Source organism: Ornithorhynchus anatinus, chromosome 13 (assembly GCF_004115215.2).
Source record: "Ornithorhynchus anatinus isolate Pmale09 chromosome 13, mOrnAna1.pri.v4, whole genome shotgun sequence".
NCBI lineage: Eukaryota > Metazoa > Chordata > Mammalia > Monotremata > Ornithorhynchidae > Ornithorhynchus > Ornithorhynchus anatinus.
In genome coordinates, this window is record NC_041740.1 from 33483507 (window position 1) to 34636939 (window position 1153433).

The window sequence follows — 1153433 nt, forward strand, 5'->3', positions numbered from 1 at the left end:
ATTCTGAGAGAAAACTGCTTTTGGGGAGTTTTTCAGTGCTGGCTGAATTGCGGTAGCTGGAGGAATTGATCCCCGTTGAAGAGTTTATCTTATCTTTCGAGGGCTCCAGACAATTAGAAAACCTTCTTTGGATTGAAAGCTGAAGGAAAACAAGATGAAACAATCTGAATGTTTAGGATTTTAGGGTATGCTTAGGCTGCATTGTAAAGTTTTCACAAGTGATCAAAGTTTTAGCCCCCCCCCCCCCCCCAATTTGCATCACATCTTTTCACTTGCAGTAATACCATCCTCTCACCTTTCAATGCATCTCTACTTTCTATTGCTCCCTTTATCAGTAAGACAGGAGAACCCAAGTATAGGTCTCTTAAAAAAAAACACTCAAGTCATGTCGGCATGACCTAATGGGAAGAGCAGGAGCCTGGGAGTCAGAAGTCCAGAGTTTTAATCCTAGCTCTGTCCCTTGCCTCCTGTGTGGCCTTGTGCAAGTCACTCAACTTCTCTGTGCCTCAGTTTCCTTATCTGTAAAATGTGGATAAAGATACCTGTTTGCCCTCCCTCTAAGACTATGAGCCCCACGTGGAACAGGGACTTTGTCCTATCTGATTATGATGTATGTACCCCAGCAATTATTATTAATAATAATAATGATGATATGTCTCAGGGATCACTATTACAGGGTATATGGAACCACTCAGGACTGTAATTTACTGTTGGGTGAGCAAATTCCGGGTATTTTCACTGCTTGGAATGGTTATTTGACCACTCCCAGTGCTGAAATAGTTGAAAATCCATTGTTTTAATTGACAATTGCAGGCTGGAATGATGTCAGGGCCCCTATAATTGCATTTATGGAGAATTCCTTCCAGTGTGGCCAAATGTAAAGAGCATAGGGCTGGGAGTCAGGGGTCCTGGGTTTTAGCCCAACTATGCCATTTGTCTGTTTTGTGACCTTGGGCAGTTTTCTCATCAGTGAAATGGGGATAGAATACCTGCTCGACCTCCCACCAACACTGTGAACCCTGCAGGAGACTGTATCCAATCTGATAGTCTTGTTTCTCCCCCAGTAGTTGGCACATATCTATATGTGGGCCTCTCTTTTAAAGATCTATAAATTGCTAATCAATTGTTTGTAAACTTGTGAACAGTTGAATGCATTTTAAAAATGGCATTTGCAAAGCACTTAATATGTGCCAGGCACTGTACTAAGCACTGGGATAGACACAAGGTAATCAGGTTGGACCCAGTCCATGTCCCACATGAGTTCACAGTCATGAACTCCCCATCCCCATTTTACAGGTGAGGTAACTGAGGCACAGAAAAGTTAAGTGAGTTACCCAAGGTCACACAGCAGACAAGGGGCGGAACTAGAATTAGAACCCAGGTCCTTCTGACTCTAGGACCTGTGCTCTATCTACTAGGGCCACGGTGCTTCGTTAATAAGTAGAACCAAAGGAAATAAAATTGGTGTATAGGACTATCTTCTTAGTCTTTCATTTTGCATGTATCAATAGTGTTTGAGTACAGGCATTCAAAACACTGTACCAAGTGCTGGGGAAAAGTCCAAGGATGAGAATCCAACCCATTTTCACAATCTAAGAAAATGGGGAGTCAAAGGACCAGCGGTGGATAAACAAGAAAATACTGAATTGATAGAAATATCAAAACCACATAAGGGATGAAGAAAACAATAAAAACAACGAGGGACAGTGTACTATGGCCAAAGGAGCCATTTTTAGGTACTCGATCACTCTGGCAGGCCGATTCAGAGTCCAGCCATCATGATCTTCTGATCTGTGGAATGTTTGCCAGGTGAGGCGGCTGTCATACATTTGGCCTGCCCCACTCCAGTTGGCCAGGGCGGGACCCCCGCAAGGTGCCATGGGGCAGGAGGTGGTATGGGCAGCCTTTCCCCTGGCCTTGGCACTCAGGAGGAGGAGCCATCAAGGCAGCAGGCTGCTGTGGTGCCATTAGCAGATACTTGTGGGATGAGACCACTGTGGGAGACCGAGATAGCGCTCCAGAGAGACGGAGGCGAAGATACACTCCTCGCCCATCCCCATCCTGCCTCTCGCCCAGTGAACCTTGGCTTCGGACATTAATGGTGGGAGACTGTAAACTTCTTGCAGGCAGGGAGCATATCTTTTAATACTATTGTACTCCCTTGAGTGCTTAGTATAGAGCTCTGTACAAGGTCAGTGCCAATACAGCCTAGTGATGAATTAGGAGGAAGAATAACAGCTGAGATTGTCCCCTCCCCTACCTCTGCAGTTTCTGCTGTAGACCAGGAGGGTTGCTGGGGTCCCTGTTCTTTGGAATTTCTGGAGTTTCTGCCTGCGGAATTACTCTCCCCCCTCCCCACACAGAGTAGGAACGAGGAGCCAGCTCTGGCAGAGATGGGTAGGGGGCTTTTGCTATTTCTAAATCTGCTTTCCTGCTGTGGCTGGCTTACCCTGCAGGCCACAGACAACCCTGGGCTTCAAAAACTTCTATTTTTTTGGACAACATGTGGGCATCCCTAGTGCTAAGGGTAGATTTTTCCCTGTAGTCTCTCCTCTGACCTTGCCCAAGGCCGTTAGCTGCCTGGAGTTTGTTTTCCCCCATCTGTAAAAAGAAGATAACAGCTACATAGAGATGACAACTTCTGTAAATGCTGCATTCCTTGGCCTGGAATAAAAATTAAGTCGTTTGATTATTCTTAGACCCCAACTTTCCACACTTGTGAAAGTCAGATGCTATAACTCAGTTAATTAAAGGGCTGGGAGGTTTACATCATTCATCTCTTTATGGCATCAGCAAGTGGTATGGCCCCTCTGAGTGGAAGTCTCTGGAGGATTCATTTTTAGACTAATGATCCAACAGCAAAACTAAAAATTGTTGGAAGGAAATATCTGAAGAGCTGCAGGCAATAACAGCATAGTGAATGGTGTCTATTTAAAGCCACCCTATTAAAGCTGTGTTGTTGAACTTTAAACTTTGTTGTTTCCCCCTACCTGCAATTTATTTTACTGTCTGTTTCTCTGGCTAGAGACTAATTAAGCCCATTTACTAACTCTATTTAATGCTCACAAGTGCTCAGTACAGTGTTCCACCCAGAAGAACTGCTCAATAATGAAAATGAGATCTAGGTTCTAAACCCAGTTCTGCTCCTAGATTGCTGTGTGAACTTAGGCAAGACACTTGACTTCTCTATGCCTCAGTTTCAATTCATGTTCTCCTTCCTATTTGGAGTGAGACTCCCACGAGGGGCAGGGACTGTGTCTGACCTGATTATCTTGATTGTACCAAGCTTAATATAGTGCTTGGCACATAGTGAGCACTTAAAGGCCACAATTATTACTGTTAATGGAGGAGACCTTGTTTTGATGATGCTTGAAATACTGAGAAAAGTAGAAGCAGCGTGACCCGGGGGGGAAAGACCATGGACCTGGGAGTCAGAGTTCCTGGGTTCTAATTCCAGCTCCACCACTTGTTGCTATGTGACCTTGGGCAAGTCACTTCTCTGTGCCTCAGTTATGGTGAGCTCCTTCTGGGACAGGGACTGTGGCCAACCCCCTTAGTTTGTATCTACCCCAGTGCTTGGCACATAGTAAAGGGTTTAACGAATCCCATTTAAAAAAAAGCATGAGGCAGGTTTTAGGTATTATGGTTGAATCTGCACCAGCATTTAATAAAGTAGTTCACTTTCTTTCATCAACAAATAGTGGGTCGGGAGATTTCCTGGTACTGGGCATCAGGCTTTTCCTTAACCAGGGCCTCCTCCACTCAAACACCAGGATGGGCAGGTTTCCCCTTCCCCTTCCCGAATCATCTAATAGGGGGGCCAGCATGGGCACCATCCTCTCAGGGGTGAAACCAGGTGCCATTGTTACATTCCCTCTAAAATAAGGGTGTGTGTGTGTGGGGTGGGGTGGGGGTGGGATTCATTCATTCAGTCGTATTTATTGAGTGCGTACTGCATGCCGAGCACTGTACTAAGCGCTTGGAAAGCGCTTCTAGATTGTGGGCCCATTGTGGGCAGGGATTGTCTCTATCTGTTGAAGAATTGTACTTTCCAAGCGCTTAGTACAGTCCTCTGTACACAGTTAGTGCTCAATAAATACGATTGAATGAATGAAAGTCCAATTCAGCAACAAATAGAGACAATCCCTGCCCACAATGGGCTCACAGTCTAGAAGGGGGGGAGACAGACATCAAAACAAGTAAATAGGCATCAATAGCACTGATATAAATAAATAGAATTATAGAAATGTAAACATCAAAACAAGTAGTAATAATAATAACAATAATGATGGTATTTGTTAAGTGCATTCTATATACCAAGCACTGGTACAAGGTAATCAGGTTGTCCTGTGTGGGGCTCCCAGTCTTCATCCCCATTTTACAGATGAGGTCACTGAGGCACAGAGAAGTGAAGTGACTTGTCCAAGGTCACACAGCTGCTAGGTGGCGGAGGTGGGATTAGAACCCATGCTCTCTGACCACCAAGCTTGTACTCTTTCCACTAAGCCACAAGTAAATGGGCACTAATTATAAATAAATAGAAGTACAGACCTGTACATATATGCACAAGGGCTTTGGGGCGGAAGGGAGGAGGAGAGCAAAGGGAGCGAGTCGGAGCGATGGGCAGTGGAAGGGGATCTTTCCCCTTGATTCTATTTATCGTGATATTGTTGTCTTGTTTTTGTTTCGTTCTGTTGTGTTCTGCCATCTGTCTCCCCCGATTAGACTGTGTGCTCGTCATGGGGCAGGGATTGTCTCTATCTGTTGCCGAAATGTACAGTCCAAGAGCTTAGTACAGTGCTCTGCACATAGTAAGCGCTCAATAAATACTATTGAATGAATGAATGAAGAGCACTTAGTACAGTGCTCTGCATGCAGTAAGCGCTCAATAAATACGATTGAATGAATGAAAAAGTAGAAGGAGCGTGGCTTCGTGGAAAGAGCCCGGGCTTGGGAGTCAGAGGTCGTGGGTTCTAATCCCGACTCCTCCCCTGGGCAGCTGGGTGACTGTGGGCAAGTCACTTCACTTCTCTGGGACTCAGTGACCTCATCTGTCAAAGGGGGATGAAGACCGGGAGCCCCACGCGGGACAACCTCATTGCCTTGTATCCCCCCAGTGCTTAGAACAGTGCTTGGCACACAGGAACAAATGCCATTATTAGTATTATTATAATTATTCCCTTCTTCAAAGCCCTACTGAGAGCTCACCTCCTCCAGGAGGCCTTCCCAGACTGAGCCCCCCTTTTCCTCTGCTCTTCCCCCTTCCGCTCCCCACAGCACTTGTCTCTATTATTTCTTAATCTATTTTATCAATGATGTGTATCTATCTATGATGCTATTTATTTATTCTGATGCTCCTGGTGCCTGTCTACTTGTTTGGTCGTCCATCTCCCCCCTTTTAGACCGTGAGCCCGTTGTCGGGCAGGGACGGTCCCTCTCTGTTGCCCGATTGTCCCTTCCAAGCGCTCAGCCCAGTGCTCTGCACACAGTAAGCGCTCAAGAAATACGATTGAATGGAAGTCTGACGTTGGGCAAGTCACTTCAGGTCTCTGCGCCTCAGTGTCCCCGTCCGTGGAATGGGGATGAAGTCTGTCAGCCCCACGTGGGACAACCTCATTAGCGCCGAGAAGCAGCGTGGCTCAGTGGAAAGAGCCCGGGCTTTGGAATCAGAGGTCATGGGTTCGGATCCCGGCTCGGCCACATGTCAACTGTGTGACTTTGGGCAAGTCACTTCACTTCTCGGTGCCTCAGTTCCCTCATCTGGAAAATGGGGATGAAGACTGTGAGCCCCATGTGGGACAACCTGATTCCCCTGTCTCTACCCCAGCGCTTAGAACAGTGCTCGGCACATAGGAAGCGCTTACCAAATACCAACATTATTATTATTCTAAGCGCTGGGGTAAAAAAATAAATGTTGGTATTTGTTAAGCGCTTCCTATGTGCCGAGCACTGTTCTAAGCCCTGGGGGAAATACAGGGTCATCAGGTTGTCCCACGTGAGGCGCCCAGTCTTCATCCCCATTTTCCAGATGAGGGAACTGAGGCCCAGAGAAGTGAAGTGACTTGCCCACAGTCACCCAGCTGACAAGTGGCAGACCTGGGAGTCGAACCCATGACCTCTGACTCCCAAGCCCAGTGTTTGGCACGTAGTGATTAAAAAATACCGTTAAAAAAAAGTGTGTGTGTGTGTGTGTGTGTGTGTGTGTGTGTGATGGGGGGACTTAGTGGGGGAGGAGCCAGGTGGACGGAGCCCAACATGGCGGCGGCGGCGGGGCAGGGGCGGGGCTCGACCGCTAGGGGGCGGGCCAGTCGACGAGCGAGGGGGCGGGGCCTCCGGGGGAGGAGCCGTCGGACCAATGGGGAAGGGGGATCCCGGCCTGGGGGCGGGGCCTTCGATGGAGGGGGGCGGGGCCTCCAGGGAGAGGAGCCATCGGACCAATGGGGAAGGGGGGATCCCGGATTGGGGGCGGGGCCATCGGAGGAGCGGGGGGCGGGGCCTCGAAGGGGAGGAGCCATCGGACCAATGGGGGCGGGGGAATCCCGGCCTGGGGGCGGGGCTTAGAAGGGGAGGAGCCACCGGACCAATGGGGGCGGGGGATCCCGGCCTGGGAGCGGGGCCGTCGGAGGCCTGGAGGCGGGGCACGGGGGGCGGAGGAGGGAGCCAGGCGGTTTCCATAGCTGCGGCAGGCGGTGTCGGGCGGCGGTGTCGGGCGGCGGCGGGGAACTTCCTGGTTCCCGGGCGGGCTCCCTCCCCTGCTCTGCCCCCGCCCTGCCCCTGCCAGGCACCCACGGCCACGGGGAGCGATGGAGCGGAGCCGGCGGGCGCAGTAGCCGCGGGAGCGTGCGGGAGGAGAGCCCCGCGCGCCCCCGCCCCGCGCGCCCCCGCCGGCGGGACGGTCCCGGGGTAAGTGGGTCTTCTGTCCCGCGCCGGCCGCTCCTCCCCGCCCCGGAGGCCTCCCCGGAGGCGGCGGCCCCGACCCCCCGCCCGGCCTGAGCCCGGCCGAGCCCGGGCCGCGGGCCGCGGGCCGCCGGCCGCCGCCGGGAAGGCCGTTGGGACGCCCCTCTCGCCCTCCTCCCCCCGCCATCCTAAGCCCCTTGGTGGCCGGCTCGGCCTTCCCCAGCGCTTAGCACAGTGCTCCGCACGCGGGAAGCGCTCGACGAACACGATCCACTGAATGAATGAATGGAGGCGGGCGGGGGTGCAGGGAGTGTGTGTGTGTACTGTCTGTGCAAGGTGTGTACTTTGTGTCTGCAGTGTGTGTATGGAGGGGGAGTGTGTGTACTGTGTGTGCAGGGGGTGTGTATGGAGCGAGTGTGTGTATTGTGTGTATGGAGGGGGAGTGTGTGTGTGTACTGTGTGTGTACACCGTGTGCAGGGTGTGTGTACTGTCTGTGCAGGGTGTGTACTTTGTGTGTGCAGTGTGTGTATGGAGGGGGGAGTGTGTGCATTGTGTGTGCAGTGTGTGTGTGTATGGAGGGGGAGTGTGTGTACTGTGTGTGTGCAGGATGTGTGGGCAGGGGGTGTTTGCGTGGAAGATAGTTCACCGACCAAGGTGCGGAGGAGCCCAGGGCGGACCTTCTCCCCGAAAGTTTTCCTTCCCCTCCTCCTCCTCCTCCTCCTCCTCCTGCTCCAAGGACCCAGGGAAACTTTCTCCCCGTCGCATTTCTTTCTTGCTTCCCCCCCACCCCCCCGTTTCTTTCCGCTTGCCTCGGGAACTTTGTTTCCCAAGTGCGGGAAGAGGGAGCTGCCGGGAAACGAGGACTGGCCACTGACTGAGAGCTGGAAAAAGTTTCCGCGGCGTTGCCGGGGGCCGCGGAGCAACTCGGCGGAATCGAGTCGAGGCAGTCGGTCGGTCGCATTGACGACGATCAGACGTATTTATTGAGCGCTTCTGGGGGGGGGGGGCAGGGCACTGTACTGAGCGCCTGGGAGAGGACGATGTAACGTCGGACACATCCCCTGCCCACCCCGAGCTCACAGACTGGAGGACGAGCTCACAGTCTAGAGGTTTATTGGGTGCAGAGCTCTGTACTGAGCGTTTCCTGGGGGCAGAGCACTGTACTGAGCGCCTGGGAGAGGACGAGGTAACATCAGACACATTCCTTGGCCACCACGAGCTCGCAGGCTGGAGGACGAGCTCACAGTCTAGAGGCTTATTGGGTGCAGAGCACTGTACTGAGCGTTTCCTGGGGGCAGAGCACTGTACTGAGCGCCTGGGAGAGGACGGTGTAACATCAGACACGTTCCCTGCCCACCACGACCTCGCAGGCTGGAGGACGAGCTCACAGTCCAGAGGGCTTATTGGGTGCAGAGCACTGTACTGAGCGTTTCCTGGGGGCGGAGCACTGTACTGAGCGCCTGGGAGAGGACGATGTAACATCAGACACATCCCCTGCCCACCACGAGCTCGCAGGCTGGAGGATGAGCTCACAGTCCAGAGAGCTTATTGGGTGCAGACCACTGTACTGAGCGCCTGGGAGAGGCCGGTATAACATCGGATGCCTTCCCTGCCCCCAACGAGTTTACAGTCTGGACGCATTAATGTAAATAAATACATTGCGGATAGGGACATAAATCCTGCGGGGCCGAGGGAGGGGTGAGTAAAGGGAGCAAACCCAAGTGCCAGAGCCAGTTTATTGACTTGGCAGGGCTTCCTACCTTGGAAGTCTGTTGAGCGTATGGAATTAAGGTCGTCAGAGTAGGTGGTAGAGGCTTTTGCAGCAAACTATTTGTTGAATGCCTTCTTCTTTGGCCCCTCTTCAGACGTAATTATCTTGCGGTGGAGGAGCTCATCCTCTAATGTGGGTGAATTAATTCAGGGAGTGGAAAGTAGATGAATTCAAAGCAGTGTTTTTGTTTCTCAGGTTTAGCTTTTCCTTGGCTAAAAGTGGTCTGAATCGGAAATGTCGATCATTGTCAACAATGATCACTCCAAGTATTGGTCTTTGAATTCCTAACATAGGGAGCCTGGTAAAAGGCCTCTCGCTACAGCTTTCTAATACTTAATCTCCACTGGTGAATTGTGAAAGGGGCAAACAGGTTTTTTTTGAGTTCCGTCATAGTAAGTTAAAAGAAAATGAATCATGCGTAACTCTGTTCAGTGTGTTTTTAATGACTATTTTTGGACTCAGAATAAAAGCACCCTTTATTTAAAGGGCTTTAAAGTAAAGCACACTGTATTGGCTCTCCCTTTTAAAGGAAGCAGATCTTTGATTATGATCAAGTGAACAAAAATAAATAAAAAAGTACAGAAACTTACTTGGAGATTGTAAATGTGACCTCATTTGGAATACGGATTGCAAAACACAGCTAAATCTGAATTGCATCAGGTATGGATGATGTAAAGAGAAGTCCTGTCGAATCCTAGCACCACACAGCCCGCTGTTCCTTTGATAACCGACTTTCAAATAATCTGGGCCTGTGTGTGAAAACGCACAAAACCGATCTCGGTTCAAATATCTGCAGAGTTTTGTGAAAAGTACGAGATGAGTTTATTTTGCCATTGATTTTGGAAGCAGCGTTCCCCTCATCCAGAAATGGTGCTAAATCTTTTTTTAACGAGTGCCCCATTAGAACCAGTGTAAATATCAGATTTTAAAAAAAAATTGTTAGGATGCCTCTTCTCAAATCAATAATGGTGGAATCTTTATTTTCTGAATTCATCTTGCTTCTTTTATAATCAATGCTTTTCTTGTATTTGCTTGGGACTTCCTTGGGACATTGCTTTTTCCTAGAAGTCTTATCTAAATAAATAGTTACATAGCTATTTAGAAAAATGCACCAACATTGGACTGTGAGTTCTATTCATTGCTGTGCTGCTGAGTCACTGGGCAAGTCACTCAACCCATAGGTGACTTCATCTGTGAAATGATACAAATAAAGTATTTACATTTATGCCATTGCCCTGCCTGCAGTTCCCTCCGTCCCTCCTCAGATCCACCAGCCCCCAGCCACCCCCATCATCAGAACCCTTCTAAACTCATTCCTTCTCCAAGAAGCCTTCCCGGATTAGTCCCAACACTCCCAAATTACTTAGATCCAATAACCACCCGTATCTACCAGTACACTTTGGGGTGTATTATTATTATGGTTGTATTTGTTAAGCGCCTAGTATGCATTAGCCACTCACTCTTCTAAGAGCTGGGGTAGATACAAGTTGATCAGGTTGGACACAGTCCCTGTCCCACATGAGGCTCACAGTCTATGTAATCTCCATTTGACAGTTGAGGAAACCGAAGTGGTATGTAGAATCAACTTAGGTTCTTCTTCCAGTTGTAATTGTGTTGATATTTGTTATAACTTTGCTCTTCCTCCTGCTTCCACTGTTTTAAAATGTGTCTGCTTGACTCCCTCGGTTTATCATGTGAACTTCTCGAGAACAGGAAATGGTGCATTTGACTTTTGGTATACTCTCCCAAGTGTTTAATACAGCGTTCTGCACTCTGTAGTTACTAGTCAATCCCACTGATTGACGGATAGAAAGTATTTAAAGAAAGCTGCTATATGATGGAAAGCTGCTATATGATCTCGGGGTCTTTATGGTATTTTCCCCCTGACGAGCTCAAAGCGTTTCATTCTATGTGTTCCATGAATCTAATCAAATTTCAACAAATCTGCAAAACCACGTAGAAAAAAGTGAGTCGGACTTCACCTTAAAATAAAAGTGAGTGATGACACCTCCCGCTCAAGCTGAGGGAAATGGCCAGATGAGTAAGAAGGTCCAGATCCGGCTTCTACCATGTGGATGTTAATGAATAGTGGACAGTCACGCCCGATGGAAAATGAGGAATGTTATCTTGAGTTATAGGTCAGAACACGCCAAGTCTTCAGGCAGGACTGCATTCCCTCCAAAATCTTCTCTCCTCAATCCCTACGATTTCCTTTCCTCGTGGGTATCACAGACACAGGTGTTAGGACTCCATCCATTCTGGCTTCAGTGGGACTCTTGAGAGCATGTGTTGGTGTTTACTGTTTTGTTATTTTTGAGAGAATGTGTATTTATCTGTGGCTGTGTGTGAACATATATGTGCATGCATTAGCTTGCTTGTGGGTTTTTGGGTTTTTTTGAGGTATTATGTACTTCCTGTATGCCAGGTACTGTACTAAGTGCTGGGGTCGCTACAAGAAAATCGGGTTGGGCACAGTCCATGTCTCACATAGTCTCACATGTCACATGTCTCACAGTCACATGTCTCACAGTCTTAATTCACATTTTACAGATGAGGTAACTGAGTCACAGAGAAATTAAGTGACCTGCCCAAGATTACCCAGTAGACAATTGGCAGAGCCGGGTTTAGAACCCTTTGTGATCATGTATCTGAGTGAATTTGAGCACTCGTGTGAGGGAATTGGCATGTGTTTGCCAATTTGCAAAAAGAAAAACAAATTATTGTTAAATAAAGAAAAACCTTGAGAGAACGTAATAATCAGTTCACCGTACATCAGCTGGATGGTTATCCTGCTGGCATTAATTGTCCTAAACCTGTCCCGCCCAGTGAAACCATGATGCAGTGTTCTGTGTTCCAGGATCCAGTTGTTGGTGATCCTGCTTTATCATTTGATATTGTGTGTAACTCGTAGGTGATGATGCTGAAATTGCTCAAGAAGGTAGATTTACCCTCTTTGTAAAGCATAGATATCACAGTCTGTCAAGCTCCCGAAGGACAGTATTGATCTTGATTCCAAGTTCTCTTTTGTTTACTCATGTCTCGTGGGATGGTGCACCTAGCATAGTTTGATGGCAGCATTAATCCTTGTAGTACTGAAGAAAATCTTTGGTTATTTTTAGGGTTCCTTTGTAGGATGCCCCACTTCCTTGTTTGTCTGTGGATTATTGCCAAGCCTTATTCTTATTTTAAGATGAATGCCAATTCCTCCTTTTAAGAGTTATGGACCGTTATTTTAAAAGGTTTAATAAAGTGTTTCGGTTGGGTCTCTGAGCACTTTGATAGTCACCATACCCTCCATGCTCCTGGTACTTATATACATGGTCTCATACTCCGCTGGTTCCTCTATCTGTCACTTACTTCAGTGTCTTTCTCCCTACTAGAATGTAAAATCCTTGAGGGCAGGGTTCCTGTTTATCAACTCTTATTGTCCTGTGCTCTTCCAAGTGCACGTAAGTGCTCTGTTCACAGTACGTGCTCAGTAAATGCCACTGATTGAGAGGGAAGGTACTTCTGCCACTCAGTCCTTGGTATTATTTCATACTTACTCTGTGCAGAGCCCTGGATTATATCCCATCTTTTCCTAAAGACCTCCCAGAAGTATTTTATATTTACATTCAGAAGGTCAGTAGGAGAGACAAATTTCCCACTTTTGATGATACGGCTACAGCGGGTGCCAGAACTTGGGAGAGCTGAGGTAGGTGAGGAGCAAAGCAGAAGTAGCAGGAGGAAGCTAGTTAGAGGATCAGCTGGGTAGTTGTGGCTGGCTCCTCAGAGTTCCTCGGGTCCTGGCCTCACCAAAGTCCTTTCCAAGGGGATACAGGGCTGGGGAAGGAAGAGAGTGAGAGTGTTTTGGAGGAGTGTTTCCAAGGGTTCCTGGGACATCCCCGTGTCTGAAAATCGGACACCTGTTCCTAGAACTAGTTGTCCCACTAAATGTTATGGGTGGAGTTACTTAAGGTTGCAGTTGTGACACAAGACCCCACTCTGCCAAAAGTCATCACTGGGAGACTTGTGGCAGTTTGAGGGGACGGGGGGCTTCACCCCAGGAACATTCCTGCACCATGGCTGGGGCTGTGATGGAACTCTTGGAGAGACTCGATATGGCACCTGTTACACGTCTGGACCTCATGGCTAAGTAGAAGGTTCTTCATGATCAGTTTTGGGAATGTTCAATTTGGTAGGAAGATTGATGCCCTGTTATTGCTCAATAACAGGAATGTGTGTGTATCAGAGAGAGAGTGAGTGTGTGTGACTTTGTAGTTCTCAGTCTCTCCCTTGCTTTCCTTCCTTTTTCTCCCCTTCTCTGTATTCATGGATCATGACTTTGTCCCATGGAAGTCCCCTTCCCTTGGGCAGTCTTGTATCCCACACATTTTTAACTCAAGAAGTTTTCATCATATAAGTAGTGGGACAGAGGCATGTGGGAGCAGAATAAACAGTTATGGTATAGAAGGGGAGTAAGATAATACGGAAAAGAAGGGTGATTAGGAGCCATCTTTATTTTTAAGAAGGGGAGTGAAGAGTCACAAGAGTCCTTGAGGAAGGCGATTAGGCCAGGCCCCTGGCTTCCAGTGTGCACTTCTCTTTCGATCTGACTAAATGCATGCTGCTTCATCTTTTTTTTTAATGGCATTTAAGTGCTTACTAAGTGCCAGGCACTGTACTAAGTACTGGGGTAGATAGCAGGTAATCAGGCTGGACATTTTTCCTGTGGAGCTCACAGTCTTAATCCACATTTTACAGATGAGGTAACTGAGGCACAGAGAAGTTAAGTGACTTGCTCAACATCACGTAGCAGGTACATGGTGGAGCCAGAATCTCTGGTCAGGCTGGATTCATTCTGGCTAGGCTTTTAAAAACTCAGCCTTTATGTTGTCAATCAGTCAGTGGTATTTATTGAGCATTGACTGTGTGCAGAGCACTGTAATAATAATGATAGTAATAATTGTGATATTCCTTATGTGCTTCCTATGTACCAGGCACTGTACTAAACACTGGGGTAGATACAAATCAGGTCCCAAATGGGACTCCCAGTCTGAGTAGGAGGGAGAACAGGTATTGAATCCCCATTTTACAGGTGAGGGAGCTGAGGCACAGAGAAGTTAAGTGACATGCCTGAGGTCACACAGCAGACAAGTGGGGGAACTGGGATTCGAACTCAGGTCCTCTGAGGCCCAGGCCAGTATTCTTTCCCCTAGGCCACCCTGCCTCTCAAGTGTTTGGCCAAGTTCAGTGCAATAGAGTTGGTAGACACCATTTCCTGCCCTTATTGAGCTTGAGTTTGCAGCCTCACTGTAACCCATTTAGCAATTAATAAACTTTCACTTCTAGATCAGTATCTTGCACAACACACAATATACATTATTTCTGTAGATCAAATTTCAGTTTTTCATGCTAATTCATTTTCATGTCATTAAAATTAAGTCAGTGCAAGCTGCCCTTTTGTCACTTTAGAATAGATGAGAATGACCGGTTATTTCCATTATTAAACCTTGTAAAATGGTCTAAAACTTTGCCATATACCTAGAAATTTGTACATGAGCCAGTTTAAAATCATTAGCAATTGATCAAATGCTACTTTTCAAGCTTCAAAGACTTATCTCTTTCTGTTCATAGGAAGAATTTAATCTTTATCTCTTCCTATATTTGCATAATTGGGTCAGAATACTGATAAAATAATGGTTTCTCCTTTTGCCTTTACTGTACCAGAATTTATTTCATTGCATTATCTTACTAGCAGGAAATTCCATGTTGACATAACAAATGGGCTAAACAGTCCTAATTTGGTATGCAAAAGTAGTGAACCTGTTCTTTCCTCTTCTACCCTGACACTGGGAAAATATTTAAAGCTGTAGGGAACAGAGTTCTGCATTCAGTGTGATGACTGAACCTAACGGCTATGCATGGGTAAAATAATAATAACACTAACAAATGATAGTATTTAAGTACTTTTCATGTGCCAAGCACTGTACTAAGCACTGAGGTAAAATCAAGATAGTCATATTGGATACAACCCCTGTCTAAGTGGGAGGGAGAACAGGTATCAGAAAGACTGTGCTTTCTAAAGTGAAAAATCCTTGTTGTAAACCCAGACAAATTATGGAGAACAAGAGTGACCAGGAAAGCCTGAACCTGGAACCATATCAGACTTTTTTTTTTTTTTTCAGAATCTGAGAGTTGCCATAGGCCCAGGTGGCCAGCGATGAAGGGAGTGGATTATACTGAGATATGTAGTTCCCTCAGCGGATTTCTGGCGATGTTCAGAAGACTTGGAAGCAAGTGTTACTGTGGACTAGAAATGTCTTCTCACAGGTTAGTTTGGGAAACAGGGATCTGTGACTGCTCTCCCAGTGTGTCATTTCATAATTTTTCCCCTCAGTTAGCTGAATGTCTTTTCCTCAGAAAAGGCAAGGACTATTCTGTAATAACATAATAAAGCTCTCTCTGTGTAGAGAGGGAAACTAGGGAAGAGGAGAGATTTGTAAACAAAAACTGAACAGTCACTAAACCTCACTAGTAGGAGTGGGGATATGAACAGGTAGAATTTGAATGGAATTTGTGTATAAGCAGGATCAAAAGGGGGTAAATCCATTGCTTTTATGGCTTATATTTAGACTAGACAGTGCTTTTTCTTTTGGAATCATCCTCACTCATTTGAAACTGTTGTCAGTATGTGAGCCTGCTGTTTTACCTTGAAGTTCTGAAGCACTTCAGAATTTTGAGAATGTCTGGAAACAGGGACAGTTTGATTTTTTTTTTAATGGTGTTTGTTAAGCACTTAAAGGTTAAAGGAAGTGTCTGACAACTTGGATATGAAAAACTGGAAAGACTTACTGAATGTTGTTGAGTGATATAACTGGTGTCGGACTAACATAGTTGAGTGTTCGGGGCCTTTCCAGTTAACGCTTATAGTAAAAATAATAATATTTAAGCACTGTGTTCCATGCACTGCACTAAGCACTGAAGTAGATACCAGGTAATTGGGTTACAGTCACTGTCCCGGATGAGGCTTGCAGTCCAACTTGGAGGCAGAACAGGTATTGAATCTCTCTTTTAAAAATGAGGAAACTGAGGCACAGAGAACTTAAGTGACTTGGTCAGAGTTACACAGTAGGCAAGTGACAGAACTAGAATTAGACCCAGGTCCTCTGACTCTCAGGCCCATGTTCTTTTCATTAGGCCAAACCATGAAAATAGCATTTAGCCAAAGTGCATTATGGTGTTCCCAAGATCACAAAAATTGCCTGAAACAATAGACAGAAAAGCTTAAATGGAATAAACACATTGAATATAGGTACATGGTCAAATAGGTACTAAGAATAAAGAAAAATCTCCCTAAGTGTACTTATGTAATTAATTTCCATACTGTTATCTTTCACATTCTATTCAGCAAAATGACACCTTGTACTAACATTCAAAAGATCTATCATTATTCTTATGTCAGACAGAGAATAAACAGCCATCGAAGTGGCCTTTATTTTCTTGATTCAGGACATTAAATACTCTGAAGCTTGAGACACTGAAAGAAGGAAAGGGTTTGGGCCAAGGCGAACTTTGCACATGCTGCACGATCAGAATATTATTGCAAAGTGAGAGAGAGAGAGAGAGCTCTGAGAAATAGCAGTATTAAAAATCAGGAGGGCTGTGAAAGCCTGCCAGGCCTCTATTTTTAGCTTAGTGTTATCAGAAAATAGGTATAGATTGTACAGAAGTAGAGCTGTAGATTTTTACTACTTAGTACCACTAGGTGTAATCATATAAGATATGATATTGAATGTGTAGTGACTATATTTAAATGACTATAGTACAGTTAGCTGAATGAGAAAAAGAATGATATTAAACTTACAAGGAATAAGGTGGAGGCTGGAGGGAGAAGGACTAAATTCAAGCATTAAAATAACAATCACTTTTGGGAACCAAGTAGAAAAAGATGTTAGAATAGTAATCACAATATTTGTGCTACTACCTGTTACAGCTTTGTTGTTCCTCCTGCTTTCACTTTATATAAATCATCTTTTTCCCGTCCGACTGCCCCATCAGATGGCAAGCTTCTTGAGGGTAGGGAATGTGTTGTTATCTGTTAGTCTCCCAAGCCCTTAATTCAGTGTTTTGTATCTATCATGGATACATTGAAGGTCCTGTGTCGCTGAGGGTATGGCTTGTTTTAATTTCGGCCTAGTTTTAGACAGCTTCTTTAGATCTTAGACTTTCTAGTTAGGCTCACTAATTTTATATTTAATAATAAATGCCCTGTCCCTAATCCCAGTGGAATTAGGATCCATTTATCCTTTATGCTTCGTAACGTAGGTAAATTAGACTTCATTGTGTTTGCAGTACATGATGAGACTGTACACATATCACTCTGTTATGGAGAACTGCAATTGTGAACCCTGGTTTTCCCTATAGGGGAGGGTGAATTCACCTAAGTGCCCCTTTGAGCTACTTGGAGTCAGTCATTAGTATTTGAGTATTTAATGTGTGTAGAGCACTGTACTAAGCACTTGGGAGAATACCAGACATTACAGTTCGTAGACATGAACCCTGACCACAAGCAGCTTAAATTCTAGAAGATCTAGCTTGCAGATCCAAAAGTGGAGGTAGGGGCTCGCCCTTCATTTTTAAATTTCCATCATGAGAGTTCATTTTAAGCTCAGTGTTCATTCCCTAATAAGTTCCAGAGTTTTAATCCCCTACTATAGCTCCAGAGAAGGATGACTAGACTGTAAGATCCTTGTGGGCAGGGAATATGTCTGTTTAGTTTTATTGTACTCTCCCAAGCATTTAGAACAGTGCTCTGCATGCAGTAAATACTCAATAAATGCAGATTGAGTGACTGGAGATTTTTGGCCTTGAGAACCGTACCGTAGCTGTAAAGCTTGTCTCTCTGGCAGCTCCGTACCTTTATCCAGCTCCTTGAAAATATTGCCACCTCGGTTGTTTCTTCCTGAACCAGAAATGGAAACAACCATGTGTGCTTGAGCCCGGGCAGGAGAAAATGCATGCTCATCCCTGGTATCATTCTGAATTTCTTCCAGGATACAGTTTGCTGGGTGAGGGGAGCAGGGTTACTCAGGCCCTTTGATCCTTGTTACCAGCTTTAGGGTTGCCTCTTTTGTGCCTGCCTTGTATGATTCTCTCCCATTCTTGGCTTCTATGTGTCCATGAAGAATAAAAAACCCAAAAAATAATGGCGTTGTTAGTTTACAAGCTGTCACTCGTGGTCCATCCATGCAGGGGAAGTCAGGGCAGTGCATATGATGCTCCCGGTTTCATTAAAAATTTTTGAAGACAGAAGTAAGTGGTAGTGCAGAGAAGCCCAAGAGAGGTCAAGCCCAAGACCTTATGAAAGGTCAAACCATCCTTTCATAATTTGTTTAATAATAATTGTGTATTTAAGTGCTTACTATGTAACAGGCACTGTTCTGAGCTCTGGGGTAGATACAAGGTAATCAGGATGGAAACAGTCTCTGTCCCAAATGGGACTCACAGTCTTAATCCCCGTTTTACAGATAAGATAACTGAGGAACAGAGAAGTTAAGTGACTTGTCCAAGGTCACATAGCAGACAAGAGACAGAGCTGAGACCCCAGGACCTTCTGACTCCCAGGCCCGTGTTCTATCCCTTTGGCCTCGCTGCTTCTATATATCAAGTGTGAAATCTATTAAATCATTGACCATTTACTTTCTACTTTGAAAATTCTGAGTCTCCATTTTCCTTGGGAACAATAAAGTGATAGTATGAGTAATAGAAGTCTTAATATTTGCCAAAAAGATTTTTCAGATTGACAACAGCTGGGCCCCCAAGATTATTTCAGTGAAATGTATTCCTTCATTATTGGCATGTGCTTAATGCAACAGGTAGGAAAGTATCTTTTTCAGTATATTTGAAAGTTTTAACTAGGAAAAAAAAATCCTAATCTTGTTCTTTTTATAGCTGAAAGTCTCAGGAACTTGAACTTCTATTGCATTTCTAGTTATCTCTTTTTGTGAGATGTTGCCTTTGGCACTAGAGAAGACTGTGGAAAATTAGTTTTATCCATTGTACAACATGCTATGATGGTGTGAAAGTTAAAATTGACAAGACCCGATGGCATCCTGTGCATATTTTGCATTTTTTACAAGGAATTTATACTGAGACTTAAATGGGTTTTACTGTGATGAGACTTATACAGTAATGAGAGGGCAGATGTGACAGATGTTTCATATCATCACCATGAACGGAGAGAGGCTATTTATCTTGAAGCGATTTCAGAAAGGACCCTCACTTCTAAGTTAGCAGAAGGGTCACCAAAGTAACATTTTATTAGAAAAACCTTCTTCCCTGTAAATGCATTTCAATCTGCCTTGCGTTTGACCCTGAGGTTGTGTAATTGGGAGGCAAACTACATGGCACACTGGAACTTTCTAAAGATTGACCATGCGCCTTGTACAGTGCTTTGCAATCAGTAAGCACTCAATAAATAAGATTAATAATAATTGTCCCAGGAATAAGAGCAATTGGTTGCTACTACTTGGGATTGTATTAGAGTCTGCAGTTCTTGATTCATGATGGTTGAAATTGGGGCCACTTAGCTGAATGATTTATATAGCCCCAAATTACGACCAACATTAGCCACCCTATATTTAGGGCGATGAAAGGAAATATGGGATTAAAAGCTCCTACCGGGACCCTGAGAGTTCTGTGAAGGCCCAAGTGACCAGATAGAACTGGATTGCCAACAAGATAATGTCCAAAGTCAGAAGTTCTTCTGAGTATACCATTGAAATCATCATGAGGGGGTTTCATTTCTTGAATGAGTTAAACTCTAGAATAGCAGCAGTTTTAAATCGTGCAGTTTCTTTTTCTCATTCAGACATCAGTCGAAAGAAAAAGAGGGAAGATTGTAATCCTTTTGATTGGTTTTTAACTGGTAATATTTGATTAGTTTCCCTGTGCCTTAGATGTCTTAATTTGCCAGCCATTCATAAAGAAAATAGACAAGGCAGTTGAAAATTTTATCTAGTGATTACATGATCAAGCATTGACTTTTTTTGCTTGTTGGTAAATGATTGCAAAAATATTCCTGTGATACTGTGATTTCTTGCATATTAATCTTAGCTTTCTCTTATCTCCTGCAATTAGATCTCTATTTCAGTGAGCAATTCTTGTGTGCCAGAGTCACTTTTAATATGAACCTTTTCCCAGATGCTTTATTCCGAGGACTAGTTGGCATTTGAATACATTTCACAGACTCCCTTTTATTCCTACTCATAAATTTCTCCTCCCTTTAAGCTCCACAGTTAGTGACGTTATGTAGTGGGCAAGACTGGCGGGCCCCTTGGATCCTGAAACACTTTAGGAAAGTAGCAGGTCCTCTTCCTCCTAATACTTGACACATCCAGGTGTGAATTGATCAGTTCAAGTAGGTTACTGGGGCCTCTCCTTGTTAGATTTTGGTCCCTCTTGTCAAATTTGTTAATTCTGAGTTCAGTTACCACTTTGAAGTAGTTTAGCACACTGCTGGAATAGTGAGGATTTATTAAACTAAGTAATTCATCTGCAGTTTGAAATAGTCTTCATTATCATCTTCATCGTCATCATAAGCAGCATTTATTAAGTGCCCTATGGGTGCAGTGCTCTCTGTTAAGACCTTGGGGAATATTCAATAGTAGTGGAAGATGCTGACCCTGCTCTTGAGATTACAGCCTAAGTCAATTAGTCAGTTGTATTTATTGAGTGCTTATTGTGTACAGGGCACTGTACTAAGAGCTTGGGAGAGTACAGTATAGCAGAGTTGGTAGACACATTCCCTGTCCACAATGAATTTACAGTCTAGAGGGGGAGACAGACATTAATCTTAATTAAAAAAAATGCATGTGCACGTGAGGGCTGTGGGGCTGAGGGAGGGGTGAGTAAAAGGAGAAGATCCAAGTGTAAGGGCGATGCAGAAGGGAGCTGTTGGTTGGGGGGAGCTAATGCAGGGGGGAAGCAGATCCAAATGGCCAAAAACAGAGTATTTCAGTGATAGACACATATGAGCAATTAAAGAAACACAAAAGTTACAATTGTTTCCATGCACATTAATGGGTGGGTGATGGGGGGTGGGGACATGATTTTCAGAAGGTGAAAGATTAGTAAAGAAATGTCTGTTGGAGGAAGTGACTTTCAGAGAGGTTTGAAGGGGTGAGAGGACGTGGATGGATAGAGCTGAGAGAAGAGGAGATTGCCATGCAGAGAGAACTGGTGAGCAATGTGTCTGAGATACGAGAGCTGTGAACGAGGTCCATCTAGGAAGTTAGCTTGGAAGTAGTGAAGAGTGCAAACTGGGTTGAAGCTGGGGAAGAGACTAGATAGGTAAAAGGGGAGGACAACTGGGAGATGTTGGAAGCCAAAGTTTTTGCTCAGTGCAAGAAGAAATGGGGAGCCACTGTAGGTTTTGGAGGAGGGTCGTTGATAGGTTCCAGATGATGTTTTAAAGTGCTGTGTAGGTATATTTGTAGGTTATATACCAGAAGGGGAGAGAGAGAGACCAGTAAGGAGGCTGAGGAGGTGATGGTAGTGAGATTGAAGAGGAAGGAGTAGGTCCCTGAAATACTGTGGAGAGATCCGTGATGAGGTGTAATTTGCACAAGAGGCATTTAGTTGGCTTACAGATATGTCTGGGGCATCCTATTCTACTAGTCCTGAGATGAAGGGGTTGAACTGCAGTCCAATATGGCGTCACTTTCCTCTGCCAGACACATGATGTATCCTGACACCACCACCCCGCAGTCTTGAGGGGGTAGTCTCGGCGGTGGTGGCAGAAGCTCTGTGCCCCGCTAGGGGAATCCCAGCCCAGCTCCCTTCACCCTGCCCTTGCCCTGGGGGTCAGCTTGCGGAGGAAAATCCCACTTCCCTCTTCACCAGTGCCACCCCCAGTTGGAAATGTCAGGCGACTTCGAAATTCGAAGTATGTAGATGGCAGAGGAGGAGGTGCTATAAACCACTTCTGTATGGTAGACCACTTCCCTCTAGACTGTCAGTTCGTCCTCTAGACTCTCAGCTCATTGTGGGCAGGGAAGGTGCCTACCCACTCTGTTATTGTTATTTCATACTCTCCCAAGCACTTAATCCAGGGCTCTGCATAAATCAGTCTATCCAATTGCTTGATTTATGGGATCATCTTGAAGAATTTCTCATGATTTAACAATTGGTGGTGCAAAGGGCCCCAGTCCAACATAGAACCCCGTGGAGGAAGAACCTGCAGAATTTCCAAACAGACTGTGGGAAATAAATGACAGAGAGGAGTCACAGATGATATTGAGGTTGAGGACTTATGGGACAAAGAGGATAATAATGTTGCATTGATGAGTAAGTGAGAAAATTAAGAAGAAAGGTTTAGAAGGGAAGATGAAGAATTTAGCTTTTGATATTTTGAATTTAAGATGCGAGCTGATCGTTCAAGTGGAGAGGTACTGTAGGCGGGAGGAGATATAACACTGCCCCCTTTTTCCCCCCTGTTTTTTAGGGTTGTAGATTTAGATTTGGGTAGCTTGATAACCATATAGGCTTAGTAAGTCATCAAAGATTAGAGAGGGAGTTGAAGTGTGTGGGGATGGTGCTTAGAGGCTTCAGGAAGGAGTTGAAGGTCTGAATTAATAGTCATTCATTCATTCAATCCTATTTATTGAGCATTTACTGTGCAGAGCACTTTACTAAGCGCTTGGGAGAGTACAGTACAACGAAACAACAATAAACAGACACATTCGCTGCCCACAACGAGCTTACAGTCTAGAGGAGGAGGCTGAGGTGGGAGAATTGATGAGGGAGGACTAGTAGGATTGTGCGGGGAAGCAGCGTGGCTCAGTGGAAGGAGCCTGGGCTTCGGAGTCAGAGGTCATGGGTTCGACTCCTGACTCTGCCACTTGTCAGCTGTCACTTCACTTCTCTGTGCCTCAGTTCCCTCATCTGTAAAATAGGGATGAAGACTGTGAGCCTCACGTGGGGCAACCTGATTACCCTGTATCTACCCCAGCACTTAGAACAGTGTCCTGCACATAGTAAGCGCTTAACAAATACCAACATTATTATTGTTATTCTTATTGATGAAAGGATAGAATTGAGCATTAAAAGATAAATTTATAGAGGCAGAAGTCTGCAGTGGTTTTGGGATTTCTGCCAAGATTGTTCAACTGCATATGTAAGAGTGGAGGAAGCTGACTGAGAGAAGGCCAGTGTAATGAATCTGCTGCCTTTTCAGGGAATCCTCCTTGGAATAAAATATTTAATGTCAAAAATAAAATAATAAATCCAGTAGAGATTGTGCCTTGGGTGAAAATTCATTATAAATTATTCAAAAGGATACCAAATAATGTCTTGAATATTTAAAACACAAGTGAATTCTTTCATTTATCAATAGAACAGGTTTTTTTTTTGTTTATGGCTTGCCATTTGGGTGTATTTTTAGGTTTTATTATTTATCCATTAAACTGAATACCTTTGTTTTAATATGTCAAGAAATAATTGTATTTGAAAATTAAAATTGAGTGCATATTTAAAAATGAGAAACATTGGATCTTGTGGTGCAACATGTATGGCTGGTGGTTTACCCTATTAAAAATGGTTAATAGATGTGATATTCCATATTTGCACCACGTGGAGTGCCGTCTTTCTGTGAATGATAAAGCAATGGGGAGTTAGGGCATACTTAGTTCTCCCATACGGCGTGTTTTCAGTATAAGTTTTGGATTGCTGTTAGGGAATTATGGAAAATTCTTCTGGCAACACATTTCTAACTGGAGAGAATGTGATGTAATGCCCGAATAAACGGCTGTGTGCATATACATAGCATTGGTCAAGCCACAGTTTCTTTAATGTGAGCTCTCCTTAATGTGGGGTTCATCAAGGTTGTAAATCCTGTGTTATAGATAGTTATAGATTGTTGTACATCATTTAGCACATTAGTACAGTGTTTAATAGATATTATTGATTGCTTGTTTAGAAAAACAGACAGCTTTATAAATGTATGAAAACTCATTTCTTATATAGAGAACTAAAGTTGGTATGCAATTTTTCCAACAAGAGGTAATCAATCGAATGTTCTTAGAGTCTAGAAAATGTTTATCTGTCATACAGATTTAATGCTTAGTGTGCATTATTGCCCCTGAGCAACTATTACACATGACACATCAACCCCAGACTTACTACAATGACTATTTAACAAATTAAACTTCAAACTTCTGTGTACATGAGGAAACAATCCACCATTTCAAAATTCCTTCATTTCTGTTTAAGAAGACAAATACTTTATTAGGAAATGAAATAACTTTTTAAATGATTATTTTTTATAATTTTAGGACTAGTTTTTTAGCCCATTTTGAAAATAATATTCTTTCTATTTCTTTGAATAGGTCATGTATTCCTTTGAGAAACCTTCTTGGACAATTTACCTTGGGTTAATACTTGACTTGGACTGGACACATAGACACTTCCAGTCATGAGTAAGTACATTTCTTAAGTTTTCATTTCAGTAAAATTTCCACTCTGATCAGTTCTCCTAGAACTCATATTTTCACTCTGCAGAACTAGGGCCCATTCTTCCGATAACTCAAGTTTATGTAGATAGATGTAATGTGATGTTGGAAGAAAGTTGTAAGCACACATACAAAATCAAACAAGATGTGAATTTTGTTATCACCTCTAGACTGTGAGCTCCACTCTAGACTGTGAGCTCATTGTAGGCAGGAATGTGTCTGGTTGTTACATTTTACTCCCCCAAGAGTGTAGTACACTGTTTTGCACAGTAGAAATGCTCAATAAATATGATTGAACGAATGAATATCAGGAGTCTTCGTTGTGGGGTTCAACAGAATCAGGCTGAAAGCTGTTAGTTTTAGCCCATATGGCCCAGGAATTTTTGCTACCTGATTGTGTTGTCCTGTGTGCTTTTCTGATGCACTTGTCCATCTTCCAGATTGACAGCCGCCTCTACTTGAGGTGCAGTGCAGGCTGTGAGTGCTGCCAACCTGTCTGGGTTCTGACAGGTGGCGTTGGGAAGGATAAGGCCTGGAAAAGCCTGGCATACTATTTGTCATTACACACTATTTGTCATTCAGGAAGAGATGCTGTTATTCTAGTTCCTTAGAGTTCTGGCCTCACAAGTATTGGCTTGGACCCAAGAGTTTCATTTGTGCCATGCAGATTGAGGTCACAAAGAATTTGGCAGTGAAATATTCCTTTCAAAAACTGTGCTTTGCCCCCTGTGGATCTAGTCAAAAGAAAATGTTTTACTTTAATTGATATCTATCGAGAATGTAATCTAGAAATGATGACGGCAGTGGCTTTTTTCCTGTCTGAAAAGCCAGGCTACTGGAAAAGCGGGTTAAGTACCCAAGATGGGATGGGAGAAGCAGCTTCGTGCCACATCTCCTTTGCCTCCTCTGTTTTCCTTCCGTGATTTCCTTCCATCCCTTCTGTTTTCAGCTGGTCTCAGGACCTCCCCATCTGCACAGAGAAGAACCTCAACAATCCCTCAGTTAATCAATGGTATTTACTGAGCACTTACTATGTGCAGAGCACTGTACTAAGCACTTGGGAGGGTACAACACAACGGAATTAGCAGTCAGGATCTCTGCCTACAAGGTTACAGTCTAAAGAATAAGCAGGAAGAGACCATGATTGTTCTGAAAATGGTCAGTCATGCTGAGGGGAGAGGCCACCCTAATTTTGCAGAGCTGCTGGCTTGCCTTACGGGCTAAGTTTCTTCAGAAGTCCAGTACATGAGGAATAATTTTCTGACTGAGTTTTGAAACACCGAAATGGGTAGTCAGAAGAGGTTTGGGAATTCCCCCTCCCCCCCCCCAATTAAATAAATAAATAGACAATAGAACAGATACATATCTATCTCTCTAGGCTTGTTTGGGGTAATAATAGGAAAAAGCAGGAAGTAAGGATTCAAGGTCCATTTCAACCATGTGATTCTGTAATCTTTTCAGGAGGGGAGTGCACAAAGTCCAGTGCAAATGTTAGGGAGCGTTATTTTTACTGCATAGAATTTAATTTCTCCAAGGCTAGTATATTATTGTAAGCATCAGTGTTCTTTTTACTTTTATTGAATTCACATATGCTTTTTCTCCAGTGTTTGAAATACTGTTCCTAATTCTCTTTATTTCTCTCAAACTATTTCTGTTCATCAAGGCAGCCTTTCCTTGCAGTCCCTTTTATTCAGAAACGAAAGCAAGTGTTTTATTTACTTCACATATGCCAGTAATGAAATCCCACTGGGAAATGGCATAGTGAGAGAAGTCTGCATGAACTGAGAGTAATGAAGTTACTAGATCTTTTTATTTGAGGGAAATACTTGAATGATAGAGAATAAATTTTTAAGGAAATCTTTTTTAATTTAATCTACATTTTTCTGTTAGGCATTTTCTTTTCTCTTTTTTCCATTTTTATTTAAATTTCTGTAGCTCAGTTTCTCTGTTATTTCTTGTTTTAAGTTCACTAATCTCATTTTTCCTGTGAGATACTGAGGGCACAGAATGGTTCATAAATTTATTTGGTTTGCAACTGGTTTCTGCATAGGAGAGAAATAACTGTAGCAGCGAAATGCCATAGGCTGCCCTGTGGTCTGAGTTGTTGAGATGGCATTTTGAGGTCAGTCATTCGGGATATGGAAAAGTTTTTGTCTTGGCTGAGGAAAAACTTGGGATGAGCTATAATTGGGAATTTAGAGAGAAGGAAAATCCTTCTGGAAATGTATTCAAGGACCCTAAGGCATACAAGTACTCCTCTTTCCAACATTATATTTTTCAACTGACTCCCAGAAGTCATCAGTTCAAGTTAGTGGTGCCAGTTATATTAAATTTTGGCTAACTAAGATTCCCATGATCTGCATCTCATAAATTTTGTATTAGAAACCGCTTCAGTTATCTGCACATTTGCCATGAAATCCCCAAAAGCATTTAGATAATTGAGATGTGACTGTAGTTGTAATCGTACTAGCCTCTTTATAAACCAGGGACTCGAACTTGCTGATTAATTTTGGCTTGGGACTGAACTGTTTCCTTGGCTGATCTCCTCTGCTTGGGTATTTATTCCTATTCTTTTACTTTTTATTTAGTTTTAAGACACCCAGCAACCGTTTCCAATTTTGTTACAAGGTGCTGGTGACCCATTGGTAGACTGATTATTTCAGAGATAACTACGTGATATGTTTTAGGTTAGAATAGAATGTGGCGCCCCATGAAGGTGAGCAGAACTCTACCCTACTCAGGCTGTGAGAAGCAGAATGGCTTAGTGGATAAACCATTGGCCTGGGAGTCAGAAGGACCTGGGTTCTAATTCTGACTCCTCCATTTGTCTGCTCTGTGACCTTGGGTAAGTCACTTAATTTCTCTATGCCTCGGTTATGTCATCTGTAAAATGGGGATTAAGACGGTGAGCAGCCGTTTGGATCAGTGACTGTGTCCAACCTTATTTGCTTTTATCTGTCCCAGAGCTCAGTACAGTTCCTGGTACATAGAAAACGCGTAACAAATACCACAGTAATAATTGTCATTATTTTTACAGGTGCCAGATCTGAACCGGGCAGTTGCAGTTAGCAGTCAGTCATGCAAAACAGCAGAGCTATTGCCTGGGGTGCCACTTTTGGCCCCCTAAAATAATTCAGAGTGAGTTAGCTGTGGTTTCTTCCCCACCCCAGAAGTTGTGGTTGTAAAGCTATGCTTCACCCACTTTGCACAGAGTTAGTATCCCTGCGTCAATGTCTACTTTCATACTGTAACGTGTGTTTCACTACTCATTTCTGCTAGAACTTTGTCAGAGAACTAGGAAACATTCGTCTGGCTGCTTGAGCCTGTGCGGTTACAGGGCATCATGACAATGGAAGAAACAGATTGTTAATACACACCTGGTGTTGGAATGATGAGTGCTACAGCACTAGTTGTCTTTTAAGGCAGAGATTTGCAAGAATGCAACCATCCTGTTAGAGGGGATATGAGTGCACAGTATTTCCTGGATGACTACCTCAAAGCCTTTTGTTTATGCACACATTGTTTGGAGTTTGAAGGGTTTTCCAGTAGGTTGAAAAGGAATTCTACATGAACCTCCAGTTTCTCTGTCATATCCGTGAAACTAGTGGCATAGAATAGGCTGAACAGTCCTGAACCTTCCAGACTCTCTTGCTGATGTGGTGTTGGTTGGGGGGGAGTCAGAAAGGGTTCCATGAACCCTGATTCAACCACCCGCATCCTCATGAAGTAGCCCAAGAATCTTGGAGAACTTAATCGAGCTGCCAGGTACTTAATGGTAACCTGAGCTGATGATTTTGAAATTCTTTTGATCTGAAGAAACAGAAGTGTTGTCTTGATATTGTGCTATGCACTCGTCTTACATCTGTCCTGCTGCAAAGATCAGATCTACTTTGGCGTTGTGGTCTGATTTTATTGCAGTTGGTTGTTTTTCTTCTTGAAGGTGATGATCGTGGCTGTGTCTTGCATGTCCTGTGACATTTCTTCAGTGCTCCATATGCCTAGCAAGAATTCATGTGCATGTCTAAGCAAGGATATTTTCTTTGTTTGAAGAAAACTTGCAGGAATAATAATCATTGTGGTATTTGTTAAATCCTTATCGTGTGCCCAGCACTGTATTAAGAGCTAGGGTAGATAAAAGACAATCAGGTCCCACATGGGGATCACAGTCTAAGTTGGATGGAGAGCAGGAATAGAATTCCCATTTCACAGTGTAGGAAACTGAGGCACAGAGAAGTGAAGCGACTTGCCCAAGGTCACACTGCAGACAAGGGGCAGAGCTGGGATTAGAACCCAGGTCCTCCGATTCCAAAGTCTGTGCTCTTTCTATTAAGCTTGCTGCTTCTGCCATCAGATCCAGTGCTAGTCCAGTTTTCACGGCTTCGACTCCGATAGTACTTTCCAAAAGGTTGAAGCTGAGGCCAAGTCTTCATATTTTGGGGTTTTTTCCCCCCTCTGGTTTGAAGGGCCTACTCAGTAGTGGATCATTGTAGTGTTTTTGCCATCTGCTCAAGATTCCTTCTTTGTCAGTAATTAGGGTGGTTCCATCTGTGCACTTGGGTCTGTTCCCCTTAAGCATTTTTGATATTCTCCCCTCCCCTAGGCCCACAGCACTTATGTACAGATCCATCTGTATTTCATTTCCGAGTGCATCTCCTCGTCTAGTATGTAGACTCCTTGTGGGCTGGGATTATCTACGCCAACTCCTTGGTTCTGTACAGTGCTCTATATGAAGTAAGCGCTCAGTAAATACCATCAGTTGATTGATTAGGCTATGTTAGTGTGTATAATGCTGTATATCTTAAATTGTGATCACCTCAAGGGATAGGGACCGTGTTCAATTTCCACCTGTGTATTCTTTCTGAGCACTTAGTACAGAGCTATGCACACAGTTAGCGCTAATAAATACTAGTGCTACTTTAACATCTTGGTGATGATGAGGAAAAATCTTTAGATTTGTTTCCATCAGCATATCCCTGCATTTCATTAGCTTTGGCAACCCACAGCTAGCTCCACATGTTTTTCAGCGTGATTTGCATGTCCTTGTGCAAGTTTTTCTAAGCCTCCATTTTGTTAGAATCATGAGGAGCTGCCAAGAGTTGATTATGCATTTTTTACAACGTTGTAGGAGTTTTACAGTTTTGAGCCTTTTTCGTTGATCTAGGGTTAGTGGTGCTTTCTTGCTCTTGATTCAGTCTTAATGACTGCTAAATAATGTCTCAGAACAGTACCCGTTCTCTCTTTGTGTTAGTACCTGTAACTAGGGCTCCTTGTTTATTTCAATATGGCTGCTGTGGTGTTCTTAGGCACCTTGCAGGTTTCTTTGTTCTTTAGAAGTTGACACTGCCCTGCCTTGATGGTCTGGATGCTTCAGCGTGGCTCAGTGGAAAGAGCCTGGGCTTACGAGTCAGAGGTCATGGGATCTAATCCCGTCTCTGTCGCTTGTCAGCTGTGTGACTTTGGGCAAGTCACTTCCCTTTTCGGTGCCTCAGTTACCTCATTGGTAAAATGGGGATGAAGACTGTGAGCCCCACGTGGGACAACCTGATTACCTTGTATCCCTCCAGCACTTAGAACAGTGCTTTGCACATAGTAAGCGCTTAACAAATACCACCATTATTATTATTATTGTATTGTAGCTCGTATGTGGACCATGTGAACCAATGTCCAAACCAGTAATTGGACAGTAAACATAAAATAATATTGTTCTTAGCACCTAAAAGAATGTCATATTCTTCTTCTCAAGATTTTGGGGTGGATCTTCAGTCTTTGTGAAAACAATTCCCATAATATAACCACATTTTCAGGGAACCATACTCAGTTGTATTATTAGGTGTGCCTCAAATCAGATTTGAGAAGCTAATGCCATTGTAATTTATCATTCCTAAAATTAGAAAGGAGATTGATATTTTGAAAAATAATCATACATTCATTAGTATTTTCTCCTCACTTACTATGCAATCCTGGCATACCAAAGTAGTGAAACAATTTTTGTTTTTTGGTCCATAAAAGGATAACAATGAACAGTTTTTTTTCACTTAGCTGTTCAAATATTCGTAATTACCGTAACAGCCGTTTCCATTAATTTATTGTGGATATGGGTATTTTACTCTTAGGTTTATTAATATTGTATTTTTCTTTATCCTAATTAATAATGATAATAATATCATTATTATCTTGACTCTCTGGCCTAGCATTGGATCTTGACACTTGCTGTGTGTCAAGAACTATTCTAAGTTCTAAGGTAGATGTGGCTATTTATGTTGGACATGGCCCCTGTCCCATATATGGATCACAATCTAAGCAGAAGGGAGGACAGGTATCGAATCCCCATTTTACAGATGAGGAAACTGAGGCACAGAGCAGGTTGCGTAGCAGGTAGTTGGCAGAGTCAGAGTTAGAACCCAGGTCCTCTGACTCTCAGGGACTCGCACTTTCCAAGAGGCCACATTTCTGCATATTTCCCCCATTTCCTTTTTAATATGCCCTAAGGTCGAAGGTTGGGTGCCCTCAACATGTGCCATCTCACCCTGTGAAGAAGGAAGTAGAGTGTTAGGAGTAAAGACTGTGAAACTGGCAATAGTTGGGAAGTGAGAGTTGGAAAAGAGCATGATTTTAACCCCTCATGGAACACTCATGACCTTTCAGTTGTCAGCTGGGCAGTCTGCCTAAGCAACTCTTGCAAGCCTGGTTAAAATCTTATTTCTCCAAATATTAAGTGCATGGTTGAGAACTTTCTCTCCCTCTCCCTCTTCCTCTTTCTCTCCTCCCTCTCCATCTTCCGTAATGCTTTGCATTGTGTTTAAATGTGTAGTTCCTACTCAGTGCTTTGCTCTCTGCTCCCTGGTGGTATGGTCACTTGCAGCGTGACTGAAAGCAGAACCTGTGCAGGCTACTGTTCTGGTCTTGCTCATGCAGGAAAGAGACTAGGTAGTGGCAGGCTTGGTTTTCCATTCTGCCTTTTTCTTCTTGGCCTCTTTTGCCAGGTCCAGGCCTGGGAGATGGGTCCCTACAGTCAGTGAGTGCCTAGAGGCTGAGATCCAAGCATTGACAAATTCTCCTCCTTAGAGCTACCGTAATATGGATGAAAACATTTTCTTTTGTTCCTGGTTTGGATACGTTAACGATTATTCCTCTCTGAACCTCTCTTCAATCAATCAGTGGTATTTATTGAGCACTTACTGTGTGCAGAGCACACAGCTAGCTTACTTTAAGTAGGACCAAGCTATATTTGGGTCTTCTTGTTATTCTCCCTGCTTTCTTGTAAGTGGTGCTGATTTGCAGGATTGCCCAAGGTTTTGTCTTTACTATAGCATTACTCAGTCAATCAAGAATTTTTATTGAGTGCTTCCTATGTGCCGAGCACTGCACTAAACACTTCGTAAATCCAGGTATTTTTGGATTTGGTATATCCAGAAAACCTGAGTTATCCTGACTTGTCCAGATTGCCCGGTTGATCTGGACTTCACCTAAATAATCATGAAATACATAAAAACAGGATCGGAACCATGCCTTTTCTGCTAGTTGAATTGCATTGGGCATCATCTGCTAATTCTGTTGTATTGTACTCTTCCAAATACTTAGTCCAGTGTTCTGCACGTAGGAGACTCTCAATAAATACAATGGGTGATGATGATGATCCACATTTTATAAGGGGGTCTTGACTTGTCCTTTGTGGTCAAGTTGTCTCCGACCCATAGCGACTCAATGGACACATCTCTCCCAGAACGTTCCACCTCCATCTGCAATCGTTCTGGTAGTGAATCCATAGAGTTTTCTTGGTAAAAGCAAGGAAGTGGGTTACCGTTGCCTTCCTCTGTGCAGTAAACTTGAATCTCCACTCTTGACTTTTTCCCATGCCACTGCTGCCCAGCACAGGTGACTAGTGTAGCTGAACGAATATCCCAAATTTTGGGTCACAAGGATTTATCCTGCCGAGCAAGTCTTAGATGCTACATGCATCGGTATTGTCCAGAAAATGCTTTTAGCATGCTCCCAGGCCAAGGGGCCAAAGAAGTGTAATAATGATGGTATTTGTTGTGCTGTGTGCCAAGCACTGTTCTAAGCGCTGGGGTTGATACAAAGTAATCAGGTTGTCCCACGTGGGGCTCACAGTCTTAATCTCCATTTTACACATGAGGTATCTAAGTCACAGAGAAGTTAAGTAGTCTGCCCAGAGTCACACAGCAGACAAATGGTGGAGTGGGATTAGAACCCACATCCTCTGACTCCCAAGCCTGTGCTTTTGCCACTAAGGAGGCATGTCCTGATTGGAATAAGAAATTGGCAGTGTATTTCCTAACTATACAGACTCTTCCAACTTTGCCCTCTTCCTCCCACTCACCGATGTTGAGCCACCAGAGGTGAATATGTTCAGTTCTTCTAGAACGTATGTTTTCCTCTCTTTATTGGATAGAATGCCATTGTTGAAAGAAGAAATATTCTTCTGTCACTGCAAACCCTCTAGACTGTAAGCTCACTGTGGGCAGGGGATGTGTTTGGTAATTCTTTTGTGGCATACAGTCCCAAGCAGTTAGTACAGTGCTCTGCAGGTAATAGTACTCAATAAATACAAGTGAGAGTTTGTTTGGACCATACATAGGGTGATGTAATAATAATAACAATGATAATTGTGGTGTTTAAGTGCTTACTCTGTGTCAAGCATTGTACTAAGCCCTGGAGGAGATAGAAGAAAATCATGTTGGACACAATCCTTGTCCCATAGTGTTGGAAGAATGATTTTGTGCATGAACATAAAAAATTAAGAGAAGAGACCTGGTTTATTTGGATGTATGACTAGTTTTGTGTCTATAGTCTTTGATTGCAGAGAGCTAAGGGGATGTCCAGAAAGGATTCCGAAGTGCAGTAATGATGCCTTAGAATGCTAGTTGGTCTTGCAGGAAAGATAGCTTGTTTTGGGCCCTGAGGAAAAGAGTGATTGCTTCTTGATAATTCTTGTTTTGGAGGATGGCTGTAGAAAAGTGTTTATGATAGTATGGAACAATGATCAGGACAGGGTTGTAAATGTTCATCAGATAATCAAAGGCAGAGGGCCGGTGACTATTTATTTTGTTTAGCATACTGGAAGTAAATCTGGATGATAGCTTAGGAGAAGCCTTTATATTATCTTTACCTATTCCGGCTAGTTTTAAAAATTAACATTCTAGCTGAGGTTGTAATAATTGGACTCATACGATAACCTTTATTGTGCCTTCATGCTTGATATTTAAACTTCCCTTAGATAATTTTGATTGGCAGCTTTGCTATATTTGGGTATTCGTTGTGATATTAGAATGCTGAATTGTTTAGAGCTATTTGAAATAACCATTTTTTTTTTTCGTTCTTGCATTTCAAAGTAAGGCCATATGCAAATTCTCCCATAATATCTTCATTATGATTACAAAAGGTCTCTTTCTGCATAAATCTGTATGCTGATCTTCAAACTGCCTTGTAATGACAAAATACAGTTCAATTCTATGGAGAGTAGGCTTTCTTAAAATTAAAAACACAAAATAGGCAGTTTCATTGTCTGTCAGAATGCATGTTTCTTCAGAAATAATAGTCTGAGATGACCTATACAATTCCAGCTGTTCAAGTAAGGGCATTAACGACTGGATTCAATAGCATTAGATGCATTTTATCTGAAGAAAAGGGTTAATTAAAAAAAATTAGGGGTATAAAGGTAGTTTTACAAATTCCAGATGTTGGGAGAAAAAATCAGAAAAATATGTTGGATTTTCCCTAGATTTGTAAAGCCGACTTCGCAGATATTTTTTTACTACTTCTCACCGAGCTAGAAAAAGTAATTTCTTGGCTCCTTTTTTAACGTAAATGAGTAGCCTTCTGGCAGTATATGAAAATAACCTCCAAACTTTGAGGAATTGCTAATTTTAATTACAATAATAATGACCTTTTTATCTTACATAATAATAATTGATTAGTCAATGTAGGTTATTCTTGAAATTAGGTAAAAGTGGCTTAAATTAAACCCTAACTTCACATTCCATAAATGTTAATAATGGCAAACTTGTCCTTTACAATGCCAACTAGTTTCAGGTACCATCTATCTTCAGACATTCCCAGAGTGAAAGAATAAAGATTTTTCTGTTTTTACAGTCTCAATAATGTTACACCAACTCACCAAAACTCCCAAAAATGTCTTTTGCAAATTTTCATTTGCTCTTCATTAGGAAAGCATTTAGAGCTGTTGTTCTTTTTTTTTTTTTGTAAATCATAATAGACGTAGTAATTTTCAGATTTGCAGTTGTAGTTACAACAATTGATCCTTTTTATCAAAAGAAGAATAGGGCCCATTTAAGGAGGAGTAGGAAGCGAAGCAAATTAATTTATTTCCCTAAGAGCCAAGATAGAATAGGCTAAACTAGAATTAAATTCCAGTAGTTCTCTTCAGTTCACTCTGATTTTATGTTTAGAGTACTTGATAAGTGATGGGATCAGATGACAAGAGTTTGGAGGATTATAAATTATTTTTTTCCCTACAGTTGTTTCCTTAATTTGTTTCCATATCTTGAAAAGAGACAGGAGTTTAATACCAAAATGCAATTCCAGTAAAGTGTCTAAAGGAAATGTTTTGAAAAGAGAAAACAGACCTGAACTGTTGCCATTATTATTATTGTTATGGTACTTGTTGAGTGCTTACTATGTGCCAAACACTGTCCTAAGTGCTGGGGTAAATAAGTTAATCAGGTTGGACACAGTCCCTGTTCCACATGGGGCTCACGGTTTAATTTATTATTCACCAGTGCGAGAAGACAGATTAGGAAATTGGCTTATTATTCCTGATGATTCAAAACACATTAGGCTCTTTAGGAAAAGCACTTCTCTAAGAAATAAGATTGATTCTGGTACTTTAGGGAGAAAAATCAAAATCTTTTAAACTAATATGCAATTCTATAAAATTATACTTAAATTATTCATTAAATTGTTTATCATAAATAGTAATGTAAACAGCCTCAGAATTGTCCTGACTTTCTGCACTCTTTTTTCACACTCTTGGCAAACAGGATATGCAAGCAAACTGTTTACTGTTTCTCAAAGCGAAGCATTATTAGAAAGTACACAAATGAGATCATATCTAACTTTTTTGTTTGGGTGATGACAGTTTCCTGAACCAATTTTTTCTTTCTCTGCCAAATGGCTGCAGTTTCATATTATCAGAAATGATGTGCTCCTGTTGTTTATTTTCTAGTAGGATTGAGGGGAATGTTTGATTGATTTGGAGGAAAACCAATAACGGAGAAGCAGTGTGGCCTAGCAGATAGATCACAGGCCTGGGGGTCAAAAGGACCCTGGGTTTTAAATCCAGCTCTGCCACTTGTCTGCAGTGTGACCTTGGGCAAGTCAATTTACTTCTCTGTGCCTCAGTTCTGCTGTTCGTTCTCCTATTTGGATTGTGAGCCCTGTGTCCAACCTGATTATCTTGTATCAAACCCAGCACTTAGAGCATTGCCTGGCACATAGCAAGTGCTTAACAAATACCATGATAATTATTAATAAAACAATGTTATGGCATGAATCATATCACCACTGCGCCTCTCCACTTAGTCCTTAATGGGCGTGGGCCTCACTTGAGGAGCTTAGTCCAGACTGGAATGGATAAGGATGGCTGGTTTTGACTGAGCCAGGGAAGCCCATTTTGCGCCTTAGGACATCTTAGTCCCTGGCAAGTACAGCGCTATCGAGTTAAGGTGGCTAGTCATTTCCAGGGTCTGGGCCCTGTCCTGGTACGCTGACACCACACCAGATGTCTTCATGTCAGATATCTTCATTTTACACACTGAGCTCCTGCTTGCTTCACCACTTGCCCTTGATTTCCACGGTTCGGACGTAGCTCCCCTGTTTTCAGAAATCTGGTAATAGAGCACAATGGGTCTTGGGCAAAGTGGGAAGGGAGGAATTGTGGAGCGGGTGGTGCTCCCAGTGACATGATCTGTCCTGGAGATTTCTGTTAAGGATTCCATATGATGCGTTATGTCGGGTAAACTGTGCATCATACGTAATGTGTCAGTTTACTTTCGGGTCAGCAGGGACATGTCCGATATCTGTGAGTCCCATTATGGGCCCTCTGTATGGAGTGATAGCGTACGTGCTGTAGAACCCTTTATGAGCTTGATCCCTTTTGATTCAGCTTTCAAAAAACCCCCCCAGAACTTGGCCAAACTTGGGCTGAGGCTAGGTAGCTTGCCAAGAACTTTCCATGAAAAGGTCTGGACTCCCTGGCCTGGCTAATGGGGGCTTAAGACCATACTTTGAATCTTCAAGATTCCCTTTTAGCTTGGGTGCAGTATAGGAACTGGAACCCTTTTGGTCGATCAGTCAATCAATCTTGGTAGCCAGGTAGTAGGTGCCATTGGGGAGGGTAGATTGATTGATGGTATTTATTAAGTGCTTACTATGTGCCAGGCACTGTATAAGAACTGGGGTAGGTACAAGGTAATTGGATTGGACCGAGTCCCTGTCCCACATGGAGTTAATCCCCGTTTTACAGATGTGGTAACTGAGGCCCAGAGAAGTGAAGTGACTTGCCCAAGGAAACACAGCAGGCAAGTGGTGGAGCCGAGAGTAGAACCCAGGTCCTTCTGACTCCCAGGACTATTCTCTATTCACTAGTCCAGAGGGAGTCCGGCACCTCCAGCCATGTCCAGGCAGTGCCCAGTCTCTAGATACCTGTTCCAGAATAAGGAGGACAGAAGGAGTTAAAATGCTCCCTACTCCCCCCCACCCCCGGCTTCCTCGCTTGCTGAGTGGAGAGATATTTTGTTTATTTGTGGCTGCTCTTCTGTTCTGTTTTGTGTTGCTGAGGCTGGCAACTGGAAGCCGGGGAGATCAGTTGTGGACTGTTTGTAGAAAGCCTTCAGACCCAGTTGGTATTTCTTGAGCTGAGACCAGAGCACACTACTTTAGCCCATACAGTCAGCCATCCTCGGATGTGCTTGGGTCAACTGGGCAGTGAGTCACAGTGCATTCAGCTTGGCCTGGTGACTGAAGCACAGGCCTGGGAGTCAGGAGGACCCGGCTTCTAATCCTGGCTCTAGCACTTGTCTACTGTGTGACCATGGGCAAGTCACTTAACTTCTCTGTGCCTCAGTTACCTCATCTGACAAATCTGACCCATGTGCCACAGGTTCTGTGTCCAACCTGCCTAGCTTATATCTACCCCAGTGCTTAGAACAGTGCTTGATGCATAGTAAGTGCTTAACAAATACCATCATCATTATTATTATTATTGTTTACAACACCACCACCCAGAAGCAATTTTTGAATATTGAGGTGAATACGGACCCTGAGTAAATGGACCAGTTTGGACCAGTTTTGACCCATGCAGGGCTTCAGTTCTTAACAATGCAGAGTATGTATCACCATCTTTTTCCTGGCCTTAAATAATGTCCCAGTGACTGGCTGATTAAAGTACAGGGAGCACATGTATATGTGAATAGGAGAATTTCATTTCTTGGCAGTACTTTATGCATGTTCCTAATAGGGGACTACAGGCCACTTACCACCACCAAACTATTACCCTTTTGCTATCAAGCTACAGTACTTAATGTTTCAGTGTGTCAGAGGGGTATTTTGCCTTTAAGGACTCTTTCCCCTAATTCCATGCCAGTGCTTAAAATCTGTCAATTTGGCTTTGAGTTGCAGTGAGAGAGAGCTGACTGAGCCCTCCTACACAACTTGAACCACTACAGAGTGTACAAAACTCTCTCCCTACAGAACTTGAGGCACTTCAATATGTTCAGGAACAAAAGGTCTAAAGGCCAGAATATCGGTCGTGCTGGTTCTTATTAGTACCCTGGGATTTGTTTTAATGCCTCAGTTTTTCCTGAGTTCCATAGTTGGCAACTCATTTTTCTATTATACACAGGTTCACTTGGATATAAATCACTGATCAGGGTGCCACATTTAAATTTTTTAAAAAATGTGTATTTTTGCTAGTGAAGTGTTTGCATCTTGGAAGGAGTATGTTTTAAACAATTTCCCTCTGAAAAAAGTTAATGCAGATACCAGGTCACAGCCCCTGTTCCACATTGAGCTCATATTCTAATTTGGAGGGAGAATGGGTATGGAATCCCAATTTTACAGATGAGGAAACTGAGGCACTAAGTTAAGTGACTTGCCTAAAGTCACACAACAGGCAAGTGACAGGGAGGGATTTGAATCCAGGGGCAGTGACTCCCGGGCCAGTGTGGTTTTTTTTCCAGTAGGCCCAGCTGCTTCTCTACTGCTTTCAGGGTTTAACTTTCAGCATGTAGTTTTTAGGCACTGGAAAACTGGACTCAGAATTTTACAGTTCCAAAATAAGGAAAAAGAAGAGTGAGGATGATAGGAAAGAAATGGGATACACGCAAGGGAAAGAGAAGGTAATTGGGGGAAATAAATTATGGCAACTTCAAATAAATAAAACATTTTTCAACGAGTTTGAAAAATCCTTAAGCCAATTTTTCCTAAAAAAAAATTTCCTCTGCTTTTCTTTTAGTTTTGTTTTGTGAATTTCTTTGAAAAAGATTCCTGCGTGATGAATGTATGCTTTGTAAAAGGTAATATATGTTAATTTAATAAATAGTAATTGAACATTTATTGCAAATCAGCTATTAAAATTTCCTGAGAGAAAGTGACTGTTCGTCAACTGAAAATTTCTGACTGCCTCTGGTGGTGAATCGGAAGAATTCAGTTTTCAGGGTTCTCTGTAACACAAGAATTCTAGTCATGTAGTAGAATGTCACATGTATGTGAGAGAAGGGGAAAGAATTGCAGGCTGTTCTTAGGTGCTATCAGATGTGTTCCTGGTTTAGCATTCCTGGGAACTTGAAGCTTAGAACTTGAAGATATTTTTAGGTACCGTCAGTGTTTTTTTATTTCCCCAATAATTGTGAACATTATTTCTTCAGCCTTGATTAATTGATCATTTTTAAGATACAATATAGACTTTGTATTTTGGTCACCCTAATTTCATAGAATGGATGTATTTTTTTTAAGGAAATGAGGCTTGAATAACTAGATTGGTTCTTTTTACTAGAGAAGAATCTGCATGTAAGGATTTAAAAAGAAATTGTTTATAGGAAAAGTGCTCCCTTTTTTTAAAATGTAGGAGTTCACTGAAGATTAAAACCCTGCATGGTAATGTGGTTTGGACAGTTTTTCCGGATGTGCAGAAATCAGTTTGAATCCATCATTCAAGAGGTTCAGGAGCTTATCCTTCCCTTGTTTCTGATGAACTGTTTCAAAGTGTTCAGGGACAGCAGCAAAGCATTCTTGAGAGGGTTTAACTGCTTCTGTGCTTTAGTTATGCCTTAGCTCCTTCAAGGAAGACATGCAATGAGCTATTAGTGATGAAACCTGTTGGATTTCCCAAGGAGCAGCTGGAGCCTTTGGTCTTGCTAACTAGCAATGATTCAAGTGTTACAGATTGTAAAGGAGCTTGTGTCACCCTCAAAAGGAAGAACAGCCACAGTGAAGAAAGGTAGGAGCACCTTCAGAATATGCATTTGGGGCCCATTGAGGTATTTAGTGATTTTTTTTAAGAATCCTGTAGTTATAGGGTAGCTATTTGAATTCTCCATTTTTGTAAGATAATACAGCATTGTTTTGCTTTGATGTGGAGGTACTGTATGGTGTATTCAAACTGGTTAAATTGGGACAATATCACTGACAGTCTTATAAATAGGAGAAGGTTTGTTTAAAAATCCTAGGTGGCTTGCTATTTGTAGAGGGGACAGTTTTTACCATTCGGCACATCTAAAATATATTTTCCTTGCACATTTTAATGACTCTCGTCTTCTGAAAACATTGCTAGGCAGAGAATTACATTAGTATGAGATTCTTCTTTCAGTGACTATTAATTTGAATTTGGGTGGTAAAGGGTTATGAATCTATTGCTATAAAAATAAGGCAGATTCTGCGGATTGCTTGAGCAGTCTAGGCTTCAAGTTTGCAGAAATGCTTGTGCTGCTAATAGGTTCAAAAGTGAATCATATTTAGAATATTGCACTTAGATTAAAATAGTGTCTAGCTGGTAAATTGCAGCTGCCTTTGATAATGGGATTTATTAGCATTTTTGTGGTTAATTTGTTGGAAATTTTTTCCCTCTGGAAATGATTTCCATTGTTTAAACGTTGATATATTGATAGTTGAACACAATTCAAATTTAGGAATGAACTACACTGAATTTAGGGGCAAACAAGTACATTTTGAAATGTCATTCCTTTAATTGAATTTGTTGTAGGATACTCTGAGCATTTAATGTATTATCCAGTAATTTTTTAAAAAAAACACAGGGTAATGAGTTCCAATGCTGATTTATCTCTCTAAATTATTGTGGTTCTTCAGAAAATCAGTGTAATTATTGGTTACTTATCTACAAAATGGAGATTTCATGTAAGCAGCATGTCAGTTTTGAGCACCCCAATCCATTCTGGCTGGTTCTCCAGACTCTGGCCACTGCTGAGGTAGCTGGTCTGTGATAATGGGCAGGGAATATGTCTACTAACTCTGTTATATTGATCATAGAAAAGCAGCATGGCATAAGAGAAGCAGCATGGTGTAGTGGATACCGTGTAGAGCACGGGCCAGGGAGTCAGAAGGTCATGGATTCTAATCCTGAATCTGCCACTTGACTGCTGTGTCACTTTGGACAAGTCACTTCACTTCTCTATGCTTTAGTTATCTCATCTGTAAAATGGGGATTGAGACTGTGAGCCCCATGTGGGACAGGGACTGTGTCCAACCTGATTGCTTGTATCCACTCCAGTGCTTAGAACACTGCCTGGCACATAGTAAGGGCTTAACAGATACCATTATTATTATTATTGTTGTTAGTAAGTGTATAGAATGATCTGTACTCACTAAATGCTCAATCAATGTAATTAATGGATTCTATGGCGATTTTTCCCAAGCATGGGCTTGGGAGTCAGAGGACGTGGGTTCTAATTCCAGCTCTGCCACCTTTCTGCTGTGTGATGTTGGGGAAGTCACTTCACTTCTGTGTGCCTTAGTTACCTCATCTGCAAAATGGGGATTAAGACTGGAAGCCCCCTGTGGGACAGGGACTGTGTCCAACCCGATTACCTTCTACCTACCCTAGCACTTAAAACATTGCTGAGCACATAGTAAGTGCTTTACAAATACCATAATTGTTATTCTGGCTATGCCAGTGCCACTTCTTGGTTTCTTAGTGCCACTCCATAATCCTAAGTAACCTTCGGGTATGTCACTCTGCCTCCCTTTCCTCAGCCCTATTGGGGGAAGAACTCACAAAGACTTGAATCCAGAAATGGCAGCTACAAAGCACAAGGTAGATAGGAGCCATATAGGTGCCAAGGTAGTTGAGGGAAAAAAAAATGCTTGTAAGTATTCCTGATAAACCTCTCCCACTCTTAGTCATCTGAAGATTTAAACTGTCATATCTACATTAAATAAAAAGACCCATAAATATTTTGCTTCACTATGTAAGGGTTTGGTTAATTTAATTTTGTTGTTTAGCAATACTGGGGGCACCCCAGTAATCTGGTATTTTTAGTCACAGTGGTTACTGCAAATGTCACAACTTGAAAGAGAGACTTATTACTTTGTGAAAGATAAAGGCATTTAGGAATACCCTGAAAACGTGCTGTAGAGTAGTTAAGGAATTTTGGGTAATTTTAAGGTTTTTTTAATTCCCTTAAGTCCATGAAGATTTCCTAAAATTGGGGCCAATTGGAAAAAATGTGCAAGTGATTTTTTTCTTCAAAACTATTTTTTTTAACATCTTCCAGAATAAAGTGTTTCAAAGCTTCTCTATTCTATTAATTCTTAAAAGGCTTTAAATTGGGTGTTAGCTCCAACATTTCTTAGAAATTAATACCCAATTTTGAAATTCAAAATTGCTTATTTTGAAAAAGCAACCCCATATTGACAACCATGAGCCAGTGAACGGTAAGTAGTTATTGGTTCTTATTCAATTTTTCTTAATTCTTGGATGGGGTGTGTGTGTCAAGATGGCTGCAGTCCACAGATGTAGTTGTTTCTGTTAATAGAGGGGAGAAACAATGGTAAATTGATTGAGATGGAAAGTTTGTGTGGCTTGTTTTAAAAAGATTTCCTAGCTGTGTCAGGCCACAGAGGTCCTTTACTTGGTTCTAGATACTTTTTAATTTGCTTAAAGAGAACAGTGAAGAGTGCCCAGATTAAGCATGCAAGTGGTTTCCCCTTAAAATTTACCAGGGGTTATCTAATGTGGTCTGATATAATGGAATAGAATGTTATTTGTACAAGTGGGGCTTTTCTTTTTATCTATTATTTACCAAGCTTTTTTCTATTCTATTACATACACAATCAAAAGAAGTGAAAAAATTCCCTATACAAAAACTGATTTGTTCCTCGCCCTTTGTTTTTTTATGTATGGAGGTCTTAATTTTACATGGTCACAAAGCTTTAATTTTCAGGCAGTTAATTTTTTTTTGTGGTAGTGAGATGTACTTTAATAAAGATGACCTATTTTCTGATCCCAGTAGTAATGTAATACTATTTATTGAAGACCTGTTCAATCAAGCAATAGCATTTATTGCTTGAAATTCACTTGTCCCTATGTTTACAGGTCTGTAAGAGGTGAAAGACCCACAAATTCCTCTTCAGGACAAGTAGGATAAGTTTCAGATTGATGCCATAGAAGCATGCATTAAATGGTTAAATATTAAGTAATATATTTTAAAGTCACAATTTGCCACATCTGTGCCTCATAACACAAGGGGCCTGATGAGCTAAAATGCATACACAAATTATACTGAAGTAAGATCATCTGTTGAGGGGAGTGAACTAGCTTTACACTAATTAAGGTTAAGAAGCTAGTCTTAATTTACCCATTTGAAGCTGCAGAAGGAACCTACATCACAGAATGTAATTGGTTTAAAAATTTTATACCTAATTAGGGCTCTGCTATCCTTGGGAATTTTCACTGACTCAAAGAGGCTGCAACTTCAGATTAAAAAATATTTTTCTCTTCAATTTAGTTCTTACAAATGCCTTCCAATAATTCTCTCCCAAATCCAGAAAAATTTCTCCAGAATAATACCAAATCTCCTCAAAAATGATCTCAAACTGTTTACCAACAGAGAACCAGCTAAAGTCTGTTCATCGTAGTTGACTATTGATCCAATTCACGTCCTTTTCCAGCTAACAGAAAATGCCAACAAGAAAGAATCCATTTTGCTTCATGTTTGTCTCCTACAAGCAAGTGTTCTATCCTGTAGATTTCACTGTGCTCAGCAAGCCTGGCATCAAATTTGAAATACATAGAACTCTTGGAGGATGTTAGCTGTGATTATGAACAGACTTTGTTTTATGAATCTATACAGAGGAGTCAAGCTGGGTGACACAAGCTTTACAAAGCTTTTCTCAGCTGTAATAGAATTTCTAGTTAATAAACTCAACCTAAAAAGGGAATTAGTATTGATGGCAAGCAACTGTTGTACCTCATCTTTCCTGATGTTTACAGTACATTTGCCAAGTCGGACAAGAAATGCATTTGAAGATCAAATGGCTGCTCAACAAATATCATCGTGAAGAATCCAGTGATCAAAATGGCAGAAAAATCAACAAAGTGGATAGCTACCTCTATCTTGGCCAGGAAATAAACAAGGCCAAAATGCCCACATTTGATGGTGAATGGAGCAGAAGGAGGAAGACAGCAGGGATCAGTTTCTATAAATCAGAACATCACTCTTGAGCAGGTCATCTTTCAGCATGTTTCATCTCCACTTAATTGCCATTGGTGATAAACAATCAGAGTGTTCAATATTCAAAGAACAGCGTTACATTGCACCAGCAAAGCCTCTTTTCAAAAACACACCCCAAAAAAGCAGCATGGCTTAGTGGAAAGAGTACGGGTTTGGGAGTCAGAGGACGTGGGTTTTAATCCCCGCGCCACCATGTGTCTGCTGTATGACCTTGGGCAAGCCACTAAACTCTCTGTGCCTCAATTACCTCATCTGTAAAATGGGGATTAAGATTGTGCACCCCACATGGGACAACCTGATTACCTTCTATCTACTCCAGCACTTAGAACAGTGCTTGGCACTTAGTAAGTGCTTAATAAATACCATAACTATTATTATAAGGATACCTGGCAGTGTACTGCTGTCAGGCACATGGTAGTTGTAAGTGAAGCAAAACCAAGGTGGGAATTGTCAGATGGGGTAACCAATGGAATATCTGCAGAAAAGGATGGACTTGAGGAATCAGATGTCTGAAAACCTGTGGGTCAGTGATGAGTGCAGTATGTCTGAAGTAAAATAGATTTGTCTGTTGTTGATTTACATACAAGGAGGGCAGGAATGTTCAAGGATACACTCAAAAACTGCAGGAAAAAAATAGATAAAATAAAAGCTGAAAATAGACACTTAAGAATTATACTCTCTCCCAAGTGTTTGGTAAAGTGCTTTGCACACAGTAAGTGCTCAATAAATACGATTGAATGAATGAACTGCACATTGCCTTTGTAAAAGACTTAAATCTGGGCTGAACTTTGGTAGATAATATTTCCAAGGCAAACCCAGCAAGGCATGAATTTCCATCTCATTGTGGTATTTCATTTTAGTCAAAGTGAACTTAATTTCTTGTGTATGTCTCCCATGCCTTGTTTAAGGGTTACAGGTTTTTTTTAAAAGTTGTTAGATTTTACATGACTAGTTTCTCTGGTTTTGTTAGCCTAGTTCTAATAGCAAGATATGAATGATTTAAGTCATCATTTGAAGTGTTGGGCAAGTGTTAATTACATTATTAATCTTTATTCAGAATTTTTTATTTGATATGTTTGTGTGGTTCCTAATTAGCATTTGCACTTAAAGGAAAATAAACTTTGTAGCAATGAGTTCTTGATTTGCCCATGAAATGAATGAAAGCTTGTGCTCAATCAGCCAAAACTCTAAAATGCTATCTGAGCCCCCAAAATGAAGAGTAGTTTTGGGAAAGTTGGATTGGCTTTAATGAGGTTGGGCATGTGTATGCCTTCAGGGTTGACTTGACCATATTAGTGCTTTTGGAGATTAATTTCTGTTCATCTGTGGCATGAGTATTTGGATTTACTTATACTATGATAATACACATATATGTATAAAACTCTTAACTCATTGATATTCATCTAGTTCTCTTCCCTCCCACCCTCCCACCCCAAACTATTGTTCAAGTAGTAGTATTTCCATTTTCCCATTTGAAAAAGTTCTATTTGTAAGTAGAACTTCTTAATTATGAGGAGCTGCACAATGTCATTTGAGGAATTTCTTCTTTGTGGTAAAATAGTTATTTTCATCAAACCAATCCTGGTGGTGTCTTTTAATAATACTTATGGATTTTTGGTGGGAAGAAACAATTGTATTACTTGTTAAGCACTGGGGTAGATACAAGACACAGGTCTGGTCCCATATGGGAAGCTGGAAATGCGTTAGTAACGTTTTTTTTGGTTTGGTTTTTTTAATGGTATTTGTTAAGCACTTACTATGTACCAGGCACTCTACTAAGCGTTGGGGTAGATTCAAGATAATCAGGTTGGACACAGTTCAAGGAGCACATAGTCTTAATCTCCATTTTACATAGGTTACTGAGGCACAGAGAAGTGAAGTGAGTTGCTCAAGGTTACACAGCAGACAGGTGGTGATATAGCAGATATTTTGCCACTCCTCGTGGTTATCACAAAAAGGAATCGTACACAAATCTACCAGGATACCTTAAGATAAAGATAAGCAAATGCATCTGGGGTTGTGGGGGTGCAGAAGCTCAGTATGTTCAAGAATAAGCTCAATTGCCACTAATCTAAGGACTTTTCCTCATTATAACTATGGAATCTATAAGGCCCCAGCCAAAGTATCTCAGCACTGCCAAGTGAACATTTGCCTTTTTCCCTAAAAATGGAAAGATATAGTATAAGAAAAATATTCCACATTTCTGGGAGAAAGCTAATAATGTCAAACTGTTGAGAAAATTTAATTGTTATCTCATATTGTTTTTATTTCTAAAACAGATTGCTCATTAGAGAATATTACGTACATTCAGTACAAGCTTAATTATTCTCTAAAGTCTTATTTCATCCAAAATGCTACTTGGAGTAAAAGATTAATTTGTAAAAATTTAAATGCTGCAGAAGTACCATTTTCCAGGTCTTTTATTATCCTTTTAAGATGGTCGGCTTGGGCCATTATTTTCTCCCACTCATCAGATGCCAGATGCAGTAAAAAATAGTAAAGGTTTTTTGGGTTTTTTTTTTTTCCTTTAGACTTCTCATACTACTCCTGATAATGGTTATTGTGGCATGTGTAAAATGACATTTGCTGAAATAAGCACAAGTTTTCTGCCCTGGGACTCACTTGTCTAGGGTTGGGAGCTTTTGGCAGGACGTTCTCTTTCAAAGCCTCCTCCAAATCTAATACTTTATGATTCCATGTTTTGATGACTGATGCTCTCCATGTTTTCAGTCTTTGGGTGTTCTGGGAAATGGTCTCTGAGCAAAACTTTCCCATGATTGCATCTGGATCCTAACATCTCAGATCATCATTCTAGTATTTTAGCTGGTGCAATACCTAACTCATTAAATGTTTGCAAAATCTTACATATTTTGGTTTTCTGATTATTCTTCCATTCGGGTTAGCACATACAAAAACTGAATCCTGATCATTTGAAATTATTTCAGCAGCATATTTTTACTACTTCCTTGGCTCCTGAAAAGTACTTAAAAATTCTGCTAGAAAGGCCTGTTACAACAAGATTGAGTATCACTTTTGACAATAACCTTCATATATTTTAAGTAAAATTGTACTGATGCACTTGCTTTCCCTGAACAAATGTTGGTTCAGAATTTAAATCTGACAATCTATTAGAACCAATAGTATTCATCACCGAACCATAGTAAGTTATTCAACTTTAAAATATTAAAAGACCAATCACAAGAATATTTTCAGATATTTGCAACTTTGACCAGTTTAAGATGGTTTTCCCCAGTGTCAGCTTGGATTTTTGTGCTTAACTTTGGATCAGTTTGTCCAAAACACTGTTTTTATTTCACCTTTTCCACATAATTTGCAAATGAGGTAAAATAAAATTTACAGCATGCATCAGTTTTCTTTTTGCCATTTTCAGTTTTTTGGCTTGACCTTGTTTTCCAAAGTTTTTTTTAATTTTTACTGCTTGTAGCTCCTGGCCTTCTTAGAATTATATACCTTTTTGTCAGTCAACAGTCACATAAGAATTTGGACTCAGCAGTCTTCAAACTAAAGTAATAGAAAGGGTTGGAAAATGTTGTTGGGTTTTCATTGCATAGTCTTATGAAAAGTGACAGTCCCATTAAGCCTCCCTTACACCTAGTAACACACACGGCGGTAAGAAGAAAATACATCAGTCTAAGTTTCAGTATTATATGCGTAACAGCCTATGGTGCTACCGATAAAATTAGGTAGCAGGGTGTCATAGAACGATCCTTTCAGAGGACACTGTCTCCTAAAAAATGCTATTTCAAGTTTTGCACAAAGGGTATAGGATATTCAGAATGAAACTTTAAATTTTCTTAATTTTGAATGGTGAGAATCTCACCGTGTGTCTAAACTGTTGTTTTTTTTTTTTTTTTTAGCATAGGTGGTAAAACACAGAAAACAACTGAGGAAAAATTAGCTTGGCTCTTATGTAGAATTTGCCAGGACCCAGCTGTGTGGGACATGGTATTCAAAGTGTTAACTGAAAGTTAGTCTTAAATCCAAGTTTTTGTCTCGTCTTAAGCCATCAAATCATTTCTGACCCATAGAGACACCATGGACACATCTCTCCTCGAATGCCCCGCTCTCTGCCTGAATTCATTCTGGTAGTGGATCCATAGAGTTTTTTTGGTAAAAAAAATACGAAAGTGGTTTACCATTGCTGCCTTCCGCCCAGTAAACTCGAGTCTCCACCTGACTCTCTCCTATACCACTGCTGCCTGGCATGGGTGAGTTTTGACTCTTAGCAGATTGCCTTCCACTCACTATCCACTGCCCAAGCTAGGAATGGAATGGATAGGCCTCTTCTTGACTCTCCAATGCTTAAAGATACAGATTCAAGTGACACAGAAGGAAGAGGAAGTGGGGGGGAAAAGAGGGCTTAATCAGGGAAAGTCTCTTGGAACATAGGCAATTTTATTTAGGTTTTGAAGGCGGGGAGAGTGGCGATCTGTCATATATAGAGGAGAGGGAGTTCCAGGACTGGTGAGGTAGACGAGATCGAGATACAGCGAGTAAGCTGTTGCAGAGTTGTGAAGTGTGCGAACTGGTTTGTAGTAGGAAATCAGCAAGGTAAGACAGGAAGGAGCGAGCTGATTCAGTGCTTTAAAGCTGATGCGAAGGAGTTTTAGTTGGATGTAGAGAAGCTGGGTTAGTGCCAGCTGAGTTACCCAGGGACTTGTGGCCATGTGGAACTGCCACTGCCAACTTCTGGATCTGCGATGCCATGGCTGCAGCTTCGGAAAATTCCTCCACTGTCCCAAGATCTGTGTGTCATCCATCTCTTGGACACAGGAATAAATGTGAGAGAATGACAGCAGGAAGAAAGATCAATCAGTTGGTGGTATATATTGAGTGCTTACTACTAATAATATTTATGGTACTTGTTAAGCCCTTACTATATGCCAAGCACTGTTCTAAGCATGGGGTAGATATAAGTTAAGCAATTAGAAAGTCTCTGTCCCACATGGGTCTCACACTCCCCATTTTAAAGACGAGGTAACTGAGGCTCAGAGAAGTAAAGTGACTTGCCGAAGGTCACACAGCAGACATGTGGTGCAGCCGGGATTAGAACCCAGGCACTTCTGACTCCCAGGCCCGTGCTCTATCCACTAAGTCACACTTCATCGTTCTAAGCTTTTGGGAAAGTACAATACAACAGACTTGGTAGTTGCAATACTTTCCCACAAGGAGTTTACAGTCTTCAGGGGAAGATGGACATGAAACTAAGTTATGGGTTGGAGAAATAGAGCGTAAGAAAGAGATCTAAGGGATTCAGCTGTATTTATTCAATTGTATTTATTGAGCGCTTACTGTGTAAGCACTACACTAAGCGCCTATGAAAGTATAATACAATAAATGGTGATATTTCCTGATTCAGCAGATGAATATAAATGCAAGAAGGCCTGGGGACACCACCCAAAAGTGGCCAGAGTGGCATAGCGTGTAACCCTCTGGTGCCCAGGTCGTGGTCTGTGAGCTGTGAATAGGATTGGTGACCCCAAGACGATCCTTCATGGATTTCCAGAAGGCTTGTTAAAAGACTTTCTTTCTAGTATCCTCACGATAGCCAGCGTATTCAAGGAAAATTGCTGTCATCTATAGGCAGCTCTCATACATAGCCAGCATTTCCAGCATATTATGTAAAATAAAGTGAAACTCCTTGATACAAGCACTTAGTACAGTGCTTTGCACACAGTAAGTGCTCAATAAATATCATTGAATGATTTACATACCTCCCAATGACCTGTGAAGTCCTCAAAGCACGATAATGTAGCATACTTTAAAAGGAAGTGTTTTTGTTATAAATCCATAATGACTGCACCTGGTCTTTCTCCAAAGCTTTAAATGGAGCTAAAGTCACGGCCTCATTGTATAGAACTTGATAAATGTGAAGGGATGCATTCTCCTCGAGTCTCGTTTGGATGGTTAGTGGGGAATCCACATTTGGTTCACAACTAAGACTACAGTAAAGCAGGTTCTAATGGTAAAACGAGCATGTTTGCCTAGCTCTTGGACAGTGGGATTATAATGAAAATTTCAATTCTGTTGGTAGTATCTGTTCACATTTTTGAGGTATAGACTTAAAGAATGAATCATAGTCTTGCCTCACTTGTTTAACCTGAATGACTGACTCAAAGGCCTTTTCATCCCACTTTTCTTTTCCTGGTTTTCAGTTCCTGCTAATGAATGGAATTATTGTAGCTTCTCTACCATTGCTGAATGTAATCTTTGTCTTCCCTTAATTGGTTGCCACTCCTCTATACACACGAACAGGTTTTCCTCCTGAAGGCAAGCACATTGATATGTAGCCTTGGCAGAATGCACAGTGTGTGTGTGTGTGTGTGTGTGTGTGTGTCCATAGAACTCTAAGGATCACATGCTTAACCTCCTGGATTACTGAAAAGGAGCCCTGCTATTGTGAGGTATGGTTTGTGAGCAAATGGCCATTTTATCCCTGCACTCCTGTTAAGCTGAGCTAGTATTATGACAGCTCTTCTGTTTAATTAAAGGATACTCCAAACTAGAACAAAATTCCAGATTTTGCATGAGTCGTAATATTATATCATTAGAACACCAAACAGTTTAATAAAGATAGATTTAAATATTAAATGGTCAAAAATTCATTTTTCTGTTTACAGTCAACAAAAATGGTTAACTAGCTGTACATATATATTATACATATTTGTGTATTATATAGCTATATAAGTGCTTAAAGGAAATTCACTCATTACAATGAAATTAACACTTTCTACTATTAATATTTTCGGTGACCCAGTGATTTGTCTTCGGCAACACATAAATTGGTGATTGTCAGTGGGAACTGATTAAGATGATCTATATTACCTATTTTTTAATCTTCTGATTTTGTAATTTTGTCTGCAAAATTTGTAAATTGTAAGTCCCTCATTAAAACTCAGTCTTTGGTTTTAAATGATAAATTACCTAAACTTAAAAAAAATGGGTTCGAATCTGATGCGGTGTTCTCTGGTGTACTTTAATTGCATTGAGGTGTTAAATGAACCTTTCACATTCAGTGACTTTGGTTTGAGGTTTTGACTATGCGGGCAGAAATATTTGCAAGATCTGATGATTCAAATATGCATTTGCAGAGATATTTAAATAGACATTGTGGTATATTAAATTAGAAAACCACCCTTTCCAGAAGATTTATGGTGATTGATATTAGTTTAAAGGAAATCAGCAATTACATTTAGTTCCCATTGGCATTCTTACTCACTTTGAATACCAAGCAATTTTGGCTCTTGACCTAGATTGCCCCAGATTTCAAGAGGAACATGACTTTCATGGCTTTCCTGGAAGAAAAAGTTAAATTTGTAGGAATCCTAAATTCTTGGGCATTCCAGTAGATGAAGTCCAACTACATTCTAAACACATTCACCTCCAGAATAGTTTAGTTTTAAGAAGTATGATGATTTACTTTTCTGAAAAGGAATGAACGTCATAATTTTTCTTTACTAACAGTATCGATTTTGAGTAATAGTTTTTTTTACAACCTGCCATGAGTAAGCCATATGCATACACATGCATGCAGCTCCTCCCCACATAAATAATATGATTCTTCCTGCTTGAAGATAGCACTCCTGAGAGTAAAATTCATCCACAGGTATGTGTGCAGATTAAAATGGCAGTGTAGGGCTTATGTTCCTGACCACTCTGCATGCACATAGATTGTTGTGCAGTCATGTTCGTTGTGTACTGCTCCTTATGCTGTTTTCATTTTTGCTTCTCTGTTTCAGAAACCTTTTGAAGCTTCTGCTCAAAAAGAGCTGCTTCTTTCTTGACTTGCATGTGCTAGCTGGTCTGTCTGTGGAAATCGACTCCAATTTTTTTTAGCTAAGAAGTGACTTGTTTGAGATTTTTACTGCATGCTCAAAAGGTTTCCTCTGCCTTAGCTTTCAGTTTCCAAATTTCAGATTTTTACTGCACACTCATAAAGTTTCCTCTGTCTTAGCTTTCAATTTCCTAATTTCCAAGTTTCCCCACAGCTTTTTAACTTAGTTCTAGGGCTTCTTTGGATCTGGCCTTCAATCAACCAGTGGTATTTATTAGGCACTTACTGTGTAGAGAACACTATTCAAAGTGCTTGGAAGAATATAATAGAATAGGTGGATACAATCTCTGCCTTGAAGGATCCTGCAAACAGGTTTACAAACTACCATCCTGCTATTTAATGTGGAGTAGATTGTAAACTTGTTGTGGGCAGGGAATGTGTCTACCAACTCTCTTATCGTGTAATAGTAATAATTTTGGTATTTGTTAAGCAATTACTATGTGCCAGGTACTGTACTAAACGCTGGGGTGGGTACAGATAAGTTTTATTGAATGCAGTCCCTGTCCCACATAGGGCTCACAGCCTTAATCCCCACTTTACAGATGAGGTAACTGAGGTACAGAGAAGTCAAGTGATTTGCCCAGGGTCACACAACAGACAAGTGGCAGAGCAGGATTCGAACCCCTGTCCTTCCTACTCCCAGGCCTGCACTCTATCCACTAGGTCACACTGCTTCTCTTGCACTCTCCCAAGCACTTGCTACAGTGCCCTGCACACAGTAAGTGCTCAATAAATATAATTGCTTGATTGAGTATAGCCTGCCAGTGAAGCTGATAGAACTGCTCAAGAATTGGGAGTGGCATCTGGTGGAGGAGGAAGGGAAGTCCAGGTTTCCCAGTTGTGGAGATAATTGGAAAGCACCACAATTCTGTTGTCCTTTGATTTGGAACCTGACAACAGTCTGTTTAGAGTCGATTCTCAACTCTCAGCTTTATCAAAAAGTGAGTTTTCACTGTGAGTTTGGTTAGGATGCTAATAGGTAATGAGGGAATGTTCTGCTGACAGTATGAGCCTGTTCTTGATACAGAGTGGTACAGTGTCAGAAGCAACGATTACTCACACGTTCTTAGTATTGGAATGGGTAAATCATACAGTACCGGTTTTCTTAAATGCCTGGTTTTGCAAGAATTCAGCCTCCATGTAAACGAAGTACAAGGTGTGCTTTCTTGACAATTGTAGGGTATGTGCTTATTTCATACTTATAATTTTCAGATGAATCAATCAGTGGTACTTATTGAGTGCTTAAATATCATAATTATTACTTTGTGCAGAGCACAGTAACTAAGTATTGGGGAAAATACAATGTAGCAGAGTTGGTGGACATGTTCCCTGCCCACAGTGAACTTAGAGTCTAGAGAAAGGGGACGAGATCCTAGCACGATAGGAGTATTGATCTTCTAGTATTCTTTAACTGTTTCTTGGGTTCTGATATGAAGTTCTTCTGCAGTCCATTAGAACGATGCCTCCCTGTTGCTGAGCTCCCCTACTGGACCTCCTTTCTGCTAACAGTGATAGTGATGACAGTGATAATAATACAGTGCTTACTAGATGCCAAACACCTCGGTAGATACAAGCTTGGACATAAATCTCTGCCCCTCATGAGCCATGCATCCTAAAGAATAGCCGGGTATCATGCCATTTTACAGATGAGGAAGCATAGGCCCAGAGAGTCTTAAGTAATCTGCTCAGGGTTGTACAGCAGGCCAGGGGCTGAGCAGAAACTAGAACCTGGTTCTCCAGACTCCCAAATTCATGCACTTTCTACCAAGTCCCGTTTCCCCTCCCCAGAAATCCAGGAGAGTAAAGAAATGATGAGCCTCTGGTTCACTGCTGACTACTTCTGTGATCTTGACCCTCCCTCTTCTTCTCTTGGGAATGTTAGGGAAAAGAGAGGATTGTGGTAAAAAGGGGGATGAGTGAGGATGAAGGGGCCTGGAGAAAACTGCAGCTAGTAGTAGTGAGAAACAGCATGGCCTCATGGGCCTGGGAGTCAGAGGACCCGAGTTTTAATACCAACTCTGCCACTTGTCTTCTGGGTGGGCTTGGGCACATCGCCTAACTTCTCTGTGTCTCAGTTACCTCATTTTGAAAATAGGAATTATGACTGTGGACCCAAGGTGGGATAGGGCCTGTGTCCAACCCGATTAGTTTGGATCTACCCCAGCACTTAGTACAGTGCCTGGCAGAGTAAGCACTTAACAAATACCATTAAAAAAAAAAGTGATGCAACTAGAGAAATTTGGGACATTCTCCTACTGTGCCTTTTGGCCTTGCAGATGCTGGAACTTAGAGGGGAGGGAGAGGATAGAAGATTTGTAATGGGGAGGTTAATTTCTGTCTGAGTGGGAATGGGTGGGAGAGAATGTGGGGTGGAGGAGTAGAAAAAAAAGGGAAAGTTGTTAAGTCATATGTTCTAGGGTGATAACTGGTTTGGACATGACTTTATCCATTAAAAAAATCCAGCTGTTGTAAATTTGAGTATTAATGAACAGGTGAACGATATTTCCAACACATCTAATTTTTTTCTTTTTAACAGAAAACATTCAAAATTTTGACCAAAAAGTGGTGTTGCTTTCATTGTTTTAAGACTTAGTTTTAATGTACTTTAATTACTAAAGCGTACCTTTTTATTTGAACACACTGGGAAAACAACATTAAAGTTTCTTCAATTAGGTTTTCTTCTTTAAATCCTCAATTTACTTCCCAATTAAGACCTAAATATCTGCACCTGTTTCATGAGTATTTAAAATGTGATTTTCAGAAAATAGAATGCATCATAAGGAGTTTAGGAACAAATATACTTTTTGGCATATTGCAAATGACTTTATAATTAACAAGACTGTAGAGTCTAAGCTTGTTATGGGCAGGGAACATGGCTCCAACTCTGTCATAGTGTACTTTTCCAAGTGCTTAGTACAGTGCTCCACACATAGTAAGCACTCAGTACATTCACTGGTTGATTGAGTTTCAAACAAAAACTCCTCACCATTGGCTTTAAAGCACTCTATCCCCTTGCCCCCTCCTATCTCACCTCACTTCTCTCCTACAACCCAGCCTGCATACTTCACTCCTCTGGTGCTCACCTTCTCACTGTGCTTTGATCTCTCCTGTCTCGCCACCGACTCCTGGCCCACTTCCTGCCTCTGGCTTTGAAAACCCTCCCTCCTCAAATTCGCTGGACAATTACTCCTCTTCGCCTGGCTCATGCCTTCAATAAGGCTTTGAGGGGCTGGAGGGAGTACAATACAAGAAAATTAGCAGACACTTTACCTGCCCATAATGATCTTATGTGGTTTGCAGCCATCTATCTTAACCACAATTTATATATTCTTTCTTAAAACTAGGGTGGTAATATGGACACTTTATCAGCATTAATGTTAGGAATGTATATAATCAGAATTCATTAACATGGATAAAATATTTAACAGCTTTTAAGTGTAATTGTTACACTTGTACAATTGTTACAAATCCTCCAGCTACATGAAGAATATTGTACATAAACGGACATTATAAGAGGAATTTAGGGAGATGGAATGTAATTCCTGGGGTTGCAATCCGGGCAGAAAATTGCTGTTTCTTAGGCAAGTCTCCCACTGTAGAAATAGCTTCTCCTAAGGGAAGCGCATCTCATGACTTCCCGTTAAAGGGTGCAATGATTATTTTATAGTGAGGAAATCAGACAATTTTGGGAATTCTTTTTTGAAGCAGATTGTTTTCACATTCAAAGAGGATATCTTTTTGAATTAGAAGAGGATGTTTCCAGTTTTAGATATCAGAACTGACCTGAGTTATTTTTAAAGATACTTTCTGCTCCATCAGTCTTAGTCCCCCTTGAATTCCAGAAAGGTCCAAAGAGAGCAACCCTTTGTTCTTTTGCAATAGCAATTTTAACAAATCCAAACAATCTCTGTAGGTAGTGAGATCCATTGCCTGAACTTTTAACTTAATATGCTGCTGATTCTTAGGGTTAGCCAGTTTCGATACAAAGACAGGCAACTGAGTTCCCTCATTATGCTGAATTTGCAGAAAATGTGTCTTGAGATGGACATGTAAATAATTCACATTCCAATTGAGTAGGCACAGACCCTTTGTTTAAAACTGCATTTTTTGATCAGTAATGCAGAAAAGGAGGTTGTATATCCTTTATTATTAAGGTAAACATATAACTGCTTTTCCTCTAGACTGTTAGCTCCCTGTGGGCAGTGAAACTGTCTACCAACTCTATTATGTTGTGCTCTCTCAAGTGCTTAGTACAGTTCTCCACACAAATAAGCACTCAAATATGATTTATAGTAATAGTATTTATTAAGAGCCTACTGTGTGAAAAGGACTCTAAAAACTGGGAAAGGAGTACACAGATGCGATATAGGTGTGGTCTCTGGCCTCCAAAGAGCTCAAAGTCTAAGAATAAAGAAAAGGCACCTAAGGAAAGGTTGAATAAAAATATAAAAGAAGCAACAGGATTTTAGATTCCTCACAGCTCAGTCACGAAAGTCACAGTTTTAGTCATGGCTGTGGTCTTCTCAAGTCCTAAGATTTGAGAAAGCCTCACCCTGCTACTGTTTGATCCTCTGGGCTTCAAATCAATTTGGAGGGGTGGTACAGAGACAGAGACATCTTCCCTCCCGAGAAATGGACCCTGAACATTGGGTGTAAAGGAGAACAGTGGAGGGCTTTTGCCACTGTTGCTTGAAGAAGGAATATCTTGATGCAACTCGTGATAGTTTTGTTTAGAACTGAATCAGTGGCTAAAATGCTTTCAGGCAATCATAAGAATCCAAAAAATGTCAGAGTTGGCTGATTACCAAATATCTTTGAATGGAAAGATGAGGTGGTGATGGAAAGAGAGCTATAGGAGTTGATTTTTGTATTTTTTAAAGATAGCCAGATTGCCATGATTTTCAGGACAGCTGGCAAACTGCCCATCTAAAAAAGCATTTGTTAATTATACTAATAAGTAATTCAGATCCTCTGCAGATTTTTTTTAGCATTTAGTATCCTGGATAAACAACCCACCACATCAACTCACTGTCAAAAAAGATGTTCCTTGAGCTTTTTCAGGGATGTTCACTACAAATCTGGAATGCTGAGAAATCAGAGCTGGACAGTGCAATGGAGGATTACACTCATATGTGACAGAAAACAGGCTTCCACTAAATGGTTTGACTAGAATGTGCTGGCAGAATGAGACAGCGTGAGTCTTCTGGTGTTGGAAGAATCAGTTGGGCACTTGCATGTTACATGAGAGATAGGATGAAATATTACAACATGTAGCTTAGTGGATAGAGCACGGTCTAGGAGTCAGAAGGACGTGAGTTTTAATCCCAGCTCCACCTCATCTGCTGTGTGACCTTGGGCAAGTCACTTCACCTCTCTTTGCCTCAGTTATGTCATCTGGAAAATGGGGATTAAGATCGTGAGACCTGTATGGGGCAGTGAATCTGTCCAACCCGATATGCTTGTGTCTACCCCAGCCCTTATTACAGTGCCTGGCACATAGTAAGCGCTTAACAAATACCATAAGGAAAAAACTCCCTCCCCCCAAAAAATAAACACAAGTTTTCCATAGTGCAGCATTTGGCAAAAATGTAACCACCTCTTTGTTGTTGATTAGGTATATTGGTAAAGATGCTTAGTCTCTGTGTTGAATATGCACTTGACTGTGCACCCGTAAAGCACTTGGATTGTCAACCCAGCCCCACAGTACTTTATACTCAGTATTCTTATATTCCACTATTTCCCTGTTGACTGTAAGCTCCTTGTGGACAGGGACTGTGTCTGCCAACTCTCTTGTAGGGTGCTTTCCCAAATGCTTAGCGCAGTGCTCTTATTATTCACACCGTAGGTGCTCAATAAATACCATTGATTCAAAGCTGTCTGGTTAGAAGTCGAGCGTATTCTCTCTGTTTCTAGTCAAAATATGTTTTTTTGGTCTCTGATTTTGTATAAATTAGTTTTCATTATTGTGCTACTATTAAATCGGTCATAAAGTTGAAGCCACTCATACATTTGAGAAGTTGATTAGTTCGTTAAAGCACTGAGGAGCAACTGTCACTGTAGGAGGGATTAAATATATAATTGAGCGCTTAGTACATTGCTTTGCACACAATAAATACAATTGAATATAATTTAAAGGGTAGTTTGCCCAGTGAATGGAAGACAGTGCTTTCTGAAAATCTTTGTGAAATGAGAAATCTATGGAATTTGACTATGGTGGTGTAATGAGGCTCATTGGAATGTAGCCGTTAGCTATGAGGAAGTGCTGGCAGAAGGACAAGAACCCACTCCAAACAAAATAAGCATGACAGCGTTCTATCAATAGTGCTAATCAATGGCATGGAACCTGTAGTGGTGGGAATGGATAAAAAGTGGCAGGTCACAAAAATATTGTGAGTGAATAATGTAGCAGGACTTGGTGACAAATTGGAGTGAGAAGGGCAAGAGGGGCAAAAGGAAAGAGGGATTGGAGAAATTGGTAGGTTTGAAAGCATGAATACTTTATTTACATCTCTCTATTCCAACAGTTGCCTAGTAAATGACTTGTAAAACAATAATCACAGATCTTCAAAGTTAAAGAACTTTAGTGATTTTTCCATGCCAATGAAAGTTGTTTAATAATTGTTCACCAAAAAGAAGGGAGTGATCTGAGATCCTTTATTGAGGGCTGTAGTTTGATATGCTTGGCATTTTGGTAGGGCTCCTGGAATTGGAGCCAGTGATAGTATATTCATTTCTAGAAAGGTTTAGTGTCTTCCTCTTCCCTATTCTCCCTCCCACCCCTTTTCTTTCTTGACAAATGTTTTCTTTTAGGGCTGGATACACTGATGCTGGGGGAGTAATTTGAAAAGAAGCAGGCAATTTACTGTTGTAGAACCCCAAAGTTTATACCTATTTATTGATTATTGGTTTCGGAAAACTCCTTTTTGAGTTCATGAGGGAGTCATTAATTCCTGGGGCAGATAAAGGAATTTGAAAGGACTATATTAGGAGTAATTTTATAGATTAGAAAACAGTGACATGCTGTGAGTGGCAGCTCAGACCCATTGGATAAACCTACCTGTACTTGCTCACAGTTCAGTGCACCCAATTTAGTGAGTCATTGGTTGCACAGCAGTTTGTTGAGGACCCTTCTCTCCCCCACAGTGGTTAGCATCTTCACCGTAGCGTAGCATTCTAATATGAAAGACAGCTAAATATATGTCCTGTTTTACTCAACTAAGGTAATGATCTGCCTGCCCTTAGAAGGCCTTTGAACAGGGGAATTGGTATTATGCTCCTCTTCCATTCAGTTAGTGTAAAAGAATCAGGATTTAAACATTTGAAGAAGAATTTACTCTTACATCTACAACTCTATTTACATTTTCCATATTCATTCAAAGTTATGGTGCCTAAACCAGGACACAATACTCCAAAATGATGTGACAGATGCTAAGGATATCTAGAAATTTTTTCATGCTGTCCTCTTTTTTTATGCACCTAAGTAAGCTTGTTCTTTAACTTTGGTGCATGACAGAATTGTACTCAGGCACTCTGACTCTGAGAGCTGTCTCCTGTACTAAAAAACAGCCAGTCATTTAAACTTTTTATGTCTACATTAGTTTTCCCCATTCATAAATATTTCTTTTGCCATGTTATGTAACTGATGGTTATTTATCCTGAAATTTTATTGAGGATAGCCAATTCAGGAATACAGTGCAGGTGAATAAAGAGTAGAAAATCCATTGTTTAAGACTCATTATAGATTTGTGAGGGAGAAAAAAAAAGTGCAACTCAAAGCTGGGTGACAGGTGAATGAATTTGTTCCCTCTGATGCGTATTAGCATCTTTATTTCTCAAAACTTCCTATAGCTTCACCCTTGAGTTACTCCCTCTCTCCTTTATGTTGACTTCACATCCATCCATTGGTCTCCAGGTCTTCCCTTTCTTTCCAGAAAGGATCTAAGCCCTTCCATGGAATCTAATATGAGCAGTGTTGGTCATCCCCATTTTAAAAGCTGCAGTCTTACCAAACCCACCAGACCAATTACTCTAGCATTGTGATTTACAAAAGAAACACAATATGAAGTAACTTAGTAATATTTAAGTGTCATTAATAAGAGAGTGACATAGCAATAATGACCTGTTAGAGAAAACAGGTGCAGACTACGCCCAGAAGGGAGAGGAGCTGAAATACAGAACCTGAGATGTCAGATGCTTAAATGCAAAAGACACACATTAGTCATTTTATTGGCTTTTGCTGGTTGGTGAATCCCGACCAACCCCAGGTTACAACTTGACCATTCATTCATTTTTCTAGTATATTGTTTTGGTAAATGACAGGCACTGATTTATGACAGCCATGCATTTGCTTGGGGGCTGGGAACATATCTACCAACTCTGTTATACTGTGCTCCCCCAAGTGCTTTGTCCAGGGCTCTGCACATAGTAAGCAATCATAAATATGATTGATTTCTATAGATGTTCCAGAATCCTAAGACCTTTGATTCTGTTTGCAGAGTTTCCCTTTTCCAGCTTCTGCTGTATGCTTTCCTCCATCCTCTAGTACAGTTCTCCCGGTATCTATGTCCTTGAAGTTGTGCTGTGTTCACTGAAAATGTAAATGAATTATAATTGGTTTCATCATGGTTTTTTGAAGATTTCCAACCCCGAGCTACTCTTATAATTATTTGCTGTTAGGGATGTGTCTGCTTTCTATTGAAATAAAATAGAATTTTATTGGATTTGTCTCTTAGACTGTGAAAACAAGCTCCATTTTTGTAACATGGAAATAGTTCCTTGGGAAACACCTGAACCAGGTGATCACTGTGAATTATTTGAAACCTAGGTATATTTTCAATAGATCCAGTTTACAGTCATGTAGAATATAGTTTCAGTGTTGGAGGCAATTCAACAAGGAAGGTTCCTTTGAAATTATCCGTTTTTTCCTCTAACTCTGCTCCTCCTCCTCTCTTGCCACCCCAATTTTTGATTTCTAATCTGTGACTCTAACCTTTCGGCAGGCCATGATCTTTACTTGCCCAGCCACCTACTTAACTATGCTGATGTCGAGTTTCCATTTTGTTTATATGAGTTCTGAAATTTTGTGTTTCCGTGGAAGAATACACAAATGATTTATGATTATCATTGTATTTATGTTGGCAATGGAAACTGCGTACAAAAGATATCCCTCTTGTCATAAGTGACATCCTCTCTATCCAGCCTTCTCTTAATGAGGCTTAGGAGGAACTGACAGTCAGCTAGCAGCACTCATTGCATACTGACTAGGAACCTTAGTGAGTATAGTAGAAATTCGTTTATATGGTTCTTGCCCTCAAGGAGTTTACGATCTAATAAGGGAGAGGGATACTAGAGTAAATTACAGGTAGGAGGAAGTAATAAAGTATAAAGATACAAGTAGTAAGCTTGGGTTGTGAGTTCTTAAAGTGCTCAGGTTACAGGGAAGGGCAAAAGTGGCAGTTAGGGGATATAAAATGAGATTAGGGAGGACTTCCTGGTGATGGGGAAGGGCTTTGAAGTTAGTCTGTCAGAGATGAAGCAGGAGGAGGTTCCAGGAATGAGGGCAGGACATAAATCATAAAAGGGAGAAATGAGAATGAGGCACAGTGAGTAGATTAGCCTGACTGGTAGTTGAAGTAGTAATAGTGTTTATTCAGTGCTGAGTCCCAAGCACTGGAATACGCAGGTGGGAATTAGACAAGATCTCTATCCGTGGGGAATTCACAATCTAAGAATATAAATGGGGGGGAAAAGGACTGCCAGCAAACTGTCTCCAGACTGTCTCCTGTCTCTAGAATCCTTTAGTTTGTTATGGACAGGGAATGCATCTGTTATATTGTACTCTCCGAAGCATTTAGTACAGTGCTCTATGTACAGTAAGCACTCAATAAACGTGATTGATGGACAGATCCATCGGAAATGAAGACACAATATAGCACAACACAGACAAATACACAAAAGAAAAACACAATCAGTAGGGTACTGTGGCCAGAGGAACAGAATAGTGTGAGTTCAGAGGCGGAGAAGAGAGTGGATTAGTTGGAGGGAAAGAGCTAATTAAACACTTGATGTTCACCTGACCCTCAGTCCCACAGCACTCATGTACATATCCATAATCTGTTTATATTAGTGTTTGTCTCTTCCTCTAGACTGTGGGCTCCTTTTGGGCAGAAAATATGTCTACCAACTCCCAAGCACATTTGTACAATGTGCTACACACAGTAATAATAATGTTGGTATTTGTTAAGCGCTTACTATGTGCAGAGCACTGTTCTAAGCGCTGGGGTAGACACAGGGGAATCAGGTTGTCCCACGTGGGGCTCACAGTCTTCATCCCCATTTTACAGATGAGGTAACTGAGGCCCAGAGAAGTTAAGTGACTTGTTTACTTGCTAACAGGGTGGCTAGTGTGGCCTAGTGGATGGAGGATGGGCCTGGGAATCAGAAGGATCTGAGTTCTAATCCCAGCTCTGCCTACATGTCTGCTGTGTGACCTTGGGTAAGTCACTTTACTTCCTCTGTGCCTCAGTTACCCCATCTTTAAAAGGGGGATTAAGACTGTGAGCCCATGTGGGACAGGGACTGTGTCCAACCCGATTTGCTTGTATCCACCCCAATGTTTCGAACAGTGTAAGCACATAGCGCCTAACAAATACAAATATTATTGTTAATGTAAGCAAGGATGGCAACTGCTTTTTTTTGAAGTTTTTAAAAAATTTTAATATGTAAATCTTGTTCAAAGAGAGTAGTTAGTTGGAAAGGGCCACTTTGCCTCATGTGTGTTCAAGTGTTTCTTGCTCTATGTAGTAATGCTAAAAATTCTGGTCTTAAAGGATGCCATCGCCACATGTTATGAAGCTGCTTTTTCAAAAAATACCCCAAACCCTTGTTTATTATTAGTTGGAATGCTGGGTGTAGGCTGGTGTGGTTCATACTTGCATCCAGCCTGAAAGATATGCTTTTTCTCAACAAATATCATCTTTGTTTCAGGATCCATCATCCATGCAGCCACAGTGAGGTCCATTTTACTTAGTAAAAATGCAGATCGCATGTCAGGCTTTTCCTCCCTAATTTTCTCCCTTCCCTTTTCCAGAAGGTCTAACATGACCCCAACCCCCATTTTCTCATAGTTTGAGCCAGCATTCAGAGTGTGTGTTGCCTTATAGTCATCTAGCAAACTACTGATGCTTGATAAGTATAAATAATGATAACAATTGAAAATCTGGAAGTTACTGAATTTACTCCATGAGGACTAAAGCTGTTGGTAATTTTCTGGACTGGACTGAAAATCGTAAGAAGGGCTAAGTAAAATCTTATATTACAGTTTTGTACTTGTTTTGGTCTTCCACCAAAACGTAATAAAGAAAATGTAGTAATGGTCTGTACTGATGAGTTTGACTGGGTTTTTAATTGGCAATTATCTATGTGGATTAACTGAACATAGTTTAGTAGTTATAGTAAAATTTCAGAGGGGAACTAAATTCTAATGCAGGTTTTTATTCTGAAAGGTACTGTTCAGGGAATTATTCATTTTGAGCTATATAAACTGATTTGGAGTTACTATACAAAATCACATTTACCAACATTGTGTAGTGTAATGCTTTTTAAAATGGTACTCTGCCTAGAAATATTTTTGTGTGTTTGACAGAACTAAATGGCTTCATTTACAAAAGGCACTGAAATATACAAAGCTAAAAATATTTTCCGCTGTCTTTTGAAGTGATCAGTGAAAAAGGAAACTAAGGTAGCCACTGCATAGTTTTATCATTTCAGAGCTGAATTGAGTGTTGCAGCTCAGTTCTTGTTTTCTAGACAAATGCAAACACTTTGGCCCAATATGTGAGCATATAATTGTGAAAATTTCTGCATGGTTTTGTTCCTTATAAGTTTCCAAATTGGTTTAGTTTCAAAGCTGTATTTTGTTCCTTTTTGATTACCAGAACATTCTTGGAACACATAATATTTTAATAATACTAATATGGTAAGAAGAGCTTTCATAAGTACACTCAGCAGTCTTCATTACCTGGAAGTGGTTTTAAGATTGCAGAGCTTTGATTTCATTTGAGGGGTGAGTGATGTAGAGTGACTGAATATATTACCATTTTGATTATGGAGCAGTCTGATTTGGGGCAGTGATAAAGACCATTGGAACTAACAGTCTGTTATTATGTGCCTTGATGGTTATGCACAGATGCAGAACAGCTGTTGGTATTACTTGTGGTCAGAGGGCAACTTTTTGTTTGTGTAATGGAATGTGTAAATAAGCAGTATTCTGAATACCCTGACCAGAAATATATATTTTTTATTTGGGTAGAGTAAGTCTTCCAATTTTTAAATCAAGCAGTGTGAGATATAAGATCAGTATAAATGATCCTCATGGAGGCACACCCCAGCATGCAACCACATTAGGATTCTTGGAAACGTGACTGTCTTGTGGAGTACATTATACCTTAGATTTGCCTGTGGTAAATTAAGATCTAGTTTAGAACCTCTAAAGTTCTGTACTGAAAGCCCCTTTCCCAACATCTTCCCATACCTCTCATGAACTCTCTCATCCTTTTCCATCTCTCTCAAGAGGAATTTGTTTCCCTCAAGTTTTCCAAAAATATCCTTTCTACCTGTGCCTTCAACCTCATCCTTTCTCACCTTCCGAAATCACCTTCATCCAGCCTTCTTCTCCCCCGACTACCATCTTCAACCACTCATTCTGGCCCCTTCCCTTTTCTTTTAAAAACTTGCACATCTCCCCTTATCCTCTAGATTCAACTGTCATCACCTCTCGTTTCATTCCTGCGCAAACTCCTCAGAGCAGTGATATCCACCCACCGCCTCCACTTCCTTTCCTCCAGCTCCCATGATGACTCTCTACTTCACTGAGCCTCTCTGAGGTCACCACTGACCTCCTCCTTGCGAAATCTAATGGATTCTACTCTGTGTAATCCTCAACCCTACTGTCACTGTAGACAGTTTCATTCTCCTAGTTTTACTGACACTTAGTTTTAGTTTTACTTCCTTCTTGCAAAATCTAACATTCTACTCTATCTAATCCTCAGTCTTTCCGCTCCCTCTGTCACGGTAGATAATTTCATTCTCTTGGAAACACTATTTATCTTAATTTTACTGACATAGGTGTCTCCTGGTTGGTTTATCTCCTTTAATTGGTCTCCTTATCAGTTTTGGCCTCTGGCTCTTTTTATTTCCCATCCCATAACTGGGGACATCCCTCAAAATGCTGTTCTGGGTCCCCCTCTCTCCTTGACACTACCGCCAATGGTATCCACTACCATGGCTTCAATGCCCACCTCTGTGTATATGACTCTGTCATCTATTTCCATCTCTGCAATCTTGCATTTCTTCCTGTCTCCAGGCCATCTCTACATGGCTGTTCTGCCAATACTTCCAGCTCAGCGTGCCCCAAACTGAACTCCTCATTTTCTGTCCTAAATCCTTTCCTTCACTTAACTTTCCCTCCACAGCTCACATTACCGACTCCTTATTTCTAAAGCTTGCAACCATGACATTATCCTTGATTATGATCAGGTTGGGTACTCCCTGCCCCACACAGAGTTCACATTCTTAATCCCCATTTTACAGATGAGGTAACAGGCTCAGAGAAGTGAAGTGACTTTCCCAAGGCCACACAGGCAGATGGTGGAGCCAGCATTAGAACCCAGGTCATCTGACTCCCAGTCCTATGCTCTTTCTGCCGGGCCACACTCTTTCTCACATCTCCCTCCTTTTCAGCCCCCACAATTCTTTGGTAAGAATCGTAGAATTTATTGCCATTGTTCTCGTCTGTCCGTCTCCCCCGATTAGACTGTAAGCCCGTCAAACGGCAGGGACCGTCTCTATCTGTTGCTGACTTGTTCATCCCAAGCGCTTAGTACAGTGCTCTGCACATAGTAAGCGCTCAATAAATACTATTGAATGAATGAATGAATAATTTCTTACTGTGTGTTAAGCACTGGGGAGTTACAGTACAATTAGATGAGACAGCTTCTGTCCCATGCAGGACTCACAGTCTGAAGGGAACATATTTAATTCCCATACTTAACAGATGAGTAAACCAGGGCACAGAGAAGTTAAGTGCCTTGGCCCAGGGTCACACAGCGGGCAAGTGGCGGAGCTGGGAATAGAACCCAGGTCCTCTGACTCCCAATCATGTGGTCTTTTCACTAGGCCATACTGCTATATAGGTGCCAAGGGTGTTTGTTGGGATGACACAACTGCGGCAGCGGTTTTTATTGAGGGCCTGTGCATAGCATTGTACTAAAAGCACATGATTGAGTCCATTGGAGTTAGTTGGCCTGATACCTGCCCTTAGAGAATTTATGGTCTAATGGGGGAGATGTCACTAAAGAAAATGACATGTAGGAGGAAGCAGTAGACTGTGAGGATGTGAACATAGGTGCATGGGGTTGGAGAGGTAAATACCCAAATGCTTAGGTGACATAGAAGTGAAGTGGCAGTTGGTAGAGGGGAAATTGGGTGAGGAAATGAGACACTATTAATTATGGTATTTGTTAAGGGCTTACTATGTGCCGGCCAATGTTCCAAGTGCTGGAGTGGATACAGGCAAGTTGGGTTGGACACAGTCCCTGTCCCACATAGGGCTCACGGTCTTAACCCCCATTTTACAGATGAGGGAACTGAGTCCCAGAGAAGTTAAGTGGCTTACCCAAGGTCACACAGCAGACATGTCATAGAGCTGGGATTAGAACCCATGACCTTCCAACTTCCAGGACTGTGCTCTATCCTCTATGCCATGCTGTTTCTCACTAATCAGAGAAGGCCTCTGGAAGGTGATGGGATTTAAATAGGCCTTCGAAGACAGGGTGAGCCATGGTCTGCTAGATCCATCAGTCAATCAGTGGTATTTTTTGAGCTCTTACTATGTGCAGAGCACTGTCCTCAGCACTCGGGAGGTAAAATACAACAGAATTAGCAGGCATGTTCCCTACCTATAATGAACTTATGTGAAAGAGAGAGGAGTTACAAGCAAATGGGTGGGTGTGAGCAAGAGGTAAGCGGCAAGGAAGAGTCCTGATCCACTGGGCCGGGCAACACAGCACGGGCTCGGTGGGGTTAATGATGTTGGTATTTGTTAAGCGCTTACTACGTGCAGAGCACTGTTCTAAGCGCTGGGGTAGACACAGGGGAATCAGGTTGTCCCACGTGGGGCTCACAGTCTTAATCCCAATTTTACAGATGAGGTAACTGAGGCACAGAGAAGTGAAGTGACTCGCCCACAGTCACACAGCTGACAAGTGGCAGAGCTGGGATTCGAACCCATGACCTATGACTCCAAAGCCCGTGCTTTTTCCACTGAGCCACGGGTTAGCAGCGGGCCTGGAACTGGCTCGGCTCTGCCTGGAGCCATCCCTGCTCCTTCTCATCTTCTCCGTCTAGCTCCTTCTCCTTCTCTCCATCATCCCCCATCCCATTACATTCACCAAGAAACGTGCGTATTGGTTAGGTGTAGCCATGGCTCAGTGGAAAGAGCCCGGGCTTGGGAGTCAGAGGTCATGAGTCCTAATCCCGACTCTGCCGCTTGCCAGCTGTGTGACTTTGGGCAAGTCACTTAACTTCTCTGTGCCTCAGTTACCTCATCTGTAAAATGGGGATTAAGACTGGGAGCCCCACGTGGGACAACCTGATTACCTTGTATTCCCCCCCAGCGCTTAGAATAGTGCTTTGCACATAGTAAGCACTTAAATACCACCATTATTATTATTATTATTATTATTATTACCAAGCTTCCCAAAAGCCAAATGAGCCCCAATTTAAAACTCAGGTCCCTTGTCTCTGTTTTAAAATGGACATTTTAAAAAAGAGCAGCTTTTCTATTTCTTTAGTCTTAATTGAAATATCTGGTCAAAGTCATGTGTTTCCGCTTTAGTATTGATAAGCATTTTGGTTTATTTTCATTAATTATAAACTGGCAGATATTTTCCCTTCTCATGGGATCCTTCTGCACAAGTCTATCCGGGAGGAGGAAACACATTTTCTAACTTGTTTCAAATTTCAACTCTACTCATCCATCGGCGTACTGTTCCATTTTCCCATCAAATCTCTACATTAAATTAATGGCTCTTGTAGCACTGGAACAAATCAAATTGGCTCCTCTAAAATGAGTTTTATTTTAGAGGAATCCTATTTACGTTGAGAAGATAGAGTTGGACATGTTGGTCTTCACAGTCTCAAAGAATGTGGGAGATATGAAGATACAGTTGATTAATATGGAGAGTTAGGTAGTAACCCAGTTTCCTTGGCACATAGCATATTTCTATTTCAAGAGCAGTCACCTTCCTTGGCATGGATATAAATGTAGTTAAATAGTGACACTGAAAAATTCTAGTAGGGACGAGCTGGAAGGGAGACATCTTTGACATTTCTGAACATCATTCTCTAGACTGTGAGCTCATTATGGGGAGGGAATGTGTCTGTTAATTCTGTTGTATTATACGGTTTTAAGGACTCAGTATAGTGCTCTGCACATAGTAAGCACTCAATAAATACCGTTGCTCGATTGATTAGTAACAGCATACTTGTTCTGGAAAACTCAAACTCCGAGCTTTCCTGCAGCTTTAAAAAGGAAATCTTGTTTTTTTATGCCTAGGACTCACACAGTTTAGGTGCTTTCTATTTTCAAATTGTAGATCTTTTTGTATTAAAAACTATTCCAAATTGAAGAAGAGTTCCCCTGGACCTCACCAAAGAGTCTTTCAGAGACCCAAGAACCCTGGGACCTCCCCACTCTAGTGAATGCCAGGAGTTCTGAGGTTTCCTTTGACTGACCGAAAAGCCAGGGATTGCGGTAAGCCACAACTGGGAACAGGAACTTCCCGAGGTCTGCAAACTCGATGTTGAAGTTGGTGGTGCTCTGACTCTTGTTTTGTTGGTTCTGGCATGTTATAATATGGTTGCATTCACCTTTTACCCAACAATTGGGCTACATAGTACGACACCCCTTAGCTGTTGGAGAGTGAATTCCACCCCAATAAGCCTACTGCTGCTGGCAAACTGATTTTTAATCCCAGGAGGCTCAAAGAAGCATACAGGCAAGATCCCTAAGGAAGTTTGTGGTCACTATCCCTGTAGATCTTAGGGAAAGATAGCCAACATCTGTCATTCGGGTGGCCAGTGACATTACTTGAAGATCTCAGACCCTCAGATTCTTGCGACATCATAGTACGCCAGGGGGGCAGTATAATGCCATGGCTCCATCAAGAACTTTTGGCAGAAGCCCTTCCAAACGCAGAACATTTTTCTTGAGATTCTGGACCCCCACCCCTGGTTTCAGAACTTTTGCATTCACCTTGCAGGTCCCTCTGAACATGGTTACAGTTTCTGAGACGTGGGGCTAGGTGGCACAAGCCAAGACAGTGAGAGACTGGGTGCTGAATATCCAAATACTGGGCAGCATCCAGTGTCTCACCCACAACGGGTGGGGAATAACCAGACCGGAAACCATGTGAAAGCCCTCCCTGCCTGCTGTGGGTGGTTTGGTCATTCACTTGAAGGGAACAGGCCACTCTAGATGATAGCTCAAGGTATCATTCACTGCATTCAAAACCAAATTTCCTTTCTTCCAAATCTTTTCTTTAAAGAGTTGTCATTTGAGATATTTACTATCAACATCATCAAATTTATTTAGTTAGCACCTGTATCGTGCAGGCTACCCTACCAGGCCTTTGAGGGAGATGTTTTGAGGAAAAATCAGTTAGCCCTGTCCTCGAGGAATTTCTAATCTAAAGGGTAAGAAAAACAAGCAGTTAACAGCTTAACCGTATAGAGTCACATATGGAAACAAGTGCTGCCTATTGAGGTACCCTCAGAGCCGTTCAGAGATTCTCCTTACTAGTCCATCAGTCAATAAATTGATCATATTTATTGAGCACTTAGTGTGTGCAGAACTCTGTACTAAGCACTTTGGAGAATACGGTATCACAGAGTTGGAAGACACATTCCCTGCCTACAAGGAGCATGCAGTTCTTGCTTCCAGAACAGTTTTTATCACAGAGTAAGTGCTTAACAAGTACCATTATTAATATTTATTCCATGGTCCTCTACTGGATTAAACCATCAGATTTAGGAAATTCACAATCCTGTATCACCTGCCTGCCCCATCTCCCAGCAGCCCTGCTGGGATGAGGGTCAAGGAGGAACCCAAGACATCGGAGCCCTTTTTGTATGATGAACAAGAGCAGGAGGACAATATTGTAATCAAGAAGAGGTGAAAAATACTTGAAATTCTCTGAAAGAATTTTCAGAGTGGTGGACTGGCAATCAGGTAAACAGTGGCTCCCATAGAATAGGTGCTACAAGGAAGATCCTGATACCAGAAGCATCATGGCCTAGTGGAGCACGGGCTTGGGAGTCAGAGGACCTGGGTTCTAATCTTAGATCTGCCACTTGTCTGCTGTGTGACCTGGGGCAAGTCACTTTGCTTCTCCATGCCTCAGTTACCTCTGATTAGCTTGTATCTACCCCGCACTCTGAGGCCGTGATGGGCAGAATTATCTCTATGTATTGCTGAATTGTACTTTCCAAGCACTTAGTACAGTGTTCTGCACTCAGTAAGCCCTCAATAAATATGATTGAATGAATGAATGCTTAGTACAGTACCTGGCACATAGTGTTCGACAGTTACCATAAAAAAAAATTAGATTGGGGGGCTTTTCAAAAACAGCTTGGCAGTGTATTATAAATCTTGATTGCTTTCATCTCAGTTTCTTTGTTTCAACCAAACTCTGCTTTAAAATGCCAGTATTTTCAAGGTTTATCCATTGCTCTATGGCTTGTAACGTTGGTAACATTTTTCTAAGTTCCTTTAAAATGGATGAAATAAGGATGTTTTCTGCATAGAAAGCGAGAAAGGAACTACCGTTGACTGAAGAAGTGAGCATGTGTTTGACTGAAGGACATGTGTAAATCTTCTTTATATATGTCAGAGTTATGCAGATACAAAAGTAAGGACCCTTTCCACAGGTTTTTATGTTAACTTTCTATGGAATTATTTTAAAAACTTACTATTTAACATATGCTTTTGAAATTCTGTTTCGAGTGGTTGCCATACAATTTGTCATACAATTTCCATCTTGTTATTTATTTACAGGCTGTCATATTGAAGAGATATTTGACTTAATAGATTTGTCCAGTTATATTTTAGGGGGCTGAATGTTGGGAAGGCTTAAGTGGATGGAGGAAGACAGTTTCAAAAGACCTATTTAGCAATCGCTATCCAAGTCTCAGTGAATAATAATAGGGCCTATCAAGTATTTGGTCACATTGCTATGCAACTACATAGAGAGTAAACACGAATATAGATTGTATAAGCCTTAACTTCCTGTGCTTATCCTTCTTTCTTATCCCTTCAACAATTTTAAGTGAAGTAGAGAAACCAGAATCAAATATGCCACCTTGCCTCAAAAATCTTCAAAGTTGGAAATCGTAGATAATTGCAACTACTGAAAGTATAGTGGCTTTTTAAATGCTTGTAAGATTTAAGTACTCTTGCAAACTAGGCACCAATGACTCTGGAATCTTTTTTTTTTAATTTTTACTTTGGGTGGGGAGAGGTATTAGTATCTTAACCGTGTTAAGCGGTGTTCTTCAAGTGTTCATGGCTAAATAGCATTCCAATTGCACTTCCAACTGGTCAGTAACTTTAAATCTTCCTACCCAAAAAGATCATTTAATATATATTGCAATAATTTTGTCCTTTTATTTGATTGTATTCAGCTACACTGATGTCAGGAGTTAAGTGATCAAAAATCTGGTCTTCCATATTAGGAGGGGTAGAAGGTTGGAGCTGGAAGGGGTCGAATGGGAGGAGTAAGTATAAAAAGGAGCAGAGGGAGGGGAGTGAAAGAGGAAATGGAGCGGAAGGAAGGGGAAAGGAGGAAGGTAGGAGAGAAGTGCCACCACCTGCCACTTCTGCATTGATATCCACAAGAAGCTCCCATAATCTGGACATGGAGGTGGAATTCCTTCAGCATAGTTTGAGTGATGATAACTCCCTGTCTGCATCTATGGATCTCTCCCCAGAAATATCCTGCAGTTTCCAGTATGGCAGGGAAACAAATGACCATTGCAGCTATAATAGCTCTTCGGTCTCCCAGCCAAAAGTGGAAGTCTAATAGCTTCCACTTGAGATTGTTTTGGTGACAGGATGGGAGCCCTAAAATTTCTGACCATCTCACCTAATGCAGACTCTCTGGTTCTATTGGGGGGCATATTCCTTCTCTGCTAGATTTGCTTTCCCTGTGGGCTCTCCACATCCATTATAAAAAGTTTCCCCTCTTCTCCTTTGACCTTACTGCTCTCCGTTCTGTCCGAAAATGGAGACAGCAGGGCCTGGGAGGGAAGGGAGAATATGGAACTGGGTGCGTGCTTGCCCCTGGGAAGGGAATAAATATCAGGCCGGGCAGTGGACTGGAGAGGGAGAGCTGGCTTAGCTGCTTGATGAAAGGCCTACTGGAACCTTAATCGGGCTCCGTCGCTTGCAGTGAAGTTCTTTGCAGTGAAGCAAGTTTTCAATTCTCCATAGGTTCGGACACCGAACAGGATGTGGCACTCAAACTTGCCCAGGAACGAGCTGAAATTGTTGCGAAGTATGACAAAGTAAGTATTCCTTCTTCTTATTCTTTCCACAACTCTGATTTTGCATCCAAATGAAGAATTAGAACTCCTAGAGAGCAAGTTTGCAGCATACATAATATATACATTAAGAACTGTTTTTTTCCCACTGGGCGTGAGGCAGGTCTGTTTAACATGTATAGAACAATTCAAAGAATGTTATTAAATGCAGTTTGGTGCTGGCCTAAGACTTCACACTTTTCTTTAAGTGAAAGTAGTAACTTTGTTCTAATTGTAAAGATTGATTCACATTTTTATTTTGCATTCCTGCTTATTATAATTTAAATTATTATTACTGCCATTATAGTAGAATGATTTTTAAATTATTAACACTTATGGGCTTGCAGTGTATGAGTCAGTGCACTAAATGCTCTGGAAACAGCATGGTTTACTGGGAAGATCATAGAATGGAAGTCAGGAAACCTAGAGTCTCATCCCAACTCTGCTCCTGTAATGCTGTATTGACCATGGACATGTCATTTAACCGATCTTTGCCTCATTCTTTTTTAATGGTATTTGTTAAGTGCTTATTATGTGCCAGACACTCAACTAAGTGCTGGGGTAGATAAAAGCTAATCAGGTTGGACACAGTCCATGTCTCAAATGGGGCTCGCAGTCTTAACCCCCATTTTACAGATGAGGTAATTGAGGCACACAGAAATAAAGTGACTTGCCCGAGGTCACATAGCCGACAAATGGCAGAGCCAGGATTAGAATCCCAGTTTTCTGATTCCCAGGCCTATGCTCTTTCCACTAGGCTGTGCTGCTTCTCATTTCCTCATCTATCTAGTGGGGGTAAAATACCCGCTTTCTTTCTGTTTTAGATATGAGCCCCTGTGGGGTAGGATTCGATCTGATTGTCATATACCCCATTTATCAGTGATCTCATCTGTAAAATGGGGATTAAGACTGTAAGCCCCATGTGGAACATGGCTTGTGTCCAACATAATTAGCTTATATCTACCCCAGCACTTAATACAGTGCCTGGCACATAAGCGCTTATCAAGTACCATTTGGAAAAAGAAAAAAGAATTTCATGTACAGCGACTCTGGCCCTTCCAGTTCTGTGATGCTGTAACTGCAGGTCTTAAAATCATTGATGCATTCAGATGAGGCAGGTCTATGAAGGACTTCCAAGTCTGCAACACTGGTCTCTTGTGAGGCTGTTCCAAACCAGATGTGGCTTTTAGCAGCTCTCACACCATGCTAGCCAGAATGGCACTCTGTTATATGTCATAGAGACTGCCCATTCCTCCTTTAAACTCTAATTATTGCTAAAAATAGTTTGTAAAGTAGTGAGTAGAATTGACTGGTGGGTAGTGCCTTTCTTTCTCTCAGATCCTAGTGACTTTAATAACAGTGCTGTATGTCAGTAAAACAGTACCATATGGAGAAGAGCGCAATGCACGTTTATACCCATCTTAGAATATAGTTATGGCTTGTTTAATTACTGAAGCCCTTTCTCTACTTTATCTTTTTTAAAATATTTTAGGGGCGAGAAGGTGCACAGATTGAACCATGGGAAGATGCTGATTACCGTGTTTACAAAGTCACCGATCGATTTGGATTTTTACAGTGAGTTGCTTAGATTCAAAGTCATAGGCCACTTTGTAATGTTTTTGTGTCTGCTTAATATAAAGTATTGATTTTGCTAGACGTGCTGTTAATAGAATTCCATTTTCTGAATAATATCAAAAAGCCCCTCACAGTGCTTTTTGCTCATTACATTCCCGATGATTTTACTCCCTACGGTTGGAATTGAACTCTAGTTAAGAGGAAATGAAGTATATTAGATGGAATATAGTGATAATGAAATAGAAAGAAATTTATAATCTAAAAATAATAAATCATATTTTGACAAATGGACTTTAAAATCATCAGTTAAGTGGTGTCACTGATATGTAACCTAACAAGGGACATTGAAAATAATGTTGTACTCTGCCAAGTGCTTAGTACAGTATTCAGCCCACAGGAGATGATCAATAAATACTATTGGTTTATTATTGCTAGTTTTCTATAAGGTAGTGCGGAAAGTAGAAAGAGTTATTGTGCTCATAGTCATCTTGCTCATTTTAATGTTTGATCAAAAATTATTTACACCTAATCCTGTCTTAATAAATGTAAACTCAAAGTAACCGTGACAGATGTGGCAGGTAACTAAATAACCTAACTCTTGTCAAGGAATACTGCGTTACAGATTCATATGGCTAGGAAAATCCTGGAGTTTTTATTTTGCATAGGGCTGAGTTGTTAACTTTGAAATAACTGGAACAATATTTTAATTGAAGGTGCCACTAAAATGGTATCGGATGCTGAACAAATTGCAAAATATACTAGACAAGATGGGTTAGTTCATTCTTCACCTTGAGTTTGCCACCTATAGAAAACACTGTATCATAAGTAGAAAAAAATGCAAGAGGCAAAATATTAAAGGTAGAAAGGCAGGCAGAAACATTGCTTAATATTACTTAATTGGAAATTCCAAGTTACAGAAGGGAAGCTAAGAACTGTATATCGAAGAGAAAAGCAGACTCCTTTAGCCAAGAGCAAAGTTCTTGCATTTTAATTATCATGATAATCTAGGTTTTAATCATTGAAAAATTCTCCTGTCAGGGAGAAAAAGCTTAATTACCAACAATTTCTTGAGTAGGAACAGTAAATCCTTACCCAAAATGAGGTCTTTTAGGGACTAATCCAAGGGAAATCCATGTTTTTGTTGCAGTATTAAAGCATAGGTCCCACCTAAATTTTCTCCCCAAGGCAGAATTTCCCCTCTTCCTTAGAGTTTACTATTTTCTCCTAATTATTCTGAGTAGTTGGAACCACCAGGATGTCCAGAAATTACAAGAAGGGGCCTGGAAATTTCCCTGCCAGAGTGGAATTTTGTAACAGCATTTTTAGCTAAATTTGGCTATGACCAAGAGAATTGCGATGGAATTTGTGGAAATACTGATTAAATGGTGTAGAGTATATCAGTGTCTACAACATGTGAGCATAGTTTTGAAATGTGATACATGCAATACGGAAAGACTGGATAGTGAAATGTTTTAAGTACTATTAAGAACAGTAAGAAAGGTAAAGCCATACAGCAAACTGCCCTTCACCCCCAAACCCTTAGAGCAACACTCTCATTTGCCCACCCTGCCTTCACTCTGATGGTGAGAAGCATCGGTCACCAGCCTGGGTAGCGTAAAACCCCAGAGTTGCTATAGATGGATTCAGACACTTGCCTATTTCTCGCTGTCTCCTACCTATGATTGATCTGGGACAAAAAAAAAATGTTGCTGAATCTTGATTTAGACATTTTAAGGAAATCCAAAAATGACAGGAAACCAGTAAGTGTTCTCAGTCAATCAATCAGTCAATGGTATTTATTGAGCATTTACTGTTCGCAGAATACTGTACCAAGCATCTGAGAGAGTACAGTACAGTGGGGTTGGTAGATGTGTTCCCTGCCCACATGTGCTTACATTCTAGGGAGGAGTTAGTCATAATTACTATACTCTCCTGCCCACCTTTTCACTTTGCCCTTTTCTTGGAAAATACTTAATTATTAAAAATTTGTTAAAATTAATAAACTCATAATAGGTGTATTTGTTAATTGCTTATTATGCACCAGACACTGTGCCAAGCACTGGGGTAGGCACAGTCAGACATGGTCCCTCTCCCACGTGGAGGTCTTAGTCTAAGTAAGAGGAAGAATAGGTAATTCAGCGTCATTTTACAGACGAAGAAACTGAGGCGAGATTACAACCCAGATCCGACTCTGTAGCACGTGTTCTTTTTACTAGGCCACAAGACTTCTCTTTCTCTCAGCATCAGTTTACCAACTCTGTTATATTGAACCCCAAGCGCTTAGTACAGTGCTCTGCACATAGTAAGCACTCAATAAATACTATTGAATGAATGAACTCTCCAAGTGCTTCGTACAGTGTTCTGCACACAGTATGCACTCAATAAATATGATTGATTAAACTAGGTTTATAATGCTCACTGTAAATCACAGCTGTGGAATTACGTTGTGTGAAATTTTTGTTCACAGTAGCTCCGATAGGTTTCCGAAATCTGTGCACCAGTTATTAAACACATAGTTTTCATTATAATTCTAACAAATTATTCCCCGTGGTTGACAGAAAAAGAGAGGACACCCAGCAACTTCCTCTCCAAAACTTCCCCTCCCTTCTCTAAACGTCCCTCCTCTTTACTTTGGTCTCTCTTCTACCTTTGTAGTCTTCTCTTTCCCCTTTGCTAACACATGCCAACATACAGATGAGGTTGTGGCAATTGCCCCTTTAAATAAGGACTGTTTTGCTTTATGTTTAATGGCCATGACTGCACAGCCATTAGTCATTAACAGTCTGTCTTAAAGGGACAGAGAAAGCAATGCAGCCTGGGAGGAAGTAAAGCAGAACAGTCTGGAATTGGACACTGGTTTAAAAAAAAAAGTGCCAGCACTTGGATTCACTCTGAATTCAGCCCATCTTCCTGCTGTTCTTCCGCTTTTGAGCTGCAGGAAACAACCGCCAGCTCAGCCTTGATACCTGTGGTGCTGTCTCCTCGTGCACCAGCTGCAGAGTGAACCGGCATCCCTCTGCTGGTGGGATATGAAATACTTTGCTTCTCCATTTCTTGCGTGCCAATGCCTCTTCTCATCAGAACAGCAGGCACCTTTAGCTATCTTGCCCTCCATCCCCACCCTGTTGCAGCTTGAATCAACGCACTTTCCACCATTAGTAGAAAAGGGGGTCTTGGGCCAGGGTTTTAGGGATGCTCAAGTAGTAATAGTGGAATGAAATATTTTTGTTTCCATCACCGAGAAAGTGCCCAGTCATTGTATTGCTTAATTCATTTTAGTTGCAAAGTTCTTATTTTCTATATACACCAATTGAGTGTAAATTGCTGACTCGGTGAAACACTTATTGAGAAACATCTTTCCACATTTAACCATTTCTTTCATCATTTTTTTCCAAGCCCCAGCCTGTGGCCCATAAAATGGTTACATTCCTCAACAAGGGTTTCCCTCAAATGTTGAGTTCTAGGTATTTCAAAAGGTATACAGAAACTAGTTTCAGTCAGCAACAGAAGGTAAACATTAATCCTTTCATCGGTCATTCCCCTAACGGTATAAACCTTTCTCTAGCCCCTAAAGCCTCCTGATTTAAAAAGCAATCCTATTCTTGTACTGTTAAGCTTTACTATGGAGTTTGATCAGAAGGCAAAAATAGTTTTAGTAAGTAAGTATAGATGTGCATAAAATATATATATTAAAAAAATGCTTAGCAGCTTGTGCAATGAACTAGACATTTCATCCTCCCCTCATGTTTTTGCTTTCTAAGTTTGCATACTACAGTTCTCATGGAGCCTCAGAGGCTTAATTCATAGGTGTGACCCAAACTGAAATTATTCCGTGGGATAGACCAACATACGACAGTCCCTAGACAAGTACGGTACACAGCTCGACCTTGATTCTGCCACAAACCGTAAAATGAATATAGAAGCTGCCAAACCTGACCGACCCGGTGGTAGAACAGCAGGACCATTGTCTGATGCCGAGAAATATGGAGACTTGTTTGGGACTGTGTATGATACTAAAGGGGGTCATTTGGTTCTTAGGAAGTGTGGAGAAGAATATTGCTTAAGGTTCTGAGAGGTTTCTGGTTTAGTTCCACATTCAGAGAATGTAGCTAGTGTATATTCAGTGTCTAAATGCTGCCTGAACTTGAGAGAATGAGAGAATGCTTTAAGATGAGCACATCACAGGTTGTTGAAGGATAAAAGGAACTACAAGGAGGAAGATTAAATCTAAGATTTTATTACAAATTCAGAAAACAGTTTTCATAACCGGCAAAATTTTTCAGCCAAGGAGATTTTCATGTATGTAGGAAGTGGAATATGTAATAAACATACACATGTATGTATATATACATATTCCACTTCTCAAATAAATGAAAATCTCCTTGGCTGAAAAATGTGTATATTTATATATATAATAGAGAGAATGAGAGAGAGAGAGAAAGAGTAGCTAAACTTCATAGGCATGTTGAGGAATAAAGTTCAGGCTCCCCCCTGAGTCATGGCCATCCCTCAGGAAGTGCAGCCTGCACATCTCTCCCATGCTCTTTGCTGATATTTCCCAGTGTCTAGAAACCCTTCCTCAATGTTTTGTCAAGTCACTGCAGGTAAGTCAACCCCCTTATTGCCCTCTCTTACCCTTGCTCTGTTCCTTTTCCATCCCCCTGCCCACCTTGTGGCAGTTGTCAAGTGCTTACTGTGTGTCAAGCACTGTTCTAAGCACTGGTGTCAATAGATGTTAATCAGGTCGGACATAGTCCATATCCTACAGGGGGCTTACAGTCTAAATAGAGGGGGTACCTGGTATTGAACTCCTCATTTTATAGTTGAGGAAGAGAGAGCCCGGGCCTGGGAGTCAGAAGGATCTGGGTTATAATCCCCACTCTGCCACTTGCCTGATGTGTGACTTTGGGCAAGTCATTTCACTTTTCTGGGCCTCAGTTACCTCATCTGTAAAATGGGGATTTAGACTGTGAGCCCCCTGTGGGATAGGGACTGTGTCCAACCTGATTAGCTTGCAACTGACCAAGCACTTAGTACAGTGCTTGGCACATAGTAAGTTCTTAACAAACACCAAAGTTATTATTATTAATATTATTAGAGACGTTAAATGACAAGTGATCACACAGCAGGTAGGATGGTGGAGGGAGCTGGGATTAGAACCAAGGTCCTCTGACTCCCAGGCCTTTGCTCCTTCCACTAGGCTATGCTACTCTACCCTGAATCTTGAACACTGACTGGACCTTAATTTTCCCCATCACTATTATGGGTGATACCAAATTAAAATCAAGATTCATAAATCTTTACATAGACCTGCCTCAATGGAGTTTTAAGGCAGGTGAGGGTGAATCAAACAATAAAACTGATGTGGAAATGCTGTTCCACTGAAGAATATTCCCAAGCGCTAGGTTTGAAAAATGGTTCACTAACTAGTGGGTGAATTTCTTGCCTAAGATAGTAGAGAAATGATTTAGGTAAGAATCTGTGAGGCAGCGTCTGAGATAAAGGGGAACAAAGATGCAGTTATATTTTTTAATCATTTGAGGATAAGGAAGAATAGGTAAAGGAATTTCTCGCTGGCCCCTGAAGTCGGCTCCCAGGCCCCCACTCACGCTATCCCACCTGCCTGGGACACACCCCGGATCCTTTTCATGAAACCATCTCCTGCATGAAATGTTCCTGGATTCATTTCCCTGGTCACACCATCCACTATAATTACCTGGGTACATATTTGTGTAGCTAGCTGTAAAGTTATTAATTTGTGGTGTTTATAATCTTGCACTTTGTGTTTTTTGTTTGCTTTGTCTCACTTCATTAGGTTGGCGGTACTCTGATGACAGGGATCTCATCTTATAGTTACCCTGAAATTCCCCCTCAGTGCTCTGCTTCTGCGCATTATAGGCACTCGCTATTACTGACAATAAACTGTTAATCTTATGAGAACTGAAGGGTAATGTATCAATCAGTCAGTGGTATTGAACGAGCATGTACTGTGTGCAAAGCATTATACTAAGCACCTGGGAGAATGCAGTACAACAGAGTTGGTAGACACATTCCCTTCTCGCAAGGTCTTTACATTCTAGAGTGGGAATCGGATAGATTTTAAAAATTACAGAAAGGGGAAACGGTAGGCTCTAAGTATATGTAAAGAACTGCTATGGGCTGAGAGGGCTTGGGGGGGAAGTTAAATATAAGATGCTTAAGAGGTACAGATTCGAATGCATAGGCGTCACAAGGAGGGAAACGAGGACTTAATAAGTGTCGGCTTCTGGGATTTTTCGAGGGGCTTTGAAGGTGGGACAAATTGTGGCCAGTTGAATAAGAAAGGGGTGGGAGTTCCAGGCCAGAGGGAGGAGGTGATCAAGGGGTTGGTGGCAAGATAAGATGAGACTGAGGTGTAGCAAGTAGGTTAACCCTAGAGGAGTGAAGTGTCCAGGCTGGATTGTAGTAGGAGATCAGTGAGGGAAGGTAAGAGGGGGAGAGCTGTTTCAGTGCCTTAACCCAGTGGATTTTTTCCTCAGAGTGAGATTTTTCAAGTGGTTTAATCTGACAAATTATTTCTATAAATCTTGATGATACTTGTTTGGAGTGTGTAAAGGGAGTGCTGGGCTTGAGACATCAAGGCAGTTGAGACATCATTACAGATTAACATGACCTACTGTATTTGGATCTGTAGATTGAAATTTTTTTTGTCCATTTGAGATAATTCAGTGGTTATGTTTACTGGGCTCTCAGAAATACTTAATGATTAAAAAAGTAAATTTGTGCCATGATTTGAACGTCCAACTCTTTATCTCATTCAAAGCATTTTTCCCTCCACAGTGAGAACGAACTCCCTTATCACAATGCAGTCGTAGAACGGGTAAGTTATGCTCTTTATGAATTTACTGATAATAATAATAATGGTATTTGTTAAACGCTTACAGTGTGCCACGCACTCTTCTAAGCAAGCGCTGGGGTAGATTCAGAGTAATCAGGTTGTTCCATGTGGGGCTCATACTCTTAACCCCCATTTTACAGATGAGGTAACTGAGGCACAGAGAAGCTAAGTGGGCTTACCCAAGGTCGCACAGCTGACAAGTGGTGTAGCCAGGATTAGAACCCACAACCGCTGACTCCTAAGCCCGTGCTTTTTCCACTAAGCCAAGTGCTTCTCTCCAGAGATGTTAATGAATATATTTAACAGGTTGTTCATAAATGAAAAATCAATCATGTTTTCTCTACTCAGAATGGGCCAAGAGGCAGGTGGTCCAGGTAAGTGAAGGGGCAAGCCTGCAAAAGGAGGTTGAAAAATCTCTGCACTGCTGCCATGGTTTTCTGTTGACCCCCCGGGGTTTTTGCTGCATTCATTCATTCATTTGATTGTATTTATTGAGTGCTTACTGTGTGCAGAGCTGTTCTGCCCACCGCTAACGGATGCCAGCAGCGGCAAAAGCCCGAGGGAACTGACAAGCAACAAGTGGTGGGAAGCTTGTGTTCACTTTCATTTCTCTCTTAGTCTTACCTGCTGACCCTGCCCCACACTGGTCTCCTTCGTGCTGTAATTTTATTTACTTATAATGTCTGTCTCCCCCCTAAACTGTAAGCTCATTCTGAGCAGGGAAAATGTCTATTAACTCTTATATTGTACTTTCCCAAGTGCTTAGTACAGCGCTCTGTACTGCAGCTACAGCTGGATTGTTAGGGCTGACTGTCTTTAGGGTGACATGAAATTCCAAGTTTGATGTGGTCTCAGCCAACTGCTCACTCTGTGGGCATTGAAATCAGAGCTGTCATCTCATCCCCGATTGGCTCTGTAAGTGCCACTTATCATGTACTTTCCAAGCACTTGGTACAGTGCTCTGCACACAGTAAGTGCTTAATAAATATGATTGAATGAATGTAAGTGACACAGACACAGCTCAAAGCAGTAGAGTTCCGACTTTAAAGAACATGGTTGCATTTGAAAGTCCACGGGATTTTGGGGGGAGCATAGTCATTTTCAAAATCCTCTAGTAGGAACTAACCTTAAAACCCTTTGGGTGAGTTTGTGGAAGGATACTAAAATGAGAATGGGGATATGCTGTAGTTTTAGAGAACCGGGGCCTAATAGGAAATGGTTAGGAGCGATGGAGGAAAAAGAGGGCTGGTTGTTTGCTTTAAGCTATACTTGATGAGTGGGACCAAACTCATTTACAAAATAAACAAATGTAAGATTGTATTATCCTTGAACAGTTAGATTAGATTTAAACAAAAACAAGCAAAAAGGAACAACATAAATTTAGAGGGGGAAATTAAGTCCAGCTTTGTTGTGTGGAACCTTTAAAATGATAAGAAATTTGATCTGCTGTGGAAAGAATGAAGAGATGTCAGTGAGAGAATTTTAAAAAATTGTTGCCAATTCATCCCTCTGTACTTTGAATAGAATTTCAAAGAGAAGAGAGTTGACTAGAGGGCAGGGCAACAGTTAATGCCTGAGAAATAATACAGAGTTGGATCAGGTCTAGTCGAGAAAGGTTATCTCCCTTTAAGACAGACTAGTTTTTGGAGGTATAATATCCTGTACAGCTGTACGGAGGAATGAAACCTGTTTTACAGCGCGAAGGGTAGGGGGTAGGGAAGGCAAATCCCTTGTCCTTTGGATCCTATCCAAAACTATTTCTTGTGTAAGCTCAACAGACTGTTGCAGAAGATTGAAATATCATTTCCTACCCCTAAAATCCCACTATCTCCCCCTCAAGCCTCAAAAATGATAGCATCTGTCTTTCCTAGAACAAGCTCATGTGCCCTAGAGCAAACTCTCTAAATCGGAGCGTGGATCATAGATGGAGCAGCTGGGGGAATGGAAAGTAGTTACTAAGGGAACCTTAGCTCCGTTTCTGTTAAATTATTTACATCCTGGCAGACCCAAGAAGTCCTGAAACGTCATTCCCCCAAGTTCCTCCTTTATTTCCCCTACTTCTTTCCATCAGACTGGTGCATAAGCAATGCTTAGGGGAAATAAGTCTTATAAGGGAAGGCCTCTTGGAAGAGAGGTGATTTTAGGAAGGCTTTGAAGGTGGGTAGAGCGGTACTAGTATGAAATGGCTGGCACAGATGCAGATTTTCAGTGTACTACTCACCAATATTTCCCTGTTTCGCTTTCAGTTGAAGTTAAAATACTTTATATGACAGATTGAAATGTCTGTTTCATTTTGTTTTCCAAAACCTAGTACAAACTGAGGGATTGGTACTGGGGTTTTTTATGAAGTTCGGTGCACCTCTGACCCCTGCTGGTGAGGTTTAGCCTTGCACTACTCCATTAAACTTCAATTTCATTCATTCAATAGCATTTATTGAGCGCTTACTATGTGCAGAGCACTGTACTAAGCGCTTGGAATGAACAAGTGGGCAACAGATAGAGACAGTCCCTGCCGTTTGACGGGCTTACAGTTTAATTGGGGGAGACAGGCAGACAAGAACAATGGCAATAAATAGAGTCAAGGGGAAGAACATCTCATAAAACAATGGCAACTAAATAGAATCAGGGTGATGTACATCTCATTAAACAAAATAAACAAAATAAATAGGGTGATAAAGATATATACAGTCGAGCGGACAGTACAGTGCTGAGGGGGTGGGATGGGAGAGGGGGAGGAGGAGAGGGAAAGGGGGGAGAAGAGGATTTAGCTGCGGAGAGGTGGAGGGGGGGTAGAGGGAGCAGGGGGGAGAGCTCAGTCTGGGAAGGCCTCTTGGAGGAGGTGAGTTTTAAGTAGGGATTTGAAGAGGGGAAGAGAATTAGATTATCTGAGGTGAGAAGGGAGGGCATTCCAGGACCACGGGAGGACGTGGCCCAGGCGTCGATGGCGGGATAGGCGAGAATGAGGGATGGTGAGGAGGTGGGCGGCAGAGGAGCAGAGCGTGCGGGGTGGGCAGTAGAAAGAGAGAATGGAGGAGAGGTAGGAAGGGGCAAGGTGATGGAGAGCCTTGAAGCCTAGAGTGAGGAGTTTTTGTTTGGAGTGGAGGTTGATAGGCAACCACTGGAGGTGTTTAAAAAAGGGAGTGACATGTCCAGATCGTTTCTGCAGGAAGATGAGCCGGGCAGCGGAATGAAGAATAGACTGGAGCAGGGCGAGAGAGGAGGAAGGGAATTTATGTTGTGATTGCTGTGATGCTGAATCGGTCCGAAGCGTGTGCCGGCCATCACCTTTATTCTAGGCTTCAACTCACCTCCCTCCCTGCCCCCCCGGCTGTCCCCCCAACACACACCCCGATTTTTCTTACCAATGTCGAAAACACCACCATCCTCCCTCTTGCACAAGTTCATAGGCAATATCCTCGGCACATTTCTTGTTCCACCACACATTTTCTGTCAACAAATCCTGTGGTTCACATCTTCACAGCATCTCTAGACTCCACCCATTTTTCCCCTCCAAACTTCTACCATTCTGATCCAAGCACTTATTGCATCCCACCTTGACTACTGCATCAGTCTCATTGCTGACCTCCCTGCCTCCAGTCTCTTCGCTTTTCGGTACACACTTCACTGTGCTACGCAGATCATTTTTTCTGGAAAAAAACCCTATCCAGTACACATTCTCCCTCCTTTGAAAACTCCAATGGTTGTCCATCCACATGAACCTGAAACAGAAACTCCTTACCATCAACTTTAAGGCACTCAGTTTGCTCTCCCCTGCTTACATTATCTTGTTGATCTCCTACTACATTCCAACCCACACACTTCACTCTTCTAATGACAATCTGATCTTTGTACCTCAATCCCATCTATTCCACCACTTACCTCTGGCCCACATATTTCCTCTGGCTTGTAACCCCCTCCCCCTTTATATCCAACTGACCACCACTCTCCCTACCTTCAAAGCCCTCCGAAAAATCACATCTCCTCTGAGAGGCCTTCTCTGACTAAGCCCTCATTTCCCCTACTCACTCTCCTTTTTGGGTCACCTATGCATTTATTTCTGTAACCCTTTAGCTCTTGATATTCACCCACTGTCGGCCTCACAGCACTTATGTACATTACTATACATTCTGCCACTTATTTTATTATGTTTCTCCTTCTAGACTCCGTGTGGGTGGGCAGGAATTGTGTCTACCAAATCTATTGTACTTTCCCAAGCTCTTAGTTTAGTGTTCTGCATACAGTAAGCCCTCAGTAAAGGCCATCGATTGATTTGTAAGAGAACTGAATCCTCTGCACATCGATTAGTCTTTATTCATTGAGTGTCTGTTGTGTACTGATTACCTTACAGAATGCTTAGGAGAAGTCATCAGAATAATAATAATTGTGGTATTTAAGTACGTACTGTGTGCCAGGCACTGTATTAAGAGCTGGGGTGAATACAAACAAATCATATTGGACACAGTCCCTATTCCACAAGGGCCTGACAGTCTTAGTCCCCATTTTACAGATGAGGTAACTGAAGCCCAGAGTGAAGTGACTTGCCCAAGGCTACACAGCAGATAAATGCGAGAGCTGGGATTAGAATCCATGACCCTCTGACTTCCAGGCCTATGCTCTATCCACTACCCCAGACTGCTTATCAGGAGATGGGCTTCTGCTTCTCAGAAGAATCAGTCGATATGATCTTTGCCCTCAAGGAGCTTACTGTCTAGGTGGAAAGATGAACCCAAATAAGTGACAGACAGGGAGAAGAGAATGAAAAGATGAATATGTAGATAAACTTGGACTAAAACTCTGGCACATTTGTGACAATAAAAAAGGCCCCATAGGGAGCAGCCAAGGGTGGATGTGGTCAGGAAAGATTTGGATCTGCTGACCCTTAGATGTGTCTTGATTCAGTTCCAACTCTACTGCTGATATGCATAATGCACTTTTAAGGAAACTAGCCAGACAACTGATTTTAGGGAAAATAACCTCTCTTGCATTTCTTTGCCCCAATGTTCGAATCGTAGGTATGAAGTCAGTCCATTCAGATTAGTTGCCTTTTTGATTAATTCTGCCTCAAATTGTAAGGTTTTATCCTTTTCCAATGAAAATCCCATTATAGCTTTTTACTGAAATGACCATTCCTAATATTGAAATATTGTTCACTGGGCAGTAACAACAGGCCAAATTACCAAAAAAAGAAAATTAAAGTAAATTAAAGTAAATTCTTAACACCTCAAACTATTTCCCTTAACAAATGGTGCTTATTTTACAGTTGTTCAAACACATGAAAAAAAGTCCATACAGTATGCTCACTGAAGTGCCTTAATTTTAATAACAGTTATTGAAATTTGAATGCAGTGTTCGAGAGTCTTATCAATCAATAGCTTTTATAGAGCACTTACTCTGTGCAGAGCAGTGTACTAATATATCTGCCTGGAGACCGGCTTGAGGATGGGGATGGAGGGGAAGGGAATCAATTGATCAATCAGTTGATATATTGAACTCTTACTGTGTGCAGAGCACTGTACTAAATAAAGCACTTGGGAAAGTATAGTATAACAATATAACAAGCACATTTCCTGCCCACAGTGAGCTTACAGTCTAGAGGGGGTTAGATGACTCCACATGGTGTCCTTCAGTGCTAGGCTTCTGTCATGCCAAAAATGCATGAATATGTTTTTTTACATTGGATAAAAGATGTATGGAGAGGGATACAGAATACTATAACCCACCTGTAGGTGCAGAAACTGAAGGAAGCCAGTCAAGAGAAATGTTGAGAGTCTGAGGAAGACCAGGTTTAGAGAGGATGAGAAGTTTGCCAAGTTTGATTCTTATTCAGTGTTCCTAAAGTAGGTCAGACCTGCTATTTACCTTATCTCAACAAATTATTCTGAGATTTGAAGGCATGACATTTAGTAATGGTAAAAGCAGGTTCTGTAATTTGAAGCTCTTGTTTCCCACCTTTTAAATGAACAAAAAATGGTAATAATTGAATATAATGGGCTCAATCCTAATATCATCCTTTAATTTGCAGAGCCGTCCTCCCCAAATTCAAGCCACCTGAATTGCATTGTGTTGAAGAAAAAAAAGAGATGGGGAAAAATAAAGAATACAATCTGGATTCAGCCAAGCTAGAAGGAAAATATCCCCTCGGTCTTACTCAGCCTGACACTGTCCATCAATCAGATTTTATAGACTTATAGAAATTACTCCGTGGTTGCCTTGAAATGCTAATGAACATTTCACAAATGCCAATGAATAATTCACATGGTCTTTATAGACAGGAGAATCAGACAAATCTTTAGGACCCCAAAAGTGAATTGCTGGCCCAACATAGACCCATCCAGATTTACAGATTGCAACTGGGAAAGTTAGTTGACTTTTCCACCTTGGTTTCTCCATCATAAAAGTTGGAGATATTTCCTGGAGCATTAACAGGGAGTAAGCATATGTTAAAATGTTAATTAGATGCCATCTTTGAGGGGTTCTAAACTTCCTCAGCCACTGGGGTAAAGGTCCTCATTGTTTCTTTAACAAAAACTGATTTGACACAGTTTGAAAGGAGGAAACCTCAGTGTTCTGTGGTTTCATGAGCTGTTATGTCAGAGAGCAAATGGCAAGTATGTTGGGTTAATAGTATGAAACCAAAAGAATAACAATTTAACAGGGCTCTTGTAAGTGCCTCTCTGACGTAAGTTCAACCCATGCGTCAGTGTCGAATCAGACTGCTCTATCATGCTAGGATAGAAAGATCATGATTATAATTCCCTCCATGAATCAACTTTCTTTCAGCCATCTAAACTGCTATCAAAATTACTGTTATAATTTTGGTTTGGAAATTGCGTGGGCTGCAATGGAATGCTGCTATGAGTTTTTTAAAAAAAATCTATGGGTCTATCCTGCACGTTACTTTACAGCAGTTACAGAAATCGTGAACCACAAAATGTTGGAAGATGGATTCTGGCCATAGGATAGAAATAATGTAGCCATTTTCTTGTAAGAAAAAGAAAGATGGTTAGGCATCTACAAAAATATGGTCTGGATGTTGAACTTGGGGCTAATAACCCCCTTCACTTGCAGCTGTTTTACTTCCTTTCTTGTAAAGGGAATTTAATAAAAAGTAAAGCTAGTACTCTGTTATCCGTATTCTCATTTGGATATGACTCTCATCTCTCTGTGGTAAAGATTTAATAGCATTTTTAATCAGCTATTTAGGTGGCAAGCATTAGTATTGTAGAAATATGTTTTTTCCTTCTTAAAAAAAAAAAGAGTTGCTTCCTAAAACAATTCATGGATAGTTTCATAGTTATAAAAATGAAAGATGGTGAAAGACCTGTTAGAACACAGCAGGATTGTTCTTGGCAAAATATCCTGTATTATACCCTTGGGTTGGTGGGAACTCTTTGGTGTGTTCCTGTGGGTGGAGAAAGGAATTCAAATTTTGCAGAAATTAGAGGGGAGCCAGGAGTAAGAATGGAAATATTAAACGGAATCATAGGTAAATCTTAATACTTCACAGCTTCTGTCTTTTCCAAAGTCACAGTTAAAACAGAAACACTAATTAAATGTCAAGATCCCACTGAGGTTTGAAATGAAAGATATTCGTATACCAGCTGCGGTGTGCTAAATCCCTAACAGTCAGTCTGAGGTATTTATTGAGTGCTTACTGTGTGCAGAGCACTGTATTGAGTGCTTGGGAAAGTACAGTACAACAGAGAGGGAAGATATGTGTGTCCCTTGCCCACAGCGATCTTACAGTCTACAGGGGACAGCATCATGAGTACTATACCTAATCTTTTGACGGGGCTCTGTGTGAAAATTCCTTCGGCACAGGGGAGGAGATCCTTTGCCAAGGGAAATTATCATTTGTTCAAAAGTGCTTTAGTTGTCCTCCTTTAAGAAAGGAAGCTTCAAGTTGTTCATAGGTATTCCATTAAACAGATTTATAAATATTTTGGTACGTCTTCCATTTCTTGGTTAAAAAATAAGTTATTTAAATTTTTTGTGCACTGATGGGGAAACCTGCCCGTCCTGTTAATGTACCAGGGATGGTGAGAATTAGCATTTCTTTTAATAGCGATGCTTACCTGTCCTGTTAGTATCGTGGTGTATGTCAGGCAATAGACAAAGTGGAGTCAAATTGCCTCTCAAGACATGTACTCTAGATATAGTTAATGATGCACCGAGGATTAAAGCCCATACATTTGGGAAGATATAAAAGCCATCTTGCAAAGAGAAAATTGGAAAAAATTACTGTAATTTTAAAATTGATATTTGAGGCTATCATTGAATTACCTCTAGACTGGGGAGTTTTTATAAAAGATTTAGGCTTGTAGTCAGTGATTCGAAACAGCTGAAGTACTTGACAGCCCTCCCCCTGCTACCAGCCCCAATCAAATGCGAGTTTTTAAGTAAGAGTCTCCATTAACTTCCGATCTGGTGGTGGTGTTATTGGCGCCAGCAAGGACAGGTCCAGCCCCAGCAGGGTCCGGGACTAATCGATTTTGCGAGGCTGCCACCATGGTGCCTGGCTACTTTGCATCACGTGGCATGTGATATTGTTGAGCATTGGCAGAAGAGCGGGAATAGAGGTGATTGCTGCTGATAGGCAAAGAAACCCTGCCCAGGCATGGTTCCAGGTAGCATCTCAGGGTTAGATGCCATCCCATCCAACCTTGAGAGATGGAGAAGCAGCTGAGAAGCAGCGTGACTTAGTGGAAAGAGCCCTGGCTTGGGAGTCAGAAGTCGTGGGTTCTGATCCCGGCCCCGCGACTTGTCAGCTGTGTGACTTTGGGCAAGTCACTTAACTTGTCTGTGCCTCAGTTACCTCATCTGTAAAATGGGGATTAAGAGTGTGAGCCCCATGAGGGACAACCTGATTATGTTGTATCTACCCCAGCGCTTAGAACAGTGCTTGGCACAGAGAAAGTGCTTCACAAATACCATCATTATTATCTCAGATAGCACTACTGGGGGGATGGGATCGGCCAACCTGTGGGCTCCATTGCCTCCTTTCCCAAAGATGTCTTCCCTTTCTCTTCCCACCGTCTTAACCTACCTGCCCTCAGTGCCCTCCATGGCCTATCTCTCCCTTTTTTTTTTTACGGTCTTTGTGAAGTGCTTACTATGTGTCAGGCACTCTACTTAACGATGGGGTAGATACAAGAGGAAGTCTCTCTCCCACATAGGGCTCGCAGTCTTAATTCCCATTCTACAGATGAGATAACTGAGGGACAGAGAAGTTAAGTGACTTACCCTAGATCACACAGCAGACAGGTGGTGGAGTCTGGATTAGAACCCAGGTCCTTTGACTCCCAGGCCTGTGTTCTATCCTCTAAGCCACACTGCTGCTCGCCCACTTCCTCCCACTCAAGCACAGGCTTCTCTGCCAGTCACATGCCAGATGGTCCCTGGAAATAGAACAGCCCTTTAGGGATGGGTGGGAGCTCCCTTACTGGAGGAGGAGTGATTTTGGGGGTTACACAAGTTCTTGCTGGCCACATTTGAGGGTGGCTTTTGTAGGGGCTATAGAGACAGTGAGATTCACATTGTGGGATGTTTGGGGGCACCCGTGAGCTGGGAACCCCTGGACTTAAACCCTGTGTACCCCTGTGATAGGTAATCCAGCCCTATAATAGTACTTCGCATAGAGGGAAATCCAGTTGAAATTTTGAGAAAATGTCACTGAAGCCTGTTTGTAAGGCTCCAGGTGGGAAAATCGGTTGCTGTTTCAAAAATATCAGGATTCTCCCCTCTGATTGCCAGCAGTCCTAATGTAAATTTTTTGTTTCAACTCTCCCCACACCTCTTTAAAGCTTGCATCTTCGTCACTATATAGAGGGCATTTCACTCCTGCTGGATGAGTCCTCTATCCTCAAATCCCAAACCTGCCTTGTTTGTCTTTTCACTAAAAATAAAACCATCCCTTACCCTTCCACCCAACCCCAACTTCTCTCCACTTCATACAAAAACTCCTCACCATTGGCTTTAAAGCACTCAATCACCTTGCCCCTTCCTACCTCACCTCGCTACTCTCTTACTACAGCTCAGACTGCACAGTTGGTCCCTCTAACACTAACCTTCTCACTGTACCTCGATCTCGTCCATGCGCCCATCTCTCACCCACATCCTACAACTGGCATGGAATGCTCTCCCTCCTCATTATCAGGCAGATAATTGCTCTAACCCACTTCAAAGCCTTTTTGAAGGCACATCTCCTCCAAGAAGCTTTCCCTGACTAAGCCCTCCTCTCCTCTTCTCCCATTCCCTTCTGCACTGCTGTGACTTGTTCCCTTCATTTATCCTCCATCTCATCCCCACAGCACATCTGTATATATCTGTAGTTTATTTATGTGCTTATGTATATTAATGTCCGCCTCCCCCTCTAGACTATGAGTTCATTGTGGGCAGGGAATGTGTCTGTTGTGGTACTGTTCTTTCCTAACCTTAGTATAATGCTTTGCACACTAAGCGTTCAATAAATATGATTGAATGAATGAATTCCCCCACCACTATCAACATAAAACAAAAACCTAATCTCTCTCCAACTCCATTCCTGCTGGGTCAGCCCTCTCCCAGCCCAGGCCATTCCGATTATCCTAAACTCAAGGGGCTAGGAATGGGGCAAGTGCAGCAGAAATAGGGATCTTGGCCCTGCCCTTACATGACTTTGGGGGACCGGAGTGGCGAGAGGTGGGACAGATTGTATTAGCAGGACAGGGGCATTCATTCAATTCATTCAATTGCATTTACTGAACACTTACTATGAGCAGAGCACTGTACTAAGTGCTTGGAAAGTACAATTCAGTTAGTGAAGAAAAAAGTCTGAGTGTTCGGAGTTTGAAGTGACACAGCAGGGGAGAGGGAATAGGGAATATGGGGAAGGTTGGGTGAGAATTTATAAAAGAAGGTTTACCTAACAACCACTGGCTGCAGTGGAGAGAATTTTGACTCCCTACCCAGTGACTGCTAGCTGGTTAGTCCTGCTGATCCATACCCGGAGAAACTCTTTTTAGTAGCACTGTCTTTGTGAATAGGAGCACGTAATGAAAGCAATTATGGGTTGAAAGGAGGCAAATGATCATTTTTTTCACCCCCCAGCAAAAACAGCTGGAGATCGAAAGAACGACAAAATGGCTAAAAATGCTGAAAGGCTGGGAAAAATACAAGAACACTGAAAAGGTAAATAAAGAGTAACCCTGTATATAGATGATTTTCCAAAATGTCTATCTGAATATAAAATCATTTAAATGGAGAAAAAAGATTGTAAAACTCAGTGCTGCAAGATTTAATAGACATCTTTATGCCATTTTGAATATGCTTTATATCTTCTTCTTAAAAGTTTGCCTCAAGCCTTGAAGAGCAATATTAACTTTTGCCTTAACACTTGTAAAAAGCGGTGTTGGAAGATAAAATAAGAGGCATATGGAGGTTAACTGATTTAATATTTGTTGGATTACATAATAAAACAAGATCATGTAAAATGTGTGACCCTGGTTATCTAGGGTTTTTGCGTTCTAGAGCATATACCTCTCTTTCTGCTTAAATAACAGCGTGTATGTTTTATTTATTAGCTTGGGTAAATTTAATATTGACTGCATAAGCATGAAGTTGTGATAGCTTGAAAGATTCTTTATCAACTTAGGGCGGATAATGTCCTTTAAATCTATTCTTACATCCTCCAACAAATCAGTTAATCACTGGTATTTATTGAGCTCTAACTTTGTGCAGCGCACAATACTGAGCACACGGACAAGTACAAAACAGTTGATGGTTATGATACCTGCCTTCAAGGAGCTTACAGTTAAATAGTAGACAGACATTAAAATAAATCACAGGTAAAGAAAGCACCAAGAATAAGGATTTGTAGGAAAATACTAGCAGTGAAAATGAAAGTTTATTCTGGTTCTGTGGAATAGTTAAGGTAAGGGAGTACATAAAGGTAGAAATGGGAGAAGAGGAAAACATATCTAAATTTTACGTAGCTTCTTAAGGATATCACTGATAAGAAGGGATGGGACCATTCCCAAATGTGCAGGTTTGTGAAAATCTTTTTTTTTTTTTATGGCATTTGTTAAGTGCTTACTATGTGCCAGGCACTGAACTAAGCATTGGGGTAGATGCAACATAATTGGTTTGGACACATACTCTGTCCCACATGAGGCTCACAGTCTTAATCCCCATTTTACAGATGAGGTAACTGAGTCACAGGGAAGTGAATAGACTTGCCCAAGGAAAGGGGAAAGAGGGGATGTACACTCCCTTTTCTGCTGCACCTGTATTCAAGGAAATATCTCTTAGATTCCTCTAAAAATTAACATGCATATTAAAGTTCTATGAATTAATATGCATTAGGCAATGCAACAGTCAAAGAGAAACTGATTAATGCATTTTTAATTCTGATAAATTTTACCAGAACTCTTTTTTAAATTTAAGAATACTTTCCTGCAACAATGACAGTAGCATTAGGGGATATATGGGACACTGGTGTGAATCAGAAAGTATCTTCTAAACTCTTCCAATTCACACTCTGCACTTTAATTTTTAGGACTTATTTAAGAAGTTCCCTAGCTTTTGCTTTTTGTTTAAAGAAATTGAGCTTGTTCTCATTACCAATTCTGTTGGCATAAAGCCCTAGATAAATAACAGTCCCGAAAATGTCTTAAATCTAAACATGAATTTTCTGGAGACTTAATACATAGTTTTTAAAATAACATCTCTAATAATGAAAGTGTTTTAGGATACAGTACTGAGTCCATCTACCAAAAGATTATTGCTGGCATATTTTTGTCAGATAGAGGTGGTACAGTCACAAAGAACTTTAGTCTTGGAGATGGAGAGTGTCATCTAATTGCTATTTAAAAAGATGATTTATATTGTTGCATTTAGGATGGACTAGACAGAGGGAGGCTGGAGGCAGAGAGGCCATCAAGGAAGCTATTTTAGTAATCAAAATGTGCGGCGATGAGAGCTGTATATTAATGGATTGGAACTATGCCCAGTCCTTATATAGTGAAAAGGTTGCATTTTTGCAGAACTCTCATATCATAGAAAATTCACATCATAGTATTCACATCATAGCTATTATCATAATAACTCACCCCACCACAGATGTTCCACATTGCACGTGCCAGCCATTTCTTTGGGCACCATATCACGCTGTACAAAAAGGCACATGTTGTTAGAAGAGTTTTCTCTAGTTCTGCTATCATGACCTAGCCAAAACACCTAATGAAACCATGTATTTGGGTAGAACCAAGAATATCCTGAAATGTGTTGTACATATTTAACATTATTACTATTATTATAATAATTTAATTGTAATATATTATCGATTGGTTATTATGGTATTTGTTAAACAATTTGTGTTGAACATTGTTCTAAGCACAGGAATAGATACAAGTTTATCAGGTTTATTTAATGGTAGTTGTTAAGCAGCTTACTATGTGCCAGGTACAGTACTAATCATTGGGGTACATACAAACTTACCATTTTGAACACAGTCCCTGCCCCATATGGAGCCTGATAGGATTAATCCCCATTTTACAGATGAAGGAACTGAACCCAGAGGCCTTGTGACTTGGCCGAGGTCCCACTGCAAACAAGTGGCAGAGCTGGGATTAGAACCCAGATCCTAACCCGTGCTCTATCCACTAGGCTACACTGTTTCTCAGCATGGAGTGTTGAACTCAGTCCCTCTCCCACATGGGGCTCACAGTCTAAAGAGGAGGGAAAATAAGCTGTTTACTTTTTTTTTTTTTTTTACAGGTGTGTAATTTCTTTTTCAACTCCATATCTGTCAGTATCCTCAAACACTTGTAAGGGACTATTGGCTAGCCAAGCGTCTTCTAGTTTGCCTGACACAAGCAAATTATAACTTGCCTAGTATCAACTGACAAGAGATCTCCCTCCCCAACCTCTAGTTCCTATCCTTAAATGGAAAGAGCAGGTGGATATTTTCTGTTGCTTTGGTGAAACTATTTGGATTAAGGGTAAGATTGATTTAGCCACAGGGACAGGTGCTGCAAATGAGAAGAGCCTAATAGGAAGTTAGGGGTGGTGAAAGAGGATGTCAAGTGACAGCATGAAATAAATAAATAAATGAAATGGCCATAGGAAGCCCCAACATGGATCATACAGTCCAGAGAGGCTCCAGGACTATGCCAAGGGATGCGTTCAAAAACAGTCATATCCCAAGTGAATAAAAATCCTCCAGCTTGCTGATCTAATTGTTCAACAAACTTATGGACATGTGGGGTCCGATCCAGCTACTGGTCAGCGAATCCTAATGAGTTTTGTAGCAGTTTATTATCTAAGGTAGCTTTTAAGGACGTGAAAGAGTGTTTTTTAAATGATTGTTTAGGGTGAAGCAGTGAACCTCAGGCCTCTTGAGGTTCAAGGCTTTTTTTTAAAAATGGTATTTGTTAATTGCTTATTATGTGCTAGGTGCCATACGAAGCACTGGGGTAGGTAAAAGATAATTGGATTGGATTAGTCCCTGGCCACTTAGGATTCACAGTCATAACCCCCAATGTGCAGATAAGGTAACTGAGGCAGAAGAGGGGAAATGACATGCCCAAAGTCACACAGCTGACAAATGGCAGAGCCAGGATTGGAACCCAGGCCCCCCGACTCCCAGATCCATGCTCTTTCCACTAGGCCATGCTGCTTCCCAGACTTTATTCTGATATGGATTCACTAAATACATCTTTAAAGTGGAGATGCTGTAATATTGACCTGCCATATAGGGATTAGATGTGGATTAATGAACAATTGTGTGTGCTTTAAAAGTACAAAAAATTAATCAAACTTTGTAATTTATTTTTGGCCAAGCAGCATTAAGTTAGGTGATACATTGGCCATACCTTTGAAATTCTAAGCTTTTGTCAGTTTCTAACATTCAATTTATTTTTCTTTTCATCAGTTTCAACGAAGGATTTATAAAGGAATTCCACTACAGCTCAGAGGTGAAGTCTGGGCTTTACTTCTCGATGTCCCTAAAATGAAAGACGAAACAAGAGACCTTTATAATGTGAGTACATTTTCAATCAGTTGGACTTGAATTTTCAAATTAAGAAGCAGAAACCTTTACCTTTCTATCTTAAAAGCAATATAAAGTATATTTAATTACATTTAGACTACCTGTACTGTGAAAATTGTTTAACTCCTTATATATTCTTTACTTAAGATTTTAAAGTTCCTACACAGCTACTAGACTTTCAAATGGTCCATTGCAAACGTTTTTCTTCAATTTGTCACTATCAAGAGCCATTCACATAGGATGACTTAGAAAAAATAAAAATGTCTAGGCATATTAGGGAAGCAGCGTGGCACAGTAGGTAGAGCTTGGGCCTGTAAAGTAGGAGGACCTCGGTTCTGATCCCAGCTCCGCCACTTGTCTGCTGTGTGACCACGGGCAAGTCATTTCACTTTTCTGTGCCTCAGTTTCCTCATCTGTAAAATGGGGATAAACATTGTGAGCCCCCTATGGGACATGGACTGCATCCGTGAAGGGTCTTTCACTTGCTGTACTCTGTGCCCCAATGGGAAAAATGACTGGCAGGGACAAAAATGGGCAAATGCCACCATGTAAGCCACTAGCATAACAATCAGTTCCTCTGTACACTTCTTCACGTCTGAAGTCTCCGGATCAAAGCTTACCCATTGTTCTTATAGGGGAACTCCTTCAATAAGGAGATAAGTGAAGTGTAACGTAGAGTTTAGAATCTTGCTCTAAATTTTCCTTAGTTGAGTGTGATAAAAATATGCCAATAGGTAAAATAAAAATATTTTATGATAAAATATATGATTTTTAACAAACTGTTGTACAAATATAATTATTTTTAAATATAGTCATTAAAATCATTCTAAAATATATCTAGAAAAATCTCACTCTCTGTTCATAATAGCCATTAGAAAAGGGTCTAAAGCCTGGTCTTGGGAAATAGTAAACAACTAATGCAGCCCTAGGTACTCTGGAATACATTGTTAAAATAGGAAGTCATCTTGGAGCAATACAAAATAAAGACACTCATAAATTTAAATCGATTTGTCTGTAATTTTGTGGGGTGTTTTTTATTTGAGGATGATATACAGCTTGCATAGGAGGTATTCATAAACAGTGCATGTGGTTAAAATAATTAGGTTTTCATATATGCACGTCATAGAGAGTTATTTATGCATTTTCACCATCTGCTCACATATTTTGTATTTTCATTGAATAAATATGTTTAATATAATTTTGGTTACTGTAGTGCATTAGAAAAGTCCAGAAGCTTCCTCAATGTTTTTGGATTCTAAATAATTTTTGAAGAATTTAATTTGCTCCCTCTTGTCAAATTGTTCTCAAAAGTTGCCAATATTTTTCTATTTGTAACAAATATCTGCCTCAATTTTCCTTAGAAATTGAAACATCGAGCACGAGGATGTTCACCTGACATCAGACAAATTGATCTTGATGTCAACCGGACATATAGGGACCATATTATGTTTAGAGACCGATATGGAGTTAAGTAAGTAAAGTTTAAAGTTGTATGACATTAGGTCACTTGTAAATAGGCTTAATTGATTGTGCAGTCTTGAACATAATCAGGAAAGAGCTAAAAGCAAAGTTCTGGAGATAGATTAGGAATAATGGGACTAACTCCATCACAGACTCAAAGATTTTTGTGATTGGACAAGTAACGTGGAAGGGATTCTGACAGGTATTGGGAGACCAGCAACCCGAATGCAATTTCTCAGAGTCGTGGCAAAATAGAAAAGGGCTACAGTATTTCTCTGGTTTTGTTTAAAATTAAGTTTATTTTTGAGAATATCCCCTATGAAACAGTTGCACCAGGGTGAATTTGTGGAGGAAAACCCTAAGCATTAATAACTACAACAACAACAACAAAAATCCCAGGAAACAAAATAATTCCCCAACCCGACTTCTCTTTCAGGTTCTAAATCCCTGAGAGACTTATTTTCTATGTAGCAGGCAGAAAAGGAGAAGTTGAGGCATTTTCAAATGGTTTCCAGAAACCATTGTGTTGAGCCTAGGGAGTGGGATTGAAAATGGACTTTCAAGCCCCTATAAGTGAACCCTTACAAGCTGGGACTCTAGTGTAGAAGCTCCCCAGGTACAGTTCCATTTCTGAACACAATATTTGATGTGGGTTCTAAGATACCAAAGTTGTAAATAATTTCAAACTCTGAAAAGTGGAACTAAGTGAGTTTGTCTTTTCCATAAGTATGACATGACATCATCATCAGATTTTCCTGCTGAACAAGATTCTATGCTTAATAGGCAATAACAATGATCAAAGTTCTTGGCTGAATGGACGTGTTAAGAATAAGGCAGATAAACACCTAGGAAGGTTTAAGTTAAGGCGGGCGGACTTCTTGAGCTCCTTTCAAGCATTGTAATCTTACAGCATTTAGTATAATCCATTTTCTAAAAGTCTAAAAGAAATTTAGTTAAGGCGTAGAAATGTAGGGTATGTTTAAGGAAGCATTACATTAAAATAGAAAATAGTATTCCTTATAAGACTGTTGCAATTTTACATAAGTGAGAATAACAGATGCAGATTCTGAGGTCTATCCACAAAACAGTATGCTCTCCTCTCTGTGATTTCTTTCTTCCAACGAATGAATGAGGATTTTGGAGGTTGGAGTAATCTAGCTAACTTGGGTAGATGAGGGGTAGGTTGTCTTCTTAAACTCTTTTCAACAGAATGTTCAGTGTTTAATTAGAGAAGCAGCGTGGCTCAATGGAAAAAGCCCAGGCTGGGGAGTCAGAGGTCATAGGTTCTAATCCCCTCTCAGCCATCTGTCAGCTGTGTGACCTTGGGCAAGTCACTTCATTTCTCTGGGCCTTAGTGACCTCATCTCTAAAATGGGGATGAAGACTGTGAGCCCCACATGGGACCACCTCTTTGCCTTGTATCTACCCTAGTGCTTAGAACAGTGCTTGGCACATAGTAAATGCTGTAACAAATACCAACATTATTTAGAGAAGCAGCGTGGCTCAGTGGAAAGAGCCTGGGCTTGGGAGTCAGAGGTCATGGTTCTAATCCTGGCTCCACCACTTGTCAGCTGTGTGACTTTGGGCAAGTCACTTAAAAATAAATATGGGTATTTGTTAAGTGCTTACTTTGTGCAAAGCACTGTTCTAAGCTCTGAGCCTCAGTTACCTCATCTGTAAAATGGGGATCAAGACTGTGAGCCCCACGTGGGACAGTCTGATCACCTTGTATCCCCCCAGCGCTTAGAACAGTGCTTTGCACATAATAAACGCTTAACAAATGCCATCATTATTATTAATTGTGAAACGTCATATCCTTTATAGAGTGAGGTCATTACATTTAAGACAATACAGTGTAGTGTGGCCCAGATCGGCCTCTTCCATAGCCAGTATATGAGACAGAAAGCCCCATTTTCAGATTTCTTAATGAAAACCAATTCAATAATTTGATTTCACCTCTTTTTATTTTCTCTAGGCAGCAGGCTTTATTCCATGTTCTAGCTGCATATTCTATATACAATACGGTAAGTTGGGATAGTTATCTGTGTTTCATATAAAATTGTAAATTAATAAATTAAAATTCATACAAATAAAACTTGCCTACATATTTATGCTTACATTCTTGTCACCACTGCCTGACAGCCATATACGTAACCACTTTTTGTTTCCGGAGAAGCAACAATAATGTGGATAATGATATAAACATCATTGCTTTTATTCCTCCCTGGATTATTGGTCAGTATGTCCATTTGGTATCAGAAAAAGACAAAGTCAAAAAGCATTGCAGAAGTGGGACAAAAGACAGGCTTCCCAGGAAGTTATATTTCAGGAAATAAAGCTTTTGGAAAGGAAATCATTTGTTAAATAATAGCAGAAAATATTTACATTTAATGCAACTTTTAATTTTTACATCTTTAGGGAAGGAATGCTGTCATCTTTCCCGAAGTTACAATTTAATTTAGTCTTGGACTTGTAGTGTTTGGTCATTTGCGGTACCAGGGGAAGAAAAGTTAAAATGTCTTATTTGTTTTTCCTACTTAAGCCTGTTGACACATTCTGTTTCCACCTCTTTCTATGGTAATAAATTCCATATGCTTATCACCTGCTCAGTGAGTAAAGTTTTCTTTTTATTGGTTTTCAACCCTAATCCTGGTGTTGAGAGTTTTGATGAACAACAGTTCCATGCTCCACTTACAGTCATTCTAATGACCTGGTAAACAAAGTCACATTCCCTCTCAAACTTCATTTTAACAGACTGAAGTTTCATAATTCTTTCAGTATACCCCCCATCTCCATGATCATGTTGGTTGCCTTTTTTTGGTAACTTAAGCTCAGGGTCGTACTTCTTAAAGCACAACTACCAAAATCCCCGTTGGCCTTCAGGTCTCTGTTTACGGTTTTACTCCCAGATATTATTTTTTGCACTACAGGATTAGCCAAGCTTGTAAATCAATCAGTTGTACCTACTGAGTGCTTACTGTGTGCAGAGCACTACTGAGTGCTTGGGAGAGTACAGTATAACAATATAACAGACACATTCTCTGCCCACAACGAGCTTACAGTCTAGAGGGGGAGACAGACATTAATATAAGTAAATTATGGATATTTACTTAAGTGCTGTGGGGCTGGGAGGGAGGATGAATAAAGGGAGCAAGTCAGGGCGATGCAGAGGGAGTGGAAGAAAAGGAAAGAGGGCTTAGTCAGGAAAGCCCCCTTGGAGGAGATATATCTTCAGTAAGGCTTTGAAGCCTGGGAGAGTAATTGTCGGTCAGATATGAAGAGGGTGTTGTGTTCAAGGCCAGAGGCAAGACGTGGGTGAGAGGTTGGTGGCGAGATAGACGAGAGGGAGGTACAGTGAGTAGGTTGGCTTTAGAGGAGCAAAGTGTGCAGGCTGGGTCGTAGTAGGAAAGTAGCAAAGTGAGGTAGGAGAGGGCAAGATGATTGAGTGATTTAAAGCTGATGGGAAGGAGTTTCTATTTGGTTTCAGAGGTGGATGGACAACCACTGGGGGTTCTTGAGGAGTGGCGAAACATGGCCTGAACATTTCTGTAGAAAAATGATCTGGGTAGCGGAGTGAAGTATTGGACTGGAGTGGGGAGAGACAGGAGCCTGGGAGGTCAGCAAGGAGGCTGATATAGTAATCAAGGTGGGTTAGGATAAGTGCTTGGATTAATGTGGTAGCAGCATGGATGGAGAATAAACTCAATAAAAATGTGGGTTGGGCAGGAACTATCTCAAAGATAGGTTCAAGGCACCTTTTCTGGTTCGTCCAGCCACCCCACCACCTCTAGAACTGCAAATAGCAGTGCTACAGAACAGCACTGGTGGAGACTCAGCACCTGAGTTGTTCTTGGAACTGTCTGAAGGACTCCCAACCAGGAGCATAGTATTCATTAAGTGCTTCCTTGGTGTCAAGCACCATGCTACTGCTGGAGCAAGCTATAAAATAATCAGATTGGACACACATGGGCTCAGCCTCAGAGGGAGGAAGAACAGGTTTCACCCCATTTTACAGTTGAGGAGATGGAGGCACGAAAGGTTAAGTGACTTGCCCGAGGTCACACAGCAGAGATGGGCCGTCTGTCCCAGTGGCAGAGGCAGGACTAAAACCCAACACTTCCTGAGTTTCAGTCCCTTACTCTTTCCACTAGACCATACTGCCAGCAGATATCATAGGTGAAGTTCAGATTGTTTGTTATCTAGTAAAGGGCTGTGGTTTCAGGAGACAGCAACCTTTGCAAACAATGAGATGCCAAAAACTCCCACTCACGTTTCAGGTAGCAGAGTAAACTTCGTATTTTTCCAGTGTTACAGAACGTTTTGTAACCTTTGCTCTTGTTTAATCTTCAGGAGGTTGGATACTGTCAGGGAATGAGCCAAATCACAGCTTTGCTGCTCATGTATATGAATGAAGAAGATGCTTTCTGGGCCTTGGTGAAATTACTTTCAGGACCCAAATATGCTATGCATGGTAAGGAATGCCAATTTTATCTAATAAAGAGAAGATTGTAATCATATTAAAAAACCCATTAAAGGTATTAATTCAGTGAAGAAAACAACCACCAAGTCTTCTGTGAAAGACTTCTTGAAATAGTGTTTAAATGTATTTTTCTTAAAATGTGAAAATAGAGTTTTCAGGATTGCCATTTTAGCACAATTTTAATAATAGACAAAATGTTATGTTAGTCTTTTTCCAAACCCTATTTATTATGACTTGCACATGTAATGGCTGAATGAAAGTCAAGTTCTGCACATTTGTGTTTATAATTTTGCCCTCTGCTTGCTTTTTACAAGTTCTAATCCCTCACAAAATTTAGAACTACATGACATTAATGTGGACATGGTGTGGATTTCAAAGCTGTGTCAGAGTAATTTGGGTTTACAATAAAAAAAGACATTGGCTTAGAAAAATTAATATTCTCCCTGAAAATTTGTGCCAGAAACTTATCATCATCCATCTCCCAAACCTTTCCTGCTCTACTTTCTCTTAACCTATTTTCTCACCAATTTTCTCTATAATGCCCTCACTTGTCCTTTGCTCCATCTCTTCCATGTGTTCCTTTTTTCCTACCCCTTAAGTCCCATTTCAGTATCCCTGTTATTTATACCTGTTCAGTCAATCAGTCAATGTTATTTACTGTGCACTTACTATGTGCAAACCACTGTACTAAGCTTGTGGGAGAGTACAATCCAACAGAATTAGCAGACACATTCCCTGTCCATAATGAGTTTACAGTCTCCTGCTCACCTCTCAGCTACTGTCTTTCCGTATGGTTCTTATCCCTTACTATAGGCCAGCAAGTGTTTAGGCAGTCATCTGATAGCCGGAAGTTCTTCTCACTGGAATCCACTATACCACCAGTCCTTGGACTTGTTTAATCTTTTGGCAGAGAAGTGAGACTAGCCTGAACTATGAAGGAGCAAAGCTCCATCTTTTGGCTGAAGCATCTCTTTTTTTTTCCTCAGGCCAGAAATGATCAAATTTTACCACGCCTTGAGGGTTGTAAATAATCATTATTTTTATTATCATCAGTGGTATTTAATGAGTGCTTACTGTTTGTAGAACACTTTGTTTAACACTTGGTATAATACAATACAACTGAGTTGGTAGACATGTTTCCTGCCCACCATGAACTTACAGTCTAGAGGGGAAGAATTATGGCATTTATATGATTTTACTAGTGGGGTAGACACAAAATAATCAAGCTGGACCCATTCTCTGTTCCACATCAGGCTATGTAAGAGGGAAAATTTCATGTCCTTAAACCTGGAACTTCTTAAAAAAGATAAATTCCTCTTCAGTCCAGTGTTTGGACCGGGGTATTGAGTTGCCTTTGCTTTCTTTTGGATTCGTTATTAACACAACACTTTGTATTACTTTCCTTTCTCCGTACTGTTTTTCTGCAATACCCCACACAAATATCAGATTTTACTACCTTGTTGATTTAACAGTTGTGCTATTTGTTAAGTTCTTTCTGTGTGCCAAGCATTTTAGTAAGCACCGGGTGGGAGAATAACAAGATAATCAGATCGGACAAAGTTCTTGTCCCACACTGGGCTCACAAAATCTACTGGATAGGGAAGTGGAATGTGATGGCTTTTGTTGATGTTTGCTTATTTGGGGAAAAAAAAGCCCTGTTTCTGAGAACCATCATTTAACATAGTCAGTATTTTGAGGCAACCTCTTCATTTTTAACTGTTCATCAGGTTTGCTTGTAAAGTGCTGCTAAATCTGCTGGAATATTTGTTTAGTAGCCTAGTGGAATAGAGCACAGGCCTGGGAGTCAGAAGGACCTGGATTCTAATCCCAGCTCAGCCCTTGTCTGCTGTGTGACCTTAGGCAAGTCACTTCACTTCTCTGTGCCTCAGTTACCTCATCTGTATAATGGGGATTCAGATTGTGAGCCCCGTTTGGGACATGGACTGTCCAACTCAATTACCTTATATCTACTGCAGCGCTTACTACAGTGCTTGGCACATAGTAAGCACTTAACAAATACCACAGTTATGAAGCAGCAAGGCATAGTGGATAAAGCCAGGGCCTGGGAGTCAGAAGGTTATGACTTCTAATCCCAGCTCCACCACTTGTCTGCTGTGTGACCTTGGGCAAATCACTTCATTTCTCTGTATCTCAGTTACCTCCTCTGTAAAATGAGGATTGAGACTGTGAGCCCCACATGGGACAGGGACTGTGTCCAACGCGATTTGCTTGTATCCACCCCAGTGTTTAGTAGTGCCTTTTAACAAATACCATCATCATCATCATCAATCATCATTATTATTCTTTGATAAAGACACATTTTAAAAGTGGTCATTTCCAGGCCTTTTTATGATTCTTTGATATAGATGGTAGTTTTGATTTTTCTGCTTGCATAAGTGCAAGTTTATAGATGCAGTAGCTAAGGTGATTTTTTTTTTTACTATCAAGCTGGTTTATGACATGACAAGTAAAAACAATTATTGTCTGGGTCATTACATCCACGAACCAGTAAATAATGCGTAACTGGCCTTCCCTTTCTTTCCAAATCATGGCTTTCTTGAAACCTTTCCAACTCTCAATTCACATTATGGTAAATTAGCCATGAAAGTGATACAACCTGATGATATCGATTTTCATAAAGCCATTTCATTGAAACTGTTTACTAAGGCTGGTTAAATCTCCTTGTCTGAAAATTAAGAATTCTGTTAAGAATGATCCTTCTGGGCACAGTCATCCTTTAAAGCAGAAAGATGACCACTTGAGAAATTAGCGTACATTTTTGCTTTAATTTGGAATAGAAAAACTGGATGCTTAAGCCCTTAGCATATAAAAATCCCTTTTCTTCTGACAAAATATTAATCATAAGTTCTACATCTACATTCTGAGACTGACAGTCCTTGAGAAGAATCAAAAGTAAATTAGATTTGGTTTTCATTACGAACCAGAAACCTGATTTCTGAGAGAAATTACCATTAAATTCAAAACGTACTTAGAAGCATTTGCCAGAGAGTTTTCAACAGAGCAGATCAGGGATCAGGTTTGAGAAACCAGGGTAAACTCCACTGCCTTGACAACCGGAGCAGCACCAGTCTCAGGTGACCTCAGTTTTACTTCCTTCTTCCACTCATTTTCTTTTGGTCTTAGAGAAGTAGAATTTTAATTGTATTTCATGCCATAGAGCTATGGTCTGGCGGAGACAAAACATGAAATTTCCGATTTAAAGTGAAATCCAACCCTGGCAGGAATAGCAAGGACATTATTAAACATGCTGGGTGGGCAACAAAGCAGTTGAAGGTTTATTATCCAAGGTTTTCATCTTTCATTTTATGTTCTCGAAATAGGAGATTCTATAAACCATTCACAGGTATTTGTAATTGAATAGAAATATAACAGAAAAGTTTATCTAGTGTTCTTTTATAAAATATTTTTTCCCCGTGCTAAAATGTCCTTGTACATAGTTCCTTTTTTATTTATTTCCTAGGATTTTTTGTCCAAGGTTTCCCGAAGCTCTTGAGATTTCAAGAGCACCATGACAAAATACTGAAGAAATTTCTGTCTAAACTCAAGCAACATTTGGTAAGTAAATAGGGGCTAAATAGTAGAGCTACTTGTGTAAAGAAAAACTTTTTACCCCTTTTTTTTTTTTTTCAAATTCCACCACCGGGGAGAAAGAGAGGGATTATGTGGGAGAACATGCTTCATCTGGCTCTTCAGGGTAGCTTTTGGGTTGGTCAGAGAGGCTGCAGTAGTCGCAGCAGTTTGTAAGGCTGGAATCCAACCCACGTTGTTCACTGCGTGGGAAGGGTCGGGGAGGGGTGTCTCCCCCCCCGCTCCCTCAACTGTGAACCACTGGAGGGAAGGGAATGTGTCTACCAACTCTCCAACACATAATACAGTGCTCTTTGCACAGTAAGTGCTCAATAAATGCCATTCATTCCTCGATTGGCTTAATCAGGATCCCTAGGCTTCAACCTGGCTTGGGAATCAGATGGTCATGGATTCTAATCCCAGATCTGCCACTTGTTTGCTGCGTGACCTTGGGCAAGTCACTTCACTTCTCTGGGCCACCATTACCTTATGTGTAAAATGGGAGCCCCATGTGGGACAGGGATGTGTCTCACCCAATTTGCTTGTAACCACCCCAGTGCTTAGTACAGTATTTGCCATATAGTAAGAGTTTAATACTGCAATAAATACTGCAATTATTATTTATTATTATTCAGCCCCATGAGCCCTCACATTAATCCAGGTGGGGCTGTAGAGTTATAGCCACAGGAGTCGTAGCAATACATTAAGGACTGGTGCCCTATTACCTTACTGAAAATGTTCCTGATACAGTAGATGTAGATCACTGTAACTTCACCAGGGAAAACAATAAAAAAGATTCCTCTTTCACTGAAGTCTTCATTGTGGACTTAATCATATTCTAAAGGAAACATTCAGTAACAGGCAGGTTATATTACTGCAAATTCCCAAGATTAAGAGAGCTACGTTGGAATTAAAAGATCTGCAAAAAATAATTTGAAGTTATTCTTGAGCATTGAACATCCGATGGAAGATTAACTTTTCCCTGGACCGCTCTTCGAGAAATACCCTTGAGAATGAAATGTTCACAATTTTACCCAAGTGAAAGTATAGGCCAGAAACTAATGAGCTGCCCAAGCTTCAACTCCACTAAAAACCCACTCAAGCAGTCATTCCATTTCTTCTAAAATCATATATGAAAATATTGTTAACTGGGGAAGAAGGAAATAAAAAATATCTATGTTATTATTCCAAGTTAGCCTAAATTCCTGTTGAAAAACATGGGAAAGAAATCCATTAGATGTCTCTAAGATTTACTGCAACTCTTTGGCCTAGGTATTGTCACCCCTCTTGAGTTCGTCACTTTGATTTTTAACACTTGTGAAATAACTGTGACTGAGAGCGTTAACTTAATAGAGAATCTTGAGTCACTGAAGATCTTGGGCTTCTGCTTTTCTAGGGCATTTCTTCACATCATTTTAACCTTTCAGATTTTTTTAAAACAATTTAGAATTTTTTACTAATCCAAATACCAGAGATTTTATATTAGTTAAGGTACCCAGTAGTTGGCCTCTCAGCTCTTTGTAACTTTTGAGTACTGTTATCACTCGGTTGAAATTACTATATGATTTTTTTAAGCCAGTCTACTCTGTAAGTACCGTGAAAAATGGGATCATTGGTCATCCTGATCTAGACTTCCAAAGGGTAGTTGTAACTCAGTGTGGATTCCCTAGGGCCACCTCAAACACTATGTAGATTCTGGAACAGTCTTTCATCTCGATAGAGTTCAGGGTTGCCTGGTAGAGAAGCCTGATTAAATTCTGATTCAGAATTTTATACCTTCCCAAGTAACAGCAGAAGCCCTAAATTGTACCAGAAACGGGACAAGGAAGCAGCGTCACGTAAACAGTTGGGTTTCAGCAGAATTCACTGACTAGTATGGTTTACTGCCACTTTTTGACTCCCAAATGGTATAATGCTACATTTGATTCCCAAATACTTTTTTACAGGATTCTCAAGAAGTCTTCACCAACTTTTACACAATGAAATGGTTTTTTCAGTGTTTCCTTGATCGTGTGAGTATTTTCTTTTTTTTTATTTTGGTGACACAGTAACGTAGAATTCCATGACTAAATAAATTGGGGACACATTGTTGACTTTTTTTTTTCCTGGCTGATTTTTTTCCCTTATAGACGCCTTTTACCCTAAACCTCAGGATCTGGGATATCTACATCCTCGAAGGAGAGCGAGTACTCCCGGCTATGTCTTATACAATTTTGAAGCTACATAGAAGTAAGAAAACACTGAACTGAAAATACCCAAATAGGATCTCTCTCATCCACTGCAAATATTTATTTTTTTGTATTTGGAAAGTTCTAAAACCTTTCTGAAATCAAAGAAAAATGTCTTTTACCTATTAACCTTTGACTTTCTTTGGCATTCTTATTAGGTCATTAGAGGAAAGAATTGATGTTTAATGCCAATTCACTAGTCTTTCTTCTGACATCATCTCTGCATCAGACAAAAACTCCTCACCATTGGCTTTAAAACACTTAATCACCTTGCCCCCTCCTACCTCTTTCCTCTAATGCAAACCTTCTCACTGTACCTTGATCTCATCTATCTCGCCACCAACCTTTCACTTACATCCTACCTCTGGCCTGGAATATCCTCCCTCCTCATATCAAACAGATGATTGCTTTCCACTTCCAAACCTTATTGAAGGCACATCTCTTCCAAGAAGCCTTCCCTGACTAAGCCCTCCTCTCCTCTTCTGCCACTCCCTTCTGCACCTCTCTTACTTGCTCCTTCATTCATCCTCCCTCCCATCCCCACAGCATATATATATATATACATATATATATATATATATGTAATTTATTTATTTATATTAATGTCTGTCTCCCCCACTAGAATGTGAGCTTGTTGTGGGCAGGAATGTATCTGTTTGTTGTGCTCTCCCAAGCACTTAGTACAGTGCTTTGTACACAGTAAGCACTCAATAAATATGTTTGAATGAATGAATGATCCAGCCCTCTCTTGTCACCCCTGTTCTGTGAGAAGTCTCGCACAGACCTCCTCTTACTTGAAGTCTATTGATTAAAGCCCGTTGTCATCCTACTGGAGTTAACACCTCCTACTTTCTGACCTTGCCCAGCTCAGGCCATCCCTGTGCTTTTAGGAAGTAAAATCAACCTGGCGGTTGCCACACTCTAATAGGTAACTGAGCTGATGTTAGCCTTCAGTGGCTCAGAGAAGACAGTGCCCGAAACTCCTCTGGACATTCGACATACAGTTTTGTAAAGGGACTGTGCAATAGGATTACATGTGACGAGGACGCAGTGTGTGAGGTTTTCAGTACTTGATATAAAGTTAGGGGTTCTCATCCATAGTTGTTCTTAATCCATCATGAAGTCAGCTGTTAATGCTGTATTCTCTATTTTCCTACTCCCAATTCTAATGCTGTATTCTCTGTTTGCCTACTCCCAATTTGGCTCACTTGCTTTTGGAAGTTGGAATGGAATTTGAATTTTCTAGCTTAGTGTCTCAGAAGGCAGTGTTAATTGGGCATGCATAGACCCAGAAAATTCAGGTGCTTATTTTAGCAATGAGAAAGCACTTCACAATTTTCAGTCCATGGCGAAAGGAGCAGCATGGGCTAGGGGAAAAAGCACAGGCTTGGGAGTCGGAAGGCCTGGATTCTACTCCTGGCTTTGCCACTTGCCTGTTGTGTTGACCTAGGATGAGTCACTTAACTTCTCTGAGCCTCACTTTTCCCATTTGTAAAATCAGCTGTTCTCGCCCAACCTTAGACTGTGAGCCCTGTGTGGGACAGGGACTGTTATCTGACCTGCTTAGAACAGTGCTTGCTACAAGTGCTTAACAAATTACATGATTATGATAATGATGATTATTATTAAAGAAGCTACCTTTTCTGTAATTGCTCTAGTCTTAGAGAGCTAAATACCACATTGTTAGGTTTCGTTTGTCGGTATTTGATTTGTGGTCAGATGTTTCACTGAAGCATTTAAATATGCCCTTGCTTTTATTTACCCTCAAAATACATAATTTAATGCAATGTTTGGATTTGAGACACAGTCTAGGAACACTGTCAGCTATTTTTCCTTGTTATCTTCTCAGAACAGCTGATGAAATTGTCAATGGAAGAGCTGGTAGAATTTCTCCAAGAAACACTAGCCAAGGATTTTTTCTATGAAGACGACTTCGTAATAGAGCAGCTTCAGAATTCGATGGTGGAACTGAAACGAGCGAAGTTAGATCTCCCGGTACCTGGTAAGAAGTGTTAGATCTTCTGAACTCTGTAAATTGTTTAATTTGACAGGATTGTGTCTCGTTGCATAAGATGGAAATAAAACTAACTGGACAGTCAGTTCCTTGGCCTTCCTAGTAATGCACTGTCAAGCCTAAAAGAGGAGTATTGTTTAGGATGTCGGGGCCTGGATTGGTAGCTGGAGCTACAAAGTGTGGTTCCCTGTAAGCTGGGTTGTCTCTGGGGAGGTGATCTCTTTCATTTCCCTTCTTAGTCTCAACCTTGTTTTCTCCCAGAACTCTTAATTTCAGTGCTTGGTGCACTGTAAAAAAAAGTACTTAATAAATACCACCAACCGTCATCGTCATCACGATCACACATCAGAAAAGGAGTGGAGTCAGGCCTATGCTCTATCCATCAGGCAGTGCTGCTTCTCAGTAATTCATTTAAATTTTCAAGCATCTATTCCACACTTTCCTAATCGCCTTAATGTGAGAGAGATAGTCCCCCTCTCTATTTAAGTTTCTGTCTCACCCACTAGATTTTATTGCCCCACCAGCTTTGTTTTGTTCTCCCACTAGTATTTGTTGCTGAGCGCTTAGTACAGTGCCCTGCACGCAGTAAGTACTCAATAAAAACGACTGAATGAATACGATTGAATGAATTTTAAGCTCTAGTAGAGCAAGGGCTTTGTCTTCTAACTATATTGTAGTCTCCCAAGTATGTAGTACAGGGTTCTGCATAGAGTAGATGGTCAATAAATGCTATTGACTGATTGATTGATTCGAGGGATTCTTGCAGAGTTAAAAGTTGCTCAATATTTTTGAAAGAGGATGAATTTCTTTTACTACATATGGACAATTAAATTGAGGGCTTTAGCTTTCATTTTGTTGACTGTTTTGGGGACATTAAAAAAAGTTGTGATCTTATCTTTACAGATTTAAGAGATTTGCCTAGTCATTCCATTGAGTGAAAGTCTGACTCATTGTTTATAGAATGTTTAAGAAAATTTTTTTTGGCTAAAATGCATGAGCTGATTTTTCTAAACACCGAATTTAGACAGTAATCTTCCAGCTTTCATAGAATTCTGTAGAAATTTTTTTCCTCAGATGTTTAATTTTCCAGAATATTCTCTACTTTTTCATCTGACATCTGTATTTTCAATAAACCTATTGCAATAGGCACATCATAATTAATGCAACTAGTACAAAGAATTCCTCTGCCTCACCCCTCCCCCTTCCTGTTCATTCAATTGTATTTATTAAACACTTAACTGTGTGCAGAGCACTGTACTAAGTGTTTTTACTAAGCTGTTCTTTAACAACTGTTCTTAACAGTTTCATTAATCAAGAGTGTGCACCATCCAGGAGATTTTTATGGCTCACCGAGTGGTGGGAAATTAAATGAAGCCTTTATAAGAACAGGTGGTGCACCCTATCCAATCTGGCTCACATTGTAGGACAGACATTCCCTAGCTCTGAACAACAGTCCGACCAAAACATGGAGTGAAGCACGTTTTATAACACAACTCAGTGAACTAGAGTACTTTCTACTCTACTTTTGAACTCTCCAAGTGCTTAGTACAGTGCTGTGCATACAGTAAGTGCTCTGTAAGTACGATTGAATGAACTAGAAAAAGCATGAAGGCTTTGACCAAATATGTGACTTTCCTTTGTACTAAAAAATGACACTACTGATTGCACAAGAGTAAGATTGAGAAGTCTGACAAATCAATCGGTGGTATTTCTCAAGTGCTTCCTATATGCAGAGCACCGTATTAGGCACTTGGGAGAGTATAGTATAACAGAATTCGTAGACACATTCCCTGCCCATATCAAAGTCCCTTATTCCTGTATGCACCCAAGTACTCTTTTGCTTATTGGCGGTTGCTGGCACATGCAACACCAGATGCTATTTTCAGTTGTTTGTCCCTAGCTCACAGTGCGACCAAGCCATTTGCTCAAGGAGAACCACCTTATTCCTGATTGCTATATACCAGGCTGGTCTCTTTCCCACTGTTTCCGCTCAGCACTTCATATTAATACCACATTGTTTAACGTCTTGTACGTAATGATGCCTTTAAATCTTTTCTGCTTGTGGTCACTTCACTTGAGTACTCACAGGAACTGACTGGAATTGTGTTGTTATCCATTCTCTCCGTGTGTCCTGCCCAGTCGAGTTGCATAACATCCAACTTTGCCTCAGTGCTAGGTGACTGGCCAAATTCGAAACCTGTTGCTGTTCTAGCCTACCATTTAATGCTGTGTGATATTTAGGGCATGCTAATTAAACTGTTGAAGACACACGACATAGTATCTGTGATAAGCCCAGGTCTCACAGTCACCACCCTAGACCATCATTTTGTTTAGGGTTTATTGTCACTTTGGTGCCATATTGACTGCCAGCCTTCCATATGGCTTGCTGAACCTCTTTAATAGATTCCTTATTTTTTTTCTGGCAAAGCAAGGCTCACTGGCAGTTTCTCTCAGTTGGCTATAAAATTTTCCGTGCCAATCCGAGGAAGTTGCCTTTTAGCTCGCGTTAAGAGTTCTGAGCTGTGAGTAGACTGATTTTTATCAACCGTGAAGGATTGAACAATGAGCATCTCTTTGCTGTGTAATAAAAGTTGAAAACCACCATTTAATTTTCTTTAGCAGCACCTTGAATCGCTGCTTTATTCCACAAAAATGGGAGGAGCCATTGACTTGAGGGTTTGTGGCCCAGCTATAAGAAAGCGGGAATGAGGTGGGTAGTTCCTCACTATTGTTGGCTCTAGCAGACATATTAGGGGTAGGTACGGTCAGGTTGGGGCAGCATTTTATGTTCCTGGGTGTTTCCTTCCTGCATCGTTTCCTTTATTTTTGACATTTTATGTATTTGTCATATCCTCCTGTTATCACATCCTAGTGGAAGAAGATCTGGGGTCAATGCTTATAATGTCAATAATAATAATGGTATTTGTTAAGCACTTACTATGTGCCAAGTACTGTTCTAAGTGCTGCGGGGGTTATAAGGTAATCAGTTTGTCCCACATGGGGCTCACAGTCTTAATCCCCATTTTACAGATGAGGTAACTGAAGCACAGAGAAGTTAAGTGACTTGCCCAAAGTCACACAGCTGACAAGTGGCAGAGCTGGGATTAGAATCCATGACCTCTGACTCCCAAGTCTATGCTCTTTCCACAGAGCCACGCTGCTTTGCTTATGCCAGCTGTCTCTGAATTCTAGTTGTTCTTCAGCAGTGAGGGGCTCCGAGTCAACCATCCAATTTTCTATTGTTAAGCTTTGATTTGCAGTTTTCATTTGATACCTAAATTTGCCTGTGCCTCAGCTTTTTATAGTATTCTACCTTTGCTGTTACTTATATCCTTTGTTACTGTTGCCTTCGCTGAAGCATCTTTCAAATTTAGAGCCCTAAGTAAACTGAAAGATATAAAACAGTCCAACAGCCTGAGAGTCCTATCTAGCATGAGTAGGGAAGGCATTTTATTTTGACCTCTATAAATTTCTAGTTATTATATAAAAATGACAAACAATTTCTATAGTTAAATGGCACTTATTTTTTTTCTCTGCATCTAACCCTAATTACATAATTTTTGAGTTTTCATTCCATCATATCTGGCAAATAAACTCTTGTAGCTGTTTTCCCCATTTCTAGCTAAATAGAAAATGTAGAGCTGTGCATCTGAAGAAAATTTTTAACTTAGTTACTCTATGACCATTTATAATGATGGTCACAGTCTTAATCCCCATTTTACAGATGAGGTAATTGAAGCACAGAGAAGTTAAGTGACTTGCCCAAAGTCACCCAGCTGACAGCTTTTCTTCAGAGCTTTGCATCTGAAGAAAATTTTTAACTTAGTTACTCTATGACCATTTATAATATATGACCTTTGTTTGTAACCCTTAGTTGTGTGTGTAGGTGTGTGTATCTGCAATCAAAGCCCTGTGTTGCACCTCACATCTTCTTTTCTCCATATTTTGAACAGAAAATACGCAGACAAGACCTGAAATTCATGATAAAATTCCTTTGTTATAACCTATAGAATTCATGCAGTGTTGAGTGTGGTTATTCTTTTATAATAACCATGGTATTTTTAAAATTTCCCTTTTCTTCATCCAATTTTCAAGGTGAACCTTCATGAGGAAAAAAAATCCTCTAAACCTTACCACTTATATAAAAACACACACATACACCCCCCCCACCCTCCCACCCCACCACAGCCCACCCCACCACAGCCCACCCAGCCAGCCAAATCCCAATACTTTCAAATTGCCCTCAACCCCACAGAGCTAATACAAAAAAAAAAAAAGCAAAATGGGTTTCTTCTCTGTTCCTCACCTCGTTTTAAAGCACAACAGAATTCTCCAGTTGTATATTCTAATGAATAGTTGTTAATTGAACAGAAATAACACAATTCAACTGTCAAGTACTAAGTCTTGTTGAGGTCACAGTTCTGACTGGGTTTTCAAATCTCATTTTAATTTATAAACTGAAATATTAGATGCCAAAGTTGTTTATAGGAAATAAGCTTAAAACACCTGAGAAGATTCTATTCTTTCTGGGCAATTTTTCTGACAATGACCCCCTCCCCTTTAGCCATTTAAAACTGTTATAGAACAGTCACAGTACCTATATTCTGGTGCATGAATTAAGAACTCGATTGTTATTCACAAGAGAGAGCACTTAGTGCACTTTACTATAATTATAGACCTATTGTTCATTGCAAGAAGCTGTTCGAGCCTCCTGAAGCAATTAATCTCCCACTTTGTAGTTGAGATTGACTTCCACTGGGGGGTGACAGAGACTTCAGTTAGATCAAGAATCAGAAAAATAAAACTCCTTTTGTCAAAAAAACCCGTCTTTTTAACAGTTTTTAGGAGAGGTAAGATTATATTTGTTGTCAATTGTATCTTTTCCCTTTTAAAATGGAGATGTGAATATATTTCCTGTTTTTTCCTGGGGAAGAAAATGTGCCACTTTTCGTTTTGGTTTTTGCCTGCTCTCAAGTACTTCAGTTTAATTTGTGGATTCTGTGACATAGAAACACGCATCAACATTATTACCGTTTTCACAGGAGAGTCCTAGAAGAGGCTGTTCCTTCCATTTAGGTGTAAGCTGTCTTTAGAAACATCCCCATTTTAGTCCATAGATCAATTCATTTTTTGCTCTGGTTCTTTGATTTCTAAAAGACAAAAAAAGTCTCCAATTCAGATGTGACATCGACTGTAGCAAGCTGGGGAAAGGCGAGGAGACGGGGGAGGAATCCTAGCTTCTAGCCGCCTCAAAAGCAAACCCCAAATTTCACTCTTTGTACAATGAAATGTCAGCACTCGGTGCTGGCTTCCCAGCCAGCGGATTCTGACAGCAATCATGCCTGGGCACTTCAATTGTCCTTAACTGATTCAATAATGCACCAAGCATGGTTGATGGGAGAGCAAGGAGAGGTCACGATGTGAGAAGTGCTGTTCTTGGTGGAAGTTCAAGAAGGACATGCTGCCCCCGAGAGAGTGGTGCAAGAGTTATTTTGGGCTGCTTTGAGGGGAAATTATGGGAAGCATTTATTTGCATACATTTGCACGAAAGACTCGTTTTTCTAGCTAGTCCTTTTTTCCTTTTCAAATTTTCATTTTTGTAAAGTGGTGGTAAACCTTTCATCTTTCATTTTTTTAAAATCACATTTTTCAGTACTGAACACTGATATTCCTCATCTTTCCTCAAGTCCCTAAGCACCTCCTGCTGTCTTATCTGTAACTGGTTCATAATACTTCTGAATGGTCTTTGTTATTTGCATGATTTCATTGTGGGCTTGAGTAATGCTTATTAATGTGCATAGTGCCAGGTTTGCAGATTGCTCTTCTCTTTCATTTTGTGGCCTGGAGAAATATTTTTTTCTTATTTAAGGGCTTGCCAGAACCAAATGGCAAATCAGAATTTTAAGGCCTAGTCAGGGAGATTTGAGCATGTTTCTTTGATTTCTATTTGTGGCTACCTTGCTGGACCTGGCGCTTCCCTACATCATCTTTTGGCCTTTTTGGGGATAGTTCTATTTTGAATTTATTGCAGGAAGTGGTGGGGAACCTTTTGTCATGACTAAATTGACCGATATACAAGGAGTGCTGTTAAAATGGAACAGATTCTGGGTTAAATCCAATTAAGTCTATATTTTAAGAGAAACTTTTTCAGACTGATCTAAAATCAGCTTTGTACTTTTGTTTTAATGTTTTCTTTCTCCATTCCCATTCTGATGAAAACTTATGTCCTAAGGATGCATCTGCCAGGTTTACCAAAGATTTTTGTTTTCTAAAGGAAATAGTAAAAGAAAATAAATTCTGATTACTGTAGTTGGCTTCATTTCATTTCTGGCCAATGTTGAAAATGCAGTTGGTCCATAAAAGCGAATCATCTTCAGTCATAAAATGGAAAGACCCAAGGCTGTGAGCCTTTACAACTGTAAGAAATGGCACCTGAATAATGTGTCTTTAGAAAAGAGGACTAGTTTCGAGAACTAGGCTGCCTAACCGACAGCTAAACGTTGAGGTTGATAGCTTTCCTTTTGTTTCAAGTAAATATAGTCTTCACAAAAGGTAGAGGACTTTTACTCTTTACAAAAGGTAGAGGACAACAGTAATCAAGCAATCACTGTATTTATTGAGCGCTCACTTTCTGCAGAGCACCATACTGATCTCTTGGGAGAGCACAATGCAACAGAGGTGGTGAACAAGCCCACTGTCCACAATAAGCTTACAGTCTAGAGGGGAAAAAAAAGCAGAAAACGAACGAGGTACAGCACAGGGCAGGGATGTGTAGAGTTAAAACTCTCTTAGAGACTGTAGCTCCCTGTGGGCAGGGATCGCATGTCCCAACTCCGTATGTACTTTCCCAGAGAGTACAGTGCTCTGCCTACGGTAGTTACACAATCAATTCCAGTGATTGATTGGAAGTTTCCCATAATCCACTGATATGCCTCCATAGTGAATCTCTGGGCTACCCTCAGCCTTGATACTGGCTAAGATCCGTCAATCAGTAGTATTTATTGAATGCTTACTGTGTGTGGGGTATTGTATTAAATGCTCCAGAGAGAAAAGTACAACAGAGTTAGTAGAAACATTCCCTGCCCACAAGGAACTTAAGGTCTTGAGTGGGAGATAAACATCAAAATAAATAAATTATGGGTATGTACTTGAGTGTTGTGGGGCTGAGGGTGGAGTGAATAGCAAATGCTTAAAGGGTACACAGATTGAAGTGCATGGGCTATGCAGAAAGGAGGGCAAGTAAGAGATCTGTGCCCATTTGGCATTCACCCCACCCTCAGCTCTACAGCCCTTATGTACATATCTATGAACTATTTACTTTAATGCCCATCACCCCCCTCTAGACTCACTGCAGGCAGGGAACATGTCAGTCAACTCAGTTGTGTTGTACCCTCCCAAGTGCCTAGTACAGTAGTCTGCACACAGCCAGCACTCAGTAAATGCCACTGACTGATTCACTGATGATCTCCAAAGGCTGCCAAATGGCCTTTGTGATGTCAAGGAGGCAAAATGGCAAAGAGGACTAATGTGGGACTAGCCCATCTTGCCCCTGACTTGGTCCTTCCCCTAGGCCCCTCTTAATTACTCCCAGTGTGCTTGAGTTCTTCTCTCATCCACCATTTCCCAGCAATCTACCCTTAAGGGTGTTTGGAAAACTGGTTAGTAGAGTGCCCCTTGGAGTGCAGTATAAGATCGGAATCACTCAGGCAAATTAGTTTGTGCCCACGCAACAGCTAAATCAGAGGGCCTAAAAAAAAAACATTTAATAAGCTCTGTTTTCCTTTCTGTTAGAGGGCCTAAAAAAGCATTTAATAAGTTCTGTTTTCCTTTCTATTATTTTTCAAGTCTTCATAGAAGTTTTGTGCTTGATAGGCCCCTGTCAATTCAATCCAGAAGTATTCTTGGATTCTTGTCACTTGATGATTATGGTTTCAAGGAGAAATGTACGTGCTTGGTTGGGACAGCATTGATAGCATTGAGCAGGGTTGATGAGAATTTAAGCACTGAATGACCTTTGTTCTATTTAGGGATTTTTATTTTTCTCATTTGCCATTCTTGCAGTCCCTTGCCTTTCCCTGTGTTTGAGTTTTGGAAGAGTGGATAGCTCACCATAGAGAATAACATGAAAGCAGCAGCTCATTTCACATATTACAAAATCAAAGAATGCTTCAAGCTAAAACTAGGGCCGCCAAGAATCTAGAGTGTATTTATCTTGATGAGAAGCAGGTGAACTCTTTGAAACATTTTGGCTATCACTTGGATAATACCTAATTTTATATCTCCTTTTTTAACAGTTTCACAATTGTATTTCATGAGTATTTGCTGAGAAAGGTCCGTCTCATATATTTTATAAGGTGCGACTAATTCAGGGTAATGCACAGCTCAGTTGGTCGTCGTCACGGAGCCTAACAGCAATACCAGTGGTTCAGAAAAATGTGTACGAAGGCCGTGTGAGAAAATAGTCAAAGTAAAGTTGAATGAAAAGTAACCTAATGTTTTCACCTGAGGCTAATAGAACCCCTTGTATAAGAAACTCTTAGAAATTTAAGGCTTTTTAAATGCTTCATGGTATGCCCAGATTATTGATTTATTACAAATATTTGTTGATTTCAAAATTCTTTGCATTTATATGACTACAGAGAGAATTATAATTTATTATTGTGGGCATTTGAAGAGGCAAACATTCATCTCTAAATGGATATGCAAGTATTGGTGTTGGACATTTTTTCTTATTTATTTTAATGATTGGAAGACTTGCATTTCAAGCCAAGATACTACTTTCAGATGAAGTCTGTTATTTTTCTCAAGATGACATTTATTGGGTACTGCATATTATAACAAATTATCATTGTTAAAATTACATTTACTGAAGGGTCAATTTATTGTGGTGTTCCATAATTTCACGTGGATTACTTGACAGCATAAATTGTTCAAGAATAGTTTATAAAATTACAACTCAATCATTCCATGCAATTTATGAGTTTGGATTTTTAACAGTGTAAGCTCCTGGAAAAAAGGGACAGGGAATTTTTTCTCTCGTTCAGCACAGCACAGTTTCACGTGTGCTTTTCGATGATGCTGCCAATAGTTGATACATATAGGGATTCACAAAGAAACTCAAGAATATTCAGACATCACCCTTTATTTGATTGCTCTTGGCAAGATGACATAAAAGGTGCATTTCTAATTAAGAACTTGGAAAGGCAATAAACTAGATTGATGACTTCACATAAGCCTTGTGTAGTGCAAGTTGGGTATTTTCTTTTTCCCCTTATTCTGCATCACTTTAAAAAAGAGTTAATGTTTATGAAGTGCAGTCAGTTATCTTTTTAACACATTCCTCAAAACTTCATGTCATGGAAAAGCTACTTTTTAAGCACTTACCTGGTATCCAACAGTGTGTGCGCACTCCCTACTAGTTTTTCGGCGCCTCCGTCGCACTTTCTCTAGTCTCCACACTCTCTCTTGCCGGAAGACCATCCCCTAATTCTGCCCAAAACACATAGTCAAAACACCCTTCATGGCAGAACTTAGTGTAATAACAGTAATTGGGGTATTTATTAAGTGCTTACTATGTGCTCAGCACCGCACTAAGCGCTGGGGTAAATACAAAATAATCAGGTCCCACATGGGGCTCACAGTTTAAGTAGGAAGAAGACCAGGTATTGAATCTCCATTTTGAGGGTGAGGGAACTGAAGCCCAGAGAAGTTAAGCGACTGTATTATCGAAAACATTTTTCATCTAATTCCTGATCAAGAATTTTTTGTATCAGTGACCACATTGTATAGTCATTTCTGCTATGATGTGGTAATCTCTTCCTAAAGAATCTCCTATGGAGAAAATTGCATTATAAGAGTTGATTCGGTGGGAATGGGTGATTTTGATTTAAGGGGTAAATCGATGCAGTTACCATCCTGACCAGTATTTTTCTGTACATTCCTTTAATGTTATATCCACTGCTAGCAGAATGCTCTACCTGCTTGTTACTTACTGTCGTTTTACTGAAGTAAATTCTGTACAGTTGCAAAATACAAAGTATAATACATTAAGGCTGAGGCAGAGGCTAGGAAACATAGCCGCATCACCTTTGAAGTGACACCACATAATAAGCTTACTAACAGCGGTAATAATAATTGTGTAATTTGTTAAGCACTTACTATGTGCCAAGCACTTTCCTAAGCTCTGGGGTAGATACAAGATAAGCAGGTGAGTCACAGTTGATGTTTCACATGGGACTCACCGTTTAAGGGAGAGGGACGGCATATACATGACCGTTCCTTCGTATTCCATTTCTGCCTGCCTGTGACAACTTTTGGATTTTGTTCCAACCAGATCAGATTTAGTTTCATATTGGGAAGAACATTCCCTAACATTTCCACGCGCTATAGCCAAATCTTATAGTGAAAACACATGTTTAAAAAGTACACTGCAGAAAGATCGGAAGTATCATACTGACTTTTCCTCTTATAATCTCAGTTACCTTCCCCCGGGATTCTAGCCAGAGAGATTCTAAACTGCATTTTCTGGCTTCTTGGAGCTGAGCAGGGCAAGGCAAAATAATGGCCTTCTGGCCCGACAAGTGATTTCATCTGACCCAACTTTGAATCAGCAGCCTTGCCTTGTGGATGTGCCTACCTCCCTCCAAGACAGCTGCAGATGTACTTTGCATCTCCTCAGGAACAGCATGGTGAGGTTGCTAACTGAATCTGTGGCTGGCTTGGAGCCAGGAAGAAGCTGCCAGAAGGAAAAGGTTGCACTTCCTTGCTTTAATTCACTCCTTCCTCCGGTCCACTCACTCTTCACCGTTGGCCGGCTACAGATAGTTACAACATGTGGTGAGCGGCCTGCAGGCCAAAATAATTGTTCATCCCTGAGCAAAAGGGAGTTGTCTCAAAGGCAGGAGTCATCAGAGTTCCAGGCCAACTCCTGGGGTACGAACCAGGCCACCCAGCAAATTTGCCATCAGCTCTTCAGCAATCTTCTTAAATGTAAATGGTTTGCTTCACCTTTTTTGTTGTTTTTTTGGTTTCCTTGATCCACACTTGAAGCTTTTATAGGGAGAGCCAACCTGACCTTCAAGCAGTATCATCGGTTCTCTTGCATAGGTTCTCAGTCTCTGAGTCTTGATGATAGAACCAAGGTTGGTCTGTCATTTATGACGGGAGCCTCCGTCATCATCGGTCAGTGGTGTTTATTGAGTGCCTACTCAGTGCGGCGAATGAAGACGCACGCAAGGGTTTTGTACATGAAGGATCCATTTTACAGCCAAAGAGATTGTTGCTTTGGTAGCTCCCGTAGTCTTCAGTGCCCAGGGCCGCTAACCATTTTTCAGGATTCATGCATGGCCTGTTTGCTTCTGACATTGCCCAGGATGATTCTTTGGTCAGTATCTCCTCATTCCCAAGGTCTCGGTCTTTTCCCTGGGCCAACATTAGAGGGAATCCTCACTAAAATTCACTTCCTCTAAACTACGGATACTCACTTGGCCATTTTCAAGTCTTCCCCATATCAATTTGGGCCTGTGTGTAAAATGCTGTGAAGAAAATAAATGTGGTTTTTTTGGTTTTTTTTAGGTAAAGAGGATGAATTTCCAAAGAAACCTTTGGGACTGCTTCCACCTGAACCTCAGCTTCCCATCCTTAATCAAATGAGCAATGGCCAGAGCAGTATGAGTGTGTCGAGCTCTCACGTAGTCAAGAGGAGTGACAAGAGTTCGGTTTCTCCTGAAAAAAGGCAAGGGACTTCACCACGGCTCCGAGACAGAATCGATTCCCTGGAGGTGGTTTCGGCAAAGCATCTAAGACAGGGATCTTCAGACGGACAGAGTGGACAGCTTAAGAATGAAGTCGATTTTCGTAGAAAGCCTCCCCCGGGCATGCAAGATACTTCCAAGCAATACAATAATGCTGCTGCTAACCAAAATTCGAATGCCACTTCTAACCCCAGAAGGGAATTTGTGCCCAAGTGGAATAAGCCTTCAGAAGTGTCAGTAATGGAAAGAACTGGGAAGCGAGCCGTCGAAGGCAAAGGAAGAGCAGGAAACCCCACATATCTTAGCTCACCCTCAAGCCCTGGTAACACGAGGACCCTGAATATGAGGCAAAAAATTAAGGTTTTGGATCCTGATGAAAGTAAGCGAGGGTCCAACGCATCCCAGTATGACAATGTTCCAGGGAATGAAAATGAGATTGGCACACCTAGTGCGTCCATTGAAGAGGCACTGGAAAGAGTCCACCTACCAAGCCCAAGGAATGCAATTTACTCTGGCAGCCCTAAACAGCCCCCGGAGCGAAGTGCTAGTCCATCCAAAGTAGCCAATCATTTTACTTTTAATATGCTACCACCAAATTCCCCAAGGTATCCGGCTCAATTTGATGGATTTGATCCATCAACCTCTCTAAAAAAGCCCCCCCCATTATACAGCAGTCCACCTGTTTACCACGGAAACTCTCCTAAACACATCCCCGTGATTAACACCAATTTGACACCGCCACAGAATAGTCATGGGAATCAAATCAGTCCTTCTAGAAGACCTTACAACTCTAACCTTTCGGTAGACTTTTCTCCCGAGAAATCGTACAACCGCTCCATTGCAGTGTTACCATCCAACCGAGTAGAGGTCCTACCTACTATTGACGCCAGCGGAGCGAGATCCTTCACGGGAAATTCGAGATCACCGATGGGCGGCAAATTCATAATTCCTCCAGTGGATTATATGCCAGATAACAGAAAATGGCCAGAAGTCACTTATCCATACAGACCTGAGATACATGGACAGTCGTGGAATCGTGATGCTAACCGAGCCCACTTAGGCAATTTACCGAAATATTCAGCCTTCCATCATATAACCATTCAAGACCATCACCTTCCAACCGTTTCAGTAGATAGCCCAATAAGGTATAGGACTTCACCATCTTTGGAAGATGCTGACTTACCTCAATATCAATATTCAGGCCCACCACCCACAGTACGACATTACAGAAACCGGGATGAACTGTCTATACATGAGTCAGTGTTGCTGTGACACTCCAACTATGATTACTAAACAAAAAAGAAGAGAATCTATGTAAGATCTACATTGCTATGTTTGTAATTGCCAAAGCAGTATTTTATACAATTGTGGACATTTTGTGCAATTCTTTGTTAATACTAAGAATATAAAGCAGTTTCAAACTGTGCGGAAGCTGCTGAAGCTGAGCATTTTAAATTGTAACATCATTGAACCTGTTCAAAGTGATACTTTATGTAAACATAGCAATAGGAAATAGGGTTGTGTGCACAATGCGATTTACTCGTTAGCACTGTTTTGTTTTTAATTGCCTAGATTTGTGATCATTCTCCCAGATTGGAGCATTTTTACTCCATTTGTCAGCTATATTTTGATTGATTTTACAAAGCACTGAAAAACACTGTGTCCAGATAGATTTTATATTTTTTATAATTAACTCTAGTATCTGAAACCATGAGTAGCTAGCTAGATTTCTGCACACACACACACATAGTGGGTAAGAAGAGTGAAGGAAACTGAAAGATTTCTATTTCCATATGTCAACCTATGAAATTTTATGCATACACTAACTTTTTTCAAAGACCTGATCAAGCTTACCATTTTAAAACCCACTGCCTTGTTAACCCAAGCACAAAACCGAATGGAAGGGTTGCCCTGCGCTATTATTAATGCGATTTCTCACAGGATGCTACTCTTTCCTTTGGTTGCTGCCATCTCTTTTTCAAGGTGACGAATAGACAGGCAAAGACTCGGGAAGCTAAAGCACCATTTTTCTCTGTGCTAGCTACGCTATGGTGCTTCATGGTAACTCAGAGGGGTCAATGGCAGATGTGCGGGGAACAGTGCCACCATTTCACCAAAATCAAGGTTCACTGAGCGAGTGCTTCTGGGCCTGGTGCAAAACTTCAGGACCTTACAGAGCTTAGGGCCAAGGGGTCCACAGGACCCACTCTTGTAATGGTAGGCCTGTAAATTCCAATTTAGCAAGGCGCAGGATACACTACTAATCACCTAGCATCTTCCTGACTGACACAGTAAGCTCCTGTACCTTTGACTTGGAGAACAGGTTTGATTAGATGACCAGTGGTTTATCTAGCTCTCTTACCTCTCACATTTGGGCCCTCGATTGCCCCTTTCCTGTTTGTCGGAAAAAATGGAGTTAGCCCTTTGGGGTGACATTGCTCCTCCATCCAGTCATTAGGTTATTGAAATTGAAAATCGAGTACCATCGTCAGTAGGTATCTAAGTAAATTTCCATGTAAGAGTTGTAAAATTTGGGCGTTTTCCATTTTTTAAAAAATGGTGTTCCTCTGCCTCCACTGTGAAAAATTGCTGGCTAAATAGCTCAGTCTTTAATAGTCTTAACACATGGAGATTTCTTCAGACAAGCTAATATTACACTACAAATACCAAAACGGTGAGTTCTTGCAGGACACTTAAAAGAAAATTCACCATTTTATTGTTTATGTTGTGTTTGATTGGGGAGTTCATATCTACTGATTACTTGTGCTATGTGAATCATAGAAAATGGGTAACTTCCCTTTTTCTCATGAGCATAGCTGTCGATTCTTGCTAACAGGTTAGTTCTCTAAAGTTTTAAGGTACAGAAGTAAAATATCTTTTTAAATGGAAGTAACATTTATGTAACTAGTGAATGTGACAAACCTTGTTTTCTGTATATAATGAGTCTGATGTAATTTTAATGAACTTGGTAATGATATTTTAAAATGGCAGAATGCAGTGCATTAACAGCTAAATACTACACTGGAGCTCAAACAAAATTCTTATCATTAATACAACTGAGCTCTTGATTGTGATTGCTTACAGCAGTTTAGAAGTATATGTATATAATAATGTAGTTGAGGGTAATAATCCCCAAATTGAAACCATGGTTCTGTGATTCGTAATAATTTGAGCTGTACAATTTACTTCATGATAGCAGCCCAATGCGGCTTCAGAAATGTGTATCAACAATGGTAAATACTGTAGATTTTTTATATATATAAAATATATTCACACTATTTTCTTATGTCACTATGACAGTTTTTAACTGTGTATTCTTTTAACGTGACCATTTTAACATGCTAAAAGTAATAACAAAGAATATTTTGTAATGTCTTTTATGATTCTTTCTTTGCTTCTTAATAATAATTGTAATAATGGCATTTAAGTGCTTTCTATGTGTCAAACACTGATCTAAGCACTGGGGTACATTACAAGTTAATTAGGTCAGATGCAGTCCCTGTCCCACAGGGAGCTCACTAAGTAGGAAGGAGAATAGGTATTGGATCTCCATTTTACAGTTGAGGAAACTGAGGCACAGAGAAGTTAAGTGACTTGCCCAAGGTCATATAGCAGACACGGGGTAGAGCCAAAATTAGAACCCAACGCCTCTGACTCCCAGGCTTTTGCTCTTTTCACTAGGCCACGCTGCTTCTCTTGTGACTAAACCCCACATCTTTTTTGCTTCTAAGAGAAAATCTCTAACTAAATGACTGTTTGCTAATTTCAATGTACATTGCCTTCCAGTGTACGTGTATCATTTCATTATGTGCTTTTATTTTTCCCAGGTAGAACTAATGTAACCCATAAGACCACAGCCACTTTCCTTGTTTCATTAACAGCAAGGTATTGATTTCATTCTCCCACTGTTAAATCTTTCTTTCTACCTCTTTTCCTGTTGGTGTGGAAACTTAAATAAGAAGGTGAATTGCTGTCATTTTAGTCTTCCCAGTTTCAGATGTATCTTTCCATCTTATTCGATCAAAGTAAAATCGTTCCTGCCAAGGGTCCGGAATGATATCTGCAGCAGAAAATTTGAATGTGATTTCTGCCAGGTTTTTGGTGAACTCTTCATGCTAAATGGAAAGCAGGCATCGCTATAGGATGAAAAGACCAGTCCATGAGTGGAACAAAACTTCTTTTCATGGTAATGTTTAAAACTACATTAAATCATTTGCTAACTATGATTTTTTTTAAAAAAACTTCTGTAGCCCAAAAACCCCACAGTCCAGATTTGACATTGAGGAGTTTAGAAAAGTCATCCTTCAGTTGCGTTGGCAGCCATGTATAGTCAGAAACAAATTTTTGAAATGACCAGTTGCATCTTAATATTGGATTAAAATATATCTGTAATAAGATTGAATGATCAGAGATGGCTGAGCAGTAAATCCCAGTAAAGTCTCTGCCAAAGAAATTTTCCATTTTCCACAGAGGTGCTTTTGGGGAATGGAGAGGTTCATTTGCCCCATCCCCTGAGTTTTATGTCATTGTAGACATGACTTGGAAATTTTGTAGCATAGTTATCGTTATTTCTGATCTCTTTCTTGAGCCCTTTACTGTGCCAGTTCAGAAGAGGCACTGTAGTTAAAATTATCTTCCATCACTTCTGTACAGTAATTCAGCTCCCACTGACTTAGTGGAAGATAAATAGTTCTTTGATAATAATTATAGTTTCTCCTAAGTGCCTTGTAGGTGCCAATCACTGTATTCAGCTCTGGGTTAGAAATAAAATAATAAGATTGGACACAGTGTTTGTTCTTTAAGGGACTCAACTAAGAAGTAGGGAAGCAAGTATTTTATCTGTATTTTCAAATGAGGAAACTGAACACAGAGAGGTTAAGTGACTTGCCCAAGGTCATACAGCAGGTCAGGGGCACTTCTGAAATTAGAACCCAGACTCCTGACTCACAATCCCAGGCCTTATTTAGGCCATGTTGCTTCCAGTGGTGTAAAGTAAAAATGTGGACTTTTTATACTTAGTGAAAGCACAGTTCAATCTTTGGAAATACTTTCATTTTAAGTATGTGTAGAGTCCTAGTGTTCTGTTGGTATACATTTGGTGGTGGATTACTAAGTGAAAGATTTTGTAGGAATTTGTCTGTCCAGTGGATCTGAATGGCTTTGTTACAATTGTTTCAGTAATGTGAACTCTTAATTAGCATGAGTAATTGACAAAGCTAGTGAATCTAGAAGAACAATTCCATGTTATAAAATGAATCATATTTTGAAAGTAAAGATTGACAGTCTTCCATTAATAATTGCTCATAACATACATAGTTTAGGTGAGTATAATTGCCTCCATTTTTGGATGCGCAAAACGAAGATTTAATGAATCAAGATTAGTCAATAAATCACTTTTATTGAGCTCCCTCTAGGCGCAGAGCATAGCATTTTACTAGGTGCTCTGGAGAGAAAAAAAGGAAAAAGTCAGATTCAGGAGTTTATAGTCTAATTGAGGAAATGGGACAAAGAGTAATGAAAAATGAGAAGCAGCGTGGCGCAGTGGAAAGAGCACGGGCTTTGGAGTCAGGGCTCATGAGTTCGAATCCCAGCTCTGCCACTTGTTGGCTGTGTGACTGTGGGCAAGTCACTTAACTTCTCTGTGCCTCAGTTCCCTCATCTGTAAAATGGGGATTAAGACTGTGAGCCCCACGTGGGACAACCTGATTCCCCTCTGTTTACCCCAGCGCTTAGAACAGTGCTCTGCACATAGTAAGCGCTTAACAAATACCAACATTATTATTATTATTATTAAAAAAACAAAAAGCCAGTAGTGCAACAGAATATACAGGCACACAAACACACATTCAACCAATGATTGTTTCTATAAAGAAAAAAAGAATCTTGGACTTCTTTGGTGTAAGCCTGAGTTTGGCATTAGGAATGGAGTAAGATTCTTCAATGAAGTTGGTTGTAGAGACCAGTGCTGTGGAGTTCTGAGAACAGTGCTTGACACATAGTAAGTGCTTAACAAATACCCTCATCTTAATAAGAAGAGAGGAGTTCATATAAAAGAACTTCCTACTATTAATGTAATCCTAACCTTGGTGTTTCTTCTCCTGCTGGGAATTAACTCTTTTAGCAGTCACTGTGGTTTTTCCTACCTCCTTTAGCATCTCTTTAGCATCTCCAGTCTCTTCTCTCCTTTCAAATTTTGAAATTAGGAATATCTCCAGGAAAGCTTCCTGGAATAACACTTCTAGTTACCCCAATAACCTTAACAATCTCCAGAAATTTGATTCAGGACTGGTTATAGGGATTTTTTTTTCTGAAGAACTGTGGGAAGGACATTGTAAGTGGCACTGATGGCGGTAAAGAAGGCTAAGAGGAGGAAGTTGGTAACTCACATGCAAGGGATGAGTAGCATCTTTCTTTGCTTTATGGTCTGTCAGCTCTACTCTCCAATGGGCTCCCCCTTACAGTAAGCACTCACTAAATCCCATTGGTTGGTTGATTGGGAAGGCACAAAATGAGGATAGTTAAAGGAAGGCCGTTTGGAATATGAATTTCCCAATCTCGTAGCAGGTAGTAAACTTCACCCTGGAAAGTGTTCAAGGGGGTCTTAGTATTGGAGCCATCATGGGGAAAAAAAGCACCTGGCTATTTAGGTCTGATGCTTCCCATCTGCTTTTTGTTTTGTTTTGAGATTGAGGGAAAACCCAGCACCTAGGGCAAGTTTGTAGGAGCCCCTGGGCAAAAATCGGGTTGTGGATTCTCTTTCAGGGATGGGGAGAAGGGAAGCACTTGAGAAGTTAAGGCTTCAAACTTTTAAAGCTTCACACTAAAACCCCTGTGAGAAAACTGATTGTGCCATGGGACATTAAACTGACGGGAAGTAATTAGAGAAATCAATTTACCATCCTGGGTTCAGCAAGCTCTCTGTATTGTGCTAGTAGGTTGAATTGGCCAGCTCTCAACAAGTAGTCTACTTAATTTGGCTAAGCTCAGATTGCTTGTGAGGACAGGCTTGTCCGTACCTGCCAAGCTATTGCCAAGTGCAATAGTACTAATAGCTTGTCTTGTGCCATTGAGTTGTCTCCGATCCATAGCAGTGCCATGGACACATCTCTTCCAGAACACTCCACCTCCATCTGCAATAGTTCTGGTAGTGAATCCATAGAGTTTTCATGGTAAAAATTCGGAAGTGGTTTACCATTGTCTCCTTCCACGCAGGAAACTTTAGTCTCCACCCTTGACTCTTTCCCATGCCGCTGCTGCCCAGCATTAGTATGTTTTGACCTGTAGCAAATTGCTTTCCATTTGCTAGCCACTGCCCAAGCTAGGAATGGAAATATCTCTCCTTGACTCTCTCTCCCATAGTCAAGACTGGTAGAGAAATGGAAACTCTCCAGGTGTAACCCTGAGAGGGGAACTAACAGCTGGAATCTCCGTAATTGCTGCAGCAAACATGCTGCAGCAAAATAAAAATAAAATATGGAATAATCTCTACTGTAATTGTTTGGATGATATTTTTGACTTCCTCATGGTATCAGGTTTTCATGAAATCTGATTTCCTGGGTGTATGTGGAACAATTGTTCATAAAACACAGGATTTGATTCAGTTTGACCATCCAGGAATTCATCTTAGCCAACTGTTTTGGATCTCCTGCAAAGTCATAATAATAATAGTATTGGTTAAGAACTTACAAATCCCACAATTATCCTTATTAAGATATAGAAAGGACAGTGAATCCCAACAGGTTCTGGACTACTCTGCTATAGGAAGGAAGCAGAAGACACCCCTCTAGACTGTGAGCTTGCTGTGGGAAGCTTACCTGTTCTTAAATTGTACTCTCCCAAGTGCTTACTACAGTGCTCTGCATGCAGTAAGCGCTCAATAAATATGATTGATAGGGTAAGTGATGGACATGGTGGTGACAGATGGTAGTGTTCTGAAAGTTGTTTATCACGATTGTTAAGGTTCCTGGAGTAACTAGAGGTGTGTTCCCATCCCACCCCTTCCGCCCCCAAGTTTCAATATATACTCTTGTCAAGAATGCAGCTCTCTATCCCATGTTTGACAGTCTTTCCCCACTTCACCTCCCCACTTGGAACACCCCTAAATCCAGCCCCACTTTCTGCAGTGGGCAAAGAAGAGTGGCGTTCATTATAATGGTTGGATGAGAAATTGCCAACTAGCATAAAACGGTGATAACCACCTCCTAACACACTTGCGAACCTCCCATTCACAGGCACGCTGAGGCACAGGCATGCCGAGGCACTACCCACGTGCGCTTGGTATACTGCTGGCAGCTCTTAAAATCTGAAAATATGACATGCTTTCAGAAACTGACTGTGGACAGAAAGAGGGCTTGCATGGGAAGATTTAAGTAGATCAATTTTAACAATCCCTCACTTTGTTACCCTTAATAGGGCTGGCTGGGGAGATTTTTCCCCCCTCCCCTCTATGTGTTCTCACAGACTCTTTAAAAACAGTAATTTGAGGAACAATGGTAATTACTTTAATTTGAGTTCTTTAAAGGTAGAGCCTTTTCACCCACCTCCTCTTAAGAAGCGAATCATGTGCTGTTATATTGAGCCAGTCTAAATCAATGTGGCATTATTTTCATTTATGTCAATTAATGGGTTTTGTAAGAGGGGAGTCACAAACTTCCCAAACTTGCTATTTAACTCCTGTTTTGGTTAATTACATGTACTTTCCCCTTCAATTCCAGGTAACGGGGTGGATAATCAGGATCACGCTGTGAAAAAAATTTACATTGTATATGGTTGGGCTATTTAGGTTTTTTGGCCCTGTATCAGGGATTAGATCTGATTTTGATACATTTTCTTGTACCCTCATGGTAACTCGTGTATTCAGATGTTATGTAGTAATAATTTGCCTTGCCTCAGGCCTTCTATTAAAAACCACCCAAGTTTCTAGAAATATTCATTTATTGAATTGCCTAACATGGAGATGACACTTTATTTTCATTTTCCAGATGAGAATACTGGAAAAGTGTTATTCTCTTCACTTTCCAAATGGGAATTCTCAAATACCAAGAGTCCAAATGGTCAAATACTTCAGAAATAACTGCATTCGTAGCAAGTGGATGGAAAATCAATCTATACATTGTGATTGTCATTAACCAGCGTGGCTTAGTGGAAAGAGCATGGGCTTGGGGGCCAGAGGATGTGGATTCTAATTCCGCTCCACCACTTATCTGCTGTGTGACTTTGGGCAAGTCACTTAACTTCTCTGTGCTTCAGTTACCTCATCTGTAAAAATGGGGATTAAAAAATGCGAGCCCCACGTTGGACAATCCGAATACCCTGTATCTACCTCAGCGCTTAAAACAGTGCTCAGCACATAGTAAGTGCTTAACAAATACCATAATTATTATTTTTAACCACATTTGACTTTATTCCATTGTTCTTAGTAAATAGGGATATTTCGGTGGCCTAAAAAATGGTTTAGCTGTCACCTCCCCCACTCCCTTCCCCATCAAACTGTGTGTCCCTAATTCATTGTTCTCCCCACCTTTGTCTGGCAAGTTACTGCCCTCTTCACACCGGAACACTGAGCCCTCTCTCTCTCAACAGCAGTCAGCAATGGTCACACTGACTGAATTGCCCCCTTAAGGGTAGGATACTGTAATGGATGCTAGGAAGATCGATCCAGGGGGTTAAACAAGCTGAGGAATAGGGGCAGTATCTGTTTGTGCTCTCAGGAATAAGGCAGTACATCAATATTACTTCTACTCCTAAGTTTCTCACTAGGCCTTCACTTGGGCAGACACTCTTAGTTGGGATGTAGCTCTGAAAAATTTTTTAAAATATCTAAACTCTTTTTTTTTTTTTTTTAGTAAGACTGTGGGTGGAGAGATTCAGATTCAAATTACTTTGAGGGAAAAGCAACTGGGGCATTTCTAAGTTACCTCTAAACCCTATTTCATGTAGATTGAACAGCAAGCATTGCAGGAAGCAGTGTTGCCTAGTGGATAGAGCATGGGCCGGGGAGTTAGAAGGACCTGGGTTCTATCTAATCCCATCTCCGCCACTTGTTTGCTGTATGATCTTGGACAAGTCACTTAACTTCTCTGTGCCTCAGTTACCTCATCTATAGATTATGAGCCCCATATGGGACATGTAATGTCCAAACTGATTAGCTTGTATCTACTCCAGTGCTTAGTACAGTGCTTAACAGGTACTATATATATTGCATATCCTGTCCTAAAGGGTAAGTCTCCAGGAAAGAAAGCCCTGCACAAACTAGTATTCGACAAACATCACCACACCCATTCACACTGCAACTGTAGCTCCCTTTCCACTCCAGGGGTTTACTGGGAGGAATTTAGACCCCCCCCCACTTCATATATTTTTTACCTAAGATATTTTTAATAGAGATGTCAAGGGAATTCAGGTGTGACATCCAGCCTGATGATCTTTCCACTAGAATGCACTGCCTCCCTGGTGGATCCAGACGTCTGAAGGTGAGTTCACTTCCAAAAGGTGAGTAATTAATCTATTATCAACCAATATCATCATTAAATAGAATTAAGGTTCAGGATTACTTCCACGTTCTACCAGATCTTGTTTAAGATATTAAGCGGAATTGGTCCTGACTCTTTAGGATTTTATAATCACCAACTGGGAATCCATTTATATAGGTCATTATGGCCACCTGAATACCCTAATTGCCCAACACCCGACCTCCTCTTTCTTAACTATTTTGACTTCTAAACTGGAGTAAATTTGTTACTTTGAGAAATCAGTTGTAAGATTTTGCTCACTTGAGAAGCAATCTTCCACACTGTCATGTTCAGATATCCAACTGACTTTTAATGCCAGTATTATGTCTAAAATCTTTTGTTATAATTCTTCATTGGGCTGGGAAGTTCTGGAGGTTTGTTTCTTTGAGTTAGGTAATTAAGTCAGTCTATAACCATTATTGACTACTAGGTTTGGTTGTTGATATTTACAGTGACTTTAAGAGCTTATGTGCTGCAGGGTAAATTTTGAATTGTTTCTAGTACATTTCCATATGTCACTGCAATACTGAGAACTCCTTTCTCCTTCCCCCTCTAAAATTCAGAGAGAGAATTCATGTAATTGTTCAGAACAAGTCTGAACCAAGGTGCAGCGAAAGGAAGATATGGGGTAAAATTATTTGAGACAACTCAATCTGTTTTGATTCTTGTATTTCACACTAATTTTTTTTAACTCAGATTATTTCTCATCTTCCTACTATTTTCTCTTCCCCATCTTTTTTTCAATAGAAAAACAGGGAACACTTTTGAAATACTGGTAAACACAGGCCTGGGTTGCTCTGAGCACTGGTTATCCAGGTGTTGCTGTCTTCATCCTAGTCTTCTGGCAGATGTGTGCATGTACTTATTCCATTTGGAACATGGGATTGGTACCGGGATGCAAAACAAAACACAAACACGATTAAGACAACTATCTGGAATTACTCTTTTGTGGCAAATGATTCCTCAAAGCTCAACCTCAGACAGCCTTGACAGGTGAAGTGTTTTAAAGGGTGAGAAGTGGACTGTCTGTACTTCAAGTGGCTAAATTAGGGCCCAGCAAAGAAGAAGTAAATCATAGTAATTCTGGCCAACTTCAAAGACCTTGTAGCAGTTTACAGTCCCTGTTCAGAGATCCCTGGGTGAAAAAATATTCCTTAATTGAAAGCCAAGCCATGACCTAAAGGAAATATGAGGGCTTGGTAGCCAAAGCTTTCAACGGAAGAGTTTAGTTCTCAAAACCACTCTCTAGATTTAAAGCTTTCATGTAAGTCTCTGAATGCAGTCTGAACAAGCAGGATTCTGTCCCTATATGCATTTTGTTCAGCTTTTGAATTTGAGTTCTGTTATTCAATGTGTTGTCTGTCTGCATCCCTAGACACTAATAGCCGTCTACTCCCCCTCAGAGTATCTATCGCTACTGTCTATCGGCCTTAAGGTAATTCATCACTGTAGCTATTTCTTCGGTTTTCCAATAAACTACATTGATTTTTGTGTTGTGACATGGCCTAGTGCAGGGTCTGTGTGTTGTTGGTTCTAAGAAAAATTCACTCAGCATTTCTTGAAAAGTAAGACAGGCTAGAGGCAAGCAGACCTATGCCGTTGAAAAATCTCTTATGCTTGATTGTGTGCTTCTTTCCTAGACCGTTGTTAGCCGTCCTTCCAAATGGAGCTTTGTCTTCAGGTAGCTTTAGATTTATTCATCTAAATAGGGTTGCCCAGAAGTTTACAACCTCTTCATCTCTGCTCAAGCCACTTATTAGCCCTGAAATGATTAATATAATGTGAGAAATGAAAAAACTCTTTGAGACTTGTAAATGGAAGATGCTAAATATGCTTTCAGTAATAGTCCCAAGGACTGACAGATTTGCTAGTGTTGTTTAGAGGATAAAATTCTGTGGATGATCTTGGGTAAGTCACTTCTCTGTGCCTCAGTTTCCTCATCTATAAATTGGGGATTTAATATCTGTTTTCCCTCTTAGACTCTGAGTCCCTTGTGGGGCACGGATTGTGGAAGATCTGATTCTGTCTACTCTAGCGCTTAGCACTGTGCTTGCCACATAATAAATGCTTTTAAAATTATTATTATTTCTGGCCCTGGGATTTCCTCATCTGCAAAATGGGTGTTAAATACCTGTTCTTTGAAACTGTAAGCCTTGTGGGGGCCAGGGACTGCAAATCCTCCAATTATCCTATGTCTACCACCATATTTAGCATAGTGTTTGGCACATAGTAAGTGCTTAATAAATAGTGCTATTATTATGCTATTAAGAAACATAGATCAGAGGTGATTTTTACAGGCATAGTCCATTTTTGTATCATTCAGCTGAGTCACTTGTACTACCTTCATCTAGTTGTTTCTCATGCGGTTTCAGCCAAATTTGCTCTGTCAGATTTGTTTCCTTCCTCTCCCGCATCGAGGACCCGTCCAGGATCAAACTGGCCACCTAGTGCTCTCTCTAAGGTCACCCATGACCTCCTTCTTGCCAAATCCAATGGCTCCTACTCCATTCTGATCCTCCTTGACCTCTCTGCTGCCTTTGACACTGTCGACCATCCCCTCCTCCTCCATACCTTATCTCACCTTGGCTTCACGGACTCTGTCCTCTCCTGGTTCTCCTCTTACCTCTCTGGCCGATCATTCTTGGTCTCCTACGCTGGAGCCTCCTCCCCCTCCCATCCTTTAACTGTTGGAGTTCCTCAAGGGTCAGTTCTTGGCCCTCTTCTGTTCTCCATTTACACTCACTCCCTCGGTGAACTCATCCGCTCTCACGGCTTTGACTACCATCTCTACGCAGATGACACGCAGATCTACATCTCCGCCCCGTCCTCTCCCCCTCCCTTCAGGCTCGCATCTCCTCCTGCCTCCGGGACGTCTCCACCTGGATGTCGGGCCGCCACCTAAAACTCAACATGAGCAAGACTGAGCTCCTCATCTTCCCTCCCAAGCCTGGTCCGCTCCCAGACTTCTCCATCACCGTGGATGGCACGACCATCCTTCCCGTCCCGCAGGCCCGCAATCTCGGTGTCATCCTTGACTCGTCCCTCTCGTTCACCCCACACATCCTATCCGTTACCAAGACCTGCCGGTTTCACCTCTACAATATCGCCAAGATCCGCCCTTTCCTCTCCACCCAAACGGCTACCTTACTATTACGGGCTCTCGTTATATCCCGGCTAGACTACTGTGTCAGCCTTCTCTCTGACCTCCCTTCCTCCTCTCTCGCCCCGCTCCGGTCTATTCTTCACTCCGCTGCCCGGCTCATCTTCCTGCAGAAACGATCTGGGCATGTCACTCCCCTTCTTAAACAACTCCAGTGGTTGCCTATCGACCTCCGCTCCAAACAAAAACTCCTCACTTTAGGCTTCAAGGCTCTCCATCACTTTGCCCCTTCCTACCTCTCCTTCCTTCTCTCTACCGCCCACCCCGCACGCTCCGCTCCTCTGCCGCCCACCTCCTCGCCGTCCCTCGGTCTCGCCTATCCCGCCGTCGACCCCTGGGTCACGTCCTCCCGCGGTCCTGGAACGCCCTCCCTCCTCACCTCCGCCAAACTGATTCTCTTTCCCTCTTCAAAACCTTACTTAAAAATCACCTCCTCCAAGAGGCCTTCCCAGACTGAGCTCCTCTTCCCCTTCTACTCCCTCTGCCATCCCCCCTTTACCTCTCCGCAGCTAAAGCCTCATTTTCCCCTTTTCCCTCTGCTCCTCCACCTCTCCCTTCCCATCCCCACAGCACTGTACTCGTCCGCTCAACTGTATATATTTTCGTTACCCTATTTATTTTGTTAATGAATTGTACATCGCCTTGATTCTATTTAGTTGCCATTGTTTTTACGAGATGTTCTTCCCCTTGACGCTGTTTAGTGCCATTGTTCTTGTCTGTCCATCTCCCCCGATTAGACTGTAAGCCCGTCAAACGGCTGGGACTGTCTCTATCTGTTGCCGACTTGTTCATCCCAAGCGCTTAGTACAGTGCTCTGCACATAGTAAGCGCTCAATAAATACTATTGAATGAATGAATGAATGAATGCTTTCCCTTTTCATTTTACTTCCCATGATCAGTCCAGATGTGGCTAGCTCTTCCTCAATGAGTTTGTTAAGTTCATCTAATGAAACGTGTGTCAGCTTTCAACCCACGTCATCTCAGATATTTCAATATTTTCTCCTTGGAGTAAAATGTCGGCTACTCAGCATTTCTGAGCTACTCTCCAATAACGAGCTTTTGCGCTCAGGTGCCCGAAAGCAACCAGACGGTAAATCTGAGTCAGGAAATGGTTTTGAATGTACATTCCCTATGGGGCTGCACTAAACACGAGGAAATTAGAAAAGCAAACAAGTAAGCCTGTGAGACAATCACCTTAACTAATGAAGCTTGCTTTCCTATGGATTACATGAGTGGGAAGGGAAATTAGCGGGCCAGATACAGGCCACGGACATTAGCCTGGTCAATATAACTGATAGATGCTAAGGCAGGGATGACTAAGCCTCAGAAACTGAAGAGCCTCAATCTAAAAACGTGCTATGGCCGAGAGATGCAAATCAAAAAAAAAAGAAATTCCTTTAACTGGAACGGCGAGCCGGTACGATGCACGGAGTGGTGGTGAGCAGGTAGTTTGTATGGGAAAATAAGAGTGAGCTGGGGCTCAGTCTCTTTCCCACTCCTTCAGAAAAAGGGTCATACAGCAGCATACTGCTGCTGCTCTTATAAAACAGTCTATAAGAAAGCCTATGTGTGTGAGCTGCACGGCGAGCAAAGATCAGCTGCACATTAGCCTAGGTTGCACAGTCTGGCCACCCTTGTGCTAGAGCATCAGGAGAGAGTAACTGTGGGATTTGTTAAGTGCTTACTAGATGCCAGGCACTGTATTAAGCACTGGGGTAGATACAAGGTAATTGATTTGGACACAGTCCCTGTCCCACATAAGGCTCACAATCTTCACCCCCATTTTACAGATGACTTAACTGAAGCACAGAGAAGTCAAGTGGCTTACCCAAGGTCACACAGCAGACAAGTGGTGGAGCTGCGATTAGAACCCAGATCCTCCTGACTTCCAGGCCCATGCTCTATCCACGAGACCACACCTAGCAGCCCAGGAACAGGATCGCTAGGATTGACAGTGATTTTTATGAACCGCCATTTCAATCAAAGGTAATGATAATGGTGGTATTTAAGTACTATGTGCCAACCTCTGTACTAAACACTCGGTTAGGTATGATTGGTAGATGGGAAGGTCCGAGAAGGGATAGAGTAGAGCTCTTTGCTTCCATGGTTTTTTTTGGGTTTTTTTTTGTAGATGGCATTTACTAAGCCCTCGGTAAGCTCTAGGCCTTGGGGAAGATAGAAGATAATTTGATCAGATACAGTTTCTGGCTGACACTTGGCTCACAATCTAAGAATGAGAGAGAACAGGCATTCTTTCTCCGTTTTACAGATGAGGGAGCTGAGGCACAGAGATGTGAAGTGCCTTGCCTAAAGTCACACAGCCAGCCAGTGGCACTTTCCACTACATTCTGCTGCATCTCACTTCAGGCAAATAGATGTCCCCAGATAGGTTAGCATGATTCACCTTTGAGAAGAAGTGTAGCCTAGTGGAGAGAGCATGGGCTTGGGAGTCAGAAGGACCTGGGTTTTAATCCTGCTCTGCCACTTGTCTGCTGTGTGACTTTGGGCAAGACACTTCTCTGTGCCTCAATTACCTCATCTGTAAAATGGGGATTAAGGCTGTGAGTCCCATGTGGGACATGGACTGTGTCCAGCTTGATTAGCTCTTATCTATCCCAGTGCTTACTACATTGTCTGGCGCATAGTAAACGCTTAACAGATTGCTTACTGCAATTCAAGACCATCCATTTCCCTGATGAGTCTTCAGTGGAGCTAGACAATGGCAAGACGATGTTCTCTTGATACCTTTCCTACACTTAAAGACAGTTAATAAATCCCCCTGAGCCTTTTTCTCTTCAGACTTTATAAACCCAACTTCTTTCCATTTCTTCAGAAGACCTAATTCCTGGTATTTAAAATATTTTACTTGCTTTTCTCTGGTCTCCAATCCACGTATCCATCCTTGTTAAAATGTGGTCTCCTAAACTAAAGTCAGTAAGAAATCAGGTACCAAGAAGTGATTCTGGAATCATTTTTTAATGCCCTGTTTGTGTCTGTGAGCATTCTACCAATCTCACTGAATACCCTTTGGGAGGCATTCCACACTCAGATATGTGAACTGAAAGTTTTACAATCAGAAAAGAAGCATCTTTTAGGTTTTGAAACACATTTCAGTGACTGGTAAATAAGAATCTCGAACAGTCTATTCTACTGAGGAAAATGGATGCTTCAGAATTGCTTTTGAATAGGGTAATTCATTGTAGAGTGTGTTAAAAGCCAATCACGACATTGCCAAGATCAAAAATTGTAACAGCAGGTCCTGTCATTTGAGGTGGACTGTATTTGCAGTGGGGGTGGTTTTAGTTATGCTTTGAAACTGTTCTTGAGAGTTCTTCTCTTCCTTCTGCCCTTCCTCCTTCATTCCCCTGCATCTTTAACATCTATTCTTACTTCACTTAGCCCTAATCTGCCCTTGATAATTAGAGGGTCTGCGACTACTGGAGAAGAAAAACCATTTTTTATCATTGCATTATCTCTGACTATGGCATTTTTGTTTAAAGTCACAAAGAGTCAAGCATATGGTCCAGCAGGTCTCCCTCAGCAGTCTTAGTGTCACCTCCTTCCAAGGTGACTGCGTCAGGGGCGCCTCCAAGCCCAGGCTTTCTTGAAGAAGCAGGAGTGATGGAAATGTCGGCTGGGGCAGGTACTCTGACCTGCTAATGCGCAGTGCCCCTCTTAGGCAGAATCTGCTTTCCCTTTGTGGGTCAGACGCTTGTTTTCTCCCTCACAGAGCCCTGACCCTCTTCCGGCAGTTATTGCCGTCTGCCCAATGCCGGCAGCTCGGGTCCACCCGATTCTGTCAGCCGAAGATAGAGGAGACCCCATTCAGCTTTGGGGGCCAGGTGCTCTCCAGAGGTAAGAGGGTGGCAGCGTTTTCTAAGGAGTGAACCGCAGGCCTTCCTCCCTCCCCACCTCGCTCCTCAAAATCCTCTCCGGACCCCCCACTTCTCCCATTGTCTTTGCCGTGAACAGCTCGTGCTTGTGGCCGTGATCCATGCTGCAGAAGATGCGACCAGAGAGATAACCTGGGGCGGGTATCAGACAGTCTTGCAGGAGAGATAATCCTCAACTCTAGGCATTTGTTCACGTGGTGGGTGGTAATGGCTTTTCTTTTTATAATGAAAATGCCTTCCGCTCATCTGCGAGGCCAAGAATGGAGTGATGGCAGAAACTGAAGTCTCTCTCATCCTGTCATTGTTTCTTAAGTGGGTTCAGTTCCATAGGTAACCTTACTGAAGAGCGTAGTTCATTTTGGAGGGAGAGTAGGACAAGCCCAGGATGTAGTAACTCTGAAACTGGTCAAGGATTTCAGAGAATGGCTAATTACTTCAGGGCTTACAACAGAATATGATGACATTAAAAATGTGGTTGAGGACTGCTGCTGAGGAGTGAACCATGACCAGGTGCTGCCTTTTTTTCTGGGGTGTCTGCAATCTCTCTTTCATTTGAGGGAGGGGCCAACAGCATTCACAACCCAAAACCTCTGGATCTACCTCAATCTTATTTATTGAGCGCTTACTGTGTGCAGAGCACAGTACTAAGTGCTTGGGATAGTGCAATGTAACACACACATTCCCTGCCCACAACGAGCTTCCAGTCTAGAGATTTCCTTGGGCAACCAAGGAAGAAGGGGTCTGGAGAGAGGGACAACCTCCACCCCTTGGGTGGGATCCTGTCATGCTCATACACCTGCTGTTGCTATCCTATATCTGGGTCTGGGGGAAGCAGCATGGCCTAGTAGACCCCAAAGCTGAATGGGGTCTCCTCTACCTTTGGCTGAAAGTATCGGGTGGACCCGAGCTGTGAGCATTGAGCAGGGCCTGGGAGTCAGAAAGACCTGGGGTCTAATCTCTACTCCACCACTTGTCTGCTGTGTGACCTTGGGCAAATCTCTCAACTTCTCTGTGCCCATTAACTCATCTGTAAAATGAGGATTAAGACTGAGAGACCCATGTGGGACATGGACTGGGTCCAACTGGATTATCTTGTATCTACCCAGTGCTTAGTACAGTGCCTGGCACAAGGTATTTATCGCTTACTATTAAAAAATAGGCAGGGAGATTGGAGATGGGGTTCCAGCCCATTAAACACAGCAAAGGTGATTAATGTGCTTGCTCACCCTCTTCTCGGATCTCCAAGGCAGCGCTCATGCTGAACAAGGGGTTGGAGGAGCCCAGGAATCAGAGAGGACATGGGGGTGCTTGGGGGAAAGGGGGGAATCAGTGTGCAGTCATAAGATGTCACCCCAGGCCCTGAAAGGTACTGCCTATTCCAAGCCCTTTTCCTGGGAGTATCTGGGAGGGATATGTGGTGTGTGGAGAGAGTCACTCCCGTGATCGACTTTGAAAGGAAACATGAAAGCATCCCAATTGTAGCTGAGGAAATGCAGAGCTTTATGTGTACTCTAAGACAACACCTGGAATCAGTATCATAGTTCAGCCCTATAGTGCTTTATCCACCAGACCATCATTCCCCATCTGCCCTGCCTCCTCTCCAACTCCTCCCTCATCCCCTCTGACCTCCCTTGCCTTGCCCCAGTGAGAGAATTCAGAATATCTGAATATCTGCCTTACAGGTGGGCAAACAGGTATTAAGAGATTTAAGTGACTGCACAGCATCCCCTAAGGCCCTGGCTTAGCCCACTGAGTCCCATATGTTAGAATTTCCTACAGCTTTCTGCCCTAGAAACTCAGAGAACTGTGCCAGGATTGACTTCTTCATCCCTATACTGGGCCAGGGAGACAGAGGAGAGGCAAACTTCAGCCCACGGTGCTGTTAAAAGTAGGCTGAAACGAATGCCCATTACCCAAAACCATTGAGGCTGAGGCTAGTTCCGAGAAGTAGATAATTGAGCAAAAGCAATTTTAAGCATGAGACCAATTTTATTCACTTAAATTTCTTTTTTGTTTTTGCATTTATCCAAATTTCCTTGGGTTGAGATAGCTGGTGGGCTGGGTAACCAAAAAAAGGCCTGCTTTTTCCTTTTTTAATAATGCACGCAGCCTGGGGCTTGTGGCATCTCGCTGCAGAATTTTTTAGTGAAGTAGTAGTAAAGGTGGGAAATAGGGTACAGAGGTAAGAGATGAATCAGGGAGGGTCTTCTGGCGGAGATGTGTTTTCAGAAAGATCTTGGAAGATAAGAATGGTGGTTTACCGGATGTGAAAGGGGAAGGGAGGAGTGAGCAAGAGGTCGAGAGAGCAAGAGAGGTGAGAACAAGGCCCAGTGAGTAGATTGGCAGCACACGAGCTGAGATGTGGTGAAAGAGGAGTGCGGATAATTGCCAGGGAAGAGGGGGAAGAGAGCTGGTTGAGTCTCTTAGTGCCGATGGTCAGGGGTTTCAGCTAAATTTGGGAGAGGAATGAGCAGCCATTGGAAATGATAGCCATTGATGGATAGTCCTTTTGGCCTACGTTGCTTTGCCTTCCTTTTTGGACTCCTTTCTTTTGCGGTGATCCTTGGGGCGTGCATTGTACCTTCATTCTTGCTGTTCAGATGAGGCCCATAGCTACTTGGGAATTCCCTGGAGTAAAGAGGCAGCTATTTAGGGTGGGTATTGCTGCCATCAGGTTGGAATAGCTCTGGGGTGTGTGGGCCCTGGGCAATGGATGCCCCCGATCAGAGTTAGAGGGATTTGAACCCTAGAGTGCTCCAACCTTATAGTGTTGCCCCTGAAAACCCCTGGTACCTTGTGATGGATGACAGGGGTAATAATAATAATTATTATTATGGTATTTATTAAATGTTATGTACCAAGCACTGTTCTAAGCACTGGGGTAGATACAAGGTAATCAGGTTGTCCCACTTGGGGCTCACAGTCTTAATCCCCATTTTACAGATGAGGTCATTGAGGCACAGAGAAGTTAAGTGACTTGCCCAAGGTCACACAGCAGACTAGAGCTGGAGCTGGGATTGGAAGCCACGTCCTCTGACTCCCAAACCCGTGCTCTTGCCACTAGGCCATGCTGCTTCCCATGGGTACTGCAAGCATCTAGGAAATATCCACTCGAGTAATTAATAATGTTGGTATTTGTTAAGCGCTTACTATGTGCCAAGCACTGTTCTAAGCGCTGGGGTAGACACAGGGGAATCAGGTGGTCCCACGTGGGGTTCACAGTCTTCATCCCCATTTTACAGATGAGGTAACTGAGGCACCGAGAAGTGAAGTGATTTGCCCAAAGTCACACAGCTGACAAGTGGCCGAGCCGGGATTAGAACCCATGGCTTCTTCCTTTCCACCGTTTATTTCCTCTAGGCTGTCTTTGAATGGACATTTTTGGGGAACACCTGCTAAAAATGTGCCCTGGCTGAGTGATACAGGAAATGCAGAGATGGACTACCTTAGAGCACAAAGAGTAGCAGTGTGGTCTAGTGGATAGGGCATAAGCCTGGGAGTTAGAGGACCCAGTACTCATTCTGGTTCTACCATTTGCTTGCTGTGTAACACTTTGGGCAAGTGACTTCACTTCTCTGGGCCTCAGATCCTCACCTGTAAAATGGAGATTCAACACCTATCCTCCCTCCCCCTTAATTATCTTCTCTGCTACCAACAGCCATAGTGGTGTTTTTGACATTTTTTTATGGTATTCTTAAACTCTTACTGTGTGCGAGGCACTGTACTAAGCACTGCGGTAGACACAAGATGATCGAGTTGGACAAAGTCGCTGTCCCACATAGGGCTCACGTCTTAATCCCCATTTTACAGATGAAATAACTAAGGCACAGAGAAGTTAAGTCAATTGCCCAAGGGAATAGAGCAAACAAGCGGAGGATCCGGGATTAGAACTCAGGTCTTCATCATCAGCGGTCTTTATTGAACACCTTTTGTGTGCAGAGCACTGTACTAAGCGCTTGGAAGAGGACCATGCAACCGAGCTGGTAGACATGTTCCCTGCCCACAACGAGGTCACAGGCTAGAGGGTCCTCTGATTCCCAGGCCCATGCCTTTTCCAAAAGGCTATGCTGCTTCTCTCAACTAGTTGAACTGTCCTTCAACTATCTGGAAATGACTTAAGTTTATCAGTCTCCACTGCTAAACTCTAAGTTCCTTGTGGGCAGGGAAAATGTCTGCCAACTCTGTTGTACTGTATTCTCTCTTAATACAGTGCACTGCACACAGGACACAATCAATAGATACCGTAGATTGGTTGACCGTGGATTCGGCATCCAAACGGCGGCTGTGCTCTTTGTTGAACAGGCCTTGGAGAGCTTCCAAAATGAAAGACGTCGTGTCACTGTGACATGCTAGTTTTGTGGTTGTCAGGAGAAAGAAGTACATCCAAAGGCAGATGATTTTAATAAATAATTGAGAGAAAATTGGCTTGTTTAGGTCACAGAGCCCTTTGAGTGTCTCTGGGTTTTCCTATTTGTCTAGCTTTCCCCTTGGCACTTCTGAAACTGCTTCCTGCATTCTAGCAACAAGACTAAAAACAGTTGGTCCCCTGCTGGGCGAGATCTGGTCTGTTGGCGGCAGAAGCCGGCGGCTTGATCATTTATTCTCCTTGAAATTCACCGTGAGCTCACTGCCCACACAGGGTTGTTTTACAAGTACCTGAAACAAAAGCTCTGAGGAACCCTGAAAAAAGGGACTATTTGGAGCCTAGAAAGGATAGGAAAGATCCAGGTTTGTTTACCTGGGCCAGTGACCATCCATTCTGCCCTTGTTTTGCCCCGGGTAGCTGGGGCTAATGGCCAGGCGACCTAGGTGGCTGGTGTTGGGGATATCTGGGGCCTTTACCTTGGGGTCCAGAGGGTTGGGAGTGCTCATCCACTCTTCCATCAGCTGCCTGTCTACTCTGGAAGGAGCAGCCTCTCTGCTGGGGCTCAACTCGGCCTTGGGATCTGGATAATAATAAGAATAATATTTGCTAAGTGCTTACTGGGTGCCAGGCACTGTTTTAAACACCGGGGTTGTTTTTACGAGATGTTCTTCCCCTTGACGCTGTTTAGTGCCATTGTTCTTGTCTGTCCGTCTCCCCCGATTAGACTGTAAGCCCGTCAAACGGCAGGGACTGTCTCTATCTGTTGCCGACTTGTTCATCCCAAGCGCTTAGTACAGTGCTCTGCACATAGTAAGCGCTCAATAAATACTATTGAATGAATGAATGAATAAAAGGTTCTCAGGTTGGATGCAGTCCCTGTCCCACGTGGGGCTCCCAGTTTTAATCCTTATTTTACAGAGGGGGTAACTGAGACACAGTGAAGTGACTTGCCCAAAGTCACCCAGCAGACAAGTGGAAGAATGGAATTAGAACCCAGGTCCCTCTGGCTCCCGGGCCTGTGCTCTATCCACTAGACCACACTGCTTCTCCATCCTCACACTCTAGCTTCAGTTCCACCAAAGGCTCTCCTCACACAATCCATCCTGTGGGGGTCCAGGGCTGCATGGGGGGTGGGGCCAGGAAGGGCAGAGGAAAGAGGAGAATAGTCCTTTCATTTTTTTTTTAAAATGGTATTTAAATGCTCACTTTGTTCCAGCACCATATTAAGTGCTGGGTAGATACAAACTGGACACAGTCCATGTCCCACATGGGGCTCACAAGTCTTATTCCCATTTTACACCTGAGGAAGCTGAAGTACCGAGTAGTTAAATGACTCACCAAGCTCACACAGCAGGAAAGTGGTGGAATGGGATTAGAACGCAGGTCTCCAACTACTTTCCTGCTGTGTGGCTTTGAGCAAGTCATTTAACTACTCTGTGCTTGTTCCCTCATCTGTAAAAGGGGGACAGAGATTGGTCATCCTCCTTCTTAGGCTGGGAGCTCTTTGTAGGGGAGGGACTGTGCCCAATCTAATCCAGCACTTAACACAGTGCTTGGCACATAATAACCAATTAGTAAATATGGTTATTATTATTGTTATTATTATCATTTGCCTCACAATGGGAAAACATAGGGAGACATTTTAGGGGCCACTGAAGGTTAAAATAAGTACATCATTAAGGTGGATCCTTGCTAGGCCTTCAAGTCTCTTTCTCTTCCTTGGAAGATGAAGGAAAGGGCAGACTTTCCTGTCCTAGAGGGCAATATGAGTTGAACGTTTTTCTCATCTTTGGCTAATGAATCTGAGCTTTAACGTAATCTCTTGATGCGAAAAGCCAGAAAAGTCATTATCTAGTCCATTGGTCAAGCCACACTGTCCCTCAGCCTTAGCTTCCTTTAAAATACCAGATGTAAATAAATCCTTTCAGTCTTGCCTTTCAGAGGGGAAAATCTCCAATGTAGTGGCTGGGCTCGCCAGCCTATTTTCTTCCAGTTTTGCCAAGTCACGTTCTCAAATTCGGATTAAATTCCTTTGAGCTAATAAGTATTTTTTTTCTATAATCCTGCTCCTTCTTTCTGAGCTCCCAACCGACCACAACAGAAGTGGAAAGAGGCAGTTACATTTTAAATAAACCCCCACATATTCCAAAGGGGATATTAAAATTCCCACGGAGGTTCCTGTTGTTCACACTTTGGGTGGGTTAGATGTGTGTATATTTGAATGAAACCACAATGGGGCAATTTTAATGGATGTGGGAGGGGGGAAGAAAAACCCTTTAAAATATTTTGCTTGATCGAAACTTCTCAGGCCCACACTTCCTAGTTGTTAATCCTGAAAGAAAAGAACTACAGTAATGGCTAAAACATGCTGAGTTTCACCTCTCTTTATTGAAAATGTTTTTTTTTTAAAGGGAGTTTAATTTGAACAGCATCAGCGAGGCTCATTTTAATTACAGTTTTCTATTTCTATTTCTAGTGGTGTCGAACTTGAAAGCAAAATGGGGGCTCAGGTTTCTGGAGGTGGCAGGGTTTTCTTCCTTTTCAGGGTGGATTTCACTTCAACTTTTCTTTCTGCAAGTGTTCATTTAAAATACAGCACAAGCAGTTGGGTTGCCCCTGAAATGGTACCGATGAAAGCATGTTATTTACTTCTTAACTTTCCTCTAACCCCGACGACAGTATACTGTTTTGAAATATTTGCTCCGATCATCATTAACCCTTCTCGGCACCCCTGCAAAGCCAGCTGGGAATGGGTTAGGGAAACTGAGTCAGAAAGGATGACTTTCTTAGGGTACTGTAAGTCACCTGACTCACCTGAAGTCACACTGTGGCTAAGGGATTTGACCAGCCCCTCCAGTTCCTCCTTCTTTCTTTGTTCCTTCTCCATTCCGGGTGTGGGCAAGGACCGTGTCTACCAACTCGGTTATATTGTACTCTCCCAAGTGCTCAGTACAGTGCTCTGCACACAGTAAGTGCTCAATAAACACCATTGATTGACTGATTCCCTTTTCTCCTCAGAGTTGTCCTCAGCTGGTCTCTGACTAGAGCATCACAAGATCATGTGGAGTTTGATTCCCCCAAGCCTTTGGCGTCCATTCCCAGCTACCATTTAGTGGCAGTCAGGAATGGCTGTGCTGCTCACAGAGTGATCCACTGAAGGCACCCCAGTTCCCCCATCCCAGTTCTAGAGCCGTGGCTTGTTTGCACCTGCTGGTCCCAGCTCTGGGAGGTCGAGGGGATGATATTGGTCCCAGGACAATCATCGAGGGGATGGGACTGGTCCCAGGACAATCACAGAGTTAATCCAAAAGAGCTGATAGCACTGCCATTCCTCTACCCTGCTCGTCGTGGTGCCCAGTTGGGGAAGGCCAGGTTGGGAGGGGAATAGTCATTATCACATGAAGCCTGTGAGATCACCACTGTCTTCTTTCCCAGGCTCTCCCTTTCCATCTTTTTACCCCGTCAGGATCATCAGCGTGGCAATATGGACTGCTATGGCTGCGACAAGAAGCCACTGATCCATGGGCTTTGGGTCCAGAAGGACGCAGGACAGGCCAAGCCTAAGAAAATCAGGGTAGGTCTAAACGAAACCAGGCAACGGGATGAATACGAATTAGGTAAATTGACCCAGTGGAATTTCCCTTCCCCTACCTCCTTTCCATTTGCTTCTTTGGGTATCAGCACCTGAGGGAGAGCAATACATGCAGAGAGCAGAGATAACTGCCCTGTGGAAGGTGGTTGGTAAAGGGTTGAGGTGGTTGGAGGTGCCGGGGGATGGAGGGTAAGGGGAGAAGGGTCCAAGGAGGGTGTTGAGTAAAGGAGAACGGGTTTTAGAAAAATTTTCCTGGCCAATCAGAAGTGGTGCAGCCTAATGACTTTTGAAAACCATTTACAAGTTTGGTGGGGTAGTTTCCTGTGCTTGGGGATCACCAAGGCGATTTTCCTGCCAGCAAATTGCAGATGACCAACAGTGAACAGAACCAGAGGCGAACATGAATGGCTCGGGAATTTTGTTGCTGCAGAGGGGACTGGTGAAGCCACCCCAAGACCAATCGGCACTTGCTGAGCCATACCACGACTCGGCTACCACTGGAAGAGAAGCCAGCCAAGGAGGAAGATAGGAAGCCAATCTAAGAGTCACATGCCACCGCTGGAAGGGAAAGAGGAAGCGGCAGCTCAAAGCTTGGCATTTGAGGCTGGCGGCTTAGCCAACCTGAGTCTCGGGGGTAGGGCTGACATAGGGAACGCTCCTGAAGCAAACAGATAAAGAGATTGTACGGGAACCCTTTCCGCACAGCAATTAACAGGCAAAGATGGCACCAAGTGAATATTTCAATTGCTCGCTTAGGGCAGATTGCCATTCTGCACTTGTGTTCCAGCAGAATGTGGCAGCATGGTTCTTGCAAAAGGTCTGCGCCGCTGGCATGTCTGTCTTCAAACCCAATTTCTGAAGGGGTTATTACTTGGCCACTTTAATTAATGAGACACTTCAGCATGGCAAAGAAGTCTCTGTGCCAGAATGCAATATCTTTCCCTTTCCCCTCCTTCCCTCCACCACTTTCTTACTTTCTAAAGGCCTCAGAGATGCAGAGTCCCTTTGACAATAGGACCACCCAAAACCCAGGCCTGGGAAGGATGGGCGAGATCAGATTGTTTAGCTTAGTATGCCCCTCTTCAGGCTGACTGCAGCTAAGTCTTTCTGAGGGGATGAAAATGTAACCAGCTTGTAAAAACCTCCAGAGAAGGCAGTTGGACAGTCTCTTTTGGGAGCCAGTTCCTCCGCCACTATCAGGAAACTTTATCAGCCACTTTATCAACTTTATCATCCCCTTTTCTCTTCCTGGTGCTGGTCTTAGGAGAGAAACCCCCATCTCTCCCCCAGTATTCTTTTCAACAGTTATTTAGCCGTATCTCACCAGACTGAACGATCCCTGCCTCTTTGGACTTTCCCTACAGGTCTTACTCCTTTGGAGAAGCAGTGTAGTTGCAAGCTTTTTCAACTGGGAGGTAGGAGACTGGATTTTGAGTTGTCAGTTCTGCTACTGGCCTTCTGGGTGATCTTGGGCAATTACCTAACCTTTCTGGGCCCCTGTTTCCTCATCTATAAAATGTAGGCAAGGGACTGGGCCTGATTCCATAACTTTGTATCTACCCCAGTGCTTAACACATAGTAAGTGCTTAATAAATGCAATAGTTATTAATTGTACTTCCACACACACTGCCTGTCCATAGCTCTTTTGAGTTAAGAAGCAAGCTGGACCTGATATCTTAATCACCTTTTCGGGTAATGTCTGGAAGACATGAAGCTTAGGACAGAAGAACACTGCACATGCCATTTATAAAATCATCGTAGTTTCTCCATCTTTAAAATGGGAACATTTCCTTTTCTCCCTTGCCTCATTATTGGGATAAATAGGATTTGCTTCTGGACAGCCCATTGAAAGAAATCACCTTTTTCTTAAATTCTGCCTCTTCATCTCTCCCGCCACCCACACTGTGCTCATTCAAGAAGCATCAGCAAATGGACTGCCCAATTCACGGTAGGAGAGCTGTTGCTTCAGTTGCTTCCTGCCTCCCACCAGTCTATCCTGGCGGCCTCTCAGGTGATGAAGCTAACATGATTCTCCACCTGATAAAATTGATGGATGTTATTTAATTGGACAGTAAATCCAAAGCTAAGCAGTTTACTCCCATTACCAAATCATCTTTTTCTCTTCTTGTCAAGATATTAAGGGAAGGAGGCTTGTTGAACAGAACTAACATGAAGATGGTAATTAATGACTTTGTCGTTTCTAGAATGTACTCTTTAATTGCCTTTCTCCTATGGTCCGGGGTTGATAGTGGTTTGGGGGGAACTAGGGGAGGCACTGTCACCCTCTCTCAGTCCCACCGTACAGATGTCAGAGCAAGGTTTAGATTAACCCACTGAAGGCAGTAGAATCCAGAGGAAAAGTCATAGTGCGGGAAGTCCCCAGCTCTGAATTTAAGTTTTGGCTACACAATCAGGTGCTGTTCCTACTCCCCACTGCCCCTTATGTGGTGCTGCATAAAGTGTTGAATAGCTGCTTTCTGGGCTCTGAGAGTCCAGGGGAAAGACTTAGAGAGCTTCCCTCCTCTCTGATCTTTCTGTCTACTTGGTGGCTGAGGTACGTAACCTTGTCGTTACCCACGGTCCTCCTTTATAAAGGGAGAACTGGTGTTCTACAGCATTGGTCCTCATAAAATACAATTTGGGTTCAAGTCGGTTAGTGAGTCACCACACCTTCTCCTCCTATATGATTTTCACCCAGTCCGCTAAAGCCCCATTTGGACAGATTGAAATACTTCTCCAGCCAATGGGAATTTTCACCGACCTCTAAAATTGGTGGTGGCTCCTCCTTTGGAGGCTTTTCCAGCTCTTTCTTTCTCTAGCTCTTCAGATCCCCGAACTGAGAACACCAGTCTATGGGAATCCATCTAGAGTTCCAGTAGGAGCCTGGGCGAAGGGAAGGGGAGCGGAGAGATGGGGCTTTCTGAGTTTCTTTTGGACCTGCTGCCTGATGTCCTATTGACCCAGGCTAATTGAGTTGGCTGCACAATGTGGGACTGGCTTCTAAGCTATTTGGCTCCTCCGCCATGTGCTTGGGGTCACAGATGCTTTGAATCTTTCTTGAAACGTTTTAAAGTCTCATTTTTACCCACTCCCACCTCAGTGAAGAGCACCACGATGATGGCTTTTTGTTAAATTAATTTTGTGCTCAGAAGCTGGCAGTGGCAGTTTTGTTGAATTGGTTGGTGACAGACATATTCCCTCATGTATGGCTTTTGCCTCCGTGCTTTATAAAATATTAGATGGTGTGTGTCCCGGGGAGGGACTAGGACAAAGAGATCAGCAGGACACTGGACTGTTATTTCAGGTGCGAAAAGCTTGTCTGCGAAAGGCCAAAACCTAATTATATTTCAAAGAGGAATAGAGGAACCAGGCTGTGTGTACAGGATTTCAAATCTTGATCCTGGGTATTGGGGAAGCGGAGGGGGGCAAAAAAATCTTCCATGTCTTGTGAGGGTGATGTCCACGTGGGTGTCACCAATCCATGCAATTATAGTGCATCGAACACAGTGGGTGCTCAATATATGCAACTGATGATACTACAGTCCCCAGAAATCCCACCCCAGAAATTCAGCTCAGTCATATGGTATAAGGCAAATTGATCCAACTGTGGGTGCAGGTCAGAGTTCATCAACCCTAGGCCCAGGAATGGGTGACTTAGCGTGGCTAAGTGGAAAGAGCATGGGCTTGGGAGTCCGAGGACGTGGATTCTAATCCTGTCTCTGCCACTTGTCTGCTGTGTGACCTTGGGCAAGCCACTTAATTTCTCAGGGCCTTAGTTACTTCATCTGTAAAATGGGGATCAAGATTGTGAGCCCCACGTGCGACAACCTGATGACTTTGTATCTACCTCAGCATTTAGAACAGTGCTTGGCACATAGTAAACGCCTAACAAACACCATTATAACAAGTGGCCTAATTTGGGACCTCTCCTCTTCCCACTCCTCTCCATCTCACATGGTCTCACCCAGAGTCTTTCTCTTTCCTTGAGCTCCTTCTGCTAAGAAAATGGCTCCAAGATCATCCATTGTGACTTGAGAAGTTAGAGGTTCTTTGACCTTTGCAGTTGCCTTTGACATTCCCAAGTGCTTCTGGTCCATAGGCCATAGCCTTGTCCAGCCTTCCAGATCAGCAGACCGGGAAAGAGGTACCATTTTTTAAAAATGGTACTTATTAAGCGCTTACTAAGTGCCAGCCACTCTAGTAAGTGCTGAGGTAGATACAAGATAATCAGGTTGGACACAGTCCTACATAAGGCTCACGGTCTTATTTTACAGATGAGGTAACTGAGGCAGAGAGAAGTAAATTGAGTTGCCCAAATTCACACAGCAGACAAGAGGTGGAGACGGGATGAGAACCCAGGTTCTCAGACTCCCAGGCCCATGCTCTTCCCACTAGGCCTCCAGCTTTTTCTTAATTCCACAGTTTCCTATCTGAGGAAGGATCTAGGAATATTCAAGCACTGGTTAAAAAAAAAAGCAATACAAAACTATGCTATGTTAATTTTACTCTTTCTCGTAATTTATCGAGATTATTGATTCCATTCCCCACAATAGATTCTCTTGTGTTTTTCGGGGGTGGGATGGAGGTCCTAACTCTCTTCTCTTCCCTCCCACCCCAAATCCCTGCAGTGTAGTAATTATGCCTCTAAACCCTCTATTCAGGGTCAAGACCCAGGACTGAGTTATGAGATAATCATAATGATAACTGTGGCATCTGTTAAGCACCTACTATGTGCGAAGCAGTGGAGTAGATAGAAGATAATCAGATCTGCTATAGTCTGCCTCTTTTGGAACTCCAAGTCTAGGAAGGAAGGAGAAGAGGTATTTAATCCCCATTTTACAGATGAAGAAACTGGCCCAGAGAGGTTAAGTGACTTGCTCAAGGTCACACAGCAGGTAAGTGTGGAGTCAGGATTAAAACCCAGGACTCCCAGTCCAGTGCTCTTTCCAGTAAGCCATGCTACTTTTTCATGAAGGGAAATGACAGAGGCTGGAGGAACAGGAGTCTCTGCAGTGTGTCCTGTGACACACTAAAGCACTGCACTAGCGAATCCCTCACTGGCTGCCCGAGAGATAGAAAGGAGGTTGGTTCTGAGCCCAGGAGCCTAAAAACAGGCAGCACCAACCCTATTACCCTTCCTGCCTTGATGGCCCTTAAAACCCCTACAGATGTCATGGGTAGGCCACGGCAAGCGATGTGACTCCATAATGACATGTAATGTGTAATTATAACAACACAAGCATAAAATTACCCAGTGCAAGAAGCTGCAAAGTAATTATGTGAGGCTTTGTTCCTCAGAAGTTTGAAAAAAATGCAGCACACATGGGAAGTGCTAGTTTTGGGGGGTGGGAGGGGAGGCAGGTGGCAGCCTGGGTTTTGGGGGAGGACAGGGCTGTCATCCCTGGGAGTTAGTTGAGAGAGGCATGAGCAAGTCTGCCTCCGGAGATCAGCTTGTAGGGTGGGGAGGTGTGGTGAATTGGCCTCTGACTCAGGACTGGGGGTGGGATGCTGGGGTAGTCTTGCTCGGGATCACTCTCCCAAGCGCTTAGTACCGTGCTCTGCACACAGTAAGTGCTCAATAAATACGATTGAATGAATGATCAGTCCCTTGGCCTAGGTGGGAACAGATATGCAAATGATGCCTGTGAATGTGGCAGGGGATCATTTGGTAGGGCAGGCCCAGGGGTAAAGATAAGGCTATTTGGTCCTGGGTGTCCTGAGGATTGGGAACAGAAATGTGTGGAAAAAGCCAGAGACAAAAGAGGACCCAGACCCCCTTTCCCTCTATCTGAACTAGTCCTTTTGGTAGCATTTTTTTTCAGCCTTCGGAGTATTTCCAAGGGAACAAAGCATGCAGACTAATGGTAATAATAATGATTGTTATATGTGTTAAGCATTTACTATGTGCCAAACATTGTGCTGCATACTGGGATAGATCAAATCTAGGCAGATTGGACATGGTCCCTACCCTACATGGGGCTTAGTCTAAGAGGAAAGGAGACCGGGTAATTTATGCTTATTTTCCAGATGAGGAGACCGAGGTGCAGAGGAGTTAAGTGAGCACTTCAGAAAAGGCAGCAGACAAGAGGCAGATCTGGATTAGAATCCAGGTCCCCTGACTTCCAGACCTATGCTTTTTCTCCTGGGCCATGCTTCTCCTCTTAGAGAGTTTGTAGGGAAGGGTATTATTCTTCCACATGCCCCAAAGGGGCAGATACCTAATTCCTAGGAAAGCAAGAAATGAGCAATGGTAAACTGCCTTCTCCCAATCCCCTGTCTTCTGAACTTTGGAAAACATACTGGGGAAATGAGAAGAGGTGAGAATCAATTCAAAGGCTTTCCTTGTGGACAAGGAGCTTGATTACCAACTCTGTTGTGTTGTATCACTGACTTATATTTATTAATTTTTTATTTGAGTGCTTTCTGTGTGCAGAGGAGTGTACTGTGTGCAGAGCAGAAGCAGTGTGGCCTAGAGGATAGAGCACGGGGCAGGGAGTCAGAAGGTCATGGGTTCTAATCCTGGTTCCACTATTTGTCTCCTTTGGGACTTTGGGCAAGTCACTTTCCTTCTCTGTGCCTCAGTTTCCTCATCTGTAAAATGGTGATTTAAGACTATGACCCTTATGTGGGACGGGGACTGTTTTCAATCTGATTATCTCGTATCCACCCGAGCGCTTAGACCAGTGCCTGGCAACATAATAAGGGCTTAACAAATATTATTATAATTATTATTACTACTTTCCCAGCACCTAGTACAGTGCACAGTACACAATAAGTGCTCAATAGATATAATTAGTTGATCGATTCCTTGGCAGGGATTGTCTCTACTGCTGTATTGTACTTTCCAAGTGCTTAGTACAGTACAGAGCACACACTAAGCACTCAATAAATACGATTGAATGAATGAATGAATTCCTGCCTTGCCCCTTGCCCCAGCTGCAGCAGGGCCCAGAGCCCTGCCACCTGCTGCACACAAATCTTCACTGAAAAACCTCATTCAAGGTCCGGAATATATTACTTCAGGCAGGGCCAAACATCGGCAGTTTCCACTTGGTCCCTTATTAGCACCTGATTTTTCCACATCCCATTTTGGAATCACCCCTCCCCACCCCATTATGGTTTAGTTTAGAAAGTAATTCTCCCTGCGAACAGCTGTGTAATGAGCAGGGCGCGCCCCTCCTGCCTGCTAATGGACTGGTGTGGACACATACTTGGAAACAGGAGGACAGGAGGCAGTCGAGCCTGGAAAACCTCCTTTTTCTTGCAGGAAAATGTCAGGTAAGTGCCCCGGGCTTGGAGAAACTCCTCTCCGGGTCGATAGGCTGTTTGGAAATCAATCAGTCGGTCGATCACATACCTATTGAGCGCTTACTATGTTGCAGAGCTCTCTTCTAGATTGGGAGTCCGTTGCGGGCGGGGATTGTCTCTGTTGCTGAAATGTACTTTTCAAGCGCTTAGTAAAGTGCTCTGCACACGAGTGCTCAATAAGTACGGTTGAATGAATGTATTAAGCGCTGGGGAGAGTTCAGTACAATAGAATTAGCAGACACGTTCTCTGCCCGTAAGGAGAATGCCAGAAACGCCCAGGGCTTGTAACATAATGCCAGCCTTTGACGTTGCCCTTTCCCTTATGACATTTACGGTTTAGACCACCCAGCCCCGATTTAATCGGGTTTTATAAACCCCAACCCCACTCCCACAGACAGAGGAGAAAAATTCTGGAGATTGGTTCTCTGATCTGCCCCATCTCCCCGGGGTGCAGCAGAGGTGTAAAATGGAGATTGAGACTGTCAGCCCCACGTGGGACAGGGACTGTATCCAAACCGATTTGCTTGTATCCACCCCAGCGCTTAGTAAAGTGCCTGGCACTTAGTAAGCATTTAACAAACACTATCACGATTATTATTATCTCAGTGCCTGCTTCGGGCTGCGCAATCAGGGTTATTTATTCAATATTTACTCTGTGCAGAGCACGGTACTAAGCACTGGGGAGAGTGCAGAAGCGGCGTGGTTTAGGGGAAAGAGCCCGGACTTGGGAGTCAGGACGTGGGTTCTAATCCCGACTCTGCCGCTTGTTTGCTGTATGACCTTGGACAAGTCACTTCACTTCCTCTGTGCTTCAGTTACCTCATCTGTAAGGACCGTGAGCCCCACGTGGGACAACCTGATTACCTTGTATCTACCCCAGCATTTAGAACAGTGCTTGGCACATAGTAAATGCTTAACAAATGCTATTATTATTATTACAATTATCTGTCGGATATGGAGGTCAGTGAGGAGGCTGGGGCAGTAGTCAAGGTGGGCTATGATAAATACTTGGATTAGCTTAGTAGCATTTTGGGTGGAGGGGGAAGGGCAGATTTTACCACTGCTGTGAAGTTAGAACCATCAGGATTTGGTGACAGATTGAATATGTGGATTGAATGAGAGCAGTGTGACAGGGCAATGCCAAGTTTTTGATCCTGTGAGACGGGGAGGATAGGAATGTTTTCTACCTTAGGGGTGATGGGAAAGGCAGGGAGAGGACAGGGTTTGGGTGGGCTGGTGAGTTCTGATGTGGGCAAGTTAAATTTGCTTGAGGTCGTGTAACTATGAAAACTGTATAATCATTGTATTTAAGTGCTTATAATGTCTTCTCCAGACTGTAAACTCATTGTGGTCGGAGAACGTGTCTACTAACTCTATTGTCATATCCCAAGCACTTAGTACAGTGCTCTGCACACAGTAAGCATTCAATAAATACGATTGACTGATTGCCAAGCTCGAGTGCGCAAGTGGTACAATCTCTGTACAGTCTCTGTTCCACACGGGGCGCACAGTCTAATAGGGAGAGAGGACAGGCATTTGATCCTCATTTTACAGGTGAGGAAACTCAGGCATAAAGCAGTTAAAGGACTTAAGGCAAGTGGCAAAGCCACAGTTAGAACCTGGTTCTCTCAACTCCCAGGCCTGTACGCTTTCCACTATGCTAGGTTGCTTCTCAACTGTACTAAGAGCTGGATCGAATAGAAAGCCAAATTCAGACACGGTCCCTATCCCTCAAGGAAGCTGGGGAACTGGTGTGGGAACAAGGAAGAGAGAAATAAATGATAGACAAAGCACTTAAAACATGAAAATCAGTAGCAAATGGAATCGAGAGGTGTAAGAATGACTAGTTCTGTTCAGAGCAGCAGGGCTGCTCCAAGCTCAGTCCTTGGAATTAAACTGTGTGGTTGAAGCAGAGATTTGGCCAGTGAGAGGCTTTGCCGAGATCGTGCTAGTGTCTTTTCTGCCCGTCTGTGAGCCTAATGCTGAAGGAGCTTGTTGAGGTCACTAGGCTGCTCAAATATCTCACCCTGATGGGAATCTAAACTAAGCTTGGATAGTTAGAAAGGGAGACTGGGTCATCTGAGCTGAGGAAACTAGCTAATAATAAAACTATTATTAACAATAATAATAACAACCGTGTTGTTTGTTTAGCGCTATGTGCCTGACACTGTACTAAGCGCTGGAGTAGATGAAAGATAATCGAGTTGACACAGTTCTTGTACCACATGGGGCTCACAGTCTTAATCCCCATTTTACAGATGAGTAAACTGAGGCACAGGGAATTTAAGTGCCAGGGTCACATAGCGGACAAGTGGCGGAGCTGGGATTAGAACCCAGGTCCTCTAACTCCCGAGCCATTTCCACCAGGCCACACTGCTTCTCGGGTCCTCCCCCACTTCATTTGGTTCTCCCTGCTTCAGAGGTGGAAAAACCCATAGGTACCACTTGTTACCACAAACAATTGGGACAGTAAAATAGAAGAAAAGACACTATTCCTGCCCTCAAAAATCTTATGGTCTCACGAACCTGCTACTATGTTTGCCCTTTAGGAACGAATTGCTGTTTACCACCCACTCTGCCAAGGAGTGTACCCACCACTTTCAAGCTTCAGTGGATGACCTTTGTCTTGGAATTGTAGGATTGTTTGTGGTTGTCCTGACCACAATTCTTCTCTGCAGTGTCCTGTGCAAGCTCCTCCCATGACGTGTTTCGCCGATGGGGTATGTTGCATTTCCATCACTGTTTATTGTTCGTGATGCTGTCTTGTGGCCAGTGGTTTACTATGTTATTGTAGGTTGCACAGCAAGGTTGAGAGTGTTGTGGCTTTGTGTGTCATTTAGGGGTTTCCATATTGTGGTATTTGTTAAATGCTTACTCTGTGCTTACTAGAACACTGTTCTAAGTGCTGAGGCAGATACGATGCAATTAGATCAGGCACTAAGAAAGAGGGAGAGTAGATATTTAATCCCCAATTTACAGGTGAGGAAACTGAGGCCCAGAGAAGTTAAGTGATATGCCCAAAGTCCTAGAGTAAGCAAATGGTGGAGCTGGTATTAGAACCTACATCTGTGCTCTTTCTACTAGACCTTACTGTTTCTCCACACTGTTGTAGGTGTCTTTTAGCTGACCTGCCTGACTTGGGTCCATATTCTTTTGGTTTTCATGAACTAAGGGATTAGTCTTCTAATGTTGATGGTGTATAGTAAGTACTTACTATGTGCCAAGCACCATGTTTAGCTCTGGGGTGGATACAAGGTAATCAAAGCAGTCACAATGTGCCCCACATGGGACTCAAAATTGAAGAAGGAAAACAGGTTTTTTATTCCTACTTTGTCTCCTGGTTTATTATTATACCACTCCCTGTGTTCTAGCTGAGCACTGGCTGTTTGTTTATTTTGCTGTATGGACTCAAAGGTAGAAAATGGACAATGAAAAGTGAGGAAAATCCCTCTTTTGCCCAGGTGTATTTTCCTGCTCTTGGGAAGGCAGTACACTTTATGTGAACCCTTGTTTTTGTTGAAATCTTCAGTTGAGGCTTGCTTTTTTTTTTTTAAATCGTATTCGTTAAGCACTAAGTGCCAGGCACTGAATTAAGTGCAGGGGTAATCAAGTTGGGTGTAGTTCATGTTCCACATGGAGCTCACAGTCTTAAACACCATTTTACAGATGAGGTAACTGAGGCACAGAGAAGTTAAGTGACTTGCCTCGATCTTGTCTATCTCTGGGACTGGGGTAGGATAGGCAGCAGTACACCTGCTTGTCCCTGTCCCTTTGTCTTCTGACTCCGTGAAGATCTTTACTGACTGGGTTGGCGGAGACAAAATTTATTACCAGAGCCAGACTCTTGGAGCCAGTGAGCCATGTTGCTGTTCACTTTCTCTAAGCGTTTGTTTTCTAAAATGAGCTCTTCCACAAAGTGTATAATGCTTGATAGATTATATGTTTAATTTAAAATTGATAGATTCTATATTTAACTTAAAATTGATTGGAACTGGATGCCCCCCTTAAGAAGTCCAAATTTGTCCATATATCCCTTCCTCTCCCTTTCAGCTTCCCCCGCATAATGTCTGGAGCCCCTTTCTACCTCCCTCTTCCCAAATCAGCAGTGGCCACCCTAGCCTCCCGTCCCACTACCCTCAGAGGGTCTGTTCTCTGGTGAAGTCAGGAACCGACTTCCTGACTGTGAGGCCCGATATCCAGACTGCGGACATGGACACTCAAAACCACCCTTTCCCAGTGAGAGAGTTGCACTGTAGAAGTGAGGCAGGGGGAGGGGTGCTCAGTCAAGTTCATGAAATTTATTTATTTAGCATTTGTAATGTGCTCATTGAAAGGGCAGTTAAAACCTGCACCTTACTCTTTTTATCTTTTTTCCCCTCACTCCCTGCCCCACTTCTACCCCCATTGTGACCTCCCAGTCACCAATTCATCTGCTTTTTTTTTTTCTCTTAACACCTATAAATTTTAAATGATGGGTGGGAACAGAACTCATTTTGGAGGGGAGAACCCAGAGCTGTGAGTTGCCAGGGGCGGGGGATGAATGGAGATAGGCAGAGAGCTGCATTGGGAGGAAGTGACCGTTGGAGTGCAAAATGGCCTCACCCTACTGGAGCCCAAATTTGGCAAATCTGAAATTGGCTAATTTCTAATTATTATTATTATTACTAATAATGATAGTAATCATGACAATGCATTTGTTAAATGCTTCCTATGTGCCAAGCACTGTATTAAACCCTGGGATAGTTACATGATAATCAGTGCAGTCCGTATCCCCTGCCCGTCAGCTCCAGTGTCTGTTGGCAGATGAATAGAACCAGGTGGGGCCGAACCCAAAGCCATGTCCAGGGAGGGGGCAGAAGAATCAGTAGTGCAGGTTGGGAGGATGGGTTGCAATGCTGGAGGATGCTGAGGTTTCATTCTGGGTCAGAAGTCAATCCTAGGTCCATCTCAGATCAGAGAGGTGCTGCCAGCCCAGTTTGCTGCCTTGTTCCATAAAGAAGAGAACCAAAAGTTTAGTCTAATTGTTGGGTAGGATAGAGGTTCATAATGTGGCAATGAGAAGTCTGGGTAATACTACTACTACTAATAATAATAATTACTGTGGTATTTGTACTCTTGTACTATGTGTTGTTTATTTTTTATTCTTTATGGTATTTAAGTGCTTACTATGTGCCAGGCACTGTACTAGGGGCTGGGGTACAAGATAATAGGGTTAGACACAGTCTGTGTCCCACACAGAGTTCACAGTCTTTAACCCCATTTTTCAGTTGAGGTAACTGAGGCACAGAGAAGTTAAATGACTTGCCCAAGGTCACATAGCAGGTGACAGACAAGTGTACTCATTGATGGGTGAGAGGTAATTGGTGACAAATGGAGAATTAAACAGGACAGTGTTTCAGGGTGCAGCCTGGACTAGTGGAGTGGCCAGGATATTTGATAGGCGTAAATCATCCAGAGGATGGTTATCTCTGGTCCCCTTAGACGGTCAGCCAGCTGAAGCAACGATTATTCAAGACTGGTGGACCAGTTAGCTAATCTGCCTGTCCATGGTGATTTATCCCAAATACCCATCTGCCATCTTGTTCCCCTGGCTGGTTCAAATCCCTCCTCCTCTCCTCCCCTCCTTTCCCCTCAGGATGAGCAGGAAGAAGGGGAATAGAGAAAGCAGACTTGGGAATTTGCCATTGCCATGGTCACCCCTCCCCACCACCCCCCGCCCCGGCATCCCCCTTTACACAGAGGGAGACAGGGGACTAATTTATTTTTATTTCTCAAATTAATCTGGTTCTCACATGTTGTAACAATAAAAGGATTAGCTCTATATTACACCGATCTGTTATTGAGAGAAAAATCTGCTTATGTACCAGGTGTCTCTGTGGCACGACCTTCTTAATTGAAGCCAGGGTATGATGGATCTCTAGTTCCTTAAGATTATTATTATCATCATTTTCTCCTGCTACTATGACTTTCTCTCTGGGCAGAGAGTGGGGAGAAGAATCCAGCAGAGATTGCTCCCTCCTGCCCATGGAAATAATTATTCCGCTTCTTCCTTGCCTCTTGAATACATTCCAAAGATGGAGAAGTGGAGGCATAGAGACATTAGGTGATTTACCCAGAGTGATACAGAGAGAGGTTGCAGAGCTAGCACTGAGTTTTATCGCTTCCTCTGCCCAGCTATTCTTTCCTATGGCCCCGGCTTCATGGTTGTGATCCATTATGCAAACTGTCATGGTGTGTGAAAGCATAAAGGACAGGCTCTAATAGTATCTCAGGAGTTAGTGATTGACAGTCATACTGGGTGGGAGACTCAATTCCTATAGTTGGAGAAAACCATTTTTCTCTTTCCTTTTTTTTTTTTTTGCAAGACTCCTAGCTGGGAAGATAGCACATTATACTATTGTTATGGTTTTGACATCCTCTCCCTTTTAGCCAGCATTTTTTATTATGCATGGGACGTAATACAAATGTGGAACAAATGAAGCTGAGATATCAAATTAATACTGTGATCTGTTTTTCTGTTTTGTTGCCATAACAATCTGTGACTCTTGAAGCAACGAGAAAATTAGAATTGTATTAAAGGTGTTTACATCATGTACACTCCATCTTGCATTATTATTTATCACTGTAATAAATGTATTTAACATTGCTTAAGGAACGTTAACTGCTGCTGCCTCTTGCCTCATGGCTTCCCTTCACGGCCGACCAGCTGGGCTGCCTTTGAACTTGGCTTTTCTGGGGATTTTTGAGGAGGGGAAGGAGACTGAGGCAAAGGCAGTAACTCGAGTTTGGAGCCACAGAGCGAGAAGGTGCTTATTTGGCTTATTTGCGAGGCGGGGTTGTGTGAGTGAGTAAATATAAAAACACTGTATTATATGTTGCTGTAGAAGTAGTGTAGTCTAGTGGAAAGAGCATGGGCCTGGGAGTTAGAGGACCTGGCTTCTAAATCGGTTCCACCACTTGTCTGCTGTGTGACTTTGGGCAAGTCACTTAACTTCTCTGAGCCTCAGTTACCTCATCTGTAAAATGGGGATTAAGACTATGAGCCCCATGTGGCATATGTGGAAGTGAATGGGCAACCAGTGCAGGTTCTTGAGGAGTGGAAAAACATGGACTGAATGGTATTTAAGAAAAATGAGCTGGGTAGCAGAGTGAAGTGTGGACTGGAATGGGGAGAGACAGGAGGTGGGGAGGTCAAAAAGGAGGCTGATGCAGTAATCCAGGCAGGATAAGATAAATGTGGGAATTAACATGAAAAGCAGTTTGGATGGAGAGGGAAGAGCAGATTTTAGCAAAGTTGTCGAGGAAAAACTGACAGATTTGGTGACAGATTGAATATGTGGGTGGAATGAGAGATGAGTCGAGGATAATGTCAAGGTTATGGGCTTGTGAGACGAGGGATGGCAGTGCTCTCTAGAGTGATGGGAAAGTTAAGGGGAGGACAGGGTTTGGGTGCTTTGATTGTTGCTTAGGCTCTAATGTCTGCTGGGTGCCTTGCTCTGAATTTGCTTAGTGACCAGATTGTGAATAGCCATCCCCAATCTTAATAAGATGTTAATGGCTTGTAGGGTTAAGCCTTTTTGGAACTGTAGGACTTTTAAAAGTCCAAGCTGAGGCCAGAGGGTGGGGTGGGATGGAGGAAGGGAGACTTTCTTACATCAATCGATGGTATTTACTGAGTGCTTACTATGTGCAGAGCATGGTACTAACCAATCAAACAGTCACATTCCTCGCCTCACAGCACTTGTGTATATTTGTGCATATTTATTATTCTATTAATTTTACTAATGTGTATATATCTATAATTCTATTTATCTATTTTGATGCTATTGATACCTGTCTACTTGTTTTGTTGTCTGTCTTCCCCCTTCTAGACTGTGAACTTGTTGTTGGGTAGGGAATGTCTCTGTCGCCGAATTGTACTTTCCAAGCGCTTAGTACAGGGCTCTGCACACAGTAAACACTCAATAAATGCAATTGAATGAATTTATTGAGCACTTCCTGTGTGCAGTGTACTGTCCTAAGCCCTTGGGAAAGTACCATAACAGGCTTAGTAGGACACCTTTCCTGCCCATAGTGAGCTTATGGTAGAGTGTCCCTCTGGTAAGCACTGGCAAAGGAGGAGCAAAACTAGAGCCAAAGATCCTGGGTTCTAATTCTGACTCTGCCACTTGTCTGCTATGTGACCTTAGGTGAGTCAATTCATTTCGCTGGGCTTCAGTTATCTGTAAAACAGGGATTAAATCCTTCTTCCTCTGACTGTGAGCCACATGTGGGACAGGGACTGTGCCCAACCAGATTATCTAGTCTATATCCCAGCACTTAGTAGAGTGGTCTGCACACAGTAAGCACTCAATAAATATGATTGAATGAACAGTAAGTGCTTAATAAATTATTTTAAAAGAGGGGGAAAAAACCCTGACACTCTGATAACCCTCTTGATGGTTGGAGTGGAGGCAAATGGGAGGCAACCCTCCCTTACCTAGTACTGGGATGTGGGGATGTGGAATGATTACTAATGCTACTATTAATAATAATAATTTTAAAAGAGTCTAGTACTTCCTATATGCTGAGTGCTGGAGAAGTAAGGTACTCATGTTTGAGGTGGTCACAATTTAAGAGAGAGGGAGAGCAATTCTTTTATCCCCACTTTACAGATGAGGTAGCTGAGGCACAGAGAGGTTAAGGGATTAGCCCAAGGGTACAGGCAGGCTCATGGTAAAGCGGGGACTACAATCCAGATCTCCTAACTTCTAAGCCTCGCTCTTTCTACCAGGCTGGGCTTCTTCAGTCTGCAGCCCAGTGTCTAAACTCATTGTCCCTCTGCCTTCCATAGGTTCTAAGCCTGATTCTTTGATTGTGCCTTGTCTGTCCCTCTCTCTGTCTTTTTGACTGGATGGATGCAAGTGTTTATCAATCAGTCAATTGTATTTCTTGAGTGCTGACTGTATCAGAACACTGTACTGCTTGAAAGAGTAAATACAACAGAGTTGGTAGACACATTCCTGCCCACACTGAGCTCACAGTCTAGTGGCGGAGACAGAAATATAAATAAATTTCAGATATATACAGAGGTGCCGGGGGGCTGAGGAAGGGGTGAAAAAAGGGAGCAAATCAGGACAACACAGAAGAGGGTGGGAAAAGAGGAAATGAGGGCTTAGTCAGGAAAGGGCTCTTGGAGGAGATGTGCCAGAGTAATTATCTGTCAGATACGAAGAGGGAGGGTGTTCCAGGCCAGAGGCAGGACGCAGGCGACAGGTTGGTGGCAAGATAGATGAGATCGAGGAACAGTGAGTAAGTTGGCATTTAGAGGAGCAGAGTGTGTAGGCTGGGTTGTAGGAGAGCAGTGAGGTGAGGTAAGGGGACAAAGTGATTGAGCTCCTTAAGGCTGATGTTAAGGAGTTTCTGTTTTATGCGGAAGTAGGTGGGCAACCACTAGAGTTTCTTGAGGAGTGGGGAAATGTGTCCTGAACGTTTCTGTTGAAAAATGATCCAGATAGCAGACTGGAGTGGGGAGAGATAGGAGGCAGGGAGATAGCAAGGAGGCTGATATAGTAATCGAAGTGGTATAGGCTAAGTGCTTGGATTAATGTGGAAACAGTTGAATAGAGAGGAAGAGGTGGATTTTAGCAATGTTGTGAAGGTTGAACCAAGTGGATTTAGTGTTAGATTGAATACTTGGGCTGAATAAGAGAGATGAGTCATGGATAAAGCCAAGGTTATAGCCTTGGGAGACTGGAAGGATGGTGCTGTCTACAGTGATGGGAAAATCAGTGGGGGGACAGGGTTTGGGTGAGATGATAAGTAGTTCTGTTTTGGATGTGTTAAGTTTGAGGAATCGGTGGGCTATCCAACTAGAGATGGCTTAAAGGCTGGAGGAAATGCAAGACTGCAGAGAGGGACAGATATTGGGGCTCAGTGTTTTTGAAAAAGGCCCAGATAGATTTCAAAATGAGGGAGCAAAGGTGTTCTGAGGGAGTCCTTGGTCTTGTAAACCCCCAAGAGCGCAGGACCAGAAGGCAACCCCTTTGTGAATCATTTTGGCATGGTCCAGGTGTCTGGGGGTGTAGCAGTGGAAGGCGATTACAAGAGCAAGGATCAGAGGGAGGAGGACGGGGGTGCTCATAGCTGGATGCCAAGCTGAGCCTGGCAGCTGGTATGGACCAATAGTGCCCTAGCCAACTCCTGCTCTTGGCCAAGCGGCAGGGGGTTGAAGGAACAATCCCCACCCTGTTATATTGAATTCTCCCTAGAACTTAGTATGGTGCTCTGCATACAGTAAGTGCTCAATAAATACCATAGTCTAAATGACTACCATAGTCTAAATGACTGATTGACTAGTGAGGAGGGGCCTGGATGTCTAGTGGAAGGAGAGTGCTCCCTAAAGGAGTAAATGATGTTATGTTTGTGGGAGGGGGAGGAAGAACTCAGGGATAGGGAGCCTTCTCAGGGCTCACCGAGAGGGTGGGAAAAAGGCTAGTTAAATAAATTGGAGCACCTGGGTTCTAATCCCTGCTCCTCCACTTCTCTGCCAAGTGACCTTGGGCAGCCCACCAGTCAGTGGGCTCTGTGCCTCAGTTACCTCACCTGTACAATGGGGATTAAGACTGTGAGCCCCATGTGGAACATGAACTGTGTCCAGCCTGATTATCTTACATCTATCCCTGTGCTTGGCACATAGTAAGCACTTAAAAATACCATGAAAAATAATTCAATAGTATTTGAGGGCTTACTGTGGGCTAAGCATTGTATTAAGAGCTTGGGAGACTATAATACCATAGCTTTGGTAGACACAATTCCTGTCCTTAAGGATCTTACAATCTAGTGCGGGAGATGGGGTGAAATACTTGACAGGAGGAGCAGAGTATAAGCATGTACATGTGCTGTTGGGGAGGGATGTGAGTATCAAAGGGCTTGGGGGGTACGGTCCCTAGTGCATAGCTGATGCAGAAGAGAGTGAGAATAAAGTGGGGAGAGCAGAGGTTAGTCAGGGAGAGCTCTGGGGAGGAAATATGATTTTAACAAAAAGTTATCCCGAGTTACACCTTCAAGAGAAGCAGCATGCAGATCCCTAGCACTTGCAGCAAATTTTTTCTCAGCCCCAGCAGTTTCCTTGGGGAGATGGCCGGGCTCGAGGAGTCCTGGGGTAGCCTGTGGTAGCCCAGGACAAAAGATCTAGAAGTGTCTGTTACTGGGAGACCACACAAAGCAGAGAAGGGACTGGGAAAATGGCGGGGAGAATCAAAGATGCAAGTGTGGAGCTCAAGTGGGAGGACAGCGGGGTGTGTGTAAAAGAGCGAGACTGTGGTTCTGCCAATCCTCCCTGCATTTTTGGGTTCAGTCTGACTCTCCCAGGCACAAGGGGCCCATTGAGAGTCTGTGGCTCAGTCCCTCTGTCTTTCTCAATCCCTCCCGCTTGATCTGGGCCTGCAGAGCAAAATGACCTTTGGGGGCTGGTGTTTCCACTGGGGCAGTCATGCTTTACTGGGCAGAGGCTCGCCTCACAATCGCTTCTCTTCATCAAGGACCGAGGCTTGGGGAAGCTCAGGAATGTTTGACGATCCAGAGACTGACTGGGCTCAGTTCCTGGTTTCAAATTCTTTCCAGGCTTCTACTTCTTGGGGTGTCCCAGGCCGCTCCACTAATAGGGGGCTATTCCCTGCCCTGAGGGGAGGGCCCAGGAAGGAATTCTCTTTGTGCCCCCGAGGAGGGAGTGGCTGTGGGGCTTTCAGTTAATGGTGGCTCCACCCCAGATAAGGCTCTCCAGGCCAGATGTCTGAGTGGATAGGAGGACTGGGTGGGGGAGTGGGTGGGAGGGGGAGGGCCGAGGGGGCTTGTGTGCAGGAAGGCGAAAACTCAGGACCCACTGTCACAGGAGCATGGGAGGGGGCCTGGGCCAGGAAGTCGGAAGGTCAGGTGTAAGAGCGAGACTGTGGTCATCCCAGCTCTGCCACTTGGTTGTTGTGTGACATTGGGCAAGTCACTTCACTTCTCTGTGCCTCAGTTACTTCATCTGTTAAATGGGGATTGAGACTGTGAACCCCACATGGGACAGGGACTGTGTCCAACACAATTTGCTGTATCCAACCCAATGCTTAGTTCAGTGTCTAGCACATAATAAGTGCTTAACAAATACTACAATTATTATTATTACTATTATAAAAAAATCCCACACTTGTCTAGATACTGCTCCATTTTAATAATAGTTATTAATAATGGTTATTAACAGCTATTAATTATTATTGAAGTAGCACTTAAGGGCTTGGTATGCAGTACGCACTGGGACACATGCAAAGTATTTTTTTATAGTGTTAATTCCACACTTTCTGCGTGTCAAGTACTCTTTTAAGCGCTGGCATAGATACAAGTTAATCAGGTTGGACACAATCCACATGGGAATCACAGGCTTATTCCCCATTTTGCAAATTAGGAAACTGAGGCACAGAATAGTTAAGTCTTGTCCAAGGTCACAGAGCAGGCAAGTGGTGGAGGTGGGATTAGACCCCAGATCCTCTAGCTCCCTGGCCCGTGCTCTTTCCACTAAGCCATGCTGCTTCCTATGTTATCAGATTAGACAGTTTATTTTATCTTCCTTTTAAAGATGAGGAAACTGAAGCCCAGAGAGGTTAAATGGCTTGCCCATGGTCACGCAGGTGGTAGTGGTAGGATGGGGACTGAACCCAGGTGTCCTGCCTCTCAAACCCAGACTTCTGCCAGGGGGAGAAGAGAATGGGAGCTAACGAGAGACCACAGATCTCTCCTCCTGAGCAAGATCTTCCTCCCGCCCCTCCTGTTCAAAAAGGATTCCTCAGAGTGGCCCGGAGAAGGTGTGGGAAGTCGGAACACTTCGGGTATCTGGACAACCCAGTACCCTCAGTATTCAGTACAAGTGCATAGCACAGCCAGGCTAGGCTAGGCTCTCCCTGTTTCCTCCTAAAGCCCTTTGAGTTTCAGGTTTACACTTTGCAACTGGACAGAGTAGAGGATTCTGGGATTTGGGACTCGAGGGGGCTGGAGAGCAACAGACAGAAGGTCCCTCCTGAGTTCGGTCGAAACCCCTTGATTTGATGTAGCCTAGCTGTTAGATTCCACGAGGGCAGAGTGGGGTTATGAGGCTGTTGAGATAATCAGTCGGAGGGTCCCTTCATCAGTGGTTTTTTATTGATTGCTTACTCTTCGTTTCCTGCAAGAAAATAACCAGTTGTGCTCCTGTAGGACCAAGGGGCTTCTTTAGAGGAGGGTGCTGCTCCCCCTAAAATTTCCCTAGGGAGAGAAATCTGTTGGGGAAAGCTGAGGGAACAGGAGGATGGGACAGAAAGCTTGGTCAGTGTTAAGATGATGAAATTATTCAGGGCCATTTCTGGCTGTGAGGATAGTGTTCTAGGAAGTTTCTTGTGGGGACTGGTGGCGGTTGTTGGCTGGTGCTTGGATGAGTTTTCGGTTAACGGAACGGACTCCAACCGTAATGCTGCAAGCAGGGATGCTCGGCATCGGTGGGGAGAGGTGGGAATGGCTTCGGGACACAGAGAGCGAGAGCAAAAGGTACTTCTTATCTCTTCCCCCATCAGTTTCCCACTCTGCAAAGTAGGACGTAAGGTCACCTCCATGTCACTGTGTAAATCCGAACTATTTGCCATGAAACCTGAACCTATCATCCCCCTGACAATTTCCAGGGCTTGATTCCCCAGGTCCTTTGTCATTTCTCACTTCCTTTTTCCTCCACAGAATTTTCTGCAAATCCTCAGGCACAGGATTGGATGTCTCCTTCCTGCCTCTCATGTTTCGGCCCTTTCACTTGTCCAGGGAGCTGGGTGTGGGAGATTAAAGGTAATTTTGCTGTTTTAGCCTTGCTGGTAAATGAGGGGTAAGGAACAGCTAGAAATAGTTTAAAATAAGGTAGCTGTGGTTTCAGTGATCAGTGCCACACCCACCCTCTGTTGCCTTGAAGAACAGAAATTTGGCTTAGCAAAGGATTTAGGATGTTTCTAATCAGATCCAAGGCATTTTCCTCGGAATCAAACGTTTTGTTCCGAAGAACATGGTCCTGTCACCTCTAACGTCCTAATTTCTAAGTCCTCTGAAGGGCTCACAGAGCCCGTCTCCTGTTCAAGCGAGTACGGAGCAAGGGACTCCCCGCTGCATACCACTTTGAAAATTTACCCTTCTCATCCCAAAGGATCAAACTGAGCTTTCTCTTTCTGTGCTTTATTTAAAAATCTTGAATAGATCACACAATGCTCCCCAGCAGCGAGTCTCGTATCACTTTTGCTTGGCGCTGACATATAGCAGAATTATTTCAGTGATTTTTGGTTTTGTTTTGGGGTTGTCTCTGAAGAGCTGGTGTTCAGGAACATGATGGGGTTTTTTTTTTAGGTTTGGGGTGGATTTCTATTTTTAGATGGTCCCTAAGCATCCAGGAATTGCTTTGTTCTAGTATCTCGTGGAAAACATTTCCAGCTCTTATAGAACTGTAAACCTCTTCTTGCTGAGGGGACGGCTCTATATTCAGTGGAAGCAGTGAGAATTTTCCTTTTTATTTCCAAGGCCAATTAATGAGAACTAAGAGCTACTGCTACTGGTCCATAGAGCAGGTGGACTTAAAACTTTGCCTGAAGACTTAAGAACACAAAACAACCCCTAGAAACATTGCTTCTTTTTAATGTTCACATTAATTTTACAGACAACAGGATCCTTTCTTAAGCTTTATTTAAGAAATTGAGTACTATATATAGTTCAATATATATAAGACACATCCAGTATTGTGTTCCTGATAGCAAGTGCATAGATTTTGTTAAGATATCATTTTTCACTTGATATAACGTTTCATGGTCACACGAAGATATATTCCCAGTGATTTCGCTAGAGCATGAGAGGAAATAACAGAACACAGCAAAAATAGTGAACTACAACAGAGATGAAGAACAAAAACAGTCAGCGAATCAGCAGTACAGTCGATTCCTGATAAGTGAATAAGCTGATTGTTTGGTCACAATTTTTTTATTCACTTATCAGGAACGATTCACAGTACATTTTTGTTAACTGTTTTCCTAACCTGTGAGCTGAGAGCCGCTGGTCCCTCAGACTAAAACTGCCTTGCCTTCAACCCCTGCGTCTGACATCAGCAAGGTGAGGCTGGTGACAGTTCAGAATTTCCCAAGGTGGTTGAGGCACAGCTAACAAAGAGACGCTTTGCTACCTCGGCAAAGGCGTCTGACATAATGGAAATTAACAGCATGCATTTAAAGCAGGGACCAACACCACCCCCTTCAGTGCTTTAGGGAAGCAAGTCTTCCCCTTTCCCCCTCCCCCCCACCCATGTTCTTCCCGCTCCTCTCCCTCATCCCTCCCCCTCCCCATTCATGGAGACGTATTTTCAAATGAAGTGACTTTTCTGTTGCTACTCTAACCCAAGGTTTCCTGTTTGGTGTGTTGTCAAGCACCCGATAGCTGTGCTTTCAATTTGGAAAAATATATATCCTCAGCTATCTTTTTTTTCCCAGAGGCAGTGGATTTTCAGAGATGGAGCAAGAGAGTCTGCTGCGGGCCAGGCTTATATTTAAAGGGGAGCAGGGTGGTGATGGGGAGAAGGAAGCCTGAACTCCAAAGACGTCAGGCTAGGCAGGGCTCACCTGCAGCCATTGCTATAGCTTGGTGGCCTTGAAGGCTAAAGGAATCCTTTGTCCACACCTGGCCCCTCAGAAAAGGTCAAGATGGCACCTGGTCCTGGAGCCATCAGCTGTTGAAACCCCAGGATAAAATCATGGGCGGCAGAGAATGGGGATTTCATTATTCAGTGGGAGGAGAGTGGCCTTAGACTGGGCCTAGTCTGAGCCAAAGCTTGTGCGTCTGAGAAAGGGGGGACGGAGGGATAGGGGAGAGGGACAAGTGTTGATAGACCTCTTAAGAGCACTTTAAAAACAATCAGATTCCTGAGCATAAGACTTGGGGGACTAGGGTCTGTGGCTTAGGGTCCAGAGAGGACTCAGGAAGTGTCGATATGTGGAGGTGGGGAGAGGCAAAAGGGGAAGTCTTTCAAAGTTTTAGATCTGCGATCAGTCAGGAGGTGAAGATGTGCTTGACTGTTGTTAACACCTCAGGACTAGTGGAAAGGTTTGTGCGTGCACGTGACAACTTGATCAGCTCTGAAGGAGACTACTTCTTTTGAGGACTGGGGTTAGCTTTTCCCTCCATTAGCTTTAATAATTAACCCTGCTCCCTGATTGATGTAGCTTTTAAATAATAAATCATTCAAGAGCTTCCACATGGAGATCTACCAATGGACAGATACACACACGTGAATCCAATGAATTTATATGTCTCTTGTTCATTAGGGGCGTTTATCCTGAGCTGTCTTAGCTCGATTGAAAATGCAATTAGTTTCTGAAGAGTTTGACAGTCAGTCAACTGGTTACTGTGCAGGGTGAGTGGAACGTCCGGGTGCCTTTTTTGTTTTGTTTTTTAAGCCTACTCAGAAAAACCCCTAACTGATTCCAGGTTGATATCAGCACCAGAGTATGATTTTTCAGCACTGGGTGTGGGGTCTGAGAGAGAGAAAGAAAATTTGTGGTCAGAGGCCTTCCAGTACAACTCTGCAGGCGGGTATCTAAGGTGCACCCTCGAACACCTGTGAGAAAAAATGGGATTCAATTTAGGAAGCAAAAGTTGAAATGGATCTGGTGTATGAAAACCATGGGTCGCTAAAGTGCACAGTTCCTCCTTTCTCCCCAATCAGCTATTCACTTAGGTGGAATCGACTGTATCTCAGTACACAACAAATAGAAAATAAACAGGGACGTGAAACAGTGAGGCGTGTAGATGTATTACCAACACATAATGACCACCAACAATACAACACGCAGAGAGAGAGAGACAAGTATTAGGAAAATGGTTTAATATTGGAGACAGAAGCAAAAAACTGCATCACACAATAACATACGTTACAAAAATAAGTTTGACTGTTTCAACTACACGGTTATGTTCACAATGAGGACAGAAGAATCAGAAAAAACTTTGATCTAAACAGCAAAAAAGCAAACCCCTAAAGTTTTAACTAATACATTTATCCACTTAAAGTGACTGAGTACTCCTAATCTAATTACCTTATTGTGTAACTGCACAATACAGAATAAAAAGTGAAACTTACCGCTTTTTTTAGACAAAATTCTAACGCTAGATATAAGCAAAGGGAAAAAAAGAAATCAAGCCAAAGTTTTTAATTCTCAAAAGAAAACCAACTTTCTTTCTACCAACCAGAAATCAAACTCGAAATCAGTCGTGGTTGGGGCTCACTCGAGTGACCCTCAAAAATTTCCATTGTTTTTAATCTCCAGTATAAAAAGTTCCACTGGTACAAAATGCATAAGTACAATCAGGTGTAGAAATAGGAAAGCCTGCGCTTTGTTTGTTTGTTTTTTGGCTCAAATTCCATCAAACAACAAAATCCAAATGCACCAATAAAACAGAAACAATACTCAAATGGTCTTACAGTTTTCCACTAGGTTGCATTAACTTTGGCTTTTCTCAGACAATACTTAAAAACTATTTTGTAATTCCAAACAAAATGATTGTATTATTAGTCTACAAACAACAATTCTCACAGCACAAAAAAAACACAAATACATTTTTTTGTATGACATTATCCAAAAAGGTAATGAAACTACAGATTTTTTTTTCCTTGTTCGTTAGCACTTAAGATAATAAAAACAGAAACAGTAAAATGATTCCAGAGTTGCACAAGCCAAAGAACTAGAACCCCTACGGTGAAAGAAAGATGAACTTATGCCTTTGAGGACTGCCGTTTCATTGCAAATCTCTAATTCAGTTTTAAAATGACTGATTTTTTTTCTTTCAGCAATTGCCCTGTGGCTTTTTTTCCCCATTTTCTTCTGGCCTAGGGCCCTTTACCCTCTTGCAGCTTTGCTTTTTCATAGTGTCAGAGGGATCTGGAGCTAATCTGTCTCTAAAGAGGGAGTATAACTTGCTTAATAATGACAACAAATTAAAAAAAAAGGGGGCCAAACTTTCCCATGCAATGTACTGTCTTGCTTGCCTGCTAAATCAGAAATGCTCAAATAAAAGACCTCACCCTAAACCTCCTACTGAACTGAGTTCAATCCACTCCGGTAGATGAGAGGGTGGGAAGAGGGGAAGGAGGTAAATTATGATGTGGAAGCAATCTGGAAAAAAAAAAAACAACTAAAAAAACTTTGGAAATTTACGTGGTTGACAAATGAGAAGATTCTGAGTGAAACAGTCTAAGAGATTCAAATGATGCTCTCTTTTGCTCATATATATATGTATATATACCTATACAGTATATAATATATATATGAGAGAGACATAGGTGTGATAACTTTTTGTTCATAAGCAGATTGCTGCAGGAAGTACAAAATAGCCCTCGAAGGATGAAGGAAGGCCTCAGCAGTAGTAAACACGTGTGAGGAGAATAAAAATCATTTAGTTATAAGTGCATGTGCTATAAGAAGGAAACTTTTTTGCATCATTACAGACTAGTCCTTTTCAACCCAGGGCTTTCACATCCACACACATTAACCAAAGGAAGCAGGTGGGGAGAGAGTGGAGGGAAGGGAGGATAGGAAAGAGAGAAGGAAACCAAACTGCACCACAAGATTTCAATGACCTGTTTGCAGAGGGCTTTGATTGTTTTTTTTTGTTTTGCTTTTTTTTAATGGCATTCATTTTTTTTCAGACCTTACATGATCTTTTTTCTACATGACTGTGCAGAGAAATATGGCACTTTTAAAAAAACAGTAGCGGGTAATGCTGATAGGTATTTGATTGGCAAACGGTTTTGATTGACAGTAATGAAGAAGCAAGTTTCACTTGTGCAGTCTCTGAAATGCATTCAAATCCAACGAACGAACAGAAAAAGGCAGTGAAAGGACTACTCGCTTCTAATCCGGGCACCTTGCTTGCACAGTTGTTACTGGCAGGTCAGAGACTCCCTCCCCCAGCCCGTCAGCCTATTGTAAACTTTATCCAGAAAAAAAAAATAATAGTTCAAACTGCACTGCACATTCAAAAGTTCCCAGCCAGGAAGCACTACTGTACCTGACTCCAAAAGCATACGCACTACTGTACCTGACTCCAAAAGCATACTGGGTTTTTAAGATTTCATCAGGTGCTGCACTGAGCTCTGTGTTTAGTAAATACTGAGAAGCTTCTTTCAGCAGCACCTTAAGAGCTCTTTGAGCCAAGATGAAACACAGGGCTCTTCAGAAAGGGGGTGCTGGGGGGGGGGGGGTAAGGAATTTAGAGAGTGGAAAAATGTTTTTGTCCTTCAAATCTGCCCTGTGCATTTGGGGCTTCCAACCGTGAATTAAAGAGACCATAAACAAGGCGGGATCTATGGCAAAAAAGAACCCCAGGAAAAATGATAAATGTATAAAAGATATCAACATTCAAGACAGCTCTGGGTAGAAAGGGTTAAAAGTTCAAAACTTTCTCACCTTAGAGGTTTCCATATATTATGAAGAAAATACATTGTGAGGTTTGCCTTCACAGCATCGATGTGCAGAGTGGTTAAAAAAGTGAAACATGGGCACTTATACAATGTCTTACAAAAAACATCAAAGAGAAATAACAAACAATAACAATTTCAGGCAACAAGACCACAGGATAGCAAGTTAACAAACTTTTTAACCTCTTTTTAAATATTAGGGATTTATACAAAACACATAATAAAATACCCATGTTATCAAATTACTTCTCACAAGAAACACACTGAAGCTCTAGGAAGGAAGTACCTTTGGAATTTGGCACTATATATTTTCACTGTTTTTTTTTCCTTTAAAAGAAAAAAACAGATCACATTTTGCTGAACACAAACACATCTAAATTGTCCACAATAAAAAAAAATGACATCAATGCTTCACAAGCCAACACAAAACTTATTCTGGAATAGGTTCTTTTTTTCACATGAAAATTTTTTTAAGCAAACAACTTTTTTTTGAAACTTTTTTTTTTTTGTTTTGTTCAAGTAAACCAATTTTTAAACTTGTCTTATCAACATAGAACACTTAGGACCATAAGACTCATGATGAAACCACAACTTAATTCACAGAAGCACCAACGTAACACGGTTTACAGTAACCTTTCTCCTGTACATTGAAACAGTATAAAATATAGGTAATTTCATGTGCATTAAACCATGGATTGTCTAACTGTGAGTCAGTTCAGCAAAAGGTGACACAAATAGGTAGCATTTGCCCCAAAACAGGGTAAATATTTTTTATACTAATCTACAAAAAGTGGTTCTATATATATATTTTAATGAGAAAGTGAGCCACCTAAAATGGCCTTATCAAAAAACTTTACACTGCCTGAAAAATGTAAAAACTATTACAGACCTCTAGAGACTTAAAATCAGACAGTTTTTTTTCTCAAACTGTTTTTGGAAGTAGTCTGTTAGAAACCAACATTCTGTGTCCCTGGACACATATTGCTATTGTTACCAGTGACCGGGAAGAATGCCAATCCCTGTATAATACTTTCAAGTCTGTTTTATGAAAAGAAAAAAAAATAAGAAATAAAGAAACATTTTTGCCACAGGTTTTTTTCTCTATAATTAATTTGTCTAATAATAAATTTCAGTCTTGCATGAATGCAGCAATATTTTTCACATTGACTTCCCAGAATTCATAGCTAGATGAGGTCATGCAAATTTCAAAGGTCAAACTAGGTCAAAGGTCAGTAGGAGAACCAAATATGATGTGAGGTCAGAAAGACATCAGAAACAATGACGGGACGATGAAACTTTTTTTTGAGACGCCACAGGGACATGCTAGGCAAACGATGAACTAACGGGCATGAAGATGTCTAGGGAAAAAACAGGAAGAGTAAAAAGTTACACAGAATCTATGCAGCAGAAACAAAATCACTTTCATGGGTGCAGAGGAAAACTAATGCAAATCTCACATCTTGAGGAGCCTAGGAGCCGTTCACATAATTTGCATTTCTAACAATCTTTGTCCACAGCACAATGAGACCCCAAGGGAATCCATCCAGAGAGAGCACAGAGGGGATGGATTCGGGTGGTTTTGGGGTGAGGGGAGGGAGGTGGGGAAAGGAACCAGTTTCAACAAATGTGACATAAGGGGAAAGGCAAGACAACCGAACTTTAAACTAGGTAATGGAAACTACGAACAAAATAACCAGACAAATACAAACAACAAGAGGATAAAGCATGAACTTTAGGTCTAGGGTTCAACGGTGAAAAAAGGCCCATTCCTGCTCCGATTACTCTAGAGACTACTTCAAAAGGATCTAGCTAGCACAGAGACTGCTCTTTAGGTATCCAATAAGTTAACAATAGGCAATAAATAACTTCCATTATTTCTGAGGCAGTAAAAATTTTGTATAAAAATAGAAATGCTTTTTTTACAAATAAAATTTACAGGCCTGTGGCTTTCTTTTTATTTATGTATTTATTATTATTATTAAATTTATCTTTCAAGAAACATCAAGTATTCTCACTCATTTTTATTTTATTTTTTTAAACCCTGTAGCTTTAAGAAACAGATCTCTAAATCTTTTTTACATTAATCCTTTCTAAAAACTAAAACTAAAATAAAAACAATAGCAAAATAAAGACAACCAGTGTAATATCTGACCCATAAATGTCATGTCTCTTTGAACCCTAAAATAAAATCCTTCTTAAGTAAACCAATGTAGTGGAAAGACTTTTTGTTGGTTTAGAAATAAGTGCTTCTCTTGGCTTTACTTTCACTCTCGGCCACCACAGTAACTTCTAAACTGCTGGTGTCCTGCTCAGCAGCCATTTACTCCCCTTGAAGTGCTCACATGGCACCAGTGATTTCAGAGTTAAATTGCACATTAGAGTATGTCTTTTAGATTCTCAAGGTGACACCTTTTTTTTTTGTCTGTGTGTGTTTGTGTGTCTTTTTTTTTTTTAAAAAAAAAGAAAACGAGGAGATAAAGCGGCAAAATAAAAGAGAATACAGTAGCACGACTGGAGGAATTTACTCGGTAGGAAAAAGGTAACCCAAATTTTAATAATGGAGTGTTGGGGAGGTGGGCGGGACGGGGAAGGGAGGCTTAATGTAAAAATAACTGTCTCTCTTGGTGAAAGTTGGCAATGTGGTCCTCTCTCGCCTCCCTGCTGAGACTCAACAGGTCGGCTCATGGGACTTACCCTAAAAAAGCTAAAATAAGAGCAGTGAGCATCTGGGGTTAAGATCAGTAAGGTTTGCTGTCATTTTTGGAGCGCTTCAGCTGGACCTTCAAGCGTTTCATGCCAATCTGAAAGCCATTCATAGCTTGGATAGCAGCTTGTGCAGAGACGGGATTGTCGTAGCTAACAAAACCTGGAAGACACAGAACAGGGCCGGGTGGGAGAGAGAACCCGGGGTTGGGGAAGAGGAAGGGAGCGAGAGAGAGAAAGAGAGAGAGAGACACAATTAGAACAGTACAGCTCATTGGCAAATGGGAGGGTGGGCATTTTGCAACCGGACCTGAGGCGGGGTGCTGTACCTGCCCTCTTTCCCTACTCCTATTGACCACGATGCCCTGTGCTCTCCTTGCCCTCCGCTTCCCATCCCTCTTCCCTGGATTGGGGTTTCATTTCTCAACACCTGAAAAGCTAAGCCACAAGCGAGTGGCCTTTTGGTGGAGAAATGTTAAAACTCCTGGTCTGCTGGTAGCCTGGGCAAACGATCTACTCGAGGATCTGGCAAGTTAGCAAGGGCCCTGGAGCGTGAGGTGAGATTGAAGGCTCCTACTATTACTTCTCCTAGTCAGGCAAACAGATGTCTTCAAGAAATCTGGCTATAAGAAAGGAAGGGGCAGCTTCCAGCCCAACTCACCGTCCCTGCGCCGACACCGGTAATAGTGGACAGGATGGAGGGCTTGGGGAGTGCATATTTTTGCATCCTATCTGAAAGACAGACTTGTATGACAGTTTTCCTTAAAACTGCACCAACCTACTCCTCACCAAACCCACCTGTCTCTTGCTGTCTACTTAATCAGGAACCCCAAAGCCTCAGCTTGGAAGTGTGCTAGGATGACTTTGCTTCAGCAATTTCCTGATCGTTTGCCCATCAGACATTTGAAAACTGTAGTTTAAAAAACCACAAATACATACTTGCTCTCACATTCACCCACCACTCTCCATCTCTGATGAACTGACACAAAGTCCCCATAACCAGATGGATTTCAGACCTTCCTGGGGCAACAGGTCTGAAATTAGAAAGGTGTTATTTTAATGGAGTCGGAGAACCCGAAAGAGTCTCTTTAGACTGGTTGCCCATTATGGGTTTTGGCCAAACTGTTCCTTTGCAGATTAAGCCACACTCTGACTCCAGGCTCCACATCTTACAATTCCATCTTCCTCCTTTTCCTCGCTCAGATTATGTACTCTCTGGGGGTGGGGTGGGGGTGGGGGGCAGATCATGGCTTTCTCTGTTCATGCAACCAACCTGCAGGAAGGTCCTGATAAATGCTAGCGGTGGGGGAACTGGGTTTTAAAGTCCTGATGCCCAAGGCCATTGAATACCTGATCTCTCCCCAATTTAAGTACTGCGAGCTCCTGATGGGAAGGAAACTGTGCCCAATCTGCTTATACTGTACCTATCCCAGTGGTTAGCAGAGTACTCGGCAAGTAAGTGAGTGCTTAAGAAACACCACAATTAGTATAATTACTGTTATGGGGCTAGATCCTACCAGGAGACTTCAGGGAGAAAGGCACGGTGAAACTCAGACACTACGCAGCCCAATTTTAAGCTGCTCTCCTCTTCTTTCCAATCATTTCCTTCATACTGATAGTCACTGACCACTGCACTTACTCTTAGCCCTGACCCTCTTACAAGCACCAGCTCTGCAGTGTGAAGAGGACCACATCCACCCTGTACCTTGTTGTTCATTTCCATGACAACTGGGATCCTTGGTGATTTGAGGTTGGAATGGGCTAGTTGGCAGCTGGGAAATGACTCCAGTCACTAACATGTGCTGTCCCATCTCTGCACTCTCCCCACCTGGGTTTCTGCCAGGTTTAAGATCGGGTTAAATGGACAGAAATTTCTAGATGAGGTTTAGTCCTGTAATAGTTGACAATTAGGTCTCTGCAATAGGCAACTTAATAGTATAGCAAATGACATTTCCCAACATAGGGAACAATTTAACTTCCCTTCCTTGCATGCCTAATTGTGGGAGGACAGGAATTTCGCTCCATTTTTTGTTGTTTTGTTTCACCAGCCGGGTCCACATATACTCTGACCCATTCAAATCACAGAGTAGATTTTATTCTGACTCTTAAAATCCTATCCGCCATCTTTTTCCTTCCCACATCTTGCCACTGGAGCGCACCAATGTTTTACTCTAGCTGGTCTCTACTGCATACCAAAGCACTTGCTCAGATTGGTCTGTTTGTCAATGAAGACTTTAGCAGAGATAACATTTCCAAAAGGCATGAACATCTGCAAAATGTCCTGGTCTCCGAACTCCTGGGGAAGGTGGTAAATAAAGAGGTTTGCTCCTTCTGGACCTGAGGAGAAAGAAACATCAGAGTGAAATGTACAAATCCGATCAGGGGTTTTCTGCCTCTTTTCAGTAATACTTTTAAGACTGACAGGCTAAGCCTTGTTGTTCTAGAGTACTAAAACAAAGCAAAGTAGATGGACAAAATGTCAGTGCTGAAATGTGGTTTTCTTTTAGAAAAGCAATCCTTCTCCAGATTGTCCTGATGCCTAGACTCTTCGGAGGTATTACTATTGGTGTCTTAGGGCCACTGTCTTGTTTTCTTAAAACGTGATTATGATCAGTAAAGTGACTGGGGAAGAACAGTCCCTCATGACTCCGCCTGCTCCCTTGGGCCAGATTGGTTTATTTTACAGAATTTCTTGGCTCCTCTTGCCCCTGCGGGGCTGACTGAAGTGTGTGTGGGGGGGTCGGGGGTGTGGGGGGGAAATCAGGTGAGAGTCACGCTTCACGGACCACCTTAGTCTCTGAGGAGGACAGGTGGTGGTGTAGATTGTAGACGCCCCCTCCCAACCCCCAGTACTGGATGAAATAGGAGCAGCCAGGGCAGAATCAGTGCCTCTCTGACTTCCTGCTTTCTACCAACACCCCGGTTTTCCGATGGTCAAATCTCTAACAATTGCTCCGTAGATCGGTCAGATAATACCAATTATAATGGCAGCTGGGGATTCAAAATACAGAAAGGAGAAGGCTTGAACCTCAGCCCTGAGATGGGAGGGGGTTTAGACTGGCAGCTTCTTGTCAGGGATCACGTCTACCAACTCTTCTGTACTCCCCAAGCACCAAATACAGTGCTCTGCCCTCAGTCAGCGCTCAGTAAATGCCCCTGACTGAGAAATTCCATCCTGGCCCGGGACGTGGGCAGATGTGATCAGGAAGTCAAGCGGCCATTTCCCCCTCGAGACAGTCACTTTCCTTGAGACAACTGCACTGAAGGAAACAAAAGGAAGGATCAGAAGACCCTCGGCACCGATGTTTCCTCAACTACACCAGCTGGTTACTGTCGCAGCCCACCCTCAGCCCAACTCTACCACAGCGGTCTGCAAGGGGGGGAAAGGAAGGAAGGGGAAAAACGACTAGAAAGTAATCCTTCAGTTGAACCCTGATGGAAGCCTTTCATTTCAGGGGTAGCAAAAGGGATAGTGCAAGTGTGGCTTCCAGCAGGTTCCTGAGTCGTCTAAGTCGCTATTATTGCCCCAGGTATAATGGTGAGTGAAGGCTGGCTGGGTCTCGATGTGATGTGCTTGCGGTCTGGGGAGGGCGGAGAGAGCGCAGGCCACACGCCGGTGGAGTACCTTCTGCAGCAGATTGATTCATGGAGCCGCAACTGGTGTTCACATTAGAGGAACCAGGACTGTCTGCCCCTCTCGGAGCCTGAGGGGAGGGGGCTGCAATGTTTGCCCTAGACAGGGGGGTGTATGGGTTGGAGAGAAAAAATAAAAATGGGGGGAAAAAGAACTTTGTAAAAATGAAATGGAGAAAATCACCTGGCAGGATACAAGGAAAAGTCAAACCAAGTTTCTTCCCACAAAAAAAGACAAAAAAAAAAAAAAAATCCTTCCAACGAATGGGACTTTCCTAAATTCTGAGGAGAAACCGAGGGTTCAGAGCCCTGAAACAACAAGCCTGAAATGTCTCGGCCCTGTTTAAGCATTCCCAGCTACGATGATAGTTCCCTCTGGGGCTGACTCCCTCTTCAATTTAACCTCCTCACCAAACACCAAACCACCAGTCACCAGTGGGAAATGAGGAAAAACCAAGAAGCAGAGGACATAAAAACCAGAGCACCTTCTCTTCTCCGGTCCCCACTAGAAGCCCAGCAAGATGGGGGCAGTCTGTATTTTAAAGAGACACTGGGCCCTGAAATAGGCTCCCAGATTAAGATTTAAAAAGGTTTAAAATGTTTTCCATGCCTTTTTATTAACAAAACAAAATATTAATGCAGTGGCTCTAAAACCATGCAAGTGACGTAAAAAGAAAGCAGTGGAAAGTTTTGTTGTTGTTGTTAGCTGGAAGAACCCATTGCAAAATCTAGCTCAGAGGTCAGGTCAAACCAGTCAGGTTGACTCCAAGGAGTCAATTGTGCACACAGAAAGGGCTAAGGGGTCTGGCTTGGAAGGCGAAGGACTTGGTGACTCCTGGAAATCAAACAGAAGGTCACTGTGCCAACTAAGCCATAATATAAGAGAAAAGCATAGGGCTGACCAGTCTCCCGTAGCACTTGATGTACATATCTTACAAACCATTATTACTTCAACACAAACTCCCTTACCTAATCCCCCCCATCTCTTTCCTCCTTTCTATTATTTTAGTGTCTGTCTTCCCTGCTAGACTGTAATCTCCTCAAGCGCAGGGGCCATGTCTACTAACTGTTCTCTTCCAGACACTTACTATAGTACTCTGCCCTGAGTTAGTGCTCAATAAATGCCTCTGATTGAGAGATTCATTTGATTGTTACAGGAAGAGGGTCTCGAGACCCTGTTAGAGTCTAGGGCTTCTTTGTAATAAGAATAATAACTGTAGTATTTGGTAAGCACTTTCTATGTACCAGGCGCTGTTCTAAGCACTGGGGTAGATACACGAAAATTGGGTTGGACACAGTCCCTGTCCCATATGGGGCTCAATCTCGAGTCCCATTTTCCAGATGAGGGAATGGAGGCTCAGAGAAGTGAAGTAACTTGCCCAAGGCCACACAGCAGACAAGGGAAGAGCCAGGACTGTACTGTCAGCATGCGGTGAATCGGGTGGGCACAAAGGGAGATTCTTCTTGGGCTCTGGAGAGACAAGGAGGAAGCTGCCCCCTGAACCCTGGGATTAAATTCTCCTGAGTTCTTAGAGCCTGTAGGTCCTATTTCCCAAAGTCTGTGGGATCGCCTCCCTCTCCCCTTCTCACTTCAAAACCCGGACATCCCCTCCTCAACCAATCAACTAGAAGGTGGGACAGGAAAACCCAACTCCACTCATCACTCTGTGGCCTGGGTTCTAAATGAGTGTTCTTTCAGTTTATGCACAGAGTACTCAGCTGTTTAGTTCTTTGTCTCCTGCCTGAGGTTTGGGTCTTGCTGATTAGGGCTATGGTGCTCCAAGAAACCAACCACCACCTGAGCTAGGGCTCCCCAGTTCATAATGGGGAGGCTGAATTGCTGCAGCTGCCTTTATGTCTAAACCTCCTTCTTGCAAACCAGGGAAGCTCAAGGGAGGTTGGGGAGAACAGGGGGAGGTAATCACAGTTTCTGGGCCTGATGGACTTAGGGATATGGATTTCACACTGAACTGACATGGGCTTCTTGGTTTAGAAAAATAGTGTCTCCAAAAGAGAGAGGTTACTAAGTTACTGCTGATGCACACAGACCATATGTGTTGAGCATATGGCACATATACCATCCTGCACATTAGCCTGCGTAGAGGGGTTCATGCTCGTGCTGGCTTCTGACTCTAATCTATAATAATAATAATAATAATAATGGTAATTAAGTGCTTACTATGTGCCAAGCACTGTTCTAAGCACTGGGGTGGATTCAAGTTTATCAGCTTGTCTCACAAGGGGCTCACAGTTTTCAACCCCATTGTACAGATGAGGGAACTGCGGCACAGAGAAGTGAAGTGACTTGCCCAAGGCCACAAAGCAAACAAGTGGCGGAGCTAAGATTAGAACCCAAGACCTTCTGACTCCCCGGCCCGGGGTCTATCCACTACGCCACGCTGCTTCATGCTAAATTATCCAAGGGAGCAAAATGCTCCCTGGGAATAAGAATTTGGGGAGCAAATGAACTCTTGCCGGGAATTTATCCAACATGGTTTCCAGTGAGATTTTATTCACAAGGGATCAAGGATGCAAGTGTCATTCAGTGCCTTAGCCAATGACAGTCACAGGTCAGTGTGGGAACATGGGCAAGGTTGCGGCAAAGCAGGCAGGGCATGAGTTTATTTATTTCTTTGTCCTTTTCTGCTGTCTGGAGAAATGGTTTACCCTTCCCAGCTGTGGCTGGAATTCCCCCAGTGGACTTAGATGGGAAAAACCCAACTCCATTGGCACTGCCATGCTTTCCGTAGGAACTTAAAGTACCGATGAACCTCTTAGCCACATGATGTGAGGACTCAAGAGTCCATCACGTTGTTTTGGGGGCTCCTTTCATTGTGAGGAATAAAACCAGCTTTGTGCCAAGAGGAACAGTGGCTGCGAAGGTTTCCGTTCAAGCGGTAAACGGAGATTGGCTATAATTTCCCCAGTGGGAAGGGGCCATTTTCTAGCTGAGTGAATAAGTGTCTGACAGGATGTCTAGGTGCCTACATGGCACCTGTCTCCCTGATCTTTCGGCCCTTGGGTAGAGACAGCGATCTGTCAGTGAATGTGGGATTTTAGAAGGAAAGGGGCACTTCCCTCTATGCTTTAAAGAACCCCACTGCTCTGTCTTTTTCTGAGCCCTGTGTGGTTTTTAACTCCCGTCATCAAAATTAAAATTCAAAGGTCAAGAGAGAGCAGAAATGATGAAAAATAATGAGGTTACGACTTCTTGCATTTAATGGTCTACGATGTTATTAATAAACAGATCACAAACATTTTTTTGCACATGTAACTTTTAAGCTGTCAGTGTCCCTTAAAAAGCTACAACTTCAGGGGCTGAAACTGTGCTACTGCTTACAAAAGCACCACATTTTAAGTCAGTGTATCTAGACAGAAGCAGAGAGAAACTATAGGGTGGGGGTTGGGGGGTAGAAGGGGAGGAGAAGGAGAGAGGGGAAGGCGCCAAAAGAAAATTTCTGAAAAATCAGTCTTAGAACCGCCATATCCTAACTCTCTTTTCCTGCCTCATTTAGGATTTGGAAAAAGTGACAACAGTGACGATTTTGGAAAGCACACACTAATCTCCCCCATCTGTCTCAAAGCAGCTAGTCGTTTAGGAGAAAGCGACCAAACACAGAAGAAAACGGAGGTACAAGCTACCCTTATTCATCCTGGCCCACTAAACATTTTATAATGAGTATTAATTTATTCTTAGCATTAACTTCCTGAGGTTTTTTTTTGCTCTATTGGCAGAGAAAGAGAGGCAATCAATCATTTATTTGCTTCCCCTGCAGACCCACAATTAAACAAAGAACCCCTCAATCCCAAGAGCGGATCTTGTCATTAACCTGAAAACTAGAGTCTAATAACAAGCAGCTACACAATCACAGGGTGCGTGGAAAGCCACAAAACCAGGGAGGGTGGGGGAAGAGAGAAGGAGTCACCCACACAACATGTTATTGTTTTATCCTTCCCAACATCCAAAAATATCATATTTAGGAAAAAAAAGAGCGATCCAGGCCATTAAAAAAAATATAACTAGTGTCTCTTTACAAACAGCAGCTGAACAATTTGCACATTAACACACAATGGGCAGCACATCCACCTTGAAGGATAGATGACAAAATTAAATCAAAGGATAAAAAAAATATAACACTGAACAGGAAAGGAGAAAAGGTTAAAATAAATGGTTAGGCCGATCCGGTTTCTCCCGAAAAATATCCATGAAAAGTCAAAACGAAAACAAAACGGACTTTTTTTTCTTTTTTCTTTAGCGGTGGCTCAATTTAGATCGCAGCACCGCAGAGTTCGCGAGCGAGGACGGTGGTGGGCGGCCTTACCTTCTTTCTGACTGCCGGCCGCGCTCTGCTGCTGCAACAAGCTCTGGCTGTACAGCGTGGGCAGGGCAGCTGCCGCATACTGCTGGATTCCTGAGTAGGCTTGGGTGAGGGCATCCATCGTACCGGCCGTGCCGTTCGTCAGGCCCGTGGCGCCAAGTCCTCCGTTCAGAGCCGCCATACCTGAGAGCATTTGAGCAACTTTACAAAAAACCCAACAATAGAGAAGAGAAATTGCACTTGTTCATTAGTGCTTTCCATAGGAAGTCGGAGCATCATTTGACACAAGGACATGGAAGGCAAGGGCATGCAAGCTGGCACATCACCAAAATGAACTGAAGACACAGACCCACCTGAAGCATCACAGTTACAAAGAACGAGTTACAGTTACACCGAACAACGACGACGACAACAAGAACAAAAATAAAGCCCCATAATTTTGGTTTTAAGTCAACTGGGCACTCAAGTTGGACATCTGGATCTTGTTCACATGCAGTTTGCTCCTGGCAAGAACCCTTTGTTTCGGAGATGCTGCTCTCTCTCCTCATGACTCTACTCGTGTTTAATGGCAGAAGCCACTCTTTATAGTGGAATCATTCACACACAGCTCTTCGCAGCGGGGGACTGAGATGGAAGTGGAAGAATTGGAGATGGATGAGAGAAAGTCTTAAGCCCTGAGGCTATCTAATGGCTGCTCCATGACAGAACATTTGTACTGTGGCTTATTCACTCAATTTCAGTTGTATTTATTGAGGGCTTACTGTGTGCATAGCATTGAACTAAGTGCTAAAGAGACTACCATTCAACAACAGACATCTTCCCACAACAAACTCACAGTCTAGAGGGGGAGACAGACATTAATATACATAAATCACTAAATAAATACAGATATATACATAAGTGCTGGGAGGGAGGATGAATGAAAGGAGCAAGTCAGGGTGACGCAGAAGGGAGCAGGGGAAGAGGAGAGGAGGTCTCAGTCAGGGAAGGCCTCCTGGAGGAGATGTGCCTTCAATAAGGCTTTGAAGTGGGGGAGAGCAATTATCTGTCTGATATAAGGAGGGAGGCCAGTGAATGGTGGTCTTGGTATGGCCCTTCCTTGAGCAATTGGGCAAACAGAGTTGGTCTACGGAGGGAGAGGAGGAGAAAGGAGGAGAGAGTGGGGGAACGAATCACTATTAGAGAAAGGATACTGAAATCCATCTGTGACGTATATGAGCTAGAAAGCTCAAGCTCTAGCTTCCCACACACACACACACACACCCACACACTCTCTCACTCACACAGCATCATTCATTTGCTAAAGTTACAGGGATCCCTGTTACAACATCCTGCTTTCAGTGCTATTTTGCAATACAGTGCTATGGAATTTTCATACCAGTATTTCTTATGGAGCACTCTCATTTTAAGATAATACTTTACTTTTGTAGTCCAGACTCACATGCCTCCTTCCTTTCATGCTTCTCTTCCCTCTCAACCTTTAAAGTTTTCTAACTGACTTGAACTGAGATATGAAAGCCCTTGTCAACAGCTGTGTGTTCTTTTTTTAGTGAATGCTAATGATCTACAGTATGGAAGAACAGGTGTCTTTTTGCTGAATAAGATAAAAAGGATAAAACTGTGAAAATAAAATATTTACAAATGTTCACAAAGACATTTAATTCACAATCTCTTATTATTAATATATATTTACATTTGATATTTGTTTATGGGACTGAATTGATTGGGTTCTGTACCATTGTTTTTAAATGTATTCGTACTGTTTAGATCAATTTTTTGGATCTTGTGAAATGCAAGAAGGCACTTCGTTCAGCAACTCTTTCTTCCACAGAACCAAATGAGTGGTGACAGAGGAATCTATATTCCAGGTAGATATGGTTTCACATCATTCTAATCGTTGGGCAAAAGTATACCAAGACAACCAAGATGTCCTAGGCTGCAGGAAACTGAATCACATCATAGGTTGACTGGGGTGAAATGGGTGTTGGCTAGCACGTTTCTTTTTTACTTTTGCTTCTGATGTTCTCTAACCCCTTAGTGTTTGCTGAGTCTGGCAAGTCTAGGGATTCTGTCTTGAATCCTGCTTTGACACTTAACTTTTATACCAATTCAGGACATGGAAGTGAGGGTATCACTGCCTTCAGACCCCTGGATCAGTAAACCCAATCACTGGAAGGGATTTGGAAAGAAAATGCTTTAAAGACTTGGGCTACTGTTCAGCGATATTAAAGGTGAAGAACTTTGTTGGGGAGAAAAATCTCTACATGGGAATGACTGTCCTGAGTTCAATTAGAAATCTGGAGTAAGGAGAATTGATAATTAAGTTCTGTACCTGCTTTCACTTGCTTTTTCACTACTGTCCTCTTGATAATACTGCTTATCATCCCCAGGAAGTGAGGGAGGGAACAAATTTCCTACTTAGTTCATTCAATCTCTTTGTTATCTTGCTACATGCATCTCTTTCCACAGAGAGAGGATATTCAGGAATCCAAAACCTAAAGAGCTGACCCTTGGCTGAAACCTGGGAAAAATATCACAGGATTTCAGAATGTTTTCTCTCTCTCTCTCTCTTCCTCTCCACCTCCCCCCGAGGGGATGCAGTGGGACAGACGGCCACTGTCCCTCCCCCACACTCCCAGAGCTTGGTCATGTCCCAATCCAGCCTCAGTGGGAATCTCCAAGGTCTGGAGTAGCTCCATGCTACCTCTTCTCCAGTGGACTCTGGGAGTCCCAGTCGCTTCCGGCCTAGCTCCAGGGCCTCTCTACAATGGATCCTGGATCACCTCAGTCATCTTAGGCTATAGTAAACCAAATTCCTAGGATCCCTTTAAAGTAGGTCCAAACTTCTAATCTGGGTACAGAACCACCTAATCCAATGTGCACTGAACCCTGAGATGGAGGCAGAACCAACAGGCCTCTCTGGGCATGGGGAGGTGAGGGGCTAAGTCTCTTTGCCATGCCTGACTGCTGTGTGCGGAGGACCTTAAGCCCTCAGGATAACACCTAAAGCAAAGATACAGACCAGGGAAGAGTTGATGATCATAATAATTGTGGCATTTACTAAGCGCTCACTATCAGCCAGGCGTGGTTCTAAGAGCTGAGGTAGATACAAGAACATAAGTGTCCAAGGTCACACAGCAGGCACGTGATGGAGCAGGCATTAGAACCCAGATCCTTCTGACTCCCAGGCCTGTGATCTATCCACTAGAACACACTGAGTTGAGTGGGTAAGGGAAGTTAAAATAGGATGAAAAGACACTCCAGCAGAGCTTGGTAAGACAAGGAGAAATCTGGCCCGAAACTTATGAATTATTTCCGCTTACCCAATTCCTTGGAGTATTTGGAGCTGAGCTTGTATCATTTCTTTCATGCCCACACTTGGGGTTTGGCCACTGCTAGCTCAAGATAAATGCTCCCAAAAAGATATATCATTTCATCTTCCACTATACAGATGCTAAGTGATGAAATAATTACCCAACACCAGAGCCAAGTATTATGATAACATGTTATCTTGATTAGTCATCAGTCTGCCAGCTATACATTTTTTGGGGTTAGTTCACTACTGTGGCATGGCCTTTCTTGTAGTTTGCAGTCCCGCAAATCACTCCTGAAGAAGATGAAACAGAAAAGGAAATGAAGCAGTGGCAGTAGCCACTGCCCCAGGCTCTTTCCTCCTACACTGTGGAGATGACTCGCCTTGTTAAATGTATTTATGCTTTCAGGAGAATGATCCTAAATCACATTTTCGAACAAGATGCCTTTCCTCTTCTAAGTCTTTTCCTTAGACTATCAGGAAAAATGACCTTCAACACCCCACCCCCACACAACATCAAAGGCTCGAGGAAGGGCTAGGCCTCAGACCAAGGCAGGTGGGGCTGGACCAAAGGTTTTGGTCATCAAACTTAACTGACCTCTTCCACCTCACCTACCTCCCATCCCCGGGGCTGCATCCCGTTACTCGGTGATTTTGATGGCTCTGACAGGAATACTCGTCCCTCTCCTCCATGCATTTACACCCAGTTCTTCTCAACCTCTGGATCATGTTCCAGCAAAACCTCATGTTAAAAATCAATACCAGCACTATAGTGTACTCACCCCTTCCTATGCCTCACTCCGAGAGCCCAAGCAGGCTCATTCTGTCAGAATCACATTCCCTAGTTCCACTCTAGCCAAAACGCCTGTCAAAAATGTGCATTAAGGCAGAAAAGCATACAAATAGTGAGAGCACATAAATACAAATGCATGGAGAAGAGTGCACATCTCTTTATAGTTCTAACATACATATGAAAATAATTTACAAGAGGAGTGATAACGCAGCACAGTATATGAGCAAAAAACCCTTTCCCTGGATCTCTCGTCTATTATGCACATGTACAAATCATTACGGCATATGACTGCTTAGTGCAGTAATTCTTACATGGACATAATTCCATTCAGCATTCTCTCTCTCTCACTGTCTCTCTCTCTCTCTCTCTCTCTCTCTCACACACACACACACACACACACACGTATTTAAATGATAAGAACAGCATCTTTGGAAAAAGGAATCCTATAATTGAAACAGAAACTCATAAGCTGATCCATTTAAATCCACCCAGAGAGTAACATATATTTTCTTGGACGGACATGTTTGACAAGAAAGATTACGATGTATAAATTAAGAACTCATTTATATGGCTTCTTCAACTTCTTTGCTCCCTCAGCTTCCACAGCACTTATGTATAGATCTGTAAATTATGTATTATAATTTATTTACTTATGTTAACATCTGTCTCCCTCTCTAGACTGTAAGCTTGATGTGGACGGAGAATGTGTCTACCAATTCTGTTTTATTATACTTTCCCAAGTGCTTAGTTCAGTGCTATGCACACAGTAAGTGCTTAATCAATCAATTGTATTTATTGAGCATTTACTGTGTGCAGGGCACTGTACTAAGCATTTGGGAGTGGACAATATAACAGAGTTGGTAGATACGTTCCCTGCGCACAATGAGCTCACAGTCTAGAGGACTGTAAATCAGTACCGTTGATTTATGAATCGATTCTGCTTTTTCTCCCTGCAGCTGCCGCCTTATCATTCATTCATTCAATCATATTTATTGAGCACTGTGTGCAGAGCACTGAACTAAGCACTTGGAAAGTACAATTCTGCAATCGACATCACTGATCTTGCTCCTCTTCTCCCTCAAAAGAACAAATGGGGAGGGAACAATGGTAACCCTCACCCTGGCTGGTTTTTCCTAGAGATGGGAACCAAAGACCGAAAAGTGTGGTTTGGGATTAACTACATATTTCATTTACCCTGGTCCCTCCTCACCCCAGGGAATTTAGTTTGCTGACTCAAGAAGAACTAAAGTCAACCTCCATCCCCTGACAGGAAGTGCTTTTTGGCAGGAATGAGGAGGAGCAAGGGTGTGGCTGAATCTGTGGCTTGGCAGGAGCTGAAGCCAGTCAGGTAATTGTTTATTGGGGATATTATTGTGGAGGACAGTTTTACCTATGAGACAGAGAGTCCTCTCCATACCAGGAACTGTGAAACTTGGAACAAACACCCAATGTCACTAGCTCACTGGGAGCGCCGACAGTGACTCCCTGATACAAACTGTCAAATCAGAAGGGCTGGCTTCTCCTTTCATGCGTACCTGACTCAGTGCCCACAAACAATGCGTCGGCTCATGTGATAGAAAATGGTAGCATTTGAAATCGGAAATGGTCTTTCTTATCTTTCCTCAGGCACCAGGAACCCCCTAGATTGCCACGTTTGTAATGGCAGAGACTTTAAGTCGGCACCCTTTCCAGAACCAACACCTGCTCGACACAAGGCCCCATGCACTAGCTGACCACGGTTTCCTGTCCAACCCCAACCCAGTCCCTCGTGACCACAGGAGGAATTCACAACAAAACAACGTGACCGCGCCAAGAGCCAGACGACACTGACAGAAGGACACCATGCAGAGCAATCCAAGTGAGCACATGCTGCTGAGGAAGACATCCTTTCCGGCTGGCCCGTCAGCTTACGACCACCTCGGGGCCTTGGGGAGGCGGGCGCGAGGATCGGCTGAAGCTCACGGAGGGGCTGAAACTAGAGCTGCCTCTCTAGGGCAGCTGGATAAATGGAATGACTGAAGCTTCGGTGCCAGGGCAGGCAGAGGAGACGTGGTGCCCAGTGAGAGAACCTGACCCTCCGGAAGCAAAGTCTCCAAAGGGTGTAACTGCTGGGAGTGACAGGCAAGGCGAGAGATGCCCACCCCATGACTCCTGGCAAAAAAACAATTCAGCTTTGCAAAGGGGTCTTCCCTGACAACCGTTTTGACAGTCCAATCAGCACCTCTCGGATTGAATTTGCCTATCCTAAACTACTCTAGCGGGGCAGCGGGAGAGGGAAAGAGGAAAGCAAAGGATTGACTTTAATTTCCAGGCAAAGTTATGTCTACCTCCTTTACCCACTGATCTATGCTCCAGTGACTCTTTGGCCTACTTCTGCTAGAAGTTAATATCTGAATACCAGAAGTACCCTGGCCTGCTTATTATGTTTGTGTTTGAATTTAGATAGATCTGTATGAACACAACATCAAAACCCACTTTAAATTCTTAACACCTCACTTTTAAGAGTATAATCTTCCCATGGCATAAGGCCACCCATGTTAGGTTGACTTGTTTGCCTGGGTGCTCTGATAATGATAAAAATAATAATAATTATGGTACTTGTTAAGCACTTACTATAATAATAATAATGGTACTCGTCAAGCATTTACTATAATAATAATTATACTTGTTAAGCGCTATGTGTCAAGCACTGTTCTAAGGTGCTGGGGAACATAGCAGTCGATTGGGCTGGACACAGTCCCTGTCCCATGTTGGGCTCACACTCCTAATCCCCATTTTACAGATGAGGAAACTGAGGCACAGAGAAGTTAAGCGATTTACCCACGGTCACACAGCAGACATGTGGTGGAGTTGGGATTAGAACCCAGGTCCTTCTGAATCCCAGGCCTGTCCATGCCGCTTCCTCTCTAAGTCCCCTTCCTTACCAAGACACAATTCTTTTTCCTCCCAATCCCCTGGGACATCTTGGGAAGCACAGATACCCTTTTGGTGCAGGTGTGTCGCCACGTGTATTTACCAGAGATTAGAAAACACGGGGAGCCAGGGAACCAGCTAGCTCGCTCCTGCTGCTCCTCCGTGTCTATTCCGATCCAGCTCTCCCTGGCGATTTTAGGTGATCTGTCATCAAGCGCTTCGTACAGTGCTCCGCACTCAGTAAGCACTCAATAAATACCATCACTGATTAAGGTCGATCATTTTCCTAAGGGGGCTGCTGGAAAAGGCTGTCCACCCGAGCAATAAGTACTCACTGTTTACGGTACCTGCTAGTGCATTAATATTATTCAGTCCAACAGTAGCTCCCGCCAATCCTTGGAGAGTCCCCAGAGAGGTCAATGAATTCATAGCCGCCCCAGCAGTGGAATTGGGAGTTGAAGCAGCCACTGGAAGGGAAAAGGAGAGAAGGGGAAAATATGAAAATAAACTGAACTGAAAAAGAACGTGACAGACATCAAGATCAAGTGGGATCCTTAATTATTCCCAGTCCGGCAGCTACGCTGTAGGTTTCAGAGGCAGAAGAATGAATTTGTGGTGATTCAGCCACTCGAGTTTGGGGCTAAAAATCAGCCCCGTGCCTCACTGCTTGTACTGAGCCTATTAAAATGCTAATTGATGGTCAGTGCAGAAACCTCTTTCCAGGACCAAAAAATTCATTAACTCAATCCTCTGCTATGAGTGACAGACCAGTCAACCAAAGGTCAAATTGGGCCTCTCTCCCCTGGCCTTACAGCACAGTTAGGCTAGGTGATTCCAGTGTCCGGATGGCCCAAATTAACACACAAACTTGCAGTCAAACGAATTAGAAAAACAGGAGAGCTGAAAGCCTTTCAAATCAGCTTTAAAAAAAAGTTACTTGTCACGGGAGCTGGGAAATGTTCGCTCTGGATCATGGGAAGTTGCATGTCCCTGGTAGTCTTTTTGGGAAGCTCATGAGTTTCCCCCCTCTGCCCTTTATTCTCCCTGCTTCCTAAAGGTTCCCATTTATTTGTTGATTTAATCGTATTTATTGAGCATTTACTGTGTCCAGAGCACTGTACTAAGCGCTTGGGAGAGGATAAGATAACAACAGACACCTTCCCTGCCCACAATGAACTTACAGTCTAAAAAGGGAGACAGATATTAAAATAAATAAATTACAAATATATACATAAGTCCTGTGGGGGGGGGGGGGAGGAGTGGTGAATGAAGGGAGCAAGGCAGGGCAGTTCCCTGAGATCAGGCACTATCAGGTACTTACCTTAATCCCTCCAGACAGAGAACAATAGATATACCCCAGGGAGATGGAGGGGAGGATTTTTTTAGCCCCAGTGCTATTTCTAGAACAATGTAAAAATTGGAAGAATGAGGCAATGAAGATTATTCACACTCCTTTGCCACTATGATCAGCTGTCTGCATTGATAAACCCTGGGGGCTCTTTTTACACTGGGATGGGCTTCCCCATTTAGGATGACAAAGCAGCCTGGACCCTGTGGGATCAGCTGACCCACATCAGTGCCAGATGTTCTCTGCAAGACTACTGGTAAATGAAATCAGGGCTGGAACTTTATCATCTTCCTTTCATTCTGGGCTCAGTTCTCTTCTGTGGAGGGAGCATCCTGTTTGCAGTTGAGTGAGGCGGTGGCTGGGAACCGGTTTTAGACCGATGGGGTGGGGGGTGTGAGCAAAGCCTCAGGCCAAGTGGCCAAACTCCGTGTGGATCTTGGGACGAGGAATTTCTCCCATGGTTAGCTGCAAAGGTCAGTGCCAAATGAATGTGGAAGGGCAGAGAGTATGGCTTAAGAAGGGTCCATGTGTCCCAGTGACCTGGAGGGCACAGACAGTCTGACATCCTGATCCCTGAGGTTGGACAGTGGTACAGAATCTGAAACGTTAACCTGCCTGCAGACCTTCCTGCAAGAACTACTTTGGTGCCAGGGGTTAGATTTATGACCAAGAGGTTGGAATCGGAAAAAGATATTTCCACTGGAACAATTCTCTCCCAAAAGACCCCCTCCTCCCCACCCCCATCTTAAGTCAGTCTGCCCCAGGCCCTCACAATGTGTAACATGATGTTGTGGAAGATGAAAGGTTAAGCTGCTGCAGGTTTGCAGGAAGGGTGTGGATGAAGTTCCCCACAGCTCCTCCCTGGCCACTCAGCTTCTGGGTAGGAAGACTTTAAAATAACTGCCAAAAGGAAAAAATCACCTGGGCTTCCTAAATACGTCCAGGACACTGGATCGTGCAGTTGCTGTCCTGCCTAAGATGAAGCAGGCTCCCCTGCCATCTAACTGCACGTCGAAAGTTACAAGCAGGTAGAGTAATTAAGCAATGACACAGTGATATCATTATTAGTAAATCACAACTCATCATCATTTAACAAAACACAGGGCACCTCTACCCTCACGGGCTTAATTATTCGGTGATAACCACACCTCCATTTTAATTTATTCCAGGGAATTTTTTTTTTGAATGTGCATTGGTGTGTGTGTGTCACGGGGCGGGGAGAGACATGCTGGGCTCCTGGATTGGGAGGTGATACCTTTGAGCTCTTTGTAGGCAGAGAATGGGTCTGTTTACTGTTGTACTGTACTCTCCCAAACACTTAGTTCAGTGCTCTGCACACAGTAAGCACTCAATAAATACTGTTGAATGAATGAAAGACCTTATCTCATTTCTCAATGGCTGGAGTTGGCCCAAAGCCCCATTCCCTCTGAAGATCTTTACATCCAATTAGCAAATGCCACTCTCCACCATTCTCACCCCATCTCCTGACAAATTTTACCCTCGGAGGAAATTCAGATTCCTTGCCATCATTAGGATTCACCAGTTTCCAGAAATGAGAAAGAGTTGTTATGCATTCACTAGATGATGGCCCAGTAGGAAAAATAAAGCTTTTTGGGCTTCAGTTTTCAGAGGCAGTGACAGAAAGTGCTTCAGGGTTTGTCTTTAAGTCACTTTTAAGGTCCCACTATGCAGAAAGAGGAGGACATGCCAGGAAGAAGCAGCGGGGAACCAGATGGGATGAAGAATGAGAAACAGACTTCGCTTTCCCATGTCGCTTGGGCTGGCCGTGCTGTCTCCTTGAGCTGGGCAGAATGGTTCGTTGAGGATATTCTCAATCTTGGCTTCTGTGGCTTAGTCACGAGCAGCAGAACTGCCTAAGGGGCAAAGTCAGGTTCCTAACTGCTCTCACCACTTTCAAAGCCCCTCTGAAATCACAGCTTCTCTGGGAGGCTTTCCCTGGTTTATCTCTAACCTTTCCTGTTCATATCCACCCTGCTGCCTGTTCAGTATTTGTGTCCCAAAGCACTTGATTTCTCACAACCACCTGTAGCACTTTTGTATGCATTTTACACACCTTATTATTTAAACAATAACTCATATATCTACTCCCTTTGCCTTCTTCCTCCTACCTAGAATTTATCTTAATGTCTGTCTCCTCCACCCCTGGATTGGAAACTCCTTGAAGGCAGGGATCATGTCCATCAATTTGGCTGTGGTCTCTGAAGCACTATAAGTACAGTACCTTAGAGTTGGTAAAATGTAATCCCTACTCTCATGATTTGCACACAATAAGCATGCAAATACATTTGAATGAATGAATGATTGATCGATCCATTGACCGGTTCTGAATGCTCTCTCCATGACAACAGCTCTCTCCCTCTTCTCCACTGGCAACCATGATGGGTCAAGCCCAAGGAGGGCCCTGTCTGTTGGTAGAAAGGGTGATTAAAAGTAAAAGTGCCTTCAAGATGAGTCCTAAACTCTTCATAGCTACCAAATGGTAGGCCCTAGTTTCTTTCTGAATACTAAGGAATGGCTTCTTGGAAGGAGTAATTTATTCCTGACCGACAAGCACAAGGGTGTTCCTCAAGACAACAAAGACTCCAGGAGTTCCATCTATCTTTGGCAGGAAGGGTATGCTGATGAGGCAATGTAAAGACGACTTGGCGTCGGCTGCGAAAATTCAACCTCAGCCGGTTCAGCTGGAATGCAGAGCCCCCTTCGCCTTCCCCATGGAGGATGATTAAATTGGGAAGACCCTTATCAACCTTTCAGTATATCGCCACTCCTCAGATTTCAGGTTCCTGGCTGGGGTAGGGGATGTCTGGGCTTTAATCACTTTTTCCCCAGCTGCAGAAGGAATCACATACCCATCACCTTGGGTGTTGAGTGCCTGAGACACTCCAAGTGTAGCAAAATGTACCGAAGGAACAGGGCAGGTTGGGAGCAGCTCCGCTGTACAGATGAGACATTCGAGTCTATGGGAGGTTAAGTGACCTGCCTTTAGGGACTCCATTTTCTGATCCCCCCGTCAAAACCGTAGAAGAAGTTATGGAAGAATGGAGATTTCCCTCAAAGGCCGCCCTTTAAGGATCAAGCAGGAGAAGACCTGCAGACAGGTTTCTCACACGAGAGAGGCAACTTATTCCTCAACCTGCACAGACAAGATGCTCCCTGGTGTGCCTCAGTGTGGACTCACTAAATTGCATAAGACCATAAAGAACAGGAATCGCTTATTTAAATAATGCATCAATGACAATTAAATGCAGCAGACAAATCACCCTCTTTTTGTGTGTGTGTGGGGAAACAGAGCCAGTTATCTTACAACACAAAGACAACAAAACATCCGGGCGAACCTCAGCCTCATAATGCACAGCAGGATGCTCTTGCTCAAGGGACCACGGTAATCCTGGCTCTGGGCACAGATGGAATTCACTTGCATAAAGTGGAGTCTGGGAGCAGCACTGAAGTCATGAACCATAAATATCCCTACCCCCTCAGGTGTGCAGCTTTATTAAGCTTTAAATTAGTTCAGCGCTATTAAAGACTCCAGCCTGTTCTAGGTCAGGGGCATCTCATAAACCATGGGCATCTGCCCATCCAGCGGGCAGAAGCAGAGGACGCCCTGGCCAAACAGAGCACTAAAAGGAACGAGCGCGGCAGTGAGGCTCTGACTAGTTAGCTCAGCACATTCCTTTCTTTCTGGCATAAAATACCTTTCTGTGCCCCTTGAGCTTCCCGTGATTCCCAGAGGTGCCCAACGGGTGAGGGGTTGTTTCTCGAAGGATGCAGTGTCTTAGAAACGGGATACATAGTGTGCTAAGGGAATGAGTCTGATTCCAGGCCCGTGCAAACCAGGCTAGGTTGGGACAAGGGAAGGTTAGGAACGATGGAAGAGGGGAGGCTCTTTCCATCCCTGTTTCCTGCAACAGACACCACCCCCAACCCCCACAAAGGTCCAGGAAGGAGGTGGCCAAGACCTGGTGGAGCTGGGGCTGGAGAGTGTACAGGCTCCATCCTCTCTACACTGTAAACTCATTGTGGACTGGTAATGTGTCTTTTTATTGTTGTATTGTATTCTCCCAAGAGCTTAGTACTGGGCTCTGCACACTGTAAGCTCAATAAATATGACTGACTGACTCTAGGACATGCACAAACTGTGTGCCGAGTACTGTAGTAAGCACTTGGAAGAGTACAACATTACAATATAACAGACACGTTCCCTGACCACAACAGCTTACAGTCTGCTTCTGGGACTGCAGACACATTCCCCTTTTCCTGCCGGCCGGGAGTAGGGGGGAGTGGGGAGCCTGGGGCTGGGGAATGGATGAGGGGAGGGTCACTCCCAGGTCAATATAAGAGAATAGGACTCTCCATCACAGCAGAAAGCTCATCATGTTAAACAGCCAGTTATTCTCTTAAAATGAATCATCCAGGATTTTTTTTTCCAGTTTAAACACTGGGATGCCTAAAAAGTCTTAAGAGGTATTTAAGAATGGATTTCTTATAGGAAGCTGTGCAATAGAAGATGTCAAATACACTCCTACCCGCAGCAAACACTCCTTTTTGCTTTGCCATTCATTAAATTCTCCCCCAAGGGCACAGTCAAGTCAGAGGCTTCTTTCTGCTTGCTCTACTTCCTTTAGAAAGATCGGGAAACTGCATGATGGAGACAGAAGAGGTTTTTTTTTTCATGAAGCCTTCCTCGTAAATGTTAATCATCAGTGTAGAAAAATAGGTTGGGAAACAGTTCACAAGGAAGACTTTTTTTAATGCTGAGAGACAGCCTAGAAGTTGTTTACTGACCGACGCTGTTGATGTTTTCACAGGAAATGAGACACAATAGAACCTTTCTGGAGAGGAAATGGAGCTCACAAGATGGCAACCAAAAAGCCAAACCTCTCACACTCCTTCCTAATTGTTTGAGGTAACAGGGGGAAGGGGTGTGGAGAAAATCCCCAAATCTTCATTTTAACCCCTAGCTTCAGCTTCTACTCTACTCAAAACTTTTTCTGGAGATTCTAGCAAGAACCTCCCCTTTTCTGCCTATCCTGAGAGGAGGTACTAGTGAGCAGCAAAATGGCTGATGGCAGACAGCAGGAGGGAGGAAAGAATAACTCTAAGGGGAGTTGCTGCATAAGGTACATACTTGGCACACCCAGAACTAAATCTGCCTGAAAGAAAACATTCCCCTTTGTTTCCTTCACCTTCCCACATGATTTGGGGAGGAAAGGAAATGAAATTTGGGAGGAAAGAGTGAAAATATAATGGCATCTCTAAAACAATAAGCACAAACAGATCTTACAATTTAAAAAAAACCCAGTAATATTGATTTTAATTTATGTTGTAGTGTGCTGCTGATTCTATATACCATATTGAAATAGTTGGACCCAGGCGATTTTCATAGCAGAACACAAAGGAGACAACTTCCTAAAATACGCTGTTCTAATGGGAACCGCCTGTATCGATTCATTCTTTAGAAAACTGACAGGCTTGAATATCCACCGACAAGGTATGGTTACTTTTGGGTCACCCGGAAGCCAAAGTATAGATAGCACAGTGGGGGTGCACTGGTCTATAACAAAGTGTCACTATGACAAGCTTGAACTGCTGATTGGAGAAATCCGTATTGGATTGGACTGAATTTAAAAAAGAAGTGGCTTTTAAGAATTTCTCTTCGAACACCGGATCACTTTACCAACTGAGCAGTCTCAAGCTCTCTAGAGTTGCTTGCATTTCAATGGTGGATTTCTCACTACAAAAGTTTTAACAAATGCAGTCTTGTGGCTATTGCCCTGAATAGGTTCAAAATCCCAGAATCTTTTGCTAGGAGGAAACCGGGATGGGCTTCACAGATCCACTTCCCACACTCTGTTAGAACAAGACTTAGGTCAGTCCAAGGCCAGTTGTCTTAAAAGACTGTAATAATTCCAATGTTGTCACATAAATTAGATTTGGAACCAACTTGCAACTTGCCCTATTTTTTTGTGTGTTAGATACATCTGCCCTTTCATGGAAACTGCAGAGAGAAAAGGAGGCACAAATCAACATTCTTCACTTCTTGCCTGGCATAAATTTAATCACTTGACTAGGTTGGGTGGCTAGATATAAGGCTTATCTCAAGCCATTTAACTCTCACTTTAAAAAAAATACCTAAGACACCAAGTTAGTGGAATAAGTATGACTTTTGTTACATTAACCATAACATTTCCTATAATGCAAGTTTCTCACTGTTACCTGTGGTGACAGTGTAAAATTCTCAGGGATCAATACAGTCTTTTGAGAGGGTTACAAGACAACTTCTATTGAAACTTTCTGTTTTTTGTTCGTCATTCTATTTCTGAGCTAAAACTGCACATATGTGAAATGTCCTATGTATAATTACTTCATGTCCACATTCTGGTCTTCAGTGACTGCCTCGCAGTGATGAAATCTTACCACTTGTATGTCGATTTTTGAATATAAAGGCAACTTTAGCAGTGCCTCTACATAGCTATGTCTTAACTATCATTTTAGCTAAATTCATTCACACCTCCTCTGTGTGAGGAACATGTGAGAGGTTTGAATCGCACTAAAAGCCATCCAATTTTCATTTTGTAAAGTCAAATAACAGAAAAGAACTGAAATTAAACTCTTGACTTGGCAAGCGTGACAAGAGAATTTTATGAAAATTTCCCTTCAGTTATATGTAGGGAAGAGTTCAGACTATGGAAGCAACCTGCACCTATAAAAGCTTTCTAATAGTAATAATTAATAATAATAAGAAGAATTGTGGTATTTGTTAAGCACTTACTATGTGTCAAGCACTGTACTGAGGATTGAGGCATATACAAGACAATCAGGTCTCACATGGGGCTCAGAGTTTAAGTAGGAAGAACAGGTTCTGAATTCCCAATTTGCAGATGAGGGAACTGAACCACAGAGAAGTGACTTGCCCCAGTTCACACAGCAGACAAGTGGCAAAGCTGGGATTAGATCCAGGTTCTCTGACTCCCAGGCCTGTGCTCTCTGTACTAGGTCAGGCTGCTTCTCATATAGACTAGGGGCACCTGGTCAAATCTAAGCATAAGCTACACTGTAAGAACTTTTGTTTGCTTTTTCCTTTTTTTAAATAAGCAACCATAAAGTTTAATATTTATGAGTGAGTTAAATGGGGAAAAAAATAAAGCAATCCTATAAATAACAAATAAACAGGAAATGTTCTTGCCTCTGGTAACAAGTCTACTTTCAACCATAGCTCTTAAAACACTTCCCCAAAATGAACTCACTAATAATCTGCCACGGCGTGAATTAGGGAGGAGACAAGAGTGGTTATCTTTCCTAAAGCAGGAGCTTCACAGACAACTGTTGCTTTTATAAGAAAGGTATAGGACGGTTCCTCATAAAACAGTTTTAAAAATGGGAGAGAAAAACTGACTGAAGAATTAATTAGCTAAATAGGGGAGATTAGAGTAAATAAAGGAAACAATTATCATATCAAAATATAAGACAAGAAAGATGATTAAATGGGGCTTCAAAGACCCATGAGAAACTCATGAAAAGCATAATATGCATTTACCTGGTTTTTATTCTTTCATGATTTAATTTCCAATTTTATTCACCACCATCTGATAATTGCATGAAACAGTTACTCTAACCATGGGCAATTTAAACAATTTTAATTTTTATTTCAAGACCATGAGATAAAGGAGCCTATTTATTGCCTGAGGGGTTTTTTACAAAAATGAAAGCTTAATCTTTCATGTTTTTTTAAGCAAAGGCTGTTTAAAATCATTTATGACAATGCTGTAGGGAGACTTTTCCCGGGTATGCAAAATTGAAATTATAAATTTACAATTATAAAAAATGAATAGTGTGGGAGATTGCACTGTCTCTCTCTTCTGGATGAATCTGTCCGTAGTATAAACGGCAGGACAGAATGGCATTTAGCTGTGGAGTAATGGCCTTTAGCCACGGGATCCTCAGGGGACAAAAAGCTTGCAATATCTCCTGCAAGGAGAGGCCTCTTACAAGTTCCACTGGGTCATATCCCCATAGTTCGTCCAGTTCATTCTTTTCCCAATAAACTGCTGTGTGAACCTCAATAGCTACCTTAGCCCTGAGGATTTCATCGGAGATCTCCTACACTTTGTACAGAGGGGTGGACAATGGACACCCAATCCATTCCCCCTGTGGTTTTCTGTCAGCCTTCCTCCCCTCCCCATGGCCATCAAGCAGGCAATTTACTCTTCCTTAAATGCCACATTTTTGATACAAACTTAAAACAGTGACTGAAATGCCCATTTAAACTGCTTCTGCAGGGAGCGTTCAAGTCCTAGTGGAAACCAGTCTTTTCAGCTATTAGATGGTTTTGCAGAACTATTCATTCAATCGTATTTAGGAGAAGGAAGATAAAAATCACTACTACCTATCACTCCAATTTTCAAAACAGACTGAAGGATGGAAAATCTGGAACCTGATAAGGTTAAAGCAAAGATACTATAACTGATGATTTGGGTTTGGCTGAAAAGAATGAGGAAACACATATTCAAACTCCTCTTCTTTCTCCTTCCCCACCCTCCTCACTTGCACACTTTTCCTTCTTGCTCTTCCCACTTCTGCCCCTAGGTAAAAATCAAACAAACACTGGCCTTCCTGGCCAGCATTCCTTTCCAACAATCCCTCCATCTGTCCACCTTGACAGGTGTGGTCATGCCATCCATTGGGTTTTGTGGCAGAGTTTCTGCGTCTGCTGTGGCTGGCCCTAGTCCCAGACCAGTGGGGCCTCTGGAGCCCTAGCCCTTGGCTTTCCGAGCAGAGCCATCCAGAGCCACCTTTGGCTTCGGGCGGCGAGGAGCAGCATGGCCTAGTGGAAAGAGCATGAATCTGGGAGTCAGAAGGACTCCCACTTTACCACTTCTCTGCTGGGTAATCTTGGGCAAGTCATTTAATTTGTCTGGGACTCAGTTACCTGACCTGTAAAATGGGGATTAAGACTCTGAGCCCCATGTGGGACAGGGATGGTGACCAATCTGATTACCTTGTATCTACTCCAGCGCTTAGAACAGTGCTTGGCACACATTAAGTGTTTAATAAATACCTCAATCATTAATTATTATTATTAACCCCACTGGGGAGCACCCAGAACCATTTCAAAAGCAAAGCGAGGGACTGTAGAGACTCTTCCGCAGACAAATTCTTGTAAATTTGCCCATCTGTAGTTTTGTTTTCACTTACAAAGAAATCAGAGGGAAAAAGTGAATCTAAAAGTTTCCAGGGGAGGCAGCCACCCTGGGGAACTCTTCCCAGGGCCCTGGATGGGGGCTGCCTCCCTTAAATAAGTTTCAGTTGGAGCGGGACTCCTTACCGGGACTTGTGAGGGCTCCCAGCGCACTACTCGTTGTGGAGAGAGGATTTGCATTGGTGGTAGTAGCTGAGGTTTGAGCGGCGGCTGCGGCAGCAGCTAACGTTGCCAGGTTCTGGAGCTGTAAAGCGTTCATGCCTGCACGGGGAACAAAAAGGCAGCCTCAGTAATGGGGTCACGGTTAAGAAACGCTCCCTTATGCACCCGGTTTCACTTGAAAACCTGGGTTGGATGGTGCATTTTAGACATTCTCTCACTCACAGAGCACCGCCCGCCGAACATTGTTTAAGTAGAATTGAAGTCACCTTGGCAACTTCTGCTCAGGCCATTCAGGCCTGATGCCTCCAGTGGCTCTGGCACTCCTTGAGAGACCAGAGACTTGAAAATGGCTGAAATGCCCTTCGGTCTGTACCCTCTAAGCATTCGATATTCACCCCACCCTCAGCCCCGCGACACTTATGAACACAGCCAGAATTTATTTTAATGTCTGTCTCTTCCTTTAGGCTGTAGGCTTCTTGCGGGGCAAGGAATGCACCTACCAACTGGTGTACTCTGCTCTCCCAAGTGCTTAGCTCAGTGCAGTTTATACCGAAAGTACTCGGTAAGTACCAGTAATTGATTGAAATACAGGGTTTTTTATGCTTTACATTCTGGACTGAGTGAAGTGGGGAAAGAAGTTTGACTCAAGGAATCCAGCACAAAGTATCTCTGGCCCTCAGGCACACCAGTGTTTCCCCGTCGCCCCACCTCAGAACCCCCAAACACCCATATTCTCTGGCCTGTTGTTGCTGGGGCCCAAGCCGTGAACCAACCACAGCTGCTGCTGCTGCTGCTGCTGGAACCAGTGTACCTCTGGGGAGACTGTGGGTGTAGACCACGTTTGATATTCAGAAATTCCCTTGGGCCTGACTTGGACAGAGGGGACGCTAGGGTTGATATGTGTGGTGCTTGCGGTCTTAGAAAGGACTGAGGGAGAAAGAGCTGTGGTGGCAGAGCGACGGGGGAGAGAGCTGGGGGATGTCCCCAAAGGGCGTTGTCAAGCACCCAGGAACAGCTGCAAGAGCAATGTGTTGCTCTGACAGGGCCTTGCTCCTCCGGTTCCTTCATTCAACTTTCATTTCCTCATTCCCCTTTTGTCCCCGGCTTCCTCAGCCTCTACTGGTGCTTCTGGGCCAGCCCGGGGGCCTTCTCCAACACAGAGTAACCTCGAAAGGGGGAGGGAGGAGGGGAGCAAGGCCACCTTCGGGTCAAATATGTCCCAGACGGGGGTCAATTCTAGAGCTGACCCCAGGTCCTGGGGATACTTCAGGGCAGGCTCAGGCTGGCCCCTGACCAGAGGAGACACAGAGTGCATGATTCAAGAGTCAATCTAGTATTAACTGCGAACTATGGAGATTAATTCCAGTTCTCCCTCCCTATTTTTTTCTTTATGGTATTTGTTAAGGACCTCCTATGTGCCAGACATTGTTCTAAGCACTGGGGTAGATACAAGGTAATCAGGCTGGACACTGTCCATGTTTCACATGGGGCTCTCAGTCTATCCCCATTTTACAGTTGAGGTAATGGAGGCACAGAGAAGTTAAGTGACTTGCCCAAGGTCACACAGCAAACAAGTTGGGGATTCAGGATTAGAACCCAGGTCTTTGACTTCCAGGCCCCTGCTCTATCCACTAGGCCACTCTGCTTCTCTATTTTGACTGTGATCCCCATGTGTGTCCAACCTGATTATCTTGGATCTATGCCAGCACCTTAGTACTGTGCTCAGCCCACAGTAAGTACGGGTCTTCTCTGTTGGGGGCGGTGGTGGGGGGGGTGTCCCTTCCTAAAACCAAGTTCTCCCATCCAGTGTCAGCGGAAACACTCCACCATCGAGGAGGCTCCTCTGGTTTCTAAACTTCGCTAACCTTCTTGTTGCCTGTCGGGAAACAGCTGTGCGGTTCCCATTATGCATTTCAGTTTCTGACACCGGCTGCTGTCTGTGAGGTGTTTTTTCCTGTTGTACAGACCTCTCCTAGCTGTGTGAGTCCCGAGGCCTTCTGGGGCTGGCCACATTTCGGCACATCAGAATAATAAACCTAAGGTTTGCTCATAAAACATGCAGGTTTTATCATATGACCCAGTACCTTCCAGTATAATTAACCAGTCCTGCCCTTCATATTAAGGAAAATACAATTTTAACCTCCTGCTGAGTCCTCGCATGAGATTTAAAAGAGCTAGGCTTGTCTCCTTAGCAATCTCTAAATGAATTGGTCCATATTCATTGACTTCAACAAATGGAGTTGCTCATCTCCCTCTCTCTGTCAGGGTGAATCGAGTTGACTGTCTTGGGGTCCCATACTTGGCAGAGGGTGGTGGGGGGACCCCACACTTTGGTCAACTGTGCCCCCCAACCCCTTGCCCTGTCTGAAAGCTGGAGCTGCCATGTGACCTCTCTTCCCTTATTCCCCTCCTCCCACCAGCTATTTGAACTCTCCCCTGCTATTCTTTCCTCAACCCCAGCCCCCAGAGAAAAGTCAGCCCCCACCATCTCCCTCTCCCTCTCTGCATCCTGTCCTGAGTTTATCCCAGGTTTACAGTGATGTGGAGTCCTGCACAGACCAACCTAACTCAGGCTCCACCCTCTCCTGGCTGGGGAGATCCTGGAGGAATTTTGTAATTTCTTTTCTGGATGAGAATGGGGAGCCTGGGTCTCTCTTAGGAGAGAAGCAGTTTCCATAAGCTTGTCTTAGATACTTGGGCACTGGAGTACTTAACCAAATGGATTCCTGAGGAGTCAGCTGCTGGGAGAGGCTTATGGTGGGGTGGGGAGGGGGAGGGGAGGGAGGAAGGGAGGCAGTTGTGTGTGTGTGTGTGTGTTTTTCTCGCTTTGACTTGTAGAGTGAAAAGTTGGGTGAGACAGGGGCCTTGGTGTATCTTTGGTTCTATGGGCTCTTTAGCCTCCATCTCCCTTGCCCACTCCCATGTTTGAGTCTCCAGCCAATGAAACTTAAATTTTCACTCACATGCTTGGAACTGGCCTTTTTTTTTTTTTAAATGGCTTTTGTTAGGCGCTTACCATTTGCCAGGCTCTGTACTAAGTGCTGGGGTAGACATATGCTCATCAGGTTGGAAGCAGTCCAAGGCCTACATGGGGCTCATAGTATTGATCCCCATTTTACAGACAAGGTAACTGAGGCCCAAAAAATTAAGGGACTTCTCCAAAGTCACACAGCAGACAAATGGAAGTGCTGGAATTAGAACCCTGGCTCTTCTGTCTCCCAGGCCCGTGCTCTATCCATTAAGCCATGCTGCATAACTCACAATATACCTCTGCTGGAGTTTGCAAACACCTTCTCTCTCCCCATCCTCTTTTTCCTCGCTTCACCATCTTTACAAAGATGCATCTGCAGTCACTGCCCCTACTGGGGTCCTTATGAATTCTGAGTGATTCCTAGACTTCTAGACCATAAGTTCCTCCTCTAAACTGTAAGCTCCCTGTGAGCAGAGGCGATATCTACCAATGCTGTTGTACTGGACTCTCCCAAGTGCTTAGTACAGTGCTCTGCACACCTTAAGAGCTCAATAAATAAAAGTGACTGATTGACCGATTGGGGGAGAGAGCCCAGCCTGCGGTCTGTGTTTCATCCAGCTCCCTCAGGGAGGCGGGGGGTGGAACACGAGGCCGGCACCCTGAGACTTGTGGAATTCCGTGCATTTCTGCATGGAAAGTTCGAATTTGGCTACAAAGCAAATGAGACCGGGAACAATTCCTCTCCTTGTTCTCCCTCATGCGAGAAGCAGACAGTGCGTAGGCAGGAGGCCATGGGAGCCTGAGAGGGCCGGGGCTTTGTGCTCCAGTCAAATGGAAACAAGAAGAAGCAGAGAGGCGGAAAACTTTCAATCTTTTCAGGCCAGGCCATCGGTGCTCGGGACCCAGGAAGAGGCCCCCTGTCAGCTCTGTCTCCCTCTATATTGTATTTTCCCAAGCACTTAGTACAGTCCTCTGCACACACTAAATGCTCAATAAGTACGATGGACTGCCTGACTGTTTATCAAGTCTTCAAAGTCTAAGGGGGCTAGGGTGTCTCCTATGCCAGGACCGAGCACTGTGGGACAGTGACAAGGGTGTCCCTTCCCCAAATTCAGACCAGGCTAGTGGCCTTGCTGAGTGTCTTCCCAAAATATAATCAACTCAACCAAACTTGTTTTAGATAGCCAAGAGTGTGATTTGGGCAGTGGTGGTTTACACCTCTGAGGGCAACGCACTGGAGAAGGCAGGGATGATATCTACAAGAGACACATCAGAAATCAGTTCCTCAGAGCTGAAACCTGCCCACCGCAATTGAGGGAAGAATAATTAAGCAGACTTTTCCTCCCGCCATCAGGAGAGGAAATGAACCCCAGAAGTAGCCTGTACCTCACCATCCATGAGGATATACCAGTCCACAGCTCTTGGCGGTCCAAGAGAAGCCAGGGGGCCCAGAGGAATGGTCAGAGGTCAACCCACCCCAATATACAGCAATAATATAAAAGAGGACCAATGGGTCCCCTTCACTCTCGACTCTCCAAGGACCACATAAACTCCAGGAACAAGCATACGTTCTTTCTGTTTCTGGCTTTGCTCTGGTTAGTATTCTCCCATGGTGCTAATTGGCACTGACCCTGCGGGCCCAGTTTCTGAATGAAATTAGGCTGGATCTTAGATTCGGGGACAATTCAGGGACTGGAAAATTAAGAGTGAAAACAATGAGATCCCGCGAACTCCTGTGTCTCTTTCCACGGACTGAAATTCCTCCCCAGAGAAACACCACTGCTGCATCCGGGGTAAGAGGGAGAAGGGAAGGCAGACTCAAGCGGGTCAAAAGATATTCTTGAACTTTTTATTAAAAACATTAACAATAGCTTCTCACTAATTAATAACGATGAATTAACTCAGTGTTCACAATGACCTAAGAGCTGACTAATCTGTGGGATCCAAAAAGGGGAGATTCGCTCCCACACCTCACACACAAATACCATCCAACCAGAGAGACACGTAAGGATGACTCTGCCTCTCCCTCCAGACGTTTCAAAGTCAAACAACTGGGGGGTCTCCAGAACATCAAATTAAAAAAATTCCAAAAACACCAGCCCAGAGGTCCTCTCCACCTCTTGTCAAATCATCCCACCTTGCAATCTTCACTGTCTGTGTTTAATTATCTCCCCATCTTTTTTTTTTGTATTTGTAAAGCACTTACTACGCGCCAGGCACTGTATTAAGCACTGGGGTAGATACGAGCTAATCAGGTTGGACACAGTCCGTCTTCCCACATGGTGCTCCGAGTCTTCATCCCCATTTTACAGATGAGCTAACTGAGGCTTAGAGAAGTTAAATGACTTGTCCAAGGTCATGCAGCAGACATGTGGCAGAGATGGGATTAGAATCCAGATCCTTCTGACTCCCAGGCCCGTGCTCTATCCACCACTGGTTCTATCTTTCTATCTATCTATCCACTGGTTCTCTCTTTCTTTAAATGAAGGCATCAGCCCTTGTTCTCTAGCAGCCTCCCGCTCCCTGCTGTTGCCCTGGTTGAGAGTGGGCCATCTCTCTCTCCCTTCATGTGCCCGGTGGACAGCCCCCCTCCCCCGAGGAGGGGCCTAGCTCGCCTGGATCAGTGCCACTACCATTCTGAGGAGGGTAGGGCTCTTCCCCATACATTCACATCCCTCCCTGGCACCTCCTTGGTTTCCACTCTCCGAGTCACACTTTCCAGACTGAAGCTTTTCACACAGACACAGGCACACACTTTTGAAAGGGCACCAGATGGAACAAGATGTCGCCCTGGTGGGCAGCTGGGGCTGGCTGAGCCAACAGTCTTCCTAGAGGACGAAAACAACAGCTCGAAGCACCCCCGCCCCCAGGAACAGCCCACCCAGCTGAGACCCCAGCCAGCCCCAAACCTGCCTCCCGGCAGGGAAACAGACAGCTCCATAAGAAAGAGCTGCAGCTTTTTTCCATGGGGACCGTATTAGGAACCAAATTGAATAGATTTCTAGAAATCAGATTTGGCCTCTTTCTCTTAAATAACGTGAATTTTACCAGTGAGCCGATATCCACTTGGCAAACAGTCAGGGTTGCGGGGATTCACTTTCATTTTGCTACTTGGTAAATTAACCCTCCTCCTCCCCCGAAAAAAACCCCGAAAAAACAACCCAGTGAAATCTTGTAAAAAACAGATGCACAGTACACTGCCGGCTTGAAACTTAAGATTTAAAAAAAATTATTTATAAGGAGAGGGGCATGAAAATTTAATTTAATGTTCACCTTAGGTAATTTCATGTCTTATTGTTCATAGCAATTACCATAAATCTGCATATCAATAAGCAAGAACAGATGTCAGTTGTTACAAGTGCTTGCCAATCAGGCCTGTTAGAAAGTGACAGATGGGTGGTTGTAGAACATTCTCATAAGGCCTATTAGCACATTCGCAGGAAATTTCTGCAGTGCTGTGCTGTGCTGTCACAGATGCAGGCCTGCACCCACACCGAGGGAAACACCGCTGGGTTCGATAGTCAATACTGCCTCTTTTGGGGTGGTCCTCCATGCTCCCTCTCACCTGCTCTGGATGAGCCGTTCATTTTCGGCTTCCTCCAGCCCGACTCGTGACCCTGAAAAACCCAAGTCAACATCTGACACCTTTCTTCAAATCTCTTCCTAATGGAGAGTTTTCCAGTGACTTTAAAAACTTGAACTGGCTACTTGTCTGTCTCCAAGACAAAAAAACTAATATCCTAGTAAAAAGGGAGAATAGTGAAAATGTTAAAATCCCTTTACTGCATTCAGGGATCTTCCACTGTAGGGGAACACTTCCTCCTTCCTCCATGGGAAATATTTTAATCTGTTCCCTGAACAATGGGAGACTGCCGTTTCTCGGGAATGGTGGGAGCTCTCGAGATGGTCAAGCATCCAACTCTGTAGGTGGTCAGTCCTCTTTATGGGTTAGCCATTCCCTGAAATTCAGGTCTTGAGATTTAATGGTCCAGCACACTTTAGCCTGTCCGCAACTCTTCCATCCCAAACAGGGCAGGAGCCCTGGAGGCTAGTATGGGCTCTCCCAATTGTCCTGCTGTGTGACCTTGGACAAATCACTTTACCTCTCTGTGTTGAAGTTTCTTTATCTGTAAAATGGGGAGGAGATACTTGCTCTCTCTAACCCTGAGAGCTCTGGGTGGCATAAGGATCGTGACTGCTCTGATGTTAGATTTACCTCAGAATTCAGTACAGGGCTTTGGCATACAGTAAGCGCTGAAGAGTACTATTATTATTTTTAACTTGGTTATTTGATGGAGAAGCAGCTTGGGGTAGTGAATGGAACCTGGATGTCTATACCCTGGCTCTGCCACCAACTGATATGCAAGTTATTTAAATTCCTGCTTGAAATCTGGCTTAAGTTCCAGGCCTCGGTTTCCTAAAGTGCAAAATGGGTACAGTATTTGTCAGGTTCTTCATCATGATAATAACGATGATATTTGTTAAGCGCTTACTATCAAGCACTGTTCTAAGTGCTGGGGGAGATACAAGGTAATCAGGTTGGCCCACATGGCAGATGAGATAACTGAGGCACAGGGAAGTGAAGTGACTTGACCAAGGTCACACAGCAGACAAGTGGCAGAGCCGTCATCGGTTGCATTTATTGAGTACTTACTATGCGCACAGCACTGTACTAAGCGCTTGGGAGACACATTCCCTGCCCACAATGTTCCTCTCATGGATGTAGTTTGGGTTAGTGAGAAAAATTTTCAAAGGAACTTTTTGAAGAGTTAAGTTAAAGCTTTTACTTCATCTGAGTTCCTGTTATGGCTCTGATTCTCTTGTGAAATAGCTTTGATTATAAAGGAATTAAGGAAAAGAAAGCCAAAGGGTAAGATGAGAACCAATCAGGACCTGAGCCCCTGAACTTGAGCTGAATCCCACTCAAGGCTTCGGAAAATCGAGTGGATATAGGCCCAGCTGGATGGGAAATGAAAAATAGCAAGTTGGGTTAAATTTTGGATGGTGGAAAAAAATCAATCACTGCTAGGGGAACACAAAAAGGCTACATCAGAAGACTTTTGCCTCACAGAGATTTCATTTCAATCCATTTTCTCCTTTTAGATTCACCACTTGATATGAGGTTCCTTTTCAAAAAAAAATAACAAAACAGATTTGAAGTGATTTATGAACTGAAAGACAGGGATGGGAAAATCAGGAAACAGATGGCATCACTTTTGATTTTACTGATTTAACAACTTAGCACCCTCCTCGGCAAAAGTACTTTTTCCAATAGCTTCAGTTTTATTTTCTCTCAAATTATTTCATCTCCTATAAGTGGGCCTTTTAGAAATAAACTTCAACTTTCTAAAAGAGGAGTGAATGGAACGCCAAACTTGCTCCCTTTGTTGACACTTTCTTAATTGGTTCACCCTGGAACTATAGTTGACACTCGATAGCATTTTACTTCCATTCTGATGGATTTCTCCATCAGTCAGTCAAATCTCCTTATGGGGTATAGCTGTGGTCTGGTGCTTTTTTGCAGATAAGGGAATTGAGGCCAAGCTAGGATAAATGTCTTATTCAAGGACTCATGGGGAATACAAAATCAAGGGTGGGTTTGGGAGCCAGATCTTCTCACCTCTGATTCACAGCTCTATCTCTGCCTCCTAAACCACACTGTCCACTTGGAAGCATTAGTTTAGTTTCTTTGCAAGTAAAGACTTAATCCTTTCTTGGTGATTTAATGAAAAATGATAAAAACCAAGAGCAATTTTATGCGCAGCAGTACTGTTGGTTTAGTAGAAAGGGTAAGGGGTCGGAAGCCAGAAGATCCAAATCCTAACCTCAGCTCTGCCACTAGCCTGATAAAGGGCCTTGGCCAAGTAATTTTAGCTTTCTGTGCCTCAATTGCCTTATGGTGAATTTGAGAGCTATGGTGAAGACAAATGACGAAGTAATGTGAAAAGCACTTCGAAAAGAATGACAGGGCTAAACTCGGGGACCACTTTCTCCTACCTGAGGAAGATTATACTAGGCACTGTACTAAGCACCGGGATAGATACAGGTTAATCACGTTGGACCCAACCCATGTCTCACATGGGGCTCACAGTCTTAAACCCCCATTTTACTGATGAGGTAACTGAAGAACAGAGAAGTTAAGTGACTTGCCCAAGGTTACACAGAAGACACCTGGCAGAGCCCACATTAAAAACTAGGTCCTCTGACTCCTAGGCCCGGACTCTACCACTAGGCCATGCTACTTCTCATTAGCATTAATGTACTTTAAACTTCCCAAAGCACTAATGAACATACTATACTCACATAGCTTATTACTTAAACACTTTCTCTTGTATGTATCTCCTTTTCCTTCCTCCTCCTGACTTTACATAATTTTACTGTCTGTCTCTCCCACCATGTTGTAAACTCCTTGAAAAGAGGGATCAGGTCTACTTACTCTCCCAAAACTAGTTCAGTGCTGTACACCCAATAGGTGATACTGGTTGACTGAAATTCAAGGTATCATTAGAGAAAAAAACTGATTATGTTTCTTAAGCATGATTCTCTCCTCTTGGATAAGATTTAAGTTCAGGCCCAAGTGATTGACTGAGGTAAGAAAGTCATGAATGATAACACATTGGTGATTCTGGTTCTTTCAAAACACTTTTTCCCCACAGAATTCCAGAGGTGAATTTACACATCTTCACACTGGGGGTGAATCATGTCCTTTATGAACTGACGGACAAGCATTTGGCATCCGTATGTATGCAGAAAACCAAGAGACTCTCCAGAAACAACTAAGCAGAGATGCAGCACCTACAATTAAGCCCTCTGCATTGAGAAATCTGAGAAAAATGCCAGCTAATCTACAGAACAGTGTTTGTTTTTCCCTAGCCAGAAGAGATTTAGGACACTGAATTCAAGGCTGGTCATTAAAGATTCAAGAAAGGCACATCTTGGAAAGCCAAAAGCTAATGGAAGAATGGCTTTAAATTAACCATATACTCAGAGGTGTGGGCAAAAGTAACTGAAATCACCTTCCGGGGGAGTTCCCATGTCCCAGGGAGTGTTAAAAGGACGGTGGGGTGTATGTGAGCATGAACAATCTGACCTGAAGTTTGAGCGAAAGGGTAGTGCAACATCCTAATGAAAAATGGCAGCCCGTTCTGCCCAATGGCAGCCCACTCTGCCCACAGGAGATGACGTACTTGGCAATAGCCTCAGGACCCAGTGACCTTCTCTGCATAATTCAACTCTGGGAATGGAAGTGCCTGAGGCTTCCTTCGAGGGAAGTCCCTTGTATTGGGCCTATGAGTTGTCTGGATTATTAGGGAAAAACCTAACCCTTGACTAGCAGAGCTTGTTTGGAGCTAGCGGCATGAATCCTAGGCAGAAAAATCTCCCTACATATTTTACTTGGGCCTTTCTGGCTAAAAATAAATGAAATATTTAACACAGTCCTTAGTTCAGAGCATGCTTCCCAAACAACCCCTGTAAAGAATGCCATCCCAATATCTCAGTTGCATTTATCTCATTCAGATCTGTTTTTCTCATGATAAAAATGCTAGAGGGGTGTAATATTGTGGAATTCACAGGCACTGCCAGCATCCGTGGAAAAGAGAATAATTCAGCAGGATTGCTATCGGTAGGCCAATTTATATCATCGAACAAGTTCACGTCAGTGTGTGATATCTCCTTAATAAGGGCATGCTCGAATGACTGATCGTAATAGAACTGTGGGGCATAAGCCCATTTATCCAAGTTAAGAGTCTTTAAAAATTATTATTATTGTGATGGTATTTGTTAAACACTTACTCTGTATTAAGCATGGTTCTAAGCACTGGGGTAGGTACAAGTTTTAATCAGGTTGGACACGGCCCTTGTCCCACATGAAGTTCACAGCACTTATGCATATAGCTGTAAAGTTTTTATTTATATTAATACCTGTCTTCCCTTCTAGACTGTAAACTCCATATGGGCAGAGAACCTATTTACCAACTCTTTCATCTTAGACTCTTCCAAAAGCTTAGTAAAGTGCTCTGCACACAATGAGCACTCAAATAATACAACCGATTGATAGATAAGTAGGAATGGGAACAAGTACTGAATTCCTGTTTTACAGTTGAGGAAACTGAGGCACAGAGAAGACAAGTGACTTGCCCAAGGTCACACAGCAAGGAATTGACCCAGTGAGGATTAGAACCCAGGTCCTCTGACTCCCAGACCTGTGCTCTTTCATCTAGACCATGCTGCTTTTCTTCAACCAAAGAGAAGCCAGAAGATGCCAGAGACCTGTTTTTGTGTGTGTGTGTGTTTTTTTTTGGTGTTTTGAAGAAAGGCCAGATGAAACCATGGGCCTTTATTCAAAGAGAGAAAGGTAGCTCTCTGCGAGCATCTCATCACTTTGGTCAAAGAGTCCACTGCTGGAATAAGATGCATCTGCCTTTAATGCCGCAAATAGTGGGTTTTGTTGTTATCCTTTTTGGAACTGAACCCAGAGAAAGCTTTCTAGCTGTCTATGTGGACAGGCATCTGTGTCCTGATGCTCTTCATATGCTGCCTTCGGTGGCTCCATGTTAAATTTGGAGACCATCGTGGAAGGTGACACAGTAAGGACGACCTTTAACTAATCATTCCACCTCAAGTACTTCTCACACGGCTCATTACACAAAGAAATCCGTCTACCTGCAGGGTTTCAATATGGTCGTATTGTGATCTTCTCAAACCTAAAGACTGCACTTTCACATAACAGGATCCGTTGGGCAGTTCGATCAAAGATAGGCCCTTGCTTAGCTGACGGTGATTATCGAGGGACTGCCAACCTCGATCCGAGGCAGGTCTGGAATCTTGGGTTTCATTAAGGAGGTTGCAATACTTCTACTGGCTGCCTATGATTAAAACGTTAGAGGGCTGGTTTTAATTTGGTTGTCAGGACATAAAATTCATACTGGAAATGCCAGTGTCATCCACTCTCTGCTTTATCCTTCTTTCTACTAGCTCAAGCTTCAGCTCACTATCTACAACTGGCAGCCCGGGACGAGATTCGAGGAGGGGTGACTAAAAAAAGACATGCACCTGCCCCGTCTCGGAGCAGTTCATCCCGCTTCCGGGACCTAAGATAGGAAGATGTTTTATGCCCAGTGACAAACCTCTCCGCCCTCTCCACTCCCTGGCTGTTCATGCTTATTTCCCCCGCACCGTGCCCCTCTCCCCATTTGCCTTTCCAGATCCAAACACCATGGGCCGATGAGGGATCGCGAGCCTGAGAAGCCTCGTGAGGTCAAACGAAACACCTCTCTCTGGACTCACCAGCCATTTGTTGAATGCCGCTGAATGCACCCAGGTTACTGGAGGAAGTTGCCTGCTGCAGGAGCTGCAAGTAAAAGTGATCGTCATCAGAACAGCATTTGGGAGAGAGCCGGGGTGGAGCTTCGAGGGGCCAACCGATTGCCTTCTGAAATTTATTTATATCTGAAATTTATTTATATTAATGCCTGCCACCACCTGTAGACTAAGCTCATGGTAGGCAGGGAATGTGTCTGTATTTTTATACTGTACTACTTTCCCAAGTATTTAGTACAGTGCTCTGCACACAGTAAGGGCTCAATAAATACGACTGATTGATTAAACTGGGTGCACCTGCACATCCCACTATATGTATGGCGCTGCATGCTTGCTTCTACCTATTGACGGACTGAAGGTCCCCAGAGCTGAGGCTGTAAATCCATATTAATGTCTAATCTCTATTAAGAAACACACAGACACTGGGGAAACTCAATAACACTGCTGCTTTAAAACAATTAATCAATTTACTCTTTTTAACAACCAGGTGTTAAATCTATTGAAACCAACATAGCGTAACTAATTATAACTCTCTGAAGTCTAGTAGTTACCATAACTCATCACTGTCAATCAAGGTCTGCTCCCCTCTTCTTTCCCCACCGCCCTGCACAGGTCAGGCGCCTTCCTCACTGCTGAGTGGCTCATATCAAAGCTCAGAGCTTGCCCAACCTTGCCAATACGTTAATTTAGAATTAATTCCTAAGAAGCTGGCATTCCCTAGGCTGGTGGGCAGTGGAAGGAGTGGAGCATATTTTTTGCAAAAGCGCTGGGGAGCCCAGTGGTCTTAAGAGCACGATGGATTGTTTGCAAAATGCTCTAGGGAAGAAAACACTAGGGCTTTCCAGAGTATTTGCAAATTCTACCCTTCTTTCTGCCAGTGTAGAAGCAGCCTTCTGGCTGGAAGTGAAACGTAAGAATGGTTGAGCGTGTGTGTGTTATGTGTGGGCAAAAATGTTCATCAAAGGCCTCTGAGGGTTAATAAATTCACCTATAGAAAAATGACTCACTGCAGGGTAACCTCATCTTAAATAACTATGGTCTGGTATAAGTGGGAGGTCACCAAAACCGAACAGCAGGTATTTAAAATTCTCTTCAATAAATTTTGCTTCCGTCGCTGGAAAAGGTATTCCCCGGGAAGTGAAGTCTTGAAAGCCTTTACCAAGAAATATTTTGAAACTGGATGAGATTCGAATGGGCATATTACTAGAGGGCACCAATGACTGACAGCGAGACAGTGACATCGAGTGTGATGGGTGGGGCTTGGTCCTGAGACTTCTGAACCGAGGCCTGACGTGCTCAAAGGAAATGGATTCAGTGCTAGTAACGAGTTCAGGGCTGTTGATTTAAAGAACTAAGCAGAGGATGGGGGCAAAAAAAACTCCTCAAATCTCCAGTCAGCTGTGCTTACAGATCCATCACTGAGGTGTCTGTCTTGCTATTATTAAATCTAGAAAAGTCTGTGTCTCGCCCAACGTACCTCCTCCTCTAACATCTCTTTGGGAGATCAGGGTACCCCAAAAAGAATGTAGGCCAAATAGAGAAAGCTCTATGAAGTTTATATACTGTGCTTCCTCTCCCAGTCCCATTTTTCATTGCTTGATGTAATCATGATGTGACCCAAGATCAGGACAATCACTAAATTTGGGGAGACCAGATTCAGATCGTGACAGAGCCCTTTAAGGAAATATAATCTGGATCTTCTTGCCAATGCCCAGATGAAAGAAAGTAGGGTGGCACAGGGTGAGAACTAAGACTCGGTGTAAATCTATATCATGCATACATAGTTTTGTTTATCCTTGGCTTTCAGAATCATTTTAGAGACCGGCAGAGGATGGGCATCTGTGAGAAGGGAGTGCCATATTTCAAATTAGTTCCATTTGGGGCTAAATTTAAATTTGGGCCAGTACTTAAAAGACACCATATTGGATCGTTGTTTGAGACACAAGATGCAGTTCTCCTAAGTCACAAGGGGTGCACTCTGGCAAAACCCCACGCTAAAGTAGCTCACCCCTTTAGAACTTGCCCACCAACCATTCCTTCTGGAGGTACCGGATGCCGATGTCTGCAAGCTGTGGGAAGAACGTTCCCTACTTCTAGGGTCACATCCCAGCTAAAGCATGGAGTGATAGTGTCCACTCTGGTACAAGAGGGATGAGCGCCTCCACTCCCCCCCCCCCCCGACGCCACCACAGAGAGCTGTCTTTAAGGAAGCGAATCACCGGGAACTGCCAGCCTAGTAAGTCATCGTGGGCATCTCCGGGGAGGTTCCTCCTCTGCGGAGCCTGGACGAGTTTCTGAAGCACTTACCGCCAGGTACTGTGGGGTGAGTCCCCCCAAGCCTGTCAGGTTCCCCCAGGTGGCAGTGTTAAGCTGTTGCATCTGTTGGGCAAGTTGCTGCTGGAGACGCCGCTGCTCCTTGTCCTTCTGGGTGTCGGCAAACTTCACCACGATCGGTGAAGAGCAGCCCTGTGATCAGACACATTGGAAAACATGGAAATGACGTTACATGACAGGTTATTTTTTTAATGGAACTTGTCAAGTGGTTACTATGTACCATGCACTGTACTAAGTGTTGGACACAGTCCCCGTCCCACATGGGGCTCACAGTCTAAGTAGGAAGGAGTAGGATTTAATCTCCATTTTTCAGATGTGGTAACTCAGGCACAGAGAAGTTGGGACTTGTCCAAGGTCACACAGCAGATGAGTGGCAGAGTTGGAATTACAACCCAGGTCCAGGGACAGAGTCGGACTTACGACTCAGGTCCTCTGACTCCCAGGCCACTCTGTTTCCCTACTAGGATTCTTCTGCTGTCTTATCAGAACGCTTCTGAATTAGTTGAGAAGTTTGCGGGGTGGGGAGCACCCGATCCCACCACAATCACCACAAAAGATTGCCGAGACCATGCTAAGTTTCTCAGGAGGATGCCCCTTAGAGAAGTCATTCACTTCCTCACCTCTTTTACTGAAGCATTTCCCCATCAATCTTACTTTGTCTCCAATTTTCCCAGTGCTCCCCTAGGGCTATAGACCAGACCATGGCCCACATGTCTTAAGACTGGACCTGTATTTAGCTCTCTCTGCTTTCACAAAATGGTCAAGGTCCATTCACAGGTGGGTTTGAGAGAGGGCAGTGGATGGGGAAGTTAGGCAGGGTCTGAATATATGTCTTTCATGTTTACCAAGTTTATCCTTTCCTTATCCAGTGAGTAGATTTAAATCTTTGAACTTTGGAACGTCTTACTGATTTTGCTGAGGCGCTAAGGTGTCAGTTTCATTTTAGGAAAAAAATGTGGGAGTGGAGTAGTTAGGAAATAGAGGCAGGTGAATTCACTGCTCGTGGCACCTTGTTGTTACAGAGATCTCTCCTCTTACTCTGCTGTGCTCACAGTCTGCATCTGCCCAAGATAAGACTACATCCAGTGCTGTGGAACATCCTTAGCCCAATTCTGTGGTGGTAGACACACAAGGCTCAGCATTAAGACCTGTTCCATTTAGCCTCACTTGGGAAGACCAAGGCAATGGCAAAGCGGCTCATTTATCATGGCCTCCCATCCAAATGAACCCTTGAATGCTAGCAACTAGGAAACAGTTCTGAGGGGAGGTGGACTTTCATTCCTCTCTTCTGAAAGCTCACTGTCACATCTCATTGGAATGAAAAGGAAATAAAATGAACAGAGTCCTCTCGTGCTATTATTGAAACTCAGCATCAAAACAGATATAGGTCTCCCCGCCAATTTTCTATTAGGAATAAAATGAGGTTTCTTCTCCCTTTGGGACCTTTTTGAATTCCTACCCCAAAATGAACAGCAAACTTGGGTCCTTTTCCAGATCAACTTTGGTGGTCGGAAGAAATTGATTTAATGCTCTGAATCATGACTGTACGCATACAGGGCTCTCAAGACTGTTCCAAAGGGAATTGGGATGGATTTGAAGGAAAAACGAAAAAAATGAAGCAGCTTGGTTATTTCTTAGTTCCCAACCAATCAGCTTTCAGTTTGGGTAGTCGGCATCCCAGTTATGAATGCTAAATGTCAGTAAATTACATAAAAACAATATCTCCACCATTTATGAAACTATAATTCATTTTTCTTCATCTGCACCTTATTTCACTACTTCATCATTTTCAAGAGAGCCAAACATTCCAAAGATGGAAATTATATAGCAAAGTGGTTTTGTATGAGAAAGGGGTTGTTATTGCTGCATCAAATTTGTTCCATAACAAATTATAGTGCCTCTTTCCAGTGCTGTATTTGTTCTTTCCCCTTTCTTAAATAGCAAAATGTGACAGAAAAGCAGATTATACTAGTGATTAGGGCTTTAAAAATGACTTGCTTAAATCAGAAGAGAGAAAGAAAGAGAGGGGCTCAGGGGAAGGAAAAGGGAGGGGGACAGGGGATGAGGGAGAGAGAGAGAGAGAAAGAGAAAGCAGATTGCAAAACAGAATATGGAAATTCATTATTTTCAAGAGAACCTTATTCTTCTGAACATTAATATTCTCATCATTTGAGTTCCGAGCTCACTTTGAAAATACATCTTAGTCAATGATGTGTGCCAAAGAATGGAAAATAATGAAATCAGGAAAAATAACTTCAGTTGTCCAATAGAAACTTGATTGCCTAATACATAATCTTCCATTTTAAAAGTCAAATTTTGAATTAAACACAAAATCAAGGTGCCCTGGGGCCCCACTGCTTCAGGCCGAGTATCCAGAATTAATATAAACTATCAAAATTCAACTTTTGACAACAATAACATGGATATTAATAACAAAGGACCAGGAATTGCTTTTGAATGTAAATCGAAATAAGTGGGTTTTTTTTCTTCTTTTTGGTTTCCGGCAAACACTTTTCAGGTGGGTTTCCAAGTCTATTTCTTCCTTAGTATTTTGGCTGCTGCTTCTTTCCACCCTCCTCTACAAAACTCGATCCCCCTTTCTTTAGAGTGAGCAGGAAGATAGCGATGCCACTGGTATTTCCCATTGCAACATTCTGCTAACTAGTTGGGAAAAGGGTGCATTAAAACCACGGGGGGTTTCCATTTCCCCATTTCCTCAAGTAAGCACAGCATTAATAAAACCAACAGGGCCGGGTCTCTTGGTCCTGAGCTCACCAATTACTTTGAAGCATCATTTCCTCTTTTCTCACTCCCTTCTGTGTCACCCTGACTTTCTCTCTTTATTCACCCCAACTTTCTCCCTTTTTTCACCCTGCCTCCCATTCAAGCTCAAAGCACTTAGGCACATATCCATAATTTATCTATTTATTTATTTATATTAACATCCGTCTCCCCCTCTAGATTGTAAACTCACTGTGGACAGGGAATGTGTCTTTTATATTATGGTGTACCCTCATAAGCACTTAGCACAGTGCTCTGCACACAGTAAGCACTCAATAAATATGACTCATTGATTGACTGACTGCCATTTCTACCTTAAGGGAGTTGCATCGATTTAAAAAAAAAATCTCCAAAGCAAGGGCCTTTTGAGGAAGGGCCATTATCGTACCTATCCCAAAGGAAAATACACACATACATACACACACACACACACATATAAGGAGGCTATACATGTACAAACGCTCTTAGCAACAAAACCTTTTTTTTAAGTTAGAAATTAAGTTTAGTGGTAAGTCAGAAAAGCCCAAATTAGTCAGATGTCCAAGTCAAGAAAGAGAGAAATGCGAAATGCTGTTCTGCTTTGAGAATGTGTCACACTATTGTGGTGTTAGGTGTTGGGCAATTTCAGAGTCCTAGGTATTTTCAAACCTGCTAATTATTTCCTTGCACGAACTAAACAACCCTGTCGATTTTCAACTAAAATGGGCATCAGGGAGGGAGGAGAGGGTGTCTTTAAAAAAAAAAATGCATTGCACTGGAAGGAAAACACATCGATTATACAACATATGGCAGGAGTTTCAACCAGAGTCAAACAGAGTGTTTGGAAAAGACAACAACAGCTTTTGCAATGCCGATACCATTACTCATAAGAGCAGACAATTAGTGACATTGTCATGCGCGCTCCTTTCCCATTTTTCCACCCGCCCTTTTTGCTCCGTTCACAAAGCTGCAAACAAAACATGACACATAATGATTTCTGGACTCCCCCAGCATGCTTTGGGAGGCTCAGCATTGCAAAAAACTCAGATTAATAAAATAATTCTTGAGCGTTTAAAGACAATTGGAAAAGGCCTTCATTTTGGGAACTGAAAATACACAATTGCACATAACATCACAATGCCACCTCCAAAAAGATAATCAATACACAGAGATACAATATACATAGTACAGTTGAACATGCACTCTCAAATGATTCTTTTTGACAATCCAGAATAAGTAAAGGCATATCACTCTGGGGATGCTTTTTGTGCAAAATTCTGAAAGGCCATGACCCAAATCACAGACGAAAAGTGCCTGGACCTTAAGTCCACATTTAGCTGGATGCACTCCACTCTGGCAAATTTATCTTTCCCTAAAGCCATCATTTTTCATTAGGGGAGCAAATTCAAGTCTCTGCATCCCGTGTGCTGCACGGCCCTTCATAAAGGTGGGGTCGGAAATGGAAGCCTGTGCGTGATGGCCTCGTCCATCTCCTTCCCGGCACTGTAGCAAATCCAAATGCTCACTGGGATCTGATAATTAGTCGGGCTAGTGTTGAAAAACATTAGTTCTGAAAGGCAAAACTGTTTGCCCTCATAACTGCTCGACAGGTCCAACGTCACTTGACCCTTTTCCAAGTGGATGAAGCATATGCACTGCCCAGACCGACTGGGGCACCAAGGCAGAGTTGTACGAACAGGGCAGTGAGGCCACAAGGGTTTGCATTCTCATTCAATGCAAACCCCCCGGGGACAAAGTCGGTCCTTAAATCCCATAGGTTATGGATGTGGTGCTTCCCTATGGATGGTGAGTCGGAGTTCTCTTTTTACATTTCCTACAGTGGACTCAGGGTCTCTGGAGTGATTATGGGGGTGCGGGTGGAGTGGAAGCCTCAAACTAAATTTTGGAGGGAGTTCTAGGAAGTTGAAATCTGTGATTGTCATGCGAACGATCCATACTGGAGATAATTGCTTTACCGTTCCCGATCATTTGCACAAAGAAAACAAAGAAAGGGCAGATGATACAATACCTCCATGGTCTGAGACTGATGCATGGCTTTGATTGCATTCTGTGCCATTGCCCTTGTAGAAAATGTGACAAACGCACAGCCTGTGGGAACAAGGGACAGGGAGCAGGAAAGACAAAAAACAACAAGACAAAAGGGTTGGACGCTTGTTAAACCAACACAGTCTACGAGAACTGCCACAAGACGACACTGTTCTCAGTAGTACATAAAAATAAACATCTTCTCTATTGTACTTTATTTTACACACAGTGCTGACTTGCTAATCTGACCAGAGATGAAAGACATCTTTACTCTGAAATGGGGGAGATGGATTCTGCTTAGCCACTGGATTTGAAAGACAGGCAAGGCTTGGTTTGCATTTTCTAAGGCAAAGAAACATTGAACGTCTACATTTTCTTCCTTTGCAAATAATCTTTTTACTCAAGGCATCTGCACACCAGGGCTTTGCAGTTCATAGTTTATTGTTGCCAATAAGCAACAACAAATAAAATGCTTACGCCACAGGCAAATTAGCCAACATATTTTAATGAGCTCAAAATGCCAAGGGTAAATTTCTCTGTCGGAATTTGAAGAGGAAAAATTATGGATGGATGTAAAATTATGACGTTCAAATGCAAACAGAAAAAGGTATGTAAAATGTTTAGTAACTACCTGCTGCTCGTGGAAAAAAAAACCATAAAGCCTGCAATACTACTCAAGTAGATTCAACCGGGAATATAGTTTGAACTGTTAAAAATCATAATTTTTTTTTCCCAAGAAAATCATCATGACTGGAGAGGTTGGGATTCTTTGAAAGGCATTTAGAGCTTTGACCTAGGGTAGAGGTTATCACTCTGTGTGTTTTTTAGAACCTCTCTAGTGCAAATCAACCACCTATCACTTCTGCTCCTCTGTGGCAAAAACCTGACCGCAGTCTTTGTGGACCAATCTGTTTTTCTTTATGGCCCGACCTGTTTTGCTTTGTATTGCTTCTCATAGCAGCATTGACCACCAGGCAGGTCAACATTCATCCTGAACGCCTCATTGCCCTTTTAACTACTAAAAACACTTCTTTCTGAAATTTACATTTTATTCATCATGCACCCTTGGGCTTCTTGGAGAAAAAGACTGTGAAATTAATGCAGATTCAGGCTGATTTTGTAATAATACCATGGCACACTAAAAGCTTAGCTAAAGCAACACAGACTTATTTCACTTATGATCTCTAATGACTTTAAGAGTGCATTGATTTTCAGCTTCTTTAAGCTGGCACAGTTTGAACTTAGGTATCAGAGAATAATTTAGTGTTCCACTCAATTTCCTCAAAACATTATTATTATTACTACTTAAGAGATTTCCAAATGAAGCAGATCTAAACACTGCGAGGTTGAAGCGTACTGTCATTTCAGCGCTAATCCATGGAAGCTAAATTTTGGCATCAAAAATACGATATTGTTGCTTCTGTGGCCAATGAGGGGAAATAAAGCATTCTACAATCCGGCAACTAACAACAGTGTTTGCATTATGTAACTCAATTTGTGATGCGTAAAACATCTTTCCCATTTTTGCTCTGTCTGTACCTGGTAAGATTATCAAGTCAAGACTGCATTAACATTTTCATCCAACAACAGTAAGAGAACACAGGGCCTACCCATTACCCACAAGCACAACATCAAGTCATGAATATAGTCAATGCATTTTTGAAGCATGCAGTAATTTTTAATTGACAAAAGACTCTGATATGAGGAAAAGTCATCTCATAGCCATTTTGGGGTGAAGTTATCCTTACATGGCTTGAATTAAGGCTGGCTCCCAGATCTTTTACCATCAGCGTGGGACTGCTTCTTTTCACAGACATCAGAGGGGTGAATGGGCTTTATTTGCTATATATGCTGCACGTTGCTGTATTGGCTGCAGCTCTTGTTACCCAGATCCAATTTCATTAATAAAAGTAATTTAATAACTCTCTATAAGGCACTGTAGACAATATGTGTAATAGAGTGGGAAATAAGCAACAGTACCTCTGCTAGATTCCATATGGACGCTGTGCACTAAAATTAAAGAGGCCCAAATTTACCATCAGTCTCAAAGTAATCTCTTTGAAAAACATTATGCTTATTACTAATATTATTAACTGAGGAAATAACACTGAGGGGCTTTTATTCTTCAATTTCTTATCTCATGACTTCAACGGAGGGAGAGAACAATTTTAATGGAGACATATTGGAACTCATACAATGGTTTGAGTAATACTTCTTTTAATTGTCAAGAAAATTGTTTCGTTCCCTTCATTTGCTCTTATTATCCACGAGCATCGCCATACTGACAATTACCAAGTGGAGGTTAGGAATGCATAAAAGGCATGTAAAGTGTCAACAAAAATCAATAAGGCACAGTTTATGCATTTCCCACAATTTCAGCCCAGCTAAACAGCTAGAAATAACTCACTGAGAAAGTGCAATTAGCGAAGAAGAGTGTTAGCCACAGAACAACCCAGTCATGTCTCTATGAACATAACCTCTCCCGTTCCTCCTTCAGAGCCAAGAACCATCAGAAGCTCAGCAGATAGCAGGCACTTTCTAATTTCAAATCCTACACACTTACAAAAAGGATCTGACAAGATGGATGATTTTAGCTCTCTCTCGCTCTCTTTTTCCTTCTGGATGTAGTGAGGTTTGTGAGAAGCTGTTTTTGCCTAGCACTGTACAGTTTGCTCTGGGCTGAATTCCTTAGGAGGGAAAATTATTGTGTCATTTAAGAAGAGGGAGCTCACTTCGAACAATTTCAGACTATGTCACTCTCTGGATGAAGTTAAGTAACTTCAGAACCAAATGTTTCTTGGTTCCTTGGATCGTTAACCTCTGTAATTCCTCACTCACAGGCAGTGACTCTACACAGATGGGCTAGCTGAAAAACAACAACAAACCAGCTGGAGAGTTCCAGGATCAGCAACAAGACTAGAAGATTTTCCTGTGAGATTAGGGGTTTCAAAAGGTCCTGGTTCCTCTGGTAGCAGACTGTTCCCAGAGGAGTGAGGAAGACCTTTTCCCTCTAGTCAAATACAGCACTCTCCAGAGGGCAAACCCAGTCACCTTCGAAGGCTTGATGGATCAATGCTTCAGATTTTATAGGGCAAATCCATGGTTCTTGGATTTCCAAGCTTGCTGCCTAGCAGTCCCTTGGCTGTGGAGAGATACTAAGCACAACTAGGTCGGAGAAATTACAGGGACCGGAATAACCAAAGGGTAACTTTTGGTGGCCAAGAAAACACAGTAATGATGACCTTGCAATCTCCAAACACCTAAAAGCAAACATTCACTGGTAAATGTGGTAACCTATAATTTATCTTGCAATTATTTAACTCGACTTTCAAAATGTCAGGAGGGGAACCCTAACAGAAATGAGTCAGGGTGAATTTCGCTCATTTCGGAGAGGATGCCTTCTCGCTTGCTGGAACAGATAAGTGATTGACTGGGGCAAGTTTTCTCCCAGTAATTTCCTTTTACAAGAAGATCTGAGGAAAGCCAGTAGCCCTGTCACTGAGAAGATTTTGGAACACATCTATTACACTTGTCATTTCAATCAAAGGGAGAGCATGACTCAGGTGTTTTTCCTTTTCTCTTAGTGGCAAGAGAATTTTGAAACTCCCTGATGACTGCTTGCTGCCCTCTCTCCAATTCTACTACTCCTTTTCAGCTACTCTTGTAAAAGAGGAGCAGCATGTCAGATTTCAATGGAAAAACCCACCTTTTAAAATTCATTCAATCATATTTATTGGGCACTTACTGTACGCAAATAACTAGTATAGCTAGTTACCATTACTGTTTAAAAACTCCTGCTCTGCTAAAAGTGAAATTTGGATTTGGCTGATGCCTCAAACGAGACAGCACTGGTGGGTGATTTACAGTCTATGCCACTCTCTGGATGAAGTTAAGTAACTTCAGAACCCAATGTTTCTTGGTTCCTTGGATCGTTAACCTCTGTAATTCCTCACTCACAGGAGGTGACCCTACTCAGATGGGCTGGCTGAAAAGCAACAACAAACCAGCTGGAGAGTTCCAGGATCAGCAACAAGACTAGGAGATTTTCCTGTGAGATTAGGAGTTTCAAAAGGTCCTGGTTCCTCTGACAGCAGACTGTTACTGGAGGAGTGAGGAAGACCTTTTCCCTCTAGTTAAATACACGGTCTAGTGTCTCTAGTGTCTACCCAGAACAACAGCAATTCAGTGGAAAAATAAGTTTATCTCAAATTAGGACTGTGAAGACCCTTTGTTACCTGGATGCTGGCTCCTGGTTCTCCTCCTATCTCTTGGGCCACTTATTAGTGTTTTAGATCCAGTGAGCTCGTTGTTGGCAGGAATGTGTCTGTCTGTTGTTATACTGTACTCTCTTAAGCACTTAATGCAGTATTTTGCACACAGTACATGCTCAATTAATATGACTGACTGAATGAATGAATGAATGGTGAAAAGTGCAGAAGGGGCTGAAATGGAGACGTCGTAGCCAGGAAGGAGGCCCTGCCTCTCCATTCTGCTGAAGGCCACATTCCAGTGTGTGGGTCGGAAGGACACCCTCATCGGTGCAGTGGGGACCTGGAGGATGAGCTCAGCTGGTGTTCTTTGGGGAGCATAGTTAAAAAAAAGAAGGAACCTGACCACATCTAAAGTGAAGAAAAAGAAATTTCTGAAATTGGCAGATGCCCTTGAAAACCCATCTGGAATCTAGATAAATCTGCAAAGGATTGTGGGCTGCTAGGGTTGGTGCCAGGGCACCAAGGCAGACCCCCGAACAAGTGTTTTCTCCTGCCACAGGTCAGACCCATTAAGAAGATGTGAGTCATCCTTCAATTTGAACACATCACAGCTAACAGTCAGACTGCATCCATGAGGGTGAGTGTCTGAGAGATAATCTCCAGGTTCTCCTCCTATCTCTTTGGCCACTCATTCTCAGTTGATTTTGCTGGCTCCTCCTCTGCCTCCCAACCCATAAATGTAGGGGTCCCTCAAGGTTCAGTGCTGGGTCCCCTTCTATTCTCCATCTACACCCACTCCCTTGGAGAACTCATTTACTCCCCTGGCTTCAACTACCACCTTTATGCAGATGATTTCCAAATCTATACCTCTTGCCCTGATCTATCTCCCTTTCCTCAGTCTCACATTTCCTCCTGCCGTCAGCACAACTCTACTTGGCTGTGCTGCTGACAACTCAAACTTACCAATACCAAAACAGAATTCCTTATCTTCCCACCTACATTCTGGTTCCCGCTGATTTTTCCCATCGCTGTAGACAGCACCACCATCCTTCCTGTCTCTTAAGTCCATAACCTTGGTGTTATCCTTGACTCATCCCTCTCATTCAACCAACATATCCAGTCTATCACTAAATCCTGTCAGTTCGTTCAACCTTTACAATACTGCTAAAAGCCACTCTTTCCTCTCCATCCAAACTCTTCCGTATATCCAAGCACTTACCCTAACCCGCCTTGATTATTGTACTATATCAGCCTCATTGCAGATCTCCCTGTCTCCTGTCTCTCCCCACTTCAATCCATACTTCACTCTTCTGCTCAGACCATTTTTCTACAAAACCTTTCAATCTACATTTCCCCAATCCTCCAGAACCACCAGTGGTTGCCCATCCAGCTCTGCATCAAACAGAAACTCCTTACCACTGACTTAGAAGCACTCAATCACCTTGCCACCTCCTACCTCACCTTGCTGCTCTCCAACTACAACCCAGCCTGTACACTGCTCTCCTCTATCGCCATCCTACTCAATGTATGTGATCTTGCCTATCTCACCACTGCCATTTCACCCATGTCCTGCCTCTAGCCTGGAAGGTCCTCCCTCTTCATATCTGTCAGGCAATTACTCTCTCCCCTTCAAAGCCTTATTGATGGCACATCTCCTCCAAGAGGCCTTCTCTGACTAAGCTCTCATTTCCTCTTCTCCCACTCCCTTCTACCTCACCCTCATTTCCTCCTTTTAGTCACTCCTCCCTCAGCCCCAGAGTCCTACTGTACATATCCAAAATGTATCTACTTATATTAATGGCTGTCTCTCTCTCTAGTCTGTGAGCTCGTTGTGTGCAGGAAATGTGCCTAGAAACTCTGAAATACTGAACAATGCCCTGCACACAGTCAAGCTTAGTGGTCTGCTCAACTCATCTTCAGCTTCTCTGAGCTCATTCCCTGTACTCTATTTTGGCTTCTGAGGAAACAGGAAGAGGGCATGACTATCCCTCCCTGGCCTACCGACCTGGAGGAGTAATGACAACTAGTTTTCAGGGTGGCAGGAGCAGATGTGAAAGTGAGGAACACACCAACTTTTCCTTCTGCTTTAGTCCTGTTGTTGAGTGAAAGACAGAGTGAGAGACAGAGAGAAAGAAAGAGGGAGATAGAGAAAGGAAGACAGCAAAAGAATGAAAGAGCAAGAGAGAGAGAGACACGCAACCTCCAGCCAAGATAGATAGTGGTTTGAAAATTTTGTATTGTTTATTCCTTGTCTGTTCAATCAACCAATAGTACTTAGTGAGAGCTTACTGTGTGCAAAGCACTGTATTAAGTGCTTGGGAGAGTATGACACAACAGAGTCAGTAGGAATGCTCCCTACCTTTAAAGAGCTTTCAATCTAGTGAGTCAAACTTGTGAGGTGAGTTTCAGACCTGAGGTTGTTTTATTTTTCTCTCCTTTCTCACATTTTTTAGAGTTGAGCCTGCAGCAGGAGCTTGGAACAGCAGTGCTGAGAGCCCTTTATCTGCAATGCTGCTAATGGGCTATGCTTTATTAAAATTTGATTGAAAAGTGCAATTCCTTAATAGGAGAAAAATAGGGGCACAAAAGAGAATTGTTCCTTTAACAACCATGCTTATTCAGGAGCTGTCCCTTGCAACCACGAGTCCCTGGGTTCCACTAATTGAAAAACGTACCACTGTCTGTCTTTATATTTCAGAACAAATGATTATAAATGAGAATTTTTTTTGCTACTGGGAATTCTCATCAGTTCAGCAGAAATTACTTTTCCCTTAAAAAAGAAAAGAAGGGGAGGAAAAAAGCATTTTAGATTTCATATGGGCCTGGTATTTGCATGAGTATCAGTGACGGTGCTTCCTCCTCTTGGAAATAGAGAGGCAGTATAAACCTGGACTGTATTAAATAGCAAGTGCTGATTAATTAACACGATGGTGGCTCCAATTAGCTGAGTAGTGTTCTCTCTCTGACAGGCCCTTGGGTCCAAACTCCCCTGATGAAAAAACAAGTCCTGCCCTCTTCGGCCTAGGCTCTCAAAGTAAGAGACCAACACAATAGTAATAATAATAACAATTATGGTACTTATTAAGCACTTTCTATGTGCCTAGCAATGTAGTGCTGGGGTACAGTTAAGTTAGGCAGGATGGATAGAGTCCCTGCCCTACATAGGGCTCACACCCCTAATCCCCATTTTACAGACGAGGTAACTGAGGCCCAGAGAAGTGAAGTGATACATGGCAGACGTGGCGAAGCTGGTTATAGAATCCATGACCTTCTAACTCCCAGGCCTGTGCTCTATCCACTAAGACACGCTGCAGCTCACTGCCATTTTATGCCAAACACCAGTTTATTTATTAACTGTCCACTTGACTGACGGAGAAAGGCCCGCTGAAATTGACATATGCTGGCTCTGTCAATCATAGAACAGAGACAGGATTAATATGTACAGACTACAGTTTCCTCATTAAACTAATAATAAAACATATCACAATATCTTTGGTTTATCTTTCTAAAGTGCTTTCATTATCCTCATAAATTCTCTATGAGAGAAGGATGGGCAAGCTACCTGTGGGCAGGGAACATCTGATTTGCTTCTGTTGTGCCTTCTCAAGCTCTGTAAGTGCTCGATAAATAACAATGGGAAAATTGAGGCACAGGGAGGTTAACTAACTTGCCTAAAACCATATAGCTTGTCAGTACAAGAGACAGGCTCACTTTGCTTCCAGCAGACAATTGATCTACCTCTTTATGCAGCCTCGCTGACTCCTACCTCTGTCTTTGAGGTTAGACTACTCATTATTGAGACAGAAGTAAAGGACATAAAACCAATGGAGATAAGTGTATCTGTTTATCCAACCAACATAGTTTGGCCTAGTGGATACACCACGGGCCTGGGAGTCAGAAGACCAGAGCTCTAAATCAAGCTTCGCTATTTGCTGTGTGATCATGGGCAAGTCACTTCATTTCTCTGCACCTCAGTGTCTCTGTGTCGCATCTGTAAAATCGGGATTAAAATGGTGAGTCTGATGTGAGACATGGACTGTGTCCATCCTGATAAACTTGTATCTTCCCCAGTGCTTAGTACAGTGCCTGGCATCAGTAAGCGCTTAAGAAATACCATAATGGAATTGTCCACTCTCTCCCTTAGCTATTTCAGATTGTGAGCATGCTGTGCAAGAAGTATGCCTAACTCTACATACTGCACACCTCTGAGGATAATGTTGGCTCTCAGTGAAAGAAAAAAACCTGAATTTCAAAATTGTAAGAAAATGCATAAACTGTGATTATTTTACACAGAATTTTTATTACCTTTAAAAAGAAATTGGAATCCTAAATTTTGACCATTCCACAGCTTTTCCATTTTCTTCTGAATACTTCTTCCATTTAGGTGGGCAGGAGTCAAGGCAAGGAGTGGGAGAAAGGATGGGAGAAGTACTTTTGTTCTCCATGCTTTCAGTTCTGGATACCACCATCACATTACTTTACCTCCATGGGATAAGACAGACTTGAGGGGTTTTGGAGTATTGGTGTACTGCTGGTTTCATCCAGTTCAACTAGGTCTGTGGGGTGGGGGGTGGAGGGCAGCCCCAACCCCCTACAAAAGGCATCATGGGAGAGTTATGTAATATACTTCCTTATTCAAAGGAACGAGTCAATGAGAATCCAAATGAGCACTTGGAGGATTAAATTGATAGTGGATTAGACAATGAAATCATCTTTGAATGGTAAGGAGGCCCTTACATATATGTGTGTGTATATGTATATATATATATATATATATATATCTTTTAAAATTATATACCATAAATTATTTATTTGTATTAACATCTCTCTCTCCCTCTAGACTGTAAATGGGCAGGGACGGTGTCTGCTAATTCTGTTGTATTGTACTCTCCCCAAGCGTTTAGAACAGGGCTCTGCACATAGTAAGGGCTCAATAAATACCATTGATTGATTACTCTTCCAAGCGCTAACTAGGCGCATAATAAATACAATTGATTGATGGCTTCCCTTCAGTCATACTCTCCCAAGTGCTCAGTAAAGTGCTCTGCACATAATAAGCACTCAATAAATACAAGTGAATGAATGAAAGTCTACTTTTGCAAATTACAGGGATAATTCAGAGTCTGAATTACAGATAGGTTTCAATCGATACTTTAGGTAGAACTGTATTTTTGGTCTGAAATAGCCATGTTACTGAAGTCTTGGGGCATCTGGGGGCCTGAATTAGCCAGATAATTTGCTGGTGTAGATCTTCTCATAAGACATGTAGAAAGTTCATACAGTACAAGAGAGATTTCTGTCTCTAATATACCCCACAATTTAGTCTCCCAAGTGCTAATATGGTCTTGAGTGGGGAAGGTGTCAATGGTCAGTTTTGAATGTGTCTTTCGGGATTTGCCAAGCTCTAGCCCTGGGCTGGATTTTAAAATGGAAACCCAGGGCAGAGGTCCACACCCAACCGCTTCTCAAATTTACAGGTAGACAGAGGGCGCATCACAGAGAGGTGGGTACAGAGGTTTGAGGAGTGTGGGGTGGGTAAACGGTGAAAGAAAAGAACTGAAATCTAACTTGGGCAACTCTTCTCTAAAGAACTGGCAGACCTCGGCTCCAGGAATGTCATGAGCCAGGGCCTTAGTTCTGACATCCCAGAATATAATCTCAGTCAGAATTCCCATCATGCCCTGGTCCTTATAAGGTCCTGCTGTGACCCTGACACCCCCAAGTGCCAGGGAAAACTCCTGGAGGAGCCAAATCCTTGTATTTCCAAGGGCTCTCTGGATAAATAGTTAACACTGGTAAGTTGAATGCCCAAGGTGAGTTTTGGCCCACTTTAACTTGGGCTAAAAAGCAAGGGTACAATGAAGCACTCAACCTACTCTCAATCCCACTTCATATGGGAAAGGTAAAAGGAGCCCCTTGTCCTTGAGAACAACAGACAGCGCTGCTCGCCTGAACCACTGGGTGAAACCCTGAGATCGTCTGGTATTAACCAGTACCGTTGATCAATCCATCAATTCCCACCTCTGACAATGAAAGCTGGTCATTTTGGCCATGGCGGAGAGTACAGGAGGGTAACTTCACCACCCTGGATACATAACCACATAACACCTAGCTGAGCTCTGCGGCTGCATCTCCCTTGACTGTGACACAGAGTTCCAATTAGCACTTAAGCAAGAGACTTTCTAGAGAGCACACTCACCTCGGCTCAGCCCGTCGGGTCCCCGGAGGATTCGGCATTCTTCTATCTGGCCAAATGGAGAAAACATCACCCTGATATCATTCTCATTACATTTCTTCGAAACCATTCCTATGAACAATTTTCTGTCTTCCACAGCTAGAAGATAAAAAATAATGAATGAGCAGAGGCCATTTCATCTTTTTTTTCCCCTCCCCCCCTGTAATCAATGCTTCATTACCACATCAAACTGAGCTCCAATCACATGAGCCAGCCTGCCTCTGAAACGGCAGGTTGATTCTTTGCTTATAACCGCCATCAATTCCTCATCTGCCTCTCCCATGTCGCTTTTCCCCCAAGTTCTTCCTCTTGTGATCATTTAGTCAGGATAGCCTAATTGGGCAGAAATATTAATACTACATTGTTGGGATTTTCCCCAATCCCTGGCACTTGAAGTGCTAATAAAAACTGGATCACACTTTCAAAATATCAAAGGCCTATGTACGTGTTTAATAGATGGAAGAAAATCCACAGGAAGTAACTTGCCCTACTGGAAAAGGCACAGGCCTGGGAGTCAGAGGCCCACTGTTCCAAACCTGGCTCTGTCACTTGCCTGTTGTGTGACCTTGGGCAAGTCACTTAACTTCTCTGCGCCTCAGTTTCCTCAACTGTAAAATGGAGATTCAATACCTGTTCGCCCTCCTACTCAGACTGTGAGCCCCATGGGGGACAGGAACTGAGTCCTATTTGATTAGCCTGTATCTACCCCAGCACTTAGAAAAGTGCTTGACATATAGTAAGTGCTTAACAAATACCATTAAACATTTCTATAGATATATATATATATATATTTTATATATATATAAGTATTGCAGCTGGATTTTGCAGACACCTTCGGTACAGGGTCTAATTCTCCTCTAGACTGTAAACTCGTCATGGTCAGGGAATAGTTTACCAACTGCTCTCCTTACTTTCTTAATACAGTGCTCCGCACACAGTAAGCGCTCAACAAATATGATGGATTGGTAGATTGATTCATTCAGACCTATGGTGTTTTACTCCCTTTCCCAAGTGAAAGAGAAAGGGAGGGAGAGACAATAGGAATATTGCAGCTGGATTTTGCAGACACCTTCGGTACAAGGTCTAATTCTCCTCTAGACTGTAAACTCGTCATGGTCAGGGAATAGTTTACCAACTGCTCTCCTTACTTTCTTAATACAGTGCTCCGCACACAGTAAGCGCTCAACAAATATGATGGATTGGTAGATTGATTCATTCAGACCTATGGTGTTTTACTCCCTTTCCCAAGTGAAAGAGAAAGGGAGGGAGAGACAATAGGAATGGAGCTGTCCTAATGGAAGGCTTTAACAAAGGCCATCACTCCAGAGACAGAGGAGATCTTGGTAATCAATTGGCAATGACCTTATTTGCCTGGGACCTAGGAAGTCAGTCACCTGGGGGAATGCTGAGAGGCAGAGAGGAAAAATAAGATCTTCCATTCTTGTTATCCTCCTCCAGAGTTAAAAATTAGCTTCCCCTGCAAAGTGAAGGCATTGCCCACTTCAGAACAGGCTGCCAATAAAAGAGGGAGCTGGGGAGTGTGGGAGGCGGGGTTTCATTTCCCTAGAGCTGATCCTATACATTGGTAGAGTTGATGAGTCTGTAGGAAAATGAAACAGGCATTTTCCTGAGCTATTAAGGGATTCTTTACTACGGCATTGATGTAGACAGCTCAAATCACTGACCAAAATCTGACTTTGAGGGCCAGTTCTAAAGTAGAAGAAAATTCTGGTTTACAAATTTAAGGCCTCCTGCTTACCAGGAATGGCTTCAGAATAGATCTGCTCAATAAAGCCTTGTTGACTGACTGACACTGTCTTCACAAAGGAAAAAAAAAGGGCAGCAACCCATAATTTTAGTCCTTTGTAACTGTGGTGTTGATTATATAGTATTGTACATATGCTGCTTCTTTCGGAAACAGCATGCAAATCCAATCTGTTGCTAACAAATGGGCCATCAGAATTTAGGAAGGAAAGAAGGGGAAGAAGCTTTGCTCTCAAGGATTTGCCACGCAGCTATTTATTTCTATTATTGTGCAAATTATTTAGATAATGAAGTATTTTTACTCTCCTGCTGGCTTCTACATTGTCTCTCTTCCCTACCATCACTCCACATATTAGCATAAGTTTTCCAAACAGAACAATGAGCCTCTGAATGAAGATACCAGTTTATCTAAATGGGATTCCCCCAATAGCCTGCATGGGTATTTTCAGTGGATTTAACATAAAAGCAAACACAAAGACAAAGGCCCATAATGTACCAATAACAAGACCAAAGTTTGGTATCCTTTTTGCTGTCCTTCTATAATTCTTCCTGATTACAAGGGGAAATTTCCCATTTTTTAAACCTACAGAGGAGTATTTTCCAGACTTCAGAAGGAAAAGTGCAAGAGGAAATCAGATTGTAAACACAACGTTCCTCAAAGTGTGGGCTCAGTTAGATTGCATGTCCATTATTATGATGGGTATCACCTCTAGCTTTCGATTCTTCCTTGTGTCCAGGCACAGGGAAATTTTGAACAGAAAGTGGAAACGGACAGCTTCGATCTCTGAACTCCTTGACTCAGTACTGAATTGTTCCTTGGGTTCTATTAAACTGACCACCCTTTAATCAACCTGTACACTGGAGAGGGAGCCAGTAAAACAAACCCTGAGTACAGAGCACTCAGAAAACTTGGGAAAGTATAAAATAAATAGGAAGTATGGCCCTGCTCCCAAGGATCCAGCCTACAATCCAGTTGGGAAGACAGGATAAACAATAATACACAGACAAGGAAATAAACATAAGACATGTGAAAGAAGGCAACTCCATATAAAAGGTATAAGAGGCCAAAGGAAAGATAAATACAATTTTCAGTCAATCATGGTGTAGTGGATAGAGCACAGGCCTGGGAGTCAGGAGGTCATGGGTTCTAATCCTAGCTCTGCCATTTGTCTGCTGTGTGACCTTGGGCAAGTCACTTCACTTCTCTGGGCCTCGGTTACCTCATCTGTAAATGGGGATTGAGACTGAGCCCCACATGGGGCAGGGACTATGTCCAACCTAATTTGCTTATATCTACCCCAGTGCTTAGTACAGTGCCTGGCACATAGTAAGCACTTAACAAGTACCAGAATTATTATTATTATTATAATTTATTGAGCCCTTACTGGGTGCAGAACACTGTACTAAGTGATTGGGAGCATACAATATAATAGAATTGATATGCAAGTGCCCTGCCCACAGCTATTTTACAGTCTAGAGGGGGATATTTTCAATGATTTATATCAATGCCCTATGGTTTTGTGAAGATGAAGTGACCACAGCCAAACGGGATCTACCTGGTAAGGCATTCTGGAGGAAATCAACCAAGAACATTATTCCTGTTCAAGTTATTTGGCTATTCAAGCCATGAATTTCCTTGGGAAGAGTGCTCCAAAGACTCAAAATAGGTCAGCTGAAGGTCAGCGGGACAGAGCAATGTCCTAATATCTGAAGAATTAATCTGGATTCTCTTAAGATAATAGGCTGAAGATTAAGATTTGAGTTTTACCGGTGGGAACGGGGGAAAGAGGATAGAGACAATTTAAGTGAGGATGACAGAAGCAATGGTGTTTACTGAGCACCCATCAAGGGCAATCGTTATACTAACTGCTGGGGAAAGTCAAACAGAAGCACAGGAGATGACCCCTACCCACAAGGAGCCTACATTCTCCTTATTCTCTCTCAGACTATCATGTCTTCCCCTGTCTCTCCTTCCAAAGGCTTTGCAGCCTTCTGATCCTACTAAATCCTGAAGAATTTGGTTCTTATTTTCTCAACCAGAGCAGACGACAAATTCCCAACAGATCTTTGGCTTCATTGGTAAACGCATCATTATGTCATTCAGCTAAAACGATTTGCAGGTTTTCAGCTTGAGGCTGATTTTATAGTAAATTAAACAACCAGTTCCCGTGTGCCGCTGTAAAACATGAAGCTCTTTTCAAGAGGAATACTCCAAAAACAGCAAGTGTGGTAAGATGGAAGCCAGGCTGGCTGTCAAGGACTATTTGTTATTAGTGATTAGGTGCTACACTTCAAAAAATTCCCTTCTGTTCTATCGTAGGAATACAAACCATCCATGATGGTGTGGACTGAGAGCAGCAGTGGACTGACAGAAAGAGAGGAAGAGGATACATCTTCCTTTCTATTTCTAGAATTGGCTTAGATTAATGATAATTAAATCAATGAAGAAGAATACTTCCCTGGTCCATTTAAAACTCTTTTAAATTGGGCCTCTTACACAGGCCACCCGGTATAATTTCATTTTGCCATCTGGACTGTTAAATGTACTTCTTGCACATCGTTCAGTCTGAAAAAGGAAGCCAGACTGATCTTTCGCTATCCAACTTAGCTCTACACTTTCCAAGCTCACTATAGCTCAAGACAACCCACTCTTGCCATTCTTTCTCCGTTCTTAAAAATAAACTATTTTTCCAGTGAAATCAATTTAGAGAAATTAAAACATATATTAGTGGTTCTCAATAGTATATTTAGTAAAAAAACAACAATAAACAACTCTTTCAAACAACTCAATGTCCCCACCAAAATCTTTTTCTTTGAGTTTTACTTGTGGGGAACAAAAAGTGATTCTGATTTAATTATCTTTTATCTCACCCCAATGCTTAGTGCAGTGCTTGACATGATATATACCATATTATCAGAACTAAGAAATTAAGGATTTAAACAGTTTTTTCAAAATACAAAAAGAGCTACTCAAGTTACAGTATCCATATCACTCACATGAATTATAATTATTTACAATGGTAAATGTTTTGGAAAAAATTGAGAAATGGATAATTATTTTATATATAAATTATTTTTGTTAGATAGGAGGGAAAAGGGGGCTCTTTTGGAGTCCCTAATTGATAGTCGTCTAACACCCTAGTGTGTAATCTGTCAAAGTCACACCTGGATTAAGGGCTGCCTGAATTAATTAGCAATTTTTCTAGGTGTTAATGCTAACATATGGCATTTAATTACTGCCTCCAAATTTGGAAGCCTCTCCAAACAGAATTTCAGAATTATTTCTTCAACCTTTCAATGATTCAGAACATGACTGTGTGAAAACATACAATGATCCCTTCGTTTGGTTGGAGCCTCTCCCAATCGTCAGCAATTCCCCTCAAAATGTCCCAGTCCTACTTCTGGCCCCAAACTGTAATACAGTTTTGAGGCCATGGGGAAGAGGAGACAGCAAGTATAAGGCGGCACTGCTGGAATCAAAGCCTGAGGGACTTCTGACATGCCATGAGGCTGAAGGCTCATAGGGAAGAAGAATGGTCTGCTTCAAATACCTCTCTTCTTCTTGCCCTGAAGCACCAGCTGACATTAGAGGAAAAAGAAGTGTGGCCTAGTGGAAAGAGCACAGGCCTCGAAGTCAGAAGACCTGTGTTCTAATCCCTCGGGCTTTCAATCAATTAAACAACGGTATTTATTGAGCACCTACTGAGGAGCCCTACATGAAGCACTCAGGAAAGTACAACAAAAGCAGGATTCATACTTCTTGTACTCGAGGAGTTTTCAATCTAATGGGAGAGATGGACTAAACTTATTTGCCAACAGTGAAGCAGCATGGCCTGGTGGAAAGATCAAGGAGCTGAGAGTCAGAAGACCTGCATTCTAATCCCAGCTCTGCCACTTGACTGCTGTGTGACCTTCTCTGTGCCTCGGCTACCTCATCTGTAAAATGGAGATTAAGAATGTGAGCTCCATGTGGGACATGGCTATATTCTGTATCTATCTCGGTGCTTAGAACAGTGTCTGGTACATAGAAAGCACTTAACAAATACTATTTATAAAAGAAGAGTGTGAGTAAGAAGAGAAATAATAATATAATTATATCTGGATGAATTAGCTGAAAAATTAAATATTCAAATTAAAGTACCAATAAAAACATAAGTGATGAGGCTACGAAAAAAACAATAGAATTCATGATGGTTAGAGATAGCTCTTAGGTTGATGTGGATTATTTGGGGGAGGCTTCCTGAAGGAGGTGGGCATTTAGGAAGGCTTTGAAGAGGAAAGAGTTGTGGGCTGGTGGATTTAGAGGAGGAGGGAGATGAAGAGATATGTAGGCACGGGAGTAGTGCAAGCAAGGGGACAGAGCGGGGAGAGGCAAGAGCAAGATACATTACAATTTGTGTTTGGGAGAAGTGAAGAGTGAGAACTAGGACAAAGCACGTAAAGAGATCCAAAACATAATATGGGGAGATGGGGTGGAAAACCTTAGAATCTTTGATTGATGTGGAGAGACATCTTGAAGCTGCATGAGGCTTCAGGATTGCTTGCGCATCAATGTTTAGGATAGATGGGAGGTGCGAGAGGCAGAAAGGCCAGTGAGGAAGCTGGTGCAGTAGTCTAAGAAGGATATGACCAGAATTCTAGATTTCAGATCCAGAATATTTAAAATCTTTTAAAAATCTAGATTCTTTTGCTTGTAGTTCACAGATGTAAGTGGAGCTGGGAAATGCTCACTTATTTTCAAAGGGCGAGTTCTGTTTGTTTTCTAATGTACCACATTTTCTTCCAATAAAATCGTTACTAACACTAAAACTAAATGAGATATATTTCTCAAATAACCTTCCTGTAGTTTGGGAACTCATCTGAGGCTTATTTGAATCTTAAAAGTGGGTAGAGAAGTTTGCTAGAACTGTTTTGTCTTACAAGATTTCCCGTATTATTTTGCCACTAGTTGGAGTGGCAATGTGTTGTGGATGGATGCAAGTTAAAAAAAAAAAAAAAGAATAAAGGCTTTAGAAATACTGTACCTGCAACCTGCATTTTACAGGTCTCAGGTTTAAAGTCAAAATAGAGGGCAATGGCTTTGTGCAGTCGTTAAGAATTTAAAAACTCATTTGGGTGGATATGCACCAAGTGCTTAGTACAGTGCTCTGCACATAGTAAGCGCTCAATAAATACTATTGAATGAATAGAGTGGCAAAATTAGAGCTATTCTATATTATGTGGACCACCTATCTAGTTCAGTTCATGTTTGATTCCATACATGGCTAAAAATTCAAAGAGTGATTCCTTTTCTAGAATGGGTTTGTCCATCTCTCATTAGTTTGTTATTAGGCACTCTCTGTTCTTTGTAAATAGTGAGTTTAAGATATCTGAATGAACTGGCAAAGAAAAGAGTACATGTCCAACTAGAGTGAGTCTTTCGTGTTATCTCTAAATGTCAGCAAATTCAATAAAACTGCAATTAAGACTTGTGCAAGTTTCTGAAATCTGAGATGTATTTACTGCTTTTGGCCCAAAGAAATCTTTTCTAAAACTATGATTTACCTGCTTAAAGTGGCTTAAAACAAGAAGCAGTTCTTGGTGTTTTTTTTTTTTAACCATATGATTCTAAAAATGATACATTTTGTCTGCTTTCTCTAGAACTGTGATGGAGGAGGGGAAGTGAAACTCGTTTCTGTCGATGCAATGTGTGAGGTTTCTGTTCCTTCTAACTTCAAAAACTTTTGGTAAAGTTCAGCTGACACCCTCCGAAAGCAGCCTTAGATTCATTTCGCACTGAAGGGTGCCGAAACAGCAGTGTGGTGCTTGAAAATCTAACTCTGGGTCTGGTGTTGGGAGGGCGGGTGGAAAGAAACTTCTGTTATGGCCTCTTTCTCTACACACAGAGAAGTAGCATACTCTAGTGGAACAAGCACAAGACTGGGAGTCAGAGGAACTGGGTTCTAATCTCTTCTCAGACTATTGCTTGTACTGTGACCTTGGGCAAGTCACTTTACTTCTCTCTGTCTCCATTTCTTCAATTGTAAAATGTGGATTAAATATCTGTTCTCTCTCCTACGTAAACTCTAAGTCCCATGTGGGAAAAGGACTATGTCCAATCTGATTAATTTGTATCTACCCCAGCATTAGAACAATGCTTGACACCTAATAACAAATTCAACAACAACAATGATGATGATAATAAACTCCTTCCAAGAGCTGCAGGGAGTTCATTTCCAAGGTCTATCACTATTCTCTTTTTTCTCTCCTTTTAGACTTTAAGATCATTGTGGATAGAGAATGTGACTATCTAAAAGAAGCAGCGTGGCTCAGTGAAAAGAGCATGGGTTTGGGAATCAGAAGTTGTGGGTTCTAATCTTGGCTTTGCCACTTGTCAGTGTGACTTTGGGCAAGTCGCATACTTCTCTGTCCCTCAGTTGCCTCATCTGTAAAACGGAGATTAAGACTGTGAGCCCCACATGGGACAAATTGATTACCTTGTATCTACTCCAGCGCTTAGAACAGTGCTTAACAAATACCATCATTATTAATATTATTCTGTTATACTGTTACACTGGCTCTCCCAAGTGCATAGTGCAGTGTTCTGCACACAGTAAATATGATTAATTTAGCCATGGCTGCGTACCCATCGAAGGAGAAGTTTTGTTGGAAAACTCTCCTGAGAAGCAGACCAAGGAGGTACTAAGAATCAGCGTGGTCTAGTAGAAGGAGCATGGACTGGGGAGTCAGAGGACCTGGGTTCTAATCCCAGCTCTGTCACCTAGGGCAAGTCACAACTTCTAGGTACCTTAGTTTCTTCATCTGTAAAATGGGGATTGAATATCTGTTCTCCTTCTTACTTGGACTGTGAGCCCTGGGTGGAACAGGGACTATATCTGATCTGTCTTGTTTGTACACCACTACTTAATGTGGTGCTTGGCACAGAGTAAGTGCTTATCAAATACCACATTCTGAGGTATTTGTTGTTGTGGCCGTTACACAAGAGCCCACCTGTCGATGTTTGTCACCACCTGAGATGGACGTCCAAGGAATATCAGGGTGGGAGTCAGCAATGGGGAGATTTAAAGAGTAAGGGAAAGGGGTTACAGAACACAAGGAAGAACTAGGGGAGTTAAGAATACCCAGAAGACCCAGCAGGAGACCACATGAGATCTAGAGAAGTCTGTCATATCAAGAGAAAGGAGAACTGTACCAAGTTTTAATATTCTAAACTTTACAGTCCATGGAGAAGCCTGAAAATGGGATGCACTACAATTAGCAAAAAATACCTTGCGGAGAGATTTGAAGCCCAATCATAATTTACATTTGCAGATATGGAGATCTCTAAGTGCATGGCTTCTGCCCTGATTACTAATTAATGAGCTGCAAAAATGCCCGTTGGAAGTAACCAGTGCTGATTATGTCAGCCTATGGGACGGAGGAGGTCTGCAGCCTAAGATGGTAGAAGATTTCTTTAACCTCCATTTTAGTAAATTAAAAGAACAAAGGCAGGACAAAAGGCTTATACAAATGGAAAACAAATGTTAATAAAAATGCAAAAGAAGAATCCAAGCATCAGTTCTATCAGGTCCCACAGAGACAAACTCCAAACATTTTCCCGGACCCTGACAATTTCATCTTTGCATTTGGTATAAGTTAATTTAATTAATTCAACTAAGTGTTGAATGAATCCTCAAGAAAATACAGGGCTCATTTTAATATTATTTAGAGAAGATTGTAGAGTTTCCCCTTGCTTGCTGCTGGGTTAATTCCTCAAAGGCCTTGTGTTTGGATGATGAGACCAAAGGCTTACGGGACAGATGGTATGAGGAGGAGGAGGGGAAGTTTGTGACAGTCACCCTGGGAAGTCTGACTTTTCTGAATGGCTCTCACAGTAGTCTTACATCAAACTTCATCCCCACAGTCACCCTACTTGCTCTACATGATGGGCAATCCAACATCTTTACTTTCTTTTTCAAGGAAATCACCTTTCTTGCTGCTTTTACAAATTGTTCACTGACTTTTTGCTCTACGGCCCTGATTACAGACACTGGAATCAGGAGAAAATGGACCCTGATGCCACAAAACAGAGTAGGATGGGAATTCTGGGTAGTGAGAGTGTGTGAAATGTCTGAAGTGCAGATGTATGTCATACCACTCTGCAGACTGTAAGCTCCTTGTGGGCAAGGAACGTGTCTACCAACTCGGCTATACTGCACTCTCTTAAGCGCTTAGTACAGTGCTCTGCAAACAGCAAGTGCTCAATAAATACAATTGATTGAAACTAAGCAAAATGACACATGGAATATGAATCATGGTATCAAATTCAGAAGTGTAATTGATGAGGAAAACTGTATTACAGTGGGCACAGGGATGAAATTCAAAAGAAAAAAAAATCAACTTAGATCTTTCTGGGGAATCTTCTTCTCGTTCTTGTTCAACTCCGAACTTAAGACTACTAGAATTGCATTTACCAGGTAAAATCAATGGTCCACCCAGCCCAATACTATCCATCTTGGCAACAAAAAACTTAAAGGAACCATGTGATGGGTGCCCTTGAAAATGACCCTAGTGTTTAGGTATGACATCTAATATCCCTATTATTTCTCCCCAACTCTAACTATCCCCTCTACTCACCCACTATGAGCCACTTGTCCGGTAATGTATCAAAACCCCGCTTGAGGCACAGATAGGCATCTGTTTGTTACTTGCGATAAGAAATTCCATTGGCTTATCACCTTCATGGGATAACAGTATTTCTTTTTGCTTGTCTTGACCCCAACATCTTCACCCTCAACCAAGTGTGAAGAATTGGTGACTAATAATTGTGTACTCTTCCACTTCTTGTCTCAGCTTGCATTTTTCAAGACTGAAGAGTCATGACTCTTTCAGTCCATCTCCTTTCCCCTGATCATATTGTTTTCTTCCTTCTTGCACCTCCAGTGTGCACATGTGCTGGGAGAATCCACCCCACAAAAGTCATACACCACGGGGTTATTTTCCCATGCTAGCCCCAGTTAGAGATAGAGAAAGCCATTCCCCCAACATCTCCTCTGCACCTTCCTTCCCAAGATAATCACAAAGTGGAAAAGGATGGCATTTCTTCAGATCGGCCAGTGGAAAGGAAGTTGCCTGAAATAGTTCTATTTGCTTTTTAGAAAGGAAAGGTGAGCTGGATCAGTTTTTTTTCCATTTTAATTTAAAAACAGACATAAGGAAGAAATGAAATCACCACCTACCATTTGACTTTTCACTATCGGCAGGCTTCATCTGAATGGGATGATGCATCTAAAATACAAAGGAGAGAAAATAAAGACAGGTTGGACAATTGGAAAGGAAAACTCTTGCCATCTGAAACTGCTGGCCTTGAGCATCGATGAGACAACCAGGACATATAATCAATATGAAACACTGTTGAAGTAAGCGAGAGCAACAAACTCAGAATAAGGCCCCAGTAACCCACTTAGACATGCAAGGCAAACATTAGTTCAGTATTTTATAACCAGCTGCTAAATCTCTTCAATTCACAGGGCCCAGAGGAATGGCCATGGTTCAAATATGGCACAGTTTGTTTTTAAACTCCAAAGGGTCTCTCCTAGCTGACCACTGGGTGGATTTTTTTTGAATTCCGACTCTTATATGTTTTCACTGGCTTCATTACCCCACACAGGACTCACAAGAGATTAAGAAAGTAATCTGGCAGCTGCCAGATGATCAAAATGAGGGAATAATGAGGAATTTGGACACAAAGAACGACTTTTGGGCTCTTCATGAATACCACAGTGGTAACACTCGAAGTTGAGTTTTTCTCCATGCTCAAATAACATTCAAGACCCTTAAGTCTAAATGCCATAGTAGAATGCAATTCTCAATACTTAATTTTTTCAATGCAGTCTACAGTTTTAATTTTTCTCCCACCTCCTCCAAGACAATTTACAGTTTGACTGAAGAGGGATGGCTAAGCATCAGGCAGTGATGGACAGAGCTAAAGATTTCCTAAAATGTCTTTTCTTTGGGTTTTTCCCATTCTTCAAATGGGTAAAATACTACTACTAAAAATAATTGTGGTATTTGTTAAGTGCTGACTATGTACTAAGCACTGTTTTAAGGATTCACAGTCTAAGTAGGAGGGAGAACAGCTATTGAATCCTGATTTTTCAGATGTGGGAACTGAGTCAGTCAATCTTATTTACTGAGCACTTACCATGTGCACAGCACTGTACTAAACACTTGGGAGAGTACAATATAAGAGACATATTCCCTGCCCACAAAGAGCTTACGGTCTAGTGAGAGAGATATTAATATAAATAAATTATGAGATGAACATAACTTCTGTGGGGGCTGGGAACCAAGGCACAGAAAAGGTAAGTGACTTGCCCAAATCACCTAGCAGGCAAGTGGCAGAACTGGGATTAGAACCCAGGTCCTCTGACTAGGCCACACTCCATCTCAACTGATTGGGTATAATTCACTGATTAACGAGGAGTCCAATAACAGCTTTTCTCCAGAGTCCAATAACACTTCCACAGTCTCTACCTGGAAGGGGTCAATTAATCAGTAGTGCTTATTGAGTGGCTCCAGAGTGGTGAACACTGTATTTGGAGCTTGGGAGAGTACAATAGAGGTCGAGGATAGGATCCCTGCCCACAGGGAGCTTAAAATCCTTTCTGAGCATTTTGAAATCATGACCCTCGTCACAGTAGAGGCCACTGTGATAAATAACAAAGGGACTTGTTCCGCACCAAGCAGAAAAGGAGGTGTTTTGGTTGAAAGTGTTCATTTTCACTCTCTGCTCCTCCTTCCTCTCATGCTCCATGGTTCCCCCCCCCAGACATTTTTCCATTGGTGTGTGGACTCTTCCGCCTAGTCCTCCCCTGATTTTTCTTTTTTCTACCATCTCCGACGAGCCAGGTGGTGCTTCGAAGACGCCACGGATTACTGGCTTTCATATATCTCTGCGCATCGTGAGGGCAAAGAAGCTGACAGAATCATGGTCTGAGGTTTAATCTCCATTAAAGAAAGCGACACCGAGTACTGAATAGGAGCACAAACCACTAAGCATCAAATATGAACCTTACGATCCCATCAAATGTCTATCTAGGGAAAGGAGAGACCAGGAAAAGATTGATGTGGGAATTTTCCCTGGCAAGAAGCATAGGGTTTTCTGTGGTGCCCCAAGTCTCGGTTTAGACAGATGCATTAGCAAGTCGAATCACATCACTGCGCATTTCCACAGAGTTTACTCTGAGGGAGAATGCTACCTCCATGCCCAATTAAAATGCATCCCTCTCACTGCCTGCAAAAGACCTCCTGCCTCATTTTTTACCATATCCCCAGGAAGATGTGAGACGCAGAGTGGGTGGAGTCGTGGGATAGGCACACTGCTTTTATGGTTGTGGGCCCCATTCTCTTTGAACCTCGAATTTCCCCAGTGGACTCCCATCCCTTTTGTGCCACATCTCTGGGTTTTATCTAATTTAAAGGAACAGGGAATGGTATTTGGCCCAGTCATTTGAAAGATATGAAATGATGACCCTCTGTCAGAGAGAATTTTGTTCTGGGTCTAAGATGGGCCTTCAGAGTCCGGGGGAGTTAGTGTTTTCAGGGAGCAACCAGCACAGTGCTTTGGTCAGGTATGACTGCTCTTAGGAGGCAATAGTCAGTCAGTCAGTCAATTGAATTTATTGAGCACTTACTATGTGCAGAGCACTGCACTAAGCACTTGGGGGAGTACAACATAAAAGATACATTCCCTGCCCACAACAAGCTTACAGTCTAGAGGGAGCAGCAGACATTAATATAAACATATTTATTTTTTAAGGTTCTAAACCCGACTCCTCCCCTTAGGTGCTGTGTGACCTAGGACAAGTCACTTAACTTCTCTGTACCTCAGTTCCCTCATCTGCAAAATGGGGATTCAATACCTGCTCTCCCCCTTACTTGGACTGTGAGCCCTATTTGGCCGTGCTAATCTTATAGCTATCCAAACGCTTAGTACAGGGCTTGGAGCATAGTATGCACTTAAAAAAAACACCTGATGGGGAAACAGACATTAAAGAAAATTACAGATGGATATCAATCAGTGGTGGAAACTGACTTTCAGGCCTGTCTGAAATGTGACATCCTACATATTCTTATCAAAGCTGTATGCCCAGTGGAAAGAGCATGGGCCTAGGAGTCAGGGATCTTGGGTTCTCATCCTGGCTCCATCACTGCCTGCCACGTGCCCTTGGGCAAGCCACTTCACTTCTCCCTACTTAGACTGCCGGCTTCATGTGGGACAGTCTATCTTCTATCTGCTCCACTGCTTGGCACATAGCAAGTGCTTTTACAAACACCAAAATTATTATTATCCTGCCATTTCTGCAGATGAATTAAATTATGACTGTGAAGCATTTGGAATTCCTTTGGGAAAGATGGTTTATTAATACAGGAAACCTCTTCATAACTAAATTAAAGGGAACCAATTGTGCACAGAGAGCTTTTAAAAAAGTTTTACATTACATAGTACTGGGACCAACTGAAGAACGTTTTTATTTGAAAGTGTTAAGAACTAATCCATTATACCTGGGTAAGATCTTTTAAAGGGAGTACATACTCTTATATCAACCCCATTTTCACTTTTGCCACATTCATGGCCCCTATGGATTAGGGAGATTTACTATGGGGTCTTGGGATTCTGCTATGAGTTGATAACCTTTATTTACGTGCCTAAATTATTAAAAAATGAAATTATGAAAAAAGTGGGAGTCATTACACTTGCATATAACAAGGTTCATGTATTCAGAGTCACTGGAGTAAAGTACTCCTAAGAACTCTCTACTGAGAAGTGGCATAGCCTAGTGGCTAGAGCATGGACCTGGGAGTCAAAAGGACCTGGGTTCTAATCCCAACTCTGCCCCTTGTCTCCTGTGTGACCTTGGGCAAGTCACTTCATTTCTCTGGGCCTCAGTTACCTCATCTGTAAAATGGGGATTACGGCTTGTGAGCCCCATCTGGGACAGGGACCATATTCAACCCAATTCGCTTGGACCGTGTTCAACCCCAGCGCTTAGTACGGTGCCTGGCACATAGCACTTAAATGCCACAATTATTATTATTTTATTTATTACTACATGAAAACAATTGCAGCCTGAGAACCCATGTGACTTCAGTGGAAGAATAATAATATAATGATAACGATGGCATTTGTTAATCACTATGGGCCAAGCACTTTACTAGGCAGAGGGGTAGATAGAGGATAATCAGATCCGACACAGTCTCTACCCCATATGGAGCTCAGAGTCTGAGAGACAGAACAGGTATTTAATCCCCATTTTACAGATGAGAAAACTGAGGTCCAGAGGAGTTGGGTGACTTGGCCAAGATCGCACATGAGGTCAGTGGTAGAACTGGGATTCCTGATTCCCGGGTCCATGCTCTTTCCTCCGGGCCATGCGGCTGGGAGAAGATGATGTAGGATGTCACAAGGAGATACAGATTTCATAGTCGGCCACAGATAAGATGAGATGAAAAACAAAGGGGCTGTCCCAGGAAAATAGGGTAATATTCATTAAAGTAACCTGGGGCAGTGAAGAACAGCCCCAAATAGGCTTTGGAAGTTAAGAGACTCATTCTGGGTTTATGTTTCTCTAACAGAAGAAGCCTCCCAGTTTGTATTGGTTCTGCAATCTCTGTAGATTGGAGAAAGCCATCAAACCCACAATCCATAGGCCGGCTCTCATATGACCTAAGGGATATTATGAAAACAGCTCAGGGAGGGGAAAGGGGAGCGGAGAATGGAGATGAGAGGACATTAAACAACCTAGAATTCTATTTAATTGAAACACTATTGTGTTCAAAACACTTTCCATATTTCATGCTTAATTAATTTGTGATTTTGGGGATTGGAGGGGTGGCGGATTCCTATTACTCATTCCAGGCTGGTTTCTCTTTTGCATTTGAGACTGATTAAAAGAGGGTCTTGAGGGGGCCGGCTGTGATGATGTTGGAAAAGCTGGTTCAGATCTTTTTGGTTCGATTCCAGACTCCGTTCCTGATTAATTGTGTGACACTGATCAAGTTACCATGCATCTCCACCTGCCTCTATGCTTCTTTCTAAGCGCAGCAGACGGCAGGGAGAGCTGCAGAGCTCAACTGTTGCAGGTGCCAATGAAGAACGTGGTCCCGGGAAAAATAGACAAGCATAACTCCTAAAAGGAGTGAGGATGGCAGCAATGCAACCTGATTCCCTTGCAAATGTGCGAATCGAGTCTGCAGCTTGCCTGCTTGTGGCTTCTTCCAGCTAAGAACTCCGAGAGTAATAGCAGCAACAGCATTTACTGAGTGTCCATTTGCTGTTGATGCAGTTTACCAGGTCCTTGGGAAGTACAGAATAAAAAAGAGATACATTCCCTCACCACATGGAGTTTATACTCCAACGGGGGAGACAAACAGATATGTTTACAACAGCCCTCCCAAAATACCTAGAATCAGCATGGATTAGTGGATAGAACATGGGCCTGGGTGTCAGAAGGACCTGCATTCTATTCTAATCTCTGCTGGGTGACCTTGGGCAAGTCACTTCAGTTCTCTGTGCCTCAGTTACCTCATCTGTAAAATGGGGGTTAAGGCTGTGAGCCCTTTGTGGGACAGGGACTGTGTTCAACCTGATTAGCTTGGATCTACCCCAGTGATTAGTACAGTGCCTGGCACATAGTAAGTGCTTAAATACCGTAAGAGAAAAAAAATACTTGCATACAAATACAAATACTTGAGTGTTGAGGAGGGTTTAAGTAAGTTCACAAATGCTATAGAGGGCTGAAGGGATGATATGGATCAGGGTCCTGGGAAATTTACTGGGGAAGGCTTGCTGGAAGAGGTGGGATTTTAGAAAGGATATGATGTGCAGAGAGCAAAGATCTGTCTGATGTGGGCAGGGAACGAGTCCTCAGCCAAACAATCAATGTGAGTGAGGGGATGGAGGGGAGATTCCCTTTTATCCCAGCGGTGCCCCCAGCTCCCTCTTCCTCTGGGGAAACCATTTTTATTTTTAATAATAATCGTGATAATTAATAATGGTGGTAATAATGTTGGTATTTGTTAAGCGCTTACTATGTGCAGAGCACTGTTCTAAGCGCTGGGGTAGATACAGGGTAATCAGGTTGTCCCACGTGAGGCTCACAGTCTTAATCCCCATTTTAGAGATGAGGGAACTGAGGCATTGAGAAGTTAAGTGACTTGCCCACAGTCACACAGCTGACAAGTGTCAAAGCTGGGATTCGAATCCATAACCTTTGACTCCCAAGCCCGGGCTCTCTCCACTAAGCCATGCTGCTTCTTCAGCTTGTAGGTAAGACACACTTCTTTGGTGACTCTGGAGGACCCTGGCATTTCCCAGACCTCATGTCAGACTGACCTTTCCCCGTGGCATGTACAACCTGCCACAGACATGTTGGCCTGGGAGAGGGTCTAACTCAACTGCCCTTCCAGAGATAAGGACTCAGAAACGACTGGTGTTTCTCACTTCCCAGGTTTCGGACACCTGAGCTATGATTCGTAGAAGCGTAGCCTAGAGCCTAGTGAAACAAGTATGGGGCTGGGATAAGGAGACTTGTGTTCCTGTCTTGGGTCCCCTAATAACCTGCTGTGGAACTTTGGGCAAGTCACTTAACCCCTCTGTTTCATCACTTGTAAACTGAGAATCAAAAAGCTATTCTCCCTTCCTCTTAGACTGAACCCTTTGTGCGACAGGGAATGGGTCTGATCCAAATATCTTGCATTTACCCCCAGTGCTTGGCACATAGTAAGTGCTTAATAAATACTACTGTCATTTTTATTATCATTAGAGCAATGAAGGCTCTGGGAGAGAAATCAAGAGCAGGGAGAGAGTGGAACTCAGAGAGAAGAAAATGAGAAGGAAACTTCAGTTGAGGTCATTGCATCCTGTATCCCGGGCTCAACCAAGACTTGGTACAGTGCTCTGCGCACAGTAAGTACTCAATACGTACCAGTGATTGATTGATACCCCTCTGGCCAAACTGCTGTACTCATTTTCTCTGTGATACACAACCCCAAGCTCCAGTCTTGTAAAATGGTCACTCTGCCTCGGTCTCCTTGCAGAGATGAACAGAGAGGCACAGCAGTTTCAGAGGTAACGAGCTTCCACAGCTAGTGTGAAGACAGACCTTGGGCTGGAATTCTTGAGATCTGGAGGAAGGGAAAGGGGCAAGGGAAGGGGCGTGCAGCTGGTTCCTTACACACAGGAACGCTCTTGTTGAAACTTGTTTAACCTGGGCCATCACCAATTGATACATTAACTACCTTTAACACTCGATTCAATAAAACATGTCATTTTATAATCTGAAATGGGTTTTACAGAGTCACTGGCATGCATCTCATTATTAAACCCATCCTGACCCCCTGAGAGAGCAGTCGTGATGGCACATATTATAAGCTCCCTGCCATAAAATATTTAAAGATAGAAAAGGAGGGGGAGAAAGAAAAAGAAGCATCGCCACAAAAGCGAATCCAAGAAAGTGAATTCACAATGAAGAAGAAAATAAAAGGAAGGCCACACGAGTAAAACCAAATAGGTCCTTTTCTTTCCTACGACAATGAGTCGAAGCAGGGGGAAAAAGGCTGAATGCTTTAAATTGTGCTCGTATAACTCTAGGCTATAAAATAATAAAAACACCTACGTTCTCTAAAGTAGGCTCAAAGATTACAGTTAGCAGAAAACTGCTTTCAAATGAGTTACCACCCACTAGAAGCATGTCATCTCTTGAAATGAAGGATTGTGGGGTTTTCTTTTTTTGGGGAGAGGGGAAGGGCCATTATTATAGGAGTAATAGTATTTATTAAGCATTTGCTGTGTGTAGAGCAATGTCCTAGCACTGGGAGAGAATACATCTGTGGGAAGTGGAAAAGATCCCTGTCCACTGTGGGCTCACAATCTAAGAGTTGTGGCACATCACAAAGTTACATGCTTATAAACCTGGACTTTCCCCAGAAAAGGTCAGGGAAGAAAGCTGAAGAGTTGCCAAGGATTGCTTAACTTATAATTGTAGTATTGGTTAGGTGCCTACTAAGTGCCAAACACTGTATTAAGTGCCGAGGTAGAACTAATATTATCGGGTTGGACATACTGGGGCTCGCTGTCTAAACAGGAGGGAAAACAGGTACTGGATCCCCATTTATCATACACACAACCAAGATACAGAGAAAGTCCAAGAGGCCTAAAAGAATGCATCCCCATTCGGTTTTGGAGGCTCAAAGTCAGCTTCTCAGCTAAAATAACTCTACCCATTTACATTCCTGTCAAAACCATGTGACATCTGTATGAATGGGAAAACAAGCAATGGAACGGCTTACTTCTGGCAAAAATAAAAACATGGCAGGGAAATTAGATTAATCTGGGTGGAATTCTATCAGGGAATTTGGAGTGTGTCATGGTGATTAAGTCATCATTTCTGTCAGATTACTCTAATCGGCTGTCAAATAACATCGCACAGTCCCATCTGTAACTTGGCATCCTAGTTATTCTCTCTATGTTACCTTCTGTATACAAAACACACTCTAAACAAGGAGAAACATAGCCTAGCATTTATTAGTCATTAGCTATGATTAGGTTCTGTGTTTTCATACTGAATCACAACACGAGCTTACATTTTGCTTTATTTTTCCCAAAATGAGAAAAAAACTGGCAGAGGTTTAAACAGGAAGCATAGAGGAGGAATGGGAAATAACTGTTCTGAATCAAGTTCATAAAGAGTAGTGTGGAATACTTCAAAGCCCACAGTTATGGGACTGTTAACCCTTTATAAATTAGCACGATAATTACTGCACAGCTATCATAATCTCAACAGAAACCACATCCATCAGTGACATATCATTTTGCCTTTGTAGTTTGATTGGGGAGTGGTGGGGGGGAGGCACTGTATCTGTAATATTTAGTTTAGATTTAGATGCAACTTTGCCAAAAATGAGAGGAAACTAAGAAGGCAATCTTGAAAATGAACTACTTCACAAGATAAATTTAAAGGATCTTTAAGCTGGAGTTTGGATCTGCCCAGGCATAACCAAGGCTCCTGGGGTAGACTCAGAGGCATTAGAAGCAGTGTGGGCTAGTGGAAAGAGAATGGTACTGGAAGTCAGAGAACCTGGGCCCTGCCACTTGCAGGCTGTGTGATCTTGGGCAAGTCGCTTATTTTCTGTATGCCTCATTTTCCTCATCTGTAAAATAAGGACTCAATGCCTGTTCTTCTGCCTATTTAAACTGTGAGCTCTATGTGGGACAGGGACTGTGTCTGATCTGAAAGCATTGCAGCTACCCTCAGAGCTTACTACAGTGCTAGGCACATCATAATAATACTACTACTACTTCTGGTATTTAAGTGCTGTACACTGTACATGACTTTCTGAGTCCTAGGCCCGTGCTCAATTCACTATGCCATGCTGTTCTCTAATGGTAAATGCTTAACAAATACCCCAGTTATTACTATGCTTTGCACACAGAAGGGACTTAATAACTTATTACTACAATTACTACCACAGCTGGGGCTATGTGGTCCCCAAAAAGTTTGTTTCTTCTGCCCAGCCGCACTGCTAAAATTGGAGAGGCACTTAGAAGGTGGCTTGCCTCATGAATATTCTGGCCAAAATAAATCAATTCCCCCTAAAAATGATCTCCCAAAACATGCTTCCCATAGCCAATGCAGACATGGATTGGGGGTGGGGGGCTAAGGCAGTCTTATGATGGAGGGGAAATATGAAACTATGATGAAATGATGAATGGGCAATAATCAACACAGGAAACATTTTAGCCTTTCTTTCTGTTTCTTTTGTCTCCCTCCTTCTCCTCTGTCCCCTCCTTCCTTCCCTCTCTCCCTCTCTCTATCTCTCCTCCACCTTTCAAAGGCTTAATTGTGTATTTCCTTTCCAAGAAAAAAGTCAGGCACTTCATCACTTAGAAGAGAAATTCTATGATATATTTTGCCACTGAATTTGACTCAATTTGGGTGACAATGTGGACATTTTGTGAAAATGCTGCCAATTCTCATACTTCTTAGTGTCTTGAGGTCCCCACTGTTAGATGACATTCCTGCAATTGTCTTGGAAGAGAATTAAAAATCTGACCACGCCACCCACCCTCTGCCCCTCCCCCCCCAAAACACCCCAAAACAGGTCCAAATGAATTTTAGTGTCAACAGATCTGTGAGAGGTACTGCAAATGGCTCCCGAGAGACATTGAGGGTTTTGAGATTCATTTTACAAAGATCAGGGTCACACAGCCACCCACAGGAGCTTAATTCCGAAAGGACAAAACAACAAACCAGAAAAGGGGAAACCACAGAAAATTCCAACGCTCTTATCACCTTGTCTAAACTTTCCCAATATAGTTATAAGTTGAATATGGTGTTAAAAGGCATTACTCAACAACATGTAGGCCTTTCCCAGGGGACAAACAGCAGGATCCATAAGAAGAGAGAAATGACTTATTTTACCTGCCTTAAAAAAAAAAAATCCCATTTTGAAGATCTCAGGATAGGCCAAAAATGCAGAGAAATGACTTCTGGGAAGTCAAGTCTCTCAGGGAAACTTTGCTAGTTCTGCTTTATGTTTAAGAGCAGGAAATGCCCTTTGCTTTAAGGGAGCTATCGCCTCCTTAGGGAGGATCTCCGGCTGATATATTCTGACTGATATATTCCTCTTTCCCTCAGCCTCTTAGCTACAGTTCCCTAAGAGGTTTGAATGTTCAGGATGGCAAAACAATGTGGTTTAGCATTACTAGACTTTGCTTAGAGAAGCAGAATGGTCTAATAGAAAAAGCAGAGGCCTGGGTTATAATCCTGACTGCTGTAAGACCTTGGGCAAATCATTCCACTTCTCTGTGCCTCAGTTTCTTCAACTGTAAAATGACAATTCAATACCTGTTCTCCCTCCTACTTAGACTGTGAGCTCCATGTGGGACAGGGACTATGTCCAACCTGTTTATCTTTCTCAGTGCTGAATACAGTGCTTGGCACATAGTAGTCACTTAAATACTATAATGATTATAATTATTCACATATGATTGGCTGATTCTGTTGCCTTAATTTTTTTTAATCTATATAAACGCTTATTGCCAGCTCCAAATGCCACCCCTGTTCTCTGTGCCGATTCCTCCATCTTGATATGGTCTTCTGGTCTCGAGACCTCTCACCCCAACCAAGCACTAATAAAGACCAGACTTTTCTTTGGAAATTTAAGTCTCAGATCATTTAAGGTCCATACCAGGGGCAGCCCAGTAGAAATCTTATAAACATTTTTGTATGTCTGAAGATTTTTGGGCCCTATAGGCAGGACTGATTTCCTAAGCACCATTACAATTTCACATTAGTCCACAGACATCTCCAGAGGGTCAAAAAGCACATCAATTCCTCAGATAGATTTTTTTTTTAAGCTTTTCATTATGGCTTGTGTTCTTGTCAATGCAATCAAACAAGCCCAGAGTGATTTTCAGATTAGCTACAAAATGTTTTTCCAAACTGAGTAAACTGCCCTTTAAACCTCTGGGCTTAAATTTATGAATCTGAAAAGAAACTGCCCCTTTAGATTTCAAAACTCACCCAATGCCAGAAATTCTACCTGGCTTTTCCCAAAGTTCTTCAGGTTTCTCCTAGTTATTCCTACGTCCTGCTGTTCCCCTTATCGATAGGCTAAGAGATCACAAACTTTTCTGCCTGCAGTTTGAGAGTCTCCTCAAGAACACAGATCCAATTCAGCCCCAAACAGGAAAAGGTGAGAGGCATCTTGTGAAACTTTTCCTCGGGCCTGTTGCTAGACCTTGGGTGCCAGGCTCATGACTTGTTGCTTAGTTTGGTGTCTGGATACATTCACAGAAGATAGGTCTGCCAAGAGTTATTGAAGTTCATCCCTAACCATGACAATGGAAAACCACCACCACACTCTTCTTCCTGGATTCTCCAGTGCCATTACTGGAGAGAATTCTGGATCGGATGGATCACTAACCTAAACCAGAATGACATCTTTTAATGTCCTTATGTTACCGGGCAATGTTTCAAAACCTCAAGACTTCATGGCCATAGAACTTAGATCCCTGGTGCCAGGCCCATTAGCATCTGGTAACAACACACTGGAGCATTTTCCACAGTCGGTTTTCATAAAAAGAGGTATTCTGTAATATGGCTAGATATCTTTCATTTCCTAAAAGAGCCCTCTGTGGGACTCTGACCAACTTGATAATCTTGTATCTAGCCAGTGCTTAAACATGTAGTATGTGCTTAATAAATACTAAAATTTTTAAGAACCTAATTTCTGCAAAGTGCTCTGAGAGCCTAAAATTGGCATGTAATTGTCTTATTTTAATATCAATATAGCCAATAGAGAGGATTTCCTTTGCTAGTGTAACTGAAGGTTATACATTAAAACATGTATTTCTTGCTTCAATGTATAATGGTGAAACAGAATGCATTTCTTTCTATTTAAGGAAAAAAAAAACTGCCCAAAGAGTTCAATTTAAGTAAGTTCATTTCTTTATAAGAAAACAGAGAAACTGCAGAAATTTAACAGCTTTGGATACTTTCCAAGTTGAGCATCTGCAATACTTTCCCACTCCAGGCAGGGAATGTGTCTACCTACTCTACTGAACTCTACCAAAGGATTAATACATTGCTCTATGACACAGTAACCACTCAATAAATTCCATTCACTAAATGATGGATTCACTCCTATCACTGACATTTCATGTTTCAGCAATCTAGTTTTTTAATCTTTAAAAAAAAATTTAAAACCAAAGCCCCAACAAATACATCTTCAACACCTCAAAATTAATCTGAAAATTTAAGAAACCCATCTTGTAGCTCATGCAACTCCAAGCAAGGCTAAGTCTGAATTTTGCATTCCAATGATCCTTCCACGACTTAACTTCAGAGTCCTGAGAAATTTCCATGTTGTTGTGTCAACCACACTTTCCACATTTATTAATTAGTGTCATTTTCTCATCTTTGCATGTCGCAACTTCTCATAAAAACTTCATGATCCGATTGGCTTTGGAATGACAAATTCACTTACAACCTACAAGCAAATAGTGAACCTCACGCAGCAGTTTCACTCCATCTAACTCTTTAGCTCGTTCCACCTCTGTCACAAGGCCTTTGGGATCTAGACTAAGTGACTGAATTGAAAACGGCTCTACGACAGCCCTGCGGAAATCACTTCCTCTCGAAGTGATGACTGATTAAGCCTCTGCTTCTGCAAATCTGACTGGGAAAAAAAAATCCTTCCCCCTGCTTCTCAGCCCAGGTTTCTGTTCCTTTGATTTTCTTGGGACCACTGGAAACACCCCAAACTCCCTTCTTGTCACTTGATCCCCTTTGGCCACCCCCTATTCTATATCTTGGATTTTTAATTCATTTTTTCTAAAGCTCCAATATGATGTACCTCAATCCTACTGCTATTTCCACTGCCCCAGTTACCCTGGTTCCATTGGTCCCAGCTCCTTCAAGGTTATGGGAGTCGGGGCTGGGTTGAGGCAGAATGGAAGGAGATCATTGCCACTGGGATCTCAGAATATGCAGCCCCAAAAAGAGATGTAGGAAACATGAATAAAAGTTATGAATAAAAAATATGAATAAAAGAATAGATGCAGAATAAGAGAGGTGTGGGGAAAGACCCGGTGGACCCTTGGACTGGGGGGAGAGGGAGCAGGATGGGGTAACATTCTTGGAGAGATAGGGTGCAAGCTTTAAGTAAACTCAACAGTAAAGAATCAAAATAGGTAATTTCTGAAATGCCAGAGTGGTGAAATTCACTCCTTTTGGAGATGACTAGTAACATAGGTAATTATATACACTTTACTTTCCTACTCCCGTGCAAAGAAAATGAGATCCACTATCTCCCAGTGCAAAAAAAAAAATCTATTCTATGCTAAAAATAGTAGCAAGCTTGGCTCTTAATTTTGTCTGGAAAGATGCCTTGGGGCTATTTCACATTATCCATGCTTAAAATGCAAATCCATTAAACATCTGAGCAAGACACCAGATATTGTTTTTAGCAATGGTATTTATTCATCTCATCATCTGCAACAGCCCTGACTTGGGTTGATTTTTCAGCCAGATGAAGATCTCTCTTCTAGTGCTAATAATTCTTGATGAGTAAGAAGTTCATTTCACTGTCCCATTTCAATTTCTACCTTCTACTCAAATGTGCGAGACCATTTACCTAGTTTGGAAATTACTGTTAGGCAGCATTTAGGGAAAAATGATGACTGTTCAATTCTACTATAAATACTCTTATCCTGAGGCTCAGGCTTCTAAAGATCAAATGCAAGGTCTAGCCCCCACAAATGGATGGCACGTTACTGAAATGAAAATGGCAATGGATAAATTAGCAGAGCAAAAACTACCACTGTATGGCAGTCCTTTTAAATTGCTTACTCCACATGTTCCCTTGGGAATCTCACCTCAATGTTTGGCAGACAGCTGCCTCAGGAGTGAAATGGGATGGATGAAATTGGAAGGCCTGGCTCAATTAGTAACTTTTTTCCCACCTCTTAAAGGAAGCCTTCCCAGACTAACCCCAACAGGGAGGCTGCATGGTCTAATGATAATCATAGTAATTGTGGTATTTGTTAATCGCTTTCTCTGTGCCGAGCGCCGGGTAAAATTCAATATAATTAGTCCTACATGGACCTCACTATTTTAGGATATAATCAGTCCTACATGGACCTCACTATCTAAGGATAGAGCAGCAGCATGGCTCAGTGGAAAGAGCACAGACATGGGAGTCAGAGGTTGTGAGATCTAATTCCGGCTCCGCCACTTGTCAGCTGTGTGACTTTGGGTAAGTCACTTTACTTCCCTGTGCCTCAGTTACCTCATCTGTAAAATGGGGATTAAGATTGAGCCCCACGTGGGATGAACTGATTACCTTGTATCTACCCCAGTGCTTAGAACAGTACTTGGCACATAGTAAGTGCTCAACAAATAGCATTGTCATTATTAAGGGGGAGAGAAAATAGGTTTTTAATCCTCATTCTTCTGATGAGGAAACTGAGGCATAGAAAAATCAAGTGAGTTGCCAAAGGTGACACAGCAGGCAAGTATCGGAGCTGAGATTAGACCCCCGATCTCCTGAGTCCCAAGTCTTGTCTGGATCCAGAAGGTCCCACTACTTCACTGTCCAATGGCAAGAGCCCGAGGCTGAGAATCAGGAGATCTCAGTTCTAGCCCTAGCTCTGCCACATGACAAAAGGCAGAATGGAATTAGGCAATGGCTTTTTTTTTTTTAATTCAGTAGTAGGGATTTTCCATCTTTCTAGCAAGACATCTCTTCAAGTTTGTAGATAGGAGGATTTCATTGAAGCATTCCTCAGATTTATGCTTCTTTCCTTCTATTTCTAACTCTAATATTCTGAAGATAGATTAACTGTATTAGGATGGAATTTCCTCCATCCTATTACAATAGACAGCTAATTACTCTCGACTTATGGTCATCTCGAGAAATTTTATGCTAACATTATTAGATTTTTCTCTCTTGCACCCTATTTTGCTCTGTTCTATGTTTGCTCATGTGCCTAGTATTATCCTTGTTTCAGCCTTTGCAAAATACAATATCAGCTTGGGCCCATTGACATATGTATTTTTCTGTTTTGTGAGGGCTTATTTTATTCAAAACTAAATTCTGTCTTCCCCTGTAAATCTTTTTACAGTAGCCATTGGAAATATTTAATATTTGCATTACAATACAACTGCAAGAGCATATCATGTTTGTAGAGTAGAATCAAGCTAAAAATGCCTCAAAATGGGCCCCAAGTATACATATTATAATATTCACCAAATTACTTGCTTTCAAATTGGATTGGAGAGAGTTTTATACAACTAAGCTGTGATGTGGGATCTTGGCAGAGTTTGCTGAGAAGTAAACCTGAAACCTTTGAGTTGTGTGAGCTGTGTAATTTTATTTAGCTTCTCCCTTTTCCCTGTGTTAGTGGCTCTCATTCTCTCCTATGGTAAGTTACCTAAACAGAAACCAACATCCTAAGGGGAACTTGGTTTTGCTTGATTGGTCGCTTAGATAACTGCTAGAGATTGCAAAGAAGAACTCCATCTAACCCAAGACTTTGAGGCTTACCTTACATGCATGCCTTCAGTAAATTGACTTCTAAATGGCTAAACTACCACCCAGGTGGCTTTGGAACCCATGGATATGTGACTGAACTCTAGTTTACTGGCATTTATTTGGACTCAGAGTTCTAATCATGGCTCTGCCACTTGTGTGCTGTGTGACCTTGGGCAAGTCACTTAACTTCTCTGTGCCTCAGTCACCTCATCTATAACATGGGGACTAAGACTGTGAGCCCCACGTGGGACATGGCCTGTGCTCAACCTGATTAGCTTGTATCTATCTCACCGCCTAGTACAGTTCCTGGCACACATTAAGCACTTGACAAATAACATTACAAAAAATATTGGATTAGTGGAGGCTGAATGGAGTTCTCTTGTGGTAACACAGGATCCCAAACTGGGCACCAGAATCATTCTTCTTTTTCATTTTGAGGAGAACGGTGGCTCAGTGGGTAGAGAAGTGGACTGAGAATCTAAAGATACAAGCCTTCTAGTCTCCATATTTGCTGACTTCCGTTGGCTTTTTGGAAAGACCAAGAGAGAAGTGATGATGGATAGATGAACTAATGAGGATCATTCCTGCCACTTACCTGATGCCCAGGGATTTTGTAGAGATGGATGAGGGAAATGAAGATTGTTAATATAAAAAAGATTAAGACACATAAAACAGAATACAGAGGCTTAGATCATACCATTCATCAGATCCCAATTTATCATTTGGTTCCATTAGAGGATGGATGAGAAGTTACAAGTGGGTGGCGAACAGATTTCAGGAAAGGAAAAGGCTTATCATCACCTGCCACCTCCACTCTTTAATGCTCTTGCATCGAATAACCTTGCATTCAAGTGGTTTGATAACTTTTCAATGGCAGGAAATGTTTTCTCCAGTTGAAAATATGCAGGAGAACCAGGGTAAAGAATGCTTTTGCTTTCCTGGTGAGAAATTTCATGCCCCCAAATGATGCAACTGCAGGGGACTCTGCAAGGTGGATATGGACCTGCAAGTAACTGCCTTTTAACCTTGCTAGAACCTTCTGTTTCTCTTAGAATTTAGTTTAGCTGGGCCCAGGAAATCTGGACTTAAAACAGTGCCAATTCTATTGCTTCATGTGCTCTATTTTATTAGTCTTCTACCAAAACAGATACAGCTGAAACAATTTCATACAACAGCCCCAAAACTGAAGCTAGAAAAACATGATTGGCCTGCTCAATGCCTGGGGCTGCTACTTCCTCCCAGGTGCAAGGTGAAGGGAAATGGCAAAGTGTGTTCGGCAACAGGATTCAGTGAGCACCTAATGTGTGAAGAGCACTGTGACAGACTCCTGAGGAATGTGAAGTGGAATCAATCCATCAGTCATTTAGACTGTGAGCCCCATGTGGGACATGCACACTCTGTCCATTACGATTACCTTGTATCTACCTCAATGCTTAGAACGGTTATTGACACATAGTAAGCACTTAAATACCATCAATATTATTATTCCTTTTTGAGCACTTACTGAGATGCAGTGTGCCCCAGTGGATAGAACACGGTCCTGGGAGTCAGAAGGACCCGGGTTCTAATTCCAGCTCCACCATATGACTACTGTGTGACCTTGGGCAAATCACTTAATATCTCTATGTCCTAGTGACCTCATCGGTAAAATGGGAATTAAGACTGTGAACTTCATGTGGGATTTGGACTGTGTCCAACCTGATCAGTTTGTATCTACTCCAGCATTTTGTGTAGTACCTGGCACACAGTAAGCACTTAGCAAATACTATTTAAAAGCCAAAAAAAAACCCCCAAAAAACCCTTACTCTCTGCAGAGCATTGTACTAAGTGCGTGGTGAAGTACAAAATACGAAAGAGTTGGTAGAAACATTCCCTGCCCACAGGGAATCTTTCGGTAATCTTTTGGAGAGAAAAGTAATGATTACATATAGACTATAAGCTCATTGTGGGCAGGGAAAGTGTCTACAGACTGTTATATTTTAACTCTCCCAAGTGCTTAGTACAATGCTCTTCACACAGTAAGCACTCAATAAATATCACTGATTCACTGACTTGGTGAGTCCAAGTAGCAGGTAGAATTGTAATGTCTCTGATGGAATGGGACAATCTCTGGAGTTTGCAGTTTGAGTTGTAGCCCTCATTTCTGTACATTTTAGAAATACATTCACTGATTAGACCTTAAAACCTTACCCTTCTTCATATATGCTCTGCTCTCCTCTGCTCTTCCATTTCAGTGTCTCAACAACCCTGGTAAAATATATACTAGTATATTTATACTTTAATAAGCTTCACAATTATCTAGCTGAACTGTTTAGAACCAAAAAATGGATCATTTTAATCGATATTTATTGAGCTCTTACCATATATAGAGCACTGTATTTAGTTCCTGGGAGAGTACAGTACAAAACAGTTGGTAGATACATTCCCTGTCCATAATGCGCGTACAGTCTTGACGATCGCTTTGTTTCGTTTTTAAAGACTAACCATTATTTTGCAAGAGAAGAAAATGTTTTCAGCCTTAGCTTACAGCAGTTGGTGGTTTTGCTGTGGTGAAGCAGCTGTGTCAGCCATCTGGCAAAATTATCATAGGTAGCTTGTTCTGAAGTTTTTCAAGTAGGTAGTTATTTGAGACATACTTATTATTACAGAAGAAAAGTTCCGGGTTATAGAAAGGATGACAAGAAATCAGCCACCAGCAAGACTTGCAATTTCTATAATAATAACAACAATGATAATTACAGTATTTGTTAAGCACTTACTAAGTGTCAAGATCTCTTCTAAGCACTGGGATAAGATACAAGGGAATCAGGTTGAACACAGTCCCTGTCCCACATAGGGCTCAGTCTTAATCCCCATTTTACAGATAAGGGAAATGAGGCTTGGACAAGTAAAGTGACTTGCCCAAGGTCTCACACCAAACAAGTGTCAGAGCCGAGGAAGCTAGCCTGAATTCACTGCTTTTATAACTTCCTAAGCCATGCCTTAGATCTTTGGCTGCAACTAGTTAAAAACCTAGCAGCAACACTCCGGCTATTCTCAAAAGTCTTTAAATTAGGAGGACTGAAAGATACAGACAAAAATAATAATAATAATGATGATGATGATGATGACACTTAAGCGCTTACTATATGCCTTAGATGTTTGGCTGCAACTAGTTAAAAACCTAGGGAACTTCATATACTTTACTATTACTTTGGACTTGATTACGGTGTGAATTCCTCTGAAAGTAACAACTTCTACAGTGATCCTGATGATCCAAGAGACACAACTCAAAGCGGCATAGCCTAGTGGAAAGAGCTCGGGCTTGGGAGACAGAAGACCTGGGCTCTAATCCTGGCTCTGCCACTTAACTGCTGTGTGTGACTGAGGCCAAGTCATTTAACTTCTCTGAGCCTCAGTTCCCTCATCAAAATGGGGATCCAATACCTGTTCTCCCTCCTACTCTGTGAGCCCCATGTGGGACCTGATTATCTTGTATCTACCCCAGTGTTTAGTATAGTGCTTGGCATATAGTATCACTTAACAAATACCACTAGTAATGTTATTATTATCAAAAATGCATAGTGCTTATAATGTTCCTCCCTACTTACAGGCAGACAGACTCCAGGAGGAGAATTTTAAACTCTGTTGGATTCTGGTGACCCTTTCCAGTTCTGGATAGAAAACCCAAACATTTTTATTAATAAGAGCTTTCAAAATGCATTCTTAGGTAGCAATGCATTTATCCATGTCTTTAAAGTACTCCTATTTTTTGATGTAGGAAGCATTATAAATAATGCAGTGATGGCAATTCATTTTCTCTGATCTAACATCTTTGATTTTTCCATGAAAGTTCTTTTCTACCTTTAGAACATTGTACATTTTCAATTAAAGGCAAAATTATTGCATTTTTAGCACTACTGATTACGCATATAAAACATGTCTGCTGATAAAGCATATAAAACCACGTGTTTGTGTCACATGGATATATACAATTACAAACCCTCGTATATGAATTTGCCTGTACAAACATCCTCTGCTTAAGCTTCCAAGCTTATTTATACACTTCAATCCATGAGAAAACAAAACTCGTTCTACTGACTGCAACACAGTAACTCCCAATTAAGCATAATCCTCCAACAGCTGGTTCAGCCTTGAATTAATTTCCCTCAGATGGATCCCGTCTACCAAATGCCAGAGTCAACACCAAGTCTTTGCTCCTCCACTCACGGTCAGGAGTCAGGCCCATCCAGAGAATAATTCCTAGAGCTACTCCACGGTAAGGATAGGCTATCTCTATGCCCCCCGAGTTCAGACCTGGTAGAGGCAGCCTACAGCAACACTCTGGCTATTCTCAAAAGTCTTTAAATTAGGAGGACTGAAAGATATAGATAATAATAATGATGATGATGATGGCACTTAAGTGCTTACTATGTGCCAAGCACTGTTCTATGTGCTAGGGTGGATACAAGGTAATCAGGTGGTCCCATGTGGGGCTCAATCTTAATCCCCATTTTATAGATGAGGTAACTGAGGCACAGAGACGTTAAGTGGTTTGCCCAAGGTCACACAGCAGACAAGTGGTGTAGCCTGGATTAGAACCCATAACCTCTGACTCCCAAGCCCATGCTCTTTCCACTAAGCCACGCTGTTTCTCTGTCTCACTCTCTACACTGTCAGCTCCTTGTGGGTAGGTATCTTGACTACCAATTGTACTGTACTGTGCTTAGTACAGTGCTCTTCACACAGTAACCACTCAATAAATACCACTGATTGATTGTTCTGCACACAGTGTTCAATAAATATCACTAATTGATTGAGGGGTATACTAAAGGAGCCAGACCAGAATAACTATTAAAATTAATATCTGAAGGGTTCAGAGCTAACCGTGGCTCAGTGGAAAGAGCACGGGCTTTGGAGTCAGAGTTCATGGGTTCGAATCCCTGCTCGGCCACTTGTCAGCTGTGTGACTTTGGGCAAGTCACTTAACTTCTCTTTGCCTCAGTTACCTCATCTGTAAAATGGGGATTAAGACTGTGAGCGCCACGTGGGACAACCTGACTCCCCTGTGTCTACCCCAGCGCTTAGAACAGTGCTCGGCACATAGTAAGCGCTTAACAAATACCAACATTATTATTATTATTAACCCAGTACTCAGTATAGTGCCTGGTGTATAGGAAGCACTTAACAAATACCTTACACCAACAACACGATTCCCCTCCCCCCCCCCCAAAAAAAATAGTTGAAGAGACTCAAAATCAGGTTTGTCCCATGATCTCTTCAAAGCCTGCCTGCCACTCAAATTCCCCACCTGCTCCCCGACTTGTCTTCCATTTAAAGCACTGGAATGGAAGTCATAACCAACTTAACCCTCTGAATCGTGTCCTCTTTTGACCCTACCAATGAAAATAAAAAATTGGCAACTAGTGCTCTAGCTTTGTTTTTGGCTTGCTGGGTGAATCTGGGCAGATTATTTCATTTTAGACCTCAGTTTCCTTGTCTGTAAAATGGGAAGAACGCTATTTTCCCTGTCTTTCTGGGTTTCTCAATCGAGTTCACTGAACGTCTGTGTGCAGAGCACTGTACTAAGGACCCTGGGAGAGTACAAGAGTGGTAAAAGGTATGTTTCCTATACTCCAGGATCTTGAGTAAACCACTCAAAAGGTAATTCCTGGGCAAAAACAGCCAATCTCAATTAAATTTGCTTACTGGGGACAAAGTCACTATAATCCCCACACCTCAATACCTCTCTCCTCCCTACTACTTAGACAATGGGCTCCATGTGAGACAGGGACTGTGTCCTCCTGGCTCATTCTTGTATCTACCCCAGTGCTCAGCACAAAGTAAGCCCTTATCAACTAGCATCATTATTGTTATTTAATTAAGGACCTAACAAATCAGGAGCTTCTTCCAAAGGGGATGCTAACAAGCACATTATATTTCATCACCTCCCCCTTATCCTTCCTATCCCCAGGTGGAAAGTGTTAATGAGTAGGCAGGTATCAGAAGGTTATTCAAAAGCGGGAAGGAGGATGAGAAAGGGCAACTGAATGATTTTCAAAATGGACAGCCAGCCCCTAGGTAATCAAGAACTGCCTGTATAACTGTATACAAGGACTAATTAATAACAATAGCAAGTCAATTTGTAGCACGTCAGGGTAATAACAATGGTATTAATAGGAGTCTCTCATGTTTTCAATGACTCATCTTCCTACCACCTATTGCTAATCCACCCACTAAAAAAGGACATGGTTGGGATGGGTCTGCCATATATTGATTCTGCGTTCTGTGATCAGGAAAATTAAAAGGCATAAAAGGAAGCACTTCTAAGAGAGCTTTCTTTTGGCCATCTACAGCACTGTTTATTTTGTTGTCCTTTCATCTAAGTGATGCGTGGATGTAGTCAAGGCAGTAATGATGGCTTCCTAAAATACTGCTGCATTATCAAAACCATTTTAATAGCTTATGTCATAACACTAATGAAGCTTTTTGAAGTGCTGTATTTTGTGTACTATACGATGGGCTGGAGTTGAAACCAGCAGCAGGATGAATGAGCATGTAAAAAAGTGACCAGTTTGTTATCCTTGACTCAATTTGGTTTTGAAGACTAGCTGCACCTTTGGACATGCTGCAACATCTAAAAATGATTGTACACTTAGTTATTTTTAAACAGGCAACAAACTTTTGACTACATGCTTATTTCCATTAACTGTCTCTTCCTGGAAACCTAAATCCTAAGGTGGACAAGCACCATCTAACTCACGCAGGCTTGCTTTAGAGTACCATCCAGCCTGCTTAGCTTTCATTCTCTGCTTACCCAATTGTAAACGCTTTTTGCTGTGGCTAGGCAAGTAAATAATTGATTAAACAACAGTTTAGCTCCCCTCCCCAACCCCAGAAATGCAGAAGATCCCAGCAGGCCCAGGAATCGATGGGGGGCTGGAGAGGGGTAGAGGGTAGGATAGTGGTGGTGCAGGCCAAAAATGTATCTCCTCTCTCGTAGATCTCTTTATAATAATAACAATAATTTTGGTATTTGTTAAGTACTTACTATGTGCCAAGCACTATTCTAAGCGCTGGGTAGATACAAGGTAAACAGGCTGACCCACATAGGGCTCACAGTTTTAATCCCCATTTTACAGATGAGGGAAATGAGGCACAGAGAAGTTAAGTGACTTACCCAAGGTCACACAGCTGACAAGTGGCGGATCTGGGATTAGAACCCATGACCTCTGACTCCCAAGCCCGTGCTCTTTCCACTAAGCCACATTGCTTCTCTAAGGGGATCTGGATGGCCACAGAAGCCTCAGCTGGCTTGAGGGTCTGTCCAAGCCATTAATGACAGACCATTCGACCCTACTTGGGGCTGGGGGCGGGAGGTGGCGTGGTACTGACATATCAGATCGTGAACTCCCAAAGTGAGCTGATTCCAGTATCAGATTCCAAACAATAACCTAGGCATTTGACCTTTATCTATTTCACTTCAATACACTCTTCTTCCCCCAAACCAACCTATCCAGTGCGTGACTTTTCCAAAATTCTTTGGATGGTATAGGTTATACCTTATATCTTACATCCTTTATACGTATACACCTTATAAATTATACCTCAGTCCTTCTGAAACTGAGTTTAGTATTTCCTGAGTCCAATGGGGAAACATTTTGAAGAAACCCACCTTCCCCTACATATAGAAGGTACAAGTATAAATTGTCTTTGGACAATCATATTTTCCCATTTCTTCCAGAGCTCCAAGAGCATCACATGGATTACCTATCAACTTCTTGCAAGTCCTTGAGAGGCAGAAGACAGATTATCATGATCATTAAATAGTATTTATTAGGCTTCCTTGACTATCACTATAAGGTAGACACTGAAAGAAAAAAAATAGGCTAATTACACATGGACCCTGCCCTTGAAGGAAATGGAGTCAGAGGACCTGGGTTCCAATTCTGGCTCCACCACTTGTCTGCTATGTGACCCTGGGCAAGCCACTTAATGTCTTTGTACTTCAGTTCCCTCATCCACCAAATGGGGATTCAATTCTTCTTCTCTCTCTTATTTTGACTGTGAACTCCATGCGGGCCCTGATTATCCTGTATCTGCCCCAGTAAGCCCTTAAATAAGAAATTATTATTATGATTATTATGATTATTGCTCCTTGTGACCCAATAAAAAGCACCATATCTCCTCCCTCCTCTTTTCTGAATAGGCAGCTAAGAACCACTTTTTTTCTTCCTACCTCGGAGAGGGGAAAGGGCTGTAGCCGATCCTGTGGCCATACAAGACAACAGCCTCTTCCAAAGAAAGCACCTTAGGGTCCAGGCTAAAGCTTAGACAGAGCCATTTACTTCATGCAGGTTAGCACTCTGGCCCCCGAAAGGTTATTCCCTCTACAGCTGCTCCTCATTGGCTTGGGATCACTGGTTTTTATCTCTCCAGTTCATGTACATCCCCTTGTTCATGTTATATTCATTGTTATAAAATACCTTTTGGCACTCCACCGCGAAAATAACATGCTCTAAATAAATGTTCACTTCAGGGCAATGACTTCTCAACATAAATTACATTCTAAAGAAGAAGGGGGATAAGAAGTGCTAAGAGACAGTGTCTAGAAGAAATATGCAATTAATATTTCACAAGACATTTAGATTCTTCAGTCTCTTCCGTGAGGTTCAATTTTAAGAGCTTTCTCAACACAGTATTTCTCTTTGTTATTGCACCCTTAATTAAATTAAATTCTTCCGTGAATGCTCTAATGATAGCACTAGAGCATTTCAATCAAAAGGTCTTAATGCTAAAGATGGTATGTTTTAGGACCTTGAAAAAAGACAAGCATGTAGAAAAATTCTGTTGGACAAAAGATCATTTTAATTTACCATCAAATTCTTGAACATCTCATTATTGAAAATATATGGGCAAGTTCTGAAGTGACAATTCATATTTTCTTATTTCTTTAAAACCGAATTCAGAAAGAAACAAAATTAATCACATGGATTGTCTTTGCAAGGTGCTTTCACCGGGAAAAAGAACTGCCCGTGGCAGCATTTTTATTCTTCAACTATTTTGCTTCTATGTATTCATGCTTACCACAAAGCAGCAGACTTTCCCTCCTGCTTCTGAAGCCAGTGTAATCTGCTGCATTGCAAATGGCAGTGGGAGATAGAACTCCAACTTGATATCAAACTGAGCCAGACAACAAGGCAACTTTGCACAAGGTTCAGATACGTCGTGAGCATTACTGGCTGGCTTTTCCTTGTGAATGTGGCATGGAAAAGGGACAGGGATGTTAGAAGGAATTGTGACTTGGAGGGGGCTGGATCCTAAGAGCAAACAGGCCAGAAAGCCTCCATTTGGGGGGCTTTTTAGCCTTGTTTGCCACCTCTCAAATCTCGTTCCAGGATGACCTGGCATGAGCAAGGCTGAGAGTCAGATCAAAAAGGGAGGGGGCACACACTTCTCCTCCACCATGGAGTTGGCACTTGGATGAGTGGACACAGACTGAACCGTCACTCGCTAGGGGTCTCAAAGAAATAATGCACTAAAACCGATACTCTAGTCTTGCTTAAGAAACTCTGAGACTATTTCACGAAGGCATGACTGCCGATGTGTGCCCTGATTCCCTTCCACATTTCCAAAGGGGAAAAGTTGGAATGTTTAGTGGGCTTGGTCCTTTTCCACTTGTAATATACAACCACGCCTAAAGATGCAACAAGAGAGTTGAATGCAGGTGTTAAATTATGCTTTCACACCTCTGGAAAACCCTTCCAACTCGAGACTCCGTACATTAACTCAGGTTCTGGAAACTGTTCTTCAAGAATTACTGAATGCAGATTACTGCACCCTCGAGGCCCACAACTGAGAAGACATGCCAATGATTGTACATCATAACACGGGAACTCTGGATGGAACATGTGAAGAGAATGAGAAACAGCAGAATACACAAGCAACTGCTGTGTGGAGACCTGAAACTGGGACACTGACAGCAAGAAGGGCAGGAGGGAGGAAATATTTTAAGAACACAGAAAGTCAGAGGTCAGATGATGCTGCAACCCAGCTGAAGATTGTCAATCGCAGAGGTTAGACCGATATGGCACACTACTATTCAAAAAGTGTCACTGAGCAAAAACTTTTGTAAGGAATGAGAGACTAGAAGGCAGGAGAGAAAACAGCACCAGATACTGCAAACATCAACACAAGGGGCAGCTTTTTTTGTGTACCCAATGTGGCTGGGGCTGTGGGTCTCACAATGCCCTTTTCAGACACATACATTCAGAAATGAATTTCACTGTCAGTGGTGTTTTCTCTGAATATGAAGGACAACTATATGCTGGAGAAACTGGGAAACACACAGGTCATAAAGAGTTCTCCATGGGAGCGAAAAATGAGTTAGGCTCTGTACCCAGAATGTCTTGATCATCTTAATTTGCAGTCCTTTGTGCTATGGGACTGGGAAAAGATAAAAACAAAAACAATAGCCATGTCCTCATAAACTGTTCTCTATGTCAAATACAGAAGACCCCTCCCTCGCTAATTCAGGTTTTTTCAAGGTTTATTTCAAGGACCAATGGAGGGTTTCAGATTGAGGGAAAGCCATAATGGTATTTATCGAGCATTTACTTTGTGCAGAGCTCTGTACCAAGTGCTGGAGAAAAAAAAACACAGTTGAAAAATTAGACATGGTCCATGGTTTTCAAAGGGCTCAGAGGAGAGATTTTGGGAAATGCACCTCTGCTGGTTTTGCAGAAGAGAAATCTGATATCAATATCAGCTTGGCTTTCCCCAGTACTTACTCAAAGAAAAAGATCTGTCCAAGAAAGAGAGTGGAATATCTTACTATAAAACTAATAACTGATGAGGTCATCAGCTCAAAAGATAACTTCATCAGCTTGGGTGCATTTTCACCAATCTAGTCCTTTGTTCCCTGAGAAAAGAAGTTGGCATATAAATGGGAGAGGAAATTCCTAAAAATTTATCAAGCTTAGTTACATGAAAAAAGTTGTCTGTGAGAAGAAACATCAACAGCAAAAGAAAATGAAATGCAAACCATGACCAGAATAAAAAGCTATTTGATCTTGCTTTAAATTGAAAGTTACTGACATTTTTTTTTTAAGAAGGAAAAGCAAAAAAGGCAAGTCCTTTGAAATGGGTTTTTATCCACAGGAAAATGATTGCAACCCCAAAAATCCAGTGTCAGCTGGTGATGTCTATTTTTTCTTCTTCTTTTCCCTTTAATTTTTGTTCAGAACAAAACTGGGGGTGGGATGGCAAAGTACATCATTAATTTCTTATCCACTTTATAATATAAAGGCAACCAGTTAAAATAGTAGCACTACAACTTTAAATTACCGAACTAGCTTGGTATTTAATGAGAGATTTAGCTCAGCGGGGTTTCTGTTAAATTAAGTTGTGCCTTCACATCACAGTGGGAAAACAGGTGTATATTGGTTTAGAATTATGGAAATGTTGACTAATTCCAAGGCTTGTAATCAAACAGCAAGGCACCCTGCAATATTTTCTTCGAAGAATCTGCATTAATCATTTATATCTGGTCCGATTTCTTCATGTCCACCAAAAGGTTGCAGCTCCAAGGAGTCTCTTTCATGCTGTTCATGAAGCGGTTAAGGGTGCTGTTTATCAGATAAAGCTATACATAAAAGCAGGAGGCAGAATGCTTCTGTATGCACCTGCCCAGTTTGAATCGGTAAATGTAGCACACTGTGTCTGAGCGTCAAAAGTCCTAAGACTAGAGAGCAGACACGGCTTTTTGGATATTTTACTTAACCTGCCTCTAGTAATTGGGCAGATGAAACTGAAGGGAAAATTGCAGAAGCCAGCTCTCAAATTCCAAGACCAGGCAGATTTACTTGAGTACAGAGGGTTTCTGAATATGGATCATACACACAAAAAATCTCTCTCTGCTACCTAACTAGGTTTAAGGATTCAGAGGCAAAAAGCAAGCATTTTTGCTAGACAAAGGATACGGGGAGATGTGGCAGAAGAGGATTAGTAGGGCATTCAAAATACACAGACAAACAGTTCAATTCAATGTACTGAATCATGCAGTTAGAATCAACCACCTTGACTGCTGGACACTGTTAAACGTTAAGTGAAAATATGCAACCCCAGATGACTATATTCTAAATTATGTTTGCACAGTATTGTACAGCCGTGAGAATTTCCCTCTTCAGAATAAGGGTGAAGTATGATTTCTCATTTGCACCAGATACCTGCTTAACAAGGACACCGAGATTTTCAGACAAGGGATACATTATCGAGTTCTCTTAGTTTCTACATCTGCTAAATGGGACTAACACCTGCTAAGGATGTTGAAAGGCCATCTGCCACATTCTTTAAAAAACACACTGCACTGTTGTTACTGTTTTTATGGCATCCTCAGTTAGAAGTTGCACCTTTATAGAAAACCCACGTGGGAAAAGCACTTAAACTTAACAGAAGCTGCCCTAGGAGACACCTACGATTTGAAGCCACGGAAGAGAAACAGTTGCATTGAATGGAAGCCACAATCCCTAAGTGAAGACATACCAATGGCATGTCACGACTAACCCCCACTTTTCCTTCCTTTACTTTCTTTGCATGATAGGGACAAGGCCACAGTTTCTGACGCAGTTGAGGGACGGATGAGCAGACTCCCTGCGCGCCATTTTGAAAAGCTTGTTTCCACCACACCCCTTCCTCACCCTCCATAAGCATCACAAAATTCCCAAACAAGCTAGAACACAGTTTAATGGGCCCGGATTCTCATTTATCTGGCCTTCCTAAGACTGACTGATGTGGGTCTGAGACAAGGGGCATTTTTAAGTAACGTTGTTATTTTTTTAAAATCACGGGCTGTTTCATTTTAAAAAAAAAAGACTCCTCTTGGCTACACAAGATATTAAATGGACTCAAGACGGCTTTCCAAGTAAAGGCATGCAAACGATGTCCTGAATTTGGATATTAATCTGATCTGGCACGATTCTCCGAGTGCTAACAACCAATAACGACAAAAGAAGGCTTTTGAAAAATCATGGATTCCGTGGAGGAGCCAATTACACCATCAGGGCCTTTTCTCACGAAAGGTTCTTATAGTCAAATATCGACGGGAAGAAAATGGACAAATAGTGTAGGCTTTCTACGTTCAGGTCTATATCGACATGTAGCCCCCAAATGGCTATTAAAACATTGACTTTGTTAACCGCGGTCGATTGTTTAGACATCATTGCGAGGCTTAATAATATGGCCACACAGGGACCACTTTGCCCTTTCACCCCCACACAAAAAATTCAGAGTCTAAATTTTCCAAAGGGCTCCTGGTGAGTAAAAGCTTTTCTTTTCCATTTGCCTCTCTGGTGTGGCTTTTTCGTTTTTAAATCGTCACCTACCTGTTACTTCTTGGCAGCTGCTGCTACCCAGTGGGGTCACTATGATTTTTCTAACTAGGGAACATGCTATTTGAGAGCTCTTTCCTTCAAAGTTAATGCCAGTGCTGCTTTATGGACTGGTCAGCTGGTCCAGCTGCTGTTCACGAACAGAAGGGTCAGCACCCACTCCTGAAAAGACCAAAGTCATTTCTGGCACTAAGAGCTTATAACTAGCATCTTCAGCTGAAAGGAACTATTTCCAAGCAATAAAGTGATTTGGTACAAAAGTAAATGGACTCACCCCAGGTAAAGTTTTAATATTGTGCAGTGCATTCTGTGCCTCAAGTGCAGCTTTTCTTGTATAAAATGTTACGAAACAACAACCTGCAGGGAGAAATAAAAAGATTTTTTAGAAATTACTGTGAGCGGTTTGCTTAGAAATAATGGAGACCGCGACGGACACACCGCAGACTTGAAAGGTTGCAAAGAATTTAACAATAATAAAGAGAATGAGAATGATAACAACATAGTGAGCATTTTTAGAGTTAATGCCTTTTTTATTAAATCATTTTGGAAAACGTACTCAAATTGGGGATAAATGTTTCCGCCACTGACTAAAACGCAGCTCCTCTGGAGAAGAGCTTTAGGTGGTTATTGAACCGAAGATAATAATAGCACACAATTAGAAGAACCATTCTCTATATGAGGCATTGCCAGTGAGAAAGTGTCCAGGCTGATCTCGGTGGGGTTCTGGGGAAGGGGGTGGGTATGTGCTGGGTTCCCAATCAATCAACCAATCATATTTGTTAAGTGCTTACTGTGTGTTGAGCACTGTACTAAGCGCTGTGGAGAGCACCATGTAACAGAGTTGGTAGACATGTTCACTGCCCCTAATGAGCTTACAGTCTAAAGAAACACCCTGTTCCTGTCACAATGCAACCGTCACTTCCATGTCCAGGACAATGGCATAGGGCAGACATGGCATGGTGCCCCGATATCCAAGCCCAAATAGGGAGAGGGTTACTAAGAACAACAATAATTGTTGTATTTGTTAAGCGCTTTGTGCCGAGCATTGTGCTATGCGCTGGGGTAAAGGAGATAGGACACAGTCCCTGTCCCCAAGGGGGTAACAATCTAAGGGGGAGAACAATTATTTAACCCCCATTTTACAGATGAGGAAACTAAGACCCAGAAAAATTGCTTGCTCAAGGTCACACCCAGCAGGCAAGTGGCAGAGCTGGGATCAGAAGTCAGGACTCCTGACTCCAAATTCTGTGACCTTGCCAGAAGGCCACTGTATTTCATCTTCAGTGGGCGGGGACTCTTGGTAATGGATAAATCACCAGAAGTGGTGGTAATATCTGCCTGAAGACACAGAAGTCGGGCAGCCCCTGACAAGGTCACCATTGTCTCAATTATGCCAAGGATCTACTTGTCAAACAGTTGACTTGCATTCCACTCTCTGGTATGAGTACTGGCATCACTGAAGCCTATTCTCTAATATCCCAGATTGACCTTCCTAAAGTGCCACTGATTGATTGTTTCAGGGGACCATGCTTGAAATTTTTATTTCCTGTATTTCTGTATTTTTAACTCCATTGCAGTTGCATTTTTACCAATTATCAATTCAATTTGAGATAGGTTTTGGAAGCTGCCAAAAATACAGATTAGCTACTTGGTAAATGATCCTGAACAGTTGATAATTTCAAAACAACAACAACAACAACAACAAACACCCCAAAACAGGAAAGAAGCCGAACTTTACTGAAAAAGAGATGCCCCAACTGACCTGAACTTTCCTTGGTTAATGGAAATGCAGCTGAGTTGAGAAAATGCATAAAACAAGAGCAAAGGCATAAATATTACATTGGAGAGTCAAAAGAGGATCCTAAGGCCCAATGGTTTATACGTGGACTCAGCGTTAAAATGTACCCACATGAACAATTAACCTAGAATGGGATCTGAGAGACAGGTCTGACTCTCAGGAATGAACAGCTATATTGTACTGTCCCAAGCACTTAATACAGTGCTTTGCACACAGTAAGTGCTCAATAAATATGATTGAATGAATGAATGACAGTGGTTTATTATCTTCCTTTAGCAGGCTGGGTTTGAAGCAAAGGCACTTTTAGATTCTTTCTTGGAAGGCAGCATGGTGCATTCGTTCTTAAGCCAAAAGAATCTCAGGATCGTAAGTGGCATTCTAACATTCATAACCAGACTTGGCCATTTGTAGGATGGGAATAGAAAGCTCGATATCAGTAACATCCTAAATACTTCTTAGATGCTTCAACCCACCCGCAAGACAAGTTTGGAATCTTCCAAATGTTCCGTTATAAAAGCTTCCACAAGTTTTAAGCATGGTCCCCTGAAACAATCAATCAATGACATTTATTGATTGAATGTGATAAGGCACAAGCTTTGCCTTTTGAACAAGCTGCAACAGCAGGATGGTGGAACTACTAGAGATTTCTCTCCAAAAAGTATCTGGAAAAGAAAGCCTCTAAGATACTGCCCAATTTAAGCTCTGACTAAATATGAGAGAGTCTGTCAGTTCACAGCAAGAGTATTATTCTTACCATGAATCATCGAGTGAATGGAGACTATGGCTGGGAATTGAGAGTCCAGAATTCTATTTTGGGTTTCATCACTGATTCATTATGTGCCTGGAATAGTAGCTTCATTTTCCATACATTAGTATTCTTCCCCGAAAAGCCCAGCAGGTCACATCCTTATACCAATAATTGGCAAGAGATAACCATATTGTTTCATGGAGTTTTAGAAAAATGCCCAGCTTGCATTCTAACTAAAACTAAACCTCAACCCCAATCAAAGATTTTCATCAGAACACAAAACTGAATGCTGCCTCCTTGGCAGTGTCTGACCCAGTGATGCAAGTGATGAGGTTGTTTGAAGGATGTGGTGTTATTTGAGATGTGATGCTGCTAAACTGCCTAGGCTCTGCTTCAAATTTCCGGAATTGTACAGTACTTTGTGTTTTCGGCAACTTTACTGTATTTAATAGAGGAAAACAGCAGTGAGTGGCAATATATGGCACACATATGGAATATGGCCATGAGACCCCACAATATAGGAATTTGCATAAAAAAGTCACTCATAGCAGTCCCTTTGTACCACCAATCATTTATATTTACTGAGTGCTTACAGTGTGCTGAGCACTGCCCTAAGCATTTGGGAGAGAATAATATAGTAGAGTTGGTAGACAAGTTTCCTGCCCACAAGAACTCAGCAATTCCCATTGAATCTATAATATGATAATAGTGATGGAAGTTAACAAATGCTTATTACCTTTGAAGCAATGTAACTAGAGGCTCTTTTTTGATTTTTTATGGTATTTGTTCAGTACTTACTATTTGCCAGGCACTATATTAAGGGCTGGGATAGATATAAGTTAATCAGATTGGACAAAGTCCATGGCCCATAGTCAGAGAATGTGGGTTCTAATCCCGGCTTCGCTTTTTGTCTGCTGTGTCACCTGGGGCAAGCTGCTTAACTTCTCTGTGCCTCAGGTACCTCATCTGTAAAATGGGGATTAAGACAGTCAGCCCCACGTCGGACAAGCTGATTACCTTGTATGTATCCCAGTGTTTAGAACAGTGGTTGGCACACAGTAAGAGCTTAATAAATACCATCATTATTATTTATCCTCATTTTAAAGATGAGGTAAACTGAGGCACAGAGAAGTTGAGTGACCTGCTCAAGATCACATACCAGACAAAACCAGAGCCATGATTAGAACCCAGGTCCTTCTGATTCTTGTAATCTACTTACTAGGCCATGTTATTTCTCTTCAAGAACACAACCCTCGGCATTTGTCATATTTAATCAATAGCATTTATTGAGCAATTACCATGTACAGAGCACTGTACTAAGCGCATGGGAGAGAATGTAACATTTGTTAGACATATTCCCTGCCACAACAAGCTCACAGTCTAGAGGGGCAGACAGATATTAATATATACATAATTTATGGCTATATACATAAGTGCTATGGGGCTGAGGTTAGTCAGCCTTTGTTATAGGAGAACTGAGTGTGTTAAGTGGATCTGGCAAAAAGTGAATTGTTGGCAGTAGATGCTTGGGTACTATATTTAAATCATGTTTTGAATCACTACGTTACAATGTGGTTTGATCAAGATGCCTAAATAATAATATTAATAATAATAATTATGGTATTTAAGTGCTTGCTATGTGCCAAGCACTGCTCCAAGCGCTGGGGTAGATACGAGGTAATCAGGTTGTCCCAAGTGAGGCTCAGTCTTACTCCCTATTTTACAGATGAGGTAACTGAGGCACAGAGGAGTTAAGTGGCTTGCCCAAGGTCACACAGCAGATAAATGGAGGAGCCAGAATTAGAACCCATGTCCTTTGACTCACAATCCCATGCTCTTTCCATTAAGTCACGCTGCTTCTCTAAATATGTTAGAATAAAAAAGCACATATTTACTAATCCAGATTTCTTTTTACCAGTAGATGGAAATTCTTCTGTTCCTTCAGTAAGTGTATTTAGGGGTGGGAGACCTATTTCTAAAGAATGACAAGAGCCTGTCAGACTGTCACCCATTCAGTGCTATTCGTTACAGGTTCAGATTTGTCATACTGAAAGAAGATTATTTTACTTGGGAAGGAAAAAGAAGTGTCCTGTTGGGTGTTAAGGTACCATTCTAAGAAACGGTAAACCCCTGAAGCCTCAACAGACATGGAATAGTCTTTCCTTTTTTCCACCACAGAATGTTACCTGAAGTAATCACTTGCCTAATGGAAGCGAGGTTTCCTGACTTGCACCTCAAATTTTCTAGTTTCCTATCTGGCTACCAAATGGTCCATATAGCCAACAGGACATTTTCCTGTACTGTAATGGTAGGAAAAAAATGAGCTGTTTGGGAACCTCAATCCAGAATCTCCCCTGAGTTCCTTATTTCAAATGACAGACACCCTGAAAATGGGAAAAGACCACAGCAGGTGCAGAAGCGTTTTTGATAGTCCCAACATGAATGAATGGATGTAGTTAACAGTCCATGCTCACCACTCTTCCACAGCCATTTTAAACAAAAGACTTGTGAGTGGGCGGGGGGGGGGGGGGGGGGGGGGTGTTGCAGAGGAGTCAGAGGAGTATGAGAGCTCTTGGCTATGGCCAAGGGGTAATCAACATGACAATCAAGGGTTAGAGGCTGGACACTTTTCTCTGCCAGGATCTCAATCAATCAATCCATCACTCAATCGTTTTTTTTCATGGTATTTGTTAAGTGCTTACTATGTACTGGAGTAGATACAAAGTAATCAGGTCAGACACAATTCATGTCCCGCATGGGGCTCACAGTCTTTCAGACACAATCCATGTCCCGCATGGGGCTCACAGTCTTAATCCCCATTAGAATAATGAGGTAACAGATAAAGAGAAGCAAAGTAACCTACTCAAGGTCACACAGCAGACCAGTGGCGGAGCCAAGATTACAACCCAAGTCTTTCTGACTCCCAGGCCGGTGCCCTAGCCACTATACTATGCTGCTTCGGGAGCGGGGGGGTGGGGGGGTGGGAGAAACACTTACCATGTGCAAAGCACTGCACAGAGTACAATGTAGAGTATAATAGAGCTGATAGACACAATCGCTGCTCTCAAGGAGTTTACAGTCTAGTGGTTCTCTATTTCCTGTCTGTGCATCTGGGCTTCCCTGACTTCGCACCCCATCATTCTCCCTTCTCCAATGGCCTCAGCAGGGGGTCATGGAGGCTTCCCCCTCCCAGGTTCTTCTTCCCAGGTGGCGGTGAGTACTTTAGGGAAACCTGCACCTGTTCGGCTCATAAAGCAGTTCGTAACACCGTGATGCCAGAAGTTGGGAGTGGCAAACCCCGAGAGATCAAGTCATACATATTCCAAAAAGGGTACTGTGTAACTGACTATATCTCTTCACAGATGGTTTCTCTTGCCATAAAGACTCCCCCCAGGTGAACCGCTTCTTTAAGTGCAGCATCATTTGAGTCACTGTTATAGAGTCCTTTCCAGCACTGAAGCCCCAAGCCTGGGGACAAGCTGACAGCTTCTTTATAGCTGCTCATCTATATGTAGTTTTAAAAGAATCATAAAGATAAACACATCTCAGAAAGATAACTTTCATTTTAAATGATAAATTCTATTTAATACAAAAAGGAACCATCTGGATGATCACCAATCTTTTTAAACCACAGCTGTTACTCTTGAAAATCTTGACTAAGGAAACTCTGAAATATTGTGCACTGAATAAGAGTTACTGTGGGCTTAGAAATAACCTGTTTATATAACATAGTTTGCCCCGAGGAAACATATCAACTTATTTTCATTCCTGGGTGTGATGGCTGACAGGTTTATCCTATAGCACAACACTAAAGTTCAGAGGTTTGTCTATCTCACCGTTGACCCCTTGCCAACTTGCTCTGCCTGCAATTCCCACCCACTTCACATCCGACGGACCACCATTCTCCTCATCATTAAAGCCCTCCTAAAATCCTATCTCCTCTAAGAGGCCTTCCCTGACTAGACCCTCATTTCTCCACTCCATTTGCCCTCCCCTCAGTATCACCTATGCTTTTGGATGTGTATCCCTAAGCACTTTAATAGTTAACCCAATCCCCGCCTCAAAGCACTTATGAATATATCCTTACACGCTTCCATTTCCCCTATGTGTAAGTTGCTTTAATGTCGGCCTCCCCTTCTAGATCGTAAACTCCTTGTGGGCAGGAATTATGTCTATGTAGTCTATTCAATTAATCAACCAATCAGTGATATTTATTAAACGCTTACTATGCGCAGAACACTGTACTAACTGTGCTTGGGAGAGTACAATGCAACAGTGTTGGCAGAAACATTCCCTGCCCACAAGGTGCTTACAAGGAGCTAATATAATAGGATTATATTGTACTCATCCAAGAGTTTAGTAGAGTGCTCTGCACACAGCGTGTGCAGCGTGGTTCAATGGAAAGAGCCTGGGCTTTGGAGTCAGAGGTCATGGGTTCGAATCCCAGCTCTGCCACTTGTCAGCTGTGTGACTGTGGGCAAGTCACTTAACTTCTCTGTGCCTCAGTTACCTCATCTGTAAAATGGGATTAAGACTGTGAGCCCCACGTGGGACAACCTGATTCCCCTGTGTCTACCCCAGCACTTAGAATAGTGCTCTGCACATAGTAAGCGCTTAACAAATACCAATATTATTACAGCGAGTGTTCAAAATACTACTGAATGAGTGATTGATTAATGCTTCTTTAGCCCTTGGGGCTGTGACCCTGAAGCTGCATGGGCTAGTGGACAGAGAATGGGCATGGAAGTCAAAGGATCTTAGTTTTAACCCTGACTCTGCCTCTTGTCTGCTGGAGACCTTGGGCAAGTCAATTCACTTCTCTGTGCCTCAGTCACCTCATCTGTAAAATGGGGAATAGGACTGTGAGCCCCATGTGGGACAAATACTGTTTTCAACCTGATTAGCTTCTACCTATCCCAGCCTGGTGCATAGTAAGTGCTTAACAAATACCATTTTTTTTTAAAAATAACAACACGCAATTTCGGTTCTTACCATTCCAGTCAAGACTCAACAGAATCGGTATGACTCTGTGGGAATGTCCCTTTCCCGGGCGGTCTCCCAAAAACTGTCTAAAGGAAAGGACTCAGGTGGCAAAGCCCACTCTGAGGAGATGCTTCATTATTTTAGTTTGTTTCCTCATACTTCATCCATAAAAACCTGGCCTTGAGGCAGCTTTTCTTTAAGCCAGGTATAAAGAGTTGGGGTCAGGGACCTGAGCAGCCTTCAATCAGACAAATAACCAGTCATCATGAGCAGCAATACAGAAATTTCAGACTATGGGCTAACATTTTACACCCTAAATGACAGAAAGTCAACTATGTGTCTGGGCTGTTGTGTGAAAAATCTTCTTCATTGTCCCAGTCCAGTCACTGGCCTAAAATTTAGCCTGTGTAAATAGGTCTACTGCTGGAGGGGAAAAGCACTCCACTTTCACTCTACCAACCAAGAGTATTTATTTAAAAATAATCGTAACAATTGTGGCATTTAAGTGCTTATTATGTACCAGACACTGTTCTAAGTGCTAGAGTAGATACAAGCTAATCAGGTTGGACTCAGTCCCTGTCGCACAAGGGGCTGACAGTCTCAACCCCCATTTTACAGACCATGTAACTGAGGCACAGTGAAATGACTTGGCCAAGGTCACACAACAGACAAGCAGCAGAGCTGGAATTTGACCCACGACCTTCTGACTCCCAGGCCTGTGCTCTATCCACTACGCCATACTGCTTCTCATTATGCCATACTGCTCAGGAGAGTACCACAGATGTAATCAATCAGTGGTATTTATTGAGTACTGACTGCATGCAGAATAGTATACTAAGCACTTGGAAAAATACAACAGAGTTGTAGACCTGCTTCCTGCCCATAGGGAGCTTACTTTCTAGGGGTAAGACACAATCCTTGACCTCAAAGAGTTTACAAACTAATGTTACAATCTCTAAAATTCTGGTTACTAATTCTTTTTCTGCTGTTATTGTCCTGGGGCAGTTCCACACTGGAAATCAATAAGAAATCATTTGGGGTCACTATGAAACAATTTGGAGACTTGGAGGGTCAAGACGATGAACTGGCTTGGGGGTAGGGGCGAGAGTGAGGGAGGAAACAAGCTTATTTCTACAATCTTCTTTTTGAGTATTTCGGGTTTGGAACTAACAAAATTTTTCCATTTGGGAGCTTTCCTGTGTAGCGCAAATGATCACCTGCTGTAGGGGACTGAACTCTGACCCTGGCAGCCGGGGCAGAGAACCTGAACAGTGTTCTTTGGGGTTGCCAAGACCTTAAAAGTATGAAATCTGTTTTACCTTCTAGACTAATAAAATAAACACTTCACAACAGCCATATAATGATTATCTGATGACTGAGCTCCGTTATTCTCACAGCAAAATAATGGAATCCTAGCGGACAAATTCAATTCGAGAGACACTCACATTCAGGACATCAACAAAGTCATCATGTTGTGAATTGAAAATTCCTTTAAAGGCTGTCTTTGAATTCCAAAGAGCTGACAGATCAAGAGACTGCAACCTTGGAAGGCTAAATGAGTGAAGTCCTGCTATTTTTTTTTCTTCTTCCCCCTTTCTGTGAATGAAGCTCTCTTTTGTGCGGGCATTTGCAAGCAAAACAGGTGCCTGCTCCACGCAAGTTTTGAATCTCAATTGGAATCCTGGCTCTCTCACAAACTAGCAGAGCTCAAGCCGGTTTGAGTCAAAGGAGCAGTTATTCACTGCTTTGATATCTAATTTTTCCTCCTAGTTTTAAATATTCCAGTATAATTTATGAGTCTGTTCCTCCTGCCCTCTTGCAGTCCAGGATAGCTCCTAATCTGAGGGCTGTATTAGTGCCGAAGTAAATGTCCTATAATGCTAGAGCCTTCTGGACTTCTCACCACCCTCCAGCCAACAGAATCCAGTCATACTTTCAGATGCCAATTAGCTTTTAAGCCTTCCCCGAAACAGCCTGATCCATTCAAAACAGGAAACTGTCTTGGTGCGAAGAAGCAGCGTGGTCTAATGGATAGAGCACTGACCTGGGAGTCAAAAGGTCCTGAGTTCTAGGCCTGGCTCTGCCACTTGTCTATGTGACCTTAAGTCATTTAACTTCTCTGTGCCTCAGTTACCTCATCTGTAAAATGGGGACTAAGAGTGTGAACCCCATGTGGGAAATGGACCATGACAATCTGATTGGCTTGCTTCTACCTCAGCACTTAGAAGTGCCTGGCACCCAGTAAGCACTTAACGAACACCATAAAAAAAAACAAACAAAATCAGAGCTGGGGAGATTTCCCTCCCCTATTGCTTTGGAGAAAGCCACACCATCCATTGTGCTAGCAAGACTCCTGAAAAGCAGCTGTTGGGTCTGAACAGGGACCACAGTCTTGTGGGCAGGAAATGTGTCTACCAACCCTGTTGTACTGCACTCTCCCAAGCCTAGTACAGTACAGTGCTCTGCACACAATAAATACCATTGACTAACTGATTGTCCCTTGAAGACAGTTTAGGTCATTTGGATTCTAGAGAGCCTGTCGGTCACCACTCTTGGAAAGTATAAGGTAAAATTTTCCTGCGGCCAGGCCGTTTCTCCTCCCTCAAGCCCCATAACAAACAACAACAACAAAGTCAATAAAAAGAACAAATCGTGTCGCTGGAAAAAAATTAATCCAATAAATTACATCTCACATCCTTTACAGCCCTCTATCCTGGCTAGCTGACCCTTCCGCCTTGCCCCTAGCTTGCTTCTAGTTCAGGAAAATGTCTATCGATTGGTAAGAGATTTGTTTTACTGTCTCCATAAGGGTGGGGTGATATAAGAGGAGCATATCTAAGAGCTGAATAACAATGATTGAGAGCTGGAAAATGGTGCCTGAAGCAAGAACCAGTTTATCATATTTAGGTATCTGAATGGGAAAAGCAACTTCTTGCCACAGCTTCATTTTCTGGAGCGAAAGAGACAAGAGGAAAGGACTGGGTGATTTCACTGCTTATTTGCTCTCTCTCTCTCAAAGAATCCCGTGTTCTGCACTCCCTGAATCATCTCTTCACCCAACCTCTTTCTTTCTGGCGGCAAAGAGGCTGATAACCTTTGATTTCCTTCTTAGCAATCCCCTGAGAAAGAGCTCCTAGAGTCTCCCTTGGCAACCTAGTTCTGCGAATTCCAACCCTACGTCTGACCCAGATCTCTCCTGCTTCAATTTTGCTTCTCTCTGGTTCTCTCCTACTGAAGCTCATTTGCCTGTAAAAACCTGCACTACCGTTTCTTGAGTCGTCAGCTCCCGGTACAAACACCCTGTCCTAAAGAAAGCAACTTTTAATGACTGCACATCCAATTAGCTTAGTTTTATCGAGTTTGACATAATTGGCACCCCGATGCAAAAAGTATTACCATCTGGCGACCAACTAGGAAGCAGAGAAAGCAACCGGCTGCCCATCTGAATCACGGTCGGTTACCCAGAGGGGACTGGAAACGGGGATTCCCTGCAGGGTGTCATCAGAGAAACCAGGGATCCGGTCCCTGCCGTAGCACGGCCAATTGCTTCCTAAATCTTGCCGGGCCAATGGTAGTGGTCTGATCGGCTCCCCCGTTCCCCAGACAAGAGCGAATCAGACCGCACCCTACCAGTGGTTCTGCCCCAGTTCCGTAAGCAGTGGGTGAAAAATGAACTGGGGGTCCAACGGCCTCCCACCCTTTCCAACCGTGCTCTCCGAGCTGCATGTGTTATGACTGCATTTCTGTTAATTGGACGTGAGTCCTAGCTTCCTGTCAACCCACGTCTGCACCAGGGACTTCTCTTGGAGGAACCTCACTTTGTCATTTCTGTACCCTGGTGAATACAAATGCTCTCTCTAAATGTCCTCTGCCTGGAAAATTGAGGTCTTTTTTTTGACCTAGATTAAATCTACTTCATTTTCAAGCCTTTTGGGAAAGCAACCGAGGACTAATGTGCATAGAGACGTGTACTGCAACACTTCCTCACCCATTATTATGTAAATTCTGACTAAAGCACGACATGGATAGAAAAGATATGAAGGGCAAAATTGCTGGAATCTGCCTTTTTTCCTCCCCTCCTCCCCCCCATTCCTAGCTCTCTGAAATAAGCCACTTATGTTAAACCATTTTAAATGTCTAATGGCTGTAAAAGTATCTGAAGAATTTTAATGCCTTTTTTTTTTCCCCAGATAGGACAATCACGGCTTTTAGTGGCTTCATGAACTCTCGTGCTCCACGCTTCACAAATGGCAAGCTTATGTCTAATGTGCTTGTCTGTCAAGGCTCCACGGGGAATGTGGCAAGAAGAAAGCAGGCGGCTTTGTTAGTCTCCTTTCACTCCTGAAAATACCATCTGACCTTTAGAGTGGGAGACAATGGGCAAAGGATGGATTCGATTCAATTTTTATTTATTTGTTTAAAGAATATTTCTAGAGCAGTATGCAAGGAAGGGAACATTGTCAACTGAGGGGAGGAAGATCAATAATGCTGAGAAAGCCACAGTAAGACAACTCGGAGGGTTACTCTAGTATTCTAAGGTCTCCAGGACCACTGGGATCTGGCCCTGAACCAGTTATGGGACTCTGGGCAAGCCACTTAATTTCTTGGTACCTTAGTTTCTTCTTCTTGAAAAATGGGGATTTGATGCCTATTTTACCTTTCCCCCTCTGACTGTGAGTTCTCTGTGAGCCAGAGACTGTCTGACCAGATTATCTCATATATACCTAAGCATTTAGATCAATGTTTGGCACATAGTAGGTGTTCAACAAACAACATTATTTTTATTATTATGTCATGGTTGCCAAACTTATCTCCACCCTCCCCTTAGATTGTGAGCACCTTGGGGCCAGAGGCCATGGCCACATATCATCTGGGCACTTCTTGTCCAGACCTTAATACAATGCTTCGTACATTGCAAGTGCTTAATACATATTATTTATTATGAGAATCCTGACCTCTGTTATACATTGCCAAAGGCACTGGGGAGGTTGTACTAAAGACAGGGTATCCAACTTCAAAGGTGACAGAAAGATCACAAGAATCAAGAGGAAGAGTTTGGTTACAGTAAAAAATGGTGATCGCTTACCTTTCATTTCCATTTGCTTTGGCCTGGCAAAGTCAACTGAATTGCTTTTAATCCCTACCAAATAAATCCTGGTAGTTTGATTCATATGCTTATTATGGCCCCAAGAAATTAGTTGCGAATCACACAATAAATCATGTCAAGATAGGGCATTTACCAAATTTAGGACTCTCCTAACTCTGTCAGGCTAAGAACCTGGCCACCCATCTTGTTAGAAATATGGCAGCTAAGGTGGAGAGAAGAAATTTGTTTGGTGGGGGGGTGTCCATAATTTTCACTTGAAATAATTATATGATATGACAGAATCACAGTTTGGGTTACCTTTTAAATTAAGAACAATTTTTGGTTTTAAACTATTGAAGGTGTCCAAGATCTTTCAAAATCAACATACCCTTGTCCCCCATCCTCAGCACTACTATCGCAGACAGGATTTTGGGCTGGCTAGACCCCTGGCTTGACCAAGGTGACATAGGCTAAGTTCTTACATCCTAATAAAAGAGGATACAGTTTGGAGATGGTTTCAAACCTGCACACCATCCCTTAGAGGCCACACTGAGAAGACTTTCTTGCAATACTTCCATTTCTCTAATTTTGCAAATGAGTAATAACAACACTGCTTTGTAGCTAAAATTTTGAGCTTTCCCTGCCACACATAACTAAAAATACCTTTAACTATTTTCCTCATTCATCTTCAGGGGCACCCTGTGAGATGTGTAGAGGGAAGAGAATTATTTTTCTGGTTTTCCAGTGGGGAAAACTGAGGCACCAAATGACAGGTGTTTGTAACTCCCGTGGTGAATTTCAGAACAGCTGGGAATAGGAACCCCTGCATCTGATCTCCTCCGCCGTCCTGGCTTCTCCATCTCAAATGAAGCCACTGAAACTCTCATCGCACATTTAAAGCCGTGAATCAATCCATGGAAATTTAAAACAACGGCAAATGTTGTGATTATGACCTTCTCTTAAAAGAAAAGGGAAAGGGTTGGTGTGGCACATGAGACAGCTGTATGAAAGTTGCCTTTTAACCCACTGCTATTTATGTCCGGTATATGTACTCTCTTAGCTAAGTTTGCCGTTGTTTTTAAAGGGATAAATACAACCTTGTCACATTGAGACAGTGCAATATTTTAAGAGTCAGTCCTGTAATTCGAGTCCCAAATACAATGAACTTGTGCTCATCTGAGGCAATAGAGGACGGGCATTATCACAGATAAATGAATCCACAGATAATCTTCAAAGCTCTTGCTAACCATTAATTTCAACTGCCCAGTCCATTTCTTTTCCCCCCAGCAGAGACATGATTTGCAGCCTGACAGAACCAGCGAAGGAACGTCTCCCTCTCTTCCTCCTAGATTCAATTCAGTTCAGTTCAATTCATGCCTGACCTGATTGGCTCCAGATTAGGGTGGGGAGTTGGTTTTGACACCCCCAATAATGAGAAATGAGGCTACACCCTTTCAAGCTCCATGGAAGTGAGGGGCAGGGGTGGGAGGTGCAGGGAAGGAACAGAAAAGGGAGAGAGGCACAAGGAAGCTGTGGGGTTAATGTTCGGCAGCATTCTGGAACAACTACAGTAGGTGTTTTTGACAAACTTCCAACTTTGTATTCTCCTAAGCGCTTAGGACAGTGCTCTTCACAGAGGAAGTGCTCAATTAATACCACTGACTGAATGATGGGGGCCTAAAATTAGCATGGCCTGAGCATGCTCCATCCTGGACATCAGCAGAGTAATAATTCAAAGGGAGTCAAAGCAGCTGGGGGGGTCAGTGCTAGGTAAGCTGACCAGCAATGCCAGGACGGTCCTAAAGTGACCTATGGAAGAGAACAAGGGACTGGGTTTTTGGAGACCCAGACTTTAGTCCCTATTCCACAAACCATCAGAAATGCAAAAGGCCCATAGATCTTTTCTTCCACCTCCTTTCATTGAAGAATTATGCTTCAAAATGGATTCTCCATTGCTAAATCCTCACAGTTCAATTTTGATACCTTAAAAAATGGGCGGTCCAAGCTCCCTGGGAGAGGGAGGCTCCGTCTGAGTGATTTGGGTTAGACACACAGAATGCTTTTCTTCTAACTAAAGCTCAAAGTTTCTTGGGATGGGTTTTATATTTCACTACCCTTTATGACATTGCTCACCTTGTGCTAAACTCGCCCACTTCCTTCTCTGCCTGTTCTATAGCTGCATTGAACAGAATTTGTTAGAGAGAGAGGAAAATAAAATCTAAATTTCCAGTCACCAAATCTAACTTTTTGCCTGTCAGCTCCTTCTAAAATATTGATGGTTCCTTCTCTGTAGCAGTCAACCAATGTGAAATCCGGAGACAGGGCTAGAACCGAGGCTAAAATGGGATACCTTGTAATTAAATATATTTTTCAAGAAAAAGGCATGGTCTGAAGGGGGAAAAATATCATCTATCAAGTCCCCTTGTCTAGGGCCAGATCAATCTAATCCAAACACCTGACAGTACAATGATATATGGGGCTAGCTCAGCTCAAAGGCTTTGTATCTGCATCTGGCACCTTGCGTCAGATTGAGATTTAGCGAAAGGCAAATGCAGTCTACTTCCAAGCTACGATGAGAAAGGGGCTTGGCTGGAGAAGTAAAACACTGTTTGGAAACGATTGGTGACTTCGGGGAGAGAAGAGAAAGGGGCAGAGGGCTGAGTGGCACCTTAAATCAACTAGGGAAAGAAAAATGAAGAATCAATCCATCAATGGTATTACTTGAGCACTTCCTCTGTGAAGAGCACTGCACTGAGCGCTTGGGAGAATACAAAGATGGAAGCTTGTTGTAAACACCTCAACATTTCCCCACCGGCTTCCGGCCACTTGACCACAAACGGCTTTGACTAGGCAGTGGTGAAAGGAGGGAGCATTTGGTTAAAGGTAGCAGTTTCAGCGCCAATGAGAGCACTGATGGATTCTGTGTCACTTCTTTCTTGGGCCAGAAGAGGTAGCTGAAGTCACCTGGATAGCAAGCTTTTCCCAGCCCTCAAACTAGGGCTGCTGCTGTAACTTCCTGTCTTTTGGCTCTGGTGGTGCAGGAGTGGCACTGTCTTTGGGGCAGACCGTGACTGCAAAGTTCCCAGCCTGAGGTAGAAGTCTGGGTGAACAGGACCAGGGAGGGAAACGTGAGAGTTCTGGAGGCAGGGAGGAGCACGGATCACCGTGGAGAAACATTCTAGGTTTGGGGTTTGAACAGATTTCCTCATGAAGCATCATGTATTGATGATAATAATAATAATAGTAATATTAATGCCATTTCTTAAGCGCTTACTATGTGCTAACGACTGTCTGAAGTGCTCGGTGAGACAGAAGACAAGTAATTTGAACACAATCCCTGTCCCGCATGTCTAAGAGGGAGGGAGAACAGATGCTTTATCCCCATTTTAAAGAAATGAGGAGACTGAGGTCTGGAGAAGTTAAGTGGTTTCCACAAAGTGACACAGCAGGCAAGTGGAAGAAGCAGTATAACCCAGGCCTCCTCACTCCCACTGTTCACACAGCTGCCCTAACAATGTCATATTGAAGAGGTTGGGGGTAGGGGTGAATTTTTCCCTGTCTCATGCTGATCAAATGTTGGAAGCTGAGTTAAGGCAGGCAGAAAAGCAGATTGGGCATTGAGTTTCAGTAGTCCAGGGTCCTCTCTAAATTTGGGCTTGAGGTCTGGCACTGTCATCTGCTTGCTGTCTAATTTTGGAGCCTGCTCAATTCCCTCTAGTGCTTTCATCAGTGAAAATAAGGACAAATTTGCTCAATTCTCCTCCCACCCTACCCCGCCCCAGATCATTGGGATATTGCTAGAATGAATCAGAAAAAAAATTACAATGCTCTTTCTCTCTGGAAAAAACATGTCTATATACAAATAACTTAATTAAGCCTTGACCCATACATATGCAGTCCTGTTGTTTTCCAGGGAAAAATCCCCAGGGTGGTAGTTACAAAACATAAGTATATAACATAGTCACAAAGACAACCATTTCTGTAGGGCTACGGATGAAGGGCATTTCTCAAAGTTCTACAGATGACTGAATTTTTTTGAGACCTGACCCATACATATGCAGTCCTGCTGTTTTCCAGAGAAAGATCCCCAGGGTGGTACTGTTTACAAAACACAAGTATACAACATGGTCACAAACATAACCATTTTAACAGGGCTACAGAATGAGGGGCATTCCTCAAAGCCCCAGCCTCCATTTTCCCACTGAACAGATTTCACTAACAGATAGAGCGACTGAAGATCTGAGGGATTCAATGACTTCTCCAACACTCCTTAGCTAAACCCAAATAAGGACCTGCACTAGGTTCTTGCCCAGATGATTGAGCTCCCAGAACCCAAAGAGGAGGGAAGCAGGCCCATGTTCCTATGTAAACTACTCAGTGACACAAGACCAGCAACTCATGAAAAGTCTATTCCTTAATGCGATAGTATCTGTTGTTGCATTCTGTCCCCCCAGATTTCAGAGGGAAGAATTCCTAAAGCAGCCTCAGCCAGCCTTAGCAGTGGTCCAGAGAGATAACTAGGTGATTACACGGCCACCTTTTAAAAATTTCAACAGTCTTAGAACAGCTGATAAAACACCATTTCATGTGTCACAGCTGGCCCCAGATTAGTCTTGCAGTTTAAAAAGAAAAGTAGGCCTGAGAACCAGCTGATTCCAATTGAAAGTAATAAATCACTTGTGGATGTTGACATAGATGGGGCTTGGTTATGGGGAGAGAGCTATTACATGTTAAGAAATGACTTTGGTATTAAAAAAAGTAATATTTTCTAAATTAGTCTTCAAAGTGCCACCACTCCAATCAATTTTAGAAGATTAATAACGAAGGCTAGGTGGAGAGGAAGACCTGTGGTCGACCTGTCAGGGTCAATATGCTAATGAAGGATTGTTCTAGGGCCATCGCAGAGCATGGCTGAACTCTCAGGGAAGACCATGACATTTCCTATTGACTGGTACCCAAGTGGGCCAGTCTGGGCCACACCATTTCCGAGAGGCTCTGATCTTACTTGGATCCCACTAGATTGCAAGCACCTTTAGGGTAGGAAGTAGTAGGTGTCTACTTTCTCTAACGTACTCTGCAGAGTAAACACTCACTAAGTAGCATTGATGAATGTCTTGGCTCCAGTTAGGAAAGCTGGGAGTGGAAGGGGAGGGGTAGGAAAGAGGATGGGCTTGCAAGTCAGGGTTCTGTCTTCGCCACTTGCTTACTGTATGACCTTGGCCAAGTAATTTAACTTCGCTGTGCCTGTTTCCTCATCTGTAAAATGGGGGATTAAATACCTGTTCTCCTTTCCTCTTAGATTGTGAACCCCAGGTGAGACAGAACCTGCATCTGATCTGACTACTGTGCACCTATCCCAGCACTAGTATATTTACCTCATTGCTTGCCAAGTAGTAAACACTTAACAAATCCCAATTATTATAATCAGGGGGTCTTTGATCCTCAAACCTCCTCCTCCTCTCAACCTACTCCCTGCCCGCTCTGAAGTGTTCACCCGGGGTGTCTTTTTATTCAGGGAAGGCTCTGAATGCTTCCAAAAGAAATGAACTATAGACCCCCCAAAAGACACACCTCTTGGCTCACAGGAGGAAAGAATTCAGGCTGTGCCTGTGTGTTAGAATAGAAGTGCTAAATTTGGAGAGAAAGAAAGCACAGGACCATTCATTTCACTTTAGTGAACAAAATTTGTGTGGAAGAACAAAGCCACATTCTGCTTTAGGAAAAGAATAAGGAATACGACAACTATTTCATCTGAGGTTCCTATTATCTGAAATAAAGTGACCCAGCTAGAAGGTACCTTGAGTGCAAACCCCATTCCACTAGATGTGACTGTTTTTAAATGGGCTAACCTTTAATCTAAACCTTTAAAATGGGTTCTAGGAAAAACAAAGAAGATAGATTCTTTTCCTCTCATTCTTATATCTGGTCTTTTTTTAGGAGATACAAACTTCTAAAAATAACCAATGGACATACTTCTTTCCTAGCTCATGTTTGCATTATGAGGGCTGAGACGTGATGCAGCAAAAATTCAATTATCCAGAATGCATGGGAATAAATAAAGCCCGTCTGGCTAGCTGGATATTCTGGATAAGTGAATCTAGCAAAATGTGTTTACTGTTTCACTTACGATTAAGACTACACTCAAAATTCAATGGCTGGAAATTACTACAGGCAGTATGCAGTTCCTAGTTCATTTTTTGTACTTGGAGATTAAGGATAGTATGCCTTATGACGTCTGTTTTGTCACTCCCTCTGCCTCAAAACCTCAGTAAAATGTTCACACGCATAACTTGGGGTTTCTCACCACATATACCTCAGAGTTATTTATTTATAACTCTGGGTTACTTGCCATGTATACTTGAGGTTTAGTCATCACTTATACGAGTGTCTAGTGTTTCCATGCTTTTTTCTTTTTGGGTAACTGACAAATTCTCAAAAACCAAGCTCTTGATAAAACAATCGATGAAAAAAATCCATTTATGCCTATGCCTAGTTCCTAACTAAACTCTACTTCGAGCACCAATCTAAGTCCTGATTCAAATACAAGCACCTAATTTTCCCTAAAGCCCTATGTAGCCCTCACCCTAGTCCTAAACTAAGCCCAAATCTAGTTCTAACCTAACCCTTGCCTGGATGGTTTTCCATTAAGATCAATTTTAATACTTTTGAAAAGTCAGTAACTGGAACTTATTGACAATTGGATCGGAACTACATTTCTAAAAGTCATGAAATCTCCACACCTACTTTATCAGTGTATTGGAGGAGTAGAAAGGATTATGAGAAACAAATGAAAGGCTAATGGGCTAAGTGCTGTCTTCTGTCAACTTCTTAACCTCTCTGGATCTCAGCTTCTCCACCTGTGAAATGGGGAGAACAACGCTACCATGTTGGCATCCCCAGAGATGAATAGCTGGAATGGTCAGTGTAATCTTCAAAAGACATAATGGACATAAATGCCAAATAACAATAAAAATAGGCCAAGGTCAACAGGGTATACCAACTTGAAAAAAATAAAGCCATTTAACGGTAAACTCATTCCTTTCTGTGGGGTCACCCTTGTGCAATACATATGGGGAAAAAAACCCGTTTAAATGAAGGATCTGTTTTGCCATGCTTAAGAAAGGGCATTAATATTTTGTATGACTGCATCTGTGAATGAAGACATTCAAAAAGCCATTATGCTTTCAACTTGGGTTAATAATAAGGCTATTTTTCCACCCACTCTTTGGCACAGCCGTAATGTTCTTGGCCTCAAGTGGGAGGCAATGTGAACAAGGATTAGGAAGATAAATGATATACAACATACCAGTGCCAGTTCACATAAAATATTACCAGATTGGAAATGACTGTTTACTGTCTCTGTGATTACATGACTACTTTTCTTCCTTCCAGAAAATGTACAGTTTGCTCTACTCTATCTCGCCAGTAAAGCTTAGCGTATAGCACCTGGGTAATGACAAATTAATTTTCATCTAATCCCAAGGGGAGGCTAGCCAAAACTTTAAGCAAGGCTTACCCTCTGGGCTGTTCCGCAAAGTAATACTGCTCTCCTCTTTCCTCTGCACCTGTTTAGATAGGTTCTGGGGGGGTGACAAAATGGTATCCAATGATGAGAGGAATGAGAAACACCGGCGATCCACAATTGCGTGCCAATAATGGCTAGGTGAGCTGGTGCTTTGCACACACAGAACTGGGAGAAAGGAGGCCTGGGCTGTGACTCCATCTTAGTGGGGAGAATGTGTGACCTGCAGCAAGCTGCTTTTTGCTCTCCTCATCTCTCACCTCTGTACAGGGCCTTGGGAATGTGAAAGGAAAAGTGCTTTATGGTTCTCAAGCATGGCTATTATCTTGTTGCAGGAGAATGGCCTGTTGCCATTCTGATGCCTGGAAGTGTGAGCTTAAACCAGAAGTCGAAGTGAGCCTAAACCCAGAGCTGAGCTATTAGTGCCTAACTCTTTTCTCCAGAAGAGACTTAGATGGAATCTATACTCTTCCCTGGACATGTCCACTGTGTCAACTTGGGTAAGTCATTTCACTTCTCTGTGCCTCAGTTATCTCATCTGTAAAATGGGGATTAGCCTGTGAGCCCCATATGACACATGGACTGTGTCCAATCTGATGATCTTGTTTCTCCCCCAGTGCATTGTACAGTGCCTGGCACTATAGGTGCTTAACAAATACCTTAAAAAAAAGGGAGAGCTATAATGGATCCTTCTGAGGTAGGTGAGGAAGGACTGTGTATATATGCCTAAGTCACTCCTACTGTCTGTTACAGAACTGTCAACCACAGAAGATGGATGAGGGAAAAGAAACTTAACCCCATTTTACAGGGTTGGGTCCTAAATCTGGAAAAGCTCAAGTGACCCACTCAAGAGCATCAGAGAGCCCAAATGACCTTACATTCAGTCCTCTGCCCCAGAAAACATGATGTTCTGTTCTTATGAGAATAAGTAAAAAAAAGTACTGCAATTACTACAAGAAGGAGCATGACGTAGAGGATAGAGCATTGCCATGGGAGTCAGAAGGTCATGGGTTCTAATGCCTGCTCTGCCATTTGTCTACTGTGTGACTCGGGGCAAATCACTTAACTTCTCTGTGTCTGTTACCTCATCTGTGAATAGGGAATCGAGACTGTGAGCCCCACATGGGACAGGGACTGTGTCCAACCTCATTTGCTTGTATCCACCCCAATGCTTAGTACAATGGCTGACACATAGTAAGTGCTTAACAAATGTCATAATTATTATTATGCACACCCATTTAACCCTTACTTTAAAGGAAATGGAAGTTCAACTCTGGGATTGTATGGGCCCAAGGTAGTAATAATGAAAATTAATAATTGTAGTATTTGTTAGCACTTATTACGTGTCAAGCATTGTTTTAAGCATTGGGGTAGATACAAGTTAATTAAGTTGAACTCAGTCGCTGTCCTAGTGGGGCTCACAGTCTACGTATGAGGGAGAACAGGTACTGATTCCCATTTTACAGATGAGGAAACTGAAGCACAGAGAGGGTAAGTGACTTGCTCAAAATCCCATAGCAAGCAAGTGATGGAGCTCGGATTAGAACCTAAATCCTCTGACTCCCAAGATCATGCTCTTAGCACTAGGCCATGCTGCTTCTCATTGCAAAAACACACAAATCACCATTATATATAACCTCTTTGCCCACCTGAAGCCCATGTGCTTAACTGGACTCTTCAAAGTGTGGAAAATTATGCACAAAATAGTAATTTCACTGCACTGGATTTACATAACAGTATGCTCTTGCCAATGAGCCTTAATACATTACAGTCATCATTATGATCAGAAGTGAACAGAAATAAGTAGCCATAAGCATTAATCTTCCACGTATATAACCTAGCTCTCACAGCACTAAACTGAAAGCTTTTCGTGGACAAGGACCCAATCATCTACTTATCTGTATGTTCCCAAGCTCCTGGTAAACCAAGAAGGCACTCAATAAATACTACTAATATTCACAGAATTTTAAAAACACGTGGCTCTGGAAAACACATGGACGATGATGAAGTGGAATTCAATCCAGGAAATACATGGTTTGGGTGCTCCATATGGGCACTGTTTTGAATTCTGGGATAAAACAAACTTGGTTACGCACTACATTTTTAATCATTTTTATTGTAATGGAGAATAATACATTCACAAGTCATTGGTTCCTGATAAGGAAAGCCAAAAAGAATAAAAAGTAATTTTAAGAAAGGTTCATTAAAAACCTTAATGTGCATTTATTTTCAATTCCCTTCTATCCTCAAATAACACTGTGGCTCCTTTGCATCACAGACCTTCATGTCTAGAGGATTTGGTACAAATGTGTGGTGTATAGTAGGTTGAAGATTTGGGGGCAAAAACCCCGAACAAAAACAAGAATGGATTTCTACTAATGTGGGCTAAAAAGATGATTGTGCCATGTAAGTTAACCAGTAGCCATCTAAATGGACTACAAATGATATAACAGTTTCTCAGGTTTACAATGAATGCTGCTTGGATGCTGGAAAATGAAGTTAAAAACACAAACCCCAAATTGGGGATTTTGTTTTTCAATTTTTTTTTGTGCATCGCATTATTGATTTTATTTCGAATGGCTTACATTGAAAGCTATTTCCATGCAGGTTAACAATAATAACCCTATTATTAAATTATTACTATGGGTAAAGCACTGTGCTAAATGCTGGGGGTAGATGCAAGATAATCAGGTTGGATAGAGTCCCTGCCTCACATGGAGTTCACTGAAGGAAAACAAGCACTTGAATCCCCATTTTATAGATGAGGAAATCGAGGCATAAAGAAGTTGAGTGATTTGCCCAAAGTCACAGCAAACAAGTGGTAGGGGTGGGATTAGAACCCAAGTCCCTCGATTCCCAGGGCAGTGCTCTTTCCACTACATCACACTGCTCTCTCCCCTCACCCCCTGCACACATGAAAATCAAACTGCAGCTTTGGAAATCATTGTCCCAGTGAGCTAACAAATATTGTCCTCTCCTCACCCACGAATAAAAGTTCCCAGCAAACCTTCAGGTTTACAATTAGTACTACTAAAAATTCAGATCCAGTGATGATTGATTTGAGTTTCCTCACCATGAAAGCCCCTGGGGAGTAGAACACCTTTTTGTTGATCTGTGGATCAGAAGCCGATAGAACTGGGAACACATCAGCTGGACTATGGATGGAAGCATTAATTCGATTAAGTCTCATTATAGGGAATCTTCTCCAGCTAATGCAGTTTGTGGTAAAATCTTCTCCTGACCTCATTTAAATATAATTGCTGCACTTATCTTGTCACTGTGACACTTCTGAGTCACTCTCAATGTACCTACATAGAACAGTGATTTTACGCAGATCCACAACTCCATCAAAACTACTTTTCTTAATACCTATTATCACTTTATATTTGGCACCTATCTTTCTCTTGGGCCCCTAAGTACTTTCTGAGCAGGAAACGTTTCTTACCATAGAAGTACAGCTGTCTCTGGGGCGGAACACGGCTATCTTTCACAGCCCACAGCAACGGTAGAGTGAAGGAAAGATATGAAACCCAGCTGACAAAGCAGAGGGAGGAGGGGACTAACCAAAGAGGAATTTGCAGAGTCCCAGACCTGACATCTTAATTCAGAAGTCTATAAACACAGAAATGATGAAAACAAAAGCAATCGTCAAATCAATAAATATATAGCACCTTTCTTCTGAGGCAAAAGATTTCTAGGAATAGACACTGGAAAAGCCAGGAGGAGGAAGCAGTTATGATTCTGCCTACAGGGTATAAAGTCTGGGGGAAACAAAAGCGCTGGCAGGCTGGCATGGATCGTTACAACCCAGGTCTCCCATTTCTCAGGCCAGTGATGATTCCAGTAAAATCCGCTGCCGCTTCAGTGGTTGGTCACCCTGACACTTACAGTTGGACATTTTGGGTGCCGTGTACAAAGTTGGTCAGTACCTTCTCTGGAGACCCACTTGTCTTTATAGGCAATCGTTTAAAGAAGAAGTCTCATTTGCCATTCTTGCTCTCCTTTCTGGGTCACCTATGCACTGAATAAACACGTGACTACTCATCCACCCTCAGTCCTATCTGAAATTTATTTCAGTGTCGGTCTCCCCATTTAGTCTCTAAGCTCCTTATAGGTGGTGACTTGTCTACCAACTCTGTTGCATTACACTCTCCCAAGCGCTTAGTACCGTTTCTGCACACAGTTAAGTGCTGAGTAAATACCACTGATTGAAGGCAGGTTTTATCCTAAACCAGGACTCCAATGTTGCAAAATAAATAAGGAAGCATTCTCCCAGCTAAGCCCTTAAATATAGTGCTCTGCACATAGCAATTGCTCAATAAATACTATGAATTGAACATTATATTATCTTGAATCTTTGTACCCTGTTAAACTGTTAGCAATTTGTGGGGAGGGTTTATTACTACTAACTCTCATCCACCCTCAGCCCTATCTCTATTTTTATGTCTGCCTCCTTTAGACTGTAAGCTCTTTGTGGGCTGTGTAATGCTTATCAAGTCTGTTGTATTACAATACAACTCTCCCAAGAGTTTTATACACTGCTCTGCAATGAATCAATCAGTAGCATTTATCAAGTATCTACTGTGTGAAGAACACTGTACTAAGTGCTTGGGAGAGAACCCTAAAAGTATGCCCTCAAGAAACTCAGCTGACACAGTAGATACTCAAAAAATACTGTCTATTGACAACTTTTTTTTTTAACCACCCCATTATTTGGGGAGATCCTATGAGTGGAGCATGTGTGCAATCAACACGAGAGGCATCACAAAGCCTCATAAAGATGGACCAGATGGAATTCCTGGTTCCCGTTCCAGGGGTGGGATACCCTCTACAGTTGCTGGGTTACAGGAAAATGGTCTCAGTTGGTTGGGTATCTCAACAATCCACTTAACATCTCCCCTTCCAGTCGGAAGAGATATGAGGGACAACTAATTTGGATGCAAGGACACCCCCAAGCCCCACCCAACCCTCCCTGTTTCCTGAAGCTTTTAAGGATTTTCAGGGAGACACCCCATTTCTAGTTCTGGCCAGGCACAAACACCCTATTGATGGGTGAGATTTCAATGAGATCACAACCCTAGGGGCCTCCCAGCTGCAATTCGAGACAGCTGGCTCCACGAAGAAAAGGATGTACGTGCCTTGCACAAATACATTTAATGTCGGAGATGAACAGATAAAAAGCCTTAACCGCAAACTAGCTGAATGTGTCTTTTGGGTGAGCTGTAATAGCCTGTAAAAAGGCATTTAATAGATACCTGGCAAGTACTCTTGCTGAGCAAAAAATGCTTGAGTCTTTGAGCCTGGAACCCTGGCAAGGGAGTTAAGCAGCAATGATTCTTGAAACTTTTCTTGGGGGAACGAACAAACACTCATCTGAAATCGAGGCACCTGGCAATCATTTTGCTCAGAGGAAAGATCTTTAACTGACACCCATGAACCCTTGCCTAAAACAGGTCTCGGGAACACAAACCTGATTGTAAATGAGAAAATTTATGAATAATTTGCTCAGCACAAAAACGTTTTGATTATTTGCCAGGTATTACATCTACCAACTGAACTGAACTCTCCCAGGCATTTAGAACAGTACTTTGCACTGAGTAAATGCTCAATAAATACCATTGATTGATTGATCCCATGCATCTTCCTGACTGCCCAAAATGCCAGGCAACTAAGCCTCAATCCACCCCAAATTTTTGTAGGGCGAACTTACATAGTACACATCCATCACAATATTACTTATCAATTTTTCAGACAACGTTTCTACAGGTACAAACTTTTCTTATTATACTGGATGTTCGCCGACTTCTCAAATGCTCATTTTGCCACAAATGAGGCTTTCCAGAACTTGAACTTGGTTTTGGACAAATGAAAACGCTCATTTCTAAAGGTCTTTTAGGGAAAAGACAGAAAGGTGCCAGCATATTTAAAAAATAACAGGAGTGATGGATTCCCAATAGTGTCATATTATTAGTCTAATTTTAAAATGGTCCCATTGCTAAAGCTTGGTGGTAACTGCCCAAGTTGCCACAGCAAACTGTTCTGAGAACTGCTAGTCTATAAGCTTCTTGAGGGCAGGGATTATGCCTACCAACTGGATTGTACTCTCCCAAGTGCTTAATACAACGCTTTGCACAAAGTGCTCAGACAATTGCACTGATTGATTGACAGTTCTTCTTAGGGAATGTGGAGATAAGAGAAAGAAGTGCTTTACACCTACGCTGCCTTGTCCTGCAATCAATCAACAGAATTTATGGAGTACTTACAGTGTACAGAACACCATATTAAGCGCCTGCGAGAGTACAATTCAGCAGAGTTGGAAGACACATTCCCTGACCACAAGGAGTTTACAGCAGTTACTTTGATTCTGTGTGCTGAGCTCCATAGGGCTGAGGAAGGGGGAGGGACAGAGAAAGGGAGAGAAGGAGAGAGAAAGATGACAGAGTAAAAGGTCCTTGATATTTTATATGAGGAGCAGCACAGCCTAGTGGAAAGAGTATGGGCCTGGGAGTCAGAGGTCCTGGGTTCTAATCCCAGCTCCTCTATGGGCCTGCTCTATAACCTTGGCCAAGTCATTTAACTTCTCTGTATCTCAGTTACCTCATTTGTGAAATGGGGATTTAATACCTGTTCTCCTTCTTATTGAGATTGTGAGCCCTGTGTGGGACAGGGACTGTGTCTGACCTGATTATCTTCTGTCTTCCAGAGCACTGAGAACTGTGCTTGACACAAACAAAGCTATCTTATTTGATGATGACACCATGTTTTTGAAGTTTGCCCATACATGCAAGGTAAGGCCAATGCTGGACTGATATTCCCAACCACTTCACGTACTCACAGAGAGTAGTCCTTCACGTGCTGATGTGTTTGCTGTCCTCCAGACCGTAAGCTCACTGTGGGCAGGGAACTGGTCTACCATCTCTAGTATATTCTCCCAAGAGCTTAGTACAGAGCTCTGCACCCAGGTAGGCACTCAATAAATGAGATTGATTGATTTGGGAGAAAGAATAAGACTGACTTTCTAGCAAGCATGGTGGAAACCTGAGGCATGCTAACCTGAGAATGCTCTGTGAGCAGGGTCTGCTGCTCTTCTCGGGCTCTCCAAGGCCTAGGATTCTGACAGCTGTCAGCAGGGGCTTTGGAGGTTCAATGACGATCCTCAGCCCCTTTCTAATATACCACCATCAGAGTACATTACAGCAAAGCACCAATGAAGGCTCACCTTTACTCCCGTTAATGACTGCTCCTGCCCTCTAGGTGAGGTTCAAGATTCTATAGGATCCGGCCAAACATCATACCAATGCCCCGATCGAGCTGCAAATCTCTATCCATTTTCCCACCACTCCCTGCAGACTTCCACCCCTCAGCTCGCTATGCCCCTCGTCTAGGAACATCTTCCCGTCCAAATCTGCATTCAACTAGGTGGGGTGCACTCTCCTCCCGTCCAAATCTGCATTCAACTAGGTGGGGTGCTTCTCCGTTGCTGTGGGGAGCAATTCCCTCTCTTTCCCTTCCCTCTCCCCTACTCTTTTAAGTCCCTACAGCCTCCTAAAAAGCTTGTTTGGATCCTTGGGGCTAGTACAAACTAAAAAAAAATATATAGACGCATGAGGACTAAGAAAGTAGAGGCAACCGACACCTGAAAAACTGGAAACAGGAAAGTCTTATTAGGTCATTGACCAGTTTGACCCCCTCCCTCCATCCTTATTGCTGTAGCCTTTGCCAAGGCCAGGCTGATCCCTGGAATCATAATGAAGCCTCTACTCTGAAGCCAAAGGAGATGTCTGAGGGGCTGGCTAAGCTTCAGAAGCACAGGCTGCTGCTAGGGAAGGGGGCTTTAGAAAAGAGGAGGCCCCAACTATGCACAAGAAGCCCATTTTCCTTTCTTTTATTTGAAATGTCAGAGCTCTTCACACTACAGCAAAACCCTAAAATGATTCCTGTGCATCCGCTGTTTCAGCTGGAACAATATTTTTTCATGCTCCATAGAGTACTCACTGGCTGACACAAAGCCAAACATTTGGTGGTGCTCTGGGTTTTAAAGTGGCACAGAACAATGGTGGAATGCACCCAAATGATTATTCTGAAGGAAACAAAGGGAAAAAAAAAGCACTTTCCCAACAGCATTTTTCATTGGTCCAGGTGGATGGACCTTAAAAGTGAATGGGAGATATAGCTAACTGAACCTGCCAGAAATATATTTTTATTTATGCAGCCCTAAGCCTCTGAAGGATTGCTCAGGGAAATGGAGTCCCAAGAAGAAAAAGAATTTCTCATCCCAAATCTAATGGGGAAGAGAAACAAGTGAAGCTATTGCTGAAATACTGAAAAGGAAAGCCTATGGTGGCAAGGGGAGGGGAAGAGGGCTAAGCAGTGTTTCTTAAACCTGCAGGAAGAACAGAGACGTACTTGCAAAACATCCACACCACTGTCAATTTCATCTCTGTTGCCTCAGTTCAGAATGCTGCAAAATAGAAGGGCTGATATTACTGGAGGGGATTTTTTTTAATGGTATTTGTTAAGTGCTTACTATATGCCAGGCAAAGTTCTAAGCACTGGGGTAGACACAAAGTAATCAGGTTGGACACAGTCCCTGTCACACATGGGGCTCTCAGTTTAAATCTCCATTTTACAGACGAGGTAACTGAGGGACAGAGAAGTGAAGTGACTTGCCCAAGGTCACACAGCAGACAAGTGGCAGGTCCCAAATTAGAACAATGGTCCTCCTGACTCCCAGGCCTATGCTCTATCCATTAGTCCAGGCTGCCTCTTGTGGGATTTGAGGGAACTAATGTAAGTGTGGCATTTATGACTCTGGTGATCCCTTCCCAAAAAGACATCATGGATCTGTAACACACACACACACACACACACGTGTTTCCTGGGAGGTATATGACCTTATGGGCCCCTGCTGTAAGTCAACAGTCAGTCATCCCATCCCCTCCATCCCCAGACATCTAGGGGGTAGAAGCCAAAACCACTTCAGATCTCGCACCCCTCCCATTTCCTCAGCATCCCCCAGCTGGGCCTACAGCAGAAGTTCCTGCTTCCATAAAAGTTCTTGTTGCCCTTTTTCACTCCCGCTGTCTCAGCAGCAGTTACCACACCTGATAGCCCCCGTCGCCTCCGCATCTTCCCACTGTGAGACTGCAAGTGAAGAGCAAGAGGGTTAAAGTATTCTTCCCTCGACTCCCCTACGCGATCCATCCTCGGACACCTCTTCAGGTGCTCCAGGCTCCCACTCGGGGTTAATGCTGTTTTGATCAAAATAATAAATGAATATTTTAGAATATCTGGGACAACAGTCTAGTGCTTCTTCAGGTGACCAGAAGAGGGCGAAGAAGGCAATGCTGGCTCTGGCCTGCAACTCCCAAACAGAATAATACGAAAGACAAGGGGAGGCACAGGAACGATTCTAAAACTCGTGCAGGTGACAGGAGAGGAGCATCTTTGGAGGACTATGACCCGAGAGGGTTCACAGCTGGACCATGGAACAGGTATCCAACCTGAGTTTGGATAATTGAGTTTTCACTGGAGAATATGTGGTTATAAAATTAAGGTCTCCCCTAATACGTTGCGTTGCTTTTTCCCTGGACTCGTCCCAAGGAGAACAAAAGGCAGTGGGACAGAGTGAACCGTCCCTGAAACTCCCAACCGGGAAACCGGGTTTAGTTTTCCCACAGAGACGGTGGAAGTGTGGGGTGAAAAAGATTTGGGAGGGTCAGGGAGAGTAGACCTAGACAAAAATAAGATTCTGATGAACATGTTCTACTTTGAGGCTTTGCTGGCTGTCAGCATCCCTATGGAACTGCCCCAGAGATGAACCTTCCTTTGTTCAAAAGCAACTTAATCTCTGTATTTCAGCCTCCTTCTCTGAGAAGCACCATGGCCTAGAGGATAGAGCACGGGCCTGGGAGTTAGAAGGACCTGGGTTCTAATCCTGACTCTGCCATTTATCTGCCTGGTGACTTTGGGCAAGCCACTTAATTTCTCTGTGCCTCAGTTACCTCATTTGTAAAATGGGGATTAAGACTGTGAGCCCCATGTGGCACATGGACTGTGTCCAACCTGACTAGCCTCTATCTACCCCAGCACTTAATCCAGTGCCTGGTACAGGGTAAGCACTTACAAATGCCATTAAAAAAAAAAGCAGTGTTATGTAACAGAAAGAGCATGGGTCTGGAAATGGGTTCTAATTTTCACTCTGCTACTTGCCTGCTTTGTTGGGAGAGTCACTGGACTTATCTGAGCCTGTTTCCTCATCTGTAAAAAAGGGGATTCAATACCTGTTCTCCCTCCCATTCAGACTGTGAGCCCCATGTGGGACAGGGACTATGTCTGATTTAATTGTTTTGTATCTACCCCAATGCTTAGTACAGTGCTGACACAGCGAGCACTTAAATACTGCAATTATTGCTGTATAAATTAACAATTTTGATTAACCTTCTTTATGCAATATAACATGGTTTCACTGTTTCCTGAATTATAAGTTGTCTTGCCAGTATAAAACTATGGCAGAGACAGTCAATGGAACCTAGGGAATGCTGAGTCTCCCAAGCAGACCAATTATTTACTGGACCCTCAAAAACATAAGGCATATTCCTGGAGGGGACCATTTTCACCAGGGGGTGTGGCTCTTGACTGTGAGTTGCTCCTTACAGAGGTGCCTTGGTCAAAGTTGTTGTCTGAGTTTCACTGGGCCCCTGCAGAGTGAATATACATGCAGTGATCTGAAAAATCAGCATTCAGTTCAGGACTGCTGAAAATGAGCTGTGAAACCCAAACTAGAGGTCCACTGAAGTAGCTTGATTAAAAGCAATCTAAACGTGGCCCACAACAAAAGCACAAAAATTGCACATATCTATACATACAAACATATATATTTATACATATGCACATATACACACACATATTTATGTATATATACATACCTACATACACACATATACATTTACACACACACACACCACACACATATGATCCAGACCCCATTTATTTGGTCCTCTGATTTTATCCAGAGCATTTCTGTTTCAACGTGCAGTAATACATTGTAGTTGTTTTTGCCTTATTTCACATTTTTCAGTTGGCTCTCAATTTTTTTATGGTATTTGTTAAGTGTCTACTCTGTGTCAGGCACTCTAAGCACTGGAGTAGATACAAGCTAGTCAAGTTGGACACACTCTAAATCCGGGCTCACAGTATTCCTCACCATTTTACAAGCACAGAGAAATTAAGTGACTTGCCCAAGGTCACACAGCAGAGAAGTGGAGGAGCTGGGATTAGAATACAGATCCTTCTATCTTCCAGGCCCATGCTCTACCCACTAGACCATGCTGCTAGGATTGGTAATGTTGTCCATGACTATTGGAAATGATCTACTGTTTATATTTAGGGGCCTCGGTTACTTGTTCTTTTTAAAAAAATATACAGTATTAGAATCTATTTCAGAGTCTCTAAAATCCAAATTATTCCAGGTCCTGCGGCTTTCATCTGAGTGTGTGTGCGCGTACACATGTGCAAGTTTGAGGCTTCCTGAAGATCTGTGACAGCCCTCGGCCTATATAAACTCAACGATCCGAGCATCCCAAATGGTTGAAGAAATTTCCCTCTGCATCATTCTCTAAACTGTCGTGACTTGTTTTTGCCATTGACTTTAAACTGCACAGTGTAAGTCTGCCATGTCCCATTTAAAAATTCTGCATCCCCTGAGTATAGATGACCCAGTAATTAGCTGGGGCCGGGTTGGGGGGGGGGAATGAACCTAAAAGGCCTGATAGAAAAACATTTGCTTTCAGCATACATGGCACCTTTCCTCAAAGCCTCCCCACCCTAAAGACTTTAGAACAGTTCCTCTGCACGAGATGGGGAGGCCTGGGGGGGGGGGCGGGGAGGGGAGAGGTGCAGGGTGGTTGGACTACGGGAGTCTTTCATCCCAAGGCCTGAACACAAGCTCAACTGAATCTGCCCAGTGCCCCTGGACCGCAACCATGTGGCAGCTGGGGGGTGGGCCTGTCTTGAAGGATCTGGTGGTCCAGGTTCCAGTTCCCAATAGACAGATGTCCACTTCACAAAAAGAGCCTCCCAATCATCAGCCTCGCCGGCAGACTGACAACCAGGAACGCACCGTGCATTTCCTCTCACATCTCAGGCAGGGCCCAACCTTAACTAGACCGAAACAAGGTGGGGGAAGCAGCACAACAGCGGTAGCTCCCGTAGTAATATTTTGTACTTAGATATTCACCTCAGTCCCACAATTTGTATGAATGTATTATTTTCTATTTCCCTATCCCTAATCTATTTTAATGTCTCTCTCCCCCGGTAGACTGTAAGCTTCTTTCAGTCATTCAATCATATTTATTAAGCGCTTACTGTATGCAGCACACTGTACTGTTTGTGGACAGAGATCACATCTACAATACACATCTGCTGTATTGTACTGTCCCAAATGCTTAGTCCAGTGTTTTGTATGCAGTAAGCGCTCGATAAATACTATTGATTGACTGATTTACCCACCTGGCACTCTGTTTGAGACACTCAAAGCCTTCAACGGGCATTATCTCGATTCTCCTCAAAATTATTTTTCTTACTTTATTGGTGGGGGAGAACGATCCCTCAGAGTAGTTCACGGGAATTACTGCGCTGTCTGGTCCCAGCTCTGGGAAGCCATAGTGGCCTGGAAATTTCTGACAGCTCTCGCTGTCGCTACTCCCTGTTCTCCTTGCTCAGGATGTCTCCCTCTTCCTGCTGTACACTTGTGGTCCCAGGACAACACCAGGGAGAGGGGGAGAAACACACAGAAGTAAGAACTGACAATGATCAGGGAAGCAGTGATAAAAATCTAATTGAAAAAGAGCCCGAAAGTAGACAAAATGGTAAGTGGAGGCCTATGGAAATCACATTCCGATACTTGTGTTTTCCTGTTTTCACCCACCTGGGATGGAGACAATAACATCAGTTCATTTCTGCCCTTGAGGAGCCTAAGACTGACACAGGAGGAGTTTCGAATGCCACAACTCCAAATTCCCACCTTGATTCTGCTTAAGCCCGTGTGTCTGTTACCGGGCTTCGATAAGACAGGGGAAGTGGAGCGCTCTTTCTGTCTTTTCTCAGCTTGGTTTTCATTTTTCATCTCTTTTAATCAGTTCTATTTCAGAGCTTGAAAAACCTGAGTTAAAATTAATCCAAGGACATCAGCGTTCCCTTGGAAACCCACAGCTGGCCACAGTCCCACCCGCTCTTTTGGGGTCCAGAACGTTAATGATTTCATCATCTTCTCTGGGTTTGTAGTCTTGCAGGACTGATGAGAAACAGTAGCTGGAACCGTTGGTGGATCCTGACATGAAGTAGGAATGGATCTAGGAAAGAGACTTGCTCAGAATTTGTTCTTTATGGCAGTGGTGCCTGACAGTTTCTGCTTCTGCATAATAAAATGCCCCAAACCTAATACTCCTACGCATCACGAGACTCTCTGAAGAGTTAGGCACTTTGGGACCAGTACGCCCCGAGAAGTCTGAAAGAGTTAATGCCGCTCTGGGGGAATAGGATCGTTAACTTTCATGCTAGACAGACCACCAACCCTTCCGGGTTCTGCCTCATCTGTAAAATCAGAATTAAATAGTTTTTCTCCACCTGCTCAGACCACGAACTTGGATCAGGACAGAAGAGAGGCAGAGGTGGGGTGGGAGACGATGGTGAAGGAATCTGGCTTTTCACGATTCCCTGATTAGCTAAAGAACACAACTTAATATTGGGCACCAAATGAATCTGCATAAACAACATTCTTCCCCACTAAAAACAACAACAATAAAAAACAAATGAAAAAATGCTTTTCTAATCAACACCTGATAACATTTAAAACACTTTGAAACCAAATTTGCTTTTCATCAAGGACACACTTCATTCCATGTGGAGAATGCAACTCTCTTCAAAGTCCACGCTATGTCCTGCAATAACTCTCATACCCTCAAGTGTCAGGGCAAACTGATCCCAGCAAGGCATGGCAATGCCTATATTAAGCAGTGCTATTCTCCCTGGCTGCTCACTTTTAAGAATTGTGTTTTCCTATTTCAAGAACTACCTCAAAAACTACATACTTGGAGGTATCCCCTTTTAAGATTAAGTTTTAGCTTCAGGACTTCTAAAGAGGAATTAACTATGCAACAGTCCTGGGAAGGGGAAAGGAAAGAGGAGGGGAAGAGGTAAATTCCCCTTGGGTCTGTGCCAAGTCAGGTTTTCTGAGGATACGGAGTCCTGCTGATTGGAGAATGAGCAGTGCCTCAGCACCCTGGAGGTGGGCAGTGTGGTCAGTCTTGGGGCAAGTGAGTTGGGGAGCCTGGGAAAAAGCAACTGCAGTAGCCATCCACCACCGCTACTGGGCAGGTAAATACGTGACATAATTGCAGCCAATAATAATAATAATGATGATGTTGGTATTTGTTAAGCGCTTACTATGTGCCAATCACTGTTCTAAGCGCTGGGGTAGATACAGGGTAATCAGGTTGTCCCACGTGAGGCTCACAATCTTAATCCCCATTTTACAGATGAGGTAACTGAGGCACAGAGAAGTTAAGTGACTCACCCACAGTCACACAGCTGACAAGTGGCAGAGCTAGGAGTCGAACTCATGACCTCTGACTCCGAAGCCCAGGCTCTTTCCACTGAGCCACGCTGCTTCCCCAATAGCTGTGCCAAGGTCAGAATGGCTAAGTAGGACACTACTGTGTAAGAGGGGAAGGGTCACAGGGAAGTGGGAGGGGGCCTGGCTAGGGGACCAGACCTCAAAATAGCATCCTTCTCAGGTCCCAAACAGCCCTAGAGCCAGTTCTGTTCTGCCTCGTCATAAGTGGTCCTACTCCTTTTTCTGTTTGGTACCAATTCCATCTTACAATACATCTAGAATTGCCTTTAGTAGGCCTGGCACAGGAAGGCTATTCTGGCTTCTCAGATGGTCATACCTCATGAGCAAGGATCACAGGGCCACAGATTACTATCCCCACTCTACTGTAAACTATCAGTGGTATTTATTGATTGCTTACTACATGCAGAGCACTTGAGAGAGTACAACACAACAGAATTAGAAGATACCATCCCTGGCCATAATGACTTAACACTCTAATTGGAATAATAATTATAATGATAATATCATACTATTTGTTTTGTATTTGTAAAGTGCTTACTACATGCTTAGCACTGTACTAAGCACCGGGGTAAAAACAAGTAAATCGAATCAGACACAGTTTCTATTCCTGTCCTGTTTTGGGTTCACTGTCTAAGTAAAAGGGAGAACAGCTATTTAATCCTCATTTTACAGATGAAGAAATCGAGGCATTGAGAAGTTAAGTGACTTGCCCAAGGTCACACAGCAGGCAAGTGGTGGAGCTAGGATTAGAATCCAAATCCTCTGACTCCCAGGCTCGGGCTTTTTCCTCTAGTCAAACTGCTTCTCATATCTGACAACTCTATTATACTCCCCAAGTGCTTAATACAATGCTCTTCACAGTGTAAGAGCTCAATAAATACCACTGATTGATTGAATGCAGGCCCCAAGTAACCTAAGGTTCAAATGTCATCGATCCCCTTCTGCCCTCTGTGTTTCTCCCTGAATCAAGTTTGTGGTGATTACTCTGAGAATCAGCATGGCCTAATGGATAGAGCAAAGGTCTGGGAGTCCGAAGGACCTGGATTCTAAACTCGGGCTCCACCACTTGTTGGCTGTGTGACGGCGGGCAAGTCGTTTAATTTCTCTGTGCTTCGGTTACCTAATCCGTAAAATGGGTATTAAGCCTGTGAGCTTCTTATGAGACGTGGACTGTGTGCAACCTGATTGGCTTGCATCTACCCCAGCACTTAGTATAGAACCTGGACCACAGTAAGTGCTTAAGAAATACCATTAAAATAAGCACAAAAACAAGAACCAAAAACGCAAAATAGGTACACAAGGAGTGGAGGTTCTGAGCATTGAGGCTTGGGAGAGTAGGTGTTAATGTAAGAAACACCTGCCTGCTAATAAAGTACAAGATAACCACCCCAGCATCGTTCTGAAAGACTGCAGCACTCCTGCCCTGTAAACTCTTCAGGTCTGATGGGTGACTCTGAGGCCCAAGGATATCCCCAGGCTGAGCCAAGCCCAGGATGCACAGATGTTTCAAAGTAACTCTGCAGCAGAGGGGATTCAGAGGGGATTGAAAACGGTTCTGTGAGTGTGGGTGGGTGGGTGGGTGGGGGGAGTGCACTTCAGAAGAATTGCTGCATTAGTTACTGCCATCGCATGCCCTTTCTGGTGTGATGCTCTCAAAGTTCATCATTCCACAGTGTGACCAAGTTTGGCTCAAACTCTACAATTTGCCTGCTGTTTCCAATTTCAAGTCTATGGAGCAAAGTCCCTGGGTTTAGCATTAATTGAAAGAGGGTCTATTTCTATCCTCAGACTGCACTTTAGCATCTTGCAAACTTCAATCATATTCCCCTCTAACTTGTTCTCTTTTCTATTGAGCACAAATCCCTCTTTTTCACTTTTTAACCACCCCTTTGGCTTCTTTCGACTCAATGCTCTCAGGCCTTTCATGTTAACCCTCTTAGACCTTTCTGCATGGACTACCCATCCTAGACCTTTCCCGCTGCTCTCCTCTGGAATTTCTCCATCTCCTTGATGTATCTTCAATCTCATGGCCTAATATTGGGCCCGGTGGCCTAAAATGGGATCTAAAAAAGGGCTTTGTGAAAGTGATGGGCTATTTGTTCCTCCAAATTTGGTGTTCTGGACTTGGATTTCTCAAGTTTTGAGTGCTGTCAGTCAACTCCTCTGTCCTCCTTTCTCGATCTGGATCTCTGGGTTTCTTACCTCTAGAGAGTAAACTCGTTGCGGGCAGGGAATGTCATCTGCTAATTCTGTAACACTGCATTCTTCCAAACGCTTAGTACAGTGCTCTGCACATAGTAAGCACTCAATAAATACCACTGATTGTTTGCCTTCTCTCATGCTTAAGGCTATGAGATGCTGTTTTTGGGGGGGATGTCCTCAATTTCTGCAGTAAGCAGTGCTGGGAATGAGGAAACAGATCACTTTGACCTTCAATGTTGAGGCAGTCTGAGGGATAAGGTGGCAAGAATCAGCATGCAATAACGTAAGGCCAATGTGTAGAAATGGGTCTAAGTCCTCAGTGCCTGACCACTACTTGCTGAAGCACGGGCCTGGGAGTCAGAGGACCTGGGTCTAATCCCAGCTCTGCCGCTTATCTGCTGTGTCACCTTGGACAAGTCACTTAACCGCTCTGTGACTCAGTTCCCTCAATCTGCAAAATGGGAATTCAATACTTGTTCTCCCTCCTAGACCATGAGCCCCATGTGGGACCTGATTATTTTGTTACTACCCCTGCACTAAGTTCAGTGCTTGACACATAGTAAGTGCTTAAGAAATGCCACAATTATTACTTTTATGGAGCTTCAAGAGGATTTTTCTACCTCGTAGAGTGGGTGCCCAATACTGTAACTCGCCCTCTTCATTTTAGGGGGCAGATCTTTGGAAATGTAGGGGAATATGATTTGTGCCCTGTCGGTCTGAATCACATTCAAACTCAAATACACATTGTTAAGGGCATCACAGAGATAACCGTAGTCAGTGAAACCATATCTGGTCCTGAAAGCGATTTGCAGCTTTCTCTCAATTCAACTTCAGGCAGAACTTGAATACCAGGCTGGGGACCTCTTCCTTTCAAGCATTTACATAGAAAGTGAAAAAATATCGATTCCTATACCAATTCCTGTGGTGCTTCAAAATTGTCATCCCTTTCTCTCCCTGACCCAATAGCTTTTACCATTATAATCTGCCCCCAATCACCTCACCAGCATTCCCCTTTCCAATTCGAGAGGCCCCGCTCGGCTTGCTAGCTTTGTGCGTTAATCTACGGGCCACGGCGTGAAATGCCTCCGGGAAATCCAGAAAGATTATACCCAAGCTGCCTTGCTTTCCGAGTCCTGAGCTCGAGACTCTTCACCTGATCTCAGGTTCGAGAACCACTTGGAAGGATCATCGGATATTTGTTGAACTCTGTTCTTCAGTCAGTCTATCTGGTCTAGTTCACTCTGAATTCCTCTTGTGTCTTACCTGATGAACCTAATGATTTCCCCATAAAGTTACATGGAATTGATCTGATTCATTATGTTAAACTCCCCTGCTCAAATTCCCCAAATCAATATCCCATCATGGAAGTATTGAGCCGGTACCATCTTTCTCTATGGAGCAGGAGCTGGGGCAGTCTTGGTCATGGTTGAGTGTGCTCTGATTGGCTTGGAGAGGGTTCCCAGGCAGCGACTGGCGAAGGAGGCAGGGATGAAGGAGGAAGCGGGATTCAGAAGTAAGGGGGAAGGGAAAGGAGGAGGAAGAGCAAGGGGAGGAAGCCATGGGGGTAAGCCTGGAGCCCCCAGGACAATGATAGGAGAGGAAAGCAGCATGGTCCACCCCGGGGAAGAGAGTCCAGTTGAGGTGGGAGGGAGGAGGATAGTGCAGGGATACCTGAAACAGACTGGTATTACTCTAATAGAACACAGATATTTTAAGTGACTAGCTTAAGGTTTCCCACTGAGACAGCGTCCGAGCTGGGCTTGAAGCAGAACTCTCCCACTCTCTACTCCAGGTTAGTGCTTTTCCCTAAACCACTTTCAGAAATTTGCCTCTTCCCGGAGCACTCAATTGCACCACTTGGGTAAAGTGAAGCTAAAGGCATTCCTCTGGGGAGAAGAGCAACGAGAATTTTAGCAATTTTTGTAGACGGCCCCACTTGCCATTCTGAATTACTCCTATGTAAAGGTGAATATATCTTGTATGAACAGGACCCCACTCTCTGCTCTATCCTTTAAAGATCTGAAGTGGCTCACTAAGTGAGATTACTTTGCTAGGTAACTCACGGATCCATGTCTCAACAGGAGAGGGAAAAATTGCAGGAACGAAAATCCATCTTCACTATTCCTTCTTGCTTTCCCTTTCTGATTATTAGCTTCAGTGCTAATTAAACCATGAGTGAGGTAGGCTGTGAGATAAATTTAATGACCCCTCTGGTACTTATCATCTACACATTTGTATAGGTCTCTAATTCCCTCTTTCTCTCAAGGAGGGCAGCAGTAGCCAGTAGCATTCATTCATTCATTCAATAGTATTTATTGAGCACTTACTATGTGCAGAGCACTGTACTAAGCACTTGGAATGTACAAATCGGTAACAGAAAGAGACAGTCCCTGCCCTTTGATGGGATGACAGTCTAATCGGGGGAGATGGACAGACAAGAACAATAGCAATAAATAGAATCAAGAATCAAGAATAGCAGCATCACCTAGTGCAAAGAGCACAGTCCTGGGAATAAGGGGACCTGGGTTCTAATCTTGGCTCAGTCATTTGCCTCTGTGTGACCTTGGGCTAGTAACTTCACTTCTCTGTGCCTAATTCATTTTACTTCATCTGTAAAATAGGGGCTTAAGCGTGTTTCCCCTCTCTAAATTAGACTATGAGCCCCATGTACTGTGACTGTGCTTGACCTGATTAATTTGTATCTACCCCAGTGCTTTGCAAATAAGAGTTTCCTGGGGGCAGAGCACTATACTAAGCCTTGGGAAAGAACACAGAGGTGGGAATTAAATACTGTCCATGACCCTTGAACTCACAATCCATGAATAAAGTGGGGAGAGTGAAGGAATAAAACAATAATGCTGTGCAGAAAAAAAATATGGAGTCAGCGATGCTCCTAGACTTCAGATCAAAGGAAGGAAGGAAGTGGTGAGATCATTTAGACTGTGAGCCCATCACTGCGCAGGAATTGTCTCTATCTGTTGCCGAATTGTACATTCCAAGTGCTTAGTTCAGTGCTCTGCAAATAGTAAGCACTCAATACTACTGAATGAATCTGGGAGGAGCTGGGGTTAGGGAATGAGAACCCTGAACCAAAGGACATACAGAACCCCTTGCCCTAGATCTACTGGGCAAGAGGGGTTGTGCATGTGAGTGCCCCACCTTTCCACCGATCAATCAGTGGCATTTATTGAGTGCTTACTGTGGAGAGAGCACTGGATTAAGCATCTGGAAGACTACAATAGATTTAGTTGGAAGACACTATCTCTGTCCTTAAAGAGCTCCATGGCTGCCCTTCAGATCACACTTCTCGTCTCTGCGGGGTTGTCGTGCAAGCAGCGCCCAGGACCCTGGCCTGTTGCTGACTTCGGGCACGGCTGCCAGGGATGCCCCGCTGGGCTGGTAATCCACTGCCACTTGGGGAGCGCCAGTGCTTCACTGCGGCCATGGGCACTGAGGACACTGTCGCTATGGAGTAGCAGCTGCAGCAAGTGAATGCGTGAAGGGTTTGGAGAGGGACCAAGTAGCTGCCCCCACCGATGACCATCCCTGGACCTGGGGGTGGACCGTGGGGTTTGACGTCACTTCCTCCTTCGCCCCGTCTTCAAGGTGAACCCGGACCCGGGAAGGGAATGGGGAAAGCTAAGGATGATGGCATTTGTTAAGTGCTTACTATGTGCGAAGCACTGTTCTAAGTGCTGGGGAGGATACAAGGGATCAGGTTATTCCACTTGGGCTCACAGCCTTAAACCCCTTTTTACAGATGAGGTAACTGAGGCACAGAGAAGTTAAGTGACTTGGCCAAAGTCACACAGCTGACAAGCGGCAGAGCCTGAGATTAGAACCCATGACCTTCTGACTCTCAAGCCCGTGCCCTTTCCACTGAGGCCCCCCTTCTGTATTTTAATGTCTGTCTCCTCTGCTAGATTGCTAGACTCTAATGTACTGTGCGCTCCCAGGTGCTTAGCACAGTGCTCTGCACAGAGCAAACATTCCATAAGTCCCATCATCATCTGCTCTCACGCACACTGAATATTTTCTATCATTTCATCTTAAAGATTGCCACGTCCATCAACGGCAAAGCCCCGATTTTGCCCACCTCTAGAGGTCAATCCCCTTTGGCTACAGCAGTTTCCAACTGTCCCTGTAGCCACAAAGTTGAAAGAGGAAGTGAGGAAACTCCCTAACCTTTTTGGCCTATCGCCCCATTCATCCATTTTCTAGAGTCCACATCACCTTTCCCACCCCCACAAAGGGTGATGGGATTCATGTAGAGGAAGACGGCTCCTCAGGAAATGCAAATAAATAATAATAATAAAAATAATAATGATGGTATTAATTAAGCGCTTATTGTGTGCCGAGCACTGTTCTAAGCACCAGAGTAGATGCAAGTTCAACAGAGTTGGACACAAACCCTCTCCAACATGGGGCTCATGGTCTTCATCCCCATTTTGCAGATAAGGAAACTGAGTCCCAGAAAAGTGAAGTGACTTGTCCAAGGTCGCACAGCAGACAAATGGTGTAGCAGGGATTAGAACCCAGGTTCCTCTGACTCCCAGGCCCAGGCTCTATCCACTAAGCCACGCTGCTTCTCCTAGAAATACTTCAACAACTCTGCTACTTGTCTGCTATGTGACCTTGGGCATGTCACTTAACTTCTCTGTGCCTCATCTGTGAAATGGGGATTAAGACTCTGAACCTCGTGTGGGACAGAGACTGTGTAATGATAATTACGGTACTTGTTAAGCACTTACTATGTGCCAAGTACCGTTCTCAGCACTGTGGTAGATACAAGTTAATCAGGTTGGACACAGTCATACAAGTTTAATCAGGTTGGACACAGTCCCTATCCCACATGGGGCTCACACTCTTAATCTTCATTTTTCGGATGAGGTAACTAAGCCTCAGAGAAGTTAGGTGACTTAGCCAAGGTCACCCAGCAGACAAGTGGTGGAGCCAGTATTAAAACCCAGGTCCTTCCGACTCCCTGACCCGTGCTCTATCCACTAAGTCAGCAGCATTTAGTATAACACTTGGCACATGGTAAATGCTGAACAAAAAACATTTTAAAAACAAAAACAAAACACAGCTCCAGGACCGTTTTCCTCTGACTGCCACCCCACTGATCTTCATGAGCTAATAACAGGACTTTTCATCTCGAGTCGGGTTCCAGAATGGCTTACTGTTACAAAACTGCAAAATGATGTAATTCCCCAACACATTGGAGGAAAGGGCCTGAGCTTGAGACACCCTGATTTCAATCGACCAAAGCAGGCGGTGAACCGGGGGACTGAAGCTGATCGGCTCAACAGGATGTTCTCTGGCCGCAACTCTCCCAATGCACCCACAAAGTAGGCTCTTACACCTCAGCTGAGGGCCTTAGTTCTACCCCTCCTACCTTGGGCTTCCGCAGGGGGGAAAAAAATCAATAAATCCTCCAGTCGGAAACCATCCTCTTGCTTGGAGGACGAGCAGACCTGCTCGTATGAAAAGTCAGAGGGCTGATAGGACCAGGGCTAGAGAGAGAGAGGACTCAGACATCAATTAAATACTGAGAGGGTAAAGAAAAAACATCTAAATGCTACCGGCAGTCTGGAATCATCGGGGGAGTAGGAGTTGTGGTGAGGAGACAGAGCCTTCTAACTAGCTAAGATGAGGACTATCCTCCTTTGATAAATTATCAGAAATACAGCCATGAGATTCAGAAAAGATATCCCTCCTCCATAGACTGTGACTTCACTGAGGCACAGGGACTGTGTCTGACCTAATTATCTTGTATCTACTCCAGTGCTTAGTACAATACTTGACACATGGTAAATGCTTAATAATATTGTTAGTATCATCATCATCATTATTATGCCTCTCAGCAACAAAATACAACTCTCTGGCTTACACATGGTGAGTGGAGATTCCGTTTTGCTGTACTCTATCTTCCATGGTCAACCTCAGGGGTCAAAAACTCAGGACTCTGGATCTCAATGCCACAATTTCTCAATGTCCCCATTTTATTACACTGTCTCTCTGTGCAGGAGCAGAACTAAGGATGCTCGATACTTGAGGTTGGCTATTTCAGGACCCTATCCACTCAATCGTATTGACTGAGCAACTACCGTGTGCAGGGTACTGCACTAAGCGCTTGGGAGAGTACCATAAAATCGAGTTGGTAGACATGTTTCCTGCACACGATGACCTTACGGTCTAATGTCACAAGGAGGTTCAGTCATCATTCTATGCAATTCCAGGAACTCCCATCCCCCAGGAGTTCATCGTCTACCATGGCTAGGCTTGTCTGGCTTTGAAGATTGCAATCTGATGCCATTCTTGTATGCTCTAATCCCTGACTGAGGGATGCTCTCAGAATTCCCACCCACTTCAAATCCGACAGATCACAGCTCTCTCCATCTTCAAAGCTCTTCGGAAACCACATTTCCTCCATGATATCTTCCCTGATTAATCTCTACTCTCCCCAGGTTTTATCTCAACAACTGCCCTTTAAGCACTTCAGTGCCCCCTAAGAACTGGTGTACTTACAGTCATCCTCAGCATTTATAGATATGTATCCTACACATCCTCTTACTAAGTATTACTGCTCGGTACAGTGCTCCGTGCATGGTAAGGGCTAAATAAATACCATTGATTGATGTGTCGGGAGAGCCAGAGGAGCAACAGCTTGGATCTCAAGGCATTTAAAACAGGCATTCCAGTCATAAAGAGAAAGGACAATCGGTCTCTCTTTTTTAGGGGCTGAGCTCTAGCTCTCATGCTTAATGATAATAATGATAGTAATACTTGAGGCATTTGTTAAGCACTTACTATATGTCAAGCACTGTACTAAGTGCTGGGGTGAAAACAGACAAATCAGATTGGACACAGCCCCTGTCATGCATGGGGCTCACAGTCTTCATCCCCATTTTATAGATGAGGTAACTGAGGCACAGAGAAGTGAACTGCTGCTTAGAACAGTGCTTGGCAGATAGGAAGTGCTTAACAAATACCATAATTATTATTATTGTTGCCTAAAGCCACACAGCAGACAAGTGGCAGAGCCAGGATTAGAACCCATGACCTCCTGACTTCCAGGCCTGTGCACTATCCACTATGCCACACTGCTTCCAATCTTGTGTTCTTTCTTGCTCCCTTGCTCTCTGTCTCTCATTGGTTGACCCCATCCTTCACTAAAAGGAAATGAACACAGTTTGCCGCTGCACCGGTTTCTGATGCAGGGCTTTCAAAGCCAGTGAAATAACTTTAGGGTTGACATGCAAATTACGTCTATCAAAGGAAAGCAGGTCTTTCTAAAATAAATGGAAAGATTAGGATGATCACTCCCCCCACCCAGGCAAGGAGACAGAAAAGCTGCTTAGAGGATTCAGACTAGGCATGGGATTGAGAGGGTGGGTGGAGGTGTTGTTTCACTGGCTGAATTTGAAAAAGTTGGTCTCATTTCTGCTAATAGTTTCTGCTATGCTCTTGGTCTCCCCGGGAGACTAAGGACTACCATTTGGGGACTCAGTTCCCACATCTGTAAGACCAATGCTTCAACAATGAGAGAAAAGAAAGAAAGCCCTCTAGACTGTAAGCTCATTGTGGGCAGAAAATGGGTCTACCAACTCTGTTATATTGTACTCTCCCAAAGGATAGGTACAGTGCTCTGCACACCGTGACCAATAAATACCACTGATTGGAAAACACATGTACAGTTCACTTGGGGTTGTAGCACGCTGCTGGGGAAGAGGAAGCCTTGCTTCTTGGGCCTCTAATGTAGCTGCTGTGGTTAGAGATCTACCATCCGGCCTGTTGCACATATCCGGCAACTTTCCTGGCTTATCAAGAGACCAAAAGAGGCACGGTGTTTTTTAAGTTCACAAAGTGCTGATCTAGGTTCTAATCCCACCTCCCTCACACTCATTTTAAGTGACTTTACAGTGCACGGTATTATTGATGTGCTTTCTTTCTCCTGTATTTTGAAGAGTATTTAAGATCACCTCTACGCTCCTGAAGGGTGCAAAGACGCTACATGTTTGTATCTTTCCACAGACATCATGAGAACCCAACTTGGGGCAAGTGAGAGTGGGATGGTGGACGTGCAAGCAAACCAGGGTGCTTCAGAAATAAATAGGTCACATGATAATGCCTAGAATTTCCACACGAATAAAAGTGAGAGGAAAAACTGACCAATTGAAGATGATTTTTCTGATCTCTAAGTCTAAGGACAAGAGATGTCCAGGGGAGGCAAAGTGGTCCTAGTTCTGCCTCTGAACTGCCCTTCTGACCATAAAAATCCAACAAAAAAAACTAACCACTCTGAGTGTGGGTATTCTCAGTGATAAATTGGGAATACTACTATATGTTCTAGGGATTCCACGAGAACACAGGCTAGAACTGATGTGACAGCTGAAGAAAACAAAAATGCTACATCAATTTCTGCTGGTGGTATTATGCCCATTCCTCCCTGCGCCTGAATTTACTTTGTGATAGTGAACTTCTACAGTAGGAAGACTGGACTCAATATTGCTAATAATATCATCATCATTATTATTATGGTAATATTATAGGGACTCCCTGGTCAGTGCTCTTAATTGTTTCTAGGAAAATGAACTGTTAAGTGAAAAAGCACTAACCCAGCACAATTTCCCATAGGAGATGAAGTACACTAGTGTTATTTCAAGATCTCCCAAATTGACTAAAAACAATATATCAGAAGTCGATAAAAATCTGATAGTGACATGATCAAACAGTAATCCAACTATGTACTAAGAAGATCTTCTGAATTGGGACTTTTTCCATTAACTACACATGTAAATATTTCCCAAGTGTTATCTCTCACACCCTATTCAAAAGAGAGGCATTTTGAGTTAACAGACTATAGAGATCTATTACGATCTATGCTAAATTGAAAAGGGATTCAATCACTCCATTCCCACCAGGAAAAATTCTTCAAAGGTCGAGGGGAGTTGAGAAAGGAAGTTGTTTAGGCCAAAGACAAACTCTGCAGTCATCTCTGAGAGAGCACTGTGAGAACTCTTCCACAGCATGATCATAAAGGAGGGTTATAATTGGGGATGACGCTACTAATATTGTATTAATATTACTGCTCATATCGTCGCTACACCCTCAACAGTGGTTCCACGACAAATTGTTGCTACTGGACCAATGCCAGCTCAAGTGTCATTTCCACAACAGTGACAGCAGCAGAAACAAGGATTGTGGTGTTGGCATGAGTTGAAAAGTGGCCCGCAGCAGGAAAGTGCTGGCAGCCCAGGCAAGATGGTACAAGGAAAAACAAATCACCATGGAATCAGGAAAGCGAGCAAGCCTTAGGAAGCCAGGACTCCTACCCAATTGTCAGACCTTCCAAGTTAAAGACAAATAATGCCTCATCAAGCTTTGCTTCCTGCCTCTTGCCCTGCCCCTCTCCCCTGAAAGGCTTGTGTGCGTGGCTCCGTGGAAAGAGCACGGGCTTTGGAGTCAGAGGTCATGGGTTTGAATCCCGGCTCGGCCACTTGTCGGCTGTGTGACTTTGGGCAAGTCACTTGACTTCTCGGTGCCTTAGTTACCTCGTCTGTAAAATGGGGATTAAGACTGTGAGCCCCACGTGGGACAACCTGATTCCCCTGTGTCTACCCCAGCGCTTAGAACAGTGCTCGGCACATAGTAAGCACTTAACAAATACCAACATTATTATTGTGTGGATCTGGACTAGATTAGGCCTCCTGGATTGGGCTTGGCCTGGCCCCAAGTCAGCCCCACTCAGACAGCCCCATGGGAGACCTGTTTGGCTCTGACATGGGCAGTTGTCTAAATCAGTCAGTCAGTCAGTCTTGGGACCCACCCAAAATGCCCTCCAGTGACAGGCCTCCTCCCCCCTCACTGCTCTGAGTGGCCCCAGAACAGCTCTTGGGGCCCTATGGGGCCTGCTCTGGTCACGAATGGACCTCTCTTGGTGGAGTAGCAACCTCAGGGCCATTCTATCGGGGATGAGAGGGTGATGCCTGAATCTCATTTTCTGACCAAGAGGAGGGATGCGGGAATGCCTAGTCTCCCCTGGAGTTGGAAAATGGGACTCAGGTATCTTCCCTTAGGGGCCCGTCCTGCTGTAGCGCATGAAGGGGATTACTGGTTACCTTTGTTTTCCAAGGTTTGGGATCCAAGGGGAATCCCTTAGCTTCACTCCAGGCCACGATCTGAAACCCAAGCTACCCATCCTCCCTTGAATCTTGTTCTCCGGGCTCAAGGTGGGATAGAAACAGCCTTCCCCTTTACCCTTCCAAGAACTTAGAGAATGAAGGTGTGGTGTGGACAAGTTCTTGGGTTTCATTTTTGGTGAGGCATCCTGGGGTTCCCCAGCAAAAGAAAAAATCCAAATGTGCCTTTTACTGAGGGTGGAATAAAAGCAGCTCACTGTACAGTACCAGATTTTTGGAGGCATGTTAAACATTTTAGACCACTGGATCCTATCGAGGTGAGTGGAAAGAGCAATTTAATAAATGGATCCCTCAAAGCCCAAAGCATAAATGCATCTCTTCAAAGAGGGCTGTTTACTCTCTCTTCTCCAGTAGCATCAAACCCTGTATTCGGACAATTCTTTGAGATCCCCACGGACTGTGTACATATGAAGTGTTCCTGCAACGGGGAACATTTTTAGAGGGGGGAGGTAGTGGAAATATTAAGCTCATGAAATAAAAGAGCGAAGAAAATTACCACTCGGAGAGGCAGCCGCCCCCGGACTAGCCTAACACTGGCTGTAATGTGACCTCAAGAGAGAAATCAGGAATCTGGAAATGAGGCAGTACCATTTCCTTGATATCGCCCCTGGAGTGATATCACAGTGAGCGGCCAGGACCGCCTGCCCGCCCTCTCTTTCTCCCTCCCCCCTGGTTTCTCATCCCTCCCTCCTGCTTGAGAGCCCCCGTTCCCGTGTTATTCCCACCTGTGCAGAAAGAGGAAGTGGCGGGTGGGAAGGGGGGAGTTGTGCATGACACCAACTAATCCTGGGAAGCTGCTGGCTCAACCTAGGCAAGCTAGGGACTGTCTTTCTCTCCTCTGCTTCCTTTGGCAGCACTGGAGACCTCGCTCGGAGCCCTGCCCAGAGCACAGGCATCGGCACTTGGGGGTGGAGGGAGGAGGCAGGAGATACCCTAGGGCTACTGGATGTTTCAGCATCTTTAGAGAGCTAGGCATCCCAAACACAGCTCCCCTGCCTCCTCCTCTCTTCCCCCCCCCCCCATCACACCCCATCCTTCTCGAAAGAAATCTGCCGGACAAGCAGAGGCAGACTAGAGACAGAAAGCAAAACCAACAAGGCGGCTGACCGTACCTTTACTTTGGGGAGGATTCTGACTCCGATCTCGGAGGACGTTAATCTGGTAGACAGCTCCGTAGGGCTCAAAAAGTTCTTTTAGCTCTTTTTCCGACCACGACCGGGGGATCTGCCCGACAAACATCTTAATGGCATCTGGATCTGGTTGGTCTGAGTGATCCAAAGCTCCGTTCATCTTGCTGGCTGTGCCGTTACTGTCAAAGAAACGGAACCGAGAGGCGGAGTGAGACTGAGTTAGGGCAGCATGGTGAGGGACAGGAAGGAAAAAATGTCAAGGGGGGGGGTGGCGGTGGTGGGGGAAGGGGGGCCGGGGGTGGGCTGGGGGAGGAAAGTGCCTAATGAGTCTAATATATTTCACGAACTGAACAAAGCAGAAGCACAATTACGTTGCTCGTCGGCGACAGCTCTCACTGCGGGCTGTTGTTTAATACCACTGCCCAAGCAGAGAGCTGAGAAGCACCAGCCGTCAGCCAGGACGTGTACATGTTGCAAGCAGAGGCCAAGGAAGCGACGGTCGCAAGTTAAGTGCAGATCTCTTCGCACGGCTCCCGCCCAGCACAACTCCAGTGATATCAAGCCCCAAACTAGCTAACGGTGGAAATAGGAGAGAAGAGCTGGCTTTCTGGTGTCTTTTTTTTGGGGGGGGGGGGAGGGGAGTAATAATGAAGTCACATGAAAGGAAAATGAACACTTGGCAATCCGTCAGATGACTAATGCAAGATGCCTGCGATGAATTTGCAGATTGTGTGAAGCCTCCATGTGTGTATCAAATGAGTGCATCGCTGCTCAGAATGGCAAGCACTCCAGTTATGCGGCTGCTTTCAGCCCATTGGTTGTCTCTGCTTTAGAAAGGGATGGAGAGTGTGGAGTGGGGCTCTGGTTTAAAAAGCGCATTGTTTATGGCACCGCGGCACAAAGGGCACAATTCAGAAAGGCATGGGCGATCCCAGAACTGTCTTCTTTGTGCTGAATGGGGGTCGGGTGGCTGGGGGGGAGAGAAAGAGAACACATACTGCTTCAGAAAGTTGAATCTCCCATAAAGGACACTGAATATTTCAAATCTTTCACACTCCATAAATTGTTCTCCCTATCTGATTTCCAGATGTTACAGTCTAGTTCTAAACAATCACACTTTTTTATTGTGGGGGGTGGTGGGGAGGAGAAGTCTGTTTTTTATTCTCTGGATGCCGTGTAAATATTTGGGGACCGCCTCAGGGTCCCAAACTGTAGGCTTCTAAATATTAGTTTTCCTAAATGTCCTTTTAAAGGCTCAAATCTCAGTGAGCCCAGAATCGCAAATTCAAGGCATAATCACGGAACATAATGATGATAATTTCCAATTATTTACTTGGATCACCACTCTTTGATATACGATCAGCAAAGGAAAGCACAAATCACACAGATCAAGCACCACCCCCTTCACACTATCCCCCCTACTCCTTTCCTTCCATCCCTTTCAAATCCTCTCTCAAACCCCACCTGTTCTGGGACACAGACATCTGCCAAATTCGCTATTGCTCCTCTTTATTTCTTGTAGTCTGCTCGGTTTGTATTCTCTGGCTATAAGACCTTCATGGCAAGGAACCCGTCTTATCTCTAGCTGAACAAATGTAAAACACTGCACTCTGCACACCCCCAGAGTCAGGCAAAATCTGATACCACCACCATCACCACAAAGTGTGGAGCATTTGGAAGAACAGCAGAGCAAGCAATTATATGTTTATTTAATAATTCTCCTAACAGGTCATGTAATTTCACTGCAGCCTAAGAAAATGTACGCAGCTTTCCCTGCTAGGCTCTCCATGAACGACCGGGCACTTTAAAATTCACTGGGCACATCAACATCTAGATACTTTTTTTCAGTTCCCGGGGCAGTTGATTTTCAAGAAAGAGGAATCTTGAAATTTATTACATAGTCGGTGATGGTAACTATTCCTCCTTCGCTGCTCCTGGCCTGAAAACCTTCCTTCTTCCAGACAAGTGTTCTCCATTTGTTCCCCTTCCCTATTGTCTCCTTGCCCCAGACAGCCATCAGAATTTCAGTGCAATTCAAAGCAAATTCATTGTCTTCTGTAATCAATCTTGGTTGAAATAAAATCATGCCAAAAGAAACACGGCATACAAGTTCTTCTCTTGGTGGTGAGGACAAAATTCTATCACACGGGAATCGGATCACCTTGCCTTTTGCTTCAGAGCTCATTCTCCATTGAACTGTCCCTTGCAGTTTTAATAAATATCTTTACAAGTTTGAAGGTCTGATATTAACTTGAAAGAATGTACCCAGCACAGAATTTCAACCAGGGTCAAAGAGTGGTGTGACTTTACTTCAGGGACCGGAAAGGTCTTGTGGTTGAGTGCAGTTGAGAATTAGGCAGGCCCAGAAAGGGGAAGAGAAGAAAAGGTTGCAGCACAGAGAGCTCAGCTCTGCCAGAAAATGAGGACAAAGGGATTAGGATGGCTGCATCTTCACTACTCAGAGTATAATTAAAACTGGCTGAGTCAGAAAGACAGGCGCTGCCTGCTGCTTGTTTCAATCAAGTTTGAATATTGTCAACGTATTGTCTATATTATCGGGTGGAATCAAAAGCAAGTGGCAGCAGCATCTCAACTTCAGCCTCTCGGCGGCTCAGACTCGAGACAACATTTTCGCTTCTGCAAAGTGTCACAATCTCATTGGCGCCAAGAGACTTGTGGCTCAGTGGGAGTGGGAGGGAAGAAACACACCCGGACATTTCTAGAATCTCCACCGATCCGTGTTTCGAACTCAACTTTCCTGCTTTGTCTGCAAAACGTTCTCCCTTCGATCAATTTATCTCCAAATTGCAGATTTAGGAAACTGAGGTCTAGGGGTAACTGTCAAGATTAGAATGCTTAGCTCCCAGTGATAACAGCTGTGGCATTTGTTAAGCTCTTACTATATGCCAAGCACTGTACTAAGCACTGAGGTAGACATGAGATCATCAGATTGGACACAGTTCCTGTCCCATAGTTTACGCAGGAGGGGCAACAGGTATTTAATCTCCATTTTACAGATAAAGAAACTGGGAGACAGAGAAGTTAAATGACATGCCCAAGAACATTTAGCAGGCCAATAGCACAGCTGGGATTAGCACCCAAGGCCTCCAACTCCAAGCCCCAAACTCCTTCCACTAGGTTACACTGCTCTTCAGCACCTCCTCCATCTGCAATTTAGTCATCAGTCGTATGGCTCTGGGTGCAAGAGGTGCAGAACTACTCATCTCTGAGTCTTTTTCCTACATCCCCCGGCCCAATCACAAAACCTGTGAGATCATTTAAGAGCTAACGTACACGTTGTCAATATCTTTCAGATATGATCTTTCTCTTCATTAACCCCTGCCACAATCTACATCCAGGTGCTTATCAGTTCTCTTCCCAATTGGCTTGTGCATCTCTGCATCTCCCCATGGGAGCTTTTGCTTTGGAACATAATTAATCCCAAACACAGCTGGAAAAATCATTTTCAGGAAACATCTCCCAGATCACATTACCTCTTCCTCAATCCATCAATCAATAGTATTCATCATAATGATAATACTAATAAACTGGTGTATTTGTTTAGCACTTACTATGTGCCAGGCGCTGAACTAAGCACTGGGGTAGATACAAGCCAACTGGGTTGGACACAGTCTTAATCCCCATTTTACAGACAGGGTAACTGAGGCCCAGAGAAGTGAAGTGACTTGCCCAGGTCATACAAAAGACAAGTGGCAGAGCAGGATTAGAACCCAGATCTTTCTTACTCCCAGGCCTGTGCTCTGTCCACTAGGCCATGCTGCTTCTCCTATTGAGAATTTACCGTGGACAGAGCACTGGACTAAGAATTTGGGACAGTATAAGGCAATAGAGTTGGTAGGCACAATGTTTGCTTGCACTGCCAAACTGCTATGATTTCCAATAACTCCTCAAATAAAAACAGAATCTTCATCATGGCCATCTGATACCCACTGGCTCACAATTCCCACCTCCCCTGACACCTGGCCTCGATCCATTTATTTCAGCCAGACTTGCCAACTCCTCCGGGACGGACTCCTACATCTTCTCAACATGTACATTTCCTAAGCTGCTTTGCCCATTAAGAACAGCCTTCCCACCTGCTTCTGCCAAACCACATCTTCTCAGGCCCTCAGATTCCTGCTCAAATCCCACTCCTCCTTAAGGTGCTCCCTGACTGACCTAAATCAAGCCTGTCCCACTACGTACCCCAACCTCCTCTCTTCCTTCTCTATGTCCTCCACCTTCATGACTTTCGTGTGCCACTGAATCTGTGCGTTTAACATCTGGGTTAGAGTGTTGTAATATAGCACATGAGCCTGTGATAATCTGCTAAATTTCCTTCATACATTTCTGCCTATCGTTTGAGGGTGGGAGGAGGAAGAAGAGTGGGGAAGAGATGGGGGAGGATTCTCTCATCACCCTCTCCTTATATGGTAAATTTCTTCATGTCAAAGACTGTTCACTGCTTCTTCCCTGAGCAATACCTTTAGCAGCGACTTTAATAGAGTGGGTGCTACATAAAATTCTTTAAGTAATGTTAACGATAATCTGAAGTTTTGTTTACCATGACTTTAGTTAATTTGCAGTGAGACTTCCTGATATTCAGCAAGACCCAGGGGAGAGTGATGGGGTGAGTGTCGGGGGAAAGGTAGGGGAGGGGCTGAAGATTCACTGCTAACGTTTCCTGTTCTAGGAACAGACTTTGTAAGGTGGAGTCACTAATCTCACCAACACGGCCTTCTTTTAGCTGGACTCTGACTCTGGGACCATGGATTCTCTGGGGCTTGTTTTCCCCAACTATTCAATTGTATTTATTGAGCACTTATTGTGTACAGACCACTCTTCTAAGCACTTGGGAGAGTACAATGCAACAATAAACATACTCTCTGCCCCCAAGGAGTTTACATTCTAGACGGGAGGACAATCTAATTTGGGGGGGTGGGGTGTGTGTGTGTGTGTGCGCGGCGCGCTCCTGTGTGGTTGGGGGTGGTGATAACACATACTGCTAGCTCTCTGCCACCCTGTGATACTGAGATTATTCGTTGCAAAATTCCTAAAGTCTCAAGCCTTATTTCACTCCTGGGCAAATCAGGGTGTCCCTCTTCCCTGTCCCCCACCAAGCCACTGACTTATCTGTTGCTATACTTAAGGAGAGGAGGGATGAATATAATGATACATACTATTCTTGCATAGATTGGCAGGGGGCAGATAAACTTTCTCCCGAAGTGAGATGCATGAAGACAAACAGCTACTCGAACAACAATGCTATTCTAATCATCCTCCCTGGTATCTGGCTTTTTGGAAAGCTTTTTCACTTTTCCTTTATTCTCCCCACTTTTACTACTAGAAAATAAAGAAAAGCCCACAAGGAACTTTATTTCTGGAAGGCTGGGCACTTCTATGCAATGGGGAGAATACCCCCCTGTCTCCATGCAGGCTCCACCCCATGGAGCAGGAACAAAGGGATGTGATACTAATGAGGATGGAATCCTCCCATGAAAGAGGCCGACCAGGGTCTTGATAATGATTTATGAAAAAGAAACATTTGGGTGATGGGGCCAGCTGCCTGGGACCCTGAATAAGACATGCTCTCTCTCACTCTCTCTCTGGCCAATTTAATCTACCAGGCCCAAAGGTGACCCAGCCCAGAGGCCTAATCGATGACAAGGTGTCATCTGTATTGTGAAGGGCAGGGATTAAGCCTGCGAGAAACTAGCTGCTTGTGGATGCTGCAGAGCACCGTCTCTCTCAATTTGTGCCAATGTTCCTCCTAATAACCTAACTACTGTTCCATCATTTCAGTCAGCTGACAGGCTACTCTTTCAGCAGGGCCTGGAACGGGTTTTAATATCGCTTACCTTTAAGTAATAGCACCTGAAGGCGACAGTTTTATTTGGTTATCACAGTGAAATTTGGGAAACTAAGCAGCATGACGGAATAGGAGAGAAATCTAGGAACCCTCTAGGAAAGGGGGCTAGAGGGGCAATTCCAAATATTAATGAACCCTTCATCATCCCAACTACTACCTTGTCTGATTGCTACTGAAAAGCCAACTTCTCCCTAACAATTGTGGTATTTGCTAACCAGTGGGGTAGGTACAATTTAATGAGATCTGACACAGTCCCTGTTCCTCAAGGGGCATCATAATCTAAGTATGAAGGAGACCAGATATTGAATCCCTGTTGCACAGATGAGGACACGGAAAAGCTAAGTGACTTGCCCAAGATCACACAGCAGGAAAGTGGCAGAGCTGGGATTAGAGTCCAGATCTCCTGACTCCCTGGCCCGTACTCTCTCCAGTAGGCCCTGCTGCTTTCCTGCTTCTCTTTTTATTTCTACCTGGATTTGGTCAGATCAAGGGGCCCGGGTGCATTCTGGATAGATACTAAGGGTAAAACCCAAACCATTCAGCCACTCAGCAGGACTAAGAGAATACGGCTATGCTTAGTAAAACAAGGCCTGAATGGGAAGTCAAAGGGTGGTGATGGTGTCCAAGGTCCCCTAGACCTACAGCATTTTCTCTGGAGAGACCCCTGACCACTCACACCTGTTTCAGAGCCTCTGCATTTCCCTCCTAAGTCCCTGTGAATCCAGGTGCTGCCATGGAGCTTGGCAGCAGAGGCTGAGGCAGAAGGAAGCCGGACAATTAAAATAATAATCCTGGACCTAAACATGTGCATGGCCACCCTACCTCTAGTCCTTTCCATTTTCTTGAGAATCCTATGAAAGAATGACCAGTGAATGCCAGACCAGAAGACATATCTTTTTATCCAGATGGGCCGTTAGCTTGCTGTGAGTCACTGACTCTACGCATCAGTTTCCACTCCGATTCATTCAGGAGGAAACAGTGACCTTTCTGCTTGCAATATTACAACAATGTTTTGAGGAGCTTCATTTTTATAATCATGCACTAATAGTGATTGAATGTCTACTCTGTGCAGATCTCTGTACTAAGTATGTGGGATAGTACAATAGAGATAGTAGGCAAGTCCTTAAATCCTTATAATCTAGGGAGTATTTAGCACCAGCAATTCACTAGGCAGTTTTCAGAGTTAACATCCACACTTCAGTGCCCTAGTAGGGTGGTGAAATAGTTAGAAGTGTAGGAGTGCTTGCTGGAGCCACATCATCAGTGATGGAGTTTTCTTGCAGAAGAACAATGTAGTGTGTCTCCCATGGAGGACAGAATTCCTGAATACAGCTGGCTTATGTGGGTGGGGAAGACCACAATGGCTCCTGAGGCAGCTACCCTGGGAACTGCCTGCTGTTCTATGGCACTATAACCCAAGCATTGCCTCAGGGGCACACATGGTTTAAGTTTGTGTGTTTACAAAGCGCTGCAGACTTGCTTGTGGCACTCGTCCTCCGGCAGGGAAGAGAGAGCGCAATTGATGCTATGCAAACCATCAGCAATACAGTCAATTCCTAGACCCAACTTCTCCATCCCGAAGTTTGTGGGATTGGACTAAGTTACTCCAGAGATTTCCTCATCGATTAACAGATCACTGAATTAAACCCAGAACCTTTCTGGCAGGCTGAGAATGTGGTTATCTATATCATTCAAGTGGAAAAAACTCCTCTTAGGGGGAGATTTAATTTACCTAAATGTGACCCAAGGATTGAAAGAGAGAAGGCTTTTCCAAAGTGACTTCTTTAGAGATCTTACTCACTACTGGATCTGGCCACACACCTGAAAAGTGGTTTGAGGGGTCTACCGGCAAAAAAGTTCTACACAAATGCAGTTTTATTATTCCCATTACTAGGCTAAATCTTGAGGTGTTGGAAATCGAATAAAAGAAACAAAATTACAGTCATTCATCTTTCCTCATGCGGATTCCCTCTCTAAGACTCTCCAACACCTCTTGAGGGGTCCCTAGAATGATCACATGCCCAAGTTTTATTTTTGTACACAGAGAAGGCTATTAGGGAGCACATAAAAGTGAACATCATGAGAACAGGCCAGTTTAACCTGAACATGGAGGCAGCACAGCTCGGGATATTTGCTCCCAAAGCTACCAATGCAGTGGGAAATTTTACTGTCATTACAATAGGTAATGAACACAGAATGAGTATCAGGGAAAGTAATGGGACTGATAAGTTTTTAAAAATCATTCAGTGGTATTTATCGAACACTTACTGTGGGCAAAACACTGTAATTATGTGTTTGGGAAGGTATAGTAGTAAGAAGGGTAAGTAGCAGCATGGCATAGTGGATAGAGCACAGGCCTGGGAATCAGAAGGTCATGGGTTCTCATCCCAGCTCTGCCATTTATCAGCTGAGTGACTTTGGGCAAATCACTTGACTTCTCTTTGCCTCAGTTACCTCATCTGTAAAATGGGGATTAAGACCGTGAGCCTCATGTGGGACAACCTGATTACCTTGTATTTACCCCAGTACTTAGAACTATGCTTGGCACATAGTAAGTGCTTAACTAAATACCATCATTATTATTATTGTCTGCTGTGTGACCATGGGCAAGTGACTTCACTTCTCTATGCCTCAGTGACCTCATTTGTAAAATGGGGATTGAGACGGTGAGCCCCACATGGGACAGGAACTGTGTCTAACCCGATTTGCCTGAATCCACCGCAGTGCTTAGAACAGTGTGTGTCACATAGTAAGCACATAGTAAGCACAAAGTAAGTGTCTATTATTACAGTAATAAAAATATAGTACCAAAGAGTAGGTATAGATTTTTCACCCGAATTCTTCCTCCCACTAGGGAAATGTTGGTACTCCCAGAGAACAAGCAATTGTGATCAATAAAACCTCATTAAGTCAATATTAGCTTAATCAAAAGAATGAACAGTTCAAAGCAGCATCTAATCCTAGGCTGATGATGCCCCACTGCCCTTTAATAAAATCCTGAATAATCTAAACTTGCTTAATTCAAAGCCCATTACTTTCTGCCCCCTTGTGCTTCTAATTAATGAAGTTTACTGATACTGGAGAAACGAACTACTCATGAATACAAATCTAAAAAAAACCCAACACATACACAAAACATTCTTTTTGTTGAGATGTTATTTTTTGGAAGAGACCTGGTTTGCTTTAGCTAATGCCTTTTTCTATTGCATATATTCTGTATATGCTGGAACCTTGCACTGTTTCAGTAGTTACATTTCTTCTTTAAACACAACCATGAGAATGGAGGGAGGGATAAGTGGAAGAGGTAAAATGAGATTCTTTCTACAAGGACCGAAAATTGGCATTAGGACCTTCCCAGAGAAGGGTAACAAGCATCACCCCAGTTTGGAAAATACCTGTTAATAAAAGCAGGAAGCATGAAAAACTCATCAAGAGAGATTCCAGAGGCTTCCTTAAGCATGCCAGATCTCTAAGCACATATCACACTTTCCATGGAACTCCTACCTCCCAGTGGTATACGAAAACAATTTTGTCCACTTCAGGGTAGGACAGACATGCAAATGAGGCTTCAGAAATGATAAAAAGAAAAAAAAATTCTTGCACCAAGTTTTATATTTCAAAGGGCTTCTGGTTCCACTCATTCACCCACCCAACCCATTCATCTATTTGTGGTTCTTGAATACCTATGGTAAAAAAAAGGCCCTAGAACTGATTAATTCACTCACCTACAAGAGAAGTGGTAAAAACATTACTATTCCCATTTTGCAGATGAGAAAAATCGACAAACAAGGAGCCCCCCCCCCCAATTCATAGATACTCAGTATACCTAGGATGTCTTTTCAGTCGGTGAGTTTAGCTCCCAGACTATAAAAACAGCTGAATGTGTTTGATCTTTGTTGGATATATTAATTTTAACCAGCTTGCTAGGGTAAGATCACACCATATGGAGAGTCAGGCTTAGATGGGACCCACTTAAAAATTACAAAGAAATAAGTTACACAGAGTACTAGAAAGAGTCAAACCTGCAAACACTTTGCATATCAAATGTCTGTTTGTAAACCACTCTTTTATTTGGGCATATCCCTAAGAGCAGAGTTGGGTATGAGGGATTAGGAGGTACTGCTGCAACAATAGCAGGGACCCTCTGTCTCTCCCAGGAATTAATTTAACTGTGAGGTTCCTATAGTAAATCATTTCTAATCATAACACTAAGAGCAAAAACTCTTGATTCTTAGGACACCTGGTTATTTGGGAGCAGTTAGGACAGTTTTTGCAAACCACACTGCTCATTGCTTCAACCAGAAAGCACTGTCTGGTAGAAGCATTCACAACAACTCATGGGTCGTTAAGTTGGACTTAAGTAAGACCATCCCAATATTTGCAAAAGCACTGCTCTGGAAAAGTGCTTTGGGGATCCTGGTTATTCTAGGTGACCATTTTCAACCACATGCCAGCTTTGGACTTCACCAGCCACCTCTGATTACTTCACCTTTCCAATGTGATTACTGCGAACCAGGACAAATGAGATTTTAGATATTCAGCGCATATTTGGACCTACCTGAATTTACACGAGAAAGAATAATAATTCATTTGCCATCAAGGTAGAGGCAACCAGAACTTCTAAAATTTTAGACTGAGACTGTTGGGCTGGGTCAAAATGCTTGAGAGAACTGCATTAGCTGTGTCAACAAGGGCCTTAAGTCACCATGTATTTTCACAAGTGCCTTTCCCTGTAGAGAACCTAGCAAGTTCCTATTTCTTCCTTCAAATACCATTTAGACATGGCTCAGGGAGATGGGAAAGTTGAGGTTCAGAAAGGCCAACTCACAGAAGTTGCATGGGACTAGGCCTCTCCGCCTCTCCACAGTCCCACTTTTGGTGAGATAATGTTTTTGCACCTGAAAGTCAAATAACAATGAGTAGGAGAAACCTCTGAGCCCCTTTTTCACCCATACATAGTTAACGTATTTAGAAAAAAAACGCTCAAGGAACTCTCCTTTGTTCTCCCCACCCACAGCACTGATGTACACAGCCATAATTTATTTCAATGTCTGTCTCACCCTCTAGACCATAAACGTCTTGTGGGCAGGATACAGGTTTACCAAATTTGTCACACTGTACTCCGTTGCCTGCACAGAGTAAGCGCTCGATATGATTGATCAATTACAAGCCAATCATATGGTTCTTAACTCTCACAAGATGTCTTGGGCAGGGTTTCTGTTTTCTGTATCAATATCTCCCCCCCCAAGAGCAATCTTATGTTGAGAGATGCCATATCCCCAATATGACAGTATGTCTAATTAGTTTATCACATTAATAATTACTGAGCATGTTGCACAGGGGAGACACCCACTCCCTTTCCAAAGACAAAATAATCAGCATGATCCTGGAGTGATCTAGCATGTTCGTGGTGAGAAATGTCAACCTCTCAGAGGGCAGCTAGCTAGTTTCACCTTCATGGCTGAGAGCCCAAGGAGAGTATTTAGTGTGCTCCACGCTAGATCCCTCAGAGGCTCTGTGTGAATTCAAGTGCCTGATAAATGACTGCTGTTACTACTTCATTCAGTCAATAGTATTTATTGAGTGTTTATTCTGTGCAGAGCACTGTACTAAGCGCTTGGAATGTACAATACTTCTACTACAACAACAAAGCACCCACTTTGTAGGGCCAAAGACCACAAATCGGGTGTTAGGTGGCAACGAGGACTTCTTTCCATTCAGTAGATGGTGAACACATTCACATGTACGTGAAAGAATCCAAATCCCTCCACGTCCATATGCACTAACCTCTAAATGGATGTCTTGCACTGGCTTAGTTCATATTCCACTTATGGGCATCCATTCCAAAATTCACACTTTGGGGAGATTTGCTTGCCTGTCAATTGCAATTTTTTAAATTTGGACGCAGAGAGTGCGGTAGTATGCGCTCTAAAGCCACCTTGGTGGTGAATTCAGAACTGGAGTTAACTGCTTATTTTGAAAAAGGTTATCTAGAAGCAGTTGACCACTTAGTATTAATGATAGTAATTATTAATGTGATGAACTAATTAGACATACTTACAAAGATGCGTTCTTCTTTCATTGCAAGGAGAGAAATACAAATAGGTCTAACTGTTTTTATTTGATTACACCTATACATTTTTGCTTTTATAAGGCTGGCACTAAAATTACAACAGGACTATGTGTTTAAATTCAGGACATGCACATCATCTGTTTTCTTGTCAGCAACCTCAAGACTTTTCCACACGCTCTCTCTGCTTTTACTAAGTTCAAACAGTATTCCAGACTTCTACTAAAAAAAAAACAAAACAAAAAAACACAAAGCAAAAGAACATTCTTTAAAAGTCAAAATTCAAGACCTCGACAACACAGATGTTTGCAATAAGGAACAAGTAGCAGCAGGATGGAAAAGGAAAAGTACGGACCTAGATCAGGCTTCCTCTTTGCAAGCCTATCCTATCCCCAGTGCCTTGCCGAGCTCACCAAATAGAGGAGAAGTGAAGATATCACCCTTCTGAAGGCCTCTACAAAATATAGCTCACGAGCTCCTTGCCTCTTTCCAATTCCAAATCGTACATGAACAATCGTATTCTGATTTGATTAGCTTTCATATCAACTACACCAAATTTATTAAATTACTCTTTAATTGTTTTGAAACCCAACACTCACTGCATAAAATAAATTGTTATTTTTCAGAATCTGGTGTATCTGCTTCTCATGCTCTTTCACTCTCTCTCTCACAAACACAATTTTACCAGTCGCTTAATATCTGAGAATACCCTCGGATGATTTCAAATCACTGAATTACTTCCTAAAAGGGAATCCATAAAAAAATAAACATTTTTAATCTGAAGATCACAGAACCAGTCTTCAGAATAATGCCACTGTCAGTTAGTGTTTATTTTTCTGAAATTTGAAATTCTCAATTAAAACTGACTTTCACATTCAATTTGCCCTTTTTTTTTTTTTTAAAGCTACATTGCCTAACCCCTGAAGTAAATGGGAATAAAAATGGGATTATTTCCCAAATCACAATGGGTGTAATTCCAACGGGTTGAGTATCATAATAACAAAATCCCCCTTAACAGATTTAAAAAAAGCCATTTCTTCATTTTTTGACACTACATCTGGCACACTGAATACAGATGATCGTTTGTTTATATATCTGTCTAACTGCCTTTCCCAAACACAGCCAGATGGAGCCTTTCAGAATCAAATTAATTTCAGATTAATTCACTCTGGACCCACTCCAGTTTCATGACTTTACGCTTTGAGGCACCATCCAAAGTGATTTAGAGTCATGAACTTAAAAGAGCACAGGTCTTTAGCTAAAAAGGGAAAAATAGTAGTATGCAATCACACATACATCTTCCATTCGCAAAAATAAAAATCTGTTCAGCCACCACAAACTGGCATTTCAAGGACCCATCCGATTTTTATAGTATCATAATCATCCAGATGGAATTTCCTTTTCCATCCAAATAGCATCAGAGTGAGTTTTACATTTACAGTGCCATAATGTCTTGAGAGGCCGCCAATAAAAATTAGCAACCTAATTACAAACACCAGAACCAAAGATGTTGTGGTCAATTCGCCACACAAACAGCAAGGCAACATATGATGGCAGAGAGCTGACACCAGCAAAATTGCCCTCTCTCTCCCTCTCCACTGCTGGAGCTATCTAAGGGACTATAAACAAATCTAACAGGGCTTTGCATACTGTCAATCTTGGTGGATGCCTTTATTATCTCACTTGTTTCAATTGCAATTTGAGTTTCCATGGAGACACAACAGTCAGCTCTAGAAAATTATAAGATAAATGTCAGGCAGTGATAACGGTGTTAATGAAGCTTCGTTGACAAGCAGCTCTGTGCTTCAAATAATAAGCTTATTTCTATTAGCATATGTATAACCTGTCAAAAAACACTAGAACAGAATGAATATTAAAAATTAAATAAAACTTAAAAAAAAAAAAAAAGAGAAAAACTCCTCCTCTCCCTCAGCCCCCAGATGCAGCAATATGTGGTTGAGTATTGATAGCCAATCTAGCTAGGGAAGTAATCACTTTTGAATTTGACTTCTGGATTTCTCTTTTGGAATTAGATGTTCTACAATTACTGTTGACATCCATCATCAGTCGCCTTACAACTTGAAGCTGGTGTTTTCTGTTTCTGAGTTACATGAAGCCAGGCAAAAACCTGACGTAAAAGGCCATATCGGTATACCAGCTTCTAGTGGTCCACTCTGAGACATGTGTGTGTATGTATTTGGGCAAGTATCCATTCATAATTAGATAACTCTACTTTTCTTTGTTCTTACCCCTTTGTTCTGTCAAGTTCCCTATTAAGGATATAGCTCCCTTCACAATTGGACTCTCTTCTCAGGGATCTGGCACTTTCCCCATTTCTCCCCCTGAGATGACCCGATAGTTTCTAGGCACTGAGGTCCCAGCATAGTTGTTTCCTCGACTCCATCTTCCACTCCCTCTTCTTCCTTTCCCCCTCCCACTTGACTCCTGGCTCCATCATCTCCCAAGGTCCAGCAATTAGCCAACCGCTGTCAGGAATCTGCCTCGGCCAATCCAAGTTCTCAACGGAGACTTGGCCAGAGACGATTTCTACTTTGAACATAATAGGAAACAGCATAGACTAGCGGATACAGCATGGGCCTGGGAGTCAGAAGGACCTGGGCTCTAATTCCAGCTCCGCTACTTGACTGCTGCATGACCTTGGGCAAGTCACTTAACTTCTCTGTGCCTCAGTGACCTCATCTGTAAAATAGAAATTAAGACTGTTAGCCCCATGTGGGGCATGGATTCTGTCCAACCTGATTAGCTTGCATCTACCCAAGGGCTTAATAAAGAGCCTGGCACATACAAAGTAAGTGCTCAACAAATATCACTTAATTTTTAATATAATATTTGTTTAGTGGGAATAGCTAATGCAGAAACTCTGCTCAATCACCCTCTCCTTGAATTACCTCCAGAGAGGTGGTGGATTGCTGACTCAAAACCCTTCTTTGCTCAAGACAGGAAGAGGGCAGTTCATGAAGGAAATTACTCAAGTGGCAGCTAGCACTGCTTTTTTTTTTTTAAAAAAAGACCTCTGTTCCTGCAAAGTGCTGACTTGCTCAAGGGTACCAAACTGCTCGCACCAGCCTCTGAAATTGGCTCTGGTTAGGGTGTGAGCTTTCTTCCTTTCTTGCCTTGGATAATGAAAAGCTGGTTATGACACTGCCTTTACCACCTCAGATTTTTTTCCACACCGGTGGGAGCAGCCCCAGGCCACTGGTCATTTAATCCCAACAAGTGTCCACTGTGTGCAAATTGCGATACTGTTGCCATGTCTTCTTCCAAGTGTGAGTCGCAAATATACAACCCATTTATAATCTCTATGATTTCAGCACAATGCTGATGCAGTGCCAAGAGTGGCAAGGAACAGAAGGTGGCTGCCTAGTGAGTCACCTTGGTAGCCCCTGCGCAGTACAGACTCAATACCTATCTTCCCACTCACTCGCTACACAGTAGGCCTCAGTGAGAACATGAATGGCAGAGGTGGGGAAGCAGCACGGCCTAATGGATAGAGCACGGGCTGGGAGTCAGAAGGATCTGGGTTCCAATCCCGCCTCTGCCACTTGGCTGCTGTATGACCTAGAGCAAGTCTCTGTGCCTCAGTTACCTCATCTGTAAAATGGGGATTAAGACTGAGAGCCCCGTGTGGGACAGGGACTGTGTCCAACCTGATTAACTTGCATCTACCCCAGAGCTTCTTGACACATGGTTAGTGCTTAACAAATACCATCATCATCATTAGGAGAGTAAGGGGGGTGCACAAGGATTCTCAGACCAGGACTGGTCCACTATTTGTGATGGGGGACTCTATCCAGTATTCTTCGCTCCATGAGCGGTCTGCCCCATCTTTTATGTGATCTCAGCAGGGAATCTTTGTCAGGAGTAACAACTTGTAGGCAGTGGACTGATCCCCCTGCCCCTGCAGTAGCCTGGCTGCACTGACCTTGAGACACCTCACCCCATCTGTCTCCACACTCCCCATTCCCTCCCTTTTAAACACACAGTGGTTCCCAACCACTCTGAGCTCCATCCCCAAGGCTCCGACTTCTACCTCAGAAAAGAACAAGGCGGGTCCCTCTGAGGCCATGGGCATAGGTTCACAATCAGCATTACTCTTGGCTGCTGCGTTCAGGCATTTGCAGAGTGGGAAACCAAGTCATTTCAGCTGCAGTCATTAGTGGTTTAGGGGAATATGTCCTATGGGGCAGGAATGATGGGAAACAAAATTCCAAACACCCCTTCCCCATTCTCTCCTCTGCACCCCCAACCAAAAAACATACCTCCCCCATCATATTTTCATTTTAATCCAATTTGTGATGAGGGACTTGGGGTTTCAAAGAATGCAATTAGAAAGGAAGCCAAAAGGAAAATGATATTATCATATTCAATGGGGCTTATTCAAGAAAACAAAGGCAACACAACTACCTATTTGTCTGGATTATGAGGTCTCTCATGCATTATTAAAGCCTGATTTTAAAACCACCGTCCTAAATTTAGGCAACAAAATAATCTGATCCTTTTGCACTGACAAACTGCAAACGAGGGAAATTACAGGGAGGAGGTTCAGGATGGAAATAAGATCATAATTTAGATGGGACAGTGGTGTGAGCAGAAGGCTCTGGGAAAAAGGTGGGGGAAATGCAGGAATAAAACATTTGGTTTTTTTCCTTCATATTTTCTTCAATGAACACTGAGCAGAATCTTTCGAAAACTGGACTCTTCACAAATGGAATAACTTCATCCCCATGTTATATTTCTCTCAGGACAAACATCTAATAAATATGGCTGCTCTTGTACTTTAAGATTATATTGAAAAGGCAGTAAAATAAAAATGATTTGAGGAGCAACTCCCATTAACATGAGGTCATTAAGATCCCAAGTTATAAAACAGCTGATTTTCTAAACAATTTGTAACGGCTTCTTGGTTCCATTAGGATTTTGGATGATAAAGTTCATGTTTATACAACTATGGCAATGTTTGTTATGTAAGAAATGGGGTCACAAAATTAGTAACCACTAAGTCAGTGAAGGATCTCAAACCACAATAAGGTTCATAAAATAATTGTGTTTGGATATGTGTGGTGGGAGAGGGACACGCCACACCCAAAACTCTACATTTATCCTGCTGCAATTCATCCGTTCTTCCCCAAGGCCAAAGTGAGGGCAAAAATAGGAAAATGTGTCACTTGTCAATAAAAACAACAGAGAAATCACCACACACAACTACTACTGTCACCTTTCAAGCCAAGAGTTTAAAAGGAAAACCTCACAAGAGTTTGATGACCCTAAAATAAAAACCATATTTCCCTAATAAAACAATCTAATTCCTTCCTGGAGTCATGTGGCAGTGATTTAGGGAAAACACTCTTTGTCTTGAAAAGTTGGCTATCCCTCCCATGTTTTGGGTTTCCATGGTATTGTAAGCATATTTAACGGTAGGAAAACATTAGGATACATCCATTTTGGAACTTCTCACCAGCTGACATGAAAATATGCCTGGAAATTGAACACAAACGAATACCTAAGGTCATAGTAAATACTTGTGTCAGGGGAGAATTTAACATGATGAGGTAACTTCCTAATTATATAACCATATCAACACACGTATTTTGAGAACAGCTTATCTTGCTGGGTGTTTCCCATAGTGGTTTCATTAGCAGCCAAAAGGAATTGTGATCTCTCTGGACATCTTGGATACATTCCAGGCAAGATACACACAGGGAATTTGAGATGCCAGAAAAAGAGGGAGGAAACAGGAGAAAGGATGAGAATAACAGATGAGTCCCAGAGTCATACCCGTAAAGTGTAAAGTCTTTGTGCTTTCTCTTGCCATTGCTTCTGGAAATCTCAACCCTTGGTGCAGAGAGACTAATGTTTATGATTATTATACATAAAAAAGGATTTGTCGTAAGAGGGCAGGGCAGGAGGGCAGAAAGGCCTCATGGATGATGGCGCGACTTAGAGACCGAGCAGCTTAGCTGTGTGGGTCAGAAAAAAAAACCACAGGCTGAGAAATTACTGTATCATTATTATTTGTCTTAATAATTTAGACGGGGTGGAAACACTGGGGCATAACTCAGTGGAAGGTTATTTGTGCCTCGTGCCCACACAGGCAATCATGATGAATGGGCTCCAGCTGGGAAGCAGTTCATCTGTGAACCTAGGATGTCGAGATTTACTGAAGCAATTTTTAATTCACTAACAGGGTATTATTGACAGGCTATTTTAAGGCATGTCAGTGTCTCTTAAAACAGGTTTGACACAACTATTTGTGTGAGGGATGAGTTTACCAGATAGGCACAGGGCTATTAGCTTGCTTTTCCCTTTTCCTTTCTTAAAAACAACAAAAACCCCCAACAAGTTGGCTGCAAGGGGTCCCTCATCTGTCTTTCAGGAAAGCACTAGAAATGCTGGCATAGACTAGCAGTGAAATCAATTACAGAACCACATAAGTATGAAATCGTTCATTATTAAAACTACTATAAATGGCTCCAGAGTCTAAATACAGATGATTACTTCATGTAGCCATGATCGATCTCTAGAGATAGAGGTGACACTGCTGGGCTGGTCCAGCCTGCCACCTCACTTTATCAGTCAGCTGAATGATCAACAGTCTCTGATTTTTATTACAATTCTTATCTATCCACAGCCTAATTTCTTGAAAACCCAGCAGAAGGTATTAGCAGCTCTGCCTGGGGCTAAAAGGATGGGAGAAAGATGCCCAACAGGAAAAAAAACCAAACACCTTTATCCTAATGCTTGTGGTTCTCCTTCTTTCAAATGCTCCCACCTAATTGCTTCTTGCTTCCTGTTCTCATGCAGTGGTTGGGCTCCTCAGGAGGAGGAGAGACTGGTGGTTGTTTTTTTTAACTATATTTGTTAAGTGCTTACTTATATGCCAGGCACTGTTTTTAAGTGCTGGGAGAGATACAAAATAATCAGATTGGTCACGGTCCATGTACCATATATGGCTCACATTCTTAGTCCCCATTTTACAGATGAGGTAACTGAGTGCCAGAGAAGTGAAGTGATTTACTCAAAGTCACACAGCAGACAAGTGGTGGAGCGGGATTAGAACCCAGATCCTTCTGACTCCCAGGCCCATGCTCTATCCACTGGGCCACACAGCTTCTCTGTGCCGATTGTGTTACGTACCTGAAATATCGGGTGCAGGGGCGATGAAGGGCCCAGTGAATAAATGAGATGCTGCAACACCGGAGATAGACATGAGTATATTATTTCACCAGACTGGAGTTCTATTAGACTGTAAGTTACTTACAGGTAGGAATCAGGTCACCTATCTCTACTCCCACAAGTTCTTAGTGTAGTATATCGCACACGGTTGACACTTAATGAATACTATTGATAAAGATATTGGTGACCATTCAGTCCAGATTTACAAAACTCCAGAAATTAAGTCGGGCAAATGGGAACTGAACACATGCACTTCCCACAAAAAAAACATTTTAATTACAAAAGCTCCCTCGACCTGCTTGATCCCTTAGCCTTATTTCAGGAAATAATTTTTTCAGAAAATGAAAATAGACACTTTCTGGGTTGGTCAATCTAAGCAGTGCCCTAAAATAATAGCAATAATAGTAGTAGTAAAAATAATAACAATAATAGTGAAGTACTTACTATGTGCCAAGCACTGTACTAAATGCTGGGGTAGAAACAAGGTAATTAGGTTGGGCACAGTTCCTGTCCCACATGAGGTTCACAGGCTAAGAAGGAGGGAGAAAAAGTATTTAATTCATATTTTACAGATGAGGAAACTGAGGCTCAGAGAAGGTAAGTAACTTGTCCAAGATCCCACAGTCTGCAAGTGCTGGAGGGGGGGGTTAGAAGCCAAGTCCCCTGACTCTCGGGCCTGAGCTCTGTTAGGCATCTACTTGGGTTATAGCAGAGGTTTAAGAGTACAAGTGTGATAAAAGGGCTACTTTTGATTAAATACAACTATAACTGATGACTCAACCTTTTACTAAAACCAACTTAGAGCTTTTGAGCACCATTGATGGGAGGAGATTTCAACTTGGGCACTAAGATGGAATATCCTTTTCTCGCTCCAGGTATTCCAGCATCAAATAACTCACATATTGACTAAGAAAGAATACCTCAGCTACATCCTCTCCTCTCTCAAGTCCAAGACTATCAAATCTATGGATGACACTAGAGTCTCTAAATAATTATAAGTCACGAATGTGTTTAATGATGTGAACTGTTAGGGTTTAAGCCCAAAGTTCATTTAATGTTTATCTTTATTTTCTAGGCACTTCTCTGTGCAAATTTGGAAAAGTAAAAATTCTAATTTCCCTTTAGAAAGAATAGCTTTCACCTAGAGCATCTGTGTGTAATTTATGATTAGAACTGATCCTTGACTCTTTCCTCCTGAATTTATGAAGCAATGATACTCTACCTTTTCATCTACTTCTTTCCTCCCCTTTTTCAACCACTTTGAAAAACGGAAGCCACCACAATATTGGTCTAGCAGTGCAGTTGCACCCTACTAACATTAACCCAGACACACTTTTTACTGTTTATGAAGGGTCAGGTTACAATCAGGAGAATCACTTAGGAGCGCTGCCCCACAAGGGAATTTTCTAAATCACCGCTGAGATTCTTGGGACTCACCTTCAGCAAATAAACAAAGAAACACACCACAAAGGATTGGATGGAGTTAGGTGGTCTTGGTTTTAAGCAACTGCTAATTCCATTTGTCACCCATTTAATACAAACACAAATTAAAACTGGACCTACAGAGGCAGTGCAGCTCGGTGGATAGAGCATGACCCTGGGAGTCAGTAGGACCTGGGTTCTAATCACAGCTCTGCCACGTCTCTGCTGTGTGACCTTGGGCAAGTCACTTCACTTCTTTGGACCTCAGATACCTCATCTAGAAAATGGGGATTAAGACTGTGAGCCCCTTGTCAAACAGGGACTGTGTCCAACCTGATTTGCTTGTGTCTATCCCAACGCTTAGTACAGTGCCTGGCACATAGTAAGCACTTAAATATCATTTTCACACAAGCTCCTCTGTTCATTCATACATCTTCTGCCAGAATCGCCATTGTTGCAACTGCTCAATGGCAGCCTGTATGTCAACAAAAATGGCTAATCAGCAGCTTTATCCCTCAAATTGAATGAACAATCTCTTCACTGCTTTACATGGGACCCCAACTGCCATTGAAGGTCAATAAGAGGAAGGTATACTATATGGCAGAAGCATGGGAAGCAACAAAGGGCCTTAGGGTGCTATATGGAAACTTAGGTCCCACCACTGAGATGCTGGGTGACCTTGGGTACATTCCTCTTCTCCAGGATTGTTCTCTCCATCTTTAAAATGGTCAAGTAATTAAAGCTCTTAGAAGGAATAAATTACAGAACAGAGTAAGTTACAGAGCCATCTTCTCAAGTAGCATGCTCAAGGCTTTCATCTGACAATCATCCCTGTATATAATATTTCTTAATGACAAAGTCTGCCCAGGTTCTGAATGAGGTAAGTCAAGTTAATGTACCCTGAATGAGGTTTGTTGTAAGGGATTCTCTACTCTGCTCAAAATAGATTCCAACCATGATGCTATTCACTAAGCTCAAGCAGTTACATCTTCATTGGAACTGTAATGCTTGCTGGGAATTTGGAATTTGAAGGCTTTTTGAGTAAGGATTTTGTGTTGCAGGTGAGTGGGTAAATTTCAGTGGTCCACGAGTGTCCCTTTGGCTGGCTTGTGTGATGGAAAACTGACTTCCTCTTAAAAAAAAAAATCAGAACTGCTCTGAGGGAAGAGCACTTTGATGAAGGAAAAACAAGCTGCAAATCTGAAGCAGCAGTTGAAAATGGAAAATTCTGGTTGAACTTTAATCACTTGCACAGGGTAAAATGATTTGTATTAGAACTACATCTCTCACTGTCACCCTCCTAATCCCCATTTCCACCAATGATTTAATATCTTGGCCCCTCTGCTCATTTATAAAGATCCCACTAAATCAAATACCAATTGGGGCAACTGCATCTCTCACCCACTCTATCTTCTTCATTAAAATGGGCACTTCCTCACTTTCTCCACCTGTAGCGGCATGCCCAGAGTGCCTGTCTCATAAGAGGCTTTTATTTTCCAACCCAGAGGAAGCTGCAACAGTGCATACAGGGAACCCTGACAGTAATGCAGGTGTTCATCCTGAAAATCTAAATTAGGTTATCTGATAATGTTGAGAGTCAGGTTTTTTGGTTTTTTTTGCATTGCCATAGTTGTAAGAACACTGTAGGAATGAACTCCAGAGGAATCCTTCGATGTTAGCAAGACTATCATCAAGGAAATCATCCAGCAATATTTCAAGGATCCAGCCATTAAGGCATGACAGAATGCATTTTAGTTGTCCATTAATACTTTCCTCCAGTGCACTCTGTGAGTTCCCTCAACCATCTGACTATGCTTTAGTGGCTAAACAAACCACTTCTGGGACAATAATAGTAATGACATGTTGTATTTATTCATAGTGGAGAGAAGAGGACAAAAAAAAGTCAAGGATGAAATAAGAAGAAACCCCTTTTCTCTAAACAATTGGCTTAAAATGTTTTTCCTCCAAGCAAGTTTTCCTTTTATAATTTGAATCTCTTAGCTCCTAGTTAGGGGCTGACCCTTTCTCTTCTTCCCCCCCAGCCTCCCACTTATCTCATTTTCAGAATGTGTGTGCTGATGCTTATGTAAATAATTCTTATCGGTGTCAGGGTGATGTTGTAGGGTTAAGTCCTTTAGGAGAATTCGCATAGCTATGGGTCCAACAGACTGCTAAGATGGGTTAACCGTTACCTTCAGGTATTCAATAACGTTCAATTAAATAACACTATTTAGCTGCCAGTAGGAGCAAGGGGTTAGGTGGCAAATTGCAGACAACTTAGCTGATGGGAGAGAACTAGGATGCTCTGCTTAGGATGTTAAGATGCCTCATAGGGAGAGGAGGGCTCCATATTACCTGTCTCTTCCTCTAAGTTCCTTGTGGGAAAGGATCACATCTACCACCTTGTATTTTCCCAAGTGCTTAACATAGGGCTCTGAATTGACTGACTGAAGTCTCCCCTCTGCCCTAATAGTAGTAGTGACAGTATTTATTGAAGATTGCGATGCACAGTACCAAACACTTGGGAAGGTATAAAATAATATGAGACACATTCCCTTTCCACAAGGAAATGACCTAATAGGGGAGACAGGCATTTTACAAGCTGTGAAATCAGAACAAATGGAATGTTCTATCAAAAACGATACATATCTACACAAGAGTGGGATGTGGCGGTTGGGTTGGAACATGGCTGTTTCAACAGGCAGTCAGTCATATTTATTGAGCACTTACTGTATGGAGAGCACTGTACTGGGTTCTTGGGAGAGTACAATATAACAAACACATTCCATGCCCACAACAAGTTTACAGCCTAAAGGCAGCCCAGTGAGGAAAGGAAGATTCAGGCTCCACTCATTTCAAGTCATTCTCTATGGCACAACATCCCAGATAGAACACTGAAATTGTGAACTCCACTAAGTCAAATAAGCAGCGGAGAACCCGGAGTCTGTATTGTGGAGTGGTGTGCCACAATCAACGAGGGAACACGAAGTGGTTGAATACAGTAGTTCTTTTGAGGAGGATGCAGTGCACAGCTGTTCTGTTCCATGGAAGAGAGTGCTCCTCACACTGTAAGCTCCTTATGGGCAGGGAACATGGCTGCTAATTCTATTGTATTGTACTCTCCCAAGAGCTTAGTACAGTGCTCTGCACATAGTAAGTGCTCAATAACATCATTGATTAATTGACTGTTTGCTTATGATACCTACTTTTGGCCACAGAAGGACTGAGTGAAAGAGTGTGGACGCCTCAGTCTCCCCCAAATCATGCCCATGTCATGCTGTTCATTCACTCATTCAATCGTATTTATTGAGGGCTTTCTGTATGCACAGCACTGTCCTAACACCAAACCATTTTTTTAAAAATGGCATTTGTTAAGCACTTACTATATGCCAGGTACTGTAATAAGTGCTGGGACAGATACAAGCTAGTCAGATACAAGCTGTCCCACATGGGGCTCACAGTCTTAATCCCCATTTTCCAGAAGAGGTGTCTGAGGCCCAGAGAAGTGAAGTGACTTGCCCAAGGTCACACAGCAGAGAAGTGGCGAAGCCATGATTAGAACCCAGCTCCTTCTGACTCCAGGCCCGTGCCCTATCTACTAGGCCAAATTGCTTCTTCTCCATGAGAAGGATCATGACCTAGTGGAAAGAATGTGGGCCTGGGAGTCAGAGGATCTGGGTTCTAAGCCCAGATCTGTCAGCTACTTGCTGTGTGGCCTTGGGCAAATCACAACCTCTCTGTGCCTCAGTGTCCTCATCTATAAAATAGGGATTCAATACCTCATCTCCCTCTTACTTAGACTGTGAGAGACCCATGTAGGGCAGGGACTGTGTCCAACCTGATAAACCTCTATTTACCCCAGTGCTTAGTACAGTGCTTGACAAATAGTAAGTGCTTAACAAATACCATTAAAAAACTCCCAACACACACTACTTCCCTCCCCACCCCCACAAAAAAAATCCTATGCAAAAAGGCAGTCCTGGGTATTGGTCTCTCAGCTGAAGAGGAGGCTGAGGGGTAGGGGAGGAGGGCTGATCCACCCTATTTTGAAATTCTGTGCTCATCCTGAAGTGGCAAAGGATAAGAAAAAGTGACCTAAAAACAGCCTGCCTCACTCAAACCAATCTCACCAGAAAACTGAGATTGACTGCCTTTAACCTGATGGATCGTACCAATAGCCAACTATTATATTCAGAGAAAATAAACACGGCACTGTACAACCTCCCTCAATCCACCAATAGCATTTATTGAGTACTTTGTGTGTGCAAAGCACTGTACTATGCACAAGGCAAAGTACAGAAGAGGATGTAGAGTAACTCCCAGAGGGCAGGGATCCTATATCCAACTTCTATTCTATTCTCACGAGCAAATGACACACTGTTCTGCTCATTGCAGGTGTTCAGGAAATGCTACTGATTGACTGGTAATAATAATAATAACGTTGGTATTTGTTAAGTGCTTACTATATGCAGAGCACTGTTCTAAGAGCTGGGGTAGATACAGGGGAATCAGGTTGTCCCACGTGAGGCTCACAGTCTTAATCCCCATTTTACAGATGAGGTAACTGAGGCACCGAGAAGTTAAGTGACTTGCCCAAAGTCACACAGCTGACGGGTGGCAGAGCCAGAATTAGAACCCATGACCTCCTAAACCTGTGCTCTTTCCACTGAGCCAAGCTGCTTCTCTACTGATAGCTGATAGCCTATAGCATTAATACTGTAGTCTTAAATGAGATAATTCCCAAAAGACTACCCTTTCCTCTAACTAGGCCTTTCCCTTTAGGCTGTAAGCTTCTTGAAGGCAGGGACTGACTTCCACTTTTATATGATGCGTCCAAGCACCCAGGGCAGTGCTTAATATTCATTCATTATTCACATTCATGTCTTTTATTCACATTAATGTCTGTCTTCCCCTCTAGCTCATCATGGTCAGTGCACGTCTGCTTATTCTCTTGTATTGTGCTCTCTTAGGCACTTAGAACAGTGCTCTGCACATAGTAAGTGCTCAATAAGCACCACTGATTGATTGATCGATAACTAGTTTTGATGATAAACGACAGGTTTCAGGTATCAGCTTTGCAATTAGACAGTCACTCTCTCAAGGTGTCCCTAATCTACCTAAGGGTCTTGATGATGATGGAAGTCTCCCTGTGGAAATGGAGGACAATCTTGGTCCAGGGCTGGAAATCTGGGCAAAGGAATTGATTATGGGGCATGTGGCTGGCCACAGTGCCACCCACACTTCCTCCTCCCTGTCCCTTGTGTTTCCACTTTAAGGACCATCTGATGACCCTAAAGGTGCGGCTTTTTTACGGCAGCATCCGATGACCCTAATGGTGTGGCTATTTTAGAGCACAGACTTTGGGTGGACCAATGCAGCACAGTGGACTTCAAAACAGTGGCAGGCACTGTTAGGCTACATTCATAACAAAGGACGATTTTTACTTGTGCAGAGAAGGGATGAGATTACTGGTCAGGTACAAGTCCTTTCAGTTTTACCCATAAGCAAGGAAAAGATTTCAGGGTCAGCAGTGTCATCTTTGTTACTTAAAGGTAACTGTTTGGCTAGGCTTTCTCTAGCTGCTGACTGCATATGGTATGACAATCCTTCAATAATAATAATAATGGTATTTATTAAGCGCTTATTAAGTGCCAAGCACTGTACTAAGCACTGGGTTAGATACAAGCAAATCGGGTTGTACACAGTCCCTGGTCCCACATGGGGCTCACTCAATCCCCATTTTACAGATGAGATCATTGAGGTACAGAGAAATGAAGTGACTTGCCCAAGATCACACAGCAGACATGTGGGGGAGCTGGGATTAGAACCCATGACCTTATGACTTCCAGGCCCATGCTCTATCCTGGCATGCTGCTTCGAATAATCAGTATCTAGAAATGTGATTCAATAAATGGTATTTACTGAGTGCTTACTATGTGCAGAGTGCTATACTAAGCACTTCAGTTAGCTGGAAAAAGGTGTTAATGTGAGTACAGAGATTATACCTTTTTCCTTCCCATTCAGGACTGGTACCTGCAGATAAATAACTCAAAAAAACTACAACATCTAATACAAGGTCCTGTAACCACGGGATGTTGGGCGATAACGACAATAATAATGATGAGGAAACAGAGTGATGGAGCTGGATCAAACTAAATAAGAGCTTTACAGCTTCAGTTGATTTTGGAAGCCAGTTTTGGTTAGTTTTGTAGTTAGACCTACACCCAGTTCAAGGAGAGTTTATTTTTTCTCTCTCTCTCTGCCTCAGTATAGTGCCAATCAAACATACATACATACACACACTCATTTCCTTTTGTGATACTGAATTTCCTGCCTCAGCTTCCTGACCTCCTTCAGTTACTATCTGATTCCTGTTTCCTTGTCTTCATAGCCACCAGCAGACCTAATCCTTCACATCTCTCCACCAGTGACTTCACAGTGAGGGATTCAAACTCACCTGAAGATACAAAGATATTACAAGCAATCACTCAGGGTGTATTCATGCTTTCTGGAGACAGAACGGCTTGCAGCATCACTGGCTACTTGTTTGCTGACTCATCCCCCTACATGTTCCAGAGATTCCATGAATCTTAAAACCTCTGCCCACTTTTCTGAAGTACAGCCAAGCTAATTCAAATGATCATTGGTATTTATTGAGCTCTCACTATGTGAAGAGCACTGCACTACGTGAATGGGAGAGTACAATATAACTGAGAAGGCAGACACATTCCCTGCCCACAAGGAGCTAAAGTACCTGTCACACAGATGTCTAAAATTCCTTTTTGGTGCAAGAGCAGAAAATAAACAGCAGTAATTTTGGACATGTTTGTTTCTATTTTTTCACCCTTGGTACTTCCTTTTCATGGATTATGGTAAATTCAATATTTGTTTCGAGTAGGTGGACTTGCCAGGGATCATGAAGCAAACTGCTTAACAAGCAGATTACGTTTTGCTACTGCATTATAGGAATTCAGGTTGTTAGGCTAAGTGGAAGGACTTAGTGACATTCAAATTCTATTAAGCTTCTTTGCTTGAAAAATAGAAGCAAACAAGAGTAAAACCCGACAGCATAGCTCTGCAAAACTTCTGTATTTGGGTCTGATTTTTTATTTTAGAAAAATGATTCTGGCTGGGGGATTTCTGAATTTTCTTTCCTTCCAATATAAAGTAATCTGCTGCCTCTAGGACAAGCCAACAATTATGTGCAGGAAGCTGGAAAAACATGATCAAGCACCTTTATCCTAATGGGTATTGGCACCTGTCCACAGAACATCCCAAAACGCTGGAAAAAAATCAATGGTAGTTGAGTGTATATTGTGTGCAGAGCACTGTGTTGTCTTGGAGAGTACATTAGTCCCCATTATACAGGTGAGGTAACTGAGGCACAGAGAAGTGAAGTGACCTTGTCCAAGGTCACAGAGCAGACAAGTGGCAGATCCAGGATTAGAACCCAGGCCCTTCTGAATCCCAGGCCTGCACTCTATCCAGTAGGCTGACTGCTACCAGAACTATGTGGGCTCTCAATGTAAAGCTGTTTTTGAAAGTCAATATCCAACTAGCCTCCACTGTGTCCCTCCTCAAATTATCCAGCTGTTCATAAATCATGGGGGAAAGAACAGATTTTTCTCTTTTGCTATCTTTCCAAAATTGTCACTCACCTTACCACAAACTGCAAAGAGATTTTGTGAGCAGAATGATTCAAGAGTCCAACTTTGTTCCATTGTGTAACATATTTCTCTAAACCACTCTCAAATTAAACCCAAAATCAAAGGTCCAGAGGTGAAAACTAGATTTTTAAAACGTTACACGTGTCAGACCAGTATAAGCAATTCAAGACACAAGCTTTATCTATGTAATATTGTGGCATTCTTTATCTATGAAACACTGTGGCTGTAAAAAAAAAAAGTTCCTACATTTGTTATTTAAAAGACTCTCGTCCACCATGTTGGAAAAAGCATCAGAAGATATGCTGAGAAGAACAGTAATTAAACAGTGGGCAAGGTTAACTAGAGATGCTTACAGATTTGCCATGGAAAATGTTGTCCAATAGATTATTCTACAGTTGATATGAGGTCTGAGTTAGGTTTGACCTCTTTTAAATAGATACTGAGAGGGTGGAGAAATAGCACAGTTTACCTCAGATGTTAGATTGTGAGGCAGGTTAAAATGGCCCAGATGAGGTTAAGGAGATTGAAGTAATATATGGGCAGAAGAAAAATAAACAGAGTTGCCTTGGAAATCTGCCAACTAATTCACTGGGAGATGACCACTCAAAATGCAGATATGTAAAGTGCTGATGAAGCAAGGCTGGAATCTCAGGAGAGACCTGGGATAACAGTGGACAGGTAAGCCAGAAAAAAGCCTTTTATAGATGATGGCAAAAAGCCACAAATATTCTCTCATACAAATGTGTGCGGAGTCCCTTAGTCATGGACCTGAGTGACTGCCTTTTCCACTTCTCACCTTCCAGAAGAGGTTCAAATAAGTGGTGAAATGATGGGCAGCTCAAGAAAGGAAGGCCTGCATAATACACAAATGGGATTATTATCCCCTGAATACCCTGAGAGTTGGCAGTATAGCCTGAAGAGGGTAGAGGATGCTCAGGCCCTTGGGAATAAATCTATTCTGACAGGAAAAATGAAAAGAAGCTTCCAGGATGCTCATCCTGATCTATACCTCTCGCTGCCTATCACCCCTATATACTGCCTATGGGTGGCAGCCACTTTACATTGAGACATCCTGATGAACTGAAGCCTAAAAGAAAGAATGCGGCATAATTGTGCTAAAATGCAAGCTTGGCTTTTCAGGGTAAATTCTCCCCGATAGGTTTCACTATCAACATAAACCTCTTGTGGGTATTCTCTACAAAGGTCTTGCCCCCAAAGATATCAAGTATATTAATTGGGAAAATGTTAATATGGTTCCTTTTAGCACATAATGCCATTAATATTAATAGAAGACTTTGTGGGCATTTAAAAATTTCATTCTTTATAAAAGTAGACTCGTTCCAAAATAATTCTGAATTTTAACAGGGTTTATTTTTACCACTGGCATATTTGCAAAGGAAAATACTTCTAGATGCATAATTTTCACCATTTAAATTTTTAAAATTGCAACCCAAGTGAAAGCTCATAAAATATTTCTCAGGAATCTCAAAATACCAGCAGCCAAATGTGAGTAATATTTATACATTTTAATTGTGCAAACCCACTCTGTCTTACAGCACAAAATCAGTACAGCATTTTATTTTCAGTCGGACTTACAACATTTTGCCTAGCATAATTATGTGCATAGAGACTGTTTTCTACAGAGTATGGTCAAAAAACCCCCACAATATGAGGACGGTTAATTAATTTTCATGATTGAACCAATTGGCTCTGCCTTTGGAGTTATTAATTATAATTTTATTACAACATTCTTTCCCAAGAAAAAATAGAACTATCAAATCCATACTCCAAAAATGTTAATTACAAAACATTAACTCCCATCAACTCGGTCACATATCAAAGCATTTAATGTCTCAAATATGTTCTAAGGTTGGGTTGAACTGTAAACACAGATCTCCCTGATCAAATTTGATGATATAGGGTCCTACCACTTTACAGCTCTTTTAGTATCAATACTAATCATTTTAGAGCAGTGTTTTCTTAAATTTTCTTTTGGGGAGGTAGCGGGGGGGAGGGTGGGTGGGTACATTTAGATGGCTCTAAGCGCCGGTCCTCGAATATTACATTTTCCCCAGCAGGAGAGAAAGGATGGTTGATTGCTACAGACTGAAGAATTAAAACAACACTTACACGGACAGAGCAAATGTTAAGATTAAACAATCCCTTTACATTAGAGAACACCACTGACTATCCAAAGCAGACTGGTAAGTGAAAAGGGCACACTCATCCCTCAATAAGGCAAATTCTAAATTCTAAAGGGCTCCTCTCCCCCTGATCCCTGCCCTCCACTGGTTATTTCTTTTCCTTCCTGCCCCACCTTTTAATGGATTTTTGTTAAGTGATTACTATGTGCCACACATTGTTCTAAGCGCTGGGACAGATAAAAACTAATCCCTATCTTACATGAAGCTCACAGTTTCAGTTTCCATTTTACAGATGCGTTAAATGAGGCACAGAGAAATGAAGTGACTTGCCCAAGGTCACACAGCAGACAAGCAGCAGAGTTGGGACTAGAACCCAGACGCTTCTGGTTCCCAGACCCATGCGCTATCCTCTAGGCAATGCTACTTTCCATTCACCACCTTTTGACATTGCCTCCAATGCACTGACCCAAAATATGGTAACCATAGCTCTACAAGTCATTCTGAAAATGCCTAGAGTCACTACGGATCTTTCTATAGTCCCTCCAACATTACAGATGGCTGACCTGCCCCTAAATGCCACTTACAGTAGAACAGTTATTCTGCAAGTAAATATATGGGATTTTAAAAAACATAAAATTGAATATCAATTGTTACTGTGCTTTATTAATGAGGAAAGGCAAGACACTAGTGAGCACACTGAAAAGGCTTCTCTCTTACCCCAAAGTGTAGGGTATCTTTTCCCAAAATGATTTAGGAGTGAGTGAGCCTTCTTTACAGAATGTAGGAGCGAAGCTAGTCACAGTTACCTTCAATTTGGCAATTTTTTTTTGATAGAAAATTCAAGCTTGAGACATGATAATGACTGATTTCATCTTGTCATCCATCTCCTCCTGGGGCCCCATTTCTCCAAATCCCTCCATGCTCTGGAAAATGCCCAAGCTCACCTTCCTCTAGGCACCTCTGCTAATCTGAAAAGCCAGGAAGCAGGGAATACAGGAACAGAGAATGGAGGATGCTGACTCCCTCTGCTCGGTATCCCATATTTAGCCGCCACTACCATTCAAGCTCTACTGAAAGCTCCAAGTCTTTGCTCTCCAAAATCTTATTGGAATTCCTGGATGTCTTTCCTGGGGGCTCTTGATGCCCATTTGAGGAATAATTCTTTAATGCATTATGGGTAATATCGAGACAACACAAAGCATCTCAAAGAGGCAGCCTGAGAAGGTGGGAATTGGGTGCTGAGAAGGGGTTTTCCATTTGAGTCGGTGCAAACCTTTTTTCAACTAGTGAATGATGGACGGGAGAAGGGAGGATCAGCTCTCAGGCAGGAGGGTCAAGCTCACTGTAGACATTATTCATGGGGCAACCCAGGAGTGTTAGCCTGTTCCGTGGGCTTGGCCTAGAACCTCAGAATGCTGGCTCAGGCTGGATCTAGTACAGGTTTGAGCACCAGAGATAAAAGCTTGCAGTCATTTGGACAACGGATCTCGAGTGACAAATCCTCCATTGCTATGGAGTGCAAGGTGGAACTTCATTTCACCTCAGGTTTAGCTAGTGGAGCACTCCTACCTGGATTGTACAAGTATGGCCAGGCCTAATATTTCTAAAATACCCAAAGAGGACAGTTGAAGGAAAGCAGAAATTTCACCACCACCACCACCTCTAACACTTTCAATGGCCTCTATCTGGGGATTCAATGTTCTGCTGCAGCATAAATTAACACTGTGATGTTCAAGTGTTCATATTTTTCATAATTTTTCACCCTGAATATAGCACACACTTGCAAATGCACCCGATTGTGTGACCATGAAGTGGTAAGACTCAGAGGCATTTGTAAATCCATGTTCTCTTTTGTGTACATGTGCATTAATCGTCTTTTCATATAAAACTGGAAAACAAAGATAAAGGGATTCTTTTACTCTGATAGAGATTAATCCATTTTCAAGGATAATGTGCCAGTGATTCAAAGGATGGGGTAGGAACCAGATGCCTGTTAGTTAAAAATAAAGTCCTCGGATCTCTTGATTTTTATTTTTCCCACACACGCACACACACACACACACACACCCTCCCCTCGCCACCCCAGTCTAGCTTCATACATGTACGGCAAAAGTAGCATGGCCTAGTGGATAGAGCAAGGGCCTGGGAGTCAAAAGGTCATGGGTTCTATTCTGGGCTCCACCACTTGACTGTTGTGCGATCGTCGGCTTCAACTGTCCACTTCCCTTCTCTGTGCCTCAGTTACCTAATCTGTAAAAAGGGGATAGAGACTTTGAGCTCCACATGGGACAGGAACTGTGTTCAACTCAAATTTGCTTGTATCCACAGCAACGCTTAGTACAGTGCCCGGTAAAAAGTAAGGACTGAAATACCATTATTATTAACACGACAAACAAGCAACTCAAGTCAAAAGCAATATTTATAGATTCAATATATTTACTCTCCCCTGCTCCAACCCCTAAACAAATGCAATGGCTAAATTTAGAGGGCGTACTTAATGGCAGATGGAAAATATTTCCCAGATTCCACCATGGTCTTAGTGGCTCAAAGGTACCTGTCTCTAGCTTTCATTGGGAGGACTTTTTTTACTAGTATTTTTGCTGCAATTCAACAGGATAGAGCTAAATTGAAAGCTCTGTGAATACATATATCAGAACAACTTCATGGCAGAGGATGGATGTTCTGGAAAGGATGTGTCTATGGAGTTGCTATGGATCAGAAAAAATTCAACAGCATGTGAAGGACAGCTAAATTATGTTTGGCTGAACTGAAGAGAGCAGATTTCTGTCTTGAGTTTGTATCTCCCAGTGTGGCTCCTGATTGGCCTGAGAAGACCACCCCTGATTGATAGCTGCTGCCTAAAGATAAATTATCTGACTATTAAAGGATCAAAACCTTGTTCACCACCTGAAATGTGTGGCTAATTTAGAGTGCATTTGAGGGTGGGAAAAGGGGAGTGGCTTAATTATTTAGATCATTTGCTTGTGGAACAACAGTCTGAGTCTATGTTCCATTAAAAGGTAAGGTAGGTCCCTCCCTGCAGGCCTGAGGGTAATCACCAGGCTTCAGTCCCAAGTGGGGTCACCTTCCTAGGCAAACTAGATCAGGATACAGTACTCTGTTTCTCATATGCCAGCTGCTAACGCCTGCAGCTCCTACAACCCCATTTGCTGTCCTCCTTCCAGAGATGCTGGATACTCCCAAGCCTGGAAGTTGCCTGCATTAACTGGAAATTCTTAAAGTAAGGGACAAAAAGAGGGGATAGTGGAAAATCAGTGATTTAAGAACCTTACACAAGACAATAAATAACTGTTAGATATTTAGAGCATTTCTAAAAATGGTACAGTTCGTTTTAGAGGCTCACGTCCTTGGCCTTATTAGGGTTGTATATTCATGTTTATATACGTACATACTCACATATATATTATCTCCCATGTTTAATTTGTGTGTATATATACACACACACAAATTGTACTAACGTCCAGGATATGGACCTCTAAAATGATCTCTGCCATTTCACTATATATAAACTTACATACACTGCACACATTCATATATATTATCTTTAGTGTTTGATGTATAATCTGTAATATTCGGTGTGTCCTGTAGTGAATCTAAGTAGAATCAAAAATGAATAAATGGATAATGGAAAGATCAATTCTTCTGACAGGCCAAAAAAGAAACAGAATGTTCAGAGGATGCACTTAGTTCTGGTTTTTGACCGCCCCCAATTTCACTGCATGTGTATAAAAATGAAGAAAAAAAAATAAGAGGCAGGGCTATAAAATGATGTTCAGGTTAATATGGAAGCTGCATACAAATCACTTCAAAACGAGGTCTAGTTCTGAGGCTTGGATGATGCTGTGTGTGTGTGTGTATGTATGTGTGTGTGTGGGGGGGAGTGAAGAAGACAACATGATATATAAAGTTCCTCAAAAAGGATGATAAATGGGTTGGAGTAGGAGCAGGCACCAAATGGCAGAAATGGGAATTGGGACTCCAGGATTCTCTCTCCCCAGCCAGTGATTCACCCTCTGAAGCACAGTAAAGCAAGTTGAACTCCCACTTACAGTGCCGACCTTTCCTGGATTGGGAGGCTAAGGCAATTAACATTTGAAAAAGCACACAGCCCTCCCAAGATGACACAGGACTGCTGCTGTGTATTACAGTGCAGGTGACATCATCCTGCCCCATCCACATCCCATCCTGGGGGCCATGGTTCCTTTTCATTCAATAATTGGGGGAAGGGGGAAAGGCTGGGGAAGGTTCCAGGCCCATGCCCTCTCCTTGTACCATCTGGGGTTTTTTTCTCTGCAAGATAATCTTGAAAGCAAGGTGGGGAGTGGAAAATGGAGGTAGAGAAACCCTGACCAGCTGCACAGTCTGACTCCGGAAATCTTCCACTGGTGCTTCTACTCATTCAGTTCATTTAATCGTATTTATTGAGTGCTTACTGTGTGCAGAGCAATGAACTAAGTGCTCGGACGAGTATAATTCAGCAATAAACATACATTCCCTGCCCAAAATGAGCTGGCTAGCTGGGACCTTACTCTTTAAAAAGAAAACCCTGAGGGACAAGAATCTCTCAGATCTAGGGAGATCGACTGCCACTTTGCTGTCAGGTGCCCTTGGGCAAGTCACTTAACTTCTCACTAACCTCAATTTCTCTATCAGTAAAATGGGGATTAAATTCCCATTCTCCCTCTTACTTAGACTGTGAGCCCAATGTGGCACAGGGATTGAATCTACCCCAGCACAGTGCTTGGCATATAGTAAGTGCTTAACAAATACCATAATTATTATATCTTTTAACAGTATTACTATTACCAGGGCCCCACAAATCTGAGGCAACTACTATTTCACTACGCTAGGCTCACCAAATTAGTTTGCCTGAGATCGAGTTTAAGATCGTGTTCAGTCTATTGTGTTCTTATACACAGAAGCATCAGCAGGGTATCCTAAGATAGGCTCTTGGTAATACCCAGGGGAAAACAGACTAGGTTAATGCTCTCATTTCAGTCAAACTGCCTTTTTTTTTTTTTTAAACAGCTCTGCCTGAGTGCTGTTGCTGTGTTATTATTTCCCTCGTTGCTTAGCTTTCCTGAGCAATGTGCCCTATGGTGTATTAAGTCAGGCATTAGCAAAAACAATAATATTAATCTCTGAACTGGTATAAAAGCATGTTTAGAAAATTGCATGCAAATGTCACTATCTTGATGCCTCTCCATAGTCAGTGGAAAAGGAGTTCAGAAATTTTAATAATTATCAAACATATTAACATGAAGCACTAATCGGCATGTTTTTGCCATTTGGTACAGGTAGGACCAGGCCCCTGAAGCTTAGCTGTGTCTAAGGTACTTTCAGTATCTTCCTTGAATCGCCTATGCACTTGGATTTGAACCCTTTAAGCATTTGATATTCACCCCACCCTCAGCCCCACAGCCTTTATGTATATACCCATAATTTATTTTAATGTGTCTGTCTCCCCCTCTAAACTATCAGCTCCTTGTGGGCAGGGAACAAGACTACCAACTTTGTTGTACTGTACTCTCCCAGTCAGTCCTCTGACTGCAGTTAGCGCTCAATAAATACCAGTGATTGACTCCCTTGATGAGCCTGCCACCTGCTTCAATCCATAATTAACAGCAGTCTGTGATTGTAGCCCATCATTTCCCCTCTTTCATTTGATATTACTAGAGCTTTTTTTTTTTTAAAAAAAAAGGAAAAAAACAAGGCTAATTTAGTTCCTCAAAGGACAAATATTTTGGATGCATGGTCAAAAAGGTAGGGTCCACGGTTCTGTTCTGCAGCCCAATTTCTGATTTCTGTGCTGCCCTTTGGACAAGCTATTAGATGTGACCGTGTCAGTTTCCCCCACCTCCCGGCCCCATCCACATTTAGCACTGCTTTTCTCTTAGGCATTTTGATGGTGGAGTGATTTTGCTGCTGTCAGAGTGCATTATGGATATTAGACCTTGAATGAGCTGTAACTTTCTGCAATTGAAAATTTTATAACACAAAGACAATTTCATTGGATCCTGTCATCATTTAACACATAATCCCAGAGTAGCCAGGATCATGTTGATTTGCAAAGACTAGTCCACAGTGGTCCCTATTTGCTGAATTGTGAATATGACCCGATTTTAGTGCTTGGCTTGGGTCCTGAAGATTTAAACTCAAGGAGAAGAAGGGACTTCTACTCAGCTGGCAGCCTGCCCTGAGGACTTTAACTACTCAGCATCTAACTTTTGAAAAGATTTAGCACACACTCTCAAATACCCAAGCTCACAGAGCACAGGTACAGTGAAGCTAATCAAAACTGACCCCAAAACTCATTTTAATCCTGTTTAAATTTCCTACTCACTACACCTTTCATCAATGTTACTAGCAACTCTGCCTGCTCCAATCCAGATTCTATTGAGATGCTAACAATCAGTGAAATGGTCAAAAACAAGTAACACAGGGAAGAATGCAGCTGTGAGGAGCATCATGGCCTCATGGAGAGAGTACAGGACTGGGAGTCAAGACACCTAGTTCTAGTCCTGGTTCCACTACTTGCCTGCTGTGTGACCTTTAGCCAGTCATTTAGCTTATCTGTGCCTCTGTTTCCTCATCTGTAAATGAGGGATTAAATATCTGTTCTCCTCCATGCCTCTGTTTTCTCATCTGTAAAATGGGGGATTAAATATCTGTTCTTCTCCACCACCCCTGTTAGACCAAGAGCCTCGTGTGGGATGAGACCTATATCTACTCCAGTACTTAGCCCAGTGCTCTGCACATGGTAGGCATTTAACAAATCCCACTTTAGAAAGAAGAGTAGTAGTCCAGGTCTTGGACAAGCTGCAAATTGAATAAGTAATGTCCTTTCATAAATACAAATTTCAGTTTCTCTTGAAATCAGAGCACCATTTTATCTTCTCTTTAGTATCTTCCATGCGGTAAACACTGAATAATAAAACCTCACTCTCACCTGCCACAGTGACTTGCAATCTCTTCAAATTTTTCCCTATGAATTAGTCAAAACCCACTTCTTTGATTAAGAACCATCATTCGAGAGGGCTGGCTTTCATGTCCAACCAGCTGCAGAACTGCATCTCTGGGCCAACCCTTTAATTATCCTCGCCCATCTCACCGTGGAGCCTTCTCTTTCCCTAAAGAAATCACCAAGGCCAATTAACGGCTGAGCTCCAACTATCTGCAAATACTGTCTTTCTGTGGAACACTCGAGTCTTCACAGTCATTACAACCTCACCTCATTGGCTACTACCACTGTAGAAATGAAAGCGCTTCATCTTACTCTGTGTGTCTATAACTCTTGGCACATAGCTGCTGGGGACAATAGGGTGGGGGGGAAGATCCCCTCTGGAAGTGGACATTTTGAACCTAAAATCTGTGTTGGGACTTTCAGACTTCACAAGATGACTCCAGCTACTGAGGTCATAGTCCAGTTTTCAGGCCAGGTTTATAAATTTGAACCTGACGCCAGCTGAGAAGATGAATCCAGGAATTGAAAGCCAGATAGCAGGAGTCCTGTAAATATGTCACAGAACATTCCCTCAAGGGACCAACTGTGACATCTCCATAATAGACCAAAGTTGTCTTCCTCCCTCCTAGTACCCACAAGCCCTTTTTCAGAGTCAAATATCAGAAAGCTGGCTCCTATCACAAGCCCTGAGAAGGCCATTACAACTTTAATAAATTGTCCTTTGCTAGTTATACTTCCTAGGACTCACATCCTAGGAATCTCCAGTCAGTAAATTTCCTATGAACTGTCTCCCGTCCCTCATGACAAACACCTGGGATCGTAGGGAGAGGCAATATCAATGGTAGCGCAATCTGATGCCAATTCTGTGGTTTAATATTTGCAATTTACAAGAAACAATGGGTGGACTTACAAAGGAGCATGGATGTTCAACTTCATGCTTCTGCACACCTCAGCCGAACCTCTCTGTGGAACAAAAGACTATGAGCGGACTGCTACCATCTATTTCATAGATCTCTGGGTGCAGAGAGATCAGCTCTCACTAACAGAAACTTTTACCTGTGGTTCCAGTCCTAAATAGAATGAGAAACTTGTCAAGCAATGGATGGTTTAGAAGAGAGAAGAGGAAACCGACAGTAAGCCCCTTGTGAGAAAAGAACATGTCTACCAACTCTGTTATACTTTAAACCTGCCAGGCATTTAGTAAAGACCTCTGCAGACAGTAAATGTTCAGTAAATACCATTGCCTGACTGGCTCCACATGTGAGATTCTGAAGTACAGTTCTGCTAATACCTCATGATGGCCTCAAGTAAGCTCCATGCACTCCTTGTTCTTTGTCCTGGGGAAATGTCATTTTGAGGTATATTGGGCAAATGACCAAATGAACACCTGCCTATTAATAAATACTACCGATATTTATTTTATCCAGTATATTCAAACCTTTAAGGCTCATTTTGAGTTCTCATGGCTGACCGTCCCATTCTATTCTCATGCCGGTACATCCGGGTTTGTGTATCAACACCATTGATTTAGATGTAGCTACGGAAATGATACTGATTAATTAACTGCTTCCAGAGCTAATAGAGGGAAGAGCAGATCTTGTTACTCACATCTAAAAGAGTTGCCTTTTAAGGGATTTTTAAAAAGCTATAACTCTGCCAACTCAAAGGTGGTTTGATGTTATCTTAGAAATCTTCTTAGCTATTATGTACTTCTCATTAACTTTGTGTTTATTTTAGATTATGATCCACTCCGCACAGACCACATTTTTTCTTATGTAAGCATTCTATTCACTGTGGCTATTCTGAAACATTAAGTGATGGAATGTAGATATACATGATACGGTAGAAATTGGAGGGAGGGAATGTAAAAGTTTGAGATTTGTGAGTCGTAATGAAAAAATCTTTGGAGCTGGAGCATAAAATTGAAAAACTGCCTATCAGGTGCTATATTTTAGATGATATAGTACTTCTTTTCAAGGAATTATTTCTCTGAAATCAACTCATCTGGTGTTATATTAATATTATTAGGACATTTTAAAACACTTTCAATGTGCTAAGGGCTGGGGTAGATACAAAGTTATGAGATTGGACACAGTCCCTGGCCCACAAAGGAACTATTTTATCAGTCCATCTATTCCCTATTGAACAGATAAGGAAATAGCTGTCCAGAGGGGTTAAGTGACTTGCCAAGGGTCACTCAATAGGTCAGTGGCAGAGCTAGCATTAGAACCCAGGTCTCCAGACTCCCAATTCCTTGCTGTTTCCACTATCCCCCACTGCCTCTCCACACTGGTGTGGCTGTTAAGTGTCTGACTGGGAAATTTGGTATTTACAATACCTCATCTTCCCCCCTCGTTCTCCTTATCTTCACCCATCCGACAATGTGTATCATGCAAGGCCCTTCTCTTCATGGCCAATGTTACTTCAACTTTAAGAGCCATAAATTAAATGGCAAGACTTTTGTTCCAGTTTTTTATACTAGCAAATATGGTCATCTATTAGAATCTGAGGGGGTGGTGGGACTTGGCCTTGATTTACTCTGGGAGCCCTGATTCTACTACTGATACACAAACTGTACAGGAGGGCCAGGTCAAGATGCTTTAGTAGCGATAAACAAAAAGAAGGGATGAGGAAGGCAAATGAACCAGGAGGTGAGAGCAGAAGTCAGAAAAGGTTAAAAAAAAAAAAAAAAGAGAGAGAGAGATGCCCTCACTCAGCTGGTTCACCTTGACCTGTTGTACCTCGAATGAGTCATATATCGCTGGTCCTAGGAAGTTCTGCACTCCTAACCGGGGCCACTTTGGTTCGGTCTAGATTGATTCCAGGCAAGCAGGACCCAATACGAACACCTCTGAGGTCAAACTTGGTTAGCAACCTGGACCAAATGGTGCAAGCTGAAATCTCTTTGTCAAATTGAGATCGTCCTACCCAATGGATGAACAGACGAGTTCAGTTCCCAGGGCTTAATTTCTGAGACTAGCTAGGCAACCATTTTACTTTTAATTTAAAGGACATGTATGAATCAGAGTGAATTATTAATATGACCACAAGGAACAAAAAGAGATTATTACAACAGATTACACAAAGATGAAAATCAAAGGAGTTATCCAACCTCTTAAGATTTCATTTGACAGTTCATAAACAGTGCTGTTGCTTTTTACATTGCCCATTAGCCTGGCCTTAATCAGAAATAATTTATGGAGTGTTTCAAACAGGTTTTGCTTTGCCATTTAACATTACATTTAGCTTTATATTTTAAAATGTGAAACTATTCATTTCTGGGAGATAGAAACCTCCAAGCTTTGTCCAGGAATACATGGGTAGAGATTAATATTATCAACAAACTCCTCCCTTCTTCCCCTCTCAAACTCTGGGGAAACAACTATAATAAACTGACCTCTCCTCTAATAGCAGCACAATAGCATGAGCAAAGTTCCTTTTTACAATTCCCATCAAGAATCACGCCTGACAGCAACCAAATGCACAGGAAAACAAGCAAATAGCTCCCCTTTCCTCCAAATTAAAAAAAAAAAAAATTTTTAATCCCAGGTCTTTGTGGTTACATATATGCATTTCCTGACAGGTATTTTACTATTTAGGATTTGTCAGAATTACTTTAACAAAGGTTAGTAACTAGGGTCTCTGTAGGATCATCTGTAAGTGGTAATCTATCAATGTAATCATCACAGGAGAAAGGTTAGTTTCTGAACTGCTTGACAGGAGCAGTGGATAGGTTCTCAACAAGGAGAGCAGACTGGCAAATTCCTGAAATCAGCAAGACATTGTCTGTGTCAGTTTCCCATTCCAAAGATTAGATTTCGATTTCCTCATTACTGTAGCCTGGGGTCCTGAAGCCATTCCCCTTTATCCTATGCAAATGCTTAGTGCTGTGTTCTCCCAGACATTAGTGCTCTGGCAGTGACCCTTGCTATGGCTCGGTGTGTCTCTCCACTCAATTCTTTACACTTGGGTTGATGACCATGGAAGGTGCCTTCTTCCTCTCCCAAACACTTGATCCATCTGGATATGGAAGACCACTGGATGTAGAACCCAAGTATCTTGACAAGGTGGAAGAGCAATGGAGCCAACCTCTATTAAAATAATCACGATTATCCCAACGGGTAGCAACGGCAAATCCTAGAAGAGTCGGTGGTGGGGGAAGGGAAGGACCACCTATGTCTCTTCAGTTCACCAAAGCAAAAACTCTAGGTCTCAACTTTTGGTCTTGGGCTTGGCAGCTGCATCTCCGGACCAGCTGGCAGAGACTCAGTGCAAAATGGGGGCACTTCCAAGCATTTCCATTTATGCACATTCCTGGGTTTAATGGGGCAAAACTATGATAGATGACAGGGCGCTTTTCCCTTATCCCCCTGCCAACAATTGATCGAGATTAGAAGGCTGTTGGAGAGATATCTATGGAGAAATTACTTTCTGAAGCCATTCTGAATTAACAACTAATAGGTGGCTTTCTGCAATCACTGTTTTAGAATAGGGTACAGCTGGGTAGAAATCAGCACAAAGGGCCAATTTATTTACCATTAGTTTTTTGACTTTGTCTAACACACAATTTCTGAACGTTATAAAAGCCTTCTTAATTTGGCTTGGTATTGTGTAAAGCAGATGTCCTTGGTTACTAAACTGATTAGTAAGTGGTTTATATTATTCAAATGGTTGCCATCGTTATTGTAAAAAATGTCAAGTAAGGCTGCAGGCAGGGCTGCTTTGCAAAATGTCGGGGACGAAAGGATGTCAGATTCAACAGATACAGGTGTGCAAGAGGCCTTGATGCAGAAACTGTTTTTTGTAACTGCCGTTTTCCACCCAGGCAGCATTTTATATTTCAAAAAGGAAAGCCTGGATTTTCCTCACTAAACTGTTCCTGGTGAATAGAAAGGCACCAAAAATCAAAACTCCCAAAGGCTCAGGAGGTTTGATGATCACTAGAGGAAAGAAAAGAGGAAACGGTGGGAGGAAGGGATGAAGGAAGGGGAAGAAAGGAGTTTTTGGAGGAGGAAGGACTGTGTAGTGGTCAGCTTGTTATAGGCAAGGAACATGTCTACCAACTCTAATGTACTCTCTGAAGTTCTTGGTACAGTGCTCTGCACACAGTAGGTATTTAATAAATACATTTGATTGACTGATTGAACGAGTCAATGGAACAGAGGGGGAGAAGGAAGATGGGAGGCAGTAACTAACTCAAGACAGAATTCCCCTGAGAAGCATCTCTACCCCACCTTTTTAATGTCTGGCCGTGTAAACTGGATTGTAAACTCTTTGAGGGGAGGGATCACATTACAAGCACTCAAAAATACCAGTGACGGAATGATTTATCTGCCCTCAACGTTCTTTGAAAAAAAAAAATCACTCCTCATTCTTTCCTGAATGTGAAACTAGAATCTTTTACTCTGAACCAGTCACAAGTGACCTGGGTTCTAATCCTGGGTTCTGCCACCTGCCTGTTGTGTGATCTTAGGCAAGTCGCTTCACTTCTCTGTGCCTAAGTTCCTCTTGTAAAATGGGGATTAAGACTGTGATTCCCTACATGGGAAGGGACTGTATTTTGTATTATCTTGTACCTACCCTAATGCTTAGTACAATGCCTAGCACAGAGTAAGTACTTACCAAATATCATTAAAAAAGGGAACTCTGCAGAAGGTCTTGGTCTGCCTTCCTACACATCTGGTGGAGCTTCTGATCAACCAGAAATGAACTTTGGGGCTGGGAAAGGGTGGAAAAACCTCTCAAAGCAGTTGGACAATCCAGAAGACATTCTGATGCCAGAGTTTCTCGCATGGGCTCACACATAGGACTACTTGCCCATGGTACCAAAAAGGTTACTTTTCTCTCCATAACTAACTCCACTAAAACTACACTGGTCCTTAAAGTGAGGTTTGCACTGCTCAAGTTCAGGCCCAAACATATTTTTCTACCCCAAAATGATCTTCACCTGTGAAGTCATAGCCTGTGGCATACTAATGGGGACTGACTTATTCTTGCGCTGTAGATGTTTGGTTGGAAAACCCAAATACAAAAAACAAAAAGAAGACTAGCTTATTCACTACAAGCTCCCGATGCATCTGCGAATGGACACACTTGAAAACTGTTGATTGGCGAAGTACTGGCTGGCTTGCCTGTCTTCACATTTTCCCTACTGCACCTGCAGTAATTTTGCACTTCAAGGGCTGCACGCTTCAGCAAGGAGCACCAGTGAAGTAGTCCTAAGAGTTGCAGTATTATCTCTAGTACCACTGTGGGTACTGATGTGGTCCTTTTCCTTTTTCAGGTAATAATCTTAGAAATCAAGAGCCCAAACCAGTCCCAACCTACGTCGGGGCGGAAAATTGACAGGACCAGCATCTAGGGAAAGGAAAAGTGACTATTTTCACAGCAGAAATGTGACTGCAGAGCAGGACTGCTACTTTTATAAATCCAGTCTTCATAATCATTCATTCTGCATGAGGGAGGGATGACAAGGAGGTAGTGTTGTGAGGAGTTGGGAGGAGGTTGAGAAGGAAGAATGGGACAGCAGGGGAAATGCCCGGGGATGATTTTAGGAAAAATCTTGGTTTTTGGGTGGATGTGAATTTAAACGATGGGATACTGGGCATGACTTTTCAATGCTGCTAAACAAATATCAAAACCACTGAAAATGAGGTCTGAGCTACTGCGGTTCCTACAATTAAGTTTATAGGCTCAAGGGCTGTCTCTCCCTATTCTTTAATTCTCTAATGAGATAAATGGGTGAAATAAAAATTTCCCAGCTAGCTCAGGAGAACTGTGTGCCACAAGAATGCCCAGCTTGAATGGATGCAACAGACGGTGAGGCTGACTCTCTGTTTGACAGCTGATGTGCCTCTCAGGGGTTGAGTGGGAGGGGTGGGAAAATCAGGGGCAGAGCAGAAACTCCAGGAGTTGGCAGTCCAGTGACAGGGAGTCCCATAATGGCCAGGGCCTCCAGCTTCGGTGACCATTTAATTTGCAGCTGGTTGGACGGCCTGAGAGAACTGGAGGAAGTTATTAAAATGCTCACTGTCCCCTCTGGTTAAAGATGAGTGGATGACACCTATCTCGAGCCAATTTGGCAACAACAGCCTGAAATGAACCAGATAATGGTCAACAAGCTCTTAGTGCCCAGGAGTCAAAGGAGTTCTAGACATAGGAGGGATCCCTCACAATTTCTCTGATCAACTAAGTAGCATCCATCCTTTAACCCCCTCTAGACTGTCAGTCGCTGTGGTCAGGGAACATGTCACCCAACTCTGTTATACTGTACTCTCCCAAGATCTTAACAGAGTGCTCTGCACATAGTAAACACTCAGTAAATATGACATATTGGGTGACAGGGAAATGGAGGAAGCAGAAAGGGGCTGATGACCTCTAAGACCCAGATTAAGTCCCGAGAGGAGCTGAATCAGAGCCTGGAGTCCTGCCCCAAAGTTACAAATATTCTTTTCTATTCCTTCATGCGGCTGATGGCAGAATTTAGGGCACCTCCCCAGAGAGGAAACTGGAAACTGGAACATCTAAAATTTAAAACCCTAGTTTCCTCCATCCCCTTCTGGAACATGATTTTATTAAATTCTTCTAAACTCCATTGCTCAATTTTACTCAAGGACTTCAAAGTTCAGAGATAAAGAAAATATTCTCCCTCAATCTTTTCCTTCATTCATTAAGTAAAATAAAATAAAAGTAAAAAGATCAAGGTTAAAAGGAAGACAGGATTCCTTTACCACCTTCGTGTAATGCACAGATGGCTTTAGCCCCATACTCTAATAGGACCAGCCAAGTAGCGGTTTTCTCTAGGGCCTTATACAGCAGTTTTTCTGTAACAGATCTCCAAACCCCTTTCAAAAATGAACCAACTCTGAGGGAGGAGGAAGTGTTCCATCTTTACTTCACAGAGAGAGTGGCAGATTAACAGAAAACTAACGGGCCTTGCCCAATGTCAAACGACGAGACTATGGAGGGCACAAAAACTGAATTGGGGTTTCCTGACCACCCCATCCCCTACTCAAACAGCCAAATGACAAAGGAACAACATTTGAGTTGAAAAATAACACAGAAGCCTCTCGGTTCTTTCCCTACAAAGTAAGCACTGACCAAAGAGACTTGCCTGATCGCCCTACGTACAAAACAAAGGGATGGTGGAGGGAAACAAGACTGGAAATCTAGATGCTTGGGTTCTAATTTTAACTCCTTATGACACTTGATGCAGCTGGATCTCTGTTTCTGGGCAGGTTTGGTGAGGGTGCCCAGTACATCAAGCAGCAGAGCAGCTTGAGAGGCTTGAGAAGCAGCGTGGCTCAGTGGAAAGAGCACGGGCTTTGGAGTCAGGGCTCATGAGTTCGAATCCCAGCTCTGCCACTTGTTGGCTGTGTGACTGTGGGCAAGTCACTTAACTTCTCTGTGCCTCAGTTCCCTCATCTGTAAAATGGGGATTAAGACTGTGAGCCCCACGTGGGACAACCTGATTCCCCTATGTCTACCCCAGCGCTTAGAACAGTGCTCGGCACATAGTAAGCGCTTAACAAATACCAACATTATTATTATTATTATCAAGCGAGCATATTGAAAAGATGGCACCTAAAGATGCCAGGATCTGTTTTAAAGAGTATAGGACCCTTATGGGCAGGGAACGTGTCACTCCATTATTCAGGACTTTTCTAGCACCTTGTAAAGTGCACTGAGCATCTGCAGACTCAATAGATCTACTACAACTACAATAACAAAATGACAGAGAAAAGGAATGGCTCTCTAAAAGGTTGAAGAGAACGAAGAATGCTTTAACCAATGAGGTATACACAACTCTACACTGTGGTGCTGCAAAAATTGATCACCTTAAAAGCAGGTCCTATAAAAATCAGGTTTGATGCACAACCCCATTTCATTCAGACAGCTTCTGGGAAAAAAAATGAAAGCAAAACACCACAGCTCTTAATTATGAACTGTAAGGCACCTAAGACAATTAAATGGTTTTGATTACCCTTTTGTTTTTTAAAAACTCAGGAGCCAAGAGTAAACATTTCTGCACAGCCATTAGAGCAGAATGCTGTTTGAGGCAGAATTGTGCCTTATAAAAAATGTATAAGAAAGAGCAGAAAAAGGCTCTGAGGCGTGACATGGCCTATCATGTTGTGCATGCATGAGTTGGCTTTTACAAGATCACAACCAGAAGCTAAGATGAATGCTATTCAACCCAGGCCTAAAGCTTTGGAAGTTTAGGATCACATTGCTTAAGGTCAGTGCCAGAGCAGCTTAGAAGAACATTTTCTGGAGAGTTATACATTTTTCAAGTGTTCAGACAAACATGTCCACTGGCAATTCTTTATCACCTGGAACCAGGGATCTATAGCTATCTCCTAAAGTAAATCAAAATCATCATCCAGCAAGATATCACCTCCATAGCAGTAGTAGGCAATTAATTGACCCCAATTTATCATGTGCTGTAGAAAATATAAAATAAACCCTGGCCACTTAAAAGTGGGCTGAGAATTTGGAGAGACATACAGAGAGTGGAATGAGGGAGAAGGAGAGGGAAACATCCTTGGGCATTAGCCCGAGGGCTGTGGGAAGATTTAACGGTAAAATGAATTTTGCAGATGGGTGGGATTGACAGGAGGAAGGTTTATGCTAGTTGGGTAGCAGGATATGGCTCTACACATCACCCCAAAGGCCCCACTTGGTCTCCAATTCACTTTTCTCCCTCTTGGGAGGGACCCTCTGAAGGGAATGGCAATTTCCAAGACAAATCATCGACTAACTTCACCACAGCAATACAAGGATTATGAAAGAACAAAACAATCCGATAAATACATGAACTCAACACTGTCAATATCAGTGTTCAGCGCAGATTAGCACCGGTTGATATGGAGCTATTTTGCCAACAGTGTCTCAAACAGTCCATTTTTTTTTTAACCTTTTAAAAGTGGGTCATCAGTGCTCTGGCTTTCAGTTGTTTAAAAACAATAAAATAAAATGAAACCCCCAGTGAATCTTAAAAACACCGGACTTGAGAAGGGCCGGAGAAAGAACTATTTTGGCAGGAGCTTAGCCACTTACTGTCAGTGAAAATTACATCCTATTTAGTCTTTTGACATTCTGATGGGGTTTTGTACATTATTGTGGTTTGTAGGTCTTCCAGAGAAGCAATTCGAATGAACAAATCTATAGCATTAAACTAAATGGATTTTCTTTTACGAATTAATGATCGCAGCCTGGAGGACTTGGATTGTTTGCAAAATAATTTGAACACGTGCTCCTTGTGTTATTTTGAAAAGCAAGGGCCGGTAGCTTTGGACAGCTGGGAGTGGAGAACACAGTCTTTGTCTTCACCTGCCACCTGTCAAAAAGCAAATGTCAGGTCCATTTCGCAGATGATGGGATAAAATGTGAAAAATAGGTCCTGTTCCTTGAGCCTCCCTATGATACAGGTGGATTTGATCATTGCATGTGTGAACTGACAAGGGACAAGTCAACAAAAAACTGGATTAACAGTGGTGATGAGTGATGTGAATCCAGAACTGCATTTCCATCCCACCGATTTTCTTGCTATCTCGGTTTCTAAGCCGATTGTTCTTTCTCTGCAGCAACGTGAAGTGTCAGCTGTGACTTTCTGAGCAGTTTTGAGTAATGGGATCAGCTAATGTTCCGTACATGGAGAAATTCCGTATCATTCGCTTCTCTAAAAATACCGTGGTCTGCCACCAGAGCCAATCAACAGTGATGAATAGCTAAAGGGACAAGTAGGTCTCCAAATTTACTTCGTATCTGACATCCCTTCAGCAGATATGGATAATGGATTCCGCTAACTCACAAATGGTAGCTCTCTACTGTAAGCCCTTTCCTCATTACACAACATCAAAAAGGGCAAGGATTTTTTAATGACCCAGCAGTTTCTCTACTCCCCTATTTGTGGAGACTATTTACATGCTTGAAAAATCCATCTGGATGATTATTTAGACATTCTCTCTGTGTTCACACTTCTCAATGATACGAAGTACATTCAAACTCACTTAGTAGGCTTATTCCCATGGCAGCACCTTCTGGTCTCCCAAACAGATGTGCTCTAGATGGGGCAATGGAGTTTTCCTTTCACATCAATAGAGTTATAGGTGAGTGGAATCCCATTAAAGTTCACAGTAAGCAGGGAAGTATAAACAGAAGCAGTTTGTCCCAGTGGAAAGAGCATGAGGGCCCTGGGTTCTAACTCCAACTTGGCCACTTACCTTTTCTATGACCTTGGGCAAGTCACAACCTCTCTGTTCTTCAGTTTCCTCATCAGTAAAATTGAGATTAAATTTCTGTCCTTCCTACCACTCAAAACTGTGCATCTTATGAGGAACAGGGACTATGTAGGATCCAATTATCTTGTATCTACCTCCCTGGTTAGTACAGTGCTTGATACATAGCAAGTGCTTAAATATCACTAATTTTTCATATAAGGAAGAGATTATTGGGGCAGCAGGTCCATAGGCACATACCTTCAATATCCAGAAAATGTCATTTATCTGGATTTTTTTCCCCACGCCCAGATATCTCCCCAAAAATCTGTGTGTTAATCAAATTTCCCCAATTGGACAGTAAAGAAAATAAAGGTGGACAGTAAGGTTCAATCAAATGTGATTAAATTATCTGGAAAAATATCACAATATTTAAATAATCTGGGTTGTGAAGCCACAGCCCAGGTGAAGAAGTTTTACCTTAATATTAGATAGAGCTCCAGGACTCATTTGCTTAAATCTATGTTGGCCTTGCTCTGTCTTTTTGAGCAAGTCATTTGACCTCTCTCTGCCTTACTGCATTGTAAAGTTTAATTAAATTACTTAATTAAATTTGAATGTTCCCTTCCTAATCCATACACACTACAGAATGCTAGTAGCCAAAGAAAAGAATTTTCCCAGTCTCCAGAGTCCCCGCTAACGTGCCGCCGGGGGTGGGGTGTGGGGGGGTAGGGGGGGCAAAGCTAGGAGCATATAACTTCTCTGAATGTCATCCTTTAATATATCCAGGACCTGTGCTAAATTCACCAGCTTTTACTGGTGAAGTATTGCCGAATGTCTTAAGAGCCCACCACGGCCTAGGGTTTTGAAGAATATTAATGGGATCCAATTTTAGATGTAAGAAAAATGCAAAGATCCCAGTAATGGATCTTCACTGCACCCAGGAATCTCTAAATCAGCAATTATATCACTAGGCTGTTTTTTAAAATTAACTGCCCCGGCGGGGGGGAGGGGGGGTGAGGGGGGAGAACAACATAATAATCAAAGCACAGAAAGAACCATTTCCCAGAATTAGATTTGTTCTGAGCTGTTTTTGCCCAATTGCCAATTTAATTGAATCATCTGTAATTCTTCCCACATATATTTTCAGTCTGGAGGAAACCACATGTAAGATATTATGCATGAGGCCAGGGGCTGGCGAGTTTCCTGACAGTAAAGACTCTCAAAAGTCTACAGGATGTACCAGAAGACAGAGCGAAAGAAACAAGGCTGCAATGGGACTGCCAACAGATGCCTGCACACCCGTGGACCTGGATTTCATTGCTAATGGTCTCAGATCGATGTTTGAGGAGAAGGCATTGGCTGGAAACCAGACCGACAGACCCGCACATACAGACACACTAGTTGATGCAGGTCAAGCCAGGCAGTCGTTTATGGTGAATCACACACGGCTGCAGATTGGGCTGAGCCCAGTCCCAACCAGAGCTTTAACAGGCCTTTAGCAACAATGATCCAAAAGATGTTACTTCCAGATGCATTAATGACCTAACTCACGCTCCCAATGCCCTGTCCTCACAATATCCCTCTCTCCAGCCCGATCACTTGCGTGGCTGGCTTTACCTTGGGAGAAAACTGTCGGTCGTAGGAAAAAAATGTATTAGTACTTGCACACACCCCCTCCGTGTCACTGTATTGCACACAGAACCCACTGTGTTCAGCTAAAACTAGACCCTTTAACCTTCCACCAGAAAGGCTGGTAGAAATATTTTTTTTTTGACATGAATACTGAGAGACAAATAGTGAGTGAGAGACAAATAGACTGTCCAGGGAAAAATGCAGTAGGGGAGGAATCAAGATGTTGGACTGATTCTCCTCTGCATGTTACCTAAATGTTTTGTGGTATTTGTTACGGACTTACTATTTGCCAAGCACAGTTCTAAGCCCAAAGGTAGATACAGGGTTATCAGGTCCGACAGTCACTGTCCCACATGGGGCTCACAGTCTAAATTGGAGGGAATAGGTTTTAATCCCCATTTTACAGATGATGTAACTGAGGCATAGAGAAGCGAAGTGAAGTGACTTATCCAAGTTCACACAGCAGACAACTGGCGGTCGGAATTAGAACTGAGGTCCTCTAACTCCCTAGCCCTTGTTCTTTCCACTAGGCCAGGCTGCTTCCTTGGGAGCAGTGGAGTTGCAAGAAACCCATTCCTACCTACTCTTATTCTCTTTTGATTCAGGCTTCAATTGGAGCATGATTCCCTGGAAAGACTCCTTGGGTTGCTGCCAATCCACTCCTCCCCAACTTGCCCCTTGGAGTGAGGTCAAGGAGATTGGGGAAAGGGGTATTGAGTGGAGCACTGGCCACCACACTGACAGTAAAACTCAGATGTATTTGCTGCCCCTCTTCTGGTCAAAGGCCTCAAATGCAGCCTGGTTGAGTGGATGGAACACAGGATTTAGGAGTCAAAAGGATTGGGTTCTAATCCCGACTCTGCTTCCTGTCTGCTGTGTAATCTTGGGCAAGTCACTTCACTTCTCTGTGCCTCAGTTAACTCATCCATAAAATGGGGATGAAGACTGTGAGCTCTATAAGAAACAGGGACTGTGTCCAAATTAATTAGCTTGTATCTACCCCAGCACTTAGTACAGTGCCTGGTACTAAGTAAATTCTTAATAACCCCCCCACAAAAAAAAGCACTAAGGTCAAGTTCTGTTCGTTGTTCATCTCCTGCAAAGATGCTGCATAATAATCCGATGCTGTATGGGCAGAGAAAGGGGAGGAAATACATTCTCCCCGACTCTAATCTCCCCCCACTTAAGTCCATTACGACATTCTTGACTACACAAGATAGTTCATTCCCCTCCCTCTGCAGGGGGCATAAAGTACTCAATATTAGCAATAATAGCCAACACCAAAAATTCCAGCCAAGTGACTGAGTTCATTGTCTTTTAGATGAAAAGAACCCTGGAAAGCCAAAGATTGAGCTGTTGAAAACTCATTTTTCATGCTCTTTTCACAGTAAGGTGTTAACGAAATTTAAGGGTCTTCTCAAATGTAACCCAACAACACAGAAAATGTTTTACTTTATGTAGTACTGTAAAAGCCATGCCTCTTGTAGTTATCACAAACCTTTCTAGGTCTATTGGAAGTTTGCCTATTGGTTACTAAAACTTTTGATCATTTCATCAATGAAAGTCATGGGAAATGACTAAGATGCAACTTCCAGTGATTTAACACAGAATTCTCCTGTCCAAAAATGTATTTATTTCCTTCTCAAATTTATTTGCTCTTAAACTGTTGGCAGAACCACCCTCAGGGTTGACGTATCCAAAATAAACCCAACGATTTTTATCTGCTCTAAAGGCATAATGTAGCAATATTCATTCTTATTATTTCTATCATTTCCATCTGTCATCTCTCCAACCTAAAGGTCGGCTTCTTTGTGAGACAGAGGGTACTTTCACATCTGACACACACGAGTCTTTAAATTGTCTTCAAACCACAGCAAGTAAGTTTTCTTATTTAAAAGATGAAAAAAACCCTAAATAAAAAAAATCCTCCTTATAATTGAAAATAGCTCAATTTCAAACCTCCGCTATGATACTGCTGGCAAGAAAGAATTTCCACTTGGCGAGATAGGGTGTAACTGACTATATAGCTAGATGAAGTCTTTCAAGATTCCAAGAATCCCCTATTTCTTTCCAAGCATCAACCAACCATAAAAAGAACATCCACAATGTCACTAATTATTGACTCTTTACTAAGGATCTTTTCCAGGTTACCATTTTGTTTTAGCTCTTCTGGATGACCACTCCTGGGCTATTTAATGCCTCTGTGCCTTCAATTTCCTCCTCTGTAAAATGGTAATTTAAAAGTAAATTAAATGCCGCTGTCCTGCATACCAAGAAGACGAGGATTAAAAACCAAAAGTCTAGAAATCTCCTTTTAAGTCCCTGGGAAGAAAATGTGGAGATGGATCTCAAAGCACTTTGCAATTGTCTTTTGTGATCATCTTTATTTCACAGAGTAAACCTAACAATGATTACTATAACATATGTAGACAGGGAAGCCCTGTTTCCCCTTGGCCAAGCCAGTCTCCCCCTAGCAATCCACACTGCCTTTCTGTTAAACTATTAAATTACTTCTTTAAAAAGTGGAAATAAAACCTGAAATAAAAATGATTTCACAAAGTGATGCCCTAGAGCCCTACTTCAAGTGTGCTGGATGAAGTAGATGGAGCCATTAGCCATTTCAGTGATAACATGGCAGAAGACTCATTTTGTATTCTGGGGCCACTAGAGGAAGCCCCAGAACTCTGGAATCTTCATTCATGTATTTTCACTTTGGAACGTCAAGAGATTTGACCTTATGATTGTTTGCCACCAAGAAAGTCAACAATCCCAGAGGGGGGGTTCAATTCCTCATGGCATTTCCATTTCTTTAGAAAGGCTGGTGATTCTAAAGGAGCCAGGCTTTATCCTCATGTATATGCTTATATGAGCCGACATAAGCATGCACAAATAAGCAAATGCAGTGTGTATACAGATGGAAATGCAGAATTTCTTAAAAGTAAAATAACCATGTAGACCATCGGTCTTCTTATAAACAGGGTGGAGGGACATGAATCACTTTCAGGAGAAAACCTTATTATCCCAGAACACTGTTAAACCATGGAGAGTAATAAGCAATACAAAGCTAGAGAAAATGATCATCATAGAAAACAGGCCATTCAGACATGAAAAGGCCCATGTAGGTTGCCTTTGGCCTTGTTCATCTTGATGGTACTCTATGTTACATTTTGTGTGTCAATGCAGCAAATCATTTACTTGTGCTGCTAGGATGTGTCTTTAAAATAATGGAGGCAGCCCGACACTCTGACAAAACATTGTTGCTAACGGATGCTTAGATACTACTGTGACCATGTTGACATTTTATCAGGATTGTCTCTACTGCTGAACTGTACTTTCCAAGTGCTTAGTACAGTGCTCTGCACACAGCAAGCACTCAGTAAATACGAATGAATGAATCCAGGTGGGAAACTGGTCTGTTTCGCTCCTCACCTTCAAAGGAAATGGATATTTTCATTTGGAACTCAGAGTTAACACTGGGTTGCCTTGAGCAAATTGGACCAGTTAACTAATGTTAATCATCCCAGGGTCACACATGTGTGGCTCGAGGGCAGCTTCTTGAGAAGCAGCTTGGCCAAGTGGACAGAGCATGAGCCTGGGAGACAGAAGGATCTCGGTTCTAATCCCGGCTCTGCCACTTGTATGACCTTGGGCAAGTCACTTAACTTCTCTGAGCCTCAGTTACCTCATTTGTGATTATGATTGTGAGCCCCTTGTGGGACATAGATTGTGTCCAACCTGATTATTTTGTTTAGTACAATGTCTGACACATAATAAGCTCTTAAATACCATTAAAAAAAGGGAATCATGCTTACAGTCTCTACTGAATTATACTCTTTCAAGTAACTTTATACTCCCCTCTACAATAAGAGTAAACACTCAATATATACCACAGATTAATGATTTCTCAGAACTCCTCCATGCTGCTGTGCTCCAATTATGTATTTTCTCAGTGATTTCCCTTAGTCTCTTGTCTTCCCCTTCTCTTACTCAAACCAAGCCTCTCTTTCATAGGTTAGCTAGTGAGTTATGCTATTTATCAGGCACTTATTACATGTCAAGCACTAGGACAGAGAGATTGCTTATCTTTACAATTGAAAATTCAGAGGGGGTATTTTTCTGGGAGTTAACATGTCCTAAGGGAAAGGGCATGGGACAGACCTGGGTTCTTGTCCTGGCTCTGCCATTTGCCTGATGTATGACCTAAGGCAAATCACAACTCTGCCAGTCACCTCAGATGTTAGATGGGGACAAAATACTTAGTAGTAATAATGATGATGGTATTTGTTAAGCATTTACTATGTTCCAAGCAATGTTCTAAGTACTGGGGTAGAAAGAAGGTAATCAGGTTGTCCCAGATGGGTTTACAGTTTTAATCCCCATTTCACAGAGGAGGTAACTGAGGCACAGAGAAGTTAAGTGACTTGCCCAAAGTCACACAGCTGACAACTAGCAGAGCTGGAATTAGAACCCATGACCTCTGACTCCCAAGTCTGTGCTCTTTCCATTAAGCCACGCTGCTTCTGGTCTTCCTTGTTCTGCCTTCTCCAACTGTAAACCTTGCACGAGTCAGACCTGGTGTCTGATTGGATTATCTTGTATCTTGACCACTTTAGTGCAGTGCCTGACAAATAGTAAGCTCTTATTAAGAGTCACTATCATCTCTACTATTATTATTATTATTGTTGTTGTCTGCATCTCCCCTGTTTGAGCCCACTATAATGAGAAGGGAAACCTGAGAAAACAAAATGGAAAAAAGCCCCTGACCAACACCAGATTGCAAATCCTAGTCCTGGGGAACTGAACTGTGTAGCTACAAACTGGTTTGCCAGTTTCTTCTAGACACACTTCAAATGGGCTGTCACTAGGGTATCCGGGTCCTAGAAACCTTACAGAGAATGCAAGAAAGTAAAAGGAGTTTCTTTGCTTCTGCGAGATCAGGTTTAGCGGAAATCTAGACCAACGCTGATTCAACACAGGCTAAGCAATAACCCACAGACATAAAATGGATATTGATACATGAACAGGCAATGTGCAAATAGACTCTGCAATCCCTTCATTCCTGACAGATTTAAGATGGAAGAATAAGAACCACGAGAAGGGATATCAGAGGGCTACCACCTCACTATCCCCCCAAACACTCTTCATGGGCACTGGTGGACAAAATACTGAAGTGGATGGTTGTTCTGACCTACAAACCCTTTGCTTATGATTTTCGGTATCTAGATGAAACCAGATGTTAAATGGGAAACTTCACCAGCCTGGTTAACATCCTGAGTTTCTTTGTACTTTTTACTTTACCTATGGGACATTCAGGTCTCCACACTGCAAGCTCGTTGAGGGCAGGTTAATGTGTCTGCTATATTGTACTCTCCCAAGAACCTTAGTACAGTGCTCTGCACACAGCAAGTGCTCAGTAAATGCTACTGACTGACCTGGGAGAAAACACGATTCACATTCCCCACATAACTGAAATGAGATTCCCTTGTCTTGAAGTTCTATACTGATGCCTGTTTGCTTGTTTTGATGCCTGTCTCCCTCCTTCTAGACTGTGAACCTGTTGTGGGCAGGGATTGTCTCTATTTGATGCTGAATTATACCTTCCAAGCACTTAGTACACTGCTCTGCACACAGTAAGTGCTCAATAAATAACGACTGAATGAAGGAACCTGATTTGTTTTAACAGGGGAACATTGCCTTAATCTTGCTCATCGCAGAATCTAGGGCTAGAATGAAGTTTGGGAGGTGGTCTCGTTCCAATACAACCTTAATGCCACACTAGCTGTCATTCCCTTGACTCCAGATCGTCCATGAAGGGCATTCCATGTCTTGGATGTCAATTTCAGGATCTTAGTAGTCCAGCTTGTCAATCAGTCTTTCAGTCCTCGGTGTTCTGCCCAGTGCCTCAAACACGGCACTGTGTCCTGGGACACTCAGTATGTATAGATGATGCTGGCCTAAAGCCTCCTTTGCATCCTCGGATGATCTCCTTACTCATCTTTCATTCTTTCAATGCCTCATTGCCCTATGCATCCAAACTCTTCACTTCATAACTCTAGAGTAAAGTCAGAGAATGAATAGTATATTGCTTTTAATGATTTATTTCATCTCCCATTTAATGGATGCTCTTCCTTCCTCCTAGGATGAGTCTTATCACCTGCAGTTCATGGTCAATAACACCCTGGGAATATGATTTATATGAATCCATAAGCATAGCACTGCATCGCTTTCCAGACGCTAAATCAAGATTTAAAGAATGTCTACGGATTACAGAGGGTTATCTGCTTTCCAATTGTCTGACAGAAGATTATAATGCTTTTCAACAATAGAGAAGATGCAGTCAAATAAGCAGGATAAACTATGAGAACAAACCCTTCCTCGAAAAATGCTACCCTACAACCACCAACTGTAATTCACTGAATATTAAACATGGCATTATCTGAACACAACTAGGGCCTCTGTGTACTTTGGTGGCAGTGACAGTCAAGATCAATATTGGAGACCAAATGCCAGCTGTAAAAGGGTGATGTCAGTCAGTATTTCTCTGACTAACTGCCCTTATCTGAAGCTCTCATGCTTCACTGGGTGAAAATACAGTCATTGATCTTAGTGTCACGACTCAAATTCCTCATATATCAAGAAAAGGTTTTTAGGGCACAATTGAATTCTGCAGACACAATTTTTTTAAATAATCAATAACTCTATCACTCTCAGCTCAACAACTTTTTATTGCATTATAATCTCTAAGTGCCATGTTTTAATATATCAGTTGATGCGCGGCTACAGCTCTTTAGCTTTAAGCCTTCCTTAAAACTGTACTGGGCCTGAAAGTTTGTATGCCTTTGATCAGCAATCACAAAACTTCACTGCATCTACTAGATAAGATAAATCAAAAATTGCCCTATCTAGGAGTGGTTATAGGCAAGGTTCTTCTTCCAGCTGTGCTGCTCCTCAGAAATTTCCACTTTCAAAGCTTTTTAAACACAAATCTGAAGAATTCGTGGTGTGAACAAGGAAGATTTTTAAATGACCAGACATATTTCCATTTTGTCTAATCTCCAGTTGTAAATTTGGAGGGGAAGAGTAATTGAGGCACTACAGTTCTCCCCAACTTCAAAGTCCTTATAATAATTATGGTATTTGTTAAGAGCTTACTATGTGCCAAGCTCTGTTCTAAACTCTGGGGTAGATGCAAGGTAATCTGGTTGTCCCATGTGGGGCTCATAGTCTTAATCCCTATTTTACAAGATGGGGTACCTGAGGCACAAAGAGGTTAAGTGGCTTGCTCAAGGTCACATAGCAGACAAGTGGCGGAGCTGGGAATTATATCCCCTCCAGGAAGCCTGTCCTGATTGATAATAATGATGGTATTTGTTAAGCACTTATTATGTGCCAAGCACTGTTCGAAGCACTGGGGTAGACACAAGATACCTTCCCTACTCCCTCCCACTGCCACTTCAGCACTTCCCCATCACCTAAGCACTTGCTACTCACTCTCTCCCCCGCCCCGCAGCACTTACGTATGTATTTTAATCTCTATTGCTGCCCCCTACTTGAAAATTATGTTTGTGTGTCTCCCCTGCTAGACTGTAAATTTACTTAAGGGCAGGAATCATTTATATGAACTCTGTTGTACACTCCCAAGTGTCTAGTATACTGCTCTGCACCAAGTAGGCATTCAGTGATTACAACTGCTCAATTAAGGGTTATGAAGAGAATCTTCCTAAGAGATGCATTAATTATTTTCATTTCAGATACTAGTACAGATAGTTTGAAAGTTTTTCTTGAGATGAGAAAGGAACACAAAGACAGAAGTGAATGTATACTTGTGCTGATTTTAAATTTGTTTTTTAAGACCAGCTTGTTTGGCAAACATAGTGGAATTCATTCTAAATATATTTTTGCTACAGACTTGAATAATCAGAGATTTATATTTTATACATTTTAATCTGCCCATACAATATGCACAATGAATTTCAATCTGATCTAATATTCAGAGGCAAGTTACTAACTTCTTGAAATTAGGGATGGTAATGAAATGACGATACAAACTCAAGCATGGTAGCTACCTAGCACCATTATAATTAGTGCATCGAGATACCCTATTATGTGTTGCTTGCTTTTGGAAGATAATACCTTTAAAATTAAATTTATTAAATTTGGACCATAATTTTAATACGTGAGCTTGCGTCCTCCCCCAGGAAACTGCGTTAAACCAAGATGTCTTCAGCAATTATGGTGTTTTCCTGTCATTATCCAAATTGTCAACAAAAGGCAAGATCATTATAACCTCATATAGAGTAGTAAGAATGAAGTTGTAAACTGGGTACAGTCCCCACAGGATGATATTAAAACAAAATTATTCCAGGCAAGGGAGAAATGATGCTTTGTATGCAAAGGCTGGAAGTTTGTCTCTTTTGTGCCACAGTTTTAGAAATAAGTCAGTCAGTCAGCCAGAAAATGTGAACCTTTGCTGCTTAGGGAACATGCAGTTAACACTGTACCAGGAAATCCAAGCCATCTGCTATTCGGTTCTCTTTAATGGCACTTGCCCATAGTGGAATCTGACAGTAATGTTGGTATTTGTATTTGTTAAGCGCTTACTATGTGCCGAGCACTGTTCTAAGCGCTGGGGTAGACACAGGGGAATCAGGTTGTCCCACGTGGGGCTCACAGTCTTAATCCCCATTTTACAGATGAGGGAACTGAGGCACAGAGAAGTTAAGTGACTTGCCCACAGTCACACAGCTGACAAGTGGCAGAGCTGGGATTCGAACTCACGAGCCCTGACTCCAAAGCCCGTGCTCTTTCCACTGCGCCACGCTGCTTCTCAACAGTAACTGGGAAGCAGCATGGTCTAATAGATAAAGCACAGATCTGGGAGCCAGAGAACCTGGGTTCTAATCACAGTGCTAGCACTTGCCTGCTGTGTGACCTTGGGCAAGTCACATAACCTCTCTGTCCCATTTTCTCGACTGAAAATGGGGATTCAATGCCTGTTTGACTTCCTACTTAGCCTGTGAGGCCCTTGTGGGACTATGTCTGTGACTGACCTGATTAACTTGTATCTACCTTAGCGCTTTGAACTGTGCTTGACAGAGTAAGCGCTTAACCAATACCATTTAAAAAAATCCAAAAAACAAAGAAGGATCTGAGATAAGAAAAGTAGGAGTTCTGGAAAAGGAATTTTTCTGACTGATTTAAGAGTGGGGTTTCTCTGTGGATCAGAAGAGCAATGAGGGAGAGGGAAAGAAGAAGCTGGAGTACATATCTGGGGCAAAATGAACCTTTAAAGCCATAGTTCTGGTATTTATATTCACCCCCAGCCCTGAGTCTAAGAGTCTTATAAACCGTCAAGACCTCTGAATGGCAGAGATGCTTCAAACAAAATTAAATTTTAAATGGCTTTAAAAATATCAAAGAACAACTGGTTTCATGGAATCTCTCTACCCCAGTAGATTCACATCTTTCTCCTTTTGCTAACATCAGTCAGCATTTGGAGGATTTAAATTTGGAGGATTATGTATACTTCCTTCCTTTGAATGTCAAAGCATTATTTTATGTAACACTGATGGTCTAACACCCTGAGTTCCTGATCTTTTCTCTTTTTCTCTCCCACCATCATTTTACAGTAGCACTGGCTAAGTGATACGACTAGGCCATGAAATCACATCAGGAATAGAGAGGTATTTCTTGACAAAATACAGCCGTAACCCAAATTGTTTACAACATGAACCCCAATAATGAAATAACTAATTTTGGAAGCAATCACTGAAAAGCCTCCAAACCTCCCAACCCTCACAGTGTAAAAGACCCTTATAGCCAAAACATCTCTTTCCTTATCCTTTCAATGATCACTTCCTTCATCCCAATGAAGATTTCACCTCATCACATGAAACCTTCCAATAAACTGTAAACTCCTACACGACATTATAAACTCCCTTGAGGGAAGGAATTTTATCTACTCTATTGTATTCTACCAAATGTTTAGAACAGTGATGTGCATGAAGAAAGTGCTCAATAAGTACAATTGATTAGTTGATTTTGAGAGGCAAGGATCGAAGAAAAAAAAATAAGCAACAGCATTTAGAAAATACAATTATACTGACTCTAGGGGATCACAGAGGAAGTAGATTTAAAACACTTGTTTTGCTTGCAAATTCTGTTTATAGTAATGATAAAAATAACAGTAATGATAATAAAAGTAATAATAATAAGGGTATTTATTAAGCACTTACCACGTGCCAAGAGAAGCAGTAAGGCATCATGGATAGGTCATGGGTCTGAGAGCTAGGAAGAGTTGGGTTCTAATTCTGGCCCTGCCACTTAAGTCACTTAATTTCTCTGTGCTCAATTCCCTCATCTGAAAAATGCAGAGTAAGACATGAGCCCCATGTGGAATGATGACAGTGTTCAAACTGATTAACTTATATCTAGCCCAGCACTTAGTATAATGCCTGGCACATAGTAAATGCTTAACAAATATAAAAATAAAGAACACTTACTTTCCTAAGCTTTGGGGGAGATACAAGAATCAGGCCTCACATGGGGCTCTCAGCCTCAGTAGGAGGGAGAACGGGTATTGAATCCACAGTGTACAGTTGATGGAACTGAGGCATAGGAGTTAAGTGACTTGCCCAAGGTCACACAGCAGGTTCACAGCAGAGCATGGATTAGAACCTAGGTCCCCTGACCCTCAGGCCTGTGCTCTTTCCACTAGGCTATGCTGCTTTCCTACTGCTTCCACAGAGTCAGAGTGCTAACTAAGGCTGTTGGAGGTGACAGATTCCTGGAGTCTCATTTCAACGTTCTCATTCATTCAAATGATAATGATTGTAGTATTTCTTAAGCGCTTACTATGTGTCAGGCACTGTACCAAGTGCTGGGGGAGATACCTCCCATGCATCTCAGTTTCAATCCTCATTGTACAGATGAGGTAACTGAAGCCCAGAGAAGTGAAGTGACTTGCTCAAGGCCAGAAAGCAGACAAAGGGCAGAGCTGGGATTCGAACCCATGACCTTCTGACTCCCAGGCCTGCGCTCTATCCACTAGGCCATGCTGCTTCCCAGGTAGAAGGGCACTGTAAGAATGTGACCTCTTCTACCTGGGAAAATGTTTATTCACACCGGCAGGGGACAGCAAGTGGGGAGAGAGGGATTAGTTTTCCTGTTTACAGGTTTTCCTCCACCAGCTGAGAAGTAAAATGCTCCCAACAGAATCATTACAAATGAAATCTTTAAGTGATCTCTAAGAAGTTTGGGAATTGAAAAAACCCTTTCCTTTTCTTTGAAAATTTTATTTTCTTTACACTGTAGCTTCCAGCAACTCAAGTGCATTCTCTTCTGACAAACCACAAACAAACCAATCCTTTTTTTCCCCCATGACATTTCTTAGGTGGGTGAAACTGTGAACTGAGCATGCTGGTGTTCTTAGAGGTTTGCAATCAGTGTGGGTGAAGGTAGGGGATAATGAAGGCAGTTCTCAGACTGATTAAGGGAAAGGAGTCTGCCACGAAGCAAGTAAATTGTGTGGCTTGTCTAGAAACACTCTGTGGTTTGGATTCAGAAAGCATCAGTAGAAGTGACTCTTGAGGAAGGATTCTGTCTCTCTGCACGTTGGACAATGGTAATACAACTATGGTACTTGTGAGCCACATACAATGACCCAAACACTGTATTAAACACTAGATCAGGTGCAAGGTAATCAGGTTACAGAAAAACCCTGGTCCTCACATGGAATTCACAGTTTAAGCAGGAGGGAACTTAAATATTTAATCCCCATCTTATAGTTGAGGAAACTGAGATGCAAAGTAGTTTAATCTAAATATTTAGCTCCCTTCCCTTTTCTATGTTGTTTTTTTTAAGTGCTTACTATGTGCCAGGCATTGAACTAAGCACTGGGATAGACACAAGGTTAGACACAGTCCACATCCCACATAGGCTCACAGCATTAATCCCCATTCTACAGATGAGGTAGAATGTTAATTCAAAGCATCATTGTTTATGTGCATCCAATCTGATGCAAGGGGGTCTGGAGTACTTTTATCAGGTTCCCTGAAGTCCTAGGTTTTGTTTTTTCATTTGTTTTGCTTTATGGTATTTGTTAACTGCAGTATTTCAAGCAATGTTCTAAGTGCTGGGGCACGTAGTTTTTACAGGACATACACAGTACCTGTCCCACATGGGGCTCTTGGTCCAAGTAGGAGGTTTTATAACCTAATTCTTACATACTGTGGCATAGTGGATAGAGAACCCGGGCCTGGGAGTCAGAAGACCGGTTCCACCACTTGTCTGCTATGTGACCTTGGGTAAGTCACTTCACTGAGCCTCAGTTACCTCATCTGTAAAATGGGGATTGAGACCATGGTCCCACATGAAACAAGGACTGTGTACAACCTGATTTGTTTGAATCCACTCCAGAGTTTAGTACAATGCATGGCACAGAGTAAGCACTTAAATACCATAATTATTATTATTACCAAGTTTTCAGAGTGCCCACAGCCCAGCACTAGGTGATATGAGATGGTACTTTCCAACTTCTCTCACACTTTCCCCAAATGATTAGGTCATTTTTTTCCCCCTTGTGCAGTTTTCTTCTTTTAAAAGGGAAGTCCCTAAAATAATTGTAGAACCTGGGACGATTACATGTCCATCTTCAGCATCCATCAATAACAGATATCACATTTATCGCTTCATTCACCCAGCCTTATGTGCTTGCCGAAGAGAGCAGGCCATCTGTAAGATGGTGTGTGGGAGAAAGACCACAATAGAGAACCTGCATACAGTTGAAACTGAATTGGTTAAGATGAGAAGAATTAAAGCTGAGCACATGAAATAAAATACTGGTAAAACTTAATCAACTATCATCACTAATTCTACCAGTGCTCCACTACTCCTACAGAAGCAACAGAAGAAAAACAGATGGTCTATACAGGGTCCTCTTTTGCATCCTCTTATGCAAGTGGCAGTGCCATTCATCTTACCAAGAGGAAACCTAGATTTGGTTTGAAAGGGTCGATGAATGGAGGGAAAAAACCCCAAAAAACGACCTCAAGATATTTTTAAATGGCAAATAAAATCTGGAGGAAATCTATGCCACAGTTTATTGGAAAACATATTTTTCTCCTTCAAAAATGTTATTAAAAATATATGTGTTTTGTGGCTTATTGCCAAGTATATTTCATAAACGTTCTGTTACTCCAAGGTACCATTCTGTACCAAGTGATTGATGGGGGGTTATTAATCATATTTACTGAAGAGCAGAAAAGATAGCCGCATAAAAGCCCTTGCAATATGCTGGCATTAAAAAAAGGGAAAAGGTACTTTTAAGAATGCATTCATTTGTGGATTAATTCTCATTTTATACATGCTGGGTGAAAAGTCTAGATTTTGAAACAGCTCTTTCTGGATTAATCCTCTGTTCTGGAGCTGTTCTGGAGGCGACGAGCCTAACAATGGGTCAGACCCCCTGAAAGAGCAATGATAATTCCCCTGCAAAATTTCCATGCCAAGCTATGTCCTAGCTATCAAGGCATATGATTTTTCACAGGATTGATCTGTCGGTCTTCCCGTCTATACTGTAAGTCCTTTACGGGCAGGGAACCTACCAACTCTATTATACTGTACTCTCTCAAGTGCTTAGTACAGTGCTCTGCACACAGTAAGCACTCAAATACAACTGATTGATCCTTGGCTCTTCAGTGCACCCACAGTACACCACTCCTTTCAACACCAACCCAAAGAGTAAGCTCTCCATTAGAGTACAAACTCCTCAGGATGGGGAACATATCTTCTGCTTCTGCTGTACTTTCTGAGCATTTAGCAGAGTACATGGTGCTCAGCAAAAACCATTACTGCTACTGTTCTTAGTCCATCTTCCCCAGGAATCAATTAATCAGCTTGTTGTGGGCAGGGAGTGTGTCCATTTATTCTTGTACTATACTCGTCCAAGCGCTTAGTACAATGCCCTGCACACAGTAAGCACTCGATAAATATGACTGGAGAGATTATTGTATGCAGAGCACTGTACTAAGCACTTGGGAAAGTACAATGCAACAGGTGGTAAGCACAATCCCTGCGCATGAGGAGCTTACAGTCTGCTGAGGAAGGCAGATAAACTAAAATCAATCAGAGATAGGGGAATTAGTAGAGTGCAAGGAAATGTATACAAGTGCTGTGGAATCGGGAATAATAATAACAATAGTGTTGGTATTTGTTAAGCACTTACTATGTGCAGAGCACTTTTCTAAGCACTGGGGTAGATAGAAGGTAATAAGGTTGTCCCACGTGAGGCTCACAGTCACACCAAGTGCACAGGCAAGACAAAGGGGGAGGTGGGGAAGGGAAATGAGGGCTTAGTCAGGAAAGGCCTCTTGGAGGATCTGTGATTTTAGTTAGGAAGGTTTGGAGGTTGGGGAGAGAGGTGGACCATCGGATACGAAGCAGGAGGGAGTTCCACGCTAGAGGGACGACTTGAGCAAGGGGTCAGAGGTGGGTTCCTTAATTAACCCCATCATTCTTTAAACCTCAGGAACAATCTGTTACCAACTGCCCCTTTATCTTTTCTTGTAATGATCTTAGCTTTTTGGACTTAAATAGCTTGACTCCGACTGCTCTGTTTTTTTAATTAGAATGCAAGGTCCCTGAAAGCAGAAAGCGTGTCTTTTTCTAATATTCAGCCCCCAGATCCTAGTTCAGTACATTGCCCCCAGTGGACTCGAAAAATAACGGTAGGTAATGACAGAACTGCCAGCCATTGTAGAACCAAAGCCCACTGCAAATAGCTTGGCAGGCTGTTTTCTCTATGACAGGAAATGATCTGCATCAAGAAACGATTTGATGGCCTGCACACTCATAAGGAAAAGAACAGATGAAGAATTACAAATATGGATGGTCATTTGAAGCATATGAATTGAGCCAAACTCCTTTCCACAATACACCAACCTGGAATTGTGCATCAGGGAACAAAAATCCAAGGCAATATTTTAAACACAAATGAAAACAAACCATACCCTATCCCTCTTTTCAGCCTCCTTTCTTTCTCTCAGTTCTGTCCTTCCCGTCTCATCTCCATCACTATCTTTGGCTTTGCTATTTCTCCTCCCCAGTGCCTTCCTCCTCTCCTCTGAATGGCTCCTTACATCTCTGCTCCTCTCTGGACCTCTGTTTTGGCTGGAAAATTTCAGCTGAGGCCCATCTCAATTCAACACTCTGGAGTGAAGATAAACATCAGTGGGGAACTTGACTCCATCTCCTTCTTTACCGTGGCCAGCCGGCTAGACCTAGCATTCCTGTTCCATGCGGAATTACAATCTTGGGCTGCTATGACACAAGTTAAAAGACACAGGCTCTACAGACGAGGAGAGCAGGGAGATAGCCACACAAGGTGTTTCAATGCTGGCATTTCATACCAGTCACAAGTCTCAAAGGGTGAATCTTGTCCCAGCCTGGGTTAATTCAAGCAAAGATAAGAACATTTAAAAAATTATAAAGAAAAAAAGCCAACCTCATTAGCGCTCTACTTTTGTTTTGAATAAGTCTGTATTTTCAATTGTATTTGTTCTTATTGTTAGTACTTGGGAACACTTGTAGTTCATTGACTGAGCCTCATTACCTCTGGAGATTGTTTGTTCATCTGTTTGTCAGAATTTAATTACTGGAGCAAAACCACAGAAACACAAGCATTCAGCCAATCTAATATGCTTCCTTCTGCACTTCTTTCCCTAGCCATCTTCCTTCCCCCAGGTCTCTTCCCACCACCTCACTCCTCAGGCAAGCCCTTTCGATCATTCTGTCCAGTACTAGAGATCAAGCCTAGTCCGGCACCAAGATGACATCACGTTATTTTAAAGGGCCCCTCTTTTCAGGCTAGCAAAATGCAATTTCTTAATTGGAATGTCCAACAGAGGTAAGACACTTACAGATTTCCTGTTGGAAGCCTGAACTCTAAACTATTACTACTAACAACAACAACTGATACTTGTAAGTGCTTACTATGTGCCAAGCACTGTACTAAGCACTGCGTTAGATACAAAATAATTAGGCTCAACACAGTCCCTGTCCCCTGTGGAGCTAAGAGTCTAAGGAAAAGGGAGAATAGGTATTTAATCCCCATCCTCCAGAGGAGGAAACAGACACAAAGTTAACAGCATGGCTCAGTGGAAAGAGCCCGGGCTTGGGAATCAGAGGTCATGGGTTCGAACCCCGGCTCTGCCACTTGTCAGCTGTGTGACTGAGGGCAAGTCACTTAACTTTTCTGTGCCTCAGTTACCTCACCTGTAAAATGGGGATTAACTGTGAGCCTCACCTGGGACAACCTGATTACCCTGTATCTACTACCCCAGTGCTTAGAACAGTGCTCGGCACATAGTAAGCGCTTAATACCAACATTATTATTATTAATTTGCCCAAATTCATACAAAGGTCTAGTAGCGGAAGTGGGATTACAACCCAGGTCTTCTGACTCAGAATTGTTCTTCCCACTAGACAATGCTGCTTCCCTACTGACTAGTGCCCAATTTCCCTTTGTTTTACTTTTAGACAGTTTTCTCTACACCGGAGACCCTTGGAGGGCAGGGGAAGCACCTCATGCACAAGGAATACAGAAAGAGAATTTGGTCAACAGGAGGCTCTCCAAGCTGCTCTTCTGGATCGGGATCAGCCATAAAATTATCTTTCCTGGCTTCTACCTCTGCTGTACTTTCTGAACACTTAGTAGAGTGCATGGTGCTCAGCATATTCATTCATTCATTCGTATTTCTTGAGCAATTTCTGTGTCCTCTGTACTAAGCACTTGGAAAGTATAATTCAGCAATAAAGAGAGACAATCCCTGACCACACCTGGCTTACCGTCTAGAAGAACTTGCAGTCTAGAAGTATATACCATTACCACTACTATAGTCCATCTTCCCTGGGGATCAATCAATAAGCTTGTTGTGGGCAGGGACTGTGTCTGTTTATTTTTGTAATGCTCTGCAAACAGTAAGCACTCAATAAATACGACTGAATGACTGGAGAGATTATTGTGTGCAGAGCACTATACTAAGCACTTGGGAAAGTACAACACAACAGAGGTGGAAGGTGCCCTGCCCACAGGGCAAAACCGCAGGACGTATTACATTATCTCCACCTCAAACTAACCGTCTGGTACTAAAATAGAAAATAACATGTGGAATGTGTTTAACAATTCTTTTGTACTCTATTAATTAGTCCAGTGCCTTGCACACGAACCGCTTAGTACAGTTCTCTGCACACAGTAAGCGCTCAATAAATATGACTGCACGAATGTGTGCTCAGGTCCCAAGTGCTTAGTACAGTGCTCTGCACATAGTAAGCGCTCAATAAATACTATTGAATGAATGAATGAAAAGTACCATTAAACACTCTGGTGTGCGTGCCTATAGAACCCATAAAGCCTGCCAATTCACAACCAAGAAAGCTTTAAGGTTGCTATTTATTTCATGGCTTTTCTTAGATGCTGTACTAAGGGCTGGGGTATATACAAGCTAATTGGGCTGAACAGAGTCCTTGTCCCACATGGGGCTCACAAGTATTAACCCCCATCTAACAGATGAGGTAACGGAGGCACAGAGACTTTAGGTGACTTGTGCATGGTCACACAGTCACAAGCAGCGAAGCCAGGATGAGAACAGTCCTTCTGACTTCCAGGCCTGTGCTCTATCCACTAGGCAACACTGTTTTTCGGCAAATAAGAAGTTCATTATTTTAGCTAATGGTGTACCAAATAGACTTTGCCGAGAACAGCTTCGAAAATTTCCCCGGTAGCCAGCACTAATGCTCTGCTTGAATCTGATGACTGTGTTCAATGGTGTTGTTTCTTCCACGCTTCAAATCGGCTTTAAATAAATGAATACACAGCTACCTTAAAGCTCTCTTGGTTGTGAATTGGCAGGCCTTGTGGGTTCTCATGTGCAGCACACCAATCAGTCAACGTAACAGTACTTACTGAGTACTTGTGTGCAAGACATGGAACTAAGTTCTTAGGAGAGTACCACAGAGTTGTTAAACACATTCCTTGCTCACAATGAGCTTACAAATCCATATGTTATTTTTTTTTGAGACATTTTCTTTGTTTTTCGTGATTTACCCTTCTTTGTAATTAGATGTACTGATTAGTATAATGTATCTTTTCCCAGGCAGTGCAGCTTCCTTTGAGCAGAAACACATTCAAATCAACATTATCTCCGCTGCCCACTTGAAGGGCTTGTGAAGGTGAAAAGCTACCATCTAAATTTCCTCACTCCTGCTTATATAAGATAAATTATATACAAGACAAAGAGATAATCATGGGTACAAGGAAAGCAACAATGCAGGTTATATTAGATGCAGAATCATTCATTTACAACTAATTGCTCAGGGTTATTCTAATAACTTACATTGCTGAAATGCGGTTTCTTCATCGTGCAGCTATTTGCTTCTTCTGTGTTGGATGCATAATGGATAGCAAGTCAAAATTAGGCTCTTTACTCTTTTTTCCAGATACACTGACTGATATTACTAATACAACAGAAATGACGAAGGAGCTGTGGAGCTATCAAAACACACTGACAGTTCATTAAATACACAGGTAGACTATGAAAACTAGAAATTACATCTACGTGAATCCTGAACTCCACTCCCACGACTGAGAAAACAACCAAACACCACACAACATCTACCATCTTGTAAAATGAATTTCAATTAACCTGGTTCTACTGCCTTCAATCAATAAATACTATTTATTGAGTGCTTACTGTGTACAGAGCACTGAACAAGCTACTTGGAAGAGCTGATAGGATCCTTGGGATTTAGATGACTTAGGTTTCGCCACTTACCTACTGTGTGACCTTGGACAAGTCACTCTACTTCTCTGTGCCTCAGTTTCCTCATCTGTAAAATGGCTATTAAACTCCTGCTCCCCTAACCCTTAGACTTCAAGTCCCATTTGGGACAGGAACTGTGTCCAGTCTGATTATCTAATAAGGGCTTAACAAACATCACAATTATCTGACGTGTCTTTCGTCATTACGCTGAACACTAGAGTCCCATTCTTCTATAGAGCAGTACTGGGTTCCTCTCAAGCCCTACTTCTGGTCTCCAAGCAGAAATGCCACTCTTCGCATCCCACACTGAAAGGCATTCTGCTTTCTCTCCAGATGAGACTGTCTCCAAGTTTACATGGGAGCGAAAGAAGTTGAAACCCACATTCCACTTTCAAACCAGCATATACCTGGTCCTAATCTGGGTGTCCTGGATAAAAGCATCTCAGGGTTTTGGTGTAGATGTGGATAAATCTAGAGGCCCGTAGGAAACAGTGCTCCCATAGCCCACCCGAAACTCCCCATTATAAGCTCCCCCGGTGTAGGGGGACATGTTCAGAACTGTTCAATCATAACTATCCATCTCCTAAACTAATTCATTTACACTGCTACATTTGGGGAATCAAAGAGCACTTTATCTACAAGTAATGTTATTTCTATTTTTAAAATGTTGAAAAGGAGACACTGGGAAATGAAGCCAATCTATCAAACACAGAGTTAGGGAACTCTGTGGTGGGACCATTGGCTGGTTTAAAGCAAAAACAGAAAAACAAACAAACTGTCATTAAAAAGAATAAGTGATTGATAGATGCAATGAATAGCTTCCAGGAGCAAAAGTAGATCAAATCCAGTTATTACTCTTCCAGAAATATCAAAATGTAATTATCCTTTTTCACATATCATTATTTGCCATTTGGGGAAATTAGAATGGACACATTAATTAATACTCAAAATGGCATTCAATTAAAATACAAGTGCAGGGTATCCTTCAAGCTTTGACACAAGTAGGCCCCTCCATATTCTGCACTGCGGAAGGTACGGACCCCATGAAGTCTCACATACTTACCTGATTCCCGAAGCTAATCTCACAGAGAGTATTCCTGGGACAAAGACTTAGAATGACAAGTATTCTGGCATGACCCAACCAATGGAAAACCCCGCAGTGAGGGTCCAAAACTATCCCTCTCCTTGAAAAATAAATGAACACAAGTATTTAAACATCCCACCTGGTCCCTTGCTTGCTCTTGGTCTCCTTTCTCTGCCCTAGAATATGCTTCTGTGAACATCTGGTTGCTATGGAAGCCTATGCAATCTCCTTCACAATTAGACGGTTGGGAAACACTCAACTGTTTCACACCATCCGATTGGTTGAATTTCCTCAATTGCTTTTTAAGTGGAAGAAAGGAAAGAGAAAAGAGGCAGCTTCAAAAACAATTCAGATGTCTGCTTAATAGAGGGGGAATCTCACATCTCAGTAACTCTAGAGTTCCCAGAACCATGTCAGCCAACTGTGGCATAAACTTCAAAAGACATAACTGAGCTTGCTTACGACACTTTCGAAAGTAACCCTCTGATTCTCATATTAGCTCACATAATAGTTTGTTCTCGTCATTAAATTTCGTGCTCAGTGTAATGTTAATGTTTTGGATTTCACTATCAATCACAGCTAAATCTACACCAAGCTAATATGCCATTAAGCCATGTTTTATACACATGAATACAAATTGAGCTTTGCACTCTATGAAAAACAATCTCTGTCTTGAAGGTTGTCTTAAGAAATGGAATTAGACCGTTTTTTTCCCCAGTATGAATCAATGATAAGGCTGAAATTTTACTTGCTGATCATATAGCATTATGAATTCCAGAGAGTGAGACAGTGTTTCTCTCTCTCTCACACACACATACATACACACACACACACAAACTTTGGAGTGCAATCATGGCTATATAAACCTTTGGCTTTTGGAAGGTCCAATCTTTTATGCAAAAGAAGCACCTTCTTGCACTGTAATTTTCCTAGAATTCTGCAAGTCATTTCAAATAATATTTTCAGTTGCATACTGCTGCAATGCTGAACAACCTTGACAAGTTGGAAAAACAAAGGAATTAACAAGGCACAAAGACAAAGTACAGCGGAGTCTAAATATAAGATTAGAGTCCACTGGCTAAAATAATGCCAGAGAATGTCAACCATTTTGTTTAGACTTATGTAGTACATGAAAAGGCACACTCTAAAGTCTTGCATGCATTTACTCATTTCAGCTAAATATATGATGGTTTCCCAAAATATGATGATCTTTCCTAACACTTTGACCACCAGCTTTCCCTGTCAATAGAGTCCTTTCAAAAACTGAATACTGCAGTTTTTGAATTTTTCTGGTTAAGGATATAAAGGTTGCCTCGGTGACTTAACCTTCAAGTATGTATTTAGCTCTCTTTGATGCTTGTGTTCGAAAAGGCCTGGAGAAGTCATGACCTAGAAAGACCTTTTTTTTTTTCCAATTCTGTCCCTGCCTTGCACTTCACACATTCACAGACCATTAAGGTTTACATCAGTGCAGATTACAATTCAACAGAGATCACAAAACGCTGAAGTTAGAGAATTTACTGCATCCTGTATGTTAGTGAAGTACTTTACTTCAAATATGAGGAAAAACATTTACAAAAGCATGGCAAAACACAATATAGTCGGCAGGGAGGATGCTAGCCCAGAATGGCCTTTCCGTACCAGACTGTCATGGTGTGGCCAGCTCCCAACTTGCCTCTCAACCTCAGGTTCATGTGTAAAATGGGGCTACTCCCCAGAAGTCAACATCACACGGTGTGATAATAAATGTTAGCATCCCCAAGTCCCTCAGTGCCATCCACGAAGAGCATTCTGTGGAATTTAGAATGGTGGCTCAACTGTGGATTTTGGACGCAGTGTACTACACTCGAAAACTCTATGGCTACACATACCAGAGCAACTTTATGACAGAAGATGGGATGTTCTGAAGAGGGTATGTCTAGGGATTCACTACGGGTTGGAAACAACCTCACAGCATTTGAAGAAGTACTATACTTGGGTGGTGTTTATTTGTAACAATTCCAGTTCAACATCGGAAAATACAGGTGGAATTTGTGTGCTAATTCACAGAAACCTCAAACTTTTTTGTTGGATAGGCAATTTCAGAATAGGGAGCAGACCTGATGCTTGCTGGAGTGATTGACAGTTGGCATTAGGCCCTTCTTCTGTCAAAGATATGAATCCACCACCTAATGCAAAGAAGTAAAAGACGACAATCACAAGTGACTGCACATCACTGTGCATCTGTTGGCATGCTAATTCCCTGACAGCACAGGAAATACCGACTGATGCCAGCCACGAAGTCCAACTCCCGGCCAGGACTACCTCGGCTAATGGAATATGACCAGCAATGGAGAGGTGAGGGGCAAAGTGGTCCCCACAAAGTGAGAAAGGGATGGGCCTCTCTCTAGGACACCTGGGTCTTATATGCAAATGCCAGAACATGATGCCTTTGGATGACATGGCTCTAAGACCATAGAATGGAAGCTCCTTGTGGGGAGGGATTACATCTATCAACTCTCTTGTACTATACCATTTCCAACCACTTAGTACACTGCTCTGCACACAGTAAGTGCTCAATAGATACCACTGATTGAAATGGGAGCTATGCCTGAACATAAGATAGAATCAACACAGGCTAGATATCTACAAGAGGGTCAGACCTTTAGTGAAGACCTGGGGTTCTCCAGAATAGTAGGGGGGCCAGTTTGCTTGTATCCACCCCAGCACTTAGTATAGTGCCTGAAACATAATAAATGCGTAATACCATAATTATTAATAATTATGACACTGGGCTGAGATGTACATTTTGCTATTTGTACATGACATAATGATCTTAGGAATATTTCTTGGAAGTCTGCCTGAACCTATGGTGCTTCTCCATGGGGGGGAATGAGGGGAGGGTTCTCCTGATCAACCCCATTTGTTCCAGAGCTGTTGCCTCCTCCTAACAGTTCTCTCTAAGCACAAGAACTGCTTTGGAGCTGTAGAATCCGAAGGCAGGAGCTGAAACAGAGCAGTAGGACAGTGAAAATAAAGATCCCGGGCATAAAGGTACATGATCAGCAGAAAACTGGACTGTCATGTCAGGTATTTGATCCATCCCATTGAATACTGCTTTGGGGAACTTCTGGCCATCACCCAGGTACAGATCATGGCCACTAGGTCATGCGGTTACTGCTTTTTATACTGGGCTCACCCACACTCTCTAACAGCCCCATGCCCTGTCCCACTGCTTCAAACTACTCCCATGTTCACCAGTGGACACAAATATCTGCCATCAGCAAACACACTCCTTTGAAAACCAAAGGGGATACACAAGACATAATCAATTTGAGCTACTCTGTCTAATGTCCTGTGGATTCCTTCCATCTTTTCAGAGGAAGAGTACTGTGCTATTCTAAGCATTCTATCCTAGACTCATCATTATACGTGAAAATTTAATTCTTTTTACTTTTCTAGACTATTCCTTGGTTAATCCAGGTTAAAAAAGTTTGGGTTAATGACATTCCCTCAAAGTATTTCAACAACTCCAACAACTTAAGAATTAAAATCCATGCTTCAGTAGGTTTCCAGCTGGGGTATAAAGCATTTGGGTTCCTCCCAATCTCCAGGAAGCACAAGGACCCACATTGGTCCAATCAACTTCCACTGAAGCATCTATTACAGTGCAGTGGCAGAAAAGCAGGACTGATAATCTAACCTTGGCAAGCACACTGTGCTAAATTCCTTCTCTCAACGTTTAATGAGCACCCAAAGTGTACTTGGCTTTGCATCAAAGGTTCAGCAGGGCACCGACATGTAGATTTTCCCTTTGCTTTCTGTTTTCCTAGGAAAACTGATTTTCAGAATGCAAGTGGGAGGGGGGAAGAGAGGGGGTAAATTTTAATTTCTGGGATAAGGGATTTAGGTTAGGAATGGAACAAAGCTGCTGCTCATGCTTATGACAGTGTGTTTGCTTAACGGGGTGAAAGTTATGAGAGCTTGTGTGCATGTGTGTGTGTTTTGTGATATGCCAATTATTCCTGCTGAGTGAATAATATGGAGTCAAATCCCATCATAAATTTGATGCATCCCTTCACAGATCCTGTTTTAATGCTCTGGCATTTTGAAAATCAAGTGATGGACGGGTGTAGTTTGTTGTTGTGAGATAACAGCCCTCTTCTGCCTGCCAACCTCACAGCCTTAGGAAATGCAAAATCCTGGAGGGAGGGGGCCCACTGGGAGGCTGAAAAGGGACAGTTGTTCCGCTTGTCTGCCCTCCTTCTAGCTAACTGGAATTACCTCTCTTCTCTGACTTTGGGATGGACTGAAGAGATTTTTTTTCTGAGGCAGGGTCTTTTCAGTTCCCCTTTCTCTGGGGATAAACTTTGCCACTACAACCCAAAAGGCTGGGAAACATTATTCTCATCCAAAGACTTTTTTTTTTTAACTTTCTCTTCAGAGTTCTTTTCTTATGCCCCAGACACAAAACCCTTTTTGGAAAAGAGTGAATTGGTCACGCACAGTGCAATTAAATTTTTATACATATAAAACTGCATCTAATTCATGTCCAGCTTGCAATGATTCTTAGTTTCTTTGGGTTCCCACTTTAAGCATCACTTTCAGAGACTGCACCTGCACAAGGCCTTCGTCCTCGTGTGTACAATGTTTCCGATGTTACTGCCCCACTGCAAAATGGTAGCACTCAAATCAATAAATTCCTTGACTAAAAACAAACATAAATCCTAAAGGCAAAAAACCACACAGAACAGACTTTTGACGAACAACTGACTTTTGCTTTCCACAGTTCAGTTGCTTTCTCTTTCCCATTTCTTTTTCTTTTAAAGGCAGAAAGGACATTTTTTTAAACAAATATTTGACTGGCATTTGTTGAGACATCTTTAAGAAATGTAATTCTATTTGGGTCTTCCCATGCACGAAGCTATTATCTGTCTGTTATCTTTTATGTGCATGATTAGGAATAATAGCCGATTTGTGAAGTTATCTATTATGGGATATAATCAAGATTAATGAGCCCTGTGGCACTTGCTGAAGCCTCAAGAGATTTATTGCTCAGGTTGTATATTTATTTTGTGATGGTGCTGGCACTGAAAATAGTTCTCTAACCAATGAAAACTGAGAAATGGGTAAATTGCCAAAAGGAAATTGAGCTGTTGCAACATAACCAAGTTCCTGGAACTGCTGAATATGGAAACGCCCTCTAATAGTTTTAGTTATATATTAATTGGTGGGTTCAATTCCCTTTTCTGGTACCCCCATGGCCCTTAACTAGTATCCTTTAGGCCACCTGCATGAGCATGCTTATCTTTGAGACTACCCCCTTCTAATTCCCACCTGCACCCCCAGACTAGTATCCCTGCTGACAGCAGGCAACCATCCTTAACCCTTTTGTGTAGACCCTAAGCATTCACTTGCCTAAATATCCCCTTCCCTTCTTCTTATCCACAATTTTTTTCTTTTTAAAAATTTGTCTCCTTTGTTAAATTATAAGCGCCTTGAAGGCAGGAATTTGGTCTACTAACTTGACTATTTTTCCACGCACTTGGGACAGTATTCTGCACACAGTAGGCCTTCAAATATTTCTGACTGACCCTGACAAGGATTTAAAGGAGGTAAGCTGCATACTGACAGACTCTGCAGCCGTTGGAAGGGTGGACACTTTCCCCTGGAACATGGGCTTGGAACAGCTTAATTATAATCAAGAATGCTATAGGTAGAATGGCTCACATCCAGCCATCTGAGTGAGATGGCTGAGGTACATAAGGGCACAGAATGGCATGACTGTAAATTTGTCAAGGATGGGAACATATCTACCAACTCTGTTGTACAGTATTTAATCCTCAGTGTTCATAACAGTGCGCTGCATACAGTAAGCCCTCAAATCCCACTGATGACTATGTGCCTAAATTTTCCCCCGGCCTCCAAGCTTCCTTTATTTTGGCTAACTGGATTCTTCTGGTACGCAGGTGGATTGCTTGGTGAGTCATTCTTGACTCATCCATTCGCATTTACTCAGCCGCTACTATGTGCAGAGCACTGTACCAACTTGTGAGAGTTTACAATAAGAGCTTGGAAACTGCTTCATTAATTGATCAATCAATGGTATTCATTGAGTCGAGATTGCAGTCTTTACGCTCCATGTGGGCAGGGAATGTGTCTACCAACTTTGGGCTTAGTACACTGGTCTGCATGAAGTAAGCACTCAATAAATATAATGATTGATACTGTGTGCTTACTGTTAGCAGATCACTAAGTGTTTGGGAGGGTACAATACAAATATAATCCATTTCACCTGCATTATGAAGACCAGGGGTTCCAACCTGTGGTTCTTCTTAAATCACCTGAAGGTATTTGGAGAAATCACAGTGGACATTCATCCCAAGAGTTTTCCTAAGGAATCCAGTGACTTAACATCATTAAATGGGTGAGAAGCAGCATGGCCTATGGGAAAGGGCACAGATCTAGGAGTCAGAAGGGCCTGGGTTCTAATTACACCATTACTTGTCTGCTGTGTGACCTTGGGCAAGTCACTTAACTTCTGTGTGCCTCAGTTGCTTTATCTGTAAAATGGGGATTAAAACTGAGGGACAGTCTTAACTATACTACTGTTTAACTGTCCCATGTGGGACCCAGCCTGTGCCCAACTTGATTAGCTTGTTTCTACTCCAGTGCTTAGTACGGTGCCTGACACACAGTAAGTGCTTAACACATATGATTAAAAAACACACACACACATACATCTTAAAGGCAAGATCATCCAATGCTTGGATGTATTGGTGTCTTGGTCATACTATCATTTATAACCTGAATTCAGCATGGTCCGGGGTCCATGGGCTGGTAGTTGGAGACTGAATTTGAACCCTTTATTCACCCCACCCTCAGTCCCATAGCACTGAGGTACATGTCCATAATTTATTTTATTTTCCACCTCCCCCTCTAGACTGCAAGTTCCTTGTGGGCAGGGACTGTATCTACCAATTTGGTTATATTATCCTTCCCCAAGAGCTTATTACAGTGCTCTTCACACAGTAAGAGCTCAATAAATACCATTTATCAATTAATGGTACCTGACTCACTGACTGTCTTTGGCCAGACCCCTTAATCGACTGGGACCTCACTTTCTCCACCTGCAAAATGGGAGTACACTAACCCAAAACCTTCACCCTCTCACAGACTTATCATGATGATAAAATGAGATAATGGAAGTGGGGGCGGGGTAGGGAGGACAGCTTTGAACCCTCAGGAAGACAAATCTTTAAAAATCTAAGGGAGCACAGAGGACGGAAAAACCTCTTACAGATTAAATGAAGCACAACCTAAGAGAGCTGTGGACAGCTGGGAATTAGCTGTCTGACAGCCCCACCTGGCGTGTGCAGCCACCAGAAACAGGGGGACTATTTTAGAGTAGAGACTTCCAAAAGAATGCAATTCCAACAGGCAAAAATCAAAAACAATGCCAGCTAATACAGCCTGCAAATGCAGCCACCCAGCAATGGAAAACCTGTTAAATGTGTACAGAGCGGAAAGGTTTTTCAGCCATATGTCAGTCATCTCGGGCACATTCAAATACTTGAATTCATCACACCATCTGTATGTCATGTCATCTCTGAAGCCAAGAGATAACTCTCACAGTCAGGATCACTCTCTCTCCCCCGCCATACCCACCCCCCTAGTTTCTTCTCCTTTCTCCCTTCTGCTTCTAATCACTGAATCTCAAGTCTGCCTCATCAATACAGCAGAATGATAAGCTGTTAGAACAGGAAAATATATACTGGTATAAGACTGTTTAATCCATCCTCCTGACAAGTCAGGTTGATTTTCTTCACTCGGTGATTTATCTCCCAAATTCTTACGGAAAGAAAGAAACCTCACAAAGTTCTCGTAGCCAAGGGCTGAAGCCAATAGGGCATTGTAATCTACTTAACAAATGCCAGTCAGGGTGAAAGAGAAAGGATGAAGGGGGAAAAAAGATATTCCATGGAGGGGCCATCATTCTAAGTTCACTGCCAGGGCTGGAGAGTTCCTCGGCTTGGAATAACAGAATTCCTCAAAGCTCTTTTCAGAACACATTTCTCACACTACTTCAAGGGAGATGTCTGACATTATTCATTTCAGTTAAACAAGTGAAGAAACTCGGGCATCGAGAAATTCCGTGACCTGAACTTGTGGACTGGGGGATCAGAACACAACTTTGACAATCATCCAATCAAATATATTTACTGAGCTACTCCAGGGTGCAAAGCAGTGTACTAAGTACTTCCCTAGCATGTTCTTTCAACTAAACCAGGAATAATTACAAATTGCATTATGGGGTCAGGGTTTCCTGATCCTCAACAGATTATTCCTGCATTAAATATCATTATGCTTCTTGATAAAGATTCTACTTGCTACAGTGAGGCATTAATTATCATCAACCCCAACACACTTATGTACATATCCATAATTTATTCATATTAATGTCTGTCTCCCTCTCTGGACCGTAAGCTCTTTGTGGGCTCACTGTGCCTGTTATATTGTTGCATTGTACTCTCTCCCAAGGGCTTAGTACAGTGCTTTGCACACAGTAATCACTCAGTATGATTGATTGGTTAACACCGATTATAAGTTCTATTTAACTTTGTAGGGGGAGAAATATGAGAGAGAAAATATTAAATCAAGGTAGATAAATTTTTAAATGCTTGTATTAATAGGAGAAAAGTCTAACAAATACATCTGGAGACTCCAGTGGACCCGCATTTTTCCAAAGGTGAAAATAGGACAGAGCAAGATAGAAGGAAGATTCTTCTTTAGGGAACTGAACAGAACGAAATGAGTGGAACTTTCTTCCTCTACCCTAGCTGTACAATTGGATCGCCTCTAACATGAGACCAAGGATACATCAACTATGCATTCAGACTGTAGACTTCTAGATTTCACTGCCCCAGCCTCTGCTAAGCCTTCTCCGATCTTGTTAAAGGTCAGTAAGATTTTTCATGGTCCTTTTTGGACGGCAGTTGTGATTTCCGTTTGGGTGAGTACAATTAAACAGAGTTGGAAGACACATCCCCTACCCACAAGGAGCTTACCACGTACAAGGGGAGATAGACATTAAAAATATTAAAGATAGGGGACATTGGCAGAGGGTAAGGATATGCTGTGCGGTTCCGGGTAGGATGAATAACAAATGCTTAAGGGGGTACAGATTCCGAGAGTGCCGGGAAGATGAGTAGGGGATATGACACCATGTGAGGAGTTTTAAGATACTAAAGGTTCCCTTACGTCACTGCTCGAGCCCTCCAACTGGGGGTTCTCAAATTAGATTTCATTTAAATTTACAGGGAGCCCCGCCTTCGATTTTCAACATATGTGAAGGAGCTGATGTGCAAATTGAATTCCTGTGATTACACACCAGCTTCTTCTGAGCTCTAGCCTGGCTTGATCCTCATAATGGGCATCTGTCAAAGTGATGATGGTCCTTTCATCAGCTCGCATTCTCATTTTCCCAACCGAGTTGTCAGCTGTCAACAGATTCGATGGTATGAACAGAAGGGTCATTATGACCTCTGACCCAATTGCCAGACATTAGAATAAAAGACCCAGACTAAGGAAATGATGTGCGTCGGGATGAGATTTCGAGTTCTGCTCTGTCCCCATAAGCGACTCTGTCTTCAAGGAAACGTCTCATCATTATTTCTTGTATAATAAAATGGAATTCTTTATCTGGCATCTAGTTATTCAGCTTAGAGAAGTTAACATAATAAAAATGGAAAAATCTCATTCTCTTTCAAATAATATTAGAACCCCGGGTGATTTCATGATAGCCCATTATTAGATGCCAGAGGATTGCTCAAAACACACTTTTTTGTTGGCTAGGAAAGCACACAGTGGGTATGCCAAGGTCAGTTAATAATTGTGAAATGAAAGCAGATTTTTTACCCTTAGAAGCATGCCTGAATCTCTGGCAGGTGGGGGCAGTAGAGGTTTTCAGAGGCATACACACGGCATCAATGCCTTTCGAGATTTTTTTTTATAGGTACGAAAATGGCCACTTGGAAGAGAACACGAATATGGGGAAGAACATCGTCTGAGGCAGCACACTGACTGAAGCATCCAATTGATATATCCTTTTATGATAGGAAAGAAATTTCCTGCTCCCTTAATTGGTCTAAGAGCAACCTGGTTATTTGGTTATTCAGGTTATTGGTCTAAGAGCAACTTGATTATTCAGGTTAGTAGCATAGTGAGTGAAGCAGTTCAGAGAAAAAAGAAAAAAATGAAAAATCACTAAGAACACAGCGGCTCCTTTTCCCATTAGAACATTTATCTTTATCCAGACTAGATGTTCATCAGAAGCATTGAAGAGGTCCAACATTTGGATTAACGATTTATCTCAGACATTCCACATTCCGGTTGGTATTACTATCTCAAGGGTCACATTCTCACAAGGCAGGCTGCAGAAGGAATATTTCCTGCTTCTCCAAAGGCAAGTCACAAGAGGGATCTACAAAACCTCTAGACAGCCCCTTCCCAAATTTAAAATGCTAGAACTACAGTAGTGACTTAGATACTAATACTACCTAGTCACACCTGGCAGACTTGAATCAGGGAAATATGGTAACAAATTTCAACATACCCTTCTCTTTGCCCCAGTTGGGACCTTTATCGAACTACCTGGCATGATCTAGGTTCCATACAGCAAATACTGACTCTTGGCTATTATGATTGATGAGAATTGAAATACCCATCAGGACAGAACTGACCCTGCCCATGAGGCCAACCTCTAAACTGAAAATGGAAGCAATTATACACATTAAGTTTCCTTGCCACTGTGAGGTGGCAGCTGACTAATTTCAACTTAGAGGCGACATGTTGATTAACCCCAATTTTCTCTACAGTCAGTGAGGTGTTAAGAGACTGAATGGTGGGCCAGAATTGAGTTCTTACATTAAAACACACTGAATTTCATCAGGGCAAAGAAACTTAATTTTAATTCAATTTATAAAGTACCCTAGTTAGAAGTGGACTAGAATAGGACTATTTTCCCCCTATTTCAGGAAAACTTCTCTCATCAAAAAATAATAGCAACATGGCAGAGATCTAAACTCCCGGGGTAGAGGGATCAGGTCCTTCTATGTCATTAAAAATGTTAGAATAGTGCCAGACAATTAAATCAGATACTCTGTAAGTATTTGTTGATCAAGATGATTATGCTTCAGGAGTACCTGAATTCTAATCCTCAATCTGCTTAATCTTCGTCACCTGGGCAAGTCAAGAAACCCTTTAAATTCTGGGCATAAAAATGAGGGAAAAATTGGGGATTTGTTATTGATGATAAAGGGCGTGGAACACAGAGTGCCATATAATTATTTATAATTATTTTCATACAACCTGAAGTGAAATTCCTGCTAGTCTGTAGCACTACTGCTTTGGCCAACCCAATTTTCTGTGGGTAAGTAACAATGCAAAATGGCTAGCACCTGGAAAAGTTCAAAACCAACTCCCTACTGTCCTACTACCAAAGATCATTAATAATCACATATCAACAGGATTTGGATCACACAAAACACATGTAAGCTCGTTGTGGGCAGAAAATGTATCTACCAACTCTGGTCTCATACTCTCCAAGTGCTTAGTACAGTGCTCTGCACACAGTAAGAGCTCAATAAATACAATTGACTGATGAAAGATTGCTGCTGTGGTCTCCACCGACCCCACTAGCCAGCTATTTTTCACGATTCCTATTGGACCCGCCAATTTATGGAACCACTTTTGTAGTCCATGGGTCAGGAGCCCAAGCCCACACTCTCTGGCTTGCAGATAGCTAGAACTCAGAGCCTCTTTCCAATGGACCAACAGCAGGGATTCAACAAAACTTAGTAAGTGCTGGGTATATGCATTAGATAAGAGCTCTGTATCACTAGTGCTCTTCAAAGAACACCAGATGGCTCTTGGAAGCCCATTAGTAAACCAGTGTAATATTTGCTTTACCAATCTGTTTGCTTGCTTGTTTGCTTTTGATAACTATTGGGCCTCTTTAATGTAAAGGGATTGTTTACCGGTAAAATTTGCTTGGTTCCTGTAAATGTTGACTTAATTCTCCATTCTGGGGCTATCTGCTATTCTCTCCTTCTATCAGGAGTGGTCCTCAAAAAAATAGGTGGAAAGGACTGCTCTCAAGAGGCAAGGTATTCCATACTTTACACAGTAATTATAATTGTGGTATTTGCTAAGCATTTATCATGTGTTTACCACTAAGTGCTGGAGAAGGTACAATTTGATCAGATCAGAGGCAGTCCTCTCACAAGGGGCTCAGAATGTAAAAAGGAAGGAAAACAAGAACCTTATCCCCATTTTACAGATGTGGAAACAATCACATGGAAATTAAGTGACTTGCCCAAGGTCACATAGCAGACACTTGGCAGAGCTGGGGATTCGAACCCAGGTCCTCTGACTTCCAGGCCTAGACTAATTCCACTAGACCATGCTGCTTTCCAACATTCTCCTCATAACAGAGACAGGGTCACACGAAAAAAGAAGGAGCAGAGGGACAACATCAATGAAATAGAACATTTAGGTTGGTAGTCCTGACAAAGTTTTTGTTTTGTTTTTTTTACTGGAAAGATCCAACAAGTCTCCTCAAGGAAGGAATGCAAAATCTGAGTAGACAATACACAGCAGACCACTCAGCAGTTATCTTAGATCACCTTGCAGGTCATTTCACAAGCTCTAATTTCTGTGATTTAAAGTCTTTTGGTCCATTTTCCCTGAAGTGTTGCTTTGGGTTTCCACTACTTGACTTTTGATCTGCTTTTAGAGATATTTCTAAACTCCTGAGAGCCTCAGATGGCAGTTTGAAAATTAGTGAGATTGCCGTCCTCTCTCTGCAGTTTAACACTGCTCACACTGCAATCCTAAAGCAGTAGGATTGAGAACCGTAAAATTGAAATTAATTATATGTTTACACATATTGTATGTTCATAATTAATCTGTCAAGAGCCCACCCTTGTGCTTTGAGGCATCACAAATCCAGGGGACCTGTTCAGACATGCATTCCCCAGACTACAATAAATTAGAATACAAATTCTGTACCCAATTATTTCCAAGATCACCTTAATGCACTCTTGTAAAGAAGGAGATTGGTGCCTATCAACTCTATTACAATGTACTTTCCTCATCATTTAATACAGTGATCTACACGTAGTGAGAGCTCAGTAAACACCATTAATTTTTTTCCTCTGGGCAACTAGGTTTACACTTGGTTTACTTTCTTCCCAGAGCTGGAAGCCTTATGGTCTCTGGAATAGCTCTTTCTTATAGGTCTTCAACTTCAAGGGAAGAGACAGTCAGTGGGTAGTAACGGCCACTTTGGAACCTACTGAATTTATGATTCCTAGTCAGCAGATGTGCCCTCTTCTGGGGCTACGTCACCAGTGCTCTGGTCAGAAGCATCACAGTAGTTTTGTGGAAGGATGGGCACGCAAGAATGTCTTATTGTATATCAGCCTTACTGGGGCTTTCCTCTCTGCTCTTTCTCCTCCACCATGGGGCAGGGAAGTGGGCTCAGTACTGTTTACAAAAGGCTTTTTAGATCTTTAGGTGAGGAGCACAACATCAGTGTGGAATATTACTCTCCTGAGCGCCTGTGTTTGACTAGATCAGTGAAATATTTTGGTATCTTTCGCTGCTTTCCCCTGAATTGGCTACTGGACCATATTGGGGTTCATTGGCTAGAAGATCCAGTTGGGCAGTAACAGGCAGGATGACCTGGTGGAAAGACCATGGAACTGAAAATCAGGAGACTTGTGTGCAGATCCCGCTGGCTTGCTGTGTGACTTTGGACAGGTCACTTAACATCACTTAACATTATGAGTTCCCTCAATCGGACATCAGATACCTGCCTCTCCCTATCTGTTATACATTGAACTCCATGAGGGACAGGGACTAGACCTGATCTGACTTCATTACTCTAGAAGAATACACCTGATCTGACTTCGCTATACTACAGAGGAGCACAGTGAATGACACGTAGAAAGTTCTTAATAAATCCCATCTTTATGTGGGTCCTGTCTTGGAAAACAAACCTTCTGTGAGCATTTTCCAACTTCCACCAGCTTTCAACCATTTGATACTTTATTTTCACCTCTTCTAATCTGCAGTAAGTGTTTACTTTGGTTTGGCTCCTTATATGGGTGACGAAAGTTGCATCAGGTCATAGAGTCAGTGTGCTGGTGAAGAGAGGATCTTGGGATTGAGAGTCTCTTAACAAGCTTCAAAGATCATCAAAGCTATAAGGAAACTGGTGAAGAGAAATCAGGACTGACCTTGGGAATATAAATGCCCCCATCCCTCTTTGCCCCTTTTTTTTTTAAAATTAGAGATGTGTGTGCCACCAGCAGGCCTGAGAGAGTAAATTTTCTGAGAGTTAGAAATGATTTTCAATCAGTTGCAGAGAAATGCGGCCTAGTGGAAAGAACATGGGCCTAGGAGTCAAAGGACCTGGGTTCTAATTCCAGCTTTGCCCATACCTGCTGTGTAACCCTGGGCAAGTCATTTAACTGTTCTGTTCCTCAGCTCTCTCATCCATAAAATGGGGATTAAGACTGTGAGCCCTATGTGGAACAGGGACTGTGTCCAATCCGATTACCTTGTATCTACCCTAGCACAGTGCCTGGTCCATAATAAATGCTTTACAAATACCATAAAAACATTGCACCTAATCTTTGCTTCCTATGGAGAAATATACCTTTATATTCTGAACTTCAAAATTCAGTGGGCCAGGTGGGGGTGCCCAAACTATATTTTGATTCTGTTGCATCCACTAAGGGTCTCTGAGGAAATATTTTGCAGATGGTGAAGATGCCCATGACTGATTATTTCATGGAAAGAAACTTCAACCCAATGCACACTTGGGTTCTATCCTGGCACATCTGGGTCAAAAGGAAATGTTACATACATTTCTTACTCCTCGCTCGACCCAGGGGACTGAAATGGCTCTTCTCTGGGGATTTTCCTATTTTGGGTCAAAGACTACCACAATTTACACCCCCTAGCTCTCATGCTTTCTTTTGCTGCATCACCAACATGGAAAATCTCCAAGTATTTCTGTTTCTGTCGAGGGCTGATCGCTCAGCTGAGAATAGGGTGGTGGTTAAGCCTTAAACCTATTTGCAGTGACTTGGTTAGAGTGTAATCCAACAGTCCAGCCTTGAGCCTGATATTATGATGTCAAAGTTGCTCCAAAGAGGTGCATAAATGCCGGGCAAAGCTCAGTTGAAAGGTGTTTGATAGGTATAAAGTGTTATCATTAGAGGAATGCAGGAAAGGAAGGGAATTCAGAAAGGAACAATGTGTAATTCTCCCAAATAAGTGTTTTATTTAAATTTGCATGAGTCTTAAATAAGCACTTTTATTTTGGAGAGAACCCTCAAAGAAGAACATTTCTCTATGCCAGACTTCTGAACCTGCACAAGGCTACTTCCTTTCCTCCCTGACCCTTCCATTATATAGGAAATTAATTTGAAAATGGACAAACCCAACCCTTTATCAGCTTAATCCTGCAGGGTGATTGTAACACGGCAGTGCTGGGAAGGACAATCTCTGAGAAGCACACAATTGTGTTATCCCAAATTCAATATTTAATAATTAAAATAATGGTACTTGGTGAGTCTCTCCTATGAAGCAATGCCTTACCGTGACAGAAAAGTCTGTGTACACCAGTGATGCTTAGAGCTATGCCATTAAGAGATACTCTCTCACTAGGGTTACCCATAATGGAAAGGTCTAAACTGAAGCATCAGACAAAGTTGATTCACCTGTGTGGTGCAGCAACACCACAGGAAAGAGTCAAAGACAGATGACCAAGTGATCAAAAAGTTGATCAAAGATAACAGGAGAGATTCAAGTTTTCAGTGTGTGGAAGAAGGCAATGGTAAGCCACTTTTGTAATTTTTACCAAGAGAATTCTACGGATACATCTGGAAAAAATATACCCATAGGCTCACCATGAATTGGAAACAACTCAACATTTGATCATAATACTTAAGTGCTTACTATGTGCCAGGCACTGTACTAAGCCCCAGGAATGATATAAGATAATTGAGTTGGACACAGTCCCTGTCCACATGGGGCTCAGTCTGAATACAAGGGAGTAGGATTTCATCCCCAATATACAGATGAGGAAACAGACACAGAAGTTAAGTGACTTCTCCAAGGAAAGACAGCAGACAAGTGGAAGAACCAGGAATAAAACCAGGCCCTCCGACTCCCAGGCTTGTGGTCTTTCCACTGGGCCATACTCCTTCCATTTCTTTTTTATTCTTCTTAAGGGAAGTAGCACGGCGTAGCGGATAGAGCATGGACCTGGGAGTCAGAAGGTCATGAATTTTAATTCTGGCTCCACCACTTGTCTGCTGTGTGACTTCGGCCAAATCTCTTCACTTCTCTGTGCCTCAGTTCCCTCATGTGTAAAGCAGGGATCAAGACTGTGGGCCCCATGTGGGACAGGGACTATGTCCAACCTGATTTGCTTGTATCCACCCCACAGTGCTTGGCACAGAGTAAGTGCTTAACAAATACAGTCATTACTATTATCATCATCAAAGCAGGCTTGACTCAATAATAATAATTTTTTTAAAAAGCCAATACCTTCAGTTCAGCCATATCACAGGTTTTCAAATTAACATTTTAGCTAGAAAGCTGTTAGGGAAGTAGGAATCAGGCTTCTGACAATGTAAGCTGGTTTAGGCTCTCTGTGCTCCACTTTAACAAAGAGAATACATACAGATGTGGCGTCAGGATGGGGAGGAGGGGGCCACTAAGGACATGCAGTTTCCACAACACAAGGTCCTGCAAGAATGTGACTGGGCCTTCTACTCAGGCATTGATTTCTCTGAAAAGATGTCATAGCATTTTGCAAACCTTTCCCCATTCCCCATGATATAAAAAGGATGAGACTTCACAGGATTTCAGGTCTGCTCTCTTGTGAGGAGCTCTCTGGCAGCTTTCACTGAGGTGGCAGGGGAGTAAAATAGGGCATCTCTTTCCGTTCTTTTCTTTTAAAACCATAGAATCCTTGATATCTTCTCCAAATGCTTCCAGAAAGTAAACACCTTGAGGAGCTCTTCATTTTTCAGAAGGGGAGCATGCAGCACAGGAAAAGGCGATCAATCAAGCAATGGTATTTACTGAGGGCTTACTATGTGCAGAGTGCTGTTCTAAGTGCTTGAAGAATACAAGAGAAATTAGCAGACATTCCCAGCCCATAATGAGCTTGAAGTCTAGAGGGGGAGGCAGCATTATTACCAATAAATAATTTATAACAAATAATTTAAAGATATGTAAACTGCTATGGGGTTGGAGATGGGGCGAATATCAAATGTCCAGAGGCAGCTTGGAACAAAAGCACTTATTCTGGCCCTAGAGGAGCCAGGAGACAACTTGGATCCCATATCCACCAAGGCCCCTGCAGATCTCTCTCAAGTTTTATAGGGGGAAGCAAGACAAGGAAGTAAATTGAGGAAAACAACATCCTTGCTTAGTCAGGGAAGGGTGAGGCCAGCCCCATGCCAGTGAAGCAACATCAAATTGGAAAAGGTATACTGCTATTACTGAACAATTGAGCACTCAGTAAGTGATTGACCGATTAACACTTAGCACAGTGTTCCAAGCACTGGTGAAATTACACAGAAAAAACACTTTCAGTCCAGTTTCTAGCTCAAGATGGGCTCCAATTCTTGGAAGAGTGGGAACGGACATGTAAATACAAAAGTTTCACAATATACAATGTTGTGCAGGGGTTTCTGAGCACTTGGCTCTCCCAAAGGGGGTAGGGCTCATTTGGAGCCATGGAGGGTAACATCAAATGAATGCTCCTGGGAAACCCTGGAGTTCTAGGCCATCTGGTCAGGATTTGAGACCCATAGCAGGCTGAGAGGGTTCAATACTTGTCAGCCTACTTTCAAATATCTTCCCTTTGGCCATTAAGAGCAGCACTAGTTGAGACATTATGCAAATAATGAGGTATTATACAGGATAATGATTTTAAAGGTAAACCTGTGCTTTAAAAACACTCCAAAAATGTCTTCCTCTTCTTTTGTGCATTCTGGCAAGAATCCTCCCCTAAGGTGTATTGTCCCTCATCCCTTTCCCTGATTTACTGGTTGCTTTTTTAAAATGCAACAGAAAACTACAAAGAAAATGAAATTAACCACTGCAAGTAGACCAGCTCACTAGAGGCTTGCAAAGGAAGAAACTAGTACCTTTCACAATCTCTTCAGAAGGGGCAACAAAACGTGAGAAACAGTAAAGCTGAGGGGAAACAGCATGGGGCTACGAGTGAAAGGACCTATGTTCTAATCACAGCTCTGCCACTTACCTGCTGAATGACCTTGGGCATGTCACCTCACTTCTCTTGGCCTCATATTCCTCACGTGTAGAATGGGGATTCAATACCTGCTCTTCCTCCTATTTGGATTGTAAGTCCCATCTAGTACAGGGACTATGTCCAGCCTGATTATCTTATATCTACTCCAGTGCTTGGCACACAGAAAGCTAAATACCATCATTAGACTGAGGTGCTCCATGTTGGGACAGGGACTGGGTCTGTCCTGATTGTTTTGTACCTTACCCGCAGCTTCTCATAATGCTGTCACATTCTAAGCGCTTAAATACCATAATTATGACCATTATCAAATGCAGTGCTTACTAAATGGGTGGGTCAAGAAGTCATAGGTGAGTGATCTTTAATGGGATTCTAAAGGGGAAGTGAGGGATATAAAGAGGAAGAATTAAGGGATGCTGGATGTTACTTTCCTATTAGGATGGGTATCACTGAGGGTCTTCACTGGTTGCTCCAAGCACCTTACTGCAACTGACAGAGCTACAGCACCGGACAGGCTGCACTACTGGTCTGACCAGTAGTGCTGACTCAATCACTGCATGGGTTAGGATGAATTCTAGAGGCTAACCTAATCCTCAAAGAAGTCCTTGCAGGGGTACTTTTTTTTTAAGGTATCTGTTAAGAGTTAATTCTCCAGATCAAGCACTGTTCTAAGCTCTGGGGTAGAGGCAAGTTTATTAGGTTGGACCCAGTTCTTGTTCCCTATTGGGTTCACAGTCTAAGCAGGAGGGAGCAGGATTTAATTCCCATTTTACAGCTGAGGAAACTGAGGCACAAAGTTGAGTGACTTGCTGAAGGTCACACAGCAAGCAATTGGCAGAGTGGGATTAGGATCCAGGACCTCTGACTCCCAGGCCCAGGCTCTCCTGGGCCACAATGAAGATCTTCCTTGTGTCCCGACACCTATTTGAAATGCCAATGGTCAGGCTATTGCAAGAGAAGCAGCGTGGCTCAGTGGAAAGAGCACGGGCTTGGGAGTCAGAGGTCATGGGTTCTAATTCTGGCTCTGCCGCTTGTCAGCTATGTGACTATGGGCAAGTCACTTAACTTCTCTGGGCCTCAGCTACCTCATCTGTAAAATGGGGATGAACACTGTGAGCCCCATGTGGGACAACCCGATCACCTTGTATCCCCCCCAGGGCTTAGAACAGTGCTTTGCACATAGTAAGCACTTAAATATCACCATTATCATATTGACACTTGCAGTGTTTCCTTCTGGGTATAATCAAGCCATCAATGGTATTTATTGAGCACTTACTATTTGCAGAGCGCTGCACTGTTTTGTAAGAGTACAATACAACAGAGTATTATATTTATAGGTAGAGGGGAGGAGAGAAAGAGAACTGATCAGGTTTGTGGAAGAGGCATCCACTGGGTAGGAGATAGGAAGGAATCAGATGCAGGGTCTCTGAAATGGGAAGGATAAGGAACATGTCAGGGTAAGTTTAAATGGGCTTTCCAAACTCAGAGGTGAAAATGGGATGGTGCTACAAGGCCTCCTGATTGCCCCATCACCTAACAGTTACACAGGCCTAAAATAAGTCACTTCCATTTTCACCACTCCCTGTTTAAAAGATTTATGAGTTTCTGCTGCTAGTAGCTCTGACTGTCATCTTGTATGATAGAGGAAACCAGTCTTTGAAAACATCAGAAGGAAAAAAAAAACCCCAAATCAGTATCCCATCCAAGTGATCTCATTTTAAAAGAGGCCCTTAATAAATGCCGTTGAAATATCTCAAGGCAACAGCACTGAAAAGCTCAGACAAATAAAAATACTGAGAAGTCTGCCCTCTCAAACTTTCCTTCTCTCTCAGAGGCTCATAAGGCGAAAAGAGCCACCTTCCTTACTCGAAACCAGATTTCTTTTTTTTTTTTTAAAAAAAAGGCAAGAGCAGGCAAGCTTCGGAGACATTTCGTAATGCATGAAGTCTCTAACCGTGATGTTAAATCGTCCACTGAGCATCAAGACTGCTTTTCTTAGCAGTTCAGGAAGACACATATCATCTGTCAGATTTTTGTTAGAAGATCTGAAGGTGAAAAAAGAAAATAACCTCATCCTTTGCCAAAACGAACAGCACCGCACTCTAAAAACATACCTGATACGCACCGTGTACTAACGCGCTGCTCTGATAGGATCACCCAGAGAATGGCAGTAGATGTGGCCTCACTACAGTTAAATGAATTTAAAAAAACCACAAACTTGGTAGCTCTCCTAAAAGGAAGCCCTCTTCACAGGGGGCTTGTTACCTAAGCTGTGAGCTGAGAACCAACCTTGAAGTATAAATCACTTAATTGCTCATTTTGTTTGGTACTGAAGCACTTCACACTAATAAAGTTAGGCATTAAAGGATTACAGGGACAGTCTATGTGACAAATTACACACCCATCTCATAAAAGAAATATTCCTGCAACTGAGGCCTGGGTCGACAGAGCTATCGCACTAATTTGCTGCCGAGTCTAATTTTCCATGATTCCCCACATCCACTGGAGAGTGTGATGTGTGCCCAGCCAACCCCAGCTCAATCAACAGATTTTTATCTCTATGACTGCAGGTCACATTATCTCATGAATGAACTGTTATGTAGGTCAGTTAAGAGTCTCCTCCTAATTGAATGTGCGCTTAAGACCCCGTTCATGCTCTAGATATCAAGATTTTAGATAATTGGTAGAGAGAAAGGAAAAGAAAAGATAGAGAAGATATCACACAAAGAAGTCCAGGAGCTGGCAAGAATGATGCTTTGTTTTAAATAAGATATGCTAAAGGGGCTGTGTGGATGAAGGAGCCTTCTACTCTGCAAACTGGACTTAAACCAAAATACTAAGCCCATAGAAAAACATGGCATCTTGTCCTGCTACTTTTATCCCCAAATAACAATTATAATAACAATAATATTAAAAAAACCCCAAAACAAAGACCCAACGAACAACTCGGTTAAATTTAAGATGTGTAGAAAGGTTTACAGACCTGGCAGGCAGACCTGGCTGAGTGAGGAATGCACTAACAAGGCAGTTAAAGTAACCAAATTTAGTTTGGTTTACAGCAGTTGAAAGTGTTTACAGCAGTTGAATGTGAATGACTTCCCTGGGTAAAGCTGGGGAATGAAGGCAAGTTACAAAATTCTGAACAGCTGTAGGGGGCTTCATATGCTGAGCCTATTGGGAAACACTGGATGACTATGTACCAGGAAGGTTAATTAGAGTGGAATCCAAGACACTCATCAGTCATGTAGTATTTGAGTGCCTACTGTATGCAGATCCCTGAATTAAGGGCGTGGAGAGTATAGAGGTAGAAGATCAAGGAGTTTATGGGCTTAATTTACAGACCATAGGAAGAAGTGACTGGTATCAGTACAGATACAGGATGGAAATGATCCAAATGAATCCAAATGATAAACATATTAGACTGGGATCTGTCATAGAGAATGGAATGACCACTTTCTGTATGTGAATCAGTACTCTGGGATCCCTTTACATTTAAATATAAAATTACCTAAAATGTTACCCCAGGTCCTTCAAAATTTTCTCCCCAAAGACCCATTCTTTCTGAAATCACAGCAACTGCCAAGTTCTCTAACTTTCAGGCTAAAGAACTTAACCCTTTCCCACCGTGATTTACTATATCAATATCTTTTCTGAGTTCCCTGCCTCCTGTCTCTTTCCACTCCACTCCATATTTCACTCTGCTGCCCGAATCATTTTTCTGCAAAAAACATCCAGTCCATGTTTCCCCAGTCATCTAATTTGGCAGTACCTTGGAGAAATGTGCCTCAACTAAGCTCTACTTCATCCTCACTAGTCCTCTAATGATGAACTAGTGCAAAGTAGATTTCTTCACCTGAACCGCTTTCAGCACCATAGACTGTAAAATTTTACCAAAAAAGACAACGGAATTGACTCTCTTCAGTTGCCCTATTTATTACCCAACATTAAAAGGTTTTACTCATTTTTAAGCAGCTCCTGTTTAGACCAGTGTTTTTTGCTTTATGATAGTACTATCAAAAATCTTAACCTTTTTGGACTGTAACAGAGATTCTCCAATCCTTTTAACCAAAACAACCCCTGACTCTCTTTTGACACCAAATTGTTTTAGTTTGAAGAGCCAGGGAGTAAAAGTCTACACATTTAATATTCTTGACTGCTTACTGTTCCCTGTAAATGGTTATTATAGAAGATAAATTACAGGCTTTATATTAATGGTTTTATAAAACAAAATTTGACAGATGACATATGAAGTTACAACATTTCCCTTCTTCTGGGCCATTCGTTTACAGATTTCAAATTATCTGGTGGATGGCAAGACTCTCCCCATATCTGTTAATAACAATTATCCCCTTTTAGACGGTAAGCTCCTAGCTGGGAGGAAACATGTCTACCAACTCTGTTGTGTTGCATTCTCCCAAGTGCTTAGTACAGTGCTCTGCACACTGTAAGCACTCGATAGCATCCACTGATTGTTAGGTTCTTTCTAAAAATAATTCCAAAAAGTAAAGTTCATGTTTACAATATAATAGATCACTGAACTTAAAATATTATAGGTTGGATGCTGACTGTTGAAAAACATTTTGGAGCATTTGGGATCTGTGTGGGGAATCCAAGGTCTTCTGGGCCACTGAGGGACAATCAAGGGCATTGGGAATGTGGGAAACGGGCTGAATTACCTTCCGGAGTGAAGTACCTACCTTGCAAAAACTATTAGCTCCATCAAAATGGTCAAGCACACTCTGATGCCAATCAGCAATCAATGGTATATTGAGCGCTTACTGCCCACAAAGCACTGTATTAAGCACTTGGGAGAGTACAGTACCATGGAGTTGGGAGCCACTTTCCCTGCCCATAAGGAGCTTACAATCTAGAGGGAGACACATCGAGTACTTACTGAGCACCCAATGGGCTAATACTCAATGGCAATGGATTAGGTTTTTTTAAGGTATTTGTTAAATGCTTACTATGTGTCAGGCACTGTTCTAAGAACTAGGGTAGATTCAAGTCACTCAAATGGAACACCTTCCCTGACCTTTATGAGGTTCACAGACTAGTAGGAGGGAGAACAGGTATCAAATCCCCATTTTACAGATGAAGAAAAAGAGGCGCAGACAAGTAAGTTACTCACCCAATGTCACACAGCAGGCAAATGACACAACAGGGGTTAGAACTCAGGTCCTATGGCTCCCAGGCTCGTGCTTTATCTATTAGGCCATACTGCTTCCCACTGGTTGGCTTCTGTTCAATGAATCATATTTACTGAGCGCTTACTGTGTGCAGAGCACTGTACTAAGCATTTGGGAGTGTACAACAGAAGAGATGGCAGACACATTCTCTGCTTACAAGGAGCTTATAGCCTACAGTCTTACAGTCTACAGTACTTGGGACACAGTAAGCACTTAAATACCACAGTTATTATTATATATGTTATTTCCCCTCATAACCCACCCCCCACACAAACCAACCTTCTCAGGTCAGAACAGAAAGTGTTTCAAGGGATTTCGGATAGCCCAAAGAAAAAAAAAAGCAACAAACTAAGCTTATCCAATTCAACCGAAAGTGGTTTGAGTCTTTAAAGACTTAGGATTCCTGATGTGAAAGGATATGGCCTGAGGCCAAGCTATCCTCTAGTCTATATCCTTCAATGCATTTTCATCTCTGGTGTCCTGGCAGCTGTTATCTTGAAGTCTGCTCCTATGTCCCTATTGCTATTGCTGCACCATTTCCTTTCAGATCTGAGCCTACTTTTCATGAACGAACTCAGTCGCATCGGAAATGCTTTCTCTGTTGGATGCTCCTCTTATTTCCAAAAATTTGTGCTCGGTTATGCAAACTAAGCCTTATTGTCCAACTGAGGAAGGTACTACAGGGAACTCTCTGATAGTTCTGGCATGTGTGTTTCATTATGCATCTGACTAGTCTGTTGAGGAATTACAGAAGATATTTCCTACACTGTCCTTGAAATGCTGGAAGAAAGTTTTACGCATGTATGCAGCATCAATCAGGGTTTCAGTACTCCATAAAGCCAGGTTTTTCAGGAATACTATCCCCATATAATAGGATGTGAAAAGTGGCATTTATTCAGTGCATATTATGAGCAAAGCACTGTATTAAGCACTGGGGTAGAAGCAAGATAATCAAATCGGACACAATCCCTAATCCACTTGAAGCTCTCAGTCTAATGGGGAGGGAAAACAGGTATTTAATCCCCATTTTCATATGAAGGAAACTGAGGTACAGAGAAGTGAAGTGCCTAGATATTTTGGTGATAACTTATACCACAGTAAAATCATTAAGACAGCAAACACTGTAGCTACTGCAGAAACAGGTAAATTGTGGCACTAGGATTCAATCCTTTTACAAACAGACAGCTCATTAGAAAAGATAGTCAAGAGTAGAATTTAGGAATAAACCCGATCTCACTGCTAAAGGATAACATGAACCCAACCAAGAGTGGAATGAGGTTTAATGCACACTACAGCTATTAAAAGAGGTCATATTAGCTTTTCAATGAGAAATAAATGTAGCAGTTACTACTGAGTAAACTCTCTCTCTATACAAATGTCCAAATATGGTGCATTAATGCCATTTTAATGACTGAGCAAAGAGTAAGTTTATAGGAGATGCTTTATTTATGCTATTTTAGCATTGTATTTCTGTAGTTAGAGCTAATTTGATCACATCAAATCCTCTTGGTTGTTTTAGAATTAAGATTTAATATTTTTTCTTTAAACCAAAGCTAAGTAGTTGAACTATAACATATAGGTGTATACACCAATATTTGAGTGTATATAAATACATTTTTAAATGTGTACATATGCACTGATAAGCATATCCCACCATTCAAGTGGGTTAATTTCCTTGAAAATGTGGTAAATTTTTTGAGAGCAGTTATATCGCTCTCCCATCCTGCTGCTTCCCATCAATGTCATCAATCCTGCCACTGTGACTCAAGTGGGATTTTACGCCAGAAGGAGAAGACAGACAGTGTGGCAAACTTGGCTTGCAACACTGACTGTTGGCATCATTAGGATTAGTTTTGAAAAAAGGCAAAAAGTACTGGGGTGCAGGGGAGTAGAAGGGAGTGTGTAAATTCAGGGTGTGGGAGAGGAATAGAAAAGCCACTGGGAACAGGGAATCGCAGAGAAGGGAGAGAGATAGGGAAGGAATTGACTTATCCATGGGAATTGGAGAGAACATAGTGGGTGGGTTTAATAATAATGTTGGTATTTGTTAAGCACTTACTATGTGCAGAGCACTGTTCTACACATGCTGTGGGTGCAAATCAGGAAGAAGTGTAGGACGCTATCCCCAGGTTGCATATACTGGGAGGGGGTGTAACTCAAAGTCACCTCTACATGTGTGAATAGATGGAAAACATGCAGGCCCTTTAATTTAAATTAACACTAAACAACAGTGGATAGAGCACTGGCCTGGAAGTCAGGAAGACCTGAGTTCGAATCAATCCTAGCTCTGCCACTTGGCTGCTGCGTGACCTTGGGTGAGTCACTTAACTTCTCTGTTCTCAGTTATCTCATCTGTAAAAAAGGGATAAAGACTGCATGATCCATGTGGGGTATGGACAGTGTCCAACCTGAATAGCATGTATCTTCCACAGCACTTAGTACAGTGCCTGGCACGTAGTACAAGCTTAGCAAATACCATTAAAAAATATCTTGTTTAATCACTTTTTGGACAAGACCACATCTAAAGAAAATGAGAATGTTCATGTTCTAAAATGTCTTGCATCTATTACAAAGGATTTCTTTTTTTCCCAAGTCAGTGTAATTGCTAGACTACATCTTTAGCAAATGTCAGAATCTTACAAATGTGATATCTTAATAAATCTTTCTGGTCAAGGGATGGGCATAAACCCTTTGAGGTTGAATATCAGCAAACAACCTCTTAAAGCAAAGATTTTTTTCTTCCCCACTCTGGTACTCCCCAAGTAACTGACCATCAACACACTTCAAATTCAGTTTTAAATAGCTTGACTAAAAACTAAAAAAAAAAATTATTTCAAAATGCTTGGGCTTATAATCAAGAGCTGGGTGACTTCCCAAAGACCAAACATTCTCCTTGGATTTACACTCACAACAAAAACTTCTCACAAGGCCATGTCTGGGCCTTCTTTCTAAGAGTTCTTTGGTGAGTAGGTTGTTTATCATGCTGTTAACTTGTTTATCCCTTCTCTCTTGCTCTCTCTCTCTATAGATTATCGCTTAGCAAAATGAAAATTTCCTGCAGGTAATTATCTGGCTGTATTTCAAGACATTCATAAAAATTACAGCTCCCTTTGGCAAGGGATTAGACTCCTGGAGTAATATAATAGGGTAGGGGATTTTGGAGTTCAATTCACTTCAATTCTAGATAAATCTGTTTTCGGGCTCTCGGACTCACGCTTTGGCTGGGTCCCCCATGCTGCCTGAAACCGCACTCTTCCTGCTTTGCCAAATCCATTTACATCTTGACCCTCCTAGTCATTCACTCTCTGATGCTCCTGTGGTGGGTTTTCTTGCTCCTTCTAGGAGCTCTTTCTACCTGCCACCTTCAAGGTTGCTTTACCATCAGGGAGGATATGCCTTTTCCCCAAACTTACTTGGCCATGCTGCCTGCTGATGATGGAGTCTCTCGTCAGGAATGACCAAAAGCCTCGGTCCGGAGGCTTCAGCGCCGAGAGCCTGCCCAGAGGAACTGATGCTAGTGTCTTCCCCAGTGCCTCTCACACCCTCATATCCATTGGAACACCGAGTCAACGAATGAATAGGGAGGCAGGGGTGCAGCACAGCATTGAACACTCATGCAATTTTTTTTTATGGACTTTGTTAAGCACTTATGTGCCATGCATCGTACTAAGCACTGGGATAGATACAAGCTAATCAAGTTGGACACAGTCCCTGTCTCACATGTGGCTCACAGTCTCAATCCCTACTTTACAGTTCATAGAACTGAGGCACAGAGCACTGAAGTGATTTGCCCCAGGTCACATAGCAGACAAGTATCAGAGCCAGGATTACAACCCAAATCCTTCTGACTCCCAGACCTGCACTATCCGGAAGGCCATGTTGGTTTGCCAACTGCAGATAGAACCAGGACCAGAACCTGCATCTCCTGATTCCCACAGTGGTGCTCTTTGCCCTGGATCAATAAAATCAGTCTAGCACAGGCTCAGCTGAGGACCACTGCATCTGGATACTTTGGATAACAGGTGAGTGGATAACTCAGCCAGTTGACCTTGCCAAAAAGTGAATGTGTGTGGTACCTACAAGGAGACCACCTGGCTTCAGTTTTCTTCTGCATCTCAGTACTTCTTTTGTGGGAAATTTCCACACCCCTCACACTCTCTTTACTGGTTACATTTTACCTAGTTACTACTGCCCATCACCCCTCTTATACTTTTCCTCTGCCCGGATCACACAGGTTAACATGTTGCCCCCCCAACCTCAAAGCAACGGCTCTTTTCTGTCCTCTCTAGTCCTCGACCACATCCTTTTTTAAATGATAAAGGAAAAAATATTTTAAAACCTTCTCTCTCAAAATCCTCCATCCAAACTTCCTTCTGATGGTTTTGGCTGTGAGTCAGTCTTCCCAAGCACACACACCCATGGATATTAAATTAACATCAGTAGTGTCAAGCCCAAAGAAAAGGCTATATCAGAAAGTCAACACAGGTGCCTTTGGGAAACTCTCTATTTTCACCCGATTCCTCTAAGTCTGGCTCTATGATTTTTTTTTAACTCAAGAATCATACATTAAAATTTTGTTCCCTATTAAAGTTAAAAAATAAGTTAGATCAATTTGTGATTTGATGCATAAGGGAAAAAGAGACACATTTTTTCAATATTTTTTGCTGCTTAAATTTACAGTTTTATGGAATTGTTTAAGTCAAGACTGAAGTTCAAGGTTAAATCAAATTATTTCTTTACAATCTACAAAATATCAAATTATCCCCTAGTTAGTGTAGAATAATTTGAAGCATATTGAACCCACACTATATACATGATCAGTGCCTTTTTGATTGGAAAAAGTCTTTGAGAAAGATGTAGAGGAAATATGTCACATGCAAGGGTATACATACACTCGCACAAACTATATACATTACAGCATACACAAATCCTTCCTGTTTGTCTTACAATTTAAACAATTACCCAGGCTTCCTCAATATCAGTGGGAATGCATGCCATGAGACCATTTCTGCTTAAAACAACATCACAACAAAAAAAACCACCACCCTAAATGCCTTTCTTGGATTTGGGCCACCAATACAAAATTGCTCCTCTTCTACGAGATTCCCCCGGCAGCTCTTATGGCTTTATTTCCTAATACAAAAGCAAATTTGGACAATGCCCGAAGCAAATGTTGATGATGAGGTTTAAATAATAAAGGAGCTGGAATTGAAAAGGAGCCTTGGTTTGGCTAAGGGTGAGGATGGGAGACAGGGGAACACCACTCAGAAGGGCTTTCAGTTGGTGGTTGCCTTTGGGCTGTGAGCACACTGCAAATTCTGAACTTGGCTAGCTCAGTCCCTCATGCTTTCCAAAGGACATATCTGGGAGCCTGAGGCTGTGGTAAAGTCAGGAATGAATCCTGTTTCATCCTTAGCAATAGCTCTGCTGCCGCCATTCAACACAGTACTCCGCCTAGTCAGGAAAATTCAGTTCTCCACTGCTATTTGACACACCTGAATACCCACATGGGCATGTACATACACAAACACACCCCCGTTGTGTCACTCTAGTATATATTTCCAATCAATGGTATTTTTTGAGCACTTATTGTGTGCAGAGCACTGTACTAAGAGTTTGGGAGAGTACAATAAACAGAGTTGGTAAACAAGTACCCTGCCCACAAGGAGCTTACAGTCTAGAATGGCAGCAGGTCTACTTCAGAACATATTGGTCTGGAAACTTATTTCCCAGAGCAGCTCTAGCACCAATTTTCACCATGACCTCAGGAAAGTCACAGAGGCTTTTAGTAACCTCACTTAATGCTATCTGTAAACTAGGTAGAATTGTTCCTGCTTCCTTCTCAATTGCACTGAGATGTCCTGAGGTACCAATTAGAGAGGTGATACCATGGCCTGGTAGAGAGAGCACCAATGAGAGTCAAGAAATCCAGCTTAGCCATTAGTCTGCTGTGTGGCCTTAGGCAAGTCATTCAACTCTCTGGGGCTTCAGTTGCCTCATCTATAAAATATGGATAAGATGCCTGCTATCCCTGCATATTCTACTGTGACCCTTGGATAGATAAGGGACCCCGTCTGTCCCCATTGTATCTACTCCCAGCACCTGCCACACTACTTGGCACAAGGCAAGCACTTCATAAATCCCAAAAATATCATTCCACCTCCAAAGAATTTTGAGTTCCCCCTCTAGACTGTAGGCTTGTTGTGGGCAGGGAATGTTTCTGTTTATTGCTTTTTTGTACTCCCCCAAGCACACAGTACAGTGCTCTGCACACGGTAAGCACTCAATAAATAAGATCGAATGAAGGAGCGGAAAGAGAACCCGGCTTAGATACAAGTCCATTCCAGCTCCAGAATTCATGTGTCTACAGAGAAGTTTTTTAGTTTTTCAAATAAGAATTGTAATGCATTTTTTGCCAGTGCATAGAAATACAACTCCTCCTTCATAAATTGTTCTCCACTTCGGTGAATAGCTATCCTTATTTACTCTGACCTGTTTCTTACGCTTTATTGATTAACACCTTTGTGCTTGGAGAATACTGTGCCCCGGGGATGTGGAAGGAGGGAGAGAAGAGTGTCTTCATCATGACTCCTTCCTTCTAGAATGTAAACTCCTTGTGGGCACATAACAGGTCTTCCAACTCTATTGCAGGGTACTCTTCCAAGTGCTCAGTACAGTGGTCTGCACACTGAAGCCTTCAGTGAACACCATTAATTGATCAATGGCTATGCCAGACTGATTCCTTCTGACAATTTAAATGCTTCATTCTTACTATTTGGCCTTCAACTGTTCTTTTATATCTTTTCCCTAGTTGCCTGCTTCAACACTTCTACCACTGCTCCAGCTCCATGGGATGGCAGACTGCAAGGCAGAAGAACAGGGGAAAGTTCTAAAAGGTAACTCTTTCAAATAGGCAGGGATAGCAGGTATCTTCTCTCCATTTTAGAGATGAGGCAAATGTGGCCCAGAGAGTTGAAGTGACTTGCCCAAAGCCATACAGCAGACTAATGGATAACCTGGGTTTCCTGACTCTCTGTGGTACTCTTTCCACCAAGTCACACTATCATCTCTCTAACTGGTTCCTCGGGACGACATCACTGAAATAATAATCGAGGACAGTGGTGAGTGCACTGCAGGCTGATGTCTGAGACCAGGGAACTGCCCCGTCGTTTGGAGGAAAAACTAATTAATAGTCAATCGAAAGGACAAAATGAACACTGTTCTGGGACATTATGTTGGGAAATTTACTGTAATAAAACACTCCGGAGAATGGACGCTACATAATTGCAACATTTTCTAGTAACAATATCAAGGGTGAAAGGGAATGAACACTGAATTAGGCCATTCCTAAGGGACTTCCCTAGATCAGAATAATGCTCCTTTATAGGCTTAGAGCTTCTTTTCTCTGCACTTCGAAAGACTGGTGTTTTTCATTCTCCACTAGCCACATAGGCCACATTCCATAGCACAGTGGTCAGGTGAATGGATGGCTTAATTTATAAAATGGAAATTGTTAATCTCTAGGGGGAAGGGGAAATTGCCCAGGAGAGACAGATCCAATCCCAACGTTCAAAGTCTGCGGGGAAGTTATTGCATTAGAAACCAAATGGCCAATTGGAAATATGTAAAAAAAAAAAAACCAAAAAAAAAACCAAAAACAAAAAACCCCACACACAGCTACAAGAGCAAAGGTAAAATGCTAGGGAAGGGCAACCTAAACTTTGTGTGTCCATTAAAATAGGAGATAAAGGGATGAACTTAAGGTACATACGCTATTCTTCATATAAAAGTGTGACAATATAAGGGTTAACAATTCAATGAGAGCTAAATTCAGTGGGATTGTTTGCAAAAAATACAGACAGCAGGCAGAGGCCAAAAAGGGGCTTTTATCTACTTGGATTAACAGACTAATGGATGATATCACAATTCATCAGATTAGAAAGCCCTAGGGGGCAGGGAGCTCAAGAGACTAGTAATGGGATATAGAAACTTCTTTCCCCTTGAGTTTTTCTTCTCAAATCCAGGACTGGTCAGGGACAAAGTACTCGGTTTTCCAATAGAGGTTTGGAAATCTCTAAGCGAACAAGGTAGTGTTCTCAGGTTTGGGAGAAGACATTCAAATGAGAATTCACCTCCCCACCCCAAATCTGTTTCATCGATTGTTCTTCAGGTCCACCGAACAAGAAAACAACAGGGAAATGTTCTAAAGAAAACACAACATAAAAATGAAATGCCAAAACTAACCCTAAAAGTGACTGGTATATGTTTCTAGGTTTTACTTTCCACAGAGTAATGAACTCTGCAAAGTTAACTTCCCATGAGTGGGGCTTGTGCCACGAGTTTAATCTAATAAAAACAGGTATCGCCAAACTAAGCGTACTGTACCTCATAACTGGCTCTACTGGGCTATAGTACTGGCAGTCCCTGAAAGGCTATCAAAGAAGCAAAGATTTTAAAAGTGTTGCTGTAAACATTTCCCTGCCCCTGGCAGAGACAGATACTGATGATGATAGCATTTGTAAAGCTCACTATGGGCAGGGAATGGATCTATTATACTGTTGTAATGTACTCTCCCAAGCACTTAATACAGTTCTATGGACATAGTAAGTGCTCAATAAATATGACGTACTAACTGTACCAAGCACTGGGGTAGACACAAGACAATCAGGTAGCACAGCCGGGATGAGAAAGGTCCTCTCTCAGGCCCGTGCTCTTTCCACTAGGCCCTGCTGCTTCTCGGCATTCACCACCATGAACAAAACCTTCAAAACTCCACCATTTTCTTCATGTTAAGGTGTCCTCCAGGTCACGGCATCAAATGGAAGGTGCTGGAATCCTAGCTTTAAAATACACCATTTGATTCCTTGAGAAAGAACATGCCCACATCCAATAGGGCATTATTCTAATCTCAAAAGCCTGTGAGATTTTCAATTCCTAAAAAAATGGCAGCAGTAATAGCATTTGAACACTTACTGTGTGCTGTAAGCTACGGCTAAGAACTGGACTTCAGGACCTGGAGACTGAAGGATGGAAAGGTACAATGACTCAAAACTCAGGCTAGGTACCAAGTCTCCTCCAGGGAAACCCAACATATAACCAAAGGTTTTTCGCTGACATCCCAGAAATGAATACCATCACCAAATTCAGCTGTAGTACGCTGTCCAATGACGCACAGTGAGACGTAAAAAGCAGAATCAAGGAAGCCAGTGGGTCCTTTGGGAGGTCAACAGAGTGTGCTAAACAACAGAGCCTCAAGCTTCCTGCCAAACTAAAGTCTACAAAACTGCCAGCATTTCCAACCTTTAGAGTGGCTGGTCTTAGTACAGAATGTCCATCTGACTCTTCCAGCCGTTTCTCCGGTTTCACCTATGAGGCATGTTCAGTGTCAACCTACACGGACAAGTCAGCAATAGTGGAGGCTCTGGAATGCAGTTAGTTCACCTGCATCAAAGCCTCGCTCGGCCCGACCCGGCTACTACAGGCGGTACGTGTGAAGAGGATGGATGACGGCAGGATAAACAGAGAAAGTGCTGTAAGGTAAAATGTAACAGGGTACATGAAGGCAGGGAGGCCAGAACAAGTGTTTTCAAGATGTAATGAAACATGCAGACAATATGGCCAAATAGCAGATTGATGGATTGCAACAAATTGGCCTGAACTGTTGGCCGTGCTGTGAAACAGCATGGCCTAGTGGAAAAAGCACAGGCCTGGGAGTCAGGAGGACGTGGGTTCTAATTCCAGGTCTGCCACTTGTCTCTTGTGTGACCTTGGGTAAGTCACTTCACTTCTCTGTGTCTCAGTTATCTCATCTGCAAAATGGGGAATACGACTGTGAGCCCCACGTGGGACAACCTGATTACTTATTACCTCGTATCTATCCCAACGCTTAGAACAGTGCCTGCCTGTAGTCAGCGCTTAACAAATACCATAATTATTATCATTGATCAGGTTGGACACAGTCCATGTTCCAACTGGGGCTCATGGTCTTAATCCTCATTTTTACAGGTGTGTTAACTGAAGCCCAGAGACAAGGTCACAGCAGACACGTGGCAGAGCCAGGATTATAACCCAGGTCCTTCTGACTCTCAGGCCTGTGCTCTACCCACTGGGCCATGCTGCTTCTCAAATTGTGTGGTGAAGGACAATTTTTACATTTTCGCTGGGCACAACTCTCCACTCCATAAATCGGGCCACCTGTACAGATAGATAGGCTCTCCCTGTCGCTCATCATCTTTGAATGATAAGGACAACCACGCCCAGTAGTTCCATTTCAGAAGCACGCGATGAAGTCACCGACTCAGGAATGCCACATGAGCTTAGATAACAGTGGGTGGAATGAAAATTTGAGGGAAATGCTGTAGGGCAGGGGAGGCAAATGAGAAAATGTTGTGGCAGAGGCGGCAGCTGGGACATCCCAGCAGAACCCGGTTACAAAACATAATGAACTTAGATCAAAAAATGGCTGGCTGTACCAGCTCTCACAAGGGGAGGTCGGAAATTTCCCCAGGTCTGGGCTTGTGGTAATTATGCATCAGCTCCCGGGTAATATCTGAAATCCAGGGCCAGTTGAACACCAAGGAAATGTGGTTTTGATGAGGTTATTAAATTTTGCATTTGGTTCCACTATTCAAAAGAGAGAACAGATATGTAAGGCTTTACTTTTTTTTTTAATCAGTTAAATCCACTTCCCTCACAAAGCTTCAACCTCTGCATCAGTTCTGAAGTGAATATTATTGGAGATGGACAATATTCTAGATTTCAACCGGTCACACTTTCGGTGGCCCGTTCAATCCTGCCATTGCAATTTCTTTCCCTGAGGGAGGCCAGTTGGCCAGAAAATGAGTGGGAGGAAAAAACAGACAAACCACCCCCTCAACCCCAACCCACAACACTTCAGAAGCCCAGTGAGCTGCACTGACCAACTCTCTTATTTAAATGTCTGCTGCTTCTGCATTGTTTCTGCCACGTGAATGGCCACAGAGTTTGGATAAATGTAACTGGTGGGGCCTTAGTTCTCCTGTTAGTAAGGATTCAAGTAGCATACACTTCAGCAACAACAATGCCACATGCAGAACACATACTAGGGATTGGGATCAGGGGAAACAGCACAGGCCTGGGAGTTAGAGGATGTGGGTTCTAATTCCGGCTCTGCCATATGTCTGCTGTGAGACCCTGGACAAGTCACTTCACTTTCCTCTGCTTCAGCTACCTCATCTCTAAAATGGGGATAAGACTGTGACCCCATGTGGGATAGACACTGTGTCCAATCTGACTACCCTGTATCTGTCCCAATGCTTAGAACAGTGTTTGGCAAATAGTAAGCATTTAGCAAATACCATTCATTCAATCACATTCATTGAGCTCTTGAGGCCCTCACATTCTAAGGGAGCCAAGGTTTAAACCTCCAAACTGGTAACATCATCCTTGCAAGCTTTAGGCAATGACCAACTCACTTGATTCCTTTCTTTTTCCCCCATAACCGCTAAGGACCATGTTCATTTTGCAAGTGAGGCCACCGAGACAAGAAGCGAGCCCCAGCTTATATTTCTCTCCAGACAGAATGACCTAAATGAGCTCAGCCCTTTCCAAAATAAATCCTCAGGCAATCAGGCTGACAGCAAAGGCGCTGAATCAAAGTTAAGTGATTAACTTCTCAAGGAGTACAAGGGTCCAGTGGAGGAACCTACAAATTCTGAGTCCCCGAAGCACTTTGATATTCAGCCCAGGCCCACAGCACTTGGGTACACATCCTTACATTCTGCCATTTTTCCTCATTTATTTTAGTGTTTCTCTCACCTGTAGACCATAAGCTCCTTGTGGACAGGGAGTGTGCCTACCAACTTTATTATATTGTACTTTCTCAAGTGCTTAGTGCACTGATTGACTAAATAAATTAATTTTGAGGATAAAGGCAGGAGATGGTAAATTGTTTTTCCAGAAGAAGGCTGTAGGAGAGAAATCTGAGAATGGGATGAAGAGCGACTAAGAGGAGCAAAGATCAAATGAAAGGAGGGGATTAAGTTACTCGCTGCAGGTCACAGGATGGACATAGTGTCAGAATTAAAATTTAAGGGTTCCTGGCTCACAGTCCCATGGTTAGGCTACTTAACCTTTCCCCTTTTATTTTCTATTCACCAAAGAAATGATTCAACACTAAGAGTGTGCTAAAATTGACATCATTCTATTCACTTTAAAGAACTGTGGTAAAAATTTGATGGAATCCGGCCCATTCAAACACACAGAGGAGCCAACAGGTAATTAATATGATACGGAACCAGTCATCAAAAACAAAACTGTTCCAACTCTCAGGCTGGGTTGCACATATGCAGTCCTATATTTGAATAGTTTTCTGAGAAGAAGCAGCTATTCTCACCAGAAAGGTATTTCCAAATAATAGAAGCCACAAAGGAGCTGTGAGCTACCAAGAGCGCTTGGAAGATTAGATTTAACCGTGACAATTTGTTTTGGCCAGCCTCAATAAGTCAAGACTTTTTAATAGAACAGTTTGTCCAACATTACTTAAGAACATGTAGAACAACAAGAAATTATTTCCTGCTTGCCAACTTTGCATGGTAATAGGTTACACCCAGACTCTCCATCAACTCTCCAAATAGTTTGCAGTGCCTGTGATTTCCAACACACAACTTCATGCACATATGTATGGAGGAATGTTGTCTTATCTAAAGGGCTGGAGAATCTGTCTTGAGTTCCCCTGAAAATGCCTCAAATCCTATTACTCCCTCCCCTAGATGAACACATATCCACCTTTCTTATACTCTGAAATTAGGCTGGTGGCCACTGAACAAGAAGTCAATTAGTCAAAGAAGAGGACAACCATACTCAGTAATCTAGCTAAATTTTTTGGAGAGCCCTCCGAGAAGGAGGAAGACTACATTCTTAAATTCTACCTCAAATGTTTTAATGATGTGCTTTTACAGCTCAGTGGATCTTAACAAGCATTATATCGCTGTCAAACGACAGTGACCTAATTAGTTCCAGATGTCAGGACTTCTTCCTTTTATGGGGGGAGGAAAGGGAAGGAGAGGGACTATAAAATATAAAACAAAGACTCAAGACCAGTATTCCTGTCACATCCACACAAATAAGTCAGACTGACCCAAAAAGCTCTCCAAACTGACTGACGATACTCACACTCCACAATTCCGATCACATATGCCTGGTTTCATTTCTTAACAATTATTTATAATTAAGGGGAAATGATTCTTTTCCATTTCAAATTTGCCAGACCACAACCCTCTCCATCTCCAAAACTCCTCTGAAAAAAAGAAAAAAAAATCCACAGCACAAGTACCCTTTTCCTAATTAAATTTTCTTGTCCCGAGTTCCTATCCTCCTAACTCAGCACTTTCACACCATTCTATCAAGTTGTCATTACAACCTCTCACTGCCCTTTTGTATGTATCAATTGTACATACTCTCCTTATTGAGCACTTCCTACATATATCAATTTACATACTCTTTTCCCACCATAACTGAACACTTCCTCCTCCTGCTGATGATCTGTTTTATACCGGTCTTTCCCTTTAGATTGTAAGTTTCTTGTGGGCAGGTGCCCTGTGCGCTACTGTACTCACCCAAGCACCTAGTATGGTGCTCTGTATATAGCTGACCTTCAATAAATACTGTTGGTTGATTGAATTATTCATTGGGATACCACTGAAATAAAACTAAAGATCTCCCCATCTATCAGATGAGCAATTCACTTTAATACATCTCTTTGCAGTGAAATTAATTTTTAAAACCCTGCATGGCCACTGGCTCCAGAATCAAAGCATATGACACAGCTGCTCCCAACAAAAGGCATCACACACTTTTATTCAGCCAACAGTGCTTAAAATCTGCATCAACAGAGCCCTACTCTTTTATTTGACAGTGGCAGAGAAATTCATTTAATCTCTATGGTTGATACAGAAATGCTCTGACATTATACAGGTGACTGGGAAAAGTATCACTACATAAGAAAAATGAGTAAAACCCAATCAGTGCTAAATGCTCTGATTGGATGCTTGTGCATAATCTCCTGGCCAGACATTGGGAGAATAGAATTTGGGTCAGACACAGTCCTGCTGGTGTGACTGATAAGACCTACTGTTAAAGGAAGTTTCCAGTTATCTGGACATTTGATATTCACCCCATCCTCAATCCCAAAGCATTTATGTACCCATCTCCAAATGATTTATATTGATGCCTTTCTTCCCTTCTAGAATTGCTGTAGATAGGAAATGTCTCTACCAGGGCGGTTGTACTGTAGTCTCCCAAGGCCTTCATATAATGTTCTGCAATCAATAGATGGTATTTATAGAGCACTTACTAGGTGTAGAGCACTGTATTAAGTGCTTGAGAGAGTGCAATACACAGAATTAGCAGATACGTTCCCTGCCCGTAACGAGCTTGCAGTCTAGAGGGGGAGACAGTAAGTCTTCAATAAATACCACTGATTGATTATCCTGTTTTTTCCAAAGTTTACTACCAAATTGACATCCCTTAATTCATACACATATTTATATTCTATTAGTATTAAAAATAGGGTTGCACACTCCTAAGAGGAGGGCACCATGAAAGTCATAGGTCACTAGATGGGCCAGTATTGTGGACAGGGAATGTGTCTATTATTTTGTACTCTCCCAAATGGTTAATACAGTGCTTTGCAAAGAGTAAGCGCTCAATAAATATGACTAACCGAATGAACTGAATTAACACCAACTCTGCTATATTTTAGTCTCTCAAGTGGTTAGTCCAGTGTTCTACATAGAGCACTTAATAAATATAACCGATTGATTGATGACTCCATTTTTCAAAGTCTTGAGAGGGATGAGAAGCCATTGTGGCAATACAGCTGCACACTTATCACAAGACTCTCATACCATGCCTGCCCCATGCAAGGACAGGGACTGTATGGGAATTAACTAGTACCTATTTCAGTGCTTAAAACAGTGTGAAACAAAGTAAGTACTTAAATACCATTAAAAAATGCCTCTCCCACTCTGGGTTCCTTAGCTCGTCCCCTAAAAGAGTCAAATTGTTGAATGTCTTTGTTTTATTTCATTCTGCATATGAACATGAGTATTTTCACTCAAATATTCCATCTCCTCAGGTAGGATCACTGCCCATGATCCCTCTGGTGGGAAAACCGGAATGCTGCAGGGCTCTGGGGAGTCTCCTCCAAAATGAACCAATTTACATTTTGAATCAAAATCCAGGATTCTTCACTGTGGGCTGGTCTTTGTTCTCACCCAATCAGTCTCTGCACTCCCAAGACTCTCAAGGCATTGGGGATTGAGTTGGGGCACCCAGATCGGGAAACTGAACTCAGGACTTGGCAGGGAAAAGGGCATATAGCAACTGAGTGGAAACTTCCTTGACTATGATGAGCTTACAGTCCAGAGGAGATCAAAATAACTACATGAGGAGCCAATACAAGTAAATTCCTAAAGATATGGAAGCTTCAAAAGGTGGGTTTGGAATGGCTCTAATCCAAATAGTTTACTCTAGACAAAACAAAAGAGAATGGTTTGCCAGGGAGCAAGAAATTAATCTGGGGACCACAAAGCACAACAATCCCCGATGATTTAGGATGAAGAAATGGCATGTCTTTGTGGAAAGAGCACAGCCTGGGAGCCAGAGGATGTGGGTTCTAATCCTGGCTCTGCCACTTGTCTGCTGTGTGACTCTGGAAAGTCATTTCTCTTCTCTGTGCTTTGGTTACCTCATCTATAAAATTGAGGTGAAGTTCATGAACCCCACATGTGACATGGACTGTGTCCAACCTGATGATCTTGTACCGACCTCAGTGCTTACTACAGTGCTTGGCACATAACATAGTGAGTGCTTAACAAATACTATATATTTTTTTTAAAAAGGAAGAGAATGAGAGATTAAGATTATGAGAAAAAAAATCCCAGAGAGTAGTGAAGAGGGAGGGTGTGCAATAGATATCATTTCTTCAGGGGATCTTGTTAAGGCTTTATCTGGGAAGTTATTTGCATTTTGGGTTATTTACTCTTTTTAGCTTTTGTTGTTTCTATATTTTTCCTCTTGTTCCGTAGGCTTATATTCAATTTATGTCTACCTGTCTCTTCCCCTTTATACTGAACACTCCTTGAGGGCAAAGACTGTCTTCTACTCATATTGCAGGCTCCCAAGCACTAAATGCTGTATTCTGCACTCACAAGGCACTTAAATACTGAAGATAATGATGAGTTTTATTTATCCACTTTGGGCTTCAGCTATTTCATCTGTAAAATACAGTTAATCAACAATGATGATTCATGCCACCCAGGATGTTGTAAAACTATCAATAAAATTATATATATATATAATATATTATATATAATTTTATACATATATATTCCTAAGAGTAACTGAAATTACTTGAGGGGGGAGGAAAACAACATGTCACCCCTTATTTCCCCACAAAATCCACCAAAACCAAATCCTTTCAGAAGAAGCCTCACTACCCAGAAAGCGTTAAATCAACTGAGGCTTCTGGTAGCTGGGATTTCTTATGCTCTTTAATTAAAATTCCAGACAAATTATACCTTTACCGTTTCCACAAACTGTTGTTACTTTTTATTGCATGACACAATTTGCCTGACATTGAAATGTCAGAGTATTACAGTACTTCATTATAGAGGATTAAGATCTTATCAGGCTCTAAACAGGAAGCATTAGGCTGTTACAATGGAGAACCTGTAATATGCTGTTGTTCCCCAGTCCACTCAGTCTCTTAAATTTTATTACTGCTCAGAGTTATATCTGTAGAATTTGATGGAGGCCACAAAGTCATCGACACTGCATAATGCATATAGAGACGGGCTCTCTAGCAGCAGGTGGTGGACTGGGAGAACGCTGGGGAAGACCTGCACTGAGGAAACTGGGCCACCATGTTCCCATCAGTGAAATGGGGGAAGGGCTCCTTACCTGCTGCCCAGACATGAATGAGCAATGATGTGATGCAACTATTAAAAACTCTAGGATCCTTGGAAATAGATCATCTGAGGTATAGTCCTCCTTTACCTTTTAATGAACTTCTTTGTGCCTCAGTTTCCTCAACTGCAAAATGGGGATTCAACACCTATGCTTCCTCCTGCTTAGACTGTGAGCCCCATGTGGGACAGGGATGGTAGGAGGCCTGATTAACTTGTATCTACTCCAGAGCTTAGAAGAGTGCTTGACATATAATAAACGCTTACTATAATACCATTAAAAAGAGAGGCTAGTTGATTTCAAATGACCAGGCCTAGAGATAACCTATTTTCTACAATGTATGTCATCAGAGCAAAAGGAGGGTTTTTTTAAAAAATGATATTTGTTAAATGATTACTAAGTGTCAAGTACTGCTCTAAGTCCTAGGGTAGATACAAGTTAATCAGGTTGGACACAGGCCCTGTCCCTGTGCCACAGAGGGGTGAATGAGTACTGAATCCCCATTTTACAGTTGAGGAAATGGAGGTAAGGAATTAAGTGATTTTCTCAAGGTCACACAGGCAAGTGGAAGAGCTGGGATTAGAACCCAGATCTTCTGACTGCCAGGCCCATGTTCTTTCCAGTAGATCACACTGCACTGTACTAAGCAGTTGGAAAAATGTAATACAACACAGTTGGTAGACACAATCTCTGCCCACGGGAGTTTACAATCTACAGGAAGAACTTACCCAATCTCATTTCATTTACCGTACTTTTTTCTAAACAGCATATCAAAGTGGGAGTGACCCAGTTTTTGTTTTCCTTCTCTTACTTGAAAGAGCATAAGAGTCACTAGAAATTTGATTCAAAAAGAATATCTAAGATCTCAGGCGAATATTTCACAATCCCAAACTAATCTACAAAGAGAATAAAGTTTAGCTGTAGCAACTTTGAACATGAAGAACATATCTAGCCAGTAAATATGTGATTTGCATCCAGCCTTAAATCTTTTTTGAAGCCAATGTAGCTACATGCACTATTCAGGGGACGATTGAATATGTACAAAATGATGGTTCTTTCATGATGTAATATGAGTTCTAACTTTCACCTGGAACAGCATGGGATTCTATGACAGGAATCCTGGCCAGACAAACTATTCCAGCACCACAGCTTCCTCTCTAATGTATTTAAGATGGGCAAGAATCACTTCGATAGGATTTATCCTTGCATGAGTCAGGAACAATCCTTTATCGATAATTTAATAAAGAACAAGGGAGCTAAGTGCTGCTTCTGGAATGCCACATGCATTCACAGATACGCTCAGTCCCCAGGTTGACTTGGAATCACAAGCATGTTGCCTGATCTTGCTAAGATTGGTTGCTCTCACATTGCTGCTAAATATCTTACTGAAAAATGTGCACAGACTCCAAGCGTGGAGAGGAATACTGCTGGGTAAGGGGTGAAAAATATTTCCATCCCAACTGTTGGTTCCAGAAGAAATCCCTTAAAGCCTTGGGAGCACTAAACTATTTCCCTTCTGACTCACCTGGACAAATTATGCAACTAATAGCATTTACTGAACACTTACTCTGTGCAGAGCACTGTATTAGGAGTGGACAACAGAGTATTCTATTTTTCTGGGGATTAGTGATTTTAAGGGAATACAACGGGACACCTACCTTTGTTCTCATAAAGATTTGGCTGTAGAGATCATCCATTTTTCTGGGGATTAGTGATTTTAAGGGAATACAACGGGACACCTGCCTTTGTTCTCATAAAATTTGGCTATAGAGATCATCACTGTTATAACAAAATAACGGATAGAAAGTTTGGCAGAGATATGTGGAATCAGACCAAATTCTCATGCTGAACTGAAAAAACAAACTAAACAAACAAACAAAAAATGGATCTTTACCCTGATACACACCAAAGGGGCTTAAATTTTCTTTTTTAATAATGAGGGAGCATAAAATAAAATCATCCCCTTTTCCTCTTCTTCCCTTGGACTATAGTGGTCCCTAGTTTGTGTGCTTCCCTAGAAACCCAGTACAACCTAAGAGGTGTTAAAATAATTAATTCCAGAATGTTACAGAAATAATATGGAGGAGATCCCAAGTTGAACCACCCAGAGGAAGGATTTCGTGTTCACTAACAAATGAAATAGACACTGTGGTTTGAGGAATAAACCCTGAACAACTTCCAATAAGGTGTGCGATGGCATCTACTAAGTAATCTATTGCTATGAATAAAAAGAGTGCCACTCAGCCATGCTTTTCCTTTGATAATCTGATAATCAAACCCACTGTGCACTCCAGAATCAAAGACTCACACTGTCCTTAACACATGCTTTTCCATAGAAGCAATGGAGTCTGATATTAACAGAATTGAAGCCAATTACTACTGTTTTTTCACTGGATTCTGGCTCTTGATGCTTCCTCTAATAACCCACTCCCCTAAGTCCACCTGTTCCTTCAACATCATCTTTTCTAGATTGATGGATCAAACATCATGTTAGACTGAAAGCTCCTTGTACGCACAGATCTACTAAGTATTTGGAGAGTATAAAAGGAGAAATGTGTTCTGAACCCAATAGGTGCTCAATATATACTCACTGAGTCTCCCTCTCATCCTTCTTTCCTTCTTCAAGGCACCTTCAATTCCCAAATCTTTGCCCCATTCTCCAAACCTCTCCTTTCCTGGGGCTGCCTAAGACTCTCTTCATTAGCCATCTGCTACCTCTGAGGACTGAGCTACTTTCTGCTCCAAGAACTCTGAAGTACAGTGGAGATGAGTTTCACTCATTAGGCCCCCAGGTCAACGCCCGCAGAGCCGCTTCAGTACTCCTGGAGGCCAAAATTTAACCCAGGTGCTGACTCCCCATCTGCCATTTGAGCGGGCTATAAATAATGTATATTGAGCACGCTTACTCTACAGCTGGATCACACCTAAAAACAGTTGAATAACTCTGATAGCCAAAGATAATCTTTAGTTTTTGGCCCCAGATTCAAAATTTGGGGGTGGGGAGGGGTGTAGTCCAGCAAGAAACCACCAGGTGGCAACATGAAGCCACTTCCCTGCCCCTAATAGCAATATTTTGGGCTCCTCATCATCCCACAAACATTCCAAGATAATGTCAACAAAGATTCCCAAAATAATTGTTGCCCACCAGCTACAGTCACAACAACAGGCCAGTGGATCCAAGAATAGGCTGGCATACTAAACTGCATGGTTTTTTTTTTGTTTTCTTTTTTTAGGAAATGCACAATTTAAAAAATAAAAATTGCTTCCCACAACGAGGCAAATATTTAGTTTTGACGGCTAACTGCATAGCAACCTCACCATCACTTTAGAAACTGCAGGGGGAAAGTGATTAACAATTAATAGCAGCTACCCTCAGTTTAAGGCTGAGAGAGGAAGCAATTAAATTTAGTAAATGCTACAGTTTCTAAACAAAGACCATCATATACATTCAAAAGTAAACAAAACATTAAATAAAAATGCAAATTATGGGGGTTTGTAGACTGAAGCAAAAATGTCCTGAAAATTCTCAATCATCTGATGAGGCTGGGTTTGGGGCTAAATTAATCTAAAAAGGGGAGGGGACAGTGTGGTTTAAAGAGGGGTGGACATTTAATTTTCAGATATGACGAATATACGTGAAAACTGCCAGGAATACTTCCTATTTGTTTGAATTAGTCAATATAAGCACACTGTACAGAAGTATGGATATACTTGATATCTTTAACATCAAAGTTGCTCCTAAGGATAGAGATCGCAAATATTGCTCTACAAGTTGGCCATGAAATAAAATTACCAAACAGAATCAATGCGGCTCTGGAGTCTAAATTAATGCCGGCAATGCTGTTATCGGTAGTCTTTAGCCTGCCACTCGTGGCTTCAAGAGAAACATTTAGGAAGCATTACATCTGGCTACAGCTGCATATTATATGGTCCATTGAGACTAAGATGCTGATGGCTGAACTGAATAACAAACAGCTGGGTGGAAATGTAAAAATCAGGAAATCATAAGAAAACGCATGTATCTCGGGGAGCTTCGGGTGTGTTAGTACTATATTAGAGCAATTATTCACATTGAAGCATAGAGCAGCCCGAAGATTAGAGTTCGGGACCTTACATGGGAACCAGATGTCCTTTACGCCTTGGCCCAGAAAGACTTTGTGTTATTGTTTCACAAAACTCTTTGTGATTAAAAAAAGAAAAAAAACCCACCAGCAATATCAGATTATTTTCTGGCTATTGAAATGCTACTACTCCAAGGTTATCAGGACTATCTGAGGTTCTCTATCTGTGGTTGACAGAGGGAAAAGAAAGCCTTCTATGGACTGCTGCATACAATTCAACCAAAAGCTTCCCGAAAAAAATTGGCTCAAGGAAGCTTTGAATTTTACACATCACAGTCCTCCAGTCCAGACTGCAGATGCAAAGTTTACTGGGCCCTATGAAAAGCAGCAGAGGAAACCACAAAAGGAGGACAAGGTTATGTGGAAAGACTATAATCAGTCAATCTTACTTATTGAACAGTTTATCGTGTGCAGACACTGTACTAAACGCCTGGGAGACTTCATTATAACAGAGCCAGAAGACATGTTCCTTGCCTAAGGCTTGTTAAAAAATAATACCCCACACAACAAGATTTCACCATCTCTTCTCATATTTATAAATTCTGAGTTAATCGCCGGATGATTTTACCGAGGGTTCTATTTTCCAAAGCCCCTATCCTAAACTTTATGGCTGGTTTGTACAAGGAGGTAGGGATATAGACAAGTTGGATCAAGAGCAGTTCCATTTGGCTCTCTCAGTCTATGATTAATGTTCTTAAAAAATGAAAGTATTTGATGTGCTAGGGGAGAAAACCTCAGTCCTGAAGTTGGAAAATATCCAACCTCTTCTAAATGGGCTGTGAATAAATTTTCCCCATTTTGCACAGAAGGTAACCAATACAGAAAGCCGCAGCAGCTACCCGACAAATGCAGTCAGAATGTGGGGAAGAAAGTATCCACTTTCTATCATACCCAGCTGTGATAAGCATGGGGAAATAAAGAATACATTTGGCCAAGGGCTGACTGGAAAAAAAACACCAACATAGCTTGTCCCACTAAGCTCTGGAATGAGGGCCCTCTCAAGGGAGTGAGTAGCAATGACCTACAGAATTTTAAATCTCTAGCTTACTAGGTGAAGAATGAAGGCTTGCAGAAATACAAAAAGATTATATCATTGTGTTCACAGGAGAAATTACTTTGAAACTTTCACCGAAGTCTCTCAAGTGCCCAATGGATTTCTGAGGACAGTAGGTGTTCAGTCAATGGCATTTATTAATCAACGACATTTATTGAGCACTTACTGAGCGCAGAGCACTGTAGGCAATGCTTGGGAGAATACAATTCAACAGAGTTGGTAGACATGTACCCTGCTCAAGGAGCTTACAGTCTAGAAGGAGAGGCAGACATTAAAATAAACTACAGACTTATACATCAATGCTGTGGGGCTACGGATGGGGTGAATGAATACCAAGTGCTTAAAGCATGCAGGCGATGCAGAAGGGAGAGGGCTGAGGGGAAATAAAGGCTTAGTCAGGGAAGGCCTCTTGGAAATGTGATTTTAATAAGGCTTTGAAGGTGGACAAAATGATGGTCTGTCATATGAAGGGGGAGGGAGCTCTAGGCCAGAGACAGGATGTGGGCGAGGGGTCAGCAGCAGCGAGATAGACAAGATTGAGATACAATGAGTAGACCGAGGAACGAAGCTCGTGGGCTGGATTGTAGTAGGAAACCAGTAAGGTAAGATAAGAAGGGACAAGCTGATTGAGCTCTTATTGCATGCAGAGTTTTGCATTAAGTGCTTGGGGGAGTACAGTAATAAATACCTCTGAATCAAGTAATTGCCTGAGAACCAACGACCCCAAAACAGGTTCACCTCCGCTTTAAAGCTGTGTATCCCTGAAGAAGAAACAGACCATAAAAACTTTTACAAACCTCAATGATCTTCTAGGTGCCAGAGTATTCTAAACTAGACTGCAATCTTAACTACACATCGGCTAAACCAATGATGTGCCTGTTTTTATTATTAATAATCAATAACAATTATAGTATTAATTCAGTACTTCCTATGCACCAGGCACTGTACTAAGCACTGGAGTTGATACAAGATAATTAGATCGGGCAATCGCCATCCCAGAGAGTCATATAAGAACTCAACTGCCGATGTTGTTCACTAGCCAATCTTCTAGGCCAAAGGAAACAAAACACAATATTCAATAGCAAAGACTCTTTTTAACACATTTTACAAATTACATTTTACCTAACAACATCACGTAGGTTCCCGCAGTGGAATCAGAATTGCCATTTCAAAGACACACAAGCAACCCTGAGAATTAGGTCACGCTAAAAGAAAATTTACTTTGGCTTGATGCTAATTGTATTTTTAACAGTAAGTTTTGCTGATTGGCTAGGAATCAGAGCTACCAAGGAACTAAAACACTTAGCCAGACTCTTAAATGCATAAGCTCCAGTAATGGCACCATGGGACTTGAGAGGTTATGTGTAACTCATGCACGAAATGTACAAATCGAGTTACCCTCATTTATACCTCAAATTGCACATAATATTATATTCCTGAGGCCTGGCTTCAGCAATGACTTATCACTGTGGAAGTTATATCCCTTCAAAACCCCTGAAAATCCACTTGGACACTCAGTAAATGTTCTACAGTGCATGTTATTTTAGGCACATGAAATGCTTTTTGGCTTTGATCTCAGGAGTTATCTTATATCAACCATAGCACGCCATTAGCGTTTAACCACTGAACATCACGATGAACCTAAACAGTAGCGGAATGCCCTCTGTCCAATTCCTGTTGGCCCACGTGTATCTGACTTTGTTTTATGCATGTTTTATATGAGGCAATTAAGCATTTAAGGAACGGAAAGACTATTTGCTATTAATAACTCTTGGATGATTTTCAACCATTCATAACTTGAAAAAGATTCACACACAAGCTCATCCCGGTCATTCCTTGACATGTTCATCTAATCTGGGGACATAAAAACAAGGCATCAAGGGTATTCCATAAATGTGCCAGAGTTAAGTCATTTGAGCCATATTTCCACTGACTGAATTGGTTAATTGCACTTCTCAAGTGAACAGAATACCACTCCAACCTGCTGTTCTGTTCTGAACCAGTGCAAACTATTCTAAGCATTCCAGAGGAGTTCCAAGTTTTGCAACCCAAGTCGATGAAAGTAGCCTTCTGTGACTGTCCTCACCCAATCTTGGGGATACTGACGTTCATAAAAATGCCGTCAAGGTCTCTAAGATACTGAGGCTGCAAGGTTTTAAGGAACTGGAATATAATGAATTTCGGGTATTCAAATATAATAGTGGAACGACATGAAAAATAGCATGGTCTAATGGAAACCTAAGTAACATAACTGCCAGTGTTACCAAATGCTCTGCCACCTGTCTGCTGGGTCACTTTGGGCAATAATAATGTTGGCATTTGTTAAGTGCCTACTATGTGCAGAGCACTGTCCTAAGCGCTGGGGGACATACAGGGTAATCAAGTTGTCCCACGTGAAGCTCCCAGTCTTTGTCCCCGTTTTACAGATGAGGTAACTGAGGCACAGAGAAGTTAAGTGACTTGACCACAGTCACACAGCTGACAAGTGGCAGAGTCGGGATTCAAACCCATGACCTCTGACTCCCAAGCCCGGGCTCTTTCCACTGAGCCAGGCTGCTTCTCCAGACACTTAACTTCTCTGTGCCTCAGTTACCTCATTAAGTCCTCCCTCCGATTTAGACTGCGAGCCCCATATGGGACAGGGACTGTGTGCAACCTGATTATCTTATACCTACCCAAGAGCTTAGTACAGTGCTTGATACCTAGTAAACGCTTAACAAGTACCATTTAAAAATACTCCATTTGGTATCTTCTTATATCACAGATACCAAATGGAGTCAAATTTAAATTTCAAGAGGCTGTTGGTTGTTCAGTGGGTGGTGGTACAGCATCTCTTGATAATGATATTTAAGAGCATATTATGTATCAGGCACTGTCCTAATGGCTGGGGTAAATATAAGATAATCAGGTTGGACACAGACTGTGAATCCAATGTGTGATTGGGACTAAATCAGAGGAAGGAAGATTTAATCCCCATTTTCGAGATGAGGTAACAAGCAGAGAGAAGTTAAAGGACTTGCCCAAGGTCACAAAGCAGACACATGGTGGAGCCAAGATCAAAACCCAGGTCCTCTGACTCCGAAACCTGTGCTCTTTTCACCAGGCTACGCTGCATCTCCTGGGTCATCTTTTAAGCAACTGTTTTCCTTGTGTCCTTCCAATTTTTGATCGATCCACATCTGAGATGGACAATGAGATAGTAGACCACACGTTACACCCGTGAGATTTTCTAGGGAGCGAGTGAGAGCTTAAGAGCTACATCCTGACCAGTCCAGTCTGGATTTCACACACTATGTTTTGATTCAAATCAGACTGGTGACACTCACTTGCACATACTGAAAACAGTGTATTTATGGTCGGGTGCTGGATTGGTAATGACACAAACACAGAAGGAAAAGAGTAATAACATTTTCCTTCAATTATATAATCATCTTTGGAGCCCCGGCATTTTGACAAAGTGTTCAAACATCAGAGAATGGAGTTGGTATCATGTTGTTGAGAGCCATGGTATCAGGCCTTATAGTCTGATGTTTGAAAGCCTTATAATGAGGGTGGAGTGGATATACATTCCATTCTTCAGCTGTATTTTTGTTCAACAAAGCCTGCAATTTTCAGTCACTTGAAAATGTAATTATAGATAATGTTTGCATCAGTAGCAAGAATACAATAAGCACACAGGGCATGAAAACTCTTCTCAAATCACATCCTCTTAGGTTACAAAACTTGTCTCCTGCCAATACTAAAGGCATTTCAATAAGCTAATACTTAGTATGAAACAGACCACGAGCTACCCTAACCCCTGCAAGAATCTCTCTCATCTCTAACTTTTAGTAAGGTCCTTTCCTTTTTACAAGGTAGCTATACAAAAGCACACCCATGAAAAACAAACCAAAAAAAAAATGGAATTTGAGATTCTTTGAAAACCCACTTCATAAAATAGTCAAGCACCTTAGCTAAAAGCTATAGACATGTCCAAAGAGTCCTAACACTTAAATGCATTTTCCTCCAACTCAGTGGGCCACAAATATAAATTAATAAGATCTTATAGGCCAAATCTTGGTTTAGCCTGTGGGAGGCTTATTTATCGAGCAATAAAATAAGCAGCTGTTTCTCAAAACCAGTACAAACTGCAGTTCTAATGAGGTATGGTCTTAGATGGTTAGAGAAAACGCCCTCCCACCCCCGCCCCATAAAAAAAAAGAAAAGAAAAAATAAAAATCAGACTTCGAATTCAGTAACAGAAACTAGAAGGGGTTTCTCTAGGGTGCTTGATGAGAAATACCATGTCAGCAATATGATCTTCAAAAGAAAAATCAGAAAAATACATCATTATTTTAAGCAAAGAATGACCATTTATGGCACATTCAAAGTTTCTCAGCAGCAAGCCAGAATTATCTGGCAGTTTAAGAGATTATGACATTGCCTGCCTCATTCAACAGACATCGCTCATAACTTTAAATACTTCAAAATGAAGTTAGCAGTAAAATTAAGCAAAGCACATCTAGGTCCTATGCAAGAGAAGTGGAAAGCAAAACAGTGCCATGTAACAGCTGAAAACCAACATTACAACATAAGAAATTCCAATACTGGGTCATACTCAATGGTACCAGTGTTCCATCTCCAAAACTGCCATTAGAATGCTTGGATGAGCCTTGTGATGGCCACCCTCCTTGAAACCAGTTCACACTTTGACCGATGTTTTATCCTCTAACATCCCTAACCTTTTCCATTAACTTCTCGGATTTCCCCATTATGGATCATTCTTTCATTAATTTTATTCAGACCCTTCTTGAACCTACAGCTATCTTCCAACTTCACAACAATAATTATCATTATTATTATCACTACTGCCTGCATTACCAAATGCTGTATGCTTTCTGTCCACTGATTGGCAAGTTTTCCTTTGTTCTGGACAGGCCACCTTGAAACTCAATTGACTGTCTCCCCATTTGGTTTTGTGAGATTTGGTGATTAATCCATATTAGCTCATTGCTGGCAGGGACCATACCTACCACTTGGGTTAAAGAAGCAGTGTGATCTAGTGGGCAAAGCATAGGCCTGGGAGTCAGAAGGACCTGGATTTTAATCCCGGCTCTGCCCCTGTCAGCTGGGTGACCTTGGGCGAGTCACTTAACTTCTCAGTGCAGCTGCCTCATCTATAAAATGGGGATTAAGACTGAGCCCCACGTGGGGCATGGACTATACTCTGGAGTAGTCTGCACCTGGCACATAGTAAACACTTAAATACCATAAAAAAAAAACTATGTTGTACTCTCTCAAGTACAGTGCTGTACACACAGTAAGTGCTAGGTAAACACCCTTAATTGATCAGCTCTATCCACATCCTTGATGATCATGACCCTCTCACTCCATCTTTAATCACTCAGTTGATAGTATTCATTAAGTGCCTGCTGTGTGTGCAAAGTAATAATAATAATGTTGGTATTTGTTAAGCGCTTACTATGTGCAGAGCACCGTTCTAAGTGCTGGGGTAGATACAAGGTAATCAGGTTGTCCCACGTGAGGCTCACTGTTAATCCCCATTTTACAGATGAGGTAACTGAGGCACCAAAAAGTTAAGTGACTTGCCCACAGTCACACAGCTGACAAGAGGCAGATCTGGGATTCGAACCCATGACCTCTAACTCCAAAGCCCGTGCTCTTTCCACTGAGCCACGCTGCTTCTCTGCACACTGGGAACTTGGAAGAGCACAAACTCAGAGATGTGATCCTTGCCCTCAAGAAGCTTACCACCTAACAGGGTAAACAGACACAAAAGAAGTTACAGATAGGAAGAAAGAGGGAAGAGAATGATGACTATGTGGATGAGTAAGTACTGAAATGGTAAAGAAGATGATTAGTTTTAAAAGAAGTGCTACAGGTGGTTGTCAACTGTATTTACTGAATGCAGAACACTGTATTAAGCCCTTGGGAGAGTGCAATATAACAGAGTTGTTAGACACGTTCCTTGTATACTGAGCTCGCCATGGGTGTGTTGGTGCATCTTTCCAGACTGAAAAGACATTCTCCATCCTTCTGATCATCGTGGTGGCCTTTTGCTGTGCCCTCTCCAGTTCTTCTATCGTCTTTTTAAAATGCAGTGATCAGAACTGCACACAGTATTGCAGGGTCTGGCATTCCTGACTCTATAAGGTGGAAAACCATTTTACACATAAGAATACAAAGATTCAGTTTACAACTCCCCACCTAAGGAAGAATTATTAGATCTAGGGTCTTTGGAGAACAAAAATCAATCACTTGGGGATTGCAATTCCCTCTACACAAATTGCCTGGAAGTGGCGGACAAAACAACCAGCCTTCGAATGCTAAGAGGATCTCCCTGAAAAGAAGATGCAAAAAAAATCAACAGAAAACTGATTTGTGATTGTTAGATCATCATGTTTATTATCAGGCAGCATTTCTGAATTGCCGATTTGGAACCAGGTGCTGCTCTGAACAGAGAGCTGCATACAGAATCTGCTCAGAAAGGGTGCAGTTTAAGCACAGTACAAACAGTACAGTGCTCTGCAAACAGTAAGCACTCAATAAATACGATTGATCGAGTCTCTCAGTAAATAGAACTGGCTGATTAACCAACAGACAAGGCACAAACTAGGGAAGAGAACAGAGACTAGCCATCAGGTTATGGCGGCTGACAACAAGCAGGACAACCTGTCCAAGGAACCATGTCAGGACATGATATCCTGTTCCTATGGAAACATGGATGATACACAAAGATTTGCTACACTAGTCCATAAAAATGGATCATTTGCAAATATGGCAATTATTCTGTAAAAAAAACAAAAACCCCCCAGCTATTGTACTTATAAGCAACGCACCTTAATCTCCCCAGTCAAACCATGGTTTTACTGAGCCCTTAAAGTGCATAGATCACTGTCCTAAGGGCTTGGGATAGTACAATATGAGAGAGTTTGTACACTTGTTCCCTGCCCACAAGGAACTTTTAGTCTAGAGGGGGAGCAGATATTAAAGCAAATTACAGACAAGTAAATAAATTCTGTGGGGCTGAGAGTGTGGTGAATATCAAGTGCTTAGAGGATACAATGTTTTGGCCACGAAAAAGGGAAAGGGAGCAAGGGAAATGAGGGCTTAGTCAGCTAAAGGCTCTTGGAGGAGATGTGAGGTGGGTGGTGGTCTGTCACATATGAAGAGGGAATCTCTCCCCAAACTTTGCAAATAATGCCCTGGGACATGCTGGGAGAGGAAAACTTTGAATGTCTCAGGAACATGGTCCATCTCATGAGTTCAAGTACTTTCTCAGCTTTTATTAATATTATTAATAATAATATTACTTAAGCCCTTACTATGTGCCAAGCAATGTTCTAAGCCCTAGGGTCGATACAAGTTAATCAGGCAGGACACAGTCCCTTTTCCCCGTAAGGGTCACAGTCTAAGTGGGAGGGAGAAGGATCTAATCCCCACTTTACAGATGAGGTGACTGAGGCACAGAGAAGTTAAGTGGGCAAGTGCCCATTTACTTCCTTAAATGTGGTACCTTGGTTAACCCCAAGCAGTGAGGTCTGGAATGCTGGGCTGGCACCTTACATCAAGTCACCAACACATGTCTTTCTGCTGTTTGAGATACCAGTCCTTGCTCTGCTAAGATTCCAAAGTTTGAGCTTGGGTGGCCAGGGGGAGGGCACATGTGGAAACAGGACACCTGGATACCCATGATATTACATGAGTTCCGCTGGCCACTGCAGAAGCAGTGGGGCCTAGTGAAAAGACCACAGAGCTGGGAGCCAGAGAACATCACAACTTCTCTGTGCCGCAGTCCTTCACCTGCAACATAATCCCTATTCTTCCTCCCATTTAGATTGGGAGCCCCACGTGGACAGGACTATGCACGACCTCATTTTCTTCCATCTACAACAGTGCCTGGCATAGTAAATGCTTAATATAAGGATTTTTATGACTTGGCATAACACAATGATGTCCCATGCAACATTTTGCACCTGCCCTCCTACTTGCTCCAGAATCACTGGGCTCACCTCCCAGATCCCTCTCAACACAGGGGCTCCTTCTGAGTCACGGGACTCAACAGCAAGAGTGGAGGCAGACTGAGAACTCAACAAAAATCTCCAACTTAAATGTATGCAGTACCCTATCCTTACTGAACAGACCAGAAGAAAACTGGACTACCTAGTGCAAAATTGGGCAAATGGCCACTACCTTACAATCAGGTTTCACACTGATGCCAGTCGGGGAAATGCTCCTCTGCTCTCCCATCATGCCAAGCAAGCTATGCTGAGACAGCCACAGGGTACATACCACGCTAGTGGGACTATCCCATTTCTTCCCCCAGGGAGCAGAGTACCAAATTGTTTGGAGGAAAATGTCTACCTCAGCTGTACACAGCTGAGATCCCCATGACTTTCAACTCTGCTTTGGCATAGGCAGGGGAAACAGAGCTAAAGGAGGCCAATGTGGCCCTTGGAGAGAGTAGTGTTTTACCTTGTTTACTCTGAAGCCCCGTATACTTGGAGGATTGATTTCTTGTCAGAGTAATGAACTGAAGCCAGCAATGATAGACACAAGATTCTGGATCCTATCCAATCACCAAACTCCATTTTTCTGCTCAAATATCTTTCAAAGAACTGGGGTTGTGGGTTGGCGTAGTTAGGCACCTAGTTGTGGTGCTTGGGTCAGAGTCATGGTAGCTGTGTTCACCATCAGGCTTCATTTGAGAACTTTTTCCAGCAACTCTGAGATCTGGGCAACTATTTGGGAAGCATCACATACCATTCCCCCTACAGGGGGTTCTGAGACCCCCACACAATATAAACTATTTTCTTAAAGTGTTGGGAGAAAGCTAATTTTCACGGACACTTCTTCATATGGACCTGTGCTCCAATAACAATTGGGAGACACCCACTACTGAGTTTACTAAGTTCTGCCTGTAATAGAGGGCATCTCCATCCAAGTCCATATATTGGTGTTCTTTCCCATCCATAATTACCTATGATCACCAAATACCTAGATTATTAAGTGCCCCCATTTTGGTGGAGTTAGGATTCTGATTATGAGAGAGGCGGTTTTCATATTGTGCAACTGATTTTCTCCCCATCAGAAAAATCACAATCTATTTCAGCTGGCATAGAGATGAGCTTTGCAGAATGTGCACATGGGGATATTGGATGAGGATATTGCTTTTGCATCACCCCTTCCCAGAATGGAAAGCATGATCACAAGTTCACAGCTGGGACATGGGCTGCATTTTATTTCTCAATCATTGTGTGGTGAAAAAAAAAAGTTTTCATAACTCTTTCCTGAGGACCGAGCATTTTCTGAACGTTTATATGGTAGTAATACAGTTTTATGGGTCTTTGGCTGAGACTTTGAAGCATGAATGTTCCGAGATAGAAAACATTAAATGGGGAGGTTATAAATGAAGCGCCACTATATTTCAAACTCATAGGAAAAGGGGGTGAATCTCTGACTACCTTTAAGTACCAAGAAGCCAGGGTGGCATTTATGATGATGTAATTTCCTTCTCACCATTAGCCACACAGTATTCCTATGGGCAAAGAACGATGAAGGTCTTAATATTCTACACAGGAGAAAACCCAATACATTACTGTTTCTCAAAATTAACCAGGTTATCAGGGGATAAACACTGAAGAGAATAGTGGTATTCCGATTCCTTGTCTGATACTCTTATTCTTGGAGAACCATTGCTTGATTTGTCCATGTGAATCACCCAAAGTGTATTCTTCCAGGTCCCCCTTTAAACCTCTGCAAGAATCAATGAATATTTGAATGATGAAAATCACCTGTGCAACACAGCATATAAATCAGGATCCTTGGAGGGGAAGAACAGAGGGAAAACCAGTCTGTGGCCTGGGAGCCAAGTTCCATCCGCTAGGAGTAGAGAGCAGGCAGAAGACACTGTAAAGCACGTGGGATGCTGGGAAAAGTTGAGGCAGGTTTGGTCCTGCCTGGAGCCATGGAAACCAAGGTCTGTTTCCTCCAGGCAATAAATAATGAGTAGTTAATTTTAGGACTCTCATCTTTAATTTCTTTTCATTTATTCTCTCCCTCTCCTTTCATGGATACCAGTCATCCCATTCCCCATCTTTTCTCCTTTCCCCTTCTGCTTCAGATTATGAGCTCTCCTTTGTTAGGGCCAGTGCCTGGAGGACTATCCATTTTTCTCTATAGTGCTTAGTACCCTTTTGCCAAGTGAAATATTTACTGAACGTTATTATACTGACTGGCAACCCCCTGGCACACATACTACCAAGCCATTCTTTCTGGCATGCAAACTTCAGACTATGTGCTGGCCCACTTCCTCCACCAGTGCAGGGGTCCAGGCTGCCCCAGATACCACCCAGATTGCCACAAGATGTCTGCACGGAGATTGGAGAAGTACTGCTTCAGCAGTTAATCCTGAAACCAGCTACGGTGGCTGAGATTCCTCTTCCCACTGGAATACAGATAAGGAGAAACTGCATTGCCCAACTTAAATGAAATCTTGAGAAATGATTTCTAAATTCTCCTTTGGCAGGGGGGAGGGGATGGTTACCATGGAAGGGATGAATGGGGGAGAGTCATGACACATTATCTTTTGCCACTCAAGGATGGTTCAGAAGTTACCCTTAAATACCAGGAATGACATGTATACCCAGGTATCCAAAGGGCTCTGGAAAGTGAGAAGACATAACCCACCTAAGGATAAAAAATAATATTTCTCAGGCAGCTAGTAATTCTTCTAATACAAAAAGAGTAAAATCTCAAGGGATCAAGAGCTATGAAGAGAAATTCTGATAGAATTATGATAGGCTAGGGGTAGAGAATACTTATTAACTCATCATTTATAGCTCTGACTGGAGGACTGACCCTGGTGATATGAGGCGTCTGGTTACTTAAAAGGGTTGGGTTGAGTAAGGATCCCTAGAACTGGACAGGGATGTTGGGGGGGACAGTGAGAGCCACATATGACTTCATCGACATGGGCTGAACTGAATAAGGGGGCTACAGCCGGCTTATATGACCATAGACTTAGAGAAAGTATAACCCTCCCCAATATAGCTAGCCAAGACAATGCTATCCACTAAGTGATCTACAATAGGTTTTACGGTTAGATCAAATCAACTGAACAGAACCCTGTTCTAGCACCAAACCTGGTCTAGCTGAGGCTAGCTTTAAGTAATAAGGAGCCAGGGTGGCACTTATGATGATGTGATTTCCTTCTCACCATTAGCCTCACAATATTCCTAAGGGCAAGGAAAGATCTAAGTCTTAATATTTTACTTGGGAGAAAACCCAAAGCATCACTTCTCAAAATTAGCCAGTTTATCAGGGGATAAACCTAGAAGAGAATATGGGCATTCTGACTCCTTGTCCAGTATTCTTATTCTTGGAGAATCACTGCTTGATTACTCAAAGAGAATCTCCCAAATCTCCCAAACTGTATTCTCCCAGGTGCCCCTTAAAGGCGCTGCAAGTTAACATCAACTCAAATAGGAGCTGGGTCTCCATACAGGCAAGTGGAGCAATTTGGCTCAGGGAGTGAATGGATCTGTAGACAAAATGGTTACAGCAGTGCAATGGAAAAAGCAGAAAATCTCCAATTAGATATGACTATGGAAAAATAAGGCACATTTCACTAGAGGAAAAGCAGGGAATGAAATAAAATTGTTTCCCTAAAGTTTTAGGGTCCCTCCAACCCCTCTTCTGCCCCCACAACCCCAAAACTTATTTCTACAGGGGTTCAAACACCCAGAGATACCCCAAATTCCAAAGGCCTGAGAAGCAGCATGATCTAGTGGAAAGAGCACAAGCCTAGGAATCAGAGGATCTGGGTTCTAATCCTGGCTCTGTCACTTGCCTGCTGTTATGACCTTGGGCAAGTCACTTAAGTTACCTAATCTATAAAATGTGAATTAAGACTGTGAGTCACATGAAAGACAGGGACTATATCCAACCCTATTATGTCTACCCCAACACTCAGTATAGTGCCTGGCCCATAGTAAGCACTTACAAATACAATTTTTTTAAAAAAAAGGAATTTAGGGAATTTTCTTTCCCAAACAGAGGGTATTCCTTTATGACTCAGTTTCAGGTAATTCCCCAAATTAACCTCTCGAATCACTGCCTGTGGTTAAACGATTAGCACCTATTCAGACCAACCCTGTCTTTGAAGGGGGTTCCTAGAACTGAGCCACCCTTCCAGAAACTTCTAAGTTTATCTCCCTGACTCTAGGTAGATTCTAGGTCTAACAGTGAAAACAGGATGCTTGAAGGCCAGAACAAGGGTTGCCCTCCTGGTGATCAATTTCAGCAGGGGAATAAGGAACTTTCTGTGACCCCTCAATTAAGTCCAAGGGAAACCTGAGGTCAGGAGAAAGATGCGAGGGCCAATGCAGAACTTATAGCTACGTAAACCCAACCACTGCTTTCTTTTCTTATTTCTGCATTCAATCCATTTCATTCTTTCCCTAAGATCTCCCAGCAATAACACACTAGATCTGGGCCTGGCTCACTGCCTTTTCTCTCTGCCATTGAGATTGGCATTCCAAGGAGAAAGACTGCTTGGCATGCTTATCTCTCCTGGTCATGCTAATTCTTCTTTATCTCATTGCAAGTCTAAGCCTCCCCTGCCTATTCCTCTGCTGCTCAGCTTTAAGCACTAGCCTCCTTCTAGACCTACCTCTAGGCTGGGGAATTCGGCCACTGGATGGTTTTACCTAGGTTTTCTGAGCCAATGAAAATCCAGAAGGCAAACACAGAGAGTGATTTGTCAGGTAAGAATGAATCTAAACTGGTCCTTAAACCAGGGTGGTGAATGCCTGAGAAATCCTTCCCACACACTGGGGGACACTTCTGATGGCTCCGGGGCTCTTTCGTGCAAGAGAGCAGTGTCTCCAACAAGAGTTTTGCTAGAACTCTCATCACATCTTCAGTCAGACAATAGCAGGCAAAGTGCTGTACAAAGTTTGCTGAGATTTACAGAAAAGGGCACTGTGCATTACGGCTTTCATTAGAAAGCAGAAATCATTCCTTACGGGCTGGGAATGTGTCTTGTCTCTGACATACTTCCCCAAATGCACAGAATAACGCTTTACACTAGTGGACACTCACAGGTGATCACAAAGCCCTTCGGTGTTAGACTGTAACAGTAAATGTCCCTTGTATGCCAGTTCCACCTAGGGTCTACAAGTGAACTCAAAAATCAGGAGACATGATCCCCTTCTAGACCGCAAGCTCCTTGTGGGTAGGGCACGCATCTACCAACTCTGTTATACTGTACTCTCTCAAGAGCTTACTACAGTGCTCTGCATACAGTAAGTTTTTTGTTCTCTTTTTAATGGTATTTGTTAAGTGCTTACCATGTGCCAGGCAGTGTACTAAGCACTGGGGTAAACAGTCCATGTCCCACAGTTTTAACCCTCATTTTAGAAATGAGGGAATTGAGGCACAGAGAAGTTAGGTGACTTGCCCATGGTCACACAGCAGACAAGTGGCAGAGCCGGCATTAGTACCCAGGTCCTTCTGACTCCCAGGCTCAAATTCTATTCATTAGGACATGCTGCTTCCCAATAAATATGATTGATTGATTGAGGGTTCAATCAGCCTGTGTATCTGTAAAACATTGCCAAATCTATCTGAACTTTCATTGCCTCCCTTTGAAGTGATGTTAATCCTCACAAACATGAGAATGGGATCATTCCTGTCTGCCAGATATTTTCAGAGATTAGTAATTTTTCAATGTCCAATGGCAATGGTAGATTGAATGTATGTCTTATAACTTTGTACCCCAAGAATATTAAGTTGTGCAGATTAATTTTAAAAAAAGAGAATTAGTGAAGTAATTTCAGGCTGCCTTGGGTGCTCATTTAAAAAGAAGACAGAGATCTTTCCATGTTTTCCTTCCGAGTACTACCTTGGATGAAGATTGTTGGAGGTGAGAATGGCTGAAACGATCCAAAGGCCCTTTCTGTATCTGAGGCATAAAGGCAGCAGAGGAACTTAAGGGGGTGGAAAAAAAAGAGGAACTCACTCAATTCCAGAAGCTATCAAGGCTTCTCGGTCAGAATCTTTGCTAGGACTAGGGGAGGGAGATTGTGAACAGCCCATACTTAGCCTCAGTTCATGACAAGGCGTATATACATTCCCCTTGAACCTGATGATCCTTTAAAAAAACAAAAAACCAAACTGTCATATGGGACTGGAATCGTGCTACTCTATCCTTTCTCCGTGTAAGTAGACTGAATAAATAGGTTACCACTGTAGTACTTGGGAAAAAAAATGATTGTGTGCTAGTTATTCATAACAAAATGTCATATTGAATGAAGTGCAATTAGCTTGTTACCTGGGTGTTGTAAGGTGAGTCATCAGCATCACCCACAAGAGTGGGATCTTTTCGGCCAATCTGAGGTAAATGTCAGGAAATGCAGCTGTAAGGATGGAGGTACTTGATTCACAGGGTCGTGGCATATCCAATCATAAAATCTCATCAGAAGAGACAAATCTCTCTTGCTGCTTTAATTAAATAGGATTGAGATCCAAACGATGTATATTTCAAACCATAGTGCATTTATTTTCTGGGTTTGTTTTTAAGTGGGTCCACCCATCAAGGAAATTCTGATTAATCTTCAGACCATATGACCACATTGACTACTTAAAATATATCCCTCAGGGTAAAATTCATTATTCTTGACTCTTATCTTGGGGTGGGGAAAATTCAATCAAGCAATGAAAACCTACCTCTAAACACAACATTAAAAAAAATTATCCTTGGAAATCTGAAGGGAATAGGTCTTAATAATTGGATGATATGTAATGCCTTTGTAAATTGGCTCTGAGGCATTAATTTAAGTAGAGTAATTAAGATTTAACAGAAAACAGAAGCTACTTTCATATGTCATTTTGAAGGCCATATGATCACATTTTATTTATAAATGCTATAATTTTAATTACCTTTATCTTATTTTCCACATCTAACTTCTATGAAGAATATAATGCTAAATCCACTTTCACTTGTATAAATGTGTAAGATCAAGAAAGCCTATGGATGCAAAATTAAGCAAGTGTAAATATCAAGGGTACCTCAAAGGGTCATTCAGATTGTAGAAGTGAATTAAATTAGAGGGACCAGAAATCAGTTTCAGTCATTTACCTATTCTTTTGGAAGGCAGATGGAGCTTTCAAGATGTTTTCCCCCTAATATATAAACACACACAAACATTCTCCTCTCTTGAAACCTTGACATTTGAGTTAGATAAAACTGAACTCCCAGAGGAAGACCTAAGGTTATGTCTCTTCACATCTGGATTTGGGGCCTAAGAACATGGGATCGAACAATTAAACTGTGCAGATGATAACGGGAATAATTATTTTACAATTACCTGAGAGCACTGCACTTACTGCTCTAATGAGTTTGTGTTTCCCACTAAGGTTTTTCTAGGGAAGCACAAGACCATTTCTCTTAGGTTTATCAAGTGGTTTCCATCACAAAACCCCAAAACAAAATTTTCTACATTCTTGACAATAGGTACATCATAGAATCTGATTATTTTTAATTTTAGCATGTCTCCTCAATGAAGGAAGTCACTGAAACTTCTATGTAATGGAGTATAAACACTAATGAATCAAAAAAACTTGGCAGCTCTCCCAATATTCCTCCTCCCTCTCCCCATTGACTTGATGGGTCAGATGAGACACACTGAATTCATGAATGGAAAAACCACACACACACAAAACCATGATCAGCCTCCAAAGAAACCAGAATAGCATTTTACCACACTAGAAATAAACAATTTAGATACTTGGAATATGTGGTAGCATGTCAATGACTTACTAATTTAGCCTCTTGGGAATCATTTCTTGTTGAAATGCATTTCTTACATTCTAGGAATTTTTTAAAACGTGGTGCTCTTTTCCATAATTCTCTATCCATTTAATGTGATTTCTTTTCTAAAATAACATTCCTCCCTTGTGAAATTTGACCTAATGGGCCAAAATAAACTACCCGACAATAGGAGCTATGCTGGAAGTGAATCCAAATATTTTAGATAATATAACAGTGCCTTTATTTTTCTAGGAAATTGATGTGGGCTTAATTTGGATAAACAAAGTAAGAAAAAACCAAGAATCTTGAGCAAACATAAACAAAGTTTTACGATTCAACTAACAAACAGGGGAGGGGACTTCAGAGAGGCTTTTTATCTGTAACCCAATATATTGTTATCATGGTTGCCAGAAAAGCCACTTTGAGGAGGAAAAACATGCTAAATGGACCCGTGAAATCTTAATTACTAGGTTTATATCGGAAGATCTTTTTTCCTTTCTAAAGCTTTTTATCTTGTCTTTCTACAGTCTCCCTCCACCCTTTTTTTTTTTGCAGCTCATCAACGGATGCCAAAGTAATCTCAATCAAGCAAACTATAATTAACTAGCAACTCTCAACAATTAAAGTAATACCACTAGCCAGATCAAAGATAACATTTGTATTCCAAAAGGCCAATAAGGGAGGACGTTGTGGTCTCAAAAAACAGCTTACCCTAAAATAAGCACTGTTGACTAAGAAATCCCACCTGAAAATGTGTTTCTGAAGTCTCCCAAAAATATTTGAGAAATTATTTTCAAGACAAGCACATCTCTAATTTGGGAGTCTTCCCATTTCCATTCCCTTTCACGCTACCCACTCGAAACCAAGCTTCAGCGTACTCTCTGAATTTTATTATTGGTGATTGCATTTTTTCAAATATATTTTAAATGCTTCATGAATAATGGAATCCATTACTTATGACACTGAGTCTTGCTAATGCCTTGTAAACCCAAATATGGTTTTAACTACAACATATTTTCAGTGGTTAATGAGCATAAGGATCGTAAATGAATTTGACTCCACCTAGAAATAAAAGGAAAACAACTTCAGGACTGCAATCTTTTGCAGATAATAATGCGGATTTGACACGGTAACCAATCACTTTTATTTCGTCCCATTTTAGTACTGACGCAACTTCCTTGTCTTGCATTTTGAGGAACAACCTCATTCATAAAACATTCAGCTGACCAAAAGTTTACGGCTGAGCAAAATGAATGATTCCTAATTTCAATAATCTGGCAGAGTGGGATTAAATGGCTAAATCAAAAGTGCTTTCTGATATGGGAAGAATCTTCAGTTCTAGACTCTGGATCAAATACCATATTTCTGAAGTCATTCCCTCAGGATTAAGTTAGAAGCACTGTGGTCTAGTGGAAAGATCACAGGGGCCTGGGAATCGGGGGACCTGGGTTCTAATCCACCACTGTTCTATCACTTGTCTGCTGTGTGACTTTGGGCAAGTCACTTAACTTCTGTGCCTCAGTTTCCTCATCTGTAAAATGAGGATTAAAGTATCTTTTCTCCCTGCTCCTAAACTGTAAGCCCCACCTAGGACAGGGACTGTGACCAACCTCATAACCTTGCATTTACCTCAGCAATGATAGAGTGTTAGCCTATAGTAAGCACTCGCATATCATAATTGTCATTACTATCCTGATTTTCATATTTTCACTTTTTTAGAAGTATTCATTTAAAGTAAAACCTCCAGTTAAACTGCAAACTGAAGGATATTGACCCTCAGAAGGACCTTGGCTTGACTGAACAACTTGATCCACTTTATGTTACTTTGGGAGGGAAGACAGAACCACAGAAGTACTACTGTTACAGGGGAAACGTCTTTGAAAGAAGGTACTTAGGGAAGTGTTTGAAAACTAAACTCTGATTTCAAGTTTTTGGGCAATTCTTCTGAGTAGTTTTCAGAGGCCAGTCTGAGCAACTAATTGCTTCTGAGTCTTCAGTCCAATGTAGAGGGCATTTGCAATTTCCTCAACAGGAAAAAAAAAATACTCCCCATTTTTTTCCCCACATTTGAGATGATAGGAACATTCCTCAGATTGCTCACCTAGTCCTAACCTGCAAAGGAACCAAAGCCAATGGGTGCTTTTTGTTTTTTTTAAATGAGCCAATAGCTTCCATGTTTCAAAATGGAACCGTCAAATATCCAGCACCTACTTATTTTTCACATGTAGACAGGTTTCCTATTTTCAACAATAGAAAAAAAGTTACATGACAGGTTAATTTTTGTATTGAGGCTATAGAACTTGGAAACATTTCAACTCATGGTGTAATAGTTTTGTACAACTGAAGAGATTCAGAAGAATTTACCGTTTACAACTTCGAAGACCAGTGAGCCATCCAGGAGAATCATTCCTTTCACAAACTATTTGTTCACCTACCTTGAGGGCTCAAAAAAGTCACATCCTCCAAAGTGTGGTTGACTGCGTAACAGAAAATGCCAGTCTCCCATTCTGGAAACCTAAATCCAGAGAAGCCACCATGCTTTTAAGTTGTTTTTTGTTTTTTTGTTTTTTTGGTTTTTTTTTTAGGAGAAAAGCACCTCTGGCAGATTGCAATCCGGTCCCAATGGCGATAAATGGACTGCATATGACAAGCAGCCCTCTCCCTAAAATCATAAACCTGCCCAGTTATTTGAAACTGAGAAGGCAATTTTTCTGGCAGGTTCTGACCATTTTCTCCCAAACTTAACAGCTAAATATAAGCTACGCTTTTACTTTTTTTTTTTCAGCAGCCCAGAAGAGACCTGTTTTCACTGCGTCATTCTTTTTGGGTCGACATCCCCAAGTGTTTTTAATGAGTTAAATAAAATAGACACAACCAACGTTTAAGAGCAAATCCCCTAAGAAATCATATTCACCTGCACTGATCTTGGGCCTACCAAGCAATAGATGACCCATTCTGAAAGCAAATTGGCTTTTGGATCCAAAGGAGATCGTCTGGGCTGAAGGAATATTTGTGGGGGCAGGGTGGGAAGGGACTCATTCTTAGTGCCGGGCAAAGCATCTCCAAAGTGAAGGTACAAAGGCTGTATTCACAAGAACAGTCTGACATAGCAACCTGAGTCACGTACTAGGGGAAAAGTACAAGTTGAATTTTCATAATTCTCAAAGTGAAAAGGGGAGCATCTTCAAATTCATTTAATGGTCACTAGGTTCTTGGAGTTCATAAACATTTCATTAATGGGATTTCTATCTGCCAGCGAACAGATCACACCCAGTTGAAATTGTGGTTCTGCCAATAAATCGCTCCTTGGGGTTACTGGCTAAGGGCTCACTATCATAACCTGCAACTTATGAGGGGCAGAGGACCCTATGGGTAGGGAAAAGGGAGAAAAATGCATGCAAAAGAGAAAAAAAGGACAAGGACTTCAAAATATACACTTCAAATGATAATTAATCAAGATTAATTTCTCAAGAAAATGCCAAAAGTAAATTCAATATTTTAATGTATCTGATTATCTGAACCGAGACAGTGAATCTGATCATTTATACAGTTTGACATTCTCAATGTTGACTGAACAAGATTGTGTAAAGGGTGCTTGGTCACCCTTTTGAGCAGATTCTACCCCAGTTTTGTGTTGTGTTTCTGTTTTTTGTTTTTTTTTAATCTCAGCTGTTTGAAAAATTGGCTACCACTGAATCTCTCAACTCATCAAACTTAACAGGGTAGGAAAAGGTTCTAGCACCCTAGAGGAAAAGTTAGTCGCCCGCAAAATGGATCATAAAACGTAGAATTGTCTGAACGTGGGAGAGAGAACTTGAAATGTTTCAGAAACCACTTAGGACTTTTCAACCTTAGAGTAGACAGAGTTTTCTTTGCACACGTACTATCACGGACACATTACAAGCGTGTTCCCCGAATCGGAACGGCCTCTGTCAAATCTTATTTCCTGATCAGGAGTTTTAATAGGGGCAAAACTTGAGGCCAAAAACTAAATGTGAATTTAAAAAATATATATTTGGGCTTAAATGGAATTCTAGAAACAACAGTTTTCAGCCCACTTTTTTTCCCTCCACTCCTTTGCTTTCCACCCCCCCTCTTTTTTCATTGATTCTCCTTTCTCCCTATGCCCGGAGGACCTGCCCCAAGCCCGGGACTTGGACAATGCCTGAGCTGATAGAAACTTTCCCTTGGAGATTAATGAGGCGGACCTAAATGGGCCATACTTGGCTCGCTTTAGGAATTCCAGCGCTGTCGTCTTTCTCCCATGTTTAAAAAAAAATCAAAACATAAAAAAAACCCAAATAATAATACAAAAAGCCCCGCCCAGGTTCACACGCATATTACCCCGTGCCTAGGGGCCGAGCCCCACCAGGTGACGTCCAAATTACCTTTAATTTCGGCACTAAGGGTGCACCTGGCTATTTTATTACTTTAAAACGATCCCTCCTCCGGTCGGGGCTGAAGATTTCCAAATTCCAAGTCGGGCTGGTGGGGGAATTTGGGGGGGGGGGGGATTGAATTGGGGAGGGGTGGCTGGAGGGGGCTGAAAAGGATGCGGCAACAATGCCCGTTCACACCCAAATCGACACAGGCAGGCGCGAGCGCGGATGCAAATCCCCAGGCGCGCACACACGTGCACACACGTGCACACACACACACACACACACATATACAGGCGAGAGCGCACACATGCACCGGGTCAACGCTGGAATTCCCCGGGAGGAGCGAGCGGGACCGGGGAGGTGGAGGCGGGGGGCGGGCGGGGTCCCGGCCGGTCCTTTCCTGCGGGGCCAGGGCGGCGGCCCCGGCCACGAGGGCTGCCCGGGACCTCGACTTACATTCGGTCGGACACGAGCAAGCGGCCGTCGACCATCATCTCGGGGAGAAAATCCAGCTTGAAGGAAGAAGTCATGGTCCGGGCGGCGCCGGCGGGCAGGAGACGGGTCCCCGGGCTGGGCTGATTCCGCAGCTGGGGCTGCAACGGGGCCGGGGCTCGTGCTTGCAGCGGGGCTCCCTCCTGCTTGCAGCGGAGCTCCTGCTTGCAGCGGAGCTCCCTCCTGCTTGCAACGGAGCTCCCTCCTGCTTGCAACGGAGCTCCCTCCTGCTTGCAACGGAGCTCCCTCCTGCTTGCAACGGGGCCGCCGCCGCCGCTGACCGGAGGCGGACGGGCAGGGACAGGTGCACGAGGCCTCCCCAAGGCAGCCACCCAAACCGGCAGTTGTCACATTCTCTCCCCCTCTTGTTTTTCCTCCAATCCCCTCTGAAATCTACTGCTGAGGCAACTGTCTATAGAGCACCAGGTGCTGAAATAGGAGGCGGAGCTCCGGGCCCACTGCAGCTACGGTTTAACCCCTGCCCACCCGGCTAGGGGTTCACCCAGAAGATGCAGCCCCACCCCTCTCCCCCCACCACCCCCCAAAAAAAGAATCAGTGGGAGAGAAATAAACCCCACTGCCCTGGAGAGGCCCCCAGAAGCGGCCGGAGGGAAGCAGAAGATTAGTCACCTTCTCCCATCGTTCTCTTGCACTTCCAGAGAGCAATCTCCTACAACTACAAATTAGTTTATTAAACCTCTCCACTAGAATCTTCTCATTTCAACTCCAGGGCCTGCCGTTTTTAATCACCTGATATAATGGGGTTAGACTTAGTGCAACTTGGCCGTCAGGGTGAAAAAAACAAAAAACCCCACCATCACCACCAACACCGAGCCCTCCCAAATTAAGCACAGAGTAAAAGCCACTATTTGGGTCAGATTGAAATGTTTATCAGTAGGATAGGACTGCCGTAGGTTGAAGGCTGGTCAATAATTTGGAAGATTTCCTGTTTCCATAACGGACATACCTACCTCCCCGAATCCACGTCCTTATATCAGAACTTGTCTTGGAAATGTATGGAAAATATTTCTGCGCAAATAACACTTTTCTCTTTCTATTCTATTGAAGGCACTGAATCACAGATCTCAAAATAAGAGGCATTATGTCGCATTTTCTAAGAGAATGACAAAGCTCAAGGCGTTGTAAGCACTGCAGGCAAAAGTATCTAAAAGCCACAGGGTGATTTATGCAAAATTCTCAGGATCCATAGCACAGTATCCATTAATGCCTAAATACCAATTTAGATTTGTGGAAAGATTAACCCGCAGGACAGTAAAGATGGCAAAAGCCCTCATCAATAGGCAAAAGTGGGTGAAGTTATTTATACCAGACAGTACTGGGGAATTGCATTTTTATGTCACGATATTCTCCTATCGTGTTTCCGGCGCTGCTTTCGGTTAAACCCGATGCAGACGATATGTTTCAAAAAGGAAGGGGAATCGTTTTAGAAAATGCCATTGGCATCAATTTCCGATATCAACTTATCATTTCAAAATGCATGTCACAAAGCCTCCTATAAATTCACATTTGCCATTTGGATACTCATGAATTATCATTCAATTTGCCTTCGAAATCTACCGAAATACAGCGCTTTAAATGTACAGGATGTCGCTGACTTCTTTCCAGAGGAGTTTGATTTTTCTTCCTCTCATTGAACCAAGGGTTAAAACGACAACAATAACAAACTCACAGAAATTCTGATTAGATCTTTGGGCCACAGAGACTAGGATTTCCTTTGACAAAGACAAAGGAGGGGTACAGTCACAGCACCCAAAGAGTTAACAAATTATATCACATGTTTGTACACTGCATTAAAGAGTCCCCCAGTGGATATATAGGAAACCTCAGTATAGGAAAGAGAGGGGTGGTGTTTGCATACAAGTCATCTTCTCATACATGTGCTGAGAGGCCTGACTCCTCTGGTCTTCAGAGAGGACCCCATTTTAAGAAGCAGTTGCATCTGAACCAAGCATGGGTACCCTCCATTTTCTGGGTTTAGACAAAGGAAAAGATGTCACCTATCAAAAGGCATTTGAAAGTCAAGGCACCGGGTGATCTAGGTTTGGGAGAGAGAACAGGCCTGGAATGGTCAGCTGAATCCATACCTAGAAAAACTGACTGATCTGATTTCCTTCAGGGGGAGAAACACATCTGGCATTTGACCTCATGCCTCCATGGTACTTAATCCAGCCTAGAGCTGGTCGACCTTCGATTTTCACAGTGCTGTCTCCGCAGAGTGGCCAGGTTGAGGATCAGGGTAATGAATTCAGAAAAGGACTCCCTGAACTGAGTCCTCGCCCCCTTCACACTCCTCTTTCTCTCCTCTACCTGCCACTCCATTGTCAGGCTTAGTAGCTAGATTCCCCATTGTTCATCATCACAGCCCCAAAATGATACAAACTGGTATGGATCCTTCCAGATTCCAGTGGGCAAGTAGTTGACTGACACATACATAAGACCCCTGACTTTCTTTGGCTTCCTTTGTAAAATTGAGGAAAACCATAATGAAATATTCTTATATTATTAAGAATAATGAAATGTTACACACTGACTAAATAGAGGGGAAAAAAAGCAACAACAACAAAACTTCCTAAGCAAAAATGCTCCCTCTTGAAAACAAAAGAACGCAGCAAACCCTTCCCCCACGAAATTAGCTTTTGAAAAGGCAAGCGGAAAAAATAATCCACTGGTGAATGAGAGGCATAAATTTGCCCCTTCCTATAAGGTGGAAAATGCTTCGTTAACATACGCATTCTTTTGAAATATTTATTTTACTTTTAATTGCATGTGAATTAGCTGGAAAAAGCTGTAGGGAAGCCCTCTTACTGATTTAAGCCTTCTCAGCAGTTTGTTAAATTCTAGTCTCAAATCCCTTGAGGGAATAGTGGATTCAAAGCAGCTTTTAATCATACTATAAGGAGGGTGAAGTAGTATGTAAGTAGGTCATAGAGAAAGCATTACAAGTGCATAGGTTATTGCTTTATTTAACAACTACACTGTAACACACTTTTCAAAGCACATTTGCTTTTGCCATTTAAAGTCAGAAGCAGGACCAGGGTCAAATACAAAAGGAAACCCACTCTATAAAGGATACAGAGACGTGAACCACGGAAAGCTTATGGGGTGTAGCTGAATTTGAATAGTTTGGCTTCCAGATATATAAATGATGTAGCGACCGCATAGGCACTTGATGTAGGAGCCAGAGGGGAAGGAGAAACACATCTTAGGGTTTTCACAGCGGTCTCCCAAGTGCGGTTCTCTCATTTCTAATATCCATTCCGTTTCCATGATCACAGCACATACACAATAGCAGTTTTTAAAAACTGAATTTTCAAAAGCACTTGAGCTTTTAAAGAAAGACCCCTTCCCCCAACACACACATATGCACATACGCACACATACGTGTGTGTGTGTGTGTGTGTGTGTGTGTGTGTGTATCTGACCTAAAGCTTCAAGTCTCATTTTACTCTAAGCTTTGGCGGAAGGGAAGATTAAAAACAAGTAGCCTTGTGAGGATCTTTTTTAAATTTTTCATGTCACAATGAGTGGCCGGCTTCCAGTATTTTGGCAGTTGGAGTTTAGAGGCGGCTTGGTTCTACTGAACTGTTGCTGGATACTCTGGTTTGGGTTTTTTTAGCCACCGGTTCTTTAGGAAACCGTGAGATGCGAATGGGAGCACAGGGGGTGGGGGACATGATCCCTGAAACCTTATCAGGCTCATTAATCGATTTGGAATTAGTCTTTTTTGGATTCTATAGAAATGGAGCCATGCTTTGCTCTTCCATTGCTCTCTCCTCATTCCCTCCAAACTTCCTAACTTGTCCCCTCTTTAATCAACTTGCTATTCATTTCCCAAACAAAAGGCGAAGCGAGGACTGGAAGCACTTCAAGGGAAACTTTCTGCATAACCTCATTCCGTAACATGTCTTCCAGGCAGTCGAGGCAAGTCCATAGTGCTCTATATCTACTGAACCCTCGTAACTCCCCTTCTCATCTTCCATCCTGCAACCCCTAGGCCAACACACACAGTTTCATTTCCAGATTACCACAAACTTTAAAATAAAAGACACTCTACCAAATGTGAATGTCTCCTACCCTGCTTCGTAGGAAAGAACACTCCAGAGCGAACAATTCAAAGAATAAAATCTGTTCTCTGGTAACCTTTGTTTCTGCTAAGTGTTGTGGATATGACACTACTTTAGAATTAGGAAATAATATAACTGTGACTTTTGACGGATGAGGAAAGTGAGGCCCAGAGAAGTTAATGACTTGCCCAAGATCACACAGCAGGCAAGTGGCAGAGCCAGGATTTGAACCAAAGTCCTTTGACTCCAAGATCTGTACTTTTTATACTAGGCCACACTGTCCTTCTGGCTTGTGTCTGACTAGAACGTGATGCCGGCAGAAAGGGAATAGTGGATTCCCTTTGTAGGTGGGGAACTGGTCAGAGCATGAGTACCATAAAATCATTTACCTTAACATGAGGTTCTTCAAGACCCTGCTTTATCTCAAACCTGCCTGTACAATGAAACACCATGTCAAATAATCGTATTTATTGAGTGCATACTATGTGCAGAGCAATGTACTAAATGCTTGGGAAAGAACAATATAACGATAAAACAGACACATTCCCTGCCCACAGTGAGCTTACAGTCTAGAGGAATTTGTGGTATTGTAGCAGACAGCTGGTAGGCAACTGCTACAGACAGTTGGACCCAGGGTACGATTACAAAGGAAAGGCTTGTTCTCCTTGGAGAGAGATGTAGAGAAGCTCCAGAGGCCAAGAAGAAGATTTGCAAGCAGCAACAGATGCTGCAAGAGAACTTAACACTGTGACAAAAGACAATCTTGAGAAGCTCAGACTATGAAAGGAAAGTATCAGTTGTGTGGTCTTCTCTTTTGCCATATCTGCACATCTGGACAAGATCCTATTGTCAGCAACATGTTCTCTAAATACAAAGGCAGGGATGTGTGTTTATATGTTATTTATTTTCCGATACATGAATGGGAAGGGAAAACACACACACACACACGAATAATAAGGCATAGTTTGAAGTGCAGTCTTTCATTTTGTAAGGGGAGCATGATACAGCAAGAAAACGTTTTGGATCTTTAAAGGAAAAGATATGCTCTTGATTTTCGATTTTCTCCTGTACCCAAACACCCCAGTTTGTTATAAGACAAGTTTCCATTCCCCAGAGGGTGGAACAGAAGCAGAGGTCCTTATTATTGCCTTTAAAGCCCTCAATAAGCTCGCCCCATCCTACCTCACCTCACTAATCTCCTACTTACAAGCCCAGGCCATAAACTTTGCTCCTCTAGCGCCAGCTTACTCACTTGCCCCCAATCTCATCTATCTCACTGTCCACCCCTTTCCCTCATCCTCTCCCTAGCCTGGAACTCCCTCCCCCTCCATATGCCAGACCATCACGCTCTCTACCTCAAAGCATCACTAAAGTCACATCCTCCTCCAAGAAGCCTTCCTCGATTAAGCCCTCTTTTCCCCAGCTCATACTCCTTTCTGGATCATCTACGCACTTCAATCTGTGACCTTTGGACACTTGATATTCACCTCACCCCAACCCCAAGGAACTTATGTACATATCTTTAAATTATATATTATAACTCCTTTATTCATATTCATGTCTGTCTCCCTCTCTAGACTGGAAGTTCATTATGGTCAGGGAATGGGTCTCCTAATTATGTTGCACTGTACTCACCCAGGTGCTTAGTACAGTGCTCTGCACATAGTAAGTGCTCAATAAATAAGATTGATTGATTGATTGGATATTGTCTACCAACTCTATTGTAATGTGCTCTCCCAAATGCTTAGTGCACTGCTTTACACACAGTAGACACTCAAAAACAGCATTGATTGATTGACTCTATTATCTCTTAGTGTTATGAGGATGACCTAAAGGCAATAATAGCAGCACATCTACACCCAGCCACAGAAAAGCTACAGGATTAGTTTTCCATGTGTTACAAAACCTAGCTTCATTAAAAGGTTTTGCCCGCACCCCTGGCTCTTCATTTCAAGCCAGAATCCAAACATCTTTCCCCCATCATATTTTCAGATTCAAATTTTATTAGTGGAGCTGATTTTGTTGAAACAATGTGCTCAGAGCCATTTGGAACGAGAAAAATGGGAACTAAAGGGGAATTTCCTATCATTTCCAGCCAATAAATTTGAAATCCACATGAATTTTAAGTACCTAAGAGAATATCTGACTTTGTGGCCATGTGTTTGTTCCTGGCCCATTCCAGCTTCATTAGCAAGTATCAAAAATAAAGGACAGCGCTTCTCAGAAGCATTTTTTTTTAGCCACGCCATGAAGTGATCATGTAACATAGCCTTTTGCAATCAGATCTCTCTCGAAAAAATTACAAAATATGAAAAGATATAAGCTCGGATTTGAGAGTTAGAACTTTCCACCTTCCCCTTTCCTGCATTTCAATTCTAATGGAATGGCAGTTTAAGGTTAGGTTAAGGTAATGCCCTGAACTCCTTTTCATTTATATTGAGTTACAAAAATATATCATTTCCTAAAACAATTAAGCAAGATTTTGTGGCAACATGCCAGAGCCTGCTATTAACATCCCATTTTATGTTTTAAAGCTAACCCCTCTGAAAAGGCACTTCCCCTAGATTTCATTATGCATCCTATTTCCAAATCACCCTGTATTCACACTAATATTCAGTTGTGAATTTATCTTCCTTTAGAAGGGTCTCTTGACTGAAGTTGGTGCTTTGTGGGTACCTTCAAATCATCTACACTGTAAGCTAATTGTGGGCAGGGAATGTGTCTGTTTATTGTTATATTGAACTCTCCCAAGCGCTTAGTTCAGTGCTTTGCACATAACAAGCACTCAGTAAATATGATTGAATTGAATCCAGGAATTCAGGCACAGTGCTAGGGTTTTCAGATCTCTCCCTTCCAAATACTGAAAGCACCAACTCTGTGCTTCCTCCTAAAGAGGTGGGGCTCCTTCACCCTCCACACGGAGCAAGGTGGGGGCGGCTGCAGATTGAACGAAGCAGCCGGGGCTTATCTGGGAGAGAAATCAAGGACGCAGCTTGCCCTGGTCCGTGCTGAGTTCCAACCTAGGAACAGCTGCTCTATTCAGAAGGCAGGCAGCAAGCTTCCTTTCCTGACTCTGCTGGGGATAGGCAGACCAGAGGCCAGTCTCAGTAAAAAGGGATATGTGAGTTCGCAAGAAAAGTGAGATGGTGAATGGAGAGAAAGAAGCAGATTCTCAAGTCTGCCCCTGGGTTTGATTCTAAGAATGCCCAGATCCCCCTCCCAGATACCTGACTTCTTGGCAACACGGTCTTTTAGGGTTTCAGAAGATTTATGAGCAAAACAAGCAGGTTCTTATTGGATTTTTCTACGCAACCACCGTCAGTCGTATCTCTCAGAATGGGGTCATCAGTCCACCAGAGTTGCCTTCTCCTTTTCTGAGAATCCACTTTCCAAACACACATTCAAGTGGATCCATCTAAACTGGGAGAGGGAGGAAATGAGAGATGGGTTCAAAGCCCTAAAGGGGACAATGAACAGCTGCAATTGGGAGGAGCCGGTAGACACGATTTGAGTCTCAGCCAAGGGGTAACAGGTGGGAGGGGATGGTGGGGAATGGGACCAAGAAAGGTAAGGAGACAGGGAGAGAGGGAGAGTTAGGGTTGGGGTAAAGGAAGAGGAGCAATAAACATGGGGCCTTTAGAAGGGGATTTTGCTTTCTGGGATTAGATATTACGGCCTGCCAGAGCCACTACTGTGTCTTAAAACATCTCTAGAGGTAGCAAAGATCAATTTCTCTCTCTCTCTCCTCTCCCACCCCCACCTCTCTTTTACGAACAAAAACACTTTGATGAACTGTATGCTCATTATAGGCAGGGACTATGTCTGTTTGCACTTAGTACAGTGCTTTGTACAAAGTAAGCACTCATATATAATTAAATGAATAAGATGAGCAGCAAGAGCTTTGAAGACACATGCATTAACTTTACCCAGACAACACACTAATCTCATGCAATAGCATACATCTAAAGTGTGGCAGACACATCTGAATTGGCAGCTGGAGAAGGGGAAAACTGCCATTTTGGGTTTGAACAGGTTGAAAGTCCCAAGAGAACTGTGTCTCATGACTGCCAAAGACTCCAGTGGGTGACTTCAGAATCATCCCATAGAACTCTCTAACAGACCAAGTTGACCTTGGGGGAAAAAGCAGAATGTTCACATCACAGGAATAGAATAGAAGGGGAAAGTTGTCAGAAATCAAATGATGGCTGCACCTCAAAAAAAGGGTTCTATAAAAGTGACAGGTATTAAAGTCATTATTATTCAGAGGGTAATATAACTGAACCATTAAAATTGCATGTGGGTTGAAATGGCAGCAAGCTTTCTAGCATGGGATGTGTATTTTTTTCCGCAAGATGGTTCAAATCTCTGGTCATTTTTAGATAATTTGAAATATTCCCAAACTCCTGATTGGCTTTTTATTTAAGACAGATTTCAGAAAAGATTCCCCAGGGGCCAAGGGAAGGAGTAATGATTTTCCCAATTCAGCAGAGCATTCCCTACACTGGGAGAAGGGAGACGGAACCATGGTCAAGGAGTCAGGAGACTTTGCTTTGTTACTGACTAGAGGGACGGGAAGTCACTCAAAAGTCACTCAACCACCTCAGTTTCCCTTACTGAAAATGGGAATGCTAATCCCTGCCCTTTCCTACTTCTTTTTTTTTAATGGCATTTATTAAGCACTTACTATGTGCCGAGCACTGTAATAAGAGCTGGGATAGATACAAACTAATCAGGTTGGACACAATCCATGTCCCACTTGGGGCTCACAGTCTTAATGACCATTTTACAGATAAGGTAACTGAGGTACAAAGAAGTGACTTGACCGAGGTCACACAGCAGACAAATGGCAGAGTCAGGATTAGAACCCAGATCCTTCCGACTCCCAAGCCCATGCTTAATCCACTGGGACACATGCACCTCTCAGGAATGCGGAGGAGATGAAAGATTAGATGATAGATATGAAAGCATTCTGAGTTTTTAGGAAGATAGGTATATTTATAATAAATTCCGGTGAACAGGCAAGGCATTTAAGAACAATGAGAAACCCCTCACTGTTCTTTTCTCCTCTTTCAGTTTCCTATTTTATCTCTCATGTGGTTCATAAAAACAGCAAGGACGTTAGGGAGTCCAGAAGGTGGTCCTGAACACTTGGCCAGCTGCATTCATTTCAGAGTGGACAACGTGTTTTCCTACAGGTACAGCTAAAATGATTTACAATGCAAGCCACTGAGACACAAATTAGAATTTATAATCTAACTTTCAACCAGATCCCTAAGCCTTGCCCAACTAGTTCTCAAGAAGGATGTCCTACCTGGTGGGGATCAGTTGAGTGGAGAACATAAAAGAAGAGCTAATGCACACTGGACTAGGAGGCTTAGGCCTTGAATGTACAGTGCTTGGTGCCTAGTACAGTGCTCTGCAAACACTAAGCGATCAATAAGTACCATCAATTGATTGATTGACAGAAGGGCAAGGTAACTCTGGGACCCAGTGAGGCAGCAAAGATCCATTTATCTATCTATGTCTCTCCTTTCCCATTCCACCACACCTTTTACCAACAGAAACACTCTGATGAACCATAAGCTCATTATAGACAGGCACTATGTCTGTTTGTTGTTGTAATAATAATAATGTTGGTATTTGTTAAGCGCTTACTATGTGCAGAGCACTGTTCTAAGCGCTGGGGTAAACACAGGGGAATCAGGTTGTCCCACTTGGGGCTCACAGTCTTAATCCCCATTTTACAGATGAGGGAACTGAGGCCCAGAGAAGTGAAGTGACTTGCCCACAGTCACACAGCTGACAAGTGGCAGAGCTGGGATTCGAACTCATGAGCCCTGACTCGAAAGCCCGTGCTCTTTCCACTGCGCCACGCTGTTGTATTGTATTTGGTATTTGTTAAGCGCTTACTGTGTGCCGAGCACTGTTCTAAGCACTGGGGGTAGATACAGGGTCATCAGGTTGTTCCATATGAGGCTCACAGTCTTCATCCCCATTTTACAGATGAGGGAATGGAGGCACAGAGAAATTAAGTGACTTGCCCACAGTCACATAGCTGACAAGTGGCAGAGTCAGGATTCAAACCCAGGACCTCTGACTCCAAAGCCCGGGCTCTTTCCACTGAGCCACGCTGCTTCCGTATTGTCCTCTCCCAAGCACTTAGTACAGTGCTTTGTACAAAATAAGCTCTCACTTATCGAATGACTATGATTAGCAGCAAGAGCTCCGGGTTTCAGTAAATGAACACAAACCCATCAACTTTACCCAGACAACTCATTAATCTCATGCAGGAACATACATCTAATGTGCATCAGGCAAATGTGAACTGGGGAAAGACAGAAGTGCTACTGTCTATATTCCCTAGCGATATTATGGGTAATAATAGTACTGATTACGGTACTTAAGCACTTACTATGTGCCATGCACTGTTCCAAGCACTGGGGTAGATACAAGTTAATCGGAAAAGATGGGGAAAGACAGAAGCACTACTCCCTATATTCCCTAGAGATACTGTGGGCTATAATAATAATAATAATTATGGTACTTGTTAAGTGCTTACTATGTGCCAAGCACTGTTCTAAGCAATGGGGTAGATACAAGTTAATTGGATTGGACAGAGTCCTTGTCCCACATGGGGCTCACACTCTTAATCCGCATTTTACAGATGAGGTAATTGAAGTCCAGAGAAGTTAAGTGACTTGCTCAAAGTCACACAGCTGATAAGTGGCAGAGCTGGGATTAGAACCAGGTCTTTCTGACTCCCAGGCCTGGGCTCTTTCCACTAAACCATACTGCTTCTCTATCATTCCTTTGAGAATACCCAGGGGGTGTTCTGGGCCAGGAATGCAGCATCAACTTCTGAAGTGGTTGGATGAGGGGAGAACGTGCTGGTGAACTACAGTGCCCACAGCCAACTGGGTACAGATTGAAGACTGGGCAGAGTTAGTGTTCCACTATCCCACTTACCCCAGAGGGAAGATAACCGATCAGTTTCTGAGAGGCACCACTATACTATCGCTAGTTGGCTTTTAGGACAACTAGAGACCAACAGCTTGTCAGAAAATCTCAACACACTAGTTTCACATGACCTGGGAAAATGTAATCTGAGCAGTTGGAGGTGGGAGGCGTGGCAGAAATGTAGCTATAAACCAGAAGTTTCTTCCTTACCATGACGAGAAGATTATAAGGGAGGCAGCAAGTATGCTTGAGCTGGGTGTCATGAGGCTTGGAATCCACACCCAGATCTTTTTCTGACTCGGATGGGTAATCTTAGAGAAGCAGTATGGCCAAGTAGAGAGAATACAGGAGACCTAGGTTCTGATGCTTGTTCCACCACTTATTTGTTGTTTGACCTTAGGCAAGTCACTTCACTTTTCTGGGTCTCAATTTCCTCATCTGTAAAATGGAGAGTTAATACCTGTTCTCCCTTTCTCTTAGACTGTCAGCGCTGTTGGGACAGAGGCTGTGTAGCATTTAGCAAGCACTTAACCCCATTATTATCATTATTATTATTATTATTACGTAACTTATCTGAACCCATTTCCTCCCAGAAAACAGGGAAAATGTCACCTGACCCCTCCACCTCACAGGTAATGCTAGAAGGATAAAAAGAGATACTAAATGGGGAGGTACTTTCAATTCTTATAAAGGCATCATGTAAGTCCCAGGCATTTTATTTGGGGGAATTTTAATTTTTATTTCCTCTCTGGGCCTATTGACTAATCTTGTTTCTAAAACTCCAGAGATGCATCTCTACCCCTAGCAGCCAATCTTGCAACATGGTCAAGTAGAAATGAGATGCAGAGGCAGCAAATCGTGCTACTCGAGTAATGCATGTCATTTTAGGCCCAGTGACATCCTCTCTCAACAGCTGCCATTTTCAGTTACTTTTGATCGAGCTGACATACAAGTAAATATGTTGGAAGCAGTAAAACAGTCAAAGGGAGAGTGATGGCGAAGATAAATAACACCTCTGCCTGATAATCCCTAATGACATTACAGGATGCAGAATGATTTGGTGAAACAGAATGTACCTCATCTAAAAACAACACTTAACTAGCATTTCTGACCCTGTTCTGGAATCATGATCCTGGGACTAATTTGGGTGGTAATGTGAGGATGACAGTATGACAATAGCCGAGTGGTGGCAGGGTGAAAACACCACCCCTTTCTACTCCCCCGGCCCCCCAGAAATTTTCCAGAATTAAATCTCTGGAGTCTAATGGTATGGGGTTTTCAGGAGTGCTCCAGCTCTGACACTTCATTTCAAATCTTAATTGGTGACAACATTCTAACTTGGTGTATGTTTTCCTTCTCCAGACACTCCTGTCAGCTAACTAAAATTCCACACATTTTTAATCTTGTCCGTTGAATGAAGTGCGGCAGTCTCTCTGGAATAAAAGTCACCGTTAGCAATCTCAAAATGGGCAGGGAACGTGCCTACCAACTGCTGAACTGTATTTCCCCCAAATGCTTAGTATAGTGCTCTAGACACAGTAAGCACTCAATAAATACCATTGATTGATTGTTACTGAGTGGGGGGAGGCAAGGGAGAGGGGCCTGGGAGACAGAGGAGGAAGTAGAGGTTAGACTAGGAAAGCGCCTCCTGAATTTGCAAGCAATGGAAACAGTTTGGAACTGAAAGAAGATGAGGAAAGCCCTAGGAGCCTCTCAAAGTGTGGAACAAAACTCCACGGAAGCTAATAAAGATGATTCACAAATCAGGTCTCTGCTGAATCGCTTTGCTCACATTAACATCTGAGGAGAAACAAATGAATACTGGAGAGGCAGAAGGTGCTGAAAAAGACACTGCATTCTGTTAATGATTTCCACAGAAATCTCTTTACAAGCAACTCAGTTGGATGTTTCTAATTTCCACACCAACAGTACAGCACACACCAAAAAAACTCAAGGCATGTTTTTCATCTAAAAGGTCTGGCACCTCAAGCACTCCATGAATGCTCAGCTTCTTCCCTTCCCTCCTTGGCATTTTCCACTAAGGTTTCATCAACTTAGGTGTTTCCAGGGCTGTAAGCAATGAACTTTCCATCAGCTGCATCTTCAGCTAATTAACCCTCCTGATTACAATAATTAGTATTGATTCACTCCCTGAATGACTTCCTAAGTATTCAAGCACAATCTGCACTTACTATAAAGTTCTAGATATGAATATTAATTGAATGTTCTCCTTTGTCTTTCAGCCCCAAAGGTATAGTTTGCAATCTTATATACTTAAATTTGATAACAGAAACACTTCAGGTTTTATTATAATTTAACAAAGAATATTAATACAATGGGGTTAGAGACAGTCTGTTGAACACCTGGGAAGTTACCCAGAAAGCACATACGTAAGGATGCTTGAGGTACAATTTTTGCATCCTAATGCCGAGAATCATTTCCACTGTTGAAATCTCCTATTCTGTCTTCTCTGCTAGGCTAGACTTCAACCTATAATTCTTTTTGGCATTTTTATGGTTCATTCTTTGGAAGAACCGGAAACAGACCAAGACTCCTGATAAGAAATGGCTGTTATCTCTTGTCACTGCCATGGAGAGAAATGTTGATGAGTTTATCTCCTTCCGAGCAGTGGACCTCAGTCATTCACCTCTGGGAGAAAGCAAGGGCTTAATATGGAGTGCAGGAAGATGGATCCGCTCCTGAAATATCTCAGAAGCGGGCATGAGTTATAAGCACTGCAGATGCCAAGCAGAGTGAGATCTATCTCACATGCCTGGACTGAAGAGGAAACCCAACACATCTTAAAGAACCAAATGGACACTGGGCAACACTGGAGAGCTTGATTTGCAGGTTTCAAAAGTTCTTTCAGTCTTGCTGTATGGGATGTTAGCAAGGGTAATGGGAAACGGAAGTCTTCTGGCCATGAGGAGTGTTGCCTACTGTGCCTCTTTTTTTCATGCCCCACCCTGACCCACGGTAGTACTGGTTGCCAGGAACTCCCGGCTTGGGACATGGCTCTAGATGCCAGAATGGAAGAACCTGGGCACATTGGTGCCATAATGGTCAACAAGAAGGGCTCTTCAGCTACCTTCAAATAATTAAAGTCCCTGTTTAGCGCTCAGTCTGAAAGAAAGGATCAACATCAAGACCCCCAACATCAGATATGTGAATCTCCTATCCTGGCTGGGTAACATGAAAAACAGATCATGGCTCAGCGATAAGAACTAGGCAGGACTGAACTCACTCACTGAGGGCCAGTTGATGTTTCTGCAGTCACTATCAGGAAAGAAGCTTCTTGTCTGGGGAATGCTGACAAGGTACTCTATTAAGCTTTGAATAAAATGTATTCATCTTAATTCAGTAGATGTTAACTTGGATGACCTACAAATTGCAAGGGTTAAAAACATATTTCATAATCTCTCAAATTTTAGCTTAACCATTTATTTCCAAACCTCCAGGAGATAAGGGATCCCTTATAAATGGGCATTTTCTCCTTCATAATGTTTCAAATTTACAATCAAAATACCTTATTTATATCACCCATATTTAAAAAAATGAACAAGGTCTATTCTGTGATGGAGTGTTTTCAAAATATATTTTTTTTGCCCTTTGCAAAGGTTTGCTCCTGCCTTTTCATTGATATTCCTTTAATTGCATTTTTTAAAAAATGAATTGATCTTCACCTATTCATTTTAGCACAGAATGCAGAAATATTCCATCAGCTACAGCCTTTAAGGAAGCAATTTTGAGCAAATTATAAATTATTTACTTGATATGAAAATGAAAAAAGTTGCAGACATTTTCACGGTTAAGATTAATACATTATGCCCACTAAATTAAATATTTTAAGGTATGAATACCAGCTGCACTATATTTAGCAGAATAATATAAACTGTTTAAGATTTTGAAAGTTACAAAGGCATAGATAGACCTTTTCATTCCATACTTTTATCTATCTGTTCCCTCTCACAAGGGGTGCACACTTCTCTTGCAAAGCCGAAGACTTTGAAATCCATAAAACATTGGTTTTCTTTCCATAATGCTGTGTTTTTTGAAGGAATTAAAAACAAATCAAGAATAAATAACAAAACTCAGCAATTTCTGTCCATGGAGATGTCACACGGCCACAGGAAATATTGCACAGTTTGCAATAAAAAAATTATGCGGGTGAGAGTTCTTTCACTTGTTCCCGGATTTCTAAAATATGTTCATTTTCATTTCTTGATTACAAAAATGGAAATAAGGTTACATATCCTGCCTCACAATCATTTTTTGATCTTTTAAACACCTCTACAATAACCCAAAGTCCACCAAGTAGGCAAACTTGAAAAGACCAGGCATTGAATATAATAGAGGCTGGTTTGACAACCAGATATTTGCCAGATTGATAATGGCATTACAAGCACTTGCAATCAATAAGTTTTCTTTCTGTAGTTAACCAAGAGGTTAGCAATAAATCTCAAACTTAATCCAACTGACATAGCTGCAAAATGCAAAAAGCTCTATGTACAGTGGCTATTAAATTAAAAAAGCCAACACAACCACAAGTAAGCAATACTTAAAATCCCTCGTTCTATATTGCCTAGATAAACAAGATTATGAAAGACATAAAGGGTGTTGAGGAAAGAAAAAGAAAAAAAAACCAGACTAGACATGCATTAAGCTAGTTTGACAGCTCCATTGTTTAGCTGTCCCATTGTCAGACCCAAAGATGTATTCAATGCTACAATGTCTGCTAGCAAATAAACAAAGGACTACATTTTTCAAAGAAGGGTGCCAATTCTAGCACAATTCCCGCTCTCCTTTCGAAAAGGTTAGCCTGGCTTGCTCTTGTTATATTATGGAGCAGTAATGAAGACGCATGCAAAGATGTATATGTGCCTGTCAGCATAAAGGCACCCAGAATCCCATGCACATACATCAGTCCACAAACACAGGTAATATTTTGGCGAACGGAACAAAGTGATTCAGACCTGATTGCACAGAGGACTGTCTAGGTAGGCTAAGTCCGGATTAAAGTGGTATTTAGAACACTAGTCTAATATGGAGTCTCCTTAGCCCTTTTTCACGATTATTCCATGCCCAGTACACAATAATGAAGTGAAAATATTGCAAAAGAAAAGAGGGATGAAGACTCAGATTCAGCTTTTTACAATTTAAGCTGCCAGCTTTCCTCAGACATCAGCAAGCCACCGTTCGATGTGCTTTCAAAAGGTAACTAGTACAGATATTTCTTGTACATTGCAGTCTTCTTTCTTTTTTCACTCTCCTTTAAAATAGAGAAAGTACTTGGTATAAAGAGTGGTCACTGTTGTGGCGGGTCCTGGCAACTAGAAAGCATACATTATAAACAAAGAAGACGATAACATACCTTAAAAGCAGCTCCTCATTTCTCATAGTAACAGCGGATTTGGGACAGCGCATGCTTTCTACACCGATAGTCTCAACAAAAGCCAGTTCAGAAGTGCGCTCAAACATCAATGCCACTGTAGCAGCTTACTAATGGCCTCTCCCTTTCTCTCTCTCTCTCTCTCTCTAGCTCTCTCTCTCCCTATTTCTTTTTCTCTCTCTGTCTCTCTCTCTCTCTCTTGTCAAAGGCTGAGTGGTGAAGCAACGGGGCCCCTGCCGATTCACTAAGCAGAAATAATCCTCTCTGACAAGTTATGTTGTCTGGGCATATTTTACATTAATGCACTGGGCTGCCTATAGGGGTCTTGTTTGCATTCACTCTTGCTTGGCTGGTATGTGTTCTCCTAATTACCATCTAAAAAATTAGAAAAAAAAGGGGGAGTGAGAAATAAATCAATTATCCTGTTTCTTGTTCCGTTTGGCAGTGGGAGATTGATATTTTGTTTATTCTGTAAACTATCGCCAAACACACTGAATTACTCAGGCAGGTCTGTGATGGGCTTGCACGCTTAAAAAAATTTTTGTCTGGGTCCCTTTCTGGTACGCTGAATTCCCGTTGTGACGACTCCGCTCTTCTGCTCTCGTTTGACGGAGGGGAAATCATAAGAAGGGATCCCGGGGAAGTGGGGAAGAGGGTGAGAGTAACTTGGGGATGGCATGGGCTCCTGTTCACCTTGCTGATCTGGGGTCAGCTGCTGAGAAGGTGGGTGATGCAATCCCCACTCAGCTCTGTTCTACCCCTGGCAAGAGCTACAAGAGGGCCATTCAGAGTGCAATTAGTGTCCATTTTTCAGTGGGGTGAGGACGAGTTGTTTTCGGTGGAGAGATCACGTTCTTTGTGCCAACAGGGTGTTTTTTTAACCTAGTTCATATTTTACTTCTCTGCAATGGACCCCAAATATTTTAGGAGACCTACCCCACCGAAACCCCTCAACTCAAAGGAAATAAAGACTACTGGTGAACCCTGACATTTTGAATAGTGGGGTTTATGAACGAGCAAACAAAGACTCTGGCATGGGTGGAGACAACAGGGAGATCATTCACTATGCCCTGAAGGGCCCGTGCTTAGCTCAGTGCATCATCCGGGATTGAGGCCCGGGGTGGGAGGTCCAGAACACGACATACCCATTTAAGCTTCTTCCAGTACCTTTCTTCCTAGGAGTTTAAAGCCCATCTCGGACATCATCGTCTTTAGTCTCACTGACTCTGAAAGCCAGCAATACACCTAAGCCTGTGGTTACCCCAAAATGTAAGATTGGAAACCTCCGAGGCTAATCTCCACCACCCTATATTGCACTTGACCTAGACCGGCTGCTGGCCCAGTATTCAATCTGCAAACCAATAACTCCTCCGAGGTTTTCTGATAATTAACTGCCCATGGAGTAAGGTCTCAGAGCAGTGAAATTATTTAGAAGAAGAACAGAAAGTCCAACTTCTTTTGGGTTGAGGATGGGTTTGGGAGCCAGGTGGCAGAGGAACAAGGTGGAGTGTGGTGGGGAAGGTCAGTAAGCCAGGGGATACTCAGAAAAAAGGGTGTTTTGAAATTCAAAATCCTCCTCGAAAATGGAGATGGTGAATGACCAAAGCTAAGGGACTGAAGAATTCTTAGCTTTATTCCTCTAATGTTCGACGATGAGCACCTAGGCATAAGTCATTTAACCTCCCTGTTGCTCTTTTTGCCCCTGCAATAACACTAATGTAGGTTAAGGCACCTTGAGAGTTCTGAATGAAAACTGATGCGTAAGTGCAAATATTAGTACTAAAGTGGAATGAATGGACTGACATCTGCTGTGGGATTCCAGCTATTAAAGAGAAGTCAAAATGAGCTACAAAGATATGAAGCCCTTTTCATTCATAACATTCACAGAGTTGGGGAGGGCAGGGAGGAAACTGAGCTAGAAGAGATTATCTAGTCCTTCCCCCTGCCTCCAGGCTCCTTGTGTTTCCTTATTTTGGAACTGGGGGCCAAATAGTAAGGTCATAGAGCAACATTAGATAATACGAACCAGCCAAAATACCTAGTTGGAACCTGGGTGACTGTCCTCCGACTTCTGATCCTGCTCCTTTTCTCTATCACTGTCCAGGCAGCGACTCCTGCTCCCAGAACTGGCTTCGGGGAGCAAACAGATGAGGCAGTCTCCTTAGGCTGTACCATCAGGGAGGGAGGCCACAGGATGATAATACCCCTGGAAACTTCCCAGAGTGCATCAGTGTGTAGTAGCTCATCTAATGGGAAACGCTGGCATGGAATAAACTGCTTAGATCCAGATTACTTTCTACTCTTGATCTAGATGTCCCTACTGCCCCCTTTACACAACACTGCAATCATTCAGTGGTATTTATTGAGAGCTTACTATGTGCAGAGCACTGTATTAAGCACTTAGGAGAGTAGAATATAACAGAATTAGGGGACATGTTCCCTGCCCAAAATGAGTTTATGGTCTATAGGACGAGCTTATGGTTAGAGGAGGGCAATACTTCAGTGAGCCATCTTTTCTTTCCTCTGTTCCCATGGGGTTATGCCTTGTCTGAGAATGCCCACAGGCTACCTATTTTCAATAGGTTGAGTCCTCCTCATTTCAAACAAAAAGGTTTGGAAGTACAGGTGTCGAACATAGAATCCAGACTTGCAATCTGTTATTTTAGTTGTGGCTATGCCAAGCTTATTGCATTATCGTGGGCAAATGACTTCACGCCTCCATGCTTCAACCCAAATCCCCATCCATGGCTGACTGATTCATTTACTATTTATTGAGAGCCTGGAGTGCGTTGGGTGCTTTACAAAACACACAGATGAAACCACTCTGACCTTTGAGGAGCCTTCGGCCTTCTGAACGCTATGGATTTTAAAGTTGTAAAGGACATTAAAGGTGGTGGCAATACCCTTGAAAGATGCCAGTTGTTCATTTTCAGTGAGTTCTGTGTTAGGATGTCTCAGGTATGTTTTCTGATCATCATATTTTGGCAACTAATTTTCGGGCTCGATGGCATTCACAAAAACCAGACGTCCTTTGTCTACCAAAGAGGTAAAATTGGATGTTCTGTGCACCACTCAGACTGCACAACATGTAATATCATATGGAAAGTTTTGTGGATATCCACTGGGTTGGGGGGAATAGCTCTCCACAGTCCACCACTTCCTCCCAAGCCACTGTGTTCCCCATTACTGCTTCTGAGGTGTAGGATTTGGTGGCAGCAAAAATACTTAAAGAGCTCTGATGATGAATTGGTACCAGATGGGAGAACAGACCACCTTAATCCTGGAAGGTTGAGCATGAAACCCAGCAATCTAATGCAATCCTAAATTTTCCTGAGTTGTGTGTGTATATGTGTGTGTGTAATAATGGTATTTGCTAAGCACTTACTCTGTGTTAAGCAGTGTTCTAAATACTGGGGCAGATACAAGGTAATCAGGTTGTAAACAGTCCCTTTCCCCACATGGGGCTCGCAGTCTAAGTAGGAGGAAGAACAGGTATTTCATCCCCATTTTACAGCTGAGGAAACTGAGGAACTGAGATGGTATTTTTTTAATGGTATTTGTCAAGTACTTATTCTGTGCCAGGCACCATACTAAACACTGGGGTAAATAAAGGCTAATCAAGTTGGACACAGTCCCTGACCCACATGGGGCTCACAATCTCCACCCCCATTTTATAGATGAGGTAACAGAGGCACAGAGAAGTGAAGTGAGTTGCCCAAGGTCACACAGCAGACAAGAGTGGAGTCAGGATTAGAACCTAGATCTTTCTGACTCTCAGGCATGTGCTCTAACCACTAGACCATGATGCTTCTCTACATGACTTGCCTAAGGTCATGCAGCAGACAAGTGGTGGAGCTGACATTAGAACCCAGTTCCTCTGATTCCCAGGCCTGTGCTCTTTCCATTAGCCCTTACTGCTTCCAAATATATACACGAAAGGACAGGGTTTGGGTGGGAAGATAAACAGTTCTGTTTTACACATTTTAAGTCTGAGGTGACTGTGGGACATCCAAGTCTTGCAGGCAGGAGGAAATGTAAGACTGCAGAGAGAGAGAGAGATCCGGACTGGAGATGTAGATTTAGGAATCATCTGCATAGAGGTGGTAGTTGAAGCCATGTGAGTGAATGATTTCTCCAAGGGAGTGGGTGTAGGTAGAGAATAGAAAGGGACCCAGAAATGAACCTTGAGGGACACCCACAGTCAGGGGGTGGGAGGCAGAGGAGAAGCCTGTGAAAGAGACTGAGAATAAACAGGCAGAGAGAAAGGAGGAGAACCAGGAGAGGACAGAGTCAGGAAGCTTAAGAGTTGAGTTTTAAAGTCCACCCAGCACCTAACCCTAAAATGAAATCCAGAGAAAATATATGGGTATGTAAATATCTGCTATTTGGCTCAGCTATTTATACCACTTACATTTAAAACTATTTATAAATACAGTTATTTATATATTTTAAGAATTTCTGGTCCCACCCTGCCAGAAACAGAATCAGAGCTGATGACTTTCTGCTGTATCCTAGTTGTTGGATTTCAACATTTACACAACAAGCTGAAGGGAGGTAACACTACCTCTTAGCACACCAGGGTTACATAAGGTCAGCTGGAGGATACTTGCGGCATCTTTAAAAGTGACTCCTACAAATGAAGAGCAGAAACAGTACAGTGCCTGGCACGTAGTAAGTGCTCCATGAATATTATAATTGTTAATTATTAAACTATGAGAGCTGGCCTAGATGGCCCCTGATTTGGGGATCGCCAGCCTTGTAGCTTAAAAGAACATTTTTGGAATATGGAGAGACCAAGATCATCCCTTACTCCTATTTTTCAGTTTCAGAGAGCCATGGTTACCATCTTTAAGAAACAGAGCCACTGCACTGCAGCTCAACAGAAAGACTGCACAGCAGAATGCCCAGATAAAAATGTGGCCGTTGGCCAAAGTTCTATAAAAGCAGACTTTTTTTTTCCAGAGTTGGTGCCTGTAAAAGGATCCTTCTCTGGGGTCCATCTTGTCACCTCGGGACTTGGGTTCACTGGGTGTATAGAAGTGTCTGAGATAGAACTCTGATAGGTGAGGGTAATGTTGGAGAAGCAGGATGCCTAATGGAAAGAGCCCAGGCCTGGTAATCAGGATTCCTGCTTTCTAATCACGGCGTTGCCACTTGCCTGCTGTAGGACCTTGGGCAAGTTGTTTAACTTCTTTGTGCCTCAGTTTCCTTATTTGTAAAGTGGAGGTGAAATACCTATTCTCCCTTCCACTTCTACTGTGAGCTCCAAGTAGGACAGAGACTGTGTCTGATCTGATAGTTTTACATCTACCTCGAGTCTTAGCAGTACTTGGCATGTAGCAGCACTTAAACGTACTAAAAGTTTTATTGTTATTATTAATAATACTATGAATATATTAATAAATTGGCAACACCAGAGGTGACAATAGGAAACCAAATCCAGTTGGTTAAATTATGTTCCTCTGTGCTTCAGTGCTCTGTCCTGCTGCTCCAGGGCCCAGCTGCTTCAAATCACTCCATTAGTCAAAAAATTGGCAGCTGGTTTACAAAAAGCAAAAACTCATCTCCGATGACCAAGACCTAGCCTAATGGCAATTCAAGCCCGTGTGCATAACAAGTGCTCCCTGGGTTTATCATAATCACTGGCAAACGGCAGCTACGGAATGGGAGGCAGCAAGGCATCATCCAGCAAGGCAATGGACCGGAAATTCACAGGCTGGCTCAGGGATGGGCTTTCAACCAGGAATTGGAGCGTTTGCCCTTCTTCCTGCTGGGCTCCTGGCTTGGACGCCTGCAAGGCGGGGGGGGGGGGGGGTGGGCGGGGGGGGGGGGGGTGAACCCTCAGCTGAGTGTCATCACATCCTATGGGCCACTTCATCCAAGTAAACTGAGTTGGAGCCAACCCAGGGGTGTTTCCAGGGGCGGGTGGAGCCCCTGAAACTTGCTCCTGCACCTGGGTACAGAACATGAAAATACCATATATAAAGGCATTTGCTGCCATATCTAATAATGATAACAACAATAATAATAATGCTAATTATGGTATTTGTTTAGCGTTTACTCTGTGCCAAGCGCTGTTCTAAGCTCTGGGGTAGATACATACATCACAGTCTTAATACCCATTTTACAAATGAGGTAACTGAAGCACAGAGAAGTTAAGTGGCTTGCCCTAGGTCACATAGCAGATACACGGCAGAGGCAGGATTAGAATGCATGTCCTCTGATTTCCAGGCCCATGCTCTTTCCACTAGGCCATGTTGTTTCTCTGTACTGGACAGGAAGTCAGGAACCAGCTGAAAAATGAACTGGACAACTGACCACCCTACTTAGAAACCTCTCTCTAGCTCCTCCTGTCACAAGGGCAGTTCAGCTGGTTCATTAGAGCCAGACCTCAGGTTACCTGAAACCATGGTCCTCTGCCCTGAGTTACATGTCTCTGAGTTTGTGGGCCTCAGGCAATGGTGGGATATGTAGTCCTAGTCAAAGAGGACATCCAAGATATAACTACATGTCCCAGGAACATCTGGAGGCAAAGAAGTCAGAGTGAGCCCTGATGGTATTCCAAGGCAGGGGGCTGATGCTGGTGGGTGCTCAGGTGATGTGAGGGAGAGAGGGAGGGAAGACCAAGGGTGGGAAAGAGAGATGGAGGGAGGGGAGAAGAGACAGAGAGAGGGAAAACAGACAGAAAGGAGACAAAGAACCAGAGAGGAACAAAGAACAAGACACAGAGAGCAGGGAGATATATAGGGCAGCTCTCTACTGCAGCCTCACTATTCTCCTCATCCCCATCCCACACCCTCTGGGGAAGCATTCGATCTCCAGTCCCCAGAGTCCTCTGGTCCCTTCTTTCTCATTACCCCATATCTCCTCACTCCCCATTGACCTCTCTTCCCATTCTTACCAAAGGAAGCTTTCTAAGATTTGGCAGATTCTGGAGTTGCAGGCTAACAGCCCCTACAACTTTTCTCTGCCAAAATTTGGGGGCCCAATTAGTTACCTGTGAACAGTGAGGAGGACAAAAGGGCTGTCTTGTCCTGACTTTGTAATAAGTATAGAAACACCATGCCTTGACCAGCCTCCGGGCTTCCCTGAGCCACCTCCTGGCTCAGAAATACAGGCCCTAATCTCTGTCTCTCACCTTTCCACTTCCTTGCCAATACATCCCTTGATGAAAGCAGCAGCTTCAGCAGTTGCAAGTGAGGGGGAAGGGAGTCTAGGGATAAAATTGGTATGAGAAATGGAAAATAAAGGAGAACTGGGACTTGCTTTCCAAATATCAGTGCTTAAATAGATGTAAGTAGCATGCTACAAAGTCCTTGGAATGCCTTACAGATCAGCATTAATTCAATAAGAGGCATTATTATAAAGAGTAATAATAAAACCTTGTTAAAGACCACAGAGGCTGTGACACCAGTGACAAAGGGTTAGTGCTCAGCAACTACTTCTGTAGGAGCTGATAAAGGTCAAGTCTGGATAGCTAAAAAGAAGAAATTAAAAGAAATTATAAATAGAACAATGAATAGTCTAGTTGAAAGAATCAACTTCCATTTGGGAGCTCTCAGAATTCCCCAAATCAGTCATGTGCAATAACATCATGACCCTAAATAGGCCAACCAAAGCCCCCAGTCAAAAGGAAAAACAGAACTGGGCTTCCGTTTCTGGGTAACTCAGGTTTTGACCGGAGCTTGAAAAATGAGGTCAGTCCCGCTTGATTCCAAGATCTACCCAAACGACGGCAATGCAATGTGGCCCTGAAGGTCAGCCTGATGGATCTACAGCTTCCTGCAGCTGGCTACTGCAATGATCAAGGCACTCTGGACAGCAGGCAGTTTTACCCAAAACCCACATGGGCCATTCTTAGTGTTCTGCTGAGGAGGAGGAGATAGAAAAAGGAGGGGGAAAGTAGGAGAGAAAGAAAATAAAAGACGGTAAGAGGGCACACTTAAGAAGCATCTCTTACTTTTACTGCACTCTCTCAAATGCTGCAAACATGAATGAACTCCCTCCACTGCCGTTCCAAATTCTCTCCCTTCTGTTGCTCCTCCTGGTCCAAGGCCTGCTATATTGCTATGACTCGGCCTTCTGCTCCCCCCGTCTCCTGCCAGTCCCGGCGTCCCTGGCTCTACGACTGCTTAACCATTATGCGACACGAAAAAGGATCTTTTATTTCTTCCTTGGGAAGGGGCAATTATGTAGTGGGAGGTGCTATTTAAGTAAATAGAGTAGTTACAAGATGGTTAAGTTCTGTAGCATTCTAGAATTCTAAAGGGGCTGGAATTTTAAAGGTAAAAGTTTGGATCTCTATCCAGAGCAATAAAAATGAAATGCACTGCAGGGCTCATACCTTTGTAACTTAAATCCATATCTAGGTTCCCATAAACATGGGCTCCCATAGTTTCACCCCTGCCCAAAGCATTCATTCCGTGGGCTGACTGTCCCCAAACTCTGCCAGTTCTGGTTCCAGGTAGCTGATCTGTGATATCAATTGATCGAAAACAAATGAGGGTGAAAATAGCTTCATTCCATTTGAGGTGACTCGGACCCACAAAGCACAGGACATACCAAGAAGGTGGAAATGGCTGCATTCAAAATGAACTCCTTTCACTCTCTAACCTCTCCCTACCCTCAGGTCAGCTCCTCATCCCAAACCTTATTTTGGAAAGACAAACTGGTTTTCTGAGTTGCAGAGACCCCAATCTTACCCTCTACTCTGGATCCAGAACAGTTTCCAGAACTTTTAGTCTCCCCTGACCTGCCTCAACACACACAAAATAGAAGTCAGAGCACCTGGGTTTTAATTCCAACTCCGCCACTTACCTGCAGTGTGATGTTGAGCAAGTTGCTTAAGTTCTCTGGGCCTCAGTTCCCTCATCGGCAAATTGGGGACTCAGTACTTGTTCTTCCTCCTATTCAGACTGTGGGACCTGTTTATCTTATGTTTACCCCAGCACTTAGTACAGTGCTCAGTACGTTGTAAATGCTTAACAAATATCACAATTATGGAACCCAGGAATCCTTCAATCATATCTGCTCCCATCATGGCCCACTGAACAATATTCAAATACAATCCTCATCCTAGCTCCCTTTCATCAGCACCCACAATAGCTGCTCTCCTGTGCCCTCACATCTGGCCTTCTCTCTCTCTCCCCAGGTTCCCACAGGCAGGGCCCTTCTCCCTTCTCTCTGTAGTGGTCCTAGTTTTACTCCTTTCTCCACAGTAACCTCAGGAGAGGGTATATGTCCAAACCAATTACCTAGTTAGTATCTACCTTAGCACTTAGAATAGTGCCTGGCTCACAGTAAGTACTTAACAAATGCCATTGTTATTATTATTATTATCTGTATCCCCTGTTAGACTGTAAGCATCTTGAGGGAAGGGCTCATGTCTGTGGACTCCATCGTATTCCCCAAGCACATACTACAGTGCTCTAGTCACAGAGAGGGCTCAATAAATGCCATTTATTGATTGGAAACAGGTTCAGTGTTTTAAGAGGCTGGATTGGGAAATATTGATCAGATGGTAAAGTGGATAGGACTCCTGAGGCAGTGACATGACATGTGCATGAAGACATTTAAAAGGTTGGGCATGACACCTTTTGGAAACAACCTATTTCGGAAGGGATACGGTGAAGAAGGTGGGAACTGTTGGTCATGGGAAAAACTGGAGACTGGACACATGAGCCTTCTACATTTTCACTGTTCACTGAATCCTGTGGGCTGTTCGTTGTTTGTTTTCTCTCCAGTCATTTTTCCCATGCTCAGCACAACTCTGTATAGTGCTTCACTTCGCACTAATCACAATGACCAGCTATTGACTGAAGGAGTCTCTACCCAATTAATTTCATTCTCTTGCCTGCTAGAAACAAAAGCAGTTCCCTTCCCCTGTTCTTTGAGCTTGGGACCTAATATAGGATATTTTCAGGATTTAAATGCTTAGATTCTTTCTTTCTTTAAAAAAAGGGGGATCTAGGATGGATTTTTTTTTTAAGGGCTTGGATAGAAATCTTCAATTAAACTTACTGAACAATAAATTTTCTTCCAACATTTTGACTCTTGCACCTATAGATTGTTATTGTTTTTGAGGCTGGTGCAGCCTGGGGGACTATTTCCATGACTAAATCAAGGTCTCCCCTGGAAAGTTTAATTTTGAGTTCCTACCCATGCATCAGGAGAAGCAGCGGGGTCAAGTAGAAAGATAATGGCAATAGAAGTCAGGAGACCTGGGTTCGAATCCTGACTCCACCACTTGCCTGCAGTATGACCAGTAGGACCTTGGGCAAGTCACTTTTTTGTGCCTCAGTTTTCTCATCTGTAAAATGGGAATTAAATGCCTGTTCTCCTTCGCCTCTAGAATGTGAACCCTATTTAGGACAGATGTATGTGACTGCATGGTATCTACTCCGATGCTTAGCATATATCAGTCAATCAGTGATATTTATTGAGCATTTACTTTGGGTGGAGCATTGTATATAAGGACTTGGGAGAGGTCAGAGGTCCTCTGACTCCCAGGCCTCTGCTTTTTCCACTAGGTAATGATGCAGCTTCTTTGTTGCCTAAAGTGAGATTTCTGGGGCATGACTGGTGCCCAGGATTCCAGTACACCCCACATAATTCAGGTTTATGATCATGATTGTACTTCACCACCCCAAGAGGAGCCTCAGAATGCTAATGAAATCTTCTGGGAGTTTGGTCAACTTCACAGTAAGAAAAACTAGGAAACCGAGCTGAGAGCAGCCTTGACCAAGATGGCATGTAGCACAAATCCTGACTATCAATCAGTGATATTTACTTAGTTCTTACTGTGTGCAGAGCACTGTTCTAAGCAAATGGGGTAGTAAAATACAAGAGAGTTTGTAGACCTGCCTTCAAGGAGCTTACAGTCAAGTGGGAGGAGATTACAATTTAGTGGGGGAGTTTACAATCTAGTTTCATTATTCCTGGGCAAGGAGACCCTCACAATTTCCATTTGCCAGTGAGGCAAGGCCTGAACATAAGGAAAAGCTTAGCATACACTTAGGGAGTGAGAGGAAAGATGGAATGTAGAGGGTCAGGAATATGCAAGAAAGACACCTGCTTTCCAAATATACCGCTCTCAGTTGTGTTTCCAAATTTGCTTCAGTTCCATTTCCCATTTCCTGGCGGGCTATTTTTGGCAAATAGGTCATCAGGTCCTTTGGCCAAAAGACCAGCTTGGGACAGGGATATGGGAAGAGCTCTGCTCCCTGTATCTATCCTATGGAGCACAGGAAAAAACTATTCGTGTTACTGTCTTGACCGCTCATTTTAACAACAATTATTTACTTCCCTGACCGTGGCTATTGGGATGCTACAGGCATCTAGAGTGGAAATACTGTGGGGGCAAATCTTCATTCCCTGAAATTCCTATTGAATTGCCTGGGATAAAAAGTACAGCTCACTGGAAGACCAGCTTCAAAAATAAAATTTACAATCACTCAAGCCACCTAAGAAAACCATCTGCCTCTTGCTCACTGGATGCCAGCACCGTTAGGAGAAGCAGATGCTTAATTTTAAGTGTCTGGACAGCGAAGGCAAAGAACTTTGTCTTTAAATGGTTTAATCACATCATCTTCCTTAGCAAAAAACTAGCACAGATCTAATTATACATAAATACTTAGAGATAGTATCTCTTCAGATGAACAAAGCACTCAGCAGTTTTTAGTTGCCAATTTGTCATTTTTGATAAGAAATTTGGAGCTGGCTAACGGGAGAAAAGCAATACCAAGGGGTCTATCACACCCACGATTCCACCCTTTACTGCTGCTGTTGCTGCTGTTGTCTCCCTGTTCACACAATCGCCTACTGGAAGACTGGGGATAGATAGATCAAAGGCACTGTTTCACAGAGGCTGTAGGGGATGTACAAACAGAGGAAATAAAAACTCTGGGTCAAATAAAAAGCCCTGACAAGTCTTGGATGGACTGGATGCAACAGGGAGTACTACCTTTATGTTCTTTCCATTTTCCAAAACCTGGGGAAGTAGGATGGCTTATAGCCGTTGGGTTTGCCATCATGGGGAGATTGCCAACACCATTTCTTTCCTCTACTGCTCAAACTCTTCTGGAGTCTCTGAGGCATCTGACATTTAAAGTGCTAATGTGTTTCTGTAATAGTGTTCAATGTCAGGGGAAAATAAAGCCAACGACTCAACCCGCCTCAGGAAGGAGAGGAAAACTCAGCCGTGGCAATGAATTATGATTTTCTTTTTCTTCCTCCAAGTAACATTTCAACAGTGTTTTGGCCACCTGATGTGAACTGGGCATTGTGAACAAGGAGTTCAGAATAACCCACGTATTGTATTATTCCCGTGATCCAATGCTCCTCCTCGGACTAAATACAGCCTGGTGTCTGAGGCATTAGAAGTGAAGTAACCCAGACCCAGACCTCACACAGTTGCTCTGGATGCCCTTACTTGGGTGACTGAAGGTGACTTGGCGAGAGGTATGGGACAAGGTAGGGGACACGGGCCCAAAATAGCGTCCATCTTTTTACTTCCACTCCAACATGTATGATAAATGCTGGAGTTGGTGGCGAGCTGCCCAGGTGGGGCAGACGCTGAGCACGCACTTGGTATTTCGACCCTTGGGTAAGACCATGTCTTTCTAGCTTATTGAGTAGGGAGGAATCAGTAGACTTACTGAAGGCTAAATCTCACTCTCGTCCACTACAGTGCAATCAATTGTAGTATATTCATTAAGCACTTACCTTGTGTGCACTGTGCTCAGTGCTGGGGAAATACAAATAAAGCTGTCCTTAAAGATCTTCATGGACAGTGACTGTGTCTCATATTTCTGTTATACTTTCCTTTGTACTAGCTCAGCAGTCAGTCAATCAATCAATGGTGTTTATTGAGCACTTACTGTGTGCTGAGCACTGAAATAAGGGCTTGGGAAAGTACAGAGTTGGTAGATATGTTCCTTGCCCACAAGAAGCTTACAATCTAGAGGAGACAGACATAATAAATTATGGATATGTACATACAAGCGCTGTGCTGTGGGACCCTGGGTGGAGTGAATATCACGTCTTAATGAGGGAAATGAGGATTTAGCTGAGGAAGGCCTCTTGGAGGAGCAATGAACTGCACTCACTAGACCCTAAATAAATACTAATAAAACTCAACCTTTGCTTCTCTTGCCTCCATGGCCTGTCACTTCCTCATAGAAGAAATAAAATTAACTTGATAAGATACACTCTTCTCAAGCTTTGATTTCTAGTTCTTAGTAATTTATACTCTTCTGGATGGATGAAAATAGTTGAATGATTTGCCCTAAGCCTATTTCCAAGTAGCAAAGGCTGATCTGTCTGTAGTGGCCAAGGTTACTCTATCTTAAATGGTGGACACTACATATACCCTCTTTTAATCTGCTTAGAGAAGCAGCATGGCTTAATGGAAAGAGCCCGGACTTAGAAGTCAAAAGTCGTGGGTTCTAATCCCAGCTCTGCCCCTTGTCATCTGTGGACTTTGGGCAAGTCACTTAACTTTTCTGTACCTCAGTGACCTCATCTGTAAAATGGGGATTAAGACTGTGAGCCCCACATGGGACAACCTGATTACCTTGTATCTACCCCAGTGTTTAGAACAGTGCTTGGAACATAGTAAGCGCTTAACAAATACCACAATTATTATTATTATTATTAATCCTCAGGCACTTTTCCCATTCCCCTTGAGATCTCAAAAATAGTAACTAGTTTCTCTGCTCTCGAGTCCTCCATTTTCTCAAATGCCCCTGTGATTGAATTCACTCATTTCTTGGATATTCCTTTACTATTTCTTTCCCTATTACAGTTCGACTTTCCATTCTTCACTTGCTGGACAGATTTGTTCTGGTCTACTGTTGAAGTTAGGACTTCTATGTAAAAATGGATATGAAAAACACATTAAAAACCTTTGCTTGTTAATCAGCTTTCCCTCCCTGCCTTTTAGGAGGATAATGTTTTCTCTAGTTCCTCACTTTCGTCTGGTATAATTGAAAAATTTATTTGGTTGTCTTTTATGTCTCCTGCCAGCTGTGATTCCTCTCTAGCTCTAATTTTTCTAATCTTGGACTTACACAATCTATTTCTTTAGACGGCTCTTGAGTGATCCGGTCTAAATCCCACTTTGGGAACTTTCCCACTGCCCTTCAGGCCTCTGTAGAGTTCTGTGGTTAGCCAACTTGGCACCTTGCTCCCCGTCTTATCCTTCCTATGAACTGGTGGAGTTTGTTCCTGAGCCTGCAGAACTGTCTTTCTGAAGATTAGCCAGATTTCTTAGATTCCTCTGCCCATTAGACTTTCTTCCTCTAGTGCCCCGAGTCTGTGAAAATGTCCTCTCCTGAAGTCATCTTGCTGGTTTTTCTCTCTTCCCTTCCCTGAGGATCCTGAATTGAAAGTTCTTTAAGTTCTCATTCTCAAAGACAAGCCCTGGCCTTATGAGCATCGCAATGGCCTGCTCACCTTCAGGGCAGAGGCTTCCTTTGGCATTCCTTAAAAACAAAGTTTTGTGTCACATTCACTTAGATGAAGTGTCATGCATCTGTCACTGGAACTGTGCTCTAGGAGAGACAGTTTTGAGACTGCCAAATTCATTAGCTACCTTCGAATGCCTCTTACTAACACTGAACAAATACCACCCATGCACACTCATACACACACACCCCTTTGTGTTGGAAAACAAAGGGATGTTCTTCACTTTTGCTTGGTGCCAATCATCATGTGAGATACAAGCTGCTGTTTTATGCACTCAAAAGTTCCAATTGCCAAAATCATGCTTTCTCTGCCTAGACACTGAACCTCAAAAGGAATGCTGCCCAGAAAAAAATCCAGCTCACAAGCATAAAAGAGCCTCAACCGAGGTACTCTTTGTACCTGAATGCATTTCATTCATGAATCTATCAATGAAGGCCATCCCTCCAGTTGAGAGGAGAATTGTCATCCACAAAAGTGGTTTATTGGGGAGTTACAAATCCCCTGGGAAAGCAATCAGAATACCCTAAATGACACCCAAACAAAATTTTATCTGTTTTTTGGTTTACTTTGTTCTGACTTTTGCAGTTCTAGCCATGTTCTCATTCTATCCCCAAAAGTCCCCAGGAAAAATGCTGGGCTTGAGCCTAGCTTCACTCGGGATGAGGTTTTCGGCCAGTATTTTTGGTATCTCAGAAAAGGTCAATAGACCTGAGAACCTTGTGACTTGGTTTTACGTGCCTATATTAACTCCTGGAAATCTCAGCAGGTGGCTGGTTCCACTCAAGTTGTCCCCATATACTAGCTAAAGCCAGACAACTTCTTGCTCTGTGACATTCACTGTGGGAATATCTTATGAGAACCTCCTTTGTTCCATGTGTACTCAGCACTTGCTGTACTGCTAAACTCTGACATTATGTGAAAATGTTTCTGTTGACTGTACTCTCACTGGCTTTCATGTTATATACATTGATTTCTGCACTTCAGGTTTTCTTGTAGATTTCCAGATTGGTGGCCAAACTCTCTATCCAAATGCATCGTTACTTCCTTGAGGATCAATCGATCAATTGTATTTATTGAACACTTACTATATGCAGAACACTGTACTAAGCACTTGGGATAGTACAATACAACAGAATTATCAGACACATTCCCTCCCCATAACAAGCTTCCAGGCTAGAGGAGAAGACAGACATTAATATGAATAAACAGGTAATTTATAACATAATTTAAAGATATGTACGTAAGTGCTGTAGGGTTGGAAAAGGGTGAATGTATCTCCATTTTTCATTTGGAATTCCCATGACCACCTAATATGGTGTTTCATAGTCAGTAGGCATTCAAAAATCATGGTTGAATGAATAAAATAATGTATAAGATCATAGTAATCAACAAGAATTAATTGAGTCTCCAATGGATGCAATGTTTTAAGGGCTCAAGGGCAATTCACCAGTTGGATCGTGATTGTGAAACTACTCTTAGGCACTGGAAATTTTTGGATCTCTGCCCGGCTTACATTAACATGAACCTGGTTTTCCTCTCTCTTTCCCCCTTCTCCCACTCTGTGTGAAGAACAGGTTCTCTCCAGTTTACTTCTCTCCCTTGAGAGTGTAATCTATTCCCTTGTGCATAACAATAATAATAATTGTAGCATTTATTAAGTGCTTACTCTGTGCCAGGCATTGTACTAAGCACTGGAGTAGATAGAAGGTAATTGGGTTGGACAGAGTCCCTGTCCCACATAGCTGCTTTCACCGAGAGTGAGGGTGGAGGAGGAAGAATGTGAGGTTGCTTTCTCCTCCTTGGTTTCCATGGATGTTGCTACCCAAACAGGAGCCTTGGGTAGGAGGAGACTCAAGTTCAGTATAATTATTTGGAGATGCCACTAAATGCTTCTTGGGGGTAGGGAGCAGAGGAGGGTAAAATGCCATGCTGATGGAGAAAGATCTCATGAATCACAGTGAGTGGGTTAAAAAATGGAAGATGAGTTTCACTGAGAGCAAAGCAAAGGAGTTCTCCTAGGGAAAATAATCCAAATACAACTACATGATGATGATGATGATGGGTCTTGAATTTATTAAATCATAGGTTCATTGTGCCATGGCGGCCACAGAGACAACAGAAATCATGGGTATCATCAGGAAGGGAATGGAAAATAAAACAAAGGGTGGAGTTCTGCCACTATATTAAGGATGGCACACCCACGTGTGCCCACACCTGAAACTCAGTGGGTAGTTCTGCTCTGCTCACCAAATTTTGAAAAGGGCAAATCAGAGTTGGAAAAAGTACAGAAAAGATGATCAGAGGGATGGGGAAGCTTCGGTATGAGTATAGATGGTGGAAAAAATAAGATTTCTCAATCAGGAAAGATGTAGGCTGAGAAGGGACATGACTGATGTCTATAGAATTATGAAGGATGAGGAAAGGAAATACTTGGAAATGTTGTTCACTACATCCCATGACAGACAAGAGGGCATCCATTAGAACCTGAAGGTGGTAGGTTCAAAAGAAATAAAAGGCAACACTCCTTCACACTGCAGGTGGTAAGCATATGGAATGCATTACCTTCATAAGCTGTACGGAGTGAAAACATCAGCAGGTTCACGAAAGGTTTGGCTAAATTCATGGACACGTGATCCATTATAAGTCACTAAAAGGAAAGTTAGGGATGTATGTGGGAAAGTTAGGGATGCTAAATTTTACATCCTTAACCATTAGAATAGATGTCAAGGAGAGCAGCCATTACATGACAATTCCAAGTATTCTATTGCCAGAATTGGAGATGGAATAATAGGCTGGATGGATCATTAGTCTGACCCAGGAATGTCACTGCTTATGTTCTTATTACAGAACACCCTGCTCAAAAGAGTTTTACCCAATTCATATCTTTAGAACACCTAATTCGACTATGCCAAAAAAGTTCTTCCTACTACATTAGTAAATTAAATTTTTGACATGTTTCTTAGGCGGGCAGAAGAGTGACATCTAAATAACAAAAATTACCATCCAGTAAACTTTTCTTTAATGTTGTCAATCCCTACCCTCTTAATTGTTTCATTCTTCCAATAGATTGCATTTTCCTAATAGCAAAATCACTCCAGCTTTGAAAATTTAAGAGAAACCAGTTATTAATCATGGAAGAAAGGCAGACAAAGAAGAAGATACATTTTTACTGGGTTAAGGGCATTTATGTATACTAGTATTATTGAGTAATTACTATCTGCAGAGCACTGTACAAAGCACTAAGGGGAGTCCAGTACAATAGAGCTAATAGACATGATCCCTGCCCTCAAGAAGCTTAGTGTCCAGTGGACACTATGAAACAAGAAATATCTTACAAAGAATCATGGGGATGAGGAGGGGAGGGGGAAGACTTCACTTGGCTCCTGAACTCTTGCTGAGTATAACAGATTTAATGGAAATTAACCTGGTGAATTTCCTTAGGCTCTGCAGTCTGAAATACAGAGAATATATATGAAATAGAACAAAGTTAAAAAAGGGCTTTAAAATAAAAACCTAGTGATGACATCTTTATGCAATTTTTCAACAGAAATAAATGAAGAAAAATAAGGGAGAAAATGATCACTGCAACATTTATATGTCTTCCAAAATAATTTTTTTTCTTCTCTAGAGCATCAATTCTTCCTCCCAAACACATTTAGCGCTTTGGTATTTTGATCTCAACTGTGAATTATACACAGAAGCTATTTTAACTACAATTCTACAGCTCAATATATGGTAATTCAATAAAATGTCCTAGATAAAAGTGTCCAATTTTTACAAAACCAACACTGCCCGCATTGCCTCTTACACGGTTTGACAGGATAAGGTCAATGCCCATTGGCTGTAACAGAATGGGGAATGTCATCAGTGCTGCTATTGTCATGGTAACGTTTAAGCTCAGCTTTGTGAGTCTGCATTCATTGATCATGAGAAAGAAAGAGAGAGAGAGAAAGAAAGGAGGAGAGAGATGAAGGAATGTGAGAACTCTGACATGAAAAGTTTTAACTCGTTATCTTACATTTCATTTCAGTGGCATGAAGGAGGATTTAAAACACTGGGCAAGCTAATACTGCTAAGGGCTCCATGTTTCAGTCATGAATCAGCCTCCTACGCTCACCATCAAATATCTTACAAAAGAGATCTTCTTTAAATGGTTATCAATCATCAACACTGAGACAATATGTGCATTGTGATCAATTAAAACAAGAATAGTTTTCATTCTGGGTCTTACAAAAGGCCTCTTTCTTTTTTGTGCTCTTAAAAAGACAGATCAATCAAAAGAAACTTATGATAATGTATTACCATGCTGATTTAATTGTCAATTACAAGTTACTTAAGCGAACTTTAATGATCTATATAAAGACTTATTTTCACCCCTAATAGCTATTAATGGCTGGGTAAGAAAATGAAACCACTTTACTGAAACGTAAAGTGGAGGACTATTAAAAATAAGTTTTCAAAATGTTAAATATTTCTGCAGCGAATATGAACTCTTGTTCATTTCAGTGTTCCAGATTAGTTAATTCTACTGAAGCAGTACTTACTTCAAATCCTTTACAATTACATTTCAGACTTCTATAAACAGCTATAAGATAGATCTTACATAATTCCCAGGGACACTGCAGATTCTGAATCTGTAAAAAAGCCCAGCATAAAGTTTCTGACAAGTCAGAAATAATAACCAAGGAAGCAAGTAGAGAAGAAGATTGCACTTTCATATATCTTACCCCTACCTTGCCTCTCCATTTCTGTTTACCCTTCTTCATCTTGTGCAGTTTTCACTTGATACCCAGAATTATTGATACCCACTTTACTTGATACCCAGGCAAGGTCACATCTCTACCTCAGGTTTTCCATCCTCTCTCCAAGCCCCATGTGAACTCTGGGCTTCCTCATTTTCCTGTCCTACCTGGACAACAAAGATTTTCTACCTGGAGTTGGAGAAAACTGAATTCCATGCCAATGGTGGCTAGGAGAAGGGACCTGAGTCTTAACAATTAATCAGTGGCATTTACTGAGAGCATTTACTGTGTCCAGAGCACTATACTTTGAGCTTAGGAGAGTTCAGTACAATAGAGTTGGTAGGCAAAATAACTGCTCTCAGGGCCTTGTGTCATAGGTACTGTCTCCCCAAACACAGTACAGTAGGGGACCCCAGTGAAGCATGCAAGTTGGTACTGTTCTCTTCAAAGGGCAGTTTTATTTCTTTTGGGTTAGTGGTGGTCAGGAAATCCACATTCAAACCAGTAAGACTCATGACAGATTCCCAGGTTTGGGAAATTATGGAAACTGGCTGGTGTGTTGTTAAAAACGGGGAGGGAGATTTTTGGATGTTGGGGTTCAGCCATGCCTATTAGCAGGGGCTCAAACTGACCCTCAAACTGGAGGAAATTAGGCCAGACCCCAAATCAGTGAAGCAAAGGCATGAGAGAATGTTAACTAAAAATCAATCAATCAACAGTACTTGATGACGATGATGGCATTTGTTAAGTGCTTACTCTGTATCAAGCACTGTTCTAAGTGCTGGGGTAGATGCCAGCTAATCAGATTGGACACAGTTGCTGTCCCACATGGGGTTCACAGTCTTAATTCCCATTTTATGATGAGGTAACTGAGGCCCAGAGAAATTAAGTGACTTGTCTATTACTTTGTGCAGAGCAGGGTACTAAATACTTGGTTTAAATACTAATTCAAGATTGGCAGACATGATCCCTGTCCCCAGTGACTCTCAGTGCTGAGACCAAAACTCTGGCAGTAGATTTCAGAGCTTTGGCTCTCACTGTCACAAAATACACTGCCGACTTTCAGAGGAGTAGGGTGGGTGGACACAGCCCTTCATTTCACCAGACTGCTAGATTCTTTTTGAGCCAAACTGCAAGACTGCCCTTGGACTCGAAACATTACTCTCCATTAGTAAGACCTAAAAGACTAAAGGCACCTCAATGTCTTTGATGAAAAATGTTCAGAAAATAATTCTGAGTATCAAGTGAAAACTGCACAAGATGAAGAAGGGTAAACAGAAATAGAGAGGCAAGTGATAATGGCTGAGATCACAGAAGACCTTGGAGAAGACTGCCACTAGGAAAGAGACCAGAAAAATCTGCTCTTCTAGGAGGAGCCTTCAAGATGAATCAGTATGTCCACATTCTGCCTCTGGCCTGGAACTCCCTCCCCCTTCATATTTGTTGAGTGCTTACTTTGGCCAGGCACTGTACTAAGCACTGGGTTGGATACAAGCAAATTGATTTGTGCACAGTCCCTGTCCCATGTGAGGCTCACAGTCTAGATCCCCATTTACAGATGAGGTAAATGAGGCATAGAGGAGTGAAGTGACTTGCCCAAGGTCACACAGCAGACAAGTGGCAGACCAGGCTTTAGAACCCATAACCTTCTGACTCCTAGGCCTGTGCCCTATCCACTACACAACGCTGCTTCATATCCAACAGACTATCATTCTCCCCACCTTTAAAGCCTTATTAAGAGAACATCTCCTCCAAGAGGCCTTCCCTGACTAAGTCCTCATTTTCTCCTTTCCCATGCCCTTTTGCATTGCCCTTGCATTTACACCCTTTATTCACCCCACTCTCAGCCCCATAGAATCAGTTCATTATGGGCAGGGAACGTGTCTGGTAATTCAGCTATATTGTACTCTCCCAAGCATTTAGTACAGTGTTCTGCACATAGTAAGTGTTCAATAAATACGATTATGTACATAGCCATATTTATTTAATGTCTGTCTCACCCTTTAAGCTGCAAGCTCTTTGTGGGCAGTGTCAACTCTACTGCACTGCACTCTCCCAAGGGCTTTGCATGCAGTAAGCACTAAATATCATAGACGGATTAATTGGTTGTTAGGAAATTGATTGAGCAAGGTCAGATCCCAAACTCAATCTCATACAGTAAAGAGGGTTGTTTAGGAGAGTCTTTCTTCACTTTCACTTTAAACTCCTTAATCCCATTCCCCTTTTTGATCTGGCTTTTCTCGAGAGTCCAACCATTTTCTAAGATTCTTGTTGTTTATCAACTCTGTTACATTGTTACAGTGTATTCGTCCAAGCACCTAGTACAATGTTCCGCTCACAGTAAGTGCTCAATAAATGGAATTGATTGACTGATTCCTGACTCCTTCCCTCCACTGTAGGATGATCCTAAGTGTATAGGATACTATCTTGTAAGATCGCAAGTTGCTGGTTGGAAACTTGCCCCTTCCTCATTGTTTCCTGGGGCTAGGGTGATGGAATCTATGACTTTTCCCGCCCCAGTTACTGCCACCATAAAGGAAAAGTAGACAAAGAGAGAGGAGAAGGAAGAGGCTAGGGCCTTCTTCTTGGGGTTTGCTATTGGCTAAGAGGTCCCATCCGTAAAGGCTCTTGGGGTGGTAGGATGTAGCACTCCTCAGCATTGAGGTCATGCCCTTGGTTACATTAGTTTAAACATTTAGTATCAAACTCACAGGACTTGTATTTAAAACTTACATAACATCCCAGAGACTCTCTCGACAACTTGAAGAATCAACCTTTGGTCCCTCCACAACCTTTCCTGCTCATCCTGCTAAGTAGAGCTTTTAACAAGCAGTGAAATTAGAATTCAAGTTCCTCTCCTTAATCCAACTCACTCCATGGTAGATGTCATGACCAAAAAATCAGTGGACATTATCAAGCGCCTATTTGAGTATAAAGCACCGTTCCAAGAAATGGGAGTATACAACAGAAATATGACACATATTCCCTGGCCTCAAGGCACCTAATCTAACTGGGGAAACAGACAAAAATTATAGCATGACAGAATCAGAGTGAAATGGCCTAAACATAAGGGACCGAAGAGATAAGGAGAAGAAGCTAGTGGCCTGGATTCTCCCTGAACCTGATAATCAGTTCCTTGATTGCTGGGGATTGGTTGAAGCAAAACAGTTTCCAGGCAAAGACTCTGCTGCCTGAACAGCTTTAGATACTTGAATCATCCATTATTTTCTGTTTATTGTGGTGGCATCATTTTACTAGGGAAGCAACGTGGCTCAGTGGAAAGAGCACGGGCTTGGGAGTCAGAGGTCATGAGTTCGAATCCCGGCTCTGCCACTTGTCAGCTGTGTGACCGTGGGCAAGTCACTTAACTTCTCTGTGCCTCAGTTACCTCATCTGTAAAATGGGGTTTAACTGTGAGCCTCATGTGGGACAACCTGATTACCCTGTATCTATCCCAGCGCTTACAACAGTGCTTTGCACATAGTAAGCCCTTAACAAATACCAACATTATTATTATTATTACTAGGATCAAATATTTTCCTTGAAAAAAATCTTATAAACCTAACATAGTACAAATAATGTCATTATTATTATTAGATCTACTATTGCCTTTCTTTTATGATAGCTACACCTTCTTTAGTCCCTTAACAATTTAAAAATGATGAGGCCTAACAACTTCCGATTTCTATAAAGAAAGTGGAGAGTGTTCTTCTGTACCTTTGGTACAAGGCTCTTGCTGCAAAAGACTGTTTCTCTTGCTGAGTTTCAGAGTACTGAAATTTAGTTCCCTCCTAATCCTAAAATCTGAACATTTCACACCAAGGAAGACACTCTAAGAAGGGAACATTTTATTCCCAGGAGATGTTCCGGGTTTAAATATCCTTTGCAAATGTTTTGTTTTGAAAGATCTCAATAACATAGTCACGTATGAACCTGCCAGATGTCAACACCGTGTCTGCAAGTACAGTATACAGATCTCTCCCCCGACCCAAGACTAAAAAATGTTTCTCACTTACAGAGCTTTTGGAAATAGCATTCACACTGCACTGGAGCTGCTGGATTACTAAGTGTCTGGGTAAACACGTCTGAAAGAACAGATGTTCCATGCTTTAGCTTTCCCCTTCGATAATAAAGTGACTTGTGAAGAGGTGATGCTCCATCATTTTCCCACTACAATTTTAGAAAGGCGCAGGGATGATTTCACATCCTCGACTGCTTTGCTAAGTACGCACAAGACAGAGGGTTCAGGGCGACTCTTCTACAACCTACTGATGCCTTCAGGCAGGGCTTTGCAGGTGTTTGCCTATGGGAAGCTGTCGAGAGCCAGCAAATCAGGGCAGGGCTCCTGACAGAAGAAAATTAACCTGCAGGAACTTTTCAGGTGCAGGAATATTTTAGGGCCACAGCATAGCAGGGGAACTGTGTACAAAGAGAAAGTGCGATGACAGGAGCAAGCGGCTGTGATCTCTGGCTGAATCGAAGAAGGAGGAGCAATGTGGCCAGGAAAGGACAAAGCAGACACTGGAACTGGGCACAGAGGAGGAGAAGGAGGAGGAGGAGGGAGAAGTCAACCGAAGGGCTCCGGGGGGGGGGGGGGGGGGGAGGCGGCAGATGCAAATGAAACACTGTTCCAGACAGCAGAGAGAGGGCTGCTGGAGACATAGCCAGGGTGATTACCCCCGGGATCCCTGGCCCTGAGTGGAACTCGTGCAAATCTTTTGGGGCTCTTGCTTGGCAGGAGTGTTATCTGTGGGAGGATGGATATTTTTTAAATGTTGGATGTCCAGGTTTAAAATTTTAAGTTTCTCTCCTTTACGCTTTTTTTTCACCTGAACTTCTTTTCATGGTCATGATTCCTGATGGCATCAAGTGTCGGAGGAAAGGCCCCGGGCTTAAAGGTGGCTCAGTTTTGTTCAATGGGAGATATTTGGATGAAGATCAGGACCATATGAAGACTACCTCTGCCCTTCAAAGAGGGAAGAGTTAACAAGGGCTAACAAGCACAGGGTTTTGGGGCCCACAATTCAAGGGGTTGGTGTCATTTTCCCGAATGTTGGTAGGACTCAGCTGCTGCCCCTGCTGCTCTCTCTCTGAGAAGGAAACTGGCTATTCCTCAAGTCCCTGGGGAAAATGATTGTGCTATTTAATAATTGTGGTATTTCTTAAACACCTAGTATGGGCCAATCACTGTTCTAAGAGGTGGGATAGATAAAAGATAATCAGGTCCTACATGGGGCTCACAAGTCTCAGAAGGAATAAGGGGTTTTGAATCTCCACGCTGCAGATGAGCAAACTGACACAGACAGAAGTTTAATGACTTGTTAAAGTCACACAGCTGACAAGTGGCAATGCTGGGATTTGAACCTAGGTCCTGACTCCTAGGCCCATGTTCTTTCTACTAGGTCAAGATGCTTTTATGGTGCCTTGGAAATCCTCTGGAATAGTTCAAACTTGGCAAGAACCCCAGAATAGAGCTAGAGTAAAGAAAGGGAAGCAGGGTTGAATGATGTCAGACTCACAGAAGTGGAGCTATAGAAACAGGGAGGAAGAGATCAAATGTGGTCAACGCTGGCTAGGAAGAAGCATTTGAATTTGGATAACAGCCTTCTAAGACTGAGTGAGGAAAAAGAAAGGAAAACTGAGCTAATCCTAAAGTTCCATTCCTGAAGCAAAGAGGGGAAGATAAAGGATTTGGGCATAAAGAGACCCACCAACAATAATACACATGAGAGTAAGTAACATTTCTCAACCCAGGCACCAAGAATTACAATCGCTCCTCTCCTTTGCATTCTGGTTCAGGATCAGCTGCCACTCATTGGCAGTACAGTTTATGTGCCATTCGAGCTGTGCACTTCTCACGTGCCCCGTAGGCGAAGTCTAACAACGAAGAGGAATATATTATCCTTATACTGCAGATGGACAAATTGAGGTGCAGAGCATTTATCTGACTTGTCTACTGTTTCTCTCTCCTGCTTTCCTCAGAATCTGTAACTGCTGTTTAAAAGGCAAAGGATCTCACCCGTAACTGCTTAAATGTCTTATCAATTTGGGAAAGCCATTTGTGAGCCAGGGTGTTCTGTCATCACTGGGTCCTCTGCTTATAATGATGAAAAATAGTATTCATTTTGTTTATTTAGATTTTAAATTATACGGTGATCTGTCTTGGTCTTCGTAGGGCAGAATGTTAATATATGCATTTCTTTAAGGAGGAAACTGGTATTTCAAGCCATGGGGTAAAAGGGAAAGGAGCAATAAAATACCACTTCTTTTCTTATTCACTAATAGTGAATCGCCATGTAAAACCACATAGCCTGAGGGGCTATCTAAGTGGATTAAGTCTCAGGTTTGAAAAACCTAGACTTTCTGGAACCTCAGGTTCAAATCCCAGCAGGGTCCAGCTGGCCCTATATCTTTTCGAGTTAGATAAATTACATCCCAAGCATTTACTGTGTGGGGCCTTCCAAATGAGGCTTTAAAAACCAGGACCCTGTCTACATGATGGAGTCATTAAATACTCTCTGCTGTATTTATCTGAACATTTCAGAAAGGCTTACAGCTGCAGAATCTAAGCACTCTCGACTATAGTCTTCTTGTGAAAAGAGGTTTTAAACTGAGGAGACATGTTTGCACTATGTCACTGGGACCCAGAAGGACACTGAAAGGGTTTAACCTTAATGATCAATCAATCGATAATGGTATTTACTGAGCACTTACTGTTAGCCCAGCACTTTACTAAGTGCTTGGAAAAGTACAATACAGGAGTTGATAGACAAGATCCCTGTCCACAAGGAGCTTACTGACAATAATTGTAATTTATATACCACTTTACATGTGCCAAGTTTGGTCTAATGATCCACCTCTCCCTCCCCATTCTACAGAGGATCAGATGACACCTACGAGTAGAAACTTTCTTCCAGTCATAACTTACTCCCAGTCACATGTAGGGAGGAGCTGAGATTTACTAGGTCCTGGCTCCACTTGTTAAGGCATTCTGGATCCAGAGAGAGAGCTTTATTAATAGCAATAGTAATAGCATAGGGGAAGATGCAAGATGATCAGGTCAGACACAGTCCTTGTTCCACAATGGGCTCACAGCCTAAAGTAGGAGATGGTAGGATTTAATCCCCATTTTTACAGATGGGGAAAATGAGGCACAGAGAAGTTAAGTAACTTTCCTAAGGTCACACAGTAGGCAAATGGCAGTCAAGTTAAAAAGTCGGGTCCACTGACTCCCAGGCTTGTGCTCTTTCCACTAGGCCCTGTTACTTCCAATCCCTAACTTTAGCAGTGTGCTCTGTGATAGATACTGCCTTCATAAACTTATTCAACCGTCATTGTTTCACTCTTGAGTCTAAACTATACAGTCTCATCCTGAGGACAGAAAGACATGTATGAATTTCTTGGTTGCTCACTTCCCCCTTCAATATAATTTCTTTGTGGGAGGCTTTGGGAACAAATTAGACTGAATAATTCTGGGAAAGAGGGTTAATTCACACAAGAGGTCAGATCCAAAGGAAAAGGTATAGGATTTCTGAGAGAAGTGAATTCTGTAGTCTAATTAGAACAGCCTCATATTTACACTTGAGAGTTTCCCTCCCCCCACCCAGCAAAAATAATTCATTGGTAACATTAAAAAATAAAATAATATAAATTGCAATAATCATTCAATTTAGTACTAACCAAACCAAGATTCTGAATATCTCCTTTCTTCACTCATCTCTAAAAATGGGAGAGGGATAGTTCTGGAGACCTCCCTGTAAAACATTTTTCTTCTAATTATGCTGTATAAATAAATGCTCTTCAGCTCTTCCTTGTGTTATGCTATATTTTTCCCTTTAAGGCAAAACCATAAAATAAATAGAAATGATTCAACTCCCAAGAGGCTAGATTATTGAGTTAGAACGTTGTCCTACTCATCGGGATGATGAAGTACCATTTTTTTCCTCTTCTTTAGCAGATGGAGGAATTCTCTTCCCAAGTCCAAATAAATGTTTAAGGAGCCATGACTGGCAGCCAAATTGAGGTTCCGGACACTGGTATCAACCAACTTTCTGTTGCTAGAGTGGAGAACTCATAATGTTATCCCTATATTACTCAATAAACAAAGCTAATCTTTAATAGGTATTTCAGTATCATCAGTTACTTTGGAAAATAAACATGTTCATGGACTTAAACTACACATTATCTACTTGGAATGGCATCTTAAGACTACCCCTTCCTTTAGAATATTACATCTGCAATCCAGGGGTGGAGAAAAAGATACTTCCTTCAGATTCCTGCGGGAATCTTCCTCAGTATAGGAAACCTTGAATAATCCTCACATAGCTTCAGAGATGTCTTCATTGTCATCATCTTTAAGAAGAAGGTGTAGGCTTTGTTCTGTAGAGGCTCCCAGGGTAACTCACCATTTCCCATTGCCCGAACGATCCTAGCTAGCCTCCTTCTAGAACAGTTCCTGAATAATGTTGCTAACTCTACACAACTAGCATTACAGTGATGTTTCTGAAACTGAGCAGAAGACACAATCTATGGTGTGCAGTCAATCAATCAATAGTATTTACTGAGCACTTACTCTGTGCAGACCACTGTACTAAGCTCTTGGGAGAGTACAGTAGATTTAACAGGCATGATCCCTGCCTTCAAGAAGTTTATACAATCTAGCAGGTGATATAGACAACAAAATAGATTACAGGGAAGAGGAAGCAACAGGGAGAGGGACTTATTTTAGAAAGGAACTAAGAGTGGGAGCCAGAGCAAAGTGGGAGAAGAGAATGGATAGGTATGAGAGATAAAAGCTGATTGAGTGCTTTGAAACCCATTTTTGCTTGAAGTAAAGAGGAAAGTGTAACCCCTGAAGGCTTTTGAGCAGTGGGAAAACATATGCAGAATCTTGCTTTGGGGACATAATCTGGTCAGCAGAGTGACAGATTGGAAATGGAAGAGAGACTTGTAGCAGAGAAACCTGTGAGGAAGGAGGTTGATGCAGTAGTTGGATCAGAATATGCCAAATTACTAAATTGGGAAATTTGACACTGGTGAATTTAATACATTCACCAAAACTTTTAAGATTATGCCACAGAAGAATTGTTCATTGAATCAGCACTGTGTCTGATGTTTCCCAAACTTAATAATAATAATGTTGGTATTTGTTAAGCGCTTACTATGTGCAGAGCACTGTTCTAAGCTCTGGGGTAGACACAGGGGAATCAGGTTGTCCCGCGTGGGGCTCAGAGTCTTAATCCCCATTTTACAGATGAGGGAACTGAGGCACGGAGAACTTAAGTGACTTGCCCACAGTCACACAGCTGACAAGTGGCAGAGCAGGGATTCGAACCCATGACCTCTGACTCCAAAGCCCATGCTCTTTCCACTGTGCCACATTGCTTCTCTGATCCACTGATGAGGATACAAAAAGGGATCTGGGAGCCTTAACCATCAGGAAACTCTCTGAACTGAATCAGCGCTGATGTTTTAAGGACAGTGGTGTAACGGTGCTCTGGAGTCACACACACTACCTAGACATGCACACATCATAGACACACACAAAGGTCTACGTAATTATGTACCATAATGTACCACAATTTCTATACGATTACGAACTACTTTGGGTAACGTGTAGAATGTATAGTTCCTCACCAATAGGTCTTTATGGCCCCTCCCACATGTATGGTTAGGTGGTAGCATCACTACTGACCATCAAAGGTAACTCAATCTCTTTCATACATATTGAATGTAATTGCGAAAGAAACATGTCTTTTTCTAAGGCTGGAACTGTGAATCCAATTCATTCATTCATTCAATAGCATTTATTGAGCGCTTACTATGTGCAGAGCACTGTACTAAGCGCTTGGAATGTACAAATCGATAACAGATAGAGACAGTCCCTGCCCTTTGACGGGCACTCAGTCTAATCAGGGGAGATGGACAGACAAGAACAATAGCAATAAATAGAATCAATTGTTCTTTAAAACATACCTGGGAAATAGTTCTCATACAACTCACCTCTGAAAGTTGAGGCAAATCACGGCAAGGTAATTCCAATTAATCCATCAATTAATTCTATTTGAGGGCTTACTATGTGCAGGGCACCATATAAAGTTGTTCCCACTAGACTGTAAGCTTGTGCATAGGGAACACGTCTACCAACTCTGTTAAACTATACTCTCCCAAGTGCTTAGTACAGTGCTCTGCCCATAGTAAGCACTCAATGAATATGACTGCCTGATTGTTGCAGAGTTCCAATGTATTGATTTTGCTGCCCTTTCTAGTTGAAACCCACCCTTAAATGATCCTGCCTCCAAAATCTTGCTCAAAGCCTTCCCTGTCCCTGGAACGCCTTACCATTTCCAATCTGCTCTTTCCAAATTCAAAGCCCTTCTAAAATCACATCTCTACCAGGAGGCCTATCCTGATTAATTTCTAATTTCCAATTTATATACTTCCAGCTGTGCCATTCCCGTATTTCCACATCACCTAAGCATTTAACTACTTTCAACCTCCTGCAGTGTACATCTTACTCATCTCATTACCCAATCACAGCCTCATGTACTTATCCATTTTCCCTTCTTCCTCCTATCTGTAAATCATTTTAGTGCCTGTCCCCAGTAGACTGCAAACTCCTTGAGGTCAGAAATCACATTTACTTATTCTACTTTACTATCCCTAGAGTTCAGAACAGTGCTCCACAAATGGTAGGCACTTGATAAATATTTTCAAATGAATGATTGATCTCTAAGTTCAGTAGGAAACAGGCTAGAGAAACACTCCAAATTTAGTTTTTTCTGTCTTCAAAAAATAAGTCTGCTCCACATTCTTCTCTCTACAAATTTCCCCTGCCATCTTACAGGCGGCATCTCTGAGATGTTCCAAGGTTGGAATCGGTTTTAAGCAGGCCATCAAGGTAAAATGGAGTGTTAGTTTTAACAAATGATGAAGTGACAATGTTGCAATTAAGGATTTTAGCTTCTAGCAAATAAGGTGCAGATCTTCCCACGTAGCTGAAACCTTTAAAAAACTGGTAGTACAAAATTCACGCTATTTTTCTGAAAACGGAGTGGTGCCGAGATAGTCTCCCTCGAGCTGAGATCTCACCATATCTTAAACTCTGAAAGGTTGGCTGGAAGTAGTGCCAACCTGTTTCTGTAGCTAATGGAAGAGTAAAAGGCTGTTGCCAGTAAGACATAAATGCCAGGCTGCTGTAGTGGAAAAAAACCCCAAACCCATATTTTCCATGATGACTGATAAGTACTGTTTTTGTTCATTCATCTCTGTCTTGAGTTATTTTGGCGTAATGTGCCCTATGCCATACCTGTCTCAGTTTGCACTCTGTGGAGTGTTTTAGAGCAGCTGTGTGAAACTAGTCAGGGAAAGAAATCCTCCCATTATTGGGAAGAATGCACCAGCATTCACAGACCGTTTTGGGAGGTGGGGTGGCATTAGGAGCTAGGCCATACTGGTAAGAATTAAAATCTCACTTGCTCCTCTGCTAACAGAAAAGCTACCCTGGTGTTAAGTGGAAAATAGGAAACAGGTGTAGGACTCGGTGACCATGGGGAGAACTTTCATGTTATTGTGGCTTTATACAGCCATCAATCGGTCTGTCCCATTTGCATTGGCCTTACCCATTTTTTCCAACCTCATCTTCTCCCCCGGCTATGTCCAGGCTCCACTTTGCGCTTCTCCTCACTTCAGGAGAGTCAGAGATTACAAGCATTTCCTGGCCTCAAATACGGTATTTAAACACAAATTCCATCCACGGCATCCTCGATATGGCCCAAGGAAGAGAGACAGAGCTGTTTGTAATTTTTTAAGGATCGCTGGTTTTCTTTAGGCAGGCTATCTAATTACAAACGTTCATTTCCTTAGTTGAGCTGGCTACCTAGATGCCTGCACAGAACTGTGTGAGGTAGAGCTAGGCCTGCTGCCCAGGTTATCACCCGTTCTAAACAATCGATAAATCAAATGCTACTCAGAAGCAACATGACCTAGTGGCTAGAGCATGGGCCTGGGAGTCAGAAAGATTTGGATTTAATCCCGGATCTGCCACTTGTGTACTGTGTGACCTTGGGTAAGCTACTTAACTTCTCTGTGCCTCAGTTACCTCATCTGTGTAATGGGGATTAAGATTGTGAGCCTTAGTTGGGAGGGGGAGTGTGTCCAACTTGATCACCTTGTATTTACCCCAGCACTTAGAAAAATGTCTGGCTTTGTTTAACAAATACCATTTAAAACCCCCCAGGAAATTGACCTTCCTAACTGATCAATAAATCAATCAGTGAGGAAGTAGCATGGTTTAGTGGAAAGAGGATAAGCATGTGAGTCAGGGGACGTGGGTTCTAATCCCAGCTCTGTTACTTGTCTGCTATATGACCTTGGGCAAGTCGCTTAACTTTTCTGTGCCTCAGTTACCTCATTTGTAAAATGGGGATTAAGACCAGCAGCCACGTGGGATATATACTGATAGATTGGCTTATATCTATCCCGGTGCTTAGTGAACTGCCTGGCACATAATAAGCACTTAGAAAAATTCCTTTAACAAAATCATCATATTCCATCTAAGTGTCCCCCTCCCTAATGGGGAAATCATAATTACTCCCCGAGATCCTCTGGCTCTGGGTTCTGAAGAGCACTGGTTCTGCCATATTAGGGGCTCTTTATTTCTAGTTCCTTTACCCCATCCCTAGCACTAAGGGAGCCAGTATAAATTTCGTGAGGGGACAGACTACATTGAACAGATACCCTAGCTACTTATTCTCCATTTAACAGTTGAAGTTATTGAGGCACAGAGGAGTAAAGTGACTTGCCCAAGGTCACACACCAGACAAGTGGTAGAGCTGGAAATAGAACCCAGGTCATTCTGACTTCCATACCTGTGCTCTATCCACTAGGCAACGCTGCTTCTCCCATTAATCTGGTAGCTGTGTTTGACACATAGTAAGTGCTTAACAAATACCATTAAAAAAACAAAACAAAAAAACCCCAAAACTCTAGACTCCCAAAGATGCTTCAACTCTGAACAATCTGATGGAGAGTTGGGTCAACAGCACTGATGGTTTATTAAAGCAATAGGTGTTTATTCTTGCATTCCTCACCCAAATACAGACCTTTAGAAAATGCATTGTAATAGTGCAAGGAAATTACCGGGCAGTCATTTAATACTCAGTTTCCTCCAAAAGACCAGATAAGGATTTTAATAGGGCTCTCTCAAGCATTCCTTTAGACAAAACTATATTAAACACACACACAGAAAGACCTCTATAGCAAAGGCCGTTAACTATTCAGCCTCAGAACAGCCAACCAGATTTCAACAGATATCCTGAATAATCTGTAGAAGTAAACTGAGAAGTGATCTGAGAAGCAGCATGGCCTGTTGGAAAGACCTCAGGCCTGGGTGTCAGAGGACCTGGGTTCCAATTCCAGCTCCACTACATGTTTATTGTGTGACCCAGGTGAAGTCACTTCATTTCTCTGTGCCTTGGTTCCTTCATCTGCAAAATGGGGGTTCAATACCTGTTCTCCCTCCTACTTAGACTGTGAGCCCTAGGTGGGCCCTGACTACCTTGCACCTTCCCCAATTACTAGTACAGCACTTGACTCGTAGTAGGCACTTAATAAATACCACAAATATTATGATCTCTGAAGAGTTAATACATAAACTAGGTTATTTAATGGCCATTCCCAATTTCCATGTATTTATATCACAGCTCAAGGGAGTATCCTCCTTTTAGCATATATATTATTTGACATATGGGGTTCTAGATTTACTCTGTATAACAACTCCAGTGTTTTTCTTCATGGTTTACCTAGGCACTATCACCCCAAGATCAAAGTTTTGCATCATATGTTAACTCGTCTCCTTATTACATTCTTGGAAATCGCTAGAGGTTCCCAAAACAGCCCCGACAATGAAACCTATGGGAAATTATAAAACAATTCACTTCTTCGTTATTAGAATCTGACACCTAGCTACTCTTAATCTCTAGGTTGGCCTAGAATAAAACACTTTCCTCCTATTAAGGATGAAAGATTCTCCATGTAATATTATTGTTTGGTACATTAAAGTCCTATTCAATTACACTGATTTCATTTTTAATTTTGTCAAATTAGTTAGGTCAAAATATTCAGACTTTAAGCAGCAAGTCATACCATCCAGTGTTCTGGGTCTTTACACTGAAAAAGGAAATTTAAAACAACAACATGCCCAGGGCAAACAGCAACCCTCAGAGCAGAAAAAAAGTGGGGAGGAACCCCTGGAAGGTGATTTTGGTCTACTGCTATTTTTGAAACTGGCAATTAATATCAGACCCTGTCTTGCCAGGAAAGCCCACTTTGCCTTCTCTCAGAGAAGCAGCATGAACAGAACATGGGCGTGGGAGTCAGAAGGTCATATGTTCTAGTGCCAGCTCTGTCACTTGCCTGCTGTGTGACCTTGTGCAAGTCACTTCACTGCTCTGTGCCTCAGTTACCCCATCTGTAAAATGGGGATTGAAACTGTGAGCCCGATGTGGGAGAAGGATTGTGTCTAATGCGATTTGCTTGTAACTACCCCAGTGCTTAGTACAATGCCTGGCACACAGTAAGCACTTAATACCACAGTTATTATTATTATAAAACTGGATTTCTCCCTTGTTCTCCCACCTCCCACCCATCATAAGCCTCCAGAATCTAATCTCTAAGGCTTTCTCCAACTTGGGAGCAAAGAGGCTTGTGTGAGAGCTTCATTCAGGCAGCACCAGAGCTGGCTGGGATAATTACATCCTGGACAAGCCGAAGGGTTTCTGATTCGGAAAGTCATCAATATCTCATTTTAATCCAAGCTCCAGACCTCGTTAACCATGACTAATAGTAACACCATCACTAGAAATAATGCTTTGACCTTCAGTCATGAGCAATCCCTTCTTTTTCAGAGATGGAATATTCAACATAGCGATCCTCTCCTCCTCTGAAAACTGTTCTTAGGTTGACTCTCTTTTAATGAGGGTCGATAATATGCTGCCATTTATGTTACAGATTATTTTTTGGCCAAAGGGACCCACAGGTAGCTACATTTCTATGATTGTGCATAACAACTTGGAGTCTTTGCGTTATAGTTTAGGTTTTCAGCATGTCCCTAGGCATTATTTCCTCCTCATCCAACTCATGTCGCAAGCAGCATAATACACGCAATACTCCTTAGCTTTTGCAAAGATTAAATCCTCATTAAAATGTTTCCTTTATAGATCAGAGGAAACAGAGCAATTTATTCTGATGCATTTAAATAGAACAGATACATTTAAACAGAGAGTTGGTATTTTAGATTGTTCTGACGCATGCCCCCAAGAGGAACAGAAGGAGAGAATTGACGCAAGAGAAATGCGATGGCCCAGCCGCCCATTCTACATGTCAGATGAGGCCATTTTTGCTGAAGGGACACTCAAAGGTTTCCTCATCAAGCATCAGTCAAGCCAGCCACGTTCCGGAACCCAAATCTCATCACCCGTAGCCCTATCTTTGAACACAGTCAGGGAGGTCCACACTCCACCCTGCAGGAAGTGCTATCCAGTTCACTCCCTTAAGGAAAACTATTCAGTGCTTTACTAAGGAAGAGGACAGTCTGTCTGCTGACTAGCTTGTTTTGTGGAACTATTGGATTTATTAGGTAAGGGGATTGTCTACAAGGAATACTTACTGTTTTTCCAGGAATTTTGTTCTAGTATTCCACTCAGTGGCTCTTCTTCCTTCCATAGGGCCTCTGATGTCTGGAAATGGGAATTTTTTCCACCTTTCCTATCCCATTCCACTGGCACTAGTGTGGCCTAATGGAAAGAGTACGGGCCTGAGAGTCAGAGGACATGAGTTCTAATCCAAGATCTGCCATTTGCCTGTGGTATTACCCTGGGCACACTCCTTAACTTCTATCTGCCTCGGTTTCATCACCTGTAAAATGGAAAATTACATATCTGCTCACCCTCTCCTTAAGATTGTGAGTCCCTTGTGGGGCAGAGATTGTGCCTGACCTGATTATCTTGTATCTATCCCAACACTTAGTACACTGCCTGGCACATAGTAAAGCGCTTAACAAATATCACCATTATAATTACTATTATTATTCCTTTATACCATACATATTCTCTTCCTTCAAGCTGTGGCTGTGCTCTCCCTAAAGCCCTGTCCCTCGCCTCCGAAGACCTTCTTTAAACCTAATTTATTTATTTTTTTTGGACTGTATTCTTCTTTCAGGCCTTTGTTGAAATGTTCTTATCAGGGAAAGCCCCTGATATCCAATTAACTATGTCTCACCAACACTCCAGAAATTTAAATTGTCAACCAGTTGCTGCCTGCAGCTGCCTCTGTCAGACAGCCCCGGAGTTCGCCTCACATCCCTGAGCCTACAGGTCAGAGGTTAAAAAGAAATAGCGAGGCAGGAAAAAAATGCTGAAATTTCACACCCTTCAAGAAGACTCTAAGTGTGAGCCATGTCTGAGCCCTGCCATTTGGCTTATTCCCAGACATTTATGCGCTGGAGGTGTTTTAAAGACAGTAAAATGTTCTAAAATTTTAATCAAAAGATATCTTTGACACGCCCTCAGATGCAATTTCAAATTTAGCCAGACTCCCAGATAATCTGGAGATTTTACTTCTCAATCAATCAATCAATCGATGGTCTTCATTGAGTGCTATGTGAGAACACTGTGTTATGAGCTTAGGAGAGTACAATACAGAAGTTGGTAGACACATTCCCTGCCCACATGGAGCTTACAGTCCAGATGGGGAGTCCAGGTATGTACATAAGTGCTGTGGGGCTGAGGGTGGAGTGAATATCAGGTGCTTAAAGGACACAGAAGGGAGGGGGGAGAAGGGGAAATGGGTGGTTAATCAGGGAAGGCCTCTTGGAGGAGATTTGATTTTAATAAGGCAGGATCTTGTGACCACTTTCTCCTAATGTCTCCTCGCTGTCTCTGATTCTTCTTTCCAGTTTGAGGTCCCACAGTGTCTCTGCTTGGGAGCTATCTGCCTCAGACCCAGGTGCCTTTCTTTCTTTGACGGGAAGGGTGAGCTGAGCCTTTTGTCCACAGCTTTCTCACTCCTGAGGGTTGCCCAATCCATAGCGGAAACAAATGCAACCTCTTTAAGATTTGTTTATTCGTGCACTCTGTGATTTACAAACTACTAAAGGAGAGTTCCTTAGATGTGCTATATAGATGACAGCAAAACTGTGATTATTTGGGATAACAGAAGAGTCCATGATCTTTTAAAGTGGGAGTATGTGGGTGGTAGGGTGGGGAAATCTCCCCCATCAGCACTCCTTACACTGCAGTACAGAGGTGTCATAAACCTGATTAAGGAGGGAGACATGATCATCCCTACCTTTTAGTCTGGGGAGACCCAGCCCCTGGGTAATATCCAAATGGAGGTTCAAAATGATTAAGCACTTACTCTGAATCAAACATTGTGCTAAGCTCTGGGATAATCAGATCATTCACAGTCCCTGCCCCATACAGGACTCACAGGCTAAGAGGTAGGTGGAGCAAGTGGAACTGTATCCCCATTTTACAGATGAGGAAACTGAGGCCCAGAGAGGTGAAGTAGTTTGTCCAGGGTCACAAAGCAGGCCAAAGGCAGTGCTGGGACTAGAATCCAAGTCTCCTGATTCTCGGCTCCATGCTCTCCCTAGGCTACCCTTCCTCCCCGTTGTAAGCAGAGAAGAGCCACCTGATGTTGACAATAATTATGTTATTTGTTAAGCGCTTACTAAGTGTCAAGTACCAATCTAAGCACTGGATATAGATAACTATGGTAGTTATGTGGCAAGTATAACTGTACTAAACGTTAAGGTAGATACAGGAATATCAGGTGGGACAAAGTCCCTGACTCTCTCGGAGCTCATAGCAATACAAACTCGAAGGGCCTCTTGAAGCTGATGAAGTAAAAGCGATAACCTTAAGTGTGAAATGCTAGAGAAAACTTATTTCTCTTTTGACTAAACCCGAGAGTTTTTTTTAAAGAATTCAACCTGCCAACACTATTTCCCATTTGCTCTAAAAACATGAGTACCTTACATGACCCAGACTGTCACACAGCCAACAGATCTTATTCCCATATGAGCCAGAACGTTGGCAGGAAGAAGGCACTTGTTGTTACCTATAAGAAACATTAATCTTCTTATTTTTAGAGATGCAGCATGGTCTAGTGGATAAAGCACAGCCCTGGGAGTCAGATGGACCTGAGTTCTAATTCAGGCTCCACTACTTATCTGCTTTGAGGCCCCTAGACAAGTCACTTAACTTCTCTGAGCCTCAGTTACCTCTTCTGTAAAATGGGGGTTTTGACTGTGAGTCCCATTTGGGACAGGGACTGTCCCCAACCCAATTTGCTTGTATCTACCTCAGCACTTAGTACCTTGTCTGGCACATAGTAAGTGCTTAACAAATACAATCATCATCATCATCATTATTATTTCCAATTCTTTCCTTCCTCAGCCCATTCCTCTCCACCTACCCACCCCCTCGCTAATCCCTTTCCCATTCCCAAATCAGCTGCTGGAGAAATGTTTTCTCTCAAAGGGATGGTATGGACAAAGGGAAAGGAGAAAGGAAGAAAAGGAGTAGGGGATTTCTTCGTTAAAATAATATAAAAGAAGCTGTCCTGAGCAGGCCTATCAATAGCTCTCTATCTAAACCTATTCATTTGTGAAAGGCTGTGGGACAGGTTACAAGGGAGTTGGCAAGATGAGATCTCTCTAACCTATGCTAAGGAGGCTGGCAATATTCTGTCCGGTTTTGCCTTGAAAGTTCATCTACTCCATCTCAGAGAATGCAGGAGAATAGTGTTGGAAAGGAGGGCCCATCAATCTCTGTGGGGCCTGCCCTCTGGATCTGCAAAAACCACAGTGAGCTGGTAATGGAAGTGGTGAATAGATCAGCAAAAGAAGTACAGCCTCCGAGAAAATGAGATGGGGCATAAAAGCAAAAATAAAAATAAACCTAGAAAATTAATTAGTACAAGCAATGGCGAGAACCTGAATTCTCTGGCAGGACCATGGTGCAGACTGCATTGTCAATTCATTAAACAAAGACACATTCTCCTTAATGTGGAAATGTTTCTCAGCAACTTTTACTTCCACGCTACGCTGACCCAGTAAACGAGGTTTGGGCTCTTCTACCAAGAAGATGGGTTGGCCTTCTTTTGAATCTACTTTTCCAGGTTTCAAATCAGCTGAGACTTTGGTCTCCTGCTCCGCACCCATGCCCCTTGGGTTGAGAGAGAGGAGGTGAAAAAAAAGAGATCCTTTGAGCTCATATTAACCCTTTGTCCATGGTCAGGCTCTCAAAAAATTCCTCACACCAGATCCCAGTTAGCATTCATGGACACTGCAGGACACCTCACAGGTGCTATATGATGAGCCGTACCTGGACCTAATCAGACAGGGAGGGCAGAGCAGATATCTAAAAATCTCAGTGAAGTGCAGACTCAGGTGATGGGGTAAAGGAGTAGCCTATCCTGAGGGGCAGCTTCTCCCAGAGAGCAGGGATCGAATAATTTCTACCAACTCTATTACAGTCTCCCAAACACTTAGTACACTCCTCAGCACAGTGCTCGATAAATGCATTTAAGTGATCGAATGACCTGCAGCAAACAGAGAACCTGGAGTCTATGGATCAGGAGGAATATGCCTTTCTTTTAGGCGAAGCTACTGGAAGATCAGGAGACTGAGGGGCAGGATTAGAAAACAGTGGCAGACATGCAGCGTGGAATAGAAGTCTTTTTCACCATACCTCGAGAAATGGATGGCATCTCACCATCTAGAATGTTTTATTATTATTTTTTTTAATTTGAAGGGGGAACTACACTTCTCCCAACCCCTGTTCTGAAATGTACTTAGCCTCCAGGGACAGTGCACAAGAAGCCTAAGGAGATATCAAAGCAAAAAAAGAAAAATCCCCATAGCTTTTCCATGCTCTTTAATCCTATTACTGAAAGAGAATGTCGAATTTTCAGAAATTCGGGAGTACAGAGTAATCTAACTAGGGGCATAACTAGCTGTAATATCTACCAGTAATACTGACCTCTGCTAATTTGAACCTGTAAAGCTGATTCTCACTTTACACAATAAGGTATACAACAGAAGGAACAAGAATCAACGCCTAACATGCTTATTAAGCTCTCTGCAAAAGGGAAGAATAATTCCGTAACTGCTTTGAGCAGAACCACTACAGATATTTACTGTTTCCACAAGGTATTGTAAGCACCAAAATAACTGCAGTTGAATCCCCTGATGTTGAGAATCAAAGGAGTTTTGGGGCACGAAAAGCCTCAGGCTTCAAATAACGTGCAATGATGTGGGCTTGCAGAAATGGAAGATGTGATTGCACATAATAATAACTATAGCTGGAATTTGTAATAGCACTTCAGTGTTTCTGAAGCACTTATACACCGATTATTTCATTTGATCCTCACCACAGCTGTATGAGTTAAGAGGAAGCAGGTATTATCATCTCCATTTGGCCAAGGGAAGAAATCAAGGCTATGTGGGCTTGGGCAAATCACTTCATTTTCCTGTGCCTCTGTTACTTCATTTGTAAAATGGGGATTAAGACTTGTGAGCCCCATGTGGGACAGGGACTTGTCCAACCCGATTTGCTGGTATCCACCTCAGTGTTTAGTACAGTGCCTGGCACATAGTAAGCACTTAGCAAATACCATTATCATTATTATTATTATATGCATGCACTTCTCCTTCCTCCTGTCTGTAATTTATTTTAGTGTGTCTCCCCTGCTTGATTGTAAAATCCTTTAGGGCAGGGATCAATCATATCACTAATTCTAGTTTATGTTCCCAGATATCTTTCTGTCACCCCTGTTAGTGTGTTAGCTTCTTGTTGGCAGAGAATATGTCGCTTCATTATTTTGTACTTCCCAAGTGCCTAGTACAGTACACCACACTAAGTGGGTGCTCAATAAGTACTGTGCTTTCACTCACAGTAGGTGCTCAATGAACACAATGGATTTATTTTTTGAAGAAGAGACTTATTCTGGAATGTTCTGCCCCCCCAAACTCCCAACTAGACTTCCTTATGCCCCTTGCTAAAATGCAGAGCCCCAAATCCCCTACTTGCCTTTGTGAAAACATATACGGGTTTGGCTTTATGGTTGAAATTAGACAAGGAAAAGACTGATTGTAGGTCAGCTAGTCAGGCCAAGACTGAGCCTGAACAGACAAACATGCAGGTGATCTGTGCAGTCATAAATAGCTCAAGCTGATGGGGCTTCTATTTCTCTGGGGAGGCATATTCTGCAGTCTGAAAGTTCTGCAAAGAAGTTTACTGTCAAGACTATAAAAACCAAACTGCAGTTTAAAGCTATTCTGAGCATCTAGAGGCTTGGAGATTGCAGAGGAGATTCTGACAGCCCTCTGCCTGTGTTGATAACTGTCTCGCCAGAATAAAAGGGTGTTGATGGTAATCTTTTTTTCAGTCTGGGTTACACCAGGTTACACAAGGCTGTTTTCTATAGCCACTGGTGTTAATCTAAAAGGAATGAGATCCTTCAGTGCAATAATGGGTTGCATACACCTCACCCCTTTCTTCCAAGGACATCAAAACAATTTCCACACCACTGACTGGTCTTCTATAACCCCTGGAGTACAGGTCTCTTTTTGCCTCTGGCTACGGTGAGGTGACACATCCCTCCCTCCTGAATCTGCACACTCTCCCTTCAGAGTAACCATTGCACACTGAGCCCTGGGAAGTCACCTTGTGGACAGGGCTATTTACTCCACTTAAAGTAGAGTTTTGGGCAATTTTCCATTCAGTGGATTCCACCTCCACAAGCCTGTCAAATTCAGCCCCAAAGTGGATTTTTTTCAGAATGGCCTGGTTGAGAGGTCTTCCTGGCTCAGTTTAAATGGATGATTCTTCATTCATTCAAATTTATTTATTGACTTTGTGCAGAGCACTGTACTGAGTGCTTGGGAATATAACAACATAACAATAAACAGACATTCCCTGCCCACAACGAGCATACCCTTTGTTCTTCAAATGGATGAGTGTGGCTAAACCAATCAGTAAGTGGTATTTATTGAGCACCTACCCAATGCAAGGCACTGTATTGAACAACAATGGCCAGACACCCATTCGTTGTCCTCAAGAAGAGCCCAACAAAAATTGTTTAGAGGTAGTGAAAGCAGGAGAAAGAATGAAGAAAAAGCAGGAAGCAGTGCCAACACATCGGGATGAAATAAATGACAATAATAATCATAATAAATTAAAATTGTGGTATTTGTTAAGTGCCTACCCTGTACCATGCATTGCACTAAACACTGGGACGGGGTACAATATAGTGATACAGTAGATCGGCCTAGGAAAGAACATGTGAAATAGGGATTCAATCAATCAATAGCATTTATTGATCACTGTGTTCAAAGCACTGTACTAACCGCTTGGGAGAGTACAATACAACGGAGTAGGAAGACATTCCCTGCCCACAGTGAGTTTACAGTCTGCAGAAGGAGCTTATTTTTCTCCCTTTTACCTAGACTGTGAGCCCCCTGTGGAACAGACTCAATTCAACTTGATTATCCTGAATCCATCCCATGCTTAAGAGGCACATAATAAGCTCTTAACAAGTATGATAAAATAAAAGCGATTAACAAATACCATAAAAAGATATGTACCAGACACCCTATTTCACATTATGTGCAGGTAAAGAGATCTTTACTGTGTTGATACATCTGCCCCATATAGGACTTGTGTCTATTTTGGAGCCTGTCCCTTGTTATCCACAGTCCAGATAGACAGAATAACATATGGAAAGGAAATCCTGCATAAGGACTCTAGAATGGAGCAGGGAAAAGACACCTATGAAAATAGGGAAAGCGGTTTTGTTGGTTAAATCTGCATAATAGCAAGAACAACTTATTTATACTAAAGAAGTTTGACTACAACAGGTGTCCCACTCCATGATTGTTTTAATACCATGGCCAGAACAATGCTACACAATGAGATTAAACTCTTACAGCTCTTACAGTGGGGCTGGATTGGTAAACTTTCAGAAGCGGCAGACAGGAAGACCACCTGTTAAGGATTTTCTGGGACTGTCCTGGGCCCAGAACACAATAGTTCCATTCAAAGACAACTGGTCTACCAACTGTATGGTACTCTTTCCAAGCTCTGACTACAGTGCTCTGCAGACAGAAAGTGCTCAATAACAACCACTGATTGCGTGATTGATTGGTTCTAGCAGGTGGTAGGCCTCAAATCCCGTGTGCCTCAGTTTTGCCCTGACCTGGCTCTGATCTCGTAAAAGGTGAGGCAGAAGAACCTCTAGAATCTGAGGACTCTGCTGTCGACACCCCAAAAAACATTCATTCCAGGATGAAGAGGCAGAAGTAGAGCTGTGCTTTATGCCCAAAGACCCGGCTTCATGAGGAATGGGAGAGGATTTGAGTTCAAGAATTCCTGACTCTTTCCATTTCCCCACCCAGGGTTTTTCTTAGATCCACCGTCAATGTCACCTCCCATTCAAATCCAAAGGATACTGAAGGAGCCTTGAGTCAATAAATTGCTTTCTAAGGGAAGAGTGGGCTCAAGTAAATTACCTCTTGCAATGAATTACACAGTGTTGTGAGGCCCAGAAGAATCCTCTTCTTCCCACATGTGGATGAGCAGTTACCTCTCCTCAGGACTAGGCCCAAGGAATCACAATTTAACAAATGTTTTCCAGAGGGGGCATGGCCTATTCAGGAGCCCAGGTGGTCTTTAACACAGACCCCAGTATAAGGGGAGCCAAAGAGAGGAACTCACACACACAAAAAGGGAAGAAATACAACCTGATTGGAGGAAAATAACAAGGAAAACAAATAGTACAAGCAATATTCTTTATGACAGGGCACAAAACTACATTAAATGAATACATTAAATAAAATTTGGCACAATTTTGATATTTGGGCTGGAAAATCTGGGATTTTTAATTGCCTTCACTCAACCGTAAATGTCAAATGTTCTTTTTTTTTAATGCTAGTGAGTGTGACCTTATTACCAGCATTTAATGAATTCCAGAGTACGTTTTTTGGAAACAAGAGAATGGTTTAAAGAATCACTAACTTGAATGTGATAAAATTCCAAACAACAGTCCCATAAAAGTTAACTCTTCATAAAGCGTGGCTCAGTGGAAAGAGCCCGGGCTTGGGAGTCAGAGGTCATGGGTTCGAATCCCGACTCCGCCACTTGTCAGCTGTGTGACTGTGGGCAAGTCACTTAACTTCTCTGTGTCTCAGTTACCTCATCTGTAAAATGGGGATTAAAACTGTGAGCCCCACGTGGGACAACCTGATGAACCTGTATCTCGCCCAGTGCTTAGAACAGTGCTCTGCACAAAGTAAGCGCTTAACAAATACCAACATTATAAAGGCTCAACACAGCTATTCTATGGGAAGTTCAAAGAAGTTGTTTAATTTTAACTGAAAAGAGATAAGAACCTAACTACTGAACTATCATTTCTTTACCTCCAAGGATCATTATTTCTGCTCCTTATCTCTCAGGCAGTTATGGAAATTGTGGTAAATCTTGAAGATGGCCTGGTTACTATTCATTCATTCAATTCAATCGTATTTATTGAGCATGTACTGCGTGCAGAGCACTCTACTGAACTCTTGGAAAGTACAGTTCAGCAACAAAGACACAACAATGGGCTCACATTTGTCTTCTAGTCGATGTCTTCACAATGTCTTCTAGTCGAAGGACATTACCACTTAATGTCCCTGCAGGGCCACTGCTCTGTTATTGTTAGTGGTCTGCGATGATCTTGAAAACATAGATGAGATTCCCCCTCAAGGACCCTTACGATCTTCGAGGCAGCCTCCCCATCGGACAGTGCCAACTCTGACCTGAAAGCCAACCCTAAAGTGGTCTGAAAATAGTCAGTGAAGCTTCCAAAAGCATCATGCAATAATGTTAAATTCTAAGCTCCTTTTGAGGGAAAAGAATTATGTCTACTAACTCTATCGTTTTCTCGGAAGCGCTATGTATGGCCCTCTGCACAGTTTTAGAACTCAACGTTATTGTTCGATTGATGCACGCCCACACCCAAATATTAGGAGAATTTGGATTGACGGAGGTGAAACACTCTTGTTTTTTTAAAAAAGACCACACAGTGCATTAATTTCCTAGTCACCAGGTTAACATAGTGGAGCAGGAAATCACCTTTCCTTTTAAGGCAACGTTCCTTTTCTTCCTTTTATAATGCACCCTGTACCTGAAACATAGTTAAAATATCAATCGACAGTACTTACTGAGCATATACTGTGCACAGAGCCTGGGATACCTTGGTTAGTCAGTCAGTTGTATTTATTGAGTGTTTACTTGTGTGCAGAGCACTGTATGGGGTGCTTGGGAGAGTGCAATATAACAAAATAGTGGACACATTCCCTGCAACAGAGCTAGGAGATGCAAACTTTGTCTTCAAGGAGCTAACAATTTACTGATAGACACCTTGTTTTTATATATGCTAGAAGAAGCCAATCAATCAATCTAACAATCAATGGCAGTTATTAGGCACTTACTATGTGTGGAGCACTGTACTAAGCACTTGCCAGTGTACAATATAACACAGCGGGCCAATACCTTTCCTGTCCACATTGAGCTTACAGTCTGGGGGGAGACAGACACTAATATAAATAAAATGATATAATATATAATTTAAAGATATGTACATAAGTGCTCTGGGGTTGAGAAAGGTCACAGTTCCCTCTCCTAACTATAGATCCTCTTCTCTTACAGGTCACACATCTGCTCCATTGTGTATCAGTTGGGGACACATTAATCAATCGGTCAATCGTATTTGTTGAACACTCATTGTGTGCAGAGTAAAGTACTAAGCGCTTGGGAGAAAACAACATAACTGAGTTGGTAGACACGTTCCCTGCCCACAACAAGTTTACATTTTAGAGATGAGCTTACAGGTTTTACAGACATATTGTTCTTCAAATTGGGGGTTACACACTGTTCAATTTCAATGGGCCTAAGATGGTATTTGTTAGGCATTTATTCTGTGTCAAGCACTGTTCCAAGCATTGGGGTAGATGAGTATCGCATTTGTTAAGCACCTCCAATGTACCAGACACTGTACCACTTGTCAGCTGTGTGACTGTGGGCAAGTCGCTTCACTTCTCTGTGCCTCAGTTCCCTCATCTGGAAAATGGGGATGAAGACTGTGAGCCCCACACGGGACAACCCGATTACCCTGTATCTACCCCAGTGCTTAGAACAGTGCTCTGCACATAGTAAGCGCTTAACAAATACCAACATTATTATTATTATTACTAAGCGCTGGAGTGGATACAAGCAAATCAGGGGGACACAGTCCCTGTCCTACATGAGGCTCACAGTCTCAATTCCCATTTTACAGAAGAGGTAACTGAGGCTCAGAGAAGTTAAGTGACTTGCCCAAGATCACACAGCAGACAAGTAGCGGAGCCGGGATTAGAACCATGACTTTCTGACTCCAGGCTCGTGCTCTATCTATTAGACCACACTGTTTCTCTGCAATACAATAACCTCTATTCCTACGGTTACCTGCTCTCAAACTTTCCCTGTTCTGGTCTGCTCCTTTTTACCTTGGGCAAGCTGCCCTCTGTAGCAAAACCTACCAGACCACAACCTATCATACCACACTAGAGTTAACTTTTTCCAGCTAGTTTTACACCTTTATCACACCCTGTTATTAATCATCCTCACATTCCATGAATTGTCTTTACTAGTAAATTTCTCAGAGTACTTCAATAATATTTTGCTTTAGAAACCTGTTGAATAAAATATATTGTATGTCTAAATAATACATGTGAATCAAAATAAATCATAACTCAGTTACCTAAAATCAAATATTTCCCATTCAATGCAGGCACACATTCTTTTTTTAAAAAAATGAACACCCACAAACCTAGGATTGCGAGCCTTCTAACCTCTAGGGATTTCAATCTTCATTGTTCTTTCCCTGGGAATCTTGATCAGGACATTTTTATGTTCACAATAAAATAAGTGAAACATTAGAGTCCTGTTGTTCAGGAAGTTCCCATCAAACAAACCACAAGAGAAAGACAGAAAGATATGCTATAAAAATCCTGTAAACTGATCCGCACTGGAGGCCTTTCCATGGCCAAGGGAAGTAGAATCTTTGTGGGCCTTTTCTTCTCCAGAGTTCTTTCATGAGAATAGTCTTCTACTACTTAAGACTCAATACCATCAAATCATGGCTTGATTTATTGTAAATGGCCAGAATCAGAGTGCTGGAAAAGATCTTTAAAGTTACCTGGCCCACCCTTCTCCCCTCAAAAATGGTAATAAATAATAACTGTGGTATTTGTTAAACACTTATTATGGGCCAGGCACAATGTGCTGGGGTCGATGTTAGATCAGACACAATCTCTGTCCCACAAAGGACTCACAGTCTAAGTGTAAGGGAAGAACAAGAATTGAATCTCCATTTTACAGATGAGGAAACTGAGGCACAGGGAAGTTAAGTGGCTTTTCTAGGTTATACAGCAGGCAAGTGACAAACAGGTGATAGCTAAGGCATTCAGGACCCATAGAAACTTATTCTTAAAACATATATATTTACATGTTTTGCATGACCACAGACATATTATTTTCATAGATAACATACACAATACAGACAAGCATACTACATATGTAAATTGCTGAAGTAAAGACTTTTAACTTTCCTTGGTAGACTTTTCCAGTTTTATTCACCATGACAGCTGAGAGTTCTTTCCCATGCCCATTCGCATTTTCTTACTGTTATTCAAACCCATTTCTTCTCTGTGTTCCTCCAGGGATATAGTGAACTACAATCATGGTCAACAACCCCTCATAAACATCTTTCAGGAGCACTGTTGCGAGGTGAGAAATATGTCATCAATTAGTACGGTAAGGGAATAAGATGGTCTAATCCTTTCACTCAACAAAAACAATGAAAACTTCAAGAGAACCGGGAGTAACGTGAGTTTTCTGATCACTCCTAAATCATTTTTATCTTGGAAAAGCATCTAAAAGCAACACCTTCTACTAAACCACGTACATCTACCCAATCAAAGAACAGGAACCTATATATCATTAAAAATTTTCTCCACTTCCCTTTGGATCCTGAACAACTACAGTCATCTGCACACAGTAAGCAGTTAATAAATATGACTGATTGATGCTGGAGGGCATCGTAAAGGCTAAGTTGTAAAGGGGGGGGGTGGGAGGGAGAGTAGCAATACACACAGAGTCCATTCACTTGGTAGTACGGGAGAATGGCACAGAGAAGTTAAGTGACTTGCACAAGGTCTCATGGCAGGCTTGTGGTGCAGCTGGGAAGAGAACCCAGGTCCTCAGACTCCCAGGCCCGAGATCGTTCCATTAGGCCACGTTGCTTCCTTGCTTTACTTGAGGAGTCCTTCCTGAGTTCCTGTGAACTCTTTAGGAAGGATTATTTCCTATTTAGCCTCCCTGAGAATGATTCACAACCTGAGGGAGCTGAGGAGGGTTTCATCGTTTTCCACCATTTGCCTGTCAGGCAGGAATGGACAATTCAGTCCTGATTGTGGAGAGGGAGGAAAGGAGAGTGAGGAACCTGAGAATGAAAAAGGGTCTTGCAGCTGTTGGCTTTGGCACCCCTCTCCCCCAAATACCCTGCCTCCACCCTCCTCCAGCTGGCTGGCTGCCCAAGCTGGGTGGAAGGAAGGCAGAGAGGGTCCAGTTTAGCTCACCGCTAGGGAAACTGAGACCCCACCAGCCCAGCCCAACCCAGCCCAGCCCAGCCCAGCTCTGAGCTTGACTCCATATGGAATTCTTTCATCCTGGGAAAGTTCAAACAAAGAAAAGTGCAGAATGAAAAAGCTGGGGGCCTTTACCAGAAAGGAAAATTGAACACCCCTTCTCTTCACATTCCTCCCTGTATTGCTGAGTCTTCCTCTGTTCCCCCCTTCATTAGTGGGTACCATCCAGACACAGATCCATTTCAACAGTGAGCAGTGTTAAAGCATCATGGACTCCATCACAGTCAGAATCTTTCTGAAGGTGTTGTAAATGCTGACACTTTGCTTTTTTCCTTTTTAAACAATTCTCTCTCCTGAAAATCCCATCCCCATTATTTCCTTTGCCTTGAAATCCACAGTGCGATAATATGATCATAAAAGCTAATTAGTAAAGATTTTGTGTTGTGTTAATGATGTGCAATTGATTATTGCTTGAGGTGGTAAAGAGAGTGGTAACTCTTCTATGATAGATAGGATTCCTCATCCCATCAGTCCTACCAGCAAGTGAAGAGAATGGCATTTCTATTGCTAGCTTTTTAGGGTGTGGAAGGAGACGTCAGCAAGCACCAACCCACACTCAAATATCCACTCATATTGCTTGCAAATTCAAGCTTCTTAAATTTAAGAGAGGCTCCTAGACATTTGCTAAAAAGAAACTCCCTGCCCCAGTGAGAATGAATCACCAACCTTCCCATATGGTAAATATGAATTAAGGTATGACTTCCTTAGATCTAGGGAAAACCTTAGTATTTCTTCAGCATTACTTGTTTTATATTGCAATCAATCAATAACATGTACTGAATGTCAACTGCATGCAGACCACTGGACTAAACCCTTGGGTAAGTTCTAAATGATGAGAAGACATGATCTCGCTTTCAACGGGCTTGCAATCTAGGAGGGAAGCCAAACACTTATATTAATCACCCTCCTAATTTGGCTAAAAGATTGTAGGGTAAATCCACACAGAAAATATCAGATCTTCTCAGAAATCACAACGAAGCCATGTTCAATGTGTCTCTCTTTGGGATTCGATAAGCATAATGATGATTCCCTTGTCCATCCTCAAGACTGAGGACTCAATCTTGGCTTTGTTCTGTGCTGTGAGACCTTGGGCAAGTTCCTTAACTTCTCTGGGCCTCAGTTACTTCATCTTTAAAATGGGGATTAAGACTGTGAGCCCCATGTGGATAGTGCATGGCACATAATAATTGCTTTAAAAATACCATAAAAAAGAAGGCCTCTTGGAGAAGATGTGATCTTATCAAGGTTTTGAAGGTGAAGAAAAGGGAGGTCTAGTATATATGGAAGGGGAGTGCCAGACCAGAGGGAGGATGTGGGAAAGGGGTCAGTGGTGAGAAAGATGAGGCAGAGACAAAATAAGTAAGCTGATGCCAGAGAAGCAAAGTGTGCAGGCTGCATATTTTCTATGCGTTAGGTTTCAGGCCAGAATTATTGTCCCTTGTGCTCAAAGTTTAAAAGTTTTTTGTTTTTGTTTTTCCTTAAAGTTAATCTCTCATTTAAGCGTATGCTCCTTGTGGGCACAGAACATGTCACTTTTCAGTTTTATATTTCCCAAACACGAGAAGCAGCGTGGCTTAGTGGAAAGAGCATGGGCTTGGGAGTCAGAGGTTGTGGGTTCTAATCCTGGCTCTGCCACTTGTCAGCTGTGTGACTTTGGGCGAGTTGTTTCACTTCTCTGTGCCTCAGTTACCTCATCTGTAAAATGGGGATTAAGATTGTGAGCCCCACGTGGGACAACCTGATTACCGTGAGTCTACCCCAGTGCTTAGAACAGTGCTTAGCACATAGTAAGCGCTTAACAAATACCATCATCATTATTATTAGTGAAGTGCAATAAACAAAGTGGGTACTTAATAAATACTATTACTACCACTTCTATAATTTATCCTAAACGGTACCAGCATTTCCTCTTCTTCTCTCAGACATCACACCAAAAGGTTAGCAAACCTGAAATCCTGTAGCAACTCATCCATCACCAGTCCTGCTTGCATATCTAGACTTTAAACTTATTCTAGGAGGGGAACATGCCTGCTAATTCTGTTGCACTGTACTCTTCCAAATGCTTAGTACAGTGCTCTGCACATAGAAGGCACCCAATAGATGGCATTGATTGACTGATTTCTCTCCTTGGGACTTTATTACCTCTGTCTTCACTACTTGGGTTCTCTCTGCTGAGAAACGTGGCTACCAAAAAATAATTATGGGGCTTCAAAAAACTGGGATTAAGAGTTTGTTATGATAAGGATTTTCATTCTGAATGCATAGTCGGGATGGTAATTCCTGCACAGTAATTTTCTGTTGTTATTTTTCTGACGTTTGAAAATGGCCATGGCCATTCCACTGAGGTGGCTGCAGAAGAGATTTTGGCTCATCATCTCAATAACTGGTGATAACTATAATCCTGAACTGACCCAGGAAAGTTGAATGCTAATTTAAGAGGCATGCTTTCCTTCTCTCCCCGCCTCCTGGCTACAATGACGTTCTCCACTTCCTCCCCTCCTCCGCTTAAGTGCTCTGGAAAAAGAAGCATCGAGGGAAGCCAGACTCCACTCCCAAGAGAATTTAGTATCTAATCATATTTAATGAATAGTATTTACTGAGTGCTTACCATGTGCAGAGCACTGTACTAAGCATGTATACTATACATATATGTATCCATCTATATGACTTCCTGTCTACCCTGAATTAACAGATTCTTAGCCTTTACTGTGTGGTGTATACACCCTGACTCTCTAAATTGGTGTTTTGAGCAAAAGATATTTAAATCTAAGCTAATAACCACTATCTGCCTTGAATAATTGAATTGAATTTTGGCATTAGTACTCCTGCCCCTTGGTAATTTAATCATGAAGGGTGAAGTAGCATGTCCTAATGGAAAGAGCGCGGGTCTGGGAGTCAGAGGACCTGGGTTCTAATCCTAGCTCCACCATTTGTCAGCTGTGTGACCTTGAGCAAGTCATTTAACTTTTCTTTGCCTCAGTTACCTTATCTGGAAAACAGAGATTAAGACTGTGAGCCCCTAGTGGGACATTGACTCTGTCCAACCTTGCATCCAACAGTGAGCTTAGTATAGTGCCTGGCACGTAGTACACTTAACGATCTTTTTTATGGTATTTGTGATGTGCTTACTATGTGCCAGGCACTGTTCTAAGATCTGGGTTAGATACAAGGTAACATAGTCCATGCCCTTCATGGGGCTCAAAGTCTCAATCCCCATTTTACAGAGGAGGTAACTGAGGCACAGAGAAATGAAGTGACTTGCCCAAAGTCACATATCACACAAATGGCAGAGCCAGGACTAGAATCCAGGTTCTACTGACACCCAGACCCAGGCTCTTTCCACCAGGCCAAGCTGCAAAATTTTATGCCACAAAAATGAATAAAATAAATGAATAATAATGTTGGTATTTGTTAAGTGCTTACTATGTGCAGAGCACTGTTCTAAGCGCTGGGGTATACAAGGTAATCAGGTTGTCCCACATGAGGCTCACAATCTTCATCCCCATTTTACAGATGAGGTAACCGAGGCACAGAGAAGTTAAGTGACTTGCCCACAGCCACACAGCTGACAAGTGGCAGAGCTGGGATTCAAACCCATGACCTCTGGCTCCCAAGCCCATGCTCCTTCCACTGAGCCATGCTGCTTCTCTGAATATCAGCCCGTTCCAAGAATGGAGGCATTCTCTGTGTGCAGAACACTGTACTAAGCACTTGGGAGAGTACAACAACAAACCAAGATATTCCCTGTCCACAGCGAGCTATTTAGGTTATGCAAGTTAGGTAAAATAGTAATTACAATTACTTGCAGAACTTGGAGCAGGTCGCAAGTGGGGCAAAGAAGAGGGCAGAAGGGTTCTGACTCCCTTCCTCTTTCCAGATTTATGGAATTCCTCTCCCTGGTCCCTGTCAACATGGGCGCTGCTTCCGAGTCATGGGACATAACAGCAGGAGCCAAAGTGGATTGATACTGTCTTTTTACAAACGAAAATACCGGTTACAAAGGCACCTAGTACAGTGTGATTTCTGAACAGAGAACAGGCCACCTGAAAAACAGACTGTCCAGTATAAAAAGGGATAGGTCTACAGGTCTCTTCTCTGTTCCAATCAGGACTAGGGAGAGTATGCAGCTGTACAGTCATAAGCACAGCTCTCCCCTTCACTCCCAAACACCCCTCACTCAGGATGAGAGAACGAGGGGAGAGAGGCTGTTCATAGGCCAATGCTTCTCCTCTGATTGAACACTTAAAGCCTTTTACAGGAATTCACAGGAAGTCAGGAATCCCCTGAGGGTTTCTTCCCACTTCAACTTGGGGCACCCTGCCTCAGCTTCATGGAAGAATCAATCTTGACTCTGGGGAGCAGTAATCTGAAGGACAGAAGGCAAAAGGCATTGGATGCTTCCTTTCCCGGTGTGGGAGAGGAGGATGGGCAGTTGTCCTGTTCTCTCAGTGAATTACAGAGAGAATGTCATTCTCTTGCCACTGGCTTAGTCCAGACAAACAGCATTCTGGCTGCTCATGAGAAAGAGTGGTTTGCTACCCTACATCTCCAAACCTTCTCCCTGCTAGAGAAATGGCATTTTTGTACATACAGGCTTTGGTCTGAAAGAGAGCACTTCTTCAGAGAGAGGGGGAGTGGAAGAGAAGGAATGAAGGGAGAGAGGAGATAGGAAGATAGGGAGATATGAGAGGAGTAAGGAATATAGGGTGAGAGGAAGAGGGAAGAAGGGAAGAGAAGGAGAGAAGAAGAGGGAGGGAAAGGGAGAGAGGAATACGGGAAAGGATGAGGGGGAGGTGAGAGGAAGAGGAGTGAGAGAGAGAGGAAGATGAAGAGAGGAAGACAGGGAAGGAGGAAGGGACGAAATGGGAGGGAAAAGGAGGGAGAGGGAGAAGAGAGGGAGAGATGAGAGTGAAGGGGAGAGAGAGAATGATGAGGGAGGAAGCAGGCAGGGAGTGGGGGGAGACAGTGCACACTGCTCACAAACGCCTCCTCCTAATAGATTTTGAAAGGTTAAGTTTCCTCCTCTTGTACACACAGCAAGTTAAATAGAGCCTGCAAGATTCTGGCTGACATATTCCACACTTTTTAAAGATGTCCCATGTAATGGAAAACTCCACCACCTGCAAAAGCTGAGTGAAATTTTTCATTTTACTGACCTTTAATGGATCCACTTCCAAATGACTAGTTTTTACCATGCACCCTCCCTAGAATAAAAAATCCAAATGAAGGCAGAGGGAATATTTTTTTTAAAGAGGACATAAAATAAACTGATAATGAACCAAACCTCAAAACGTTCATCATGGATCAGGAAAGAATATGGGAGCCCAAGCAGTGTTGTCTAATGGTTAGAGCAAGGGCCTGGGAGTCAGAAGGACCTGGGCTCTCAATCCTGCTCCACCTCTGGTCTGCTATGTGACCTTGGGCAAATCAGTTAACTTCTCTGTGCCTCAGATACCTATTCCATAAAATGGGAATTAAGAATGTGAACCCCATGTGGGACATGGACTGTGTACAACCTTACTAGGAAACTGGGATTCAGAATCCTCCCACTTTGTGTCTAACAAGCCAGGTAGTGATCAGCAGCCCTGACAAGGGAGGAGGCAGAATTGGGCATAGGACTCATTTTACCATGGGAAATACATTTTAGATATGAGATTAATAAATTCAAGGCAGACTAGAAAGGGAAAAAAACCCAACCTCTTGCAAGCTACATTGAAAATTCTGAGGGAAAATAACTACCACCCCAAATGGAGGAATTCTGATTAAGGCAAGCTCAGCAGGTAATTTAACCCCCTTCATAAATGCATCCAAATTCCACACTATTAATGAGAATTGCAGGTGATCCGGTTGGAAAGAGAAATCCCCCAAATTGACTTGCTTTCTACCTTGCTGCCTCGTTTATGTGCAATTTCATCTTTCTGGAGGCCACATAAATCTCCCTCAGCCTATATCAGCTTCCCATTAGGAAAGATCTACCCTAATGGCAGCCACCTGTTTTAATGACAGAGCCAGGATGTCATAATTTACACCCCCATGTTGTTAATCTAAGTAACCTTTCCACTCAGGAACGCCATCCCCATCCACATGTAGTTACTAGCCATTACTAGAGCACCTGTTCCTCTCTTTCTCTTCTCTCCCTCCCTCCTAAGAGACGGGCTTCCCACCAACTCCCCCTCCCTCGCCCCCATCCCACATCCTGAATCTTTGTGCACAATTCACAGATCAGATCATCGTGGTTTATTCCAACAAGCCAGGGAGAGGAAAAAAGAGAGACAAGAACATATTGTCTGAAATTGCACATTAACATGGGCTAGTTTGAAATTTGTCAGCATAGGCAGCCGCCATCTTCCCTCAGCTTCCGTCCTGGACCAGCTGCCGATCCCGTGGCCCATCCCCAGAGGACACACGGTAAACTGGTAGCCACAGCGTCGTTATCTTGTTCGATGCGAGAGATTAAACCAAAAGATCCTCTAGTTCCCAAACCCAGGGTGGCACAATCGGCCTTCTGGACTGCAGAGAAACATGCCTGTGGTGGCAGTATCTTCCCGAGGATAACCAGGGAAGTCTTGTCCATTGACTCTCTCAAGGGATAGGGAGGGCATGAGAAGGGAGGGGAGGGCAAAAGAAGGGGAAGGAGAACAAGGAGGAACGAGGGAGGGGACAGAGAGGGAAGAAAGGGAGAAGAGGAGACAAAAACAGAGAGGATGAGAGGTGACAAAATCTTAAGGGGTGGAGGGAAGAGAAAGGGTTAAGGGGTGGCAGGCAGGAGAGAAAGCTTGGGGGTGGAGGGAAGAAAGAGGGAGTGGAAGGGAAAGAAGATAGACCAAACCGGGGATTTAAATTTTGCTTTTTGAACACCCTAAATGCTGAATAAACAAGAAACCCCAAGTCATCAACCAGTATCAATCTTACCCGCAATATGATGAGGCAAGGTAATTGCTCGGAAGATCACACATCCTGTTTTAGCAACAAATACATTGAGGGATATTTGGTGAGATGGAGCCCAACATCCCTATGACATTTCATGTTATTCCAATAGATTCTTATTTAGAAGACAGACAGCGGGAATGGAGAATTATTAATCTGCATTATGACTAATAAGGAGACAGTAATTACAGCTTCTAACTGAGGCAAAATGTGTCACTGATATGAATTTGTTAGCATACTGGCTAAGGAGTCTGGACTGGAGTGTTTTGTAATGGTGTCTACTAATTCTGTTGTATTGTACTCTCCCGAGCGCTCAGTACAGAAGTCTGAACATAGTAAGCACTTAATGAATACCACTGATTGATTGATTAACATGGGTTAAGATTTGGCACCTGATCCTGCTGCTGTGAAGGACAAGACTCTCTCGACCTCTAGATTGTAAGCTCTCTGTGGGCAGGGGATATGTCTATCAACTCTGTTACAGGTTCTCTCCCAAGAGTTTAGTACAGTGTTTGGCACACAGTAAGTGCTCAGTAAATAGATTTGATAGATTGATTGGTAGCCCAGAGAGTAGGGTCTACCCAGAGAGGTGGTTATGGAATTGGACTGGGCCAGCATCCTGTTCCAAGCTGGGAAACTGCTGCACAACCCCTGCTGGTGATGTCCTCAACAGAGCAAGGCATCTCTCGGGAGTGGTTGTATCTTGGATGGGAGGTGAGCGTGGCATTGACAGTGACTCCACCACTGACTCTGTCTCCACTGTTCCCCTCCGTCGCCTCAGTGTGAATTGATGAGCTGCGCTGGGGAGATGCAGAGAAGGAAGGAGCGTGGCCTAGTGGCCTGGGAGCCAGAATACCTGGGTTTCAATCACGGCTCTGCCACTTGCCTGTTGTATGACTTTGGGAAAGTCATGGAACTGCTCTGTGCCTCAGTTTCCTCATATGTAAAATTGGGATTAAATACCTGTTCTCCCTTCCAATTAGACTCGGAGATCCATTTGGCACAGGGACTGCATCCAGTCTGATTATCTCGTATCTACCTCAATTCTTAGTACAGTATTTAGCATACAGAAATGTATTTGACAAATACCAAAATTATTATTATTGGACTTTTCTAGATGAAAGAAAATTATTCCTGGTGCCTGCCAAAACAGAAATCCAGAGGCACAGGCCACCTCACCTGGGTTTGTTACGGGCTGCTGACTCTTGACCGAGCCCTTTCTGTCCCGGCTTCTCAGGTCAGCCTCACCCTTGGGGAGACGCTGATTCTGCCCTTACTACCACTGGTCGTTCCATCCCCTACAAAATCAGGAAGCACTGTAAACGTGAATTTTCACAACCAGATCTTTGAGCTGTTAATGTGGTAGAGAGAAACAGAGTTACACCAGAGTTAACTTCCATATTAGCATCCCCAAGGGGACTACATGTCTAAGGAAGCAAGACTTTTCAAAGTCTAGTCTCTGGACACTCCTAAGGAGGCTGCTGGTTCAATTTCAGGCACAGAGCATAAGTTTGCCATCCAAAGAGCCTTCTAGATTGGATGGCTCCTTCTATTCACAGGTAGGAAGGATTGTGGAAATCCACCGAGGTGGAAAGAAGGGGCTACCGCAAGCAGAGGGTCCCAGACAATCCACTCAGACCCTCCTCTAGGGGGCAGCAGGGGCTTGTCAAATCCTCCTCAGGGACTGTGGTTACTAATAGCCACGCACACAATCAAAAGCCACATGGCAACTAGAAATTTGTGAACATAGGCTTATATTTCCATCCTTCAGTGACAGGGATGACATCTCTGCCTGGTTTAGAATCAACACTAATTAAGGTTTCCACTCCCTTTCAGTCTCTTGGGCTCACTCTTATGCATCAGTTTATATGTCACCTATTTTTGCAGCTATCAAATTCTCTTTGGGGAGGAAGAACAGGAAAAGAGAACTGCATAGACAGAATTGACAAAAAGACATCCAAATGCTTAATCAATTGTTGAAAAAAATTCTTTCAAAGGAAACTGGCTGACCACATTACTTGTTGGAAAGGAGAGGAAAAATGTGAATCCCCACAGTACAAGACCGTAATACTTTTTCAAAATGTGTCTGTGGGACTCCTGCATTGATTTTTCATTACAAAGCTTTTCTTGGTTAACTAGCTTCCACTACATTCTGACTATATGAAACAACAAAACATTTCTTACTATGCCACCAGAGGAGTTTTATGTTGAGTGTTCCAGAGGGGAGATGTTGAGAAGGGAAAATGACCGAGGGAAAACACAGTGAAGGAGGAAAAAGATCAGGCAGCTCTGAGAATCAAGATATACTTTGATCTGGGAAAATGTAGGTACCCAAAGCATATCATTACAGATGCTACTGTCTTGGGGGAGATGTTCCCCTCCATGCTTTGAGGCAGATTCCTGGCGTCTTTGCTCACCCCAGGTCTCTGACAAGACTTCAGAGTTTCCACTCAAGGCTGAAAATATCCTAAATGGCTCCTGTCTACCCGTTAGCCATTTTTTATTTAAAATGTTATTTGTTAAGCCCTTACTATGTTCCAGGCACTGTAATAAGCACTGGGGTAGAAACTAGGTAATCAGTTTGGGCACAGTCCATGTCCCACAAGGGGCTCATTGTCTTAATCCCTGTTTTACAGATGAGATAACAGGCTCAGAGAAGTGAATTAACTTGCCCAAGGTCACCCAGCAGAGCTGGTATTAGAACCCAGGTCCTCTGACTCTAAGGCCTGGGCTCTTTTCACTGGGCCACATGCCTGATCTCCTTTCAGCCTCTGTCCCCCTTACAGTTCCTGGACCCTCGAGATGAAAAGTTGGCCCTTTGGGCTCTTCAAGAAAATTAGGCTTTATCTAATATTAAATCCGGCACCCTAGACACAAATAGGTACATTTTGTCCTTAATATAAAAATATATATTTTTGTCATAAGTCTGGACTGAATTTTGAGTTCTGGGTGTTTGTGGCCTCTGGTTGGGTGGCTTTGAAGTCTTCTTTGTTTATGTCTCCCTCTAGTATCTAGTTGTTTATAAAGCTACTTATTACTGAATTGCTCAATTTTAGATTTTTGGTGCTTCCTGATGATGGTTTCTAGGGTTCTAACTTTTTGCCTCAGTACTGATATACTCAGTTCTGCCATAGCTCATGGTTTTACCAGGCAAAGTGGCTAGAATGCTGTTGTGGAATTAGGAGATGTCTGTCTGAGGAGGCAAGCCTGTTTGGATAAAGCAGGCAGCAGTGTCAGATGAAATGGATTTGGCCTAGAGCATGAGTATCAGAATGGGTTAGTGTTTCAGTGAGAGTTTTCCTTCATATGTGGTTTTGCAAGAACATACTCTCAAATTATTCAGAAAACAAGATGCAATACCTACTGTTGTGAAAGTTCGTGACCTTGCACTGTTCAGGGTCACACTGTACTATTTTCAGCAAGTATGAAAATTAAAATACACAGTTGTCCTCAGAGGCAGGTTTTGGGAGCCTCCATTTTACCAATGAAGAATCAGACAAACATGACCTAGTGGAAAGGGCACAAGCCTTGAAGTCAGAGGGCCTGGGCTCTAATCCTGGCTCCATCACTTGGCCGCAGTGTAACTTCAGACATCACAACTTCTCAGTGTCTCTCAGTTTCCTCACCTGCAAAATAGGGATTCAACACCTGTTCTACTTTCTACTTAGACCCGTAGTCTCATGTGGGTCAAGGACTGTGTCTGACCTGATTAAATTGTAGCTACCGAATGCTTAGTAATGATGATGATGGTATTTGTTAAGTGCTTACTATGTGCCAAGCACCCAACAAAACTTAAATCACTAAATTTATGAAGAGAGAGTTGTCGCAGTTGGTATTAATGCTAGAGGGTAGACAGAGCTCACAGACTGAATTTCCAGATCTTCTGCAGAGTCTCCTAGTTAACCTTGAGCAGATCAACCATTCCCCAGAGTAAATGGAGGTGTGATGCCCTTTGAGAGGCACAGTTGTGCAAAGAAAGGGTTTTGTAGCATTTGTACGTAGGGGACTCTGATGCCTGTACGTATGGGGGTTTTAGAATAGCTCAAGTGACTTTACAGTTTGTCACAAACAAAGGCAATCAGTGCTGTCTCCCCCCACCACTTCTGGCCTTCTTTAGGAAAGGGAAGGATAACTCTAGTTGCCCCGCTGTTGACTTCCTCTATTTTCCATTCTTCGTTTAGAATATTCAGCACCCGTTTCATTTGTTTCTCTCCTCTGGAGAAGATGGATTGACTCTAACCATAATATTCCCAAATGGTGGGGCAAACGGCTGAAAAGGCAAGGTGACAGGAGTCATTCAGTTAATAAGAGCTGGCATTATACCACTTCTGTGGCCTGGGAAGAAATATGACTCAGGCATTTTGCCTAGTAATTCTCTGTAGCAAATAATGGAGAAACACATATTTTTCATGAAACAAGTATGAGGACACCACTCTCCACATCTTCAGAGTCCTTCTAAATTCTGATCTCCTCCAAGAAACCTTACCTAACCTCTCACTTTCTCACCACCCTAGTCTCCCTCCCATCTGAGTCACCTATGTACTTGGGTACGGGCCCACTAAAGCACTGTGATACCCCACCCTCACAGTACGTGTCCTCACACTTTGCTGTTTCCCTTTTCTGTAATTAGATTGCCTCCCCTACTGGATTGTAAACTCTTTGAGGGTAGGGATCCTGTTTACCAAGTCTATTGAACTTTCCCAGGCACATACTATAGTGCTCTGCATATAGTAAGCATTAAATAAGTACCTTCATTTGTTTGATTGAAAAGCTGTTCCTGAATCTTTTTACAAAGATGGGGGATAACTTCATTATTTCCTTAGCTCCTTAGGGAGCTCAGCACTGTCCTTCTTTCCATATGTGTTTCTTGCCTACTCTCTTCCTCCTCTCTTTTCTCATTCTCCTCATCCCACATCCACTCACTCAGAGAGAGACATCTGGCATGAGTTAGGACTCCATCTATGGTTATTAAAAAAGATGTTAGATTAAAGGTCAAAATCAGAACATAGATATAGACCATCCAGAAAATAGTTTGTAATCTAACCCCATTATAACGAAATAGCTCTTTCTGCCCTTGAACAGCTGCGTTCAACCCAGCAATATCAGGTCATCCCTTGACACTGACTTAAAAAAAGAATCAGAATAAAAACACACGGAATTTGTCCTCGGAATTATATCTGGGAAGGAGATTAGTGAAGTTACTGTAGCACTCTGGTTGAGCCTGCCAGGACAAGTGGTTTTTAAGAAGTTATTTCCAGCAGAAGTCTCAGTTTTTGACCCAAATCTACACTGGGAAGCAGCACGGCTTAATGGAAAGAGCACAGGCCTCGGAGTCAGAGGACCTGGGGTCTAACTCTGGCTCTGCCAGTTGTCTGCTGTGCGACCTTGGGTAAATCACTTAATATCTCTCTTAACATCTGCCTCAGTTTCCTCTCCCTCCTACTCAGACTTCTGAACCCTATTTGGGTCAGGGACTACCCCAGTGCTTAGGACATTGCTCGTCACATAGTAAGCTCTTAAAAAATACAATAATAATAATAGGATATGATGGGTCAGGAGTGATGTTTATGGAGACAAAAAACAATCAACCTGGACTAAGTACCTTAAGTCTATTTACCTGTACCTCCATCCCCCTCAAACCCTGCCCTACCCTGTGGTTTCCATAAATCTGCATCACTCTCATAATACAAAGCTAAGTGAGTGCCTACATTCCACTGACTCGGTGCTTGAGTAGATGGCAAAAACCCATGGGTTCTTTTAAAATGGGGATCAAGGTGAAATCCACTCACGTTCCCAGATGAGCCCCTTGTAATAAATACCATGCAGAGTATGGTCTCATTAGGTGACGGTAATGGTAGCGGTGTGGTTTAATGGAAAGATGCCCAGGTGTAGGAGTCAAAATACTTGGTTTCTAATCAGATTCCTCTCCTTGCCTGCTGTATGATCTTCAGTAAACCAATTAACCTCTTTTTGCCCCGGTTTTCCCATCTGTAAGACGGGAATACGATACTCGTTCATGCTCCCCCGAAGACAAGTGAGCTCCAAGTGGGACAGGAACTGTGTCTGGGGTGATTACATTGTATTTACTTCAATGCTGAGAAATATGCCGGGCACAGATTACATGCTTAAATACCATAATTATTGTCAGTGTTATTGTTACAGTTATTAATAGATTAGGAGCTGATAAGGGACCCCCAGGAAGATACTTCAATAAGAGTGAATTCTGGGCTCATCAGGAACCATACTGGGGATTGTCATTCCACCACTAAAATAAACTTGCCCAAATGATTACAGACAGTTTTCATCCTGCATATATAAATGGGAACAAACTCTGCCATGAACAAGAAATCCCTGCTCCACTGAATTAAGAATGAGGCTGCAATCATTTCTTCCATGAAGAAATGTGGGGTTTAGAGGTTTCTCTAATGGGCTTTGGGTTTTTTTTTCTTTTCCCCCTTTTCCATATTCAGCATCCCACAGCACAGAGCCACATACCAATCATTCAAATGGAACTTTAAAGAGAAAGGCATTAAAAGTTTTCATTTTCTAAATTTAGAGAAGATCCATCTGCCACTTGGGCCTTCTGGTCTAGCTGTACCATTCAGTATAAGGAGAGAGAATATGTGTGTGTGTATGTGTGTGAATGTATGTGTGCATAATATATACATGCATCTGTTCTTATTCATATTAATCTTAAATTAGAGATCTTCTGAATATATTTTCCTATTCTGAATCAAGCCAATTCACCACAGAGAAATGCTACATAGATGCTATTTTTTCATCAAAATCTCAGACCTATAACTAAACAAAGTCAACAGCTGGCTTTTCACTGAAGTGATTATTTTTTATTATTGAATTCTGAATATTCAGTGTTAACTGGATTTCTCTCTCTAGAGAGTCATTCCAAATTAGATTATTATTTCTAAGACACCTCTGTTTCTTTCTGAGGGAGGAGAGAGAAGCAGGAGAGAAGGAAACTGGGGAGAGGGAAGAGAAGCAGTGTTACTTCTGTAATGTTTTATTTTATTTATTTTGGATGAAAATGAAAAGACGTCTTTAACAGCTGCACAGCCTATGTCAGTATCCCAGTAATCAGCTACAAAACCACAGCCAATTCGCAGGTTCAGAAAAAAAAATCAATTCATACTGTCACAGTCTATCTAGGCTCATATTGTCCACAGTCATTGATACAGAATGAGAACATCTGGGAATTCAATTACTCGTGACATGAATAATATTTCATTTTTGTTAAATAAAAACTTTCTGGCAACAAAACTTCTGTTCTATCTTTCAATCATAGCTGCTCATCAAACTCAGAATTGAAAGCCAAACCTTGATTGATATGGTATCCTAAACTTCAGACTGATTTAATAACATCATCGTGCATTTATATCACCTTCTCCATCCCCAACGTTCCTACAGTCTTTTTTCAGAGTATCAAAACAGAGTCACATGGCAAGCGGGAGAAAAATCATTTCCCTTTGCTTACCAAGGGGAAGGGAGAGCTGACGAAACTGCGGGAAGCTGCCAAACTGACCACTTACAGCTGGGAGGAAAAACAAAAGGGAATTTGGCACATTGGCTCTGGCAAACACAAGAGCATTTTACAAAAATTTCACAGAATCCACCTTGGTCATAAAGGCGATAACACAAGGTGACTAGTTAACCAGCTAATGTCAGGTGGAATTGATTCCAGGAAGACTCTTGAATTGTAGCTGAAAGTTGATTCTATAACTTTTTGCCAATTGTGCCTGGATGATTTAAAGAACATTAGGCTGAGGATACGCAATCAGTCAATCAAATAATTGACCACTTTTTGTGTGCAGAGCATTGTACTAAGTTAAGGAAGGATTCAATATAATAATATAACAGGCATATTCCCTGCCCACAATAAGCTTACAGTCTAGAGGGGGAGATAGACATTAATATAAATAAATTACTGCTATGTACATAAAAAATTTGGAGCTGGGATGGGGGATGGATAAAGGGAGCAAGTCAGGGTGATGCAGACAAAGCATTCTTTCCCAGATTATGTTTTCATGTATAAGGCCTAGTTGACCGGGCTGGCAGGGAAGGCAGCTCTGTGGAATCCTATCCTCCCCAGATTCTGTGGAAATAGGGGCAGAAGAGGGGTAAGGAGATATGGCCAGGGAAAGTAGAAAGGTCTAATATAATAATAATAATAATTTTGGTATTTGTTAAGTGCTTACTATGTGCCAAGCACTGTTCTAAGTGCTGGAGTAGATGCAAGGTAATCGAGGTGTTCCACATGGGGCTAACAGGCTTAATCCCCATTTTACAGATGAGGTAATTGAGGCACAGAGAAGTTAAGTTACTTTGCCTAAGGCCATACAGCAGACAAGTGGTGGAGCCTGGATTAAAACACACGTCCTCTGATTCTCAAGTCCATGCTCTTTCCACTAAGCCACACTGCAACTTGTTGGCCAATCATTTAACATGTGATTCAAGGCCCCCAAAATATATGTTCTGTCTGAGCAGCACAAACTCCACTAAAATCTCATATCTTATATTCATCTTGGTGGTAGAAAAATGATCATTTGAATATTTCTTTTTACATCTTTCTAATGTCAGTGACTAAAAATAAAGGAACAACCATTTGCCCATTTCCAATCTCAGGATCTGCTCTTTTCCTCTATGCATTTTCAGACATAAACGCTGACTTTGAAATGACTCCCGTGGATTATCCAAGGGCCCCAGAACCTATTATTATCATTATTATTACATCTGTTAAGTCTATTACAAGTGTCAAGCACTGCTCTAAGTGCTGAGGTAGATACAAGATTATCAGGTTAGACACAGTCCCTGTCCTACACGGGGTTCGCATTCTAGGTAAGAAGGAAAATAGGCTACATTTTACAGATGAGAAAACTGAGACACACAACCAGCATTCGAACCCAGTCCTCCGATTCCCAGGCCTGTGTTCTTTTCATTAGGCCATACCGATTGATGTTACTAGGTCGCTTTGCCCGAAGACACAAAAGTTTCTCAAAAGCCACATTTAGGTGACTGAAATAGTCAACAGGATGGAAGCAAATTTATATATAATTGAATGGGTCTAACCTAATCAGTCTGCTGTAAGGGTAGTATTTAAATGAAAATATCAGGACGTCCAACATGAAACTTCTCATATCATGCTTTTCCTCTTCTTAGTCCTTCTCATTCTAGTCACAGAGATTCCATAGCCCAGGTGCTTTATTATTGTATACAAAGGATAAGTAGGAAAGAGATGGGGGTGGGAGGGCGTGGAAGAGGGAGGAAAGGAGAGAGAGAAAATGTCTATACCAGAAGTACACATTGGAGAAAGGGAAGCACCCAGTACCCTGACCTATGGGAGAGTTGAACAAGCAGGTGAGGGTTGCCAAACATCTGGGCCAGTACTGGTTTGTGACCCCAGTCTGAAGACCAAAAGACTCATTCAACCTTGTCTGACTTCTAGTTCTGTATTCCTCCTTGGTGCCCCATTATCCCAATCACAAATGTCTGCAGTTCCTCAGCTGGAAATGGCAGCACAAATTAAAAACAAAATTAAATCTTTTCCTACTTCGTCTGTTCCCAAGGTTTGCCATTCAGTGAAAAAGGACATGCTGCTGTCAATAAACCATCAAGGGGCCTCCATTTTTTGCTCATTTTCCCGGAAGTATTTTAATAAAAGCTGTCCAACAAAATCTACTCCTGTCCTTCATGGGAAACTTTCATTTCACTGTGTTTGGATGGCATTAGAGCTGAAGCAGGAAATGGATTGATACGTCACATTAAATTTTGGCTTTAATTCATTCTGCTTTTTGGGTTGCTTTTTTTTTTTCAACAAAAAGCCCAGCCCAATGGCATATTTTTTCCCCAACTGAATCCCGAGTAACATTACTCTTTATGGACAGCTGAGAAGGGCTTCTCAGCCAATCCCTGTTGGGCCCATGTTTCCCTCACCAGAGACTCTCATCCAAAGTCTTGACCTCTAGACAGGGCCTGACTAACAATCTTACAGAAAGCAGTTTGTCTTTTCTGGAGGAACAATGGCTACGGAGCAAATACTTGAAAGCAACTTCAGCCCACCCCCTTAAGGAGCTGGTCCTCCTAGGAACACTACCCTGAAGGGTTATGGCATCCTGGTTTGACAAAAGCTGCCAGACAACAGTAAATTCTGTCCCCTCTGTCTGTCCATCATGCCTTTCAAACTCCCATTATGCCTAGTGTGGCCTGTGATCTCCTCACACAGAAGCTACACGCATTACTAGCAGAGTAAAAAAATAAAATTCTTCAACAATAACAGCAGCAATAACCAAGGTAATAACAACCACAACAGTGAGTTCACCTCTAGGCCTTTCTTTTCTCTCTCTCTGGCAACCATTCCAGAAAGACTAGAACTGGTTAATAAATAAAACCCAGAGGCTTTATTCACAACTATCGGGCACCGTTTTCATCGCTATAACCTATTGCTGTTTCATTAATCTCAGGCTTCGGACACAGCGTGGCTTTTGCAGGGTACATAAGGCCGGCTTGGTACCAAATCATCATCTGAGGTATTAGATAGGTATTAGGTCATTAGGTATCATCCCTGAAGTTGATTCTGGGAATATCCGTTTGTCTCCTGCTGAGTAAGATGGCATTTCTGAGGTAGGTGTTTCATGACTCTAAGTGTGCAGACCCCTTTCAATTTCTTGAACATTTAGCAGTGTTTCCATTCTGAGTTTCCAACTAGAATCTTTTATTCAGTTCAGCACTATTAGTCAGAGCAACTCTAGATACCCCCTAAAGCAAGACAAGTTGAGGGTTAAGGATGAATAGTCAGGCATAATGGTAAATTTATTTTCATTGTTGACTGGTGTCAGTGCTTCAATTTGATTTTAATGTGTTTTTGGGGGCTGTTTAAGCATCCTGTGTTTTTTTTATTTTTCAAATAAGAGACATTAAAGTATCCAGACCCAAAAGGAAATCTGTTTATTTGCCAGGAGGAAACCTAATAGAAACATTTATAAAACCTAATCGGAACAGAAAGGTTTGCATGCTTAGTAAAAAAAAAAAAATTGTAAATGAAAGTAGATTTTATCTATTTCCACACTCTTTTGGGAGGTAGGACATTCAAAATAACTATTATGGCTTCGGGACCCAAAAACAACAAACAAAAGACTCTGGTAAACACTGAACAGGGAGTAAAATGGTCTAGGTGTAGGGTTCATCAGAGATTGCTTCAGTGAGGCAGAAATGCCTTTCCTACATGAATTTCTCCACGTGCGTATCGCAATCTGGACAACTCCTTGTTTGGTGCATGCTGGGATCTAGGGGGACTCACTTGGCAGGGATAGGACAGAGTGAGTGGCTGTTGGGCAATTCACAATCACAGTAATAAGTTCCTTTGCACAGCTTCTCAGGCCTGAAGTCTTCAATAAAAAAAGATGTTCGAGACGATCTTTTAGAGAGAGTTTAGCCCAGGAACACGCTCCCGAGGTGCCATGCCATATGCCCCCACTTTCCCCCACACCCCCCCACAAACACCTTGGGCAGTATGCCACTAAAGCAGCATTGCCTAGTGGATAGAGCACAGGCCTGAGGGCCAGAAGGACCTGGATTCTAATCCTGGCTCTGCCACTTGTCTGCTGTGTGAACTTGGGCAAGTCACTTAACTTCTCGGGGCCTCAGTTACCTTATCTATAAAATGGTGATTAAGACTGTGAATCCCATGTGGGACAGAGACTGTGGCCAACCCGGTTAGCTTCTATCTACCCCAACACTTAGTACTGTGCTTGGCATATACTAAGTGCTTAACAATTACCATAAAGAAAAGAAAATGTGCCAGGACTGAGGCTCATCCATCATTCTGGATGGCAAACTCCATTGTGCCTAGAAATGGAATGGGACCACTGTCTCCCGAGGCATATCTGTATTGAAATGGAATTTCCACGCCCATTATCTTCTACGACTCTTGAGAATAATAATGATGGTATTTGTTAAGTGCTTACTATGTGCCAAACACTGTTCTGAGCACTGGAAGAGCTCCCTCTTTGGGAAAGTCCCTTGGAGGCTCACCCAAGGGAAAATGCATTTGGCCCTCCCTTCAGCTTTCAATCACAGCAGCCTGGATAATGACAACAAGCCAGACGAGACATGGCACAGCAAGGCAAAAGATGGCCTGGCCTAGTGGCAAAGGCGCAGGCTTGGGAGTCAGAGGTCAAGGGTTCTATTCCTGGCTCTGCCACTTGTCTGCTGTGTGACCTTGGGAAAGTCACAACTTCTCTGAGCCTCAGTTACCTCATCTGTAAAATGGGGATTGAGACAACCTGATTACCTTGTATTTACCCCAGTCCTGAGAACAGTGCTTAGCACATAGTAAGCACTTAACAAATACCATAATTATTATCATTATTACTACTACTTCTAATAATACTCCTTGTGGTATTTGTTACGGGCTTACTATATTCTAGGCACCGTAGTAAAGCGCTAGGCTGGAAACAAGCGAAATGGGTTGGACACAGTCCCTGCCTCACGTGGGGCTCACAGTCTTAATCCCTATTTTACAGATGAGGTAACTGATGCACAGAGAAGTTCAGTGACCTGCCCGAGGTCACACAGCAGATATGTGGCAGAGTCTGGAATAGACCCAGTTCCTTCTGATTCCCAGGCCGTGCTGTATCCATTAGGCTATACTGCTACAAACCTCATGGGATCCTCATCTCCTCTGGCTCCTAGCGGCACCATGGCAGGTTGCCCTGTGGAACCTTCAAGGTGTGAATAGATGTGGTGGTGATTGTATATCTTCTATCTTATTCTTCTATCCTCTTTGTATCCGACAATTACTCTCCCCACCTTCAAAGCCATATTGAAGGTGCATCTCTTCCAAGAAGCCTTCCCTAAAACTGCTTCCTTTTCTTCCACTCCCTTCTGCTTCTCCCTGACTTGCCCCCTTTATTAACTGCCCCCCTGCTTCAGCCCATCACTTATCCATAATTTATTTATTTATATTAATGTCTGTCTCCTTTCTCCTCTAAACTGTATGCTCATTGTGGGCAGGAACTGTTTCTGTTACACTGTTAGACTGTACTTTTTGAAGTGCTTAGTAGAGTGCTCTGAACACAGTAAATACTCAATAATTATGATAGATTGATTCTGTTCCTGCTGCTGCTGCTCCACTATACATCGAGGACATCTGCTGTGCTGAGAGGTGCTTGCTTCTTGGTGTGGATGTCTTTTTTTCTGTGTATGTGTGTGTGACTGAACGGTGGGAGCAGGGATAGTGCCTAACTCCACTGTATTCTCCCAAGAACTTTGAACAGTGCTCTAAAGAGAATAAGCACTCCATAAACACCAGCAATCAACTGACTGATTCCTGTCTCTACCTACTTCTACCCTAATTTCACTCTACTGCTTCCTAACCTCAGGCAAAGAAGCACGGTCATTCCACCAGATTTACTACAATGGGCTATTATGAAAATATAAGGAAATTGCTGAGAATATTGAGAATATTAGCCGAACCTAGACAATGCCCCTTTAAATATAAAAGGAAGAAGAAAAATGGAAGGATCTGAAACACATTTATTTGCTTAAGACACTTCTGTGTGACCTTAGGCAGTGTTGTCTAGTGTAAGAAGCATAGGCCTGGGATTCAGAGGACCTGCGTTCTAATCTTCTCTCTGCCACTTTCCTGCTATGTGACTGTGAGAAAGTTGATTAACTTCTCTGTGCCTCAGTTCCCATATCTGCAAAATGGGGATTCAACAGCTGTTTTTCCTCCTACTTAGACTGTGAGCCTAATATGGGACCTGATTATCATGTAGCTATCCCAGAACTCAGTACAGAGCTGGGCATTACAGTGAGCGCTTAACATATACCACAGCTATCATTATTATTAAGTCACTTAACTTCTCTGTGCCTCATTTACCTCATCTGTAAAACCGAGATTAAAAGTGTAAGCCTTATGTGGAACAGGGACTGTATCCAACCTGATCTTCTTGAATCTACTTCAGCACGTAGTACAGTGCCTTAACACATAGTTTAACAATTTCCATTAAAAACAAAGGAAATTGGAGTGGACTCATGGAGGTTCAAGCCTTTATACTGTCACTAGCTGCTTGGTCTTTTTAAAAATCCACTCATGAAGTGCAACTTTGCACTACAAATAAGGAGTTTTAATTGCAAAATTATAACTCACAAACCGCTTTCTTCACTTTCTGCTATATAAACTCCAAGAAGATGAATGCATTCACAAACACTGAAAAACAAGCTCTAATTCTCCCCAGTTACTAATTCAGGCAGTGGCAGGCTTTATATATAAGCCGAGTTCAATGGCTACAGCAAAGCTACCGTGCTTAAATAATGGATTTTTCAAATCTTGCTAAATGTGCTTTTAAGAATTTTATTTTGATCCGTTATTTCAGGTAACGGTTGTAGATAATATAAAATTGCAACACAGCTTTGGTTTACACAGCAGCTATGGAAAATCTAAAAGGAAAAAAATTAGGCCAGACCTTTATTAAATTTTAAAGTATGCCTTTGCTACAGTCTTGTAAAGAGCCAAATAGGGTATTCAAATCTCTAGAGAGACCCAGTATAATTTCTTTATCATGTTCCATTTAAAATTTAATTATGCAGTCTACAACAAGAAGAATTTGAGTACTCTAAATAGGTCAGGCAGTGAGCAACCTAACAATATTCTAAAGTTTTCTTGTGAAAAGCTTTCCTTTGATGTGCTGTTACATGTGTCAGCAAACTATGTTATGAAAACAAGTGTAATTTGATTCGGTCACTGTGGGCTTGTGCCTCTATATTACAGAGGAATATTTCTGGATATCTAATTTGGGGGTGAATGAAAAAACAAAAATGTGTGATAGACAGAAGACATTAATATACAGTATTGTCCCTTCTGAGGAGTCTTAATTTTAAGGTTTCCCAATAAGATGAATGATTTAATTAAAAAAAAATATGTTTGTCACTCAAAAAAAAAATCAGCACAGAGTAATGCAACTTTACTCCCTTGATAATAAAAACCTACCTGCCCTATCACATTTTCCTGGGCACAGATTTCTAACATCTCTTTTTCAAGAGGCATTTAACCAGCTTGGTTTCCTTATTGTGAAATTTAGCATTTTTTATTTGGTGCTGGTTACTGCCCAAGGTTCATATGGGAAAAAAAACAAAAGCGACAGCAACAAGAGAAAGCTATCTTCAAATGCTACAGTATACATTACACACAATTTAACTGGGGGAACAACTGAGTTGTCTGGCTGCTGATAGAAAAATAAAATGGCATCTTTGTTGCATGAGAAAAACTGTAATGCAAAATTTGAAGAAAAATCTACCCTCTGCTTTCTTAAACAGCAATTAAAATCAGCATAAGCTAAATGACCTTCATTATTCCATGAAGATAAAACTCCTAGAGGAGGATGGTTTCATCCAATAATCCTGTGTGTAATGACTACTAAATTTGGTTGATTTTTAAAATTAGACTGGAACGTTAAAGTGTGTCGGTTTTTTTCCAGACATTTTAACACTCCTGAATTTCCACTCCAAAGACGAAGAGGAGTTTAAATGATAAACACTATACTGAAGTTTTACAAAGCTCCCTGTATGCACAGGTAAGAAAATATTTTTTCAATTTAAGGATGATCTTCTGGGAAATCAACACGTCATCCCTTCCATCCTGTGAACTGTCTATAAATTTGATGAGAAATATTTATTTGCCCAGTAAATAAGAAAGACAAATGCAAGATTGAACTGTTAAATCTTCTGAATCTATTGAATTCTACATTAAATGAATACTAAACATCAGTGCAGCCTGCCTAGGTCAGACCAAATGGTGCCATTTTCTAGGAGGCAAACTAATCTCTTGATGAGTAGCCTTTATGGCAATTGGAGGGGCTTAGCACTGTAAGACACAGTCACTGTCTGCCCTAGGTACTTAAAACACCTGTATGGTGTGTCTGCCCTTAGAAGTACTTTTTATTATAAAAGAGTCTATAATAAACCTCAATGGGAACAAAACACTCTTCTTCCAGGTGACTTTACTAGTCGCAGTGCCCAAACATTTCCAACTCAATCCCTTCCATAACAGTGATCCTCAGGGATTCTGGAGCCAAATGATGGAAGAAAGCCCAGGTTCTTCACACATTACTATTTAAAAGCTCAGCCAAGGCCCTTGGCTTCCTTTTCTGGTCTCTAATCACATCATCCCCTCTCTACCTCCTAGCTTCCCAAGTTGCTTTCTTCAACGGCAAAGTCCTCATCGCTCCTCTAAGTGAGGAGTCAATCAGTCTGTCATATCTATTGAGCACTTACTGGGTGAAGAGCATGGTACCAAGAGCTTGGAAGAGCACAGTATAAGAGACACAGTCGCTGCCCACAACGAGTTTATAGTCTGCTTCATGGCCAATGGCCAGGCAACATACATGTATCATTTCAGGGCAGCTATGGCTTTGGCTACCAAGCAAATCAGCCTCCTCACCGAAAGACAGGAGGTGGGAGCATCAGTTTAACTGAAGATGAAGGGCCTGGGTAATAGATGGGGGAGGAATGTTGGGACATGCTAAAGACACTAGGGTCCAGGAAAGTACCATGTTACCTTTCCGGGGCAGTCCTAACACACCTTAGAAACTACCAGGGAAAAGCTGGACAAGGAATATATCTGTTTATTTTTGTACTATACTCTCCCAAGCATTTAGTACAGTGCTCTGCACACAAAAATTGCTTAATAAGTATGACTGACCGACGAATATAGAGAGTGATGCTTTACCTAGAAGTCCTCCCTCATTCCCCCATGCCTTGTCTTCCCTGGTTTTTTTCTGATATTATCGGCTGTTCTGAGAGCCCTTCCTCTTCTCATCTTTTCCTCTCGCTTCCCACTCGGCCCCTGTAGAGTAGTGAAACTAACAATCTGAGCCCGGTATGCCTTGTAGCCATAGGCATCCTTCGCCTGCACGTATGAGGTTTCAGCAATTCCCCCATTATAGCCTTTTCATTGCCTTCAGGGGAGTAATCTAATGTTCCATAAATGGATCAACTAGAAACCTCTCCTCTCTGGGAACGATTCAAAGCCTACACTTCCCTGAAAACCCTTGGAACCCTTGGTAGTCTGGCCCAGCTGTTAAGGAAGTACTACCCACCAAACTGTATGTCTGCCCCACCCTAAAGTATTTATAGTGTTTATTAGCACTTACTCTGCCCAAAGTACTATACTAGGTGCTGGGAAGAAATACATTAAAGTGCAGGAAACCTAGTGGTTGATGGAAGAACTGATTTACATAGAAAATATTTTTGGAAATGACACATTTTTGTCCTAGGTCTACAGAAAAGCAGCGTGGCTCAGTGGAAAGAGCACAGGCTTGGGAGCACAGGGGCCGAGTGGGAAGCGAGAGTTGTGAGTTCTAATCCTGGCCCCACCACTTGTCAGCTGTGTGACTTTGGGCAAGTCTCTTAACTTCTCTGTGCCTCAGTTGCCTCATCTGTAAAACTGGGATTGAGACTGTGCGCCCCATGTGGGACAACCTGATTACCTGGTATCTCCCCCAGCACCTACAGCAGTGCTTGGCACATAGTAAGCACTTAACAAATACCATCATTATCATAAAACAGATTAGTAATATATCTCTATGGTTGATTTTGGTGACTGTGTAATGAAACATATTTGCATTTGCACTTTGGGGTATGGCTACTATCACCACATATTCTGCTCTACACTGTGTCCAGGAAATTGTGCATTTTTAGCTGATCTACGTACTTGAGTTTGCAGCAGTTATTCTTGGAGGCAGACAACTGATCCCCAAGAGGAATAGCACCACCAAAATAATGAAAAGACACATCATCTAGAATTTTCTACTTGGACAACCCTTGGAAGGTTTAGCTGGTTAAGAGTACAACAGAATAGAGATCCAGGTCATTTAAATAATGTTAGGGGGGAAATCAAACTGTTCACATGGAGCAGGGCTAAAGGCGGCCTTTGCATTGTATTATTTTAATACCGAGTGTTTCTGGGACCTTGTGCATTTGCCCTAGTTCTCTTCTTCATCTATGTCCTCCAAAGGTTCTGAGCTCTCTGAGGTGGTAGTCCCTTCTAGTTTATGTTCCCTAGCACCTCATACAGTGCTCTGCATTCAGTGAGCACTCAATCAGTGTTTCTGCTGATAATAGAAAGGCGTGTCAAATCAAGTCTCGCTTAGTTTCAGTGGTTCCAAACAGGCATCTGAGGGGTGGGGGGTTGGGAGGGAGGGAGAGAAGAGGATAGAAAAGGAGATGGGGCAAGGAGAGCAGGCTAAGGAGGAGAATAAAGAGGAGGTGTTAGAAGAGCAGAACTATCTGCCCTCAAAGACTTCCGATCCCTGAACCTCACCCACCCCAACCTTTACCTTACCAACTTCTTTCTAAGAGGCTGGACAGAGTCTTAAGCCAACCAGTTGGCTATAGGAGTTGTATCTCATGAGCAAAGACTGTTACAGGCTGCTAACGGCTGGTATCAGTAAGAGTCCCATTGGGCATGGTCATGGAGTTTTTTTAAATCTTCCCAACTATTTCGGACGGCTTTCCGGAAGGCAATCAGTTTCATTATGTACTGCATTCCCCAGAGGATATTCCTGGGGAATGCTTTTAGCCGTTATTTTCCTAAGGCATCACCTGATATTCTCTAAACATAAAACCTCACGTTTACCTGAACTTCATTTATCCCCCCTCAGTTATCCGAAATGAGGTCATGTCTCGGGATGGGCATCATTTAAACTAAAAACTCCCCTGCTTACCCTAATTAATTCAGTATCTCCATTCCATTGGGATAATTGGGGTTTCACTGTAATTGAATTAAAATGCATTCTCCTGAACAGAAGGAAACATTAACGGCCATTAAAAATAATCTCATGATTCACTTCTTAACATAAACATTGTTTGGCTTCTTAAGTGGCCCATTTCTTCATGCGGCAAGTAATGAAAGGACTTCATACAAAATTGGGAAAATGTATTTTTCACAGGGCTAAAGAAATGGAATAGTAGATCCCCGCGTCCAGGGTATTTCAAATCTGGGAGACTAGTGTCAATGCATGTAGCCAGCTTAAACATTTGTTTTTATCTAGACAAGATCATTGGTTTTAATATTTATAATACAATTACAATGCTTAGTGCATGTGGCTAATATAATCTAATTTTTTCTGGTGACATATTACACTTGGCTTTAATTTCAGCTATGGCAAGAATTCAAAAAACACATTTAGGTTATCATTAGCAATGAAAAACAAACCTGGTGCTTATTCAAACCCCTCGTGCGCATATCTCATTTCAACTTCAAAGCTCTTTCAAGCTACCAGGACAGAATCTACTGCTCCATGATTTGCACATTTTCACAGTATATTATCAACTAGTGGCCAGCTAACTTAAATTAATGCCATGTACGGCAATTAAAGTTGAAATACTCCACCCTGGTGCAATATTTATTAATGGCCTTTCACAAAATTTCAAGAGAGCCAGAGCCAATGAAAACTGCCCTATAAAACTACTATAAAATGCCACCGTCTTCCAAGTCACATATCACTAGCAAGCAGCTTCCTGAATTGTGAGTTTTTCCATTTTTCCAAGATGCCATGGTGTAAGTGTTCTTTTATGACTAAAAGGATGAAAAGCTTTAAGTGTCATGTACCACTAATCATTAACCAGCGAGCAAACAAAATAACTTCAGGTGCCTTGTTTCAAATAGCAATGAAATATTTCGGGCTTTATATGCAGTTACCAAATGACAGGTGGAAGAAATTTAAGCACGGCTGAGGGCTAAAACCACTGATTTGAATTCTACAAGATTGTACAAACAAAACCCTTTCAAAGGAAACATTTCTGGACACCAGGAGAAATATTCATCATCAAATAATCAAATTGTCTTTCTGTGAGACCGCACAAGTGAAATAGCAGCCACAAACCTTCCCCTGAGCAAGTCGGCAAAGGATCTTTGGTAGCGTTAGACATATAATTGAGAAATAACTGACACGTTACTCCGTATCCCCTTTCTGCCACACAATAAAATGATTAGAATCACAATAAGGAAAGCATTGTTGGCATATTATTTGTTTTCAGTGGGGAATGACAAATAGGCACAAAGGAAAATAGTCACTTACTATAACAAGGCCCATTACTTCCCCCACAAAAAACCCAGCAGCAAAAGTAAAAAAAAAACCACACAAAAAAACCCTTCCACACCTCTCCCCGCCAAACTCAACAAAGTAGTCATCCCTTCCTTATGTTGATGAACTGGCTTCGACGAAGGGAGATTCACAAGGAATACGGAGTTCCTGCTTGGTATTCAGAATGTCATGCCATTTAATAGAATTCAAGGTGCCACACCAGATTTCTCAGACATCTGAGTAATTTTCATCTGCATGATTACAGCACTGTGTGAATCTCATCGAGCAAAACGTAGGTGGTCTGCTCCTTTGCTGTTCCCTAAAAGTTTGGAAGTCATTCCTCATTCCATTATTTCAGGCTTGACTTCTTCACCACAAACATGGTACATACAGTTTACAATTCATAATTTCTTTCTTTCTCTCCATTTTTTTCTTTCCCTTTTTGCACCCAACTCCCTTAATATTGGACAGCAGGCACTTTACCGTGGAAGTTATGTGGAGTCTAGGGGACAGGTTAAAAACAAATCCAGTGCGGACATGAGTGCTACAGGATACAAATACAGTTTTTAAACCTGCAGACTAGCACGTGTGTGGGAATGGTTTATTTGGGAAATTAACCAGGAAATTAAGTCCTCTTGTAATTTAAATAGGTTGAATCACTGGAAACAATGATGGCAATTGGAGCCCTGATGCAATAAATAAAATTGTCTTTATTAAAATCGTTCAACCCCGTGTGTTTGGCTCTCCTAATACCTGGGGAAGGTAAGATACAGATTCTCAGTCTCCTCCCCATTTCTCTCAAATCTTGCATTCTACCTTATCCCTCTTTAACCACTCCATGACTTTCCTCTCTATACCATGCCACACCCTATATTTGACCTTTGGGAAACAAACAGACCGTTTCAAAAATCCTCCCTGCCCTCTTTCAATTCCTCCTCATTTTTCTTCATCACTAAATCCTTCTTGAAGATTCTATCTATGACATTTTGCTCCTGTTGATCACATCTCGCTTACTGCATGTTGCACATGTAGTCTGATGGCTTTTTTCTGGTGACATATAACCACTAAGCTTTAATTTCAGCTATGGCAAGAATTCAAAAACACATTTAGGTTATCGTTTGAACTATAATGCTGGTTCCTTGGGAAAAAGCCAGAATTCTCTCCTATGCCCTATAAGTAGCTACAATACTGTAATAATAATAAACAGATAGAAAAAATCAAATGTGTATATATAGCAGTTTTGATTGAATACCAATAAATACACTGCTCATTCTTTGAATTATTTAATGCTCTGAGTTTTACAATTCTATATATCTCCAGATTCATCTGAGATGCATATATTGTTTGCAATCACAAAACATACAACTGCATCCATCTGAGTAGGAGAAGACACGTACGAGAACATCCACGGACATTTATTTCCCCACCACTCTTCCCCAGAGACCAGTGAGTACTAGAAGTTACGTACCGATTTAGTTAAAAACAGCTTGCTTACCTTGGTAGTGCTCCAGATAACTCTGTGGCAGTCTCTCTGTAAAAGAAGGAGGAGAGAAAAATGATTAGCATCTTTTGGTAAAGTAAAAAACCTTGGGAGAAAATTGCACTTTACCACCATCATAATCCACAAGCACGGTATTTAGAGTATGAACTGAACAGTATATATGTGACTGTATGGGAATTTACCAGTAAATCTGCATGCTTCTGGTTTGCCTTCATAAAATATATGAAGCCTTAGTCTCAAAGCAAATTTCACTACAAATGCTGCTGTTGCTTTTTTTTTTTTTTTTAGCTGTGGGATTTAGCTCAGTCTAAAGGGAGCCCGTTGGGAAAGTATGTACAACAAAAAGGGAAAGTAAAAACACCTTTTGGATGATCTCCAATTAAAGAAGCCACATTTGTAGTCTTTGACGCATCCTGCTAACAAAGAAAGATTTTTTCACGTGAACGGTTAATGTCTTCTGCAACTTAGGAAACCGCCTCCAAGAAGGACTTGGATTTTGTGCTGAATCGAGTTGCCAATTTCCTGTTCCAGGACTCCAACTTTGTATCACGTTACTGGGGCGGGTTGCTGTATGGCTCGAAGTGACACTCAAATATCACAGTTTCAGTATCATAAGAACGACCTTGACTCCGGACAGAGTCGAGGATGAAGCTTTAGGTTGTGGTTTCCTTCTCGGCAGGACTGTGTGCAAGGGAGAACTCCCTAGGATGGGGGTGGGGTGAAGTGGGGGAATGTTACTGAAAGGCTGGTTGGGTAAAGCTCATGTTGGACCCTCAGGGAAGAGGCTGTGGGTCTTCAGACCGTGGGCATCTCCCAGCTAGGATGTTCACGCTGTCTGCTGAAGCCCATTGGTAACTTGGGAGTTTGGTTTGGCTGCGAAGGTAGTCCTAAACATAAATAGCAGTGACTCCACCCCTCTTTGGGACACTTTGAGCTGGAGGGAACTTTCTCTTGTCATTTTAGCATCTATTTATTGATTATACCCATTCTTAGTCCTTGGGCAAATATGGATAATCAACTCTACTGCCGATTATTTATTCCGGTCACACTATTTGCACTATATACTAGAGAATGAATGAATGAATGAATGATGGTATTTGTTAAGCGCTTACTATGTATCTAGCACTGTTTTAACCGCTGGGGTAGATACGAGGTAATCAGGCTGTCTCTTGTGGGGCTCATAGTCTTAGAGAAGCAGCGTGGCTCAGTGGAAAGAGCACGGGCTTTGGAGTCAGAGGTCATGGGTTCGAATCCCAGCTCTGCCACTTGCCAGCTGTGTGACTGTGGGCAAGTCACTTCACTTCTCGGTGCCTCAGTTACCTCATCTGTAAAATGGGGATGAAGACTGTGAGCCCCACGTGGGACAACCTGATTCTCCTGTGTCTACCCCAGCGCTTAGAACAGTGCTCGGCACATAGTAAGCGCTTAACAAATACCAACATTATTATCCCCATTTTCAGATGAGGTAACTGAGGCACAGAGAAGTTACGTGACCTGGCCAAAGTCACACAGCTGACAAGTGGCAGAGCCAGGATTAGAACCCACAACTTCTGACTCCCAAGCCCATGGTCTTTCCATTAAGCCATGCTGCTTCTCGAAGAAGCAGAGGAGCAGTGTGATCCAGTGGAAAGAACACAGACCTGAGAGTCAGAGGAGCTGGTTCTAGTCCTGGCTCCTCCATATACCTGTTGTGTGACCTTGGACAAGTCATTTAATTTCTCTGCGTTCTTGCTCCTGTTTAGAGTCTGAGCCCCATGTGGGATGTGGTTATCTCGTACCTATCCCAGTGCTTACAATAGTGCTTGACATGTAAGTGCTCAACAAATACCACAATTATTATTATTAGACTGTAAAGTTCCTCGTGGGCAGAGAATGTGTCCACCAATTCTATTTATAGTGTACTCTCCCAAGTACTTAGTACTCTACCCACAGAAAACACTCATTAAATACAACTGAGTGATTACAATCCACTATTTAAATTATGGTGTTTAATAAGCACTTACTATGTGCTAGGCACTGTACTAAGTGGTGGAGTGGATACAAGCAAATCAGGTTGGACACAGTCTCTGTCCCACATGGGGCTCACAGTCTCAATCCCTGTTTTACAGATAAGGTAACTGAGGCCCAAAGAAGTGAAGTAACTTGCCCAAGGTGACACGGGAGACTGTGAGCCCGTTGTTGGGTACGGATTGTCTCTAACTGTTGCCGAATTGTACTTTCCAAGCACTTAGTACAGTGCTCTGTACACAGTAAGCTCTCAATAAATACGATTGAATGAATGAAGTGGCAGAGCTGGGATTAGAACCCATGACCTCATGACTCCCAGGCCTGTGCTCTATCCACTAAGCCATGCTGCTTCTTGTAATTTGTAGTTATACGACCCCTCAAACAAGACCTACTATAATCATATCTTTTCCAAGAAGTCTTCCCTAAGTAATCTCTCCTCTAGTCCTATTTTTCCCAGTACTGCACATCTTTGCACTTAAGGTCTTACCCTCTCACTCTCTCTCTCTCCACAGCACTTACTTAAACACCTTTAAATGTGATTGATTCCTCCTGTCTGTAATTTATTTCAGTCAAGGTCACCTCCACTGGGCTGTAAATTCCTTGAGGGCAAGGATCATGTCTACTAATTCTGCTCTCTTCTCCCAAGCACTTAGAACAGTACTCTGCACAAAGTAAAGATAATGGATTCTAATACTGGCTCTGTCACTTGTCTGCTTTGAGACCTTGGGCAAGTCACTTCACCTCTCTGGGCCTCAGGTTCCTCATCTGTAAAATGGTGATTGAGATCGTAATCCCCATGTGGGACAGGGACTGTATCCAACCTGATTTGCTTGTATCCACCCCAGAGCTTAGTACAGTGTCTGGTACATAATAAGTGCTTAACAAATACCATTATTATCATTATTATTAATAAATACTATTGATCGATTGATTTGAAAATGTTTACATCTCTCCCTTTTTATAGTAAGCCGCACTCACAAACAGTTAGCCTCAGAATGCAGTCATTCTACCAACCTTGAAACAGGATTCACTGCAATTCAACTTCACTGGGTAAATATGTGGGCTGAAGTGGAGGGGTTTGTAAGCAAAGAGAGAAGAAGAATTGCAAATTTACAGGAAAACACAACCTTAGCTAAATTGGTACACCTGAGCATACTCAGTTCTCCCATAATGTGGGAGATCCAGTCTTTCAGAATTCCACCTCAAGGAAAACTTATGTTGTAGAGCTCAAGCGTCTGATGAATCGGTGAGGACGACCAACCTTTTTTTGACATCTTGTCACACTCCTTCCAAACAGATGTGCATTGCCAGAGGATACCCTAAGATGCAGTGTGCTAGCCAAAACATGGAATGAAAACACCCACTCTGCTAGAACTGAGTATATTGATACCACTGATTGAAAAGGCTTCAAAGCCTCCCCCTCTTCACAGCATTATTGAGGGCATATCTCCACCAAGAGACTTTCCCCAGCTGAGCTCTCCTTTCCTCTTATCCCACTCCCTTTTGCATCACCTTGATTTGCTCCCTTTATTCATCCCCCCTCCCAGCCCCCAAGGCACTTAGGCCAATATCTGCCATTTATTTATTGGTTCATATTAATGACTGTCTCCCCTTCTAGGGTGTAATAATAATAATAATGTTGGTATTTATTAAGCTCTTACTATGTGCAGAGCACTGTTCTAAGCGCTGGGGTAGACACAGGGGAATCAGATTGTCCCACGTGGGGCTCACAGTCTTCATCCCCACTTTACAGATGAGGTAACTGAGGCACAGAGAAGTTGAGTGACTTGCAAGCCCACTGAGGGCAGGAAATGTGTCTGTTATATTGTACTCTTCCAATCCCTTAGTAATAATAATAATGATGGTATTTGTTAAGCACTTATTCTGTGCCAAGCACTGTTCTAAGCGCCAGGGTAGATACGCGGTAATCAGCTTGTCCCATGCGGAGCTCACAGTCTTAATCCCCATTTTACAGATGCGGTAACTGAGGCACAGAGAAGTTGAGTGGCTTGCCCAAAGTCACACAGCTGACTAGTGGAGCAGGGATTAGAACCCACCACCTTTGACTCCCAAGGTCGTGCTCTTTCCACTAAGCCATCCTGCTTCTCTGCAATGCTTTATACACAGTATAGTCTAGTACAGTGATTTATACACAGTAAGTGCGCAACAAATACAATGGAATGAAAGCAGACATGGCTGAAGAGTGGGGAGAGCTAATATGAAAGCACTTACATTACTGGGTCAGACCAGTAGCCAATCCCAACCCAGTCTTCTCTCTCTTTGACAGCTGCCACAGGCTGCTTGTAGAAGCACTATGATTGTTGTTTTCCTTGACAATCATCCTCAAGATTGGAAATGAACCTACTCAAATCCCTAACATTTCCCTCCTAAATAACCATTATGGAACTCTCTCTCATCTACGAGTTTGTACAAGCCACAATGGAACCTTTTGATATTTTCTTCAGGCACAACTTCCTGGAGTAATGAATTCCCTATGCTTTACACCCACTCCTTGAAAAAGATTTTCCTCTGCTTGTTTCAAAACTATCACCGTCAAGTTTCAGTGCCTGCCCCCAACTCCTGGGGCTGAACAATTTGAAGAATGGCAATTCTATGTTTGTCCTCTGTGATTTTGTAGTGACAACTGTGTCCCTTCAAAGTCTTTGTCTTATTCTTTCCTAACCACACTTCATGTGAAGCTTCTCCACCTACCCCTCACCATATCTGTTGCTCTGCTATGAACCATTTCTAAGTTCTATTGTCCTTTCTAAGCTGCAGGAGACTAGAACTGCACCAGCTAGAACAAGCTGTCTGTCAAAGCTTCAGGAAAAGTATGACAGTAGAAATGAAATCGAAAACAGTGACAAACATTGTGAAGAGCAAATTCATCAGCACAACAAAGGACATTCTTTAGAGGCCTGCCCTGCAGAAGAGACTGTTGGTTGCACACTGGTCCTTTCATCCACACTTAAATACAACTATTACTATTAAGTGCTCACTGTGTGCCAAGTACTGTACTGAGCGCTGGAGTGGATAATCAGGTTCCAAATGGGACTCACAGTCTAAGTAGGAAAGAGAACAGATATTGAATCCCCATTTATCAGATAAAGTAACTGAGGCACAGAGGAGTTAAGTGACTTGCCCAAGGCCACACAGCAGACAAGTCATGGGGCCAGTATTATAACTCAGGTTCTCTTATTCCCAGGACCATACTCTTTCCACAAAGCTATGCTGCTTCTCATATTTGCACTCAGTGATGAGATTTCCCTAACAAACCTGAAGAGAAGTTCTGTTGAAAACGTGGACTGATGACATTGTCTCACAAGATGTTACTGTGAGGAATTGGCAGAATGAATAAATGTAAAACCCACTGCAAAAGGGAAAGTATTCTATACTTTCTAAAAATCGGAAAAAATGCTGGGGGTTTCTTAAGCAGGAGGAGTTGTACATCAATTTTTGGATTAGTACTTCGATAATCCTTTAAAAAAGGGCACTTTTAAAGGGTGAAAACTGCAGGTACCCTATGTCAAAGTCATATGAACTTTTATCAATTAAAGTCTGGGAAAAAGGGTCTTCTCACCCCAGGGTGGCCTCTCCTCTGACATCACTTTGCTATGTCAAGTGCTCTTTTTTTGGAAGTGTGGAAGTAAATTCACACAATCTATTTCTACTCAGGCTGCCACTTTCCAAAATTAGCCAACAATAAAACAAGAGGACAGCAGCTGACATGATAATTTCCTGCTGGCAAAATTAATATTTTAGGCCTTAGGTTATTGCCCCCCCACCTAAAACAAATATTGCTTGAATCTCTCCAAACTGGTAAAGAATCAATACAAGAGTTAAATACATTGTATTTTTATTACCTGCCTTTGGAATGACTTAAATGCAAGGGAAAAGAATGAGTCTTTCCACATTGTTAATTTAGGGTTAGAGCACCATAGTCAAGTGGCATTATTCCAAGTAAAAGTGTTTTCTGTTGCCAGATTTGTTGAATTGTGGGTCCCCAAGCCAATAGGTCTACAATAAACATAGACCAGAAGACTCGTAAGTGAACATGTATGGTTACTAATCTATATTTCTTCAGGACCATTAAATTCTTGTTCTATGGAGTAACTTAGCTTGGAGGAATTTAGAACCCTTTTAAAACTCACTGCATCACCACTGCAACGTTATGCACTCTATGATAATCTTGCCCTTCCCCTCTTTCCCACCACACTCACTACATCTAGACTGTGAGCCCCATGTGGGACAGGGACTGGGCCTGATTTGCTGTGTTTGTTTCTATCCCAGCACTTAGCACAGTGCTTGTTACATAGAAAGTGTTTAATGAATATCATGATTAAGTCACTTCATTGTTTCCCTTTTCCCACACTTTTCTTCATTCAGTCTCATTTTGGCCCTTCCCATTTCTCTGTTATTAACTCTTGAAACTCCTCTCTCTCTCTCCCTCTCCTCAGTCCATAAAATTAGGTCATGAAAACCAAAGAGAAAAGGCTGAAAAATAACAAGAATAAGAAGAAGAATGACAATGATAATGATTCAACATTTACTATGTGTTGAGAACTGCATTAGCTCCCCACTTTAAAACGCCCCAAAATTAATTTTTTTCTTCCCAGGACCCTCCCAATTAACCACCTCAGCCACCTGAAACATTTATGTACATATCGCTTTATGCATTCTACAATGTAATTAATAAGTGGCACTTATTGAGTGCTTTCTTTGTGCAGAGCTCTGTCCTAAGTGCTTGGGAGAATAAAGTAAAATAGAGTTGATAGATATAATCCCTCTCCACATGGAGCTTACAGTCAAGGGGGGCATATAGGACACATTTATTCATTCCATTTTTTCAATCTCATTTTGCTCCAACAGAACACACTGCTGCATCAGTTTCCCCTATTAGATTGCATATTTCTTGAGGGCAAGGAGCACATCCTTTACTTCTTTTTAATTTTCTCAAGCACTTAGTACTCAATAAACTCAATTCAATAAACTTTCAGTAGGTAAAGAAAAAATACTGGAATCTCCCTACACAGCAGGGATGCATCATGGGAATTCTGAAGAGTGCAGAGCTATTCAGCATCACAGTTCCCTAAGCTTCTTCAAAGCATTCAATCCCACACAGTATGTGATAGGTTACAACACACTGTAAAGCAGTCAATAATGCCAATGTCTGAAGGTCCCTGATTGATGAAAATGAATGGCTCTGGCAGAGGGTGATTAAGATTCTATTCAAATACCATTAAGAAGTCACTCTGGGAGGCAGCGTTCCTAGTGGAAAGAGCATGGAATCATGACTCATAAGGCCTGGGTTCAAGTTCTACATCTCCCATCTGCCTGCTATATGACCTAGGGAAATCACTTAACCTCTCTGGGCCCAAGTTTCCTCATTTGTAAGATGGGATGAAAGAGTAGCTTCCCTTCCTCTTAGCCGCTGTATCTGATCATCTTGTATCTGATCCAGCACTTAGCCCAGGGCTTAAGACAATAAACACTTAATACCACCCTCACCTCCCTGTCATGAGATTGAACCCCTTTCCATTTCTCTCATGATCCTTCCCAGCAATCCCTGGGGGACAGTCAGGATGGAGGGTGTGTTACCTAGTCCACACACAAGGATGGGCAGGTACTGAGGAGAGAAGAAAAACTGTTCTGCTCCCTAAAATGATACAACCTCTGGCTGGAAGGGAGGGATTGTATTCTAAATCTTGTGTCACCCATTTTCCCCATCAGAACACTATTCTTATGAAAGACTCCGAGTGGCATTTCTTATCAGGGATATTCAAGTGAAATACGACTCCAGCTTCACATAGGAATCAACTCCAAGCACACACTTTTTCCAAAATATTTGGCACTCTTGATATTTCACTTTAAGCAATCCCATTAAAGAAATGCATTTGTCGATATAGAACCCATCCAACTGCCATGTGGCCAGTCGAGTAGCTTGACAGACTATCTGGACCACCCAAGCCCCAACTGAAAACTCCCTGGCTCAGTTAAACGTTCAACATTTTCCATGGCGGACTACGTCAGAGTTTTAAAGCCAATCTTTGCCTCAGTGCTCCCTGGCCCAGAGTAGCACTCTCAAAGCCCAGTTCACAGACATTCCAAGTCACCTTCTCACCCCTCCCACCACTTCTGGCTTCTACCTCTAATTGGCTAAATGTGCCCAGTGGGCTTCCAGGTCGTTCTGGAGTTTCTCGTTTGCTGTATGATTTTTATTCCAACACAGTGTTATTTTAGCCAACTATTGCCTGGCTTTCAGCTACTCCTACAAAAGAGGCACTAATTCGTGCCTCTGTCTGCATCCCAGTGCTCGAGAAGCTTTGGAAATGAGTCTATCAGAGACGTCTGATAATCAAACCCGCAAAACACCAACTCAGCTCTTGCTCACAGAGAGACTTGATACCTATCTTGGGTTGTTGTCCTTTCAGAAATTTAAAAATGTTGTTTGGGGATTTGGGGGTTTTTTCATCATAAATGTCATCTTGACATGCAGCTCAGCTAGAGGTTCCACCTATCAGGAGAGTCCCTCCTTAAAATAGCCGTGGCCATTAACGGAACTAGTACATTTCAATATGTGCTCAGGAATATCTATTAATCATCATACCATTTATGCTCTGTGATTCTACCACACTTAAATAACAAGGATTACTAAGTACCTGAATCAGCCATTAGCAAGCATTCTTGCTCGTTAAAACTCACTTATTTAGACTTTAGCAATGGCAAATGTAACCAGCCCTGGAGGAGTGTCACTGTGCCTGGAAATGGCACATTAAGTTTCATTTACCAAGCTATGTTCCCAGACAGGAGGAAAAAAAAAATCAGCCACAGCATACAGAAAAGCTTAGGAGACTTCCCTTTTTTTTTGGAGATTGCATTAAGAAAATGACAAATCTTAGAGAGAGAGCTATAAAGCTTCTTCAAGTACAACAGTTCTGCAAAGAGCTATTTATCATAGTTTGTTAAAGAGACTCCTCCGCTTAATATTATTGGACTGTGAGAGCTGATTATTAAATGTAATTACAAACGTTGCCCAGAAATAATATTTTATTACATGACAGTCAATTGCTGCATGTGAACATCGAGGAGAGCAAACCCATTCTATGAGCCGAATTGTAGGAGCTTTTCTGAAGACTAAAACACAAACAACTTCCACACAACAACAGCAGCCATTCAAACAGGAGTCACCACCACTCATCCTGCAGGACTTCCCAAAACCCAGGCTTTCTTTGGAGTTCAGCAGGTGAGAGTTCAGTGTAACTATTGTTTATCTAAACCTACGGGTGGAGGAAGGCAGTCTCTTGATTTCGGTACCCTCTTTTCATCTTTTAAAACCTCCAAGTGTCAAGGAGAACTATTAAATTATTTTCTTTCTGGGATTATGAAGGGATAGTCTTTCACTGGGATAAAGCAATCAATCCTAAACACTTGGTAGAGAACAGTATAACGAGGTTGGTTGACATCTTTCCTCCTCGAGGAACTTACAATCTAGACCGGAAGACAAACACTAAAATAAATTAGGGATGTGTACATAAGTGCTGTGGGGCTGAGGGTGGGGTGAACGAAGGATATAAACACAAGTGGAAGGGTGAAGCAGAAGGGAGAGGGGGTTGGGGAAATGCGGGCTTTGTCAGGGAAGACCTCTTGAAAGGGATGTGATTTTAATTAGGCTTTGTAGGTGGCGAGAGTGGGGGGGTCTGTTGCATATGATGGGGGAGGGGATTTTCAGGCCAGAGGCAGGACCGGGGGGAAGGGTCAGCAACAAGATAGATGAGATAGAAGAAGGTGAGCAGGTTGGCATTAGTGGAGCAAAGTGAGCGTATTGGGTTGTAGTAGGAAATCAATGAGCTGAGATATGAGGGGGCAAGCTGACTGACTGCTTTGAAGTCAAGGATAATGAGTTTTCGTTCGATGTGGAGGTGGATGAGAAACCACCGGAAGTTCTTGAGGAGTGGAGAAACATGGACTGAACATTTTTTTAGAAAAATGATGTGGGCAATAGAGCAAAGTATGGCCTGAAGTGGGGAGAGACAGGAGGCAGAGAGGTCAGCAAGGAGACTGATGCAGTAGTCAAGGCAGGATAGGATAAGTTCTTGGGTCAAAGGAGTAGCAGCAAAGCTAAAATACAGCAGTCATAAAAACACAAGCCCGTAAAACACAGTCTTTCTGTGAGGTTGTACCTGTGGCTGCCTAAAAATCAACCCTAATAGGCTCACGCGAGGGAGTCCAAAGGAGAGGAGCACCCACTTAATTGCCATGAGTTAGAGTTGACCGAGGGGATTTCAAAACCCAGCTCTTGGACTTCGATTCCTCTTGATCTTCTTGCTCTGCTCTCGCCTCTAAGCCATCAGCTCCCTTCTCCAGTGTGCCAGAACTCAAGAGCTTCTTGGCTGGAATGATGAAGTACTGAGTCCACAGAACTGCTCCTTTTGTTAAAGTTTTGTGGAGACAGTCACAAAAGATAAATCGATTGTGTTTAAACCACACATGGCTAGGCTAGTTATGGAAAGCTCATGGGTCTGTGAGTCAGAAAACCCAGTTTCTAGGCACGGCTTCAAAATTTACCAATTGGATAACCTTGGGCAAATCATTTAACCCCTGTGCTTCAGTTTCTTCAACTGTAAAATGGGGATGTGTACTCCCTGCCTCTTAGCCTGTGAGCACTGAATGGATCACACATCTGCACCAACATTTAGCACCCTGTTTGGGCACACAATTTGTGGTTCATAAATGAAAACACAGGTTTTTTTCAGTGCTAGTTCATCATTAAGGTTTATATTATTATCAATAGCTTGCCCTTGGGCCAGGGTGAGATAGATTCCAACTGGGGGCTCTAGGCCAGGGGGACTGAAAGGAGGTGAGGCAGTTTGGGAGACTCTTAAGGATGATGTGCAGAAATGTTCACCCAAGTGAAAATGAATTTGCCTCAAAGGTCACCTGAGAGAGATGATGCTGGGACTTTAACATTTAGAAATCCTACGAGTCTTTGATTGGAAGTCACTGGGAACATTCGGCATCGATCATTACTTTCAAGAGCAAAGACTTAAGTATCCAACTATAGTGAGGCATGTTCAGTTTTTTTTAATCTAACAACCTTGAATGTTCCCTCTTTATGAGAAAAGTTTGCACTAACCTTCGACAAAACCTTCTGTGCCATGCTCATCCACACAGGACATTTAAATCTCTACTATAACTGGAAAAGATCTAGATTAAATCAACAGTAATGGAATAATATTAATAATTTTTGTCAAGTGCTTGCTTTGTGCCAACTGCATTAGTAATAATAATAATAATGATGGAATTTAAGTACTTACTATGTGCCAATCACTGATCTAAGCACTGGGGTAATAATAATGTAATAATAATGTAGGTATTTGTTAAGCTTTTACTATGTGCAGAGCACTGTTCTAAGTGCTGGGGTAGACACAGGGGAATCAGGTTGTCCCACATGGGGCTCACAGTCTTAATCCCCATTTCACAGATGAGGTAACTGAGGCACAGAGAAGTTAAGTGACTTGCCCACAGTCACACAGCTGACAAGTGGCAGAGCTGGGATTCGAACTCATGACCTCTGACTCCAAAGCCCGTGCTCTTTCCACTGAGCCACGCTGGGGTAGATACAAAGTAAGCAGGTTGTCCCACATGGGGCTCAGAGATTTAATCCCCATTTTATAGATGAGGTAACTGAGGCATAGAGAAGTTAAGTGACTTGCCCAAGGTCACCCAGCAGACAAGTGACAGAGCAGGGATTAGAACCCAGATCCTCTGTCTCCCAAGCCTGTGCTCTTGCCACTAGGCCACGCTGTTTCTCTGCACTGTGCTCTGGAATAGATACAGGGTAGCAAGAAAGGTCAAAGTTCTTTTCCTTCACAGTGGTTACAATCTAATTAGGAGGGAGAAGTAGTATTGAACCTCCATTTGACAGATGAGGAAACTGAAGCACAAAGAAGTTAGGTGACTTCAGCAGGCAAGTGGCGGAGCTGGAATTAGAACACAGGTCCTCCGAAGTAAAAGAGCTAAATTACAGATAAGGGAATATTCATAAAACCATACTTCATTTCATGAATGCATGTGAACTGTATGTATGCCAGGATTTTTTAGCCATTGGTGATATTCAGCATATTGCAATTGAGTGCAATTACAGTTAGCTATAATTAAGAACAATTACAGCTTTTATTTCTCTACTTGTTCTTTAAAAGCACATTTGTAATAAAACTTTTTTTAAAAAGGTGAAGAATATAATTATACATCCTTATAACATCTCAAATAATTAGTTTGACTAAAGTTTCTTCTGGAACAATTTTCATTTTAACTGTCAGATCTGCCATTTATAGTCAATAGAACATACTATAAAAATTCTATCATTAACCTTTTTCACCTCATATAGCTGTATAGGAATTATTGGAACAAATTGAAGGTTTCATTGCTTAAATGCTCTAGGGCTGCATTCAGCATTTAAAAAACATTTTTTTAAAGGAGAAAAAGAACACATGAAAGTACATTTGGAGGCTATGTTGTTTTGCTGGACTTGTACTTTCCAAATTTTGCTTGAGGTGAAAAGTGTATTTTGTACCATGTTCATTTCAGGACAATGTTGTATCAATTACACTGAATTTGATTGCATTGAACACCTGAATAATACTAATAGAGGAATGAGTTAACACAGCTTCTTACCCCTTTCAATTGCCCACTTCCACCTGCCTGAGCCTCAACTAACCCTTCTCAGTATAAGCCCTGAGAGTACAGCCAAAAATCCATCAGTATCTACTAGAGGTTGAGTCCTTGTGTTCTTCCCCTCTCCTCCATCAGGATTTTACCCAATCAATGGGTGACCAAGAACATCTTCAGGCCATTCATTCCATCTACGATGGCAATCATTAAAAATGCAATTTTTAGTGTGGTTTTATTTTTATAAAGTACTTATTTATTCTTATTAACGTCTGTCTTGCCCTCTACACTGTCAGCTCAATACAAGCAAGGAAAGTGCTAATTCTGTTGCATTGTACTCTCCCAAGTGCTTAGTACAGTGCTCTGTATATAGTAAGCACTCAGTAAATAAGATTGGTACAATGTTCTGCATATAGTAAGCACTATATAAGTAACATTGATTAAGGACTTTATTTTTAATTTTATTATATGTAATTACATTATATATTATGTAATGATAATAATTATGATATTTGTTCAGAGCTATCTGATGCCTGGCTCACCATATTTTCCCAGAAATTCTCAACCCCCAGGGGATTTACAGTCTCCTCAGTTGCTTACGTAGTTTCACTATCTTCTGTCCATCTTAAGGATTCCCTTATTTCTCCCAAAGCTGGCAAGGCTCAGGAAGTCAGCCCACTGGAGATAGATGTTTGACTTAATGGCTCTTTTCCAGCAAGCTCGAGTTTCCATCTATTCCTTCTGTTATTTAATAAGGTGCAGCTACAGAAGCGACATCCTGGCCTTCAAGGGTCTCTGCTACTCCCCCTGGGTGAGGGGCTGGGGGGTCCTTTAGAAGTTTCATTCTCGTATGTTATCTCTAAGATCAGTTTGAAGACCCAGGGCCTAATTCCAGATGGATACCTAGATGAAATTAGACGATTAGCCATGCTGCAAGAGGCTGCTGATGAAACCTTGATATAACAAGGATGTCAGAGTAGTGTGGTCCCATGGATGGGGCACGATGGAGGGTCAAAAGCTCTGTGTTGGGGCCTAGTTCTGTCGCTAACTTACTCCCATCTATTCAGAACCACTGTTTCTTTGTTAAAGGGGTAGGGGAGTGAGCTCTATGATATCTTTGTTTCGTTCTGTGTAAAGGGGTGGGAGAATGTTCTCTATGATATCTTTCTTTCAGCACGCAGTATCCCAGAACACAGCACTTCTGGGAGTTTTGTTCAGAATGGCCTCGGTTACTTGAGGAAGCAGGTAACCTCCTCAGGTCCAGAGTTTTGCTGCTGCCGGCTCTCTCTGGGGCTGCCCGATGTGGGCAGGAAGCTCCATTCCAAGCTAGAGAGGGCTCCTAACCACCCCTGCAGACTCCTTGGGCCCAGGAATGAGTGGTCTCCAGCTGCTTGGCTCCATGTCACCTCTCAGGGAACCCCAAGCTAGAGCTAGAATGGGACAGCGGCCGGTGGTGTTATGGAGCTGGGGCTTCATTCATCCCACTCCGGTATGAGCTGGTTCCAGTAAACTAAGCCCTTCTGCCTCCTGAGTGCTATTCCTGAGGGGAATAGTAAACCATGGGGGTTGCTAAACCTCAACTATCATCCCACAGGGACCCTTGTTCCATCTCACACTTAGTTCAGTGCTCCGCAAACAATAAGCACTTAATAAATACAGAATGAGTCTGAAGCTGAGGGATATATACTTACTGACCCATATACAGCTACCCACTTGTCTGATCACTTTCCTCAAGCCACACGAGCTCAGCTTCTGGTTAATAATAGTACAACCACGGTATTTGTTAAGTGCTTACTTTGTGGCTGGCATGCACTGTCCTAACCCCTCAGGTAGATACATGATAAATCAGTTCAGACACAGTCCCTCTTCCGCAAGGGGATCTCAGTCTAAGGGGGAACGAGAACAAGTATTCCAACCCCATTTTACAGATGAGGAAACTGAGACACAGAGAAGGTGAGTGACTTGCCCAAGGTCACACAGCAGGCAGGTGAAGGAGCCACTATTAGAAGCCAGGTCTCCTAACTTCCCAGGCCAATGCTCTTTCCATTATTGAGTCAAAAGGGTCTCCTAATCCTTTGAAGTGATGTGAGATTCAGCTCCCTTCACTACTGTTGCAAAGTAGCAAGTCAGGGCTCATGAGTTCGAATCCCAGCTCTGCCACTTGTCAGCTGTGTGACTGTGGGCAAGTCACTTAACTTCTCTGGGCCTCAGTTCCCTCATCTGTAAAATGGGGATGAAGACTGTGAGCCCCACGTGGGACAACCTGATTCCCCTGTGTCTACCCCAGCGCTTAGAACAGTGCTCAGCACATAGTAAGCGCTTAACAAATACCAACATTATTATTATTATTATTACATGGAGACTCTGATGATCAGTAGAGGAGCTTATCAGAGATCTGATATTCATTATTATCATTATTATTACATTTGTTAAGTGCTTATTATGTGCCAAACACCTTTCTAAGCACTGGGGCAGATACAAGTTAATCAGGTCAGACACTGACCCTGTCCTACATAGGGCTCACTGTCTAAATAGAAGGAAGAATAAGCCAATTGAATCCCTATTGAGAATTCCAACTCTCCCAGTGATCCGTGGTGGGGCCTAGAACAAAAGCCTTGCCCTTTCTCTTGTAAGTGTAGGAAATGTTCCTTCTCTGGGAACCAAGGATAATCATATGGACAGACCTCCTAGGAGTTTGGAATGGACTAATTTGTTGATGTACATAAAGAGCTTTCATTGTTAAGCCTTATATCAAAGCAAACTGTTGGAGGGAGATTTGTGTGTGTTATAAAAACTGGCCCAAAGGGCTTGATTGGAATGAAAAGAAAGAGGATCAAATAAAAATTAGGAGAATGGGAAAACAGATCTGCCCCATCCGCACTCCAGGAGTCTCCCTTTCTTCCTCCCACCCTTCCCTCCAGTGCTGGCCTCCCATCCCCACCCTTAACCTACATGAAACATCCACATGGTTACAAAACATAATTCCTTTCCTCAAATGTCACATGTTGTTTATCCAGAAAATGCCCCGCGCCATATGCCTGGCCAGCCCAGCTAAGAGGAGCGTGAGTAGTGATCTGGGGAATTTGGGCAGAACTGACGGCCAATCTGGATTGTCCCAAAGTGAGTTTGGTTGGCCTGAATTTTCCGGTTGGGCTGCCCAATTTCTGTGGACAATTGCTTAGGTCTCTGATTCACTCTGGGCAGAGCTGACCTCTGAGTATCTGTATCTTGCAGTTTTTTTCCTTGTTGTTCTAAGTTAACATCTGAGTTAACCATCTTTGAATGCGAGCTCCTTGGGAACAGGAAATATTCCTTTGTGAGGATTAAAATTCTGGCACACTCTTTTTGAAAGCCTTGTTTGATATGTGCACTGGGTGAGCACCTATCATAAATTAAGCAATTACAGTCATTGATGGCACTGAGCTCTTGGGTTCACATCAGCCCTTGGAGCTGGTTCCCTATCTCCATTACCTGTGCTTCTGGGCTCTACTACAGTGGTCGCTGGCTCCATCAGCATCAGTCTGAGCACTGGTGGATATCCCAGAGGCCTTTGGTTCACAGCTGCTTGGGACGTTTGTTTGTTTTATGTTACTTGTTAAGACCTTGTCTCCTCTTATGCTGTTGAGTCATTTCTGGCTCAAAACCACTCCATGGACACATGTCTCCCAGAATGCCCCACTCTCCATCTGCAATCATTCTGGTAGTGTATCCATAGAGTTTTCTTGGTGGATTAACATCACCTTCTTCCATACAGTAAACTTGAGCTTCTGCCCTCGACTCTCTCCCATGCCTCTGTTGCCCAGCACAGGTGAGTTTTGACTTGGAGCAGATTGCCTTCCACTCGCTAGTCACTGCCCAAGTTAGGAATGAAATGGGTAGGCCTCTGCTTGACTCTCCCTCTCATAGCCGAGACTGGTAGAGTAGTGGAAACTCTCCAGGTGCGATCCTGAGAGGGGTGTTTAGAGCTTACTATGTGTCAAACACTGTTCTAAGCACTAGGGTGGGTACAAGTCAATTAAGTCGGACACTGTCCCTCTCCTACATGGGACTCACAATCTTAAATGGGAGGGAGGACAGGTATTGAATCCCCATTTTAGAGTTCAGGAAACTGAGGCACAGAGATGCTAAGTGACTTGCCCAAGATCACACAGCTAGCAATTGGCAGAGCAGTTGGCAGAGCTGGGATTAGAACTCAGGCCCAAGCTTTTTTCACTAAGCCACGCTGTCAGGTGGTGGGGCAGGAAGATTTCTGCAGTTCCTGTGTCAACATTGTAACGAAAAGAAGGATGGAAATCACTCCTCGTGGCTCCCTAGAGAGGGCAATCAATGAATTAATAACATGTATTGAGCACTTGCTCTGTGCAGAGCACTGCCTCGAGCTGAACACTTGCTCTTTTCAGAGCACTGCACTAAGCATATACGATTCCTGCCTTCAAAAAGCTTCCTATCTAGGGAAGGGAGCCTGATCAGGCCCAGTACCCCAGTGATGACAAAATTAAGACACAGAGACTGAGACTGGGGTCTGGCGCTCCCTGCAGGGAGCAGCAGACAGAACTAGGACAGGTGACAGACATGAGATGGCTTTCCGTGGACCAAGCAGAGGATAGAGATTGGAAGCCAAGAGCTTAACGCAGGAATCCCGGCAAGAGTGGCAAGGAAAAAGTCTAGGAAGAGGAGGTAAGAGCTGGAATAAGACAATGGATTGACTGTTCCAGCCATCAGGGAGAGGATCCAAAAGTGTATACCAACCTGACAGATGACGTGGAGGAGCTCGAGTTTTTAAATATAGCAAGATAATGATGATGGATTGATGGAAAGGTAGATTTCACTGAAGCTTTCACTTTATCTTCTAATTCCCAACTTTAACATCTGCTCCAGAGAGAAAAGTAGCATCACACTTTCTCCCACGTCTGCCAAACTTGCTCAATCCTAGCTCATTAAAGTTGCCCTGATTCGACCTCTCTGACGCGGAGTGATTTGGTGGCTTCCAACCAGATGCTATCATTTTGGGAAGATGACCAGAGGTGATTACTATATATCTCTCTCTACACACACACACACACACACACACACGCGCCCCATAAGCCTCGTTCTCGCCTATCACACCGTCGACCCCTGGCCCACACCCTACCTCTAACTTGGAATGTCCTCCCTCCTCAAACCCGCCAAACTATCATACTTCCCCCCTTCAAAGCCCTACTGAAAGATCACTTCCTCCAGGAAGCCTTCCCAGATTAAGCCCTCCTTTTTCCTCTACACCCCGCCCCATCGCCCCAACTCACTGCCTTTGCACCCTTTTTTCTGCTGTTCCCCCTTCCCTGCCCCAAAGCACTTGTGTACAGATGTACATATTTATAATTATAATTCCATTTGTTTTTATTAATGATTTGTATATATCTATAATTTTATTTATTTCTAATGATGTTACTAATGTCTGTTTACTTGTTTTGATGTCTGCCTCCCCCCTTCTAAACTGTGAGCCCGTTGTGGGCAGGGATTGTCTCTGTTGCTGAATTGTACTTCCCAAGCGCTTATTACAGTGCTCTGCACACAGAAAGTTCTCTAAATACGATTTAATAAATGAATGAATGAGTTCAGAATCCAGGTTGAGAAGCAGCGTGGCTCAGTGGAAAGAGCACGGGCTTTGGAGTCAGAGCTCGTGAGTTCGAATCCCAGCTCTGCCACTTGTCGGCTGTGTGACTGTGGGCAAGTCACTTAACTTCTCTGTGCCTCAGTTCCCTCATCTGTAAAATGGGGATTAAGACTGTGAGCCCCATGTGGGACAACCTGATTCCCCTATGTCTATCCCAGCGCTTAGAACAGTGCTCGGCACATAGTAAGCGCTTAACAAATACCAACATCATTATTATTATTATTATTAGGTTTCAGAGCTAAGAAAAGGACTCTCTCTTCTCAACTCTTCTCCTCTAGACTTTCCAACCCTACTCCCTTTGTTTTTGCTATTTTACTCCTCATTAGAGGAAATGCAATGAAATTTTAGGGTATTAAAGACTTCTTTGTAAGTTAATCAATCACTGATATTTATTGAGAGCCTAGAGCACTTTACTAAGCACTTGGGAGAGTATGATAGATTTGGTGGACATGATCCCTGTCCAAAAGAAATGTGCAATCTAGTAGGCAGAAAGAAACTAAAATCAAGTACATGAAGTAATTGATTGTACAGATACGTATAGGAGTACTGACTCCTAGCCTGTGATCTCCTGGTGGGTGGGGAATCTATGCTACTGTATCATTCTCTTCAAAGTGCCTAGCACAGTGCTCAGGACAGACTACATGTTCAATAAACAGGATTGCTTCCTACAGGGTTGGCGGGGAGTCGATATCTACTGACAGGTTAGGAAATCAACCTGTGTTTCACCGTATCAGTTCTATTTTGCAATCGGTGATAGTTACTGTTCTCTGATTGTATGGACTTCGGAGAATACAGTAGAATTGGTAGAGACGGTCCCAACCCGTGAGGAGCTTACAGTTTTTCTTTGCCCCTGGAAAGTTGTATAGGAGTTCCCAAGGCTAATGCCCTCCTCCCCGCTTCTCTCACCTAATGGAAATACCATATGCTGGTAGAAAGTAATGGGAAGTGGGTATTAGGGGGAGTGTACTGGGTGTTTGGGATAATGTAATACAAGTAGAAGGGATACAGTCCCTGGCCTCAGAACATGTGCTTTAACTCAAACAGTCTCAGAGAATCCAGTTTTTTTGCTCTTTGTACAGAAATGGGTAAATAGACCATTAACAGGTGAGGGATAGTAAAGGAAGGAAAACATAGCTTTTCTTTATCAATACTTAAACCATGACCCTGAATCAAAAGCTGTGCCGGGGTTTTTGTCAGAGTAAAGGTCATTCTGGTAAGTAGTTAGGAGCTGTAACAGTGTTAACTGATCACCTCTTAGAAGCAGAGAAGTAAACTAAGTGCTTGGGACTGTGTAATAGAAGTAGAAGGGATACAGTCACAGTCCCTGGCCTAAGAACCAGTGTTTTAACTCAGACTCAGAGAATCTGATTTCTTGTACTATTTTGTGGGTTTGCTCAAAAAGAGTGGGTAAATATACTATTAGCAGGAGTGGGATGGGTAGGAAAGGAAAATGTAGGGTGGGTTTTAAAAAAAAATATTATTCTCACTAAACCATGGACCGGAATCAAATGCTGCACCAGAGTTTTGGTAGGAGTGAAGGTCGTACCGGTAAGTAGGTAGGAGCTGTGGGCATCAATAGAAGAAGCCTTAAAATCTGGATCCTGACCATTTGGGGCAGAGACTTTAACTGCTAAAGGTTTAAGCAAAATCCCTTGCTATAAACACCAATCAACCACACTGTACCCTACTGTGATACCAAAGCAACATACATCCTATGAGGTGATAGTCTATTTACCACCACCCTGAATGAACTAGAGGAACACTAGGGTACCATAAGCAACGTACTCTATATGGTTTCTTGGAAATTTCATTACGTGTAGATTAACCCCTGAAAACTGCCTCTATCACATGGAATTACAGGGAAGAGGGAAAGGAACCAGTAAGCAAATCCATGGATTTCAGCCTGAAAATCCCTGAGGCTTAGTTTTTCTCTGTTGGATCTACCCACATGAACATTTTATATTAGTAGGATTTTAAGTTTCACCGCCTTCTTCTGAGCTCTTCATCAAAACAGATTTTTCCATTAAGATTTTCCATTCTTTGAATAGAAAATAAGTTCCAGGAGGATAATAGGGATTTTTATTTTGTTTTGTTTCACCATGCAAGGCCTCTTCTCTGAGCAACCATATGTGGTCCATCTAAGATGGAATCTGTTTTCCCACTGTTGCTTGGATAAAGATCACTATCAATCATATTTATTGAGCACTTACTGGATACAGACCACTGTTCAAGCACTCAGGAGAGTACAATATAACAGAGTTGGTAGACACTTGCCCTGTCCACAAGAAGTTTACAGTCTAGAGGATAGCCCAAAATCTCCTTGTTTTATAAGTCACTGTAAAGTTGTTGACCATTTTCAGCTAGAGGAAGAGCCCCCAACCTAATCTATCCTTCCTCAAAACTACATCATCAACAATTGTGCAGATGCATATGAAGAATGCTCATACCATTCTTCCTTTGGTACACAGTTAGAGATCAATTTGTACCCTGAAGCAAGAAGCAAATTGCCCTTGAAATTTATCCCAAGTCATGGAACTCCTTTTGCCAAATGCTTTCCTGAAACTTAGCAACTCTGAAAATTTAAACGCAATTTATTTAAACACACACTTCACTTTTCAGCCCATGTTTTCTAAGCCCATTCTAGACATACAACAATGCGAGGAATAGAACTGCTGTATCTCCCAGTAACTTGACTGGTTCAACTTGGAGTTAGAAAGCAAGACTCCCTCGATCACTTTTAACTCTTAAATTCAGAATTTCCCTGTCAAATCTTCATGATAATAGCTCTGAAAAGGACTTTTCCTAATGTGTAAGAACCATCATGGTTAGAAATCCCATCAGCTGCCAAATATCTAATCTCCATCAGGTGCTGGTCTCTTATAGCCACTGTTTGTTATTCTTCCTCACACCATCCTATTGAACATGAGGCTTATTGGACTCAATTGAATGTTACAAGCTTCCACACTGTCATAATCAGATGCATTGAAACTGCTGCCCAAACTACTTCAATAACCCGGCTCTTATCACCTGAAACTTATCAGGAGTCACATTTTTCTTGCTATTCGGTCCCAATGAAGTCAATGGAAAAAGAGCCCTATTAATCACAGCTGAACTTAGTGTGCTGGTTGTGTAGTGAAAAGGAGGATGATAAAAAAGATCCATAGTGACATGGGCTGTCAAAAATGCTTATAGGTGATGCTCTTTATCAGAGACTTTAGCAGCTTAGATTGCTGCTCAACATTCTATCTGTGAGGTTAAAAAAAAAAAGAAAATCAAACATCCCATCAAACCTTTTGGAAATCTGGAAACAGTTCCATAAATCACAGGGAGAAAGGAAGAATAACTCTAAATTATGTTTCAACCATTTAGTTGTTCAGGAAGCAGCATGGCCTAGTGGAAAGAACATGGGGTTGAGAGTCAGAGGATCTGGGTTCTAATCCTGGCTCCACCACCTATCTGTTGTATGACCAGGGGCAAGTCACTTATCTATACCTCAGTTACTTCATCTGTAAAATGGAGATGAAACCTTCTTCTGTCCAATTTAGACAGTGCTCTCCATGTAGCACAGGGACTGTGTCCAATCTGATAAACTTGTATCTACCCTAGTGCTTAGAACAGTACTTGGTAAAAAGTAAGTCCTTAACAGATCCAAGCACTTAGTACAGTGCTCTGCACATAGTAAGCACTCAATAAATTCTATTGAATGAATGAATGAATGAATGAACAGTTACCACAAAATAGGGAGTTGTTAGAGGCAAAAGAGACAGGGCTACCCCAGGCTCATTCCATTGGCTGAGAAGGTTTGGCAGGGTTGAACTATTTCCTTCCACCATGTCTGAGGAGACTAGCTTGAAGGCAGGGTAAACTAGATGATTTTCGACCAAACGGTTACTCTGTTGACTTTGAGGGGGTTTTCCCAAGAAGGGAGCTATGAGGAGGTGTTTTAGATAAGATGCTCTTAAGATGTAGGGTCAAGTGGCCTTAGACTTATGTCTTGATAGAGACCTGTGCCGAGCCCAGGTCTCTTTAGTAGTCTGCCTCCAGCACAGTCCTTCTGGACTTATTGACCAGTCGGTCAGCCCTCCAAGTTAAAATCTGAAAGATGCTTCCCAAGTTCCACAACTTACCAACTAATTCTCTGGGAGAATGACAACCTACTTCTGATAGCACCCCATTTCCTCTTCAGATTTGGGGACCACCCCATGCAGAGATCTTTTTCCCTAGAGGGTTGCAAAAATGGAGGTTTTGGCCTCCATTATGGAAAATCATTGCACTGCTACCTGCCTTTTGTCCCAGGCTCTCTGCCCGGACTGTGGCTCCATTCAGATTCAGGGCAGAGTGTTTACTCTCTCTCAACCACCCCAGAGTAATCACCAAAGACATCAGACACTTGCATGAAGGCAGTGGATTTCAAAAACGCTGGGAAACACAGAGCTCAATTTAGTCTTTTCAGATCCAACATTCGTCTTTCTTAATGGTTTCACTCTACCGTCTCCTTCTCCTGCCTCCCGTTCTTGCCAGTCTGTAACGCAGGCCAGTTTGTCTGGAGTGGTGAGGAGACAGAGGGCTTCTCCCTCCAAGAACTGTTTATGTACTTATCTTAACACTGTTATCTTGTTTGGTTGACTCTGTTACTTATGGTTGTTGGTAATTCATTGTTATCCTTCTTTGTATCTGTCTACCTCCACTCAGATTGTGAGCCCCCTGTTGTGCTGGGGACCAAGCCAGATCTGATTGTACTGGATCGACCCTCCTGCTTGGCACAGTGCTCAGAGTTGACACAGCCCTTCACATATACACACGTTCCTCCTCCCTCAAAATAGTCACCAGAGCAGAATTCTTTCTGGTAAAGCAGAAAAAAGCAGCACCAGAAGCCAGAGCAGGATTCTAGAGAATACTGTCCCTGTGGTCCCTCTAAATTGTCAGAGATGGGAAACAAGTCTACCCATACTGTTGTTTTGCATTTTCCCAAGCACTTCATACAGTGCATTGCACACAGTAAGTGCTCAATAAAAAAAAATCATTGATGATGATCGTGGCTTAGAGTCCTGGGATAGTTAGCAAGACACTGCCTTCTCACTCGCCTCTTCACTGTCTGTCCCTATTTTCTGCCACAGTACTTGGGGTACCATACCCTGTAGAAAGCCCCTACCATAGACCATAGAAGCAAGCAACAGAGTTGCTTTTTTTACTAAAAAATGATATTTAAGTGCTTATTATGTGTCAGGCACTGTACTAAGCGCTGGGGTAGATACAAGATAATCGGGTTGGACACAGTCCATATCTAATATGGGGGCCCACAGTCTTAATCCTCATTATACTCTTCCCAAAGTCCCATAATCCCAGATGACTTTAGAAGCTACACTTTAGGAAAGAGGAAGGACTGAAGAGAACTATGATCTGAATGACAAACTGCCCTGACCTCCTGCAGCTTTCAAAGGGAAAACCAGTTTGCTGCTATCTGGCCAAACCAGCATGTCCCAGGAGTTTGCCCTTGGCTTGAGGCTGCTGCAACACTGCTCAGAGCAATAGGGAGTCAGCCACAAGGCTGGCATTTATCTGGTCAGGTTCTAAGATGAAAGATTGACTGTTTTCAACTCTAACTGCTTTTGTAGGCTAGGGCCCAAATTCCCAAATCAAATCTTCAGGGAGAAGAGTCTGGAGCCTGCCTGGACTCCAAACACAATCTTTTCCCTCCCCTTTCATGCCAGAAGGCATTTCTCAGTGATGGAAAAAATATTTTTGAAGTTATGACATCTGACCAATTATTTAGGTTTATTTATTTTGGCCCCGCTTTATTTTTCAACAATAAATCATGGCAAAAGCAAGTGGACAGATTTTCCTAACCATGAAGGTGGCTTTTGCGTGTATAAACTTCCCTTTTTCTGTTTAGGCAAGAAGTTCAGTGAGAAGAGAGTCTCTTTCCCCTTGTGGGCTTAGTCAAAGTGAAGCAGGATTGCCTGGTTATGAGACAGTAGAGAAACACAGTGAATTAGGAAAAAAAAATCCTCAATGTGCAAGTCTTTATGAGGCTGGAATGATATTTCACCTCTCCCCATTGCTCTATTTTCAAAGACATCATTTCCAGCTTTTGCCGAGAGCCAAATCGTGTCTCCTTCTAGGCTTTCTAATGCCTCCCTTTGCCACGATGATTGTCTCCGGGCCTCTGGACCAAGATAATCTGCCATTTTAATTCTTGTCCTGGCCTGCTGACTCCTTTTGCAAGCCACTGGGTCCAAAACTTTGCTCCTGACAGAAGAGAAGCAGCATGGTGTAATGGACAGAGCATGGGCCTGAAAGTCAGAAGGTCATGTGTTCTTATCCTGGCTCTGCCACATGTCTCTGTGACCTTGGGCAATTTACTTCACTTCTCCCTGCCTCAGTTCCCTCATCTATAAAATGGGAATCAAGACTATGGAGGTCCACGTGGAACAGGGACTGTTTCCAACCCAATTTGCTTCTACCTCAGTACTTAGTACAATGACTGGCAATGCCTCCTCAACAAATACTATAAAAGTATTTGTTATTATTAATAAGAGAAGCATCACTCAACTGAACCTCATACAGTGGAATCCAACAAAGAGCATTCTCCAAACCAATATCTCCTGGCATGGTGGGCTCTGAAATTCAGCTTAAGAGTACTACAGTGCTCTGCCCATAGCTAGCACTCAATTAAATACCATTGATCGATTGATTGATTCAACTTCCAATGGGGTTTTGGGATTTCCCCCCGGGAAGATACATCACTCATTTTTACCCCCAGACAAGAACTTTTTACAAAAATCTATATACCCATACAAGCTCAAATTCCCAGATGTTTGCTGAAATGACACTTAGTATCTTTCATGGTCTAGTGGAAAGGGCTCGAGACTGGGAGTCAGAAGACCAGGGTACTTGACTGGGCTATCCCACTTGCCCACCATGTGACCTTAAGCAAGTCACCTAACCTCTCTGGGTTTTGATTTCCTTATCTGTAATATTGGGATAAAACATCCTCTCAGACTGTGAGCCCCAAGCTGGCAGGGACTATGTCCGATCTCAAACAATCAATGGTATACATTGAGCACTCTCTATGTGTGTCTTCCCCAGGGTTGAGCACAATGCTTGGCACATAGTGCTAATAAATATCAGAATAATTAGTATTATGCATCTGAGTTTTGGCAAATACTCCTCAGGCCATAGGAGGTGGACGGAAGCGGTTCATCATGGATGAATTTTCACTAGGCTGCTGATTGTGAGCTCCTGCCTATTCACCAGCTGTTCGATGCCTGGAGCCAGTACTCCTTAGGGATGAGAATTAAAATTCCTTACATACGGGACGGTGCCAAGCAATCTGGGACAGGTGGACCCTCCAATTCCCCAGTGTGCATTGCATTCTCTCTGACACAGACATTCTTGTGACATCTGATGTGTGTCTGAGAAGGCAGTGGATGTGCCCAATTCCAGCAAGTGTGAGGGCCCAACTGCCCCTACTGTAGCTGCGGAGATTATGTCTGCTCAGAGCCCTTCAGGTTGGCGTAAGTGCAGCTGTCTTGCCATTGACTGACAGCTTGAGCCTCCCTGCTTGCTGGTGTTCAATTCTGGAAGTGGGGCATTTATTAAGTTATGTGCCCAAGACTAGCTCCTCAGTGGAGCGCAGACAAATAATCTGACCCGACATAGTTCCTGCCCCACATAGGACTCATAATCTAAGAAGTAGGGAGAGGAGAAATCCCCATTTCACAGGTTGATCAATAGGCACAGCGAGGTTAAGTGAGTTGTCCAAGGTCACACAGTGGGACAGTTACAAAGTTGGAATTAGGACCTAGGGCTTTTAACTCCCATACCAAACCTCCTTCCATGAGGTCATGGTGTTTTCCTCAAATGTCGTCATGGTGTTTTCCTCAAATGTCTGATGTCCCTAACATTCCTGCTTACTTGGAGCCCTGTCCCCCTCACCTTCCTCACTCTTCCCATCAAGTGTTCTCCCCACTTTCTGGTGCATCCCCTTGCCACCATGATGGAGAGTCTTCTCCCCAATATACATATCTTTTCTCTTCTCACGCCCACCCCCTGTATCCTCCAGGCGACTCATGGGAGTAAGAGGTGGGCTGCTGGGGAAGTTACTGATGGCAGTGAATCCAGACTAGAATCTGGCAAGGGCTGGAATCTAAGACATGGGAAGATAAGACTGAACCAATTCCAGGCATGTGGGGGTTGAGGTCCTTCATATGCAACACAGCAAGCATAAAGCATTCTTTACCCTTAGGTCAATCACTAGTTTTTACTGAGTTCTTACTGTGGGCAGAGCACTGGGCTAAGTGCTTGAGAGAGTACAATATAACAAGAGTTGGTAGACCCGTTCCCTGCCCATGATGAGCTTACGGTTTCCAATGTAGCAACTGTCCCATTGCTGCTTAGTCTAATGCCCAGCACACAGTAGACAATCAGTAAATTCCACTGATTGGCTGACTGATGAATTGATTGGTGCAAGTAAGCTCCTTGTGGGCAGGGAATGTGTTTACCAACTCTGTTAGATTATATGTTCCCGAGCGCTTAGTACAGTGTTCTGCACCCAGTAAACGCTCAATGAAAATGATGGATTGATTGATTAATTGATTGGAATTCTCAATCCTCAGATCCAAGAAAGCCCAAAACAGGCTCAGGCCTCTATTTCACAGGCTGGTTTAAGTCCATTATAGGACTTAACCTCACCTCTCATCATCTCACAGGCTCCCACAGCTTCACAAATGCACCGACTGCAGAATTATTATCATTATTATTATTTAGTAGTAGTATTGTGTTGGATTTGCACCCATGTGTCTAAGGACGACTTGTCAGGACTGCCTAGGCATGTCTGTGAAGTGGAGTTTTCAAAACAGATGATGTAGCTGTTTCTAAACTTCTGACTTTATATTCTCCTCTTCCTACTTCAGCACTTGTGCACCATCTAAGTAGCTGGGTACAAGCAGGTGGCCTAGGGCAAAGAACATGGACTTCGGAGTCAGAAGACTTAGACTCTAATCCCAGCTCTGCTACTTGTCTGCTGTGTGACCTTGGACAAGTCACTTAACTTCTCTGTGCCTCAGTTTCTTTGACTGTAAAATGGGGATTAAGACTGTGTGCCCCATGTGGGACAGGGACTGTGTCCAACCCGATTCTCTACTCCATCACTTAGTACAGTGCTGGGCACTAGTAAGCATTTAAAAATACCACAATAATGATAATAATTATTATTATTGATCAGGACTGATTGCTGCCACCTTCCTCAAGGACCAAAACAAAGGAATTAAAAGCAGTGTCACCTAGTGGATGGACCCGGGGCCTGGGAGTCAGAAAGACCTGGGTTCTAATTCCAGCTCTGCCACTTGTCTGCTGTATGACCTTGGATAAGGCACTTCACTTTTCTGTGCCTCCGCTACCTCATCTGTAAATTGGGAATTTAAACTGCGAGCCCCATGTGGGGCAGAGACTGTGTCTAGCTTGATAAACTTGTATCATTCGCAGCACTTAATACAGTGCCTGGCATATAGTAAGTGCTTAACAAATACCATTTTTAAAAAGGCAAAACTAGGCGATTCTGTGTAGTGGTGATTTAGATTAGACACAGTAAGGACTCCCTGCCTGACTAAACAATAGGGTGAGATAGTGAAGGAAGAGGTGGCCTTGACTTTGATGGAATACATTAAGAAAATCTACCCCTTTTCTCTCCATCCAAACTGCTAACACGAAATCCAAGTACTTTTCCTATCCTGTCTTGATAACTACATCAGCCTCTTTGCAGACCTCCCTGCCTCCACTCCAACCCATACTTCACTCTGCCGCCCAGATCATTGTTCTACAGAAAGGTATAGTCCATGTTTGCCTCTCTTCAAGAACCTCCAGTGGTTGCCTATCCCCCTCTGTATCAAACAGAAAACTCCTTACCATAGGCTTTAAAGCACTTGATCACCTGATTTCCTACTATAACCCAACCCACATACTTCACTCCTCTAATGCCAAACTACTCACTGTATCTCGATCTCATTTATCATGCCACTAACCTCTTCCTCACATCCTGCCTCTGGCCTGGAACATCCTCACTCGTTATATCTGAATGACAATCGCATTACCCTCCTTCACAGCCTTATTAAAAGCACATATCCTCCAAAAAGCCTTGCCTGACCAAGCCCTCATTTCCTCTCTTCCCAGTCCCTTCTTCATCCTCTTGTGCTTAGATTTGCATCCTTCATTCATCCCTTCTCAGCCCCACAATACTTACTATATATCCATAATTCATTTATATATATTAAGGTCTGTCTTCCCCAGTAGACAGAAACTTGTTGTGGGCAGGGACTATATATCTACCAACTCCTTTATATTGTACTCAAGCACTTAGTATAATGAATACTATGGTATAGTGCTGACACCTGACACTTAGAGGAGGGGTTGACCATTTGAAATATGGTCATAGCCCTCTTGCCTTGGGAAGCAGCATGGCCTAGTGAATAGAGCATGGGCCTGGGAGATAGGAAACCTGACTTCTAATCCTAGTTCTCTCACTTGCCTTCAGTGTGCTCTGAGGCAAATCACAACTTCTCCCTGCTTCAGTTTCCTGATCTGAATAAAGGGGATTCAGTACCTGTTCTCCCTCCCCAGTAGACTCTCACCTGGAATAGAGACTGTGTCCCAACTGATTCTTTTGTATCTACCCCAGGGCTCAGCACATTGTTTGACTCATAGTAAGCCCTTAGCAAACTCCCTACTTATTTTCAAGCCCAGTAGCTGGATGTTTCACTCTCTGCTGTTCCTTCTGACCCCTTCTACACAGCTTTTCTTCTTTCTCTCCCGTGCATTCCAACATTTAACCCTCTGCAAATCTGATCACCAAACAGGCTTCTCTGCCTCTTCCACCCCCTCTTCCCACCCCTCAACACCCCGTGCCCCCTCCCCCAACATGTGAATCAGGCTACATTTCTCAATACCAGCCAGAGTGCGGCGCCTTTCCTTCAACTGGATCCACTGCTGCTCAAGTCCCAAGACGAATCTGAAGGCGGCCAGCCAGGCGGTGGTGAGGATGGGGGGCAATCAGGGTAGCCAGGGGCATCCTCCAGCCTGAGCTTAGGGTCTGGAACCGGGTTGCCATGGGCTCACCTTTAAATGTGCCGCTGTCTCATGGAAAGTGACACGGTACTTAACTTTCCACTGTGAGGAACAGCATTGCTGTGCGGGCTTGGAATTAACTGTTTTCAGTTGATTACCTAAAGAATGACCACCTGTGAGCACAATCAGCCCATTATTCCCCTTGATGTACACAGGCAGAGCCACTGGTGACCCCTTGTGCACCCTGCAAAATCGGAGTGAAGAGAGACCCAAGCTGGGAAGGGGGCGGAGGGGACGTGGGTAAGTATGTTACAAATAAAAGTCCAAGCTCCTGGACGATGCCTGAGCTAAATATGGAGCGGACGGGGGAAGCAGCGGAAAGTTCCATAGCTGGCCGCTTCGCTTCCTTCCCACTGACCTGATCTCTGTCCGCAGCATGTCCGAGCCGAAAAGACAATAGGAAAATGCTGGAAACAGCAGGGCAGCTGCTCAGGCCTGAGGACATGAGAAAAGGGAAAACACATGTTTTGAGTGCCTGAAACAGTTCTGCAAATGCAGCTAGATGGAGGCGGAAAGAATAAGTGACTCTCTCCTTCCAAAAGTGGAAAAAAGACACATTCTGCCAACCCCTCTCGAAAGAGAGAGAGAGAAAGAGCGAACCCGATGGCGTGAGCTGTCCTAATCTGAGGGAAGAAGTTATTGTGAAGGGCTTACTCCAGACTTCAGCTCAAACCTACACCCCCAGTTTCAGGGCAAATGCTGGGTGGCATTTGTCTGTAGGCTTTACAGACCAGGGCTTTAGCTACAACTTTATTTAACTAATAAAGGATGCTCAGCAGCAACATTAAAGAATTCCAGACACCTTTTCTACTGACCTGTCACGTAATTTACATTGCTTTATATCAGTAAGGGGCATAAAGACACCCGAGATTCTTTGCAGTCGTTTGCCAAACCTCTATCTCCCCTGCTTTGCTCTAGGGCTTGGTGCACTGCCCTCTACCCTTTAAAACAGAGGTCCCGCTTCTGAACCATGAGACTCGGTGGTGGGAACTGAGGTGGAGGGTGGCCAGATGTTGAAAATGAAAATACCACACATGAAGGCATCTGGTGCCATATTTATAGAGGACAGGGAACAGACCATCTGAAAACAGACATCGGGCCACCTGATGCAGGAGGATGCTTGGAGTAAAATCCCTGCTGTGAGCTGGTGGAATGACAAAGAAATGGGGTGGCAGAAGACAAACTCCCATCATGGTCTCTCACTTCCCTTATGCCAGTTACATTTCAGGGTCAGACAACTGAACTGCCCCCAACTTCTAGTTGGCTTAGAGCCTTCCTCCTCCCTCAGCTGACTTTCCTGACAGCAGGGACCTGGGGTGGCCCCTATACATTGACCTTTAACTTGGCCAGTCCCCTTTCCTGCCCCCCAGAACTGTTTGAACTGCATCCTGGGTCATGGTCTGTCCTCTCTCCCTTGGACAAAGAGACAAATGCCCCGAACAACATGAAGCAGTACGGCTCACGAAAAATCACCAAACACTTCCATGGTCCTCACAAATGTCTTCCTGGAACATTCGGTTTCTGGCCTATTAAACACAGTCAAAGGGGCAGAGGTGTGGAAAATTGGCATGTGAAATACATATTTGCCATTATACATATACCCTCACATATATACACTTGTTATAAAACACCCAGAATCTGCTTCAGTCAAGTTGGCGTTGGCTTTCTCTGGAGAATTTTGGCCCTGAGGTTAAGCCAAAACTTCCCAAGTGTAATTTACGAGAATGAGCTCCCCCCTGGGCTCAGGAGAACATTACAGCGGCTCTCTCCACACTACAGAGTTCCTTCCCTGTGTGCAAGGTATTTCTCATATTGAGTCTCCAATGGAAACTGGCTCTCAGAGACCTTTTAAAAGATTGATGTGTGCATCGCTTTCCTGTATGGCCCCATTGCTCATACACAAAGATTAAAATGAGCTTCCCCATAAACTACGAGAAGGAGGCAATAAAAACGAGTCTAAATCTCACCTACAACTAGCAGATCCATGCAATCATATTTAATGATAGCTCTCTGGACGGTCCAGGTAAATATATGCTCTATGCAAGGATGTTGGATCGCAGCAAACACCATTAGTATTTATGATCACTTTAGGTATTTTTCCTCTTGCTGTGTTCAGGTTTGTGTGGAATATAAATGCACCATTAATGCTGGCCTAGAAGTACAAAGCAACTGATGCATTGTTTAGAGAGAAAGACAGCTTAGCTTGGGATCAGGCAGAAATAGGGAGCAGAGACAGACTATAGTAATCATGGATGAGTGCAGTGGTTCAGGAGTCTGGGTATTAAAATTCACCTTCCCTGTTCTTCGCAAGAGAAATTCAGATTACGAGAACTTTCATATTTTGCCAAGTTGAAATAAAAATTGGTTCATTTCTCTTTTCCTAGTCTTCCTCACATCTCTACTAATACTTGGTTACATAAGCAATTCATATCAAGATTTTAAGCTCCTCAGGGTCAGGGATCAGGTCTACCAACTCGATTTTATTGTACTTCTCCAAACACTACACTGCTCCGCACACTGTAAGTGCTCAGTAAATACTACTGATGGATCGACTGAACAGTATTTATTGAATGTTTACTCTGTTCAGAGCAGTGTTTTAATGGCTTGGGAGAAAACAGCAGAGTTAGTAGACACGATCTCTACCCTCAAAGAGCTAACCATTCTAGCAGAGGGAATGGAGCATGTACCTACCTGCACACAAAATACTGTTCAGGACAAAGTAACAGACCCATCTCTAGCCCTGTAAATGCCCACGACCCAAACCTGAGGCTGCAGGCCACCAAAATAAAGGAGGTTCAGGTGCACACACATCTGCTCTAAATGACTGTGTTAATATGCCAGTGGTAGAGAAGAAAAGGCAAAATAATCCTTCCTGCTCTGTGGTACTTTGAAATGGTCATTCCCCTGATATGGACAGTTTGGGTTGCATTTAGAGAAACAGAAAAGAAGAGCAATAAAAATGATTCAAAGGATTGAAAATAAATTCTGAAAGGAAAGGGTAGAGGAATTTGAGGGGCTGACTCTGGAGACATGAAAAATAAGGGATGATTTAAGAAGATTAAGAGAAGACCTAGTGAAAGTGAAAGGCGTTTGGGAGGAGAGTGTTGTTCTCCTTATCCTCTGGGAAAGGGCTTATAAGAGAGAGGGGGAGTTTCCAGTGGGACAGAAGGAAGAATTTCATGAATGAGGTGATGAGGCACTGAAACGCGTACCCAGGGAGACTACAGCGTTTCCATCCCTGGCACTGTATAAGCAAAGAATGTCCTGGATGTACTACTCATTCATTTGCCCCAAGAGGCTGGGATATGGATTACCTGATTCTTTAAGTTTCTGACCACCTCTATTATTCTATGCTGAACAAATGATTTAAAATATTAAAAAGCATTCATGTGGTCATTTGCCTGTGTGCTTGGGGTGGTGAGGAGGGAAACATGAAATGGATAGCATATTAGGCAGGGATGCCAATACAATTTAACTAATTGTATTTATTGAGTGCTTACTGTGTGCAGGGCACTGTACTAAGAACTTGAGAAAGTACAACAAACAATAAAAGGATCATGAAAACTATTATCCTGGGAATGATCAGAACCTCTTAGCAACTCCCCCAGCAGACTGCTTTTTATTCTCAGAGGGAGGGGCACCATCTTGGAAACACTGCCATTGTGGCTCCAGGTTCTCTCATTTGTTTGGGAAATAAGGCATCAATTCTGAGTTCTTTGGAAAATTTGGGCAGAAAAATAAAACAGGGGAAGAGAAGGGAGAAGGTCTTAGAAGTGACAGAAAACAGAACAAGTTTAGCCTGTCAAGCTGAATGATGAATGGCTCCCCATCACTTTTGCAAGCAGGGAGGAAACTCAAATTGTGTATCAATTTTTATAATTTTAAGGCTGTGAGATAATAACTGTGCAGAAATGGAGCCGACTATATAAAAATTCTTTCTGCAAATGTAATTACACATAAAAATCCATAAAAATGTACAAAGTGATAGATGAACCAAAACTGAACAAATGTACTTTTTTATTCTTTTGGAAGAGACCAGCAATCGTATATGTACAGAGAATGATTTTGGTTTGTTTTTCTTTAAACAAAAAAAGAAATCTTAGAGACTTAATTGAATTATATTTCTGGTGGGAATTTTCAAATTTCAGATGGAATATCATATTTTTGATAAATTGAATTCTATTTTGAAGAAATGAAGAACCATCAGTGGGATATAAGCAGCCAAGTTGACAGATTTCAATAAACTTGGCATAAAATATGCCAGCAACATCACCGTCCCTCCATTCCTCCGAAAGGAGCTGCATTACAACTCACTAAATTTCTTGATAAGCCAGTCTCCTTTGATCCATCTAATTAAACCATTTTATATTTTTTAATATTTACTCTGAGATTCCCTTTAATGAAATAAAGATTAACTATCTTGCTGCTGATTTATCCTCAATCTGCTTTGATATACTCTAATACAGGTACTTCCACAGCAACAATGAGCACTTTCAATCCTGTTCTCTTATTCGCTTCAGACTAATGTTGATCCAGTGGGAAGCTCATGATGCTGGGAATTAGGAGACCTGGGTTCTAGGCCTGGGTCTACAAGTAAGGGAATGTCTGCTGGGGCTACACCAGCAGGGTTGAAAGTTTTTGAATATTTGAATATGAAAAAATACCTTATTTTGAGGTAAATGAGGCCGGTGGAAAGTCTGGAAAAACAGCTGGCTTAACCTAGACAGGGCAGAGCCCAGGGGCTACCAAGGCCAGTACTTGCTGGGTCATGGCTCTCCAACATAGTGTCAGTACTATGCCTAGCTCACTTCAGCCCAAAATGGACAATCAGGTAAAAAAAAACACCAAACAACTTTGGGGCTACACTGGAACATGACTGACAGCTATGAGAGAGTGTGTGTGCTGCCTCGCCAACCTCTAGCACCCATTCCTCCTCACAGGTTCTCAGTCCTGAAGGCTCAAGATCAAGATTACATCCATTTCTCGCAACAGGGGATTCCATCATCGTTATTCTCCCTGTTCACTGGAGTGGCAGTCAGCAGATCAGCATGAAGCACCTGGAATTTTTACCCAGTATGTTTCTCCAATGTGCTCATTCCCTTTTTCCCTTCCTTAAAAAGCTCTCCTAGATTACTCTGACAAGTCAAAACTTTAAGCCCTTCTACAAAACTTGGTATTCATACATCTCTTTGGTGACTTTTTTTTAATGGTTTTTGTTAAGTGCTTACTATGTGCCAGACACTGTATTAAGCGCTGAGTGAGATACAAGCTAATCAGGTTGGGTGCAGTCCATGTACAGATGAGGCAACTGAGGCCCAGAGAAGTTAAGTAACTTACTTGCCCAAGGTCTGACCTTTTGGTTCATTTTGGTCTGAACAAATGATGGCATTTTCTGTGGCCTTCCAAGTTACCAATCTCTCCAGGTTCCTGTCACATGGGTTTAGTATCATAAACTCTGTATGTTTCAATTATTTGCATTTAGGTGTATTTTATTCTGTAACCTTTAATTTTTATGTCTGTATTCATCTGTATTTCCTTTCACCACTGAGGGCTTAGCCTTGAACGGTACTGCATTTTGTGTTTCTGCAATTTCAAAAAATTCAACACAGTACAAGAACTCTGAGTGGCCAGGGTGTAAAGCATTCTGCTTGTGGAGGAGATGATGATTTGGGGATTTTTATGAAAAAAAAAATCTTCCCATTTAGATTAATCTCCTTGAGAACAGGGTTCTTGTCTTCTTTCTCCAATTTTAAATCCTTCAAAGTATCAAGTACTATGCTCTCCCCAGGATATCAATAAATCAAACTACTGAAGTCATTAATCACTTAATCAATGTTATTGATCTACAGAATCACAATCTACTAAATGTACAGAAATGTTCTGGGCATGTCACTCCCCTCCTCAGAAGTCTCCAGTGGTTGCCTCTCAACCTTCGCATGAAGCAAAAACTCCTCACTATTGGATTCAGAGCTCTCCATCACCTTGCCCCCTCCTACCTCATCTCCCTTCTCTCCTTCTACAGCCCAGCCCATACACTCCGCTCCTCTGCCGTCCCTAACCTCTTCACTGTGCCTCATTCTCGCCTGTCCAGCCATAGACCCCTGGCCCAGGTCCTACCTCTGACCTGGAATGCCCGCTCTCCTCACATCTGCCAAACTAACTCTCTTCTCCTTTTCAAAGCCCTACTGAGAACTCACCTCCTCCAGGAGGCCTTCCCAGACTGAGCCCTCTCTTTCCCTCTGCTCCTCTTCCCCTCTCCATTGTCTCTACTCCCTCCCTCTGCTCTTCCCCCTTCCCCTCCCCACAGCAAAGAAGCAGCGTGGCTCTGTGGATAGAGCATGGGCTTTGGAGTCAGAGATCATGGGTTCGAATCCCAGCTCTGCCACCTGTCAGCTGTGTGACTGTGGGCAAGTCATTTAACTTCTCTGTGCCTCAGTTACCTCATCTGTAAAATGGGGATTAAGACTGTGAGCCCCACGTGGAACAGCCTGATTCCCCTGTGTCTACCCCAGCGCTTAGAACAGTGTGATGCACATAGTAAGCGCTTAACAAATACCAACATTATTATTATTATTATATATTACTTATTACTTTATTTATTTTGTTAATGATGTGTATATATCTATGATTCTACTTATCTTGATGATATTTACACCAGACTACTTGTTTTGTTTTGTTCTGTTTTGTTTTGTTGTCTGTCTCCCCCGTTTAGACTGTGAACGCTTGTTGGGCAGCGATTGTCTCTATCTGTTGCCGAAATGTACTCTCCAAGCCCTTAGTACAGAACTCTGCACACAGTAAGTGCTCAATAAATATGATTGATTGAATGAATGAATGGTATTAATTGAACACTTACTGTGTGCAGAGCACTGTACTAAGTACTTGGGATAACAGTTGAAACAGCAGGATCTTCATGAATTCTCTTTCAGTTGGGAGAACTGATGTTCACTAGCTAAACATTTTCTTCATTGCCAATATTTATCAAGTGCTATGAGCAGAGCACTATGCTAGCTTTTTAGGAGCTTACAAAAGATTAGAAGACATAGGTCCTGGCCTCAAGGGGTTTATAATCTGATAAATCAAAATCTTTCAATATTATTTCCTCTCCAGTTATCTAGTTCTTCCTATATGACAAAGGTAAAAATGTTTGGTGACTACTGAAAACAAACTCCTTTTCCAAAAACAAGTTAGGAATCACTGGAAATCAGAAAACTACGTATTGATTTTTTTTGACCAAGAGTGCAGGGAAAGATATTGCCAATAAAATAATTCTCTTTTCCTTAGTATTTATAGGAAGTAGATTTTCTATTAAAATGTTGTCTTCTTATTTCAATAAGTATAGGGAGTGGGGAAAAAAACCTTGCTAAAATAATTGAGGTTCTAAATCCAAATAATTAAAAGGTTGTGCCATAGTTCTCTAAACTGTGTTACTTAATGGCTACTAAGATGGTAAGGGTTGCATGGTATTGTTACGACCCCAGAGCTAATTTTTTTTTCAGCTATCTGGATAAAATTACTGTAAGCACAGCAGACCTGAATGTTAAAATCTGGCCTATGTTTTATCATTTACCTGTTGAGAAAGTGCAGCTTAAGATCCAACTTATTGTATGTTCAATTATTTTTTTTAAATGCCTTAGCCAAAGCAACCTATGACCAACTCTCAACGCATATACCCACATGCATACACACACACCCCTCACTTTCACTTATCCTCTCCCATCATGCCCTCAGGCAGAAGCCAGAAGGAATAAAGAAGTCTTGGACCATGCCCTGAAGGTCAATAAGCGTTATTTTCTGACCCACAGGAAACCTGAATTCTCAAGTAAAGGAAAATTTTCAAGTAAAGCTAGAAAAGCTTTTGAATCCTCCCTAATTTCCTGAATAGCTGCTCACTCTGAATTCCCCATAAAACATACACCTATTGTACCAGTTCTCTCAGCACGTAATGAGCACTGGCAAGAATGGACAAAATGTTGGAAGCACTGATGGGCCTGTTAAAAGCAGTGTGAAAAGCAATTTATCTTACTAAACACCTTGGACAAAACCCAGCTTTCCTGTCATATACCACATTTGAATAAAAGACGTTGCCACTGGAGGAAATTTGTTTGCTTATTGAAGAAAAGGCAACCAATTAATAAAACTACTACTAATGCTATTACTCTAGGGGCTAAAATTGGGTCTGTTTATTTATTTATGATAAGGTCAAAGAGGCTGCTAAATTCCATTTCAAAGCACAACAAGGTGCTGCTACTATTACAAATGAATAACTTAATTAAAAAACATTGATTTTGCTCATTGACTGGTGCAAATTTTATTAAATATTAATGATAACATTTTGTATTTTTTATACTGGTCATGAAAGTTTTATGTGCTTTCTCCCCTACAGCAGCCTTAGATTTTATGTAAGCCTGCAACGTAAGTGACAAAATCTGACGCAGCTCAGAGTGACTACATAAATATTGCATTTGGGTAGCTTGCTGCATTATATGTGTGCACACACACACCCTTCTCGCTCATGGAGATGCAGAAAATAACCTCATAATGTAAAGCAACAACCAAAAAAAATAGCAGTGAACCTCTATCCGGTGTCTTAGCTGGCAAAGTAGAAGGAGTCATCTCCAGACTTAGGTGAGCACACTGTAAAACACAACCTCATTCATTCATTCATTCATCCATTCAATAGTATTTATTGAGTGCTTACTATGTGCAGAGCACTGTACTAAGCGCTTGGAATGAACAAGTCGGCAACAGATAGAGACAGTCCCTGCCGTTTGACGGGCTTACAGTCTAATCGGGGGAGACGGACAGACAAGAATAATGGCAATAAATAGAGTCAAGGGGAAGAACATCTCGAAAACAATGGCAACTAAATAGAATCAAAGTGATGTACATTTCATTAACAAAATGAATAGGGTAATGAAAATATATACAGTTGAGCAGACGAGTACAGGGGATGGAGGAGGGAATGGGAAGGGAGAGGGGGAGGAGAAGAGGGAAATGGGGGGAAAAGAGGGTTAAGCTGCGGAGAGGTGAAGGGGGGCGGTGGAGGGAGTAGAGGGAGAAGGGGAGCTCAGTCTGGGAAGGCCTCTTGGAGGAGGTGAGTTTTAAGTAGGGTTTTGAAGAGGGGAAGAGAATTAGTTTGGCAGAGGTGAGGAGGGAGGGCATTCCAGGACCGCGGGAGGACGTGGCCCAGAATCCACAATCCAAAGAGTTGTCATACGGTAATACACACACCACAGAAATAGCCCTAAATAATACTAAATACTATAAGCTTGGAGTAATTCCTCTCTAGACTGTAAACTCATTGTAAGCGAAAAATTGTCCACTAATTCTGTTTTATTGTCCTCTCCCACTCAGTACAATGCTCTGCATGTAGTAAGCACTTGATAAAGAATAGTAACAATCACAATAATAATTATGGCAGTTGTTAAGTGCTTACTATGTGCCAAACACTGTTCTAAGCACTGGGGTAGATACAAGTTAATCAGGTTGGACACAATCCCTGTCCCACAGGGGGTTCACACTCTTAATTCCCATTTTCCTGATGAGGTAACTGAGGCATAGAGAAGCGAAGTGACTTAACCAAGGTAACACAGCAGACACATGGCAGAGCCGGGATTAGAATCCAGACCCTTCTGATTCCCAGAGCCATGCTTTATCCACTAAGCCATGCTGCTTCTCATTGATTGATTGACTGATATGCTATACTCTGTCCACATAACCCCTCTCCTTTCCCACCCTTTCACACTTAGTGAAAAGAGAGGGTGGCCAACACCCCCAAAACTTGGGTGGAGTAGTCAGTGAGTCGTGATACACTTCCTTTGCTTTTAGACATACTTATATTAGTGTCTAGAGCCACCCCCATGATATCCACGGACACACTGAATTGAACTCCTCTCCTCACCCCTGACCTCACCTTTCAATGGGAAATACATAAATAAACTGGGTTGGCACATAGCCTGTGAGTCCTAGAACATAAGGCACTGTTCTTTTAAACACATTCACTATGTCACTAGTAAAATATTCAGCAGATGCTTGCTATTCTGCACTTTGAGGCTAATTTTTCTTTCAGGAGCTCAAGGCCTAGTGATTCAAGAGAGGAGCATCCTCTGCATTTCTTTCCAGGGAAAAAGAAATGGGCATTTTACTGAGGTCATATAACAGGTCAGGAGCAACAGCCCAAGCCTCCCAAGGGCATGGCCTACCCCCAACTTTTAAGCGTGTCTCCGAAGGAATGAGGCAATAGCCAACCAGCGGTATTGATTGTAGAGAAAATGGACATCAAAATGCCGCCTCTTAAATCAGTAGTTTAAATAGCCAGTGGCATCTGTTTTCATTTTAAACTTCTTTTAGGCTAAATAAGCTTCTGGTTTCTTTCACAGGTATCCTTTCGGCATGATTGTAGTCTACATTTTGGATTAAACCAAAATAGAAATTCCCTATATCCCAAATATTTGGTAATTAATCATTCATTGTGGAAGTAGAAATACTGCAGAGAGAGGGAAAGCAGAAAACGTCTGGATCCTTGGTAGGTTATCCTCCTGAATTCCAAACAGCTGTAGCAAAACTAGTAATAGTATTTCACCCTCAGTGGTATTTATTTAGAGCTTACTGTGATCAGAGGACTAAACTAAGCATTTGTAAGAGTACAATTCAACAGGTTTAGTAGACATGGTCCCTGCCCACAACAAGTTTACAATCTAGAGGTAATTTATCATTTATAATAATAATAATGGTAATAGTAATATCTGTTAAGTTCTTACTATGTGCCAAGCACTATACTAAGCAATCATTCATATTTACTGAGCACTTACTACGTGCAGAGCACTGTAGTAAACACTTGGGAGAATATAAAAGAATTAGCAGGCATATTCCCTGACCATAACAAGCTTACAGTCCAGAGGGGGAGATAGGCATTGTTATAAATAAGTAATTTATAATACATAAATTAAGGACATGTACATAAGTGCTGTACTTACAAATACAAGCTCCATCTGGGACTGTTGGGGACGGGAGAGGACTATTAAATGTCCACCAGTCACAGATCAAAGTGCCCCACACAAGGGAAAGCGAGCCAGAGAAAGAGGGTTTAATTGGGGAAGGCCTCTTGGAGAAGATATGACTTCAATAATGTTTTGAAGGTGGAAAGAGTGGTATTCTGGAGCAGAGGGAGGAGGAGGGAGTTCCAGGCTAGGCGGAGGACATGGGAAAAGGGTCAGCAGTGAGATGGATAAGATCAGGGCACAGTAAGTTGGTGCTAGAGGAGCAGAGTGTGTGGGCTGGACTGCAGAAGGAGATTGGTGAAGTGAAGTAGTTTGGGGTGAGCTGATTAAGTGCTTTAAAGCCAATGGTAAGGAGTTTCTGTTAGATGTGAAGGTGTTTGAGGAGCCACTGGAGGTTCTTGAAGACTGGGGAATAATAATAATAATAGTGATGGTATTGATAAGCATTTACTAAGACATGAACTGAAACACTGGTTAGATACAAGATAACTGGGCTGGACTCAGTCCCAGGTGGAGCTCATAGTTTAAAGGTGAAGGGGGAACAGGTATGTAAACTTCCTTATAGATAAGGAAACTGAGGCACTGAGAGTTAAATGACTTTCTCAGAGTCACACAGCAAGCAAGTGTCAGAAGCAGGATTAGAACCTAAAGCCTCTGACAACCAGACCCCTGTTTGTTCCAGTAGGTCCCACTGTATTTACTACTTGCAAAGCACTGTACGAACCCTGGGAAAGAAATACATAGATTAAAGAATTACAGTCCCTGGCCCACATTTCTTCAGGGCTCAAAATCTAAGAATAAGGAGAAAAACAATAATAACGATGGTATTTGTTAAGTATTTACTATGTTCCAGGCACTGTACTAAGCACCGAGGATTGTACTAAGCAAATTGAGTTGGACCACAGTCCCTGTCGCACGTGTCTTCCCCCCCTCTCCAAAACCACAGCTGCTGGTGAAATAGGAGACACCTGGGTCCACTTCTAACTCCAAATTCACTTCACCATTTACCTAGAAATACTGTAGTTCTTACCAACTTTCCAGTTTCCTAAATAAAACTTATTGCATTCTCTTGAAACATAAGATCAAAACCAAAGACCCTACTGAAGAACTCTAAATATATCATGTGTCCAGGTTTAGGATGAGGAAAGAGAATCTGAGGATACATTTCCCATGAAAAATTGTTCTGCTCTCAAAGATGTGCTGAGATAAAGTAAACAAAATATCTTAACACATAAATAATACTGTAGAGAATATGGAATAGCACCATTGGACTAAAAAAGAAAAATGGTCCTCTTCAAATGTCTGTGTTGTTCCATTCTGTAATTGCCAAAGACCCAAGAATATGGTAGCTGTGGGGAGGAATTAAGGAACTGTGTCTTCTTGGACCAGGTATTGGGAGCTTCCAGTAACTACGGGAGGAATATAAAAAAAACCCTGGGCACAGGACTCAGGGCAGTGAAAAAAACATTTCCTGGTAGCTCTCATTTAAAGCAAGCAAAGCTGTTCCAACTTCCTTAAAGTCCTCCAAAGCACTTACTAACCAGGAGGCTTGTATTTGATTCTGCACTTCAGTTTCCTGCTACGTCAAAGAGGTGAGAATACCTAGAGTATGTGCATGTGTGCACTGCACGTATGTCTATATGTATATTCTGTCCATTCTCTTTTCATCATGAGGCAAGTCAGTCCTTTTCAGGGACAGCACTGGGTTTGGGGAAAAGAAAAAAAAAGCATGCATTTCATATGGTTGCATCGAGCCCCTGACTCGAAGGCATTCTTGGTACAAAGCTTGAAACACTGTGAAAACACTTTTGTCCCAACCCATCTTACACTGTGAACTGAGTCTACACAGCCACCTTTAGAACTTCTGGGGAATAAATTAAATCTGCATCTTGACCGTGTTGCCTGGAAAAAGCTGTTAAATTATTTACGGGGCAATAACAGGATGTTGCGCTGCTTCCCTGCAAGTTGGGGGCAGAGGGTTCTCAGCTGCTCAATTCAAAGGCTGCCAGCCTGCTTCAGGCCATGGTTTTAGTAAGTCTGAGAGTGTCTGGAGAGCATAATGTATTGTTGTGGGCAAGCAGGATATATTAAAAAAAACTGAAAGAATTAGAAGTCAGCAAGTTTCAGACAGTGGATTTTGTTGGTTTCTTCTCAGTGGGCCTGCCTGAATTCCTTTCATGGCTCCAACTTGGGGATAAGACTGATACAGTGGTTGCTGTCCACCAACATGTCCACCAACTCTGTTGTATTGTACTAGACCCTTAGTACAGTGCTCTGCACACAGTAAGCGCGCAGTGTAAATACAGTAGATTGATTAATTGATCAGACTAGAGAGATTATGCCCAGGAGCTTGAAAATTCTGGGCTCAGATGTCAGCCAGGGTTGGAACCTGGATCCCCACAGTGCAAGGACAGGGATTTTTCTGAGCAAACATGCTCCGCTATCTTCATATCCTTTCCCAGACACTCTGTGGATCTTGTCATAGCTGCTTGGATTGATCAATAAGCAAGGAATCTGAGTTTAGTTTCCACGTGCATGCTCAGGGTCGAGAAATATCTTTATACAACCTCACAGTCCCCTGTAGACTGTAAACTCGTTGTGGGGAGTGACTGTGTCTGCCAACTCTTATGTACTCTCCCAAGTGCTTAGTACAGTGCTCAGCACATAGTAAATGCTCAGTAAATCCCACCGATGATGATGTTGATGTTCAAACTGACTTTGAAAGTACTGACACTCTGGAGTGTCCGGAAGCCTGACTTTTGCCCAGACACAGAGTTAAACCCATCAAGTCTCCAGGTGGCTTGGCACAGGCTAAGGTGGCTATGCTTCTCATTTTATACTGGACACCTGGCTCTCAGCTGGTCTGCCTCACATCCGTGTGGACAGGGTGCAAAATGCCCTTATGTCTGGTATTTTTGTTCTAAGCACTCAGTTTCCCTCTACCTCAGCTCCTGGTGTTGAATTCCATGGCTCACGTTAACGGGGACCAATGAAGGGAATGAAAGCAAAGGCTCTGGAGCAAGTGGAAAGTGGAACCAAAAGTCCCCCTCCAAGAAATGCGTTCAGATTAAGATAAACTTGGATCAACCTTCACAAAATATTGTGGCTCACATCATTATATAAATGCATGCAACATTCTGTCCAGATATCTCTAGACTATGAGCTTGTTTGGGGCTGGGAATATGCCCATTTATTATTGTACTGTACTTTTCCAAGCTCTTAGTACAGTGTTTTGCATACAGTAAGGGCTCAATAAATATGACTGAATGAATGAATGAATCTCCCTCAAGGGAATTTGTGTGAAGCCCAAGGGATAAAACAAGGCCTACTCTGTCTGACTGATTCTCTGTGCCTGATTCTGCATCTGTAAAATGGGGATAAAATACCTGTTCATCCCTTTCACTTAGGCTGGAAGCCCCATGTGGGGCATGGACTATGTCTGATTCTGATCCATCCTGAGACTTAGCTCAGTCCTGGTCTTCAAGGGGCTCACAATCTAACTATAAAAGTGGGAAGGGGGAACAGTGACAGGCACCTAAGGACAAATGCTCAACCAATGGTATTTATTGGCTGCTTACTGTGTGAAGAGCAGTTTTCTAAGTGCTTGGGAAAGTACAGTTCAGAGTTGGTAGATTTGTTCCCTGCCCACAAGAAGCTTACAGTCTAGAGGAGGAGTAAAACTTTAAACTACGTACGGCAAGGACAAATGCACAGAAAGGAAAAACAAACCAAGACCAGTAGTATACTGTAGCTGAAGGGGCAGAATCTTGACCTCCCCGAGGTTCAAAGTCCGAAGGCTACAACCATAGCCAAAGTGACCAGCACAGCTACAGTAGCCAGCACAGTCTACCCAAAGCTCAAAATTCTGTGGGGGTGCCCTGACACTGCTTCTGTCCTTCCCTCTGAGGAAGGGAGAAAACAAACACCAAACAACAAAAGGAAAACTCCTTCAAGACATATTTACGCAGGGAACCTACAATTATTTCAGTTAGCAAAGGGTTTCTTTCTAAACAAACTTCCAAGTGCAGTCCCGTCTTCCTCATATTTAAGTGGTGTCTTTCTTCATAGATCTCAATGTATACTTTAGCCCTGATCTAATCAATCTGTCCCATATCCCTATAAAATATTGATGTGTTATCTCATTTTATAGCTAACATTAGTTGCACAGATAAAGTTTAATGACCTGCCTCCCACAAAATCATACAGTTCATGATTTTAAATGCAGAATGCTCCTATAAATATACCATACCTTTCAAGGGGGCCTAAGCACTGGTTTAGACACTGGTGAATTAGGTTGGACACAGTCCCTGTCCTGCAGGGGGCTCACAATCTAAATAGAAGGGAGAAAAGAAATGAGGTACAGAGATGTTAAGTGACTTGCAAATGGTCACACAGCAAGCATTTGGCAGAGCTGGGATGAGAACCCCACTCCTCTGATACCCAGGCATGTACTCTCTCCACTAGGCCATGCTGCTTCTCAGCACCCAAAGAGCTTTTTGTATTTAAGGTTTCCCCATAGTTCTACTTGCTGCCCAAAGGCAGTTATTGTTTTGTTTTGGAGATATAATTTATTGTGTGTGAGGCAGACCTCTCTTCTCCCTCGAAGGTCTGGAGCCAGAACATTCTGAAGGCTTTAGTCAAAAGAAGATCAAGTTGGAGTAAAGATGTGAAGCATATCAAAACTGCTATGCGAGAAAAGGATTAGACTTTGAAGTGATTAAATTGAAGGGGGGGCGGAGGGGAAGATTACAGTTCGGCTGGGCCTCTTCTTTACAAGTTTACAGGGTGATGGGCTGAAACCCAAGTCCTGCGACTAAGCCCCTCCCTCCTCCTCTACTATGTGGATCTGTCTCCACAGTCCTTTAAATGTCAGGAGTGGGGGAAAAACAGGTTTACAGAGGAATAAGGCTTGCCTCATGTGAATCCCAAATTCTCTCTTCCTTTGGCTTGTTGAATCCACCCGGTGGTCTGGACTTGTAGGGTGGGCAAAACCAACCCAATTTCTGAGTCATTTAACTTCTCCCATTTGCATAGCTAAGTTTTGTGTGAAGGAGCAGATGGTGTGCAGTAACACATGGCTAAAATGTTTTTTTTCCTTTTCCACCCCATGCATTTTTTAAAATTGTGAAATATTGTGTAACAGAGCTTACTCTGCTTTCTCCTCTTCTCCATTTTGCTTCAGGAGAGCAGTGAGAATTAATGCCTTATCCCACTGAAAGAAAAGGTTAATAGGAATATGAATGAAAATGTAATCCTCTCAGGATTTCCTTTGAAATAGGAAAGAGAAACTTTACCCATTAGCTACAGAGAACTAGGGAATTAGAGGTATTACTTTGGCCACCAAACTGCATTAATATTTTTCCATTCATGCAATAAAAACATATTGAAAATGTCTTAGTTGTGAAAGTGAGGGCAATAAAGCATTCAGTGACTCATTCTCAGCAATGCAATACAGACCCTTAAGGTTTCATTAAAATTAGAAACATTTTTAGAGTTTTGCTCTTTACTAAAGAGAACACATGAGTGAGTCAGCAATCAGAGTCGAAGGGAACTGATGTTTTAGAGGTGAGAATAGGGCAGCCACTGACAGACTTTGCAGAAAATAGACATGTGATTTCACGTGTATCACGCCAGGCACGTACCCCACGTAATACTGTATGCCCCCTTTTGCCAGAGTGTGTCTGAGCCCCCTGAACCTAGAGCATTTCTTAAGGGTGACCCCTACCTTCTCCCCCTCGGCTCTCCAGAGACATAGTATTCCTCTCCCAGGTTTCCTGTGAACACGAGTGTCACTTCTGAGACACGTAACTCGGTTATAGGAGCCAGGATGGCAGATGGAAGCCATGAAAAAAACAACCACCTACTGGAATAAAGGGGTCTGGTGCAATATCAGTCCTGGGGAAGGGACAGACTAGCTGAAAATCAGAGAGCCTGGTAGGAAACCAGATCCCACCCCGCCACTTGTCTGCTGTGTGGCTTTGGGCAAGCCACTTAACTGCTCTATGTCTCAGTCACCTCATCTATAAAAAGGGGAGTAAGAGTGTGAGCCCCACATGGGACAATCTGATTACCTTGTATCTATTCTAGTGCTTAGAAAAGTGCCAAGCACATAATAAGCACTTATCAAATATCATAATTATTATTATTAGAAATGGTCAGGACAGGCAAGGAAAGGAAAAATACAATCCAGCAGTCCTCCAGCCATTTGAACTGTATGCTTTGACATACTTTATCCACTAGGCTCCACTGTCTTTTGTTAATCCTGATAGGGATTTGTAGGTGTTAAGCTAGTCACTCTAAAGCTTCTAGATGTTTCCCTGGAATACAGAAAGGGAATAGATTTCCCAGTTCATATCCAGAGAGACCCAGATGAAAAACAACCTGGGTTCACTACTTGAATTAGGTCTAATGGGTGCCTGGTCTATGAAAGGTGTCTAAGAGGGAAGTAATATTCTTCTCTCTCTCCCTCCAGCCCACTCCACCCCCACCCCCACCCCCCCATACTATATCTCTTTCTACGGGCATCTATTAAAATGTATTTTTAAAAATAATGCGCACTGATATGGTGAATTAAGCCCGCTGGAGCAGAAAGCAAAATTACCAGTGAGAACATTTGGAGAGCACCTCAGGCGCCTCATGGTTTTTTAAAGCTGAAACTACTGAATTAGCTGGATTTTTTTCCCATCTTAATTATATTTAAAAAAGCCTCACTTCCAGGATAAGATGCTGAGTTTCAGGTTGGGAAGAAAATAGAAGTTAATGGTCAGCTTTGAAACTCTGGAAATTAGGGATTTAAGTGAAAATGCCGTAAAGCCAGACAAAGTGGGCTTCTGTTGGGCCTCGCTGTTGCTTTAGAAACTCAGACATCTCTACAACTGAGGCTGGACTGGGTGGAAATCCAATAAGAGAGCCAAGACAGGGCTGTGGGAAGAGGGAGGGAAGGGAGAGAATGGTGGGGTAGAAATTCTTTGAGGTCCATCTGTCTGTCTGCTGTGCTCCTCTGGAAGGCTCCAAATGGTGAAAGCCTTGCTCAGGGGACTCAAGTAGCCCCACAGATTCAGACACAGCAAGAAGTGGTCCTCATGGACACTGGCTCCCAGGGATTTTCCCAGTGTCCTAGTGGATCGGTCTGGCCTGATCTACTCACTTCCTCCTCTTCCTGGTGTGTCACCTACACACTTGAGTCTGTACCCCAAGCACATATAATAATAATGATAACTGCGGTATTTGTTAAGGGCTTCCCATGAGTTGAGAATTGGTCTAAACTCGGAGGTAGATACAAGGTAATTAAGTTGGACACAGTCCCTGTCTCACATGGGCTCACACTCAATCTGCATTTTACAGGTGAGGGAACTGTGGCACAGAGAATTTAAGTGACGTGCCCCAGACCACACAGTAGACATGTGGCAGAGCCAGGATTAGAAGTCATGTCTTCTGACTCCCTGGCCTGGGCTCTTCCACTAGGCCACACCCCATCCCCATTTCCATAACACTTGTGTACATATTCTTAGACTAGGTTGCTGCCCTTATCTTTAAGCTCCTGAAGGCAGAGATCATGCCTACTTACTCTACTGAACTCTCTCAAGCGCTTGGTACCATGTGCTCTCTTCACACAGTAAGAACTCAATAAATATCACTGTTGGATTGTGACTGTCTGGGGAAGAAGGAGAAAGGAGCTTGGGAAGGGAGAATGGAAGAGAAAACAAGAGAATCCCTGTGAAAGGAGAAAGTGAGAGCACTTCCCTCCCCCACAATACCCTGCTCGTCTGCATTTTGTGGCAATTACAGGGAGAGTAATTTTTTTTGTTGTTAGGTTAGTAAATTGTACTTATCAGTAAGGTTGCTTTATGGAAACTTGTTAGCATAAATGGCTCTATATTTGTTGTTGGTAATTTGGTTTACAATGACACATTTTAAAGCTCATTTAAGGAAAGCCCCTAAGGGTGCATATTACAAATACTATTCGTTTTTGATTTATTTGTCCTCTTCCCAGCTCTTGCTCATTTTTGCATAAAACCAGAGGTGTCACATGACTGGTATTTCGATATGTCTTTCAACAATCATCACAAACAGCCTTTGTGCTACATCTTAACACTGAATTTCCTCAACTCCAAGAAGTTTTTACTCATAGTACTGTTTAGCAGCGGTGACTGAGATTATTCCATCATTTTTGACTAATTAGGTAAAAAAGAAAATCTTAATCAGATCTTCAATATAAGATGAATCACCCTGAATCCTTAACCAAGAATCAGTCTTAATGCCTTATGGGGTCTCCAATTTGTTCAGACGTTTGACAGTCTTTTAAAAGGTTCAGCAATCCAGCTAATAGAGAAGCAAAGAAACACCCTAAATATTGCTTTGGACCCATTTTATTTTTCACGGTCAACCACAAATGGGAATACCCCTGAACCCCAAAGAATTAGTTCTTGAAAGAGTTCCAGTTACTGCACATAATATCTGTTGACACATCCAAATCCTGGGTGTGCGGTGGGCTCCATGGAGGTCCGTTTGGCCGAAACATATTCTATTCATCATCAATCACTGGGTATATCCTGCATGCATGGAACTACTCTATGTATTCTGGGAGTTTACCAAGCATGAAAAAGATGTCAATCCATTACCATCCAAATCACCTATAACTTAGCAGCAGCCGTTGCATTATAAATCAGGAGCCACACAATGCCGCTTTGCTTCCCTCAGGTTTAGAAATTCTTCTGGCTTTTATATACTATGTACAGTGGAAATATTATTCTTTAAATGCACTCTTAAATGGAAAACAAAAAAGTTTGATGTGGTTTCTACTTCGTATGGCATGGATTCATTTCAGCATTAATTAGGTAAATAACAGTAATAATTATTATTGTAGTACTTGTTTAGCACTTACTATGTGCCAAACATTGTTCTAAGCGCTGAGGTAGATACAAATCAATCAGGTTGGACATAGTCCCTGTCCCACATCGGGCTCACATTTAGTTCCCATTTTACAGATGAAGTAAATGAGACCCAGAGAAGTTAAGTGACATGCCCAAGGTTACAGAGCAGACATGTGGCAAGGTAGGGATTAGAACCCAGGTCCTTCTGACTCCCAGGCTCAAGGTCTATCCATTTTTAGCCAAACAGAAGGCCAAAACTACATAGGTGCATGCACTTTCTGATGCTCATACTGTTTGAATTATATCCTGAGTCAGCCCGCTTGCCATAAAGGCAGGCTCTTTGCTTTCCTTTTGGACCCATCTCTAATGCCAGAGGCCAGCTTTTCATTTTGCAGGCATAGGTATCCTCCTCCAGTTGGGCAGTAAATGGGTGTGGTGACGCACCGAGTGTGGAAGCCAGGCACTCCCTATATAATTGAAATATTTAGGATCTCCTGGTTCTACCTCCCTGAATTGGCTCTCATGGACTTAGAGTATCTATATGGGAATACCATTATGGAATAGGGTGGCTTCCCCACAGAAAAAGGTGGAAACAACATGCTCTAGTAAAGAGATCATGGGCCTGGGTGCCTGAAAGACCTGGGTTCTAATCCAGGTTCTGCCAATTGCTAGCTGTTTGACCTTGGGCAAGTCATTTCACTTCTCTGTGCCTCAGTTTCCTCAACTGTAAAATGGGGATACCTGTTCTCCTTCCTTTTTAGACTGTGAGCCCCATGTGGGACAGGAACTGTGTCCAACCTAATGGACTTTTGCCTACCCCAAGACTTAGACCAGTGTTTGACACATTGTAAGCGCTTAACAAATACAAGAAAAAAGAAGTGTGAAACATCACTCTTCATTACACAAGCCTCTATCCCCTAAAGGAGGAGCTTCATACTTGACTCTACTCATCCAGTAGGCCACCAGTCCCTCCTGACCCACTCAAGTGCCCCAGTGAAAGGCTGAAATTTATGGCAGATTGGATTTTCTTTCCTGATTCCAACTGTAAACTTGATCACCTGGGGACCAATGATATAATGGTACAGTGCTTAGTGAAGCAGCATGGCCTAATGGTGAGAGCATGGGCTTGGGAATCAGAAAGACCTGGGAATCAGGACAACCTGGATTCTATCCCGGAACCACAACTTGATTGTTATGTGACCTTAGGCAAATCACTTGACTTCTCTGGGCCTCAGTTACTTCATCAGTAAAATGGGGTCTAAGCCTGAGACTGTATCCAACCTTATTTGCTCGTCTTCACTCAGTGCCTAGCACAGTGCCTAGCACGGAGTAAGTGTTTAACAAATACCACAATCAGTATCACCACGATTCTATCTGCCTGTACTAGAGATACATTCCTCAAGGCAAAAGGCAGTAACAAGGCAAATAAATCAAGCAGCAGCATTTACTTAGTGCCTATTCGGTGCAGAACACTGGACTGAGAACAATCAAGTTAAAAGTCAAGGTCCCTGCCTTCAAGAAGTTTATAATCTCACATAACATATTACGATCTAACATTACATTAATCAGTGGTATTTATTAAGGGCGTGGTATTTATTAAGGGCTTACTCTGTGTAGAACATGGTAGCAAGCCCTTGGAAAAGTACAGTACAATAGAGTTGGTAGATGTAATCCCTACCTACAAGGAGCTAACACTCCAGGAGTATTTACAGTCTATCTCTGAGCCTGTTTTCCATTGCTAACGTGACAATCCGAACTCTGGATCGGGGCTTTAAATATTCAGATTGGCTTAACTCACAACCCTGACAATGCAGCCTTGTTTATGGCCACACTGTCTCACAGCAATAAAGAGGTAGTTGAAAAGATCAAATAAAAAAGCTTTTACCTAAGATGTACATGTTTAAGAGGGCAATTTCATATAGAAAGAGGAAATGAAATTTCCTCAAAAGGATTTAATCTGAACTGATATGCACACTATATAGCAGGAAATTGCAATTCTCAGTTATCTGATGGACCTGTATACCTTTAGGGTAGGAAGAGGAAAAAAATGGTTTCATGAATTTACTATTCCTTTCCAGGAGGGAATCCCCTCCCTGTTAAGAATATTTATTTTAGAAAAATCACTGTGACTGTAAATAGCCTTAACAATATGAACCAAATGCATTCCGAATACCAGATTTTTAGCAATGTAAACTCTTGCGTATCAGTTTGGCAATATCCGCAAATTCATCAGTCAACCAAACTGTCTTTTTGGCTGGCTTGTCCGACTATCTTCTGAAGGAGTGCATGGGAAGCAGAAGAAAATAGCATTCTTTCCTCTTTAATTTGGATAAACTGCTATGCTTAATGGTCTGAAGGTGAGGCAAATTTGCAAGCCTGAATGGCAGTAATTGCCAGAGCTAAGGCCTGTGGATACATTGCCAAACGTTTCTGTACAATCTACAAATGCAGGACCGAGGTCTTGGGGATGTTCCTTGCAGAGATCACCTCTCTTGTGCTACATTCTGGTCTGACGCCACTTTGCGATTCAGGGGCCACATGATTAATGACAGTAAGAGTCAGAGTCGCTGCAGCACGATCCCAGAGTCACACAACCTCAAGAAGACTGTGGCGACTGCTGTTGTAGCAGTCACTGGGGCCGCGATTGTGATTACTGACTCGGAACTGTGAGGAGCCTGAAATTCTGCTCCTTGAAGCCACAGTGCTCTACTGATCCGTTTTGGCTTTTCTGTTGTCTTAGTGTTTTGTCCATCTCTCCCTATGTGTCCACTGCCAATCCTCTTTCTCTTATTTTATTCTTAGACTTTGAGCCTCAGGAGGGACAGAGACCGTGTCAAATTCCCAACTTTGCGTTCTTTCAACAGCACTCAGCACTGCGCTCTGCTTGCGGTAAATGCTCAACAAGTACTATTTCTACTATTAGAAGCAGCGGGGCCTAGTGGAAAGAGCACTGGCTTAGGAGTCAAAGGACCTGGGTTTTAATCCTGGCTCTGCCACTTGGGCAATTATTTAACTTCTCTGTGCCTCAGTGACCTCATCTGTAAAATGGGGATTAAGACCGGGAGCCCTGCATGGGACATGGACTATGCCCAAACTGATTATCTTGTATCTACCCCAGCACTTAGTACAGTTCCTGGCACATTGTATGGGCTTAACAAATACCCCCAAAATAACAATCCAAACAACAAAAAGAGACAGATTATTTACTGGCATTAGTGGACACATGCTTACTGGCATGGCTGTAAGGCACTTAATAGAATAATTTCTTCTAAATTGTCCCCATGTTCTCTTTGCTGGGCAAAAAGAAGCCCAAACCACAATCGTGGATGTCTACCTCAGACGAGATGATCTGGCCTTCTCCAGAAGGATACTGTATACTACTTCATTTGCGATAACAGAGTTCATTTTCCTCACAACTTTATTCTGAGAAAAAGCAGTCAGAGAATCATTGTTTTGACCTGGAGGCATACATCAAGACCTCTTATTTCTTCTTCGACTTCTGCGGAGTGGTCACTCTATTAGGATTTTTTCCTCTTCCATTTATTTGTTTGAAAACAGGTGTGACAATTGAGCTGATCATTTAGAGAAGGTGACAGGCAAAGTAGCCCAGTTTCTCAAGATTTCCCAAACTTGGGGAAAATGAAAAGCTGAATGATGCTTTCAATCACCTCAATTATTTGTTTGGTTTTGATTGTGAAAATAAGCAGTGAGAGACTAGAAAACATAGCGTCCTAGGCCAGAAAGCCATTTGGGTTGGGGAAGAAAAGACTCTCTTGTGAAATTTCCAAGTCCCAAATATCTTGCATAACCCTACCAAAATCCAAATATTTAAGCAATTATTTATTTGTTCCAAGCCCTCTGAATGCTTCAGGGTGAACCATCACTAATAAATTCCTAGACCTGTCTCTAAGAAATTAGAGAATGACCATGATTTACCGGCAAGGCAGAGAGGTAGGAGGCATAGATATCCTACACCAAGTTCTGCCACTAATCTATTTTCATTCTTTGAAGTTACATTCCTGCCTATCTCTGGACTAAATGTTGACATGCTTCAGATAGCACTAGAACTATGTGTTTTAGGCCACAAAACTTCCTACCTCTCTCCCCAGTCTAACTGCAAAGAGTTTGAGTATGGACAAGGTGGGGCTAGGGAGACGGTAGTTATTAAAGGACTGAATTTCCCAGCCCAGGAGTAGTTCTGCTTCTTCGGGATTTTTCAGGATTGAGTCCAGAAACCTGTGGTTCTGTCATGTCGCTGCATTGTATTTCCCAAGTTCTTAGTACAGTGAAGGGGCATGGGCTAGTGGAAAGAGCATGGCCTGGGACTTGGGTTCTACTTCCCATTCGGCCACTTGTCTGCCTTGTGACCTTGGACAAGTCACTTAACCACTCTGCTCCTGAGTTTCTTCATCTGTAAAACCGGGCTTAAATCCTACTCCCTTCTACCTAGACTGTGAGCCCCATGCGGGATAGGGACTGTATCCAAACTGATAACCTTGGATCTACCCAGTACTTAGAACAGTGCTTGGCACATAGTAAGCGCTTAGCAAATACCATAATTGTTATTACAGTGTTCAGCACCCAGTGGGCACTCAATAAAAACTGTTACTACTACTAATGGACCAGTTCTGCCTCATGCTCAGTCAGGGAGAGTGCAGTTAAAAGAACAATACCACTGCAGCGGCAAGAAGGTCTGTCCCTAGAAACGTCTCCTTTCAGGACACAAACTGCCACATTATAGGTGGATGACAAGATGGGGTGGCCATTATTCCAAGACCCTGGGGGCTGGATCAGGTCTCTGGTGGGCTCTGCGAGACTACTGCTGTGTTCTGGGAGGCAATTCCTGGCTGGGAGAAGATAACAATAATAACAACTATTCTCTAGGGTAGGTGCAAGCAAATCAGGTTGGACACAGTCCTTGTCCCACATGGGGCTCGCAGTAACCGAGGCACAGATCAAGATCACCAGATGGACCAGCGGCAGAGTCAGGATTAGAACCTAGGTCTTTCTGACTCCCAGGCCTGCCTTCCCACTAGGCCACACTGCTTCTCTAAAATGCAGAACTTTGTCGTCTTTGGCTCCCAGTCAGCGGGAAGGGGAACATGAGAAGCAGCATGGTATAGTGGATAGAGCACAGGCCTGGAGGTCAGAAGGTAATGGGTTCTAATTCTGGCTCAGCCACTTGTCTGCTGCGTGACCTTGGGCAAGTCACTTCACTTCTCTGGGCCTCAGTACCTCATCTGTAAAATGGGAATTGAGACTGTGAGCCCCAAATGGGGCAGAAACTATGTCCAACCTGTTTGCTTGTATCCACTCCAGATCTTAGTACAGTGCCTGGCAAATAGTAAGTGCTTAACAAATACCACAATTATTATTATTATTTTCCTGTTGCCCCTCACACCTGAGACCTGTGTGACAGGGACTCTGCTTATCTTGTCTCTATCCCAGGAGGATATCCCATAGAAAACACTTAACTATTACCCCAATTATTAACTCCAAATCTCACTACTTATACTACAGCAATGCTCATGGACCGAAACCTGCAATGAGGAATCTGAATATATTTTAGAAGCAAATTATGTGTATCTCTGCAGTCACAAGAGATTCTATTTTGGCATTCACAATTACTTCAGAGAAATCTTTTTTATTTTTTTTTTAAGTTCCTTATAACGGTCCCAGATTTACGTGAGGTTGGACCACATTTAGGCATTAAAATATAGTATATTAATCTGTACTTCAAGTTTAAGATCAAGATGACATCTACTGCCTTGAGAACAACAACTCAAAATCTCAACAGAATAAACCCATTGGCAGATGGGCAGGGTTCTGATACAAACAATTTTGTAATATATTTGTGCTTTGCAGCTAGGCAACAATAGATGACTAACACACAGGAAGCATGCATTTGGACATTCTCTCCAGCCAAAATACAGGGAATACAAATGTCCTATTTTCCTTATGTGAATACCATGAGCAAAATGACCCAAAGTGCTTGCAGGTCTTGTTTTGCACTGAGCTCTCCTTTGTGGTGTCCATTTTTTTTTCTTGTCTTTTCCTTTGTGGTGCATTTCGGATCAAAAATTAGGATTAGTAAGTGGGGAGAATTGTAAACAGAAATGCAGGGCCTGAACTGTAGTATATCAACAGTCTCTAAGGCCTCACAGAAGAGGAAGAGGAAGAGTGTAGGAGTAGTCTGTCCTGGAGCTATATACTCCATAAACTATGTCACATATTTTATTTTGTGTTTGCCAGCAGCAGTCTGGCATTACAGGGAGAACTATCAGTACAAAATAGCTATGATTATGGTGCAACTCAGACTCTGATGATCTACTCTATTACTGTAATTCCTCAATATTCTCCCATTGGGTGTTTTGGTTATTTGTTCAAATCATTGGCATTTAATAGCTACAATTTGTATTGCCCTTTGAAAAACTTTTCCCAGACTAGGCTAAGCACATGCCCTTTCCTATCCAAGTCAGGAGACTTCCATTAGAGTACTCCAGGTGGGGATTTTAAAGAAAGCAGAATGGAAATTTCTGGATAGATTCAATCACAATATACATGGCTCTCAATAAAGGCAAGAATTGAGGAAAGGGATTTGGGGAGAAGAAAAAATATTTGAAAATGTTGAAAGGACAGTTTTTTTGGAGGTACACCTGGAACTTCTTCAATTTGGTCTACAATTTTCTCCTGATCCACCCTTTTTGGCTCATTTTTCGATGAAATCAAATTTTACAAAATTAAAAGATTCTTCAGAGGTTTTCAAAAGCCATCAACTCTTTTCACCTACTCTAAAAAAAATCAGAGATTGATTTAAAAATTTTATAATGATTCTATACTTAATATTAAAATTCACACAAACCAGTCATTGCATCTGCCTTTCAGGAATTGCTGGTTTTGTAAATAATGATATTTATGGCATTTGTTAAGTGCTTACTATGTGCCAGGCACCGTACTAAGCGCTGGGGTGGATACAAACAAATCGGGCTGGACACAGTCCCCATCCCACTTGGGTCTCATAGTCTCAATCCCCATTTTACAGATGGGTAACTGAGGCACAGAGATGTGAAATGATTTGCCCAAGGCCACACAGCAGTTAAGTGGCTGAGCCAGGATTAGAACCCCCAACCTAATTTGCGGACCCAGGCTCTATCCACTATGCTGTGCTTCTTCTCACAAATGTCTCATCTCTGGGAACCATCCCAGATAGATATGAAAAAAGCTATTTTGCTCTGATTCGTGAAGATCTATGTGAAGAAAATCTTCTGTGAAAATCTTACATGAAGAAAGAAAATCTTACAAGTGAAATGACCTACGCCTTCTCCCTTCTGGAACGCTTATGCCCTTGGATCTGTACCTTTTAAGCATTTGATATTCACCCCACAACACAAGCATTTATTCATAATTTATTTTAATATCTGTCTCCCATCTAGACTGTAAGCTCTTTGTAAACAGGGACAGTATCTATCAACTCCATTGTATTGTTCTCTCCAAAATACTTAGAGTACTACTGTGCAAACATTTAGTGCTCAATAAATAGCATTTATGGATTTATTCTCCTGTAGGTAAGTTCGGGATCATAAAGAGATGTTTTCTCTAATAGAGACCCTGGGACAAGCTAAACACTTCTCTGCTGAACAAGACAGGTAGTTCATTGTGCTTATTGTGTGCAAAGCACTGTGCTAACCGCTTGGGAGAGTACAACACAACAACAAACAGACACATTCCCTGCCCTTGTCTGCAGTACAATCTCAGTCAAGTCACTTGATTTCTCTGTGCCTCAGTTACTTCATCTGTAAACTGGGGATTAATACTCTAAGACCCAAGAGGGACATGGATGGTGTCCAACCTAATTTACTTATATCTACATCAGCGCTTCGTACAGTGCCCGGCACATAGTAAGCACTTAACAAATACCATAAAAAAACACCTTAATCTTACAAAACTTGATTGGAAAACCCAATGCTTACTTCCATCACCGTAAGCCTAAAAAGCCCAACAAGTTTCCCCAGCAAAGCACAAGCATTCAAGAGAACTCCAAAGTATTTGAGGCCAGGCCTACTCCTGAAGGCATCGCCCAATAAATCCAAAGTCCCAGTTGTGCAATATTGAAGTTTGACATTTCCAAGGACCTTTGGAAACTAGTAAGAACGTCTGGAAGAATTAAAATTAAGACACTTATTAAAACAAGTCCTGAAGAAAACACTATGTCAAGGGGGACACAGTTAAACCAAAATATGTATCAGCCCTGGATCTTGCAACTAAACAGGCCTCTAGACTTGCAAAATTCCATAGATAAACACCGGCATCAATGCGCCATTTTGGCTGTAAGCGTCGAGTCTTCAGAGCGTAAGTGTCAGAGAGTTAACTGTTTAGCCCCAAACAAACTGTTTGTGACAGTTAAAAACCATAAAACTTTCCATTCATTCAGTTTTAAACATTCTCTCATGTTTATTGGCAGCTCAAGAGTCTAAGCACATATCTGGGCTGACCTCTCTTGGCTGAAGCACTCGCAGCCTGTTCATCAACTGAGCCTAAATATGCCTGACATTGTTGCTGAAGAAAGCAGCAATTTTAAATGGGTTTGTTCTTTAAATTCTTAATAAAATTAGGGTAACACTGACAGGGCTCATGTGCCTGTCTAACCCCTGAGAGCCAGGGACCAGGACTAAGTCCCACTGCTCAGGCCAGTATTCTGAACACAGTATTTAATAAATACTATTATCACTCTTTCTACTGAAATGTGTGATTGCTTTGAACACTGAGTAATAGTTCATGGGGGTGGAACAATGGTGCAACTGAAATGATTGGGGAGGGTTTGGAAGACTCAAAGAAACTCAAAGAAACCTTAAAATCTACTAAGAATTTGACTGGGTAACCGGAAATCTGAATTCATATTTAAACTTTCCTCATCCTATTTGATTCTCCCAGAGTGCTGCACTCTGTACTGAGTAGGTGCTTGATAAATATATTCCACTGACTGATGGATGAAGTTTTAAAGTACTAGGAATGATAATGGTGATAATGATGATGATGATAATAATAATGATTATATTTGTTGAGCACTTAATACGATGCACCAAGCACTGAATTAAGCGCTGGGATAGATTCACGATAACCGGGTCCCACATGAGGCTCACAGTCTAAGTAGGAAGGAGAATGGGTAATGAATCCAAATTTTGCAGATGAAGGAACTGAGGCACAGAGAAGTGAAGTGACTTGTTCAAGGTCACACAGCGGATTTGAAGTGGAGCCGGGATTAGAACCCAGGTCCTCTGACTCCGGGTCCGTGTTTCAGATAGCACTGGACAGGCACTGGACAAGAAGTCCCCTATTTTAAAATACCCTGCAATTGGCCTAGACAGCTTGGACCACATTTGCAGTCACACTGCACCAGGGTTGAACTTTGCCCCATTCAGATTGGGGCAAACTAATTAATTGAAAAAACTAATTTTTCACTTGCTAAATTCCTTGCAATAAGTAAACTATATTTATCCTTGACAGTCGGCTACTGTACGGTTCAAGTCCTGGTTGGGTTTGCTCTCCGCCTGCCCAGTTTCAGTAAGAAACTCTCCTAAAGTGATCCCCAGTGGCAGATTAGTTTGGACACTCTGGATTTAGAAACATTTAATTCTGATGCCACGGTAACCTCTTTTTTTTTAAACCTTGCTAGAGTATAAGGATCTTGTGGGTAGGAATCATACCTCCTCCCTCTCTTGTTGTTTCTCACAAACAAGGAACTCAATTTGTTTGACTGACTGCTTGATTCCCACCTTAGGGGCTGGGATAATTGATGGTCTTGGCCACCAATTCTGGGGGAGTGCCCTGGCTTGTCTTGGATATTGGCAGTTAAAATTGCTTTCTGTGTATTTTCCCTATGGAATTACTATCCTGGAGAAAAATCTCTAGAGAATACCCCTTGGAAATAACTTTAACTTCACCAAAAAAAAAAAAGGACAAGAAGTCACGATCTGGCAGACCACCATCTCCCACAGCCTTGCTAAAAATCATATCTCCTTCAAGAAGCCTTCCCTGACTAATCTCTCATCTCCTCATCCTACTCTCTCTCCCTTGTGCCACCTATGCATTTGAGTCCATACCCCCTAAGCAATTTGATATTCAATCCATCACTACTACATTTATGGGCATAGCCTTATACACTGCTCCTTCCCCTACTTGTAATGTAATCTAATATCTGTCTCCCCAACTAAATCAAAAAATCCTGGAAGGCAGGAATCATGTCTACCAAATCTACCGTGCTCTCCCAAGCCCTTAGTACAGTGCTCTGCACACAGTAAGTGCTCTTGAAATACCGGTGATTGATTGATAGAGCTAGCTGTCCGCCTGGGTATCAGAATACAGGTCACAAATCCCCACGGGAACAAATTGCCTGAGATCCTTCCTCAGTGTCAGGATAAAGAGAGAACAAAACAACCCTCTCTTTAAGGCAATGTACTGGTAGTGAACTTTACACCCTTCAGAATTCATGAGTGACAGCTAAAGGGAGAGAGACTTGGGCCAGGAGAATTTAAAGAGATTTTGCTACAATCCAAGAATATGATGGGGTGATCCAGAAAGCTCAATACCCACTCTTCCTGGTTAATCTAATGAAATACCTAATCCTTAGAGCTCCAGTCAGGATTTATCTGGGTCCAGCACTGCCTCAGAAATCAAACTGCTTGCAATCCACAAGGGATCTTGTTCATCAACAGTGCTGCTGTTTCAGCGTATCCTCATTGAGTGCTAGTTGTTTTGTCTGGCTAGTTGTCATTCAGGTAAGGGGAAAAATAAATGGGTCGATAGTCAGAAAATAGGTGACCTACATCGTCTTATCCAACAGGGCTAGGCTCAAACTTTCTTCAAATATCCAGAGGTGTATGAAGCTAAGTTAGAAAGTCAGAAATAAAAGGGAAAAAAAGTGAGCTTTTTAAACCTCGTCCTCACACCAGAAGTCCAGGGGGTTACTTGCTCAGAAGCCTATCAATTACTTTGGGGCTTGTGAAATGAAGCTTTATACTTTTTCCTCAGTGCACATATATAATTCATATGTGGAATACAAAAACAACATTTTGAGAGGGGAATCTCCTCAGATGCTGAGAAAACAAAACTGAAGTGGTCTGCTTCTGGAGTCTGAATACACAAGCCTTATTGATAACACTTTTCCTAATTACTATTCAGAAAGCCTCCTATCTCTGGGGAGCCCTTTGGTTGTACTATTCCACATAGTCTCACAAAGATCCAGATAGACACAGGCAGGTTCTTACTAACCCCAATCCACTGATAAGAAAATAGAGTCCCAGATGGGGGAAGGGACTTTCTAAGCTCCTTGAGGGCAGGGATTGTTTTGACCAACTCCATAGAACTGTACTGTGCTAAATGCTCAGTACAGTGCTCTGTACATGATAAGTGTTCAATAAATTACACTGATTGACTGACACCCCCCCTCCCCCAGCTAACCCAGTCAGGAATAAAGCCAGGACTTCCAGCTCTCGGGCCAATTCTTCCCCCAACAATCAATCATTTATCGAGCACTTACTATGTGTGGAACACTGCATTAAGTGCTTGGGAGAGTATAATACAACAGAGGTGGTAGACACAATCCCTGCCTACAAGGAGTTTACAATCTAAAGGGCTCCCCATGTTATTTCCCAGACAGCATGTCTCCCAAGATAAAATCCACCTTCACTGTGGAGACAAGACTTGCCGCTACTTAAGGGACAGTGACACCCCCAGAGAGACCCACCCGTGTCCTTTAATGATCACATTAACATCATAGCTGAACCTCACCTGCAGTAGAAGAGGTCTCACTAGGGGATCCCATCTCAATGGGAGGGATAAAATGGACCTTTTGTATTCGTTTCTGCAGCAGCTGGCTTTGATGGCTATTAGACTGAGAAGCTGGAGATTTGTCTAGTTGCAAGGCATCAAATGCTAAACTTGGAAGACTTGGCCTGGGAGTCAAAGGATCTGGGTTCTAATCCCGACTCTGCCACTTATCTGCTGTGTGACTTTAGGAACATCCCTTAACTTCTCTGTTCCTCATTTCCCTCATCTGCAAAATGAGGTTTCAATACCTATTCTCTCTTACTTAGACTGTGAGCCCCATGTGGGACTTCATTATCTTGTATCTACCCCAGTGCTTAGTACAGTGCTTGGCATATAGTCAGTGCTTAGTAAATGCCATCATCATTATCATTAATAGTAATAATATTCTCCTGGAACTCAAAAATACTTAATATCAATTTACTAAATTTTTGGCCCAATAGCCTCTTTCACCAGATCACCTTTTAGTCAAGAAACAACTTTCTTCTCAGTGTTTTAATCAAGAAGAAACTGCAAGAAACTTCCCCCTTCCATAGTTTATATTCAGCCTTGGTGGCTTCTTGAATAGTTTACCCTTCTCATCCTACCCAACATGCATTAAGGACAGACTCCAAAAGGCAACCTGTGTGCTCAGCCATCTGTGGAGAAAGGTAAAGGAAACCAGTACTCTGCTATTCGTTTCCTGTGAGTGTAATACGTTGAAAGCCTACGATCCCATTTTTAGAGAGCTAAATGCTCTCTTTGGGCTGATGCTCCATGGCCCAGGTTTGCTCCGGCTTTCCTGCAAAAGCAATACAGAATGGAAGATCCTTGAGGGTGGGGCATTTGTTCATGATTCTGCTGTATGCTTTCTCAAGTATTTAATACAGTGCATTGTCCCCAGTGGGGCTGCTTAATCCAGGGTAAGGCACCCAATAGGTGCTTGAGCAATGCCATTGCAAATATTAACATCTCTACTATTATAAAAGGGAGCTTTGATCTCTCATACTGCACATGGCAGCTTAGCCCAGAGGATAGCAGCCTGGACTGGAGACAGGAGGCAAAGTTCTAACTCTGACTCTGCCGTCAAACTCGCAGTGGGACTTTAGGCAAGTCACTTGACCTCTCCGTGCCCTCATTTCCCCCAGTGTAAAATGAGGAGAATAATCTCAGTTTACGTCAGCCTCACGGGATATTGTTAACATAAATGAGAAAATACATGCCAAGTGTTCTCTGGGAGAAAGTCTGAATGGTGTTACTTTTAGAGTAGAAATTGGGGAACAGACTTCAATCCTGACCTTGATGTGCACTGCACAGGAGAAGACGCTGGGAAATTCATCCTAGGCAGGAGAAGGATCTGGTATCTCTTCTTTCAGTAATAAAATCCTTCCAGGATATAGAGGGTCAAAGTGAAAGGTCATACTGTGGGTTTACCAACAATCTGCAAGAATTGATTAATTTCTGCTCTATTATTGTATCTGTTAAGCACTTACAATGTAACAGCCACTGTACTAAGCGCTGGGTTAGAAACAGGCCAATCAGGTTGGACATAGTCCCTGTCCTGCCTAGGGCTCACAGTCTTAATCGCCATTTTACAGATGAGCTATCTGAGGCACAGAGAAGTGAAGGAAGTTGCCTAAGGTCACACAACAGATAAGTGGCAGAGCTGGGATTAGAACCCAGGTCCATGCTCTATCTAGTGGGCCATGCTCCCGCCAAAGCATGCAGAGGAGTTTCCAGGCATCAATGATGCTCCTTTCCCTACCCCAGCTGTAGCAAGCCTTCCTTCTCCTATCAGTCAATGGGATTTACGGAGCACTGTACTAAGCACTTGGAAGCTCACAGTAAAATGTTGGTATTTTGGTATTTGTTAAGCGCTTACTAGGTGCCGAGCACTGTTCTAAGCGCTGATAATAATGTTGGTATTTGTTAAGCGCTTACTATGTAAAAGCAAAAGACATCGTCCCTGATCCCCCCCCCGCCCCTCCCCAGAGGTTTACAATCTAGTGGGTGAGACAGGCAGATATAAATTGTGCACAAATAGTGGGACAGAAGCAAGAACAAGGATTGAACAGTAACATCAGCAGCAGGTCAGTATGAAGTGGTTGAGTAGATAACTGAATGCACAAATGGATGTGCATATATAAATAAGTGATGAGGATGGGAATAAAGACATGAGTGCTGAAGGTAACTGTTGGGTTGTCATGACTTGGAGTCTTAGAAATTAGTCAGGGAAGGCTTCTTGGAGGAGGTGGAATTTAAGGGGGGCTTGAAAGATGGCATATTTGAATGGGGAGGAGGTTCCGAGTAGACTTCTGGAGAATAGAGTCTTGTCTTATGTCGCCGAGTCATCTCCGACTCGCAGCTACGCCTTGGACACATCTCTCCCAGAACGCCCCACCTCCATCTGCAATTGTTCTGGTAGTGGATCTATAGAGTTTTCTTGGTAAAATTACAGAAGTGATTTACCATTGCCTCCTTCCATGCAGTCAGCTTGAGCCTTCCACCCTCGACTCTCTCCTGTGCCGCTGCTGCCCAGCACAGGTGAGTTTTGACTTGTAACAGATTGCCTTCCACTCACTAGTCACTGCCCAAGTTAGGAATGGAATGGGTAGGTCTCTCTGTGACTTTCCTTCTCATAGTCGAAACTGGTAGAGTACCGGTAACTCTCCAGGTGTGACCCTGAGAGGGAAGAATATAGTCTACCAACTCTCTTATACTGGACTCTCCCAAGTGCTCAGTGCAATGTTGTGGCCAAACAGTAAGCACTCAATAAATGATTGATTGACTGACTGGGCTCTTTCCATTAGGCTACAGTACTTCTCTAGACTGTCTTGATCCAGGAATGTGAACTCCCAGATCGAGAGACCGTGAAACCTGGGTGTCTAGTTACCTAGAAAGCAGAATGGTCCTTCTAATACCTGAGGATCCATAATACCCTAGTTCACCACTCTCTGCTTTGTAGGGTCTCTGCTTTGTTCCCCCCACACAATAATACCCATTTTGTCTACGGGATCATCAAGCACACATATACATATTCTCTCTCACAAGATAGTTTTCATTCTTGGAAAATTTAATACTTCCTGTGGCTACGTGGCATATTTTTATAGTCTGTGCTTAAACTTAATCCATAACCTCAATCTGTAATACACCAAACCTATGCTGTACAATTCAATTACCTGGGGAGACTTTAATGGAAAAAGCAAGGCAGCAAATTAGTAGAATATAATTAGACCAAGCAGCACAAAGTGTATTTATCCAAAGTATCGTAAGAATCTAGATTGCATTTTTAAGTTGCGTGTTATTTCCCGAATCTGCCCATAGGCACATCTCTAGTTAACCGGCCAGTCCAAGTTCCAGGTGTGCTCATTTTCCCCCCAAAATAGACCCCCTTCTTGGCTATTCAGTATGTGCAATAGGCAGAGAGAAATAATTATAGGCAAAGGGACATGTAAAGTGTCATAATTAAATCCTGTATTTGCAAAATACACTCAATACCCCAGAAACATTTTGATTGCTGTAATCAGGGGAGATTAGGCTTTCAGCAAATTCTTTTTAAAAGGGTTTAGCTAAAGTCAGAAGCAAAAGGGAAGCTCTCAGTATCACCCTAAAATACAAAGGAAGGTGGAAATTTCCTCTGATGAATCCTTTTAATCAGAAATAAAAAGAAAAAGCCCCAAGATCCTCACGTAAAACAGTGCTCTATCCAGCACTAAGGCATCTTCAATGGCTCTCCAGAGTCAGGTTTAACTTACCACTTGTCGAAACTCTCATTAACGAGAGGTTTTATGGATCAAGATGGCAAAACCAGCAACTTCCTGCCTGCAGATGCAACTTTAAACTTTTATTTTATAGTTTGGAGATCATAGTTCCCGGTCAATGAAGGAGGAAGATGTGAGAGAGGGGTGTTTCTACATGAACACACACATTTTTCTTGGGAAGTTGAGAATTTTCCCCATCATAGAATAAAAATGAGGATTACAAAAGATTGGGCTCAAGTTCAGCACAGGGAAACTGGAAGGGGAGAGGAGGAGGAAGACCAAGAACAGGCAGTGTGAGAAGCAGTGTGGCCTACAGGAAATAGCTTTGGTCTGGTGGGAGTCAAAAGACCTGAGTTCTCATCCCAGCTCCACCACGTCTTGGCTGTGTGACCTTGGGCAAGTTACCTCACTTCTCTGTGCCTCAGTTACCTCGTATGAAAAATGAGGATTAAGACTGTGAGCCCCAGGTGGGATGTGGATTGTGTCCAGCCAGACTGGCTTGTTTATAGTACAGTGCCTGACACATAGTAAGCAGTTAACAAATACAATTTTTATTTTTAAAAAAGCCAAGCAAGTTTCAAGTTGGAAGTTTCTAAGCGAGTATTTAAGCTATTCTCCCTATTTAATATTTGGTCTGTCTGTATTATTCTGATTTTACTGAAAGATGACCTGCAGAGAATGAGCAAGAGACAAAAAAAAATGGCCAAGAAAAACATATTTAACGAGGGAATAAAAGTTTAATGTAGCTCTATCCGCTGGAGAACTTTAGAGTCCTGACTGCAGACCTAGCAAAAAAACTAAGCTTCTAAAAGTATGAGTAGTTCAGTAATAGTGCTTTGGCCAAGACATTTATCTTCAGCTATTAGAATACCTGCTATTGAAAAATACATTAAATAGGAGCACAGTTATGTTGCCCTCCATTCCAGCTAAGAATGGCTGCAAAAGAGACCAGGAGAGAGGTTCCTGGAGTGGAAATGAGGAAACCTGAACTCCCATCCCCAACTCCAGTACAGAAACTGTTAAATGAATCTCTCTGAATCTCCATTTCTTCATCCACAAAAACGACATAATTTCTTCCTCCTTTCTTCTACCTCCCAACCTTCCTATCGCTCCAATCCCACCAAACTTTCTCCTGCCTCTAAGGTTTGAATGCAAGCTTCCATTGTTTGTCTATTGAATCTTCATCTCCGTTCTGCTGTTCCCAACTCCAGGTGTGTGAATCCATGCAAGACTGGATTAACTAGTGGAATCGAACGAGAAAAGGGGAGTTATGTCACATTGAGCCAAAACAACTGCAGGCTAGGGTGGATTGCAAATACTCAAGTCCCAATTCATGTGATTGTCGATCCACAGTGGATCAGCAAAAATCCCATTCAGTTGGGTGCAGATTGTTTTCATTCTAGTCCTGGTTCACAGAGAACATCCAAGGAAAGATGTACATCTCACTCCCCCATTTTGTGAGCAAGGTGGGACTGAGAAGACTAAACGGAAAAGGGGGAATCAATATTTTAGAGAACAAGTTTAGTTTGGGAGGTAAAGTGTCTATCAACTCCACTGTATTCAAGTACCAGTAATAATAATAATAATGATGATGGTACTTGTTAAGCACTTACTATGTGCCAAGCACTGTTCTAAGTACTGGGGTAGATACAGGTTATCAGGTTGTCTCACATGGGGCTCACAGTCTTAATCCCCATTTTACAGCTGAGGTACCTGAGGCACAGGGAAGTTAAGTGACTTGCCCAAAGTCATACAGCTGACGAGTGGTGGAGGCAGGATTAGAACCCACGATCTCTGACTCCCAAGCCCGAGCTCTTTCCATTAAGCCACACTGCTTCTCTCTGTACCGTACTGTAGTACAGTACTCGGTGTTCAATAAATACCACTAGCTAAAATGGATTCAAGATACTTTATCAGGGTTGGCAAGTAGCAGGGCTGGGATTAGAATCCAGGCCCCCTAATTCCCAGGTTTATGCTCTTTCCACTAGACCACGGTGCTTCTCTTTTACCCAAAATCTTGCCTTCTCTCTTTGAGACTATACCGCCTCCCAGGCAACTAGAACAGAGCTCTGAGGGTTTATTTTCTTGTGTCCTTGCTGTGACTGCTCTCCTTTCCTTTGCCCAACAAAATGAATCCTGGATTCAGTTCTTCTTTCCAGGGGAGTGGATTGACCTTTGGGATTCATTTATAAGCTTCCTCTGAAAGAAGAAAGTAGATGCACATCTCCTAGATCTGTGTCCCGACTGGCTGGTATTCGGTGCAAGACCTTTCTGAAGCAGGTCTAGAATAATTTGAACACCTACCAGGGTAACAGATGGTCTCAAGAGATATGACATTTTCCAAGTTAACTTACGGTTTGTATTCTCCAGTCACCGGAGTAAAAGAGATTTTTGTGTGACTGGGGCCAGGCTATAGAGGGCTAGGAAGAATACAGGCAGTGGAGCAGAGGAGATGTTGTTGATGGGGAGGGAGAAATCCCTTCAGGAGTCCCTTAGACATTGGATCTACCTCCCCATCTTGCCCTGCTGTCTCCCCATACTCCCATTTCAGACTCAGCTTCCCAGCTTTGCAGTCATAGAAGGCAAGGACCACAAGCAGTGGAAGCATAGGAGCGGGTTTCCTAAGGGACCAGGGAAACAGAAGGGTGAGTTTGGGATGCTGAAAGATGGGGGTAGTTGAAGTCAGCATCTGGGAACCAGGAAAAGTTGGGCTAGGGTGGAGCAGGGAAGGGACCTAGCAAACTTCCAAAAACAGAAGCCCAGAAGGTAGTAACTCCCACCAGGTTGCCTTGAAATCCTTAGCTCACGGGTCTTTGCAGCTTCTCCAAGGAAAGGAAAAGCAGCAGGTAGAAGCTATCGCATCTGGTGGTGGAAGTGGTTCAAGGAAGGAGGTAGCACGGAGGGTTGTTAGCATGAAGTGACCATTTTCCACTCCTATCCTGTGCTTCAACATGGCATACAATCTGAACTCAGGAGTAACTGTACATGCCACTCCTTCAAAAGGCAACAGAATAGCCTCCTTGTACTTAGGAGGCAATCCGGGAGGTATATATGGTACATAACAAGGAATGTGGACAGAAAGAAACAAAGAAAATAATGGAAAGGAACCAGGCCAATCCATAAGTCTAAAACATGGCACATCTTGCTCTAGTCTTGTTGTTGGAGAAGTCCTGTTATTGCTAAAAAAGAGTTACAGAGGTGCTCTGAGAAAAGAGCAGACAGAGTGCATCCTGCTAGAGCTTCAAGACATCTAAACATTTAAGGGACACAGTCAATCAAATATGTCCTCCAGACAATTTCCATGTGTGTGACCAACCTCGCAGCCAGTCACATGATGCCGAACCTCATTGACTTTTGCAGTATTCCAGGGCTCATCGCTTCTAATGGCCAATCCTGTTTATCGTATAAGGGATCAGAAGCGTCTTTCATCTCCATCAGGTCCTCATCTTCCCTCATGATTTTCTTCCCTATTATTAGGCTGACCATCTGGCCTGGTTTAGCCAGGGCAGACCTGAACTTTTATAGGCTGTCTAGGGCAATTTTCAAAGAAATATACAAATGCTGAAGAAGTAAGACTGGCTCAGCCTACCTCGCCCTAGTTTAAAAACTTGGGCTTTCAGGTCCAGGTTGGAGCATACTCATGACAAATTCAGTGTCGAATGTTGCTTTTGGGCTGGGGCTGATAGGCAGCAGCAGAAGCCCTGTCCCAAGCTGGAGAGCATCTCTGGGGGTAGCTGAGGCACAGGTGTATTAGACAATGCTACTATGATAGGCTAGTACGAGAAGCAGCATAATGTAGAGGGCAGAGTAGGGGTCTAGGAGGCAGAAGGTCTTAGGCTCTAATCCTGGCTCCGTGGCTTGTCTGCTTTGTGACCTTGGACAAGTTGCTTAACTTCTCTGTGCCTCAGTTACCTCATCTGTAAAAAATGGGGATTAAGAATGTGAGCTCAATGTGGGACAGGGACTGTATCCAACCTCATTAACTTGTATCTACCTCAGTGCTTAGAAAAGTGCTTGGCACATAGTAAGCGCTTAAAAATACCACAATTATTATGTGACAGAAGTGGGATCAGAAATCAGGTTTCCTGATTCTCAGCTCCATGCTCTTTCTACTACCTGACTCTGCTTCTCCTTGCAGCTGCTGTCTCTGCGGATCACTCCACTCCAACCACCCCAGGTTGCCTTCCCTGGCCTCGCACTGACTGCCACCCCTCCCTGGGCCCCAGGGCACGACTTCCTCCCCAAGGAAACCCCGGACTCCTGCAGAAAGGCTCTGGAGGTTGCAATGGTTTGGAGCTGGCTTCCACGCTTCTCATGCTCCAGCCTACATAAAGCACAGAAGAGGCAGGCCACCACAAGGTAAGGTATGTGAGAGTTTAACTGCTATAACGACCTAAAGGAACCCCGGGAAATTAAACACATGACTTATCCCTGGCCCAGCCAACGCACCATCAGCTACTTCCTAGCCTTGTTTGCAGATCATTCATTCTTAGAATAAACCCCACTTACAGTCGGGGTGAGAAAGCGTGATCGGATCAGCAGCCCAGGGACTCTCGAATGACAACTCCGAAAATACTCTGGAGTGCTAGATTTTCAAGCCCTGGCTGTTAACTGTAGCTGTATAGGACACCAGGAGCCAGATGCAGATTCGACAAGCTCTTGCAATAACACAGAGAACGAAACACACAATCAGCCAATCAGCCAAAGGCCGGCCTTGAAAGCCTTCATTTTTCAGAGGTTTTTTACTTCAAAGGACAAGTTATCAGAAAGTTATTCACTAAAATGTTTAAAAATGTTAAAAAAAAAAAAACAGGTGAAGCACATTTCTAGAGTTGATACCAGATGCTCTGCCATGGCCATTTAGATGTCTATTCAATCCTGATTCTGTAAATAGGAAAGGACTGATGCACCCTCCTTTTGGAAAACAAAAAAATTGAACATAAGACCACGAAACATGAAAGGAGCTGGGGAGGGAAGGTGGTTTTAATCATGCTGGCTGTCTAAGGGAACATAAATTTTACAACATTGACCACAGGCCTGGGAGTCAGAGGACCTGGGTTCTAATCCTGTCTCTGCCACGTGTCCGCTCTGTGATCTTTGCCAAGTCACTTCACTTCTCTGTACTGCAGTTACCTATCTGTAAAAAGGGGATTAAAACTGAGCCGCACATGGGACACAAAGTGTGTCCAACCTGATTAGCTTGTCTCTAAACCAGCACTTAACACAGGTTCTGGCCCATAGGAAGTGCTTAACAAATACTATAGTGAAACAAAACTGCTTGACTGCTTCCTTCACCCGGGATCTTTAGGCATTTGAAAATATGCTTATCAGGAAGGTGAATTAAATCATCATCATAAACAAAATACTGATTACCTGGTGCTGCTTACTTAGGACTTGGCTGGGATCCAAGTCAAACATGCTGTATGGGAAAACAAGGCGTTGTATCGATCAGTTTTTAACCTAGTTCACCTACAGGGTAGACATTCCTTTATTAAAATGATTGCCAATAAAGCTTTCTCCGGGGCAGTAGATGTAGCATTAAGCTAGGCTTATCCATCTGCTGTGAACTTTTCACTTTGAAATGCACCTTTGACATCTCAGTGGCAGGTAATGGAGAGGTCCCGTGAAAACACGCCACTTTTAGCACCCTCTGTTCTGTGTCTCCAGCAGTCTATTCTAGGAAATTCCACATCACATACCTCACTCAGCTGGATTTGTTGTACATTACTCTCCTAAAGTTTCCAATACAAACTGCCACAGGAGAGCAAAGAAAAAGGACTCCTCTGCTTTCTAACCCTTAAAGGGGGAATGGTAAGTAAACAGCTTGTCGTCTTTCATTCACTCCTGCCAACTTTCCCAACTCATCCTGACACACAATAGGAAAAAGAGTTAGTGGAGAGCATCGCTTTTGTCAGAAACTGTATTAATGAAGGACAGCCATATACATATATGTATGCATGTATCTACTCACTTGTACACACACGTCAGAAACCAATTTGCAGAGCGCTCTCTCTTTAAAAATCATCAGCACTTCCTAGCTGTAGCTCGACACTGTGATGGATATTTTAAACACTCCCCAGAGCCTTTCTAAACATCTGCTTCTAGGCTTTTTGGGTTTTTTTTTTTTTTGTCTCTTCAAGAGATCTAACTACAAGAAAGCACTCATATCTTGTCTTCCAATTATCACCCAAGGTTCCAGTTAATTTCAAGATTATCCAAACAACTTTTAGCAGAAGAAGAAACCACAGGCCTACCTTAAAACTTTCCAATCTTTCAGAGGATCCAAATCAGAGATTATGGAAACCATCGTCAAAAGCCAGAAGAGAAGGCGAACCACGGAGAAAGCAAAGGAGAGAGAGGGCGAGTACTCGGCTCAGGCTGGGAATGACAACAAACCCAGCCTTGCTCTTCCTCCTCCTCCAGCTGATAAGCACTTGTCCCAGCTTTTCTCCACCCCCAAAATCAATCTTGTGCTCTATTACTTCACAGACCCAGCTTCATTTCTCCACCACTACCTTTTAAAGCCCTTGTAATCTGCTCCAACTGATCAAATTTGACCTTTTTGTAGCCCACTTTATTCCAAGCGCAGCTCTCAGTTAAATCTCTCTTTATTAACACCGTCCTCCTCGGCTTTCTTTTGGAACAAACACAGATCAAGCCTGAAGCCTCTAGACTTTGCCAGCAATCATTTACAGATTACTGCAAGCTGCAGTCTTCTCCTCTTCTGGGGTATTTCTACTGCCTCTAGGGTTTGCTTTCATCTTCCTTTTAAATGGCTGTTCAGGTTTCTTTATTCAGAGTTTGGGTTCTTGGACACATGGAGAGGACTTGAAATTGCAGCTCTCTCTCTGTCCTCCAAAACTCTTCTACATATAAGAAATTATCTTGGGATGGTTGGGTGGGGGGCGGTGACCACTGGGTTTACAAAAAAGGCATACAGCTGGTTTTCAATCTGGCTAAAAGGTCCAGACCCCTTGGATAAAGCCACTGCTCTTCCTTTCTCACCCTCCTTCATTGAGGAACCAAAAATGAAAAGGAAAAAAATCCTTCCATATACCAGACAATGTTATGCTGTTCCCTCATAATATATTGCCTCACCCCCACCCCCCAGTATTTAAAACCAAATCATTCTCCTGATAAGGTCTTAAACACTTTCATATCAAGGATGTTATTGGGAGGTCAGTGGTGCATTATCCTTCTTTTCCTTTTCATGAATTCCAAGTGTCTCATCTTCATGCTCCAAGCATGAAGATTGGCTATTTTATGGTATTTGTTAAGCACTTAATATGTGCCAGGCACTGTACTAAGCACTAGGGTAGGTAAAAACTACTCAGGTTGCATACAGTCCATATCCCACAAGTACGAGAAAGTGAGAGAGAAAGAGAATGGGAGAAGCTGAGAGAGTTTGGTTTTAAGTTTTCAGTACCATTAAGTTTTTCTTTCTGGAGTCCTTTTGCTTTCATTCAATAGTATTTATTGAGCGCTTACTATGTGCAGAGCACTGTACTAAGCGCTTGGGATGAACAAGTCGGCAACAGATAGAGACAGTCCCTGCCATTTGACGGGCTTACAGTCTAATCGGCTCAATTAAGCCTTCATTTATTGACTGCCCTCTTTATGCACTGCTGAATCATTTCTTACCAAGAGCATCACAGAATGAAATAACACACCATCGCCTGGAATGGAACAAGAGAGGTCATTTAGTCCATCCCACTGCCTCCTTCCAAAGTCTTACTTAAACCATCCCAGAAAGGTAGTTGTCCATTCTTTATTTTAAAAACTCCAAGGAAGGAAAAAGCTTCCTCGATTATATATTCTTATCTCACAACCCTCTCAGTCTGGATGTTCTTCCTAACCTCAAGCTCCTTTCACTTATCACCCCTTGTTCTGCTCCCAGTAGGCACAGAGAACAGTTATCACCAACTGTACAATAGTCTCTCAACCATCAGTTTGGAATTGGATTGGCTTCTTACAACATGGGTCTTCATTTTGTCTTCACACAATCCCTGCAAGGGCACTTACCTGCTGCCAAAGTTCAAGATGATTTCCTATCTCTTTTGTTAAAGGCTCCCTGGGTAATTCAGCTTTGCTTTTGACCCATTAAAAGACATGGACCAGCCAGTATTGATACATAACAATGAATAAACATTCATGTACAACCTTTAATCTCGTGGTACAGAACTGGTGCAATAATGTCTGCAATGCATGTAATTTTTACCTCTGAACAATTCCTAGCACATAAAGATTTTTTTTTTCCCAGAAAGTTATGAAACTGAGAAAAGAACTCCACAGTTGTAATAAAATTGGGTTTTCAAGTCTATGGGCAGCATCCTCTTGGAGCCACCACCCAGGACTGCCTGGAGTCAAACGTTAAGGGAGAGAGGGTGTATCACCAGAGAGGGTGACTCCGGGGAAGCTGAGGAACAGCAGGGGTGGAAAATTGGGTGGCACCCAGCCTCTGGATGCCCAAGGTAGAAGTGGCATCTTTCATGAAGGACCTGGGAAGGGATCGTGATGACTCTCGAGTGAGGGCAGTTTATTTCTTTTATGGTATTTGCTAAATGCTATGTGTCAGGCACTATACTAAGTGCTGTGGTAAATACAAGAGGTTGGACATCATCCATGTCCCTCATGGAGCTCAGAGTCTTAATCCCCCATTTTACAGATGAGGTAAATAAGGCACAGAGAAGTTAAGTGACTTGCTCAAGGTCACACAGCAAACAAGCAGCAGAGCCAGGATTAGAATCCAGGTCCTTCTGACTTCCAGACCCATACTCTAATGTACTAGGTCATGCCTTTTCTCACTGGAGATGAGTGGTCCCCCTGGAGAAACGATCAAGGTGCTGGAGTTTGGCAGACTCCTTCCTATCACGTTATGCTGCGTACCTGGCACTACTGTATGGGTGACTTTTTTTACCTGCCTTCAGCGTGACTAAATGTCTGTAGACACTGGCGAACAGATGTAACAGAATACCACCCCAAATTTGGAACTAGAATAGCAAGGGAGAGGGATGGGACTTAGAGGCAAAAAGTCAAGGAGGAGCGGCCAGTTGTAGGAAGGATGAGGAGACAATCCATTCACAATGAAATGTGATTAAAGTGTTTCTTCAGTGACTTGGGAAGGGACAGTGGGGAGTGGGACTGCAGAACGGTGAACACTTTGCTCCTCTGCATGCTTCTATTTTAAGGGTAAAATGTATCTCTCTATTCATGCCATAGGTGCCTGCCATGCTTTGCATGCAGTAATTTCTTCTCAGCCCCTCTTCCTTTCCCCGAGAGCATTCCATTCACGAGCTCTGGCTGCTTTACATTAAAGACCACACTTCCCATACTGACTCTGGGCTCATGGTCATTGAGGATTTTTCATTGACTTAGCCTGTTTGGAGTTGTTCTTTAAAGAGATAATGATAATCATGCTAATATGACTACTACTACTACTAATCACTTAGCCTTAGCGGAAACAAAGTCAACTGCTTCTTCTTCTGACCTCCCTGGTATTGGGTCAACTCATCTAGGGCTCTGAAAAGCATTTGTAAGCTATCCAAAAATAACAAGTGAAGATTAAATTTAGCACAGAGAAACTTGGCCTGGTGGAAAGAGCTTGGACCTGGAAGTCAGAGGACCTAAATTCTAATCCCAGCCCTGCAAATGCTTGCTGAGTAGAAGAGAGAACAGTGGCTAGCATAGTTCTCTGCATACAGAAGGTGTTCAGTAAATACTATGATTAATTGAGGTCTCACAGCTTCAGTAGTCATAGAGCTACTATTTATTGAGTGCACAGTGCATTCCACTAAGCCCTAAGGAAGTACAAAATAAAGAAGTGATACACTTGCTGCCCACACAGAGCTTATTCTCTAAAAGGGGAGATAGCTATAAAAATGTTTACAAATAAGGAAAGCAAAATAAATAATTGAATAAAAATCTTTAGCTAGGTATTGCAGATGAGTATAAATACATAACAGGTTTAGAGGCTGGTGGATTGATGGGATTTATCAAGGAAGACTTCATTAAAAGATCAAAGCATCAGTGTTAACTGCCATCATTCTCTAAGATATAAATGCAACATAAAGATAGCCAAAATTTGAAATGACAACTTCAAAACTTCTTCCCTTGTCAACTTGCTCATGCTTTAAAGAAGGCATATCAGTGGCTGCCTACAAAGGAAACTCACTTGTGTTCAATTGTTCTTTATTTGATATTTTCAGGGAATCAGAATTTGTAACCAAATCATCCATAGCTTTACTCTGGAAAGAAAACACAAATCAATATGCCAATATTATATGTGTGTTTCTGGTGTTCGTTTTCTAATAGAGAATAATTTCAGTTTCTCATTATGGCTTACCATGGGTGTTTCGTTTACCACATAAACTAAGATGGAGGCAGGCTTAGCCTATATCCTATTCATAGGCCAGGAAAAGTGCCCAAGTTTCCTGGCTTTATCAACTGTCTGCTATCTCTGAAAATCATTTGGCTGAGGGACAGGAAGAGAAAGCCTGCTTTTAAAGCAGCGAAATTCAATTTCAATTAGTCATTTCATTTCTTAAAAGGAGAGGCATTAGGCACTTGGGTAGAAGTTAAGGGCTGGTGAAGTGGGGAAAGATGAAAGTTGGGAGACAGAAAAGTAGCCTTTATCAGGCATTGACAGGGTAGGGAACACCTAAGTTGGAATTCAGGCTCCAAAAGATAAACTTCATTTGCAGGGGGTGGAATCCCAAAGGAGAGACAAAAGAGAGATGTTCCTTGAGTTTCTTCTCAACAAACTGCATTTTCTTAGTCCACAGAGAATAGGGGACTTCCATTCGGGGTTGATGGGGAGAGAAATACACAGAGTTGCCTGCCATTCCACCCAAAGCCCCCAACCTTTCTGATGCTCTGATTATCCTATTTTGAGCCAATTGAAAGCAGAAACTGTTTCCTCCAAGCCACACTCTGCAAGGGGATTTAGATAGAGGAACCAAAATTTGGCTAAACTTCCTCTTCTTGCAGTGCCCAATGTACTGTCTGTCTGTCTGATGTCTGAATCACATAATTGTACCTTATTCAATGCCCAATGACTGTCTGACCTAAGGTTTGATTCCACACTGGCCTCATTAATTCTGCTAGAGTTGTTCAGTTGCTTAAACTCAGATGTGAAGATTGCTTCATATTTGGGTTGTGTCTTGTTTTAATTTTTTAGGACTTTTAACTCTGAGGAAGAGATGGGTATCTGAAAAATTCCAGCAGCTGGTGGCACATATGCCAACACAATAGGCATGGCTTTTCTTTTGCTTGGACTGGTCTCTTAGCAGGTAGGGAGATGTTTCAGCAGAGCTGACTGCTGGAAAGCTGTAGTACATACATTTACTTAATAATATTTTACAGATGTGCTGTCTTTTTTTTGGCAAAGAAGCTTAAGTGCTTTGAAAATTGCTTCCCATATAAAACCTCTATGGAGTAAGGTCAGGAGATGCAGCAACAAAACAATTCGATTTAAGGAGCTGCTCTATCAAAACACATGGAGAGTTATTTTATTTGGTGGTTTGGATCCTTTCTTCTTCTACTTCTTCATCTCTTCTTATATTATTATGCTACTTCTTAAGGCCTTACTATGTGTCAAGCACAATTCTAAGCACTAGGATAGATACAAGTTAATCAGGTTGAACACGGTCCCTGTCCCACATGGGATTTACAGTCTAAGTAGGAGGGAGAATAGGCATTTAATCACCATTTTACAGTTGAGGAAACTGAGGCACAGTGAAGTGACTTGGCCAAGTTCACACAACTGGTAGAGCCAGGCATAGAACCAGTTCCTCTGAATCAATTGATCGTATTTATTGAGCACTGTATTAAATGTGTTGGAGAATACAATATAAAAGAGTTGAGGGAGACATTTGGCCCTGAATCCCAGGCCGGTGCTGTTTCCATAGGTCACACTACTCCTGATTTTTGTTGCTAACATTCTTTCTTTCAATCAATACTATTTGAGCACCTGTGTGCAGAGTAGAATACAAAGTCCTTGGGAGAGGACGACACAACTGAGAGACCTAACCTCTACCTTCAAGCAGTTTTACAGTCTAGTGAGGGAGATGAACACAACACTATTACAAATATATTGTGAATCTTGAATCACATAATTGTACCTTATTCATACCTGCTTCTCACTGAACCAACTCTAGAGAAGACCTTACAAAGATGTCACTATTATATCTTTTTTTTTTAAATTAATGAATCTGAATAATGGAATTTCAAGGGCTTTCAGGTTGGGCTTTAAGGTGCTTACATGCTACAGCTCCATGCACCAAAATATGTGTTATGGTGCCTGAGAGTTGTTACTGTAGGACACTTCATAATCTCAAAAACCTTCCAAGAGCCTCTGAAGAGACAGTTATAGAAACTGCTGAAGTGGCGCTAAAGAGACAAAACACACTTGCACATTCCTCAGGGCCCGGCGGCCAAGCATGGCAGGTGGGTACCAGGTCCCTTCTATCCATGCCCAGAGCCCTCAAGTTTGGGTGGCACAGAGCCAAACTCACTTTTACATTCCCTTAAAACCCAAGTTCTCCTTCTTGAATAGGACAGGAGATAGAATTAAAATAAAATTTGAAAAGAAAAAGTTTCTGGTGTTTGCCAGACATATTTGCAAAGTGAGAATGAGAAAGAAAGGTCACACCCCAGCCTGCTGCTTTTCATGCCATTCAGGAGAGTCATGAGTCAGTTTTGGCACATGGGGTTTCTAGGGGAGAAAAAAATACATAAATCACAGCCAGTTAACTCTTGCAGTACCACGGAAATACTTGACAAGGGTGACCCAAACTACCACAAATTCTTTGGGCTTTCATTTCCCCCCAGACTCAGCCTCTCACCTCCTTCAACAAGCCTTCTCTATTTAATTCCCAACATCTTGAGTCATATCAACTCAACAACCCCCGCGAGCACTTACATATTGATTGATCACCATCCTCAGCACTTGTTTACGTTGGATTAATCAACTGTCTGTCGAGCTCTTTATTCTGATTATTTGTCAATACATTTATTTCTGTCATCCCTGTTAGGGTGTAAACTCCTTGTGGGCAGGGAGCGAGACTCATGCTTCTACTGAAGCTTTCCCAAGCATTTAATAGTGCATCGCACCTAGTAGATTTAATAATAATGATACTAATACTGATGGTATTTGTTAAGCGCTTACTATGTGCTAAACACTACTCTTTGGTGGCAGGGGTCGTGATACGCTGAAGTGCTCTTCCAAATGCTTAGTACAGTGCTCCACACCCAGTAAGCACACAATAAACACCACTGATTGATTAACATTATTAGCAGTAGTTGTAGTTGTAAGGACTTGTAGGCAGGACGTGTCTACCAACTCTGTGATATTGTACTCTCCCAAGTACTTAGTACTGTGTTTTGCACGCATTAAGCACTACCACTGATTGATTAGTAGCATTAGAAAAGGGAAGGTGTACTGTTCAACATCCCCTGAATGGAAATTGGGAAAAAGGACATTTCAATCACTCAGTTAAATGCCAGATTTTGAGACAACATCTCCTTGACCATGCCAGAGCAAGGCTACTACCTATAAGGTATTTTGAAAACAGAGTTTGGAAAACAAGTCAAATACAGAGTCTGCTGTGTGACTCTGGGCCAGTCACTTAAATTCTCTGTGGCTTTGTTACCTCATCTATAAAAGGGGGATTAGGACTGTGAACCTCATTAAGACTGTGTGTACAACTGGATTAGGTTGTATCTACCCCAGTGCTTAGTACAGGGTCTTAAACAGAGTAAGTGCTTAACATATACCATTTGTAAGAAATGTAATTGCCTAGTTGCTAGTCAATGAAGCAATGAATCATAAACATCTTTGGTATAGATGAGCTGAAATAGCCTAACTCGAATGATTGTGTTTTATTTGAACAGAGAGGGATGCCACCTGAAGATAACAGTTAATAATAATAATCACCATCAAAGATATTTACTGAGCATTTACTGTGTGCAGAGTATTGTACTAATTGCTTGGGAGAGTACACTGAAACAGAGGTGGTAGACACATTCCTTGCCCACAGAGTAAAAAAAATAATACCTCAAATAATTGTATTTTTTTAGTTACGTGCCAAGCAATGTATGAAGCACTGGGTAGATACAAGATAATTAGTCTGGACACAGTCTCTGTTCCACTTGGGGCTCACAGTCTAAGTATGGGGTAAAACGGGGATTTAATCCCCACTTTCTTGATGAGGAAACTGAAGCAGGCAAGTGATGAAGCCGGGATTAGAATCCAGGTCCCTGTCTCTCAGATTCATACCCTTTCAACTAGGCCACATAGCTTCTCACATTTAAGTCAGGGAGAAAACCAACACAGATTAAAAAGTTCATTATGTTGAATATAGCCAAAAAGTTTCCAGATTTAACCATTTTGTATGGTTAATACAAGGGTGGTTTCCATAACAAGCCGACCAAAGGGTCTGTGACATATTTACTTTCACCTACCCCAGCCTGCTAGTTCACACGCTTGTCTTGTTATTTAAACCAGTGGCTGTGACCACTTTAAAAAATCCCCAATGCCTCATATCACCACATCCACATCATTACAGATGCACCCTGGCTTGCTCCGCCTTCCTTCTGCAGCTGAACAATGCTAACAATTACCAAAGCTTTTACAGGGTAGTTACCAAAGCCTGTTAGGGACTGAGGGAGAAGTAAACTGCCTGGGTGAGTATTTGGGAGGGGACACAGGTCATTAAATTCATTTCCATCTGAATGGTAGGGGGCAGGTATAAGAACAGATGTTAGAGCATGTGATTCTAAATGAGAAGTCTTTATCATCGCTGGACAAATGAGTCTCTTAGTTCTGGCCATAAAAGCCCAGTTCTGGAGGTGCCCTAGGAGCAGGGTCAGCAGGGTGTCTCATACAGCCCAACTTGTTTCTCTTGGTCCCTCATTACTATAGCACTCTGGGGAAATAAAACTCAAATATTAGCTGGCAATTTCAACCTGGCAATGTCTGCCAGCCCGAGGACCATTTGCAATGGAAGATTTTCTCAGAATGATCCTCGACATCGTCACTGACAGCACTGATTTAGTAGCTACTGTGGGCAGGGCCCTGAACTAGACATTTGGGAGCAAACCATGGGAGTGAAATACAGAATTAGTAATCTATTAAAAGATCTAATTCAGGAATTTAAATTGTTGTTTGAGGAATAATGCCTACTTGTTTAGGACAGAGTTTTATAACCCAAGATTCTTCAACTCTGTCCCTAGGACAGAGGAAATGGTGAGACAGATGTCAACTTATTCTTGCACTGAGTCCCTCTGTTTCCATTTTGCTTGGATTAATATCTCATAGCTCCCCTTTTAAATATTTTATCTCCTCTCCACATGCTCTCCCTCTACTGCCATTCCAGCACTTCTTTGTTATCTAAGGACTTGGGTCCACCCCCCACTCCGCTACCCCCAAAACATTTATGCATGTGTACAGCTTTGGCGGCTTCCCTCTATCTCACTGTGCTCCTTCAGAGCAGGGAGCATGTTTACCAACTGTGTTGTATTCTCCCAAGTGCTTAGTACAGTGCTCTGCCCACTGTAAGCACTCAATAAATACCATGTAGAATTTATTTTTTAATGTTATTTAAGTGCTTACTATGTGCCAGGCACTGTACTAAGTGCTGGGGTAGATACAGGCTAAGGAGTTTGGGCCCAGTCCATGTCCATTTTACAAAGTAACTGAATCACAGAGAAGTGAAGTTATTTCCCTGATGTCACAGAGGAGACAAGTGGCAGAGCCAGGATTAGAACCCATCTCCACCTGACACCCAGGACTGTACTCCTCCCTCCACTGGGTCATGCTGCTTTTAACATGTTTTTGGTCCTGCTTCAGCTGTGATTTTGTTTTTTTAAATTCTGTCTGCCTTCCTAAATTGTAGCTAGGTAATGCTAAACAACTTCTAAGTCTAGCTTTAAAAGCACTGGTAGAACTCATTTGGGAGACAATTTGAGCCACTTACTTAAGGAAATGTTTTAATATTCAAATGTTTAGTTTACATCCCAACCCCTTTAACAGAAATGCCATGTTATAGTGTATGGGGAGGAGGAGATTAAAGTTTAAATAGAAGTGCCATGTCATCCCAGAACAGGCTTCCCACCACCTCGCCGAAGTTCATTAGAAAGAAAAGATGAAATGAAGGTTTAGGAGACTGGGTGAAAAAGTGGCACCATGTGGATTAAAATGACAAAGTGCCCCCTTTCTCTTAGAACAAAGGTAGATTTTCATAAAGCTACTTTCTCTACTTAAAACTCACCTCCTCCAAGAGGCCTTCCCAGACTGAGCTCCCCCCTTTTTTTCCTCTGCTCCCTCTACCCCCCCCCTTCACCTCTCTGCACCACTTCTCCCCCCTTTCCCTCTCCTCCTCCCCCTCTCCCATCCCACCCCCTCAGCACTGTACTGTCTGCTCGACTGTATATATCTTTATCACCCTATTTATTCTGTTTATTTTGTTTAATGAGATGTACATCACCCTGATTCTATTTAGTTACCATTGTTTTTGATGAGATGTTCTTCCCCTTGACTCTATTTATTGCCATTGTTCTTGTCTGCCTGTGTCCCCTGATTAGACTGTAAGGCTGTCAAACGGCAGGGACTGTCTCTATCTGTTGCCAACTTGTACATTCCAAGCGCTTAGTACAGTGCTCTGCACTCAAAAAATACTATTGAATGAATAAAGCTCCATATCAATTCATTACAGAATCTCTGGCATTCACTTACCAAGGGCTTCACATTCTCTCCCTTCAGCCTTTCCCCAGCCAACACCCGCCCTTCCCAACTCTGTCTTGCACTTGAAAAGGTGATGACTTTCAAAAGAAACAAGGTATTTGTGATCCATCCTCTGTTTATAAACTTGTGATTTCCTTTGAAAGGAGAAAATGGGGGGAATTTATCTGTCTTGAGTCCCACCCTCAGCCCTCTCTCCCTCCACTCTGGGCTTGCTCAACAATTATGCCTAAATGAAAAGAAAAAAGTGAAAAGTATTCCAAATTTTTCCAGTGCCAAAACAGCTTCATTCCAGCCATTAACTAGATATTATTGGAAAAGCCAACAGTATAATTCTTTTACAAAGAGGGGCTTGCTATTAACCTTTAAAATGAGAAATGTTTTGTCAGTATGTGATCTCAGACCTTAAGGGCTTTCTTCCCACAGAAGCTCTGGAAAGTGTGACTTTTGATTCCCTTGCTGACAATGTGTAAGTTAAAAAGTGTGTTTTATTGTAATTATGCATGAAGACAAAACCCCCCCCCCAAACCCTGAATATTTAAATCAAATTAAAGCTGGAACACAAAATCCCCAAAGCAAAGAGATTCTAAATTAAGATTAGCTATCTTCCCTCCCCTTTCTCCTCGATCCTCAGCGATTTCAGTATAAATGCCTGGTAATTTCACACATTCACCTGCCTTTGGAATGGACATGAAGCCAGACCTCATTGTTCTGAAATATCTTTTTTCTGCAATCCTATTTATTCAGAAAGAACTCTTCCAGGGTTTGTCCTTGCTGTAGTAGTCAAAGGACTAATGTTATTTAGTACAAGGTACTGTCCTGAGCACTTGGGACAGAACGGCAGAAGGATGAGATAAGATCCCTACTCTCAAGGAGTTTATGTTCTAAATTTCCCCCTTGTCTTCCTCTTAGCTCCTGGTGACATCATCTGCTTCTCTCTAGGGCAGAAGAAGCTAAAGTCTCAGGCTCTTTACAGGCTCCCAGGCCAAGAACACTGGGTCCTGCCATAATGTGTGTTTTCATGACATGTTTTGGCTGAAGTGCTGTTATGGAATTAGGGATCTTTTTTCCAACAACTTGAGCTTGCTTTGGCTCAGTGTGCTGTGATAACGGAAGAGCTTGCTTTTGCACATGCGCTTGGAGCCAGAATAATTGAGTTCTACAGCACGAGTTTTCCTTACATATGAGGTTTTGCAAGAAGGCTATCTTCGTGGTATAGGGGAACTGGATATATGAAACTCTGCAAAGAGTGTGTGTGGGTCTCTGCTGCTCAGCAAAGGGCCTCCAGTGTATGTGTTGGTATTTTTAAGTGGAGTTTCATTTCTCTGGAAAATCTATTTATCTAGAATGAGCTCAGTCCAGACCCAATCTGGATTAATGGGATTTATTGCAAAAGATTATGAGTTAAGGTTTATGAAAGGCATATGTCTTGAGTCTTACCCCCTTTATTTTGGCAGACATTTCTTTTTCTACCTACTTTAAACACACTAGATATTGAACCACTGTGAAAAAAGTAAGTATTTCCTCAGAGTAATAGATCAAATAAATTCACCAGTTTCACCTTTTCCTCTTAAAATAAATGAAAACTTCATATCGATGAAGCACCTTTCAACAAAAGATGCCAAATCACTATAGTGGTTTTAATTCATCGCACGACACCTTCCTTATCTACCCAAGTCATGCCACAAATAAGGCCAGGACTCTCATTTTCTGTCTAAGGTCACATCTATTCTAAAACTATTTGGACAACAAGGGTCAGAAGATATACATTCACCTCAAAACATCTGGATAACAGAGTAAAGTATAATTTTTGGACTGAACTATCTGTACAGTGTAACTGGACTTTGGAGAACTAAAGTGCTTTGTCAGCTGAATGAAAAATGCCAAAGGTATTTTTCAAACCTCAAGTGCTTATCAAGTACAGATTCTGTCCAGGGTACAAATAGGCAGAAAGGGATTTTTTTTCAGCTCTCAGAGTGATATTGAGGATATTGCCCAGTCAAAAGTCAAAGTGATTGGCCGGCTGGTCTCTTTGGGTGGATTGATACTGTTCCGGGAATCTCACTCTCCTTAAAAACCTCCCATAGTTACCCATTTCCCTCCACTTCTAACAGAATCCCCTCTGTCTGAGATTCAAAGCTCTCAACTAACTGGCTCCTCTTCAGGTTACTGCTCCCTTCTCCTTTCTCGTTACTCCACCTCGTACTCTTTGCTCCTCCATTCTCTTGTCTCTGACCCAATATGCTGGTCCTTCCCCTTGAAGGAAACACTCCTCTCCTTCCAATCCACCACACTGCATCCTTCCCATCTTCAAAGTCCTCCTAAAACAGCACCTCCTTTGGGAAGCATTCCCTGATTTATCTCCACCTCACTGAACAAGTCACCATATTAAGCCCCCGTAGAATTTATGAATCTACCAGTATACTGGCTTATTTTTGTTGGGCCCAGTTGAATCTGTTTTCTCCCGTGTTCTCTGTAAGCTCACTGCAGGCAAGGAGAGGGTCTACCAACTCTGTTGCATTATTATAATGTACTCTCCAAAGTTCTTAGTACAGTACACTGCCCACAATAAGCCTCAATAAATACGATTAATTGATCATACCGTCAGTGTTTGACTTCCATTAGATTCTAAACCTCTCTGGAGCAGGAACTAAGTCATTTATTGGGTGCTGCCGAATACTGTGATCTGTCACCTAGTAGATGACAGAGAAGCAGGTGGCTTAGTGGAAAGAGCATGGGCTTGGGAGTCAGAGGATGTGGGTTCTAATCCCAGCTCCGCCGCTTGTCTCTGTGTGACCTTGGGCAAGGCGCTTAACTTCTCTTTACCTCAGTTACCTCATCTATAAAATGGGGATTAAGACTGTGAGCCCCTCGTGGAACAACCTGATTACCTTGTATCTACCCCAGTGCTTAGAACAGTGTGTGGCACATAAGCACTTAACAAATACCATAATTATTATTATAAATTAATCCCGATGATGTGATGATGTTGGTTAGGTTACCAAATCTTCAGAAAAGCCTAAAATCCCTGTTTCTGGATTTCAATTCACCTCTGGCCCCTGGACTGCATAGCTTGTCATGCTGAATGAATCTCTAATAATAATAATGGAATGTGTTAAGCAGTTACTATGCACTAAGCACTGCACTAAGCACTGGGATAGTTGCAAAAGAATCATCTCAAATACTGCCTTTATCCCACAAGGAGCTCAAAGTCTACGGGGAAGGGGGAATAGGAATTTGATCTCCATTTGACAGATGAGGAAACTGAGGTGTGTAGAAGTTAAATGACTTGCCCAAGGTCACCCAGCAGGTAAGTGGCAGACCTGGGGTTAGAACTCAGATCCTCTGACACCCAGACCCTTGTTCTTTCCTCTAGGCCATGCTGCTTCTGCTGTTTTTCTTAGCATGAGGTCTTGGCTTCGTCCACATCTGTTATTCATTTAAACAATCAGTAGACGTCCAGTTCTGCCAATGTAAGTTCTTTTCAGGGAACACTGTTTGTTCTGGAAACACAATAAAATTCCTTGATTTTAATCCTTGGAGAGACTGCCTTTTATGATCCAGCCTACCTAATTATATGCCAATGGTAATGACAAGTATTCATTGCTCTCATATTATCTTTACTTAAGTATTAATAATGTCCAATTCTCTCACTGGCAGAAGGATAAGAAAGTTTATTTTGCTTCATAATAAGTAATAGGAAATTACCCCAAATAGGAAATAGAAAAATTAACAGGAAAGAAACAATTCCTGAAATAATGGTTCAAAGATCTTTGGGACCCTTTGGCCTCTGCCTATTTTTTAGGGTGAACAGAACCTATGAAAACTAGCCAGGGGGCAGTGGGAAGGAATGGAGAAGAGGTAGGACCTGGAAACATATTCTCCTATTGCATTATTGCTTGCTCTATGACTTGATGATAACCTGAATAGAACAATGTATCTTGAAAATATGCCCATTTCTTCTTGACCCTCGCTGATTTTTAAATGGTTTAAGTTTAGTGATTCTGTAGTCTTCCCTGGAAAGTAAATGACAAGTTCAAACTCCTTAATGTGGACAAGATGTTGAGGGTTCTAGATTATGTTCTGAGTGCAGCAATATTGCTCCACTCACTAGACTGCTTCTACACCAGTGAATAAACTGAGTAATTTAGACATTTATGAAACACATCAGGTTGAGGAAGCACAAGATTGTGTCTACACTAGCAAATTAACTGAGTAATTTAGGCGTCGAAGGATCACCTTAGGTTGAGGAAACACATTTGTTTTCCAGAGCCTTTGAATAATCCCCGCTTCAAATGATAAAACTGTTATTACTTGGCATGCTTTTACACTTTTTGTTTTTTCCCCAAATGCTTTCTGCTCCCTTTATCGGTTCTTCTTCAGGCAGCCCAGACAGACGGGGTTGGTTGTCTCTCTCTGCAGTTGAGAAAACTGGTATGGCTATCCTTTCCAGGGTCATAAACCATGTTAAGTAACTGTGCCTGTTGCTTCAAACCAAAGCCCCGAATTTCAAATTCACTGCAAATCCTTGGAGACCCACTTCTACTCTCAACCTGTGGCAGCGACGAATCCAGAATTAGAAAACGATAAAGAAAATTTGATGCTGGTGAAAGAGACCCCGGCATCTCATCCAAGGAGAAGTCATGCCAGAAACCAAGAAGGAACTCCCCATGGTAACTGCTTGGTCTAAATTTTGAAACCAGGTCTTGGAGGGGCAGTGTGTAATCTACGATCTCCAATCGGTCCCATGACCTCTTGTCAGCTGCTGAAGGAAAACCTGTAGGAATTTTCTTCTGCTGTGAGAGCTGAAAAGAAAGTTCCCACCCTATTTAAATAAGGCTCTCTTTGCTTTGGACTGGTTCAGTTCAGGTCACTCCACTGTGGTGAAGTCAAGATTCATGCTAGTAAAGATTTTTTTTAAAAGAAGGTATTTGCTATGTGCTGAGTCAGGTTGGACACAGGCCATGCCCCACATCAGGCTCACAATCTTAATCCCCATTTTACAGATGAAGTAACTGAGGCATAGAGAAATTAAGTCACTTGCCAGAGGTCACATAGCAGACAAGTGGAGGACCTGGGATTAGAACCCAACTCATCTAACTCCCAGATCCGTGCCCTTTCCACTGGGCCACGCTGATGGTGCTAAGATATCAGAGCATGAAGCTTGAGATTTGCCCTCTTTCCCAAACTCTCATCACCTCCTCAGAGAGGGGAGAGCCGCCACGGGGAGAGCAATGAGGAGCTGGACCCTCCAGTTGGAAGAATTGGGGGAAAATTGGCTTAAGGTTCTGAAGAGGCACTTAGCCCTAGAAATTTTGTTAATTGTTTGGACAGATACCTTTTCTCATTTCCTCAGTCACTGTTTGTGTCTCCTCACCATTTTGGTTTATGAATACTCTGAAGGCAGAGATGATACTGGCTTATTGTCACCACACTTTTCCTTAATGCCCAGCTCAGTACTTTTTAATGCACTTTAATCATTCACTTTGATACTAATAATGATGATGATGGTGATGAAGTTTTGACATTTCAGAGCCAACTGGTGCCACACAAAAGACCATAAGAGGGTGGGGCTTTAGTTGTGGGTTTCTGCTATATTTAACCACTAAGAGAAAGAGAACTTCCAAAGAGAAAGTTCCCAGGTATCTCATCAAGTGATCTGAACTTTGGGTGGGTTGTGGGAGGCCGGGATGGAGAAGGAGTCATCCGGATCCCCTCAAGGCTCAGATCACAGACCTTGAGGTACAGTGTCTGGGTTTCAGTCTTGATCTTAGGTGCGGAGATGGGCAGCATGAAGCAGGGAAGGATGTACGTAGGAGATAGGACCTTACCTTTCGAAGACTGACCTTTGTCATTAAAAATGGAGTCACAAATCTCCACCCTTTAGGTAATCCAGTTGATTTCTGGCTTCCATTTGAAGGCCTTGGAAGGTCTTGACTATATTGGTAGCTGAATCATAAAATAAACCAAACGACCAGGCTACACGATGCAGAGAATGGAAGCTGTTCTTTGGAACTCTCATATATCAGCTATCAGGCTAATTTGATTCACATCTAGCTTCAACACTGCAAAATGGGTGCTTTAAGAGTTGGGTATATAGAACAGGCCTAAAAGAATGGAGGAAATCAGCCATAAATTACTTCACCCATTGTTTGATGGGTTTGCTGTTGAAAAGTGCCTGATATTTGTATTTGAAGAGGTGTCCTGTTTTTCTACAAGATGATGGCTCCTATTTACTGAATAAACACTATATCAGCATGTGTCAAACTTATTAAACCTTTCTATACCCAGCAACCCACATCAAGTCTGCTAAACTAAATCATTCATTTTAATTACACATTATTCCAGCACACTATTCACATGGACAGTATAGAAACGAAAAGCAAGATTTCTCTGGCCTAGAGTGAACTTTTTATGACTCTCTAGGTAATTTCTGTTTTATCCCTTTTTTTAACTAGGTTCAAATAAATGTGTTTTCTCTCTCCTTGACATATTTTCACATATGCTGCCTTGATCTTTTGCATTTTATGCCCATATGGGGAGCTTCCTAGAAAATAAAGAAACTGGGTTTTATCATCTCACCCGGAAAACTTAAGGGAAAACTAAGAGCTCCTCCTGTAGTTCTATCTTTTGAGAATAAAATGGGGAGCAGTGCTAGGCTTGCAATCTGAAACTGAAAATGGAAACTTCTCTGAATGGCTTATTTGAAGTAAATCCCCTCAAAGTACTGAGCTTTGCATGTCCTACAAGCTCAATAAGACTTTTTTCCTTACCCTGTAGTTTGGACTTGAAGGATACAAATGGGGAAAAGTCCAGTTATATCACACTAGACAAGAGGTCATCTCAGAGGGGATCTGTTAAAGCAAATCATGAAATAGTTCATAAACCCCTTGCAGCTTCTCATGTTCATGGCAGAAGTGAGCTGATGGTTCCCAGATTAAACTAAAATGTAAATATTTTTTATGGCTGTTTCCCCAGTTAGAGTTTAAGTTCTAAGTGGGGCACGGAAGTAGTGTGGTCTAGTGGATAGAACATGGGCCTGGGAGTCAAAGGGACCTGGGTTCTAATCCCAGCTCTGGCACTTACCTGTTGTGTGACTCTGGGTAAGTCACTTAACTTCTCTGAACCTTAGTTACCTCATCTGTAAAATGGGGATTAGGGCTATGAGTCTCATGTGGGACATGGGCTATGTCCAACCTGACTAGTTTATATCTACCCTAGCAGTTAGTACACTGCCTGGAACATAGGAAGTGCTTAACAAATACCATGTAGAAGGGAACATGGCTCATGCTGTATTCTTTTTATTAGATATTTAGTGCAGTGCCTTGGTGCTCAATAAAATCTGTTACTGCCACCAGAAACAAAAATGTCCAGTAGAGGCTGAAGGGCTCTACCATTTGCCACCAAACCAAGGGCTTCTCCTCATGACTAAAGGCCTCACCGACATCCTAAGTAGCTGCAGTCTGAGGGACAGTGTGCAATGGGGAGCTGTGGGGAAGCAGCATGGCTTATTAGAAAATATGCAGGCTGGGAATCAGGAGACCTAGGTTCTAATTCTGACTATGCCAATTACCCACTGTGGCACTTTAGGTAAGTCAAATAACTTCTCTATGCCTCAGTTTCATCATCTCTAAACAGGAGATTCAATACCTGGTTTTATTCCCGATACAGGTATTATTCTCGCTCCTAGACTGTTAGCCCCTTAAGGCGCAGGAACTGTGCTTGGTCTGGTTATCTTGTATCTGTCCCAGTGATTACTTTAGTACTTGGCTTGTAGTAAGCACCTAACAAATATCATCATTATTATTATCATTATTATTATTACTGTTGTAATGAAGAATGCCTGTGACCATTCTGGGCTTCAGTGGAGGGAGATGGTGCCTGGAGGGGAAGGTTAATTCACAGAATAGGCCGGGAAGGAGGGAGACTGACTAGGGAAGAAGGGATATGAGGCTTTGAGTGGAGTCCATTTTATGTTATCGGTGTCAGAGAAATTCCAATTTTTTATAAGGGGGGTGGGGAAAAGTCTGTGGTTTTTATTTCTGATTTGTTTTTGTTTGCTTAAAAAAAGTTCCTCTTTTGCATTCTTTTTCCTTCACCTCCCCCCTCAGTGCTTCCAGATCTTATTTGACTCAATTCCATCAAATGTCCATGGGGTGACATATCCACCTAGTTTGGCTAAACACTCATTTCCTCTGGTTTTAGCAAGAAACAAAGACCCAGTCAATCATGGCTTATTAAATGAGTGAGGACCCAGCAGCAATTTCTGCTGTGGAGTAGATCTCACAGAGACAATCTGTTCTATGACCCCAAACTGCATTCGCTGCCCCTACCAGCTGTCTCGCAACGAGAGCTGTTGGTTGCCTAGGGGAGAGTGTGTGGTCGTTCTGCACAAACCCATCACCACTCCTGGAAAAAGCAAAATCAAGCATACATCCTGCTGACATTCTCCCTGCCCCACTCTCTTCAATTCCAAAAATTCCACACAAATAGGACAAAAGTGCACGACCAACAGTGAATGAAACTCTCTAATTAGGGTTGGACCAGAAGGATTATTTCCCAGTGCGTGTATCTCATGATTCTGTTAACACACCCTAATGTGATATTTACTTTTTAAATTCTGACACTATTTCTCACTCATTTCCAGCTTGCGGTCACTCATGACGACCCACTCTTTTTCGGATGTATTTGTCCCTAGCCACTTTCTGCACTTTGTGTTTGTGGTTTTGATTAATTGACTCTAAATGTATCAGCTCGTAAATTTACCCTGTTGAATTTCATCACATTTTTATAGTCACTTCAGCAACTTATTGAGATCACAATAAATGGTATTGCTTCCTTACCTAATTTGGCAATTTCATGAATATATTCTTGATACCTCTATCCTGTATATCAATAAATATATTGAATTGATCCTTGGGGTACACCATTTATTTTATTTGTTCCCAGGTTGACACATTAGTAACTACTACTTGGATGCTACAGTTAAGCCAGCACTGACACCACTAATATTATATCTAATGCTTCTGAATACTATTTTGGGTTTAGAAAAGCCAGTATACTTTTAGAGTGATCATATGGCTCAATTTAATTGATCCAGGAAAAAAAAAAAACACTTTTGGTGCTGGGGCATTCTGTCTGCTAACCTGTACACACTAATAATGTTGGTATTTGTTAAGCGCTTACTATGTGCCAAGCACTGTTCTAAGCGCTGGGGTAGATATAGGGTAATCAGGTTGTCCCACGTGAGGCTCACAGTTAATCCCCATTTTACAGATGAGGTAACTGAGGCACAGAGAAGTTAAGTGACTTGCCCAAGTTCACACAGCTGACAAGTGGCAGAGCCAAGATTCGAACCCATGACCTCTGACTCCAAAGCCCGTGCTCTTTCCACTGAGCCACGCAGTATTAGTGGAGTGTTAACCTTGTGCCAAGAACTGCCTTAATTACTTGGGATAGTGCAATAAAGTTGGTAGACATGACCCAGTCAATCATATTTACTGAGTGCTTACTGTGTGCAGGGCACTGTACTAAGCCCTCTTAAGAGTACAACACAACAATATAACAGACACACTCCCTACCCATAGGAGTTTACAGTCTAGAGGAGGAGTTCACTTAGCCTTGATTTTGTGGCAGTTCAACTGCTTCCCAATCTGGAGCGTTCACTGCGGGAAAGACAAAGAGTTGCTTATTCAACACCAAAGCTTCTCGTCTTGTATTTCCTGAATTTTCCACACTCTGTGGACTGTGGCTTTAGCCAGAACAGCGTGGCCTAGTGAAGACAGCACAGATCTGGGAGTCAGAAGGACCTGGGTTCTAATTTCAGCTCTGCCATTTGTCTACTGTGTGACCTTGGACAAGTCACTTCATTTCTCTGGGCCTTGGTTACCTGATCTGTAAAATGGGGATTAAGGCCGTGAACCCCATGTGGGACAGGGACGGTGACCAACCTGCTAAGCTTGGCACTACCCCAGAGCTTAATACAGTGCCTGGCAAATAGTAAGCATTTAACAAATATCATAAAAAAAAGAGACTGAGGTGTCACTGGTATTATGAGGGGACTAATGGAAACCTAAACTGAGAAGCTGCATGGCCTAGGGGAAAGAGCATGGATCTGGAAGTCAAAGGATCTGGGTTCTGATCCCAGCTCTGCCACTTGTCTGCTCTGTAACCTTGAGCCAAACAATCAGTTGAATTAATTGATCACTTATTGTGTACAGTGCACTGTGCTAAGCATTTGGGAGAGTACAATAAAACAGAGTTGTAGACACTTTCCCAGCCCACAACAGCAAATCATTTAATGTCTCTGCACCTCAGTTACTTCACTTGTAAAATGGGATTAAGACTGCGAGCCCTGTGTGCAACAGGGGCTGTGTCCAAACTAATTAGCTTCCATATATACCAGAGTTTAGTACAGTGAGTGACACATTAAGTAAGCACTTAACAAATACCATTTAAAATTTAAAAAAAGGAAAGGGATGACTTCCAATCTCGCATAGAGTGTAGGGGTGACCCCTGAATTGCCTGCACTCTGGACTTGAAACTCTACCCAAAAAGGACAGGGACAAAATGAGGGGAGCAGTAGAAAACTAGATGAGTGGAATTCTGATGCGCCTGATGATTTCTGAAAACTTCTCTGTCTGCAAAGGGGCTATAATGTGCACATTTTAACGCGAGGACCGATTTCCTCTCTGACAAACTGTTCAAGGTCTACTATTCAGCGTTAAATCTCTGCACACAATAAAGAAGATACTTTGAAAATTTTCACAATCACATGCCTTATTATTCTGGCCATAAGTGTTCCTCCGACATCAACTTTCTTTCTCCTTGTTATGAATTTTTATCTAACCCTAGAGTGACTCTGATACTAACACTAATGGCTGAACAAACACTAAAAGCTTGTACAGGAGCTAGTCTGAGGCTTACCGTTCGAAACTCTTTCACACAGCAGTCATACGTGCACTGCTAATTCACTGTGTCTACAATTCCATATCCATTAGCAGTTGCTCATCCTGGAATTCCAATAGTACATCAGCTTAGAAAAATCACTAAACAGACTTTTTAGCACAATGGCACATTTCTCCAAGGTCCAGGTGATGTGCCGTGGACCAACTCGCTGCCACAAAGAAACCTTACAAAAGGGTATTTGACTATCGTCTGCCACATTTAATCCTGTGTTCTTTGCTCTCTGCCCAACAGGAACACGCTTACTCGCTTTAAGGCTTTTCCAGTTTCTCGTCCAGGTTCCACGGGGATGTTGCTCAGGTCTGGGGTGGTTTCTGGAGTGGTTTCTGCCTCTTTGCCCCTGGATCCTCCCACCCTTTGCCTTAACATCCCGTTTCTCTTGGGACGTTCCCACAGGCTGCAGGCACCCACACCACAAGCACAAAGCATGCACAATTAAAGAGGGGTGTGAGGGGTTTCTGTTTAATTTACCCATCCCCGTCCTCAGCCAGGACCACACCAAGAGTGCGAAAGCCTCTTTACCCAAGATGCCATTCAATGCCAAAGCCCTCCCACCCTGGACACCAGGCTGTGTGCTGTGGGAGGCTGAGTGCTTCAATGCCGTAATTACAGGCTCTTGGACCCTTAGGGATCCCAATTTCCAAGTCCATTATCGAATTTATATCACTGGCGGCTTCTTGAGGCTCGCTACAAAAGACATTGTTGCTTTTGTATCCTGCAAGGGGGGATTAAAAATCTTTTGAAAAATGCTGGAACCGCTCAAATCGCTTATCACCACAAAATGGCCACCCCACAGCAGGGACTGGGCTTATTTGAATCATCTTCAAATTCCAAAGAGCTACCTATATGCAGCACCGAGTATACGGACACCGAACCGGAATTCACATTCACAGGGTAATCAATCATACTTCAATCCAAATTACCCAGTTCTCTTTGCTGAACTCAAGGGGAGGTGAGCAGTGGGCAGATATTAACCACAGTCCCCATTTCACAACAGGAAGCATCAGACTCCAGAGAAGTTAAGAGACTTGGTATAAACACACAGCTTGTGAACTGTTAGAGTTTGAGGCAAGGACTCGTGACTTCTGAGGCATTAGTCTGGCATTTTTCTCCTCTAGACCACACCATCATTTGTCTATGATAGCTGTTATTCTAGTTAGCACCTGGTTCAGGCACATTGTGGGTAGGAAATGTGTCCACCAACTCTAATGTATGGTGCTTTCCCAAGTGCTTAGACCAGTGCTCGGGATACAGTAACCACTCAGTAAATACCACTGATGGATTATTGTATAGAAGCCCACACCTACTGTCATTCTTACAAAGTCCACAGGTGTTGCTAGTATCTGCCATTTATAAAGACCCTCAGAGCTTAACAACTGGGGTATTTGAGCAGCCACTATGTACAGAGAGCACTGTACTAAATCCTTGAAGCAGTAGGGAAGCAGTATAGCGTAGTAGATAGAGCACGGGCCTGGGAGTCAGGAGGTCATGGGTTCTAATTCTGGCTTTGCCACTTGTCTGCTGTGTGACCTTAGGCAAGTCATTTCATTTTTCTGTGCCTCAGTTACCTCATCTATGCAATGGGGAATATGATTGTGGAGCCCTAAGTGGGACAGGGACTGGGTCCAACCCGATTTGCTTGTATCCACCCAGCGCTTAGTACAGTGCCTGGCACATAGTAAGCTCTTAACAAATACCATAATTATTATTATTATTGAAAGAATTCAACAGTAGAATAAGCCCCCTCTCCCCTTCTGTTTTGGCTATGCACTTGGATCTGAATGCTTTAAGACTTGATATTCACCTCACCCACACAACTTGTGTATATATCTGCAATTTATTTATACTAATGTCCGTCTCTCCCTCTAGATGGTAACCTTCTTGTGGGCAGGGAACAGATTTCCCAACTCTTTTGTATTATACTCTCCCATGTGCTTACTAAAGTACTCAGTATAGTGCTCTGCACACAGGAAGTGTTCAATAAAAACATGGATTGACTGACTGATTGCAAACTACACTGCAAACTCTGGTTGTGAGATTCAGGTTTAATGATGAACTTATATTCTGTCCTCATGACCAGCGGCCTCAGGCAAGAAAGCAAGTGATAAATCAAATGATTAGGAATAAACTATTGAAAAATCCAAGTAAATCCTCCTCCCCTACAAGATTGCAAGATCCTTGAGGGTAAAGATCATGTCTACCAACTCTACTATATTCTCCCAGGAATTTAGTTCAGTGTTCTGCATGCATTCAGAGCTCAGTAAATAACATTGATTGATTGATTGATGGAGAAAGGCACTAAAAATCTAGGGGAAGTCTAGAAATGGGGAGACTGAGCATACTGTCCGGGTTTTTAGGTACAGAGGAATTGGATTCAGAGAATACATGAGGTCTCAGGTCAGGAGTTACTCTGACTTAGCTCCAGGGGGATGAGAGGGAGACAGGGAAGGAAACAGAATTAAGAAGCAGCATAAAATGAAAATGCATTCCGGCTGGACTGTTCATTATTTCATAAATAACACACAGTAATTTTTTATTTATGGCCTTGCAATGAACAAATTGCATCTTCCCATTAAGACGTCAAGATCGAGGATACAAACAATTAACTAACGGATTCAATAACCTAATTTTCCATGAAGTTGCAGCAGTGTACTGACTTAGGCTCTGAGACTCTACGCAACACACCGTAACAAACCTTAGCTGAGAAACAGGACCCCGATGTAATCTCTTGTTGAGCTTTTGTCAGGTAGAAGCACGTGTCTTCTTAAATGATGATGAATGCTATCTTGGTGTTGGGCACGAAGATGTCATTAAATTGGCTAATATTGCTATCTCCCTGGATTTCTCAGTGAGTGTTGCCAAAGGGAAGTGGGACTGATAAATCCTTTTGGAGCTAAGAAAGGAATAAAGCAGGAAGGCAAACCAGATAAGAAGTAGATAAAGAGCCTAAGGTGAATTGAAGTCTAATATACAGAACAGTATATAGGAGGTTTTTCCCATTGTCTTTCTTCCCACCACGGAAGTAAGTAGTCGTTATTTCTGTTCTGTAAAAGCATTTCTCAAACCTGTACTTCAACTAGCAATAAAAAGAGCTGGAAATCTCACATGCTTGTGAGGCGGCCCATGTGGACGTTAGGGCTCCCTCAACTAATTTAAAGATGTCACAGTGCAAAATGAAAAAAAGAAATCTAGAGATGGGTGACAGTCACAATGATATCCTTGACCTACGGAAAAGTTGTAGTTTTTTTTTTCATTTTATGGTATTTATTAAGTGCTTACTATATGCCAGGCACTGTATTAAGCTTGGGGATACATAAAAGCTAATCAGGCTGGACACAGTCCCTGCCTTGCATGGGGCTCACAATCTTAAACCCCAGTTTACAGACAAGATAACAGACACAGAGAAGTTAAGTGACTTGCCCATGGTCACACAGCAGACAAGTGGTGGAACCAAGGTTAGAACACAGATCCTTCTGACTCTCAGGCCTGTGCTCTATCCACTAGGTGACTCTGCTTCTCAGCGTGTTCAAGGAGTTGATAGAGAAAGTCAGAATTCAAGCCAGTCAATAAACAGAGAAATTTTGGGTTGGAGGATGTTTGAGGAAGGGGAGAGTTTGGTTTTAAAATGTGGTTCCCCAAAGATCCTGGCTTTAAGCACTTGCTTTTTCCAAATTCCAAATGCTTAAGGATGCTGGGTTGTAACTTGATACTGCAATTTTTTTTTTTAAAGTTCATCAATCTTAATGTAGCACCATGTTTCTGAGATGAGTAGGTTATATCCAAGAGGGAATGTTGCCTGTGTTTTGGAGTTGTTGGAGTTCACAAATGTCAGAGGTGGCCTTATGGCTCTAAATCCTGTTTACAACTTGGTTATTGGCACAGAGAAGTTTAGTGACTCGCCCCAGGTCACACAGTAGACAAGTGGCAAAGCCACATTTAGAAAACCCAGCACCACTTACTCCCAGGCTCGTGCTCTTTCCTTTAGGCCACACCGCTCTTCGGGAGCAGTGTGTTTCAGAGGTAAATCAAGCCTTTAAAATATAACTTGGGAGGAATACAGCAGTGACCAGTGGGAAGCCCTGGACATAACTATCTGGGCTGAACACTTCAGGGAGAATGATTAAAAACAAACAGCCCCCAAGCACAAACCCAAACAGAACAATTTTATTACCCAAACAGGGAGATGATGGACATAAACAACTTGAAGATTTTTTTCAAATTCCTACATACAGAGCTGTCCTGGTATTAACCTACTATAAAAAAAAAAATGGCCCATCCAGTACATTGTGCTCCCTATCCCAATTACAATGGCAGGGCCCTGACATGAGACCAATCATTACCAGCAATTAATGAGCCAGAACCTCACAAAGCTTAAGCTGTTCTGTGCTTGTAAATTGGGCGTCTTTGGAAACTGCACACATTCTTACAGGCTACCATGGATGCCACACAATAAGTGATTGTTTCAGGGTAAGAAACGGCCTGGTGGAATTCTGGCAGCTTCCAAAAATGACAGCTTGGGCACTCAAAGTGCCTGGCGGGACCTGGCATGTACATTTTGAGCTGTACTTCAGACCAGCAGATGAGGCTACTGATTAGATGATCCTCACCATCTGTGGGACTGGGAGAGGAGAAAGTTCAAGGGGTATCCTCTAAATCACTGGCACTAACATCCCATTCCTTCACGTGGGTTCTCAATCGTGAAGTCCAAGGCTCGGACAACACTTTTGTTGGGAGACTCCCCAGTCACATCATCACCATTATCTGTGTTTGGGAATGACCTAAAAGACCTGGATGGTCATTTGCATGGGATCCACTACTGTGTTTTGCTTGGCTCGTGCACTTGCCACTTGCCTCTTCCTTCTCCCCTGAGCCCACAATATAATAATAATAATAATACTAAAGAAGATATTTGTTAAGCATTTACTATGTACCAAGCACTGTTCTAAGCACTGGGGTAGATACAAGGTAATCAGATTGTCCTACATGGGGCTCACAGTCCTAACCTCTATTTTACAGATGAGGTAACTGAGGCCCAGAGAAGTTAAGTGACTTGTCCAAAGTCACGTAGCTGAGAAGTGGCAAAATGGGGATTAGAACCCACGATCTCTGACTCCCAAACCTGTGCTCATTTCAGTAAGCCATGCTGCTCCTCTGACATGACAAGGAACAGTGTGGCCTAATGGACAGAGCACGGGCCTGAGAGTAGGAAGGACCTGAGTTCTAATCCTGTTCCTCCACTTGCCTGCTGCATGACCTTGGGCAAGTCACTTAGCTTCTCTGTACCTCAGTTTCTAAATCTGTAAAATGGGGATTAATAATAATAATGTTGGTATTTGTTAAGCGCTTACTATGTGCCGAGCACTGTTCTAAGCGCTGGGGTAGACATAGGGAAATCAGGTTGTCCTACGTGGGGCTCACAGTCTTAATCCCCATTTTACAGATGAGGGAACTGAGGCACAGAGAAGTTAAGTGACTTGCCCACAGTCACACAGCCAACAAGTGGCAGAGCTGGGATTCGAACTCAAGAGCCCTGCTCTTTCCACTGAGCCACGCTGCTTCTCCTACAACTCCTGTTCTCCCTCCTTCTTTGACTTTGACTTTGAACCCCATGTGGGATAGGGACTGTGTCCAACATGATTACCTTGAATCTACCCCAGTGCTTAATTCATAATAAGCATTTATCAGACATAATAATGATGATGATGAAATTTGGGTTTCTAAGGCCAGGGAGAGATTGTGGAAATAGCCCCAGGGAAAGGCCCTTAGCCTGACTTTATTTAGTCTCCTTTACAGCCCTGGAAAATTCCAGATTTTGGAAACCCAAGACAGAGCTTGCCTGCCTATGACTCCTAATGCCCAAAATGTTCCCCTCACAGCCCTGGTCACTGGAAGCAATAGGAAAACAAGCAATTTCTTAGAGGTCTAAAATCTGGAATTTTCCATTCCCTGACAGGTATCCGATCCCAAGGATGCCAGGTTTTTGAGGTCGCACCTGACCAAGTTGCTTTTGACTAATTTTTAAAATATGGGTTTCTCCCTTCCAGCTTGCCAATGGAAGCAACATGGCCTAGTGGATAGAGCATGGGCCTAGTATTCAGAAGGACCTGAGTTCTAATTCCAGCTCTGCTACTTGTCTGCTGTGACCTTGGGCACGTCACTTCATTTCTCTGTGCCTCAGTTTTCTCATTTGTAAAATGAGGATTGAGACTTTGAGCCCCACATGAGAAACTGTTTCCCACCTGATTTGCTTTTATCCACCCCACAGCTCAGTACAGTGCCTGGCACATAGTAAGAACCTAACAAATACCAATTTCTCTGTGCCTCAGGTACCTTATCTATAAAATGGGTGCTAAGACTGTGAGCCCCATATGGAACATGGACTGTGTCCAACTTGATTACTTTGAATCTACCATAGCATTTAGAACAGTGCCTGGCATATTAAAAGTGCTTAACAAATACCATAAAAAATAATTTGGATATTACCAACAGATAATACAGGTTGAATGAAGTAGAATTGTAAGTTTGTGAGTTTGGATGGGCAGTCCAGAGTGGGACAACCTTGGGTAGAATTTGGGTATTAACTGTCTAGTGTCCTGTGGGGTAGGCTGCACCTTTTACATTTTTCCATTAGGAGGTGAAGTGCAGAGATGCTCTATTCTTTATTCCACCATCGAGTCATGGCATGTGCCGATGGCCTTGCTTTGTTCATGGCCCCAGTTGATTTGTAGGTATATTTCAAAACTTAATCAAAGACAGAGAGAAGGTCAGAAGAAGTGCCCGGTACAAAGGACGCATTGACACTTTATTACAGTAGATTGTTTTCATTTCTCTGGCTGTGGTTTGCAATTTTGCAGCTCAATAAAAAAGATAAAATTTAAGGAACAGGACAAAAGCCACCATCTTCACTAAATACCAAGATGCATGACATTTGTGGCACTCCCAGCAGTTTGCTCCTGAAAGAGCTCCATTGTATTTCTGTCCTGCTCTCTGATTGCAACTTGTTTGAATTGGATTTTTCTTCTTTCATTTTGGAGCAACTGATGGCCCGCCCGAGACCTGCCACTATGCCTGAAATCAACGAGCCCTACCTTGGAAGAAAAGCCACCTCATTGTAGGACTGTGAATAATAATAATAATAATTGGGGTATTTGTTAAACATCTACGATGTGCCAAGCACTGGGATAGATACAAGATAACCAGGTCCCACATGGAGCTCACATTCTAAGTAGGACGGAGCATAGGTATTGTATCCCCATTTTGTGGATGAGGGAAGGCACAGGGAAGAAGAGAGATTTGCCCAAAGTCACACGGCAGACAAATGACGGTGCTGGGATTAGAACTCAGATCCTCTTACTCCCAAGGCCTGTGGCTCTTTCCACTAGGTCATGCTGCTTCCACTAAGTAGGAGGTTAAAGATTCCCTGAATTCCCCTAAAGGGTACAAACAAGTTCAAGATCCCTAAAACCTTTACACGATGATCACTCCAGATAGCCTCATAGGAGCATGCTGCTTGGGTATGAAAGGAGATATTCTTAAGGCTGACAGACTCGGTAAAGAGCTAAGAGAATATGCAGAAATTTTTAGAGATCTCTAAAGTGCTTTTGAAATTCTGACAATTATTTTGGGAAGAAATGTTGGTTGCTTTGGTAGGTTTTTGTGTCAGCTTGTAGTCTTTAACAAAGGCATCTGGATCTTATAGACCCTGCAGCCTGAAATGGAATAAGAAGGATTTAGAAACTCTGGGGACCTCACTACCAGCACCCAAAGCAACTACACCGGAAAAGTATTTCTCTACATCAATCAGGCATGGCGACACCTTAACCAATTCCAGCCCTAATTAACGATAAATCAAGAGATAGGCAGGTGACAATATTATGCTCCTACTTTTATCACAAGGGCTAGATATACTGACACTAAAGGAATTTAACAAGTCTTGCCCCAATTACCTGCATTTTAATATTGACCTATTAAATTTAGTTTTATGTGATGAAAGGACACATCTTCCATTTCTGGAGATTGCAGGGAACAGGAAAAAGGATAAAAGACTGGGATTTCAGCCAAATCTCATCTAGTTTGAATTGAACCTACTGGCCTCTCTCAATTCTCTTTTCTCCATTCCACATGCTGTCCCTCATTGCTTCTGCACAGGTCAGGTAATACCACTTTTTTGGCCTTTTTTTTCATTCCTCTAGTCCTGCTTTAGTATCCTTTTTGTGAATGCCTAACAAATGATAAATTATACCACGCATAAAAATGGTTCTGAACTTCCTGATGAACGAAGAGAAAAATCACTCACCCTTTTCAGGTGCGTTAACTCTTCAGGGTTATACTAGAGCACCATTTAGCTCTCAGTTGCTGTCAACACCCAATTCAATCAACCTATGATACAACTGAACAATTTTTGATTTACTGATATTTAGGGGAGCAGCACAGCCTAGTGGAAAGATCACTAACCTGAGAGTCAGAGGCCTTAGGTTCTAATCCCAGCTCTGCCACTTTTCTGCTGTGTGGCCTTGGGAGAGTCACTTAACTTCTCTGTGCTTAGCACAGTACTTGTCATATAGTAAGAGCTTAACAAATAGCTTACTTTGTACAGAGCACTGAGCCCTTGGGAGAATACAACATAAGGGAGTTGGTGGGACATGTTGCCTGGTTACAGTGAGTTTACAGTTTAGAGGAGGAAACATATAGTAAGGTTGCCAAATAGTAAGAGCTTAATAAATACCTTACTTTGTACAGAGCACTGAGCCCTTGTGAGAATACAACATAAGGGAGTTGGTGGCAGATGTTTCCTGGTTACAGTGAGTTTACAGTTTAGAGGAGGAAACAGACATTAATATAAATAAATACATTAAGGCATGAACATAAGTGCTGTGGGCCTGAGGGAAGGGTGAATAAAGAGTGCAAATCCTAGTGAAAGGGTGATGCAGGAGGGAATGAGAGAAGAGGAAATGAGGGCTTAGTCAGGGAAGGCCTCTTGGATGAGATGGGCTCTTAAAAATGGAGGGGAGTGATCATCTGTTGGATGTGAAGAAGCAGAACATTCCAGGCCAGAGGCAGGACATGCATGCAGTGAGCAGGCTGGGCTGTAGTAGGAAATCAGGGAGGTAAGGTAGGATGGGGCAAGTTGATTGAGTGCTTTAAAGCTGATGGCAAGGAGTTTCTGTTTGATGTGGAGGTAGATGGCAGCCACTGGAGGTTCTGAGTGGTTTTGGAGAAAAATGATCTGGGCAGCAGAGTGAAGTATGGACTGGAGTGGGGAGAGACAGGAGGCAGGAAGGTCACCAAGGAGACTGAAGGTGTAATCAGGGTGAAATTAAATAAATGTTAGGATGAACATGGTGGCAGTTTGGATGGAGAGGAAAATGTGGATTTTAGCAATGTTGTAAAGGTTGAACTGACACAATTAGATGGCAGAGTGAATATGTGGGTTGAATGAGAGATGAGTTGAGGATAACGCCAAGGTTACGGGCTTGTGAGGCAGGGAGTTTGGAGGTGTGGAGGACAAGGGTTTGGGTAGGAAGATAAGGAATTTTGTTTTGGACGTTGGAGTCTGAGACACTCAAGTAGAGATGTTTGGGAGGCACAAAACTGCAATTATTATTATTATTACTATTAGTACCTATTACATATTAGACACTGCACTGAGCAGTGCTTTGCACATAGTAAGCACTTCACAGATGCCATCATTATCATTATTAAAACAAAAGTTCTCGGCCATAAAGGAGCTTGTTACTCTACTGGTGAGAGTCAAGGCAACCACCAAAGAGTGGGCAACTCACCATCTCTATGCCTCCTTTATATCCCTCCATATTTCTCCATACCAGTCCACAAGCCCCCTTTCTCTCCTCCATATTTTGATATGAATGCCATCCCCTAATCAATTAGGGAAGAGCAGTGTTACCTAGTGGAAAGAGCACAGGCCTGGGCCTGGGAATCAAAGGACCCAGGTTCTAATCCCAGATCTGCCACTTTTCTGCTGTGTGACGTTGGGCAAGTCACTTAACTCCTCTGTGCCTCAGTTACCTCACCTATAAAATGGGGATTAAGATTGTGAACCCTCTGTGGGACAGGGACTGTCTTCAACCTGATTATCTTGTAGCTATCTCAGCACTCAGTACAGTGCCTGGAACATAGTAAAGCACTAAATGAATTATATTTTAAAATACCATTTAATTTGAATGGAGAGACCTGAGTCTGTGGCAGAATTCTCCATCAAACTGCCATGGTAGAGACTGTCTCCTCCACTGCAAGTTCCTGGAGGTTAGTAACTGTATGTCTTCTGTTCTACTCTCCCAAGTGCTAAGTACAGAACTTCACACACAGAAGGCATTCTAATCCAATTTTTCAAAAAGAGCAGCCCATCTTTTCACAATAATGATAATAATAATAATAATTTGTGCTAAGTATTTACTGTATGTCAAGAATTGTTCAAAGCATTTTTCTGAGAGGACATTTACATTTTATCTTTGTATTTATTGTCTCACTGAAGTTGTGGGACACAGTTATCTTCTTTTATATGGATATGTACAGAACCAGCGTCTGAGGATCTCCACCTCATATTGTCAGCTCCTGGGGGCCAGGGGTCATGGCTTCTATTTCTATTGTGTGTCCTGAGTGCCTAGTACAGGACTCTAAATATAGTATGTGCTCAATAAATCTTGACAGTGATGACCTATCACCATTTCTTAGCCTTGAGGAGTAGTTGTCTTCAGAGTACTGGGAGATGAACCTCAGCAGCAGTAACATCAAAAAAAAAAATCTCCGGACTTCTGGACTTCACGAACGAAACAATGCTGGATTGCTAATCGGGAAAGAAGGCTCAAGAATAAGCTCTGCTGAGTTTGGAGCTCCTGCTTAGTTTAAAGCAGAGACAGGTCAGAGGTCTAACAAAATTTTTCTCTGGTCCTGGGATTTTGTACTTTGACTTCTGAATGAGGTTAAGTGGCATTAAGTGGCAGTGATGAATTGTGAAAATTAAGTTTGAGGTAAAACAGCTCTGAAAGTCAAGAATGGCTTGGGTTAAAATGTTGGCCAAGAGATCTGATAGGATTAGATCCTACTGAGTCGGCTCATCTAACAGTGCACAGCCCAGGGAAGCCTTTATGATACGAAGTTTCCTTTTGCCCTACTAATGCAAGTATGGAATCTGTATTTCCCATCTTGGCAGTGAAATGAAGGCACAATTTATCATTAAACAGTTTCTTTCAAAATGCAATGTCATTAACTTGCAGGCTCCACCACTCCTCTTTTATGCAGATTTGACTTTCTCCTCAAATAATGTTTCCTGTTTAATTTTGATGACAAATCCCACCGCAAGACTTAAAGATGAGGGACACAATGAAAGAAAGAGCTGAAAGTTGAGACAGTTGATGTGCATAAGACAAATGTTTCAGATTTAGAAGCCACATGGATGTGGGCCCTGCCCTTGCCATCCAGTTCAAGTGAAAAATAGCAAAGGGATCAGGATTGATGGTTTAGGGAATTAACAATCAGACAAAAATGCAAAAAAGAGGTGGGAAAATCAGTTCTAGAATATTCCACTTCCATCTGCATTTCATCTGAACCACATGACGTGAAACCAAGCAATGGCAATAATGCCCGGGGCAGTAATGTTGCTTGCGGGAAGAGCTCTTCTGTGTTTTTCAAGCAGCAATCGCCTCATTGCATGTGGCTGGGCTGAGCATAACCAGATTTAAGGATTCCTATCGGAGCGGAGAAGGAAGGAGTAGTGCCATTCTCCAATCATTAGACCTTATTTCCCCCCACTGCAGGAAATGATCCACTGATGAAAGGAGAAAGGAGAAGATGGACTCAAGTAGGACAGAGATACCTATCCCAATTAAAATTAAGAGGACCCCGTTTAAAACGGTGCTAAACATTGGGAAGTGGACCGGTTAAGAGGAGGTTAAACACAGCAGAATGCTCAAGCCCCTAGGAGCAAAATGTCGCTTCCCTAGGAAGGAGCTGCCAAGTTCTCATCTTCAAAGGCAGCTCAGCAGGGGTGCGGAAGAAAAAAGGACTCTGGAAGAACATGTGAAAATGTTTACATGGGGCTAGAAGAAGGAGTTCTTAAATGAATACTGCATAAAAAATTGAAATAAAATACATCTTAAAAGAGACGCAATGAACAAAAAAAAAATTAGTGAGAATTCAAGGGGCGAGTGTAGGTAAAAGGTGAACAGGGAAGGTATCTACCACCTTTATTGTATTGTGCGTGCTCAAGTGCTTAGCACAGTGCTCTCCACAAAGCAAAATCTCAATAAATACGAATGATTGATCTACTGAAAGGAATGCCACACTGGTGATATGATGGATCATATGGGAAAGTTTTGAGTACTTATAAACTTTTATCTGTGTTCCACCACCAATGTGCTGCATCATGTTTAGCTCTCTGTGCCTCCATTTCTCCAACTGAGAGCAATTTAATGGCCTTACCAAAAGTTGGAATTGGTCTAGTGGATGGAGCTCTGGCTTGGGAGTCAGAAGACATGGGTTCTACTCCCAGCTCTGCTACTTATATGCTGTGTGACCCTGGGCAAGTCACTTAACTTCTCTGTGCCTCAGTTACCTCATATTTAAAATGGGGATTAAGATTGTGAGCCCTATGTGGGACAGGGACTGTGTCCAACCTGATTAGCTGAATCTACCCAGGGTTTAGGACAGTGCTTGGCAGACAGAAAGTGCTTAACAAACACCATTAAAAAGAGGTAAAACTTAAAAAAAGGCCTGTTTAAAAACTTTGCAAACAATCTGTTTCAATGCAGAGATTTAAACATACAATGGCATTTATTGCGGGTTTACTGGGTGCAGAGCACTGTACTAAGCACTTGGTAGAGTACAGTACTGTAATCTGATTCCCAGGGAAAGTATCACTTCCATATTTCCTCTTCTAGAACAATTCCCAAGGAAAGCATAGGTCAATCAATAGATCATATTTATTGAGCACTTACTGTGTGCAGAGCACTGTACTAAGTGCTTGAGTGAGAACAACATAACAGAGTCGTTAGACAGGATCCCTTGCCCACAAGGAATTCACGTTTCATCTTCCAGAGCACTGCTGATGAAGTCACATGAACAGCTAATATTATCAGAGATACTTGGGTTAGCAGGAATCATTTTACCTTAATTATTCTTCCCATTCTGTTTTCTGGATTGCAGCATGCCCTTGTTCTTTTCTAACGTAGGCATTTGCGGTAATACTGCATCTTTGCTAAGGGTTCACATGGTTTGGATTCTTCCCCAGCGGAAGTCATAATCCCTCTGTGATATCTTCATCATTTCCATAGCAACCACTTTGGGGTTAAGATGTCACAAAGAGGATTATGACTTCAGGTAGGGAACAAACAACAGGAACATAAAAATGCTAAAACTCAAAGGACTGCCATTCGTGCAGAAGATAAAGGAAATATTGAAGCAGTATTTGTAAAATATTTTTTTATTTAAGAAGTCATTCAACTTCAGTTTGTGTCATTTAAAGAATCCCCAAACCTGATTTTAGGCAAAAGAAAGAAGGTCCGTTTCCATGATGAACAACAATGGGTGAACAATCTTTGTCCATTAAGAGATTACAGTTATTCTTTTTCTCAAAGGGCAACCTTCCCTTTATCTTTGCTGCTGAGCTTGAGGTACTTTAAAGAATGCACCACTGTGGATACTTATACCTGGCCATTTTGGCTTTGATCTAAATATCCCAAATCTTTCTGTAGAAATTGCTTTTTGTCTCACAAACCCACATCTTGGGCCAGCAGAGAAGCTGCTGACTTTTTGTATTCTCAGAATCTCAGTGCCCTTCCAATTCCCAAGAACCCTCTGTTTCTGAAGAATGAAGATATGCTAAACAGGGCATGCCCCTAGACTGTAAGCTTGTCGTGGGCAGGGAATGTGTCTATTATTATATTGTATTCTCCCAAGTGCTTAGTACAGTACTTTGCACATAGAAAGCGCTCAATAAAAATGACTGAACGAATGAACGAATCAATCAATGCTTTTTAATAGTGCTTACTCTTTGCAGAGCACTGAATTGAACACTTGGAAGCTTTGGAAGATAGGATTCCATGCCTCAAGGAATTTACAATCTAGTGGGGAGTTTACGAATTACTGCAAAGAAGCGTTACCTAATGGATAGAGCATAGTCCTGGAAGTCAGAACGACCTGGGACAAGTCATTTAACTTCTCTGTGGCTCAGTTACCTCATCTGTAGAACAGGGATTAAGACTGTGAGCTTCTTGTGGGACATGGACTATGTCTAACCTGAGTAACTTGTATCTATTCCAACCCTTGATATAGTGCCTGGCACAGAGTAAGCACTTAACAAATACCATCTGTTATACTGTACTCTTCCAAGCACTTAGTACAGTCCTCTGCACACAGTGAGTGCTCAACAGTTCCTTAGCACTCAGTAAGTACTCAACAAATACCATTAAAAAAAAATTGATTAAAAAAATGCTTTCTCCATATTAACTGAGCAGAGGACTTAAACGGACACACTTTGAAAGACTGAGCTGTACTCTGCCAAATATTTGTCCACAAAAGTGGATACTAGAGGCCATCACAATGAGTAAATCCAATGGAGCTCATATTGAAATTGATTTTCACCCAACGTTCAGCCCCACAGAACTTAAATAAATATCCTTATAGTCTCTTCCATTTCCCCCACTTGTAATTTAAAGCCTGTCTTCCCCGCTAGAGAGTAAGATCTTTTAGGTTGGGGATCATATATACTGACCCTATTATATTGTATTTTCCACAGGTTTAGTTTGGGACTCTGCACACAGTAAGTGCCTCCGATTGACTGCTTCTCATTCTAGAAAGGATCAGAAAAATCAAGAGAGCAGGATCAAAGAAGCAGGACGTAAAGAACGAGATAGGTTTATGTGTAAAAATATAAATTCTACTATTAAACAGTTTGCTTTTTACAAATCATGGAGTGATTGGTTTACTGTTTAAGAAAAGACAATCGTATTTATTGAACGCTTACCGTGTGCAGAGCACTGTACTAAGTGCTTGGGAGAGTACAACACAACAATTTAAGAAACACATTCCCTGCCCATAACAGGCTTAAGATCTCACAAGAGTCTTCAAGGGCAGGAGCTACTTCTTTTCTTCACTCTGCCACTGCCTGCTATATGACCTTGCAAAAGTCTCTAAATTCTTCAGTGCCTCAGTTTCTTCATCTTTAAAATGAGGATGAAATACCTGCTCTCCCTCCTACTTAGACTGTGATCCCCACGGAGGACATGGACTGTGTCCAACCTGCTTATCTTCTATCTATCCCAGCGCTTAGTACAGTCCTTGGCACATAATAAGCCCTTAAATGCCACAATTATCAATAGTATTCCATACACCCTAAGCATTTGGGTAGTCTTCTCCCACACCAATAACAATTGGGCACTTACCTTTAAACCCCCTTGCTTTCCTTATCTGTAAATTATTTTAAAGTCAGTCTACCCCACTACTCTATAATCTCCTTGAGGGCGGGGAACCACCTGCCAACTCTACTGTATTCTCCCAAGTGCTTAGTACAATGCTCTTCACACAATAAGCGATCAATAAATATCATTGATTCATCGCTTATTCTTTAGAGTAGACTTCTAATTAGAATTTCCATACTCTGCCCCTAAGGAATCTCAATCCCTACTTGTTGACCATGATGCTTTCTCCAATTAGGCTGAAGGACAGGAAACAGGAGATACCGCTTAGGGATACATCAAGAATCAAGTGAGCATTTGGACCTAAGAATCAAAGCCCTCAGTTTGGCTCTCAGATTGGCTCTGCCTGCATGGGGGCTGGTGAATGGCAGGATGAAAAGGGTTCCACAGAGTCCTTGGGTGGTTTAATGGCCCTAATGTTCTCTCATGTTAGCTGGCTAACAGGATGGCTTTTTGATACTGGTGCTTTTGTGTTGCGATACAGCCCACTGAAACTCAAAAGCGTTAGGCTGAGTTAGGGCAAACTGGGTTCACTTTCTAGATTACATAATAGTAAATAGTTATGGTGGTATTGGTCCTATCTCCTGCTTGCTAATAACAATTAATAACAATTGTAGTATTTGTTAGGTGCTTACCATGTGACAGGCAATGGGCTAAGTAGAGGGGTGGTTACGATAAATCAGATCAGAGTAAGTCTTTGTCCCACATCGAACTCTCTGCCTAAGGGAGAGGGTGGACAGGTACTGAATCCCCATTTTACAGAAAAGGAAACCACGGAAAAGTGTGCTCAAGGTCACACTGCAAGTAGCATTGGCCTAGTGGATGGGCCTGAAAGTCAGAAGGTCCTGGGTTTTAATCCCAGCTCTGCCAACTGCCTGCTGGGTAACTTTGGGTAAGTCATTTTATCTTGTGCTTCACTTTCCTCATCTGTAAAAGGGGGATTAAATGCCTGTTCTCTCTCATCCTCTCTCCTACTTAGACTGTACAAGACTTAGACTGTACAAGTGCTTAATACAGTGCTCTGCAAACATTAAGTGCTCAATAAATACAACTGAATGAACTGTGAGCCCCATGTAAGACAGGGACTGTGTCCAGAGTGATTATCTTGTCTCTACCCTGTACATCTGCGTGGCATGTTGTAAATATTTAAATACCACAATGGTTATTATGACTAGGAAGTACCCAGTGGTGAGCCTCAAAGTACACGATTGGGAAGAGAATGAGGTGATTTGAGTGAGTGTCAGCTTGAACATCATTCATTCATTCATTCATTCATTCATTCATTCATTCATTCATTCTATCGTATTTATTGACCACTTACTATCAACATTAGCAGGCCAATGGTAATTAGTGTGTCACTAATTGGGCAATGGCATGTTTGAAGTGAGACGTACTGGAGAGATTGAAGACCAACCTTTGAATTGCAGGCATGACCACTGGTGCATTATACATTAGCTGGAACAGGTGCACCTGAGATAGTGGTAGGAGGAGTTACCTTGCTGTTTGTTTCTGGTTTTATTTTAGGTGTTATTTGACTTCGAAAATCACTTTGTGAAGATGCTGACAGCACAGGCGGTGGCCAAAGGCTTTTATGCAAAACCTACTAAATCATTTCAATTTTGGGAAGAGACAGAGTTTGAATTGCAGGGACAGTGTATGAAACATTAAACCGTGTCCAGATGGAACTTTAGTCACCACCTTTAAGCATTCAAAGAGCAGCAGGATGAGATAAATAAAAACATTTTCAGAAATCTTAAAGAGATGGGGAAAATGACGCCTCTTATTTTCTAGAAAAGGTCTTGCCATTTACTGTGAAAAGTAAGTGCCAGGGTTCTATAAACATCTCAGGAACAACCAGATGGTATGCCAATGATAAGGCCTACTGAGACTTCGTATTAATCTTTAATTAGCTATTTATAATTCATAACTATAAATATAGGGCCAGATCTCGCCATGTGAGTAAGTCACTCTCTGGGAATAAGCAATGTGCTTTGGAAGATACAATGACTTTTACATCCCATGGGGATATCATTAACTATCGTCCCAGTACACCAAATGGTACCTTAGAAACCTGAAAGAATTAAAGTACCTCCCAGGAGGTATAATACACACCCAAGGAAGGAGCAGTTGATTCCATTCCCTAGATTTGACATTACTACTGTTCTAGCACAGGCTGGGTAAGTGTGAGGGAAGATGGGTTGATAAAAATAATTGGTGTCCAATCCAATATTTGCAAGTATCTCTAATACTATTACCAAAATACAGGGGACTGTTGTTCTAAGTGGGATTAGCTGGGAAATAGAAGATCTTCTTCCATGTCCTTTTCAGAGCAAAGACTTAGAAGGAAAATTGTCTTTGAAACAAACCTTATTGAGCGAGAACATTCTTTTCATTCATTCAGTAGTATTTATTGAGCGCTTACTATGTGCAGAGCACTGTACTAAGCGCTTGGGATGAACAAATCGGCAACAGATAGAGACAGTCCCTGCCGTTTGACGGGCTTACAGTCTAATCGGGGGAGACGGACAGACAAGAACAATGGCACTAAACAGCATCAAGGGGAAGAACATCTCGTAAAAACAATGGCAACTAAATAGAATCAAGGCGATGTACAATTCATTAACAAAATAAATAGGGTAACGAAAATATATACAGTTGAGCGGACGAGTACAGTGCTGTGGGGATGGGAAGGGAGAGGTGGAGGAGCAGAGGGAAAAGGGGAAAATGAGGCTTTAGCTGCGGAGAGGTAAAGGGGGGATGGCAGAGGGAGTAGAGGGGGAAGAGGAGCTCAGTCTGGGAACGCCTCTTGGAGGAGGTGATTTTTAAGTAAGGTTTTGAAGAGGGAAAGAGAATCAGTTTGGCGGAGGTGAGGAGGGAGGGCGTTCCAGGACCATGGGAGGACGTGACCCAGGGGTCGACAGCGGGATAGGCGAGACCGAGGGACGGTGAGGAGGTGGGCGGCAGAGGAGCGGAGCATGCAGGGTGGGTGGTAGAAAGAGAGAAGGGAGGAGAGGTAGGAAGGGGCAAGGTGATGGAGAGCCTTGAAGCCTAGTGCTCAGCTAATCTCGTACATCCTCTTTTAGATCATCAGAGTGAATTCTCAATATTCGATTGGCTTTTATTTATTGCCATTGTTCTTGTCTGTCCGTCTCCCCCGATTAGACTGTAAGCCCATCAAACGGCAGGGACTGTCTCTATCTGTTGCCGACTTGTTCATTCCAAGCGCTTGGTACAGTGCTCTGCACATAGTAAGCGCTCAATAAATACTATTGAATGAATGAATGAATTTTATTATTTCCACAGTCACTAGATTCCACTACTTGGATTTGACAAATCTGAGAATTTGTCATGGGACTTGTTTATTAAATAATGGGTTCGACAAGGTCTTCAAACATCTGGTCCGAAGACTTAATCTTCTCATACCATGAAGGCTGGAATTTTTATTGGGAACTCGGATTTAGTCTACATAATTTTTCCCCTCACAAATTGGTATTTAAACCTCAAAACCTTTAGCTAACTACATCTGTCATTGATATTTTATTGTTTAATTTCTTTTTATGGAGCCAAATTACATCTTCCCCACATACAGCCGGCACTTTACATGTCTAATTTGTCGACATGTTCTATAATGATAATTTCATTGATTTAGAAAGTGACATTATGAGCAACATATGTTCAGTTTAGCAGTAGACCTTGTTATAGCAATCCATTTTTTTTTTCCTCTAGAACTCAACTATTTTCCACATTTAGAGACAGCTGACTCATTTAACCAACTCCTGTTCTCATGGAAAAAAGACAAAATAAAAAGGTTGGAATCATCCAGCTTTTAGATCGGGTCTCTCCCTGAATGACTAAAATTCTCACTTCTTGCAATTTCCAATGTGTACACATAATCTCCAGAGCTGCCTGAAGGAAAAAAAAAACAGTAAGAGGCATTTAATAAAAAGGAGATGACACAGAGGAGAAGATGTCTCACAGTTGCAAGAGGTTTCTTTCTTATGGCTGCCTTAAAAGTTATAAGACTCCTCTTATCCTGAGTTTCTGTCTTTCTAAGAGTCTTTCTCTTAAACAACTACAATAATCCTTCAGGCTATGCTATGGACCATTCCTTTTCACATCTTGTAAGTTGACTGGGGGTAAAGTGTTTACCTTTGTACATGAATCAGATGAAACACTGCAGTGCTGCTTAGAGGACCTAGTATGTTTTTTTGATGCTGCTGTGGCTTTGCAGCTGTATCTAAAGAACGTTTTCAACTTTTTCTTTTGAAAGTACAACTCAAGCGCCTCTCGATCTCCAGCCCTGTACCACCAAAGGCCCATCACTGGGAGAAAGGAATAGAATGGAGATGTAAGAAACAGTCCCGAGATGAAGCAAACCTTAACAGTACATCTCCCCCAGGACTCTGGGTAATAGAAATTTCCATTCTGTGCCTCGGTTTCCCATTTGATAATCCAAATTCCGAAGCCACTTGTCACTTACCAGACACATCTATGTACTGCAGCTATGATGGCCAGATGAAGGCTCTAGAATGAAACCTCACTGTGAGCAGGGAATGTGTCTATTCATTGTTATATTGTATTATCCCAAGGGCCTGTACAGTGTTTTGCACACAGTAAGCACTCAATAAATGCAATTGAATAAATTGGTTACTCTGTGGGGGTAATTAGGGGAATACTGATTGATCCAGACCCCTAACATACAACATACAAAGTGGAATCCTTACAGTGTCATCCAGTGAAACAACTGCCCTTCCAAGCAGGGAGTGACTGAGTTTGGGGAAAGGTACTGGCTGCAAAGGGAATGGAGGAGTTTCTTGCAATAAATGTGCTCTTAAGCACATCCCATCATTATAAGCATCAGTTTTAGCATTATTGTTGTCATTGTCATCTGAATCCATCATCACCAGAGGCATTAAAACTGGCATATGGGAAAGCTGTAGAAAGCCAACATTGGGGAGCAATTTGGCATTAACGGGGAGAGTAGAACATGACCTGATAGGTGTTTCTCATCTATAACTTTTATGATACCATAAAATCAGAATCCGAATGCAGGCAATTTAGCGCTCGGCCCAGAGAGGTCAATTAGTAGGAGAATCTGATTGAATCCGTGATTTGGAAAGAGGAAAATAGAAGGGGAAGTAGCAGGGATGCAAATACAAACATTCAGCACCATCCAGGCAGGAAGAGAAAGCACAGGGAAGCCAAAGTGCCTTTTTCATCTTTTTCCCAATTTCCAGGCTGGTCTATAGTGGTCCATCATATCTGAGGATGATGCTACTGTCAATGAAATTAACTGAGCGTGACCGATAAGGTCCCTGCAGGAGAGACAGTTCTGACCAGACGTAGCTCAATCCAAGACCGGCCATTTTTGCACTGATATATTTGTGGTTGGCAGTGTCCGGTACTGTTTCCTTTTTTGCCTCTTAACCTTATCATCAGAGGGCATCCCACCTTCAGCAGGAAAAGTCCTGGAATTGTTATCCCGTGGTGGTGATGGCTTGAGCTGAGCCATCCACATTCTCATTCAGTCCTACTTGAGCCAAGAGCAAGCACTGCAAGGCAATTGGTCGAAGTAGAAGTGCAGTGTGCGGCCAAGAGACAGAATATCTCGGTGCCCTCCTTGGCGATAAACACTACTGTGCTCTCACTAGTTCATACAAAATTGTCGAGTGAAACACTCACGTGGGATGTACAAATGGGGGAGGTTGTAATTGAAAGTTCTGTAGTTGTGAATTGGCAGGTGTATGATAGGGAAATAACAGCAGTAAGTAGTAGAAGAGTGAGAGGAAAAAGACAAAAAAAAATTAATCAATGGAAAGAATCTTACAACTCTCCAGAGACACAGCCGGGCTACTAGAGAAGCAGCTAGGGCACAAGAGAAACAATGTCTTAGTGACTGCCTTCTACAGTCTAATCCCTGTTTGTCCACACTCCCCCAGATCCTTTCCAGGACGTGAATATGAAGAGAATCAAATACTTCCAACCTCATTAGTCAAAATACCAGGGTTAAAACAATGTAGGTTTCCAATGTAAAGTCCTAAATCCATGCTTCCAAAGGACTTGACTACCTTCCTCTTTCTTCCATTCATTCAATCATATTTACTGAGTGCTTACTGTGTGCAGAGCACTGTATTAAGCACCTGGAAAGTACAGTTCACTGCCTCTGATATATTCCCCACATTAGGTTTCTGCCCCTGCAGAGTCTTAATAGTCCATCTAAGATGCTGGTGGCTCCCTAATTCAGGCTCTGACACATAAAACAGTAGCATTTATTGAGGGTCTATGGTATGGGCAATTGGAGACTACAACTAAATTTGAAGACATGATCTCTGCCCTCAAGGAGGTACAGCCTAGCATGAAAGACATTACAATGAATAAATTACAGATGCGAGGGGAAGTGTTAGAGTATATAAAATATGTGCATATGTGCTAAGGGAAGTTGTGGTGAAGAAGTGCTGAAGTGTCACTTTGGGGGACAGAAGCTGGGGAAATGCGAAATGATTCAGAGATGGCTTCCCTGGGAATGTGCAGCCCAAAGAGTGTAGGGAACTTGACCAAGGAGATACTGAAAACCAATGTCATCTATCCACTTCATTTCTTCTAAAATTCCAATAGTCCATACCTCTCCAATAAAGCAGAAACTACTACCCATGGACACCAAGGCACTCAGTCCGCTTTTTCTGCCCTACTCATCCACTCCCATCTCTCACTTCATCTCAGTTTACACTTTTCATTCCTCTCACACTAAGAGCAGAACCTGAATTACCTCCCTAAACATGGAGGCCCTAGGGTACTGGACATGTCTGAACTAAAGCAAACAAACCAAGTAGAGAATTCTCTGTTGCTTATCATATCCAGTTGCAGTTCTGTTGCTGTGGACTATTTAATAGCTGCTGCATTTCACCTAAAGGTGACTGAATCGATGCTTTTATGCAGCTTGTATATCACTCTGTCAGAAAGAAAGAGCATTTTCAGATCCTTGGGGATGAGAACTACACGGAAACGTATGTTATTATTATTATCATTTCTATTAGTTACAGTTAATTGGCATCTTAAAGGCAGCAATATTCCACTTTTAAATTCCTTTAAAGCATAAAAATGGGTCTCTTAGGAATGTGGAAAGAATGCCTGCTCTTAGGAAATGTGATTCAGTGGTACAGTTACCATTTGTGATTCTGTTAGAAAAACACCCAGTGCAAGAAAGATTCACAAATGCTCTAGCAAAACAAAACATTTAGTTTCATCCTGTAATTTAAAGAGGAGTCTTTACATCATAAGGACAGCAAAGTCATGAAGAAGTCTGTTCTGACAGAGAAAAAAGCCACTTTAAGCAGGGATGTATTTTCTTCACTTGCATATCGGTAATAAAAGTTGCACCCTCTTTAACTTTTGGAATATGCAAGCCAGATACATATAAGCTTCCTGCTGCTTGTTAGCAATGCCACTGAAACAATTGCCAAGGCAAATTTTTTTAATACTCAAAAGACACTGTAGGTACCAACTCCTTGATAATTTGAAGTTAGCTGTGGTTAGGTGGCAAACAGTACCTTCTTAATTCACATGACCTTGAATACAACTATCTCTGAAAAATCAATACCCAATTCAGTAAAACCTAACCAATTACAAGAATTAACTTCAGCGTTCAAATAAATCAAAATCTCATTTTAACTGCAAGGAAATTGTAATGATAATAATAATAATGTTAAACACTTACTATGCACTAGGTACTGTCCTGAATGCTGGGGTAGATAGGTTACTCAAGTTGGACATAGTCTGTGCCTCTCGTGGGGCTCACAGAGTGAATACCCATTTTACAGATGAGGTAACTGAGGCACAGAGAAGTGACGTGACTTGCCCAAGGTCACACAGCAGACAAGTGGCAAAGTTGGGATTAGAAGTCAGGCCCTCTGACTCCCAGGGCCATGCTCTTTCCAGTAGGCAATACTGCTTCTCTGAGGCAGGTAATCTATCTGGTTGGTAGTAGGACCTACCAACTCTGTTGTATTATACTCTCCCAAGTGCTTTGTACAGAGGTCTATACACAATAACTGCTCAGGAAATAATACTGACTGACTGAGAAAGGGAGAGAATTGAATAGAAAAGAGTGTTTCCTAGGGTAAAGAGCATGGGTCTGGGAGTCAGGAGGACCTGAGTTTGAGTCCCAGCTTTGCAAAGGGTCCACTGTGTGACCATGGACAAGCCATTAAACTTTCCTAAAAATCAAATGGTTCCAAAAGTTAAAAACCAATGCAGGGAAAAGAAGGGGACATACGTGCTGATAAGGAAAGGGGATGTTAGGTGAGTGTTGAGCACTGATATTTTATTTTACTCTAATAATTCCACCTGGTAAACATTAATCAAAGAAAGTAAATAGTAGCTTTGAGAGTCACCAATTATTTTTCCTAAACAGCTACTAAATATTTGATGAGGGTATAGCCACTGTTGGTAATTTTCGAGTGATTTTTCAGTTCAGATTAACATGGATAAAATATATTAAATGTGGATAGATGCAAGATTAATATTTTAAACAGGCTCAATTTAGCTAGTTCAAAGACTAGCCTTGGCCCACCTCAAAACTTTGGCAAGGAAGCGTGTATAGGCATCTCTAGAAATTTAGCTACATGTAACAACAATTTGTATGAAATCCAAAGCTATCCAAAATTGAGAGTTTAAATGTAATATTAGAAATGGGGTTTTTTTTTTCAGACTCACACATGCAAATGTTGGAAATCTAAACAGAATATCAACCAACTTGCACACTCTTTTCATATAACAAATGGTCTAAAGCACTATGTGACTCTCATGGCTTAATGAATTAATCTGATTTTACCAAGAGAATGTGACTCATATACCTTGCTTTCATATCTGAAATTAAATGGGCATTCATTTTAAAAATTACTTCTAGGCTTTTCTTAAATAAAAGGAAAAAGAAAATCATTCAAGAAGAAATCATCAATAGCGACCTTCAGTAGACCTCTGCTTTGTCCTGCTTTGAACCATGCTTGCTTTAATGAAAGAATTTACTTGAGGCCCTCAAAGCCTTTTGAGAAGCAACATGGTCTAGTGGAAAGAGCAAGGACCTAGGAGTCAGAGGACCTGGGTTTGAATTCAGACTCTGCCACTCGTTTGCTGTATGACCTTGGACAAGTCACTTAACTTCTCTATGTCTCAGTTTCCTCATCGTAAAATGGGGATTCAGTACCTATTTTCCCTCTTACTTAGCCTGTGAACCCCATGTAGGACAGGGACTGTGTTCAACCTGTTTAACTTGTATCAGCCCTAGGCCTTAGAACAGTGTTTAAGTAAGCGCTTTAGAAATATCATATTCATATCATATTTATAGAGCACTTATTGTGTGCAGAGAAGTACTAAGTGCTTGGGAGAAGACAGAACGACAGCATCGGGAGACATGATCCCTGCCCACGAGGACCTTACAATCCATAGCGGAGACAGTCATTAAAATAAATTAGGAATAGGAAAAATAGTAGTAAGTAAGAATTTTTTGCCTAAGTACTGTGGACCTGTCCAATGCTATGGAGACAGTACCTCTGCCTTGAAACATGGGGATTACGTATTTATTTTTTCTGTTCACATCAACAACTGAGAACAGTAGCTGCCCATCCACCTTTGCATCGAAACAGGAACTCCTTTAAAGCACTCAGTCACCTTGCCCCTTCTAACCTCACTTCTACTACAACCCAGCCCAGAGAGTTTACATTTCTAATGCCAACCCACTCACTGTACCTCGATCTCATCCTACCTCACCACCGACCCCTCCTCCACATCCTGCCTCTGGTCTGGAACCCTCTCTCTGCTCATCGCTGACAATTACTCTTCCCCCGTTCAAAACCTTATTGAAAGCAATCTCCTCCACGAGGTCTTCCCTGACTAATCCCTCATTTCCTCTTTTTCCACTCCCTTATGCATTACCCTTACTTGCTCCCTTTATTCACCATCCACCCACCTCAAGCCCGAAAGCACTTCTGTACATATCCATAATTTATTTATATTGTCTGTCTTCCTCTCCAGATTGTAAACTCACTGTGAGCAGGAATTGTGTCTCCTATATTGTTGGTTTTTACTCACCCGAGTGCTTAGTACAGTGTTCTATGCACAGCAATCACTCAATAAATAAGATTGATTGATTGAACAATTATAGAAGAGAAGGATATTCAGGGGAAAAATCATATTCATTTCATTAGAAACCGAGTAACATTTGGGTTAAAAACTCCAGCAACCAGAAAACACTGAAGAGATTTGTATAGATCAGATCATTCTTTTTTTCTTGGTGTAGCAGAATCCCCCTCTAAATTCACTGCCCATGCAACTCCAATGAGGGGACGACAGGGATGATTTCAGGGAATCAGGATCAATAAATAAACATCTGCTTCTCTAATAGCCAATCAATCTATCAATAAATATAGGACCTGTTGCTCTACTAGCCAGTACTGCAAGGAATCACTAGATCACTTCCAGGTAGCATTTTGGTCCCCAGAGAGAATTCAGTCTCCTGAGAAATTCCCAACAAACCCAGGTGGAATGTAATCATTTTTACTGTGGTGTTATAGTCTTCACAGCAAAAGCAGGGAAGCTGGTTCTTGGGAGACTGACATGATTGCTCACTGTGACGGCCTGAATGGAGTCTGGATCTGGATCCTCTCCTACATGGGATTTACAGTCTCACTCTGAGATTATAGTTGTGTGCTCCAATGCAGCATTGACAACCCAGAAGGGAATCTATTTCACCACCCCACTCCCTGACTCTGGTTATCTGTGGTTATGGTGCAAAGAGATGGAGCAAAATGACCCGTGTTTCTCTTTGAGGAACGCAACCCAACTACGATGCCACCCCACCAAGAAGCAGCGTAATCTGAAGGAGAGCGCCCAGGCCTCAGAGTCAGAGGACCTGGGTTCTAGTCTGAACTTTGCCGCTTACCCGCTGTGTGATCCTGGCCAAGGTGCTTAACTGCTATGTGCCTCAGTTTCCCCATCTGTAATCCTTCTCTCGCTCCCCATTAGAACATGAGCTCCATGTGAGATACAAACTGTGTTATCCTGCTCTGCATTCATTCATTCAATAGTATTTATTGAGCGCTTACTATGTGCAGAGCACTGTACTAACCACTTGGAATGTACAAATCAAACGGAAACTACTTACATTTAGCTTTTAGCCACTTGATCAGCTCTCTCCCTCCTACCTTACCTCGCTAACTTTCTACTACAACCCAGCCCAGCACGCTTCACTCCTCTAATGACAACCTACTCACTGAACCCCAATCCTGTCTTTCTTGACTCCAATACCTTGCTCCCCTTCTGCACTGCTTTTTTCTCCAGCTATCAGTTGACTAAGGAGAAGCAGTGTAGTCTAGTAGATAGAGCATGGGTGCGGGATTCAGAAGGACCTGGGTTCTGATCCTGGTTCCACCACTTGTCTGCTATATGGCCTTGGGCAAGTCACAACTTTTCTGGGCCTCAGTTACTCGTTTGTAAAATGAGGATTAAAACTATGAGCCTTATCTGGGACTGGGACTGTCCAACCTGATTACCTTGTGTCTACCCCAGAACTTAGTACAGTGCCTGTCGCAGAGTAAATGCATAGCAAATACCACAGTTATTATTATTTTGACATATTAAAGGAATATACATCTCCATTTGGACTTTAGAAGATTAATAAACTCATTTTCACTGACAGAAATAGAATTAAATATAAACTTATTTTTTCTGATGATGAGTTGAAGTTTTTCCTTCTTGAATAAAAATAATGGCCTACAAAATTGTTTAAAAAGCCATTTGAGTGGCTGCTTTGATTACGTGTCTATAGTTGATGAGAATCCTTCTTTTTTCATTAATAGAGCTCACTTCCTTTTGATGATTCCCCTTTGCCCATCTCTTTCCCCCATGAGAAAGGGGAAAAAGCCAAACAGAGCCAGCAAATTAAAGGTGCACGCTGGTGTGTTAAAAAAGAAAACTAAAATGGCAGGACACAAATTATTTTAATACCAAACCAACTGAGAGACTGATACTTCCCAATTCATGAACAAATTTTCCATTACTACAGAGTCATGCTTTTATTGACTGGTATAAAAACACCATTTGTATCTTTTTTATCCTGCTGTGTTTCTATTTTATTGGAAAAATCCTGTAACAGGTATAACATCAGCTCAGATTACCAAGAAATCTATAAAATAGCTTCCTGCTACTACCTTTGGTGCAGATTGAAAGAATACATTACGATCCCACCGAGTCTCTGATAAAAACTGTTATTCACAGGCCAATATGATTTATCCTTGCCTGTTAGAATTCTGGACTTTATACACTCCATTAAATTATGATGGCATTTCAGTTGTATTGATTAAAATGAATGATTAAAAAGAAAAAGGAAGATCAAGTGAAAACTTTTCGTTTGGGAAAAAAGCACAAAACAACGATTTACCAAAGGTAGAGCTGTTCCCACAAAAACAGGAGTCATCTTTGCCAACAAGCCAACCATTTCATTGAAATGGTGGTCAGGAAGATTCAAACATAGACTCTGGGACAGGGATTCAGGATAAAGGATAAGCAAACAGATCAACAAAAAGCCTAAGGGATACACTTAGTTTCACTGTCCAAAGTGAATAAAGGACAAGAAGTAAATGAGAGTAAAATAGAGAGAGAGAGAAAGCACGAGAGAGATTCAGCAACTTGAATTTTCCCCCTTAGCTGGACAGCACAATAGCTAATGCCTAACTTTAGGGAATTCGACTGGGAGAAATAGCAGTGAACTTTCCTTTGCTCACAAAGTCCCTAAGATGGCCCACAAGGGAAAGAATGACTCTACAATGCAAATCAGTCCACTGATTTGCTGGGGCAGTGTAAGCAAATGGAGTTTGTTCCTAAAGAATATTGTCCTAGGGAAAAACATCCAAAAGTCCAAAGGCTTTGGATAACTTTATGAGAAATACACTATATTAAGTTAGCATGGGCCCCTCTCAGGATCGCGTCTGGAGAGTTTCCAGTACTTTACTAGTCTCAACTACTGGAGGGAGAGTCAAACAGCAGCATACCCAGTCCACCCCTAGCTTTTTTTTTTTTAAGTGTTTCGTGGGGAAATTGAAACAAACATGCAAAGGTAGTGTGATTTAGGCTTCCTCCATTTTTAAATGTGGTAGTGTATTTGGTTTTCAACCATGACTACAAAATATTACTTTAAAGTGACTCATCAAAACTACCGCTTTCCCTTTTCCTGCAGATATTATTTTAATTCCATCAACATTTTAGAAGGGGCAAATACAACCTTCTTCCACTGTGTCTAGCCCCAGGCATTCTTCATCTCAATTGGTGTGAATTTCACTTAATTGCTGTGCTGTTGGAAGACTTAGGGAAGATCCTGTGATCTTTTTTTTTTCTAGTTAGCAGTTTCTTTTCCTCTTGAAGCTGATACAGATCAGGTGAACAAGTCTGGCTGCAAAGCTCCTTATCCACATGGCTAATCTCTAATTAGGTACAACCCACTACCTGTTCCTATGTTGTGGACTGGGCCAAATGTGTATTCCTCTCTGTACTCCTTGACTCTGCACTGCTCACAGGTTTTTCGAAATAAGGATTACAAGCCCGAAGGTAAGAACGCATCAGTCTATTATTAATACCATAGCACTAATACAAGGTAAGTAATCATAACTAATAGAAGCAGCATGGCTTACTGGAATGAGCATGGGCCTGAGTGTCAGAGAACCTACGTTCTAAACCCAGCTCTGCCACTTGGTTGCTGTGTGACCTTGGGAAATTCATTTCTCTGGGCCTCAATGACCTCATCCGTAAAACGAGACTGGAGACTGTGAGCTCAATGTGTGCCAGGGACTGTGTCCAAGCTGATTTGCTTTTATCTGCCCCAGTGCTTAGTACGGTGCCTGCAACTTATTAAGTGCTTAATAAATACCACAACAGAGGTGGGAGATACATTCCCTGCCCATAACGAGCTTACAGTCTAGAGGGAATGAAAGAAATATTTTGACAAACCAAACAACTGGGTTCTGAGTGGCGGTTTCAGGGGAGGAGTAATAGTAGGAGCAACAGGATGTATTAAACATTCACTGTGTGCAAAGCACTGTACTAAGCTCCTCGTGATTGGCTGTTTCAGGTCTGTTGGGAAAAGAATGGAACTGGAAGTCAGCAGAGCCAAATTCTAATTCCGGCTCTGCCACTGTCTTGCTTTGTGACATGGGGAATATCACAACTTCACTGTAGTCCGGTTTCCACTCCAAAGGAGAGGAATCTGGTTTGAGACAGGAACTATGCCCAATCTGATTACTTTTAATATACCCCAATGCTTAACACAGCGTTTGGAATATACAAAGCGTTTCTTAGATACCATAAAAAATAAGAGTCAGGGTCACCTTCTAGCTCCCTAGTAATGTCGACTATAGCTCCATGAAAACCATTAGGTCTATGGTTTTAAATGAACTGCAAAAAACATTTTGGAAATGTTGGCCTTGTGTTAGCCAGTTTAAGATGTCCAGGCCCTGATAATCTCAGAAAAAGAAAAATCCCCAATTAACCTGGAGTCATTATTAGACCTCTGCCATTAAATAACACTGTCCAAAAAAAATCATGAAGCTGAGTGCAAAGGTAGTGGGAAGGCTTGGGAGTGGGGAGTGAGGGGAAAGAGACTTACCATCAGTGGTCACTTACTAGGACAGAATTGGTAGATAAGGTCCTTATAGTCTATTCAAGGAGACCGACTCTACAATAAATTACAGGTAGGGGGGAGCAGTAGAGAACAAATACATACACATATACATACAGGGTCGGCATAAACTACCCAAGGGCTTAAGCAAAACAGAAGTGCTGAATTAGCAGTTGCAAGAGATGTAGGGTGGGGAGGTGACAGATGAATCAGGGAAGGCCCTCTGAAGGAGATGTGGTTTCAGAGGGAGCTTGAAGATGGGGAGAGCAGTCGTCTGCTGGACTTTAAGGAGGAAAGATTTCCAGACCAAAGTGCAGATGGCAAGAGAGTTGAGATTGAGGCACCATGAGCAGGTGGGCTTTCCAGAATTGGGGAGAAAAAAAAAAGGATGCTTCCTTCAACCCAAAAGATTTTAGGCAGTAGAACCCCCAAATTTAAAATTAAATCCTTTAAAGGAAAGTCACTCTCTACTAGGAAGAGAATCTGGGTCAGAAAGAAAAAAAGAGCTGAGACAAGAATGGGCAGTTACTTGTGTAGAGGGAAAGGAAGTGGCACTTGATACTTCTTTCCAACAGTGATATAGCCTTCACACCTAGAATCCTTGACATGTTAATTATAGCCTTTTTCTCCTGCATATTTCTTTCATATCAATGAAGCAATTACTGGCCCAATTCTAATACATAGAAGCTGTCCCCAGTGAATGAATGAACAGATAAGTAAATAAATTCCTCTCATTCTGGCTTTCACTAGCTGTTTTCCTATTGCTGGACTACTCTGCCTTGTGATAGTTTCTGATTACCTTTGTCAAATAATTAGCTTTTGTCCAGCTTGGCCATCATCATCACATTCATTGAGCATCTGTGGAGTATGGAGCATAGGCTTACCATATTATTTTTGTTGAAAATGATAATCTCTATCCCTAACCTGCCTGACTTTCCTTTCCCTTTTGATGATTATAAGAACAGGGAACAGTGTTCCCTTTCAGGTTAAGGCCTCCATGCTGCTGGATCATTCAAACTGCTAGTCCCAGAATTCTATGGGCCTTTCACAAAAGCCTCCCTATTTTTCAATCAATCCTATTTATTGAGCGTTCATTGTGTGCGGAGCCCTGTAGTATGTGCTTGGGGGAATACATCACAACAATATACGGACACATTCCCTGTTCACAACGGGCTTCCACTCTCTGCTGCAGTCTGTCAAAGGTCTTCAAAGATCTATGGCTATCGCTTGAAACTATGCATTCAGAGGGTCAAAGAAGTGTCCTGTTATTTCTAATGTTAAGTGCAAACTATGTGCCAAGCCCTTTGCTAAGCACTGGCGTAGACTTAAAATGATTAGATCATTCACAGTCCCTTCCCGATACAGGGATCACAGTCTAAGGGAGAGGGACAAGAGGAATTTAATTCCTATTTTACATATGAGGAAACAGAGGTCCAGAGAGGTTAGGTAGCTTGCTCAAGGTCACCCAGCAGGCAAGTAGCAGATCCAGAATTAAAACCTGGCACTCCACCCTGTCAGACCTGTGTTTTTTCCACTAGGTCACATAGCTTGGAACTGAGCAAGTTGTACGTAGGAACATTTGTCTTTAAGGGAGCTGGCATTAGCTTCATTAATGGAGCAGCCATTGCTCTCCTATGATGGGAGGGTGGGGAAAGAGACACGGATCAATTCTTTCTCTAGCAGACATCCTCCAAGTTCCTCCGCATCGCTAACCTGTTTTCCCGTGACCAGTGTCGGAAAACACCCATCCTAACTAGAGGAGCCCTGTGGCACTCTCTCCACTGGAGAATTAATAGATAAATTTGTAAACTAATTGTAAGACCTGGTTTCAGTAATTAGTGCTGCAACACACTAGAATTACTAGAATTAATTGAATTATTTTTTGCTACAGCTTTTGTCCTCTAAGAGCCTACATTTCAAATGAAATTGCAAAGCACATTTGGCCCAGATTGGTAAACGGTAAGGGTAGCACGTGTAATCACAAGGACCATTGTCTTCATCAAATAAGTCTGGACTCCTTTGGGGTTAGGGAACAGGAGAGAGCAGTATTCTATGGGAGTCATTCGGGAAGGTGGAAACTCAAGATGCAGGTGGGTACTGTTAAAATAGCAGTTGCTTTACTTAGACACTTAAAAGCTCCAAGGACCAGGGTCAGTCAGTACATGGAACCACCTGCCCTGCTACTGGGCCAGAGAATTTCAAGGGATTAAAACTACCTTGTGATTATTCAAGGGGTTGTATACAGTTTGGGGATTATCCTTTCCAGCTGTTCAATTTTTAACTCTTTCATTTCTTGCCCCATGTGGGACAATAACTGTGTCTGATCTGATTATCTTGTAATAATATTGGTATTTGTTAAACGCTTACCATGTGCAGAGCACTGTTCTAAGTGCTGGGGTTGATACAGGGTAATCAAGTTGTCCCATGTGAGGTTCACAGTCTTAATCCCCATTTTACAGATGAGGTAACTAAGGCACAGAGAAGTTAAGTGACTTGCCCACAGTCACACAGCTGCCAAGTGGCAGAGCCGGGATTCGAACTCACAACCTCTGACTCCCAAGCCCGTGCTCTTTCCACGGAGCCATGCTACCCTTTCGCTTAGTACACAGCTAGGCATGTAGTAAATGGTTAACAAATACTACTATTTATTATTGTTGTTAGCCACCAGGGTAGGGACAGGAGGAATGTCACTTAATTGTGGCCCTAATTAATAGAATGGCCTAGTAGATAGAAAGGAGGATTGGAAGTCAGGAGATCTGGGTTCTAATCTCCCCTCTACCACTTGCCTGCTGTGTGATCTTGGGCAGTTTACTACTCTGTGCCTCAGCTTCCTCATCTGTAAATGGGGGATTCAATACCTGTTCCCTCTGCCCCTTAGACTGTGAGTCCGAAAACGGACAAGGACCCTGTCCCATCTGAATATCTTATAGCCACACCTGTGTTTAGCTCTCTGTTTGGCATATAGTAAGTACTTAACATGGGCAAAGTCCATGTCCCAAATGGGACTCAAAGTCTTAATCCCCATTTTACAGATAAGGTAGTGCAGGGATAGAGAAATTAAGTGACTTTCCAAAAGTCACACAGCAGACAAGTGGCAGAGCAAAGATTAGAACCCAGGTCCATCCAACTCCCAGGGCCATGCTGTATCCACTGATGACGATTTGCATTGATGACAATTCGCTCTGGAGTTTGGGCATGTGGGTGATTTGGGGTGGGATATGGATTTAGTTTTTCTGAGTGGTATGGTGGTGAGGATTGGAAGATAGGGATGTATTGGCTAGAGAACCATCTGAAAGGTAGGGGCAGATTCTAGAGAAGTTGTAAGGTAGAATCCACAGGATTTGGTGACACTGTATATGTGGGTTGAACGAGAGAGATGGGTTGAAGATAATGCCAAAGTTACAGGCTTGTGAGGCAGGGAAGATAGTGTTGTCTATGGCGTTGGGAAAATCTGGGGAGAACAGGGTTTGTGGACGATGAGATATGTTCCAGGTTCTAGTTGAACACATCTGTTAACCAGCAACTTGGCTTTTTCCCTCATGACATCCATTTGTTGGAGTTACCTGTGTAATTCAAGCAATCAATGCACCTCCCTCTCACATCACTAATAATTATTTCCCGAGAGTTAAACATGGGCTGTAAACTTGTCGTGGGCAGGCAATGTGTCTACCGACTCTGTTATATTGTACTCTCCCAAGCAGTCAGTACAATGCGCTGCACACAGTAAGCATACAATAAATATGATTGATGGGTGTTCTGTGAAGCGTCGCAGAGACAACCCCAGCTGCCCTTGAAATGTTTGGTTTTTCACAGCACTCTAAGAGGAGTGCATGGCTCCTTAGCAGGAATCATGGTGGCTAATGTGCCCCAAGATTTGACTACACTTAAATGGCTCCAAAAAAAGACATGGACTCACAGAGAAACTGGAAACACCAACTTTCTCTATGCCTACAAACACCTTGTATTTAATTTTGCATCAAGGCACGAAGGATCCCTTGATGTGTGTGATGATTATTTTATTATTAATCATGATTTCTAAAAAGAAATAACATGTTTAATAAAAAATCTGTGCTACAATAATGGAAAATCATTTAGGCAATTTGGAGCATTTCAACCTCCTGAGGACTTCAATTTAGCTTCCAAAATATAGTAGAAATTTACTAATTCCCACTAATGACAGGGATCCCCACTGTGAATGACCAACTTCTGCAGATGAATGGGTGTATACAACAGATAGAAAAATTGAGGAGAGCAAATTATAGAATGCATTTTTTTCCATGAATTCTGACAAGGATGGTTTAGATTGAAGTCTATAACAGCACTGTACATCAGTAAATGCACTGTCATTTACTTCATAAAGATAATGAAGTCTTGGTAATAGGACACCTCACTATAGGATGCTGATATTAAATCTTTGCTGAGAAATGGCATTGAAACAGCAGGGGGCTTTCAGGTAATTATCTGGTTTACAGAGTAGTGGAGTGAAAAGCTGGAAGGTTCTACTGTAAATGCAACGAGGAGGGAGGTAAAAGGCTGTTAAGGCTCATTATAGTTATCATTATTTAGGAGGTATTTGGTGCACTCAATCCGGGAGGTACGTTGCAATCATGCTTTAGCTGGGTGCGCCCAGGTGTGAAAGAGCTGGCACACATGCAAACAACACACCGATGAATGAAAGTTGAGTATTTAGGTGTGAGTTTACAGTACTAGAGGGGAGCTATAGGTGTGCAGGACAGGCACTGAAAGGAGGTGTGCATAATATAGGAAGGAGAAAGTATAGGAGTGATAATGGTTAAATCAAGAATAGATAAACCCAATCATCTAGGCAATTCTCCTTATACCCTGTCTCCATCGAAAGACAAAAAAAATACGGTCTTTGTTAGTGCTTACTATGTACCAGGCACTGTACTAAGCACTGAGGTAGATACAAAGTAATCAGGTTGGACACAACGCCTGTTCCATTTAAGACGCCCAGTCTTAATCCCGCTGTACAGATTAGGTAATTGAGGCCCAGAGAAGTGAAGCAACTTGCCCAAGGTCACACAGCAGACAAGTGGTGAAGCTAGAATTAGAACCCAGGTCCTTCTGATTCCCAGGCCTGTTCTCTATCCACCAGGCCACGCTGCTTCCCCTCACTCCCTCATCTAGCAGAGTTAGGAGGGAACTGCAACGTGTCTTCTCAACTTCTAGAACATTAGGAAAGCAGTGACTTTGGCTGTGGCTGAGACTTTTGAACTCTGAGCCACCAGAAGCCTGGGATTCTCTTCCTCTATCTGCACTGCCCTTTCTCACATATTATCATCCTTGTTTTTTATACTGTTTTTGTTGTTTCAACCTTCCCTATCCCCCATTCCCTGTCCCCCTTCTTATTTTTAGACAGTGAGCCTCTTGGAAGTCAGGGACTTCCTCTAATTCACACCTGAGTCCTTTTCTCCTTGTAAAGTGCTCAGCACACAGTAGGTTCTTAATACTATAATAACTATTACATCACTTGAAGACAGGCTATATCAAAAGGTAATGACATGGCCAGCAGCCTTAAGACAGACACATCAAGCCAGTTCTAACTGTCCATAAGCCCTTAGTAGGATAAGAGCAGGGATTAGCCTATTGTGGCAAGGGAAAAGAGTCCCTAATTTTGAGGAGTTTAGAATGTTGCTCCAACAGACAGGAGTGAGGCCGGAGAGCAGAACCAAAAGGCCAGACTCCAGCTCTCCACCAGACAGTACGGTCTCTGAGTTTGTCTGGACCTCTGGCAATCAGTTGCCCTAAGGTCGATGTGAGCTGGAAGTGTTTGAAAAACCCTTGGAATCTCAGCCTTCCCTGGGCCAGGCTGCTGTGGAATTCTGGAAGCACTCCTGGAAGCTGAGTGGGATCGGCAGTTTGAATGGTCCAATTAGTCGAGCGTGGAGGACCTGTGGGGACCTAGCTACTGGTCATGGAGGAAGAGACGAGGACCCCTGAGCTTTCCATTTTCAAAGCCCTTCTGAAATCCCATCTCCTCTGGAAGGAAGCCTTCCCTGATTTCTCTAATCTCATCACCATGTATCTCCTGCATCCGTACATCATCACTTTTGTGACACATTACAACATGGGCATTCACACTCCCCTGCAGCACATGTACTTATCTTTATATTCTACTACTTTCTGCCATCTTTTTTTAAATCATATTTTTTAAGTGTTTACTACATGCCAGGCATTGGCGTAGATACAAGCTAATTCATTCATTCAATCATATTTATTGAGTGCTTAGAAAGTACAATTCAGCAATAGAGGCAATCCCTGCCCACACCAGGCTTAGAATCTAGAAAAAAGTAATGGTATTTGTTAAATGCTTAGCAGTTAATTATGTGCCAAGCACTGTTCTAAGCGCTGGGGTAGATACAAGGTAATCAGGTTGTTCCATGTGGGGCTCCCATTCTTAATCTCCATTTTACAGATGAGGTAACTAAGCCACAGAGAAGTTAAGTAACTTGCCCAAAGTCCCATGCATACCTGACAAGTGGCAGAGGCAGGATTAGAACCCAAGGCCCCTGACTCCCAAGCCCATGCTCTTTCCACTAAACCAAACTGCTTCTAAGGTTGGATATAATCCATGTTCCACTAGGGGTCACAGTCTTAATCCCCATTTTACAGATGAAGTGTCTGAGGCACAGAGAAATGAAGTGACTTGTCCAAGGTCACACAGCAGACAAGTGGCAGAGGCAGGATTAGAATCCAGGTCCTTCGGACTTCCAGGCCTGTGTTCTGTCCACTTAGCCATGCTGCTTCTCAATATTATCTGAAAATTAGTTTAGGCTCTGGCTTGTCCAATACACTGTGAGCTGCTTGAGGATAGGGATCATGCATGTGAACTGTAATACTCTCTCTGCACACAATTAGGGTCCCTCAGATTCCACGAATATCAGATTGACCTATTTCAACCTCCCTCAAAATGCTCTGCCAAATCTAGCCCAGTCAGGCAATGCTTTTGCATCACTAAGAGCACATGACAGTTGAAAAAATCACTAGAGCCTTCGCTACCTGGATGACAGCTTTTGCAGTCTCCTTGTATTTTTAGAAAACCGGCAGACCTGTGGTATTTGGATCCGATTGAAAGGGCACATGCTAATTTGGACAGTGTGACTTGACACTATTGTAACAAAGCCTTACAGTTATAGCTGGTTGACAACTCAGCTATCAGGTGAAAAAAGGTTGATGGGAATCTGACTCCAACGGATGACCTGTTCTGACACATGAATGAAAATAACTAAGATATCTATTTTTTACCAGTTTCAGGAGATTTCCAGTAATTGATTTTTGGAACTGAGGTCTACCCATGTTTGCTTCAGACCCCTGCGTCCCTAAACCCTCATTCCTGAAGAATTCTATATTTTGGGGGTATACGGCTTCTTCCCCTATGTTTGGATTTGAGTTGCATAATTCAGCTTTATGGACAAAACCTGGTGATTGGCTACCTCTTCTACTTACTGCCTGGCATATTTCTGGTTCTGAAGGAATGTTAAACCCAACAGGTTGAGAAGCAACATGGCCTTGAGGATAGAGCATGGGCCTGGAAGTCAGAGGACCTGGGTTCTAGTCCTGGCTCTGCCACTTGTCTGCTGTCTGACCTAGAGCAGTGTTGCTTAGTGGAAAGATCACAGGCTTGGGAGTCAGAAGATGCAGTTTCTAATCCCGTCTCTGCTACTTGTCTGCTGTGTGAACATGGGCAAGCCACTTAACTTCTCTGTGCCTCAGTTACTTCATTTGTAAAATGGGGACTAAGACTGTGAGTCCCATGTGGGACAACCTGATTACCTTGTATCTACCCCAGCGCTTAGAACAGTGTTCGGCCGATAGTAAGCACTTAACAAATATAATTATTACTTCACTTCTCAGTGTTTCAGTTTCCTCATCTGAAAAATGAGGATTAAGATTGTAAACCCATTTTGGAATGTGTCCAACCTGATTACCTTGTATCTACTCCAGAGCTTAGATCAGTACCTTGCACATAGTAAGCACTCAAATACCATAAAAAAGAAAATATTTATTTAATTCCAGCTCACAGGTCAGGGGTTTAGAAGGAAATCAGGTTTAAAATAAAAATTCTGGCAAAGTTAAAAAAAAAAGAGAATTAGAAAAGCATCATCCTCTTTGACTGTGAGCACCATGTGGGACAGGGACTGCATCCAACCTTGATTACATTTTCTGTACCGCAGCACTTAATACGGTGGTTGGCAGATACAGCGCTTAAGAAATACCACAAGTATTATTATGCGCAGCTCTAGAAATGGGGACAGTATAGAATACTGTTCTTTGACCTACTGATTCGCATTGACAAAGCAGCGTGGCTCAGTGGAAAGAGCACGGGCTTGGGAGTCAGAGATCATGAGTTCGAATCCCCACTCTGCCACTTGTCAGCTGTGTGACTGTGGGCAAGTCACTTCACTTCTCTATGCCTCATCTGTAAAATCGGGATGAAGACTGTGAACCTCACGTGGGACCACCTGATTACCCTGTATCTCCCCCAGGGCGTAGAACAGTGCTCCGCACGTAATAAGCGCTTAACAAATACCAACATTACTAATTGAAGTATTTAAGTCCTTAATATGTACCAAGCCATGTGCTATGAGAAGGGGAATATACAATATAATCAGACCAGATACAATGCCTATTTCAGTCCTGTTGAGTGATGAGCCAGCGGGTGAAGTTTGAAAGTCTACTGAGTGAGAAGTATTGTACTAAACACCTAGGAAATTTCAGTAGAAGTAAGATGTATGCTCCCTACCCTCAAGTAGCTCCTGATCTAACAGAGGAGACATACAGACAGAAATGATTTACAAATGGTGCAAGGAGCATATTAGAGGAAGTAATTCCTTTAGACCAGAGTGATACAGCAAAAGATGTAACTGAGAAATAAAATAAAAATATGCAAATGCACAAATGATTCCATTGGAAAGGGAGAAAGAGTAAACTAAGATTTATAAGGCTGGGTTAACATTATAATCCACTCAATTCTCCTAGAATGTGGGTGGGTTTGCATTCTTATAGAATCTCACGTTGAAGAAAACAGACTGTAGTTCTCATCCACAGTTACATCCTGTGCAAATGCTCAGCACAGTTTCTTCCAACACTGTGTGGCGCTGTATTCTGACGTGTTCTGTGGGAAGAATAGTCCTAATCCATCATGTCCTGTTCTATGGGAAGAACATTTCTAATCCATCCTGTCCTGTTCTGTCCAAAATGTGCAGTGAAATCTCATATCCTGGCAGAAATGAATGAAGCAATTAATATCTGAAGGAAATGCTGCTTGTGGTGAGGTCCTAGCTCCCCCTTCTCTCCCTCACCCCCCCCCCCCGCCACACACACATGAGCATGAGCATGTTAGAGAGGCCCCTATGCAACCGACATTCCATTCCACTCTTTGGGAAGGTGAAGATTGCCTTCAGACGTGGCAATAGATTGGTCCCTTGCAGGGCCCGTGGTGGGTACTGAATCTGACTCTTGGCATTCCAATGATCCTACTGTTTCCCTTCTCCTGTTTGCTGTGGCCAGGCTGGTCTGTCTGTCACAGTGGAATTTCTAGACCACATTCCATTGCTTGAGACTGGGCCTCACTATGATTCCCTCTCTGATTTTGCATGTCCCATTCACTCAGTCCACTTGGGCAGTTGCCTGGGCCTTCTGCTGTCATCCATTGTCCTCTTATATTCTTTTCCACAAAGCCACATTACAAAGAGTGTTGGTGAAGTGAGGGTGTTCTACAGCCTCGATGATGGAGACCCCATCTCAACAGTTGGTGCTCAAATTTGCCTGTACGCTGATTGTGTGACATGATTTTGTTAGAGATGTTGATGTTATTACTTGCACCTCTTCTGTATCTGTTGTGCTACAAGTATCAAATTATAGGTCAGTCGATCAAATTTACAGAGCGCTTACTGTGTACAGAGCACTCTATTAAGTGCTTGGCGAGAGTACAGTATAACAATAAACACACCCATTCCCTGCTCACAATGAGCTTTCATCTGATACGTGGAAGCCACAATTTAGCATCTCTGCTCTTAAAAGGATTCTGGATTGGATCCGGCCATCAAGGGAAACTGGTGAGAAACCCCAATACTTTCCTCAGTTGGTATTCTCACTTCTATTCTTGAACAGGGAGATTTGGGTGGCATCTCTGAAGTCATATGGCTTTTCTTCAATCAATTAACAACATTTATTGAGCACTACCCCAGGACTTAGTACAGTGTTTGGCACACAAGTGTTTAACAACTACCACAATTATTATTACGCAGTAAGTGTACAAAGCACTCTTTTAAGCATTTTTGAGAGAACAAATATTAGAAGACACAAGCTCAGTAAACCTACAGTCAGTTAAGGGGGGAAGCACAAACATATAAATCAGATCTGGGACAGAGACCGTGTCCTATCTTGATTATCTTGGAACTATCCCAGTGCTTGTTCCAGTGCAGAGCTCCTAGTAAGCACTTAAATACTGCATTTATTACTATTATTATTCAGGATTCCATACTTTAAGGAAAAGTCTGTGAAGATGCCCCAGAATTCAAATCTCCTCCTCACTGGTAGATTTTTGCAGGACTGTGTTTAGATTCGGTGCCTTTACCATTTTTCAAGACTTTAAGTGTGTAAATGATTTCCTCAAATTTGATAAGGCCATACCGTCACATCTAAGCAGACTCTAGGCTTCAACCTTGAACATGGAAGGTGTGTTTCAGAGGGTCAATGCAGTGTTTTGGACCTAATTATAATAATAATAATAAGAAGAAGAAGAAGAAGAAGAAGAATAATGGTATTATATACCAGGCACTGTACTAAGCGCTGAGGGGGGAATACAAGCAAATCGGGTTGGCCACAGTCCCTGTCCCACAGTGGGCTCACAGTCTTAATCCCCATTTTACAGATTAGGTAACTGAGGCACAGAGAAGTGAAATGACTTGCCCAAAGTCATGCATCAGACAAGTGGCAGAGGCAGATTTAGAACCCATGCTCTATCCACTAGGTCAGGCTGCTTCTCCACAGTATTGCCTCACCTGGAATAAGGTTGAGATTGACGCCATCTGCAGTCTTCCACGATAGGGTTTTAGTACTGTGTTCACTAGTTGGTTATTCTATTACTGAGGGAGAAGTACTTCAGCATTGTTTCTTTATGATTTCCTTGAGGGTATATATGAGGATTTAAACTCCAGTGTCACCCTGCTAATATGGTAGGCTGTACCTTAGAAACAGACCAGTCATTTTCTTCTGCCATCTCGAAGGAGGATTGCCAGATAGTGCAGAATCCCAAGCCTAAAGGGACAGTCTCCAGGCCGTAAACTTGTCTCTAGACTCAGCTCACTGTGGACCGGGACATGTTTACCAACTCTGTTATATTGTACTTGCCCAAACGCATAGTACAGTGCTCTTCACACAGTAAGCACTCAATAAATATGACTGATGGATGGACAGTGCATTCATCCCCAGAGGGTAACCTGGAAGTTTGACTTTTAAACCTTCTAGGCTGTCCCAGAATTAGGTTTACATTTTCAAAAACGTTTCCCTGTGAGACCCATTTCCTCTTCAGTCCCTTGAAAAGCTGTTCGTCAGAATGGATGGCTTAGACACAGCAGCTGTAAACTTTGCATGGTGCAATGGGAATTCAGGGTGGGAGGAATAATTGGTCTCTCTAATCCGTTAGGGAGGATTATTGTTCTTTTCAGCAGGTAGTCCCAGAAACTTTGATTGTTTGGATCATTTTTCTTTCCTGCTCCAGGTACCAAATTGGCAACGCACAGTCTGGTTTGAAGGCTGGAAATGTGGGGGCAATAGAAATTATGTAAATGATGCATTCCAGCAAGAGAACTTTCTGCCCCTTGGGGTCTTTTAAACAACATTAATTCTAGAAATTAGATACAAAATTTAACTTTTTCATGCTAATAATGATTTCATAAGGAAAAACTCGTTAGTAAAGGTGACAAATATGAAGTTCTATTGAACATTGAAATTCAGGTGTCTCAGTGAGTGCCCCAGGGAGATATTTACACAGCCAATGACTCTCTGGTGTTATTAAGAAGTAATTTATTTGAGAAAGTCTCCATTCATGAGTTTACATAAGAACAATATCTAGTTTACAAAGGCTTGTATTCTCAGTATAGCAAATACCTAATTTACAGTGACTTTTGGTTAAGATTTTCATTAGGTTGGTTCAATATTATTTGATAATTTTAATGTCAGTTTTATGAGATCTCAGTCTCGGTGTTGGCAGAGAGAAAAGAAAGAGAATGCAAATAAAAAGCAAACTTCTAAAAATAGCACAGCTACAGCCAGTGGAAATTCCAAAGAGGAGAAGAGCTAAGTTGGATCCCTTTGACTGATGTTTTTGCCAGAATGTGCCAGACCTGGGGGCAAAAAGAAAAATACACCTGCAAATTTTCTATGGTTTTCCCAGTGTTCATATCCTGACTTGGAAGGAGCTTAGTTTTTACTATTTTTCAAAAAGGCCATCCTGTGTTCTGGGACCCAAGATCATTAAATGAGCCCTATGAATGACAATTATCCAAATAATTACTGCAAAATAAGTTGACCTCAACTTTTGGATATTTGAGCCCACTTTTGCTTGAATGAGCAGAATAAATGAGGTTAAAGTGCATATTTTTGCCCTCAGTTATTCAGAAAATTAGTGTAGGTGGTCAGTGCTCTGCACACAGTAAAAGCTCAATGAATACAATTGAAAGAATGATTTCAGTGGCCTTGCCTGCCCCTAATGAGACAAACATAAAGCAAACATAACCCTACAGAATCTTAGGGAAGGCTCCTGATTGGGTGGAAAAGTTGCTTGACTGACTCCTGCTGCAGGCAATATCCTAAAATTATCTTCAATAGTAGCCCAGGAAGTGGGGAAACATGGACAGTCTGAACTGCAGGCTGTCAGTCAAGCCAGTGTGGTGATAACTGGGTTCTTGGGGAGGCTTTTACATCAGGACAAGTGATACTTGGCTGCCAAGTCACTTCCTTGGCTTCTCCCATCTAGACTGTTAGCTCCTTGAGGGAAGGGACTGCATCTTCTAGTTCTATTGCGCTCTCCCAAATGCTTAGTTTACTATTATCATTATTATTGTGGCATTTGTTAAGCACTTACTATGTGTCCAGCACTATATTAAGCGCTGGGGTAGAGACAAGATAATCAGGTCAGACACAGTCCCTGTCCCTTGTCGGGCTCACAGTCTAAGTAGGAGGGAGAATAGGTATCGAATCCTCATTTTACAGATGAGGAAACTGAGGTACAGAGAAGTTAAATGACTTGCCCAAAGTCACACAGCAACTAAGCGGGAGATCTGGGATTAAAACGCAGGTTCCCTGACTCCCAGGCCTGTACTCTTTCCACTAGGCCACACGGCTTCCTACGTACAGTAGGCAATCAATACATATTACTGATTAATCAACTGCGTGGAGCAATTCTTGCAATGTTGGATTGGCATGGAGGGTTATAGTTGAACCGTTCAGATTCAGGGCAAAAAGAAGGAATTAAAAAAAAAAGTACAATACATATGCCTGTCTTGTGACAGTCAGAATTTGAACCTTGACATCCTGATATTCACACTTTAGACATGTTAATATACACTGTAACCCTCAATGTCAATTTCGTCACCATGAGGTTAGCAGTAACTTTAAGTCCACCTAAATAATCTTAGTTAGAGCATTTTTGTAGCCGACAGTGTTAATTAGATTATAACTGCAAAAAGTAGAGCCCGGTGTTGTATCATATGTAATGATACGAGTGATGTCAACCTTTGAATTTCAGTGCTTAAATCACATTTTGCATTTAGTACCTGGCAGTATAAAGGCTTCCAAACACCGCACAGGGATTTAACATTTACCTAAAGAACAGAAAGGCATTTGTAAAGCTTTCAGCCTCTAAATTAGCAAACATAAGCACTACTAGTCTTCACTTGAGTGAAGCCATTACATGATAAGTGTAAGGGAGGGCAGAAATGAATGCTTTTCTAAATGAACACTTCTGCATTAGCTGTGACTAAAATTTCATCTAGACTATGCTCAAAATCCTGAGTATAGACGGTGTCCTGTTTAATTCAATTGACTTCATTTGCTCTATTTTCCAGAACTCCATATAGCTCTCTCTGACCCAAGTGGATATTCCTGTCTTGATGACCAATCAGTGGTATTTATTAATAATAATAATTATGGTACTTGTTAAGTGCTTACTATGTTCCAGGCACTGTACTAAGCTCTGGGGTGGATACAAGCAAATCGGTTTGGACAGAGTCCCTTCCCATGTGGGCTCGCAGCCTCAATCCCCATTTTACAGATGAGGGAACTGAGTCCCAGAGAGTGAAGTGACTTGCCCAAAGCCACACAGCAGATAAGTGGCAGAGCCGGGATTAGAACCTATGACCTTCCGACTCCCAGCCTTGTGCTCTATCCACTAGGCCACACTGCTTCTCTAAGGGCTAACTGTGTGCAGAGAACAGGGAATGTGTCTATCATTATATTGTACTCACCCAAGTACTTACTGTACTGTTCACAGTAAGCACTCAATAAATATGATTGACAGACAACGTTTGGCAGCGTAGACATGATCCCTGCCCTCAAGGAACTTACTGCTTCGCTCTCATCTCTTTTGCCTTTGCTGGTCTTTGAGTGTCACTAGCAACTGGGGAAATCCTAACTCCACAAGATCTTGAACTTTGAATAAATAAAATGATCTCATGCCTATTTGCTTACTGCTGCCAATTATCCTTTGGTGTTTCGTTTTCTTAAAAGCCTGTGTCATATGATCCTGCCCTGTCAGAACCAGAGAAATAGTCCTCCCATATATCACGATGGCAGTGGGCGTAAAACATAGAGGTCTCAGGAAGATTATAGTTTTGGAGACGTCTGCTTCCATATTTGCTCTCTGCATCTGGGAGGGACTTCACTTCCCTGCCCAAACTCCAGGAGAAGCTGACGGTTGGGATGGAGTAACCAGCTGCTGACCAGATTTATGCAGGACATTTGTTTCTCCCAACCAGACATTGCTTTATCTCCACCCGCAAGTAGAGAAGGTTCATTCTGTTATCCTCCCAATTAAGAAGACAATAATGCCTGTATTAATGCATACCCCCAAGTAATGCAGCATGTAAATATTTTTCCTTTTTATGGAATAATAGATCCATTTGGAAATGGTCCTATTCAAAGCCATTATCAAGACACTACATATGTATTTTAGTATTAAGTAACAGCACTATTTCCCATCTGCTCTAAATCGCTGCCATATGTTACCCAGCAAGGTATCTTCCATTATTCTTTTATTCAGTTCATTGCATTTTGTTCCTTGTGTCCCTTGAAAATTAGTCTGTCTGTAATCAGAAATCACTTCCACTCACAGTTCACTGCACCTACTGTAGACGCAGCAAATGCTTGTTTATTGGGATGGTAATTGGATTAAAACATTGAAAAGAAACTGAAATATGAAGCATAATGAAAAAGGGAAAAAAATATAAGCATGCAAACCAACAAAAGCCAGGCAAGTGAAAAAAAAACTAATGAATTGAAGTGCTATTCACAGGATTTGTTTATCAGTTATCAATGCTACCCAGTTTAGAGGCCCTGCTAATCAATTTCAAAGAGAGTTAAGCACCAGTGAAGAGTAGGAAAAGGTTCCAGTACAATTTTTACAAAATGGTGGCAGAGGAAATGGCTGATCAGTTCCAGTGTACCTTCGCTGGACAAAGTGCACATCTATGAATGTACATGAGACCTGGATGTAGAAAATGTAAAGACAACTTACCTGTTATGCTCCATTGTTTAAGGGGGAATCTTCGTTACTGTGGTGAATCCAGTTGTGGTTCCAGTGGAAGTGGAGACCACAGCCCTGATTTATTAGTCCCCTCTCACTTTTCCTTCTCCCCCTCCTTTTTACCCCCCGCAACTCCCCAGATCATGAATGCTCTGCAGGAGGAATGATCGAGCATATTATCCAAGAGGAAGAGGATTCTGAGGTTAATCTTGGCTTTGCCCACTAGGCTGGGATTGTAAGAGTTTCCTGAATGAGCATACATGCCACAGTTCCCATCCTCTGGGCCTGTCTCTGTGGACCTGTCTTCCTGAACTGGAAGGGGCCTAAGTAACATGGCTGACAGCCTTGTTTGTCATTTAAAAGTTTAAGAATGGTGACAGAAAATATGAAAACACCCCTAACAAATGAGATAAGGCAATAGCAACGAGATTGAGGAACAGAGCTAAGAAAATGCCAAATAGAAAATATCACACCATCATGGGAAATGAGAAAGAAAGAGAGGCGAATCGGGCCCTGAGGTAAATAAAAAGTTTGTAGAACAAAATCAAAAGGGAAATAAGACAATTTCCAAACCTTATATGGATTAAAAGGAAGGGAATCAAAGCTCAGACAACACAACCGCCACTAAAAGGCGTTACCTTAGCAGTTAAGACTTGGGCAAATTCTCTATAAGCCTCGGCCACTTACCTGCTTCGCGGTTAACCCCTTTTTTCCCTCTAGCTCCGAAGACCTAAACAACAAAAGAAATAAAATAGTACTCAGATCTTGGTTATAAAGGGAAACCTAAAATCACCGTAATATAATGCAATTAACAGTGGTAGAAAATCCTTTGAAAATTCAGGATTTTTTCCACTATAGATTTAGCTAGAAGCACATATGCCAATTAGGGAAGCCAACTTCCACTCCAGGAAATCTTCCGCTGCACATAACAATAAGATTTGAACTGAATGTCAGTTGTAGAGCACAGCAACATTTCCAAGGGAAAAAAGGAACCAAGCATCAGGGTTTTTCTAAATCATCCTTAGTCCTATGTCCCAGAGAAGACAGCAGTCAGGAAGAAAGAACTATGCATGCAATTTAATGTCTTCTTTTGTAGTTCACTTAAAGGAATCTAGACACCACACATTTAAGAGAAGGGCACAAAGTTTTAAGAAGATATTCGGGTATACATAACTGCCCTGGATTTTTGCTCTAAGTAATTATATATATATATCTATATATATATTTATGTCCACAAACACAATTCTTTCATTAACGTTTATAAGGAGTAAAATAGCAACTACCTCTCCTTGCTCCTGGTTGCTTGAGAGGGTAAAATGAGACAAACATCATCAAAGTGCTTTGGAACACCGGCACTAGGGAGTTATTTATTCTTTTAAATGCTTCAGTTGCAAAGTGCAGAGTTCAACACCAATGTACAAAACCCTACCCACAGCCCTCCCTGAGGCCTTTGTTAGTCAGATATATGGTGGACTGTCCTCACTAATCAATCATATTGCCTGGCATATAGTAAGCACTTAACAAATGCCATAATTATTATGATTTATTGAGTGCTTACTGTGTGCAGAGCACTGTCTTAAGCAGTTAAGAGAGTACAACCCAACAGTATAACAGACACATTTCCTGCCCACAGAAAGCTTACAGATTAGAGGATGAATTTATGATATAGTTTTACTATATCTTTTTTGCATCTCTCAATCCTTGCTGGAAGCAGCATGGCCTCATGGAAAGAGCCCAGGCTGGGGAGTAAGAGGACCTGGGTTCTAATCCCTGCTCTGCCACATGTCTGCTGTGTGACCTTGGGAAAGTCACTTAACTTCTCTGGGCCTCAGTTACCTCACCTGTAAAATGGGGATTAAAGTTGTGAGCCCCATGTAGGGCACCAACTGTGTCCATACTGATGATCTTATATACATCCCAGGGCTTAGTACAGTGTGAGGTCATGGTTAATGCATAGCAAATACTATTAAAAAAAGACACCAAAGGTACCCTTCTGAACAGCAGAATGAATAGCTGTCAGTGGTCTTACCCCATGTTCGCTGAGTGTTTGCAGAACACTCACTGGAAGCTAGAAGCAGTGTGGCCCAGTGAAAAGAGCACAGGCCTGGGTGTCAGAGGACCTGGGTTTGAATCCCAGTTCTCCCACTTGTTGTTGTGTGACTTTGGCAAGCCATTTAACTTCTATGTGCCTCAGTTTCTACCTCTGTAAAATGGGGATTCAATACTTAGCCTATGAGCTCCATGTTTCTACCCCAGTCGTAGAACAGTGTTTGACACATAGTAAGCACTTAAATATAATAATAGCACATAATAATGTCACAGGGCTGACAGTCCAAGTGAGTCAGGGGACCTGGGTTCTAATCCCAGCTTTGACACTTGCCTGTTGTGAGACGTTGGACAAGTCCCTTCACTTCTCTTTCTGTAAAATGGGGATAAGACAGCTGATCTCCCTCCCCATTTTGGGGAATGTTTCAGTGCTGCTTTACAGTGTAACAAGCCCCGGGGTGAACTCCGATGGCCCTGATGAATTCCCGAATGCCCCTTTGCCAAACCAGAAGGAATGGATGCGTGTTATGTCAGGCAGGTTACACAACATAAGGTAATGATATCATGTGGAACCTTTGGGGAAGCTTAGAGTGATTCTCCGGCAGGACCCCTGACTCCTCCCCCTGACTCGATAAATACGATTGATTGATCTTCAGGAAGTCTTACCTAATCTCTCATATCCCCACCTACTGCAAAACCCAAACACTCAAGTCCTTACCCACTAGGCACTTATGAACTCACTAGGTCCTCCCACCCAGACAGCACCTAAGTACATAAGTTTCTACTCAGTTTCTTCCCCTACTTGAAATTTATTCTGATGTCTTTCCTTCTCTCTCTGTGATTCTCTGCCTCTCTCTCTCTCTCCACAGCTAGCTTCTAAGCTCCTTGAGGGCAGGGATTGTGTCTACTTACTCTACTGTTCTCCCCCAGGCACTTAAAACAGTCCTTTTTTGCTTAATGGTATGTGCTGAGCGCTTACTATGTGTCTGGCACTGTACTAAGAGCTGGAGTAGATACAACCCAATGAGGTTGGACACGGTCCCTGTCCCATAGAGGGCACATAGTCTTAATCCCCATTTTACAGCCAAGGTAATTGAGACATAGAGAAATGAAGTGACTTGCCCAAGGTTACCCAGAAGACAAGTGGCAGAGCAGGGATTAGAACCCAGGTCCTTCTGACTTCCAGACCCATGCTCTATCCACGAGGCCACACAGTAAGTGCTCAAAAAATACTACTGATAGACTGATGTAGAAAAGGTTAGCCAGACACTCACAAACTTTTCATTCCAGGGAAGAAACTGTCAAATGAAACTTTCCTAGTTGCACACTTCTGGAGATTGAAACACACTATCAGGCCAATGATGATCTCCTCCTACATCCAATCCTCAAATCACATAAAGTCTTTTGTTTTTTGGAGCCATTTTGAGCTGAAATTGGGCCCTCATTCTCAATTATTTGTTAAAGCAGGAAAACTCTCCGTACATTAAATCTGATTTTCATGAGATTTCTCTTGCGCATGCATAGTACTACATCGAGAGACCAAGCTGTGGGCTCCATGGCCTCTTATTCAATTTGACATTCATTTTTCCCTTTAATTCTTAACAGGTTATGATTGTACTGACTGAACAATACTGGGCCCCTGGAGGCCAAAATAACACCTGTAAAATGCCCATGAATTTTAACCAAAGACTGCGGCCCTGCATGATTAAAAGCTTTAAATTCTCAAAGAGCAACATGATTAATCCACTACCACGGTGCTGAGTGGTGTCACACTGGCTTCATTTGCCGGTATTGTTCGTTCTATTGGCAATATTTGATTTGCCGAAAAGACGATTTCAGCTTCCAAAGTAAATCCTGCAATCTATCCGCAATGGCAGAAAGAAAAAAAGAATACAGCCCCACCGCCGCCCAAATTGCTTCCATTTGTCAACTTTTAAAAACCTCAACCTGAGCCTATTCAGTGTTTAGAGCGAGGATCCGGTAGCCAGCGGCTGTGAGGTCGGTGAGTGAGAGACATGAGGTAGATTAGCTCAGCGGGATTTTGTCTCTGCCACCGCCCTCCCTTCCACGCTTCACGGACTCCTGGGAGGAAAATCCTTCCCCTTTGGTTTCCCTTTTAGCTTTTGGTCTCATCTCACAATTACTGCCGCTTTCTCCCATTTGGATCTCTGCAAAGGGAAATGTCATCAGGAAACTCCATTTGCACTCCGCCCACCCAAATTCACTTAGCCCACACCACTGATTGTCGTCGGAAAGGAATGGTGACTGAACTCCTGGGTGCTTCTCGAGTTGCTTTTCCCCATAGCCACCTCTACCACATCCTTATTTACTTACACTCATCAGGAATGGTGTACAGAAGCACTTTCAATTGAATGCTCATCTGTTTATTCTAATTCTGCTATTTGTAAAGATATGGTATACATCTTCCTCCCCTCTTTAGTGAGTAAACCTGTTGTGGGCAGGGAACTTTACCCCAACTTTATCCCAAGCACTTTACTATAGTGTACTGATCTCTGTGAATCCTTTTTTTAAATAAAAAAAAAAATTCTTAATCACTTACTATGAGCCAGGTACTGTGCTAAAGACTGGGGTAAATAGAAGAAAATCAGGTTGGACACAGGCCATGTTCCACATGGGGCTCACGTTCTTAATTGCCATTTTACAGATGAATTACAGAGAAGTTTTTTCTCACTTACAGAGAAGTCAAGTGACTTATCCAAGGTCACACAGCAGAAGAATGGTGCGTGGCCTAGCTCAAAGAGCAGGGACCTGGGAGTCAGAGGGCCTGAGTTCTAATCCCGACTCTACCACTTGTCTGCTGTATGACGCTGGGCAAATCACTTAACTTCTCTATGCCTCAGTAGCCTTGTAGAGAATACCTGGGTCACCTAGGTCTGAAAAGGAATATAAGAAATGTGGTCTCAAGGGAAGAACACAAGACTGGGAATACAGAGATGTGAGTTCTAATTCTGGCTCTGCCACTTGCCTGCTGTGTGACCTTGGATAAGTCACTTAACTTCCTAATGCCTCGATTCTTTCACCTGTGAAAAGGAATTAAATACCACTTCTCCATTCCCCTTAGACAGTGAACCTCATCTGGGACAGGGTTTGCATTGATCTGATTGCATTACATTTACCCCAGCTCTTAGTATATTGCTTGGCACATGGTAAGTTCTTGATAACAATAGTAAAAACATAGTAATATAAGAATAAAAAAACAATGATGATAGCCTAAAAGGAGAGTGGGGGAGATTCAGGATGGAGTCACCCAGAAGGAGTTTTCCCTGCCTCAGGTATCTGGAGGGAAGTCTCACTGTCCCTGATGTTAATTAGGCTTTTGCCAAGGCAGTATTCTGGGTTAAGAAAGTGCAAGCAGCTGCCATCCACCAGACTGGAAACTTCTTAAGGGCAGGGATTGTGCTTACCAACTCTGTTGTACTGTGCTCTTCCAAGCGCTTAGTGCCCTGCTCTGCACACAGTAAGTGCTCAGTAAATACCATTAATTGGCTGAGGACTTTTTTCCCTTCTTCCAGAGTTGCATCTAGCAGGGATGGTGTGATATGCAGTGCTGGAGGGGAGAGAGATACCTTTCTGAATTTGGAGAGAAAGTACTAAGTCTGAACTCAAGAAGGGGAAGGCTAACAACTTTCTGAGCAAGAGTAGCCCAAAACTCTGATTTTTGAAATGTCAAAATTCACGTCACGTTGGAGAGCCAAAGAACAAAAATGGGAGATTTGTATTGGGTATATGATTCAAGGAAAGTCACTTGCGTGGTGCTGATATCCCATCATTTCCTGAGGTAAGGCTGTACACATTGCGATGGACTGAGGAAACGTAAGGCTTAATACTACAAATGCTCTCTTGGACAGCAAACAATTCTCTGAATAAAAACAGGGCTGAGAGGAAATTTCCGTATTAAGCAAATAATGAAACATTATTTGTATATGGAGTGTGAACTATGTAATAGGCTTCTATTGTCTTCCTGAATTTAAACATGAGGATTATGCAGGTCAAGAAGAACTCAAGGTGCCAAAGCTCATGAGGTAGTCTTCTGTTAAGTAAAGCCTTTGGAATAACATTTTGAGAATGGAATCTAAGTAGCTTACGTTCCGCTTCTCTAATAACCAGAAATCAGTTATGATTTCCAGGCATTCTTCTGGAGAATTTACATTATTTTCAAGTACAAACCAAATTGGAAATTATCTTATGGTTCTAATTTAAAAATCCAGGAAAGAAAATTGCCATAAATCATATCATCGTAAGGCATAGAGGGCCTTAAGTCACTAATGTGAACATTCAATAATTATCTGAGAGAGTGTGAGAGACATATCCCATTTTGCAGAGAATATTTGGTGATCTTTAAAAGATCACAAAATTCTGGGTAATAATCAAAACACCCTAGAGAAGAACAAATCCTTTCAGACTGACTGTATATTGCCAAGGGCAATTAGCCAGATAATTTTGCTCTCTATGTTTGGTTGAATTATCCAGATAATTTAGGACAGGTCTGAGTGCTTTTCTGAGGGTGAAAAATAAAATACATCACTTGGAAGATTCACTGAGCCTCTGTGTGCAGAAAATTAAACTAAGTGCTTAGGGGAGTGTAAAAGAAGCCAGGGATGTGATCCCTGCCCTCAAGGAACTTACAGTTTAGCAGAGGAAGCAGACGGTAAAATAAATTACAGGTAGAGAATAGCAACAGAGTTTACTTTACATAAGACTTATGTGCATAAATGATGTAGTAGTGGGGGACATTGGGTAGGGATATGAGAGATAAAATCAATAAAAATTCAACAGATGCCATTATTACTATTAGATGTTAATCTTCCACTTAGGAAATTCTTTGTCCCAATAGTGGGACTATTCCCTTCCCCAACCTCAGAATGGGGCTTAATTCTACCAGTTACTATATTATTTGGAACATCTTTCAGCACCTCATGGGATATGAAGGATGAATAGGTTACATGTATAATATTTGACTATATATGAAAATTATAGAATGAATGGCCTCTGCTTCCAGAGTGAGTGAAAATAACAGAAGGTAAGCGTTTTTTCAGACCTAGTGCCTTCTTTCAGAGAGGAATAGATGGAAAATCAGTCTCAGCACTGCAGCTAAGAATCTGGGATGGAAAACTCCAGCCCTGAGAAGTTACAATATATCATAAGAAAAGGTGAGGTAACATGTAACATTTCAATTATAGGGCCCTCAAGGGTACACAGGAGGAGTAATAAGTAAAGCCACAGTCCTTCTGTCAGCAGAATCCCCTTCATTTCACCAGTTGTGCTGAATGGAGGCAATAATAGTCATGATTTTGAAAAGATCAAAGTTCAAACTGGATCGATGTAATGTTTTGAGGTAAATAGATGAAGAAAGATTTCTTATGGAACACCGGGCTGTGACATTTCAGGGGTGCCTGGTTTAGGTTGTTAGGAAGTTTTGACAATCACATTGGTTACTAAAATGCCATCAAAAGCAGAAGTCTTCACGAAGATTTTTCAGTTAGCAAGAGAGAGAAACCCAACATTGGCTTTATCAGCCGGTTCTCTCTTACCTGCCTTTTCACCTGCTTGACATCAATTCACTCCTCCCAAGCCATCCTCCTATTGCTTCTTTGTTCTCAACTCTCTTGCCTTCATTTCCTCCTTCTGAGAACACCACTCCCCCTTCACCTTTGACAAACCACACCCTTCCCCTCCTTCAAGACCGCCCTAAAAGTTCCCTCCTCTGGGAGGAATTCTCAGATCCCCTTAATTTCCCAGTCCTCCTATTTCATCAGCACGATTTGCCTATTGATTCCTTCACTTGGCGCTATAATTCCTATTGCCTCTCAACTATGTGCCAGTTGTCAGTTTTTGCCTGTCTCCCCCATTCAAATGTAAAATGCCCCAAGGGCTGTATTCATGCCTGGATTCTTTAGTATGATCACATAATGTCTAGCACAGTTCTCAACACCTAGTAGAGACCCAGTGCATATTATTGATCAGGTTGTTTAAAAATGACACGCTTCAGACCAGAGGTAGGACCGGGACAAGAAGTTCAAGGCGAGCTAGATGAGCTCGAGGTACAAGATGGAGCAACGAGGTTTGATGGCATCCTGCAGAAATCTGCAAGCAAGGAGTGGGGCATTACTTCTGGGATATCTGCCTTTGCCTCAACAACTGGACCACCAATTAAATGCCACAAGACTTCAGTGATGCCATTATGATCACTACCTTGGAGAAAGGTGAGAAAACTGACTGTGGAAACTCTATTCCCCTTCCCCACCTCCACGCAGTGGGCGAGGGGGCTGTGAGTCATGGCTGTCCACAACATCCTCCCTGATGGCTGGTGATGGGCCATGTGGGTGATAGCTAGAGGTGAATTGAGCTGATGCAGTGGGGATAAAAACAGAGCCCAAGGTAGTTGGGATATTGACAGCATTCTGGGTCTTCACAAGCTGAGGAGGCCTCGGAGCCCCTCACTGAGCTTCAGGTACCCCTGGGAAGGTCAGATGAATCACACCAGGAACACAGGCCCATCACCACATGCTCGCTAGGACTAGATCCTTTAGGGAACTCTTGCAGCTCAGGGCAGATTTTCAGGACTTCTCCTCAAGACCTTAATGAGAAGGGGATCTGGAGACAAACTCCAAACCACAGGAGACTTGGGGAAACGGCCAGCCTGGAGTCAGGGCACAAGGCTTTGCGGAAGGCTCTATCAATCAATCGGAAGCCTCGGAAAGGGGGGCTGCCTCTCTCGCGCGCCATTTTCTGTGGTGTCCAGCTGGGCCTGTGGAGACCCTCCCAGGAGAATCGACTGAAATGGCATCAGATTTCCCAGTCCCCCAGAGAGACCTGCTTTCCACTGGCCACAGGGAAGCCTGCGTGGGTGATTAAGAATCTAAGAGTGTTAACCTCACCACTCCCATGCCTCAGGGCTCCGGGCAAATCATTTAACCTCAGCATCCTCATTCTTAAACAGAGATAATGATCCTGACCTGTGCATGAAGTGATTTTTGAAGCTCTGTTCATAAAACCGAGAGCAAAGCACTTGGCAAACAAAGTGGTGCATGAGTGCTAAATAATAATGTTCCACCTCCATGGCACCCGTTTACTGTCAGAACATCCAGTATCAATATTTCATGGCAGTTTTTCATGAATATTCCATGAAACAAAACACAGGGAGCGATGCTGGATCTGTCCAATTTTTCTAGTCTTGGAAGTTTTCTTGGTGATTTGCATTTTCAAAAGTATCTAATCGATTTCTTAATTATGCATGAAGAGGTGACTGATAAGGTATTTAGCACTATCAATTACTGTAGTCATGGGACAGTGCGGTTAAATGGTGTGTGTGTGGTGGGATGGCTGGGTAGGAACCTGAAGTTACAGTTTTATCCCACAGTTACTGGATGGCTGGGCTGGAAACAATTTTTCATTCTACTAGGATCTATACAAGTCCTTAGTACAGTGCTCTATACACAGTAAGTGCTCAATGAATACCATTAGTTGACTGATTGATCAATAAAAATGCCCACAGTTAGTGATGGGATTTGTTAAATGTTTACAAAACTGATGGTAATATCTGTCTCCCCCACTAGGTTATAAGCTCCTTGAGGGTAAGGTATCCTGCCTACTTACTCTAGCATCCTCTCCAAGTGCTGAGAACAGTGCTTTGCACACTTGAAGTGCTCAACAGATACCATCAATTGATGTGCGAAGTACTTCTGCTGCTTAAATCTCTCTCGCCCCCCCGAGGCCACAGGTGCTCTGCTGGGAAGGTCAATCAATCTTATTTGCTGAGCACTTACTGTGTTCTGAGCACTGTGCTGAGTGCTTGGGGGAGGTGGCAGGGGGTCCCTCCCACGAGCCTTCTGTAATTGGCTGGAACCTTGGGAGGGCCTAGGCTACCTGGTAATCCAAGCTGCTTTGGGCATGGGGCATTCCAGTTGATGGCAGGCAGGGGGCTGTCATCAGTCTGCCCACCCAACAGGGGCTGAATGGGCAGTAGTGAGTGCAGCATAGTTGCCCGGAGAGGCCTGGGCCACTGTAAACCTTGCCAAGGCCTACAAGCCCAGGCGGCAGCTCATCCCAGACCCAGGGCTGGACCTGCTTAAATACCTTATAGTAATAATAATGATTATTTTTATTATTGTGGTATTTGTTAAGCACTTACTCTGTGCCAGGTACTATACTAAGCCCGGGGGTGGATACAAGCAAATCGGATTGGACACAGTCCCTGTCCCACGTGGGGCTACCAGTCTCAATCCCTATTTTACAGATGAGGTAACTGAGACCCAGAGAAGTGCAGTGACTTGCTCAAGGTTCCCAGCTCGGCCACTTGTCAGCTGTGTGACTTTGGGCAAGTCACTTAACTTCCCGGTGCCTCAGTTACCTCATCTGTAAAATGAGGATTTAGACTGTGAGCCCCACGTGGGACAACCTGATTCCCCTGTGTCTACCCCAGCGCTTAGAACAGTGCTCGGCACATAGTAAGCGCTTAACAAATACCAACATTATTATTATTATTAAGGTTAGACAGCAGACAAGTACTGGAGCTGGGATTAGAACTCGTGACCTTCTGACACCCAAGTCTGTGCTGTATCCAGTATACCATGCTGCTCCAGGTGCTGTAAGGGGTGGGGGGAAGCACAAACATCTCTCTACATAGCAGCTAACTGTTCTATCCATGGTCTGACATCCAGTTGTCCAACTTCATCTGCCTGTCACTTGGATTTTTGAAATGAGATGAAAAAGTGGAATTCAGTCGGACGTATTCTCAATCATTTGCAGACATTCGCCCAGGTGCCTGCATGGCAACTGTGAGAGGCTGTAAAACACACTTGTCAGAGGAGCCTCCCGAGTGAGGAAACCAAGGGAAACCATTCAGCAATCCGCCAGACCTCAAGCCTTTTGTTTTGCTTGAAAGAAATCAAATGGGAATGAATAGTACACACACGACTCAGTGCTCTGACAGCTTTCCCTGCTTGGACCACCATGGCCACAGTCTCTAATTGTATTATAAAATCATAGTTAATAATTATATTAATAATAAAGATGATAATTGATTCATTAAGTGCTTTCAATGTACCACGCACTGGGCCATTAACCGGGATAGAGACTCCTTAGGGTCACAGTCTAAATAGGAGGGAGGATAGGTATTTATCCCAGTTTTACAAATGAGGAAATGGAATCATAGAGACATCAGGTGATTTCCCTAAGGTCACACAGGCAAGCCTTGGAGCCAGAATTAGAACCCAGGTCCTGACTCCCTGGCCTGCCCTCTTTCCATTAGGCCACACTGTTTTGACCTTATGGGTCTGCAGTCAACAACACCCAGCCTCCCCCCTACCTCCACAGGGATGAGAGTCTCCTCTCTGAGAAAGGCTCCGTGATCAAACGAAGGTGCGATAACCAAGGAAACAACCAGCCGGTTTCAGAACTGAAAAATCTCCAGGTCTGTCACCATGAGAAAACCACAGAACAACAACTGCAAAAATGCATGTTTCCTAATTGAATTTAAAGTGTAAGTGCTGGGCTGTTAAAACGGACCTTGGAATCTTGATAAGGGAACTAATGAGTTGCCCTTTCTAGAGCCGGTCACAAAACAGCCATAGTGACAAGGACCCCTATCAAGAAATAAAGCAGAAGATAAATGAGATTTTTCTAATATTCATTTCATCCATTGTTCACAAGTGTCATGCAGTACAGCTTCTATTTATCATGGGGTGGTAGAGATGGGACGTGCATGTGTAAAGAAAGCTGATATTGCCAGAATCGTGTTTTTAACAGTGGATGAACCTTCTGTAATGCTACAGGAAAAGTATTTCGAAGACCTCAACTACACCACTCAGGTTACGGGTGGGTTAATAACAATCTATGGCATCGGAATGTTTCTGGCTATTTAAATTAAAAGTTGTCCAAACACCTTAAGGAAACAGAAGGGAAAATTGATATTTCCTCCTCTGGAATAGGTAAACACACTGTATAAATCATTTACTCTTTAAGGCATCAAATGTGTTAGATATAAAAGGAAACTAAGAACGTGGCACCTCTGACATGTAATTTAGAATTCTTAAGTAGCTACATTAAAGTCAATTATACAGAGTAAAATATTGATACCCAGAGTTAGGTGGAGAAAAAGGTTAGAAGTTTAGAGAATTTTTTTTTTACGATCTCTTCTTGGAAAAACGGAATTGACTTTATTAAGCTTGTTATCAACTTATTGTGAGGATATGTCCCTCTAGTTCAGTATGACTGCAGGGGGCTTGTGACTCCCATAAATAGCCCACACACTCTAGTTTATTACAACATCATCCCTATAAATGCAAATAATCTGTGAGCTTCTTATTTGGTGTTATAGTAATTGTTTATGTGAGCTTTAAAACAAATGGTTTTATAAGGAAATAACAGAGAAATACCCCTCCATTGCCGTCATGAGAAACACCTGGGTAATTGCTGCCTTCCTTCCTGCCATCAAGGGCTACTTGTTTCCAGCATGTTCTGTAGTTGCCAGGTTGGGGAAAATAGCTGTTTCTCTGCTCTTTCAGACGCTCCATCCCTTTGAAGAAAACCTCCTGTGATAAATGTCACCTTCCTTCCCCTCCTTGAGGGCCCCAACTCCTGCCTGACTGTCTAACAAGGTAATATTAGCTCTGGAAAAGACTGAATTTAGGATGGGGTTCATTCATTCGAACATATTGTTTACTGTGTGCAAAGCACTGTACTAAGCAGTTGGGAGAGTACAATATAACAAAAAGCAGACACATTCTCTGCCCACAACAAGCTTACAGTCTATAGGAGGAGATGGTCACTAATATCAATCTATATATATATATATATATATATATATATTCTATTTACTGAGTGCTTGCTGTGTGCAGAGCACTGTAGTATATATATATATATATATATATATACACACACATAGTATAAACACAATACATACATACAATACGTATATAGTACAGTATAAATATATACATATATTTATAAATATAAATTATAAATATATAGTCATACTAGTGTCCACCTCCTCCTCTAGACTGTAAGCTCATTGTGGGCAGAGAATGTGCCTGCTTATTGTTATACTGTACTCTCCCAAGTGTTTAGTACAGTGCTCTGCACACAGTGAACACTCAATATGTTTCAATGAATGAACCTTCTGATATGACTGGCTCTAATCTCTTCTCCCTTTAAACTTTAAAATTTTGAGCTCCTTGAGGGTCAGTCTCCCCCTCCCCATTTTTTCTTCCTCTTTGTGCTACTGTGTTATCTCTGCTCAATCAATCCATGGCATTTATTGAGCTCTTATTTTACACAAAGCACTGTTCTGAGTACTCGGGAAGAGTACAGTACAGTGGGTAGATATGATCCCTGCCCCCCAAGGAGCTTTCAGTCTAGTAGGTGAGACACTTAATTAAAAAAATACTGTTGGGGGAAGCTGGGGAGTATAACGATGTGTACAAAAGTGCTGTGGGGGTGGGGTGAATATCTAAGAATGTAGGGAGTTGGGAAGGCAGTAAGGAGAGAACATTGGGTGGGGAGAGGGGAATGAGAGTTTAGTCTCAGAGGGCTTCCTGGAGGAGATATGATTTCTCCCTCCTTTCTGTCCTGATTTTACCATCACATCGACTGCCCACTTCCTCACCTGTTTGTTTACTCCCTTCCCTCTCTTAATTCAAGGCTTATGACTTTTCTTCCTCCCCTTTATATACGGCCTGTGGTATGTCCTCTGGGTGTATCAGACAATCAATTATATTTGAGTGCTTATTGTGTGCAGAGCACTGTGCGACACATTTGCTTCCCACATTGAGCTTAAAGTCTAGAGGGAGAGACAGACATCAATATCAATAAACTACAGATATGTACTTAAGTGCTATGGGACTGGGAGGGGGGATGAATAAAGGGAGCAAGTCAGGGCAACCCAGAAGGGAGTGAAAGAAAAGGAAAATTCAGGGAAGGCTTCTTAGAGACGTGTCTTTAATAAGGCTTTGAGGGCATACGTTTTCTAACAAAGTGGCAGAAGTCCAAGATCCCATCCAGGCCTAAATTTTATATCGCTTAAAATAAGCCTGGAGGCAGGCCTTAAAGTCCTGAGGTTCAGTTTAAATTTTAGCAAGAAGGGTGAGATTTCTTTTTTGTATCCTTGAACTGGCCTGCTCAGAATGACTGTGAATGTGGCCTTTGTGGTTGTTAAAAGATACTGAGATTTCACACTTCAAGAGGACATTTTCATCTGAAATCTTCAAAGAGCTCTGCCAGTTTCAAGTCTCACAACAACTGTTGTTTATCAACGAGGAGGGTAAGGATTGTCCTTGATTTTTGAGGTGTGGGGGAGGGGGATCAGGCACAAACAATTTCATAATAATAATAATCATAATGATGGTATTTGTTAAATGCTCACTATGTGCCAAACACTGCTATAAGCGCTGGGGTGGATACAAGCTAATCAGATTGTCCCACATGGAGTTTACAGGCTTAATCCCCATTTTACAGATAAGTTACCTGAGGCACAGAGAAGTGAAGCGATTTGCCCAAGGTCACAAAGCAGCCAAGTGGCAGAGACGGGATTAGAACTCACGTCCTCTGACTCCTAAGCCTGTGCTCTTGCCACCAGGCCATGTAAGCCAGTAGGAGAATCTGGATTAGAGAAAAATGTCTTGACTCAGAGCATGGTCCTCTGAATACTCAACTGGGCAGCTTCTCATGTTTGGTCTAGAGCTGAAGTGAGGAAATGTGGAAATCCTTGAAAACAAGGATGGAAAGAGTTTAAACAAACACTTCAGTGTTTGATTCATGCTGATTTGTTTCATATTGTATATTACATTATACCATTATATTAGAAGTTGATTATTCTTTTATTTGCTCTGATTTGAAGTCTTCAACTGCACCTAGACACTTAAAAGATTCACTTGCCAACTGGGAAGAAGGAAATTTGCATATAAACATCCATTTCCTCTTCTAGCAGCATTCTGTATTCCCCCTGCTACACCTGGTGAAGTTCACAATTTTAAAGTGTTTTCTTGCTCAAATTATACCCACATTTTCATATTATTAAGGCCAGAAAATATTGTACGGATAAGCAAAAGGGGAAAAAACATTCTTATCTTCCCACAGATTTTCTATTTTGCCGAGGAGCTGAGAACATTCACAAAGGAGAGATTTGCATTTCAATGTGAGCTTTCTCTCCTTAGACAAGGAACTTCTGTCTTCCTTCTCTTGCTCTTCTTTCTAAGGACATCCTACATCTATGGCATCCCTAACTGTTGCAACTCCTAAACAAAACAATCCTCTCCCAGGTAAGGGCTGGTAAGCAAATTTCAAGACCAGTTAAGTCTCCTCATGATTTTACTCATCCAATTTCTATCTTTACATTTTTCTTTGGATGGGAAAGCAGAAAGCATGCTAACAAAGTAATGGATTTATTTTTTCTAATGACATAAAACACAGCTCATGAATCCCATAATTACATATTTGGATCGTACTGTATCATATTTTGATTTAATAGGCGTGAGGTTAGTGTAATACTTACTGTATCTCAAAAATTATCTGTCAGATCTGAATTTTGTACATTTTTCCAAGTGAAAAAAAGAGAAGTAAAACTGATATTAAGGCCATTTCCATGAATATGTTATGGAAATCACCTGCTTATTTGGGGATGTTTGGCCAGAAAGTTAGAACAGCTTATGACTGATGAACCTCAGTATCCTGAGAGCTCACAACTTCAGTTATGTTCTAGTTTTTTTTTTAATGAGTATCCCACAAAGATTTATGAACAAAGGAATTTCTTTATATTTTTGGCACCAAACTTGTGCCCTCAAAAAAAAAATCAGAATATTTACTTTCCTTCCATTCATTACAACTGCTGAACATACATTGATTGGAAAAAATGGTTTGCTTTGAATGTCGCTACCCATGTTTCTGCTCCCACCTGCTCTGTCCCTTTTCTTGTGGTATCCTTCTTACTCCCACTCCCACAAAAGTCCTTCACCTGCTCCCTCAGACCAGCAGTGTGGTCTAGTGGATAGAGCACAGGAGTGGGAATCAGAAGAGCTGGGGTTCAGGTCCTAGGTCTGTCACTTGCCTGCCGACTGACCTTGGGTAAATCATTTCTCTTCTCTGCACCTCATTTTCTTCACCTGCAAAATGGGGATTAAATATCTGTTCTCACGCTCAGACTGTGAGCCTCATAGGGACATGGACTGTATCTGATCTGAAAATCTTGTATTTTCTCCAGCGCTTGGCTCAGTGCAGGGCACATAGTAAGAGCTATGCCACAGTAATATGCTGCAATAACTATTATTATGAGACGCATCTTAATCAAATTCATTTAAGAGCTTACATTGTGTGGGAGCCTGTACTAAGTGCTGCTGTGACTACACAAAAATCAGTTGTCACAGTCCCTAGCCCATCAGCGGTTCAAATTCTAAAAGTGAAAGACACAGAGCAATTGGAAGATAGATCATATTTATTGAATGCTTACTATGTGCAAAGCATTTTACTAAGCTCTTACGAATATGATCAAAACATCACAGGTTAAAATTAAACAATTCTCAGAATCTTCCCCCCTGCCTTAAAGAAGCCCAGCTTCAGCTCCTTCCTTCTCATTCTCATCCTTTCCATTGTCCTGGCTCACGCTTCAGGCCCTGACTTCCCAGCCAATCCCTTCCTGGGAATCTTTTTCCCAGTCAATCAGAATATTCAGCCTTCCTTATCCCTACAGACAGCAACAAGGCCTGGCTAGAAAGGTTCGGAGAGATGACAGCCTTACTCCATTCTCTTGCTGATGTGCAATCTCACATGCAACTTCTAAGACCTCTTGTGTTCTTTTATAGGCATGAACATTTTCATAAAACTCAGAGTCCTGTTAAATCTCAATCTATATTCTAAGATTTAGAGTGCTTTAGCTACAGTGTTCTTTTTGCGTGCATTTAATTCAGATTGGAATTACTGTATCTTGTCAAAATTAACAGCACTGTGTTCCATAAGCTCCCAATAGTATTAGTTATTAAAAAGCAAATCAAAGCACTTAAGCTATTCCATTACTACTTCTAAGGAATATCACAACTTGTATACCAATCACGAATACACAATAGAGAGGGAAAAAGAACATTTTTTTCCTGACATATAGTTTATCTGGTACTTTGGGGCTATAAAATGGAAAATAAACTATTAGGGGGAGAGACAATTAGCTGTATTTTCAAAGAGACAGGACAAGGAGTGCTTTAAGCAAGCAAATGATAAATGAGGAGAATACGGTGAAATGCGGATTTTCTAATGGTGGGAAGTTCCCAGAAATCACTTCTGCATTCACTTTCTTGAAGATCTGTGTCTCCTTTAGGCTTGGTAATTTAGCTCTGGAATACAAGAATGCTGTCAGAAGCAGTAACCTCATTCACAGGGGCCCGCAAAAGGAACCCAAGGACTTTGGAGCAATTAGACTGGATTGGGAGTCCCCTGATGATGTCATAATAATAATTATGGTATTGTTAAGTGCTTACTAAGTGCCAAATACTGTACTAATTGCTGGGGTAGATACGAGATCATGAAATTGGACACAGTCCTGACCTACATGGAGCTCAAAGTGTAAGTAAGAGGGAGACCAGGAATTTAATTCCTAATTTACAGATGAAGAAACTGAGGCCTAGAGAAGTAAAGTGACCTGCCCAAGGTCACAGCAGGCAATGACAGAGCCAGGTTAGAACACAGATCCGACGACTTCGAGACCCGAGCTCTTTCCACTAGGCCACGATGCTTTCCATGCCCTACATTTGGGTAAACCTGGGGTTACGGCTTCAAAAAGGTGAGTCGTGTTATTACATTACACTGCTTGTTCAGTTTAAAACAAGCGATGTCAGATGCACCTCCTTGCATGATGTCTGTGAGGGCCTTCCACTGTTAAGGGTGAGGTTGTTCAAAAAATAAAATATTCTGAAGGTCTACAGAGTAGTGTCCAACCTTCTACAATCCAGAGCTCTGGGATCTGGGCTTCATCTCCAGATTGAAGACTGAACTCCCAAAGGTAAGTGCTGGATAACTGAAAACATGGAGATCTTAACCCAAAGAGCTCAGTATCAGTCCACTGATGATGGAGGCTTTTACTAAATTTCCCAGAATACCTTGCTCCGGCCATAGGTGGCCTGGAGGAGTTGCTGAGGAATCCCGCTCAATTTGGATATTTCTGTATTTTGGGGATCCCTCATTGGATAAGCCAATTCTCTGGAACCATTTCAGGCTGCAAAGAGTCAGCCTTGCCCACGGAATGTGGTTCAATTCCAACCTGCAAGGTAGCCCACTCTTAGACCCTGCAATTTTCTTGTCTCTCCCTGTAGGTCACCCTACTGAAAATGCCCTTTCCTCTGTCTTTGTGAATTCTAACTTCAAAATGATAGCCCCACTTGAATGATGCTTTGAACCAGCCATATATTCAATAGGAATAAAAGAAGTACATCTAGTTAACAAATCGGCATGTTATAAATTAGAGAAGCAGCATGGCTCAGTGGAAAGAGCATGGGCTTGGGAGTCAGGGGTCATGGGTTCTAATCCCGGTTCTGCCACTTGTCAGCTGTGTGACTTTGGGCAAGTCACTTAACTTCTCTGCGCCTCAGTGACCTCATCTGTAAAATGGGGATGAAGACTGCGAGCCCCACGTGGGACAACCTGATCACCTTGTATCCCCCCAGCGCTTAGAACAGTGCTTTGCACATAGTAAGTGCTAAACAAATACCAAATACCATTAATTAATCAATTCAACATGCTCTTCATTCAGACTGTCCTTGTCCTCTTTATTTTTCTATTTTTGTCAAAGTATTTGTTAAGCACTTACTTTGTACCAGGTACTCTACTGAGGGTAGATTCTGCGATCAGGATCCTGCCCTGGCTGCGATCGAAATGTTCCGGTTTCTAGTGCTGCAAATTGCAGCGTGCAAAATGATGATAAAAAACTTGCAAGGCTAATTCAATTTATTAAGAAGAATCTGCATCATCAGTTCTGCCAGTATCAAAACCTCAGAGCATACATCTCTAGGCTGTACTTTTTCCAGGAGACGGGTGAAAAATATGACCCCATAATACTCCACTCGGAAACTCCATAGCATCTCTGGACAATAATAATAACAATAATAATAATACCAATGGAATTTGTTAGGCACTCACTATGTGTCAAGCACTATACTAAGTCCTGGGGTAGACATAAGATAATCAGTCCCACATGGGGCTCACTGACTAAGGACAGAGAACGGGTGTTTTCAGATGTGGGAACTGATGCACAGAGAAGTAAAGTGACTTGACCAAGGTGACACAGCAGACAACAAGCAGAGCGGGGATTAGAACCCTGGTCTTCTGACTCCCAGGCCTGGGCTCTTTCCACTAGGCCATATTGCTTCTCAGTGGGAGTTCACTATCCAACAACTGCTGAAGAAGTGAGCTTCTACAAGCACCCCACCCAGAATGTTATTTTCCGAACTTGAAATGGAAAAATATCCAAAAGGCTAGATTTGGCCCAGGTAGGTGTTGTTCCAAATGACTTCTATTTGTACCGCTACTTCAAAGAGGAACATCTGGATCTAATTTTAGCCACTGTCCATTGAAGCTGACTTTCACAGACCTCGCTAACATGTCTAAGTCCTTTGGGTAGAGACAAATAGCACTAAATTACGCATTGCTGGTTAGGATTCTTTTTCTAGACCCTGGCGCCCGAAAACCACATGAGAATCTCCTCATGCCTGTCCCTTCGCCTTCAGTAATAAAGGTGGCAATGTGATTCAGTTGGCACAAAAACATGGAAACTTTTCAAAAAAATTCTCAGAACTGTTGACAGCTTCTCTCTAAATGTGCTTACTCATCTGTATATGTATCTTTACCCTTTATGGAACTGCCAGACCTTTGCATAGTAGAACCTCTTAATCATCAGGTCTGCAGAAGAAATCTTCAGAAATAAGAATAAGAAGTGTTTCAATGGACTTTTTTAATCCGATGCAACGTTTTTAGAACTTCAAAGGATACAACTGTCCCCCATTAAGACTACAGACTTTAGCAGAGTGGAGAAAAAAGGACTTAACAACACAGGGAAAGATTGTATGTGAGTTTATGGGTCTGCTCAAGTCAGTTGGTTGACACTTTGAGCATTTCTGATCATTTGGTCCAAATGTGAAGTTTGCCTGGGATCCTGAAGTAACTTAAATTCTACTTAAGAAGAGAGACTCTCAACTGTGGGGAATATTCTTCTATCAAGATGGTAGGATTTAAGATGCGGGAGAATAAAGGTTCAGGAGAACCCGCCTGGCCTTAAGTGGGGCAGCACTGTAATCCAGTGAAGGCTACTTGAATTTTTCTCGAGTTTTTGATACCAAGGTCTGTTCCGGTCTGATTGGCAGCAGGATGTCCTAACTCATACCAATCGACAGATCAAAGGTGAGCGTGAATTTAAGGAAAGACACTTAGGTTCCTTGAGGTCCAGGATCATGTCTATTAATCAATCAGTGACACTAATTGAGTGGTTTGTATACATAGAGCACTGTACTTGAATGCTTGGGAAAATACGAGTTGGGAGACATTGTCCTTGTCTACAAGGAGCTTACAGTCTAGAGGGGGAGACAGACATTAATAAATTACTAATATGTGCATAAGTGCTGTGGGGTCAAGGTGAGGTGAATATCAAGTGATTAAAGGGTACAGAGCCAAGTGTGTAAGTGAAGCAGAAGGGAGATGGAGTAGGGGGAATGAGGGCTTTGTCAGTATAGGCCTCTTGGAGGAGATATGATTTTATTAAGGCTTTGGAGGTGGGTAGAGAGGTGGCTTTTCATATATTCATGGGGAGGGAGTTCCATGACAGAGGGACGATGTGAGCAAGAGTCTGGTGGTAAGAAACAAGATCAAAGTATAGTGAGTAGGCTGGTGTTACTGGGATGAAGTGTGTGGTTTGGGTTGAAGTGGGAAATCAGCAAGATATGGTAGGAGACAAAGTCTACCAACTCTATTGTATTGTACTCTCCCAAGTACTTAGAACAGTGCTCTCCACAAAGTGCTCACGGAATGCCACTGATTGATTTATTATGCAATTTCTACTTTCTCAGGAACAAAAAACAACCACAGCACTGGACAGATTCAGTGAGCTATGGCCAGCTTATTTGGGTATGTCTGAGGAGTATGTGCCTTGATGATTTTTAAGGAGATTGAAACTTCCATAAATTTCCATAGTGTTTTCCCCTCTTAAATCGTCCACTGCGGTAAACATACAATTATTGTGATACAGCTCAGTGAATTCCCCTCAAATGATGCATTCTGCTTCAGCACAGAGCTATTAACTAAACAGAAATGTGAATCTGATTTCATTGCTGAACTCAAGGCTACTGTAAAAAGTAGAGAGGAGAAATGTTAATATATGCAGCGGAAGGTTTTTTAAATAAATATCTGTCATATACAGTTAAACCTATGTCTCCCTAGTGTTAATTACAGCACAATCAAACGAGGATAGAGAGGAGGATATTTACTGCAGGTTGAAAAGCCAAATATTAGCTCTGATTCACAGCAAGGCAAGTGAAGTAGCAATTATATATGTTTTGATCATGCGGGGAATACTTTAAAAAGAATATTTCTTTGTGGATGTATTATTGATCAACAGGGAATAATTCAACTAAAAACCTAGAATAATTGGCCATTAAAATGATGGTTTTGACATGTCAAAAAATTATTCTTCAATATTCTTTGAACTCTTCCTCATGATGAGAAGATTTCTTCCAAAAAATATTTTCTTCAGTACATTTTCCAAGTGTCTTTTTTTTTGGAAAGGTCAGACTACTGGGTGGGTAGGTGGAGAGGATAGGACCAAGAAGGGGGGAGATTGTTCAAAATGCAAACATCATGAGAAAAATATTACTTGATAGAAATTCTCTCATAGAAAATATATCAAAAGAATCAAGAAGAATAATTTGGGCCACACTTAGAAAAAACCCATAGTTTTAATGACCAATTATCTTAATATTCTGATGGGGAGAAGGGGGAATAAAGAGTCTAAGGAAGTCATGAAGGAAGATTTATTCCTTGAAGTATTAACATACTTCCTATTAACCTGAATCTCTTCATCTTCCTGACTGACCATACATGAACACTGTGTTGACCTATTTATTTCTTCATTACGAGGGCTCCGGGGTTAGTTGAAGGAAAGTACAGGGATATTTCTTATGAGACATTCTTTTTCTTCCATGAACATGATATAGGTGATGTTCAAGGAAGGAATTGGGAGTGTTTAGGGTAGCTTCAAGGAAGCATCTAACGGGATGAAACCTTCAGGCAGGAAAATCAGGGGAAACCCATCAAAGCGATCTGTAATCAGACTAGGGGACAAGTCTCCCAAGAGAAGCATTCCAAGCCCTAGGACTTGAGACATTCCAAAGTGACATTCCAAAGTTTTCTAGGAAACCCTCCCAGGACAGATGGAAAAGAATACCATTTATTGTATTTTCAAGTAATTTCTATACAAACAACACAAAAAGGAAAGTTAGGGCAATTATAAATATAATTTAAATTAAAAAAGGCCTGCAACTGCAGAAAAGGGAGATTTTGAGATACAAGGAGAGAGTAAGGTAAAAGCTGATTTTTGCAGCCTTCTCTGGCCAAATTCATTAAACAACTTCCCCTTCCTCTATTTGGTAAGATATCATTGGTCCTTCTTTCCCTTTCAGGTCATGAGCTCCTTGCATCTGAGCTGATTATCTTGTATCTACTCCATTGCTTAGTCCGGTGTTTGGCATATTGTAAGCACTTAACTACCACAATTATGATTTCTATTATTAAGAATCTAATCTGGATGACGTTTGAGCCAACCTGATTACTTTCTTTGCAAACATCAACTAAACTTTGTTAGGAAAATGATCCATCTCCCTTCAATCATTTCCCCAAAATCTAAAAAGATATATTTGGATGGGAGGGTTGGCGGGGAGAAGACTTGTAATTATTTCTTTATGGTATTTTAAAGCACTTGCTAAGTGTCAAGCACTGACCTAAGCATAGATGGTTTCTTTTTACTATCACTCTATGAAACATTCCTGCACAGAATTCACTGTCACTCTGTAGTGATGACAGAGCTGTGGCAGAGGACTCTGCTGGGATTCCATATCGTTCTAGAGTGAGCATTCTTAAAAGCTGATAGTAATTATTTCATAGTCCTAAAAGTAGTTTTCAGGGCAGAGAAATAGCTCAACAAAAGTATAAAACTCCTTTTTTGAGTGGGGGGAAAAAAAGGTGTTTTTTTTTTCTTTTTGTTTTCCTCCTTCCGAACATCAGAATTTTCCAGATGCTGCTTCATGGAAAATTGGTACGCCTTGGACCAACTTACTATGAGCTTGGCATACCCATCAATGACAAAGGACTTCTTTGTTGAGCAAAAGCATTTCATTTAAGAGTTCCAAAGGGTAAGACGGAAATTTGAAAGTGATTTTTTGGAAGAAGGAACAAAATGCAAGGAGTGGGTATTTGAATGAGTGATCGCAGCTGTGTTTTTATTGAAGAAATTCAGCAAGAACAATTTTAATGCCATATTATGGTTGAGAATTTTAAGGTGAACAACTTGGGCCATTCTGAGTCATGGCTCCCTAGGCAACGGCCACTCAGCAACATCACATTTTATATAATGAGGCATAAAAACGTATGCTACTGAGCATTTCACATCTACTTCCTGCCCACAAAGAAAAGGAGTTAGGGTTACTGGGGGAGCTATCTCTTAATTCCACGTGTTTAAATTCTCCATCGTAATGTTGCACTGGTGCAGTTTTATTTTCTGTAATCATTATTATTTAGCATTTATATAGCATTGTATATTTTGGAAAGGCCATAAAGTTGTGAGGTGAGGCCCCTCTCCTATCAATCTCCACCCCCAACCTAGATTTTCACTCCTCTCAGGGAAAATGTCTTAGCTCATAAAGTTTACTGTATTTACATTTTATTCGGTTTTCATTCATTTTATGAGTGGGTCATTTAGGTGAGGCAGAATCTGTTTTGACACTTTGAGATAGTTTATATAGGGCTTAATACTAATAATTATGGTATTTGTTAAGTGCTTACAATGTGCTAAGCCGTGGAATAGATCCGGGGTAATCAGGTTAGGCACAGTCCCAGTCCCACATGGGGTAATTTATAGTATTTAGTCTGTGCAGAGCACAGTACTAAGCGCTTGTGAGAGTACCACAGAATTAGCCGTCACTTTCCCTCCCATAAGGAACTTACAGTCTAGAGTGGGAGACAGACATGAATATAAATAAATCACTTATATATTTTAAATATATGTACGAAAGTACTGTGGGATTTGGGGGAAGGGCAAATATCACATGTCCAAAGGTCACAGATCCCAGTGCACTGAGAATGCAGAAAGGTGAGTGAGCAGGGGAAAAGCGGGCTTAATTGGGGAAGGCCTCTTGGAGTCAATCAGCCGGTCATATCATATTTATTGAGCACTTACTGTGCACAGAGTGCTGTACTGAGCACTTGGAGAGTACAATATAACTCTATAACAGACATATTCCCTGCCTACAATGACCTTCCAGTCTAGAAAGGGGTCAGACCTCAATATAAATAAATGAATTGCAGATATATACATTAGTGCTGTGGGGGGATGAGTAAAGGGGGCAAGTCAGGGTGATGCAGAAAGGGAAGGGCTCTTGGAGGAAATGTGTCTTCAATAAGGCTTTGAAGGGTGGGGAAGAGTAGGGTGGAAGATGTGACCTTATGTAGGAGGACATCACATGGATTCTGCCACTACCACTCAGTTTAGTCCTTTCCCAATATCACCCCCCTTTATCCATCAGGAGAGCCCTCCCTCCTCATATCCGACAGAGCTTTATTGAAGGCACATCTCCTCCAAGAGGCCTTCTCTGAATAAGCCCTCCTTTCCTCTCTCCCAGTCCTTTCTGCATCAGTCACGCTGACTAGCTCCCTTCATTCAACTCCCATCCCAGCCCAAAGCATTTATGTCCATATCTCTAATTTATTTATCAATATTAATGTCCGTCTCCCCATCTAGACTGTAAGCTTGTTGTGGGCGGGGAATGTGCCAGTTATGTGGTTGTATTGAACTCTCCCAAGTGCTTAGTACAGTGGTCTGCACACAGTAAGTGCTCAATAAATATGACGGACTGACCGATCTCACCATTCCTGAGGGCTGAGCCATCCCTCAGCGGCGAGCTAGGAGACAGAGAATGTGCTAGGTTAATTCTCAGAGCAAGTGGCATTTAATAATAATAATAATAATGTTGGTATTTGTTAAGCGCTTACTATGTGCCGAGCACTTTTCTAAGCGCTGGGGTAGATACAGGGTAATCAGGTTGTCCCACATGAGGCTCACAGTTAATCCCCATTTAGCTCCAGGACTCAGGCTGCGGAAGCTCCCCAGAAGGGTTTCTACAGTGAAAGCCTCAGACCTCTCCCTTCTATCTCCCCGCACCCCTAACCCCCCAATTTCAGAGGACAAATGATGATTCCCCTGCCACTTCTTCATTCTCAATAAAATGGACTCTACCAAAAATTAATCCACGAGCCCTTTCCCTCTTACATTGCCACAGATGGGCGGACTCTAATTATAGATCTGTGTTAAAGGGAAAAAAAGTTAAGCTAGATAAAGCATTTGGGGAAAGTGCGAGATGAATGTAAATAACAGATGGAGCATCTCTTGTTTGGCAATGTTATCCTCTTCTGTTAACCAGTTTCTGGACTGTGATAGTGGAGGAAAATAGTACGTCCTGATTTATGTGATGTCAATCACTAGGTAAAATCCCCACAGGGAGGAAAAATTAAGAAATCATTGTTTCATAGAATAAGTGACAAACTCTCAGCTGCTATGCTTTGCAATGCCATATTTGGGTTAAAAAAATCCCATATAATATGACATTGTATACAATCTGTCCACATTCCCAAATCAGAATCTTCCAGATCTCTACTTCAGGCAAGAATATATGGAGGATTTCCATTTTCTTCTGAAAACAGCTTTTGGGAGCACTGCTTCTCTTTCAAGCACACATACACACACACACCTCTCTTCAGGGGGAGAGGTTATAACCTTCAAATTTCTCTTAGAAGTTTTCTGTAGCCAAAAAAAAAAATACTCTCAAAAATTATCTGGAAGACTAGGAACTGGAAGAACAGCATCAAGTCACATTCTTACTGTATATAATACAGAGAAAAGTTAATGTGAAGTTCAATCTACCCATGTAAACATTATAGCATTAAGAGGAGACATTAGGAGATAATTAACAAGCCCAGTAGGAATTAAAAAATTCTGGACAAGAACAGAATTGGAGTTTTAATCATCTTTTTCCTTTACATTTTTTTATGGTATTAGTTAAGCACTTACTATATGCCAGACACCATGCTAAGCAATGAGGTAGATACAAGCTACTCAGTTTGGACCCATGTCATAGTCTTAATCCCCCTTTTACAGATGAGGTAACTGAGGCATGGAGCAGTTAAGTGACTTGCCCAAGGTGACACAGCAGACAAGTGGTGGCGGCGAGATTACAACCCAGGTCCTTCTGACTCCCAGGTCCATGCTTTTTCTACTAGACCACACTGATTCACTTTTTTTAAAAAAGGAGAATGAGAATTTAAAGTCAAACTGTGTGGTCCTCTCTTCCTTACAGGGCTTTGATGATGTTGTGAAGATAGTCTCCCATCAACATCAATGGCTGAGCCTCAGTCCTGAGAAATTGTCTGTGTGAAGGAACTGATTTTTTTTTTAAATGACCTTTGTTTAGCACTTAGTTTGTCCTGAGCACTGGGATGGGTACAAACCAATTGGGTTGGGCACAATCTTAATCCCCAATTTGCAGATGAGGAAGCACTCAATAAATACCATTGATTAAAAGGCTCTCTGGGCCAAACCGAAAGGGTCAAGGGGGTACATTACATGGGTAGCAGCGTGACCTAGCATGGAGCCTGGGAGTCAGAGGAACTGAGTTCTAAAATCGGATCCACCACTTGCCTGTGTGACTTTGGGTTAGTCACGTCACTGCTTTGTGCCTCAGGTTCCTCATCCATAAAATGGGGATTCAATACCTGTTCTCCCTCCTATTTTGACTCTAAGCTCCATGTGGGACAGAGACTGTGTCCGACAGTGCCCGGCACAAAGAAAGCGCTTAGCAAATACCACGATACTTATTATCCTCAGCAGCAGCAAGGGATTCTGTGCCCTGGCAGGGCTGACGGGGAAACACGCTCAGTGTATTAAAATTCAACTCTAAACAGACGATTAAGGTTTATGTTCAACACTTCAGTTCTGAAATGAATGTGCAGGACAATGCGTATTTATAATGGGCTGTCAGTAAAGTGCACTGACATAAAATGCACTCTCGACTGCCGAAAGAGAAATCCACCTAAAGACTCATTCTGAGTGCAATATAAAAGCAACCTTCAGAAGTATTACATATTAAATTTGGAAAAAAAATTCCAGATAAAAAAAGAATGAAAATCTGTAGCTAAGAAAATCACAACCCTAGAGGGAGAATGCAAGTGGATCTGTTTTCACAGGATTGTTTTTTCACCCTATATGAAAGTCCTGTCAGTAGCACCAGGCTGTTAATCACATTTAGGGAATTTACATGCTGTTAACTGCTTTCGGATCTCACTGAAATTCTGAAGATTTACAGTCCTGGATCAGTCTTACCTCATTTACTCTCTCCACTACTAATACAAATTCATCCTAACATGAATGCACAAGGAGATCCACAACTTGAAAATGACCTTGAGGTACAAATAACTTCCTTGATGCAATTCTGGGGCTCTTCTGCAAAGGTGTAATTCAGCTGTTTCCAAACTGCAATCTACTGTAAATCAATAAAGCAACCAACATGTTTTACAATTGGGCGCCAGGACACAAACAGGCCAGCTTAATGAAAGTAAATTCTGAGAGTGAGCCCTCTATATCAGCTTGTTATTTCGGATCACGTCGGGAGTCGATGCCAAACGGCTATTTCCTTTCCTGTTGGAGAGCGCTATCACGGCTGCCGGTGGAGGTGCTCTGCATTTGAGGAACTGGGGGTCTTGTTAGTGATAATGCTAGTTTCTCAAGTCAACTGAAATGGGTTGGCAACTTGGAGGTCAATTAACAGATCAATTAACCCAAGTTAACCATTTGGATCAGCCTAGGAACTTGGTAACTTCTCTCTATTAGCATCAACACTTCAATCAATCAATCAATGGTAAGTATAGAGGGTTTACTATGTGCAAAACCCTGTAGTAAAAGCCTGGGAGAGTAGGTTTCAGGAGAGTACTCTAGATTATAAACTGGTTGTGAGCAGGGAATGTGCCTTCCTTGCAGAGGTGTTGAACTCTTCCAAGTGTCTAGTTCAGTGCTCTGCACACAGTAAGCTCTCAGCAAGTAGCACTGATTGATAGACGTGTTCCCCTAACGCAAAGGCATCCACAATGTAGGTCTCGGACCAAATACGGCCCCCTGAACAGGGGGAGTGAAATTTTGGACCAAATAGTTTTACCCAATTCTCCACATTACAGTAGGCCCTAGTCAAAACAGAGATGTGCCCTGACAGAATACACCACAGTTTTCGAGAATAGCTTACTCTAATATCAGTATTCCCACTGACTTGATCAAAATTGATCAGCGGCTAGCACTTGGCTTCTCACTGTCCACTTCTGTACTAATAAAGTTGATTAAACTCTTTTTAAAACTTTTTACTGCTAAAAAAAATCCATATTTTCAGAGAGCTGAGAGGTTGTCACAAGTGATGTCAAAAAAAAAAAATCTATGCAGCTCCCATCCATATGGATGCAGTGGAAATTGCCTGGGACTGCATATCAGGAGAATAGGGTTTGAATCCAGTTCTGCTACCAGCCTACTGTTTGACCTTGGTCAAGTCACAACTTCAATTTCCTCATCTCTAAAATGGGGATGACAGACTGTGGTCAGTGGTGGAGGGAGGATCCCAGTTCTGAGCTCCGATTGACCCTGCTGCCCCCGGGCTCTTTCTGGTGCCATTCTCCATCCCTGAGGCCTGGGCTCCACAGGTTCCAAAGTTACTCCCAAGGGCCCCTACTCACCCCCATTCAGCCCACAATGTAGCTACCATCATCCCCTTCCTCCTCCTTTCTCTCTCCCTTTCTTCCCAAATCCATGGGAAACAGCATGGCCTAGTGGAAAGATCATGGGCTTGGGAGTCAGAGGGACCTGGATCCCTGCTCCACCACTTGTCTTCTGTGTGACTTGGGGCAAGTCACTTCACTTCTCTGGGCCTCAGACACCTCATCCGTAAAATAGGGATTAGGTCTGTGAACCCCATGGGGGACAGGGGTTGTGTCCAATCTGAAGAGAAGCAGCATGGCTCAGTGGAAAGAGCCCGGGCTTTGGAGTCAGAGGTCGTGAGTTTGAATCCCAGCTCTGCCACTTGTCAGCTGTGTGACTGTGGGCAAGTCACTTCACTTCTCTGTGCCTCAGTTACCTCATCTGTAAAATGGGGATTAACTGTGAGCCTCACGTGGGACCACCTGATTCCCCTGTGTCTACCCCAGCGCTTAGAACAGTGCTCTGCACATAGTAAGTGCTTAACAAATGCCAACATTATTATTATTATGATTATCTTGCATCTACTCCAGCACTTAGAACAGTGCTTGACTCATAGTAAGCACTTAACAAATACTATCATTATTGTCATCATTACTATTATTAACCTCGCCCCATCTTCCTGTCTGCTTGTTGCTGCTACAGACAGGAAGAGATTGGGAGCCAAGATAATTTATCAGTACATCTTCAGTAGGCCTCCAAATCACTGTGGGTGAGTGGGATTAGGGGGAAGCAGGTGAGAGAGGGGCCGGGTTACAAATCTGGCCAGAGAGGACAATTGCTCAGAACAGGGCAGGAACTGAATGTCATGTGGGGAGGAGGGGGAAAAAGGTAATGGATTTTGGGTAATTGGGGTTGTTTGGATCTGGCAGTATGCTTCTATCTATACCCTTATCTTCCTTTCCCACAGAACGGCAGGACATTTGGTGAAGCCTCTTCCCAGAAGAGCCCTTGATGTTACTCAAGCCTCAAAGCAGGTAGGGAAGTGATATTCCTTTTCCAGAAGATGGCACACAGTGGTCCAGGAAAAATGAGCAAATTACCCAAAGCCCCACGGGGTGCCGCTGGGGCAGCCAGAAATAGAACTCAGGATCTTGAACGAACATGCCGCTGCTCCCAGCAGGAACCCTTTCTAGCTCATTAGATAACAATTCCGTTTCTTTCTCATTTGTCTTCATGCTACTCCTGGGCCATTTTTCCACTTTCTGATAGTGGGCATCTTGTCTACCTTTTGACTCCTCTCCCCTTGCTTCTGTTCTGTGCTAGATGGCTAATCTTCAACTGTCAGTCAAAGACCAATCAACCCAACAGGAAAAAACATCTTCCTTACCCTCAGCACTGTGTGTTTCAATGAGCTAAGCTTGACAATGTTCATTTTAAAATGGGTAAATCCCGTGGTAGATCATCTAGGCAGGGGTTACCCATGTCATCTGATGTCTGCCTCTCCCTCCCTCCTATCACCTTCTTCTATCTCTCTGGCTGCTCATTCTCAATCTTTTTCGTGGGGTCCTCCTTTTCCTCCTCAAAATCAGTATCTGCTTTGTCCATTGCTGTCTCTTTTTTTTCCCCTATGGTATCTGTTAAGCTCTTACCTTATGTCAGGCACTGTACTAAGCGCTGGGCTAGATACAAGCTAATCAGGTTGGACACAGTCCTTGTCCCACTTGGTGCTCACAGTCTTAATCCCAGTATTACAGATGAGGTCACTGAGGCACAGAGAAGTTAAGTGAGGTACCCAAGGCGACAGAGCAGACAACTGGCAGAGCTGAAATTACAACCCAATAATTCATCTGAACTGTAAAAATCAGCATTTGTGAACTCTACAATGCAGAGATAAAACTGGGTTCTAATATCTCCCCATCCACAGTCTGGTGATAGGAAATAGTTTCATTTTGGAATAGCAACCCAATCAATTCCCATTCACCAGATTCCACTTAGGGAGTAACAGTGGGTACAGGAAATGTTGAATTTTTAGATTTTGTATTTTTAAGAATCTTTCCAACAGAGACTATTTTTGCCTACAGGTAAAGCTGCTTGCACAGGGGCAGGAAGACAATTTTTTTGTAGTTCCCTCTGGCCCAGACACACTCCTTGAGAGCATCAGATCACTGTTGTCATTTGATTTCCTCTTTCAATAGTGGAGTCCCAAATTACACTGATGTGCGGCATTCGTTAGGGAAGCAGGTTTATGCCTCCCCTGAGTACTTTAATCACACCCTCTTTCCAAACACATTGAAAGCACACTCACCGATGCCATCTCGATCCAAGCTATGTAAGTGATAATAACAGTAATCATCGGTTTTATCATTGTTATATCAATGCAAGTGCAATCTACTCCTTCTCGAATGCTGGTCCAGATTACAACCTAACGATACAGCATCTACATTGCCCCAAAAGAGGACCTTGATATTCAAAGCTTCCTCGACTTGTTTCAAAGACCTCCCCCCACCGGCCCATCCCAAACTTGAACATCTCTCTTACTATCACAACTGTTGCCATTAAAAATTTCAGCCATCCATTGAAATTAAAGAAATAAATTAGTCCTTTCCAAAAATGCAGATCCCCCTACCGAACAGGAACATTAAATCCAAGGGGCAGAAGAATGACAGATAATCATTTTGGGGAGTTATGATACTATGAAGCATCATTTCTATTTTGGACTGTGATTATGTTGTCATAATCATCCTCCCCATGTTGCATTATTACTCATACTAAAAGTCCACACAGAGGAGAAAATAAGGTTTTTTTTTTCACATTTTCAGCTTAGAGGTTAGGAAATAATTTGCAATATGAGACAGCAAGTATGACAGGAATCCTGCTTAGATATTTCTGCATTCAACAGTTGGAGAGCCAGCTAATAGTAATTAAGGGTGAAAAGGCAGGATTCTGCTACATTCTGCGATCTCCATAATTAAACAATAAGACTGGTATATCATTTCCTACACACATTGTAAATGCGAAATTAAGAAGCTCCGATGAAATGTCAGAAACATTTCCTCATGCGTTTTTATCAGCCATGTGATTATCATATTGATTCTGCATGCCAATGAGATAACAGTCTGCTGTGTTTATTTTTCTCCCAATTGCCTTCCGGAATGTAATAAAATTAAATCCAATATGATATTAAATGTAAATATACATGGATATTATATGTAAATATCCATTTTCAACTCTCTTTACTTTTTGATATTCAGATTCTTCAAAACACTGAATTACAGTAACATCTCCACCCCTCTTGCCCTTCATCCTTTATGCCCAGGACTTAAAGAAACATCACCCTTTAGTTCAGCTCTAATTAGCCACGCTCAACCTTTGAGAAGGAACACACAGAGCTTGGGAGAGTACCAAAAAACAGAGAGAGCTGCTGCATTCCCTGCCCACAATAAGCTTACAGTCTAGAGAGGGAAGTGGAGAAGCAGCATGGATTTGTGGTAAGAGCATCAGCCTCAGAGTCAGAGGACCCAGGTACCAATCCCAGCTCTGCCAATTGCATGCTGTGTGAGCTTGGACAAGTCACTTAATTTCCCTGTGCCTCAGTTCCTGCAACTATAAAATGGGGATTAAATACCTGTTCATTCATTCAATCATATTTATTGAGCACTTACTCTGTGCAGAGCACTGTACTAAGCGCTTGGGAAGTACAATTCGGCAACAAACAGAAACAATCCCTGCTCAACAATGGGCTCACAGTCTAGAACCCTGTTCTCCATCCTACTTAAACTGTGAGCTCCATGTGGGACAGGGACTGTACCCAGCTTAATTAACTTGTACTTATCAGTGTTTGACACATAGTAAGCGCTTAACAAATGTCATTAAAGAATGATGTGTATTTCCTAAAGTAATATCTATGCAATGTTGAATTTATGAATACAATCTCTACATGGCAAGCTCCTTGTGGGCAGGGAACGGGTCTACCAATTCTGTTGAACTCTACTCTCCCAAGCGCTTAACACAGTATTCTGTACACAGTAAGCCAATGATTATGACAAAACCATCTCACCAAAACATCACTGACCTTTGCAAGTACCCTACATGCCAAATCCATTCTGAAAAGAGCTCTGAACCTGAACTGAATTGCCAGCCTGGGAAAGTATTTCCAATCTGTGGGCACGCCAACTCACGGTGGATGCCGCTGTGGTATGAAGTCAATAGAAACTCCTAATTTCCCTGCCTGTGTAGCCTCAGCTACCAGTTCAGCAGGAACTACCCAGACAGGGAACATATCAACCAACTCTGTTATATTGAACTCTCCCAAGCACTTAGTATGATAAATTTAATTGACCGAATCACACCTGACAATCTACACATGGGGGATACTGAGTTGACCTAAGCCTGTGGAGATTGGGCCCTGCCTGTTTAAGCAGGGAGAGATTTGCTGTCACTTTGCTCCTCTAATTCAAACCTTCTCACTACTTCAATCTTGTCTATCTTGCCACCGACCTCTCACTCATGTCCTGCCTCAGACCTGGAAAGTCCTCTCTCCTCATGTCTGACAGTGACTCTCCCCACCATCAAAGCCTCCCCCGAGAGGCCTTCCCTGATGAAGCCTTCCTTTCCTCTTCTCCCACTCCCTTCTCCGTCACCATGACTTGCTTCCTTTATTCATCCTTCTCCCAGTCCCACAGCATTTATATATTATTATTATCGTATCTGTTAAGCATTACTATGTGCCAGATACTGTTCTAAGTGCTGATCTATAATTTATTTATTTATATTCATGTCTGTCTCCCCGCTCTAGACTGTAAGCTCCATGTGGGCAGGGAATGTGTCCATTTGTTACCTTGTACTATCTCAACCGCTTTATACTGTGCTCTGCACACATAATGTGCTCAAGGAATACAATTGAGTGACTGATTTGAGCTCCTTGTCTGGTTGCCACTTAGGATTTCTGGGCAGAGCATGCCTATGGGTGCCTCTGATGGCTTTGGTATCACTTGGGGTAGGGTTCGTGGCAATCCTTTCTTCAGGAGAAAATCTGCTTGGATATGCCACTTCTACCCTTAGCAGGGTAGATCCAGAATCCCTGGGCATGCTGTAGTACTTTGGGGATGACCCTAGATACCCTGAGGGTACTGTAGAGGGGGGTCCACTCTGAGCTGTAAGTTTTCCTGGTGCGATCCAGGTGGGAGCAGTTTCTGGGTTTGGAACTCCTTGTCACAAGGGAGAGTTCAATTCAATTAAATCATATTTACTGAGTGCTTATTGGGTGAAGAACACTGCATTCAAGTCTTGGGAGAGTACCTTATAACAATAAGCAGAAATATTCCCTGGCCACAACGGGTTTACTACCGAGAGTTTGGCCGCACAGGCCGAGAGAGTTCCAAGGAACTGACCTCTTCTTTCTTTGTGTGTTTTAAACATTATTTATGAAGTCCTTACTCTATGCCAGGCACTGTTCTAAATGCTAGGTAATCAGGTTGGACACAGTCCATGTCTCCCATGAGATTCATAGTCTTAATCTCCATTTTACAGATGAGGTAACTGAGGCACAGAAAAGTAAAGTGACTTGCCCAAGGTCACACAGTAGACAAGTGGCAGAACCAGGATTAAAACCCAGGTCCTTCTGAGTCCCAGGCCTGTGCTCTACCCACAAGGCCATGCTGCTTCCCAGGGGTCCCTGAACCTGGGAGCCTCCCTACTTTTCTTTCTTCCCCCTCCCCCACCACCTTCCTTCCCTCATCATGGTGGTGGTGCTGGCTGGAATCATAAAGAAAACCCAACCTCCTCTCTCTTCTCCTTTGTCCCCAAGGGGGAGGTCATTGAGAGTGGAGAGGGAACGAAGGCATCTTGGGGCAGGAATGCTATGCCTGGTACCTTGTTTTTTTTTTTTTTTTGATATGGATGCCTAATTATACCCAATTAACAGATGGAGAAAACAGAGTCAGAGCGCAATAGGACAGCATGCTCAGAGCTACAGACTTGAGCAGTAATTAAGCCTGGAATAGAACTCGGCCCACCTACCTCCCATCTGGGGCTCTCCCTCCTCCATGCAAATGAACTGGGAGCCGTCTATCCGCTTCACTGACTGAAATGTCTGTTGATTTCAGCAAGAAGGGCAAGAGAGGATGGAGAGGTAAGTGGCAAGAAAGTGCTTCATTCAGAGCAGTGTGGCCTAAAGGAAAAAGGGTGGGCCTGGGAGTCAGAGGATCTGGGTTCTAACCCAAGTTCTGTCACTTGTTTGCTGTATGACCTTGAGCAAGTCACTTAGCTTCTCTGGGCTTCAGTTTCCTCATCAGTAAAATGGGGATTAAATAATAATAATAGTTGAGGTATTCGTTAAGCAGTTACTATTTGCCAGGCACCGTACCAAGTGCTCGGGTGGATATAAACAAACTGGATTAGACACGTTCCTCTCCCACATGGGGCTCACAGCCTTAATCCCCATTTTACAGATGAGATAACTGAGGCACAGAGAAGTTAAGTGACTCACCCGAGGTCAGTCAGAGACAAGTGATCGAGTCAGGATTAGAACCCCGGCCCTTCTGACTCCCAGGCTTTTACTGTATCCACTGTTTTCACTCTTACTTAGTCGTGAGCCTCATACTGGGCAGGGGCTTTGTCCAATCTGATTAACTTGTATCTATTCCAGTGCTTAGAACAGCTCTCGACGCACGTAAGTACTTAAATACATTACTATTATTATTGTTATTATTCATTCATTCATTCATTCATTCACCGTATTCACCCCTATTCGACTGTAAACTCAAGGAAAGGCACTTTGCTTGAACTTCTGTATATTTCCCAAGTGCCTGGCACAAAGAATGCCCAGAGGAGGAGCTCATTAGACACTGACTGATCTTCCATTTTGTATTGTTTTCATTCTGAGTTTTTGGACAGGATGCTGTTCTCCCAACAACACGCACCTGTGGGATACAGTGTTGGAAGAAACAGCTGTCTGTGTGTAATGTTGGTCAAGGCAAACGTATAATGATCCAAGTTTTCCATAATGTGGGTTTAACTCAAATATTGTAGGAGAACTGAACGCACTGGAGAAAGTGATGATTTACCTGTTGAGCTCTTTATGAAGAAGGAATCTTTCTTTAGTCAAGGGTCCTATTAGGAGGGAATGGAGGGTCTGTGACCTAGTTGATAGAGTACGAGACAGGGAGTCAGAAGGACCTGGGTTCTAATTCTGACTCTGCCACTTGTCTGCTGTGAGATCTCCTAACTTATCTGTGACTCAGTTACCTCAAGTGTAAAATGGGGATTAAGACTATGAGCCCCACGTGGGACAGGAACTGTGTCCAACCCAAATTGCTTGCATTCACCCCAGCACTTAGCACAATGCCTGGCACATAGTAAGCACTTATCAAATACCACAATTATTATTATTAAGGAGACGTTCTATGTCACTAAACTCTACTAGAGGCCATGTGGACATTTGCCAGGCTAGTACGCAGCCCTAAGAGGGCAAGAAGGAACAGTGATAATCCGACGTTGGGCTCCTCTCTCAGCCTCTAACGGCGAGCATTATACCTAGCATCCTTTGGCCACGGGTGCTCCTGATGCATCGAAATGGGCCCAGGTCAGTCCAACCCGGTTGTGTACCTCTAACTTGTATTTCGATCAGCACCCCTTTCCTGCCATCCTGTCAAAGAAGAAACTGTTTCAAACCTTTTCTTCAAGAGCAACCCTGAAGGGGAGGGATAGACTAGTTTCAGGAACTTTCAAGCCTCCCACTTCTCTGATAAAATAAAGAAGGTTTGGCAGCTGTGTCCAGATTTGGTTATATCTCCTGGGAGAGAAGTTGGGTTCAGGATGTTATTTTGCCCAGGAATTGTTTGGCCAACAGAAATGAAAGATTTCCTTCTCTTAGTTTCATTTTGGCCAAATGAAGGCAAATAGATCAAAGGCACTACTTGAGATCAGACACAGATCGTGTCTACCAATTCTGTTCCAGTGTACTCTCCCAAGCGCTTCAAACGTGCTTTGCACGTAGTAAGCGCGCAATAAATACAATTGAATGAATAAATATGATTGATTGATTATACTAAGCACTTAGGTAAATAAAGAAAAAACATCGAAGCTGTAATAGTAGTAGTAATCTCATCTATTTTATCACTGATCTCTCGCCCACATCCTGCCTCTGGCCTTGAACACCATCCCTCCTCATATCCAACAAACAATTACTCTCCCCTGCTTCAAAGTCTTATTGAAGGCATGTCTCCTCCAAGAAGCCTTTCCTGACTAAGCCCTATTTTCCTTTTCTTCAGCTCTCTTCTGCATCACCCGCACTTGCATCCTTTATTCATTCCCCCTCCCAGCCCCACAGCACTCACATACATATTTGTAATTTATTTATATAAATGTCTGTCTCTCCATCTAGACTGTAAACTCATCGTGGCCAAGGAACGTATCTGTTATATTGTTGTATTGTACTCTCCCAAGTACTTAGAACCGTGCTCTACACACAGGAAGTGCTCAATAATTATGATTGACTAGTAGTAGTAAAGCTATTGAATGCCCACTGGATTTAATGGTCAAAACCAGGGTGAAACCTGGGTAATGACCAGACCCTTTTTAAGTATTAAACTCTATGTTCACACTAGTTCAGTCTCATCAAAATCAAGCATAATCTCAGTTTCTCAAACCTCATTTTCAAATATCTGAGAAGATAATCTCATTCACAGATGAACTATGTACCATTTTTTTATTCCCCTCATTTCTCCTGATGCCTTCCCTCTATAGAATCAAAGTCACTTTCGAAAATGACTCATTTTCAGAAGTCTTGCCAGACCCTCCAGTTCCTGAAATTAGCATAGAAATCAATCCCAAGATGCTTTAAAAAAAATCTGCTCTAGCCTTATATTTCCAAGGTGCCAATCTCTGCGGAGAATGCAAGTGATTTCAGTCCATGATTCCAAGTCAACTTGGCTTGGGGATCTATGAATGCAGTATACCTGGAATTGTGGAGTTTGTAGTTTGAATCCACAAGTCAGAAGTGGAAGTACCAATTTCTGTGGGCAGGCGTTCTGTAAGGCCGTCAGACAGCTTGTTCTACTGTCATTTCCTGTTTTTAACATCCTCTTTACATAAAATGTAGCAGTGACAAATGAAACAGCTGAATAAAAGTGCCCAAATAGGAGCTCCAAATCGCACATACATTTATTCAATTCAAATGCATGGCTGACACTAAATCTTCACCAAATGCATTTAATGTTATAATTGCTACTGAGGCTATAAAACATATCCTGTTGAGAAAAGAAACAGGAAAGTGGTCAGCCAAGAAATAATAATGTATTTGTTAAGCGCTTACTATGTGCCGAGCACTGTTCTAAGCGCTGGGGTAGACAAAGGGGAATCAGGTTGTCCCACGTGGGGCTCACAGTCTTAATCCCCATTTTACAGATGAGGGAACTGAGTCACAGAGAAGTTAAGTGACTCGCCCACAGTCACACAGCCGACAAGTGGCAGAGCTGGGATTCGAACTCATGAGCCCTGACTCCAAAGCCCGTGCTCTTTCCACTGAGCCACGCTGCTTCTCCGAATCCCCTTCAAGTATTAGAAATGGGCTTCAGAGGCCCAAATTATTGTTGAGCCGTCTGGGCCTTGTTTCTACCACTGACTGGCTTTGTCTACATGAGGTGAAACCTAGGCTAGATTCACCCCACCCAAATAAAAACAACAACCAAAAACCTGATATTTCTTAATGACATCAGGGTCTACTTTCACTCTAGCTGCCAGGGCTTTGCAAAATGGATCCTGCTGTAATGATCTGAAATCTGTTTGGGATTAGGCAGAAACTTCACTGTTTGCTGTATACTGATAATGTGGTTTCAGATCTGACTTGGAATTGCCCTGCAGGCTTTCTGATTGACCTGGGAGCCTGCCTGATTGACACTTCCTGCCTATCCCCTCGAGTTCTACCTCTCTTCCACCTTTAGATAACATGAATTTTTTTTTAATGGTATTTGTGATGTTTACTATATCACTCACTGGTATTTACTGAGCGCTTACTGTTTGAAGGGCACTAAAAAAGCACTTGGAGAATACAGTACAATGGAGTTGGAAGGCATGTTCCCTGCCTGCAATGGGTTTAGGGTTTTAGATGGGGAAACAACTATATTTCAAACACTGTTCTAAGGGCTGGGGTAGATACAAGGTAATCAGGTCAGACAAAGTCCCTGACCCACTTGGGGTTCACAGTTTAAGCAGGAGAGAGAACAGGATTTTAATCCATAGTGTACAACTTGAGAAAACTGAAGCACAGAGAAGTTTTAGTGACCTGCCCAAGGTTACACAACAGGCAAGTGGAGGAGCTGGGATTAGAACCCAGGTCTTCTGATTTCCTGGTCCGTGCTCTTTCCACTAGGCCTTGCTGATTCTTTGGCACTTTCTGTAGTGAAAATGTACTCTGTGTCCATTCTAAAGCCAGAGAATTTCCTCTCACAAACCGGAAACCTTGACAATCAGTTGCACAAGCAGAATGGAGCAGTGGATAGAGCACGGGCCTGCGAGTCAGAAGGTCATGGGTTCTAATCCCAGCTCTGCCACTGGTCTGCTGTGTGACCTTGGGCAAGTCACTTCACTTCTCAATGCCTCAGTTACCTCATCTATAAAATGGACGTTGAGAGTGTTAGCCCCACCCTGGGACAAGGGCATGAGTCCAACCCGATTTGCCTTTATCCGCACCCGAGCTTAGTACAGTGCCTGGAACATAGTAAATGCTCAACAAATACCATTATTATTGTTATAATTATGTTTTAGCCTAGGAAGTCAAAAAATTCACAGGAGGATGTGAACTATCCCTAATCCTCTCAAATGGAATGTGAATGTTAAAAAGATCATGTGGGCCTCCGGAAGCTTTAACTTTCCTGTGAGTTTTGTTTCTGGAACTCCTGTGAAGCAGCATGTTTTAGTGGATAGAGCACAGGCCTGGGAGTCGGGAAGGACCTGAATTCTATTCTTTGCTCCACCACTTGTCTACTATGTGACCTCGGGCAAGTCACTTCACTTCTCTGTGCCTCAGTCACCTCATCTGTAAAATGAGGATTAAGACTGTGGAGCCCCATGTAGGGCATGGACTTTGTCTTACCTGATTAACTTGTGTCTACTCCAGCATTTAGTAAATAGTAAGCGCTTTAACAAATCCCGTAAAAAAAACACCCAAAAAACAATAAAAAAGCTCTCTACCTCTCCAGTGCACTAGACTAAAGCCTTCTCCATCTTCAAAATCCTCCTAAAATCTCATCTCCTCTAAGAAGATTTCCCCAATTGGCTCATAACACCTCAGTCAGGTTAACGTAAGTCCCACCCTTACCACTTAGGTATTTTACTCCTGTCCTGGGCTCTTAAGATTACACATGGTTTTTTATTTGTACATTAAATTACATATTTGCACACTCAATTACTTCTTGAGCTAGTGCATCATGATATATAGGTAATTTTCCTGCTAATTCCCTATTCTTCCTTCTGCTTCCCCTATTTGCAAACAATTTTTTTTTCTGTTTATCTTGTTCAATCTATCACAGGCTCTTTGAATGTAGGGAAAGAATTCTTGGTTTTCTAGGCTGTAAGCTCCTTGAGGGCAGGGATCGCATCTACCAACTCTGCTGTATTGCACTCTCCCAAGCGCTTAGTACAGCAGCATGGCTTAGTGCAAAAGCATAGGCTTGGGAGTCAGAGGACATGGGTTCTAATCCTGGCTCTGCCACTTGTCTGCTGTGTGGCCTTGGGCAAGCCATTTAACTTCTCTGTGCCTCAGTTATCTCATCTGTAAAATGGGGATTAAAACTGTAAACCCCACATGGGACAACCTGATTACCTTGTATTTACCCCAGTGCTTAGAACGGTGCTTGGCACATAGTAAGCACTTAACAAATACCATAATAATAATTATTATTACAGTGCTCTGCCCAGAGTAAGCACTCAGTATGATTGCTTCCCATTGTACTCTCCCAAGTGCTTACAGTGTATTCCACAGGCATTAAATAAATATCATTAATTGATTCATTAACATCTCCTAATGTTTTGGTGGGTTTCTAGGTTTCCTTCCCTGAATTATCTCCAAATGTTTTATCATCCATAGCAGCCCCTCTTCTGAAGCACCCCTCGGGTTTCCATAGGAAAGGCAGAATCAGGTTGGCTAGCAAGAGAGTAGGCCTGAGAGTCAGAGAACCTGGGTTTTAAGCTCAACTCTTCCACTTGTCTGCTGTATGACCTTGGTCAAGTCATTTAATTTCTCTGTGCCTCAGTTTCCTCATGTGTAAATGGGGATTCATTTTCCCTTCTACTTGGACCCTGAGCCTTGAATGGATCAAAGACTGCCTTCCACCTGATTATCCTGTATCTATCCCAACACTTTGATCAGTGCTTGGCACACAGTAAGCACTTAACAAACACCACAGTTATTATTATGGGGTTAGAAAGAGAGTCTGAAAACAAAGGAAAAATGTGGTGATTTCCAACTCGTTAAATAACGCTCAGGGCTATAATATGAACTAAGAACACATTGGCCAAACATGCAGTATAGATTATTCATTTCAAGTGCATGATGCAAATAGTTCTTGGCTCATGATTGCAGGCTAGTAACTTCTGAGGTTCTATTTTAACTTCAAATAATTCATTACATTAGCTTTACATACTAAGTGTTTTGGCCTGATTACAGCAAGATTTCCAAAACAATGCCTTCAATTTGTTTTATGGCTTACTATCTCCCACATGGCTGATGTTCTTCCAAAGATCTTCACATAATGTGGATATTTTTACTGCTGTGCCATCTGTAAAATCTAAACTCATCTTATAGTTCATTCTCCTATAATGCGTGTTTTCATTATGTGATTTGGAAGTATTAGGGAATGCTCTCTTTTTTATATGTATATATATATATGTATATATATATATGTGTATATATATATGTATATACATTCATTCAATAGTATATATATATATACTTTTTAATGGTATTCATTAAGCACTTAGTATGTGCCAAGCACTGTTCTAAGTGCTGGGTAGATACAGGTTAATTAGCCCAGATACAGTTCTCCCCCAGTGAAGTGCATTCTAGATCTAGCATGCTAAACAAGTTGCGTTTTTACATTGTGAACTTCTGGAGGGCCAAGGACTGTGTCTGCCACCTGTATCTTTTTTTCCACAGCACTTAGTACAGTGCTCTGTGCAAAATATGCACTTAATAAATACTACTACTCCTATCGCCACTAAGGAGGAACTGTTGTTCACATATGTGTGGTGATCAGCGTGGCTCAGTGGAAAGAGCATGGGCTTTGGAGGCAGAGGTCATGAGTTTGAATCCGAGCTCTGCCACCTGTCAGCTGTGTGACCGTGGGCAAATCACTTAACTTCTCTGTGCCTCAGTTACCTCATCTGTAAAATGGGGATTAAGACTGTGAGCCCCACGTGGGACATCCTGATTCCCCTGTGTCTACCCCAGCGCTTAGAACAGTGCTCGGCACATAGTAAGCGCTTAACAAATACCAACATTAAGTGAGTCTCCCCCTCTAGATCGTAAGCTTCTTGTGGGGAGGGATCATGTCTATCAATTCTGTTGTATTGCACTTTCCCAAGTGCTTAGTACAGCACTCTGCACACAGTAAGCTCAATAAATACCTCTGATTGATTAAGATACTACTGCATTTCCCAGCCTCTGTCTCGGTCTTACCATAAAGCACACTAAGTTTCTTGGAAGGGCTGAACTCAATCAATGGTATTTATTAAACACTTACCGAGTGTAGAGCTCTGTACTAAGCGCTTGGAAGAGTACAGTGCAATGGAGTTGGTAGATGGGTTCCCTGCCCACAGGGGCTTAGTGTAGAAGGGCAGACAGACATCAAAATAAGCTATGGATATGTTGTTGCGGGGTTGAATGTGGGGTGAATATCAACTGGCTTAAAGCATACAAATCCAAGTGGAAGAATGACAGAAGAGAGAGAGAGTAGGGGAAAGAGGGCTTAGTCAGTGAAGGCCTCTTGGAGGAGATAATAATAATTGCATTTGTTAAGCGCTTACTATTTGCCAAACATTGTTCTAATTGCTTGGGTGCATTCAAGGTAATCAGGTTGTCCCAAATGGGGCTCATAGTCTTAATCCCCATTTTACAGATGAGGTAACTGAGGCAACAGAGAAGTTAAGTGACTTGCCCAAAGTTGTATGGCTGATAAGTGGCAGAGCCAGGATAAGAACCCACCACCTCTGTCTCCCAAGCCCGTGCTCTTTTCACTAAGCCACATTGCTTAAGCTTTAGAGGTGTGGAGATGGGTGTTTTGCCATATATGAAGGGGGAGGAGAGTGCATTTCTATGGTTTTGTTCAATTCAGTGAGAGTTGTAAGTATATATAGCACTCTTCTAAAATGTCAGATAAGGTGGTTCAATCTACAAATTCCCATTGAATCAATAATGTTCCTATAACACAATTTTCTAACATGAGATTCAACTATAGTAGAACAGAAATAACAGAATCCATCAATGGTATTCAATGAGAACTTACTGTGTGCAGAAAACTACTAAGCTCCTGAGAGACTACAGTAGAGTTGGTAGAAACGATCCCTGCCTTCAAGTAGTTTGCAAGCAGCATGGCTTAGTGGAAAGAGCACGGGCGTGGGAGTCAGAGGTCAAGGGATCCAAGTCCGACCCTGCCACTTGTCAGCTATATGACTTTGGGCAAGTCACTTAACTTCTCTGTGCCTCAGTTACCTCATCTCTAAAGTTGGCTTCAAAGCTCTCCATCACCTGGCCCCCTCCTACCTCACCTCACTTTTCTCCTTCTACAGCCCACCCCTCACACTCCTTTCCTCTGCTGCTAACCTCCTCACTGGGCCTCGTTCTCACCTGTCCTGCCGTCGGCCCCTGACCCACATCCTACTTCTGGCTTGGAATGCCCTCCCTCCTCACATGTGCCAAACAAGCTCACTCCCCCCCTTCAAAGCCCTACTGAAAGTTCACCTCTTCCAGGAGACCTTGCCAGACTGAGGCCCCCTTTCCCTCAGCTCCTCCTCCCCTTCCCAACATCCCTACTCCCTCCCTCTGCTCTACACCCCTCCCCACCCCGCAGTACTTGTGTATATATGTACATATTTATTGTTCTATTTATTTTGTTAATTATGTTTATGTGTATATATCTATAATTCTATTCATTTATTTTGATACTATTGATGCCTGTCTACTTGTTTTGTTGTCTGTCTCCCCCCTTCTAGACTGTGAGCCCATTGTTGGGTAGGGATTGTCTCTGTTGCTGAATTGTACTTTCTAAGCACTTACTATAGTGGTGTGCACACAGTAAGCACTCAATAAATACGATTGAATGAATGAATGAATAAAATGGGGATTAAGACTGTGAGCCCCAAATGGGACAACCTGATTACCTTATATCTACCCCAATGCTTAGAAGGGTCCTTGGCACATAGTGTTGAACAAATACCATTATTATTATTATTATTATTATTACTCCTTTCCCTAGCCTCTCTAGTCCACATTTCACTTTGCTTCCCAGATCAGTTTTCTAAAGACAACAAAAAACTTTTAATGCAGATCTCCCCTCTCCTCAAAATCTTCACTTACAACCCCTACAACTATACATATGCTTGTGGCAGTCAGTCAAAGAACCTGCAAGCTCTCTGGACAGAAATTGTGTCCCCCAACTCTACTGTATTGTACTCTCCCAAGTGCTTAGTACATTGCTCTGCACATAGAGTTCAATAAATACCACCAATTGATTGAAAGGTATCCAGAATGGCCTAATAAGAAGTCTAGCATTCAGTGCCTTGAAGTAGATAGCTTTTAAAAAGGTGATTGAAATTTTAACCATACTTATAAAACACAGCGTATTCAAAGATCAGACAGCCGGGGCCTGAAACTTCTTAGGCATAAATACATCTGCCTCCAGTCATCTGTACATTTCAGTCTGAGAGCCTGCATTATGTTTTAAGCATTTTCCCAAATGCTGAAAGATCATTTTCTTAGCTAAGCGACTTGATTTTTAGAGAACTCTCTTTTCAAAGCAGTGTGCCAAATTTTGCTTCCCCAAATTCATTTACCTATTAAATTAGGTGACTTTCTTCCAGTGCCACTAAGTGGCACTCATTATCATTGTTTTTCTTATTTTTTGCTCAAGAAAAAGTATGGAGTAGAAAGCTTTTTTATTATTATTTTTTAAAAGTAAAGATATGTGTTTATGGTGAAAGTAGTGCTTTCAAATCTGGCATTAAGAGATTATAGAAGGAGCCTAGTGTTGTGATAATTAAAATCCCCCCAAATAAGAGAGGGGTTTAGATGAGGATTGGTCCCAAGAGCCAGAAGACAGCGGCCCCAAGGTAAAAGCAATTTGAATCTTCATCTTTGTGGCGCTTCCTGGACTATTCATTCATTCTGCTGCTTGAATGGAGATTATTTTGCTTATATTTGTAGAATATATGGAAAATACCTCTATCTCCAATTCATTGTTCTCTTGGCCTTTTTTCTCATTTCAAAGCTGCACAAAATTATTTTTGCTTTTCACAATATATTTAACCCTGCTGTTCCAACAGCTTTAAGACTATCCGACAGGGTGGAACTACCAACGTCCCTCCTTGCCCATCAATAACTGTAGTGTTCAAAGGGTGCTTCATTAGAGTCTCCTTGTGATCAGAAAATGTCAGAGGCCAAAGATCAGAGGTCAGCTGTCCTTGTTTGAAGACAACGTCTCTGGGGGGTGAAATTCGTCTCTGGGTTCTTAGCTGGGAAAACGAATGAGAGAGCTAACGGTTTTGAAAGCACTCCGCACCAAAAGACTGTCCTTCGTTGTGCTTTTGTACTATAGTGTATATTTGACTAATATTTGTATGATAGAGATATCATGGTTGACCAGGTGGGTGCATATGTAAACTTCTCTTTGTTCTGTTTTAATGGATAATCATGGAATTTATTAATCCTATACTTTGTGCTAAATGCTTGGTTAGCTTCAGAACACGAGGCTTCCTTTTGTCTCCTTTCCCTAGACCTCTCCTTCCCAGCTTCTTTTCCCAACACCCACCAAAAGGTGCATCAGAGCCAAAGAAAAACAAAAATACTATTCCAGATGCAGACTCCTCTGAGGTTTCCATGTGCTTTCAATCTGGGAATGCAATGACTTTGGACAAGCCCAGTGATGACTTGGAGAATCTGGGGAAGGGTCTGTGTAGCAGAATCTGATTTGCATATCTTTGAGGGAGGAACACACACTCACATGCACAAGGAATCAAAGACTTAGACCAAAAACCCATTAAGGACAGGCAAATAAGGGAGCCAAGTTTGGTTTTGTTGGTGAGAAGAAACAGAACACGGATGTGCCATTTCTTAAATTTATAATGCAGTAAATTAGACATTTAAAATGTTACAGACAGAACATTCTGAAGAAAAACTGACTGCATCATAAATGTGCCTTACATTAGTTGGGGTGAAGCCTGTTCAAAGAAACCCAGTTCTAATGCTGCTCTTGTCTGTTCATTCCCTCTAAACTGACAAGTATTTTGCAGAACGGTTAGACATTCCAAACGATGCAAGTTCATGTTATGGAAAGTTTCTTTATGCTCCGTGATTAAATCCTATCACCCCCACTGGAGACGTAGTCCAATTTTTACAACACCATTAAAATCCTCCGCTAATCTCCGCAGTGCTGCTGCTGTCCATCCCCGCTCTCACTGCCAATGCAGACTTTTTCACGCTTTCAGAGTTCACGGATTTAAGATGATGACTGGCTCTTGGTTGCCCACTTGTGCTCTGAAGACCTTTTGGACTTGCATTTCTGTCCCTGCTGTGGAGAGGCTGTGGGTGCACTCCTTAGGGCAGAAAAGTTGCCTGTTCATTTTAGGAAGGGGAAATGAAGCACAGCTCCATTAGAGGGTAGGAGAGACAGAAGCAGTGCTGATGGCCGGTACTTTGGCATGGCTGGCTACAGCAACTCCTGGCAGCTTTAAATATCTCAAGAGTCCAGAGACAGGTTGGGGGTCTGATGTCAAAGTTCAGCGGATAGATGCAAAGTCGATTCCTTCCCTCCCATTAACTGGGTTTCGAAGCACTGCAAAAGCTAAATGAGGTTCACTCTTCAGCTAGCTTTCCCCTCAGCTCCTACCTTGCTGTGGTCTAATATAACAATCAACTGATCAGTCAGTCAATCGAATTTGGTGAACACTTTCTGTGTGTGGAACACTGTACTAAGTGCTTGGGAGAGCAAAATATAACAGAGTTGGTAGACACGTTCCCTGCCAACAGTTAGCTTATAGTTCAGAGGGGGAGACAGGCACGAATATAAATAAATTTTGGATATGTGTGTAAATGCTGTGGGGCGGAAGGTGGGGTGAACAACTGGGGCAAATCCCAGTACAGGGGTGATGCAGAAGGTGGGGGGGTGGAGGAGGAAATGAGCGCTTAATTAGGGAAGGCCTCTTGAAGAAGATGTGGTTTAATGAGGCTTTGAAGGCCGGGAGAGGGATCCTTGGTCGGGTATGAAGAGGGAGAGAGTTTCAGGTCAGGAGCAGAATGTGGGCCAGGGGTGGGTAGCAAGGTAGAGGTACAGTGAGTAGGCTGGTGTTAGAGGAGTGAAGTGTGATACACTTTGTTTTTACAAATGAAGAAACTGGGGTGGGCCAGGTGGGGGGACAAGATTCCCTTGAGTTAAAGGACTGCTTCAGGGCTTAGAACAATGCTGGGTGCATAGTAAACGCTTATCAAACACCATAAAAAATTGCTTGGAGAATCCAGGCAGTTGATAATTGGGTCTGGTACTGTAACCCAGAGGCGCTCAGGAGCAAGAAAAGGATCTAATAAGCCCAGGGGTGGAGAACTAGAACAACACTTAGAGGGTCATAGCAAACAACCCCTTGATTTTAAGGAGATTCCACAGTTATCTAAAGCAAACAAGTTAAGAGATTATCCTTATTCTCCCTTAGTAAAGCAAATACTCTGGTGATTTCCTTAAGGGGCTTCAGCTTCATGCCAAGTGCCACTTGTCTTTGGTGGAAATACTAGTGGCTCTAGTGCAGCCAGGTCTCCTAGCAGGTGGGGGCTGTGTTCCTGAGAACTCTGCATTAAAGAAAACACGCTGAGGCACGCATGACTTGACCAAAACCACATGCATATGAACAATCACTGTTTCCAATCCTGCATAGCATTGCAGCCAGACGTCCGATGCGGGAAGAACATTCCTTAATTCCTCAAGTGTTCTATCCAAAATGTATAATGAAAACATATGCCAAGGCAGAACCGATGGTACGACGTCAACTTTCATTTATTGAGCACCCAGAGCGTGTGGAGCACTGAAATGGGAAGGTGTGGGAAGCAGCATGGTCTAGAGGATAGACCATGGGCCTGGGGAGGCAGAGGACTTGGGTTCTAATTCCGGTTCGGCCACATGTCCACTGTCTGACTTTGGGCAAGTTACTTCACTTCTCTGGGCCTCAGTTTCCTCCTCTGCAAAATGGGGATTCAATACTGCCTCCTACTTAGACTGTGAACCCTATGTGGGAGCTGATTATCTTGTATCTACCAGAGTCTGAAAGGGAAGAAATGACAAAGACGATGAGCATAGACTGATACGTAGTAATTACAAGAATATTTTGAAGGGGGTGGGAGATTATGTATAGCATGCAAAACAGTTCAAATGAAGTACTTCTCACAGTGGGTGGTAAGCATATGGGAATTCACAGGAAACAGTACAGGCTGAAAACCAACCGATATTTATTGAGCATCTATTGAGTGCAATACGCACTAAGTACATGTGAAAGTACAACAGAAGCAAAAAACACATTCCCTACCCTTAAGTAGCTTACAGTAAATTGAATAAATAAATCAGGAAGTTCGAGACAGTTTGGATAAATTCTTGGACAAGTAGTCTGAGATAGATTTCTTGGGGGGAAATTAGGGATATAGAGAGAAAAGTTAAGGATATTAGGTGGCTCATCGCTTACCATGAAGATGGGAACCATCATTCAGTTCTGCCAAGAATCTGGGTTCTAAACCAGCTTTGCCACTGGTCTGCTGGGTGACCTGGGCAAGTCACTTAACTTCTTTATGCCTGAGCTACCTCATCTATAAAATGGAGATTAAGACTGTGAGCCGCACATGGGATAGGGACAGTGTCCAACCTGATTAACTTGTATCTACCCTAGTGCTCAGTACAGTGTCTGGCACATAGTAAATGCTTAACACATACCATTAAAAAAAGAATCATAATCAATGGTATTTATTGAGCGCTTACTATGTGCTACACTGTACTAAATGCTTGGAAGAGTATAACAGATTGAGCAGACATGCTTTCTACCCAAAACAAGCTTATGGTCTAGAGGATAAATAAATAATAATTGTGGTATTCGTTAAGTGCTTACTATGTGCCAAGCACTGAACGAGATGATGGGGTAGATTGCACACAGGAAGCACACAAATATGATTGATTATAAGATAATCAGGTTGGACCCAATCCTTGTTCCTCTTTAGGCTCTCAGTCTAGTCAAAGGGAGAACAGATATTCAACCCCCATTTTACAGATGAGGAAACTGGGGCATGGAGAAGTTAAGTGACTTGTCCGAGGTCACACAGCCAAGTGGCAGAGCATCCTTTGTTGCCTTTGGTGCACAGAAAACACTGGGCTGGGTGGACGACTGGTCTGACCCAATAATGACATCTTGCAAGACCTTATGTGTTGGCAAACAAGTACCTGAGCCTTTGCTCTTGCGGTTTCTTGACTGTTGCCTTGCTCAAAGTCACAGACAAAGCACTCCCCAAAGTGGAGAATGTGAAAATTAACAGAAACATTTCACGTAGTGAAAGCCAGAAGATTACGATGGCTTTGTCTACTGGGAAAACATATAGAAAATGACTTCTTCAATTCTCTGAAAGTTTCTGGCCCCCAAAATAAGTTCATAAGTTTCTGGGTTTTGATGCTGAGTTTTTCCCTAATGAGCAGCAAAATGACCAAGAGGTTTGTTTGAAATTTTTTCTAGAGGAAACCCTAACCTGGATTATCTGATGGAAGGATAATGATAGAGGGGAGGGAAAGGATTCAAGAGGGAAGCAGTGTGGCCTAGTGGCAAGGGCATAGGCCTGGAAGTCAGAGAACCTGGTAGTAATCCTGACCACCATTTGTCTGATGTGTAGCCTAAGGCAAGTCATTCAACTTCTCTATGCCTAGATTCCCTCATCTGCAAAATAGGGATAGACTCCTTGTTCTCCCTCCTATTTACAATATTAGCCCCATGTGGGAGCTGATTATCTTGTATCTACCCCAGTGCTGGGCACATAGTAAGCACTTAAATACCACAATTAGCATTATTATTGGCAACTTTCCTCATGGAGTAGATTCCCTTAATGGCGATAATCTTTACGACAGCAATTAAAACATTTTTAATCAGTCAATCTTATTTACTGAGCAATTACTGTGTGCAGAGCACTGAATTCAGTACTTGGGAGAGTACAATAATAAAAGTGTAACGGACACATTCCCTGCACACAAGGCCTGAGCATAAAAGCAGTTTGACCTAGAATGCACAGCACTGGACTCCAACCAAGGGTTTAAGAGCAGCTATTTCTGGTTCCCAAACTGGCTTGCTTGGGTGAGCATGTGGACAGGGAATGTGTTGGCTTACTGTTGTACTGTACTCTTCCAAGTGCTTAGTACAGTGCTCCGCACACAATAAGCACTAAATAAATTTGACTGATTGATGGATGAGCCCTCAATGGCTCCTGTCCACAGGCTTCTCGTGATTATGCTAATCTTCTGACAACCAAACCTAGGAGTAGGGATGGATGCTTTGTAGTTAAATCACAACTAACAATGAATTCTCATCTATACTCTGATCTATTGCAGCCCATGATAATGACATCAAAATCCCATTGCCTCATGTATCTTTCAAATTGAAATTTGATTAATTAATGATGGCATTTGTTAAGCACTATGTGCCAGGCATTGTACTAAGCGCTGGGGGGGTACAAGCAAATCGAGTTGGACACAGTCCCTGTCCCTTGTGGGGATCACAAGTCTCAATCCTTATTTTATAGATGAGGTCACAGGCACAGTGAAACAAGTTGCTTAAGGTCATACAGCAGTGGCAGAGCCAGGGCTGGAACCCATGATCTTCTGACTCCCAGGCCCACCTGCTGGCTTTGCTCGAGTGGGGTTAACTTCTGTGGGCAAGTGAGGGGACATCTTGTTGCAAGGTGGGGGATGTGGACCTGCGGTGGCAATAGATTGAAACATTTGCAAATGGCCAGAGTTGTAACAGCACCTGGGTGAACAGGAAAGGGGAAGAAAATGGCTCTGAGGTAAGAGTTATGGGCAGAGAAAAATCAAGAATCCCCCCAGAGAACCACCCCATTTTGGCCATGTTTCTTAACCTCTCTTCTACAGTCTCCATACTGTAAGTCTCTTTTAGGGAAGAATATGTCTACCAACTCTTGTTTTATTGTGTTCTCCCAAGCACTTGAGTACAGAGCACACAGTAAGTGCTCAATAAACATGATTGATAAGTATTTAACTGAATGGTTACTAAGTAGCGAAGATTACAGACTGCATTTCTTTTCCTTTGATTTTCCTGGCAAATGATTTGCAAAACAGCCAAATGGTGGATAAAAGGGAAGCAACAGAGAACCTGAATAATGCACAAACCGGATAATCAGCCTCTGAATAATTAAATGTCCATCACCCTTCTCTTCTAAATCAGTTTCAGCCATTTGTCCTGACACTTTGGTACAAGTCCAATTCAAAGTAATGAGCTCTAAAAGTTGCTAATTTGTAAAGAATATCCTTCTGGACCGCTGGGAAGCTCCTCCAATTCAAAATGCTCTGAGCATAGTACTGAGGCATTCTCCCTTGTGTCACTGCACGCTCTCAAAAACCTCCAAGGAGGAAAATATATGAAGGTGTTTTTCCTAGTCAGGGAAGTCGGACAATAACCTGAAGACCAAGGATTCAAACAAGCATAACCAAATACTTTCATGGCGAAGGGCAGCTGAAGGGAAACATTGAATTCTGCTATTCAGGTAGCACATTATTCAATGATGCAGAGACAGTGGCTTAGTACACTCGCTCAGGGAAGCAGCGTGGCTCAGTGGAAAGAGCCCGGGCTTGGGAGTTAGAGGTCATGGGTTCGAATCCCGGCTCTGCTGCTTGTCAGCTGTGTGACTGTGGGCAAGTCACTTAACTTCTCTGTGCCTCAGTTCCCTCATCTGTAAAATGGGGATGAAGATTGTGAGCCTCACGTGGGACAACCTGATTACCCTGTATCAACCCCAGCACTTAGAACAGTGCTCTGCATATAGTAAGTGCTTAACAAATACCAACATTACTATTATTATTATCGCAGCACTTGGCATACAGTAAGTGCTCAATAAATACGATTGAATTGAATGAATTAGATTAAAAAAAAGCAGAATTGAACATCAGGAAGGGTTTCAGAAAAAACTGTGAGTCTTTAGTGTGGAAGCAGTGTCAAACTTCTACGGCTGCATAAACCAAATGAATCACAGAAGTCAAGTGGTGTGATGTCAGAAAAAATGGTTGTGCACCGAGCTTGGTGGTATTCAAAGTGTACTACAACAGAGCATGTCACGGACAGGGAACCTGTCTACCAACTGTCGTTTTCTCCCAAGCACTTAGTACAGTGCTCTGCACACACGCAGTAATTGCTCAGTAAATTTGATTGAGTGTTGTTTTCCTAAACGTGGGATTTATTGGGAATGTTACTTCTGTGTTACAGTCAAACTGAGTACAGTAATACGCTTTCATATACATAGAGCTGTAATCTAAGAGAGTTACAACCTAAATAACAAGCACACACCCCTTTACTTAGACCATATCCCAAACTCCCTGTTAATAAGCACTTGACTCGGTTTAGTGTTTGGGTATTGATTCCAGCAGTTGTCCAACATAAGTCCGAGTCCTTGTACACAACACACTGCCGAGTCCCTGAAGAACTGTGGTAAACGCGAAAGCACCTTTGAAATAATGATGAGTGACATAAATCTATAAAAGCCCTTTCCAGAGAAGGTACCAAGACAACACGCAATAAACATGCTTATGTTTTATTCATGTCCAGCTACAGTTTCAGAAATCAATCCAAGACTACCTTAGCATTACAAGTATAGAAACTATTCACCCAGCATTTGGGGAACTTAAATGTTTGAAAAGTGTTTGATTTAATTAATATCACCATCCTCTTCTCCAATATACAAGATTCATTTTTTTAAAAAGTATTACTCAAAATGCTTTTCTGGGAAAGGACCGAAAGATTTTTCATTCATGTGAACACAGTACGTTAAGAGACAGTGTTCCTTTCACCCCCAGATGAAGTCTTCTTTAGAGATAATTAGTTAGAAGAACCGATTTTGGGGTTCCATTCTGTCACAGCACCTTGAACCCCCTTCCTGGATACCCTACATTTCCCTTGAGCAAGTCACTTCTTTGTACCTCAGTTACCTCATCTGTAAAATGGGAATTAAGACTGTGAGCCCCACATGGGACATGGGCTGTTTCCAACCTGATTTACTTGTATCTATCCTAGGGCTTACTTAGTACAGTGCCTTGCACATAGTAAGCGCTTAGCAAATACAATCAAAGAAAAGGAGGGAGAAATGATCAGAAGGGGCCAAGCAGGATGGCATAGGTAGTCCCTTACTGCATACTTCCCATCTATCCATGATAATCTGGATAGCAGGGTGGCTTAATTGAAAAAACACAGGCTTAGAAGCCTGAGGACCAGGCATTTAATCCTGGCTCTGCCACTTGCCTGCTGCTCCTCGCTGGGCAACTCAATAAACTTCTCTTTGCCTCTGTTTCTTCTTCCTCTGCAAAATGATGGTTAAATACTTACTCTCCCTCCTCCTTAATCTGTGAACCCAATTTAGGACAGTGACGATGAGCAATCCGTTTATCTTCTATCCACCCCGGTGTTTAGTACAGAGCTCAGCACACAGTAAGCACTTAAATACCACAAGCATTTTTATTATCAGTAATAACTAGGATAATAATTATGGTACTTGTTAAGCACTTACTGTGTGACAAGCACTGTTCTAAGTGCTGGGGTAGATGCAAGGTAGTCAGGTCAGACACAGTCCCTATCCCACATAGGGCTCACACTCTTAATTCCCATTTTACAGATGAGGTAAGTGAGGCCCAGAGAAGTGAAGTGACTTACCCAAGATAACTCCGCAGACACGTGGCGGAGCCAGCATTAGAACTCACGACCTTCTGACTCCCAGCCCCGTGATCTATCCACTAAGCCAAGCTGCTTCTCTCTATTAGGGAAGCTAAAAGTGGCAGCAGCCACATTCTAAGGAATACTTTGCTTCTGAAGAGAGCTTTGGAATGGACAGGAGGGTTAGGTCTGGAAATGGAGAGAAGATAAGGAAATGGTTATCTATTTTAAATAATGTGGGCTATTTCCCTTTCACAGGGGGCAGCTTTTTCAAAATCCAATTTTCCCTCTTCCAGAGGGTTCATGAATAACACCAGTGTTCCAACTTAGTCCAGACGAGCTTCGTTATCATCAAATGACTTGCACATTGGGTGTTGGGTAATGGTATTTCAGGAAACAGTGCCCAGCGTGTGTTTGAGATTTCAAAGTGTCCTCTGGGGAGTGGGTGGGAGGAGGCGGGAACAATCTGTGCTGAAGGTCTGGTGTGAAGGGAAGCATTTGTAGCCAGCATAGATGGAGGCCTGCCAGTTTTGACACTTGTTTTTTCAGGACAACAAGTGTGGGGGGCCCAGTGAATGTATGCAGGGGCTTGAAATCACAATCTGGGGCGTTAGGCGGGGCGAGAGGGTATTTCCAGGGAAGACAGTCTCCTGCTCTGGGAGGCAATCAGTCAATCAATGGAATTTATTGAGCATTTACCCTGTGTAGAAGACTATACACAAAGCATTTTGGGAGAGTATAATAGAGTTGGGAGACATGTTTCCTGCTCACAAGGAGCATACAGTGTAATGAGGCAACTAAGATTGTTGGATATTGCTTCTCAGCTAGGCCCCAATTCACAGTTAAACTCCCTTTGAAGATATCAGGGTGAAAGTCAGCCTGAGATCTGTGGGCAAGCTAGGCTTTTTCACCATTTTTTCCTCAGAGAGGAGAAAATGGAGCAAGAACTCCAGCAACAGCCCTGGCCTGACCTTAACCCAGTGATATCAGACTACACATCAAACAGCCTGGCTAAGTGGATAGAGCACGGGCCTGGCAGTTAGAAGGACCTGGGTCCTAATTCTGCCTCTGCCACTTATATGCTGTGTGCTCTTGGGCAAGTCACTTCATTTCTCTGTGCCTCAGTTCCTTCAGTGGTAAATTGGAGCTTAAGACTGTGAATGCCACGTGAAACCGGACTGTGTCCAACCTGATTATCTTGTATCTACCCCAGAGCTTAGAACAGTGCCTGGCACATAATAAGCACTTAACAAATACCATAAAAACAAAACAAAACAAAGAACATCACCAGATTCCTTCACTTCCGCACACTCCTCCAGCCTGCTGCTATTATGGAGATCAGTCTATCAATTGCATTGATTCAACGTTTACCATTCATTCATTCAATAGTATTTATTGAGCGCTTACTATGTGCAGAGCACTGTACTAAGCGCTTGGGATGAACAAGTCGGCAACAGAGACAGTCCCTGCCGTTTGACGGGCTTACAGTCTAATCGGGGGAGACGGACAGACAAGAACAATGGCACTAAACAGCGTCAAGGGGAAGAACATCTCGTAAAAACAATGGCAACTAAATAGAATCAAGGCGATGTACAATTCATTAACAAAATAAATAGGGTAACGAAAATATATACAGTTGAGCGGACGGGTACAGTGCTGTGGGGATGGGAAGGGAGAGGTGGAGGAGCAGAGGGAAAAGGGGAAAATGAGGCTTTAGCTGCGGAGAGGTAAAGGGGGGATGGCAGAGGGAGTAGAGGGGGAAGAGGAGCTCAGTCTGGGAAGGCCTCTTGGAGGAGGTGATTTTTAAGTAAGGTTTTGAAGAGGGAAAGAGAATCAGTTTGGCGGAGGTGAGGAGGGAGGGCGTTCCAGGACCGCGGGAGGACGTGACCCAGGGTCGACGGCGGGATAGGCGAGACCGAGGGACGGCGAGGAGGTGGGCGGCAGAGGAGCGGAGCGTGCGGGGTGGGCGGTAGAAAGAGAGAAGGGAGGAGAGGTAGGAAGGGGCAAGGTGATGGAGAGCCTTGAAGCCTAGAGTGAGGAGTTTTTGTTTGGAGCGGAGGTCGATAGGCAACCACTGGAGTTGTTTAAGAAGGGGAGTGACATGCCCAGATCGTTTCTGCAGGAAGATGAGCCGGGCAGCGGAGTGAAGAATAGACCGGAGCGGGGCGAGAGAGGAGGAAGGGAGGTCAGAGAGAAGGCTGACACAGTAGTCTAGCCGGGATATAACGAGAGCCCGTAATAGTAAGGTAGCCGTTTGGGTGGAGAGGAAAGGGCGGATCTTGGCGATATTGTAGAGGTGAAACCGGCAGGTCTTGGTAACGGATAGGATGTGTGGGGTGAACGAGAGGGACGAGTCAAGGATGACACCGAGATTGCGGGCCTGCGGGACGGGAAGGATGGTCGTGCCATCCACGGTGATGGAGAAGTCTGGGAGCGGACCGGGCTTGGGAGGGAAGATGAGGAGCTCAGTCTTGCTCATGTTGAGTTTTAGGTGGCGGGCCGACATCCAGGTGGAGACATCCCGGAGGCAGGAGGAGATGCGAGCCCGAAGGGAGGGGGAGAGGACAGGGGCGGAGATGTAGATCTGCGTGTCATCTGCGTAGAGATGGTAGTCAAAGCCGTGAGAGCAGATGAGTTCACCGAGGGAGTGAGTGTAAATGGAGAACAGAAGAGGGCCGAGAACTGACCCTTGAGGAACTCCAACAGTTAAAGGATGGGAGGGGGAGGAGGCTCCAGCGTAGGAGACCGAGAATGATCGGCCAGAGAGGTAAGAGGAGAACCAGGAGAGGACAGAGTCCGTGAAGCCAAGGTGAGATAAGGTATGGAGGAGGAGGGGATGGTCGACAGTGTACCATGTACAGAGCACTGTACTAAGTGCTTGGGAGAGTACAATGTAACAATGAATAGACACATTCCTTGCCCACAAAGAGCTTACGGTATAGAGGGGGTGACAGACATTAATATAAATAAATTGTAAATCTGAACATAAATGCTGGGGGGCTGGGACGAGGGGATGAATAAAAGGAGCAAGTCAGGGTGATGCAGAAGGGAGTGGGAGAAGAGAAAAGGAGGGCTTATGGAGCTCATCCAATCCTGCTCCAGTCCCATTCCAGAGTGGACTATCCTTGGATCAAGCCACTAACAGGCCAGTCACCTCCAAGTCAGGTCTAAGACTCCCTGTTGCCTAGGGACGAGCGAGCTGTCAATGGGACTGGAGCCTGCCTTAACCTGCAGGCCCAGCTATTGGAATCTGTGTACAATTCACTCACCCCACCTGCACTGTATTTTCTTGTTTGGGTTTGGTATTTTCTGGCAGGGGAGAGATTTCTCGATGTGAGAGCCCACCCACAGCCAGTTAACGGCCTTTGTGATTAAGAACACAATGAATGCTTGCAGGCTCCATCCACCAGCTCCGCCTCTTTTGAAAAGGCACAGATCTCAGGAAACAACCTGAGTCCAATCATAGATACTATTAGTATGCTTAGCAGATTTGGGAAGGAACAATGGAACTGACAGAAATCTGACCCAAGAAGTCCCTGACATGGTGAGCGATGGATCTGGGTGCCTCAGTAAGCAGCCGGCCTTCTCACTGTGACAGACAAATGCTTCCTGGCCATATTAGCCCAGGTGATTGGCAGCTGTCGGCTGAGGCATTGTGCTGCTGTTCAATCAATTAATGGTATTTATTGAGCTCTTACCACGTGCAAAGCACTATGCTAAGCACTTGGGAGAACACAGTAGATTTGGTAGGCGTAAAGCATCTTGGTCTGGGAACCAGAGAACCTAGGTTCTAATACAGGTTCTGTCACTTGCTTGCTGTGTGACTTTGGGCAAGTCGCTTAACTTCTCTGGGCTTCAATTCCCTCATCTGTAAAATGGAGATTAAATACCTGCCTCATGCCTACTTAGATTGGGAGCCCCATGTGGCACGGAGATTGGGTCTCACCTGATCTTGTATTTACCTCAGTACTGAATACAGTGCTTGTCACATAATAAGTGATTAACAAATACCACAATTATTATTATTATTATTACTACATGTTCCCTGCCCTCAAGGAGCCCACACACCAGTAGGTAGCAGCCCCTATGTTTTTAATGCCTGATTGTTCAGATGTCAAGGGTTAATAGAAGGAAAGGGAAGTCCGTCTATCGAGGCCTTTTTTTCAGGAAAGTGTCTTTCTGGAAATGAACTCCGCTACTTAGTTCCTGGTCTCTGTCCTCAAACATCCTAGCACGATGCCACAACTCACATTGACTCCAAGTTGCTAAACTGACAAGGGTATCAAATGTCAGTCAGGCTGTGCTTTCAACCTGAAGCTCTTGGGAACCTCATGTGAACAGATTGTTCGTGCCAGAATATCTCATTATTTTAAGCAAATTGAATTTCTCATTGACTACATTGAAAGGTTGTACACTACTTATAATTACTGTTTTTACTTAATTTTCTTCTATAATAAGGTCTGTGTGGTATACTTGAAATTGGTATTTTGATTACCCTTTTTTTTGGCCTCAGGAGGCTATTTAGCACAGAACCTGCTGGACTTAATGAAACAAATACACACACAGAAACAAAAGCATGCGTATGTTAAAGTACTTTCCCCTGTGTGTAAGAAAGGCTTCCCTGACTAAGCTCTCCTCTCCATGCCCTCTTTTTCCTCCCTGCTGTGTGAGCTTTGCATTTGGATCTGAACCCCTTAAAAACCTTAACTTCCAACCCCATAGTACTTAAATACATATTCTAAAGACTGTAAACTCATTATGGACAGGGAACATGTCTGTTATTTTGTACTCTCCCAAATGCTTAGTCAAGTGCTCGTCACACAGTAAGTGCTCAATAAATATGATTGAATGAACACATCCCTATACATGTACTCTGCCACTCTCCCTATCTGTAATACTTTTCACTATTATGGAATTTGTTAAGTGCTTACTATGTGCTAGGCACTGTACTAAGTGCTGGGATAGATCAAGATGGAAAAAACAGTCCCACATGGGAGTCACAGTCTTAATTCCCATTTTACAGATGAGGTAACAGATACAGATAAATTGTGGCTTGCCCAAGTCACACAGCAGATAAGTGGCAGAGAGGGGATTAAAACCCAGGGCCTCTGACTCCCAGACCTGACTCTTACCACTAGGCAACCCGGTTTCTCTATTTTAATGTCTGTCTTCCCCATGAGCCTGTAAACTCCTTGTGGGCAGGGATCATGCCTACCAACTCTACTGTATTACACTCTCTTAAGGATTTAGTGCCGTGCCCAAAAATAGTGCTCTCTTGATGAAGAACACTGTACTAGGTGCTTGGGGTGTACTGAGTGACAAAGTGACACATTTCTTGCTCACAGCAGGGAATGTGTCTATTAACTCTAGTGTATTCTCCCAAGCATTTAGTACAATGTCTGCATCTAGGGTGAACTCAAGTATGCTATCAACTGACTGTTGCACACTAATGGGAGAACCACTCTTGATTACTCGGCATGATCATTTCCCAGGCCCTTTGTGACTCCTTTAGCCACGTACTTCTTGTTTCTGCCATTTCATTAGCACATATTTTGTGCAAGTGAAGAAATGAATGGTTAAAATTAGAGTTTTGGGTAATCTAATGTGCTCAATTATCCAGGCTGGCCTTGGCCCTCATTAACACTAAGGTTGGGTCTAAGGTGGCAAATTATATTGATAGCACAGGGCAAAAGGACACACTCTGGCCTGAATTAGCCTGGTGTTTCAGGTGGAAATTTTTTTTGCCCTGAATTAGCTCAATAATTTGCAGGGGTAAACTGAGCCAGATGACTGCAAGTAGGCTGGACAAGTTTCTAGAATTTTCCAGGTTAAAAGAAAGGCAAATAAAAGGAAATTGGATCAAGTGAGCATGACCCCCACTTCAAAAACAAGAATGGGAGATAGCTTTGGAGTGTCCCTCCAGGGAAGGCAAGTTGTAGGTTATGTTCTGTAGGGACTGGGTTGCTTGGTCCCAGGGGGTCAGTGACTCTGCAGATTCACAGGGCGTGAGGTGGTTCAGGATGACAGATGGGAAGAAGAATAGGGGAGGAATGGAAAAAAAAAAACAGTGAGCAAAGGGGTTTGAGAAGGAAGAGGTCGGGGATAATGACAAAATCACTGGTAGACAATGGGGTCATGGAAAGAAGTGGTGGAAAGGGCTGATCTGGAAGAACACTCCAAGAGGACTTCCCTGAAAAACCCCTCATTTCCTCTTCCATTCCCTTCTGTGTCAGTCAGATTTATTGAGCATTTACTGTGTGAAGAGAACTGTAATAAGCCCTTGGGAGAATACAGTGTTACAATAAATGGACACATTCTCTGCCCACGAATTTACAGGCCTTCCACTTGGATTTTGCTCCCATTATTCACTCCACCCTTGGCCCCACAGCACTTATGTATCTGTAATTAATTCATTTATATTAATGTCTGTCTTTCTCTCTATAGAGTAAGCCTGCTGTCGGCAGGGAACCTGTCTACCAACTCTCCCATGTGCTTAATGCAGTGTTGTGCACACAGTAAGCATTCGATAAATACGATTGAATAAGAATAGAGGGAGGAGAATGGACCACTTTTCTCAGACAGAAGATCGAAGCATCTCCGGTTCACTCTGACACTGATCTCTTGGGGAGAGGACTTGGAGAATGGAAGTCATTTACCTACTCTCAGTTTCAGGCAGGGCAAGTAAAGAAGAATGATGATCCCACTCACTTTACTACCACTCTGGTGGCATATGGCTGGTATGGTGTTTGTTGTGGGGATGGGGGAGGATAGCAATTTGGAGGGATTGATTTTTCGAGGCGGCTAATGGCTAGTGACAACTTTCACCATCATCTCTCACAGGAAGCTATGGGAGCCATATACTGATTTTTCCACAGTAACTGAGTTTTCACTTTTCCAGTATCCTCTTGACCTTGGAGAGAGGAAGATACTCTGAAGTCAAACATTTTCTGATAAAGCAGTTGAGATTGAAAACCTGGCCTGCATGGCACTGTTACAACACTAACACCAGATAGGATGTTTCAAGCTCACAGAAACTAGTTCTGAGAGGAGGAAAGCTATTGAACCAACTCTTTCTTTCAGCTTCAGAGAGGCAGAAGCCGGTCTGAGCCATTCAGGACATGTTCAGACTTAGGAGAGCAGCATTTTAAACTAACCTCCACTATCTGCATTTTCACTGCAGCCATAACTAGCTGTAACTTTGGGTTACAACCCACGAAACCCCTGGCCTGACTCCAAAACAGTGAGGAGACTAAGCTCCTTGAGGCCAGGGACTGGGTCTACTAATTCTAAGCACTGGGGTAGATATAACATAATCAGGTTGGACACAGTTCAACTAACTCTACTGTACTCTCCTAAGCATTTAGTACAGTGCTATGCACATATTAAGTGCTCAATAAATACAGTTTGACTAAATAATTAGCAATAGTCAATAAATACTAGGGAAGCAGCATGGCCTAGTGACAAGAGCATAGATCTGGGAGACAGAGGACCCGGGTTCAAATCCTGGCTCTGCCACTTGCCTGCTGTGTGACCTTAGGCAAGTAACAACTTCCCTGTCTCCTCGGTTTCCTCCTCTGTAAATTGGGGATTCAATATTTGTTCTGTCTCCTACTAACACAGTGAGCCCCATATAGGACAGGAACTGTGTCCAACCTGATTATCTTATATCTACCCCAGTGCTTGGAATAGTGCATCTCATCCACAGTTGAAAACCACATCCTGGCTGTGGCCCAGTAACCTCTGTTCTTGTCCCCGCTGCTGAAGTGACTGTCAAGGCCTCCCAAATACCATTTCCCAACGAGACCAGAATGAAAATAAAATAAACACTCTTTTCCCAGTGAAACCCGATTGGATCCCGCCAGATAAATGGACTGAGAGGAAAGCATAACATATTTCAGGAAAGGATTAAACAGAGGTTGGCATATGCCTTGGAGACATTACAGAGCACTTGCAGAGGAGAAGCTTAAAAATGGCATTATTTCTGTTAGGATGCTGTGCTCCCGCCAAGAAAGGCTAATTGTAAAATTTAAGGAACTAATTATTCCTCCAGATTAATATTTATGAATATAAGGTGGGAAACTCAAACTACCAGACATTATACAAAGCCTACCCTCCTCCCACCACAAACAAATGCAGTCAAATAATGACAGATACCTCAAGGTGATGTTAATATTACCTAATATGTGTAAACAGTCACACTAAAATGTTCTGCTCAATTGCAGCGAATTGGTATTTACCCAGCAACTGAAAACTATTTTTAACAGCGACTAATCCAGTCAAACAGTCAATAACATATAGCGAGCTCCTACTGTGTGAAGAGCACTGTACTAAGCACTTTAGGTGAGTACGATAGAGTAAGAAGACATGACCCCTGCCCTCCAGGAGTTTACAGTCTAGAAGGAGAGAGTATATAATAATAATTGCGGTATCTGTTAAGGGCTTACTCTGTGCCAGGCACTGTAAAAGGTGTTGGGGCGGATAGAAGCAAATTGAGTTGGAAACAGCCCCTGTCCCACATGGGACTCACAATCTCAATCCCCACTGTACAGATGAGGATACTGAGACCCAGAGAAGTGAAGTAACTTGCCCAAAGTAACACAGCAGACAAGTGGCAGAGCCAGGATTAGAACCCATGATCTTAGAATATGTAAATCTACATGTAGAAGAGTCCAACAAAGTTGAGAGTATGGAGGTACTGAGATGGCCCAAAACTGCTGATGTGAGAGTTGGGAGGGCGTGACCTAGGGAGAAGCAATCAGGGAAAGCCTTCTAGAGGATGTGATAATTGCACTTGAGGTAGGAGGGAGGGGCTGAGCCAGGGGTCAGCAGTGAGGTCCAAAATAAAATGGGAGCTTTTAAAAACTGGTACTATCGAGGGCCCAGAAAATTGATTTCCAAAGTCTTCTATGGTGAAACACAGATGAGCAACATGTTGATTTACTGGCTTATTTTATCTTTCCAAGAAGATGCAGGAGAACTTTTTTTTTTGCATTTAAAAGCCTTGACAATCAATCAAAGGTATTTACTGAGTGCAGAGCACAGTATTAACTCTTGGGAGGGACTATAAGAAAATAAAGCTGGTAGGTTCAATTCCTTTTCTTAAGCAGTTTACAGTCTAGTGTATTTATATGTACCATTTTATATTCCAGAGTGCTTTCATATCTATTTTTGCATTTGTCTCCATTTTATGACTAAGAAAGCCAAAGCCCACAGAGGGTAAGTGACTTGCCCAAGGTCACACCGCAGGCCAGAGACAGAGCAGGAATTAGTATCCAGGTTTCTAGGCTAACACGTCCCTTGCTTGTTCCCTTTGACCATATTGCCTCTTGTTTTTATAATATACATGGGACATCTGGATTAGAGCAACTGTCCAAAAACATGAGAGTAAAGAAAAGGTTGCATAACCTTGTGTAGCCACATAATACTGGGAAGGCTTACTTCACCTTATGCAAGCAGCTATTATATATAGCGTGAATTTATTATCTCCAGTGGGATTGGAGAACACAGGTCTGGAGAAGAGGGAAAGATTCAGAGAGAGGAGTTGGAATTTAGGTATAAATGAAAGCACCCTAGGGATAGAAGATAGGACTGAACACCTTCCCATATTCACCCTTCTTTCATCAAATCTTCTTGGGAAATGCACTTTTTGGCCAAAAAACATGCACATGTAAAGAGTGGTGTCTCAGCTCCATAGGAGGGAAGTCTGCTAACACAGCTGTTGTCATGACTGTGTCAATGGAGAACTGCTGAAACCTCCCAGACTTGAAACTCTTGAAGATGAAGGTTGATCAGCATAGGAATGGTCACCTAGAATATCGTTGGGGTGGAGGGGCCCCACTCTACCTGCAAACTTTTCGGTGGTGGGGAGGGAGGAGGTGCGGAGAGAAGGGACTCTTTTTCCAGGTTAAATTTAGAGCTATGCCAATAGGATGGGCCCAATATTGGAAGTACCCTGGAAGAGAGCTCTGCTTCGGGTTTTTTGTTTGTTTTTAAGTTGTAGATTGGGTGTTCCGGGGCATTGCCATTGTTCTTGTCTGTCCATCTCCCCCGATTAGACTGTAAGCCCGTCAAACGGCAGGGACTGTCTCTATCTGTTGCCAACTTGTTCACCCCAAGCGCTTAGTACAGTGCTCTGCACATAGTAAGCGCTCAATAAATACTATTGAATGAATGAATGAGTGGATGTGCAGCGCACCAGCCTCTGCTCTGCTGTTTTTTCAATCTGCAGCAGCCTCCGCTCCACCTCTTCCTGAGGTCCTGTGTTTTGTGCCCGGTGGCTTCTTAATGGGTGCCCAGACACTTACCAACCACAGTGGTCATCACCACCGCTACTGGCCCCTTCCCCTCTCTGAATGCCCATTTAATTCTCTCCCGGAGGCCTTGAAGGGAACGGAGGAGCCATGGCCCATCTGTTTACCACTCTTGGCCTCCATCGTCCCCACTATAGTGGGCTGCCCCAAATGACCATATGGCCTGCCTTAAAGGGGTAGGTCACCCAGGGGGTGTGGAGTAGGGAAGGGGAGGGTAGGTATGAGGAAAATCAGGCAACATGGAGAAGATGCTATGGACCCATTCTGAACCCTCAGGTGACTCAAAAATGACAAGTCTTGGGACAGCAGAATGGGGTGGGGAAAAATCCGGTGTTGAGAGAGCCATGAAAGATAGTGAGTCTAAGGAGTTCTCAGATTAGGGTACTCTGAGGACTTCCAATACTGAAAGAGGACAAGAAACTGCCCATTTTTCCAAAGTAGGTTCCAGGGATTGAGCACTGGATCCAGGTCAAATACAGGTACTCTCTATGCCACTGAATGCTCTTATTTTCCCAGAGTCCAGTAGTTTGCTGGGAAGTGGCAACTGGCTTCCACTTTTGGCCTAGAGAAAGCAGATCTAAACTAGGAGGAGGGTCTTAGTCCTGAAGGTTAAGAATTTTGAGGGAGTGTATTATTATGGCATTTGTTAAGCACTTATTATGAGTCAAGCACTGTTCTAAGTGCTGAAGTAGATACAAGTTAATCACATTGAACACAGTGATTGGACACAGTGAGCCCCAAGTGGGGCTCACAGTCTTAAGACCTGCTTTGTAGATGAGGTAATAGGCCCAGAGAAGTAAGTGACTTGCCCAAGGGCACACAGCAGACAAGTGGTGGAGGTGGAATTGGAACCCAGGTCCTTCTGACTCCCAGGCCTGTGCTCTATCCACTAGGCCATGCTGCTTCATTGGTAATTATTTAACATTTCCTACAGAACACTGAACTAGGCCCGTGGGAGGGTACAACAGAGTTGGTAGAAATGATCCTTGCCCTCATGGACCTTATAATCTAGCGTGGAAGAAAGGTACTAAAATAAATGATAGGTAAAGGGGAGCAACAGACTTTGAAGATTATGTAAGTAGTATGTGATGTTTGGTGGAAGAGGGAGAGGTGAGGGCCCAAATGCATAGGTGATGAGGAAGTGATGGAATGGCAGTGTGGGGGATAAGTTTATAGAGAGTCAGGGTGCCTTGGTGAACAGGTCCCCGTTTCTTTTCTGCCTCATTTCTTGTTGCCCTCTCAATTATCTGCATCCTCTATCAAAGGCATTTATCGAGCCTTACTATGTGCAGACTGCTGTACTGAGCACTTGGGAGAGTATCATACAAGAGAGTAGGTAGACACAGTTCCTTGCCACAAGGAGTTTATACCACCTCTCTGCTTATTGAAGATTCCACAATGCTTTGGGAAAGAGAAATCCCAGTTTGCCTAGGGAAAAACACATTGTACCCCGTTCTATCATTTACATCTCCTAGTCTGAGTGAGGGAGTGCCCTTTCTTTTCCATTTCAGCCAACTCCAGCCTCCTGCCACCTCCCCGAGAAACACTCCATTCTAGATTCAATCCCCATATTCTTGCCTCGTCAACAAGTACAAAGACTCAGACAGTCCACACACATTTCTTTTCCTAGTCTTCACTCCCCACAAATGCAAACTAGGGGTAAATGAATAAGGGGAAACATTTCTCTTGCTCCATCCTCCCTGCACCCCGCTTCTCTCTCCTCTGGAAAAAAATAATGTACTTTAATTATTGTTCTACTCTGAAAGTAGCTCTTTCTGAGACTGGCTTTAGTACACAGCACACTCAGTTCTACCATAATATCTGTTTTCAATATGTGTTTCAGCTAAAAAGCAACTGGAGAATTAAGGAATGTTCTTCCCACAACACGAGCTTGTTTGGGCTTGGCGTGCCGGGTTCTCGAAGAAACTCCTCGCACATCAGGATGAGTGAATGCTACAGTTCAAACTTTCCTCGATGTGAGGTTTCGCAATAACATAACCCTCGTATCAGAGGACAAGCGCATCTACGCACGTATGTAGTACGTGTGAGATCCCACATCTGGCCAGTTGGCATTGGAAACACACCAGCACTGTCATCTCAAATACTACTTCTGGCTTCCCCAAACAGTCCTGAGACCTAGTTTTGCAGGGATGATCCTTCAAAAGTCTCCTGCCCTGTTTGGGCTAGATCCCTGGACTGGAAGATTCCTTGCCAAATAGGTTTGGATGTTGCTCAGGGCCCTGAAAACAAGGTGTTCTGAATCTCGTTCTCCTGTCTGTCACTGATGCGTTTTGAGATACTGGCTAGAAATCTGACCAAAGTTTGATCTATATGTATACATAATACTATCTTATTGCACTAGCCAAACTCATGGCAAATGGTTTGTCCCCAAATACAGGTACATCAGCATGGCAGGAAAGAAAACTGAGGCCCAGAGGGGTGAAATGACATTGCAAGGGGCCATCGGGATGTCGACTGCTGAATCAGAAGCAGGACCTCAAGGCTGGGGAGGTTCCAGGACAGCACTTAGCCTGGAGCACCTGCAAAAGTTGCAGAGCCTTCGGGGAGGTTGAGAATTTAATGGTTGCAAAGTGCAGGGCGATGCTGAGAAAAGCCCTGACTCGGGACTGCATTTCTCTCTCCTCTCCTCCTACCCATTCTCATCTCTGCTAAAATGAGAGCTTTCGACCAGGACTCCAGCCTGCCACAGGATGCTTGTGTAGCGTGACCTCACTGACACTTTCTCTCATTTCAAATCTCATTTGAAAACATGTATTTTTTCCCTGGCCCGGAGGATACCTCTTGATTTTTCTCTCCCTCTGCTATTGTCCATTATTTAACTCTGCAAATGTATTATTTATAGCAACTCTGTAAAGTGTTTGGGGATCCAGGTTTTCAGGAAAGGCTTTATTTAAAATAAAATTGCATTGTATAAGGGGAGTAAACACGATTGCCGTGTGGAGGGAGAACACAATTTATGTTAACCTTTCTGGATGCTTTGCTGAATTCCTGGGTGCTAGTGGATATCTTTCCTCCCTAGTTATCGGCTGTGGTACCACAAATCTCTCAGTCCATCAGTGTTCCATTTTACACCTCATTCCATCAGCTGCTTATTGTACCGTGGGCTCATTCGTCTATTCTGAGGATCCAGCTCTAAGACAGCAATTTATTTTTCCACAGATGTGGTATATTTTACTCTTCCACATATGCCCAGCACTGGAAAGTTCATTTCTCCTAATGGGTAACTGTTAAAAAAAATAAAAATAAAAAATCCCATGACTGTTCTCAGTAGGGAATGAGGTATCAAGTGCTAACCATTAGCGTCGTTAGGCAGTGACATTGCTCTTCTCCAACTAAGAGAGAACATAGGTTATTTGATCTCCCTCTCAATAAGGCTGCTTGCATCTTGAAGGCTGGAGGTTGAGTTATGATTCTTATTGACTATAGACTTATTTTCCTTCTTATTAAGAACCAGACTGTAGAACAGCCAGGTGACAGCCATGAGGCTCACAACTTATGAACCGCAAATTCAGAGAGGCAAATGACGAGCTGGGAACCAAAGCAGGGAATGCCAACAAGGCAGCATCCGTGTTTCAGGCTGAAGCATGAGGTAATGGAAGAGCCAAACCTCTGAGCCAGGCCGCAGATCGCGGCCTGGCTCTGAGGTGCAGGCCTCTAAAGAGAGGGGCCTGAGTCTTGAAAATCACTGCGAAAGGAACGATTTTACAAATAAGGCTTTGTGAATAGAACTTCCCCAGCCAGCTCTAGACTGTAAGCTCACCATGGGCATAGATCACGTGTAACGACTCTTTTGCTTTGTACTTTCCCAATCGCTTAGTACAGTGCTCTGCACACAGTAAACCCTAAATACCACTGATTATGAGGCGGGAGGAGGGCAGTGTGACCTAGTGGAGAGAACCTAGGTCTGGGAATTAGGAAATGTGGGTTCTAAGACCCAGTTTTGCTCCTGGCTTGCTGTGGGACCTTAGGCAAGTTGCTTGACCTCTCTGTGCTTCAGTTTTCTACAAAGTGGTGGAAGACCACCTGTTCTTCCTCCTTTAACTCTGAACATTGGATGGGAGGACAGTCTGAACTTATTATCAAGAAATTACCCTCCTTCCTGAGTGAATTAGAAATCAATTTTCTTCCCTAGGTCCTGGAAGATTTGAAAATTTGGGATATGGCAAGCTGCTTTCTCGGGCACTCTCTATTGCCACTATTAGTGACTTAGTATTGGGGTGGATGGATCACCGTTCTAACCCATCAACGGCACAGATTGTGGCTGTATGTTGTCTCTCGGTTCAGAGGCATCAGGCCTCTTTCAACATTTCTTCAGGGAAGGGAACACCACTGTAAAGCGTCAACAATCCAGTTCCCAGGTATTCTCTTGTACCGGTCCAAAGACAGAATGGGGGAGGGTCCTATTCCCTTCCACCACACGGCTCCATGTGAGCCCCACCCCGAAGGGAACAACAAAACCCTTTTTTCTTCACTTCCCCATGCAGAAGGACCTGTTGGTAGCTTTTAATCCACCCAAAAGGTGTCTTTGTGATTCTTGCCTTTATTCATGGGAAGTCAATGGGACAGAATCAATAAGCAGACTTGAATTTCCCTTAGTCTTTGGACACCTGGATTCTGAAGTTCATCAGGCATTTAGCTGCCGGGGGCCAGAGTAGATTCTTTGAGCAGCAGTGACGGCAAAAACACAGCAAAGTGATTTGGTATTCCAGTGTTGGAGGATCAGCCAGATCAAGAGATGTCCTGTTGCCTGGAATGTGATACCTTCGGGTTTATCGTCTAGGATTCTGAAGACTGAGCTCTTTGCATCGGCCTGGGAGACCCAGGCCCTGTCTGCCTTGATCTGATTTTCTCCTCAAAATCCAGAGATAATACCTGTTTATAATTCCTGACCTCACCGGGGGTCAGAGGGACTACAAATATTCCTTCGATGTTGTCATCCTGAATTTTTCATGAGATGCATCTGCTGACTCAAAACCCTGATACATTCTCAGCACAAATCGGTGCCAAAGATTTTCATCTTAATGGCTTCTCATTTGTAATTCAATTTTAAATTAATTGAACATACCATAGCCTGCAATGCCGCCCTCCTCTGTTCTGTCTTCTCCACGGTCCCTGGTTTAATTGGTTCTGCTGGTGGTTCATAATGGAGACTAAGTGCCCTCTTCATTTGTATATTGTGAATGTAGGTACTGTGTATTTATGTACTTATAGTAGTTTACCCAAAAGGTTGGAAAGCAGATCTTTCGGCTCTGATTGAACTTGCATATTTGATGCTAGTGCATTAAAGTCACTTCTCCTCTCTACCTTTTTAACTGGAGTCTGGGTGGCAGGAAGCAGAAGTGACTGAAGATCCGCAAATAGCTCATCTGATTTAGAAAGAGAACGAGGCCCCAGGTGAGAGCAGAAGGATGAAAGGGTTGAGCCAATGTCATGGAATACAGTGTTCTGTACACAGTAAGCATTCAATACATACCCTTGATGATGGATGGAGTACTCTGGATACCACCGCACTGAGAACTTGAGAACCAGTGTGGTCTAGTGGATAGAGCATGGGCCTGGGAATGAGAAGGACCTGGGTACTAATCCTGGCTCTGCCACTTGTCTGCTGTGTGACAATAGGCAAGTCACTTCACTTCTCTGGGTCTCAGTTACCTCATCTGTAAAATGGGAATTAAGACTCTGAGCCCCATGTGGGACAGAGACTGTAACCAGTCACACTGGCTTGTATCTACCCCAGAGGTAAGTACAGTGCCCAGAACAAAGGGGCCACTTATATTCATTAAACAAAAAAAAGAACTAATAGCAAGAGCAGGGTCATGTCATGGGGCAAGCAGAGAAGTCAGTGGAAGGCATTAGCAGCAGGGGCCTGGGGTTGATGTGACTGCTGGAGTATTAGATTGAGAAATTGTAATAATATTTGTCAAGCATTTGATATAGGCCAGACATCATGCTAAGCACTGGAGAAGATACAAGATTACGAGGTTGGACACAGTATTGAACCCCCATTTTACAGACGAGGAAACTGAGGATAAGAGAAGTTAAGTAACCGGCCCAAAGTCACACAGCAGCAAGAGGCAGAATAGGGGTTAGAAAAATGTTTTCCCCTTGTTTGTTTGGCACCAAGGAGTGGGCTGCTTGTGATTATGGATGGCGTGCGGATTAATCAACCATATTTAATGAGTGTTTACTGTGTGCACAACACTGTACTAAGCACTTGGGATAGTGCAATTTGTCAGAATTGGTAGACATATTCCTGTCCTCAACAAGCATATAGTCTACAGGGGGGGACAGACATTAATATAAAATATGACTATGTACAGAAAGAATAGATTTGACCAAGAGTGCCTTTGTTTACACATTTTATGTACACAGGTTTTTTCACTGAAAATTCTCTCCCCCCATACTATTCACCCAGAGAAATGTTCATTGAATCCTTGGCTAGATTTCCAATATTAGGTCAAGCCCAGGAACTCACATTCAAAACCAGACACTCAAATGTTGCTCCCTTATCAGATTGATGACGCGAATTCACTTAAAAGCCCGAGAGCAAGAACTACATCAGAATTACTCTTCCCTGAGGGCTCAGATCATATTGCAGCCCTACTGATAATTGCTCTGAGGTCCTCATCAATAGCTACATTGCCGCCAGGTTTGCCAAGGGGTAGTCCCATGAGAGCTTTCCAAAATTCCTTCCTGAACACCAGAAAACAGCTTCCCCTTTGCCTTGTATAGTCTTGGATTTGTACCAGCTAGGAGTGTCCCAGATAGCCTTCTCAGGGGGAAGAGCCCTCAAATCTCCAGCCAAACCCTACAGACGCTGACATCCGATATTGAGTTTTTTGATCCAGCATGTCTGCCTGGGGCTTGACAAAATGAGGGTAATTGGACTTGAAGAATGAGGGTAATTGGGTCATCTCACTGCTTATTTTTTTTAAAAAAAAAATTTGGTATGCTCCCCTCTTTCGCTTTCCCTGTTTAAATCTCTCTGTTTTTATATTCACCTTTCTTACCCCTTATCATTACAATAAGTTAATACCAATAGAGAACTTCAAAACGGTTCTACACTTTCTTCTTTCTCAGTCCAAAGAAGCGAGCCAGTTTCATGAAATACAAAACCCTCATTTGTTTGTTTAAGTTAGAGACATCTGTAGGTTTGCTAGCATACAACTTGAAAGCTCCTTAAGGGCAAGGGCCATGCCCTCTACTTAAGGATGGTATTTAGGCACTTACGTTAAAACACAGTAGATACAAGACAATCGGACATAGTTGATGCCCCACAGAGGGCTCACCATCTAAGAGGAAGGGAGAATAAGTATTTCAATCCCCATTTTACAGGTAAGGAAACTTGACAAGTTACTTGTTCAAGGTCATATGCACAACAGTTAAGTGGAGAGCCAGTGCTAGGACCCAGGTCTCTGGACTTCTAGCTTGAAGCTCTTTCCATTAAGCATGCTGCCTCCCACTTTTATTGTATGCTCTCAAGCACCGGGTAGAGTGCTCTAAATTGTAGGCCCTCAATAAATACTGATGAGCGTTATACTTGAAGACAGTTTAATAGCACTTTCCCCATTTTCTTTTCACGGGTGCCAGGAAAATGCTCAACAGAGATGTGCTCGGTACAAACTCTAACATTCCATTGGCTATATGCAAATTAATGTACCTCACATTGTGCGCGCCTGACTAAAATAAATATTGATGTTGGAGAAGGAAAGACAAGAACGGGAATGGAGGAGCAGAGAGATACAAAGCAGGTGAAAATATGAGAAATTATGAAGTGTACTGTTCCTGACTTCAGGAACTTTTATGTTAATGAAAGAAAAGGCAGTTTGAAAAGAATAATAGCCCTGTTAGTGTAGCTGGTTCAAATAAGGATTGCCAAAACTTTTTATAAAAAAAAAAAAATTTAAATCCACCTTCAATCCTACTCCCTCTCCTCCAAATATGTTGAAAAGAGAAATTGCCTATCTTTATCTGGAAAAACCTGTGTTTGAGAGAGACATTTCTCCATGTGCATTTTCAAACAGGGTTGCAGGGGATGTCATGTGTTCCAGTAATTGCCATGGAAACCATTGTTGTTGAATGAATAGGGAGGTTTTAAATCCTTGGTAATGAGCCTGATAAACTAAGTAGAGCTTCAAGTTGAATTTGTTTGGAAATGGTTTGAATTTCACATGTCAAGACTGAAGGCAAAAAGTAGTAAAGGGTTTGGGGGGTGGGTCGGAGGAAACGGGGAGAGGATGTTTATAAAATAGCCTGATATTCCATAGTGCTATTACTTATACTACGTTATGCAAAGGGACAGCATCAAGCCTCAAATCCAGGGGGTGCCCTTTTGTTCAAAGTGCGACCGATGCATCTTTGATGCAATTCCATCTGCAGAGTCTGTCCATCTCTTAAAAGTTAAAAAAGTGAACCTTTGAATTGTTTTCTGCATCTATTAATAGTGTGTGCCTCATTTAGATCCAGCTTTCTTTTCGGTGGGGAGAGGGTAGAAGGAAAGAGAGGAAACCTTCGCATCAACTAGAGTGAGTCCAGAATAATACCAACCTGTGACCGCGGCTGAATCTGACAAGTTTCAGAGAACTGACAGTTATCCTTGGACAGCTGGCACGGTGTTTAGGAAGCATATCCACCATCTTATTGTCTGTAAAATGGACTGTTACCAAACCCTTTCACAGGGTTTCCAAAGCTTTCTGGAGCGGGTGGAAATATTGGCCACCTTCCTCCCGGGCAATTTGAGAAACAATAGAGACACCTGCGCTTACTAGGCCTTAGTTACACACACTTTCCACACTCGGATCGACATGTTTATGTTTGTCCATTTCGCTTACTTTAGTTGTTAACGTTATGTCGGTCTCCCCCATTATAACGCAAAGCTACTTGTGGGCAAGGAATGTGTCCACCAGACTGCTTTACTGCTCACGTGCATCCTGACACTCCTCCACTAAGGTACGTTGTTTAAAGCCATGTTTCATTACATTTTTATCATGTTTGTCCTCACTCCCCACTTGACATCATAAAGTTGGGTTGCCCTAAGCCTATTGCTTCCCAGCTAGTAGCAGTGATCCTGCTTGTGATTTAATATTGGGGGGCTTCACAGGTGACACCACTGGAATTGCTCAAGAAGCCAGGAGGAAGGTCCAGTCTCACTGCCTAATAGAAGGTTGGACACTAATATGGCAGAGTGACCTTCAAGAAACTCATTTCCTGTTGCATAAAAGATTTATGACAAAAAAAAATCAATCACAACTCCCCTGCCTCCCTCTCAACCCAGATCTTTAGGGTAACATCAGTGAAGCAGCATGACCTAGAGAAAAGAGCACCATGCTGGGTGTCGGTGTCAGGAGCCCTGGGTTCTAATTTAGGCTCCATCATTTGTCTGCTGCGTGACCTTGAATAAGTCACTTGACTTTTCCCTGTCTCAGTTCCTCATTTATAGAGGAATACCTATTCTCCCTCCCTTTTATGCTGTGAGCTCCAGACACAGGGACTGTGTCTGACGTGACTGCATTTACCCCAGTGCGTAGCACAAAGTAAGCCCTTAAATACAATTATTACTATTTTTCCAGTATTCCAAATACGTTTCTACTCCACACCCTTAGCTGGTTGCCTTCTGAAATTTCATTGGCTGTCACTTATCTAGCTGGCCACCACATCACCGTTTTCTAGCCCTTAAATTTCGTATGAAGTCAGTTTGTCCCAGTTTTTTCCTAAGTCTGTTAACCTCCCACAGGACACTTTGGCCTTCTCGATGTGGTGTTTGTCAGATCTAGAGCCCAAGCCAAATCATTCTCCCTGGGATGCCCCTATCGGCTACAATGAGCACCCAGAAGCAGCAGTGACCTACAAGCTTTCTGAGGCAGCTGGGTAAAAGCCCAACTGATTCTCACTCTAGGAACTCGGAGGAAAATAAATCACCCATTGACTAATTTTGATCAAAATTAAGATGTTAGAGTCAATCGAGCTTTCAGCAGGTCGGAATAATGGTAAAGACTCGGTAGTTACGAGAGTCATAGAGGACTCTAAGTATGAAATCAAACAATGAAGGCAAGAAAAGTCTTCTCCCATATTGGCATATTTCAAATATGCCATAGGAATGCTCACCTCCCTTTTGGATATTCAGCCCAGTCCCATACTGACTGAGGACATGAGGGAAATGAAGAAAGTATGGTTTTATGGTACTTGGTAAGCACTTACTATATGACAAGCCTTGTACAGATGAGGAAATTGAGTTGGAGAACTCAAGCAACTTGCTCAAGGTCACACAACAGAAAAGCAGCAGAGCCAGGATTAGGACTCAGGTCTGCTGAGTCCCAGGCCCATGGACTTTCGATTAGGTTGCATTTTCTTAATTTTCTAGAGCACGAGTATATAGCTTTATGACTTTAAGGGGATTGTTGTGGGCAGAGGTCACCAGTGAACCGCTCTGTGCTTCATTTCCTTTTCTCCCACTCCCTTCTTCATCCCTCAGAATTGTTTCCTATATTCACACCTCCTTGCCCCCCCAGCAGTTATGTACCTATCCATAATTTATTTATTTACCTTTAATGCCTGCCTCTCCCTCTAGACTATAAGCTCGTTGTGGGCAGAGAATGCGTTGGTTATATTGATGTACTGTACTGTCCCAAGCATTTAGTACAGTGCTCTACACACAGGAAGTCCTCAATAAATATGATTAATTGATTGACTGGCTGGAAGCTAATCATGGCACCATGAAGTCCAACCTACTCGTCCTTCTCCTGAGGGAAAAGCAGCCACCCAGTGACCCTCAGACTTTCCTAAATATGAGGAGCCCTGGGGAGCAATTATGGAATTCACCTCTGAAGGAGGCACTCCTTGCTGAAATCACAAAAGTTTACCCAAGAATACAGTGCAATCTGGGAGGAAAAGAAAAGGGGAGAGGAAGTGAGGCAGCTTAAGGCAGGAGCTAAAACCAAGTATTTTCCTTGGTTTCCCAAAGGAGAAAATGATAATTCATCTTCCATGCGTACTGGTTTCATGCGAGATATATGATGGCATCCAACTTGAAGGAAAAAGATGGCTTCAGATTTTCCCCTCCTTAGCATGTACCTAAATATAAGTTGCATGTAGACCACACTGACACACCTTGTCTCCAAATGAAACTAAATGCAGGAAGGAAAAGGAAAAGGCATTACAGACTTCTGTGGCAGACATTCAAGGAACCCACTATAACTCTAATTCTTTCAAAATGGTGAAAGAAGGAAAACTTCTTAAAGTCTCCAAGGATGCACACTGCCAAAAGTTGATCTGTTTTTTGCACCTCCACCTTTAACTTGTCTACCTCTCTGGAGATCACCCTATGCCCACCCATGGTGCACTCTCTTACCCTTAGGAAATGGAAGAGTCAAGAAGCAGGATCCAGGGGTTTGAGAACTGAATTGTTAGGCTTTTCAAGGGCACAGGTCCACCCCCACCCTTCTCTAAAGGCAGAAACAAGAGTGTTTCCCTCCTTTCAACCCCATTCTAGCACTCTCTAGCTGAAGAGGCTGGATTCTCTCAGAACGCACTCCCATTCTAGCTAAAAGACTCACAGCAGGGCATCAAAATCTGTCACCTCTGGGGATGCAGTACTTTCCCTCTACAGTTTTCCAAACCCTGGGTTCACACTGGGATGTGACAATCCATGAGCAGTATGGTGGATGAGGAAAAGATCACGTCTTGAAAGCACCAATTATGTATGATGATATTGGGCAAAAATGTGACCAATTTTTCCCTGGCAACAGAATAAAGGGGAAAAAAAACAACCCATGCACAGAAAATCCATTTTCTCCTTTCCCTATACACATTAGGTTTTTTTTACTTGAATCTCTCTGTTCCTTCCCCTCTCTATTCACTGATAGATTACATTTTCATTAACAAAAGGACTGCCATTTTGTTCCTCTCCTCCGAGCTGAACTATTTCCAAACCAAGGACTTGCCACTATGAGGTATTATTTTAGAGTTTGAAGAGGCACGTGGCCCTTGCAAATGGACTTTCATTTTCAACTCTCAGCAACAACAACAAAACCCGTGTCAGAGAGACAAGGCAAATGCTTTGTCTGAAGCCACCCACTCAGCTTTTGTTTCCCTGGTACACGCTGTGCTCTCTCTTCCACACGGTCCCCTCCCTGGGTTCTGCAGATGGGAAACTTTAAATGCAGGGTATTTAAAAATAATAAGGAGAAGGGGGGAAAAAAAACACCGAGAAAATTACAGAGCTTTGTCATCAAGCAGCATGAGACCTGGGAAAGCTTTAGGCAATCATGAGCTCAGATCATTTATATTTTGCTAGTTACCAACATCTGTAAGGCAAACGGACTGTGTGGGTGGGGAGAAGGAAAGGAGTTAGGAGGGTAAATGCCTTCACCTGTAGGAATCTGGAAATCAGATGCAAATGTTATCCTCAAAAGGATGTGAGGGAAATCTCACATCCCAGTAGTCCCAGTAACATGTCTGCCATGTCTAGCTTAGCTGGTGCCTGATGGGGGAAGGAGGTGGGATAGGGTGACATTTTGAAAAGTTCACTGCCCTCCTCTCCTGGGATTTAGATTTCAGGGGAACGCAAATGTCTCCCTTGGGCTTGTTATTGAAGGCTGGAGAGCTGCCCCAAACCCCCGTACCATAGTTCCCCCCCAGACTTAAATCAAGCAAGGAGAGAATTCCCCTGGGCCCTCTTCCTCTCACCCTTTCCCATTCTGAGGAAGAGAGAGCTCGGAGGGCAATTTATCTTGAAAAGGCTGCCTTGTGGTTCTGTGTGGATTGTAGTTAGGCACCAAATGGAGCCCAAAGAGTCGGGGTGGCTGGAGGAGTCTGGGGATTTTTTGGTTACAGGAATGACCTACTTCTCCCTCCAGCCTCCCTCACCCACACTATGAGCTTATTAGAGTGCAACGTTGTTCATTCATTCAGTCATATTTATTGAGTGTTTATAGAGAACATGTCTACCAATTCCACTGAATTATACTCTTCAAAGCTCTAAGTACAGGGCTCTGCACACAGTAAGTGCTTCATCAATACCACTGATTGATAGATTATTAGAAAGAGCCAATTGACTTGTCTCTCATTTTTATAAACAACACATTTTTCCCTCTGGGAATTTTCTGAAGGGTAGGGACCACGTGGCACATTTTGTTTGCATAGCACCCAGTCCACTACGGGGACTTGGGAAATATAAAGTGCCCTTATTCTGTAGTCCCAGTTGTAAGACTGTCATCCAGGTACACAAACTAGGCTTCTGGGAAGCTGAAGACTAAAGGGAGTCATCACTGAAGGAAAAAAAAACCCCACAGGAATTTAATATAAATGATACATGGAATTTTGCCGTGTTAGGAGCTCGAAGAATAAAAGGCCACCATGTTCCACCACAGAGGCCTTGACATGAGTGTTTCTTCAGCAGAGAAATGGGACAGTTAATAAGCTGAAAAGTGACCTCTAGCTACAAGAAGAGTAAAGTGCTATGTAAATTTTAAAATACATAAGTTGGGCACCCCTCCTTCCCCTCTCCCCTCCCACAAGCATGGTGAGCCATGATCCTACCAAATACAGCCATAAGTCGCATGAGTTCAATTTGAACTATTTTATAGCATCCGTTCTCTGAGGACTCTGACGTTCAACATTTGTTAAATCCTTTGCCAGGAAAGTCAGCTAAAATCTAATCCCCTGCTGTCAAAGATGCGTTTCTGACAGTAGTAGACCCAATTAAGGCAATTACAATGTAGCACCGTAACGCAGTACATCGCTAGACTCACCGATGATCTTATAATACAGCTTGCAGAGGTTTCTCTTGTATCGTGTGGTCATTGTGATATACACAATTATGCCGTGGTTGTGATTTAAAATGACAGCATAATCCCCAATTTAATATCAGGATGCCACTTAGCGTGGAAGTAGGGGAATTATAGTCAGCGTGGAGACCATTTTGTATCATCTTATTTTCTAATGAATCCTTCTCTGCTCCCCTCTGATCAGGGGTAACGATTTCAGGGAGTTAAATCTGGAGAAAAATGGTTTGTTTGTGAACTTCTTTTCCCATAGTCAGATATCTGTGCAAATTGCTCTTTGATGAGAGAAGTCAGGAAAAGCACTTACCTACAACATATAATTCCAGGCTAATTCCCATTGTTCTTGACCAGGGAGTAATTATGATCCGTAATTGACTAGATGAGTTGGCTCATCAACTCTACAGTACAAGTCCATTATTAGGACGAGACAGCATTTGCTTCATTTAACTATGACTGGCTTTATGGTCAGTTTACTTACAATGAAGTCGGATGGCAATTAGAATTTACAGGAATAATCTCGCCAGCTGCCTGTGCCGAAATATTTGCCCCAACACACCAAATCTGCCCCCACCTCCATACCTCATCCATCCATTCTGACGGGCATCCAATTAGTTATCCCAAACCAGGCACCGGCTCTCAAAAATAAGATGGAACACCACGAACAGAAGCCAGATTAAATGCATTTGTTTGAAAAATGTTAAACTATTTATGAATAATGCATTAAAAATCTTTGGTCTAATTAGCCATACAGAAATTATTTGGTAATAACTAGAACATTATCTTGCACTTTGTGAATTAGCATAACACCCACTACAGGGCAATCTGCAGGAATGTTTTTTAGCATTTAGTGGCAATTTCTCAGCAAACTGCCATTGTTCTGGAATCCCAGTGCTTCTAAAGCTATTTTGAAGGGATTATTGGGTGCCGCCGGGTACCTTAGATATGAATAATTTTCTTAAAAGTGCTTTTCATATTTCCTTCCCTGATGGTTATCAGTGTCATTCTATATCCTGAGGGGTTTTAAGCACAATACATGCTCTCCTTGTCCCACACCCGCTTGTTACCTGTTTCCTGGAACACTGCCAAAATAATGCACCTCATCCCCTGACTTCTTCCCACTTGTCTCGGCTCTTTAACCACTGAGCTGGTCTTATTTTGATTTGCTCTTCATTTAAAGCCTCCTCCTGCCTCTTTCAGAGCAAGTCTTTCGGCTGCTCCCGTTTCTCCACGGATACCGTTAACTATCTCAAGGAGTGTGTTTGCTAGTTCCTTCTGCAAAAGCATCTTACTCTTTTATATGTAAAGGATAATGGTTTTGCATAAAATAGATCATCTTTCCTGGCTTTTTTAAGGCATCCCACTCGATTAACAATAGTGCTACACAGATGGAGAGCTAACATACTGACCACATTTGTGGCTCTGAATTTCCTTTGGCTGCTTCTGAGCGTGGAATGGATTGACATTTGTATTTACAGAGCATCTTTTTCCATCCTCGGACAATGAAGGTTGATGACATTCCTTTCAAAGAAGGTGTGATTTCACAAATGGATTGTTTATGAATAGAGGCAGAGATCTGTTCTAACTCAGTGAAATGCAGACAGCATTATATAATAAGAATGTTTGTATGTAAGACCAGGCGAGTCAGGGACCTTGGATTCCCAAAGAAAGTTCAGAGCGCTCATGTTTCCTAAGGATGCAACTATGTCAACCAACCAAAGGGAGACTGGTGAAAAGGAAATGGAAAAGCAGCCAGATTGGCTGAGAACCATTTTCAGATCTATGATTTTTGGGTCACATGAATGCATCCTCCAGCAAGCCACTTTATTGATCCAGCAGTATGGAGGATTGTAACTTGCTGTCCAGGAGTGATACTCACTCTGTGACTGTCCCCTCATTCCTACCCATTATGGCAGTGGGGTGAGGGATAGGGCACGTACTGAAAAAGCTTAAAATGCTTCCTATCAATTCTCCAGCCAGCATGCCAACAGGATTCCTAGGAAAGGAATAACAGTTCATGACTCTCCAAAAACTGTTACCTAATTCCCAGCACTTAGGCTACCTCTGACTGACATTCATGATCTCACTTTTACATCCATCATCATGAGTATACATATACATGAACATATACATGAATATATATATATAGAGAGAGAGAGAGAGAGAAAGAGAGAGAGAGAGAGAGAGGTGTATACTACTCAGTTGTTCATTCAGTGATTCTTCTTCTCTCTTTGTAAATATTTTCATGTCTGCCTTCCCCCATTCAACTGTTAGCTTCTTAAGTACAAGGTAGTATTTAAGTGCTTACTATATGCTAGGTTCTGTACTAAGCACTGGAGTGGACACAAGCAAATCAGGTTGGACAGAGCCCTTGTCTTAATCCCCATTTTATAGATAAGGTAAATGAGGCATAGAGAAGTGAAGTGACGTGGACAGAGTCACACAGCCGACAAGTGGCAGAGCCTGGATTAGAACCCAGGTCCTTCTGTCTCCTGGGCCTATGCTCTATCCACTAGTCCACACTGCTTCGCTACATAAAAGGGTCACTTTGTTTTGTATTTTTCAAGTAACCAGTGGAGTGCATGGCACCAAGTGAGCAATCAGTAAATACCAGTGCTGCTACTGATCCTGATTTGCCTGGCACTTTCTCCACAGTTTAGATTGTGGGACTGGGCTATCTCCAAGATTCAAAACCATGAGGAACGTGCCAGTAGATAACTTGAAAAATAAGATCTTCTGTATACACCCCTGGTCTTTTGGGATGACTAATAATGTGAAAACAAATGATGTTAACAACACTGACATGAATATGCTGCTATAAAGCCATATCTCTTTGAAAGTAAAAACTATAATCTGTTATTTCAACCCTTGTAAGCTCCTTTTGAACAGGACTGCATCTACCATCCCCGTTGTATTGTACTCCCCGACATGCTTAGTAACCCAGTAAGTGTTCAATAAATACTATTGATTGCCTGAGATTGGTAGCTGTGAAGTTTGTGAAAAGGCTCTTGATGATTAATTAACTTAATTCATGTCACATGCATGGTGACTGTTTTCTCTGTGTGGTTCCTCTTCTCACTGCTTCCTAAAAACCACAGAAGAGTGTTTTTCTGACAATACCTAAGCCACATATGATTCTTGTTCCCAGTCAGAGAAAATTCTGGTAAAGGTGGATTCTTTGTGAAAATAGGATCGGTTTCACAGTTGAAAAAAGGTGGATCATGTGCACATTCATTCTTTCAATCAATCAATCAATCATATTTATTGACATTCTTCTGGAAAGTAACAAAATCATCCATTGGGTCAGAATACTATATGACACTCCTCCTGCTTCATTACATCACAATGACAGCATCTAATTCAGGTTTTCACTTCTTTAGACTGCAAACCCATAGATAAATAATTCATTCAGTCCCCAGAACAGAAGCACTATGCTGTTAACTGCACATTAGAAAGAAACAATGAAATCACAGCTAGAGTCATATATCATTAGGGGTTTATGCACTTCTCCAGGCAGAACTCATTGACTGCATAGTCTTGTATATGTTTAGTCTACATTTGATGAGCTAAAGAGGCTACCTGCTCAGGATTATTCAACTTTTCTTTTTTAATCTTTGGAGGTTCATGTTTGCCTTCCGAGATGTGGTTCGTCATTTCAAAAGAAAACAAAATAATCTGGAAAATAATACATGCCAAGGGAGCAGCGTGGGACAGGAGCTCACCAAAGTAGATGGTGCCTTATCAATGGCTTGGTGTCAATATGGGAAGAAGCGCTGCGTGTTTTCACAGAGGGAATCAGCCATGGGACCAGTTTTATTCACTTTCTATATTGATAATCCAGACCAAAGTCAAGATCTTGCCCATCAAATCTGCAGCTATTACCAGCATTTTGGTACGTGCTATACACACAGGATGTGCCTCAATAAATACTATTACTATTATTTTGCCCTTTAGCCTATATTTTTAATGCCTGTCTCCCGTTCTAGACAATTTCAAGGGCACAGATCATGTCTACCAACTCTTATGCATTGCAACCCCTCCCAAGCACTCAGTACAGTGGTCTGCATACAGTAAGCCCTCTGGATGTTAACATTCCTTGATTGACAATGATATTTACTGATAAAGTGCCTAAAAACTTGGTTTTACAGAATAAGGATTAACAGTTCCTGTTTCATTTAGGGCTCACAGTCAATCTCCATTTTACAAGATGACATAACTAAGTCACAGAGAAGGTAAGGGACTTGCCCCAGGTCATGCAGAAGACAAGTGGCAGAGTCAGAATTGGAAACCCAGGCCCTCCTGACTCCCAGGCCCATGTTCTATCCACTAGGCCATGCTGCTTCTTTGTGGTTAAGACAGGAAAGATAAGGAGGAGTGCTTGGTTGGGCCTGGAATGTCCCTATGGCTTCTCCTTGCCAGAGAGGGGCTCGAAATCCTTGCTGTGGTGGTGGGGGGGGGAGGTCTTGGGGAACCTCAGTATAAGAAGCCTTTCCTTTCTTCTGAATGAGACCATTCTTAAACTTTGAAAAGTTAATTTGGAAATTTAGTTCATTTGAACAAAAGAGATATTGCAGAGAGGATTTCTCTGGAGACTTTTGAAAAAGTGAAAACTTAGTGGTGGTATTTGCTTAAACACAAGTTTACTGTGACCTATTTGAGAAAATTTCCAATTGAAATAAGGAATCAAGGATAGTTCTTTTTCTTACTTTGTGCTCCAAGAAGCCAAGTCATTTACCTTGAAAGCTTCAGAGCTGAACCTGTGAATTCACTTCACTACTTCAAGTGTCTTCCATTATGCTTGCCAATGACAGATTTTGCACATGATTCTAATGTAAAATAGTGCAATTTCAGAATGAAATGTGTTTGCAATCCCCAGCAAAGCAGGCTCCACAAGAGAAGAAGCATGGCTTGGCTGCAAAAATAATCTAGTGGGAGTCTGAATCCCACAGTTCACCTGAAGTGTGTGGCATTAGGCAAATTGCTTAACTTCTTTTGCCCCAGGTGAAGGATTACAACACTCACCCAAACTATTACCTCATAGAAACTGTGAGGATTAAAGAGGTGATAAACCAGATCCTGGGGCCTGAGAAAACCTAAGTGTACTAAACCCTTCAAGACCACTGTGGTGCCAAGTTACTAATTCCTGCTCTGGGGAATTAATTGATACCCTACTTTTAGCCTCCACTGTTTACTAAAAAGAATTCCAAATCTCCTCTTAAGACAGAATTTACCAGTATTTACTGTGGAACTAATCCAACCAGTGAGAGAAGGCACTGCCACCTTTTCCAGAAATCAGTCAATAGCCTTCACTGGACTCCCCAGAAGGCAAGGTGCTTTGGAAGGATACAGCGGGAGAATACACCAAGGACCTCAAAGAATTTACAGCCAAATGAGTATACTCTTTTAATCTTACAAGATCTGCTTAATAAACTCATTCTATATGTAAATATATATTGTATAAACACATACAAAACTCATATCATTCTCTCCCAAATACTCAGTCACAGTGTACTTTATAAGAGTAAGTGCTCAATAAATATGACTGATTCCAGTGTTTTAAAAAGAGCTAATCATTTCTAAAAGGGAAGGTCTATTGCTTTTCCCTCTTCCTCCTGGGGAAAACAAAGCAGGTCTGATAGTCTTGCTTTTAAACATGAAAAGATACCATCTCAGAACAGGGAACCAGCGGGAGTTGGGGAGAGGGTAGCTTGAGATTCTTGATTCCTTAGCTCCTCCTCCATATACGTTCTTCTGAATCGGCCTGAATTGCAGGAATATGGGGTAAGGTATTATTCCTTTTCAATAATATTCCTCGCTAAAAGATTAAGGGCAGATTAACGGTGCCATCTATACACTTGGCCCTGTGGAGGTAAATAGGCGGCAAATATCAGTGAACTCAGGCGTGGATTATGGCCAGCTCCGGTAAACAAGGCTATTTGCATTCAAACGGCCTCAAATTCTCTTCAGGTGTTTAAACCCAAATTAGAGCGTGCTAACATGGCTCAGAGCAAGTGAGGATAATTTGGCCATTTGAACTATTGCTTCTCATCTACCAACTCAGAATTTTGAAATATGATCGATGGAAATTTACAGAGCCAGCATTTAGATCAGAGGTAAAGCAAGGCATTTTAGAAGCATGAAAATTTCCAGAAAGCCAGCAACCTACCATTTTATGTTTGGGTACTCATCCAGTTTCCTTTTTCATCACTTTTTTGTTCTTAGAAGGATTGTTAGCTCCTCTTTGAAATGTTCCTCATATTTTGGTCTTCTAACCTTCCCGACTTCTATTCGTTTTCATATACCCTATCCCTATAGTGCTACATATCATCCTACAGTCCAGTAGACAATATGTAAGGCCTGGGATTGCAACTGACAGCTCTCTTGTATTGTACTTTCCCAAGCACTCAGAATAGTGCTCTGTACACAATACGTGCTCAACAAATACCACTGAGTAATTCCCGTATACCAAGTAATTAACTAAAAAAAGTCCAGATTCACTCCAAGAAAGCCACACATTTTCTTTTGAAAAAACAAGGATATGTAAAAGCAGGAGAGATTAAGTTTACTCTGTGGCAAGGATCAACAACCGAACAAGCATTATGCATGACTCACCTTATAGCTAGCTGCATAATATTTAAGATGTAGAATAATAATTCCATATTATTTGAACACTTGCTGGGTGCAGAGTACTGTACTAAATGCTTTGCGAAAGTAACGCTTATGCTACAGTGGACATTCCCTGCCCACAGTGAGCTTAGTCCAGAGGATTCCTCCTCTAGAAAGTATCAATATTGTTTTCAATACTAGATCTTCCATACAATTACAGGAAGCTTAACTGTCAAAGAGCATGCCTCCCCTCCCTCCTCCCTTTTCCTTGTGACTTCCCCTTATACCATTAGGTTCTCCAACTGTGCAAATAAAAGTGCTGTTTTGGTAACAGCTTGTTGAGAGAACTCCTTGTATTCCTCAGTATGTACTTGAAGAAGATTAATGAGTTTCGCTAACATGCCAAGTCAATCTGTTCCTTCCTGTCAATCAAACCCCGAAAGAACGAGCCTCTCTGTCTCCGATGATATGTTTTCAAGCAGATGTGTAGCTGAAAGTTTAATTAAATTGCAGCAAACAAATGATCATTAAGTTACTTCCCTCATTTATGACAATAGAGGCAAATCGGACTCTCTCGTTGAGGAGGCGACTTTTCCTCCTTCCTCAGTGGGTGGGGTTCAGGAGAGGTTGCCGGCCATCCTGAAGAGTGTGGTACCCTCATTGTGCTCAGAGAGTACTACTTCTGGACATTTTGGACCATTTTGTATCAACTGCACATTTAAAGAGCCTCAAAAACCTTAGGATCTCAAACATGCTCTTTTAATAATGGTTTATTGTTCCTTCGGTGAAGTGGATACAAAGATTTGTACATGCAGGACCCCATTTATCATTGAAGTGACCCTGGCGGGCTATGCCAGAGTTTCATAACCCCAGGAGACCACTGCCTTGGTAGCCACTGTGGTCTTCGTTGTCCTCATTGTTAATTTTTTTTTCAAATTCCTGTTAGACCAGTCAGTTTTATGCAACCCTCTATAAGTGGTTTTTCAATCAGAACCCTTTACCACTGGTGGCAGTCAATCAAATAATGTATTTATTAAGCATTTACTGTGCACAGAACACTCATTAAGAGCTTTGGAGAGTACAAGACACACAGGTGGTAGAAAACATTCCATGACACAAGGAGTTTTCACTTCCAGCATGTAGTCCCCTATTCTAAAAGTCGGAACTAGAACTCAGATCTTCAGATTCTCAGCTCTCTTCTTTCCACTGGACCAAACCGCACTGCTCCAGCTCTTTCCTGATAGATTGACTTTAGCAACATTCCCCATCTAATAATACCTGTGAAGTACTCTGACCCCCACCCCCGACTCAGCCTCAGTACAAAAGATCCCGCTGATGATGGCTTCACATACAACCAACTGATCTTCACTGGGTAAACAGGGAAGGCCAGTCAATCAGTACTATTTACTGAACACTTATCGTGTGCAGAGGGCCTGGGAGAATACAACAGAATCAATAGACATAAATCCTGCCCCTAAACAGTTTACAATCTACTAATATATGGAAAGCAGATATTAAAATAAATTACAGGTAGCAAGGGCAAGCAGGTATAAAAGATAGTTGAGAAGCAGCATGGCCTAGTGGACAGAGCTCGGGCCTGGGAGTCAGAAGAACCTGGGTTCTAATTTCAGCTCTGCCACTTGTCTGCTGTGTGACCTTGGGCAAGTCACTTCACTTAAGCAGCGTGGCTTAGTGGAAAGAACATGTGCTTGGGAGTCAGAGGATGTGAGTTGTCATCCTGCTGTGTGACCTTGGGCAAGCCACTTAACTTTTCTGTGCCTCATTTACCTCATCTGTAAAATGGGGATTAAGACTGTAAGCCCCAAGTGGGACAAGCTGATTACCTTGTATCCATCTCATCGCTTAGAACAGTGCTTGGCACATAGTAGGCGCTTAACAAATACCATCATTATTATTATTCTCCATGCCTGTTACCTCATCTGTAAAAATGGAGATGAATACTGGGAGCCTCGCCTGGGACATGAACTATATCTAACCTGATTAGCTCGTATCTGCCCCAGCACTTAATACAGTGCCTGGCACATAGTAAGCACTAGATAAATGCTATTGTATATACATGTATATACATATATGAAAGGGATAGAGGCAGGGTAAGTATCTAAGTGCTTAGGTGACACAGTAAGGAGAGAAAATAGGATGGAGAGATGAGGGAATTGAAACTAAGGGAATGGGTCTCTAACTTCAGGTCACTGGCTCCAGCCCATATCACCCCGGAGTGTTAACAGAGGAGGGTGATTATTTTAAAAAATGGGACAGTTATCTTGATTTGGGAAACAACAACTCAGAGCAAGGCAGATAGGTACTCTGAGGTGGATGCTAATGAAAATGGACTGCCTGCCAGACTCGGACTAAACCTTGCTATTTCAGAGAAGTTGCAATTAGGGATTGTTTTCAGTTTCCCAATATTGAATCAAGTAGGAGCCCTTGAAAGCAAATCTATGTTTTCCTATGCTTGCATCAAAAGGAAACTACCACCCAATAGTCATTTTAATTGGTCAGTTTGCACTCTAAAGACAATGGGCATTCATCGGCTGCAAGGGGAAGTCTGCTCTCTGCAATTTAAAAACGAGATGAGAAAAGTCCTCTCAGTCTGAGTCCACCAACATAACCATCCTGATGCTGGAAATTCTTGCTAAGAAATGAGAGGATCTGGGTCTGTTTGCTACCTTCTAATTCTTCTATCTTCCCACCAAACCCAGCCCACCCCTAAGGCTTGAAAACATTTATTTTCCCCAGTAGCTGCGTGAATGAGTGCCTGGGTGAGGAGCATTTATGAGCCGGCTTGCAGTACAGTATGATCGCTTCATTTGTTTTTATTATCTGTGGCCTAGCGCAGATTAAGCTGGAAAGAAGACAAGTCGCCGAAAGGGAGATTCAGGCTGGGAGCAGCTTCGAATGACTGTGGGATCAACGGGAACACACGGACTGAACACTTGCACTCTGCTTTCCTGATCTGCTCAAATCTTCCCTTTCAAAACGGGCTGGTCTACTGCCCAAGCACCGCTGAAACAATTCAGAAGAAAAATTAATGGCACGTCTACTTGGGATTGCTCCTGAATAGTATTAGACTCTGTCCAGGAGAGTCATCCAAACTAAATTTGCTCGAATACTAATTTTCACCACCGTTAATGAGGCCGCACATTTGAATCACAGACAGGGAAGTGCTATTGTGCATCCAGCTTATTTCTGTCCCACTCAGGCTGATTAGCCCATCTCCAGACAATTGTAATTATGGGTAATTTGTAAAAAGTAATAAGAGCTGCTTTTTATTAGAGGCAATAAAAATCAATTCTTCATTCAATTATCTTTCCTGCCTATGATATGATAGCTGCTTGGGGCTTGTACCACAGCTAAAAGTCATGCTCAGGTTTGAAGACCAAGACTCCTTTGATGGGAAAAAAATACAGATACACTCACTAATATAACGTGTAAGGGACAAAAGGGTGAACCACATGTTCCCATTTTATCCTTTAAGTAATAATGTCCATTAAATAGTCTGGCAAATGGCTTAACTACTTTTTAAGAACAAGGGGCATAGGCATTCAATAAATCTATCAGTGGCATTTTTTGAGCATTCACTGTGTGCAGAGAGCCACAATAAGCACTTGGGAACTAACAACTGAGAAGGTAGGCACAATCCCTATCGACAAAGATCTTACAGTCTATATGGGGAGACAGGAATTAAAATAGATTATGGATACAGGCAATAGTAGCTCATAAGACTGTTTATATGAGTGCTGTGGGGCTGAGGTAACTTTAAAAATGTTTAAGGGGTACACAGCCAGTGGCATAGCCGACACAGAGGAAGGGAAGCTGGGGAAAAATAGAGTTTAGTCTGGGAAGGCCTCTAGGAGGAGGTGTGATTTTAGCAGGTTTTCAAAGTGGGGGGAGTGGAGGACTGTTGGATATTAAGAGAGAGGGAGTTCCAGGACCTTAAGTTACTGGGGAGTTCAGATTTCATAGTCTAATCTTAAATGCTAATCTTAAATTTATGTTTCAAGACAAAGATGGAAACTCCCTACCTTTGATTGCTTGAAAAAAAAGAAATAGGTCCTATTTCTCCAGGTTTCGATTTCTGGTCTGTCAGTACCCAGACAGTCTACGGTGTATTTTTATGTCTGGGGGGAGGCAGTTCATGGTATTTGTTAAGCACTTACTATGTGTTCAGCACTGTTCTGAGCACTGAGTTAGTTACAAGTTTTATCAGGTTGTACACAGTCCCTGTCCCACTGGGGCTCACACTAAAATAGGAGGGAGTAGGATTAAATCCCCAATTTACAGCTGAAACTGAAGCATGAGAAGTTAAGTGATTTGTCCAAGATTACCCTAGCAAGCAATTGGGAGAGCAGGATTAGACCTAGGTCCTCTGACTCCCAGGCCACTGGTCTTTCCAATTAGGCCACACTGCTTCATCTGGTTCAGGGAGCAGATCTAAATGTAATAATCCATTCTGAGAGGGTTGCATCTTTTGCATCAATTCATCTTCTGAGGAAAAACTGGGGGTGCTGGAGGCTGAATGTGACCTTGTTGCTTTTGCATGGAGAGCAGGAAATTCTTCCTTGTGCTCCCTGACTCCTTGAGACCCCTCCCAGACTCCTTTTGGCCCAGGCCTCAACCCTCTCCCTCAGAGTCACCGGAGTCCACCCCTAGTCCACCCCGGAGTCCACCTTGGCTTTCACGACTCTGTCCTCTCCTGGTTCTCCTCTTACCTCTCTGGGCTGGTCATTCTCGGTCCTCCTTCGCTGGAGCCTCCTCCCCCTCCCCATCCTTAACTGTTGGAGTTCCTCAAGGGTCAGTTCTTGGCCCTCTTCTTGTTCTCCATTTACACTCACTCCCTCGGTGAACTCATCCGCTCTCACGGCTTTGACTACCATCTCTACGCAGATGACACGGCAGAAGTCTAATCTCCGCCCCTGTCCTCTCCCCTCCCTTCAGGCTCGCATCTCCTCCTGCCTCCGGGACGTCTCCACCTGGATGTCGGCCCCGCCACCTAAAACTCAACATGAGCAAGACTGAGCTCCTCATCTTCCCTCCCAAACCCGGTCCTCTCCCAGACTTCTCTATCACCGTCGATGGCACGACCATCCTTCCCGTCTCTCAGGCCCGCAATCTTGGTGTCATCCTTGACTCGTCTCTCTCGTTCACCCCACACATCCTATCCATTACCAAGACCTGCCGGTTTCATCTCTACAATATTGCCAAGATCCGCCCTTTCCTCTCCACCCAAACGGCTACCTTACTGTTACAGGCTCTCGTTATATCCCGGCTAGACTACTGTGTCAGCCTTCTCTCTGACCTCCCTTCCTCCTCTCTCGCCCCGCTCCGGTCTATTCTTCACTCCGCTGCCCGGCTCATCTTCCTGCAGAAACGATCTGGGCATGTCACTCCCCTTCTTAAACAACTCCAGTGGTTGCCTATCGACCTCCGCCCAAAAACTCCTCACTCTAGGCTTCAAGGCTCTCCATCACCTTGCCCCTTCCTACCTCTCCTCCCTTCTCTCTTTCTACCACCCACCCTGCATGCTCCGCTCCTCTGCCGCCCACCTCCTCACCGTCCCTCGGTCTTGCCTATCCCGCCGTCGACCCCTGGGTCACGTCCTCCCGCGGTCCTGGAACGCCCTCCCTCCTCACCTCCGCCAAACTGATTCTCTTTCCCTCTTCAAAACCCTACTTAAAACTCACCTCCTCCAAGAGGCGTTGCCAGACTGAGCTCCTCTTCTCCCTCTACTCCCTCTGCCATCCCCCCTTTACCTCTCCGCAGCTAAACCCTCTTTTTCCCCTTTTCCCTCTGCTCCTCCACCTCTCCCTTCCCATCCCCACAGCACTGTACTCCTCCGCTCAACTGTATATATTTTCGTTACCCTATTTATTTTGTTAATGAATTGTACATCGCCTTGATTCTATTTAGTTGCCATTGTTTTTACGAGATGTTCTTCCCCTTGACTCTATTTATTGCCATTGTTCTTGTCTGTCCGTCTCCCTCGATTAGACTGTAAGCCCGTCAAACGGCAGGGACTGTATCTGTTGCCGACTTGTTCATCCCAAGCGCTTAGTACAGTGCTCTGCACATAGTAAGCGCTCAATAAAACTATTGAATGAATGAATGAATGAATAGCATGGAGGTGGCACTTCTCACTGTCACCCTCCCTGCCCACTCCTATTTCCCTGCCCCTCCCATGATCCCACTGATTAACTTCAATTGCTCCCAGAGTTTAGAATAATGTTTTATACATGGTAAGCACTTGAATATCATTATCATCATTATTACTTTTTACACTATTTAGGGACCCACGCAACTTCTATAGGCCTTGATGCGTTGCACTGTCCTTCTGGACTTGGTTCTTAGGCAGGGTCAAAATGTCCTTTTAAAAGCCCAGCTGCATCCAGCTGCAATTACAACCTTCAGATGAAATGCCACTCTTCTCTTAGGCAGAGTCACATTGGTCATCTACAGAACTAAAATCGATTCCAGCTCCTCCCAATGCCTATTTTTGCAAGACAATTCCTACATGGAGTCACTAACACCCCACAAATAGGATAATGAAGACTTGTCTAGATTCCCAGGCTGCAACAGAGTATTACATCATTGGAGTAAAGCACTGATGAAAAATCTTTCAGCCAAAATATTACCCCACTTGTGTTCAACCATTAATGATTCATCCATTTTCCTTTCACGTGAGGGTGGCTGCAAAAGTAATACATCTGGAATCCCTTTAAGGTGAACGGTAAGTCGTAACATTTCATTTGGACAGTCCAAGAACAAACACCACAGATGATGTACAGAGGGCTGTGAAGAATGATTAGCAAGTGGGCTGCGGTTTAAGATAGAGGGTCACTCCTCTGCCCTAGTAGCAGAACCCAAGGCACACATGGACAAAGCATCACACCTGGTGCAATCTGAGAAAATATATGAAGCAGGCTCCATCCTCCTGCCCTAGTTTATTCTGTCCTCTTCCTACCCTTCCTGACCTCTCTTCTCTTCTTTTTCTCTCCACTTCTCCATCAGCTGCAGCATTACATAGTCCCTGGAAGGGCTGAGGCAAAAATGGTACAGATTCCTACTCTGTGGTCCATTCATGATTTCCAGAAGAGATAGGGGCCCCTTACATTGGATAGAGAGTAGCCACTGAAACAACCCTACAGTTGCCTTTAGGTATGAAAGTAAATCACAAACACAACCTAGATCTACATTTCTTCCTGAGAAACAGAAAATCAGGAAGTGTTTCAGTCCTCCCATTTCAATGATCCATACATAATTTTTATATTATATCACAAACTTAAATATTCTCTTCCTTACTTTTCCTGACCTGCCTCCTTGTATCCAATTACACTCTGAGCAGTGAGAAATATTATCGGGGAAAGTATAAAAAGAAAAATGGAGCTAAATGTCAGCAGCCATAGACTATTCTGGAGCCCTCTGAGGGCAGGGGTTTTGTCTTCCAACTATATTCTACTCTCCCCAGCACTTGGAGCAGTGCTTGTCACACAGTAAATGCTCAATAAATGCCATTAATTCACTGGTGGAAGGGGATTTCTAGAAAATGGGAACTCTGGTAAAGAGGATCAAAAAATCACCTGATCAAGTCATCTATGTCCAGGACATTCACACAGTATTGGAGATTAAACTCAATCAGTGGAATTCATTAAACACTTACTGTATGCAGAGTACTATAATAAGCACTTAGGAGAGTACAACAGAATAGGTAGGCATGTTCCCTGTCCTCAAGGTACTTAAAATATGACTACAATCTAAAGTATTAACCCATTAGGATGGCATTAATTGGCTTTTAAAATTCAAAAATTTAACATTTCAAGTGGAGACTATCTGCTCAAAAATATGGGTAGATACTCCTAACACAGTATTTCCTTTTGAGGTAATAATAGGCATGAAACAAAATGAAAGCATGGCTTTACTCCTATAGAAAACCGTGGCACCCTTCCACATCTGGAATACCGAGTAATAATCATTATGGTACTTGTAAAGCACTATGTGCCAAGCACTGTTCTAAGCTCTGAGTACAGTTCTGGGTAACAAACTGTAAAGAGGACAATAGAGCAGAGGAAAGCAATCAAGATAATCAGAGGATTAGAGCAGCTTTCTTAGGAAGACAAACAGACCCACTCCATTCTGATAAAATGGAGGATGAGGGAGGATGGGATTAAAGTTGACAAATGATGACTGGTATGGACAGAGCAAAACACAGAGTTGTTGTTTACTAAATCTCCCAACAGCAGGACTAGATCATAACGTTTAATACTTCAAGTGAACAAATGTAGATAAGCAGATAAGAGGAAAAAATCATCATAGCAGGTGAGTTGATTTTTTTTTTTAACCTAAGAAAGTTGTGCAGTCAGAATTTGTCATAAATTTCAAGGATTTAGATATACTCATGAAGGAGAAGTCCAAAAGAGATTATAAGAGAAAAAAAATCAATCTCTTTTTTTAATGCTCTTAACTGTGTGCAGAGTGCTGTACGAAGCACTTGGGGGAGTACAATAATAAAAACAGGCACATTCCCTGCCCACAGTGAGCTTACAGTCTAGAGGAAAAAAGTTAAGCATGTTAGATCTTGCAGGAGGAACACAGATGTCAAAAAGATCGACCTTCACATTTTCCCTCAAAGCACTATTTGCTGCTTCTATTGGAGGGATCCAGTGGTCTGACCCACAAATCGCACTGTTTCAAATGAGCCTGATTTGTCTTTTTTCCTGTTCTAATTACAAACCTGGCTGCCAAGATGCACAGAGTTCTAATTGAGTTCAAATAAGAGCTGAATTTGGATTTATACTTTGCCCCTTGCAGGTCAGAAGACTTTTCTCTCACTTCAAAACCTTTGCAGGAATGGAAGGGCAAGCAAACCCAAGTCAAGCAATGAAGAGTCTCTGACAGTTATATTCATTTCTCCTTCACTAATAAGGAGAAGGAGGTGTGACCAGTTCTCTTGACATAATTTATGTAGGTCCCCATAGGCCTGTGTACACTTCCTTCATTGGTGAAAGGAGAGGAACCAGTTTCCAGTGAATTCTGAAATCTAATGGAGCCTGGAAGAACAGAAATGGCAAAGATAGCTTTGGCTGTGGCGTAATATCTGCTGCAGTAAATATCTTTGTTACTTGGCAATCAGTATGGAGCAACAGAATTTTACGAACCCTGAACGTTTTATTTCTTAAAATGACAGTGGTAATTTAGGAGAACATTTATGTAATTAATTTTTTTTTAAGCAAAGTAGATCAGAAACTTCCTTAAACAATGTCAGAATGCTCATACATTCTTATCAAAATATCAAGAATGACAGATTAAATTTTATTCCAAGGTAGATGATAAGCTTAACAAACTCACTCTGAGAAACTTCTGATTCTTTGGTTGCATCAACCAAACCACGCCACTCTGTCCCCATAACTAGATTATTTAGCTGTCAGATCAGAAAGTTGAATACACCTTCTGGTAAGATGTAATAGTTGGAAATGTATTTTAAGTTCTTCTCTCATCAGTGTGGGACAGGTTTTGGCAGCTGAATGAAGTTTATTCCCAAGGAACAAAATATCATCCTGAAGATCCATCCTTATTAAGCAGGGGAACCTTCAGGGTGTATTTAGTAACTCTCATTTTAAAAACAAAACATTCAGAAAGATTTGCCCTTCGATTTACATTTGATTCCAACTTGTGGCCTGACTTTTCAGGTCTTAGGCCTGCCACTGGAAGGGGTTGGAATTTTTTCCATTTCAGAAATGGAACTGATTGTTTTTCATTGGAAATGAAGAAAATAAAGGGGTTTATGGGTTGCAACTTATCAACTATTAGGACATCTCTCTACATTCTCAAATCTATATGGTCTATTGGTTATTCTTGCAACAGTCCAAAGCAAATTGTTAATGTTCCTCTTGTTTTGCCCAAGTTTCTGTTTTCTTACATAATGTTTTGGCAAGTGGCTGGGAGAATGAAAAGACTTGAAATCAAGCTGAAAAATCTTTAGGCAAATCAACCCGAAAGAAGAGAGCAATTAAGCAACTCCAGGTGAAGATTCAAGAACAGATCTCACCTTCTGCAAGTGTCAAGGTTTTTGGTACATAAGGCATCTGGGTGATTTGATGAGTCCACATATAAAGGATTTGCTAGGTAAATTTCAACAACTGTTGAGGTGTGAAATCAGTTCTTACAAACTGGAGAGGCTGTTTTTTTTCCCCAGAGTGATCAAGGACCCCAGGGTAGATTTGCCTTTCCAGATGACTGCAGAAAAGTTTACCCCAGGATAAAAATTTCCATCGTTAGTCCTGATTTGAATTTATTCTATTTTATGACATCCATCCTGACTTCATGAAGTAGGCATGGTTCTATATTCATAGTCTAATTGGGCATTTTCCCAGGCTGTCCTCCTCCCAAGATGTGAGGGTTATCATTCTATCCACCATCCCCGTGAGTGGCCAGAAGTAGATTTGTTCACTATCCCATTTTTCAGGTGAGAAAACCTAGATTAAGATATTGCAATCAATAGTATTTATTAAGCCCTTATCCTGTGCAGAGCACTTTACTAAGCACTTGGGAGAGGAAATATACAAGAATTGGTAGGCCACATTCCCTGTCCAGAGTGAGCGTAATGGTCTACATGACTGGCTCCAAGGCCAGTGGTAAATCAAGGGTGACCCTGGAGATCCAGATCTCCCAGTCTTCAGGCCTATAATTGAGGGGCAATATGGGCTGGGTTCTGCCTGTGTCTCAGCTGGTAGCTAGAGAACGTTTTACAGTTATCTAAAAAGTACTGAATCCTATTTCATGTAGCAACTCTAGGAAACAGTGAAAATGGTGACATTCCGGCAAAACACACATGCTGAATGGACCTGTTCATGAATTGAGGACACAAACACCAACTTGCATTAGATGGGGTGCAGGCCAATTCTTTATACAAACTTTTGCACTACTCCTCAGGTCTGTTACAGCACTTTTCAGACCCTACATCTTTGAGTAGAGAACTTTATATTTGCATAATTCCCCAAGCATCTCGGGGATAATGTGTTCCAAAGCCCTCAGGGGCTGTGTGTGCCTGGCAAAGAATATGAATGAACCTGTCAGATTTTCAGCCATCAGCAACTCTTGGGTGTTCAAGGCGAATGATGGCTGTGGGAGGTTTGCTAGCAAGACGGCTCTGCTTATATACATTTTCTGTTTCTTCGGGGCCGGTATGGAATGTGGTAGTAATGAGGTGAGTGGAATTCTGAGTGCTAATTTTTTTTTTTCAGAAGAAAAGATTTTGAAGGATAGTGGAATATGACATTTTGACAATCGGTGATTTTTGGTCATCACTTTTTGGAGTGGGGTGCTGATTATCCAGGTCCTTTGATTCTTCTGGCTACCTTCTAACCAGCCAGCACTGGGTTATTTCTAGCACATCAGTAGCTCACCTGCATTAGGTGGAAAAAGGTGAGCGGGTGCCGGAAAAAGTTGAAACTCAATTGAGTCCATTTTTGCTCCTAGTTAACTGTTCTGACAGAAAGTTGCTGGGTCAAGATACAGAAACTCTAAGCTATAGTGAAGTTTTTTACAAATCTGTGGAGTTCAATTATCCATGCTTAAACCCTGTTCCTCTGTTTCTTTTGTTCAAAGGATGTCTTCATTAGAGTTCGCCGAAGCAGCCTCTAAAGCTCTTTGGATTCCTGTTGAGCCATCCTCTGCTGGCTTGAGCTATTTCCTTTTAGAAAGAGCAAGCAGTCACCTCATGATCTGATTAACAGCAACATCTCCTCCAAGAAGACTTCCCAACTAAGCCCTCATTTCTTCTTCTTCTCACTCCCTTCTGCATCACCCTTGCATTTGGGTTTGTATCCTTTATTCATCCCCCTCTGCCCCACAGAACAATGTACATTGTCTTAAATTATTTATGTCAATATCTGTCTCCCCCTGCTAGAGTGTAAGCACATTGTAGGCAGGGAACGTATCAACCAACTCTGTTATATCTTACCCTCCATGTGCTCAGGAGTAAGCGTTCCATAAATACGATTGACTGCTACCATAAGTGGATGATTCCTTATAGATTAGGATGATGTTCTAGATTACAAAATCGCCAGGGGTTATGCAAATGGTGGGATTCACAGAATTTTATGGGCAATAGTGAAGTAACTTTTTGAAAATAAGGTGGCAAAAGTTTTGGTGTAAACTCCCTACTGCACCCACTACAGTGTTCTATTCGTTCAATTCGTATTTAGAGAGCACTTACTGTGTGCAAAGCACTGAACTAAGCACTTGGGAGAGTACAATGCAACATTAAACAGACACATTCCCCACCCACAAAGAGCTTACAGTCTAGAGGGTGAGCTGAAAGCAGCCATTCAATAGCATAGATTGATCCGACTAGGCCACGGCAAAAATTCATGTCTGCGTATTTCTACTAGATAGTAGAAAAGTAAGAAAAGGGGCTGCCATCATGTCATTGCTGCCACTGAAGATTTCCACCCTTTACCCTGGTTCTTGTGTCTCTGTTGTCATGAATAGGACTGGCCTGTCCTTCAGGAGGCTGTCATCCTTGACCCTGGAATACAGCCAGCTGGAGGTTAAGGACATAGCACTGCCTTCTATCACCGGAATCATTTCCCTTCCAAGTATCTTCGGAAGATAAATCCTTAAGCCTAGACAGTTGAGAACTTTTAACCACTTGAAGTTAAACAGCTACAGCCTGCATCATTTAGTGAAAAAATATATTTTTTCTTTTTATTATCCACACATCTGCAAGGAAATATCTTCATTTTGTTAGCCTTTCTCCATACAATTGAGATCTGCTTCCACTTCTTGGAGAAAGTCCCGGTAAAAAGAGCTTAAAAAGAAAAAAAAGCCTGGTTTGAAAAGTTGCAACCAATACCTCCCAATAACATGTTGACTTGCCTGAATAAATCCTCAAGAAGCACTGGGTGTGTGAAAATCCAGCTAACTCAAAGACGATTTGGGGTGTGCAGGGCCATGCTGAGATGGTCTGATCTAGATTGTTTGGCTTAAGGAATTGGGGAAGCAAATAGAAGCAGCTGCAGAGGGGATTTTCTACAATTAGATTTCATGCAGATTCTGGGAAGTTGCTTATTAGGCCTGTCACTTTCAATCCATCTGGTATTTTAACGTTCGTGTAGTCCTGCAAGTTTCTCAGTGGGGTTGATGATTTTCCTCTCTCCTGCTCGGTGCTACTATACAACAAGGCAAGGCTTATCTGCTGGAGATGTGTAATTTGACTGCTTTTTTCAAGAGCAAATGAAATTCTTCATTGGCCTGAGTAAGGAGTCACAAATCTCTCTCCAATCTAAGAACACATTTCCATGATGATGATAATGATAATAATATTAGTAAAATGCTCACTCTGCTCTTAGCATTGTAATAAGTAATAGGGTAGATAAAAGATAATCAGGTAGGATGCATTCCCTGACTCTCGTAGTCTATAAAGTGGAGGGAAAACAAGCACTAAATCTTTAACAGATGAGGAAACTGAGGCACAGAAAAGTTAAGGGACCTGCCCAACAGTACATAGCAGATAGGTGGCTGAGCAGGAATTAATACCCAGGTCCTCTGATACCCAGGGCTGTGCTCTCTTCACCAGGCCAGTTCGTGATCCATGTCCACTACATCATGCTACTTCTCCAAGAACCTAATGAATCAACAGCACATGCTTCCATTCATTCCAAAGTTCCAATGGAAAGACTATCAGTACAGTCTCTTCAATAGTGTGAGATGCAGCATGCCCTAGTGGAAAATGTGCGGGGCTGGAAATCAGAGGACCTGGATTCTAATCCTGATTCCATCAACTGTCTACTTGTGCAAGTCACCACTTCTCTGTGCCTCAGTCATCTCATCTGTTTCTTGTTGTATATTGCTCTCCCAAGTTCTCCTATCATTTCTATTAAACATGATATTCATTACACTTGTAACAAGTACAGTGTTTCTGAAAGTCAAAATCCTCTCAATCCAAGAGAATTGTTGGGGAGTAGAATATGCTTTTTCTAATCAGTTTCATGGAATATTTAGGAAGAGAAATGGGTAAAGAAAGCAGGTCATGGAATAAGAAGTCAGGAATTCCTAATAGTTCCTGATTGAAATGGAAAAGAAAATGTAGAAGGTTTGTTCTGTATTTGCAGGTACTAGAGGGACTGACTCCTTAAATACCATTGCTTGTAAAAGAGCCCATTCATTATGGGTTCTGTCCAAACTGTGCAGTGATATTATATTTCGAGTTTCCTGAGAAGAGTTGCTATTACAAAAATCTTTGCCCCAGGAGTTTAGAAATAATCACCCCGCTATGCAACATTTACACTGGTTGTTTTTTGTAGAAAATCTCTTCCTGATTTGCAAACAAATTTCTCCATTCTTCACCCAGGAGAGCGAAGTGACTCCTCTGTTTTGTCACAGTGATTCAGGGAGGAAGCTCAATTGCCTATCACAATATTGCCAAGTCAGTGCAAGCATTTCCAGCTCATGACATTGACTTTGCTCTCCCTGGATTCAAAGAGGTTACTGCCAGTAGTGATAGTGCATTCTGAGTGTGAGAGCCACCCTGAGAATTAGTGGCACACTGTGCTCATTACAGTACAAAAGGGTTCCTTTTCTTGTTTTTTGCCATTTGTGGTGAGCTTTGTTCAGACAATGGTTAAGAAGCTACTGCTAGCAGGACAGAGTGAGAGCACTATACTAGGGGCCCAAAATATGTTGGCTTCAGCTCCTCCACTGCCTTGACTGTCTGTCACTGCCATTTCGATCACTCAATTGTATTTGAGCACTTTCTATATACAAAGCACTGTATAAAGTCCCTGGGACAGTACAACACAAAGTTGGCAGATACCTTCCCTGCCCACAATGAGCTTACAGTCCAGAGGAGACAGAGATATCCGTAGTCCTCTGCAGTTGCTAAAATTGGGGCAGATGTGGCAGACAGACCGACAGAAAGAGGCAGAGAAAGGAGAAAGGACTGAATCCAGAAAAACAAGAAGAGCCCCCTTCACCCATCTATCCATAGGTTTCCGGCATCAGGACTGTAGATAGAGATTTGGGTCCCCATGTCAAAGAGGGAGGTGGAGATAAAGTCTGAAGGTGGACTCTGTCCAGTGCTTTATCAGGAAAAACAAAACCTATGGACCAGTAGGGACCATAGTTAAAATGGAATCCATGCCTCAGGGAGCCATCTGAAAAATCCTCTAAACCACTGACTGACTTTCTCAAGAGAGACCCAGGTAGTAACCTCAACAAAGCCAGCATTCTTGGATATCTCTCCAGACATAAATGCCTAGTTTCCCTAGTAGTTTTTTCCAGATATCTGTATGCAAGACTTTACTGCCTCTGTCTTGACCACATTGGTAAATAAAATAAAACATTTGTATCTTTTGTCCAATTTTCAGATGCTTCTTTCTTTCCTCCTTGATCTAAGGCTCCATCGTGAAGAGATCTCCATCAAAGAAAGACACATACTATAGAAGTCTCAATGGAAAGAAGGCAGAATTTCTGGTTGCTGGTGAGAGAACCTGGATTCTAATCCAATCTCTACCATTTGCCTGCTGTGTGACCTTGGACATGTCTCAACTTCTCTTTGCCTCTGATTCTTCATTTGCAAAATGATGATTTGATAGCTGTTCTTCCTCCCACTTATTCTATGAGCCCATGTGGGGCCGGGATTGCACATATAGGTCAGTGCTGGGAACATTATGCTTAACAAATGCCACAGTCATTATTAACCTTCCAATAAAGAGAACCTGTTTAGGTTTGGAACAAGATTTCCTACTTTAGTCTCAAAGTAATGGACCTCATATAGTAGTAATAATAATAATAATAACAATGATTTTTAAGTGCTTACTATATGCCAGGCACTGAACTAAGCAACAAGTGGATACAAGCAAATTGGGTTGGACACAGTCCCTGTGCCACAGGGGGCTCACAGTTGCAATCCCCACTTTACAGATGACGTTACTGAAACACAGAGAAGTTAAGTGACTTGCCTAAGGTCACATGGTAGAAAAGTGGCAGACCAGGATTAGAACCCATGACCTTCTGACTTCCAGGCCCATGCTGTATCCACTGTGCCTTGCTGTTTCTACATTCAAACATTCATCCATCCTCATCACTTCCAACCCAGAATCAGGACTCTTCCTATACCCATTGCTTGACCTGAGACTCCAATTCAAAGTTTGTTTGTTAAACTAGATCCACTTTCTCCCCTAGGAGGAAAGAATTGATTTTCAACTTCTTCCACCAGACAGGCACTGCCTGACCTCAACACTATTACAATCCTCTCTCCTTGAACCACCCTCTGTAGCCAACCACAAAAGGTATCCAAAAGAGAGTTCAAGATGCTCCTGGGATTATGTCTCTCTCTGTCACACAAGCACCCCCTGCCACACACTTTTATTTATCCTTGACCAATCCTTAGTCTTTCTCCATCCTCAGCTCTGAACATCTATGCACTGCCAAGATGATCTCAGCAAGAGAGCTCAATACTGATCGCTTTGGTCAAGACCTCTGCTTCTGATGATGGAGAGCTATGTGGAGAAGAAACCTTAAAAAAACCCAAAAACTAAAATGCGCATGTTAAATAGAGATGAGTTGTCTGTCCTGACACCAACTAAACCAACATGCCAAATCGAATTGCTCTACACGACACTAAAAAGTCTTAACATTTTGCAAAAAGGTCAATGCTTAGTGACAACGATTCAGAGCAGCTTTGATGTCCTGGCGATTTTCAGCGTGTAGCTATTTTCACTGCCAGAAGGTTTGGTTTTAAAAGGAGTAAGACAAGCACAGGGCACTTAGAGTAGTCTCCAGCACCAGATGAAGTCTGCTTACCTGCTGAGACGCTAGAATGCCCATTAAGGGGAGGATGGAGCGCTGTATAATTTTTCAGAATTCAACTGAAATTTCAAATTCACCTCAGGAATAGTCCTTTAGCACCCTTTGAGTCCTCTAAGAAGTCAGGGTAGAAGGGGTGATTGGGGAAAACGTTGCTAAATGTGATTTTGCCTTTTCAAAAACCCAGAACCCCAAATTCCCAAACGTGTCACAGCTTAGATCCTTGCAACTAATAGTAATACTTTTATTAGCATACCGGCAAATCTTAAAGAAGCTTCACTGCCAGATGTTTTGATAGCAGGACTCTGTTGGTTCTTGGAGTAGAAATGTGTAAATAACCTGATATAATTCACATTTTGGGCAAAGCAGAATGACGACTATAACTGCTGAAATCAGTGGTGTGCACGTGTTTGGGCATAAAAGAGTGGGTTAACAAATTTTTAGAAGTCTGGTTTTTGCCAGTCCACAGAGAAATGAAAAAAGTACACTTTAAGGAGATCTTCAGATTCAAGGATCCATTTCTCTAATAATGATGTTGTCTTCTTTTAAAGAAAAAAAAAGTTAAAATGGACTACACCATCATCAGTGACTTAGTAGGTGCCGGATTGTAGCCACTGCTTTTTTAAGAATTAGGGTGATTGTCCTGAAACAGTGTATACAAAGCCTAGTTCCTGCTCTCAAAGGGAGCTTGCCATCCAAGTAGTCTGAAAGGAGAGCAAGCTGGGGGACCTAAGGATATGACGATAGAGGTGAAGAACAATTCACAAAGAGGATCAATCAATGGTATTAATAAAAATGGCATTTGTTGAGCGCTTACTATGTATCAGGCCCTGTACTAAGCACTGGGATGGATACAAGCCAATCCGGTTGGTCACAGTCCCTAGTCCCACATGGGGCTCACAGTCTCAATCCCCATTTTACAAATGAGGTAACTGAGGCACAGAGAAGTGACTTGACTGGGTTGTAGTCGGAGAGTAGCAAGGATAAGTAGGAGGGGAGGTGATAGAGAGCTTTAAAGCCGACGGTAAGGAGTTTGATGTGGAGGTGGATGGGCAACCACTGGAGGTTCTTGGAGGACTGGGGAAACATGGACAGAACATTTTCATAGAAAAATGATCTGGGCAGCAGATGAAGTTTAGACTTGACTGGGGAGAGGCAGGAGGCAGGGAGGTCAGCAAGGAAGCTGATACGGTAATCAAGGCAGGATAAGTGCTTAGATGGAGAGGAAAGGACTGATTTTAGAGAAGTTGTGGAGGTTGAGCTGATGGGATTTAGTGACAGACTGAATATGTAGGTTGAATGAGAGAGAACAGTCAAGAATAATGCCAAGGTTACTGGCTTGTGGGACGGGAAGGATAGCGGTGCTGCCTACAGCAATGGGAAAGTCAGAGATCAATTTCTGAACATGAAGATCTTCTGCTGAGATCATTCACTTCTCCCACAGAGGGCAATTTCTGGACTTCATTGAATCCCAGTCATTTCACAATTAATGTAAACCTCCAATCACCTGTCTGCTAATCACCAAAACCTGCTACCCACCAAGTTATGTGATTGGGAAGTGACCCCAGAAAAAGACAACACCTATCAGACCCAAACACTAAACTTAACCACTTTTGCCCAGGATTCTTGATGCCCAATTTTAAAGAATATATTTCCCAACCCAGACCTTTCCAGTTTAATTAGTTTTAGATTGACCTACGATAGGATTTTCCATTGATATGTCAAGAATCTGAGAAATTAAATGGAGGAAGGAGGTCAGTTTCAAACCAGAGAAGCTTCATTGTTAAGAGCTTACACCTAATATCACACTGGAAATACTTTTACTGGGTTCCTGTCCCTTTTTTTAAAAAAAATTAATCTTGCAATCACAATCAGTGATGGCAACAAGTGCTGAGAAAAAGGTCAAAGCTGAAGTGAGTAGGTGCAGGCAATGGTCAGCTTCCATGAGGAATACACCCCAATTTACCAATTCCACGACAAAACGATGGGCTAAAAGTTCTGGGTTTTCACTGACCTGATGGGAAGGGTGGTAAGAAACCTGGACATGCAATCAATCAATACTTGCACATTCCATCTGACCTCTCCCTCAGCTAAAAAGACTTATTTCACATGACATTTTTTTTCAGGTGTGCATTAAAATGCCCATTTCTTTCTTGGCGTTCACCTGCCTCTACCTGAATTGTATCTATCAAACCCACCAAAAAGTCTTTAGAACCTAAAGGAGAAATAGAAAAAGCCTTAAAATATCTAACCCAGAGCCTGCATGTTCTGAGGAACAGTGCCCTGAACTGGAAGTCAGATGCCCCAACTCCTATTTTCAGCTTCAAAGTGGTCTCACCATGACCCCTCTTTCTATCAGCTCCTTGCTATACACATGGCACCAAAGATTAGTTAGATGAGAATATAACACCTGGGGATAAAGTATGGCATTTATTAAACATTTACTATATACTAAGCTCCATGGTAAATACAAGGTTTCCAGATTCGACATATTTCCTGTCCTATTTGGGACTCACAGACTATCATCCCCAATTTACAGATGAGGTAGCTGAGTCCCAAAGAGGGTAAATGACTCACCCAAGGTCACCCAGCAGGCTAATAAAGGAGTTGGGATTATACCTCAGGTCTGGTGTTCTTTTCACGTGACCTCACTTCCTCCCTGTAAATCCTTCCCATAGGTTTCCAGGTCCACTAACATCCAGGCTATCTATACTCTTACACAAATTCAACACTTTTGTAAGTTTCTGCTTAAGCCAAAGCCATTCTATGGTAAGTGTTTGGAGTGGATGATGGCAAGCTTTTTTCCTTATCTGTTAAAGGGATGTGTGCATGCATTTTTTTTTGTTTTTTCCCCAGGTGAAACAGGGAAAAAATAGATTTTAGGAAAAGAACCTGGAATCTGAACTGGGCAGGAGAGGAACTAAAAAAAATGATCTAGAGACACTTGCTGTCTCCTACAAAGAGTTTCTTGGGCCCAATATCTTGTGGGCCAAACTCACTCAACTTCTTTCTCTCCACTTCTCACATTTTCCAAGGAATAGCTGAATAAATAAATAAATAAATGAAATTTAAAAAGGCAATGTGCAGGGGAAAAAAAATAAATCTCAGTTTTGGTAAACTTCCTCACTATAAAAGCCTCTCAGACTAAGGAATTTTCCAGGGGATAGTGGTGTTAATTAGACACAGTTGTAAAGTTATGAATTCATAAATGAAAACAAATGTGTAGCCGTTATAATTGACAGATGCCATTTCCTGAAGCTTTAAGCGCTAAACTTTGCCCCAGCAATGACAGTATTGCAATCCTGGACTTTCCCCCAGTTTTCAACATACATATTCTTTTTTGGCAATTCTGAGGCAGGGCTGCTTTCAATTTAGCAGAATTGAATCTACTTTACTAGTTGGAGGATGAACAAATCCAAAACATGAATCTGAAATGGAGGTTGCCAATGCTTTAAAAGTCAAATATTTGTGTCTCTGATAATTGCAATTGATTCTTTCCAACCGAAAAGCAATCTGACTTGGTGAAGTTGAGGTTAGGTCTCTTGCCCCTCAAAATTTCACCTGGAGAACAATCCAATTTACTCAAAAAAGATGGATTTTACAGATGACTGTTGGGTTACAACTGTAGGAGGTGGATGAGTTTGGTGAGCAGCAATCTGAGGAGGGAGTGGTCTATTTGTTTGAAAAGATTTGAAGAGATTGAATCTAATTTTTGTTGCCCCTATAAGTGCAGCAAAGGCAATATATATGACAGGATTGGGCTAAAGAGGGTCAGTAGTATTTAAGCCTTTTTTTTTTGGCCACTACCCATTTTTGGATAGGATCTATACGTAGATGGATTCACACAAGCACTTGCACAACTTTAACAACGGCTTCTCTCAACCAGTAGTGTTTACTGAGCATTTACTTGGGAGAGTACAAAACAAAAGATTTCATAGACAGGATCCCTGTCCTCAAGGAGCTTTACAAACTATTTCTTAGGCAGATATTGAAATGAATCACAAATGTGAAGCAGCAGAGTAAAGGATATGTGCATTAAGTGTGGTGGGAATGGGGGTGAGGTGAGTATCAAAGGGTATAAAGGGGTACATATCTCAGTGCATAGGCAAAGCGGAAAGGAGAGCACAGAGGGTGGGGAAAATGAAAGGTTAGCCAGGAAAGGCTTCTTGGAGCTGATCAATTATATGTTTTTTGAGTACTTCCAGTGTGCAGAGCATTGTGCTAACCACTTGAGAGAAGGTAATATAACAACAGTTGGTAGACACGTTTCCTGCCCATAATGAGCTCACAGCCTCGAGGGGTAGAAAGACATTAACATAAAAAGATTACAGATATGTGTAGGACTTTGAAGATCTAGAGAGTGGTAGTCTCTTGAATATGAATGGGGAGGTCATTCCACTATACCAAGAAGGTGTTGTCTGTGACAGAGATGAGATTGAGGTATGGTGAGGTGAGTAGGTTAGTATTAGAGGAGCAAAGTGTCCAGGCTGGGGTTTAGTAGGAAAGGAGCAAGGTTAGGTGAGGGAGGAGGGAAAGAGCTGATTGAGTGGCTTAAAGCTGATGGCAATGAGTTTCTGTTTGATGCAGAGATGGATGGGAAACCACTGGAGTTTCTAAAGCGGCGTTACAGGACACAAAAAACTGATTGCTTTGATAATTTAAATTTTTGGTCTGGATGCTACCTTAATCTCATACAGACTTGCTTCCAAATGATTAAAATACTGGATTTATGATCCAAGGCAATAGACCATGTCCATTCCTTCTTCTCTTAGCTTCCCCCACTCTGGGGAATGGGGTGACTTCTGTGCATGTAAGGAAAAGGAAAAAAAAAGGTAAAATAGTAGCAGTTGGTGAGTGGGAATTAAGGACTGTACAAACCAAACCACCCTAATCTGGGCTAAAACTCATTCTAGTAGATTATAAATTCCATCCTTTGGGAGTGAGTGCACCATTAGCTCTTGAAATCTTGCCATTGCTTACTAATTTTTTTTGTTTTAAAGAATTCTCAGAGGGCCTATTAGCATAGACCTCATTCAAATATTTGTGCTTCCAAAAATAAAGATTTCTCCAGAAGAGCAATACTCTGAAGGATTTGAAAAAGATGTCACAGCTTGAGAGAAGCACAGGTGTGCTTCACACCATCGCTAAAATCCACCTCTTCCTCTCCATCCAAACTGCTACCACATTAATGCAAGCGCTTATCCTATCCGGCCTAGATTATTTTATCAGCCTCCTCGCTGACCTCCCTGCCTCTTGTCTCTCCCCACTCCAGTCCATTCTGCTGCCGGGATCATTTTCCTTCAAAAACGTTCAGACCATGTTTCCCTACTCCTCAAGAAAGTTCAGTGGTTGCCCACCTCCACATCAAGCAAAAAGTCACCATTGGCTCTAAAGCACTTTATCACCGTGCCTGCTCCTACCTCACTTGACTACTCTCCTTATGACCCAGCCCACACACTTCATTTCTCTAATACTAACCTTCTCACTGTACCTCTATCTCGCCTATCTTTCCACTGCCCTCTCACCCACTTCCTACCTGTGGCCTGGAAAGCTCTCCCTCCTCATATCAGACAGATAATTGCTCTCCCCCACTTCAAACCCTTATTGAAGGCACATCTCTGAGAAGCCTTCTCCGACTAAGCTCTCATTTCTTCTCCCACTCTCTTCTGCATCGCCCTGACTTGCTCCTTTATTCATCCTCTTTCCCAACCCCACAGCACATGAGTATAGATCTGTAATTAATTTTTTATTTATGTATATTAATGTCTGTCTCCCCCTCTAGACTTTGAGTTCGTTGTGGGCAGGGAACATTCCTATTATACTCTCCCAAGTGCTTAGTACAGTGCTTTGCTCACAGTAAGTGCTCAGTAAATACAATTGAATGAATGAAAGGGGTCTTGGGCACACTCTGGTTTGTTTTCTTCTTGAAAGTTTCCCCTCTTGGTTGGACTGGCTCTCTGAGAAATGGTAATCTTATACATTTCATTGCATCCACAGTAAATTGCATACATCTTAGAAGGGCCCTAAGGAAACTGACCAATTTTCAGGGTGTAGTGACTGAACAACCTTAATGAAAAAAGGGCACTTATTGAAAAGGGAAAAAAACACATCAGGAAATATGGGTAAGTTTACATTGAAAAATTAAGATTTCCTAAATTATTGAGTAAATGACAACAGTTCTCAGCATATTAGTAGATGTGCCCAGAACATATGTCACCTTAAGGAAGAAGACATGATGGATTTTGGTGGATGAGTCTTCTGTAAACCAAAGCATTTGGCCATACTAGATGAGACAAAACAAAAATCATTTTTCTATTCTCTCTCTCCAAAAAATGTATGTAGGATTTGGGAGTAAGACTGTGGACTCTAGAGTGTAAGCACTTTGTGGGCAGGGAACGTTTCTACCAACCTTGTTGTATGCTCTCAAGCAGTTAGTACAGTGCTCTGCACACAGGAAGCTCTCAATAAATACCACTGGCTGACTGATTGAGATTGTGGTGGAGATTTGAAATGAGTCCATCAGGGGAGAGGGGACTATGAGAAGCAGCATGACTTAGTGGACAGGGCACAGTCTGGGAGTCAGAAGGTCAGAGGTTCCAATCCCAGCATCGCAGCTCCACCATATGTCTACTGTGTGACCTTGGGCAAGTCACTTCACTTCTCTGGGCCTCAGTTACCTCAACTGTAAAATGGGGATTAAGAGTGTGAGCCCTATGTGGGACAGGAACTGTGTCCAACCCAACTTGTATCTACCCCAGGGCTTAATTATTATTATGGTGTTTGTTAAGCACTTTCTATGCGCAGAGCACTGTTCTAAGCACTGGGGTAGATACAAGATGATCAGATTGTCCCACGTGGGGCTCAAATTTCTTAATCCCCATTTTTGCAGATGAGGTAACTGAGGCACAGAGAAGCTAAGTGACTTGCCCAAGGTCACACAGCAGACAAGTGGCGGAGCCGGGATTAGAACCCATGACCTCTGACTCCCAAGCCTAGGCTCTTTCCACTAAGCCACGCTGCTTAAAACAATGCTTGGCACACAGTAAGTACTTAAAAAGTACTGGGTTGAGGGCTCACTAGGGCTTAGTATCTGGGGATAGGGTTGGCTCTGGAGGGATGTCTGTTTCTCTCCCCTCTAGGCTGTGAGCTCACTGTGGGCATGGAAGGCCACTGTTTATTATTGTATTGTACTTTCTCAAACACTTAGTACAGTGCTCTGCACACAGTAAGTGCTCAGTAAATACCACTGAATAGAAAGGTCCCTCATGCGAGTGGAATGCTGGAAAGAGTAAGGGCCAGTTGGAGTCGTCACATTTCCCACCTGCATCTGCCCTGCTCCAAGTTCAGGATAATCTGCTCTACTGTACACTCCCCCCAAAGCTTGGCACACACTAAGTCCTTAATGCCATAATTAAGCAAGAAATCCCAGAGAGGCAAATCACAGCCTCAGTACCTTCTGATTGTGCCCACAAGCCCCTTGAGATGGCTTTGATTGGGATGTAGATTCAGGATCACACAAGATCTTCATTCTACATTAAGAAAATTACAAGTACCTCCTGCTCCCCAACCCCAAGTCAAATAGTCTAAATTATATCACCACCTGTTTCTAAGCAATTCCCTCCAGTCACACGATTATGTAAATTGTGTGGTCTATTGAGAGAATAGTAAAGAAATGAAAAATGAGTAAAACCTTAAAATATTTTTCATTTTAGAAAAGGCATCAGGGTAACGTCATTTATCAGAAGCCATTAACTAAAGCAGTATATGAGGGATATACTCTTAGCAGACTGAAAAAACCAAACTAAAACTACTGTATTAAATTGGGGTGAACCACCCCACAAGACAATGAGAAATTCCTCTTCTTGTTATGGGATTAAGTTTATTTTCTTGCAACTCTCTATGGGAATGCACTTTTGCTTTTAATGAGTTATTACCCATGATTGTCATGTAGTCTAGAGTAAAAGAAATCTATGCACTGAATGGGTTTAACCAAAGAAGAGGCCTAAACAAAGACTCTCAAGATTTACAACCATTTTATTTGAGATTCATCCTATTTTAGCCTTTCATTCTTATGTGTGACTATTTGGTGCAAACAGACCTCTGTATAATTTAAAGGGTTATGCAGAAAGGCCAATCATTACTAATTCATTTAGTATTCACTATAAGACCTTTAATCATGATGGATTAATTTGGTATAGATGTGGATATAATATGTTATTTCTAAATGTCTCCATTATAATTTACCAGTTAAATGGTCTATTATTATTTCAGCCTCTCTTCAGATATGCAAACTACAATGGTTTGTTCACTAGCAAATCAACGTAAATTAATAAAAAGACTCTAGTGTAACTCTGTCTCTAAAGGGAGGTTTACAGAGGTAGGGTGGCCAGGGGAGGTACTAAAGAAATCTGGCTCCCCCTCTTCTGCTCTACTGACCCTCTAAGTGACTCAACATAATGACATACCAAGTTCATGTGCATGAGGCTCTTGAAAGAAATTCACAGAACTTATGGAATTGCTGAGTACATCACCAAGTGGACTCTTGTCCCCCTGCAGAGCTCCAGAGTCATCGCATTCCCCACCTCGCTCCCCGTAGTTGCTTTGAAGCTGTGTCCCCAGCAGTAGGAGTCAATAATAATAAAAATCCCATTATTGCAAAGCACTTACAATCTGCCAAATGCTGAACTAAGCAGTCTGGTAGAATCAAGACAATCAGGTCAGGCATAGACCCTGACCCATATGTAGCTCACAGTTGGACACAGTCCCTGTCTCACATGGGGCTCAAGGGACTAAGTGGGATGGAAAACAGCTACCGAATTATTTAATTTACAAAAAAGGACACAGACACAGAGAAGTTCAATGAATTGCCCAAGGTCACACAGCAGAGTGGCACAGCTAGAATGAAAACTCAAGTCCTCTGATTTCCAGGCCTGTGTTCTTTCCAACAGGTTATACTGCTTTTCATCAAGGCAACGTGGGAAGAGATTGGGCATTTAGAGTAAAAATGTAGATCATAATGGTGTCTGGAGCCATATCAGTATCCCCTCTAGACTGTAACTTCCTTGTAGATAGAGACCATGTCTACTAACTCTGTTGGACTCTTCCAAGCCCTTAGAACAGTGATCTGCACACAGTAAGGTTTCAATAAACACTACTGATTGACTGGACCAGCTGAAAACCAGAAGGTCCTGTATAAAATTGGACATAATGGCCACCCTGTGAGGAATAGGGAGGAGGAGGGGCCAGTTGGAATTAAAAGAACCATTGGGAAAAAGTACAGATCAGTTTGGCTTCTAATCACAGTCATGTCTGTCTTGCTCTGTGACTTACAAGTCACTTGACCTTTCAAGGACTCAGTTCTGTTAAAAAAAAAATAAAAAAATGAGCGATTACAATGACTATGTATTGGCTGGCTTTGCTCAAAAGAATGAGCATAGACTTGCAACCTTTGCATCAGCTTCTGTTGCAAACAAATAGATGGCAAGATCACTTTCCTGGTGGTTACCAATCCATTTAGGGTCTTCAGAAGGAGCGTGACTTAGTGGAAAGAGCCTGGACTTGGGAGTCAGAGGTCAAGGGTTCTAATTCCAACTCCACCACTTATCAGCTGTGTTACTTTGGGCAAGTCACTTAAATTCTCTGTGCCTCATCTGTAAAAAGGAGGATTAAGAATGTGAGCCCCACCTGGGACAGCCTGATTACCTTGCATTTACCCCAGCTATTAGAACAGTGCTTGGCACATAGTAAGGGCTTAACAAATACCATCATCATAACTATTATTATTCAGTGGAATGGATAATGGGAGGGAGGGAAATCAGAGGAGAGGCAAATGAAGAGCAGTTTCCAACTGAGCCAATGAGCTGCCTTCAGCACACAAAGAGGAGAGGGTAGTTGAATAAATTTCAAGTATTGTGATTTTTTTTTTCAATTGTCTTCATGCTGAGAATCTGCAGGCCACGTCAAGAACAGTCATAAAGAAACAATTTTCTCTGGGAAATTCTGGCTGTGCAGGCAGAGTTCAGACTCCCAAATCCAGTTTCATAATTTTATTCTCATTCTTACTCTCTGCCAATCCAACCTGTAGGTCGACCCGGGACCTTGCTCACCTCAGCTGAATTTTGACTGAGACAACCATGAGAAGCAGAGTTTAGCTCTGAATACAGGCAGTCGATAGTAATTATTGAGCACTCATGTGGAGCACTGTATGAGGTGCTTGGGAGAGTACAGTGCAAACAGAAGTTAGACTCTTTCCCTGAGGCACAGATACAAAATTTGAATAAATCTTTTCAAACTACTGAAAGTCCACTTGTTTTCAATATTTCAAGAACCAAGATGCTTTCAAAATTCCTTTTCACCAAGAAAGTCCTACCTAGCTCAGATATGCTGTCCACCACATTAAAAACAACAGTACAGAATCCCATACATATCTTCTCATTTAATGAGATCATTCCATTGGACCGTCAGCTCTGAATAATGGGGCTAATCTATAAAAATTTAGGGTGCTGAGAGAGGGATTCATTCATTCAATATTTATTGAGCGCTTACTATGTGCAGAGCACTGTACTAAGCGCTTGGAATGTACAATTTGGCAACAGATAGAGACAATCCCTGCCCATTGATGGGCTTACAGTCTAATCGGGGGAGAGGGATGGTGACTCAGTGATATATCTACCAATTCCAAAGTACTGGTCACAGAATCGCCCCAAGATTCCTTCTGTAGAAACAGAGGTTTGCCCAGATAGTGGGTAGGGGCTTTAACCATTTCTCTCCTGAAGGTTTTAACCTGCAAAAGACTCATCTATTCTTCAGTTAAGTTGGGCACATCCCAAGACTCCATGCCCGGAAAAGGAAAACCTCACGCTGAGGCAAGACAGAATGGCTATGTTTCCTAAGTCTGACTCAAGAACTGGGGCAGAAGAACAAATCGGCCTGTTGCTTTGAGCTCATTTAAAAAACTCCCCCCATTGACATTTAACTAACTGATTCTTCTCCATCACTGTTAGTTCCTGATGCTTCTTCCGTGTCTGTCAACAGCCTTCTAAATTAAGATTCAGAAACCAGAATAGTTCTCATACCAAGCCTAAGGAGTCACTGCATTTACTTAGATGAATGGCTATTTTACACGATAGTGGAAAATGAATATCTTTTCTCTGGCATAAGAAAGACCAAAGTGCAATTTATCATGAATGACTCATTTGAGCTCTGACGTCTAGGAGATGTTATCTCCAAATGATAACCTGAAACAAGTACATCCTGAGATCAGAGATTTCCAAAGAGGTCACTGCTTAATTTGGAAAGGAAATTTATTGATAAAATTAGGAAAAAGGAGTTTTGCATTCCAGTCCAGTGTCAGCACTACTTTAAGGTGGCGTATTTCTGAGGTTATGCCCAGCCCAGCTATAATCACAGAAAGGATTAGGATTTCTACCCCTGAGGGTAGAAAGACTATTCCATACCCTAATGGCTTCAATTAAATCATTATTAAAAGGCATCTAGCTTTACATGACCTCCTTGTAGAGAATCAAAGAGATTGGTGATCGAAAACACCCATAATTATCTGGCCCATTTCCTCCCACATTTGCCTCCTACTGTACTCTTCAGATTTTATTTTTAAGGAATGATTCTGTCTATGGATTTCCTTTATGCTCAAGTTCTTATGATTTGCCTTGCAATTAAGTGTTTCTTTTGGAAGGGGATGGGGGCAGGGCCATTTTGGTTCAATGGTAATCACCATAATATTCTTCTGAGTTCTCTAGAAAAGAAGGGCGATAGAAATACAAAGCAATTTGGAAAGATGGTCAAATTAATCCGCACAACATATAGTAAGGTGGGTAGGTTGTGAGCATTATTAATGTAATACACTGATGCCAGAAATAGAACAGATAATTTTCTCCCGTTGCAGAAGAAATGGAAACATTTTTTCCTCATTATTCTTAGAGAGAATTAACTATTTGATTACTCAGTGGTTGGCTTCAAAAATTTTTTTTTGATTGCTCAAAAATGAGCAGAAAGAGCTTATTTCTTGTGTCAGAAAATGGCTATTAGCCCAGTTTAATATCAGATGGTTCATTTTTCAGCTTGTCTGTCCCCTAAAGCTGATGTAATGATAATGTCATTGATGAAGCACTCACTGATTGCTAAGCACTGGGGTAGACATAAGGTAAGATTGGACATTATCCTTACCCCACACAGGGAGGGATGGGAGGAAGAATAAGTATATTATCCTATCATGAATGTGGAAACACAGGCACTGAGAGGTTAAGTGACATACCCCAGGTCACAGAAAGCGAGCTGAAGAACTGGGACTGGAATAATAATTAGCAATTATGGTATTTGTTAAGTACTTACTAGTACTGTTCTAAGTGCTGAGGCAAATATAAGTTACTCAAGTTGGACAGAGTCCCTGTGCCACATGGGTCTCAGTTTCAGTAGAAGGGAGCAGGATTTAATTCCTATTTTACAGATGAGGTAACTGAAGTACAAAGAATGAAGTGGCTTGACCAAAGAGATGTGGTAGAGCCAGGATTAGAAGCCAGGTCTCCTGATACTCCTAGTCCCGTTCTCTATTTGGCACTGGGCACCTTTCCATCTGGTATATTTATTTTTAAACAGTCATTCAGCATTTATTGAATGCCTGTGTGCAGAGCAGTGTATTAAGTGTTTGAGAGAGCACATAAGAATTAAGGGTCATGAACCTTGCTTTCAAGAAGCTTACACTCAGGCTCTCCTCTTCCTTGATTCTTGCCACTGAATGTCATAGCTCAGAGGCAGCTCCTGTGTTTACTAGGTCCTGGAAGAGGAACATCAATTGAGAAGGTCAAGTGTCCGGCTGGAGTTACATTTAGCACTACATAGGTTCTGTGAATGTCTGATAAGTACTTTTTGTGGGTGTCCTTATCAAGTCCCTCCTCATACATGGATTTCTGAGACCATGGTCTAGTATGACGCAGCACTGCCTAGTGGCAACAGCCCAGGCCTGGGAGCCAGAGGTCATAGTTTCTAATCCAGCTCCGCCACTTGTTTGCTGTGTGACCTTGGACAAGTCATTTCACTTTTGTGCCTCAGTTACCTCATGGGTAAAATGGGGATTGAAACTGTGAGCCTCATGTGGGACAGGGGCTGTGTCCAACCTGATTGCCTTGTATCTACCCCAGTGCTTAGAACAGTGTTTGGCACATATTAAGTGCTTAAATACCATCATTATCATTACTTCTGGGCTTGGGAGTCAGAGGTCGTGGGTTCTAATCCCAGGTCCGCCACTTGTCTGCTGTGTGACCTTGGGCAAGTCACTTAACTTCTCAGTGCCTCAGTTACCTCATCTGTAAAAATGGGGATTTAAAAATGTAAGCGCCACGTGGGACAATCTGATTACCCTGTCTCTACCCCAGTGCTTAGAACAGTGCTCTGCACATAGTAAGCGCTTAAGAAATACCATCATTATTATTACTTTCAGTACTATGAAGCGGAGGACAAATGTCTTGCCAGTTCCAAGTCAAAAACTGAAATATCATCGAGGATGGACAAAATGATAAATGTCGGTCAATCTCACAAGGTGAATGCATGCTGCTATTTTTGATATTTTCAATAGTTATCTTTAAATAAAAATGGGTAGGGGGGTGAGAACTCAGCACAGGAATGTCTAGAGGTTTTTTTCTGATACTTATCAGAGGCTGTCCTACTCAGAGGAGGGCTGAAAAGTTCAGTCAGCAATGGTTAGAAGTTAATACACTATGAATGTGGTTGTTGCTTCCTGTAGTACTGTGGATTTATGCATATTATAGTGTCCGCACAGCCCCTATCTTCTATGAGAAGGGACCTGCTGGATGCCCAGATTTCACATTAGCATCTGAAGGGAATTTCAGGTTTGGTCAGTCACTGGTGGCCCCACTAGCCAAGTTGAAGATTTTCCCCTTCTATCTCACCGTGATGATTTCCTGCTATAATCCAGCACACTCACCTGGCTACTATAATGACAATCTACTCACTGTATCTTAAACTGGTCTATCTGGTGACTGACCTCTCACCCGTGTGCTGTTTCTGGCCTGGAACTCCTTCCCCTTCTCATCTGACAGACCACCATTCTCCCCTACTTCAAAACCTTATTAAAATCAAATATCCAAGAGGGCTTTCCCGATTAAGTCCTTATTTCCACTGTTCCGTCACCCTCTGGCATCACCCTGGCACTTGAATTTGTACCTTTCATGACCCTCACCCTCAGCACCATGGCTCTTATGTAGTACATATCTGTAATTTATTTTATATTAGTATCTGTCTCACCTTCTAGACTGTAAGGTCCTTGTGGGCAGGGAATGTGTTTACCAACTCTATTATGTACTTTCCCAAGTGCTTAGTTTAGTGCACTGGACAGAGGAAGCATTCAATAAATACCATTGATTGTGTTTTCTTTGACTGGTTCCAGATCACAGAAGGCTGAAATAGCAGAAGAGCCCTTTCCTCTCTGAGCTCCCCCTAGACTCTAAGCTCTTTGAGGACAGGGAACATATCTACCAATTCTGTTGTATTCTCCCAAGCATTTAGTACAGCACTCTGCACACAGTGAATTCTCAATAAATACCATTGATTGATGATTTAAGTAACCTGCTATATAGCCAACTTGCCTGCATAAATGCCATGTGTTGGTATTAGGAATACTATATTAGCACTCATGATGAGGTTTCATCTGGTACTTTAGAAGCCTTAGGGACTTCACCTGTGGAAAATGGGGGAAGAATGGTCATTAAGATGCACAAATAATGATCAGGAGAGAAGAATGAACTGATAGAATATTGTTTTGAAGTGAGTATACTCTCTAACTGGTTATGAAATTCTGCTCACTGAAGAGATTTCCAACCCAACTCCCCTGAAAAAAAAAAATCAGGAAAATTTGAGAGGGAAAGTATTTAGAATACAAACTTGGATTATTTGGTGAGTCAGATTCACATTTGTAGTAAGAACAATTAAAATGCCTGGAAAGATCTAGCCTTTGGCTTAAAACCCCTTTCTCCCTAGCATTGGAGCAACTCAAGCATTTGAACTGCTGTTAGTCCACCAAATAAATATTCTGGAATTTCAGCCTCTGCTCTGTGCTGATTCACATAAAGAGGAGAATTTGATTATAAACAGAACAGTGAAACAATCAAGCAGCCTCATTTCACTATCCATCCAGGAAATGTGGCTTTTTTTAACCCCCTTTCCTCTCTCAAGAGATTGGGGAGCAGGAAGAAAAAATAAAATTAATTTTTCTAATAAAATGGATTCCTGATGGAGCAAATTTTTTTTCCAAATGCCCTCCAAGAAAAGTCATGTTGGCTAAAGTGCAAAATAAAAAACAACACCACAAAACAATGCATTTAGGATTGACCTTTGAATTATTGACCACTTCCCCCAAAACATCATCTGTTGCTCATTTGAGGGCACAAGAAATATACTCACCATTAATGAGTTCTAAAACCCTCTTGTCCTTTTAAGTAGAGTTTTTAAACAGATTTGTCACCTGTCAGACATCTTCCACACCATATCATGGGTAAGAGCCAAGCCAAAATAGTAACAAAAATATTTGTAAAACACTTAATATGTGCCAAACATTGTACTATGGGTACCTTTTGCCTCATGAGCCTTATCAATCATCAATAGTATTTGAGTGCTTAACATATACAGAGCACTGCGTTAAGCGCTTAGGAAAGTACAATTTAACAGAGTTGGTAGAAACATTCCTGCCCACAGTGAGCTTCCAGTCTGAAAAGGGAGAGTGATTAATATAAATTATGGATACGCACATAGAGCTGTGGGGCTGAAGGGTGAATAAAGGGTTCTAATCCAAGTGTGAGGGCAACACAGAAGGGAATTGGAAAAAAGGAAATGAGGGCCTAGTTGGGGAAGGCCTCTTGGAGGAGATGTGATTTTAATAAGGTTTTGAAGGTGGGAAGAGTGGGGATCTGTTTGAAATAACGAGAGGTAATTCTAAGCAAAAAGCAGAATGTAGGTGAGAGGTGAGCAGCGAGACAGATGAGATGGAGGTACAGAGAGTAGGTTGACATTGGAGGAGCAGTAATCTAGAGGCAGACATTTTGTTAAAAACACCACCTGTGAGGTAAGCCAACATTGTGCACCTGCTAATAAACTCTCTAGCTCACAGCATCCACAGCCATTTTAGAAAGGTAGGAGAAGGATACTTAACATTATTAGCTTGAAACACAAAACCTGGTTCTATTCAAATTACTGCTTGGCCAGGAATAATTTTTCTCCAAATTGGACCTCTTTCCTCTGCAATGAGTCTTAATTTAATATTACTTTGTAAGCCGCAGAAGGAAGGAATTCTACTGGTGAATAATTACTTGAGAGTTATTAAAGGCAAAATAAAGCTTAACAGTTGCATGATTTTTCCCTTACCATAGAATCAGAAGTCAACATTTTACAATTAAAACCAAAAAGAAATAAAGTCTTCCCCATAAAGGTTTTGTTAACTGAGGAAGGATATTGATTTCATGTTGAGTCTAATATGTTTTAAATTTATTGGCATATTAGCAGATAATGGGGATAGGAGCTCTTCCGTTTCAGTAGGGCCCTAGTTTTTGGGGATGGAGAGGGAGCGGTGTATGAGAATGAGAATTGGATGTGATCTCCCTAAACTTTCCCTTGCCCCTCCACAGTCCCTCCATTCTCCTGTCTATTCAAGTCTCCCATCTTTCCCAGCAGCATCTAAAAAGGAGATCTCCTGCCTTCTCTCAAAATCCACCCCCTCCACCTGTTCTTCCAACCCAATCCCTTCACACCTTATCAAAACCCTTTCCCCCTCCCTTCTTCCCACCTTAACCACCATCTTCACTGTTGGCTTTCCAGTGGTTTTTTCTTCACTGCTTTCAAACTTGTCCATGTCTCCCCTATCCTAAAAAAAACCCTCCTTTGATCCCTTGGCTCCCTCCAGTTATTGCCAAATCTCCCTTCTACCTTTCCTGTCCAAACTCCTTGAACAAGTTGTCTACATCAGCTGTCTCAAATTCCTCTCCTCCGATTCTCTCCTTAACTCTTTCCATCCCCGTCACTCCACATAAACTACCCTCTCAAAGTTCACCAATGATCTCCTTCTTGCAAAATCCAATGGCCTTTATTCCATCCTAATCCTCTGACTTCTCAGCTGCCTTCGACACTGTCAACCATCCCCTTTCTCCTGAAAACATTTTCCAATCTCAGCTTCACTGACAATGGTCTCTCCTGATTATCCTATCTCCCTGACCTCTCACTCTCAGTTTCTTTCATGAGCTGCCTCCCACCCCCTAACTGCGTGTGTCCCTCAAGAATCGGTTCTGGGTCCCCTCCAGCTATACCCATTCACTCACATGGCTTCAGCTACCACATCTTATGCAGATGATTCTTCCTTCTACATTTCCAGCCTTGATATCTCTCCACAGTCTCAAAACTTGTCCTGTCTTCAAGAGAAGCAGCATGGCATGGGTGGATAGAGCCCAGGCCTGGAAGTCAGAAGGTCATGAGTTCTAATCAAGATCTGCCACTTGTCTTCTCTGTGACCTTTGGCATGTCACTTCACTATCTGTGCCTCAGTTACCTCATCTGTAAAATAGGCATTGAAACTGTGAGCCCCACACAAGACAGGGACTGTGTCCAACCTGATTTGCTTGTATACACCCCATTACTTAGAACAGTGCCTGTAACTTAAATGTTTAAATACCATAATTGTGATTATTACTTGGATATCCTGCTATCACCTCAAACACATCACAGACTCCTTACCTTCCCACTCAAATGCTGCCCTTGACTTTCTCATCTCTGTGGACAGCACCACTATCTCTCCTGTCTCATAAACCTGTAATCTTGACATTATCCTTTACTCCTCTCAATGCACATGTTCAATGTATTACTAAGCCTTGTCGGTTCAACCTCCACAACACTGCTAAAATCTGCCCTTTCCTCTCCATCTAAACTGTTACCGCATTAATCCCGGCACTTATCCTATCCTACCTTGCTTACTTTATCAGCTTCCTTGCTGACCTCCCTTCCTCCTGTCTCTCCCTATTCCAGTCCATAATTCACTCTGCTGCTTACATCATTTTTCCACAAAAACATTCAGTCCATGTTTCCCCACTCAAGAAACTCCAGTGGTTGCCCATCTACCTCCGCATCAGACTCCTTACCAACAATTTTAAAACACTCAATCTCCTTGCCCCCCTCCTACCTTACCTTGCTGCTCTCCTACTACAACCCAGCCCACACACTTCAGTCCCCTAATGCCAACCTACTTACTGTATCTCAATCACATTCATCTCACTGCCGACATCTGCCTCTGGCCTGGATTGCCCTCCCTCTTCACAATGACAATTTTTCCTCATTTCGAAGCCTTATTGAAGGCACATCTCCTCAAAGAGGCCTTCCTTAAGTTCTCTTTTCCTTTTCTTCCACTCATTTCTGTGTCACCCTAACTTGCTCCCTTTATTTATCCTCCCTCCCAGCCTCACAGCACTTATGTACTTATCCGTAATTTATTTATATCAATGCCTGTCTTCCTCTCAAGACTTTGAGCTTCTTGTGGGTAGGGAATGTGTCTGCTATATCGTTATAATGTACTCTCATTCATTCAATCATATTTATTGAGTGCTTACTGTGTGCAGAGCACTGTACTAAGCACTTGGAAAGTACAGTTCAGCAATAGAGACAACCCCTGCCCACACCAGGCTTCCAGTATAGGAGGAGGAAGACAGACATCAAGACAAGTAAACGGGAATCAATATAAATAGAATTATAGGCCTATACATACATTCATAAGTGCTGTGGGGCTGGGAGAGGGGGGGACGAGCAAAGGGAGTGAGTCGAGGTGATGCGGAAGGGAGGTGGAGTGGAGGAAAAGGGGGCCTTAGTCTGGGAAGGCCTCTTGGAGGTGAGCCTTCACTAGGGCTTTGAAGGTGGGAAGAGTATTGTTTGGAGGATTTGAGGAGGGATGGCGTTCGAGGCCAGAGATAGGACATGGGCTAGGGGTCGATGGCTGGACAGGCGAGATTAAGGAGCAGTGAGCTTAGCACCAGAGGAGCAGAGTATGTGGGCTGGAATGTAGAAGGAGAGAAGGTGGGTGAGGTAAGAAGGGACAAGGTGATGGAGAGCTTTGAAGCCAATAGTGAGGCATTTCTGTTTGATATGGAGGTTGATAGGAAACCACTGGAGATTTTTAAGGGGGAGGGCGCGACAAGCTCCCCAGGTCCTAGTACAGTGCTCAATAAATGCAGTTGATGATTGATTGTGTGCATGCTCCATTAGTACTTAGGTTGAGAGCTCCATGTAGGATAGGGACTGTGTCCAAACTAACTTGTACCTACCCCAGCACTTAGCAGTGTTTGACACAGAGTAAAGTGCTCAAATACCAAAAAAAAAATACCTGCTGCAGCTGAAACCAAGAGTCTTCCAGAGTTGTATAGGGTAAACCACCCCACCTCTGTCTTCTTTTAAACAAATCCCAAATAATAATAATGGTATTTGTTTAACTCAGTACTATCAGTTGCATTTATTATCCAGCACACTATGCGCTTGGGAGAGTACAACACAATATAACAGAGAAGAGAAGGTAGAAAAGCAAGTAAGCATGGAAATAGCCTCCCCAGTCACCTAAATCTGCAGGGAGAGGGGGAGGTGTGTAGTCCTCCAGAGTTACTATCCCTGTAGAATTGGAGTCTGGGAGAGTACCTTCCTTTTGGAACTTTTTTTGGTAATTAATCTATTTAATCCATGTAATTCCATTTAATTAATCCATTTTCAGTATTTAATGCCACAGCACTTAGAATTTAATGACAGCAAACATTCCATGCATAACTAGGGCTAATGGTTGTGGGTGGAAGCATCAACTCCAGACCCAGTTCCCCTTTGGCTTCAAAACGCGTCTACCACAGAGAAGACAATGTCTCCTGATTGGCTGTCGGGGTCAGGTTCCCACCCTGCTTTGCCTTTAACCCACTCTTTTGTTTAGAGGAAAGAGAAAACCATTTGGAAACAAACCAACCCTGTTTTACTGTACTCTCCCAAGTGCTTAGTACAGTGCTCTGCACTCAATAAACATTCAAGAAATGCCACTGTTGATAAATGGGATGGAAAGTCTGAGAGGAATTAGTAGGAGATGGGTAACCGAGCTGTGGAAATTCAAGGAAAACGAACCCAGCTGCTGTTTCATAATGCATTTAGAACTGTCTCATGGCATTTTCATCTCAACTTTATCCGAGGCCAACCTTCACGAACTTTTTTTCTTTTAAGATTCTGGCATTTCCTAACTTTCACACAGCTCTCTTTTCAGATTTGGGCAAAGTCCATGGAGAGTCATTTGCCCATAACCAAGTCTCTCGCTCAATAGGATTCTGAAGCAATGCTCCAAACTACATCAGGCACCTTAAAGGAAAATGTCAATCCCATTAAACGCTCCCTTCTGCTCTCTGTAAAGAAGCAGAAGTTACTTTCTTCTGAAAGAGGAATTTGGGGTACATTTGCTCGAGAAGGCCTGAATCCCAAAGGGTGCAAATCGGATGGTCCAAACACGTAATATGCTTTATGATGGCAAAGTAGAACTGGAGTCGAAACCTTCAATAAATAAAAACAACCTAACATCTTGGGCTTGTGGTGGGTGGGAGAGTTTAAAGCGATTGAGAGCAAAGTAGCACTAAGGTCCCCAGAACAGTACTTTTCATCTGGGCCTTCATTCACCCGCTGACAAAGGCAATTTACAGAATTCAGCACATAATCCCCATTCAGACGGAGGGAAGAAAGGTAACTGTTTGGGGAAGTCAAAGAGTATCTTGCTGGCGAGATGTGTATGGCAGGGATGCCTATAATGGAATTCTGGCATTTCTATTTTTTTTGCATGAGCTTGAAAATGACATAATAAGTTGAAAGGGACAGGAGAGTAAGCTTCATGAGATTTATTTTGGGGAGTGGAGGAATTCAAATGTATTAGAGATTAGGTGAGCTAGTGTTAATGTTTGGAGGTGGAGTGTTAGAGGAGATACACCTATATATTTTGAAAAAAGCCACATTTTCAGGACATATTATCAGGAAGTAAACTGTAAAAAACAAGCTGACTTGAGCCCACCTAGTAATACTACTCTGACTACTCCTAATCACAATAAGTGGTGTTTGCGAAGATCATGGTATTTGCCAAGCAATGTGCTAAGCACTGGGGTGGATATAAGATAAATACCCTCGGTGTGCACTCATCACCTGCCCCCAGTGGAGTCAAGTATTTCACAGAGAAAGCCTAGCACCCAGGGTGCATTTATTGCCTTGATTTTGTGTACTGTGGTTGGGTGAGCACGTACTCTCTCCTTCCTGCTTGTTCCCGATCAACACCCTTCTTGACAAACACAAATCACTGTCAAGATATATATACACATAGATTTATGACAACTCCTCGAAGTCAATTCCCCTGCCTCCTAAATCTGTATGGTCCAGACATGGTTCTCCTAGAGAGACTTTTGTTTTAGAAACCTGTCAGATGGATTCAACTTATCTTTTCTTAAATAGGTAATCCTAAATCACCTTTCTGGACCAATTCAGATAGGGTAAGCTGTTCCTTTCAACTTTGCATATGATTGGACATTTTCTCCCCCTTCTTTCTCAGTAGAACTCAGATCTGAGTCGTTCAGTTGATTTACTTTTGCTGTTGACAGTTGCTTTTTATTTTGGACACCATCGCTTCTGAGTCACTTGGGCACCTGTTTCTGCTCAACTTAACTACCCACTGCTGTTTTCAGACTGCCAAGGAGTGCTGAGGTTTTGTTGTCTCTGGAATGCCCACTTATGGTTGCAAAAAGAGAGCCATTTAGCTCATGTTGGAAAAGAAGGCTCAAAGAACTAACCTGTTAACTATCTCCAGCCCAAGAACTCCCAGGGGACAGTTACCTAATTCCAAATTGTTTTCAGTTTTACAATAATTAAGCTTAAAAGCACTGCCCAATTCTTACCCTGTAGGGCTGATCACTGGTCCAGCAGAAAACAGGGCAGGCTTCCCATTATGTTTCCTTCCAGAGGACCACTCAGGAGAACAGAAGTTGCTATGCTTTGCCTGTGCTCTCCAAAAAAGTACTTCAAAGTTTCAAGTTTGAAGCGGGAGTAGGTTGGAATGGAGTGACAAAGCCTCTTTTTTTTTTTTTGGTATATAAGTGCTTACTATGTGCCAGGCATTGTTCTAAGCACTGAAGTAGATACAAAGTAATCAGGTTGGACACTTTCCATGTTCCACTTGGGGCTCCCAGTTTTAATCCCCATTTTTACAGAGGTAACTGAGGCCCAGAGAAGTGAAGTGACTTAACTAAGGTCATAGAGCAGGTAACTGGCAGAACTAGGATTAGAATGCAGCTCCTCTGATTCTCAGACCTGTGCTCTTTGCCAACAGGCAATGCTTATCTCCCTTACCATCTCTTCTGAAACTGCAGTGGTATATCATCTGCTCTTCTGCATCCTTAAAACCTTTCTCCTCCCCTCTTTTTTCTAGTTCAGCTGTCCTACACACAAATGCTCAACCAATCCAGGTGGCTGCTTATCCATTTTGCAGGAGAGCTACCTAAGCCAAACTCTGACAAGAACACTTGCAGAGCAGATAAGCTAGATAAATGATAGAGTCTCCCTTCAAGATGGACAGATAAGCCTGAGAAAAGAGATTGAGAACTTGTACATTAGAATGGATTAGAGTGCTAATGCTTTTTTAAAGAGCAATTCATACTTTGTCACTACCAGTTTTGTTCTTGCTAAAGCAAGGAGCTGGTCAAGTAGATCTTCCCTGACTAAGCCCTCATTTCCTCTTCTCCCACACCATTGTGCATCGCTCTTGCACTTGGATTTCCACCCTTTATTCACTCCGCCTCCAGCCCCACAGAAAGTCATAATGAACTTCACTAAATTCCCCTATAGGTACAGTGCCTGGAGATCAGAAACATAGTAGTAATAGCATATATTAAGCACTTGCTATGTACCAATCACTGTGCTAAGCATTAATACAATCTACTCTATCCTGTCCCATGAGAAGCTCATAGTCTAAGAGGGAGGGAGAATGGATATTTTATCCCCATTATATAGATGAGGGAACTGAGGCCCAGAGAAGTTAAGTGATTTACCCCAGGTTACACAGCAGACAAATGGCAGAACCACGTTTAGAATTCAGGCCTGACTTTCAACCTCATGTTCTTGCCATTTGGCCAACCAACCCCATAATTTTCCCGTTCAAGAATTTCCAGCTAACTCAAGGCCTCCATGGGTACAATGAATCACATTCCCTCGGTCTAAGGAAGGCCTTGCTGCTGCTAATAAAAAACTCACTTCTTGGGCAGCAGTGCACTACACCGTTACCTAGTTCAAATATGATTCCTTGAGCTAGACTGATAAGTTACTGGAGGATAGTGGAGCAGAAACAGCCATGCAGATAGCAGAATTGCCACCTTTATGGTCCATCGGTTATACTTCCATTATACCTTCAAGTGGATCTAATACAAGAACAAAATGTTATGCTGAGAACAGAGAAATGCATTCTACTCCTCCTGTAAATCCTTGGACATGCCCTCTGCAGCCATACCACCCCTGGATTATCATCTTCATCATCATTTCCTGAGCACTGTGCTAAGGGAATTTAAAAAGACTGCGGTCTAGTGGGAAGAGTACAGACCTAGGAGTCAGAGGACCTGGGTTCTAATTTCAGCTCCGTCACTTGTCTGCTTTGGACCTTGAGCAAGTCACTTCATTTCCCTCTATCTCCCTTTCCTCATCTTTAAAGTTTCCCCTTCCTTTGCGATGGTGAACCCCCTATGCGACAGAGGCTTGAATTTTGTATTTATTCCAATGCTTGGCACACCGTAAGTGCCTAACAAATCTACTGCTAAGTAAAAGATCAGATCTCTTCCCTTTTACTGACCAAGCAGACAACTTGCAGACAGACAATAAGTTGCGGGGGCAAGTTGGAACCAACAACAGGAATAGGGAGAGAAAATTGATAGAAAGCCAAGAAGGACACTTCTGCACAACCCAGACAGGAATTACTCAGGGAAGTTACCCCTTCTGCTTGGCTGGAGAGCATCTTTGAACATAACTGTACCTCTGTGAAATTTGGGCCATGGAGGACTCCCAGACTGAGCCCAGCCTGAGGCAAAACATGAAGAATGCACCCCCTCATTCCCCAGCATTCTCCAGGTTTTACTCCCAAGCCTTCAGTGCCCCTGCTCTGGCCTACAGATTTGCTTCAGGTGTGGAGAGATGTGGGGGCAGGGAGCTGGGTCAACAGCCAGAGAACTGCAAGGTAGAAAATGTAGCTAGAGGCTACAGCCACCTGAAGCTCAAAGGAATCGCAGGCTTCATGTCCTGAGAATCTGCTCAGGGCGAAAGGGGAGGCTCTTTCTTCCTTGGACTAGAGGACACAGGGTAGCATCCACTCATCCCCCAGCCTGAAGGGGAAAATTAATCTGGATCACTTTATTTCTTTTCAGGCAACAAGCTCTTAACAGCTCAACAAAAGTCGAAAAGTCCAACTTCCTCTCACCAAATAGAACAATATTCCTGTTATTCAAACCCAAAGAATGCATGTCCGACACTTGTTTAGTTATCACGAGCTTGAGATACACCCCATTCTTACGTCTGTCAGGAAGATGGACGGGGTGGGGCTCAACTGAAGAATTTTCTGTTGCTTAATATTTTATTAATGTAAAAAAGTATTCTAACTGCTGCCATCTACAGAATTATGGACTGATTACTAGTTCAAATGACAGAATCCTACAGCGAAACCCATAATTTTATATTATGTTTTGCAAGGGATGATAGCAGTTCTTCACTTGTAATAGGATTTCTAGCCTAGAATCTTGTTAACAATTGTAACCTGAAAGGTTGTGCTTTTTGCCTACTAGTCTTGTTGTCTAGGATGGAAAATAGAAGACATTCAAGGATTTAGAGATAATTTTTCCTCTATAAAGGGAGATGTCACTGCAACAAGTTTGCAAAAAATGTGGCTCAAAAAACAAGATTTATGCAACTTCAAAGTCTTGGGGCTTTACCCCCTACATATGGATGGCAAAGGGAAGGACACAGACTTTTCAAGCTTTAATGTTTTGTTTTTTTAAAAATAGGAAACATGACCTAAACCGCGATACCTAAGTGGCTATTTACAGTTGCTGCTTTTGCAGCAAGTAGCTGCAGAGTTGTATGTCACCAGCCAACAATTTATTCCAATTATAACAGAAATACTCCTAATAGACAGTTCTTGGTGGATAAAAACAGATTTCTGAAAAAAGAAACATTAAATTTGCAGCATTTTTTTCCACTTGTAATAGGCAGAAATTGTTCTAACGATTGACACTTTCTGACTTAAGGTCTTTATAGACATTTCTAGAGATCTTGGGTCGAAAGGAAGGCCCAAGGGGGAGTGGGAGAAATGCTCAATGTAGAAGTGACAATAATTAGAGTACAGAGACATAGGTGACAAAACCAAATGTTAATATTTTCTACAGACTTTAAGCTTTGTAAAAAAAGAAAATTAAGACAACTATTCGGAGAAAATGATTTCTAATTTTAATTGCCATACAACTGTTTCGCTCTCTGACCAGAACGGCTCAAATTTTCTCATTACATTGGCAGGCGACCTTCTTTAAGTTGAAAAGCAAACAAGTCTCAGGAGACTCCCCACCACCAAAAAAGTTCCTCTGACTACAAACGCATTCAAGTTTCAAATTAGCAAAAGTTGGCATTTGTACATTCATATGGCTTACATCTTGTTTACTCAGGTTTTAAAGTGCTTCAGCCTCTTCCAGGCTAAAGCAAAGGAAAAGTTTAGCACAAATGTGTGGAACTTAAACCGTGAATTGTTAAGGAAGGGAGGAATGCTGCAGTATTCTTACTTCCTTGAATAAATTATGGGTATGCTACAAATGTATTGATCAAAGAAAGAAAATGATGTGAGGGACCATATTTAATAGCATCAACTAATACATCCTAAAGAGAAACAAAAACGTGGTAAGCTTAGTCCTGGTCGCATCAATCTCCAGCTAAACAGACAGACGTTTCAAGAACAGCTGGGCACAACTCTGGAAGAAGTTTGAAATTTAATATTTTTCAGTGCCACAACTGGAGTCCGTGTAAAAGTTTCCCCCAAATAAACTTCACTCTGTTTCCATTGCAATTTCTTTTTTGATGTATATATATATACATATATACCTATAGATTGAATGGATTACAGTAACCTGAGTCAACACCAGATGAGGTCCGATTCTCTATCTCGACTCTGGAAATAGAACTAGATACGATGTGTTAAAAAAAAAAAAAAAAGTTTCCCCATCTTCACTGCACTTCCTGTCTGAGGATGAGCAGAACAGTCCAGCTCTTTTTACATTACGAACCTATAAAAAGCCACAACACCATGGTCAGAGGCAACTTTTGAAAAACTCAAACAGCCTGACACGACACGGAAACTCAACCAAAAACAATCAACTCCTCATTGTCATAGTGCGACAATCTTAGCCCTGTTTCAACTGGGCGAGTAGTCACTTTCCAGAGAGCAGGCATCATCAGGATAGACATGAATGCTGTTATTACCCATTATAAGTAAGAAGCGAAGGTCACATATCAGGCAATTACACCTTTTCATTACATGCTAACCCCTCCCGGCAGGGAAGCCACACTTATGACTGCATTCGACAGACAAAGCTTTCAGCTTTTTTTTAAACAAAAAAAAAAAGGAAAGAAAAGATGGGGAAAAAAATTAAATTCATCTTACCAGCACGTTACAGCACCAACTTGCTTGCAGGAACGTTGCCTTTACAGGTTTCTCTTTTAATTATCCTGGAAGCAGGGAGACAAAAAAAAAGGAGAAGAAGAAGAAGACGACGAAGAAGAAAAAAGAAGAAAAAGAAGAAGAAAGAAAAGAAGAAGAAGAAGAAGGAAAAGAAAAAGCCGGATTGTTAAATTAGCGTGCTGGAATCTTTTCAGTTTGTCGCAGAGTAGAAAAATTTTTTTTTAAAGGCTCAGTAATTTAAATTTGCTGTCAATTCAAGCTGCATCGTTGTGTCCCGCCCCTCCTTCCTGCTGGGTTCTACTACCTGCAGGGCTAGAACTGACAGCTAGTGTGCAAACAAAAAAAAGGCAGAAAGCATGCTGGGACCATGCTGTCTGCTGTCTGGGTCTCGCTAGCCCTGACAACCGAAAATCATTAGGGGAAAGGATTTATTTTTCTTTGACGAGTCGTTTTCATGAAATTTAATTTGATTTTAATTGATATGACACAGCCCATGACAGGAAGCTGCTTTTCTGGCTGGGGTTGTTTCTTTCATTTCTTTTTCTAGGACTGTGTGAAAATGTTAGTGTTTATTGAGGTGAACAAGATCTTAGGCAGTTTTTCCTCCCTTGGTGATCTCTTTCCTTTATAGAGTAAGTAATGAGACTTACCCTGGAAAGTGGGGAGACCCTCACTTAAGGCTAATTAGGGTTATTCAAGGTGGCTGCAGTCCCTGGCCATTTTTATCTGGTCCAATGGGGAATCGTGGGAGGTGGAAGAGGGGGGTGGGGGGAGAAGAGTGGAGGGAGGGATGACAAGAGCACTTTGGTAAAGTAATGCAGAGCAGAACAGCTAGCAGACAGGGCTTGATAAGAGCAAAGACCCTCTGAGGTGTGAAAGGCTTAATTAAAAGCTCACCCTTCCTCAATTTTTGTAATATTTATGGACGCTTGAAATGGAGCAAGAAATCACCCAGAAGAGAAAAACCCAGGCTAGGTTTATCAATTTCTCTGGTTTCTGCCTGGGTATTATTATATAATGTTATCATGTAAGATTGTAGTGGTAAAATAATCATCAATGGTATATATTGAACACTCTGCAGAGCACTGTATCAAATACTTGGGAGAATACAATAAAACAGAGTTGGTAGATACATTCAGTGTCCACAGGGAGTTTATTTGAACCATGTCTCTGAGTTGGGCAGGAGTCACTCTGCAAAATCTAACAGTTAACTTTCAATTTCTATCATAAACATCTTATGAAATTTGGAAAATAATGGAGATTAGCTGTTTTATATTTCCTCTTGAGGTTCCGAGTGACCACATAGATGCATGCATCCTGAGTAAACATTTGTTTGTTCTTTATGACGTCAAACAATTTCATACAGACTCCCTGGTCCTTGGCATTTTTACCTTAAGCACAATTTCAGAAATGTTACCTCCATGATTGGCAGTTATATCAGGACCAAACGGCATGACTCAGTGAAGACAGCACAGATCAGGGAGTCAGAAGGACCTGGGTTCTAATCCCAACTCTGTAACTTGTCTGCTGTGTGACCTTGGGCAAATCACTTCTCTGTGCCTCAGTTATCTCATCTGTAAAATGGGGATTAAGACTGGGAGCCCAATGTGGGACAGGAACTGTACCCAACTTGATTAGTTTGTATCTACCCCAAAACTTAGTACAGTGCCTGGCACATAGTGAGCACTTAAATACCATTAAAAAAAAGTAGACAATGGCATTTCCTATATCAGTTCTTTAATAAGAAGGCACAATATTTATACTTCCTTAATGCTGGCTGACAAAAACCACGGAGATATTACTCTTTTCCAGTGGCTAAACCAAGATAAATGGTGTAACTATACCTTTGATGACTTGATATGTTTTTGCATTTCTTTTCTTCCCTGTCTTCACCGGACCCTTGAAATTCAGTTAATTCAAGTATTTTTGCGTAACTTAAAAGAAGCACTGGGTCAAATAACAGAGTATGGGCTATTTTAAATGTACTTGGCATAAAAAAATCCCCACAGATTTTCATCAAGAAATAACTGAGTCAATGTGCCTTCATTAGGAATGAAAAATGTGAGAAAAAAAGTCAAATGAAAGCCAGATTAAGCTAATACATTCAAATCAGAATCCAGCGACCCTAATCGCTACGGAGCAAACATCACAAAAACCAAAGCAGCAAAGAGATGATGGCAGTCAAGGTTTATATTTTTTTCCTTTAGTCTTCACCCTTTCAAGGGTTTCTATCACTCTCAAGAGTCTTTCTGATTTTTCTATTTTCAACTCTGTTGACTGTCAGAGAGCAACAGAAATGAGTTAGGTCGAGTACTAAAGAAACCATGTTAACTTCCCAGGTAGTTAGGCAATCAGCTTTAATGAACCAGTGGTAAATTACACCGAGGTGTTAATTACTATACTTTGCCACAGCATTAAATGCAATAAAACCCACCCATGCCATGTTGTACAAAGGACTGGGCAATGACTTAGAAAAAAGCCTTAACTGAAGCAAGGTTTTCTTTCCTGAAATATTTTGTAAATGCAAGTAGAGAGACATTTTAAGCCAGGCACTCCTAATAACTCTGGGGCTGGGGAGAAAAATCTGTGTTATTAGTTGTTGCTATTCTTTGTAAATGAAACATTCACAGTGAACTAGAACCTATGTAAATCAAACTGGAAACCATCCCCTCAAATGGGCCAGCTTCAAAATGTAGGAATCTGAATACATTCCAGTTTGGCTAAATGAAATTGAGTTTTTTCAAAAATACCCATGAACAGGTTGATCAGGAAGATGCAGATGGCACAGTTCTGTTGCCCAAACAATGCCAAGTTGCAGAGACCTAGCATCTGCCTTAAGTGCAAATGAGGCTTATCAATCAAGGGCATCTGAGGGCACAGCACTGTACTAAATATTTGGGAGAGGACATCACAACAGAGTTGGTAGACCCATTCCCTCCCTACAAGCAACATTCAGCCTCTACTCAGCTTAGGATCCCAAGCCCAGTTGAAAGGCCATCAATCCACGGAATTGAGTGCTTACCAGGTGCTCAACTAAGTGTTTGGGATTGTACAATACACTATAGTTCGTAGATACAATCCCTGCCCGCAAGGACCTTACAAACCATGGGAACAGAAAAAACTAGACATTTCATTATATTGCCAACTCTGCCATTAGACTTCTTTAGGCAAGGACAGTGTCTTTTGCTTCTAGAGTATAATAATAATAATAATGTTGGTATTTGTTAAGTGCTTACTATGTTCAGAGCACTGTTCTAAGCACTGGGGTAGATACAGGGTAATCAGGTTGTCCCACGAGGGTCACAATCTTCATCCCCATTTTACAAATGAGGTAACTGAGGCACAGACAAGTTAAGTGACTTGCCCAGTCACACAGCTGACAAGTGGCAGAGCTGGGATTCGAACCCATGACCTCTGACTCCCAAGCCCGGCCTCTTTTCTCTGAGCCAAGCTGCTTCTCAGTAGAGTATGCTCCCACAGGCTTAGTACACACAGTAGATACTCAAATACCACTGATTGATCGATACGACTAATCCGGAGAATGCTTCTGAAGCTCTTATAACCAATCCAGACTCGATCATGCACTGTCGAATCCCAAACAGTTTCCAGACTGCTACATTTGGCCAAGTGCCCTTCTGCAGGCTGACTTGAGCTCTGTGAGGCAGCCTACTAATTGATTGCCATAAACCTGTTCACTCACACGAGGGTGTAAGTAGCAAATGACCTATTACCCCAAGCGGCCCCTTGGTAAATGTCAAAGGCTCTCCCAAGCAGCCCAAAATAGAGGTCAAAAGCTCTCCAAGCTCTATTACAAACCTTCCCCATATCATTTTTGTGATGCCAGATTGGAAAGAGCATGACAGTGGATAGCGTATGGTCCTAGGAGTCAGAAAGTCATGGTTCTAATCCTAGATCTGTCACTTGTCTGCTGTCGAACTTGGACAAGTCACTTCTCTGTGCTTCAGTTACCTCATCTGTAAAATGGGCATTGAGACTGAGCACCCCATGTGAGACAGTGACTGTGTCCACCTCAATTTTCTTGTATCTACCCCAGCACTTAGCACAGTGCCTGGCACAAGGTAAGTGCTTAACAAGTACCATAATTATTATTAATAAAGATGACTTCTTTGATCACCGTCAAACATTAATACTTTCCTCTAGGGTTCGGTGAAAGATGTGGGGTGGTACCAGGGAATCTACTAGAGGAGAAAAACTAGCAATTAAGGGTGACCTTTAAATGGAAATTGAAAGAAGCATGGAGAAATCAGTCTGTGCAGCATTTATTGTCAATTGCATGCTCATTTAACACTTTGTACACTTGCTAATAGGCAGTTGTTACAATAAGTAAATACAACCACCTAATTCAGCTTTGTGTATTTCTGCTCAGCTTAGAGGTTTACCACATTGCCACATGGTAAATCATGCGTGAAACAGAAGGCACACAAAGACAGACAATTTAGACCCTCCTCTCCTTTGGAACTGTAATGGGAGAGTTTTGTTGTATAATCTTTGGGTTTGCCAAGGGCCCTGCAAATATAGCAGAGGTGTTTCCATCAGTATAATATTATTTGGCCCATAGGCTGGGAATCTGATGACATCTGGCCCATCCTGCGATTTTATACATGGAAACGCCTCTCCAAACCACAGAACATTCCAATTTGAGACCACATTTTGACAATGCCCTCGTGTTAAGGAACTCATATCCACCAGATAATTGATTCCTTTCTCTTGCTTGTTGTTTGGGTAGATAGAGCTAGAGTTTCATTCCCCTGAGTCCTGGGGAAAAAAAGTTTAGTTATCCCTAGGGACTTAGCTATTGTAAAAAGTAAAATGGTTAACTACTGCCAAACCCGAACAAACAGCCTTCTCTCCTGTTTTCCTATGTACCAGGGGAAAAAAAAGGGTGATCATAATTTTGATAATTCCCTTTCCTGAGAATTTCTTTTCTCATTTGTGCCGTGCCTCTCTCCTCCTCACCTCCCACTTTTGTAAGAGAAATCCACCCCCTGCTGATTGAGTGATTTGATAACTGACAGTTACACCTCTTTAGTACTGCTTTGGTGTCTTGCCTGTGGTTGAATACATTTTTCATACATATGTGGCCATCCCTCAGGAATATCTTGCTGCCTCTCTACAGTCCAAAGACTCTAGCATAAAAACTTCTGCTGGATTTGTTACTTTGATAAATTAATCTACCTTTCCAAATTAGGGTTTTGCCTGTTAATGCCTTAAGGTATACCACACTTTCACTCAGCAAAATGTTCAATGGACAGATGAGACAGAATGCAAAACCACTCCTTCTCCTTGGAACAGGGAGAGGAAAATCCTTACTGTCCTAGGAGCAGTATTTGTTTAAAAGGTTCTTTCAGACTTCTAAAACAAGGGCCCTGGGCCAAGGAATTAAGTGCATGCAAAACAAAAATGAGCTAGGGTAAAACAGACATTTCCTTTAGACTGTAAATTCACTGTGGGCAGGGAATGTGTCTGCCACCTGTTTTATTGTGCTCTCCCAGCATTTAGTACAGTACACTGCACATATTTATTGAGTGCTATGTGCAGAGCACTGTACAAAACACTTGGGAGAGTACAATACACCAGAATTAGTGGACATGTTGTCTGACCCTAATAAACTTACAGTCTAGCGGGGATAGCAACTGAACACCACTGATCAATTTTCAGAGTGCTTCAGTACTCTGATTTGCTTGTATCTACCCCAGTACTTAATAGAGTACCGGGCACATAGTAAGCACTTAAATACCATTATTATTATTATCACTCATCTTTTCTAGAAGACAGCCACATTTGCTTGTATCTACCCCAGAGCTTAATACAGTGCTTGGCACAAAGTAAGCACTTAACAAGCACCATAATTGTTACTCTTATTATTACTCACCTTTTTTTAGAAAGCTCTTCAAGCAAACCCTCTGGGAGCCAAGAAAGGTTTCTCTTCTATTTCTATGCAAAAGAAGCACCACCTTTTTGGATATTTAAACCCCGGATTCTTGGTAAGAGCTTAAGTTGCCACTCTGACACTAAGAACTGGGAGATATCCTCTCACAAGCCAACTCATCTCTCTCTCCCATAACCCTAGAACAACCCAGGCCCCAGTGATTGAGTTAATTGACTACAACAAGCACATATGTGTCACTCACTGATTATATACTCAGATACAGCTGGCTACTGCTCTAGAGCATGAGGATGGAAAGGATAAATCTCAAGTCCTTTGTTCAGTTTAGAAGAGCACTAAACAGAAAGTTAGAACATGTGAGGCAAGCATAAGATTAAAAGGATTTTAATAGTAACATTCTGGTGTGGTAAAGATCGACTTGAATCCTTGACTGTGAACCAGGGCCCAAGAATGAGTGGGGCTAACCCTCTTAATAACAATAATAATAATAACTGTGGCATTTCTTAAGTGCTTACTGATTTTGGCACTGTAATAAGCACTGAGGTAGATATAAACAAATCGGGTTAGATACAGTCCCTGTCCCACAAGGAGCTCCAGTCTTAATCCCCATTTTACAAAAGAGGTAACTGAGGCTCAGAAAAGTGAAGTGGCTTGTCCAAGGTCACATAGCAGACAGGTGGCCAAACTGGGATTAGAACCCAGGTCCTTCTTACTTCAGCAGGACTAGAAACTACCATATAGTATAATAATAATAATAATAATAATAATAATGGTATTTGTTAAATGCTATGTGCCAAGCACAGTTCTAAGCACTGGAATAAATGCAAGGTAATCAGGTTGGATTCAGTTCCTTTCCCATATGGGGGTCACAGTCTTGTCCCCATTTTGCAGATGAGGTAACTGAGGCACAGAGAAGTGAAATGACTTGCCCTAAGTCACACAGCAGACAAGTGGACTCCACCACTTGTCAGGATTGGAACCCATGTCTTCTGACTCCCAAACTTGTGCTCTTGCCACTAGGCCATGCTGCTTTAGTGTAGTACTCCAAATTGGTGTTCTGTAAATACAGATGAAAAGTAACATACCATAGGTAGAAGACAGAGTCCTAGTTTATTTGGATTAGGGTTCATGTTTTTCCAGTTTGCCCCAGGAATTCTGATGTCAGCACAGATGCCTGAAGGATAGAAAGCATTTCAGACTTTTCCACACTCCCATTTCCTGTTCCCATACTCTCTGCCTTCTGAGTGACCCCAGCTTAGTTCCCAGAGTTTAGTTGGAAGGAAGTACTGCAGAATGAATATAGCCCTGAAAATAATTTTCCACAAGGTGGGTCTCTGAGCCAACAGGAGGCCAGAATGCCCCATGTGTACCAGCTGAGCTTCTCTATGCTGAACTATGGCAAAATAGAAACAGTACAAAAATTTCATGTGTGAATCAGATTTCATTGATGCTCTTTAAGGTATAAGTAGAATCAGAGAACTCCCACCAGTGTGGACCAGGCCAAACTATATTGAGGCAGATTTCTCTGGATCACCTTTCTAGATTGGAGATTCCTTTCATTCATGAACAGATGCATATTTTTATTTGCATATTCAATTATGTACTCAGGTAATGCATCCTGTTATATTTCGACTACTTTCTGTTTTAGCTTTGTTTTTCCTCCTGCTCTATAACTGATAAACAATTTTTGTCTGTGCCTTTTCATTAGATTTGAAACTTAATGGCAAGACAGACAAAAATTGAAGTTAGAGACTGTATACTTGGCTGCCATTGCTCTTCTAGGTGCATAGTAGAGTACTTGGCATTCAGTAAGCATTCAAATATCATTGATTGATAGTATATTCTTCTCTCATGAATGTCTGAATTATACCAAAGTTCAGGCTCATGAAGATTAGGCTACTAGGTTTAAAGAATTATGAACTGAGAATTCTCTGTGGCCAATCAAAAATTCTGTGGACAAATTAGTTCCACTCTTAGGGGTTCTCCCATTTATAAAGTGAGGTTTGTGTGGCACTGTATTCATTTTGCTGTCAGAATTGCCAATCACTGCATAACTTGACTTTCCAGATCAATATTTTTTCTAAATAAAAACACAACAGTGGTAATAAGAGAAAACTAATGGGAGTCAAGGGGCCTGGACCTTAATCCCATATTTACTTCCCATAGAGAAATAGTATGCATAATGGTTAGAGCACAAGCCTGGGAATCTCAAGGACCAGGGTTCTAATCCTGGCTCTGCCACTTGTCTGCTGTGTGACCTCGGGGAAGCCACGTTACTTCTCTGTGCCTCAGTTACCTCATCTGAAAATGGGGATTAAGACTGTGAGCCCCATGTGGGTCAGGGAGTCTGTCCAACCTGATTACCTTGTATGTACTTCAGTGCTTAGTACTGTGCCTGACACATAGTAAGCACTTACCAAATACCACCACTACCATTATTATTATTATATCTGCCATTGTCTGCCATGCCACTTCAGGTAAATCACTTAACCTCTCTGTGCCCCACTCTCTTCATCTGTAAAGTGTAAAGACAGTACCTGTTCTCCCTTCCTCTTAGATTGTGAGCCAGATGTGGGACAGATTTTATGTGTGATCTGATTATCTTTTACCTACCCAGTCTTTGGCCTTGATAAATACCATAAGTACCTAACACTGGAGGTCCTATCTGAACAAACACCAGTTGTTGTTCAAAGCCCTCTTCAAACATACTGTGATCACCTCATGAGGGTCTCAGAAATCGGTAACGAAGACTTCCAGAGTAGAAGATCCCAGCACTGGATTCAGTTTTCCATGGTGCCATGTTCGCCAAGCAGAAAGCATTAAATCCATATTGATTCAGAGTAAGATGAATTATCTTCCCCACAACTGCACTGACCCAAGATGCTCTGCTACAGATGGAAAATACACTCAAATTTCCTTCGTTTTGAATGCTAAAGAAAGGCTCAAGGGAGGTCCCTGGATCATTTTTAAAAGGAAAGATTTTCCTTTGTAGTTTTGAAGCCACTTAGCTCTGGTTAACTCTGGCTACTGCCCGTTGGTGGCAGCAGTGGAAAATGGGGGAAATTTTAAATTGACATTGCAGACTCTCTACCTTAAGTCAATCAATCAATCTTATTTACTGAGCACTGAGTGCAGAGCGCTGAACTAATGCTTGGGAGAGTACAATGTAACAGAGTCGCTAGACACGTTCCCTTCCCACAATAAGCATAAGCATGAGATTGTCCACAGTATTTGGTCCTGTAAAAACTGCAGTGACTTAGCCATGTGGCATTAGCTTATGGAAAGTGCACAAATGTGACAGAATGGGAAAATTTGGGTCCTAATCCCAGCTCTTCCACTTGCTAACTGTGTGGCCTTAAGCAAGTTACAATTTCTCTGTGCCTCCAAATTCTCATCTGTAAAATGGGGATTCAATATCTGTTCTTCCTCTCTCCCTCCTACTTAGTCTATGAGCCCCATGTGGGCCAGGGACTCTCTCCAGCCTGATGTACCCCAGGGCTTGCTACAGTGCTTGGCACATATTAAAGACTTAACCAACATCATCATTATTAACTGTGATTTTGATTGCTTACAAATTGGGAAGGAATTTTGTTTTACTCAATCAGGAACTTCTGATTGAGCCAAAGTGATCTGCAATGAGACTGGTGGTCCAGAGTCAAAGGCAGTAGTGGTCTGCAAGTGGAAGAGGCTTGATGCCAATGCAATCTCCTGGCCATATGGTTTCCTTGGTTCCCAAGGCCACATCGCTCTGGTTCCGGTTCAAGCCATGCTGCATGAATATTTAACTTGGCTGAGCCTGAATAATGAGGCCTGCCATGATAGAGAACTGTTTTCACCACCAGTCACCAGAAAGCCTGCTAAGTGATCCTCTGTGGGTGTGTTTTCAGTGATGTCCTTTTGGCCTTTGGTTATGGAAAGATTCCTTGGTCAGGAAAACCTTTTTCTCTGTGACTGTGTCATTGAAATCATTGCCCTTTGTACTGGAAGATGTTGTCAGGGCCATAAACACATTCAAAAAGAGTGTGTTGTGACTTTCAATACTTTCCATGCATGCTGACGCCGGTTTGGGCTCCTTGCTGGTGGAGAATGGTAACCAATATGATGGCCTCTAGTCATTTTGATGATGACATCACCCCACCCCCCCGAACCAGTCTAGCTTGGTTTGCTCCATGCCAGCATCATTCATTCATTCATTCATTCATTCATTCATTCGTATTTATTTAGTGCTTACTGTGTGCAAAGCACTGTACTGAGTGCTTGGGGGGAGTACAATATAACAATAACCAGATACCCTGCCCATAGTGAGCTTACCCTCTACTCCCACTTCCCCCTAGCTATGGCATGAGCCCTGCTTATTATCGTGCTTCCCTATTTCCTAGAAACATTTAATCTTCCCACCTTTTTTATGGCTGCAGGTTTTAATCTTTAATATTTAAGGGCCAGTTCTTTAAGCTGGGCTTCCTCCCTTACGCTATCTCAGTTATCAGCTCCTTAAGATGTCAAAACTTCTACCCACGTAGGTTTCACTCTGTTCTCCTCAAGTCTAATTTAATGCCCAAGAATCTGATCCTTTTGATGGGACCATCTGTTTATTCTTCTGCCAACAGTAATCCAAACTCTTTGGCAGCTCCTTAAAATGTACTCAATGAATGCTGCCAAGTACAGTTGGAATGTGCTGTGGAGTTACAATCAGAAAGCAGCTACGGCACTGGGTATCTATCTGAAGCTTGGGACACCATTAGCAGCCAGAGAGTTGCACTGCATGATTGGTCTCAGGGAAAACCAGTTCACACACCAGTCAACAGCAAGGCCCACCCCCACCCCCAATCTTCTCATCAAATGTCAGCTAGAGGAGTTAAAGAAATAATTCAATATCTGCTCATTTAGTGTCTGTTCTCATTCTTTCTTTACACTCTTACTTCTCTAAAGCTCTTATAGATCTGCATCATCTCTGGTTTGCATCACAGAAACATATATTGCTTTCTACAGCATGTAGCGGAGGAAAAGTTACAGGGAGTGAGGGGAAGTGAAGTGTCTGAGTGAGTTATACCTCTGAAAAAAACTACCACCAACAAAAAAAGGTAATGAACCAGACTCCTGGGCTTGGAACTCAGGAGCAGGTTGTGTAAAACATCTAGAGGGCAGTCTTTCATAGGCCTCTGCAGAGGGAGAGACCAGCTCTCGTCATGGACATTGACATAATGCAGTATGCCTAGGAGGCCACAAGCCCTGTTCTTTTAAATATCATCATCAATCTCTATGCACTTCAATCTGAGACTCCACTACCAACCCCCCCAGCACTTATTTACAAATCTTTATATATTATAAATTAATTGTTCATTCCTATTAATGTCTGTCTCCCCCTTTAGACTGTAAGCTCATTATGGGTAGCGAATGTGTCTGCCAATCCTGTTGTACTGTCTCAAGTGCTTAGTACAGAGTAAATACTCAATAAATAATGACTGATAGTTCCCAGCGGCACTCACTGAGAACAACATGTAGATAAGGTGCTTTGATACATGGCCTAGGAGTAAAAGGCCCTGTCCCTGCTCTTGCCAACTATCTAATCGGGAATACAAGTGGTAAATTAGTAAGAACTGCTGTGTGCCTCAATTTTCCATCTGTAAAATGGGGTAATAACCTGCAACCTACCTCCTAGGGGTGTTGTGGGGAGCAAATTAAAATAACTAATGTAAGGTGCTTTGGCAGTGAAAGCGCCAAATAGAAACGAGAAGGAGTGTGGCCTAGTGGATGGAGCACGGGCCTGGGAATCGGAAGGACCTGAGTTCTAATCCCTACTCCGCTATTGTCTGCTGTGACCTTGGGCATGTCATTTAACTTCTCTGTGCCTCAGTTACCTCATCTGTAAAATGGGGATTAAGACTGTGAGCCCCATGTGGGACATGGACTCTATGGACTCTATCCAACCTGATTAGCCTGTATCTACTCCAGCACTTAGAACAGTGCCTCGAAGAAAGTAAGTGCTTAGCAAATACCTTAAAAAAGAATTAAAAAGCCCCAAAAGTCATCAGTTGAATGAATACATAAATAAGGAATAAGTAGATTCACTGACAAATGCTAAGATATCTGGCCTGACATGGAAAGCCAGGACCCATCAGGGAAAGTCTTGTGGCTAGATGGTGTTTTAGGAGATCTCTGAAGGAGGGAAAGACATGGAAAGATGGATTATGTGGGAAAGGAGTTCCATGAAGGAGGAAATTTGTGAGTAGGAAAGCTGTTGGGAGAGTCCCAAGCAAGAAATGGTTAAGTACGCTGGAAAGGAGCTAAGGCTGAAACTGGTTAATGTGCAGGAGAAAGTGATTATGTAAAAGAGACAGCTGATAGTTTTAGAGCCAAATAATCATTCAGTGGAATTTATTGAGCATTTACTATGCACTGATAACTATACTCATATACTTATATAATCATTTAAAAGAGTACAATGCAATGGAGTTGGTAGGCACAATTCCTGCCTTCAAGGAGCTTATGATTTATAGTGAGGGGAGGGAAGAAGGGGAGTCATCGTTTGGAGTCAGGGCTGAGGGTTAGGTGGCTGCAGAGATTTTCTGATCATTCTGTCGGGAACACAATTCTCCCTCTCTCTCCTCCCCCCCACACACCTCCCAATATTGTTTCCAGGTGCATTTTAAAGAAATGGAATCAAGAGTTTCAGATGAGGCCACCCTAGGCTTCCCAGCAGAGCGCAAGTCCAGTTGAAGCACGTGTGAATTGAGCATGTTCCCCACTTAAACCATGGGACTAATAGGTGTTACATCCTTTGATCCTGTTGGGGGGAGAATCCAGCTCACTGTTCATGATAGATCCTCAAAATTATGTATTCCGATTAAGTAATAGAGCAAACATGAGTCACATTTACCTGATGTTCTTCTCTGAAACTTTATCAAGTCTGAATTATGTGAAAGCTTAAGCTCAAAGTCTCCTAAAATATATTCTGACCATGTTTTTCCATGATCCCCGTGAGATTGAATGTAAAGGCATATCTGAGAAATGTACTTCAACAACACTCGATGCGTGGATTCAGCAGAACACAGAGTTTGAGGAGACTGTGGGGCATATGCAGGCACCGTAGATACGGTAAGTGCTACAAAAATACAAAGCCCGTGTTATAGGACAGCCAGGCTGACTATCCTCTAGACTCTAAGCTTGTTGTGGGCAGGGAAGGTATCTGTTATATTGCTATCTTGTACTCTCCCAGTTGCTTTTCACACAGTAAGCGCTCAATAGATATGATTGACTGACTGACTGAGATTGCTTTGATGGATAGAAAGTTTTAATCCCAGGAAACACCAAACAATATCCCAACAAGTCTGTGTGTTACTGTAGTCAAACTTCTTTGATATGGATTTCATTTAAAAATCCTCAATGAATAAGAGAGGATATTCTTTGTTGGGCACCTATTGAGTGCAAAGCACTCTTCTAAACCCTCAGGAAAGTACAACAGAAGCACAAGACATCTTGTGCTTGTGTGTTTAAATGTTTATGTCTCAGTTCCCGGTCCAGATCAACCATGTCATAGGCCCCTGGCTAACTGATTTTGCAACCTCCATGGAGTATTTGATGTAATGATATCATTGGCAAAGACTGTAAGCTCCTTGAGAGTGGCGACTGTGTCTACCAACTCTATAGAACCAGGGTGGTTTATTGGAAAGAGCATGGCTTGGGAGTCAGAGGTTGTGGGTTCTAATTCCAGCTCTGCCACTTGTCAGCTGTGTGACTTTGGGCAAGTCATTTCACTTCTCTGTGCCTCAGTTACCTCATCTGTAAAATAGGGATTAAGATTGTGAGCCCCATGTGGGAGAGGAACTGTGTCTATCTGATTAGCTTATATCTACCCCAGCACTTAGTACAGTGCTTGGCACACAGTAAATGCTTAAGAAGTACTATTTGAAAGAAAAAATCCTCAGCTGCAAGGAAGCCAGGGAAACAGTAGCAGCCTAGTGGGAGGCAGGGGAAGAGAGAGAGAGAGACAGAAGGATGCTGGGGAGTTTTTGGAAAGATGCTGAGGCCAGGTAAGAAGATTTGCTCAGCTGAGTCTGGATGGATGTGGAGGAGAAGCCCCAGTTGGCCCTACTCAGTGCTCTGGACAAGAGTAGACAACCTGTGAGGCTCCATTGTCTCCTTCTCCATATTGCCATTCCCTTCTCTTCCCACTGCTCCTCTTGCAAACTCCCTGTCTCCTCACTTTCCATCATCCTGCTCCAATATCCATCAACCAATCACCTGCAGAGTTGTCCCTGGAAACAGGCCAGAGCTGCAGGGAGGGGAGGGAATTCTGTTTCAGGAAAAGGAGGTTCCAAAGGGCCAGGATTGAGGGAGGTTTTTGGCAGGGGTGAGGGCTAAAGAAGAAACTCTCCTCATACTTCTGGAGGCCTCAGCCCAGAGTATTTGGGGGTCCACCTTTCACCCTCATCCCTGGGCTTTAACCCCATGTGTCTCTCCATTAATGTGGCCCGCCTAAGGATACAACGTGAAGAGAAGCTGCTTGGTGTAGTGGATAGAGCATGGGCCTGGTAGTCAGAAGGTCATGGGTTCTAATCCCAGCTCTGCCACTTGTCTGCTGTGTGACCTTTCACTTCACTGTGCCGCAGTCCTCATCTGTAAAATGGGGGTTGAGACCGTGAGCCCCACATGGGACAGGAACTGTGTCCACCTAAATTTGCTTGTATCCACCCCAGTGTTTAATACAGTGACTGGCACAAAGTAAGCGCTTAACAAATACCATCACTGTTACTATTATTATTAATTCCCAATCAGATTTCTGTTTTTAAAACCTCAGTGCTTAACAGCTGCACTTCTGTGAGAAAAGCACTTTCTGTATTTTTTAAAGGAACTTGGGCTCACAGTAGCTTCATGAATAAGGTGCACAGATGCCCTCTGACCCATTTTCTTCATGATCATGTCTAGCATCATTACCCTGAGACGTTCTGGACAGCTGATATATGCTTGTCATTTCTAGCTGAAGATGGAGCCATTGATAGTGAAGAGCTAACCATGTGCAAGTGTGGCTGAAAAGACCAATTAATCCTCAACCAACAGACCCTTCCAAATTGTGCAAAGGTACAGATCATTCTTTGGCATGCAGCAGAGCTGCTTTTTGCCACGTCTAGTGCTGTGATCGATTCTGTCTCTTTGACTTATTGCCTCCCTGAAATCTCTCCTCCAAAAGAACAACCTCATCCCTGACTGTTGCATGTGGTTGGTCTTTCCGTAGCATGTATGGCTTTAAATGAATTACTTTTCCATTTTTCCTCTGTGCGGTCTATTCATCCAAATCCAAAGATTTAAGACTATTTGAAGGCAGTTATTATTATTATTATTAAGACTATTATTATTTCTAGTTACACTCCTAAGGGGATTTTACAAAGAGAACGGTCATAATAATGAATTGACTTTCCTATTTTTCTTGAAGGCGTTAGTGAAATGATTGGGAATTGATGTATAACAATATTTCACCTACCTGTAAAAAAAGTAACTGATGGTCATTCCAATGGGCTCCAAAAAGTCATTTCACAATTTAGGGCCTATATTATTGCTGGGGTTTTAACGTGAATAAGGAAAATAGTCTTTATATAGCACCTTGTATATCCCCACAATGCTTTCGCATTATCTTATTTTATCCTCACAACATCCCTGAGAGATTGGAAGAGGCGCAGGCATCATTAGACCCATTTTACAGATAAAAAAAGTGAGGCCCAGTGAGGTTAAGTGACTTGCCCAAAAGGACACAGCATACCAGTGGCGAAGCTGAGACTAGGTCAAGGTCTGCTGTCCCCGGGACCCACACCCCAGTCAACTAGGCATTTTGGGCACAGTTTAAATTTCAATTCCTTTTACCACCTCTGTCGGTAGCTGTTCAAGCTAAAATAGTAAATGGGTAATTTTCCTTTATTCCCCTTTCCTTTCCCATATGACTGGCCTCACCATTAGTCAATCAATGGCTTTTATTGAGCACTTACTATGTGCAAAGCACTGTTCTAAGTGCTTATTAATAAAACATATTAGTTTCGTTAATAATCAGGACATTGGAACAACATGTCAATCATATCGTAAGCTCTTTCAGGTTAACTATCATGTCTACTAACTCTATTGTACTCTCCCAGAAGTTGAGTACAATGCTTTGCTTGGAATGAGCCCTCCAATACCATTGCTTAATTAAGGACTTCCCTTTTTCTTATTGGTAACAGTGAGTTCTTAGGGTTGGGAGGGGAGGGAAATGTAAACATGTAGAGTTAAAGTTTCTCATCTGGCCCTCAAATCCTCAAATCCCTCAAAATCTAAGGACATAAATTCTATGAGAGCAGGGACATTTCTTTTAATTCTGTTGAAAGGTCCCAACTCCTAATAACTGTGGTATTTGTTAAGCACCTACTATGTGCCAGGCACTGTACTAAGCCCTGAGGTAGATACAAGATAATCAGGGTGGACAGGGTCCCTGTCCCACATGGGGCTCAGAGGCTTAATCCCCATTTTACAGATGAGGAAACTGAGGCACAGAGAAGTTAAGTGACTTGCCTGTGTTCACACAGTAAAGAAGTGGCAGAGTCAAATTAGAACCCAGACCCTCTGTTTCCCAGGCCCATGTTCTTTCCACTAGTCCATGATGCTTCTCATATCTACCATGGTATTCTGCCTGAAAAATGTACTGAATAAATGCTGTTGATGATGATGAAGATGATATACAACATAACATGCTCTAGCCGGTATGCAGCAGTCCAAGTATTTCAAGAGAGTGAGGGTAGGCGAGGTTGTGACCAGTTTGGCTGAAACAGTCCCAATCCTAAATTATTTGTGTATTTTTTCTGAACTTTCCCCTGATAATGTATAAAAATCTGGGATTGTTCTGGCTTAACCAGGGCATATGGTCAGCCTCCACGGCGACCTTCTGGACACTAGCAGTTCTACCCAGGATCCCATTAATAACATATCACTAGTCAGCTTTGTATCTGTTCATGTTCTATTGTCCTATTTTGACCCTCTGATGACACCTGTGCAGTAACAAGGAAGATTGTTTAGCTTATTTTTCATGAAGTCCGGGTTGGAAAAAAAACTGTGGGAAAACATCTTTTCATTTAGCAAATAAAAGAGGAAAGGAGAAAGATGCACTTGCAATTTCTAAAGGTTTTGCAAACAATGGAGAGTTAAGAAAAAAAAAAAGCCCACTCCAAATTGGTGAATGAAAATAGCCTTTGAATGACAGATTAGAAAATGTATTGCATCAGTTCCATAAAAAAAGGTCTCCTGATGGAAAATAAATTTGCTCAATACCAAGGTTTTCAATTATTATTAAATAAACCATTTGAGTCCTGTCTTTCACTATTAAAGGTACCTCGCTCTCATTTGTTGAGATTCATAGTAAATTTAGTGGATTTATGAAAGTCTGGTTTATTCAAATATAGTGGTGTTCAGCAAGACTGAGAACTATTTTCCAATGTCTCATTATGTACATTCACACAAGAAAACACCATATTAAAAAAATATATCATTCTTAATGGCTTCATTGTAAGTGTCCTTTTAGTCACAATTTTTATTTAATATCTGAAAAGTTAACCCTTATTTTTCCTATTAAAGGCCCTGGTTGTAAAGAAAGGGGTTCTCAAATCAATTCTTCAAAAGTATTTTCCATGGTTTTTATATTATGAAATTTGAAAACAAGAATCCATTTCTCTATGGAGATTTTACTTTAGCAATCTTTTCAGTTTGGCAGGCTATTGATTTTCTGTGTCCGTTAAGCCTCCACAAAAAACCAAGTTCCAGAAGAAAGTGGATTAATTCAGAAGAAAACAGTAAATATTCCACAGATGAGGCTCCAAGAGGACTACTTTTCCACTACATGCTTTTCCCATTGGTATAAAACAGCCCTATTGTTCCAGGGCAGTGAGCAGCATCTACGCCAATGGTTCCCTGGTTCTGGGACAATGTTTGATGTGTTCCGGATCTTTGCAACACTTGCATTTGCCTCGTGCCCTCCTTGTCTTCCCTTCTGCTCCATCCCGGCATCTGCCTCAGTTGTATTGCCTCAGCTTTCATCCATTTCCAACTCGACACCACTCCTCCAAGCCAGCAGGACGGACTGCAGTCCCTGCCTCCGATAAATCTCCCGAAAAACACCCGCTGGGTCAAGTGTTGCCTTTAACCATTCCAGTAATCAACGCGCTTGTCGCTAATTACGTTATTCAGCCCCAAATCTCTCCGAACACCAGTCTGTCAGCTAAGCAGGGCAGGAGCAGCCTCTCAAGCAAATCACTGAGTGAGTACTTGAAGTTTGCTGCCTCAAAATACTGCTTAAATGTACCTACTGCAGGGACATGTTGCTTTTGGCAGAAAGGAACGAACCAGGTCATCAATCACGCGGGAGAATAGACAGTGCTGTTTGTCAATCTTTTGCAAATTGGGAAACAGTCCAGAGAGCCAGAAAGTTCAGCCCGGCTCCAGCTAATCTGCAGAAAATCCAGTCCACATGTCTCCCCTGTTGCTGCTGCTCCTTTCATCTATTCTTTATAAGGGCTCCATTGAACTTTAATTAATATGAAAAATTCAGGTTTTCATCTGATTTAATGCGACTGACACCACGCTGATACTAAATGTAGAACAAAGAGCAAGTATGACGAAAACAAAACCTGAAACCGGGCTCCTGCCACATTCCCATCTCACTCAATAGAATCAGCCTCAGCCTTTACGGAAGGTGTCAGAGGTTTCAGAGACTCCGTGAATGACGCTCTCTATGTCTCTTGCTGTTCAGGCTGATAGAGAGGGACACTTGAAGAATGGATGCACCCAGGGGGCCACGTGATTCAAGATCTGCCAAATGAAATTGAAACGTCTTTACCCTATACTGGTTCAAAGAGGACCACTATCGCCCTTTGATGAGATTTTGGTGGGGAAATAGATGTCTCCAAACAAGCAACTCACATAGAGAAAGGAAGTAAAGTGTGTTTGAATTAGAAAAAAACAATGTCCTCCACACTTGAACCAAATCCCAGAGCAAAGGTGTGAGTGGTTGGAAGCAACCCAAATGGTTCCTTGGGGGAAAGCCAAGATCCATTAATTGATGAAAAACCAAAACAAAAGAAAAAAACCTCTGGACTGTAAACTCGTTGTTAACAGGGAACAGGTACAGTGAATATGTCTACCAACTCTGCTATACTGTACTCTCCCAAGTACCAGAAGCAGCATGACCTAGTGGATAGAGCACAGGTATGGGAGTCAGAAGGACCTAGGTTCTAATCTTGGATCTGCCATTTGTCTGCTGTGTAATTTTGGGCAAGTCACTTAACTTCTCTCTGCCTCTGTTACCTCATTGGTAAAATGGGGATTAAGACTGTGAGCTCCATGTGGGACATGGACTGATCCAACCTATCTTGTAATTATCTTAGCACTTAGAACAGTGTCTGGCGCATAGTAAGTGCTCAGCGAATACCATATAAAGCATTTTGTACAGTGCCCTACACACAGTGAGCACTCAGTAAATACCACTTATTGATGGCACCAAAAAAGGTCTACTTATTCAGCACTTATGCTCACATATATAGCTAAGAATAGTTTTCTTGCAGTTGCATGTGTATCACTCTTCTTTCTCCTGTTAGGTTGTAAACTCATAGAGGGAAGACTATATTTTATCTATGTTCTATTTCCCCATAGGGTCCCCCACTCACAAGATAATACAAGTTGGTAGAAGTAATGTAAAGGATACATTGGTCATCTGAATGTCTTTAAGTGTAACCTTTTGGAATTAAAATTTCCTTGGTTGACTGATGTTCTCTAAGCCAGGGAGATCCACCAGAAATACCACTGCATTGGAAGAGAACAATTATAACATCTAATTTAGACAGTGAGTTTCCAGGGGACTTGGGGCTAATTATTTTTCTGGCCCCTAAAATGGGGATGATAAGGCTCATCCTCCCCCTTCAAAATATGGGACACTAGAGAGTCAGGTTCTTGAACTCTTTGAAAGAAAATTGCAGTACAAATCCAGGGAACCTAGAAGCAAAGCCTCATGAAAACTTTGACTTTTGTGCATTCAGAATAGAGCAAACTGAGCTGCTATTGTTCTATCTCCAGATTATTTTACGCGTTTCCCTTTAAAATCACTAGGTAGAAATTGAAAAGGATGGAGGTGGTCCTTGAACGTATTATACATATGTAGGCATAGACAGACACACACACACACACACACACACACACACACACACACACAGAGAAACATATAATAGATGAAATGGTACCCATATTTCAATGCTGGAAAGGTTCAGCACTAAAGTTAGGCACTGACAGCCGGAAAGAGGAACGAATGGCCATGTGACAAACTGCTAGGTGGCTGGGGGAAATTGGATCAAAACCATGGCTTTTGGTAACTGAGGAAGAAAGAGAAGTAACTGCGAAGACAAAGAGTCTCTGATCATGGCTATGAAAAGGAAATTTAGGTCTTGGCAGCTGTTGGGTTTCCAGGAGGGCTGGGAGAAGCTGGGGTTGGGCAGTTTTCGGTCATAGAGACAGCCGAGCTGAGCAGCTAAGGAGGCAGGGTCGACGAGATATCAGCTGAGTTCATGGGTGGTGCAAGAGTACCAGGGAAGCCCTTTGCAACTCTTTGTTTGCATCATCTTTGATGACCTGCATCAAATGTCAGTATTCTCAGCTCATCCCCCAACACACCCCCAAACCAAGCCAGCTTGCTGATAACCGCACTGCATATATTCGCAATTCTGATGTTCTTTCTCCTGGCCATCTATTTCTGTGCCGTTCACACTTGCTTTAGATGCATTTGTACTCACGTTGGAGACTGGCCCATTAGCATATTTAACACTTTAGAATAAGGAGAGCCAAACCTTGATCTAAATCTTTAAGATGTGCTATTAATAATTTTCCAGGCAAATCTCATTATTTCTCTAAGCTCTCAGAATAGTCCAGTGCTAAAGTAATTTACGACATGCACCAGCTGCTGGTCTGGTGCTTTAGGGTTTCAAACAAAGGCTGGAACCTCTTTACAGAAGTCAGCAGCTAAAAGGGAAGCAGCAGGAGTGAGGGGTAGAGATGAGGGGTGCTTTGAGAAAAAGGCTTTCCCCGAGTTTTTGTCTTTTTTGGCACCATTTACTGTGACCATGAAGTCTGTTTAAAAAGATAGCAACTGGGAAATGTAAAGGCAAGGGAAAAGGGGATTGCACAAGATGGGTGAACCCCAGTAGGTCAGAGGGAAAAGAGCGAAGAGAAGGAATACGGTCTCTTGGAAAGAGCAAAGGCCTGGAAGAAAGGAGAATGGGATTCTATGAATGGTGACCCTAGACAGAGACTTAAGACTCATTCATTCATTCAGTCATATTTATTGAGCACTTACTGTGTGCAGAGTACTGTACTAAGCACTTTGAAGGTGCAATTCAGCAACAGAGACAATCCCTGCCTACAATGGGCTCACAGTCTAGAATGGGGGAGACAGCCATAAAAACAAGTAAGTAGGCATTAATATAAATAAATAGAATTATAGATATGTACATATATATGCAAGTGCTGTGGGGCTGGGAGGGGGGTAGAGCAAAGGATCTGAGTTGGGGTGATGAAGAGGGGAGGGGGCTTAGTCTGGGAAGGCCTTTTGGAGGAGGTGAGCCTTCAGTGGGGCTTTGAAGGGAGGAAGTGTGATTGGTGGATTTGATAAGGCCAGAGGAAGGATGTGGGGCAGAGGTCGATGGTGAGACATGCATGAATGAGGCCCAGTTAGCATCAGGGAAGGGGAAGGTGCAGGTAGGGTTGGAGAAGGAGAGAAAGGAGGTGAGGTAGGAAGGGGCAAGGTGATGGAGAACATCAACTCGATCCCTCAGCCTATCTTTGCATAAAGGATATTTGTTCCTCTGGAACAAATCACCCAAGGAACACAATGGGGACGATCCCCCTTGATTTCTCTCAGACTTAATGAGATATGGAGAAAGTAGGAAATAATTTGCAAAATGCTTTGGATTTCTTGCGGAAAGTTCTTCTAGAAATGTGATAATCCATCTAGTTCAAGTTTTGGATTGGTTAACAGGACCCTCTTAACAGCAAGATTGAGCAAATGTGTTTTTCCCTCTGAACATGGGAAACCTCTATGTCCACTCTAATGCTTAAAACCCCAAGTCACTTGCACAACCTTTGCTCTCCTTTGATCATACTCTCAAATTCAGAGTTGGTCACTTAAAAGCTAAGCCTTTGATTCAAAGAAAATTTCCTCTTCATTAGCCAGACAGGCCATAGTCAGCCACTGCACTTTATAGATATAACATACACTCCCTGAAATATCTGCATTTTATAAATCTGCTTCAGAAACCTTCTCTGATCATGTAAAATACTCATTCATCATTAAGCTGGAACTTATGCTTAAAGCCCCCCAAAATTTTAATAGCTACAGATAGCATACCCTGTGTGACCTGCATTCAAGACCTCAGAAATGCTTTTCTTCTTGGAGATTTGTTAATGCACTGTGTTGTAGCTGCTAAATTATAGCAGCCCCTATTGTTAATATCTCTGATAAACTGATAGGAGGTTTAGAATACAAATCCTTTCTCTCCAGTCTTGTATTTTCTGCTCAGCCATCCTTGAAGTTAACTTCAAAGACTGTAAGCTGTTTGAGGGAAGAACTGTATTTCTTACACGACCTCTCCCAAGGCCCTGCAACAGGGCTCTGCACACGGAAGACACTCAATAAATGCTACTATTGAATGAAATTGAGAACCTCTATTGGGCTACAGAAAATATTACAAAACACAGGTTTGTCACGTGCACTATACACGCTGTGAAGGCATTTATTCATGTCAGATCATAACCAGCCTAACCTGATCTCTTCCAGCAGTCACTAATCAATCAGTCAATGGTATTTGAGTGCTGACTATGCGCAGAGCGCTGTACTAAATAGTTGGGTGAGTAGTGTACTAAGTACTAAGAGTACTTGGGAGAGTACTGATGACTTGACATGGTAACTAACACTGACCAGTGGGGTAGTGATCGAAATGAGCAGCAGTAATATATCAAGAACAGTGCTAATGTCTAGTGGTTCTGAGCTATTCATCACCAGTCATCATCACCGGTGCTATATATTGAGCACTTACTGTGTGCAGAGCACTGTCCTAAGCACTTGGAAGAGTATAACAGAGTTGGTGGGCACATTCCTTGTGCCCATATGAGCATGGTACTAAGCACTTGGGAGAAATCCACAGTCTAGTGGGGGAGACAGACATTAACATGAATACTTTATAACATGTAATGTCTAGAAAGGTACATATTCTGGGTGTTTTTGCTGGGTGAATGCGCCCATATATTTGTTTTGGTATGGATCTGTCCTTTTTTATAGTATTTATTAAGCACTTACTATGTGTCAAACACTGTTCTAAACACTGGGAAAGGTACAAGTTACCTAGGTCAGACATAGACCATGTCCCATATGCCATTCACAGTCTAAGTAGGAGGGAGAACAGGTATTTAATCCCCATTTTACAGTTGAGGGATCTGAGGCCTAGAGAAGTTAAGTGACTTGCCTAAGGTCACACAGTAAGCAACTGGCAGAAACGGGATTTGAACACAGGTCTTCTGACTCCAGGCCTGTGCTTTTACTACTAGGCTTTTCCTGTCCTTTGCTTAGACCAGGGAGATTCACCACCAGAGACTTCTGAGCAACACAGTGATCACAAACCTTACTGCACAGCAGGATCCTCTGTTTTACCATGACTGGGAAGTAGCTGGTCTCCTAGAGGAAGGACCTTAATGACGAGGGATGGGAGCCATCTGCAAGCCCCCGGTGCTGGCTGTGAATGATTTCTCTCCTGTCCGAGCTCTGCTGGAAGCCACAGAGCCCTGTGTGTACCAACAGGTCAAAGCCTGTGAATCGCTAGGGGGTTGCAGTGATGGAGGGAGAGTTTTCTCCCCTCATCTGTCAATCAATTAATCAGTCATCTTTGTTGAGCTCCTACTGCACGCTGAGCATGGTACTAAGCACTGGGGAGAAATCAACAGAGCTAATAGATACAATCCCTGTCTTCAAGGAACTTACAAGCCAGTGAGGCTGCTACAATAGAGTGAGTTTACAATCTCAATCTATCAGTCAAGCAGTGGTATTTATTGAGTACTTACTCTGTGCAGAGCATTGTTCTAAGGGCTTGGAAAAGCACAATACAACAGTCAGTAGCTGTGATTCCTGCCCAAAGGAGCTTACAATCTACAGGGAAATACAGGCATCAAAATAAATTGCAGAAAGGAAATAGCAGAGCACAAGGTTATGGGCATAGGTACTGTGGGGCTGAGCTGAGTATCAGTGGGTTGATGGACTGGATTAGGTGCTTACATGCTAATGTTCTGTAATTGGTCTAAACGATGACCTTCTTTACTTAAGTTTTCAAGAGAATCTTCTAATATATGTTGCGCTTGGAATGTACCTGCTAATTCTGTTGCATCATACTCTACCAAGTGCTTAATACAGTGCTCTGCACATAGGAAGTGCTCAATAGAGACCATTGATTGATGGATTCTTGGTCTGAATCTCTTCTTGGGACTCTGCTGGGGTGTTTCACATTATTAATAATGATAACCGTGGTATTTGTTATGTGCTCATACTACGTGCCTAGGACTGTGCTAGGCCCTAGGATAAATGCAATCAGATGGGATATATGGGACTCACAGTCCAAGTAGGAGGGAGAAGAGTTATTTAATCACCATTTTACAGATGAGAAAACTGAGGGACAGAGAAGTCAGTGACTTGCCCAATGGCACTAAATAGGCAAGTGATGGAGCTGGGATTAGAACCCTGGCCTCCCAGGGTCTTTCCTCTAGGCCATCCTACTCCTCATTTAATGAAAGGTAGGATTGTCCCAAAGGAAGCATGGAAGCTCGGATGGTCCTCTGGCTTGGGCAAGTGGCCCACTCAGAACCCAGGTGGATTTCCTTCTGCCTTTCATCACCCTTTCCTGTCTATTCCTCTCCTCCTCAGTACTCTCAAGCCCACTGTTTCATTTCTAAAGGACAAAAACGGCATTTAAAGCCCGTAAATTAGAGCAAGCCATTCTCTTCTCAATTCCCCACCTTGTGGGTTGGCAGAGAGCAAATTTCCCGATCTTCTTTAAGAAGGTCCTGCTGAGCTCCCGCTTTTAGTTAATTTTCTCAAGCAGCTCGAGGGTTTAAACTTTCCAGTTTCCATCATCCTCAATGAAATTGATATTTACAAGTCACATTACCTTCCTTCCATACAAACCTAGAAGCCTTGGGTTAAAGTTATTTACATATATGTTAATTAGATGTCAGGGAATCAGTGAATCTTATGGCAAATTCAAGCCTCAGCTACACCCTGTGGTTGGCTCTTGGTGTGGAGTTGGGGGTGGGGAGTGGTTCATTCTGTGGTCTGAATTTAGTGGAATGACACAATATTTGGCCATTTGTGTTACATCAGGCTTCAGTACCTAGAACAGTGCTTGGCACATAGAAAGCGGTGAACAAATACTATCATTATTATTATGCAACTGACTGAAATTTCTGGAGCTCAAAGTGGGACAAGGGGACCGGGAGGAAGAGAATTCCTGATTGTCAGTGATGGCAAGATTCTTAAAGGCAGGGATTGATGTCTTTTACTCTCTATGTGTTTACAGTCTATCCTCTAGACTGTAACCTTGTGGGTAGGGAATTTGTGTTATATTATTATACTGTACTCTCTCAAAGGTTTAGTACAGTGCTCTGCACACAGTAAGTACTCAATAAATACTATTGACTTGGTAAGGGCTAAACAAATACCATTAAAAAAAGGATTTTCCCTAGGTCTTGCTTTTTTATCTGTAACTAAAACATAGCCAGGACAGACCTGAGAGGATGTAAAGAATCGGAACTTTTGGCTGGGGATGGTAGATTGGGTTGACTAATGGTGAAGGATGTGGATTGGCCTCATACTTTGGCTTTTGGTTTAGGATCAACCTTTCCTGGACCTCTTGTGATAGTGGACACAGAGGATCTGGACCTTCACTGCTGAAAGTGGTATCATCCTCATCTCACAGGTAGGGCAATTCAGCAAGTAGGGTCTCAAACGCTTGATGTAATAGAGGTAATTTCTTTAATAATATCTCCTAGTTGTAACTTATTTTTGTGTCTGACTCTCTTGCTAGATTATAAACTCTTTTTAAGGGCAGGGATCATATCTACCAACTCAAGTGTATTCTCCCAAGTTCTTATAAATCAATCAATCAAGTGTATATATTGAGTGCTTACTATATGTAAATCACTGGACTAAACTCTTGAGAGAGTATGATATAACAGAGTTGATAAACACGTTCCTGCTTAGGTCAGTGCTCTACACCCAGTAGATACTCAATAAATAATGCTGATTGATACTGTGACAGGTAATTTTATGGTGTGGTTTATATTAAATAGTCTGATGTTTTACAAGAAGCCAGTTGTAAAATCAAGAAGTTATTAATTTCTAGCTCTATCTAGCAACGACCTTTCTGTTCCCATTTAAGTTTTTCCCAAACTGAATTCTACTAGAATCTGTGTATATATATAGAATATGGAATATATATATTTGGAATATGCTCACAGAAGTCAAAGATATAGAACCAGCCAGAGCTATTCTCTTGGACCAAAATCCGCCCACAGAACTTTTCATTTGCTCTGTTCAGCCTTTCTTTCTTCCTCTCTTTTCCCATTCCTTCCCTTGCTGTGAACCCCACAGAGCTGTTCCAACCACAGACTGGTCTTTGAAATCAATGGGAGCTCTGCTGGGGAGCAGAGCAAGCGGAGAAATGGGACGTTTGTAATTCTTGCCTCCATGCCTCGCAGCATTTGTAAAAAAAAATTCTGAATAGTGATTGGAGTACTTTATTTTAAATGCTGTAGTCTTGTTAGATCTTTACCACAGATATGCTCCTTGAATATCTGCCAGACAGATAATGATCACGTGGAGATTCCTACCCTGCCCCAAGGCCACCCATCCCCAGTGATACTGGTATGAAATGCCTGCTTCATCATGATTCTGAACTCCTAAGTTCAGGTCAGAGGATATCGATGCTGAAGCTTCTTAGCATACCCATTTCCATGAGCTCGGCCATAACGATCGTTAGCCATGCTATATTGTACTCTCCTCTGGACTTAGTACAGTGCTCGACATACGGTAAGTCCTCAATAAATATGATGGATTGATTGATTGTCTGTTCCAGTTGGCCAGGTAAAGGAAGAGGGGAAGGAGAGACGAAACATTCGATGCTGATCCTGTAGATGGTCCGTAGACATTGCCCAGCAACAACACCCAGTACATTTCTGGGTCACTGTAACCACTGTCAGCTTCCTTCCCATTTCTGGCACCTTCTTGTTGGTGCCTGATATTTGTTGTATTTGTATAAAAGCCTCAACACTCTGGTCCTAGAGGCTATCATAGCACTTAGTAAGCACTTAAAAAATATCACAGTTAATTCCAGTGCTGTTGTGTCCCCTTCCCAGGCCTTGGAAATCCCAGGTGTTACTTCCTAGCTGCAAAACTAGTAGGCAGAAGTCAAAAGAAGGGGAGACTGTTAGCTTTTTATGAGCAAGGAATGTGTTTGCCAACTTTGTTGTTTTGAATTCTTCCAAACACTCATTACAGTGCTGTCCACATAGTAAGCACTCAATAAATGCCACTGATTGATGGATTGGGAGGCTGGACACTTAAAAATGGCTGACAGAAAAGCTCCAGTACCATCTTTGTACTGGGTAAGGGGCAGACCAGCTGAAAACCAGACTATCCAGTATAAAACTGAATGAATGCCCTTGTTCTCAAGCCACCCTATCCTTGGTTTATGGAATCAATGAATCAGTGGTATTTATTGAGCACTTACTGTGTGCACAGTACTGTGCTTGGGAGAGTACAATACAACTGAGTTGGTAGACGCATTCCTTGTCCATAATGAGCTTACAGTATAGAAGAGCATGGGCCTGAAAGTCAGAGGACCTGAGTTCTAAACCCAGCTCTGCCAATTGTTTGCTGGGTGGCCTTGGGCAAGTCACTTACATTTTCTGTGCCTCAGTTTCCTCAATTGTAAAATGAGGATTGAATACATGCTCTCCCTCCTATTTAGACTATGAGCCCCATGCGGGACAGGGCTTATGTCTGACCTAATTAACTTGTACCTACCCCAGCATTTAGAACAATGTTTGACATATAGTAAGCACTTAACAAATACCATAAATTCCCCGCCACACACACACACTCCAAAAAAATACAAACCAAAAAAACCCAAAAGAACTAAGAGACAGCAAATGACAGAAACAAATTAACAGGTTTGCAGAGTGCTCAAACCAGTTGCCTGATTATTAGAATGAAAATAAAGTTAAATATGAAGGAGTAGAAGGGTGATTGTCAAGTTTTTTGAGTAATTTGACATTTAGTTTTGGACATATTCACCTAAATTGAGCAATGTTATTATTCCCGAGGGAGTACTGAAGAGTGCTCATTTCCTTTATTTCATTGATTGGGAAAACTGGGGAATGGGGCAAAGTGTCATGGGATGTGACATCGCTGAGGCATTTTCCAAGCATATACCGAAAGTTATGTTTCATGATGAGCCAAGCGCTCTTGAAATGTCAGTCTTTAAAATCAGTGGTTGTTTAAAAGGTTAGGATTTGGTTACTTATGTTGCATGGAACCATGTTTCTTCTTGGTCATTTACAGATGACTATAGGTGATCAATCTTTTCTCTGAACAAAGCTGATCTGCTACAAAAGGCACATTTATGGAAGCCTGAAAAGGCAATTCTTCCTCTCCATTAAAATCTGCCCGGGCTAGCTGTGTCCAAATAAAGCAAGAGGAGGACACAAAAATGAGTCTGTAGAGAAGCATGGAGCTGCTTTGATTCCATCCTTTACAACTTCAACTACCTGGGAGCCAAAAAAAGTTCTGGTGAGGAAAAACTCCATGCTCACTCCAAGATATTAACAGTGTCATTTGGCAAACGATGTCAGCGATATCATTGAATAGCAGAGAGAGTATTCATGGTGTCCATGAACCTGGAGATACCTACAGCAACATTTGTTGCTGATGTTCCAAAGAGAAATAATCATTTTAAAGAAAGATTGGCACCCAAATTTAATATCTCCTTTAGGTGTGCTAAATGCCCATTTTGTGCTATTGGGCCCCTCGAGCTAAAAACCAGGAAACGAAAGCCAGAACTTAGCTCATCACCACAGCTGGTTCTGTCCTGCCAGGAATACTTTAGTTAAAGGCCTTCACAATGACATAAATTTAAGGGGTGCTCTTGAAATGGTGTACTTGAAATGTCCTAATGATGATCAAAGACTTCTTGCTCCTTCAGGAAATCCTTAGATTTATTTTGATGAAATTCCCCTGCACACACTGGGCAGATTTCAAAGAGAAAGGAGTTCACATCCAGTGATCTTTCCTTTAGATACCATTTTACAGCTGGTATAGTCCAGGTGTATATTATACGGTTATCCTGCCTTACCAACAAATCTTGTCTGGAGAGGATGCAAAGTTTCAAGCAGGTCCTTTCGCCTCAAGAGGTCTTACCTTTCACTTCCTATATCTCATCCTAATCTTTCACATTAATAATAATAATAATGTTGGTATTTGTTAAGCGCTTACTATGTGCCGAGCACTGTTCTAAGCGCTGGGGTAGACACAGGGGAATCAGGTTGTCCCACGAGGGGCTCACAGTCTTAATCCCCATTTTACAGATGAGGTAACTGAGGCACCGAGAAGTTAAGTGACTTGCCCAAAGTCACACAGCTGACAAGTGGCCGAGCTGGGATTCGAAAATATCTTGTTCTTGCACTTTTAAGGCCTTCTTCGTCTCAACATAGACTTAGTTGGACAAAAGTATTGAAGCTGAGCACAGGTGAGGGAAAAAATCTCTCATGTGTCTAAACTGCATATAAATCATATGGTAGGCAGATTACTTTGCAGTGTCTTTCTACCATGCTGTGAGAATTTGAGTGCTATTCCGCACTCTTTTCTTGGCATTCCTACTGTTTAGGGAGGTGATGGATATTGCTTTTTTTCTCTCACTCTCTCCAGATCCAAAGAGATACCTTAGGACCCTAAGTGTACATCAGAATTTCTATCTATTTACCTAGAGCTTTCCTGAAAACTAATAAGTATCAAGCATCGATGGGCTGGGAGGAAGGAGAATCTGGTAGGTTTGCAGGTCTGGTTATCATCCTAATCAACCTCACGGGGCAGATATTGATTAATAATTATGATTAATAAGTATTAATATTTATTGAGCACTTACTGTGTGCAGAACATCATATTAAGCATTTGGGAGAGTACAATATAACAGAGTCTGTAGACATGTTCCCTGCCCACAATGAGTTTACAGTCTAAAGGGGGAGAGAGAGTGTTGATTACCTACTTGTGACGAATTTAAGTGATTTGTAAAGACAAGGATTCTATTTTTCATTCATTTTGCTTAATTCTTTTGTAACTATATTTACGTAGAAGTTATTTGTAACTGATTTAAAGTCACTCAAAGATCATTAACCTGGAAACCATTTTTGACACCTCAAAATTTTAAAAAACCCTGAGGTTTTTAGTTTGCTGTATTTTAATTGAATTGTGGTTTTAAAAATTCCTGGACTCTATTGCCAATCTTTGAAAGGAGGACTATGGTAAATACAAAGTAAAATCACTATCATGTCTTTAAAAATTCAGAGGTAAGCCCTTCTTGTTGTTGAAAAGTTAATCAACTTCTGGGTGAGCCAGCAAAAAGAAGGGAAGTTGTAAAGGCAACATAGTAGCATTTTCTAAAGGAACAACCAGTCAAGCCTCTTGAACACTCTACGTCTTCTATGTGACCTTGGGCAAGTCACTTAACCACTCTGTGCCTCATTTACCTCATCTGTAAAATGGGGTTTAAGACTATGAGTCCCATGTGAGATAGGGACTGCATCCAATCCGATTACCTTATATCTACCCCAGCTCTTAGTACAGTACCTGGCACATAATAAACGTTTAATAAATACCATAAAAATAAGCAAATAAAACCATTCTACAAAACCACTAGGTCCATGTTTCCCCACTCCTCAAGAACCTCAAGTGGTTGCCCATTCATGTCTGCATTAAACTGAAACTCTTTATCATCAGATTTAAAACACTCAGTAACCTTGCCCCCCTCTAACTTACCTTGCTGTTCTTCTGTTACAACCCAGCCAGCAGACTTTGCCCCTCTAATACTAAGTCACTTCATTTCTCTATGCCTCAGGTACCACATCTGTAAAATGAGATTGAGTGTGAGCTCCATGTGAGTCAGGGACCGTGTCCAACCTGATTAGGTTGTATTGACCCCAGCTCTTAGAATAGTGCTTGACAACTAGTAAGCGCTTAACCAATACCATTATTATCATTATTATCATTCTTTATACTTAAGACAGACCTAGAATGTTATAGGTCCCTATATCCCACAGAGAACAGCTCCACCAATGTGACCTTTATGCCGTACTTGGCAACGAGTGACGAGAGAGGGCCTCAAAAAATGAAGTCCTTGTAATGCAGCCCAACCATTGGCAAGGAAACAGAACTGATCACATCATACTTTTGACACATAGGGTATGTGAAGAGAATTTATTTCAAGACACCAAAACGGTTGCTCTCTGGCAGGGGTAAGCAGGTTTTTTTTCAGTAGTGGGCCACATGACCAGAAATCCATATGTGGGCAGGCCACATTATTTTTTTATTAATAAGTCTGGTGAAGTATATACCCTGTTAGCTATTCAAAAATATGGATTTTTTTAGTGGTGATAAAGTTTTTTTAAAAAGAAAAGAAAAATTCCTCCAACTCAGGCTGCATTACATTATTTAAGGTCATGATGTAATTGTAGGGGAATTAGCAGTTCAAAATTATGTAATTAATTACATTCCTCTTCACTTACAATTACTCACTGATTTAAGCCTGATAGCACAACACCTGGCTGCAGTCAGCTGCTGAATGGTTATGTTGGGCAGTTGGCTAGATCCTACTGACCAAGTAATTCATGTATGCCAGCCAAAACCAAAAAAATTACTAAAAATCTCAGGCAGGCCACTTGCCTTAATCAAATGGGTTGTATGTGGGCCACTGATCATATGTTAGATATCCTTGTTCTAATTAACCAATCACTCAATGGTACTGATTGAGCACTGAACACTTACTATATGCAGAGCACTGTATTAAGCACTTGGGTGAGTACAATGCAACAGAATTAGTAGACATGTTCCCAGCCTGAGGTGAGCTGAAGTGAGATAACAGTGAACAGGATGGAGGGAAGAAACTGCACAAACAGCAGTGGGTTCCTGGGGAACAGGGATTGCTAAATTGTACTCTCCCAAGCACTTAGTAAAGTGCTCTACACACCATAAGGCCTCAGTAAATATTTTTGATGTTTTGTTTCTTTACATACCCCTAAACACCAGGTTGGAGGGGCACCCACGGATATTTGAAGGAGGTAAATTCAAATGAAGTTATAGGAGAAGCAATAGGAGAGCAACACAGCCTAGAGAAGCAGTGTAGCTCAATGGAAAGAGCACAGGCTTGAGAGTCAGAGGTCGTGGGTTCAAATCCCAGCTCTGTCACTTGGCAGTTGTGTGACTGTGAGCAAGTCACTTAACTTCTCTGTGCCTCAGTTACCTCATCTGTAAAATGGGGATTAAGACTGTGAGCTTCACGTGGGACAACCTGATTACACTATATTTACCCCAGCACTTAGAACAGTGCTCTGCACATAGTAAGTGCTTAACAAATACCAACATTATTAATATTATTATTATTATCATTTTTATTAGTGGAAAGAGTATGGTCCTGGGAGTCAGAGGACCTGGGTTCTAATCTGTTATTCTAGAAAGTAGTAGGGGCAGAAATTGTTGAAGAATAGGTTGGATAAACAGAATGCAGGTGAACTAGAGAAGGTAGAAGCTTGATCAAGCGATGGTATTTATTGAGCACTTTCTCTGTGAAGAGCACTGTACTAAGCACTTGAGAGAGTACAATATAATGAAGTTGGTAGATACGTTCCCTGCCCACAGTACATACCTAATAGTTTTTTGGATTTCAAGGAGAACCACCTTCAGGAACTTTGGAAATCTTTGAGGTCAGTAATGCAGGAAAATTTACGAGGCTGGATGGTGCAGTTGTCAACCAAACAATCAAGATATCTACCATATAGTGTGCAGGGCACTGTAGTAAACTGAGAGAGTAGAAAGGAATAGACACGAGTGGTCTGTCCTAGTAAGTTTTGTTTTAATTTTACTCTCCCCCTAGACCGTGAGCCCCTTGTGGACAGGGATTAGCTCTCTTTATTGCTGCATTTTACTTTCTAAGTGCTTAGTACAGTGCTCTACCTACTGTAAGTGCTCAATAAATACAATTGAATGAATGAATTAATATTCATAAGATTTCAATCATTCATTCATGCAATGGTATTACTGAGCCTAATGTTTATAAAGCACTGTGCTGAGCTTGGGGAAAAAGTACAAGAAAGGAAAACTTAAATGGAGTCCCTGGATCTCAAGAGGCTTGAGGGGCTGCTGAGAGATTTCTAAGACTCCACCTCAAAATGTTGCTGATGATTTTTATAACTTCCTCTTCACTTCTTCCTCTTTTGTCTCCATTCCTCCTACAGAAATACCATTTAATAATTATGGTATTTGTTAAGCACTTACTTTGTGCCAAGCACTGTTCTAAGCTTGAAGTAGATAAAAGGTAATCAGGTTGTCCCACGTAGGGCTCACAGTCTTAATTCACATTTTACAGAAGAGGTATCTGAGGCACAGAGAAGTTAAGTGGCTTGCCCAAAGTCACACAGTTGACAAATGACAGAAGGGGAATAGAACACATGTCCTCTGACTCCCAAGCTTGGGCTTTTTCCACTAAGTCACGTTGCAGTTAGCGAACCTTAGTCCAACTGCATTGTCTAAAAAAAGAATTCCACTATAAATCTCTAGGACTATAAATAGTCCATTACTTACATGTTAATTAAAATTCTTCTCATGAAATCTTTTTCTAATTATTGCTTTCTAATACATTTCTGAAAATCAGGCTTGTTGGTTTCAAATTTCCTTCTATAATCTTTTTGCCAGATACTTTGCCACAGACCTTAACACATTTATAGGAAGTGGACCATTTTGCTAAACTGTTTTATGTCATGATCCTGTTAATAATATTTACACAGGACAAATAGACTCTATCAATATTTATTTTGGGGGGGTGCAATGTTCTAATATATCAGAGAATTTTTTTTTAGCCACCTGAGATTTTCTGCTATGAATTACGAAAATATTTATAAAAATGGAAATAGAGCTTACTTTAAAGAAAGGAATAAAAAATGCCAATCTGTAGTGGGATAAATATCCCATTAAAAAAAATCTAAACATAAAATATATGCGATGATTCTTGAGTGATCTCAGAATTTAATGTAACCCCAATTTACTGAGACAAGTACCCATACTATGTACAATGCTCCACATAATCCCCAATTTGATTCTTGATTTTACACATCAAGGAATCACACTGAAAAAGTCTTTCCCAAGTTTAACAAGGGGAAAAATCCTGACCTTGTCTGACACTGTTTGCCATTAAAAATGAAAAGAGGGGAAATTGTGTTCTCCTTGGGGCTCACTCCCTCCTATACAGAAATAGCAACTTTTAAACAAAAGGTACATTATCCCTGCACTATAAAGCATTAAGAGGGATTGTAACAACAGGAAAAACTCTGGTAGAATTAGATCCCTAGCAATACCATATTGCACAATATTTCCAAGTTAAGTCATAGTATACCACACTGAACTTTTCGGGTTATTGATTTTCTGTACGTTCTTGTTAGGAAGGTTTAATCGCTGTTCTAGAGAGCTCTGAATGGAAAAACTAAGGCCTGAGAAAGTAACTTTTAAGTCCTACTAATTAAAAGCCCTCTCCCTGAGTGGTGGGCTAAAGCCTCCTTTGCCTTTTCTGAAAGTGCCTGCTGCACCATTAATGAATTCTAAGGCTTTCCAGCTTTTGTTGACATTATTTTGGCAGGAAATTAAAGTTTAAATAATAATGAAATGTTTTCACCCCTGGAACAATGTATAGATTTATCCTCTAGACTGTAAGGTTGCTGTGGGCAGGGAATTGGTCTCTTGTATTGTTGTGCTCTATTCTCCCAAGGACTTAATATAATGCTCTGCACATAGAAGATGCTCAATAAATATGATGGGTTGATTGATATGGGAAAAAATTAGCAGTCCTATCAGTAACAAACAGTGGCCTTGGTGGCTTTAACCAATTAGTCACCTTTCTTCCTGCAAAGAACTAACTCAGTGCACAGGGAGATTCTGGTTCAGTATGGCTTTGTCTGCACAATAAAGAGGAAGTTGAGGGTTGAGCAATTATCCAGTTGATTCACTATAGATCGCTAAAACAGTCAGTGAGTAAGTGCTGGGGAGAATAAAATATAACAATATAACAGATACATTCCCTGTCCACAGTGAGCTTATGGTCAAGAGGGGGAGACAGATATTAATATTAATAAATAAAATTATGGGTATGTACATACGTGTTATGGGGCTGGAATTACAACAGAATTAGTAGACGTGATCCCTGCCCCCAAGGAACTTCCAATCTATAACACGGCACATGCCTATTTGTAGACCTATGCCAATTTTGTGTGATCTACAGCCTCTCCAAGGGGACACCCCCTATAAGCTTCCTCGCTTGCTCCAGAGGAACTGCTTTCCACTCCTATACCCGTGTGACTCTAATTATTTATTATGGTATTTATTAAATGCTTACTTTCTGTCAGGCACTGTGCTAAGCACTGGGGTAGATACAAGATAATCAAACAAGACACAGTCCCTGTCTCACATGGGGCTCACAGTCTAGGTAGAAGAAGAACAGGTATTAAATCCTCATTTTACAGTTGAGGAAACTAAAGCACAGAGAAGTTAAGTGACTTAGCCAAGACAAACGGTGGAGCCAACATTAGAACTCAGGTCCTCTGACTTCCAGCAGTCCTGTGTTCTTTCCACTAATCCTTACAGCTTCTCTAAATCATTCTTTCTCTAATAATGATGATAATAAAAATAATCGTAATAACTGTAGTCATATTTGTAGCAGTAATAGTAGTAATTTTAGTGTTTGTTAAGTATTTACTATGTGTCAAACACTGCTCTAAGCACTGGAGTAAGTACAATTCAGTCGTGTCTGAGAGAGGCCTTGTCCCACATAAAGCTCACTGTCTAAGAGGAAGGAAGAATAGGCACTTCATCCACATTTTACAGTTGAGGAAACTGAGGCCCAGAAAAATTAAGTGACTTGCCTAAGGTCTCACAATCATATACCAGGCATATGGCAGAGTCAGGACTGGAACCCAAGTCTCCTGATTCAAGGTCCAGTACTCCTTTGACTAGGCCATACTGTTTATTAACCCAACAAAGAAAGAATATAGTGGAGTTTTAAAATAGAGAAAAAGGAGAGAAGAAATTGCATTTTTGTGATAGAGCTTTAGTTCCTTCTTGAATCTACTGTCTTCAGTAGATTGTACCTGCGATTTCTGATGAGTAATTACCCTTTTTTTTGTCCTCCGAGGTAAACATTTCTTAAATGCTTTTTTTTTTTTTTTAACACACTGGCTGTAGGATACCCATCCATCTCATTTTCAAGTGGACAGATCATTTCCAGATGGTCTGTCCCCTGCCTGGGACCGATACAAAACTAGGTACTTTTATATCTCTTTGTTTTTCATTTATTTCCAGTACTGCAGTTCATGCTGCTTTGTTGAATGGCTCAGAAGTGGCACTAGGCTGCCACCGAGGGGCAGTGTGGTCTGGTGGAAAGAGCGCAGGACTGGGAGTCAGGAGTCCTGGGTTCTAATTTGCCTCCACTACCTACCTGCCTGTCATATGACTCTGGGCAAGTCACTCAACTTCTCTGACCTTCAGTTTCGACATCCTTATTCTCTAAGCTTCCTGGTGGGAGATTATGACATGTTTCAACAGACCCTAGTGGGAACACAACTGATCACCGAAAGCATTTAATTATCTGGAGATAATTACCCACCTCATAGTCATCATTAACACACCTTTATGGTATTACCCTGGGGAATTCACAAAGCTCCTGTTCATCCCCCAAGATCTGAGCTCTGTGAGTCAGTGGTGGGAATGCAATGATTTTAACAAAAAGCAGCATAGCCTAGTGGAAAGACCACAGGCCTGAGAGTCAGAAGACCTGGGTTCTAATCCTAGCTCTGCCACTTGCCAGCTGTGTGACCTTGGGCAAGTCACTTAACTTCTGTAGACCTCAGTTTCCTTATCTGTAAAATGAGGATTGAATATCTCTTCTGCCTCCGACTTAGAATATGCGCCCCATGTGGGACAGGAACTTTTGATTAACTTTTATCTACCTCAGAGCTAGAACAGTGCTTGACACATAGTAAGTGCTCAACAAATACCATAATGACAATAATAATTTAATAGCACCCATGAAGACAAAAGCTTTATTGTGGGCAAATTTGACTATCAGTAACATATCAGTAACTGTCTGCTTTCATTTTCCTTTGCTGGCTCTTTGTACTCAGAAGTCCAGAAAATTTAACACCAAGCTTCTCTTTGAATCACTTGAGTTGCACGAACCTCTCTATGACATACAAAATGAACTGCCGAATGCTTTTTATGTGATCTTTGGGAAAAGTGCCGGAAGAGAGAAACGTCCATGGTACATTAGCCATGTAAAGTGCGTTTAATCAGATGGAATTGATTTGTTTAAGTCACAGTTACATTTTAAACGAGATACACTCTGAATTAAACAAATATTCAAGTTGCAATCACCCTTTCTGTCTGTACCCTGACTTTTTCTCAATGTAAAGAACTCCGAAGAAATGCCATGGGATGTCAAAGACTACCCCATAATTACCATTTTCAAGGAGAAAGATGAGATTGCCGATTATGGAGCCTTCCAGGGTATCTCACTTATTTCCTCTGCCTGCTTCTGTCAGGCTACTGAAGGATACCCTTAAATGCACACGGCCTGAATTGCTCTGTGGCTTCAGATTCAAATGCAATCCAGAGAATATTCTCTTTGCCACATGCCAGAGACAGAAGGGCAGGGAGTGACCCCCAACACCTGTTAACTGTTTTCATGGCTCAGACAAAAACACCGACACCATCGGTAGACTGAGGCTGTGATGACTGGTAAGTAAATACGGCTGTCCTGAGATGGGCATGGTTGGGAAAATCAGGGCTAACCGTACCCTGCTGACTTCGTCACCACTGTTCAAACGGGGCTGTTCTGTTGGCCATCCTGCTCCCCTACTTGAGCTGGTACTGGTGCCATCTCCGCCGATGCACCTGATGCTGCTTCTGAGGGTTCTAATCCTGGCTTGCCATATGCCAGCTGTGTGACCTTGGGCAAGTCACTTCACTTCTCTGTGCCTCCTTTACCTCATCTGTAAAAACGGGATTAAGAATGTGAGCCCCTAGGGGGACAGGGACTGTGTCCAACCTGATTGATTTATATCTACCCCAGTGCTTAGAGCAGTGTTTGGCCAAAAGTAAGCTCTCAACAAGTACTATTATTTTTAATAGAGGAAGTTCTATCCCATCAGAGGGCAGCTTCCCATCAGAACAGGAAACCTCGCCTGCAATTCTGGGTTGGATCCTTTCTCTTAGTGACAGTGAGAGGCAGAAATGCAAAAGCTAGAGGGCTCCTGGCGCCACCCACAGCAAACCAAATTACAGTTTCAAAGGGAAGGTGGTTGTGACACTCTGAAAGGGGACATGCTGCAACAAAACATTCTAAAAGCTTCTCTGAGATCAATAAGGCCATTAGGCAAAGGAAGTTGAGATGATATTTTGGTGTTCTGACTATTAAATGAAAAACCCTTTAAACAGACTGTACAGCCATTGATTTGGGCTTTTTCTTTTTTTTTTTTTTGTTAGAAGACAAAGCAACTAAGCACCAGCTGTTCCTTGGCCAGGAAAACTGTGGGGAACCTAACTCTGTAGTAAATGACCAACATCCTGGGGTAGGTTAAGGCTCCTACAGCCTGCCATGTCAGCACAGTTGGTCATTTACGAACCAGTGGGGGTTTGTTACAAGTTTGTTTATCTTTCAATAGAACCACCTGCCTGGAGGTTGAATTGTCTGGGTTATAAATAGAGAAGCAGCATGCCAAATAGTGTGAACATTAAACAGGAGAGGATGCTGGAGGAGGAGAAAGTCAAGTCCCAGAATCTCCCATTTTATCAAATCCAGAGAAGCAGCGTAGCCTAGTGGATACAGCATGGTCCTGGAAGTCAGAAGGACCTGGGTTCTAACGCCGGTTCTTTCACTTGTCTGCTGGGTGACCTTGGGAAAATCACTTAACTTCTCTGTGTCTCAGTTACCTTATCTGTAAAATGGGAATTAAGACTGTGAGCCCCACATGGAGAGGGGCTGTGTCTAACCTGATTACCTTGTATCTACTCCAGCTCTTACTATAGTGCCTGGCACATAGTAAGCGCTTAACAAATACCATTTTTAAAAAAAGGTTGGTAACTTGGGAAAGTAATTTTTTTTGTTGTTCCCCATAGCAACTGGGCTGAGATCCATAGGCTCATAGACATGCAAATCTGGGCAGGGGGCAGGGAACACCACCTGTCTCTTTGCTTTTGGGTCCAACCAGAGTAGCAGGGCATCTCTTCTTTTCTGATTAGATCTCCAGAGAGGGAAACTCTACCACCTCCAGAGATGGTCCATTCCCTTGTTCTATGAGTCTTAATGTCTCTCTCCCCATCTAGACTCTAAGCTTATTGTGAGCAGGGAATGAATCCACCAGCTCTTTTGTATTGTACTTGCCCAATCGTTTAGCACAGTGCTCCACACACGTACGTGCTCAGTAAATGTCACTGATTAATTGATTGAGTCTGCTATTCCAGAAGCGCTTCCTAAATCCAGCAGAAATCACTCCCACTTCAGTTAAACCCCTGTTCTCTCCTTCCGGCCTCAGTGGACACGAAACACAGTTGGTCAGCCTCTTCCTCAGAAAACTAAAAGGAGTTTTGCCCAGTGGGTAGAACACAGGCCTGGGAGTCAGAAGGACCTGGTTTCTAATCCTGGCTCTGACACTTGTTTGCTGTGTAACCTTGGGAATGTAGTCCCTCAACTTGTCTGTACCTCAGTTACCTCACCTGTAGGATCATGAGCCCTATGTCCTACATAGTTAGATTGTATCTGTCCCAATGCTTAGTATAGTGCCTGGCACATAGTAAGAGCTTAACAAATACCATAAAGCAGAACAAAACACATCCTTTCTATGCTTGGCAGGCACTTAATCATTCCTTGCCACCTCACCCCCGGATTAAATAAGTAGCCACAGGATTTATTGAGCACATAGTTGCTGTGACTCACTTTACTGAGTGACAGGGAAAGTTCAACAGAAACAGTGGGCACATTCCCTGCTCACCAGGAGTTTACAATCTAAATATCACAAATTTGATTTAATTTCCTGATTTTTCACAATTTAATTATCGTTGGTTATCCTTCTCTGGACCATCTCCAGTTCCTGGCACACACAGTCCTTCAAAATGGACTAACCCATTAGGAGCAGAGTGGAACTATAAGTTTCCAAAACCTGCATTCTATGACTCCAGTCTAAATTAGTCTTTTCAGAAGTAACTCTGCATTCAGATTGAGCTTCCAGTTGACACTGGACCACCCTTCCCCCCACTACCCAACAATTTTTTTTAATATACAGGAACTAATTTCTGTTTCTTCTTCCTGTGCTTGTGTCATCTTTATTCTTGCACTCATCCTTATTGACTTCATCCAGCTTTTATAATTTTTTCCACTTATTTAGGTCACCCACCCAATTTAATACCTATAAATGGTTTTTGAACATGATCTGGAGTCATCAATTAAGATATTGAGTAGAACCAGTCTCAAGAGGGCTGGATTCAGTTTCCCAGAGAAAAGGAAAGTCCATTTCCAACCACCTCTCCAGGGGAAGAAATACTTCAAAACTGACTTTGTAGTTCCCGCCTCTGGGCCCATGATTCCTCCCTGGCTCAGCAAGAACTGTTTTTAACACTGCAGTCGCAGTGATGAGGGGATAGGGATGGGGAATGCTGTCATGATGTCCACAGCAGGTCCCTCTGACATTTAGGGGAGGGGCATAGTATTGTGGAAAGAGCCCAGGCCTGGGAGTCAGAGGACTGGGTTTCTAACCCCAGCTCCTCCATTTGCCTGGTGTGTGACCTTGGGCAAATCACTTAACTTGTCTGTGCCTCTGTCTCCTCTTCTGTAAATGAGGATTCAATATGTGTTCTTCCTCTTTCTTAGATTGTTAGCTCTATGTGGGGCAGGCAGCATCTGAACTGATTATCTTATATTTTCCTCAGCATTTAGAACAGTGCTTGATGCACAGTAAACATTGAACAAATATTACAATTATTATTTAGGGGGCATCAAGGGGAACTGATCCATTTGCACTTAAACCAGGACAGTTTCCTGTGGGAGATCAGTTACTATATCCCTTACCATATCGGCACTGAGTCAGTCATGAGTATCCTTTGGGGGTGACCCACTGGCCAGATACACACATTGAATGATAGCTTATTCAAGAACAAACTTTACCGGTCCACCAATGAGGTGAGTCTTATTTCTTACTCTTGGTAATGATGGTATTTATTAAGCACTTTCTATGTACCAAACAGTTTGCTAAATGCTGGAATAATCTCATCTGTAGTTTAAAGTCTAAGAGGGTGAGCAAACAGGTATTTTATCCCCTGTTTTACAGATGAAGAAGCTGAAGCGTGGAGAAGTTGTCACTTACTTAAAATTTACAGTGGTACATTTGCTCTGTGAACTGAATACACCTTTCCTGGCTATAAGGCTCTTCTTTTAGAGATCCTTAGGCTAACTCTACTGAATATTAATACTGGTATTACTTAGAGCATGCTTTCACTTCAAGATGATGCCATAATTTTTACCTTGGCCTATATACAACCCTTTCTCTCTCTCTCTGTGTGTGAGAAACACTGTATTATGAGTATAGCAGAGTTAGAAGACACTATCTCTATCTTCAAAGAACTTACAAGCTAACAAGAGAGATAAGACACGGATAGGAGGAAGCAGAAAATTGAATGATGAATTTGTGGGTGAATAAGCAGTTAAACTTTCACCCACCTCCATAGCACTTACATATATATCTATATGTAATTTATCTTAATGTCTGTCTCCCCATCTAATCTGAAAGCTCCTTGTGGGTAGGCTTTCTTGTACCAATTCTACCTTATTATCCTCTCCCAAAGGCTTAGGACACTGACTCTGCATACAGTAAACACTCAGTAAACACCACTGGAGGAGGTAGGATTTCAGTGGGACTTTGAAGATGGAGAGAGTATTAGCTAAGACAACAGATCTATTTGTCTAATAGTAAATAGATCTGATGTCATTATCTAATGCTACATAGATCTATTCTCATTATCTAATGTTAATCACAACCCATCTCTTTAGCATAGATAATGGCAGATCTATTAGCATGAGAATACATCTTCTGCTAAATAGAATGTGACAGATAACATTTTGTAAATTAGTACTAATGGGATGTACACAAAAATCAAATTCAAAATTTTTCATTATTGCTATATATCTAGATTGCTATTTGACCAAGTAACTATTTATTATGAACATCGCTGTTTAATATATTGGTATAGTTCTGACCAGTTTTTAGATCTTAGTAATGCACTGATGCACTTTACAGAATTTCCTATGGGTAGGTGCTCTTTTGCTTAATACCCCGCTTTCACGGAACCAGTTAACAGCAAAACACAGAATTCAGTACTCGTGGTACAATGCAGTGGTGATTGGGTCTCATCGTCACTCACTTAAATGGTTGAAGATAGTTGTAAATTCAAGCCACTGTTGTCCACCTCAGGATAATTCATTGTTTTACTGGGAGGTGTCAGATTTTTGCATTGTACAAAACCTCGAGTCTGAGCTGAACACCACAGAATAAAAGCGGGAATCCAGGGGGCTTTTTGTGCAAACAACTCAATCATGGCTAATGATTGGGGAACCGTGGAAAAATTCATAGTTGCTCCAGACATTTTCCAATCTCCCACAGAAGTTATAGGCACAGGAATTTAGATTTAATACTGAGAGGCAGCAGTAAAGAGGAACAGGAAGCTAAATCCAATTTTTCACAGTTCAATAATTAAATAAGCTTTCTTGAGCTTGAGCACATGAGCTTGGACCTAAATACTTCAGTTCAGCCAAGTGGACTAAAGCAAACAGCACTCTAGAGGGAGCAGAGACAGTAGATAAACCAAGCCCTGCCTCTCTTGGATTACTGAAGCTCTGTCTGACTTGCTTAGTTCCTCCCAGACTCCTATTTGCTGAGCATATCTCCGTCTCAGAAGACCCAATCTGGGAAATGCAGCCCTTCAGGACTGTGGGATATATAGCCCCTAAAAAGGAGAGGGGGAAAAAAGGAACGGGCTTTTTACTTCTTCTATCCCCTTTGGTCAGAATTTGACCTCATACTGACCTGAAAGTGCAAACAACCAAACTCAGCCAATGGGAAAGGCAGGGGCAGGTCATTTTCAGTGTGTGTTTGAGAACTGGTCCATTTGTGTCAACGAACTCCTGTTTCGTTTCAACTTCCAGAAATAAACTGCTCACATCCTAGGTGAAAGGAGGGAGGGAATTTGAGGGGGTAGTGGAAAATAGAGTGGTAAAACTGAAAAACTGATAGGTGGTAGCAGTTTCAGGCTTATGCATCAGGGGCTCCTCTTTTCCTACTTACCCAGAGGCTCCCAGTAGCCCGCTCTCCTTTCTGCCACGTCGTTATTAATTATCCCTTCCTTACAGTAAAGGCCTGGCTTAGTGAAAAGAGCACAGGGTTGGGAGGTAGGAGGCAATGTCTGTCTCCCCCTGATGAATGTATGTCGATCTCTGTTCAGTGTCTGTCTTCCCATGGCCTTCTTCTGAGGTCTCCCGGAAAAAATACACTTATTCCTTTCTTATGCACAGTGTGAATTCTTCTGTTTTTCCTTATTTTTGATGCAAGTTTTGAAGTATCTGTATATCTGTAAGTGTATTCACATGATAGTGGCTGCCTCATCAAAACAATGAATGATTGCCATGCAATTCCTTGTCAGCGTGGCTCAGGGGAAAGAGCTTGGGCTTGGGAGCCAGAGGTCATGGGTTCGAATCCCGGCTCTGCCACTTGTCAGCTGTGTGACTGTGGGCAAGTCACTTAACTTCTCTGTGCCTCAGTTCCCTCATTTGTAAAATGGGGATTAACTGTGAGCCTCACGTGGGACAACCTGATCACCCTGTATCTTCCCCAGTGCTTAGAACAGTGCTCTGCACATAGTAAGTGCTTAACAAATACCAACATTATTAATTCTTCATTTGGGAATTTGGTCCTTGTTTTTTGAATGATTTGTATACCCTTAGCCTGTCTTCCTTAAACTATAAACTAAATCCCTCTGGACTGTAAGCTTCTTGTGAGCAGGGATCGTGTCCACAAACTCCACTATATTGTACTCTCCCAAGCATTTAGTACAGTGCTCTGCATACAATAACTGCTCAATAAATAACGTTGGTTGATTGATAAACTCTTAGAGGGCAGCAATCACAACTATTTAACTTGTTTAATAAAACTTTAGCCCAGTCATAAATCTGGCTCCACCAATTATCAGTTGTGTGACTTTGGGCAAGTTACTTAACTTCTCTGGGCCTCAGTTACCTCATCTGTAAAATGGGAATTAAGACTTTGAGCCCCACCTGGAACAACCTGATAACCTTGCATCTCCCCCAGCACTTAGAACAGTGCTTGGCACATAATAAGTGCTAAACAAATGCCATTATTATTATTATCTGAATAAAAAAATTGAGTTTTTAGAGGCCCACCTAGTGTTTAACATTCAATAAGGAAAGCAATTATCTTTATCAGAAGGTAAACTTGGATAATCTTTGCTTTCAATACTAACTAGAGTGACTGCAGTGTTTATGCAGAAAACAAAGTGGGTAGAAACCAAACTTGTTGGTCACAAATGGGTTTATCACCTTCTGCACGGTTGAAATGGAATTGCATGGCAATCATTCATTGTTTTGATGAGGCAGCCACCATCATGTGAATACACTTACAGATATACAGATACTTCAAATCTTGCATCAAAAAGAAGGAAAAACAGAATTTTCATTTCCCTTGGCAATACATAGATGTATTTGTTGCCATAGCAGCAGCTGATGGACTAGTTTATTCATTAGTTTTAGGACAATAAGCAGCTGGCAAAACAAGTGGACATAAACTCTTCAACACCTAGAGAGGGCATCAATCAATGAATCAATTAATGGCATTTATTGAGCACATAATCTGTGTATAATGCTGAACTAAGTGCTTCAGTGAGTACAATACAATTTGCAAACACACACCCTGCTCTCAAGGAGACTACCGTCTTGCAGAGGAGGCAAGACACCAAAAGAAATTGCAAGTACTGGAAGCCACTGAGTATAAGGATATGGCTATAGGGGCTTAGGGGGTGGACTAAGGGCATAGGTAATGTAGATAGGAGAGAAAAATAGAGTGGGGGGGAGATGAGAGTTTAATCACTGCATCCCAAAGATCATAATCTGTTTACCCTGAGCTTCATGTAGAATGCAGTCAATCCTTTCACTTCCAAACAATAGCAAAACCTTACGATTTAGGGGTTAAATTGCTTTTAACTCTAGCTTTTAGGTTGGTGGTGGAATCAGTGAGGAGACTGACACTTACCTAGAGGATTTACTACCACGATATAATGATTATTTCTGGTCTGTTTTTCTGGTATCAAAATCGTCAATGTGATTTTCTCATATTAAGGAAAGTATAATACAAATGGAAGAAAAAGGGTAAAAAAAGAGCAGTAATTTAGAAGAAAAGCACCTCGGCAGGGAATCAACAGATATGATTGAAAATTAGATGGACATTGGAATAGAAATTTCAAAATAGGTGAGTTTAACACTGGATCTGAAACATGGAGAAAATAGGCTTTTGAGGACTAACCTTCATTACATACTTTAGTTTGACATTAAGTTGTCAACAAGATACGATCTCTTTTTGATAGACATGTCAACATTTCACTGACTTGAAACAAAAAAAAAAAAAAGAATAGATTGTTAGACAAAGCGATGAACAATTTTTTAACCTGGATTTCAGTTGCAAGTCTTGTAATTTTTAAAAGAGAAGGAAGAATGACATCTAATTGAATTTATTATCCCTTCTGTTAAGGCATTCTTGAGAAAGGTCACGAGATAACTTTCAGGAGATAATTCTGGAGTCTCGAAGCATTAATAGCTGGGGTTGTGGTGATGAAGTTTTGCTGTGTTCTTGGTGTTGGTGATGGGGAATTGTCACCCTTACACTTGAATTTTCAGCCTTTATTCACCCTCCTTCAGCACTATAGCACTTTTGTACATACCTGTAATTTATTTATATTAATGTCTGTCTCCCCCTCTATTCATTCAATCTTATTTATTGAGCACTTACAGTGTGCACAGCACTGTACTAAGCTCTTGGGAGAGTGCAATACAACAATAAACTGAACATTCCCTGCCTATAATGACCTTATAGGCTCGTACAGAGCTTACAGTTAGCTCCTTGAAGTCAGGGAGCATGTCTACCAACTCTGTTATTTTATACTTTCCCATGTAATTAGTACAATGCTCTGCACGTGATAAGCACTTGATAAATACCACTGATTGATGGATTGTGTTAGAGAGGCACATTTATTAGACGGTGCTGTTGTTGAACATTGAAGGAATGCTACTGGACCCCATTCTTCCTCATATTTGAGATGCTCCTGTCAGTCAGTCAGGGAACAATAGTATGAACTGGATGAGCAGGAGCAGGGAAGGAGGAAACCAGCAATCAGGGGGCAAAGGAGAGGATGACAACTTGATGAGCAAGATGAAAGTGCCCTGACAATTTGATAAATCCACAAAGTGCTGGGTGGATAATTGAGGAGATTCAGGTGCCATGGAATACTGACTGTCCCCCCCAGCCCAGACCCTATTCTACCTTGTTCTTGGGCAGGGATTTTCTCTACCTGTTGCCAAATTGTACATTCCAAGAGCTTAGTACAGTGCTCTGCACACAGTAAGCGCTCAATAAATACAAATGAATGAATGAATGTTCTAGTACTGGCACATTAGCTCTTCTGTTACTTGTGTAGCAAGGCTGTAGTCATCCCTGGTCAAAATGGGAGCTGATTTACACTTGCTCTTTTTCCTCTACAACCCAGCCTTGACACTCCACTCATCTAAGTACCATGCCTCGATCTTGTTTCTCTCACTGTCGACCCCTTTCTCACACCCTCCCTCCCTCCCTCCTGGAACTCCTTTTCTGTCCCCACTTCACATCTGGGAGAACACTACTCTCCCAAGATCAAAGCCCTACTAAAATTGCATTTCCTCCAGGAAGCCTTCCTTGAGTAATCTCTCATCTTTTCACTCTACTTCCCTCCTGACTTACCAATTAAGCACTTAAGTGCTCATCCTATGCCCCCTACACAGCATGGACTTTTTTTATAGACTGTAGTAAACACTGGGGTAAAAATAAGCTAACCAAGTTAGATGGCGTCCATGTCCCACATGAGGCTCACAGTTTTAATCCCCATTTTATAGATGAGGTAACTGAAGCACAGAGAAGTTAAGTGACTTGCCCAAGGTCACACAGCAGATAAGTGGCGGAGCTGGAATTAGAACTCAGATCCATTTACCTCCCAGGTACATTTTGCTTCTCTTAGCTGTAATTTATTTTAATATCTGCCCTCTTGCTAGACTATAAGCAACTTGAGTAGCAGCAGTAATAGTATTTATTAAGTGCTGACTGTCCTAAGCACTGGGAAAGAATATATGAGTGGGAATTCAACATTGATTTAGTCCCTTAAAGTGTTCACAATCTACCATTATCGGTTCGGGAGTGGAAGGAAAACTGGAGTCAAACACAACAGCAGCAGTGATCCTATCTACTAACAGTACAGTACTCTGCTTAAAGTAAGCATTTGATAAACTCCACTGGTGGATGGATAAGAATGCAAATGGAAAAGCCATATAAGCCTGCTTCTCCCTTATTTAGAAAGCGGTAAATTCTGCTTTGGGGAAGGACAAGGGGCGAAGATGGTGCAAACACATTCAGTCATCATTATGGTGGAGTTAACAGCATCATTAGCATTTACGGAGAGCCTTTTATGTGAAGAGCACTGTCTTAGGACCTTGGGGACATACAGGATAAGTAGAAATCCTGATCTTTGACCTTGAGAAACTTACAATCTAATTGGGCATTAACAAATCACACTGTCCAATAAGTTTAAGAGTAAGAACTAAGAGTAATATAAATAAAGGATATCAATAGTTGTACACCTGAGAGTAAATGTGACATGGATGGGGTGGGCTGACCATGACCACATTGTTTACCATCCCCTAGCTTGTAAACTCTTCTAGACCATAATAAGCTCATTGTGAGCAGGGGTTGTGCCTATCACCTCGACTATGTTCTACTCTCCCAAATGCTTAGAACAGTGTTCTGCACACAGTAAGTGCTCAGGAAGTACAATTGATTTACGGAGATAGCTTATTAAGAGGACTTTAAAGGTAGGAAATGATGAGGTGTGTCAGAGTTGAACAGGGAAAGAGTCAATCTACAGGGGAAAAGGTGGGAACAGTGGGTGGGAGCCTAGGCTAAGGTGGCGTTGAGAACTTAATTCAAAAAGACTGTGGGCTTCGATGGAATAATAATGGTATTTGTTAAGTGCTTCCTATGTGCCAAGCACTGTTCTAAGCACTGGGGTAGATTCAAGGTAACAGGTTGTCCTACGTGAGATTCACAGTTTTAATCCCCATTTTACAGATAAGGTAACTAAGGCACAGAGAAGTTAAGTAACTTGCCCAAGATCACACAGCAGACAAGTGCCAGATCCAGATTAGAACCCACGTCTTCTGACTCCCAAGCCTGTTGTCTTTCCACTAAGAATGTGAGCTGGGCTTTTGCAAGAGCAAAAGACAGCAACGTAAGGAGACCACTGGAGACAGCGGATCGCCAAGATCCACCCTTTCCTGTCCTCCTTGCTGGTACAGTCTCTCATAATATCCTGACTGGATTATTGCATCATCCTCCTTTCTGATCTCCAACTTCCTGTCTCTCCCCGCTTCAGTCTATACTTCACTCCACTGCCCGGAGTATTTTTCTACAGAAACGCTCTGGGTATGTCTGTCTGCTCCTCAAAAATCTCCAGTGGTTTGCCCATCAACCTTCGCATGAAGCAAAAACTCCTCACTATTGTCTTCAAAGCTCTCCATCACCTGGCCCCCGCCTACCTCACCTCCCTTCTCTCTGTCTACAGCCCACCCCGTACACTCCGCTCCTCTGCCGGTAACCTCCTCACTGGACCTCGTTCTCGCCTGTCCCACTGTCAACCCCTGGCCCACGTCCCACCTCTGACCTGGAATGACCTCCCTCCTCACATCTGCTAAACTAACTCTCTAACTCTCTTCAAAGCCCTACTGAGGGCTCATCTCCTCCAGGAGGCCTTCCCAGACTGAACCCTTAGTACAGTACTCTGCACACAATTAGAGCTCAATAAATATAGTTGATTGATCGACAAAGGAGATTTGAAATAATATTACTTGACAAAAATACCATATACAAGAATTCTAAGAGGTTCTTGGATGGAGAGCACTGGTAAGAAGTTAAAGTGTGGGCAGATGTTTCAACTGTTTCAGGTCACCAGGGGATTATTTAGTGCCAAAAAACACCCAGGGAATGATTTGACTTGGGCTCTAGAGGCCCATTTGGTTCACTCATGAATATGGAATGAGCTCTATGTTTCTTGTGGTAATTGTGAGGAGTTAAAATACTCAGCATAATTTCAAATAATGGTGCTCCACATGGAATACTTTGTCTTTTTTTTAAACCTCTGAATAACACACAATGCAAAATGGATGAAGCATAAGACCATTTCTGGCTTTTTCTTACAAACAGATATGGTTGCACACAGCAAGCCAGGAATATATATAATTGGTATTTGATGGAGCTCTTATCCCTCCTTTTCAGGTTCCTTTAAAAAATATTTGAAAAAGTTTGGTATTTAGTGTTATTTAAAAAGTACATATGCCTCATCCAAAGTGATATTTTCATTAACAACATACTGGATGTCTTCATGTAATTTTGGGCAAATCAGAATACCAGTCACACAGGAAGAGCAAATATTAATGGGGCTACATCCTGTGTCATGATGCTTGGCTCCTCATTTATTTAACAAATCCTATCAGTATATTTAAAAAGGGGAGGGAAAAGGAAGAATTTTTTTAAAAAAATCGATTCATCTCCTTGATGATGTGAGAAATGAGCCTAATGTATGGAAGCAGTGAGGCCTACTGGAATAAAAAAAGTCTGGGAGTCAGAGAATCTGGGCTCTCTAATGGGCTCCACCACATATCTGTTGTGTGAACTTGGGCAAGTTACTTAACTTCTCTGTGCTCAATTCCCTCATCTGCAAAATGAGGATTCAATACCTATTCTTCCTCCTACTTAGACTCTGAGCCCCAAGTGGGACCTGATTATCTTATATGTACCCCAGTGTTTAGTGTGGTACTTGGCACAAAGTAAGCACTTAAATACCATTATTACATAATAATCGTATAATAATGATAATAATGTGTAAGTAAGAGAAATGCTCTGAGGACAATGACATCTTTGCCCAAAGTTCTCCAAATTGTTTTCATTCATTGTATCGCAAGCTCTTTGAGGGCAGAGACCATAGCTGATTCTTCTTCTTTAATTCCCCAATCCATAAGACCGGACTCTGCATCCAGTAGGTGTTTTAACAAATACTACTGGTGACTGAATGACTTTTTGGAAACACATTAACTCTTTCAGGCCAAAAGTTTAGTTTTGCATTACAATCTCTTGAGAAGCAGTGTGGTCTAGTGGGAAGAGCACAGAACTGGGGGTCAGGAGAAATAAATCCTAATCCAGGCTCAATTACTTACCTGCTGTGTGATCTTGGGCAAGTCACTTAACTTCTCTGTCCCTCAGTTTCCTCATCTGAGAAATGGGAATCAAATACCGGTTGTTCTCTTTCTTTTAGACTGAGTCCCATGTGATGGGGCTGTGGTCGATCTGTTAGAATTATATCTACTCCAGAGCTTAGCACAGTACTTGGCATATAGTAAGTGATTAACAAATCCTTCAATTTAGTAATAATAATGATAATAATCATAATATTACATATGACCTGGACATTTTGGGCAATAATAGTATAGAGGTCAAATCCCAAGGGACTTAATCCAGTTCAGATCTGGTTTATTTCACTTTGCTAAATGACTCCTCCAGGAGGCCTCCCGTTATCAATCCCCACCTTTTCATCTTATGTATTTATCTGTTTGTTTACCTGTTACTGGCTGACCTTTTTGATTACTCTATTTACTATTTTACAGATAGCTTAGTTGACATCTCTTGATTTAGCCATTAGCTAATGGGCTCCTCAAGGACAGGTACTGTCACACTGCTATATCCCCCCTCAAGAACCTAGTAAGGGGTTACGTAAGCCCATTAAAAGGCCACTCCACAGGGATAATGGGATCAAACACTCCCTCAGTTGTCTGAGATAGGATCCCAATCTCCCTCACTCCAGGTCTCTGACAAGACCCCAGACTTCCCAAACAGGGCTGAAAAAACCCCAGATGGCAGCTTGGTGAACTGTTTGTTATCTGAAGTCTGTCTCTCCCAGTCTGAAGCCTGTCTTTCCCAGTCTTTTTTCCCTCCTGTAAAATCCCTGCCATCGTTTTGCCCCCATCCTCAAAATGTAAATACTTGAGGACACTTGCGAGTAGGCCCTTAGGAAATCTGTTCTTCTTGGTTCTGGTGATAATGACAATGATAATGATGACTTAATAATAATAATGTTGGTATTTGTTAAGCGTTTACTATGTGCAGAGCACTGTTCTAAGCGCTGGGGTAAACAGAGGGGAATCAGGTTGTCCCACGTGGGGCTCACAATCTTAATCCCCATTTTACAGATGAGGGAACTGAGGCACAGAGAAGCTAAGTGACTTGCCCACAGTCACATAGCTGACAAGTGGCAGAGCTGGGATTCGAACTCATGAGCCCTGACTCCAAAGCCCGTGCTCTTTCCACTGTGCCACGCTGCTTCTCAATATCAATGACTTGATATCAATATCAATGACTTGATACTATGGGCAAAGTACCTGACATTTTTTAAGATTTGGTGTCAATTTTAGGTGGGCCTAGAAAGAGGAAGCTGAGAATTGGGGGAAGAGAGAAGAGGAGGCAGACAAGAAATTTCTGCTTTCTTCTTGCATTTCCACTCTAAAGAGGGCACCCTATTGAGGACTCAAGCCTTGCTAATAGGAATTGGAAAATTTATGTTCCATCAGTTTTGCATTTAACCAAGGTTTTCATAAATGCGTACTTACCTGCACTCTGTATAGAGGCTCACATAGAGAGACAAATGCTCATACTGCAGCCCAATACAAAATGCTCATCTTTGGCTTTCAGAATGCCTCAGTAGGGCTGCTAATTCTCTGCTGGGGCATTTTCTGTGGAACGGATTTGAGGATCTCCAAGCATTGCCATGGTTTACAGGAGATAGTCTGCCTTTTAGTGTAAATAAAGTTGAGAGGAGTGCAACTATGTTTCAACTTTTTGGTATAGAAAGGAAACAGTGAGTTTCTTTCAACTTCAATTGCTCTTCTCGGGGAAGTTTTTATTTAACTTAATAGAAGAGAGTGAAGCTGGCAGGAACTTTCCAGACCAAAGGGAAAAAAGGAGAATAGGAAAAGAGTAAGTAAAAGCCATTTCAACTTTGATTTTTTTTTTAAAAGAGATTTAACCTGGCTCTTTCTTTTTCAATTTGTATTTTCATTGACCGACCGATTGTGGTATATGTCATAAAGGGGAATACAAGTATCAGTAAAATGGGTAAAGAAATGACATACAAATCTAAAGAGAAAAGACAAGAAATTGAATGAAATGAAATATGCATTTCAAACCACTGTTGTAAATAATATATCTTATAGGGAATGTCCAATGGCATTCTAATGGATAAAAATAACAGCACAGTGTGCACTGAGGTCTGTACATTTCTCTGCTGCCAAGCATCTGTCTGTATTCTCAAGGAGCAAAACCCCTAACAAAAGAATGGGCTAAGTAATGCACCTTAAATGCTCGCTCTTTATGTGGTATGGATTGTGCATTATGTAAAGACCTACAGCATATGTACTTACTCTGCATGCCTACATATTTGATTTTTTAGTGGAATAAAGGAAACCAACCTTTATGGAGCTGCAAGACATCCCCAGGGTGGGTTCATAACTATAGGAAACACAAAGAAAGACCCACACCAGCCTCTGTTCTGAAGGGGAAAATTAAGACACGGTGTTCTCGGAAAGTTTAAATAATGGCATACAAATTGTTTACTTTCCTGGGCTTAATTCATGCAATCAACAAGACAGAGAAAATGAAAGGAGAAAAGGTTGTATACTGTGTTTCTTGCTGTATAGTTGTCTCAACTTAATGAGCCTCCTGGATTCTAGCTAGCATCCTGAATATCACCAGGGGTGATTATAGCTTGTAAAAAGTAGACCAGAAAAAGACGAGCTTGCCTATGTCTTGGGCTGTAATTAAAGCCATAAGCCATCAGATAGCAAAGAGGCCAGCTGCAGCATTTCAAACCTCTCCTTCCCTGGCATTAAAAATAGATTACAGCCCAAAACGTGCACCAAAAATAATCCCGATAAAAAAATTTGCACATTTGATTACTATAATTGATTTTTCTTCCAGATATGAATAAATGACCCAGGCTAAATGCCAGTTCCTTGCAAAGAATTTCATTTAAGCTTCAGCGAATTGAAAAGGCTCAACCAGACTCAACATTTCCAACTTCCTAGCAAGTAGCAGAAAATCTACCTGACAGTTGCTATGGAAACATGAACAGGAAGAGTGAACCACCAGCCTATAAATCCACAGAGAAACCTTTCTTAATTGGAAGGCCTTTAACCCACACATTTTTCTCATAGCTGCAGAGCTTATTTCTAAAGAGATTATTAAATTCCTCAATTGACTTATGAAGGATGCTTCCCACTATATTACTGTGCTTTGGGTTGCTCCTTCTTTATATCTGTTTCCAAAATTACAAAGCAGACCAGGGATGATAAAAGTTAACACAGATGTTTCAATGAAAAATCCATATGATGTTCTGAAAATAACTTCAGTGGAAATGCTGCACTAAAAGAATTCTGATACAAGACCTGCTATAGACATGTTTGTTTCGAAGATACGGACATTTAAGTCAAAAAACTTTCTCCCTCTCCCTGCCCTAATTCAGAAATTCCTCACTGATTGCATTAATCAATGTTAAAATAAATTTACCTGGCCCGAAAATGAGTAAATGAGGTGTTAGGATATATCCGGCTGATACCTATTCTTGACATACTTGAAGCACTATTTAAAATTGAAAGTAAATACTGACTCCTATGCAACTTATTAAACATGAAGCCCATTAATGTATCCTCCGTCACGGCAGTGAATTGGAGGGAATTCATATGTTAATTTGTCCAGAACAAATTTAAATGTATAACAGTACTTAGTATAGTGCTTGGCACATAGTAAGCACTTGAAAAACACCACAAACCGCAAAATAAACTCAGAAATCCCAGAGTTCAATTTCTTGATTCTTTTTCCCCATGTTATGGGATGTTGAACACCTCAATTAACCATCCCATGAATCTGCTTCTTTTTCCAAGAAACTGTGGTCAAACACTGTGAACATAGACGACTTCCTTGGATGACCACTGTTACTATTCACGAGGTTTTCACCCTGAAAGAGGAATGAGTAACTTGGGGCAAAATTTTATGAGAAGCAGCATGGCCTAGTGGAAATCACATGAGTCTAAGAGTCAGAGGACCTAGGTTCTAACCCTGGCTCCTCCACTTGTCGGCTGTGTGGACTTTGGAAAGTCATTTAACTTTATGCCTCAGTTATCTCATCTGTAAAATGAGGATTAAGACTGGGAACCCCTTGTGGACATGGGCTGTGTCCAACCTGATTAGACTGTGTCTAACCCACTGCTTATTATAGTGCCTGGCACACAGGAAGTGCTAAAGAAATACCATTCAAATAATAAACACTGGGGTATGTGCCTTTTCTCACAAGGGTAGGAAAGGGGCAAATTTCATTTGGGAATCCCCTAGTTTCCAAAACCTGTGGCTCAGAACTGCAACTGGTCCTGTGTATAGCTCATAATGATAATAATAATAAAATAATAATAAAAGCATAGTATCTAATAAGTAGACACTGTGGTGCTAAGTACTGAGATTCATACAGGATAATCAGATTGAAAACAGCTCCTGCCCCACATGGGATTCCCAATATAAGGGGGAGGAAGGACTGGTGTCTTATCCTCATTTTCCAGATGGGAACTGAGGCCCAGAGTAATTGACAGGCCCAAGGTCCCACGGCAGGTGGAGTTGTGATTAGAACCGAGGTCCTCTGACTCCATAGATTGTGATCTTTCCACTGGGCAATATTGCTTCTCATGCTTGTGTGGAGTAGTTCAATCTGTAGACTGTCCCTGCTGTAGAGTTACTTGAAATGGGGAGTGGAGTGGAAAGAGAGTTGGACTGCCCACTTTGCCCAAGACTGAGCCCTGCCTATCTTTCTGTGGCCAGGTCTGGGTTCATTCTAAGCTCTACCTGGTCCATACCTAGGATGGAGCCGGTACCAGTCCTTCAGAAATACCCACCAACAACAAAAGTTAGTGCTAAAACATTTTGTGATTCTCTATATTATGCAAGTTTTCTAATATGTTGCCAGCTCTTTAAATGGTGGGCTCTTTCATGCAGGCAAACCTCCAGGAATGTGGGTGTTTTATCTTCCTGTTCTTTATTTTCTTTTTGAATTTCTAGCACTCATGAATGAGGCATCGGTACTAGCCAGGCAAAGCACAGACTATTATAGTTATTACTTCCCCTTTACGGAACTACAACCATGTATTAAGTATTGTAAAGCACAGAGTTATAGGTGCCCCTACCCAGTGGATTTCCAATCTAAATTGTAGTTAAATCTACATGTACGCAATGGATATTGTTCAGTGCACCATTTTCTCCTTGAGAAGCTTGCAGTGTGGATTTTGAAGTAGGGGAAATTTCCTTCTCCCCTCTACCCTTTCTCTGCCACCCCTCCACTATCTCTCCTACTGCACCTCCCTTCCATCTCCCAAACTTTCTCTCTCTCCCTCTCTCTCTGTCAGTTGGCATGAAATGGCTTAATAGCTGAGACTCTAGCACTTGGGGCTTGCTCAGTCTGCTGAATGTTTGGGTGGACCGCACACGTTTTTTGAATGGAGAGGGAAAGCAAGTTATCCATCCACTGGCCCCAATTACCCTAACAATCCTCCTCCTGGAGAGACAGTTCATTGGAGCAACAATTTTCTGGGTCCATCTCTCAATCATGGTATCTGTTTCCATCAGTTTCTGAGTCACTATCAATTTCGATTCTCTGTCCGCCATCTCCAACAAGAGGTGGCTGGTAGAAATGAGATCGGTGCAGGAAACAGTTTCCGTCTCCAAACTCTTTTAAAGAAGAAACAGCGAAATGGACTTTAGCCTTCAGTTTCTCTCCATTCCCTCTCCAATGAAGGAGGTGAGGATAAAGATAAGGCCCTGGAAACACATCAGGTTGTTCAGATGGATATTTAGAAAAGTTAATGAGCCAGATTTTCTCAGTACCTAAGCTTCTTCCTGGTCCCTAAGGTAGATGTGTAGGAAAGTTACATTAATTATTTCAGACATTCAGTATGTTTGAGAAAATTACCACTTCAGTGTCATAGATACAGAGAAATCTCCGTTATCCGTGGTAATGGGATCAGGGAGAGTATAAACAACTGAAATCTACAGGCACTTACAAAATCTTATCTTAACCAATAGCCTCATCTCTTTCCCCACCAAAACTTTCCAATGTGGCGTAGTGGATAGACTACAGGCTCAGGAGTCAGAAGGACCTGGATTCTAATCCTGGCTCTGCCACTTGTCTGCTGGGTGATCCTGGGCAAGTCACTAAACTTTCAGATTAATTACAAAAATTAACCCTGAAAAAGTGACAGTATGTATAATGTTATAGTTGGTACAATAGAGGCACTCAGGTCCTAGACCTTGAAGTTTTAGGATTGAGTCTCATCCTTTGTTTTCGAGGAGAGATTCCATTTTATTCACTTATTGCTGAACGATTCATAGTATTTATTAAATGTTTACTGGGTGTAGAGCACTTTACTAAGCACTTGAGAAGTGCAACAGCAATAAAAGATTCAATTCCAGCCCTGATTACTATAATAATGATACTATCTATGGTATTTCATAAATTTTTACTGTACGTCAAGCATTGTACCAAGTGCTTAGTACAGTGTTTTGCACACAATAAGTGCTCAATTAATACGATTGGATGAATTGAATCGAAGTGCAGAGACCCAAGATACCAGATTGGATGCACTCCCTCTTCCACATGAGGCTCACAGTCGACGTTGGAGGGAGAACAGCTATCAAATTCCCAATTTACAGATGTGGCAACTGAGATCTAAAGACTTGCCCAAGGTCACACAGCAGACAAATAACAGAGCCAAGATTAGAACCTAGGTCTTCTGACTCCCGGGCCCACGCTGTTTTCACTAGGCCATATTGATCCCTTCAGTGAAGGTACACACCAATGGGAGATGGAGATTCCAAGTCATTTCCTGAGAACAGGAAGCAGGCACTGGAAAGATGGATATGAAGAAAAGGAAGTGTTAATTAGTAGAGGATGTAAGTTGGTGTGTACACAGTGCGTTAGGTAGCTGGAGTAGGGGAGAGGAGAGTGAGACATTAATGCTGAGGTGATGCCCAAGTAGTGAGGGGTTTGAGTGGGAGGATGGGATCTGAGGAGATGAAAAATTAATGTGGAATACCCAACATCAAAATGTATTGGAATCTCTTCATTTCTTGCTCCTTTTTCCCACTCTAACATCCAGGGTCAGTACGTTCTTCCTCATTCGGCCCTGAATTCCATCTTATTCTCATTCATTTGTATCTAGTCCTTCCAGGCAATAGAGAACAACCCAAACTTCATTCAACTGCCCTTTATAGGCTGTCTACATTTGAACAGTGATATTACATTGTCTCCTCTCAACCATCTCTTCAATATAATAGCAATGGGTAGGGGGGAACAAACATTAGCTGGGCTAGCAGTGTGGGAAGGACCCAAGACTGAATAATTTTTATTAGCTTCTTTCAACAGGCACCTGGACCCCAAATCCTGTTAATTACCAACCTAGTGCCTCCTGCTCATTGAAGACTAATTATAAGGCAAGTTTGAAGTGTCTAAGTTCAGCCACCTTCTTTTTTAGCTCAAATAAATGAAAAAGTAGCAACTCTGCATTTTAATTTGGAAATCTTAATTCAAATAGAGCTAGAGGAAGTTTTCCAAAATTGGGAAATTTAAGAGATGGGAGACTTCTTGGGGTGCTTGGGGAGGAGGTGGGGAGTGGGGAATCACATGTGACTGGAAACAGCTTATCCTGAAAAGCGATATTAAAGTTTTAATGAAATCAATGCACCAAGTGCCGAATCCATCTGGGAATCAATGCACTAGGGAACCATTATGTTGTGGCTCACAGTCAGTATCTTCCTGCTTGCTCAGATGGGGCACACCTGCTACTGACAGGTAAGCAAACCTGAGATACATCCAAAGTAGAGCAAACTGCATTAATGGGAGAGGAAATCAAAGAGTCACCCTTAATTTGAGCAAGTATGAGTCAAAAATCAAAGTCTTCTTGTTGCACGCATATGTAAATTCCCTTATGTTACCCTTTAGAATTCTCCTCCTCACAGACGTTCATAGTAATCAAAATACAAAAATCAATGTATCAGGCAGTTGTATTTATGGGGCACTTACTATGTTCTGAAAGGCCCTTGGGAGAGTATAGCAAAATTGGTACAATTGATCCTTGCCAATCAAAAGTATTTATTGAAGCACTTACTGAGAAGCAATGTGGTCTAGTGGAAAGAACATGGTCCCAGGAGTCAGAGGTCCTGGGTTCCAATCTAGGATCCACCACAGGACCTTGAGCAAGTCACTTCACTTCTCCGTGCCTGAGTTACTTCATCTACAACAAGGCAGATTAAGACTGTGAGCTCTAATATCTTATATCTAACTAGTGCTTAGTACAGTGCCTGGTATATAGTAAGCGTTTAACAAATACCAATATTATTATTATTATCGATCAGTGGTATTTTATTGAACACACTGTGTGCAAAGCACTGTACCAAATGCTTGTACTGAACTAAGGGTTTGGGAGCAAACAAGAGTTAGTTGATCCGATCCCAGCCCTGGAGGAGTTTACAGTCTAGTAGGAGTGACAGACATTAATATAAATTACAAGTAGGGGGAAGCAACCAAGTTTAAAGTTGGGTCCAGAAGTACTACTGGGCTTGGTGGCTGGATGGTGAGGGGAGGTACCCAGATGTTTAGGTGATGCAAGACTGTTCAAGTGCCAGTTGATGAGGGGCTATAAGGTTAAGAGATTAATCAGATCTTCCCCCTCTAAACTGTAAGCTCATTGTGTGCAGGGAATATGTCTACCAATTCTACTATATTACTATATTGTACTCTCTCAAAGTGGCTTAGTACAGTGCTCTGATTTATTGATTGTTTGGGGAAGGCCTCCTAGATCTTTGACTTACGAAAGGGTTTGAAGAGGGGGAAATGGGGATTTAAAAAATGTGAGCCCCATGTGGGACAATCTGATATCTATCTACCTCAGTTCTTAGAACAGTGCTCTGCACATAGTAAGCGCTTAACAAATACCATTATTATTATGATTATTATGGGGAGATTAGTAGACTACATGGTGTAAAGGGGGAGCAAGTTCCAGGCAGGAATGTTCTCAGGGGTTTCTTCCCCTAAGAATCTTACAATCTATTTGGGGTGATAAACATTAAAATACATTTGAGACAGAAGGAAGAAAGAAATGGGGATACATACTTGTGTCAATGCTTAAGTAATGGGGTATGTCAGATTCAAAAAAAGGGCTATGGGAGAGTATTTAAGTGTTTATGTGCAGCAGAAGAAATTGTGGGAATAGAAACTGGGGACTCTGATCTTCCTCCTACAACCTGCTCCTATGCACAGGCTCTTGTGACGCAGTTGAACCCAGATCACCTCCGTGCTAGACTGTTTAAGGGTCCTGAGGATTTATTGTTTGTTTCTTATGATCTTTGTTTAGCACTTACTATGTGCCAGACACTGTACTAAGCATTGGGGTAGATGCAGCTAATCAGGTTAGAAACAGTCCATGTCCAATATGGGGCTCACAGTCTTAATTTCCATTTTACAGATGAGGTAACTGAGGTGCAGAGAAGTGAAGTGACTTGCCCCAGATCACACAGCAGAAAAATGGCAGAGCCAGGATTAGAAACTAGGTCCTCCTGACTCCTAGACCCATATTCTATCCACTAGGCTATGCTCATTTTCTTCTTCATTTCTCACCTTTCTATAATAAAACAAATACAAATTCAAAAAGAGCCAGAGAAATGACTTTGGCCCAGCATGGAACAGCCAAATAGTTGAAGGGTGAAAATTCAAAATTGCTTATGGATAGAAAATAAAAGGTAACTAACTGCCTACCAAGCTATATTTTCATCAAGCCACATCTCAAACCATAAGTGAGCAGGTGAACCAAATACAAAAATGTGGTTGATGGCTCAATTTTCAGGAGACATTTTCATATTCCACAATTTAGGGGTAGATGCTCTACCTGAACCCAGCATGGAATTCACAGCTTCTGAGATGCTTAGAGAAGGGAAGGGTCTTTAAAACGTGAAAAGAGCTCAAAGACAGAAACTAAAAAATGGGCAAGAAGATGCCAAATACTTTTCTTCCCTTCCTCTCATAGGTATGTATCTGACTTTTGTCCCAGCCCCACCACTCCCATAATTTCCCCAAGTTCTTCTGTTCTTCATTGTTTTCTTGGAATGCACCTATTTCCTAAAATTCCTCCCCTGAGCTATAGAAATGAAAAATTTGACCCCATTTGAATTTCAATAGGTCTAGTATGCTGGGTCTTACACTTAAATGCTGGATACCATTTTCCAACCAGCACCCATTTTCCTTTGTGTCCCTCTCACATCATTGTCTGGAGCCATTTCTGCAGCTTAATTCTAGTTGAAGGGAAATATTTTTAAGAAGAACTAGGATGGTTTTGTTCTCAGGATGCTACTCCATCAAGGTAAAGCTCAAGTCCTTTACATATTCATAACAATGCTGCTCCTGCTCTGAACTTTTAATAAATACAAAATAGAAACATATATTATGTTCCCCTTGGATAATTTCCATCTCCTTAAATTGGTTTGGAATTTCACTGCAGCTTTTGTTGGAGAAAACAAATATAAATACTTCATTGTAGTCTTGAAAAAAAAATAAAATAGAAATGCTTTAGTCCCCAAAATGAAGATCACAGAGAGTTTGTGAGGTTTGCCCTGCTCTCACAATGCATCCATCCATCAATCATTCAATCGCATTTACGGAGTTTCTTTTGGATGCAGAGCACTAATAACATCAGAGAGAATGCCAAAAACAAAAGATATGGTACCTCTCCTCTAAGGGATTACAAGGGACTCAATCAATTAATGGTATTTATCAAGCACTCATTTTGTGCATACTACCGAACTAAACTCTTGGGAGAGATTAATGCAATGAAACAGGCTACCCTCTCGGAGCTCACTGTTAGTGGAGGAGTTTCTAGCAAAGAGTGAAGCAAATGGCACTGCCCGAGAAACACAATTATTTATTGAGCATTTATTCTATGCAAAGCAATTAGACTGTAAGAGCCATGTGGGACAAAAACTGTTTCAAACCTGTTTTTCTTGAATCTAACCCAGCGTTCAGCACAGTATCTGGGACATAAAAGTGTTTAAGTACCATAAAAAATGTACTAAGCACTGGGAGAGTGCAATAGAGATATTAGACACAAACCCTGCTCTCAAGGAGCTTACATTCTCCGCTAGTGCTCTGGGTCCAAAATTTAATTTTTAGCAGAATTATTACTTTCTCAAGAATCATTGATTTTTCTAATTTTATTCAGACTCATCACCTGTAATCAATCCATCAGTGGTATTTATTGAGCACATACTGCATACAGAGCACTGAATGAAGTTGTGGGAGAATACAATAAAAAAAGTCTATAGACATGATCCTCAAAAATCTACAGTCTACTTGCGGGGTGGCGGGGATTAAGTGAATGACACAGTATTAAGGACTGGAAGAGAATACACAGGTGAGAACTAGACAAGGTCTCTGTCCCCGGGGGGTTCCCAATCTAATAGGGAATTATCATTTTACCTGAATTATCTCGAAGTGGAAGGATTTTAAAGAGGGTCTGCCAACCAGTTTAACAGAAGAAAACCTCATGTCTGCTTGTGCTATGTCATCATCCCAGAAATTCCCAGCAATGCTCAGCCACCCCTAATTCCATCACCAGATCATTATAGGCATGGAATATTTCTGCCAACTCTGTTGTACTGTACTCTCCCAAGTGCTCAGTACAGTGCTTTGCATAAATACCACTGAATGACTGAATGGAAGCACTGCTGTTACTGAAAAATAATTCTAGCTCATGTCCTCATGGCACTAAGACATTCTTTTCCACTACCAACTATTGGAGTCTGAGACGAGAGATGGACATTAAAATAAATATCAGGGGAAGCAGCAGGGTTTGAGGGTATCGACAGAAGTGCTCTGGGACTAGGGATGGAGTTAGTATCCAAATGCTAAAGTAGTACGGATCCAAGACCCAAGTGTTTAAGGTTATAGAGCACTGGCCTGAGTGCCAAAAGGACCTGGGTTCTTATCCCAGCTCTGTCACTTGTCCTCTGTGTGGCCTTGGGCAAGTCATTTCAATTTTCTGTGCCTCAGTTACCTCATCTGTAAAATGGGGATTAAGACTGTGAGCCCATGTGGGACAGGGACTGTGTCTAACCTGATTAGCTTGTATCTACTGCAGTGCTTGGAACAGTCCCTGGCACACAGTAAGCGCTTAACAAATACCTTTTTTTTTAAAAAAAAGAAAACAAATCTACTTCTCTGGATTAAGACCTGGCACAAGCATCTGATAGTACTTTTAACTTTCATAGATAGCACATAGTACACTCCTTTTCCATGACCTATAGAGTCACTTGGACAGGCTGTTTGCTGATTTACCTCTTCACAGTGTTACCTGGACAGGGAAAATAGTTTTTTTCCCCTTTCTTATGGAAATTATTCCCACAGTCAGCATCATCAATATTCATGAAGTATCACATCAATTAACAAACTGAATAATCTGGAACAAAAATTTAATGCATGAAAAGCCACAAATATCTAGGAAGCTGTTAATAAGGCTGTGTTTGAGGTAATCACACACAAATTTAATTTTAAATGTGTTTTCCTTTAAGGAAGGTGTATCAATGTTAATTTAAGAATTTAATTTGAATTCATATTTTAAATAAAATTAATTATAAAAGGTCTTTTGGAAAAGTGTGTTCCTGGTGCTTTCTGGCCACAGGACAGTTTGATTTTGCTATATAGCCTGGTCCATTTGCTCCAGGGCCCCTTAAATACCATAGAGTGGTTAAGCAGTTTATTCACTAGTAGCTAAGAGTTTTTCTACTTAACTTTTGGATTATGTAGCAGATTTCATACAACACTATCACAACAATAATATACTTTCAGAACAAATCTTCAGCCCCTTCAAAATTGCTTGCCTACGCTGTTCCTTTATTTTCACTTCACAATGGAATCTTATTCCGAGTAAGAAAACGAGTGTTCAAATAACGTTAAGCAATTTCATACTTTGTTTTTTCCTGTCCTGCAGCCACATTCAGATGAAGTTAAGGCACCTTGCAGGTTCATCATCCCAGTCATTTTTCTACGTAAGTATCCGTAGTCCTAAATTGATGCCAAAATTGACTCTGGTCCTAATTGACTGTCCAAAAACTGCATACTTAATAGGTAGCCATCCCTGCCAGATGACTTCATTAGTCTTCTTTCAACTCTTCCAAATATCTGATTATACAGGGTTTGCCAAATTCACTTCATGGAAAAAGGTGTCATCTACAAATTGTATATATCCCTGGATTTGATTAATATCTTTTAATTAGCAAGGCTCACTGGTCTTAGTTCACCAATGAGCACTATTTATCACACTTCAGAAGCGAATCTCCTCAAACACAATCATGTTGATTTCCATGAAATCTCTATTTAGGTGTAAAGCTATTTTTATTTATTTATTTAAAGTTCCTAAGTCCTCATCAGAAAATGTATGGGCGTGGGATTTCACACACTGACCTACTCCAGGGTGGCAAGACTAGGTTGGGAAGCACCAAGCAGGAAGTGACACATTCTTTGCCCACAAAGCACTTACACTCTTACAATGAAGACAAGCAAAGAAAAAAATCTTCAAATAAAATAATCAAGAAAAATAGCTGATTTGGGACTTAAATAAATATAAAAGAAAGTGCAGATGGTGGGTATTATTAGCTTTGTAAACCTCGCTTTTGCTTTATATTCTCCTCTCCTCCAACTTTTTCATTAGACATCTTAGCTTTCATGTATATAACTGTGTTTCCTATTGATTATTTAACTGCTTACATTGTATGATTTTCATCTATTCTTTTTATTCGTCAATTTGTAACCATTTGTCAATTATAATAATGTCTGTCTTCCCCTCTATACTATAAACTCATTTTGTTTTTTAAATGGTATTTGTTAAATGCTTACTATATGCCAATCTCAGTACTAAGTGCTAGGGTAGAGACAAGCTAATCAAGTTGGACACAGTCCCTATCCCATGTTCATTCATTCATTCAATAGTATTTATTGAGCGCTTACTATGTGCAGAGCACTGTACTAAGCGCTTGGGATGAACAAGTCGGCAACAGATAGAGACAGTCCCTGCCGTTTGACGGGCTTACAGTCTAATCGGGGGGATGGACAGACTAGAACAATGGCAATAAACAGCGTCAAGGGGAAGAACATCTCGTAAAAATAATGGCAACTAAATAGAATCAAGGAGATGTAAAATTCATTAACAAAATAAATAGGGTAACGAAAATATATACAGGTGAGCGGACGAGTACAGTGCTGAGGGGATGGGAAGGGAGAGGTGGAGGAGCAGAGGGAAAAGGGGAAAATGAGGCTTTAGCTGCAGAGAGGTCCATGTGAGGCTCACAGTCTTAATCCCCACTTTGCAGATGAAGTAACTGAGGCCCAGATAAGTCAAGGGACTTCTCTAAAGTCACATAGCAGGCAAATGGTGAAACCAAGATTAGAACCCAGGTCCACTGCCTCACAGGCCCATGTTCTTTCCACTAGAGTATCTTGGTCTAGGTCCAAGAAAAATAGCAAGGTAGAACAAAGTTTAGAACTACAGTCCTCTGATTTGCCCAATTAAATTTTTTCTTCATTTTTCTTTTCTCCATTTCAATGCTCCATTTTGCTTTTAAACACTAGATAATTTCTAAATAAATGCTCCAATTTAAGGATGCATCCTAGCCTACTCTTACCTGCACTCCTAGTTTCAATGTAATACTAATTATTACATTATTATTACATTACAATATAGAGAAGCAGCGTGGCTCAGTGGAAAGAGCCCAGGCTTCAGAGTCAGAGGTCATGGGTTCGAATCCCGGCTCTACCACTTGGCAGCTGTGTGACTGTGGGCTAGTCACTTAACTTCTCTGTGCTTGTTACCTCATCTGTAAAATGGGGATTAACTGTGAGCCTCACGTGGGCCAACCTGATTACCCTGTATCTACCCCAGAGCTTAGAACAGTGCTCTGCACATAATAATAATAAAAAAGTTGGTATTTGTTAAGCGCTTACTATGTGCAGAGCACTGTTCTAAGCGCTGGGGTAGATACAGGGTAATCAGGTTGGCCCACGAGAAGCTCACAGTTAATCCCCATTTTACAGATGAGGTAACTGAGGCACAGAGAAGTTAAGTGACTAGCCCACCGTCACACAGCTGACAAGTGGCAGAGCCGGGGAGTCATAAGCGCTTAACAAATACCAACATTATAATTATTATTATAATGGAGGGATTTATAAAGCACTTAATTTCTGCCAAGTACTGGGGTAGGTATAAAATAATCAGATTGGACATACTCCTTGTCCCACATAGGGTTCACAGTCTAACAGAGATTAGGTATCATCCTCATTTTACAGATGAGGAAACTGAGGAAGAGAAAAGTTAAGTGACTTGCCCAAAGTCACAAAGCAGGCAAGTGGCAGAGCTGTGACTGAACCTCCAGATCTCATGATTTCCAATTCCGTTCTCTTTCCACCTGGGCAGACTGGCTCAGTTTCAAGGCAAAGACTTCACCTTTGTTTAGAACACAGGTTTGAAATCTAGTGAAAGTGGCTTTCTTTAATCCTCAGCAAAAATGGTTTAGAGCAGAAACTCCACTCCAGTGGCTCCCTACCACCTTCCTGTTTCAAATTCTGACGGTGGTGAAGTTCTCTACCAGATGGTTAGTCTAAACCTGCTTGTCTACTCTCCTCTTCCATGATAACCCAGCCCACCCCTCTCTTCCAGCTAAGTTTCCCTTCTTATATCCTTCAAATATCTCCCCTCTCTGAGCCCTTATTTAAACATGCCCTCCAAATGGACCAACTTCCCTGTACCTCATTAAACTTTTTTTTTTCCTTTTGTATTTGCTAAACACTTACCATGTGCCAGGCACTATACTAAGATCTGGGCTAGGTACAAGTGAATCATGTTGAACACAGTCCCTGTCCCACATAGCTCTCATGGTTTTTAATTCCCATTTTACAGATGAGGTAACTGAGGCACAGAGAAGCTAAGTGACTTCTCCAAAATCACACGGCAGACAAGCGATAGAGCTGGCATTAGAACCCAGGTCTTTCTGAATCCCAGGCCTGTGCTCAGACCATGCTACTTCCCAATTATATTCATACTTGTGGTTTATTTTTTTATATTTATGTCTCTCTTCCCCTCTAGACTGTAAGCTCATTGTGGGCAGGGAATGTGTCTACTAACTGTGTTGTATTCTATTTTAAGGGGTCAGTTCAGTGCTCTGCACTTAGTAGCACTCAAATACCATTGATTAAACTCCTTCCCATTTTAAGATCTCAGCTCCTGCTCCTTCTGCTCCAAGTATCTTTCCCCAATAACATTCAAATTTCTACCTTCAATTCATTTTTCTATTTCTAGATGCACATATTAATGTTTCTTTTACAATAATTTGTCTACACAGGTATACTGTAAATGCCTTAGGGGTAAAGATGTTCGTTATTCATAGGTTATTCACTGCTGCCTGATAGTGCTATGTCAATACATAGTGTATCAATCCAGGGCAAATGTGTTTTCAAATGGATATTATGGTGCATAATTACTTTATGATATACATCTGTTTGAGATTAACCCCAGGCACTGAGCCAATCCACCACTTGAGGACTGAACCTACAATGAAAGTCTCTGAAGCCAAGTTCTGCTCCTCCCTCCCTTAGGAACACTATTTCATTTACACCTTCCTGACAGACAGACCGAATTTACCAGTTTCTCTACCTCACTAGATTATACACTCCTCCCACTAGATTGTAAACTCCTTGAGGGCCGGAATCGAGTATGGATTTTTTCATATTGTACACTTCCGAGGGCTTATTTCGGGGCTTGCACATGGCAAGCCCTCAGTAAATACGTACGATTAATTTAGATCTCCTGTTTGACCCTGGTAATGCCTATTTGGTAGGAGTACTTTTGATTCTAGCTCTTTTTCTTCCTCTTTATCCCACTACTGTGGCCAGAAAAGGGAAAAGAGGCTAAGATAGAAACTGGACATTCCAAAACTGCTTAAAAAATAGTAATCACAATAATTTTTTGTGTGTTTACTATGAGTCACTGTACTAAATGAGAACATCAGGTCCCTTATGCGTCCTACCTGATTAACTTATATTTACCCCAGTGCTTAGAACAGTGCTTGGCACATAGTAAGTGGTTAACAAGTACAATTATTATCATTATTACTAATAATAATGATAAAGTCTGTCCCTTGTTGAGCTGTGAGGTTTCTTCCTTGCAGTTCTTGGTGCTGATCTGGCTTTTGCCTCCTTGTTTCAGGAAAGAGCATGGGATTGGAAGTCAGGAGACCCTGGTCTGAGACCCACTTCTGCCACAGGCCTGCTGTGTGACCTTGACCAAGTCACTTAACCTCTTTAGGCCTCTGTTTCCTTTACATTAAAATGGGAATAAAATCGATTGGGAGCCCCCTCTGGGACTCTGATTGTGTCAGACCTCAATACCTTGAGTCCATCCCAGGGCTTATCTCATAGAAATCACCCACTTGGTAATTTTTATCATTGTTTGAGATCTTTCTAAATCTCCTTCCAAAGAACCATTTCTTTCCTGATTACTTTGTGCCAGTTTGATCTCCCCGCAGCTACCGACTTCCAGCTTTCAAGCATACTCGACTGAGGTTTTGTTTCACTATATCCTTTAAAATGTTTCCTCTGTGATATCTCACTGACCCAAAGTGTGAACACAACAATAGTATCAGAAAGGGTGACATTTCCATGGGCATGAGTGATCTTCAATGATAACAGCCTATTAAGAAGAATGGAAAGATTTCACACCTTCCTCTACTCCTTGTTTGGCTTCCTGTGTTAAATCAGCTGGTGCCTGGTTATTCTAGGCATGGCAAAAAAAAAAATAAAAAATGATTGCATCGAAAATATCCAGAGATGATTCTAGTTTAAGAGTATTTTTGAGAGCTGAATTCTCTAGCAAATCTGGTAGTGTTGACCCCACTATCATCTTTAGGAGAGGGAAATATTGTAGATAGAAACCAACCAAACAAAACCCACCAGGAAGAGAGATTTAAAGTACATGACACATAATCCTAAATCAAGTTCAAAACCGGACATTAAATAACCTATTGTCCATAAAGGAGAGGAGAGAAAACAGATGAAATCATAACGCATACTGTGAAAAAAGAATCCAAGCCAAGAAGTAGTTGCAAACAGAGATGCTGAACAATAACTACTATAAATACATACATAATTTTGTCATCCACTGTTTTACTTTTAGTTCTATTCCCTCTCAAATTGTTCTTGTGCATCTGCATAAGACAAAACCACACTGGGTCTCTTAAATCACATGCAGCTTTGAAAAAAAACACACTTTGTGATGCAATTTAGGAAGTATTTAAATTTTATTTAAATTTGCTTAAAGACAGTTTTATTTCCCAGCTTTTGGAAGAAGGGAACATACTTCCAATAACCCAACCACTCTTATATTTTCCAAGACTTCACTGAATGCTAATTAAACTCAGAAATCATGTTAGAAGAATTTAAATTCCATGCACACTCACTACCCCACGACTTCAGATATTTTGAAAGAGTATCATCGGATTCTGGCAGGTGTCAGTGAAAATTAGCTAGAAAGGTTTTTGGATTTGGGGTTTTTTTTTGGATTGTTTTTCATAACATTTTTGCCTCATTTCCAACAGTTTTTCTCCTGAATATATTCAGGAAGTTGGATATCTCTGTCTCAGAAACAAGTTTATATAGCTCTGGTTTGAATCTTCAGATTTTAGCAGTAAAAATCACATGATGCAAAGTGAAGGGGTTTTTTTTTTGGATGGAAAACTTTCCCTCCATTAGCTTCTTGAGATTCTCCTCAGTCTTAAACCAGGACTGTTTTCGTTGAATATTTTCAATTGCATTGAATACCTCCATGGGACACCATTCTATCAGGATGGTTTCCCCCAGTCCATAGATAAGGAAAAAATGGCACAAAGTATGTGTGTGCTGGTCTAGGTTACAGTCAATTGATCGGTGGTATTTACTGAGCACTTACTGTGTGCAGAGCACTGCAGTTCTTGGGAGAGTACAAGAGAGTAAGTTGGTAGAAACAATCCCTGCCCTTAAGGAGCCGAATGGTCACCAGTGGAAATTTTTTAGGTGCAGAACCTCAGTGTTTGCTTTGTCAAAGCTAAATATCAGACATGTCCACCCATAGAAACTCTACCCTGGAGGTCTGCCCTGAGTAATCCCTGCTGTTGACAGTCCTGGTTACTACATACATTTCCTTGATAGATCCTGTTCAAAGCAACTGTTTTTCTTATGAATGACTTGAGCTCATGGTGGGCAGGGAATGTATGTGTTATATTATTATATCACACTCTCCCAAGCACTTAGTACAGTGCTCTGCACACAGTAAGGACTCAGTAAATATGATGATAATGATGATGATGGTGTTTAAGTGCTTACTATATGCCAAGCACTGTTTTAAGCACTGGAGTAGATACAATGATGCTCACCAAGGGGATAATTCATTTCTAGCAGCTCTAGGATGTGAAACACTAGCACGGCCAAGGATTCAGGTACATCAGCTTCTTGGGAAATGCCAGTCAAGGAATGAGGGTGAAGCCACAATCAACAATGGCTCCAGAGAAATAGGCATTTAGAACAGGTTGGTGACAGAGGTTGAAGCCCAGGCAGCCTTGCCAAGATTTTAAACATCTGGAGTTGATATTCAGTTCCATGAAGAAGGCCTGGTGGGGGTAGGTCTGGAGGTTAGGAGTCAGAAATTGACGTGAAGGTTTTTTGGCTGAGTGGAGGGATGAAACGTGAGTGATTTTCTGGTGTCTGCAGGGCGTTTATGGAGTGAACTTGAAGAGCTTTTTATTTCCTCAAGAATAACATTTTCCTTCCCCCCAGTTCTTTCTTTTTAAGATAACAACCTTCTGTTAAGATATCTACAATGACCTAAAAAAAACCCTTCTGTCGGTAGATTCCCTTCACCTACCGGCTTCTACTAGAAATTTCCTTTGAATTACTCAGGTGACATAAATGAGTCTTCAGCATGAACAAAAAAACACGCAATGCAATTTTCAGGGGAGTACATTACTCTCTCTGGATATGCAGAGATAAAATGTAGCTTTTTGAGTCCACAGTGAACTCCTCGTACAATTTTCTCATCGTCTTAATCTTTCCAATACCAAGATTCATACAGGAATCCCTGTTTATGAAAAACAAAGCCTCTCTGAAGAGCAATACAATTATCATCGTGACATTTATTAAGTGCTTATTATATGACGAACACCGAATTGGTCAATCAATCAAGAGTATTCAGTGGGTGCTTACTGTGAACAGAGCACAGTACTAGACACTTGGGAGACTACAGTACAACAGAGTTGATAGACACATTCCCTGCTCACAAGGCACTTACAGTCTAGAGGGATGGAAAAGATAAGAAATGATAGCCAACAGCAATCACGCAGAGAATAAGGACTATGAAACCAAACTATTCCCTAAGTGCAAACATCAATTCGATCATTGGTATTTAGAGATCTTACGGTGCGCTGAATACTGTACTAAGCATCTGTAGGTCCATCCATTTACTAAACAATTCAGAGCTGGTGATACCTAACCGTTTCTTTTTTCAGTTTCACTTACCTTTGCAGTGAGTCCACAGGGTAAAGGGTGTATTAAAAGTGATGTGCTGGTGGATTAAATGTCTATTCTCATAAGCATGATTATCTTTACTGGTGTACATACAGAACACCACATATATTGCACACCACTAATGACAGTTGTAACTATATCTATCAATCTAAATGCATAGTTCAATTGGCCAGCCAAGTAATTGTACCAGGAGGTCTACACTGCTCCTTTCAGAAGTTGCACCATATTCTCAATGAAACCCTTGACCCACTACTGGCTTCGAAAGATAAGATTCATGACTGCAGCCAAGAGTCTGAATATACTGGTAATGTATAGCTAACTGTAAAGGATCATTAGGAAGATCCTTCATTGCCTAATGGCTGGTAGTGATGATAATGATGATGATAATAATTATAACAATTATGGTACTAATTAAGGCTTAGTGGAAAGAGCACAGGCTTGGTAGTCAAAGGTCGTGGCTTCTAATCCCGGCTCTGCCACTTGTCAGCTGTGTGACCTTGGGCAAGTCACTTAACTTCTATGTGCCTCAGTTACCTCATCTGTAAAAATGGGGATTAAAACATGTGAGCCCCAGATGGGACAATCTGATTACCCTGTATCTACCCTAATGCTTAGAACAGTGCTCAGCACACAATAAGTGCTTAACAAATACTATTATTATCATTATTATTAAGGATTTATGTGTCAGTAATGGTTCTAATTGCCTGGGTAGATAGAAGAGACTAAGGTTGGTTCCAGGCCCTGTTCCACATTGTCTCACCGTTCATATAAAGTGGGAGGGAGAACAGTTATGTAATCCCTATTTCACAGGTAAGGAAACTGAAGCACAGAGAATTTAAGTGACAGGCCCAAGGTCACGCAGCAGGCCAGTAGTGGAGTCGGGAATAAAACTCTGGAGTCAGGAATAAAACTCAGGTCCTCTGATTCCCAGACCTGTGCTCTTTCCGCTGACACAGGACTATGCACTCTGGAATATCCTATAAATACTAATTGATTGACTGTACCCATTCACTTCAACCCTTAATGAGGTGACCAACTAAGTATCTCTGGAGTCGCATGTCTTTTACTTTCCGGAATTTTGGGAATGAAATAAATGAGTCATCTCACTGGAGACAAATACGATATGAGGATCTTCTTCTCTCCAACTCCTTGCTACCTTTTTCTGCTCAAGCAAAACACAGAAGTCAGATTATAAGTTTCAGTTCAATCAAAACCTGCACACAAGCCACAAAGGAACAAACAAGATTTATGATGCTTAAGGAGATATAGTCTATAAAAATAAAATTACTTGAAAAATGCATTTGCTTCAAGTTAAATGTAAATTGAATATACTCTAATCTATTCAGAATTTATCTAGTGCTTCACACCATAGCACCTAGAAATTCAACACAATTTTTTAGCATTTATATAGCACTTTATATTTTCACAGTGCTTAAAAATCACTTTGCTTAGCTATTGCTGACAAACTCTAGGAGTTGGGCTATGAAGATCAGCTCCATTTTACAAAAGAGAAAACTGATAATAATAATAATAATGATGGTATTTGTTAAGCACTTACTATGTACCAAACAATGTTCTAAGCGCTGGGGTAGGTACAAGATAATTAGATTGTCCCACATGGGACTCACAGTCTTAATTCCCATTTTACAGATGAAGTAACTGAGGCACAGAAAAGTTAAGTGACTTGCCCAAAGTCACACATCTGACAAGTTGTGGAGCTGGGATTAGAACTCACAACCTCTGACTCCCAAGCCCATGGTCTTTCCACTAAGGCACGCTACTTCAACTGATGCAGAGTGTTTACCTCTAAGACCACCAGGCAGGGTTGCCCCATGCCCAAGGGTAGACTTTGATCTTGTAGCTCCAATTCCCACATTCCCACATCAATCCTGAACAAGAAGTCTCCCATTCACTAAAGTGGAGTGAATTCTCCCTCTTAGACTGTGAGACCTGCATGGGATATGGACTGAGTTGAAACTTTCTTGTCTATCTCCCCCTCTAAACTTGTAGGCTCGTTAAGGGCAGGGAATGAGTCTGCTAATTAAGTTGCATTCTCCTGAATGCTCAATACAGGGCTCTACTAGTAGTAAATGGTCAATAAATATGATTGATTGACTTGTTGTTGTTGTCTAATGCTGTCGAGTCATGTCCGACCCATAGCAATGCCATGGACACATCTCTCCCAGAACTCCCCACCTCCATCTGCAATCATTCAGGTAGTGGGGTTTTCTCGTAAAAATATGGAAGCAGTTACCATTTCCTCCTTCCATGCAGTAAACCTGAGTCTCCACCCTCACTCTCTCCCATGCTGCTGCTGCCCAGCACAGGTGAGTTTTAACTTGCAGCAGATTGCCTTCCTCTTGTTAGCCACTGCCCAAGTTGCAGTGGAATGGATTTGCCTCTGCTTGACTCTCCCTCTCATAGTCGAGACCTTGTAGAGTACTGGAGACTCTCTAGATGCACCATGAGAGGTGATTGATGACTATCTGACACTTACTACAGAGCTTGGCACATTCAGTCCATCAGTGGCATTTATTGAGCACTTATTGTGTACAGAAAATTGTGCTAAGTGCTCGCGAGAGTATAATAAAAAGAGTAGAGACAGATGATCCTGCCCACAAGAAGCTAACTAGACTAAAAGGAGACAGAGGATGAAAATAAATTACAGATGGATAGGATCAGAACCATTGATTTAGGTATCAGACTCGGCCTTTCCTAAAGGCTCTTCCAAGGATGAGCTGTGGAGAATGGGGGATGAATGATGAGTATGATTACCATTATCCTAATCACCAGTTTCCAGGCAGCTTGAGCTTAGTACAGTGTTCTGTACAGTAAGAGCTCAAAAAATACAATTGAAATGAGTGAATGATTTGTTCTTAATTCCATGTGTTAAATTCTCAGAGCACCGATGTCTTTTATTATTGATCAATTCAGGACCTCAATTCCTAGTTTGAGCAAAGTTAAAATGGCAAAGACACCCGAAAGCCATGAGACCTCTTTTTCTTTTGAGACTCCTCCTACGGAGCGTGAAGGGCGGCTAACCTGTGATATCTTGATTCCTTTCACCACTTGCAACAGGGATCATCCAAAAGTAAGGAAAACACAATTGGGAGAGTAGTTAATGATATTTATTGAGTGCTTACTGTGTGGCAGAGCACTGTACTTAAGCGCTTGGGAAAGCACAATATAACAATGAACAGATACATTCCCACCCACAATGAGGTTACAGTCTAGAGAGCATTCTACTCCAAAATTCCTCCCAGAGCATTCTGCCTCCACAAAGGGTCACTGTGGATCCTAGGTCACTGGAGCTCTCCTGTGGGGCCAATATATGCCAGCACGGGACCACCTTTGACCTAAAGGACAACCTCCAGGGTGAATCGAGGCTCTGGAAAGCACAAAGCTAAGTGCCTTAGTGGCTCTTTGGTTCTGATACCCATGTAAGATTTTTCCCTGCAAACTCGATGGAAGACAGCCCAGAAAAATGGAGCATGTATGGCATTTTGGAAGCCAAAGAACACTAGGATAGGAAAGCCAGGTAACAATGAAAAAGCAGACTGATCGGGGAGGCACAGATGGCGACCGTAATCCCAGCCAGCTCAACGGCACATCGGGTGTGACAAAATCCAGGTAAACGCGGGCTGGGTTGACTGCTAAATTGGATGGAGAGGTAAAAGTGGGGAGGAAAGTCAGAATGATTCTAAATTAGAGAAAAGTGCTAACCGTTTTGCTGCCTGGCAGGGCGTCAATGTGGCATCTGCCTTGGAGGGCGGAGCTTGGCTCTCTCTCTACCCTGGGGATGGCCCTGTGCAAAGGGATCAGGTCTATCAGGCAGATGTGAACTTTCTTCCTGCTGGCATGGAGGTTGACACCCATCCTTTGTCAGAGACCCCGTGATAGGTGATGTATGAGTGGTGTATATGACCCCGTTTCTGCCAGTGAAGGGTAGGGCAGCTTCTCTGGGGATATGTCTCAGAGGTGGATCTGCAGACAAAAGAGGCCATTGTCCAAAGGGATTGGGGATAAGTAAAATAAATTCAGTTCTCCTGAAACACAGGTGTTCTGCTTTTGTGAAGGGAAGATTGTGCACAGGGGAGAAGCACAATCAAATGGAAAGAGCATGGAACTGGGTTCTAGGCCCAGCTCTGCTACTGGCCTGCTGAAAGATCTTGGGCTTCCCCCTGGATGATGCTACTTATGCAATTACTGGGTGGCAAACACTGTGCTAAGCACTGGGGTAGATTCAAGATAATCAGACCAAATACAGTCCCTGGCTCACAGTCTCAGAGATTGGGGGAGAAGGTATTTTATCCCCATTTTACAGATGAGAAAATTGAGGTGCAGGAAGATTTAGTAACTTGCCTGAGGTCATGCAGCAACTAAGAAGCAGAATCCAGATCTGGAACCCAGATCTCCTGACCTTCATTCATTTATTCAATCGTATGTTTGAGTGCTTACTGTGTGCAGAGCAGAGTACCAAGCACTTGGGAGAATACAGTATAACAATAAATAGACATGTTTCCTGCCCACAAGAGCTTAAGCCACTAAACGCTTGGGAGAGTACAATAAAGTCAGTAGACATGATCCCTGATCTCAAGGAGCTTTAAAATCTAGCGGAGGAGTTTACAGGCTAGCAGAACTTGGAATTTCTGATGTGGATTTCAAAACCGTGGGGGGAGGCCAAAGAGGGAAAGTGATATGAGAAGCATCTGCAGCAGCGTGCAAATCCAATGCAGAGATTCTGCAAGTCCTTTCTTTGCTGATTTTCCTTTTTTTTTTCAAACAAAAAGATCAAGGATATCTCCTCCTGCCATGCCATTCAGCCTCTTCTCCAGAAACTGGAGCTAGGATTTCATCCAATTTAAACCCTGGAAACTACTAAGAAAACAAAAGGATGCTTTTACTGCCGCTAATGGATTGCTTAAGTGAAAGAGTTCAGTTTAAAAACAGAAGCGAGAATGAGCATAAGCATCTGCTAACCAAAGAACAGATTTAGATTCCTAGCAACAACACTGGTCAGTCAGCTAATCAAGAGCACATGTCGTGTGTCCATTATATCAGGGGTCAGACAGTCTTCAAGGCACCAGAATAGGCTCCTAATCTAGGTGAATCAAAGGAGGAATTCTAAGAGGATAGGCAACCACCTGACTTAGGTGATTTAGTTTTAACCCTGCTGGAGACAGGGGACTGGACCAGATGACCTACTGAGAAGCAGCATGGCATAGTGGATAGAGCACGGACTTAGGAAATCGGAAGGTCATGGGTTGTAACCCCGGCTCCACCACTAGTCTAACCGTGTGACCTTGGGCAAGTCACTTTGACTTCTCTGGGCCTCAGTTACCTCATCTGTAAAATGGGGAATGAGACTGTGAGGCCCACCTGGGACAGGGACTGCATCCAACCCGATTTGCTTGTCTTCCAACCCAGCACTTAGTAAGATCCTGGAACATGGTAGTTGCTTAACAGAATACCATTATTATTATTATTATTATTACTGAGGACTCTGCAGGTCTAGAATTCTATGATCTGGGAAGTGAAGGGCAAACTGGAAACAGGAGAATTAATGGACTGCTCCTCCTTCACTGTTATCAGCACATTAATCCACCACACAAAAAAACCGCTCTCCCCTAGCCCAACTTTGTATGTGTGTATGTTTGTTGTCTTTCTCCCCCAATTTAAGACAGTGAGTCCGTTGTTGGGCAGGAATTGCCTCTATCTGTTGCCGAATTGGACATTCCAAGGGCTTAGTTACAGGCGGTGTGTACATAGACAGCGCTCAATAAATACAACTGAAATGAATGAATGAATGAATGCATGCATACTTCTTAAGCTCAAGTCCGCTTCATCACTCCCAGCTAACAGTCAGGGGTGAAACCCATTGCTGTCTCACCACATGGCTTGCTAATCAGTGCCTATTATACTGTAAAGAGCTGCTCTGATGTGCCTCTTAAAATTTTACCATTGACACCACCTACCATCTGACACCATACAATTAGCCTTGCACTTTTCAGAGCCTTGGTAGCGGCAGTAACCCGGCATCGGAAAAGATCGTTATCCAAGATTCTGCGCGGCCTGCTGACATTCAGAATCCCTATGCCCTGGTCCATCTGAAGGATAAACTGATGTTCCCCCACATTCCAGAAATGCATTTCTCAGGCGTTTTTCCCCCTGCACCAACTCAGCTTTCCTGGTCACCTAATCCACCAACCAGCACCATCACAAGAAAAGAAAAAAAAAGCCAAACTGCTAAACCTTTCCAAATAGCAAAAAAAAAAAATGTATACATATGTGTATACATTTATTCTGCTGTCCTGGGAGAGTATTCATATACACCTGCATCAAGTAAACAGTGAGGCAAATGTCTTTGTCAGGTTGCAATTTTCCAAACTGGCAGAGTGGTGATTCTTTTTTTTTTCAGCTCAATTGAGAGTCCTTCTGCTCCCTTTTTTGAGAGAATTTGGGCTACAATTTGAAATATGGTCCTACACACAGAAGCAGCATGGTCTATTGGAAAGAGCATGAGCTTTGGATTCAGAGGACCTGGATCTCTACTCTGCCATCGTACTTGCTTGTGTGACCTTGGGCAAATCACTCGATTTCCCTGTGCCTCAGTTCCCTCATTTGCAAAATGCCAAATCGATATCTGTTCTCCCTTCTTCTTCCTGTGTGGGAATTGATTATTCGGTATCTACCCTAGCACTTAATTCATTGCTTGGTGCATAGTAAGCACTTAACCGATTCCCCATAATAAATGGGGCAGCTATAAATTAATGCTTTATAGGATTTGGGGTCGGGGGCAGACCCACAGCACTTACGCACATATTAATCAATCCATCACTGGTATTTACTAAGAAGAGCTTACTATGCACAGAGCACTGTACTAAGTACTGGGGTGAGTACAGTACAATAGAATTAGCAGACATATCCCCTCCCAACAATGAGTTTAGAGGCTAGATGGGGAGGCAGGCATTACTAAAAGTAATTAATAATATATAATTTAAAGATACATACCTATGTGCTGTGGGGTTGCGTGGAGGGGGACAAATATCAAATTATCCAAAGGTCACAGATCCAAATGCATAGATGACACAGAAGGGAAAGCAGCAGGGGAAAAGAGGGCCTAACCAGGGGAAGGCCTTTTGAAGATGTGGCATCTTTAATTTACTTAAATGTCCTGTCTACCCCTCTAGACTGTTGAACTTTTGAGGGCAGGGAATGTGTCTACTGACTCATATATTATTATCATTATTATTATTATATTGTACTCTACCAAGAGCTTAGTACAGTTCTCTGCACATAGTGAGTGCTAAAAAGTATCATTGGCTGACTGATGGATTGATTGCTCAGCACTGGGCAGGCCCAAAATGTGATAAAGTGCCAATCCTGAGGTACTGACTGAAGCTTGTTAGAGATCATGTCATTGATGTAGCCAGGTCTGGCAGCAAAGTTTTGCAGGAGAAATTCTTTTTTTAATAATAATAGTGGTATTGGTTAAGCACTTACTGTGTGCCAGGCACTGTACTGAGCACTGGGGTAGAAACAAGCAAAACAGGTTGGACACAGTCCCTATACCACATGGAGCTCACAGTCTCATTGCCCATTTTACAGATGAGGTAACTGAGGCCCAGAGAGTGACTTGCCTAAGGTTCTATAGCAGACAAGTTGTGGAGCCAAGATTAGAACCCATAACCTTCTGAGTCCCAGGCCTTTGCTCTATCCACTACGCTATGGTGCTCCTCTATATGCAACTCAAGTTCTACTGGCTATGGAAATGTATTGGTGAGCGGTGAGGCCGCAGGGTCAGTGTGGATCTTGGGGTCCAAAGTTCTCTCAGAGCCCTGTGACTTTTTCCAGATCAATGTCTGCCTGCCTGAACTCTCAGGAGTAGGCTAAGCTGGATTTGGGTTAAACTCCCCAGCCCTCTCCTCCGGCCATGAGATGGCAAAGAGCTGAACCTGTGAGACGTCACTGGTTTTAATGAGGTTTCTTTCCACTCCCGATTCTGCTTCAGTTGAGAAACCAGGAGGGCTGCCATGCCACGTGAACAGCTTTTGTTGAACTTCCAGCTGGAACTACCGGACCCCAAATCTCCCAATAAGCCAATGCTCATGCTATTTCTAGTCCTGTTTTGCATGAGATTTGGCTAAAGCTCCTGGGATTTGTGATTCCGGTCTGAACCAAACTAACTAGGTGCCTTCTGAGACAATCCCTTAAGCAGTCTCTCTGCCTTTCCACATTTCTGATAATAACGCAGTAAGTTTTGCTTTCATTAAACCTTCAAAGTTTGACCATTCCCCCCCCCCACCAAACATATATGCTTACACATAGCCCCCATTAAAAGATTGCTTCTGATTAGATATTTTAATCTCCATGGTTGTCTCTGGGAATGTACGTCGACATACACTCCCACCTATTTTTGGTATACATGGATGAAACATACACATAATCACACTCGATAACATTAAAATTTGTTTTAAAGGGAACCTTTCAAAGTACATCAAAACAAAATGTAAAATAGAGGGACTTTTTTTTAAAAAAAGTCAACACGTCTAATAACTGGCTCGATAACCATCACAAGCTGCTGTACCTAAGTGACCAACTGCTCCAGGAAGACAGATGGAATCTCTATGGGGGTCATGACTCTCTTGTAAAGGAAGTTGGAATCTCTTATGTGCAGAATCTTGGCACAGTGGAGGATAAGATTGGGGCACTGCACTGGAAAATACTGGTGACTGTAAAAGAAATAACAACATTCTCAGGTTTTCTCCTCTTTTGTTCTCTCTATTTTTCCTTCCCTTCTTCCTGTCTAGAACACATTTGAATGTGAGCAAAAACAGGATCACAGCTTAGCATTCTGGAAGCCGTTTGAATATATATGTTTGCTGTAATATGTGTATGCATACATGTGAATCATTATTATTATAGAATACATAGAGCAGAAACAAAAGACTACCTCTTCACTTAGTGCAGTGCTTGGCACATAATAAGGACTTAACAAATATCACAATTATTACTTTTATTCATATTCATAAGGTTTTGAAGGAATCTAGAAATTGATTTTAAGATTTTGGATGAATAGCAAAAATTCTGAACAGAAAATGGAAGTGACAGAGAGAAGGTTGATATCCTGGGAGAAACAATGGGTATGTGGAGTATAAATTCCATTTTTACACTGTATATTTTTTAAAGTTGAGCATAAATGTACACATATAAAAGAACATATAACAGTTGAACATCTAACATCTAACATACCTTTGGATACGTTAGGAAGGATCATTTCAAATATAAGACATTTTGTAGTTGACAAATTAATTGATTTTTTTCCTTAAAAAGCAAATTATATTGCAATTACAATCTTTTAAAGCCTTTGGAAGTAACATTTTCATTTAATGAAAATGGCCAAATCTGTATCGCCTTATTTTTTAGAACAGTTTTAATGCGATAAACAAAAAATATTGCTTTTCTCCAGAACCCATAATTGCATTTTCCTGTCTGAGGAGTAGCCGAGAATGCATTTCAAAAAGAGAAAAATGCTCTTTGACCAGAATGCTTTTGATGTTTTCCGTGGGGGAAAAAAAATCACTGATCATATTTTTAGCTTTCTGACTCAAATGATTTCTAGTTATTTCAAATTAATTTGAAGTTAAGGTGTTAAATGTAAAAGCATTTATGAAAAGAGCTAATGCTATTTATCTGCTATAAGGGATATGATCCGTAAAAGAGTTAGGCGGCTTGTTTCCCCAGGCTGTACAGTGATTTAAAAGCACTAGGCACGATGCTGATTAACTTACACTTGACCCTTTTGGCAAATAATTTAAGCACAATTCCAATAATTGACAATGACTGCAAATTGTTAGCACAAACTAACTTATTTTAGAAAAACTCATCAGGCAAAGGAACCAGTAGTATTATTGAGCTTAGTTTTCTAAATGGTGTTTTTAGCTCACACATTAATCTTAATCCAAGATACGACATTTCTCCTTGCTCCTGCTCTACATTGCAAAAGGGAGCTTCTTCAGACCCTGAAACAGGATCCTGCTGAGAAGGAAATGTGAAAAGTAGGCTCAAGCAAATAGAGATTTTCTTTTCAGGATAAAAAGGAATGTTGATGCATTAGTGCTCTGGTGACTTATCTACCAGTTACATAATACACTTTTTACCCACCTCCTACAGAACACTGTGGTGAATTCTGGGAAGCAGCAATACGATGTGCATTCTACAAAAATACAAGGACGATTTTAGTTTGAATCCACTAAGTTGAAACTCAGTACGTGACATTAAAATAAAAGCATTACGGAACCACTTAAAGAGAGATTTGGAAAATGGCCCTGCATAAAGCTGGAATGCCAAAGCGACACTCATCTGAAGATTTAAGAAACTCTCATCTACCAATTTGTTTCACCATGTATCATAGAAAATATGACCTCCATGGAAAATGAAAGCACTTTGGCCTTACCTGCTAAATTAAATAGTCAAGCAGGGTTCTATCGAGAATCTCTACAAACTCTTCTCTGTTCAGTTTTCTCTCAGGTCTGCAATGGGGATTGCTTTTCTAGAACAGGAACAGTTTCTTCCACTTTTAATTCAGTGAAAGTAGGAATGGCTGTTTAAGCTACTCACACATGAGGTGAGAAACAGGAAAGGAACCTGTGAGAATGCAGATACGATCTAGCAGAGTTAAAACCTAGGAGAGCACATAGAATTTGAATGCTGATCAGAAAGAAAATGAGATATTTGACTGACTCATTTTGACAGCCTTCTCAGAGAAATACAGGAGGGAGGGTTTCATCTCTATAGGGTTTCAATGAAAAAAAAACCACCCACAAAATTTTAAATGCCTTCAGTTAAAATAAAAGTTTATTGTTTTAAAGGTGAGTGCATTATGTGCTTTAAAAAATAGTTCTTAGATTTTAAGACATTTAAAGCACATATTCAGATACTTCTATAGCTTAACTTTCATAACCACCTACTCTCTCTTTCACACTTCTGCCATCCTGAGCCTTTTCTTTTCCCTGACAAGCTTTGTTCAAACTGTACTTGAACTTTTTCCCAAGCAAACTTTTTCCCAAGAAGATTTTCAGTAATAAATGCTCGAAAAAGCAGAACCTGCAAATGTGATTTCATATGTCATGTACTCCTGCATTGTACACTTGATGACTTTTATTGAGTGCTTATTGTGAGCAGAGCACTTTATTAAGCGCTTGGAAGAGTATAATAAAGTTAGATGATCCCTTACCTCATCCCTGCCCTCAAGGAGCTTACAATGCAGTGAAGGAGACAAGACATTAAAATCAATTAAGCTGGGGGGAGTGACAGAATTTAAGGATATGTACAGAAGCGCTCTGGAGGTGGGAGAAGGGTGAGTATCAAAGGGCACAGGTGATGCAGAAGAGAGGGAAAATGGAGTGGGGAGATTTTAACTTTTCTTCTCTCCAACTCACAGTAGGCAACTGGAAGGTTCTAGACAGAGGAGCAAATTTTGCTCCTCTAATACCCTCCTAAATTATCTATATGACCACTCTTCTGTCCAGCTATATAAAACTACCCCTATCCCAGCAGAGTCTTGTGGAAAGAGCATGAGCTGAGGAGTCAGAGGACCTGGGTTGAATTCCTGGTTCTGCTACCTTCCTGCTCTGTGACCTTAGTTCCCTCATTTGTTAAATGGGGATTCAATACCTGTGCTCTCTCCTACTTAGAATGTGAGCCACATGTGGGATAACGACTGCGTCTGATCTGATTACCTTGTATCTACCACAGCGCTTAGTACAGTTCTTGGCAGATAGACAGTGATTAACAAATACTATTATTTTTTTTATGGTATTTGTTACACACTTAATATATAGAGACACTATACTAGACGCTGAGATAGATACGTGATAATCAGGTTGAGAACAGTCCATGTCCCACATGGGGTTAGTCTTAATCCCCATTTTACAGATAAATTAACTGAAGCCCAAGGTCACACCACAGACAGATGGTGGAGCTGGGATTAGAAGCCAGGTCCTTCTAATTCCCAGACCCATGCTCTACCCATTAGGCCATACTGCTTCCCCATTATTAAGCTTAGAAGTGTATCTTCCCTCCAGGGCTCTGCATTTCAGGATTTAACAATAAACTGTTAAGGACTTATGTGCCAAGCAAACACTGGGGTAGATCAGATATAGTTTTTGTCCCACTTGGGGCAAACTGTCTAAGAGAACCCATTTTAGATTTAAGTATGAAGAGGGACAACGGAGAAAATTACAGTGAAGGAAAAGGGATATGGAATGGGAAAGAGGGAAGATGTTGAGGGAAGAGCCAAGGAACAGAACAGGGTGCTGGGAAAATGTGAAGTGAGGAGGGAAGCCAAGCAAAGAAGAAAAAGTGGTTCACTGTGGGCCTGACATCAATGAGATATGGAGTTAAGAAACCAAGTTGTCTTTCATGCAAAATGTAACTAACTTCCCCATTTGCAATATGAACGTATTTGAAAAATGTTTTTTAACGAGACAAATGTTATTCCCATATGCCTTAGAGGCTAAAGCAAGTGGAAAGGGCTTCAGTGACAGAAAAGGAGAGCAGCTTGTGAGCAGGGATCATGTCTACCAAATGGATTGTACTCTCACCAGTGCTTAGTACAGAGCTCTGTATACAATAAGCACTCAATATATACCCTTGATTGATGGATAAGTAAGAGGTTCATGGTATGAGAATGGCATGGATCCAAAGGAGATTATAAAGTTTCCTTTTCTAAACATCTATGAAAGACAACTGCCACAATCTGTCAAAACTGATTCATGTGCTTGAAATCAGGGGGCTGAGCTACTGATCTTTTGACGTTCTTTTCAGGGTTAAAATTCAGTGGTAACCATTCTTTTATAAAGATCAGAAGAAATTCTCCTACCCCATCTCATCCCTAACTGCTGCTATAACAGGTTTAACTGTGCTAGAACTGTCTTGCTCTTCTTTCTGCCCTATTCACTCCCTACTAGAACAGGTCTTTTGAATCAGATAGAGACTCCTACCTGCACCTTCCCACAAATTCTCCCTTGTTCCCCTGCCCTTAAAGCTGCAGATAACACTGTGATTCTGTATATACCACACAATAATAATAATAATTGTGATATTTGTTAAATACTTACTATGTGCCAGGCACTGTACTAAGCGCTGGGGTAGATACAAGCAAATCGGGTTGGACACCATCCCCTGTTTCACATGGGGCTCACGGTCTCAATCCCCATTTTACAGAGAAGTGAAGTGACTTGCCCAAGGTCACAAAGCAGACAAGTGGAGGAGCCGGGATTAGAACCCAGGTCCTTCTGGCTCCCAGGCCCATGGTCTATCCATTACACCATGCTGCTCCTCAGTGCTTTAGTACAGTGGCTGCTACATAGTAAGTGCTTGACAAATACCACAGTTATTATCGGTAAACCTACTAGCTACAGATACATCTATTCTAATAGGAATTGTCATGGATTGCATGTTAAGAAATCTCCATCCTCCGCTTGACTCCTCTTGAACACTTGAAAAGTCCCCTTTAACACATGACAAGTCACACACTTGGAGTGGCTTTGTCAGAGAATGAACGAGTCCTGTATTGGCAAAGCACTTATAACTCACCCCCAAAGCCCAAGCCGTACAATACTGGCAATGTGTGACCTCAGAACTCCCAGGTCCTGAGATTTTAGCCTGTTATTTCAGTCCACTGAGCCATGTGGCCTTACTGCTCAAGTGGACAAACTAGCAGAAAAGCCATTTTAGAAGGAACTGGCTTGGATCTCAGGAAGCCGGTGAAACTTCTCTAATTTATCTCACTATCCCTAATCACCAATGGCCAGGAGTCGATAGGATGGGTTCTCAAGAATCCCAAACTGGCTGCTGACTTAAAGGAACATGCAGGAAATCTCAGGGTACAGAAACAACCTCCGCTCCAAACAAAAACTCCTCACTTTAGGCTTCAAGGCTCTACATCACCTTTACCTTGAGTACTTTTATTCGTATCTTTTACTGAGCCTTCCTACCTCTCCTCCCTTCTCTCTTTCTACTGCCCACCCCGCACGCTCCGCTCCTCTGCCGCCCATCTCCTCACCGTCCCTCGGTCTCACCTATCCTGCCATCGACCCCTGGGCCACGTCTTCCCGCGGTCCTGGAACGCCCTCCCTCCTCACCTCCGCCAAACTAATTCTCTTCCCCTCTTCAAAACCCTACTTAAAACTCACCTCCTCCAAGAGGCCTTCCCAGACTGAGCTCCCCTTCTCCCTCTACTCCCTCTACCCCCCTCCCTTCAACTCTCCGCAGCTTAACCCTCTTTCCCCCCATTTCCCTCTGCTTCTCCCCCTCTACCTTCCCATCCCCTCAGCACTGTACTCGTCTGCTCAACTGTATATATTTTCATTACCCTATTTATTTTGTTAATGAAATGCACATCGCCTTGATTCTATTTAGTTGCCATTGTTCTTATGAGATGTTCTTCCCCTTGACTCTATTTATTGCCATTGTTCTTGTCTGTCTGTCTCCCCCGATTAGACTGTAAGCCTGTCAAACGGCAGGGACTGTCTCTATCTGTTGCCGACTTGTTCATTCCAAGTACTTAGTACAGTGCTCTGCACATAGTAAGCGCTCAATAAAAACTATTGAATGAATAAATGAATGAATAAAAGAGTTCAGTAAAATAATGAAAATCTCTGAGTCCAGATCTATTCCCTGAATATATGAAGATGACATTTCACAATAGGTACCTAAGTGAGGCTGCTCTTATGATTGAGGGTGAATAAAATTTTAAACGAATGCAAAAAAATAATTGAGCATTTTTTATTTTAAACTGACAACTCTAACATACCCTTGAATGTGGATTTTGAAGAATATGAAAAGAACTAATGAATATGGGAATTTAGAATCCTGCATTTGAAATAACTGAGAAGGCCACCATGCATCTGGCCATTTTGGTGCCTTGGACATCTTTTCACTGATGTGATGCATTAATCCACTAGTACTAGTGTTCTATTGTATTCTCCCAACCAAACATTTTTCTCCAAAAATATTTTGAACATTAAAATGGCATCACCCTGGAATAACTATGATGGGTCAAGTTAATACTTAATGATTTGAGGGTATTTGTATTGAAGTGGAAATGGGCTCACATTCTCATTTGATCTCATGGACGAAATGGTGTGACGCTAGGAAAAGTTTGGTTTTCCAAGCAGGACCCAAGGCTGTACTGCATATAAAAAATGTTGTACAGCTTGAAATCCCTACATTGGCTCATTTCATTGCACAGTCCAGGATGAGGAATACTGGCAGATTAAAAATTCAGGAGAAAATTGATTCAGTTATCATTTAAAATGTGCACATTGGTACAAGTAAACATATGTTTCTCTTTCCCCCCTTTTTTTTGCACAGTAAAGAAGTTTTAGGTAACAAAATGTGTTGCCTCAAGATAAGAGTATTATCTAAAACATATTTCTCTCAGTTGAATTGTCTCTTATTAGTTCTGATGAAGCTCTTACAGAGTTTTTGATTCTATTGATTTTTTAAGCATACTGAAGAACACAAGATACCAAAATTGGAATATGTGCTGCTAATTTATGATGTTTAACCATGATGGGGATAAAGTAAAACCCTGGGAGATTCATCTTGTTACTGTGAACTAGTTTTCAATGTTTATTCTCTCACTCGTGCCATTAGTAATCCATTTCAACTTCCAGTACCATCTTTGCCACTAACTTAGCATTACAAAGCAGCATTTGTAGTGAAACAAAAAAGAATTATACTTAGGTTCATTCAGCACCTTGTTTAATGAACTCAGTCATGTAAAACTAATTCAAAGATCCTTCAAGGCCTTCAGAATAAACAGTAATTTTGTTTTGAAGTAATTGTGAGGAGGAACAAAACATTTTCTCAATCCAGGATACACACTGTATTGAAATAAACATAAATATGTACTATTAACTATTACTCAGGAAAAAAAATAATGATTTCACTCTTTTTCCTCATCCTCCTTCATCAGATCCATTAGGAATGGTAATAATTGGCTGAAGCACACACCATTATCATTGTCCTCTGAATTTTTAGACTATTAATCCCTTGAGGGTCATAGACTATGTTTAATTCCCAGCTATGTATTCTTTCCCAGTGCTTAATAGAATGCTCAACACAAAGTAGGTGCTTAATAAATACTATTCCTAAAGTAATAATTCTGGTGGTATTTGATAAGCGCTTATTATGTGCCAGGCACTCTGCTAAGCGCAGGGTTCAAAACAAGCAAACCGGGTCGACTCTCTCCCACATGGGACTCACAGTCTCAATCTCCATTGACAGATGAGGTCACTGAGGCCCGGAGAAGTGAAGTGACTTGTCCAGGGTCACACAGCAAAGTGATGGAGCCAGGAATAGAACTCAGGTCCATCTGACTTCCAGCTCCATGCTCTATTCAGTAGGCCATACTGCTCCTTTACCACTGCTCTTATTCTGAATGGATGCTCACCCAAAATGGGTAAGTAGGTCTTGAGTGAGGCAGTTAGCAAATTATATTATTTGAGTTCAGTCTCCCCTTTCTTTCCCACAATTCCCCACAACACACACTCTTAATGTCCTCTGGGGCTTTAACCATGCCAGATCTTAATGCCGCTGTGGATGTCCCCAAGTGTCATCCATTCTTCCTCAGAAAGCCTCTTTCTCCCTACTGCACTGTAACGTCCACCAGTATTTCACAAAATAAATGGTACTGATTAAGCACTTACTACAAGGTGAACACTGTTCTAACCAAATCTCCACTAAAATGGAGAACAGTATGAACAGTTACAGGGTTATAGTAAACTTCTTTATGTTACAGTGATTCTGTGCCAAGCCCCATTCTAAGCTCGAAGATAGATACAGGATAATCAAATCAGACACTCTGTCTGTATCACACAAGGCCAACAGCCTAAGGGAGAGGGAGGAAAAAAAACCTTTAATCTCTATTTTACAGATGAGGAAACTGAGGCCCAGAGTCAAGTGACATTCCCAAGATGTCACGGCATGAAAGTGGTGGAGCTAGGATTCTCCTTCCCCCTTAAATGGCGAGTCCTATGTGGGACAGGGACTGTTTTACAATCTGATTATCCTGCATCTACCCAAACACTTATTCCTCAACAAATACCCCAATTATCATAATTATTACTATTGTTAACCTGGAGATGTGATACCTTTAAACTCATGTCCCTACACTTTTCACTCACAGAGCAATTATTTTTTCCAAGAAATTGTATGTCAGACTTTGTTTCCTCTCATCTCCTCACCCTCAAAGAATCACAATGCAAATAACTTAAAAACTTAGGGAAGTATGAAGAGCCCACCGAGAGGTAGTGAGATCTAGAAGACAGACACCAAGTCTTTAGTGCATTGAAGCATTCATGAAAACCAGAAAAATAGCACTTCAAAAAAACTTTTTTCTATCACCTCTTTAAATTAGAACAGAGTAGGCAGCCATTAACCTGAACAAAGTCAAACTATCAAGTTAACGACTTTTCAGACAGAAAGTGAAGCTCAAGTCCAATTAAAAAAAAATGGCTGAAGGCAACATCAAGGAATGAAATGGAAAACAAAAATAAAAGCGGGTTTGCCATCAAAGTATAGTAATGAGCACACTACACAACATTATTTAAATTCCGTAAGTTGAATTTCAGGCCTGTTTCTTTCTTATTCCTTCTTCAATATCCATATGCTATTATCTGATGAGACAAAGTTGGGATTTTGGGGACTTCTCTTCATTGGATGTGAGAAAAATTGTGATGATGCTTGTTCAGTGCATTTGCCAAGTGTTTACGTTGCACTGAGCCCTACCGTTTGTTTGGTGGACGTTATTATCTATTAATGTCTGTCTCCCCATTTAGACTGTAAGCTCCTCACAGACAGGGAACATGTGTAACAACTCTATTTCACTGGACTCTCAATGCATCCAGGCCCTCTCCCCAAGTTCCCTCATTCTCTCTTTTGGTCAACAACCGCTTCTCTAAATCCCATTTCTTCCCTCTAAACCAACCTGGAGTATGGTGTAGCGGGTAGAGCCAGGGCCTGGGAGTCAGAAGGCTATGGGTTTAGCCCCAGCTCCTCCACTTGTCTGCTGTGTGACCTTGGGCAAGCCACTTAACTTATTTGTGCCTCAGTTACCTCATCTCTAAAATGGGGAATAAGACTGTGAGCCCCACCTGGGACAGGGACTGTGTAAAACCTGATTTGCTAGTATCCACCCCAGCGCTTAGTACATTTTCGTTACCCTATTTATTTTGTTAATGAATTGTACATCGCCTTGATTCTATTTAGTTGCCATTGTTTTTACGAGATGTTCTTCCCCTTGACGCTGTTTAGTGCCATTGTTCTTGTCTGTCCGTCTCCCCCGATTAGACTGTAAGCCCGTCAAACGGCAGGGACTGTCTCTATCTGTTGCCGACTTGTTCATCCCAAGCGCTTAGTACAGTGCTCTGCACATAGTAAGCGCTCAATAAATACTATTGAATGAATACAATGCTTGGCACATTGTAAGCACTAAACGAATACCATAATTATCATTCTTCTTATTATTATTATTATTGCTCTTATCATCTCCTTCCTTTAGCAGAGAGGCAAAAGAGGAGAGAGCTCTTCCTGACCTACATTATAAGGAAATTGTTCCCAGTTACTGGTGCCTAAGAGAAAATCTGCACAGAGACTAGCTAACTGCAGGGTTGCCTGCATCTTCCCCGTAAGTACAGAATGAACGGATGGCGTATATGCCACATGACTGGGGAAGGGGACCATGCTGAAGGAGAGAAGCAGGAAGAAGTTTGGGAATCGCTTCCAGAATCACTGAAGCATACGCAAGATGGAACCACAGCTGCTGGGCTCGGAGTTCAGCGAATCTCATTTTAACGGGTCACTAAGCTGGGCCTACCTAGAAATGACAGCAGCAACAACAGATCTTACACAATGCATTGATTTTCTCTGAACAAAGCAGCATGACAAGACTGAGGAGCAGTTAACCTCTCCTCAGTGGGACTGGTGTCTTTAACCAGGAAACAAGGCGTAGTACGAGATCACCAGATTGAAGAATTCAAACTGGCCTGGGATTCTGTGTTGGTGTGAGTCTAGATTTCTCAGGCATTCTTCAGAAATCAACTGTCCCTCAGTGGACCTCTATGACTATTGGTAGAAAATGACTTTATGTGCTTATCACCAACTTATCTACAGAAATGGCGTGGACTAGTGGAAAGGGTTCAAGCTGGGAGTCAGGGGATCTGGGTTCTAACCTGGATCCACCACTTGCTTGCTGGGTGACCTTGAGCAAGTCACTTAACTTTTCAGGGCCTGTATCCTCATTTATAAAATAGGGATTAAATACCATTCACCCTCCCCCTTAGACTGTGAGACTCATGTGAGGCAAGGACTGTGTCTAAGATCATCTTGCATTAATCATTAGTATTATGTTATTTGTTAAGTGCTTACTATATGCCAAGTACTATACTAAGCACTGGGGTAGATACAAGATAATCAGGTCTCAAACAGATCCTGCTTCATTGGGAGCGCACAGTCTAGAACAGGTATTGAATTCCTATTTTACAGGAGAGAAAACTGAGGCACAACAAAGTGAAGCGACATGCACAAGGTCACACAGCAGGCAAGTGGGGGATCCAGGATTAGAACCAAGTCCTCTGACTCCCAGGCCTGTTCCCTTTACACTAGGGCATGCTGCCCCCAGGGGCCCTGCTGTTTGAGCAAGGAGGAGCCAGGGCTGGTAAAGACAGTTCCACAAATGGCTTAGTATGCAAAATCACCTTACTACTTCCTTTCAATAACCCAGAATTGTTGCCTGTGAATCTATAATCTCTCACCTTGACTATTAAAGTTTCATTTTTGCTGGGCTCCTAAGTGTCATCCTTATTTCCTCATGTATTCAAAATGCCTCCCTGTAAAACACATTTCTCTTCCTCTCAGTTCGGGCTCTTTTCCTCTTTGAATCACTCCACTGACACCTGCTTACCTAAGATATAAAAATTCCACATGTCATTTTTAGCCTAACTGCCTTCATCTCTGGGCTCATTTCTTCTAACTCTTCATTTCTACTTTTCTCTCCACCCTAACCTGTCACCTTAATACTCCCTGGATATCCTTATGGACTCATGAACATTCTTCCCTTTATATTTCCTCATGCACTTTTGCAAATAATTTCTCTTTTCCCACATCAAGCATAATGTTAATAGTGTCAGGCTCCAATATTCACACAATCTCTCTGAAATGAAACCATCCATTGCATAGAGGAGTTTGAGTTTCAACTGCAAAGCCTACATAAGCCAGTGGCCTAACTTGGTCCATGTATTTCCACCTGAAACTATATTCAGAATTCACAAACGCACTGGTTTGTACTCACCCACCTTACTTTTTTGACTCTATGCTGAAAGATGGGACATACAGGGAGTTCCCCTATATCACTGGAGTTTTGTCCTGAAAGAAACTTGGGTTCCAGGAAAATCAATATAATAACCATCGATTCAGTGGGAATTCATGGATGAGTGCCATTTTTTATAAAAAGTCCTATGTTATTACTCTATCCATCAGTGGTATTTATTGAGCATTACTGTAGGTTGAGCATTGTAATAATAATAATAATGCTCATCTGCTCATTTGTATATATTTTTATTACCCTATTTATTTTGTTAATGAGCTGTACTATTAATTGCTATTGTTTTTGTCTGTCTGTCTCTCCCAATTATTCATTCATTCATTCAATAGTATTTATTGAGCGCTTACTATGTGCAGAGCACTGTACTAAGCGCTTGGAATGTACAAGTTGGCAACAGATAGAGACAGTCCCTGCCGTTTGACGGCCTTACAGTCTAATCGGGGGATTGGGCTGGGATTGTCTCTATCTGTTGCCGAATTGTACTTTCCAAGCGCTTAGTACAGTGCTCTGCCCATAGTAAGTGCTCAATAAATACTATTGAATGAATGAATGTTGGTATTTGTTAAGCGCTTACTATGTGCTGAGCATTCTTCTAAGCACTGGGGTAGATTCAGGGTAAACAGGTTGTCCCACGTGAGGCTCACAGTCTTAATCCCCATTTTACAGATGAGGTAACTGAGGCACTGAGAAGTAAAGTGACTTGCCCAAAGTCACTCAGCTGACAAGTGGCAGAGCCGGGATTAGAACCCATGATCTCTGACTCCTAAGCCCGTGCTCTTTCCACTGAGCCACACTGCTTCTCTAGAGTACAATACAACAGAACCACACTCCCTACCTACAATGAGTTTATAATCTAGCCATTTAAAGTCTGTTGACTAAACTAGGAAATATGAATACAGAGCACACAGGGAAGAATCAATCCATGGTATTTACTGAGCACTTACTGTGTGCAGAGTGAGCACTCCACTAAGTATTTGGGAGATATTGAATACACTTACTGAACGCAGAGCAGTGCTCTAAGTGTTTAGAAGAGAGTACTACTTCCAGATTTCCCCTACCAAAGACCTGGGTTCTAATTCTAGCTCTGCCACATGTCTACTATGTGATTTTGGGCAAGTCATTTAACCTCTTTATGCCTCAGTTACCTCACATGAAAAATGAAAATTAAGACTGTGAGCTCTATGCGGAACAGGAATTAAGTCCAATCTGGTTAGCTTGTATCTATCCCAGTGTTTAGAACAGTGCTTGGCACATAGTAAGGGGCTAAGAAATATCATCACCATCATCATCATCAACATGTCTGTCTGCTCCTCTAATAACAATAATAATAATGATGGTATTTGTTAAACGCTATGGACCAAGCATTGTTCTAAGCACTGGGGTAGATACAAGCTAATCAGGTTATCCCATGTGGGGCTCACAGTCTTAATCCCCATTTTACAGATGAGGGACCTAAGGCACAGAGAAGTTAAGTGACTTGCCCAAAGTCACACAGCTGACAAGTGGCTGATTCAGGATTAGAACCCATGACCCCTGACTCCCAGGGCCGGGTTCTTTCCACTAAGCCACACTGCTTCTCTAGGTTATAAGCTCCATGCTGGCAGAGAACCTTTTGTACTGAACTCTCCTGAGTGCTCTGCATACAGTAAGGGCTTAATAAATACCATCAATTGAATGATTACAATAGGAAGAAGCAAGGGAAAAATCCAAATTCCACCAGCCTCTAACAGGAAACAAGAAAGCAGTTTCTACTCCTGGGTTAGAAAAGTTGCTGGGTGTTTTAAGTACATATAAGAGCCTCTAGGAGATAAGGAAAAGGAAATGACATTTAAACAAATACACCGTAGCTTGTTGTGGACAGGAAACTTGTCTACCAACTCTGCTTTATTATTCTTCCCCAAGCACTTAGTACAGTGCTCTGCACACAGTATTTGCTCAATAAATACAATTGATAGATTGAAATAAAAGGAGAAAGGGTTAGGTATTATCCTGACTTTTAACATTCCTGTTGGTAGTTCAGTATGCTTTCTTGGTACTAATATACCTTGCTTATCTCCCCTGCCCCTGCCCACTTTGGCCAAAGACCTATCCACTGACGCTGTGCTATTCTCCCCCCGGTTTTATCAATCAGAACGTTTCCCTCTTCCAGAAAGGCGCTCCCAGGGCACAGCTAATCCGTGACTTCGATGCAGTTTTGTGAGCTGACCTTTAGCCTTACTGAGATAACTTTCTCAGAATTTCCACATAGGGCTGGATGGAAAAGTTCTGGGAAAGACTGGACTATTTTTGACCTCACTGCCTCCACCTCAAAGGTGGCTGTCTGGAGAGGAGAAGCTCGAATTTGGATATATAATTCATAGGAACATTAGCCATCTTTAAGGATGAAAGATACTGCTCTAATCCCCAGGTTTTAAGAAACAGACTTCCATGAGCTTCAAATTAAGTTCGGTATTCCAACTTCTAACACAGCCAAATAGTTCTGAAAATCATAAATGGAAAAAGCCTGTCATTTCACCCATAAATCTGTCCTTGAATGGGATGTTGCTGCACTCACGGAATAATCATGAACCAAGGATCACTTTAGTTAACTGAATTCATTCCACCTCCACACTTGGGTGAAGAAGCCTCATTTTGTTCCACTCCACGGTTTTACAAGGAGTCGTACAAGTGACACTTCCAACTCAGCTATACCAATGGAAGCATGCAGAATCGCCTCCCTGGGCTCATTGGCATTTTAGGCTGAACCAATTAAGCTACTTCACATCAACAGGCCTTTCAGTCCCCTTAAGCCTTTTTGATTCCCCCTCCTCTTGAACCTGCCAAATGGAAAGTTGCCTGTGGTGAGTCAACTTTGACGACACCGGACTCCTCGGGTCCCGTTAATCAGCGGATGATCCAGAGGGTCTGGACCTCTCTTTAGGCCGGGACACCCAACTGAATGTGCCTGTTCTTCCAACTCATTTCTTTGATCTAGCCTCCATACTCTTTCTCCTGATTTTCCAAATTGCAATTTTAGACTTTGCGAGTTTAGAATTACAATCGATACAACTGTGGGATTCGTTAAGCACTTACTGCATGTCAAGCACTGGGATGAGTGCTGGGGTAGATACACAGATGATAAGATCAGCCACAGTTCCTCTTCCCCACGGGGCTCACAGTCCAAGGAGGAAGGTGAACAGGGATTTATTTAATCCTCACTTTACATGCTCATTTTAAATGCATCTTCATTTTATAGATGATGAAATCGAAGCCCAGAGAAGTAGGCTGACTTACCCAATGTCGCCCAGCAGACCAGGGGCAGAGTGGGGTTTGGAACCCAAGTTCTCTGACTCCCAAGGCCCCTGCTTCTTTTCACTAGGCTTATGCTAGGCTGTGTCGCCTTTCTCCGTAGCTTACAGCTTCAAGAGTCCCAGACCCCAGGCTGCTATCACCTTCACCTCACTGTTTGGTATATTGGTGTGTTTGGGCCTGGGTAGGAGTAGTGTGGAGAAGGTGGTAGAGGTGGCCAAACCACTCCAAAACCTATCAGCTGATGGGTGAGCGTGCAGGTGTGGCGTCTCAAGATGAGACACATTTTGACAGCAAGACACAGCTGCGTCCCCTTCCTCAAATTTGCCCTCACTATGGCTGACAGTCACAATACTCATCAGATTTGCTCCCTACTTGAGATTGTTTACCACGTGTATCTATGCTAACTTAGTACACAGCCAGTGTCAAAGTAACCGATAGAAGGAGTTCAGGGACTAGAAATCAGGTAATGTAGTAAGAGTCGCATTTCCACTTCTTGCCTCCTTTATGACCTTGGTCAAGTCATTTAACTTGAATGTACTCGATTTCCTCATCTGTATATAATAAAAAATTTTTTACCTCTCCTCTTACTCTGTGAGGCCCATATGAGACAGAGACTGTATTCAATCTAATGATCTTTTTATCAAATTCCCAGGGTTTTAGCACATACGTGCTTCACAACATTAGTTTTTTCCTTATGGTATTTTTTAAGAGCTTACTATGTGTCAGACACTGTACTAAGCATTGGGGTAGATACACACTAATCAGGTTGATGGAGTCTTGTGTCAAGGTGGTCAGGGCAAGGTGGTGATGGCAGAATATGAGAGAGGGGAAGTTTGGCTTGCTGTGACCATTTTTTGTCATTAGCTTCCGCTTCCTGGATCATCTGAGTAAAAGGAGGCAATGAAGTCTTGCAGTACAAATTAATTAATAGCTAATGGCTCCCCTCACTTTTAAATAATGTCAACTGTTTTCTTAAATCAATACGAGGTATACTAGATGCAACTGGCCAAGCTAAGTTGTATTGTGGAAACTTTCACTTTACACATTTGATTAAAGCAATTAGCTGAAAATAAATGGGAATTCATTGCTAAGATTGCCTATAAAGCGGCATTCATCTGTGTATTTACACAATGGATCTGCATCTGAGCGTTTAGTGTCCTTAATATCTCGCTGATGCTCAACAAGTCCTAAAACCCTTTTCGATAATGGTGTTCTTAGCACTCCTTATTTATGCAGCATTGATGGAAATATTCAAGGCATTTGCTCTGCAAATTTTCTCCCAAGGTATATGTGACAGGCATCAGTATCACTGTGTGCATTTCACAGATGAGGAAATTGAGACAGATTGAGGTCAAGCAACTTGCACCGGGAACACAGGGAGTCTTGCTGAGTTAGGGAGAGGGGAACTGCTTTTCAGTAACATAAGAAGTTAACCTCGAGTCTGAGTTCAGAATATGAAGGACCCCACATAATTACAAAACATTATGGTTCTTCTATTGCTATTTGAAAAAATATATATATATATATATACTAGCTCCCTCCTGATGGACTTCAGGGTAATGGAGTCTCTTATTACAGGGAGTCAGGGTAGGGTTAGGCATATGAGAGAGAGGGAAGTTTGGCTTGAAGCAACCATGGAGAGGGTGAAGGAGTCCAGGAGGGGAAATTGTTCAACAGAGGAGATATTCTGGCTGGAATCTATGTTTTGAGAATTGGAGAAAGAGAGTAGTAATCTTGTTGGTTATTTACTTTGACAAATTTCCTAATAAATTATGAATATGTTGCTCTTTTCATGTTTCCAGCAATGAAACTATGACCATATTTGTTTTTGAGATTCTAATAACGGTTATGCTGATGAGGCAAGTTCGGCTTTAGTGTTTCAAATCATTATAAAAAAAGAAAATAAATATATGAAAACAAATGAACATCTCTTCAGCTCAATGACAAATTGCTTCTTCTTCCAAGGTACATAGGACAGATTGTAAAAAAATATATATATTTTAGGTCATTTTTGGTGGAAGCTGTGTTGCAATTCTTCCATTGACACAGTTATTCACTGATGCATACATTGGTATACAAGTCTTGCACATTAACTCATTTCATCACAATGGACATTTCTGGCACAAATTAATAATTCCGATAGTTTTTTTTCCTTTTCTAACGCCAAAATTGCAGCAAATTTGCTGGTTAAGACTTACTTTTTAGGTTGTCATTTAAGGATAATTTTTCTCCTCCCCTAGTATCCTCCTAATATTAATACTTAAGAACAAAATTTCTATTAGAGTAGCTAGCACTTTTCATTTAATACCCTGATGATAGAGAACAATGTTTTGTAGCAGGAGAACTTGAAGCTCAGAGAGGTTAAGTAACTTGTGCATAGTTGCACTGGACATGATGAGTCAAAGTAACCCAAACTTAAATGAGGGTTAACAAACAAACAAACAAAAATCAGTTCTCCATTTCCATAGTCAGCCAAAGATATATTTCCTAGGTTCCTTTCCTTAAGGCAACCTGTGCAATAGTGAACTTGGGACATTATATAAACCATCTCCTCTCCCAATCTCCAATTCAATTATTGGTAACAATCCACCAATTTGGCATATAAAATTTTCTCGAATGAAGTCTTGGTAGAAGCAAATTACCATGAGTTTATGCCCAGGTAGGTCTCTCCTTTGTCTGTGGAGTCCTGGTCAGAAGAAAGGGTGACACCCAGGAAATTACTTTTATTTTTATATCCCTCTTTCCCATTAGAGTGTAAGCTCTTCGTGGCCAGGGCAGATGAAGTAATAATTATAATATTTGTTAAGCACTTACTATGTGTCAAGCACCGTATAAACCCTGGGGTAGATACAAGATAATCAGGTCCCATGTGGGACTGACAATCTAAGTAGGAGGGAAAATGAGTTTTGAAACCTCATTTTGCAAATGACCTGTGACATAGAGACGTTAAGTGACTTGCCCAAAGTCACATAGCAGGCAAAGTGGGTGGGAGCTGATTTAGAATCCAGGTCCTCTGAATTCCAGGCCTATGCTCTTTCCCTTAGGCCACAAGTATCCTACACTTTTATTGGCCAGTGCTTAGTACAGTGTTGGTCCACACAGTAAGCACTTAACAAATACCATTACTATTATTGTGCTTTGGCAAGTACTAAGTACACCTAGTTGGCCCTCAATAAATAGCATTACTAGCCCTTATTCCTAAACACCCATTACCTGATAACCTCTGATTTTTTAAAAAAGAGGTCTGCTATTTCATTCATTCATTTGTTCAGTAGTATTTAGTGAGCATTTACTGTGTACAAAATACTGTGCTAAGCTCTTGGGAGAGTACACAGTAAAGATAAAGACACATTCCTGACAACAACCAAAAACTTTCTAAATTGCTTCCATTATTTTTTATGGTATTTGTTAAGTGGTTACTGTGTGCCCAGCATTGTTTCTAAGCACTGGGGTAGATACTAGTTAATCAGGCCCAATAATTTTACTTTTCCACCCACTTACTTCAAAAGTTTCACCAGAGCCATAAACAGTCAATGATCGTGTGAACTTTGTTTGAACTTTAAAGGTAATTAAATAAAAAAAAGAAACCTAAACGCTAAGTCGGTTTCTGAATAACAAAAGGTCTACCTGAAAAATGAAAAAAAAAGGTTTTTTTCTACAGATGAGTCATTTTTCCTTCACTCTGATACTTCTTTGTCAGGTGGAGGGTAGAGAACTAATTTCACATTCCCATTCTGAAACTCCTTCTTTGGGAAACAGTGTGAATCCCACTCTCAGGGATGGGGAACATTAAGCTCATTTTGGTGGGTGGTGTTTGCTTTTGTTCTCCCAAGGCTAAATGTCAGCCTTCGGTTCTACAGAACCTCTATGTTCTTTTTCCTCTCCCACTCACTCCTCCTTGCCATCACAGAAACCTCACTCTCTCATTGCCTGTCGATGCTAATGTCTCCTGCCATTCTCTCCAAAGGGGTACTTCACTTTTTGACTCACAGAGACTACTCTCCTATTCAAGGGAAAGGTAGAAATATCATCTCAGTTTCCCCATCTGTAATATGGAAACAAGATCCCTGCCTCTCCCTTCCTCTTAGATTGAGAGCCCCATATGGGACAGGGACTGTATGTGACCTGATTATTTTGTATCTTTGCCTGAGTTTAGCACACAGTGAGTAAGTGCTTAATACATACCCACAATAAAAGGAAGCACCTGGAAAGGAGAGCAAGGAGGGGGTGAAGAAGAGGTCCCAATGAAGATACAGATGCTCCCCTTTATCAGTGCGTTTCAGAACACCATTATTCATTCATTCAATTGTATTTATTGAGCGCTTACTGTGTGCAGAGCATTGTATTAAGGTACAATAGCTAACCTCAGTTACTCTGCTGTCTGGGGATGGTGCTCTTCGCTCTGACCGAGGAACTTGTAATCAGGTCCTGCCCTTCAGGGGAGAAAGCAAACTATCCAGGTCTGGCCTGTAAGAGAAGAAATTACTAGGCTGATGTAATACTAATACAATGTATTTATTGAGCACTTACTGTGTGCAGAGCACTGTACTAAGAACTTGGGAAAGTACAATGTAACGATCATGTTTACTGAGTGTTTTACTGTCTGCACAGCACTGTACTAAGAGGTTGGGAGAGCACAGTACAACAGACTTGGCAGACACGTTACCTGCTCACAATGAGCTTACAGTCTAGAGGAGGAAATGAGACATAGTCCAGAAAGGGAGTCCAGTTGGTGGGTTTGGTTCAGAGGGAGTATCCAAACTCTCTATCCTAGAGATGCCGGTCAGACACAAACATGAAATTTGCCTGAAGTGCAAAAATATCAAACTACGTATCTTCCAGTGGAAAACCTCCTTTTAATACTTCGTAACAATAAGTGCAGTGACCCCTAGTAGCAATTCTGAATTGCCCAAGATGACCAAAAATACTCCCAACTCTCCCCCATTGGTTTGAACGACGCTGCCAGGGTCTGTAATCCCATGGACTATAATTATTGCCGATTTTCTCTGACCCATAAAGGGAAACTCTTGTCTCTCATCATCTATATGTGGGAATGCTGCTTATTTCCTGGTTTTATCCCTTTTCCCTGGAGAAGCCTGACAAGAAGAGAGCATAACTAACTGGTCTGTATTTGTAGGCCTGAAGCTCCATGCTTGCCTAGAGAGAAGGGTGAATGGGTCTGTAGTTACAAAACTGCAATTTGCCACTGTACTCTAGATGCCTTAAATGTTGGGGAAATAAACCACCGAGTCAAAGACTGCCCCTCCCCCATTCTGGAGAGGCACAGACTAGCCCAGGACAGCTTGGACAAATAACTTAGGGAAGGCATTGTGTGATCCAGTGTGAAAAACAGTGTGGTCTAATGGATAGAGCATGGGCCTGGGAGTCAGAAGGATCACTGGATTGATCACTGGACTGTTAGCTTGCTGTGGGCAGGGAATGTGCCTGTTTATTATTATACTTTACTCTCCCAAGTGCTTAGTACAACTTAGCACACAGTAAGCACTCAATAAATATGATTGAATTAATAATCCTGGCTCCACCACTTGTCTACTGTGTGAACTTGGGCAAATCATTTCACTTCTTACCTCATCTGCCAAGTAAGGTTTAAGACTGTGAGCCCCATGTGAGACACAAACTGTGTCCATGTATTAGCTTGTATCCTGATTAGTTTGTATTAACTTGTATCCATCTCACAGCTTGTTACAGTGCCTGGCATATAGTAAGCGCTTAGCAAATACCTTTTTTTTAAAAAAAAAAAAGGCATTTCCCAGAAGATCTCAATTCCAATTAAAGGAGTTAGCAAAATAGAAGGAATCCTTTTATGATGAGTATTCTGTTGAATGCACTGCTGAGCTGAGTTCCACACTGTAACCAAATCAACAAACAGAGGTAATTAGAGAATAGACTGGAAACTACTTTAGAAAAACCTCAGTTTTCAGCCATTCCCCTGAACTTTGGGGAGGAGTTGAAGCACATGATGGAAACTGTTTAGGAAAAATAAAAGCACTATAAAAAATTCTAGGAATTATTATTCATGATGACCCCTCTTCCCTTCCCAATGAGCTGGTAACTATATAGTTATAGTAATAAATAATTTATGTAGTTGGATTTTTGATTTGCTTTTCCTTACCTTTGAGTCACCGGGCCCCAAGGGCAGGAACTGTGATGCATAATCCTGGATCCAGGTCAGTGGTCTGATTGCTGCAGACCCTCAATCAATATTTGGTGGGATCATATGAGGTGACCACCCTTCATTATAAGCAAAATAAAATAGAATCCAACAGTCTCACCTCTAAGCAAATCATTCTTAAATGGTCAAACAATCCACCAGTCAAATAGCATCATTTCCCCTTCTGCCACGAGTAATATTAATATATTGTTAATGGTATTTGTTAGGGCTCACTATGTGTCAGAGATTATGCTAAGCACTGGGGTAGATACAAGAAGATCAGATCTCACATGGGGCGTGCAGTCTAAGTAGGAAGGAGAACAAGTATTGAATCCCCACTTTACAAATGAAGGAAATGAGACACAAAGAAGTTAAGTGACTTGCCCAAGGTCATGCAGCTGACAAAAAGCAGAGCTAGGATTAGAAACCAAGTCCTCTGATTTCCAGGTCTGAGCTCTTTCTATTAGGACATGCTGCTTCTCCACCAACTGTAGAGACACGATACCCTGCTGGATTTCCCCCAGAAGGTCCCTGTCTCTGTCCCAGTCTCAGTCAGGACTCATCATTTCCATTTTACAGATGAGGAAACTGAATTTGACCAGAGAGGCTAAATGACTTGCTTGAGGTCACACAGTAGGCTAGTGGAGGAACTGGCACTCAAACCCAGCAGCATGACTTAGACTGTGAGGTTCATGTGGGATGTGATTTTTTGTATCTACTCCAGGTCTCAGTACATAGTAAATGCTTAACATATACCCCAGTTCTTATCAAACACAGCTCTCGACTTCCAATCACGTGGTCATTCCACTAGGCCATGGTGCCTCCCTATGCTAAATCTAAGATCATCTCTAGACGGTAAGCTAATTGTGGGCAGGGAATGTGTCCGTTTATTGTTGCATTGTACTTTCCCAAATGCTTAGTACCGTGCTCTGCACACAGTAAGCTCTCAATGAATTCGACTGAATGAATGAATAAACCTTCATTTTAAAGAACAATTAGCAGTTTGGGGGAAGGGAAGCAGGAAGACTAAAGGGATGTAAATTCATCCTCAGGAGATAAAGCAGTGGGGATGATACTGACATGATTTACTTTAAGGCATTACCCAAAGAAGATCCATTCAAATGATCTCTTCCCGCGAGCACCTACAGCTTGGAAGGAGAGTAAGAGTAGCATATGCCACAAGTGAGATTTGTATTTTAGAAACCTCCTGTCACGTAGATTTCCTTGTCAAATGAATGTCATAAGGGCTTCTAACTGGTAAAGAAAGTGTAGTGTTTCCTTCAGATTCACTCCCTGTGCCGGAGTTCACATGCTCGGAACCACTCACACATTCCTCCCGCCAAGCAGTTTCCGAGGCTTCGCCTGTTCTGCTTGGATGGTGCACAATTCTCTGGTACTTATCAACCTGGCAGCCGGTCTGTGGCTGCCTTCCCCTTAAAGCAAAAAAAAAACAACAACAACAAAAAAAAACCCCGTCCCGTTTGCTTTACAGCCGTCCCTCTACTCAGGAAGCCAGCCAACCACAGCCGATCAAGAGTTGCAGATGATGACACCAGGATTTTCTCTTGTAATCACCGGAGATGAAAAGTAAGTGAGTGAGATGCTTTCTGAGGGACTAACTAAAAGAGAAAGCGCTTCTGAGAAGGATGTTGTTCTGGCTGGTGCCAAGGCAGTGATCAAAAGGGGATTTCATGAGACACTAGCAGCCTGTATATGGGCAAAGAAGATTCCAGAATGGAAATGTGAAATGTTGACTTGAGCAAAGTTAATGGACCATATTCCCCAGAATAGAAAGTCCCCAGAAAAGTTTTCCTTGCAATGCACAGCAGGACTGAGAAAGCAGCACTGACTTATAATACTTGGCAAAGCCTAGCAGCTTTCAGGGGAGAGCTTCGCTGCTCTTTATCAACTCTGTCTTCCAGGTGAGGTTGGTCTCATTAACCCAAGATACACAGGTGAGTAAAGTGCCTCTCCCACAGCCTAGCTGGGAGGAGACAGAGGAAGCTACCCTCAAAATGCTGCTCTGAAAAATGTCAAAGGCACCCCACACTTTGGTACTCAGAGTGCATCATTCACCAAGATGGCTCAATAAATCTGTCTATGACAAGATGGTGATTTACTCAGAATGGCCCCTGGACCACATAAAATGTGTGGTTTGATTGCTGGAAAACCTGTGTCCAAGTAAAATGTCCAAATGCTTTCAGAATGAGCTTTAGTACTGATGGAGTTGTTTGTACTTTCCAACCCACTCACAGCCATCAATTATTTAGATACGAGTCCTAGGGCTGAAATGCTGGGAAATGGCAAAGACTAATAGTTAAGGGATTTGTATATTGAGAATAGGATATCAGGGCAGTCGTCTCCCAAGAAGGAGCCAGTGTTACCATTCCGAATGTGAAACACATTGGTAAATTGACTGCAGCTTTAATATTGGCCAGGAGGCCTAACTAAGTGCTTGGTGTCTCGGTCCCCACTGGTAAAATATGGAGAAGAGAGGACATCTACTGGAAGAGTAGAGGAGGAAACTAGTGATCTCACCAGCTCTTGGAGGACACAGAGGATAAAACTCTCATCATGATGTTAAGCACTCAGTGGATGCTTCAAATATTTATCTCAGTGGTCTCTGGTATCAGTTTTGTAGAGCAAAGGTTCAAGGACAATTTGGGGCAGTTGCTTTCTAGATTTTATGCTTGACAGCTTCAGAGAGTGAGCCTGAGGTTTGAAGGTGGAAAGATACCTCTTTGGCAGTGCTCGGATCCTGATGGGATTGAGATTATATGGCATGGATGAAGTGTGTTAAAAAAAATCAGTAGAGACGTTGTATTTCAGGAAAGTTAACTTCAATGGGATTAGAGAAACAGTAGAAAAAGTCCCTGATGTCAAGCAAGATAGGAATCCACAAAATTGGCTACTTAAAATGACTAGAGAGGAGGAGATGGAAAGCAGGGATTGGAAAGGAGGGAAAGAAACTGAGAATGAGGGAAGAGGGCCAGGCAAAGAGAAAATGGGGAAAAGGAGGAAGATAGAGGAAAAAGAGAAGGAGAAGGGAAGAAAGATGGGAGAGAGGGAGTGATGGGTAGGGATCACTGCTGTACTCTCCCAAGTGCTTAGTACAGTGCTCTGCACACTGTGAGCACTCAATTAATACCAACGATTGACAGAAAGCGTGGGAGAGAATAGAGTCGAGGAGAGGGAGGAGATCAAAGAAGATCAGAGAGATGTCTCCCTTTCTGTTAAAGCATTATTGGGTATTTTTTAAGTGCTTACTAACATGTCAAACACTGTTTTAAGCACTAAGGTAGATACACGAGTTTATCAGGTTGCATAAAGTCCCTGTCCCACATGGGGTTCACAGTCTATTCATTTATTTTGCTTTTCCTGCTTGGCTTTGCCACCACTTGCTCCACAGATCTTTCACTGCAGCTTCTATTGCTCAAAGCAGGACTTCCTCAGATTGTGCCATGTTCCTAATGACTAGCCGGCCAGGGAGCATAATGTGGGAAGATGGTTACTTCCTGGCTCTCTCTCAAAGGACAAAACTCAAAGCCAAAGAAGAAACTTTCTCTAACCCAAAGGAGGGTAGAGATAGAGGGAAATAACCCATCGTAAGAGCTGCCTGGAGAGCTTAAATCAAATGGAAACGGGGTCAGCTTACCAAAGAGGATAACAGGGAGATAGTGAATAATTGTAGAAATCAGAAAAGCAAAATCAAGAAAGGCCTAAAGGAAAATGGAAAAAAAATCCTTTAAATACATTGGAAAAAGGATAAAGGAATATGTTGCCCCTTTATCAGGGAAAGCTTTTAACAGATGACCCTGAAAAGGTGGAGAGAGAATTTTCATAGCATTCTTAACCTCTACCTTTACAGAAAAGGTCAACTAGGTACATTTGGGGTGGGAGAGCAGGAAACTTCCCTCAAATAAGGTAGAATCTTGTGCATGATTACTTCAATTATGTAAACAAAATGGACGTGTTCCAATCTGTGGACCCCAGTGACTGAATACTAGGCTACTGAATTGGCTGACCTTCAGAGGGCCACTAGCAATTTTCTTTGAGAATTCTTGGAGGTTGAGAGAAATGCTAAAAGCATGAAAAAGGGCAAATACTGTCAATCCCTGAAATGGGAGGACTGTGGTATGGGGGATATGAAGCAGGGGAGAAAGTTCCAGACAGGAGATAGGGCAGGAGAGCTGAGAATGAGAAAGGAAACATGGCTTGCTTGTGAGGAATGAAGACTGTAAGCTGGGGTGTTATGGGAAAAGAAAGTCACTGAGAAAGAAGGAGGGATCCAATGACATGTCTTAAAGCCAAGTCAAGCTGCCATTTGAGAAGTAGCATGACCTGGTGGAAAGTCATTCAATTGTATTTAATGAGCTTTTACTGAGCTCTTGGGAGAGTACAATAAAAAAATATAGCAGACACATTCCCTGCCCATATAGAGCCTACAGTCTGGAGAAAGACTGAAAGAACATGGCCCGGGAGTCAGAGGACCTGGGTTCTAATCCCAGCACTGACAATTGCTTGTTCTGTGACCTTGGGCAATTCACTTAACTTCTCTGTGCCTCAGTTTCCTCCACTGTCAAATGGGGATTAAATTATACTCCCTTCTACTTATGAGCTCCATGTGGGACAGGGATTGTATCCAGTCTGATTAATTTGTATCTACCCCAGGATTTAGAAGAGTGCTTGACACATAGTAAGAGCTTAAATTCGACGTTAATAATTTGCTTGATTTCCAGACTGGAGGCTGTATCCTACTCCCCCGCCCCCCACAAAAAAACCCACCCCAAAGAGCACGGAATAGTAGTTATGCTATGGAGTAGAATTAATCCTGTCAGACTAAACTAATTTTCTTAATCGAAGAGTGACAAGTCTGAGGGCAAATGGTGATTTCCAAAGAAGTAGACTCCATTATCAACCCAGAAATAAAGTAGCCTTCAATGTAAAGATGGCACTGTAGTCTGTATCTAAAGTGCTCCCTGGTAACATATTTCAAAAAGATCTTCCTAATACCTGTTACATCCCTGTTACTGCACAATCAGGCCATTTCCTGGAGTTAATTATCACAAACAATAACATTCATCAAGCAATTATATGTATTGAACACTTACTATGTGCAGAACACTGGATTAAGGGCTTGGGAGAGTTGGCAAGCACATTCCCTTCCCAGAACAAATTTACAATCTAGAGGGAGCTCATTTCCTAGATCAGAGCAATGGTCCTTCAGCTCAGGATTCAATCACCAATTTGTAGCACTGGAATGCTTTCATGATCAGTGTGATAACTGACCTCCTGGGCAACCATAACATATATCGCAAAGTTCAGCAGAGAAAGTCCACATGCTGTCCCACAGGATATGTTGTTCTTCTGAAGGCAGAGATGAAGCAATAGGAACCGATCAAATTTTTGAATACCTTTGACAGGAAATGCCCTCCTTCCCACCTGCTCATTTCAAGGCTGGCATTGTATCAGGAAGGGCCTGCTTAGAAACAGAAAAATCCCACTCTGGAAAACATTGGGCACATAGCAGAGAGGTAGAATATACAAAATAGGTAGGAGTGTAGTCATTCAATCAGTGGTATTTATTGAGCATTTACCAGGTGCAGAGCACTTTACTAAGTGCTTAGGATAATATAATGTCATAGGGGTACATTGCACATCCAAAGCACACCTAGTTTACCGTAATAAACACTGATTAACTGATTATAATGGTAATGGTAGGGCAGTGATCCCGGTGACCCAAGTCCAATAGAGTTAATGTGGGAAGGCTTCCTGGAGGAGGACAATGATTAGGACCATTTCTCAGAGGTGGGAAATGGTTCATTGGAGAAAAGGAGGGAGGTTTTCTAGGTAGCTGGAATTAGGGATATTCCATTCTAGAGTTCTCCCTTCAAACCCTAGCCCTGGTTGTTCTTAGTGATGTCTTTCTGAATCAGTTTTCCTGAAACCAGCACAAACTACCTTAATGGCATTTTGCTTGAATTATGCACTTGTTAGTTCATCGGAACATTTTCGTTTTATCTTGAACCTTGCCACATAAATAACCTGACTTTATTTTACCCAAGATTATGTACTATGTAGGCTGCCCTTTTAAATTAGACATAACAAAAATCAATGCAATCATTAAGGGGACACTTGCTGCATTAATACAGTTCTGAACAAACCCTTTTCTGGTTCTTCCTGTGGACAAACTGGATATTTAAGCCTAACAAATGGCAGAAGTTGTTTACTCCCTTCTTTCACTCTTTTGACATTGATGCATCACCTCGGGATGCTCAAATAGTTGGATTGACACCCATGTCACCGTGTTCCATCTTTACATGAAAGCATCTGTTACCTGTGTCACCACCAACCTTGACCTACCCATTCGTGACAGAGCATAATGGGGGTTTTAGCTAAACAAAGATGAGAGAGAGAGAGAAATCTCTTTTATAGCCCACAGACGAATCACCTTAAATCGGAATTAACACGGATCATGACAAACTGTGGACATCTTGTGCTTAGATACCATTATGTTTCACAAATTACTACAAGCAACTTAAAATGGAGTCACCCATCTCTTTCTCTGACACTTGCTGGATGGGTGCCTTAGTAGAGGCAAACCCTGGATGTAATAGATTTCTTTAAAAAACCATTAAAAGCTGCCTTGACCAAAGATTCCCAGAGCACAATGGACAGACGTAATCAATCACTGTGGAAAATTTCTTGTGACCCCAAATCTTCTTCCCAATTGGATGTGACAGAGAAAATGAGAGGGAAAGAATGACGAATGTTAGGGAGGGAGTGGAATTCACTTGTTTGGAAGACGAAAACTATAAAAGCATATGAGGGAGAATAACTTTGAGACCATTAGAGGAAATTGAGGGAGCCCTCCCTCCAAAAACCTGCAGAACCAATTGTTAACACTGTTCAGTGCTGACAACTAAACAAGCACATAGTGGAAAGAACGAGATTTTCCTTGGACCTAAAGGAAGGTCTAATTGTAAGCAACACACGCAAATCACAAATACGTACTTAGTAGTCATCTGGTGAAAAAAAGTGCCTTTTGCTAGAAAGACAGAGCCAGAACTAAGGATTTCTGGCTAATGCTCAACTATAATCAGTTCAAAATATTTATTTTTTTTGAACACTGGGAGAGGTTGTTTTAGACTCCGGAGATGGAGAGGAATCTTAAAAGGTCATCTACTTCATGATCAGCCATCTGGAGTAACCACAATTAACCAGTTCTGGCAGATGAGAATCGATCTCATTTTTAAAGGCCTCCAGAGGAAGAGGTCCTGCAATCTGACATGGTCACTATTCTGATGTTTAATGGTCCTCCCAGCTAGGAAATTCTTTCTTTAATGTGATGTAAATCCCTAATGCTGCCATTTAAGCCTTTTTATTGATGTTCTCTTGTCAGTGGAGATGGAGACAGTATGTCACCCTCTTCTGTATAACACCATCTCATGTATTTGAAGGCTATTATTAAGTCCACCTTTCTTCCACAAATGATTTGATTTGCCCCCGCCCGCTTTGTCTCCAAAGGAGCTGAATCCACCTTCTCCGTCTCTGAGGCTTCTATGAAACAATAACAGATCCGAAAAGCAGTGTGGAACAGATGGAAAGAGCCCAGCCTGAGAGTCAGAGGACCTGGGTTTTAACCCTGGCTCCACCACTAGTCTGCTGTGTTACCTTGGGCAAATCACATAACTTCTCTATGCCTCAGTTACCTTATTTGTAAAATGGGGATTAAGATGGTGATCCCCATGTGGGACAGGGACTCTGTCCAGCCTGATCAGCTTCTATCTACCCCCAACACTTAGTTCAATGCCCAGCACATAGAAAGTTACTAGTAAATACCATTAAAAAAAAAATCCCCACCAATCTTAGGTCAAATACATTTCCAGGGGTCTTTAGCATTTAGCATTAAATTCAGGTAAAACTTTGAAGCTGAGAACATATAAGGATGTTTTCAACAAACAGCATCTAACGGTCATGAAAGGCACTTTTTAACACCCTTTGTGGGATACTGTAGCTGTGGTCAATATTGAAAGAAATGATTAGTTGTTGGCGTTGTTCAATAGCTGCGGGCCATTAAAATTCTTCTGATAAAAATTTCCTTTGGTGTGTAGGGTAATACATTTGTCAGTCTGACAGATATAGATATAATATATAGATTTCTAAGGAAGCCAACAAAGAACACGCATAAATATAGATCCTCTCAGGAAGGATATACATGAGCCAATGAAGGGGCATGCTTCCGATATGCTCCTATAATATTATGCTATCTTCGTTGCCACATTTAATTTGACAAAGGTTCTTAATTTTTACATTTAATGTTTCTCATTGATTTCTAAAATTAACAGCAGCTTGGAGAAAGCACAGAATATGATAAACAGCATCTGTTTTCCCAAGCAGCTTGGTGGATTTTTTTTTTAATTTGTAAAAAAGGACTAGAAATATATCTATCAAAACAGCACGCGGGTGCATGCATGCACAGACACACACACACACATTCACAGTTTAAGGCTGATTAATCACTCAATTCTGTTCCAGTCCCACCATAGTTTCAGAGGGGTGGAGGGAAGAGGAAGAGAAACTCTTCGCATTTATCTTTGGACAAGGATTATTTTAATACCTGATATTTGGCTGGGTATAAATAGATAGACAAAGTGTACGAACACAACCAAGCCAGTTGCAAAATCTACTCTGAATACAGCTTTGAAAGGACTACTGAAGATGGGCAGTGACCTGGAACATAAGTTTTGGGCCATGTCTACACTGGCAGCCAGAGTGATAACAGAAAACAGTATGTGAATTCAAATCATCTTGAATTAGATGCATTCCCCTTTCCCTAGGATATTGTCCCATTCCTTTCCCTGCACTATCCATACCCATTTAGGCTGGCCACAGAGAAAGCCAACATTTCCAATCTACCTGAATAATGGGGGAATAGAATTAATCTTTCACCTCCGCACTCTATCTCTTACCCTAATGCCATTTCAGCATATCACATAAGCACCCCCACCTTCTCTCACACCCCCCAAGGCACTTACATACATGTCTGTATACTCTATTGCTTCCCTGCATCTTCAATTTTAATGTTTATCTCCTCCACTTGATGGTAAACTTCTTTGGGGCTGGGTTCAAGTCTACTATTTCTATTATGAGCTGCCAAGAGCTTATTACAGTGCTTTGCATAGGAGTAAGTGTCAGTAAATACCACTGATTGATTTTTCAATCTCTATTTTCTTCTTGAGCTATAGAGGATGGAGCATCACCTTGCTTTCCCTTGGCTTAACCTTACCTTGACCAAGAGAAGCCAGGATTCGCTACACTCCCTTCGGCTGTGAATAGTCTTCGTTTGTCATGAGATTTATCACCTAAGCTCTTTTCTGTTTGGATGGGAAATTGGGACATCCTACCCAAGAGACTGCCTCCCCAGGACAAAAGTCTGGTGGTCATTTTGATCCAGAGAGAACTCAGAAACGAGTTTGGGTGAATCCTATTTAGGCATGGTCCTTTAAAAAGTGGCAGTGAATTGTTCTCTAAATTATCCATTAGCTACTGAGCAATTTTTCTTTTTTAAAAATGATATTTATTAAACAATCAATCATATTTATTGAGCATTTATTATGTGCAGAGCTCAGTACTAAGCACTTGGGAGAGTACAATAAAACATAGTTTGTAGACATGTTCCCTGCCTATGCTCAAGCTCTTAGTACAGTGCTTTACACATAGTAAGCTCTCAGTAAATATGATTGAATTAAATGAATGAATATTGAGCTTACAGTCTAGAGGGTTAGCTTACTATGCACCCAGGACTGTACTAAGCACTGGGATCAACATTATTCCTGTCCCACATGGGGCTCACAATCTAAATAGGAAGAAGCAGGAATTAATCCCCATTTTACAGATGAGGAACTGAGGATCCTAGAAGTTTAGTGATTTGCCCAAGGTCACAGAGTAAACATGATTAGAATCCAAGATTGGAACCTCTGAACCCCAGGCTTGTGCTCTTTCTGCTAGGCCACACTACATCCCTAAAAAACAAATATTTCCTGAGTAGCTGTCTTAAATAATATTCTATTTACAAAGTTTTCTTCTTAAAAATTTGATTGGTAACTATCTTGACTAGGGAAATTACCTCAGCTCTCCACCAAAGAATAAATAAAGAAAATTCAGCTATTAGAACTTCCTTGACTGAATCTCACACTTAGGAAAACTACTTCCAATTCTGTACCACTCCCTTCAGCCCTTGTGTATTTCAAATATCTTTTTAAAAAAGATAAGTCAAGATAAGTCAACACAAGGTCCAAACATATGGCAATCCTTTAAAGAATACCCTCCACCTATTAAAATTTCATGAAAATTAAGCATGCAAATGAACTCGAGTTTGCAATATTTGTAACACAAAGATTTCTGTCAAAAAAACAGTTGGAAATAACATGCTGTTTGCAATGTAATTGTTACTATTCACTAAAGCAGAAAAGGCAAATGCAGAGAACTAAAGAACTGACAACCTAGTCATTTAAAACTACAGGTTGTCTCAGGAATGACAATGGTTTTGAAATTCAGCTCAACCCATGCCGAGAAGTTTCTTGCTCTAGATATCGGAGTGTATTTTAACACTTTCCTTGAATGGCCTTTTCATTTTTTCAGAGATTTCCAACTACACAGGGAAATATTAATCATCTTGATAAAATATGCAAAATTAATGATTGGCACACACTGCTTAGTGGACTTTTAGGTTCGGACTTATGGGATCTGAATTTTGAATAAGGCCATTAATGTTAATCCTCACCAACTGAAGAACTGTGTCTTCCTAAGATAGAATTTTATTTTATGGTCGAGCAAGAAAAGCTACAGTAATCCAATAAGCGTATGTAGAGATGTGCAGGATCCACATATGAATGATAGATTTCTCTTTAATATGTGTGTGTGCAAAGCATTCAGTTATTAGGTATATTCCAATTGAAACAAAATATTTTTCTCTAGTCATTTTTTTCCTCTAGGTTTTCAGAAACCCTTTTTCACAGAAGACACACAACTGGGACAAAAACCATTTTCTCACCTAATGATATAAAAGTTTGAGATATGCTTTCAAATCTTAAAAATATTCTGTAGCATTTGTCTCAGACTGAGGTAAGCCGGGGATACGTGAGCCACAAAGAGGCAACTTGAAGCTATCCCATTTGTCCATTTTCCCAGAAAGGGTTGCAGTGTGTCTTGGGGCAGGTTAAGGCAGACATTCCAGAAATACTTTTTCCCACTAATTTAAAATAATGCCAAATTCTTATGTCCCATCCCAGGGGGATCTGGGAGGCACCAATCTGGTGTTCCCTTGATTTAATATTTTCTCCACAACTTGAGCAAATGCCTGTGAGGTTTGGGGGTTATCCAATCAAATCGAACAATAGAATTTATTGAATGCCTACTGTGTGTAGGATTCTGTACTAAGCACTAGGGAGAGTAAAATAAAATTGTAGATGAGATTCCTATTCTCAGGGATCTGACAATCTAGTAGGGGAGAGAGGAACTCAAATACATTTTCAGGTAGGAAGAAGCATTAGAGTATAAAGATATGAAAACAGTTGTGGTATTTATTAAGCATTTACTATTTACCACACACTGAGCACAAGATGATCAAATCAGATACAATCTCTGCCCCACATAGGGCTCACAGGCTAGAACAGGTATTTAATCCTCATTTTCCAGAAGCAGAAGTTGAGGCACAGATAAGATAAATATCTAGCCCAAGGTCACAGAGCTGGCAAGTGGAGGAGCCAGGACTAGAATATAGCTTCTGTGATTTCCATCCAGTGACTTTTTCCACTAAGGCCACACTGTCAGAGCACTTCTGTGTGGGGCATTCCAGCATGTAAAGGAATGACCAAATTGGGGGAAGGGAGCAGAAGGGGTTGAGGAAGTTTTGTTCTTATCACCATCAAAGTGTGAAATGTGACTGTGGTGAAATGTGAGGTATAGGGTAGACTCCAACTGTATCATCCCAGGGCTTCCATTCAATCCTGTCTTGTAGCACCTTGGCAGGAAGGATAAAAATGATCAAGCTGAAGCCTCCACAAAATACAGAAGATTGAGAGGGCTGGTGTAGCAGTCGGGGACTGTTGAACTTTGAGCTGCAAGAAGCCCAAACTTCAGCTCCTCCAGCCACAGTAATAATTGATAATTGTGAGTTGGACACAGTCCCTGCCCCACATGGGGCTCACAGACTCAAACCCCATTTTGCAGATGAAGTAGCTGAGGCAGAGAGAAGTGATTTTCCCAAGGTCACATAACAGTCAAGTCCTTCTGGCAAGTCCTTCTGATTCCCAGACCCAGTTCTATTCACTAGGCCATGCTGCTTCTCAGTACCCTACTGATTTTATTTTTACTTTACACACTTGCCCTTGTCTTCTTCTTATGGTTATTATTATACTTAAGTGCTAGCGATGTGCCAAACATTGTACAAAGAGCTGGGGTACAGACATGATTATCAGGCCAGACACAGTCCCTGTCCCACATGGGGCTCATAGTCTTAATAGGAGGGACTAGATTTTAATACCTATTTTACAGATGAGGTAACAGCTAAGTGCTAAAATAAATACCAGTTAATTAGGTGGGACACAGTCCCAGTCCCATATGGGGATCACACTCTTAATCACCATTTTACAGATGAGGTAATGGCAACCCAGAGAAGTGAAGTGGCTTGACCAAGTTCACACAGCAGATATATGGTAGATCTGGGATTAGAACCCAGGTCCTTCTGACTCCCAGTCCTGTGTTTTTTCCACTAAGCCACAGTGGTTCTCCTTGTCTTTCTCTTCTTTCACTTTAGTCATCTGGCTACCCTCTAGACTGCAAGCTCACCCTCTTGGCTGTAAACTCATGGACATGGAATTTCCATGTACCCAATCCATTTATTGTACTTTATTAAGTGCTTAGTACAGTTCATAGCACCTAGTAGGTCCCCTAAACACACCATTGTTACTAATAAATAATAAACATTCTTTCATTTACCTGGTGCCTTACATGAATGGTACATTTCTTGCTCTAAGTGTGTTGAGCTTTAGGATTGAAAGAAGTCTCAAGACAATCAGATTACCACCTGCCCTGAGTGCCTTAGGTGTTCACCTGCCTGGAAATAGGAGGACAAAATTCGTTCAATCAGTGGTATTTATTGAGCACTTACTGTGTGACGAGCACTCTACTAAGTGCTTAGGAGAGTACAATTCAATAGAATTGGAGAGTTGGTAGAAACCCAACCCTGCTCACAAGGAATTTACAGTCTAGAGGGGGAAGATGACTTCTTAATGTCCCTTTTAGGTTTCTATGATTACAGTTGTTATCGTTATCTTTTTATTATTAAAATTTAGCTGCAGCTGATATTGCAGCTCAATGGCCAATCCATTGACTTTCTAAATTCATTAAAAACTAGACCAAAGGACCCCAGAGTCAACACACACAAATATGCTCAACCTTGCGTGTCTACTGGAAAGCAAAATATGTCCAGACACCAAACGATAAAGCTGGTTAAGAGCTAAATTATCGGAGCCAGGATAATGCAACCTGGACTATGTCACTCATCTTTATTTAATGGAATTTTTCTATTCAGAAGTGAATTTATGGAACATGATTAATATGTACTATCTTAACATTTGCAGTGGCAAATGAGAGAATTGCCATTTACCATCTAATTTTCCAGGAAACATTGATTCTTAAGTAACACTTGAAGTGATTGACATTGTTATATTTTTTACAAATGGATAAGTCCTATCCTATGGAATCCATTTTTGAAAATAAAGTTTGAATCTTCCTGTAAACACCATCTTTCATTTTCTGCCTTTTCCTATACATTTTTCTTGCCTTCAGCTAGTAATCCTTCTTTAAAATACCATGGAAACAACCAAATATGCCTCATTAAACTTTCCTTGCAGGGGAAAAAATGAGAGAATTTTAAAATTGTAGAGTAGATAAAAATAAAATGCATTTGCTCTAGGGGTGATTAGAGTGTCCTTTTTAATTCTACTAGGTAAATCAGAGGCATTTCTGTGAACAAAACCTTATGCTTGTCTACTTGAGGATCTTTTTATAGATTTTTCAAAAATCATAGATTATTACTTCTTGAAGCAACAGCTAGGTTTTCTCCAGTAAATTTCTGCATTTTTTGCATAAACCATTAACATTTTAGATATATTACAAACATAATAATTATCAATGGCAATGTATAAACATAATTACAAGCCATGCTAATAATTACCGTAACAGTAGAGTATACTTACATAACATCTTTCTCAAGAGTCCTCCACTTTCCTGGGAGTTCTTGTAAAACTCTCGGCAGCCTTAGGAGTTGCTAGTCTATTTCCCAGTTGGGCAAACTGAGGCCTAGAAAGGTTTTATGCCTAGTCTCATAAGCTAAAACTTACAAGTTTGTCCTTTATTAAAAGATTGTTGCCTTAAAAACAGCTTCACATTTTGAAGGAATAAGTTAACTTTCAGATGTGCCCTTCATTTATTCTTTCTCTTGTCAATGTAAGCTTAATGAATGGAATCCTGAAGATGTGAACACATCAGTTAGTTAGAGTCGCCTTATTATATTCACCCAACCCACAGTATGTACCTTTAACTAAGACCAGGGCTATTAGGAACATGTCTCAAAATTAAACTCCCAATCCTTTGAAAAGCTGCCTAATCTTAAAGGCAAACAGTGCAGTGAAAGGGGATATTGATTCAGTTGAGTTAGTATTTTGTATCCTGAAATCCACTTTAACAAACAGAGATCAATAAATGACTCTCTCAAATCACTGCATGTTTTTACTTGTTGGTGGAAGTAATTCATTTCTCAACATGTTAATTTCCAGCCAGACCGGACCAAAAAGGTTCTCTCGGGTGGTAGAGGGCTTCTTCGGACAAAGAAGAAATTGTGAACCTCGAAAAGAATGCAGCTTGTTGTGGGCAGGGAATGTGTTATATTGTACTTTCCCAAGTGCTTAATACAGTGCTCTGCGCTGTAAGCACTCAATAAATACAACTGATTGAGTGAATGTGAGTCTGTCACTCTCAAAAATGCATTTTTGCTCTAGCCATATCTCCTTTTACTGTTCTCTGTTGCAGAACTTGGCACCTACTGTTTGGGAAGGTGAAATGGAAGTGTAAGAGAAGTTCTCTGCCTAGAAGAAACTAAAACCTGATAAGATTGATTTCCCTCCTTCACTTCTCCAAGTAGCCACATTGATACGTGTAGGTCTGTTTGCCTCCCTCAGAAGGGAAATGTAGCCTGCATGTTCCATTTGGGGAATTTGGGTTTTGCGTGATAATTAGGATTCTGCAGACTCCCAAATCTTTCTATTTTTACATTTGCAGTTGGTAGGTTGTCTTTTAAATCAATCAATTCCATATATTTTGTGCTTACTGTGTGCAGAGCACTGTATTTAGTGCTTGGGAGAGTACAATATAACAGAATAGGTAGATATGTTCCCTGCGGGCAAGGAGCTTAAGTCTGAGTCTCCAGTTTCACTATCTATGGGATAGTCAGGGAACACTCCTCATTTCTGTTTAGGGGAATACTCTCCTTCTCATCCCCTAGAATGCAATTTCATTTTTTGTTTGCTTGTTCCTTTGGTATTTTTTAAGTGTTTCCTATGTGTCGATCAACGTTCTAATCACTGGGATACATACAAATGAATTAGGTTGGGCACAATCCCTGCCCCACATGGGGCTCACAGTCTAAGTAGGAGGGAGAACAGGATCTCTGCACATAGTAGACAGTCAATAAATACCACGGATGGATGGAGAACTGAGGTACAGAGATGTTAAGTAACTTGTCCAAAATCAAACAGCAAGTATCTGGCAGAGCCACCATTAGAAGCCAGACCCTATGACTCCCAGACCCGTGCTCTTTCCAGTAGGCCATGTTGCTTCTCGTTGTGGGCAGAGTCTTCCAACTCTGTTGCACTGTACTCTCCCAAGTGTTTAGTACAGTGTTCTGTGCACGTTAAGCACTTATTCAATACCACTGATTGATTGACTGATGCCATCAATTAGGAAGTGTGTGAGGGATGGGGGAAGAAGGATGGTGCTACCCAATTGAAGGAGAGGAGGATGGGCCAAAGCTCTGAAAATGTTGAGCACTATGGGAAGGTAGTATTGATTTGGACCAAAAATGGCAGTGCCTGCAGCAGGGAGATCCTTGGGGGGCAGATCCTGTCTTGTTCTTCTACTGGGCCTCCCAAAATCTTAACACAGTGCTCTGCTTAATGTAGGTGCTCAATCAATAAAGAGCATTTATTGAGTGTTTACTGTGTACACTGCACTGTGCTTACTGCTTGGGAGAGTGCAATCTCTGTCCTCAGTAAACTTCTTACAGCCTAGTGACTCAAACAACACATATCATCAGATTGAGGACTACTCCCTACCAGTAGCGATATTCTGCCATTCTGTTTGTTTCTGTTAAATATTCACTGATATTCTCTCCCCGTGGAGGCTTCCTACCCACATTGAGTCTCCTGAGGGGACCAGGAATCTTGTCAGAATCACTGTCCTTATACCTCTCCCCAGAGCATAGTTCAGTGCTCTGCATGTTGTGAACCCTTCATATCTGTTACTACTAGTACTTTAGAGACATTTTACAATCCACAGGAGTGCACTGGCCAAAGAACCAAGGCATAAAATTCTCCTCCAACTCCCAATTTATATTAGACTCTGGTGTCATGAGATGGGGATGATTTGCTATCAATCTGCCCAACTTGCGGCAGGGATTTTGCCTTCAAACTATGTAATCAGAGGGGTGATTCAGGAGCAGTATTCTCCATAAAAACCTAAAAGAGTACTTAATCTAGTCAATTTGCAAGGATCGGTTCTTTACTGGTTCTTATAAAGTAGTTTGTCCCCAAAACTGAGTAATACATGAAGACCTTAGATCTCTGAGCCTGTTTTTCTAGAGCAATTTCTGAGAAATGGAATAGAATAAATTGCCAGGTTTAGGCAATCAGTAAATTGCATTGGGATAGATTTGGATTATGATGCCAGCTCTACTGTATTGTCCTCTCCCAGGTGCTTAGTATAGTGCTCTGTACAAAGTAAATGCTTAATAAATACCATTGATGAGGATGATGATTTATATGAACCTCCTGTACCTTTAGGATGCACTCTGCTGATGATTTTAGGATCACAAAAGCAAGGTGGAACTTCATATGGACATACCGGAGAGAATACGTCGAAGCAGCATAGCCTAGTGGATAAAGCGGGGGCCTGGGAGTCAGAAGGAATTGGGTTCTAATAATCCTGTATCTACCCAATTGTTTGAGACAAAGTAAGAGCTTAACAAATACCATTAAAAAAACCCAAAACAAAATAAAACATAGAAAAAAAGTTAAAGACACAGTGCCCTAACTAACCCAGCTTATCCATTAGTCTGATAGTGTCCTTATGGGACAGGGATTGGGTCTGATCTGATTATCCTGTATCTATCCCAGCTCTTAGCACAGTGCTTAGCACCCAACAAGCACTTAACAAATACTACAGTTATTATTATTATTGCATTCAAATAGGACATAAACTTCAAAATACAGCAAGAATAAGAGTTTAGCTACAATACAAACAAAAGTAAATCGATACAAACCTGAGTGCTTACACAGCTGATAGGTTGACATGACCTGGCAGGAAGAGAATTAACCTAGGAAGACCTCTTAGAGGAGGTAGCTATTTAGGGTTTGTGTTAAAGAACTCTAGGCTAGTTAAATGTGAGGAGGAATGAGAGTTGGCAGATTTGGGGATGGATGAGGTTCCATGCAGGGAGAAGCAAGGGTACAAGAGAATTGGGAGTGAGGTACAAAGGTGACTTAAGGAGGAATGAATAATGCAAGCTAAGATGAAGTCAGAGGAGAGAGAAGAGAGAGGTAAGGGAAGCAGCATGGCCTATTGGAAAGAGTAAGGGTTTGGGAGACAGGGGACCTGGGTTCTAATCCCAGCTCTGCTACTTGCCTGCTGAGTAAACTTGGACAAGTGACCACTTCTCTGTGACTCAGTTTCCTCAACTCTCAAATAGGGATTAATTGGCTGTTCTCCCTCCTACTTAAACTATGAACCTCAATGTTTCTGACTTGATTATCTTGCACTTACCCCAGTAGTTAGTTCAGTGCTTGGCGCATAGTAAGAATTGAACAAATGTAACAGCTATCATTATTATGTATTATTATACATTATTATTATTAAGACCACAACTGAAGGGGGATTTAAAAACCAAATTTTTTTATGTGTAAATAAATGGGTAGCCATCGGAGATTTTGGGGGGCATGGGTGATGTGTTCAGAAAGGCGATTTCAGAAGAAAAACTGCCCAGGCAGGCAACACTCCTTCGTGAAGGCTGCTATTTAAAATACTAAGTCTAAAATGTATTAAAATGTTTCTCCTTTCAAAATCGAAGTCGACACCCATTCGCACAGGTAAACAAACCTGAAATGACAGGGAAGTTAAATGTGTTGATATCAGCCAAACTGTCATTTGAATTTTAATCACCCTTTGTGTGATCATATTATCCCAAAGGGTCTGGGTTGTATTCATAATAGAAATTGGAAGCTCAATAAGGTAAGAACTAAAAACAATCCAAACCGAAGGAAAATGAGGGGGAACGTGCTCCAAGATCATGGGCGTGGGAAGGTGAAAATTGTACAGATAGGCTGCAGTTTGCTTAGGACACTTAATCCAACTGGGAATGCCCAACTTCCTCACCTGAGTCAGGACTATGCCCTTGAAAAGACTAAAGTCAAATGAACCAATAAATCGATCTGTGGTAATTCCTGAGGATTTACCATGAGCAGAACACTGTTTCTAAGCACCTGCAAGAGGATGATACAACAGAGTTGGCAGACACAATTCCTTGCCCTTAAGGAACTTACATTCTATAGAGAGCAGAAAGGATTTCACTGACAGTGGCAAAGGGAGAAATTGCATTCCAAGGCTGTTAGGGGGGTTCAGACCTACCCTGACATGGAGAAAAGTGTTGTCTTTTGCCACGAGTCGTTTCTGACCCATAGTGACACCACGGACACGTCTCTCCCAGAATGCCCTGCTCTCCACCTGCAATCAATCTGGTAATGTAGCCACAGAGTTTTCTTGGTAAAAATACAGAAGTGGTTTACCATTGTTGCCTTCCACACAGTAAACTCGAATCTCCACCCTTGACTCTCTCCCATGCTACTGCTGCCCAGCATGGGTGAGTTTTGAGTTGTAGCAGAGTGCCTTCCACTTGCTAGCCACTGCCAAAGCTAGAAATGGAATGGGTAGGCCTCTGCTTGATTCTCCCTCCTATAGCCGAGACTAGTAGAGTACTGGAAACTCTCCAGGTGCGACCCTGAGAGGGTTGGTGAAAATTACATATCCAATATTAAGAGGCATAAGAGACCTTCCCTGATAAAGCCCTCATTTCTTCATTTCCCCCTCCCTTCTGCGTCACCCTGATTTCTCCCTTTATTCACTCCTCCCTTAGCCTCACAGCATTTATGTACACACCCATAATTTATTTATGTATACTGATGTCTGTCTCCCCCTCTAGATTGTGAACTCTTTGTGGGCAAGGAATGTGTCTACCGACTCTGTTGTATTGTACTCTCCCATGCACTTAGTACGGTGTTCTGCACACACTAAGCACTCAATAAATACGATTGATTTGCAAAGAGTGCTTGACTCCAAGAAGATCAAAAAGATGCAGGATGGATATATTTTTTTTTTTTACCTTGTGGGTCCCGGGCTAGACTGAGTAGGTGACTCAGCCGGGCAGCCAGGATTCCACACTTTGACTTTAATCACTTGAGAACTTATTTCTGGCAACCAAGCTGCAAGTTAAGGTCTTTCTGATGGAATTTGACTCAGGAAAATGAATTGCTTGTCCAGGGATGACAGATAAGTGACTTAGCTGTCCAGCTCCCAACTTAATTTTAGGACACAGTATGGATTCTATCAATACCCTCTTTCCAGGGTCAGAAATGCAAGACAACAGACCTTTGTCAATAACAACCACAGTAATATACTGAGACCCTAGAACAACCCTGCCTACAGAATTGGAAAATATTGGAAAATTGGAATATTCAATATTGGAAAATATTTTATCCCCCTAATAAAGGTCATCTTAAAACCTTCAACAGATTCTGGTATGAAAGGCAGAATTGCTGCTTTAGGTTATAGCCATACCTTTGATAGTATTACTTCTGAAGAGAATACATTTTTCATAAACTATCATTCAATAGAGAGTAGTTTTCATCTACTCCTAAATTAACAGTTGGTTATAACATAAGTTATATATGATACAATAACCTCATCATGTATTAATATGAGTTTTGGTGTAGCACAGCTCTCACACTTATAGTTAATCAAAATTTAACCAGCTCTGCTTTAATAAAAGTCAGCAAGGAAGAAGGAAAGAAGATTCAGAGTGGAGGGAGGAAAAAAACCTATTTGAGAGAAGACTTTTGTAGTGCTTATATTGATAACTATTGAATAGAGAATGGTTTTTAGCAAGGGCTGAAATAAAAGCATTTCTAACTGGGCTGCAATGGTGAGATGGAGTTATGTAGAAGTGCAGGACAAGCAGAAATTAAAGCACTTAATATGGTGCTCTGCACACAGTAAGGCCTCAATAAATACCATTATTTGATCAATATTAATAATAGTGGTATTTGTTAAGGGCTATGTACTAACAACTATATTGAGAACAGGGATAGATGCCAGCTAACTAGATCAGACAGGCCCTCTCCCACATGGCACATAGTCCAAGGGGTAGGAAGAACAAGAATTTCAATCTCATTTTACAGATGCAGAAACCAAAGCCCAGAGAAGTCATGTGACTCTGTGAAGGTCACTCAGCAAACACTGGTGGAGCTGAGATTTGAATCTGGGTCCCCTGACTCCAAGCCTGTGTTTTTTCCACCATGCCACCCTGGGAGTTGAGCATGTAGAGAGAGACTTCCCCGAAAAGATCAAACAGCTCTTACCTGGCTAATCTCTCCCTCTCCCCCACCCCCCATCCCCCACCCCACCTCCCCATTGTCTGCTCCTTTGATTAGCCACAGAGTTTTGCTTTTTAAAAAGAAAGACTTCATGAAACAGTTTCTTCGATCCAGTGTGGAAGAGGATTCTGCAATAGATCAGGTTCATCACCCCCTTGGTCATTCATTTACAAAAAGAGAGCACCTTTTGGAGACAGTAGAGAAAACAACTAGAGGAAAATAGCTAGCTGAAAAAGTGGACAGTTATAAGGATACCTCTGTGCTGGGGTTAATTAGAAGCTAACAAAGTTCCTGGCCACATGTCTTTAAGTAAGTGAGAAGAGCTGGTGGGTAGGATGTTGGAGATGAACTGTGGCTGGGGGAAGATAGTTTGGGATCTTCCGACTTTGCAAATCATTGTCTGATGAGTCTGGGCTGAACCCCAAACTATCACAGAATCTTGGTAGAACCGAGGCAAGTGAAGAAGTGAATAGAGCTGGCTATGGACTGGTTTACCTTGGTGCCCTGTGCACTGAACTGATGGGATTCTGGCAGTACAAGAGACCTAAGCAGAGTTGTCATTGGAGGGAGGTGAGATCGACATTCATTCCCAACCTGCCGAGCAAATTAGGTAAATTATTTTGCTTCTCAGGATCTCTGCAGTTAGCCAAGTTGCACAATGAGCTTGTCTCTTTGTAGGGATTTTTCACAGTGCATTGACTGAAGGTTGGGAAGTTTACAGGTTGTGTGTAAAAATAAAATTGACCAGAGAATTTTTCTCCTGTTCTCACCTTTCCCACTCCCTGGAGGTTTACAGTTAGAGTGACAATCAATTAATCAGTGGTATTCACTGAGTGCTTATTGTGTGCAGAACACTATCTTAAATGGTTGGGAGAGTATATATTTGGAAGGATGAACTATTAAATGTTTCTATAACTTCATGACCTCTTGGTACCTTATTACCTTATTCAGAGATTATAAAGATTAAAATTCTGGTTTTCTTTGTTACAACTTATCTAACTCCAGACAAATATCCACCACAGCACTTAGTACAGTGCCTGACATATAGTAAGCGTTCAACAAATTCCACAGTTATTATTATTATTGTCTGCCCCATTAATATCAACGTGTTAGCTGCAGAACTAGTGTGTTTTCAACCACTCAACTGGACCTTGGTGTTGATAAATGTGGAGTGCACGTTTGAGTTTAGAAAAGTGAGTTTTTTTCATGGCTTTGCTGTTGGCCCAAATGACACTGGGCAGTGTCTTCATGATTCCTTTTCCATTTCTGAAAAGAAGAGGTTGCGAACCAATGTCCCCAGTTGCCTCACAGAGAAGCTGTAAGCTTAATAAGATCATTCCTGTAAAATGGCCAAAGTTCCCTGGGAATAGTTGCTGTATAGATTCCTGGAATTGTTATGGAATAGCACACTATATGGCAAACTGTGATCAGAGGAGAAGATGATATTGGATTCCCAATACTAACCTACCATTGAGAGGAATAGACATGATTAAAAGGTTAGAAAGATAAGTCTATAAATGCAAAAAAGGGGAATTGAAGCTAGTTATTAAGAGCTCTGCCATGATACTCACTTGATGCTCTCTAATGAGAGATTGTGCCTTTGTAGTGCAGCAGGAAAGAAGCAGGTTAGACATAAAGAAGCACTTCCAGTTACCAAGTAAAACTGAATATCAAAGAAGTGGTCTTTTCTTGCCTGGGGAAACAATATATTTAAAAATGGGTTAGGTGCTCATCTGTCCAGAATCCATTATGTGCAGTCATGCCTGGAAGCAGGGGGTCAGAGTAAATGATTTCTTAAGTTACTTTCCAGCACAAAGATTTTCTAAATGGGAAAGTGTTAAATCCCCCAATATTATTTTTCCTTGAAGCAAAGCTCCCTCAGGGAGGGATCGATGGGCTCTTGGCTACAGTCTTGTCTGCTTCCAGATTTTCTTTCAGGAGAATGAAGTTTCTTTTCTGATTGATTTTTGAAAACTTAGTTTTTGAGGAGAAAATACTCTTAGTTTAACTTAGTTTTGAAAAAAAAGAAGACGGGGAGGCAAGAAGCCTGTCATTGTTAAGGAGACCTCATTTTTCTTCACTTTCTGTGGTATAAATTTGGGGGGGAAAAAATCTCCACCTGCCTTTGCTCAAAGAAGAAAAACTCACTTTGACTTTTTAGTAAGGTGCTTGTTCTATTTAAACTCCTTTTGTCTGAAAATGTTGGAGAAAGTGTGTCTCCATTTATTAATAACATTTTCAATCTCATTTTACAAGCTTTTAAAAATAACACATTTGGTTTAAAATCTCTCCAAACAGTGTGCCAAACTGAGGTGGAAGGGCAGGGGAAACTGTTTTCCAAATGCTGTTCTGATTGAAAAGTGTGAGAATTTTGGCAGCAGAACCATCCAGCTTGATGGTTTGGAGACCATAAATCCAGGTAATAATAATAATGATGGTATTTGTTAAGTGCTTACTATGTGCCAGGCCCTTTAAAATCACATTGGACACAGTCCCTGTCCCATGTGGGACTCATATTCTCAACCCCCATTTTACAGATAAGGTAACTGAGGCACAGGGAAGTAAAGTGACTTGCCCAAGGTCAACAGCAGACAAGTGGCGAATCCAGGAATAGAACCCATTATCTTCTTACTTCCAGGATTGCACATCTACATTGTCTGAATATAGCATTGTCTATTGGAAAGAGCTCATGCTCAGGAGTCAAGGAAATATGGGCTCTAATCCCATCTCCACCACTGTGTACTGGGTGACCTTGGGCAAGTCACAACTTCTCTGTGCCTCAGTTTCCTCATCTGTAAAATGGGGAATCAATACCTGTCCTCTGTCCTTCTTAAACTGTAAACTCCATGTAGGTCAGGGACTGTGTGTGATTTGATTATCTTGCATCTACCCCAGTGCTTAGCACTTTGCTTGCTTCATAATAAATGCTTAACTAATGCCACTATTAGCACCAGATCCTTGGGCCTTATAGGTGGACCCCAGAGCAAAAAAAGTCTTGAGGTTTAAATATTCTCAAAAACTCACAGTGCGAGCCCAAGCCAGTGACTTTATCTCTGCATTTTCCTTTGTTCCTCTCTGAAAGGAGGATAATAACACTCTTTATCCAGAATGATGTTGTAAGGAAAAACTGATCACACTGACAGCAAATCTAAGATTCCTTAAAAATTCTCAATACCCATTTTGTCCTGTATGCCATCCATCACTTCCTAACATTCCCCAAAAAAGCCTCTGATGCACATGGAAGCCCATTCTCAAGGAAAGGAACATCATTTATCCAACATGAGACAAGAAAATTGTAAAGAATAATCCATCAATGGTACTGAGTGTTTAATATGTGCAGAGCACTGTATTAGAGAAGCAGTGTGGCTCAGTGGAAAGAGCCCGGGCTTGGGAGTCAGAGGTCGTGGGTTCTAAACCCGGCTCCGCCACCTGTCAGCTGTGTGATTTTGGGTAAGTCACTTGACTTCTTGGTGCCTCAGTTACCTCATCTGTAAAATGGGGATTAAGACTGTGACCCCCACGTCGGACAACCTGATTACCCTGTATCTCCCCCAGTGCTTAGAACAGTGCTCGGCACATTGTAAGCGCTTAACAAATACCAACATTAATTATTAAGTGCTTGGGAGAGTACGATAAAGCAGAATTAGCAGGGACACTCCCTACCCATAATAATGACCAGGAAGATAATTTTTAGGAGACTAGCTTAAAAGCTAAAAGGATTCTAGACTACCAATAGTCTGATTAATTTTAAGTCCTATTAACCTTATTTAGCCTGATACAGCATTCGCCACTTAAGAATCGAGCTTGCTCTCAACAGTCTCAAAGCAGCAGTGATTCAACTTTATTTGTCCAGGTACTTGACAGAGTGTAGAATCAGTGTGGTCTTGTGAATAAAGTGTGGGCTTGGGAGTCAGAAGGGCCTGGGTTCTAATTCCAACTCTGCCACTTACCTGCTGTGTGACCTTGGGAAGCCACATAACTTCTCTGTGCCTTAGTTACCTCATCTGTAAAATGGTAATTGAGACTGTGAGCCCTTTATGAGACAGCAACTGTGAACAACCTGATTAGCTTGTAGCTAATCCCCAGCGCTTAGTACAGTGCCTGGCACATATTAAGTGCTTAACAAATACCATAAAAAAGAAAATCCAGAGTTGTCTGAAGAGAAAGGACAATCCTTGACTTCCTCCTGACAGCGATTGTATGGGAGGGCACGAGGGAAAATGTTGGGGCAATTGCCTTTGATGGACCTGGAGCTAGGTGGCAACCTGGGAAAGGGGAAATCTCTGAAAAAAACAGATTTTCCCAGACCATGGAACTGGGACTTGGAATTTCAATGGTTCTAATCCTGGTTCTGCCATTTGCCTACTGTGTGACCTTGGGAAAGGTCACTTAACTTCTCTGTGCCTTAGTTTCCTCAATTGTAAAATAGGAATTCAATACCTGTTTTCCCTCCTCCTTAGACTGTAGCCCATGCAGGTTAATTATAATAATAATAATAATAATGACAATAAGTAGGAAAACACCCAATCCAAACTTTGCAATACAGGTTTTAGTCCCAGTTCTGTCACTTGCCTGCTAAGCTCGTCAGGGCAGGGAATGTGTCTGCTTATTGTTGTACAGTACTCTCCCAAGGGTTTAGTACAGTGCTCCATACACGGTAAGCATTCAATAAATACAACTGAATGAATGAATAAGTGACTGTAGCCAAGTTTTTACCTTCTCTGGGCCTTACTCTCCTCACTGTAAATTGGGGCTTAATATCAGCAACCTACTAAGTGGTGTAGAGAGTCTGAAGAAACGGAGCCCACTTTGACAAGAGCTTCCAAAATAGTATAAGCTTCCAAGTGTCTTAGCTTGGCATCCTTTTCAGAAACCCACAGGCCTCTCTTCCCCCAAATCCAATTTCAATTGACTTTAGGATACCTTTAAAATCACTCAACAGTTAGTATTCTCCAAGAAAGTAAGTCTTGCAAAAGGAAGGGTCACTGCAATATTAAATTGAGGGGAAAAAATTCTGTGCATTTATGGAGATCCAGAAATGAAACCTCTGACAGGAGAAAGGGGAAGAAAAAATAACTTAGCTGGTGGGAAAAGAGGGCAGAAGAATTTAAATTTCAATATAATGAATAACAAAAAAGTAGCTGTCACATACTAAGGTATGCAGAAAACCTCCTACAACTTGCACAGTATGAAGAATGGTTGCTTCTGGATCAGTGCACAGTCATTTAGTGGACCTATCAAGCTGACAGGGAGCGTACCAGACCGGATACACATGACTGCCCAAGAAGACTGTGTCTGGTTGTCAGCCTGGTGAGCGTCAATGAAACAAGAGTACAACGGAATCCAAACAAGTTAACAAACCAGCAGCAAGCTTGTTTCTGCTACAATAACAGAACCAAAGGCTAAAGGAATCTTTCTGTCGAAAATGGGTAAGGCTCAGGCCAATGGCCTCGGGACCACTGACCCACGAATATCGCCGACGGAAAGCATGAGAGGTACGAGACACTCTGGGTAACTCGCATTGTGTTGGAAAGGAAGCCGAACGCCGGTTATTGTTCTCATTTGGATGGCCACAGAGACCGCTTTTCTCGCCTTATTGTGTTCAGTCTGTTCATTCTGTCAGGTCTAATGAGCATCATATGATGACCAGGCAGGTCCCCATAATCGTGCATAATAAGTTGGAGAGTTAGGGGTGTTTTATTGTCTTCATCCTGCAATAGTATTGGAGGGCTAGAATTGCTTCACATAGTTGTTCCTCAAGCAGAGAGGAGAGGGACTTCATCCTTAAGAATTTACATTAAATTATTTATGGTTATTTTGCCGAAAGACCTTGTTTAGTGAGAAGGAAAAAAAATCACCAATGAATAGGGAAAGACTTTAACCCGGTAAATACCGAATGCCTTCCCAGCCTGAACCTGGTCTTTGAACTCTTCTAACCTTTCACAAATGACACTTCAAGGGCTCAGTGGACCAATAGTAACAGTTAGTAATTCCTTTCATTTATACCATTTTGTTCTTACTAAGAATTCAAAGATCTTGCATCTTTATGACAATACTAGTGAGAATAATACTTATGGTATTTGCTAAGCACTTATTATGTACAAGGTGACGGTACTAAGAACTGGGGTGGCTAAAAGCAAATCAGGTTGGACATAGTCCCTGTCCCACGAGGGGCTCACAGACTCAATCATCATTTTACAAATGAGGGGCACAGAGAAGTAAAGTGACTTGCCCAAGACCACACAGCAGATGTGTGGCACAGTATTAGAACCCATGACCATCTGACTCCCAAGCCTGTGCTCAATTCACTCTGCCATTTGCTCTCAAAGCACATCTGTGGGGAGTAGGAATGTTTTTTTTTAACCCCCTCTAAACAGGTGGCAGCCTCCTCCCTATTTTATGCCTCTGAGAAGGGTTGGATTTAGAAGTTTGCCTGTCCTTTCTTTTAGTTAACAGTCTATGTTTTGAGTGCCCCCTGGTGCAGATCACATATTGAGCACCCGGAGAGCACAATAGAATGAGCAGACAAGACCCTTAATCTCAAGGAATTTTCTCAAGGGCTCACTCAGGTGGCTCTGCCTTAAGTCTGGTAAAAGAAATGAAACAAAAGAAAAAAACAAAAAAAAACACTTGAATATCGTCTACTCTTTTTTCTCAGGTAAGGCATTCCATTGATAAGGCATTCCACTGAAAAGGTGGCTTAGTTTGACAAGAATTGCTTGTAAGTTCAACCTTCTTCAAGGAGACACCAATAAATCTCCCCTCTTGCTTTCAGATGCATGAAGGACTGTTTTCCCAATGAGTTTAATTAACTTTAAGAACCGACCGAATTAGTTTAAAATGTAATTAAAAAGCAAGCCTATAAATTGTAATTACAATTGCATGCTGTCTTTATACATTTTTCAAAATATTTGAGGGCCCACATGTTTCACAGTATGATGAAGAATAGTCATGTTTTTTCCAAGGGTGGTTTTAGGAAAAATACTTGATTTTTTGTGTCAGTGGCTGGAAAGAAGCTGTTACCTCTTGTTGGTGGTGAAGACCCTTATCTACCTCTCTCTGACTTTCTGCCTACCAAGCATACTTGATGCTTCTCCCACATAGTAAATTTATAACTAAAGAAGCCCGTCCAGGGGCCAAGGTAGAGTTGGCTGAAATGACACCCTGAAGATTGCTTCCAAGGTTTTCTAGAAATTCAGGGACCCCCAAAAGAGAACAATCCACTGAAGTGAAAATAAAGATTTCTGTAAATCTAACAGGACCTTTTAAGCCAGCCATTATGCTGGATATGATTTTCATTTAGTGTCAGAAATTGGCTTTTGAAGAAAGTGCTCTAAAAATCAAAGCTTAGGAATTGATTAAAGTTAAAAAAAGAAATGAGAATTACAGGCACATTTCAAATGTTCAGTTGAAATCACTGACTTGTTTGGTTATTCCAGAAAAAACAACAATAAAAAATAAGATTGAAAATGGAAATAGTGAAGATGGGAAAAATAGATGGTGGGCGGGAGGGGGAAGGCTTTATCACACTGATTGAGCACATTATTTGAGCTACTGGGTGCAAAGCACTATATTAAGTGCTTGGGAGAATAAACAGATGCATAGTACTGGAGTCTTTCGCTACCAGAATGTCAATGCTCCATTTCAAGACAAACTGAAAATTAAAGCAATTCCCTATTCCCTCTGATGTAGGAAAGTAGTAGCTCTGACTTGGGCATTCCCCGCACCCTTTCTTTTTTTGTGGTATTTGTTAAATGCTTGCTATGTCCCAAGCACGGCACTAAGCGCTGAGGTAGAAACAAGTAAATCAGGTTGGAAACAGTCTCTGTCCCACATAGGGCTCACAGTCTTAATCTCCATTTTACAGGTGAGGTAACTGAGGCACAGAGAAGTTAAGTGACTTGTCCAAGATCACACAGCAGACAGGTGGCAGAGCCAAGATTAGAACCCCGGTAGCCAGGATCAGAGCCCTTCTGAGTATTCCATAATCAGAAAGGAGGACCGCAATCCTCCGCAAAGAATTATACCTGAATCTGATGGAAGGAGATGTCTTCAGCTTGGAAGCCAAGGAATTTCCCACCCATTCTCATAGTGGATTTGTGCATGGACAACAGAGGCACGCAACTGCAGACCACACAAGGATATTCCTGAACTGCATTTCCAATACTCTTTCCGATGCAGCTTGTATTTGTTCACTGTGGGCAGGGAGTGTGTCTGATAGATTGTAGCTCGTGCTATACCAAACACTTAGTTCAGTGTTCTGCCTACAGTAAGTGCTCAATAAATACGATTGATTACGATAAGTAACAACAGCAGTGTGATGCCCCCAAGGATGGCAAAGTTTGATGCCAGGGTGCTAACTGCTTTCCACAGTGTGGCCTAGAGCACTAGAAGAAACAGCACAAGCCTTGGAGTCAGAGGACCTGGGTTCTAATCCCAGCTCTACCACTTGTCAGCTATGAGACCCTGGGCAAATCACTTAATTTCATTGGGTCTCAGTTACCTTATCTGTAAAATGGGGATTGAGACTCTGAACCCTATGTGGGGCATGGACTGCAGGAGAAAGAAAAAGGATGCAACAGTTGGGTCTACCAATATTTCAGGATGAAATAATTACATATACATATATGCTTAACAGCCGAGGAAAGGCATAAATTATATAAATGTTAAGGGTGAAAGTGTTTGAAGTGACTTAGGATGTTGTGAACTAATCAGAGATTTTGTAGAAAGTACGAAGTGATTGGCAATTGAGGAAGAGTTATCATTTATCAGAGCCATAAGAAGATTCATTTTTGGATCTTTTGATAATTGGGTTTTGAGCTTCCACTTGGAGCTTTGTAGTGTAATAGAACTGAGTGTTTTCCCTCAATCCATCGAGTTGTCTCTTAGCAAATTCCTTCAGCAATCCTTCTACTGCTGCTCATCTTTATTGATAGCTGTGCTGTGAGTGCCCTCATAAGCTTGATGAGGGTTTCTCTGGCTACAGCTTTTGGGCACTGAAAAGCAAATTTTAGAAATCTGGATTACAAGCTTGAAATATCTATTCATCATTCTTTCGGTGACCACCTACTTTTGCTTACAGCTTGCAATATTCAAAGGATTTGATCCTGGGAAAGATGCCGGCATGCTCATTCATAAAGTTCTAAGCCTACAAAGTCTCATGCTCTACTATTTCCCCTCTCCATAATCTATTCTAGTGTCCGTCTCCTCCTGTATATTGTAAACTCCATGTGGGCAGGGATCACGTCTATCAATTCAGTTGAATTGTATTTCCCCAAGCTCTCAGTTCAGTGCTCTGCACATGGTCAGAGGTCAGTAAATATCACTGATTCGTTTATTGATTGTGGGGGAGATAAGGCCCATAAGGGAAAAAAATTAGAAGCAAAATTCTAAAGTTCCGAAATGATACTCAGAACAGTAGCAGGGGCAGGGAGCAGGGGTGGTGAGGGAGAGGGGGGTGTCCTACTGAAAAGAACACTTGACTGGGAGTCAGGAGATGAGGATTATAATTCCGGTTTTGCCACTTGCCTGCTGTGTGACTTTTAGGCAAGTCACTTAAATTGTCTCTGTCTCAGTTTCCTCACCTGTAAAATGGGGATTCAATACCTGTTCTCCCTTCCTCTGAGACTGTGAGCCCCAGGTGGTTCAAAGAATATGACTGATCCGATTATAACAATTGTGATATTACAAAAGTGCTAATATGTCAAGTTCTGTTCTAAGCACTGGGGTAGACACAGATTAATCAGGTTGGACAGACTTCCTGTCCCACATGGAGTTCACAGCTAATGAGGAGGGAAAACATGGATTAAACTCCCATTTTGTAGTTGGCAAACTGAGACACTGAGGGGTTAAATGACTTGTCCAAAGGCACAAAGCCGGGAAGCGGCAGTGCCAGGATTAAAACTCTGGTCTTCTGACTTCCAGGCCTGTGCTTTCTCCACTAGACTATGCTGCTTCCCAGCACTCAGCATGCCATAAGTGCTTAAAGATACCACAGTTCTTCTTAGTTTTTGTAATAACACTGAGTGCCCACTAGGTACAAGTGATTGTGCAGTTCAAAACAAATAATAACAATGGTGGAATTTGTTAAGCACTTACTATATGCCAGGCACTGTACTAAGCGCTGGGATCAAAACAAGCAAATCAGGTTGATCACAGTCCCTGTCCCACGTGGGGCTCACATTCTCAATCCCCATTTGACAGATAAGGTAACTGAGGAACAGAGAAGAGAAGTGACTTGCCGAAGGTCACACAACAGACAAGTGGCAGAGCTGGAATTTGAACCCAGGTCCTTCTGATTCCCAATCCCGTGCTCTATCTACTGGGCCATGCTGCTTCTCGAAGAAGTAGGGAATTGCCTGCTCAGGGGAAGTTAACACTGTAATTGAGGAGGTAGGAAATTAGAATTCATCACTATTTGAAGGAATAATCCTCAGGCCCCTCCTCATTGCATGCAGGGCCAACCCGGTGCTGAGGTCCAAACTGCCTCAATCCTCCCAACATTCCAAGGACTGTGGCAGCTTCTACCCACCCGTCCCTCTGAGGGTCAGGGGAAGGGCTAAGAGTGTAGGGAGAATGGAGGTGCTCTAGCCACTGGACTGTTCTCCATGAGCCCAGACCGCCCACATCAAGCGACCGTGGGGGTCACGTGCTGCCTGGGTGTCTGTCGGCCTTCAAAAGATGCAACGTCCTTTTGGCCTTGATGGAGAAACTGAGGCCTGAGGCAATTGGCCTTCATGAGTCAGTAAAGGGAGACAAGAGCCATTTAACTTGACTTCCAGGATGCTTAACTGCAGTCTAGCGTACCCCCGCCTTTGATTTAGCTTTAAATCAAATTAAGAGCTTTATTCATTCTTAGATAGAATTATCTACAGTGGTAATAAATCACAGGAACAGTAAGCTATGTACAAACAAGAAACATGAAAAAGTCATTGTTTAACAAAGAAAATACTTGATGAAATAGGAACATGTACTTTAAAAAATCATTCAAACCAGATGAACAAGACATAAATCATGGGAAACATCAAGACATAATTACACACTGGTTGCGAACTCTACCATGAAAAGAAGAGACTATTTTTTTTCCTACAGAATGAAAATGACAAGCTCAAATTAAGAAGTACACTGTGCACAATCCAGTGTGAGGCTTCATCAGATCACAAATCATTAAAGTCCTCAGTTTCATGGACAAGGCATTATCAGCTCTGTGATTCTGAACAAAACAATTGTCAGCTGCCAACCTCCCTTAACAAGGCAATTAGACATTTCATGCAGTGGGAAGGGGAAAAGCGAGGTCAAAAGCAACATTCTGACCTGACAAGTCACTGGTGGAAACTTTCTGAAGTAAAGTTTGGGGATCAAGTTCACTTTGCCAGCAGCACTTCTGGCGGCCATCACCAATCTTTCAATTCTTATATCACTTTGAAGTGGCCCTTATTGGAGTACGACACTCCTCTTCACACACACAGACACACCCACACAAACATATACACACAACCCTCCCCTCATCACCCAAGTCGGGGTTTAGGAAGCTTTCCGTACCCGCCACCTTGAAACCGGCATTTAGCAATATCCTGATTTTTCTGATGAAGAAACAGGGTCAGTGGGAGGTTGTGAGGATTTGGTGATCTTCCTCTAACATTTCATTTGAGAGTTAGGATGTATGACCCTAGTTAACAAGTCCAACGGTAGGGATGGGGATCAATTAGTGCTCAATTAAATGAGCACTTACTGTGGATGGACCTCTGTAGTCAACTCTTCAGAAGGGTATACAGTAAGTTAAGTAGGCTCACACCTTGCTCTCAAAGAATTCACAGTGTAACAGGGGATATTAAAATTAATTGAAGGTAGGGGAAGTAACAGTATATCACGAGAGGTCATTTCTCTTTTGGATTTCCAGCTATGGGGGTGAAGCATTGTTTTCATCTCAACAGCTTTAGGGGCAGGATTCCAGTTTTGGCTTATCCAAAGTCTCAGTTCCCATATCCCAAACTGTGAACGCACAAGTTTTCAGGTTGCATAAAATTGCTCAAGTGGCAATCAAAGGGGATAATTTGGGGAGATTAGGGAAGCAGCATAACCTAGAGGTATGGGCCTTGGAGTCGGAAGGTCCTGAGTTCTAATCCTGACACTGCCATTTGTTTGCAGTGTGACCTTGGGCAAATCACCTAATTTATCTGTGCCTCAGTTATTTCATCTGTAAAATAGGGATTAATATTATAAGCCCCATGTGGGACATGGACAGCGTCCAACCTGATCAGCTCATATCCAACCCAGTGCTTAGTACAGTTTCTGGCACATAATGAGTGTTTGACAAATACCATTAAAGAATTTAGAAATATGTCACGGATTTGTAGCATTCTCAGATTAGGAGTCAAAGATCCTGGATTCTAGTCCCAGATCTGCCCCATGACTGCTATGTGATTTTGGACAAGTCATTTAACCTCTCTGAGTGTTTCCTCATCTGTAAAATGATACTCAATACCAGTTCTCCCTCCTACTTGGAGACTGTAAACCCGTTGTGGAGAGGGATTGTCTCTCTTTATTGCTGTGTTGTATTTTCCAAGTGCTTCATACAGTGCTCTGCACACAACAAGCGCTCAATAAATATGATAATGATGATATTTGTTAAGTGCTTAATAATAATAATGTTGGTATTTGTTAAGCACTTACTATGTGCAGAGCACTGTTCTAAGCGCTGGGGTAGATACAGGGTAATCAATTGTCCCACATGAGGCTCACAGTCTAAATTCCCATTTTACAGATGAGGTAACTGAAGCACAGAGAAGTTAAGTGACTTGCACACAGTCACACAGCTGACAAGTGGCAGAGCCAGGATTCGAACCCATGACCTCTGTGTCCCAAACCCGGGCTCTTTCCACTGAGCCATGCTGCTTCTCAGCACTAGGGGGTAGATACAGGGTAATCAGGATGTCCCACATAGGGCTCACAGTTTCAATCACTATTTTACAGATGAGGTAACTGAGGCACAGAGAAGTTAAGTGGCTTGCCCAAGGTCACACTGCAGACAAGTGGCAGAGCTAGGATTAGAACCCACATCCTCTGACTCCCAAGCTTGTGCTCTTTCCACTGAGCCACAATTGAATGAATGTGAATCCCCTGTAAGATAGTAACGGTGTCCAACCTGAATATCTTGAATCTAACCCAGTGCTGGGAACAATGTTTGACACATATTAAATACTCAGCAAGTACCATAATTACCATAACTATTAGAAGCTTCTTGCTAGCCAGGGACTATTCAATTCTCAGCACTGTGTTTTTCCCAGTATCTGGTACAGTGCTTTGCAACCAAGTGATTAATCAATACTATTACTGGTACCCATTAAATGGGGGCCAGTTAAAAACTGTCCTGAACCAGAACTTTTTTAGGGTAGGAGCAGGAGAGTGCGTATTATTTTCAGTTGTTTATTGTCCTTAGTTTATTAGAAAATAACAACAACAACAAAAAAACCACTCAAAAGACCATCACGTGCTTAAAAATAACCGAAATCCAACTAGCAAGAAAATAAAAGTGCTTAAAACAGTGCTTGGCACATAGTAAGCATTTAACAAATACCATCATTATTATAAAAATGATTACCTTGCTGCCAAAGGTTAAAAAGATCAACAGCTAATAAAGAAATGCCTACGTTAGACCCCCAGATGTATGTTACTTTAGTTATATTATTACTTTATGTATTATACTACCACAACTATTAAAATAGCTCGAGTCTTTATTTTGGGAGATTCTGACTGCTGCATGTTGAATTTTTAACTGAACATGGGTGAAGCAGCATTATGTAGATTGTATATACATATATATATATTGATGGCACATTTCTCAAAGGATTATGCATGCACAAAACCAAGGAAACTTGTTAATTTATCATCTGAAATTGGCTGCCTGGGAGAGTTGCTTTGAGAAAATTCCTTTGCCAGAGGTCAAATAAAATTGGACTAATATCCACAGCAGGATACTCCACAGCCAATGTTTTCTGGCTGAGGTTTTCGTGAAGGTGATCTAAAGGGGCAATTTTAGAGGGCGTGCAGTCAAGACTCACAAATCCAATGATCCAAATTCAGGGTGAAACTAATTGGCAAGGTTAGACCTATGAATTTTGCTTTCTTGGTTTTGATTAGTTTAAAAATTTGCCCAAATAGCAGCAATGTGGAAAACATTTAGGACTGTAGAATTTCTCATGCTCATGTTGTGGGTGAAAGTGACCTACGCTTCCACGACACTCTTAACTTTTTTAAAACCAGAAACGTCTCTCCCGACATGAACAATATACCTTTATGAAACATTAGGAAGGTCAGATCGCATGTGACAATACCGTGGTGTTTATATTTTTTTATACTGACATGTTCACTCCCATCCAGGGACTCTTTGTGTTGTTGTCCAAAGAAGGGGGGTGGGGCGGGGGAGAAACCCAAGATAGCCCGACAAACTAGAAAATTCTTGTCCATAATGTTTTGGTGGCTGAAAAGGTGATACTGTTTACCTAATTAGTGGGAGAAAGGGGGGACGTGGGGGGGCGAAGGATGCAAGCAAAAAAAAAGAAGTGTTGAAAGCTGGAAAAGTGTATTTGTTTGAAAGAAAATCAAAGCTTGAGCTGTTTTTTGTAGAAGAGCTAGATCGAAAGTGGAAAAACACTAGAACTCCAAAATAGAAAAGAAAGTGGGGAGAAAAGCCCAACCTACTGCAAAGGATCTGACCCCAATTTCCTCTTAAATTGCCAAATTTTTTCATTTCTGTAGATCTGTATGACATACTCACTGGGGTGTTAGCAGAATTAGCTAATGAACATTCTGAAGCTCTAGCAATTATTTCTGAAGACTCATAGAATAGGGGAGGTGTTATACTGGAAGTTTGAAAAATAAGAAGCAAATCTGGGGCTGGTCTTCAACTTTAAAAAAAAAAAAGGCAAGAATCTGAAACTGGCAATCCATGTATTCTAATGTCAGTTTTTTGCAAAAACTGATTCCCACTTAATGGGTACATCCAGCAGTAAAGATGAGTTCATCCAGATAGGCTGAGTGGACTTCATAAGTTTCGTGAGTTTCTTTTTTTTATGGTGTCCAAGATCTTCTATGGTAGATATAGGTAATCAGGTTGGATATAGTCCATGTCCCACAGGGACCTTACAGTTCTTAATCCTCATTTTACCGATGAGGTAACTGAGGCAAAGCAAAGTGAAGTGACTTGTCAAAGGTATCACAGCAGACAAGTGGCAGAACTGGGATTAGAAGCCAGGTTCCACTGATTCCCGGGCCTGTACTCTGTCTAATAGGCAACAATACTTCTCTAGACCACATTCCAGGGGAGAGGGAGAACCAGAAAGAAAGAAGGGAAGATCCTAAGAAAGCAAGAAGCTGCAAAGAGATGGCATGACTTGGAGCTCATAATGGGGGCCCTGAGATTCTCTTAGATCTGGGGGAAGGAATAGCACTCACGGTTCCTAAGTGAATCAATAACAACAAATGATTCCAGAAAAAAATGTTTAGCAAGATGGGGTGGGGGTTTAAGGGATGGACATTTCAGAGCCAAAAATTTCAGGCAAGTAACTAACATGATTGAAACATTTGATAGTACACTTCTTGGAAAATGCATTCAGAACAGTCTGAACTGGAATATTACCACATATCCTGAAAACTGGAGATGGGTTGATGACAAAGGGTAATGGTAAGTGGCATTCTAACAAGTTGGAAAGATGTATCTAGTAGGAGACTGCAGGGATTAGTGTGAGGCCTGGTCAAATCTGACATTTCTGTGGGTGATCCTCATGTGAGAGGAAACAGCACTTGAACTTAATGACATTTTCAGATGAAATGTGAATGAATGAAGCTATAAGCACCAATCAAGCTAGAGGGATAATAACAAGAGTCAGTTTTTAAGAGCCCAAGAAGGTTAGAGACATAGGCAGGAATAAACACAATGTGGTCCAACTTGGAAAACTTAAGGGGAAAAATATTCTGAATTGACATGTAATTGGAGAGAGAAGACTAGAGAACAGTTATGTGGCTAAGACCCTCTGCCAAATTCCCTTTTCTTCATCCAGAGCTATGAAACTCTCATCCACTGCAGTAGGCTGTCAGTAGAATGTGATGGTAATTCAACTGATTTTTGCCTCCCCTTCCTCTCCCATACTCCACTGGCCCAAAGGACTGTGAAGAATGTCATAATAATAATAATCATAATAATGGCATTGGATTAGCACTTACTCTGCACTCAGTGCTGGGGTAGAAACAGGATTAATGTATTATACTTAGTCCTTATCCCACCATCTCCATGTCTCTTATTTTAGTTGAAAAAACAGAGGCTCAGAAAGGTGTGACTCATGCAAGGTTGCCCTATAGGCCAGATGTACATTTAGGACTAGAACTCAGGTCTTCTGACTGCCAGTCTGGTGCTTTCTCCAAGGGGCCATGTCTCTTCCAGGATGCCCCCCATTCTGACTGCAGGTGGAAGTAAAGGTGTTTAGTTCAGTGCTCTGCACACAGTAAGCGCTCAGTAAATATGATGGTCTCCAGATGCTATGTTGCTGAAGGCCTGGGGTTTAGCTTACATGATCGAGAGGCTTTTCTCCTTGTGGAGTCTCTCCTTCATTGGTGGAGAGCTCTTTGAACCAACTCTCTCAGCCCATTCCCCTATGCACAGGGACAGTTCCACAGGGACATGTACTTAGGCGGGGTGGGAAGAGGGAGGCTGCTTAAAGACACCTCCCTGGATAAATTGGAGGCATTCCTGGCACCAAAAAATTGGGTATCTTGAGACTTGGTATTGAGGCAGGGAGTCCAAGCTAAGTTCATTGTTTTATGGAATTTGTCATACGGTATTTGTAAAATGCTTGTGATGTACCAAGCACTCTACTAAATGCTGGGGTAGATACAAGATAATCAGGTCAGACACAGTCAATGTCCCACATGGGCCTCACAGTCTAAATCACCATTTTACAGGTGAGGTAACTGAGGCCCGGTGAAGTGAAGTGATTTGCCCAAGGTCACACAGTAGACAAATGGTGGAGCTAGGATTAGAAACTAGGTCCTTCTGGCTCCATCCACCAGGACATTCTGTGGCTTGGAGCCTGAAGGACCACTCCTTTCAGTGGCAGAATGTGCTTTCCTTTGTCCTGCTGACATTCAGCAATGAGGAATCCGTAAGCTCAACCCAGCCAGAAGTAAAGGAAGGTTTATTTTCTTTGATAGGATGGTGATTTTATCCTGTTGAGCTATTTTGGCTGTGGCCCACTACACTTCCCCATAGATGGGTTGAGGAGAAGGGTTTTTTGCAGAGAGGGAAACAGATCTTGATGTTCAGGGTTCTCTCATCAAGAAGGAGCATTTGCATCCTGTTTCCTCCAGAGCTTTCTCTCCCCTTCCACTTTAGCAGAGTCTGAAAGTCCTTGAATGTGCTTTCCTTCTACAGATAATTGGGCTGGCTACAGTCCCTGCCCAACACGGGATGCACAGGCCAGTTAGGAGGGAGAATAGGTTGCACATCCCCATTTTCACATGAGGAAACAGAGGCAATGAGCAGTTACAGGACTCGCCCACAGTCACACAGCAAGCAAGTGGTATAGCTAGGATTAAGAACCCAGGTTCTAGATGCCTGGCAGAACGCTGAAGCACAGACCAGAGGAAGCAGCATGGACTAGTGGATAGAGCACGGGCCTGGAAATCAGAAGGACCTGGGTTTTAATCCTGGCTCTGCCACTTGTCTGCTTTGTGACCTTAGGCAAGTCACTTCAGTTCCCTGTGCTTCAGTTACCTCAACTGCAAAATGGGGATTAAGATGGTGAACTCCATGTGGGACAAGATCTGTATCCAACCTGATTAGCTTGTATCTTTACCAGTGCTTAGAACAGTGCCTGGCACATAGTAAGCACTTAACAAATACCATAAAAACCCAAAACCAGACTATAAAGTCACCCTTTTAGTACTGCCTGGCCCAACAGCCTCTGGCCTCAGATTGGTCACTACCACCCACACCTGGAATTCATTTCTGCCCCTTTCCTCTATTTTCCACTCAGAGTCCTCGAGAATGGGAGTGTGCTAAGGAGCCCACGACATCACATTGGCTCTCACCCATGTCTTTGATGCCCTCTTCTTGGGAATTGCAAACGAACATGAAAGCATTTCCAATGCCCGGGGGTTCACAGGCTATTCAAAAGCTCATCTCACCTTTTCCATATCTCCTCACAATATTAAATTCCACCGACCAAGTCGTGCTTTGCACATACCAATGTAGAATGTAGACTTTCAAGGGTTCTCCAGCACGTAATTACCTGTTCCCCTTTTAGACTGGAAGCTCATGGTGCACAGGGAACATGTCTACCACTGCTGTTGTACTCTCCAAAGTTCTTAGTGCAGTGCTCTGCACAGAGTAAACACTAAATTAATACAATCGATTGATTGATTTTTCCCTGGTTCAACAGAAGCTCAGATCTTTGACGCCTCCATTGTGCCCACTAAAGTTGTTTAAATAAAATGACCACCTCCCTGAGTGTTAGATGCCTTATTAGTAGAACTAAAGGTAAATATCCTGAGATGATATAGCAATGCTAATGTATTTTTCCTTTTTATAAATAGGAGTAATTTGGAGAGCCCACACTAATGGTGACTGGTGGCAGGATTCCAACTTCCAGCAAGAGAGACTTTGCTTTAATCTTATTTCCTTCACAGACTCTCTTGGCCTGGAAGGCCTCCTTGGCACGCTGAGTATACCACACCCCCTTTCATCAGGCTGGATTGATTTTTCTAGGACTTTCTGTAAATCTGTAAATACTTTCACCTCCGCTCTAGTGCTTTGAGAAAGGACAGGGATGAGGTTTTTTTTTTTCCTATCGGAGTTCATGGTCTAATCTCCAACGGTACATCTGACATATTTAGGGGAGCTGCCATGCAGAGTTGAACATGTTTCTTCTGCAAAAAGGAAGAAATAAACTGTTTAAAGGTGGATTTGGAACCGTAGGAAAGAGAAAGGTCAGTTGGCAAGCACTGTATTGGGGGATTAAAAGAAAATAGAAATATAATGTACCCCGAACTATGGAAATGCGAGATATACCCAGCTGTAAAGTCAAAGAACAGTCCCAATATAAGTCCATTGATTCTCTAAGGCTTTGGGGGCTGTCTTAAATGGTCTTAGAAAAGTCACTTTATCTCTCTTGCCTAATAGTCAAGTGGTCTGTTGGACTGAAGTTAGATGAAAAATGACTCATAAATGTTGTTAATTAAGAAGAGAAGCATCTAGTTCGGGAGAAAATGGTGACATCAAGACTGGCACTTAATCAAGTCTTTTATTTAAAAAAAAAACTGGAGATAGAGAATAAACAGAGCATGGAGTTCATGTCTTTCCCTTCCAACTTGTCCATCCAGGGGACAAGTTCTCCCTACTCAGACTCCTTGAATCTTCTCATATCTCTAATTCACACCAGCCCCAAATCCTCCTGATTCTTTCACAAAGTATTTTTCTCATCTGCCTCAGCCTCACCAATCTGACAACCATGACCTAAATCTGGGCCCTGACAATAACAGTACTAATGATAACTGAAGTATTTGCTAAGTGCTTACTTTGTGACAAGAAATGTGTTAAATGCTAGGGTAAATACAAAACCCAGGTCCTTTAGTTCTACCAGCCCACTGAGTTCATAAGAAGAAAGAAACTACTAAAAATCCAAAGTATTATTTTAAAGACCTCCAGTGAGGTAATCCTCCTTCATGGATGCATTCATTGCCCCTCTATGGTGGGAATTTTCAGAAGTAATACATAGTCTGCTTCAACCTGGATTCGAATCCTGGTTCTGCCACTTGTCTGCTGTGTAACCTTGGGCAAGTCACTTAACTTCTCTCTGCCTCAGTTACCTCATCTGTAAAATGGGGATTAAGACTGTGAGCCCTATATGGGACAAGGACTGTTTCCAACCTGATTAGCTTCTATCTACCCAAGTGTTTAGGACAGTGCTTGGCCCATAGTAAGCACTTAACAAATTCCATTAAAAAAACAACAACAACAACAACAAAAAACCCAAAACCTTGTTACTGCCACACAGGATTCACAATGGCACAATTTCCTGTCATGCTTCATTCCCTTTGTCCTTTGGGATATTGGAAGTTGGAGAGATGTGTAAGAGGACAGCATCTCTGAGCCAAACATTGTCACCAGTTGTCACTCTGAAATTCTTCTCCTGTTATGTAGGATAAAAAATTTAAAAGCACAGTAATAAGCCATCAGCAGGAATAAAATGCATCTTCCTGAGTGCAAATTAAGCTAATGAGTGAAAGCAGCCAAACAGCAGATGTGTGAGCTGGCTTCGGGAAAGCAGGGGCTTAAGCAACCCAGGTAATAATGTGGGGGAATTCAAGCTTTTAATGAAATCCCTTCACTTTTGAAATCTGGAGTTATCCAGGCTAATGGAAGACGTGTCTTTTTCTGGTCTCTTCACTTGACAAGTAAGCAATAGGGATTCCAGATTGAACAGAGAGAAATTAAACAGGTTATTGCTCTCCCTTGCTAAATTTGTAGTTTTCACTCCAGCAAGACATTCACTCAAGTGGGAGTCTGCTTATTTGTTCTGGCTTGATTTTTTTATAAGACACTTCGATGGGGGGTGAAGTCGATGAAGGACCAGATTCCATTGCTGAACAAAGGGCGATTTGCCCTTGTCAATAGTTTGTCACTTCTATTCCTTCTTTCGCTCTACCATCATCAGATCAAATTGCGTGAGGCAGAAAGTTGCATTTCTTCAGACTGAGTGCACAAATCAGAAATGCAGGTGAACGGGATGGGGTGGAAGAACTCCAGATTTAAGTTTTGAGATCTTGGTGCTTATCTCTTGCACTAGATAGACACACTCATGGGATACATCCTCATTCACAACAAGTATATCATCTCTCCCTTTACCAGCCTTGGCATCATCTAACTTGGCCCCTTTTAAAATCTAGTCTTGGTCAAGGTCTCATATACGGACAAGAAAAATTCTTAGCTGTATTCTTTTTAGAACAAAAGTAAACCATTTTCTGTGAACAATAAGCCAATCTCCAAAAATCTTTGGCCAATACTTATTCAGTGTACTCATGTAGTCATAAATAGTAGCAAACAACATCAAAGCAACGTATTCCATTTAAAGGACCAGACAAAAACAACCCTGATTTTTTATTTTTATAAAATTGAATTTTGAGGTTAATATAATTGATACCCACTCAGAACACTGCAACCTCAAACGGGTACAATATATAGTATTAGGCCTTTTGTAGTTGTGTTCTCTCTTCATCTGTTAGAAAATAATAATGTGCTTTGTATCTATAATTAAGTTCTTCTGGCACTGTTTCCTCCCAGAATTCAGTGGAGGGAATGTTGTTGTCTAGCGATTTAGGAGACAGTAAGAGAGGGAGGAAACTTGCCCTATGATGGCCAAAAATATGAATCCATCAGTTAATCAAGTTGAAATTTATGGAGTACTTACTGTAAAAAGCATTGTACTAAGTGTTTAGGAGTTGGCAGACTTGTTTCCTGCCCACACTGAACTTACAGACTAGAGTGGGAGAGAGGTATTAACATAAATTACGGATATATACATGGGGCTATGGGGTGAATATCTTAGAAGGCTTAGAAGGGACAGATCCAAGAGTATAAGTGATGCAGAAGGGAAAGGGAGTAGAGGAAATGAGGGCTTAGTCAGGAAAGGCCTCTTGGAGGGGATTTGATTTTAATAGGCCTCTGAACATGGGTAGAATAGTAATCTGTCATATTGGAATAGAGAAGGAGTTCTAGGCCAGAGGGAGAAAATGGGCAATAGGTCGTCGGTGAGATACACGAGATCAAGGTACAGTGAATAGATTGATGTTAGAGGAGTGATGCGTGTGGGCTGGGCTGTAGTAGGAAATCAGCGAGGGCAGGTAGGAGGGAGCAAGCTGATTGAAGGCTTTAAAATCCATTTCTGTCTGATGGGGAGGTAGATCGGTAGACCCCGGAGGTTCTGGAGGCAAGGGGAGATGTGACTGGATGTCTTTTGGGTTTTTTTATTTGGTTTTTGTTTGAAAAATGATCCAGGCATCAGAGTGAAGTATGGACTAGAGTGGGGAGAGACAGCAGACAGGGAGGTCATTGAGGAGGCTGATGGCAGAAGATACACGGCAGAATAGGATAAGTGCTTGGATCAGTACAGAGCAGTTTGGATGGAGAAGAGCCGGTGAGTTTTAGTAATAATGTCAAGATAGAACCAACAGGATTTGGTGACAGATGGAAAATGTGGGTTGAATGAAAGAGTTTAATTGCAAAGAGTGACAAGGTTATGGGCTTGTGAGAGGGAGGATAGTGGTATTGTCTACAGCGTTGGTAAAGACAGTGGAAAACAAGATCTGTTTGGTAAAATGAGCCATTCATTTTTGGACATGTTAAATTTGAGTTATCAGCAGGTGATCCAAATAGAGATACCTGAAGGCAGGAGGTAAAGCCAGTCTTGCAGAGGAGAGAGGTAGAAGGAAAGGTAGATTTGGGAACCATGCACTAGAGATGAAAGTTAAAGCAATTGGAAAGAATGAGTTATCCAAAGCAGTGGGTGCAGATGGAGAATAAAAGGGAACCCAGAACTGAGTCTCAGGGGATTCCTATAGTTAGAAGGCAGGAGGCAGAGGAAGAATCTGCAAAAAACACTGAGAAGGAGCAGCCAGAGAGATAGGAGGAAAACCAGAAAAGGACAGTGTCAGTGAAGCCAAGGTTGGGTAATGGCTCTTGGAGAAGGGGGACATTTTCAAAGGCAGCTGAGCGGTTGAGGAGGATCAGGTTGTTGGATTTGGCAAGAAGGTCATTGGTGACCTTAGAGAGGTCAGTTTCTGTGGAGTGAAGGGAGTGGAAACCAGATAAGATGTTAGCTCTGTTGCTATTTCAAACAAAGATAGAGATCGGAGCAAGTTACTGTATTGCTGTTGGATGCTAAAATAGACCCTTAGTAGCCTGAAAGTGTGAAAGCCATTTCCAAAGTTTCCCAAACTACAAGTAAAGATAAGTGTAGACATAGACCTCAGAAGATGTTGGCCCATTATTCTTTAAATCCATACCCCACTGCCCACAGTGTCAATGTCAAGCTACTGAAGCAGTGCTCACCAATTATTCCAACGAGAAAACCTGTGTAATACTACCGGGAGACAGATCAAAAACCTACAGTTTGGTTCTTGAAGATGGCTTTCTGATTAACTTCGAAAATAAATGTAAACTCAACTTGTTATAATGATTTGATTGAAACAACTCCTGTTCCCTGAAATATCATTTTTAGGGGAAGATACGAGTCCTACAATGGAAGTATTACAGTGATGTTGTGATTTAATGATAATAATAAAAAAAGACAGAAAAGATAAGATGGTCTTATTTATTACAGGCTAGAAGATGTGTTGCTAGTTCCAAGTATGTTTCTGATGATTTTTCCTGCTGATGAGAGTACAAAAGAGTTTATTTTCATAATTACAACAGATGGAAAACAATAAAATTATACTTTAGGCTAATGCACTCTCACCCTTATTATTCCATTTGGTGTGTGTGTGTCCCCTGAAGCTATTTTATAACAATACAAAAATTGCAGAAATATGGCACCCGCAAAAGCCTGACCAGATTTCCTAATTATCTGTCATTCGACTCAAGGGTGCTGTGAGAAATGAGCCCTCCTGGGGGGACAAAAAAACATGAAAAACTGACATGAACCTTAAAATAGTAGAGAGCAGCAACCCCACCATCTCCTCTGACAAATTGCAAATGGAAAGCAGGAAGATTGGAGCAGGCGATCCACAGATAGTAGCCTTTCCTGTTAAGATAATATAGGAGAAGGCAGAAAAACCAGTTGGAGCCCACCTAGCTAGGTTCAATCTGTCAACCAATGGTATTTATTGAGCGCTTTCTGTGTGCAGAGCACCAAACTGTTTGGGAGAGTTTAATGCAGCAGAGTTGGTAGACAAGTTCCCTGCCCAGATGGAGTTTAAAGTCTAGAGGGGGAGACAGACAGAAAAATCAATGAATTAAATTAGGGATAGGGGAAACAGTTGAGTAGTTGTAGGATATAACGAGGATCTGATTCAATCTCAAGAGAACTGGAGTGAGAATCCTCTGAGGGAGAGATCATCTCCTGGAAGGGGGGGAGGGGGCAATTTTTATTTAATGGTATTTAAGTGATTACTCTGTACCAGGTACTGTACTAAGTGCTGGAGTCGATACAAGATAATAATCAGGTTGGACACCCTCTCTGACCCACCTAGGATTGATACTCTTAATCCCAAGCACTTTGTACTACTGATAGATTTTTCTGAAAGACTGATGCAGCAGAAGACCCTTTGCTAACTGGAGTTGGCTTGAACTTCAAATGGCTATGGGGACTGACTGGAGTTTTTCAGGGGCCCTTAGGAGATGCTGCTGCTGCTGCTAATAATAGCTGGGCTATTTTGTTAAGCACTTACTGTGTACTAAGTACTGTACTAAGGTGTTATGGTATAAGATAATCAGGGAGGAAGTGGGGTGAAGAGGGGTAGGCAGTCTTTCTCTACTCACTCACCACACTGACCCAGTGTCTTCCTAAAACCCATCAACATTAACTGAGTGCAGTCAGGGAAGATTCTAGGAGGACAGCAACTTTTTCAGGGCACCAAGCGATGTGGCTTGATGGAGCTGATGAGGGACCAGGGTTTGGAAATGGTACCGTTAACTTGGAGGTAGTAAATGGAGTGAATTGGAGAGTAGTGATGAGCCGGTGGTACTTTATTGAGCGTTTATCAATGTGCAAAACATTGTACTAAGCGCTCGGAAAAGCGACAACTCAAGAGAGTTCATAGAAGTGATCCTAGACAGGAGCTGACGGCCTACAGGGGAAAGGGAACTCTTTCCTCTAATCCTTTGACCCCCTTGCTTTATCAGGGACCTTTTACCCCTTTGGCAGTTTGGGGGACCCTGACCTCTGAGCCTCTATTCCCCACCGATTGGGGAAACTAGTTCTTTCCACATTCTCGTCCCACCATCCAAGTCCCGCTTGCTGTGGAGCTCTGCAAGCCCATTTGCTGGCTATGATCACTAAGTCCACAGGACACGCATGCCAGCACGTTTAACCAAGTCCATCTTCTGTTCCAAGCAGGGCCAGGAGGTGTCCCTACCCAGTGTGGAAGACGGGGATCGCTACCACTAGTAAGGTATAGATTTTTGCTTAGTAGAAGGCAGAAACTCAATAAACTATTCACTTTAGTGCTATTGGATGTTATTAAGTAGTCTAAAAAGCCATCTCTCGACCCAAGATGATTAATGTTCAGTAAAAAGAAGGCTGCTGCAAAAAATGTGACTTAACGAAAAGAAGTGTTAACCCAGAGTGGCTTTTCTCCCCTCATCAAACACAGCATTTATCTGTGCAGACCATCATAACCCTCATCTTTCTCCCACTCCCACCTCCATCCGGTCCCCTCTTTTACATCATGAAGGCATGGTCCAATTTCCCACTGCTTATCTGACAAGTTTCCCCCGCCTACCTCCATCTCCTCTCAGCTCATTTCCCAGAATCCACTTCTTCTCTGTGGTCTTTTCTGGGCCTCCGTGAAAACCTTCAGGATCGTTTACAGTTCCTTCTCCTCCTCATCGATTCTATTTTCCACCAAGTTGATGTTTTGTCTGCCTACCTAATTTAGATTTTTATAGCCTTTGGAAAGATTTGGGCTTAACCCTATATCCAGATGGTCTTCAGTAAATGCTATGAATTATTATCATTCACACTCATAACAATGTTAGCCCTTGCCTAATCAATTTTAATTCGACTTAATGTAGTTTCATTAGGTTTGATTTAGGAATAGCTGCCCTATTTTTCTCTTTACCTAGGTTGCTAATTTGGCTCTTGCGCGGCTTGCTCTGCGTAGAACGAATGGTTCAGCTCTTTTGCGGACCTGATGTGTGTGCAGATCTTATCCTGTACAGACCTGTCCACCTTTCTTTTCCTGGACTCCTAAAACTTAATTTTAGCTGGGATTGAGACAGTCAGCAATGTTCTAAACTCCTTGAGGGCAGAGATCATGTCTACAATTTTGGCATAACCTCCCAAGCACTTAGTACAGTCTTCTACGCACAGAAGTTGCTCAACTGCTAAGTCGGGAGGGAGGTCTGCATCCGTTCAGGTAGATATGAAGCAAGGTCAAACATTCACTCACCATTATCACAGCTATTCTGACTGCTTACTCTTATTCTATTCTTGTTGCTCTTCCTGCCTCTGAAAGCGCCACTCCCTCTCAACTGCTCCCCCTTGACTCTTCAGGCAAATCTATGGTGACGTTTCAACTTACAAAGTGTTGAAATGAACATCTGGTAATACATAAGAGTGTTGAAAAGGAGGCCAACGCCCCAAGCGTTTTTAGCAGCCACATTTGCTGTGCATATGCAGAATGGTCCACCTACACATGTTATCTGAGCATGTTAACACACACAAATGGGCCCTGGGAGGGTGTGAAACGCCCTATTGTGTTCCATAATTTCAATAGTTAATTAAGGGTTTCCAATTTACACTTAGACGGCCAAAAGAAAGCCATTTTGATTTATTGCAACTCGACTGGAGGAAGAGTTGTGGGCTATTGTACCAATAAGCTACAGATTAAAAGGTTCTTTATGTACAACAACTAGAATGGATGATAATAGTCTTAAAGGCGCTGTTATGTTTTATTGTGTCAATGGATCCCAAATTAAGGACTCCAGCACTCTCTGACACAAAAGAAGCCATAAATTCAGAAGGAGCCATTAGAGTCATTTTGCTTGTACTCTGTGATTTGTGAAGAGTGAATTATTGTGGGTTTTTTGGGTTTTGTTTTATTTTTCAAACTCAGCTCCTTCTTTGCCCCTCTGGTCCAATTGGATTTGTTTAAACTGATCCTCTTGCTCATAAGAGGTCCTGGACCTCCCCTACCATCACCCTGTTTCCCCCCTCTCTCCCCTCTCCCTGGCCTGACATCAACTTATTGAGCGCTTATTGTGTGCAGGGCACTGTACTAAGCACTGGGGACAGTACAACACAGCAATATAACAGATACATTCCGTGTCCACCACAAGTTTACATCATAGCTGTTTCATCTTTCATGGGGTAGCTCACAGTGAAGATGAGAATGGCCAGTGACAACCTGAGCTGAAACCAGACACCCGGACAGATGTCACATGACTTGTTCCATTCCTGACAAGCCACCTAACAGAACGGAGATGAAAGGAACATTTTTATGCAAGCCCTCGAACCCCCAACCCCATTTGCACCAGAATCTTTAGGTCCCAAATCCGGGTTCCTGTGAGTTCAGAAGCAGCATGGCCTAGTGAATAGAGCACAGATCTGGAAGTCAGAAGGACCTGGGTTCTAATCCCAGCTCTGCCGCTGCTCTGCTAGGTGACCCTAGGCAAGGTTCTTCACTTCTCTGTGCCTCAGTTCCCTCATCTGTAAAATGGGGATTAAGAATGATCCCCCTGTGGGACAGGGACTGTGTCCAACCTGATTAGGTTTGTAATTATCGTGGAACTTAGTACAGTATATGGCACATAGTAAATGCTTAACAAATGCCATTAAAAAAAAATAAGAAACTTCAAGACCCACTGATACTCCCAGCCATAAACTCATTCTGTGCCATGTAATTAGAGGGCAGGAGATGGACCAGCAGAAAACAACACTGGGTGGTGGTGTAGAACCAGAAGAATGGCCACTGAGGTACCTTCCCTAAGTATTTCTGGCACTAAAGCAGCAGCATGGGCTAGTATATAGGGCACAGACCTGGAAGGCAGAAAGACCTGGGTTGTAATTCCAACTCTGTCACTTCTCTGCTGTGTGACTTTGGATTAGTCACTTAACTTCTCTGTGCCTCAGTTATCTTATCTGCAAGTGAGGATTAAGACTGCGAGCCCCATGAGGGACAGGCACTGTGTCCAACCAGATTAGGTTGTATCTACTCCAGCCTTAGTACAGTGCCTAGCATAGGGTAAATCCTTAATAAATACCATAAAAAACTAGTGGTAATGTTCTGAGCTCTGACTCTAATTGTGTTCACTCAGCAGTGATCATCTTCTCTGCTTCCCCACCCCAGAGGTCTCTGGGTTATCAAGGCCTTCATTATGGTCAGGGAAGGTGTCTGCTAATTATCTTGTATTGCACTCTCCCAAGCCCTTAGAACAGTGCTCTATAATACCATTCATTGATTGATTCAGTCCACTTCCTGGACAGAGTTCCTAGGACTAAATGTACCTGCATCATGTGAGGCATTACAACCCTCCCATCTTAGCTTCTTAAAGTGAATTTAAGAGGGACAGGTGTCGGGTTTTATAGGGGTGAGATCTCAGGGGAGCATAGAGGAGAACAAAGAGAGGGAGAACACTGTGCTGTTTTATTTCTTTCCTATAGTATCTGTTAATCACTTACTGTATTAAGTACTGGGGTAGATACAGACTAATCAGGTTGGACACAGTTCCTGTCCCACATGGGGCTCAGTCTTAATCCCTGTTTTACTGATAATTCAATAGTATTTATTGAGCGCTTACTATGTGCAGAGCACTGTACTAAGCACTTGGAATGAACAAGTCGGCAACAGATAGAGACAGTCCCTGCCATTTGACGGGCTTACAGCTAAGGTAACTGAGGCCCAGGGGAGTTAAGTGACTTGCCCAAGGTCACATAGCAAACAAGTGGCAGAGTCGGGATTAGAACCCAGGTCCTTCTGATTCCCAGGCCTGTGCTCTAGCCGGTAGGCCAGCTCTGGTCACCCACCATCTGGGGAAAGATATACTATGGCTGGAGAGGATTCAGAGAAAGGCAATGAAATTGACCAAGGGGATGGAGTAGTTGCTGTAGGAGGTAAGTAGGAAAAGTTTAGGAATCTTTTGTCTGGAGAGATTAAGACTGAGAGGAGATACGGTTGAAGTTTTCAAAATCATGCAGGAGGTAAACAGGGGAGAACATGGAATCATTGTTCAGCAAATCTCACAAAGCAAATGGTAAGCATACAGAATTCTTTACCAGAGGAACTTGTTCAGGCTGAAATGTCAGCAGACTTAAGACAATCTCCGATAGAGGGTCCATAATGAAAAGCAGAGTGGCCTGAACATGGTCCTGGGAGTCAGAAGAACTCCATTCTAATTTTGGCTCTGCCTATTACCTGTTGTGTGACCCTGGACAAGTCACTTCACTTGTCTGTGCCTCAGTTGCCTCATCTATTAAATGGGGTTTCAATACCTGTTCTCCCTCCTGTTTAGACTGTGAGTCCCGTATGGGACAGGGACTGTATCCAGTGTAACTTTTTTCTAACCCCAACTCTTAGAACAGTGTTTGACACATAATGACCCCACAGCAGACATTATCATTATTATTATCATTAATCCCGACTAGGCCACTTCTCTGCTGTGTGACCTTGGGCAAGCCACTTACCTTCTCTGTGCCTCAGTTACCTCATCTGTAAAATGGGGATTAAGATTGTGAGCCCCACATGAGACAACATGATTACTTTGTATCTACCCCAGTGCTTAGAACGGTGCTTGGCACATACAAAGCACTTAACAAATACCATTATTATTATTATTATTATGGGTTGATCAAGAGAAAATCCTCTAAGAGCAAAGCTCAAGACCACTTGCACTGGGTGAAGACAAAAGAAACTGAATGTCTGGTTGATGTTTAGAGGTTATGAAGAAAGCAGGGCACATTCCAGAGAATCAAAGGACCCTGTCTGGGGTAGTGATCATGACCAAGGACAGACTGGGACAGAATCCTGGGCTGTGATTGGTTGGGAAGGGGTTCATATGACTCTGTTTTGCAAAACCAATTAGCTAGCATATAAATTTAACCACCCGCTAAATTTCAGTATTGGGAATACTCACTGGTGAGGGAATGCTCCAAGGGTTAAAGCTGGGCCATGGAAGAGTCTGAAATTCAGATTCTTCACCAGACACATTTGTTAAAGACAAAGTTTTGGGATGGACTTGCGTACCCAGCACAACATCTTCTAAACTTGGGTTAATCTCCATGTAGATTGAAAGTCCCTGGTGGGCAGGGTGTGAAGTTTGTATTTTTCAAGTGTTAATTCAGTGCACTGCACTTAATAAATACCATTCATTGAATTGATCGATGGTATTTGAGTGCTGACTGTGTGCAGAGCACTGTACTAAACGTTTAGGAGAATACAGCACAATGGAGTTGGTAGACAAGATCCTTGCACACAGGGAATTTACAGTCTAAAGGGTTATTGCTATTGTGATTGTTATCTCTGTAGATACTGGCCCCAAAGTGCATCTAGAATTTCTTGCAAAATCCTGCTTGCCCCCATGAAGATATGTTCACAGTGTGTGTGGACTTGAGCAGGGGACACATTGGAATGAGGTGAGGTCATCCAAGTACCTGATGGCGTCTCTAATGTTTGCATAGCCAGGTCAATCTTTCTGATCCAAAGAGAGATTGGCGGAAAACGCACCTAGGTTGGTGGACAGAGAAAACCTGCACGATATCCAACAGGGAAGAAAAGAAAGAAAACTCAACAGCAACTGAAAAGTAAAATCAAAGGTAATAGCTTGCCCTGACTCCCCAAAAAGAAAAAAAAACAAAACAGAAAAGCAGAATTGATGTTTTTCACTCCATCCATAACAGAGGCCACTGTGCTGTGCTCCTGAAAATAGCATGTGACCTGTGAAGCATACTATTAACTCTCCTAGGAAAACACATTTTCTTCTGGGGAGAAATAGGTTCAAGGTTTCAAGGAAGCTAGTTTAAGCAAAAAACTAGAGACCCTAGTTCCCATCCAACCCTCACTCAAAATGTCATGTCTAGTTTCCCTCAGGTCTTGTCTGTCATGCTCAACAGGGATCAGGTATGTAAGAGATGGCAGGTCCCAGGCCTGTTAGACTCACCTTGTTAATGCTTAGACCGCATCTTGAACCAATAAGGGATTCATTTTGTTTTACTGGTGGTGGGGATGACGACGATATAGCTCTGTAAATATAAAATTTACTCACAGTCAGCAGCGAGAATTTAGGAGGAGGGTTGGTTTCTGGAGTTCTACATATAGATTCCCTACCCCACCACTGATTTTAACCAAGTAGTGTAGGGCTAATCCCTTATTAGTCCACAGCTTCGGCTCAGACATGCGGATGGTCACTCTAGCAACCTCCAGCAGAAAGATGGCAAATGAGCAGGAATTACCTTATTATTCTTGTAAGATCACATTAAGTATCCTTCCCTTGGAAAGTCTCACTCCTGCCAGCATTCTTGCTAGAATGTGACACTTTACTGTATGATTTGGAGAGACTGCAAAGGAATAGGGAAAAGTAGCGCCCTGAAGCGGCTCTGGATTGGACGCAGTTCAAAACCGCTCCTGGCAGAGAGGCCTTCAAGAGAGATCATGTCTGTGTTTCTGTAATGGGAACCCTGTATCAGTTCATTAGTATTGTTTAAGGACCTAACTGGAAATGTTGAAAGTTCACCTTTAGAGTGTAAGCAGGAAAACATTCACTTCCTTCTTCTGTTCTTCCCAAGTGCCTAGTTCAGGATGCTGATCAGTAATTATACCACCGATTTTGTGTGTAACATTTACAGTTTCCAGTAGTGACAAATTAGTTCCCTGGCATGCTGATGCCGATAATAATAATGCCATTTGTTAAGTGCTTACTATGAGCCAAGCTCTGTTCTAAACCCTGAGATGAACTGATACAGTGTTTCTGAAACGAACACACTACTGACTGCTTGAAATCAACTTTTGTAGGAAAATCCTGATGGTTACTTATGCCCTTCAGGTCTTCTTTCCCTTTTTTTTTTTTCAAACCCTGGAGGGTCAACTACCCCAGTTTTTGGTTAACGTGGTGGTTTTCAAGGATGCAATTTTCACACCGTAGCAGGAATGACTGTAGTCATTTCCTCCTCTAAAAGATCACTTAATCATGATGAAAAAGCATTTGCAATTCCACATTTCAACCCTAAGTGAGAGCCACCCTTTCTGTAGTTGACAGAAACATCTCTGCTTGGAGGGAATGTAGATTGACCAGGGGAAAGATAACCACCTTTCCCTCCCTCCCCCAGCGATTTCAAACGAAGGCTTTTTCTTGTTGCCAACAGTCTGGGCTTCTGTAGAAGGTCATATTAAATTGTATCTGCACTTCAAACATCTTGTGTGTCTCTAGGCAAGTATTCAGGAAGAATTGGGACTTTGATTTTCATTTTCCAGTTTTGAAAATTGAGCCGCGCAGTCTTAGCCAGGGTTTCGGGGTTTTTTGTTGTTGTTCCTGACATTCAAATGGAACTGAACAAGATGAGTTTTCTGGTCAGTGGAAGAAAAAGAGAAGCACAACCCAATATATATCAAGAGAAGGCAGTGATGGTTTCTGACAGCATCCAGTGAGTTGGCTTTCTCATCCCAGCTGTCCTAGTGATGTAATCAGAAATAAAGTGCATTTTATGACGGTCGCCCTGAGGTAAATGCAGCTTATGTGTAATGCTGCAGAGACTCTGGTTTTGTTCTTCCTAACGAAAGGTCTTCATCTCGAAATGTCTTCCTCATTAACTGGTTCTCAAAAAAACAAGAGACAGAAAAAAAAAAATCAAACTTGGCCGCTATTCTGAACAGGTGACTGCATTATGTCTTATTTTCCTAATCCCCAAACGACGAAACATTAACATGTTTTGCCCCGAGTAACCGGATATGACACAGAATATGAAAGAACATATTGTAGGTGCAGACAGCTCTTCCCCAAGTAAATTAAAGTGGCAGAGGTTTGAGAGATGTTCCTATAGGAGGCTGCCTCCCATCTGCAGAACTCAATCTGGGCCACTGACAAAATAATCAGACATCAGAGCCCGTGGCAGACCCGCTAAACGAGACAAGGCCGGGAGCTTAGAGGCATTCGGGTAGATGCACGACCCTGTTTATGGGCCTCTGTGCGGAGCTGATCTGGCCTGGTGGATAGAGCACGGGCCTGGGAGTCAGTAGGTCAGTAGGTCATGGTTTCTAATCCTGCCTCCACCTGCCTGCTGTGTGACCTTGGGCAAATCACTTCACTTCTCTGAACCTCAGTTGTCCCCTCTGTAAAATGGGGATGAAGACCGTGAGCCCCATGTGGGACAGGGATTGTGTCCAACTTGATTATCTTGTATCTAGCCCAGTGCTTTGAACTGTGATTGGCCCTTAGTAAGTGCTTAACAAATATTATTATTATTATTAATGTTACCGTGCCCTGTGGGAGGCTCTATGAGACCCCAGCTGGCTTGACACATCAGGCAATTCTATCTACTGAGAGCGTGCAGAGCATTGTACTAAGGGTTTGGGACAGTACAATATAACAATACACAGACACATACTTTGCCCACAATGAGCTAACAGGCTAGAGGGGGAAGCAGATATCACAGTTTTAATCCCTATTTTACAGTTGAGGTAACTGAAGCACAGACAAGTGATGGGACTTGCCCGAGGTCACACAGTAGACAAATAGCAGAGCTGGGATTAGAACCTAAGATCTTTCATCTCCCATTCCCATGCTTTATTCACTATGCCATGAATTCCTGATTTTGTCAGGCTGGTTCCAGATCTGTGTTGCTTTTGCACTTGATTGTACACTTTATTCACTCCTCCCTCAGCCCCACAGCAATTATGTACTTATCTGAAATTTATTTATACTAAGGCCTGTATCCCCCTCTAGACTGGAAGCTCACTGTGGGCAGGAAACATGTCTACCAGCTCTGTTATACTGTACTCTCCCAAGCAGTTAGTATAGGGCTCTGAAAACAGTAAGTGCTCAAATACCATCAATTGATTTGGGTTCCTTGAAGCATGCAAGGAGGATCTCTGGATGGTAGACTATCGCTTAGTACAGTGTCTGGCACATAGTAAGTGCTTAACAAAAACAATTATTATTATTACAGAGACTTTTTTTCTTTTTTCTTTCAATGGTATTTAAGTGCTTACTATGTGCCTGGCGCTGTACTAAATATAGGGCTAGATACAAACTAATTAGGCTGGATGCAGTCCAGGTCCCACATGGGGCTCACACTCTTAATCCCAATTTTACAGATGAGATAACTGAGGCACAGAGAAGTTAAGTGATTTGCCCAAGGTCACACAGCAGACAAACGGCAGAGCCAGGATTAGAACCCAGGTCCTTCTGACTCCCAGGCTCATGCTGTATTCACTAGTCCACACTGTTTCTCAGTCGCTTCTCAATTTTGTTTAACTAGTCTTGGGAGACAAATAAATACAAACTACATAAAGCAATGATGATTGTGAATCCGGGACTCTGTTCTCTTCCTGTAGGCTAATACTACAGGAGCTGAATACATTTTGAAAAACAGCATGGCCTAATTGCAGTAGCACACACCTCGGAGTCAGAAAGACCTGAGTTCTAATACCAGCTCTGCCACTGGTCTGCTGTGTGACTTTGGACAAGTTGCATCACTTCTCTTTGCCTCAGCGACTCCATCTGTAAAATAGGGATGAAGACTATGAGTCCCAGGTAGGACAGGGACTGTGTCCAACCTGATTGCCTTGTAATTACCCCAGCTCTTAGTACAATGCTTGACGTATCTTAAGTGCTTAACAAATACCAAAAAAAGGGGTAGAGATGTGGATGATGATGGTTCAGGGTGTTTGTGTTAACGCCTTGAGCCACTAGGCGGCGAGCTTGTGCACTGCACGAATAATGCCCTGAACAGTATCCTTCTTACAGAATTTTAATAATAATAATGATGATGATGATGACATTTGTTAAGCCCTTACCATGTGTCAAGCACTGGGCTAAGAGCTGAGCAATTTATCTTGCTCCCGAGGACTGACAGGGGCTAGAGAGACTGTTTATTATGGAACCCGGAAAGAAATGGTTTCCTGACCAAGATTCTTGGGTGAAATTGGAAGAGATTTGGAATGCAAGATGAGAGAGGTTCTTTGGGGGAAGAGAGATAGACAGAAAGTACATAATCCTGTTGGATTTGGTGGAAAGGGTGGGGTGGTTGGGGAAGATTTTCTAACAGGAAGGCAAACAACAGTGTGGAAATAGGTCCACCTTGTAACGACTTCCCCCCGCAAAAAATAAGGGTTGTTTCCTAGTTTGAGGGTGAATAGAGTATCAGTGATCATCAGTTTATTCCCCAGAGTTCTAATGATGAGGCAAGAGGTTTGGGTAATGCCCCAGCTCTGCAACCTAACTGGTGAGACTATGACCAACTCTCATAATCTCTCTGTGACCTTGCAGAAGGAGAATGGGTCTGAAGCTGAGTGGATAGAACAAGGGCCTGGAAGTCAGAAGGACCTGTGTTCTAATCCGGGCTCTGCCACATGCCTACTGTGTGACCTTGCGCTAGTCACTTCACTTCTCTGTGCCTCAGTTACCTCATCTGTAAAAATGGGGATAAGAATGTGAGACCCATGTGGGACAGGATGTGTCTAATTTGATTAATTTGAATCTACCCCAGCTCTTAGAACAGGGCTTGGCACATAGGAAGTGCTAAACAACATAATTATTATTATTATTACTATTACCTCTGCTGCTTGTCTGTTGTGTGACCTTGAGCAAGTCAGTTAACTTCTCTGTGTCTCAGTTTTTTCATCTGTAAAAAGGGATTAAATCGTACTCCTCCCACTAAGACTGTGAGCTCTGTATAAGACAGGGACTGTGCTTGGGCTGATGATCTCTTACTTACCCTACCACTTAATACAGTGTTTAACACATAGTAAATGCTTAGAAAATACAAATTTTAATCGCTATTATTATTTATCATTTCACTTTCACAACCGATAACTCAGCAAAGTTCATCTTTGCTGCCAGATAGAATTTGGTAAAGCCCATTGTTAGCTCAAGATAAAAGCTAAGAAACTGTTGTTGATCTATAAGAAAAACATTCTTAAGAAACATACTTTCCTCTCCCAGATGGTTACCTAGAACATCTGATAGTCAGCTATGAGCTTCATTTTCACTGTCATGAAAGAAGGTCCATGGAGTCCAGCTGCTGTCTATACCTTTGATAAATCTCAATATGGTTTAGGGGCAGCTCAGACGTCTCTCATTTTAATTCTTCAACAAATAACGTATTGCATGTGCTCACGGGACACTTCTCTACATGCACCCTGTGGTACAGGGTACTTGTTCCAAAGGAAAATAAAGTCCTTCTTGATAAATCAAAACCAGACAAGTGCCTCTCTAGGATGAACAGTGAGGAAAAATGGGCTCTCCCTGGAATTCATCAAGACAGCACACCTGTTTTCTGTTCATCAGGCATTGAGCTGGAACCGGAGCATGGTGAGTTTTCGGTTTTATCCAAAGAGATCCTCCCAACCGATTGCCGTAGGGGGTGTCAACTGAGGCAGAGGCTTGCGCATTTGGTAGGGTCGGAGATTTTTGTAAGCTGAGTGAAACTTACGTTGTAATAATTTTTTATTGTATTCTCTCAATTGCTTAGTACAGTGCTCTGCACACAGTAAGCACTCAGTAAATACCATTGATGGAATGAGTGATCCCAACTTTCTCAAAGATGAGTGGTTGCAGCAGAAGTCACAAAGCATCCTTAATGAGGCTTTCACAGCTTAGAGATAAGTGGACGGCTGGTTACTGTTGGAAACTTCTCCAAATCCTGCTTTGGTCTTGATTATCTATAGAGTTAAGCCATAGCCAAGTTTTTTCCGTGAAAATTTCCTCAGTATTAGGGGCCACATGGACCGGGCCCAAAGATACCTTGAATCACTGGTGAATCATACAGTGTGCGGTTTGGTTGGAGTGACAAGGTAACCCATTCTACATAAAAATTCTGCATCTTCTGGCAGATATCTGAGAATGTTGATGTAATCTACACAATGAAGTCAGAGAGCTCACTGTGAAATTATTTTAAAGTTATTTGGATTTGGTGTTGAAAAATCCTGCCAGATCTAGGGCTGGTAGGTTGGATTAACAAATGGATCCCATTTGCATATAATATCAATTACAATAAAAAGTTCCACCTCTGGAGGAGGAGGAAAAAGATTCCATGAAGGATAGTACTGTTGGGCTACTGCTAGATTGCAAGGTCCTAGTAGGCAGACATCATGTATCTTAGTTATATTGCACTCTCCCAAATGCTTAGTACAGTGCTCTGAACAGAGAAAATTCTCAGTGAGCAATAACTGTCGTATTAAACCCTATGTGCCAAACATTGTCCTAGGCACTAGGATGGGTACAGGATAATCAGATCAGAGTCCCTTTAATGCGTGGTGCTCTCAGTCTAAGCTGGAGGGAGACAAGTATTTAATACCCATTTGATAGATGAGGAAACTGAGGCAGTGACTTCCCTAAGGTCTCACAGCAGGCAGATGGGGATTAGAACCTACACCTCCTGACTTGAAGTCCTGTGCACTTTCTACTAGGTAAAATTTCTTCTAAGGAAATGTTACTGATTGATTATCTTGTTCAAAATCTACACGAGAAGCCAGACGCTGAGGTAGCTTGGACAGCTAAGTTGGAGGAATGTGTTTATGGTGTCCACCTCCCTTTGGTGGCTGAGGCACCTACGCAGATAGCTGTTTCAGAAGGGCTAGATTCTTGCCATGGTCTTTTCTTACTCTTACTTCTCTCAGTCCACTGTACATTTAACTCTCATACTCCTTCACCCAGAATTACTCAGGAAGCCAATTAATTATTTTATCCGCCAAGAGCCAATCTCAACAGCCAAATCCTAATGAAGAAGCGAGTCAATTATCTGAAGCATTCTAGCAAAAGTCCTGTTTTCACCTAGATGAGTGACTGCTAATTAACTGAGTAATTCAGGCAAAAATGGCTGATTTTGCTTAAATTATTCGCTTAGTTCCTCACTTCACTTTGGCTGAAGAGACCCCCACCTCTCTGCATTCACTTTACCGGAGGCAGATTAATGTATCCTGAGGGACTTCTAGCCCGGGTTCTCCTTTGCTCATTAACCTTGGCTGCCCCTGTTGTCTTGAAAATATCACTGGGTTTCTGTCTTCATTTCCATAGTCCTGGGAATGGAAAAAAATGGTTAATAATAATCTTTGTGAGACGTGTTTACTACCTTTCAGTCAGTCAATGTTATTTATTGAGCTCTTTGTACAGAACACTGTACTAAGCGCTTGGAAGACTAGACTACAGTACAATTGGTAATAATAATGGCATTTAAGCACTTACTATGTGCCAAGCACTGTTCTAAGCACTGTGGTAGATAGAAGGTAATCAGGGAGTCCCAGGTAGGGCTCACAGACTTCATCCCCATTTTACAGATAAGGGAAGTGAGACCCAGAGATGTTAAGTGACTTGCCCAAAGTCATACAGCTGACAAATGGCAGAAGTAGAATCAGAACTCAAGATCTCTGACTCCCAAGCCCAAGCTCTTTCCACTAAGCCACACTGCTTCTCCTTGAGGACCTTACAGTCTAATGGGGGAGCCAGACATTAAAATAAAGTACAGGTAAGGGAAGCCCCCTCTAGACTGAAAGTTCACTGTGGGCAGGCAACATGTTTACCAACTCTGCTGTACTCTCCCGAGTGTTTAGTACAGTGGTCTGCACCCAGTAGGTGCTCAATAAATCCCACCGATTGATTAAATGACGTACATAAGTGCTCTGGGGGCGAAGATTAGGGATAGTATTAAGTGCCGTACCGAGCTCTGGGATAGGTCAAAAATAGGCAAAAAGAGATGGAGAAGGAGAAAGCTCTTTGCCTGCTTAATTGTGGTAGCGTCAGGGTGGCCAGAAGGGAGTGCAGTGTGCTACTGGCAGGGTGACGAGGAGATTGGTAGGTTGTAGCAGCCAGCATTAGGGGTATAGTGAGACTCCTGAATCCCATCCTTGAGCCAAGAAGAATTGTAGCCCAGTGGTTACAGTAGAGAAGAGTAGAGAAGCAGCGTGGCTCAGTGGAAAGAGCACGGGCTTGGGAGTCATAGGTCATGAGTTCGAATCCCTGCTCTGCCACTTGACAGCTGTGTGACTGTGGGCAAGTCACTTGACTTCTCTGTGCCTCAGTTCCCTCATCTGTAAAATGGGGATTAAGACTGTGAGCCTCACGTGGGACAACCTGATGACCCTGTATCTCTCGCAGCACTTAGAACAGTGCTCAGCACATAGTAAGCGCTTAACAAATACCAACATTTTTTTTTTTTTGGTTAGAGCATGGGCCTCAGAGTCAGAATGACCTGAGTTCTAATCCCAGCTCTGCCACTTGTCTGCTGTATGAATTAGGGTGAGTCACTTCACTTCTCTGGGATCCATGACCTCATCTGTAAAATGGGGATTAAGACTGTGAGCCCTATGTGGGACAGAGACTGTGTCCAACCCGATTACCTTGTACCTACCACAGTGTTTAGTACAGAGCCTGGTACATAGGAAGTGCTTAACAACTACCGCAATTATTATTATTATTTTCTTCTAGATAATTGTGCGCCACTTGATGTGTTAAAGTAAGGTCTTACTATGCACTAAGCAATGGGCTAAGCACTGGACTATGTACAACACAATCAGATCAAACACAGTTCCTGAGCCATAGTTCCTGTAAAGGGGAGGGAGAACAAGTATTGAATTCCCATTTTACAGAGGTGGACACTGGGGCAAAGATAAGTCAAGTTACTTGCCCAGGTGACCCGGTAGGCCCCGGGTCAGAGCTGGAATTAGAACCCCTGGCCCCTGACTCAGAGACCTGGGTTCTTTCCACTGGGCCAGGCTACTTCTCGCTTCCAGTGTCAGTCAAACTTATAGAAGTAGGATTAGAACACCTTATTACCAAGGAACGTTCCTCCCTCATCCTCATCCCTGCTAAATGCACTTAACACTACTAGTTGAAATTCAGTGTATTTTATTTCTACAACCTAAACCTAATCACCCAATTACAGCCTACTTTGCAATTTTGCCCACAGCAAAGTTGTTAGCATTCATGCCCATAGCGTGATTCTAGCCTGAGCGTCTTAGGCTCTAATAATGTCAACTTTAAAATTGCACTGAATACATTCCAGGCAAGTCCATCCCCATATTCTGCAGGTTAAAACAGTTGAAGGAATAACAAAGAGTTTCTGTTATTGTTGATTTATTTTGTTTCCTAGGGATTGATAGTGTGAGAAAATCAGTCTTTTGGGAAGTTCTGTTTTGGGGAACAAGGTGACTGAGAAGCTAAATTTGATGTTTCCAGTCTCCTCAACTTACATATTCCCCTTCTTTCTTCCGTTTCCGTGATGGTTTGGCGAATTTTACTCTATGAAATGTTAATCCGGAGAAATCCTTCGACAAGTCTCTGAGTCAAAACTTGAAAATGGGAGAAGAGCATAATCAAAGTATTTGTAAATTCTCTTCACTGCCTGCCTCTCTGCCCCTTCTGATTCTCACCTCCATCTTGCCTCTGGAGTGAAATTCTTCCTCCAGAGTCCTGGCCTATCTCACGAACAGTATGAGCTTTCCCAGGCTTTGGATGCATCCTGGATGGCATCATATAACTTTGGGGAGCAGACCGGGGATGGGATCAGAGTATATTTGGTGACCAGAGGGTGGGGAAATAGTGCCATATTGGACCATAGTTCAACCCCTTCATCTTGGGGTTGATAGAATTGATAGGATTGCCAGACAACCTCATAAGCCAACCACACGGTCTGTCATGGAAATTGCAGGGGTGTCGCAACACTCTTCTTTCTCCTTTTAAATTATTTTTTCATGGGGGCAGGAATCAAGTCTGTTAACTCTTGTCGTGCTCTCCTGAACACTTAGTACGGTGCTCTGCACATAGTAGATGCGCAACAGATACCACTGATATTTGAATGTCAAGACAAATTAAAATCAGTGAAGAGCTATTAAGGTTGGAAACCCAGTAAAGTAAATTGAGGGTCACCTAGACTGTAAGATCATTGTGGGCAGGGAACATTTCTACCACCTCTGTTGTATTGTACCCTCCCGAGTGCTTAGAACAGTGCTCTGCACAGAGTAAGTGCTCCATAGAACACATTGATTGATTGCTTCTGCAGGCCCAAGGTAAGGTTTGCCGCAGCGCTTCTGGTCTCTCTGTCTTACTTAGAGGCCAATGATTTGAAACAACCTTTTCCACCATATTGGAGGCAGGGAGGGGCACAGAAGAAGAGCAACTCTGAATATACTTGACAACAGATTACCAAGCAGGTGAGGGCACAGTGGTGTCTACTGCTGTGCAGCCTCTTAGATATTCTCTTTTGGGACCTCTGACTGCACCTGTTCTCCCCTCCATGCACCTCCCAGCATGATCTGCTGAGCACCGGGGGAATGGGCGAAAGAGTGTGGGTAGCTCAGTGCATGCCATCACCACTGAATTGTGCCAAGGCAACTCAAGCACCTGTCTTGCACAGTGTTCTGCACACAGTAAGTGCTCAATAAATTTGACTGATTGATAGACCTTTCCATTCCCCTCTTAATTGTTGGTGTGTGAGCCCTACAAACCAGCACGGCAGATGGTTACAAAGTGGTCAAACGTTACTCTCTCCGAGACATTTGCATTCATCGATCCAGTCCCATCATCATCTTGGAGCTAACAGATATTTACAGAAATTGGAGGATATTACAGATATTTACAGAAATATATACAGAAATTGGAGGATATTCCTAGCACAACTTAGATTATTTGAGCCTGAATCGCCAATAATAATGTTGGTATTTGTTTAGCGCTTATTATGTGCAGAGCACTGTTCTAAGCGCTGGGGTAGACACAAGGGAATCAGGTTGTCCCACATGGGGCTCACACTCTTAATCCCGATTTTATAGATGAGGTAACTGAGGCACAGAGAAGTTAAGTGACTTGCCCATAGTCACACAGCTGACAAGTGGAAGAGCTGGGATTCGAACCCATGACCTCTGACTCCAAAGCCCGTGCTCTTTCCATTGAGCCACGCTGCTTCTCAGTGGCCTAAGATAATTAACCAACACTAGATTTCAGGGTCTATAGAGCCAGGGTTACCTCATTACAAGTAGAGACAAGGGAGTGCTGGGAATAGGGCCTGGCGTGAGGGAAGTTGCAGGGGCGACTTTATGCTGTCGATCCAGTAGCTGATCTGGAAAGGTACCTCCCACCTATCTGGATCACCAAGGTTGTAGGCTCTCCATCACCTTGCCCCTTCCTACCTCTCCTCCCTTCTCTCTTTCTACTGCCCAGCCCACACGCTCCGCTCCTCTGCCGCCCACCTCCTCACCGTCCCTCGGTCTCGCCTATCCCACCATCGACCCCTGGGCCACGTCCTCCCACGGTCCTGGAATGCCCTCCCTCCTCACCTCTGCCAAACTAATTCTCTTCCCCTCTTCAAAACCCTACTTAAAGCTTACCTCCTCCAAGTGGTCTTCCCAGACTGAGCTCCCCTTTTCCCTCTTCTCCCTCTACCCCATCTTCACCTCTCCGCAGCTAAACTCTCTTTTCCCCCATCCTTCTGCTCCTCCCCATCTCCCGTCCCATCCCCTCAGTACTGTACTCATCCACTCAACTGTATATATCTTCATTACCCTATTTATTTTGTTGATGAGATGTACATCACCTTGATTCTAATTATTTGCTAATGTTTTGAGAAGTTCTTCCCCTTGATTCTATTTATTGCCATTGTTCTTGTCAGTCTGTCTCCCCTGATTTGACTGTAAGCCCGTCAGAGGACAGGGACTGTCTCTATCTGTTACCAATTTGTACATTCTAAGCGCTTAGTACAGTGGTCTGCACATAGTAAGCGCTCAATAAATACTATTGAATGAATGAATGATTTTTCCTCCACTGATTTCAAATTTTTTTCAGATTGAAGGATGTTGAGCCCCAAGGAGTCCCTGTCGATAAAATCAGAGAGTTGAGAGCAAGGCCTGGGTCTCAGACTGGATTTCAGGAGCTTTTCTCTTGGAAACGTTAAAGTGCATATGAGGGAAAGGGTATTAATGAAATAAGAAGAGCTGGAGCCTAACAGAGGAATAGAACAAAGAAAGCACTCCAAACTGACACGGGGTTCGGATTGGTCCTTGAGAGATTTGAGATCTGCCCTCAGCTCATTTTAGTCCTCAATGTTGGAGATTTCAGAGAAAAAAAACAGTGAAATACACCTGCTACTGCCTGGGTTTAAATCCTTCAGAAGTCTTTCTTCAAAAAAAAACAAACACCAAAACCCCCCCAAAAAAACCCATTCCATATATAATGGAGTCTATTCACTTCTCCACAGTAGGGTAAAGACCACAATATTAGAGCCATATCATTTTTCCCATTGTCTGTGAAATATTTGAAGTGGAAATGGCTTCTTTCAACACCAGAGACCTTGCGGGAAATGACCTGTACACTGGATAAGTTGACAGGCACAGTGGGGAATTTCATTACACCTTAGAATTTGACTGGCTCAACCAGCTCTCACTGGGTCTCGCTAACCTCTGGCAAGTGCTTGGAATTGAATCTGTAAATGTTAATCAATATTTCAGGCCCATTAAATAAAGAAAGGCATTGTGGAAAATCAAAGTGCTAATGGCTGGTATGGTAGAATAGAGGGCCTTCTCAGCTGTCAAAAAACTTGTAACCAGAAAAACAGAAAATATTTTAATGAAACTATTATTTCAACTATTTTGATGGTTTCCCATAAGAATGCGACCTCATTTCATTCCCATGGTAAACTTCTTACTTGATATCCTGGGACCTGTGCTATTAAATAGGAATGCTTTTGATGACTTTTTTTAAGCAATTCTTCAAATTTCTATTTGACTTCAGAGCATAATAGCATCTTATAAAAATAAAAACATTTATTGAAGTAGAGTTAAAACACCCTAAAAGTCATTTGAAATAATTTCAATCAGTTGAATGTCCAACCTGCACTCTTGAATAGAACAAACAGAGAATGGAGATCAAGAGGTTTGGTGGGGGTGAGATTGGGAAAGAATGCTTCTGTTCATTTGGAAAATTCTCTGAGAAAATTAGAGAAGCAGCGTGGTCTAGCAGATAGAGCAAGGGCCTGGGAGTCTGAAGGACCTGGGTTCTAATTCTGGCTCTGCCACTTGTCTGCTCTGTGACATTGGACAAGTCACTTTACTTCTCTGTGCCTGAGTAACCCCTCTGTAAAATGGGGATTATTAGACTGTGAGCCCCATGTGGGACACGGACTGTGTTCAATCTGATTATCTTGTAACTACTCTAGTGTTCAACAGTTCCTGGCAAATAGTAAGCGCTTACAAATATCATTTAAAAAAAGAAAATTGCTATTCTCTGCTGCCCTTCAGAAGCCTTCGATGATGGCATTTTCTGATTCCACTGCCTGCTCCAGAAACCTCATATTTTATGTCCCCTAGGCAAACTTCATGATATTTTTTATTAGACTAGTGGAATTAAACCAATATTTTGGTTTAGTATCATCTTCAAAATGATTATCAAGGACAACAATAAAACAAGTAGTTCCTTGAACTAATAAAGACTGACTTCCTATTGATTATACCATAAAAAAAGAAATAAAGAGCCCATATAGTCAGAACTGGAGTGTGTCTCATAAAAGATACTAGGCACAGTAGTTTCCTTTGACCTTACGTAGATAAGGGGCTGTGCGGCAAAGCAAAAATGCAGAGGCAATTGTGATACCAAATTAAAGCCATCATCAGGATACTCCTGGACCAAGGTAACAGAACTGTCAGTCAATCATTGGTAACTATTGAGTTCAATGTTTGCAGATCACTCTTCTAAGCACTTCAGATTAATAACCATGGTGGTATTTATTAAGCTCTTATTGTACACCAAGCACTCTACTAGGTACTGGGGTAGATACAGGATAATCCGATCCCATATAGGCAAGGGAAAGGAAAAAAATCTGGAAAGACTCATCATATGGACTCCAAAAGCGGAAAAGTACAAAATCATCAGACATTTTAAGTGCAAATAGGGGCAGGGATGTTTGAACATGGGAAAATGTAATTGATACCCAGAGTATAAAAAAGCAAAAACTCCCCCTTCTCTCTTCACCCCCACCCACCCCCACTCCACCTCCAACACACACTCCCTATCCCCCTGCACCTAAATTAGCCTCACCTCCCACTTCACTAAGAGAATCATTCCTCTGCTAGAAATATTTGCCATTTTGCATTCAAAAGAGTGGAAGACTTACAATCTTTCCTCAATAAACAAAAAAAAATCCGAATACTGTGGATGGTTGGAACCCAGGTCTCTTAAATCCATATAATAGAAGGGGCAGGAGTATAACATTTAAATATGTAGGAATTGTTTTACCATTATAAGAGTTCTCTTTTCTATGTAGGAAGCCTTTTTCCTTGCCTTAGAAACCTGCCAGGCGAACTCTAGTAATGACACTTACTGTCAAACGTATCATAGCTCAATTATATGAACTTTCTTCTGAAGGTTTTTCCTTTTAACTTGGAAAAATGCAATTTCTTGAAGAAAAAGGCCTGCATGCACCCCGAGCAGATCCAAAGCCCCCAACGGGCAGCTCCTGGAGAGTTGCAGGAGAAATTTTACATTTAGACCGTGGACAGCTGGGGTTTACTTTGATGGGAGGCCAAGCAGTTTGGATGTGCTGCATCGAGTCCCAGAAAGAAATCTCTCTGCTGAATGGAAGATAGAAGCAACCTTCAAGCAATCTCAGCCTCCTGGGCCTGAGATCACACCACCTCCCTAGGCTCGTGGGAGCCTAGGGCTCTGTCTTGTACAACCTCCAGCCTTGAAATCTCAGGGTCTCCGGCTCTAGAGTCCAATCTGGTCTTGGCATCTTTCTTTTTCTTTCTTCTTCTTTCTGTATGTCCATCAGCTCTCTGGCTTGACTCCTCTGCCAGGGGTTGGAGAGAACTGAATTCATCCAATTTCACTCTTTGTTTACAAGTAGATTCATCTGTGAATTTCTTTCATCAACACCATCTTCCCCTTCACTCAGCCCAATTTCACCAAGGCTCTTGTGCTGTCATGGCTTCTTGACTCGTTGCCCTTGTTTTAGGAATAATGGTGCCAAAATCCAAGACAAATTTACCCATTGCCTCTTCGTTTTCCCTGATACAGTGATCTGCACACAGTAAGTGCTCAGTAAAATACCACTGATGATGATGATGATCTTTATGGATGGCTGTTACTACTACTGGGAACTGCTACTGAATTCACCTTGCTCGCTCCATAACTCCTAATAGATTTGGCTTCCTTTAGCTCTGTTATTCTTGTTGCTCACTTATTTGCCTTTTCTTTATGCAGCCCCGTAGGACTGCGATTTAAGAGACCTGGGTTCCAATCCCAACTCTACCACAAGCATGGGGTGTGAATTTGGGCAATCTCTCTGTGCCTTGGTTTCCTCACTTCTCAAGCCACCTGGTACAGTTCATTATTCCAAATGAGCCACTCTTCACTGTTATGGAGCTGACAGCCTGAAAACACTCTATTCAGCCTAAAAAAATCTGCCTTGGCCCTACTTAGACTTGTCTCCTGCTTCTTTTCCTTACTGTCTGTTGTCTCCCCCTCTTCCCCAGGCTTCTGACTGCCACCAAATCAATCAATCACATTAATTGAGTGTTTACTCTGTGCAGGTCAACACTTTACCAAGTGCTTGGGAAAGTACCATACAATAGAGTTGGTAGGTGTGCTTCCGGCCCACAAAGAGCTTACAGTTTACAGGGTGATAATGATAATTATAATAGTAATAATAATTATGGTATTTGTTAAGCATTAACTATGTGCCAGCTACTGTACTAAGTGTTGGGGTAGACACAAGCAAATCGGGCTGGAAACAGTCCTTGTCCCAAGTGGGACTCACAGTCTTGATCCCCATTTTACAGATGAGGGAACTGAGGCCCAGAAAAGTGAAGTGACTTGTACTAAGTCACACAGCAGACAAGTGGCGGAGCCGGGATTAGAGTCCATGACCTTGTAACTCCCAGGCCTGTGACAAAGATGTTAAAATAAATTACAGATAGGGGAAATCACCAGTGAATAGGATCATGAGCATCTGGATCACTCCCTGGCTCCCATGTCCCCACTTTCAATGAAAATCAAACCAGAAAGGGAGCAGAAAGGAGAGGTGAAGAATAATCCCTTCTGTTAGAGCCGCTTTTTGATTTCCTTAAGTGGTCATTTAGTAGTTCATCCTTAGGCATTTGCCGTGTCTGCATGTTTATTTCTACAACTGTCCAATTCCTTGCTAGAGAAGAGCCCGCTGCCATGGGTCCCCAGGATTGCCTGTATCTGTAATTCCCAGGGAGAATACAGCATAAAATGATTTGTTAGAAAGGGGTTATGCCCCAGACCATCAAAACAGCCAGCCAACACATTTATTTCCATCAGAAAGTGAAATTATAAGTCGGTGTTGACTTAGAGGCAGCCTTAAACTTCCGTTTGTTCCATTCACGGTAATTCCCCAGCAAATTATCATCATTACTCAGGACACTTAACTAGCAAGCTGGTGTGCAGTAAGTAACCCGTCACACAGACGTCTCCCATGAGGTTCAAAATGAATTCACAGTCATTGGACTCTGGGCACAGTTTAGCTTTGCTTAAGAGAAACAAAATTTAAAAACGGAATTTTTGCACCCCTTCCACTCTTCACTTTCTTTTTTTAAATGGTATTTGTTATGTGCTTACTATGTGTTGAGCATTGTTCTAAGCACTGGGTTCATACAAGATAATTAGGCTGAATCTAGTCCCTGTTCCACGTGGGGCTCAGAGTCTAAGAAGGAGAGAGAACAGGTATTGAGTACTTGTAGTGCACTGTAGCAAGGTGCTTGGGAAGTACAGAATAGCAAAGTGACAAATTCCTTGCCTATAAGGAGCTTTCAGCCCCTCATGGGTGATAAATCTAAAAATATTTGCTGTGGGAGTTCCCTAGACTGTAAACTCACTGTGGGCAGGGATTGTGTCTATTGTATTGTGCTTTCCCAAGGTAATTAGTACAGTGCTCAGCACCTAATAAGCACTCAATAAACATGATTGAAAAATAAATGAAATGGGAAGCACTTGAGTGTTTAAGAGGGTATAAATAGGTTCATAAGTGATAGAATTGGCTGAAGGGACACTATTGGCTCAGGATGCTGGAAAATAAATCAGGGAAGGCTCATGGAAGTGGTGGGATTTTAGGGGAGGGTTCTAAATGTGAGGAGAACTCAATTCTGCCTGTGGAGGGAGGGAGTTCCAAGATTCATTCATTCATTCATTCATTCATTCAATAGTATTTATTGAGCGCTTACTATGTGCAGAGCACTGTACTAAGCGCTTGGGATGAACAAGTCAGCAACAGATAGAGACAGTCCCTGCCGTTTGACGGGCTTACAGTCTAATCGGGGGAGACGGACAGACAAGAACAATGGCACTAAACAGCGTCAAGGGGAAGAACATCTCGTAAAAACAATGGCAACTAAATAGAATCAAGGCGATGTACAATTCATTAACAAAATAAATAGGGTAACAAAAATATATACAGTTGAGCGGACAAGTACAGTGCTGTGGGGATGGGAAGGGAGAGGTGGAGGAGCAGAGGGAAAAGGGGAAAATGAGGCTTTAGCTGCGGAGAGGTAAAGGGGGGATGGCAGAGGGAGTAGAGAGGGAAGAGGAGCTCAGTCTGGGAACGCCTCTTGGAGGAGGTGATTTTTAAGTAAGGTTTTGAAGAGGGAAAGAGAATCAGTTTGGCGGAGGTGAGGAGGGAGGGCGTTCCAGGACCGCGGGAGGACGTGACCCAGGGGTCGACGGCGGGATAGACGAGACCGAGGGACGGTGAGGAGGTGGGCGGCAGAGGAGCGGAGCGTGCGGGGTGGGCGGTAGAAAGAGAGAAGGGAGGAGAGGTAGGAAGGGGCAAGGTGATGGAGAGCCTTGAAGAAACAGCATGAGCGAGGAGATGGAGGTGGGAGCATCTAGAGTAAGGTTCAGCTCAGCACTCGGTCCTTGTGGTTCATCACTGCTTGAGACGGACAGAATGCTCACAGACGGTGACCCAAATAATGACGTCTTCAATCTATTTGGAGAGAGTGCTGGAAAGCAGTGTGGCCTAGTGGAAAGAATACAGGTCTTGGAGTCAAGAGACTTGGGTTCTAACTCCTGCTCTGCCACTTGATTGTTGTGTGATCTTGAGCAAATCACTTGACTTCTTTATGCTTCAGTTTCCTCATCTGCAAAATGGGGAACCGGTATCTGTCCTTCCTCTTACATAGATTGCGGGGGTGGGCCCAATGTGGCACAGAGACTGTGCCCAATCACATAATAATAATAATACTGATGGTATTAGTTAAGTGCTTACTATGTGCCAAGCACTATTCTGAGCACTGGAGTAGAAACAAGGTAATCAGGTTGTCCCACGTAGGGCTCACAGTCTTAATCCCCATTTTACAGATGGGGTCACTGAGGCCCAGTGAAGTTAAGTGACTTGCTCAAAGTCACACAGCTGAAAAGTGACAGGGCCGAGATTAGAACCTACAACCTCTGACTCCCAAGCCTGTGCTCTTTCCACTAAGCCACTGGCCCCGCGCTTAGTACAGCACTTGACACACAGTAAGTACTTCACAAATACTATTATTATTATTAGATGTACATGAGTCCTACTGCCTTTATTCCTGTAACTACAATTCTCTTCTCCAGTCTTTTACATTTCCCTGTCAGAACATGGCAACCTCATTTGAGAATGGTGCAAAAGCATGAATTTTATTGAGTTATTCAGAACAGTAGCAGATGGCTTAACTGAGGTACAGAGAAGTTTAAGCAACTTGCCCAAGATCACATAGCAGACAAGTGACAGGGTGAGGTTTAGAACTCAGTTCCTTCCAACTTCCAGGCCCTTGGTCTAGCTACGAGGCCATGCTGTTTTAGGCTTTATGGGTTAAGTAAAAGGCTCCTGGGACCATAATTTCTCATCCCAACTCTGATACTTTCTCGCTCTGTCACTCAACTAGTCACATCCTTTCGGTGGCCCAAGTTCCTCAAGTATGTATAAGTTACTGGATTTCTTAACTAGTCTGAACTCTGCCACACTCTACGGTGTTAATACTCATCTTTAATATCTCATTACCCTAATGAATTTTAATGGCCTCAGTAAAAGAAACAGAAAGAAAAAATTGCATGTAATTTAAGCAAAATCCTTATTGATGTGTTTGTAAGACTCCCTAAATATGTTTTTTTACCTAGTATATACCAGAGCAGAAAACTGTGTTTCTGTGGTTTATTAGGTTCATATTGCACAGCTGTTTAAAATACGGATTGTTAACCTGAGTGTACATAAATATATTTACCAAGGCTTTGCAACTGAGTGTTATTGGTTTCATAAATAGTTAAGTCTTCTTTGGTGCTATAATGGTATATTGTGTAAATTTTGTAAATGCAGATTTTATGGGCAAATCACTTTTATGGATTATTAGAATCTTTCTATGAAATAACATTGAACACATGTTGCATTGCTTGCGGGCAGTGTTTATAGCTTCATCCTTTAACTTTGGGTTGCTTTTTATTCCTAAATGAACAAATTAAAGGCCATTTGTCCCATATACATTTCACTCAGGTGTTGCTTCAGACGAGAATATTGTTAGATCATCCACTTCACTGAGGGAATACCCTAGATCGGTCCTTTGAAGAGTCAAATTCCAGTTCACACTTGAATGCCGGTTGTAATCCTGGCTAAATAAAAAGTGCATTTATTTCACTCCCCAGAGTCCCTTACTAACTATGGCAGTGCTAACTGCTTCCCTGGAGTTCACTTAGCCTTCACCAGGCACGTGAGCCCAAGGGCAGCTCTGATACCTCTGAAGCTGTAGCCTCTGTCGTGATGCCAAATCAGAGTCGAGTCTGAGAAGTCTCAGGGTCTCTGGGTCCAAACACAATCATCATTTATCCAAGTCCCACATCACCATATGCAAGCGACTGAGACGGCCTGCCTCCATCCCGGAGACTGACCCTGATCAGTTACCCCTTCTTCCTTTCTAAATTTAGTTTCCCCCACCTCCATTGTGATGCTGCTTCCTCTTTTGGATATTTGCTTAAGGATCATTTGTGGAGATCTGTACTCTTAAGGGTCAATTTCTCTTATCTTTGCCCACTAGTTGTTCTTCTTGGTTTTCCTTTCCAACTGTACTTCTTTATTATTATTACTTCCTTGTTTTGATTACTCTATCAGAGGGAGTTGATGGTGATGATGTTGGTATTTGTAAAGCGCTTACTATGTGCCGAGCACTGTTCTAAGCACTGGGGTAGATACAGGGTAATCAGGTTGTCCCTCGTGAGGCTCACATTTAATCCCCATTTTATAGATGAGGTAACTGAGGCACAGAGAAGTTAAGTGACTTGCCCACAGTCACACAGCTGACAAGTGGCAGAGCGGGGATTCGAACTCATGACCTCTGACTCCCAAACCCGTGCTCTTTCCACTGAGCCATGCTGCTTCTCTACTGTTTACTCCACTGTTTGCGGTCCACTCCACTGTAACAGAGTTACTTCACTGTTTGTGGTCCTTTCATTGATTCGCTGTTTCTTGCTTCCTTTTTAACTGTTTCAGTGTTCCTGGACCATCCTTGTGTGCCTGCCTGCCACTGCGCCCCCCCCCCCGCCCCCCCCGCCCTGACTCTTCCATTTGTTTCTGGCTCAGAAGAATAGGACTTGAGTTTTCCAGGCTTACGGCCCTTTCTTCCTGTTGATGACGTGGTTGGAATTGATTTCCTGAAGGCCAGACTCTTGGACGGCTAACCGGACCTTAAGGATACAGCATTTCATCAACATGAAAGCAGCATGGGAAGCACGGGCCTGGGAATCAGAAGCTCATGGGTTCTAGTCCTGACACTGACACTTGTCTGCTGTCACTTCACTTCTCTGTGCCTCAGTTACCTCATCTGTAAAATGGGGAATAAGACTGTGAACCCAAAGCGGGACAGGACTGCATTCAATCCAATTTGCTTGTATCCACCCAAATGCTTAGTACAGTGCCTGGAACATAGTAAGCATTTAAATATCAGTTATTTCATCATCCTATTGAGCCTCTCTACATAGGCGTGGATTCCCTGCTCCTCAGCATGGCAGTTGCAATCATCCCTGAACTAGTGGTATGTTGTGCTGCAGCCCTAGTACTCTGGCAAATTCAACTATTTAACCTCCTCAGAGATAAATCAATCAATTGTATTTAAAGTGCATGGGGGAGTACAACATAGCAATTGATTCCCTCCCCACAACAAGCTTTGGAATATTGAGGGATGGGTCCCAGTGACACCTTTGGGTTAGGTTCATGTCATTACAGTCCCTAGACTGTGAGCCCATTGGGGGCAGGGACCGAGTTTGTCAACTCCGTTGGGGTTGTAGTCACCCAAGGGCTGAGTACAGTGTTCTGCACACAGTAAGCACTCAAATACCACTGATTGATTGAATAAGATGCTGGTGCGGAATGAAGCTAGAATTAAAGTTGGGACTTTGGAGTTTAGGGTGAGATTTGGGTTTAGTTTCTCTCAGCTAGTGAATCAATGGTATTTACTGAGTGATTACTGTGTGCAGAGCACTCTACGATTGAGCTCACTGTGGGCAGGGAACATATCTACCAACTCTGTTGTGCTGTATTCTCCCAAGCACTCAGTACAGTGCTCTGCACACAGTAAGCACTCGAATACAATTGATTGATTGAATTGCCATTGACTAAACATTCACTGGTGCATTTGCCAGTGTATGACCTTTAGGTATTTCCCTATTGGTTTTCTGTCATTGCATCTAGGGTAGCTTCATACTACCTCCTGCTGCCACCCACAACCCCAGTTTGCCAAACCACAGCTTTGCCCATTCTTAAGGCCCTCCTAAAACACCCCCACCAGGATGCCAGCTTCCATGAACTCACATGACTCCAGTCGTGTCTTCCCACCACCCACCCTCCCCATTATTATTCCTATCCTCACTATGTTATTTTTATTGACAAATCTGTCTGTACATTCCATGATTGGCTTTGCTGTTTGGTCCTGAAGTATTTGTATTGCTTTCAGCTTTCCCCTTGTTCTTCCCCCAGCTTCCTCTATCCGGAAGTAATCTTTTCTCCCCTCCGTAAAATTGTAAGCCCTTTGAGGGCAGGAAATGTGTTTCCCTATTGTGTTTGGAACAGCACCTACTATTTAACAGGCTCTCAATGAAAAGCTTTCAACTGATGCTTGATTTCACTCCCTTGGATTTTATCTTGGTCAATAAGATGGTTGCTCCTCTATAACATTACCTTTTGGAGAAGTAAATAAAGACTCTCTAATTATAATAATGCACCACAGTTATTCAATCGATAGTACTTATTGAAAAGAGCGCAATACTAAGCGCTCGGGAGCTTACAATAGAATTTGTAGCATTGAAACACCATGATTTTCTCCTCACCTGATGCAGGTGCACCTTTATTAAATGATGGTAGCGTGCTTTTTTACTTAACTAGCAAGATTTAAAGAGCTGTTTTTAGAGGTTTTCAAAATGTTTGCATCAAAACTATAAGCTTCTGAAATCCAGTTTCAACTTAGGAATGGGAAACCTGGGTATGAAATAACAATAGCAGTTGCCAAAAGAATAGGTGGATAATCCAAACATGCAAAGGACATAGAGAAGCAGCACAGACTAGTGGATAGAAATAGAGTGACCTGAGAGTCAGAGAACCCAGGTTCTAATCTCAGCTCCACTACCCCCCTGCTGTGTGACCTTGGGCAAGTTGGTAATCTCTGTGCCCATTTCTTCATCTGTAAAATGAGAATTTAGTACCTGTTCTTTCTCCACGTTGGACTGAGAGCCCTGTGTGGGACAGGAACTGTGTCTACCTTGATTATCTGTATCTATCCCAGTGCTTAGCGCAGTGCTTGGCACAGAGTAAACAGTCAACGGATGTCATAATTATTGTTACTACTAGGATGTGCGGCATCTTTCTCTTCACATTCTCATCCTGAGAGCTGTACATCAGATATAACTAGAAGAGGCACATCGAGAACGTTTGGTGGCATAATTATTTGCTTCTACATTATTTATACTGTTTGTGAAAGATCTCAATGGGGAAAGTTACCCAGCACAAGTAACGCACTAAATGAAGTTAACCAACTGTGATTTTCCTAACGTGTTTGAACATTTTTCTTCCTTCATACTACATGCTTAAAATGCTCATTTTTAATTAAATATTGAGAAATCTACTCCAGATCTCATGAATAACCTAATAACTGATAAATAATTGCACCTTAACTTCAAAGCATCAGGTGATCGTCAGAGAATCCTGGAAGAAGCCAGCTACCATGCTCATTTAGGAGGAAAATTACAAAGATGAGGGTAGACACTGAGCCATTAATTTTTCACAAATTAATTAAATGCTGACTCTCTAATCAGACCTTAATATCAAATTGAGCCTTCAGTGGTTGAGATCCACTGTCCAAAATTTCAACTCAGACCTTTATTTATCATGGTCAGTGGTTAGATGTTTTATGTAGGGCTTAGCTGAAGATTTCTCTCCATTATTTATTAATTCAGTGATGCAAAACCCAAACAGCAGATTTGGTGTTTCAAGTAGCCAAACTTTGCATAGTTTTGTCATTTGAAAGATCATTCGATCAACATATCGTATCTATTGAGCACTCACTGTGTGCAGTACACTGTGTGCAGTACACTGTGTCCAACCCGATTTACTTGTATGTAAGCAGAATGGCGTAGAGGATAAAAGCCAGGCCTGGGAGCCAGGAGGTCGTGTGTTTTAATTCTGGCTCTACCACGTGTCTGCTGTGTGACCTTGGGCAAGTCACTTCACTGGGTCTCAGTTGTCTCATCTGTAAAATGGGGATTAAGACTGGGAGTCCCATGTGGGATGGGGATTGTGTCCAACCCAATGTGCGTGTATCCACCCCAGCCCCAGCACTTAGTAAAGTGCCTGGAACACAGTAAGTGCTTAATAAATACTATAATTATTATTAAGTGCTTGGGAAAGTACAGTATAACAGAGTTGGTAGACACATTCTCTGTCCACAGTGAGTTTACGGTCTAGCTGGGGAGACAGATATTAATATAAATAAAGGATATGCATATAAATGCTGTGGGGCTGATGGAGGGATGACTAAGGGTACAAATCAAAGTGCAAGGTTGATGCAGAAGGGAGTAGAAGAAGAGGAAATGGGGGCTTAATTGCTTAAGGCCTCTTGGATACACACAAATAGGATATTTTGGAATGGGGAAAGGATTCAAAATCAGTTCCTAAAAAAACAGAGCATGAATATCCCTCTTGATCATAACTTAGATTTGTTCAGCAGTTTCATTTTGCTGTAACACCTTCAAATTCTCTAATTTTTATGCTCATGACAAGCCAGCGATGTTGAGAGAGGTGGATATTATTGTCTTCTTTTTACAGATGAGGAAACTGAGGTCTAGAGAAGTTAACTGCCTCATACAACAGGCCCTTGGAAAAGCTGAGATTAGAACCCAGGTTTTTTAGGATCTAGGCTTTCACTGCCTCATATCACCGTTCCACATTTGAATGTTATAATGCATTTGGAATCTATGTTTGTATCGATATTAGCCTCCTAATTAGATGCCACCCATAGTTTGGCTGAAGAATGTGGTAATAAATCCAGTGAAGCAGTCCATGGGAGCTTGCTTTGGCTCATTTAGCTAAGTCTTACAGCAAAAAAGCAAAGCCAGCCGCACATGAAGCAATTTTCACCTATAATTCATCACTATCCCCAGTCAAGCTACTAAATCAAAAGTGTAAATCAATCTGACTTTGTGTCTGAGCCTGTCCCCGGATTAGAATTCTCAGGTCAAAAACCAGCACCTGCCCCAAGATAAATCTGAACCAACCAGGTGGGCAAAAAATGGAAATCTGAAACTCTCTCTTCTCTCATGTCAATCACTGCTACTTTAGTGAGTGTATACTGTGTGCGGAGCACTATACTGAACCTGGTGGTGTTGAACCTGTTCACCATCTAGCTCACTAGTTAATGAGAAGGAAGGAATAAAAGTAATGGTATTCTTACATGTACTGGCCAACACTTCTTACTGGATTGAGTCTGCTTCTGTTTCTGAGAAGGAGCATGGCCTAGTAAAAGATCACAGGCCTGGGTGTCAGAGGGCCTGGGTTCTAATCCCTGCTCCGATACTTGTATGCTATTTGACCTTGGGCAAGACACTTCTCTGGATCTCATTTACCTCATCTGTATAATTGGCATTAAGACTGTGAGCTTTTGGTGGGACAGGGACTGTGTCCCAACCGATTGTCATGTATCTACCCCAGTACAGTGCCTGGCACATAGTAAGGGCTTAACAAATATCACAATCATTATAATTATTACTTTGGGCATCTCACTTAGTGCCTACATGGCTCACAGTGAGCAAGAAGGGCTGCCAGTTATTGAGTGCTTTGGAGAACAACCAAAGGGCAGATACACATCTAGGAGGAAAGCTTCCTTCTAATAAGTAGCAAAAGCTAAGGTGAGACTTACCAAGCTGTTTTCAAGAGCAGGATGAGTTTCTCCAAGTAGGACACTAGCCAGCTTTCCACCTAGTCAGATAGATGAAGCAGAACATGAGGTTGTAAGACTCAAGAACAGAGACTTTTTCTTTTGCTTAATTCTGCACTACTAAGCACCTAATTCAGTGTGCTACACCCAGGCATCTGATAAGTAGCTTGGTGGTAATTTCAGGTCTCCACCCCACAGCTGCCCCAAATACTTAGAAGAGTACTTGGCCTACAGTAAAGCCCCCCCCCCCCCCCCCTTAAATGCTAGTGACTGATTGCTTATTGCTAGGAGCTGGAGTGTGGGGGAGGAATTTCCTACAATCCCACCACTCAGTGTGTTTTTCACGATGTGGCCAGAGAGAGCTGAGTCTCTCCTTCAATAGACTCAATGCTCTATTGCAGCCACAGTAATTGTTTATGCTTGATTTAAAATATGGGCTGGACAATATTTAAGATGAAGGGATACCAACATAAATTCTCAAAGGGGAACTCAACTAAAAGGACATTCCATTCAATTTAATTGATTAAAATTGGTCTCTTTGTGTTTTCTTGGAAAGAAAAGGGGAATTTGAACTGCACCGCTTATCTTTTGTTTTTCCCGAGAAGTGCACATTATTATGGAAACAACTGGTACTTATCTAAAAAGTATCTAACATGCTCCCCCAAAGATGTCACGGATATTAAAGTAAACACGAGAACCTTGAGCTGAATTGTTGAGTTAAATGGTCAATTTAGAAAATACAATGGAGAAAAAAGGGTATCATTAATGTCTCTTTCACATGAGGAATATACCATTTTTATTTCAAAATCCAATATCTATGGCAGTAATGAATCAATTTCCTTATATGTTACAATAAGAAAAAAAAAAGATAGGCAATGACTATTTATCCTAATACTTGTTACTCATCACTATAATAATCACTGTTTGTTGCTAGGGTTATTTCTGGTAGTTACATGTTGTTAATGTCACATTCATGTGTGTACATGTCACCCACTCACATTGCACAAAATGGAATTTCAGCCCTCATTTATTTAGAAGGACCCTCATGATTGTGACACAGGTATCTTCCTCATTTGTCTCCCAAAAACCAACTAGATTTAAGATTCAGTGTTCCCCATGGAAGCTCTTGATGTAATTATAGAAATAAAACTAAAATAAAAAAAGAACCTCCTTTTTGGCTTAATTCCCATAGAAAGACTTCCTTCGTCTACAAAATATGATTATCTGGAACAAGTGAGAAGACTCAGTGGATAAAGTGACAGGCAAAGCCTTTGTATTGCTCTCAAAATAAGAGACATATGCAGGAGAATTTAGAAGCGATAATTTACTACTGAACATAAATCATAGATCATCCATATCTTGTCTCCAACAGAAAAATGGGAGAAAATTTCCAGCCAACAGGAGAGATTATTTTATTTTGGACAATCACTAGAAACTCAGGACTTCCCTGACTGAGAAAGTCTGTGTTTTAAGAAACCAGAGCCCAGATTGTGTCATTCTCATATGCCTCCAGCTCCCCTCTTGAAATCTTTTGTTGGCAAGTGCAATATTGTTCTAAGGATTGACCTCATTTGTCCTTCCCCTGAAAGACTCAGAGTAGTACAGAGGAGATGAGCGCCGGGTCATGGTGCATTAGGACGCTCCAAAACAGTGGGAACAATAATCCCTCTCAAAGAAGGACAATGCTTTCCTGTGTTGGATTCATAAGCAGACAATTGCTTTCTGCATTTTCCCAGCGGCCTAAGTTGGCTGACCTGTGATCCTGTGACTGCTTATAGCCATTACATGCCGTATTTATTTATTTATTTATTTATTAAGCGCTTACTATGTGCCGAGCACTGTTCTAAGCGCTGGGGTAGACACAAGGGAATCAGGTTGTCCCACGTGGGGCTCACAGTTTTAATCCCCATTTTATAGATGGGGTAACTGGGGCACCGAGAAGTTAAGTGACTTGCCCAAAGTCACACAGCTGACAAGTGGCCAAGCCAGGATTTGAACCCATGACCTCTGACTCCAAAGCCCGTGCTCTTTCCACTGAGCCACGCTGCTTCTACAATGCCAATGAGATGCCAAGCGTCTCAAGGATAGGGACTGTTTCACTTTATTTCTATTGGGTGTTTCTCAAAAGCTAAATACAGTGCTCGGCTCACAGGTAAAGCACAGTGAATACAGCAGTGATGGATCAAAAAATAGTGCTGTTATCATCAGCACCTTGTATTGGAAATGAAGTTTCTGGGAGGTCAGGAAGAGGAATCTCGAAGTGGTCCTAAGATGCTCACTGCAGGCCGATTGGGTTGTTTCCAGTAGCAAAACTTGAACAAAAGCATTGCATCCCTAGAATTAGAACACTGAACAGTAATGAGCCCCTTGGTCATCAGATTTCTGTTTCCCTCTCTTTTGGACACAAGAAGACAATTTTCTATTCATAACCTGGCAAAAAGGAAGAACTTTAGGTTAAATCATTAGTGAATTTAGTGAATTGATGATTTCCACTATGTGAATTTAAACCACTTTTTGCAATGGAGTGCAAATGCCATCCTAACAGGGTATTTTTCATCCAGTGTAATGGGTTAGTTGGATTTGCGGCTCAGGCCAAATGAATCGGGGCAACAGAGAGGAGAAATGTTCTTTCTGGAAATTATCACTAACCTTCAATTAACACTACCCGGTAATCTCTAACCTTGACAGTTCAGACTGTGATTGAGAGAAGCTAAGTCAACGACTGTCTGGGTCTCATCTGATCCTGGGCAGGGGTGGAAATAGGTTGTAATACCTTCTCCAAAATGAAATATAAAACATGGGGATGGCAGTTGCTGGGAAAAAAAAGTGCCGAATAGAGAGCTGGGCAGAGTATAAAAACACAGATAACTGAAATAGAATGTGGTAGTATTTCAATTTTTGGCAACTGTCCAGATTAGCTGACAGCCACCAGATAAGACTGCCCTCTGTAAAAAAAAAAAAAAGATGAAACATGAAGTAGAGTTAAGGGACCCTGTGTGAAATTATCATTTTACAGCCCATTGAACCAAAGGTACTTATTAAGCTTTTACTGTGATGAGCACCGTACTAAGCATTTGGGGAAGCCCAGAATAATAGAGTTGGTAGACACAATTCCCCCATCTCGGGGTCACACTGGGAGAAGTTCCCAGTACTCTACCAATCTGGACTACAGGAGGGAGAGTCAGGCAGAGGCATATCCATTCCATTCCTAGCTTGGGTAATGGCTAGTGAGTGGAAGACAATCTGCTACAAGTCATAACTCACCTGAGCAGCAGAGTCGTGGGGGAGAATCAAGGGCGAAGACTCAAGTTTACTGCCCAGAAGGAAGCAGTGGTAAACCACTTCTGTAGTTTTACCAAGAAAACTCTATGGATACACTATCAGAACGTTTGCAGATGGAGGTGGGACGTTCTGGGAGAGATGTGTCCACGGTGTCACTGTAGGTCGAAGACGACTCGATGGCATATGCCAAAGTATGATCCATGTCCTCAAGTAGCAGGGAAGCAACATGGCCTAGTGGAAAGAACAGAGGGTTGGGAGTCAGAGGACATGAGTTCTAATCCCAGCTCTGCCACTTGTCTGCTGTGTGACCTTGGGCAAGTCACTTCACCTCTCTGTGCCTCAGTTACCTCATCTGTAAAATGGGGATTAAGATTGTGAGCCCAAAGTGGGATACGGTCTATGTTCAACCAGATTAGCATGTATCTATCCCAGAATTTAGTAGAGTACCTAGCCCGTAGTGGACGCTAACAGCTCCCATGAAAAAAGGAGTTTACAGTCTAGCAGAGTGTTTACAATCTGTTCCAGTTCCACCTTAAGGTGCTATTTCTCCCACACTGTATTGGGTTAATTAGGTCTGACTCAGCCCAGTGGAGTTTGGAGTCATTAGAAGAGACTTTCTTTCTGGAAATTATTTTTAAACATTTCATTAACTTGCCAGAAGGAGGCAGAAATTTGTGTGTGTGTGTGTGTGTGTGTGTGTGTGTGTGTGTGTGTGTGTAAATTACCCTAGCTGGGCCTCCAAAGCAATGTAAGAAAATTACTAACTAAGTTTCCTGCACAAATCCCTCTTTTCTGTAGGTATGGAGTTTGTGTTGATGGAGGGGAGGGTCTTCTTCAAAGGATTCCCTGGTCAACCAAATTCTTGGTGTTCTGAGAACTTTCCTATTCAGAGTCAGGTTTCTCCAGTCTCTGAGGGGGAGAGAGCCTTCCAAGGGAAGGGATTAGATTTCTACCTCCATCTTAGAGAAAAGGATGGGTTGTGTGCTGGACTCCAAACTGCTGAAGCACATCAACCCGGTGATATTTCCCTGGGCAACAAAAATGGGGTGCTGTGTGCAACCCTGGCAACAGCTCGAGAAGTTTAAACACTGTTAGATGAAAGAATGAGAGAAGTGCTTGGTGGCAGGGGACAAGGCATCTCAGAGGGTCTTAACTTTTTTTTTGTCCTAAATCTCATCCAGACCTTGGAAAGGCGTGAGTTGTGAGTTTGCAGCTGTGACAGGTTCCAGCCAATCTGTGGACAGTTGTCCAAAAGGGATGAGAGAGTATTCTCTTTGGATCCCTGCCCAGGGGCCTGAAGTCTGGGATGAAAAGCCAACTCTAGGGATGTTGAGGCCTGACCTATCTTGACCCAGCCACGTGATGAGGCATGGGTTTTCCTTGGCTCTGGGAGGGATGGGGTGGACTCCAACTCCAATCAATGGGTACCAGGGGGAGCCAGATGAGAAATGAGTTAATTCGGTAACTTTTCCTGATGTCTGGTTTTGAAGATATCTTTCTTTTTAATTTTTTTTAACAGTATTTGTTAAGCACTTATGTGCCAGGCACTCTAATAAACTCTGGGGTGGATATAAGTTAATTGGGTTAGATGCAGAGCCTCTCCCGCGTGGGGCTCAAAGCCTTAATTCCCATTTTACAGACTAGGTAACTGAGGCACAGAGGAAGTAAAGGATTTACCTAAGGTCACATGGCAGACAAATGGATGAGCTGGGATTAGAACCCAGGTCCTTCTGACTCCCAGGCCATGCTGCTCCTCACTCCTTACTTAAAGAAGCAGGGTGGCCTGGAGGAAAGAGAAGCAGCGTGGCTTAGGGGAAAGAGCACGTGTTTGGGTGTCAGAGGTCATGGGTGCTAATCCCTCCTCTGCCACTTGTCAGCTGTGTGACTTTGGGCAAGTCACTTAACTTCTAAGTGCCTCATTTACCTCATCTGTAAAATGGGGATTAAGACAGTAAGCCCCTCGTGGGACAACCTGATAACGTTGTATCTACCCCAGCACTTAGAACAGTGCTTGGCACATAGTAAGCCCTTAACAGATGCTGTCATTATTATTATTATTATTAATAATAAAGAGCACAGGCCTAGGACCTTTTGCAAGTCAGTTAACTTTTCTGTACTTCAGTTGTAAAATCAGGATTCAATATCCACTCTCCCTTGCCCTTAAACCATAAGCGCCATGTGAGAGCGGAACTGTGTGAAACCTGGTTACCTTATATCTCCCCGCTCGCTGTACTTGGCTCATACTAAGCACATAACAAATACCATGTATATTCTTGTTACTGTTGTTATTATGGACTCTTAATGAAGTGGAAGAAACCAATCATATCATTTGACATTTCTTTCTTCCTCTAAATGTGAACTTCAGACACAGGGTGACTTTCCCAGAAATCTAAGATCCACAGCAGAAGCTGTTGATTTAGAATCAACCAAATTGACGAGATGGGGTCAGGGTAGTAGCAGTCATTGGTCGGTTCGATTCACGATGCCTCCTTCAGTGGAGAAAACTTTCACCCGTGTCATGCCACAGCCTTCAAAAATCTATTTTCTATTCTCTGAAAGCCCCATGAAAACAATTCTTTCTATCATCTGCTGACAAGGGAGCCTCTGTAGTTCCAGTTTTAATGTCTGGTGCATGTTTCTGTGACAGGGCCTGGCTGATGGAACAATTCTAACCAGGCTGAAAGGCTCTGACCCTGAGTTTTCATGTCCATTTGCCGGCCACCCGGCGGTTCAGAGTGACAGGCCGTTATTCTTCCGGTTCCTCGTAGGCGTTCGGAACTGCTCCGGTCCCCGGAAGGTGGTGTTCAGTACAGTTTATTTAGTAATCACCCTCACTGGGCTCCAGGGGGTGATTTTTACTTGTGGTTTTCAATGTTCTCCGAGGAAGTGGCAGACAGCGTCATTTCTCAGGCTGGCTGGGTTTATATATCAATGTCTTTTCTGTTCAGAAAAGACAGTACCGGAGGTGCTGATTTCCAGGCACGCAAATCCATTGGAAAAAAGCACTTTCTGTCAAGAAGAAGATCTGTTGGGTTGGTATCACCTACAGTGGATTAATGGAAAATGAGTCAGGCTCAAACTGGTCTCACCACAGTCTAGCTCCCTCCAGTAACTCAATCCATGGTGCATATTGACACTTACTTTGTATAGGGAACTGTGCCAAGCACTTGGGAGAGTACAACAGAGTTGGTAGACACTTTTCCTGCTCACAAGGAGCTTACATCCTAGAGGGGGAAACAGACATTTAAATAAATTGGGGCTACATATATAAGTATTGTGATGGGGTAGATATTAAGTGCTTAAAGGGTACAGATACAAGTGTATGGGCGATACAGAAGGGAGAGTGAGTAGGGTAAATAAGGACGTAGGCATGGAAGGCTTCTCAGTAGAGATGTGATTTTAGGATGGCTTTGAAGATGGGGAAAGTGGTCTACTGTCGTATATGATTCTGCTTCCCCTAGCCATCCATCTAATATCCTGGGAAATGAAGAGGCTATCCTGCTGGTCCAGAGACAAGCTGAGCAGATCATAGAGCAATTGGGGTTTCTTTACCAAGCAGGTCAGAATGAAAACTTGGGCTCCATTGGCTCAACCTCTAAGATGGTTCTATCTGGCCCGACAGTCCTCTGGATCTCAAAATGAGTGGAGAATGCAAATGGAATAGTAAAATGAGCCATTCTTCCCTCCAGTCCTGCCACTGAAAACCTCTTTGTACCTAATCAATCCCGGCTCTAATTCCGGCTCCATCATAGGCCTGCTGTGTGAACTTGGGCAAGTCACTTAACTTCTCTGTGCCTCATTTATCTTATCTGTAAAATGGAGATTGAGAATGTGAGTCCTATGTGGGACAGGGACTGTGTTACACCTGATTATTTTGTAACTACTCCAGTGCTTAAAACAGTGGCTGGCACATAAAAAGCAAGGAGCTGATACCCTTATTATTAGTATTAATAATAATAATAGACTCAGCTTTGGCCACCACAAAATATTCCAAAGACAAAGTTTTCCTCATCTGAATCCCTCCTGCAAATTAGTGTTCACCAACTCTTTTGACATCTGAAATCACAGGATGGGCTGAGATTTTAATAGTGGCAGTGAATGAAAAAATCAGAATAAAGAGGAGGACAAAGCTGGCAAGTCTTCACCAAGCCTGTGGTGTTTCTTTAGAGGATGAAGGCAGCACATTCGCAGCCTCGAGCATTTGGTTGTTTGATAAATGACTTCTATATTTCCCCTTTTCTTATAATGTGCCTTTGAAATTGGTCCCACATTTCACTCAAGTTTTCCATATCTTTTCAGGCCATATATTGCCTTTTTCTCAGAGCTGTGACCTCTGTTGCAATTGAGATCTGATCCTTCCAACACGATTAAGCATTCTTAATAGCAAGTTACCCCAACAGAGAAACCGTCCTCTGTTAGCCAGCATTACATAAACAAGCCATTTCTAATTCTCTGAAGTGAAAATTCCATAAAAAATATATACATATATCCCTATATTTAGATCTATGTGTGTAGATATATCTTTTCAGTCAACATGGTGCCATAAAACCGCATTACCCATATGAATAATACTTTCCTGCTGTAACGTTTAGAGCTATACACGCACAGTTTAGAGACGTTTTGGTTTCTTCTACCTTTGCAGTACAAGGCATTAAAAGAAACCATCACTATATATTATTGGAGATAAAACTGTTGGGTTATAACATTTTTAATATGGGAAACCTAGGCCAAATATTGGAGCTAGAGTTTGCTTTATTGCTTTTGACATCTCTTGTTTAAAAGCTCTTGAAAATGAAAAATTCTTTCGAAAGGAATAGTGAATAGTATAGCAATGAGCTCTCTGAAGTAGGACCTCAATAAAAACTTATGATGCCTTATTTAATGAGAAGACAGGAAATGAAATAATTCTTGGCGACATTTTAAAATGGCCAATCAGGTTCAACTTAACCATCGCCTTGATATTTTTTTTTTACTACGTCTAATAATTATGTCTTTTATTTCAGGAAAACTCTTTTTATATACCTCTTTATTCTGAAGAGGACTTAATCATAGTTATTGCAATATGGCACATTACACTGATTATATTGAAATAAGTCGATAATATGGAGCTCAAATGTTATCCGGGAACTGTAAAGAATGAATTGAGTCTTCTGCTAGCTCTCCATTATGTGTGCAGCTTTCAGTATGCGAAGCTATATATGCACTGTGATTTCTTCCTTGCCCCCCACACGCATAGAGATAGGTGATTTTCACTCATCTGTTTCTGGATACGTGCCAGACTGCTAAACGCTGAGTAGAGCACTAGGCAAGAAGCAGAGAGATTCCTTTCTTCCTTGCTCTCACTGTGTACAGGGGAACGTCATCTGATCTTTTAGTGCCTTGATTTACCCTTCTCTAAAGGAGGGTTAATAATTCCTGTTTTCTAGCCATGATTGCTGTATATGCATTTTAAAAAAGGTCATGGTAAAATGCTTTCGAACTCCAGGGAGAATTGCTGTGTGGACTAATAGAGCAGGGGACGGATGCATTTGTTTTGGTTATTTCTCTTCATGTATTCCTTGAGGCAAAGGACTTTTCTTCCTCTATAACTTCTCCAACATTTCGTAAATGGCTTCCACCTATTTTGGACACACAGGACATAGTGTTGATAGACTGACTGAATGGAGGAGATGACCTTACAGTCATTTCCACTGGACTGTGGGAAAGCAATGCAACACAATGGAAAGAGCACAGGCCTGGGAATCAGAGGATCTGGGTTCTAATTTTGTCTCTGCCAATTGCTTTCTGTGTGATCTTGGGCAAGTCAATTCACTTTTCTGTGCCTCAGTCTCTTCAACTGAAAAATAGAGGTTAAATATCTATCTGTCCTCCCGCCTCTTTAGACTGAGATCCCCATACGGGACAGGGACTGTGTCTGACCTAATTAACTTCTACCTACTCCAGCGCTTAGAACAGTGTATGACACATAGTGAATGCTTAATAAATACCATAAAAGACTAAAAAAAGTTGCAACCTGAGTACTAGCTATGTTTTCTTTGTGTTTACAACACCTTGGACTCGTAATCCAACAAAGCTGAATTTACAGGCTCTTCAGAATATAGTAAAGTTAATGATTGTGTTATTTGTTAAGCACTTACTATATGCCAAGCACTGAGGTAGATTCAATATAATCAGACACAGACCCTGTCCCACTCACGGTTCGTGGAGAAGCAGCATGACCTAGTGGATAGAGCAAAGGCCTAGGAGTCAGAAGAATCTGGGTTCTAATCCCGGCTTCCCCACTTGTCTGCTGTGTGACCTTGAGCAAGTCACTTAGCTTCTCTGTGCCTCAGTTACTCATCTGTAAAATGGGAGTTAAAAGTGTGAGCCACACGTGGGACAACCTGATTACCCTGTATCTACCCCAGTGCTTAGAACAGTGCTTGTCACATAGTAAGTATTTAATAAATACCATTTTTTTAAAAAAAGGGTGGGGGAAGGGAAACCAGGGGGGAAAAAAACTGTTTTTTTATATATGAGAAAACTGAGGCACAGAGAAATTGAGTGACTTGTCTAAGGTCATCCAGTAGATGTGACAGAGGCAGATTAGAACCAAACTCCCCTGACTCCGTGTCTTTGTTCATTCCATTAGGCCACACTGCTTCTCAAAGAGTTAAATGTATTTTCTTTCTTTGATTGTGATTTTTGTTTTTAACCCAATTTACTTACTCTGTTTCTCTCTCTGAGGAGTGATCACTTCTTTCCAATGTTAAATGGCAAAGATTCGTGTTCAAATTTTACCAGGGGAAAGAGAGAGAACAAGAGGAAAAAGCGATCTTGGGACACATGAAAAGAAAGAGTAAATTTCAGCTTTTGATAGTGATTGATCAAAATAACTGCACAGGGATCAAGTGTGCTTCTTTCAGAGGTAACGTAGCCCGGTTGTTGAATGCAGCATTCGTGCCACGTAACTCATGTGCCGGAGACCGGCCCTGAAAAGCAATCAGGCCAAACCTATGGGACCTTCAGGCAGGAGATTTGCAGAAAATCCTTTGGTGGATCTGAAAGAAATTGGGTAGACACCACCTCTTCCTCCTGTTTCTCTCGTGAGGATTATATGGGAATTTGTATATGGGAAGTGGGGATGAGTGGCTCAGGGCAGACGCACACTTACTGTAAGCCCGTCCGATTAGACTGTAAACCCGTCAAACGGCAGGGACTGTCTCTGTTGCCGACTTGTTCATCCCAAGCGCTTAGTACAGTGCTCTGCACATAGTAAGCGTTCAATAAATACTATTGAATGAATGAACTTACGTTTCCAAAGCTAAATACGGGCAGTAGGTGTGGGTTATGGGCCCAACATTGACTTTGCAGAGCGAGATAACTTTTGAAGCTGTAGCTTGAACATAGCATTTTTCATCCTAGTACATCCTCTGGCCCTAAGCACTGCCGACACTCTCTACTAGAGTAATTTCTTATGCCTTTCCATATCTCTGGCAAAACCCATGGTTTGTATGTACATCTCTCTCCTCTACGTCCTTGTACATATTTGTCTGCTCTCAGCTGTGTTTTTCAGATCTCTATTTAAGTTTATGCAATTCATTAAGCTTCTCCTACTGAATGCTCCTTGAGGACAGGGACTGAGTCTCTTTTATCTTTTGGAACAATTTACAGTAGCTCTGTACACACCAGTGAGTCTGCATGGAGAGACCCTGATGGTAGTTTGATTAAAAAAAAAAGAAAGATTTCAGACTTCTACTTTTCCCAATGTCCCCAATGAATCCTGCCTCATTAGGCAGCTAATGATAGGGAGACTTGTTACTAGTCCTTTTTGTTGCAACTTAGCATGTGAGGACTGAACAGGATTTGGGTGGTGGTCCTGTATATAGAATTTTGCCTTTTAGATGATATCCCTGAGCAAGCTTTCCAGTGTTTTTTTATGGTATTTGTTAATAATAATAATAATGTTGGTATTTGTTAAGTGCTTACTATGTACCAGGCATTGTTCTAAGTGCTGGGGTAGATACAGGTACTGAAGGAGAACAAGTATTGAATCCCCATTTTGCAGATAAGGGAACTGAGGTATAGAGAAGTTAAATAACTTGCCCAAGGTCACCCAGCAGACAAGCGGTAGAGCCAGGATTAGAATGCAGGTCCTGTGACTCGCTGGCTGGTGCTCTGAAGCCATGCTGCTACACTAAGCAAGCATTTAATGCCCATTTTACAGATGAGAAAACTGAGACAAAATGAAGTTTTAAGTGACTTGCCCCAGGTCATGCAGTAGGCAAGTGGTGAATCTGGATTAGAACCCAGGCCACCAATATTTTGGCACACTAAGAACTCACTTTAAAATATTGTTGTCATCCTGGAAAACCATGGGAGAAATTAAAAGGCAGTTTACACATTGAAAAATTCCCCAATTAGATGATGGAAGAGCCAAGAATGGAATCTAAGTCTCTGGGCTTCTGATTCCTTGTTTTTTGCCTTGGACAGAGTTGTTTACATGAAGGGATAATGAAAACTAACAAGATAAAACACACCAACTCTTTTAAAAATTGTCCCCTATCATGATAATCCATTTAGTAACTCCTAGCTGGAATGTTTCTTGGCCAGGAAGGTGGAAGCTACAATCCCACTCTGACACCACCCTACTGTGGTTGGGTAATTGCTTAACTTCTCAGGTCTCATCCGCTTTGTAATACTTATGTTCCTGAGAGGGTTTGGGAAGATAGTCTGTGGAGAGCCAAGAAAACATAATGTGTAAGACTCTAAATATTCAAAATATTTTTTTGCAAATAATGTAGCGAACAATTCCATCTGTAATGGAACACATATTTTAGGAGGCCCCAACGTACATACAAAATTCCAGTCCATCTTTATTATTACTATTTTTTTAAGTTCAAAGAAGCCCTCCTTTGCCTCTGGAGATTCAGAGAGAGGGGAAATACAGGAAATCAGTATTCCTTGCCACTGACCCAGGAGAAAATGATTCCGACTCTTGAGCCAGCCAAGGCCCTTGAAAAAAACTAGTCAGTCTACCTCCACTGATAATTAGCTTTAAGTTGGTTCCCAAGAAAATCTGGATGAAGTTAGTCAGCGAATAAAATTGAGCAAATGCATATCTCTTTCCTGCCGGTGAGAGGTATTTTGGAAACAGAGTTGGAATGTCCTGCCTGTCTCCTCTGAGCTGTGATAGGCACCTGAGAAGAATTAAAAATGGGGAGTAGTCTCATGGCAGGTCTTATTGTTATGTTCCAGCCATCCAGGTCATCTATTAAACACCAGGTTTGAGGCCAGAAAGTCTTTAATGAATCAGATTTCTATGAGTGATGTATGGCAGTGCTCCACTACCTAGGAGGAACTGAATATCCAGAGAGTTCTAGGAGCCGTGTTGGATACAGTCTGACAGGTGTCTGTGTAACTGGGCTAAGAATAAACTGAAACATGAGGCAACTGGCAGATCATTTTTTAATGAACACCGAAACATTTCTTTTTTCTCTGTGAAAATAAGGCCATATTAACCTGCCGGCTCCTCTTAGGGATATTTAACATGATATTCAAAACCTGAAGCACGCACTGATGTGCAGAATCCAGAAAAGATGTGGATTGTGATCTCAACGAGTCTGCCTTTGAAAAATCCAAAAGGAAAAGACAAGTACGAAATATAAAACTCACTAATTTGGACTAACGGGGAAGATGTTGCACCTGAATTAAGTTTAAATTGTAGAAGGATTATGTAAAATCCCGCTGCGCTCCCCTACTGTTGTTATGTCTCTCTATTTCTGTGTGTCCACTTGGCTGAGTTTTAGGGGAGCCAGCAATCTGGTCTTTAGCTGGTCTGCCCTCTCCCCATCTGGAAAGGCACCCGAATGTACAATATACAGTAAACAGACACATTCACATTCCCTGCCCACAGTGAGCTTCCAGTCAAGAGTGGGTGAGGTAGACATTAACATAAATAAATTACAGTTGTGTACATAAGAGATGTGGAGCTGAGAGGGGGGGATGAACATTGGGAGCAGGTCAGAGCGATGCAGAAGAGGGTGGGAGAAGAGGAAAGGGGGACTTAGGGAAGGTCTCTTGGAAGAGAAATGTCTTCGATAAAAACTACTGATTGACTGACATATATGATATCATCTGATTACTCTGAGTCATTGGCTTAACCTATAAGACATCATTATATTTCTTTGTTCAGGATTTGTGAGGGAAGTTGGTGGTCTCTGTCATCAGTGGCATTTGCTGAATGCCACCTGTAAGCAGAGTACTATACTGAATACTTGGGAGACTACAATAGAATTCAAAGACATGATCTCTACCCTCGGGATGCTTACAGTGGGATTCTTGGTGTCTATACTGGTCTAACTCTCTCTAAATGTTTCTTGAAATCCTCCAGAGTCATAGGGAGATTAAGGTGTTTCTGCCTGCTATTGCCCTTTTTATGTTGTGCGTATTTCCTCCCAGGGTAGATCAAATATTTCCTTATATGGATCAAATCCTGTCATCTTTTAGCAATAGTAGAGAGCAAAGACAGCAATCAGAGAGCTGAATGAGCATGTATCTGCATTCTCAGGATTCAAATTAATGAGATTTTTATGTATAACCATTTTTTTTCCCCCAAGAGTGTAGATTAAGTGAATCCTCAGAAGGCAGCTCAAAGCAGCTTTACCTAAAGCTGGCAACCTGGTGTTGAAGGAGACAGGAGGGAGGGTGGGATTGTGCAGATGTTTTTCATTGCAGGTGGTCCTCCAGACACGCCACCCAGCCGACCCACCTTGCCACCGTCTATCAGCTAAGTTACCTTCTCTTTTTCCTCCAGACTGACCCTAGGATCTCAACTCCTCCATCTTCTCCAGCAACACCAGCAGTCATATTCAATAAAAATAAAAATAATAATTATGGTATTTGTTAAACCCTTACTAAGTGCCGGGCACTGTACTAACTGCTGGGGTGGATACAAGGAAATGGAGTTGGACACAGTCCCTCTCCCACGTGGGGCTCGCAGTCTCAATCCCCATTTTACAGATGAAGAAACTGAGGCACAGAAAGATGAAGTGACTTGACCAAGACCACATGGCATATAAGTGGTGGAGCCGGGATTAGAACCCATGACCATTCTCTATCCACTGTGCCACACTGCTTCTCTTTATTGAGTGCATACTGAGTGCAGAGTACTGTTCTAAACGTTTGGTAGAGTACAGTATTACAGAGCTGGTTAGACACATTTCCTTCCCACAATGAGCTTGTAGTCTAGAGGGGATCTCTGGAGACCCCTGGAGAACATTTAAAGCCCGCCTACACAAGGCTTGGACTCTAGTATGAAATCTGCATCCAAGTCTAGGGAGATACGGTCCTCAAGGAATCAAAAGCTAATCATCTGAGATAGCTATTTCTTTGCCGGCACAGCTGGGCTTGATGCGCTCATTTTGTAAATATGCTTTGTTATTTTGCTGGCATTAGTCAGTTTACTTGGACAGATTAGGGAATTTGAAAACCTCTTTTCCTAATGTCATGGTAAGTTCATGCAATGTGTAGCCTGATAAATCATTCCACACTCACTCCCTGCTAGTCCAGGGGAGCCAGAAGGCGAGAGAGCTCAAATGTCGATGTCTGAGTTTCCAACAAGAGAACTGTGCTCAAATTTCTTCCACCTGCTGATTTTTGAGCAATGTTTTGGGTGCTCCAACTAGAGACCCAGTCATTCAGTCCACTGAAGCAGCATTACCTAATGGATAGAGAACGGGCCTGGGAGTCGGAAGGACTTAGTTCAAATTCCAGCTCCACTGCTTGTCTGCTGGGTGACCTTGCACAAGTCACTTAACTTCTCTGGGCTTCAAATGCCTCATCTCTAAAAGGGGGATTAAGTCTATGAGCTCCATATGGTAAAGGAACTGTGTCGAGCCTGATAAGCTTGATCAAACCCAGTGTTCAGTTAGACTATAAGCTCCCTCTAGACTGTAAGTTTGATGTGGAAAGGGAATGTGTCTTTTTTGTTATACTGTACTCTCCCAGGTGCTTAGTACAGTACTCTGCACAAAGTAAGCACTTAGTGAATATATGATGGAATGAATGAATCTCCCTAGGCCGTTGGCAGTTGCAAAGCCAAAAAACAAGGCAATATTTCTGCCCTACAAGAAATTACCCTTCAGGATCCCTTTAGGTTGGTCTTGGGTTTTTAAATGATATTTGTTGGTCAATCAATATATCAGCGGTATTTATTGAGCATTTACTGTGTGCAAAGCTCTGAACTAAGTACCTGGGAGAGTACAGCAGAGTTGGAAGACCTGTTCTCTACCCACAACTAGCTTAGAGTCTAGAGTTAAATGCTTACTATGTGCCAGGCACTATGCTAAGCATTGGGGTAGATACCAGCTATACCATCAGGTTAGACCCAGTCCATGACCAGGTCTCAATTGGGACTTCGAGACTTAATCTGTAATTTTATTAATGTATACTGATATCTGTTTATTTGTAGTGATGACTGTCTGCCCCGCCTCTAGACAGTGAGCACGTTATGAGCAGGGATTGTCTCTCTTTATTGCTGTATTGTACTTTTCCAAGCTCTTAGTACAGTGCCCTGCACACAGTAAACACTCAATAAATACGATTAAATTAGTGTATGAATGAATGAATCCCCATTTTACAGATGAGATAACTGAGGCAGAGAGAAGTTAAGTGATTTGTCCAAGGTCACACAACAAACAAGTATCAGAGCCGGGATCAGAACCCAGGTCCCTCTGACTCCCAGGACTCTGCTGCATCCACTAGGCCCCACAGCTTCTCTCCCAGAGCTTCTACTTCATAAGAGTCTCTTGATTCCCAGTTGTTTCCAAGCAGGCTGGGCATCTGCTTCGGTTGGCTTCCAGCCCTCTGCTGCTCCCCTGCTTCGTTTGAGGGCTCGACATATACTATGAACTAACTAGGGAAAGAGGCAGGATCCACCTCAATGTTGGGCTTCCCTAGCATAGACCAGTTCCAAAGGTGTGGTGGAAGGGCGAATTTGTCCCAGGCAACCCCCATGAGGTTTAAGGGAGAAACAGGCATACTTAGCAAAGCAGCATGGCCTAGCAGATAGAGCCTGGGAGTCAGAAGGACCCCGGTTCCAATTCTGACCCTGCCATTTGTCTGCTGTGTAACCTTGGGCCAGTCACCTAAATTCTCTGGTCCTCAGTTCCCTCATATGTAAAATGGGGATTAAGACTGTGAACACCATGTGGGACACGGACTGTGTCCAACGTGATTATCTTGTATCTACCCCAGTGCTAGAACAGTGCCTGACACAAAGTAAGCACTTACCAAATACCACAATTATTATTGTTATTATTAATCTAGCTAGAAGAAAGTTTGGACTGCCATCATTGCTCTCGCCCTGGATGTCTTTAGCTCAATGGGATAGGAGTTGGTTGTATTAGCGAGAGCCCTGAGAGGATGGCAAGCGGGAGGAGGAATGAGAGCAGTAGTAACGTAGCCATCTTTTGATCTAGGTTGCTGCTGGTCCTTACCCGGCAGGGGCAGGAAGTGACCTGTACCATAGACCTCGAGCCACTGTCTTGGTTGTTTGGGTGAAAGAAGTGTCTGATTCAGTGAAATTGTAAAAACCACGATTCCCTCAAAAATAGTCATAGATGCAAAGAAAATCATTCAGAAGTAGTTCTTTTTAACATTTCATTTTTTTTCACATTTCAGGACAGATTGAAAATGACCTCAACAAGTTTTGTATTTTCTGTTCAGGACTAGAGAAGGCACGTATTCTATAAAGCCACTCTTTGAAAACACGAAACAAAAGAATTAAGGAGGTTTCTTTTTTCAAACTCTTCTCCCTGCTAATAATTGCTTAATGTCTCTTTAATGGTTCATAATGAATTCCATGCATTGACTAAGAATAATTTCTCTTCTAGAGTTATGTGATGATTACATTTAATTTATGTATATTTAATTTCAAAATTAGCATCACTTTGGGGATTTCTTATGTCCCCTTAACATTTTCTGCATAAATCGTTTTTTTAATTTTTTTTAAAAAAAAACTGTATACATTTAGATAGGACAGCTTGGAACACTTTTGATGATAAACAACAGGAAAGTGACAGAAATCATGATGATTTCAGTTGGAAAAGACTTGAAAGAAAACAATCAAAGTACAGTTGAGGAAAGAATGTATGTCTGATGCTTTCAGCTATACTTTGTTCCACTAAGTGAACTAATATGGAACATTTTTATAATTTTACATATTTCCTTTTTAACTCCTAAACTGAATTAGAATTTCTGGCTCTATTAGGGCTTCCCATAGTCAAACCAACTAAACTCCTTTGAAGTTCAAGAAGGATAACTTTATCCATTCACTTTAAATGCGCACACCTCTGCACATTTACTTCACTTCTCTGTGCCTCGGTTACCTCATCTGTAAAATGGGGATTAAGACCGGGAGCCCCATGTGGGACAACCTGATTACCTTGTATCAACCCCAGCGTTTAGAACAGTGCTTTGCACATAGTAAGCACTTAACAAATACCGTAATAATATTAAGTGCTCAATAAATCTTATTGATTGATTGACTTTGAGAAGCAGCAGGGCATAGTGGATAGAACATGGGCCTAAGAGTCAGAAGGTCATGAGTTCTAATCTCAGTTTAGCCACCTGTCTGCTGTGTGATCCTGGGCAAATCTCTTCACTTCTCTGGGCCTCAGTTACCTCATCTGTAAAATGGGGATTAAGACCGGGAGCCCCACATGGGACAACCTGATTACCTTGTATCCACCCCAGCTCTTAGTACAGTGCTTGACACATAGTAAGCCCTTAATAAATAGCATTATTATTATTATTGTTACTATTTGAAAGCCACTCAGTGTACCCGGCTGCAGCTGATATAGATAAGACCCAAAGGGTCTCTGACACCTAGAGAATCATCCAAAATAGTTCTTCAGACTATATGCTCGTTGTGGGCAGGGAACGTGTCTAACAGCTCTGTTTTGTTGTACTCTCCAAACTACTTATTACAGTACTCTTTTACTCTCCCAGTCACTTAGTACAATGCTCTGCATACAGTAAAGCACCCCATAAGTTGGACTGACTGACAAAATCAAAGTTGAAGCTCTCTATCCCCCCACCCCCACCCCAGGCTAACACAAATGCCAACCTTAGGGGGTGTCCCCAGTGTCTATGATCCTAACATTCAGAATAGTGATTGATAACTCAGGGGACGATATTCATTCATTCAATCGTATCTATTAAGCACTTACTGTGTGCAAAGTACTGTATTAAGCACTTGGGAGAGTGTAATATAACAATAAATAGACACATTCCCTGCTCAAAATGTGTTTAGCTGCAACGATACCAAAAAATAAGTCTTCTGATGAGCATGCTAGTTGTTCATGCCGAGTGAGGTGTGTTGGGGAAAGGTCAAGCAATGATGAGTTGGAGTCGGAGTTCTAACTTTGAAAATAAAGCTAAACGGCAGATACTGCTCCAGTGGAATGTATCTACCCTGCCAAGTGGCTCAACCAGGCCTCTGAGAGTCCTTTTTACCATTCCCATTAGTTAACTAATGCATTAGCCCTACAGTTGTTTTGAAATCGAGTTGGAAGATAAGAGGGAAAGAAGAAGGACAACAAAAGGCAGACTGTTTTCCTAGCACCTCATTTTAACTGATCCTAAATTGCCTGTGGGAATGGCTTTTCTTTTCAATTTTGTCTCACTGGGTTGTTTAAATAATCCCCCTTTTGGCAATTAATTCTCCTAAGATGATCTTTGTAAATTTTTCCTCCAGGAGAAAGTTGGTGTTGAGGCAGCAGAGCTTAGGAAATAAAAGTTGGATTTCTTTCAAATGATATGAAAAGGAGGAATCTGTGTCTTGCCTGAAACCCTAGAATATTGTCAATTTCCCATCTTAAACACTAAAAGCCATTAGTTTTGAACACTAGCTTTCTGTCTTTAACAAATAGCTTGTTCTTAGCAGCAGTGAGGATGCATAATATGAATTTTTCTAGTGGAGAACATTTAATTGCAGTTCCACTACCAATTATGGGGCTGTTGGGTTTCAATTGCAAACTTACCTTTTAAGGGCTTCATAATTCAGTTAATAATTAAAAAGATTTTTCAAGCGATAGATTGAAACAAGCTGAGTTCTCAAAAAATTTGGGAACAATTTGAAAAAGGCAAAATAAGAAGTGCAGTGTTGAAATTGCACCAAGTTAGGGCTCTACTGCAGTTCAAGAAGTCAAATTTGGACTTCAGTGGAAAATAAAAACTCATGAAAGGACTATTGCCATAAGTTATCAAGGTTATGTACTTTGATCTCAGTGTAGATACTTCAAGCCAAAAAAATTCACGGTTCCCTGAAATGTCCATGACACGGAGGCCAAATGGTATGCGTAGGCCTGAACGAACCGTATCCTTTTCTAGAGTTCATCTGATTATACTCAAAACCAAATTTCTTCATGTGGCTGGACTGTTAAAAACACAAGGGAAGAAATTAAACCAAAGTAGGGTACATAAACCTCACAATTTTGGACTCCAGTAATTTGGAATATGCTGCCCTTTGGTTGAAGGAAGTAGGAAATGGAGTTCCATGTCACCACCCCAGTGTTTAGGTTGATGCTATGCATATAGTTAGCACTAATATAAACTGTATCGAAACACATTTTGGCAATCCATATACTAATTTGGACTGATGTTCCCATGAAGAGGTCTTACACTACCTTTAAAAAAAAAGGTTTTACCCCCCACTTGTCAAGGATTTTGGGTGTTGTTCCCTCCCTGGTAGGTTTTTTGCTTCGACAGTTAGTAGGGGATAGTAAGCAGTAAGTTAGCAGTTAGCAGAGAGTTAGCAGTAAGATTGAAATGTCAAAACCAAGTATTCATAATAGTAATATTTAAGGGCTTCCTATATGCCAAACACTATGTTAATCAGTGGGGTAGATACTAGATAATAATGTTGGTATTTGTATTTGTTAAGCGCTTACTATGTGCCGAGCACTGTTCTAAGCGCTGGGGTAGACACAGGGGAATCAGGTTGTCCCACGTGGGGCTCACAGTCTTAATCCCCATTTTACAGATGAGGTAACTGAGGCCCAGAGAAGTTAAGTGATTTGCCCACAGTCACAAAGCTGACAAGTGGCCGAGCCGGAATTCGAACCCATGACCTCTGACTCCAAAGCCCGTGCGCTTTCCACTGAGCCACGCTGCTTCTCCGATAATCAATAAGACACAGTACCTGTCCCACATAATAATAATAATAATAATGATGATGGTATTTCTTAAGCTCTTACTATGGGCCAAGCACTGTTCTAAGTGCTGGTGTAATAATAATAATAATGATGATGGTATTTGCTAAGTGCTTACTATGTGCCAAGCACTGTTCCAAGCATTGGGGTAGATACAAGATGATCAGGTTGTCCAATGTGAGGCTCACAGTCTTCATCCCCATTTTACAGATGAGATTGCTGAGGCACAGAGAAGTGAAGTGACTTGCCCACCGTCACATTGCAGACATGTGGCAGAAACAGAATTAGAACCCAGATCCTCTGACTGACAGGCACATTCTCTAGCCACGAGAGCGATGCTGGTTCTCAATCAGTTAGGAATACAGGTAGCCCCTCGAGATTGTAAACCGCTTGAGGGCAATATTGTACTCTCCCAAGCGCTTAGTTGGGGAAGCAGCATGGCTTAGTGGAAAGAGCCTGGGCTTCGGAGTCAGGGGTCATGAGTTTGACTCCTGGCTCTGCCACTTGTCAGCTGTGTGACTGTGGGCAAGTCACTTAACTTCTCTGTGCCTCAGTTCCCTTATCTGTGAAATGGGGATTAACTGTGAGCCTCACGTGGGACAACCTGATGACTCTGTATCTACCCCAGTGCTTAGAACCGTGCTCTGCACATAGTAAGCGCTTAACAAATGCCAACATTATTATTATCATTACACTGCTCTGCATATAGAAAGCGCTCAATAAATATGATGGAATGAGTGAATACAGTGCTCTGCACACAGGAGTGCTCAATTAATATCACCGATTGATTGATTTTGATCTTTTACCTCTCTGGGCCAACAGAATCACACAATAGTGCCCTACAAAGCTTGCTCTCTGTCAGGAATGTTCAATTAAAGGGCATTTCTGATAAAGCAGGAAGTTGTTAATCCCAACAGGATTTTCCTACAGCCTACCGCTGTTACAAGCAGGAGAGAGAATGTAATAAACCCAGGCAGAGCCTGAGATGTTTCTTTTCCATTCTTTATAGCCCGAAAGAAGTAATTCCAAAACACATGAAGCCAGGTGGTTTTCCTAATGCCATTGTGTTGGCAGGGACCCTGATTTACAGCAAAGAGATGAGAATGTCACTTATTTAAATCACCAGTATCACTTCCAGGACTTTGTCTGGGGTCATTTCCATTTTAGGTGCTGACTTGAGTGAACCCCGATTAAAGTGGTCTGAAGCCCAGCGAGATGGCTTGCTTTTATTGGAAAGGATTAACTGTGTCGGGGTGACAGATCTGGCTTAGAAGTGGAACGGAAATGAATTCACTAGGACGATTCAGGGGCCCGAGAGTCAGTCACTTCTAAAGTGGGAGTAATTGGTTCTGACACTGAATCAGAGATGATCTGCAGGCGCCATGGCAGGGAAGGCAGCATGGCCTAGTGGAGAGAGCATAGACTTGGGAGTCAGAGGACCTGGGTTCCAATCCCCGCTCTGCCACTTACCTGCTATGTCACCCTGAGCAAGCCACTTAACTTCTGTGTGTCTCATTTACCTCATTTGTAAAATGAGGATTCAATAACTTAGAAGGTGAACCCTATTTGTGGCAGGGACTGTGTCCAACCTAAATATCCTGTATCTACCCCAGAGCTTAGTTCAATGGTTGGCTCAATTATTCATCATTAATCTTATTATTAATAATTATAATACCAAGCACTTATATGCGTCAAGCACTGTACTAAGTGCTGGGTAGATAGAATTAAATCTGGTCAGACAGTCCCTGGTCGAACATGGGAATCACACTTTAAATAGGAGGCAGAACGGGTAGTAATGCCCATTTTACGGATTAGGAAACCAAGGCCCAGAGAAGTTAAGTGACTTTCCGAAGGTCACTCGGCAGGTGAATAGCAGAACCAGGATCATATTCTGGAAGGTTTCGGTCCACCTAAGGAAACAGATGTATCCCTCTAACACAGCTGTGATGTCTAGAAGCAATTTGATGAGCTCACCAAACTGACCCCATCCCATTTGCAGCATCTTTTAAGATCCTTCTAAACCCATCCAGGGGTGGTTAATTGAAAGTGGTAATCATTTGGATACTTATTCCACTCAAACCCAGCTAACTTGTGCAACTCAAAAATAAATTTGTCAGGAATACACATGTTGCAGTTAGGGAATTAATATCAAGCAGAAAGTAATTCTGTACCTTACCACAAGGTGAAATGAAAACTAGCCTTCACCAAAAAAAAAAAAAAAGATGACCCTGAGGGCAAGAGAAAAGGATATAGGTGATGAGAACAGAGACAAAAAAACTGTAATTATAACCTTTGGATGGTGAAGCTAACTTTGAAATTTAAAACTTACCTTACCGTTTTTCACCCGTATAGTCTCAGTCAAATATGAAACAGAACAGCATTAACGACTTTCAACTTTTATTTCGAACCCACAAAAGCGTTAGGCACTTCACATCTTTATACTGAAAAATCCAACAGCCCTGGTTTGTTTTAGGCTGCTATATCTGAACCAATTTCCCATAAATAACCTGGAGCTGTCAAGGGAATTTCAGCCTTGTCCACCAGTAAATCAATAGTATTTATTGAACCTTACTGTGTAGTGAGCACTGTAGCTAATAATAACTAGTCTTCCTCCCATGTATATTAACACTGGATTTCACTTTCCCCAGTGTTTAGTTCAGTGTTCTGCCCACAGCACGCACTCTGTAAATACTGTTGATTACGTACCATCCACCAAGGTAGTTTTCACTTTTCCAATTAATGAATACTTGCAAATACACCTGGAAAAGGAACAAACTCAGAGGATTTTCCGGGCCCACAATCAGTCAGTCAGTCAGTAATGCTTACTGATTGCTTACTCTATTCAGAACACTTTACTAAGTGATTGGGAGCAAACACCACAGTTAATAGACACAATCCTTGCCCTACAAGAATTTACAGTTTAGCTGGGGAGTCAGACATGAAAATACACTCCAGTTAAGCAAAAATGACAGACTTTAAAAGACATTGCAATGAAGCTTCTAAGATTGAAAAAAAAATTAACAAAAAAACCCTAATTTCTTTAATGCTACATTTTGGGGATATAGAGACTGTCCATGTGGAATTCACAGTTAATATTTGGGGATCTGAAAGTCACTCCTTTCACTTCAGGGACAGCCCAATGGATTCTCTAAACTCTTGAGCGTTCCAAGAGGTGAGGGGGCACACTATAGACTCTCCGACGCATAAACCCATAAATCTGGCATGAAAAATCTGCGGACCCCTGAGAGCTCGCTAATGGGCTTGGCTAATGCTATTTCTTTGGCCAAAGCGAGCCTTGGAACATCTCTCTCTCTCCTCAGCCTGGGGTCTTTTCACCCTGGAGGCCGCCGAGCCCTGCGGATTCCACTGTGAAACCTAATACCCCTTAAAACTTGACTTGTTTTAGGATCCAATGCAGAAATCATACCAGATGTGCATCATTTGGGGATGTTTTCTTCCTGAGAATCTTCCTGGCCCCTGTAAAGGGGATGATGATGGTTTTCCTTCAACAGACATCCAACTGAGGCTCAAGGAGAAGCAGAATGGAAAGAAGAAGCAGTGTGGTCTAGTAGGTAGAACACTGACCTGGGAATCAGAAGGACCTGGGTTCTAATTTCAGCTCCACCACTGTCTGCTGTGTGACCCTGGGCAATTCACCTAAATTCTCTGGGCCTCAGTTCCCTCATCTGTAAAATGGGGGTTAAGACTGTGAGCACCATGTGGGATAGGGACTTTGTCTAATCTGATTAGCTTGTATCTGCCCCACTGCTTAGTAAAGTTCCTGGTACTTAATAAGCACTTAACAAATACCTTAAAAAAGGCCCCCAGAGTCACCAACTCACTCTCACTGCCTGCTGAACTGAGTCTTGTCTCTAAGAAACTATCTTCAAAAGTCCTGTGGGAAAAAGTCCCTGCCCACAGCAGACATGGTGTGGGATTAAGCCAGAAATGCTTTGTAGCAGATATAAATTGATTTTAGTCTTTTCCCATGAAATATTTACATTTTCCCAATGTTGAGCTACTCCTCTCAGAGCCCCAACTACTACCTAATATTTCTCCTCAACTATATGCACATAATGCTCTCCCACCTACCCAAAACACTTCTGAATGCATCAATTTACATACCCCATTATTGAAACTCCTCAATCAGTAGTATTGATTGAGTGCCTACTGGGTGCAGAGTACTATTCTGTGCAGTTGGGAAAGAAGCAGTGTGGCTTGGTGGAAAGAGCCTGGGATTGGGAGTCAGAGGCCATGGGTTCGAGTCCTGGCTCTGCCACTTGTCAGCTGTGTGACTGTGGGCAAGTCACTTCACTTCTCTGTGCCTCAGTTACCTCATCTGTAAAATGGGGATTAACTGTGAGCCTCAAGTGGGACAACCTGATGATCCTGTATCTACCCCAGCGCTTAGAACAGTGCTCTGCACATAGTAAGTGCTTAACAAATACCAACATTATTGACAATAGAATTAGTAGATATGATTCTGACCCTTAAGTAGCTTACATCTTTTCAGGGCAGACACAGATGAAAATAAATCAAATAGAAGGAAGAAGTTAAAGGGGATAGGTACAGGAGTTAGTCTGAAGTAGGAGGTTGTTTAAAATATATGAGACATATACAAAAGGATTCTTATCCTGGCTGTGTACTTGCTTGCTGTGTGACCTTGTACAAGTGACTTCATTCTCTTTGCCTCAGTTTCCACATCTGTGAAATGGGGATTAAATACGCATTCTCCCACCTACTTAGCCTCATATAGGATGGGGACTCTGTGTAATTAAGATATCTTGTGTTTACCCCAGCACTTAATAGAATGCTTGGCATAGAGTAAGTGCTTAATAAATTCCATTATTATTATTATTATTGCTATGGTATATGTTAAACACTTACTATGTCCCAAAAGATGTTCTAAACACTGGGGTAGATAAAAGTTAATCAGGTTGGACACACTCCTTATCCCGCATGGGGCTCAGAGTCTAAGTGCAAGAAAGAACAGATATCGAGTGCAATTTACAGATGAGGGAACTGAGACACAGAGAAGTTAAGTGACTTGCCCAAGGTCACAAAGAAAGCATTTGGCAGAGCCAGTATTAGGACCCAGCTCCTCTGACTCCCAGGCCCCTTCTCTTTCCTCTAGGTCACGCTGCTTCACTTTATTACTATTATTATTCTTATTCTTATTTTGTGCTAAGAGAATAATGAATTACCTAGGAGACACAGAGTGCTGAAAAGTGGAAAGGTTAGAAAGTAAATGGGGAAGGCTTCTTGAAGATGTGATTTCTGAAAGGCTTTGAAAATGGGGAAAACTGTTGGTCTATCAAATGTGAAGGGTAGAGGAGTCCCAGGCTGGGGGGAGGGTAGGAGCAAGAACTTGGCAGCAGGAGAATTGAAAACTGACCACTAACCACCTTGGCAATCCAGGGAGGGAATGCTGATCTGTGAAGAGATAGATGACTTTAATTTTATTTAATTTTATAAATTTTATTTATTTTAGATTATTACTACTAATAATGGTATTCATTAGGCGCTTACTATGTGTCAAGCACCGTTCTAAGCTCTGGGGTCGATACAAGCTAATCAGGTTGAACACAGTCCCTGTCTCACCTGGGACTCAAAGTCTAAGACAGATGATTCTGAGATAGATCTACCAGAGGGCTAGACCAAATGACCTCTTGAGGTTAGTCTTTAGCTTCTGGAGTCTCTGGTTTAGATTTTCTATGTATAGAGAAATGGATGAACTGGAAATGGATGAACTCTTCATGAAGATAATGAGTATTACCTAAAGGAACTAACCCCATCTCTCTGTGTTATCTTCCATTTGTAATGTTTTTGGTTTTTTTAAATGTAGGGTCAACACAATCTTTTCTGTTTTATTTACTACTGTGGGCTTTTCTCCAAGAAAACTTCAAAATGATCTCCTTGATGTACTCTTTGTTCATTTTTTATAAACCTGTCCTCTGGAGAATAGAAAATAGGTCCACTAAACAATAAAAGCTGACAGTATACCATCGCTGGCATGGGTGTGCAAGAATATCTTTGTGGTTTTGGAAAAGGGGTCTCATTTCTCAAAAATGTTCAGTTGCTTTGTAAGGCTGGTTCCTCCAGGACCACAGCAGTGTCCTGCCCATCGCATCTGAAACCCAGCAACCACATTGAGCTGCGTTTCATCGCACACACGAGCAATGCGGATGACTTCATCGACAGAGGCCTAGATCAGGGCATAGCCGTTAATAGACAAGATCGCATATCATTTTCTGTTCTGAAAATCTGATATGCATTTCAAAGAGATGTGCCAAATTTCAGGTCCCCAGTGGGATTTCTCTGAAGTTTCTCATGGAATAGACAGCTTTTCAGCTCTGCTTTTATTCGATTACCATATCTGGTTCCCACCCTCTGCCCTGGTGCTTAGCCTAAAGTAGTTTTTTGACTGATGGTATTTATCCGAGGAGCCCCTGGCTGGGTCTCCTTGGGGTCCAGTGCATTTTGGGAAAAACATTTTCTCCTGTAAAATTCCCCAGAGGGGCCCACTCAACCACTGACACCAAACTGACTTGAGCAGGGATTTAATCAATCTATCAGTGGTATGCCTGGAGCAATTACTCTGTGCAGAACACTGTACTAAGCACTTGGGAGAGTATAATAAAGTAGAGATGATTCCTGACCTGAGGATATTTACAGTCAGCTGGGAATGCCCTAATAAGACAAGGAACATCACTCCTCAACAACTGACACAGTCATTCCTAATGCTTAACATTTCCCTTGAGCCCAGTTGTCCTTTCCAGTGGAAGCTGTTCCCTAAAAAGCCGCTTATTTTATGTGCTACTTTCTAATGTTGCTGTATCTGAAAATTCGGGGCAATTATGCTAAGTGTTTGTTGAAATCCTTTGTCGCTTTTGTGACTACATAAGTCCCGCTCATGGTTCACAGTGAAGAGCTAAACGTGGTAAACACTCGGCTTCACAGAAAGTAAGCTACATAAACATATTCGTTCCCCATTACTGAGCTTCACTTGTGAACCTGATGAGCATTTCTGAATCAACAGAATTGCACAATTGTATGTTTTTCAGCAACACAGGCTTAAGTCCTATCATTTTTATATCACTCGCAAATGCATTCATATATTCAGTGCAGTGTTTCTCTGATTGTCCCTTTTTAGAGCCTCTTACAACTAGTGAGGAGTATGTTTCAAGCCTACATTTGTTCTCCTTAAATGACCCAATACAAGCCTCAGCTTCCAGCCCTGTCTCTCCAATAGGAGACACAGATTCAGGGTGAGTCTCTGGCTATTAGTACTACCTGTGGCATTTATGACAGTAACAATAATAATAATAACTATGGTATCTGTTAGGAAGATTTGCTATGAAGAACCTGGAAAAAGTCATGCAATGTGCTGGTGTAACAATTGCCACAAAAATACAAATTGTCAACTCTATGGTGTTTCCAGTGACAATGTATGGATCTAAAAGCGGGATGGTGAAAAAACAGGATAGAAAGAACATCAATTCTTTTTAAATGTGGTGTTGGAGAAGGCTTTTGCGAATACCGTGGATGGCCTGAAAAACAAACAAATGGATTTTGAAGCAAATTAAAACAAAGTGGTCTTTGGAAGGCCAAATGACTCAACTTGGATTAGCCAAATTTGGACACATATTCAGGAGGACTAATTCTCTGGAGAAGATACCAATGCTAGGAAGGGTCCAGGGAAAAGAATGAAGGGCAGACCAGCAGCTAGATGGATGGAGACCTTAACAACAATACCGGAAGAACCATTGGAAAGGTTGCGGATTATGGCAGACGACAGGATGTTCTGGAGAAAGTATATCCAAGGATTCATTTTGAATCAGAAATGACTCGATGACATTTTATAATAATAATTTGTTAAGCGCTTACTATGTGCCAAATACTAGTTCTAAGCGCTGGGGTAGATACAAGGTAATCAGGTTGTCCCGCATGGGGCTCACTGTCTTAATCCCCATTTTACAGATGAGGTAACTGAGGCACCGAGAAGTTAAGTGACTTGCCCAAAGTCACACAGCTGCCATGTGGCAGAGGCGGAATTAGAACCCTCGACCTCTGACTCCCTAGCCTGTGCTCTTTCCACTAAGCCATGCTGCTTCTCCTATTACTACTATTCCTAGGTTGTAGGGGTGAAGTAAGGTGCAGACCCTCTTGGAGAATAATCACTTACCTAATATTCTCTTCGGTAGAAGAATTTGGGAAGCCGAATCCCTAGGAATAGGAGGATGTTATATTTGTGCAAATGCGGTGATGGAACTATGAGGGTTATGTCAGAGCCCAGCACTTTGAGCCAAAGGCATTGATTAGACTGGGACTTGGAATCTTTCATGCTGCTGAATGCAATATAAGGCATCACGTTGTTCCTTGGAAGGAAGCATTATTTATAACAGCAGGATCAGACTGCAAAACAGATGCCAGTGGAAAGTGAAATGATGATGAAATTAATTTGACCTTTCTCAAGCCTATAGACCATAAATCAGATCTATTTAATAAAGAACGAGTTGGCAAGGAAGGAGATTCAACTTTCAAGCAGGTAAAGGCACCAAAGAGAGAACCCTTGGTAACCGACGTGCTCAGAAGTGAATGTATTGTATTCACTGGCAACAATTGCCTCAATTGCATAGTTTCTCTCCCAACATTTCAGGATTTTTGAAGAGGCAATAGGTTATTTTTATGAGCCATGATAGAGGTCCACATCAGGGTAGGAAGAAGAGTGGGGTCAAAAGCTAGGAGAATAAGACTTTTGGAGACATGCAGGCTTCAGGCTAGAAAGTGAGGATCCAAGTCCAGGTTTGTGGAGAGAAGCAAATTCCAAGTGAGAAAGAGAAAAGGATGGCTAGGGCAGGTATCTATTGTATGTAACACTTGAGAGAGCAAAATAGAAAAGATGCAGTTCCACCGTTTCTTCTTACTTTTCTCAGGCAATCATATTTGCTGAGTGCTTACTGTTTGCATAGTACTACACTAATAATTCTTCACACCTCCTATTATTACTTCTTCTTTTTGTCTTCTCTTCCCCTTATCGCTAGAAATGGGTGATAGCCATTCCCTTGTTTTTGAGTTGCAAAGTGATGCAAAAAAAGTGGAACAATTAATGCAAGTAATAATGGGCAGTTCAAATGAAGTGAGAAATCAAAGGGAACTTTGTCAGCAAAGAACCTGTGAACATCAACCTCTAGCAGTCGTGACCTTGGGGAGAAGGTAGAGGCAGAAGGTAACTTTCTGCTCTTTTTTACTACATTTGTAGCAAATTATTGGAATTCTTCCCCCTTCCCACTAGGTCACGCTGCTTCTTATTAGTGTTGATTGGTGAATCCTAACAAAATGTCACCATAGGCTTGAGAAAATGCTTGAGGTCCTATAGATTTCAGGTAACAACCAGAAATTATGGCCATTGCCAAAATCCATAAGTGATCATAGATCGTGGATAAGGACTCTCATCCATGCTGTTGACAACTACCAACCAATTCCATATCTAAATCCCAAATTCTGGGGTATTCAACAGGAGAAAATGGTAATTTTGCTAAATGAAAGTGATGTGGATTTTTTTAAAGCAAAGGGAAATGCTGTTTTCTGTGTAAAGCACATCTTAAGTAAATGAAATTTAATCAGGACTTTGCCGCACTCTGCTTTTCCCATCACCGAGTCTTTGGAATTTTTGTGCTATTATACAGCAGCTTAATAACAAATAAGCTAAACTGTTTGCATCAACAAAAACGAAACCAATTTTCAAGCAATGCATATTAAAAATCCATCGTTCTAGGGATGACTACTTGGAAGCACCAATAACCATAGTCAAAAATCACGCTTTTTACAAGGTATGGAGGTACTTCCTTGCACCACCCCCCTTTTTTTTTTGGCAATATCTTTATCATTTGGAAGGAATCACATTTGTACAAGTAGCAGATGTTAATATGGAAATATAGAACATCTCAATTTTCTCACTGCTAACTCAGCTTACTGAGCCAATTTCACAATTCTCACATTCCTGAGTCCTTGGAGAAAATGCTAATTTAGATTGTTAAAATTGACATGGGTTAGGGTATAAAGGGTAATTAGCATAAAATCCTACACAAAGTGTTCTTAGCACCATTAATCAACACCCACCTAGGCATTCACTTTTTTAGTCAGAAGTGATGTTTAACAGAGCTGAAAAATATCTCAAATATTCTGTTCTAGTTCAGTAATAAAAAATGCAGAGTTTGTCCTCAAATCGAGTTTGAAGCATTTTTCAGGAAAAAAGGCCTAATTTGCAGTTAAAGAACAACTTTTATATGACACTAGGGAATTATTTAAAGCACATAATAGTATTCTCTTGAGGAAAATGCCTTTTAAAAATACTGCTGTGCATATCCCCTCATCCCTTATGTTTGAAGATGATGCTGTTGACTTGTTTTGCAAAAGATGAGTGAGCTGCTGGAAAAACCCCATTGTGACCTAAGATCCTTCTCACGTTGGGTATGTGAACACTGGCCTTTGGTTAATGATCATAATTGTGGCATTTGTTAAGTGCTTCCTATGAGCCAGGCCCTGTACTAAGCGCTTGTGTGGGTAAAATATAATCAAGTTCCACATGGGGCTCACCGTCTAAGTAGGAAAGGGAACGGATATTGATTCCCCATTGTACAGATGAGGGAATCGAGGTACAGAGAAGTTAAGTGACTTGTCCAAGGTCACAAGCAGACAAGTGGCAGATCCGGGATTGCAACCCAGGTCCTCTGTCTCCACGGCCCGTGCTCTTTCCACTAGGTCGTGCTGTTTTCCATCAGGTGGTGTAGGAGTGGTTGAGGGCAAGGCTTGGCCTGGTATAAGATCTTGCCTGTCAATGACTTTGCCTTTGTGCCTTACAAGTTTAATTTTGCTTGGCTCTCAGACTGAACCCCCATTCTGAAATAGGTCTCCCTGTTGGAAGCTGGGACACCTATCTATAAGTCAGAGATGATATTAGTCCTGTCTTAGGCTGTCAAGTCATCTCTGACCCATAATGACTCCATGGACCCATCTCTCACACCTCCAACTGCAATCGTTCTGGTAGTGTATCCAGAGAGTTTTCTTGGTAAAGATATGAAAGTGATTTACCATTGCCTTCGTTCATGCACTAAACTTGAGTCTCCACCCTTGACTCTCTCCCATGCCGCTGCTGCCCAGCACAGGTGAGTTTTGACTGGCAGCAGATCGCCTTCCACTCGCTAGCCACTGCCCAAGCTAGGAATGGAATGGGTAGGCCTCTGCTTGACTCTCCCTCTCATGGCCAAGACTGGTAGACCACGGGAAACTCTCCAGGTGCGATCCTGAAAGGGGAGAGATGATGTTAATGATGATAAATCAAATCTGCTTGAGGGGGATGAGAGAGGTTGTAGTTAAGATTGATGCAAACGTGACAAACCTCACTCTATCGGGGGATGCAAAGCTCAACCCCTGTTGAGCTATTCCATTTCTTACTCATAAGGTCTGTCTCTCTCTTCATTTCTTCCTCTTGCTGCCCCCATCTTTCCAAAGCGTGTGATCGAAGACAGTCTGATTTCTGATACTGCCGCCCCAAGATGACCTCTCTCATGAGGTTGCCTCCCATCTGTCCATGGCTATGCCCCATGGTGTTTTCAGGTTTCGCTTTGCTGTGACTTTAAATAAATAACAATAAGAACAGTTATTACTGTCATGTATAGATATCTTTATCACTACAGATAGCTAAAGAGAGCATATAGATCAGTATAGATCTATATATTTGTCTGTATTTGAAGAAGACCCCTCTGGTGGTGAAGATCACCTTCGAGTGTGTGTGGCTACGAAGGCCATAAATAATAACGGTATTTGTTAATCACTTACTATGTATCAAGCGCCGTTCTAAGCAATGAGGCAGATACAAGCTAATCATGTTGGGCACAGTCCCTGTCCCACATGGGGCTCCCAGTTTCAATCCCCATTTTGCAGATGAGGCAACTGAGGGCCAGAGAAGTTAACTGACTTGCCCAAGGTAATACAGCAGACAAGTGATGGAGCTGGAATTAGAACCCAGGGCCTTCTGACTCCCAGGCATGTGCTCTATCCCAGTGACACCGTGCACACATAAAGTCTGCCGCTTGTTGGATTGTTAGGTGTGATGTTTGTAGCACGTGGTGCCGTTTTCACTTTTGTAGCTGGTCCACTTTACTTATTTTGGTCTACTTTTTTCAGGGCGACCTCACTTCAGCTCACCCTAGAACAGTTGTTTGGCTATCCTGCTGTCATTTATTCTCTTTGTGCAGCTCACCTAGCAATGATACAACATGACCAGCATCGCTTCAATGCCTGTGGTCTCACCACGTTCCAGGACCTCATTGTTTATGTCCTGCCTTGCCATTATAAATTTGTTTTTTCATCATCAGTGGGCCACGTCCTTGAGTTGTTTTTCTTCCATAATGGCAATGGGTTGCCCTGACTCATTCACCCTCACACCTGGTTCCCCCTGTGACTAGGAGTCATCTATGCCGGCTGGCTGGCTGAAGGATATTAGCTGTTTTGTAGAACAGAAGAGCTCTATGTTTTCTCATCTATAAAATGAGGATTAAATACTTGCTCTGTCTCTCTCCTACTTAGCAGCATGCCATAGTGGAAAGAGCACGGGCCTGGGAGTCAGAAGGTGATGAGTTCTAATCACTGCTCTGCCACATGCCTGCTGTGTGACCTTGGGCAAGTCACTTCACTTCTCTGTGCTTCAGTAACCTCATCTGCAAAATGAAGATTGAGACTGTGAGCCCCATGTGGGACAGAGACTGGGTCCAACCCTATTTGCTTATATCTGCTCCAGTGCTCAGTGTGGTGCTTGGCACATAATAAGCGCTTAACAAATACCATTATTATTATTATTTATTATTATTATTAATAATAATAATAGCAATGTGAGGCAGGGACTATATCTGATCTCCTCATATAGTATCTACCCCCAACTTTTTTTTAATGGTATTTGTTAAGCACTTGCTATTTGCCAAGCACTCTACCACTCACTGGGGTAGATACAAGATGATGAAGTTGGACATAGTCCATGTCCTAAATGGGGTTTATAGTCTTAATCTCCATTTTCCAGATCTGGTAACTGAGGGACAGAGAAGTGAGGTGACTTGCCCAAAGTCACACAGCAGACAAAGGGTGGAGCCGGGTTTAGAACCCATGTCCTCTGACTCCCAGGCCTGGGCTCTTTCCACTGGACCATGCTGCTTATCCTTTCACTTAGTTCAGGGCTTGGTACACAGTAAGCACTTAACAAACATTACTATCATTATCATTATTTTTATAATAGCATCATTATTATTAAATTCATTCCCTGCCTTTAGAACCCCTAAATCTGTATCATTTGATAATGTTACAGGATTTAGAAAATCAGTTTTCAGAGTAAAAGTGGTGAAAATAATCTTATTGTCATTGTTTGAAATTATGAAACATAGTTCATCCACAGATTTTCCATTTGTTAGCAAACCACATCCCCGCTTTAGGTGAGGAAATCTGTCTGTATCTGCTAGCAAGATGAATGTACAGATGAAAGACAAGCAATTTATTTGTCTTTGACACTGAGCATGGCAATTTGAACTACAGCAAATTTGGTGTTAGAAAGGGATATAAAATATGGGTCAAGGACCTTTATAGCTTTAGAAAATAAATAAATAAATCTACACCATACCCGGAGACACTCTGACATGAGGATCAACTTGGCAATTCTGCTATTAATCATTACATAGGGATCAGAAAGATGGTACATTTCTAGAATCCAAGATGTGCCTGGAAATTGAATCCCTGATCCAAGACAGCGTGAGTTGGGACTGGACATCCAGGACAAGTGAATCCACTTTCAGTTTGGCCCAACACCCCCACAAACTGTAGCATCCTTCATCAATTAGCCAGGTGTATTTACTGAGCACTTACTGTGTGCAGATCACTGTACTAAGTCCTTGGAAGAGTACGCTATCACAGTACAACAGAGCTGGTAGATATGTTCCCTGCTCACAGCAGGTTTACAGTTTTGGATACTGGCTTTAGCCTCGTCTACCTTTTCACCCATTCAGTTGGTACTTACAGGAAAAGAAGGAAAAGCACTCAACACTAATACACAGAAGTGGGCAAAACATCAGATTGATACATAAATGTAACTCAGGGCTCCAAAGGCCTACACCTTTTTGACTGTGTTACATTGAGGAAGTGTCCGTGGGAATGAAAGTTGTCTTTATTAAGTAGGTTCAGTGGTCCCAGGAATCAGGCTCGGCCACGGGTCTGCTGTGTGACCTTGGGCAAGTTACTTCACTTTTCTTTTCCTCAGTTATCTCATCTGTTAAATGGGTATTAAGACTGTGAGCCCCATATAGGACATGGACTGTGTCTAACCTGATTACCTTGTATCTACTCCAGGGTTTTGAACTCTGCTAGGCACATAGTTAAAACTTAACAAATACCACAATTATAATGATTATTAAACCCAAGACCTACCTGGAGGACAGGAAGGCCAGGCAGGGCTCTACGCTGGGATTTCCCTGCAGCCTTGAAACAAAATGGCACCTTCATGCTTGTTCAGAGAATCAATTGAATTTATTGAGAGCTTATTGTGTGCAGAGCACTGCACTTAGCACTTGGGAGAATACAGTATAACTAAATTGGCAGGCACATTCTCTGCCCATAATGAGCTTGTTCTCAGGATCTTCCAGAATCAAAACTCTTTAAGGATCTTTCCCCAAATGCAGTACATCCTCCATTTGCTTCCGTGGCTGGCAAGAGAAGTCATTCTTTTTCCTTCATCCACCTATGTCCTCCATGGACAATATTGTGTGGCTTCAATAGCATGAAAGGAATGAGCATTGATTCAGGGAGTTCCATGGGAAAAGCCAGTTCTTACCTACCTTTCAACATCAGTGATGGTGGCAGGATTTCCTTTCAGACCATCTCACCTCCCGGGAGTTCAGAGTCATGCCGAGAAATATTTTTGTTCGATTTTCGCCCTATAACAGGCTTCAAGAAAAACAAGTCACTTGAAAACCTTGGCCTCCCGACCTCTAGCAACTTGTGCTTGGGAAACAATGAAAGGGATCAAGCAATTGCTAAGTTGTTTGCCTTTCCAGAGGATTCTGACTGGTTATTGTCTACCGACTAGGCAAACATAAACAACCATCTCCCTGTGAGACTGACCCTCGCACTGTGCTCGGTGCAGGAAAGCAGTGCTCTGAAAAAGATGTGGCCGAGGTGAGAGAGGGACCACTCTTATGACCCTGCTGGGAAACAACCCCCTAGAATGATGATTGAAGCCTCCTCTCTCCCTCCCCGATTGATTTGGCTTGGGTCAGTAGTTTGAGATGAAGGAAAGCTCGAAGCCCTCAAGAGCAGGAATCATGTCTTCTCAGTAATTCTAACAGTAGAGGAATGCTTAGTACAGTGCTCTGCACATGGTAAGCACTCAATAGATATGATTGAATGAATGAACTGTAACTCCTGTCAGCAGGCACCAGACATCAACAGCACCACCACCTGGGACCAGGTAGGGGATTTTATTATACATTTCTCTAGAGGATGCACATCTGTACATGGTTAAATGTTACTCACAATGTTTTGCACATAAATACAAGTAAAACATGGTCAGTGCCTCAACAGTTTTGTTTTTTTCTAATGGCATTTGTTAAGTGCTTACTATGTGCCTGGCATTGTTCTAAGCATTGGGGTGGTTAAAAGATATCATTTTGGACACAGTCCCTGTCCCACACAGTCTTAATCCCATTTTACAGATGAGGTAACTGAGGCACAGAGAAGTGAAGTGACTTGTCCAGAGTCATGCAGCCGACGAGTGGTAGAGCCGGGATTATAACCCAGGTTCTTTGACTCCCAAGCTTGTGGTTTTTCCACTAGGTCATGCTGCTTCTCCAGTTCATCCAAATTGGTGTGTCTGGCCAAGAACAGTAATAATGCTAATAAACATGCAATATGTTAAAGGAAGGGGTAGACACAAAGCAACCCATGGAGAATAGGTATCTTATCCCTCTTTATCAGTCTGTAAAATCCACTTGCCCAAAGTCCCACAGTAGGTAAGTGACAGATTTGGGCTTGGAACCCAGGTCCTCTGATAACCCAGGCCCATGCTCTTTCCACTAGGCAACACTGCTTCTCTATTGGTGTATAATTTTTTGGGATGGCTCTATTAAGTGGGATAGAATTCCTGGTCCACCAGGTGAGATGTTGCACTAGGAGAATTACTACAGAGTGATCTGGTCCCTGCTGGTGAGCTGCTCTTGGTTTCAATCACGATCAAAGAAAAACACTTCAAAAAACAGGAACCTCTGAGAATTGCCAAAGAGGGTTTGCAGAGGCCCGCACTGTCTAGTGACAGTAAGGATTTCTAAGAAATAGAGTCTGTAATGTGGCATTTTATTTATTGGATGCACAGTGACAGAACACTGGAGTTTCTTCTGGGTGGACGTGCATTGTATTTTCTGTCTGATGTGCTTCTCCCTGTTAAGGGGCACACTGTGGTCAGGGAACGTGTCTACCAACTTTGTCATATTGTACTCTCCCAAGAGCTTAGTATAGTGTTCTGCACACAATATAAATGCTCAATAACTACCACTGATAATGATGATGATGATGATGGAGCATTTCTCCCTGGTCCCTCAAACTCAACCATTCAGTACGTTAGCTACGACTGATTTTGCATCTACATCTGTCATTGGCAAACCCTGCTGGGGAACACTGTTCAGGTGGAGACTAAGCTGAGTCTTGTATAATGGAGAGGAAGCAGAATGGACAGTCAATCGATGGCATTTATTGAGTGCTTGCTATGTGCAGGGCTCTGAACGAAGCGCTTAGGAGAGAATAATCTAAATTGGTAGACATGTTCCTTGCCTGCAATAATCTTACAGTCTACAGGGGAAAGACAGATAATTTATATTAGTGCCTGTCTCCTCCCCTAGATTGCAACTTTGTTGTAGGCAGGGAATGTGTCTGTCTATTGCTATATTGTACTCTCTCACTAATAATAATAATAATAACTAGTATATTTGTTAAGCGCTTACTATGTGCTAGGCGCTGTTCTAAGCATCAGGGTAGATATGAGATAATCAGGTGGGCATGTCCCTGTTCCACATAGGGCTCACAGTCTTCATCCATATTTGACAGATGAGGGAACTGAGGCCCAGAGAAGTTAAGTGACTTGCCCAAGGTCACACAACAGACAAGTGGCAGAGCTGGGATTAGAACCCACGACCTGCTGACTTCCAGGCCCCTGCTCTAACCACTATGCCATGATCTCCTCAAGCACTAAGTACAGTGCTCTGCACACAGTAAATGCTCCATAAATACAGTAGACTCACTGACTAAATTACACATACGTACCTAAGTGCTCTGGGAACAAGGCTGGGGTGAATATCGAGTGCTTAAGGGAGAACTCAGACAACACTTATATAAGCACCAGAAAAATAGCAACATTCAAGAAAGCCAGTGGTTATATAACTCCCACAAGTTGGCAAATAGATCTCTCTCCCCCTCCCTTATTATAGCCCTACTGCTCAATTATTCACTGACCCTTTGTATAACAATGATGGCTGAAGTGAGAATAGATTTTTCAGAGCGATTTAAGAAAAGCCACAGTCTTCGTCCAATATTGTAATGCATATCCTCAGCCTGAATTTTCACAGTGTGTTAAAGTTCCCTAGGTAAATAAAGAGGTCCAGGAGTCCTTGAGGCCAGTCTCACTGCCAAAACAGGGAGGACAGAAAGCTTCTTTATGTTTCTTCTGCTAGACTGGAAGCTACTTGATTACTATTGATTAATTGTCTAGGAGTTGCAATTAATAGTACTTTTTGAGCACTCGCTCTGTGCAGAGCACTGTGCTATTCACTTAGGGGCAGAACCTCCTCCTCATCCCCATTGGTGCTGTTCCAACAGCCTCCCTAAGAGGCTGGAATCCAGTAAAGGAGCATTTGAAGCCCTAGTACCTCTGGTTGTTAAGTGATGATCTTGAAAATGAAGGACTTAGATAAGAATGAGGAATGGAAAGGTGTCTGGGGTCAGAACCATTTCTAGGATGGAGATTAGATGGATCATTCCTAGAGTACGTGGATGGATATCCTGCCCAGTGACAGGAAGTGTCCCTAAGGTTCACACTGGCCATGAGATTCCAGCTGCCTTGATTCCAAGCTCCTGGGTTCAGATCTGCCCTCGTGCAAATAGACACTGCCTGGCATCCTGAACTTTTATGGGAAATAATACCAGCTAACTCCCAGCCATTGGAAGGAAACATCTGTCAGATGAGAAAAGAGGCTGGTTAGTGTGAGGAATTGCTTCAAAACCATACCCGGTGAGTAGATCGGCAAGAGCTGCAGCTGACAGAGATGATGAATAGCTCAGGGTTGGAAGGAGGGGAGTGAGCTGGAAATAGCCCCTGTCTGGAGATCTCCAAGGTTTCCTCTCCTTCCCTCAGCCTTCCCTCAACATGAATGGATCAAGTTGTGGGGTTCTTCAGGGACCCCTGGGGTTAACACCCTGAACCCAAGAATGACCCAAAGGGATTGGGAGGTCTGGGAGGTAGATTGGGAGTGGGAAAATGAAGGCTTTCTTTCTCTGGAGCATTTGAAGGGAGATAGATGGCAAATGGGTCCCTTTCTGGAAGAGGCTGAAGGGAAAAGAGGAAGGTTAGTTGAATCCTTCTAACTCAGCCTATGATCTGCCATAGATACCTAGCAACAGCCATTGGAATCCCTGGGGACAGAAAATTTGTTCTGCCATTACAGAGCTAATAGCTCATTTTATGTTCCACTGTCAATCATCCTAAAATTATTTTAAAATACATTAAGGCCAACCTGCAAAGTTTTATTCTTACAAATGAGTTTTTAGTTAAAGGCTGAGGAAAAATCAATTTAGGCTTTTTTTCCCCTGAACTACTCTTGGTGTTGAAATGAAATGGTACTTGGAAAGTTGGGAAAGTAAACTATGACAGCTAATGTCCTAGGCCACATTCCTGGGAGACAAAATGTCTTGGATCTGCTCGCCTGCTTGGCATTTGGCAGTAGCACTGGGCAAAAAGAGGGTCAAATGATGCAGGAAGGTGGTTCAATTGTGAGCAGCCCTCAGGGGTAGATTGATGCTTACATTACAAACTCAACCCCAATGGTGAAGGAAAGACCCTATCCATCGCGACATTCACATTAGCACACTGGGGTTAAACTCCACCTGGTTCCAAAGTCCAAAGCGTCAAGCTGGATGGATGCTGGAAATACTGGACTCCTGGCACATGGTAGAAAGGCACCAAATTTGTCAGGCAAGGAAGTTTATGTATTATTATTATTATGAATAATAATAATAATAATAATGGTATTTGTTAGGCACTCACTTTATGCCAGGCATTTTACTAAGCTCTGGAGTGGAAGCAAATCAGGTTGGACACAGTCTCTCTTCCCACGTGGGGCTCACAGTCTCAATCCCCATTTTTCAGATGAGGTAACTGAGGCACAGAGAAGTGAGATGACTTTCCTAAAGTCACACAGCAGACAAGTGGCGGAGCTGGGCTTAGAATCCATGGCCTTCTGATTTCCAGGTCCGTGCTCTATTCACTAAGTCATGTTGTGGGGTGGGTGTTTTACAGATTAATTTCCTTCCCTTGAATTTTTTTTATGGTCTTTGGTAAGCATTCACTATGTGCCAGGCACTGTGCTAAGCACTGAGGTAGATCCAAACTAATCATCTTGGAAACAGTCCATTTCCCACAAGGGCCTCACAGTCTTAATTACCATTTTGCAGATGTGGTAACTGAGTCACAGAGATGACAATAATAATAATTGTGGAATTTGTTAAGTAGGTACTATGTGCCAGGCACTGTACTAAGCACTGGGGTAATGACACAGTGATTCATTTGGATACAGTTCCTGTCCCACATAGGACTCACAATCTTAATCCTTATTATGCAGATTAGGTAACTAAGACACAGGAATTTGGTTACTTGGCCAAGGTCACACAGCCAAGAGTAGAACTCAGGTCCTTCTGATTCCCAGGCCCATATTCTCTCCACTAGACCATGCTCTAGAAAGTGCCTGGGATGACAGTGATAAAAAGCAGTGTGGCCTAATGGAGAGAGCCCTGGCCTAGGAGTCAGAGGACCAGGATTCTAATACTGGCTATGCCACTTGCCTGCCTCTTGGGACAAGTTTCTTAAACTTCTCCACAGCTCAGCATCCTCATCTGTAAAATAGGGATGTGCTACCCATCTCCCTGCCATGCAAACTCTGATCCCCATGTGGGCCTGGGACTGCATCTGACCTGATTATCTTGAATCTACCCCCAGGGGTTAGTACAATGTTTGGCACATGGAAAGCAGTGAACACATGCTACAATCATCATTATTACTTGACTCTGTCCCAGTTATTTTAGAAACAAACAAATCATGTAGGATTACTGAAAGGTTGATTCCAATCCCAGGAATGCCACTGGGAACACGGATGTGGAATGACATACAGGTAGACGCCCCAACTTAAACCAGAAAAATTCCTACTTGGTGCCCCTTGGTAGTTGAAACCCACAGAAGAAAAACTCGTAAGGAACAAAACCTAATGGAAATTCATCCATTATGCATTTATCGAGCACTCACTGTGTGCAAAGCACTGTACTAAGCGCTTGGGAGAGTACAATATAACAATGGAAATCATCTGTGTCTCCCCTACACCCCTTTTTATGGTATCTGTTCCATGCTTAATATGTGTCAAACGCTATTCTAAGCACTATTCTACCCCACTCTTTCAGATGGGGTAGGTACAAGTTGAATAGGTGGGGCACAGTCCCTCTCCCATTTGGGGCTCACAGTGAAAGGATAGTCTGCTCTGCAGACACCTTAAATGTAACACATCCAAAACAGAACTCCCATCTCCCCAACCAAACCCTCTCCTCACGTCAACTTTCCCATTACTGTTAACTTCGCCATCCTTCAAATCTCACAAGCCTGCAATCTTGGCTTCATCCTTGACTCATCTCTCTTGCACCAAATCCTGTCAGTTCTACCTCCACAACATCTCTAGAATCCACCGCTTACTCTCATCCAAACTGCCACTAAAATGATCTAGGCATTTAGCATACCCCACCTTGACCTCTGCATCGGCCTCCTTGCTGACTCCCTGCCTCCAGCCTTTCCCTCCTCCTGTTCACATTTCATGCTACTGCTTGGATTATCTTTCTGAAAAATCATTCTGTGCACATCTCCCCAGTCCTCCAAAACCTCCACTGGCTTCCCATCCATCTACACATCAAGCAACAGCCCCTCCCTCTCAGCTTTAAAGTACTCAATTAGCTCTCTCCATCTTACCTAAACTTTCTCAACTCCTGCTAATACTAATAATAATTAATAATAATTATGGTACTTGTTAAACACTCACTATGTGCCAGGCACTGTTCTAAGTGCTGGGGTGGATACAAGCAAATGGGGATGGGCACACTCTCTGCCCCACATGAGGCTCATAGTCTTCATTCCCATTTTATAGATGAGGTAGCTGAGGCACAGAGAAGTGAAGTGACATGCCCAAGGTCACACAGCAGACAAGTAGTAAAGTCGGGATTAGAACCCAGGTCCTTCTGACTTCCAGGCCCAGGCTCTAGTGACTCGGCAGTGCTGCTTCTCATTAACACCTCAGATCCCTCTCTTTGTTCCTTTAAACTAACCTACCCATTGCCTCATTTTCATTTCTCCCACCACCGACCCCTTGTTCATACCTTCCCATCTGTGTGATACTCCCTCCCCCATCAATTGGAACAGAACACAGATCTACCCATTTTCAATCCCTTCTGAAATCACTTCTCCTCCAGCAGACTTTGTCCAATTAATTTCTACTCTCCCTTTTTGCCTGTTCATCACAGTGGTGCCCCTGAAGTACTCACTATCATAACACTTTGGGGCATATCTTACATATTAAGTTAAAATTTAAGCAATTTATATACCTATCCCCCTTTTCTTCTTACTCCCAAATGTAATTTGTTTTAGTGCCTATCTGGCCAGCAAGACTGAAAGCCCCTTGAGGGCAGATGTCATGTATTTTAATTCTATTGCACTCTTGAAAGTGTTTTGTGCCACGCTCACAAAATAGGCAATATGTACATACTATTGAGTGATTCAACTTGTTTTCAATTGCTTTGAAAGCCAGGGTCACCTTGAGCCTTTCATTACCCCAGTGAAAAGGGTGTTCCAAAAAAGAGAAACACCATCCTGATTAACATGAGGATGATGACCTTGAAGTCAGGGAATCTATTTCATGTGTCTGAAAGACATTTCTTTCTCTCCATTAAACCCCAGCTAGGACTCTACCGAAAGTCCCCAGGCAGGTCTGAATCTTGGTCTGAAGGCCAGTGAATTCAGACTTCTGTGGACCAGAAGGAATCAGCAAATTCCAGATCTCAGTCTTGCCCAGGGGGAAAGTTTAGCCTTTTTCTTCTCCCCATTCCTTCTTCTGCTCCTCCTCCTCCTCCTCCTCTTCTCCCTCCTTTTCTTCTATTACTCTGCCACTCTGCTTAAAGTTCCAAATAACAAGAAAGGGTCTAGTCCCTTTGATTTGGGTTCTTTGAACTAAAGCAGATTAAGATGCTGAATTGTTTCTATGGAGATGGGCAGAGATGCACAGTCTTCCTCGATTAGGATGACCCGATGATTTTTGTTGAAAGTAATGGCATTTGAAAACCCTTCCCACTCCTCTCAGTGCAAAACAGAAGTAGGAGTTTGAGGAGTCATTTTGAATACAACTACCTGCCCCTCGAAAACCTTCAGTGCTTATTCATTCCTGTCTATATCAATCAGAAACGCCTTTTGGTTGGCTTTAAGATATCCCATCAGCTCTTTCCCTCATATTTATCCACTCTCTTCTCCCACTTAATCACAACTCACGCTCTGTTCATCTCAAGCTAACTTGCTCATGCCCTTCCTCTTTCCTGAAACTCCCTTCCCCTTCATATCTTCCAATCTTCATTCATTCATTCAATAGTATTTGTTGAGCACTTACTATGTGCAGAGCACTGTACTAAGCGCTTGGAATGAACAAGTCAGCAACAGATAGAGACAGTCCCTGCCGTTTGACGGGCTTACAGTCTAATCGGGGGAGATGGACAGACAAGAACAATGGCAATAAATAGAGTCAAGGGGAAGAACATCTCGTAAAAACAATGGCAACTAAATAGAATCAAGGCAATGTACATTTCATTAACAAAATAAATAGGGTAATGGAAATATATACAGTTGAGTGGACGAGTAGAGTGCTGAGGGGATGGGAAGGGAGAGGGGGAAGAGCAGAGGGAAAGGGGGAAAAGAGGGTTTAGCTGTGGAGAGGTGAAGGGGGGGTGGTAGAGGGAGTAGAGGGAGAAGAGGAGCTCAATCTGGGAAGGCCTCTTGGAGGAGGTGAGTTTTAAGGAGGGTTTTGAAGAGGGGAAGAGAATCAGTTCACTCTTCATAACCCTTCTGAAATTATGTCACCCCTAAGATGCCTTCCCCGATTCCGCAATGACTCCCCCAAGCACTTCTGCACCGACAATGTACTTGTTGATTCACAACCACCTGAAGCACTTCTATACTGAACCTATATTCCTTATTCCCTAAAGACTCACTCATTCACTTATCCTTCTTCCTCCCATCTGTAAATTTGTTCAGTGTCTGTCTCCCCACTAGACTGTAAATACTTTGAGGGCAGGGACCATGACTACTGACTCTGTTGTAATCGTTATGACATTGACTATTATGGTATGCATTAAATGCTTACATTGTACCAAGATAGTACTAAGCGCTGGGGTAGATATAATCCAGTCAGGTTGGGCACAGTCCAAGTCCCACATGGGGTTCACAATCTAAGTTGGAGGGAATGGGATTTAATCTCTATCTTCAGATGAGGAAATTGAACCCCAGAGAAGTTAGGTGTCTTGGGTGACGTCACACAGCCGAGCCAGGATTAGAATTCACTGAAGTTGTACTCAAACTAGCCAGGTTGTACTGACCCAAGTGTGTTAAGACAGTGCTCTGCATTGAATAGCTGCTCACCAAATGCTATGGAGTGGTTGGGAGGGGTAATGAACTCCCCCAGTACCTTGGGATATTTAAACCTCAAGTCCCAGAATGCCACGCCACCAAAATTGAACCACCCTAGATGTCCGACTAGGATGTGGGATGTCCAGCATTTCATAAGGGTGAGATCAGTTGGGGAATTAGAGCAACATGTACTGACCAGTTTAGCCAAAACTGATGGAAACCAGTCCTCAGAGCTCCGATCCCAGTTCATCCCGGCCCCTCACCTCCGCTAGCTGTGGGTCTGGAGATGATGGAGTGTCTCAGGAGGTGGCTTGGGTGGCATTTCCCACTGATGTGACGGATCTCCTGGACAATGTCAAAACCACAGGACTCTAAAGAAAAGCCACAGTGCAAGCGCAGAAGCCCCGGTTGTCCTAAATGCTTAATAATGATGATAATAAGATGTCAAAGGAACTAGGAAAATAAAATCCCCTCAAATAATTGACAGATAAGCGGTTGCCCGGGCAGGACGTGCGAACAAGCTTTTCAAGGAAAAATAAACAAGGAAAATTAGGCGGAGAGAAATGGAGGAGCAAAAGAACACGCAGAGAGCAACAAACAGAGAAATCAAAGACATCCAGAAAGAGGTCTGCCTAGTAGCATCGTGAAGAAGGGCTGATTGCTGTCACGGAACAGCGAGAGGTGCAGGTGCCGTTCATGCCCAAGCACTGCTGAAATGATCCAGCCGTGTGCAAGGAAATGACCTCGTTAAGTTTGGAAGGGAGCGGGGAGGACTTTCGGGCTGCCGAAACCTCAGGCGGGTAAGAACTATAGCTCGGTCCCCAGGGAGACCTCAACGTGTTCACACCTACTGCTGTCACTTTTTAAGACGCTTCCCAGCAGGGCCCCATAAAGTTCTCTTTCCGCCAGAGCCTGTAGCACATTACAAGATCCAGGACTTGGAAAAAAATGGTCCGACTCCCTCAGGGCTTCCTGGGGAAGCAGCCAAGGAAGGTTTGCTGCCAAAACGAGGGCTACTGCGCTTCAGGTATGGAGCAGAAAGGAACCGATTGGATCGGGTGGGAGGAAGACTGGGAGAAGAGTGGGCTGAAGGCAGGATCTCTGGGCAAGTGCAAAGCAGTGTCTCTGGCACCCTCTGGTCCCACTCATCATGCTCTGCTCGGGGCCCGGTGGACAGCAAGCATCATCTGTTGCTGGGCCTGCAGATGTGATTTGACCCCCAGGACCCATTTACATCCCCAGTGACCAGAGCTCCGTGCAGCCGATCGCCTGACCTCTGGACGCTTTGTCATCCGCGTTAATCCGCTGTTTTTCACATTCCTGCGAGGCTTAGCCACATTACGGGGAGCCTTTGGCTCCTCATCTATGACATAGTGGATAGAGCACAGGCCTGAGAGTCAGGAGGTCATGGGTACTAATTCCGGCCCTGCCCCGTGTCTGCTGTGTAAACTTGGTCAAGTCACTTCACTTCCTCAGGCCTCAGTTACCTTATCTGTAAAATGGTATTGAGACTGTGGACCCTACGTGGTACAGGGATTGGGTCCAACCCGATTTTCTCATCTCCTCCCCGGCGTTAAATACAGTGCCTGGCACAGAGTAAGCGCTTAACAAATGCCACAGTTATTATTATTAAAATGGATATGAAACATCTGTTCTTCCTCCCTTTAGACAGCAATCCCCATTTTGGACATGGACGGTCTCTGACCTGATTATTTTGTAGCTGTCCAAACGCTTAATACCACAGTTGTTATTATTATTTATAATTATAATTATATTATTATTTATAAAGCAATCAAGATGGTATTTGTTAAACACTTACTATGTGCCAAGCTTAATCTGTCCAAACAGTTAACAAATACCACAATTGTTATTATTATTTTTTAATGGTATTTATTAAGTGCTTACTATGTGCCAGACACTGTACTGAGTGCTACGATAGAGATCAGATTATCAGATTGGACATAGTCTATGTCCCCCATGGGACTCACAGTCCTAATCCCCCTTTAACAGATGAGGAAACAGAGGGGCCCTGAGAAGTTAAGTGACTTGCCCAAAGTCAGACAGCAGACTAGTGGCCCAAAGGATAGAGCTCAGGCCTGGGAATCAGAAGGATCTGGGTTTGAATCCCAGCTCTTCCACTTGTCTGCTGTGTGGCCTTGGGCAAGATACTTAACTTCTCTGTGCTTCAGTTATCTAATCAGTAAAATGGGGGATAAACACTGTGAGCCTCATGTGGGACAAGGACATTGTCCAACCTCATGAACTTCTTTCTACCCCAGGGCTTAGTACAGTTTCTGGCACATAGGGAGTGCTTCACAAATACCAAAAATAAAAAAGAACCCCCCAAATCAGCCTTAGTAGCTGAGACTCAAGGCTCTAGCAAAGAAAAGAGCGACCCTCCCCTCCTAGCTGGGTAGCAAGAGCAAGGCATTGTACCAGACATTTTTGAAGAGAATTCCTTTCCACCCCCTTTCTTCACTAAGGGTGAACATGGACTTTTGAAAGTGAGAAAATATTATCTTTGATGCAAACCCCTGCACAAGTCTGCACACACTCAGAAAATGCCTAAGGCATAAACCCGGCTCTAGATGTATATTCCTTAACTGAAATTATCTGTTGCAATGAACGCTGAAAGAGAAAACCAGAAATTGTACATAAATATGAAAATAATGGCAAGATTAAACACGATAAAGTCAGCATGCTACTGGGAATGATTCAGCCTAACAGCACCACAATAAAAACAGCCACCAGCCAAAGCTGTTCAAAACCCTCAGTTTTACCCTTTCTGGTTCAGGCTACATATCAAGAAACAGAAATGTCTAATGACCCAGGGATGGCCACACTTCATGAACTGTAGAACCACTAACCAAAAACATAGAGCATGGGACTGAGAGTCAGGAGACCCAGATTCTAGTCCTGGCTCTACCGGTCGCCTGCTGTGTGACCTTGGGCAAATCATTTAACTTCTCTATGCCTCCGTTTCCTCATTTGTAAAATGGGGATAAAATACTTCTTTTGCCTCCCTCCTATATTGGGAACTCAATGTAGTAGGGAGATTGTCCCCAATCTGGTGATCTTCTATCTATCCCAGTGCTGAGCACCATAGTAAGCGCTTAATAAATATCCTCATCTACCGATCAATGGTATGTATTGAGCACTTACTGTGTGCCAAGCACTGTACTCCGCGCTTGGGAGAGTCCACTACAAGAGAGTCGGTAGATTTGATCCCTGCCCAAGAGGACCTTACAGTCTACATGGGGAGACAGATTTTAAAATAAATTACAGATCGGGGAAACAGAGTATAAAGATATGAAAGTAAGTGCTGTACGGCTGGGGGGAGTATCAAATTGCTTAAGGGGTACACAGCCACATGCATAGTCGACACAGAGGGGTGGATGGGTAGGGGAAATGAGGTCTTTGTCAGGCAAGACTTGAGTTTATGGTTCTCTAGACTGAAAGCTCATTGTGGGCAGGGAATGTGTCCATTTATTGCTATATTGAACTCTCCCAAGTGCTCAGTACAGTACTTGGCACACCGCAAGTGCCCAATAAATACAGTTGATTGAATGAATGAAAGTCCTCTTGGAGGAGATGTGATTTTAGGGGGATTCTGAAGGTGGAGAGAGTGGTAGTCTGTGGATATGAAGGGGGAGGGAGCTTCAGGACTGAGGGAAGATGTGGGAGAGGAGTCGGCTGCGAGCTGTAGGTCAAAAACTTCTCCTAATAATAATGATGATGGTGGTATTTGTTAAGCGCCTACTATGTGCCAAACACTGTTCTAAGCACTGGGGTACATACAAGTTATCAGGTTGTCCCATGTGCAGCTCACAGTCTTTATCCCCATTTTACAGATGAGGTAACTGAGGCACAGAGAAGTTAAGTTACTTACCCAAAGTCACACAGCTGACAAGTGGTGGAACGTGCATTAGAATCCAGGACCTTCTGACTCCCTTCTGACAGGTAGCTTGTGAGCCAGTTTGGCCACTCCAAAGCAAGTTTTTCCCTTCAGTGCAGGGAAATTCATGACTTAGCTGAAATCTCCCCCCAAAATCTGCTTGTTGAGCAATGCCGAGGAAGCACTATTTCTCACAGCCCAGTTGATCTCTGTCCTTCCAGCCCAAATGAATAAAGGCATCTGCACCGACTCATAGAAGCATTTGCTCTGATTCGAGCCTGTCTCTCAGCCATTTTATACAGCTTTCTAAATGGTCTGATCGGCAAGCCAGGGAAGTAAGGAGGGGACAGATGCTTGCTCCGTTTGGCAAAAAGGAAGACTGAGGCTTATCCAAGGTCTCACACAGTAATGGATTTTTGTCTGACCCTCGGCCATGCAAAACCAAGCAACTTCTCACGTTAAGAGGTTATAATCGTTAGAAGGAGGTGTTAGAGTATATCCCTGGAGAGAAAAACCTTGAGTTTATCGTATAAGCACATCGAAAGTACTTAAATTTCCATTTTTTTGTTTTGTTTTGTTTTCACAGGCCCTGCCCCACTCCCTCGATTTTCCTGGACCAATCTTTGCACTTCACTAGTCCGGTTTTTCAAACTATAATAAAAAAGATTTTAAAAAACAAACTGTAGGCTTCATCAGCGTGTTCGTTCTTAGAGGGCAAACTACTCTGAGAGCAGAGAGTATTACTAAACCCATGCCGGAGTATTTTACATCTTATAAAACTTGTGATAAATCTCTCAATAAACATGAAGTGATTTAGACTCTGAAAGTCTTCCCGTCTTCATTATAGACCTCTAAAATGGTGTTAATTTCCTGTTCCAGGATCCGTGAAACCTCATAAAAGCCCTCTCTGAAAAGTCCACTTTCATCTAAAGGTTAATTCTGGACTTACAGGAGTTTGCCTATAATGATGTTTGACTTGGAAATCAGGTAATTAAATGCTTATTTGCACCCGGGTAAAATAACCTATAACATTTGTTTCCCGATCAACAAGAGCTACGCTGCTTCCGAACTGTCAGTTTCAAGACTCTGGTGATGAGCTAATTTCTCTGAAGTGCTGATTTGGTGCTCGTCTCTTTCAGGGCCGCAAAGAGGGTAACCTTCCCAACCCTTCCCGGGATGCTCCAGTCTCAGAGAAAAGTCAAATCAGCTGCCTTTTCCTAAATTACTTCCTCCCTTGATATATGGACCTTATTTATAACCTCCCTTTGTGTATCCATAACACCATCACATAGGGCTTAGGTTCTGAAAACCGTAGCAATTGCCCGAAAATTGATTTGATGTCTTTTGCCCATCCCTCCCTCAGGTCCCTCAAGACATTTTAATATGAGCCATGACATTATGATGGATGAAATCTGGCATTTTACTGTAGCAATGCTACTCCCGTGTGGAAAATAACAGCTTGTTCGAAAGCCGGTCTTCCAGCCAGTTTGAGGCTCAAACGGTAAGCCGCGATTCCACAGCTCTCCTCTCTCCTCCTCTCTCAGCATCCTTCCAAAACCGCTTCATCGCATTCATCAGACTCCCTAAATACCAGGTGTCCCCGCTAATCCTTATCACGGGATGAAGTCGGTTGGAATGGGCATAATCGTGATGATCAGTACGTTTCGCTTTCCCCGGTCTGACGGGGATAAATGTGAAAAATTACATTCAGGCCTTGCTTCAGTGCAATTATTTGAATGGAAAAATTCCAACGTGCGAAGTTGCAAATTATTCAGCCAATGAGCCTTAGAGCACCCTGAGCTCTTGAGGAACTTTTAAAGCCCACCCGTGTCTAGCCAGAGAAACGAGGCACACAACGAGACAGGGATGCTGCATCCCCAGCAGACCGGCAGAAAGAAATCATCAAATTCCATTATCCCAAAACCATATGTTCGTCCTGGTAATTTGCAACATTTCCCTAATTTTACATTAACGACCGCCATCGACTATTTGCCGACTAATAAATAAAAAACATCTTCGCTCATTTTCTTGCTGTAATGCAAGAAGAAAAAGATATCAAGTACATTTGGGATTCCTCTATAAAATCAACAAGCCCGAGCTGGTGTTACTGCTAAGTGCTCAGTTATTTCTGGGGCTAGGTGTATTTCAGAGAGTAGACTAGCTGGTTACACACGAGGATGCCATCGACTTTTTCCATTTGCCTTCAGAGATTTTTTTTTTTTGAGTTTATATCCTAGTTTTTCCCCAGTACACTAGCATAACAATGTTTATAGATAGCAACTTTTGCCCAGGTACAGTTAGGAGCAAGGGTTGAGTAATGTTGTGTTTTCTGGCTGAAATCTGTAGGATGAGACCAGGCTCTTTGTCCTGTGGTTTCCAAGAGGTCAGACCCTGAGGTAATCCCTCTTTCAGCACATTGTTCTGTTGTCTACAGACTTGTACTTCCCCATGCCGTCCTCTATCTACTGAAGGGTTAGCTCTATGGGGCAATTTCTTCTTCCTCAGCAATGAAATAATGATAATACACATAATGATATTATAATAATAATAATGATGATGATGATGTGTCAAGTACTCTTCTAAACTCTAGGGTAGATACAAGGTAATCAGGTTGGATGGAGTCCCTGTCCCACATGGGGCTCACAGCATGGTGTGGTGGACAGAGCATGGGCTTGGGAGTCAGAAGGTCAAGGGTTCTAAACCCGGCCGCCGCCAGTCGTCTACTATGTGACCTTGGGCAAATTATTTCTCTGTGGCTATGTTACCTCATCTATAAAATGGGGATTGAGACTGGGAGCCCCACATGGGTCAGGGACTATGTCCAACTCAATTTGTTTGTATCCAACCCAGTGCTTAGAATGGTGCCTGGCTCATAGGAAGTGCTTAACAAATACCATTATTACTAAATTGGAGGGAAGGGGACTTAATTCCCATGTTATAGATGAGGTAACTGAAGCCCAGATAAAGTGACTTACCCAAGGTCTCACAGCAGACAAGTGGCAGAGGCAGGATTACAACCCATGATCTTTCCACTAGTCCAAATTGCTTCTCAAAAACAGTAATCATAATTGTAACGATAGCCTTTATAAAATGCTTATTTCTTGTAATTTGCCTCTCTAGACTGTGATCTCCTTGTGGGCAGGGAACTTGGCTACCACTCTGTTCTATTATACTCTCCCATGTATTTAGTATGGTGTACTGCATAAATAAATAAATACTATTGACTGATTAATTGCCAAGCACCGTGCCCAGTGCTGATGTAGACAAAATACAGTCAGATAGCACAAAGTCCCACACGGGTTTCTCAGTCCAAGAGGTAAGGAACACAGGAAATGAATTCCCATTTTGTGGATGAGGAACTCAGGCACAGAGTAGATTAGTGAGTTGTCCAAGATCACACAGTTCACAAGTGGCAGAGGTAGGACTAGAACCCAGGTCTCCTGACTTCTAGTCACTAGGCCACCCCCAGGAGCAAGTAAATGAAATGAATATGTAAATGTGAATACTTAAGACTATGAGCCTCCTTTAGGATAGGGGTCACATCCGACCTGTTGATCTTCTATCTGCCTTAGGGTTTATTACAGTGCTCGGCACAAAGCATATGCTTAACAAATACAGCTATTTTTATCATTAACAAATAGAGAGGCCTTTCTGTGTGTGTTGGGGGGTCACGTTAAAACTTGCGAGAGAAATTGTGAGAGAAACTTGGGTTCGAATCCCGGCTCTGCCACTTGTCAGCTGTGTGACTGTGGGCAAGTCACTTCACTTCTCTGTGCCTCAGTTACCTCATCTGTAAAATGGGGATTAAGACTGTGAGCCCCACGTGGGACAACCTGATTCCCCTGTGTCTACCCCAGCGCTTAGAACAGTGCTCTGCACATAGTAAGCACTTAACAAATACCAACATAATTATTATTATTAAATTGATTTGTTGGGGAGGTGCACTTTCAAGAGGGAACTCTGCATCAGTCCGGGTTACTGAACCAGCATCCTTTTGACACAATTCAGATCGCAGTTTCGCTGTTATTTTCTTTACTTTTTATAGCTTACCTCCTTCAAATTCCTTTGACAACCTGCGAATGTCTTGCAGCTGAACGTAATATTAATTACATTTCAAAGCAAACCTTTTATTCATTTGGGGACAATCTGTGAAACAGAAATCTGTGACTGAAGCTGCTGCCAAGCCAATTACTGCAAAATAACTCAAATATGTCTCGACAGATTGCATTTTTTCCTATTGTTAGACTGTTTATTCTTTAGATCAAAAGGCTACGTCCGCTTAAATGAAAATGAACTAACTTGTCTAGTGAACTATATTATATTTTTCCACAAGGCTATATATAGAGACATATGTACATTCAGCACGTGTTAGCTGCAGAGTTTTCCAATGCTTCACGCTGCACAATTCTGGCATATTCTGGATCTTTCTATCCTCTCGTTGTGTCAAAGCTTCTTCTGCTGTGAACAAGCTGAAGAAGAAAAGAACTAATCAGCACTGAAGACCAGAGAGCATGGAAATTAATCAGTGCTCAGAGAAAGTCACCCTATGCACACATGGCATTACATCACACACACTCAAGTGATTGGTGGATTGAGAAAGGTTCCGTTTGGATAAACCCTTGAGAAAGTTCAGCTGCTTATTGCTTCTCTGAACAAATTGGCGCTGGCCATCCAAATTTCCTGGGGCTGCCACAGCGGCTTTGGCATTCCTGCCGACAATGTAGCTTCCCTTGAGGAATTTTCGTAAGGCTCCCTGTTCTGCCCAGGACAGAGCACAGTCAGGACTCTGTGGTGCATTTTCATTATTCAGTTTATCTTGTCTCTCTCCTGGCACTTGTGTGATGTCCTCCGTTTAATAATAATGAAAACTTTGGTATTTGTTAAGTGCTCAGTATGTGCCAGGCACTGTCCTAAGCTGTGGGACTCATGGTTTCATTTTAGAGATGAACTGAGGCTCAGAGAAATGAAGTGACTTGCCCAAGGTCGCACAGCAGACAAGTTGCAGAGGCAGGATTAGAACTCATGACCTTCTGGCTCCCGGGACCGGACTCTATCCACTACTCCATGCTGCTTCTCCAAGGCACCTGACGATCGGGTCACGGTGGTGTCATCCTAAATCATCCTGACCCAACTGGGTATGTCCAGGTAAGGGCTTTCGGAGGGAGGGCATTGAAGTCAAAGGCAGTTCCCTGCAGTTCAGTGGGAGTGGTCATAAAATGGGTCATACCATCCCTAATATCCTCCACCAAACTCCCTGGTGTGTCCTTTGGCCCTCGGGGTGGAACAGGATGGATAGGGGGTCAGGGCAACGACGAGGTCACCCTTTCTGTGTCACCTATTCACTTGGGTCTAAACACCCTAAACACTTTGATTCTCCCCCAGCCCCATCCCCAGAGAATTTAACATCGCCAAGATCCGCCCTTTCCTCTCCATCCAAACCACTACCTCGTTAGTACGATCACTCATCATATCCCGACTGGACTACTGCATCGGCCTCCTTTCTGATCTCCCATCCTCCTGTCTCTCCCCGCTTCAGTCTACACTTCACTCCACTGCCTGGATTATCTTTCTACAAAAATGTCCTGGGCTTGTCACCCACCTTCTCAAAAATCTCCAGGGGTTGCCTATCAAGCTCTAAGTACCGTGCTCTGCACAGAGTAAGTGCTCAATAAATACCACTGATTGATCAGGGCAGTGTCCGGCTAGATTATTTTTTATCTACTCCAGCACCGAGTATGGTGCTTGACGCATAGTAACTGCTTAACAAATACCACGATTATTATTATTATTTTTATTAGTGGAAAGAGTACGGGCTTGGGAGTCAGAGGATATGGGATCTAATCCCGCCTCTGCCACTTGTCTGATGTGTGGGAGAGTCACTTAACTTCTCTGTGCCTCAGTTACCTCATCTGTAAAATGGCAATTAAGACTGTGAGCTCCAGGTGGGATCACCTGCTTGTCTTGTATCTACCCCACTTCTTAGAATGGTGCTTGGCACATAGTAAGCGCTTAACAAATACCATTATTATTGACAGTGGCAGAAGTCAGAAACACATTACTGCCTAACTCAGTTCATTTCTTTTATCATCAGGCCGTATCCGCCCCTCTTCACATAGCTTCAGACCTTAACTTATCTTCCATCAAATGCCCCTTGAAGCCCCCCACTACTGAGACAGCGGGGTGCAGGAAAAACCTGCCAAGTCTTCTGACCTAGAGGTATAGCGCCCTCTAGTGCACGGATCGTATCACTGCCTCCAATGGAGAGATCTATAGTACTTTAGCTTATTAGTAGTAGTAGTAGTAATAATAATAATAATAAAAGCACGTTCCATATACCAAATTCTGCTCCATGTTCTGGAGTAAATTCCAAACAACCAGATCTAATCCTGGCTCCGCCACTTGTCTGCTCTGTGACCTTAACTGCTCTGGGCCTCAATTACCTTATCTGTAAAATGGGTATTAACATCGTGAGCCCCATTTCAATAGTATTTATTGAGCGCTCACTATGTGCAGAGCACTGTACTAAGCGCTTGGAATGGACAAATCGGTAACAGAGACAGTCCCTGCCCTTTGACAGGCTTACAGTCTAATTGATTTGTTCCATTTGGGACTGGTTAGCTCGTATGTTCCCCAGAGTGACTTACAAGTGGTAACTCGGATCGCTAGATACAGGGTCAAGGAAGATGGGCAAATACCTAATTTTTCCCACCCAAGAGTGGCTCTGAAACCAAAATCAACTCTGGGCAATCCATCATCCAATTTAATCAAGATCGATCACCAGCCCTTTAATGCTGCCCACGCGTACAGATGGAAATTCCCAGCTGCTCCCCAAGCCAAGTCAAACCCAAGCAGACCGGGGCAATTGGCTACATGCTGTCCTGGTGCCCCCTGCTGAAAGGAAGCTGGATGCAAGGGCCCAACATCTGTGCCTCAGACTTGCCAGGCGCATCCACAGAATGGCCCTCCTCCTGGCTTAAATACTCCAACATATTGAGGGGGAATGCAGACGTGAGCTATGTCCTGCATCGCCAGCAGCCGGGAGGAGCCCGTGCCAAGGAAGCATCATACTGATGTATAGGAGCCAATTAGTTATATAATTGCATTTTGCCAATAAAAGGCCACATTGTGTCTGGACTCCTGTAAACTCTGCAGGACTTTTATGGGAGATTTACAGTTGCCGTGCAGGTGAGCATACCCACTCTGTTTTTCTCTCTGTCTCTGTCTCTCTTTTTCTCCCTCCCTCCTTCCTTTCTTCTTTCCTCCCTCTTTCTCCCACTCCCCTTCCCCCCTCCTCCTTCTCCTCCTCTCTCTCTCTCTCTCCCTTCCTCCTTCCCTTCCTCTCTCTATTTCTCACTCTTCTCCCCTCTTTGCTTTTTTTCTCCTGATGAGGGAATGATTGTCCTGAAAAGAAAGACAACAAAGTCTATTCTCTGGATCGTAGTTACTAGTAGATTAGCTTTAGTCTGAGCTGGCTGAAGGAGCAAGCAAAAAGTAGACATTCCAGCCCTGAGAGTTTGAAAGATTCGAAAGAGCCTAACCTACTGGCAGAGGACAAGGCAAATACGGAACACACGCCCCAAGGAAGTGGATTAGTTTTTCCAGGGTGTGTGGTGAGTACAGAGAATGGATGCCACAGAGGTGAGGCCTTGATGTGCCTCAGGGAGTGACTTTCACCAGTCTGGCTGAAGGATGGATAATGTAACATGGAGACGACACTTAGCCTGTCACCCCAGAACTCACATCAGGAACATCAGTAACCAGAGTCAGAGATCATCCTTACACAGGTCAATGTTTCACCCACCTTGGGCAGTTTTTGTTACCATTCTATTGTTGGTGAAGTGTCCACTGATGGCACTAGGAACTACCAGACACAGGATATTCACATCATAAATGTCACTCTGTTGCCCAGCCAACATACATGAGACAACATAAATGCCATTTTATGGACGTTTACCTGGAGTATTCCTCCTGGGGGAGCCCCAGAAGCCCCCAACTTGCTCCAGAAACACTGTCCCCCCTTTTTAGCCCCTGAGAACACAGGTGTTCTTTCCGAGTACGAGTGCTAAAATTAATTTGGTGGCTCTACTCTACTATTTCTCCTAAACGTAGTTTATTTCAAGGTCAGCCATCTCCTGTGAACTGTTATTTCCTTGTAGGCTGGGATCTTGTCTACCAACTAGTATTGCACTTGCCTAAGTGCTTAGTACAGTGCTCTGTAAGCACTGTAAATAAATACTCATGATTGATTGATAGAGATGTCTGGTGACATTTCTCACTGGCCAAATGTTCAGAACACAGTGAATAGGTCAGACTCGTTGGCCAACCAGTCAACAAGGACTTATTAAGCACCAAAGGGTGAATATAGCTCCATAGGGGTGATTGGACTTTATAGTCTCCCTTTTCATAGGACATAAACGAAAGGGCCAGTGTAATGTCAGTTGTTGACTGCCTTTCAAAGGTAATGAGTGATCTGCATTGTGAAAAATCCAATCTTTTGCCAAAACAAAATAAATTAAAAGACAAATATAGAGGGCTGTATTCCTAATTAATATTTTCTAATTTTATTTCCTTTGCTTCCTTTTCCATGGTCTTTTCATCCCCTTATTTTCATGGTTGCTTTCCCAAGAGATCTTTTTAAATTCAGGAGACCATGTGAGAGTCCTCACACTTCTGCTCCAAGCAAGAAACTATGTTTTGCCAACAGGACATCAAGTTAAACAGTAAAACCTTCAAGCATGAAATTCCACACCCTCCATTTGTATTAGATTCTATGTTTATGAAAAATGAATGGTCTCACCCTTACTAAACATTTGGGTTCTAAGGAGAAAATGGAAAAAAGAAAATAAAATGCAAATCAGCATGTAAAATGACTAATATTTTGTACTGGGGTGATACAAAGTTTTTTTTTCGTTACAAAGATGATGGGAAAAATGTGGAGACAGTGGTCTCCCATCTTTGCCAATGGTGTTTAGCAATGAATTTTCCTCCTCCACCAAGATTAGTCACTCCTTTTTAGTTAATATTAATGCCTTTAAATGGCAATTAGCCACTGAGATGAGTTGAAATAATTTAATTGAAACATGGGCATTTATGGTAAATATTAATATTTCCTTAAGAGTTTCTGATACTTTTAATTCCATGAAATTGAGTTTACTGAAGGTACTAAAAGGAAGAGTTGAAGCCATGACCAAGTGACTAAATAGCTCTAATTCTTGAGGGAAGAGTGATAATGTATCAGATATGAAGAAGGAAAGAGGGAGGACAGCAGAGTGAAAGTGGAGGGAACTAGTTTGTAGTCGGTCAAAGGTGAGTTGTAGGCGAGGAAGGGGTGGCAAGAGGGGTGGAGTTTAGAACATGAACAGGGAGGTGGGGCGCTGGTTAGAAGGTGCAGTGTCATCCACAGAAAACCTATTTTAGTAGAAGAGAGACATGTTTGAAGGCAGAGGGGAAGCCTCTTCAAACTGGTGCTGTGAAAAGATTGTGATCCGAAGGAAACAAACCAAAGCAGTGCCAGTGACTGACGCCAAAGACCATCGAGGGACAACTTTCCTACACACAAGATGTGGGTGGGGTGGCTAGTCACACCCAGGGCTCATCAGCCCAGTTTCCATCTGCTAACAAAATCCCACCTTCAGTAGTTCCATCCACAAACCCAAGCACCAAATCTTTATGACATTTTGCCCTCTTCCCCAGCAAACAAGATTTGCATTAAAAAACAGGCAATCCTAATGGGTTGTTTATTATTCTTCATGAAGAACAACCCCATACACACAATTCAACAAGGAATACAAAAGATAGCTGCATCATTAGCTTCATGCCCCAAAGGCAAACTTCAAAACAATATATCCACTCTCCCTCATACAGTCTCTTTTAAAAAAAGAAATGCTGCATGCTTTCCATTTTCTGAACCATTGTAGACAAAAGAAGTTCCCAATAACCCTCCAAATGCTACAATTAGGTTTTCAAATTACTTGGGAGGGTGGAAATATTCTTTTCAATAGGTCTATATTACATTAGAAAATTGCATGTTACATCCTGGGAGGGGGAAGAATCATGTTAGAAGACAATATAATATGACTTCTAATGGGAACAGTTTGTTTAAAATATTTAGATTTTAATAGAAATATACAATCTTTCTAAAGCTCTGTTCACCTAAACCAGTGAACAACACAATCTAGGCCATGGGAGAATGATGTATCTTAGTCTATTCCTTGGCAAAGGAATGAAGGAAGGTTTTGCCAAGGGGCTCAGAATCCATTCACAGTGTTTGGCCTGAATGAGAATACCACCTAACCAGGCTTTTGTCGGCTCTAAAAAGAACAGCCAGATAATTCAATCAAATGCTATTCAGAATGACATAACCAATGGATGGGGATCCATTCGGTGGCCTAGTGGAAAGACAATGGGCCTGGGAGTCAGAAGGACCTGGGTTCTAATCTCAGCTCTATCAGTTGCTTTCTGTGTGACCTTGGACAAGTCACTTCACTTGTCTGTGTCTCAACTATAAAATGGTATTAAGACTCTGAGCTCCATGTGGGACATGGACTGTATCCAACCTGATTAGCTTGTATCTACTCCAGTGCCCAGAGCAGGCCTCGTAAAAGGAAATTCTTAACAGATGTCATTAAAGACAAAAAGAAAGAAACTATCCATTTCTCTCCCCAACTTGATCCCTTCATAGTTTAGTGTCATGATTTAATGTGGGGGGGTCATACAATTATGTAATGTATTTATATTAATGTCCGTCTCCTCTCTAGACTATAAGCTGGCTGTGGGCAGGGAACGTGTCTGTTTTTTGTTATATTGTACTCTCCCAAGAACTCAGTGCTCTGCACACGGTAAGCGCTCAATAAATATGATTGAGTGAATGAGGAATGGATTCCTGCCCCTCTGTACTGTACTAAGAGATTGGACAGTACAATTCAGCAATAAAGAGAGACAATCTCTGACTGCAACCGGCATCTGGTGAACTTTCAACCGGAAGTGACATAACCAGTGGAAAGCTAAGAAATTCAAAGAATGGAAGGATTTCATCATAGAACATCAATTAATCAATCAACCGAGAGATTCAGTAGACACAATTCTTGCCCCCAAGGAGCTTCCTGGTTGGTTAGGATTATAAAAGCAACCATCCAGAAATGAGAGCAGTATTTATTGCCCATAGATTGTCCAGAGATGGAGTCCAAACTGTGGCACTAAGAGCAAAATGATTTCTTGCTGGACAGTTCAAGGAGATGGGAGGCTCTGACGTTTTCCAGGTGTTGGATTTACAGTCAGAGAGTCCTTAGGCATGTGACCGGCCATTGACCTTATGCCTGTCTCTAAAGCAAAAGCACTTAGACATCTGCATTGGGGAATCTGAGTAGGAGCCAGAAGCCACTCTCCCTTCCCCCGCACTCCCTCTCACCACCCATAAATTCCATCCACCTGCATCTCTTTAGTCTAAATGCAATAAGTGATGATAACTGCTCTCCCAGACTTTGTATTGTAGCTGGGAAACAAGGTTTGGATGATAAAAAGCTCCTGAAGTTTCGGTTTATTGCAGGAAGTGATCAAAATTGTGCTGCTCCAATTTTTCTCTTGCTCCACCACCAAGCTAGAAACAATCTAGTAATTTTGTTCATTTTTTTCCCCCTGATTCCATGTCACATGGAAATCAAAACCCGATATTAATATCCACTTGGGGCCAAGTACTCTCACTTGAAAATGTTTTGGTCCATTTCCCTAAAAGTTATGGCAAACAGAATTTTCAACAGCAGTCTCATTTAACACCTCGTGCCATTGAACCTGAGCAGATTTTAATCACAAACTCAAGGAATCAACTTTGGTTTACAGCAGGAGCAAAACAACCCATGGGGGAAACAGTGTCACTTGTAAGGGCGTATTGTAGAAGAGTAGTGGAAATTTATTTATTCCATTGTATTTATTGAGCGCTTACTGTGTGCAGAGCACTGTACTAAGTACTGTACTAAGAAATAACCCAGATTGTATGGAATTCACAATGAAAAAATCTTGCAAGATAGAATATCCATCTGAATGATTCAGAGGCTGGAGTAGTCCATTCCTAAAGTTTTAGGAAACGAGGCCTAGACCAATTAAACGTGATGACATGGGCAGAATGGGAAGAGTCATTATAGTAATTACAACCCTTAGAAATTTTAATTTCAGATCATCTTAATGATTTAAGTTAACATATGCCAGAGTTGTTCATTCATGAAAGAAAGAAAGAAAATGAAACTTTAACCTAGGTCCCAGATGAAAACTAATTCTCCAATCCATTTTTGTTCAGTAATGAATGCTTTGAAGTGCTAAAAAGCATATAATAAATGATATTAATATATGTCCATCTCTCTAGTCAGAACCTTTTAGTATTCAACCAGCAATTTGGAGCTGCTAAATGAACAAAAGGTCACCATTTGTTTTACTTTATTGACTGGGAGAAATCGATACTGTAATGTTTCTTGCAAACCACTGTTCCTCACCCACACCAGAAGTATTCATGATCTTTTTTTTTGCCACCATTCTTTAAAATCATTAATGAATGCACTTCCCTGTAGCAACATGCAAATCAGTAGCCATTAATACTCCAAGGGAGCTCCCTGAGCAATAGCGGGTGGGAGTTCCATCGAGGGAGGGATGGGCCTGGGAATTGTCAGAGATCCTTGCCGGAGCCAATTTGGGACCACTCAGAGGATGTGGATTCTAATCCCAGCTCTACCAGTTACCTTTTGTACCTGCTCTTTCCACTGAGCCACACTGCTTCTAGATCTTACTCCTGAGCCCATATTTAGGCCCTGATTAATAGGCAAGGGACTTGACTTCTCTGGGCCTCAATCTCTCATTCTGCATTTGTCACACAAGGATTCAATCCCTGTTCTTCCTCCTACTTAGACTGTCCCCTAAGGGACAGGGACTGTGTCTGATCTGCTTATGCTCTATCTACACCAGCACTTAGTACAGTGTTTGGCACTTAGTGAGCACTTAATAAGTACTTGCTATGGTTAGGGAACGTTTCTGCTAATTCTCCTGTAATGTGCTCTCCCAAGTGCTTAGTGCAGTGATCTGTGCACACTAAGCATTCAATAAATACCTGTGATTGATTGTTACTGCAATTATTATCAATAATGATAATAATAATAATAATATTGGTATTTACTAAGCGCTTATTGTGTCCAGAGCACTGTTCTAATCGTTGGGGTAGATACAACGTAATCAGGTTGTAGCATTATTAACTGAAGGACACCATGTCTTGATACTTCTCTTGCCATATGACTGATCGGGTGGATGGGAAGCGGCGGGGTTATTTAGGGTCCCAGTACACTAAGGAAGCATCTATATCTAATAATAATACTGTTGGTATTTGTTAAACACTTACTATATGCTGAGCACTGTTCTAAGCTCTGGGGTAGATACAGGTTGATCAGGTTGTCCCTCGTGAGGCTCACAGTCTTCATTCCCATTTTACAGATGAGGTAACTGAGGCACCGAGAAATTAAGTGACTTGCCCACAGTCACACAGCTGACAGGTGGTGGAGCCAGGATTAGAACCCATGTCCCCTAACTCCTAAGCCTGTGCTCATTCCACTGAGCCACACTTCTTCAAGATCTTACTCCTGAGTCCATATTTAGGTCCCGATTAATAGTGAAAAAGCTTTGATTAAACCTTGTGGCAATCTTACAGCTGATCGTGGCTCAATGGAAAGAGCCCGGGCTTGGGAGTCAGAGGTCATAGGTTCGAATTCCGGCTCCGCCGCTTGTCAGCTGTGTGACTGTGGGCAAGTCACTTCACTGTGCCTCAGTTCCCTCATCTGTAAAATGGGGATGAAGACTGTGAGCCTCATGTGGGACAACCTGATTACCCTGTATCTACCCCAGCGCTTAGAACAGTGCTCTGCACATAGTAAGTGCTTAAAAAATACCAACATTATTATCTTTTCTTTTCATGTACCCATGTCATTGTGTTTGTCCATTAACTGTTTGGTTGTGTGATCCCTGCAGGGCTCAGGAAGCAGTGTGGCCTAGTGTAAAGAGCATGGCCGGGGAGTCAGAAGACCTGGGTTCTAATTTCCGCTCTGCCATGTGTCTTCTGTGGGCAAATCACTTCACTTATCTGTGCCTGAGTTAAATCATCAGTAAAATGGGGACTGAACTCTGCTTCTTCCTACTTTGACTCAAGTGGAACAGGGAGTGTGCCCAACCTGATTTATTTGTATCTATCCCAGAATTTTTTTTTTAATTGCATTTGTTAAGTGCTTACTATGTGCCGGCCACTGTTCCAAGTGCTTAGAACAGAATTTGGCACGTAATAAGTGCTTAACAAGTATTATCAATCAATCAAGAAGGAGGAAGAGAGGCTCAAAACTGTAGGCATCCAAACACCATTTGAAATATCAGTGATTTCAGAGTGGGAGTTTTCATTTGCAGAACCCAGTGGTCCTTGGAAATAATTTCATGAGGTAAGATTTTTAATCCCCCGTTTTCTGGATGCTGGATTTCTAGGTCTGTGATCTCTCCCATAGTCTATTAGTCAGTCAGTCATATTAATTGAGTACTTACTGTGTGCAGAACACTGTACTAAATGCTTGGGAGAGTACAATAATTAGTCCAGCTCCTGATTCCTCCACACTTTCAGAGTACTAATCTAACTGGGCAACATACACACTGGTATTTCTTTAATTGTAAAAAAATACTGCTGTATTGTCCTAAGTCCAAGTTCATATATCCTGAAGAAGAGGTTGAATATTGGGAACATGGATCAAATCAGAATGGACTTGTTTGGCTCTTTCGTAGCAAACTGTGACATTTCATTCACACTGGCAAAAATTGCATCTAAAATCTACTTTAATCAGCATGGGACTAAATCTAAAAATCAGTGATCATATCTGCACCCTCCCCAGTAGGCAAACGAACCCCTAATAATTGAAAAATGAAATAGAATTAAATGAAAGTAGTAGAGTACACTAATCAAAAAATAAATTGCAATTATTGAGCACTTACTATGTGCAGATCTCTGTACCAAGTATTTGGGAGCGTACAGTATAAAAAAACTGGCATATGTTAGAGGTTTACTCCCTGCACAAAAAAAAAGAAGAAAAAAAAACTCATCTTAAGTAAGCTTTCGGCTCCACTTTTACGTAAGCGGCACTTGACTTTTTTGGGCAAAAACACAGAATCACAACTGACAGTTATGACTGCTTTTTAAAGAAAGAACCCACTGGTATAAAGTAGGAAGTACAGGGTCAGTCATTATGTACAATCTCTATGGAAAGCTGCCGCTTCCCACTCTCTCTCTTGTTCCCACTTCTTGACCCAGGATAATGGGTTTGCTAAAAGCTTCCCACAGGGGAACCGGAGCACATCCAGAAGACGAGGGCAGGGGACATTTGTTTAAAAAAGCAACCCACCAACACAGGACCGTCCGCCGCCGCTGTTAATGACTTAGCTCTCCGCTTGAAAAGGAAGCCTGCATAATCATCTTGAGGGGGTGGGAGGGAAGCGAAGTCGACAAGCAGTTGGGGCTAGCAAAAACACAAAGTAAGAGGGGTAGGTGGGGGAGTGGAAAGAACCAAGGAAGAGATTAACAGTGCTTCTGACCCAGTGCTCCAGAGCCCAGGAAACAGAGATACTCCTACACGGAGCAGATTGAGTGATCAATTGTGTGAAGAGCTTTGTACTTTCGGACGACTCACCAGAATGGGGAGTCAGTTGGAAACGGGGAGGAACTTTTACTTCGAGAAGTAGGGTTTGCCATCAAGGGAGTGACGGATGAGTGAGGCCGAGGAAGTTTCCTCCCAGTCTTCAATCATTCAATCACCTGAATTTCAGATTGGATCGCCCGTTAGCATCAGTCCCAAAGGAAACCAGTGGGAATTTGTAAATAAAATCTTCAAATACAGACATCTTGGAGTAGTTCTGGGTTTCTTCAGAGCTTTGAGGAATGGCTAGCTGTCTCTTATTCTTATTATTATTCTCATTCATCTTGTTAAGTGCTTACTAGGTGCCAAGTATTGGTGTAGATATAAGATAATCAGGTCAGACTTAGTCCCTTTCCCACGTGGGGCTCAGAGTCAAAGTAGGAGGGAGTAGGATTTCATCCCCATTAGAGCAGAGATGGTCACAACCAAGTGATTGAAACACAGAGCCTGAGAAAACTCAGAAAAATCACTCAACTTGGCTGAAAACTACATACCTTCATGCCTCAGACAAGTGCTGTCCCTTAATGGAGGCCCCCTAATTGATTGGCAGCTTAGTCCAGCTTCAATTGCATCCTCTGCCTGCAGGAGTTTCCAGAGTCCCCGGGAACCCAGGTAAATCTAGCTGAGCTGGAAACACAACCTTTGTTGCATTCGTTTGTTGTTCGCAAGACTTTAGTTTTCAAGCCCATGCCAGTGCAGGAATTACGGGAAAGAATGATGGTGTAACTGGAAAGTTTGTGCCTCTAAGAGCAGGATTTCCCTGCTTTATTGGAGAGAGCAGGAGCAAACACTCTACTGAGACGACGAATCTTCCTGTTTCCCAACCTCATCCTCTGATATTAGAAGAAGGATGTTGCCCCAAACTACTTTATCTTAGAGAGGACATCATCCAATTTATAATGATTTAGCGAGTTCAGCCTGGGAGTTAGAAGACTTGAATTCTGCTCTGAGCTACTAACTCGCAACCTTCATCACTTAATTTGTTCCTGCTTCCATTTCCTCGTGGGCAAAATGGACCTACCAGACGGCCCTGATTCCATCTCCTTAGATGTGCGGAGGATTAATTGGATGTTGGTCTCGGTCCTTACTTCCCTCTTCATGGCGTAGTGGCTAGAGCACGGGCCTGGGAGTCAGAAGGTCATGGGTTCTGAATGCCCCAGTTACCCCAGTGGCAGTCATCTGTAAATATGGGGATTGAGATTATGAGCCCCCCAGGGGACAGGAACTGTGTCCAACCCCATTAGTTTATATCCACCTCAATGCTTGGTACAGTGCCTGGCACATAGTAAGCGCTTAACAAATACAACAGTTATTATTAACTTTCCCTTTGGGTAGGCTTACCCTGGATTAGGGGAGAAGGGGGAGTCCAGAGGAAGAGCTTTTATTTTACCATTACTTTGAGGATTTAGGGAAAGCCTTGTGCTTGTGTGGGACGTGCTTTTGTGTCATTCCCAGAGGACACTGCATTTGGGTGCCCCTTCCTTGCCCCAGCCATTTCCTTGGGTCACAAAACCCCTCTGTGGGCAGGTACAAGCTGCAGGCACTTGTAAAAAGTGGGGTAATCTCCTTTCCCTTCCAGTGTATAAAGTTCACATCCCCTCACCCAGCATACATTTCTTGCAAGCCTGAAGGGCTGGGGGAAAACAGGCACATTGCATTTAAAACACCTTGACTGTCTCAAAGTAAGGTAACATTATTGAGGTAGAGAATTGGTGAACAGCTCAGCAGTATTCAAGCCCGCTGGCCACGGGGAAATAAAGAGAAGGATGGGTTACTGATAAGGCGGGTAGAATTGGTTCACTGTGCACCTTAGGAAAGGAAAAAAAAAACATTTTCCGTGGGTACGAAAAGCCATGAATCGTGCTTCATTGAGAAATGGCCAGGGGAGAACTGATCTGTTTGTTTTCATCCCCGCTGCCTGCGGGAGATCATGGAGCAGAGGGAGGCATGTCGGGGAGGAAATCCTTTGGAATTCATCGATGCTTTAGGCCCGTGAGACAAATGCTCTAAAACGGATTTTTAAAAGGACCAGATAATTGTCTGGTCATTTGCATTTGTAGCTATTCAAGCTAAGACTATAAGAAGGGTAATCAAGCCTCATGCTTCAAGGGACAAGCTGATTGCCTACAGAGGTACCAAAGAAAATTTCTGCTTTCTCTATCCCCCTGCCTGATGCAATGGGCCAAATCATTACAGATGCTTCAAAACCCTAAAAGCATTAGATGTTGACCCTAGTTAGTGGGGGTGGAAATCACTAACTTTTATAGAATAGTGGTAGGGTCTAGCAGAGGACTTGTTGTGAACCACAGAACTGTGGTCTAGAGTAGAAATGTCCTCTTGTGAAGAAACTGACCAAAATCACTAAGAAAACATTTATGACAGATAATCCCACTCTCAACCTCAATCTGAAACCCTAAGCCACAGCAAATCCCTCTCTGATCTCAATCAGTGTCAGGGAATTCTTGACCAGAATGCAGTGCATGATTTGGAGAGCAAGCAACTTCTGACCAGAGGGCAGGAGCCAGAGTCCTGCTTCGGACAAAAATAGCTCTCACCAACAGGAAGCCGTATCATTTAATTTAATCAAAATCAATTGATCGTATTTATTGAGCACTTACTCTGTGCAAAGAACTGTACTAAGAGCTTGAGAGAGTACAATTCTACAGAACTAGCAGACATGTTCCCCATCCAACATGAGCTTTAAAATGAACTTAAGTTGCAAAAGGGAAAGATCTTTACTTTGCATGTCAGATGGGGAACAAAAGCACCATGTTAATCAAAACATTACTGTAAGGGCTGATACTCATAAATGTCAGGATATTAAAAGTTGAGATTCCTGCCACAAGTCTTGAGTAAAACTCTTGACTTGTCAAATCAGCCATAGGGCAATTAAGAATCATCACTTTCCATTACCTGAGGATTTCATATCATTTGTGGTTTTTCCCCTTTGTGTCCATTCTTCCTCCTCTCTCTGTCCAACAAGGCTGGACACGGAAACAGCCCTTAGAAGGAAAGAGGATGTGTTTCTATTCAGAGCTAGAAATAGCAGTCAAATGTAACCAGGTGATGGATCTGTTTCTGAACCTGAGGGGCACAATACAGTTTTGTCTCAACCCACTGAGAAAGCCAGGAGATCCAAATCTCAAGAGCCCTGGACCTGTAGAGGAAATCTAGACTGAGTGCCCTGTGACCAGTCGGAAAGGGCATAGGACCAGAGCCAGGAGGCTCAGATTCGAATCCCGAAAGTATGATGACTTTCATTCATTCATTCATTTATTCAATTGTATTTATTGAGTGCTTACTGTTTGCAAAGCACTGACTAAGCTCTTGGGAGAGTATAGTGCCCAAATAGACATATTTCCTGTCCACAAGAAGCTTACAGTCTAAGTTCATGGGGGAGACAGACATCAATATAAATAAATTACAGATATTCATTCATTCAATAGTATTTATTGAGCGCTTACTATGTGCAGAGCACTGTACTAAGCGCTTGGGATGAACAAGTCGGCAACAGATAGAGACAGTCCCTGCCATTTGACGGGCTTACAGTCTAATCGGGGGAGACGGACAGACAAGAACAATGGCACTAAACAGCGTCAAGGGGAAGAACATCTCGTAAAAACAATGGCAACTAAATAGAATCAAGGCGATGTACAATTCATTAACAAAATAAATAGGGTAACTAAAATATATACAGTTGAGCGGACAAGTACAGTGCTGTGGGGATGGGAAGGGAGAGGTGGAGGAGCAGAGGGAAAAGGGGAAAATGAGGCTTTAGCTGCGGAGAGGTAAAGGGGGGATGGCAGAGGGAGTAGAGGGGGAAGAGGAGCTCAGTCTGGGAACGCCTCTTGGAGGAGGTGATTTTTAAGTAAGGTTTTGAAGAGGGAAAGAGAATCAGTTTGGCGGAGGTGAGGAGGGAGGGCGTTCCAGGACCGCGGGAGGACGTGACCCAGGGGTCGACAGCGGGATAGGCGAGACCGAGGGACGGTGAGGAGGTGGGCGGCAGAGGAGCGGAGCGTGCGGGGTGGGCGGTAGAAAGAGAGAAGGGAGGAGAGGTAGGAAGGGGCAAGATGATGGAGAGCCTTGAAGCCTAGAGTGAGGAGTTTTTGTTTGGAGCGGAGGTCGATAGGCAACCACTGGAGTTGTTTAAGAAGGGGAGTGACATGCCCAGATCGTTTCTGCAGGAAGATGAGCCGGGCAGCGGAGTGAAGAATAGACCGGAGCGGGGCGAGAGAGGAGGAAGGGAGGTCAGAGAGAAGGCTGACACAGTAGTCTAGCCGGGATATAACGAGAGCCCGTAATAGTAAGGTAGCCGTTTGGGTGGAGAGGAAAGGGCGGATCTTGGCGATATTGTAGAGGTGAAACCGGCAGGTCTCGGTAACGGATAGGATGTGTGGGGTGAACGAGAGGGACGAGTCAAGGATGACACCGAGATTGCGGGCCTGCGGGACGGGAAGGATGGTCGTGCCATCCACGGTGATAGAGAAGTCTGGGAGCGGACCGGGTTTGGGAGGGAAGATGAGGAGCTCAGTCTTGCTCATGTTGAGTTTTAGGTGGCGGGCCGACATCCAGGTGGAGATGTCCCGGAGGCAGGAGGAGATGCGAGCCTGAAGGGAGGGGGAGAGGACAGGGGCGGAGATGTAGAGCTGCGTGTCATCTGCGTAGAGATGGTAGTCAAAGCCGTGAGAGCGGATGAGTTCACCGAGGGAGTGAGTGTAAATGGAGAACAGAAGAGGGCCAAGAACTGACCCTTGAGGAACTCCAACAGTTAAAGGATGGGAGGGGGAGGAGGCTCCAGCGTAGGAGACCGAGAATGATTGGCCAGAGAGGTAAGAGGAGAACCAGGAGAGGACAGAGTCCGTGAAGCCAAGGTGAGATAAGGTATGGAGGAGGAGGGGATGGTCGACAGTGTCAAAGGCAGCAGAGAGGTCAAGGAGGATCAGAATGGAGTAGGAGCCATTGGATTTGGCAAGAAGGAGGTCATGGGTGACCTTAGAGAGAGCAGTCTCGGTAGAGTGGAGGGGACGGAAGCCAGATTGGAGGGGGTCTAGGAGAGAATGGGAGTTAAGGAATTCTAGGCATCGATTGTAGACGACTCGTTCTAGGATTTTGGAAAGGAAGGGTAGTAGGGAGATAGGACGATAACTGGAGGGGGAAGTGGGGTCAAGAGCGGGTTTTTTTAGGATGGGGGAGACGTGGGCATGTTTGAAGGCAGAGGGGAAGGAGCCCTTGGAGATTGAGTGGTTAAAAATAGAAGTTAAGGAAGGGAGGAGGGCAGGGGCGATGGTTTTAAGAAGGTGAGAGGGAATGGGGTCCGAGGCGCAGGTGGAGGGGGTGGCACTTGCGAGGAGGGAGGAGATCTCCTCTGAGGATACTGCAGGGAAGGATGGGAAAGTAGGGGAGGGGGTTGTTGGGGGGGAGGGGAGAGGTGGAGGGGTGACTTTGGGGAGCTCAGACCTGATCGTGTTGATTTTCGTGAGGAAATAGGTGGCCAGATCATTGGGGGTGAGAGATGGGGGAGGGGGAGGAACAGGGGGCCTAAGGAGAGAGTTAAAGGTCCGGAACAATCGGCGGGGGTGACGGGCATGGGTGTCGATGAGGGAGGAGAAGAAGCTTTGCCTGGCGGAGGAGAGGGCAGAGTTAAGGCAGGAAAGGATAAATTTGAAGTGTGTGAGGTCGGCTTGGTGCTTGGACTTTCGCCAGCAGCGCTCAGCAGCTCGAGCATAGGAGCGTAGGAGGCGGACGGAGGAGGTGATCCAGGGCTGTGGGTTAGTGGAGCGAGAGCGGCGGAGGGAAAGGGGGGCGAGAGAGTCGAGATGAGTAGAGAGGGTGGAGTTGAGAGCGGAGACCTGCTCGTCGAGAGTGGGAAGAGAGGACAGGGCGGCAAGGTGAGGCGAGATGCTATTGGAAAGACGGATGGGATGTACATGAGTGCTGTGGGGCTTGGAGGGGGAAGAACAAAAGGAGCAAGTCAGGGTGACACAGAAGGGAGTGGGAGAAGAGAAAAGGGGGCTTAGTGAGGGAAGGCTTCTTGGAAGAGTTGTGCCATCAATAAGGCTTTGAAGGTGGGAAGAGTAATTGCCTGTCAGAATTGAGGATTTGAGATCCTGAACCCTCTGGGGTCAGGGATTGGGTCTGATCGGATTATTTTGTATCTACACTACCACCTTAGTCCAGTAGTCTATACAGAGCGAGGCCACAGATAACACTATTATCACTGTTATTATTATGGCAAAACAACAACTATAACCATTCCTCTATTGATCTCTGTCTGATGGAAAAGGTCTCTTTCTCACTCTGATTTCTAGCCTGCTTGTAATACTGAAGATAATGATAATAATGATAATCATTTCTCTATTGATCGATCCCAATCAGATGGAAAGGATGTCTCTCTGATCGTCATCTTATTGGAAATGCTCTCTGGTATGTGTTCTCTGATGGGTTGCAGATGGCCTCCTAAAGAGGATCTGGATTGAGATGGTGTTCATCTGGAGTCAGACCAGAGAGAGCTAATCCAGATGGATGCAACGGAGCCCAGTGAGGGGGGAGAGAGGAAAGACAACTTCAAATGCTCTGAAGGTGGATTCTAGGATCTGGGCTCTTTCCACCAGAATTCCAAGATATTAAATATTGCCAAAATGGCAGAAATCCTTTAAGTATTACTTTTGTCAGTCACTGCTTTGCACACAGTAAGAAATTAATAAATGTGATTATGAAAACTGTATACCATCCATTTTCCATCCCAGGCTGAAAGCAAGAAGTAAAGCAAAGAGAATCATCCTTCGCTAATACCTCCTTGGAAGAAAATGGCAGGTCGCTACCAGCATGGCTGGTTTTATTCTTCCAATACAGTATTTTTTTTTGACTTTTAAAGATGGAGACCTGAGAATATTCTTCTCTATAAGTGAAATGCTGCAGTCCCTGTTATTTTGAAAATCAGATGCAAAGTAACTAGAACCCAAGGTTTTTGAGAAAAGTAAAAAAAAAACACCAAAAAACTATAATGCTTTTCACCACACCTTCTTAGAAAACTACTGAATTTTTAATCAGACTGATTTGGATTTCTGGTGTCTGTTCTTAAGCAACTTTACTGTCAGTTTTTAGGCAACTTGACTGCAGTTGTTTCTATGAGACGCCTTTGTGACAGGCCCTTCTGCTCCTTGTTTTTGTGCAGGGGAATCTCTTATTCCTCCTTCCTAATCACTGACAGCACTGCTGAGATGGTTGCTTCACTTTCTCACTTTCCACACTCCCTCCTTTTTGCTAAGTCTTCAACCCCCATATGCCTTTTAGCTACTACTAATTTTTTTTTCTCAGAAGCTAGAATTTGTATAAATTCAGTCTTGTTACCAATAACATCTATTTGTCATTCTTTTGAGATTTCAATCACATTTATCTGTCAGCATCTTTATTTCCATTCAGAAGGTATGAATGGCTTTGTACTATAACTATAACTGTCTCTTATTGGAAGACATTCTGGCCCTGTGGAAAGAGCGTGAGATTGGGAGTCAGGAGACCCAGCAGTGTTGCTGGCCCCAGCTCAGTGAATTGGGAGAGCCACTTCATCTCTCAGAACATCAGTTTCTCCTCTGTAAATGGGGATAAGGCAGAATGATAAGATTAGATGAGATAGAATAGGGGATAAGATGGAACATCAGCATGGCCTAGTGGATAGAGCACAGGCCTGGGAGTCAGGAGGACCTGGGTTCTAATTCCGGCTCTGCCACTTGTCTTCTGTGTGACCTTGGGTAAGTCACTTCACTTCTCTGTGCCTCAGTTACCTCATCTGTAAAATGGAGATTAAGACTCTGAGCTCAGTGAGGGACAGGGATGTTATCCAACCCAACTACCTTGTATCTATCCCACTGCTTAGTACAGTGCTTGGCACATAGTAACCACTTAAAAAACACAATTATTTAATTATGATTATTATTAGAATGTGAGCCCTATGTGGGATGGGGACTGTGTCTGATCTTATTTACCCCAACCCTTAGTAATCATAACAATGATGATAATAATAATGAAAATTATAGTGGTATTTGCTAAGCACTTAACATCTGCCGACCACTGTAGTAAGCGCTGGTGTAGATACAAGATTTTAAAAAATGGCATTTGTAAAGTGCCTATTATGTGCCCAGTACTGTTCTAAATGCTGGGGTAGATAAAAGTTCATCAGGTGATGCACAGTCCCTGTCCCACGTGGAGATCACAGTCAAGTAGGAGGGGAACAGGTACTGAATTCCCATTTTACAATTGAGGAAACTGAGGCACAGAGGAGTGAAGTGACTTGCCCAAGGTCACCGAGCAGTCAAGAGGCCGAGCAGGGATTAGAATCCAGGTCCTCTGGCTTCCAGTCCAGTGCTTTCATCCACTGGACCACACACTAGGCCACAGTATAAGGAGGAAGAGGAACGAGTATTGACTCCCTATTTTACACATAAGGAAGCCTACATTGAGAAGTAAAGTGATTTGCCAAAGTCAAGTGGCAGAGTAGTAATTAGAACCCAGGTGTCCTGACTCCCAGGCCTGTGCTCTTATCACTAAGTCTTGCTGCTTCCCATACTAGGCACACAAATACCATAATTATTTTTCTTGCTTTGCAATTGAGCAGGGAACCTGCAGAACTGAGGCAGAAGAAACAGACAAATTGAGTTTGATTTGTATTCACTACTACTCTCTCAGCTCTCCCCTAGAAAACTCTGTATTGCAAAGCCTCATCTAACATGTCTCCGGCCCATCGTTCCCGTGCAAATTGAGTCTGTCTAGCCTTCGTCTGCTTACACTCACTCTTGCTCTCTGCAATCCACAATCCCTCTGCATGCTCCAGGTAGCTATCTTAACTCTGTCATTTTGCTCAGCAGAGGAGCCTGGCCTGCAAACTGTGGAATGTGTGGAAACGTTTCCCAACGTCGCTCCAGGTGTCCCCAGTTTCCCTTCCTCTGGATAAAATTTCAGTCAGCGGAGCCATTTCCCCAACGGGTTTGGGTCCATCTCTGTCCAGTCATCATCAGTTTCATGGTCGTTGTGCCATATTGACCGACCTTGCGAGTGGATACTTTCCCAAGGGCCGTGGGATGGGGGAGGTCCACTAGTTTTTGCTTTCACTGTTGTGGCCAAAATGTTCGACATGGAGGCAGAAGAGGTGGTGGTTATCCACACTCTGGTGTATAGCACCCGACAGGTCTTTCCCGTGTCTATGTTGACCAGAAAAATCGAGGTTTGAGCCTAAACCCACTGAATAAATCAACCTTCCGGCTTACCTGCTGTTCCTGGGCATCATGTAGGTGGTGGTGTAACTATCACTCTTACTATTACTAATTATAATACTAATAATTGTGATATTTGTTCAGTGCTATGTGGCACTGTCCTGAGCACTGCAGTGGACACAGTGCTCAGCCCCACAGCACTTATGTACTTCTCCATAATTTATTTGTATTAAAGCCTGTCTCTCCCTCTAGACTGTAAGCTCGTCGTGGGCAGGGAACATGCCTACCAGTTCTGTTAGACTGCACTCTCCCAAGTGCTTAGAACAATGATCTGCACACAGTAAGTGCTCAATAAATGGAATCGATCAATTGATTAAAGACCAACAGATCAAGCACTGAACCTGTCTCACATAGGGCTCATATACTGGGAGGAGCGAGAAGGGGTTTTAAATCCCCATTTTACAGATGAGGAAACGGAGGTCCAGAGAAGCTAAGGGAATTGTCCACAGTCCCATGGCAGAGCCAGGATTAGAACCCAGGTCCACTGACACCCAGGGCTGTTTGCTTTCCATTAGGCCACCAAGTTTCTAACTGCATCCATGAGAGTTGTGTGGGAAGGGGACATCTTATACAGCTGTTCCAAGGGACCCCTGCAAAGGAGAGCTTAAGAGAAGGACAGACTTACTTCAGATCTATTACGTGCAAAGCACTGTGCTAAGCACTGGGGTAACTACAAACATAATAGGTCAGGCACAATCTCTAGCCCAACTGAGACTTACGATCTAGGTTATGGAAGAAGGACAGAGACAATGGTAATAAAGGCCGGGAACAATAAGAAGCACCAAGAATAAACAAGCCGGAAACTATGAGGAGGACACTGTGGTACACATTTTTAGGCCTGCATATAAGCCCATCCCACTTTGAGGGGGTTAGTTTTTGAAGGTTCAGAAGTCATGAATGGTGCCAGTGGGTGATTGCCAAAACCCTGTCCCCTTATCGGGCTCAGAGGGATTCCTTGATCTGACCGGCCAGCCACCTGGCAGCTGGGTAGGCTGCAGCCTGTCTCGGTGGGGCAGGGAGATGTCCGTTAGCCCAAGCAGCGAACCTGCACCCCACTGCTATATACCATGTGCCCAACATCCTCCGATGTATCCTTACTTGTGTGGGCTTTTGAATACCATTTTCCCCACTGTTTTCCAAAACATCTAAAATTAATATTCATTCTTTTCTAACACCCTCAGTGCTAGTAAGGCAGGATTGCTGTATGCAGTTTACATTAGCAAGCTGCAGCAGAAGCCCATGCCAAGTCAGAGCCCCTTATGAATTCAGAAAACAGCCCCCTCCCTGTACCCGGACCCACTTTCCTTCCTCACCCTTTCTGTGTGGAGCCTTGGTGAAAGGCACAGAAACCCACCGATTTCTCCCCTGGACGATGTCTGAATGCAGACAGCTCTAGGCTTGTGACATGAATATTTAAGCAGTGATGGATTGGAGTTTCAGAATTTGAATCTCTGAAAGGGTGGATGTCAAAATCAGAACATAAGGGCAATGGTTTGGCTCACATTTCACTGCACATTTTAAAATGTTGGGTATGGCTTTTAACACGCTCTATCTTGTTGGCTGTTTTTTTCCACCGTGTCGATATTTCCAGTGGGATGGTGGGAGTTTCAGAGATTGCCCTTTATTTCCTGCTCCAGAGTGATGTGTGAGGCTGAGGGGAAGTGCAATTTTGATAGCCAGAGGGACAATGTTTTCAGCTCAGCACTGGATGCAATGACTTCTCCTTATCTTTTACGTTTCAGGGAGGAATGTGTACTCAGAGTTCCATTCTTTTAGAGTTGAGCTCTTAGTGGCCAGGGAATATGTGATTTGCTTCTGCTCTTCTTTTACAAGCTCTCGGCACAGGGCAGTGTACTGAATGGCCACTCATGAATACCACAGATTTATTGCTCAAATCCTAGACAAGGTGGGAGAGAATAATTATGATAATAATTGTAGTATCTGTAAAGTGCTTACTATGTGCCAAGCACTATACTGAGCGCTGGGGGAAAAACACGATCATCAAGTTCCTCATGGGGCTCACAGTCTACATAGGAGGGAGAACACATATTGAAACCCCATTTTACAGATGAAGGTACTGAGGCACTGAGAAGTCAAGTGACTTTTCCAAGGTTACACAGCAGACAAGTGGAGGGGCTGGATTAGAACCTAAGTCCTTCGTCTCCCAGGCCCAAGCTCTAACCACTAGGCCATGCTGCTTCTCAACCTGTGTTGAGAACCACACCTGTATCCAACCTGGGTAGCTTGTATTTACCCCAGCACTTAGTACAGTGCCTGGAACAGAGTAAGCGCTTAACAAATATCATTAAAAAAAATCCCAAGCAAGGACAACATGGGGCAGAACTACATCCAAATCCCCCTTCCCGCTCCTTCCCCCCAACGCACAAATCTAAGGCTAACCTTAGCCTGGTGTTCAGAGGTGAGACTCATGCAGCTTGAGGAGAGAATAATGGGAAACCCATTGCCCTCCACCAATTCCACTGGTACCAAACCTTGCCTATCAATTAATCAATGGTAGTTATTGAGAGCTTTCTACGGTGCAGAACACTGTACTAAGCACTTGGGAGAGTACAATAAAATGGAGTTAGCAAACACATTCCTTGCCCACTACTGAACAATCCCTAACAACTTTACAAGACGTAAACAATACAAAATGGATTCCAGGAAGAGGGCACCAGCTAGCTCTACTGAAAATGCAACTCAACATACAAACCTTCCACTTATTCATTCCATTCTATTTTTGGCATTTGAGTTTGTGCAATCACTCAAGCTTATCCCTGGGTGAATATGCATCAAAAGTAAAGAGCACTGTCTCCCGGCAACAAGCAAAAACTTGAACTTGAACCAGGCTTCACCACTTCCAAACAAGCTGCCTAATTGCTTGAAAAAAAATACATCTCCCCCTCCTCCCCAGCCCCTCCCTAAGAAACAAAACAGCAGAATTCCCACCCACTCATCATTGGAGATGACAAGAACTGGGGTCTGCTCCCTAAGACAATGTAGAACAATTTGTAAATACAGTGAATTTATATCCCTGGACGGCTCCGGGGGAATTCATTCATTAAATGCAGCATTGTGCGAGTCTTGGGGCCTTCTGCGAGTTCTTTGTTCAATGGAGAAATCACTTCTGGAGAGCTCAAACCTCCCCGCACAAGACAGGGGAGTGGAAAAATGGACATTTATTGTATTTGATGAGTGAAAAGAAAAAGGTTGAAGATGCTTGACGGAAACATGTTAAAAACCAGGCACTCTGGTATCAGAGACAATAAGGCATTTATAAATCAAATAGAAAATATGACACTAAAAATGTACTACAGGGTGCTGGGGTTGTTCTAGCTGGGAAAAATACTGGGACGGTTCTGGCTGGGAAAAGCCCCACATTTAGTGATTCGCTGCCTGCTTTCTAACCCTACACTATTCTCACTGTCTTCCTATATTTATGTGCTTTTTTTAAGTTTTGTGTTCTACCGCTCCAGCGGAACAGACCTCATTAGTGCAGCTGCCCATGTCCATCATTCCAACCCCTTCCGTGCTCGGTGGCATCGGCCCTCCGAGGTTGCAGAGTCAGGGGGGGCGGGTAGGGGATTTGGAGGGGGTTGTCCTGGGGTGGTGGAAGAGGAAGAAGAGTAGGGGGTGAATGGAAGAGAAGCTCCAAGACTCTCCCCAGCCTCCACCACCCTCACAGTCACCCATTCTCCCCTCATGCCACCTCTGACAGGTCCCACTGCCATGATCATGCAGGCCCAGAAAGTTGGTGCTCTATGTGCCAGGAAGACAGACGGGGCTGCAGCAGGAAACGGACTCATCCAGGATGGCACTGGCTTAGACATCATGAGGCACCGCTTCTGCCTTCATCCCCAGTTTTTCCTCGCTCTCTTTTTCAGAGACTTGCCTCCTTTTGGGGAACAGGAGGGCCCACCCACCCGCCTCCTGGAAGAATGGAAACAGATGAGACACAGGCCACCGGCCTATCTTTCTTTCTTGCTGCCTCCGGCTGCTCTCCTCCTGAGGGTGACTCCTCGATGGGATTAAAGGGACACTGTGCATGTAGCCGGGCCGGAGGGGCAAGGTGACACATGGAGGGAATGAGAAAGGAGCCAACCTGGTCCCCGAGAAGAAGACCTCTTTCTAGGCAGGCCCCCTGTTCCAGCTTTGTCTTCAGTTAGTGAAGAGCTAGAATAGAGGGGGCCCACGCGTCTCTAGGTTTAGCAACTGCACTCCCTGAAACAGTTTAGCTTGCAACAGAATGGCCTAACCCTCTCAGCTGCTATTTCCCCTTTGGCTGGATTCCCACCCTGTTAGCCTGATCGGTCTGTGAATGAAAAATAGGGACAGCACTGATCTTCCGGAAAAACTTCTTCGGGGACCCAGCAAAAAGGCTGAAATACGAGGCTGAGAGAATGATACATGGACTGACCCCATCAACCCAACCCTGAGGCAATTTAGCAAACGTGATCAAACACCCACCGTGAGTACCCCCGCAGAGAGCATCTTCCTGCTCCAGAGGAACCAATAAACTAACAAAGATGGAGTGTTGAAATGCTGTCTCATCTTCAGCGAGATTTTCCGTCAAACACATAAATACAGAGAAAACCCTTCCCAGGTAAGCTATTCCCCTGGGCCACACCAGGCCAGCTCATCCTGGCTCATCTCAGAGGACTGAGAAAATAAGCGGATGATCTTCCTCGGCCTAAGTCTTGAGGAGTCCTTCAATATTGTTTTAACTTTCTAAAGGAGCACTAATGAAAACAAACTCTGTTGGGAATCTTCTCCACAAACTTATTTTCACATTATGCTGGCAAAGCTACAAGTTGGGTTTAATATTTTTATTTTTTTTTATTTGGACTTGCTGTCTCCAAAAACATCACTCATGGAAAATGTCAGCGTATTGACTAACTTCCTAAAAAATAAACTGCTGCCTCTTTATGAGACCGGGCCCAAGAGATGTTGACAATTTATCTTATCTGAGGTGACATTTGCCACAGTGGCTCAAGAAGGGCCTGGGAAAAAAAAATCCCAATATTTCATTCCAGAAGAGTGGCAGGTAGCCTTAGTTGACCTTTGAAATCACTCAGTAACATAGCACAAAAGACTGGCACCGTTAGATTGCAAGCTCCTAGAGGGTATGAACACTTCTTTTGTAAACTCTCTATAAAGTTCCATGTAAGAGGCCAACTCCATGAAAACAAGGGAAGAAGATAGGAAGGAGGTGGGATTTGCCCCATGGAGAACAGACCACTATCTTCATCTTCCCAGGAGTGAGGCAGACAGCTAGCTAGCGAGCTGTGGCTCCCCTCCCAACTACAAAATCCTTTTGGGAGGAATAAGAAAGGGAGGATGCTCGGGATTCCACATAAGACTTCACTGACATGGTTCAGCCTTCCAGATCTCTACAGTTCCAGCCTCCAGATAAGTCATTCAACTAGGAGAAGCAGCCCATTTTACAGATGAGGTAATAATAATAATAATAACAATAATTATGGTATTTAAGTGCTTACTATGTGCTGAGCATTGTTCTAAGCAGTGAGGCCCAGACATGTGAAGTGACTTGCCCAGCAAGTCACACAGCAGACAAGTGGCCAAGGCGGAATTAGAACTCATGACCGTCAGAATCCCAGGCCCATGCTCTATCCACTATGCCACACTCCTCTGGTCACTGCAACATGATCTTTCCTTAATGTGGGATCTTGTATTTGTTAGATGACTTTAGCCTGGAACTGTGATCTTTACTTATTTCACCAGCTTCAAAGTTGCCAGTTCATGCCAAATAGGGGAACATTGTTTAACTTCCTTTTTTCAGGTCCCAGCAAAGTTACTTGCAGCGGTGAAAAGTTAATAAATAAGATAATGATCCAGTAGACCACCTGAAAGGTAATCCAGTGATGCCACCTGTCTTTTCTCCAGTGGAACACCATCATCATATATAGCACTTTGTCTTTAAAGTGCTTCTCAAATAGTTAACGCACTGTCTTCTCCCCATTCCTGGCATGTGCAGTTAGAACAAAACTACCTGTCACATTTTAAATGAAAAAATTGAGACAAGATTGTACTGGCCAAAATGCTTTCTCTCACTGAGCTAGTATGGAGGAGGAACAGGTTATGAATTGTTCTTTCCGTAAGACTGCCCTTCTTCCCTTATCCAATGTCTGTCTCTTTGTCTAGATTGTAAGTGCTTTGCGGGCAGGGAATGTGTCTACCAATTCTGTTGTATTGACAGGGGAAATCTTCAGGCGAGAGAGTAAATGATCAGACAGACCCAGCACTGATTTCTCAAAGTTTATAAGCCAAGCGGCTTGAGTGGGCCACGGGTTTGAAAGATGCTTTAATAGTCTTTTCTCAGCGCAGAGGAAGCTGTTCCAGTGAATATTCAGTTCTGTGAAGGTCACCTGGACTGATTCAGTGGTTCAATGTTAAAGTAAGGGAAGCTTTCAAATCTTGGGTGCCAGACACAGAGAGAAGAATTCATTTAGAAATTCATTTAGTGAAAATTCTTCAGTTGAAATGTTCTCTCTAGATTTCAGCATCAAAATTGGTCCCCACTTAGGAATGATCATGTTCTATCAGTTCTTTAGTTCCTTGGTGGATGTTTTGAAAATATTTTGCAAATCAAACACAAATATTTCTATTTTTTTTTAGTCCCTAAACTGTATTTAGACACCCATGCATGAAATATTTGATAATTTTGCTGATATAAGTTGAAAAATATGCAACGTTAAAAAAAGAATACATTAGCTCATAAGGCTGATCACGTACCTTGTTCCCCCTTAACCTTTTCTGAGGCCTGAAAAATCTCATAAATATTCCATACCTGAACATATCCCCAAGTTTATCTTTTTGCTTCACTTGGAAATATTTTATGTCTTAGGGTAACTAATGAGATAATAGTTTCTTTTCATTATTGTAATCTTCTATTATAATTTCAGTAGAAAAAGATCACCTGATCCTAGAAACTCAAGAGTTGCTTCTAGATTTTCATCTCAATACTATTTAAAAAACAATAAAATTTATTTCCAGCTTATTAATTACTGAAAACACATTTTCTCAATCAATCCATGGTATTCTTTAAGTGCTTACTCTGTACAGAGCACTGTACTAAGCACTTGGGAGAGTAAAATCCAATAACATGGATAGAAATGATCCCAATCCCCAAGGATCTGGCAGTCTAGTTGAGGAGCTTATAACTTTCTCATGAAGAGGGTATGATATATTTGCTTTTCTCCAAGCCACCAGATCCCTAATATTAGAACAGTGCTTGGCACATGGTAAGTGCTTACAAATAGCATCATTACTATTATTATTAATATATGTTAATCTTAACATTGTTTAAACTGAACCACTTTGGATTTATCTTAAACAGCACATATGCAAACGTTGTTTACTAGCCTGACAATGAATTACGCTGTTAAAATGAGTGGCATATGTGTTAATAGAATTTATAAGTACAAGGAATCCTAACAAGTCTGACTCATATTTCATATTGCAGTATTAGGTCAACAGAATTAAATTACTTATTTTAACTTTCCCTTAATTAAAGAGGACCGAATAGGAAAACTTTTCACATTAGATCTGATTATTGCTATCCTTATTAAATGGGGTGACATCACAGAAAATATAAGATAGATGAAAAAGTTAGATTAGCAGTAATATTGGAAGACGCTAAAATCTGGCTCTAACTAAATGGTTTTGCTGGGAGATTCCTATTGAAAGCTACAGATGAACTTTGGTCCAGTCCTGAAGGCTAATGGATTGAGCCCCAGTGAGGAGGAATTGATTACAGTCCTTCTGGTTTATCCCTTGTTCCTTTTGGTCCTTTTCCAACTGGGGCAATGGGGGTAACAAACGAGAAGTCAGACAAGGCTACAGGTGAGAGTTTTTTGGCTAAGTATACATGGAGATTTACAGGCAAAGTTTACTCGAGAGTTTTACGTAAAAGTATAGGTGAGCGTTTTCCATACCAAGTGGACATGGGAGATATATGAACAAAGTGTCCATGAAAGTGGTGTTTATTCACCACTGGTGGATGGCTCCGGTAGGCATTCCTTCCTTTCTGGATCTTTCCTGTCTGCACTCCTCCCCACTGTGGCGTGATGTGGAAAGCAAGTGTATATTTCCTCAGTCTCCTCATCTGTAAAATGGGAGACTGTAAACCCATTCGATTAGACTGTAAGCCCGTCAAACGGCAGGGACTGTCTCTATCTGTTGCCGACTTGTTCCTTCCAAGCGATTAGTACAGTGCTCTGCACATAGTAAGCGCTCAATAAATACTGTTGAATGAATGAGACATTCTCCCTCCTTCTTAAGACTGTGAGCCCCATATAGGAAAGGGCCTGTGCCTGACCTGATCATCCTTTATTTACCCCAGAGATGAAAATAGTGCTTGACACTTAGCATATTAATCAATGAAAGGTATTTACTGAGCACTTACAATGTGCAGAATGCTGTACTAAGTGCTTGCAACAGAATTAACAGACACGTCCCCTGCCCATAATGAGTTTACAGTCTAGAGGGAGAGACAGACATCAATATAAATGAACAATTTATAGTATATAATTTAAAAACATGCACTTAAATGCTGCAGGGTTGGGGCAAATATCAAATCCCCAAAGGTCACAGTCTAAAATGCATAGATAGGTAGCACTTAACAAATACCATAATCATTATTATAGCAAATTTAAAGCTAAGAAATGCCTTCCCCACTCTTCATGTAAGTCTTCATCCTTACATTTTCACTCTTTACCCAATCGTCCAACCACTACTGGGCCCTGACTCTAGGAAGGAAGCCAATGGAATGATCTGCTGGATATTTCTGGGCAACAAAGAGCAAGGAGAACCAAAAGGGAAAATTTTGCAGCCTTGCCCACGCATGAGGGATCAGGGGAAGCAGTGAGGCCTAACGGATAGAGCACAGGCCTGAGAGTCGGAAGGACCTGGTCTAATCCCGGCTCTGCCTCTTGTCTGTTGTGTGAACTTGGGCAAGTTGCTTCACTTCTCTGTGCCTCAGTTACCTCATCTGTCAAATAGGGATTAAGACTGTGAGTCCCAGGTGGGACAGGGACTGTGCCCAACCTGATTGGCTTGTATTTATCCCAGTGCTTAGAACAGCGCTTGACACACAGTAGGTGCTTAACAAATACCATCATTAAAGGTTTGCCCTGGCTTGTCATATGTCTAACTTAGCTTATTCGCTTCTTCCATCTTAGCTTCCTGAATCAAGACAGCTTGGTAAAGGAGGGCTGGTCAAGGAATCAAGTCCTCAGGGCCCAGTTCCACTTTCTGGTTTTGACAGATGAGCATTGCTATTTGAATAGGAAGTCCATTTAAGCCCATTTTAAGGGAGAGAAATGAACTGCCCTTAAAGTGAGGAGAACACCGGATGCTGGCAATCTGACAGATAAGGCCCATAAGATATATTTCCCAGTGGCTGGCTTATTATGGAAAGCATCCGCTCAAAATGGATATTGATTGAAATAGACATTCACAGAAAAATGACTTATAGATATATAAAATTCCCCCAGACAATAATTTCTCATACTGAAAAATAGGGCATTCTTTTGGGTGGATGTCACTGGGTTGCAGCTGTTACATATGGGAGAAAACTAACCTTCACCTTCACTGCAATCCCTTGGCAGGGGATTAAACTGTCCCCTGGTCTATCCCATAATCTATGGTTCCTCCAAGACAGAACCGCCCATTAGAGAAGACAGGAGAACTTTTGACTTCTTCATTTTATTCTTAAAAGAGATAGGATATGAAAATCAAAACAAGATCAAATGAGTGTTCTTACCACTGATAGGAATGAATCATGCGTCACGATTCTTGGGATGAGAATAATATTTTGAAGGCTGCTCTATTCAAGCATGGAAAACCCAATTGTAAGGATTGTATTCCTCTCCCAAGACGCTCCAGGGCCTTGTTGAGTTCCTGAGCCTATCAATCCCACTATGTTTATCAGCCTGAATGCAAAAGCCCCAGAAATCCATGACTTTTCTTGCTGATAATAACAATCATAGCATGGATAGAGATATTTATTAGGACTTACTATGAGCCAAGCACTATGCTAAGCACTGGGGTAGAAACTATTTTATTAGATGGGACCCAGTCCCTGTCCCCCAGAGTAATCACAACCTTAGCGGGTGGGAGACCTGGTGCTTTATCCCCATTTTGTAGAAGAGGAAGCTGAGGCAGACAAGAAGTTAAATGACTTGGCCAAGGACATAGAGTAGGCAAGTGGTAGAGACAGGACTAGAACCCAAGTCTACCGAATGTCATGCTTTTTTCACTAGGCCATAGTGCTAGAGTAGATTTTTGATGAGGTTGGTTATCTGCAAAATTCTTTCCCACTTTGCATTTTTCTGGGACTTATTATTCCGAATTTCTGGTGAACATACTCTAGAATGCAGAGAGGTTTTCCAAGTGTTCCTTAGTGGATTAACCAGTTAACACTGAGGGTTTTGATCTAACAAAATGCCTATGAAGGTACACAGTCAGAATGACTGATGACTGATGTTAAAATGTCTTGTCTATAAGAGCCCAGTCAGTACTATCTGGGATGAGTGGCATGGAATTTAATACCTATTTTCTCTCCTTCTTGGATTGTGAACCCCATGTTACTGTGTCTGATCTGATTATCTTGTATCTACTACAGTGCTCGGCACATAATAAACACTTGACAAATTTCAATATTATTATTATTCCTAATACCAGTCCTCCTGGACAGAAAGAAATCAATTCCTCTATCCAGAGGTGTCTCCTTCCAGAAAACTAGGGTACTACCCCCCAAAATAACTCCAAGTGTTTGGAGTGAATGCTGCCTGTTTGTTGGGAGTTTTTTTGTTATTTTTTTATTATTATTTTGCAAAGTTCAGGAATTCAAATAGGGCAGCCTCACTGGGAAATAGGTCTGAGTCAGTTTGGAAGTGAAATCAACTTTAGCAGTCAATCTGCCAGTCCACTGTATTGACTGAGAAACCCGTGGGTACAGGGCATTGAATCAAACGCTGTGAGAAGTTACTCAGGAAAACAAGGCGCTGCCCCTCCCAGTTATTATGGAGATGGGACAAGCACAAATACACAGCTGTTTGAGTTTTCTTCCTGGATCACCCAATCTAAATGCTTAGAACAGTGCTCTGCACTCAGTAACTGTTCAATAAATACCATCGCTCCCTGACTCCTGACCCTACAAGGGTGTTTACCCACTCATGAGGCCTGGGAACCAGAAGGACCTTGGTTCTAATCCTGGCTCTGCTTCTTGCTTGCTGTATGTGACCTTGTCCAAGTATTTCACTTCTCTGGGCCTCAGTTTCATCATCTGTAAAATGGAGAATCAATACTTGTTCTCCCTCCTACTTAGACTGTGAGCCCCATTTGGGACATGGACTTAGACCTGATTATCTTGTACCTCTCCCAGTGCTTAGAACAATGCTTGGCTTGGAGAGAAACAGAAACAGAGTCCTGTCATGGGCTTGTTGGCATGGGTTTCTGGAGGAGTTACATCTCAGCTCCTCCTACCTCCCACCCCCAGTACTCTGGCGTGCAAGGGGCCAGACGCTTGCTCATTTCTTCTCAGAGCCTTTCCACTTTACCCTAAATTTCCTTCCCTCCCACTCTTGCAGCTCACACTCCATCGGTCAGCTGAGGAGAGGATGCCAATTAGGCAGATGTTTTCTTGCTTTTTATCGATGGACTTGGGAGAAAGGCCCATTACCCTAGCAGTTTCCAGAGAGAAGAGCTTAGGGTCTTTTAGAAGTCCCTCAGAAAACTGTCACCACCTCTGTCCAGAGCCTTGTAAGTGAATGATAATAGTGTAACTACCTCCATTCAGGCTCTGACCCCATTTTTATTATCTCTATGAATGGGTCATATGCTGTTTAACGCACACGGAAAATCGCAGTAAACATGATGAGAGTAGTAAAGTCAGTGAAGAGGACCACTGAAATTGAAACAGAGCAGCCAAATGTCAGAAAAAACAACTAAAGCAGAGCAGTATTGAGGTTCTAAAAGCATCAAACTTCATCTCTGAAATGAATGTAGTTTCAAGACTTGAGACAATCACAACTATATACAAAAAATAGGGACTGAATCACAGAAACGGTTGTATGGCTAAAATATCTGATTTGAGCTTTGTTCTTCTTACATATAATGTCATGATGTCCACTCTATGTGAGGTGGAAGGAGAATGCTTTGCGTTCTGGAAAGCTTAAAAACCACACTATTTTTGTTATGGTATTTGTTAAGCACATACTATGTGCCAGGCACTGTTCTAAGCGCTGGGGGAGGTACAAGGTAATCAAGTTGGACAAAGCCCTGTCTCACATGGGGCTCACGTTCTTAATCCCCATTTTACAGATGAGATAACCGAGGCCCCGAGAAGTGAAGTGATTTGCACAAGGTCACATAGCAGACAAATGGCAGAGCTGGGATTAGAAACCAGGTCCTTCTGACTCTAAGGCCTCTGCTCTATTCACTAAGCAACACTGTTGCTCTTCTTTACATAAAGTTTAGTGATACAATGGAATAATGAACTACAAAAAGGGGTTGACTCTCCAGATGCACAACCATCTTTAAGCAATTTTCATTTTCAGGCTTCTGATCCATTTTATTATGATTATGTAAAACTCTTCCGTATTGTATCTATCATGTCTGCTTCTATCTCCAGCTGATGTTATGCTCTGCTACTTTTTCATTTATGCATATACCATTTCACTTCAATTGAATCAATTTCCACTCTTCCATGAACTAAGCTTAAATACTGAAGTTTTCCATATATTTACCTCTATTTGCTATAATGCTGTTAACAGCCTAGCTTCATTGAGCACTTCATGTCCCACTTATATTTCTCTGAATTTAATTATTATTCAATTTGCCCTTACTGCTGGAAATTTTGTCATTACCACTGGTTTTATGATAACCAAGAATCACACATCTTGGAAGCCTTCTCTGGAGCACCAATTAATATTTTTTATGCTCTGATTAATATAAATATATATATAATCATGATATAAATTATTTTAGGTCCATTTTTGGTACAGTTGAAAGACTACAGCTCTGGGAATTATGAGGCCCGAGTTCTATTCCCAGTTCTTGCGGTACCTGGATAACATGGGCCAAAACTGTACATCATAATAATTATCATTAATGGTGGTACTTGTTAAGCACTGTCTTAAAGACACAAGATATTCAGAGTGAACACAGTCCCTGTCCCTCATTGAGCTCACAGTCTAAATCGGAGGAAGAAGAGATATTTAATCCCCATTTTACAGGTGAGATGACTGAAGCACAGAAAATTTAAGTGACTTGCCCAAGGTCACAGAGCAGGCAAGTGACAAAGCTGGGATTAAAACACCAAGTCCCCTTGACTCCCAGGCCTGTGCTCTGTCATTAATTCATTCATTCAATCATTTATTGAGCGCTTACTCTGTGCAGAGCACTGTACTAAGCTCTTGGAATGTACAATTCAGCGACAGATAGAGACAATTCCGGCCCACCCAACAACAGGCTCACAGTCTAAAAGGGGGAGACAGACAGCAAAACAAAACAAGTAGGCAGCAATGCCATCAAAATAAATAGAATCATAGATATATAGACACCATTAAAAAAATAAAGTAATAAATAATAAATACAGATATATACAAGTGCTGTGGGGAAGGAAAGGGGGTAGGGCAGAGGGAGGGAGTATGGGGAATGGGAAGGGGAGGAGGGGCAGAGAGAAAAGGGCATGTCCACTATGCCATCCTGCTTCTCAAAAGCAATAATGACCCAGTCCTCGATTCTAGAGATGTTAAAGGATCATTCACTCATTATACTAGAACTCTGACTCACTGAATCTTATTCACTAATCCAGAATGTTTTCCTCCCTCCCTACAAAAATCAAAACCCAATCATATTATAATCTGAATCCACACACTTATATGATGACCAAATGGGAAAAATATTTTAATCAACTACCAAATAAAACATATGCTAAATTTTCAATCAATTTGACACGCAATGCTTGAATAATTTAGAGATGCGATGATACCGAGATTCAGTAGCTAACAACATACAAAATCCATCATGCCTCTGAGGCCGGGGGTTATATTAGCATCAGGGGTGAGGTGGGGGGATCCCTTTGCATTCTTCATCCGTCATGATACATGGCAAGTAGCATGACCACAAATTTAGGGGGACAAGTCTGTGCTTTGCAAGTGTAGATCAAACCAAGTCACTTCCTTTAAAAAGCATGCCTTTTGGAAAATGCCATGGCTTCAAACCAAAAGAAGAATGAACTACAAAGAAATATTGTCTTCCATTATGTCTTCAAATGCCAAGGAATGAAAATACGATCATACATTACAGAATCCCACCTCTACTGTTCCATGGGTGCACAGCCAGACTCTTTGATCACCTGTCAGGCGACTAAAATTGGGAAAGAACTTTTCAAATGGGTTTTGGCTTGCCTGGTTGCACTGAGAGTCTACTTCACCTACCCAGGTCAGAACGACTCTTTCCTTAACAGCCACGAGAAATTTCCACTGGCCAGTGGGTTCTGTGTTAGAGATCAGATGCCTCACTTAGGCCCTAATGCAGAATTAATGTCAAACTTTTGCTGGCATCTCACTAAGGTAGGTTTTAGCAGCTAACCATGAGTGTATTGGTATTAAATGCTATTATACTAACAGTTCCTTGTGGCTTCAGTCTTGGTGATCACAGGGACTGGAGCTGTTGATTTTTGCAATTTCGTCTAATTCTTGACCCAATGACTAATTACTCACAGACACACACCAGATCTTTTTGGCTTGAAGAAATGCCCCCAAATCATTTTCAGAAGAAAAATACTTGTTTTTTAAATTCCCTTTTTCTTACAGCACAATTCCCCTACCTTAGACAAGTAAGTGAAATTCCCACTTAACATGACTATTGGATAAAACCCAATTTTCTAGAACTGGTGGGAGAACATAAAATCCAGCGCGGCCTATAATAGATCATCTGTGATCTGGCATTTAGGAAGATTTGTTTTTCTTTCAACTTCGGAGAGACATTAGGGAAAGAGTTGTCCTTTTTTTCCTCCATAAAAAAGATCTCATCTGGAACATAACTCTGCTTGGTCATGTCATCTTTCCTACTTCTTTTTCCTCCCTGGATGGGTGTATTTTTTAAAAGCCCACCCACTGCCTTGTCAGCTGTGATGGTTCAATCGGGAAGCTTTTCTGCTTTCATCTCTCCAGGCTTGACTTTTCGCATCAGCTGACATCCAACGCAGACAATGATATGCAGGAACAGTTGCTGGGAGTTTGCGGGCTGTGAATATATGCTGATTGGGATCATTAGTGCTAGTGCTTTCCAGAGAAAAGTGGTGTAGGGGTACACATTTTCCCATTGCCATCCAGAGGGTCCATTGAACTTTCTGTGGAAAATGTTTCCAGAGATTTCAGAGCAAACAAAACATTTGATTAACCTGGGACCTGAGCATGGGCATGGGAGGTCCAATGGGTGGACAACTTAAATTCAACCCAATCCATTCCTAACTTTGATATCCACAGTGAGGAAGAGGACAGAGTGCATTGTGGGAATGGCAGATTCACAAGACAGAGGCTTTTAAATTCCATTTCAAACCCCTCGTCTCTTACAGCTTCCTTCATCCTGGGTTAGTTGGAGAAAGACAGGGACCCAATTTTTGTAGTTTTTCATAGAATGGAATCATAATCAATCAGTGGTAATTTATTGAGAGCTTACTGGTAGCAGATTACTGTATTAAGTGCCTGGGAGAGGACAGTAGAGTTGGTAGGCATGTTACCTGCCCCCAAGGAACTAGCACCTCCAACATGTAGTGTGCTCTTAGTTTTCCACAGATCTTTCACTTCAACAATCAGGAATCAGAGTTTATATTTAACTAATGAGAAAACTGAGATCATATGCACATGGTGGGCCAGTGACAGAGTTGGGACTAGAACCCAGGTGCTCTGACTCCCGACCGCCACTCATTTGGCAGATGGACCAGAAAGGGAGGAACGGGTCCTGGACACCCGAGGAGAACAAGCATCCATCGATCCAGAGGCACTTTAACCCCTCAGATACTTAGGTTTGAGTCCATTCTAAAAATAGTTAAAGAACCAAGGAGACAGAGCTAATATCAACAATTAACAAAAGTAATGTACCTCAATTAATAATGATTAATTTGAGAGGCGTTCAATAGAACTCTTAAACATTATTTAATTCCTTCTCGTTATTAAACATACCTGACCAGCCAACTTTGTTATTGCCGTTCCTCAAGCACAGAACCTCCACTAGACCGTAAGCTCACTGTGGGCAGAAAACGTGTCTGCTATATTGTTGTGTTGTACTATCCCAAGAGCTTAGTACGGTGCTCTGCCCACAGTAAGCACTCAGTAAAGACAATTGACTGACTTGGCTGTCTTTCACGCTGTCTCCATGCTGCCTCCACCCCAAATCTGGTGAGTTTCCTAGTCCAGTTTTCTCCACATAAATATTGTTCTAATTCATCTCTTTTTCTTACCATATCACCAAATTCCTTATCGTGACACTGGTTACTTCTCAAATGAGCTACTGAAAGGTTCTCCTTGCTGGTCTCTCATTTGGGCGCACTCATCCCATTGAAGCTAAGCTAATTTTTCATGTTCACCAATTTACCCTCTCATTCCCTGGTCTACAGAAAAGAGCCCAGAACTGCAAGTCAAGAGCCCAGGTTCTAATCTCAGCTCTTCCCCTTACCTACCTTAATGTTGGTATTTGTTAAGCGCTTACTATGTGCCGAGCACTGTTCTAAGCGCTGGGGTAGACACAGGGCAATCAGGTTGTCCCACATGGGGCTCACAGTCTTCATCCCCATTTTACAGATGAGGTAACTGAGGCACCGAGAAGTGAAGTGACTTGCCCAAAGTCACACAGCTGACAAGTGGCAGAGCCGGGGTTCGAACCCATGACCTCTGACTCCAAAGCCCGTGCTCTTTTCCACTGAGCCACGCTGCTTCTTCAACCTTCAACCTTCAACCTTCAACCTTGTGACCTTGGGCAAGTCACTTTTATTCCAAGCCTCAGAAACCCCACTTGTAAAATGGGGATAAAGTACCTGTTCTCCCTCCTTCTAGACTGTGAGCTCCATGTGGGACAGGGACAGTCTCTGATTATGTTGTAACCATCCTAACACCTAGCATAGAGCTTGGCACTAAGTGCTTAATAAATATTATTATTATTGTAACTTCTTCAGTGGTCTGTTGGTGGTGTGCACTCTTAGCTCTTGAAACTGAAGACTTTGGCATTCCACCACATTTCCTCCATATACCCAAGCTCAGTTTTTGTCCTGAACATGTCTCGACAAAATTCATTCTTTTGTCAGAGTTGTGAGTTACTACGAAAAGTATCATGGATGCAGCACTTGTTTTGTTACAGAGTCTTTTATGAGTTCAAATAATTTCCATCAAATCAGCCTTAGTGGCTTCAACTAATGATAATAGTAATAATAATAATGATATTAATAATGGTATTTGTTAAGGGCTTACTTTGTGCCAAGGACTGTGTCCAACCTGCTTAATTTGTATCTACCATAGTGCTTTGAACAGTTCTTGACACATGGTAAGAGCTTAACAAATACCAAAAAGGTTTGGGGAAAAAAAACAAAGTAGAGGAAAACAATGGCCACTCTTCAAGATTTATCAAAGTAGAGATTGCACTGTCAAATCCGTTATTAAAATATATGAAAACATTATTCTGAAAACTCTTTAACCACTGTAGAAGAGTGCATTTAAATCCTAGAAAGGCAGATCAGAAATTTTCAATTAAATTCTATTGGCCAGGGAAAACGAATGCTGTTTCAGGTTGTGATGCATTTTTCTCCTTCTATTCATCACTCAAAAAAACCGGGAGGCATTTGTCATTGGCTTTAAATAAGAGTGTCATTGCTTTAATTACCAATTATACTTCAATGTATTACAGGAGGACAACAAAACTGCTTGTTTTCTTTCCCCTGCAAAATCTGTTTTCATGTAAATAATTACTCAAGTCAATATTTTCATTAAATAAAGTAATTTGTAAGAAGAAACAATTTAGTCCAAATAAATTTTCTAGGTGTTCCATTAGTCTGAAGTAATTTTGGCATTAGTAATATCTGTGCTACATAGCATAGTATTTTGTAAATAAAGAAATGATTAAATTAGGAATTTTGTTTTGGTACAATAAACCCTGGAAACACAGAGATTTCTCTTTCGGGATTGCATTTGTATTTTCATTTGTATACTACTGTTAAAAAGGGGTAATGCTTATGCTGTGGAATTGGAGGTGTCCAAAGAAGGGTTAAGAATTTCACTTCTCATAATTTAAAATGGTTTCATTAAAGACTTGTATGACATTTATTATTGCTCTGGGCACTACTCAGCTAATCCTTTATTATCTACAACTGGACTTTCATTTTGTAGATTACGTAGTACGTATCTGAAAACTCTCAGCAGCTGCCTGCTTTTTGTCCTCCCATGCTATGGCCCCTTCATTTCCCCTTCTCCCAGCATTTCTATAGCGTGGGGGCAGTCTACCTCTCCTTCTCTGACCTCACTGGCCAGCTGAGGCCCGGTAACCTGAAGGACTTGTAATTCTAATAACTGTGGTATTTGTTAAGCACTAAGTACTAAGCACTGGACTAGATACAAAATAATCAAGTCTCACGCCATCCCTGTCCTATGTGGGTCTCACAGTCTGGGGCGGGGGAGGGGGAGATAGATACCGAATCCCCATTTCACAGATGGCAGAACTGAGGAACAGAGATGTTAAGTGACTTTCCCAAGGTCATACAGCAAGCAAGTGGCACAGCTGGGATTAAAACCCAGGTCCTATGACACCCACCCAGTTTCTTTGTCTTTCCAATAGGCCACGCTGCTACTCTGTCTTCTCTATTGCTAGTCAGTCAGCCAGTCAGTCAATCATATTTATTGAGTGCTTGCTGTGTGCAGAACACTCTACTAAGCACTTGGAGCAAACACATTCCCTTACTACAAACCACAATGAGCTTGCAGTCTATTGTGATGAGCCAAGAGAGTTGACTCTCTTCTATCTCGCTCTACCCACCAAAGTGGGGTGGGAAATTACTACAGTGCCTCTCCCTGACCCAGCCACTGCTGTTCACTTCAGGGAGGTGAGCAGAAATAATCCTGTCCTACTTCTACTCCACCACTGACTTCCTGCTGCATTCCTGGGGCATGCTGGGAAAAGAAACACTGCTTTCGAATCACTAAAAATTCTGTCAGTTGGGAGTAGGGGAGCCCTGTGACTGTCTGCCATCACCACGTTTGAAGCAGCTAAGGAGGTAACTTTTCTGCCGGCCCGGAGACATGATTCTGGCTCTGGGGAGGATCCAGCCTGCTTCTCCAAGGGGAGAGAATATACGGACATCGCATTTTGCATTCTCAAATGTACAGAAACACCTAACACTCCATCTACATTGGGCCCCTCCCTCATGAAACTGAAGATATTAGGGAAAGGCTGCTATTTTGTTACCTGAATATAGAGGGACGGGGACAAGGGAGGGAGTCTGATGACAAGACCACAAATGTTTCCTGGTTGGATGTGATACTTATTTGTTTTGGGCTGCCCACTCAGCAAATATCGTATGTCACACCCAGTGGAAACTAAATAAATATTATTACTACTATTTACAATGTCTATGTCTTCCTTAGATGCATGGTAAACGTCTTTTCAAATTTTAATGATGATGATGATCTTGAAATGTAAAGTTCCCCTTAGTCTGTGAGCCCCATATGGGCCAGGGATTGTTTCTGATCCAAATGTCTCGTAGGTACCCCAGCACTCAGTACAGTGATTTCCACATATTAAGTGCTTAACAAACACCAGCATCAGTATTATTACAGTCACTGAGCAGAAACTGGCTGATTTGGTGCTTCTTGGGTTTCTTAAATTCCAGTTTCGTTTCTCACAGATATAGTGGGTGCTCCATAGACAGGAAGTTTTGATAATATCTCAATCTTCCTTCAGCAAGAGACCAGGCAGTGAAAAGAGAAGAAAATGGATGGCATGGACTGAATTCACCTATCAAGATAGCAGCAGAAACAAGCAATCACTGATAAATCTCCAGAAATTCTTTCCAAACCAGATGCTCCAAGACCCCTAAACATGGCTTGCTTTGTTTCTTTGTACAGTGAGTGAGGGTTAGAATCTCTCCCCATCACTCCCAGGAAACAGTGATTTGAAAGTCTTATAATTATTTCCTAAGTGAGATTTTAAAATTGAGCTTCACTATATTTAAATCAATGTTCTGTGGGATGGACTTTGGTAAAATGCAAATTTCCACCTTCCTTTAAGGATATTAGTAGGGTTGGGGGTGGGGGAGGGGAGTCTTAATAGATGCTTACTCATTAACATCTGATAATTGTCATCAGAGTCCTCTGCTTTAGTACTCTTGTCCCCAATTAGCCAGAGCCAAAGCAACTGTGAGGGCTGCTGACATTGTCCGCTTTGAGCCCTTCCATAACACACTTCAAAAGGTTTAAAAAACAGCATTAAAATGCAATTGCTGTATCAGTTATGGGATTCCAAAGCCATCAATTAAACAAAACACAATATCTTCGAAGACAGGGCAATTTGTTTCCTTGATGCGAGGGAGCAACGATCAAATCCAAACTCACAGCAAGAATATCTCTGCAGAGCACACAAACTGATCATGAGGTTAATGAACCAAAGCTCCCAGCCAATCAAGTCTTTTTTGTCAATGAATAAAATCGCTCATCGGGTCGTCTCTGGAATAATGGGGGGATAAAAACCATGGTCAAAATAGAAATGAACCAGTGGGCTTTCTGGGCAGTAATTACATTCAATTGTATTTCAAAAATATTTCAGAGGAAAACAGGATAGTCTAATCACCTAATACCCACTCCTCAAAAACCTCATTGCCGATCCACTTCCATATCAAACAGAAACTCCTCACCATCACCTTTAAGGCACTCAAGTGGCTTCCTCCTTCCTAACTGAGCTGGCTCCTCTCCCATTACAACCAGGCTGCACACTTAGTTCCTTTTACACCAATTTACACACTGAGCTACAATCTTGTTTCTCTCTCTCTCCATCAGTCTCTTCTTCATGCCCTCCTTCCTGCCTGGAACTCCCTCCCCCTTTATATCTGAAAGACTACCACTCTTCCCATCTTCAAAACCCTACTAAAATCATATCTCCTCCAGGAAGGACTGTGTTCCCTGTCTAACTTCTAATCACCCCTTAATAATAATAATAATAATAATAATAATGGTGCTGTTAAGCGCTTACTCTTTGCCAGGAACTGGATTAAGCACTGGGGGGGACATAAGCAAATCAGGTTGGACATGGTCACTGTCTCAAGTGAGGTTCAGAGTCTTTATCCCCATTTCACAGATGAGGGAACTGAGGCACAGAGAAGTGAAGTGACTTGCCCCCAAATGGAGTGTCCTTTCAGGAATGATGAGAGAGCTCAGTCCTGAGACTTCAAGGCTATGGAACTGCACAAGAGAATTGATCATAGTCCTAGTGGCTGCTGCAACTCCACTCACACTCTCCTGTCCCTGACAGTTGGGTTCTTGCTAAGGAGTGCAACGAGCAAGTAGGTAGGTCAAGGATATAGAAGACCTCACAGGTCCTATTTGGCTTTTGACTGGGCTATAGGCAGAACCCAGACTGAAGCCCAGTCCTCCTGATTCCCAGAGTGATATTCTTTCCACTGGACCCACAGCAGGACTAAACCATTTTCCTTTCCTCTGAGGCAGTCTTCTACCTTCTAGCCTTTTACAGCCTGAACAAGAGCTCACCCACGGTGCCTGACAAGGCAGAAGTAGTCCGACCCTCCTGATTGAGTTTTCTTATTCAGGGAAGAATACGAATGCTATTTATTGGGTACTTTTTTTTGTCCCTAAAGTGCCAGGCACTGTACTAAGCTCTAGGGTACCTACAAGCTAATCAAGTTGGACGCAGTCCATATTTCTCTTGGAATTCACAGTCTTAATCTTCATTTGATCTTAATCTTCATTTCAGATGAGGTAACTGAGGCATAGAGAAGTAAAGTGACTTGCCCAAGGTCACACATCAGGGAAGTGCTTACTGTGTCCGAGCACTGTACTAAGAGCTTGGGAAAATACAATGCAGTAGAGTCGGTAGACACGTCTTTGCCCTTAAACCCGAAATCTGAGGGAATCGCCAATAGGTATTCCCTACCTGCAGGACATCTTACAGAATAACAGTCAACTGGAACTGGGGGCTAGCGGGCCTAGAACTAGGTCCAATTATCTCCGCCCATTCCCAGCTTGGGGCTGCCTTCCCATTGGCTCTCTGGAGTGACTGGAGGCGGATGGGGTTAATCTGCAAAGGCGGCCGCCCGAGGCACTCCATCTAATAGAGCAACAAAACACGGTTCCATGCTTTCCCTCCACCGCATATACATATAAAGCAATCGAAATGTCAAGAACGCACATTTTATAGGCAAAAGCTTTTATTAAAGCCACTAAATCTCAGTCGAGTCAAACCCAACACCATGAAATCTCTCGACTTTGCCGTCTAAGGCAACTTCGTTTGAATGTAATCAATTTGGAGCTGATTGAGCCCAGCCCCACCATTGTTTGGGCCTGGTTATTTGTTAGGGAGCAGGGTCTCCAGCTTGTTTAGTAGTTGGAGGCACCCGAATTTACTAATCACGCATTCTCCATCAGGCTGGGGAGCCACTTACACCAACTGTTGCTTTAAGGGTTGCTTACAATACAAAGGAACTAACAAAAGTAATAGCGAGGAAGGGGACTGGAAAGTGGAGACAGAAAGAGCGGTGGGGAGGGCTGGGGGATTGGGGGGCGGGCTGGAGGGGGAAGAGAGAGAGCAAAGAAGCAAGGAGAGGACTGTGAGGAGGTATCAGAGTTGAGAAATAACAGGAAAGGGAATTTCAAAACCAATCCAGATCCTTAAAAGAAGCTAACATATCCAGACCCACAGATTGTGCTGAACCCCTTCTCCTACAAGTTTGGTTTTTCTATTCTACCCACTGCTCCTCAAACCCCCTGCCCCCCTACCTCCCCCATCCTTTGCCCCTGATCCCCATTTAACAGATGAGGTAACTGAGGCCCAGAGAAGTTAAGTGACTTGCCTGAGGTCACACAGCAGACAAGTGACAGAGCCAGGATTAGAACCCATGACCTTCTGAGTCCCAGGCCCATGCCCATGCCACTATGCCCTGCTGCTTCTACTATGCCATGCTGCTTCTCATCCTTCTATGCCCCGGCTAAAGTAATAGCCCTCAGATTGGTGTCCAGGACCACCACAAGGCTAGAAAAGAGCTTCCAGGGTTTCTGGAGGCTAGAAGGGCCATTCACCTGGGTTGCAATCCCAGCTCTGCCACTTGTCTGCTGCATGTGACTTTGGCCCAAATCACTTAATTTTTCTACGACTCAGTTTCCTCATCTGTAAAAGGGGGTTCAATACCCATTCTCCTGCTCCCTCAGACTATGAGTCCTACTTGGGATGAGGCCTGTTTTCAACGTGATTACCTTGTATCTTCCCCAGAGTTTAGCACAGTTCTTGGAACATAGTAAGCACTTAAAACACACCATAATTATTGTAAATCATTATTCATCTACCACCTCATCTGGCCCAAACAATCAGGGAAGATAAATCTCCAAATAGGCTGGAGATCATCTTGCATGTCCTCTTATTGCGGAAGAAATGGAAGCAAACCTTGGAATGAGGAACGGAAGAACAAAAGTTATGAAGCTAGATTATTCCAGTCTCTGCAAAGAGCCTGCTATGGGATTTGGGGCAAGTCAATTACATTTTCTTTTATCTCATCATCTAAACCTGTCACCCTCAACTCCCACTCCCCTGTGGTCCCACCCTGAGCAGAGAAGAAAAATACTTTTCTGAACTTTTAACAATGAGAAATTAAAGAGCACTTTTGCTGTGCAAACTGACTCTGAGGTAAAGGAAGCATCCCGTTTTGTACTGCAGGTAGTGTGAAGGGAACTTTCTTTCAGGTTTTTTGAAACCCTACATGCCAGAGGCCTGATCCTCATTAAGATTATGTCTACTTATTTGTAATCACAAAATTCATTAGAAAGTTCAATTACTCATTTCTTGTGTAACTGAATATCCACGAAGCTCTAAAATAATAAAATTGGATTTGGCTTTATTAATATTATAAACAAACTATGTAATATACACTCCAGATTGACCAATAGATTTCTGACAACTTTAGCATAGGGCATGCAAACCCAGGATATAGAGGATCAAGGATATTTTCCACAACCATCTCAACTAAAATCCTTAAATCTCCTTTGGACTTTACAGAGAACAACCCTTACGCCTAGCAACTGGCTGTGAGATAGATTGCTTTGAATTTAAATTTAAATTAGGGTAAAATAAGGTATAAGCAACTAGCTATAAAACTAACCTAATCAGTATCTGTCACTATGTCAATAACAGGAGGAAGATAAAATCTTCAAATACCCTGATTATGCCCCAAGTATTGTTACTCAAGCACCATTTCCCACTGAGTAGGAAGGAGACAATTTAGTGAAAACGTTGGATCAACAGTCGTTGACCCTCCAAGGTTCCACACTGATTGAAAGGAGCTTTAAAATAATGGAATATATGGAAGAACAACTAAAATGCTATGATTTAAACAAAGCGATCTCAGTTTCAAGAACTGTAATTAAAGAAGGGGTGGAATCAAAGAGTTTGGTGAAACAGCCAAGGAGAACAACAAGCCCAGCTTCCAGGACACATCTTTAAGTCTAACAGGGCCTTGGATAATGGACATTTTCCAACCAAGAGAAAGAGAAATTGGAATATTTTTCAAAAGATGATCAGTTCTGTAATGGTGCTATTATGTTCCGCAATGCCCAATAGTAGTTAATTGAGCACTTATTCTATGGAGAGCACTGTATTAAGCACTTGCCAGAGTACAATAGAGTTAATAGACATGATCTCTGCCCTCAAGTGCCTTGCAATCTAGCAGACATGGTTTAAGCTTGTCCAAAAGGGCTGTGAGAGAAGCAGAGAGTAACCTGCAACAGAAACAAAAAATCCAATCTCTGCCCTTGAAGGTCTTTAGCCTTCTCAATTGGCTTTGATCTCAACTTCTTTTTTCTTTTTTTTTAAATGGTATTTGTTAAGCACTAATAATATGCCAGGTACTGTACTAAGTGCTGGTGTAGATACAACCAATCAGTCAGATTGGACATAGTCCCTGTCCCACTTGGGGCTCACAGTCCCCATTTTACCATTTTATAGATGAGGTAACTGAGTCACATGGAAATTAAGTGACTTGCCCAGTGTCACATAGCAGACAAATGGTGGAGCTGGGACTAGAACCCAGGTCCTTCTGACTCCCCACTCTTTGCCACCTCTGATCCAGTCCTCACACTCTTCTCCCAGACTGGGACTCCCTCCCCATTCAAATCTGTCCACTGGAAGAGCTCCCCATCCAGGAAACCCTTTTTGTCCAGGAGACATTCCCTCATTCCGCCACACCTTCCTAGGTCACTTCCATCCTACAGCCATCCTCAATGCTGGAAGAACTTCTTAACTGATTTTAATCTGGTCCTCTCAAACATGGGTCTAAAGTTCACCTTTAGAAATTCACACGGATCAAATAGTTGTGACAGTTTGAATGGCGAGTCAGCATACATAGCATACGCACAGCTTGTACGCCTAGTTGGCTCTCAGTAAAAACCCTTCTGACCAGCAGATAGAGCCTCTTCCCCTGAAGGGTGATCAAAGATATACAATCCAGTGGGATCAAAGCCAAAGCATACCACACACACACACACACACACACACACACACACACACACACACACACACACTCGCTGCCAAAGTGAAACGTGGTGAAGCAGCACAGCCTAGTGGAAAGAGCCATGGACCTGAGAGTCAGAGGCAGTCAGTTGTATTTATTGAGCTCTTACTGTGTACAGAACCCTCCACTAAGCGCTTGAGAGAGTTCAATATGACAATATAACAGACATTCCCTGCTTCTAATCCTGGCTTTCCCACTCGTCTGCTTTGTGACCTTTGGGCAAGTCACAACTTCTCTGTGTCTCAGTTACCTCATCTGTAAAATGGGGATTAAGACTGGGAGCCCCATGTGGGACCTGGACTGTGTCCATCCTGATTAGCTTGTAGCTACCCCAGTGCTTAGTAAGTGCCTGACAAATAGTGAGCACTTAACAAACACCATTAAAAAAAATGGTTTAACCTTATCTCCAAACCTTCATGGTTGAACATGAAAAGCCCTGAGGCCTGTGGTTTTCACCAAGGAGGTGTCCGTTATGTATTTCTGGAAGACTCCTGACTCAGAAGTGGCAACTGCTCTTCCAACCCTCCTGCATACTAGAGGATAAACTTCTCTAGTGCAGGGAGAATGTCTACCAACTTTTTTGTACTCTCCCAAGAGCTTGGTTCGCTGCTCTGCGCATAGTAAGTACTCAGTAAATACCACTGATTGATCTTTCACCGGATCCCTTTCCCAGGCATAGTGTAACCTGTCCATTATTCATAGTTTTAGGAAAGAAAATTAAACATTCCACTGAGGGGCTGACTGGGTCCAGGACTCCCTGGAGGGGGCGGGGGGGGGGGGAGTGCAAACTATTGGATGCCAAGGGGTTTGGCGTTTTTCATCCTCTCCATTTGCTTAATGTTCCCCAGGGACAGGAATTCAGATGGAAGTAGCTTGTGGAGATAAAACAGACATTTTAGATTTTTTAAATGTCACCCACCCAACTCTCGCTGTCATATTGAATCACAGGCTTCACATCTAAACTATAGAAGGAAACAGGAAAGGAGCTGGGTAGGCCATTGTATAATCTTATCAATTCAGCGCTTAGAACAGTGATTTGCATATAGTAAGCACTTAACAAATAGCATCATTAACTCCATTGTATTCAAATACAATAGGGGATGTTTCCAAACTGACCTGGGAGAAGGCCTAATGGAAAATCATATTCCTTGGTAGGCAAGAAAGCATCTATTTCTTATGAAGGAATATCCTCTTTTGAAAAGCCAGGTCAGGAATTTTTGGTATTCCATCAGTTTGGGACACAGTGTCTTTATCCCCAGGGCCTGGATCAGAAGGCAACATGGCCCAGGGGAAAGTGCATGGGATGGGAGTCAGGAGGCCTGGGTTCTAATCCCAGATCTGTCACTACCAGCTGAGTGACCTTGGGCAATACACTTAACTCCTCTGGATCTCAGTTCCTTCCTCAATAAAATGGGGAGAAGGTCTCTGTTTTCTCCAGTGCTTAGATTATGAAGGACTTTATCTGACTTGATTATATTGTGAGTTTGCTGACACTTAGCACAGTGCTCTGCATAGAGAAAACACTGCATAAATACCATAAATGTTATTATTATTAGATCTATGTCCTCAATCAGATACACCAGAACTGAGTATCCTTTGAATTAGGGTGCAGCGGGAGTGGGGGAGAGGTGGAGGGGTTTTCTTGGAACAAAAAAAACCCCATTGATCAAAGTAAGGTAGTTCACTGTGATGGCTGCAAATATGTTCAATAAATCAATCAATCAACAATATTTATTGAGTGCTTACTATATGCAGAGCACTGTACTAAGCACTTGGGAGAGCACAGTACAAGAGAGTTGGTAGACATGATTCCCAGTCAAAATGAGTGGAATGAACACAATTAGGAAAACCACATGGCCTAGAGGAAGGAGGTGGGCCGGGGAGTCAGAGGACCTGGGTTCTAATGCCAAATCCCAGCTCTGCCACTTCTCAGCTGTGTGACTGTGGGCAAGGCCCTTAACTTCTCTATGCCTCAGTTCCCTCCCTCATCTGTAAAATGAGGATGAAGACTGTGAGCCCCACGTGGGACAACCTGATTCCCCTGTGTCCACCCCAGCGCTTAGAACAGTGCTCTGCACATAGTAAGCGCTTAACAAATACCAACATTATTATTAACTCCACCACTTGTCTGCTGTATGATCTTGGGCAAGTCACTTAACTTCTTTGTACTTCCATTACCTCATCTGCAAAATGGGATGAAAACTGAGCCATATGTGGGACGTGGACTGTGTCCAACTTAATAATCCTGTACCTAACCCAGTGCTTAGTACAGTTCCGAGCACATAGTAAGCAGTTAACAAATACCATTAAAAAATGAATTTAATGTCTAGAGGGGGAGACAGGGAGTAATATTCATTACAGATAGGGGAAATAGGAGAGTATAGGAAGAGTATTCAGAGTGAAAAGGTTTGATCTTCTTAGCCTCTTCCTTGGTCACAGACAGAGAAGCCAACTGTAACAGCAACTCCGGATATGAAGGATGAAGGCAGAGGCTTAGACTCAGCAGCCGATCACCTGCAACCCATCCCTTAATGATGGGAGCTTGCTGAAAATGAATCATGTTAGAATGGGACTGGCTTCCAGTTGACGCAGTTGAAGCAGCGTGGTTTAGTGGAAATAATAATAATAATAGTAATGTTGGTATTTGTTAAGCGCTTACTATGTGCAGAGCACTGTTCTAAGCGCTGGGGTAAACACAGGGGAATCAGGTTGTCCCACGTGGGGCTCACAGTCTTAATCCCCATTTTACAGATGAGGGAACTGAGGCACAGAGAAGTTAAGTGACTTGCCCACAGTCACACAGCTGACAAGTGACAGAGCTGGGATTCGAACTCATGAGCCCTGACTCCCAAGCCCGTGCTCTTTCCACTGCGCCACGGGGCTTGGGAGTCAGGGGTCGTGGGCTCTAATCCCAGCTCCGCCACTTGTCAGCTGTGTGACTTTGGGCAAGCCACTTAATTTCTCTGGGCCTCTGTTCCTTCATCTGTAAAATGGGGATTAAGACTGTAACCCCCAAGTGGGACAACCTGTTGACTTTATATCTATCCCAGCACTTAGAACAGTACTTGGCACATTGTAAATGCTTAAAAAATACCATCATTATTATTATTATTATTGACGTGACCCCAAACTGCACTCCCATCTTTGATTAAATGCAATGTGATCGCTGTTGGGAGGTTCAATTCTGGATTCAGGATCCTGTTAGTTTAGCCACTTTCATTTTCATTTAGCATGTGCTCAGAGCTTCTGGTACTTCAAGGATTCCAAAGCTCTTAGCTATGCTGGTGCCCCTAACTCTAGCTGAGTTGGGTTCTATTTTTACGTTTTCTTTTCTTTCCGTTTGCCAGACCAAAGACCTCACACTAGCTGAAAGCTTTCTGAAGTTTACCACAAAAATGTGCTGTAGCTGACAGGTGGGCTATATCCTGGGTCCCTTTGGCTTCTGTCGGGTGACCTGGTGGGATTTCTTGGGTTGGAACAAATACACCATTGTCCAGGATCTACCCTTAGGTTTATGTTATTTCCCAGCCTCCTAAACAGGGCTGGAATGGGGATGTTGGGGGGATCGAGGTGGGGGAAGGGCTGAATTGAGGGCCCACACACGCCAGTCTCAATAGCCAGAGGACAGGAGAGACTGCAAGCTGAAGCTCTGACCTCCCTTTCACCTCCTTATTAGTTTCAAATTTAGAAGCACATGGAATCAGGAGGTGGGGAGTGGTGAACCAGCTTTCAGCCAATGAGAACACCAAAAGACACTTCCCATTAGCTTCTCGGCAGGACGTGGCAAACACTAATTGTTATCACTAGGGTATTTGTTAAGCGCTTACTATGTGCCAGGCCCTGTACTAAGCAGCGCTGGGGTAGATACAAGGTAATCAGGTCAGACACAGTCCCTGTCCCACATGGGGATCATACTCTTAATCCTTATTTTACAGATGAGGAAACTGAGGCACAGAGAAGTTAAGTGACTTGTCCAAGGTCAACAAGCAGACATGTGGGGGCGCTGGGATTAGAACCCACATCCTCTGACTTCCAGGTCCAAGCTTTTTCCACTAGGCCACACTACTAGCCAGGAAAATCCTTGAGGCCAGAGATTGTGTCTGCCAACTCTATTGTAATGTAAGCGCTTTGTACAGTCTAAAGTAAGCGCTTAACCGATATCACTGTTGGATTGAGAAGCAGCATGGTGTAGTAGATAGAGCACAAATCTGGGAGTCAGGGATTCTAATCCTAGCTCCCGCTCTTGTCTGCTTTGTGTCCTTGGACAAGTCACTTCACTTCTCTGGCCTCAGTTACCTTATCTGTAAAATGGGGGTTGAGACTGCGAGCCCCGCATGGGACAGGAACTGTGTCCAACCTGATTAGCTTGTATCCATCCCAGCACTTAGTAAAGTGCCTGGCACATAGTAAGCACTTAACAAATGCCATGATTATCATTATTACGAGCAATAGTCCCTAGTCCTTGTGCAGCCCACAGATGTTATTCGTGTGCATCAATAATAACTCGGTCCTGCTTCCAGCTCCCGCTTGAATCCCAATTCCCTTATTTCCGGCTGCATCCCAACTTCTTGGTCTTGACTAGCAGCAGCCGAGTTTCAAATGCTCAAATGATTAGTGGAATGCATCGCACTCAGCAGGCTATTAATAAACAGTATTACTACTACTAAGTGTTTGAGGGTTGGCTTGAATTTAATTGTAGTCACGCAGGTGGGCCTTAGAGCCTGGGTAAGGTTTTCCTGGGATGTAATTATAATAATAACTGTGGCATTCATTAAGCACTTACTATGTGTCAAGTACTATACTAAGCACAGGGGGGAATACAAGTAAATCCAGTTGGATACGGACCCTGTCCTATGAGGGGCTCACAGCTCACAGTCTCAATCCCCATTTTACAGATAAGGTAACTAAAGCACAAAGAAGTGAAGTGATTTGCCCAAGGTCACACTGCAGACAAGTGGCAGATCTCAAATTAGAACCCAAGCCTGTGCTCTTTGCACAGTGCTCAGTGGAAATAGGGCTGGGGAGTCAGAGGTCATTGGTTCAAATCCCAGCTCCGCCGCTTGTCACCTGTGTGACTTTGGGCAAGTCACTTAATTTCTCTGGGCCTCAGCCACATATCTGTAAAATGGGCATTAAGACTGTGAGCCTAAGTGCTTAGAACAGTGCTTTGCACATAGTCACTGCTTAAAAAATGTCATTATTATTAGTATTATTATTAGGACATAGATGACAGAGATCAAAAGTAGGACTTCTCTATGGACCCAGACATAAAACAATCATTCTAGCACCGGGCCTATCTTCAAACATTAGCCTGGAAACTCCTTGAGGACAGGGCATGTGTCTTGGGCTTCTAGTGTCCCATTTCTATTACTTTCCTCAGTGCTTTGCATTTCGGAAGGGTGCCCACCAATCAATCAATCACATTTATTGAGCGCTCACTGTGTGCAGAGAACTATACTAAGCACTTGGGAGAGTACAATACAACAGAGTTGGTAGACACATTCCCTGTCCACAACAAGCTTACAGATTAGAAGGGGATACAATTGAATGATTAATAAATATCATCAATTATTCAACCCCAATTTAGCTACTCCAGAAAGCCCCCTGCCATTCCTCAAAGTTGGGAAAAAAAGAAAACTGGAAACAAAATCTATGCTGTTCCACAGTATCTTCACTGCATTGTGTAAAATTAAATCTTTATAATACATTACCTTGGCACCAGCTGTTAAAAATAGCAGGAGGAATAATAATAGTGGCAGGGCAGGAGAATAATTGGCATAGCAAATGTAATTAATATTTATGGAGAAATGCCAGTTCCAACCAGTAGAGTAGAAAAAAAAAAGTAAATAGCTGTATTTATTATTGCTCCACATGTTTCTTCATCCATCATATTCCCTCCCCAAATCTCTATATCTAAAAGGTTTTTTCACCTAGGTTTTACACATGCTTTCCTTAGTATATGCCGATGTAGTGGGGTCTATTGGAAACCTTATTTTCTTTCTGCTTTCAACCTCCTTAAATGCCCACACTGGCTCTCACCTGCATTGGCTCTAATGCCTCCTTCCTTCCATTTCATTTTATAGATCTCCTCTCGAGGAAAAATGAGTTTTATAGGAACATTCCAACCAATAGCTTTCTTCCTAAACCTCCCCATTTCTTTCAAGGGAGGTTTCATGGCCTTCCGGGGAGTCTTAGGTAGAACATAATCCTGGTGGTTGAATGGGTCGTGGGCCACAGATCACCTGGTTGTGGTGAAAAGTAAAAAATGGCCACAGTAAACTTCCAAGTGCATATTCATGGTGGGAGTGATTGCAAGGTAGGGCTTGAGGTGCTTAGGGTTTGAGGGGTTAATAGATTGCGAGTCAAAGGAACAGGGCAGAAGAGTACAAATAATAATTGTGGTATCTGTTTAGCGCTTATTATGTGCCAAGCACTGGGGCACATTCAAAGTAACTGGATTGGAACCCGTGCCTGCCCCACACGGGACTAATGGTGTAACTGTAGAATAGCCACCTGGAGATTATCTTCAAAAACAGCAAATACCTAATGAGGGAAGAAAATGACTGGAGGTTATCCTTAAAAGACAGCAAGCAAAAAGAGAAAGAAGAAAGGGCCAGAAAAGGGAGGATGCCAGATCACAGAGGAGGGCCACAGAAAAGACTCTTGTTCATCAAGTCGATACTGGACGATCGAAAGGTCTTCTTTGAGAAGACTTCTAAGAGAAGGTCCAAGAGAAGCTTGGAAACCCACCCTGAGGAAGAAGCAGGGAGGAGCAGGGAACATTGAAGGAGATAGAAGGCAGCACTTCTTGTACTGGGACCTTTCCTTCACTCTACTGGGACCATCAGTTGGGTAGATCTCCTGGCATTTTTTTATGATATTTGTTAAGAACTTACTATGTGTCAAATACTGGGTTAGAAATAAATTAATCAGATTGGACACAGTCCTTATCCCTGTGGAACTCACAGTCTTAGAAGGAGGAAGAACAGTTATTGTATCCTCATTTTACAGTTGAGGAAATTGAGGCACCGAGAAGTTAAGTGGCTTGCCCAGGTCACGCTTGCTAGGAGGCTGGTGCATTCTGGGTTGTGGGTTTGGGGGTTCTTCCTGGAGTCGCTGCCAAGGAGTCGCTGGTCAGTGGAGGGTGGCCAACAATTTGTTCTTTTTATTTTTGAATGGTATTTATGTCCGGCACTTTCCTAAGCGGTCGGGTAGATTCAAGATAATCAGACTGGACACAGTCCCTGTCCCACATGGGGCTCACAATCTTAATTTCCATTTTACAGATGAGATAACTGAGGCCAGGAGAAGTGAAGTGACTTGCCTAAGATCACTCAGCAGACAAATGGTGGTGTCGGAATTAGAACTCAGGTCCTTCCGACTTCCAGGCTGGTGCTCTAACCACGATACCACACTGCTCTCGCTGATGCAAGTTGGGAAGATGAGCATGGCAGCCTCTCTGGGGGTGGGGCTGGAGGGAATATACACTAGGACCCTGCAAAGTCATTAAGAGGAAGCTAGTTGCTCATGGGTGAGTAGAACCTTCCAATCAATTAATCAATCAATCAATCAGCAGCATCCCCTCCAGCAAGACAGTAGTATTAAGGGCAAGCATTAGTGGGGTTAAATAAATGCTTAGTGAAACTTTGCCTAGCTGCAAATATATTGAATTCCCTCACCCATAAAGTGGACTCACTCTCTTATTTAGGCCATATTTTCACAAAGAAAGAGTGGCCTACTCCTGTGGTGGGAGACAGCAGCAGCTATCCCCTCAAAAAGCCCAACCTGAGGTCATCAGCACAGAGGCAGTGTGCCTTAGTGGAGAGAGCATGGGCCTAGGAGTCAGAAGGTCCTGGGTTCTAATCCCGGCTCAGCCATGTGTCTGCTGTGAAGTCACTTCACTTCTCTGGACCTCAGTTACCTCATCTGTAAAATGGGGATTAAGACCGCGAGCCCCATGTGGGACAGGGACTGTGACCAACCTGATTACTTTGTATCTACCCCAGCCTTAGAACAGTGTCTAGCACATAATGAGTGCTTAACAAATAGCATTAAAAAAACCCAACAACCTCAGCTCCACCACTTGCTAGCTCTGCGACCCTGGATAAATCACTTAACTTCTCTCTGCTTCAGTTCCCTTTTCAGTACTATAGGAATTAAATACCTGTTCTTCCTCCCTCTGAGTCTGTGGAATATGTTTGTTGTTATACTGTACTCTCCCAAGTGCTTCGTATTGTGCTCTGCACACAGTAAGCACTCAATAAATATGATTGAACAAATGAATGAATGAGCTCCACCTGCATCAAGAACTAATTTGACCTGGTTGCATTTTACCTACTCAGTGCTTACTGCAGTGCTTTGCAAATATTCACTGCTTAAATACCACAATTACCATTATTATTATTAGGACTGGAGTTGCTCTCCTCTATCAGAAGCTTTAAAAAGACCCGGCTAGCAGAGACAGATTTGAAACTAACAAATAGCAAATGTCTCAGCCAGATTATCAGTGGGGGTAATATTTAGTTCAGAATATCAGTTACATTTCCACCATTTGCCCGCATCGATGTGATTGGGTCACCCCTAAATAGTACCCATCTTCGGCACAGAAAACAGCCATTGATGGTACACGACCAAAGCCGTCCTAGGAACTATTCTTTTGTGAAGGCAGAAATATTCCTGGGGCCCAGACACATTCAATAACGGAAGCCTGTCAGCTTTTCTTTGCACATAACAGAAAAACGTAAGTATTTGGAAACAAAAATGGTTCATTTGAACCCCTAATGAGTATTTCATGAAGTTGTCTTGCATTTTAAGTAGGTATTATTGAAGGATCTGAGTGTTTCCGAATATGACCCTTTTTTCCTGGGAAATAATCTTTCCTGAGTCAGGGTGCCCCACTGTGATGGTGCAGACAAGATGGCTCCTGATAAAGAGGCCACTCCCTTTGGGGTGCTTTATTTGCTTTCCTGGGGCTATGGACAATTTTTTCAAAATCGTCTTCTCTGGTTTTCCTATTGAGCAGAGAGAATATGTAGAAGGCTTAGGGATTGCTCTCTTCAGCTTAATGGACTTTGCTTATTCATTGTATTTTTCAGAATATCAACAAAGAAAACTGCCTATGCTCCAATTTATACCGCAAATGGAGCTAGCCTCTTTCCTGCTCTAAAAGAGTGATTTTATTTTTTTTTTGCATTTGAGGCCCTTTGAAACCAATTAATACTAGATGTTTGACCTACATAGTAATGTGCATAATATCGCAAGGTTTCTCCCCCCACTCTTTCTTTGGCAAAAAGAGCAAACAAGTAAACAAAACTCCTTTGCTTCTGTGTCCTAGGCTCATTCTTCAATATGTTTGCCTTGTTGGAGCCAGCTTTTTTGTCCCATTCTTTACCTGTATTTCTGGAATTAGATACTTTGTAAATTGAATCGACTGCTCTGAGAAACAGAATGGCCTAGTGGAAAGAGCATGGGTCTGGGAGTCAGAGGACCTGGACTCTAATCCCGGCTCCACCACTTGTCTGCTGTGTGATCTTGGGCATGTCACTTCACTGCTCCAAGCCTCGGTTCCTCATCTGTCGGATGGGCATTACTTCCTACTCCCTTTTATCTGTGCTCTGAGCTCCATATGGGCCCTGGACTGTATCCAACCTGACTATCTTGTATCTACCCTAGAGCTTGTCTCTTAGTAAGTGCCTAACAAATGCTATTAAAAAACATGTCCACAGGAAGTGAATAATAATAATAATAATTATGGTATTTGTTAAGCACTTACTATGTGCCAAACACTGTTCTAAGCTCTGGGGTAGGTACAAAGTTGTCCCACTTGGAGCTCACAATCTTAATCCACATTTTACAGATGAGGTAACTGAGACACAGAGAAGTTAAGTGGCTTGCCCAAAGCCACACAGCAGATGTGTGGAGGAGCAGGGATTAGAACCCACGTCATGCTGTGAGTTACATAGCATGAGTTTGGGTGCGTAGGTGTTTGCATAGGCATTTTTTCATGGGAAGTGAACAAATAGTGATAACAATAATAATAATAATGATATTAGTTAAGTTCTTACTGTGTGCCTAGCAATGAACTCCACTCTGCGGTCGATACGAGTAATCAGGTCAGGATGGTCCTCGTCCCACAAAGGGCTCATGGTCTAAAAGTTAAGTAAAAAAGGAATAATTTTACATTTTACATTTACATTTATATTTTACATTCATTTTACAGTTGAGGAAACAGAGGCATAGAAAATTTAAGTGACCTGCCCAGGCAATCAAGTGGCAAAGACCAAATTACGACTCAGGTCCTCTGACTTCTAGGCCTGTGCTCTCTCTACTTGGCCACACTGCTTCTCTACAAAGTGGTGTGCTATCCTCATGTCTGAGAGGGTCTCTTTAAAAAACAAAACAAAAACAGAAAAACCCATCAGTGACCAGTACTCACTTTCACATTAATTCCCTAAGGACCCATCCTCTTCTGCCTGCAAAGATGGATAAAGGAATAAGATTGCTCAACCTCTGCTGGGCTAAGAACTCAGAGAAAAACTGGCTTTCGCTCCCAGGGACACGCTCTGTGGCACATTCCTCTCACTCCCAGCTGCTCAGTGCAGTGCTCTGCACACAGTAAGTGCTCAGTAAATACAACTGACTGACTGATTGGGTCGGCAGTGCCTTGACTAAGGTAAGTATGGCTTTGCTTTCTCTGGTGGAGATACTGGACCCCCTTCTATAGGATTGGTCAATCAGTGGCATTTACTGAGCATCTACTGGCACACAGCTCTGTACTAAGCACTCTGGAAAGTACAACAGATGCAAAATCGACATTCCTTGACCCCAAGGAAATTTCAAGCTAATTGAGAAGTTTGGATGAATTACTAGAACCCTGGTACTGGTGTCTGGAGAATTAGGCTCAGCATTGTGGGCTCACAGGCTTTATAAACCCTGCGGTGATAATAATAATAATGATAATTGTATTTTTTAAGTGCTTACTATGCGCCAAGCACTGTTCTAAGCCCTGGGGGAGATTCAAGGTAATCAGGTTGTCCCACATGGGACTAACAGTCTTAATCCCCATTTTATAGATGAGGTACTGAGGCACACTGAAATTAATTGACTTCCCAAAGTCAAACAGCTGACAAGTGATGGAGCCGGCATTAGAACTCATGACCTCTGACTCCCAAGCCCCAGCTCTTTCCACTAAGCCATGCTACTTCTCAGTGGGCAGATACAAAGTAATTCATACATTCATTCATTCAATAGTATTTATTGAGCGCTTACTATGTGCAGAGCACTATACTAAGCGCTTGGGATGTACAATTCGGCAACAGATAGAGACAATCCCTGCCCAGTGAAGGGCTCACAGTCTAAATGGGGGAGACAGACAGCAAAGCAAAACAGAACAAAACAAAACAAGACAACATCATCAAGATAAATAGAATCAAGGATACATACACCTCATTAACAAAATAAATAGGGTAATAAATAATATATGCAAATGAGCACAGTGCTGAGGGGAAGGGAACAGAGCAGAGGGTGGGTGGGGAGAGGTTAGGTTAGGTCCAATTAGTTTGGACACAGTCCCTGTCCCACATGGGGCTCACAGTCTGAATCCCCATTTTACAGAGGTACAGAGAAATGAAGTGACTTGCCCAAGGTAACACAGCAAGCAAGTGGAAGAGCCGGGACTAGAATGCAGATCCTCCTGCCTCCCAGGCCTGTGCTCTACCACAAGGCCACACTGCTTGGCCTGTGTTCTACCACAAGGCCACGCTGCTTCCGGGTTGTCAAGTATGACCCACTACAGTTAAAACTGTCGTACATTTTAAGTGGCTACTGGGAAACACCAAAATCTTTTCCGAGGGCTGGATTTTCAAGGCCAAACCTAATCCAACAATTTCTCAGGAGCACCCCACTTGAAATTTCCACCCTGGCTTCCCCTGGCCCTAAATTTAAAAAGACAAGGCAGTGAATGACGAACACCCTCCTTGAATTAGGCAACGTGCTGTGTGAGCTCAAAGTGGGAGAGGAAGGGGGTAGGGGGGATAGGGAAAGGCAGAAAACTAGGCAGAGAATAAGAAGGAAAAATGAAAGAGAGAGAATAGTCAGGGTGGATATAAGAAAGAGGAGAGGCAGAGAGAAACAGGGAAGAGAGGGAGAGCCAGAGAAAGGAGTGGACAAAGTATGTAGGGGATAAAGAGGGGAATTTATAGCTCTCAACCCTGACTTTTCCACATCCATCGCTACTGACACCCAAGTTCCTTTTCACTGCCACTGCCCAGGTGCTAGCAGGAGGCTTTTTACCACCACTGCTGCAGTACCTTAAGTCCCGGGGCACTTCACTGGCAGGTCCAGGGCGGCAGGTGCAGCAGAGAATGGGACTTGCCTGTGTTGTTTGTCTACAGATCATGAAAGAAGGAGCCAGCGAGTGGTCCTTTTGCTTCCATAAGCAGCTAATGGTACATCTCTCCATACCTGCTCGATTTAGATAATTGTGCCCATTTACAACCTTGTTACAAAGAATATTGATAAATTAGCTTCAATGCTGCTACATCAAAAGATCTGAGATGAGGCTATTCACAGAAGGGGGAGAGAGAGGCAGGCTGCCAGTTGAACAGGATCTGACCCTTTCCCTGAGTCCTTGGGAAAAATGATAAAGTTGCAATTAGGCAAATGTTCCTGAATCTGACAACAGGCCCAGAAGAAAGCTCTGATTTACAATATAAAACACTGCCAGAGTTCTGGCCAGGGTCTTTCATCAGAATGCATCAGGTGGGCTCAAGAGAAAGGACGTTTTGCCGAAGCCTGGATTTTCATCACATGAGTTATGCTGTCCCCTTGTAATTATGGATAATGTTCTACAGTGAATCTGACGACACACTGAAATATGAATTAGTGCATCTTCGTCTCTGTACTGCAAGGTCGGCAGTCCAGAAGCTTTGTTATTTACATCACATAGACTTCAGATACAATTTTTGGATCAATGCACCCTGTTCTTATTTTCACTTTCAGCCATCCTCTTCTCATTTACCCTGGCTAATATTCTCTACAAATTTGCCTGTGTCACCTGGGTCTTATGAAATTGTTATTCAACATCGCCGGTTTTCCTTCATTTAATCTTTACTTGAAATGATTCTCCTTTTCTTTACTCCAAATAACAAAACAGCTACCTTTTTTTTTATGCGTGGCTACTTTTTGCCAAGGAATCACGTATGTCATTCTTTAAATGTAGCCACATTCCAGATGGGGAGGAAACCCTAGATGAAAAGCTACGACCCTTAGGGAATCAACGGTCCTTGAAATTTTCCTCCCTGTACCCCATTGGATGGATGATGCCCTTCTGGTCCAAGTTAAGGGGTCGTCCATCTAGTGGGGTGCAGGGAGGTGGATTTCAAGTACACTTGATTCCCTAAAGTCCTAGGCTCTTGGGAAGGGGTGTATGGTACTCCCAGGAATGCACAATTGGCTTCCAGGTGTAGATAGTTGAGCTGTTACCACCGGCTCTGGCTCGCAATGTCACTGGTACAGGAGGCTGTAAGCTCCTCGAGGGCAGGATCATGTCTACCAACTCTATTGCCCCCTCCTAAGTGTTTAGTACAGTGTTCTGCACACAGTAGGTGCTCAAATATTTTTGACTGGTAGATTTGACAGCTGAGTGGAGTGGTGGTTGTAGGGAAGTGTGCGTTCTAATGGCCAGACTATGGAGATTAGGTCTTTACCCAGTCTCTTCAATGGAACTCCCCCGATTAGACTGTAAGCCCGTCAATGGGCAGGGATTGTCTCTATCTGTTGCCGAATTGTACAGTCCAAGTGCTTAGTACAGTGTTCTGCACATAGTAAGCACTCAATAAATACTAAATGAATGAATGGAACTCCTCTATCATCTTTAAATAACCATTCCCATAATAATGGTAGTGTTATTTGTTAAGTGCTTACTATGTGCCAGACTCTGTAGTAAGCACTGTACTAAGATACAGTTTAATCAGATCAGAAAAAGGCCCTGTTCTACATGGGAAACACATTCTAAGGGTCAGGAAGAACAGACATTTAATCTATATTTTAGAGATGGGGAAATTGAGGCACGAAAAGTTGTGTTTTACCAAGGTCACGCAACAGGCCTGTGAAAGAGCCATGATCGTGAGCTCTTTCCACTAGGGATTGGTGCTTCTTGGCCTACCTTTCCCTGGCTGAACCTGTGGCAGTGACTTTATCTTTCTGTGACCAGAGTTTCTTTTTTTGGCTTTGGGACTGAGAAAGCCTCCATGGCATTGCCTTCTCGATAATGTGGCAAGTGTGGTGCTGGTAACCAAGTGCTCTCCTTGGGGCAGATCGTGGTGGCCCTTTTGAAGGAAGGCACCCCCATATCAGTCAGGGGCTTTATTCCCCATACGGGTCTCTACATTAATGTTTCTGTAGGACTTTTACAGGTTGCATACCAGTTATAACCGGTGATAACCCCCAAGGTCCAGATTTCCACCCACACTTCTCCACTCCCTCCCTCTCTCTTTCCTCCCTCTCCCATCCAACTCGTTGCAGCAGGAATAAAACAAAATGCCCGACAGCATTGGAGGTGAGGTTGGATCACTGGTTTCAAAATCACCAGGCACAGCCCTACCTAAGGGTGCCTACTTTTTTATATATTTTAAGCTTATTTTCTTGTTCAGGTATTGCTGAACACTTAACGCCGTGAGCCAACGTGAAAGGGTCGTACCAACGTGAAAGGGTTGTACCTAGTTCTAAGATGGAATCCCATTAAAGTTGAAGTGGGTTCTTGGTCTCAGAATCCATTTCCCTTTCTGTCTAAATCATTATCCATTGCCCCCACACCTCTATATGAAGTTAACTTTCCTTAAACCGTCACTGGCCTCCCCAGCATTTTACCACTGCAGAAAAGAAAGCAATCTGAAATTCCACTGTTGGGAGGCACATGGGGAAAAACTATTCTGGCTCCTAGTCGATTCTCTGGGAATGGAGGTAGGCGGGTACCCTGTGGTAAATTTTCAGAGGATTTGTTCTGTCCTGCTTTTGTGGATTCCAGCAATGAAACAAAGGTCAGGTAATCCTCTCCAAGAACTCTTCCTCCAGGAGTGCTCCAATATAAGGGAAACCATGGCTCACTCCCTATGAATGGCTTCCCACTGCTAGTGATGTCACATTGCATCCTGTCAATTTCAATTTTCATTTATTATCACAATTTAGATGCAATTAATGCAATTAGAGAAGCAGCCCAGCCTAGTGGATGGAACACTGGGACTCAGAATGATTTGAGTTCTAATCCCAGCTCTGCCACCTGTCTGCAGTGTGACCTTGGGTGAGTCACTTCACTTCTCTTTGCCTCAGCTACCTCATCAGTAAAATGGGGATTAATAGTATAAACCTCATGTGGGACAAGGACTGTGTCCAACTGATCAGCTTGAATCTACCACAATGCTTAGTACAGTGCTTAGCACCTAGTAAACGTTTAACAAATACCATTAAAAAAAAATAAGCAGAGAAGAATTTAGACTACAAAACTGAAAATCCCTAAATGCCCTAACAAGGAACTTGTATGGCTAAGGAATAATCTCTTTAAACGGCAAAAGAAACAAATAAATAGACAAAGCCCACCCTCCTTGAAAGCTTCACTGCTCAGGCAAATTAAAACTTAGCTGAGTGATGAAAAAAAACTCAAAGATTGCTACGGTGTCAGGAAGGGGAGAAACAAGATGAGACAACTTGCCCTTTCCATCTCTCCCTTCCCTCCCGCTGGAAAATCAGCATTGATGCTTGCAAGGATGCGCTGCTCCAAGCTGAGCTTTGCTTCCGCGTATCTGACTCTGCTTCCGAGTTAATTAACGGAGGGGGGTTCTTGAAAAGGAGTCTGTCATTGCCACCCCATTTCTTCCTAGGTGATTGAGCCCAAGGAGGGTCACAGAGGGGGCAGTTCTGAGGAAGCAACAGAATAAAGAGGGGGGCCTGACCACCTGCGGTCCACCCTCCACTAACAAAGACAAGCAGGAGGAAAGAGTTTCCACCCCAGGAGACAAAAAGACCCCTGCAGGTCTGTTGGGTTCAGAAGTGACAAATCTTGGGCCCCTTCCACCTCGCCCGATGAATCTTTCCTCGGCTGCCAAGGAGATGGCCAGATGCCTTTACCTCCAAATGGATGCCCCCACCCTCACCCTGACCATTGTCCACTTGGCTCTTATGGAGGCACTTGAAAAGTTGAGCGAGTTGTTTGGGGAGCTTGCTGTGCCTGTTGCTTTAAAAATGAGCTTTCTCCGTCTCAGAGGGAAAATATCAGTGTCATGTGGTGTGTCTGTTGCTATGGTAACTATACTTCTTCCTTTTATTTAATAACAGTGTGAACTGGCTCTTAAACCCGAACAGCAACATGGCCTGTCGGAGAGTAAATTGCTGCCTCGCTAGTGCTTGGCTCTCAAATTCACCCCCTCTTTATTCATTTCTCCCCTCCTCCCTGCAACTTCTAGAGGAACTTTGAGAGGTCGAGTCTGAGTGTTCAAGTTTCATGTTCATATGTATGGAGTGCAGTACGTGACAGAGTGACTTGTGAGGTGAGGAGAACTAAGGAGACTCTTCCAGAAGAGAGAGAAAGATAGAGAGGGAAAGAGAGAAGCAGAAATACATTGGGAAAACTCCATTCATGAGCAAACTTGCCCAGTATCTTGGTTTTATTGAATGCCATCTCTCCAGACTGCTGTCTCAAAACAATTTATTGCAGAAGTCTTCTGATTAATAGCCACAAGATTCTAATGCTAAGGGAGGAGGAGAGGTAGATGGGGTTGCATCTTTACACTTGAGGAAAGGGAAAACAGAGAGGAAAAGATACAAAGAATGAAAAATAAAAGAAGGGGAGTAGGTTGAACAGCAAGCTTGGGGGAAAATTTCACGTTTATAAGAAAAATTATGGTATTTGTTAAGCTCTTACTATGGGTCAAGCTTTGTACTAAGTACTGGGGTAGATACAAGGAAATTGGATTAGACACAGTATTTTTCACATGGGTCTCATCTTAATTCCCATTTTGCGGGTGAGGTAATTGAGGCACAGAGAACTTAAGGGACTTGCCACAGTCACACAGCAGACAAGTGGCAGAGCCAGCATTAGAACTCAGGTCCTCTGACTTCTGGGATCACGCTCTTTCCACTAGACCATGCTACTTCCCAACTATTAGTATTATTATCATGATGGAACTTGTTAAGCACTTACTGGGTGTCAAGAACTGTAATGAGCAATGGGTTAGATACAAGTTATTCAGGTCAGGCCCAGTCCCTGTCCCACATGGGGTTCACAGTCCAAATAGGAGGGAGAACAGACAGCTCTTCGTGCCCTTAATGGAGCACACAAAATGTGGGTATTTAACCAAATCAGAAGGAAGAGCGGGGTTTCCTCTGATGTTTGTCACAGCACTAGAAGGAAGATGCAGAGTGCCTACCTCTAAACAGTGTGAACCCCACAGCGGGAGGGAAAGAAATTAAAAGGGAGTTAAGGAGTTCCACCTGTGTCTTAGTTGTGCTGCTATCAGCCAAGCTTCAACTTGATGAAAGGTGTACATGGGATGGGGGAGGGGGACATGATGAGAAGGGGGGCTGGGAAGCTTGTATTTTGATCACGATTCAGCTGAGAAATCCCTTCACATCAAGCAGATACTAATTACACTGGCTTCAAGACTTTCTGTCCTGCAGCCTTCTCCATCTTTCATTTTGCCCCCTTCTAGACTGGGAAGGGAATGCATCTGTTTATTGTTTTATTGTACTCTCGCAAGCACTTAGTACAGTGCTCTGTACACGGTAAGTGCTCGGTGCATACGACTGAATGGCTGATTGACTCCCTTCACAGGCTTCCCCCTGGGTCGCTCAGTTCTCTCCTTGCAAGCTCACCTCCTAACCACACTTTGCTCTTGACTCTCCTGACTCCGATCCCTTCTCTGTACCATTTCCCCAGCCCAGAACTCTGCCCCCCAGAATCTGCCAGACCCCAGTTCTCCCCATCTTCAAACTCCTTCTAAAATCCCAGCTCCTCCAGGAAGAATTCCTTGATAATAATGATGATGAGAATAAAAATAGTGGAATTTAACCCCTGCTATGTACCAAGCATTAGGCCAAGTACCGGAGTAGTTAAACACATGTAGATCAGACACAGTCCCTGTCCCCCATGGGGCTCGAAGCCTGAGAAATTAATTCATGATTGCCCAGTCACATTAACCAAATCCAACCTCATCTTTAAGACTTAAAGAATTCCTTCCTTGCCTCAGCGCTTATATACAAATGTACATTCATACTTGTAGAGTCGATTATTTCTTCAGCTATTACAACCCCACACTGCTGTCCCTGCATCAGCACTCCACAGGGAACAGCTAAAGAGCAAATGTTGCTTTTGCTGCAAGTGGTACAGCACCCATGTAAGAATCAAATTCAAATGCAAGACAGCCTCTTAAACATTGGCTCTGTTCATTCAATCCTCTTACCCTTGGGGAATCAAGTAAATAGAAGAGGCAGGAGTATATGTCCTCCCAAAGCTTTCATTATCATTGCATCCACACCACATTTTGCCACCTGCGATCCTGTTTCATACAGTGTGTGTGGAGTCTAAGTGGAGAGGTAGATATGGAGTGGGAAACAGACCTCCTTTCACTGTCACCAGAAAGTTGTGGAAAGCACGACCTCTGCAAAGAATAAAAGAAGACATTTATAGTCCATTGGTCAGATGAATTGTTTTTTTAAACTCTCTCCTCTAACATGCACTATACTGTAGCACCAGGGCTCCAAACGAGAATTGTCACAATTAGGAAATCTTGAGGTGTGGAAAAACATGAAAATAGCAGGCACAGAGATGTTCAGTGACTTGTCCAAAGTCCCACAGGAGACAAGTGGCAGAGCCAGGATTAGAACCCAGTACCTTCTGACTCCCAGGTCCATTCTCTTTCAACTAGGCTACACTGCTTGTTTCAAAGGAGGGTGGAACATGGGCTGGGGAATAACAGGTGAAGAGGACAGGCAGGTAAGAAGAAAAGAAATAATCAGATGTTTTACTTGATGCAGAGTGAAATGGGTAATCACTGGAAATTTTGCAGTGGGGCGAATTTGAGTGGAATTACATGATAGGAATGTAACCTCAGCTGCAGAGAACAGGATAGACTGGAGAGGGGAGAGGGTTAAGGGAAGGAAGCCAGTTAAGAGGCTGATACAAGTAATGAAATACTCATTATGGGCAGGGAACGTGTCTGCTAATTATGTTGTACTGTACTCTCTCAAGTGCCTAGTACAGTTTCCTGAACATAGTAAGTGCTCAATAAAAATGACTGATTGGTTGATTGATTTAAATCTGGAGATGAGGAGGCCCTGAGTCAGGGTGGTAGCTGTTTAGGTAGAGGGAAAGAGGCAGATTTGAGAAATAGTGTGGAGATCAAATCAGCAAAATATCCTAACAGACTGAATGTGAGGTTTAAAAAATAGTGACAACCAAAATTGACACCAAAATTGTGGCTTCTGGGGCAGAGAGGTTGGTGATGGTGTGAAACAGGGTGAGTTAAGAGAGTGATTACATTTGCACGGACTGAGCATTTGGGAGAATCCAATATAATAGAGGTGGTAGATTATTATTATTATTATTATTATCATCATTAGTTAAGCACTTACTGTGGCAAGCACTGTTCTTAGCATAGGAGTAGATACAAATTCATCATATTGGACACAGTCCTTGTTCCACCCTGAGCTCACAGTCTAAGAAGGAAAGACAATGGGTACTGAATTCCCATTTTACAGTTGAGGAAACTAAGGCACTGAGAAGTAAAGTGCCTCGTCAACTGTTACCCATTAGGCCAGGGGAGGGAGCCAGGATCAGAACGCAGGTATAAAGGATCCCTGGCCACAAGGAACTTAGAGTCTACAGTGGGGAGCTTACATCTGGAGCTACAGAGAAGCCAAGGTGATAGAGTTTCCCTGGGTAGAGGGATTTGCAACAGTGTCAGAGACAACCAAGAGATCAAGGATGATTAGGACAGAGTTAAAGCCCATTGGACTCGGCTATGAAGAGTACATTGGTGACCTTGGAGAATGTGGTTTTCATTCCACAGTCAGCCTTCCCTTGGAAAAAGAAAAATCTTGCTTGAATTTCAATAGCAGCATTCCAGAGAGCCTCACTTTCTCCATTTGTTGAAAAACTGGTAGGAGCTCCAGGTAGGAGGGTAAATGAGTGTGGAAAACTGGCCAAACTAACATTGTCCTGAGGCCTTCTGGGAAGACTGAGAGTTGGGAACAAGAGACCACTGGGGAAAATACATCTCTCTGAACTTAAAAGTGAGCCCATTCCCAAGAACAGGAGTTAGGATATTAATCAATTAATGTCATTTATTAAGCACTTACTGTGTGCAGAGCACTACACCGTGTGCAGAGCACTGTACTAAGAACTTGAGGAAGTACCATACAACAGTTGGTAAACACATTCCCAAAGGCAACAGCTCAGGGAAAAGTTAGAGAAGGAGAGTTGTCTTTGCTTCCTTTGAGGTACTTCCTTTGTTCATCAAGAAGGTGCTTCATAGAACAACTAAGGAGTCTTCCAAATCTGTTGTATTTTGCTCTCCCAACCCCTTAATAAAATGCTCTGCGCATATTAACCATTCAATAAATATCACTGATTGATTGACTGATTGTTAAGAAGAAAGACAAGGAATCTAGGAGTTAGAATAGGGAAAAAAGGATTCAGGCTTACGATACTGAGAAGGAGAATGTCACAGCTGGGGAAGGAGGAATGAGCACTGAAAAAGTTGGCAATGCAGGCCTGTCAAGGGAAGGTTGAAAGAAGACCCAAAGGGGGTCCTGAACGCGATGAAGTGGGAAGAAACAGATTGCTGCAAAAGTAAGCCCCAGAAGATCGACTGTCATGATGAAAGCAAGAGAGAGAGGTAATCGGACATAATTGTTGGAGGTAATTTAGTGAGGGAAAAGTGGGACAGCAGGATAACAGGGATCAGACAAGAAAAAGATCTCTGTTGAGACATTTATCAAAGTAAAATAGAAAAGTAGAGGAACGAGAAGAGAGAGAAAGAACAGAGACTTTAACATGGGCATAAGAGCTTTCCCCTATATGGGTAAGTCCTTTGACTCCAAGGAGACAGTGGACCAACTGGGTCTCAGATGTTGCATAGAACAATTCAGCTGCAAGAAAGAGTCATATGCAGACCCCAGTGTATAATTCCACAGAAATTCAGCACCTGGAGGGTTGAATTCTACTTTTACTGTATTCTCGTACTGTGCTTTGCATAGGGTAGACCCTCAGTAAATGCTACTGATTGACTAAAATGGAGATAAGAATGATATTTCCCAGAGACAAAAGTTGGAATAAGTGGAAGAATAGGAGAGAAATGTTTTGAGATGGCGCAGAACTGTGACCAGGGAGGAAGTGGGGGGTGGGGACAGGGAGAGAAGAGAAGACGTTCTGCAGATACACAGAGATCCAGGACAAGACGCAATGAGATAAGTCAAGGGTGATGAAGGAGAACCAAGAATCTTTCATGTGAAAATGGTAGCTGAATTTCTGAGACAATGAGAACACAGTTGGGGAAAAGGAGGGGGCCATGGACGGCATCCCGAGAGACCACCACTGTTTTGCGTTGAAAGGAATTTTTCACCTTCGGAGAAAAAAATCATCTTCAGCTAAAGAAATGGTGAGATTTCACTTTGACAAATTCACACGTTCATGTGGGGAAAAAAAAATAAAATCTTTGCAAGAGCTTCATGTGAAAATAACCCAACTGAAATCAGATAGCTGTGACCAGTCCTACTCCCTTGTCATGTTAAGGATGTGAGAAGTCACATCTTGAGCAATGGAATATGTCTCACCTTGACACAGAGCCCACTTTCTTCCAGCAAAGCAATCTGCTATTCACAGCAGCAGACAGGTAAAGTGCTCGTCCACTTAGCCAGATTATTCATCGAAGCTGCAGTAACTCTGGATAGCTTCAGCGCTCTGGGCTGGCCCTTCTCAGGGTTCAGGTCAGTCAATCTTATTTATTGAGCACTTACTGTGTGCAGAGCACTGTACTAAGGACTTGGGAGGGTACAGTAGAGCCAAATTGGTAGACACATTCCCGGCCCACTGTGAGCTTACAGTCTAGAGGGAAAGACAGACATTAATATAGATAAATTATGGTTATGTTATAGAAGTGCTATGGGGCTGAGGGAGGGGTGAATGAAGGGAGCAAATCAGGGTGACACAGAAGGGAGTGGAAGAGGAAATGAGAGCTTAGCGGAGGAAGATCTCTAGGACGAGCTCTGCCGTCAATAAGACTTTGAAGGTGGGAGAGTAATTGCCCGAAATATGACAGTGTAGCAACTCCCAGGCCAGCCTGGTATGTGCCAATAGGAAAAAGGGTTACTCTCTGTGAGAAGAGGCTTAGAGGAGTCCCTGCAGTGAAGCAGCACAGCCTGGCAGAGAAAGCAGAGTCCTGGGAGTCAGAAGAACCTAGGCTCTAATTCCGGCTCCTCCACTTCTCTGTCGTGTCACTCAACTTCACTGTGCCTCTTTAAAATGAGGTTTTAAAACCTCATATTTAAAAGGGGAAGTAAGACTGTGAGCCCCAAGTGGGACAGGTACTGTGTCCAACCTGGTTCGTTTGAACCTACCCCAGTGCTTAGCTGAGTGCCAGGCACGTTGCAAGTATTTATCAGATACCACTAAGAAAAAAAGATTTGAAGATAACTGCAAGTGGAAAATGCATTGACACATCAGGAGACTATAGATACTTGTACAAGGTGTGGATAGACTGTCAGCCAAGCAGCAGTCTTTCCACTCATGTCAGTGACCACAAATAAGAATAATAGCATTTGTGGCATTAGTAAAGGGTTATGTACCAAACACTGTGCTAAGCACTGGGGTAGACTCAGTACAATCAGATCATATACAGTCCTTGTCCTATCATTTGGACTCTCAACACTGAATGCAAAAGAGACAATAGGGAACACATTTACCAAATCTATTGTATTGGACTCTCTCAAGAGTTCAGTACAGTGCTCTGGACAGTTTAAGAACTCAACAAATACCACTGATTGATACACACACACACACACACACACACACACACACACACACACACACACCTAAATATAGCAAGCTTATATATCCATGTACGCACTCTCACACATAACAGTCAAGGTATTTATTGAGTGCTTATTATGTACAGAGCACTGTATTATGCCCTTGGGAGAGTATTCATTCATTCAATAGTATTTATTGAGCACTTACTATGTGCAGAGCACTGTACTAAGCGCTTGGAATGAACAAGTCGGCAACAGATAGAGACAGTCCCTGCCGTTGGACGGGCTTACAGTCTAATCGGGGGAGACGGACAGACAAGAACAATGGCAATAAATAGAGTCAAGGGGAAGAACATCTCGTAAAAACAATGGCAACTAAATAGAATCAAGGCGATGTACAATTCATTAACAAAATAAATAGGGTAATGGAAATATATACAGTTGAGTGGATGAGTACAGTGCTGTGGGGATGGGAAGGGAGAGGTGGAGGAGCAGAGGGAAAAGGGGAAAAAGAGGGCTTAGCTGCGGAGAGGTAAAGGGGGGGTGGCAGAGGGAGTAGAGGGAGAAGAGGAGCTCAGTCTGGGAAGGCCTCTTGGAGGAGGTGAGTTTTAAGTAGGGTTTTGAAGAGGGGAAGAGAATCAGTTTGGCAGAGGTGAGGAGGGAGGGCATTCCAGGACCGTGGGAGGACGTGGCCCAGGGGTCGACGGCGGGATAGGCGAGACCGAGGGACGGTGAGGAGGTGGGCGGCAGAGGAGCGGAGCGTGCGGGTACAATACAGTGGAGTTGGTAAATATGTTTCCTGCCCACAACAACATTGGGGTTTGTGTACTTATATATACACACACACACAAGTTTGCATGCAAACCCAAGAAGTTGAATATTTCAGGAAACTGTGTACCAAGTCTGCTATATCCGTACCCCATCACCAAAGCACTTAATTCAGTGTTCTACACACAGTAAGTGCTCAGTAAATACGACTGATTGAGTCACATAGTTCAGGGCTGACTGACTGATCCACTGACTGTTCTGCTGATCCACTGATCCACCTCTTGCAATGCATGAATTAATAATAATAATACTAATAATATTGTTGGTATTTGTTAAGCACTTACTGTGTGCAGAGCACTGTTCTAAGCACTGGGGTAGATACAGGGTAATCAGATTGCCCCACGTAAGGCTCACAGTCTTCATCCCCATTTTACAGATGAGGGAACTGAGGCACAGAGAAGTTAAGTGACTTGCCCACAGTCACACAGCTGTCAGGTGGCAGAGCCGGAATTCGAACCCACAACCTCTGACTCCCAAGCTCATGCTCTTTCCACTGAGCCACGCTGCTTCTCAATTGGGTGGGTATATATACTGAGCTTCTCCTCCACTTGCAAACATTTCATCTGTTTTCAGGAGACTCCAAGGACACTGTCATTCATGAGGTGTCACCCCAAATGAGCCCAAAGGAAAAGAATGCACCCAGATATTTTCCAGAAATGCACCCAGCGACCTATGTCTAAATGATGTGCTATGGGATTAATTCTTACAGTTCTCTTCTTGCACCAAGAGATTCATTAAAAAAAAACACAACAACTTCCTGCTAGATTTAGAATAGAACACTTGAAATGCTGCCAAGTATTTAATACCCAAGAATAAATGCATGTACATATGTCGGCTCTCTAATGCTTTTTCAGATGCTTGCTCTTTGGCAGTTCATGGGAAATAAGCTTGTAATAACCTCACCTTTTTTGGTTTTTGTGCTCAGGAAGGTCAAGGGGTGTGTTCCTGTGGCTATACATTCAGAAGAGAGGGAGCTGTGTTTTTTAATAGCAGATTCCCAGTCCTTGTTGAACAATGACTGTCACTCAAGGAAAGTTAAAGCTTATTTCGTTAATGACAAGATTCTGTTCTGAACTGATGATTCAGGCACCCAGAGAATTGGATTTTTGGGCACCCCCTGAATGTAATGTGTAGTGCAATGGAACGTACGGTGCCGTCCCACCCTAATATGTATGAGGCTCTAAGAAAATGGATATTGAGAAATTCAACTATAAAACACCTCAGAATGAAACATTTCACCAGAAGATTTATGGGTGGCCGGAAGACATGCCCAACTTGCGAAGCTTAAGTCCTCCATCTTAAGGCAATATTTCACATAATGGGTGAAATGGTTATAATATACACTGGGTTCATCCCCTAGTGGGAAATCTGTCCAGAAGCACCCTGGAAGGATATTAGCAGTTCTCTTCTGTAGCTAACCAACCTAAATCTACTTAATGGTGAGTAATCCCAGAGAAGCAATAACTTTTGAGTATTTATTCAGTACCTTCGACTTCCTTTATTAATGTTCCTAGCAGAACGTGATGTGTGTAGAGAATTCACACCAGGGAAAGGAAGATAAAAAATCTAATGAGCTACAAAGTAGTTTCTTGGTTACACTGCTATGAAGACTGACCCAGGAGCAGGAGAGGAGCCAATGTAAAAAAAAAAAAATCAGGAAAAAAAGATATCCATAAAAAAGAAATTGCAGCTTGATTTTACAAGGACAGCCCTGATACTTCATTTTTATAAGTAGAGACTATAGATCAATCACCTTTCGTTAGCTCTGTTATCTTAAATCATGTGATCCAACCCCGACCTCCCCCCAGCCTCTTTCCTCCCTTTCTACTTAGATCTGATTGCTTATAGTTTTAGTCTCCAAATAAAGCATCATGTTAGAAACCTTAGTTTCCACATCTTTCACCACCAGTTTCTTAGCTACCCCTGGATAGGCCCTATTCCAACAGGTGGCCCCGGAAACCAGCTCTGTATTCTCCGTTCTTGGTTTTCCCAGGTTTAGTTACGCCACCAACTTTAATAATCACTGAAGTATTTCTGAAGGGTTTCCTATTTGCCATCCACTTTTAATAAGTGCTGGGATCGATTCCAAATTGTCAGTTTAGACACAATCCTCAATTTATGTGGGGCTCACAGCCTAAAAAGGCAGGAACATAAGTATCCAAACCCCATTTCACAGTTGATGAAACTGAGTCACAGAGAAGTGAAGTGACTTGCCCCAAATCACAAGCAGGCAAGTGATTGCAGGCAAGTGACAGAGCTGGGCTGAGGAACCAGATTCTCTGAATCCCAGATCTGTGGTCTTTCCAACAGTTCCCTTGTGAACTGGATTTAAGTAGCCACACCCAATATTCTGTGTGTTGTTTTGGCTATTTGATACAGTTTTGAATAACCACATCTACCCATCCATGGTTATGGAGAGTAGACCTGTTGTTTCAAGGTCACTGTTCTCAATCGTTACCTCCAATACTGGGATTGTATTGGCCCTATCTATTACTGTATCAAAAGTTGGTTAGCATTATAGTGGGAACTAACTGAAAAAGGACATGTGTAGTTAAGGTAAGTTCCACTTCCACTTAGGTTCCCTTTGTAATTCAAAGAACAACCTGCAAACAGATAATGGGAACAATAATAATAATAATAATAATAATAATAATAATGACAAGATTTTTAAACACTTTCTCTGGTTCAATCACTTTTCTACATGCCGGGATAGCTAGAAGATAATCAAGGCAGGCAAAGACCATATTCCACATAAGGCTCACAGTCTAAGAGGGAGAAAGAAGAAGTATTTCATTCCCATTTGACGATGAAGAAACCTAGGTTCGGAAAAGTAAAATGACTTACTCAAGGCCACATAGCAGACAAGTGGGAGCTTCCCAGTCCTGCTGAATTCTTTCCTCTAGCCTTCGTTGCCTCCCCAATATACACAATGTGAATTTTTACTACACATTTTGGATGGTACACTTCAGGCCATTAGGGAATGGTCTTCTGACCACCGAGGCCTGTCTGGTTAGAATACGATGCAGTGCTGGAAGAAACAGTTGTGCCTGGGGGAAGTGTCAGTCATTCACTGTTTAGTACAGTTTTTGCTTTTACTTAGCGGGGGGATCTTCAAGACTGCCGCCTTCAATTTTTTTTTTTGTACTTAGAGCTTACTAGGGCCCTAACACTGTTCTGGGTTAGAGACAAGGATAGTCATGTTGGACAAAGCCCTTGCTCTCATGGGGCTCACAGTATGAATAGGATTTAATCCCCAGTTTAGAGATGAGTAAACTGAGGCACAGAGATGTTAAGTGACTTACTTGAGATCACACAGCAGACAAGAGGCAGAGTCGGGATTAGAAGCCAGGTCCTCTCACTGCAGCCTGGGGCTCTTTAACACTAGCTCAGTCTGCTTTATCAAAAAACTGACTTTACTACCATAAAGGAGGCTCAAAGTCAGAGACAGGTCCTGCTGGGGGTAAACACATTAACTTTTATGCGTACAGCTGATAATGACCATCTTTCAACCACACTCAATCAACTAATAGTATTTATTAGCTGAGTGGAACCCTCTACTAAGAGCTGTACTGAGTCAGTATTCTCCCTGCCAACGAGTTTTGTCATCAATCAGGGAAGACAGGCACTAAAACAAGATATAGGTAGGCGATGGCGTACAATATGAACATGTGTACATAAATGCAAAAGGGGACTACCCCAAATGCTTAGGTGATTGAGTCTGTTGCTGACTTGTTCATTCCAAGCGCTTAGTACAGTGCTCTGCACATAGTAAGTGCTCAATAAATACTGTTGTATTGAATGAACCAAGGGCTTAGGGAAATCATCATCAATATCATCAACTCTGAAATGGGAGTCAGCTGTCCCTCTTGATTTTCTTTAATTCTGGTATTTTCCCTCAAATGCTGATGCTTAGGCTTTGATAAGGTTTCCTTTTCCCATCCCAAGTCTTGAATATTGCCTCATGTGACAAACCAGAGAGTCCCTAACAAGGAAACCTGAATTTCAGATCCCACCTCAATCTCCAATTTAACCAATCCATTCTTGTCTTCAAAGATAAGACTGTCATTACATTTAATTCTCTCAAGATCTTTTCTGCATAGGACAAATTTGGGGGATTATCCCTGCCCCATTTTATGGACCATTGGAAGAATTTGCTGGAGGTCCCATCTCTTCTCTCCGCCTGTGGTATTTCTGTTTTCCTGTCAGCAGTAATTTTGGGAGGTTTCCTTTGCTTTGTTTGTGCCATGTAGCCACATTTCCTCAAGTGACCCTTTTCCCACAGAGCACAAAGGCCTCTGGGTTGTTCAAAATTAGGCATCTCTGTTGAAGAAAACATTTTTCCAATCACACAAGTTATCGACAATTCAAGGGGGCAATCAGAGAAAATGATCAACTAATCAGCCAGCTGCTCCCTGCCCTGGCAACTTAAAACATACTAATACTCAGAGGAGATAATAGAGTGAAATGCTAGATGGTCAAGTCTCTCTGGATGTTTTCTTTAGTGCAAGTGTGCACACAACACTTCTAAGTGTTAATTTAAGTAGTTACAGAAAAAGTAGTATTTGTATTCATCCATCAGGTGATTACTGAATAACAATGAGAGGTACTACTAGATATAACAGATATTCAAAACTTTCTTGCAGAGCTAAAGGCAATCTATGTCAAAGAGATGTTTAGTCATGGTGCTCATCAAGGACTGTCTAGGGGCCAAGAAATGGGCCCATTGTCCTGTCTACTCTCTGTCCTCTCTCTTCATAGTCAACAGGCACTTAGTCTCCCCACTTCAAAGCCTTATTGAAGGTACATCTCCTCCAAGAGGCCTTCCGTGACTAAACCCTCATTTCCTCTTTTTCCCACTCCTTTTTGCATCACCTCCATTTCCTCCCTTTATTAGCCCACCCTCAGCTCTGCAGCACTTATGAACACACTCGTAATTTATTTATTCATATTAACATCTCTCCCCCTTTATACCATGAGCTCGTTGTGGGCAGGGAACGTGTCTACCAACTCTGATGTATGGTACTCCCCTAAGCACTTAGTACAGTGCTCTGCACACAGTAAACACTCAATCAATATGATTGACTGATTGTTTGCTACAGCAGGTAGAAGATCATCAGATTTGTTGCACTCCTTGAACTTCCTGGGGCTCAAATCATAGAGGGAGGTAGAACCCATATAATTCCACTAACCAAGGTACTTGTTATACACCTGCTATATGCCAAGCACTGCCCTAAAAACTGGGGTCAATATAATACAATCAGATCAGAAAGACTCAATCCCACTGGGGGTCATATTGCATTTCCATTTTACAGGTGAGAAAATCAAGACAGAAAGAGTCCAAGGGCTGAGCTGGCATTAGAACCCAGGTCTCCTGACTCCCAGTGCCCATGCTTTCCACTAGTCCATGCTCCCTATTGGCAGTGTGGACTAGTGAAAACAGAGCAAAGGGCTGGGAGTTAGAGTACCTGGGTTCGAATCCCAGCTCTGCCACTTGGGCAGGTCACAGATTCTCTGTGCCTCGGATTCCTCATCCTTAGATTGGGGATTCAACACCTGGTCTCCCTCCTACTTAGACTCTGAGCTCCATTTCGGACAGAGACCGTGTTCAACCTGATAATCTCGTATCTATCCCGTCACTCAGTATAGTGCTTGGCACATAGTAAGCACTTAATACCATAATTATAGGGTGCCAGATTGTCAGAATTAACCTAAATCAGCCCCTCCGGAGCCCAAGGTATGGAAACGTGGGGTTCTGTGCCCCAACTAGAGGATCATACGTCAATTTAAAAAGAGGCTACAGCCCCTTCAGTTGCAGCTTCGGTCACTGCCTTTATGCCCAGTCTGTGGAATCTGCACTGGTTCTGTCAGGAGCAGGGCAGAGTGAAGTCATTTCATTTTTCATTTTTAGCTGGCTTTAACTCCTCCGTGAATACTCTGCAGGTGATGAAACCGAAACAAAGAAGAAATGTAAATGAGTTTAATCCCCTCTTTCCTTTTCCTACTCCTGGCGGAACCTGCAGTGAGCAGGTGGGAGGAGGAGGGGGACGGAGAGAGCTGAGGGAGCTATGCTTGGCTCTGTGCTGACCAGGTCCGACCCCCACAGCCTGGGGACCACAGGTCAAGTCTGGCTGGAGTGCGGTTCGGTTGCGACCCCCATCTCTTTTCTTGCCTCCCCTCTTGGCACATTCCAAGAACAGGGGTCTTTGCAGGAGACAAGCCCTGTTTTCCACAGCTCCACAGCAGTGCCTTGGCATCACTCCTTTCTGCCATCTGCCATCGTCCTGCTTCCAATCTGGGATGGGAACCAATGACCCATCCCCTCCCATCCCATCTCAAGAGCAGCATGGTAATGGTTACCATCGGGACTCATCAGTAAACGGGCTGAAGGTATCTGTACTCTCTCCCTCTGCTCTACTGAGGTCAGCTAAGCCAAGGAGGTGAGAGATAAATAGGTAGAACCACCTTCAAATATTCCCACGTTAACTCTGTTTAAGTGGCTGAATTCTGGAGAATTCACATTCAGAGCCTTGATGCCGAGTCTGCGTGTACCTTGCCAGGGTTCCCCTATTCAGGCAGCTAGTGCCTGACATATAGTAAGCACTTCTCAAATACCAGAATTATTATTATTAGATGCCCTCCTTCTGCTCGACTGTCATGTGCTCAATTGCTTTTTAACGTTTGCCCCCAAGCAAACACTAAAGAAACAGCTTGGCCTCGTGAATAGAACACAGGTCCGGGAGTCAGATGGACCTGGTTTCTAATCCCAACTACACCGCTTGTCTGCTGTGTGACCATGGGTAAGTCACTTAACTTCTCTATGCCTGAGTTACATTTGTAAAATGGAGATGACTGTGAGCCCCATGTGGGACAGGGACCATGTCCAACCTCATTAGCTTGTATGAGGCCTGGAAGTCAGAGGCTCATGGGTTCTAATCCCGCTTCTGCCACTTGTCTGCTGTGTGACCTTCGGCAAGTCACTTAACTTCTCTGTGCCCCTGTTCCCTCATTTGTAAAATGGGGTTCGATACTATAAGCACATGTGGGACAGGGACTGCGTCCAACCCAATTTGTTTGTATCCACCCCAGTGCTTAGTACAGTGCCTGGCACAAAGTAAACACTTAACAAATGCCATAATAATAATAATAATAACTTATCCCAGCACTTAGTAGAGTGCCTGGCACATAGTAAGTGCTTAACCAAAACCACAAAAAAGGATTTTCCTCAGTGACTCAGTGACATTTTTTGAGCACTTCCTGGGTGAAGAACACTGTCCTAGGCACTTGAGAGAGCACAATAGAGTTGGTAGATATGATCTCTGCCTTCAAAGAGCTTACATTTAGTGGGGGAGGCAGACATTAAAATAAACTACAGGAAGGAGAAGTAGCAGAGTATATAAGTGTACATAAGTGATTGTCAGTCACACAACTGATAAGCAATGGATCCAGGATTAGGACCCAGGACCTTTGACTCCCAGGCCCATGTTCTATCCACCAGGCCATGCTGCTTCGCTGCATGTCTCTAGAGAAGGCTAAATAACTGATTGGTTGAAACTGGGGGATCTCAGCAAGTTTGGAGTGAAAAATCAGAACTTCATCAGACAGTTATCAAGTTTCAATTCACTGGTGATATATCATGGTAGATTATCCTGCATTCAGCTTTGAGGGCAACCTTAATGTCTTTGGGAGAAAATGGGATTTTTTTTTCCATCAAGTAAGAGACTTCATCTAAAAGCTCCTAATAATCATACAGACTTTTACAGTGTTGAAGAAATTAAGCATTCCCTCCTAAAGGACAAGGACCACTTTTGATCCACTGAAGAACCCGGCATTTGGTATCAGGTATGAAACCAGTATATCGTTGAACTGAGACAGGTACAATCTAAGCACTGTCCATAGAAGGATCTCCTGAAGATGCTTTATATTAAAGAGAAGACTAGTTTTGAGGCAAGTGCTTCACTGGACTCATCGTGGAATCAAGATATCCAATCCCAAAATCTCAAACTCAATGCAGGGCTTTAGATTATTCTGAGGAAGATGGAGACTGCTGCCTAAACTCTCATCTTCCCACCGCATTACTCACGCACCACTAAACAAGCCTATTTTCTCTCCTATTTATACTGTGAGCCCCCCATGGAAGACAGGGACTGTGTCTTATCTGATTAATTTGTATTTACCCCCAGAACTTAGAACATTGCTTGAAATACAATAGGCCTTTACCAAATGCAACTACAGCAATAATAATAATAATTAACTAAGATCTTAACTTCTCATCCCTCCCTCCACACAGCATTTATGAACACATGTGCATATTATAAATAATATATTTATATCTGTCTCCTCCTCTGGACTGTAAGCTCATTTTAGGCAGGGAACCCATCCACTAGTTCTGTTGTATTGTACTCTCCTAAATGCTTAGTACAGTGCTCTGCACATAGTAAGCACTCAAAAAATACCATTGCTTTACTGATTAAAATCTTGATATACAGGTGTTTCCACTACATGTAATTTATTTTCCCATTTGGTGACCCAGCTAGACTTTAAGATCCTTGAGGGCAGGGATTGGTTCTATTTATTCTAGAGTAGTCCTCCAAGTGCTGAGTACAGTGCTCTGCTCAAACTCACTAAACACCACCAACTGACGGATGGCTGCCGTCACCATCATCTTTCTTCCATCAAGTGATCAGACACATTCTGACAGCGCATCTGCTTCACTGAGGCAGCATCGATCTTAGTGAATTGGGCCTGGACTCTTGGCAAGGCAGACTTCGCTCTGGGTTTCGGTCAGCCAGCCTGCCCCTCTATGCTGCCGGCAGAGATCTGGTGATGGGCAATTCAGAGCTCTGTTTGTCACAGTCATAATCACGGGCTCTTGATCATTTCTGGTGATGTAAAATCCTATTCTGCTTGCTTCAAGTGGAAGTGCTAAATCTCACCGTCCTGCTCTAATCCCAGCCAGATAATTGCTGTCATCCTTCCTAAGAGATGCTGATGTTCATGATGAAAAGACCGGGAGGTCTTTGAGCTCAATTTCTGGCTAGTTCAGGATTGCTATCATGAAACAGCATCTCCTCTGGTGTGCTCATCCAGTTGACCTCACATAGGTCTGTGACCTACCCCATCACCACAATATGATATTTTTCCTATTAATCACCTTAAATTTCCCTCTCCTGAATTTTAATCCATTGTTACACCATCCAGACGCAAGTCAGGAGCCTCTTCACTGATGACCTGTTTTAAAGTATTCACATTATTCCCAGCTTCCAGTTCTACTAAGTATCTTCTCTCTAAACACTCAGCTTCATCTTTCTCTTGAAAAAGACCAAAAACTCCTGTGGTTATCACTGCTTTTAGAAGGGTCCATGCTTTCTTTTAATAGAAGGAAAATTGGCCAAGAGCATTAACTTTTCTTGGCTCCTATAATCTGAGCCCTTCCACTTCTGCTTTGGTGCGGAATACTATTTTCTAATCATCCTAATAATGATGGTATTAACCAAGCACTTACTATGTGCCCAAGCACTGTTCTAAGTATTGAGGTAGATTAAAGGTAATCTGATGAGACACAGTCCCTGTTTTGCGTGGAATTCCTAGCCTGAGGAAAAGTGAACAGGAATTTGATCCCCATTTTACAGATGAGGAAATGGAAGCACAGAAAATTTAAGTGATTTGCCCAAAATCACATGGCAAGCAAGTGGCAGAGCTTGAACCAAAACCTTGGTCTCATAACTCCGAGTTTTTTTGCTCTTTCCACCAGGCCATGATTAACCATGTAATTCAGATTTCACTTCACCCTGTCCAGAATTTGCTAAGGTTATGATCACCGAGGTCTCCGTAAGATTCAAGACTCATAATTCACATAGTTAAAATAATATCACATCCTTGCAATATTCTCAACAGAAATTCTTGTTTATTCTGATGTTGGCCTCCAGTGGATTAGACTGATTGGGAGAATGACAACCAGACTTTTTGTCAAAATACCTAATTGCTTTCAGCATGTTTGCATATTAACATCTTGTTTTTTGTTGGCTTTCTCTGTTGAGCCCCACATTCAGAAAGGTCCCTTTATAGCTTCTGCTCATCGTTTATTGAGGATTAGCTATTTTCTTTACCTGATGCCTCCCGTTGGAGCAATAAAACTTTAAATTTTCCTGAAGACTTGTCTTCCCTTCCTCAGCGGGAGTGCTATGCTTAATTTTAATGTAACTTAAGAGACTGTTTCCTTTGTTGCTTCTGGGTGACATGGGCTGAATAATGCAAATTAACTAATTAATTTATAGTAACAAGCAATATAATGACACATTGACTTGCATGTTCCACAATTTCCAGACGAGAAGAGTGAGTGTGTTTTTTGGCAGGGTTGGGGAGGGGGCAGGGAGGATGTTGGAGCGAAGGATCCTAGCTAATTTCCCATGCCCACTGTGAACTAGAATGAGATAATGAATGGTCCGTTAGGTTCAGCTATAACTTGGGAAATTATTCCCTTCGATGTGGGCTGGATACCATGCCGTTTATCCATTTCAAAAATATTGACAGGGAAAATTTATTGGCATAACACTTACTGGTCTAGTCCTGGTTATCAACATAGTTTCAACCATAATTATGTAAGGAGGATTTGGGCTAAACCCAGCCCAATTGTTCCTCCAAATTTTGTGTCAGATTACTGAGCCCAAATCATCCAAGGCTCAGGAAGATCCCAAAACTGAAGATCAGTGAAAGTTCCACCTTTGCTTCCCTCCTTATGTGGAGTCTGGGTGTAGGATATTTTGCTGCCTTATCGTAGCTTGTTTTTTTCCAAGTAGGGCCACACATTTCTTGGACACAAATGAGACTGAAATCAACTCATTTGTTGTTTAATGGAACCTGTTAAGCACTTTCTATGTGCCAAACCTGGGAAAGCTTGAGCTGGGATAAAAATAGGTCCATAAGAATTTGAGAGGGTGGGAGAGGAGTTGGCCTTAACCATATAAAAATCATAAATCAATGGTATTTATTGAGCACTCACTGCATGTAGAGCATTGCACTAAGAACTTGAGAGAATACAACACAATGAACACAATGACAACAGTGGGACTTTTAAGGAAACACAAAGAGGAAGTACTGGGCAGATAAAATCCACCTGAATTCAGTCCCTGTGCCACGTGGGGCTCAAAGTCTAAAGAGAAGGAAGAACTGGTATTGATTCCCTATTTTGCAAATGATGAAACATTTGCCCAACATCACACAGCAAGGAAGTGATGGAACTGGGATTAGAACCCAGATCCCGACTCCCAAGCCCGTTCTCGTTCAATTAGGTCATACTACTTCTCATAATCTATCACAATCCATTATAGGTAAGGTAGGAGTGGGCAAGACAATTGAGTGCTTAAAAGATGATGGTAGGGCAATACTGACTGATTTGGAGGTGGGTGGGCAGCCACTGGAGGTTCTAAAGGAATGCAGAAACATGGATTGCACTTTTTTTTAGAAAAATGATCTGGGCAGCAGGATGAAGAATGGACTGGAGTGGGGAGAGATAGGAGGCAGGGAGGTCAGCAAGGAGACTGTTACATACATTCTAACAATATCTGGCTCTCAACTCACATCTCCCTGCTCTTTCTGAGATTGTTCCTTCAGCTCGGAGCTCCCTCCCTTCCCCAGATACAGTCTTCCCCCTACTCAAAGGCCTTCTGAAAACCCACTTTGTTCAGCATGGCTTCTTTGATTAATTCTCAGCATCCCAACTCTTTGAAACCCACTGGCCATCTTTAGCGCTTACATATTTATACTCCTCCTTAGCACTTACATATATATGCTTATTTAATTTTACACTGATTTTTTAATCTTGATTACTCTGTTCATAAATATTTTTATGTAGGTTTCCCCCACTAAAGTTGAAGCACCTCAAGGTCAGTCAGAGGTATCACTCACCAATGTCCACAAGTAGATCATTATAAAGAGAAGCAGCATGGCCAGTGGATTGAGCATGGGCCTGGGAGTCAGAAGAACCTGGGTTCTAATCTCAGCTCCACCAATTATTAGCTGTGTGACCTTGGGCAAGTAACTTAATTTCTCTGTACCTCAGTTACCTCATCTGAAAGAGGGGGACTAAAACTTAGAACCCTATAAGGGACACTGATCACATCCAACCTGATTAACTCCTATCTACCCCTGCACACAGTACAGTGCCTGGCACATAGTAAGAGCATAACAAACATCATTTAAAAAAAATGTTATTAATGACTACATTGGTATGACTACTTCCAAAGGCCTCAGATCTCTTAAAATAAAGTAGGAATGAAAGGAACCCATCATTTTTTCCATTTTATACAAAGGTAAACTGAAGCTCAGAAAAATTAAGTGACTTGCCCCAGCTTTTTCAGTGAGTCATAGAGCAATTAAAAATTATTCTTCTTGAAATACTAATAATTTCCCATATCTGAAGAGGAAAATAGCCTAAATGGCACTAAAAGAAGAGCTTTTCAAGACTTATGTCTCCATATGTATCCATCACTTTATGAGTGAAAATTATTTCTAACAAAATGAAAAATATGGATCTAGTGGAAATCATTACGCATTCAAGCATGTCTTGCTTACTTACTAAATGCATTTCATTTGTTTTATTTCATTCCCCTTAAAGTAAGCTACCACCCATTTTATCCTTAAGGTTGTTTTATTTTCTTGAGAAGTGGCAGAAACAATAAAAAAAATTTTAGTAAAAAATTGTTGAAAAAGTCCAGTTCAGATAGAAAGACAACCAAATGCTTTATTGGTTCACACTCAACACCCTCTCTGACCCATTACCTCTGCCTTTCTCCAGCCCTAGAACTCTTTCCCTCTAGATTGTAAGCTGGTTATATGCAGGGAACGTATCCGCTAATACCATTGCATTGTACAGTGCTCTGAATGTTATGAGTGCTCAATAAATACCACTGATTGATTGATTATTTTCTGGCAGCTACAGACTGTCCTACAAACGTCTGACTATCAACAATAGCCCATTAGAACAACGGTTCCAACCAAAAAAAAACAAAAAGCCTCTTGGCAATCCTAATTTGGGTTATAGCTCTGCCTTGTGAAAGCATCTTAAAGAGCTGCAGAATTTTCCTTGCTAACCCGATTGCAAAGTGCTGACATTTTATTTCATTTACAGATGGTACTGAAGGTGCGATTCTTGATTAGATATATACAAAAAATAAAAAAAGCAGCAGCAAGACAACCTAAGAGCAAATGTTTTGCACTTAAATTTGACATTTAACGTGACAGGGAACATGAAGAGAAAAAATGCTTAAAGTGCCCAGTTATGAAGGAAATTACCGGTCTTAGGTCTGAGAGACAGTTTCTAAACATAATTCTGAACATGTCTCGACGATTATGAAAACCATCATATTCCTTTCTACAGTTGGGCTGTACAGTTAAATTGAATGGAGGCATGGTGAAAAAAGATTTATTTTGTCTGAGAGCTGCTAAACACTTCAAATTGCCAAAAAAAATTATCTTAATTATTTGCATATTATGCACTGTAGAAAATCATTAGCTTTTTCTTTATGAGCACTTTCGGTTTCTAAGGGCTTCAGTTTAAAGAAAAAAAACAAAATGAGATTAAAATTAAAACCAAGAAAAGATAATCTCATCCTATTAAAAATGAAGGGTTTAACATCCCACCCCTCCAAAGAAAAAGCCCCTCAAATAACATATTCTTAATGCACCAATAGTTCTGAGTCCTTCAGAATGGTTTCCTCAACGATTGACGGCATCAATGATCAGTCCCCAAAAATACAATAACTCATCATCCACTGAGAATCACATCTAGTCCTAATGATTTCCATCTACCTTCACAGCTCTGTTTACCAACAGAATCTACATTACATTAGCATCCTTTATTATTTAGCATTATCATGGGTGGGGGAGAGGTTGTCAAGAACCAAAATGGATTCAAATATTTGGTCAAAAAATCAACTGCATGCTCTTCTATTTGATCATCAAGAGCACATCAGCAACCCTCTTGGAAAGGCTTTGTCTCTCACTTCCTTTCTCCTGTGACTGACCAAGAAAACTTACTAATTCTCTTATCACTGGCTGTTCCTCCACCCCTTACCCCCTGACTGAATGTTCAAGGTTTTGGGAAATCAGGTATAACCGCCAGGATAAAACACCATCTCCTTTCCCTCCAATAATCTACAGCTTTCCCAAACTTGCCTAGGGAGCATCTTGTCAGTAGCCTAACTGAGCAGAATAAATTTTTAAGGAGGAGGGTGATGACCATGAAAGGTTGAGAGTTCTCTTTGAGTCATGGATCAAAATATACAAGATACTTAGCACCTGGGACCATCTATATGCTGTCTTTCCTCAAGGATGGCGGTTTGTAAACACTCTGAAGGCTGGGATTGTGTGTGCCAATAATAATAATAATAATAATAATGGTATTTGTTAAGCGGTTACTATGTGCAAAACCCTGTTCTAGGCACTGGGGAGGGATACAAGGTGATCAGGTTGTCCCCCTTGGGGCTCACAATCTTAATGTCCATTTTACAAATGAGGGAACTGAGGCACAGAGAAGTGAAGTGACTTGCCCAAAGTCACATGGCTGACAAGCGGTGGAGCCGGAATTAGAACCCATGACCTCTGACCCCAAGCTCATGCTCTTTCCACTGAGTCATGCTGCCAACTCTGCTCTACTTTCCCTAGTGCTTAATCCAAAGATCTAGACAGAGTAGGCTCTCAGCAAATAGCTTTGATTGATTGATTGATTGATTAAGGATGAATTAAGCGATTCACAGAGCTCTTTCCAGAAATTTGGTGTGAGCTACTTCCTGAGAGGAGTGTGGATTCTCTGTAAATATAGTAGCACAAGTCGCTCAGGCAAGCCTGTAAGTTGATTTGCTATCTCCCTGAATCATTTTTTCCACAATCCTTCCAAAATTTACAATTGGATAATAATAATATATCAGTGGGCCATGGGTATGACTAATCTGAAGTAATACTGCATGCATGGTTTTCTGGCTTAAAGTTCTTGCCCACTTCCTGATTTCAGTCTTTCAGGACTTGGACTGTTTTAGGTCAAGGCTGCTCCAGGGTAAATTTACTGTTTGAAGAAAGTTATTTATTAAACTCCCTGAAAGGGCTCAGGAAGCTCACCCAGAGAGAGCGCTGGGCCATTTCATTCACTCATTCAAACAATTATTCTCAATTATTGAACTATGTGCAAAGCACTGTACTAGATGTTTGGGAGATCACAATACAACAACAGACACATTCCCTCCCCATGACAAGCTCATGTTCTAGCTCAGACATTAATATACATAAATAAATTACAGATATATGCATGTGTGCTGTGGGACTGGGAGGTGGCTTGGCTGGGCCTCCGCCAACTTGGACTGTGACCCCCATTTGGTAGACAGACTGTTTCTGACCTATCTTGAACCTACCCAGATGCTTAGTACGGTGCTTAGTACATAGTAAGTGCTTAAGCAATACCATAATTATTGTAACAATTATCATCATTATTATTCTTGTAATTATTATTTTTGATTTATCATTACTGACATGCCCAAGGTCACACAGCAGGGGAGTGGCAAAGCTGGGAGTAGAACTCAGTCTTGTGTTCTTTCCACTAGGTCAGGCTGCTCCTCGGGCCCTGGGGCGGCCCTGTCTTCAGCTCCCAGTTCTCGCTGTGAGGTAACTCTGAGGAAAACTGGCCTCCTTGCTCCTGACCCGGCTGTCACCATCTCTCCTGTCCTCAAAGTCGACTTCTCAACCCACATGGATTTTCCTCGAGGCAGAGTTGTAGAGCTCACCCCACCTGCCCCTCTCTATCCTGCTCCCTTAATTCCTCGCTCCACATGTGAAGAAACCCAGAGTGCCATATGGAATTTATGTGGCCCTGAAAAGACCTGACTGGGCATCGGGAGGAAAATAGACTGTGCTGGTAGTTCTCAAAATATTTTTCTTAGGGGGAGAAAAAGGAACTTCCTTGAGATTGCACTCTCCATTTCCTCTAGACTCTAAGCTTGTTCTGAGCAGGGAATGTTTCTACCAACTCTGTTATACTCTACTCTGCCAAGCACTTACTACAGTGGTCTGCCCACAGTAAGTGCTCAATAAATACCATTGATAATGATGATGACAGTCATTTTCTCTGTGACCAGAAATCTGTAGTTGTATTTATTTAGCACACACAATTGCAGAAGGCTTTTTTTCTCTTCCCTCTTCTGTTCAGTAGATGCCAGAAAGACCCATTAATTGTGGCCTTCATGTCCTCCGACACCTCATAATTTATCACTGTCCCCGTCCTCTGGAAAACATAAGCTTCAAACAGATCCACCATCCTATTTTTAATTTTTCTCCAACATCGAGGTCTCATCCCCTTCACAGTGAGGATTAGAACTCACCACTGTCCCCTAGCACATGGATTTTTCTTTTTCAGTAAGGAATATGCAAACATGCAAGACTGTGTGAGCAGGCAGAAAACAGAAGGAGTGATGGAGAGGTGTGGACAGATAAAGGGAAGCACAATCTCAAACAATGCCAAATAGCTCTGCCCAACCAGGAGACAAGAGACAAAGACAAACCAGCTAGGCAGATAGCGAACACCTGAGCAGGTTGAGCACAGAGTTGGGGATATTCGGGATACCCCAAGGCGTCCTGACAGGCCCCACAAATGCAATTGTGTTATATAGTGGGAAGCAGCCTTTGAGCAGATTGTGGGTACCAGATTGCTTTTCTTGGTTAGGTGGATACGTATAGATAGCACCTCACTGTGTCACTGTGTCAGCCTAGAAAACAAAAGACTGTACTCTCTCTTTCTAATTGTGGATGTGTATACACACACACACACACACACACACACAAATAGAACTTTGGGCAGGGATCATTTCTTCCAACTGTACTGTACTCTCCGCAGTGCTAAATAGAGTGCTCTGCACACAGTAAGCTCTCAACAAATACTGTCGATTGATTAGTTATGTTTACACAGCTCAGTACGTTATGTCATTTTGTCCTCACTCATTTCTGGGAGTGCCAAACATATATAAGCCAAACATATATAGGTTAGTATGCACATGTATTCATGAACAGTCCATTGAATTGCAAGCTCCTCGAAGGCAGAGTGTAGTGCTTTTCCAAGTTCTTAGTACAGTGTTCTGAACAAAGTAAGTGCTCAGTAAATACTGATTGATTGTATATGAACCATGCCATACTCGGTAGTTCATTTGTGCTTAAGGGCATAAGTGAGAAAGTTAATGGACCTCCACCTCAGACTTAATATGCTCACCTTTAAATGGAGAAAATGTAGAGAAAAAGGAGAGTTAGAGAGTGAAATGTATAGGCTAAATTTGAGGGGTCCAGGAAAAGAGATCCCAGGAAGGAAGGCAAAGGAATAAAATGCAAAACTATCATTCAGTCCAATCCTGGTTGAACACTCTCCCTTCTTCTGCAATTGATGCTCAGGGCCTATGTAATCAGCTAAAACTTTCATTCATTTTTTTCCCACTATTACCTACATGGAAGCTGTGGCAGTGCCGTGCTTTGGATCATTATCTGCCAATCCAAAAAAATGGAAATCAACCCAGTCGAGAAAATTGCTCCAGTGTAACTGCTGTAATAACATTCAGATAACAGTAATGATACCTTCCATAGAAAGAATCAATGAGGTCCAGGCTCTTGAATAAAAATGGGACGGAAGTTGCCTTTATTATTCTCTTCTCAAATTATTCATGTTTTATAATCCCTGAAAATATGGTAAGGAGACCAAAAAAAACCAACCCCAAAAACCTATTAATATTGGACAGAGGGAAAACACAACCAGCGAATGGTAGGGATTTGGTTATGACATGTGAGGTCACTCAGAAGCCTTGTGAATGAAAACACAATGTCCAGTTTGGTCTTTTGTTCAATTTCCAAGGGATACAGAGCAACTGAAGAAGTGCAGAAGAGAGTGACAGGAGTGGAAAATAGAACATCCTGAGAGACAAAATTAAACCAGTTGGGTTGGTTTAACTTGTTGAAGAAAAAGGCTGAGGGAGTGACTTTCATAACTGTTTTCAAGTATGTGAAAGGTTTTAATAAGTTTGATGTTGATCTGTCACGAATAATACTAAACAATCGGTTGTATTTATTGTGGACTTTCTCTGTGCAGAATACTCTGTACTAAGCGTTTGAGAGAATAAAATAGTTATGTTTGGCAGCAGACAAGCTTTTTGACAGTAAAATGATGGAACAGTGAAACAGGCTTCCCAGGGCTTAGCACCAGAGATCTTTAAATAAGGATTAGACCACCATCTGCTCAAATGGTTTAGGCACTGACCTCCTGGAAGCAGGGAGTTGGACCATCTGACCTCTCTAGATCCCGTCAGAGCTGGGATTCTCTTCTCCTCAAAGGCATTCGGTTCTGGTATGATGTACGGGTTGAGCTCACGCGGAATCCTGCATCAGGAAGATTGGTGGTGTGTTTCTCTCCATATATGCCCATGTTGCAGCACCATGTTGCATTTTAACTAGACAGGGCCAAGCTGTCAGAAGAAGCTTTCCTAGTTCCGCCATCACTGTCTAGCCAAATAGCAGAGGGAAAACTTCAAATCTGGCAGAGCTGAACGTCTGAGGGTAATGCTTTTCTATTGGTTGGAAGGTGTGTCCCAGGAGTGAGGTTTTAGAAGGTGTTTCCCTAAGGCCTTGAAGAATGGTGAGGTTTTGTCTAGGCAGATGGAGTCTGGGCTCACAGGGTAGGGGGTTTGGGCAAAATGTCCACCCATCTGCTGCCTTGGGTAGCCCCCAGCTTCGGTCCAGACGAACGTTCTCCTCGTGAATAGCCCAACGACAATGAAAGATGACAGCAATAGGAAGAACAAGTGTCAGGGGGCTCATTTATTCAACAGCAACTCTCAGGCTTTAGGGACCCTCCCTCATTTTATAAGAAGAATTGGGGCCTTTGTTATGGGCTATGTGCTGAATGCTGGGGTTGATTAGCACAGCGTGCCTCAGTGGAAAGAGCAGAGGCTTGAGAGTCAGAGGTTGTGGGTTCTAATCCCAGATCTGCCACTTGTCTGCTGTGTGATCTTGGACAAGTCACTTCACTTCTCTGGGCCTCAGTTACCTCATCTGTAAAATGGGGATTAAGGTTGGAGTCCCACGTGGGATAACCTGATTACCTTGTATCTACCCCAGCGCTTAGAACGGTGCTTGGCAATTAGTAAGTGCATAACAAATACCACAATAATTAATAATTGATTCAATACATTCAGATCAGAAAAAGTCCCTGTTTCATGTGGAGCTCAGATTAAGACGGAGGGAGAAAAGACATTTAATCCCGATTTTACAGATGGTGTAATTGAAGAAAAGAGATGCTGTGACTTGCCTATAAGTCACACAGCAGGCCAGTGATGATGATGATGATGATGGTATTTGTTAAGCACTTACTATGTACCAGGTGCTGTACTAATGCTGGCTCAGTGGAAAGAGCACAGGCTTTGGAGTCAGAGGTCATGAGTTTGAATCCCGGCTCGGCCACTTGTCAGCTGTGTGACTGTGGGCAAGTCACTTAACTTCTCTGGGCCTCAGTTACCTCATCTGTAAAATGGGGATTAAGACTGTGAGCTCCATGTGGGACAACCAGATTCCCCTATGTCTACCCCAGCGCTTAGAACAGTGCTCGGCACATAGTAAGCACTTAACAAATACCAACATTATTATAAGGTAATCAGGTTAGACACAGTACTCCACAAGGGACTCACAGTCTAAGTCGGAGGTAGTAGGATTTAATCCCTGTTTCACAAATGAGGAAACTGAGGTCCAAAGAAGTTAAGTGACTTTCTCAAGGTCACTCAGCTGGCAAGCAGCAGAGCTGGGATTGGAACTCAGGTCTCCTGACCCTCCAGTCCCGCACTCTTCCCTCTAGGCATTGCCACCTCTTTTGGCCTCCCTTTCTCTGCTTGAGCCTGGAATGATGACTTTAATTTGTTTATTTTTTTGATAGACTGAAAAATGCTGACTTCCACAGCCTCTCTACATGGTAAAACTTGCTAAAAAAATCAATGGTGGTGAGACCATTTCCGAAATCTAAGGGAATCTTTTAATCAGCACAGAACAGGCTAGCAGTTGCCAACCTAACGCTCACGGAGATTATACTTGGCAACCAAGAAGAATGTTTCCAGGGCAGGGATACCAAGCCTTCCCTCCAAGCCTTCTCCAAGAAACACGTCATCGGCAGCCCAGAGTGATGGAGAACCAAGGTTGGCCTTACGTGTCCCTGACTGGTCCAGGAGTTGTTGGATGAACCACTGCTGCTCTAGGCAGCTCAGACCAAACCCCAAAGAGGCTGGGGTTCCTAATAGGTAAAATGGGGATTAAGACTGTGAGCCCCATGCAGGACAGAGACTGTGTCCATCCTGATAACTTTGTGCTTTGTGCAGTTCTTGGCACATAGTAAGTGCCTAGTTAATACCATTTTAAAAAAAGTGAACACCTAATGGCCAAAAATAACAGCAAGTTCAAGAAAGATTTGTATGCAACAACTTGGCTTACCTCTAACATCACTAAAGCATTCTCTGCTTCCCTCATGCACCACATTTTTATTTAAATCTGTACAAACTATTAAACTATAACTAGCAGATATCTACCTCGTGGAAATGACTCTTGTCTATTCATATAGCTAACTAGTCGTGGGCACATTTGTAACCTTTTCTGTTTGGCCATTGATAAAGAAAACACCACTCTGGTTCAGCCACCTAAAGTTTCATTACATTAGGGTGTCCCAAGCACGCTCATGAAATAGATCTTTGCAGATGTTCAGGAGCAGCAGGGCCTGGTGGAATAAACACAGGTCTTGGAGTCAGAAGGTTCTGGGTTTTAATCTCGGCTTCTCCACTTGTCAGCTGTGTGATCTCAGGCAAACACACAGGGACTTGACTTCTCTGTGACTCAGTTACCTCAAATATAAAATGGGAGTTTAGATTGTGAGCCCTGTGTGGGACAGGGAATGAGTCCAACCTGATTAGCCTGTATCTACCTCAGTGCTTACTATAGTGACTGGAACGTAGTAAGCCCTTCAATACCATTAAAAAAAATACCCGCAGAAATGCTTAATGTGTCACCAGGCCCCTGATCCCTCTATGATTCCAGAATCAGGGTTCCCCCCCCTTTCAGGGACCTGTAAGCACAATCACTCAGTCAATGGTATTTATTGAGCACTGTGTGCAGAACACTGTACTAAACATTTGGGAGAGTGCAACAGTGTAGGTAGACATGTTTCTGTCCACCATGAGCTTACCAGGGTAGAGGTGACTATGGAGGTGGTGAGGGAAGAGGGATGACATCACCCAAATAGAGAGATTCAGGGCCCTTACTGAAAAATGAACTGTCCAGTCTAAAACCAGACAAATGGCCATCCTCTTGAGAGTATAACCTTTTGTTCACCAACCCAAATCCTGCCCAGCACAGTCTCCAATTGTCCTAATTCCAGGTCAACAGCATCACTAATTCACACTTCTGCTCAATGCCATTAACATTTCTGGAAGCAGGGCAGTTGTGACGGTATTTTTCGCCAGAGTTCATTTCCTTCTGTTCTCAAACATAACTGTATTAGCCCAACATGGAATGTTTTGGGGATGCTAAATGTTATTAGATACATTTAAAAAAAAAAAAAATGTTGGTATTTGTTAAGCGCTTACTATGTGCAGAGCACTGTTCTAAGCGCTGGGGGAGACACGGGGGAATCAGGTTGTCCCACAGTCTTACAGTCTTTTCATCTGCTTGTTTCAAAAAAAATAATAAAAATAATAAAAATAAAAATAATAAAAATAAAAATAAAAAAAAAATAATGCATAGGATTATTGATAATGACCCAAACCAAATAAAATGAGGGAAAAGTAAATTTAATATACCCAAAGGGTTTCCTTCATGATGTGAGAGAATGAATACCATGTTCCTCCCTCGTTTCTACCTCAGAACATTCTGCTTCACTGAAGAAATTCCTTGTTTCAGATCCAAGAAGCCATGGTGCCAGAGATACACACAGAGACGAAATGTGTGGAAGACAATTTACCTCATGATGGGGTGGGCCAGGGAGCCCTCTGTATGGTTGTATCTGTGACCGGGAGATTTATTGTAACTTTTGAGTTATGGGCCTGCTAATGTTTTTACAAGTGCCATCTGGTGCTTCAATTGGTAAAATGCGTTGAAATGCTCTTGTCATGCATAACCAGCTCTTTATCCGTCAGAAAAGCCCCACGGATGCAGTGTCCTTGTGCTGAGATTTTTCTGGAGAACCACCCACCCAGATAGTTTTGAGAATGGGCCCTTGCAGGTGGATCCTGCCTTTAAAGTAGCCACAACTGTAGTGGCCAACAAAGATGGCGATAGTTTACAGCTGAGGGAAGCAACAGAGAATAAGATATAAATAAGCATATGCACTTAGGTTTATACTCTCTAAACACTTTGATACTCACCCTACTCCCAGTATGCTTATCTATATCTTATTCTCTGCTGCTTCCCTCAGTTGTAATTTATTTTAGTGGCTGTCTTCTCCACTAGATTGCAAGTTCCTTGAGGGTAGGGCTCGGGTCTACCAACCCTATTGTACTGCACTCTCCTAAACGCTTAATACAGTACTCTACACATATTAAGTCCTCAGTAAATACCACTGATTGATTACTATAAGGTACTCAGTTGAAGAGTGCACTCAGTTCCCCTGCAGTGCACCTTGTCACCAGGTATTTTGATTAAACCTTTGTCAGGGCATTAGATAGCATTGGTCCCACACTGCGGTGTTTGGAAGAAATGGTTTGTGTAATGCTGTGGCATCTGCAAGTGTGTCTTTGCTTGCAAACTTCAACAGAACATGGTTGGAATCACGAGTTTTTCATTTCTTGGGGTTTTACAAGAATGCATTCCCTTGAATGCTATAAGAACAGGGTCGACATGGATAAATTCACAGAGGGGTGGTCCACGACGGGCTATTGGCAGGAAAGTGCTTTTGTAAGGACTATGAAAACAGTAGAAAGTCTCAGTGTTGCTCGCTGACCTTTCCTCGTTTCTGTTCGGCCTCCAGGGTCATCTTTGTTCCGCTACATTTCTGGAAGTGCAGGGCTGACTGAGTTATAGCCTCCTAATCACATTTGACACCCATGAGCACCCCAGAGCTAAGTAAAGTAGATTGCTCTAAGTTCACACAGATCCTTGGACTGCTCCACAATGGCCTGACCAGTTGAGTGACAAATGAAGGAGCCCTGTCTACCCTGTCTCCATACCTCCTGGAGCAAAGCAGGGTTGGCTGGTACACTTGCCCTTTTTTTTTATGGAATTTGTCAAGCGCTTACTATGTGCCAGGCACTCTATTAAGTGCTGGAAAAGACACGAGAATCTTCAACTTATTCTATTCTGTAATGCTGGAGAGTGCAAAGAGGGGCCCGCAATTTCTTTCTGGACCAGCAGGAAGCTAAAGGTCTTTCGGACAGTCATCCAAGAATTATTGAAAGCCGTTAACTCCTAAGACACTCACACCCTGTGGATGATCGTGAATTGAGTCGCTAAGCTAACACAGAGACAGACTGATGATAAAGCTGGCAAAAGCCTTCAGCTGGCAAACCCCAGTGGAACTATTTTAGCCCCAAGTGGAGGTTGCTGCTGGGGGAGGGAGAGAGGGAGAGAACTTGACAGTTAGGTTAGCCCCTTCAGAAGACAAAAGGGGACTTAAGTCAAAGTGCTCATGGTGCCAATTCAGCAGGTCAGTTAATGAGGAGTGAGTACCTGATGCAGGAAGGGCAAATCAGTTATGTATCCTTTAATGAGTCACTTCCCTTTCAGCCTTGGGTGGCTAGTTCTGTGCTTCCTTAAACCCCTTGTCAGTGTGGGAAAACAACACAGGCCTCCTGGATCTCAAGGAAAGCAAACTCAACTCATGCTGACTTTCCATTTAACCACTTTTACAGAGGGCCTTTCCTCCTCAGGGGAAGAGCGCAGTTCACCCAAGCCTGCAAACCCACCTTCGGTTCCCCCAGACCTTTGAGCCACTGCTCCAGACTATTGGCAAAATCTGGGCCCATTTCTTCCTGGGCTTTTACTTTGATTTTCATCTTACAGTGAATCATAATGATGGGGTTGTAATCACCCAACAGTTTCTGACTTCACTGGAAGATGATCTCTGAAAGCAAGCTAGGAAGAGCAGGAAAGACCACTCATCAATATGTCTTTAGTTAATGAGTAGGTAAATAGTAATGCTCAGTGAATTACCTATGACCTTGGCCAGTTTTACATGGGGGTCTTATTCATTCATTCATTCATTCAATCGTATTTATTGAGCACTTATTATATGCAGAGCACTGTACTAAGCGCTTAGAATGTACAATTTGGCAACAGATAGAGACAATCCCTGCTCAACAATGGGCTCACAGACTAAACGGGGGAGACAGACAACAAAACAGAACAAAACAAAAGCCATTCATTCTTGCCACCCATGAATGATTTCCTGCCCATGGTTTACCCTGCCTCTACCACACTGCTCTGTGAGCACTTAATATTGCTTGTGAATGAGGATGATATCATGCAAGAGACCTAAGGTATTGACTAAATGTGATCCTTTTAGTGTCTCAGTTTTGCTAGCTGTAAATTGAGGCTAAGCATAATCATCCCAATTTATGCCATGGGAAAGAACAGTACAGATGAGCTCACTCCGAAGGCCTGATAAAAGTTTTATATTACTTGGAGGTACTATTTTTAACTCAGTCCATACTTAAACCTTAGTTTTTACTCTTTTCCTTTCCCTCAGTACTTTATATTCCATCATTTTAAAAATATCTCCATTAGCCTCCCACTTCCTCACTTTTCAGATACCTGGGAGAGTTCACATTTTTCAATACTTAAGATTCCTGTTTCTCCTTTATTACTAGAATGCTTAGTTAATATAAAATTTTATAGCTCTGCCTTCCCTTAGATATACAACACTTTCTGATTTCAGCAGCCACTTCTCAGAGTACTAAGTCATGGAGTGAAATGCAAACAGCTTATCTCTCACAAAACATTTCTATTCCTTTCTGTACATCTTCACCTCCTCTCAGATCTCCTTACCTTGAAGGCTTCCAATCTTTCCTTGGGAACTGGATTCTTGGTTTTCCCCTTGACTTTTCAGGAGGGAAACATCTAGCTCATCCCTGACGACGGTGGCAAATGGGATTCCCATTCACTCACAGGCTGTGCTTTAAAAATCAGCATTCATTCACTCATTCAATTGTATTTATTGAATGCTTACTGTGTGCAGAGCACTGTACTAAGCACTTGGGGAAGTACAATATAGCAACAAAGAGACAATCCCTGCCTACAATGAGCTCACAGTCTAGAAGACGAGCTCACAGTCTAGAAGCACACCACTATTTCATCTTTTGTTAAAAATAGCCACAAAAAAGATTATTAATTTTAATAATTATTAAAAGAAGCAATGTGGCCTAGAGGAATGAGCACAGCTCTGGAATTCAGAAGGACATGAATTCTAATCCTGGCTCCTCCATTTGTCTGCTGTCTGATATCCAAAATCTCACAAAATCACAACCTCTTCCTTTCTCAGTGCCTCAGTTCCCTCATCTGTAAAATAGGGATTAAGACTGTGAGACCCCTGTGGCCTGTGTCCATCTGATTTGCTTGTATCCACCCCAGGGCTTAGTACAGTGAATGGTACACAGTAAACACTTAAATACCACAATTATTATGATGATTATTAACAATAAATAGGACAAGATGAAAGGACTTGGAAGGATAGAACTATGTACATTTCATTTCTGGGTGTGCAGGGCCAGAACTTTGTAAATTTCATGGTAAAGAACTGGGCTTCCATGAGAGCAGGACCAGAAGGCTAAGACCAATGAGGGAAAATGTCAGATTATGGAGAGAGAGAGATGAGGCAGAGATGCATTAAGAGACAGAGATACAAAGAAATATAGAGAGACAGAACGACAGAGGTTCAGGAACACGGAGGCAGAAAGGCCCAAGGCATAGAAAGAGAGATTTAGGGGATGCTCTTAGTTCTGGCATTTTCTCCATATGTCCCTCGATACCCTCTCTTTGGGTTGTTGGATTTTACCAGCTTGGAAGTAGTGTCTATGCTTCCAGCAACCCAGGTGATAAATACCACAGCTCTGGAGCAAAGGAGTGGGCCCTGGGTTCTGTGCATTTCCACAAAGACATTGTGCTCCATCAACCAAGGAATTACATGCCACAACTTATGTTGTCTGGTCAACAAAAGGGTGCCCGACCCTCCTGATTTCCGAGGAATGTCCCTTGCAAAACGGTAGGAGTGAAGTCACAATGCTCAGCATATCCTTGTGATCCAAGGACTGCAAAAGCTCTTTACAAATAAATATCTAACAACGTAAACTCCCAGCATCCTCCTGGAGTAGGCAGACTCTTATCCTCCTTTTCAGAAAGATGAATATGAAGCCAGGGAAGGTTAATTCATCTGCCCAAGGTCGAACAGGCCCACTGCTGTTTCTGAATTCAGAGGTGATTTAAGCACAAGGAAGAGTTTAGAGAATCAAGGACATTGTGTGGAGGTCTGTGATTCAAGGATGATAAGAGCTTTCAAAAAATAGTGTTGACTGAGACAAAGATCCAAGGCTTTGTGGAAAGTGTCCTAATTCAAACCATTTGTCTAGTGGCTATATCTATCCAAATTTAACAACCGCAAAGGCTTCTGACTCCAGCTTATAATGGGTTTTGTGGCACGATAGTATTCTGAGGTTACAAAGGTGGTCTCAGTGATAATCTTATCTGATCCAGTTAGAGTCTTGACTCTGTCACTTGCCTGCTGGGTGCCCTTGTACAAGTTACAGAACTTCTCTGTGCCTCAGTTTCCTCATCTATAAAATAGAGATTAATATCTGTCCTACCTCCTCCTTAGACTTTGAGAAGCAGCGTGGCCTAATGGAAAGAGCATTTGCCTGGGAGTCAGAGGACTTGGGTTTTAATGCTGGCTCTGCCACTTTGCCTGCTGTACAACCCTGAGTAAGTCACTGAACTACTCCGTGCTTCAGTTTCTTCATCTGATAAATGGAGATTCAACACCAGTTTTCCTTCCTACTTCAAATGCCAGCCCATGTAGGACAGGGAGTGTCTCTGACCTGATTAATTTGCATCTACCCCAGCACTTAGAAAAGTACTTGACACTTAGTAAGCACTTGAGAAACATAAAAACAATAATAATAATAGACTGAGAGCCCTTTTATGGCATTTGTTAAGCACTTCCCATGTGCTAGACACTGCACTAAGCGCTGGGTTAGATACAAGCTACTCAGGTTGGACATAGTCCATGATCCACATGGGGCGTACAGCCTTAATCCCCATTTTTCAGATAACATAACTTAGGCACAGAGAAGTTAAGCGACTGGCCCAAAGTCACACACAAGACAAGTGGTAGAACCAGAATTAGAACCCAGGTCCTTCTGACTCCCAGGCCCATGCTCTATCCACTAGTGAAATTGTTTTTTCCTTGTGTGGGACTCGTATCAACCCCACTTCTTAGTACAGTGCTTGGCACGTTCTAAATTCTTCAATACCACAAATATTGTTATGATCATTATTAGCAAGACTATGGCTACTCTAATCTGTTTCCAACGACTGCCTCAAGTTCCTTCCCAAGTTTCAGTGGTGGTCATCTTTATCATGTTTTTTTTCTTTTTTCTGCAGCTCGCTCCTGTTTTCTTCCAAAGATTTCAAGTTTATATGCAAACTCTTGGGGCCATATATCTTCCCCTTCATCCCAAGCATATCACTCCCATCCACTTCACTGACGATGCAGCAAGAGGATTGAAGCAGTGCAGAAACCTGAGGAAAACTCATAAACCAACCCGCATATACCCATAGAGACATCTTGTTTAGAGAGCACTATTAGAGGCACCGATAGAGATATTAGAGGAAACAGAAAGGAGATGGTAACGGAGAGAATACAATTCTTTGCTTAGCTGTGACCAGGAACTGAACAGATCTGATCATGCCTTGCTGTAAGGAATCTTAAGAGCAAAGCGAGAGAGATTTGGAAAGAATTTTTCAAATGCAAAATTCCATGCCGAGGGCATTTTCTTTATCTGGCTACTTAAATTAATGATGAAATTAAGCATTTTGGAGAGCATAAGCTCTCGCTCTTCCCTGGTGCTATCCAAACATCTCCTCCTATAGTGGGGCACTGCAGCTAGGAGCGTGGATAAATAGAACCTCCATCTAGTCTATTGACAATTCTTTTTCCCAAAAGTGCTATCCATGTGTGTGTTCCTATTTAATAGATTTTATGCTCTAAACTCCCATGTGTGCTTGTTTCTCCTTTGATGGGTTGTCCAAACATCCACTGGGACTTTACACTTGTCTTTTGGGACTACCATCCACAGAGTGTAAGCTCTTCTGGGCAGGTATTGTGTCTATTTATTGAACTTGGCCAAGCACCAAGTACAATGTGCTGCACACATGAGAGTGATATTTATTAAGCACTTACTGTGCTGAGGTGGATAGAAGATACGGTTAGTGCTCAATAAAAACCCTCAAACCCAAACTATGGGGCCTTTGAAAGGGATTTCTTGACCTATCTGGGGTTGAGTCAGCGCAGTTTGAGTTGTAAAAGCAGCTAGATAAAACCACTTATTTCAATCCTGCACTTTTCTAATTCTGTTTGAGACATGTCGATGGAATGACTAGCTTCCACCAAATGCTTTTTTTTTAAAGGACCAATTGCAATTGATTTTCTTCAATCATGTAGCTGTATTCACAACCCTCTTACCCAAACATTTTTTTTTCATACTGGTCAAGTGTTTTTCTTCCAGCCAGCACACCAGTCAGGATGCAAGTTGAAGTGCTGAATTCAATTTCCATTCCATATATTTGGAGAGAAGATAAAGTTGAAAATGAATGATTGCAATAATTGTCTTCTAGCGCCTGAGAATTTGTAGCCCTTGGAATTGCCAAGTGACTGTTACGAATACTCAGATTCTTATCTTGGATGTACTTGTCACCTGTCCCAGAAACAATCAATTCTCAAATGACTGAATCCAGACTTAAGCTAGCACCCTTTGTGGTCCTCCTATTTCCCCATGTCCACTGAGTAAGACTCAGGAGTCCCTTTCCCCTCTGACTTTTAGCTCCTCCCACTGGACCGTAAGCTCTCTGTGGGTAGGGAAATGTCTACTGACTCTTTTGAATAGTACTTTCCCAAGCACTTAGAACTATACTCCACACAGTAAGCTTTCAATGAATACCATTATTCATTTCATCCCCATCTCACATTATGCATCACTTTGAAGCAGCGTGGTCTACTGTAGGCCTGGGAGTCAAGGGATATGGGCTTTAATTCCTGTTCAACCACTTGTCTGCTGTGTGACCTTGGACAGATCGTTTAACTTCTCTGAGCCTCATCTGTAAAATGGGGGCTACATATCCGTTCTTGCTCCACGAGAGACTAAGCCCCATATGAGACAAGGCCTTTGTGTGATCTGCTTGTCTAGGATTTACCCTAGTGCTTGGCACATATAGTAAGTGTTTAAGAAATACCACAGTTGTCATTATTATTATTATTATTATTAGTTGAACTCCTCCCCATTCCTGCTTGAATAAGCTATCAACCTCTAATTATTTTTAATCCATATTACTGCTTGAAACATTCCCCAACTTTTCTTCCTCTCTATACTAATCTTCTAGGCCTTTGGGGATTTTGCTGCTCTGGATGGCTGGAGCCTCTTCTAGATGAAGCAAGTCCCATAGGTATGAACTTCAAGCTGCATCTCGCGTATTTGATTGTGCACTTTATGGTCTATGCAGTTGTCTCTTTATTTGTATCCATGGTTCCTCCTGTAATCAAGATCAGAGCTGCTGCCAGGACTGACTTTGTGTGATGTTGATCAATCCCAGGACCCCTACACAAATGGTGTGGCCTAGTGGATAGACCACAGGCCTGGGAGTCAGAAGGTATTGGGTTCTAATTCCAGATCCACAACTTATCTGTTGTGTGACGTTGGCCAAGTCTCTTAACTTCTCTGTGTCTCAGTTACTCCCTCTGTAAAATGGGAGTCAAGAGTGGGACAGGGACTATGTCCAACCCAATTACCTGTATCTCTCCAGCCCTTAGTACAGGGCCTGGCACATAATAAGCACTTTATTAACACCAGAATTATTATTAGTATTATTATTATCAAAATATATTTAGAGAAGAGGAGAAAAGGGGCTACTTGCTAGGGCAGAATAATTCCAAGGGAATTGAGGTGTCTTTATCCACAAGAATTTAGCAGAGTGGTCTGCACAGAGTAAGCTCAATAAATACCATTGATTAATTGAATCTTCCCCTTTTCCCTTTGAGTGTGTTGGCCTGTGACACTGGGGACTGCCAACATGTCTGCATTTCAGTGGTTGTGCAGAGAAGTTAATGTGATAAGGATTTTGCTATTCTTCCAGGTGAAAAAATGGGATGGTCATCAACCCTCTCCATAGCTGCTGTCAATAATAAGTTTTTTCCAATGCCAAAAAAGCTAATTCTGAGATCAGGCTTCACTTTTGTTGCAGTCATAAATGACTTCCTTAAATATTTTGCTTCAGCTGGGAGCCCACTTTGGATTCTCAGAATGGCCTTGTAAAAGGGCAGACCTCCCTGCAAACTGATTTGTGGTTTCCAGTAGGCTAAGTTCTGCATTTTGAATAACTTTTGCCTCGTTTCTTTTGTAGACAGCAAGCTTTGAGTACTCAAAGATCTTTTCCAAGAACAGAAATGGTTCCCTATCAAAATTTTTTACACAAAGGATTGATTAACTTCACTCATATTTCATCCTAGTTAGGGTTTTAAATACAAAACTGAAGAGGAACCCAAATTCCTGAAAAAAAAAATTCTATAACAATGGAAAATTTCCACTGTTAAGGCTGTGATTTTTTTAAAAACACTAAACTTATGCCAACAGCTCCCTCTATGTACCACAGTGCAGATGCTTGTTTTTCAGGTTTCAAAAGGACCATATCAATGGAAGACGCTCTCACAACTATCACCCACTGTATATTACAGCAAACATCAATATTAGGCATTAGCAGAGTTTGAACAAATGGGTTCATGGTCCACAGCTGAAACTATGTATTGTTTTAGCTCCCATTAGATTTTGTTATGAATTATGACCAAGTGACTAATTTATCCCCTTCTTATAATTTGATTATATGCATACAGAATATTCTAACGGACATAACATTGTAAACACACAATTAGTAATGGAAGGATGGTTACAAAACAGGGATGCTTACCTTTAGAGATTGGAAAGTGAAGTGGATCCAAAAATTACTATTAATAAGTGCAAAGCATTTTTAACAGAAAGGAACTCTTCACTGCAGTACAGAATAATAAGCGTGGCCTAATGGAAAGAACCCCCTCTCAGGATCGCAACTGGAGAGTTTCCAGTCTCAGCTATGGGAGTGAGAGGCAAGCAGAGGCATACTCATCCATTCCATTCCTAGCTTGGGCAGTGACTAGCGAGAGGAAGGCAAACTGCGACGAGTTTGAACTGGGCAGTTCCGGCACGGGAGAGAGTTGAGGGCTGACATTCAGGTTTACTGCGTGGAAGAAGGCAGTGGTAAATCACTTCCGTATTTTTACCAAGAGAACGCTAGGGATACACTATCAGAACAATTGTAGATGGAGGTGGGGTGTCCTGGAAGAGATGTGTCCATGGAGTCGCTATGGATGGGAGTTGAATCGACAACCTAAGACAAGTAGAAAGAACATGGGACTGCAAGTCAGGTGGTGACTCAGGTTGGACTCCCAGTTCCATCTCTGGCCTACTGTGTTACCTCGGGCAAGTCACTTTAGCTTTCCGGGCCTCAGTTCCTCATCTGGAAAATGGGATAAAGCAGACTGTGAGCCTAGTGTGGGACAGGGTCAATCTCGTATCATTGTTTATACTCAGCACTTAGCCCATAGTAAGTCCTTAATAAATAAACCGTTCTTATAATAGTGGTATTTATCAAGCACTTATCGGCCAAGCTCTGGTGTGGATACAAGCCAATTAGAATGAATTTAGTCCCATTCTGACATAGGACTCACAGTCTAAGAGGGAGGGAAGACAAGCAAAGCATTTCCATTATACAGATGAGGAAAATGAGGCCCAAGGTCAAACAGCAAGTAAATGGTTGACTCAGGACTAGAACCAAGGTCTCTGGACTCCTACTCCGGCGCTCTGTCCATTAGGCTTCACTGCCTCTCCGAAGCATATACATAAACACACTGAAGGAATCAGGTTAGCAACAGATTCTTCATATCTCATGACTTCTTTTCAGTAACTAAGAAAAATGGATGGGTTTCCAAATCAGTGAGTGAAGCAGGGATTCACGATAGAGCAGTTCGCAGCTATCAAGGGTATAGTCTCTGTCTTCAGTTGCACAAGAAACAATAAATGACATTAAGAAAACTAACCAAGGCATAACAGCGATATTGATTTCCCTCACTCAGATGGTCCCCGCCCAAATGTCTAGGCCTGGAGTAAGAAGGAGCTGGGTTCTAATCCCTGCTCCTCCACATGTTGGCTTTGTGACCTTGGAAAAGTCACTTCACTTCTCTATGCCTCAGTTATAATAAGAATAATAATGTTGGTATTGGTTAAGCACTTACTATGTGGAGAGCACTGTTCTAAGCGCTGGGGTAGATACAGGGTAATCAGGTCGTCCCACATGAGGCTCATAGTCTTAATCCCCATTTTTACAGATGAGGGAACTGAGGCACAGAGAAGTGACTTGCCCACAGTCACACAGCTGCCAAGTGGCAGAGCCGGGATTTGAACCCATCACCTCTGACACCCAAGCCCGTGCTCTTTCCAATGAGCTCTGTGCTTACTTGTGCCAGGCACTGTACTAACCACTGGGGTATTTTCAAGTCCCACATGGAGCTTACAATCTAAATCCCTATTTTTACAAGTGAGGTAACTGAGGCACAGAGAAGTTAAGTGGCTTGCCCAAGGTCACACAGCAGACAAGTGGCAGGTTGGGATAGGGTTACAGTCTAAATCCCTACTTTTACAGGTGAGGTAACTGAGGCACAGAGAAGTTAAGTGGAGATAGTCACATGGCCACCTCTGATACAAAGAAAGGATAATACAGTCACTCAGGATCAATCAGTCGATCAATCAGTGGTATTTGTGGAGCACTTGTTACTTGCAGAAAATTGTCCTAAGTGTTAGGGAGAGTACAATAAAATAGACTGACAGACATGATTCCTGCCCACAAGGAACTTACAGTCTAGAGGGATGAGTGAAATGCCAGTTTTCTGAGATTGAGTGAGGTTGCCAAAAGTTCAGATGACAATGTATAACCTAGATGAATGCTTTGATCATACCTGCCTAGTGCAGAATAGGTGTATGAGGTAGTGGGAAAACGGTCATTTTGCTGTAAAAGGGAGTTATCATCAATATTCTGATTCTGGGAATATTAAAAATGATCCTGGCTACTGGAGAATATTCTGTCCATGTCTCCCTCCTCACAAGAGGTGCATGACAAGGAGAACTGAAAATAAAAGGCTTATAGGCAAAGCATTCTAGCCAGTTTGCAGGAATTCAGAGCTGCGGTCAATATTTCTGATAAAACTGCAGCAGTGTCGGTTTTGAACAGAGAAGAATCAGAGAGGATGTGGTGCTCTCTGACACTGGGGAAGATAGAGTAGAGCAGATAATCTGCTCTTTTCTGCATCTCGGAGAGAGACTGATAGATTTCAATTAACTGCAGGTAAATTTAGAAGTCACTCAAATCAATATAGCTGTAGAAACTGAAGTCTGGGGATTTGTCTGCCCCAAGAGGATATGAAGTTCCAATCCTGCAGGGAGAATTTAGGAAGAACTGGATCACTTTCTGCCCAGTCATAATGCATGTGGTGAAGTGAGCGAAGGATAAGGTTTAGAAAAAACAAAACGAGACCCTGGGGAATACGTGAACCACCATGGGGGACCGGAGAAGTATATTTTCTCTACAGATGGTATTATTTCATTAGCTGGGAGGATTCTTCTTCTTTGTCACTTGGGAGGCATTGAGATTAGCCCCCAGGCGATGTCACACTGAGGGTCTCCTACATGATTCCCATAGGGCTCTTGCTTTGCGGCATACAAAAAGGGAAAATTCCAGGAGGGAAATGAGATGTACCCAGAGTCCTGAAAAGCAGCTACTGAAGGAAAGCTGAAGACCACACCTAACATGCTTCATTTAAAACAGAAGCTCTATATTAAATTAAACTTTTAGACTGTTTCCATGATAATATAAAATCTATTTTCACAGCTGTCTTCAACAGTTAATGTCTGATTCATGGCAAACATGTAGCAAAGCTTTCCTATGTCAATTGAGCCTTCAACCTTTCTGCTGCGACAGGGAAACACTTCAGATGTCCTGTTTTTCCTTGCTTGCACATCTCACAAGCAAACCCCTATCACTCAAAGCTCTGCCAATCAAGCCCAGACCTCATCCAATCAAGTTTCATCCTGTAGCTGTTTCCTAGGTAACCAACCCATAGCCACAGCTACAGGATGAATATTGAGAAGAAAGCAAAAACAAAATATCTCAGCATTTCCAATTTTTCTGGGTTTCCAAAAGGTTAGAAATGCCAAATAGATACTGTTACTTATAAACTGCAGCTCCTCTCTTCCACAAGTATCATTCTGCTACCCAGGTTGCATTTTTATCTCCATGTCTCTCGTCAAACATTCTCAGATCTAAATATCCATAAATCTTGAGCACTGGTTCATGAAAAACCTTGCTCTCCATCCCAAGTGAAACCTTCACTCAGGTTCCTATCTTAGTGGAGGAATCTTTTCCAGTAGTCAAGCAATCCCTGATTTTCTCCACCTCTTACTGCCTCTCAGTTCTCCTTACTGGCCCTAGTGCAATTTGTTAGGTATCCCTCTTTCTTATCCAGGCTCTTTTGTCTGTCTCTTCTTAGGAGCCTGACTTTCAGGGCATCCTCAGTTTCTCCTCCTTCATTTGATCGAGTTCCCCCTTTGTTACTTCTGTGCTGGACACTGCTGTACTCAGAGATCAATCAATCATACTTTTTGAGCATTTACTGTGCACTGTATGTTTGGGAGAGTACAATATAACAGAATTGGCAGGCACATTCCCAGGCCACAACAAGCTCACAGTCTAGAGGGGGAGACGGACATGTAAATAAACAAATTATGGATATCAATA

At 42.4% G+C, this 1153433-nt stretch overlaps 2 protein-coding genes, 2 long non-coding RNA genes and 3 other non-coding genes across 22 annotated transcripts; 1 reads left to right on the plus strand and 6 right to left on the minus strand.

The window, feature by feature from the left end:
- Nucleotides 1-6693: 6693 nt before the first annotated feature.
- On the plus strand, nucleotides 6694-124758 carry USP6NL (USP6 N-terminal like). 2 transcript variants are annotated; one of them, XM_029077564.2, is made up of 18 exons: nucleotides 6694-6903; nucleotides 14837-14981; nucleotides 24038-24127; nucleotides 38655-38715; nucleotides 39532-39638; nucleotides 72291-72364; nucleotides 73872-73954; nucleotides 80774-80813; nucleotides 91920-92000; nucleotides 95743-95850; nucleotides 97221-97330; nucleotides 99296-99344; nucleotides 101671-101791; nucleotides 105282-105376; nucleotides 107335-107400; nucleotides 107518-107617; nucleotides 109466-109618; nucleotides 121205-124758. In XM_029077564.2, exons 5-18 carry the CDS (start codon nucleotides 39566-39568, stop codon nucleotides 122653-122655), a joined length of 2604 nt encoding a protein of 867 aa, XP_028933397.1. In that variant the 5' UTR covers nucleotides 6694-6903; nucleotides 14837-14981; nucleotides 24038-24127; nucleotides 38655-38715; nucleotides 39532-39565; the 3' UTR covers nucleotides 122656-124758. The 2 variants fall into 2 exon arrangements, with proteins under 2 accessions (XP_028933397.1, XP_028933398.1); XM_029077565.2 differs by lacking the exons at nucleotides 38655-38715; nucleotides 39532-39638 and having other exon boundaries at nucleotides 6695-6903.
- A 46326-nt stretch (nucleotides 124759-171084) lies between these two features.
- On the minus strand, nucleotides 171085-655724 carry CELF2 (CUGBP Elav-like family member 2). 14 transcript variants are annotated; one of them, XM_039913824.1, is made up of 18 exons: nucleotides 655603-655723; nucleotides 561028-561098; nucleotides 549882-549917; nucleotides 450580-450664; nucleotides 320472-320668; nucleotides 272458-272540; nucleotides 242955-243003; nucleotides 231937-232071; nucleotides 221510-221589; nucleotides 216694-216852; nucleotides 214354-214417; nucleotides 202059-202193; nucleotides 191712-191831; nucleotides 184349-184546; nucleotides 178587-178730; nucleotides 176385-176556; nucleotides 173312-175048; nucleotides 171085-173281 (listed from the first exon to the last, which is right to left on the minus strand). In XM_039913824.1, exons 2-16 carry the CDS (start codon nucleotides 561068-561070, stop codon nucleotides 176429-176431), a joined length of 1656 nt encoding a protein of 551 aa, XP_039769758.1. In that variant the 5' UTR covers nucleotides 561071-561098; nucleotides 655603-655723; the 3' UTR covers nucleotides 171085-173281; nucleotides 173312-175048; nucleotides 176385-176428. The 14 variants fall into 14 exon arrangements, with proteins under 14 accessions (XP_039769758.1, XP_039769759.1, XP_039769757.1 ...); XM_039913825.1 differs by lacking the exon at nucleotides 450580-450664 and adding an exon at nucleotides 436933-437005 and having other exon boundaries at nucleotides 173312-176556; nucleotides 655603-655724; XM_039913823.1 differs by having other exon boundaries at nucleotides 173312-176556; nucleotides 655603-655724.
- On the minus strand, nucleotides 566381-566518 carry LOC114816310. The gene has a single exon (XR_003764074.1). It is a non-coding gene; the product is annotated as a small nucleolar RNA SNORA7 (small nucleolar RNA).
- Nucleotides 655725-785932: 130208 nt separating the features above from the next.
- On the minus strand, nucleotides 785933-822905 carry LOC103165379. 2 transcript variants are annotated; one of them, XR_484536.3, is made up of 3 exons: nucleotides 822697-822905; nucleotides 816786-816850; nucleotides 785933-786056 (listed from the first exon to the last, which is right to left on the minus strand). It is a non-coding gene; the product is annotated as an uncharacterized LOC103165379 (long non-coding RNA). The 2 variants fall into 2 exon arrangements; XR_005660722.1 differs by lacking the exon at nucleotides 822697-822905 and having other exon boundaries at nucleotides 816786-817318.
- A 114348-nt stretch (nucleotides 822906-937253) lies between these two features.
- Nucleotides 937254-937391, minus strand: LOC114816300. Its single transcript, XR_003764064.1, has one exon. It is a non-coding gene; the product is annotated as a small nucleolar RNA SNORA7 (small nucleolar RNA).
- Nucleotides 937392-971001: 33610 nt separating this feature from the next.
- On the minus strand, nucleotides 971002-995521 carry LOC114815904. Its single transcript, XR_005660663.1, has 3 exons — nucleotides 995313-995521; nucleotides 976852-976970; nucleotides 971002-971549 (listed from the first exon to the last, which is right to left on the minus strand). It is a non-coding gene; the product is annotated as an uncharacterized LOC114815904 (long non-coding RNA).
- Nucleotides 995522-1026985: 31464 nt separating this feature from the next.
- On the minus strand, nucleotides 1026986-1027123 carry LOC114816336. Its single transcript, XR_003764099.1, has one exon. It is a non-coding gene; the product is annotated as a small nucleolar RNA SNORA7 (small nucleolar RNA).
- Nucleotides 1027124-1153433: the final 126310 nt, after the last annotated feature.

Bases quoted from the DNA above. Each gene is read 5' to 3' on its own strand.
- USP6NL (XM_029077564.2), top strand. From the start codon at position 39,566: ATGATTCAAGTGTTACAGATTGTAAAGGAGCTTGTGTCACCCTCAAAA. The intron at 107,401-107,517 runs GTGAGTATTTTC...TTTCCCTTATAG, and splicing joins TTCAGTGTTTCCTTGATCGT to ACGCCTTTTACCCTAAACCT. The intron at 107,618-109,465 runs GTAAGAAAACAC...TTATCTTCTCAG, and splicing joins AATTTTGAAGCTACATAGAA to AACAGCTGATGAAATTGTCA.
- CELF2 (XM_039913823.1), bottom strand. From the start codon at position 561,070: ATGTCCTGTGTGGATGAGCATGGCACAGAAGGTTTTGTCGAAG. The intron at 272,541-320,471 runs GTACGGTCAGCC...TTCTCCCTGCAG, and splicing joins GAATCCTCCCCAAAGTAAAG to GTTGTTGTTTCGTAACATTT. The intron at 191,832-202,058 runs GTAAGGAGTCCC...TTTCCCTTCCAG, and splicing joins GGGAGCCCTCACAAGTCCCG to TGGCTGCTTCAACTCCCAAT.